The sequence below is a fragment of the Rhinolophus hipposideros genome (assembly GCF_964194185.1).
Source record: "Rhinolophus hipposideros genome assembly, chromosome: 7".
Lineage (NCBI taxonomy): Eukaryota > Metazoa > Chordata > Mammalia > Chiroptera > Rhinolophidae > Rhinolophus > Rhinolophus hipposideros.
In genome coordinates this window covers 87,217,064-88,370,496 of record NC_138053.1, presented here as the reverse complement: position 1 = coordinate 88,370,496, position 1,153,433 = coordinate 87,217,064, and the positions used below count along the sequence as shown (strand labels likewise).

General features: G+C 33.5%; 2 protein-coding genes across 4 annotated transcripts; both read right to left on the bottom strand.

Moving 5' to 3' along the window:
* Nucleotides 1-44,472: 44,472 nt before the first annotated feature.
* LOC308499848 (serum response factor-binding protein 1-like) lies at nucleotides 44,473-45,852 on the bottom strand. Its single transcript, XM_081053713.1, has one exon. It carries the CDS (start codon nucleotides 45,811-45,813, stop codon nucleotides 44,527-44,529), a length of 1,287 nt encoding a protein of 428 aa, XP_080909839.1. The 5' UTR covers nucleotides 45,814-45,852; the 3' UTR covers nucleotides 44,473-44,526.
* Nucleotides 45,853-226,597: 180,745 nt separating this feature from the next.
* Nucleotides 226,598-1,096,609, bottom strand: CDH18 (cadherin 18). Of its 3 annotated transcripts, XM_081054270.1 has the most exons (13): nucleotides 1,096,278-1,096,609; nucleotides 834,023-834,083; nucleotides 496,928-497,411; nucleotides 443,825-444,119; nucleotides 415,426-415,545; nucleotides 325,919-326,086; nucleotides 309,268-309,455; nucleotides 294,162-294,415; nucleotides 282,536-282,672; nucleotides 264,173-264,294; nucleotides 252,462-252,579; nucleotides 233,402-233,653; nucleotides 226,598-228,999 (listed from the first exon to the last, which is right to left on the bottom strand). In XM_081054270.1, exons 3-13 carry the CDS (start codon nucleotides 497,153-497,155, stop codon nucleotides 228,509-228,511), a joined length of 2,373 nt encoding a protein of 790 aa, XP_080910396.1. In that variant the 5' UTR covers nucleotides 497,156-497,411; nucleotides 834,023-834,083; nucleotides 1,096,278-1,096,609; the 3' UTR covers nucleotides 226,598-228,508. The 3 variants fall into 3 exon arrangements, with proteins under 3 accessions (XP_080910396.1, XP_080910395.1, XP_080910397.1); XM_081054269.1 differs by lacking the exons at nucleotides 834,023-834,083; nucleotides 1,096,278-1,096,609 and adding an exon at nucleotides 639,404-639,542; XM_081054271.1 differs by lacking the exons at nucleotides 834,023-834,083; nucleotides 1,096,278-1,096,609 and adding an exon at nucleotides 639,404-639,558 and having other exon boundaries at nucleotides 228,215-228,999; nucleotides 233,402-233,544.
* Nucleotides 1,096,610-1,153,433: the final 56,824 nt, after the last annotated feature.

The following is a 1,153,433-nucleotide window of genomic DNA, read 5'->3' as shown; positions in this document are numbered from 1 at the left end:
TGCATTTATATTATAAAATCAGCATTAGTTTGCCCTTTGAAAAAAACACAGTTTTATTTTTCAAACAGCATTTACCTGATTCTGATTTTTTCAAAAAAGGTGTGAGCTTTCTAACTAAAAAAAAAAAAAAAAAAAAAAAAAAAAAAAACAAAAAAACTCAACAAACAAAAAAAGACTTTAAATATAAAATCAAGGTACTTTTATGTAAAATCACATCACCATATTATGAAATAACTTAAAAACTCTGCAGTATCTTACACAATAAGGTGGGCAAATTCAAGGAATAAATATCTATTCAAAATATTTATTTGCTCTTTCAGACGCATTTGGATGCACAGAACATTTGTAAAACTTTTCAATCTTTCAAAAATATAGAATAGAAACATAATAGGTATTCCCTGTTGAACCAAGCTTTCCTGAAAAAGAGCAAGAAACATACAGTATTTTAGTTATGCAGGAAGAATAAGTCCTAGAGATCTACTGTACAGTATAGCACTTATACTTAATTTTTTATTGTATACTTAAAATTTTGCTATGAGGGTAGATCTTAAATGTTATACTACTACTACTGCTGCTGCTATTACTACTACTACTAATGATAATAATAATAGGAGTAGGAGGGAGAAGAAGAAAAAAGAAGAAAAAAATAAAGAGGGTGGGAGAAAACTTTTGGAGGTGATGGTTTCACAGGTGCATACTTATCTCCAAACTCATCAAGATGTATACATAAAATATGTACAGCTTTTTGTATGTAAATCATACCTCAGAATAGTTGCTACCAGAAGAGAGAGAGAGAGAGAGAGAGAGAGAGAGAGAGAGAGAGAGAGAGAGACCATTGTAAACATCCTTCCAGAGGAAAATCTACTTGAGAGCAGTGGTTCTCAAAGTGTATTCCCTGGAACAGAAGTATTACCTGAGAACTCGTTACAAATGGAAATTCTCAGGTTCAACTCTAGAAATACTGAATCAGAGACTCGGTATATCTATGAAACCCTCCAGCTGATTTAGATGCTTGCTCAAGTTTGAGAACCACTGTTGCAGAGGACAGAGAAGTATCTCTCTCTGTATAAAGAGTATAATGAATAGCTAAGGAGTCAAGAAGTTTTCAACTAATAAAAAGAAAATAGTAGATAGATTCAATTTTCATGACTCCATTTTTCAGAAGTATGTCACTGGCCTAACATGCAGTAAGGAAGGTGATTGGTCTCTCTAATATTACTTGAAGTTACCCCAGAAAAATTACAACTATATAATCAGAAGAATGCTGACCTGGGATATTTGACAGAAGAGGACTTATGAACAGGTGTGAAAGCCATTAGTTCAAGCCTTTATTAAAAAAAAATCTTACATGATAAAAAGATAGCCAAATGACAGTTCTTCTGGGGAGCAGAAAACTCAAACCATTCATATGATAGATTGAGGAAGATCAATTAAAATTCAGTTCTAACTCTTCAGATTTTAAAAGAAATCGAGAACTCCGTACAGAGTCTGCCCAATTGAGGCTGTGGCTTTAGCATCACTTAGTTGGTCAAATTGGGTTTAGAAAGAGTGGTGACGAGGAAGAGTTAAGGGCCAAGAATCTCACTAAGGTAGTAGAAACACTTCAGTCCTTCAGCATCTTTAGCACTTACATAAAATCTAATGTGAAAGAGTTCTAATGAGCCTTCCCCTACCACTTACTTCCATCATATAAGAATTAATATTCAGGTATTTCATAAAATAGTTATTCATTTATTGAAATTTAAATACAAAAGTGTCCTCTATACACGATATCCTGTGTGTAGATCATCTAAATAAATCATCAAAGCATTTGTGGTACGATTTTTTTACCTCACATTTTACAAATATGGAACGGTTGGCTAAGAGGTCAGTTTCAAACTGGTCTTAGGCCAAAGCATTTCCTCTTAGTACTTCATCTAAACTGCTTCTAAATATGTTGAACCAAACAAAGAGAATGTAATACATGTGTCAACATGCTTTAGTACCAAAGTCAGAAATTAAATAAAATTTTATTTTAATTATGTAGTTATATTTTATCTCCACTTCTACTAATAATCTGTAGTAATTTTAAATAAAAATCTGTAAAACCAGGCTAGTGGACTACGATCAGTTAAAAATACTACTGAGGAAAAAAATCCTTTATTTTTTTAGATTTGTAGGTTTTATAATGGGATATTTATTTATTTTCATTTTTACACACACATACATAGAACTTATTAAAATATTTTTTTCTCTGGAGATTTTTTAAATGTGATGCTAAGTTGGATTACAAATGACCAGGAGTTAGAATGCAATGCTAGCTATAAATTCGTATACTTTGTCAGTGTGGTAAGGGCAAGGGTTTTGCACACAATTGGTTAACTCAAAGAATGTGAGTTGATATGATATGCAAAGAGTAAGGCTTATAATGAAATAATGATAATAATAGTAATAATCAATACCACCAGTGATGGGATATAACTAATACTCTATTGCTTCTCTGCCAGGTCAGTATAGATTAATCTATAACCTGTTGCTCAACTGACAAAACCTGTGGGTCGAGTAGCTTGGAGTATGCCTCCCCTCATCGTGTTTTCCCTGGTGCAGTGAGAAAGCAAGACTCATTAAAGTGACTTAGCAGTAAAGCTCTCTCCATTCCCCCAGCCCTTCATTAGATCCACATACTAAGGTAGCAAAATGCAAACAAATACTCTTAGGAAATTGAAGTAGAACAGAAGTCTTACTTTCTGTCACTCTTTCAAACCCAAAGGGGATAATATGAATTTAATCCAAGGTTAAATCAGAGTGCCTCTGGCTAAATAAAAGAGTCAATATTTACATGCTTTTAAAAAAATTCATTACAATATTCTCTCATGTATCCACCTGTGATAGGGGACATTTTTTAATTTTGTGACTATTTAAAATACCTCAGTGCTGCTTACAACTCTCCTAATAATAACACTATAGAAGAGAGACTAAAGCTATGTGTTTTTTTTTAACCAGTATTCACTCATTTTTTGAGTGAATTTATTCATGTTATCATGTATCAATTATTATGTATTTAATTTATTCATGTTATCATGTATATGTTAGATAATTCAATTCTTTCTTTTCTATCCCTTCTTCCACTTCCTTAGTCAAGGCCCTTATGTCCTGTACATTAAAAAATCTGTTCAGTGATGGCATTCCCAAATTTATTTTGGAATAACATCCAAACTCCTTATTATGGACTTTAAAATACTTCACATTTTTATACTATCATACATCGCAGAGATAGTGGCTTCACAAACAACTCTTCCTCTGCTCCTCGACTACACTGGGTGTATTCACACAAGCTTGGGAACATCAACGTAACATACTAACTGGTTTCAGAGTTAAAGAGCTTCTTATCGTCTTTTCTCCTTCTTCTGATGAATACTATAATAATCAGAAATATCTACTGACCTCTTAAGTTATAGGCAATGGGCTAACTAATTTAGATGTACCCTACGAATTTGAAAGGTGCACAATTAAATATTTTATTTATTTATTTATTTTTTTTTTGGTGGAGCTGTAAGCTCTCTATTTGCTCTTTCTAGACCCAGCGGCTGAGCCTCCAGATATTCACAGGAAAAGTGACCATTGCTCTAAGCATTGGAATGAGCCTTTCGTTGTTATCACCTCAACAAGCAATTAGACCAAAGGAAGCCACAAAGACTACAATGAAAAAACAGAGAGTTGTTAGATGGGCGGGGGAGGGATGGGGATAAGAGGAAAGGTGAAGGGATTAGGAAGCAGCTGGTAACCACAAGATGGCCTCAGGGTTTTTTGAAAATTAATTTGGGGAAGGTATTCAATAGTGTTGTAAAGATTTTGTTGGGTATCCGATGGACATGTGTCCTACTTGGGAGACCACCTCAGGGATACTGTGGATGCCTGATCATGGCATTGTACACCAGAAGCTAAACATTAATGAATGCCAACTATAATTTTATATATATAATGTGATGGCTCAGTGTGAGGTTGGAGGGTTAGTGGATGGGGGAAGGGGGGTTCACAGTGTGAGGGATATAAATGATGAACGTCTAAGTATTACCTTGTCTTGTACACCTGAAACTAATAAATTAAAAAAAAAATTAAAAGCTCATTTAGTATAAAACATAGAAGTAGATAATTCAAAATTTGCAGTGACTTTCAAAGCATACAATTTGCATTGATATGAACAGCCACTTTGTGGGGTAAGTAGGGCATTACTAAATTAGAAAGTTTATTTAACTAATAGTAAGGGAATTGAAAGCTGAATCCAAGTTATTCTGATTCTGGGACCCTTATGTTCTGTCAAGCAACTTCCTGAGAAATAATGTTGTAATGTATGTTTCCGAAAATTCACAATGAACTTAATTTCTGAGCACAAACATGAATTCACAATAATACTTAGTCAAAGAGACTTTATCTCCAAAAGACCTTAGAAAATCTTAAACTCCTTCTTTACTGTCAACACTAGGATAATAATAGAAATAAAATGTTTATATCTGGCCTTTACCTTAATTCTGTAAATTGATATTTTTATAACATCAGAAGAAGCAACTCAGCCCCTCTAGACCTAAGTCTTTCCATCTGTGTGATACAATACCTCATGATTCTCAAGAAATGAAATGTTAAATACTCCATTTGGCTACAGGAACATGGTATTATAAGCTGGGAGATGGCAAAAGACTGTATGAATCAGAGGATTCTAGCTGTACATGATGTGCTGAAGGTCAGAGAATCACAGAAAAGTTGGCAAAACTGAAGCTATCTTCCTCACTTCTCTGTGCAAAGTATTAGAGCCATCCTGAGAGACTCATAAGCTGATGTTTGTTCTTTACAAATTCGCTCTCAGTTTTTCACTATGGGAGTTAAAATTAATACTGCTGAATAATGATAATTAAAATTAGCATACAATTACATTGCCACTTCAAAGCAATGTACAAAATCAACCGAAAAATAAAGAAATAAGCTCAGAATTACTCAGCATCATGTTTTCTAACCATTTTGTTTCATGCTTTCTTAGGTTACAAATTTTCTTTTTTGCAAAAGACAGTGTGTTGTCTATGAATGTAAATCCCTGTAGAGACCCATTGAAAGAAATAGATAAGAATGCATTTAAATTACTCAGTTCTGCAAGTATTTTTAATTTTAACGTCAGATAGACGGTAAAGATTTCCATCTTTTTAAAAAGTTTTCAAATTGTGAAAGATACTAAATATTTTCAGAAACAAAATAAAGGAATAAATATAAAGGAATTCATACCTGTTTTATTTTAATTGTAACATTTTAGAATGGAGATTTTTTAAAAATATTTTAAGATATTCTACCAGTAACCTGATTTACATACTTTTCTAATAAGCAAGCATATAATGTACAGCTCCTCTAATAATGATAATTTCAATGATGTACATCTGGGAAAGAATTTGGCATAAAAGATTTAATCATTTTCTAAAATAATTTTCAAGTTGAAAGATCATATGACATTTCCTCAGATGCCTGTTAGAATTTGTTAAATGTAAGAGGCATATGATACTATATTCTATTTTCTTTGTCTTACCTTATAACAAAAAGCATCAGAAAAGTAGATGAGCAGAAAGTAAAAAAAAAAAAAAAAAAGTTTTGACACCCATGAGTGTAACTCAATATTAATACGAATGAATATGTCATACTTAAGGATTAACTTCTAATAGAAGTGTCAAAATATAATAATATAAAGTGTCAGTAGGTCTTGCTGTAATTGATGATTTCATTTCCATAACATTAGCTATAACTGATAGGATTAAGTAATGTAATCAATGCACACTATATACACACACACACACACACACACACACAAGTTAAGGTCCATGTTTTAGAAAGTGGAAAATCATGGCAGGATGGAGGAACAATTCAGAACAGAAAGTACAATCAAGGAAATGGTAATTTCTCTGAAGACTTGAACTCTGTCTGATCAACATGAAATTCCTTCAGAGCATAAAAACTCCATTCTGAAAGGAGGACGATTATTAATTACTTTTATTTCTCTTCACTTGAATCTATCCAACTATGGTTATAATGTAAAGGAAGAGAGTTTAGAATAAAGACAGTTTATCTAAAATAGTAACTTAGGGAAATTATATAGCATGAGTATGCTATATAGCATGAGTATGCTATAGATTTTACAGATAAGAAAAATGTAGCTCTAAGGAATTTATACATTTGTACCAGATTGCACAGAAAGTGTCAGTCAAACTAGAAATCTGTTCTTGTGACAAGTGTTTTTCTACTCTATTATATTAGGTTGCTTTCTGCACAAACTGATTAATAGAAATATTCATATAAATAGAGCTTCTTCCATCCTAATAACAACAGTCTGAGAGCAAGAGCTATGAATCCTGATGCTGCGTTAACTGCATAAGAGTTATTTGGAGTGGGGAGTTGATTGCATGTGTATGAATTTCTGGTTCCCACTTACACTGGTTCTAAGAGAAAATCTAATATGCAGCATGGGAATCTTAACAAGTGTTAGAGGTACTAGCTCTCAGGCATGATGGGGGCTATTATTCTGGAATCCTGCTCAGTAAAGAAGTTCAAAAATAACCATAATAAAGATTTTTTTTTTAAATTATAAAATTTGATCCAGGTTTTCCCAGAAAAAAAAATTCTGAAATGAGGATATGAGTGCAAACCTTTGAGTGAGGTTATTTGTTCTTGAAATTTCAGAGAATCTCACTTGGTAGGGGAGAAAGAGTTAGACTGACCAGGAAGAGAAGGGAGTGAAAAACCCAACAGTGGATGCACTAGCCCATGTGGACAAATGGGGCAACGTGCTGGGTTATTGATCTACCAACTCCCTATCGTAGCTGCAGAACTCTCCTCTCCTCTCCTCTCCTCTCCTCTCCTCTCCTCTCCTCTCCTCTCCTCTCCTCTCCCCTCCCCTCCCCTCCCCTCCCCTCCCCTCCCCTCCCTTCCCCTCCCCTCTCCTCCCCTCTCCTCCTTTCCCCTTCCTCTCTCTTCCCCTCCCCTCCCTGCCATCAAACACATCTCTGGCTTACCTTGCATTAAGAGTGTTACTAAGGTCACATATGAAAGCCCTTTGGCAGAGAGTTTTAAGTCTTTGAAATAAAGTTTTGTCAGGCAGAGTGTATATTAAAGGTATGTGTGGGGCATATTAACAGCTTTTGCTTCACAGAACCCACAGTGAGTAGTAAACTGATGATTCACATAAAAGAACAATAGTGATGTGTATGTGTGTGTGTGTGTGTGTGTGTGTTTATGCACTGAAATCCAATAACAATCTATAGTGTACTGAGTATGTCTTTGGCATAGTAGTCACCGACTTAGCAAAATAAAAATACAGTTAAATTTACATTTAGCAGTTAAATTTAGCATTTAAATTTACAGTTAAATTTACATTTACATGTAAATTTAGCAGTTAAATTTACATTTAGTAGTTAAATTTACATTTCAGATAAACAATGTATAATGTTTTTTAGTATAAGTATGGTCCAAATACTTATGGTACATGCATATGGTCCAAATGCATGAGGCATACCTATACAAAAAATTTTCATTCGCTGTTTATCTGAAATGCAAATTAAATCTGAATTCTATTTTATCTGGCAACACTACTTTGGTATTAGCTTTAGTAAGGAACTGACTTTGCAGGATTATTAGAGCTTACTATTACCCTCAAGAAAATTCTGAAAGTCTTTGACCCCAAATTCATTTTTACCAAAATTGTATAAGTGAAGATTATGTGAAGCTATCTCATGCATTTTAAAGATTAAAGAAAGCTCTCTTTCAGTACTGACTACCTCTATAGTAGATATGAATACAGAAATGCACTCATAAATCTTAAAACTTTCAGATATATTTGAATGATAGTTATTTCTTCGATTGCTTTCCAGCATTGCTCAGATAGATTTTCGTGAGTTTGGAAGTGGCCAATTCCTTTGTTGCAACAAGAGTAAAGAAAATTGGTCTGTGAAGTTAATTTAAAACCCAGAAACTTTTAAACTTGCCTCCACTAACTATGAATATGCATGCTCATTCAGGAAATATAAAACGCTTTTCCCTAGAGAATATTTAAAAATGTGGGACAATTTTGTAAATAACTTGCTTCACATAGACTTCTCAGTATGTATAAAATGATTTCTTTCACAGAACAAATTTTTATCAGCATATTTTAAGTGAATCAGAAACAATCCAGATACAGTAACATAGCACATGAGTCCATCCTTCAAAGTGATAGATGTATGCTTGCACCAAAATTGCTAAAAGCAGTAGAAAAAAATAAAAGGAGACATGTTAAGATCATTATTCTTCATGATGGACAACCTTGCTTAGACCATTTCTGATCAATGGGCTCACTCTGTTCCTCCAGCCAACTTCTCCATTAGATGCAAGAATATTTAAAAATCTACTATAGTCTCATCTGGTCTCCACTATGCTCTACCTTGCCTAATTCCCTTAACTAAGTATATTAATTTACTTAGTTAGTTTCTTAGTTATTTACTTAGTTAGTTATTTACTTAGTTAGTTACTTAGTTAGTTTACTTAGTTTCTTATTCACAGAAAATATAGAAGTTGAAATGAAAATGTCTTCATGTTCTCACCATCAGGTCTATAAATCAATCTACATTCACACTTATGTTTTTCTTTCCCAGCATTTCCATCTGCATTCTGATGACACTCAAGAATTATCTTTTGTTCTGTGTCTTCAACCACTCTTCCTCCGTGTACTGAATCTATTATATTTCATATCAATACTCAATCAAACTCAAGTTACCTTACTTTAATATATATATATATATATATATATATATATATATATATATATATATATATATATATATATATATATATGTCTGCCTTGATTCTCATTTCATCCAATCCAATGACCATCTTAATTCTCTCCTTTTCATCATCTGTATTCTCATGACTTTTCTCTACTTGCACTATCTATGTCTTAATTCATCTTTCATTTATATCCACTTTCAATATGACTTTCTTCTCTACTATGGCATGGTGTCTACTTGATTTTACTTCTTTTGGGAAGGTTTGAATTTTTAGGTGGAATGTCCAAAGAAAGTACTATTTTGTAAAAAAGTGAAGTATCTAGACTTGGGGAAGACTGGTCCAGTCATAAATTACAATGCAAAGGCTCTGAGGCAGACCTGTGATTGAGAAATTGCTGGGAGGCCAAAGTTCCTGAGAAAGGGATATGAGGAGGAGGGTTGACCAAGGGAGATACAAGAAAGTGAAAGCATGAATTTAAAAGAACAATAGGGGTCCTGATTAGCAGGGCCTAATGCATCATTATAAGTATTATAGTTTAGTTTTTACTGTAAGAGGGGAAGTTATCAGAGGGTTTTAAGCAAAGGAATGATAAGAATTGACTTACAATTAAACAAGATAAATTTCTGGTTGATTTTTTAAAATTTAAGAGGTCAAGGGAGAAAGCAGGTAGAATAGTTAGAGTGCTATTAAAATAATTAAATAATGGATGAAGTGTCTTAGACAAGGGTGTTAGCAGTAGATGCTGATATGTATTAGGATGCTAATATTTTTGAAGCTTGAAATGGTATTACTGATGTAAGGTATAAGATAAAGAATAGTCGAGAACAATTACAAGATGATGTACATTGCTATGTATGCCTGAAAAATTAGAAGACTGTATTTGACATTTACTGACTAGAGTGAAACTGAAAACTGACATGAAATTTTCAAATTGTCCACCCAAACAGGATTCTAATGTTTATCTCCTTAGTAAAGAGTATAGATTAGTTAGTCAATCCAGAAAAAAATAGAATATATGTAAATATATTAAAATATGTATTTATATATGCTTGACATACAAATACATGTAAATATCCCTATACATTTGACATATATATATGTATGTATGTATGTATAATATATAATTTATATATCAATATATAAAATATGTTTGGTATCTAATATAATACAGATCTTATTTGAAGGCAGAGACAAAACACTGATACCAGAAACCAATATCTTATTATCCTGTTAATCTATCTAGTCCTTTGCAGAAGTGATTTAATCAGATTTACCATTGCCATTTTTGCCCCTTTCAAATTCATTTTTCAAACTAAAGAAAGAAAACCTTTTTTAAGTAAAAATCTTAAATCCTTAGCTTAAAACCACTAGATTGTCTTCCCAGTTTCTCTTAAATTCTGAAATTATATTAAATTGATCCTCAAAACCCTGAATATTCTCATTACCATCTACCTCTCCAGCTTTATTGTGAACGAAAGTGTTATTTAATCCCTATATTCTGGTCATGATGGTCTTCTTTCAGTTCCTCAAATGCACTCCACTCTCTTCTGCATGATAAGATCTTCACATATGCAATTTCCCTATATAGTTAATATAGTAGGTAATCTCTACCTCTTCTGGTCGCAAATAAAGTGATGCCCTTATACGAAGACGTAATTTCTGATCCCATAGATCAAGTTAGTTTCAAAAGACATAAACAATAGTTCAGTGGTTACAAGAGCATAAGGGAGGAGGGGGGTGGTAGATGAGGTGAAATGGGCTCAAATACATGGTGATGGAAGGAGAACTGACTCTGGGTAGTGAACACACAATAAGATACATAGATGGTGTATTACAGAATGTATACTTGAAATCTATATAACTTTACTAACCATTGTCACCTCAATAAACTTTGATTAAGAAAAATGTTAAGTATGTTTTCAGCATTTTATGCTGTAGTTATTTATAAAATATCTTGCCACATAGATTATAAACTTCATGAGGACTGAGACAGAAATGTCTTGATAAGGTACCTGTCACCTGCACCTACCATGTAGGATTTGTTTGTTCAATTAATTACAGGATAGATTTTATATTGTTTTATTTTTGTCTTGCCCATCCTATCTAGTACATATGCTTTCATGTGGTTATAATATGTTAATATACGTACATGTGCATTAATTCAATGTATTAATACATGCATTGACTCATAACACAATTAAAATATTTACATGTTTATATATGTATTAATTTAATGATTAGTTTCTTGAATGTATATAGTTTTTTCATTAGATGTAATATTACAACATTTTCCAAATTGTGTTTGGAAAATTTTAAAAGACTAAGTAACATATTTTTCATTGCAAATAGATTAAGAAAACACTGGATTAAATAAATTTTAAAAACATATGCCTTTAGAACAAGGGTTCTCATTGTCTCAATCTATTAAATGCATTATGACTCTGTAAGAGGTAAATAAAATAAGAAAATTTCCCCAAACTTACATGACCATCACCATGCAATCTCTAATACTAAGATTTTGTTTGATATTAATTTACAATGAAATGTAAATCGGTTAATATATGAACAAAGACTATCAAAACCACCTGTGAATTTATTCCAACTGAAACAATCAAAATAATAGGTAGAATATATTCAGTCATAAATGCTCATTTAATGATATATAAGCCCATGTTGATATATTCTGGAAAGAAAAAAAATGGAGAATTAGAATAAAGAGATGTAGTGGCTAGCAGATAAAGGCTATAGGGATAATGAAGTCTCATTTACATTATCAATAGGAATAGTTCAATATGAAACTTTTTACAAACCTATCAATTTGATCCATGATGTTTTATCTAATTTTTAATGTTATATTCCTTTATAGAGAGAACTGGAGGGTTATTTCAGATATTGTGGATGTCATTAAGAGTTGGCAATTTCAAGGGACATAAGAGTATATCCTTTGATTAAAACCTGAATTCAAAAATAAGAAAATGCCCTGGAAATATGGCTGCTCAATCCATTAAAGTGTACACATGAGTTTATTTTTACACAGTGTACTTTAAAAAACTTTTGCCATTCTATATTTTATATTTGTTACACAAGGGTAGTGAAAGAAACTTAAATATGCATGTGGTACTTGAATAATGCATTCTATGTACATATTTTTGTAAATCAATAAAAATAAGTATGCCAAGCTGATAAAAACAAAAGCATTGTCAACTTACCATACCATACTCAGCACCTTATGAGATATTTAAAAAATTCAACTTACATCCTTATAGATGTTTTAAAATACTGTGTGAGCCACATTTGAAATTTACTTTGAAGTGACTTGATCCTAGGAGAGCGAAGAACAGGACCTATAGCCAACAGACACTATAAATATCCATAGACGAGGTTGAGTTTGAATATTATTTTCTTTTAGAAAAAAGACACAAAAATTACAGGACTCTCCACCTTTTAATATATTTTTGTGTACATTTATTACATCTTTACTCCACTTTATATTTTACTTTATAGGATAAAGAGTCATGTTGAATTTTAAGAATTTGAGTACACTTGTACGCTGAAGGGATTGGTTCAAGATTCAGGATAGTAAAAGGATTATTCAAGGAGCTAAGTGGTCTTCAAAAGATAAGGGTTGATGCAATCTAGGACAAAAAGCCAGCCGGAGTCATCTTTTTGTGAGAGGAAGATACTGCTTTAGTTTCAAGAGATGGCAAAACACATACAACTGCAGAGAGTTTTAGAAGTGAAGACATAACACAGGTTGACTGTGTTAACACAGGTTGACTGTGTTCTTTTCCTTCCTTCCTTCCTTGCTTCCTTCCTTGCTTCCTTCCTTCCTTCCTTCCTTCCTTCCTTCCTTCCTTCCTTCCTTCCTTTCCGCCTAACACATTAATTATATGTATGGGGGTGGGTAGAAGTTAAAAGATAAAAGAAGTTTGAAGAAAAATATGGAATTGCTATCTAGAAGAATTTGTGGAGCTTCCTACTGAAAATCAGTAACATCTATCTGGAGAAATCCAAAACTCTAATTCAAAAAAATTTATGCACCCTTCTGTTTATTGCAGCACTATAACACAATAGCCAAGACATGGAAACAACCGAAATGCTCCTCGGTGGATGACTGAATTAAGAAACTGCAGTAAGGGCCAGCCCGGTGGCTCAGGAGGTTAGAGCTCCATGCTCCTAACTCCTAAGGCTACTGGTTTGATTCTCACGTGGGCCAGTCGGCTCTCAACCACAAGGTTGCCAGTTCAATTCCTCAAGTCTTGCAAGGGATTGTGGGCTGTGCCCCCTGCAACTAGCAATGGCAACTGGACCTGCAGCTGAGCTGCACCCTCCACAAATAAGACTGAAAGGACAACTTGAAGCTGAACGGCACCCTCCACAACTAAGATTGAAAGGACAACAACTTGACTTGGAAAATAAAAAGTCCTAGAAGTACACACTGTTCCCCAATAAAGTACTGTTCCCCTTAAAAAAAAAAGAAAGAAACTGTGGTACATTTATACAATGGAGTGTTACACAGCCATAAAGAAGAACGGAATCTTATCATTTGCAACAACATGGACGGACCTAGAGAACATTATGCTAAGTGAAATAAGTCAGACAGAGAAAGACAGATACCGTACAATCTCACTTATATGTGGAATTTAAAGAAAAGAATAAATGAAAGAACTAATCAGAAACAGTCTCAGAGACATAGAGGAAAAACTGAGGGTTGCTAGATGGGAGGGGTGTGGGGACAAAGGGGAAGGTGAGGGGATCAGAAAGCAGGTTCTGTAACCACAAGATTGCCACAAAGTTACGAAAGTCAATTTGGGGAATGTAATCAATAATTTTGTAAAGATTCTGTAGGGTATCTAATGGACACTTGTCTCGTTATGGGACCACCTCAGGGAAGATGTAGATACCTGATCACTGCACGGTACACATGAAGCTGAAGCTGAACAATATTGAATGTCAACTACAATTTTATATACATATATACATATGTATATATACATGTAACTATACATGTGTAATTACAAGAAGTGGAGTACAGCATTAGGAATAGAGACAGTGGAAATGTAATGGCTGTGTGCGATGTCAGAGGGATAGTGGATGGGGGGAGGGGGTTGACACTGTTTGAGGGATGTAAATGATCAACGTCTATTACATTGTTCTGTGCACCTGAAACTAATTAGAAAAAATGTTCCTAGGAAGTGAGAGGTCTACTGCATTAAACAAACAAACAAACAAAAATCAATAACATATTCTGGCAATGTAAAGAGAACATTTGAGGTTTTAGATTATGATATTCAAATAAAATGGATATATCCAACTTATTTTTTATGATGTTCATTAAGCTCTTTGAATGTATTTACAGAAAGAAGATAGAAAATGAATTCAGGAAGAGAATATGTTAGAGCCTATTGCAATAGTCCAGGTGAGGAAGTGTATGGTGTGGTGGTTGCCATAGATATGATAGAAGTGAAAGATTTGAAAACACAACACAAATTTAACAAGACTGGATTATTGATTTTATGTATGATAGAGGAAGACGGATGTCACTCAATTTTCAGCTGAAGCAACTTGCTTAGATGGCTATGCCACTTACGTTGATGGTGGGCTGTGTAAATGAGGCATGTCGGTATTTTGTGAGTTCATTTTAGGAATATCAACTTTGAATGAAATGTGTTTTATATATGTATATATATTATATATATAATATATTTATTTATTTTTGAATATTTATTTATATATATTAATATTTGAATTTTTATTTATTCAGCTAATAGTTATTGAATATATACTAAGGCTAAATTGTATTATTTTCACCAAGGACATAATAGAGAACAAAAGAGGTAAATTCTCTTCCATTATGTAGCATATATTCTGGTGGCTTTGCATTTTAAAAGAGAAGTTTGGATAACGAATAAAAATGTTAAATGATCACAACAAATCATGGAAAGTTGCATTGTGAAAGAATATGATATCCCAGGAAGAGGTTGTAAAATGGAAAGAGAAGATGACTTCCAATTGAATCCTAAAGATTCCCGATACTTAAGGGTAATGAAGATGAAGAGAATCCTCAAAGTAGTTTGGAAGAAATGTCCAGAGATTGAGAAGAAAACTGAATAGATTGAATATTCATAGACACTATTATAAGTAAGTGTTCCAAACCAAGTAATGGTGCTTCTGGGGTAAAGCAATCACAAATCAAACATATCATATGAATTACTATGGTGATTATTAACCACTTTTCTGAGAGCAAATTAAAGGCATAGGAACAGATAACAGCTTGGGATGTGTAGGAGTAATTTGTCAGTAATTAAGGTTGAGGTAGTTGTGTTTAAGGGGTGAGTTAAGTAAAACAAAGAAAAGAAATCTAGAGCACATCTAAATGTTAATGATAGTAAATGAGAAGGACTGGCAACAGACAATATCCTATGAGGTGAATAGTCCTCAAAAAGTTGAAAGAAAAGGAAATTCAGAGCAACTAATTATAGTGGTTAGAAAGAATTGGAAACATTCATTTTAACAGACCCCAGTGTGGTAAATTTAAATCATATGTGTCTTATCATTACCTTGATATTAAAATTCATAAAGTCAGTAACAATATCTGTTTATCTTTAAGATGATCATTTTATCAAAAGTAAGCACAAGTGACTTTTCAACTGTACTAGTGGTGTGTCATAACAAAGATACAAATCACTAAAGTAGCTCAAAGGAAAAATGAAGTCAGAAGACAATATATTACACTTGTAGTACTAATCAGATTAAAGGGGAATTTTGTTGTAATATGGCCTCAGAAAATAGTCTATTAAGGAAAGACAGATCTTTTAATAAAAGATGAAACCCAATGGTTGAAAAAAAAATGTCTTAAATAACACCTTAAGCATAATAATATAAAATCCCTGAAAATAATTTCACTCAGAGAGTACAGGATTAGGTAAAGAAAACAATAGATATATGTGTACTAAAAAATAATGTGTGTGTGTGTGTGTGTGTGTGTGTGTGTGTGTGTGTAGTTCTATGCTTCTAAAAGGATATTTCAGGTCTCGTTCATTTGCTCTATGCATGCTGACTTTCTGCACTATGAAAATAAAAGCTAAATAATATATGGGACAGATTCAGCATGCACCACTTCATCCTTAGTCCTCAAAGTATTGATCTTATTAAATAATCAAGGGAGGCCAATTTGCAAATATGGCCATATAAATGTATACACAAATCCTAAAGTGATGGTTGTAATGGATCCTTAGAAGTACAAACTAGATAATGGAACCACAGATACCTCTCTCTCTCTCTCTCTCTCTCTCTCTCTTTCCCCCATATATATATGTGTGTATATATATATATATATATATATATATATATATATATATATATATGAATGTTTGATTTAAAAAACACTGTAGACAATTACAAAAATCTAGTTGTACAGTAGCATTGGCCAATTACACTTAGAAGTGATTCAATATATACAATATTTTAGACGGAATGAATGATAAAAGAAAATCTTGCTTCTTTTCAGTTACTGCTATTATCATTAGTAGTATATTACACATTATACGCGTATTTGACATAAAATTATATATTTATTTACATTACATACTTGCATATAGCCAATGGGTTCATTTTTGACTGTGTAATATCCAGTCAAGTTAAATATTAACCTTGATTCTATAGGCTGTGTTAAAATTTTCATTTTGCAGAAGAGGAGAGCAAGAATATGACAAGATTTTCCTTTAGTACTTTCATTTTGCTTTGTTTTTAAAGCCTTTTATCATAATATATTTAAAGCAATCAAACAACTTCAAAACTGACATATTATTTCATGTACCATAAAATGTTATGATTCATAGCAAATGTAAAAACATAATATATTTTATAACCTGTGAATTAGAGAAAACTACAATGAATGTTACTATGAAAGCTATAGAATTGTAGCTACATAATAGTAATATCAAGACATGAAAATTTTCTTGCATACTCAAGAGTAGAATTATGTTTGATGAAATTAAAATGAATTTATTTTCATGAAACATTGACTTTACTGTTCAAATCTCACCATGTTCTCCCGTGTGGTTAACAATAAAAAACATTCTATGAAGATCAAGAAAAACTAGTTCTTTGAAGTTGAGCTGGTATTCATAGTGGTTTCCTCTAAAGTGCAATTTTTGAGTAGAATGAATATCAATATATATATATATATATCCCTCATGACTATATTTTAATCACATTTGAAAGATTACTAATTGACCATACAGCAATAATTTAAATACATTACTGATATAAATAAATATATAAAGATTCAAATTATGGATCACTACAGATTGTTTTCAATTAAAAATTGGTGAAACTAGGCTCTTTGATATTTGAAAAAGTATTTCCAGGTTACTTAACCATGCTGCTCTCAAGTTATATGATAGCAGATGCAAATCATTTTAAAACCTCCAAAGGGAATAGAATTATTGTAACTATTTCTATTCCACTCTTTCAAACTGTCACTTTTTGCAGATGACATGATTCTTTATATAGAAAAACCTAAACAAAAACCAAATTTTCTTTCAAACATACCTACAATTCTTGAGTCTATCTTAGTATCGTCTATACATTATCTTATTTGTTTCAAATGACTATACATTCTTAATCCTATTTTACAGGTGTAAAAATGGGATTTGGGCTCAGACACATACATAATTTACTCAGTACTAAAAGACAAGCAATGGGCATGCTGAGGACTGGAATCAAGGCTCTATAATTCCAAGCCAAGCACCACTTTTCTTCCACTAGACTTCCCTTGGATTTCTTTCATCAGTTTTGCACACCCATACATCAAGTTTTGGGTGCTTTATTTCTAGCATCTTCATTGTACATCTTTTTAAGAGAGTCGCTCCTGGGCTACTAGAGCTTCTTCACCAAGAATTCAGAGTAGAGAGTGCCTGGGCAATGGCCGAGAGTAACACCTGCAAGGATTCCAAAGGGTCTAACAATAAAGTAGAATTCCTCCTCTTTGCGGTCTTCCCAGGACCAAGCTAAGGTTGAGACTTCACGGGAAACTGCACTCTAGCCTGTGTCTTTTTCTTTCCCATTCTGTTTTCCATGCTCCCTTACTGATTTCTCCAAGTGGAACTTTCTTTAAAAAAAATTCTTGCATCTTGTTCAATTTCTTTTAATAATGTCTTGTAGTTTTCAGTGTATATGTCCTTCACATCCCTTGCAAAATTTATTCTTAGGTATTTTATTCTTTTGATTGCAATTGCAAAAACAATTTTTTTTTCATTTCTTTTTGTAAAATTTCATTGTTAGTATATAGGAATGCAATGGATTTTTGTACATTGATTTTGGATCCTGCTATGTTATGGTATTTGGTTTTTGTTTAGGTTTTTCTATATAAAGAATCATGTCATCTGCAAAAAGTGACAGTTTGATATCTTCATTCCCAATCTGGATGCCTTTTATTTCTTCCTCTTGTCTGACTGCTCTGGCTAGGATTTCCAACACAACGTTAAATTAAGAGTGGTGAGAGTGGGTATCCTTGTCTTCTTCCTGATCTTAGAAGAAAAGATTTCAGCTTATCACTATTAAGTATGATATGTTAGCTCCTTGTCATATATGGCTTTGATTTTGTTGAGAAACTTTTCTTCTATATCTATTTTATTAAGTGTTTTAGTCATAATGGAAGCTGTGCCTTGTCAAATTGTTTTTCTCCTCCTAATGATATGATCATATGATTTTTGCTTTTATCCTTTATTTTGTTTCTGTGGTGTGTCCCATTAATTGATTTGTATGTGTTTAACCATCCTTGCACAACAGGATGGATCTTGAAAATGTCATGCTACATGAAATAAATCAGATGGAAAATGTCAAGAACCACATGACTCCACTCATATATAGGATATAAAACTAAAAGCAACAAATAAGCAACAAACAAACAAACAAAAACTCATAAACACAGATAACAGTATAGTGGTTACCAGAGGGAAAAGGGAGAGTGGGGGAAGTAGAAGAGGGTATAGGAGGTCAAATATATGGTAATGGAAGAACTGACTCTTGGAGGTGAACACACAATGGAATATACAGACAATGTATTATAGAAATATATACTTGAAACCTACATAACTTTATTAACCAATGCAAACCCAAAAATTTTAATTAAAAAAAATTACTTGTACCTGTACCCTTGTCCCAGAGTATATTCTCAGAAAATAAGAATAACCTAGGAATTGTTAAACACTGGTTAGTTGCTGGGCCTCACTCCCAGAGATTCTGAATCGTAGGTCTGGGAGGGCATCTGAGAAGTTGCACTTCTAACCAGCTTTGAGTTGATACTGACCCATATGATCTATGGCCAAATTGTGATAGCTCCTTTGCGGATAACCTAACCTAAGAAAATATCACAAAAAGTGTTTTTCTCCCTTTACTGTGAATCCTTGCCCCCTGTAGGGCTTGTTAAAACATAATGTGGAGCCCCTTCCTCACCATTTTATACACATCACCACCAAACACATTGTGTTTTTCAGCAAGAGTGTCATACTTTCAATTTCAAAAACATTCAATTTCAACTATTGAGATGAAAATATACTTTTGTCATCCTGATAGTAGGAAAAGAAAAATGGTTTTATAAAACTTAAAATGTTTTCTATTAAATTTTCTTCAAGGTAATTGTTTTTCTATTATAATTTTTATTAATCAATTACTTCGAAAATGGATACCTTATTTTTCATGAAAAGTATCACTGTATTATCCTGAGCTAGCCAGCGGTGTGGGAAGACAGTGTGGATTGTGTGAAGAGAAGTAAGGGAGAAGGTAATTCTGAACTGGACCCAATTATGGCTTAGATGAATGTCAGCATTTGACAATAAATGTTCAGCTAGCAACAAATGATATTCTTGATCAAAATATATATCTTGTTATTTTTTTCTATATTACTATGAAAATTGATAGTGCATATTTTTCTTTTTTTGCTCATTATATGGTATTATTTTTCTTATTATTACAATAGTCCTTTTAAAAGGCATAGGGAAAGACTAAACACAGACACTCACGTACAACCAGACATACACACCACACACACACGCACAGAAAATTAGTGACTTTGCTATAAACAGACTTCATTTTACACATTCATAGTTACAATGTACAACTGAATTTAGAGAAATAAAAATGTTAACTAAATTCCCTAAGACAAATAATTATTCATTATTTTAATTGATTAACACCATACTATAAATGTATTTGCATGCAATGTCAAATTCTCATAGCTATTTCTCCTGAATGGCATTTTTGATACACAAATAATTTCACTGTAGTTTACTGTTGACCTCTCTGTCTGTACAGAAGCACTACTATGAAAAAACATTATGACAGTACATTAGCCTTTTTAAAAAGAAATAATGAACATAAAACTTCCATGAAAAAACCTATTAGCTAAAAGATAGTCTAGTATAGCCAGTAACATGGGTTTTATTTCAGTAAATACAAACATTTATGACCTAAAGATTACACATTTAACATCAGATATAAATACTTGAAACTGTCAATTTAAAGGATCATGTAAATGTTATTTGTTTAGAACAAGTAGAATCAGTTAATTTATCAATATTCTTTTTATCCATCTGTTATATTATTTCTACATATGACATATTGGTACCATTCACTGTAGGTTTCCATATATATATAAGTTATTTCCACAAGTAACTTACAAGAAATTAAGCAGATCAAACAAGAAAAACTCTAAAAGCTTTACCCTAGAATTTCAATTTTTGTAAAAGTTGTGCCATATGAATTCTTTTCTGCTTCATTTAGACATTCAAATGTGACACAGACATTTTATCAGTAGAAGCAATATTTCATTTTTAGGACAGGTCAAGGTATAGTAAGGATAGATTTATGGCTATACCAAAATCATTATATGAAGAAAAGTATAGCAGAATCTTTAAAAATCCTTAGTCAGCTCTCTGCATAGACTGAACCTTCTTTGGAAATGACTTTGATCTTAATTCCTGTCCAGAGCACCTCGCATCACAGCCACATTCGTCTTCTTTCTTATGTAACATTACGGGGTTGGGAAATTTTGCAAACCCTTATTTGAAAAACACATTGAACTACACCAGGGACAGACAAATGCACCATTTGTTTCCGTGTTCCATTAAAAGACACAGACTATGCCAAGGAGAAATGTACGCAGCCAAAATAGCCCAAGTTTAGAAGTACTATGCTATGAAGCATTGATTGAAACACATTTTCCCCCGAAACAATTTAGTATTAATTGTCTTGCAATTATAAACTAGTTTTGAAAAATCAGTATATATTTATTGGCAATATGTGTAATTTCTAAATAATCATACATACTAAATATCAAATTCATACTTTCTAAATGTGCTTTGTACAAGAGGGTATATTTTCCAGATTATAATATATGCATATATTTAACTGTTAGTATGAAAGACAATGTTAATGTTCAATAAATTATATTAGATATTCACACAAATTCATAAAGGAGAGCATTTCTGCTTACTTATAAGGTATTTGTTACTTTTCTTGCATCATTATAAATAATCGAATTTTATGAAATATGTATATTGTTAGGAAAATACTATATATATTATATGTATATATATATACACACATACATACATATAGATGTGTGTGTTTATCCATGCAATGCAAGACTAATAGGCATATGTGTCACATAAAACAGGTTGGAAACGGAGCTGGTACTTATGGATCTTATCACTTAGGAAGTATGATAACACAGGCCAGTGAAAAGACATAATTAAATAGTCATTATTGTCCTAAGACTTTCAAAAACAAGAAGGTATAAATCCTATTTTGTTATCTCAGATGTTTATTTTCCTATTTCTCTCCCACATCCTATATATTATGAATATTTTTAAAACAGGGTAGTACATACCCTCATGGCTTTCTTCTTCTTCTACTTTTTTCCCTTCTTTTCTTTTTTATTATGATTATTATTACTTTTCCTGATAATACTTAGTTTATTTGTGTTTCCATAAGATCTTCAAAATCATTTTGTCATTTTTCCCCAGCACCAGATGTGTACATATTAGGAAAAAATAAGTTCATGCTTTCATATAGAATGCTTTTTAATGTGTAAAAATTGATTTCTATCTCACAGCAGTATTTTGTTTTGTTTGTATCATTGTTGCAAAATGAACAGTTAATTTATTCTTCAATACTTTAAAATTTATCTTCAATTATATCGTCAGTATAATTTTTGTTTGTTAAATACTTGGTAGCCCATTTTTCAGGTCTAAGTTATGGAAACACCTATAACCGTAAAATAAACTATAGCAGTAATAAATATATTTGTCCATACTTGGTGACAATCATTTTATATGTGTTATTTCTTATTCTCAAAAGAGTCAGTAACTAAATGTAAATTTTAATACATTTATTAAAATTAAGCTCATAACTCTTCCTCTATATATCAATTTATTTCATAAAATATGGATTGACAAGTTGATGGCTGACAGAAGAAGTTCCATATTGGATTTAACTTGATAGCCAAACATTGAAAGCCTATCAATTAGGGGTAGAACATGTGGATAAATTAAATTTCTGACAAGCTTTCACAAGTATGAAAACACATGAAGCATGCTCAAGAGAATAATGAACATTTAGAGTGGATAGATCATTTGGAAAGTGAAAGCAACTTTTCTAATATGGTCTAGTTTATTTAGTTTTTAAATTGCCATTTATTCAAAGTTTTAAAATATTTTGTTGTATTTTGAGCCAATACAGTGTTTTATTTGTATTCAGGAAGATTAAAATGGAAATGACATGAGGCAGAGAATTCATCATTTATTTCAGTTTCAGTTACTCAGCCATTTATCCTGAAACTCACCTGCAGTGCCCCTTTCCTTATTTGTTTTCCCCCCTGTGGATTCTTCATAGTTCTCCTTTGTTGTAACAAAGAAATAGACTGACCCAATCCAGCAATATTTCAGAAGGCTGTTTTAGTTTTTGCCAAAGGAGTCAGATACTAATGTATGTCATGATACATAATAAGAATAGCCACATGTGTAAAGAAAAGCACTTCTACTTTTTCTTTACATCAGTTTTAAAAACAAAGCAAAACCAGAAACCTTAAATTAAAGGTGTAAATTAAATCTACAATAAACATGTATTGTATCCATGAGATAGGAGAATACATTGAGTATTGAGAGAAAGAGAGAAAGAAAGTCACACATGAAAAATCAAGAACCATATGACTTCACTCATATATGATATACAAAATTGAAAGCAACAAAGGGTCAAGACAAATGAATGAAGAACCAAAACTCATAGACACAGACATTTTTGATAAATGTGGATTCTAACTATTCTCTTTTGTTCTTTTGCAAACTCATACACTTGGAATAGCTTCATGATCATGTGTTCCTGACAGTTGAGAGTAGGATATGTGACACCAGATTTTGAACAAGAGTAGGATATCCTCTCCTTTATCATCCTCAGATGGAAATTATGTGTCATTAGAGCGTTATTAAAAATGACTTGAGTTCTCCTATTCAAGAACATGGAGTGTCTTTCATCACTTGTCTTCTCTTATGTTGTTCACTAAAATTTTAACAATTATTTGACATAAAGGACTGAACTTTTGTTAGATGTATTCTTAGCTACTATGTGTTTTCTGTTGGTGGTTTATAACAATGCAATGGACTTTTATATATTTATCTTATTTACATTTCATAAATCTTTGTTAATTTCTAAATATTTTAAATTTTTAAATATTTATTTTATTAACTAAAATATCTCTCTTATTAGGTTTGCCATGTAGACAATCCTCAGTTAAATCATTTTAAAACGATGACAGTTTAATTTCTTCCTCTCTAATAGTTATTCTTTTATTTCTATAGTTTCTAATTTTTGCACTGGCATATGCTTCCATTAAACATTGTACAGAAGTAAGGATAGATAGTAAAATTCTTTTACTATTTCACCTTTACAATTTATTTTTAACATAGGTTCTGCTAAATATATAAACTTAATTTTTTATGCTATTCTAAGCTTGTGAAGTGTTATCATGAATGATGATTGAATTTCACTTATTTCTTTTGAATTCATGAAAAATATAATATTTTAGCTCATATTAAATGCATTGAAAACTTTCCTATTTGTGATAAAAACTTGCATTTCTGAAAGATGTAAAAACTAAGATTTGTTAACTTTTTTTTCTGTTTCAGATTCCTGCATTTATGTTTATGAACTAGGATCAGAATAATTCTGACTGTGATCAGAAGCCCATGTCCTTCATCACTGCCTCAGGGTACCTCTCTATGACTCAGAGATTACACTAGTATGTGTGCACCAGGGGATATTTGTCTGTATTCAAATTAATACAACTGTAAATCAAGAAGGCAATGAATAAATTCAATATTTATTACAGATCTATGTCATAATATTGGACACATTAAAGAAAACATGTCTCCATACAGCTACACATATCTACAGTTACAACTTCACCTACATCTTCATCTCTCCTTTCTCTCTCTCTCTCTCTCTCTCTCTCTCTCTCTCTCTCTCTCTCTCTCTCTGTCATCTATTTATCTACCTATATCTGTATCTATTTTAACATGGGTATAACTCAAGTACATAATGCAGAATGCTGCAGAAGAAATAAATATATGGGTAATAACACTAATGGAAATGTAAACTCTCATGCATAAATACTTTATATGTTTCAGAAATATACACTTATGAACATACATTTGGAAAAAAGAATCCTGCTGTTTGCCCCTGTGGAACAGAGTAATGGAGTGCAGCAGGAAAGGCTGATAAACAAAGGCCAGAATTTTATATGTATTTTTTATTTTATATGAATATGTGTGTGTGTGTTGATAAATAAAGCAACTAGATTCTTAATATCAACAATGGGTAAATGATGGGTGGGCATGTGTATTCATTTCAATGTTAAAATCCTATATTTTAAATGAAGATGTAGAATAAGTAGGATATTATGAATAATAACTTTTGAGATAATTTATGTAGTTTTATCTGTCTACTACTCTTTAACAACCTCTTGACTGTGATTTCATCACAATGTCAGAAGAGGAAAGGTTAATAATTTAGGCATCTTATAAATTAATGACACCAATTATTTAATCGCCTCAGGCAAACCATTATCAAAATCATTCCATGTTTCAGTTTAAGACATTTTATACATCCTGGCCCCTTTTACAACACTTCAAACACTGAAAAATAATTTAATATGAATTTAATAACAGTGTCTTCACTAACTCAATGTATTCTCCTATCTCATGGATACAATACATGTTTATCTTAGATTTAATTTAGACCTTTAATTTAAGGTTTCTGGTTTTGCTTTGTTTTTAAAACTGATGTAAAGAAAAAGTAGAAGTGCTTTTCTTTACACGTGGCTATTCTTATTATGTTTCATGACATACATTAGTATCTGACTCCTTTGGCAAAAACTAAAACAGCCTTCTGAAATATTGCTGGATTGGGTCAGTCTATTTCTTTATGTTACAACAAAGGAGAACTATGAAGAATCCACAGGAGGGAAAACAAATAAGGAAAGGGGCACTGCAGGTGAGTTTCAGGATAAATGGCTGAGTAACTGAAACTGAAATAAATGATGAATTCTCTGCCTCATGTCATTTCCATTTTAATCTTCCTGAATACAAATAAAACACTGAAACAAAATATGTTCTATAATGTGTACATTCGAAGATTTTACTTCTAGTCAGTTGAATTTCATTCTATTTATGGTTTAGAAATTCCATCTGAAATAGGAAGAGTGATGATAATGGGAAGTGGTTGCTAATTTGCTGACGAGGGACAGTCTTACAATCTTCTGCTTCATTTGCAAACTCTCAAATGAGGTCTAATCTCTGACAGGTCACTTGTCATTCTTTCCCATTTTATTAGAATCCAGAACACTTCAACTCAGTACCAGGTATAATGTGGCTATCCTATTTAATGTTACTTCTTTGGATTTGGTATTTTATATGACAAGGATCTAATCTACAATAAATTTTAATATGTCACTATGTTAATGAAAAAATGCTATCTCAAGAGGATTAATATAGATGTAGCTAGAAACTGTGGTGCACTGAACTTAAATGGGGAGCCAAGAGTTGTAAAATGAAACGGTTATAATCACTGCAGGTTGGTAATCATATATGGTGTTCACTCTTCATCCTCAGATTTCATTTAAATCAGCAGAAGTGGACCTTCATGAAACGATCTCACACTTTAGAGATCCGTGAGCTTTTATAATAACATAATATGCTTTTTTCATTTAACAAGTAGGGATATTAAGATTTCTGAAAAGGTTATTAACTTTCTCAAGACCATTCACATAGCCACCCATGGTGATACATTATAATGAATAATACATCTTTGTTATATGTAGGTTTACATAGCAGTATACTTAAACATAAAGTAAATTTAATTATGCAATATATCAGTTTTCTTATGCCTTGAGAAGAGACTCCCCTTTGGATGGGCTGTCCATGTTATTCTCAACGTAAATTGGAAAAGTGAAATTTCCAGTTAAAGCACAGGGCAACCAACTAAATTCAAATTATTGATAATCAATGATTTTTTAAAGAGTAAGTATGCCCCATATAATATCTTTGAAATGCTTATGCAAAAGAAATATATTAACTGTCTGAAATTCAAATTTAATTGAGTATTTTTTGATTTTCTAAATCTGGCAACGCTACCCCTAATCACCAGCTACCTTCAAAGCCTCAGTTTGGGGGTTTTATTAAATTTTAGTTCTTTATGTGCTATGCATGCTTTGTTGGCCCACATTCCAACATTTTTTCCATTTACTTTAAGTTATGGTTTGATGAACAATGTTTCAAATTTAAATATAATTGCATTTTATTTATCATTTTCTTTATACTTAATACTGTTTGTTTCCTGTTTTTCCCTTTTCCAAAATCTAAAGAATGTGCTTCTATTTTCTACCAATCATTTAAAAATTTTGTTTTTAAGATTTAAGTCATAATCCAGATGACACTGATTTCTGTATAGAGAGTGAGGTAGAAATCTAATTTATTTTACATAAAACAATAATTATCTCCTGGGTATTCTCTCCACTGAAATGACATGCTGCAATTCTCTTAGGCTACAGATTTGTATATACAAGTGATTCTAATCCCCACGTTTCATGCAAGTTTAGTTCTCAAGAGAACCGTCACACTCCCAGATTTGAGCAAGAACTGAGATCTCAGCACTAGGAAATACATGCTTGGTCAAAACTCTGCTCTCCAGCACATAAACTGACACAGTTATCCAGGACACACCTCGCAGCAGGAGGTAAGAAATGTTTCATTATACAAAGTAGCAAATTCACCATACTGCCTATGGCAATACACAGATTCAAGGAAATTCCTATCAAACTACCAAGGGCATTTTTCACAGAAATAGAACATATAATCCTAAAATATATATGGAACCATAAAAAATCCTGGATAGCCTCAGCAATCTTGAGAAATAAGAGCAAAGTAGGAGGTATAACAATACCTGACATCAAATTATACTACAAGGTTACGGTAATCAAAACAGCATGGTACTGGCATAAAACAGACGAATAGATCAATGGAACAGAATAGAGAGCCCAGAAATAAATCCATGCCTATATGGTCGTTTAATCTACGACAATGGAAGCAAGAATTTATGGTGGGGTAAAGACAGTCTATTCAATAAATGGACAGACACATGCAAAAAAATGAAGCTGGACCACCTCCTTACACATATACAAGAATAAATACAAAATGGATTAAAGACTTAAATGTAAGATCTGAAACCACAAAATTTCTAGAAGAAAATATAGGAAGAAACTTTACAGACAGTACCCGGTGTAAGATTATTACTGATATATCCGCTCAGGCAAGGGAAGTAAGAGAACAAATAAACATGTGGGATTACATCAAACTAAAATTTTTCACAGCAAAGGAAACCATCAAGAAAACAAAAAGGGATCCTACTGAATGGGAAAAGATATTTGCAATGATATGTCCAATAAGGGGTTAATGTCCCAAATTTATAAAAAACTCATTCAACTCAACTCCAAAAAAACCAAACAATCCAATTAAAAAATGGGCAGAGGACATGAAGAGACATTTTTCTAAAAAGGACATACAAAGTATCAAATTCAGTGGGACTTAAATAAAGACAGAAGAAGAACAGAAAATATTGCTATATGATGTAAAGCTGCTTTGTTAAAATACAGTTATTTGGTTATGTAATTATAAATAGCAGAAAGTGGAGAAAATTATACCTGTACTAATAATCCCTGTATGTAATTTATTGTTGTCCTTGATTGCTGCTGGGGTCTCCATGAGCAGTGCCCATCAGCACTGTAACCATCTGATTTGGGGTAAGGAGAAAGCCACTTTCAAGGAAATCAATATAAAATGTATTATTGCTTCAATTCTGAGGAAGAAGCACATGCCAGGAGACCAAATAACAATTATGCAAACAGCCTGGTATTAGAGTTCAACCTGAAAGGAGGTGTTAGAAGGTCAGACAATGAAATGTATGATGTGTCTTGGAAAAAGTAGTCCCTGAAAAAAGTGCAGAAAAATTGCAGCTTGCTATAATTTAGTGCACATATCTGTTGATGGGTGTGGTTTCTGAGAACAGCAGTTTCTTCATTTTCTTATCTTGCAATAACCCATATTTGATGATGCAGATTGAGTAACTCATAGCAAAATCAGTCATACTGGAGAGGAATCACAGAATTGATCTTTCCTAAAAAGCAAGGGTAGAAATGCAGTATTTACTGTGACCCTAAAAAAAAAAAATAAAAAAAATAAAAGACAGAGAGTGAGAGAAAAAAGAAAGGAAGGAAGGAAGGAAGGAAGGAAGAAACTAAAACGTACTGGAAAGTAAAAGCTGTAAGTACGGGGAGAAATCAGAAATACCAAATGATCGATCGATAAGTGGCACGTGAATGACTAAGCTGTCCTGGTGTGCACGATGCTTGAAGGGGAAAGGAATTGTTCAGTTCTGGTATAACAAGCCCAAAAATAATTCACAGATGTCTGGCACGATTAACCCTGCTTTAACTAATTTTAAATTTGCCTTTATATTTCAGGTAAAACTGATACATTTTTAGACCCTTGAATGTCCAAGTTTATAGAAATAAACCCCCGATAAGAAAAGCACCATGAACACTGAGCCACTGAGCACCGAACTTTGTCTTACGTTGATGTCAGCTGTTTCAGGACTGCTTTTATTGGAGAATAACATCAAGGTAAAAAAAGACCTGCACAGAATGAAACATCCATCTTCATCAAGAGTCACTATGAGCACCAGCACAAGCAAGGAAAAGAAAAAAAAAGATAAATTTAACTAAAATGTAAACTTTTGTGCCTCAAAAACTACCATTAACAAAATGAGGAGACAACCCAAAGAATGGGGAATATATATATTCAATCACATGTTTGATAAGGGACTTGTATCTAGACTACATAACACAAGACGATTTAATAATAAAAAAGACAGTTCAATTTAAAAGTAGACAAAAGATTTGAATAGGCATTTCTCCCAATAAGATACACACATAGCAGATACTCACATGAAAAGAAGCTCAACGTCATTCATTGGGCATTAGACAAACACAAATCAAAATCACACTGAGGTATCACTTCACACTCACTAGCACAGTTCTAATCAAAAAGGCGGATAATAAGAAGTGTTACCGGGTGTGTGCAGAAATCGTAACCCTCATACACTGCTGATGGGAATATACAATGGTGGTGTCACCTTGGAACAGTTTAGTAATTTCTTAAATGTTAAACAGAGAGTTTCCACCATATGATCAAGAGAAATAAAAACATACGTCCACACAAAACCTTGTACACAAAGGTTCATGGCAGCATTGTTCAAAATACATTAAACATGGAAACATTCTAAATGCCCATCAACTGATGAATGGCTAAACAAAGTGTGGTACAGCCATACAATGGGGTATCATTAAGCAATAAAAAGGAAGATAGTATGACACATACTACAACATAGGGCAAACTAGAAAACAAACTAAAGAAGCTAGTCACACAAAAACCCCACATATTATGTAATTCCATTTATATAAAACATCCACAATAAATGAATCCACAAAGACAGAAAATAGATTAGTGGTTGGCTATGAGGAAGTGTTGGGAGAAATTGGGGAGTGACTTATAACAGAAATAAGGTATTTTGGGAAGGGGAGGTAATGGAAATGTTTTAAAATTGATTGTCGTGATGATTATACAACTCTATGAATATATGAAAAGACCACTGAATGTATGTTCAAAATGGATGAAATGTATAACATGTGGATTTTATTTCAATAAATGAGTTATAAAAAAAGCCAAAAGAATTAATAGCGTAGGTAGACAGATAGAAATGAGCAGGAGACGAAGAGACTAAGCCCCTGTTAGAAAGCCCCTTGCTGTAGTCCTATTTGGGTCACAACCCCTGAAAGCTGCCCTCACTTAGCCCAGCAGGATTCCAGGCTTACACATAACTCTAAAGGAAGGAAGACATCCTGCTTCTCAGAGTACACATCTTGCTTGTCAGAACCACCGACACCTTACTAGCATAATAGGATTCCAAGTTTACACATACCCCTAAGGGATGTGTTTAACATGCCCCCAAATCAAAGAAATGCACTGAAAAATGCTAGAGAAGGGAGGACTAAGCACCTTAATGGGAGGAAGAGAAATAAGAGAAGGGAGAGGGAGAGACAATTTTACCCAGAGATAAAACCCACACAATATAAGGAGAGGCTGCTCCCCTCTCTTGGGTCAGCCCGCTCCATGTCTCAGAATGTACTCGCTTTCACTAACAAACTTCTTGCTGTCCTATGCTGCACAAACTCTGTGTCTTGACTGAGTTCTTTCCTTCAAGAAGACAGAGAGCCAAAGTACAGCGTCATTTCTCGCAGCAGAATCACTATAAGCCTGAGCACAGGGACTAGAGGCTCTGTGGAGCCAAGACCCAGAGACCATTCTCAGAGACACCCCATTTAGTTGTAGCTGATGCGTCTGGGCTGGAATCCTGATGAGAACCTGCCCCTTCATTGCACGCAATGCCATCTGGCACAGAGAGAACACATTCAAATGATCTTGAAGGAGAAGCTAGTGTAACGGGAGCCTGTCTCGACTGGCTATGGGAGATTAGTCAAGACTGCTTTTTGGCCAGAATGAAGAGAAACGTGTGTCATGTTTATCCAATGTTAAAAACAAACAAAACATTTCCCTTAAAACGACCCAAATAGAGGCTCACAGTGTATAATCAGGTGACAGTTGCCAGATGTGAACGCAGGAAAAGGATTTCAGCAACAAGGAGATGGTGAGGACAAAGTGCCACCCGAGACAGGGGATTTTAACCACAGGAATAATGAATGGTATGCATGTGGCTTAAACTTTGGATTGGGCGAAAACCGCTTAAATAAGATATTGATGGAAGGAGAACTGAATGTATGTGGGAACACACAATGTGATATACTGATGTGTTACAGAATTGTACACTTGAAACCTATGTAACTTTACTAACCATGGTCACCCCAATAAACTTTAATTAAAATTTCAAAAAAGGCAAAAGTACATTAAATACGACAATAAAAAAAAATCACAGTAATTGCAGAATTCATGTGATACTTTGTCCGAGACAAAACGTTAACAAGATGTGCAGAGAGAGAAAGCAAGGCCCACACCAGTCTGAAATCCAGTGCATCTTACCAGTAGCGCAGAAAGACCCCTGAAACTGGCAGCCTATTGTCCCCCTCAGAATGGCAAACCCTAGAGACAAATCCCAGGAGCCTGACATAGATGCCTGCAGCTGTTGATAACTGAGGAGAGCAGGCTGGGTTATTAGTCTGGGCCAAGAAACTGCATACATTGTGTTATCAGGCAGAAGCATTTCCATGACTGCAGTCAATGAAATCTCCATATTAACTCTCCTTTCAGATGTGTTTCCTCTGTTCGATATTTTTGCAGTAACAAAAAATTCTTTACTGTAGCAAAACAAACAGGCAGTTAGAATGCTAACTATGCTTCTCAAGTGAAAATATTTCATTTACTGAAGGTTTATTACTTTAAATGGGTTTATCCTGCTAGCGTAATAGCAATTTTCACAAGACCTGTAGGAGCTCAAAATGGTTTTGTCTGAGTTTATTGATTAATTCATTTGCTAAAAAAATAAGATTTGTGGCAAAGTGTTTTACTTCTGATACATTTCACAAAATGTAAATAAATAAATGTCTCTAGGTTTAAACGTGTATTGATTGATTAAACTATTCTTAGAACAGAATAAACTGAAATACTCTTTCATTAACTATTTTTAATTAAATGTACAAGAAGAGCACCAGAAAAAAAAATAGAATTTTAAATGAATTAAATGTATATTTGCACCTTAGTTTTCTCAAACTTTATGAATATTTGTGAATAAGAACTTGAGAAGTAAAATGTCAACCTCTCTTTTCCTTTTATGGCAATAAAACAATTTTTCTTGTGTTAGCTAAATGCCACTTCAGATAGAAGGATGATAAGGAAAAAGAAAGGCAAAGAAGATAAAATAAATAAATAATTGAAAGCAATCGTTCATACAGCTTTAAAGACACTCGTAAAGAAACTAAGGCACTTTTCTGCATTTTTTTAGATCCTTGTTCCTATTTCCCCTTAACTAGAATAAACCTGTCACAATGAAATTCAACTTGAATAGAAGCTTTCTCACTTACTATCAACATTATATGAGCTTACAAACATTTTAAATATGCAGAAAAGTTTCTACATCACAAAAGAAAAATTTCTGATATTTTTCTAAACATAATTACACATATTTTAGAGTCTCTCTAATCAGGTCATTGATGAATAGCTGGGCCACTTCATTTCTACTCATAGACTAAATAAGTAGCACATTCATAAACCTCCAATGAGAGTGACTAATATTTTAACGAAACTACTCAAACTAAGCAACTTCAATAAACAATATTTATTAATAGTGAAAGTGAGGTACTTCTGTATTCTTAAAACAACCTGCCAATTTTTTTAAGTCAGAACTTGTAGTCAATCTCTGCAATATAGATTTTAAAAAGGGTTTTTCAGCTTTCATTGTGAATCAACAATTTATCATTATGAATCTCAATCATGATGAATCTCCATATCAGTATTGTTCCATTCATATACTGGAATACAAAGGTCAAGAGAAAAATACTATAAAAATTTTTAAATGATTTTTCCTGAAAAGAATGACTTCTTTATTCAGAAATACAATAAAAACACAAAACACAACACTTTAAATAAAAAGGAAGTAATGCAAAATATAGTCTCCTACTGATGCCACCTGTAAGGTAATCGCATTTTGATAACTAAAAATATTCAGTAAATGACTTTACACTCAAAAACTTGTGATGCAAAAGGGTTGAGCTCAGGATGGCGATTCAGTTCCCATGGTCCCTGCACTTGGATAGGTCTTTAAAATAAATCATTGAGTCCTAGTCTTTCTGATGTTTTCATTTCAAACGTGAGTTTAAGTATGTATCCAGCATGCTAAAGAAAAAATGATAATAAACCATGCTTGATTATCTATTTTATCCTAAAAACTTTCCTCCAAGGTGACTCCTTTTATTGGTGATGTAGTTGCAAAAGATTCCAAATAATCAAAGCAATCTTGAGAAAAAAAAAACAAGCCCAGGGGTATCACACTCCCTTACTTCAAAGTATACTACATAGTGACAATAAACAAGACAGCATGGTATGGGCAGAAAAACAGACACATAAACCAATGGAACAGAATTGAGATTCCAGAAATAAATCCATATATATATATATATATATATATATATATATATAGGCAGATCAGTTTTGAAAAGGAGCCAAATATACAAGGTCAGACAATTAAGTTGGCAAATTTTTGCAATGATTTTGCTAACCTTTATCTTTTCTTTTTCTCTTTCTTTCTTTCTTTCTTTCTTTCTTTCTTTCTTTCTTTCTTTCTTTCTTTCTTTCTTTCTTTCTTTCCTCTCTCTCTCTCTCTCTCTCTCTCTCTCTCTCTCTCTCTCTCTCTCTCTCTTTCTTTTTTTTTTTTTTTAGCTTGAGGGATTATTCATTATGAATTTGTAACAACTGTATAAACAGTTAACCAAGTTTACTATTTGGAAGTGCGTGAAAAAGTTAGACAATCTGAACTTTTCATCAACAATTCATGGCTCTTGCATCACGACAATGTACCAGCTCACACAGCACTGTCTGTGAGGGAGTTTTGAGCCAGTAAACAAATAACTGTATTGGAACACCCACCCTATTCACCTGATTTATCCCCCGATGACTTCTTTCTTTACCCAAAGATAAAGGAAATATTGAAAGGAAGACATTTTGATAATAGTCAGGACATCATGCATAATATGACGACTGCTTTGATGGCCATTCCAGAAAAAGAGTTCCAAAGCTGCTTTGAAGAGTAGACTAGGTGCTGGCATCTGTATATAGCTTCCCAGTGGGAGTTCTTGGAAGGTGACCATAGTGATATTCAGCAATGAGGTATGTAGCACTTTTTCTAGGATGAGTTTGTAAACTTAATTGTCAGACCTAGTATACGATGGAAAAAAAAAGACTTTTCAGTAAATGGTGCTGGAAAATTGTAAAGCCATGTACAACAGAATAAAACTAGACTGCTATCTGTCACCATGTACCAATATTATCTATAAATGGATTAAAAACCTAAACATAAAACTTGAAACAATAAACTGCATAGAAGAAAACATAGATACTGACCTTATAAACCTTGGTCTTAGAGAGGATTTTATGAATTTGACCTCAAAGGCAAGGAAAGTAAAAGCAAAAATAAATGAATAGTACTGTATCAAACTCAAAAGCTTTGGCACAGCAAAAGAAACCATCAACAAAACAAAGAGGCAACCGACCACATGGGAGAAGATATTTGCAAACGACACCTCCGATAAACGCTAATATGCAAAATATATAAAGAGCTTGTACAACTCAACAATAAAAAAATCCAATTAAAAATGGGCAGAGGATATGAACAGACATTTCTCCCAAGAAGACAAAACTCGCCAAAAGATATGTTAAACGATGCACAAATTTAGTAGCTATTAGGAAAATGCAAATCAAAACAACAATGAGATACCACCTCACACCATTAGAATGACTATTATCAATAAGACAAGTAATAACAAGCGCTGGAGAGATTGTAGAGAAAAAGGAACTCTCATATACTGTTGGTGGGAATGTAAATTGGTACAGCCACTATGGAAAACAGTAGGGAGGTTCCTCAAAAAATTAAGAATAGAATTACCACATGACCCAGCAATCCCTCTCCTGGGTATCTACCCCCAAAATATGAAAACATCAGTCTGTAAAGATATATCTACATCTATGTTCATTGCACCATTATTCACAGTGGTCAAGACATGGAAACAAGCAAAGTGTCCTTCAATAGGTGATCCGATAGAGAAAATGTGGTACATATATTCAATGGAATATTACTCAGCCATAAAAGATGAAATATTGCCATTTGCAATAACATGGATGAATCTTAAGATTATCATGCTAAGCAAAATAGGTCATACAGAAAATGTTGAGAACCGTATGATTTCACTCATATGTGGCATATAAAACTGAAAGCAACAAATAAATAAGACAAGCAAATAAAAACTCAGACCCAGACAATAGTTTAGTGGTTAGTAGAGAATAAAAGGGATAGGGTGAGGTAGAAGAGGGTAAAGGTGGTCAAAATTATGGTGATTTTGACTTTGGGGTTGAATACACAATGCAATATATGGATTATGTTTTGCAGAATTGTACACTTCAAAACTATATAATTTTATTAACCAGTGTCACCCTAATACATTTAATTTAAAAAGAAAATATCAAAACAAACAAACAAACAAAAAAACTCTATGATGACTGTAGGACAAAAACAAATCCTTCTACAGCACAATATTTAGTGGCAGCATAGAATTCCTTTGTGTGAATGGACAATAAATTATTTAATCCATTATTGCTAAATATTTAAGTTAGTTCTAAATATTTATTTTTATAATAACAGAATAATTAACATCTTCATGCACAAGAAAATAAAATAAAAATTGAATATGTGATAAAGTCATTGTATTTGCTTACATAGGAGGTCGTCCCATATTTGTGTGTCTTTACTATTCAATTATTGGTGACACAATAAACTTACAATAAAATTAGGCTATTAGCAACAATCCGTGAACCTATATAAAAATAAATTCCAATCAATTTAAGACAAATTTCTCTATCTATAAAAACAATATCTGAATTCTTGAACCCATGGCCCTCATTTCTGATAGCATAATCTATCTACAGTTTATTGTCATAATGGAAGATGGCTTTGCAATGCATGAACTAGGCTTCATTACTAGCTGATGAATCATATAAGTGGGAACAAAACGGAGCCAGTGGTTTTGGTAAACTGCAGATGGGACCAGAGTGTAGATTGTCACAATGTTTTGTGAACTGAGTTAATGTCTTAAGGGCAAAGCTTTGCACTTGATTAGACAAACTACTTCCATTTTGCAGTGGAATTTTCTGAGTTGGCCACAACCTGAAAACACTGATTGCACTGCAGGATATAGATGTCATGTCGTACAGGCAAGTATATCCTTTATTGGGATTGTCTGCACCAGTGGTCAGTAACAATCTAGAAATGGCTTCTGCCTGCATATGTGCACCATTTAGCACCTGCAGAAAGTCTTTACCCAAAGCCCAGAGACCAGAAATTACCAGCAGAATCTTACTGCCAAAAATTTCACACTTGGTGTTAAGACACCTGTTACTCCACAGCACATAACGATGAAAGTATCCCGAGTTTAATAACCACTTCTGGTTACTTGAATAGTGTTCAAAACTTCTTACTACAGACAACCTCATTTAATTGGCCAAATGTAATATGGATGCCTTAATAGAGTTCCCCGCTGTGGAATATGCTTCCTCCAATACCCGAAGAGCCTGATTATCCATGGGGCTTCCTTATCTGTAGTTAGTGGGGATAAAGCCACTTGCTTATCCCTTAGAACTACTGAATGTCTTTGGGGGCTGCAAACGTGTTCACAAGAATGTCACCAAAGTAACACAAACCTCAATGTTGTCCTCGTTCAATGTCTTTCAACCTTTGATGAGCTAAGTTTGGACAGGAAAAATATAAACATCATTTTAAATGAAAAATTGCTACAGGCATCATGAGATATACAATTTAAATATATAGTTGTTCATTCTTATTGTTCACTTCCTGTGAAGTTTATTCATTTAGTGGAATATTCCTGGCCTTCATCTCCCCTTTCACATTCTTGCCTCATGAAATTCAGTGACTTATTTGATTTAAAAACTTTAGAAAAGTAAGCTGAGTAGTCCTGACTCAACAACTTCAACAAATAAGGAGGCTATTGGGACACTTAAGGCAAGAGACAATCCTTATTATCTCTGTAATAACCTTAAATTGAATAATGATGGTTGTCATCATTCTAATTATTCTCTCTTTTTAATGTAGTTATAATGATGAAAATTTAAAAAAAAACATTTGAAATAAATCAAATAGGCAAACTCAACCAAAAATTCATTCAGAATCATGACTACAGTAGGAAAAATACTCAACCACTCCTTCTTTCAATAAATATTTATCACACCATGAAATACACAGCTGATGTCTTATAGAGTTGAAACTTATATAATCTTATTAACCAATGTCATCCCAATAGATTTAATAAAATTTAAAAAAAAATTATCAATGGTACATTGTATGCCGAGTTTCGTTCACAACACTGGGAAATCAGCTGCACTTCTGTAATGGAGCTTCACTCGTAGTAACAGGACAACACATAAAAGGAACCTACACACTACAAAATGTTAGGCAGTGATAAGTATTATTGGTAAGTATAAAACACTAGTGAAGAGGTAAATTAGAGTTAAGACATTGGAGCGCAGACCAAATATGTAGTGAAGATGGAGCCATATGGTGAATGTATGTGTGGGGAAGCGGGGGAAATCCAGGTAGGAGGAACGTAAGAGAAAAGGTGTCTTCCCTGTGAAGCCACAGCACAGTGAGCAGAAGGAAGGTGGTTAGAACTAGTATATATGTCAGAGAGGTGGCTGGGCCAACACTAAAATTGAGTTGTGCAGACCCAAATTACACTTGATTGAACCACTTGCGTCTTTTCATATTGTGTAATGTGTTGTTGATCATTGATTAAACCAGAAGAATTCATTCTGAATTAAAGTTTTTCTTTTTTGTTTGTTTCTTCATTCTTTTTTTTTTTTTTCCTTTTTTAACCTCTTGTAGTGTAGTTCCTTCTGCAATATTCTTCTGGCTACTTCATCTATTTTAAAGCTCTAGAAGTAATGTGTAGAAATACTGCGTGGAGCACACTCTTTATTAGAATAACCTGTGAAATGGTCATGTTAGCACTAAACAGTGCCCTTTAAAGAGTTTGGTAACAGCTTTCTTATACTGTCTGTTAACCGAATGGAATTAACTAATGTCTTTTATTCTCTCTTTGAAAAACACTCGTGTGGAAGTGTAGGTACTTCTTTGAGATTCTGCTGTCCACTGAAGCATTATTCACAATAACCAAGATATTGAAACAACATGAGGGCCAGTCATTGGATGAATGGATAAAAGAAAGGTGGCATATACATACAATGTGATATTATTTAACCTTAAAACAAAAGAAACCATCCATATGTGACAACATGGATAAATCTGACATACATTATACTACATAAACTAATTCAGTAATGGAAGGACAAATATTCATGATTCCACGTATATTAAGTACCTAAAACAGTAAAATTCACAGAACCAGAGAGTAGAATGAGGTTTTCCAGGGGCTAGGGAGAGGTGGGGAGTGGTAATTGCTGTTCAATGGCAATAAAGTTTCCATATGCAAGATGGATAATTCTAGAGACTTGCTGTACAACATCATGGCTGTAGTTAGATATTGTGCCCATGTTGTCCACTTAAACATTTGTTAAAAGGATATATTTCATGTTAAGTGTTCTTAGTAAATTAAAAAGTAAAAATTAAAAAAAAGACAGAAAAATAGTCAAACACCTATGGCACAATGCACACTTGTGTCTGCTAGACCACTTTCTGTGGCAATCTGCATACTTTTGTTTTCACTGGTTCAATACGTGCTTTCCAAGCGTCAGTTGTGTTATTCTTACACTTGTTTATGTCAGTTTTACTTTTTATTGTAATTATAATTGAAATTTTTACAGTATTATTCAGAGAAAGGGATTTGACTCCATGTCAAATTATTGCTACAATATGGTTGGACCTAGAGAACATTAATGTTAAGTGAAATAAGTCAGACAGAGGAAGAAATACCATATGATCTCACTTGTATGTAGAATCTAAAGAACAGAATACATGAGCAAACTACAGAGAAATGGTCTCAGAGATAATACAGAAAAAACTGATGGTTGCTAATTGGGAGAGGCGTGGGGATAAAGGAGAAGGTGAGGAGATTAGAAAGCACAAATTTGTAGCCACAATATTGCCACCAGGATACGATAGACAGTTTGGGGAATATAATCCATAATGTTGTAAAGATTTGGTAGGTTACCCAATGGACACTAATCTTATCAGGGAGTCTATTTCATGGATGGCGTAGATGCCTGACCGCTGTGCTGTATACCTGACGCTACAGCTGAATAACATTGAATGTAAACTATAATTTAATATAGATACAGTCACAGGATATGGAGTACAGCATAGGGAATAGAGTCAATGGAATTGTAACAGCGATATAAGATCTCAGAGGTGTAGTATCTTAAGGGAGGGGGGGTTATCACTTTGTGAGGGGTGTAAATGTCATTACATTGCTTTGTACACCTGAAACTAATGAAAAAGTATTTTTTAAAAATTAAAAATTAAAAAAAATGCATTGGAAAGAAAAAAAAATCATTGCTGAATAAATGTACATTTATAAGTTTAAAGCTTAAATAAAATGTTTAAAGTGTTTATATATTACTGTAATTTTCTCTTTTATTTAACTTTTTAAATTAAATTGCTGATTATTTGTCCAAATAAGAGGGTTTCTGCCAGGTAGTGTCACTACTTGTCATTTTCTCTGATTATTTACCATTAGTGTTTCCTTCTTTTGGGTCTTTAGAACTCTCTGTATCTCCACTGTGCCTTTCAATCTGCACAATTTTTTGAGAGTGTGAAGATGTTAAGTAGTATGAGCTAACGGCTTAGGAGCGACAAGCCTCCCAATGCCAGCGGATGGCTACACCCTGTTAAGATGGACCAGGCTACTGACAAAAGGAGTGGGAATGGAAAAGAAAAAAATATTGTAATATCACCATTTTGTATAAGTCCTGATGTAAAGAGCAAAATATTCACATTTAAGAAAAATAAATACGGCCTCTTATTGGATGTTTTATTTCTGATGCTAGTTAAGTATCTGCCAGGCTTAATAGAAAAATGAGGAGAGAAATAAAAAGCTAGAGGAGAAGGAAGCATTTGAGCCAAGAAGAGTCAGGTCCAATTAAATTATGCAACTTAACAGCTAAATTTGTGTGTCAGCTCATTGCTTAAGGGGACAAGTTCATGCAGATGCTCCTTCCTGCTCAGGCAAAAGGTATTGGCAAAAAGCAATTCCAGTGAAGTTACAGTTGAAAATACTTGAAGAGCTGAAGATGGTTTGTTGAATTAAAAAAAAAAAAAAATATATATATATATATATATATATATATATATATATATATATATATATATATATATATCTCCCTACTGGATTCTTCAAAAAGGAATTTCTAAATTAAAAAATATGTACCTCAGGCTTATACATTTTAGTCTTTAAAACATTTAAATAAAACTTTCCTGAAGTTTAATAAACATGTATAATTTTGTTATATCTTCTGCCCCCAAAAATTAAATGTAGGATCCTCTATGTTTTATCTTATTCAAGTATTACAATTTAACATATTAATTTTCAAAGTTCTCATTCTTGGTACTAAACCAAGCATATAAAACAAACATGAAATGAAAATGTAGTGAAAAAAATTACATTATTTCTAAAATTTAATCTAACTATGAAAGTAGGATCATGATATGTTATCAAGAAATTAGAAAAGAGATTCAAATAAATTATTAATGTAATGAATTTATTGTCAAAATTAATCTTAAGGACAATCACTAAAGATAAAAAGTTTTTCATTTATAAACATTACATATTTATTATAAATAATCTTCTACTTACTATTGCAGGACACATAATCAGAAAAAGAATACAAGAGAACAAACATATGTTTTAAATACCTGCATAAGGAACCTCCATATTGGTTTCTATAGTGGCTGTACCAATTCACATTCTCACCAGCAGTGTATGAGATTCCTTTTTCTCCATATCTTCTCTACTACAGTACGGAGGTTCCTCTAAAAATTAAGAATACAGCTACCATATGACTCAGCCATCCCTTTTTTGGGTATCTACCTGAAATTTTTTAAAACACTTATTTGTAAAGATCTACATATCCCCTTGTTCATTGTAGCATTATTTAAAATAGCCAAAGTATGCACACAACCTGAGTGACCTTTGACTGATGATTGGATAAAGACGATGTGGTACCTATACATATTAATGGAATACTAGTCAGCCACAAAAAAGGATGAAATATAGCCATTTGCAACAACATGGATGGATCTTTAGTCAGATGGAAAAGGACAAGAACTATATGATTTCTCTCATACAAGGTCTGCCAGTTAAGTTTGCGAACTTATCCTAGAAAAAGTGCTACATACTTCATTGCTGAATATCACTATGGTCACCTTTGAAGTACTCCCCTTGGGAAGCTATGCACCGATGCCAATGCCTAGTCCCTCCTTCAAAGCAATTTTGGAACTCTTTTTCTCAAATGGCTATCAGAAATGTTGTTGTATTACCCTTGATGTCATGAATGTCATCAAAATGTCTTCCTTTCAATATTTTCTTTGTCTTCAGGTAAAGAAAGAAGTCATTGGGGGCCAGATCAGGTGAATAGGAAAGGTGTTCCAATATGGTTATTGGTTTTCTTGTTAAAACTCCCTCACAGACAGTGTCCTGTGAGCTGATGCATTGTCTTAATTCAAAAGCCATAAATTGTTGGCAAAATGGGTACGTCTTCTAACTTTTTCATGCATCCTTTTCAACACTTCTAACTAGTAAACTTGGTTAACTGTTTGTCCAGTTGGTATAAATTTATAATGAATAATCCCTCTGATATCAAAAAAGGTTAGCAACATTGCTTTGACTCTTGATTTGGACTGACAGAACTTTTTTGGTCGTGGAGAATTGGCTGACTTCCATTGTGCACTTCGACACTTTGTTTCAGGGTCGCTTTGGTCCATCCATGTTTCATCACCAGGGATAACATGGCCTCAAACGTCATCTTGCCTCTCCAAAAGGTCTTGACAAACTTTGACTGCCCTGTGCTTTTGTTCATCGGTGAGCTCTTTTGGGACTATTTTTGCACACACCTTTCTCATGCCAAGATTTTCAGCTAAGATTTTCCTAACTGTTTATCTATCGATGTTTACTTGGTCTGCTGTGCTTCTCACAGTCAGCTGATGATTTTCACACACAATTCCACAAATTTTTGTAATGTTTGCATCAGTTCTACTCCTTACTGGCCGCCCTGACCTCTCTTCATCAATGATGCATTCTCTCCCCTCAGAAAAATATTTAATCCAATTCTACACTGCTGTTTTCTTCAGGGCATTATCCCCATAAACTTGGACTAATATGTCCTTGATTTCACTTCCATTCTTGCCAAGTTTAACTTGAATGTTTGTTCGTTGCTCTAATTTAAGCTCAGGTGTCCTCACAACGGCACACAAAACCACACAACAATAGTGAATGGCACTCAGCAAGACACCGTCACATGTTGACATGAACACAGCTGTGAGACATTGATATACCAAGGGTATGAAACCTTACTGAGCTCTTTGTACAGTGCTGCCAATGTAAACGCATGATGGCAAGTTCACAAACTTAATTGTCAGACTGCATATGTCAGATATAAAAGAGAAAGCAGTAAATGAACAAAGAAAACAAACAAATTCAGAAACACAACAGTATGAAGGTTACCAGAGGGAAAGGGGGTGGAGAAAGGATGAATAGTGTAAAGGGGTTCGGAGGTATGGTGATGGAAGGAGACTAGATTTTGGGTGGTGAGTACACAATGGAGTATACAGATGATATACAATTGTACACCTGAAACTTATATAGTCTTATTACCCAATGTCACCCAATTAAATTTAGTTTTAAAGTATCTGTCTGAATTCTGATGCCATATTAGGAAAGCAGAAAATGTTTAAATAGAATTCTATGACCCTGGATTTACAAAGGCCAATATTTTGAAGCATTCGGGATTCTCATATGACATATCCTTTGTTATAAATGAAGCAATGAGGGAGGAGCAGCAGCAACAACAAATGCTTTAAAAAAAAAAAAAAGAACTTTTGAGCCCACCAAATTTTTTAGAAGGATGGAATATCTGAATTTATGCTTATATGTGTGACCATTTAATTTTTCAACTTCACTGTGGAGCCAGTAAAAGAGATACTTTTTTAAAAAAGGATATAAACATCCTTAGCAAAATCCTAGAGAAAGAGGAGAATGTGAATAGTATAAAAATAAAGTAAAGAGAAGAGCTCAGTTGAGTCTCACAGAAGCAGTGATAGCCAGAGCTGCAGGCTCTGGAAGGACTAGAAAAGAAAGCTCTGAGTTTTAGAAAGCAGCATTAGCTAAATATGAAACCATGACTCAGTTCAAATATCTAGGTAATACACATTTCCTTTACCTATACTTCTAGGTCCATAAAATAAATAGTATTGGGAGCAATTTACAATTGTAATTCTCCCACCAAAATATTACTGTACTGAAAAAAGTTTGCTGAATGTCAACAATCTGGATTTCTTGATATTCTCTTAGAATTATCTGATGAGCAGGAAAGAGTTAGATAATTTTGGAATATGGATGGTTTACTTGAAAATTGCATTCACAGTGAAATAATCTTTGTACAGTATTTAACTCAATAGTAGGTAAATTTAATTCCCCTTTTAGAATCAACTTTCACCTAATAAATATAGAGTTGTAAATACATAGTTGTAAAAAAGTATACATATACACACATATTTATATACATGTGTGTATATATATACAAATGCATATACATATATTAAAAGAGTGTGGTTTACAAATTTATGATGTCTGTATTTTGTATGTGTCGATGTGTATGTATTTATTACTTTTTTTTTTTTAATTATAATAAAAATAGTATTTATTTGTATAATTTATTATCTTGTATATAATGAATGTTACTATTTTAATCTTAGTTTTGCTAACAAGAATAAATTTTAGCAAAGATAATCTATTTTAAATAGCTACAATTTCCTCATATTTTCCATTACTATTTTAAATATATCTTGACATTTATTTTCAAGGCAAAGAAACGTAAACCTAAATGAGTGAAATGACTTCATGATAAGCACACATGAGGAAATCTGAGTTATAATCTCAAAATCCTTTTGTAAAAGGAGTAGTCCGGGTATTTTCTTAAAACTCAACTTATGTAGTTGATTTGTGGAAGTCTTAAGTAAACATAATTTGAACACACTTAAAAAAGAGAAATAAAGACAACAACAAACTTATTTCTATACCCCCTCCAAAGAGACATACTCAAATACGAGTTTAAATAATGGGCTGGTTAAGAAAGAAAGAAAAAAAAAAATTTGGATGGAGAAGTTCACAAAAAGTACTAATCAATCATCAAATGTAATTTTTTTCCCCTGAAACACAGGGATTTTAGACTGCTGTTCTTTTCGCCTCCTGCTTGCTTCCCATGAAGGATGAAGAGGCAGCAATGACTGCTGTTTTATATTTTCAGGTCCTCTACGTGCAGTCTTAATAAACTGATTCTTGAACTCAGGTTCATTTTGCTGAAAGCCTGGGGTGTTGTTCTTTGGAGCCTGTTCTCTGCAACTCCTTTTAGAGCTTTTAGATCCAGATAAAGAATGGAAAAACACTGATTCAAACTTCTTTACTTCTGTACTTGGCTTGTTTCTGTCATTTCTTATATCCTGATGGGTTTCAAGTATATCTTCTTCAGGGAACACTTTTTTGGAGGGTTTTTGTTCCAAAGCTGAAGAATGGCAACTACTTTCCTTCTTTCGTGTCCGTCTGACTTTCCCAATGAAGAAATCATCACCACTATCACTATCCTCAGACATGGAAGATTGTTTGTAAAACCTTTCTTCTGTGCTATCATCAAAATACTCCTTGTCTTCTTCATGTAATTCTTCTCCATCACTGTTACCACCAAGTGAGCTATCAGACTCTTTCTCTTTTTTGATTTGATTTAACGCTTTGATTTCTGGGTCAGCAGGTATCTTTTGGGGTTCAGAGGGAACTACAGAATCCTTTTCAGAAGTCTTTGATGGAGAATTTGTAATGTTGACTGCTTTGGGTCTATGTTCCATCTTGGCTATTTTTTCTTTTGAATTATTTATTGGTTTCTTTGCCAATATTTTGGTTTCTTTGTCTTTTTGGTCACTGATACTAATTCGTTCAGGCTGTAACTTAATGGCATCATCATTTGAACACAAAGTGTCCTTGGAATGATTTTCTTCTGAAGCTTTCTTTGATGACTTAACTTCAGCATCATTCTGTCTTGCATCTTTAAAGGCTTTGACGGCAGCTTTTAGCACATCTATTTTTTTCTTCAAAAGAGGGTGCATCGCTAATCTGGCAATTGCTCTTTCAGTTGCAGTAGAATCAGGCTTTTTGCAGATTTTTTCAAAATTGATATCATCACCAAGAGCAGATTTAGTTACTATATCAGGTTTCAATTCCTTCATGGCATGGATTTCTTCCAGCAATCGTTGTGCCCGTCTCTGGTTTTTTAACAGTGCATCTTCGGTACCCTTTTTTGACTTCAGTCTGCCAACACTCCTGACGAGTTTTCGGATAACCAAAACTCGGATTCTCTTCACTTCTTTTCTCATCTTCACAACCTCGTTATTGAGGTTCAAAGTCCCTGGTTGAGACATGGTAGGTCTAGGAAGAGGGTCTGCAGCAGCCGGCACGCGAACTGTATTTATTACTTTTTATCCTGATACAAATAGGTCTTTGCATTTGTGGTTTGAGTACCTACTAGTAACTGTATATATGAAGGTTTCAGGATAAACTTCACGAACTTGTTGCAATGATGTTGGTAACCTTTTTTAATATCAAAGGGATTATTCATTATAAATCTATACCAACTGGACAAACAGTTAACCAAGTTTACTATTTGAAAGTGCTGAAAAGGCTGCGTGAAAAAGTCAGACGACCTGAACTTTTCGCCAACAATTCGTGGCTCTTGCATCACCATAATACACCAGCTCACACTGCACTGTCTGCGAGGCAGTTTTTGGCCAGTAAGCAAATAACTGTATTGGAACACCCTCCCTATTCACCTGATCCGGCCCCCAGATAAAGGAAATACTGAAAGGAAGACATTTTGATGATATTCAGGACATCAAGGGTAATACGATGGCAGCTCTGATGGCCATTTGAGAAAAGGAGTACCAAAGCTGTTTTGAAGGATGGACTAGGCGCTGGCATCAGTGCATAGCTTCCCAAGGGGAGTACTTCCAAGGTGACTATAGGGATATTCAGGTATGTAGCACCATTTCAAGGATGAGTTCATGAGCATACTTGCCAAACCTCATATACAGTGTATATGGGGATGAAATATTATTATATGGAATTCATATACACACAATCGTATATTTAGATAAAATAGTAAGTTATATTTTATCCATACCCACATTTCTATGTAATACTTTATTTCCTCTTTTTTGACCCAATATACAAGTGTCTCATCTCCTCTCTTTAGATTTGTTCTCCCATTAACGTTATTTAAGAAAGCTATCCTCAAATCATTTTTTCATATTTCACAGTAAATTTAGAAAAAAGATGAAGAAAGAGACTATGTATTGCGTAAGTATCTTCATGCTAGAAATAATTTCTGATTTTCGCTGGATCTCTCACATTTACAAGTCTTCTAGTAGAGACACTGACTGCCTTTTTCCCTGCATTCTTTTCAAAAGTATCTGTAGGGTGAATAACCTTGGTAGGTAAAGACAATATTTCCTTTTAGAGAAAATGTTGGCAGGCTTACCATCTAGTAAAAGATGTCTTCCTAGAGCAAAAGCAGGCAAGCTTACCATAAAATATAAAATATCTGGCCTCCTAAACTCACCTTTTCTTTCCTATAATTCATTACATGGGGAAGTATCATCTGGGCTTCTCTACATAATCCAGTGTGAATTCAATCTTAGGAAACCAGCACAAAAGTCATCATAACTCTTAACTACTGCCATTGCTGTGAATATTAAACAGTCCTTTATACCTGTCTCAGAAATCTTGTGTTTTTTACTAGCATCCATGAAAACAGAATCCATGAAACTTGATAATTTGTAAGTAGGGTGCAATCTTGGATATCTCATAGTTCTTGAAAGTCCCCACTGCTTGGAATCCTTTGCCTTAAAAAGACATAAAGCCTTGCTTGATGTAGTCCCTGTTTGCTATCCAGCCTGGTATTTTGTTCTTAGGACTCTCTTCCAAACTGCCTCCCCAATATTATATGCTTATACATCTAATTTCCTGCTAGTCTCGCCTACTTTCATTTTGTCTCTTCTGATATTACATATAGTACATTACTTTTTCCTTATATACGCTGCCTTTTATTCCACTTATATACGAATGAGAATTTCATCTGATAGATTGATCTTTTAAGCACCTCTTTTATATTTTTCAACATATAGACCATTTGGCACTCTCTTGAGGCAATGAGCATTTCTGAATGCCTTTCCCATATTTTGGAAAATTTTGAGCTATGAGTGCATAATTTGGCAAGACTGAGAGCTATAATTTATTTTTTCCAGCCTCCTGTATAACTATGCTAATCAATTATACTTAATTCAGAAGTTAGTGAACCTGAAAAATTAGCCCACATGGATATTCCACCCTAAAGGAGTAGCAGCAGGGTGTTCAGCTTTCAGATTCAGCAGTGACAGCGATGTCAGCGGCGAGGCCCAGAGTCCAGTACCAGTAATGGAGTTTTAATGTTTACGCTCCCTGACGAGAGAGGAGTGTGTCCCTAGCAGAACATTCCGTGGTGTGATTTGGGATATGTATCTTTTTTTAAGGCTCTAGTGCCTAATTTTGACCTTGAAGGCAACCTAGATAGTCAATAAATACAAATACTTTAAAGTAAATCATTTCTGTTTATTTTTTATAAAATAATTTCTATTGTTTTTAGTAAGGAATACTGACTGATAAATAAATTAGTGCCTAGAATGCTGCCGGTAAAAGACTTTCACAGAAAAAAAAGAGAATGGATAATTGGTTATTGGAACTGCTTGGCTGTGAAGACAGTAAAAATCATGCTTTAATCATAGAAAAGGACCTTGTACACCCTTTCATACAGAGTTAAGCAGCTAAATTATCATATATGTCACTTAGAAAGATGAGCAAAATGAAGTCAAGGCTTTGGAAACTAGATATCAACTGATAAGGAGTATTATCAAGGACACAAATAATTCAAAAACTAAAGATTTGGCTGGCTGTTTTCAAATGCATATGGAAGTTCAATAAAGAAAATAGTAAGATCAATCCTGAATTCCTAGCTCATCACAAAGTCAGAGGCAAAGAGACTATCTCACTCCTGAAAGACTCTTATCTCTTTTAGAAATTATGTTCCTATAGCCAGAATTCACATCAGGGATTTGCTCCTTTGGGTTGCCATATTAGGTCAGTTTAATTCCCAGCCTCATTGGATTTACTACATGAAAGTTAAGTTATTTATCAGAAAAGATGAGACTGGAAAGTTGTAAAGGGGTCATAGAAAAGATTCATGGGACTCAAACCCAGGAACCCCACTGATCACATTTTGCCAGCCACAGCAGTCCTGTGTGTTGATCCTTTAAACCAATTGATGCAGCTATTTGTGCATTGCTTTAGAATGCTGAACTCATCACACCTGAGGCAGCTAACTGAAAAGGAGAATCTAAATATCTTCATTTGGCCTCCCCCTAACATCTCATTTTCTCTAGACCTATGATAAGAGTAAGACCAGAACCTACCCTTAAGGACAAATTGCAAAGTCAAATCCAGGAAAAGACATCTTACTCACAAAAAGAAAAATTAGAAGATTTCCACATCTATTTGAGTGTGTGTGTGTGTGTGTGTGTGTATGTGTGTGTGTGTGTGTGTGCGAGAGAGAGAGAGAGAGAGAGAGAGAGAGAGAGAGAGAGAGAGAGAGAGAGAGAGAGAGAATGCTAAAAATAATAACATGGACTGTACGTGTGAAATTTGTAAATTTCCAATAAGACTAATCAGGAGGGGAAAAAATAATTTTAGGTTTGACTAAATATTGATTTTAGTGCTGCAGCAGGGAGCCTGTGTTGATGGATAAAACCTGCACACTTCTCTGAAGGTTTGCCCTTGGGCAATACAAACCTCATTGTTCAGAGTCTCCTGGGAATTATAATCCTCCACTCCTCAGGTTTTAGCCAATGACATATTGTGAATTGGGTTATAAAGGTCTGGACTCTTGCCTCAAGTTGGAACAAGTTCAAAGACTTGACATATTGGTAAACATTTTTGCATTCCAATATTCTTGGGCACACTAAGACTCCATAATAAAGCACCAATTATTAAACTCCTTACCACAAAATGTAAGCACAAAGGTATCAGCTTCTGCAGTTTGGGGATAGTATACACTATATTGGAAATACTCTCAGGCCCTTTCATCAAGCAACATGAATGTAGGTTTCATGTAGGGTCCAAGCCAAGAGCAAACAGAGTGTCACTTTGGCCATATGATTCATCAGATACCATAGTAATTGAGGCATCCACGGCAGTAGAACTTTCGTATAATGTCCCGAGAAGAAGAGTTTTAGTGCAAAGTATAGAATTCTGTTGCCATTTGAAACAGAAAACTATACAACTTTTGAAAGCAGTCCCTGCCGTGTTAATGAGCCCTGGTAGAGGCTAAGTATCTGGCCATGGGTTGCAAATGACCTTGTGACTTGACCTTCCCATAATGAGTTATTTGTTTTCAGACTCACTGCATCATTGAGCTATTGAGTAGGCATAGCAGCATCCATCATAAGGTGAGTCACAGATTTGGTACAAGGCATATGTAAGCTGTCTAAACGGGTACTCCAATAATCATGATATTCATCACTATAGCCAGAAGTGTGGCCTTATGGGATATGCTTTATTTGAGGTGAGGGTAGAAAAAAAATACTAGAATTGGATCATGGATAAATTAGCTGGGTATGTTGGTGTGGACTAAAAATGAACCAGAGCTATACTACGGACACATTATATGTGGTCTTACGAGGCACTGGGAAGGAGATTATTCTCTAGTGGATGGAGCTTTCAACACTGACCCTAGAAATCCTCTTGATGTGAAGAGAAAGTGTTCTGAGTTAAGAATACACATGGATTCATGTAAACTTACAAATTGATTGGTTGGTGGGTCAATAGACTGGAAGAAGTAATATTTTTTTATTAAATTTATTGGGGTGATATTGGTTAGTATAATTATATAGGTTCCTCTAAGCATACAATTCTGTATATATATATATATATATATATATATATATATATATATATATATATATATATATATACCAACTGTTCTCATTAGCTTTTCAATATTAAAATATTCCACAAGTTAGTGGTTCACCCCCAATTTATATATTTTTTCCTCTGTTTGGACAAAGTTTAACTTATGAAGTCCCATCGCTCTCAAAAGCAGAAACCAGATTCTTACTTTTCCAATACTTAGCTATGGCTCAGGTATATAATGTGAAATGCTTTAGTTAGGTACTTCTTCACAGAACTTCTATCCAGAAACTAATGTAATGTAGAAACAAGTATCTCACTAATTTTACTCTGAGGGGCACAGCAGCAGTGGTATCATATTCAGTGCCCACTCTGAATGATGCAAGGTATGGTGTCAGTGCTCAGAAGAAACAGTGAAGGGTCATCACTATAATAGTCCTATGATGCAATTTAGACGACATTCTTGGCTATTTAACTGCCAAACATTCATTTGGACTTCCTTGAAAATTTGCAAGTGATTTAATGCCTCTCAACAAATCTCTTTCCTAATAAAACTAGCTAGTTTTTGGGTTTTATGGGTTTGTTATTTTTAATTCAAAAATCATAATAGCATCACTCTCTATCAAATACAATGCACTACTCCTAAGATCCCCTGACTACATTGTATTGCAGTTGCTATCTTTATCCATGTCTCCCCTGTTAAAATATAAATTTCACAAGGGTAGGGACTAAATCTAAGCTCGTTCAAAAAAATATAATAATAATCTTAGCACTTAATACAGAGACTGGTGCCAATTAGACTTTAAAAATATTTATTAGGTGACTTAGATTAACTACAAACTTGCAAACTTGAATATAAATAATAAATGTTCTCATGTTTTGATTTGCATTTGCTCCATCATAATGCCATAATATGTTTTCTTAATTATCCAATATATAACAGGACATGAAATAGAAACACTGCTGGTAGAATGTGATATAAATGTTTCTGTAAATGTTGCATTCAGCACAATTGCCCTAAAATGAAGAGGGGTTGTACCGAAAATTGGGTTAAGGAGAAACCACTAAGGAACAAATGCAAAGTTGCCACCAGAGCACTAAGGAAAACAAAGCAACATTAATAAAATTAATTTAAAACATTTAAAAACATTAACATTCTAATCAATAAATGCCATAATACATAAAGGACTTTACTTTTAAGGAATAGGTGAAACTACTTGAGATTTTTGAATTATGGGGAACAAAAGCACAAAACTCACAAAGATTGGGTGGATTCATAAACTAAGCACTTCTAAGACAAAGCTCAAGGCCGATGTGGACACAATAGAAGGAATACAGGTGAATGGATACATAATGACTGTGTTCTGCTGCTTCTTGTTGCCCTAAGTTGTTTAAAATACTCTGCATCCACCTGATGTTACTTAATGTTGCAAAACATTAATGAATTATGGAAAATAACATACAAATCAATGCAAATTTTGCATTATACTGACGTCTTCTTTATATTTACCTTGTCTTAATACAATTTTTAATTGAATGCTGAAAAACATTCAAGTGTCTTAATACGCTTTTTAACTACCCCACAATATTATAATATTACGCGTAGATTATGGGACAAATGAAATGAATAACTTGAAAGTGTGAACATACCCAATGGTGAATAAAATTGTAAACTATTAAAATGACTTTAACTTATGGAGTACCTACTACGTTCTAGGTATTTTGCTAGACACCTTTTGGATATAATTAATCCCCAAATCAAGCCTGTATATTTACCATTGGCAACAGAAGCTATTTTCATATGTAAAGCTATCTCTCATCACGCAAATTACTTACCATCCTATTTGCGCCCATCAGGTACTACCTTCAGGTGTCCCACCCATCAGGTAGAACATACTGGGAAAGTCACTTCAGAATTTTTTTCAAGACTGGAAATGCCAAGTTACAATGTTCTTAACTCCTGTTTATTCTGAGGCAGGGGTATTAAAGGATCTGATTATTTGGGGACAATAAGGCAATATACCCAAATCTAAGTATTCATCAGGTAAATTCATGGCAGAATAGAGTACTTACATTGGCAAAATGATTACCAATCCCCATACACTCATTCATTTTGAGATAACCTTTTGTTCAGTTTGTGCAGAATTTGAATTTAATTCTGTAGTAATATTTCCTGGAACCTAAATATCAACCACTCGATGATTTTATAGTTACTTTTATTTCCGTATTATATGTTCTGAAATATAAAGAGCTATACTTTCTGAAACATAAAATGTAATATTTTCTGAATATATAAAATGCTACATTTTCAGAAATATAATAAAAGGTAATGTTTTTCTGAAAATTAAAATGTCATATTTTCTAAAAATATAGAATATGTTATTTCTTGCAATATTAAATATTTATGTCTTCTGCTTTCCCTTCACAGACTCAGACTTTTAAATCCACACTAAACACATCATTTAATTAATATTATAAAGTCTTCAGAAGCAGAATAAAATTAGTTTATCCCGCATAAAATCGCATGCAGTGACAGAAACAGGGCAGCAAAGTATACACTATAGCTAAGTGTTGAGGAAAACAACAAAATAATTTTCTGTATAACCTAAGGTTAATGAAGCGCTTGTGTGGGCATCATTACCCATAAACTTTGCAATAGGAAATGTTTCAGTTTGCATACCCCTCTACCCTTTATTATTTATAAGATGTTTAAACTCTCAAAATTTCATTATCCTCATCTGTTATAACTAGCAATTAATCATTTAATTATTTTGATTTTACCTTATGTTGGCTGTAGTCAATATTATAACAAAAAAATGCACACCCATTTAAATATTTTTGCTCTCTTCTCTCTCTTATTCATCCTCCTACATCTCTTCCATTGGTTTGTAGACATGCCAACACCTTCCTGTAAATTAAATACTATTCCTTTGATATTTATCCACCAAATATATAATTCATTCTTAAAATACACTAAGCTTGTGCTAATTTTCTATTAAAATTGATAATTTGCTTCAGATAACGTCACTTTTAAATTCCAGGTAGGCAGAAAAAATCAATGAAAGTAAACCAAAGACTCATGGGAACATATAAGTTATATTACCTTTATGTTTTTGTTTTTTTCTATTGAAGGAAGTAAATTTTGACCCAGGATGCGTATTAGAATCTTCTGATAAATATTAAAAATATCATAGCATGGCCACATATCAGGAATTCTAATTTGACTGGAATGAAGCCTAATGATTCCTACATTTTACAGCTTAATATTTGATTCAGATATGAGGTATGATAAAATACAGTGAATGTTTAAATAAAAAAAAAGTTTACAGTAAAAGACATATTGCCATTAATCCCCCTCAAAATACCCACCCCTTGCTTTAAACACACTTATCCCATCGTCCTTGCCACTTTCCTAAGCAGTTCTGGAAGTCCTCTTTGTGAGTGTCTTTAGTTGTGCTGTCGTAGCTGCCTCTATGTCCTGAATCCATTCAAAACGTTTACCTTTCATGGTCATTTTTGACTTTGGGGAAGAGCCAGAAGTAGCACGGTGCCAGATCCAGTGACTAAGGTGATGAGGACACACCACAATGTTTTTATTTGACAGAAATTGCCATACCAGAAGTGATGTGTGACATGAGCAGTGTCATGATGGAAGATGAAGTAAAGACACTCATGAAAGAGGACTTCCAGAACTGCTTCAGAAAGTGGCAAGAAAGATGGGATAACTGTGTTCGAAGTGAGGGGGTTTATTTTGAGGGGGATTAATGGCAATGTGTCTTTTACTTAATAATTTTTTTTTTTTAATTTAAACTTTCACTGTACCTTTTGATCACACCTTATAAACATCAGGTTTGAGAATTACTAAGGCCATTAACAGGATATTAATACATATTTTAATCACTGAAAGAGTGTTGACTTTTAGGCATGTTTGTTAAATTCTATTAGGCAACTTTCTAAGGTAGTTGTTAAGACTTCTGAGCCCTGGTGTGCACAACCTGCAGATTCTCCTCTGCTTGAGTGTGGGCAGAATTTGTAAATATTCTGGGATTTTCACTCTCTTGAATAGTTTGCATTATACGAGACTGCAATTTTGAAGACTGGATGGAGAGATTTCAAGGAAATGTGATTCTCCTGGCTGGCTTTCTTTCTTAAAAGAAGCTGTCATGTTTTGAGATGGGCTTGGGACTAGGCCTTGAAGAAAACTCCTAGGAACTGAGCATAAACCCTGGTCAACAGGTCACAAAAACAAACAAATAGACAAACAAACAACAACAAAAACAGGAATTCAGTCTTACAGCTGCAGGAAACTGAATTCAGCCAACAGCTTGAATCAGCCTGCTAGAGGAGCCAGACCTGATCAACGAGACTTCTGCCCAGCGAGACGCTGAGCTGAAGTTCATGTCTGCCTGGATCCTGACTCCTGTTAATTCCGAGATAATGAATGTGTGCCATTTAAGCTGCTGAGTGTGTGGTACTTTGTTATCTGATGCAAGGTACTTTGTTACCTGTGAAGTGAAATGTGAACATATTTTCATTTTATTGTGCATTGTTTTATATTGCTATCTCCTTGGTCTTATGTAGACTGATCAAATAAGATACTAAAGCAGCACAAACAACCACCGTGAAGTAATGCATGCATATAAACATATATATTGCATATATGCAAACATTTGGGTATGTGTCACTGCATATATGTGATACAAATAAAAGTTTTAAGAAATAAATTTACAGAAAATCTTAGGTAAATAATGGAGAGATATTTAGCGTCTGTGTTAATCAAAAAGTCTTAACCACATGGGCAGTCTTTACCTTAACCTATTTGCCTCTTTGTATATTTATGTTTATAAACTTCTTAAGAACAAGAATATGTTTTGTGTATCACACAGATATAATTGCTTATGAGCATTTATAATTTGGCCTAGAACTATGGAAGTGATTAGAGAAGACATACGCTTTCTAAATAATGTATCTACATTCACTTGAGATATGCCTGCTTACATTCTCTTAAATTATGGGCAGTCCATTCATTATATGTTCTTTAATTTCAGAATAATATCTAGACTTGTTTCCATTTAACAACTATGTATGATTTGTGTTATCACTGAAGGACTTTTGATTTCAGGATATGTGGCTTGAGGACTTAGCACAATATTTTGAGTGTACTCTGGAGATCATGAAGCCGTGTAATCATGGATGGGCTTACATGGATGGGCTTAAATATTTTCACACATCCACTGATACCATCTGCAAAATGTTCATGGATGTTTGTTTTATAAATGCACTAGTGTGTATGAGAGAAAAAAATAGAGGTTCATTAGGTTTCATCTTCTTTAAGTTATCATGGTAGAGAAATTTTTGGTAACAAATTCTGAGGCAACATAGCTTTACCTAGATTTTAGAATTTAGACTTCAACTACTAACTGTTACGATTCTTTGTATGACACCTAATTTCCAATCTCCTTTTAAATTTAAATGAAATTTACAGCATTTGAAAGCATTCATCATCATAAAGAATTCTTTTAAAAATTTATTATTATCATAATGATTGTTATTTACATTCAACTCAATAAAGCACTGGCATTTACAATACTATAATTATTGTTTGTAAGTATTACAATCATCATTGTACGTATTACTGGCATTAAAAATGTTTAAAAATTAACTTTAATTGAAAATATACATTATAATAGCTAAATAAAGATGATGATAATAATAATTTGGTTATTATTTACTTACTTTTAACTCTGAAACATCTTAAAATTGTAGATTTCGATATTACCTACTTCTCTTCCTGGTTAGTGAAAGGGAACTACTATTTACTTTGTGTGACAAGTGTGCCAGGACCTTCCAAGTGACAGTAAATTTAGTGTGGCTCATTCAAAAAATATCACAAAATTCAATATAATGAGAACATGAGAGTATTTTGGAATAAAATGGAAAGGTAAAACAGACATCTTTTGGAATCATCTTACAGAATGTTTTAAGTGTCAAGATAAGAAATCTGGGCTTTGTTAGGTCAGTGATGAGAGACCATCAGGAAAAATTGAGCAGGGCAATAATAGGATTAGAACTGTTTTAAAAAGATAAAACTAATAGTGGCAGAGAAAATGATACTTTGTAATACAGTCATAATTTGGTTTCTTTCTCATTGTGTCATTTGATTTGTGAAGAAACCTCATTCAGCAAGAAAGGACAGATTCCAAAACAATACATTTTTATTACATGTCCATCGTCGGAGAGAATAAGTGAATCCTTGTGTGTAAAGAATCGATGAATATAAGTCGTTCTATTGAAATCTGGATACTTATTTTTCCTCAAAAGAAATGACGTGAGGGCAAATACTACACAAATGGCAAATTATTGGTCACGAGATAGGCAAGTGTCAGTGTTGATCAAAGGGAAGGGGGAAAAACAAAGTAACCTTCTACGAGCTGGGAAAATGCTTATACTGAAATAGGAAATCCAGCGAAGGGTTTATATCTGTGCGGGTTACAGGAGATGACTTAGTTTTCTTTTCCTTTTCTTTCTTTGTTTTATCACATTGAGTAAGAAAGAGGTAAATATATTTGTCGCACTTAGGTCTCCACCTCAAATATTTTAGTCATGGATTGCTAAATCACATAATTGCAAGACCATGTACAATGGAACCATGTGAAAAATGATGAACTACTCACAGCAAAAGGAAAATGTGACCACCACAGTATAAAAACGCTTGTAATATTTCAGTATTTTCATCACCTTACCAGTGCTGTGTCTTGATAGATATAGATAGATAGGTAGGTAGGTAGGTAGGTAGGTAGATAGATAGATAGATAGATAGATAGATAGATAGATAGATCGATCGATCAACTCCTCTGGCAAAAATCAAATGTCATCATAATAATATAAAACATTTGTAATATGTCAGCATTTTCATATATGTATTTTATAATATATATATATATATATATATATAAATTATATATATATATGTATACATAAATACATGTATAGGAATACAAACACCCCATACATATTTTTCAATAAAATTAAATCAGAGCATTCTAAATCCACTTAAAATGCAAGAGTCCAAAAGAGAATTGAAATGCAAATATAATTTAGAATGCAATACATTCTAAATGAATTAAATGAATGAATGAATTCATCCTAAATGAATAAAATGAAAATCCACTTAGAATGCAGATGTCCAAAAGAGAACTGAAATGCTAATATAATTTACATATTGTTTGATTCCATTTATATGACATATACAAAGGTAAAACTATAACAACAGTTATCAGCCTAGTGGTTTTAGGATAGGTGTGGAAGGAGGAAACTGAACAAAAAGGTACACAAGGAATCTTGCAGTGATGAAAATATTCTATATCTTCCTTGTGGTGGCAGGTCCACAGTTTTATACATTTGTCAAATATTAATTTTACTGTGTCTGACTTATACCCTCTGTGAACTTAATTTTGAAGAAGATGTAATTTGCTATATACATCCTCTCTGAGCCAAACCAAATTAAAATAGGTGCAAACATTTATTTTTATAAATTCAACCAAAAGTGAGTTATCTGAACATCCAGCTTCTTTTCTTCACAAAAATGTAACTGGCATTGGTGGCTACCCATCACTTAAACAGAAAGAAAAATTATAATCACTATGAGTCAGCCTGACAAATTGTCAGAAATCCTCAAAACAAAGAAATTTTTGTAAGCAGATTTTAATCTGGAAAGTGTCTCTGTAAAAAGTCTGGTAAGTGGAAAGGTTAGTTCATTTATTGAATCATTAATCCAAAAATATTAACATATATGTGTCAGAAAGTGTTCTAGATGCTGGGTACACAGACAAAAACATGTTACAATCCCTGATCTCATGGGGATTACATTCTAGTGGGGGATACATATGATAAACTAATAAAATAAAAGGTAATTCAAAATCAGCTGGTGGAAAAATTAAATCACAGCATCAACTCAAAAACTGCTGATTGACTTGGAACTGGTGTTGTCCCGTCATAAATGTTCAGTGTGCCAACAAAAACTTAAGAAATGTTCAACTTCTACTGGGGATTAATAACCATTACCAGTCCATTAACCCAAAGTGCAATCAAAATTTTTCTTTATGATGATGTTGAAGAGAGAGTAATAGAAGCCTACATTTACCTTGTTTCTGGATCGGAAGCATCTTGTTTTACATATTTGTTTGTCATCTCCACGTACCCAAGAGGTAGGTTCAATATTATTAGGTAGGTTCTCAGTGTTTTCCCATGTATTAGACCGTTTTATTCCTAACAACAAGCTTGGAGGGAGATGGAATTGTCATCATCAGCTGCAGTTGCCAGTGGAGGAACCTGAAGCATAGCTGGGTAAAGTGACTTGCAAAAGGTCTCCTAGCTTGTATGTAATAGCTGTGTCCGCACTTGATTGCAGGTAACCTGTTCTGAGTACATCTGTGCCTTCTCTATGCCTTTTCTCTATCTGTAGCTGGGAACTCATATCCCTTTAGGGCACAGCTCCCAGTGAGCCGATCTGGGATATGGTTGTAGAGAATAGTTTTAGACATAGTCCTCATTCTTCTACTCACAAGAAAAATCTCATAGAGTAGGTTAGGAATGCCTGTTCCATACCACAAAAAGGTAGATTCTTTGTTTCTTTTGATATAAACAATCATCATTAACAAGTGTATCCAGAACATGAGAACCACTAGCCTTGTGTGTCTGTTTTGTTCTCTATAGTCTCCACACCACCTTAGGACAAGGTCTGAGGCATATCACTTGTTCCATAAATATTTTTAAGTAGGTCTCTTAGAGTTTTACTGCCAGGTATTAGCTTTTCAGATTGTTATGTGTGCATCTCTTCTGTTAAAGTAACCAGATTTGGCCCAGATGGAGTCGCTCAAGCTAAGCCCTATATCAGAAAACGAAAACATAATCAAGTTTCTATTCTCAACTCTCCCAGAAAAGGAATGCCTAGGTTAACCAACCAGCATTTACCTGCCCAGCAGAAGTTAGCTGACCAGGTTGCAAGGCTTCCCTTTGCTCCAGGTAAGGAAAGTAACCCTGCTTTCACCAATCAGCTAATGTCCAGTGTAACTTCCTTGTTTCAGCTCTCTGGTCTATAAACATCTCTTGCCTTGTGCAGCTCATCAGAGCTCCTTTCTTCTGCTCCATCAGAAGCCACCCAATTCATGAACACTGAATAAATGCCTACTAGATCAGTACATTATCTGTGAGAGATTTTATTTTAATACTTACAACCTGGTCCCTTGTCCTCATGTGGGCATACTTATTCCTGGTGAGCTCTCCTCACTGATTAAGATGAAGTTGGGAAAATATCAGTGCTTTTCACAAATTTCATTAGGTTGCTCTTATTATATTCTAATAAATCACACTTGTTATTTCCACTTTAACCTTTTCCTATTTTACAAACATTTAGGATTTGATTAGTGAGAAATCATACTCTAATCACTACTAGGTCCTTTATTGATATGCTTGGAAGTAATAATGAGAAGAGGATACAAATACTCTTGTTCACTCCTGGGAACATGATAAGATTGTACTTTCTGATCCTCTGAAGTTAGACATGCCTTTGGTGACTTCCGCAGGCTAATACAATGATATTGCTATGAACACGTGTAATTTTAAGGTGGAGATTTTTAAAGCCAGAGAACAAGTCACCATATTCTCATCATCCTGTTTCAAATGTCCTGTGAGGGGTGTTAAGTGTACACTCCCAACTATCTGGATCTCTAAGGTCCGAGGGTGACTGAGCAGGGGTTATCTGCGACTCCATGTTAGGCTTGTAACATAAAGAAGAGATTACTTTATTTTACTATATTGTTGAGATTTGGGAGTTGTTACTGCAGCTGGTCATGACACAATGAAAAATAGTCTATTCCATATTTAATAAAGTAATAGCTACTATTTTAAAAACATCTCCTTCATCCAATTCCCCACCACCCACCCCTAGATGAAGGTGGGCGAAAGGAACAAACTTCCAGTCATAAGATACATAAGTGTAATGTACAGCCTGATGATTATAGTTAATACTGCCGTACGATGTATTTGAAAGTTGTCAAGAAAGGAGATCCTAAGAGTTCTCATCATGAGAGGAAAAACATTTTTTTCTCATGTTTTTAAATCTATATAAGATGATAGATGTAACTGAACTTATTTTGGTAATCATTTCACAATATATTAAGTCACATCATTATGGTGTACACCTTCAACTTACATCGGGATGTATGTCAATTATATCTCAATAAAACTGGAAAAATAGATAACACACCAAAAGTGGGGAGGGGAATCTCATGCTAGGCCCTGTGCTAGGCTATGTATACACTTCAGCTCAGTACTGTTAAATAACCAACATAACACATGCATATAGAATGTGAATATCTTTAGAACAAGCACATGCCTGGATAATCACAGGAATTTTACAGTTGTGGAAACTGAAGGTCCTAGAATTCTGTCTGTGCTCAAGGGTCCCAGCTAATGGTTGGTCTGACTTCAAAGTCTGTGCTCTCTTACACGGCCACACTGCCCCTGGCTCACCTCATATTCTTGAAGCAACCTCTGCCCTTTGCTTTCAACTTGTGACAAGTTCTGGCCATCTTTTAGAGCACACTTTGAAAAGAAAATAAATTGCTTACACTGTGCCTCTGGGACATGACAAAATGTTACATTGAGAAAGGTATCAGACATGGAGAAAATGCAGGCAGTACATTAAGGCAGTCACCATACCATGGTAACAAGTAGAGAATTACTGCTGAAGATGACAAAAAGAGAACACTGAATATTTTCAATTTCTAAAAGAGTGTACAGAGGAAAATGGTTGGATTTGGTTAACACTCCAAAATCACTATTTGTTCCCATACTGATAATAAAAGCATTAATGTTGACATAACTTCAATTAATCAAAATCCAACACAAAAAAGTATATTTCATGACCTAAGTGTATTTTTTAAATGTAGTTTGCAATAAAGTAAAATGTATAAAAGGAAAAATATGTAGGGTTATAGATTTGTTGCAAAGAGCAAATTGTATTCCTTAGTTTCCATTTACTATTGTGTAAATATACACGTACTGTGGTGTGATGAATTATGGGCCCAAATATATATTGGCTTATAATCCTCAGACATCATCTGATACCTCACAGGAATAAATATGATTTTTATGGGGGAAAATGTGACTAAGGTAAGGGTATTGTGAGGATGGGTCCCAAATGCATACTCCCTGATACTAACACTCAGAGGAGAAAGCTATGTAAAGATGGTAGCAGATTGTGGGATGATGTGGTCACAAGCCCCAGGAATGCCTGCAGCCACCAGAACCTGGAAGAAGCAAGGAATGGACTCTCCCCAGAGTTCCAGAAGAAATGCAGTTTGCAATACCTTGGTTTCGAGTCTGGCTTCCAGATGTGTGAGAGAATAAATTTCTGTTGTATGTAAAACCCCAAGTGTTTGGTAATTTGTGACAGCAGTCATAGGTAACGCACGTAGATTGTAGTTCACGTACTCACCCCACCCAGAGCCTAAGAATAGGCTTTGTTACATGGCAAGGAGGGATTAAGATTGCAGTTAGAATTAAGGTTGCTAATTATCTGACATTGAAATGGGGAGATTGCCCTGAATTTTCCTGTGAGTCCAATGTCATTACAAGGGTCCTTGTAAGTGAAAGAGGCAGAGGCAGTGTTAGAATGATGAATGCAGTGTGAGAAACGTTTTTAAGTGCACAGTTCAGTGGTATTAAGTACACACATTCATACAATTGTGCAACCGTCACCTCCATCCATCTGTAGAATGCTTCATCTTGAAAAACTGAAGCTCTGTTCCCTGTCAGCAGTAACTCCCAATGACTCCTTCCCCCAGCTTTTGACAACCGCCATTCTACTTTATTTTTTAATCTCTTCACTACATGTATTGCTAGGTCCAAATGACCAACTCTTTATTAACCATTTTTGTGTTCATGTTTATCAGAATTATGAATCTGCAGTTATTTCCTTATAACTCTGTACTTCTGGTATTAGGATAATCCTATCATTAAATGAATAGACAAGTGTTGTCTTACTGTTTATTACCTGGAAGAGATTGTGCAGAAATGGTGTTATTTTTCTTAAAATGTTTGTTAGACTTGACCAATGAAAACCCTGTGCCTAGATTTTTTTTTTAAGTTTTTAACTACAATTACTTTTTCTTTAATGTAATTACGGATATTTAGATCATCTGCTTTTTAGTGAGTTTTAGTAGCTTGATTAATGTATTCAAAATTATGGAATTGATAGGCACAGAGTTATTAATAGTCTTCTCCTGTTACACTTTTAATGTTTGTGGAATAAGTAGTGAAGTCCTTCTAGCATTTTTGATACTGTTATTTTGTGTTTTGCTTCTTTTTGTTCTTGGTTAGCTTTGCTAGAGGTTTATCTGTTTTATTTATCTTTCAAAGAAAACTTTTTTGTTTTGTTGTCTCCACTTTCCTCTTGTTTTTAACTTCATTGATATCTGCTATTATCTCATTCAATCCATCTGACTTAGGTTTAATTTGCTCTAATCCCAAAGTAGAAACTAGGTTATTAGTTTGAGATCTTTCCTATTTTTCTAATGTACGTCTTCAGTGCTATAATGTCTCTCTAAGCATTGCTTTAGATGTATCCCTCTACACACACACACACACACACACACACACACACACACACACAGAAACAGACACACATATATACATATATATGTATATATATGATATATATTACATATACAATATATACATATATACATATGTATATATGTTTATATATATGTAGTTGGCACAAAAGTAATTGGGATTTAAAATATTAAAAATAATTGCAAAAATCTCAATTACTCTTGCACCAACCTAATAGTATGTTTATATTTTTGTTAAATTTCACTTATTTCCTTTAGACTTCTTCTTGATATATGAATAATTTAGAAATGTATGATTTAGTTTTCTTTGTAACTGATTTCTAGTGTAATTCTGTTTATGTCTGAGAATGCATACATTTTGATTTCTGTTAATTAAATTTGTTATGGTTTGTTTATTGCCCAGAATATGTTATGATCTACTTTCATTGACAGTCATGGCAGAATTCTTTGTTAAGAGCAAACAATTAAATGCAGTCTAAATGTAGATTAATGGAAAAATAGTTAAATATCTGCCAGAGTACACACCTTTTTTGAAAGTACACTTTATATGTGTTAATAGGAATGAACTTTAACTTTTAAGACACTTCTTTTCCAAGAAAGAAATAGGAACAATATGTGTACAGTGTCCTTTTTATGCGGAAATGAGTGGTGTGTGTGTATTCATTATACAGGCATAAAATACTTCTGAAAAAAAAATACAATAAACTGATCACTGTTCTTATCTGGAGATGAAAACAGTGATTGAGAAGACAGAGACAGGAAAGTGATTAGAGCAGTGGTTGGGTTTTCTTGCAAATGTACTTTCATCTTTGTTTAATATGTACCACATTCCATATTCTAGCATAATGAATAAAATGAGTTTTCACAATATAAGAATGTTTTATTAAATCATTTATCTAACATAGATAATATTTTTCTCTTTGTTCTATGCATACATGTTAACTCATTCAGTCAGTTATTTTATTTTATGTTTTTAGATGATGTAGGTACATTATCTTCAGTTTACAAACAAGGAACTTGAAAGAAGTAAGGATCCCAACCAAGTCAGTCTGGCTTCCCAGTCTATGTTCTTAGCCATTGTACTTTGCCTTAATGCTCAACAAATTCTTATTTAGGTTTCACATCATCAAAAACAATTACTGAGAGTGTCCATTTGCTCTTGACAACATGATTGTGAAAGTCTTAGAATATTTTGTTGAAAAAACATTTTCCCCATTCCACTATATATGTTTGGAAGTGGTTGTCTTATAAGAAGCTACCCTTCTTGGCCCTATTCAAATGCAGATGGAGCTTAGGAGGCTTCCTTGCTAATGGAATGTGGGTAACAATAGTTTTCACTTCAAGGCTGAACTGGTTAAAAACATGTATGCCTTTTCCATTTTGTCTTGTCCTTCTGGAAGCTGAATGTTGATGCCAAGTTGACTTTGAAAGTCATGTACACAGACGGCCCAGCATCCCTCAGATGGGTCCCCACATGAATTTTTAAAGCAGAAATTATTCACCTTCAAAATGGCCCACAATTTCTATTTTGAACTTTCAGAGCATAAGACATAAACCTCTACATGTTAATCCACTGAAAGTTTACAGTTTGTTGGAATCACCTCTATTATCTTTCCTAATATACACATTACATTGTTAATCAGAAGTGTGTGACACTTCTAACAGCAGGTGACAAGGAAATAGTAAAGGCTTGGGAGGTGGATACCCTTGTACATTTGGTAAAACTGTGTCTTGCAATAATTCAGAAGGCAGATCCAGCCCTCAGTGTGCCTGTAGCTAAGGGAAACACTGAAAGCACGAAGTTAAGAGAGTGCTGATCAATACTTGCTGGATTCTGAAAGCTTTTGCATTCTACGTTCTGTTAAAGCATGTGTCTCCGTTATGCAAATCCATATATAAATGATGAATAGGGGAGTGATATCAATATAATGCAGAAGACATATGGGTAATAGTTTTTATTTTGTAGCATGTTAATAGTTTGAAACACCTAGTGATAGCCAGTGACTACACAGTATTTTAACGATGCTGAGCACAGCAAAAATGCCAAGCTGTTCCTCAAGCCCCTTCCACTCACTTTCTTCCTCCTCACTCAGTTTGGCCACGTGGTCTGTGTTGAAAGTGCTTGTCACATGGAATGTTAGATCTCTGTATATTTACTCAATATTGCACCTATTTCCATCAAGCTAACGTTACGAAAATCTTTAAGAACGTCTATATTTACCAAAGATAATATGTGTTTCCATTTGTAATTTACATTGTTTTTTGTTTTTTGTTTTTTTTTTCACTTTGCCATTGTTTTCTAAGGAGTTTAAAAGTTATCATTACAACCGCTTTGATTACAAAACCACGGATTTTGATTGGCCTGCCTTTTTGGTCAAAGTTCTTTTATCGATCGCTAAATTTTGGAAAATATAAATTTTTTTTCAGAACTATATTATGCTGCATTATAGCAAAAATACCTGTACTAGAAAAGACTATTCAAAAAGTAATTGTCTTACTCAAGTGCATTGAAATGAAGTAGAAAGATTCTCACATCTTGAAAACTCAAAGGTTTGAAAAAGCAAGTCTTGTAGATCCCAACGAGTCTGAGGTGAAGTTCTAAGCAATCCTCTGAACAACAAAACTCTATTCAGAATTCTCAAATATAAACTGCCCACTTTTCAGATTAAGGCTCCTACCTTTCCATCCTATCTGTTTTTTTTTTTTTAGGCCTCAGATTAGCTCCTATTAATTTAAGAATGTAAAGCTTTGGGGCAAGATGGCAAATAAATAAGTTTTAGTAATTATGGTAAGGAAAGAACTCTGGGTATGGTTCTAGACACATGGAATCAGTTAGAAGTAAATAATGGCCCATAAATGTATGATGAATGATGTATTGACAGTGAAATACCTATCTTAAAACAACCATTTTCTGAGGGAATGTCAAAATAATGACGTGTCCTCAAACATGAGTAAAAAGGAATTCGAGCAGAGTCATTATAAATAATCCACGAGGAAGTTTCTCCCCAGCTAACAAACAGGGACCATGGACAACCAAGACGGCGGATTCCCTCCCAGAGAGCAGATCATCTTCTAATAAAGAGACTTTCTTTTCTTTAAGACAAAGAATTTGATGATCTGATGTACTGGATTTCATCCATTCTATGGACTTTTTTTGTGTTGTGTGTCTTTCATACTTCTTTTACAGAATGAAATATTTTACTGCAATTGTTTGATCCCTTCACCTTCTTTTTTTTTGGGGGGGGTGATGGGATAGGGGTGTATTTTAGTTCACAGTTTACTGGATCATAGGAAACCCTAGGTAGAACTCACAGAGATGTGTCAGGGATTCTAAAAATGTGTGCATGATGCAGTAGCTGAATGAGATTTTGGCTTCTGTTCTTTGAGAGAGTTTGTATTTCTTCCAGGCACAAAAAGAAAGTCATAGTAGAATATTTATACAATAGAGAGTAGATTATAATTGATGCTAACTGTTCATCCAAAATTGCAATATCTTATCCTTATCATTTATTTATTGCTTGTAAATGGCCAACCAATCAGGAACAACTTTTCTGAGCCCACACTTTCTCCTCCTCACACCCCTGTATCGATGGGGTTAAAGGACTAACGCACTGTAAGGAAACATGTAGAAGTCGTGTGTGTTATTTCTAAGCTGACGCTGATGAGAAATATAAGTCTGGGCACCCTCACTTCACTGCTCCATCAGCTGAGTATTCATGCATAAAAATCACCCGTAGGTTAAGTGCTGTAGATGACACTTTGTGTCTCTGAATAGAGCAGAATTCACCCTTTCCCTCTGCTGGAAACCTAGAGAACCTCAGAGTACTACTGTAAGCTGGACAATAATTAAACTATCACTGTATTAAACCATTTAAATGTAGGGGTCTCTTTTTATAGTAGCTGGCATTGCATAAATAAATAATATAATGATTACAATAATGACAACACAGTGGTTTCATTTCTCCTTCAAATTTTGGCTAGACTCTGTATTATAATTTGATATTAGTATTATCAATTTGTAGTTTTAAGCTAATCCCAAATAAAGCAGGTATTCAAATCAGCATAATAGGAATATTTTACATGCTATACAATTATTGTGCATATGTTTGTATATGTGTATGTAAGAGGAAGATAGTTGTCTTATTATTCTGTAAGTCACAAATGGCACACAAAGTATTTTTTATTATTTGAATTTAATCGGAAGATATTTGGCTGACTGCTGTGATGAATTATTCCCCTGGGACTTTGGATCAAGGGAAGCAGATAAATCTGTGGCCATCCTAAAAATGGTAGCAGCTATTAAAGTTGCATTTCACTCTTAGATTAGAATGTTATTAAATTAGGAAATATTTAGCTATTATTTAAAAGATGCAAAATCGAACAGGGGAATACAAATTATCTGACAGTGATCTTTTGAATATTTGCTATTCAGTATTTATGTATGCAAAAGATTCAGGCAAAATTATTATGTCTCAATTCTTTCAGCTATAAATTTACATAAAGAACTATAAATGTCTATCTATCTATCATTTACCTATTAATCTACCTACTATCATCATACTGTAATCTATCTTTAAATTTTGTTCTGCAAATTAAACTAAAATTGTTTCACCTTAATGTATTTTTAATATATTTTAGATTTAATAGATGTACGAGGTCTGACAATTAAGCTCACAAACTCATCCTAGGAAAGTGCTACATACCTCATTGCTGAATATCACTACGGTCACCTTCGAAGTACTCCCCTTGGGAAGCTGTGCACCAATGCCAGCACCTAGTCCACCCTTCAAAGCAATTTTGGAACTCTTTTCCTGGAATGGCCATCACAGCTATCATCATATTACCCTTGATGTCCTGAATGTCATCAAAATGCCTTCTTTTCAACATTCTCTTTATCTTTGGGGGTAAAGTCATTGGGGGCCAGATCAGGTGAGTGGGGAGGGTGTTCCAATACAGTTATTTGTTTACTGGCTAAAGACTCCCTTCCAGACAGTGCCGTGTGAGCTGGTGCATTGTCGTGATGCAAGAGCCATGGATTATTGGCAAAAAGTTCAGGTCGTTTTATTCTAACTTTTTCACACAGCCTTTTCAGATGTGTGAAATAGTAAACTTGATTAACCATTTGTCCAGTTGGTACAAATTCATAATGAATAATCGTTCTGGTATAAAAAAGGTTAGCAACATCGTTACAACAAGTTCAGAAACTTAATTGTCAAACCTTTCATATGTAAGTATTGGGTAAAATATTTTAGATATTTTACATTTGTATGAACTAGAAAAATTATAAGACTACATATAACAATACAAATTTACCTAGATAGCCACTAAATTAGGAACAGAATGAAAATATCAGTTTTTTGTTTAGAGAATCACCTACAAACAAAAATATTATTTGACTCTTAGTACTCAGGCTCTGTTTTACATGTTTCTATGAAATCAAATATTTACCATTAATCTCACAGATTAAAAATTAAAGACACTTGAAAGGAAAATATTACTTCTGAGACTAGAATAAAGTAAGTTAGATACACTGGTTCACTGACATTTAATGCACTAAAAACTGAAATGTTCACTTTTCAATGTCTCACACTAATCTTACATAACTATAACGGAGACACACACTTAAAATTGATTTTAGTTTCTTTCCTCAGTCTCTGCTAGCCATTTGATTGACAATCAATTAACAACTGTTCTTTTATTTTTATTTTTGGAAACATGTTTATGGTTTTTAAAATGTATATATTTCGGATGCTCTTTCATTTGGATCACTCCGAGGAAAATAGATTCAGAGACAGTAATTTTTATCTTTTCAATTTTAACTGGTATTGACATGCTGTTATCTGTTATAGCATGGCAGACATAAACATTTAAGGAACTTTCTGAAGAGTGCATACAATTCAATGTATTTCTTTTTCTTCAGATATCATGAGGTTACATAAATAAACTCTGTACACGCAAGAGGAAACATGAGAAAGTAAGGATGACTCCAATGGTGGGAGTGTGGGTAAGAGGATGGCCCATGACCCTGGAAGATTATTACTAGAACTTGAAACTTGACATTGTTAGCCCAACCTAATTTCAAAATTGTCTGACAAGTGATTCCTGTTTTCCTTTTACTACTTTCACTTTTGAGAGGGTAATGTCTATAATTCATATCCTATGCCAGTCCCACCACAGTATTTTGGGAGCTGATGACTTGTTTCCTAGTTCCACAGCCCACAGATAGAGTGGAACTTTATTTCAGGGATGTTCATACCAGAGTCTCATCTGTACCTGACTGAGATAATGAAATTTGAGGCTTTTGAATGAAAGGTTGAACTATGAGTTGTGGCCGTATTGGGTTAAGACATTTTTGGTATGTTGAGATGGGATGAATGATGTTTATATGTGGATCAATGTAAATCTTTGGGGACCAGAAGGGAAGACATCCCCAAATATATCCACATGCTAATTTCCCAGACCTGTGAATATGTTATCTCATGGGGCAAAAAAGAATTTGCAAACAGATCAAGTTAAAAACCTAGAGATACAGAGATTATTTTTCATGATGCAGTGGGCCCAATAAAATAGTAAGTGCCCTTATAAGAGGGATTGAAGAGGACAGAGAAAGAGAGAGATATATAAAGATTCTATTTTTCTGGATTTGAAGATGGAATTAGTGGCCATTAGCCAAGAATACAGGTGGTTGCTAGAAATGAGAAAATTCAAGAAAACAAATTCTTCCTTAGAGTATCCAGAAAAAAAAAAAAAGCAACTTCACTATATCTTGATTTTAGGACTTCTATTCTCCAGAATTATGAGATAATACATCTGTGTTGTTTTAAACCTCTTTGTTTATAAAAATTTTTACAGCAGCAACAAGAAACTGATGCTAACAGGTTTAAGAGATATTTATTTACCTGAAATCCATAAATATATTTTCCTTTAATTTTGTCTAGATGGTTTGTTTTGCCTTTAACACTTAAGTTCATTATCCACCTAAAATTATTACATAGATGATCAAATATTCCAGATAAATTATATTATTTCTCCACTCAATTGTAATGGTACCATTTTTAGAAACAGATTACTACTCTTTATTTTGTTTTATTGGTCCATATTTCTTTCCTTACATGGTATTATTTACTGTCATCTTGTCTCTGATAGGAATTGTTTTCCAGTTCTTATTTTTAAGACATATTTGTCTTAGTTATTCTAAGTCCTAGCATTTTCCCATATATGTATACATATATGGAAAAATGGGGGGAAATAGAATTTTCCAAAAACAGAGACTAACCAAAACACTCCAAAATATTCTTCTCCATGCATAAAGCTTTGCGGTATAGAAGGAATGATAAGCAAAGAAGATGGTAAATACATAGTTGATTCCAAGCAAACATTGACTATATTAAACCACAAGAACAATATATGCAAACAAAATACAACTAAAATGTATCACAACAATAGCAAACACATTAGGGGGGAAAATCTAAGTTAAAATATTCTAAGTTGAGTGATGGGATCTAATGCTAGAGATTATGATCCCTTTCCATTTGATATGCTAAGCATACTTATTAAAATTTATCGGCTAAGTAAAATATTAATAACAGAATGTATAACTTGGAACAAGTAGAGGTAAAAATTCAAGGTGAATAATAATCCAAATACGGAGAACAGAAAAAAATGAGATCAATAGGAAGCTAAAATAAGACAAAAGAAAGCCACAAATATAAGATACAAAAAATAAACTAAGATGAATGATGTCAATTCATGTCTGGCTGACTGACACTTGGTGAGTGTTGATCTTAGCTCCACTGGGTAACTTATTGTTTTAACCTATACATATTTTCAAATGATGTGCTTCCTCAACACCACTGCTCATTCTCTAAATCTCAGAGTCTATTAGTTAAGCTTCTGATGTGGAAAATACATTTCTGGCACACATTAGATTGTTTTGCTAAAATATTTTGGTCAACAGGTTTTTTGTTTTGTTTTGTTTTGTTTTGCCTAATCATCCAATATTTACAGTATTTTCGTTGGTTCCATATTTAGGGATTTCTATAAACCTTTAGATGTTAAGAGAGAAAAGAAACTTTACTAGTTAGTGAATACAAAGCATTGTGGAAATACAGATAAATAGGTCAAAATAGTATCCAGTCCTAAAAATAAAACAACAAACTCTAACTCAAGTTGGAATAGTGTGTGTGCTTTTAAATAGAGATATACTATGTTATCAGAATTTTCATATATAAAAGACCCTAAATGTTGCCTATATTATTGTATAGGTAAGTGATTTATGCTTTAATTCTGTTCTTTTTTTTGGGGGGGGGAGGTAACAACCATATTTTTTGAAATTTCAGTATAATAAATTATTAGAAAGGTATGGTAGCAGACAGATGGCTCAGTTGGTTAGAGCTCGAGCTCCGAACAACAGGGTTGCTGGTTCACTTCCCACATGGGCCAGTCAACTGCACCCTCCACAACTAGATTGAAGACAATGAGCTGCTGCTGAGCTTCCTGAGGGGCGGCTGGATGGCTCAGTTGATTAGACCACAAGCTCTCAACAAGGTTGCCGGTTCACCATCCATAGGATGGTGGGCTGCACCTTCTGCAACTAAAGATTGAAAACGGCTACTGGACTTGGAGCTGAGCTGTGCCCTCCACAACTAGACTGAAGGACAACAACTTGGAGCTGATGGGCCTTGGAGAAACACACTGTTCCCTAGTATTCCCCAGTAAAATAAATGAATAAACAAAAATTTTAAAAATAAAATTAAAAAGAGAAAGGTATGGTAATTTCTATTACTAAATGCAAAGTACATAACACAATATAAGCTGCAAATTTTATGGCTACATAGAGATGGGCCTTGTTGAAATATAATTGACAAAGATTAGGTCAACCATTGGAGCGTCATGTAAATTTTACTTTATAAGCCCTTTGAGGATTAGCAGAGTGAATTTCTAGCACAGTTTCTCATGTAAAATGTTTTGCAGATATATACTTGTTCAACAAACATGCACTTCTGATCACAGATCCAAATGATAGGTTTCAAATCAGATTTTCAATTGTAATGCTCAAGATGTTACACAGCTTCTTTCATAAAGTGTTTTTTTTTTGTTTTGAATTGATTAAAATATAAAACACTATAAATATTTAAAATGCATGATTCACTGTCTCTAGTGAGCACTGATGGTTCTCCAGACTAAATTTTTAACCTTTTTAATTAATGGAATATTTTTTTAATATAGATCCACATTTTACTTTTGCAAAAGAGCACAAAACATGTATAGAATGAAAAGCAAATATGTGTAGATATACCAATACAACATTTCTTGAGGTAAATAAATGTTTGAGAAATATCCAAACAGTATTTATTTGGTTTAAAAATAACTGTCATTATTTTAACCAACATGTATTGGTGGAGGAACAACTGCATAATTTTTTGAGAACCATCAAAACAAGGCACATGTAAAACTCAATTGATTTTAAGGAGCAGTGATTTTCAATTTACGTCCCTCTTTATACCCACTTTTTTTTTTTTTTTTTTTACCATCAAGGGAAATGTTATGCACTGCATGTGTGAAATACCCACAAATGTTAATGCCTATAAAATAAATTTCAGTCTCAGTCATCAGAATGTCCCATTTGGGTTTTTCTCCAGAGAAAACAACATATGCTATAGCACTGTTTTCCTGATTAGTCTGCTTTCTATCATGTATTAGGCTCCTTTCTTAACATACTTGGGGTTTCTTCTGAAAGTGTTCAGTTGAGTTATCTGAGGTCCCAGTAGAGCAAAGTGTACATACTTCCAATTTGTTTCCACACAACTGCTTACGGTGGAGATGGTCTAGTTTCTCCAAGGTTTGATCATCAACTTTTTCTTTTCCCAGTGGAATTAACAAGGATGTGTTTTGAACAGTGACTTAATGATATTTTTATATTACTTTGTGAATGAATCATATTTGGTTATATTCTTCACTGTCATTAACACTTTTATTATCAATATCAAAAATGCCATATAAAATTAATAACATTTACATTTAAAATATGATATACACCCAGACTAACACCAGCATGACATAACCTTAGACAATTAAGTTTGCAAACTTAGTTCTATATTTTCCTACACATAATTTTTCATGGACAACAGTGAAAAAAGTATATGTATATATAAACAAAGTATACCTCAGCCTTTAATCCCAAATAGACTGGAGGAACAATAATTCACCATCTGCGATAAACCAGTTGATTATAAAAGACTTATTTTTGTACTTGTTATAAGGATTCCAGTGTGTTGTTCTCAAGAAGTGTGATGATTACCGAGCACATCAGAACACAGGACACCATGAAAAGAAAGGGTTATAAAAACTACACTAAAGAAACATACACAAAATAATAGCTCAGCCAATGAGAGACTGCCACAACTCAGCCAATGAAGAATCACTATACTTCAATCTTTTTTCCTCCCATGGACTTTTCATTTACAATAGTTTCTCCCAAGTTCACAAAAGAATGTTGCTCTCCGTTTAACTTGGAAGCACAACATTTCAATTTAGGTGTCCTTATTCTTTAAAGCCCTAATGCATATACTTCTTAATTTACTGCATTTGGGAGAAATAAATAAATGCTCTAGAATCATATTGTGTTGAGTCTCTAGCACAGACTTTTATCTGTTTAATTTACATATTCTGTCAAGGATGGACAAAATTCATATACTGGAGCCTGTTCTGCTATGTAAAATGAATCTGGGTAAGTTGTTGTTTTCAGTTTTATATACCATATATCAGTGAAATCATATGCTTCTTGACTTTTTCTGTGTGACTTATTTTGCTTAGCATAGTAATCTCAAGATCCATCCATGTTGTTGCAAATGGCACCATTTCATCATTTCTTATGACAGAACAGTATTTCATTGTGTATATGTATCACATCTTCTTTGTCCAATCACAGAAACTCATAGACACAGACAATAGTTTAGTGGTTACCCAGAGGGGATGAGGGGAGGAGGATGGTAGATGAAGGTAAGAGGGATCAAATATATGGAGATGGAAGGAGAACTGACTCGGTGGTGAACCACAATGGGATTTATAGATGATGTATTACAGAATTGTACACCTGAAAGTTACTTTGCAAACAATTGTCACCTCAATAAACTTTAATAAAAAAAAATAAAACTGCTCTAATAAAGGAAAAAGAAAAAGAGAAACCTTTAAGTTCTCGATATATTAAATGAAATATTATATTGTTTTTAGAAAACAAACAAACAAAAAGAATGTTCCTCTCCTTTGCTTCTCAGGGCTTGCCTGGTTCTACATGAGACCACATGCCCTTAGTTGCAATTCTTTGTTGTTCTTGAATAAACCCATTTCACTGAAAAAAAATTCTGGCTGTCTATTTGTCATTGTCAACAGATTAATTCTACCCTCTGATTTAACCCTAGTGTTCAGGGCTTTTATTGTCCAGGAAACAAATAAATAAATACCAACAAACAGCCATCAAAGATTTGAGGGACTATATTCTAAGTCAAAGTTCTGACATGTTCTGTCATATACCCAGATTCTCCAAATCTATATGTTAATGATATAAATTAGAATAGCATTGTATTTTGGAACAATTATTATTTTAAAAAAAATAACAAAAATAACCAACCCTGAGAGTCTGCTTGAATGTAGTACATGCTGGGAGTCAGAGTAAAGAAAATGGAGTTTTTATATTTGACCCTATAATACTTAATTCACCATTTCTGTGTCTCTGAGTAAGCCAGAAGACCAGGGAGTCTGATGGCAGATAATCTAACACCAGACAGTAAGATCCATGAAGTAGCACTGCTCCTTAGAGCTAAAAATTCCTAAGTGTAGCCTTCCTAAAGAAGAAAACTGGAGTATCCACATGACAATAAATGAGCAAAAGCCACTTTACCCACACTGTTCACTGGCAAATGCAGGTTCTGCAATAAGAATTGTAAATTTAAAGTTAAAAAAAGCTTTTAAATATTGTTGAAGTGTGTAAAAAATAATCAATGCATGTGAACGGAGAAATGAAGAGTTATACTCTGAGAAGTTGATTTCCCCTGAAAAAAACAATTAGGGATTTTTTTTTCTGTTGTTTTCCTAACAATAAAGAAAAAAATAAACAAAACAAGTGAATTTCATGTATAAGCTATACAACATCATAGGGTACTGAGAGAGAATATGTGTTACCATTTTTCCCCCACATAGAATATGTTGTTCATGTGTAAAGACCACAAAAGCTCAATTCATATAAGTATATCAGTAAAAACTAGAAAGTTAAAGAATAGGTAGTTGGAAAAGAAAGTAAATAGCAAAAAGTACACCAAATTCCACATTGCATAAGTCATGCTACCCTGCTTTTCTATGTGCCACTGAGAAAATATGAAAATGAAGAAAACCACTAGCACTTTAAAACCAAAAATAAATTCAAATGAAACCAGGATTTTTGTTTAAAATGTGAGACTAATATATGAAAAGTATAGGATAGAATAAACCAAATAAAATGAAAATATAGCAAATAAAAGAGAAACTATATAATATATAGTAACAAATTATATCGCCTTACTAAAGGGAAAGACAAAAAACAGAGCTTAATTTAATCTACATCGTGCTTTGTGAGGCGTGCAAAAACACATTGGCAAAGAAATGTTTAAAGCATATAAAATAGAAATTAAAATAAATTGAAACACATCAAACAAACAAAACAGAATTAATAGCACAATCACATACAATTAAATGTGAGACTAACTGAATAATTTATGTTGTTAATATGAACTATACTAGAACAATCCACAATGAAGGTTTACATATCCAGTAGCATAGCATTACAATATACGATGCAATTTATGCTGTTAACTTAAATAATTAAAGAGGTTTATAGCATTTCAATATAAGAGACTAATAATACTACGTGACAGATGAAATAAAAAAAAGATTATGACATAGAATTTCAATAATAAACCAACCTTTTTGATACATTGAACTTTGAACTGTGAAACCGACACTATTTCTTTTTCCAGATTTACCAGATTCAATTGTTACCATAGCTTCACAAAAATCTCAGTGAGTTCCCCAACTTATAAATGTTAACAAGAAACTGGTATTATTTTGATTTAATAAGACCGACTATAGTGGCAGTGAATGTTGGAGAAAAAAGAAGAACTGAAGATGAAATTTTCCTTAATAAATGACTCTATTGTTAAACATAAATATAAAAACAGGGTTGGAACCTATTTAGAAGACAGTATATTTCATTAAAATCTGATTTCCTTTCATCCTGGGAGCTCAGGTAGACTACATTTCCCTTTAATCCTGGCAATTTAGTGTGGCTTTGTAACTAAGTCCTAGCCATTGAAATATGGATCTAAATAATTGGCTCCTTCCAGGTTTGGCCCACAAAAACCTCCTATGTATTACCTTTCTTTCCTCAACCATCAGTTGAAATATGCATGGGAGTAGAGTCACAAGAAGGAAGAAGCATAGGTCTCCGAAATTTAAGTTCTTCAAATGTATTCAACAATAGTACCTAATGCATTTCGTGATATTCATCAATTGACTTGTGTTTCCCCAAAATAAATCAATTTCATCTACATGAAATACTTGTGGAGCCAAGTAACACTCTTCTCCCCAAACACCCTCTTTGATGAAGCCTCTAATGTTGTTGGGAACACTTTAATGGCCATGGTCATTTGCCTTTACCACCCAGACACAGGAAAAGTGTGCACATTACAGTAAATTTTATGCTTACAGAAGAATCTGAAGCAAATGTTAAATGTTATCCCTCCTTTTGCTTGCTTTAATGGATAATCAATGATTTTGTTGTTCTGCTTTGTTTAGTAAATGGCTAGGACTCATGTCTAGCCATGCAGCATTTTTTTCTTATTGTGTATGTCTTAATTTTTATCATGTATTTGTCTTGATGATAGCTGTCGATCACATACTCATAGCACATTCTGCATTCTGTATTATGTATTCCTTGTCCTTCAGAATCCTTCCTACTGAGTTGTTTGTTTTATTCACTTGGGCACATTTAATCATTTTTCCATCAACTTTATTTATTTTGCATTCAATACAATCATAGCCATAGGCCTTTTCATCGTGTTTTCTTCCCTATTACTGAACCTGCACTTTTTAGAAATGATGGAGTAAATAATTTTTTTTTTAAATTTCTCACATCTAAGCAAAACATAACAAGCAAGCCAATGAATAATAATAAAAAAAACTAGATGTCTGAGATAAAAATGGCAATGAAAAATCACTAATATTTGTCAATAGTAGAGAGAATTAACAATGCTTTGTTTTAGAATTAAGCTTGGTTTGAATGTAGAAAAGTCAGTGCAGTAAATGTTTACAAATCATGGGGAATACCTGCCCTGCTGTTTATGTATTTACTCCACTCTGTGATCTCTTGTTCCCTCCTTCCTTCCATTCATCCATCTGCCTTCCTATCTAATGAAAATGCTTTCTTTCACCAAATTTAGATGTAAAATTGGGTTGTATTTTATTTATTTTTTTTCTTTTTTTATTTATTTATTAGTTTCAGGTGTACAAGACAAGGTAATACTTAGACGTTCATCATTTATATCCCTCACACTGTGAACCCCCTCCCCCCATCCACTATCCCTCCAACCTCACACTGATGTCAAACTATGCTAGCTCTGACCTTGTATCAAACATGACCTTTATATGAGCATAAAGTTCTTATTTGCGTCTCTGTCCAAATTAGCATTTTTATACAATAGTGTTAACTGCAATCATCATACTATGTATTACATCCCTAGTACTTGTTGTTATTTTTTTTTTTCTTATTTTGGCATATTATATCCTCATGCCTTATTTATTTTATAACTGGAAGTTTATACCTGATAAATATTTTTATTTCAGATATTATGTAGATTACAATACAGCCTACATGCTCATGGCCACTTTGAAATTATGCTGCTATTATACCTGCCACTAATTTTTATTTTTAATGCATTCATATGGAAGCACTTATATTACCACATATTTAAACATTTTGATATCTGTATTTCAATATAGTTTACTTTGTAATCATCTTTATTTCACAGAGTTAAAATAAACACATGCATTCTGAGAAAGAGTCCACTCTGCTTCATCAGATTGCCAAAAGGATCCATGTCACGCAAAATGATTATGGACCACTCATTTAAAGAAATCAACTAAAAAGATCCTAATGAACCAAGGAAAAAAGCATGTGTTTACACCTTAAAAAAATAAGTGTTTTTTTTTTTTTTTTTTTTTTTTTAACAAAAGTTTTAGTCATGTATACCTAACTATGATTTTTTTTTATTGTATTTTTTTAAAGAATTTGCCAGAATCTATGGTGGATATTTTGTGGAAAACAGCACTTGAAAATGTTATTAGTGTATCTACTCACTCTCAATCCCTTATATCTTCCAAAGTACTACTCCAAATTATACTGGATAGTATCATTTCCTTAAGTAATATTAAATTCCAGAAGATATGCCCCATTTCTCACCCCATTTTTTTCCTCAGGCTGTATACATAACTTGAACACTAACCTCTAAATTAGGTTTCTCAGAAAGTAACTATTGTTTCCATACTATAAAATGTTACATAGTGAGTTGCAAGCTATAATAAATATAAAGTTCCATGTTAACTTTCAAAAGTATTTCACTTTATTAGAATTCAAGTATTAAAACATTCCCATATTAAAGTATGGATTGAAATGCGTGCTTCTTTTGCATTTCGAGATATTAAATAAAAGTAATGCGTGTTCAAAATTGCATTCTAAAGATAGAAAACCTTGTTTATTTAAAAATATACATAGAAACGATAGAGGATGAAAATGTACCATACCAAAATTATTGGGATACTGTGAAAGCAGTACTAGGAGGGAATTTATATCAAAACAGGTCTATCTCAGGAAACAAGAAAAAATCCCAAGTAAAGAACAAAACACTACATCTTAAAGAACAAGAAAAAGAACAACAAATCTAAGCCAAAGTCAGCAGAAGGAAGGGAATACTAAAAACTAGAGAATGAAATTAAATAGAGAACAAAAGTAATAAAAAAGAAATGAAATAAAGAACTGGTTCTTTGAAAAGATTAGTAAAATTGACAAACCCTTGGCTAGACACACTAAGAAAAAAAGAGAAAAGACATAAATAACAAGATCAGAAATGAAAGAGAAGTTACAATGGACACCACAGGAATACAAAGGATCATACAAGAATACTATGAAGGACTATATGTCACCAAATTCAATAACCTAAAAGAAATATACAGTCTTCCTACACTGAATCACAAAGAATTGGAAAATCTAAATAGTCAATAAACAGTAAGGACACTGAAACAATCATCCAAAACCTCCCCAAAAGCAAAAGTCCAGGACCATAGATGGCTTCATTAATGAATTGTATCAAACATTCAAAGAGGATCTAACACCTATCCTTCTCAAACTCTTCCAAAAAGTGAAAAAGAGGCAACACTTTCTAACCCTTTTTATGAAGCCAACATTACCCTAGTACGAAAACCTGGTAAGGATAACACAGGACAACTACAGACCGATATTGCTGATGAATACAGTTGCAAAAATACTAAACAAAACACTAGCAAAGTGAATACAATAATACATTAACAAGAGTCTACATCACAATCAAGTGGATTCATTCCAGGGCACAAGGATGGTTCAACAATATGCAAGTCGATCACAATGTGATATACCACATAAACAAAATAAAGGATAAAACTCATACGATCATATTAATAGATGCATAAAAATCATTTGACAAGATACAATGCCCATTTATGATGAAAATACTTAATAATATGGGTATAGAAGAAAAGTACTTCAACATAATTAAGGCGATATATGACAAACCCTCCCCATTATCATGCTTAATGGTGAAAATCTAAAACATTTTCTGCTAAGATCAGGGCCCCCTCAACACTGTTATTCAACATAATATTGGAAGCCCCAGCTAGAGCAATCAGGCAAGAGAGAGTAATAAAAGGCATCCAAATTGGGTGAAGATTTTACATTGTCACTTTTTTCAGATGACATGATTATTTATATAGAAAACCCTAAAGACTTCACCAAAAACTATTAGAAACAATAAATAAATACAATAAATTTGCAGGATACAAAAATCATTGTACAGAAATCCACTGCATTCTTATATACTAACAATGATAGTTCAGAAAAAGAAATGGAAAAAAAAAACACACCTAAAAACAAAGAAACAATTCATTTTGCAATTGCAATAAAAAAGAATAAACTTAACAAAGGATGTGGAGGACCTATACACTGAAAACTATAAGACACTATTAAAAGAATTTTAAAAAGGTACAAAGACATGGAAATATGTGTTCATGGATTAGAACAATCAACATAGTTAAATGATCATATTACCCAAAGCAATATACAGATATAATGCAATCCCCCTCAAAATCCCAAAGCATGTTTTTAAGGAAATGGAAAAAAAATCATCATATTTGTATAGAAGCACAAAACATCTCAAATAGCTAAAGTGATCCTAAGAAAAAAGAATAAGGTACTAAACTTATGGACTTTGGGTTCAGAGAGGATTTTAAAAATTTGACCTCAAAGTCAAGGGAGGTAAAAGCGAAAATAAAGGAATAGGGAAATATCAAACTAAAAAAATGTCTGCACAGCAGAAGCAACCGTCAACAAAATAAAGAGACAACCAACCAAAGAGGAGAAGATATTAATATTTGCAAACAACACCACTGATAGGGGCTAATATCCAAAATATATAAGGAACTCATATAACTCAGCAACAAAATGACAAACAATCCAATTAAAAAATGGGCAGAAGACCTGAACATATTTCTTCCAAGAAGTCATACAAATGACCAACAGATGTATGAAAAAAATGCTCAAGTTCACTAGTTAATAGGGAAATGCAAATCAAAACCACAATGAGATATCATCTCACACCTGTTAAAATGGCTATCATCAATTTAGACTAATAATAACAAGTGTTGAAGAGACTGTGGAGAAAAAGGAACCCTCATACACTGCTGGTGGGAATGTAAATTGATATAGCCATTGTGGAAAAAAGTATGGCGGGTACTCAAAAAAATTAAGAATAAAATTACCCTACAATCCAGCAAGCCCTCTTGTGCATATCTACCAAAAAAAAATCTGAACACATTATTTGTAAAGATATATGTACCCCTGATGTTTACTGCAGCATTATTCACAGTGGCCAAGACATGGAAACAATGAAAGTGTTCTTCAATAGATGACTGGATAAAGAAGATGTGGCATATATATGCAATGGAATATTACTTGGCCATAAGAAAAGATAAAATATTTCCATTTGCAACAACATGAATGGATCTTGAGATTATCATGCTAAGCGAAACAAGTCAGACAGAAAAAGTCAAGAACCATATGATTTCACACATATGTAGCATATAAAACTGAAAGCAACAAACGAACAAAGCAAACCCAGAAAACCTCATAGACACAGACATTTCTGTTGTTACCAGAGGGTAAGAGGGGAGGGGGGGAAGAAGGAAAAGCAGTCAAATATATGCGGATCAAAGGAGAACTAACTCTGCGTTTTGAACACAATGCAATATATAGATGATGTATTATAGAAATGTTCACTTGTAACCTGTGTACTTTTATTAAGCAATGTTACCCCAATCAATTTAATAAAGATAAAAACATTCTGGGATACAGTTCTGGGGTATAGTGTTCATATATCCTTTTACTGTCTACAGTTAATTCAAATGATGACCCCTCTTTTATTTCTGATACTGGTACTCTGTGTGTTCTGTCTTACTTTGCCTGGATAAATGTTGATCAGTTTCACTGATATTTTCAAAAAAGTAGCTTTTGGTTGATGATTCTGTTTTGACTTTCACTGATTTCTGCTGTAATTTTTATTATTTCTGTTTTTTCCCTCTTACTTTTGGCTTACATTACTCACCTTTCCCAAGTTTTCTAAGATTGATCATTAAATTATTGGGTTTAGATGTTTTTATTTGCTAATATATGGATTTGATGCTGTAAGTTTCCATAAGCACTGTTTTTGTTGCATCCCACAAATTCATATAAATTGCATCTTCATTTACATAAAATATTTTTAAATGTCTCTTGAGACCTTTTCTTTGACTTATGATACATAGTATATTTGTATCCTATAGGTTAGGAATGTGCTGTTCAATATTCAAATGTCTGGAGATTTTACAGCTATATTTCTGTTATTGGTTTCTAATTTAAGTCCAGTGTGGTCTAAGATCAGTTTTTATAATTTCTATCATTTCATACTTGTTAAGTTATGCTTTATTCCTCAGAATGTGATCTACCTTGATGACTATATCATATGTACTTCAGAAGAATGTATATTCCATTTTTTTGGGATGAAGCATTCTATAAATGCTATTATGTAAAAGTCATAGAGCTGTTGAGAAACTGCTAATAAATCAGTCTAAACTTTTTCATCAGGTCATCACTCGTGGTCATTATATGTGAGAAATCTCAGGTTATTTATTCTTGGAGAAATTCTCCCTCCCATTGTCCTCCAATGTCTTCCAAGGCTGAAGGAGAAGAGGTGAGGCACGTCTCTGTCAGCTTGTGCTGCTTCCTATAGGTCCCCAGGTAAATTAGCCTCAATGTTCAGTCAACTAGTCATAGGACAATGCAGATGCTGATAAAGGACGAAGTGACATCTGAGCCAGAGTAAGTACATGGGGAGACTAAACAAGCTTGTCATGCAATTCAAATTATATCTCCAGAACCTGAGTTGGTATACTGCCACCTAGGCTTGATTTGTAAACAGTGGTCATATCCTGTTTCTGTGCTGGGGATGTAAGATAGTGTCTGTCATGACAGACAATCGAGGCACATACTGAGGTGTGATTAAACAATACGGTAAATGCATAAATAAATAAAAAAATATTCTAGTAAAAGACACCTTGCCATAAATTCCCCTCAAAATACTCCCCCTCACTTTGAACATAGTTATCCCATCGTTCTTGCCACTTTTTGAAGCAGTTCTGGAAGTCCTCTTTTGTGAGTGTCTTTAGTTGCACTGTCATGTCTGTCTCGATGTCCTGAATCATTTTGACTTTGGGAAAGAGCCAGAAGCCACACGGTGCCAGAGACAGTCAATAAGGTGGATGTGGACACACTGCAATTTTTCATTAGACAGAAATTGTTGTATACCAGAAGCGATGGTGTTGTACACTAGAAGTGTGACCCAGAGTGTTGTCATGATGGAGGATGATTTACGGCACACTTTAAAACACACCTTCTCTCAACCATAGCTCACATATGACTGACTGCACCAAACAGATTGAAACTTGTCACACACTGTTACTAAGATTCCAGGCGCCACTTCCCATATTGAAAATCCCTTTCTTTCTTTGGGATGGCACTTTGCAGCAGCATTCACCGTATTTATTGATCACAATGGAAGCCCCCCCACTTCACACATCTGTTTTGGTACAGCAATTTCTATCAAATAAAAACATATTGATGTGTCCTCATCCACTTTATTCACTGGATCTGGCACCGTGCAATTTCTGGCTCTTCCCCAAAGTCAAAATGACCATGAAGGTAAACGTTTTGAACCAATTCAGGACATCGAGGCAGCCACAGCAGTGCATTTAAAGACACTCATGAAATAGGACTTCCAGAACTGCTTCAGAAAGTGGCAAGAACAATGGGATAAGTATGTTCAAAGCGAGGGGTAATATTTTGAGGGGGATTAATGGCAATGTGTCTTTTACTGTAATATTTTTTTAAACATTCACCATAGTTTTCGATCACACGTCTTAGCTACCTGTTTCCCAAGGTTTAGATATTTATTCTTCACCTAAGCCAGTAACCCATGAGTTATGTCTCAAAGAAGAGTGAATGCCTGCTTTAGCTTTGGAATAAAACCATAGGTGACTGTTTTTATGAGTCTTGTGGCAGGGTTTACCACGGGATTCATACCATATGATATTCTATCTCTGACATCCTACGTGACACTATAGCTACTAAATCAGAGAATGCAGTGGTTAACCTGAATGCATTTCCACACACACACACACACACACACACACACACACACTCATATACATATATACGTATATATGTATAAATATATTTTTTAAACTCTATTTTTGAACACTATCATGTCTAAAAAATTTTCCATCATTCAGTAAATTTATGGGAGCATCATATTCAATGTTGTACATGTTATATATCTCAAGCTTTCTCAAGCATGCAGTTTTGATTTAATGGTAAGGAGTCCAAAGTTTAGAAACCATACTACTTAGTGCACTTCAATTTACCCAATTTAATTTGTTTAAAGAAATGATATTTTTAGAGCAGTTTTAAGCTTACAGCATAAGAGAGAGGACGGTACAAAGATATCCAATATACCCTGCAGCCCTGGACATTTGTAGTCTCCTCCATTACCAACATCCTCACCACAATGGCACATTAGTTATAAATGATGAACCATATTGACACATCATAATCACCCTAAGTCCACAGTTTACATTAGGGTTCACTTTTAGTGTTATATTTTTTATGGATGGGGGTAAATGTATACTAATGGAGGTGTATCCATTATTATAGTATTTTACTGCCCTAAATATCCCCTGTGTCCCAAGTATTCCTTTCCCCACCCCAAATGCTAAGTTCTGAGCACTCCAAAATTCACATGTTGAAGTCCTAATGCCTAGGGAAGCATTGGGGATGGACAAAGATGCCAAACCCTGGCAAACACTGATCTTTTTACTGTCTGCATTATTTTACCTTTACCAGAAGGTCATATAGTTGGAATCACAAAATATGTATATTTTTCAGATTGGCTTCTTGCACTTAGTAATATGCATTTACGCTTCCTCCATGCCTTTTCATACCCCAAATAATCTGACTTCTAGAAGACTCAGTTTAGGTATCATACTTTATAATATGCATGTTACAGTGTGTTGGGAATTTCTCCTACCCTATGGTTCTTACTGAGGCAACCATAGTACCAGTTATTATCTCATTTGACTTAAAATGTTTTTTTTTCTTTTCTGTTCTTTTTTTTTTTTTTTTTTTTTTTTTTTTTTTTTTTTTTTTTTTTTGGGAAAGTTATGCCACCTGAAATGCTATGCCATCATTATGTTCCCTACGACTTTGTGTCACAGATCTCAGAGCCACTGTGGTGGGGGAAAAAATATCCCCCCTTATCTCATCAAACATCTCCATGTCTTAATTTCCGAAACATGCAGATAAACGACATGCATGGAAAAAGGGGACTTTGCAGATATAATTACAGTGATGGACTTTCAGAAAAACGTATTTTTCTAGATTATCTATATAGACCCACTATAATCCTAAGAGCCCTTACCTGAGATCTTTCTCCGGCTGGAAACAGAACACAGTAGATGAAGAAGTCAGACAAACTCTAAGCACGAGAAGGACCTGACACACTATTGCTGGTTTGAAGGTGGAGGAGGCAATGTGATGAGGACTGCAGGCAACCATAAGGAAGTGAGAGAGGTACCATGTTTCCCCGAAAATAAGACCTAGCCGGACAATCAGCTCTAATGCATCTTTTTGAGAAAAAATTAATATAAGAACTGGTCTTATAGTAATATAAGACCGGTTTTTATAGTAAAATAAGACTGGGTCATATATTAATTTTTCCCCAAAAGATTATTAGAGCTGATTATGTGGCTAGATCTTATTTTTTGGGAAACACGGTGCATGGAAGACCCCATCAAGGAAATGAAGATTTCAACCCTACATCCACAAAGAACTGAATTTTGCCAAGAAACTCCAGATAGGAATCTATGTCAGCCAACACCTTGGTTTTAGCCTCTGAGCCAAAAGACAGAGAACATAAAAAAGCAAACCCAGGCTTCCAACCTATAGAACTATATGATAAAAAATGTGTATCACACTAAGGAACTGTTTGGTTGTGTTCATTTGTTACAGCGGCACTAGAAAACTAACACAGTCATATAACCCTATGATGAGACAGGGGAACTGTATTTTGCAAGACTTTGGAGGGGGGAAGCATTTCTAGAGTTCTTTGCTTATTTTAGTACAGGTAAACTGACATTCACTAGCTACGCAACTCTATACATTACATACCAAGATCTTTACTGACACAAACCATAAAAAAGACTAAATCTAGACAATAGACACATTTTATGGTGATCACATTACTAAACTTATAAAGGTCTGTTGTGATTTGTATTTCTGCTAAGAACCATTCAGACTTTAAAGTGAACACTTATTGTTAACCAAGACTCATAAATTCATCTTGGTGGATGGAGCTCATTTATATGAAATTCCTGTCATGTTTTATTGATTTGTCTTTATTATTTTTAGAAAGAAGGAGAATGTTAAAGATTTATCATGCTCTTTCTTATTAGAGTTGCCATTAATTGTAAGGCCCAGAAAGAATATAGATGGATTTATCCAGTTATTACAATGTGTATTCCAACTCTGATCTCAAGAACTAAAAAAAACAATCAAGGATCCTAAATTAAATATCATGAAGCTGTACTTTATTAAAAGTCTAGGTATCACCTGACTATACAAAACTCCATTATGACGGCTGAACCATCTTGGTATATACTACCCTTTCGCTTGAATAAGTGTAACATCAAAGTCACTACCTAAACATACTTAGAACTAATTTCCCTTGTTAAATTGCTACAATTCTGTTTGGGAATAGGAATAGTAACAATATATGTGGAAATATGTAACTTCCTGTTAAGTTGCTTAAGCCTGATTTATCCAATAATTGATGGAAATTTGAAAGCTCGGGTCTAAGAATTAATGATCATTACGTGGCTCAAGATATTGTTGGGATATTACTAGAAATATACATCAAAAATGACTTTACATTATTCTTATCTATTTGATTATTGGAGGAACAATAATGTATTAGTTAATACTCCAAAATGATATGTGTCAGACAATTCTGAATTCATCCTATGCTAACTATTTCTGTCTTGTTTCTTACAACTTTTGGTCTGGAAAACCAGGGATTTATGAAGTTATGCATGTAAGTGACCATAGTTGTACGTGAGGAGAGATAGTAGATTGTGGGGGCAGTGCAAAATAAAAAGAGCTTCCCCTTTCAATGAATTTATGGTGTTTTTATTCAAGGGCAGTATAGGAACAGTCCTTAGATAAGGCAAGAGAGAGGCTTTGTTCATCAAGAATGGTTCAGTGGAGATTGGTTATTCAGAGTAACCTCAAGATTTTGAAGTCTCCTTCACATCCCCATGATTATTATAAGAATCTCTTATATGCTTTTCTCTTCATTCAACTTCCCTGACAAGAATGTCACTTCAAATGTTTTTATCCTTTACCCTTGGCTAAAATTGATGTTTTATTTTCAGCTATCACAGCCTTGTGGCAGCACAATTAATACATTCTTTTAGAACTCACAGAAAGCTGTTGGGCTTTAGTATGCATTCATCCAATGATAGAAGGATTCCAGACCATCATTCTCACTCTTAAGTTATCCACTGCCTTTAAAAATGCTATTTCAGTCTGCAGTCCTGAATTTGTCCATGACCTCTCCTGCTGTACCTGACACAGAAACACAGAACGTTCCCCAAACCTTGACATCAATGGTCACTTGATTGTAGGTGAGCACAGAGGATAATTTAAATAGTTACTTCACTACTTCAGACCAGATTTATGAGCAGGTATGATAAAAACATCCCAGATTCCCACCATTTTCCAGAAAGTCCAGTGCCTCCATCTCTCCCAGTGACATTGTTCTTATACCAGGAAATTCTCCTGATTAATGCTAAAATCAATCTTAGATACTGAATTTTTATTATTAGAGAAAGTAATTTATTTTTATTGTATCACTGAAAGGAAAATATTATAGTAAAGTCTGAAGGATGAGAAAAAATAAAAATAGGAAAATGTGTGGGTATTGTTTTGAAAAATGTCTATATTAGGTCAGATTGTCAGAAAAATCAGTTACAGAAAATACTTGAGTGAATCAGAGTTCTCTTTTTAAAAGGAAAGGGAATGAATGATGTCAATGTGAAGAATCTTGGAACATTCAACCTTTCATAAAAGCAAAAAAAAAAAAAAAAAAAAAAAACACTAGAAAATTAACACTATAAAAAATCCTTTTTCAAAATTCCAAAAATTAAACACAAGGTAGCAACCATCTGAGGATCGTTTGTTAAACTGTCTCTATATACACATTTTATATGTCTATATATATAGTATATATAAATATACTTCAGTAAAAGACAATGATGTTTGTGGTACTGTAACTTGGCATATTCTCATCATTCACTCACCTAGTTTTATAGCAGCCATGAAAATCAAAAGTCTTTCAATCCCATTGTTGTGACAACCTACAGCCTAACAGACACAGAAGAAGACAATGTGTATTTGGAGCTTCACAGAATCCCTGTGTTCAGAAAATGCTCATTTTCTAATATGGCTGGCAGTTCCCTGGAAACCCCTACTTGTAGGATTTGTCTTTTTTGACCTGACTCAGAGCTTTCTCACTATGAACAAATTGCCTCCTGTGTTTTTGTCAAAAATAATCAGTGACAACTGTTTAACAGAACAGCTGCCTAAATTCATAACCGTTGGGACAAGCAAGAGTTGAGGAAACATTCAAAGGAAAAGCTGGGGAATGGAATGTCCACATAGGGGGCTTTGGAAAGCTCTGACATGTTACTAAAATTCTAAAATGCCACACATATACACAGGGCTGTGCTCATGCACAGGAGAGACCTTAGATGTCTCAATCTCTCATTTCTGGCTGACCATGAGACTGCTCAAGTAGGAAGTGAAAGCTTAGGCAGACTTGTAAACTGTCCACAGAATACTGAATATGTGCTACCAAAGGAACATCTCTTTTAATCCATTCCTGATTGTATTACCTTTCCCATTTGACCAGAGTCCCCAGTCTTTAAGTTGAACTATACTTTTTTTCATCATTGTTCGCACATTTTTTCCAGATGTGGTAGCTGCAAAATATCAAGTATTCATTGTGTGTATTTAACAACCTGTGAAAATGGTATCTCTCTGTACAAATACTTTTGCAACGTATGTGTGTATGTACTTTTCTTACTTCATATTAATTTTATATTACTTAATATTAAATAGATTTATACTATTGATATATAATAATCAAGTTAAGTTTCATTCATATATAGTCTTATTTTGGATAAGCCAAATGTATATATCTTTATCCTATTCACGAACAATAGTTCCCATTTTTGTTTTGCAAATAATGCAACATAATGACACACATGCAACTGGAAATTCCTAGTTGAAGGGCATGCAGATTGTCTTATTTATTAGATAGTGACAATTCTCCACGATGTTTAGTTTTACCAGTTTATGCTTCCATCAAGGTTGTGTGGGTGTGAAGCAGATTCTTTGCCTATATTACTTTGAATTTATTCCTGGAAATACAATTTTGAAGTGACTCTGATGTTCAAAGATTTCTCGATGGACAAAAACATTCGAAATAGAAGTCTGCATGTGTATTCCATATGCAGAAGTCTGCAATAGTTTCCATCTTGGGCTGAGAATCCATGTATATGTAGGGCTGACTTAAGTCACAGGTGGATTTTAGACTTCGAGGTGAGTTGGCACCCTCTCACTCCTGTGCTAGTGGTTCGAGAGTCAACTGTATTAAGAAACACGAGTTCAGGTGATCCTTTAAATCCTCTGGCACTTCAAACATAAGACAAACATGAAATAATGTAATACAGAGTAGGAGCAACCTCTATCCGATGTCATACTCCGGCCCAAGATAAGCCAAGAGACTTCAACTCATTGTGCTTTGTATCCACCCGATTCACACATTTTCAGGACTTTGGTTCCCATGCTGTAAAACTTTAAAAATTACAACAGTCTCATGACAATACCTTTGGCTTTTGTTTGCTAATATTTTGTTTATTTATTATTTATTTTTCAAAGAGACGTGATAATAGACCTTATTTTCTTTCTGGATCAGTATTTGTCAGGTTTCCACAGAAATGAATGTGAAAAATATTTCGAAACTTCGTTTTTGATCTGAGTTGTTCCTTTTCATTTAATCCCGTCTTTTTTTTTTTTTTTTTAATCAGTTTTCTATTCAAATTTCCATCTCCCGAAAGCACTTTACTTCTGATTTTTTCTAATGTGGGTGCAGAGTGTGCGCGGACAGCCATGGAGGTGGAGACACAGATGTGTGGGGCGGGTCAGGGGGTGGGGGTGGGGTTTGGGGACTTTGGTGAGCACGTGATTGACTGTCTTCCTTCTTTCTTCGGAGATCTGAGATCCTTTCTTCTTGAGGCCTAGAGAACCTGGGAGGAGCACAGGGAGTGAGGTGGGAGAGGGAGAGAGAATTTAGTTGAAAGTGGTTTAAGGCTCAGAGTCCACATTCTCTGAGCGGGAGCATTAAGGGGCCTGACTGCTGTCCTAATCTTCAGAGCTGTTGGAGTGACAGTCCTCAAGGTGAAGAGATGGTCATCCAGAAGAGAAGGTCACCAGGAAGCTAGGAGGTGGGGTTCGATTCTTCCAGATTCAGGAACAGAAAACCTGGGTTGGGCAGGCCCCTCATTCCTCCACAATCAGAATCAGAAAGGGTATCCAGGCTCCACACAATGTTAGGTTTTAGGTAAGAGGGGCTGGTAGCATTCCCCTCCGCCTGATGAAACCTAAGACAGGCTTCTATTAATGCCTGACCCGAGGCCACTGGACTCCCTCTCACCTGGCTCGTCCAGAAGCCACGTGGGTCCCTTCCCTTTTTGTTTTTACAGCATTCACTTCAGAAAACTTGTATTTGTCGATTCTGTTGCTACCCACCTGCGATCTAAGTCCCATGAGGTTTGGGTTTTGATAGGTTGCAGTTTTGTTTTGTGGGCAAAGTTTTGTCATCAGCACAGGTTATCTGTAATGACTGTCTTCTGATTCTTGGTATTTTCAATTTTTTTTTTCTTTCTTGCAATAACTTTATATAAGCACGCAACTGCAATCTTTTTCTGTTTCTTATACTTAGGTGATATGAATTGTTTTGCACTTTCAGCAGAGACTGGAGAACACAATTGCTTTCCTAGCTTCGGGGACTCAGAGTTTCCTTTTCGACTGTTTTTAAGAAGTGATAAAAAATATGTCTTAACACTTTCTGCCGTGTGCCTCCTCTGATTTCCTCTCACATTTTTTATATATCTGCTCCATCTCTCTTTTTTCCTCCTGTTGTCTCTGTCCTGTCTAATTTAGATTATACTCCTAACAATATCTCTTCAAGGCAGGAGTTTGTCCTCAAAGGAAGGGTTATTTTTTGTTTTTGTTTTAATTTATTGAAGTGACAATGGTTAGTAAAATTACATAGGTTTTGTTTGCTAGTTTCTAGAATTTATATTCCTTAGTCAATGTCTTTCCAAACCTCTAGTTCTACTTTACAATACCCGTAAATTGGAACTTGCAAAACAATGTCAATTTTCATTGCTACACTTAGATTATGCCACCTGCTTTTCAGTGACAACCTGTTGGATGCTTTTATGTTCTCGAGTGCTCAACACCATCACGGGTCTGCAACTGTCCTTCTGATTCCTCTAGCAAAGTATCTGATACCATTCAAGTCTTTAACTGGAGATGTGTGCATACCACCCATATTTTATGATTCCTGGCATCAATTGACTTGTGCCCTCCTAACAAAATGCTGAAGTCCTAGCCCTCAGTATCTGTAAATGTGACCATATTTGAACAAAAAATGAAGTCATCAGGATGGAACCTAATCCAATACGACTGGTGTCATTTTAAAAGGGGTAAATGTTTGTACACACACACACACACACACACACACACAGAATGTCATGTGAAGAGACACATACAGAAGGAGAGTAGGGGAGAAGATAGCCACCTACAAGCAACAAATGATTGTGGCTGCCAGACACCAGGAAACAGAGGCCTGGATAATATCCTTCAACACAGGGTTAAAAAGTCTTGCTACAAATCTAAATATCATGAAATGTTGCAAACATTGTATTCATTACCTGCTATCTATGATAGGTGGCATTATCAGATATGTTGTAATTAGGAAATTTTCCAATGCTATGGAATATACAACCAACCACTTACTGCAATTTTACAAAGCTAACTTCATTGTAAAACACATTTTCTTTTTAGTTATTTTTTGTTATTTATATTGGAGTTAGAAGACAATATGAAAAAGGAACAAACTCATCTTTGGGCATGGATGAGAATACACAAATCTAAGCCAACACTAAGTAGCCTGCATGGTGCTGCTTCAAATGTGTGAGGCAGCAGAGAAAATAGAAAGTGACTTCTTGTTTACAACCAATGGAAATGCCTGAGGACTTCATTAGACCATATTCAGCAATATTTAACAAACTGACATGCGCTCTTTTCATTTGAAATGTTTTTCAAAGACCATAGCTACAAGAAAGAAAACCACAATTGTAAGAGTGAATGATTTAAACTTTGGAATAATATCAGCGAATACTCGTATTTCCAAATGACTCTCCCCAAACACCATAAAACCCTGTCATTAACAGAAAAATAAGGATTTGAATGTCAATATTTGAACTGACCTCTCTGTTTCTAATTATGTACTTTTTATTTAGTGACCCAAGGGAGAAATATAATAATTAAAAAGAAAAATTATTTTTATGTCTAACTAATAATGCCTTCTGTGTAGGTGAGTATATTCTAGTCCATCACAAAAGGCTATTAAAGACACACAATGTCATGGTTTTCTGCGGGGTGACTGCATGTGTGTGTGTGTGTGTGTGTGTGCATGCATATCATTTTTGCAATGTTGTTTTAGGAAAAAAATATGTCCATTATTTCTATAGAATCATTTCTCTAAATAATTTAAATATAACTTAAACTACATTAACATTTGCCAATTGCCCATGAAAACACCTAGTTTTTTTCTAATAATATATTTTACACACTTGAAGATAAATTAAAAAAATAAAAAAGTAACATTTGAAATCTTTATGTAAATAGAATATGCAAATTATTTGGTAATATGTATATGAAAAACATCACTAAAGAATAACTTTTACTTTTGTTTTATTCTAAACTGGGTAGCTTGTACCCAGATCACTAATGAAAGAAAATAGGTGTTGAAGCTCAGCTAACTTTTCTGAATATATAGCTTTAATTTCTTTGAAATACTAGAAACTTACACTTTAGGGATATGAATAAAATTATGGTATCTAGCAGATGACTCACGTCAGTCATTTCAGACATAAATCTACAGTCTGGTTAAACAATCTTGGTAAGCATCTTTTAATGACAACCTTAAACTTTCTGGTTAGTTCTTTTTGTTATAATGCATATTACAGCAACAACGTAAACACTGGTCGCCTATGTGCCCACCAGGTTAGATCTTTGTTCTTTTGTGCCATGTCAGAAACTATTATTCTGTTAAAGAAGGACACAGACTCACTGGTTATTATGGTGAAAATAAATAGATTAATGGATAGTGAATATCCCCCTCTATATATAAACATCCAGTTTGGAAATAATTTGAGTATCTTTTCTGTTATAAAATTTTCAACCACTTTCTCATTCCATGGTGTGGTGGAATAAGCATAGACTTTTCATACAGCCATGAAATCAGCCTGTTGCTATATGATCTCAAAATTTTGTGGACTGCTAGTGGCACGTAATGCTCTAGGATACAGTATGAAGGGGATTTGAAATTTTTAAAAGGTGGTGTGATGACGTAATTTTTATTTTATCGAAATTTCACCCATTTGAAAAGAAGCACAAATAACAATCTTTATTGGTTTCCTGTAATGATTACATCATACCCTGAACGGCTGCTCAAGCCCACAAATAGTTTTACCATTTAATTGGCCTTAGACTCATATAATTTACATGTATGTTTATATTTGTTAGAGTTGTGTTTTTTTATTGTTATTATTGTGCTATATTATAATTCTAGCTCACAAAGATTGATCAGGATGCAGCAACACTTCACCAGAGCATAAAATTAATGAGAAGAATAATATAAAAATGGTTTTAACAGAAAATAATATAATGAATATAAATGATCAATAGAAACCCAGAGTCTACTGAAATAATGAAGTTTTCACTCCCAAAAGTTACCAAGTCACCTCAAAAATAAAAATGTGAATATAGGCATGATCATAAAAATATGAATAAAAAGAACATAATTGAGCTGGGGATTCATTCACTCCAGATCCCAGCAACTTTTCTTGGCAACCATAGAAACAGTGGCATGAAGGCACGAAAATTTCATATCATTTTCAAAACATGCTTGCTACTTCTAAGAAAGCAATTGTAGCTTCATACAGAATAAGCACAAAATAACACTTGAGAGTTTAAAGTTGGTGAATTATACTTCTAAATGAAGAGCAGTGATCATAAATGCCAAGGCATTATGAAAAGTTGCATCCCTAGTTTAGGAAAAAATTATATTACACTTGTTCCAAAGATTGTAAAAAATAGCTTCAAATGTTATGACAAATCTCAGGCACTGAGATAAAAGCAGTATGAACTGTTGGCAAAACTCTTTCATCAGACAACTTGTTGGGCATCACCCAACTACTATCACATTTGTCTAGCTGTAGATTTTTTCTTTTATACTTGGATAAAACCAATTATGTACAGGGTATGAATCAGCTCTCGGAACCTGGGTAATGCGCATATAAAAAAGACATGATCTCACCAGATTTTGATCCATTCATCAAGTCCCATGCTATATAGAACAAGAGGTTTATTCAGGTTATTATGTTGTGAAATAAAATGTATAGTAAAAAAAGTCTATTAGGATCAATATCAATGGAATTATAGTTTTGTGTACAGCAAATAGAAACATTATACATGCTATTTTGGTCATAGGGAATGGCATTGGTTAACAATAGATTGACTTGTCTGCTGATATCTTTTCATGAATTAAGTATTTCATAATCTTTGCTTTCAATTTACTTGAAATTGGTAGCCTAATTGTATGTCAAACTTTAATTAAATGGATAAAGGGCACAGAAAGCATGCAGAGCATTATTCTGCTGCCGGGTGTGGTGAGAGCTTCAATTTCCGATGCTCTCGGAACACAAATTTACTCATCTCTCTATTGAGAAAATATTAAAATTAATGGGGCTGCTCTGAAGAATAAAGTGTGGAATGCATAGTATCTAAAGATTACAACAGAAAATGTCTTGGCAATAAAAATCCACACACATATTTATATCTATTTATATATGTATATACATATAAGGGAGGTGTGATCGAAAAATATGGTGAATGTTTAAGAAAAATTATTACAGTAAAAGACACATAGCCATTAATCGCCCTCAAAATATTCCCCCTCGCTTAAAATACACTTATCCCATTGTTCTTGCCTCTTTCTGAAGCAGTTCTGGAAGTCCTCTTTCGTGAGTATCTTTACTTCATCCTCTATCGTAACAACGCTCCGTGTAATACATCACTTCTGGTATACGGAAATTTCTGTCCAATAAAAACATTACAGTGTGAGGGATATAAATGATGAACGTCTAAGTATTACCTTGTCTTGTGCACCTGAAACTAATTAAAAAACAACAACAACAACAACAACAACCACATTGTGGTGTGTCCTCATTCACCTCATTTACTGGATCTGGTACCTTCTGATTTCTTGCTCTTTCCCAAAGTCAAAATGATTCAGGACATTGAGGCAGCCATGACAGCGTAACTAAAGACACTCATGAGAGAGGACTCCTGGAACTGCTTTAGAAAGTGGCAAGAACGATGGGATAAATGTGTTTGAAGCAAGTGGGAGTAGTTTTAGTAAGACAATGTGTCTTTTACTGTAATAATGTTTTTAATTTAAACATTCACCATATTTTTTGATCATACCTCATATATGATTATGTGTATATATGGACACATATTCACACACACACATACACATATTTATTCATTCATTCATTTATTTATTTTTCAGAGGGAGGGTGCCACGTCATTGATCAGGGGATGGTCATTTCTTCAAAAGATAAACCAAATCACACTATCCACTCTCCTCATTAGACAGGCCTTTCTCTTCTGTGTCTTCATTTTGCCTTTAAAACATTTTTTGCATAGTTCCAGAGACCACAATTTGAAAGGCATTTTTAGTGCTTCAAAAAGATTAGAAAAATAGTATTAAAGAAATTGAAAACTATACGCATACTATTGGTGGTATAGAAAGATTCGTGAAATTTAATTTTTGTTTCTGGAAATATTTAAAGCATGTTTGAAACAAACATTTAAAATAATAAAGTTTATTATTGATATATATTAATATAGCCACCAAAATAGAAATGGATGCATGCACCATACACAAAAATATTGCAAATTATTTAATGATCTTGGGTTTCATTTCACTGTGCTTTGATAATATAAATTTAGACTCAAAATTATTTACCTTTAAATATCATTTTGTAAGTAACTCTAAAAGGTATAGTCTCAAAGTGCCTTTCTCTGTATTGAACCTTTAGTGTTTTGTTAAGTATTGCCCAAATGAGTGAACTTTCTGGTTTGAATTAAAGAATTTCATGTGCCTAGATAGTTTTCTTTAAAAGTATTTATAAGATATATGCACTTTTCAAGTTAACCATAACAATAACTTTTAGACCATAAAGTTATTATGAAATATATTAATGAATATATTTATTCATCAATAATATATTAATGAATGTTATTAAAAAGATATCCATGATCATAAAAATTACAATAGATCAAATAAATTCAAGTACTTGTGTTGGTAATATTCCCAGGAACGTCCAGTTTTAATGATCTGGGCCATTATTTATCTGCCTTTTTGTAATGAAATATTTGTTTTTTGCTCAACAAACAACCTATTAAAATAATTGAAGCTTGCAGGGCTTTAATTATAAAAAATACTATTTTGGTTATAATGTTGCAGTTGTAATGAAGGTACATATGCTTGAAGTTAAACTTATGACTTGCTTTTATCAATAGAATTTCAGTGGATAGTTGGGTTGTTTGTACATAGGTAGTTGAATTCTTAAATCCAAGGCCACCCTTGTTCAATCCATAACTATACCAAGTTGATCTCACAAAAAGCTACTGAAAAACACTTCCAATTAAGAAATGGGCAGAGGACCTAATAGACATATTTTTTTCTAAATAGGACATACAAATGGCCAATAGGTACATGAAAAGGTGCTCAGCATCACTAATCATCAGGGAAATGCAAGTCAAAACCACAATGAGATATCACTTCACAGCTGTCAGAATGGCTATTATCAAAAACCAAAACAAACACAGAAACAAAAGCTGTAACAAGTGTTGGTGAGGATGTGGAGAAAAGGGAACCCTTGTGCGCTCTTGGTGGGAATGTGCAGCCACTATAGAAAACAGTCTTCAAAAAATTAAAATTATAACTACAACATGATCCAGCAATTCCACTTTTTTGGGTATTTATCTGAAGAAAATGAAATCACTATCTCAAAAAGGTATCTGCACCCCATGTTCATCACAGCATTATTTACAATAGCCAAGGCAATGAAGCAACCTAAGTTCATTGATGGATGGATGGATGGAAAGAAGTTGTGGTGCATATACATAATGGAATATTATACAGCCATGAGAAAGAATGGAATCCTGTCATTTGTGAAAACATGGAAAGACCTTGACAGCATTATGCTAAGAAAAATAAGTCAGACAGAAAAGGCAATTCTGTATAATCTCACTTATACATGGAACAACAACAACAAAAATCATCGATATGGAGAATAGAAGACTGGTGGTTGCAAAAGGTAGGAGTTATGGGGGTGGGCAAAATGGGTGAAGGTGATGATTAGGTATCACCTTTTAGTTATAAGATAATTAAGTTTTGGGGATGTAACGTACAGTATAGTGACTGTAGTTAATAATACTGTAATGTATATTTGAAAGTTGCTAAGTCTTAAAGTTCTCACTCAGCACAAGACAAATAATGGTAACTATGTGGTGATACATGTTAACTAAATTTATTGGGGTGATCATCTCACAATATGTACATATATTAAATCATTATATTGTATCTCTTAAACTTATACAATGTTTTACATTAATTATATCTCAATAAAAGAAAGCACATCCTTGCAGTCACAACTGTACCTACAAAGATTTGTTGATAATTAGGCTGATTCCATAAATCTGCAGAAACTTCCATAAGTCTGCAGAAACAACACTTTCCCATTCTCTTCTGATAGCACAAACTGAAGTGGCATGAAACTAATCTTTTACAGTCAGGAACTTATTGCCTAAGTATGGGCCATGCAGGGCCTAGTCTGATACCTTTGCTAAGATTTTTTTATTTATTTTTTAAAATTTTCCATAATGGAAAATTATAAGGAAACAGATAGTGAAAATAATAATAAACCCCCTTGCATAATCAACTGCCTTCACCCATTTGATCTCATAGCCATCTTATTTCTTATATTCTCCAGACATTGTCTCCCGGGACCTACCATCACAACTCAATATTTTGAAGTATTTGAATATGTGAAATCCAGGCACAATATTGCATCTGTGAGTATCTATAAGACATAAGGATTCTTTTTAAGAATCATAGCCATAAAACTATTCTCAAAACGTAATAAAATTCACATCACTCACGTAATATAATCAAATATCCAGTCAAAAATGTGCATCTTTATTTTGACGTAATGTCTTCTGTGAATAGAGTTTTACTTCTTCATATCCAAGCTATATATCTTTTATTTATTTATTTATTTATTTATTTATTTATTTATTTATTTACTTACTTATTTATTTATTTATTTATTTATTTATTTATTTATTTATTTATTTATTTATTTATTTATTTATTTTCGCTTTATAGCATTTGCTAGATATTCCAGTACAATTTTGAGTAGAAGTATTAAGAGCAAACATCTTTTTTTGTTCCCAGTTTTAGGGGCATGTTTGGTCTTTCTCCATTAAATATGACGTTAGTTGTACGCTTTTAGTAATGTTTATTATAGTGTGATTCTCATATAGTTGCTGAGAGTTTTCATCATGTCTGTATGCTGAATTATGTCAAATGAATTTTTTTCACAATGATTGAAATAATCTTATTGTTTTTCTCCTTAATTCTGTTGCTATTCAACATGGGGAACGATATTGATTTGCTTTCAAAACTATTATTCTTAATATATGTTCCACGTAAGCTATTTTTATAAATGGTTTAGCAAACATTTGTACGCATTTTCTTGACGTATTATTTCTGTGAATATTTTAAAATTCACAAATGTATGTTCAAATATATATAAATATATATACATATTTATATATGATTTTTGTTGCTGTTTGTTTTAAGAAAAGGAACAAAATATAACTACTTTATGCATCATGCATATATCATTTACTCTAAAAATTTTTTCAAATCATCTCCATAGTATCAATTCTAAGCTATTTTACATTCTGTGTTTGCAAACAGTTTTCAATGGAAATGAATGGAGGTAATTTATCATAAGTCAACTGAAAAATAAGAGCCTAAGTAATATTTTTTCTTCTCTAGAAACTTGAAAAATGGTTTGCTTTATGTTAGAGAAGATTATGTTTGTGACTCCTTTGTTTAATTATTCTGTATACCACTTAAAGAGTTCTTTTCAATCTGAAAAATCATCTTTCTTCAGCTGAGAAAAATTCTTTTGTATTATATAACTCCTCTCCATCTGTTCCTTTTTCTCTCTTTGGAAATTATTTTATTTGTCATCCAAGTCTCATCTTTTTAACTCTATTTTTTTTTTAATTTTTCACTTATCTTTTATTCTCTTTATTATCCAGAATATTCATTTGGTCCTTAACAGTGGTTGATTTGTTTTTCAATTTGTCCCTTAAAAAAACTGGGAAATCATTTTTATTTGTTTTAGTTCTCGATATGTGTTTTGAACTCTAAATTCATCTCCTGTGGCTTATCATTCATTGTGGGTTTTTTTTTTTTTTAATCTTTCTCTTTTTTCTTTTTCTTTTTTTTTTTTGATGTGATCCTCTAGCTTTTCCTGCCTAAACCCACACAAATTTGAGGTCCTCTGCCATGGCTCCATTCTCTCAGCAGACACAACCTTCTTTTTGTGTGATGTGTCTTCCTCTTTTGCTCATTTCCACTGAGTCTAAAACCCTTTATTTTGTTTTCATCACCAGTGACTCAGGGGAACCCACAGCTAAATACAAACATTGTATATTCCATTAGATGATTCTATTTATTGTTTTATTATTCCATAAAGGAATTTGGAGGGAGTGGTAGAAAAGTGCATTCATTCCTAAGTTATTCTTATACTTCTGTTTAACTGCAGAAAGTTGTTCTGAAATGTATTCGATATATGTGCAAATATCTATATAGTCAGCAATAGTGCAGGACGACAACTAGCAATCTTTCAAGGCTTCCATATTATTTTCTAAGTAAGACTATTCTGAATGCATTAAGTATTTTTCCAAAGATTCAGAGAAACTTAGTAGTAAAAGAACTGAATCCAATGGTATAACCTTAGATGGCATGTCTGCTTCAGAGGTAAGATAAATATTTTTTGCAAAGTCTATAAAACATGAATCTAATCCCTTATAGTAACTACCCTGTTTCCCCGAAAATAAGACCAAGCTGGACAATCAGATCTAATGCATCTTTTGGAGCAAAAATTAATATAAGACCCTGTCGTATTTTACTATAAGACCAGGTCCTATATAAGACCTGGTCTTATATTAATTTTTGCTCCAAAAGACACATTAGAGCTGATTGTATGGCTAGGTCTTATTTTGGGGGAAAGACAGTACCTCAGTTTATTTAACTACTTTGATATCTATATTTTTACTCTCAGTTTATAATCTCCATCTTTACATGGCCTTGTCATCATTTACCATAAAGGTTGGCTTCTCAATTCACACTCACCAACCCTATCCTCCTTATTTCCTTCTTAGTCTGCAAAATGCTTTTACTAAATTAATATAAAAGCTCTGATCTTCAAAAGTAATTAATCATTGACATTCATGAGGGGTCACTTTTCTTTATATTAATTTTGTTTGGATATTAAAGTGGTTCTTATTGTTTTTCTAAATGTCTTTTATTGCCCTCTGACATTAAACATTATTAGTTAGCTATTAATTACACAAGTGCATATTTTACCATATGCTAGGTATCAGTGCCCTGGCTTGATAGCCTGCTTACTCTTTACTACTATGTCTTCTTACTGCAGATACCTGTGGTAGGTTTTTTTCTGGGCTTGCTTGAAAGTGGGGCTAAGAAAGATGGCAGTTAGTGCCCATGGGGGCAGTCCTCCACCTATGATAGAGTTGAGTTGGTAGATGAGCATCTCAGGTTCTGCTTCCCTTGGTGGGATGACTCTGAGGCATGTTCTAAACCATCTACGAGAGATCCCCAATGCCATGGAGCTCAAGATGCTGTCAGGGGTCACCCACCCATCAAAATCCCTTTCATAAATTTAGTTCCCTCATCTCCCTCACTCCTACTCTACTAATGCTTTCTGGGATTCCTCCCCCAAATTAAATACTCACCTTCAAATTCTTGCCCCGGGATCAGCTCTAGGGAGGTCTAACCTTAGGTATATGTACTTACACATATACACAACACTCACACACACGTACACTGACACTCACAAATATAAAAAACACACTTGTTTAATGGCGTAAGTCTGACAGCTTATGTGACATGGAGAATTAAAAGAAATGAGGATCCTCCTAATGTATGAATTCTAAACATTGAAATTTTTATTTAACTAATTCAATAAATTTAATAATTTCTGAGAATTGAAAATGTTGAATTAGTAGGTTTGATTCGTGGCCTATTAGAAATCAGACACTTTGCCTAAGTATTTATTTGTCATATGTTTTAAAACAGAAAATGTGTGTATTTAAGAGCCTGCTGAGGTTGAGTATTGTAAAGTCCTGTAGGAGAATTGCTATTCTGTGGCAACCCTCCATTCTGGACATTTATTGTGCAGTGAAGAAGTCATTTCAGAAACAAGCGCTTTTCAAAAAAAAAAAAAAAAATTGGACAGTTCTTGATTATTTCTTAAGCCTTCCATTTGAAAAAGTTACATTTCACTTTGATACGATTACAATAAATCATTGTAGACAGTTTAAAGTATTATAACACTTAAGAAATAAAAGTGCTATGTCAGATACCATGTCTTATGACTACATATGAAAATATGTCTAGAAAAATATTTTAGGTAGAGTTTTTATTAAGCAATTATTCAGCAATTTAAATAAGTTCAACTATTAATTATTTAACTTTAATTTTATAATTTACTCATAACCCCTACCTGTTTTATTTCTTTTCCCCTTATGATGAGCTGTGTGTGAGTTAAACCAGGGGAAAAAATGTATCTAATCAGAGATCTGACACTATGTAAATACTTTTACTCCTTTGTACATCCTTCATTGAGCCAGTAATCTTTTGATAGAGAAAATCATTTGTCACATCTCTAACATCCTTGTATTAACTACTGTCTTTAAATTCTTGTTATTGGACACAAACAAATTACCAACATAAACTGTTTGTTGTCATCTTCTCCTGGTTACATACTAAAGTTCTAACTAAAGCAGAATGAAGAACACCTACCTGATCTGACTCTCTATATTGCTAGTTAAAATCTGCACCCTTCTTATTTTTTCGACCTTAATTTTTTCTAAATCCTTTTACTTTTTATGGTTAAATCATATTTTAGTGTATACAGATGATTTTTTTTATTCACATAATGTTTTTCATCATAACGGAAAGTATTTAGCCATGTTTTGACAACATTTGAGTTTATCTCCAAATTACACTCAATTCCTTTATGAAAGATCTCTGGTTTGCAATGGTAACTGTGTAACAATATGCCCTGTGAGGGCTTCTTTACATTTCCACTAAACATTTAGAAAACTTCAGTGAAAAACTCTCTTTCTCAACACCAATATATGACAATGGCAATGTATTATCCAACTCTTAGAAAAACATACACTGAATTAAAAAGTGGATGTAGATAGCTTGAGTGAAAAGAACAATGCACTTGAATTTTGGCTCATGGAAAACAGTAGTCCTCTTCCTTTCCCACTGCCTTCTTTCTTTATGCTAACAAGAATACCAGGCCACCACCATTTAATATCAGAAGAGTTGCATTTAAGGCAGCCAATGAAACATTCAGAAATGGTCTATATAACATAAAAGTCGTAAAGCAAAGGGCAGAAAGCATCGAGATAGGAAATATCCATGGCATGCTGAAATTTGAAGTTAAAAATCACTACAAGTACATGGGAGGTGACTGTTGGGGAGAACAGTGGTTGTTTTAATGACACAGCCAGGAATAAACCTCAAAGTTCTGCAACTGGTGTATAATATTTCAAACGATCCACCAATTCTCAGTGACTAAGAACTAGTCAGTTGTAGGAAAAACAAAGAAGGACCTTATACAGTAGGAAATGAAGATGTTTATAATCAAATCACTGAAATCTAACTGAAACTAAATGATTTCAAGCTTAGAAATGCCTGCTGTCTCTAGGTTAGTACTAATTTTAATTCAATTAAAATGATGCTGAGTTAGGAATTCCAGTACTCCAACACACCCTGAGAAAATTTAGTGTTATTCTACTAATTATTCCTCTGCAAAACACCCTATCGTGACATTAGGGTACTGCTTAAGTGGTTTCAGGCCCTTGCATAGAAGATTCCCACCATCTTTTTGAGACTCAGTTATTTTTCTCTGTCTCATCAGAAGCGGACCTCTCTGCCAACAGTGTACGAGGTAAACAGGAAGCTTTTTCCGGTAACTACCATCAACTATCAGATTTGTATGGGTTCCAACCTTCTTACAACTCTAAAGTAAAAGTTGTTGGCAGTGATCAGAATCAATCATAACACCATTACCCACATGCAGAAGATTAAATGGTAGAGCCTTCTGTATGATTTAGAACCAGCATTTAACAGCAAATTGGCACAATTTTTATATAGTGATTTTTTACAGAATAACAAAAGCATTTCATGTTCAATTTATTACAATAATTACAGATTCATGTATTAGAGAAAGTTATCCATGGATCTGACTGGGACTTACCCAAAAACAATAATGAGTAGCAGTTATAATATCTTAGTCCCATCTTTTTCAAAGAAACTGGGGAAAATAATTAAATGTATTGTGAGTGACAAGATTCCTAGGCTATTAAAAATGATTGAACAAGGGGTTTTCTGAAACAACTTTCACCATTTTTTTTGGTAGTACATAATATATACATTCATTATTATTTTAAGTAGAATTTAAAGCTACTGCAACTTTAGATTCGTGTGCTTTCTATCTTTAACTTTATAATATTTTGTTATTAAATAATATTTAGCACATAATGTCTAAATTAGGCCTGATATTCTATCTTATTGGTATGCAATAACTAGTTTAACTATTTCCCTATTGTTGAAAACATTATCTTAGTTTAGAATTAGTGTTGTGAATATTTTAGATAAAATCAGTTCCTAGCATAAAAAAAAAAAAAAATCAAAGTGGAATTATTGAGACAAGAGTATCATAGAGTTTTTATACATTTTTTTTTCATGAAAATTGAGCAAATGGGAAAGTTTCAGTTTCATCTACTTTTCCTAATAAAGATCATTTTGGACCTTTACCTCCCCTGGTCTGCTTTTGTTTTCCTCATTCAACTCTGTGTTGGGTTGACTCAACAAATGGGATGAAAATATAATGATAAATACTTATAGTGCCTGTTGGTTGTCAAACACTGTATTAAATAGTTTGCATTTATTAATGTATTTGCAGCCCATCTTGGATATCGCTTATTAAAGCCTCAATACACTGGTAGATTTATGTTTCGTGGGAAACTGAGAACGCTGCTAGAAGATGTAGGGGATTCACATACACGTAAGATTTCATGGTTCAGAAAAGTGCTTGTTGGTGTGAGACCCTGAAGGCTGCTTGACAGCACTGTTTATAGTGAGCAGAGCCCCAGAGCCTGGGAGGAAACTAGTTTCCTGGAGGAGACACAGTTAGATCTGGGCGCAGTCAACCTCATCTGCTGACCCTGTTGATATCAGTCATGCCTGTGGACCGGACAATAAGCTAACCTCTTACTATGAGCCACCTATTAATCTACATATGCCTGAGGTTCCAAATATAGAATGCAGGTGTACAAAACATAAAACTAGCACAGAGAAATCTCTGAAGTCTCAGGACACAGAATAATTAATTAATGTGTTTTGAACATTTTAAGAAGTAAATGCCCCTGTATTATACAGACCATTTAAAGGCAGAATATGCTGAACAATGTATAAAGTACTGGTCAATTCCTAAAATAATATCATAGTTACCGTGTTTCCCGGAAAATAAGGCCTAGCTAGACAATCAGCTCTAATGTGTCTTTTGGAGCAAAAATTAGTATAAGATCCAGTCTTATTTTACTGTAATATAGGACCAGATATAATATAATATAATATAATATAATGTAATGAAATATAATGTAATACAATATAATATAATATAGTAATATAATACTGGGTCTTATTTTACTATAAGACCAGGTATAATATAATATAACATAATGTAACGTAATGTAACATAACATAATATAATACCTGGTCTTATATTAATTTTTGCTCCAAAAGACACATTAGAGCTGATTGTCAGGCTAGGTCTTATTTTCAGGGAAACACAGTAATTAGATAGAAAAGTAATATGAATTTAATAAAATGGATGTGAATAGAATGACACAGTTTCTTTTAGACACAATGGGGCATTTGGATAACTTAAGAGGCAGCCAAAGTTTTGAACAGTTTAACTAAAAACAGGTCAATCAAAAACCATATAGGTGTGTGTGATTACATTTTAGGTCCCAATGGGAGCCAGGCAAAGTTAAAGTGATTCTAAATTTCATCTAAAAAAAATAAACTTGTCAAGATGTCAGTTCTTTTCAATTTGATGTATAGATCCAAGTCAATTCCAATCAAAATCTTAGCAAGTTATTTTGTAGATATTGATAAACCGATTATAAAGTTTACACAGAGAGGCAAAAGCCAACACAATATGGAAGGTGAAAAACAAAGAAAAACAGAAGACTAATACTACCCGACTTCAAGATTTACTACAAAGCTACAGTAATCATGAAAATGGGGTATTAGTGAAAAAAATAGACAAATAGATCAGTGAATTGGAACAGAGAGCCCATAAATAGACCCTTGACGAAGGAGCAAAGCCAATGTTGCTGGAACAATTGAACATCTACATACAAATGAAAATGAATCTAGATATAGACCTTACACCATTCACAGCATCATCCCAAAATGATCACAGATACAATTCCCAGATGACAACTAAGTAGGAATAAAAACTAAGAACTGAGGAAAATAAAAATGTCCTTGGATTTGGCAATGACTAGAGACAACATCAAAGCAAGATCCATGAAAGAAGGAACTGATATGCTGCACTTCATTCAAATTAAAAACATCTGCTCTGAAAAATATACTGTCACGAGACTGAGAAGACAAGTCACACAATGGGAGAAAACATTTACAATAGACTTACTTGATAAAGTACAGGTGTCCAAAATATACAAAGAACTCAATACTCAACAATAAGAAAGTAGGCAACCTAATTAAAGAATGGGCCAAAGACCTTAACAGACACCTCACCAAAGAAGATACACAGATGACCTATTGCATATGAAAATACGCTTCACATCATATGTTATTAAGAAATTGCAAATTCAAACGAGTCACCAGTGCACAGTTATTACAATGGCCAAAATCTGGAACAGTGACAACTCCAAATTCTGGCAAGAACTTTCACTCATTGCTGGTAGAAATGCAAAATGGGAAAGCCACTTTAGATGAGAGTTTGGAGATTTCTTTAAAAAACTGTTTAAAGTTTTAATATGTTTACCATATTAAATAATATGTTTACCAATAATATGTTTACCATATTATTTAGCATTTTGCTCTTTGGCATTTACCTGGAAAAAAAGTTGAAAATTTATGTTGATGCAAAAACCTGCACACTGATATTTATAGCAGCATTATTCATGATTGCCAAAACTTGGAAGTCATCAAGATGTCGTTCAGTATGTGAATGAATGGGTAAACTGTGACAACAGATTATTCAGTACTAACAAAAATTAGCTATCAAGCCCTGAAAAGACATGAAGGAAACTTGAATTTATATTAGTAAGTGAAAGAAGCCAATTTTAAAAGGCTGCATACTGTATGATTCCAACCATACGATGTCCCAGAAATGGCAAAATTATGGAGACAGTAAAAAGATCAGTGGTTCCCAGGGGTTAGTGGGGAGGGAGAGTGAATAGGCAGAGAACAGAATTTTTAGGGCAGTGAAACAATTCTGTATCACATTGTAATGGTAGATAAATGTCATTATACATCTGTCAAAACATACAGAATGTACAATGCCAATAGTGATCTCCACTGTAATGGATTTTGTGTGGCAATGATGTTTCAATGTAGACTCACTGATTCTAACAGATGTACTACTCTGGTATAGGATGATGACAGTGGAAGAACTGTGTGTGTGGTTGGGGCTGCGCAGGAAAATGTAGGAACTATTGTGTATTTTCCATTCAACTTTGCTGTGAATCTGAAATTGCTCTAAAAATAAAATCTGTTTTAAAAATGCAAAAACAGGCAATTTTTAAATAAAGTAATTTAAGAGATGTGATTCACACTGATTAACACATATTTATGTGTACAGAGACATAATGAGAGAAAAGAAAATCCTGGAATAAGCAAAGAAAGACATATTAATTAAAAATTCGATTTAGAAGCAGATTAAAATAATTTTGTATGTTGAATATGTGACAAAGGCAGATTTTAAAGCAGAAACATGACAAGAGATGACATTTTTTGAATGAAAATATATTTTTTCAAATTGGTTAGTGATGGTAAAGGTAATGATGTATTCAGCAGTAGTCAAAATATTCACCAAAAACTATTTCAAGACCATTATTATAGACTTGAATGTTTTACATGTTAAATTGGACACCAATAAATACACAGGTGAGTATTCATTCTACTTGGATAAATAAAATGGGATATCTAAATCCCATTTTAGATATCTAAATATCTAAATATCAAATATTTATTCTCAGTGATTTTTGAAAATTGTACACAACCTTTCTAAATATTTTAAAATCTTGTCATAGTTTGTCAGAAAACACATTTTACTTTCAAAAGTATTTAAAGGAGAATACAACGGATCCTCCATTTTTAAACAACATTCATGAAATTTAAAAAAGAAAGCAAAATAAATAATCTTTACTATAAGCATGTGTCTAACATTATGATGCACATATTGAGTATTTCGTCTTCCAAATACTAACCTACAGCTATGATGCCTTCTAAAATTCTAGACCTTCGTTTTTGACTATCAGCGGGATATTACGCTTCATATTTGCACTACTTCCTTAAATTCAGGAAGTCTGAAAATGAACACAGTACCTGCATTTTAAATTTTATTTCGCTTCTACATCTCCTGTCACTGGTTTTCAAATCTTACAGAAATTGTCCAGTAAATACTCTGAATATGTATTTTTGCAGTGAGACTCAGAAAAACGCATTTCAACAGGCACCTCAAGGGAGTGTCAATCTGATGATTCTTGCTTTCAATCTTAGAAAAATTGTCCTTACTGATACTATTATAATCACTGACACCAATGAGAAAAAACATTCTCAGATTCTACTCTTTTTCTCCCAATGATTGGCCCTTTAACTTCAGTCATTATCAATTTCTTATTCAGATTTAAGGGGTCCTTCATTAAATATAACACTCATGGTGGTTTCCATAAATGTAGTTTTGTTCTTGCTGTTTTCTCAATTAAAATAAATAAATAAATAAATTTTATTCCAGGAAAATTATCACCATAATTATTAAATCTTCCATGGTTTGGCTGTATCCTCTTTTTGTACTTTATTTCTTCTTGTTTTATTTCCTAAGTAGTTAGCTTGAGCATAATAAATAATTTATTCAGGACTCAATTACTCCGGAATATTCAAAATGCTCATTGACCTGGCTCTCCATTGACACTAGCTGATTTTGGGGAACCACAGACTGCCAAACAGAGTGTCTACATAGGGTCTTCTCTATACGGCTAGAGCTTCTCATAGCATGGTTGCTATATTCAACAAGGAATAAAATGGAAGCTTTCATTACAGGTTATGTCTCTTCCTGGCAGAGCAGTCGTTCATAAACCATTTACAGCACCCAGGCAGATTCAAAGGATTGGAGATAGAGAATTCATCTCTTCACAGGACAGGTTGCAAAGTCACATTGAAGAAAAGCATGTGCTATGGGATTCTTTGGAAAATACAATCTTTCACAGGCTACCAACTGGCTATAACAATTCTCATTACTCTCGTATACAATATACTCTCACCCCACCTCCAAAGACTCATGAACTTTCGTCCTATGACTAGGGTTTGACTGTTTGCCCCACCCCCAAATTCAGATGTTGAAACCTAACACCCAAGGTGATAGTATTAGAAGGCAGGGCCTTCGGGAGGTGGTTAGGTCCTAAGGGTGGAGTCCTCATGAATGGGAGTAGTGCTTTTATAAAAGAGACCCCACAGAGCTTCAGGTCCCCTTCTGCCATGTGAGGACACAGCAAAAAGGTGGCCAAATATAAATGAGGAAGTGGGTCCTTAGCAGACACCAAATTTGTTGGTGACTTGATCTTGACTTTTCCAGCCACCAGAACTCTGAGTGGAATAAATGTTTGTTGCTTATACCCATCCAGTCTATGATTTTGTTATAGCACCTTGAATAGATTAATTATTTTGGCATCAATTCCAAATCCAGAATTTTGAAATTTAAATCAGACCTTGTTGTGGGTAAAGCTTCCCTCATACAGTTTCTTTCTATCTAAGTATTTGTGAACAAAAGGCACAAGTAATAAAGGCGGCCCCCCCTCCAACATTCATAGTAGCACAGGAGAAAAAAATAACATCAAGGAACATCGCCTTTTAAAAAGAGGAGAAATAGAAGAAACACGGTCGTCGCTGTTTCACGGAAATCCTGACATCTAGCTCAGCATATGTTTCTAGATTCTTGATTATGGCCTAGTCCTGCTTTGTGAAAGTTTTCTTCGCAGTTCTCAATGTTCTTCTTTGAGGTTTTATTGTGCGCTCTGAATCACTCTTTCTCTCAATAAGAAACGGCCTATATTTGTAACTGCAACTTTCTTAGCCCTCTTCTTACTTGCAGACACTGGCGGATCCCAAGTTTTATTCTGATTTGATCACCCTTTGTATTTTCCATTCTACGCTAATGGTACTTCTGTAAGTGTAATTCCCTAAAAAAAACATGGGTTTCCTAAGGATATTCTGGTAGTTGTCTCCGTTAAGCAAAAATCCAACCCCTAAAGCTTTATTACACGGGTCTCTCTACATTGGGCTATGAACTATTACAGTGCCGGGAGGCAGCCTCCTTAAGAATTTTAGAACCATTTTGGAAATCCTGAGGAGTACATTACACATGCTTTCACATCGTTTAGAAGTCACTTGTTTTTCTATCAGTGAGGGCATAGGAAGTGTGCGTGACCTTACTATTATTCTTAAATGAAAATGTGTCTAGTAAAAGTTTACAAAGAACCATCTCATCTCCTTAGCCAAGGGTCTCACAGCTACACACTTGATCTTAAAATTACTCTGAAGCTGTTTTCCGCACAGATAGAGTTTTTACCTGAGATGACTTTTTCCTTAGACATATTTAGTTGGGTGGAAAGACTCTCCTAGCCCCTCTATATGTCCTCTCAAATTTACTGATGTTTTTGAAAAGTTCTATATTTAGATTATCTTTTTGAATCTTTTCACACTCTGCTACAAGAAACTAGTTGGCCTGAGCAATCTCTTTAGATCAATTCATAAAGGTCAATTTTTATTTTTCATGTTACTGTAGGCAATAGTTTTGCTAAATTTTCTGCCATTACCATCTCTCTAGCCTCCCATCTTAGTGTTCTTTTAGCCTCCATCATTCTTCCTGGGATTATTCTTGCTTCTTCTAATTGTCTGGTGCCAAACTCATTGCCAAATATTTTAGATTACTTTTAAAATACTGTCACAGCAATTTCCAAGGTGGCTTACTCTTTCTGAGAGCTTAGCAAGGCTATTTATAGAGAATCCACATGTACGCTCGCCAGTGATAGGGGCTCCCATTGTTGGTTCCTGGATTTTAAGAGGTAAGATGCAGAAGAAACTCTGGGTTAGTTAAGGGCTACGCGTGGACCTGACATTTCTACTCTGTTATATTGGTCAAAGCGCTCTCAGAGTCTGCAGTTTCAAAACAGTAGAAAGATAGCTTCCAACACTTAGTGACGGAATAGTAAGATTATGATGTGAAAGAACATGAAGGATCGGAACTAGAGCTGCTGCAGTAATATTTAGAATACACAATCTTTAATACTTTCCGCTTGAAATAATACTTATACCTGAACTGCATACTTATTTTCAAAATCCGTTCCAAACATTAATTATTTTTGATGAAATCTTTACTAACGACATATACTGTTTCAGAAATAGTGTGAATCATTTTAAGTATAGTAGCCAAACAAAAAATAGAGTGGCACCGATATTGATTTGAGTGTGAGGTACATGGCCAAGTCTAACACTGTCTAATTCTCAGTTTTCGGAGATTTCCTTTTATTTGTTTATTACTGAAAGTTTCTAGAATCTATTATTTATCCTTGTTATTACAATGGTTTCTACAATTGTTTTTAAGAAAAATGCCTTTATAACTCACTCAGGTGGGCAATAACAGGGTCCTTTCCATCTAAAGATTTTAAAATCCTAGAAAATGTAGTAGAATATCTTCAATAGTTTCTACTCTTCAATTTTTGTGTTTTTCTCTTTCTATCATACATGTTATGCAGTTGTTGAAGTGAACACTGATTGACTACATATGGTCCTTATTTCTTCCAACACTTTTAATCTTCATCATTTGATTGTATTCTGGGAAATGAATCTACCATAGTGGCAAATATCCTATTGTTTTTATATTGTTCTATCTTTGACAGTTTATTTTTAATCTCCGTTTTATTCCCTGCCTCTGTTCTTATTATTCCTTTTTAATTTCTTTTATTTCTAATTTTATTAACACATTCCTTCTTTTTACTTTCTTTTTTTGTAACCTAGTATTTTTCTTTCGTATTTTAGGTTTTCCTCAGTTATCTGTTCATTCTTGATAGTCTGTTAATTGTTAAGACAGAAAATCTTGATCCCCCTCCACCATGTCCATGGCCACGAACTTTGGAACAAGGGCCGCTTTCCCCTGTATCGCTCAGCACAGGCAAAGCCCTCAAAGAAAAATTGATGACGTTTCTCTGTGGCAATACACTTCAAAATGCTTTGTGCACAATGAATGGTGTGACAGTGGGCAGATTCTGAGTTCTCAAAAGGCTTTGCATGTTTATGCTCTCTGCCTTGTACCCGTCTAACTACAACGGAACATGCTCAGGCTTACTTACTAGTGAATGAGAAAATACATACAGCAGAGGTGAGCTCTGCTGACGCAACCTATACTGGCTGGCCACCTGCCAAGTGCGAGAAGGTGAACACAGATGAGTGAGACTAGCGAAAACCAGAAGAACGACTAATCTGAGTCCACCCCAAACTGTCAAACTACAGATATCTGAGCTTTATAACTAGCTATTCGTTTAAGACACTTAAGTTTTGGGGAGATTTGTTTTAGAGCAAGAATTAACTGATACAGTCTTCTGTACTCCATCCATACATTTGTAATCGAGTCTGTGTAGTTAATTCCTCATCAGCTGATGTTTTATTGTAACATCAATTCATTCCTGATTCTTGATTACTATGCCAGTGATTGGTAAAATTCTTAGGCTACACCCCGGAAAATATAAAGAGCCACTGAATCTCTGAACACTATTGATCTCCTTTAACCTAGGTCACTGGCTTTTTATAAAATGTTTTCATTGAGAGTATGATTTACACGATAAAATTTCTCTTTACTTACTTTCCCGGCTAGTAAATAGGAATGTTTACCTATTTCAGGTTCACTACTTAATATTCTCATTTTGTACATCAGTTGATTTTGAGTTAATTGTTTGAGTCATATCGAATTTGGGTATATCAAGAGCATTGACCTTCTAGATATGACTTAAGGTTTGGTACCATGAAGATTACTGGAAAAGACTTCAATTACCCTCATTAGAACACGCATGTCACATCTTTCTATATTTGTAAAGGAACATAAATATAACTAGCATAGCACATCACAAGTCAATAGCATTTTATGTTACCTTTTAAAAGGCAACAAGTGTATGAAACAATTTACTACTATTATTCAACACAGATACCATGAGTGAGGACTTATTAGATTGTACACATAGGACGTTTAAAAAGCAAATATCAATAGTGGCAGCATGCGCAGATGAGGTGTTCTTAACTGAATTCACCTACTAGTCTTTATATGTTAACTGAATAAAGTATTTTGAAAGAATATTACGTTTATCTTTAATTTCAAAGGTTCTGTTCAATGGGTGATTTCTGTCTCTGAAAAGTCAACTGAAATCTTTCATAAAATGCCATTTGGCTATTCAAAAAAGAATCACATTGAGAGAAATCACAAGGTACTTATTCAAGACCTGACTCATCAGGATTTATGTATGCAAAGATTTTATTGACCTCAGAATCAATGGAACTTCGGCAGAAATTTTGCCTGAGCAAACACCGCTGAGTCAGGACCCAAATGAATTAATTTAGTGCCTATCTGCAATATAGATTGACAATCTTCCAAAATGATTATGTAAGTTAAAAAGCGTCTGGTTTCTACATGTAAAACTGAACCACTTGTTATTTCTCCTCAGCAATATAAGGAGAAATATAAATTTATCATTAAAGGATGCAGAAATTCTCTAGTACAGAATAGCTTTACATAATGATTAAATAAACCCGATGCTTCTCCTGGTCCAACACTCTCACCACAATATCACATAAATCTCATCTTAAGATAGAGACAAATCACAATTACTAAGTCAATTTGTTTGTTTTAATATAATATGTAATTACAGATGAATCATGTAGTATGCTGTGATTAAAGTTTCTCACACATTTTGCATTCTTTGGAACAAAGAAATGCAGCTTTTAAGTGTTTTTTTCCTATTTATTGATCACTCATACATTTTCCACAGTATGATTTCATTTATGTTCTGACACCTTTTCTTCTTGGAGAAGTCTCACCTGGTAGCCTCCATCCATCTGTTCTGTTGTACACTAAGCCCAGTGCTGATCCTTGCAATTCTGCCTACACCCACCTGGAAACAAGTCCTTAGTTGTTTTGGTGGAATGTATCCTTCAGCAGTTTCCTTAGGAAGGTGATATAGGACGTACAGTTTTTGAGCTCTTGAACACTTGACAATATGTTTACTTTTATCTGACTGATGAGTTAGCAGGTTGATGATGTTCATATTTCCTTTCTTCACCCAAAAATTTTGCAGCATTTTTTTCACTTCCTTTTGAGGATAACTGCTAGAATTGAGACATCTGATGAAATTCTAATTCCCAAATAAATAGATGGGAGTGTTATTTTGTTTGTTTTGTTTTTTTTTGTTGTTGTTGTTTGTGTGTTTTTCCTTTCTGGAAAGTTTTAAGACCTATTCTCATCCCTATTGTCTGAATTTTTGTAATAGTGTGCTCTGGAATAGGTTTTTTTCTCCACAGGCCTTTTATTCTGGAAATCAATATGCTTTGAATATGAGATGCTTAAATGTCATAGTGCTACAATTATTTACACACCTACAGTTTCTAAGACTTGTCTACTGTGAACTCCTACCAATCTTTTATTAGACACACTTCACTTTTGTCTACCTATTCTAACGTTTTAAAAAATATTTCTGAGCTATTTGACATTTGTTCCAAATATGATATTATTTGAACATCTACTATCATATATTTCACTGATGAGGAAAGACTTTTCATACCTACTTTTGCAGCATAATTTATTTTGTGTTAATGCAATAACACTCATTTCTGTAGAGATATTTATAAAGTAACCAGGTTTAAAAATAATATTTTTAAATTTTCAAATACTTCCTGACCTATAGTTGCTCCTCAGTTGATACATTAAACTGAATTCTCAAAACATATCTCATTTGAAAAGTATATTTTCATCATATTTTTTCATGATACCACTCAAAACACCCCTCACTTAAAAAAAATAAATTGTTTTCTTGAAATTAAATAGACCCAAATTTTTTCATGAATTTACTTACACTTCTCCTAGTGTAGAATTTTCTTATAAAAATTAATTGAATGTAGTGTGTGTGTGTGGTGTCTATTGCCAATAATGAATATTAAGTTATAGTTTACTTTATACCTAGAGAAAACTATCACCAAGGAAGGAAAAATTAAAGGCAACATGAAACAAAAGATATATATATATATATATATATATATATATATATATATATATATATATATATATATATTTTTTTTTTATATATATAAATATATAATGATATATAATTATATCTATATATATATATATATATATCAATTGCAGAGATAACTGAGAATGCTATAAGTGAAAAGTGCAAAGGGAAGGTGTTTTCTTTAAATTGTATATAAGTGTTCATGTAGTGTTATTTTTATTTCATATTTTAACAATATAAAGATAGGAAAGAATGTAAGATAGAGAACAATGGGTTGAAAATTTTGCTGACCCTGGTATCTGCTAAGATGTCTTGGTCTGGGGAAAAATGGATGCTCATCAGGTAGTAAAGACAGTTACTATAAATCAAATCCTGTCAGGAGTAAGTCCTGGATGTCAGATCGTGTTTATCAGACATGGTTACAGATCCAAGTTCATGCTGTAGGTTAATACAAAAATTCATTGAAATATCTTACACACAACAGGAACTTAAAAATGAACACCAGCTACCACTAAGATCCCATAGGTTCTGTTGGACAGAGATATGTAAGCATATCAGGGTCTCTCCGTGGAAAATTAAAACTACCAAAAAATACAAAACCGTATTTAGGTATAACTTGAAGAGAACCTAGACTACTAGGGAAATAAATGTTGAATAAAAATAGGGTACAATAGGGTTTTGTTGATTGGAGTGTAAAATGGTACATCAACTTTGAAAAAATGTTTTTTTCTGAAATAATTATATAGGAATATTCATAGCAGCTTTAATTATAAAGCCAAATATGGAAAAACCAACCTCATCAATAACTATTCTCAAATGGATTTCAAAAATTGAAATATTGCTCACCAATAAAAAGAAATGAACTATATTTATACACAGCAGCATAAGTGAATCTCAAAAACATTATGTTGAACTAAGGAAGGTGTACCCAAAATAATACATAACCTATTATTCCGTTTATATGAAGTCAACAAATAGACAAAGCTCACCTGTGGTGTTAGGAATAAGAAAGTGATTATGTCTGTTTGGAGCGGGAAACTTACTAGCTAGGAGGAGAAGAACATTTCTCGGGTAATGCAAATGTTCTATGTCCTGTTTTGGGTGGTTTTCACAGCTGTCATAACATATCAAAATGAAAACTTATGTAAATTTTACTTCAATAGCACTATATTTCTCTATTAACAATAGCAGAAAGACTATAATTATCTCCCTTATTAAACATCTTATGTTGCTTTGTTGGTTTTATTACTATTTTAAAAATTAGCCCATGTTCATCATATATAGTTTTGAAAATAAGCAAATTTCTTCACATGAATATTAAAAAAAACATTTTTCATCATAGAGGAAATACAGTTTAGTGACATTTTTCATAAATACAATCAGAGATATATTTGTCTTTTGAAGTTGAAAATAGTATATGTTTAACTCTATTCATTTGCTTTTTGCTTATTAATATATTTTGACATAATCCATATTAGTAAATATTCTTGTACAACATTTTTGAAACTGCACAACATACCATTTTATTGGTATATCAGTTAATCATTACAAATTATGTTTTTGTGGTGTGCAGTCTGTTTATAGTTTTGTCCTGTCTCTTTATAGAATAAGTTCCAATTTCTGCTCTTAGTAATTTATGCAACAGGCAATCCTCAATTGATTATAATTCACTCCCATCACTCCATTGACCTCACTAACATCATCAATGATTTCCCCTGATAAGTTCTTATCTTAATTCTTTCTGGGACATTCGACATAATTTAACCTTTTCTTTTTCTCAAGTCAGTCTAATCCGTTAATTTTGGTGACACCATTCTCACTCAGCTTTTTTCTGTGGATGTTCTTTCTTCATTTATTCAATGAAATCTTTTTCTACTATTTATATTTTACAGGTTGATCTACAGGTTATCTCTCAGACCTACCCCGTTTTTATATCTACATATTTCCTGGGTGATATTATCAAATGACATTATCTACTTCCATGTCTGCAACTGCAAATTGTTACAGTGTTTACTCTCAAATCTCTTTTCAGATTTTTCACACCTCTTATTTCAGCCCTGGCCCATTGGCCAACAGCTATAAGACTTTTACGTTAAACTTTCCTTCTAAATTCCCATAATCTGTTTGTATTCTTACATTCATACTTGATAAATATCTGTTGACACTAACTACTATTGATATCTGTAATTCCTTTCCATTAGGTAATATCTTAGGAATATCTCTTAAGTGTTTCTTCTCTCCATTTTTATTACCAGCACATACTATCAAGCCATTAGCAGTAATTCATCAGAGATATCCCTGGGTAAAGTGCCTGGTCACAGGATGGAATCCATGATGAGAGGCACTGCACACCTTGTCTCAGTGCCGCCATCAGGAAAACAAAGAAAATCCAAACAATAACAAAGAGAGGCTATTTACTCAGGATTTGTACATCAGCAGAGTCAGCCATCATCACTTGTGCTTTGCACAGCTTCAAAACCAGTCAAGGGAGTGGAAAGCTCTATATTTAAAAAGGGACAGTTTCAGGTATGCTCTGTTTGAAGGTTGTTGGCATGGTGTACCTGGAGGCAGACTAACTAAAAGTAAGGTATCTAACGGGATTAGTTTTGGAAACTTTTAAGTGTTACATAAATATCATCACATTCAGCCCATTCAGAAAGGTCATCATCTGTATATATCCTTTCCTGGTCTTCATATTAGAAGTTTCCCATCTTATTTCTCTCCTAACCCTAACAACAGTAAGTATAGACACTTAACTTTACCATCCATCCTTCACAGAAAAATTAAACAGCCAAATACACTACTCAAAGTTCTGCCCTTTGAAAGGATTCTCTTGTATCACTTTCCATCAGAGACACCCCTGAGTGGGGCTGCAGTATTATCAGCTTTCCACATACAGGTGCTGTCCGATTACAAGAGACATCATTTACAAACCAAGGATAAAGGTGTAAGGTGAGGAAGAGAAAACAAAGAGCCATAGTAAGTGCCGCTCATGTAACTTACTGTGTTTTCCTGAAAATAAGACCTAACCAGAAAATAAGCCCTAGCATGATTTTTCAGGATGACATCCCCTAAACATAAACCCTAATGCATCTTTTGGAGCAAAAATTAATATAAGACCCGGTCTTATTTTCGGGGAACATGGTACTTGTGTTTCAGGAAGAGATTCTGAAGATTGTGAAGTTCACGACCACACATCACTTCTGAAAATGTACTGATGACCAAGTCCAAATACATCACTCAGGGGTTAGATAACTTCTGGTTTATAATGGGCAGTTGGGACATGTGGTCCTAACCCTATTGTTATGCATTCTGTCTCTATTAGAAAACAGGAGGAAACAAGGGACTATTTTTGTTTTGTGTTCCTCCAAATAAAAGAAAGTTCCCTGTAGGGAAGAGGAGGGGAGGAGAGGGAAGGGGAAGGAAAGGAAAAAGATGAAGCATCATCTGCAGTAGTCATACCAAATTGTGGCAGATGTCTTCAGCCTGAAATGTCAGGTTTTTAGGCTCTTCGTTTAGTAAAATACACACGTGAAATTCAAAGTGGAAGTTCAGAATTTGTGTGTATTCAAAATTCTTTCCTACAAAAATAAAATCTATTAATAAGAAAAAAAAAATGAAGACTTTTCCTTGAAATTCTGTCAGGGCCTTCTTTTTCAATCACATAAGTACAGCAAAAATCCAACAAAAATTTTTCACAAATTTGTCCAACTTCCTTATTCTTACATTTGGAATACCAAAATGTATGGATATTATAACTTGCCAGCAAATTTATATTAGAATACGTTTTGTGCACTTATTGCCTTGTTTTCTGATCTGACATTCACTTTTAAAACCATGGAAATCTGGCTTTCACTCGTCAATAAAAACATTGCCTTTGAGATCACAACCAACCAGTCTGTTGCTAAAAATAGTTGATGGCCAGGGCTTCATTACAAATTGGTATGCACCATCAATCATCCCTCAGCTCTCCTTACGAATTCTTTCACCTTACAAATTCTCCATTGTTTTCATTCTTTTATCCTTTGTTTTAAATTCTTAATTAATATCAACCCTTCAGATCTCCTTTTTGAGTTCTAGAATCTGTCTTCTGCATTTTCTGCTTTCACATTTCAAGGGCATTTAAATAAGTTTTTACACAATTTATCTATGTCTGCCCTAAACGCTACCCTTGTTTTGGTCCTTATTTCGTTGACTCCTGGAAGAAGATGGTAGTAATCTTTGACTATTCTCTTTTGTTCATGCACAAATGCACAAAAAAATTATTAAGTTCATTTCCAATTCTTTAATTCCACTTAAATTCGTTTCTCTTCCTCCATTGTTGGTATCTTGCTTAATCAGATCTTTTCTGAGAGATTATTTTACTTGCTTCTTAAAGATTGTTTTTGATCCTCTGGCAAGCTATGGTCTAATCCATTATCCACTGTATAATCAGAGGTATCCTTCTAAAGAATAAATCTGATGAAGACCTTTCCCACACTATAAGCTTACTATGGTTTCCTATTAAACTTCATTATAATGTCATAACGTTTTGATATATATTAAAATGATACCAAAGTTACTTCCTAACAAGAACCCTTTTGTGACTAAAAGGGTATATAAAAATCATTTATAAGATTAATGATCTACAACAAACAGAAACCACTGCTGTTCTGGACTATCCAGGAAATCTCATAATTTCAGTAACTATATAATTTTTTACGAATACCACCTAGTACGTGAGAGTAGAGCAGATAGAGATAAATTTCTTAGGTTAACAGTAAATTTCTACATACTCGTCTCCACATGAGATTGTTTTCTTGAAGAGGCCTGAGTTGTGTAGTGTTATCTGTAAACTAACTATAAGAGCAAACTTAATAAATATATAAACAAAATTAAAAGACTTCACCCAATGCAGATAAAAGGTTTCAATATTGAGTTTTGTCTTTAAACTTTTAAAAGGCTTACAAAAGTATTTTAAAAGTGCATTCAATGAATATCTTTTCTTAAAGAAACCAAAATATAATAGTCTACATTACCAAATTATTTTTGGAACATAGTGCATGCAAACCCATCTAAGAGATTTTTATTATAATAAACATTAGTAAAATTAAGTATCTCAAGAAATCTTGGAATAATTAAGGATGCCTTTTTAGATTTACTTAACTCTGCATTTCCACAATATATCTGATGTTTTTAAACATTTTTCTGTTTCACCTAAATTAATGATTAATGAAATACAAGATTTCTTGTTCTGAGCCATCGTCCATAATAGATAAGATTTCTTCTCCAGATTTAGAAAGGTTAGATTATATGACATCACAAATATGTAAGATGAATTGCTTTCAATCAAATTAGTGTGAGGTGTGACCATTTATTATACAAAGACACAAAGACCTTTTTCTATGTTTACATTTACTGAATTTCCAGTATTAGCCCATACCCAATTTTACCATATTAGTAGCCTGGTTTTCAGCATAAACATTTTATGAATGGTCTACTGCTCAAAATCATTTTGGAAAAACGCTCATTCTACTGCACAAAAATTTGTGAGATTCTAGATAATTGATTATAAAAATTAATGTGATATTTTGAAACGGCTTAAATCCATTGTATTGAAGAATCAGTTTTAAGGCAAGTAGATTTCTAACTTAGCTGGGTAGTGTGCATTCAGATCTCAGAAGTGTTATTACTTTTAAGCCTTTTGGAATATGTGAGTATCCAGTACATTATGTTAGTTTTTTCAGTATACGTCTTTTCACAAACATAAAAATATAATTCAGAACATAGCCAAAGTATATTAACAAAAATATAAAATATAAAGACTGCATCTGTTCTATTTGTGACAAAATAAAAGATTGTTTCAAAATCAATCTAGCTAGTGCCTCAACTACAAGTCTCCAATGTCACATTTTTGTGCATACTACTTTAGTGTCATGATAATTCACTAAAAATTTATTATGTCACACCACTGATAATCTCTTTAGGCATGTGATAACTTCTTTTCACATGAATTAAAAGAAAGTGAGGCTTTCAATATTGTATGTAAATAATATTGTAAAAATACAACATAAAGCATATACCTCTATGCAAAAATATATAACCATAATAGGCTCACTCAAAATATGCAGGGCATGATAGAAAATGTTTAATTGACTCTGCATCTGTATTACATTTTTCAGTGCAAATGTCAGGCTTTATATCGCTATAATTCAATACTAGTCTGAGAATGTTTGACGTTTTCTTCCTTTGTGATATCAGCGTCAGGCTCATTAACAAGTTTAACATTGGCTATTGTTTCATGGTGAATTCAGTTAAATAGAAGAAAAGACAATATTTTCAGTCCATTTTTTCCTGTGAAAGGCATGAGCTTATAAATTAACTTTTAAAAAAAATTACTATAGAGTTATATTGGTAGAAGTAACACATATTTACTGCAACACACAGCTTATTTTATCTCTAAATATAATACTCTCTAATGTTTAATTGATGTCTTTAGCAATTTCCTTTCTTTCTAATGCACTTTAAATGGAATTTTTTAAAAACATAATAAAGAGATGCTTTGTTTGGTTTAGAATTATTTCCCCTTTTAAGAGACACAAACTTTCACAAAATATGTCTTGCATGTAATTGTGCCTCACTTTCCTAACTTTGTATCCACCATCCCTTGATTTTTCTCTCCACAGCAAGTTTTGCTAACCATCCATCTCCTAATTTTAGCATCTTTTGCTATCTGGATAGGCTGAGAATTTATAAAATCATCAAGTCCTGGTTGCTTTTTGCTGAAGAGCTCTTCATCTCTTTTCTCTCATATTTTAACATAACCCATAGAGAAAACGAGGACGCCAATTCAACATGTTGCTTAGAAATCTCCTCATTTAAAATCCATGATCATCACTCTCAAGTTGTTCTGTCCACACCAGTGTAGAATACAATTTAGCTAAGTTTTCTGTCACTATGGATTAACAACTGCCTTTCCTCTAGTTTCCAAAAAATACAGTCCTCATTTCCTTCTGAGCTCTCACAGTCAGTGGCTTTAGCTTTCATATTTCTACCAGTGTTTCATCTGTGATGATAGAAATACATATATTCTGTAAGATAATATAGACTTTCTGAACTGTAATCCTCATTTCCTTAGGAGCCTTTCTCAACAGCAGTGCCTTTAATATCCATATTTATAACAGTCTGTTAGGTTTAAAACAATCTAGGCTTTTTCTACATATGCCTTAAAATTCTTCCAGCTTCTATTATTATCCAAAGCCATTTCCACATTTTTAGGCATGTAGGCATTTTTTTAATTTTTTTTTTAATTTTTATTTTTTACAAAAGCACTCCACTTACTGTCACCAAAATCTGTATTAGTTTTACATGTGCTGTAACAAATTTCCACAAACTTGGGGGCTTGAAAGAATGGAAATCTATTATCTCATAGTTCTGGATCTGAGATGTCCAATATCAGTTCACTGGCTGTCAGCCAGGCCGTGTGCTCTCTCAAGGGTTTAGAGGACAATCCGTTGCATCTTAAAGATTTTGGTGGCTGCTGGCATTATTGGTTTGTGGTCACATCATTATAGTCAGCCATCCATAGTTAAATAAACCCATGAACTAAATAAAATAGCTCTTTCTTTAGTTGACTCTTTCTTTAAATAAAATAGCTCTTTCTTTAGTTGACTAGGATTTTTGTTGTTCGTGCCGTTATTATATAAATTAACCCAGTATTACATGTTACAGATTTTTCAAATAGTAGAGTTTCTATTGTTTGTTTGTTTTTTTTGTTTTGTTTTTTTTTTTAATTCCCTGAGGACTTCTGATGGCAGTCTTCACTCTTGCTGTGAAAATGTCAATATAGCCCCAGGTACCACACGACTACTCATTTCAATTAGGCACATAAGGAGCCAAGGTATATGCTAGACTGTCTTATTTCAATTTTCTCCACCATTTTTCTGAAGTAGGCACTATATAAGATCCTGGGTTTGATGATTTCAACCTTCTTGGTGGAAATGCTGCAAAATAATTCCAAGTCCACAGAAAAAAAGCTAACTTACTAGACTTCAGTGTTTTGTTATGCGTCAAAAATTAACTGAGAAAATTTGTAAATGGTGGAAACAAATTCTCATTTAGTGAACTGAGCCCCAACAGTCACCTACATGAGAAAAAAACCTCAACATCTTCTTCTAAGGGTGAACAATCAACATCAGAAAATATATGGGATTTTTTTAATGTCTCTTTATATATTTTCCCCAGTAGGTAGAAGTAATAACTTTTCTAACCTTCTATAAGTGAATATCTAGATTTAAACTTAATTTACTCTTCTGGAAACAAGAGAGCTTAATTGCTAATTCTATTTACTACAGAGACTCTGTTATTTAAAATATGTGCAAATTTAAAAATACAAATACTTATCATTTTATTTTAATTCCATGGGTTTTTAGACTCCCCGGAGTCCAAAGGTAAAAATCCAGTCTTGAGTCACAATCTTAAACTTCTAGTATGTTTACTGCAACATCCATACCTAGGATTTTACTGTTCACAGTAAGAACATTGAACAAAAGTATAACTTCTATTTTTCATAGAAATAAACTTGTCCTAAAAAAGATTTAAGGTGCAATTCTCATTGTGAATGTCCACTGAATTGTCAAAGATGGCTTAAGAACTGGTCATTTATTCAATCTGTACAATAGTCTCGTTTTTGTGCCTCAAGGCTACTAGAATATATAGTTGTAAAAGGAAATTTTCTCAAACTAAAATGTGAGAACTGCTAAATGCAGTATGTCTTTAAAAGATAGATGTATTTTGGTTCCATTTGGAGACAAGCTACTATTTTCTAAATATTATGTTTAGATTCCATTTCCATGTTGAAAGGCTCCCAGGTACTTTTGAAAGAGTGTTTCTTGCTGCTTATGATATTATAGCCTATTTCAAAACCTTTTTACCATGAAAAATAGCATACTGTAAGGTAATAGGAAAAGTCCTTGAATCTCAATGCATTTATTCTATTTTCAGTCCTGTAGGACACTTTTCTAAAAGAAATACATTTTCTTTTCGTTTATTTCTAAACATGTTAGTTACTTTCTTTTCATTTATTTTGCCCCTTTATGGGGTAAATAGCTTATAAAAGCACCTAATTAAGTAATATATTACTCAAGAGGAAATGAGTAAGTATCTTCATAAAGCCAAAGTAAACTGATATGAATTCAGACATTACTGATTATAAATTGATTGGTGAATCAGTCATTCTTTGATCTACTTATGAAAAAATAATTCTGAGCTACTAAAAATATATAATTTATGTTTGAACTCTGATAAGTAAGTCTCTTTCCCTTTTTTGACATTTTCTATTTGTATGCTCTCTTGTTCACATTCATTCTTGTTTTAATAAGGTAATTATTGGAATAAAATCCATATTCTCTAAAGTTATTTTTCTCTTGCTACTTTCAAGATTCCTTCTTTGTTTTCTGAATGGTTGCATATGAGGCGTCCAGCTCTGTACTCTCTCTTTAAAAATATTGAGATTTGACTGACATGTTAAAAGCTGTACATATTTAAGGTATACAATTTGGTGTGTTTGAAGGCAAGTATATATCTGTGAAACCATCACCTCAATCTATAACATGAACACATCCACCACTTCCAAAGTATCCTCTTTGTTGTTGTTACTACATTGAGAATACTTAATATAAGATCTACCCTCTTAGAAAATGTTTAAATATATAATACAGTATTGTTAACTATAGACACTATGATGTACAGTAGATATCAAGATCTGTATCTCTTGGAGTTTGAACTCCTTTCAGTTTGTTACGCTTCCTAGATAGAGATGCAAGTTTTTCATTCAAAATGAGAAATTTTAAGCCATATTTCTTCACTTTTCTGCCTCTTTTCCTCCTAATATAAATTCCATTTTCCAAGTGGTAGTAAACTTGATGGTGTCCTACAAGTCTCTGTGAGTTTTCTCTTTTATTTCTTCACTGTTATTTCTTTCTAGGTTTCTGACTGTATAATGTAAAATGATCTATCTTCATGTTTGAGGATTCTTTCTGCTGTTAGTTCAATAACTGTAATTGAGCCACTTCGTGAATTTTTAATTTCAAAATATTTGACTTTTAAACTTTAAAATTTATATTTAGGTCTTTTAAAAATAAAATCTATTGCTTTATTTTTTTTTAAATTGGTAAAACAATGTTCTCATACTTTCCTTTAGTCCTTCAGACAAGATTTACTCTACTTTTTGAACATATATATAGTAGTGTTTTAAAAGTCTTTTCTAAAATGACTTTTCTGGTACAAATTCTATAAAATCTGTCTTCTTTGTTGTGTGCAGCTATTGAAGTATTTGCTTGATTTAGCTAAGTGGAGAGCTAATGATTGGACGGACATTTCCTTAAGTATAAGGAAACAATAAGTCCCTGTATTTGCAGAGGGACTGAAGGGGGTGGGGGCACACTTGCAACACTCCCAGGGCATTTTACAGCATTTCTTACCCATCATTTCCTTCTTGTACAGAGGCTCGATTTTAGCTAGAGGATAAAGAATAAGGCCTTATCAGGTGTTTTGGGAATTTGCAAAATACTGCAAATATACATGAGCTTCCAGAGACTAGGGAATATCTTAGAACTTTTTAAAGTCCTCTATTGTCTTCTTATTCCCCAGTTTTATCTTTTGCACTTTATGATTTGTCTCCCATTAGCCTCACCTGGCAATGTTAGCATACCATAGCAGCAATGTTCAATAATTGCTGCTGAGTTTTTGTTTGTTTGTTTGTTTTTGGTATTTTTGTTTGTCTTGAGTGTTTGTTGTTTTTATGTGTGTGTGTATTTGTTTTCTTTGTTGTTACTGTTGGTTTGTTTTCCTTTGTTTTGTTTTGCGGGGTGGTCTCTGGCCCAGCACCAGTCCAGGAGCTGAGACTAAAATGAATTTGTAGAAACCACTGAGCACACTGTGTAGCCCCCTATAACCATATCCTTCCCACCTATACTTGTGTTGTCAGGGGAACTCTGGGAGCGTGGGTAACTGGCCCCACACCAAAAATCACAGAGGAGGTTTGTTACATCAGCAGACAATCTGAAATGGCCTAGGGAGATTTTAGTATTGCATAGTGACTGAAAACCTGCACTGCAAACACTCAGAGCAGCTCTGCGGAATTTGTGAACCTGAGGTAGGTTGGCTGGAGTGTCCTCAGGGTGTGATACAAGGTGGCCACAGGCCAGGTACAGGCATATGATCTGAATCTGCATTCACATTGTAAAAACCACCAGTCACATCACCTGATTCACTTGAACTTCACCCCCCCCCCCCCAGCTAGTGCCAAATCTCCAAGGGCCTTCTCAACACTAAGTCAGCCAGCCAGATGCCCGTGCTTAAGAAGCTTCTTTCAACGCCTGGTCCTTATGGGCAGCTGACAGGTGGCAACAGGCTTAGGGGGCCTTTGTTTAGCTGCCTCAGGCCCAAAATTGGTGGCAATGAGCCTCAGTTCACAGCTAGGCCACCCCCATGCCTACAGGGCCAGCACAGGCAGCAGCCAACCACATAAAGCTTTGAGGCAGCAAACATATAGCCAGGGGCTGAACCAGTAACAAGCAGAGCTGAAATTACCCTGCACAGGAGCCCCACCCAAGAGACACCAGAAACAACACACCCAGAGGGCAGCTTCACGTCAAACAAAAGCACTACTTGGTTTGACCCACAAACAGCACACACCAGGGGGGTTCTCAACAGGCACAAGAACCCACAATTTAATCAATATTTTTAGAGCATTGTGGGTTCTTGTGCCTGTAGAGAACCTCCCTTGGGTGTGCCACTTATAAGTCAAAGAAGCGGAATATACATTCTTTTTGAGTGCACATGGAACATTTTCCAAGATAGACCACAAGATAGCAAGATAGACATGCTAGGCCACAAAACAAGTCTCAATAAATTTAAGAAGATTGAAATCATATCACGTATCTTCTCTGAAATTGAAACGAGAAATCAATTACAAGAATAAAACTGGAAAACATACAAAAACATGGAGACTTAATAACATGCTACTAAATAATGAATGGGTCAATAATGAGAACCAGGAGGAAGTCAAAAAATACCTTGAGACAAATGGAAATGAAAACACAATGACCCAAAATCTATGGGATGCAGTGAATGCAATCCTAATGGAGAAATTCATAGCAATGCAGGCCTACCTAAAGAAACGAGGAAAATATCAAATCCACAGTCTACTTTTACAGTTCCCTTTGGAAAAAGAACAGCAAAATAAGCCCAAAAGAATTACAAGGAAGGAAATAATAAAGATCATGGCACAGATATACAAAATAGAAACAAAAAAAAATCAATAGAAAAGATCAATGAAACCAAGAGCCGTTTTTTGAAAAGATAAACAAAACTGACAAATATTTAGCCAGATGCAACAAGAAAAAGAGAGAGAGGACCCAAATTAATAAAATCAGAAATGAAAGAGAAGTGACAAGTGACACCACAGAAAGACACACACACACACACAAAAATAAGAAAATACTACAAGCAATTACACAAACAAATTAGATAATCTGACAGAAATTGATAAATTTCTAGAAGCATACAATATCCCATGACTGAATCAAGAAAAAACAGAGAATCTTAACAGCCTGATTACTACCAACAAAATTGAATCGGTTATCAACAAGCTCCCAACAAACAAAAGCCCTGGACCAGACGGCTTCACAGGTGAATTTTACCAAACATTCAAAAAAGAATTATCACCTATTCTCTTCAAATGATTTCAAAAAAATCTAGAAGGGTAAAATTTCTAAGCTCATTTTATGAGGCCACTATTACACTGATTCCAAAACCAGACACAGACATTACAAAAATGAAAACTATAGGTTGATATCCCTAATGAACAAAGATGCAAAAATCCTCAACAAAATATTAGCAAACTAAATTCAGGAATATATTTAAAAAGATCATGTGACACAATCAAGTGGGATTCATTTCTGGTATGCAAATTTGGTCAAATATCCACAAAACAATTAATGTAATACACCACATTCACAAAATGAAAAATAAAAATCATATGGTCATATCAATAGATGCGGAAAAAAGCATTTGACAACATTCAGCAGCCATTTTTGATAAAAACAAACAAACAAACAAACAAAAACTTGGCAAAGTGGGAATAGAGAGATCATATCTCAACATAATAAAGGTCATATGTGATAAACCCACAGCTAACATCATACTCGATGATATTAAGCCTACGACAACCATGCCATTTTAATTACTATAGCTTTATAATATAGTTTATAATCAGGACATACAATCCTTCCAAGTTCATTCTTTTTCAAGAATGCTTTGGCTGTTTGGGTCTTTTGTGATTCCATAAAAGGTTTAGGATTATTTTCTCTACTTCTGTGAAAAATGCCATTATAATTTGATAGAGATCATATTGGATCAGTAAACTGTTTCAAGTAGTATGAATATTTCAATACCAAAGGTGCCAGAAAAATGTATACACATTTTAAGGAAATAACTGTATTAAAATTGTAATATTCAATATATACTGATAACAAAAGATAAATACAAGTCACATTTGACTTCTGCAATGATAAGAGGTGCTCAAAGTCATTACCATCAGAAGAACTTTAATATTATTTTTTTCTTTTCTTAAAATGTGTATATATTTTTTGGCAGCCTCTGTATTTATTTTTTCATTCTATGGACCTGGGGTATCTTTCCATTTATATGTGTCTTTAATGTTTTTTCATCAAGGTTTTATAGGTTTCAGTGTACAAATTTCACCTTGGTTAAAGTTATTCCTAGGTATTTCATTCTTTTTGATGCTATGGTAAATAGAATTGCTTATTTGCCTTATTTTTTTGATAGTTCATTATTGGTGCATAGAAACAAAACTGAATTTTATATATTGATTTTGTATCCTTTATTTAGCAACATGTTATTCAGCCTCCATGAATTGGTGTATCTTCCTGGTTTTTTTCTCCTGTAGTTCATTTCTAATTTCATAGCACGGTGGTCAGAGAAGACAATTGGTATGATTTCAATTTTCTTAAATTTATCAAGGCTTCTTTTGTGTCCTAACATATGATCTATCTTAGAAAATGTTCCATGTGCACTTGAGAAGAACGTGTATTCTGCAGCATTGGGGTGAAATGCTCTGAAAATATCAATTAAATCCAACTGCTCCAAAGTATCATTTAAGGCTGTTGTTTCCATATTGATTTTCTGTCTGGAGGACCTGTCCCTTGTCAGAGGTGTGTTGAAGTCCCCTACTATGATAGTGTTGCTGTTGATCTCTGTCTTTATGTCCATCAGTACCTGTTTTATATATTTAGGTGCTCCTATGTTAGGTGCATAGATGTTTACTAGGGTTATGTCCTCTTGCCGGATTGATCCCTTTAGTATTATATAGTGCCCATCTTTGTCTTTTAATATGTTCTTCATTTTAAAGTCTATTTTGTCAGATATAAGTATTGCAACTCCACCTTTTTTTTTGCTTCCATTTGCATGAAATATGTTACTCCAACCCTTCACTTTCAGCCTGTGTGTATCTTTTGATCTGAAATAACTTTACTGAATTCTTTGATCAGTTCTAACAGTTTTGGTGGAGTGTTTAGTTTTCCATGTATATCATATCATCTGTCAACAGACAATTATTTTTCTTCCTTTTCAATTTGGATGTACTTTATTCATTTTTCTTGACAAACTGCTCTAATTATGACTTCCAATATTATGTTGCATAGAAATGGCAAGAGTAGGCACCCTTGTTTTCTTCCTGATATCAGAGGAAAAGCTTTAACTGTTCACCTGAGTATGATGGTAGCTGTGAGCTTGCCATACGTGGGTTTTATTATGTTGTGGTATGTTTCATCAATTCTCAATTTGTCGATGTTTTTTACCATGAAAAGCGTGATTTAATTTGTCAAATTTTTTTCTGTATCTATTGAAATGATCATACGATTTTTATCCTTCATTCTGTTAATGTGGTGTATCATAGAGTATTTACTAGTCTACATTGAAACATCCTTATATCACAGGTATAAATCTCAATTGATCATGATGTTCAAGCAGTGCTTCTGAATTCAATTTACTAATATTTTGTTGAAGATCTTAGCAGCTCTATTCATCAGGGATGTTGACCAATAATTTTCTTTTCTCATAGTGCCCTTCTCTGGCTTTGATATGAGAGTTTTGCTAGCCTTGTAAAATGAGTTTAGAAAGTGTTTCCTCCTCTTCGATTTTTTGGAAGCATTTGAGAAAGATTGGTATTACTGCTTCTTTATATATTAAGCAGAATTCACCTGTGATGTCATCTGGTCCTGGGCTTGTCTTTGTTGAAAGAATTTGGATTGCTGCTTCCATATCTTTATTCATTATGGGCCTATTCAGATTTTTGCTTTGTTTATGATACAAGCTTGGTAAGTTGTATTTTTCCAGAAATTTATCCATTTCTGTTAGGTTATCCACCTTGTTGGAATAAATATTCACAGTAGTCTTTTGTGAACATTTGCATTTCTGTAGTATCAGTGGAAATGTCTCCTTCATTAACAATTTCATTTGTTTGAGTCCTCTTTCTTCTTTTCTTCTTGGATAGATAGCTAAACCCTTGTTGATTTAGTTCATCTTTTCATGAAAACAACTTTAGTTTTGTTAATATTTCCTACTGTCTTTCTAGTCTGTACTTCATTTATTTCTGCTCTAATCTGTATTATTTCCTTCCTTCTGTTAACTTGGAACGGAATTTGTTCTTCTGTTAGTTACTTGAGGTATAAAGTTAGGTTACTTACTTGAGATCTTTTTTTAATCTGTTGCTATAAACTTTATTTGAACAATTTTCACTGCTTCCTGTAAGTTCTGGGATGTTGTTGTTCCATTTTTATTAGTCTTAAGAAACTTTCTCATTTCACTTTTTGATTTATTTTTGCATTGATTGTTAAGGAGTGTGTTGTTTAATTTCTACATATTTGTGAGCTTTCCAATTTTCTTCCTGCTATTGATTTCTAGTTTCTTATCATCGTGATCAGAAAAGACACTTGATATGACTTCAGTCTTCTTATATTAAGACTTGTTTTGTGGCTCAACATCTGATCTTCCCTGGGTAATGTTCCCATGTGCTTGAGGAGAATGTTTATTGTGGTGGTACTGTAAGGAATATTAGATCCATTTGGTCTATAGTGTTATTCAAGTCTGTTGTTTACTTATTGATTTTCTGCCTAGATGATCTATCCATTAATTAAAAAAGGATATTGATGTTTTTTACTGTTATTGCATTGCTGTCTATTTTCCTTTCAGTTCTGTTAATGTCTGTTTTATATATTTATGTGCTGCAATGTTGGGTGCATATATATTTCACAATTGTTATGTCTTCTAAATTGACCTTTTTTAGACTATATAGTGACCTCCTTTCTCTCTTGTGACTGATTTTGACTGAAAATCGACTTTGTTTGATACAACTTTTTCCATCTTTCCTTTCATTTACTTTTTATTTGCATGGAATCTCTTTTTCCAAATCTTCACCTTCAGCCTATATGTGTCCTTAAAACTGAAGTAAGACTCTTGTGGGCAGCTTTTTTTTTTTTTTTTTTTTTTTTTGGATTCTCATTTTATCCATCCAGCCAATCAATGTCTTTAATTGGGGAATATAATCCATTTTTATTTAAAATAATTATTGATAGTTAAGGAATTACTATTGCTATTTTATTGTTTGCTGACTATTTTATAGTGCCTTTGTACCTTAAGACTTGTATTGCTTCCTTCTTTTGTGATTTTATGACTTTCTATAGTGGTATGCTCTCATTCTTTTCTCTTTATTTTTTGTGTATCTTCCAGAGGTTGCTTCTTGGTGGTTACCATGAAGTTTACATAAAACATCTTATGATTATAACAATAAGATGATAGAAGCTCAACTCCAATACGTACAAAACCTCTACACTTTTACTGCTCTCATTCCCCAACATTTCATGCTTCTAATATGCTACATTACATATTTTTATATTGTGTATACATTTAGTAATTATTTTCATTATAGTTATGTTTAATACTTTTGTGTCATCACTTACAATAGGGTGAAAAGTGATTTACACACCACTATATTCTTATTCTAAATTGACTATACTTACCTTTACCAGTGAGTTTTATACTCCCATATGTTTTCACATTGTTTCTTACCATTCTTTTGCTTCAACTTGGAGAAACTCCTGTAGCCTTTCTTGTAAAACATGTCTAATGGTGATAAACTCCCTCAGCTTTTGTTTGTCTGGGAATGTTTATATCTTTTTAATTTATGATGGTTTTCAGGGGTGTAGTATTCTTGGTCGTCAGTTTTTCTTTGAACATTTGAATATATCATGTCACTTCTTCGTGGAATGCAAGGTTACTGCAGATAAATTCTCTGATAGACTAATGAGGAGTCCCTTGTATTTGAGGAGTCTGTTTTCTCTCTGTTGCTTTCAAAATTCTTTTTGTCTTTGACTTTTAACAATTTGATTATAATGTGTTATGCTAATCTTATTTGCATTGATCTAGCTTTTCATCCTTTGAGTTTCGTATATTGAATGAGCTAAGAGGTCATATGAAAGCAATTCCTGAAAACAAAATCTTTCAGTGAGAGTCCAGGCATAATGATGACAATTTTCTGGAGATGAGGCATGTGGGTGACCAAAATCCATCCTGTCCTTTCAAGTGACTACTATGCTACTTGTTTTCACAGCTATTGTGGTTGTGAGGCTATTGTTTTTTGTTTACTGCTTTGCTGGAAGGTACTATTAGTGTATGTTAGAACACCTCAAGGATCACCATTCTCTCTAAGACCCAGCTACTTCTCTTCTTAAATAACTACTCTTCAAGTTGTTGCTAGTCTTTAGCTAATTATTAGGTTCTGAAAATTTGATTGTGATAGTGTTTGCCAGTTGTTTTTCCCATTTATAGAGAAAAAATATTTGTTAAATTCTTTTATCTGCCATTCCTAAAGTTCTCCCCTACTGTTTATTCTTCTTTCTGAATGCAGTTATGGAGCAACTGATACATTTTATCTGTGTACACATACTGTAATTTACCAGATAACATATCCTTGGCCCTCATAGAAATTGAAATTTACAAATGTAAGTATTTCTATAAAATGTCATCTTCCATTAGCTTTTTCACATCATACTTCTTACTAGTTAACTCTTGTTCCCTTTTTTAATTCAACAACACAATTTTGTTTAACAAACATTTGAAAAAAAATTACAACTCAGTGTCCCAAATTAGTAACTGTAGCATGGAATTGAATTTTCTGAGAATTTAGATGTTTTATTTGGACTTTTAATAAAGATCAGTAGGATCTACCTCAAAAAGCACACTTTCAATAACATGGGAAGGAGGGAAAAACAGAGAGATCAAGTTTTCCAATGAGTGAAAAGTTAGTAGGATCAAGACAGTTCAGAAAACTTCTTTTCCAAAAACGAACAAAAGAAAAAAATAATCTATAGTTTGACAAATTTCTGCTGATAAAATGAAAGCACAGGTATTTTTGTTACTTTCTTAGCCTTTTATAAGGGTCCTATGAATAAGACAAGGAGTAATAAGGCAAATATATGACAATTCTACAGTTTGAATGTTATTTTTATAAATTTGCATAGTTTTCAAAAGTCTCCTCTTCGTTTAAAACGTACAAATGGTAATACAAAATGAATCCTAGCTAACTGCTTTAACATATGAAATATACAACTGCTTAAACAGTGATAGAACATATCAAATTTATGAACTTATACACAAAAATATTACTTCCATGTCACACAATGTGTTAAAGGCTTAAATGTTTATGTCATGTGAACTTTTATAATACACAAATTGGGCCTTGAGCACTGTCAAATTAGCTAAATGCCTGCTTCACTGTCCTCTTTCAATACATGATTTTAAATTAATCAAAAACTTGTAAAAAGCCTTATTATTTGTCATAGCTTCACCTACAGTGGAGCTTTTCCATGCTGCTTTATTAGCCAAATGAGATGAGAGGATATTTTAATTGAACCTCATTTTATAGGAACAAAATAACCTCATGACTATTTCATTAGGATGTTTATTTTATTATGCCTAAATTAGAACAGTTCTTATAAAGTGAAATCTACTGAACATACATTAACTTTCTAAATATTGTAATATTTCATGAGAAACATGTATATGTATTTAGGATTCTGTCCCTTATGAACTTATATCAGATCAAAACCTAAACATTTGGCCTATAGCTAATGGCAATTATTTGTCCTGATGATTTGGTGTACAACACAGTTCTGAGGAGGAATCCTTCAGACTCAGTCAGTTGTCTCTTGTGATTCCATTTAGCACTAGACAGCATGCTATCATCAAGACACTGAATAAAAAGCCAATTACTAGCAATTATAAACCTTACTAGATTGCCTTGTAAATTTTTAATGACACTTCTTTCAATTCAAAACTAAATTACAGAAAACTTGTATTCTAGTTCTTTAGCATATTGATTAAGTAACATAAGATTTCTGGAGATTATTTTACTTTTTTTTTTAAGCTTATGCTTATTTCAAATTACATTTGATAAAACTAATGTGAAGATTTTTGAGTGAAATAGGGAGATGGTAATATGGTCAACAATAGAGAGCTGTTATTATTATATATTAAATATAAACAAATATATAATATATACATACGTATATTTGAAATTTTAGCTTTATATATATTTTTTTTCCTTTTGAAAATGACTTATTCATTTCAGTTGCACATGGTCTTTAGTAGCATGTTTCACTAGGTTACAGGTTAGAAATCAAAGGCATGTCAGCTGAAGGGTAAATTAACGTGGTAGCCTTTATAGAAAAAAAGTGAAAACTCCAAAACACATGCATCAAACTATGGTTTTACACCTAGAAGAGTAATTTCAGGTACTTCTAGTTATGCAAAGATAGGATGAGAAGTCAGGGGGTACTTTTGGTGACCACATTGATAATGCCATTCCCTAAGATGCAAGAAAACATCTCACAGCTTGGAATACAGTTTATCAACATGCTCACAAATCTTAGAAATCTGCCTCCTCCCTAGAGATTATAAACCTATTAGAGAGCATAATGTTAGTCAATCAAGGTGAATCAATAAAAAAGCAGGCTAGCTAAACATCAAAGCCTACATACAACAAGACTTTTCAAGGGAGGGCTGGTTTCAGCACAGAATGAGGCTAATGCAGAAATGTCCTCAAACACCAACACTTCGAGAGTAGTGATGTCATTTGGAGGAAACACTTACCAAATAAGTTGAACGTAAAACTTCTAAAACCTGGGATGAAAAGATGAAAGATGTCACACCAAAGTTGATGGGTCATTTCAGTTCTATTATTTGATATAGGGAAAATATTAACTTCAGATCTGATTTCAAAATTATTGATGCTCATGATGCCACAGTAATAATAGGAAATAATTCTTTCATTCAAACATAATTTCCTTATATTTCAGGTACTGTACTAGTCAAGTGGGATGCAGATATGAACATGTCATGGAAGATCATTTCACAGGAAGCTAATATTCTAAGTAAGGGGGAAATTATATACAACTTCTACAAAATGAGATAAAAAGTATGGCTGAAGTTTTACTATGAATTATCAGAAAGAAGTCTGAGTCTAATATATAATTTTGCAGCTTCAGATATATTAATTTCCTATGAGGTGTCATAGGAAATATCATATCATATCACAGAATTATAGAATCATCAAACATATCATAAAATTAACTCTCTTGTCTGTGCTCAGAGTGTGTGTTGTAAGAATTAATGGGTCACACGTGCAGATATATGAGAACAGATGATACTGGTTGGAATAGAAAAGTGATTCCTCAGCTTTACCAGAGTTTAAATAAGTCATTTTATCATACTTGCATTTAATAAGGACAATGTATATTTTCTTTTGTTGCTATTTCAATGATGAGAAAATTCAAGTGTGATATGTAATAAGAAAGACAAACAGATAAAAAAGGAGAAAAACAAGGGGAAAATGTGAAAAAAAAGAAGAGCTAAAATAAATGAATGGGACTATATCAAACTTAAAAGCTTCTGCACAGCAAAAGAAACCATCGACAAAATAAAGAGGCAACCAACTGAATGCGAGAAGATTTTTGCAAACAGTGCCTCTGATAAGGGGCTAATATCCATAATATAAAAGGGACTCTTGAAACTCAACAACAAAAAAACAAACAACCCAATTAAAAAATGGGCAGAGGACCTGAAGAGACATTTCTCCAAAGAGGACATACAAATGGCAAATAGACATATGAAAAAATGCTCAACATCACTAATAATCAGGGAAATGCAAATAAGAACACAATAAGATATCACCTCACCCCAGTCAGAATGGCTATCATCAACAAGACAAATAGTAACAAGTGTTGGAGAGGCTGTGGAGTAAAAGAAACTCTCACATACTGTTGGTGGGAATGCAGACTGGTGCAGCCATTATGGAAGGCAGTGTGGAGGTTCCTCGAAAAATTACAAATAGAATTACTATACGACCCAGCAATCCCTCTCCTGGGTATCTACCCCAAAAATCTGAAAACATTTATCCATAAAGACAAGTGTGCTCCAATGTTCACTGCAGCTTTCTTTACGGTGGCCAAAACATGGAAACAACCAAAATGTCCTTCCATAGATGAATGGATAAAGAATTTGTGGTATATATACACAATGGAATACTATTCGGTGGTAAGAAAATATAAAACAGAACCATTTGTAACAACATGGATGGATCTTGAGAGTATAATGCTAAGCGAAATAAGTCAGACAGAAAGAGCAGAGAACCATATGATTTCACTGATATGTGGTATATAAACCTAAAACAACAAAAGAAAAAGACAAACAAATGAGAAACAAAAACTCATAGACAAAGACAATAGTTTAGTGGTTACCAGAGGGTGAGGGGAGAGTGAGGTGGTCGACGAGGATAAAGGGGATGAAATATTTGGTGATGGAAGGAGAATTGACTCTGGGTGGTGAACACACAATGTGATTTGTAGATGATGCAATACAGAATTTTACTCCTGAAATCTATGTAACTTTACTAACAACTGTCATCCCAATAAACTTTAATTAAAAAAAAAAGAAAAACAAAGTAGTGTAAGAAAATGGAGAAATAAATGTGGATGATATTGTCAGTGACTATATCCTTCATCTTGTAAACCATTTGTTTATCTTGGAAACCACTTTTTTGACTGGAACAAAATACAGATACACAGTCTAGGCATGGGGTATAGCTCATGTGTTACAAAGTAGCATCCATCCATTCTTAGCATTGCCTTCAAATTGTCATTATTTGAAGCTATGTAAAAAGGCCCATTTTTACACAGGAATGTTTTGTTTTATAGCAACAGGGCTGTGTAACAGATATCTAAACTAAAATAAGTAGTTTCCTTCACATTGAATAAAAATTTATTTATTTACCAAGCTACAGATTTTTGCTACAAGAGCTCAAATAAATGAGTAAAGATAAATAACATACTCAAGAGAATATGTTGTTTTTTCTAACTTTTACAAAGAATACGCATTTTTATTTAGAAAGGATTGGATACATTACCAAAAATAATAGTTGTGTTTATTTAGTTCTGTAAAATTAAAAAAAAAATCAGTCTGTGATAATTACAATGAACCCTTTAAAATATCTATACTGACATCTATGCAAAATATGCATAACACAATTTTATTTTTAAGCAAAAGTTAAATAATTCCAAATCACTTTCTTATTATTTTAATATATGCATATCAAACTGTTGTACTTTCTTATAACATCAAAACACAAGTGTCCAAGTATAGCTGAAGCACCAAATTGGCTGCGTCCATTGAGTATTGGGTTGGGCCTCTGATTAATACAGGAGAATCTGAATATATATATATTTCTCTTGAAGCATCTATTTGTTGAGTATTATATAAGAACTAAGAACATAAAGTTAGAACACATACATTAAGCACAAAGATAGGGAAACCAACATATCTGTTCTATTCAATCCTTTAGTTTAGAAAAAATAACTAACTAATATGTTTTCTTTAATACCTAGTAAATACTCATTTCAATTCAATGCAATAAAATTATCCAAATATAATTTGAGACTATTTCGGGTAATATATTTTCTTTACTCCACCATCATGCTCAGCAGAGATATTTTACAAGTTACTTTAGGTTTAAGGAAAACAGTATTTTTAAAGCGCTGGGAGAAAAGATAGGAGTTACTTTAACTCTCTTTGATAAGTAAGGTACTCAACATACATTATCTAGTATCTGAGATAAAAAGTCAAATATAGGTTAGACTGAGAAATGAACAGAAACCACAATTTGTGAAGTAAACCACTATGATTCTCAAGAAATCAACTTTGTCTAATGATAGAGTGTGATACAAATTATGAAAGTGTAAACTGTTAGCACCATCTCGTTCAGAATTCACACACAAAAACCTGTTTTAACATAAATTAACAGCAATTCTGTTTCAATTCAAACATTTCAAGGGCCTCTGACAGGTCCAGCACCTAGCTTGGTTACATATCTATGAAATTTTGACTAACTCCTTTCTAACCAAAACCCATACTTCTCCAACTTTCTCCACTTGAGACACAAGAATAGCTACATCACATGGGATCCTCCTTTGCACAATATTAAAACAAAATAAAACAAAAAACACAAAAACTGAGCTTTGGATAATCAATGGGCTATCCTGGCGGTCTCTGTAGGGGATTCGACAATTTCATGAATATATAAAACACAAAAATTAAAAAATACTTTTCACATAATTATAATCATATTTTGTTAATAAATACTTTATGCTAGTGATAATTGTGTTAAATAGTTTAAATATTATGAACTACTAACTTAAAAATTTTGCTTGATGCTGTCTGCCGATATGCATTCCAATTACCCAAGGATAAAAGTGATATTTAAATTTTGATATAGATCTTTCTAGGCCATTTTTTGTCTCTTTGCCTTAATAATGACTGTTTTGTAAAAAAAAAAAAAAAAAAAAGCAATATAAAAAACATGCCAAGAATGACTTTAAAAGCACACACAAAAAGCCTGTAATTCCATTTTAACCATTAAGTGGAGAGCATTCCAGAAGACAAGGTATATTTTTAGAAAATAGAAAGTCAAATTAAGAGAAAGAAGAGGGAGTGAAAGCAAGAACAAAAACACAAAATAAAGAAAGGTGTTTAACACTGGGGTCATACTATAAATTATACTTTTAATATAGACTTTATTTTAGTTAAACTTAAAAGAAAAATGAAAGCAAATTAAATGTTTAAAAATGTCATTTGTATAAATATCTATTTGTTCTTCTTAAGGGATACTTATTCCTTAAGATATCTTGAAATTTTAGAAAGAAATGTGAAAAAAATATTGAAAGGTTGGAGAGTTTAATTACTTTAACTTGAGCTGCCATACCCTGCAAAATCTCGGACTTTTTTTCATGTCTCACGCTTACATTACTGATGTACATAATATGTGCATTTTCACTTAAGTTTCATTACCATGCATGCTAAGTCTATATTTATTTGGTCTGGAATACCAAGATTCCTTCTTTATCTGTTGCTGGCTTTATTGTCACAAAAAGGTATTGGGATTGTTTGTCTCTCTGCTTGTTTTTTTTTCTTTTTTTTTTTTTTTCTTTTTTTCCAGAAGAGCATACTGGTGGTTTATTTCCTCGTATTTCTAATTTTGATTTAGAAAGTGACATTCGTATTTTCATGGTTGAATGACAACTTACCTAATATATAGGGCTTGAGTAACACCTTACTTATTATTTCCTTCCGAACTCCACAGCTTTTCTGCTATTATCTTGTCACTAACCACTTCCATGGGTAAGTGTGAGGCTACTCTGAATTTCCTTCTCACACCTAATCTTCTTTTCTCCCCTGTAGGCCAGACAATACTTAGTTCTTCAATTTCAGTATCACCAGGCTGTTTCTTGGGGCAAATTGCTCTGCAACTGTTGTTTCTGGAACACTGTGTATTGTACTGTTCTACAGCTATATTTAAAACTCGATTTCTGGGAAAATTTCATCCATTTAGGATGAATGATTTTGTTAGTTCTACTGGGTTTTCTACATCACAAATGACAATGATTCTCCTGTTGGAACATCTTGGTTCTCTACATCTATTGTGATTCATCTAATTGCTTTGATCTTGGTTTTTCCCCTCTACATAATTTTAATAGGTCTTTTCTCCACCGTGTCATGGCTCCATTTTCAACCACATCTGTTCTGTTTTGTGCTATTTAGAATACATTTATTATTTATGCACAGTTGTAATTTTGTTTCTTAATTTGTGTCAACAGCTCTCCAGTCCTCATTTTCATCTTACTGGTTTGTGGCACCATCAGGTCTTTACACTTCTGTTTTATAAATTAATGATTTTCTCAAGTACTTACAAGTCACTTGTACAGTAGTTTCGTCTGCACATTGGATGATTTAGCCTTGGCTAAGACAGTCACTTGTCTTTTGCAAATTCTGTTCTTTAATTTGCTTATTTTAATGTTTACATTGTTGTCAAATCTTCATCTTGCTAACATATTTTTTTTTCTAGAATTTGGCATAATTCTCCTTTATTCCCTACTCCCCTGCCTAAATTCTGGTTTTCCCCCTCTGGAAATATTACTTAATGACTTTTATTGGGCAGACTGAGTGTATGAGTGAAAGGGGAATGGCTCAGCTTTGTGCAGGCATTCTTAACAGAACTGGTTCCAAATGGGTCATATAACATTTAAAGTTCTTTACAACATTAATGTCACAGAAATTACATAGATCTTGCTGAAATGTAGAAGGGTGCCTATGATTCAACTTTTGTTACAAGCTCTCAGGTGATGCCAGCTCTCAGGTGTTACAAGCTCTCAGGTAATGACCTGAAATCATGTAATACTTTGAGTGATAAGGAATCAAAGGATTCGCCACACTACACCAAGGCAAAATCTAACATCACTCGTGTGATATCCTATTGATCCAGTGTAGTTCCACAATTCATTTAGAATTCTCAGAGTTTATGATTTGATCAGAAAATTTCAGCCCCATGTGTCCCTATCAGTCTGCATATCTCACCCATAGCCATTTTCATTCTTTGTTAGCCAGGGATTGAAAAGACGTAAATATGTTAGGTAGCTTCTCAACAATTTGGTCTCATTTGTGAGGATTTTCAAGCTTAAGACATCACTCCAATGTCTCATTTTGGGTGAAGTGTTGGGGAAGAGCAATGTTAGGATTCCCTTAATTCCATTTCTGACCTTGAGCTCCATCTTGTGAAGTTTAAAATATGAGATTGTGACATTCTCCTTGTTTGCTATGTTTTAAATACTGAACTCTTGTTTATTCATTTAGTCATAGAGTTACCGTGTTTCCCCTAAATTAAGGCTGGGTCTTATATTAATTTTTGCTCCAAAAGACACATTCGGGCGTATTTTCAGGGGATGTCATCCTGAAAAATCATGCTAGAGCTTATTTTCCAGTTAGGTCTTATTTTCAGGGAAACATGGCAGTTAATCTTATTAAGTACTAGAGGATCAAATTTCAGTGAATAAACTCCATTCTAAATCTATTGAAAATCAAAATCAGTTTATATGTCTTTGAGTGCATTCATTTGCTCATATACATGTATGTAGATAAACATTTAAATGGCATCATATAGTGCATATAATTTTGTATTTTTTACTTAAAATGTCTTCATGATCTTTCTAGAATAATACATATATACCCTATATTTTTAAAGGCAAAGTATTTTTTCCCATTTTATAAAGTTACTACTAATCCCTTGACAGTCATTGAAGTCATTTACATTTTCCATCAATGCTAAATTAGTAATTTTACATTATATTTTTGTAAACATTCAACTATTTTTAGAGAACATATTCCTAAATTAAATTCTTGGTTAAACATAAATACATTGTAAGATATCATAACCATTACTCAATTACCTTCCAATGAAGTTCTTCTAATTTATATTTAATCATAAATGAGTATCCATTTATCATAACTTTGTTAGAATTATATATTTTCCATCTTTACCTTTTGATGATGCAATAAGTAAAAAATAATGTATTTTATTGATTTACTTTTTATCAACTCATAGTAAGATTTAAAATAATTGCATGTGCCGGGGCTGGCCCGGTGGCTCAGGCGGTTAGAGCTCCATGCTCCTAACTCCGAAGGCTGCCGGTTCGATTCCCACATGGGCCAGTGGGCTCTCAACAAAAAAATAAATAAATAAAAATAAAATAAAATAATTGCATGTGTTCTTTGGACATGTGTATCATTATTACAGGAACTATCTGTTCATATATTTACTAGTATTGGTTGTTTTACTTTTATCTGTTGATTTTTAGGAGATTGTTTAAATTTTAAAACTTACCTAATTATATGCATTGAATATATTTTATCAAAATACTTAATGATATCTCGAAATTCAATGTAACTAAATCAGAATCTCAATCTTAGGAATCAAATAAAAACATAATTATTAAAAAATTTGCTTCTTAAGATATTCTCTACCATAAGATCACAGAATGCTATTAGTCAACATAGGCTATTACGAGTTGAGCATCATAAACTGATATAGTAATACAGAGTGGCATTGGAATATTTTGTAGAATTTACATAGATGAGTATACAATTCTAGCTTTTTTTTTTTATAAACTATGCAGATCTGCACGTATTACTTTACTTAAATTTACTACGTGCAATGTAGCCTTGCATTCTATGAAATTTCCTTGGTTGTGTTCTGTCCCGACCCGCGGGACACTACACGAGGGACCCCGAAGCACCTAGAAGGGAGGAAAATGGGAGACACAAAGACCGGAGACAAGACAGGAGTTCTGACCAAGTCTCTCTTTATTGCAGCTCAATCAGGGGTTATATACATTCTTTTGCTGGGTGGAGGGGCATTAACATAAGAAGGGTTGCTGCAGGCTAGCAGTCTTAAGCCATCCGGACACATCCTACAGAATGTGGGTGTTACCCAAGTAACTTCCTCTATCTCATGCTTCTCAGTTATGTGATGGTGCCTTATAGGCACCTGCCCCCTACAGTGTTCCACAGTGAACTAGTCTGCTTAGGCTGCCATAAGAAAATACTACTGAGTGGCTGAAACAACAGACATTTATTTTCTCACAGTTCTGGAAGCTCGACGGACACAATCAACGTGCTGGCAATTCTGTTTGTGATGAGAGCTCTTTCTGACTTGTAGATGGCTATGTTCTTGCTATGTTTTCATACGGCCTTTCCTCTGAATTCATATAAACACGGAGATAAAGGGAGACAGACAGAAATAAAGAGCAAGAGAGAGAAATCGTGTTCACTGATATCTCTTGTTATAAGTGCACTAATCCTACTGGATCAGGATACCACTCTGATGTCCTCATTTGACCTTAGTTACTTACTTACAGGCCCCATCTCCAAATACAGCTACAATGGGGATTAGGGCTTTATCCATAATACCAGGTCTGACAATTAAGTTTGTGAACCTGTTGCTATGATGTTGCTAACCTATTTTGATATCAGAGGGATCATTCATTATGAATTTTTACCAACTGGACAAACAGTTAACCAAGTTTACTATTTGGAAGTGCTGAAAAAGGCTGCGTAAAAAAAGTTAGACGACCTGAACTTTTCGCCAACAATTCATGGCTCTTGCATCACGACAATGCACCAGCTCACACGGCACTGTCTGTGAGGGAGTTTTTAGCCAGTAAACAAATAACTGTATTGGAAGACCCTCCCTACTCACCTGATCTGGCCCCCAATAACTTCTTTCATTACCCAAAGATAAAGGAAATATTGAAAGGAAGACATTTTGATGACATTCAGTACATCAAGGATAATACAATGACAGCTTTCATGGCCACTCTAGAAAATAAGTTCCAAAATTGCTTTGAAGCGTGTACTAGGTGCTGGCATCGGTGCATAGCTTCCCAAGGGTAGTGCTTCAAAGGTGACTGTAGTGATATTCAGTAATGAGGTTTGTAGTCTTTTTTCTAGGATGAGTTCGCAAACTTAATTGTCAGGCCTCATAAGACTTTGGGGAAACATTAATATTCATTCATTCCATCCCACAGAGTCCCAATAAATATTGAAATGCATTTATAAACGTTTAAATATAAATTAGCCTTAGATGATACATACAAGGCTGTATCATTGTTGTATTATCCAAGAAATATCAGTGAAAATGATAGACACAAATGCAGGACTGCAGACAGAATTATTAGCATTTTTTACTTCTCAGAAAAATTTAAAGTGTGGGATATTACCTGACTTTTCACTAAACTTTGTAACAAAAGCTACAAAGAAAAACTAGTTTAAATTTCATGTGTGTAAGTTAATTTTGTGTTGATTTTTGCATATGGATTATATACACTTAATCCAAGATTGAAAACATTCTTTTAATTGTTAAAGATAGGTTTTAATCAGATGTGTTGAGATTTTCCAAGTGTCCCTGAAGGTTAACTATGCTTTGCTTTATACAAGTGAACACTGAACAATGGCAATAAATTCAGGATAAGAAAAAACAAGAGGTTCTTTTTCTTTTTTCTGTTTTTTTTTCTTCCTTTCTTGAGTGAAAGGCATTCATAAGACTATTCTTCATGTTAGATTTTAAAATATCAACAAGATCAATCACACATACACTGAAACAAAAATGTTAACAGCAGACAACACAAAAGGAAATCTTTCATTTAAGACTGCCTTATTTATTCATTCTACAGTCCCTATTCCTTATAAAGTAGACGGAAAAATGAGAAAAGCTGTGTATTTTACTGAGGGCATAGGGAAAATGGATGCAGAAATGTCAAAAGACATTTTTCAAAGCAGATCATAACACTGACATTAGATGTTTCCAATTTAGAGAAATGAAATGAAATCATTGCTCCATGCAAAAGTATGCGTTCTACACTAATAATAAATTCTGGAAAAAAAAGATCATTCCTGAAAAATGTCAATTTTTATTACCATTCCCATTAGTTGTATATCCCATTAGAAAAAAAAAATATTTAGCAACATGACCTTGAAGTTAATTAGCTTTCACAAAGAAACCTAAAAGCCTCGGTAGATATTCCACATAAAATAATGGATTAAAATCCCCTGAAAATTGCTGTGTAGTTAGTCATTTTGCGAGTCGGCTACCCAGTGTCTTTCAGCTTCAAATCCATCTTTATACTCTGCTCTGAGATGCCGGGACTCTGAGTTTGCAAACTATACTTCTCAGTCCACATACCCAAGCCAATAGCACTAAGAGGCACAGGAGAGAAAGATGAGAGAAGAAACTGCCTCCCGTTTATCTTTCCTTATTTATTTATTTTCCCTTTTGCTTTTCTCCTTTCAAGTCAGCACTGCTCCAAATGAGAAACTTAGCCCAGCCTATAGCGTCTTTTTCCAGTCCCACTACCAGCCTCATGAGCCTCCCCAGCAGGCACCAACAGCCAAGAGGTATCTACATTATTTCCTCTGCAGAGATCCGAGCCCCAGCGCCTCACCCGGGGCCTCACGAAATCTGCTTTCTGCTGTTCCCACCTCTTCCCCATCTCTGTTTTCATCAGTTATTGTCTCAGGATGAGCTCAGATCTCCCTGTTTGCTCTTTAGGTTCTGCAGTTCTTGCAATGCCACTGTGTTCTACAACCCCTCCAATCCTCCGCTGCCACCCAGCTCCTACCCCTGCCGTGGAAAATTCCTAGAGTGATTTCTCTTCTGAATGAACCATGGCTGCTACAGGACCTTGAAATCCAAGTTGAACTGACTCAGCAGTGCTTAATATACCAGTATATATATATGCCAGTGCTATATATATATATACGAGTATATATATGCCACAATGCCAGTGCTTAATATACGAGGATATAAACACTATATATAAACATAGACCGAGTTAAAGGTCATGTTAGCTATTTATCTAGATCTCTTCACTAACCCCGAATCTTGATTTCTCTCCAGTAATTGACACTCAGCAATCAGTCTGAGTTAAGAGCGAATTAAGCACCCTATTACATGTGGAAATTAAAGACAAACCTCTTGCTCTATAATGAACAATTATCAATGACTTATTAACCTCACAATCACTCTATGAACCAAGCCTATGACTTCATTTTTCCTTTAGAGATAATACAGAATGCTGCAAACACAATGCACCGCCCAGCTTTTATCTAACAGAGTTGACAATTTTCAACTCGTAAAACTGTTCATTATTATTTCTTGGGAACTAATTCTCTGTGGTGTTTCTACCACCTCAAATTATTTTTTTCGAGAATGGTTGCATAGCAAACAGCCTTGGATGTCAGAGGCAGTGCATCCCTCCTGACAGAAAGCAGATTTCTTCCGACTTTCCTCTTCAGAGACATTCTCAGATAATGAAGTCTTCATCTTCTCCCAAAAGGAGATTTGCTTGTAGTCCAGGGAAATATCTCTCTGGATAAGAGGCTGAACAGTCTTCCTAGCAACCAACCCCCTTGTACAACTGAGGTTTCTAAAGATCAGTGTCCCTCAACTCTAACACAAACCCCTGCTGTGCAGTAGTCTGCTTAGCCCGTCACTCCCATGGAACTTGGGGGTTCAAGGAGAACTGAGGCAAACATGAAGCTCAAGAGGCCTGCCACGCAGTGAGTTATAAATTGTGTAAGTCCGTTTTGGCTCATTGTCCCCTTACTGAATCTATGGAAGGCTGGCGGGCCAGCCTCACAATGCCAGTGTTTAATATACGACTATATAAACACTATATATAAACATGCATTATGCATTTTTCTTCCTTGGGTCTCATTTCTATCATCTAAGAAATTTTAACACTGGCTGAGTTGATATAAAATGATTCCACATGTAGCTATTATATTTGTATTTTCTTTCTAAATTTTTTTTTTCACCTCACTTATTTGTTCTAAAAATATTACTTTAAGGTTGTGCATTTATCAATCTCTCCTGGTCTAGGTTCTAGATTTTCAAAACTATGCTGAAGCTAACTGATGTCTTTTTTTCCTGCAAAGACAGTTATGGTGAATATTTATCTACAGAAAATATTTTTTTTCCTTAAAGTAATATATATTTTTTAAAAAAATTCTAATCATATTAACTTTAAGAAAAAACAGAAGTTACATAATTTTCTAAATTAAAATTGGGAAATCTAAACCAAACCTCAGGCAGCTGAGTCAAGAATTACATGCATCCCTAAAGAAAATACCAAAACTAGAGAAAATAAATATGAGTATGGAAAAAAAAGATAAAAGTCTATTGATTTAAAAGTCAGACATTAAAAATTTGATTTAAAAATATCTAAAAATGGTTAGACATAGAAATTAATCAGCAAATATAGATTTGATGAGTTAAATAGAAATTGGAATAAAATATCAAAACCCTGGAATTATGAGACATATTTTGACACACATGCAGAAAGTACCATATCTAAAAGGTTGTAAGAATTGGCAAAAGTTTACATCAAAGTATAAAGAACCTCGATGCATTTTTTAATAGAGCCATAAAAGAACAAGAAACCTAGATTTTTTGGAATGGTACATAAAAGAAGAAAAGCAGATTTCATTATAACAGTGACTTTTAGAATATTTAAACAGGCTAGATTTTAAGGTACAATTAAAAGGTTTGGGTACCAGTAAAATCTTTGCAGATACCGATAAAATGTTATGGGATAGTAAAATATGACAGGGGCCTATTGTGCTGACTCCAACATTTGTCAAGAGCATTCCAAAAACTTTTGTATATACTGTGATATTGCTAATTACCTATGGTATTCTAAACCATTATCAGTGAACTTTTAGGATGTTGTATTATTAGTTAGGTTGAAACAAGTAATAAAAAATTTGCTTCTTTGACCTGTGTGCCAAATTCTTGTCAATGTTTGCAGATACTGGCAGCACTCCTGATACTGACCTTTTGAAATTATTGAAAAAAAATAAAGCAGAATAAATCTTCTTCCAGAAAATTCTACATGGTCTCCTATTTTTCAAGTGACCTTACTTGATGCCTGATTTCCTCACCTCGTCTGTGACCAAAGTCAGGGCTCCCCTCTCTGCAGAAAACAGATCATTTATTTTCTTAGCAGGAGATCTCCCCCATGTCATTAATGATTCATATAGGTCATGTTTACAAGGGGCACATGTTTCCAAGTTTGCTGTATCATACAGCAGCCACTGCCATTTTACATAAATATAGTGCCAGAGCTTCATATTTAAGACAATCAAGAGTGGTAATTTAAGTTCTATGCCTTTTCGATTATTAGATGACAAAGGAGTAAAAGAGATAAACATAAATAAAAGATTAAATAAAATATTTGAAACAATGACTAGGGTCAGGCATCCATAAAGCTGATAAAGAAAATCAGATTTTTTTTTTTTTGCTTTACTGATTTATAATTGATAAAATTGTAAGATATTTAAAGTATGCGATATGATGATTTGATATACATGTACATCATAAAAAGTCTCTTCCTATTGAATTAACACATCCATCACTTTACATGTTTACTTTAAGCAAGACAATGTTATCAACTATAGTCACCATATTAGACATTACAGCCACAGACCTATTCATCTAATAACTGTATCCTTTTACCAACCTCTCCCTATTTCCACTGTTCCCCACCAAACCCTTAAAAATCCCTTTCCTACTCTGTTTCTAGGAGTTTGAATATATACATATTTTAGATTCCACATGTAAGTGATACCATGCAGTATCTGTCTTTGTCTGGCTTATTTCACTTAGTATAATGCTCTCCAGGTTCATCCACATGGTCACGAATGATAGGGTTTCTCTCCTTTTAAGGCTGAAAAATATTCCTTTGTGTATAGATAGATGATAGATAGATAGATAGATAGATAGATAGATAGATAGATAGATATAGAGTTATATAGATATCACATTTTCTTGATCCAGTCATCCAGTGCCCAACCCTTAGGTTGTTTTCATACCTTGGCTATGAGTACTAATGCTACAATGAACATGGTAATACAAATATCTCTTGAAAATAATGGTTTCATTTCTTTGGGATATATGCTCAGAAGTGGAATTCCTGAAGCACACGATAGTTCTAATTTATGTTTTTGGGGGAACCTCCAAACTGTTCTCTATAGGGCCATATGGTTTACATTCTCACCAACGGTGTACAGGGTTCCCTTTCTTCCACATTCGCTCCATCATTAGCTACCTCTTGTCTTTTTGTAAGTAGCCATTCTAACAGGTCTGAGCTCATAGCTCATTGTGGTTTGGGTTTGCATTTCCCTTGTAATTAGTACCTTTTCACGTAAATATAAGTGTTTCAGAAGTCTACTTTAGAAAAATGTGGATTCCGTTCCTTTTCCCATTTTTTAATCAGGTTGTTATTGGGTTGTATGAATTCCTTATATATTGTGGATATTAATCCTTATATGATAATGTAGCTTGCAAATATTTTCTTTTATTCCATAAGTTGTATTTTCTTTCCATTTTGTTGATGGTTTCTTTGCCGAACAGGAGCTTATTATTTGATGTAATACCACCTGTTTACTGTTGCTTTCACTGCATTCGCTTTTGGTGTGAAATCCAAAAGATCATTGCCAAGACCAATGTCAAGAAGGTTTACCATATGTAAACCTTCAGGACTTTTATATTTTCAAATCTTACATTTAAGTTTTCAATTGATTTCAAGTTGATTTTTGTGTGTAGCATAAGATAGAAATAGAGTTTCATTCTTTTCCATTTGGCTACTCAGTTTTCCAAACACCATTTATTGAAAAGTCTATCCTTTCCCCATGTTATATTCTTGACTTGTTTGTTGTAAATTAATTGACTGTATAAGCATGAATGTACTTCTGTGCTCTCTATTTTGTTCCATTGATCTATATCTATATTTATGTCAACACCATACTGTTTTGATTACTATAGCTTTGTAGCATAGTTTGAAGTTGAAAATGTTATGCCTCCAGCTTTATTCTTTCCTGAGATTGTGTTGACTACTCAGGGTCCTTTGTAATACCAAAAAAAAAAAAAAAAAAAAAAAAAAAAAGATTGTTTTATTCTGTTTCTGTGAAAAGGCTAATGGAATTTTAATTAAACTGAATCTGTAGATTTCTTTGTGTACTATAGACATTTTAACAATATGAATTCTTCCTATTCATGAATCCGTGAGCACAGAGTATCTTTTCATTTATATGTGTCTTCTTCAGTTTCTTTCATCAATGTCTTATAGTCTTCAATGCACAGATTTTCACATCCTCGGATAAATTTATGCATAAGTATTTTATTCTTACATATTATTTCAAATGGATCACTTTCTTAATTTCTGATAATCTGTTATTGGTGTATAGAAATGCACTGCATTTTCAATATTGATTTTGTATCCTGCACCTTTACTGAATTAATTCACTGATCAGTTCTAAAACTTTTTTGGTGGAGTCTTTAAATAAATATCTCATGTGATCTGCGAACAGAGACAGTTTTATTCCTTCCTTTCTAATTTGGGTATATTTTATTTTTTTTTTCTTGATTAACTGCTCTAGGAGTTGCAAAAGCTTGGTCACAGATATGTGTACAAGCTCCTTCCAGGTAGTTACTGGTAACTTAGAGTTGGCTAGAGGGAGATGACACCTGTTTCCTGGCTTCTGACGAGAACTGCAGCCAGCCCTTAGAAGTGTGTGACATTAAGCGTCTAAACCTTTAGACAGCAGCTTTCAAAGTACCGTGTTTCTCCGAAAATAAGACCTAGCCAGACAATCAGTTCTAATGCATCTTTTGGAGAAAAAATTAATATAAGACCTGGTCTTATTTTATTATAGGACCAGATAGAATACTAATATAATATAATATAATATAATATAATATAATATAATATAATATAATATAATATAATATAATATAATATAATATAAAATATAAATACAATAATACAATACAATATAATACAATGCAATACAATACACCAGGTCTTATATTAATTTTTGCTCCAAAAAATGCATTAGAGCTGATGGTCTGGATAGGTCTCATTTTCAGGGAAACAAGGTATGCAGATGGATCTCTTTTAAGAGAAAGCCTGGGAGATGGGTGATTTTGCCTGTTCCTTCTGCACTGAGTCCTTGGGGTAATAGCTGTGTGAGTGCTCCTGTTCCTGTTACCATCTCCTTCTTTGTTTTCTATAGTCTTGTGGATTTCATGGACTTAGCCATGTTGACTCTCAGAACCCCTATTTTAGGGGTTCATCCCTTCAGTGGGAGTCTTTAAAGTTCGGTCACTAAATGTGGTGTTCAAATCCTTCACTCCTGAGAGAGAAGCAGGGGAGTTGGGAGCCTCCTCCTAATTTTATGGCACTGTGTTGTGGATGGGGTTTATGGGGAGAGTGTGTCTCTTCCTTTTCAACCAATTTTGATGTATTTCTTTCTCCTTTACCCAATCTGTGAGAGTCACTCAGCTAGTTTCTGGATTTCTTCAGAGGTAATTGTTCTGTGTGTAGCTGAACATTCTGTGTTCCACTGGAGAAGAGGAGTACAGAACCCTCCTATGTTGCCATCTTTGTTAACCTCCTCAATACAAACTCAAGGAAGATTTTAACATGCTTGAATATTGAGATTTAAGACTCAAAGTTGGTAGCAAGTATCAAAAAGAAATAATATGACTATGTTCTTCACTAGTTTCTTATTTTTCCTTTATTTCCTCACATCTTGCAAATTAAAGACATTTAATTCAAGCACTACAATTTACTTGCCAAAGATTGTTCACTGCCAATCAGACTTTAACCTTAATTAATATTATATATAGTAGACTGTGTATTACAAAAAAAAAATTATTAAAGTTCATTGCGGTGACAATTGTTAGTAAAGTTACATAGGTTTCAAGTGTACAATTCTTTAATACATCTTCTATATATCATGTTGTGTGTTCACCACCCAGAGTCATTTCTCCCTCCATGACCATATATTTGATCCCTTTTACCCTCATCTACCACGGCCCTCTCCTCTTACCCTCTGGTAACCACTAAACTATTATCTGTGTCTACGTGTTTTTGTTTCTTCATTTATTTGTCTTATACCTTTGTTGTTTTCAGTTTTATATACCACATATCAGTGAAATTATATGCTTGTCCACTTTTTCTATCTGACTTATTTCACTTAGCCTAATAATCTCAAAATCCATCCACGTTGTTGCAAATGTCAGAATTTCATCTTTTCTTATGGCAGAATAGTATTCCATTGTGTATATGTATCACAACTTCTTTATCCATTCATCTATCGAAGGACATTTTGGTTGTTTCCATGTCTCGGCCACCGTAAACAAAGCTGCAAGAACATTGGAGCTCATGTATTTATGGATAAATGTTTTCAGATTTTTTGGGTAGATATTCAGTAGAGGGATTACCGGGTCATATGGTAATTATGTTCTTAATGTTTTGAGGAACCTCCACACGGCCTTCCATAGCAGCTGCACCAATCTGCATTCCCACCAACAGTGAATGAGGGTTCCTTTTTCTCCACAGCCTCTCCAACACTTGTTGATATTTGTCTTGTTGATGATAGCCATTCTGACTGGGGTGAGGTGATATCTCATTGTGGTTTTTATTTGCATTTCTCTGATGATTAGTGATGCTGAGCATTTTTTCATGTATCTATTGGCCTTTTGTATGTCCTCTTTGGAGAAATGTCTCTTCAGGTTATCTGCCCATTTTTTAATTGGGTTGTTTTTGTTGTTGAGTTGTATGAGTTCCTTATATATTTTGGATATTGGCCCCTTATCGGATGTGTTGTTTGCAAAAATCGTCTCCTATTGGGTTGGTTGCCTCTGTGTTTTGTTGATGGTTTGTTTTGCTGTTCAGCATCTTTTTAATTTGATATAGTCCCATTCAAATAAAATAAAATTCTAAAACTAAATCTCATTAATGCTTGTATCATTCCTTTTTCCTACTGTTTATCCATGTGTTATAATAAAATAATTGTCTGCTGCATACTTTTTTTTTCAAAACTCTTTTTCAAAAAATTTATATTAAAGTTTGTGAAATTTCTGTCAGTGTTCTAACTTCTTCTGCCTAAGCTAATCAAAGTCCATTGACAAGTATGAATGTGCACAGCTATTGGGAAACTCACAGAATATATAAATTTTTATTTATTCTGTCCGTTCCAAGCAGTACTGTGGTATCCATATTGAAATCTATACAGTTTATATTGTTGCATGCTATTTTGAGGTGTTGATTCTCAAAACTCTGTTGCTAAGTAAATTATATGTGTTACCTATAATTTTAATATATTGTGCTAAATTACTTTTAGTAAAGCTTACAGTAATTACACTTGCCAAATGTTTCACTGGGAAACCTAATTTAGGCTATTGCTTTGTTTTTTTTGAGTACTTCCTAAGGCTACATGTGTGTGCTGGTCTTCATTGTTTACCTCCCATTTGGCCATAGTAGACTCCCAACCAGCAGTCACTGCAGTGCCCTTGAAAGAACATTTGTGTACTACCATAGATCTTTTTCGTTTCTGGTTTTGGATTTGCTGATTCTATGTCTCATGCCTCTGCCAGAACACCATCTATGAATGTCTGCTATAAACTATTTTATCATAACCAATGATAGGATTCTACATATTTTCCTGTCCACAGAATATCCTTTAGAGGGAAAAGACTAATTCTATGGGAAAATGCTCATGGGATCCATTTAACTTATTATGTACTCCATCATAGAGAAGCAGTGGTTTTCATAGTGTATAGAAATGGCCTCTATAAAATTGGAGTTAATACCTTGTAAGTTTGGGTGCTGTCCAAAAAGATGCAATATGCTCCCAACCAATGACATATAGTTTGCACCTTATAGGCATAATACATACATCTGGGAACTAATAAGGAAGAAGTCAATACTGAAAGAATTTTTTTTTAAATTCTGAACAAAGGCTAGTATTAAATTATATTTTAAGACAATATCTAAAATAGTTCAATTACATCAGTAAATTTAAACATATATTTAGTGGTTTAAAATGTAAATACATCTGCTTGAGCACCTATAGATATTAATTTTTTTAAAAATATTTATTTCAAGTAACATTTTCTATTTTGCTAAATATAAAACATGCTCATTGATAAAGCTGAGACTAAAAGAGAATTATATGAACAAATATAAAATAAACACTCAATATGGGGATAACTAGTGGTATTTTTTTCTTTTGGATGTCTCACACTAAATATGCTTTATCGGAGAGGGCCTTTATCACTAAATAATACATTGTTAATGAATCCTCATATCATAAGAATTGTGAAAGCATTTCATGTTCTTTCAATAATATTTCAATAAATTTAACCATTTTATCATTTTTCACATTTTGATTAGTTATGTGTTAACACTATTATAAATACAATTTTGTTGTCTGTAACTGTGTAAAGACAATTTAAAAAATGTTTTCTTGAGATCAATTAAACAAAAGAGATATTCCATGTGAAAGTATCCAGATATATTTTCAGCTATTGAGCTAATTTTCTGATGTTATTGTTCTCATACAAACATTTTAGACATTCTGTCTAAGAAAGTATAATTTATGATCCTATATGCAATGTGTATTTCAAATAAGACAATAAGAAGCAACCTTTCATACCACAGAAAATTAGTTTATAGAATGACAGCCTAATAATTAATCTTTTATCACTTAATTATTTTGTAAACAATATTGCTTCTGTCATAATCCATTAACTCAAATTGCTGCTTTTTAGGTGGTAGATATTATTATTTTCTTAATGACCAGATTGTCACAGCAATAGACCTTTTGTCTCAGGCTATTAATTAGGGAGCCAAGTTTTTCTTTTTTAAAAAATATTTCTATAGACATAAAATCAAAAGACTCAATGCAATATCCTCAATGTAGTATTGAAATGTTTTCCAAGTAGATATATTCTAACCAGTAAACATGTGTGAAGAGCAATCTCACATCCTAACTTTTGCTGCCAGCAGATCGTTAGGGAATTTAATCACAGAGGCAGCACTTACAAGGATGTGTGGTGATGCTCAAATGCTATATAAGCCCATTATTGACTGTAATTGAGCAGCTGCAAAGGCTTGACGATTCTACCTAACATTTGAGAATGCACATATGCAGGACAGATCAGCTCTCCATTTTCTTAGCATCCCCAAATATTAAATCTTTGTATTAGCTCATCTGGAGGAAACCCACCTGAACAAACAATCTCATTCTCCAAAAGGAATACCTTCATTGGATTTCAATTTAACTTTGTTTCCTCAGCCATTGAGTCTACACAAGAGTCAATCATTTTTAACCGTATAGTTGTGTCAATTTAAGAAAAATAATTTGAGAATGATATTGAGTATTTTATCCCTTGGCCATTACATGAAACTCACAATCCATTAATGTTGCTGTGAGTTAAGTTTCTGGGCAAGATTTGTGTTTTTAGATTCACTGTGTGCAAAAACAATGAAAATGGTTCATAGGTATGTGATGTTCCATTGTTTATAAAATGTTTCCAAAACACATTCTCATTTATTCTCACTAAAACATTATTAGGTTAAAGGTCAGTCAACACTATCTCAATTTACAGAAAAATGAAACAAAAATAAATTTTAAAAGTGAGACACCATGAGTTAATGTGACTTTCCCTGTCAGAAGTGTCTAACTGGAACTAGATTTCAAATATTTGATTATGCTGTATTGATACTTTCAGAAAAACTTTGTATCATTTTGTAACTTTGAGGAAAAGTGGAAAAAAAACTATATAAAATTAAAGTTAACTGATTTTAAATATCTAACTCTCTTTCTCCTGTATAATACTTGTGTCCTTATTTTCAACATCATCCATTAAATTTTAAGTTACTATAAATTATTAGGTATTCAATAAGTTTATGAACCTATTGGATTCAGATATTTATTTAAACGAAGAGATGAGAGAGAGTGAGAGAGAGGTATGTGAATTCTCGTATGTGTATCATAGTTTCATTTTCCCAACTTTTCTTAAATACATACTAGTGGTAATCACTTCTTATGGAACCCTCTAGGTTTCTTTCCAATTTCCAATAGAAGAATACGCATGAAATGCATCTGTACCAAGAAAATGTTTGTTAATTGAGGTAGATACGGAAGACAAAAACAATTTTCTATGACATATAAATGACTTTCCACACTTTCTAGAAGATAACTATTGCCTTGAATGTTGTGGTTCACTAAATATATCAATGATAAGATCCTACCTGGAGGGTCGATGTTAGGGTATGTGTACATGGAAGGTCCTAATTAACAAGGTCCTCAGTAACTGGAAGGTCTTGAGCTTCTAGTTAAGTTTCTCAAAGATTCTTATTCTCTAGAAATCTTACAAATGATGGTCTCGAGGAATGGTAATCACAGGGAGGACCAGCCAAACATGAAAAATATGAGCAGCCACATATTGCTTGCCTGATTTCTAGGGTTTCTTTCCAAGCACAAGACAAAAGAGTGGACAAAACAAAGACAAAGCAATGAAACCATATATATACACACACACACACATACATACATACATATATATGTATATGTATGTATGTATGTGTGTGTGTGTGTATATATATATATACATATATATATGTATGTATACCCACACAGATTATTATGAACGCTGAATCTCACTAGAGTCAGGAAGAGGACTCACAGAGGACATCAGTGGCTAACAGTTCTCTCCTTTACCTCAAGAATATAGACTTAATATAACATTGTTATATAGATGATAGTCTGATAGTTACATAGATGCATGCATAGGAAATCTGTTTCTCTCTATATTTTTCTCAGGAGCAAAATTCCTTCTAAACATGATCTCTGTATTATCCCTCATGGAGAGTTAAAAATACCACATTTGATCCTCCCACTTCCCGCCCCTATGAACATTTACTTCTGTGGCATATGGTTTTTCTTAAAATGCCTTTACGATAACAATGACATCCTATTGCCATAACAATAGAAGTCCAGTACTTGCAGTGCAGATTTAACCTGATATTTAGTGCTACTTGATCTGATTCCCACCATAATTTTGATTAAATTTACTGCTATTATTATTTTTGGAGGGAGGGATGAGGAAAGGAAGATTATTCTCTTCTCTTCCAAATGCTTTCTCCTTTCTTCTCATGGATTTTCCCCCCAATTTTTGGAGAGTTTCACTAGAATTTACAGATTTAATTTTATTTTTAATTCTCAAACTTGTTTTTTTTTCCCCATGATGTACTATAGATTTTTCATATAAACAATACTTTGCACTCCATAAATGCAAAGGCATGAGCTATGAAACATTGCAGCAAATTAGTAGGGTACCATGGGGGAGTCAGGAAAAATGAAAACCTTTGTGTGTCTAGTCCTTACTCACATGACCTTTTCTTTGCTTTACTAGCCTGTTGAAATCTTTAAATCCTCCTAGGCTAGGTTTAAAACCTAGCCTAGGTTATGGCTTAGAACATGGGTACAGATTGGTTCTGTTCACTCTGCCTGCCTACTATTTCTAGCTGCTCTTAGTCAAAAAGTAAAGCTGAGAAATTAAAGCTTAGTCTCTTGGAAACATGAAGATATACTTGCTAAAATACTAAAAAAAAAAAAAAAAAAAAAAAAAAAAAAAAAAAAACACAATAACAACAGCAAAAAAACGTACGTCAGGTTCCTGTTTAATAAGAGATCAATTAGTAAGTGAAAATAAATAAAGAGTATTACAAGGTATCATAAAGAAACTTGACTTAATTTGTTGCTTGGTAAAGGAGAGCCCCGTTACTTAGAAATGAGTTCAGAAAATCTCCATCAACAGACTATGAAGTGCTATACATGTAAATATATACATGGACAGATCGTAATCTCTTTTTGATGAGCGATTAACTACAGGTTTGATATTACTCTCATTCAAAAGTGTCTAGGATCGGTTATATAAAATTCAGTCAGACCTGCAGTTATTAACCATGCATGCCTGTACACTATAAATTTAGGAAGATTTTGTTGTTGTTGTTGTTGTTAACACTGATGAGATAATACCTGATGAGAGTCACAGAAATGAAATCAGCAACTACCCAGGGCTTGAAATCAGTTCCAGAGCCAGAGAAACCCAAAGGAGGACCAAAAATATCCTATGCTTGGTCAACCCTAAGATGATCCTCTATTCATAACACTGCAACGATAACAAAGTGTGAACCACAAATAAATGATGTGAAATAGAAATCATTTGGAGTACCTCCATAAAAGTTTCCTATGGAAGATAATAGGAGACCAAATTTCCAACTCAAATCATTCTTTGAAATCTAAGACCAGAACTGTAAGTAATCAGATGACCTTTCTAAGAAAATACAAAGTATAATTTATCTTCTGTATTTGTGTTATTTTATGTTGCTTCATCATTTTACATTTTTTACATGTAAAATTTTAATTTTGTTATCTTTTTTGTTTTGTTTTCTTCTTCCATTACATACTATATTTATTTGACAGACGTTTAATTTTCATTTAGGATTATAAAGTGCCGTACCAAATACAGCAGCCTGCTCATGTAATGGAGGAAGGAAACCAGTCTGTAGTTAAAGCTGAATGTCATAAATGTACCTGATTGTTCCTTTATTCCTCTGAGTAGTATCTGAGAAACAGATCACTTTATTTTAAGTGCAACAATTCTGGATTTTTCTTATTAGTTTTCCTAGAGCTGCTGTAAAAACATGACCACAAACTGGCAGACTTAAAACAAGGGAAATATATTTTCTCATTATACTAGATGCTAGAAATAAGAAATCGAAGTGTTGGCAGGATCATATTCTCTCTTCAAAGGCTGTAGGGGAGGATCCTTCCTTGCCTCTTTCAGATAAACCTTAGTATTATTTGGCGTGGATATATATCACTCCAAATTCCTACCACAGTCTTCACATACTCTGTCTGTGTGTGTGTGTGTGTGTGTCTGCATCTTTATATGCCAATTTCCCTCTTTATGTAATGACAACAGTCATTGGGTTTGGACCTACCCTAAGTTAATCTTTTTAACTTGATTACTTCTGAAAAGATAGTATTTCCAGATATGGTCACAGTCCGAGGTACATGGTTTGAGAACTTCGACATATCTTTTTAGAGGATACAATTCAATTAACAACCAATTTGTATAGATTGAAAAATCTGTGTATGTGAGCTAACAAGAAATAAAATATGATGGAAATCTCACGTTTTAGTCTATTTCACTCACCCGTTTTTTTTCAATACAGCCTTACAATCTCTAGTCACCAGAATCTGTTATGGCTGCCCATCGCTGAACTACCTGGAACTACCTGACACAGAATTGGTCATACAATTCCATTAAGATCAGTCAAACTTCTGTTGTTCTCTAGGAATAGCACTTGGTTTAATGGTAAAAATAATAAACACAAAAGCGAATTTAGAGTCTTATCAATCTTTTTCAATTTTCAGCCAAAAATAAAGGAAAAAATACAACTCAGTCTTGGAAGAGAGGAACACAGAAGTTGGAATGCTTGTGGTCATGTCCTGAAAACAAGTGAAATCTGTCAATATCAAGGAAAAATGAGACAAGGGCAAATCTATAATGATAGTATAAGGTCTTCTGAAAATCCATCCAAACATTAAAAAAAAAAAAAAAAAAAAAACAAGACCACTTGCCAAAATTGTCAAAATTAACTTTTTCAAAATTCTTAAAATTAAATGCTTGCAAAAATTCTATAAGCATATATTCAAGAAACATGAGTATCTATAAGAGTGAGGTTTGTTGTGTTTTAACTTATACTACCACATTCCTCTCTCCCCAACCCTGTCCTTGAAAACAGCAGCCTCAAAATCAGAGTAGCTGTGTATATCATATAGCCTGGCAACCATTAGAGAAAGTAGAGCAGGTTTGGAGTTCCCCCAAATTCTCCTACTCAAATATTGTTAATGTTTGACCTGTGACAGTTCCCTGGAAAAACACCATTCACAGGACTTGTCTTCATTTTACTACACTTAGAGCTTGTTCAGTGGAAAAAGTCCTATTCCCAAAGTAGAAGTTGAGAACAGTGATAGAACATTATATAACATCAAGCTATTAGGTGGTGATACCAAAAATGAGGCTAGACATAAAAGGTAAAAGGAAAATGCAGGGAATAATATATCTATGGGTGAGCATGAAAAATTCTGACACATTAATGGAAATTAGGAAGGTCAGACACATGTATGAGGTCCAATAATTGGTCGGGAAATACCTTAAAATGTTCTAGGGGACCTTGAGCCTCTTCATGAAAAGGAAAGCTAAGAAAGAATTGCAAACTCCAGAGCATTGAGGCTTGACACATAAACACATAGAGTACCTCTGAAAAGGCTATGTTCAAGGCATTTGAGAAAATTTCTGTTTTTTCAGTTATGGAACTCTAAGTGGAACACACACTTCTGTGAACACAAATGTTAAAAATACAGATTTTAGAGAATTAACCAATAAAATCACTAAACAAACAACTTAACTCAGGGAGGGAAAATTTTTCCCCTAGTTCCCACAGTATGTTATTTAAAATGTTCAGTTTTGAATGTAAAAACAAAAACAACAACAATAACAACAACAAAAAAAACATGAGATACACACAGAAACAGAAAAGTATGGCCCTTTACAGAAAAAATAAAAAGCAATTAATAGAAACTGTCCCTGAAGGAGCCTGGGTTGTGACCTAATTCTACAAGGACATTAAAACAGCAATTATAAATATATTAAAGTAACTAAATAAAATCACACCTAAAGGACTAAAGGAAAGCATAAGAAAAATGTCTCACCACATGAAGAATATAGGTAAAGATCCAGAAATATAAAACCAACCAAATAGATCTTTTGGAGTTGAAAAACACAGTAAAAAATGGAAAATTCACTATATAGTCTCAACATCTGATTTGAACTAATAGAAGAAAGAATACACAAACTTGAAAATAGTTCAATTGAAATTAGTCTGAGGAACCCAAAGAAAAAGAATGAAGAAAAGTAGATACTGTGGAACACTACCCAGTGCACTAACATATAATGGGGATCTTTAAAGTAGAGAAAAAAAGCAAGAAGAATATTTGAAAAAGTAATGGCTGAAACTGTCCAAATCTGATGAAAAACAAGCTAAACATACAATAAGCTCAATGAATTCAAAGTGGAAGAACTCAGAGACCCACACCTAGACTTGTTATAGTCAAACTGTCAAAAATAAAGACTAAGAACCTTGAAAGCAACAGGAAAAAAGAGACTTATCGTGTACAAGGGATCCTCAGTAAGATTAGTAGTTGATATCTCGTTAGAAACCACAAAGGCCAGAAAGGAATGGGATGTTATATTCAAAGCACTAAAAAAAAAAAAAAAAGCCAACAACAATGAATTATATATCCATTAAAACATCTTTCAAAAACAGACTATAAATTAAAACATGTCTAGATAAACAACTGAGATTATTTCTTGCTGTCAAACTTTCCCTATAAAAAATGCTAAAGTAAATTGTTCAGATCAAAATGAAAGTATACTCAATATTAGCTTATTTCCACACAAAGAAACCAAGAATATTAGATATGATAAATAAATATGTAAATATAAAGTATGTAAATATAAAATGTGTAAAAATATGTAAATATAAAGATGGATTTTTGTTTGTACATCTTTTCCTATCGGACTTAATAAATAACTGCATAAAGAAAGACTGATAAATCTTGATGAACATACTATCTATGAATATTTAATTTGTGTGACAATTCAGCAAAATAATGGGAGGAGGGAAAAGAAGATCTAGTGGGGTAAAATTTTTGTATATTATAGAAATTCAGTTTTTATAAATTCAAACTAAATTGTTTTATGATAAGGTGTTAATTGAAACCCCAATGGCAATAATTAAGAAAGTTATGAAAAATATATTACAAGAGTCAAAAAATAAAATTGTCTATAAAAATTGTTTAGCACAGAAGAAGGCACCAATGGGAAAACAAATGAGCACAAAAGCCTTAAGACATAGAAAAGAAATAGTAAATTGCTCCCTCCAAAGCTTCTAGATGATGATCTTTCCCTTCCTCATCCAGTTTTTGGTAGCCCCAGATATCCCTTGGCTTTTAGCAGAAACTCTCCACACATTGCCTCCATTTTAACATAACCATCTTCCTTCTGTGTCTATGTGTGTGTTTTTCACATAGAGTTCTCCTATCTGTGTCTTCATTTTTACTTATTACGACAATAGTCATAATGAACTGGGGCTCACCCAAACAGAATATGACTTCCTCTTAACTTGATTGCACCTGCAAAGCACTATTTCCAAATAAGGTTATATTTGCTCCTGTGATATGTGGGTTAGGGCTTTAACATATTTTTTTTGGAGGACACAAACCTGCAACAATAGCAAAAATAATCTTGGAAACAAGAAATTGGAAGTCTTCTACGTGCAGATTCCAATTATGATTACAAAACTACAGTAGTCAAAATAGGTACTTGCCTACATATGCCCATATAAATAAATGGAACCGACTTGAGAGTTTCAAAACAAAACCTTACATTTATGGGTTATTAATTTTTGTTAACGGTGCCAAGAGAATATAATGAGAGCAAGAATATTTCATTTTCTTTTTCCACAAACGGTGCTAGGAAAACTTCAGATCCAAATGAAAAAGGTATTAATCACAACAGCCAAAATGTGAAAACATCAAAATACTGATCATCTGAAAACAAAATAAAATAGGTGGTTTAGCCATATGATTGAATAATATTTAGTAATAAAAAGGAATAAACTTTTGATACGTGATACAACCTTGAAAAGATCATGCAAAGTGAAAAACGCAAGATACAAGAAAGCAAACACCGTATGATTCCACTTATACAAAATGTCCAGAATAAGTAATATATATAGAAAAAGAAAGTAAACTAGTCATTGACAGGACCTGGGGAGAGAAGGCAATTGAGAGTGAATGGTAAAGGTTGTGTGTGTGTGTGTGTGTGTGTGTGTGTGTGTGTGTGTGTGTGGTGAAAAATCAATCATTTTACCAACAGAAAAATAACATTTATTGGTTTACTTTTTTTAATGTAAAATGTACCTTTTACATACTTGAAGTGTAAAGTTGGCATTTAAATCCAAATTACAGTAATTGTCAAAATGTCTGTTTACCCCTTCAGTGAACATGTACTTGTACTTGGTATCTGTGCATATATTACCTTAATAATATTTATTTTATATTACTTCATTTTCATCTTACACTTTTGCATTAAAATTTATAGTGTACTATGGCAAATATATAAGTGAAAATTATTGTAAGTCTTTGTTCTGAAATGTAATTATGTTATCATGTTATCAAGGTGAAAGAAATTACTCGAAACAAAGTAAACAGCCATTTTGTTCACTAATATAACTTTAGGTCTTATAACAATTTTAATAAATTGTAACTTGGAAAAATGTTTTTCTTTTTTTTATAACCAAAAATGCTATGAACAACTATTACAAAATTATAGACAACATATTGATAGGCAACGATTAAAACCAAATAAATTCTAAATTTATTGCCTTAATTGTATCAAAGAGACTTTAAAACCATTATTAATTTACACAAAGTTTTTTTTTTTTACTACTATCTTTAAACAAATTTAATAAATACATTTTTTTATGTTAAGTGGCGGTGGTGGATTTTTAAACATTGTTTTACCTTTATTTATTTATTTTACATTTTAGGATCCATATGACCAATTCCACAAGCCTTCTCACAAAAATATGTCTGCTTTCTGAATAAAGCCGACGTCATTGAAATCAGAGAAAGTCTTTATGATAGAAAGGCACTGTTTTAATCAGCTGTGTTATAGGCATTTAAAGAACAGCACATAGAATATAAAAACAATAACAAATTATCTCATTTATATAAAATATAATTTCAGATGGAGCTTTGGCTAAAATATATGCTAGTGCATTCTACTAATAAACTAATTCATGCCTAACAGAGAGCAAATCATTACCAAAGTTCTGAAATATATGAACCTACTTATGAACAACTACTCTGGTCCATAGGAAAATACAGTTTTCCTTCGCCTGTTTCTTTCCACTCTGACCATTCCCCAAAGTTAAGTCAGCCCATGACTTATGTACCATTAGCATTATATGAATACATTCTTAATATCAGTGCATGGCAGTGATGTGAAAATAATACAAAATGCTGTTTCAACCAAGTTATTAAGTGTTCACAATACAAACACTGTTGCATTTAACACTCTTTTTAACAGCAGATACCGTAATGTAAGATAAACTTTTTTCTCTGAAACCTACTCCTTGTTGCCCATAGAATACTGTGGATAAATGTAGCTCCCATTATCCAAAACTTACCCTGTACCAGAAACTGTTCAGCTGTGAAGATTTCGCATGGTACAAACATATCCATGTTTTTTCATCATCCTTTTTTTTTTTAGGTAGTAAAACAATAAGTATGATAGCTTATGTTTAATTGACCTTATTCATCAAATTTTAAAATAAATTAACAAAGAGAAGTAACTCAAACTTTCACCCTAACAGCGGGGGGGGGGGGGGGGCTACAAGTATTTTGAGGCCCAGGACAATAGGAAAATGCAGGGCCCCTTGTCATAATGGGAGTACAATAGAAAGCTTTTCCTTTCTTCTGTGGTATTGCTCATTCACAATTTGTCACATTTTTTTAAATTACTACATAATATTGCCCTAACTAAAGAAAAAATCTTCAAAATGTAAATTATTAGCATGAATTTTACCATTCATTATATTGTAGAATATAATATAACTTCTGAATGCAAAAGCTGGAGCATTTAATTCATATATGGAATTACCAAAAATCACGCAATTTATACTTCTTTGTTCATCTGTAGACAGTGTCTTAAGCTGTCTAGAGGAGAGAAATACACGGTACATAGAAAGGTTGGAAAGATAAAGAGAGGATCTCTGTAGGAACACAGCAGGCTGACGGGGTGTAACCTTGAGCAGATATCTGGGGGCTGAGTGTAGGCTCTCATAGGTGCCTGGGGGCCCTGCTGACAAGCTTGGACATGAGGGCAGACAGGCTGTGTTTCAGCTAAGGTGACAGAAGTAAGGCCACTCATCTTCCTTTCCCCCACATTCTCTGACCCAAGCCACTGTGGCTAGGCCACGTCCAAGGAGATTGCAAACACTTGATCCAGAACCTTCCCACACCACTGAGACTAGAAGCAAGTAAATGTTTCTGGCTGAGTACAGGGACAGGAAGGGAGAGGATAGGCAGGGTCAGTTCACCAAGGAGAGAGGGATGAGATGGAAAATCTAGCCAGGTAGATGAAGAGGTAAGAGGAAGTGTGACAATGATGGAGTTGGATCTCCAAGACCTTGGGACACGCACCATTGCCACAGTGAACATCACTTAGAAAGTACAAATCTTTTTTAAAAAGTACAAATTCAAAAATAAAGTTAATAAGAATTTAACTTATTAAGAGAGTTAAACCGAAAGTGTGTTGCTCTCTAGGCCCTGTGTGACTGTAGTATTTATATATCTAAGAAACCAGAACAGATCTTGATATTGTGACATCAGGAACATCTTAGGAGAAACCAACCATCCATGACAGTTTGTTAAGGAGACAGGTATTGAAAAAGGCAACGTACATGCCTAGAAGTAGGTATTGAGATTTTCACAATAGGCAAATTTCTAGAATAGTACAATGTCGCATTACACTAGAGCCAATGTTACTTAGTGACAAAACTTAGTGTGTGGTGCATAAGTGCCTGGTTGTTGGATCCTGTGAAAGCTAAAACAAATGAGGCAGAGTCCACAATACCCTATGCAAAATTCTCCATGGGAAATCATTGAAAGTCAAAATATTAAAATTGTGAGATACCTAAAAACCCAGAGATTTATCATGAGAAAAACTGAAAACAAGTTTGCTATTATTATCAATCAGTCCAAATAACATTATAAATTCATTTTCATTAAGTTTTAAAATATTTATGTTATATATTTACAATATATGCATACACACATATATTTTCACATAATTTATATTATTTACATAATATTAAACCAAAGTCATATGTGCCATGCAAAATCCAGATAAAGGACAGATAAAACGTGTGTAAACCTTAGAACACACACACGCGCATGTACATGTGTGTGCTTCAAAAATCATACCGTATACACATCTCATCTGATATACCTTCCTGCAAATAAGTATCCATGTGAATAAAAATTTCATCCTCTACTACTTTTAATAGATAAATTATTTGATCCACCCATGAGAGTACTCTTACTTTCATAACTAGATCTTCCTTCAGATAAGGGATTCAGTCCTAAGAGCATAAATTGAAGAGCCAGAATTGAATCTTTGACATTCTGACTTTATATCCAAGGATATTTATTATATGCCAATAACTACTTCTTTTAGAAAATGAAATGCAAACTCTCAAATCACTGGTGTTTTCATAAATGACCACTTTATAGAAAGACGTACCTTCAGGAGAGAGTAGATAGTAAACAACATTCACCTACCCAAAAGGTGAGTCTTATTTGGTGATACGTAATGTTCTTGAGATTCTGAAGTTGCTGCATGAAGGTTTTCATGCTGTGCCTATTTGATCCTCTTCAGAAGGTAGAGATTTCTGAGGAGAAACAAACACATTAGCGGACTAAACATTTGCACATCATGTCTTCAAGTGGCAATGAAAGCAGAACATAAATAGATTTTATAAACTACATGATAGGTTTGGTATGTGTAAATTGTAAGGGGATGGATACTTTGGGGAAGATATCAAACATAGACAGTAAGGTAAGACCATCTGCCCCAAATTACTTCCATCTGTCTGACTGAATTGTTAAAATGTTCTAGAAGTGTTAGTGTTTTCCCAATACATGGCTGGCATATTGAAAAAAATCCTAACCTCACAGGGTGCTGCTTTGAAATTTGGGTTGGAGGAGTAAACAAAAACCCTCCAAAAAAGGAACTTTATTATCAAAAACACATTAATTGCATGGCAAGTGTATTCCCAGAAGTAGCTTTACAAATTAGTAACAATGTATATAAGCAGCTGGAGTGTAATTATTGCCCATAGAAGGACCCAACATTATTTGCAAAATATTGAGAATGTTATAATTCCTTCTTTTTTTCTATATTAAAAGTAATATAATTTTAATACAGATGAGGTAGAACACTCAGAAAAATATAATAAAGAAAAATTAAGGGCATATGTTGTGACAGATGTAACTATTGTAAATACAATGGTATATTCCCTTACAGACTGATTTTTATGTATATTCAGAAATATTTTCACGAAATTGGGATTATATTATATTAAAGATTTTTTTTAAAGCATCAGCACAATGGTAGTCAATATAGAATGTTAAAAAAAAAACTATGGAAAATAAAATAAGATCAATGTACCTGTATGATTAAATTTGCCACTCTTTGGGATAAATTTAAGTATAGTTCTGTTACTTCTGCATTATTCTAAATTTCACAGAGAAAATACAGGAGGGTAAGTATTTATGAGTGTTATTCTGAACTACAAAAAATAAACCAGGCACGCAATTCCATTTTATGATATAGTTTATGTCGCATTTCCTGATTTTGTTGAAAAATTAAATAATTCTCATGTTATCCAACTCTAATTATACACCTGTGTGTTCCTAGTATCCAGAGAACATGTAACATTATCACACACCTTTATTAATCCATAATTCATAGATATTGTGACTCAAATTCACTTTGGCTTCATTTATAGATACATACATTTCTACAGTCAAGCTCAGGATTAAGTAACTCTCAACAGACTTAGGGGCTTCTCTTTGTACTGTTTTCCACAGTATATGATTTTGGCTTCCAGTTTGGTTGCAATTCACTTACTCCTATTCCTAATTCTCTTTGGAGCAAAAGTTGAAAGCATAGGGGATTGTAGCCAGAATTGCATTTTTAAAAAAATATCTAGTCAAATGAGAATTTAAGCAAAGATATGTGATTTAGGGAAAATATACATTTGCCTAAATTATCAAAGCCAAGCCAACCCATGAAGAAAAGCAAATCCTACGTGCTTGCTTATGAAACTTTAGTGTTAAAGAATAGTTAAAGGGAAATAATACATATTGATATGTATTGCAGGTGATAATGTGTATTGCTGAACATACATAACTCAGTAGACACTATTATATTTTGACATTCAGTGGAAATGATAGCTGAGCTATACTTCCTGATGTACATCATTGTTTAGTTGGGAACAAAGGTACCATTAGTAAAATCATATTTGCAAGCAATGCATACACAACTAAGTATACAACAGGAAATTCCTGGATAACAGGGCAGATATGAAAAATAGTAAGACATGTTGTGGACAAATTAGCAATGAACTCATGGCCTCTGGTTTCAAAGATCCAGTTTTGTTTCATCAAAGATCTATCCCATGTTCAGTTATGTGTTTAGGATCCAAATATTCTCCAACATGTAATCAATATCAAGAATCTGTTTGCAAAAAGTTGCTATTGTTCTGGTTCTCTTAGAAAAAGTAATGATCAGAATCCAAGTTCTTCCAAGATTTCAGTTATGTTAGGTTAAAAAGACTCCACAAATAACATCAATGAATAACGTGAACTCTTAGTACTTTGTGGCAGAAAAGCACCTGTCCTTGCCTGGTGGGGCCCCTGAAGGCTTACTTGATATTTCCTAATCTTTAAACGGCAATGACATTAAAATTCTTAAAACACTACACATATCTAACAGCAGCTGCCTGTTAGCTACAGTTTGATGAGTTCCATTAAAATATGACATATTTAAATTACATATTAGATTACCAGAGTCATGCTAGCAACTAATTTTAGATATAGGAATTCTTTAACATTTCCATAATTTAAGATCTTGTTATTTCTTGCTTTATTACTTAAAAAGTTTCCCATATTGTTCGATGACTCAAGTCCCTTTTCTAGCATTCCACCTTCCATATCGCTACCATTTCCCAGCGGCAGGGAGAAGTGGTCTTGTCTGAAGCCACCCTGTGCTGTAGATTGTATTTAATTCCCGTTTGGGTGTCCCCCATTGAACTCTAAGACTGGACTGATTCTCTGATTCTCTTGGAGATTCTATAAACTACTCCAATGTACTTTAACACTTACTTTTAATGTTTGCTTAAAATAATGTCTTCTTAAATATTAATATTCCACTGGATGAGTGTATTACAGTTTATCCATTCACAGGTATAAATAAATCTTGAGTTTTAAGTTTTTGGTGATAATGATTATACAGCTATAAGCATATGTAGGATTTTGTGTGCAAATAAGTTTTCCATTGAGTTTAGTAAATACTTAGAAGTAAGAGTTGCTGAGTAAATGGAAGGTACATGCATGTTTAAAATCAAAACAATCTCTCAAAATGTTTTACAAAGTATCAACATCATTTTTGCATTCCCGATGAATGAGGATTTCTGTTGCCCTGTTCCTTGTCAATTGCTATGGTCAGTCTTATTTTTTGGCTATTTGAATAAATGTGAAGTATTAGCACATGTGGTTTTAATTTTCATTTTCCTGAAGACTAATAATGTTGAACAATTGCTAACCACTAACTATATGTCTTATTTTCTCAAATGTTTGTTCATGTTTTTTGGACATTTTAAACATTGGGTTGTTTTGTAATTGTTATTTTTTAAAGTGTCAAGTTATTAGAAACAAATATTTAGTATTTTATAAAATAGGAATGTAAATAGAAGGCACACATATCAAGAGATAAATGTGCTTTACACAGAGTATATACCCAGTGTACATTAGATAATGTTACTGATGTTCCATCCAGGATAGATATGCATTTTTATTCAGTATTTTTATAGGCAAAAATATACTTTTGAATAGATTTACAGTAAGAATGTCTACCAAATCTCAGTTTTAAAGTGTTAATCATAAATCATGAGATTTACTTAAGGAAAATAAACTTAATGTATTATAAATATTAATATATATAGTCTGATGACCTGTTCTTCAACAAAAGCCAAAAAATGTTAAGAACATATCACTGGAGATGAAATTACCTAAAATGTGATGTTGATTCTAGAGACTTAGGATTATAAATTTTAGTTTAAGCATCAGAAAGGACATTATTGGAAAATAATCACTTTTGTTTTTGTTTTTGGTAATCAAATGACCATTTTGCTTTCTCGTGGTCCATCTGGGTAAAAAGAAATATAAAATTATGGTATAGTTTTAATTATAAAAGCAATTGTACTTTCGCCCTTGAAGAGCTGTTTAATATATTGTTCTCTTTGGCTCAAAATTAAAACTTTTTATGATAAGGGACTTCCATCTGTCCATTTGACTGTGTCCTACCAATGGGAAAATGGGCGATTTGCTTCTCATGTGAGTATGATGATCTATCTTTACTGCCCTGTTTTCTGGCCCCTGGACATGAACATATTTTGTGAGCAAAGAATGATGGTAACTCTATAAGCAGTGACCAATGTTAACACTGGTTTCTCCAGTCTCCACAACAATCCAGGAATGATACTGTGGAAATGAATTGACACTTACCTCCACGGGATAGTCTACAAAAATGAAATACAAGAATCTGGGTCAGTGATGTTTAGATTATGTTCTCTATCAATCTGCTGTATGTTAACCTTCATTTTATGGTGAAAATTTTATTTTATTATTCAAAAAAGTATTAGAGATAAAATTATATAAAATGTTTGAGACATTTACATATGGATACAAGGTACAAAACTTTATCTAAATACTTTTAGGACATAAAAATTCCCAATAAAAGAATAATATCAAAAATAATATCTACAAAATGAATTGAAAATCTAGTCCTCATTTAAACTGGGGAAATAATGTAGATTAAAATGTGTTCTGGGAATGCACAGAAGTATTCTTTTGTACTTTACTTCAGTTATGTCTTTATTATTGCCTTCATTTATTCACAAATCCATGTATTCATTCTAAAATATTCTCATTCATTTTAAGATACTTATAATGGGTCTATTTAAAGCAAGACATTTTTTAAGAAAAGTACAGTAGATTAAATGATCATATAAATAGATTATTCAATTCATTTAAAAAGAAAAGTCCCACAGTGAAAATAGTTATTCTGCAGTCCATAAAACCTAAAAACAGTTGGGAATATACAAAATCCGAAACTGGTATTTAAGTGTAAATAAATCTGATGTATTTATCTACCCAAGATTTTTTCTCTTCTAAATATAATTTTTAAGTAAATGTCCTTTTTCAAAGAAAATGTTAGCAACAGAAAATTTTAAGAATTTAATCCTCACAGATGAGAAATGAAAGGAAAAACCTGAGATTCGATTATATTTTCTAAGTAACTCAATTATGTAGAAAGTCAATGCTTGAACCTAGGCTCTAATTTCCAAGTAAGTTATACTATGAATGCTCATTATTAATATTAGCATGCTAATTTTTTTTTTTTCATAAACTTGAATTATTCCCTCTGTTACTTTACATCATGGGCATTCAAAATTTTGCTCATTTAACAAAATTTGCACATGTTTAAGGTAGAGGTGAGTTTTACATAAACTCAATTCACTCTGATATTAAAAGTCAATTACCAAATTATTTTCTTATTTCAATTCACATAACCAAAATTAAGAAAAAAATAAAAGGCACTTAAATGTGTGAATAAACATAAACAACTTACACTGAATTTAAACTCTAGATTACTCTTATGTATCAATGTATCATATTCTGTCTCTATATTCTGCTAAAAGAGAATTGTATTTAAAATAAGAATTTTTAAAAGCCTGAAGTGGTTTAAAAAATTACAAGGGATCTTTAAACTGCCTTCATACATCATTTTTCCACCCAAAGATTTTGTAAGCAGTGAACAATTTGACGGCAGTTTTTATATAGAAGCAAGTTATCTCATAGAGATTAATAATTAGCATTTATTTTCCCTAAAATTATACCTAATGTATAAATAAGTATCTGACTTGTTAATGACATGTTAAATATTTTGCTTGATGTACATTGTTAATTCTTTAAGCTGCACAATAATATAAATTTTTTAAAGTATTTTCTAAGGACTGTTATTTATACGTTTTATTTTCTTTGCTCCATTCTTGACATCAACACCTTAGCTGTGATACTTATACTAGAAATACTTACCATAGGTATGTTTATATAATCACACTATCAAGGGTCTCAAAGGAGATTTATTCAATTGCATGATGAAAATTATGAAATGAATTATTAAACATATGTCTTGGATAATAACTCTTGGCAAAACATTCATGTAAATACATTGGTGATAGATATAGATTAAACATAGAGAAATATTCAGGGACTCTAATTTACCATAGGATTTTTTGTCATTCCTGACTGCAGAACTGATGAGGACCTTATAAAATGTGTTGTAATGAAGAGCTTTAACAACTTGCACCCCTGTTGTCCCTGTCTGAATTCTGAACCACTCAAGATAAACAAAGAAGGAAGGTTTAATGAAATCAAAATGTGAGTTTGTAGCTCTTGCCTTGGAGCTGTTGCCTTGGTTCTGAGAAACAGAGACTGCGTCCCAGTTGGCACCAGCCTTACTAAGTCACATATGGAGCAGGGACTTTACTGCTAAATTTACAATATGGCAGAGGAAAGATCAGAACTCACGCTCACTGATGGCTGGCACATCATAAACAGAAAAAAAAAGTGAAAGGATATGAAGTAAGCGAGTACATTCCCATCTTCCAATATCACCAATAATGTAAGTCACTCCCCTGTTGAGGAAAGAGTGAACAAGGGGACAGGAGTAGCACTCTAACAGATATTTCTATGTCTTTTTATATGGAGTAGGATGTGCCCTGGTTAATCTAAACTCAAAGAAAAAACTTTATTTTAAGCTAAGCAGGAAGACTGACAAAGAAAATCTACATATGTGTTTATACCAGAATTGGTTTTTGCTAGAAGAGAATGTTGAGGCGAAGGATAGGAAAAACTTGAGTACTGAGTGAGGGAATTGCTCTCATGTGGAATGTGTAAATTTATTATGAGAACAATGACATTAATTATTTTTACAGATTATCTCTACAATATTTTTAGAGTCTATGGTTCCCTTTATGTGCCTCGATTTTCAAAAATGACTAAATTATTTTAATTAAAAATGCAAGTGGTCACATTTTCTCTTTAGGGGACACGAGTATTTCACTTTTGACTGAAGAAAAAGATACGGTCAGAAAAAAAAAATTTTTTCCCAAAGTTAGTAATTTACAGTAACCAGTGGCTATTAACTAAAACACTTAGATGTAGGTAATAATATAAATTTAAAATGCAAACTTTGAGTTATGTTAAAATTTACATACTTATGCCTTCAAAAATAACATTTTAAATTCTCTCCTTAAATTTTATTTTATACATTCTCCAACTTCCTATTACCGTCAAGTGTTCAGAAGACTTTAAAATTAGCCACTTAATTAAATGGAAGCAAACATATTTGAGCTAATAAAATTAAACATATAATTTGTTGAATTAATAGTTTTATTGAATGATTTTTCATAATTAAACATATTTTTAGGCAAAAAATAAATTCTACAATTTCTTCTGATAGAGATACTTTAGAAGGCAGTGGAATGTAAAAGGTCCCAAGATTCCTAATTATTAAAAAATAAAAAACAACTACAAAATGATTTTGGTGTTGTGTCAAATATGTTTTGATAATTATGTTAGGTGGCTGTGAAAGGTAGAGTTATCAGAATGAAAGGGATTTTGACAGCTGAGGAGACTTTAGAAACATTAAAGCACGTTTCCGACCATCAAAGACTTACGTGTAAGAAATTTGTATTCATTTTGTTTTAATTAGAGCAAACAAGTTGCCTGTGGGTATCTAAACTCAGAATGAGTTTGATATCACAACATGGTTTATATTCTCTAAGGACAAATTAAAAGAAAGTAAAGGGTTTTCTGTTTGAGACTTCAAACCACAAAATAGTCCAATTTGCTTGGGGATCTCAGTGGTACGTTTATGTCTTCGGGGTCTATCATACCATGCCATCTATTTCTGCATTCTAAGAAAAAGAAACTATGCTTCAGAAGTTCACGTTTGTAACATCTTTGCAGTTTTTCTTTAGATCTGTAGGCCAAAAACTCTTCTAAAATAAAAGTTTAGTAAAAAAACAAAACGCAAAACAAAACAAAACAAAAAAGCAGTTTACATTTGTTGCCTGCTGGAAAGAACTGCTAAAGGGGTACACTAAGATGTGGAGCACGATTGTACAAAGTAAATACTCATCTAACACATCAGCTCTTTGATACATTTAATTTAGTGAACATCATGGAAGACTTGTTTTTTGTTTTAAATTTTCTGAAATCCAAATTAGCTTTTGGATATAGGAACATTTACTCCTTCCTATATAAAGCAAATAAAATATTGTATATAAAATATGTATAATGTATTTTGTGCACGCATATTTTAAATGAACCTGTCAGTATTATTCAAGTAATCATATTGAATCATTTTAGAATAAATATTTTCTTGATTTTTTTAATCTAATCAATAGGTACAAGAGATGATAAAGTTACATGACAGCAATTCTAAATTGAAAGAATTCTAGATTTTTTTTCTTTCTCTGAAATTTCGTTGTTAGTATCTAGGAATACAATGAATTTTTGTACATTGCTTTAGTAGCTGGCAACTTGACTGTATTCATTTAGCGTTTCTAATAGCTCTTTCGTAGAGTCTTTAGGGTTTTCTAAATAAATAATCATGACATCTCCAAAAAGTGACAATTTAACTTTTTCATTCCCAATTCAGATGCCACTTATTTCTTTCTTTTGTCTGATTGCTCTGGCTAGGACTTTCAATACTATGTTGAATAACAGTGGTGATAGGGAACAGCCCTGTCTTGTTCCTAAATGTAAAGCAAAAAATAAATAAATAAATAAATAAATAAATAAATAAATAAATAAATTCCTTTTGCAATTGCAACAACAACAACAAAACACAATACCTTGGGATAAACTTAAAGGATGCAAAGGACCTATACAATGAAAACTACAAGATATATTTTTAAAAGAAATTGAAGAAGTAAGTCACAAAGAATTGGAAAGACATTCCGTGTTAATGGATGGAAGAAACAACATAGTTAAAATGGTCATATTACCCAAAGCAGTATACAGATTTAATGTAATCCCCATCAAAATTCCGTTGGCATAATTTAAAGAAATAGAACAAAAAAAAATTATCAGATTTGTCTGAAATCAAAAAAGACCCCAAATAGCAAAAGCAATCCTAAAATAAAAGAAGAATGCTGGAGGTATCACAATCCCTGACTCAGCTTGTACTACAGGGCAACAATAACCAAAACATCATGGTATTGACAGAAAAACACGTGTACAAACCAAAGGAATAGAACTGAAAAGTCAGAAATTAACCCACATAAAAATGGACAGATAATTTTTGACAAAGGAGCCAAAACTTACAATGGTGAAAAGAAAGCCTCTTCAAAAAATGGTGCTGGGAAAGCTGGAAAACCACCTGCAAATTAATAAAACTGACTACTATCTGTCACTATGTATTAAAATTAACTCAAAATGGATCAAAGACCTAAACATAAGACCTGAAACAACAAACTGCATAGAAGAAAGCATAGGTACTAAACTTACGGACCTTCGGTTCAAAGAGGATTTTATGAATTTAAAGGCAAGGGAAGTAAAAGCTAAAATAAATGAATGGGACTATATCAAACTAAAAAGCTTCTGCACAGCAAAAGAAACCATCAAAAACACTAAGTGTTAACCAATCGAAAGGGAGAAGATTTTTACAAACAACACCTCAGGTAAGGGGCTAATATCCAAAATGTATAAGGAACTCATACAACTCAAAAACAAAGACAAATAATCCAATTAAAAAATGGGCAGAGCACAGGAACAAACACTTCTCCCAAGACATACAAATGGCCAACAGATATACAAAAAAAATGTTCAACTTCACTAGCTATTAGAGAAATGCAAATCAAAAACTACAATAAGATATCACTTCACTATCATCAAGACAAATAATAACAAGTGTTGGAAAGGCTGCAGAGAAAAAGGAACCCTCATACACTGTTGGTGGGAATATAATAGGTTGGTGCAGCCACTATGGAAGGCAGTGTGGAGGTTCCTCAAAAAGTTTAGAATAGAATTACCATATGACCCAGCAATCCTTTTCCTGGGTATTTACCCAAAATATCTCAAAACATTTATCCATAAAGATATTTGTACTACGATGTTCACTCCATCATTAATATGGAGGCCAAGACATGGAAACAACTAAAGTGTCCTTCAATAGATGATTGGATAAAGAATATGTGGTATATAATCAATAACATTGTAAAGATTTCGTAGGGTGTCAGATGGGCACTTGTGTCATTACATAGACCGCTTCATGCATTCTGTAGATGCCTGACCACTGCGCTGTACATCTGAAGCTGAAGCTGAATAATACTGAATGTCAACTATAATTATAATTATACTTTATATATATATATATATAAAGTATAATTATATATATATATATATATATATATATATATATATATGTATATAGTTTTGGGATGTGGAAACATAGGATATAGAGTCAATGGAATTGTAATGACTAAATATGATGTCAGATGAGTAGCAGATTGTGGGAGGGGTGTTATCACTTTGTGAGAGGTGTAAATGTCTAACTATTACATTGTTTTGTACACCTGAAACAAACAAAAAGAAGGAGGAGGAGGAGAAAAAGAGGAGCAGGAGGAAGGTGGAATACTACTCTGCCATAAGATGAAATACTGCCACTTGCGACAACATTTATGGATCTTGATATTATTACGCTAAGCAAAATAAGTCGGAGAAAACGTCGAGAACCATGTGATTTCATTCATATGTGCGATATAAAACTGAAAGCAACAAAGAAACAAGACAAGCAAATAACGGAAACAGAAACTCATAGACACAGACAAGTTTAGTAGCTACCAGAGGGAAGTGGGGTGGGGATTGTAGAACAGGGTAAAGAGGGTCAAATGGTGATGAAAGGAGAACTGACTCTGGGTAGTGAACACATAATGCAATATATAGATGATGTATTATACAATTGTACACCTGAAACTTATGTAATTTTACTAACCAATGTCACCTAAATAAATTTAATTAAATATGAATTCTAGAATATGCTAAATTGTAATTTTTACTTAAAAATTACTATTGATGATGATTAATCCCATTAAATGTCATTGACATTTACTCCCCTGTAAGGTCTTTACTTGATAAGAATTTTAAAAAAAGGAATCTAAATTTATCCTTTTAAGAGCTGTCAACATGTTCTCTAATTTCATTTACACAGTTTGTATTTACTGTGAATTTACATAGTTTTCCACTGGAGATAGGATACCACTTACATAGGTTTCTATTTCTCATTTTTTAACACTATACAACCAGCCTAGTCTCACCCGATTTTACTCTAGAGCCTAGTGTTAGAGTATTTGGCTTGCAGTAAAGCTCACCTGCAGTAATTCCAAAGATTTTAGCAGAAAATATAGATAACTTTCACTATTACCATTCTCTTTATGCTTATATCTCTGTTTATATATGAGGAACAGAGCACAGATTAAACTGGAAAAAAAAATAGCTGTCACCTAAGAACATGCTGAAGTCTAGAGCTCTGACATTTCTAACTATATAACCTTGAGCAAGCCAATTATTAAGCTTCTCAGTTTCTCAGTTTCCTTATCTTTTAAGATGAAGATAATAATAGTAGGTATTTTATAATTTTTTTCCTGAAGATGTCAAGTTCTTTTTCTCTAAAACCTTGGTTAGTTTTACACTGAGATAATGATCATTTGGTTTTCCTCCATTTAAAGGTTCAAAATATAGAAAAATGTAGAGTTTGAGTAGATGGATAGAAAATTAAAATGCAAAATTTTGGTGAAATTCTATTTTTATTACCCTTGAAACCTTTTTTAAATTTTTTTCCTTATGAAAGCCATTAAGCAATTGTGCTAATTGCTGGTCATGGTTCTCATAGTAAGGTAAGATTTTAATGTTTTTCAGTTATTTCACTTTTTAAAGGAAGGAAATAATTCATTAGATACTGAAATGTAACTTTGATTTTTCTACTCAAGATATTTTAATAAATATTCTCTTCAGTGTGTTGATTTTTAAATAAGTACTTTTTCATATGTTAGATTTTTCCATTTTTATAATTTTTTATCATACTGCAAAAAATAACTTTTTTATTATGGTAAAAATTATGACATAAAATTTACTATCTTAACTATTTTAAGTATATAGTTTCAAAATGTTGCTTTTGAATCAATTTTAAAATATTCTGAAATAAAAATGAATGTTTTATATATGTGTACATTCAACAACATATCTGGGGTAGTATACTAATGTTTTAGACACATTTGCATTATTAACACATACATTATAAATATGACAACCAAAAAAAGTTTACAAAAAACTTCATAGAACAGGTCTGTTTTCTCTGAACCAATTTTCAAAAGTATTATATTTGTAAAACATGAAGAACTAAATAAATACAAATATGAATATAAGCATTTTTTATCCCCTCAAAAAGGTGCATAGAAAGGTAAAGTACTTATATTAGACAGTTGTAGCATTTGTATTTCCATTTTGAAATTGTTACTTGAATTAGATACCCTGCATGGCATTAGTTTATATCAGTATATTAAATATCCTATTCAGTTTTTATCACTTTACTTTCTATCTGTAACTCTCAGAATTGCATAACACTTTTGAAGACACCAACTGCTTTTCTATTCAAAGTTTATAGAAAATACATTTTTAAAAATTCCACGTCCAGTCATGTTTAGCAGAGGTGAAATGATCATTGACAAATTCAGTAACTTCTAGTTAATTAGGTGGACTAGAAATCACATTTGGGAATAGTTGAAACATTTCTTCCAAAAATGTCAGAATAGTTTATATTAGCGGCAATTTACTTAAATATTTGTCTGAGTCTCAAGGCAGACAGTGATTATGTGGTATACAGAATAACAGTCCTTCAAAGGCGTCGGTATTTATTATAGCCTAATCCCTGAAAACTGTGAGTACCTTACATTACATGACAAAGGGGATTTGTGGATGTTTTTTAAAGTTATGGAGTTTAAAATAGGAAGATTATCCTGGATTATATCAGCGACCCAATCTAGTCATATAAATACTTCCTCAGAGAATTTTTTTCCACTGAAGGAAGAGAATGCAGCAAAAGGGTAGTGAGAAACATTTGAATCATATGTAGGACTCAACATGCAAAGATATTTGAAGCATGAGAAAGATCTCCCACGCTGGGTCTGAAAGGTAGGGGCCTATGTGCAAAGGCTATTGAGAGGCTTCCAAGAACAAAGGTCAGCCCACTGCTGTCATCCAGCAAGCAAACTGAGACCTATGTCTACAATTGCAAAGAACTACATTAGGCCAACAACCTGAACTGGAATGTAAATTCTTCCCAGAACCACACAGTAAGAACCCAATCAGCCAAATGCATTTTGGTTTCAGCCTTGTAAAGCTTGAAGCAGTGACACCAGCTTAAGTAACCTGGACTTCTCACCAAAAGGAATGTTGGTGAATAAATGTCTTGTTTTAAACAGCTAAAATTGTTGCAATTTTTTATGGCAGCAAAAGTGAACTAAAAGTGGGGATTTTGAACACTTTACTTACCTTCTACATGCCCCATTTCTCTTAATAATATCATGGTGACAATATGGATATATAAAAGAGATACAATTTTTATCTGAGTAAAAGGAAATATGTAAAGTACATTAGTAGAAACTTGGCAGTTTTGGCAGTGTTTAATACACACTATAAAAATATGATTTTATTATAGCTGTTAAAATACGGTGTCCCTTTTTACTTGTGGAATAGAAGCAGTATCCCCAAACCCAGGTACATTTATGCATTTGTCATCTAAAGAGCTCTTTCTCTTTCTATGACATGCATGTGAGCAGGACTTCTACCCACTGAAACGTTATTGAGCAATTAAGAGATGGAAGGGGGTTGTTCGATAGCAGTGATCACAAAGTGGAAAATTGAGAACTAATGAATTAGAATCTAGCTGATTGATGTGCTTGTGTTGGTTTCCTCAACTAAAAAAAAAATATAATTTTCTGCATGGCTACTTTTGACTAATAACAGTGAATGCACTTTTTCTAAGAGTCTAGTGCTTCTTACCCCTGCCTTTCACTACACTCACAAATCACCAGTTAAGTGCTATAACATTATTTGAAGGTAGACTATACTAAGATAAAGAAGCAAGCTATTTACCGTAAATCGACCACTAAAATACCAAAATCCTGCCTAATATCCAACCAAAGAAAAAATGGAATCATAAACCTTAACATGAAAAAAAAAAAAAAAAGAAAACCACGTACCACAAAAAGCACACAATAAAATAGAAAATAGAGGTGAGACTTCAACCCAACCAGATATATAATCCAATTAAGTGGAAATGATGTAAACCTGCATTTAAATGTCAGAAATGGCAGAGGGTATAAAAGAGTGAGACCCAAATACAGGCTACCAAGAAGAAATGCACGTTAAATATAAAGGCACAGCCATGTTAAAAATAAAAGGACACTCTGCTAACACTAGTCGAAAGAAAGCTGGAGTATTGTAACAAATCTGACAATGTAGATTTCAAAGCAAAGACTATCACTAGGTTTAAATATTCATTTCATAATCACTGAGGGGTAAATTAATGAAGAGGTCATAACATTTAAAAATAACAGACTTCAAAATGTGTGAACAAATCGGATAAAACTGCAAGGAAAATAGACATTCAGCAAAATAGAGATTCAGCAGAGATGTCAATATTCTCTAAAAAAAGGATGCAAAGTACACACATAAATTCAGTAAGAATGTTGAAGACTTGAGCGATATTTTTAACTAATTTGACATACTTGATATTTACAGAACACTCCACCAACACTAGCAAAAATAAACATTATATTCTTGAATATAAATAACATTTCTGAAAATATATTATATTCTGGATCATAGCATTGATGTCAATAGATTTATAAAATAAATATATTGTAATCCATACAAAAATTTGTATTTAATGAAATTAAAGGAGAACTATGTAGAAAAAATTCTTTAAAATATCCAAATAATCAGAAACAAAATAGGGAAGAAATGTCTAAGTAGCCCATGTGTAAACAGAAAAAAATCAAAAGAGAAATTAGAAAGAATCTGTAACCAAATAAATTTGAAATCACAACATATAAAATTTTGTGGTACGCTGCTAAAACATCCCTTAGCATGAAATTTATAGCATTAAATGCCTATATTAGAAAATAATAAAGATACTAAAATCAATCACCTCAGCTTTCACCTTAAGAAACTATATTAAAAAAAAAGAAAGAAGTAGGCCTAAAATAAGCAGATGAAAGAAAAGAATAAAGATGAGAGGAATAATCAGTGAAGCAAAAAATAGACTTTAAAGATAATCGATGAATCTAAAAGCTGGTTATTTGAGAAGATCAAGACAATAGACAAATTTATGGAAAGATTGTTTAGAAAAATATAATAGACACATGTCCCCAGTGTTAGGAATTAGAGAAATGACATTACCATAGATTATTCTGGAAGTCACATAATAATAAGGAAATATTAACAATTTATGCCAGTAGATTTTACAACTTAGAAAAAATGGATACATCACTTGAAATACGTAACCTACCAAACCCCAAAAGAAAGGCGTAACCTGAATACTCCTATAATTAATAAATTAATGGAACTGTAATTTAAACATTTCTCACAAAAATGACAGGCCCATTGGTGAATTCAACTAAATATTTAAGGAAGAACTAACACCAATTGCATACATAATCTTCCAAAACATTTCAGAGGTGGGATAGTTCCTGAAGGTATTATATGAGATTACAATTCCACTGATACAAAAAAACAGAGAAAGACGCTCCAAGGGAAAAGGAAATATATCCCTCATAAACATAAGTGCAAAAATTCTAAACAAATCTTTAACATACAGAATTCAACAACATAAAAATAATACTACACAATGATCAAGTAGGTTTTATCCCAGTTATATAAGTTTAGCATAATTTTTGACAATCAGTGTAATTCACCCTACTAAAATGTCAAAAGAAAAAGTGCATGATCATTTCTACAGATAAAGAAAAAAAATATTTGACAAAATCTATCATTATGTCAGATATTAAAAAAGAAAATCTCAGCTAACAAGGAATAGATGGTACGTCCTCAAGATGCTAAAGGGCATCTTTGAAATCTGTAGTCAATGCCATACTTAATGGTGCAAGAAGGAATTATTCTCACCTAGGATCAGGAAAAAGACAAGAAAATGTGCTCACATCACTTCCATGCAACATTGTGTTAGAGGTTCTAGCCAGTATAATCAGTCAAGTAACTCACTTGCTTAGGAAACATTTGTAACTTACACTCACCCTTACATGTGACTGCTAATTTTGATCAATTATTCAGTCCCTTTCTATGTGACTATGTTTTTAGGAAGGACTTGAATTCACCTTCATTTCCAGAGAAAGACTTCTGACTTAAGGTAATCCTATGACTCTTGCCAGTTACTTTTTTATAAAAAGATATGTAACAGACTATGGCAAATAGGACACCAAGGGGGCACCTATTCAGATGTTTCCAGAAGAAAAACATTTTTTTGTTTTTGTTTGTGTTTTTTCTTTAGAGGATCCACAACAAGAGAAACACTCTTCTTGTTCTTGCTGTAACCAGAGTACTTGGACCAACCACAGTCGTCCTACCTCAAACTGAGGACAAAGACACCACCAACACTTACGACACTTAGGAAGATAGAAGAGATAAACGTGCAAGTTTGAGTTAGTAAGTCAGCTGATTTAGAAGATTTCTTTTTCTAAATTACCTATTATATCTGATAATATATGTCTTTATATTGTAAAGCCAGTTTGAGTGAATGTTATGCTTCTTGCTATCTGAAAACATTCTCATATAGATTTTGGCACCAGAAAACGGAGAGTGGTAGATAACAGATGCTGAAATGTGAATTTCAGAGAACGGAGGATTGGGCCAGAGGAAGTTAAGATGCTACATTTTCTCACTAAAATCTTGGTGACACTTGTTTTGCTTTTATGAGAGTTGGTTTCTAGACACAAAGGATTGCTAAAGAAGTGGGTCACTAAGGTTGTGAAACTATTCTTCAATACAGCCACAGAGGAAAATGAACAGTGAAGAAAGACTTTTTCCCAGAAGGCAGAATCAATATCCATATTGGACAATTTTAACTACAAACAAACTGTTTTGTCAAATTTGTCCCCTTTATGTTTGGAGTTTTATTGTAATTATCTATTCTTTCTTCATAATCTAATATATTATTGGTAGACAAATGTTTCTAACTATGATTCTGTATGAGTTAGAAGAATTTAACAAATTCTAAGCCATGAGTGATGGGAAATGTCTCCTGCGAATTTTTGTGGAAAGTTTGCTGTCTCCATTCAAAGAACCATAAGAGGAATAAAAAGATTTATCATGTTTTTTTTTGCCCTGTAGATATTATTATGTTTAAAGATGCATGGACATTTAGGTTTCTGTCAGTTCTCAGAATTCTAGCAACATATGGATGAATTCAACACTGAAATAAATAGAGTAGGTGAAACATGAATCTGGGTCCAAAGACACTGTTACACCAAAGAATCAACTACTTATGATTCTGACCCACCATTAAACCACTTCGGAGAAAATTCATATAATCATATTGATATTCGATATTGTTTGCAACCAAATGTATGCTAACTGATAAAGATAGTAGTGCTTGATAAGTACACACACTGATGATAGAATAAATTACTATAAATTTTACTGAAGACAATTTGGTAATATATAAGTCTAAAAATCTCACTTGTCAATTAAATTTTAATCTAGAAATCTTTCCTAAGGCAATGATTTAAACTAAAGTATATATGTCAAAATATTCACAACAGAATTATTTATAACACTGCAAAGATATAAAACTGATAAGTGTCTATAATAGGCTGTTGCTGAAGAGCTGCATTCATAAAATTAACGTTTATAGCTTTCAAAAATGTTTTTCAAGTTAGTTGAATTAGCTTGGGTATATACACAGGGTAAAAAGTTTAGAAATATGACAATAATTTGTTTATACAGATTTATCTCAATTATGCTTAATATATAGAAATAAATGTGTATAATGCTAATAATTGTTTCTGGGTGATGGAATTTTTTTTTGAATCTTTTCAAAATTCTGCATCCTCAATTTATACAACGAGAAAACATTTTTATTATGGAAATATAATGCATACAGTATTTTTATAAGCTTGACTGATTCATAGTAAGATAACAAAATTATAGGAACTAGATTTGTCATCAATGTATGTTGAACTACAATTAAGCATTCTGTCATAATTTAAGATTCGTAAGATAAAAAATGATTCATTAAAAAGTTCTATTTATCCTCGCCTCGAATCATTAATTTTTGTTTTAAGTGAAATAAAATTTATACTTGTTGCATGTTTTATGAGTTATTATATATTATAATGGATCACAAATTTCTAGTTACTGTGACAATTAATAACTCTGACAAAATTGATTTGTTATTCATTAGATATACTATTAAAAACATATGTAAAGTTAGAAGCAAAAGTTAGAAGAATGTATATTTTTTAATACTAGTTATTGTAAGATCATCAAATAATGTAAAATACGTAATGTGACTTAGTGTATTTATGATTCAATAACAGTTACTGGCACTTTACTAGACCAACATTAGGCTTAGGCAATTCAAAATCCCAAGTAGATTTTGATTGTTTACGTTTTCAATTTATTGTAGCTTAAAAATTGTATGACCTAGTCTTCATCTTCTATATACATACATAAGTCTCCTAGGGCACTCTGCTCACTAACTGTGTTTGGTGTTAATTTTTGCATTCAGCCAACATTTCAGTTTCAAAAGTTCTTTTGAGCTATACTTTGCATAGCTCCATTGAATTAAATCACATTAGGAAAACATGGCTCAAGTTAGGTTTGACTTGTCTGTCTAGCACTTGAAACCAATCCAAAGGGAATGCAAAACCCCTGCATATGGCTCAAGTACAGTTCAGAACCAAGGTTGCATGCAAATGAAAATGCATAGGCAGCTTCACCATCTGTCTGCAAAGTCTTTCCTGATTTGCTTGTTGAAAATCTTACAGGCTTAGTTAAAGCAGGCAGCACCAGGGGGAAAACTGAAGAAGACAGCTGCCTCCTCTTGGTAACAGAACAAGGCAATACTCACTAATAGGAGATGGGACCTGTCTAACCTAATCAAATAAATCTCATATGGTTTCTCAGGTCTATCTATCCATCACTGACACAGCTGAATTCTTAAAAATGTTTCTATGCATGAGCAGTAACTAATCCTTTTACTCTATTCAAATGAGATTTCTTGACTTTTATAGATCACAGGCAACTTCAATAAAAAAATCAAAAGTTGTTTCAAGTGTATTTGGCTTTACATTACAACAGTAAAATATTTCACAGCACACACCCGTACAGCTTTACATAAAGAATTAGCTTATAACGGATGCCCTACTTCTATTATACAGATTGAGGTAACCTTAAATGAAATGTAACGAGTTCAGACTATGTATCATAACTTAAACTAGCTTAAATTCTGTGATAGTTGAAGAAGTAACACCATTGCCTCAGCAATAGTTACAGGTTTCAAATACTATTAGTCATACAAAAACACTAATGTCACGTTAATATACAAAATGTTATGTTATTTGTTTCTTACCCAAGTTACTGAGTATACTATGTGTGAACTAAGAAATGTCCTCTCTCTATCTCTGTTGAGCAACACTTCTGTTTAATTGCAACCATTATTTTCAATAATCTTTTCACTGATGATGTCACTTATAAAAACATATGTACCTAGTTTCTTGACTCAGACAAAAGTAATCCATGAAGAAAATGAGCCATCAGCTGACATTTGTCTTCAGAGAAAATTACTTAATGTATATTATCTCATCTGTAAAATGAAGAAAATAATCCCAATCCTGCAGTGTTGTTGTTGGTATTAAAGACATAACTGTAAAGTTTCTGGGAAGTTGTCAGTAAATGGCACTGTGCATTCACACAAACATCTAATAAATTTTTGAGTTCCTGTTATGGAATAATCACTGTTAAATTCTGAGTAGTTAATAGTATTAAAGAATAAACATATCCACATCGGTGCCACTTTTCTTGCATTATCCAACAAATGGTTTACTGAACTAAAGTCATCAATGAATCAAAATTTTACAAAACATTCATGGATTGTTAAAAGAAAAACAATTCCATCATTTATGTGGATGATCCCTATAATCTGTTAGCACCGTCAACATTTTCTATTGTTAAGCAGAATAAATTTTTTAAAAGTCTCCTTAAAATATCAACTTTATTATTTAAGTATAATTGTCTACTGTGTTTTTGTTTAAATGAAGCAGCAATGGATCTTTAACATACAAATAATTACTTTACCTACAGGCATAATGAAGGATTTCCTTCATATTGTAATGCAAAGGATTCTTAAAAAACTACCCCAAGTTGACTCCCATGTCTGTCTCTCATTATAGCAAAACTCATACCTTTATTAATGTATACAACTATTTTATTGCCCTTTAAAAACAATAAACAATTCTCTTCTGTTCAGTTATATGTCTGCCCCAGTAAGCTGCCTGCCCATTATCAATTTACTGCCTTATTCCTTCCCAGTAGGAAGCTGACTTTGTTCTGTTGTCCACCCACCCAACACAGAAGGTGATACCAGGCTGCAGGGCGTGTCCTGAGTGATCTAAGACCATCACAGAACTCTCATTTTTTATTGTCATTTGTTGAATTGAAAGCATGCTTCACTGATTATGACAAACGAGACAGGACGAAAAGGCATCTGTGTTTTCTCTGGGAAAAGTGTCCTTGATCCAATCCTATACAACAAATCTAAGAATGAAAAAAAAAAAATAGAAATGCCTCCTCATGCTGCGGATATTATTTAGTATGAATGTAAAACCTGGAACAACTTGGAAAAAAAAAAGTTCCTGTTTCTAGGTTAAAGCTACAATATGGAAGAAACAATACACAGAGACTGAATCCAAGGATATTTGAGACTAATATCTGCACATCCTATTATATCAGATAATATACATCATTTTATTATAAGCAAGTTTGAGTCCAGTTTTCTTTTTTTTTTTTTTATTTGCTGCCAAAATAATTCCAACTGTTAATTATTACCCAGGAACAAATTAGTTTCATCATTTATTTTTGAGAATAGGACAGTATTGATATTGAGGATATTGGGAAGCTGAGAAGTGGTATATTAAGCAGCAAAGGAATATCAAACATCCTTCACAATTTCCTGTAACACATGCCCCTAAGTCAACATTGTATTTTAAACAGGTTGTTCTCAGAGCTAACATCAAAGCACAGATATTGCTTGAAACTTTTATCTTAATAGGATTTATGAAATTAAATAGAAATTTTAAAATTTTCTAACACTTAATCTCACTTGCATAGGTCTAAATTTGCATGTGTTAGAAATTAAATCTAGATTTGAAACTTTTACACCTTCTCAGGGACTTTCACGATGTCTTAGTAACATATTGCAGAACAAAATTACTTACATATGAATTCCTTAAAATCAAATTATCTGCCCTGTTCCTAACCAGATTTCTTTCCTAACAGTTGGAAGTATTCAATGCATTTTTACATGTATATCTTTTTTTCACTCTTACAATATCAAGTTTCAGATCTGAAATTTCCACACAAAAAATACTATTAAAACAAGGTTAGAAACAGAAGAAGTAGAAAAACTTTGTGAACTCAACTCCTCTATTTTAAAATTTTAGAGGACCCATGTTAATGGCACTTTTTCACTGAATTTACAGACTCCTTAACTAACTTATGTCAGGCGCTATAGATTGGTTATTCCAGACTCATAACCCATTTCTCTACGTTAAAAATGTAAAAACTAAAATTCACTTTCCTCGCTAGACTCTAGGGACTTCCTTGTGTAGCAGTATCAGTGCCTAAGGATAAGGTACATGAAGGAGTTTATGTTTGGGTCTTCGCATATTAAAGACCTAGGATTTTGACCATTTGCCCTTTTCTTTTTTATTTCCCTTTTACCCGCTTGGAACACAGACTGAAAGCCTTCCCTAAGAACAAAAGATGTTGAGGTGGATTTTTTTTCTCCAGATACTATAGTCTGCACTTTATATTTCAAATTTAATTTTAATGCTTCAAAAATTACACAAGAGATTCATGACGCTTAGAAAACAGCAAACATTTACATAAATAAAACATTCCCCATCCTTTCTTAAGAGACAAATGTTTCCTCTCTATTCACTCTCCCCTCATCCCAAGCATACATAATGATAGAAGGCAAAAAAAAAAAATATCAATGTTACTATGATAGACCGGTGGCTGGAGGACATAACTTGGTATGAAGTGGAAATGGAATTTCTGTCTTAATCCCAGATTAAGATTTACTCATTCAGTCATGTATTCTTCTAGTCAGACAAACTTCCCCGTATTTAAGAAAGGTCTAACAGGTAAGACAGCAGCCAGGGTGGAGACAATAAAAACTTTTCTCTGTGAATAGATTTACCCACAAAGGGAAGTTTGCCGAGCTAGGGTAAAAATGCCTACTTTGTCTTTGTATACACTGTAGCAAGGAGAGAAGGTGCTCTATGTCTTCACCCCCACTAGGCAGATGAGATAATGGGCAGTTGAGAATCAGACAGTACTTGGAGAAAATCTTTCCTCTTAGAAACCAGGAAGGTGTTTTATCTTAACCCATGAAAATGCTATTGGTGTTATATATGTATCTGACAGACACTTTATCACTTTAAAATTAATTTCAAACATTTATTTGATTACCTCTCTTTAAATCATGTACAATTTATGTAAAAAAAAATATTTGCCTTACTTCCTGCTTATATTCATAAAGTTGTATTTTTTCCTCCTTCATTACCAAAAGTACACTGGTGAATAGAAGCTGTCATTTTATCATGTATTAACCTATTTTCAAATGGCAAGAATAATGAAAACATATATGACTGCAAATAAATAGAAAAGTGTATGACCAATATTAAAAAAGCCATTTGACTAAGTAACATAACAAAAGATAAAAATGATACACTTTTGGAGAAATGGAATGAATCCCTAAATTCAACTTAATCATAACCGAAACCCTAGTAAGATTTTCCATGAGACTTGAAAAGTATTTTCTGAAAATCTTATGTAAAGGACACATTACAAAAATAACTGACATAATACTTATAATGATAAGCAAAGGGCATTTTGCCTCCCAGCTATCTAAATATGTCATAGCAAGAGCCTTTACAAGTCTTAGAAGGATCCTAAATCGGGGCTGTCTCCCAAGTCCTTAGACAAGCTTCTATATACTCAACCCCATCAGGGGCTGGGAGCAGACAAGGGAAAGGTTGGCTTCCATGAAAATATGGTGATGGATTCAGAGTGCAGATCTGGATTTATGAGGCACATTCTCTTGCCCACATGTATCAATAAGGAAAAATTATACAACTGATATATAAATCAAAAGGTATTATATGAGAATTAAGAAATAAGTTTTTGAAATTGGACTTCAAAGTATATTTTTAAACTAGACATGAAAAACAAAGATAAAATGAAGTGAATCAATACTGGAGCTAAATTAAAATGTAAATGTTTATAAAGAAGCAAAATTAATCAAGTTGAAGAAAGTGGTATACTAGAATAGGTATAATTTGTACAATATAAAAGGATTCATATTTACAACTCATACAGAATGCCCCAAGTCAATAAGAAAACACACCATTTCATGAAAATGGGCAAAGTATTTGAATGTATAACTCAAAAAAGACATATTTCAAATACAAGTTGTAGTAGTTCAACTTGCCTTTGGAACATCTAGAAAAGCCAACTGTAATTTATTAAAGTACCTAAAAGCTCTGGATGCAGCTCAAATATACAGAAAGTAGTATTTCCCCCCTCAAGATATTTGGGGAATTCTGAAACTATAGGGTTGTTGGTTACAGAGCTAAGCTAAAACCTTTGAAAAGCAAACTCACTATCTCAACAATTACTCCACAAGAAAGAGATGAAAGCCGGTCAGACTCATAGGCAAGGTCAAAGCTGGTTCCTTGCCATACTAGGTGAAAGAAGGTAAAGAGCAATTGGGGAAGGACAACTCTCATTTTTATTCTCATATTCAGAAGCAGCACATGGACACCTGTTCATGGTCCTTTGTTCACGTGATTGTACATAACAGTTCAATTGTTGTGGAAGAAGAGACCAGATAAATTTGGATAATAGTTTCTCCCTTTATTATCATCTACCATGGAAGAATCCTTATTCTTTCCCAGTCAGACAAGGCATGTCCACCATTTTCATTTTTGAAAAATGGCTTTCCATTTTTTGGATCATACTCATAGTGCTCTCAGGGGAAATAATAAACCAAATATATTTATTATGAGTTCTAGGCATGTCATTATTTAAGGGGAACAGTTTATAATGGTTTTCTTTTGTAGCTCTCATGAAAGTAAATTTTTTAAAAAAGTGTTGTAGAAACAATGAGGTAAAAGGAGAACAATGCTAACCCTCTATGTATTTTGCTACTTTTACCATACTTACATGTTTGCTTTTGAGGTGGATTTAGCAATTTGGCAGCCTCCTCACTTTCATCTCTACTAAGGACTGAGAAACTATTTTGAGAACTTTATCCCTATCCGTTTTACATCATGAAGGAAATAATTTTCATTTTTTCTGCACCTCTGCTCCAGGAATGTCTAATAGTGTATGATTTAACATCAAAAAAAATTAAACAAAATAAGTGCAAGGTGCACACATACACATACACATACACACAAAATCAAAGATGTATGTTTTTACCTGGGGACATAGAAGTTCTGAACCAAGAAGACAGAATTTAAGTCAGTAATTTGAATATCTAGCTTACTGACAAATCTGCTGACTCCAAAGAAAGCTGTCAATCCATGATTAATGACGAGTGATCTTTTGGATTCACTAACTCACATTTGAAAAGTGTAGTTGAAAAATCCATGATGTAAAATTTCTCACTAATAACTATACATTACTTGAATAAATTTGTATCAAGCTTCAATATCAAATTCATGCAATTAATATCAAGAACTTGAGAAGATATCTTAACTTTTCAGAAAATAATTTTTTTGCATAATTTCAAATTTGTTTTATTAAATAGTATGAATAACAGTTTTATCTACCATTTTTTACTGTTATTATTTAGCCATGATTTCCAATCCACACAAGAAGCTCCCTGAAAACCAGGTATTTTTTTAATAGGAGAATACTGGTTATTACTTTCATTCTCATTTAAAGGATGTTTGGTTAGAAAATAGTTCAGTTCAGTCTGATTTACTGAATAAAATGATGTTGATGATGATAAAAGCAAGTAACACTAAAATCTTGCTCTGTAACTTTTATTCTCTTAAAATGATTTCCTCATATTAATGACATAAATTATAACTTTCATTTTACCAATTAGGAAAATGAATCAGGTAAAATAATCAAAGCAATACAATCAAGATTATATGCGATGACTTTGGATCCAGCCAGTACTGTTTGAAAGAATATGCTTTTACTGATCTAATACTGTTTCCTCAATTTAATTTAGCTAAATTATTAAAATAACAAATTGAATCATATAAATATATATGAATGTTAACTATAAAACATTATACAAATAACAGGCTTTGCACTATAAGATATGTGAAAGAAAATCCCTAAATCAGAAAGAAAATCATACCAGATGTAATTCTGGATCTATTTAAATTCATGAAAAACACTGAAAATGGTAACTACATAGGTAATTAAAGAGCTTTTTTTCTTATTATTTAAATGTCTTCAGAAAACAACCAACTATTATTTAAGCAAAGAGTAATAATATATTTGAGGGTCCACAATAAATAACAAAGTGAAATTTGTAACAACAACAACAACAAAAAGCACAAAGTCCTAGAAGAAAACAATGGAAGTATACCACTCTAAGTTTCTTTAATACATATGTGTAAAGTGTGTGTAAAGTGGTATAATATCACTTGCATTGAATAGCTTACTTATAACTCTCAGGCAACCACTAAAATTACACAATTATATCTAATAAACATAGAAAATACATGTAATAATAGTACAAAATCCAAAAGGAAGCAAAAAAAAATAGGGAAAGGGGGACAAAAATAAAGTCAGGAAAAATAGAAAATAAATAGGAAACGTCTATTATACTCAAACTTGTCAATAATCACATTAGCTGTAAATGGTGTAAAAAACTTAATTAAAACACTAAGATGACGAGTTTGGGAGACAATCAGCACCTTTAACCCATTTGACTGAGTATCCTCAAATATCAAGATTTTGACTATTCTTTCATCTGGGCTACTTCTCAGGATGGCTTCTGCATCTGGCCATCTTGAAAAATGAGATAGTGTAGTTTTAGTGTTGCACTACATTTGAACTTCCTCCAGATAAGGAACAAGTTTACTTACCACTGGCTACAAAACTGGCAGTTTCCCTAAGCCCAGTTCATTTCCTCTAGTGCACCACTGACTTCCTCTCCCTCTGAGTCACCCTGTGAGTTTCAGTGCTCAGGGACCCAGTACTACATTGTTGATGGACCCACAACTGCTACTTCTAAAGTCATTTTTCTCTGACCCAGAAGTTCCATGTCTTCTGTTAGATAATCCATGGAATGTTGGCAGGCTTACTTTTTAGTTTATAAACTTATTTCATTGGCAGTTCTTCTGTTCTAGATCCCACGTTTGCCCTGCCAGGTCAAACTTAAGTAAGGTAAAATCTCAATATTGCTTAGAAGAAATCCACTTTAAAAATAAATACACAAGTAAGTTAAAATAAAAGCAATTTAGATTCTTGAGCAAAGAATGTTACCAGGGTCACTTTATAATGCTAAATCATTAAATCATGTAAATTTATTATAATTACATAAAGATCCTAAGAATCCAGGCAATTAATATCAGACCTCCAAAATATATGACGCCCAAACTGATAAAACTACAAGAAAAAACAGACATGTCTTCAACTATGGTCAGAGACTCTGATAATACTCTCGATATCAAAAGAAAAAATAGAAATAAAACCAGTAAGAATATAAGAACCATGAACATTAGCCAAGAAATTGACCTAATTGATACATATAGATACACCATACAAGAACGGCAGTATGCACATTGTCTTTAAAAGTACAAAGAATATTTACTAAGATAGGCCCTATTATAATTAATAAAATTTTAATAAATTTAAAAAGGATTCAAGTCTAACAAAGGATGTTTATACCACATTGAAATTTAACAAGAAATCACTGACATATGATCTGGAAAATATTCAAATATGTGGGAACTTAGTAATACATTTCTAAATAATGTATGAGTCAAAGAAACAAGAGGGAAATTAGAAAGAATTTTTTCTTAAGAAAAATAATAACACACCATTTCAACATTTGTAGAATGCAGCTATAAATACTGGACATTTCCAGTATTAATTACAGAGATTAAGCAAGGAGAAATGTTTCAAATCATTAACCTCAGAAATTAGAAAAGGGCAATTTAAGCTAAAAGTAAGCAAAAGGAAAGGAAATAAAAAACAGAGCATGGATTTGATAGAGTAGGTTGAAAAGTAGAAATGAGCAGAAGGAGGAATCTAGGCCCAGTTAGGTAGCTCCTGGCAGCTGCTCCTACTTGGGTCAAAGCTCCTTGCAGCTGCTCTCACTTGGGGCACAAAAACATGGCTTGCTCAGCAGGATATTGTGAACAAGATATGCTGTTAGAAGACGGAAAAATGCTGGAGGGAAGGAAACCATCCACTTATCAGAATATACATCCTGCTTCTCAGGACCTTTCTAATGAGCTTCCCAAATAAGTCATGGGAAATTGAGGGGTTCATGCTTAGGCCAGGAGAAGCAACCATGGAAACGAGAAAGGAGGATGGGACACCTCAGCAGAGAGAGAGGAAGATAATAGAGATGGAAAAGGGGAGACATGTCTACCCATAGAGATGAATATCCTCACACTATGTAAGGAAAGGCTGCTCCCCTCTCTTGGGTCAGCCCGCTCCATGTCTCAGAATGTACTTGCTTTCACTAACAAACTTCTTGCTGTCCTGTGCTGCACAAACTCTGTCTCTTGACTGAATTCTTTCCTTCAAGAAGATAAAAATTAAGTAAAAAGTCATTCCCCAGTAACACATTAATGGAATGGAAAACATAAAACAATAAAGAAAACAATGTAATCCATAATGAGTTATTGAGAGAATAAGACTTCCTAAACTTATAGCCAGATTTATCAGGAAATTAAAAAAAAAAAAAAAGGAGTTGAATGGAAATTTCCAGTATCAGAAATGGCAGAGTTGATATCATTGCTCACTCTACGGATTAACTGAATAGTAAGAGGGTATTATGAACAAATGTAAGACACTACACTTGAAAACATAGATAAAATGGGGGGAAAAAATTCCTTAAAGGATAAAAGCCATGAAACCTCATTGAAGAATCACTGAGTCACTTTATATCTAACAAAAAGAAAAAAAATTGTGGAGAATTGGAAAGCATGTCATTCTTATTCTTGCCACAAGAAACCGGCTGAACAAACTGCAAATAATTACTTTTTGTGGTACCATCAGACAACTGAGGTCACAGAGCAAACTACTGAGAAATACTGAAAGAGACAGAAAACTATAGGGAGAAAGAGAGCCTGGGCATTTGCTTACCTGGGACAGACATCACCAAGTGATATACGGTTGATTCTTGAACAACCCCGGGGTCAGCGGTGTCAAGCTGTGTAGTGGAGAATCCCTGTATGACTTTTGACTAAAGTCAGCCCTACACATCTGCAGATTCAAGGAACCACAGATTCCAAAACAGCATTTTGATTTGCGGTTGGGAATCTGTAGTTGGGAAAGCAAAAATACTGTTTTCAATCCCAGGTTGTGGAATCCACAGATGCGGAACCCATGGATAGGAAGAGCCCACTTTATTTGTTGAAAAAAAGTTGTGTATAAGTAGAACCCCTGCAGTTCAAACCTGTGTTGTTCAAAGGTCAACTTTATAAGTAAGACAAAGCTAGAAAATTTTAACAATTTCCTAAAGCTGAGTATAAGCTCCTGCGAAAGTGTGAAACCATTGTGGGTATCAGACATACTAGAATGTACTCCCTTGCAGACTTTTTTTTTTTTTTTTTCTAAGAATATCGCCAGTACTCACAGGGAAGAGCAGAATGAGACCTGGACACACGTCCTCCCAGGTGACGGCCTGGTGCTGAAGCAGCAACCTCTGCCTCAGATCTACCCAGAACCTTCTGTCTTAACTCAGCTAAGGGTGAGTTATCAAAACGTGTGGCCAAAGCGCATGCCTAGAAACCCATGGCAACTGCAGGAAGGAAAGAGCTGCTCCCAATATAAATCCACTCAGACCTTTCTTCCATCCGGTGTAGGAGTAAAGCTTACAAGGCCCCAGCTGAGGGCCCTAAAGCCTCCAGGTGCAACAGCCCTGTAGGCACCTTGATTTTACCCAATGAAATGCATCTCTGACTTCTGGCTTCTAGAATTGTAAGACTGGATATTTGTATTGTTCTACACCACTGAATTTTTGGTAATTTGCTATAGCAGCTATAAATAATGAACACAGATTTCATTCTAATATTTTACTCAAACCTCTTGAAACATCATGCACTATGAACCTGTCTAGGAAAATTTGACTATATCTCAAATTTTGCAGTTCTTAACCTGAAAGATTTAACACTAATATTAGACTAATTTCTCTATATATAACTCTCTCTATTATTTCTGTTTTTTTCATTTTCAATACAATAGTAAAATTTACCTCTTTGATCCCAACTAAGCTCAGTTTTCATCTTCTATTCTTTGTTAACCAAAGTCACCATCAAGTGTCTCTGAACTCCCATAGCATGTATTATCAATTCACTATATCACATGTTAATGAATTTGCTATTTTTTCTTCATCTGTGTTTGTTTTATATATACAGAGACATAGAATTTTATCTGTAATATTAGTACAATTCTCAGTTTGCCATTTGTCTTTTGAATTTATTTTTCTGGATACATTTTGTTTTTGAAGTTCCATTTTGACCTGAGTTGTTTCTGTTTATTTTAAAATATTTTAACAGCTGTAAAAAGTATTGTGCTACATCTGTAACTGTAATATACAGAGTTGTCTCAGAAAAATCACATAGAGAAAAACTCCATCTAAATTCAGGTACAAAAAGAAAATACATTTCCTTTATCTTGTTTAGTTCTTTCCTTAGCTCATATGATTAAAGGGTAGTGATGAATTCTTGATGAAATATAGAAAGAGAAGGACTCTTCTTAAGAACAATGTATGGCAATAATAACAGTATAATAAACAATATAATAAACATCCAGAGAAAAGAGTGCTTCTGGAAAGTGGGTCAAGATTTAAAAATAGGCCAGAAAGCAATCTATCCATCTTATCAACCCATCCATCAAAAAAAGAAGATGAGAGAATAAAAAGTTTTGTGTTGGAAAAACTGGGAAGTTTTGTGCCCATACACAGGGAAGGTGAAAGGGTGACCACAAAAAAACTGTGAATACAATTTAAGTCACCCAGATATGGTCAGGTCTCATAACTGCAAACTAGTATAACCTGTACTTAATGAGAAGCACAAAGCAAAGGGCACTTCGTTTTCACGTACCAAGTGTCCCAAGAGGGTTCATCTTAGGCCTTGTTGCTCATAGCAAGAAACATGAAGATGTTAAAACTGAATCTTATAGCTACAGCTTAGAAGCTTGAAGAATAGATAGTTTTGATACATTTTACAATACCTGCAAAATTGGCAAACTGGTAGTTTTGCATGGGAAAACACACACAAAAAATGCTAAAAATTTCCTTATGGTCTATCTATCTAAATATAAAAAAAAATTAATTATTTACCTTGAGAAAGTTTATCACTGTGTATCAACACCAACTACATTCATGAAAAGATTGTTAAAATGGGAATGAAGCTTTGAGATAATGGGAAAGGGATTCCTGATAATAGAAGAAAACTGTGATGCCAGAGGAGACGGCAGAAGAGACTTCCTCAGTTTTTGGTAGTTTGTTATCATTAAATAGGTATTGTTCAGGAATCCGGTTTCTTGGTTCATTTATCATCATCATCTGAAGTAGATTATGGCTAATGATGGGTAAATATGCAGGGGTGATTCAATTTTTGAGGATGTTTATTTGTATATTTAACATGAAGTTTTGTTAATACAGTCATTTTTCAACCTCCCCCAAGTTGCAGTGAGTTATATCCATGTAGATTAAAAAATAGTAGAAATTAATTTCATGCCATCAATTTACTTTTCCACTGAGAAATTTATGATACACGATGTTAGTTTAAAATGTAAGAAGAAATTAACTCCCAGCAAAGTAATTTAGCCATTAATTTGAACTTTATTTTTTCATTAAAGAGAATTTTAAGTGTACATAAATTTTTAATTTCCCATTAAAACAATATAAAAACTAAAATATTACATTTACTTCCCACACTATACGTCTGTAATAATTAAATGTATATCAGTTTCTTTCTTTTTTATGTTAGTTTAGAGATGACTTTGTCACCAAGTACATTTGTAGAGCCTCCTACCATATATCAGGTAGTTTTGTGTTTTTTTTTAAGCTTTTAAAAATGATTGATTTAAAAGAATTCTGCTTTTAATGTGATACTAATTTTTCACTCTAAAAAGATATGTAAATGAGTACTGAGATCCATTCTACTTTTCAAATTAACCTCGTAAGTTCATCAGAAAACAACATTGATTTCCCATTTCACCTTGCTCTATTCATAATGTTAAGCTAATTTTCTCTTAAAAAGTTGTTGTTTCATTTAAATTATGGTTCTTATTTCTTTATTCACTATTTTCTCTGACTTACCCAAAGATAAAAGAAACTTAACAACATTTACCTATTAAAGCAAAAAGTATATGTCATACTTATAGAATGGAGCAGAAACATAATTACATATCATCTTCTTTAAAGATGTTGTATATTATTTTTACTTTTGCAGCAAAGTATTTGAGTTCCACGAAAGATGAGAAAATTATCAAGGATTAATTAAATAGTTGTCAAAACAAATACAGTGCTCTTCAGAAGATACCTAGAGTCCCTAGATTTTTATTGCCGTGATTGTTTATTATAAACATACATAAAACACTTTAATCCTTAATGTCTTCATCAATATATTAGAAGCTCAAAATGTACCTATCTTAGGAAAACTATGAATATATTGCCAACAAAAATGGATGTTTTAGAAGAAGAAAATGGTTGCCTTTACAAACTGCTTTTCTGTTAGAGATCACAAACTCTAAACTTACAAGAAACCTATGAGGTAATATTTCATAATTTAGCATTCAGTAGCTCACCTAACATCCCCATCTCCTTTCAGCCACGTGATAAGGATTTTCCATGTGGGGAAACTCGCTTTCACATGAAGTATTCTCAGTACCATCAGGCTATGCATTATATCCTGTTTCAGATGACTTCATGTTTGTTACCATTCTCGTTGCCTTTCTCGGGTTGAATTCTAAATGATCCCAAGGTATTGCTTAGTATTTATATACATGGAATACACATCTATTATTTTTCTTAGTTCTGGACACTAATCCTTTATTAATGCAAACAGAAATCTTATCACCTTTTTCTAAACTTATGCCATAATGCTGCTGATCATTGTATATATCTTCTTGAACCATAAACCTGTCATGAATTATAGTCGCTACTCCTGTCATATAATTTCCCATTGCATTTCCCTAAGTACAATATGTATAGAACATCCCCTTCACTGCAAGTCCATAAAGCCCATAAAAAACTAAATGACATATTATGTTCCTATCATCCCCAGAAGGAGAGTTCCAGACCCTGAAAGTGAAGCTTCTGAGACTAATTCTGAGATCTGATGAATGAAAGAACTGGCTATTGCCATGTTGAAAGGAAGAAACTTGGGAAACCATAGCATAAAGAGTCAGTCTTGGGCATTCTCTGTTTCTGGAATTGAGCACCTTAATTTGGGAAGAAGAGGTATCCTTTGGAAACAGTGAAGATAGGGGAAAAAAGAAAATGTCTCCTAGGCATCAGATTTGGACTTTTGTCTTGGCCTGGTACATTAATTGTGAGCACAACTTATGTCGCCATCTTTAAGAAGATTTAATATCTAAAATACAGACCTTTGTGCTCTGTTTTGCCCTATGTCATAATGACTAGTCAGGTGTCAGCTAGAAATTATTTTGATATTCTTAGCTCTGAAATGGAAGCAAAATATGCAAGGTTGATCCTGAATAGGTCTGGAGGCATGTGGGAACTTCTTAGTACCTGATTTAACTGCTTTGCTACCTCTCTCTGTGCACATCTATGCTCTCTTGGAGTGTTTTCCTCAACCAGTTAATGGAAAGGAAAGAACAAACCAAGGTTACAGATGGAGCTGCATGATATGCTGTAAGTGGAAAGGTGCTCCACTAACAACCCAGGTAGATGAGGCCATGAAAGACAATAATGGTAAAAACTTTTCCTGGGGGAAGAACTTCAGATGATCAAGTTAAATACACACACACACAGACACACACACACACACACACACACACACACACACACACACACACACACATTTCCCCTTTCCAGGAGTACGTGATACCATAAGAGCCAGATAAGATGTTGACTTATAAACACCAGTTTGGAAGAACTGGTTCCAGGTGAGGGCCCCCAAAATTGTAAATCTAGGTGGTGTTATAGGAGAGGGAAGCTGTTCCCCTCCCTGAGGGAGGGATAGAGATATCACCTCATTCTGGGCTCTTACATTGGGAATGAAAATAAATGTCTCCAGGAAAGATATGACTAATATCTTCAACTTTACAATCAGAGAAGCATCTGTGGTCCTGGGTCTCATGCCACCTTGAAAGGAGTTGTTTTACTACCCGATCAGTCATCATATTTGGCTTCCTAGGACTGTCCTTTTATAAATCCTTTCTACACACATCACTTTCCTTAGGAAGCTAACATACAGAGTGACATCAACGAGCTGTTCTATTTCTGATGTCTGCTTGGGTACGGTAAAAGTAAAGCTCTGACAAGTTGGAGAGGGGGTAGATTCAGCTCTGAATGTTAATTACCTTGCTTCCTCTTTGTGAGGTCATTTTGGCCTGGAAGTGTCCCTTGGCTGAAAGTCACTGTTTATCTTAATGCAACCCTTTCTACAAAACATGTCCTTCAAATTTTTAGTAACCTCTCCCTCCCCTTATCCTTTTGCAGTAACATGATACATTTCCATTATATTAGCCCCACCTTACTGCTTTCTCTGTGCCTTGGGGTTTCCCTGTGCACAGGAACACACTTTAAAATAATCTTTTGTACGTAAATTATTCTCATAATATCTTTGAGTGAGCCATCTTCTTTATGTTACGACCCATCTCATTCTACCTTACATTAAAGGTCATCTTTCTTATATATTTTTCATAAGGTTTAGTTTATTAATGCTCTCATAATCCATTTAAGATGTTAAATTTGAAACAGTGGTAAGCATCACTTATTACTTCAAGGAATTATATTTAACATTGAGTTGCACAGATGGCAATGAGTAATTAATCATTTTTTTGTCATAAACTAAAAACTACTCAGATTCTGAAGAATCGCAAACAATTTATGGCAAATTCAAGTCAAACTTTCAGAATAAATCACGGGTTTTAGCAGGTAGAGATCACAGATCAAATACCTGCATTTGAATATGGATTGCAAACAATGTATTTTCAAGACAGTTGTCAAGGTATTTCAGTATCAGAAAATCTAGAAATGAACATGCTGATAAAAGAATTAAAGTTTCTAGGTGTGCATCTTTAGCAATATCCTCTCTTTCCTGATACTGATGATTAAATGTGAACAATAAAAAACCTTAAATTGAATTAAGTCAGATAAGGGAATGAAGTTGAAATGACCTATAGAATTTTCAAGGTGTGCACTAGCTTAGAGATCATGTGCTTTGACCATCCTTTTTACAGATGAGGAAATTACACACAGTGATATTAAGAGCCATGTTACAGCATGCATGTCGTCATTCTGGAGCTAGGAATAAAGCCTTGTTTCTTGTTTTCAGTTTGATATTCCTTTCACTACATCAGGCTACTTTTATATCATTGATTACTTGGCAAGATACTATCAGTCATTAGGCATTTGGCCATTTACTTACATGCTGCTACTTATATTTGGAAACTAAGTTAAATTTAAATTGAATTAGTGATGTGGAGAACAGAGTCCCTGGTAAAAGAATGAATGAGAGTTTTTTCTTTAGCCCAGTACTGTTATATAGCTTGTGATTCTTTTTTTTTCTCATTCCTGACATTCAGTTCCCTCTCACAACATTTTTAGAAATGAAAATAAAGAGAAGACTTTCTGCCTACCTCAAAGCTATTAATCAAAGATATTCCACAAGTTGTAAGAGGCTAGACAAATATTATTCTTGACAATAATGATTTTTGTTATAATGATTACATGACATTTCATAGCTCTGGATATAATAAACACAGTAGCAAGACTCAATCTGTCTGTACTCTAAATGTGACCAAGTAGGTCTGCTTTCTCAATAACTTGAATTCTTACAAAGGCAAGTGAATTATGGAATATTGAGAGCAGTCCTAACACACCCCTAGCCAATGTATTAATAAACTATAACTAATTGAAATATATATGTCTTTACAGATTTTCAAGAGACATAGAATTGCTCATTGCAGTCTTCCACTCTCATTTTATAAAATGAGATTACATTTTCCATTAGAATGGCTATATTCCATCACTTGTGGATTAATTTTGTCAGTAGCTCATAAGGGACACATAAAATAACATCCCATATACTCGTAAGTTTGACTTCTTTGGGTAGGGAGTCAAGTTTCTTACTTTGTTGTAATTTAAGTGCCTTGAGTTCCGTTCTACAAATGCTTATGTAACATAAGCTAACTATGATGGGCCACTACATTTAAATGAAACTAGCATTGGTTGACAAGGGATTATTTTCTATCTCCTCCACATTGTGTAGTGATTTACTATTTATTCTAAAACTTGGATCTTAATGATGACAGTGAAGATACTGTTTATTGGCATTATTTTCCCTTGGTAGTGGAAATATTCACTACCTTTTCAAAGTAGTATAAAAATTGTAAAATAGCTTACTTATTAGTTTATTAGTTTAGTATATTTTTCTGTTAAATATGCAATTAAATTCTAGAATTTTGGCATTTTGATTGTGGTAGTGGTTTAAAAGTTATGTGCATGTGTCAAAATGTATTGAAATAAACATTTTAAATGTGTGAACTTTATGTTAACACATTTAAATAAATGTGTTCTTCAATAAATTTTTAAACTTAAAAAAATGGGTGGGGGGATGGGAGGTGCAGGGGGCCTGAACAGACATTTCTCCTAATAAGACATACAAATGGTCAACAGATACATGAAAAAAATGTTCAACTTCACTAGCTATTAGGGAAATGCAAATCAAAACCACAATGATACCACTTAGCAATGGTTAGAATACTTATTATCAATAAGACAAATAATAACAAGTGTTGGAGAGATTGTGGAGAAAAAGGAACCCTCATACACTGCTAGTAGAATGTAAATTGGTACAGCCATTATGGAAAACAATATGGAGGCTCCGCAAAAAATTAAGAATTGAGATACCATATGACCCAGCCTTCCCTTTTCTGGGTACCTACTTGAAAATTTTGTTCAAAGCATTTATTCATAAAGACATGAACCTCTGTGTTCATTGCAGCATTATTCACGGTGACCAAGACATGGAAACAATCAAAGTCCTTCAATAGATAATTGGATCAAGAAAATGTGGTGCATGTATACAATGGAATGCTACTTGGCCAGAAGAAAAAAAAAATGAAATAATGCCATTTGTGACAACATGGATGTATCTTGAGAATATCATGCTAAGCGAATAAGCCAGACAGACAAAAGTCAAGAACCGTATGATTTCACCTATGTGTGGGACATAAAACTTAAAGTAACATGAGCAAATATCACAAAGAAACAAAAACTCATAGATAACAGTATGGTGGTTACCAGAGGGAAATGGGTTGTGGGAAGCATACAAAGGTAAAGGGAGGTCAAATATATGGTGACAGAAGATTTAACTGAGTGGTGAACACAAAATGCAATATACAGATGATGTATTATGGAATTATACTGTTGAAACCTATATAATTTTATTAACCAATGTCACTCCAATAAAAATTTAAAAATAACAAAAAAATGTATATTATGAACATTAATTGAACCAACATCAATCTTCTCAAATGAAGCAGTTTATAAAATGCATATGTCTAGAAAGCTTTTTTGCTCATGAAACTAAAAAGATACTTTAACAGTTACTCTTATAGTATGACATCATGCTAAAGAAGAATTTACCATAAGATTTTTTTCTCAAAAAGTCAACTATTACTGCTTAATTGTTTTTGTTACATAATATACCAATTACTAAGCATTATTTTACATAGGTAGCTGTTGTTATCAACAAGCAATATGAAAGAAAATAATGTTATTTGTACAAGACAGAACTATAGCATATAATTAACTCATTGAAAATATAGTACAACTGAGATTTCCAGTCAAGGTGGCAGAGTATGTGCTTACCTTCTCTCATGACCACATCAAAATTACAACTGAACTACAAAGCAACTATCATTAAGAATCACCTAAAATCTTGCTGAACTGAAACCCTACAACTAAGGACATGCAGAAGAAGCTACCTTGAGATGGGTAGGAGAGGCAGAAACATGGAACAGGCTGGTCCCACACCTGCATGTGACCATTAAAAATTGGGAGGGATATCTTGGCTGCTGAGGTCCCTCCAGAAGAGTGAAGGGTACCATCCCCTCCTCAGCCCAGGGTTCCAGTGCTGAGGACAGAGCCTTAACTTATGGCTGTGAAAACCAGCATAGATTGACTGAGTAAGACAGAGGGCAGCTGCAGTCCCAGGCACTACTCTTGGAGGGCCCATGCATGGACTTACCTGCTGATGGACTTACTTTGTCTGAGCTCCAGCACTGGGGCAGTGTCTCAAAAGATGACAGGGACCTACAGGGAGAAACTGAACTGTCTAGCCTCAGGACAAGGGCTAGAGGGACAGCTTTCTCCTGTCGGGGAGCTGGTGGAAGCCATTGTTTCTGTGTTGAGCCCTCCCCTTCCCAGCATGCAGACTTTCTACCCAAGTCTCCATCAAACTGGCTAATCCCCTTTCATCTGCCCTACCTTGTGATTTCCTGAGAACATGCCCCATCCTACTTTTAGACCCTACTTTCAGGCTTCCAGTGGCTTTTCTCTATAAATGGCCCATCCTGGCTCATGCTATAGAATTTTCTAAAATCTCTCAAAGGTATACAAAATCCAAACAAGCAGCATCTGGCTTTGGCATGTCTCATACTTCCTGAGAAACCCTAAGCCTGGCACTAACAAGAGCTGGCCTTGGTTTGCAGCTTGACCTCTCAAGGCACTTCCAAGAATAGCATGGGTGACAGCCACCTCTGGATTGCTTTGTGGCTCATGCCAGATTGCCCCAGGTAGGTCACAGACTGTGGCAGAACTTGGTCTGCAGCAGGTCCTCAGCAGGACTCGGTGGCCAGCTTCAGAATGGACTGGAGTATCACCCAGTCACCTCCAAAGATGGCACACCCAAAGGACAGACAGGGCAGTCACCAGAGCCCCACTAGAGCAAACCCTGCTCCATAGTTTCAGCCTCTGCACTACAGTTCCTCCACTGTAGTCACAGGCATTCCTCACAGCCAATCAGCCTGAGGGTCAATCCCTCCTACTGATGTTCAAATGGCAACCAAATCTCAACTACAAGAGGGCACACACAATCCACACAAGCAACACATTTGCAGCACCCAACTTTGGTGACCAGAAAGACTGCACCACTGGGTCCCATAGGACACCTATTATATAGGAGCACTCTACTAAGACTAGGAGGTGTAGCAGCTGTACATAGAAACAAACACAGGGAACAGCAAAAATGGGACAAAGAAACATGTCCTGAATGAAAGAACAGAACAAGGCTCCAGAAAAAAGCTAAACAAAATGGAGACAAACAACCTACCAGATGCAGAGTTCCAAACATTACTATGGATGCTCTGTGACCTCAGGGGGAACTTCAACAAAGAGATAAGAAACATAAAAATGGAGATAGAATACATAAAAAAGAACCAGCCATATATAAATACTACAATAACTGAAATGAAAAATACCTTAGAGAGAATCAACAGTAGATTAGATGAAGCAAAGGACTGAATCAGCAATTTAGAAGATAAGGTAGCAGAAAACACCCAATCAAAACAGCAGAAAGGAACAAGAATCCAAAAATAAGAGAGTTTAAAGTTTAAGGAGCATCTGGGACAACATCAAATGTGCCAATATTTGCATCATAGGAGTACCGGAAGGAGAAGAGAGAGAGCAAGGAATTGAAAACCTATTTGAAGAAGTAATGACTGAAAAGTTTCCTAACCTAGCAAAGAAAATAGATACACAAGCCCAGGAAATGAAGAGTCCCAAACAAGGTGAACCCAAAGAGGCCAACACTAAGACACATCATAATTAAAATGCCAAAGGTTAAAGACAAAGAGAGAATCTTAAAAGCAGTGAGACAAAAGCAGTTAGTTACCTAAAAGGGAGCACCCATAAGACTGTCAGCTGATTTCTCAACAGAAACTTTGCAGGCCAGAAAGGATTGGCAACAAATATTTAAAGTGATAAAAAGGAAGGACCTACAACTAAGATTATGCTACCCAGCAAAGCTATCATTTAAAATCAAAGGACAGATGAAGAGCTTCTCAGACAATAAAAAGCTAATGGAGTCCTCACTACCAAACCAGTACTATGAAGAATGTTAGAGGGACTTCTTTAAATAAAATAAATAAATTAAATATAATTTACATATATATATATGTGTGTGTGTGTGTGTATACACACACACATATATATACATATACATATACATATATGTATATGTATGTATATGTATATATACATATATATGCATATATATATATATATATATATATATACATATATATATATGATGGCAATTACTACATATCTATCAACAATTACTTTAAATATAAATGGGTTAAACGCTCCAATCAAAAGACAGTGTAACTGAATGGATAAGAAAATAAGACCCCACATATGCTGACTCACTTCAGATCAAGACACACATAGACTGAAAGGGATGGGGAAAAGATAGTCATGAAAATGGAAATGAAAAAAAAAAAAAGTTGCGGTAGCAATACTTATTCCAGACAAAAATAGGCTTAAGAACAAAGGATATAACAAGTGACAAAGAAGGACCCAATAATTCCATTGTTGGCTATTTATCTGAAGAAACACAAAACACTGCTTTGAGGGCATGTGCTCATCCACATGTTCATTGCAGCATTGTTTACAATGGCCAAGTTGTGGAGGCAGCCTGAGTGTCCATCAATGGAATGGATAAAGAGGAGGTGGTACATACATACAATCGACTATTGCTCTCTCATGGAAAGGAATGGGTTCTTGCCATCTGCGGTGGCGTGGATGGATCTAAAGTATATTGTGCTGAGTTAAGGATGTGAGAGAGCAAAAGACAAATGCAGTGTGATTTTGCTTAGATGTGGAATCTAGAGAACAGGGTAGACAAATGGATGGAACAGAATCAAATTCATAGAGATAGAGAACATTTTGATGATTGCCAGACAAGAGGTGGGGTGGGAATGAGTGAAAAAGAGGAAGCTATTGAGAAGTACAGATTGGTTGTCACACAGTAATCATGGGGATGTAGGTATAGTAAGGAGTACAGTCAATATTATAATTACTATGTATGGTGTCAGATGTGTACTAGATTTATTGGGGTGATAGATGGGAGGGGGTTTGGGGGACAGGGTGAAAAAAGTGAAGGCATTAAGAAGTACAGTTTGGTGGCTGCAGAGTGGTCACAGTGATGTGAAGTGAAACATGGGAAATATATTAATATTATGGTATGGCTGTGTGTAATGCCAGGTGGGTACTAGACTAGTCAGGAGGAACACTTCTTAGATTGCGTGGATGTCTAGCCACTGTGCTGCACACCTGATATTAATGTAAAATCATGTTGAATGTCAACTGTAACTTCTAACTGAAAAGCTTTTGTAAAGGGAAAAAATACTGAAGGGCAATAAGAGGTTCAAATGTCCAGGTACAAAACAAGTTAGTCATGGGGATGTAATTTACAGCATGAGGAATATAGTCAGTAATATTGTGATAGGGTGGTACAGTGTCAGATGGTTGCTGGACTTATGGTGATCACTTGTTTAGGTCGGTAAATATTGAATAACTATTGTGTACATCTGAAGCTAATATAACATTGTATGTTAGCTAAATTTTAATAAAAATCTTACAAAATGAATTGTATGATAAAAAAATTTAAAGTTCAACCATGTAGCTATAGTGATCAATATCATGAAGTTGAAATTGTTTTTGAAATTAATTTATATAATAAATATCAATCACTTTAATATTTAAAAACATTTTGTAGCCATTTGAACTAAGTGAATTTAAGATTTTCATGATAGTTATTGCTTGGGGAAAAACAAACACAACAAAACAGTATACACTTTGCTTCAACCTAAATGATTTCTTTAATGCATGGAATATTTGAAGCTATAAGCATAGACTGGACACCTTATAGGCCTAGAAATGTGTCGCTTGTACATCACATTCTTTATGCCTACTCTGAAGAAAGGGAAGGAATGAGTATATTTATATATATATATATATATATATATATATATATATATATATATATATATATATATATATATATATAAATATATATATATATATATATATGTATATATATATATATATGTATGTATATATATATATTTACTCATTTTCCTCAATTTTTAGGTTTAGGAAATTATCCAGATCTATATTATGGGTAATAAGTAGCAAGCAACACAGTAGCAAGACACAATCTGCCTCAATTGTAAATGAGACCAAATAGGTTCTGCTTTTCCAGTTAATGTCCTTGAAGAGTTTATTGGCTCATTTATTCTGTAAACCTATGTAAGAGTACTTTGAAGATACTACATTAAAGCTTAATATACTTTGGATTGGAAAGAAAATGCCTTCGTCATTTGCTCTATGAATTGTAGAATTATTTTCGTAAAGTTCAAAACGGGATACATTTTTAAAGGATGTATTGATATTTTTTTTCCGTTTTTCATTTCAGGTGTACAGTGGTGTATTGATGTTTAAATACAGAATACACTAAGCGGTGGCACATTTTTTTTCTAGTGGCCATGTTGATCTATCTATATCTTTGCTATTTAATATGGTAGCCGTTAGCCATGAACATGACTATGTAATTTTAAATCAATAAAATTTAAATAAAATTAAAATTTCAGTTTCTCAGTTGCACCATAATCATATGTAGCTTGTGGCTACCATGATGAAGAAACTTGGCGTATAGAAGTTTTCATTACTAGTGGATATTATATTGTACAGTACTATGTATGACACAGTATCCAGAGATAAGTTATCACAGTTTTGTTTTGTTTTTTCGTTACTATGATATATTGTTAATAGAACATCTAAGACTATTCATTAGAAGGAAAAACATATTAATTGAGCCATCAAGTAAAGAAGTGTGAGGCATAGAGTTGTCTTTCCACCAAAGCAGTGTCCAGATATTGACAAAAGCCCAATGAGAATAGAAATATTGCTAAAGGATACAGCATTAAATATATTTTTGAAAAAAAATGTTTAGGTGACACACACAAACATGCACACACATAATTACATACTGTAATTACTTATTGAAGGTCATATTTATGGAGGATCTAAATATAAATTGCAAGAAAACATACATATTTCAAGTAATAAAAATTATTTGAGATTATTGTTTTTACTTAGAATAATAACTTCTTTCATTTGCACTGCACTTAAAAATATTTTCATAAAGGTATTCATTTATCCCCAATACATGTGTATCTAGCAATATTACTAATCTTTTTTTATTGCTAATAAGTTCTTTCTAGATTTTCACATATTCTACAATGACAATCAAATTATCTCAAATAAAGTCCGTTTGTTCCTGAAACTCATGTCATTAAACTGTATTTTTTGAAATCAGATCTTCCATTTACTGAATAGTAGGCTCAATAATGAGTGGCTTACTCATGTTGCTAATAGATTTCACAATAAAAATGATCATTTCTACCTTTATTTTCAGTAAACATAATTTTATTGAGTGCATCAATTCTTGGTTTCCTAAAATTTTTTCACATGAAACGTTGCTATGGTTCATCAAATTCTGCTTATACCTCTTTTGAGAATATCGTGCTCATGCATGTATGTTTATCTTTTCATATCTTGGCCCAAAAGGACCCAAGGTATTGGTCTTGTGTCATAATCTCTGTTATCTTTGGCCTCAAAAATGTTGAAGAGAAGGAAACTAAGTGGATCAACTGAGGTCTCCCTTGTCTTAATACTGAGACAGTACAAAGGAAAATTTTACATTCCATTCTTTGTGTTTTCTAGGAACCAGAACTGAATACGAGAAAACGTTGTTAAATAACAAAACATCAAAGTGAATTGTCCAAAACCTTAACCACTAGATACATAAGGCTATTAAATACTTGAAATGCGAATACTGTGACTGAAGACTACATTTCATGTTTACTGATGAAAATTTGGTGACTGAATTGAGATGAGCTTTAAGTGTAAAATATAGAGCCAGTTTAAAATATATATATATAATGAAAAGAAAATATAGTATCTTATTAATTTTTATATTGACTGCATATTGAAGTGATACTTTTTGATAAATTTGATATTTTCATATATTGAGCTAAACAACATGTTATCAAAATTAATTTTACCTGTTTCTTATTACTTGTTTTTAATATGGAAACAAAAAAATCAATAAAACTACATTGTTTATATTTATATAAATGTATGGTACGTACAGATTTACATATTATTCTAATATTTTATTTCACGTTATATATTATGTCTCAACTAAAACAGTCACTAAATGGGAGAGACTACATTTTAATATACACGGTATTGGCAGTATTTAAGAAGATTCATGCAGCATGCATAAAGACCTTCTACAGCGTAAAATCAAGAACAAAACCCAAAACAAAAGTAGACAAATTGGACTATGGATAGTTACCATCAAACCCTGAACAGTGACCTCTAATACCAAGCTGAAGAAATACCTAAAACACTCAAAGTAAAAATATAAAGAGAGAATTATGAAGGACTGTGTTTCAATACATCTTACATGTTAATAAAAAATATTGTTATGGTAAGAAATGGAGCATATGGAAGAGAGAAATAGTTTCAAATAGTGGAAGGCAAGTGTCACAAGATGGAGAAATATCAATGCCTTCAGTATGAAAGAAGAAATAGTGAAAAACAATGCAAACTTAGACATTTCCTATGAACGTCTTGAATATAACAAAATCTGACAAGTTGCCAGAGAGAAACAATGAATTATGAAAACATGAAGAAAAAAAAGAATAAACCATTTAGTACCAGACATCTCACCTAAAATATGACAACCTGGACTTGAACAGACCACCATATATAGGTTGCTAATAAAAAGAAAAAAAAAATACTCTTTATATAATTAGCCAATTTTGAATATATAAAACATCACATCTTTTGAACTCAGAATAGATTTTCTTGCATGTCCATTGATATTTAAAATAATATTTATCAGGTCAGTTGGCTATAATTCTTGGAATATTAATAAAGTCATTTTCTTAGACCATAATACAATACATTTAGAAATATGATAGTAAAATGTGACCTAAAGTACCAAATACTTAGAATTTAAAAATGCATAACCACGTAAATGTATGGGTTATTTTAATGGGTGAATATAGTAATGTGTTTATTTACAGTATGATTATGCAGGAATTTGTAATTGAAAATTGTAGGGAGTACTAATTTTGAGCATTTGTGTGTGTGCATGTGTGTGTACAAACATATTCAGCACGTGAATAAACTGAGTGACTAAGAGGGGGCTCAAAGGTGAACCTTCACACTTCTTTTGTGAAAGCAAATGTCTACATGGATTTCTAAGTAAGGAGAATCCTTCCAAGGGATAATGAGCTGTGATAAGACTTTCTCCTGCTGAAATGATAGTAATCTAGTACTGTGAATGCAAATTGCTTTATGACCCCCAAAGAGGCTCAGTAAAGGATGTGGCTATTTGCCATATCCATCTGAATGTTTCAAAAAAGGAAAAAAACAAGGAAAGAAAAAAAAAGCAAGTGATGGCACTCTCAAGCTCAGAAAAATTGAGCATGGCTCACCATTTCCTTTTCATGTATTTTCTTTGAACTTGAGGTTTGCTACAGTGATAACAGTTGGTTTTCTTTTGAGATATAGCTGGCATGATTGGTCAAGCCTGTAGAGAATTGTTCTTAAATGAGTGTCTTAAAATAAGAGTGTAGAAATGCAAACCAATTCTCTTTCTGGCGATAAGGGAATATGATATCTTAAAAAAACAAAAACAGCCTCTTGTGCAAAACACTACAAAATTTGATAAAATACAAAGACATACTTTGAAAAAGCACTGTTGAGCCAACAATTATATAAAGAACATCTTCACAGACTTCAAACAATGAAAAAGCAAGAATTCAGAAAGGAAAATAAGCCCTCTAATCAGCAGTGGTCCGATGAGTTTCTGTCACTCACTGTGGACCTAAAAATTAAGTTTTAAAGGACTACAAAGAGATAAGAGAGAAAGCTTAAGGACTCAGGCAAGTTGGGAATTTAGATTAGAAACCTCCTCATAAATCTAAGAAAAATGAATCATCAGTGAAGTGAGAAGAGAGGGAAAAAAATCACTGTAAAAGGAGATAGAAATGAAAGTAGCACATCACAATTTTGGTCTAGATCTAAATGAACTAAGGAAGCTCAACAACAACCTTCCTCTAAGAATGCTAAACACAAGCTGGCCATAAAAGAAGGTTAGAAGGACCTAAAATACAAGTGTCAGCAAACAGATTATTCAGTTTGAGATAGTTCCTGGTTCATAGTAATTTTGGATAAGTACTGGCAAGACCGATATCTTCCCTTAATCTACACATTCTAGGTTTTTATGAGTATATAATGAATCACTTTAAACTGAGTGGTTTACAATAACAACACATTTATTTTGCTCACAAATCTGCAATTGGCCCAATATTTGTGGCGACAGCTTGTTTCTGCTCTTCAGACATTAGCAAGATCACCTCCAACACTGGAAGACTAAGGATTCAGGAACTAAAATATACTAATGAAAACAGATGCAAATCAATATATTTAAATATATGAAAGGGCTTATTAATGATATGACAGAAGAATGAGTGTATTAATTATGGCCCATCACTCTTTGTTTCAGATCCAACATGCAAAAATATTGGAAGTCATCACTCCTCTCCTTACAAGAAGAAACAAGATGAATGAGCTAAAAATCAATGAGTTTTCTTGGACTATCAGGGCAACGAAACCTCAGGACAAGGTGCTACACAAAAATCTAGAGAGATATGAATAAAGACAGAATAACAGCCAAGATTTTCTCTCCTGCACTAGAAGCCATTGGAGTAAGAACTGGTAGGGATACTTGAATGGTAATTTTGACATTGCTATAGGCTGCTTATGGACAAGTATGAGCATGCGAAAATCATGGGAACTTAGTCTTGTGGGGGTAGGGGTGAGTCCACAATTTTGTGAGTTTTTCCATCAGGCTCTTACATTGAAGAGCCAAGTAAAACTTCCCCCTGGCTCTGGCAAGATGACAGATAAATCAACCATTAAGAAATCAACAAAGCATTCTTCATAAGAAGAGAAAAATGGAGAAAGGCTTTATCAGAGTATTATTCCATCAAAGGGAAGAACATTTATTTAACTCCATTTACCTCTAGGCTAAGGCTAAGTGAGGGAGCTAAAAAGCACTTGTGGGAAAATCATAACCTAAGACAAACACAGGATGATTAAAATGCATAGATTTAATCAGGAGATTATAGGACACTTCCCTTCCATAGCAACAGGGCTATCGTACAATAGTGAATACAGCTAAAAGAGCTGCAAAACCCAGAGTCTATTGAAGGAGTTCAAGACAACAGGAAAGACAAAATGGAGGACACTGGAGGATTTTGAATTTTCTGACATGCACAGGTAGCACAACATTAAACAATGTCCAACTCCTAGCTAAATTAATATAGAACCTCGCACTAAAAGCCTACTTACCTGAGTTTCTATTGACCAAATAATCATATCTGGCTTTCAACCAAAAGTTACTAGATATGTTGAAAGACAAGAAAAAAACACAATGTGAAAGAACCAAGAGAGGGTCAGAATCAGACTTAGATATGACAAAGTTTTTAAATATGAAAGAATGCTGATCAATATGTTACGGGTACTATTGGGAAAAGTCGACACCATGCAAGAAAAAGATCATATAAGCTGAGAGACCCTATGGATATTATAAGGATAATACAGAAATGAAATAAACAACTCTTAATACATTAGATGAAGTAATTTCTTAAAAGATATAAACTACTGAAACTGACAAAATGAGAAATAGGTCATTTCAATAGGCATATCTATTAAGAAATTTCTTCAATATTTATGAACCTTCCAAAAAGAAAGAACCAGGGACACATTGGTTTACTGGTGAATTGTACTGAAAACTTGGGGGAATCAATAATAATGCTTCTTGACAGTATGCTTCAGAAAATAAAAGTAGAGGGAACACTTCAGGGCTCATCCTATGAGGCTTGAATTACTTTAATACCAAAACAAGATATTGGAAGAAAGGAAAACTATAGACTGATATCTGTCATGAACATAGGTGCACAAATCTTCAACAAAAAATGAGCAAATTGAATCCAACACATGGCACATGCTGTGCTGTAATATAATTCTGGCACTGACTAGCCAGCATTAGCACAGATTCCACAAGTAAAGGGACAATCCCCAATTAGAATGCTCACAAGTTCAGGAGTCCCCATACCATCTGCGGTTTTGATCAAATGACTGCAAATTCTAGGATTCCCATAACTCCATCAGATTTATAATGTAGTAGAATAACTCATAGAACTCAGGAAAAAATAGACACCATGCTACGCTTTCAATTACCATTTAATATCAAGGATTCAGCCAAATGAAGAGAACTATAGGGAGAAATGTAGGGAGTTCTCAAAATGTGGACGTATAATGTCCTCTCCCTGTTGAATCAGAACATATCACCCTGCTGACCCATTGACATGTTTACCAACCAGAAACATAAACGGAGTTTTGTGTCCAGAGTTTTTATTGGGTCTCATTACATAGGTAACATCAATTGAATCATTGTCTAAGCAACTGTACTCAATCTCCAGCCTTATGCACTCCCCTGAGTTTGGGCTAATAACACCTGACTCAAAGATCCATCCCTTAGATTATTGTCTGCAAAAAGGTTCTTGGTATCCTCAAAGGAAAGAATTCAAGAATGCACCCCATAAGCCAAGCAAACAGGATGGATTTTTTTTAGAGAGGAACTGTATACACTCAAGAAGGGAGAGTGGGCAGGCCTGGAGAAGAGCAACTTCCCTGAAGAACAAAGATTTGGAATTTATTACTTCTAAAATGAGGGTACAAAATATTCAAAATTTAGGGGTGGTGTTATAGGCATTCCTAGGCAGGTCCCCACTGACCATTTCTTCCCACTGGGAGGAGAGCATTTTGTCTTTATTTGGCCCTTGTTGGAACTATCGTGGTGACCCAGGGGTGGAGGTTTTCCTTTACCACAATGCTAATAATATTATAATCCATTATAATTAGCTAAAGTTCACCTTGAGGGACAAGATGGCATCCTCAATCTGCTCTAGGCCACCAAAATCTAGTTCTGGTCATGGTGGTAGCTGCACTTTTTCTTAAGGATGATCTCATCTACTCCCTCCTTTGTCTCCCAGCTCCTCCTTCTTCCCTTCTTCCTCCTCTCTCCCTGTGGCTCTGTTTTCTGTCTATGGTAATAAAATCACATGGTTGTTCTTTCATGGCCAGTCTGTTTCCAGCTTTACTCATCCTGAAACAATTTGGGGACCACTGGCTCGCCTGAGTTTTCACCTGCCACCTACACTGCAAATTTTGGACTAGCTAGCCTCTAGAATTGCTTAAATCAGTGCCGTATGATAAATCTCCGTCTACAGTCATGCACCTCTTAAGGATGAGGATACGTTCTGAGAAATGCATTGTTAGGCAATTTCATCACTGTGCAACATCACAGTGCACTTACACAGACATGGATGGTATAGCCTCCTACATAACTAGGCTGTAGGGTACAGCCTGTAGCATTTACTGTAGAAAACAACATGAGATTATATCAAGTACAAAATGATGCAATCGCAAGATGTGGTAAACAAGACATGTGTGAAGCTGCTGCCAGCGTAACACAGCACAATGTTTCACAGAAAACATCATTTTATAAGTAGGAAGTACACACTGTAAAATAATGATAACAGTGTAGTATAGTTAATTAAATCAGTGACATAGTTGGTTATTATCGTTATCGAGTATTATGTACTGTGCATATCTGTATGTGCTATAGTTTTATATAACTGTATAAGCATAGTAGATTTGTCTACACTGACATCATCACAAACATGTGAGTAATGCTTGTGCTATGACGTATGATGGTTATGATCGCACTAGGTGATAGGAATTTTTTTCAGCTACATTATAATCGTATGGGACCATTGTCATATATGTAGCTCATCACTGACTGAAACATCATTATACAGTGCTTGAGTGTACACACACACACACACACACACACACACACACACACTCAGACACACACACCCTACTGGTTCTGTTTCTCTACAGAATCCTGACAGGTATACTCATTTATGACACAAACCCTCGGAAAACTAAGAATAGATGGGAGCTTCCTCAACTTGATAAAGAACATTTATAAAAAAAACCTAAATCTGACATATTTAATGGTGAAAAATTGGACACTTCCCCACCAAAAAAACAGGTACATTTGCAGAACAGAATTAACATAAACTTAAAACTGCTTTCCTTACAAAGGCCTGTTGTAATTTGGCACTTGACTGGCATCTGAGAACTTAGATTTTGGGAGACTTTCTTTTGCTACCTAACCAAAACCTAAGAATGATTTATGGCACCTAAACTATGTAAAACATATGGTTCAGTTTGGACATCTCCTTTACCTCTGGGAACCTGGAATTTTGACATATGTGGCAGAGGATGCCTACGTGAGCAGTCCCTAAAGAAGACCTTGGGTGCTGAACTCTAAGCAACTGCATATCCAGTAATGTTTCATACCTTTTATTGCATCTAGGTTAGCCATGATACCAGCTCTCACCAAATAGAATGTGAATGGATGAGTCTGCCTTTTCCATGAAGGCAACTGGATGCAGAGGACCCAGCATTTGACTCCAAGACCTAGAGGATATCAGATATATAAAATAGAAGATGACTGGATTTATGGAGCGCTGCTTGGGAGACACTCAACTACAAATCCGGATCACTTACTTAGACTTAAACAGAGTAAGAAATAAACTTCTAAATAACTGAGATTTGGACTTTTTTGTTTTAGCAGATAGTATTGCCCTGATAAATACAGATATAAGAGGGGGGTGGAGATTTATACCTTGGAAGACTAATGTTAGAAAATAAAAAATCTAATCTTAATCTCAGTGAGTTAAGTTTCAAACTTAAAAGATTTAATACAGATAGATTAATAAAGCCAAATAAAGAAAAGGAATTTTAAAGGTCACGAAGCTAAGAGCAGAAATTAGTCAATTTAAAAATATTCTATAGAAAGAAATGAAAATTGAATATTATTCATTAAAAAGTGATAAAATTGGTAAAAATTATTTCACGTTTGATAAAGTATAAAAAAGGAAAGGCAGGAAATCTTTTAGGATAAAAGGAGATAAATGTTGATGCAATAGATATGAAAAAGATAGTAAGATAACATGACAATCTTGTGCTAAAATTTTAAAAACATTTTATAGATGATTTCTAGAAGAGTGTCATTTTACAAAAGCTGACTCAAGAAGAATTAGAAAATCTGAATTATTCCTAAAAGTATTAAACAATTGAGTCAAGAATTAAAAATCTCACTCTTCCATTCTTCCCTCCCCCAATATAGGCTCAGATAATTCTACTGAGGAATTCCATCAGGTTTTCAAAGAACAGATTTCTTTCTCCAGATATACATAAAATATTCCAGATAATACAAATATAGGAAAGGTCCCTAACATTTGTTCTGATGCTAGAATAACTTTGACGCCATGATTAGAAAAGGCAATATGAGAAATTAAAGCAGTCCGCAAATTTCGTTCTTAAATATAGATATAGAAAACCAACTCAAAATATTAGCAACTTGATTCCATCCATTTTTAGAAAAAATATTGTATACAACTTGGATCTCTTTTAGAAATGCAGTTTTGTTAAGACAAAGAGCTGTCAATTAACAGACTGAAGGAGAACTCACACTTGTAGACACTGCTGATGTTCTAGAAAGATCCTCTTTATTGGTGATTGCACCATTCCAAGCTGCCGTGAATGTTTTTTTAATGCAGAATTTCATTGGTTGACATGATCCACCTTTCTGGAAAATCTTGAGAACTCTTGTGAGCAGCAAATCATGAATACTAGAGTGTGAACGCCAGGGGCAATAGCTTCAGGTAGGGATAATTCTTTGGCCTGGTTTATACTCCAGAAAACCTCACCCCATTAAGATTACTGACAGTCATTTTGGCCAATGATAAAACATCAGCCTTCACAAAATATATTCGCTAGAGAAAATCACAGAATAAAGTATTATTCGATTGAAACAAGGAAGGTAATTTAGTACAAAAATACATATTGCTGAAATAATAAGGATAAACAAAAATCAGGTTAGTGGTTACCTCTGGGAGAGCAGAAAATAATATGGGTGGTCATATACTCACAGAGAGCTTTAAATATTTTTAATTTTTCTTTATCCATACATGTATAAATAATTATTTATAACATCTACATATTCGTATTTCATAACTAAAAATTAAGACATGGACTATTAAATCTGACTCATCAATGACAACGCTTTTTTTCTCTTGAAGATAATCTCTTTCATATTCTATAATGCTTAGGAAATCAATGATTACATTGACAATAGGTCCCATAGCACTCATGCTTTGGTGTATCCGGCTATTTTATAATGTGACAATCTGTGCATATGGGAACTTCGGGGAGCCCGACTCATCTGAGAGCTCTTTGGGCAATTACAGGGACTCTGTCAAGTATCAGAGCATCGTGTTATTATGCAAATAATTAATAACCCTCCAAATATAATAGGCTCAAATATCATCCACTATTTGAAAACCTTAAATAAAATGGATGTGATGCAGAATATAAAAGAAAATCTGGCATCTCCGCCAAATTCTATTTTCCCTTCATTCTATGCACAATCCAGGGATACCTGGATTTCAATTATTATTCATATATTATTAATTGCAATTAATATATATATATATAATATATATACTATATAATATATTATATTATATAATATATAATATATAATATATATTATATATAATATATAATATATAATTAATTATATTATTAATTGCAATTAATTATAATTAATTAATTATTAATTTTCTACTGCTGTTTTTCTAATTCAAAATATTTTTAAATATCTCAGGGTATTTATGGCTCAGGGTTGACATGTTTCAACTGTTTGGTTTTTTTCCTAGAAAAGCTTAATGTTTTGTGGAACGCAGAAAAAATGTGTTTCACAGCAATCTCCCATGGATGTATCCCAGTAGTCTTAAGGAGTTGGTAAACTTTGTTATTATTACTGTACTTGTTGTAAGATCTTATCAATTGCGAGTTTTGACGTGAACCTAAGACAAGTTGTAAACTGCAAATATTCAGAATTATTACTTATTCCTATTTTAATCATTTGATTTTGGTCCTGAAATTTCTTCCTCTATATTATATCGGGGCAGCTTTATTTTTCCTTCTAATTTCTATCTGAAAATTGACTCACTGCAGGCTTTCCTAAGGAGACCCATGCTGAGTACTGTTTCTAATTAGCAAGAATTTCCCATCTAAATGTCATGCAGAAAGTGGCGGCCATTAGCTGTCAGTCCTGATTTGCTAGTCTTTTGTTATAATAATTTGGGTGGAATGTCCCTTTCATTCCTCAAAGATTTTTGTTTTGTTTCTTTGTGCCCCTTTTTAAAATTTGACTTCCTAGCCTGACTTTTGTCAGCCCCTGTGCATAGTGGTAGGCAAATTTTCTAATGTAAAAGTGTGACTGACAGAATGAAACCTTTCTTTATGCTCCATAATGCTGTCTAAGAATTTCAGTCTGTGCATTGCCATCTGAAAAAAAATCTCCAGCTCCAAATATTCTAACCTCCTGAAATAGTTACTAGAATATTATAAAACACTTCCTTGTTTATTTCACATTCCCTACAGTCAGATTCTGCTCTATAGTAAACAATATTGTCATAACCTTTATTTGTGAATTAAAAATTCTGTTCCCTTTTTATTTAATTTTTTCTTCAAAAATTTAAGTATAACCTGGCTCTGCTGTTGGCTGTTCCTCTTTGGAAACAACTGGCAAAAAGCAGTGTTTAAATGTGCCTGGGCGTAACACTCTCAGAAAACGGTACAATTTCACCAACGCATTGATTCTTTTCTTTTTCTTTTTTTTTTCTTTTTCTATGTCTCTTTTTTTGGAGGTGTGAGGCAGGGACTTCTTCAATGATCTTTTTAAGTAAAGACTAAACGAAAATTTGAGAAAACTATTCTCTAACTGACAAGTAAGTAGGTACTGAAGAAGATTTCACAAGGATTTAGAAAGAGGACTAGATGTCAAATTTGTTGAAACATAATAAGATTTAGCAAAGATAAAAGGAAAGGTGTGGAATTCTGTTATTTTACTTAATTAGTGACTCTACCTTTTTAATGAACAAGAAGTTTAGGTTGTCATTTAACATGGAGGGTCTGGGTATGATTGGGAAATAGTAGAAAGCAGGAATTTCCTCAAAATGTACTCTTGTTTCTAATAAGACCTGCTTTGATATTTTTAATTATTAGGTTGGTGCAAAAGTAATTGCAGTTTAAAAAGGTTAAAAAGATTGCAAAAACCTCAATTACTTTTGCATCTACATAATACTATGTGCTAATAAAACACACTAATATTAACTTCTTCAAAGGGAAGTTACGTTTTCTCAAAACAAATATTTCTTTTCCTATTTCTGGTGTATGAAGTTTTTTTGTCTGGCAGGTGAAAAATTACTCTTTCAATAAATCATTTTTATATTGTTCAATAGCTCCTGAAATAGCAGCATTCTTCTTTTATTGAAACTGGAGAATACATTCTATGTTATATTAGATATACAACTCTATCATGTTTAATAGTGTATACATAAACATTAATAACTTGGGGTCTCCAGTTTGTGGGTAGAATGGAGGGGAAATTTGAATTTGAAGTAGATGCCACAATTTCTTCTAGATTCTGCATCATATCTTTTCTATTTAAGAATTCACTAGCACTGAATAATATTTGAGTGTTTATTATATTTGGGTGTTTATTAGTTGTTGTATAATAGCATGGTGTTATTATACATGATAGAGTCCTTATAATTCCTCAAGAGCTCTCAGACATCACAGAGCTGTATTTCCTTTCTCGTGCAAAACATACCTTATGACTATGCTAATGAGTTTTGTTTCGCTTGATTTTAGGGAGTTTTTAAACCTCCAAATAATCTTGCCTTACCCACTTCAATTATGTTTCCTCAAAATAATCATAAAGATTAATTTTCATATGTTTTAAATAATTATATCAACAAGAGAAACTAATTTTTGTGAAAAAAGGATTCTGAAACAGAGAGGAAGTATAATTCATAACACAGTACTAATTTGTTAGTCTAATCTTATATGTAGATTTTTATATACTAAAGGTATTAAAGAAAATCCAATACACACAATAGAAAAGAAATTATGATTTCCTTCACCCTCTGAATGGTGAGAAGGATAGAATGAGCTAATGCTAGAATGTTTTTTTGTGTGTGTTTGGTTTTTTTTTTGGTCTGTCTGGATAGAGAATATACATCTGTTCTTAGTCTATGTTGAAACTTTGCAAACACTTCATACCTGCAATATATAACCAAGTCACATTTTTCTGATACCAGATGTTGGGGTGCTTGAAGAAGCAAAAACAAACAAACAAACAAACAAAAAACATAATAATAATAATCAGTTTGCTATTTACTAACTTCTGTATTTCTCACACAAAATCACACCTAGTATTCATAACAACTCTGTGAGGTAAATATATTGTTATTTCTATTGTAGGTTAAAGGGTAATTTATAAATGTCTTAATTGACTTAAACTTATACAAGTATTTCAAGTCACAGATTCCTGATATGTTCTAAATCCTAGACTCATAAATCTGTTTTTTTTTTCACCTATTAATCTAAGCATAAATATTTTCTGTCAACATTTTCTAATTTCACATTTTAATGCAAAACTTTGATGAGGAATCAAGAAAACTGAGTTACGACCTGGTGTTATCAAGATTATTTGTCCCAACAAAACATTTCATTTTCATGTCTTACTCCCTGTATCAAACTGAAACTGAGACAACTAAGAGTGGGTGGGACAGCTAATTTAAGACGAGGCAAGTGAAAGAAAATTACAAAAATTGGTAGGAAGCAGGGGAAGAAATAGCTATCTTTCCAGTCCTTGGAAATCATATTGTGAGGAGAATTTAGTGAAATACAGATTAAATGAAGTTTATGCATTCTAAAACAAATGATTAAAGGTAATCTTTTAGTAATCTTTAAGTAATCTTTTATTAAACACTTAAATCTGGTATTTTATTGATAGGCTAATTGCCATTTATTATCATTATGTGATCAATATGAAATTTATGTGCAACTGAAAAGACAAAACATAGGTGATGGAATTTGGCAGCTTTATTCAATGGTAGTCCTTGAAAAACAATTTTCAAAGTTGTCTTTTCAGTGAAGGAAAGGTATCAATAAAGTAATACTTATTTTTTGAAATTATAATTATCCTTTAAACTTTAAAAAACATGATACTTAAAATGTTTTGTAAAGAGGAAAGCACATTTTAATTTCACTTATAATTTCAATGTCTTATGAAATGGATCATCAAAGTCTTTTGAAATAAATTTAACATGAACAAAAATGACTTTTCCCCTAGCTGTCTTTGGAAGCAGGAAGACAGGCTGAATTCCAGGAGATTGGAAACTCAACGTATTGTGAGAGCTGCAAAACCAAACCACATCACAGAGTAAAATCTCAAGCTCACAGGAAAGTGACTTTCAGAGAGTATTTTTCGGAATGCAATTTTCTTTTATTACTTTTTGTGAGGAAGAGCATGATTAGTGACAGAGGGGGAGAAAATGCGCTGGAAATCAAAACCCTGAAAACAACATGATAACTACTTTCTATTTCTGAAAAACATTTTCTTGAATTTGTTCTGAAAAATACATTAAGTATAGAAATTGCTCAAATATAGCTTGTCAAGGGTTGTAAAAAAGGCAAGTAAATATGAAAGAAGAAAAAATGAGAAATAGAATATATAAAAGTAGGGATTTCAGGCAAAGTCTGCCTGTGACATTAATAAATCATTGAATTGTCATGGTGTATGATAGCCACTTTTTGAAAATAAATTAAAATGTAAATGTTTATATAATGAAACATTGAAGTATGTGCTATCATTTGTGTTAAGTATTAAAAAACAGGTTTTTTAAAAAATAACTGATGTAGTTTTAGTTAAGGCATCAACTGAATCTTTGGTATTTGGATACTATTTCTTTTCACTTCAAAAATATTTTTATACTTAAAACAATGGTTATAGAAGATAGACACATTTATACAGCTAAGAATAAATTTACTTGAATAATATTATTCTTAAAATTATCTCTCTTGGACTCATTTTAGTTTGTTTTTATTAGGATGAATAAATTGATACAATTGACTCCAAAAATCATACCTGAAGTGTACATTAGCTATGACATATTTTTACTTCATCAAGATAAACTCCTAAAATAAGTAATTATCATTTGGAAATAATTAAAATAGTCTAATATTTCTTCTGCAGGTATACAAAATCTAGAATCTTTCTTTAGTGAATTATAGATATTAATGAAATATTCAGATTCCTAAAAGAGAATTCTGGCCACGGTCACTTTTCTATTTTTTGGGGAAATAAACTCAACGACATTGATTAAAGACTAAGTTTCATTCTATCATCTTAAATCTAAAGTCAGCTGCTCTTGACATCTTACATTATTTCCATGCATGTATCCTCCTCAGTCCATATAAAATAATCCACCTTTGGACATTTGTTTAAACTGCTCCCTTTGCTTCTACTTCTCTCTGTACTTGTATCATATATATATAAAACTTCCCCACAGGATATAATTTCAAGGCATTCCTTGAATGCCTATTTTCTCCATTTGCTTTCACATAAGACTTTACAAATGCATCAGTACTAGAATAGGTTTGATGTCTCTGTAGTGTTGAAGGGCAAAAAATCCTTCACTTCCATAGACTCAGCAAAGTGGATAAATGAAATAATCCTCACTAGCTAAAGAACATTTTTTTTTTCATCATCACTTCAAAGAAGGATGTGTTCTAGTTTTTTCTCATCTCTTCTACATATTTTATTGGTGTAAGTCAAAGAACATATTTACTGGGATAAGTCTTTTGATATGTTAAAAAGTACTGCTATTCATATTTTTACTTTAAAATGATGTTTTTGGAATATTTGAAAAAGTAAACGGGTTCTGTGCTGGTTGTGCTAGTCAAATGGTTGTGAATTACTTTGGCTGTAGGGTTTATAAGACTTCTAATCCTATATTGCAAAAAGATTTACCTTCTGCAGATGAAGTATTAAAGTGGAAATGCTTTTGTTTTCTTCAAATGATATTTAATTTGCCTTTAATCCTAAGGGGAGAGAATTTGAATTTGAGTCGTATCTCCCAAGAACTGTCCTGACATTTGTTCTATTCTTGAAATTGAAAACCAAGTAAGTTAATTGACTATTACCATAATTGATGCTAAGTACAATTTGAGGTGGAAACATGTGGCTCTTCCCTCTTTCCAAAATAATCAGCTATAGAGTTCTGATTTATTGAATAGCTGACCAAGAACTATACAAACTAATAAGCAGATAAAGACTTACCCACAAAAAAGGTATAGGATCTATGCAGGTTCCAATGTACCGATTACCAGGCTCACGTAACTGGAGACTTTTGATGACTGCTGAAATGAATGAGTCTATCTGAATTTCTTTTTGTTTTCTCTCTATATATACACATAGCTAAACCAGAAAGGAGACAACAAAACACACTTATGGGTGCAAGTTGTTACAAACAAACGAAACAATGACTGATTGATATTTCATTTTTCTGTATTGCTGAGAATGATGGACTTCATACACTTCCCTCCTTCTACCCAGATTTCTGACTACATTGCTGTACATTCAGTATCTAAGACAAAGCATTTGTTAGTACTGTTTCCCCAAAAATAAGACATAGCTGGACCATCAGCTCTAATGCATCTTATATAATAATATAACATACCCGGTCTTATATTAATTTTTGCTCCAGAAGATGCATTAGAACTGATAGTCCAGCTAGGTCTTATTTTTTGGGAAACACGTTATTTTAAAAGCCATACTGTGTCCATTAAATTGTTTCTAAATGATTCATTACTATTGAATCGTTTTGTCTGCTGTGTGGAATCACTTTGTGAATCATTGACAGCATGGAAAGTTAGGCTGAGGCTGTATACAAAATAAAGGCAAAAATATGTTCATTAAATTCTAGCTGAATCTTCCGTATGTTGGGTACTAACATTTTGTATGCTTCACATATATGGATCATGTTATTATCCAAGTCACTATTATAAATATTATTTTACTCAACAATATCCTTCAAGAAGATGTGTGAGTGTGTGTGTGTGTGTGTGTGTGTGTGTTTGATTATGTAAATGCAATTTCTCTCAGAATATTTTCCTTCATGTACTATGTTATAGAAAAGTCACAACATTGTTTAGAGCCTTTTTTAGGGATACTTTTCTCTTCAATCTCCTCTTCAAATCTGTGTGCAGATTTGTCATAGAAAGAATTTCTGATGATAGATCTTTAGTAATTTCTGCAAGATCTATTAATTTCTCAGTGTTTGGACAAATAATATTTGGAATTTGTAAATTCTCATAAGAATAATGGATAAAAATATCATGATAATTTATATTTCCTCTAATTTAGCAGCCACAACTTTGTACTGGCTGTCTCTGTAAAAAAACAAAATATATATTTTATTAGAAAGCAAATTGACTTCAAAGTTATATTTTATTTAGATCTGTGCATATAACTATGACTTACAAAATGTGCTGAGACATATACGATTCCATAGCTGATTATTTGTAGCCAGTGAATGCTCAGAGTTGACATGCCAACTTTTTGCCTATTAAATTTTTTGAGAATTTTCTTCTAACCCTGATGAACTGGAGTTTTTAAAGCAAGGTATTGAGTGTTAAATGACTTCAGTCCACTTGTAAAGCATTTATATATCATTATTGGTTATTTTTTGACTCAAAGTAGCAGAATAAAAAATATGAAACCCAATCCATACTTATAATAATAATATAATTGCCTAGTTTCAGAGTTCATATAAAAAATAATGCTTGGGATGCTTTCATTAACAAAATTCTAAAATAAATCATCATCATCACAGAAACAGATATTTCAATACTGCAGAAGCTCCATTTTGCCTCCATATTAGATTTAATGTCAGGGGCTTAGAAGCAATCCATTATCATCATAATGTTTAATTAAAATTACCTGGATCTGTGTGCTTTTTCTACAAAAGCATGGACATATTTTCATATTCAAAACCATTCAGAGGACCTTGGTTTTTATCTAAATGTACAGACATATTTTCATCTTGCAAATTGTCATCTGTAAAGTTACGAGGTGAATATTAAAAACAAACAAAAGAATATTAGACAAAACAATAGCTGTGGATAGTTTATCAAAAAATCTAAATTCAAAAGCCTGATAGACTCTCCAAACTTGATCTTCTTTGTTCTCTTTGCATAGGAAAGTCAACCATCAGGATCCATAGATCTTCTCCAAAAGTTAACCATTCTTTTATGGTAAAAGTAGTCAAAAATTAGTATAATCAGACTATGTGCCTCCGGAGGTTACTCCCCAAAGCCCCTGAGTATCTCTTTTGATTTAGCTTTATACTGGAATGTACATTATTAGGATATACAAAATGATAAAGTAGCATCTGGAAAGTTAAAATATTGTAAAAAATTAAATTACATTTTATTCCTCAGGCTTGAAACACAAATGGAGAATTATTCAAATTAAACTTACTTCTCATACCTCAAAATGGAAATATGATAGCACAGGGCAATTGCAAACACAGGCAAAAATTTAAAATTTTGCACATAAAGTAGAATCAGACAGAAAGAGTCATATAACTTTTGAGGACACTAGCTTATGATAAATTTAAATAGCAAAGGCAAAACTCCCCCTAAAATCATTCTTAATTGTGGATTTCAATTAATACATAAATGCGGTTGTTTTTAGAGAATAGGATCATTAATGCTTTGAATTCTTATTTCAAGACCAATAGCAACAATAGCAAAACATTATCTAAACAATTTGGGGAAATAACCCTAAGAAGTTCTAAGAAAATTTACTTATTTATGAAAATATTAAAATAATTAAACTTGTGTATATTTCATGTAGTTAGCAGATGTTTAACTGTTGGAGGTTTTATGAAATTATCCCATGACAATATATTTTATTCAGAATGTATGTAAATATATATTTATAGGCTAATGGAATTAGAAAATTAGATGGTGTCTGCAAGCCTTTACAGTTGGCAAAGCATTTTACAGATGCTTATTAATCCTCACACAAGCCTGTCTTTGCCATTTCCACAGAACTCTGAAGCTCAGAGACTTTGGGGATGTGTCCACCAATAGTAAGTGTAAATCTCCTATTTTGTTGCCTCTAGTTCACATTTTCCTGTATATCCCAAGCACATAAGGGCTAATCAGTCAGTGAGATAGGGAAAGTTTGAACCTGGGTATGGAATAAAAAGTGTCAATCAAAAGTCTATGAAGTTTGTGTAAATTGGGAGGATAATCTTTTCAGACTACATTCTTATCTTGTGAGGTACATATTTTCCATGACTGCCATGTTACACGTAAGTAAATTGGACTGAAGTTTAAACCAATCACAAACTTTTTGACAACTAATTTTAGTTATAGGAATGATAAAATCTGCTGATTTAAACATACTTAAACCGATAAGTATGGAGGAAAACAAACAAAAAAAAAAAGAGTTCCCCAATGTTTTGTACAGGATGAGGTTTGCAGCTATTTTTTAGATTAAATCTTTCCCTGATCCGATTATCTGAGCATACACCTTACATCATTAATTTTATTCATTAAAATAAAGGAGATTTTCCTGTTAAGATAAAAGAGGGCAAGCTGGACAGAGACAGCGGTCTCCTTGCTTCAGAGAAGTGCACAGTTAGTGCACAGAAGTTGCATACATTATAGTGCAAGCAGCAAACCCCAAGCTCCATCAATTTTGTATGGAGAAAAGAAGTGGGGAGGGCAAAGGAAAATCGTACATACGTACAAGTCCATGACAGAGTGGCCTGGTCTATTGGCTATATATAGCTCATGTCACTTAAACACAAGACAAAGCTAATGAGATTTATCACAAATAGACTGTGGGTCTCAAGAGTCCACCCAGAAAAGTGGAAAAACAGGTCATGATTACCTTCACAAGTTTCATTCTGCAGTGTATCACCCCTAGAAATCAGAGTCATACGTGATTTCGAACCTTTCTATTTAGTTTTGCTTTTGGAAAAAAAAATCACAAAATATTGAAACAAATAACATTGTTTGGCTTAATTCAGGTATTCTTAATTAAACAGTACCACAGACTTTATTGAGCAATTGAAAATATACACAAGGAACAATAGCTTTTTCTTCGCAGGTTTTCCATTTTGTTTTTAATTTGACTTTCTTCCGATTAAATAACCCAATTTCGATCATGAAAAGGGCACTTGTTTCTACAGTGGCTGTGTACGACTTGCTCAGTTCCAAGTACTGTTTCCACGCTTCTTCCTTGTCATGGCTGAGGTTATATCTGCACTTGCTCAGGAAGCAAATTCTAGAATGTTTCAAGAATCGACCCCCTAAGTTGTTCTTTCAGATTCTATTTCTCCATAGAGTTCAGCTAACTTTTTAAACTCCGGCCCCCAGTCTCCAAGGTAGTGATAATCCTGGTCAGATTGGGTCGTAGCTGAGTCCAGCGAGCTGATGGAACCAGCTTCCGATCTCTGACCCTCATAGGCGTACGTCTGGAGGGAGTCATAAGGGGGAACGCTGGGATCTAGGTCAGCTTCTGCCAGTCTTTGTTTAAGAAATTCCTGAACATCTATACTTTCCAGGGTGGACAATGTCTGGTGTCTGGGGGTGAGTTTCACTTCCGGTCGGATATCTCTCCGGTACTTGAGTTCCTCAGCAGCAGATGGATTCCTCAAGGCTGTGATGTCAAAGGCCTCCGTGTCTTCCTCCCCGCCCCCCTCGTCGTCATAGGTGACCACATTCTCCCGCACATCCTCCTCCGAAATGATCAGGGGCTCTTTTTTGCTGCGTCTCAGGGTGATAAAAAGGACTACAATTGCTGGGGGGAAATTGAAAGAGGATGAAAAGTTAGAAAGACAAGGACATTTTTGGAGATGTGACATCATCAATTTTCAACCCCTGTCATCAACGACACTCCACTTAGGCTTGCATTGTAACACTTGATCTCTACACTCTCTAACACTTCAAGGTTAACACTTCAAGGTTTTTTGATATCTCAAAGAATATAAAATATATATATATATATATATATATATATATATATATATATATAGAGAGAGAGAGAGAGAGAGAGAGAGAGAGAGAGAGAGAGAGAGAGAGAGAGAGAGAGGATTATATCTACAAAACATTGGGAATTACTGATCTTTTCTAGAAGCCCAGAATATTCTCATTTGCCAGGCTTATATATTCAGGGTATTTGATTCACGTTGCAGTATAACTACTCAGTGTATATGAACACTGAGGGAAACTGATAATGGAAAAGTCATAGGAAATTTTGACTGGAAAAAGAATGGTGTGTATACCACATATCAGTGAAATCATAGGGTAAAGGGGATCAAATATATGGTGATGGAAGGAGAACTGACTCTGGGTGGTGAACACACAATGGGATTTATAGACGATGTAATACAGAATTGTACACCTGAAATCTATGTAAATTTACTAACAATTGTCACCCCAATAAATTTAATTAAAAAAAAAAAAGAATGGTGTGTGTGGGTCTATCTACAGATACTTAATCCTTCTATGAGATGCACTAAAGGCAGGATGTTTCAAGTTTCTGTATAATAGAAAGGAGTGTCTATGACAAATACACTTACAGATATATATTTTAACCTGAAATTCATGTTTCTATACTGTATTTTATCTATCTATTTATGTCTGTATGCTGTATTTTATCTCGGAAACCCTGATTATATGTGAGCTTTAACAAATGGTTGTAAAGCAAACATACACCTAGTTAGCTCTCCTTTGATAAAGATTATATCTGGCAAGCTACAAACTATCCTTTCACCCCTTACCTCTAAAAAGGAACTTCTGTTCTTACTTTTATTGTTTTCTTGCTTCTCTTTATGGTTTAACTTCTTTTTATGGGTACCCTTAAGCAATATAGATAAGCTTTGTCTGTATTTGAACTAGATACCATAGTATGCATGTGCTTAAGACTGAAAATATGGAGAGGAAGAGGAAATTTTCCAAGCCAGAAGTGGAAAGGATAATTACAAGAGAAGTCTACTACGATATGTGGAAAGAGATGGTCACAGTGCACCGGGAGGAATCTAATTTTGCTGAGAAAAGGCAAGTGGGAGCCCATGAGGATGATGGGGGAAAAAAAAAGACAAAACATTTTTAGACAGAATCACAGAATGATCTGGAAAAACATGAAATAAAAGGATACTGACAAATAATGGGAAAATGTAATGGGGGAGACAGTGGCAGGCATGAGCAAGCACTGGGAAGCTGTGTTTTTGGAATGGAGTAATTACAGTGAGCTGAAAATGAAATGCTGATGCCACACACGGTCCTGCTTCAAAACGCACTATGTTACAGAATCAGTTTCCCATACATGTTGCTTATACTGCAAAGACATTTTCTAATATATCACTTTATCTTTGGGAAAAAAAAGAGATTTTCACCGAATGTAGTAAATCTGCATTTAATATTTCACTGTATTTTAGTGTAAATCCAGTCTAGGGCTTTCAAATACAATGCCCCAAGTTGCATCCTCAAGAAAATCACTTCTTTCTATTCAGAGGTTTAGATTTATTATCCACTACATATTTCTGCTCATCTGTATGATTTAGTGAGGAGGCTGTACTAGATTAAAATATCTACTTCTATATTTATTTGAGTAAATTTTCTTACTTTTGCCAGTAAATCAAGTTATTTTCCTTTATGTTGAAATGTTTGGTGATTGATGTCAAGGGAATTTATGTTCATGCATAACAGGGAGAATGTGATCAATACTACATATTGTCAAAGTATTGAGGTTATTTGCTTTCTTCACCAATAGTTGAGCCATATTTGCCTAATGAAACAGAGAGTAATGCTGGGTTTTATTATATGATAGCTTATATTTGCTTATTCCCTAAAATTTTACGAAATATTCTTGATATATTTTGATTCAAAATATAAATACTAGTTAAGTTTGAATCTTGAGCTTCTACATTCTGTCCCTTTCCCAAGCATAGATAGTTATTTTCCAGTGTTCAATATTGCTTGCTTTGTTACATACCCACTTAATATAAGGATCAAAATATAATTAATCATACAATCTGAGACACGTTTAAAGGTGAAAGGGGATGTTGTTTATAATTACACCAGGACGTCAGGACAAATATGGACATATGGCCCCGCTAGTCAAAGGCAAATTCAGATCAACTCAGAGAAAATGTGGAAACATGGATGATAAGATGTGCTCTTAATGAACTGCTTTATATTCATGCTTGTTCAGTAGGTGTTTCTGGAGCAGATGGCGCACAATACAGACTACATAAACAGTTCTTGTGGAGGAACGAAAGAATCATAGTTGTGAAAGTGTAAATGTGGCATTGTGGTAAAAGAATCTTCATGAATAGCGATAGCCTCAGTAAGAAAATAAGTTATATATATATATATATATATATATATATATATATATATATATATAATCAACTTATGGTTATTAACCATGCCAAACATATAATTTTACTTTAAACCATTATTTTAATGGCAATATACAGATGAAGTATTATAGAAATGTACACTTGAAACCTACAGAATTTTATTAACATATGTCACTCAATAAGCTTAATAAAAGAAAATGTTTGAAAACCAAATTAAATGTTACCTAAAAATCCCAAGACCGAATTTATTTCAAAAGAACAACTGAAGATAATAATTAGACACATATTTGAGAGTTAAATCATTATTCAAAAACTGGTGGTCAAATGAATATATTCAAATGATATCCTCTCACCAGTCTATAAAACCATACATGTGAAACAAGTTATAACTCCTTACAGTGGGTCATTTGGGGAAAAAGTATATGGTAGAGTCATGGTGTTGTAAAAGAAATAGGAGATACAGAGCTTGTCCTTCTTCATTCAAAATTATAAACGATTTATGGTATTTTGAAGTTTGGTTATATAATCTAGGTTGAAACATGAATAAACTATTACTTTTGAGAGGTCCTTATTTTAATGAATATTTTATTTTTTGTGTAGTACTTCTTTTTCTTCAGTTATTTTACCTTGCAGCTTGGCCAGGATTTTAAATCCACTTGATTATTATTATTTTTTAATTTAAGGAAGTTAAAATGAATTCATTAAGTTCCATTAATTTATTTTATTCAAAAAGGAATTTAAATTCGGGTAAACATTTCTTACTTGTTATTAATTAATTAATTACTTAATTAATTTATTTAATCATTCCAGTGGTTTGAATTCTAAGAGATTTTGAGTTTTCATAACTTAAACTGCCAAAAAATTGCATTTGAATACATTATGTACTGACTCCCCACATACTAATTTATCTAAGATCATTAAAAAAAAAAAAAAAGAAAAAATAACCTTTTTGGCTATTTTACATATAGCACTTGGAAACTTATATCAAGAAACAAGTTTATGGCACTATGTAATAAACATTAGATATTTGTTCAGTAACATGAAATGATTAACATCACAGTTTTCAAATGGAATCTCAGGTACTTTTCGATAAAATTTCAGCTAAAATTTTGATAAATATTATTATCCAGTGTTCTGTATCATAGTATCCAAGATCACTTTTGATTTCACTTCAAACATCCTGATATTGCCCACCTTTCGTCACTCACAGTATGCTCATCCAAACTATGCTGTCTGAGCAAGACATGCATTGCCTTCTCACTTTGCCTATGTGCTCTCCTGCCAACATGAAATTTGTTTTCTACTTCATTCACAGCCATCTTTTTTCAAAATGCAACTTTTACAACAGGACTCTGTTACTGTAAACTTCTCTTTACACTTGTAGAACAAAGCCCACCATCTTTACCATGCCCCAGGAAGCCCCCAACTATCTCGCCCCTGACTAAATTTCCATTCTACTTCTCAGCCTTACTACATTGCACCTTGCTCTCTACTCCCTCTGTACAGGTAATTTGTCTTCTATCCCAAAAACAAAGCAAGAAACATTTCTTACAAGAATATCTCTGTCTCACCAAAACATATAGTTTTGTTTATTTTAATGTATGTACAGTAACAAGAAAAGAGTAAAAGATAAGGTTGCATATAGGTAGAAGGGAGAGCACATGATGGAAAAATAAATATATAACCACTTAGAAGCTCTTTCTCTCTCTGTCTCTCTCTGTCTCTCTCTCTCTCTGTCTCTCTCTCTCCATATCTCTCTCTTCTCTAATGCATCGCTGGCCACTGTAGTATATTTAGAAGTGCCATCGTATGGCATTAGGATTTAGGATGACTTACCTAGGAGGATGAGAACACACAGAAGGATAGCGATTAAGGCTCCTGTACTCAAACCAGCCGAGGACAGGAAGGCTTCTGCATGGCAGGTCCGCACGCGCCCATCTCTATCGCATGCACAAACCCTGATGGTGAGGGTGCTGCTGCTGGTGAGAGAGGGGATTCCACCATCAGAGATCATAATGGGGAGATAATACACATCCTGAATAGTTCGACTAAATCTCCTCCGCCTTGTCAGAATGCTGGCTGTGTTATCTATGACAGACATAAGCAAAACAAAATGTACTTAGTAAAGCCGCCATGAAAGAGTCACATTTCCTTTAGTGGATAAAATGAGTATGTGGGATTTGTTTGTTTGTTTGTTTATGAAATGGACAAGGGGGTAATGAAGTGGCTATTATTAAAGAGTAACTAATATTGGTTCTCAAATTGAGAAACCTATTTGAAAAATTAATAGAGTTCAAACTAAAGGGGTGGTGGGGAGAATGGTGGAAGGCAAGGAGGGTGAAAGTAATAAACATTTTGGGCATGAACATAATAGCCAAATGACTTAAAAGGATACAGATAACTTAAAGTCAGTAGATCCTAAACTTTTGGGTGAGCCAGTGGTCCCTACCCCAAACCTGATGACTCTGAATAAATACAATAGGAACTTACATCTACAGTTTTAGCAAACCATTCAGGTGATGTTCATGTACAAAAAAGTTTGAGAGCCACTGGTATAGATAATATAATTATGGAGACACCAGAACAATTGACAAACTTTTTTAGATGTAGTTGTGATTTGAATTACTCTTGTTATACTGGGTACATCATGGGAAAGTTAATGATGAATAAAATTTAATTCTATTTTTATATGCTTTTAAAATGCTATATACTATATAGCAAATTTTCACATGATATATTGTGATTAATCCACCCAACGTTATAAAGGATAAGATGTTAAATTTGTTACATTTTAGGGGATATTATTTTTGCTATAAATAATAATTAGAAAATAAATAAGCTGAATCCCAGAGGATACATTGGCCAAAACCACAGAGCTAATGAATAATCAGTATACAGTCGCAATATATTCTAGACCTCTGCTCAAAAGTACAATGTCAAACTGCCTCTTCTCCACCAACTCACTTCCAGTTTGTATTGATGGCCTCAGGTACATGTAGTACATGATTCTCTTAGCATTGTTATTTGTCATTCTACGTCTGCTAGCTTAAAGATCCTCCAGCTACACACTTGGAAGTGCTGCTTAGATCTCTACTTGGAAAGACTCCGGGCCCTAGCTGTAGATGGCTGGCTGGCTCAAGGTCATACCCTTTAGAAGCAGTGCATCGTCAATGACTCGTTGCTACAAGGTTATAAAGGTCAAGCCATTTTCTCAGAATGCAGACAATACTAAAAGGCAGATTTAATTTTCCCAAGCTTTCTCATGGGCTCAGTGCGGCGGCATTACAATATCATGGCAACTCAGTTTCTCACTCTGCCCAAACCTTCTTCCTCCCTTTGGGGTCCACAGATGTTGATTCCAGAGGTACACGGCAATAAACATCATATCCTCTGAACTCCAACTTCCCAGAGAACCCAACCTGCAACTACACCTATGAGGTAATTACGTCTCACTAAAAAGTTAATGAATCATTAGATAATTCCATTTACAGATTCTTCCTCTCATATAAATTTATTTTGAAAATTTGAATTCTGTTACATATAAGTATGCTTATGATCGTCACGATACAGTACCCTACATATATATTTTCTTGATTGCTCATTGACAAATTAATGCAATAGAAAGACAAATTTTTCAAATATTAAATGTCAAGCAATAAAACACATGAGTTCTATACATTCTGTATGCATATATAAATTTTATAGATAGATAGATATTATATATGTATCTATCTCTGCATATATGTAAATTATACATCTATGAATTATATATCTATGTCTATATCTACATCTATATATCTCTGTTATATACATATTCTGTATGTATATATAAATTTTATATATGTATTAAATATCTTTATATATCTCTGTATACATACATATATACATACATGAATACATACATATATACGTACAGAGCGTGCCAAAAAATGTATACATATTTTAAGAAAGGAAATACTGTATTAATATTGTAATACTCAATGTATACCGATAAAAGATGAATGCAAGTCATGTGTACACAGTTTTTTTGGCACCCCTGATGTGTGTGTGTGTGTCTGTGTATGTATATACATGTGTATATATATGTACATATGTATATGTGTACGTATGTACACATATACATACATATATATATATATATGTTGTTGAAGGTATGTTCTAGAGCATAAATGAATAATTTGGTAAGGAATTAAAGATGATTTTCTTATCTGATAGAAGAGGAAAAAGAAATGTATAAATTGTCTATTGTGAAGTAGGTTTCAGAATAGAGAAAGGAAAAGAGGAGAAACTGCATCATACATGTTGTATAACAGCCACAGGTACTTTCACAGAAAACCTGAGCTTTAAGGAATCACATCCATTAGCTGTGAGATGTTCCATTGTGATTAATATAAACCTATGTACATGCACAGTTCCTTAGTCTAAGGAAAACCTATGAACTAAGGATTCACAGACACAAACATGTTTGAGAATCTCATTGCTGGCCTTCTGAAGAGGAGATGTAAGGCACTGGTCACTGATCTCAGTACCATGAATAATGACGTGTGGAATGACATGATAACGTGCAGTGCTAGCCGGGGACTTCCTTTTATGGGTCTGGTCCAGTCTACACTTTACATTCATAATTTGGAAGCATGTCCTCTTTCAGAATAATTATTGGACATGCAATCAGAAACAAGAAAAAAGCAAAAGTATATTTGTAGTATACTTTAAGTTCTTAAACAGAAAACTCTCAGACACAGAGGCATAAAAATGTACTTTCTTTTCTCCAGCTGAAGGTCTGACTTTTGAAAAGAAAAGAGGATTTAAAAAGCAAAAAGCTGCCCACCTAGAAAAGCTTAGCACAGCAGAATAATGAGTTCTTGCCAAGGGATAATATGTACCTCACTAGAACTACAAAAAATGTACTTGGTACAAGGCTCTCTGAACTTGAAAAAGAAAATTTTGATCTAAAATGAAACGGATAAAAAGAATATATGTGTGTGTGTGTATATATATATATATATATACACACACACACACAGAAAACAAAATTGGTCTAGCTGAAGCTGCAATTTAGACAACAGCCACAACAAATCACTAGCTTTAAACATGTTTTAAAAATTAAGTATTATAGAAAGTCTTGTATGACTACCAAATGAACTTAAAAAACATTAATATGAGCTGAATAAAGCAACCCCATAGCAGACTGGAATAGAATTTCTATCAATGGATAAGTGCTAATTATCAATGTAAAATTAAGGGCAATCTCTATTAATGCATACACAAGCTTGGTTCTTCAATCTTACTCTCAGTAGTTCAGATGAAGACAGAAGCTTACAGAACATTTGGAATCCAGTTTAATATGGCTAAGATATTGGATTAGGATTCATGGGGAGTTTGAACAACCAGCACAAGGTCTTTATCAAGAGGACATACCGATGCATGTTACATTGCATACTTGGAAAATTTTCATATGAGAGAGGTGGCATTAAGTTAAAACAGTCTTAGAAGCATTCAATAAAGGTATAGGGTTTCTATGCATCTCTTTATTGAAAAGACTTCATTGGAATGCTGTGCATACTTTTGGGTTTCCTATCTTAAAAGTAATGCTTTAACCCAACGGACTGTATTTACAACAACTTGACTGGAATGGTAAAAGATTGGAAACATTTATCATATGAAGGATTTTTGAAATAACAGAGTGTGATAATTCTACATGTCACTTGCAGATTTAGGTGACCAAATGGTCTCAGAAAATGTCCAGAAAATCTTGGCAAACTTTCTTAGTAATTAATATCTTTATGGGTATAATCAATATAGTCTTGATATTCCAAGCAACTGTATCTTCAATGTAATGCAGAAATAGCCTTAAACATGTTTAAACTTTCAAAGTAGATGACAATGCATTATTTATTTTCTTACATATCCCATTTCTTGTCCAGAAAAGGATATAGGCACATATAGGAGAAATGAGGGAGACTGCTATAAGATATATATTTGACTCATGTAGACATATTGTGAAGACTATAAAAGAATTAAAATTTGGAGTCGTTTGAAAAGCAATAGCAATAAAATTTATTTTTGTAGCTAGAAGAATTGTAGGAATTTTATAATTGACTAATAATTTTGTGGGGACCTTTCACAAAAATATTTATACTAAAATATATTGTTGGTTTGATAGGTACACTTTCAACATCTATATTTCTACAGGAAAGAAGGCTACAGATCATGATAGTCTAATACAACTTGTATACTGGTTCTGGAATTCAGACCAAATTTTCTTGAACTAGCAAAAAACTAGCCAAACCACTAAGGTATGATCTGATATGTCATTAGGTTCTTATGTCTATTTTTAGCAGTACATGTCTATTTTTTTGTTCAGTATTCTGACAGATCTTGAAAGATTAAAATCTCTGTGCTACTTTCATAAACTGCAAAACAGTTTAAGTTAAAATAAGGCATTCTTTTAAAATACTCCCTGAAGCACACACACACACACACACACACACAAAATCCTATATTAAAGTCCAATATTATCTTAGGTCTTGGGAAGTATCAAAATTATGTGCTCTTCTAAACTCTCATTAGACACCCATTCACTCCCTGTCATTTCAACAGATTTGTTGAATAATGATGCAGGCATAAAGATATATTTTATATCAACCATAGCCTAGCAGATTATTAAAATAGTATTTCCAAATCTATCAGGACTGCAGAAACATGAGATCCTTATATGTGGATCTCTTAGTGGACTTTCTTTTTAACGTGTCTGAAGAGAAAGTAGGAAATACTTCCACCAGACAGATAAATATGCGTGGCTTCATATCATTTTCTTTCTTTCTTTCTTTGTTTTGTTTTTGTGTTTTTTTTTGCATGGTCTTCCAGCAGCAGAAAAATCCATTTATAATTTAATTATTATCAGAGCCCATGCATGAAACGGTGCTCTTTTGCTTTCCTTGAAAGCGCCTTTCACATAATACGTGATAAATAGTGATTTGAACTGCACTCAGTAGGAACTTGTCTTCTGTTATATTGTCCTTATTATGTTTGACATGTATTAAGAAATTAAAACCAAAATGATCTAATGTATCTTGTAATACTTTGGCAGCATGATCTCCTCACTCTCCCTACTGAAATTTATTATTTCTCTCATGTTTCCTGACATCCCCTTCTTTGAATTTTAGACTTACCCTAATCTGGCTTTTCAGATTCTGGATTCTATCTGTTTATTAAGTTTGTAAATATCCTCTTGGTCTCACTTGTGTTTCTGCCAAACCACTAAGGTACGATCTGATATGTCATTAGGTTCTTATTCGTACCCTGGAATGTCATCCCTTTGACCATCTGCCACACTCCTTCATAATCTTTAAATCCCAGATAAACACAGCCATCCAATGCCTCAGGTTTCAGCTTTCAGATACATAAAAAATGCTGGTAAAATAGTAGCAACCATCCTAAATGACTTCACTAATTATACAGAGCAACTTAGACTATGCTCTCAGAGGAGATTAGAAATCAATCTAGTAATTTTTGTTTTTCCCTTCATCAGATGTCATACTTAGGTATTCTAAGTTGATTTTGCTATTTTCTTGCAAGCCCTATTCCCTAACTCACAGCAGGAAAACACCTCTGTCTGAAAAGAAACTACCATCTATTATCAACTTTTTAAAATTGCATCTGGGACTTCTCATTCCTTTCTTGATATTAATTATGTCTATCTCTGTATCCCCGACTGTGTATATTAGAGAGTTTTTAAAAAGAAGATAAGTACATAGGAAACAAAAATATGAATCATGAGGAAAATAAGCAAATTTCATGAATAACACATGCATTTACATAAGAGTATTAATTTAGGTGAAGGTGACAAAGAATAAAAACGGAAATTTTAAAAATAGAAATCCAACCCCATTTTCAAAATAACTCGTAATCATAGCACCATAATAATTACAGAAATAGAGATAAGAGCAGCAGTTTACAAACAAAATGAAACAAACAAACAAAAAAACGAAGAGAGAAACCCTCTTCCCATTATTTATCACATACCTTTAACAAATACTATTATTTTTAGTAGGGAATGGATGAGTCAAAGTAGAAGAAAGTATGTATGGTGTAATTCAATTTATAAATATTGAAGAAAATTGCAAACTCTTAGAGAGCTTTTATAAAGGTAACATATAATGCTTTTTTAAAAAGTGCTTCAAGTTCCCCCTGCCTGAAAGCAGAGAGTGGAAAAGATGACTTTTGCAGCGGTATGTGGTTCTGAGCAAGGAATAAGGCAAAAGAGTATAACCTGCATTTTCACAAAAGGAAAGCAAAACGAAGTGGCACAGAATGGTAAAATTAGCTACATTTTTATTTTGTTTTTCTACTTTTATTGTTTTGCTTAGGGAATGAGTCAGCTGTCCTTTTGCTGTCAGTGGGAGTACATATAGCATAAGACGATGAGAGGAGGTGTGGGCTGGCAAACCCATTAGCAAAAAAATATATAAAAGGTTAAAAACAAACAAACAAATAAAACTCACAGAGGTTAAACTAAGGAGAGAAAAAAAAAGCATATTAATATATATTTTTTTCTATCTAGAGCAAAAGACCCACTACAAAAAATCATATCACTACATTTGCAAGTCACACGTTCCCATTTAAGTACATGCAAACTGCCTTATGACTAGTCAAGCTTTGGGTTCTACCTTCACATAAAGGACAGTGTGACTCTGTCAGGTGTGACTGGATAAACATCATAAGTGAAGAAGGAGATTTGATTGGGAAGAGAAAGCATTCATAGCATAAGTGAAAGGGCCTCATCACTGGCAGTAGGCGAGTTAGCAGGCCCAGCTGCTCCCACATCCACTAGAGGACGTCTGAGGCTCCGTTTGCAACTATGTTCTCAGGACAGGCTATGTGTGCTATTTTATTTGGAAATGGACGCAACGTTAAATGGTCTTTTGAAGCCCTGTGGACAGAAACAGAATTTTAAATGGTTATAATCTGTAGAGAAAGTATGCATATTATTACACCAGCTGGGAGTTCTGGTTTGAAGGACAGAAATAAACTATGGCAATATTGATTACTATGAATCTGACAATGCCAAAGAAGTACAAAATAAACATAAAATGCCCCATGGTTTCCAATATATATCAAACACATTTAGTTACTAGAGGACTCCGAAATTTGAAAGAAAAAGACATTTTTTTCAACAGCTCCATAGTCAAATTGGAAAATGTCCCTTATCTTCAACTCAATGCAATGTAAATCAAAGTTATTCTTTCACCAAACCCAAATATCCATAAAGAAAAACAGTATTTTCCTATGTGACCTTTTAGTGTTCTGCAAAAAATAATAAAAGATTTGTAAATAATATGATCTCATTTTTGGAAGTAGAAATGAGTATTGCAAAGAAATAAAGAAAAATAATGAACCCAAGGAAAAAAGAAAATCTTCAGAATGCTTCAGCAAGGTGAAAATGACAGTCTACAGAATCTTTTGTTTAATATGATGAAAAATGGTCATTTTCAGTGCAGTTCTTTCATTATTTTTAAAAGAATGTGCTATTTGGAGTCATTTATTTTTGAAGAATAGAAGTGTGTGCAAAACTGGAAAACATATACAAGAAGAAATACAAATATGAGTAGCAGATATTCTTGATAGCAACTTACCAACAAAATTATAAGGATTTTCATATTGGAAAAGCACATTAAATGTTATTTAGAACCCTGAAAACAGAGATACATTGGTATAGTAGTTATAAATTACCTTTTCCCCTACTAAAATCTGTAAGGTTTATAAATTCACTTGACAATTGGAATTATGCCTATGAAGTAGGCTGGCAAATCTCCTTGCCTCAAATAAAACCTAGTCCCTTAAGAGGCAACATCAAGATCATGAAGCACAACAGATTTACCTTGTAGACTAATGATGGTTTTATGGTGGGCAATTAGGTTACAATTTATATTACAAAATGAATGAAAAAGTAATTACATGCACTGACCCCGGGTGTAAGCCTATATTCATAGACTTTGACACATTATGGCTATAGTTCATTGCTATAGATATTTGGTTAAGCAGTCAAAATTATACAATGGATTTTTAATGCTAAAATTAAAATCTTACCTATCACAATTTAAAGAGAAAGTGATACTAGGGAAAACTGCATTTTAATCCCAAAACATTTCATGCTGTTTTTGTTGTTTTAGAGTAATACAGTTTAAGAATACTGCAGCTTAAAATTATCTTTTGAACTCTTGCTTTTAATCTTAAGTATAATTGCTTCATTATTAATATATTATCGGTTGATGATAAAAAATAAGGTTTTATATACGTATACACACACAATATACAGAGCTGTGAATTGTGAATACAGAGATATTCATAATTAATATATCTATATAGATATATACCAAAAGAAGAAAAGAAATCCTTCATTTGGCTATTTTCCAAATCTATCTTCAGTACTTAACAGGTAAGTAAGGGGTCATAACCTGCCAGATAAATATTGAAGACTATTGTTTGGCACCATTTTTCTATTCACCACCATTTGTACCAGAGCAGCTGAAGGGTTTATGGCAGAATATCTTATTTTTGGAGCATGGGATGCAGCTCAGTGCTTAATAATTAGTGTATTTATTAGTGAATTAAAATATCTGTGTCTCTGCTTAGTCACATCTCCTTGGCTAGATTCTTCTAACTTACATAACTGATGCTGCATTCTGTCACCTCTCTGCTGTCTTCATTTCCCACCTGAGTAAAAAGTATTCTTTGATTTGCTGTACCTGGTAGAATACTCTGTCCTTTAAAATCACATGTTCCACCTCTTCTAAGAGGACAACTTTCAGTGATCTCTGTAAAGTAATTCACATTTCACTGCCCTCAATTGCAAGTTACATTTTGTATCATCCTTATTTTCTCAATTAGGTGGCCAGTTTCTCGAATGCAGGAGCTGTGCGTTTTAATTCCTTATATTCTGAAGAGCTCAGACTCATGCCTCCCAGACAGAGGACACAGTGCATATCACCTTAAAGATTAAGTGGTAGGAGGAAAACGATGTTTACTTAAGAGCTGACTACAAAATTTCTTTTAGAGAAAAAAATAAAAACATTCTAAGAAAGGAAAAGTGTGGTGGCGAATAGTAATATAGAATGAGGCTGAAGTAAAACACGTTGGGCAGCCAGTGTAAAATGTCAAGTGAGGAAATAGGTGTGTGTGTGTGTGTGTGTGTGTGTGTGTGTGTGTGTGTGTGTGTGTGTGTGTGTATGTGCCTGCTAGCACACATTTGTGTGTCTATTTCAGGTGTTTTCATTTTTAGATATAATCAATTAATATATTCTTATTGAAAATATTAAAAGTGCATTTCACAGACATTTCCTAAAAATGTATTACACTTTCTATCATATTGCCATTATTACTTTTATATGTGATTATACTCTACACTCAAATCATTGTTTCTGTTCAATGTAGAATCATACATTTTTTTTTTATATTTTGCCTTTACCTTTTAAAAGATTTACTTTTATCTTATTTTTATTCAGCTCTTATAGCTCCAGATATTTTGTCAATGGTATTTTATTGTAACGGATACATAGTTTTTATGTTTTCTGAGACAGTGTTTTAAAATATCCTTCCCTGATTGACACATGAGTATTATCTTAGGTAGGAAGATAAGACTTTTACTGTAGTTCTTTTTCTTAAATGTTACTTAAAAACCATCCACTGACTATTTGCTTATAATTCTAAAATCTGTACTTCATCTCCACTCATTCTCTTAACAATTCAAATTCACTGTCTGGAAATCTGTACAATGATTTCCTCATCTGACAAGTTAGGGGATTTCATTGGGATACATGCATATTGTTTCTTCTTAAACCCAAATATTCCCTTTACTTGGTGATTTCATATATTCATTATTGTTTTTCCATCTACTTATTCATTTAAATAAACACAATCTTCAATGTACCCTTTATAAGTTGTAGCACTTTGTGTGTGATATCAAATTCTTTATATTTTGATCTCTCTTCATCAACATAAAATAATAATTGTCACCATATCTTCATTTCACAAATAGGAAACTGAGATAAACTGAGAGTAAGGACTTGGCTACAATTAGCACACACAATTAGCAGAAAAATCAGGTTTCAAAGAGAGGTAACCTATTTCTAGAGTCTAACTCTGAAACATTCCTCAATATTGCTTCCCTCCGCTTTTTAAATTGCATTTAACAAATATTTATTCAAATTTATTGTGTCAAGTACTGTGGTAGGAGTAAGGAATACAACTGTAAATAAGTCAGACACAAAACTCTGTCCTCATGGAACTTACAGTCTAAATGGTGACAGAGCCCACAGTGTAATAAGTGCTGTGATTAGGGAGTGGAGGTTATCTTGTAACCACATTTGTCATTTAAAAATTAATTGATATGCTCTGGTTAAAGATGGGATCCAAGTGTTGGGTGGTTGATGTGCTGGCCAACTGGCTGGTATGGGAATGGATCTTTTCCAGTTATGATTCCAAGTGGACGGACACGGTGCGGCCAAAACTTGGATGAAAAGGGGGAAGTGACTGGAGGTTGGTAGAAGATAGGAACAGTAGACGTAGCAACATGGAGTGGAAAGGTACCCCACGTCCCTGTCAGTTTGAGAAGGTGTGGACAGCATTATTATTTTGGGCAATGCTGTTCCTCTTTGATCTTTCTGATCACTAGTTCCATTTTCAGCAGTATCAGTTTGAATTTTGTCATCTTACCATAATTTTTAAATCAGTAATATTTTAGCTTACAAATTTAGTTAGATGTGTATGTTTTTCTTTCTAATATTAAGTATACCCCTATAATGCTAACTGCCTCTGTACCTTAACTTACTTGACCCCTGCAATGTCCTTTGCTTTTCCAATTAGGGGGGTTCTTTGAATTTTGATTCCTAGGGACAGTGGGCGGCTTGGGCTGGAGCCAGCGCCTAAATATTTTCTTGCAGATTTCAACACCACTCTGTTTTGGAACTGACTTTCAGGATGCATTCTTAGGCCACTTTTATTTAGTTGGACATGTTATCCCAGTAATGATTTAGAAGAATTCGTTAGAAATCATTTCTGAGGCTACAATTTCTTTAATCTGTTATTTCTTCCAGATATGTGATAAGCTGGGCTGCTTTTTTGCTATACTCTGTTGACCCATAACTTTCAGCATTATTGAGCTTTAAACTGAATAGTTTGAGCTTTGAATATATGGTACTTTGGGGAGAAAGACTGTAGTAAGCATGGAAGGGTAACAGGGGAAACGAGGCAGAGAAAAAGGGAAAAACTGGTGGAAATGGTAGCTGGCACAAAGAGTGACAATGTCATATACCTCACTCTAATCCACAGACATTTTGGAGAGGATCTTGGTTTTGCTCAATACATTGGATTGGGTTCTGAACCAAGTTGAATTAAATTTTAAAGAACAAATAACGAGCATATCAGTGAACACGCAGGCAGCCAGCAGCTCAATGATAATTAGATTACTATTGAACGATGTCCTTTCTTCCAAGCCTAGTTTATATCCCCACTACTTAATGAGATTGTTCCCAAATGACTCTTGCTTTATAAGATGTAGGTCTTAGTAAAATAGTAGTTTGTGACTGACCAATACTCCCTGATAACAAAGACAAAGCCTACATTTTTCAAGAAATTATGTGTTTGATGGCATTAAGGAACTGCTAAAGCAAAACAACTAGAAATAAGATTCCAGAGGAGAAAGATGTGGAGAGGTGAAATATTGATTACAATCTTCTTATACCGTTTTACCCCGAATATGAGACCTAGACAAACAATCAGCTCTAATGTGTCTTTTGGAGCAAAAATTAATATAACACCTGGTCTTATTTTACTATAAGACCCAGTCTATAATATAATATAATATAATATAATATAATATAATATAATATAATATAATAAAAATAATAAATATAACATAACATAACATTATATAATATAATATAATATAATATAATATAATATAATATAATATAATATAATATTATACTAGATCTTATATTAATTTTTGCTCCAAAAGAACGCATTAGAATTGATTGTCTGGCTAGGTCTTATTTTCAGAGAAACATGGTAGGAACAAGAGGTTGGAATTCCAACCCAAGAATAGAGAAACGAGAATTTTTTTATGCAAGTACCCAGGGCCTATAGTTAGGAAATTGAGGGCCCTCAAGCACATGGCTGATTTTCTCTAAAGAAAATTGAAAGTTTAAATTAGAGGTTCATCAGAAAGCTAAAACTCTAAGCTGAAAAGCCCTGGAAAGGGCTTTGTTTGTTTGTTTTGCCATCTCTTATTTACTGTTGAACAATGACTTAAGTGAGGGACAAGCTTGGGTGTCCCCAGTGCACTCTGTTGAAAGCCCTAGAAGACCATGCCATCAGAACAGAGACAAAATCAGAGACTACTCTAAAGGCAACTAACTGCAAATCAGCTTTGACTTAGTTCAAATCTGATTGGATTAAAGTAATAATCCTCCTCTCTAATTGCTTATCAGAAAAAATTGTGAATATTTTCTGAAGAAATGTATCAATTATTTGAATATCTTCTAGGTTCATACATTTTAAGAAATATGCAACAAAAAATTACTAGACACAAGAGATAAGACCATAAGTCCCAGTCTTGGTTCTCCAGGACCCATGGAAAAAAAAAAACCAAAACAAACAAAAAAAAAAACCGCCACTCTCTTGAGATAATAGAATTATAATAGCTGACAATGATTGCAAAATCATTATGATTAATATACATAAGTAAATACAGGAAAAGATTAAAAACAACAACAACATAAAAAAGATAGAGAATTGCAACAGAGATTTGCACTTCTATAAAAGAAAGAAATGGCTATCAAACTAAGCAGTATTTGTTTGGACTACGTTTTCTTTGAATGGATGTATTTGCTTTGATAAGACTCTTGTTTCCTAGAACGAAGTAATAAATGTATACTGGTGTTTTCTACCAATATATTCCCAGAACAAGTCATAATGAATTATAAAAAAAATAGGCACTAAATAAAAAAATAAAAATAAACAAAAACCTTTATATAAATAGGGGGAAACACTCAAGAAGTATGTGTTCTCCAAAGCTCAGATAAATTAGCAGATTCCAAATTAATGAGAGATGAAACAGATGGCAGAAAAGATTATTGAAGATAGTAAAGATCTGGAAAAACATGGAATATGGTATTAAACTTAATTATTTAGCAAGCAGACTTGGGTTGTAAATGGGGAATATTATCCGGATGGAGAAAGATCTTGGTTGTTCTGAGGACATTACTAGCTTATATGATTCCAGTCATAAATATTACTAAGGTATTTGTCTCCAGTGTTAGCTAAGTATACCTATATGAACATCTTATAATATATAAACAGGTGTTTTTTTAAAATAATTGCTTCTAGTAGGAATTAGTCCAATAAAGTGGGAAAAATTCTAAAGGAATTGAGAATTGACCATTGTCACATGCTAACAAGTTAGACTGCTATGATTTTACGGATGGTAGTAGAAGATATAAGGCTCAGGAGTGAGACACAAAACACTTTATTACTCATGCCTCAGAATGCAGCTTAAGCTCTCATTCAGAATGGTCTTAGACAGCAGAACGGTCTTAGACTGTCTCCCTCCAGAGTGGCAGGGCAGTTTGCTTATCATCCCATACAATAAACACAACGACTACCTCTGGGACACAATTCAACCTGATTTTCTTGAATTATAGAATATCAGGATTCTCTATTTTCAGGGTCCATTTCTCTTGACTCAAACCCAGTGCACACACAGTATGTATGCCCTTGGGCCACTCCATTTAACTCCCTTGAGACTTTGGGGTAAGGAGAATGAGGGGAAGCATGAAATTCATACTGCTATCCATGCCATGAGAAATTGAATAATTTATTTCTGACCAGGAGTATCAAGCCTTCTGCCAGCACCCATGCAATTACATCAAAAATATTATAACTGGTGAGAATGTAATTAGGGTATACTTTCAACATCCGGGTGTGAATTCTATTCTAACACATCTTCAATAGTTACATGATTGTTGCTTTTATTTTTGTTTTTATTTTTGGCTAATGGGGTACATCTGAATAATATATTATTATCTTTTCTCTTTTATGTTTTAGATCATTAATAGTTCTGAGCAAATGTTCACATGCTGATTTACTATTTTGGTACTCCTCTTCAGTTCATTACTTATTCTTTCCTGTCCTTTAACTGTTTTGTTTTCTATTTGGAATATTTATTTTATTTTGTGAGATGTTTTAAATACATTCATGACACCAATCTTTACTTATAAAAATACTATATATGATAAGATATGTATATCTATATCTTATCCCAGGTTATGACCTATTTTCACATTTTGTTTGGCAGTAATTTGATGCATAAATAAAATAATTTTAATATTATCACATTTGTCAATATCTTATGCATGTGATATTTGTTCTTTATAAGAAATCCTCTTCCACTCCAATTACGTAAAATTAGTCCATTACATTTTCCTCAAAATTTCTTTAAAATTTTGCAAGTAGTTATTTAATCAATGTATAATTTATTTGTGTGCATGTGTATGAGGGATTCTAATGTTAGTTTCTCTAGATTTATAGCCAGTTGGTCTCCTTCAAAGGGTGTTTTTTGGATTACCCTTTCCACAAGGGTTAAACATGCTACCTTTGCCTTCTGTCCAGTATACATACATATATATATATATATATATATATATATATATATATATATATATATTTCAGACTTATATAAGCTTAAGTCAGGCACTTGTGTCACAAAAACAAAAACAAAACAACTACAGTCTCACACTACAGTCGTTTTTATGTCTTGATATCTGTTAGGATATGCCTCTTCTCTTTCTTCTAACTATACATCTCCTTCATCATTTTTTAAAATTCTTGCTTTTGTCAATCCTTTATCATTTCATTTTATTAAATGATTCTTAAATTTAGTTTATTATTAAAAATGTTTGCTACAGAAAAATATGAAAATTTGAGCATCCTGGTTCACTCGTGTAAAATAGTATATTTTTAAAATATAATGAGATATCTTTAAGAATGGGATTTAATCTGATGGTTTTTGAACAAGTTTCTACTTTTTTTCATTTTTATGCTTCTAATTTGCATCTTTTTTATTCTGCTTTCTGACCTTGTGTTCTATTGATAAAATAAGCTTAATTGTTAAACTTTGAAAAAAAATCTTCCTGTCTTTGGAAATTATAGATTCATATTCTATTAATTGAATTTTAACTGTTTAAGTTTTAACAAATGAAATGACATCTTAATTTTAAGTTATTTTTATTGTCTATTATTTTTTCAGAAGCCCTGAAGACAAACATTAATAGAATATTTGGCCAAATGTCAATAGCTAAAAATAAAAAGCTTCTTCTTATACATTGGAAAAAAGTCTTAAATAACTGTCATATTAATACCTAAAAGTTTAACATCATTTTTACCTAAATATAGAGAAGCTCGACAATTAGAAATTATTTTCCTGCAGTATTTTGAGCTTATAATTTTTATCAACTGTCATATTTATTTATTTATTTATTTATTTATTTATTTATTTGTTTGTTTGTTTATTTATTTTGGACCAGAGATCTACTTTAGAACTAATTATCACAGTTTTTTTTTTAAACTATTTTTCCTTTTCTTTCTTTTTGATAGTTAATTTTTTCTCTCTATCTTTGACATAGGCAGTTTTAAACTGACATATCAATTAATGAATTTTACATTTGACTTGTTAGATCTCTGTTTTTGTACAGTCTAGAGGTAATACTGTCTATTAATTTTTATTGTCATCTCTCTGCATCTATGTGTATGTATGTGTATACATATACATATATATGCATTGCATGCTTATATATACATATATATAATTAAATTTTAAATGTATGGATAAACATTTATATCTACATAGTTCTACATACGTAAGTACGCCTCTATATATTTCTCTGTATAGTCCTATATGCTTTTCTATCTGTTCAATAACTATCATTTATATATATATATATATATGTGTGTATATATATATATACACATATGTGTGTGTGTGTATACACACACATATATATATGATTTGTACACATACGTTATATATTCATATATATATATATATAATTATATTTTAAAAATATAAAAGATTATCTGGACTCTAATAAAATTACATACAGTATCACTAATTATCTCAAAGCTACAAAGTAGATACTTTTAACCTCAATTTATATGTTTTATATCCTTATGCATGTCAAACTAAATTACTACATATTTCTCATATAGTTCTATACTTTTCTATGCATAAAAAATTAGTTTTATTTTAATAAAGAGTTTGAAGTTATTTTCATAAATAGTGTTGTTTCATTGTTGTCTCATTTCATTTAATCACTTATTGTTTTTTGCAAAGTTTTTTTAATTTTGAGAAATATATTAACAAATACTTATATTACAGTATTTTTCTGATTGTTTATGTATTTTATATTATTCAGAGTACATTCATTTTCTGCTTTATTTCCTCTTAAATTTTTGATTTCCAGGTTTACAATATATATCAATATGAATTTCTTTCTCTCTTATTTTGGAAATATCTTTTCCTTTCCATTTTTTACCATACATCAGTTTTAGAGGTACTGGTAAACCAGTTACTTCCTGATCACTCATCCTGGCTTGGAGGCTGTGTCAGATGTTGATTTCTATTATTCCCTGAATATGCACTTTCGTGTAAGCAGGGGGCACAGAAAAAAATGGCTTTAAATTTTTCTTGTAGATTTCTTTCTTTATTTTCTGGGGGCATATAAATGTTTTCTAATCCATATAATGCAATGCCCAAGCTACCCACATCCAGCAGGCCTGGGTTTGCTGAGTATTATTCCTTTGTGGGCTTGCTCTAGTTTTTGTCTAGAGAAATATTTGTGTACACATAAATATATGCATGTGTGTATGTATGTCTTCATTTGGGTATAGCTATTCCATTTCTATCTATTTAGTATGATCCATGACTGCTTTGTTTTTGGAGAAAAGATCACCTGGACTATAATAAAATTACATATAGTATCACTAATTATCCCAAAGCTACAAACCTCAATTTATGGTTGTAAATTTTTAACCTCAATTTTTGGATGTAAAAATCTAAGGCTCAGAGAGGTTAGTGGCTTATTTTACCTAGTATAACAAAGTCTGTTTACTCAGGTAAAAGTTTTCAGCTATGCACTAGCAACTTTTTTAAAGAAAGTTGCTAATTTTTTCTACCTAAAATTATTTTTGTTATTTATAATGTCATCAATTTTCAAAATTTCTAAAAAATAGTCTTACAAATAAATTCAAATATGTTTATACCTACACAACTTTTCACAGTTCTCTTATATGTCATATGGTGTAGCTGATTTAAGCATTCATCTGTATGGTTAAAATACATGTTAAAACACTTCAGCATTATATACCCTTTTAAAATTGTGTATATATTTTTAGCAAGAATTCTTTAAATGTGAATTCCCAGCACTGATGATGTCATCTAATCACTGTATTAAGACCTTTTGAATATATTCACTAATTAAATTCACAAATTCCAAATATAATAATCTTGTATGAAAGACAATTAGTCACTAATGGGAGTTTCAACAACAGCTCCAGCGGAAACATAATTATGGGTTTCTAAACATGATATCAACCTCTTAAGACAGAAAGTTGAATGTTCCCCAAATCATGCAATTATTTGAAATATGGGGACATATGTATTGATTTTTTTTACATATTTAGTGTAGTTAATTACATTAAATGTATTTGGGATTGTAGGATGAAATTTCAAATGTAAATATATGTACAGTAGTCAGTTAAATACAATGTGTCATACACAAATATGTATTAATATAAGTAGAACTGACCACAGGACTAGTTAAAAGGAGAGACACATACAAGCTTTATATTTTCATATAAACCTTGTATGGAAAAATGCATAATTTGGAATTCTTGCTATGATAATTTAAACTATCTTAGGAATAATGGGAAAATGTTTAGTGGATTGTCATTTAGTGATATTATTTTACTTTGTGTTTGAAAAGGCTTCCCCATGAAGGGTACAGCAGAAGAATGAAATGATGACTCCAAAATGTATGTGCCATTGTTTCTTTCATGTATTTCTAAGGCAAGTGTTAAATCCCAAATGACATCATATTCAGATAAATGTGGTCAGAGACAGTTTGGGTAAAAAGAAATTTGATGCTAATCAGAACACTGTACATACTGAATGACATAATGTGTAACAGTGTGACTTTTACACAACCTTGAAGTATCTACCAAATAGGGAATCTAAGTCATGATGAATCTCTGGTTAGTAAATTATGGTGTTATTCCCCCCACACACACACAATTACAAAATAATTTAAAAATAATTTAAGAATTTCCACAATACCCTGCCATGATTCATATTTACCTACCCATATTTTGGAAAATATTCCTAAAAACAAGAGGATATGTAATTTGCACAGCACATCTTGGGAGCCTTGCTAATAATGCAAGATGATTTCAAACATTGTAGTTCCTTTCCAAACTGTCCCTAGGACATATTTTTCATTTTTCCTAATTTAAATTTTTTCTACCCCTGGCAGTTTCAGCAGCTCTCGTAAACATGTTTGTCAGCTAAAATTCCTCTCAAAATTTGCCCAAGAGCACATTACATGTACATTTCTTATTTAAAGGGATGCTTCTTTATAAATTCAATGAAAGTTATTTGTACATATGGCTCAATTTTAAATACAAGCTCTTCACAGATCATAACACATTAACATCAAACTGACTTTGAATGCTGATTTGCAAGCTGTTGGTGGGTATATAAGAATATAGTAAATCTGCTCAGGCCTATTCCATATCAAATCAAAGCTGATATCATATAGACCAAAATGTATGTATTCATGTTCACCTTCATTGTCCTTCAGGGTGAAGTTTGGGTTTATAGACAGGTGTTCATCAAGAAAGAAGTTAAACCTTGGTCCATTGGCAAAATCATCGTTATCAGTGGCACTGATGGTATGAATAACCTAAAGAAAAAACAAACACTCAATAGTCAATTTAACTCAGCTTATTCCCTTGATTTGAATTACATTTTAACATTTCCAGTTGTTAACAGAGAAGGATTTGTAAAAGACCTCTATATCCACTTGAGTGTTTTAAAATTCCTCTAGTAAAAGTACCAATTCACTTTATCTTACTTGCATCGGATTTCAGGAAACATTATGGCACAACTTATAATCATTCCCACTTTCTTTTCTAGCACGGTAGGAATGTTTTAATTTTTTTTTTCCTTTATCACCCATGGTAGCTTGGGGCCAACTACTTGTAAGGTTTTGCATAAACACCTGTTTGGGGAGACGTGAAATATTATTTGTATAAATATAAATATCCCGGTGTAGATGTGGAACCTGCAGTCTGTGTGAATCTCAATCAGAAAATGCAAAAGTACTGGAGTCATATTTTTTTCCCATTTCAGGGGACCTCTGAGATCACGAACCAGCTCCCCCCGTATTTTAGACATGAGGAACCTCAGTCCCCACAATGGTGGCACATGCCTCAAATCTAAAGAGTAAAATAGTGACTGAGGCAAAACGAGACCACTCAGAGCTTTACAGAATATTTATCATCTCTCATGGTTTGGAGAAAACAATTCCAAAATTTGGACCTCATGAAAATTAAGGAGCAGAGAAAGTTAGAATATGTAAATAACATAGCCTGGGTGGTCTAAGAGTATAATACACATTCCAATAGTTATAGGCATTACACTCTTAAAAAATTAATTTCCGAACAAGACAGATAATATTTTCCTCTTTAAAAAATAAAATAGTATTCTAATGATTAGGTGTCCTCTTTCCAGCCTTTTCTCAGGTAAATTAGAGACACAGAGAGAGAGAGAGAGAGAGAGAGAGAGAGAGAGAGAGAGAGAGAGAGAGGGAGGGAGGGAGGGAGGGAGAGAGAGAGAGAGAGAGAGAGAGAGAGAGAGAGACGGAGAGAGAGACAGAGAGAGAGACAGAGAGAGAGACAGAGAGAGACAGAGACAGAGAGAACCATAAATACAGTATTTCCTACATGTGAAATACAAAACATCCGTTTCAAAAATTGATATGATTTCTAAGAATTTGACCATATTGACTCAATTTGACCCAATTTCACCATTTCACAAATGAAATGATCACCAAAACGTACCACAGTTAAAACCTAAATTCCTCTTTATGTCGAGCCCATTAGTTGGTCAGGCAGTGAGAAGAATCCAAAAGCACTAAGAATGAGAGGTCAGTGAGAGCTGGACCACAAAAGCATGTTTTTCCATGAAGTGAAAGTGAATGAAGTGCTTCAGGATATAGAAGTGATCAATTCCCTCCATGTATTCACATGGCTCACTCTCTTGGGTTCTTTTGATTGACTTTCTAAGAAAGAGATCTAGGTAAAAAATCCTCCCCACACACATCTTCCAAGAAGTCTCTATCTTTCTCTTTATTTTTCTCCATATTATTATTCATTAACTGAAATTTTACATACTTGTTTACTGTTTGTTTCCTTTTTTATGTAAAGTATAGCTAGTCTCTGCTTAGATCGTTTTACCCTGATAATTGTCTCTTAAGATGAGAAGAGGATAAATTGGTGGATAATCGGAAGCCATCTGAAGATTTTTCTCAAGTCATGAAAAACTCTATAGAGTTCATCGTGTGCATAATCTGATGAGAAAAACTACATTCTCTACACATCAGTTATTTAATATAAATTTAAATAATAGCACTGAATTTTCAAAGTTGTTTTCAGGGTTAAATAACATAAATATGTTTTTCTTATGACAAATAAATGTGCTCTCACCCCAACTTTAAAAAAAAGAAAATATTAGTTTCAGGTGTATAAAACAGAATAATAGACATTTACACCCCTCACAAAGAGATAATACCCCCAATCTACTACCTCTTTGACATTGTAATGATTCTTTACAATACCGTTAACTATATTCCCTATGCTGTACTTTACATCTTGTGAATATATATATGTATGTATATATATATATATATATATATATATATATGCAATATATATTCACTATATATACACTATATATAATATATATTATATATTATATAGACATATATTTTATATATAAATAATACATAATATATGATATATTATATTATATTATATATTATATTGTATATTATATTATATATTGTATTGTATATTATATTATATATTATATTGTATATTATATTATATATTATATACATATATATTATATTATATTATATATATTATATATTGTAATGTAATATATATATGTATATAATTATATGAGGTGGGATGGATCTATCTATCTATCTATCTATATATACATATACACAATATACACAATTATACTATGTTTCCCTGAACATAAGACCAGGTCTTATTTAATTTTTGCTCCAAAAGACGCATTAGGGCTTATGTTCAGGGGATGCCATCCTGAATAATAATGCTAGGGCTTATTTTCCGGTTTTGTCTTATTTTTGGGGAAACATGGTAGTTAACATTCAATGTTATTCTACTTCAGCTTCAAGTATACAGCACAGTGGTCAGGCATCTACACAGTCTACGAAGTGATCTCCCTGAGAAGTCAAGTACCCACCTGGCACCCTACATAATCTTTACAATATTACTGATTATATCATCTATACTGTATTTAATATCCCGGTGACTATTTTGTGACTACCAATTTGTACTTTCTAATCACTTCACCTTCCCCCATCCCTTCCCCCTCCTATCTAGCAACCATCAGTTTTTTCTCTATATCTCTGAGTCACCCTGATGCTTCATTCAATGTGATTCTCCTATTTGCAATCCTGTTTTCTCAATGATACCTCATAACATATTGAAACGTTCGCAAGTTTGCTTCTTATTCTAGCTGTACTTTTGAAGTGGATCGGTAAAGAACAATTTATTTAAATCAAGTGAGCTACTTTATGTTTTCTGTTTTTACTGTTTTGGGACAATTATTTTCTTCTCATTCCAAAGTCAATTTGTCCTTTTAAATGTTCTTAATATTTTTACATATATGAACTTATTCTACTTGTAACTCTCTGATATAATTCATATTATATTGTGTTTATTGGTTTTCTTTTATCTTTAGTAAACTATTCTTTCCATTTTTATATGGGTAATTTCAAATCTGAACTTACTAAAAAGCTCACTTCTGGCAAATTAGTCCTTTTAAGAAAGAGTTCTCAGTCTAGTCTACATAGCAAATGATGAATTGATTACCATTCTTTTTGTTTCACAGTGAAGCATTCATTTTGAACTCTTATAGAATCGTTGGTCATCAATTTATACTATTTAGGAGAAAAATTTTCCAAAAAGCTGGAATGTTGGTCCGTTTTTACCTAGAACTCAGAGATAGTCTTTGGATCTGAGGTGGGATATTCATCTTTTTTTCTGTTTTACTAATTATTGTTTATCTTTCATTAGGAAATAGGATTTCCATTTATTGTTTCCTCAGACTTCTACTAGGAAACAGACCTAAAATATTAATGTTTATGATTCTCAGAAGATTTAAACTTCTGGTGTATGTCTAGATAATCGCCATGTCTCCACCATCAGTATTTTCTACACTTTTATCAGAGGTATGATTTATGTACACTGTGCTCCCTGTGCTCTGTTTCTGCAATTGATTGATGATGTACATTCCATAACTACATTCTGACTCTTATTGTTTCTAACTAAACTTGGATGGTCTCTACTATTTACACATTATGTAGTTAGTACATATAATGTTTGATTGTTTTGAAAGAAATGAGAGAAACATAGTCACAGATTGAGTTTACCAAAGGGGAAAAAATCCAGAAAATAGTTGGTATTTATAAATATTTACCAGGAGAATTTTTATAATGCCCATGAATAAGTATTTACTTTGGGCAGAATCTAAATAGAACCAATTCTGATATATTTTATCAAATAAGTATATCTCCTTGTTTAAAAGTGTTTTCCATAGTCTATTATTTCTGGAATATTTTATTAGGAAAAAAAAACTAGTGTAACAAATTTAGACAAATAACATAATCTTCTATTAGGTAACTGAGATAGCCCAAACAAAACTTTTAAATTATAAAGAACATTCCATAGAACAACATCTCTTCTTTAAAGTAATCAACAGTTTGCCTTATAATATAATCACAAATAGGATCATAACTTTATTTGATAATAATATGAACTTTCGTAAATTAAATGAGCTTGATCCTTGACTGTGTAAAATCTCTACTGATCTAGTTTAGTTTTTTTTTTTTCATACAAAGTTGTATTGTTACTATTTGGATGTCATTGGGGCAAAGTCTGGTGTTAGGTAATAAAATGTGTTGTTGTTTTTTTAATATGTTTTATTTCCTAAGTTGACTTCCAATGGAAACAAACACAACACACACACACACACACACACACACACACACACACACACACAGAGGGAAATGTACATATGAATAAGATAGAAAGCACTCCCTACATTTATTTTTTAAAGTTCTAGATGCAGGCACATCTCCATTATTTTGAATTCACTCTATTTTGGGAACTGACTTCAAATTTCATGCATGCATGATTTCCTTTCAAATATTTTTTCATGCAAGGATTAAAAATTTTTTTCCAGAACAAGAAAGTATATTAACTCAGAGAAATATATTGCTGCATTTTATATAGATACCTGAATTGACCTGAACTCTGCTGTTATATGTGGTTTAAACCTTTGCTTTCATAAAAGACCAGTGTCTTTGCCACAGCCACGTGCTGTTATACTTAGATGCACAGAATCCATAACAGAAATATCTGTAATTCCAAAAGCAAGTGCCAGGCTGGGCAATACAAATACGCTTCAGAAAACCTATTTCACATATCATTAATTAAAGAGTTCTGTATTCCCACTCTGCATCATAATACACAAGCTTTCCCCAGAAGTGCTATAAACGTAAGGTTGAATAGGCCAAATACTACAAAGTTACATAACAGAAAGGTTCAGACCATTTTCCCCCTACAATTGACCACACAGATTGGCAATGATTTGTTTAAATATGAGTGTGATAAATAGTACTTGAAAAATGATGTTTTTATTCTTTCAATGAAAAAGTCTAAATTTATTTTGGTGAAAGGTTGGAATCAAATGTTCGAGCAACATAAAAAATCCAATTATCTCATAGTGACAGCTAAAATCATACAATATTAAAAGACCACAGTGATGCTAAATATGAATAGTTTTTAAAAGATAAAAGTAACTGTAACTTAATCAAAGTACTTTGGAACTTAGGAATGCTAAGTCTAGTGATTACTTTATGAAAACAGTAACTCTTATATGAAGAAAAGAGAAAGAATATGTAAATGGTGAACAAGACCCACAGAAAAATAAACTGCTTTTCACTAATTTAGCCCTCTCTAAAAAAATGGAATGGCTTTTAATATGAGGAGAATAAGATAACCCATATTTAAAGAAATTTGATAATTATCTAGTCACATACTCATAAAAATCTCAGGTTTGGAAGGATCCTGAAATTATGATAATTTAATTCATTTTAGAGATAACAAACAAACAAACAAACCAAAAAACACTTGTCAGTGTCACAAAAATCATTTCTTAGAAATGCTACAGAATGTAGGCGTTCAATGTAGATGGTAAAAAAAGATACCAAGCTAGCATTGTGATTTTGAGAGGATGGCAAGGCCTGGAGAATGCCTGAATGAATGTTCACATGAGCAAGAAGTGGACAATAGGAGAGGTCAACAGAAAGTCAAGGTCATAGGCCAATATGAAGAGAGATCAATCCAGAAAATTGAAACTAGCAATCTAGATTTGGGAGTCGACATTCACATCAATAGGAGAAATATTAATTGATGCAAGGCAAGGGCTGAGAATCATTTGCCCAGATTTTCAGTGATTTCATCTAACAAAGGTGGCTATGGACTAGCAAGTGTACAGTATTCCTAATATAAGATCATAATTTATCCCTGAAGTTTTCAAATTATTTTAAAGAATAAATGTATTTATTTATATAAAATTTATAAAGAGAAATAAATTATCTTTAAAAAATCTAAAAATTGCTGATGCAATCATTAACTTACGTTTGGATTTTTTTATTCTTTATATCATATTTCTAATTTTGAGTTTTCTGAATAACTTATAAACCAAAAAACAGATTGAGGGAAAGGAAAAGGACCTATGTTTACTAAAGGCTATTATTGACAGATCAGGTAACTGATACATAAAAAAGGTAACATTTAATTCTAGCTATTTCATTCTCTTAATGTAATATTAAATGAGAGAGTGTTTAAGTTTTATTTCTAATTGTTTGTGATATAAATAAATATAAGAAACATATTTATGCCATTTATATTGAGCTTAGATTTAGGACAAGTATTAATTTCATCCATAAATCTACCAGTGTATAGTAGTATTATCACGGTTATTATTATTATTATTATTATTATTATTACTATTATTATTATTAACAGATTTTGAACACTATCAAATGTTTTGTTTTCACCTATCAAAGTGATTTTAAATATTTTCCTTTGCATTTTGAAGTACTAGTTTTGCTGGATTTCTCTTTGGCAATATTTCAGTTATGATAGATCTGTCTATGTTTAAGAGAGAACATTGGTAATAAAAACTATATCCTTGTCAGGTTTTGATATTAAAAGTTTTGTTTTATCATCAAATGAGTAGGAAAATGATACCTCCTTTTTTGATACAGTGCATTTTATTTGAATATTTTAAATTTTTATTATTGCATTGACTCAGCTTATTTAGAAGTGTCTTTCGTCATTTTCAATGGATTTCTTTTCCTAGCAATATTTTTGAATTAATATTTAGTTTTATTTTGTTGTCACAGAACAAAAATAATGAGGCCAATTCTTTGAAAAGTATTAAAACTTACTTTGTGGCCCTTCATAAAGTAAATTCTTTGTCAATGTTTTGTGTAAATTTTGAAAGAATGCATAATACTTCTTAAGAAAGTGTGTGAAATACACTTTGAATACTTTCTATAAGAATATACTCATTTATTGTAACTAAAAATGAAGAAAAACACCTGAAATGTGTCACACATGTGAAGTGCAATAAAACAAAACAAAAAAAATGGTTTAAATTTAAAAAAATTACAGTAAGACACATTGCCGTTAATCCCCCTCAAAAGATTCTCCCTCACTTCAAACACACTTATCCCATCGTTCTTGCCACTTTCTGAAACAGTTATGGAAGTCCTCTTTTGTGAGTGTCTTTAGTTGCGCTGTCATGGCTGCCTCGATGTTCTGAATCACTTTGACTTTGTGGAAGAGCCAGAAGTCATATCGTGCCAGATCAGTCAATAAGGTCGATGAGGACACACTGTAATATTTTCATTTGACAGGAATTGCTGTACCAGAAGTGATATGTGACACAGAGTGTTGTCATGATGGTAGATGAAGTAAAGACACTCAGGAAAGTGTACTTCGAGAACAGGTTCAGAAAGAGGCAAGAATGATGGGATAAGTGTGTTTGAAATAAGGTGGAATATTTTAAGGGATACTGATGGCAATGTGTCTTTTACTGTAATATACTTTTTATATATACTTATATACTTATATTATACAATATAAATATACTGTATATATTTTTAATTTTAAACATTTACCGTAGTTTTTAATCACACCTCCTATGTGTTAAACTGTGAAGTTGTTAATTAGCACCATAATTAAAGTGTTCAATTTTCAGTATCCTTACTAAAATTTTAAGTGATTATTCTATCATTTTCTGGCAAAAGCACATATAAAACTCCAGTAGGGATAGTCTATTTTTTTTTTATATTTCTATCTATTTTTTGCTTTGTTCATTTTGAGACAATTTTAATAACTACATGTAAATTTAAAATTGTAACTTCTACCTGGTGCACTGATATATATATATTTTTTTACCACAATTAATGGGCCTGTTTATAGCTAGTAATGTTCTCTTTGATAAAGTTTGTGTGTGAGTGTAATTGGGTGACATTATATACAGTAATTATTCAAGTATAATTGTTTGGTATAGTTTTCCAAATGTTATTCAAGTAATTGTAGTTATTCAAGTAATTGTTTGGTATAGTTTTCCAAATGTTTCTTTCAACCTATTTTTCTTTATTATATGTGTGATACGCCTCTTACAAACAACACTTAATTGTTTAATTTTTATTCCATTTTGACAATAGTTTATTTAATTTCAGTATTTAGGTGATTTTAACATAAATATTAATATGTACTTCTTTAAATTTACATTATTTTATTCCCTTGCTTGCTATTTTACCACTTTTTATATTTACTTTTATATTATTTTTTGATTAAAAAAACACTGTGCCCTCTAACTACATAATATAATTTTGTGTTCTAAAATTTGTATGTTATTATGCCTATTTCGTGTTGAAAGAAAAAATTGTATTTCAACGTCAAATGCAAAACTTTGTCATTCTATTTTTTTTAATTAAAGTTTATTGGGGTGACAATGGTTAGTAAAGTTACAAAGGTTTCAGGTGTACGATTCTGTAATACATCATCTGTATATCACATTGTGCATTCATCACCCAGAGTCAGTTCTACTTCCATCACCATACATTGATCCCATTTACCCTCATGTAATTATAAGCTTTAAAACTTCACACAACTATCTCGATTATTTTGGAACTATTATACTAGTTATAAATTTCATATTTTATCAGGATTATATTTTAGTTTTAAGTGTGCAGTTCTAGAATCCTTGAAGATCGGTTCTATATAAAACACTTTTTATTCCCTTTGTTTATGTACCATAAATCATAATACAGCAGGATAAAAATCACACACCATAATACTGTGTGTGAATTATTTTAAAGTGAAAGAACATTTTGATAACACACAATTAAGGTAAAAAAAATTAAAGAAATATAAATTTAAACTCCAACTTCTTTAGAATTAAGTGTCAATTCAAATTTAAGTTAATTAGTTGCATGGACTTGTACAACTTCTATTAAAGTAAAAATTCTAGCATATATTCTTAACACATTGCATCTATTATAAAGAGTTTATCTAAATCCTCAAAATCAAAGTTCTAATATTTTAGCTTCATTTGTTTCCTTCCTTACTTTTGATCTCCCAATGCCATGTCTGCTCATGTATTTTGCCAATTTTTAATGGTTTTTTTTCAATGTTGAGTTTTGAATATTATTTTTTTATATTCTAGATACTAACCTTTTATTGGATATATGATTTGGGTTTGCAAATATCTTCTCCCACTTTGTGGTTTGTCTTCTCATCTTCTTAGCAGGGTCTTTCACAAAACAAAAATTTTTGATTTTGATCAATTTGAATTTACCTTTTTTTCTTCTTTTATTGATCATGCTTTTGATATCACGTCTAGGAAATCTTTGACTCATGCTAGATCCATTTTTTTCCTAAACATGTTTTTTCTCTTGCTGTTTTAGTCATCTTATTTTAGTTCTGAAATTTTATTTCAAGCCATCTAGGTGAAATTATCTTTGTATTCAGTCACTTAGTTTTTTGTTTATGCATTCTCTATTCTTCTTAAATATGTGAGTTGATGCTTACCATCAGTTTGAAAAAAATAAAATATCATGTCCTCAAATATTACTTCTGCCAAACTCTTCTTCGATATGCCTTTAAGAATTGAATAACTTGTATGTCAGACCTTCATGTCTATATGAGTTCCATATTTTTATTTATATATTTTTCTTTTTCCATGCTTCAATGTGGATATATTATTCTGATCTATTTTGTGATTCACTTATTTTTTCTTTAGCTATATCTGATCTACTATCACTACTAAGAAATGAGATCCCACATTCAGTTGCTGTATTTTAAAAAATCTAAATTTAAATTTGAATTTTTACATTTTTTCACCAATTGTACTTTTATAATGTATGTTAAGAAAAAAATTGGGGGTTGTCTGCATCCATTTCTGTAAGACTTGAAAGAGGATTTAGTAAGTAAATCATTATATATCTGTACCATAAAATTCTTTACTGCTTTTAAAATATCGATATAGGAAAATTCTTAAGTACCTGAAGTGATTACCTTAACATGTTGATTAAGAGAATAAAGCATATAACCTGTAACTACTTAAATACATAATTTTCATCAACTTTGCCCTTATTCATGTTTTCTATTTTTCTTGTGTATAATGAACATAAGAAAATTTCATGTAAAAAATATCCTCCATTTATGTACACATAAATACCTCCGCTACTTATATTTAAAACACATAAGAAATTATTACACTAGTAAGCCACTATTGATTGTTCCTCATACACAAATATACAAGGCAGCGTTTCTTAGGACTATAATGTCACCACAAGCTTCTTCAAAGTGTTTCAAAGTGATTTGGGATATCTTCATTCTGGTTTACCAGACAGTGAAAGGAACTATCTCACACAGCTGGACCTAAACCACGTTTACATCTCTAGATTCATCTGTCAACGACAGACTTTGAGGTGACAGTCATGGAAAGCATGACTTGGTGTAAGCTCTTCCTCTTAAGTGTAGATGTCACTTGTGTCTTGCTGCTGATCAATAGAATATGGCAAAAATATTGATACATCACACATCTGATTGCATTACATTTTATAAAATTGTATACTAGCTGACTTACCAGAGAGACACTTCTTACTTGTTTGGTGAAGTAAGTGTCCACAATGGGAGAACCCAACTGTGAGTGGCACCTCAGAACTATGGGGGGAACCTTGAAGAGCTGAGGAAAATCCTAAAGCTCTCAGCACTACAGTTGAAAGTGAAGGAATGCTGCCAGCACCATGTGAGCATGGAAGAGATCCCCAAACCCCAGGTAAGAACACAGCCCTGACTGATACCTTGAGTAGAGTCTTCAGAGACCACTCCAAAGACTCAGGTCAGCCATGAACAGATATCTGACCCACGGAAACTGTAAAACGATAAGTGTTGTTTGAAGCTACTAAATTTGTGTAAATTGTTATGTAGCAGAGATGACAAATGCACTTCCCTTTCAAGCTCCCTCTTGTTTTCTGTGCCCAAGCCTCACTGGCCTTCCTTCAGAATTTCCATGCTCCTTCAACTAGCTGCCGTGATACAGCCAGATTCATGTCTAATTTTCAAGCTCTTCTCTCTTCCCTTCACTCTCCCCACTGCCTTAATACATAAGCATGCTTCACATTATGAAACCTAATCATGTTTTAGTTCCAGTATCACTCGGTCATTACTCTTGTCACATGTCATTCCCTCAGGCCCTCCAAAATAGATGAACCAATCTCTACTCCCCAATCTAATCTTAAAGTTCCAATAGGACAGGAAAGTTCCCTGTTTCCTCTTCATTTTCTAAAGGGCTGCACACAAAACATTCAATATAATTTTATTGGTATGATGAATGCATGCATGGCTGAGTTAGTTTTTGAATTACATTTGGGATCTGAAGAAAATTTATTTTCTATGGTTCTCAAAAAAATCTATTTGGTACTTAAAATAAAGCTTTAGCTTTACAGAGAACCAAACAACTTGGGATTTTAAGGATAACATCTAAGAATAATAGATATAGAGCTGCTTGTTTTGCATTGTGTGTGTGTGTGTGTGTGTGTGTGTGTGTGTGTGTTCCATTAAAAGAGATGACAACGGCAATGAACTTACCTGGCCAGGCTTAGAATTTTCACAGACAACAATATCATATTCCCTCGCAAGTTCGGGTGGATTGTCATTGACATCCAGAACTCTAATGCCCACTGTGACATGGCTCAGCAAACCAGGATTGTCTGCAAAACACACAGGGAGGTATTTAGTATTTCCCTGCACACTTTCAAGGCTTGGTTTAAAAGAAATCTCCGTAACACTACAGCTTGTTACTAGCTCCATATGCTACAGTAGGACTTTTGGCAAAATACAACTTTATGAAAGCAATCTTTACTAAACTCATTAACTTACAGAAAATGAAAACTGAACACCAAAGCATGACATGAATGCTAAAATGATATTTTTTGTCATATCAAGGAAATTACATGTTATTCAGGAACTGGAGTGAGAGAAAGTTGTCAGAATTCATTGTATGTTGTCAGAATCTAAGGGATGAACAACTGGTGGCATCATTAACCTAAGAAAAGCACAGCAGTTGGTAAAATGAAATAACATAATCATTAAAAACTTCAAGGTTTCAAATCTAAATAAACTTGGAGAACATGAAAAGAAAAATTCTTTACACAAATCTCATTTCCTTCTTATGGGAGAATATATGCACTATGTGATATCACACTTAGGAAAAATGAATAACTTAAAATAGAACTTAGTATGGAATGCACACATAACTGGTAAATATCAGAATATTACAGTTAATACTTTAAAATATGTTTTAAACACAGTCTTCCTATTTTATTAATAAATTTATTAATTCTGAGATATAACGAAAAGGCAAATATTTGGTTTATTTTACATGTTAAAGCTATAAATTCAGATTCGTAATGGAAAAGTTAGATCTCTTTTTTTATTGCTGATGTTCCTGTCATTATCTAAATAAATCCAACATTAAAACAACAGACTAATACCTTTAAAATGAACTAATATAAAAGACCAAATCAAGACACATTTATTAACTGATCAAAGCAGAAAATAAGAAGGCAAAAACTAACCATATTAGAGGAAAGGTTTATAAATACATACACAGAAGATACTGAAAATAGTAAGAAAATTGATTGATTAAAAAGTGTCATAGGTGGCTCTAAAAGAAATGGAAAATCTGAGTAGCACTATAACAAAAGAAAATCAATATTTAGGCTAAAAAAGTAATTTCAAAGATAAAAAATTCAGGCCTAGAGGATATTACTTAAAAACTTATTTTCATTTTTATACATCCTTTTCCTAGAAAACAGGGAGGAGAAAATATGACTTGTTTTATGTGCTCTGTAAAACTTTTCCATCAATATCAGACACTCCCACTCATGAAAGATATAAGGTATCAATAGCCTAAAATATTAATAGCAAACTTACTCCACTGATATGTAAAATAGTCTATCTTCATCAATTTAGTTTCAGGAATGCTCATTTAGTTCAGCATTAAAGGAAGAAAGGAAGAAAAGAGGGAAAGAAGGAAAGAAACCTAGAAATAAATCTGTTCTAACGGAGTAGGTGAAGGACTTATATGCAGAATACTTTTTGAATTTCATTAAAGAAGGTCTGAAAAAATTGAACTATATCACCTATATTGTTTGAAGACAAAATATCATAAATAAGCTATCCCCCCAAAATTGATGAATATACTCAATGTAATCTAATACGAATTCAATGAGAATTGTTCAAATAAATTGAAAGCTAATTCTAAGATTTATAAATACAAAGATTATCCAGACTTCTATGAAGGAGCATGAAAAAGAATACTTGCTTTACCATTTGTCAAGTCTTGTTATATGCGGTTAGAATTTAAGACAATGTGACAATGTCAAAGGGATAGACAAACAGAAACATCAAACAGAACCAGTCACAGATCCACTATATATGAATATTTATTTTATGGTAAGGGTGCTACTGCAGATCAGTGAGGAAAGTACGGATTGATGGAGAAATAGTTTCAGTAAAACTTGTTGTCTACATCATCATCATCATTAATAAAATGGGCCACACATTACACTATATACAAATGTACATTTGAAATAATTAAGGACGGAAATAGGTGAGGCAAAACTACACATAACTTGGAAAAATATTTATATATAATATATTAAGGTACATGAAATATTTCAAAATAAAACGCACTAACCACAAAGGAAGCACTGATAGATTTGATTATGTTCAAATACAACTTTAGTTCTTCCAAATATGCCACAAAGAGGGAAAAAAAGTCACAAAATGAGTGAATATATTTGCTGGCAAGGGTTCTGTACCTGTGATATATAACACAATGTATTAAATCAAAAAGAAAAAAATACCGAGCACAATATAATAATGGGTAAAATTAATAATAAATATTTAATAGAATAAATATATAAATGGCAAATCAATACATGAAAAAAGTTTTCAATATCATTAGTATTTAAAGAAATGCAAGTTAATCTAAATAAGTTACCATTTACCACCAGCCAGATTGATACAGTATTAAGAAATTCGACAAGATTTCTCCAAATGCTGGATCAGATGTAGACCAATAGGGATGTTTATAAATTGAAGTAATCCACGTCTTTCCATCCTTGCTTGCTCAGTTCTATATTCTTGTGCCCAAGATCTAGCAATTTCCCTAGCTTATACCTTTAGGAAAACTCTTGAACACATATACTACCAGTACAATTAATAAAAACTGCAACAGAAAAATACAAATATCCAACAATAGCTGAATAGACACAATAACTGTGATGTATTTATACCATAAAGAAAATAAGTAAATAATAGCATAACCATAGTGTAGATCAATTTTAGAAACGAAACATTGATAAAAAAATATTTTTAGAAATGTCTTAGAAGACATTATTTAAGTATAGTAAATTTTGTAAAGATGAAAAACAAACAACACATAAACCTAAATAATTTAATGCAAAACTGAATAATATATTATTGAGGATAATGTTCTCAGTACCACTTCCTCTTAAGTATAGCAAAATTTAAAATTTGTTTATTAAGCTTTGCAATATCTTTATACTGAATACTGAATGCTATATTATATATACAAAAAAGTTATAGAAATACATTAAATATACAGAAAACTTTATAAAAATATAAAATTAAAAAGTTATAAAAATACTGAATACTATTTTAACATAGAAAAAAGGTATAAATAAATCTTGAAAGCTACATTTTCTGTTAATAGCATCATTTATACTAATTAATATTGATATTAATTACTATTTTTGCTTACATGGAATGAAAGATGTGATGCCTATACATTACCATGTTAAACAATTTTATATTATAAAGATAAACATATTCATTGTATTAAAATTAGTTAAATGCTGGTTTATTTGCTTATTTATGCAATAATGATTTATCAAGCTAATATTGACTATTACTTGATATTTTATATTTTAATACAAAAAATAATATTTTTAGTCTTAATTGCCATTGTGTAAATTAAAAAAAAATTGATATTGACCCAATTCAAATTACTTATATTGGCAAAGCCAGGTTTATGATTACCTTCTCATGCCTTACTATTGCCACTATATAAATATACCTCTTCTATTATAACAATTATACGTGATTTTTTTCATGTATTCTTATACTTCTAAACCAGGTGTTTATTCAACTTTCCAGAGCAGTCAAAGGCAATCTATTCTAGAAATCTGAGGCAAGAATACTGTTATTAACTCTAATCATTGGTATCATCAGCCTTAACTGTCCCGAAGTAAAAGGGAGCAGGCAGGTCTGGAAGCAACCTTAGTGTATCAGATAAAAAAGAAAAAAAAAAATGTTTTGTAGGAGGGGATTCTGGAAAGACTACACCTTTAGGAATGGCTAGAAAAAAAGAACAACTAAGTACCTGACTGTTTGAACCATCACCTCTTCACTGTCCCACCTCTCTCTGGCTCATGTTGTCCTCTGGAACTGGAATGACCTTGCACCTATACCTTAGTTCGGTGTACAGGAAACTCAATCCTTCTTGATGGAAACAGACCCCACTTCATGTTGATCCAATATCTTTTACACCTCAATGTACAGTCACCATTCCATAACTTAATGATTAAAAGCACAGCATTTGGGATCAGACAAATAACAATTGGTCAGTAGACCTAACTACCATTATGTGTTCCTTGGTGGAACTGAACTGAATCTAACCATATTGTGGATGCAGCTGGCAATCTGTATGTCAGGCACTGTTGGGGCAACCACCGGAGGTACTGATAAAGAGTTATGAAGCACAGAATGTCAGAGCAAGCTTAGTGTTATTACTGATGCAAACTGTACTATGTACTAACATGTACTAACAGTAGGATGATGTATCAAAACTACCTTTAATCCAGATGATTAGAGCAAAAAACCCACAATAACTTTACAGATACTTGTAGCCTAACTGCGTGCGTTCTAATGTTATCTGTTCAATAATAAAATTAGCTAAATCTGGATTAGTGAATTGGCAAGTTCCTTTGGGTTTCTATTTATTATTTACCGTAGCGCTTGGGCTTGTATTTTACCCTTTGAATGTCAATCAATTTACCTATAAAATATGAACATATCCGTGTGTATGAGAAGCATTTTGCTATGGCAAAATTTTGACAATGTCCCTGAAATTCTTAATGCAACGTTTCTTTAATTATTATGATTATTTTCATTCTTCCTTTCTAGGATATCAGTTTTCAGTCCTTTCAATGGCAAAGTAAATCAAATAAAATGGAATCAGACAAGCTTTTTATGAGCCCCTTTCCAGAACTGTTTTGGAACCTGAACTTTGGAAAGTTATTTGTTATTTCTATGTCTTAATTATTTAACCTGTACGATGGCATATGAATTATTTCATTTGCCAAACTGCATTTTTGAAAAACAATTAAGAAAGCTTTAAAAATAGAGCCTGGGAGAGAGCCGCATGCACATTTTAACACGTTCTGAAAATAAAAACCAAATATATGTCATTCTGACAGTCCTATACATGTAATTTCTAGCACAAACTCTACTATATAAAAAATCATCCATGTTTTACACAATAGCAATGCAACAGGAGTTCACATCAGTAGAGCGCCCCAATGGAGATGGCGATGAAGTGAAAGTGGTATTCCAGAGCAAACACAAGCTTGATGATACAATATTTAGAGGGTCCTCTATACTTGAGAACCAATCCGTTTTATCCAATGAGTTCATTTGAAAAGTCTGATATGTGCATGCCACTGTGATGGGCTCTAGAGAACACAGGACAATAAAATATGTCACTCCTGTAGGTTTCTCACTATCGATATAAAATGGAGCAACAAACTATATGTTAAGATTTTTAAAATATGTTCTTTTAATCATGACTTACGTGTTTAATTCAACTTAACCCCAAAACCCTTATTATGTAAATGTGTGCCATCCTAAAAATCTAAATCATGTTCATTAGTATATGTATCACAGTTTAGTATGGATTTCTCTAGGATTGTCATCTAAATATTCATATTCTAAGTTGGTATTAAATAATTATACATAGATTAGTGTAATCTAATTTATAAACATAGATTGGTGTAATTTATTTGCATATATATAGATTAAAATTTATTGCACATAAAATGTAGATTATTTTACTCGAAATGTGGTTTCATTCTTTTCCTTTAGAAAATTCACTTAAAATGCAGTAGTTTTGCAGTGGTTATGAATTTAATAGTAAATTTCAGTGGTTATAAATTTAATAAAATAATCTCATTTATAGTCATCTAAGTTCAATGGATACCCATACATATAAGAATGTGATTATAAATTGTATTTTGGATTATATGTTTCTTTGATTTCTACATAAAGATTTCATTACAGGCAAATATTTACAAACCAAATCAGTCCACATTCCTGTCAATAGTTATTGTGGACAGAAGCTAGAACATTTTAAATGCTTGACTAATATTTTGTTTATGAATGAATAGGTTTCCACTATTTACTTAAATAAATATATAAACATGAGTTTTGCATATAAGTGATAAATGAAACAAACTTTCCACACAATATATTTATTTTGAAGTACTGTTAGTTTTTTCTAATTTTACTTGTATTTTAAAATCTTGTATATGGAACTCAGGTTTTAATTTTTAAGCCAAAAAAAAGATACAATAATAAATAATAAAAACTTTTTAGTATTTACCATCCTTGCCTATTTGCCCAAAATAAATTAAATTAAAACCCATATAAAACTCGATTGCAAACCCATATAAAACCCTCATGAAACTTGATTGCAAATATTAATGGAAGCTTTATTTAGCATATATAAAAACTAGAAACAAGCCATATTTTCATCAACTTATTTAACAAAATGTTGTATATATACATAAAAGGGAATCATAACAAGTAATTACTCATTAATATAATGGCATTGACATATCAAAACATATGCTACATGAAAAGTGCCTGTCAAAAGAATCTAGATATCTACCTTCCATTTTCATTACATCTGGAAAAGACAAAATTATAGACTCAGAAATCAGACCAGCAGTTTCTAGGAATTAGCAGTAGGAGAAGGGAAAACATTTCAAAAAGGACATTCTTAGGTGACACAATTAGGCTATATAATGATAGCGACAGTGCTTCTGTGATCAAATGCCTCTACAAAATTTATCAAAATTTACACTTAACAAATGGTGATTTTTACAATGTAAATTATTCCTCAATAAATCTGACTTAAAAAAAAAAGTGATGTATTCTGAGATTATTAATTAGGAGCCAGGAAATAGTACCACTTGGTTTACACATTAATTGTAATGTAAATAATGACATTAGATTAAACAATAGTAAAACATGATAAAAATAGAGCTTTAGTTAAGAGTGATTGGTATAAAACTGAAAAATAATCATGTATAACGTACTAAAAATTCACAAAATACATGGAGATTAATTTTACAAAAAGATGTATAACATTTATACATAAAAACTGTAATATATTGCTGAGAGAAATCAAGGGACAATTAAATAAATGGAGAATATACCATATTCATGGATTGGAAGATTAGACCTTGTTAAAATGCCACTTCTCCCTAAAATAATCTATAGATTTCAATCCAAAGCCAATCCAAATCTCAATAGATTTTTTTTTTTTTTTAAGAATAGAAATTGGCAAGCTGTTTCTAAAATTTATAAGGAGATGCAAAGAAATCAAGAATTCTAAGTCAATTGTGAAAAAGATGACCATGGCTGTACATCTATTTCTACCTGATTTCAAAATTCTCTATAAAGTTATATTAATGAAGATAATGTACCATTGGAATAAATGTAGATGAGAAAATCAATGAAACATGAAAGAATCAATGAAAGAGTGTCAAAAAAGTTGTAACAGGTAAATATGGCCAATTGATTTTTGACTAGTTTGCAAAAACAATTCAAACAAGAATGAGAATGTTTAGAAACAAAAATGACATCTATACAGGAAAATTATCTACTTTCGTCCCTATGTCACTCAGACACAAGCAACAATTCCAGATGGGGGTTAAACCTAATCTTAAGAATGAAAAATACGAAGCTATTAGAAAACAATCACAATCTGGGTAGGGAAAGATTTTATAGGCAAGACACAGGGATCACTCATTACAAAATAAAAATAGATAATTTCAACTTATGATAAAAATGTCCTTCAAATACAATTAAATAAAAAAATAGTGTGCCTCTGAACAGGAATATCTATAGGTATAAATATAGATATAGAACTATATCTCAAAGAACGTATGTGCAAATTTATAAAAATGCATGTCTAAATATGTAAAATTTATAATATTTAATTATAAGAAATAAACTCTAAACAAAGAGGTCAAGTAAGATGACAGAGGACTATATACACATGAGAAATTTGAATATGAAAAAGTACTTAGCATCTTTTGTCATTTAAAGATATGTAAATTAAAATCACAATGCAATTCTGTACTCTCAAAAAATGGCTAAAATTAAAGAGGTTATCAACTCCAACTGATGAGCTACAGAGACCAGATTTTTCACATTTTAATAAAATGTTACAACTACATTGGAAAATCAGACTGACTGTTTCTCATAAAGTTAAACATGCGGTTATCTTGTTGGAAACATTCAATTGGTAAGCATTTATGCAGAAAAATGAAAAAAAAATATAAATACTTGTTTACAAGTAGGTATAACAGCTTTATAAATAATAGCTCTAAACAGGAAATGAAGCAAATGCTCATCAACAGGGAAATAGGTAAATACATTATGCTATATTCACAATGCAACATTATTTATATATAAAAATAAACTACTGTTAGTGAGAATAGGGATAAATACAAATATTTAACAATGCTCAAAAGCAGCCGGAGTGTATATACTGTATGTCTCAAATCATATCTACTTTGTGATTCCATTTATATGAAATTCTAGCAGTGTCAACAATTAAGGTGAAATAAGTCACAATATTGCCACCTGAGTGGTGACAAGTAAGTGGATTGACTGTACTGGAGAACCTCTCCAAAGCTATGGGAACATCCTAGACTTTGATAGGTATGTGATTACACAGGGAGTGCGCATTTGTAAAACCCATTGAAATGTACAAGATCTGTACATTTCAGTACTTGTCAATATTACCTATTAAAAAAAAAGTCAGTTATTCAAGGAGACTAGAACATTCATACATTTTTAAGAGGATGCTATTATTTATTAGCATATGGTTAGTTGTTTATGGGCATCAATTAAGTTTTCCAGGAAAAAAAAAATCATAGCTAAGAGAGTGAGCTTAATGATGCATTTCAAAACTAGTTCAATTGTAAAAACATTTTCTTTATATGTTTTACAGAGGTTCTGGAAGAGTTTGTAATTATATATAAAATTTTGTTTTCAACTTTTTCATCAGTATGCTATTTTCTAACGGTTTCCAAAGTGTATTTTTTTCTTTAAGCCCTATGAAGATATATCAAGTAATTACCAAAATTGACTTAGCATATATTTTAGCCACATTTTTGATAATGACAAGAGCTGACATTTATTATGTCACCATGTGCCAGATACTAGGTTAAGATACTTCATTTAATCCTCACTGAAATCCATTGTTACAGATAAGAAAATACATAATATTTTGTTAAATAGCTTGATCAAGTTCCAGCTGCTTGTAACAAACAGAAACAGAATTTAAATAAAATCTCTCTTACTCCCGATTTTAAAATATTATGCATCACTTCCTACTAAGATAATGTAAGGACTTTATTGATAATATAATGAAAATTAGATATAAATCAATACATTTTATGAGCATAGAAATAAAAACGGAAAAGTGTATATAATGAAAACATTTATATGAAAATAAATCTCTAAATTATGTTCAGATTCATATGCAAGAATTAAAGAGAAGACAAGATATTCCTTACCTTCACCCTTTGTTTGGCATGGTGTGCGCACGTGTGTGTGTGTGTGTGTGTGTGTGTGTGTGTGTATCTTGGTACACCCATTATGAGTGTTATATTTTATAACCTTAATTTATTTGGGAGTAGTTTATCTTAAAAGAGCACTACATGGTATCACTTATGATTTAAAAGGAACATTCTAGCAGTTCTTGGGATAATAGATTAAAGGAGGCTATGGTTAAGTCCAAAAATTATTTAGGAAGCTACTGAGAAACTCCAATTGGAGGTGATGGTTGTTTGGACAGGGGTGGGAGTGATGGAAATGGTATGAACTGGTTGATTTATGGCTAATTTTAAAAGTATAGCTTACAGAAGTTTCTGATAAATTGCATGTGGAGCACGCAAGAAGAGGATCCAAATATGACTCTGAATGATTTACATGAGCAATCTGAAGACCATAGCCACCACTACTGACATGGATAAAACCTCTGGAGGAGCACAGTGATACAAAAATTGGATTTTAAGGAAAATATTTATTTGGGGCATTTTGAGTTTGAGACCTCCAAGAGGCGCTATTAGGGTGGTTAATACACACTTCAGGAAAAGAGTAAGCAAACTTCTGTGTATTTAAATTTTAGAGTTATCTAGCGGTAGGTACTATAGAAACCCACTAAACTGGATGAAATTACTTGGACAATTACTCCAGACCAGTCTGAGTTCTGAAAATCAGGAAATTGAAAGATCAGAGAGATGGAGAAGAATTTAGCATCATATGAGATTGATGAATGAGTGAGAGATAAAAAGAATCTAGAGAACATTGTGTCCTTAAGCCAAAGAAAGAAAGTTTCTTGAAATTGTCAATTGTGCCAAATATTGCTGCTTTGTTGAGCAAATGGAAGAATTAAATTATGTTAGATTTTGCAATATGGAGGACAAAAGTTATTTTGGTGAAGGAATGAAGACCAGAGTCTTTTTAGAGTGGATTTTAAAGAGCATAGGGAGAGAGTGCTGGCTGTGAATACAGTGGAGCATTGCAAGGCACCACTTCAGTAAGACCACATATAGGATGGTGGTCTTACAAGATTATAATATAGCTGAAAAACCTCTATTATCTAGTGACATCTTAGCTGTCCTAACATCATAATTTACAATGCATTACAATGCAAATACTGTTGTATAACAATTGCCTACAGTATTCAGTAATGTCACATGTTCTACAGGTTTATAGCCTAGGGGCTATAGGGGAACAGAATCTGTCACCCTACAATATGCCTATTTTTCACAAGCATTATTTTAAGTTTACTAATTTTAAGAAACAACAGACATGGGAGAATCCCTGAAAACCAAGTAGATGTTACCCTTTACAAAAGATATTAACATTTGTAATGGAAATATTCATTTGTAATGGTGTCTCCTTTGCTGTACAAGAAAGGAAGGGGGTTGATGACCATATTTCTAGAAACTCTTATCAGCGCAGAAGGCAATTATTGAAATCTACACAATTACTAAAATCTATATAATAACCTTACCCTCCTTTACTGTGCTTTTCCTGGTAACCGGCAGTAACTGACTCCCCTAACCCATAACATCTTTTGTCTTTCAGCAGAAGATGGTATTTATCTTGGTGGCTTTAGCCATTTTGGTGAGTTACTCAGTTTTCCTGGGTCTCTCCCATGTATACAGGAGGTGTACATGGTAGTAAACTTCTCTTTGTTTTTTTTCTATTAATCTTTTATTACAGATATTTCTCAGCCATGAACCCAGAAGGGAAAATTATTTTTTTCCTCTACAGAACAGTAGGCTATAAATACAGAGGGTGCCCAAAAAAAAAAAAAAAAAAGTATACACATTTAAAGAAAGAAAGGGAAAAAATACTGTATTAAAATTGTAATACTCAACAAATACCGGTAAGAAAAGATGAATAGAAGTTATGAGTATACAATGTTTCACCCCTGTTATAGCATAGGTTTGGAGTAGGCTATACCGTCAGGGCTGTGTAAGTGCACTCTGATGTTCGCACAACAACAAAACAGCCTAACAACATATTTGTTAGAATGTATCCCCATCATAAGCTATGCATGCCTGTATAGGTAACTCTTTCAAGGAATTGTTCACTCAAAGGAACAGAATAATAGAGTTATATCAGGGGGGAAACACTAGATCAAGGTAGGTTTTCAGTTTTTGATTGCTTGAGTCAATGTTATTTTCAGATAAGAAATAAAGCTTATTTCTTAATGAGGACAGGGGAGTATGTATCAAATAGAGGAAAAGGAAAATATAGGAAAGATGAAAATAATTGACGGTGCAATGTCTCAGTGAGCAAGGAAACACAGGGTTCAGGGCACACATAGAGAGGAGGTATAAACATGGTGTGGAGAATTGATTCACAGGAACCAAAAGGAAGCAGATATATGGGGACTAATGACCTTAATAATAGTTAGGTTGGTAAATATGATGGCAGGAAACGGCAGAAACCCTTTTCTGATTGTTCCTATTTTATACGTCATGAGAGAAGCAAGATTACCTGATACATGTAAGGATATTGGAAAAGGTATGTAAAATTTGAGGAGAGAGGAAAACTATAAATACCTAGCAGTGATATATATATATATATATATATATATATATATATATATATATATATATATATATATATATTTGCTTTCGTTATTAAAGTTTGTTTTTTGAATAAACATATTTGTTCTAATTCGTCTAGAATTTGATACTAAGGTAGGTACAGTGCCTGTGTAAAGGGGTCAAATGTATCCACATATTATATGAGCAAAAAAATAATAATAGAATGTAATAGATACTATAATAGCCTCACTGAATTCCTCCTCATGTGTAGAACCCAAGGGGTTTGAATGGAATTGACTGCAGATGAAGATAAAAGGATGGGTTTTGATTGTCCTGAGTCAAAGTGGAAAACCCACACCTTTGCCATAATAATAAATCCAATTATGGGTACATTTCATGTATTAGATACAATTTTTAAAGACAGCAAATGGAGGTTAGCTTAAAAAATGAACTGATTGGAGCAACATTTTTAATGGTTATTCAAAGTGACACTTTATTGCACCTTGAAAGTGAATGAATATATGCTAAATTTAAGGTGGCATCCATCCTGTTAATATATTACAAGTTAACGTAGTACTTATTGCTTGTTACTACACTATAGCAACAAGAAAGCAAAAGATGAGATAAAAAGCAATGCAGAAAAGGATAAATCGCACAGAAATGGAGATAGAGACATGATCAAATCAAGCCTGAAGCTTAATTTACCTATGAACTTTTCAAGTACATGGGTCAATACATGTCTTGTAAATTTTAGAACAAATTAAATTATTTTTGGACATCATTTTCTAGCAATCTGTTACATGACAGGTAACTAATACACTGATAAATACATGTATAAATAAACATATCAGAGGTATTTTATATTATTGTTAATCACTTGTTAAAGCAAAACCAATTTCTTGGTGTGCTATTCCCTTTGTGTGCACAGAAAAAGTGCCAATTAGGATGCTTCTGCTTGCTAATATGAACATATTGTGGAAGACAAGTTTCATGTATCAAAATAAGCATGTTGACAATAGCAAAATAATGCATGGAATCTGAAGGGACTTAAAACCACCCACTCTTCCGTAATATGCTTTGTATCGTTAGACACAGCTGCGAACAAAAATTTATTTCAGATTAAAAGGCAACAAGGAACGAGTTCATAAAATCTAAATTTAACATCCACTATCTGAAGTTAATAATTGGACTGAATTGAAATCTGTGTATCCTAATTTTTTAATGTATTTGAAGGTGGACTGAGGAAAAAAAAGAAAAGAAGAAAAAAATCAATGGATAAACAGTATGTTTACAAAAGAATATGTAAATATCAATGTCTGGACTGAGTTACGTACATAATCTATATATATAGAAAAAATGAAACAGAGAGCTGCGGCCAATATTTATATCAATGCAACAACATCCGGCTGTTTATTTTGTGAGCTCTAGTGACAGGAGACTATTTTAGACTCATTAGAGGTATAAATAAAGTAGCATCTCCAGAGTTTGATTCTCTTGAAAGTACAACTGTCATACAAGTAATGAGTGATACAGTTTCTGCATACAAGTAATGAGTGATACTGTGCTGCATGGATCAGCTGGAAAACAATCTCTCATTTAGTACACACAACAGAAGAAATAGGATATTTTAGGGAAAATAGGAAATATATGATTTAGTGATCATTGAATTGTGGAGTGAGAGATAAGTTTGGTGGGCAGTTATGTGGATAAATGAGGGGCAAAAAATATCCAGGTGTTTAACGGAGTTTTATTAACCAAGTTCCATGTGTTGGGAAAATTACTGTGTATTTGTGAATACTGTGACAACCAAAGATAAAATAGACCTGATTCCTAGACTTGAGATTTTTACAATCTAACAGAGGTAAAATACATCATAATAAAATGCAACAGGTATTGTATTTAAGATTAATGATGATAAGTACTATATTTAAGGCATGTATACATTTAGAGGATAGAAGAGATGGAGATTTAAAATTTGCCTGAGAAGTTGAGGATATTTCACAAATGTGAGATTTGGAAAAGTACTTAAAAGGAAATAGCTGTTTGTAAAGTAGAACAAAATTAGAAGAGGGTATTGAGACATAACAGGATTAGAAAACTATTGAAACAAAATGGTCTGTTTGAGGATTTGTGACCAAAATGTGACACGTTTTTCAGAGGGTTAAGCTGAGAATAGAGAGGGCCAAGTCCTATAAACAACAGCCACAAAATTCCATTGTGGATGGAGTTCATTTATTAGGCAATTAGGATGTTGTGTGAGTGTATGCATATGTGTGTGTACATATGCACACTTGCATGCTTGTGCATGCCCATAAGATTAGTACTGAAGAATGCTATGACATAAATCAAATTGTGAGAAACCATGTTACTTAAACTGAATTCACATTAGAATTACATAGGGCGGTGGTTGTCAAACTTTGGTGTGCATGAGAATCACCTTGATGGGCTGATAAACGATAGAATACTGGGTCACAACCAGTTTCTAATTTTGGGGTGTTCAGATATTTTATCAAACATTATTCTCTGTGTTTCTGTGACACTGTTTCTGAATAAGATTAACATTTATTGATAGACTGAATAGAGCAGATTGTTCTCTATAATGTGAACGGGCCTCCTCAAAGAAAACATAAATGGCAATCAGAATATGAAAAGACGTTCACATATGAATCATCATGGAAATGCACATTGAAATACAACTATACACCTATTAACGTGGCCCCTTTTAGAGTCCCCATGTTGTCAAGAACACTGATGACACCCAATGCTAGCAAGGATGTGGAGCAACAGGAACTCTCATCCATTGCTGGTGGGAATGCAAAATGGTGCAGCCACTTTGGAAGACCATTTTTCAGTTTCTTAGAAAACTAAGAAAACTCTTTCCATATGATCCCACCATAGTACTGCTTGGTATGAAGGAGTGGGAAAGGAGGTGCAAACTTCTTTCCACACAAAAACCTATACATGGATGTTTACCGCAGCTTTATTATCATTACCAAAACTCGGAAGCTACCAAGATGTCCTTCAGTAGGTAAATGGATAAATAGACTGGTACATCCAGACAAGGGAATATTATTATTATTATTTTTTTTTTATTTTATTTTATTTTTTTATTTTTTTATTTTTTTATTAATTAATTTATTTATTAGTTTCAGGTGTACAAAACAAGACAAGGGAATATTATTGAATGGTAAAAAGAAATGAGCTCTTGAGTCAGGCAAAGGCATGGAGGAAACTTAACTGCATGTGACTAAGTGAAAGAAACCTATCTGGAAAGGCTTTATACTGCATAATTTTAACTACATGATTTTCTGGAAAAGGGAAAACTATGGAACCAATCAAAATATCAGTGATCACGAGGAGTTGGGGTGGAGAGAGATAAATGGGTAGAACACAGAGGATTTTTAGTGCAGTAGAAATACCCTGCTTGGTGCTGTAATGTGAATGGATGCAATGAGACATTCATCGAAACCCATAGAATACGAAGAGTCAACACTAAGTTAAACTATAGACTTTGGGTGATTAAGGTACGTCCATTTAGGTTTCTCAATTATAACACATGCATCCTCCTGAGGTGGGGGAATGTTGATTGTGGAGGCTGCTAACCATGTGCAGAGAGTACATAGGAAATCTGTGTACTTTCCTCTCAATTATGCTGTGAATCTAAAACTGATTTAATATAAAGTCTTAAAAAAAATCTGGTTTGGAAAAAAAATTGTCAACTGCATTTCCCAAATAGAATATACTAGAAAAGACTGATAATGTTGAGATTAAAACTTACAAACAACTGTACATGGAAGAACTCCAAACAATATCTAACAGGCACTTAGGCCAAGTAAGCAGTGCATGAATGTATACTTTTCTGAACACAGCCCTGCAATATGGCTATAAAAATCTTAACTAGTGCTCATTCTTTCAATATACCTGTTTATGATTAGGATTAAATTACATTTAGTGTTGCTCATTGAGGTGTCTCTAAGGCTTTTTTATTACTATCCATAAAATTCAGGATATTACAATTTACTATACTGTTTTACTTACTATGTATGTATTAACTCATTTCTCAGATGAAGTAAATTATATATACAATACATTTATATATGTGTATATAATACATTTATATATGTGTGTGTATAATACATATAACACATATATATGTATTATACATATACATATACATATATATATACATATATGTGTGTGTATATGTGTGTATATATGTGTATATATGTATACACACATATATATGTATATTAATGAGTGTATAGTTAAGGTATTCCCTTAGTAAAAATGGGCATTTCCTTTGGTAATGATTGCACATAATATAATTTTCATGACATACATGAATTCGTGTATAGTCATAAATTAATTTCTACTTGATACAAATGTTATTTGTCTGAGGGGACATTTAGAGCAATCAAAGGTATAGTTTCTGATCAAAACACCTCTAGAGTTGAACTTGAAGTTATTTTAAAATAAGTTTCTATAGGTTCTAAAAAACAAATAATATTCTCTTCAGTGATTCTTCCCTTCCATATTCTATATACAGAGACTGTTCCCAAAAACCTACAAAATGTTTTCTGGTTCTTTTAAATGTCCTCATCACTTCTTCTTCAATATATTCATCCATTCATTCCTTTATTTTTTCAACTAATTTTCAATGACCTCTTATCATTTGACAGTCATTAAATTGTCCTCCGGTGACTAAGAACATGTAATTCTATACCTATTCTGATTATTTTGAAAATGAAAGTTAACCAGAATGATCACAAATGAACCCACATGTATTCTTTACAACAGTCATTTAAAAGGAATTAGTGAATGCTTATTTTCAAAGAGAATGTCATGTTAAAAAAATTAAACGGAAGCTATTTGAGCTAACTTTGCAGATGTAAAATCTTGGAAAATTCAGGTAGAATAGAAAAGACTAAAGTAGCATACTTGTCAACTTGTTTCAAAGGACATTATCAAAGTGAATAAACCACAATGAGTTATCACCCTACACAGATGAAAATGGTATAGTTCAATGTTTAAGTCCCCCTAAAATTCATGTTAAAACAACCCCCAATTGATGATTAGCAGGAGGGGCCTTTGGGAAGTGATTAGGTAATAATGGTGGAGGTCTCATGAATGAGACTAGTGACCTTATAAAGGGGGGCACCAGAGGACACCATCAGAAGGCAGCTATTGAAGAAACAGGAAACAGGACATCATCAGATACCGAATTTGAAAGCACCTTGATTTTGGCCTTTCCAGCCTCCAGAACTATGAGAAATAAACGTTTGTTGTTTAAGGCACTCAGTTTATGGTAGTTTGTCAGAGTAGCCTTAACAGACTAAGACATCTATCAAAGCAGAATGTAGATTAGTGGCTTCCTGGGTTGGGGTACAAGGAGGGGGGCTGGAGGGTCATGACTAAAGGAACAGTGTTTTTTTGTGGAGTGCTGAAGATATTCTAAAATTGCTTGTGCTGATTAATGCATAATCTGTGAATATAGTAAAATCCAGTAAACTGAACTCTTTAAAAAAGTGAATTTTATGGTATGTGAATAATTTCTAAATGAAGCTGTTAATGTCTCATACTTCTGAAAGAGAGAGCATAATTTTGTTTTACATAGCACTCTTTTCTAATGTGAAGTATTACTAATTTCTAATATATTTATGGTTCTATCATGAATACATATAATTTTTTTCTAAATGCAGACATAATTTCTGCATAAAATTCTGGACTTGGGGTAATTGGAAACCAGCTCATCTCTCAATATATAAAGAAAAACTTCATTGTTATTACAGCAGGCACATTTTCTAGAGTTTTATTCTAATTTGAACACAGCTATAAACACCTTTTTTAATTCACAGACAATTATTGATATTTATGCTTTCCTGTTTTTTAAATCTTAGGTATTCACCACAACCCGATATTCTGGAAGGGAAGAAACAAGAGTCTCTTCAGCTATATCTCATATACTTCTCTCAAAGAAAATTAAATCTGCCTGTTGAAATTCCAAGAGTTACTCTTTTACTTTTAAGTTTATTCTTTTAAGTTCTCTAAATGTTGATAGAAGCTTGAGGAAGATGTTATGTTGGTAAAATTATTCAAGAACAATGATGGATTTCATTTATTCTTCTCTGAACTGATGAAGAACCATGCTTCCAATACCTGATGGCTTAATTTTAAGTAAGGCATAAGCACATGCCAGAGAAAGGGTCAAAATTAGAAGGAGAACTAAATATTTTGACACAGGCATGAGAACTAAGTATTTATCATGCCAATTTTCCTCTACTATACCAGGATTAAAGTAAAGGAAGAGGTATATGATTTATTCACTTCATCTGACAAGTAAAATTGTATTGGACACATTCTGTGTGCTCTGCCATATCCTGGCATCAAAAACAAAACAAAACAAAAAAACTGTGAGAGCCCTGCTTACAAGAAAATATCAGTATAAATCTTCATGTACAAGTGACATGTTTTCCTTTAATACATAAGGTAAATAGCTTACCATTTTCTGAAGCAGCAACTGTGATGTTGTACCACGGAGTTTCTTCTCTATCAAGAACCTGTGTAGTCTTAATAGTTCCAGTATTGGCATCAATATTGAAAAATCTGTCATCTTCAGCATTGTAATCAATGAAGTATCTAGAGTACAAAATAGATAAATCTTTTTACATGATGTTACAATAAAGAAAATAAAACTGACCAAGGGAAGGATTAAATAAAATATGATCAAATATTTAAATGTATATATTTAATTTCTATGTTTAGCTCTTAATATTTGCCTGGCAACTTTACGTGTGCATAGAACTGACAATTATTTATTTATTCATTTTTTATCTCTCTTAGTCCTTAATGCTATGCTTTGTTCAATACTAATTAAAAACAGACAAAAAAACCACCTTAACCAAATTTTATGAATAAAATGGTAAACAGTAAAAACACAGTGATTGATAAGGGAGAACAAACAAACAAAAAATCACCTCTGGCAAGTCCTTCGTACATTGGGAGAAAAAAAATAAATGTATAATGAAACTTCTGTTGCTATATGAACCAACAATTTAGGATAGTAGATGTCAGAGATTAATTTACCTTAGAGTTTCATTATGGTTGAGGTTATACGATAGATATGAAATGAAAACAAAACATTTTAATTTATTTCCCATTACTGTATTTTGCCGTGTATTCTGAGAACTTTTTGCCCAAAGTTGTAAGGGGAAAATAAGGATGTGCATTATATGTGGGTAGTACTAATTCCATATCTACATAAATGTTTTCAATTCTTTTATTTATGATTATGAGTTAAAAATGTAACTCTAGAAATCACTAATGATATTCATATGCAAAATAATACCCTGGAATATGATAATAGTTATACCGAACGTACTATGAACTTGCAACGACAAACAGTTCTTGGCCTTCTATGGTGCATAAATAGCGTGAATTTGTTACTGGTACATAAAATTTCTTGAACCTTGTATCTGTTCTTGTGTTTTGTAATTATTTGTTGCATAAAATTTCTTGTACCATAATATGTTAAAAAATAAATGCTAAAATTCCTTTATAATACAAAAAATACCTAAATGTAAAGAAATAAAAATTTGAATTAAAAAATTAAAACAAGATTTTTTTCCCCTGAAAATTTGGGCCAAAAACATGAGTACACATTATACTTATACACAGGAGCACATTATACATGGCAAAATACAGTATATGTCCATAACCTAAAACGCATTTTTAGTCAAAGCATGAGAAATGAAATAAATGGGTGGTAGATTGCATTACTGGCCACGAATTTTCTTCCCACTGTAATACATGTAATTTGATGGGCCTCTCCCATATCAGATTTGGCTTCTAGCTTTCTTTGGCAATAGAATAAGCGGAAAGTAATGGTGTCCTTGCCTACATTTCATTAGACTTGGCATTTTCCCTTTTATGTTCTGCCACTGCCTCAAGAAGTACATGCCAGAGCTACCCCACTCAGAAAGAGGATGAGAGACATTAGCAGAGTTGTCCCAGCTCAGGTTCCTCAGCCTAGAGTTACCTAGTAAACAAGCAGATGCACGATTGAATGCACTGGAGATAAGCAGAGCCAATAAACAAAAGCCAGTGTAGTTCAGCAGATCCTCAGCTGATTCACAGCTGTCTGCACTATCCTTCTAAGTCACTTCTTTCTCTATCCCTGAGTTTTGGGGTTTTACATTATCCAGCAACAGTTAATTAACGTAAATATTAATAAATAATAAATAATCATATGTTCTAAAAATATTCAAAACCATTTCTAGAACTATTTAAGGAAAGAACTGTTTTCTCCTTAAATCTCTAATACTTCTTTCCTTTTGTTACTCTCAACTTAAGTAACATTTTTATCTATAATAGATAGATGTGAATTAAAAAAAAAAAAAGAATTATTACATGAAAAGTGCCAGGGATGAATTTAAATGTAAAAATCAAAGTGCAAAGATCCAAATTAAAGATGAAGCCTGATTTATTTTGAAAACAAATGTATGTTTTTATGTGGCACACAGAATGAATGAAGTAGATGGTCTGAGGTAGGATAAAGGGGTCCTGTAGCACAGGGTAAAGAGGTTTTACATTTTTTTAAAAAAGGAATGGGAACAATTTTTAAAAATTTACCTTCTGGAAAAATCACAGTGACTACTTTAAATCTTGGATTGTAGAAATGTAAAAACAATTCAGAAAATAAATTAAGTCATCTTGCATAATGGTGGAAAAAAGAAGGGCATGACAACAAGTATATAAAACAATGCTATGTAGCAGATACCATAGCATTTTTGTTGAAATGGTATTAATAAAAGGGAAAAATTACCAATGACTCCATTTCTGTGTTTTGTGTGTTTGTTTGGTCTACCATATAATTGATAAAGACATAAGGAAAAAGCACTCTGGGAGAAAAACAATTTGGGATAAATCAATCATTTGGACATATTATTCCTTAGATGTCAATTAGATAAGCATGTGCAATCATAAAGCAGAGAATTGGATATGGGTGTGTAGTTCAAGTGTGCTTTTTGAATCGGAAATATAACTTTGAGATATAATAGTCTAAATTTAAGGTAATGGGGTCAGTATAATCTAATTTAGGAGACAACCTTAAGAGGAAAGGAACTGAAAGTTGAGCAATATGGCATCCAAACTTTTGAGTCTACAGCCGCAGCTGTATATAAAATAAGGTGCAAGCAAAATGAAAGGAACAACCCAAGGTTGGAGGAAAACTGAAAAGAGCAGTTCTAATAAAATATGAAAAAATGGTTTTATTACTGTCTATTCAAGAGTATATTGCATGTGAGTATATGAAACCCATGAGTCATGACACTTCGTTGGATATCATTACCTGACATAGAGATCAGAAAAATGATGCTTTATGTCATCAGAGAAGTGGGTTCAACAAATTATTTTTTCCTAATAAAGGAAATATAAAGTACTGTCTTTCTTGAACGGAATGGCCATTTTGAAAAAGTGAAATATCTAAAAAGGCAAAATTCATGCAAAGGTTGAGTAGAATTGGGTTCCAGAGCACAGATATAAGAATTTCCATTGAAAGTAACAGAGACACTTCTTCCATATTAGAATGAGGAAAATCTCAGAATTTGGGTAACTATATAGAATAATTAATTGTGGTGCTGGGAATATTATAAAATTCATCCTACTTTGTGAAATAGAGTACAAGTATAATTGAAATGCAATCCCATGCCTCTCATAAGCATGACGTGTTAACAAGATATGTAGAACATATTGTCAAGGTATGGAACCTTATAAAACCTGTGGATACACATGACCAAACATGGCAGAATACATTAATATTACCATGCAGATTGAGACTACAGAGCATCCCCCAAAGTCTAGGAGTTCATTTAGTGAAAATAACACCTAAAGAGGGATGGGATATAGCACTTGTTAACTGTGTGATCAAAATAAGGAATTGACTTTTGTGCATTGATTTTTCTAATAATACCTACATGATAATTGAAGGAAGTTCAACATGAAAGAAGTACAGGTACAAAGCAAATATGATTCAGAGAAGAGTCACTAGATTCAGACACAGCAGAACAGTGGGAAAGATATGCCATTGTGCTTTTCAAAGCATTAGGCCATGGTGCACTGAAACTGATTTATTTTCTTTGACTTGAGTTCATATCACAAAAATTCTCCTAGTATCCCTAACTCAGAGAGGCGTGATGGGGAAGGCTGAACTGTGAGATTGAAGAAGGTTTGTTACATGGAAAGGATAACATCCTTTAAAATGTAATCAGTTGGTAATTTGGTTATTATTTTATCTAAGGTCAGTTATCATTAACCTGCCTTCAAGAAACTTTCCAATTGGGGGTACTCTAGATAACAATGGTCTTTGTATTGAAAGTTGGACCTAAAGTTGAAAATTGATATTCAACCTCAAAAGTTCCCGCAGAAACTATCAGCAAAGCCTAGAGTACATTGCTATCAATACACCCTTATGAAATATAGCAGAACATGCACCATGTTAGAAATCTGAACACTTCAGAAGTGTCAGTCTGAAAGAAAATGGGGGTTTCTTCCGTTTGTAAGCTAAATTAAGAATCTGAAAATGTGTAGTCTCTTTATCAGAACAATCCGTTCTCTTCTAGACATTTTACACAGAGATTTTTAATGGAAGTGCTATTATTAGTGATTGGATAGTTTTAGAAATGTATTTTGATTTGAATTCAAAAAATAAAACCTATATTTACATAATTAAAAAAAATGGTAAGCACAATTTAAAAAGGTGCTAGGCATGGGTCCTCAGACTCATATATTTAATTCTTAGTTTTCTGTGTAATGTAACTCAGGAAAGCTACAAAATAAGGGCTAGATATCGGATATGCTTGGATCCAAAGAGTCTTATTCATTGAATTGTAATTGAATTTCAACTCAAGTAGAACTAAATAGTTATGCTTAACTACATTTGGATTTTTGCCTAGCCATAGGGAGGAAAAAAAAAAAATGGAAGACAGAAATGTGAAAAAAAAGAAACTGTTCAGAAGTATTATTAGCAGATTGAATATCGAATCATTCAATGTTAACAATTTAAAATTAAGGAGTGACATGGCTCCACAAACTGTTTATCAAACAAACAAAAAACAATGAAAATATTCTCTCAGTAGGTAACTTTTCAAATAATTTTCACAATAAAATTAATTTATTTCCTTTTACAAACCTTCAAAAACTAAATAGAACATCTTAATACTTTATGAACATATATGTTAATATATTTAGAATTGTTTGCAAATACTAATGTTAATTTATTATTTTAAGGATATCAGCAGGTACAATATCAAGCAACCATTAGATATAGGTCCTAATTGGGATTAATGATAAAACCTGAAAAATTCAAATTTTGAGAATTTTTTTTTATTTTATATTCTAGTCCATTGATAAAATAAATAAATAAATAAACCAGTGTGAACTGAGTATATATAACTGTTAAAAACGTTTAAAGATATTCTTCAAATTCTACTTTCCTACTATATAGGAATATCACTGTGAGACTGGGAGGAAAAGTTCATAAATATATATGAGTTATTTACAAAAGCAATGTAGTTAGAGATAATAAATGCTAACATTTATGGCAGATTTACAATGTACTACATCATGCTTTAAATGTTTTCTAAATAGTAGTTCATTATATACTCAAAAGAACTGCAAGAGATAGTTACTATTAATAGCCCCTTTTAACAGAGAAAGAAACTGAGGCACAGAGTGATAGAGAAATGTACCCAATATCAAGGAGCTAGTTAGTGCAAGAGATTAAAATATTATTTAGGTTTGTTAAGTAATATTTATAAGCTCCTTTTTGAAAAAGGACACAATATTTGAGGCTTAATACATTCATTCAAAAATATTTATTTGGAGTAGAAGGAAGGGTCAATAAATATTAAAAAAGAAAAATGGCAAGGCCTGTGACTTACTTGGATATACGATTTAGTTAGGAAAACAAGGTTGCCAAAAAGAAAAAGAAAAGAAAGTATTTGCAAACTAATATGATTGATGCTCAGAAAGTAAATATGTTTACATTAATACAATGAGAAAAGTGAAAAGAATATGCATTATATTGAAAGAAGATGAAAATTCATTATTCATATTAAAATTTATGGGCCTACAAACAGGCAGACAAGTTGTGGCGGAAGGATACAGTCACTGTCAATAATGGGTACATTTATTTAAGTATTTTCTTCACGGGAAGCTACTTTAAACAAATTACCAGTTCACGATTCGGTTTTGCATTTCCCTTTATGTAGGCATAGACTCAAAATAATTGTTAGTCATGTTAAAATGCACTGGATGAGTTCTTCCTCATTTCAATAACAAAATTTCAGTCTTGAGAGTCACTTACTATTTTCATTATAGTTTGTCCATTTCACCATAAGAAATTAATTGAAAACTTATGAAGTAGAAAAACATTTTTACAGTGACTTATTTGAAGAAACATCAGTTGGCTTAAAGTATAGGAGATTTCTTTCAGTTTTCACATGTTAGATACTTGAAGATCCAGAATGTGAGTGGTAAAGGTCATTTAATTGAGATTTTGCCTCACAAACAGCTGTTTCTGTAAACTTGACTATCATCAATAGTTGAGATCAAGTTTAATAGATATATACACTGTGGAATATTCCAGCAAGTTGGCCTTGTCTTTAACTGAAAGTCATATGTGCAGTTTAGCTCAGGTTCATTAAACAAAATTAAGGTTCCCTTTGTTTACTTTGGGGATGCAATTTATCCCACAAGCCATGCTTTCAGAAAATAATCTTTGAAAAATAAATAAAACATAAGGATCTTGTCATTTAAAAAACAGTGTAGTGTGTTTCATAGAATGGACAGCACACGCAGCACATAGATATTTTGGAAAGTTTTTTAATTTTCTGAACCAAAACCTTGATCCAATGAAACTTAAAGTATCAAAAGAAGTAAAACCCCTGGACAAGAAATTCTGTTTCCCTCTGTTATTTATGCCTCTAAGTTACTAAAATATTATAAATTCCAATAATCCTGTGTCCTAGTAATGCTATAAAACCATGTTAAACACTTTTTATTTCTTTGAAATATTCCCATGAAAGCTATAAAGATGTTTAGTCTCCAATCAGTAGAGTTAGCATCACTAAACCAGGGCTTAGGTATTCATTCCAGGGTTAGATGAGTTACTCATGCTTGCCCAGAAAACAGATTCTCCTCCTGGGTTCAGGACTGTGATTTGGGGTGGTTACCACCTTTAGGCTGTTAGAGAAATTAGTGCCAAAAATGTGGGGGGAAATTTAGGAGTCTTTACATCTTTATTAAAGCATTGTAAAAGTGACCACATTCTTATACAATCTCTATTATTAGTTAGCTGTATGATTTGGAGCCAGTCATTCAGCCTTCTTAGTTTACAGGAATTTTCATCTATATAAGAATAGAGTTGGCTCAGTCATATTTAGGTCCCTTTACATTCTCAAATGTGACAGTCACATGACATTTAGCAGTAGCATTCTTAGTCAATCTAAATATGCTAACTTGGCTACATGGAATGCTACACAATTACAAAACACAGGTGACAGACAAAGATTTCTGGTTTTAAGTGGAAGCCTGCTTTCTTTCAATCTCTACGCAATTTGCATTAAATATCCTTAGGTTGTTTGCTTTGTACCAGAAAACAATGACAGTTTTAATGAGAGTACATTAAAGCTTGCCATTAAGGGTCATTTAAGATATTCTTGACATTAAATACACTTAATATTTTTAAGTAAATTTGGTTTACAGAATACAACTCAATATATATCAGGTTCTTTCTTTAACATGAATATATTTTGAAACAGTTTCTGGTTATTCTTTGCCTTTCTTTTAGAAATTTTGAATCCTGAATTCACACTTTTTTAAATTAAATTTATTTGGGTGACAATGGTTAGTAAAGTTACATAGGTTTCAAGTGTACAATTCTGTACTGAATCATCTATATATCACATTGTGTTTTCACCACCCAGTGTCAGTTCTCCTTCCATAACCATATATTTGATCTCTTTTACCCTCATCTATCACCCCCTCCCTCCTTCTCCACACCTTCTTAATCAACTTTTTATATTCACCTCTTCGACTATGGTATATTACCTTGTTTTTACTTTGAAACATTTCTTATTTTTTGCTGTTATAACATTCAAAATTAATGCGGTATTTCTAACCACCATCTCATCATGAGCTAGGTAAAAATTTCAGAGATTCATAAGAAAAATAGACACATCAGTACGGATTCACTGAATATACTGGTAAATTTGTTCACTGAGGCTACAATTAAACTTAAAATAGGCTGAGTAAACATTTCTAATTATCTATAACTATTCTTTAAAAATATATACATAGATAAATATATATTTTATTTTTTAGAAATATTTTTTAATTTGAAAATATTTCCAAATCTAATCACAATTTATTTTATTTCTTATGTTAGCATATAAATGGGTGGCTGCTTCCTAAATAGTATCCACATGAGCCTTTGAAACAATAAAGCACAATATTTATTTCCTTCTGATTCCTTTAAAGTTATTATACAAAGAAAGCATGAAAATTAACAATAAGTAAATATATAGATAAATCTAGAGTGGAAAGAAGTATAGTAGTGTACGTGTTAGCAGTAGTGTATATTACCATATGTAGGAGTATACTGTAAAATAATTCTTGACTCTTTTCATCATCTCTTTTTTCCAGTTTATGAAATTATCCACACAGATTGTAGACCCCAGGTACTGGCATTAATCAGTGTTTTTCTGACCATGTAAAACATCCATTGGTTTCCTACTTTGTGATACTTGACTTCTATGAATGCAATTGCATATGATTTAGTAGTAGAAGTAGTCGTTAAAGTACATAAGAAGCCGGGTATTGTGGCTTTAAAAATAAACAACAAACAAATAGGATTTTTGGAATAAAGCAAAACTGGATTCAAATTATAGATCTGCCACTTTATCACTATATAATGTTGGCCAAATTACTTAACTTTCTGAGTCTTAGTTTCTTCATCTGTAGAATGGGAATGATGATATAGACTCTTACGGTTATTCAAAATGTTTTGGCCGTGCTATATAAAGCCCTTTGCCCACAGATAGCAAGCCATGAATGGTCACTATTTTTTAGAGTCAGAAGGCATAAGATCACATTTCCAAAGAGCTCTCTAGCTTCCCATGTTCAACACAAGGATGCTTACCTCTCAGTAGCTACTCAGGAAATTCCCAAGTTCTATTTGCAGTTTAACAGCAAGTGAGCTCAGCCTATTTGAATCAAGGGTTTCTTCGCTGCTGGTAAATAACCTGGTTCTGATTTTACTTTTTAAAAAGGTGGTGATTATATTGCTGCAAATTGCACAGTCTTGTTTTGAGTTGAAAGAGACAAAAGCTAGACTTAATATGCTCTTAGAAATCTGAAGAGTCTTACTAATCATTTAGAAAATTGAAATACAAAAGACTGAAGTCAGGAAGCTCTTCACAAATGTCTGTAAAGAATCCAACTCCTTTTCATTATCAATTCGACAGACTTGGAGTTAATTGCATTTCAAGGCACTTTACAAGGTATCTCTTTTCAAAGTGCTTTTCCTTAATTAGTACAAATGATTAGTCCCTGAGAAAGGTGGAAGTATAAGGCTTGCTTTTATGTTTGTTAACATTTTCTGTTTCTTATTCACTGTTTGCACCTAGAGGCCCATGTGAATGACATATTTTTATTGAAATCAAGAATAAATATTATTTAAATTATACCCAGAAAAAGCAGTTATGGAGTCAAATTATGTTAAGGTAGCTTTAGAAAGATTCATTTGAGTAGTCTAACCAAAACAAAGATGAAAGAATAATGCATATGCTAACGGATCTGTGCTTCTCAGTATTAGCATTTGGAGACAATATACCAATCATCTTTGTATTGCAACAACTGGGAGAATGTATTTAACATAGAGGGTGTTCAATTAATGCTCCCAATAATATGGAGCAATTACTGAGGTAATTCATATCATGGGACAATTAATTCAATGTAAATAATTTCCTTTATTAAATAAAATTTGTAGGTTGAAATGTTTACATGACTACGCAAGTATGTGAAATCTATATACTGGTTTGCATTTCCTAAAAATATCTTTTCAAAATTTCTTCTATGTATTCCCTTGTTGCAGGTCTTATATTCAGGTGTGGAATATGAAACTGAAAGCAACAAACAAATAAGACAAACAAAAGCTCATAGACACAGACAACAGTATAGTGATTAGCGGAAGGAAAGCCAGGAAAAGGATGGTAGAAGCGGGTAAAGAGGGTTAAATATATGGTGATGGAAGGAGATTTGACCGAGTGGTGAACACAATGCAATATGCAGATGATGTATTACAGGATTATACTCTTGAAACCGATATAATTTTATTAACCAGTGTCACCCCAATAATAAAAAAAGAAAATAAATATTTCAATGAGTATAATTAGCTCTCTAGTTTTGTCTATGTCCCATCCAGTTTGGTTTACTCTGTATAAGGGTTTCTTAACCTCAGGACTCTTGATATTTTAGACAAGATAATTATTTGTTGTGAGCTGTATCTGTGTCTTCCACTGCTAGGCGATGGTAGCTGTCATTCCTTCTCCAGTTGTGAAAACCAAATGTGTCTACAGACATTGTCAAATGTCCACCGGTGGCAAGGGTTTTGTCCTTGGGTGAGACCCTCTGTTTTATGCGGAATGGATGATTTCATGTATGTTGACATACGTAGCGCAACACTGAAAGAAGTCTGTCCCTGACCTCAATTTGTCCTCCTCTGGTCTATCTTTTTGGCACACATATGCCACTATTCATAGCACTTTGACAATTCATTATTATTTATTTTGAAATGCAAATCTTCCCATCATTGCTTTGATGATAATTGCCCCACGCATGTCTGTTCTTTCTTCTCTCTCTCCTTCACATTGTTGGCAGGATAAATTTCAAAGATGTCAGCTCAAACCTTTCCGTGCTCTCTCTCCAGCTTCTCTGTACAACCTCAGTACTTGTCATTCTCACACAGGTAACCTAGGCTCCTCAGATGCACAAAAAACTGCAGTTCCTTTCTCTATCCTTCACTTGTCGAATCCTGAACCTGGGTTTGGAGCCTCGATTCCATCTTCCTCAACTCATCCCTTCTAGAAGATACTGGGCGTCCTTTTTTCATGCACACCTTCATCATATTTTGTCACCCTTATTGAAGGATGCATATTTATTTTCAAGTTGATCTCTCCACTGAGCTTCAAGCTGCCACTTCTGCTGGGAGTGGGTACCTGGGTGCTAAGCAGTTTTATCAATTGAATTTAATTCTATCAACATAGTTGTACAACATCATTATTCCTTGTTCATCTATTTGGAAATTAAATGGCAATGTTGAATGACTGTGCAGGATGACACAGTTAGTAAGTGAAGACTCCGGAACTCCCACATTGGTCTTCCTATCTTCAGAATCCAGTCTCTAACTCAGTGCACTAGCAGCCTCAGACTAATTAACATTTGCTGAGTGATTACTAGGTGCAGACCACTTCTAGAGCAGTTTGTCCACATTGCTTTGTGGTCTCTCACAGGAACTGAGAGAGAGATAGTACTTTTCTTATTTTGCAAATAAGGGTAGATGATTTCCTAAAGTCACACAGGAGGAGTCAGAGATAAGCATTTTGTCGCTATCACTAAGGGACCAAAGATTCTCTAGTTTGTGATTAAATAGTCCTACAATATTTATCCCAGTCAATTATTCTAATATCTCTTAAGTCAAATGGGAAAAACTAATCTGTGTGGTCAATGATATATTCATGGAGATTATATATATATATATATATATATATATATATATATATATATATATATATGTATTAGGTTGGTACAAAATTTAATTAAAGTTTTTGCAATTATTTTTAACCTTTTTAACTGCAATAACTTTTGCATCAACCCAGTATATATTCTTAATTTGACAGAAACCCATCTGCTACATCACTTGATTAAAGGATCAGTTAATATTATAATTTCATTATATTAATAGAAAAATAGATGAAAATAAAATAGTTTAAGCATTTTTGTTATACATTGTAAACAACGGTGAGGCCACCACTATCTTGACATGTAGAGAAGATTGAAGCATACCATACCTCACTACGCTGTTAGCACTGTCGGGATCTTGTGCCAAAACGGTGCCAACCACGGTTCCAATCTTGGCATTTTCATAGACTTCCATGACATAGGAAGGCATGGAAAACAGCGGTGGTTCATCTACATCTCCAACAATGATCTTCAGCATAGTGGCATCTTTAAAAGGACCCAAGTGAGAAAAGCGAAAATCAAGATGTGTATTTGCTCCTTCTATGTTGAGGGTATAGGACTTCTTTTTTTCATAGTTCAGTGGCTGTGGGAAAAAACAAAATTTCCAATATTATGACTGCCATCACTTTCAAACAAGCATTTTTTCCCATTTTTGAAACAAGCAAATATGAATAGACAGTCAATACATTTTCTTTAAAAAACAAACGATGGAGTTTGTCTTCATACTAGCTAAAGCAGAAATTATGGAAACTCAAGTTTGAATCAATTTTGATTTTTTCACCGTCATAAATATGATGATAACTAGCTACAAAACAACTTTCCCCATAGGTAATCGAATACTGCTTTTTAGAGAGTCTCATTCTTACTCTCCTGGAAAAACTCTTTTCATCTCCTTGTCAACCTGCACTATTAATTTTAAAAATAATTACTACTAATCAGTTAAATTAAATAAAATAAGGTAGATTTATTTTTGTATTTTGCATTTAAACAATGTATCTCATATCACTGATTTTTCTCTATCATCACCTTGTTTTTACCTAGCTTGTTTTAAACTTTGTATCATGTTTAAAAACCTCATAAATTTTAAGTTTTGAATTCAGTGATATTTCCTTGGAATTTTAGCAAAAAATTAGACAGACTTCTGAATTTCCCATTTGTTGTTTTAGTTGTATTGTTTATATTCTGTTTTGCTGGTAGTATCATTTCATGTATTTGTATTATTTTCTGATTTATTTTATTATGGTGTAATTAGCTTTGCTTTTTAAATTATAGTCTTTTTGTTTGGATTTAGCCTATAGTAACAAATAAGACCAGTGTGGTAATTTATCCCAAGAAATACATGGTCTAATACAAGATATAAAGTAGCAAAGAGACATTTACAGTGGTGCATATTTAGTGTCATAAAGCTGTGTATTAGGGAATTAATAATAAGGATACAAAGGTTTTAACATGCATTCAAGCAGTTAGGTGATGTTTCTAAGAGGAAGTTCATTTTGAGATAAGAATGTTTGGAAAATGTTAAATATGATGCACATAATAGACTCGGTGACCAAGAATGAGCTCAGTTGTATAAGGTTAGAAAATTGAGCTCAATGTCAAAACTCTCCATGTTGATATTCGCACAGGTGATCCAGAGACGTGCCTTTTAATTTGAGCCTGGTGAAGTATCCACTGATGCTGGTCTTTCTTATTTATGTCTATGAGAATAAGCAGAAGAGATAGTTTTTCCACACTTATTTCAACCACTGGTTTTGCACTAACTTGCTTCAATATTGAAGTTTTATATTCTTGGCTGGATCAGAGAATGATCATTCCCTATAGAGGAACTTATATATTTTCCTTCACACTAAGGGCCAAAAAGACTTTGATTAGACAGAGTGTCCTTAAGGGACTTTACAAATAGAAAGAACAATCCTACTGATGATTATTTCCCATATCTCTTCTGAATGGCCTTGGAAAATGGAGCCTTTCCAGAAAATGGTGATTGAATAGAAGAAAACAAAAAACAAAAAAAAAAAACAAAAAAATTCCCTTTAAGTTCCAAACTAGATATTAAGAACCTAGAACCAAAGAACCTACTTGGGTCATGGGGATATGAATGAGACTGGGCTACTACAATATTTTACAAGTTTTATAAGACAAAATAAAAATTTTAAAAATCTTAAAAACTCAAATTCTCAAAAGTGGACCATTTATAGAATGTATGAATATATATATATATATATATATATATATATATATATGTGTGTGTATATATACACACACACATATGTATAATGTATATAAATTATGTATATAATACATTATAATATACTTATGTATATAATCATTATATAATTATGCATATAATTATTGTTAGAGATTGCAGGATTATGTATATTATATAATAAAATTATGTATGTTAGAGTTACATATTTTAAAGAAGTGTTAATAGATTTTGTAGTTTATGATCCACCAATTGGGAGACATTTCCTTCTGAGAGAATTTAAAGTAGAAATTAATTGTGAAAGTAACTAGCATCCATCATGTTTGGGAGACCACATAACTCCTAGTTGAACTTACAGATTGATTGCACTTTTTCCTTCCTTGAATCCTCTCTCCTTTGAATTAATGAATGAGAAATTGTCTTTGACTAATCCAAGAAGTCTTGTCCAAATTTAAATAACCTGTCCTAGAAATGGTACACACTTTCTTTGTATTAGAAAAGCAGAAAAAGCAGAGAACCCTGTGATTTCACTGATATGTGGTATATAAACCAAAAACAACAAAAGAACAAGACAAACAAATGAGAAACAAAAACTCATAGACACAGACAACAATTTAGTGGTTACCAGAGGGAAAGGGGGTTGGGGGTGGGAGATGACGGTAAGAGGATCAAATATATGGTGATGGAAGGAGAACTGACTCTGGGTGGTGAACACACAATGGGATTTATAGATGATGTAATACAGAATTGTACACCTGAAATTATCTAATTTCATTAACAATTGTCACCCCAATAAATAAATAAAAATAAAAATAAAAACGAATAAAAGAAAAAAAAGAAAAAAAAAGAAATTGTGTGGATGGATATGATGCCCCTTGGCTCAGAGCATGGATTGTCAGAATTCAGGCATGTTGCTTTTGGAAAGCAGCCTTCTCACAGGCTTACTATTCATTTAAGATAAATGTAATTTTTTAGAGTTAACCTGCTGCATCTGGTAGACTTTATAATGACTAAGGTTCTTCTCTTTGAACTTGAGTATCTGACACCTTAAAGCCAAAAAGATAGGATTTGTTTACTTTACTAGGGATGTTAACATTCTTTTTTTCATGATAACACAGGATTTTAAAACAAACATCTCCACTTATTCAGTCTAGGCTCTTATATCTTTCTGATTCTCAGTGACATTTGTGGAGGTATTTTGGTCACTTCTTCCCCATCAGGTATTATTATCAAGCTGTGTATCCAATATGACAGGCATCACTTTTTCCATTTTTCAGCAGGTCCTTCAGTAAATTAGATGTCATTCGTCTTAACAGGACCCTACCTACTGCCATGGAGCAGGCTGTTTGTGTGGACACATAATTTCATGTTTATGATTATCTAATATATATTTAACTACATTAAGGCAGGGCCAATCATTATGAGGGAATTGCTTGCCAGGACTGGCAGATGGATGGACATCTGGAGCCACTAAGGAGTGACAGGATTATTTCAGGTTGGGACAGAAATTTAGAATCAGATAAATCAATGCGAATGGAAATATTTTAACAACGTAATTTATGAAAACGATATGGCAGTGCTGAATTATAGGCATAGAAAAACTGAGAGGGAATTATATCCATTTATTGTTAGAGATTGTAGGATTATGTATATAATATAATGGATGTTAATTCTTTGTTTTGTATTACAATTATAATAGAATATAGAGATTAGATTAGGATTATATTTATTTTCATATTACTGTAATCCTGGCAAAGCTGCCAAATACTCATCATCCACACATTTTTAAACAAATCTTTCAATAATTTCCTAGTAAATTTTTGTTCCTGGGAAACTATTTAGAACTCTATCTGTGGATTTCAACTTCCTAGTTACCAGTAGACTTTTTTTTTTTTTAACTTAAAAACAGTCTATCAAATACAGAATACCAGGAATAATGTAACCTATTCATTTAATACCTTATTTTTATCCGAGGATTATATAGGGAAAATTTTTGGGGAAAAAAAAAATTACCATGTTTTTACCAAGGTTACTGAGGTACAACAGAAAACAATAACATGAAATGTTTGTCTGAGAGTTTATAAAAGACACAACATTCTTTTTTTAGCCTTAAAATTAAACAAAAACAAATAGGAAATAATTTCATAAACATGAGACGTAATACGAACGTGATCAGTGTAATTGTAGAACCAGAGAGTGTTCATGAGGGTAAAAAGTCTGTCCACCTGTATATAGCAATGCCAACTACCCATGCTTTTAAATCTTTCTGGCCGGATCCTGACAATGATCATAACATTGAACAGCTGATCAGAACGTTGAACAGCTGATTAGAACACTCAAGTTAAAGAAAAAATCGGGGAGAGTGCTTCCTTTTAGAGCTACAAGATAACGCTTAGAAAGAATAGGTACCTAGTCTCCACTCTTGATCATTTGATCACCATTATTTACCCCAGAAATTTTGCCTTATCAAGGTATTTGGTGTAGGGTTGGGGGGTTGATAATGGGAATACAGTTTGTCCCATTTAACAAAATTTCAGAACTATGCCAATTTTGTCTTCTTGTAAAACTACAAGTCTGGGTTATCAATTGCAGTTTGAACATTTCTGCAGAGCTTGGAGTGATGTTGCCCCAAATGAAGGAATCTGTGGAGCTATCAGAAACTGGAAGAAGCAAGGAATGGGTTATTCCCTAGAATGTTTGGAGAAAGTGCAGCCTAGCCAATACCTAACTTGATTTCAAACTTCTGGCCTTCAGAACTGTGAGATAATGTTGTTTTAAGCCACCCAATTCGTTGTAATTTGTCACAGCAGCCCTAGGAAACCAATACAGATTTACTTGCTTCATATACAAACACAGAGAAATTTTTTCTTCCTTTGTAGTGTACTGGAAGGTTTAAATAGTATTGTAATCATTTGCTCCTTAAGGTTTGATAGAATTTCCTTAGTGAACCATTGACTCTGAAGTATTTGCAGAGGTAGTTTTTTCACAAGCTTCCCATTTTCTTATATAAAACCAGTTTATATGTATCTTGTATTTCTTTGAAGTTGCTTTTTAGAAACTTTCACAAAAAATTACATGAAATTTACTTGTGTATAATTATGAAAATATACCTTTTTCCATTGTTTTCTAGCTATTTACTTTTCATTATTCTTTCCATGTTTCTTAATAAGATTAGTTAAGGATTATTTTTATTGTTTTATTGTTTTGTTGTTTATCATATTGTTTTTCCCCCAAAAAATAAGTTACTTAAATTTAATAAATTATATTTCTAATTTCTAGTATCCTTTTTTCTTTATTAATTTTCTCTTCTTTTATTCTTTCTTTGTACTTTTAGTTATATATATATATATATATATATATATATATTAATTTATCTAATTTTATTCTTTTATTTCCTGTCTTTAATATATTTAGGATTATGAATATACTCTCAGAAGTACTTATTCAGTATCCCATAATTTCCACATACATTCTTTTCATTATCATTCTTTGTCTAAAAACTCTGTAATTTTGTTTTGCATTTTTTTCTTTGATTTACATGTTATTGAAGAAAAGATTGCTGTTATTATGGTTGGTTAAGTGTCCAAGTTGAGGAAATCGTTTTATTTACTTGGTAGTTTTCATTAATTTTTAGTTATATTTCATTTTGAATAAGAGCGTTTTGTCTGTACTATTTTGGCTATTGGGTATTAAAAAAATGGAGATAATTTTAGAAGGCTATAGTAACTATATATATATATATATATATATTAAATACATATATATAACTATATAACTATATATATACATATGCACTATATTAATATTGCTAATGTTCTATGGAACTGGAAATAAAATACACATCTTCAGAATACAGAGATTAATATATATCAACCTCCTTATAAATTGTTATTGAATTATTCCAATTTTTATAAGACTTTATTTGTCATGGACTGAAATAGGCATAATATAATCTTCTACTTGTTTGGTTCTATGCATAGATCCATGTATATATTTTAATACATTTGTGTAATACAATATTTGTGTATTACAATATCTGTATATTATTTTGTAAATGTTGTTGCTATCTAACGTGCTACATAAATATTTACGCTTTTTGTATATGCATTGTGAATTAGAAAATCTCTTTTGTCTTTTTATGGTTTTGATTTGGATTCTAGTAGGCATTAAAAACACATTTCTTATTTTCCTTTTATTTATTTTGCTATTCTTTTATGTTAACCTTCATTTTCTGTTTGTTTGTTTAAGTATCTCTGGTTTTGTTATATAAAGTTCTTTTACTTTTGTTATTTAAAAAGGTTTATATTTTTGTTTTGGTGACTACCTTTAAAGCTTTTAAATTAAGGTAATATCCTTAATCTGTATTTCCTTTAACAACAATTATTAGTACCTTCCACAAAGCAGTGATTAAAAAGTGTTTCTATTTTTTCTTGCTTCCCTTATATGTTAATAGCATTATTTTGATCTTTACACTTTTAAATATGCTTATAGATCTAATATTTGATTTATTGGCTCTGACATATTCTTTGATTTCTAGCTAGTACTAACTAAGCAATCCATGAGGTTATTTTATTTGTAATCATAATTTCTTATAATAAGAAGAATTCACAGATTCACAGAACTGAAAATGTTTCTACATTTTTAGGACATATGTTCTTTATATTCTGATCCATCACCTTGGTCCTGACGTTTATTGTACTCACTGTTCTGGTTGTCATTTTCTTTTAGTACCCACAGCTATTTTGGTTTGCTGATATAATCCTCAAGACAATGTTTCCTCATATTTAAGTTCCAAATAGCTTGCCAGTGATTTCCATACTTGAAGGACAATGTAATTGGATATAAAGCCCTTAACTCACATTTGTTTTTGCGAGTATCTGGACTACACAGCTCCATGCATACTTAACAGTAATCTCCCAGGCAAAGATTTCCATGACCTTCTTCCATTTACTTAATGGTAACTTAACCTATACTATTAGCACTTGACATCTTGTATTATAACAATGGTTCATGTCTACAGTTTTCCCTAAGAGAAAGAATATTATCTAATCCATCTTCATATTACAGGTATCTGGCATAATTCCTACTATATGATAGGTGATTAATATTTCCTCCTTAATCTCAAATATAGCTGTGTTCAGAGTACAGAAAAGTGCTCTGAGATGGTTTACATTTGAAAGATGGAAAATTCTATATTATTTTTAAAATATGAACAGTTAATAACTAAGTGCGACCAACACAATGAACATATGTTAACTCATTTAATCACAACACTGCTGTGAGATATAATGGTTTCCCATTTACCTGTTAGGAAATCAAGGCACAGAAAAGTTAACACACTTGCCTAGAGGCAACAGCCTGAAAGTGGTATCCTTGGGATTGGCAGGGAGTATCTATAGGTAGTGCCTTTCAGTATTATGGTATACTGCCTAAAATCTAATTAGCACATACATAGCCTATCATAATATTCACATTTGATGAATAAGATGAACATATTTTTAGTGAAACATAATGTTCTCACTATTAAAAGATACATTCATGCATCATCTATCCAAGTGTTGACAACTTTGAAAATGAACTGGTAACTTCATTAATTCTAACTTCATTAATTCTGGCTACCAGAACTCTGAGTATCTATGTAAAGTCCTTAATTCACAGATTCACAGAACTAAGACACTGACATGCTTTTCATGCAAAATCCTTGATCAGCTCTGTGCCTGCATAGAGTTCTAATTCTGGTGTAATTTAACTTCCCCAGGCAGTGGGGCTTCTCTTCCTTTCTTAGAAACTGCTCAAGATCCTAAATGCAATTCACTGTCAATGAGTTGACTCCGATTTCCATCTTAAATTTTAGTTTCTTGATTCATCCTATTATTCCTAGTAATTACTTTTACATATCATTGCTCTTTCTAACTTATAAAGTAATACTTTCCCCTCTTTAATATTAACACATTTAATATTATTGTAGATAGTTATCTTCTTTTCCATCAATCACTTTCCAGCCAACTCTACATATTTGGGACTTTTTAATTGTTTCTCATTAATCACTGCTACTATTAATTAAATCACACTAGTATATTCCTTCTCTGGAACTATAAAACCATCATAAATAGAAAGATACTGAAAACAGCATTAAGCCAAATTGGTCAATGATTCAATTTTTCTTGAAGTTCAATAAGGTCCTAAAATTCTGCTTTCCTAAATAATAAGAGAAGAGACTCCTTTTGACCTATATTTGGTTTAATTTCTATATTGCATCATCATCTAGGTTTTCAATTGCAAGAATGAGAGGACAATAATGGAGTGGATAGCAATATTTGAATATAAAAAATGTAACTTTAGTCATGAAAATAAAAAGGCCAAATCCTAGAATAGTGACTAACATTATTGTTAATTTTTGTTTCTTGAATAGGACACGTATTTTAAATGATGGTATTTTGCAAAATCTTAAGAAAAATGGCATGAATTTGAATATGCTGCCTCAGCTTGGCTTTCTTATTATGTCATCATGATTTGTGGTTCTTGTCAGACAGAGGCTTTTCCTGGATGACAATCTGTGGAGACTATAACATATGTATAAGCATTCATATTATAAATTTGTCTATGCAAAAGGGTATAAGTTAACTCAATATGTATAATTCCAAGGGCATTGATACAAATAAATATTATCTGTTTGCTTACATTTGTATTACATTTGAATACTGGGGAAATAAATGAATTTTACTTCAAATAACAGATGCGAACATATACATATCACTTCTCAGCCTTTTGGCTAAGATCAAGTGAAACATATACGTAAAGTATATTTATTATATTACATATTATGTATAACTAAATGCAAGCACATATATATATATATGTGTGTGTGTGCATGTATTTCTATATACCCACATATATGAAAAATTACCAATAGCCATAAATATGTATAGCTTAACTCAAGAGGATGTTTCAACACATCATTAATTTCCAATTAGTGCACTAAATTATAATGCATATATATATATATATAGATATATAAAATAGTCAATTAACTTCAGGGTAGTTTCAACTGATCTATCACTCCAGGCTTATGGTGATGTCTACAGATGAATAGTAAGAACAAAAATTATCCATTAGCAGTCCTCTATCTAAAGCTATTACACATATAGTAATAGATTTTATTAAATTAATACTTGGACTGTTATCTCTTTGGCTTCTGGCTGAGCAGAACTACTTTCCAGATATGGGAAACATAAAAGCAGCAGGTTGACTGAGTTTTTTAACTTAAAAAAAATACAAGTACCTGGTTACACAAATGTTTAACAGCTACTGTGTTTCCCCGAAAATAAGACTTAGCCGTACCATCAGCTCTAATGCGGCTTTTGAAGCAAAAATTAATATAAGATATAAGACTGGGCCTTATATCAATTTTTGCTCCAAAAGGTGCGTTAGAGCTGATGGTCCGGCTAGGTCTTATTTTCGGGGAAACACAGTATTATGGGCATAGGTACATTTGTAGCACACAGAGATACACATTAATGGGAATTAGTGCACTCATAGTTTATTACTCAGAATAAGGTCTTCCTCCTCTATCAGACCTAGCAAAATAAAGAGAGATAGATAAGGAATTGCTGTATTTTCTACAGTAAGAAATTGGTGAAATGCCTACTATGGTATGTAAAGCCTAAAAGATAATCCAAAGAAAAATATTTGTGACTGAAATATACCTGAAAATGTTGCACTACAAAGACAATATTAAACTTGAACTTTGAAAAAAATATAGTTTACAGAAGAAGGAAGGGGAAGGAGGCGGCAACAAAACATGTGCTGTAATATAATGTACACAGGATACTTCATTCTTTGTGTAAATTGGTTAACATGGAATAAAGGCGGGCGGCAAAATCACCACATAGAATGGTGTGGAAAGTATAATTAAAATTCGGTGTAAATAGAGGAAGAAAAACAGAAAAGTGGATATTGAGGCATTATTTTAGTTAGCAAAACACCGTTCAGAGCACTATTTTCAGCTTATTTTATTTTTAATAACCACCTTGTAAAGTACTTAAATAAGAAAACTGAAGCTTAATTCTTGAGATAAGATGATAGAACATTTAAACCTCATGACCAGATTTTATACTTCAACTGACAGTAAATATGTTTTCTACTACCCTTCATGATTTGAAGATAAGTTGAAGATTTTTTTTTTTGGGGGGGAGGGCTTAACTTAATAGGCATTGCATATGTACTTAAATAGGCTTGAAAAAGAAAAGTTATACTACGAAGGTTATTGCCCAAAATCAGGAAAGCAAATAGCGTTGGAGCCTTGAATTCAAAGGAAAAAAAAATGGAACAACTGTTAAAGAGAACACAAATTGATATAGAGACCACAAAAAGAGATTCTAAAAAAGACTGCTGTAAAAGAAGCACATCCCTTGCCAGAGGTTTCTATCAGAAGAAAGAGCGCATCCACTTGCATGTATCCTTATCTGCTTTCCCCTTTCCACCCAGCCAGACTCCATTAAACAATGAATGAAAGTTATCAAAGTGTATTTACAAGGTACCATATCATGGACTGGTAAATTTCACTGGGCAATTTTCTGATGAAGGAACGATATGGACAGGGATGTGCAGACGCTCCTGCAAACTGATTTACAGAGCACAGCTGATTTTGATCTTTGGGAAGATTAGCTGTTCTGCCTCGCTGGCTAAAGTAAGCTGCTTTAGAGATGAAATGAGGAACGGGTTTTAAAGGACTTTTATCCATTTCCTGCCATCTGAATCAGTACCTCTTAAAGGTTAAAATCCACTGAGTTATACAGTTCTGTTTTTAAGTTGCTATCATTTACAACATAAAACATATAGCAATGAAGTAACTCTGAGATTGATAATCTTAATCTGAAGAATCAAAAAATTAGACAAATGCAATCATTAATGCATTTTAGCAGACGTCTAGACTGCATTAAAAAGGAATTCAGGCATCTGCAGTAGCATGGATGGACCTGGAGGGTATTGTGCTGAGTGGAGCCTCTGACAGTGAAAGAAAGATGCAATCTGATCTTGCTTATATGTAGAATCTAAAGAACAAAACAAACAAAGAAACAAACTCACAGATACAGAAAACATTTTGGTGGTTGCCAGATGAGAGCGGGTTTGGTGTGTGGGTGAAAAAAGGGGAAGGGCTTAAGAGTATAAATTGGTTGTTACACAGTAGTCATGGGGATGTAGGGTATACCTTAAGGAATATAGTCGATAATATTGAAGTAACTATGTATGGTGTCAGAAGGGTAATAGATTTATTTGGGTGATAGATGGGAGGGGGCTGGGGAGTAGGGTGAAAAAGGTGAAGTGGTTAAGAAGTACAAATTTTGTAGGGTATCCAATGGACATTTGTTTCATTAGGAAGACCACCTCAGGGATGATGTAGATGCCTGATCACTGCGCAGTGCACCTGAAGCTGAAGCTAAACAATAATGAATGTCAAATAAAATTTTATATATATACATATATCTGTATGTATGTGTGTGTGTGTATATATATACACACACACACATATATATGGTTAGAAGAAGCGGAGTACAGCATTAGTAATAGAGACAGCGGAAATATGATGGCTGTGTGTGATGTCAGAGGGGTAGTGGATGGGGGTCGTTATCGCTATGTGAGGGATACAAATGATAAATGTTTAACTATTGCATTGTTTTGTACACCTGAAAGTAATAAAAAAATGTTGAAAAAAAAGTACAAATTGGTAATTACAAAGTAGTCCCTGGAATGTAAAGTAAAGTATAGGAAATACAGTCAATAATATACTCGACACTATGCATTGTGCCAGGTGGGTACTAGACTAGTCAGGGGAATCACTTCATAAATTATACGAATGCCTAACTACTATGTTATACACCTGAAATTAATATAAAATAATACTGAATGTCAACTGTAAATGAAAAAAAATAAAAAGGGGGGAGAAGGTGAAGGGGAATAAGAGGTTCAAATTTCCAGGTATGAAACAAGTAAGTCGTGGGGAGGTAATGTACAACACAGGGGATATAGTCAATAATATTGTGATAGCATGGTACAGTGTCAGACGGTTGCTGGACTTATCATGGTGATCACTTTTTAGGTATATAAATGTTAAATATATATGGTATAAACCTGAAACTAATACAATATTGAGTGTTGGCTATATTTTAATAAAACTCTTACAAATCAATCAATCAATCAATCAATAAATAAATAAATAAATTCAGGTAAAAAAGTGAATGAGAATGAACTCAATTATCAAGATTATTTTTAGTATACCATCACTGTCCTTTACACAATTAAAACAATATTTATCTTGAAAACACCTATTTTGTATATATGTGCAATGTAGAATGAATAATTTTAATTGATTTTATGTGTACACAAATATACACATATACTAATTTCCTGTCATTTTTTAATAAAAAGAAATCAAATTAATTGAAGCCAAGCAGGGAGGGTGGTAAAAACCTCATTGTCCTTAATGCCACAATATATATTTGTATTTCAGATCATGTGTATATTCAAACCACTCACCGTCACCCTCATTTTTTTGGAAATATGATGTTACTTCCTACATTATAAAGACAATAATGTTCAGTAGGCAAGGGCGTTGCTACACTCACACACGTGCACACTCAGGGTAGATCACTGCGTACTTATCTGCACCCATTTTCTTTGCCCTCCTGCTTGATTATCTCATGGAAGGAGGCATACTATCATGGGTTGTTTCTTTCCACCTGTGATCAAGATCTTATACATGGCCACTTCTATCTTACTGCAGCTTTTAAAATCAATTACCTTCTCTTTAGTATCCTCAGTTTCTTGTTTCTATTGACCTTTTACGTGTCTGCATAGAAACACATGTGCAGTCTTCCAGCTTACAATTAAAATCTTCATTTTATCCTGTTCTCATTTATGTGCTTCTTAACCTTTCTCTCTCGCTTTCCTGCCAACCTTCCCAAAGAGGATGGTATGTTTCTCCTTTTTTCTTCATGACCTTGATTCACATTTTCTCTCCACCACACTGAATTTGTTCTCCTCATTGTAGCAAAGACTACCGGGGGTGCCAAAAAAAAGGATACATTTTAAGAAAGGAAAAAATTGTATTAAAATTGTAATACAGTGAGTGATGCTAGCATTCATTTGATTAACACCATCTTTTGAGCGAATGTCATACTACACATTGCTAGTATGTAATTCAATTCAACTTCAAAAAGTAATACATTGATAACATTTCTGAAAATGTGTATACATTTTTTTGGCAATCCCCGGTATTGACAGAAAATGAGACATAGTCAGTTACTGCTTAGATACCTTCAATGGCTGTCCATTGGGTAAAAATTAGCAGGGCCCCATTTACCTAGTACCCACTGACTTAATCCTTCTGCTCCAGAATCAACAATATCTCTCTTCTCCAGAATCAACAATATCGTCTGATTCCTTAATGAGCCATGTTCCACCCACCTTAGACTCTTGTGTTTTCTTTCCTCCTTCTGGAATGCTCATCCTTATATCTCTTCCTATAACTCTTAAGTTTCTCTCAATTCTCTGTTTATCCATGCTGAATATCAGACAGGCTCACCCATTCTAGATTTTCTTCCCAAATAGCTTTGTATAACTCCCCTTCAAAGAAACATTTTTATTATTGATCTAGGAATGTATGTGATATTAACGTCTGCCTACTTCCATAAATTGGAAGATCTGTGCAGACACAGATGAAATCTAACTCTGCTCACCCTTGCATAGTAACTGACACATAAGAGGTACTCAAAAAATAAATAAATAAAAAATATTTATATATATATATATGTATGTATATATATATATACATACATATATATGTATATATATTATATACATACATATATATATATGTATGTATATATATATACATACATACATACATACATACATATATATATACATATATATATATATATATACATATATAGTGAGGGATGTAAAAAATAAAATAAAATAAAATAAAACTAAAAGAAAAATAAATAAATAAATAAAAATAGAATAAATATATTTGTTAAATAAATATATGAAAATTGATTTTTTTTGTCATCATATTTTTGACCCAGGTCTGACAATGTCAGGAATGAAATAATAAAAAGAAAAGATAATTTAGGGGAAGATATGAATATTTTACATAGACCAATGATGACTGGTGCTCTGTAAGTATTTACAAATTTTAAGTTCTACTTTATAGGCACCTTGTGTAGCATCCAGGAGACAAGTTAATCATCAATTTTAAATCAAAATAAAACAATGATTGTTAGAAGAATGAGGAAGATTTTATACAGTGTAAATAGAAAAATATATACAAAATAGATGATAGGTAGATAGATGATAGATAAATGATAGATAGATAGATAGATAGATAGATAGATAGATAGATAGATAGATAGATAGACAGGTTCACTTCAAAATCTACAGTGGCACATTAGGGTACAATGTCTCAGCCTGTGTTCTGAGCATGTTCTACAGTAGAATAATCTGGAGTATTTGTTTAAAAGGCCAGCTCCTCAGCCCAACTCCAGTGTTTCTGAATCAAACGACGTGACAGTAGGACCTAGGGATCGGAAAATCAGTAGATTTTCAAGCTGAAATCATGAAACATTTAAAGACCAAGAACACTGCATTACAAGTTCCATTTAAATCATTCTTTGGTAATTTTGTGAGTTCCACTTTATTTTTACAATGAGTATTATGTGCTCTTAAAAAGCAAAAGTGATAGATTCAGTCAAATGACAAATTCTTAGGAATAAGGAAGAATAGAGGATAAAATTAATGGTTTCACCAAAACTGTCTTGATGGATAGGAGATTATCAAGCAAAAACCTGTTTCCTAAAGAGGGTTAGCTAACACGGTGAAAAATTTTACATTATTTAGGAGTCTCTTAATGTTACTAGATTATTAAAACATGGAGTAATGGCATTATTAGAACTGACTTTAATGATATATCTATTATCTGAAAACAAGATAAGGGAGCTAATTCATGATGTATTCTACCTAAGACCTTCCCAACATAACAAAATATAATTCCGAAGACAGTATCCCAAGAATCAGACACAGTCATAATTAAAATATAAATACATCTTAAACAGGAAATATTTTAGCATTCAAATGACCTGACTATGGATTATTCATACCTCTGCCAAATTTCCATTCATGGAAAAAAGGGTGACTTGCCTAAATCACTAACATTATGTTTATTTTACCTTCTTTAAGGAAAGGATCCCTTCTCTGGTCTCTTTGTCGGTGGAGATGGAGAATATCCCAATACCATCACCACTAATAATGGAGTAAGTCATGTCAGCATTTGAACCAGTGTCTGCATCATTTGCCTTGATTTTCCCAACAGCAGAACCAACTTGAGCTGACTCAGGAACATACAGCTGATAGTGCTCTGAAAAACAGTAAATGTTTGATGATGATAATATTCATAAAATAATAACCTTACAAGAAAATACATTAAAATATTTACACAACATATTTAAATGAACAATATACTAAGTAATGTATAAAATGAGTCATTTTCAAATTTTAATTATTAGTATCCTACCTAGTAATGAAGAACTAGATTTATGTAAGCTTTAACATGTATAAAAAATAGCCTACATGAAAAGAATGTGTAGATATTTGAATTAAAATATTTTTATAGCTCTTTATCCATAAACAGAAAAATAGATGGGGGAGGTCAAGTTTGCATTCTTATGTTGAGCAAAAATGAACATAATGCTTAGTCAAATATTAGTGTAATTTCTAAATCTTGCTCCACATAGCGTGTGATGTTAAAATATAAAAGTGTGAGAACTTTGAATTCAAAGTGAAAACGGAAAAATTTGCCTACCTGCGAATGCAATTTTTACTTTGATCAATAGCTTATATTGAACTACATAAGCCATGAAAAGAGAGACAGTAAATGTATTTATACATTTATTTACCATGTATTCCCAGCCAGCTTCTAAAAATAATTTTAAGTGGTTTTATCTAAAGTAAAATATAAATGTCTATTAAAATTAAAAAATAAATAAATAATCACCAAGTTAAAGCCTGAGAAAGTAAATATAATGACTACATAAGATAATGTAGTATTTGTGATTAACATTAATTTGGACACTAGATATCCTATAGTCAACAATATTAAAACATTTTTGATTCTATATATCTCATTACCTACATGCAGAAATATATTTTTCAGTATGTCCTGACACAATGTTTACACTGAAAAATATAAAATTTTCAAAATATGTCCTGATTCTAAATTCATAGACCTCCCCATATAGGAACTTATGAATTAGATATTAGGACACATAGTGAACATGTCATTACCAATTGTTCTATGGACAAGTTAGACACTTACCTATTAAAGACTTTTATTATAGCAAATATCAAATAGTAATGGAAATAACAGGAATCTAATGGATGTAGAATTTTATAATAGAGTTTCAACCAAGACTAAATTAATGGTGATTTAATATTATACATGGATATAATTAGAGAATATAGATAAGTGAATGCAGAGCCCATTGAAAATAATTTCCCTGAGCCATTATTTTGTTAGCTGTGATATGTTAACTTTTTTAGGTTAATGTATCTGGCAAGTGTATGAAATATTCTAATTTGCTTCTAAAGATACATTTGTGTGATATAAAGTGCTATATGTAAGTATTAAAAATTGATTCGTGTGTGTGTGTCAGAGTGGATCAAATGGTAAGTGACTAAAATCTGACAACAATCACGTTAGTAAGCTAAAAGCAGAAACCATCCTGCCCTCGCTCCCAGACAATCTTTGGATAAGACCAGAGCCTCTCTTGCCAGCTATACTGAGATACAATGAACCTGAGGCACCTAGCTAAGTGAAACTGAGATTCCTGATATTTTGAAATGATTAGATAATAAATGTTGGTTGTTTTAAACTGTTAAATTTGGACTGGTTTGGAATATAGTAACAGATCGTTCACATACAGCTCCATTGTAGTTGTCAGTTAATTGCCAGATCCAGTGGACCCTTTTTGATCTAGTCATCCTGTGGTACAATGTATAACGTTTGAGAAAAATAAAACCAAACCAAAACAAAAATTTGAACAAGTAAATAAAAAACATGATACCACGTTTATTCTTAGGATAAAGTATTCAGAATGTCTCCTAATCTTCGTATATTCTTTTATAAAGAAATAAAGTATTGTCATCACAACTGATATCCAAGGTGAACCATTTTCCATAACCAAATTCTCAGTTCATCCTTCCCAGAGGATACCTTCCCATCCAGTAATCATGCTTCTTGGTATTTACACAAAAGAGTTGAAAAATCTGTCTACATAAAAGCCTGCACATGGATATTTATAGCAGCTTTGAAATTCATGACCAAATCTTTGTAGCCACCAAGATGTCCTTCAGGAGGTGAATGCATAAATAAACTATTCTACATCTAGACGATGGAATATTGAGTGCTAAAAAGAAATGAGCTTTCAAGCCATGAAAAGACATAGAAGAAACTTAAACACCTATTAGTAAATGAAAGAAGCCAATTTGAAACAGCTACCTACTACATAATTCCAAATATATGAAATTCTGAAAGGCAAAACTATGGAGACAATAAAAAAGATCAGTGGCTGCCAGAGATGGGGTGGGGAGAGATGAATAGTGAGAGTAGAGAGGATTTTTAGGACATTGAAAATACTCGGTAATACTGTAATGGTGGTTATTATACATTATACATTTGTCCAAACCCATCAAATATAAAATACCGAGAGTTTAGACTAAGTTAAACTATGCCTTTGGGTGATTATTGTGTGTCAATGTAAGTTCATCCTTGGTTAAAACAAATAAATGCACAGTTCTGGTGACTGATATTGGTACAGGGAAGGCTATGTATGTATAGAGGCAGAGGATACATGGGGAATCCCTTTACTTCCCTCTCAGTTTTGTTGTAGACGTAAAACTGTTCTAAGAAATAAAGTCTTAAAAGGAATATTCATGCAAATAGTAATTAGACATAAAAATGAAGATGCTATGATACAAGTCAAAAGAAAAATTCTATGTACAGTGAATATTCTAAAAAGTGTATAATAAATACAGTACAATGCCAAAAATTATTCAAACTGATAAATGTATACTATCAAAGTATTCAAAATGTCTTCTAATCACCAGAATAGCAGACACACCTAATAGCAGACACACCTAATAGCAGACACAATTTATTTATAAATCAAAATAAGTTTATGATATTTTTATAGAACTTCTAAAGCCTGATGAACAGCCAGATAGTTTAAAAAAATACTGTAAATTCTAGTAGAATAAATTTGGTGATCTCCTTAAAAAAAAAAAAAAAAAAGTTTTACTGAGGTATACTTGATATATACAGAACCTGCGTTTCCCCGAAAATAGGACTTAGCCAGACAATCAGCTCTAATGCATCTTTTGGAGCAAAAATTAATATAAGACCCGGTCTCATATTATATAAGACCGGATATTATATTATATTATATTATACCCGGTCTTATAATAAAATAATACCGGGTCTTATACTATTTTTTGCTCCAAAAGACACAGTAGAGCTGACTGTCCGTTAAAATCTTATTTTCAGGGAAACACGGACTGTACATATTTAGTGTGTACAGTTTCATGAGTTTTGATATATGCAAACACTGGTGATACCATCATATCCAACACCCCTCAAAGTTTCCTTGTGTTTCTTGTGTGTGTGTGTGTGTGTGTGTGTGTGTGTGTGTGTGTGTGTGCGTATGTGTGATAAGAACACTTAACATGAGATCTACCCTATTAATAAATTTTGAAGCATACAACACTGTGTTTTAACTATTGGCACTCTGCAGTATAGCGATCTCTAGAACTGATTGATTTAGCATAACCGAAATTTTATATCCCTTGAACAAATCCCCATTTCCCCTATACATCCTGCCCTTGACGACCACTATTGAACCCATATTTCTGTTAGTTTGACTGTTTTAGGTATCTTATCTAAGTGAAATCATGCAGATATTTGTCCTTCTTTAACTGACTTATTTTTTTAGCATAATATCCTTCAGTTTCATCTATGTCACATATGACAGAATTGGTTTCTGTATGTTGAGTAATGTTCCATTGTATGTATATATGTATATACACAAACAAACTAGGTATAGAAAGAAAGTACCTCAACAAAATAAAGGCCATAGATAATAACCTCACAGCTAACATCATATTAAATGTTGAGAAATTGAAAAGTTTTCCTCTAAGATCTGGAAGAAGGCAAGAATACCCATTTTTGCCATTTCTATTCAACATAGTACCAGAAGTTTTAGCCAGAGAAATTGGGTAGAAAAAATAAAAGAAATCCAATCAGAAAGAGAGAAGTAAAATTACATCTGTTTTCAGATGACATGAACGAACAGGTAGAAAACCCTAAATACTCCACAAACAAAACATAACAAACCTATTAGAATGAACAATCAATTTTGGCAAACATGCAGAATGCAAAAATCAACATGAAGAAATCAGTTGTGTTTTTTAATACACTATAACAACATGTCATCCAAAACGGAAATTCAGGAAACAATCCCATTTCCAGTAGCATAAAAAAGAATAAAATATGTATGAATAAACTGAGCTGGGAGGCATAATCACTCCGTACTGGAAACTATAAAACACTGATGAAAGCAATTAAAGGAGACATGAATAAATGGAAAGACATCTGTGTTTCCATTTGGATTGGAAAACTCTATATTGTTAAAATGTGCATACTACCCCAAACAATCTACAGATTCAACACAATGCTATAGTAATTATCATTCAATGGTATTTTATTTCACAGAAATAGGAATATATTAAAATGTGTATGGAACTACAAAAGACCCAGAATAGACAAAGCATAAAGTATTGAGAAAGAAGAATAAAGCTGGAGGCTTCATACTTCCTGACTTCAAAATATAATAAAAAGCTACAGTAATTAAAACAGTATGGTTCCAGCACAAAGATAGACACACAGGCTAATGAAATGGAACAGGGAGTGCAGAAATAAACCCAGGCATACAAGGAGAGCTGATCTTTGACAAAGGGTAACAAGAGCAAATAATGGGAAAAGGATGATTTCTTCATCAAATTGTAGATTTTACACATGCAAGAGATGAAATTGGACATCTACTTTACATTATAGAAAAAAAAATCAACTCAAAATGAATTAACAGCTTAAATTGAGACCTTTGAAAATGTAAAATTCCTAGAAGAAATCATAGGGAATTTTTTTTCTTGACATTTGCCTTGCTGATGATTTTTTGGATATGACACCAAAAGTACAGGAAACAAAAACAAAATAAATGTGTACTCTGTTGCTTTATGTCTCATTTTTAATTGAACATGAAGGGAATGCAGTATTTTAATTGTAACTCTGCCAATGTCTATCATAGAGGCCTGTTGCCATTTTTGTCCTTTATGAAATTTTTGTCATGAAGAAAGGCAGGATTATATATATTTTCCTCCCAGATTGAGTCAGTAGAGTGTGTCATTGGTTATCAAAATATTCATATAGCTTTGGGATTTTGAAATGGCAAATATTCATTATGTGTGAAAAATCTTCATATAATCTTGTATAATCTTAATTGTACAATCTTAATTACATAAAAATGGAAGCTTAGTTGTGTAGATATATACAGAGGATCTAGAAGGATATGACAAATGAAACTGCTTGTGATTATGACTTTGGTCTTGTGTTTTTGAGATGTTAACTTTTAAAAAATAAATGATATTTTAAAAACTTGAAAAAAATAGATGAGTAGGACTATATCAACCTAAAAGAAACTAAATGAAAAAAATAAAAATTTCTGTAAAGGAGACAATTAACACAATGGAAAGGTAACGTATACAATGGGGAAAATGTTTGCAAATCACAAATCTGATAAGAAATTTATAAAACTCAACAACACCAACAAATGAACAATCTGATTTAAAAATAGGCAGAGGAACTGAACAGATATTTTTCAAAAGAAGACATCCAAATAGCCATAGATACATGAAAATATGCTCAACATCACTAATCATCAGGGAAAGCAAATCAGAGTAACAATGAGATATCTCGTATCTGTCAGAAAGGATATCACCCGAAAGACAAAGGAAATAACTATTGACAAGATATAGAGCAAAGGAGACCCTGTGCACTGCTGGTGGGAATGTAAATTGGTTCAGCCGCTATGGAAAAACAGCATGGAGGTCCCTCCAAAAATTAAAAATAGAACTACCATATGACCCAGCAATATCACTTCTGGGTATATCCCAAATAATTGAAATTAAGATCTCAAATGGATCTCTGTATTCCCATGTTTATTATAGCATTATTCACAATGGCCAAGATATAGAAATAATCCAAGTATTCTCGATAGATAAATGAATAAAAATACTGAATAAAGACCCTCTCTAATAAGATAAATGCCAGCAATTTGTAAAATAAAACACCTGAGTGTGTATGTATGCACACAGACACACAGACACACACACACACACACACACAAATTATATGGTGCAAAGGAGATATTCTAGTGAAAGGATTATAGGATTGATAAAAGAGGGAATTTGAAAAAAAACAAACAAAAAACAGAAATACCAGTATAAATGTAGATGGATTCAATGAACTTAGGGTGTCTCTGATAATAAAGATTACTAAAAATATAAAAAAATATAGTTGGTAGGAATTAACTTCAAAGAAACCAAGATCTTTGTGACTAATGTTCTAGAGTAGAAAGCATGTTGTAAAGAGGACAGTATGAATTTAATGCTTAAATATTTTTTTTAACATTTGTGTTTGACACAGACGTAACATTCACATGCACCTTTGTAAATTTAATCCTCAATATAATTTTTTATGTCCTATCACATTTTTTGTAATGTGTGCTTAAACGTGGATGGAAATATATAACATTATCCTAAAATAACAAACCATATCAGACAAACTTACTCTAAATACTAATTCCAACAAAAAAATATTCCAGGTTTTTTATAATGACATATAAATAATTACCTTTAAAAATTCTGATAACTGAGAACCAACACTCTATAATTAGGTGTTATCATCTTTAAATAATGATAATACACAAACCTTCATTTACCTGTTATTTTATGAAAATTGGTATTCTTTATGGGAATAAAGATCACTCAGGAAATATTTTAAAGGGTATGATCTAAATGTATTTAGAAATCTTTGACTAACAGCCTAAAGTTTTGCCATTACTATTCATGGTATAATTCAATCATATCGTTAGTCTATTATTCAGAAAAAAGTACACTTTTATCTAAATAAGATTAATGGAAGTCATGACTCATAGAACCTTGTTATACAGGTGAATGATGTTTTCTTTTGCCTTTCCCTAATATTTTCACTCTGTAATTACTCTCTGAAAAAACAAACAAAACACTCATCTTGAATAAGTTTATAATCCAGTCAGCATGTCTGCTGTTGCCAAAAGAGTCCCTGAGAGAACTCTGCTGGAGTTCACAAAAAGGTTATGTATTGTAAGAGTGCTATCCCATTTTCAAGAGGTTTAACAGGATTTAAAAATAAAAATAAAAAAAAATACCCAGTCTGCAGTTTCACATATTACACACATAAACACGCGCACATAAACATGAATACCCACAGATACTATCTATACAAACACACATTATATGTGTGTGATATATTGTATCTCCAATTATGTGTTTGCTTGAGAAAGAGACATAGAAAATTAGACATCATGTATTCAATTCTTTGAAATTAATTTTATAATTGGGTTTGTAAGGGCAAATTCAAATTTAAAACAAGAGATTTAATTCTTTCAGTTCAGTTTTCATTTAAAGCTATACCCTTATACCTACATTCTAGTTTTTAATCCTAAAGTGTATCTATTTTAATGTGATCTAAATTAGAAATATACATATAAAGGTGTTTTATTTAGTTTGTATTATTTCTAATTTTTATTGTGATTTCTTTAATGTTTTAATTAATATTACATTTATGGGAGTGACATCGGTTAGTAAAATTCCATAGGTTTCAAATGTACATTTCTATAATACCTCATCTACATAGCTCATCATGTGTTCACCTACAGTCACTTGTCCTTCCATCACCATATATTTGACCCCATTTACTCTCTTCTACCACTGCCCCTCCCATCCTCGGATAACCACTAAACTGTTGAAGAAACTTAATTCTTAATTCTCCCTTTTGTAATTAAGAGGAGAGTTTTCTTAGCTCCCTCCCTTTTTTTAGAGCATTTATTAGAGAGAACAGTTATTGTTTTGATAGTCATCGACTATGAAACGGTATTCTATCTGAATAATGTAGTAGTGAAGAATCACTGAAAAGAAAATCCTTTATGGTAAAACACATTGTTTGTTAAAGGCTGAAGTAGGTAAGGACCTGATGTAAAATTATGTGATAAAAAGACTTCTCCCAAACCAACTAAAGTGTGCATATTTGCACCACGATATATTGTGAGATGAGGAGGATACATTTTGGTAGAGGAGACAACTGCATTTAGCCTGCCGATTGATGCCGTCAGGTAGGCTTTTCTTCTGCTGCCGTAAGTTTACTGTTTATTTTGTAGTTGTTTTTTAATAATAAACAAATATCACATGATGTTTTTAGCTTTGGATGGTGTTTTTATATTAAAATATGTAGATATATTTTGGTGTGAGTTCTGAATATTCTTTTTTTCAGTCTTGAAAGCTTTCTTTGAAAATGTTTTCTTTTTGAAGGGATATTTACATTTCAGTTTGCCTCTCTGACCACTCCCACATATAAACTATTAGCTTGCTTCCTGTATAGGTATTTTCCTCTTCTCTACTTTAATTTTTTATATAATTGTTTTCATTTTTATATATTTATTTTTTAAATGAGTTTTTATTTATTTGATTTTTTTCTTTTGATAATTTATTTATTTATCCGTTCATTTGTTCATTTACTCATTCATTTATTTTAAGGAGGGTGCAACTCACTGTGCCCCATGTAGGGATGGAATGGGCAACCTTGGTGTTATTAGAAACACGCTCTTACCAATTGAGCTAATCAAGCCATCCTTATATCATAGCTTTTATATTATTTCTTTTGTTATTGCTTCTATGACCCATCTTTACCTTTTTTTTTCAGTTTTCCAGAACTCCTAATTTATTTTTTATATTTGTTTCACATCAGCATGGTGTCTGTTTATTATTATTATTATTATTATTATTATTACTATTATTGTTATTATTAGTTAAAGAAAAAGGTATGTGTATCAGAAACTTCATGTTTTCTTTTCATATTATATTGAAGCCATTTATGTTCTTATTCTATTAAAAAGGACAATTAGTTTTCTAAAGAGAAAATTTGATGCCTATAGTTGTTTTATCTCCAGACTTCTGGATATCTGTAGGATTATATTATTTTTCATTACAGTAATTTTTTACATATGTAGCTTTTTAAATTTTGTGATACAAAAGGTTTTTATAACCTAATCTCATAAATCATATATAATAATAATAATAATAATAATAATAATTATTATTATTATTATTATTATTGTAAATACCAGGTCATTTGCCTTTTCCCTATGTTTATATCTTTTGCAAAAATAAATTTAATGTTTATGTGATAATATTGATCAATCAATTCACATTTAATTTCTTTATTTAATCTTTCTTCAAATGTCATAAAATAATTTTGTATTTTCTTTTAAAGCATACATAGCATATATGTCTTTGATCAATTTGATAAATCTTCATAATGTCAATTTATCTAGTTTCACATGGTTGGCCAATAGTACCGCTGCCTTTCATTTCCTAATACATTTTTATGTGTAACTCCAACTTAGACACATTCCATGCCCAACATATACATGGGTCTGTTCCTAGCTGTTCAAGAAAGTCCAGTGGATCTATTTGTCAAACCACATTGTTTGAAACAGTAATTTACTCATACTTGTCTTCCTGTTCATTTACTCTGTATCCAGTTTCATCTGATCTCCTATTTACCAAGTTTGTTTGAGTTCCTCATGTCGATGTCTACACTGTAGTTTCTGTTAATCGGTGAGTAAGCTTTTTCACTTTCTATTCCTGAACCCTGGCTTCATTTTAGACACGCAGCTGTAGTAACATTCCTAAAAAATTCCTGTAATTACACAGCTCTTCCCTTTCCCAGGGCTGAGACAATAAGATGTCAGCTCCTGGCGCCTGCATCCTGCCTTATACTCCCGGGCTTCTGCAACGTCAGCTTGCCAACATGCTACTTGCGCAGGTGCACTCACACCACTACAACCACATGAAACTATATATTAAAGTCTATTGGAAAATAACTCAATTGTATCAGTAGCAACACCACATGATCCCCTGAATGTATGACATTCCCCATCTATGACCCTTAGGCTTCATGGGGCTGTATAATAGAGCTCCAGTAGAAAGGAATGTTCTCTACATTTACAGGGTCAGGAAGACAAATATGCAACAATGGAAACTTTCTAGCTGAAGAAATTATTCTGATAGAAAGAAGAAGCTTTTGTAGTTCTGGAGCTGGAGCTGGAACTAACTCATATCTTCTCAGCCTCTTGCTTGATAAACTACTGAAATCAATGTACAGGGCCACTATAACATATGAGTATCTCTCCTCATTCTTGTAAATTTATGTTCCTTTCCCATATTATATACCTCATTTTGGTCAAAGCAAACATATACATGTTTTATAAACCTACGTTTCTTTTCTTTTCTTTTTTCTTTTTTTTTGTGGAAAAATTAGATAATGTGTAAATAGGATTTTTTTTTTCTCAGAATAAAATGTCTGGGAAATGTTTACTACATAATTTATAGCATTTTTGATATCTTAAATTATTTTAAAGTAGAATTTTCTCTTATTTGGACAAGCTAAATATATTAGAACAATTGTGATTTAAATGCCTTAAAAATAATAATGTGACTGACAGAAACAAAATGGAAGGTTAGGAAGCTATAAGCTTTGTTATCCTGTATAAACATTAAAAACAGAAGAAGGCTTAACAAATGTTATAGTAGCTATGGAAAACAGTCAAAGGTCTATAGCAACCAAGCAAATGCTCAATTAAGAAAAAATGCTTTAAAAACTGTAAGGATTTATGATGTTTTTACTTGCTCTAGCTCCACCCTGTTTCAGTTCAGAGAGATCTTGGTCTGTAGGAGACAACAGCTCAGTCCCAATTCTCTCAATGAAGAGATCACCAAAGATGACCAAACTTCAGCAACACTGACTAATAATAAAATGAGAGAAGATTCAAATGACTAAAACTAGAAACAAAGCAGAAACATAACGGCAGATTTTATAGAAAGAAAAGGATTGCAAGATAGTACTATGAAAAATTGTATGTCAACAAGATGGATAACTCATACGAAACTGACAAATTCTTAGAAACACACAAGCTATAAAAACTGAATTATGAAGAAATTATGATGGTTATTATCGAAAAAAGAAAAAGAAAATCAGTATTAACAAGCATGTGGAGAAAACAGAATACTTGTGCATTGCAGTTGAGGATGTAAAATAGTGAATTCTCCATGGAAACAGTATAGTATTTCCTTAAAACAATCCAACATAAAATTATCGTAAGACCTAACAATCCTGCTTCAGGATACATATCCAAAAGCAATGCAAGCAGGGGCTTGAATATACATTTGTACACCAATTTTCATAGCAGCATTAATTACAATATCCAAAAGGTGGAATCATCCCAATGTCCTTCAACAGTGAATAGCTCACCAAAATGCGGTATAATATGTAATTTAGGGAACATAGTCAATAATATTGTGATAGCCTGGTACTGTGTCAGATTGTTGTTGGACTTATTATGGTGATCACTTCTTCAGGTATATAAATGTTGAAAAACTATGGTATATCCCTGAAACCAATGTGGTATTATATGTTAACCATATTTTAATAAAAATCTTTTAAAATATGTCTGTAACCATAATAAAATAAAGAAGATGTCATTTTTATAAGTACACTACAGAAACTTCAACTTGCTACTGTGTTTCCCCAAAAACAAAACCTAGCCGAACTATCAGCTCTAATGTGTCTTTTGGAGCAAAAATTAATAGAAGGCCAGGTATTATATTACATTATATTATATTGTTTTGTATTGCATTGCATTGTATTGTATTGCATTGTATTGCACTATATATTACATTACATTATATAAGATCGATCTTATATTAAAATAAGACAGGGTCTCATATTAATTTTTGCTCCAAAAGACACATTGGAGCTGATGGTCCAGCTAGGTCTTATTTTCAGGAAAACACGGTAGCAATTAAAACACATGGTTCATATTTTGATGGGTCAAAGAAAAACCTTTTTTGTTTTAATTCCTCTTCCAAATAAGATATTAATGCTCAATGTATTATATAAATTTTAATTTGGTTTCACATAATTCTCAATAAGTTAAAATTTATGGTTCTTCATCCAAAATATTTTGTTATCAATGAAGCACATCAATATCAATATCTTTATCAATGATATTTTCTTTTTCACTTAACATTAAACTTACCTAAATCAGTTAAACGTGTAATTTTTAGTATTATGGGAAATACTGCCATCTATTGAACTTTTAAGACTTGATCCTTCCAATATTACGTTGTATTTTATCAACTAGTCATAAATGGGCTTATTTTGTTGGGAGACTTACAATTTTGCAATCATTTCCACCTCTTGGGGAAGTTTTGGGGAAGTAGAAACAGTTACTACTGTTTCATTGTGATTATTTGACATGTGTTATTCTTCTCTCCCAAACTTGTTTATTTACTCTTCAAGGGCCATTCTCAAAATACAGCTTCTTCCATTTAAGATACAGAAAGCTTGCTTTATGAACTTTCATTAAGGTATTGCACTTTAATGCCTATTCTGTATACAGATGAATAATTGTCAGTGATTTTTTTTGCCTACCTAAGAATAAATTAAGCAATAACTATAATATAACTATAGCATAGTTAAAACATAGTTAAAAAGAAAAGGAAACATTGCTGTTACAATATTATTGACTAAATTCCCCATGCTGTACATTATATCTCTATGGTGTATGGTGTCAGACGGTTGCTGGACTGATCACGGTGATCGCTTCTTTAGGTACATACATTTTGAATAACTATGGTGTACACCTGAAACTAATACAATATTGTATGCAAACTATATTTTTAATAAAAATCTTTTTTTTTTTTTAAGTAAAGGAAACATCAAGAATCTTAAGTAGAATAGACTATTTTCAACATAAGGACTGATTTTAGGAATTTTATATATGGGGATGTTTTTCCTCTGACGGAGAACTGGGGATCCTGTTGTTGTCCATTGTATAAGGATTAAAGTCTTAGATGAGCTGATTTATTCTCTTCCACTGTGAGTCATATAAGAAGCTCCCTTTTCTAACTGTCCAGCCCACCATTGGGCATTCCTGGCAATTGGGTAGTGGCTGTCCTCCAATCTGGGCATGCCCTGTAAGTCTCTGTTCTCCCTGATAGCCTTCCTGACATTGACAGGCAGCATGGGCCTTGCCTTATGCCCTAGGCCATTAAATTTGTAACTCCGTTGAGACTTTGTAAACTATTAGCCTAATTCCCTCTACCTCTCAAACTCTTCATCAAAGCTTACTTTATATTAAAGTACAGCGATCACTTTAAATGAAGATATAAGATATAAGAAGATGACTCACCCTCTCAGTCTGTGGTAGATTGCAGAAGGAAGAAAAAGAAATAAAAACAATTTGATGTAATATATTGGCAAAGTATTGTGTGCCAGATATTTATACTAGAATCAGTCACAGTAATAGTGTAAGCAAGATGGCTGTCTCAGACAGGTGAAGAAAGAAAGTCAGGAGAACTGTAAAAACATCACATCTGAAGATAAACAATTAGACGACTGGATCCACTGGATGACTGGATACCTTGGTTATTATATGGTTTTGCACATTTTATGGTGATTCATGAATACCAGTTCTCATACTATATCGTTTTTTCCTCTAAGCAGTTTACAAAGTTTCCCATTATGTAAGTACCCTTTTGATGAGTTGTAACACATATGGGTAAATGGAAAAAAAATAAAATAAAACAACAACAAAGAAAACTACTGCAAGCTCCTCTTGTCATGGTGACACTAAATGATTCTGAAAGCAACAGTGTGTTAGTGTAATATGAAAGCAAAATAAAATACCTTTTAAACAAGTCAAAGTGTGTACTGTCTCTGTTTTAAAACTAAGTGCATCTCACAATATGGCAGGAATGAATGTCAGTCGTTCTGCATCGACTGCTACTAACTAAATAAAATCCAATTTGATGTAATGAGCTCACCCAGACAGTATACATTTATTCTGTTTCCTTTTCTGGCAAAATGATCGTTTTCGCCATGAACTGATGTTTCAACAATAATAATGTTATTAATTCATAATAAAATTAGGAATTAATTTGTCTATATTCATCACTATTACAAGTTTATGTTGAATTCTAAAATTAATTTTATTGGACTTGTAAATTAAACAAAATAGTTTATGCTGAGAAGGATGGAGAGAGAGAGTGGGAGATGCTATTTGTATCATGGCCCACCATTTATTTAACCCTTATTGTGTATCACTGGATTTTTCACTTGATTAAGAACTATGATATTAATATACATCTTAAAAATAGTGGCAGTAGAATCTACTTGAAAATCACGTAGACAAGTTGCTATTGTAAATTATAATACATTTTGTATTCAGTTGAGTTTAGCATTACTACTCTATCTTTTAAAATATTTTTGAACTTCAGTTTTCTCATCCTATGAAATAATAGCACTTGTCTGAAAGTGATAAATGTGTATATGCATATTGGACTAAGTGATCAACTAAATACAAAAGTACATGTACTTTGTAAAATGACTTACAAAGTCATTTTACAAAATTTTACTAATATTACAAATTTTACTAATTTTACAAAATTTTACTAATATATTATAGATTAATGTCATGTGAACTTATCTGTGATTTATAATTTTCTTTTAGATATACTTCATAGAGTGGAGGCCAGTGAACCAGGTCACATAACTTTATTGGTAAAACCAATATTTTAAAGTGGTTCTATCTATGAACTTGACTTGCACATATTCTAACAATGGTCTTTTAACAATGGCAGTTTGACAGAGTGTTTAAGTTTCACTCATTCACTCAATCATTAGTCATCATTTTTCAAGATCTGGGCACTGATCTAAACATTTAAAGTCATAAAGACAATTCAACCAATATCCTTTGTTAGAGGGACTCATAGTAGTCAAGGAGATGTGAACATATGGAAATAAATAGAAAAGTGTATGGGGAAGTGCTATTTAACAGTAAAAAAGGATTAGTTATCAATGATAATTCTGTAACAGAGTTCAGAGAAATTTATAACTGTGCTTTTAAACAAAGGAATGTGAATGTGGAGACCCCTGAGTTGAGTTAAGGATATGCAAAGTGTTACTATGTTTTCAGAACAGGCAGTATTCCACTCTAGCTAGGCCTGGGTGTACTGAGAGCAATATTAAGAGATGAAGGTGATAAAGACAATTAGCACTGACTTGTGAAGAGCTGGTACTGATATACCATATTATGTATTTTGGTAGGATTTTTTTTTGAAATCTCAAACATAAAATTTAATAAATAGAGAATTTAATGACTCTCCATTGACAATCATCAAGCTTTAGTAATTAAAAATTCAAGATCTTTCTTTGTTTGTCTATGTCCCCATCTACTCTTTGCCCCCCTTGATATTTTGTTTTTCTTTTATTATATTAGTTTGAGGTGTACAAAACAACATAATGATTAGATATTTATACCCCTCACAAAGTGGTAACCCCTCCAAGTCTACTACCCTTCTGACATCGTATATAACTGTTACAATTCCATTGACTCTATTCCCTATGCTGTACTTTACATCCTGTGACTATATATATATATATATATATATATATATATATATATATAGTCACACATATATATGTATATATATGTATATATATATATATATATATATATATATATATATATATATATATATATATAAATAAATAAATAAATATATATAGTTTTCAAACATCATGTTTTGGAAGGACCTTCCAAAACATGGGGCAGATACCCTATAGAATTTTTATGATAATTAAATATTATTCTATAAAATGTCATCCACAGTTCTGCCACATTGAAAATAATCAATATATAATTCTTTATTTCCCATTCTGAAGATGTCATAAACACCATTTTCTTCCAAACTCACACAAATAATACTTTTTTCCCCTCAGTGTCTTGCTAGTTTGTGCTCTCCATTCCTTAAGACCCAAATTCTACATTGAGATTCTACCATATTATATTTGTTGTATCGTCCTGTTGGATGGTGTGTGTGTGTGTGTGTGTGTGTGTGTGTGTGTGTGTGTGTGCATGCATGTGCGTGTGTGTGAAGAGCATTCATTCATAACATGAATAATTTTCTTTTAAATTTCAGTAACAGAAGGTATACATGCAATCATTTTTCATGAGTAGAATGTCCATACCAAAATGTACTTTGAGTATTTCTATGAAAATCTTAGAAATCCATAATTACTTCAGCAAATGCAGGATATACTTACTACCACTACATCATTTTAGGTATTTAACTGTGAAGCCAAATGAAATACATATATTTAACACAGTGACAAATACCTACCAGGTTCAGGAGACAATAGGGAGAATTATTTCTTCAGTCTTGTGTATACATGGAGCCCATACAGCCCATACACACACATACACACACACACACAAATATTTCCATTTTAGATAACAGTAACATGACATTAAATATTCATGTACTTCATTTTGTTTTGCATAAATGAATAACTGTAAATGCAAATCCGATAAATGCAAACCAAGTACATACTCTGAGGAAAGCGTGGGGGGTTGTCGTTGACATCGGTCAGAGTGATGTTGACCGTTGTGGATCCTGACAGCCCTCCGACTTGCCCAGCCATGTCTTTGGCTTGAATGACCACCGAGTAGTGTTCTCTGGCTTCTCTGTCCATGTTATGTAAGGCAGTTCTAATAACTCCTATAATACGTAGAAAAAACAGTATGGATTGCATTAAATGAGAAACACATAAATAATCTATAATTTTTCTGTTTTAAGAAATATATTTCTAAATGAAATACTTCTGAGAGAAAAGGCTGACTTCTGAGACAACCAGTACCTTCACAATGCTACTAAAACTATCTCATTGAAACATTGATTACAACCGTATGTCCCAAACCATTCTTAGGTGGCAAATTAAGAGTCCCATCTCTGCGTTCCTTGGGGTGGACAGGTCCTAGAGGTCAGCTCCGTAGTCCAAGCTTGTTCCTTCTGCTGGTGTGTTGAACATTTCACAACCTATGCTCCTCACACGTGTCAGGTGAGATGATTTGAGCAGAGGTTAATTATCCACTTTATAGAACAATTTACACTTTCTTGACAGAGGTAATTAAAGTTATGGCTGAGAAATAATGGAGGAGTGTGGATATGGACAAACCTTATAGGTGTGAGGTATTTTAATATTTATCAAGACTAAGAAACTCATTATTTTTGCCATGAAATAAGAACTACAATAAAAACTAGATCTGAGTACAATAGCAAAACAAAAAACGTGACAAGCATGATTCCAAAACTCACATGTAAAAGTCAAATTCTTTATCTTATGGTGCCAAAGGAGTCATTGAATTGTCTTTTTCACGAATTGACACTTAGATACAGTAAAAAGCTAAAAGTGTTATACATCCATTTGTAATTATTTGTAGGTAAACCCACACCCACACCCACGTGCAAATTAGATAGCTTTGTCAATAGAGCTATAAATTTTAAAACTGGAACACATTTTCCAGGTGGTTAAGTTTACTCATGGACTATTAAATATGTCATAAAATATAAAACTGTCCTCATGTAGATGTGCCAGATTATAAATTTACAAATGAATATATAAGTATATGCATATATGTATTATACATAATTTGCTACTCCAAAGATTACTCAACATTTATTAAAAATATTTGAAGCATACCACTTTTGAGAAAGACACCAGTGGCTTCAATCACACACTTGATTAGTTAGCAGTGTTATTCATAGCATGATGCCAATTATAATAACTAACTATAGAGTTTAACAACCACATCTTCAGACAATCTCTTGATATAATGAGAGAACATGGGGTTGTATATTCAAGTTAAAAATAGTCTTTTAAAAGTGGAATGAAATAGGCAATAGGTTGTTTTTAATATAGAACAGTTAAGCACCGCACTTTTTTTTTTTTTTTTTTTATTGAATGGCTTGCATGTGTAATCACCTTGAGAGGAGAGCCTCAGGCAGCAAGAAAAGAAATCCCACAACTTTCAAAATTTGTGAATATATAATTGAAGAGTTCAACAAAACTTTCCTGAAGCTAAATAGAAATGAAATTTGTTCTTATCAAAAGAAATTATAATAATATGTTAATAAATGATTCATCTATTTTATGCATAAGAGCCTCAAGCATCCTTATTAAAAAGAACAATATTTTATCACATACAGTTACATAGGAAGGAATTGAATTAATGCAGAAATGAATGAGCTAAGAATTTGTGAAAATATTTTATCAAAGAAATATATATTTTCTAATATTTGGAGGCAACACAGATGCCATTCTAAAATGAATGCATTATAAATGTGACTTGGCTCTGGTGTGAAGAAGTATGAGACTATTGTCCAAAATAATGTTTTACAATGAAATTAGTAGAATAATATTTTGAAAAATGTAAATACATTAAATTAAAATAAATCATCACAAAGTGAATGAAAAATAATCTCTTATGTGATTTGAATATTATTCATGTAAGAAGGTTATCAACATAATTGAGATATATTTTAGAGCAGTTTTTTCTTTTAAATAGACTACATTTGAGAGCAGTTTTAGGCCCACAGCAAAACTGAGAGGAAAGTAGAGAGTTACCAAGTATCCCCATCTCCCTGCATATATACAACCTCCCCTATTAGCAACAGTGCATCAGAATGGTTCCTTTGTTCCAACTGATGAACCTGCCTTGACACATCTTATTCATCCAAAGTCCATAGGTTACATTAAGGGTCCCTCTTCATGTTCTGCATTATATGGGTTTGGACAAATGTATAATAACATGTATCCACCATTATAGTGTTACACAGAATAGTTTAACTGACCTAAAAAGTCGTTCCACTCCACCTATTCATCCTTCCCTCCCATCAATCTTTGGCAATCACTGATCTTTTTACTGTCTCCATAGTTTTGCCTTTTCCAGAATGTCACTTATTTGAAATCATACAGTGTGTAACCTTTTCAAATTGGCTAGTTCACTTAGTGCTAGGCATTTTAGGATCCTTGATGTCTTTACATAGCTTGATAGCTTATTTCTTTTTAGTGCTTAATAATACTGCATTGTCTAGATGTAACATACTGTGTTTCCCCAAAAAATAAGACCAGGTCTTATACAGTATTTGCCCGAAAATAAGACTGGGTCTTATACAAATTTTTGATTCAAAAGATGTGTTAGGGGGTATTTTCAGGGGATGTCACATTTTTTCCTGTACAACAATCTACATTTATTCAAATACGGTCATGTCATCATCTTCTGGAACATCGTCATAACATAGTAAATGTGTCCATCCATCTGGCTGATGATCTTATCTGGGGCTTATTTTCAGGGTAGGTCTTATTTTCAGGGAAACATGATAGTTTGTTCATACAGTCACCTACTGAAGGACATTTTGGTTACTTCTAAGTTTGGCAATTATGAATAAAATTGCTATAAACATCTGTGTCTAGGTGTTTGCATGGACATAAATTTTCAACTCCTTTGAGTAAATATCAAGGAGTATGGTTGCTGGATCTTATGGTAAGAGTCTGTTTAATTGTGTAAGAAGTCTACAAACTGTTTTCTGAAATGTTTGTACTTTTTGCATTCCCACCAGAAATGAATCAGAATCCCTGTTATTTCACATCCTCGTCAACACTTAGTGGTGTCAGTGTTCCAGATTTTTGGTCATTGTTAGGTGTGTAGAGGTATTTCATTGTTGTTTTAATTTGCATTTCTCTAATGGCATATGATGTCAAACATCTTTTAATATTCTTATTTGCCCTCTGTATGTCTTCTTTGGCGAGGTGTCAGTTCAGTCTTTTCTGCATTTTTAAGTGGATTATTTGTTTTAATATTATTTAGTTTTAAGAGTTCTTTGTATATTTTTAATAACAATCTTTCATCAGATGTGTCTTTTCCAAATATAGTCTCCAAGGCTATGTCTTCTTCTCTTCACAATGTCTTTTACAGTGTAGATGTTTTTAAGTGTTTTGAAGTCCAGCTTATTAATTATTTCTTTCATGAATCATGATTTTTGTATTGTATCTAAAAAGCCATGACAATACTAAAAGTCATCTTATTTACTTCTATGTTATATTTTAGGAATTTTATATTTTTGCACTTTAGATCTGTAATACATTTTGAGTTACTTTTTTTAAGAGTATAATGTTTATGTCATGTTTTTGCAAATGAACCCATTTGTTTCAGTACCATTTATTGAAAATACCACCTTTTCTACATTTATTATGTTTGCTCCTTTGTCGAAGATTACTTGACAATATGTATGAGAGTATTTCTGGGAGTATTTCTATTCTGTTCCATTGATATATTTGTCTATTATTTCATCAATATCACACTGTCTTGATTAGTATAGATTTGTAGTAAATCTAGAAGTTGGGTAGTGTCAGTCTTCCAACTTTGTTCTTGTCCTTTAATGTTATGTTGGTAATTCTGTGTCTTTTGCTTCTATATATAAACTTTAGATTCCATTTGGAAATATTCACAAAATAATCTTGAAATTTTGATTAGTATTCCATTGATTCTAAATATAAAGTAGGGTAGAATTGACATATTGACAATACTGAGTCTTCCTGACCATGAACATGCAATATTTATAAATTACTTATTTCTTCTTTGTTTCTTTCACGAGAATTTTGTAGTTTTCCTCATATAAATGTTGTATCTTTTTTCGTTAGATTTATACCTAAGCATTTCCTTTGCGGGTTGCTAACCTAAATGGTATTTTGTTTTTAAATCAAATTCCACTTGTTCATTGCTGGCATATAGAAAAGTAATTTGCTTTTTCTTTTCTGTTTTTTGTTTTGTTTTGTTTTTAAGGAGTGCACAGCTCACAGTGGCACATGTGGGGATCAAACTGGTAATCTTTGTGTTATTAGCAGCACACTCGAACAAACTGAGCTTACCGGCCACCTCTAACTATTAACTTTGTATCCTGAATCTTTTCTATAATGTTTATTGCTTCCAGAGGTTTGTTATTGATTCCTTTAGCTTTTCTATGGAGACAATCTGTCATTTGTGAACAAAGATATTTTTTTCTTTTTCCTTTCCTAATCTCTATAAATTTGTTTCCCAATAAGTGTTTTACTGCATTAGCTAGAACTTCCACTGCCATATTTTAAAAGAGTCGTGACAAGGGATATCCTCATCTTGTTCCTGATCTTAGTGGGAAAGCTTTGAGTTTCTCACCATTAAGTTGACATTAGCTATAGTTTTTTTTGTTTGTTTCTTTGTTTTGGTAGATAGTCTTGATCAAGTTGAGGACATTTTCGTCTATTCTTAGTTTGCTGCTCAATAACATTTTAAAACTAGGAATGTACTTTTTATGAGAAAAAATCCTTAGCACTTTTTTAAAGAAGAATGTCATTCCTGGTGCAGTTTGTGGATTTTTCAACAGGGAATGACACATGGTGCCACTGAATTAATTGTTTAAGTATGTTTAGTTCACTCATGTGAATTCCATTTGAACTGATTATAAGATTACAAATATAAAGTACGTTCTACTGTTACCTTTTAAAGTACTAATATATTACCTTAGTACTTGCAGCAGATGGGTAACGATAGGTAATAACAAGGCTTAACATCCCTTGTCCAAAATTACAATACTCTTCTGAATGTTCCTGGCCCTTGATCTCTCTCACACTTCAGAAGACTTTTGTCTATGGTCCACGTGGCCAGAGTTATCATAAACTCATCTTGCTCTGCCAATCTATTGAGTGGGTAATTTTACCATCATGCATAAAGAATCCTTTATCCATGTTGGTGACCATTTACATAAATATTTAATTATTATTAATTATTTCTATAAGTATTCCAATTTGATAAATTTATCAGAAATGTGACAAGATTGACAGAAGTTAAGAAAAAAAATGGCAAACATTTATACCTTCTCAACATTTTGATAAAGATACAAAGACAAAAACATTAAGTTAAAGAATAGTTCACAACCTACTTTCCATTCTCAATGCTTAGGATAATATCTTGTTTTTTACAGAATTAAACGTATATTTTTGAATAAGTTCATCCATCCACATGTGAATACACACACACACACACACACACACACATGCACACACTGATTTTACCCCCCACTTTTATCTATACTGCTACATTTGAAAAGAGAGATAACATTAAGCAAAACAAATTTTTAAATATCAAACATAAGTTAAATGCAAAGCTATCTAGGCAAAATGACTTTATGTACGAGTTTTCCCAGGACATTTTCAAATTATGCCTGTTTTTGCTTAGCTATTAAAACACTCCTTTTCATTCTAAACAATATACCTGTTTGGATGATCTATTAGTCAGCCTAACTTTTACAATATTTCTAGTGGTTTCCAAACTTGACCATGCTTGAACATGACCTTGAAATCTCCTTAAAGAGTAAATCCTTAGACCCAGCCCCTAGAGACTCTGATTTATTAATTTGAATGTGTTTAGCCTACTTACAAATCCAATTGACTATTGTATTAATCTGCTCAGGCTGCCATACAAAATACCATAGAGTTGGTATCTCAAACAGTAGAAGTCCATTTCTCACAGGTTTGGAGGCTAGGAGGATCAAGACATTAGCTGATTTACTTCCTGGTGACTGCTCTTTTCTTGTCTTGAAGGCAGCTGCCTTCTCACAATGTCTTTACATGACCTGTCTCATTTGGGGGTCTCTTTCTTCCTCTTCTTACAAATCCCTAATCCTACTCACGACCTCATCTTACCTTAAAGAACTTCCAAAGGGTCCATCTCAAAATATCATCATATTGGGAGTTAGAGTTTCAACATATGAATTTTGGGAGGACAAAGATATCCAGTCCATCAGTTGTTTACAAAGTACCAGTGTCGTGCAGGGCAGCCTGCGGGGTCTCTTCTCCCACTCCCCACATAAGAAGAACGCAGGACATGGTGAGGCCAAAAAGGAACACCCAGAGAGCCATAGGGAGGGGAGTCATACCACTATAGTCTTGCTGGCGGCTGAATTGGAGGAACAGGAAGCAGGAGCCACACTATCTGCAACCTGCTTTCCACTTCTCTGCAATCTGTGACCCATATTCTGCCATGCTAGCTGCAATCTGCTCTTGCTAGCTCAGCCACCATCTTTATGCTAGCCCCCATTTTTTCTTGCTAGCGTAGCCATGGCAGTTATGTGAGTGGCCAATGGCTCACTGGTTACAGCTGACAGCCAACTAGCCACAGCTGATGGCCATCCAATCACAGTTGATGGCCATTTACTACCTGAGCCAGCACCTTTCTATGAGAGGCTGAGAGCCTGGAAACTGCTTTCTGGAGTTCTGTCCCCACAACCCGTCCCCCATACACAGAGATCAAGAAAGGCAAACTACTCCAGATTAGTAGGTGGCAATTTGAATAAGCAAGAGAACTTACATAACGAGGCTTGTCTTGGGTGGCTGAAAGATGAGTAGATCTCTGCACAAGCACTCTAGAATCTTACCAGTTTGTAGAGATCTTCACTGGGTTTGCTCATGTATACCATCCAAATGGTCTCAGTGACACATTGCTCTCTCAAGGCTGTGTGATTGAAAATGGCTTCCATTATGGCAACTATGGGCATAAGGTATATTCCAAGGACCGGGGAGGGCTAAGGAGCCTCTGATAGCTTGGGTACAGCTCCAGGGTCAACTGGTGGTCATGATCTCTCTGTGACCTCTTCCACCATCCATAACAACTATCACAGGTGACTTCAGCACAAATGGGCTAAGTTTATATTTTGAAAAGCCATGATTAGAAAGACCAATTCTACCAGTATGTATTTTTTCACTTTTTATCTCTATCCTTATATTCACTTTTTATCTTCACTTTATCTCCAATAAATGTATATATGTATGGAAATATACACAAATACACAATCAGACAACAAGTAAAATGCAATGCTAATATAAATTTTTCAAAACTGTGAAGCCTAAACTCATGTACAAAGTTAAACCATTTACATATTCCAAGTAAGAAATGTTCTGTGTGTTTGTTTGGGTTTTTCTGCCATTAATCCATCCACACAGTATTGTAATATAACTTACTTTTCTATTGCAAATTAACTTAATAAGGACATACCACATGATGTTTTCAGTAAGTAAATTTGTAAAGAAAAAAAATACAGAACAGCTAAATTAATTACCGCAAATTACTGCATTTTTCAATTGTTTGAAAATAAAGAAAACTTTCCTGTTTACAATACATCTTAGGTACAACTGATAATAGCACCTTCTGAATGTAGGATCTGCTTCACTATTAACATTTGCTTTAAAGTTTTTAGAAGAAATTGTTGCCTTTTAGTCTCCTGTGATGCTGGGTTGAATCACAAAGGATGTGATTACCTTTGTATTATTTTGTTTTGTTTCTTATTACTTTCCTGATAAAGGATTGTAGGTGCCCCACTGCCTGTAAATTACCTTTTGACTACTGCTCCCCAGTCAACTTGATATGCGTGGACTTGTGCTGGGAATTACTCTCTGCTGAATACACGTTTATAACATTGAAAACTCATCTGTGGTTACAAACATTGCTCATTGAATCCGACTCACTGGCCTACCATATGTTTATTTTCCCTGAATCATGAGATTGATATACAGCAATAGACCCTCCAAAATGTTTTCTTGCATTTTTACCCACTGAACAGAATTTAAGATTGAAATGTACAAACTGGGTTCATTAGCTAACACCACAGTAGACTGCAAAATAAAATCCTTAAAAAGACAGAACAAATAAACAAGCATGCACCTTCAAATTCCTACAAAATCCTCCAAAGTATACATATGCATTTATAAGACAAACTGCTAAGGTTTCTTTCGTGACTGAACTATAAACACGCACGTTGGCTCAGTTGCTTATTTTGCTTCTTCATTTGCTCAATTGTTCATTCACTCAAAGACTATTATGTCATTATGTGATGTATATTGAAATGTTCTGGACTTCTAGTGTTTCTCTAATGGGGCATAAGAGCCACTTAATAACAGAACCAAGTGGAGTGTTAATTATCACGTAACTTAAAGGATGCCATCTTAGAACTACCGAATCAGAATCTGGGAGACTGGCCCTAAGCATCTGTATTTGTGACAAGCTCCTTTCCTGATTCTCATTAATGGTCAAATTTGAGATATTCGTCTACAGTTGAGAATACGTGATGCCTGGCCTCTAGGTGCTCAAATTTCAATGGAGGATCTATTTATTTAAAATAATTACGTAATAGGAATACTGAGAGAATTAGAAATGTTTAGGAGTTTCATTAACCATTTACTACAAGGTGACACTTAACATCTAGGCAGTAATACTTTATTTTCCACTGCCTGATTGTGCTGAGCTAGGTACCTGGGAGATACTTTTCTTTTTTTTTTATATAAGTACTTCTTTAAATAATTGGATATTAACACTATAGGCATTACCCTGGGAGATTATGTCAGCTATTTAAATACTATTTGTTCTAAGATTTAGTATATTTATTATATACTATATCTATTCTGCATACATTCTGAATTTTGCCTGACTTTGGAAAGATAATGTGGCTCCCATAAATACTTGTCTATATTGACAGCAGAAACATGTAGACATTAAATCTACATGTATACATTAGCAACAGAGTTCCGGAAATCTCTTTTCTTCATTCATCACCAATTCAACACATGTTGAATGTGTTTCTGACATCGGGGGCAGAGTTTATGACATTAAAATGTTATGATCAGAGTGTTTGTTGATAGGGAAATAGATATGCAAATTTGGAAAGTTAAGTAATACAGAAAATATAATTTGTTAAATGGGAAACAAAACCTAGACTTTAGCAGTCACAGTTACCAAAGTGGATGATACGCATGACCAAAGAATACTTTATGGGAGAATGCCATGCTTGAGAGATATGGAAGGATGGATGGAGAAACAGTATTTGTGGAAAGGGGATCTGACATAAACCAAGGTGTGAGTCTGGAGCATGCATTGCTGTAAAGACAAAATCAATTTCATTGGAAAATCATTGTAGGAGAATAGTAGATTAGCCAATCAGTGAGAATAAAAATACTCTGTGAATATTTCTATGTTTTGTTCCTCAAGTGACTGAAGTTTAGACTAGCTCTGTTGCTGGCCCTATGGAAGTCAATACTGACTAAACTTTACTACTTGTCAGTTGTTACCAGCTGTGGATGAGCAAATGCACCATTATCTACACAGTTAACATTTAGCATATTAGAAACTTCAAAGTTTCAATGGAATAAACTTTAGATGTCTTTTTATATTTTGCTGAAATTTATTTTATTTTAAAGAAAAACGTGGAAGATATTATATGACACTGGTATCCTAGAATTTAAAAATAAAACAAAACAAAAAAATACAATACATTTCGCTTCAAGCTATGACTCATGAAATTAATCATAAATTCACGAAGGTAGACATTTTTGTACTTTAGTACGAAGATTCCATTTTCCCTCCTCTCGAGTTTTATCTTTCTACCATTAAAATTGACGGTGAAGCCTTTTGTTCCTACTGAGGAGAAAAGGAAATAAATTCACATGTTTTGAGTATGGTTTGTGACTCAGGCACTCCCTTTAGGTAGATACCTCATATATTTTTCCCATATACTCCATGAGAATGAAATCTCAAAGTTCCGGTAACTCTCTCCCAACCAGAAATTTGCAAAAGCTAAAATACAATTCAAGATTTCCTGACATTAAAATTTTAATGCCACAATTGCTTTAGCTCAAGTGATTAAGCCCTAGAACCTTGTGGGGGCTATAGAACAGCATTGGCTATTTTGAAAGAGAAAGATGGGGGGGGCGGGGATGGAGGGAGCAGGGTGAAGAGAGAGAGGGGTGGGGGATGGAGAGAGGAACATCATCCTAAAAGTATGAATTAACTTCTCTGTATTTTTGGGACATAATTCAGATAGATTCAAAGAGAATGTAGTTGTATTGACACACCATAAAAGATACTTCTGACAGAATGTTTTATTTTCATTTTTTTTCCTTTTTGCATTTTATTTATTTTTATATCTGCTATTAGGCTTCTAATGTGATCTATAATTTCAAAAGATCTTTTTGGTTCATATATTTAATAACCATACCAATAACATCATAGGGATACCAGGGCATTTGTGGAGGCCTAACATTCTATAGAATTTTAGGCTTTTAGCATAACTACTCCACTCAGCAAAAATGTAATGAGACAGCACTGTATGAAAGAGTATAAACTATAAATTTCAAAAATGGCTTATTTGGGAATAAATTCCAATAGTGATAATGATAAGAATAATGGAAGTACAAACATTTATTAAGTATTTATTAAGAATATGAAGAATGCCTTATGTTTATCATCAAACTAAATCCTCGTATCAACTGCCTAAGGGAAGTTCATATTCATATTATTCCCCTTTTTATCAAAACAGGAGTGCAGGAACAGAAAATCTAAGAAAATTGTACAAGGGCAGATAGATGTAATAGAGCCAGTATTCAACCCATGCAACTAGAATTCAGTCTTCTGTGACAGTAACAGCCCTCTGAGTTTCAGATTCCCTGTGAATAAATTGGGGAAAATATTACAAACAAGCCTGCAATTGATTTTTGGAAGAATGTCTGCATGTTGGTAAATGTGCTTTCAGAAGCAATATCTGGTTCTCATGGTCAGGTTGGGTTCTAATAGCATTGGAACCAAAGTTCTGATTATAACTAGGGAGATGTCATAAAGATGGCATGTAATCCTGGTGAAAGATCTGACTCCAAAATATGAGGTTTCAATCTTTGGTAAAACAATATAAAGAGTGAGAAACTGAGAAACTGAAAATTCATCTTGTTCCATGAGGCCATTAGCTGCTTATGATCTTTTATTTTATTTTATTTTATTTTATTTTTCTTCAGGAAATTAAATACCAATATCACTTATCTGGGCTGGTCTATGACTGCTTTGACTAATAGAGTGCATTGGAAGTGATATGGCAATTTCTGCCCTGGACTTAAGAGGACTGAAATCTTCTCCCTTGGTCTATATGAGCTCTGAGCTGTCATATGAGTAGTCAAGCTACCCTTCCATAGAGATCACACAGAGAGGCCCTGAGATGTAAAGGGCCAGGGATTCATCTGTCCCTAGTCCCCCAGCTCTTCCCACTGAGGTACTGGGGATATGAGTATATTCATCTCTGATCCTCCACATGAATTCAGGTGTCAGCTGAATGCTATCAAGTAATTGAGTAAATGGAACATGGATCAAGAAATTGCCCTAATAATCCCTGGTCAACTTGTTGACTCTCAAAATCACTGTTTTGAAAGCTCTGACTTTTGAGGTAGTTTGCTACACAGCAATTAAAATTAGAATTATATACATATACATATATACACAAACATATACACATGCATACCATACATACACACCATGTTTCCCCGAAAATAAGGCTTAGCAGGACAATCAGCTCTAATGTGTCTTTTGGAGCAAAAAAATTAATATAAGACCCGATCTTATTTTACTATAACATAAGACAGGGTCTTTAATATAATATAATATAGTATAGTACAGTACAGTACAGTACAATACAATATAATATAATGCAATGCAATGCAATGCAATATAATATAATATAATACTGGGACTTATATTAATTTTTGCTCCAAAGGATGCATTAGAGCTGATTGTTTGGCTAGGTCTTATTTTCAGGGAAACATGGTATACCCACATTTATTCCTCATAGGGAAATAAATGGTACTTGACTTTCTAGGTCTACACCTAACACAATTAAATCAAAAATATATATTTCCTAAATAGTCTCATCTCTTTTCCTCTCTCTTTTTTGTCTCTTTCTCACTCTCTCCCCTACCCACTCACCCTTCTCTCCAGAGTTGGAGTACATATATACACACATATACAGAAACACACTCTCTCAAATATTTCAGCTATGGTACATCTAAATATACAAGTCTAGGTAAACAGAATATTTAAAGGATAAAGACAAGATGAAAAATGAAACTGACCTCCGTATAATTGATGTGCAGTGGAATATAACTTTTGTAAGTGATAAAATTATTAAGGTTCTTATCATTTGGAAATTTGCTCTTATGGGGAGTAATGAAATTGTAATATTTATGGATCTTTATAATTAAGAGAATTGAAAGTATAAATTCAATTTTTAAACATTTTAAAATTAAATGGATTGGGGTGACAAATGTTAGTAAAGTTACATAGATTTCAGGTGTACAAGTCTATAATTCATCATCTATGTCACATTGTGAGTTCAGCACCCAGAGTCACTTCTTTCTCCACTACCATATATTGGATCCCTTTTACCCTCATTTACTACCAACCTCCTCCCTACCCTCTGGTAATCACTAAACTGTTGTCTGTGTCTATGATATTTTGTTTAGTCATTTGTTTGTCTTGTTCCTTTGTTGCTTTCAGTTTTATAGTCTACATATGAGTGAAGTCTTATGGTTCTTGACTTTTTCTCTCTGATTTTTTTGCATAGCATAACAATCTCAAGAGCCATCCTCAACTTCACTACCTATTAAAGAAGTGCAAATCAAAATTACAATGAGATATTACCTCACACTTGCTAGAATGGCTATCATCAACAAGACAAATAATAGCAAGTACTGGAGACGCTGTGAGAAAAGGAACCCTCATACACTGTTGGTGTTTGGAATGTAGATTGGTGCAGCCACTATGGAAGGCAATGTGTAGGTTCCTTAAAAAATTAAAAATAGAATTACCATACGACCCAGCAATCCTTCTACCGGGTGTATACCCCAAAATGATGAAGACATTTATTCGTAAATATATATCTGCTGCAATGTCCATTGCAGCATTATTTACGGTGGCCATGACATGGAAACAATCAAAGTGTCCTTTGATAAATCATCTAATAAAGATGTCGTATATATACACAATGAAATACTATTCTGCCATAGAAAAGACGAAATAGTGCCATTTGTGACTACATGGATGGATCTTGAGATTATTATGCTAAGATAAATAAATCAGACAGAAAAGGGCAAGAACCACATGACTTTAATCATATGTAGGAATCCAAAATTTTAAAATATTAAACATTTTATTACTAAATACTGAATGATTGCAGAAATACTCTAAATAGAAATGTTTTCTTGAAATAATAATGAAAAGGAAATCTAAAAATCTAGCAGTTAACTATGACTTTTTCTAAATAGCTTGTTCATGTTTATAAAAAAAATGATGGGCTCAAAATGCAAACAAAAGTAAGAAATATTAACTTTATCATGTAGATACATCTTGTTTAAATGTTGGCATTTTTTTCTATTATTTTGCTTATTTTTTCTACAATTTATTTTATTCTTTTAGGTTTTGTGTATTTTGGTTAAAATTAATTTAAAAAGGTAAAATGTATTATACAGGATTTTTTGTTTGTTAGTTTCAGTTACTATTTAACAAAGGGTACTTACTATGACTATATCAAAAACATTTAGGATAATTATTGTTGAGACAACTATATTTAAAGCCACATAATTAAGAAAAAATACTAACACACTGCTTTATAAAAGTATACATATACCAATGATTGTATAGTTCAATTAGCAATGGTATAGCTGTTAACATACACCCATAAGTAACTGAAAATTGACAACTTCTGTAATACCAGATAACGTATTGTTTCATTTACTTTCTTGATTTTAAAAAGAAAATCAGTTTCTTTTTGGAATATGATTTTATTTTATAATACATTATATCATACTCTAATAATCTAAAAAGATATTACCATTTTCAATAAGCTATTTATCACATTATGTATGCTATATATACGAACCTGTATGTATGCATGTATATGACATACTCATAATATATGTCACATATAACACATATGAAGTACTGAAGCAAATTTATATATCCAATCCCTAAAATTATCTTTAAGATTTCAAGGGCATATATATACATATATATATATATATATATATATATATATATATATATATACACACACACACACACACACACACACATATATATATATATATACACACACACACACGTATATGTATATGTTGTACTTTCTTTGGTACAGAAGTTAACATTGAATCCTTAACAGACTTGTGGAGAAGTCAAATACCCATTAAGTTTTTGAGAATAAGAATTAGAATGTAACCGGGATGGTTACAGTATATTTAAGGTGCAACACAAGAAAATTGCAAACATAATTGAAAAATGTAGAAAACTAATCCCTAGGCTTTCAAGTATGCTGGTTCATTCTTACCACCTTTGATCTTTTAAATATAAGTGTAACATGAAAATAACAAAGTTCATCATTTAACCATGACACTACAATTATTTTCCTAGTAACTTTAAAAATGACAAGTGATAAACATATTTGACAGTACTTGGGGGAAATATTATACTGACAGTGTAAACTTGACCAATAAACAATTCAGTTTTAGATATCTGATTGTCATTAACTTATATATGAAATCATTATGAATTAATAAATATGAGTACCAATTATGACTCCATATCACTGAGAGGCAATATGGTGAGATCATGTGAACAGGAAAACAAGATATGAATATCCCTTACAAGCACAGATGCAGGTCACAGAATGTAACAGGAACATTAAACAGGTCGTAAACACCATGACAGTTTTATAGAAAAAGTCTCTTTTATGCAAGAGTTTTCCTCATGTGTTAAAGCCTTATTTATTCATACTCTTGAATGGTTTAAGTGAGAAATAAAGAAACTTGGACACATTTTTAGCACCAGATAGATGTAACGGATTCAGTAAGTTATTTAATAGTCTGTTACCCTATTAATCTAGTAGCCTAATGGTAATAATAGAATGTACAATATAGATGGGTACTATATTCTAGTTTAAATGATATTCACAAAACATATGAGGGCTTGTTGAGTTATGTAAACACAAAATGCTGTTGTTTTTACTGTGTGATAGAAGAATGACATAAAATTCATTATTAATTGATAACCTGAGGCATGGGAGTCGAATACATCAATATATGAATAGATTTTTGGTCCTGAAAAGAGTGAAAGCCCTTAAAACTTGAAAGTTGAGTCTGGAAAGACTATTCTTGCAGGAGCTGTAGAGTGGAGCTTTTAATCAGTGAAGGGATATTTTTGTAGGAACGAATGTCTACAAAAGAAAAAAGTAGCTAATGAGCAAGCACTGAAGAGCAGTTTTATTTTACCAGGCTATCCAATTTTACCTTGCTTCCCTCATATTTGGATTCACAAAATAATATGCTGTTTGATGGGTTAAACTGCAACCATGGCAAAGGAATGAATGTTTGGAAACTGTTCTGAATAATTTAATGTGTTGCTCAAAAATGAATTTGTGTTAAAGAATAAAACAGATTTATTTAGAATCTACTCCATGCTAGGAAAAATTTGAAAATTATCATCTTGTGTATATTGAGGAGAGATGTGAGCCTCCAAATAGAAAACAGATAATTTCAGCCAAATGTTAACTTTGACTTATGTTCTCCAGCGATCATGTTAGATCACACACTGGTAGATTTGTGAAAGCTAACAGGTACAGGAATTCTTAGATCTCCCTCTGTGTGTATTGTGACTAACATAAACGCCTCTTCATTTTTTGCATAACACATGCTCCAGTACCTGTCACCTAAAAAATGAAAAGTAAACCGTCTGGGAATTTCTGCAATGCTTGTAGCCAAATCTCTGGAAAGAGTTGTCTATATGTGGTATGCAACAGCTGAAACCGGGTTTCCCCAAAAATAAGACCTAGCCGGACAATCAGCTCCAATGTGCCTTTTAGAGCAAAATTAATATAAAACCCAATCTTATTTTACTATAATATAAGACCAGGTATATAATATATCTAATATAATTAATATAATATAATATGATATAATATGATATGATATGCTACAATTAATATAATTAATATAATAATATATGAATAATTTATTATCAATAATATTATATAATATTAATATATCATATAATATATAATATAATATAATATAATATAATATAATATAATCAGGTCTCATATTAATTTTTGCTCCAAAAGATACATTAAAGCTGATTGTCTGGCTAGGTCTTATTTTCAGGGAAACATGGTAAGGTGGAAATTTGGGTGCAGGACATTTATTAGGGATCAGCTGTGGAGGAGAGCATGAATGGATGAGGGATATATTAGTCTGGGATGCAGATTTAACAAAGTTTAAGTAATGCAGCTGGGTTATGTTGCCTGTCTAAAAGCCCAGCCTTGGGCCAAAATAGCCAGCCTTTAGACACACCAGCACACTCAGTCACTGGTGGAGGTTTTTCCAGGAAATCGCATGACTTTAGCAAGGTGTCTATTGGTACCTGAGATTGATCTTGAAAACCTGACTTCTGGAAACCAGCTGTGGAAAGCATTCCCAGTGCTAGAATGCAAGCCAATCCTTAAAGGGAGCAGAGAGCCATGAGTCAGTGTCTGCCATACAGTAATCCCACTGAGTTTCCCCTAATTTTCAGTTTAAGCCCCTCCAGTCTTGACTGAAGCTGTATACTACTCTGAAAATGCTCACATGATCTTGCCTTTATTAGTTCTATTGTCAAATCACTGTATCATGTCTCTTATTATCTCACCATTAGCAAATTGGCCACCGTGTGCTATTCCCACCCTTCCCAATTACTTCATTTTCTTATTCTCTCAATTTTATTCTCATGTTTTGTTTTGCCATCACACTAATTTACTTATTGTATTACATTAATTTACTTATTAATTTTGACAACACATTGTCTTTTCCTACTCGAAGGGAAGTACCACAATGTCAAAAAATTTTGTTTTGCTGGGTTTTCATTGCTGTGATCTCCTTACCTAAAACAATCCCCAACCCACAGTTGTCTTCATTGAATCTTTGCTGGATGAATGGAGTGCTACAAAACCCACAGAAATACATTATAGCATCAAGTTTGTGGTTTAGAATAAAACTAGAATGGACATAAAACAAATAAAGTTACTAAATTTATTTCCCTTGGATATGAACTGTATTAGCTTTCTGGGGTTGCTCAAACAAATACCACGGACTGGGCAGCTTAAAAACAAAAATTGAATGTCTCAGATTTCGGGAAGCTAAGAGCCTGAAATCCAGATATTGGCAGTGTCTTTTCCTTCTGAAGCTATGAGGGATGGATCTGTTCCAGGCCTCTCTCTTTGGCTTGCAGATGGCCATTTTCATGTTCACATGGCATTCTTCCAGTATCTTCAAATCATCTTCCCTCTGTGAGCACCTCTTTGTTCAATTTCTCCTTTTTATAAGGGCCCTAATGATATTGTATTATGGCTCACCTCATGGCCTCACCTTAATGTGATTACCTCTCTAAAGACCATATCTCCAAATAAAGTCACATTCTGAGGTACTAGGAGCTAGGATTCAGCATATACATTGAGGAAGGGGATTCAGACTATGACAGTAAGCAAAAAAATGAATTGCCTCCAGAAAAAAGATAAATATTCATTATGTAAGCCTGTCCTTGAGGCCTATATTAGTGAAATTCTTCAAGCAAAATCATACGAGTTAGTTTGACCAAAAAGGGACTGGTGAAGACATCTTAAGAAAAAAAAAATCACAGGATACCCCCAAAATATGTGAAGGAACACAATGTCAAGGAAGGATGAAGATTAAGAAAGACCTTTATGTGGGCAACCTGAGGATCTATGGATCGAGATTATACAAGTTTATGATCATAAAAAGTGGTTTTGAATTTTTTTATCCCATGAGCTATAAAGAATTATTCATTTAATCAACTACCGAGTTTCCCCAAAAATAAGGCTTAGCCAGGCCATCAGCTTTAATGTGTCTTTTGGAGCAAAAATTAATATAAGACCCAGTATTGTATTGTGTTATGTTCTGTTACGTTACGTTACGTTACGTTACATTATATTATACTATATTAAGACCTGGTCTTATGTCATAGTAAAATAAGACCATGTCTTATATTAATTTTTGCTCCAAAACACTATTAGAGCTGATGGTCTGGCTAGGTCTTATTTTCCGGGAAACACAGTAGTAGTGATAGAGAGACCACTAGAATACAGCTACTGTTCTAGGGACTCACAAAATCACTGCCCTCATAAAGCTTACATTCTAGAGAGGGCAGATGAGGAAAATAAAAAATAAATAAATTAATTAAATTAAAAAAACAACAACAAATACCACAATATTAATCTACATTATATATAGCAGGTTAGGTGGTGTTAATTGCTAGTGGGGAAATGAATCATTTTCTTTGTGTTTCCAGTTTTACCTAGGACTGTAATAATGGTGTGTTGGAGTTAGCTAGTACAATTCACGAGAGATGTTATGATTTTCAGAATTTGGACAGTTGGATTATAAATACGGCCACTGCTCAAAATTAAATTACATAAATTTGCAATTCAACATATTTTACAAATAACAAATACTGAAACTCTTCACTTTCACTCTTCTATGTGGTAGAAATACTATAGAATGATGTGCTACTGCTCATTCTTTCCCCTCTTCAGGTTCGTTGGTGTCATCTTGGTAACTTGAAAAATCATTGGCAGTGGAGGTATTATCACCATGGAAGTCAGCAAACAATACTAAAGTAAAGCTTAATTTAATAATTTAGTTCTTGTTTAGACTTGAGAAAGTAAAGGAGGAAGTATGCATAAAGCGTAGTAACTTAAATGTGTAGCCGTTATATTGTGAATAACACAAAAAGTGGTAGAATATTCTTGTAACTAAAACTGTTGTTCAATTTAGCAGGAAAAAAAGTAGCTCAGACAGCTGGTGAAAAAATAAAGTTTGTATAAACTCTTTTAACTACATGTTAATGTAAACAACAACAATGAACTAAAACCCATGCCAGAGCTAAACTCTTTCATCAATGACCTGAGCAATTTCTTTGTTGAATCAGATAGTAATCAAGCATTTATTTGGGGTAGGATTGTGTCAATATTCATTGGATTGCAACAACAGATTGCATGTGAATGCAAGAATTAGGCAACAATCAATGCAAGCATTCTGTAAGAATCAATAAGCTATGTGGACTTTACAATAAAGAGTAATGCATATTTTATAATTGTAAACTGGGTGTTACGTATCTTTTACATCAGTAAAATTTATAATAGACATGTATACTTATATACAAGCATCCGAATTTCTGGGTGTTAAATATGTATTAGCATTCCACTGACAGCTAAGGATAAACAGACTTGAAAGAAGTGAGAGAGAACAGAGTTCCAGACAAAAAAAAGCCATCAAATGCTCTAATATCGGTGCTTTCTAGCTTCTTTGAATGAAATCTGTGAGGCCAATATCTCTAAAGCAAAATGAACAAGAAGCGGGGTTGAGATCAGAACAATGTGACAGGCCAGATCATACCCAGGCCACAGAATTACTAGAATGCTACCATAAATGAGGTAGAAAGCCATCGGCAGGTTTTGAGCAAAGGAGTGGTGTGATCTGATGTCTGTTAGTATGATTGCTTTGGCTGCTGCGTAGAGAACAGACTGTGCAGCACCAGGGCGGAATTGAGGACATAGCTTAAGAGATAATTATAATAAAGTTAGCTAATATAGAACTGAGAAGATATGGTCAGACACGGGGTATGCCTTGAAGACAGTGTTTGCTGACAGAATAGATATTTGGTATGAAAGGAAAACAGGAATAGAGTATGATCCAAGGACTGAGATAAAGAAGAGTATGAGAAGAACTGTTTTTGAGGAGGTGGTTGGAGTTCAGGAATTTGATTTTGCACATACTCTTGTGATAAGGGTCCAGGCAGAGAAGTTCAGTATGTTGGTGTTTACAGGAGCTCCAGAGTAGCAGTATGGGTCCCACATTAGGAAAATACCTAAAGCCATTAAGCTTTATGAGATAAGCAAAGGAATGAGTGTATTAAAAAGACTCAAGTATTGAACACTACAACATGTCAGTGAATTTGGAAGCAAAGCAACACATAATAAGTGATCACTGAGAAAGGAAGAAAACCAAGAGTGTATGGAAATCTGGAAAAGTATTTCAAGATAAAGAAAGTGTGACAAATGCTATGCACAAAATAAATTGAATTCAGGGACATCATGATGGGAATGCACAAAATAAATTCACAAAATAAATTGAATTCAGGGACATCATGATGAAAAACGTGGCAGCCACATCTAAATTTAGCAGAAGATATGAAATGATAAAAAGGATGTAGAAGGCATTTTTGAGTACATTTTTAAGGACAAGACAACTGATTGGAAGTGGGGTAGAGAGAAAAAGAGTGAAGAAATGGCACTCAGACATTTGGCTTAAGGACTTGGGTCAGTAGGGAATCCCCCTACGAGATTACAAGTATAAAATAAAGATGAGTGGAGAGATTGTTAATTCATGGCTTTTATGTGTTTAAGAGCTATCTATGTGAAAAAGACTGATGGGTAGTTGAACACATGGTGTTCAGCAGAAAGTTCCAGGTTGGAGAGTCAGGATAATAACAGCTATAAAGAGACAGATAGAAGCTCCTTCTTGCCCAACATGATGAAGAAACTGCCACTTACTAAAATTAACTGTCCTCTATTGAATCTTCATTCCTTGTATTGTATACTAAATATTAGCAATTAGGACAGGAAAGATTTATTTTAAAAGGGCAAGTGAGATAAAATCAATGTATATAACCTTAATGAACAAAAAACACCAGACTATTTTAACTAAACTTAACATTACTCTGTTTCTCTTATAAATATGACTATTGTATAAACAAAATTAGCTGAATTATTCCTTTACATTAGCAAGGTATAATTTAGGTTTAATCAGAAAATATGGTAATGGCTCGTTTGCACTGAATTTTCCTCAACCAATTTTGAAGGATTGTTTCAGCACAATATAGAAATCATTTAGAGATACTTAGAATAGCAGGTGACATGTTCCAAAAGTGGAACAAAAAAAATGTGGGGAAAATATAATTTAAGGTGGTGGGGGGTTTACATTTCTTCAATTATTGATTTAAACTGTCTGTCCATGTACGCCTTCTGCCACTCCTTTATTAGTTATCAACGTGGCCCCTCCTTTGTCAAGCTACGAGTATACACTATAAGATATCTGCCAACTAGAAATAAGATCATAAGTAAATTCTGCCCTATTATAGCTTTGTATTTTTAATGTTTCTGCATTCCCTGAAGTAGTATATGGGATCAATAAGAATCCACTGTTTTTATGTTTGTTTAGTGTGTGTGTGTGTGTGTGTGTGTGTGTGTGTGTGTGTGTATGTGATTGTATTTGTTTTATTTTGGTTTCGCCGTTATGAATACTTGTATTTTGTGAGATGAATCAGGACCCTAGAGATCGGGGGTGTCTGCTTTGCTTTCTAATTCTCAAACTGGGATGTTTCTTACCCACTCCCTTGCCATTCAATATTTTTTCATTTTGTTTCTTAGTGGGGCGTTGGGTCAGGCAGAAACAGAGCTAGGAACCTAAGGCAGCTTAAGGAGTAAATAAAATAATTACTGCATTAATGAAGGTAACACAGGCTGAAAAGATTTCCTTGGACATATTTTGGAATTCATTGTATAGAGTTAAAATTTGAAAACTGAGTTATACTGGAAAACAGAATAATCACACAGGAGTATGGAACAAGGATTGAACGAGGAAGGGAATTAATATGGCAAATAATGGCTGAGGAAGAAAGACTAAATGAGGCATTGACTGAGTTATTTAAAGGCTCTTTCTATGAAAATACACCCAGAAATCATATAGCTTTTGTTGATTTAGCACCTTTCACTGCTTATTTTAACACTGCTCACTCTTAGGGTTCCAGAGAACCTATAAATGTCTTTCTACTGATTCAAGCACCATTTATCAAAATTATTGCATAAGCTCACTAGACAAGAGTTTAGGGATCTTGCTCTGTGGTATTTCCTTTTCAGAAATGATTCTAAAATAAATTTACTAAAGAAAGAACATCAAATGTGAGAATCAGTAAACCATAAATCTGAAATATCTCATACATATGGATAATTGAGAAGGCGTATCAAGTGTGGATTTTTAAATATTCCCAATTAACTTACAAGCACAAGCACAATACACATGAATAGAACTTTCTTCCATTTTGCTCCTTATGTGATTTGAGATCCAAACTTATTCTCAATTGACAAATTACTTTGTAACAGAAATTTGTTTACTCAACCTCTTAATTAAAAAAAAAACACATATATATGTGTATATATATACATATGTATATATATATATATATATATATATATATATATATATATATATATATAATTCTACTTCCTAATCTCTCCTATAACTTTCGCAGGGTCACTGGACCATCCATTTCTCAAGCTCTGGGGCTATTTTCAGGTGATAGGCTGGATCAAGAAACTGTACAATTTACCACAAAAACATTCAGAGCTTTGTGGAAGGGCTTATGAAGTGCCTTTAGAGAACTTACTCATATTTTATTTATAGTAGTTGAAGACAAGATAATATTGTCTTTTTGAAATACTGAGAGATACAGATAACCAACATCCAATACTACATTTATAATCATTCATGGGTAGTACCACATGCTATTAATATCATTAAAATTTTATATTTGCGATGAACTGCTTAAAATATCTCCTATTTAATATTTTAAAGGATTCACTCTTCTTCAATTTTAAGTCCACTTTTTGGTTATTAATTGCAAGTATTAGCCACTGGGATTTTCTCTTAGCTACATTTGTAGACTAACTTGCAAAAATAACATACTTTGGCCATATGGCACGGTTGAGGGTCTAGAGGTTTAGAGCCAGGTGTTATTTCCTTATCTAACTGTCCTCAGCTCTAAAAGGGAAACAGTGATACCACATATTTTATTTGATTATTGTGAAACTCCATTAGTTAATTCATGAAAACATTTAGACAGTGCATATAACATTAAGTGCTCAACATAATTATCATCTGCTTTTAAAACAATGCATTTCTGCTTTTCAGTTCTGTTCAAAAACGGACAATTTTTTCCAAAGCAAATATGCAAGTCAGAAACTTCACGAATCCTGTACTGTTCTCTGGTTTTCCCCTACTGAATTTTCCCCTACTGAATTTAGAATACAGAGCTATTTGTTTTGCTTGCCTCAGCATTGGTGATGTCTCAAATTATAGCCCTAGAAGTTTGTATTTTTGGGGGGTTCAATTCTAATTAGAAATGTATTTCTACCACTGAACTTTTCCCATCCAAATATACAATTAGTTTCCCTTCATTCTTTCTGATTTTCTTCTTGTGAATTTTAAAGACTTTGTGCTGCTCTGAAACTCAGGGCTGTCTCTTTTCTTTAAAGTTTCCTGCAATCTCAACTACATTAGCAAGCCTTTAATACACTATCTTGTGTCTCACTTATCTCTAGGTATGTGTATACCTGCGTAATTGAGAATCCCTTCTATGTGCCATGCATGCTATTTCACACAATCAGTTTGTGATCCAGGTTCTTAATGATCGAAACTTGGATTTATAAAACATTTCAAAATCTACTGTTTCCCTGTCATTTCTCTTTAATGGGGGCACCGCTGTTTAGGTGAAGATGATGAGATTTAGTGTCTATATCCAACCACCCTGTGTTTTGTAGGTGTGTGCCCTCTATTGAAGCTATGCACTCATGCCTTTGCACGCCTTCTCCCATTGATGGCTGTCTCTCCCTGCTTGAGAGAGGGCTTCAAAGATTGCTCTGACTATTGGAGGCCACTAAGTAGAGAGCACAGCATGATGTCATAAGTAGAGGAGAATGTAGTGTATTCATTCACACTGTGTTAATTGGCCTCCAGTTGGCTTACTGTGCTCCTCTCTATACATAAAAAGGTAATAAAATTACTGTGTATTCTGGTACCTGTGATGTTCCATTTCTTTATAGTATATTTGTTATATATTGTCTTCAGATTGTACATTGCAGCTCTGCCATCAAACAAAATTAATAAGAAGCAAAGATAGCCCAATTTCTATATGTCAACATATTAAGCACAGCCTATATCTCCCAATGGAATTTGCATGTTAAAACAAAACAAAAAGAGTTCTGACAAATTCAAAATCACCAAAAACTTTCAATTACTTCATGTAATGATGTAATTAATTCAATGAATCTTGATTTCATTATCATCTGTTAAGTGCCCAGAATACAAAGGGGTACAGACACAAAATAGATGTGCTCACAAGTTAAATAGCGTTTTTTTTAACATTACATGATCATGTTAATTCAATCTGGATTATTTCAAACATTTTTTAAGAGAATGGGGTATTGGGGTGCAGGATAGCTAATTAAAATATAAATTATTTTTCTGGCTACCAAATCATTTAGGTCCTGGTAAAACCGAGTGAGAAGACCTTGGGTATAATAATAATGCTCCAGTGACTTCTTACTTGTACTTTGGAAACATTGGTCAATTTCAAGACAAGTCCTCTTTCCCTGCAGTATGTTTGCAATGGCATTTAGAAATTTAAGTTAAAGGAAAAGACCCTGTTTTTTTTTTCCTCGTCTAATATCATATTAAGCTATTTCTGCAGAAAAACAGTACTGCTATTTAATAAAGCAAGATGATGTTTTCTTTCCATTTTCACACTAGACTGAAGCAGTATTGAAAATAGTGTATAGATTAAGAACATGGGCTCTGCAGACAGATTGACTGAATCCAAATCCTAGTCTCACTGGTTAACACTCAAGTCTTAAGGAAGTTAGTTTTCTGTGACTCAGTTTCCTCTTTTAGAAAATGTGGTGATGAGTTCTCATCTTGTCATAGGCTATTGCAATGAATAAATACAATAGCATGTGCAAAGCATTTAGACACTGCCTAGAAAAGCATAGCAAAATCATAAGCAAAAGTTTCTCTTATTATCTTCATTACATAACCATGTGTCAGGATGACCAAATAATATAATCACCTGAGAGGGAAATATTCTCTCAAACAAAAGTTAGGTGGTTAGGTGGACATTTTCTATAATGTTTCAAAGTTTACCGATTTTTGTAACAAATAATCTAATTTTCAACTCAAAATAGTCCTGTGAGGTAACAGAACAGAATATTTAAAAATTATTTCTAATTTATTGATGAGGACAAAAGAACTAAATATCAAATCATCCATCTGGATTAACCAATAAGTGTTTAGGGCGTTTCTACAAACCACTGATGCCAAATTCGTTTTTCCAGAACAAACGAAGAAATGTATCTCCATAGGTTTACTATTTTGACATAAGTAAATCAGACATACTTACTTATGTTTGATCATTAGGTGATTCTTTTTAAATTACACAAAAACAAAATTTGCATATAAAAATACATATGGGGACTCTAAAAATCATCTTCTCTTGGTTTAATTCTCAAGTCAAAAATGTTGCTATTGTGCTATTTATTTATTTTTTTCAGAACCACTGCTGGAAGACAGAAGAAATGAGAGATGATTGCTTTGTGAACTCATGGTCATAAATACCTTCATCTTTGGAAGTTGCATTTGATGGTTAGACATATCAGGGGTGCCAAAAAAGTGTATACACATGACTTGTATTCATCTTTTGTTATCAGTATATATTGAGTATTACAATTTTAATACTATTTTTTTTATTTTCTTAAAATGTGTATACATTTTTCGGCACCCTCTGTATATATAGCAATTTGAATTTAAATCTATTAATATGTGATTAAAGTAAATGATTATGATGTGTTTGGGACCCCCAAAAAAGAGTATAAATTCTCAGAATGCAGACTATATTTATGTACATATGTATGTGTAAATCTATCATCTTTATCTATCTATCTATCTATCTATCTACCTATCATTCATCTATTTTATTATTTTTGTTTTGTATCACAAACTGTCTCTGAGTATGATTTTGAAAGGGGAGTTCAGAGATATGCTAACAAGCCTATCATGATTGTACAGAATATAACTCTACAAAGTAATTACCTTGAAGATTTACAATCATTTTATGCACTTTGGCCGTAGAAAAGTAGACATTCTATTTAATTTTTAGTTAAATTTTATATTTATTATAGGTAATGGCAGTGAGGGAAATTTTTCTAAAGGTAAAGAGGAATTTTTTTCTCTTATTAAAGTGCCAATGAATTGTGAAAAATCACCTATAAGATCACTATTTGCTGAAATAGACCTGGCTCAATCACTGATTTTCAATTACTGAGTTAAAAAGCCCTCCCCTGCTTTTTATATAATCTGATTCACTTAGAGCAGTAAACACTACAGAAAAGGATTATAAGCTGTGGGTTTATAAATACACCTAGTTCTAGACCTTACTTAATAAATATTAATCACCTGTCTAATGGTTCAAAAACTATGCATCAAATTTTTACCAACCAAAGATACATATTTTTATTGAATGATATTATGGTAAAAGTGTTTTACTTTATTTTCTATGTTTTGTAAGTGTTCAGTTCACATGATTTATCTTATGAGTATAAGGAAATTCATTTACAATTTATATTTTCATTATTTACCTTTAAAAAGTTTGACTAGCATTTTTCGTATGCACTGCTACCTCTAATCTCCATAACATAGTAATATAATTTAAATTAAAAGTATTTTTATTTATAAAGATAAAATTTTACACAAAATTGTGGAATTATCATAGTTACTAAAAAAGTAGCTCTTTATGCATTGTGTTTTATCTTTTGACAAAATTGTCTCATGCTATGTTCACAGTTACTCAAAAATTAATAGAATATCATTTGGATACTAAGAAAAGAAAAAGCTGAAATCATGATATGTATATTTTTAGCAGATCTACTCCTAATTGCATTTTGCAAGCATAAGTTTTATTTCATATCTTATTTACATATGGATTTACTTTTTGTAGGCAATGTGATTCTTCTCTTTTAGCCAGAAATTATAGAATAAATACAATTTCTTCTAAAGCAAAACTGAGAGAAAATACTGAATAATAATCATCTGTGCCTCTTCTCTTAATGGAGTTTTTAAAATCTAGGGAAAATAAAGTAGAGCTTTTGGAAATCTGCAAACTATAGGTAGACTGTTTATATTTGTTTAGTTTGGACATACTAATATCACTGCTGATATACCAATCCTGATATAAATCCCTTATTTAATATCAAACCTTGTTTGAACAAGTCACCACACTCCTGATCTCTATGCCTTGTTTTTATTGCTCTTTTTTTATTCCATAGCAATCACCACCTCTTAACATTCCATGTAATCTTATTTTTATTGTCTGTCTTTTCCTCACCACCCTGATAACTATAAGCCAGGTGGTCATAGATAGGAGTTTCTTTTGTTTGTTGACATATTACAAACACCTCAGACAAAGGCTTGTCATATAACACGTTGTCAGTAAATAACTGTTAAATGACAAGATGAATAACTGAATGAATGGCAAGATGGTCATAAGTGTTGCATAAAGAATAATAAACGGAGGCACCATAGTTTCTCTCAGAGTTCTTACGTCTTTGAGATTCTAAGTGCGGTTGCTTGAACCCACAGAATCAGTATCTCCTAGGAACTTGCTGAAAGGCAGACTCAGACCTGCCAACTCTGAATCTCCAATTTTATTTTTAGAACCCCCCCCCACCACCTTAACTGCAGGTAATTGAATAGAAATCACTATTTCTCCCGTTTTGCAGCACACATGAGCCCTTTGTTAGTGTTTCCTTTTTTGCCATGTACTATAAGAAGAAATCCCTCCCTGTCCTCTCTCCCATCAATATTATAGTAAATGCTAAATGTATGTATTCAAACATTTCTTTAGTGCATTTGTGTATTTACTAAATATTTTTCATGAACTATGCAAGTTAAAACAGTGCCTTCCTTCTTACTTCACTGGTAAGAGACAATTCTGAATCGTCTTTATTTAGGTCTAAATTTTATTTTGAATAAGTGATAACTTGCTGTGGCTTTTGGAAAAAATAGGGAAATCGATGAATCCACTCACTTAGACCCAAATTTATCGATCAAAGAAATGTTCTAACGGGGAAATCAACTCCACACTGTAAAAGTGTCATCCAAGGGACATAAACTTCCAGTGATCAATCTTTAATGAAGTTAGAAAACCAAATGTTAAGAAAAGTCTTAGGGATGAAGTGTAACACGTTGCCAATAACGTGGCATGTTATGTCACAGGAAACACAAAACAGCATTTCAGCTTTATTTTACCAAAAAATCCTAATGCGTGGGAGCTATAAGATGGATGAAAGTAATATGTTCTAAACCTGTTTCTTGTGCTGTTTATCTAAATCATTCCAAATTACCTGCAGGATGTTTAGAAACCTACAGCTGGCAAAGAGGCAATAATCTGAAAAGGAGATAACTCATTAGAATCTCTATTCCTTCTCCGTGAACAGTGGAGTCTGGGGCTCTTCTCTGACATTGTGGGTCATAGCTAGGAAGAAGTTTTGATATAATTATCCCATGGGAGTCATGATAAACCAGATATTGAAAGGAAGATAATCTGTATGTGTATCCTTCAAAAACATTACGAAATAAAAAATAGATGTAAAAATCAGGAAAAAAAATGAACATAATATCCGTTCCCTTTGTTGGGGTTTGCTGCGGCCCCGATAGTATCTTTGCTTTTCTAAGCGTAGTACATCTCTGAAATAGTAGTGCCAGGTTACATCAAACCAGCTTCCAACTTGTGATCTTGGCAGAGAATTTCAACAGCTTTTAGGTGAATAGTGTGCAGTCCGAAGGAGAGGTCACGCATACACCTGAGACCATTCCAGGCTAGCTCAGCAAACTGCCTAAGAGCTGCTTTGCTGAAATGAGAATGCCCAGGTTTTTATCAGGCTCTTTCAATTAATCTTTTGTGAACTTGGTTAAATTACTTGACTTCTTTGACCTTCAGTTTTCTGATCTATAAAATAAGACAATTAGCAGTGACTTCTTCCTAGTATTGTTGAAAGGATGAAATAAAACAAAAGCTAGAAAATACTTAGAACAGTGTTCGCATCTGTTAACTACAAAATTAATGCTCTCTATTATTACTGTTGTTTTGAAAGATGTAAGTAATAGGTTATATGAAGACACATGAAACAGGGTATGAGACAAGAAGCTGGCTCAGTTTTAATTATTACTTGGAGTGGTAGGAAAGACCTTTATGAAAGGTAATATTTGGTCTGAGAATGAAGGAAATGAACCATGGGCTTATCTAAAGAAGAGCCTTGTAGCAGAAGTCAAAATAAATGCAAACTATCCAAAGATATAGGGAGCTGAAGGAGTCCAAGAACACTAGGACTCAACGTACTGGAGCAGAATATAGAGGGATTATAAAAGGAGAATGGAGGAATGGAAAGGACTAAAGCATGGAAGGCACTGCAGGCTCTCAAATAAGTACTGGCTTTCATTTTGCGGGAAGCATTAGGTGGTTTCTGATAGAGAAAATAGAGACAGCCTTAGCCTGGACAGGCTGAACTCTGACGTAATCAGTACCCATTTACTTCTTGCTCATGTTACACACCCATAGATATAGGCCAGAGTTGTAGCTCTGCTCCACATCTTTTTGCTGTGGGACCCATGCTGAAAGACCAGGGAAAAGGGAAGAACAAGAGAGATGGGGGCACTTCTGCTGGGATCTGGTGCACAAAGTTGTCATTCACATCTCATTACTCAACAAGTCACAATGCCAAGCCTCTCGATAAGGTCAGGACATGTACTCTTTCATCTGAAATCTCAAAGTAACAGGTGTGGAAGTGTATATACCTTAAGAAAAAACAGGAGCAGATGAATGTAAGCTATAATACCATTTATCACAGTTAACATGATTGTTTGAGTTTTATAATGATGCTGCTTTGCTGTTTTGTGAAGAATGCAATATATGGAAGAATAGAATTGGAGATGTGGGATAAGATGATATTGATATCTTCTATGTAAAGTGATAGTCTTTATGATATAAGAAAGAGAGGTGAGATGAAGTGATTTGATTAAGGATATATAACAAAGATAGAGTTCATAAGATTTGCTAGTGGATTGGTTATGAGATGTGAAAAATAGGGAAAAAAATCCTCAGAATGACTTTTTGTTTGTTTATTTTGGCCTGAGGAACTAGAAGAAGGGAATTGAGAATTTCTGACATGGGGAAGACTGGAATATAAATGAAAATATAGCCTATGTGAGACAAAAATAATACATTTTAAAAAGCACAAAATTAATTATGAAATTTAAATTAAATTTAAAATTTACCAGCAATAAGCTACATTATCCATAATGAAAAAATTCAAATCAAATAAATATAGAAAATATGCTGAAATATTCTCAAAGAAAATAGTGAAACAATAGCAGAGGATAATAGAGAAAAACTGATACAGGGGACAGAATTCAGAATTCAGTACCTTATAAGAGACAGCAAAGTCTTTACAAATGATAACATATAACATGCAATTCTCAAGGATAGAAGAGGGGAAGAGGAGGAAAAGAGGGACAAGGATAAGAGGAAGGAAGAAACTTTCTGACTGAAAGAGAATGAGTTTGCAGGTAAAAAATGTGACTCTGAGTGGTGAACACACAATGCATATACAGATGATGTATTATAAAAAAAGGATATTTTAAACCTATATAATTTTCCTGTTGTCACTCCTATAAATTTAATCAAAAATAATTTTAGTTAAGAGTGAGACCTATACTAAAAAGGGTTAGGATTGAAACATTTTGATGCGGCTTGTGTGTGAGTATGTATGTGTAATTTCAAGTTCAATTGAAAATTTTGGCATATTTACAACCAATCTCCCGGGAAAGAAGGGTGGTCTGACATGATAAAGTTAGAGGAGTTATCGTTTTCAACTGACATTCCTAACTCAAGGGCAAGAAAGGCAAACATTTGGTATCCTTAGGTCATTAGAGATTGATGCAATTTAAGGATGGCTTTTGTAGTGGGTCCCAGAGGCCAGCCCCAAGCAGGCAGAGCCAATTTAGAAGCAGCAATCTCCTCTCTGCAGCGGTACTAACACAGGGAGCAGATCCAATAAATTAGAGGATCAGTGTGCCTGAAAACCTGGAGTAGCTCAGCCAAGCCACAGGTTGATCTGTTACCACTCGCTCTGTTGCTGTCTTCTTTTACCAGTTTTGCATCGATGGTGATATGCCATAGATATGCCATAGAAGAGACTGAGAGAGAGGTATGCTTCCACCATTTTTGCAAATGCTAGTTTCACTTATCAGTATGAGGAAATTGAAAAAAATAAATAAACTCTTCTTTTTAGACAGTTTAGGTGTGCATTTGTAATTGGAAATATCTGAACCCCAGAAATACACAAAAATGGAACTACGCAGGCAGAAAAAGATGATGTAATGTGTTTTAAAGATGACTGACAACAGAACTATCTGTCAACTACCTATTGGTATAAAGTTTTGTATTCTGGAACCAGATCTGAATATATCTCAGTGACATAACTTGAACATTTAATATCTTAATTGTAGAGGAAAGGGATCAGATTTGACATCTTGTAATGTTTGTTTTCAGATTCAATTTTTGAACCAAATTCCAGATTCTGCTTAATTATGTTTTCCTCTTTTGAGCCCTACCCCAAAGCAAGTCTATTGATGCTCATGTGATTTTATACAAAAAATCTCGTTATCTTAGATGATGAATTATTTTATAGTCAGGTGTCAATTTTTCTTAGTCATTTCAATAATTAATTAAAGAAAAACATAGTTTTGGACCAGCATTTTAACACTTTAAGTTTTATTACTCCAAATATCCTTCTTCTCTCTCATTCTTCACAATACATTGAATTTTATATATGGAGCATTTTTTTTTAATTTAACTTATGAATAGATACATTTAAATGCAATAAAAATATGTGCCTTATTTTGCAAAACTAGTTATACAATCTTGATGTGCTTTCATATTTTACTTATTTTACTTACTATTTTAAGGCAGAAGCTAAATCAAGAACTCATATTGAATTACTTTTCATGCAGTTATTTCCTCTGTCTACACATTTCCTCAAGAGTTTTCAATTAAGGCGGAAAGATTCAACACATGTCATGAAAATCTGTAAACACAGAATTGTACACCTGAAATTATAATATTTCATTAACAATTGTCACCCCAATAAATAAATTAAAAAAAGAAAAAAGAAAACAGTGAGCAATAAATTAAAAACTCATTTCTAAAAAAAAAAAAAAAAAAAATCTGTAAACCATTTGGCCTGTACATTTAAAAAGTCCACATAATAAATACTGATATTAAGCCAGCTCCTTAGAAATCTTTGGATATCTATATATAAAAAAAAGCCTTTGCTTCCCAATATATTTTTAATTGTAAAACAAAACAAAACAAAAAAAACCTTCAAACTAAAATTAACTAAAAATTAACACTGTATGTATGTGACCATCCTTTTTACTTTATCCCAATAGTATATGCTTTCTAAATCAATGTAGGAAGAATAAATAAATGAAGAAAATATTTTCCAGAAAATATTATAGGAACAAAGTGAATAAAGTTGCCAGACAATATCTCTGGTTTCAAAATTAACAACCTATTCCATGAGAATTGCTTGCCCAAGATATTTTATCACAACTATTTTTATGTAACTTGAAAAAAAATATTTACTATATCAAGACATTAATTTGAAAAACTGACTGTCAGCATCAGCCTCATAACCATTTAGAGGTCAGCACACCCTATCCGTGGCAGCAACACAAGAACTCAAGTTCTGTCAAATGAGGTGTTAGGGAAGAGTAAGGAAACTTGACCCAGAGACAGGGTTTTAACCAAAAGCCTCTTCAAACAGGTAATTTTCTGTGAGTCTCATAAAAATTATAAAACTTTTCCCTGCTTTCCTAATCTATGATGAAGAGCCCTTTGAACACAATTAGAAATTATTTAAAAGTATCAACCTACACTTCTGTTTTTATTTGAATGAATAAAAGCTTAGAATCCACAGAAATAATAAAACCAAGAATTGTGGGTCATAAGGATGACTTTGTGAAACCTAGAAGTTAATTGCAAGAACTTCAGAATCAGACAGAAATAGAGTGATAACTCCGTCCTGCTCTTTTGGTAGGTGTGAATTTACTTAAGCTCTCAGAACAGCCATTTCCACATTTAGAGAATGGAAAAATAAAAAAATAAGATAAAATTTGTTGAGGTTTGATTAAATTAACTGACAAAATTTTGGGGGGTTATAAAACTTGCATGGGATTAAGAAAGCACTTAATAAGCCATAGCTATCAACACTATTCATGTTACTGTTAACATTTCACACAGTAAAGGAATCTGGCCATTTGATAGTTAGGGTTTGCAATTAATTTTATTTCAACTTTTTAATGTTTCTATGATATTCACATGTTGGTGAAGCCAAATAATTAAAATTTGATTCTATTTAGAAGTTTTATTTTACTGGCATATTTTATGTTATTAGCACTATTTAATGAATCACTTCCTTATGACAGACCCAGTTATGACAGAAATTTCCCAAAGGTTAACAGAGCAGAGTGGGTAGGTTTAGCTCAGAGTAATAGTTGAAAAATTTTAGGGAAAACTTCCAAGGAATTCACCAATAGAAGTGCCTGTGAGTCCAATTTTGATGGAAAAGTAGACATTAGCCAGGTAAAGAAAATGACAGGAGTCAGACAGTGGAGCTGCTATTTTACAAAGAGAGTACATGCTTTATATTTTTGAGGAAATTGGAGCAATAAAGTTTATATACGGATGGGAAACATGATTGCTAAAAGGTAAATAGACCACAAAAGGGCTTGATATGTGCTGTGAAGAAATTTGGCTTTTATTCCAAAAATGTTGAGAAGGGGGAATGGGAAATTGGAGTTTATGAAACAGAAGTTAAAATTATTGCATTCTGAGTTTTTGAAATGCCAATCTGGAGACAGTGGGGTACAGATTTAAAATTATGAGACCACAGGGACAAAAATCATTCAAAGGGATCATGGAGATATGATAGTGTGAAATAAAGAGTTATCAGGAATGACAAAAAGGGGCAAATTAAGGTAGAAATTATAACCATAGGTTTCCCCTTTTTGCCACTCCTGATAACTCTTTATTTCACACACACTATGTGTATATATACACACACACACACACACACACACACACACACACACACATTAGGTTAAGATAAAAAAAATGCATTTCTTAACAGGAAGAGTAGTTAGATGTTGAAATGGCATCATATTGCAGTTTAATATCCTTTGGACATTCAAATTACCTAGATTTGGCGTGTAACCATAAACCAAACTAATTTTACTCCCATCATCCCTTTACATCTGCTCTGTGGGCTAATCTTTTTTGATGCTTCTGGATAAAACCTCAGATAAACCCCAAACTTTTCGGGTATTCTCTACTATATTATATATTATAATTAGCTATTTGCTTAGGCATTCAAAATTCCATACCTGGATATTCATTACATAACAACTATATGGTCCAGAATAGCAGACCCCAAGCTTAGATCTATTCAAATCTTGTACGTCTCCAATGGGACATAAACTAGTTGGTTTCTTTTTGCTATACCCTTGGTTCTCTGCTCTCCAGTTAGCTGCTATTTTTAATTCTTCCAGAATCTGACCCAGAGAAGGGGGAGGATTTGCTAAAAGCAACATAGTCATACATGGGAGAATTAGCTGTAAATTTGGGTTGGTGCCCTCTCCCTCACTGATGCACCCTTGCTAGATCTTTTTCAGGGACCATTTCTATGGACTCTGACATTCCCCACTATTAACCTGCAATGGCAGTCACCTTGATGTAGACAATGTCCAAAACGTCTCACTAAGCACACTTTTCCTTCGTCCTTTGGGTCAAGGGAACCTAACACTTTTCTCATGGAGGGTTAACCTTCTAGGCAGACCTCCTGAGCAGAACCCCCAAGGTCCTCCCATTTTGTTGTTAGGAGAGCACATTCATCTTGCTGGAACTAAAGGCTCGGCTACCTTAGCTTATGCTTGTGTAACCTCTGCTACCAGCTTATCCAGTCCTCAAAGTCCAGTGAACATATGACACACCCTTGCTGCGACTGACTTGGGATCGTCTTCATTGGCTTAAGATGAAGGGAAGCATTTCCTGCCTTTGTTTAAGAAAGGTTGGAAGAATGGTTATTGGGTAGTATACTGCTGATGTTCTCCAATAAGATCCTCTCAAAGAGGAGGCAGGTGTGTGACTGGTTCATGTGTCTCAATGGACACTTGATTCATTCCTTCTGGAAGTAACGTGAAGACAACTCTTCCTTCTCATCAGAGGAAGGGGAAACAGGAAACTGCTGTTTTTATTTGTTTTTTTTGTTTTTATTCTCAGCCATTCTTAAGAGTCCTCTGAAAAAAATTTGAGACAATAGAATGAGGCTTATGTACAATCTGTTTCTGAAGCCTTTAAAGATAGAATGTAGGCATTTTGATCCTGGTTTTGATTCCTGTGAGTTTGGGTGGGAGCGGGAGAGGATGTGTTCTGAGAGGGTAAAGGAAAGAAGTGGCAAAACATCTACAATATTCTGTTTCTTTTCTTATATTAGTTGGCTAAAAAAAAAGTCCTACTTATATCATATGTATTTGAAAGTACTTTATAATATGTAAATTATATGTGAATATGCAAAATATATTGTATTTCTACATGAATAAATAGATTTAAATATATATGTATATGTACAAAGGATTACATGTATACTATTATGTATACACACACACACACACACACACACACACCATGCTGTGCATATGTGTATATGTATATACTCACGTATCTATGCACCTATCCATGTAGTTGACAAGACACCAATATTATTTATTCAGGATGATTCCATTTAAAATAATCTTTCAAAATCAACAACTGTATTTGATAATCATATGATTGGTATAATATAGATGTTGGTATATATACAGATATATATATATATATATATATATATAAATTATATATAATATATATAAATTATATACTTATAATTTATATATATATATATATATAAACTATGTCTTTCTTAAAGTTGATTTCAATTGATATCTGTGGAATATATTATTTTGTTCATTAAAATATTGGTTAGTGTTTAAATTCTGCTGTTATATTAAAGTCAACATTTCCTTTCTCATCTATTTAATACACTAATTCTTTGTATATTATCTATATACTGTCAGTGGCAGTTGGATGTATCATAATAATTAAGTATCAAATTGGATAACTTCTCTCAAATTGCCCTTCCACATATTTGATATAAACCTTTCAGACTGCAGGGAAAAGTGACAACAAACCTCAGAGCTATACTATGTGTGTGATTGAGAGAATCAGTTATTCCAGTGTCATTGGGAGCAAAATCAATTCATGTGTTCTGTCATCCTTAGAAAATACTCTCTCACATGCTGTCTGCAATACATTTTACAGGATTTCCCCAGAGTCAATTGCTCCTTCTATTTGGGATTAGGATGAAAGCAAATTGATTCTTTCCATACATAGAGGAAGCTTGAGAGAAGAGATACTTTTAAACTACTCACTTTTTTTCTTTTTCTTTTTACTAACAGATTTTTCCTGGCTCACTAATGGAACGTCCTTAGAATTGAAATTATGGTTTTGAAATATAATCAGCCATAACAAACATTAATGCAATTTCCCTTAGAGTTACTTTCTTTGCAAGTAGGTAGGACATTTATTTCTGAGCACATTAAAAACATAATGTAACTCTTTTCAACACTTTAACTAGAATTATTGCCAGGATATCAAATTAATTTGATTTTATGGTATCTTCTAAAATCTAGTAATAATCTCATTTTTTGTGTTTTTTGTTAACTGAACTGAACAAATTCATAATTAGCACTTAAAATCTTTTAATAAACTTTTTCTTAAAATATACTTTCTTAATAGAGAAGATACTATGAAATCAAACTATGACCATTCACAAACAGCCATAAATGGATGATGCTTCTGTTTATACAAATTCTATTGAGACTGACAATAAGGAAAGTATGGACATAGGAATATATTTTCTTCCTCTTTTGGGGCAGTATAAATACACAGATGGATTTAAGATAATTATTTCAACTGAATAAAAACTTGCTAAAGGTACATAACTATATAAAATGTCAGGTGGGAATGACAAATGTTACCAAAGAACAGAAGAAAAAACACCCAAACAAAAATAGAAACTGATAAAATATTATAGAAAACTCTAAATTTCTGTTGACAAATATGTACATGTATTCTGACCACTCCTCTGACATTTGTACAATTACGTACAATACATAGCACTTGTTTTGTCTATCATGGTCCCTAAGTGTACAAAATTCACTACCAATGTTGTCAGTAAGAGGCCATGTTGAGTGATTGACCAGGAAAAAAAATGAAAGTGATTAAGGACTCCACAGAGGAAAATCAGTGATGGTTATTTCTCGCTGGTCAGGTATGTCCAATTTCACCAATTTCACTATAGGTACAGTCTCAATGAATAAGAACAAAGTGATAGAAGCTATTAAAGGATCTTCTTCACTAAAGACAAGGCAACCAATCAAATTTGAGATGGGCCTATGTAAGACACAGAAATATTTCTAATGACCTGGAGAAAGACAGACACAGAAATGTATTTCTTTCAGCCCCATGACAATCACAGCTAAGCAAAACGTTTGTCTGTGATGTTGTATTTTCAATGGTAGTCACCTCCTGAAGTTTTTACTGACTGGCTTCTGGAGAGAAATACCTTCTTTCAGTCCTGCTAGGGATTCTGACTTTTCTCAGACCTTTTGTGGATGTGTCCGCTTCGCACTTCTTGCAATTTCTTCTGGAAGACGTATTAAATATGTATGCCTTGTCTTGATTCTGCAATGCACTTGGACAAGCTCCCTTTAGCTTTCCTAAAGGCGAGCTGAAGCTCAAATTTGTGGTCTCTTTCCGGCCCATAGGTTTAGGCTGGCTTTCTGTGTGTGCTCCCTAGCCATTTGGCTCCCTAACCACAAAGTGGCAAATTGATTCTTGCTACCTTGTGAGGACACACGAGAGCCAACCACAGGGTGGGCTGTGTAGCGGGTAAGCATGCCTAGTCCTGGAGCAGCCTGTGGGCTACTTGGAGGAATCAGCAGGTAAGGCATCTCTCACAGCTCATGGAAGGACTTGTTGATGGAGTCTGTGACGCACTTCTTAGGATCTACGTTCTTCTAATGTGCTTCGACCATCCTACCTGCTCCTCTCTCAGCCTGTCCCTGCCCCATAGTCATGTAGTTCATAACGCAGTACTCTGGATGGGATGAGAGAGACATGGGCCTCTTGGGAAATGTCTCATTCAGCTGTGGCAAGCAGGCACTAACTCACATACTCTCACTTTCTCCCATGGGGAAATCACAGGCCTAGAAGGTCTCACTTGGCACTAAACTGTGTCGCCTTGTGGGAAGGATCACTTGGATAAAGTCAAACTTTCCCTCTTAACCTTTCTAATGTGTCCAAACATATTTTGGAGGGTCCAGTTGTGTGCTAGATCTTCAACACTGGAAACCTGGACTTCCACAAAGACTCTTCCATTCATGCATGATTGTCTAAGACCATGTTGTCAAAGGATCCCAGATCATGACTGAGAGTGGTGGGAGCCAGTGTGTGGTCCAGTGCAGGGTCCACAACTGTGACTGAGGTCTGTATGGCTATTACACAGGGATTGGCGAGACGCCTCATGAAGTCTTTATATATAATTCTGGATCTCCAAGCTTCCACAAAGGCACTGCTGTCCATGGATGGATGTCAAACCCTTGTTGTTTGTAAGACGCCCTTCGAGGGATGTCTTATTCATCTGTGTTGTTGATGTCACCTCAGCATCTATCTTCAATGTGGACAATTAGTGTTGTATTTGGAAGCTAACCTGGCACTAGGCACTCTGTGATACTTTACAGAAGTCAATGGATTAAAGACTTAAACATAAGACCAAAAATTATAAAACTCTTAGAAGAAAATACAGGGATAAAACTCTTTGACACTGATCTTGGTAACAAATTTTGGGATATGATTCTAAAAACACACGAAACATATGCAGAAAGTAATGAGCAGAAATGCATCAAACTAAAACGTATTCACACAGTGAAAAAAACCATCAACAAAATGAAAAGGCAACCTGCAAAATGGAAAAAATACAGTGTCCCCCTTATCCAAGAGAGATATGTCCCGACTCCCAGTGGTTGCCTGAAACCATGAATAGAAATGAACCTTACATATACATGTACTGTTTTTCCTCATGCATACATACATGCATACATACATACATGCATACCTATATTAAATTTAATTTGTAAATTAGACAATTTCATGGATAGAACATTTGTTCTTTATCATATATCTTACCAAACTTGGTATGATTTTTTTTCCCCTTTACTAAGTTGAGGACTTAGATCTTTCTACTTAAAGGAAGCACTTTATGGCTTCTTTTTGGCACATTGAAATTGCCAGCTTCACTAATCTTGTGCTTTGGGGTTATTAGTAAGTAAAACAAGGGTTACTTGAACATAAGCACTGCAACAGTCAATCTGATAACCGAGGCAACTACTAAGTGTCTGATGGGCAGATAACATACACAGTGTGGATACACAAGGCGGAGTATGATTCGCAGGCAGGACAGACGAGGACAGCATGAGATTTCATCACACTCCTTAGAGTGGTGCACACTATCAAACTTAGGAATTCTTTATTTCTGGAATTTTCCATTATATATTTTGAACCATGTTTGATCACAGGTATCTGAAACAATGGAAAGCAAAGCAGCTTATAATGGGGGACTACTGTATTTGCAAATCATATATTTGATAAGAAGTTAACATTCAAAGTATTAAAGAACACATATAAATCAATAGCCACAAAACAAAACAAAACAAAACAAAACAACATCCTATTTAAAAATGCCTAGAGGAACTAAAAAGATACTTTCCCAAAGAAGCCATACAAATACATTTCAGGTACATGAAAAGATGTTCAACATCTCTAATCATCAGAAATGCAAATCAAAACAAATGACATATCACCTCACCTCTTTTAGAATGGCTATTTCCAAAAGACAATGGATGACAAGCGTGGAAAAGAATGTGGAGAAAGAAAACCCTTGTTCGCTATTGATATTAATGTATAGCCACTGTGGAAAACAGTATGGAGCATCCTCAAAAATTATAAGTAGAACTAAAATTTGACCCAGTAATCTCACTTCTGGGTATATCCAAAGGAAATCAAACCAGAATCTAAAAGAGTTATCTGCAGTCCCATGTTCATTACAGTATTATTCACACTAGCCAAGATTTCACAACAACCTATGTCAATATATAGATGAATGGTTATATCACTTGTGGAATCTAAAAGAGCTAAACTCATAGAAAGAGAGAATAGAATAATGGTGGCCAGAAGATGGGACATGGGGAGATGGGGAGATGTTGGTCAAAGAGCACAACTTCTATTTATAAGATGAATAAATCTAGGGATCTAATGTATAACTTGGTGACTATAGTTAATAGTACTGTATTATATACTTAAATGTTGCTAAGAGTATATCTTAAATGTTCTACACACACACACACACACACATACACACAGACATATACATACACACACACACAGAAATTGTGTGAGGTGATGGAGATTTTAAATATTCCTGAAATTGTGTGAGGTGATGGAGATTTTAAATATTCCTGTCATGGTGATAATTTATCAATATATGTGGGTACCAAATTATCATGCTTAACATAGACACTCTGTAAACTTACACACTATTATATTTCAATTATATTTCTTTGTTTTACTTAAGGTTTATTGGGGTGATAATTGTTAATAGTGTTACATAGATTTCAGGCATACAATTCTGTAATACATCATCTATATATCCCATTATGTGTTCACCACCCAGAGTCAGTTCTCTTTCCATCACCATACATTTGACCCCATTTACCCTCATCTATCACCTCCACCTCCCTTATCCTCTGATAACCATGAAACTATTATCTGTGTCTATGAGTTTTTGTTTCTTTATTAGTTTGTCTTGTTCTTTTGTGTGTGTTTTTCGCTTTTATATACCACATATCAGTGAAATCATATTGTTCTCTCTTTTTTCTGTCTTACTTATTTCACTCAGCATTATAATCTCAAGGTGCATCCACGTTGTCGCAAATTGTACTATTTTCTCCTTTCGTACGGCCAAAGAGTATTCCATTGGGTATATATATACCACAACTTCTTTATCCAATCATCCACTGAAGGACAGTTTGGTTGTTTCCATGTCTTGGCCACCATAAACAAAGCTGCAATGAACATTGGAGCACACGTGTCTTTATGGAAAATGTTTTCTGATTTTTGGGGTAGATACCAAGGAAAGGGATTGCTGTGTCATATGGTAATTCTATTCTTAATTTTTTGAGGCACCTCCAGACTGCCTTCCATAGCGGCTGCACCAGTCTGCATTCCCACCAACAGTGTATGAGGGTTCCTTTTTCTCCACAGCCTCTCCAACACTTGGTATTATTTGTCTTGTTAATGACAGCCATTCTGACTGGGATGAGGTGATATCTCTTTGTGGTTTTTATTTTCATTTTTCTGATGGTCACTGATGTTGAGCATTTTTTCATATGCCTATCTGCCATTTGTTTGTCCTCTTTGGAGAAATGTCTCTTCAGGTCCTCTGCGCATTTTTTAATCAGATAGTTTTTTTGTTGTTGAGTTGTATTAATTTCTTCTATATTTTGGATATTAGCCCCTTATCAAAAGCTTTGTTTGCAAAAATGTTCTCCCATTCAGTTGGTTGCCTCTTTATTTTGTTGATGGTTTCTTTTGTAGTGCAGAAGCTTTTTAGTTTGTATAGCCCCATTCATTTGTTTTAGCTTTTACTCCCCTTGCCTTTGGAGTCAAATTCATAAAACACTCTTTGAACCCAAGGTCCATAAATTTAATACCTACACTTTCTTATTGTTTCAGGTCTCATGGTTAGGTCTTTGATCCATTTTGAATTAATTTTGTTACATGGTGACAGATAGCAATCCAGTTTCATTCTTTTGCCTGTGGCTTTCCAATTCCCAAAGCACCATTTATTGAAGAGACTGTCTTTTCTCCATTGTATGTTTTTGGCTTCTTTGTCAAAAATTATCTGTCCATGTTTATGTGGGTTTATTTCTGTATTCTCAATTCTATTCTATTGGTCTGTATTTTTGCTGCCAATACCATATTGTTTTGATTATTGTTGCCCTGTAGTACAAGCTGAAGTCAGGGAGTGTAATACCTCCAGCATGTTTCTTTTTTCTTAGGATCACTGTGGCTTTTTGGGGTCTTTTGTGGTTCCATACAAATCTGATGATTTTTTTTTTTTGTTCTATTTCTTTAAAAAATGCCATTGGGATTTTGATGGGGATTGCACTAAATCTGCATATTTCAGTAAAGCTTGAAATAAGATAAATGGTAATTTAGTCTCTCTCTTTCTCTGTCTGTGTGTGTGTGTGTGTGTGTGTGTGTGTTGACAGAAAGTAACTGTTTATTCATACAACTACATAGTCACAAGTAGGCCTGAGATGATTATGATAATAGAAATACAAACAGCATAGTATTGGAACAAACATTCAGGACAATTATATATATATATATATATATATATATAGATAGATAGATAGATAGATAGATAGATAGATAGATAGATAGATACATCTTGAGTCTAGAAGAACATGTAACATATTAGAAGTCAAGGTTAAAACAGCAATAATCATTGTTTTATGTAATATATAAAAGCTAGATCAGAATTTACTTAATCAACCAACATCTCTTCTACCATTCATATTCAATTTACTACCTAATGAGATCAAAATTTGTACATGAGCTTTTTACTTTGGAGGTAACATACTGAACAAGGAAAATCTATAACATGTAATTAAAAATAATCACCTAATAGCATATACTTTGAAGTAAATCAATCTGTACTATGTGCAAAAGAAAGAAAAGAGATACCAGTTGTCCAATAACATTAACTCTCCAAATAAAACTTTGAAAAATAAATATCACAAGACTTGGTATTGTCAGTGCCTTCACATAAAAGTCTTATGAGGAATTCATACTCATAGAAAATAATAATGTTTTTAATCCTATTGGAAATGCAGCTTGAAATTTATAATAGAACAATTTAGCAATAACTTTTAATGAACGTTTAGTGATTTGATACTAATGGAAAGCCATGGTCTTTGAAGAACTTTACAGGTTTCCTTTCTTTTAAATATTGTGAAGTTGCAAATCATTAATGTAAAAGACATATTTTTAGGTTTGTTGCATCAAGTTTGAAGGCATTTTCCAACTGAAAAGCAAAGTATCATTCATTTCAATAAAATATCTTCTGTATGTTTAAGAGAAATGTGCTTTGAAACAACCTGAAAAATCATTACCTATTCTCCTGACTCTGGAAAGCTCATGTTTTTTGAACTTGATGAGGAACAGCAGTTTCCCCTGCAGGAGTTTGTCCTTTCAAATTCTTATCAGAAAGTCTGCAGTTTGCCTGAAGGGACTCTATGCCAGGCAGCTGAAATATTGAGCAGAAGGCCCTTTACTATGTACAACTCTTACCACTTCTGTAAGAGCCCTATCCAGGGATGAATGGCACTAGAGAAAACTAAGGATGCTTTGCATTGGAAATTAGTCTATCTGATAACTAGAACATTTCTTCATTCAAAATTAAAGCTACTGCTGCAGATATTTCTAAACTCATATATGATTATTCTTCTGCATCAAAGCTATTTTTGTTGCTGGTACTTTAATCAGTTTTTCTGTACTGAAATTTAGCATCTACATTTGCATTTGTTTTATATACGTAAATATCATATGTATAATATCATTTTCACATGTAGTATAGGAGCTTAAAAGATTATGTTCTTCCCAGCAATGAATAACAGCATATACATGTCATGTCAACACATGACATGCTCTGTCTGTACTGCCACTTATGGTTTGTCAAGGAGGTGATTTATTACAACACGAGCTCTTGAGTAAAATGGGGCAAAAACTGGATTGGACTTGTTACTTCTGTGACTCTTGGCAAGTTTCTTAAGACTGTTTCCCAAACTCTAAAAGGGGAATTACAATATTTACTTTCTAAAATTTCAGTAATATGATTTATATAATATATGCAAACTGTCTATGAAACTATTTGAAATATAGAAGGCACCCATGTTAGTAGTTATTAATACTTTTAATTATACAATTGCTGATAATAAACAGTACCAAGTTTGAGTACATTTCTTTTGCTCAGACCATCTCTGATAATTAGGAGCTTCTGATATATTTTAACATCTGTCTTTCAGAACAGGAAGCTAATATTTTCAAGTCAAATCAAATCATCCTTCCAAATTTTATAGTTAAATAAGAGTGACTATCAACACAATCACAGTACTCAGGGGAAAACTTAGGAGTGCCTTATCTCTGTGCCTTGTTAAATTTTCTTACAGTAAGATATTTCTGGATTTTTATGGCACAGCTTGGATCAAAAAACTCTTCGAAACAAACAACTATCAAAATAGTTATGTTACTATATGTGGATCTCATATTAAGCAAATAGTGAATGAGAAAACTCTAAAACATTTGGCAGTTTGATTGAGGATGAACATTCCAGATATTTTAAACATTGTTGTAAAAGGATGACAATTCAGTACCATACACACACTAGTTACTTATCAAAATTGCTACTTCTTAAGCTGTTGATCTGTTAATATCATGTTAGCAGCACTTGAGAATCTTATGACAAAATCACAAATTAAAATTATATCAAAGAGAAAGCAACAACAAAAAACAAACTCATAGACAAAGACAACAGTACATTGGTTACGGGAGGGAAAGGGGTTGTGGGAGAACGTGTACAAGGATAAAGGGGGTCAAATATTTGGTGATAGAAGGTGACTAAACAGTGGGGCTCACACAATGTAATACTCAGATGTTGTATTACAGAATTGTATACCTGAAACTTCTATAATGTTATTAATCGATGCTATCCAAAAAATTTAATTAAATAATTTTTATTTATTTATTTATTTATATGTTTGAATAAGACAGAATTTATTCTTCAATTTACGTTTTTTCTTTTTTTAATATATTTTTTATTTTAATTTATTAGTTTCAGGTGTACAAGACAAGGTAATACTTAGACGTTCATCATTTATATCCCTCACACTGTGAACCCCCCTCCCCCCATCCACTATCCCTCCGACCTCGCACCAATTAAATAACTTTTAAAATGGTACCATTTCACTTCTTACCCTTGTCAATATGGATAGATATAAACATATTTTCAAATTTCTAAATGTTTCATATTATCACACTTTTCACGATAATTCTAAGATCATATGTGTTAATGTACTTCGTTTCTGATAAGTAGCTTTCTTTTTTTCTCTTTTTTTTATTAAATTTATTGGGGTGACAATTGTTAGTAAATTTACATAGATTTCAGGTGTACAATTATGTATTACAATATCTATAAATCCCATTGTGTGTTCACCACCCAGAGTCAGTTCTCCTTCCATCACCATATATTTGATCCCCCTTACCCTCATCTCCCACCACCCACTCCCCCTTACCCTCTGGTAACCACTAAACTATTGTCTGCGTCTATGAGTTTTTCTTTCTCATTTGTTTGTCTTGTTCTTTTGTTGTTTTTGGTTTATATACCACATATCAGTGAAATCTGCTTTTTCTGTCTGACTTATTTTACTTAGCATTATACTCTCAAGATCCATCCGTGTTGTCACAAATGTTCCTATATCATCTTTTCTTACCGCTGAATAGTATTCCATTGTGTATATATACCACAACTTCTTTATCCATTCATCTATCAAAGGACATTTTGGTTGTTTCCATGTCTTGCCACCGTAAACAAAGCTGCAATGAACATTGGAGCACACGTGTCTTTATGTATAAATGTTTTCAGATTTTTTGGGTAGATACCCAGGAGAGCGATTGCTGGGTCATATGTTAATTCTATTCGTAATTTTTTGAGGAACTTACACACTGTAGCTTTCAAATGTAAATAAAATATACATATTTTACCTCATTATGAGCATTTCTCATCTTTTACAGTGAAATACGGACAGCAGATGAGTAAGGATTCCCAAAATGCAGCACATGCCCCATTGCTGAAGAACAGACGGCAGAACTCACAACTGCTTTCTATTTTTCTTTAAAGCTGTACTTGAGTTTTCTGTTTTCTACTTAGTATGTAGAAAGTTACGGGCCACATTGTATCACTAAACAACAGTACCAAAAACAACAAAGGTTTGCTTATCAAAAAAAAAATTAATAACTTTTTTTGACCACTTCAGAGACATGCGGTTGAAAGGCAAACTACGAGATTGAACTCAAGATTGGAGTGGAACATCAAGGAACATTCAGAAGATCTAAACAATTCTACCAACCAGCTTGAGCTACATTATATTTATAGAAAATCCCACCAGGAATAAAAAATACACACTCTTATCAAACGCACATAGAATATTCAACAAGGTAGACCATATTGCAAGACCATAAATCAAATATTAAGATATTTATAAGAACTGAAATCACGCAAAGTACTATCTTGCATAAAGAACATTAAATTATAAATCAATAACCACAAAATATCTGAAATAGTCAAAAGTATTTGGAAATTGAAGAACATGTTTTTAAATAACCAGTGATCAAAGAAGTGGCCATAAGAGAAATTAAACAACAGTTTGAATCGAGTTAAAATTAAGCACAATATTTCAAAATTTGGGTAATGCAACTACAACAATAAATAGAAAGTTATAGCAACAAACAAATATATTATAAAGAAAAGAACAGTTCAAATTAATGCCTAAGATGTGATCTTGAGACAAGAAGAGTAAAGCAAACCTAAAATAAAGCAGAAAGAAGTAATAGAGAGCATAATTAATGCAATTTAAAAAATAAAAATAGATAACATCAAGGAAGCAAAAGGCTAACTTTAGAAAGATTGATAAAATCAATAAATCTATAGCAAAAGTAGCCATGAAAAAAAGAGAAAATACAAATTACCAATGTAATAAATAAAATATGGACATCAGTCCAGATTCTTCAGAAATTAAAAGTATAATATAAAAATAAGTGAAAAAGCTTTAGGCCAAAATTTTCAAAAATTTAGATAAAATGAAAACGGTGCTAAACAACATGAACTACCAGTGATAACTAAAGATGACACATAATCTTATTATTATCTCATTATTGTATTAAAATGAATTTAATGTGTAATATGTCTTTCAACAATGAAACTCCAGGCCAAGACAGATTCTCTGAAACATTCCATTAAAATTTAAGAAATACATAATAACATATCTACACTAACTATTCCAGGAAAGAAATTAAGAAATGCTTTCCAAACCATTTCAAGAAAAAATAGTGATATAAAATGAAATAAAATACAAGAAAACAAACTAGAGACAATTTTTTCACATTAACACAAAAGTACACACCAAATATTAGGAAAGCATAGAGAACACTGTATAAAAAGAATAATATATCTTAACCAAGTAAAGTTTTAACTAAGAATGTGAAGTTGATTCAACATTTGAAAATTAACGAATGTGCATCACTGAATCAATAAGGTAAAGAAAATAAAAGTCCTCACGATAGGTGAAGAAATAGCATTTGACAAAATTCAATACCAGTTAATAATGAAAAAACTCTTAGCAAACTAGGACTAGAAGGAAATCATTAGGTCATAGACCTATAGCTAAAGCAAAAAAGCTATAAAATTTCAACAGAATACAAGGAAGAAAATATATTTCAGTTTCAGTTAGGGAAAAAAATATAGATACAACACCCAAAATATAATGACATATTAATATAATACAAGATATAGTAATAAAATGTACTCCATCAATATTAACAATATCTGCTGTTTGAAAGACACAGTTAATTAAAAGTTAAGACAGACTGAGAAAAAATATATTTTCAAGTTATATGATAAAGAAATTTTATACAGAATTCTTCAATGTTAATAATAAAACAAACAACTTAAATTTTAAAAATACGCACAACATTTGAACAGACACTTCCCCTAAAAAGATATACAGAGGTGAAAAAAACACAAAAACTCATGAAAAAATGCTCAACATCATTAGTCATTAAGGAAATAATAATAATAAAGAAGTAATGGAATATTAGTCTTTATTAGAATGGCTAAATTTAAATTATAATTTAAAATGGTAATATCAATTGCTTCCAATGATAAAAAGCAACTGAAATTCTTACACATTGATTGTGCAGAGGTAAAATTGTGTGGGTACTTTGGAAGTACCCATGGTAGTTCCTTTAAGATTAAATATATACCTACTATACACACTACTACCGTGTTTCCTCGAAAATAAGACGTAGCCGGACATCAGTTCTACTGCGTCTTTGGAGAAGTTTTATTAAATAGAATTTAAAATGGACTTTTGTGACTTCACATTGAGCTACGTATCACTCAGATTGTCTTCTTAGACCATCCAAGGTATGAAATTTTTTTCCAATTTTTAAAAATATATGGTCATCCAATTTCAGACCATAAATTTTAATTTTATTATTTTACTTTATTATTTTAGTAGACTATTTTTAGAGCTGTTTTAGGTTCACAGCAAAATTGAGTGGAAGGCACAGAGATTTCCCATGTATCCCCTGCCACCACTCATGAATAACCTCCCCACTATGTACATTCTGCACTAATGTGGTTCATTTGTTACAACCGACGAACCCATACTGGTGTATCATTATCACTCAAAGCCTATAGTTTACATTAGGGTACAATCTTGGTTTTGTAAAATGTATGGGGTGGGACAAATGTAATGTGTCATGTATCCATTATAATAATATACAGAGTAGTTTCACTGCCCTAAAAATCTGTGCTCCACCTACTCATCTGTCTTCCCACCCCCAACCTGAGGAACAACTGATCTTTTTTATTATATCATAGTTTCTCCTTTTCCAGAAGGACATATAGTTGGAATCATACATTACATAGACTTTTCAGATTAGCTTCTTTCAGTTAGTAACATGCATTTTAGTTTCCTCCATGTCTCATTTCTTGTGTTAGTGTTAAATAATATTCCACTGTCAGTATGTATCACAGTTTATCCATTCACCTATTGAACGACATCTTGGTTGTTTCCAAATTTTGACAATTATGAATAAAGCCGTTATAAACATCCATGTACAAATTTTTCCACCGACATACATTTACAACCCCTTTAGGTAATACCAACGAGTGCAATTGCTTGGTTAGATGGTAAAAGTATGTTTGGTTTTGTAAGAAACTGCCAAACTGTATCCCAAGTGGCTGTACCATTTTGTATTGTCACTAGCAATGAAAAAAAGTTCCCATTTCTTCACATCCTTGCTAGCATTTTGTGTAATTAGTGTTCTAGATTTTATCAATTCTGATAATTCGTACTGATATCTCATTGTTTTAATTTACATTTCCCCAATGATATGTTATAAATTATAACATGTTTATTTTGGTTAAATTACAGAAGCCAATTAAAAAATGATGGATCAATATTGTTAGAATAATTCCCCAATAAATAAGTGAAATAATGTACAATAAATGTATTAATCTGTTCTTTCATACAAAAAAAATCACTGTTGCTGAATTCTGAACTATCTTGAAATTTTATAATTATTTTTTATCTTTTAAGCTAGTCATAGAAGCCCAGCAAATTACCAGAATACTAAATTTATGGAATTTAATTTAATGTAGTTCAACTATGTCAAATATATCACCAAAAAAGCATTTTATGGCATGTAAATATCTCTGGTATGTACTGGGATATTAAATAAAAATTGACTGATTTTTTTTTAAGGAGAAAAAATACATTGATATCCAATTATAAATCTTGAGTAATCTTAACATTTTAAATGTTTGTTAAGAATTAATAAACTTTGACATATATATACCGCAAAAGTAATTGTGGTTTAAAATGTTGAAAATTTCAAAAAACACAATTACTTTTGCACTAACTTAATACACTGTAAAGAGATTTTCAGGTTGTTATTAAGATTACAAAGCAATGGGCCTTCTGATAGGGATCTAACCTACCAGATCCCTTCAAACACAGACTTTTCTTTGGCTGGTAGCTGTGTTGTAGTCAAAACAGAGTTTTGCAGTTGAGAAGAATTTGACAAAAGAGAGGTATTTTGTATCTGGATTTGAAGAGGGAAAGGGTATCTTCAAGTGGAAGGGACTTGCAAGCTTCTTCTAACAAGCTTGCAGCTTTCTGACCTCTAGCTCATAGGGGGCCTGCGTCCTACAACTGCCTAGAACTGGAGTCTGCCAACAACCTGAATGAGCTCCTGCCAGAGCCTTCCAATAAGAGCCCGGCCAGGTGACATCTTGACTACAGTTTTGTGAGACTCTAAACAGAAAACCAAGTGTAGCCCCGTTCAAGTTCTGACTGTCAGAACTGTGACATAATACATTATTGCTGCTTAGTTTGTGTACTTGTTTAGTAGCAATAGAAAATTAATAGTAAGATTGTAATGGTGAAAAGAAAGAGAAGACTGAGGATTTAAAACCCATTTCCAGTAAGAGGGCAAATAAACCAAAAATCAAAACAGTAGAAATTGTGACAAGCATATTGACTACACAATTACACTTTAGGTTTTCAAAGGAAAGTTAATATTACATTCATGCATGTAGGTGTTTAATTTGAACATTACTTATTTTCTAATCCTTTTAATTTCTTTTACTTTTCCCTATCCAATTAAATATCCAAAATAGGTTACATATAATTTATTTTAACATCATAAAAGTGTTGAAGTTCTTGGACAAATTCTATCTCTTAAAGTACTTTTGTAAAAAGACAGAGTACAAGTGATACCATTTAACATCCCTTACTATGCTTGAAAATAGAAAAGAAATTCAATATGTTATATTTTAAAAGTTGGTTGGTAGACTAGAAGATATTTCAGTTTCTTCTATTTTTTCTTTTTTTTAGTTATTTCCCTTATAACAAAACTAGTTAGAGGATAGATTCAAAAAGGTTAATTAGTAAAATGAAGTTCAAATGCAGTCTCAAGTTGGCATTACATTTTTGAAAATACATTATAAAATAAAGTGAAAATACAATAAAATACACAGAAGGACCTGTACAATAGGGCTTGAAAGAAAAAGATTAAATCAAATGTAATGTCATATTGTACAGACAGGAAAGATTCTTCAGGGAAAAATGAGATCTTTCTAAGAGCTTATCTCAGGTACACTGAGGTTAAGAAAAATGGTAAGTAGTGAATTTACCCTCTACTACCAGGCCTTGAGTTTGTGGAGCACCGAATACTAGACCCCACTTTCAGAAACTGGAGCTGGACTGGGGGATTGTGAGAAGCCCAGACCCAGAGGAGATGATATAAGTAGGCTCTTTTATTTACTTCACATCAGGAGAACAAAATAATTCATAAAAGCATGTCTCAGCTTAAATTTAAATTCATCTCTGGTGTGACTCCTCGGCCCAACGGATGACTAGAAATACATGGGATCTAATAAAATGCAGTCACCACCTTGACTTACTTTTCAAATGATTGTTTTTTTTCTCCTTTTACATTTTTTTGATGTCTTGATTATATATCTCTCACATATTTGCCGATGTTTTAAAACACGTACAAGGATGCAGATTCTTTTAAAAATGAATCATTGTTTTACACATGAAAATATGAGCACTTACTCGGAATGTGAAAGATACTAAATATTATTTTGTCTTTAGGATTTATCTGAATATGCTGGTATTTATTTCAAGCAAGCATATTATACCCATGTGGTATGGTGCTGATGACATTGCTCATAGATATTTTAAGGGAAAAAGAAGAATAAATGGGTCATCCCGTCTTCCAGAGTGCTGTTTCTTACTGTGCATAACAGAGGTAAATATAACCATAGAAGAATCCTTGCTGTGACTTTATGCTTCAATGCCATAGATATGTAGTTTATCACCTGAAAATAACATAATTGCACAGCTTGTATTATCTCCACATTTCAGCTCTAGCAGCTTCAGGTCCCCAATCCTGTTTGATAAAATACTTAAAGATCTCTTTTCTATTAACTATCTATTATACCTTTCCTATACAATTCATAACAGTATGATGAGCTATAAACCACATACCACTGTATCTGTCCTATTTTTCTTGATCCATAAATTAATGATGAACTATTATTTTACCCATAACATGTCCCATGTATGAAATTCATGTAAAAATATGCAGAGCATAACTGTATTTAATGTATAGGTGTATTAAAATTATAACATACGAGGTCTGATGTTGCTAACCTTTTTTGATACCAGAGGGGCTTTTCATTATGAATTTGTACCAACTGGACAAACAGTTAACTAAGTTGACTGTTTGGATGTGCTGAAAAAGCTGCGTAAAAAAAGTTAGATGACCTGAACTTTTCACCAACAATTCATGGCTCTTGCATCACGACAATGCACCAGCTCACAAGGCACTGTCTGTGAGGGAGTTTTTAGCCAGTAAACAAATAACTGTATTGGAGCACCCTCCCTACTCACCTAATCTGGCCCCCAATGACTTTTTTTCTTTACCCAAAGATAAAGGAAATATTGAAAGGAAGGCATTTTGATGACATCCAGGACATCAAGTGTAAAACGATGACAGCTCTGATGGCCAGTCCAGAAAAAAAGTTCCAAAATTGCTTTGAAGGGTGGACTAGGTGCTGGTGTTGGTGCATAGCTTCCCATTGGGTGTAATTCAAAGGTGACCATAGTGATATTCAGCAAAGAGGTATGTAGCACATTTTCTAGGATGAGTTCATGAACCTCATTGTGCAACGACCTCGTATTGCTCCGATGCTTTCCTTTCCATAACCAATTAAATACTATGTGTATGAGAATAATCAGTAAGTAGGCTTATTTTGCTGGTGTAATTTTAGAAATAATGCAAAATGAACCTAGAGGACTTGGGCAAATTATTTTAAAAAAAGAGGAATGAATGGATCCACTTTTATTCCCTATCTTCTAACTTAGATGAGAAAAAATAATCTAAAACTCCGAGAAGCTGGAAATCACAAAGAAGTAATCACCTAGCATTTTTTTATAGACAGCTAAATACTATAATAATGCAATTGCATTAAAGCTAACAAAATTAATGCTTTCAACAATGTTTCCATTTATGTTGTTAATGGGCTTTAGGCATTTTTGGAACTTTTCAAATAATGACAAGAATTATAAGAGGAAAATGGTTCTCACCTGCAAAATTATAATTTACAGTTTTATCTTTTATTTTCTGCAGTCCTTCACAATATATAAAAAAAGTATATTGATGCTAACAGGTATTTATAAATTAGTATGAACCTGATCATGTCCTAAGCCCTCAAGTTTCATAAGTATGATCAAATATGAGTCTTCTAAGTACATGGGAATTGACTGAAGGAGTCATTTGATTTTAAATGCTTCTACACCTCCATGTTAAAATTCTTAGACTTTATGAGTGGGCTTGGGAGCAACTGCAAGTTAAGACTGTTATAAATCAGAATTTTCGAAGTGCATTGGGGAGAAAACAAATCCTAAGAATTAATCTCTGGAGGAAAGTAAAGGAGATCATTGTTATAATGAGTAATATTCAATGAGTAAGAAAATGGAAGCTACCAGATCTCCCTCTGCACTTTTTCACTTTGCACTACATGCAAAGGGCAGTGATAATCCCTGCACTCCACAGATATGTTTAACTTTGTTTAACTCCAATTTTCAAATTATTTGATCAGTGAAATTGTTTTTATTTTATTCATTTTCAATTAATTTATTAATAATTCACATGAAATGTTTTGATAAATGACAGTCCATTTTATAGAATGGAATTCTTTCACAGGAAAATTTTCATTAGCTTTGAATAAGAGAAACTTAAAAAAAAAAAAAAAAAGCTTAAACAGAATACTCCAGTACCTTATCCAGTACCTTAACTTTTGCATATACTGTATGGATTTGTTGCAAAATAAAAAGACATTTAAAATTAAAAAAAAATGTAATACTTATAATCAGTATATTGACAAATTTAATTTCTGAGGTTGATGCTACAAAATGAATGCTGAACATGACATGAGTCTATACAACACAGTGGAATAAGCCACTGAAGTAAAAGTGTGGAAGAGTTTTGAAGAACTGCCTTTATCTCTGTTTCGTTAGCAATAAGTCATGGCATGCTGATCTAATTGCAGTATATCAGGGAATTTTAAAAGATGTAGTGATCTTGATTTTCATAATGTATTTGACATGATTATTCATAATGATCTTTTTAAGAAAATAGATAATTTTGTTTCACAGAAAATAATATTTAGGGACACTAAAAATATCCAAAATTGATCTTCCATGATTAACTTTCCTTATGGGGAAATCAAGTGTGAAACACAAAATAAGTTTCTAGCAGCATTTATATGGTTTTAGATGATTAATTAGTCCTTTCAAGATTATTATTGTATTTGTAATTAATATGCTGGCATAGGTGAAAAGATGATCAAATACGTACATTATGAAAAATTGAGAGAAATTCCAGGTTCATGAAATCAAAATCCAATCTCAGTAGGAAAAACTAACTGTGTCTGAAAGAATAAAAAATAATGTGAAATTCCAAACCTAGGTGTAAAGAAATCAACTGCATATACTTCAAAATGGCCCAATGAATGTGCAAAGATATTTAGAATTTGTAAACAAACATATGTTCAAAGTGAGTCTCTTCTGTATGATGTGCCATCGAAAATACTGATGCCATCTTAGGTTGCACTGAAATAAGTTAACCGTTTTGAACGTATTTGATGCATAAGACACAAGGTTATGCCCTTCACTGCATTAAATCAGTTAATTCTCAAAACAAACCTGAGGTTGGTACCGTAATTGCCATTTTAGAGGTTTTGAAACTAAGATGTAAAGAATTTCTATAATTTTCTTTCAGGAAAATGAACATTTCAGTTTTAATTTTATCATTGTATATCAATATACAGAAGAATGTTTGACATACAGTTGGGTACTAATACATAAGTTTGAAAGAATGAATGGTTGAAAAAATCTAGACATGAGCAAGAAGTCTTCCACAACATAGATGACAATCATGATATTTGGTAGAAATTTTCCATAAAATGATTCTGAACATATTTATAAAGATAAACGTGAAAAAAGAAAAAGAAAACATTAGAACTATATTATCCCCAATCAGGAATGTTGTAGAAATAATTTATGTATAATTATTGTATTATGGTATTATCTATTTCATGTAATGAAGTATGATCTAACACATTACAAAAGTACATAAACTATCTCAAAAATAAATAAAAAATTCTCTAGATACCTTTAATTTTTAGATTCACTTTTTTTTTTGTAGTAAACATTATTTTTTATGTAAGTAACAAACTGGGGAATAAGTTGTCAAATAACCTAAACATATTTATACTTTATTGGTTAAAAAATGTTAATTTTAAAATTGTTGATTAGTCATATAGTAGTCATATAGTCATACAGTCTCTACGAGCTCAATGTTAGTTGTAGGTTGGAAAAGTAAAAGACACCTGGTAGTTTCATTAATGCTTCTTCCTATTAGCAGTTTTCAGTTATGTTAGTGAGGCAACAGTGGCATGCATGAATAGAATTCTGTACTACTGATTAGGTCATTATAGGTTACCACAGGTTTTCATTTAAAAAAGGCAAGTTGTTTTGATTTTCAGATTTTCCAAGTTTAGGAAATATGCAAATTACAAATGAAAGTGGGAAAAAATAGAAGATTAACATGAAAAATATGTATTATTCTGAAAATAGAAATCATTTGCACTTAAAAATGGGTATAGCTAAGGAAACAATGAGGAATTTGACCTATGAGAGACGTGTGATTATACAATGGGAAAAATCATTATTATGGTGATGAGAGTTTAAGAGAAGCCTGAATAATATGAATTTTGTAAATATCCAATAATAAGGTATTGTGATACAGTATGTGATACATAGAACAGTGATTTATGGTATAAAACACTTGACTGTTATGCAGGATGACTTGAGAAAAATGAGTCAAATTCAACTTAATCTTATTTAGATTACTGAAAAAACTAAGGGTTATATAATAATGACATTGAACAGAACTAAAAAACAAACAAAAATATCCATCCCGTATTTTACAAGAAAAATATGTTTTAATGACTCATCCTAGGTGACCAATGGAAGGGAATAATCACATACATATTTCAACGTCTGCTCTGCAAGAGTAGCTAAAATATTACAACACATGCCAATGAAGAACACATGACTGAAAATTATTTCAAGAGGAAGTTTTGGCTGTTGTAGGCACTGGTAAAACATTCAAAAAAGTTGTTTTGTAAGTAGATAAAAATAGCTCTAGGTCAATTTTCCAAAAATCAATTTGATTCAAACCAATCTTCCAAAAGCAAATTGATTTTTGCCAAAATGTTTTTTGTGTCCAAAGAGAACTAGAATTGGGCAAAGTCACAAAAACTATAACAGGGACGGGGAAGAGATACAAGAAATAAGGGCACAGAACTATAATTTTATATATATAATGTGATGGTTCAGTGTGAGGTCAGAGGGATAGTGGATGGGGGCAGGGGGGTTCACAGTGTGAGGGATATAAATGATGAACGTCTAAGTATTACCTTGTCTTGTACACTTGAAACTAATAAAAAAAAAATAAAAAAATAAAAAAAAGAAATAAGGGCACAGAACTGGAAAAGATGAAGGACATTAAGAGTTTATATAGGCCATTACATTTAACGAAAGAGTTATGTGTGCCTTGTCTAAATTTCAGTTAGAGGATAAGGAAGATATGCAAAGAGAGGGAGACATATCAAAGAAAAGTTAATTCAGTCTCAAGTAAATCATTAATTAAAATGATGGTACAAACACACATTCGAGCAGGTATTTTTTTAAAATGTTGTAATCATCAATTTCATTGAAGTTTTGAATTAAATCTTCATTCTTTTTTTATTTTTTTTAAAATCTTCATTCTTTAATCTTATGTTAAACTAAAATATGCTTTTATTTTTAAATTAGCAATTGTTATTTTACTGAGAAAATAATTTTATCCCAAAAAACTAAATTGGTAAGTAACAGAATTAAAGAAATACAATCATACACAAGTCAAGTTATAAGTGTAGTATTACTAAGAATATGTATGTATAATGATTCAAATATTTCATAATATTTTATCTGTACAAAATCAAGGAAAATGTATCTTACTGTATAAAATAACAGTTTAGTTAATTAAACTTTCAATATTTTGTCAAGATTGTTTCGTATTTGTGAATAAATAAATTAAATACTTAATAAATTATTAAAATGATTATGTATTGTTGTTAAACTAAAACCAAGAGCATCTTTCAAGATTTCAAAATCTAATATTTTTCATGAGATTTATAACCCTAATGCATGTACATATGTGTATATGTGCATATATGCACACACCCATACACATAGATACATAAACTAGTTTGCTCATCCTGAGTCACACAAACACAATAATAATATTTAAAGTTATTAGACTATTTAAATATTATTTTTATGAATAATGTATATAATATTATTTGATAGCTTAAATAACAGACAAAGCTATGCATATGTTTTATATTTTATTAAAGGATCTATATATCTTTGTACTAAAATATTGTTTTACAAAGTTTTATATATGAATATCCTCATAATGATGGATTATTTTAACCTTGTATTAAAATCCCATTGATAATTGTTATCACTTCAATGGTGTTGATATAACAGACAGGCACCTTTACACATGCCATTTATTTACTTACGATGCTGAAGCACCATTTTAGTTGCATTAGCCATATGACATGAACAATAATAAAATACATAAGTTTAAAAACATTTTTGGATATTCAATTTTATCAATAATAATAAAGCTAACCAAAATACAAATTACTTTTTCATTTTCTCTCAAAATTAAGGTAGGTTTATTGACTTCTTTGGGATAACAACAAGGACTTGATCAATGGAAAAACACAAATTGAAATACTTACAATGAGCCAAATTATCAGAAATGAATGCCTGGGTAATTATAAATTAAAAACCTTTATACACAATTATATTTTATTTTTACTGTTCACTTTGAATGAAAAAAACACTAGGATATTCTCTGTAAGTTTGTGAGTGTGTGGTATTTGAATGCGTTTGTTAAAGCATTTTAATATATATATATTGTTCTAATATTTATACCTAGACTTTAAATTGACATAAAGTCCTCATTAGTATTCCATTAGTTTTTTATGATTCTCATTAGCTTTGATAAAACAATTAAGATATTAACGATCTTCCACTTATTTTAAATGCTTCTGTATTCTTCTAGGACATTAAACTACTATCATCAAAAGACCTATTATAGTAAATTAAAACGTAAATCCTATCCATTTAATTAACAAGAGATAACTGTCTATCAAGAATGGCTGCAGAGAATTATCATCAGTATTATATAAAATAAGAAGACATCAGCTTAGCTCAGTTTTGAATTAAAATAAATGAAAGTCAAAGAGCTCAGCGTGGTTTAAAAGATGTGTGAATGGAAGGGTTTTGTTTTTTTAATAATTAAAAATAGTCTTGTAATGAATGATGTTTCTTAATTAATTGTCAAAATTAAGAAGTGAAGGTGACAGCAAAGTATATTATCATTATGTTCCCTGATTGATGACATCTCAGCCACAAAGCATTCATACCAGTATAAACATTCATTCACTGTGTTAACAATGAATGTATATAAACAACTATTTTAGTAATATCAATGAGTTTCAAACTAGTGAATTTTGCTGTATTTAACCATAATTGTTTGTGAGGCTATATTAAGTAAGGAATACAATAATAAACTCAAAACTGAAATACTAATTATAAATTCTTTTGCACTCAGGCACTTTTTCAGTCTATCTTTATATAGCTATTTATACAGTAAAACTAAAATTTCAGAATATTACATCAAGCTTGGCTCACGCAATCTTCCTAATGGTCATTTTACCTGAGAAAAGTAATGTACTACTGAAAAATTCTGTATATTTTAATAATGTGTGTATATGTATATATATCTGAGCAATGTGCTTATAGAATAATAAGGGTAAGGAAACAAACAGAAATAATTCACCTGTGTATTCATTATTGAGCAACTATATCCAGAGTGCCTATGTTATACCAGGCCTCATACAAGTACAGTAAATATCATAGTTTGAAACAACCATCACAGTAAAAACAAACAAAACTATCCAGAATCACTTTCTATCTTCTGGATCTTAGTGTCTAGGCATATGTGGGGATCTGAGTGGGGCTTGAGAATTTGCATGTCTAACCATTTCTTAGGCAATGCTGATGCTGTGGGTCCATGGGTCCAGCATTTTGGGGCATAACGAAATGGGAACTGAGTACATGTGAAAATCACGTTTGAAATGAGGTCTGAAAAATGAGTGGGAGTGAACTAGGCAAAGAGGGGTGGGATAGCTTTCCCTATAGGTCCAGGGAACCATACTCATAGAGAGAATTCTGTGCAAAAACCTAGTAGGGAAGAACAGAACAATCATGTTGGTTAACTCTATGAAGATAATGCCTTTCATTAAAAATTGCTAAAAGTTGTTTTCAGATAAAATATGGAAATCATTTAATGGCTTGAAGTAACTAAAGAAATAGAGCAAATGATTTATGCTTTCAATATAGAAATTTTAAGTAATAACAAATTTTGTTAGTGAGAAGAGGAAAGATTAAATCACCTGTATATCTTCCTGGATTGTAAGGAAGATAAATACTTGTCATGAGGGCAATAAATGGAAGCCAACAGTTTGTGTTATTGTAACAAAGGATGGTTAGATGTGTGGCTAGAGACTGAAGCAAATATCTGGAGAAGCAGGGGCCTCCATGACGTTTAGGACAAATTCAACTTTTATCTCTAAGGATTGGGAAATATTGAAGAACTGTAAGTAAGCACATAACAGGATAAAATATACATGTAAAAGCCTATTCTGTCTCTTTGTGAATCTGAAGAAGGCCATGATTGTGAAGTGGAAATACCAATATTTACAAAAAAGCATTTAGAGATTTTCATATACCTGTTTAAGCCCATTCCAGGACATCTGCTCAACAGCTTTGAGGGAATTCAAGGAACCCAATGGAAAAAGGAGACCAATAGAGGACTTTGCAGTACTTTTGAGTAAAGTGACCAATGACGATTAATGTATTACTAATGGGAATAAAGAAGAGATGGCAGAATCAAAATGCTTGCAGAGAATACATCAGTATTCCACTCTAATAGACTACCTGAAAGAGGGTGAAGTAAAAGTTAAAGTCTAGAAGAATCTAAATTACTGTCTGGCTAAGCCAAATGCATGAGTGATGAGAAAATAAATAAACAAATAAAGGTAATGGAACAGTATGAATCTCTTGTTTCTTAGTTCAGTTTAGTGCATGTCATAATTTGTTGTACTGGTATATATCTAGGTAGAAATATCTGACAAGTACTTAGATACATTAGAAAGTTGTTAGAAGTTTATTAGAACTTCTAATTCATTAATTCTAATTCATTTCTGAATTCATTAGAATTCAGAATTCATTAATGAATTCTAATTCATTAATTCATGAAGTTCATTAAACTTCATTCGAAGTTTATGGGAAAGAGATAAGGTGTTGTTAAAAACTAAGAGTAAATTATACTATTCAGGCAATTTATCAATGAAAGAAGCAGGTAAAGTGCAGGGACTGAGCAGTCAAAGAGAAAACTAATGAGAATTCATGTGCTCTCAGGTCACAACATTCTGAGCATCTGTTTCATCAAATCTATGCTTGGTTGACTAGAATGAGCTCTTCCAGTCAGCGTAGAAAGTAAGAAAAAATTAAGACAAGTTATATTGGGTAAATGTATTGCTTTAAAATATTTCAAATAAACATACCACCGACAGTTACCTTGTTTAGTTACTTAGCAGATCCCTTTTAACTTACTAATGTTTTATTTCAGTTAGAATAAAGTAGTCTTTAATTGACATCGAATTAGCTGTGCTTTCCACATCTGACTTCTCTGTAGCTCTATTTCATAGTGATGAAAGTGTTCAAAGTTTGTCTGATGAAAATTGCTTAGTCTTACATTCTTAGTGTCAGGTTACATAATTCTGACATGAGAACTTTTAAGTAGAATATTTTAGAAGCAAACCAATTTAAATTTAAGTTACTTGATTTCTAGATTTATGTTGGTTTTAAAATAGAAAAGTAGACAATGGATATGCTAGATCGTGAAAACAGAGAAGGACTGTAAACTGTGGAAGACAGGAAAGGCAAGAGAGTCATGTGTACAATGGAGAAACCTAATTTTGGTACTTTAATGCATATAAACAGAAACAGATATGTATTCAGCTCAATTCAAAAAGCAGGCAAAGGGCATGACTTGAGTAGACATTCATGCACTATGCACAATGTTTTCTTGCTTTTCTTTTTAATCAGAAGACATTCACCACCAATCATAGAGAAAGGAATGCCTTCATTTAGGAACAATTCCTGGACATTTTACACTCAAACATATTCAGATAATGTATTACCAGTGCATGGTATAGACCTACATTTCCTCACCCCACAAAGCTAAACAATACATTGTTTTGGGAAAGACTGAGGAGCATGAAGTATTTGTTAAGACCTAAGGGTTGGAGTATCTATGTTCAACGAAAAGCAACTGTGAGAATCTGATTGCACAGCTGCATCCAGATAGAGGAAAAAACAACATGTAGGCTGACAGAACAGCACCATTACCTAGTGGTCAAGGGCCAACTTGCAGAATTTGAACCATGTATCTACTACTGATTACTCGCATGACCTTGGGTAAGAATTTTCACTTCCTTGTGTTCTGGTTTATACGATCAATAAAATCTCTATAACAATACTGGAACATTATAGAGCAGGTGTGGGAGCTAAATTAAAGCATTTGGAAGAAGAGTGCTTAGTAATTAAAAAAGGAACTCTTGTACTCATGGGATTGTACAACTCATCCCATGGTATCCTACTGATGCCTTTGGTATTGAGAAGGTCCACATCAGAAGACTAGTCAGGACTCTTCATTTTCTCTGAAATAAACGTATCTTTGTTCACAATTTTTCTCTAGATGATTCCCATAGGCATTTTAATTATCAGAAATATTAACGCAGGACCAAGTGATTTGGTACACTTTTCTTTACTGGTTGGTAGTGTGAATCCCCTGAAAGTTTTTGTTCTTTCTTTTTTTTCTTTTTTTTTTTTTTTTAATTAAGTAAAACTTACGAAAGGCCAGCACCATAGGAACAATGATGTGGGTGAAAAAAGCAATATCATAATAATGTAGAATCTATCTGACAAAAAGATAAGAAATATTGAGTTAACATCTGTATTGAAAAAAAAAAGCATAACTTATTGGGAATGGGGGTATTGTCAATAGTAATATTTGATGACAATAACTTTTTAATCTGATCAGAGGTATTTTAAATACCAAGATTTTTAGACTAAAAACCTATTATTGTACACAATAATAAAATAAACCATACTCAACACAGTTATTTTCCAAAGTGGCTTTTCTTAAAACACATATTGTTTGGGATATAATTAAATGAGAAAAATTTTTAGGTGATGTCCAGCTGCATTCAGCCAAGAACAAATAATGATTTACTTAATTTAAAAGCAAATTATATTGTACTACATTAACAATTTTTTCCCGTTTGAGGCTCTAAAGAAGTCTAGGCCACAGTCATTTTTTCACTATGCTTTACTCTTTCCTCTTTGTTTAACCTCATATATACATACATATTCATATATATGTATATATATATATATATATATATATATATATATACACATATAGATATGTATGTATATATATGCATATATATATATTTTTTTTTTGGGGGGGAAATACGGTATATACATGTGTATATGTTTACTATAAGACATGGACTTATAGTAAAATAAGACTGGGTATTACATTAACTTTTGCTCCAAAAGACACTTTAGAGCTGATGATCTGGCTAGGTCTTATTTTGAAGAAATACACACACACCCACACACACCCACACATGCCCCCCCACACACACACGTATACATATATGGTATATATGTACATATGCATATATGTATACCCATATACCCATATGTGTGTATATACACATATATATATATATCTTATAATCATATATGTGATAATATGAAGTATATCATATCACATATACATATTGTTACATATATACATATGTATATACATATACATATGATTACATATTTAATATACATATTAAACATATATGATATATATATATCAAACTAATCATATATATTTGATTTTTCAATTACAGTTGACATTCTGTATCATTTTATATTAATCTGAGGTGTATAGCATAGTGGTTAGACATTTACATAATTTATGCAGTGAACCCCCATTAATCTAATACCCACCAGTCACTATATATAGCTGTTGCCACATTATTGACTATATTTTCTATGCTGTACTTTACATCCCCATGACTGTTTTGTAACTACCAATTTGTACTTCTTAATTCCTTCACCCTTTTCTCCCAGCTTCCCAACTCCCCACCTCCGGCAACCATCAGTTTGTTCTCTGTATCTATAAGTCTGTTCCTTTTTTATTTGTTCATTTATTTTGTTCTTTAAAATCCACATATAAGTGAGATAATATGGCATTTGTCTTTCTCAGTCTGATTTATTTCACTTAGAATAATACCCTTTAAGATCACCCATGTTATCGCAAATGGCAAGATTTCATTCTTTTTTATAGGCAAATAATAGTCCATTGTATGTATGTACCACATCTTCTTTATCCAATCATCTATTATGGGCACTTAGGCTGAATCCATATATTGTGTTCAGCCTCTTCCTAGACTGCTAGGAGTTACTATTAACTGTCAGGTTAAGTGTCATTAGGGTAAATATCATTAGAAACTAAGTTACCTACTAAGGAGTAATAGTTTATAGCTTTACGGGATATATTTAAAAAGCCAAAAATATTTATCGTTCTTTATTGTAGCAATTAAATCTATATTTTCTTGATGACTAAATGATTATAATTTAGAAATGTTGTGGTTCTGTTTTATATCCATAATTTTGACAATTTTAAGCCTTTCTTAGCTTGTGTATAAACTAAATTTAGTCAGAATTGTGAGAAGAAATAAATTACCAGATATTCCTTGTGGTTGTTTCTTTGGATGCCGAATCCAAAAATCTTTGTAAAATGATTTACTGAAGTGTTTCTTTTAATTAACTCAAATAAATTCAATCAACTTTCTGTGTTCTACTGTTTCATTGTTTAAATTTCATAAGCATATATTAACTCTTGTAATCAGAATAATGTTTGAAACACTATAGCTTTCTAAGCAACCAACTCTCTAAATATAAACACATGTATCTCTCACAATGAAGCTCTGAGAGACCTGCTATTATAACTCTCCATTTCAGATGGAAAAATTTATCTTTTGACAGTTTAAATTACTTGCCCAAATTCATATAGCCAGAACGTAACAAGAGGATCCAGGCAGTCTGACCTCAGAATCATTATATAAATGACACATTTAACAAAGAAACTCATTTAAGCAAATTGAATTTCACAGGATCCTCACACAGTGAACAGAAAATGAAGAGGAAAAAGGAAGGATTTTCTATACTACAGATTCTATTTTTCTCTAAGATGACAGCAGTAGAGACATACTAAACTCAAAAGTTTACAACACAGTAAATCTGGCGAAGGATAGAGGGTTCAACTAAATGGGAAGAAAAACTTTTAAAAAATGTTCTTTAGAAGGATATGCAAACATAAAAGTTCAGCATAATTAAAAGTTGAGTTTTAATAAAGGAATGATGCAAAATAAAGGAACAGTGTAAAAGCTGATTTTAAACTTAAGGATTTAATGCAAAAAATAAAACATTGTTGCAAACATAAGTCCAAAGAGGGCATAACAAAAATGAAAACTGTAGGCGGCCATCCATGATTTGTCTAAAAGTTAGGTTTCCATGAGAAACTGTTTATCTTTATTCTTTTACTTTAGAAAGGGTTTCAGCTTTTTTTCTTTAAAAATGTTGCTTCAGAAACAGGTTTTCATCATTTATATGTATATGTCTTATCTTAAACTATATTAATTATATGGGTCACAAGTTGAGTGAGGGGTTCAATACTCAAAAACTTTGTCAGCAGTATAATAAAGAAAACAAAAATTAGGTACCTAGTGAACAAAAGTTTTGCTTAAAAAAATGATTACGAAATACCTTAGTAATACAATAAACATCGTGACTTTTGCTTGTGAAAGTGAGTGCTGCAGCTTAAATTATGGTGAAATGATGGAAGGTAGTTTCTCTGAAATTGGATGGAAAATTGTAATGCCTGATGCGGGTAAGGATGTCTTCTTACACATGCGTGTTTGAAAAGTGTGTGTGTGCACAATTTTTGTATTCAGTGGATGCAGTTGTGCCTTTTGTTTTCACTCAGTGTTTTTCATGGACGAAATGATGCATAAACAAATGCAAAATATCCATTAAGAAAACATTGTTCCTTAATATATCAATCACTGCTTTATAGCAGAACTCACTGTATTTCAAATTCCGAATTCACTAAAATACCAATACTTCTCACATTGTCACAGAGAAACAAGGAAGTTATAATTACAACTAGAGATACCACAAAAATCTTCCTGATCATAGTCACCAACAAGGATCAACTCAGGCTAGTGATGAAAATTTGTGGAGGCAAATTGTGTGGGGGATTAAAAACATTATAATGAAGGAAAATAAATTGTACAGTTTTACTACCTAGTAATTTGTGTGATTTTAATAGCTGTTGTCATACATGTAATTCAAATAAGGTAGTGACAACTTTGTAATAATTTTAATTTATTAGAAAAAAATGAAAGTCTTGCCTATTTCAATACATCAAAGGCAATGATCTAAGATGAAAAAAAGTGATTCGGTATTCACAAAAGTAGCCATAAAAATGTATTTTAATTATGATTTGGTTAAGAGAAGACATTATACCTGTAATATTGAAGGAGGACTTGATTATATGATCCTAAGTATTATAAACTCTAAACTTATGTCTAGATTCCTGAGATACAGAGAGCTTTATTCAGCATTTATATAAAACTCTAAAAGTACAAAGAACATTCAGAAAAAAAGAGGGCATTGTAATATAACATTTGAACCATGTTTGAAGTTTAGAGGCTGCTTATAAGCCACACTTATTAAAATTAAGATTCAAAGCACATCATTATTTTAACAGCAATTCTCTTTCTGTTATTTACATTCTCCCTCAACCTCCACTTTTACAATGAGTAAATGGTAATCTTTTGTTTTCAGTTTCAAGCAATAAATGTTCTTTGAAAGCATGTGAACGGATTGAAATCAACTTAACGTTTTAAAAAAGTTTAAAAAGTATGTTAAAACTATTAAAACTATATAAAATAATTAAAATTCATCTTTCTTGAGAATTTTTAATTAGGGAGGATTTTGCTATTTCTATATAATTAGTAATGTGTACTTTTCTCCATATCCATTCCTAAAGATTCTTAGTATCACATTTAGGCATTTATTTTAATGTTTCCTAAACTGTACTTATAATTTCCTTATAAAATAAAGATTGTGCAAAGGACTTGAACAGATACTTCTCCCAAGAAGACAAACAAATAGTCAATAGATACAAGAAAAAACCCTCAACTTCACAAGAAAAAACCCTCAACTTCACTCGTTATTAGGGAAATGCAAATAAAAACCACAAGATATCATCTCTCAACTGTTAGAATGATTATCATCAACAATACAAATAATACAAGTGTTGAACAGGCTGTGGAGTAAAAGGGAACCCACATACACTATTGGTGGGAATGTTAATTGGTGCAGTCACTATGGAAAACATTATGGAAGTTCCTGGAAAAATTAAGAGGTAGAATTACCATATGGCCCCGCAATCCCTCTCCTAGGTATATACCCCAAAAATCTGAAAACTTTTATCTGTAAAGGTTTTGTAGCCCAATGTTCATTGTAGCATATTCCCAGTGGCCAAGACATGGAAACAACCAAAGTGTCCTTCAATAGATGATTGGTTAAAACTGTGGTATATATACACAATGGAATACTACTTGGCCATAAGAAAAGATGAAATACTGCCATTTGCAACAAGGTGGGTAGATCTTTAGACTATTATACTAAGCAAAATAAGTCAGACAGAAAAAGTCGAGAACAATATGACTTCAGGCATATGTGGGATGTAACACTGAAAGCAACAAAGAAATAATACAAAGAAACAAAAACTCATAGGCACAGACAGACAACAGTTTAGCGGTTACCTGAGGGTAAGGGGAGGGGAGTGAGAGGATAGAAGAGGGAAAGGAGATCAAATACATGGTGATGGAAGGAGAACTGACTCTGGGTGGGGAGAACACAATGCAATATATAGATGATATATTATAAAACATGTACACATGAAATTTACATAATTTTACTAACCATTGTCACCAATAAATTTAATAGAACAAAAACAGATTATAAGGAATTAAAATATAATTGGATGAAGCTTCCAGGTAATACTACCAGGAAAGTTGAAGATGAGGAATTTGGGTCATTTCATTCCAAATTTTGCCCAATCCATCTCAGCAAGAAGACGGTCATCTACCTCCCATTTTATGTGCATGCACACACATGTACAAAATCTGTCATACAAACACAAACCCAGACTCGAGGGATAAGAAAGAATTTCTACCATATCAACAGGTCTAATCTCCTCAATGGATAGTACAAATGTATATTTAATCAGGCTACTTTCCGAAGATGTACATTCACCCCACCACTCTACATCATTTTAGTGTATGTTCTCAGCAATGGTGACAGAAAAATACAGAAGAGTTAACCGAAACCCGAGTTAGGAAACTGAATACTCATTTTAATGAAAACTAATGGTAGAAAATAACTGAATAGTTTTCTCCATATTCCCATATATTTTGGATTTGTAAATTATCTGAAACCCCAAAATTATGAGAATAATTTGGATATATTCTAAAGCAGACTTACAAAGTCTGAAAGAAAGTAAAATATAAATTTTGATAGATATTAATAGATATTTAGTATTCTTGAGTCCATATTTTACTAGTTTAACAATCATATTATTGCAGTCCCTGGTACATAATTTCTCAGGTTAATTCATAATTCATCTGTGTGTGTGTGTGTGTGTGTGCGCGCGCATATGTGTGCGTGTGTGTGTTAATTTCTATCTTTTATCTCTGTTGCCTACTAGAATCTCTGGCTTCATTTGAGAGAAGAATGTTAATGATATTTATTGGTTTTAATGAATATTTATTGATACAGGAGTGACAAGTGAAACTATGTATGACAGAAGATATGATATAATAAATTAAGTCTGAGGTGACACTTCAAGAAGGATGCCTCAAAGAAAAGTGATGTGAAGAGGAAAGGAGGGACATCATCAAAATGGCGAGGTGAGATGAGCCTCTGTAAATCTCCCTTGGAATTTACAAGTAATCGAAAAACTATAAATGCACAAAAGACTCCCTGTACAGCAGACAGGCAAGACGTAGAGGCCCAGTACTGAATTCACCTAAAGGTGGGCGGATCGCGCAAAAGAAGGAGGAGGGAAGGGAGAAGTGCGGAGACGGAGCTGCCAGGGCGCAGGACGCAGACCTACCTCAGTGCTCCGAGCTTCCTGCATCCCGGAACTACCACAGCTGCCTGAGAGGGAAGAAGTTGGACTGCTAGAGTTCTGCTTATGGCCCACAGGGCTGAGGGGGCAGCATATAACACAGCTAAACCCAATGCTCACGGCAGAGACCTCGGAGCAAAGACTGAGGGAAGAAGGCTGAAAATGGTTGTTTAAGACCTCACTGCTGAGTAGAGAATGGAAGCTTTAGGCAGTGAGACTAGCTGCCCCGTTCCTACCCTCCCAGAGCTCGCCACGCCCCCACCTGCCCGGTGCTAGAAGTGGAACAGCAGCAGTGTCAGATCAAAAGAACAGAATATTTGCTGTTCTGAGAACTGTGGACCCCAGACACAGATTTGAAGCCCATCTAGTTCCGGCAAAGGGGAGGGAGCTATGGAAGCAGGACTGTCTGTGGTTGTGGTCGCCATTGCTCTGGGCCACCTCTCACAACTCACCATGTCCCTGGCTCCACCTATCTGGGCGGATCCCTGCAGGAGTAAACAGAACTGCTGAAACAAAGGGGCTCTGAATCTGGTGCAGGAAGATCTTTGGAACTTCAAAAGCTTTCCACATACCCACTTGGACACCGAGCCCTGTGACCCAGGCAACTATTAACAGAGGAGTAGCTCATCTCCCAAGGAATCCCCCCATTGTGTGAGAAGCTGGAAGAGTGCAGAGAAAACATAGCACTACTATGTGAGAGAGAAAAAAAGGGTGCAGTTGGAGAGAAAATAAAACATTCTACCAACAAGTACTGGAAAACAAAAGAAAGACCTCTTCCTATCAACCTATTGCAGAAGCCACTCCTGTAGATGTCTATGAAGATAAATAATAAATCAGTAATTGCCATGAATAACCAAGGCAACGAGACAGCTCAGAAAGAAAGTGAAAAGTTTCCAGAAAAGGAACTTAAAGATATGGAAATATATGACTTAAATGACAGAAAATTCAAGATTGCACTTATGAAAAATCTCAACGAGATGCAAGAAAACACAGAAAGGCAGTTTAATGAACTCAGAAACACAATCAAAGAACAACATAAGCATTTTAAAAAAAAGATTGAAATTTTAAAAAAGAACCAAATAGAATTTCTGGAGATTAAGACCTCAGTAGAAGAAATTAAGAATGAAATAGCCAGCTTAGGTAGTAGAGTTGACCAGATGGAGGAAAGAATCTGTGACATCGAAGATAGAAACCTGTAAATGACATGGATAGAAGAAGAAAGAGATTTGAGACTTAAAAGAAATGAAAGAACTCTGTAAGAACTTCTGACTCCATCAGAAAGAGCAATATAAGAATAATGGGCATACCAAAAGGACAAGAAAGACAAAAGGGAACACATAATATATTCAAACAAATTGTTGATGAGAACACCCCAACTTGTGGACAGAACTGGATCCTCGAATCCAAGAAGCAAACAGAACATCTAATTACCTCAATCCCAACAGGCCTGCTCCAAGACACATTGTTTTGAAGATGGCTAAAATCAACGACAAAAAAAAAAAAAAAAAAAAAAAAAAAATCCTTAAGGCAGCCAGGAGAAAGAAGTCGGTAACCTACATAGGAAAGTACATTAGATTATCATCAGATTTTTCAGCAGAATCTCTACAAGCCAGGAGGAAGTGGAAACAAATATTCAAACTCTTGAAAGAGAAAAATTATGAGCCAAGAATAATATATCCAGCAAAGATATCCTTTAGATATGAAGGAGGAATAAAAACCTTTCCAGACATACAGAAGCTGAGGGCATTTTCTAATGCATAACCTGCACTACAAGAAATACTAAAAGAGGCTATCCAACCACATCAACAGGGACAATTTGCGGCAAGCAAAACATAAAATGGGAGAGTAAAGGCCTGAACCGGAATATGGGAATGGACAAAGTAACTGTGCTGAAGAAAATGGAATATTTTAAATGTCAAACTTGCTTTTACATAAACTTAAGGGTACCACTCAAAAAAAAAGAAAAAAATCCAGAACTGAAATATATACTGTAATAAAAGAAGAAACAGAGGGAAACATCATGGGATACCGCTACACAGAAATAACAGACAACAAGCAAAAGGCAAAGAAACAATGGAGTCACAGCCTTACCAGAAAACTAATGATAGAATGACAGGGAATCCTCATGTATTAATAATGACCCTAAATGTAAATGGACTGAACTCACCAATAAAAAGCCACAGAGTAGCAAATTGGATCAAAAAGCTAAACCCAACCATATGCTGTCTCCAAGAGACACATCTCAGCTACAAAGGACAAGCATAGATTCAAAGTGAAAAGGTGGAAATTGACACTCCAAGCAAACGATACCCAGGGAAAATCAGGTGTAGCCATACTGATACCAGATGAAGCAGACTCCAGAGTGAAATAGGTAGCAAGAGATAAAGATGGACATTTCACAATGATAAAGGGGACTGTACAACAAGAAGACATAACAGTCATCAATATTTATGCCCCAATCAGTGAGCACCGAAATATACCAAGCAACTACTAACAGAACTAAAGGGAGAAATTGACCAAAACACAATTATACTAGGGGACTTAAATACATCATTGACAGCTATGGATAGATCATCCAAACAGAAAATAAATAATGAAATAGCAGCCCTAAATGACACATTAGATGAAATGGACATAATTGTCATATATTGAGCACTTCATCCTAAAATATCCGACTATACATCTTTTTTCTAGTGTACATGGAACATTCTCAAGGATAGACCATATATTGGGACATAAAATCAGCCTCAACAAATTTAAGAAGATTGAAATCATACCAAGCATATTATCTGATCACAAAGCTTGAAATTTGATATCAACTGCAAAAAGAAAGCAGGAAAAAACACAAATACATGGAGATTAAACAACATACCTTTAAAGAACAACCGGGTCAAAGAAGAAATTAGAAGAGAGATAAAAAGATACATAGAAACAAATGACAATGAAAATACATCCTACAAAAATTTTGGGGATGGAGCGAAATCAGTCTTAAGAGGGAAATTTGTATCATTGCAGGCCTATCTCAAGAAACAAGAAAAATCCCAAATAAACAATCTCATGTTACACCTTAAACAACTATAAAAAGAAGAACAAATGAAACCCAAGATGAGCAGAAGAAAGGAAATAACAAAAATCAGAGAAGAACTAAATGAAACAGAGAACAAAAAGACAATAGAAAAAATTAATGTGACAAAGTGCTGTTTCTTTGAAAAGATTAACAAAATTGACAAACCCTTGTGTAGACTAAGATAAAAAGAGAGAAAACACTAATTAACAAAATCAGAAACGAAAAAGGGGAAGTTATCACGGATACCACAGAAATACAACGGATCATCTAAGAATACTATGAAGGACTAGATGCCACCAAATTCAATAACCTAGAAGAAATGGACAAGTTCTTAGAAACATATAGCCTTCCAAGGCTGAACCATGAAGAACTGGAAAATCTAAACAGACCGATCACCAGTAACGAAATTGAATCAATCATCCGAAACCTTCCCAAATGCAAAGGTCCTGGACCAGATGGCTTCATTAGTGAATTCTACCAAACCATTAAAGAGGATCTAATACAAATCCTGCTCAAACTCTTCCAAAAAATTGAAGAAGAGACAGTACTCCCTAACTAATTTTATGAGACCAACATTACACTGATACCAAAACCTGGTAAGGACAACACAGAAAAGAAAACTATAGACGATATCTCTAATGAATACAGATGCAAAAATCCTAAACAAAATTCTAGCAAATCGAATACAACAATGTATTGAAAAGATTATCCATCATGACCAAGTGGGGTTCATCCCCGGGGCACAAGGATGTCTCAACATCCAAAATACATCAATGTGATACATCACATAAAATAAAGGACAAAACTCATATGATGATGCAGAAAAAGCATTTGACAAGATACAACATCCATTTATGACTAAAACACTTAATAAAATATGTATAGAAGGAAAATACCTTAACATAATAAAGGCCATATACGACAAACCCTCAGCTAATCTCATAATTAATGGTGAAAAACTGAAGCCCTTTGCTCTACATTCAGGAACACGATAGTGCTGTCCCCTAGCACCTCTGCTTTTCAACATAGTGTTGGAAGTCCTTGCCAGAGCAATCAGGCAAGAGAAAGAAACAAAAGGCATCCAAATTGGGAATGAAGAAATTAAATTATCACTCTTTGCAGATGACATGATGCTATATATAGAAAGCCCTAAAGACTCCACCAAAAAGCTATTAGAAACAATGAATACAGTAAATTTGCAGCTACAAAATCAGCATACAAAAGTCAATTGCATTCCTATATACTAACAATGAAATCTCAGAAAAGGAAATAAAAAAAAAAAATTCCTTTTGCAATTGCAACAAAAGAAAAAATAAAATGTCTAGGAATAAACTTAACCAATGATGTGAAAGACCTATATGCTGAAAACTATAAGACATTTTTAAAAGAAATTGAAGAAGACAGAAAGAAATGGAAAGACATTCCATGCTCATGGATTGGAAGAATCAACATAGTTAAAATGGCCATATTACCCAAAGCAATATACAAATTTAATGCAATCCCCATCAAAATCCCAATGGCATTTTTAAAAGAAATACAGCAAAACATCATCAGATTTGTTTGGAACCACAAAAAACCCGAACAGCCACAGCAATCTTAAGAAAAAAAAAAAACAATGCTGGAGGTATCACACTTCCTGACTTTAACTTGTACTACAGGGCTACAATAATCAAAACAGCTTGGTATTGGCAGAAAAACAGACACATAGACCAATGTAATAGAATTTAGAACCCAGAAATAAATCCACATAAATATGGACAAATAATTTTTGACAAAGAAGCTAAAAACATACAATGGAGAAAAGATAGCCTCTTCAATAAATGGTGCTGGGAGAATTGGATAGCTACGTGCAAAAGAATGAAACTGGACTGCTATCTGTCACCATGTACCAACATTAATTCAAAATGGATCAAAGACTTAAGCATAAGACCTGACACAATAAACTGCATAGAAGAAAACATAGGTACTAAACTTATGGACCTTGGGTTCAAAGAGCATTTTATGAATTTGACCCCAAAGGCAATGGAAGTAAAAGCTAAAATAAACAAATGGGACTACATGAAACTTTAAAGCTTCTGCACAGCAGAAGAAACCGCCGACAAAATAAAGAGGCACCAACTGAATGGGAGAAGATTTTTGCAAACAGTGCCTCCAATAGGGGGCTAATATGCAAAATATACAAGGAACTCATGAAACTCAACAACGAAAAAACAAACAACTCGATTGAAAAATGGGCAGATGAGCTGAAGAGACATTTCTCCAAAGAGGATATACAAATGGCGAATAGACATATGAAAAAATGCTCAACATCACTAATCATCAGAGAAATGCAAATAAAAACCACAATGAGATATCACCTCACCCCAGTCAGAATGGCTATCATCAACAAGAAAAATAGTAACAACTGTTGGAGAGGCTGTGGAGAAAAAGGAACCATCATACACTGTTGGTGGGAATGCAGACTGGTGTAGCCGCTATGGAAGGCAGTGTGGAGGTTCCTGAAAAAGTTACAAATAGAATTACCACATGACCCAGCAATCCCTCTTCTGGGTATCTACCCCAAAAATCTGAAAACATTTATACATAAAGACACGTGCGCTCCAATGTTCATTGCAGCTTTGTTTACGGTGGCCAAGACATGAAAACAACCAAAATGTCCTTCGATAGATGAATGGATAAAGAAGTTGTGGTATATATACACAATGGAATACTATTCGGCGGTAAGAAAAGATGATATAGGAATATTTGTGACAACATGGATGGATCTTGAGAGTATAACTATGTGAAATAAGTCAGATAGAAAAGGCACAGAACCATATGATTTCACTGATATGTGGTATATAAACCAAAAACAAAAGAACACGACAAACAAGTGAGAAACAAAAAATCATAGACACAGACAATAGTTTAGTGGTTACCAGAGGGCAAGTTGGGTGGGGGGTGGGAGATGAGGGTGAGGGGGATCAAATATATGGTGATGGAAGGAGAACTGACTCTGGGTGGTGAACACACAATGGGATTTATAGATGATGTAATACAGAACTGTACACCTGAAATCTACATAATTTTACTAACAATTGTTACCACAATAAATTTTTAAATAACACAAAAAATAAAAAGGAGGAAAGGAGATCTTGCTACAGCTTGGAAACAGTGCACGACAGCACCTGGAACAGTGCCTGAAACAGTGTGGGGCTCAGGTAATTAGTGTTGAGATGCATTGTCCTTTTATTCCACTTGATTGCCTGTGGCACAAAACAATACGTCTTTCCTGGTGTGTGATCGTATGCACATATTTGTGCACTCATGTTTGAGAAGTAGCCGGGATAGAATTATAGCTCCAGGTCTGTGTAAGTGCATGGAAAACAATGCAGTAATTTGCTGGAAGGATACACTCATAATTATTTTATTTTTCTGCATTGACGTTCTGTCTTTAAACTAATGATTTGTTTATTGAACAAGTACACATTAGGATACATTGTGGTTAGGTTATATCTTTGCTACAATGGATAATTTCTAAATATCATTGTAGTGTTACCTAAGGATGCGGGACTGTGGAATATTAAACATCATCTTACCAGCCAGAAAGAGACCAAATGAATCATTAGTGATCTGCTAATACAACCGAAATAGCTATTCTATATTCTACTCCATGTAAAATTTAGAACGCATTAAAAGCCTAGAAATGTATGAGTTTTTTTTTTTTTTTTGGGCCTGGCATACAATCAGTTAAAAATAGTCATAAAACTGCAGTTATTATTCCCCAGTTCACTGACAATGACACATGGGCTTGTCCCTTACACAGGTTCCACAATGCAATCAGCATCCTAGGGGTTGCAATCAGGAATCTGTTAGGGCTCTGAGAGTTGACACTTGGATGACTTTAACTCTAGGAGTCCAAGTCAGAATTTATTGCAAAGCAGCAGGTATAGCCAATTTTGACTGCAAATACAACCAATGTTCAATTTCCTTATGCATGGGAGGAACATAAATAAATTCCAGAAATAAGTCCATCTTTAACATGAGCCAGCAAAGCTGGAACATAGCCTCAAAAAATAAGTCAAAATATGGTTGATTACACTGCTCTATTTATACTATAAAATAAGGTTATATATTTGGACTTTTAATTTTAATATACATTGCAACATTACTACAAATAAATTATATCATGAATATAATTCCTTGAGATGTATAGAGTTTTATTTATGTGTGTCTTTGAGAGTATGTGTATGTGTAAATTTTTTAATAGTCATAACACTCCCGACAGGAAATGAGGGCAGACATTTTTATTCCCATTTTATAGGGAAGAAAACTGAAACTCAGGGTCATCTGTTGACTTAATTGGGCCACAGAAATATTACTTAGGATAGATTTATCAGTCTGCTTTTCTTTTCTATGGGGTCCCAAACATAATTGAGTTCTCTTCTTTTGTTGTTGTTATGTGCCATTGAGGCAGCTATGACTGCTGGAGATGCTATGGATGAGTGACATCCACAATGTCCCGTCCTCACAGCCCTGTTCAGCTCCTGCAGACTCATAGCTGTGGCTTCTCTTATGGAGTCAATCCATTGCATATCTGGTCTTCCTCTTTTCCTACTGCATGTTATTTTCCCAGAAGAATTGTCTTTTCTAAAGAACCCTGCCTTCGCGTGACATACAGGGCCCCTCTCCTTTCCAATAAGAGCAGAGTAGAACACTAGCTAGACCATAATCAGTTACTGTCCTGAAATATTACTCAAGTTGTGTTCCAATTGATACTTTTTTTTTGTTTTTTTTTTCTTCCTAATATAAAAACATTTCAGTAATTAGCGTCTTTACTTAATAGGTTTATTCAGCATTTGTTCAATACGGATGCATGCACAGCCAGACTCACTGACTATACGCACAGCATTAATCTCTTATCACAGTTATAATTTGCATTGGGTTCTGTATCATCATTCCTGCTGTCTTATTCAATGCTCCCAAATATCCTACAACAGATCTTTGAAGGCTAAATAATGTTTTCAGATTATACTTCAAAACATGTTAAAACATGTTAAATCAAAATCCAGACCATAGTGTGCAGACTCCAAGTCCATTGTTCTTTCTAGCATGGCGCATGATCCATATTTTGAAGATACGACTTTATACTAAAAGTGTTGTGTATGTTCAATACATTTGAGATATGATTTAATGTACACTTACAACATTTTTCCTGGAAATATCCCTGTCCGATTTTACCTTGTGAAAAGGAAAATTTCAGTTTTTGCATCATTATTCTATGTCCCATCAAAATTATTTAGCTTCTGAGTGTATAAGATTCTGCACAACTTATCTTATGAACGAAAGTTTCAAATCAAATTCCAGCTGTTTGATGCGAATATCCATGCTGCACATGCATGGAACAAACAATATCACTATTTTAGATGGCACGTGCCTAAAAAAATTGAAAATCATGTCACAGGAAAGAAAACTTTTAAAGAGATGTTAAGGCCACAGACATACATTTATTTTCAATTTATTTTACTTTTGGTAAAATACACATAACAGAATAACAACATTAGACATTTTTTCCTCACTCATCCTAATACAATGCTGTATGCTAGGAGGTGTGGAAAAATCCATATGTTTCTTCTCAGCTCTAATATAGTTTGTAGTATATAGTATGTAGTAATATGTAGTATGGGAATATAAATAATGACTATGCTAGTCAAAATTGACATATAAATAATGACCACCAGGCAAATGTTAGGAGCTATCCTGGGTATCTTGAATATGTTACCATTAATCCCCAAAATAATCATGTAATGTACTCACTGGTTTTCCCATTGTATAGATGATGAAAGAGAGACTCAGACAGAATAAAGTACATTTCTGAAGTCATAACTGTTAACTCTTTCCACTAAATCATGGTTAGTTGTTACATAAATATAGTTATTGTAAGACATGATTTCATTGAGGTAGCCTATAAATAATGTATCCAAATCATTTATTGCAAAATAGATGGCAAGATCAATTGAAAAAATAAAAATAAAAGCTTTAGCCTCCACATTTTATTAAGTTATTTCATGTCTGAGTGTTCTATTCTCCTGCCTCACTCTCCAATACTTTTTTTCCCCGTAAGCCCATTGAGAATCATCATTTTTAACATCTCTGAATAGACTGTGTTACAAATACGAAACCAGAAAATGCTGAGGCAACACAAAGATTGAGAACTTCAGCTATACATAAAATGCTACATACTGAAGGTATGTTGGATAGAGAATACTTAATTCTGAAAATCAACTCGGGTTTCTATGAGGAGTTCAAATTGCCTGGCTCCTCAGTAGACTTAAAGAAGTTGGAGATGTTAATATTATTGGCTGGATTCATGCATAGCCATCAAGTGCTTTACACAAAAGGCTGTTCTTCGGTTTTGCCAACCCTATCAGTCAGCTACATCTAGGAGCCAATCGGACAATCATCTGGAGAGAGCTCCTTACCAGTGTTTGCAGCGCTGAGGAGATGTGACCAACGATGAGCCATTTTGACAAGCATAACACTGTTTCTCGATTTGTTTTCAAGTGATGATATTAGAGGGAACAGAGCATTTTGAGTGCACAGAGGCCGTGTCAGTAAAGCCATCAGTAAAACCATAAATGCTCAGCTAGCAGAGGCAATGCCACATATAAGACATCATAAATATTTATTCACATAATGAAAGCATAAATACATATTTCAAGAATGTGGAACAATGTCCATTGTGGGCCATAACTGTATATGACACTGACATGCTTATGAAATATAAATAATACATAAATAGAACTTATAATTTAAATATATATATATACATATATATATATATATATATATATATATATATATATATATATATATATATATATAAGCTTTTCAAAACTGTTTATAGGATATATTTGCAGGTACTTTAATTTTCTAAGGTTTGCATGTACTTTTTCTGCAAGGGAAAGATTGGAACCATAAAGCCCTCATCTCTTAATACTTAAATTATTTCTGCTTCAGATGAATGCTTCACAAACTAAGAATGACAGTCTCCCATGGGTCTCTTGCAAGCACGGTTGTGCAGATGGCAAAGCCTGTCTGTCAGCACATTTCGATAGGCTCTCAGGCCTGTGCCTGTTTTTGCATACCTGCTACCTGACCATGCCCAGTAGGAAGGGCTTTTATTTTTCTAACAAGGATAACCCATGGGCCTTGTTGCTATCATAACAGTTTCTTTACAATTCTCATCCTGTGAAATTCCTTAGTCATCCTCAGATTTAGAGGAAAAATTAGGAAATCATTTTTTTTTCTTAGAAAAGTGTAAGAAATTTGTGTGAAATAAGTTTGGAAACAGGATGAAAAAAAGAGAAAGAATTGAAGATAAGGAAAATAAGGATTAAGAAATGCAAAGAGAACAAATAGTGATTGTAGTGAGTAAATTATTATAAATAAAAATGATAAGTGGCAATAGAGATACTGAAAAGATGAGAAATATAGCTAAAATATTGAAATGTTTAAGCCATGCTTATTTGGGGCAATGTTTAGTTAGCAGGAGAATGCATGTGTTTTAAAAGACAGCTAACAGATATCCCTGGGAAGGAAGGACACAGCTAGGCTTATGAAGGAAGGACAATTACTTTTAGTAGGAAACAATTCTCACTCATATTGTTGCTTAGAAAAGGTGAAGCCCCTTAGATGTCTCAGTGGAACAAAAGTGAGGTGAAAGAAGGTTCATATTTCTCTTCACAGTATCAAGTTTCGGTAGGCGCTGGAGAAGATTGAAATAATGGATACAAAAAAAGTAGCCCAAAGAGTGAGGGAGATAGGGCCCTTTTGAAATAAAATGGCAATTTAAATATCCTATGACACAGATTAACGAATAATTTGGAATATTTTTCTGCTTCAAGTTGATTCATTTTGCATGGATTATAATTATCTTCCACATTTCCACAATCTTCAGAAAATTCTGTTTCCCCCAGAATCCTGTGGTAACAGTATTTTGGGCATGAACGAGTGCGTACTCTGCTCTCCAGCAGAGGTAGAGAGAAAACTAGCCCGTAGAGTGAAAACAGGTAGTGCCGACATGGCAAGCAGAGAAGAAGCTTCTTCACTGTTCTTCTTCCACAACAGAAACCTTCAGTAAACTGGGGAAAGCACTTTTCTTCCTACGCTTCATGTGATGGGAGCTTGAGCCATTTATCTGGATTTAAAAGGTGAGGCTTATCCCAAAAAGTTGGAAAAGATAGGCACATTAGACCAAAGAAAAAGGAAAGCGAGAGACAGGAAAAAATAATAGAAAAAAATATTCTTAAAACCACACTGTAATTACTATTATTATTTTTTCTATTTCAGATATTCAACCTGCCTAGATACAATACGTGAAAGACTGGAGATTTTTTTGAAAACTGAACTAATTATGGTAATACCATATAAGAGACAATATTAGAAACAGGTGTAATTTTGGAAACCACTCTAACAAAATCATATTTCATTTCTATGAAAACAAATAGTGTTGTCTTCTATATGTCACACAATGCACTAATCACTTTGGAAGATACAAAAATGACTAATGGAGGTTCTCAAGGAGTTTTCATTCTAGGAATTAATTTTTGATTGTGTGTGTGTGTGTGTGTGTGTGTGTGTGTGTAACATGTTTTGGTTCTCAGGAATAATTTTCTCTGTGACATCGAAACTCACTAATGCTTCTTTTGTATTAAGATACCCAAATAGTATTCTAACAGCAGTTACATATTAATTTTCTAGCAATTATTTCAGAAAGATCCTAAATTAGATTATTCACAGATTGACAGAAAATTAAGATTGACAGAAGAGATATTTTAAAAAGTTCATAAAGACCAAAGATGTAGCATATTTCATACAGTATAATAAAATAGCACTAATTATAATACAAACCAAAATCTTCAACAAAAATAAGTCAGTTTTTTCTACCAAACTTTTACAAACTTAATCTTGCATATTTTGATAAAATATCCCTTCAATAAAGATAATTAGGAACAGGACTTCATGTGTAAGGTGCTATTGAGGACCCAGCGCAGAGAACAATGAAAACATGTTCCTGTTTAGGCCTAACGAAGCTCAGAGCAGGGAGGAAATATCATGTGAGAAAAAAACAAAAACAAAAACAAACAAACAAACAAACAAAAAAAAAACACTTGCTATGTCTTATGAGGTATACAGAGGGTGCCAAAAAATGCACACACATTTTAAGAAAGGAAAAAGAAACTGTATTAAAATTGTAATAATATATACCGATAACAAAAGATGAATACAAGTCATGTATATACATTTTTTTTTTGGCATCCCTGGTACAGAATAAGAGCTTGAAGATCAGAGATACTAATTCTGACTAAAGATTACAGGGAACCAACCACAGAGGTAGAGGTTTGCCTGGGAAGGACCAGCCAGGACAGAGTAATAGTCTAAGTGGAAAAATAAGGCACAAGTCATGCATGGCTGAAGTACAGAGGTTGGTGGGAGATGATAGATGATTGATTGATAGATAGATAGATAGATAGATAGATAGATAGATAATGCTAATGAATATTATCTTAGGACACACTAGATTTCATTTTAAATATCTAAGATATTTGATTAGGAAAAAACCTAAGGAAGTTGATAGAATTGCAATGCATTTCATCTTAGGGTAGGGGAATAAAATTAAAGGGATGGGGAAATTTTTGAATTGCTTGGTGATTACAGTCCATAGATGATGCTTAATCAGGTTTAAAGACTAAACCAGATGATTGCAATATTTTCTATCATCCATCTTTTCACATTTGATAATTAATCATCACTCAGCTAATATATGTACCAGGCCATAGGCTAAAATTCGAGACACAGATATATTAATACGTGAAATTTTTCTTAACTATTTAGATGCAGTATATAAAGAATGAAGTTACAAAAGAAAAGAACAATAAATGTTTTTTTTTTTTTAACCAGGAAGAAGTGGTATAAAACTTATTACATTTATAATAAAATTTTTTTTCAATGAGAATAAGTCATTTTTTTACTACAAAACTTTTACAAACTTAATGTTGTAACATCAATTCCTACCATTTCCTGTCTCATGACTATTTTAGAGTCACTGAGATTTTATTTTTTGTTCCCTTCCTAGTAATAGCTGGTCGATTTTGTTACAAGAAGATGATATTTATAAAAAAGTGGATTTAGTTGGGTTCATTTTTTTAGTGCTTGTTTAATAGCTTTATGTAAGTTTAACTTACATACATAAAATTCACCTAATTCTCCAGTTCAAACTAAATCAATTACATGAAAATCCATCTAAAGCTGCAACAAATAGTTCAATTGACTAATACAGAACACTAATCTATAATTTTGTTTCATTAGAGCTATAACCATAGCAATTAAATTCAATAGTTATTAATAATTCTGTTCATGTGAACAGGACACGATGATTTCCTTGCTACCAAGTAGGAGAGTTGTACGATGTTAGTGCCTATAAGGTACCTTACTACTTCTTGACCACAGTAATTTTTTTTCAGATATGCATTCTCAATGGAGTCTAAGTAAGTTGTCCTTGGTTCCATTCTCCAATCCCCTAAATATCAACAATTAATATCACTTATGATATTTGATTTAAGTCAGTGTCAAAGTAATTCCTTTTTTGTGTAGTATTGGCACTAGATGTGTAAAATGGCTAGTCATACACAGAACTCAGTGTGCTCTTTCTGAATCACGGATTTGGGGTTAAGAGGAATGAATAAAAGAAGTCTGGAGAGCCTGTTCTAAACCGGCCTGTGCAGTGTATTGTGCTGTGAAGGTGATTTATCTGTCTGCAAAGCAAATTCACAAAGATCCAGGTACCAGAATTGTATGTGACTGCTGCACGTAAAAATAACCTAACCTGAGTTACTTCACTGCTAGACTTTTGCTCAGTGATCTTTTGCTTGTGACTTTCATCTTGTGTGCTCGTTGTCACATGGTCACAAGAGAGCTGCTGTCCTTTGATGACTGCGTTTGTGTTTAAATCTAGAAGATGGAAGACCAAGGGAGGAAGCACTGGCACCTATATAGAGATACCAAAAGTTTCCTAGAGATCCCCAGTGGTCTTTCCTAATTTGTCACTGACTGAACTGTGTCATAGTAGCTACAGGGAGGCTGAGAAATTTAGCTTTCTAACTGAGTATGTTGTTATACTGAGCAAAATCAGAAATCTGATAGAATCAGCAAAACGAGAAATTGATATTGAGTGGACAATTACTAGGGTCTATATAGCTCATTGATTCTTTATTTCTTAAATACTATATAAACGGATTTTTTCTTATGTTGTTAATTCTCATGCACATTGATGCAGTTCAAGATCTATTTATATTCTTCCTTAAATAAGACAAAGTATGAAAATATTTCTTTAAGTAAATTGATGATATGACATAGTTTGGAATTAATGCCTTCCATTTTTCTCTAAGAGAAGCAAATTATTTAGCATTGCAGTTGCTAATTAACTATTTTTTTTCTACAATTCAGTCAAGTGAAGGAAAATTATTTTAAAATGCATCCATGGTTATTTGTGCATGCAATTATTATACTATTATTGTTATTATATCAGTTAGGGATGGACTATAAAGGAGAAAAATTGACAAAACTTATTCTACTGCGGGATATCCTGCAGATCTTGTGCACTATAATTTAAGCATTTTAACTTCTTGTGTGTTCTGTGCCATTGAGTCAACTCTCACACCTGGCGACCCAATAAATGAGTGACGTCCACAATGTCCTGTCCTCACAGCCCTGCTCAGCCCCTGCAGACTCATGCCTGTGGCTTCTTGTATGAATTCAATTCATATTACATTTGGTCTTCTTTTCCTGCTGCCTTTCTTTTTCCCCCACATTATTGTCTTTTCCAAAGAATTCTGCCTTCTCATGATGTGCCCGAAGTAGGACAGCTTCAGTTTTGTCATTTTTATATCCATTTATGTTTCAGGCGTAATTTGCTCTAGGACACTCCCGTTCATCTTCCTGGTGACCCAGAGTATTCTCAGAGCTTTCTTCTAATGCCATTTTTCAAATGAATCTAGTTTTTATTTTCATATCAGTCTTCTTCACTGTCCATCTTTCATATTTAACTTCTTTACTATTAACTTCTCAGTTATTTATAAGTATAACATATTGCTTTGGGCAAAATAAAACTATTTTCAAGTAGATTTTCATAAGGTATTGTGAAAAATTAATATCAAAATCCGTAAAACTTTAAAATATGCTTTACTTCCTTTATCCAGACATACAAGGCAATCTTCACAAATGATTTTTTGTTCATCTTTGAAATGGAATAAATTTGAAGATATTAAATGAAAGCAAAATTGTTGATAAATTCAATTACATAATGCAAAGTAAAGAAAGAATGGTGAAAACCTTGTTTTCAATTACATCCTAAGACACTCACTGAGGCCTTCTGCTGAGCACATTTTTATAGCTGATTGATTTCTGATAGGAGATGCTAAAGAAAGGTCATTTTCAAGAACTAAAGCTATTGTTGGTCAAGACCTGTGCATTAATGACAGTGTTTCCCACACAGCAGGCCCTATACCTCATCTAGAGACACTGTTCTGTGTTGGGAGAGTCAATTCTGATGATAAAAGGCTACTTAAGTTTATTATCTAACATTTCCTTTTAAATCAACATCTACATTTTCTAAAAGTATATTTATCTTACATATAACATTTATACAACACTTTCTTTGGAAGGTCTGAAAATAAATTTAACTAAATAAAAGTTCATAGTGCAGTTCTCACTTTTTTTGTAAATTTGTATAGTTATTTGGACTAAAACTCCTTACACACAAAATTATTCTTTCTACATTAGATAAGACTATTTCAAATTCTTGTTATGATATACTATGTAGTAGTTTCATAAATTCTTTACAAGCTCAAAGGAAAAAGAGGAAAACAATAGAACTTACTGAGTACCTATCTTTTCCAAGGAAAACAGGTGAAGAGCATTGCATTATTTTCTTCATTGGAATACGTGTTACCATTCCAAATTTATATACAAGGAAACAGGAGCAGAAGGTATCAGTAACTTAATCAATTCACTGTGATACCAAGTACATTTTAGGGATTGACCATGAAGTGCATTCAAGTAATTTTGGAAAAAAATCTTAGTATTTTGAAAAATAATAAATATGAATTATTACATGATGCTAATTAAACTATAACCTGCCTGTATCTCTAAATTATTTCATAGAAAGGTCAATTAAACACTTTCTTATATTTACAATATAGCTCTGTAAAAATAAGTTATATTACTACTTGTGCCATCAGAACCAAGAGGCATCACTAGGTGTGGTGCGTTTTATTTGATGTCATGTGTCTTGCCTTGTGGAATAGATACTACTAATGTCTAAGGGTTTGACTGACAAAATATCTGAAACCTAATGTCTATCTTTTTTAACATGATATAGCAGAAACGATTCAACTGCTAAAATGAATTAGGGGTGTTGAAAAAAACAATATCTGGTATGATCTTCGCATATAATTAAAAGTAGCCTTTCTAGTCTTACTATTTTTCTGTACATGAATACTAATGATAGAATTTACCAGTAGAATTGTTCTCAGCTGCCGTATCTCCCAATTAATTGTTCATTCTTTAATGAGTAAATATATATATATATATAGATTCTATAAAAGTGATTCACAAGTGAAAATATAACTTCATCTATACTGAAATCTCTTAATAGCCTTTATTCAGTGAGTGGCTAAAAACCACCGTGAGTACCAGTTATGTAGACATCTTGACTCCATTACCCACTATACCTGATTTACATGTTTCATATTAATTATGGTCAAAACACCTGGTATTCACCACTGTTAGCATCCTAAACAACTGTAAATAAAGCTAGGATGTTGTAAAGCAGCATATCTGTCTGTTGTCCCTGATATCAGGTATTAATCCAGGTTTTCAGGTTTCCTGAGTTGACCATCAGGAAGATTCAACATATCTGTGTGAAACAGGCACAGGCAAACTTAACATATATGCACTAACTAAAATTACATGCAGTAATTCATAAGTTGTTGACCATGAAACAGTCATCAAATGGCTACAAACGTCATGACTACAAACAGATTTGCATTCTCAATTGAAAACTGCACACCTGCCCATTGTGCATCACCCATTCTGCTCTTAAAACCTTGGAAAGATACTCGGTATATTTCTAGTTTTGCCTTTGACCTAAGTCAGGGAAAGTAGTTCCTTCCTGTAGCAACTGAATCATTCCAGCATCTACTGTCACAACCTGACAGAAATTCCATAGTTTGTAAAGAGGCATAAAGACCTTGAGTATATTGATTTATTTTAGTGCAGTTGGCCCTATGTTAACTGGATTAGGACTGAGATTAGAGCTGTGCTAATAAACAGCTATCAGCTCAAATATCTCTTGACTGGATCTTTGACCACTTTGTGTGGCTTTCTCACTCAGCAGCCTTCCTCAAAATGCCTTGCTTAGGGTTAATTTTCACACACTTTACAATGGCTCCTTCTCTTGATAAGTCTAAAGCTTGTCCTTGATGAATTAAAATCAATATATCCAAATAGAATTATCCTTATTAAGCCCTCATTAACATGATTTTTACATAAATCTGTCCAGAAATACTAGATGTCTTTCATATTTTGTTGTTATCTACTATTGTTAATTCTTCCATAGTCTTCTGCATCTTTCAAATGGTAATGTTAAAATACCACTTTTTAATGCTAACTCCTCTTTCATTGTTATACATTAAGCAAACATCATGAAAAAGTTGCCTCAGTAAAACTTATTTAAAACAATAAATTGCTCACATAATCCTGTTTCGTCATACTGATTAATAGGATTTCAGTGTAAAACGATACAGAAGTTATCAAATCAATTATGGATAGTATATCAAAAGCCACACAGTTCAATTCTCCCGATGCAATGATTCATAGTTTATAAAGTTGGAAGTAAGGCCTCATTGGCTGCTCCTCATTGGAAAACCCTGGTGAGTATCACCAGGATTTTTACATAATGCAAAATGGACAAAACAAAGTCCTGAAGTTAACCTTAAGCATTCACAAGTCTATATGGGCGAAAAAGTTCTGTTTTATTTTAATTGGTCTTCATTGAAAGTAATTGGGAACATGTTGAAATATAGTCATGACAAATGAGAGGATAGAATAAACATGTTATTATTAAAATGTACATCTATAAGTAACTACTCTCCAAACACTTCTTACATAACATCCGTTCTAAAACTTATTCTCAGTTTTTAGTATGTTTCCTTTTTATTCCAGTCATTTAAAGGACAATTTCTACTAAATTCACTAGTTTTGAGGATGTTTAATTGCATAGTAAAAGGTATTTTAAGCTTAAATTACAAAAAAAAAAAAAAAATTCTTAGCTTTGAAACAAATAATCAGCATTTTGTTTTATAATCTCTATTAGCATAGAAAATTGTCTAAGACATTTGCATGTTTAAAGAATCTTTATAGTAGGACACATATCCATAGATTTTCATGATGCCTCAGCCAATATAACATTGAATTTAAACATATCGACATGGGGGTCCATAACATTCACTCAATAAATCATTTTGATTAAAGAAAAGGGCAAAACAAATTGTTAAGAGCGAAGATGATTTCATAGAGCAGTATTTGAGTAACAACTTATTTAAGTTTCAGATATTTTTGTTTAATGATGAAATACATAATTAACCTATAATAAATATGGTTCACCTAATGCAATTTTCATTTGAATATTGTGTTAGCGATATATTTGCATCACTAAAGCACAAACTGTAGCAGAGTACAACAGTAGTCAAATCTTGTACTCAGTGGCCTGCTTTATCCATTCAATGTACACACACACACACACACACACACACAGACAGATTTACTCACAAAAACACATGCAAATATTCAGACATTCAACACGCATACACACACAAAGGATTGGTATTCATTTTTTAACAACTTCAAGAAGTACATGGAAATTTTTCAAAATTCATATAGGATATCCACATCTTAGCAATATGCTTTCAAGTAACTGCAAAATTTATTTATAAATAAACATTTGGCTATGTATAGGGACAGTTAATGGGCTAAAGTCAAGTATATGTTTGCACGTTTGTGCATGTGTGTGCATGCATGCACACACGTGAGAGAGAGAGAGAGAGAGAGAGAGAGAGAGAGAGAGAGAGAGAGAGAGAGAGAGAGAGAGAGAGGAGAGAGGAGAGGGGAGAGAGGAGATACTGAACAAGGTAACTGGAACACAATCTTGCTGTTTCCTTCCTATAAGGAGAAGCATATTTAAGGTAAGAAATATACTCCTTTTGTATATAAAATCACCATGATTGTTGGGAAGATAGAACCAAATGAGCGACACTAACATCAAGCAATGAGTGGTTTTAAGAGTGTCTATCACTACAATACTACAGTACGCAAATGTACCAAATCCATCTGTTGAACACCTTAAATTTACACATTATACATCAGATATATTGAAATGCAACAAGTTTTTTCAACTAATTCTAAATCCTCCTACAAGAGCAACAATATATACACAGATGTATGTATATTTTTCCCCAGATATTCGACTATCAGGTGAATAAACATTTTTATTTCTAAATATTTAGTAATATCTTGGTACTAAAAGAATTTCTACATCTCATATTCATTTTAGGACATATGATATTATTCATTTTATTACATCCCAATTTCTCTTTTTTACTTAATTTATTCTATAATTTAATGCATATAACATGTGAACATGTATGTGTGTATATTCTTTATTTACATACTGTATCTATTCTTCATTATTTTATTCATAAGTTATGAGCATTTTGGAGTTAAGCAGTACGCCTGAGATCTAGGTTTTGCAGTGTATTTATGAGTTGGAGCATACTAAGGAAAGAAAGTAGGCAAATGACCTGATTGGTTCTTCTTGTAAACATGATTATGGCAATACTCCTAGCAATCTAATGATATAATGGCATAAGTATAAATAATAGATAGTCAAAATATTAAGAACAGTAGTTAATTTATCTTCAATTTTCTAACACATTATTTTAGAAAAGTGAGATATTTTCAAGTATGCTAAAATAATGTCTGATATATAATAGAAGAATACTCGAAAATACCGTTGACCCTTGAACAACGCAGGGGTTAAGGGTGCTGACACCCTACACAGTCGGAAATCTGTGCATAACTTTTGACCCCCCCCCAAACTTAACTACTGATAGCCTACTGTTGACCAGAAGCCTTACCAATAACATAAACAGTTGCTAACACATAGTGTGTATGTTATATTTATTCTATACTGTATTCTTATAATAAAGCAAGCTAGAGGAAAGAAAATTTTAGTAAGAAATTGTGAGGAAGTGAAAATACATTTACAGTACTGTACGTATTTGTTGAAAATAAGTTACATACAAGCTGACTCACGCATTTCAAACCCATGTTGTAAAGAGTCAATTGTAAAAACAATGCTTTCTTTTAGTGTAGCATATACCTGCACACAAACTATACATACATGCACTAACCTGTTTTAGGATCTACGGAGAAGTAGGGTTGTCCTTGGAGAATACTGTAAACCACTCGAGCACTGTTTCCATAGGTGGGGTCATCTGCATCAGTAGCTGTCACCTGTAGAACAGAGGTACCTGTGTATCCAGGAAAACAAATTTTAGTGCGTGATGGCATTTAGCATATGAGTAATTTGTACATAGATAAAGATTACGCTGAAATACCTATGGAGATCTATAATGGCTGTGTCCTACTAAATTCAATTCTTAGATTTATCTGTCAGACATATTCCTTGCTTTTTGTCCTGCTATCAACTGTACTATATGAGAGCCCAAAGTAAATTACTTCATCTCAGATATTTTAGTATGACTCTCTGTGTGCTGATAACATTAATATGGTCTCTTTTGACCTTTGCATAATCAGTACTGGGGTGGACTGATGGTCAAGAATTAAATCAGTGTTAACTGTGGGGCAAAGTCAAAGGTATGGTGAGGTTGTGTATTGCATGCTAAGTGACTATTCAGAAAACCAGCAGTGCTTTGTGGTTTGTGATTAGTGGGGAAGGTGAGTGAATTGACATTGTTAACATTAAGCTAATAATGACATCAAAACAGCCCACTGAAGTCACTTCCATCATCCATGCCCTTTTTATTTCTTACATGGACAATTAATGAATTTCCTAACTGGTTCTCAAGGTTTGATTCTGTGACATTAGTCTCCTACACAATATCGATATAATTTTCTTTCTACATTGGGTACCAGAATATTCCTACCACACTGGATTTTTGAAGATTACAATGTACTTTAAAATAATTTATAAACTTTAAAGTGCTATATTTGAGGCATTAAAATTGTGGATCTAATATGATGGTTGATTTATGCTTACACCTTTTAAACACTATTTGCATCGTAAGAATCATCTATCTCTTATTTCAGTTAATTCCCAAATAAAAATAGATCTAAGTGTAACATGACAACCATCTATTATGGGCTATACGGCATCATTGAACAATTAGTGGGTAAGAGCTCTCATCTATTCATAACACATACTTTTGGATAATCTACTAGTGTATACTTGATATTTTATTCTGCCTAACTAGGAAAATTCTACCTACTAATTCGGATTATGTATCAAACAAAAATATTTCCCAAATCAAATGAGCCTGTATAAAATTCTGCATTAATTTTGGTTCCTGACAATGGAAGAACTGACAATTTTCATTCTTTGATTTTACTAATTACTTCAGTTTTTAGGTATGACACACTTATTAAGGGTCTAATAGCTAGTATTTAACTATATAGTTTTTACTTCCATGTTGAAATGCAGGCACAACGTTAAACAAAGCTTCCTCTTTACATTCAAGGGATCCCAGAAAACTTAATAGAATTAGAAACCTGACAATTTCTGTTAACAGATCATAAATGTATATGGACTTTTAATAATACACTATGGTTCTGGCCTCAGAGTTGAATTTTTTCATTGAGATTCTAGGCAGAGATGTGATTAGTAATTATGCATACTCCAAAGGGAAGGACTGACTGTGTTATATGTAAAAAAAAAAAAATCTCTAATTATGGGTAATAAAACATAATAGCAACACAAAATACTGGCAGGAATGCTGAGAAACTAGGTCACTCATACACGCACTGCTGCTGGAAATGTAAGTTTAGCAGAATCTTGTAAAACCAAACATACATTTCCCATGAAACCCAGCTAATTGTACTCTTGGGCATTCGTACTAAAATACTGAAAATGTATGTTCACATAAAACCCTGTTTACAAATATTCATAGCAATATTATTTGTGGTAGTTCCCAAATAGAAACAATCCAAATGTCCTTCAGTGGGAAAATGATTAAACAAACTGGGGTACCCTCATGCTATGGAGTACTATTCAGCAATAAAAATAAACACACTGTGGATACTTGCGACAACTTAAATGAATCTTCAGGAAATTATACCACTTGGGAAAATGCCAATTACAAAACTTTAGAAAATGCATATCATGTATTTAACATTCATGAAATGATGAAATTTTAGAAATGGATAACAGATTAACAGTTGCCAGAGGTGAGAGGAGAGGAAGTTCAGAGAGGTGGGATAGGGGATAAAAAGGACACATGATGGATTCTTGTGATGTTGAAAATTTGATGATTTGATCATGGTGGTGGGTACACAGACATACGCAAGTGATATAACACATAGAACTAAAACACACATACACACACACCAGTAAAAATAGATGGGCAGATTAAATCATTTCAATATCCTGATTAAGATACAGTTTTACAGTTTCACAGTATGTTACCATTGGGGAAAACTGGATAAAGGGTACAAGGAATCTTTCCATATCATTTCTCACAACTTTATGTGGATAGAGGATCTCAAAATTAAAAGTTAAAAAAAAAATTCTTATTGCCTCTATGCTTGTCCATTCTTAGCCTTATTTGAGCTTGTGTGTACCATGAATTTTCACATTATAGCATTACATCTTCCGGCTTCTTTAAACTTTCCACAGCTAGTCACATGAAAACCATCTCTTTCATTACTAAATATACTTTTCATTATTACAGAATATTAAGGACTCGTTCTTTAATGTCACAACACTTGTTTCATACCCAATACTCATCTTTCCAACTTGTTCAGAGAATACAAGTAGGTAGATATATATACAGATAAAAGTTGGTTTATGAGGCATTTTCATTGGTACCTCATTGAAAAAAAACTAAAATTTGTAGTAGTTTAGCAGGTCAGGTTATAAAAGTGTAAAAAGTCCGTAGTGTGCATAAAATGGTATAAAATTATATCAGTCAAATCTTGGATCTGATAGTGAAAATGCTGACAGTATACTGGGAATATTGGGATGACTAGGATTCAGAAAACAGTCTTTAAAGCTGTAAAATAACGAGCAATAGAAACCACACTTATAAAATCCTAATGTTCTGAAATTTGCTCTGGTCTTGAAATAGTGATTTCAGTCTAAATAGTTTTTAATGTCTTAAAGTAGTCCCCTAGCAAACATCCCGTGGAGAAAGCCTAATGACAAACAGTGCGGGACGAAGGGACTCATTAACGGTGATAGGCGCGACCACCACATGAAGGAGAAAGGGTGCTGGGGTTGGCCTGAGGTGGCTGTGAAGTCCGGCCTCATTACTGAAAGCTGAGAAGTGTGATGGACTAACAAGTGAGGTAAAGAGCAAGGAGAAAAGAACAAAAAGAAAGAATGGTTGCGGTATTGACTAAACAATGGTTTAAAGTAATAGAGGGAAGTAAACAGAGCAGAAAAGGGTGTCAGGGGACAAAACAAAAATGTCATAGCTCTGTACACTGGTCCAAAAGTACAATCATTAACAACCACACACGGCTTTGTGTTGTAGGTCTCACAGGTCCTGGGCAATTCAATTTGTGTGTGAAACAAGGAACAGCAAATTACCTCTATCACTGTCTGAAGGTAGCCAGCTGCCAGTTGGAGTACACAGATTGCTGGGTGAAGGGAACACAGCTACATGCAGAGTACAGCCCAACCAGAAGTCAGCCTGTCCCAGATTACAGCAGGGGGAGAGATAAATGGCAGGGACAGAAAATAAATCCCTTGCTCGAGCATTCAAGGATTTCTTACCAAGGAGAACTGGTAATAGAATTTCAGACTCAAAGGAAACAATACATACTTTCTAATTTATTTGTGGTCCACATGGGGAATTGTAGAAACTATTGGTGCTTTTGAAAGTTCTTTTACATTAAAGTAAAAAAGGCTTTTTTTTCTTCACAAAAATATATAAATAATCAAAAGAAATGAGAACTTTTCAATATGTGTGTTATTAGTAGAGTGTTTTCCCAGAAAATTCCTATGTTCAAGTTCTAAACTCTAGTACCGCAGGGGTGATCCTATTTGTACATAGGGTCATTGTAGATGTAATTAGTTTAGAGGAGGTCATTCTGGAGCAGAGTGGGGCCCCTAATTCAATATGATCGGTGTCCTTATAAAAATGGCAAATTTGAAGACAGGCACTCACACATGTGTATACACACACACACACACACACACACACACACACACACGGAACTTTATGTGAAGACTGAGTCAGGGATTGATATGATAACTTGCATAAATCAAGAAAAGTCAAAGTCAAAAATTTCCAGGAAACCACGAGAAGCTAGAAGGGAGGCTTGGAACAGACCCTTCCTCTGTGCTTTAAGGGGGGTCATGGCCCTGCTGACACCTTGACCTCAGACTTCTAGCTTCCACAACAGTGAGACCATAACTTTCTGTTGTTTAAGCCATCCAATGTGTGGTACTTTGGTACAGCAGGCCTAGCAAATTAATACAGGGCATTAGAGTTGCCATGGGAAGAAATAACATTTCGGCTCAGAATTTGCAGTTGTTCTTTAATTGAATCTGGGCAAGAGTCTGAAGTTACAAGTCAATAAAAAAAAAAAAAAACGATGGATAATTTTCTATGCTACTTGATACCACATACATATCATTTATAAATGAGATATCATCAGAAGGTAATCTCACAAGTAGCAAAATTAAAGTAGGTAAACATTAATGATTTTTTTTTAACATTAGGCACTATTTGTCATCTACTTGTAGACATTTTAAAGTAAAGTAATGAGCTATAGTAGTCATTTTAATGATAATTTTTATTCCTGGTTAAAAGTTCAAGTGAAAAAAACTCCATCTGCACTTATATATCTAGTATGTCTGAGAAAAGTTTCCCACATTGGACCATTCAATTCCTTTATTCATTATGTGCCCTAACTGCATACACAGTAGAAAAGAGATAATTATTATATTTTACTATGCTAGAATTACAAATAAAAAATATACATGCAATGTTGCCTAAGAGTCCATTATTCCACTAGAATATTAAAATGAGAATCTAATTCTCTGGAAATTATTATATGGATTTTGTTAGTAGATATTAAACCAACAGCCCCTTCCCTATATAATGGGTTTTCATCAAAGAAAACTTTTAATAGTGCTATATAAGTTTTCTTAATTAATACCATTGTTTCCATTAAAAATAATAAACAGAGAAACATTGCATTTTAAAGTTTTGTTAGCAATTTAGTGTACAATATTTTCATGGTGAAGCTTTCCTGTGGCACACACTTAGCTGCTCCCGTGATACGGATCAGCTTCCCCCGCTGATGTTTTATACAAATCTGTAAAAGATTTATGTACATAAAAACAGTTTTCAAGATATCTTTGCTATAATAAAACTTAACTCTTGTTTCCTTTGGGGATTGCCCTGTTTCTTTCTTTTTTTTTTTTTTTTTTTTTTGTACTACAGCTTTATAAATAGCACACATTTTGTAATTACATATCAATAAGAAGAAGAAAGAGTGGACTTTCTTGAACGTCTCTAAAGACCAATTTGAAATATTTAATAACGCATTTTAATACCAAGCAAATATTCCCTGAGATTACAAATCATTATTCATGACTTGTCAGGGTTCACAGCTCTGTTAAAATCTCAAGTGAATTGATGTTGAGCAAGAACTTTGAGTGAAAATAAGCTGAAGATTTATGAAGGCTGAGAGTATCTCTCTGAAGAAATCTCTTAAGGCTTAATTCTCAGAAGACTGTTCCAGAGACTGTGAAAAGCAATAGTCATCAAACTACAACTTAAATTTCATTCTACTCAGGAGGACTGTAATTTCACCAAACAGAGCAATAACACAGAATTCCAGTCATTGTGTAATTCAATAAAGCTTTGAGTATTCACTCAAGAGTCATTGGACTTAAAAAAAAGAAAAAAAAGAAAAAAAATCGTCCTGAAAGAACATTTATGAAACATCTGGGCACCGAAACAAAAGTCACTATCTTAACTATATTTTAAACTATGGCTTGTTAATTTCTATGTATTTTCTATCTGATCCTTTTTATGCAAACACCTAATGTTAAATTTCATATTACTCAAGTAAAATGTACGTTACATTCCTTAAATGGAGTAAAAATAATTAAGGAAATAATAAGTATTTAGTGCCCATGATATGGGAAGCCCTCTGCAAAATGACATTTAATTAAATGGTGAGATATAACTACTAAGAAAATTACATTGAATGCCATTTTACATGTGGGTACCGAGGTTCCAAAAAGTTATATAATGACAATTGGAGAAGGCAGAATTCAAGCCTGGCCCTATCTGTTTTGATACGTGACCTTCTTCCCATATATTCTCTTGCTCCATTTAGTCATGATCAGTTGAATCTTGGTTAATAGTTACAATATCTCCTGCTTTTTACTTGTTTGCTCACTTGAAGGTATGTCATGACAGTCTAGATGCATCTGCTTAGGGAGAGGTGACATTATATTTCACCAAGTCAATAAATACGTATTTTGTTAAATGAAAGAACACATAGGGGGAACAATCCCCAGGTGCTGACAACACCTTCATGCTCTTCTGTTAGCCTTATAGATTTTGCACAATTTTCCTGCTTGCCGTGCAGAGTGAATGGTGTCAGTAAAAAAGGACTGGACTGATCATATGCCCTTGCATCTTAGATATCTTCTAAATAAATTTGCATGCTGCTCTCAGATTAATTTCCTACTCTTTTCTGCACTGTTTGCCGGAACTCACTGATATTAATTGAGCTTCCTTGTCAACTGAATAATGGGAGGTGCTAGAGGGAAATGGGAAAACAGAAAAAGGAGTTCCCCTTTCTTCTCTCCTCCTGCTACTCCCCTCCTTCCAATATATCTTACGCACTTTTTCTGCATTCTCTGGCAGTGCCACTTCTTCCATGGTTCCAGCTCCCTCTCAGCTTCCCTCTTCCATGGTCCACGTAACAAAGCCCAACTCCTGGAGTCAGATAATAATTCTCTTGTAGCCTTATTTAAGGATGCTAAACTCCTTTATTGGTTGCCTCACAATCCTTTGGCTTTTCATTTCTCCTATCATTCATGGCATACTCAAAGCTTTTTATTTTGTCCCCTATAAAGCTTTCCCACTCCTCTGCCTGCCTTTGAGTCTCTGACACAATGCAAATAATGATTAACTCTCTGGCTATTGCAAACTTTGAAATAAATAGCCTTGCTTGTTTGCATTTGGTTGGTCTTCATTTATTTCCATAGATTATAAAAATTCAGGAATACGCATTATTTGATTATACAAGAAATTATTCTCCCTGAAACCCATGAACATGACTTGAATAATTTGAAAAGATGCAGACGACTGCATTTCTCAGCTTTTGTGAATGAAATGAGACTGTTCAAAATGTCAGAATCAAATGACTTTTCAGAATGTTTTAATGCATATGACACATTTTCTACTCATTATTTTCTATATCCAATATATTCTTCCTTCTAGAAATACTGTACAGCTTACTATTTTGCTGATTTTCATAATAATAAATTCTTCTAGTGCCTTTGTGCACTAGAAGAGGTTATTCAATTTTCCTTTTCCTTTTCATAGCCAAAATTTTCTGAGTTCATTCATATTTGAAGAAAACAATATTTTCTAATATTTGATCACCTTGCTGCTAGAATTAAAGTAGAATTTTTATGTAGTTTTCTATTGTCTTCTCATTTCTGTCTTTGCTCATGAAAAGTATAATAAAGAAAAATATTTGTTCTTATAATTGTCTCTTATTTTCATGTTTTAGAATTTCCTCATTATCCAAGGACATTCTAGATGTGTGTTTTCAACTTAATTATTTTTTTTTCCTGCATGGTCTTTATTTAGGTTCCTTCAAGTCGAAAATTCAGGTTTTATTATGATCAATACCTTCACAACAAAAGGAAGATCTTTTCAGTTGATCATCCACATCTGTTAATGAATTTTAAATGTTTTTCTACTTCGGCCATTTTGTTCTACACAATGCAACATGTCCCTGGATTTACTTGATAGGTCACCAACTTAGTCTTCAGCTGTGTCCATCACTTTATTCAGTCCACTGACTTTTATTTATTTTAATTTCAACATCTTATCTTTTATTTTAAAATGTATTTTTTGTTTCCTGAAAACTTTCTCTTTATCTGTACCTGCTCTTGCTTAATGAAAGCAATGAAATGCCATATTTCACAGGGTAAACAAAGTAGTTTTAATGCAAATTATTCTATTTTATCTGAATTTTTTTCTGAAGCACATAATCATTTTATTTATTCATTTAAATCCCTGTCTTACTCAGTATCCCTTTATCTCAAAATAAATAAATGAATAAATAAATAAATAAATAAATAAATAAATAAATAAAATCATGAAGCGGTAGGCTGACTGAAAGACAAACAATATTGTCTTTTAGAAATTGAGTTTAACTAATATTTTTAAATGTTCACACCACCTAAAGTGATGTACAAATTCACTGTAATACCTATAAAAATTCCTAAATTAATATGGAAATACAAAAGACCCTGAATAGCCAAAGCAAACTTGAGCAACAAGAACGAAACTAGGGGATCACATTTTCTGATATCAAAATACAGTAGAAAACAATAGTAATCAAAAGAGTATGGCACTAGCATAAAAACAGATATATAAAATAGTGGATCAGAAAAGAGAGCCCAGAAATAAATCAACAAATTTATGGTCAACTAATCTTCAAGAAAGGAGCAAAGATGATACAGAAAGAAAAGGATACTTTCTTGAATGAAGGGTATTGGGAAAACTGAATATCTGCATATAGAAGAATGCAATTATATCTTTACCTCACAGATTAAAAATGAGAGTTAAGCGCGTGAGCGAGAACAAGAGACAGAAAGAGAGAGCTTAGAACATGTTAAAGACATAAATTTAAGATCAGAAACTGTAAAATTACTTTAAGAAAACGTAGAGAAATATTATTGACATCAGTGTTGGAAATGAGTCAAGTTTTGGATATGTCACCAAAAACACAGACAGCAAAAACAAAAATAGACAAATAGGATTGCATCAAATTAAAAGCATTCTGCACAGGGGATAAAAAAAATTGAGATATATATGTGTATGTATATATATATATATACATATATATATATATATATATATACATACACATATATATATATATATACACATATATATATGTTCTGTTTTTATATATAAAACAGAATATATATAAATATATAAATATTCTGTTTTATATATAAAACAGAATATATATATTCTGTTTAAAAATTTATATATATATATATATATATATATATCTCAACAGAATAAAAGGAAACCTATAAATGAAAGAAAATGTTTGCAAACCATATATTTCATTAGTTTTTAATACCTAAAAGATAACAAGAGTTCTATAACACAATAGCAAAAATGCAAATAATGATTAATTTGATTAAAAATGGGCAAAGTACCTGAGAAGGTCCTTTGAATTGCTCAAAAGAAGACATACAAATGACCAACGGGTACATGAAAAAGTGCTTACCATTACTAGTCATTAGGGAAATGCAGATCAACACCATAATGAGATATCACTGCACACCTATTAGAATGGCTATTACAATGGCTGTACCGATTTACATTTCCACCCACAGTGAACAAGGATTCCCTTTTCTCCACATCCTCACCCATCCTTCTTATGATTTATCATTTTGATAATAGCCGTTATCATAGACTCAGAATATGAAGATTCTTCAAAAAATAAAAAAATAACTGCCATATGATCCAGTTATCCTTCATCTGTGTGTCTATATCCAAATAAAATGAAATCACTATACCAAAGAGATATGTGCACTCCCATGTATGGGAGCATTACTCACAATAGACAAGATACAGAAACAACATGAATGTTCATTGATAGATGAAGTGATAAAGAAAGTGTGTTCAATATATACACAATGGAATATTTCTCAGCCCTAAAAAAAAAGGAAATCCTGACATTTGCAACAACATAGATGACCCTGGAAAACATTATACTAAGGAAAATAGCCAGCAAAAAGATAAGTACTGCATTAATTAATTATACATGAAACCTAAAATAGTCAGATTCATAAAGCAAAGAGTAGAATGATAGTTTCCAGGAGGAGGGGATAATGGGGAAATGCTGGTGAAAGGGTACACATTTTCAGTAATGCAAGATGAATACATTCTGTGGATTTAACGGAGAGCATGGTGACAATCGTTAATATTATACTGTATATTTGAAATTTGTAAAAAGGGTAGATCTTAATTGTTCTCACCACAAAAAAAAACAGAGAAAGAGAGAGAGAAAGGGGCGAAGAGGGAGAGACTGAGGATGGCATGTGATGTGATGGTTATGTTAATCAGCTTGATAATGGTGATCAGTTCCAAATCTATACCGTATACAGAAACATCTTAAATACATACAATTTCTATTCGTCAATTATATCTCAATAAAGCTGAAAAATGAAAACTAAATATAAAAACAAACAAACAAATAAAAAATAGATTTAATTTTTCTCCCTTTAAATAGGAATGCAACATCTTAATAAATGTGTCTGGATGGGTTGATATACTTGCCAGGCAGGTAGACTCTTGGGTTCCCCCTGTGAGGACTGATTGTGTCAGAGGACAGGACTTTGTGATATTTGCTTACTGGATAAGCTATTTTACTCTTTTTTGTTTCCCTCTGATGTGGATGTTTGGTTTATGAAAGCCATATTCTGCTTCTTTCTTATGTCCCAATACCCCTATGGGAGCCATCCTTAGGAAAAAAAATGATCATCAATACCTTCATGGTAGAACAAAAACATATTTTCCTTGTATGCACAGATCAGTTTGAACAGTCTTCCTTGTTATGAGCTTTAATTCAGTAAGTTGTCAGGGTTACTTCCCAGGTCCTTCTCTGTGTGCTTGTATTTACAAGGCCTTTCTTTGGCAGAAAAATTTGCAATTTTAATGTTTAGGGTTATAAATGTGACTTGTCTCCTTTCTTCCATTAATTGAGCTTTTAGTGTTTTTAATACTCCAGGAAGTTTCAGAATCTCTGATCCACTATTGGTACCCTAATTTGTCATTATTGTTTCTTTTTGAAATATTCATGTTTTCATTTTGGAATATCCTCTTTGACATGCCAAAGAAAGTAAGAGCAGGTCAATTTATGCCACAGTGATAAACAAGTCTTTAAATTTTAGAGGCTTTAAACAATAAAAGTTGACTTCTCACTCACATTGAACGTTAAGGCTGCGCTGGTGTTACTTTGCTGCAAATACCTTTCCCTCAGTGACGCAAGCTGCTGAGCCTCCACCCTCCACAATAATTTGGTATTTCTTTGTTGACAATAGTTTTTTTGTATTGAAAATATTACAAAATGTTCTGGGATAATGGCCTTAATGAAAAGTTATGTAAAAACTTGTTTATGTTCGTAGTTTTTGTTTTTTGGCTCATCTGCACGTGCTGTTTCTTCCTGTTTCCTATCTTGATGAATACCAAAACTAATTCTAAACTGAAATCAAATTATTTGAACATGATTGAGAACATTTAAAATACTGTGAACATAAATATATATATGTATTCTAGTCTCATTCCGTACATATAGGTGTTTGCAAAGCAACAAATCGAATAAATCAAATATAGACAGTAGTCTAATTGGCTCATTAGGCTGCTTATATTATATGCAAATAATATATGTGCAGCAATATGTATAATAACCAAGATATGGAAAACACCTACATATCTATATGTATATATCTATATACTTATATATCTACAGCTCTCTCTATATATAGATATATAATTTATATATATAATTATATATAATATATGTTATATAGTATAACATATATTACATATAATATATTATAATACATAATTATATATTATAATATATAACTATATATTATAATATATTACATTATATAATATATTTTATTATATATTACAGTATATATTATATTATAGTACAGTATATATAATTACATATTATATATGTATATAATTATATCTATATAATTAAATATGTATATACATATATATGTGTATATATATATATATTTTTTTTATTTTATTTATGACTGAAAATTAAATCTGGTAAGACAGGTATTTGAAATGTTCCTTGGATCACTGAGTTCTCAGTATCTTTGTCACTTGCAGTCTCAGGAAGTGCTTTAATCACACAAACTCCATATCAGAGTATAACATTTGTTACAAAGCAATTCCAAAGCTAGTGCTCTTACACGTCTTTGCTGAAAGAACAATAGAGAAACATTCCCATTCAATCCCGTTTTGCTTATTGTACTTATATTACTGGGTAAGTTGCATTAGAGAAGTAAAAGAGTAGAGTAGAAATATAAAGACAATTCCAATACCATTTTGCTTAAGAAAAGTGATCTTAATAATGTTTGTATGCCTTTCCATAACTCCATCTTCTTTCATTCAAATGTCTAATATGTAGTTATGTCCGTACTAAACAGAACACTATGCTTTTTCTGTCACTAACGATGTGTCATAGATATTTCCATGCCAACCAGGTAGACATAACTTTAATAACTATGTCGCATTCCACATTGCTTATTGAGGCAGATTTAGATTTTCCCAGTAGGGTTACTTTTTGTTGCTGTTTCAAATTACGCCAAACACTTGGGTGAAACAAAAGCCATCATGTATACTTATACAATGTGTGTTTGTTTGGTTCTTGCGATATTCATGCAATACTGTGATAAACTTCCAAAGCAGTGTCCACTGTTGTAGGAGGGCCACTTCTCCAATATTCCATGGTGTTTCAGTGTGATACAGAAGCATGAGGTATACATAGGCCTTTTAACTTTTGAAGACCAAAAACTGTCTAGGTTGAATTTCACAGGTTCCTCGCCTTACCAGTGTATGGGAGTAAGAATATATTTCCCATTTACTAAGATGGGAAATGAAATTTAGCTGAGAGAAACAATAACATCTGGTAGATGGCAGCAGGAATCTATGACACTGACACTCCCCTTCCTCACTGTGTCATCTCTTCCTGAGATTCACGGATTCACCCCATCCTTATTGTTTTGCCTTCACGCCATACCTCATTACTGCCCCTTCCCTTCTCTCTGTTATTTGACTCTTAGAGAATAAAGTATCTATAGTTGTGTTTCAAAAGATAAGTCAAACTTCAAAATAGAATTAGAAGCCAAATTCAACTAAAAGGTTGAATTTACTGCACATCTAAATGTTTAGAATGGAATTTCAGCAGCATATGCTCTAACACAATGATTTCACACTTAAAAGTATTTTTAAATTTATAGCGTTTCACAATAATTTCAGTTGGTGAGCTTTTGTTAAAATACAAGGGCGATGGCATAGACTGTAATGTTATCAGTGACAACTGCGTAAGAGCAACTATCTATTATGAACATTTTTTGTTAGGTCCATTTCTCCTGTAAGAAACAAATAAACAACAACAAAAGTGGTCACTACTAGGATGAGTTTATATAAAATGCTAGTAAAGTTTTGTGAATAATAAAAATGATGTTGATAAGAAAATATTATATCTATGAATTTATATGACAAAATATGGGAAAATATTACTTGGGATAATAGTTCTCTGAATCCATGAAAAGTAAATATACTCTTTATTTTATATTTATTTTATTTATTGCATATTAGGTTTGCAATACTTTATTAGGTGTACATGACATGGAAATAAAAGAAAAAAATAAGGGACGTACAGACAGTAAAATACCAGACAAGTTCAAAATAAGGTATAATACAAGATGGTAAGTGATAAAATGGTAAGCACAGAATGCTCAAAAGTCACTTGTGGTAAGAAGTTCAAGGTATTAATTTTTTAAAAAGAAATTATCTCAGTCAAGAGAAGTGTTAAGTTCTAAGGCAACTTATATGCCAGTATATTCCACTGGCTAATTATGGAAATTTCACCTGTTATATTTTCACAATTATGTGCACAGAGCTTGCATCAAAATGTCCAAAACTGTGATTGGTTTGCTTAATATTTTATTTTCCTACACTGAGGGGTATACACTTGAAAACCATTCTTTAGATATATTTTCTAAAGTATGATGTGCAGATTTAATTTTTATGAATTGGATCCAACTTATGGTGAAATAATTTATTCAAGTGAACAAATTTCTATTATAAATTGATCAATTCTGTTGGGGAATTCCAAATGTTGTCTGCTTTAATAAAACTAAATAGAGAAACTAAGGAATCAACAGTAGCATAAAATGTAATCTGGTGGATCACGTCAATCATTAAATAAAAGTAAAAGATGAGATTGGTTTGAGTTTTTCTTGCATTTACAATAACAAATTTAATCACATATAGGAAAATAAAGTTAATCATTATCCCAAGAAACAATAATGAATTTTTACCATATATCAGAACAATGATGTTTAAAAAATTAAGAGACTATTTCTAGAAAATCTTTCTCCCAAACAAAATTGTAGATGGAAAGGATGAACATGTAATTATTCAATAAATATTTACAGATCACCGGTTTAAGAGATATGGTTAGAATAATAGGATAGAGAAAAAATAAAGTAGTAGAATCTGAGTCTCTTCAAAAAACACGAGAAGATTCTGCTCTCACACTCTTGAAATCCTTCCATAAGATTGCAAAAGAAGTTTATTCCTAGGTATTTTATTCTTTTTGCTGCAATTGCAAAAGGAATTGTTTTTTGTATTTCTTTTTCTGAGATTTCATTGTTAGTATATAGGAAAGCAATGGACTTTTGTATGTTGATTTTGTAGCCAGCAACTTTACTGTATTCATTGATTGTTTCTAATAGTTTTTTGGTGGAGTCTTTAGGGTTTTCTATATATAGCATCATATCATCTGCAAAGAGTGACAATTTAACTTCTTCATTCCGAATTTGGATGCCTTTTATTTCTTTCTATTGCCTGACTGCTCTAGCAAGGATTTCCAACACTATGTTGAAAAGCAGAAGTGATAGGGGACAGCCCAGTCGTGTTCCTGAACGTAGAGCAAAGGGCTTCAGCTTTTCACTTAGCCAAGGATGTGAAGGAACTATATGCTGAGAACTATAAGACATTTTTGAAAGAAACTGAAGAAGACACAAAGAAATAGAAAGACATTCCATGCTCACGGATTGGAAGAATCAACATAGTTAAAATGGCCACATTACCCAAAGCAATATACAAATTTAATGCAATCCCCATCAAAATCCCAATAGCATTTTTTAAAAGAAATAGAACAAAAAAATCATCAGATTTGTTTGCAACCAAAAAAGACCCCGAATAGCCAAAGCAATATCAAAAAAAAAAAAAAAAAAAAAAAAAGAACAATACTGGAGGTATCACACTCCCTGACTTTTACTTGTACTACAGGGCTACAGTAATCAAAACAGCATGGTCTTGGCAAAAAAACAGACACATAGACCAATGGAATACAATTGAGAACCCAGAAATAAATCAACATAAATATGGACAGATAATTTTTGACAAAGAAGCTAAAAACATACAATGGAGGAAAGACAGTCTCTTCAATAAATGGTACTGGCAGAATAGGATAGCCACGTGCAAAAGAATGAAACTGGACTGCTATCTGTCACCATGTACCAACATTAATTCAAAATGGATCAAAGACTTAAGCATAAGACCTCACACAATAAAATTCATAGAATAAAACATAGGTACTAAACTTATGGACCTTGGGTTCAAAGAGCATTTTATGAATTTGACTCCAAAGGCAATGGAAGTAAAAGCTAAAATAAACGAATGGGATTATATGAAACTGAAAAGCTTATGCACAGCAAAAGAAACTATTGACAAAATAAAGAGGCAACCAACTAAAAGGGAGAAGATTTTTGCAAACAGTGACTCCGATAAGGGGCTAACATGCAAAATATACAAGGAACTCATGAAACTCAACAACAAAAAACAGACAACCCAATTGAAAAATGGGCAGAGGACCTGAAGAGACATTTCTCCAAGGAGGATATACAAAAGGCAATTAGACATATGAAAAAATGCTCAACATCGCTAATCATCAGAGAAATGCAAATGAAAACCACAATGAGATATCACCTCACCCCAGTCAGAATGGCTATCAACAACAAGTCAAATAGTAACAAATATTGAAGAGGCTGTGGAGAAAAAGGAACCCTCATACACTGTTGGTGGGAATGCAGACTGGTGCAGCCACTATGGAAGGCAGTGTGGAGGTTCCTCAAAAAATTACGAATAGAATTACCATATGACCCAGCAATCGCTCTCCTGGGTATCTACCCAAAAAATCCGAAAACATTTACACATAAAGACACGTGTACTCCAATGTTCATTGCAGCATTGTTTACAGTGGCCAAGATATGGAAACAATCAAAATTTCCTTCGATAGATGAATGGATAAAGAAGTTGTGGTATATATACACCATGGAATACTATTCAGGGGTACGAAAAGATGATATAGGAAAATTTGTGACAACATGGATGGACCTTGAGAGTATAATGCTAAGTGAAATAAATCAGACAGAAAAAGCAGAGAACCATATGATTTCACTGACATGTGGTATATAAACCAAAAACAACGAAAGAACAAGACAAACAAATGAGAAAGAAAAACTCATAGACACAGACAATATTTTAGTGGTTACCAGAGGGTAAGGGGGATGAGGGGTGGGAGACGAGGGTAAGGGGGATCAAATATGTGGTGATGGAAAGAGAACTGACTCTGGGTGGTGAACACACAATGGGATTTATAGATGATGTAATACAGAATTGTACACCTGAAATCTATGTAAATTTACTAACAATTGTCACCCCAATAAATTTAATAAAAAAAAAAAAGATTGCAGAAGAACTATTTTTCTCCCATTCCACAGGTTGCGTTTTCATTTCGTATGGTTTCCTTTCCTGTGCAAAACCTTTTAGTTTGATGTAGTCCCACGTGTTTATTTTTCCTTTTGTTTCTTTTACTTTTGGTGTCAAATCCAAAAAAAAAAAAAAAAATCATTGTCAAAACCGATGTCAAGGAGCGTACTCTCTCTGTTTTCTTCTAGAAGTTTTATGGTTTCTGGTTTTATATTCAAGTTTTTAATACACTTTGAACTGATTTTTGTGTAAGGTATAAGATAGGAGTCCAGTTTCATTCTTTTGCACATTGTTGTCCAGTTTTCACAGCATTTATTTACTGAAGACACTATTTTTCCCCCACTATATATTATTGGCTCCTCTGTCAACAATTAACTAAACATATATGCATGGGGTTATTTCTGGGCTCTCTACTCTGTTCCATTAATCTATGTGTTTGTATTTATTCTGATACCATGCTGATTTGATTAACATAGCTTTGAAATATAGTTTGAAATCAGAATGTGTGATTCCTCCATCTTTGTTCTTCTTTCTCAAGATTTCTTCAGCTTGGGGTCTTGGGTGGTACCATATAGATTTTAGTGTTGATTTTTCTATTTCTTTGAAAAATGCCATTGGGATTTTGAATAGGGATTGCATTGAATCTGCTTTGGGTAGTATGGACATTTTACCAATATTAATTCTAATCCATGATCATGGAATATCTTTCCATTTATGTGTATTTTTTACAATTTCTTACCTCATAAATTTTTCACCTCAATGGTTAAATTTATTCCTGAATATCTTATTGTTTTTGAAGGGACCATAAATGGGATTTTCTTAACGTCTCTTTCTGATAGTTGTAAAATGGATGCTGTTTTGGCCTCTAAGTTGTGAGTTGGTTTGTTACAAAATAATAGCTAACTGACACAAAGTGTTTTAAGTTGAAAATGAGTAGAAAAAAGTATGAAACAAACATTTTTGTTCAAATCATGGTTTATCATTTGTCAGGTGTGCCTCTTCAGATACACTCCAATTTGCCATGTGCAACTGCAGTGTCAGCCTCACTTTATTGAAATGAACTCATTTTGAAGATTATGCCCCAGGGTAATGCTTTTAAAATGGCTACTAGAATCCTGGAAGATATCCAGGGTGCAGCTCCCAAGATGTTTGGGCAGAACTAAATCAGTCCCCCTACAAGCAGTACAATAAGTAAGCACAGCTGCTGTCTCTCCTTGTTGCTGTGCAACACAGAACACAGCTTCAAATGGAAAAGGGCCTGAGGGTGTAAGATTAGAGAGGGGAACAAAGAAGATGTGAAAATAAGTAGGATGTGTTAGTATATCTCCAAAGACAAGAAAACTTGCATCTTCAAAGATAAGAATTAAAGGGTCATGCAATAAAACTTCATATTTTTTCTTTATGTGCAAAACTAAATTTCAGTATTCCACGGAAATTAAAGTTTATGAATTTTATACTCACTATTTTCATACAATGTAATATTTTGTTCTCTCTATAGTAAATTAAAAACCATTGTTCATATAATCTGTTATAATTTTAAATGCTTTTGATAATGTTTACTTATAGACATATTGTAGTAATACATAGAAGAGAGTAGACAGAGATTTATATATTTCTTTATAAATGTTTCTGTAAAAAATTAAGATGATATGACATTTATTTTCAGGCAGATTGGATTGTGCTCTGGTATGGTTTTCTTTGAAATAATTTCTAGATATAAATCAGGGTATTTTAAAAAAAAATTAAAGTGACTGCAATGCCACCAAACACAAATTTGTATTAAAAACTCCCTATTCTAATGTGAAAGAAATACTGTAATTACAGAAAATCGGGTATACTTATATACAAATATAAGAGACAAAATTACTCACATTGTTATGAAAAAAGAGATTTATCTATAAAATAAAATAAAAAAAAACCTTTCCCAGATTTTTTATTATAATAATGTATGTCACTGTAAGATTGTCAAATGTCTTAAGACACCAATAATGCACTTTTTACCTGAAAATGGCAATACTGTTTACAAATATAATTTTATTTGTTCTATCTTCCTTTCTAAAATGTACACATGCACTTGAAAGCTGACTCCAAGAGCAGGTATAATTTTATCTCATGGTTCTTTTCCTCTTTGTGCCATAGCATTTAATATTAACTTTTTGTTTTAAATTCTTAAGTCTCAGTTCTGAAAAATTTAGACATTTATTAAAATGGGCAGAAGATTTGAGGAGACATTTTTCTAAAAAGGACATACAGAAGGCAAGAAGACATAAGAAGAAATGCTCACCCTCACTAACCATCAGAGAAATGCAAATAAAAACCACAATGAGATACGACCTCACTCCAGTCAAAATGGCTATCATCAATAAATCAACAAACAACAAATGCTGGCGCGGATGTGGAGAAAAAGGAATGCTAGTGCACTGTTGGTGGGATTGCAGATTAATGTAGCCACTATGGAAAATGGTATGGAGGTATCTTAGGAATCTGAAAATGGCACTACTCTATAATCCAGTAATTCCACTCCTAGGCATCTACCCGGAGAAATCCAAAACTCCAATTCAAAAATCTGTATGCACTCCTATGTTTATTACAGCACTTTACACAATAGCCAAGATATGGAAACAACCGAAATGCCCATCGGTAGATGACTGGATTAAGAAGCTTTGGTACATTTATACAATGGAGTATTACGCAGCCATAAAGAAGAAAGAAATCTTATCATTTGCAACAACATGGATGGATCTAGAGAACATTATGTTAAGTGAAATAAGTCAGAAAGAGAAAGACAAGTACCATATGATCTCACTTATATGCGAAATCTAAAGAAAAGAATAAGTGAATGAACTAATCAGAAACAGTTTTGGGGAGAAAAAGGAAAAAACCGAGAGTTGTTAGATGGGCGGGAGGGGGTGGGAATAAGGGGGAAGGTGAAGGGATTAGGAAGCAGCTGGTAACCACAAGATGGCCTCAGGGTTTTTGAAAATTAATTTGGGGAACGTATTCAATAATGTTGTAAAGATTTTGTTGGGTATCCGATGGACACGTGTCCTATTTGGGAGACCACCTCAGGGATGCTGTGGATGCCTGATCATGGCATTGTACACCAGAAGCTAAACAATAATGAATGCCAACTATAATTTTATATATATAATGTGATGGTTCAGTGTGAGGTCGGAGGGATAGTGGATGGGGGGGGGTTCACAGTGTGAGGGATATAAATGATGAACGTCTAAGTATTACCTTGTCTTGTACACCTGAAACTAATAAATTAAAAAAAATACATAAAACAAAAATAAAGAACTACTACTGCTACAGAATAACTAGTAAGAGGTGGTAAAGTCACCATGTACTGTATATTACAAAAAACAACAACAAAAAAACCCACAGACATTAAATGTGCATTGATAAAATGTGTACAAGTCTCTTCATTTGCCTATTTAGGATACATTGATCCTTCATAACATTATGTCATTCTGGCCATATATGTCCACTTTATTGAATTTGATCATAGTTTTACATAAGTAATAAAAGAAAAGAGCAATATGACAGACAGTATCTTCTTAGACACCTATCACAATTCAAATGGTCCTTTTATAAATCAATGCTTTAAAACAGGTCAATTTAAAATTAAAAGAAAAAAAACAAAACCATGAGAGCCGTAATGACTTTCAAGCAGCCATGCCATCACTCTTCTTTCAGTGAGCACAAATAACTTATCTTTATTTAAATCTCTACCTTGTTTTTATTATATTGTGCATTTAAATACGGCAATTAATATTTAAACATCAAAGTTGCTGGGCAGATAGAACAGCTTTTGTTCATGAAATATATAGAATGAACTTTCTAACATTATGGGATTCTCTTTGAAAGTGACTATAAATTTAACAAATACCATATTCTCCAATTCATGTTTCTTCCACTTTGCAATGTTTTGATTCTTCTATCTTTCATATTCCCTAGAGCAGTGGTTCTCAACTGAAAGCAATTTTGGCCCCCACAGGACTTTTGGCAATGTCTGAAGACATCACAGTATGGCAGTAGGTGGCATTTAGCAGGTGGAGTTCAGGGATGCTGCTAAACATCCTAAAATGCACAGGACAGCCAGCCCAAAATGTCAACAAGAGCAAGGCTGAAAAACTCTGCCTTAGGGGGATATAATTGCCTAGACAGTGGTTGAAATTACATGATGTAAATCAAAGAGATAAAGAAAAACTGTATTAAAACATTCATTGAAAACTGCTTCAGTTTATTGTGTATCTTTCTTTATTAAACCATCCAGATTCCCACAGACTTTGCCTGCTTGCTATTACCCACTGACAAGGAATATGTAACCACATTATGCTTTTCTCACTGGCAATACAGCACACAGCAATTATTTGGAGGGCTCCATGACCATTATTTAGCACTACAGATACACAAGAAACAATTATCTGATAAAAACTTACAAACCCAGGAAGACCCTGGTGCTATCTTCTCTGTATTCTCAAAGTATATTTTGCTAGGCTATAAAAAGGAATTCATCATTTGCATGATGATCCTGTTTATTCCCTCTCAACACAACACAACACACACACACACACACACACACACACACACACACACACACACACACTAAGTAGACTACAGACTCACAGGCAAGAGAGGAGTCTTTTTCATCACTGTATTGTCTATGTGAAATGCCCTTTTACTTTCTTGTCCAACTGACAAAGTCCTATGCATTATATAAGATTCATAGAGAACCTCTTCCCTAATCAGCAAACTGGACTCTGGCCTCGCTACAGAAATTTTGTGTTTATATGTCTATAGGCTGCTAGAATTTAGAGTCCTCGTTTTGTTTATCATTTTGTTACTCTACACTATCACAGTTCTTAGCATATCACATGCTTTCAATGTCACTCCCTCTCTTCAGAAATAATAGGAGGGATATAAGGAGAGAAAAAAATGTTAATAATTTGATGGTTCAAAACTCAACTAATGAGTATATGATAAAAACACTGATATTATAAGGTACCATATGTTGAAAAGAAATTTTGGCATCAATCTACACCGTTAGCCTTTATTAGTATTAGAAAATGGTATATGTTTAAACTAAGTATTAATGTAATTTAAAATTTATTATTTTTATCACAAATCTACATTTTACTGTTTGTTATCATCTTATAAATAATATATAGTTTTTTTTAAATAAAGAATAATTCCGTCATATTAGATATAGCCAAGAACCATTTTTAGAAGAAATCACTTTCACCTGTATGTGTGTTTTCTTCACATATTTCTGTGTATATCACACATATTGTGCAACACATCTTTATTTTCTAAAATAAACAGGACACTATTCCACATTCATTTCTGAAAACATTTTTCTTACTAAAATAAGATAGATCTTCATATGTGTGCATAGACATACAGATTAATTCATGCTAAAGCTGCATATGGTATTCTCATATGTGTGCAGAGTCCTTTATCTGAAAACTTCCTTGTCAGTGTCCTGTAAATGTGTTTTCTATTGTTGATTATTACGAACAACACTGCAGTGGGCACCCTTTACATCTATCTTTGCATGTCCATGTGAGCATACCTACAAAATAGTTCACTACAATAAAGACTGTTCGACAAATGAGTATGTTCTCTTTGTAGTATCAGTAGATACTGTCAAATTCCCTTTCAAAAAACTATGGGTATTTACCTGTTTTCTAACATATCTGCACATTAATAAATTTCTGAAATATCAAACTTCATACTTGGTAGGTAAACATGGATAGCTCCTTCTACTTTGTGATTTCTCAAATTACTAATAAAATTTGAGATTTTTATGGGGATAATGAACATGTGTTTATTTTTTTCTGTGAATCTCCTGCTAATGTTATTTCCACATTTTAATTTGGTTGTAGTATATATTTTTTTCTTATTATTAAGAAAGCCCCTATCAAACCCTTAGACACTTTGGTGGGATTGTAAATTGGTGCTGTCACTATGGGAAACAGTATGGAGGTTCCTCAAATAATTAAAAATAGAACTACTTTATTATCCAGTAATCCCACTTTTGAGTATTTATCCAAAGATTATGAGAACACTAATTCAAAAAGATACATGTACTCCTATGTTGACTGCAGTATTATTTGCAATAGCCAAGATATGGAAACAATCTAAGTGTCTATCAGCAGATGAATGGATAAAGAAGATGTGACATATATAAAGAAATACTACTCTGCCATAAAAAAGATAAAATATTGCCATTTGCGACAAGGATGGATCTTGATGGTATTATGCTCCGTGAAATAAGTCAGACAAAACAGGGCAAAAAACATTTGATTTAACTCATAATTGGAATCTAAAACAAACAAACAAAAAAAATAATAAAATAAAACAAAAAAAACACTCATAGATACAGGTAGCAGAATGGTGGTTACTAGATAGGAAGGGGGTAGAGGAAGGTAAAGGGCATCAAATATATGGTGATAGATGGAAACTAGATTTTTGGTTATAAGCATGCTATAGTGTATACAGATAGTGAATTGCAATAATGTACACCTGAACCGTATGCGATGTTATTAACCAATGGCATCTCACTAAAAACAACAACAAGCAAACAAAAAGCCCCTTACATAATAGGAATTAGTCTTTCTCTGCCATGTATGATGTTTATGCATACTTCAGTTTACTTTTCATCTTATTAGGTTTAACATCAATATTTGAAATGTATTATTTTCAAATTTACTTAAAATTCATGTATTTATTTTTGGTTATTAGATTCATATGTTACATTAAAGTCTGTCATCACATTTGATTGTTTTGGTTTTTAGTGGTGTGTTTTTATTAGCAGATTGAAAGTTTCAATGTGTATAGTTTAATCATGAATTTACTTACCATTTATTTTGTCCTTAAGCATGGGAAGAAATACAGTACTTCATATTGTCCCAATGTCATGAGCATACCTGTTCCTCCATCTAAATTCCTCTCCTTAGCTCAGTGAATGAAGCTAATTTCTACTCTAGAAAGTGCCTGGATGACTCCATTTGCCTCAGTGTCCAAAAATCCATGTCACAAACTTTGTTCAGCTTTTGGTAAACACACCTACCTAGAACCTGTCCAATATTTATCTACACTGTGTCTAAGGTACATATTTTGGGTTTTCAAAGAGATTTTTTTTCAAAAGCATGTCCTGTTACACTCCCCAGGATTCGAGTGTAGTATAAATAAATGGCTATTCCCTTACTTCCAGGCAATTCAGGATAAATGTTCCTCCTTATGGTATGTGGCCATCCCTAAAACCTATGTCTTAAACAAAATGAACATTATCTAACATCAAATCTATTCTAATGGTTCAAGGAGACCCCCACCTCTGGCTCAGTAAACTGTATGGATTCTGGAACATCCAAATTTTTGTTATTATTATTCCACAAATAACTTGATCTAGATTTAATTTTTAAAACTGCATTAAAAAGTGGAACTCAAAAGGTGACATTCTGCCTAATTAGAAATAGTTTCCAGTTGCACTTTTTACTAACCATGTGATCTTAGGTACATTACTTAATTATATGTACCAGCTACATCCTCTATAAAACCAGAATAATTTTAATGCTGTCCTCATGATAACACAAGCATGAAATTATTGCAAACGGCACACAACTCCTGACACATAGTAAGTGCTCAAAACATATCCCTTGGAGCTGTTTCCGTGACCACTATCACAACTGCTGTGGCAACCTACAGTTGCAGACTCCAGTAAAACTGGTTATTTTGTGGCGATCAATTTAGATTTTCTACAGCATTCTAAGTCCACATTCAAAATGTCCAATCTCCTTTTATCCACTGATCAGTACTTGTATGGGCACAATTGAATCTATAGTTAATGGCAAACGAGATTAGATATCTGAAATCAACTGTTAGCTCTGCCACAGGCGGAAAGGAACATTTCCGCCATCGCAAGATCAACTAGCATCATAGCTCCACAGTGGGAGGGGAAGAGTGATGATTTCACGTATTGTCCCCAAATCAAGGCACCTAATGGAAAATGACATCACTGTTTCTTATCTGAAGCTGAAACCTTTCTCACTAGTCCTTTGGATTCATTATTAGATTCAATTCTTTGCTTATTAGGTCCATGTTAAAATCTCAAATTTGTCCAAGTACCAATTCGGAGTCACAGTAGCTGCATGTATCTGAGATTGAACTAAAGAGCTTAAATAGAAAGGGTTTGCTTTCTTAAGAAAGGTTTTGGGATTGGCAGGCCAGGGCTGGAGTATCAGTGTTTCAGAAGCATCATTCTTCCAGGCCCTTGATCTTTTCTGCTCTACCTCACTTAGCAACAAGCTTCCATTCTATGGTTGCATGGGGCAGCTGCATTTCTGTACCACATTTTCATTATAGGCAGCAAGAAAGGAATGTGGCCATGGGTGTGAAATATGTGTACCAACAATGTTTTTTGTCAGGAAACCTGTATCTTTTCTGGAAGTTCTATTTCTTTGTCACATGGCCACTCTAGGATGAAAGGGAGTGAGGGGAGGTGAATATTTAACTCTGTATAGGGTCAGCCTGAACAAAACTGAGTTTTCTTAGTACTACCGAATAGGAGACACTAGTTGGATAATTTACAGTGTCTACCTAAAGGGAAGACGCATGATCCCATTATTTGTAACTCATGCCATATTTTTGTGTATATGTGTATATTCAGCAGGGTTGGCAGGACACTAACTGGCCTAGATTAGCAGATGCCTTGTATATCAGGACCATCACCCTATCATCTCATAATCGCCCCTGCTTCTGGTTTCAGCCCCGAAATCCCTAATGATGGAGGTTGGCAAACTTTTCTGTATAAAGCAAGATGGGAAACATTTTAGGCTTTGTGAGTCTAAGGCTTTGTGAGTCTAAGGCTTTGTAAGTCTTCTCTCATCTCTTCCACCGCAGTGCCCAAACTACCACAAGCCATATGTACATGAATTGTGTGTTCTAGTAAAACGTTACTTGTAAAAACAAAAGCAGACTGAATCCATTTCCCCTGCCAAATTGTGCTGCTCCCTGCTCTACAACAGCTTTTTGTTTCTAAAATCTGCATCAATGCAAATGTCACCTCTTCTGAAGCACCAAGGTAAAGCGAGCATTTCCCTCCACTAACTTTCCTGTCACCTCCTATAACATTCATGTCCCATTGTGCATAGGATGCTAACATGGTGATTTTTATGCATTTGTTTTTCCACCATAATGAGTTTGCACACACACACACACACACACACACACACACACACTCACTTACACATATATTTCAGAGTACATTGCTGATACTTATTTCCTCTTGTCATTTCCCATGACTTTTTTTTATCTCTCTTTTGATTCATTTCTACTATTTTCAGTTTTAACCATTTTCTCAAATATATTTTATGCATAAAATAAGGGAATGATATACTTTCTGGATCCTTCTTCAAAGATTTCTGTCACCCTCACAGATGAATCATTTTCTTACAAAGGCTGTAAAAAGAATAGTATCCAATTGCTGACCAGAGTCCAGTCTTTCAAGTGTTAAATATGATGAGGCCAAATATAGTTTTTCTTAGTAGAAAAGTTTTAAAAACCTAAAAATTTATAAAATTTCTCTTTTACTTAGGTTTTAGGAACTTTGCCAGGATTTACATATTAACCCTTCCTGGAACTCATAAAAATCTATTAAACTTGTAAATTGATTATATTCTTTACCTCAAGAAAATAATATCATGGCTCCTCTCCTTTAGCTCCTCTATTTTGCTCCCTGGGAATATATGTTAATCATACAATAAGTCTTACAAACATATCCTCCAAGTATCATCTTTTTACCCAAATGACCATATTTTTGTATTTTTGCTCTCTGATTTTTAGCTATTTCTTCCCATCTTAAGTTCCAGAACAAAAATTTTGGTCTGATCAGTGACCATCCATGCCTCGATCCATATATTAAATTTCTTTGTTTTTTACTTACTTATAGAAAATGTGACTTTGTGTTACAGAAATCCCTTTGCAGTGTCCCTAAAACACTAGTGCTTTTATTATTTACTCCTAGATAAACTGTGGGTCTTGGTAATGACTGCTCTGCGTAGTTTTCTCTGTCCAGTGTTTTGTCCTCTATGGTTATGGTTGTTTCTCGTGTTCCCGGGAGGTCTTAAGTAGCCCCTGGAAGTACCTTACCATGGCAATCTCACAAGTAGTAGAGTCATAGCATCCTTTGCTTTTGTCAGACAGAAGGAGCTTTTCAAGGGTTGTCAGTTCCTTGACAAAGCGCTAAGGGGACGTCTGTTTAAAGTTTCCATGGAATTTCTCAGCTGCCAGGGTTAACAGTGTTGAGACTTTCAGTTTCCCCTCAGTTGTCCTTAGAGAACAATGAGCCTAAGTGACTTCTGGGCCTCTCCCAGCCTCTCTAAGGCTGGCTGTTGTGTTCTCCAAAGGGAGCCAGTTTGGCAACAGCTTTCTCCCCTGAGACTCTGGTCAAGAAGGAAAGCTTAGCCTCTCTGTCCAACCTGCTTCCCCAGCAGCTACAGGAACTGTTTGCCTGGCTCAGGAGGCCTAAGATGGGCTGGAGTTGGGAAGGGACAAAACTACAAACTTCATTAAAGAAAACCCTATATATATATATAAGAAGGAGGTTGTTAACTAAATTTACTGTGGTAATCACTACACAACATATGTAAGTTAAATCATTACACCTTAAAGTTATACAGTGCTAGATGCCAATATACCTCAATAAAACTGTAAAATTAATCCAAATTAAAAATTATACACCTAATACACAGTGATTTAATTGATGGTGATAATGGCCTTAATTTAAAATAATAGTCACATATATGCAGCAAACTTAAATATTAAAATCTTTGCTCAAAAAAGTGTTCTAAATCTAAGCTTGAAGACTCAAAAATAGTAAAAAATTATTATGATAGCTGAACTTTATTATAATTACAGCTAGGAAATCCATCGTATGAGATAGAAACAAAATGTAACAGCTAGACCACAGCTATTTGTGAGCAGTGGGAAAGCCCCAGCTCATAAGGATGAGTAGAGACCTAGATTACAATTTATTAACTGTAGTGCTAGCTTTACATTCAGGAGAACCTCGAGTCAATTTGTTCTTGGCTGTTTTCTACAAACTCCTATGTGAATTGGGGAAAGTTACTTAAGTACTGTGGGCCAGTTTGTACATCTGTAAAGTGGTATTCTAAATACTTCACAGGGTCGCTGTATATTTAAAAATAAGTGACATATGTCAATGCTTAGGAGTATGTGAGAAGTTTAATTGATTAATGTAGCCATTACTTATGTTATTAATGTTACTGTAATTTGGTCATAAACTGTAAGCTGAAAAGACATAGCGAAAGATTTCCGATATTATATTGTTTTTCATTATCTATGCAAATTGTCACTTTTAATGTGTTGGTATGTTCTTCACAATATCTATGAAATATTTACGTGGTTAAAAAAACATGTTAACAGAGCAAGAATTTTCCATCTTTTCTGATTTATGAAAGTCTTTCCTTGAGATCAAACCATTATTTACACTTATATGTTCAAAAATTAATTTTAATAAATATTATATGTGTAGAATATCTATTCTTTAATAATTTAGGGCACAGAAATTATTAAAAATAATTGGGAACTTCTTCAAATGTCTACACACACACACACACACACACACACACACACACAGACACACACACACTAAATTAAAAACTGGTCTCAAAAGATGATTTCTGGATCCTCAGAATATACTAAGTCAAAGCATAAAAATGATGCTTCTTACCCATATCTGACATTTCAGGCACAGTAACGATGTATGGTCCATCTGTGAACTTTGGAGCATTGTCATTGATGTCTTGTACTTTGATGATGAACTCAGACTCGGGTTCGAGAGGTTTGTTTGTCCGTCTGTCAATAGCCTGGGCATGAAGCACATAGTGGGTCTTCTGCTCTCTGTCTAGGCTTTTCGTTGAGTGGATGTCACCCGTGGTATCATCAATGATAAATATAGTCCCGGCACCTTCTCCAGTAAGGATGTACTTGACAGACCCATCACCTTTGTCAGAATTGGAGTGCAGCTATAAAATACAAATGGAATAATTTCACATGCATTATATTCCAGCCTTACATGGTATTCTCTGAAAATTGTCTATCTGTAATTTAACACTTGGTTTGATTATGACTTTTCTCTCCACAGTGTCCCATGTGTTACTTATTTATTATTTATTTTCTGAAGTGTTCCTCCACTTGCTGTTAATATTGATATCTGTATTACGATCTGTAAGAGTACTCCAATTACTGATTTATGAGAACTTAATAAGTGATACTTATTAAAAGAAAAACAATATCCCTTGCTGTCATTCTACTAAATGAACACTTACTAACTAAAAGGAATAAAATTGGGAAAACAAATTACCAGTAAATCACTTGTAGGAACACTGTTTCTATACTTAGAAGAAATTTTTTTTTTTTTTAAATTTAATAGTTTGGCATTCTATTTTAACCTTAAAATTAGAAAAGAAAATACAGCAAGACAAACTGAGATACAAATTAATACTTAAAATTTCCACTAAAGAGGCACTTGTTTGTCATAGAGGCATTGTTTTTATAACTTGAAAAAGTTTTTTTCTAGATCAATTGTTCAGATTTAGAATTAAAAAAACAAAAAACACTCAGAGTCAACTATTTCCTTTCTTTAAAAATAATGAAAAATTTTAACTCAAATGTAAAAAGCAGTGAAGATTTAATAGATAGACACTGATTTTTAATTAATTGAGATACATGAGTAAATTTTCACTTTATAAAATGATGGAATATTCTTTAAACAGATATAGAGTGTAACATTTCAGTAGAGAAGAGGTCTTTAATAAGAATGATAAATAACATTAATGAAATTTTAAAGTACTTTTTTGTCATTTATGCATCCTTAAATGTTTTTAAACTATGTAGAGTTCATACTTAATATTCTACTGTAACTTATAAGACCAAAATTTCATTAAGTATTACCATAAGTGTCACTGCTATATTTTCAGCTAAGACAACTGTAGTATTTTCTCAAATCACAACCATATATTTGAAAAATTATTTCTCCAAGAGATATGAACAGTTATCCTTTATATGAAAACTTTTTTTAGTCACATAACCTCCACTACCCACCTTTTGTTCATTTCTGACTTTTGGAAACATTGAAAAAATATAACCTGTTCATATAGCCTTTTGGTTTCTTGCCATAGTAAAGTGAAATGTTTCAAGGTTTATTTTAGTTTCTGAACTCTTAGAAGACATTTGTTTTAAAGATAAAATATAGAAAAATACATAACAATATGAAGAAAGGACTATTTTTATAGGAAAATGAAGGTGACTTGAACATAAATCATAGGACATCAGAAACAAATTCACTTCTTTCTTGAAAACACATAGGACAAAAACAGGGACACAATTTTATGAGAACCACTCAGCAAGATTTAACAAATTATTTCAAAACTGCTTTTGGGGGCTTTTATATAAAAGAAGTAAAAATGCATTAGCAAAATATGAAAACTTAGCTTTCAAAGACATACTTCATTAGTAAATTAACTGTTGAAGAATGTATAATGAGTTGTGTGGAGACAGTTTTATGCATGTGTGAAAATGCATTTCTTTCTTTATGTCTCTTGACATATCATGTTAGCAACTAGAAGAAAAGATTTATAATTTATGAAGCACACACTTATAAAATATCTATAGGCAGCCTGCTCCATATTCTCCAAATTTGCATCATCCATTACCCAAACACGGCACAGTAAAGCAACAATTTGAACAAATGTTTTTCGAACCTTTTCTGGAACACTGTTGTTATTAAGCTAATAAGAGATGACATAGTTTTATTAGCTATTGCATATATGTAAATTATAAATCTATATAATGTAGCTCTAACTAATTAAAAACACTTTCGGGGAAAAGTATGGTTTCTAACAACTAAAATGAGAAAGACACAACGATGGCTACAACTGACTCTCATCTTCAGTATAGATCCACATACTCGTCTATGTTTTTAGTGAGGTTAACCTGATATTATTTAGTTTTGAATTCAAAGTTCATAATACAAAGAGTTATTTATATTTAAAGAAGAAAGGACTTTTTCCATGTAGACCAGCAACAAAAGTAAAATAAATAGTAAAGTTATCAATTTAAAGTATCTATTAAAATATTATGTACTCTATTCTTTACGTACATTGTGGCAAATAATTCAAGTAAAAGAAAAATTCCAGGTTTTTTGTTTGTTTGTTTTTTGTTTTTTGCTTTTTTTTTAGACTTGGATCTGGTTGCATATTCATAACATTTTTAGAATTAATAAATCACTTAGTCTAAATGTTTCAGAAGTTATGTCTGATTTGAAAATAGATGTGCAATACAATCAATAAACTAATTTATTGTAATTTACAAGTATACATATTGTTGGATAACAATAAAAGTTACATCAAAATATTACAAAATATATTTGGATTACATTAGCTGTTGATAATACTAAGTTTGAGTATTTAAATAATGTAGACCATCATTTAATTAATGGATTATTTAATCTCTCAGCTGGCCTGGTTGAAACTTGAAATGATTAGTCCCATGGAACACTAATGGGAAACCACCACAGTTGTATTTAGTCAATTCATTAATAGTTCATATGATTATAACAGTGACTACTTATGAAACAAAAAAGTGATGTACTCTCAGATTACCTATTCTATACCACACCCATTTTCACATATTCAGTTCTTTTTTCAAAATTCAATCTGCGACAGAGGTGGACCATGCCTGACAGAACCATTGGTTGTATTGTCTTGTTTGCTTACTAACTGTGTTTTAAGATCCTTGAAGATCACATGTTTTGTATTAGGTTTTGAAGAGAAAAAATAATGACTGAGTGAGTGAATGAATGAATGAATGAATGAATGAAATGGGTAAGGAGTAATGGCAATATTAGAGATAGAACTCTTAAAACAGAGACAAAGCTTTTGGATACAGATAATCACAACATGTTATGTTTGATTGGGGGCAGCAATAAATTACCAAATGAAAGGGATTAGGAGTAGAGCGCATAAAGTAGAAATTCTCTGGATATGCACATGGTACTATTTAGTAATCAGTAAAATATCACATTGTAAGTTTAGGTACTATATCATTTAAGAGAGATTTTTATCATTTTATATTGAAATATGTAAAACTATTTGGAAGATACAGTTGATTTTAGTCATACTCTCTTTTAAACAGATTAGAAATACCACCCAGTGACCAGTAGCAGGGTCTTATAGTAACACACATCAGTGGGAATATACTTTTACCATCACATGATTTTACAAAATGAGGGATATTTTAATGCTGAAGGACAAAATGCTATAAAGAAAAAAGAGGTAATCCTTGTGTATCTGAGCACACAGTAGGGTTAATTAATTGTTCTTTAGAGAACAGAAAAGCAAAGTGAATGAAGAGAGAGCGAAAAGAAAATGTAGTTACCAAAGTAAAGCAAAATGAGTATTTCTCTGGCATCAATTTAATAAATGGACTTTGGTGTTAAGTGGTAACCTATGGCACTTAGAACACTAATGTGATGCAGGAATTTTCCGTAGAAAATGGTTTGTTCACCCTGGACCACATTATGATCAGGACCCAAAAATTTATGACTTTCACTCTATTACAGAATTCCTCACAAAGAGAATATACTATCCCTTGGGGAAGAATAACTTTAAAAGTTTAAGAGGTTAAGAAGATGGTGGCAAAGCAATTAATTTCAAAAGTTGCTTTTAGTTAACACTTCAACCTATGCTAAAAAGATAGGTCACAGACTTAAAATTGTATTTGGACTACATAATTTATGTACATTTTATGAGTAGGAAACTTATGTTTACCATATTACAGTAAAATCCAGAAATAAAGTCAGAAATATTATATAGTAATCTCACTATCAACACTTTCTCCAACAGGTAAAATACAGTAATCGATGTATGAAAGAAATGTGAGGAGCATAGGAAAGATATCTTATTGAAACTTATTGTGTATTTTTCATTGCAGAATGTGTTATATTTTATTTAAACTATAAGTACGAGGTATGATCACAACATATGATAAAGCTACTGTCGAGTGCTATCCAACATTCGGAAAGGCAGGGATTTTCAAAATGGAAAGCGGCGTGTCAAAACTTAGTAACAGTATGTGACAAGTTTCAACTTGTTCCATGTAGTCACTCGGGTGTGAGATATGGTTGAGAGAAGGTTGTGTTTTAAAGTAGACCCTAAATCATCCTCCATCATGACAGTGCTCCATGTCACACATTGCATCCGGTATATGGCAACTTCTGTCAAATAAAAATATTACAGTGTGTCCTCATCTACCTTATTCACTGGATCTGGCACCGTGGGGCTTTTGGCTCCTCCCCAAAGTCAAAACGATTCAGGGCATGGAGGCAGCCATGGCAGCACAACTAAAGACCCTCATGGAAGAGGACTTTCAGTACTACTTCAGAAAGTGGCAAAAACGATGGGATCAGTGTATTCAAAGCAAGTGCGAGTATTTTGAGGGGGATTAATGGCAGTGTGTCTTTTACTGTAATATTTTTTTTCTTTTTAAACATTCACCATATCTTTTGATCACAAATCATATGCTTAAGGAGCTATACCCAAAGAGCCTCATCCACATCTAGACATGAATTAAATGATGAGACTTTGGACTTTGAACTAGCAGTATAAAGGGACCTCGGGTGGGTATGAGTGTATTTGATCAGAGGAATATGAATCACTGGGATGTAGGAGGATAGACTTTGATTGGAATTACCCATAATAATTACAGTCTATTGCTATTTACACATGTACGTAATTCCCCCTTCTTAAGTTAGTGTAGGACCTAGAAACTCTAATTAGATAAAAGTGATCGGCTGTCATTTTCAAAAACAGCTTAAAATGTTGGCTTTAGTCATGTTTGCCTATTCTACTATAACTCTCTGGTGCGCTCTCTTTCTTTCTCAGAGCCCTGAAGGAATCAAGCTGTCATGCGTAAGAATACGGAGGAGCTCGCATGGCAAGAAACTGATGTCTCCAAGCCAATAGGTAGTGTAGACCTGAGGCCTGCTAATGAATATGTAAGTAAATTTGGATGTGAATTTTCTGCAAAATTTAGACTTGAGATGATTACAGCCCCAGCAGACTACTTGACCATAGCCTCGTGAAATATTCTGATTCAAAGACACCCAGGAGAGTCAAGTCTGAATTCCTGACCTACAAAAACTATGAAATCATACTGTTGCTTTAAGCCGTGGAGTGTTTAGGGGATAATTAATCCACTAGTGATGCTTAAAGAGTTATCTCAAAACAATATGCTAAATGACACAAGACAACATCAAAAAGCACATGTATTTTTATTCCATTTGTATAAATGTATAGACCAGAAAATCTAAGCTATAGTTAGAGAAATTACACCAGTAGTTGTTAGGATAGGGGTGCAAATGATTGCCTGCAATATTTTTATCTTGATCAGGATGGTTTAAATAATTTTCTAATGCCCTTACAATATGCACTTATTACGTACTTGATGTATATCATGTGAAGTGTACCGTTTTTAGTGCTAATAATTATGAACATTTATTAAGCATCAAAGTATACTGCAAAGGCTGCTATATAAAAACATAATTATCAATAGAGTATCCCGTTGACCTCACAATCTAAAATGAAATACAAGAAGAATGCTGTAAGCATACCTTAAAATGTCCTTAGAAATGGATATTTTGGCAAATGAGTGAGTCAAAAATGACCCATCATTTCTAGTACAATGTTAATAAGGCTTTGAACATGATCCAAAGAATGTTTTACTTGTACTCAGACATGTTTTTCCAATTATATTCAGGATGGTAAAAAATAGAAAACTTAGATATTCAGTAAAAACAATGAATTCTTTAAAATTCCCTTGTAGGACTTTGAACTTTAAATTTGAAAATGAAAAGTCCACCATCATATACCTCAGTTGACAAGTAAATATTCAGATTTGTTTTTGTTCTATGCTCTCTTTGTAGGATCTGCTTAGATAGATAATATTTCTTTAAAATACCCCTTCCATCCCTAATAAAATTAAGTTCCTACAATTAATTAAGTAGGAGCTGGAACCAACTTTTGAGTGATAGGACCAAATTGCCATATATTTTGCTATAAAAAAATGAAAAACAAAATTCATTTTGCACTTACTATATATCCCTCTCAAATGTCCATGTCCCGATCCACAAAAACCTATTAATTTTATTTTACATGGAAAAAAGGATGTTGCTGATATGAATAAATTAAGCGAAAATCATTCAGGATTATACCATTATGTCCATATAATCACAAGTGTCCTTGTAAGAGAAAAAGGAAGGTAGGTGAGTCAGAGAAAATATATAACTATAGAAGCAGAAAAACAGGGAGAGAGGGAGGTAGAGAGGGAAAAAGAGAAAGAAAGAGGATTTGATTGATTTGATTTGAAGGTTTTAAACCTTAAAGATTGAAGAATTGTCTACAAACCAAGAAAAGCAGGTAGCTTCTAGAAACTTGGGGAAAAACAAAACCAACAAAAACCAAAACCCCATAATTCTCCACTAGAGCCTCCAAAACGAATGCAACCATGTTGACACCTTGATTTCAGGATGTATTAACTCCAGAACTGTAAGGTAATAAATTTGTGCTATTTAAGTCACAAAGTGTTTGATAATTTGTTACATTAGCATTAGGAAAATGATATACCTGCATATATCATATATCTTGCTAAAAATTAAAATACAGTTTTTTACAGTAATTCTATGAGGTAGATATTTTATTATCCCCACATATTTTTTTTTAAAATAAACACATTGAATGTTGTTAGCTAATTTGCCCAAGGTTACAAATCTATTAAGTAAGAGAAGTTGGGTTTGAACCCCTCTAAATTTAACTTTAGAACCTGGATTTATATTTTCGCCAAATTACATTATCACAGATATACAAACATAGTTACTGAAAAGTTGAAATATACAAAACTGTTAATACATTTTCACATCTTCTGCAACAGTCATACATCAAATCGCCAAACATGTTTATGATTAGCTCTGTGTCTTCTCTTAAATAAATGTTAGCAATAGAAGGCTGATGAAGTGTTATACAATATGTCTGTTATATTTTTCCTCTTCTACTCATGTTCACAAGTATGTATAATTTATATATGTGCGTGTGTGTGTATATATATATGTATATATATATAAAATCATAGGCTACAATAAGGAATTCATGTGTCTGTTTCATATTTCAGCAACTACATATTAAATATTTACCAAGCACCAATTAACTTGAACAACTACTAAGGCCTGGTAATATAAAAACAAGTGCAAATTCAAGGACAAATCAAATGGCATTTGTGCTAAAGTTCTAGAGCCTACAGGGCAAAATCAGATCAGGAGAAGTCTGAAGAGGTAGAGAAGGCTCAAGTCCTTGAATGGCAGGTAAAAGAGTTTAAAGTTTTTATTGAAAAAATGAAAAAAATAAGTGTGCAATTATGTTGACTTTGAAAAGGGGAGGCGGGGGGAGAGAGAGAAAGAGAGAGAGAGAGAGACACACAGAGAGAGAGAGAGAGACAGAGACAGAGAGAGTGGCAGAGAGAGAGAGACAGAGAGACAGAGAGAGTGACAGAGAGAGAGAGAGAGAGAGAGAGAGAGAGAGAGAGAGAACAAATGACAGAAGCAGAATTGAATTATAGAAATATAAAGCAATGTACAATTTAACTTAGAAGGAGTAAGTCTATAGAAAACCTGACAAGATGCTGCACTGAAAAAAAAAAAAAAGTTTGAGATGGGACACATTAGAAAGATAGTAACTAAGCATTATATTAAAAACTTAGCAATGTATAGATTTTAAGACATAAGAAAGAGGAAGAGGTAGAGTCAAGGATGGCAACTTGCCTGGTATCTGGGAACTGGGGAGAAAGTTATGCCTTTTACAGATTAAAAGTAAATAGCAGACACTAAAATGTCGGTGAGAGTTTTACAATAGCAGATTATATAAATATGATAACTGACAAAAACTGAGTTTTCAGCTATCTCTATAAACTCATCACAGGATCTGTGCAGTTGGCAAATAGTTGGGATATCAAAAAATCAAAGATATGGACTTAAATCTAAAAGGTTTCATAGATGGTAGTTGTAGCCACAAAACAAGTAAGAAAACAAAGAACACTTTTAAAAACTTGGAACCATAAATTTTTAAGGAAATAACAGATAAACATGCACACATATATACAGATATTTTTTAAAAAGGAGGAAAAAAAGAACTTTCTGGAGAGTATTTTAGTACCTTTTTTCTATACAACAAGATCCAGATTAATCACTTGAAGATACTGCTTATCTAACTAATTTTATGAGACTAACATTACCCTGATACCAAAACCTGGTAAGAATAACACACATAAAACAAAAAGGACAGCCCAATATTTCTGATGAATACAGGCACAAAAATCCTAAACAAAGTATTAGCAAATTGAGTACAGCAACACATTACAAAGATTATAAATCACAATAAAGTGAGGTTCATTCCAGGGATACAAGGATGGTTCAACATACACAAATCAAACAATGTGATATACCTCATCAACAAAAAAAGGATACAAATCATGTAATCATATCAATAGAGGCAGGAAAAGCATTTCACAAGATACAATATCTATTTATGATTAAAATACTTAATAACATTTATATAGAAGCACCTCAGCATAATATTATAGAAGTCATATATGAAAAATCCTTAGCTAATAGCATACTCTCTGGTGAAAAAGTGAAAGCTTTTCCTCTAAGACCAGGACGACGTCAACAAAGCCCACTCTCGCCACTGTTATTCAAAGAAATATTGGGAGTCCCAGCCAGGAAACCAGACAAGAGAGAGAAGTAAAAAGCATCCAAAGTGGGAATGAAGTAAAATTGTCACTTTTTATAGATGACATGATTCTTTATATAGAAAGCCCTAAAGACTCCACCAAAAAGCTATTAGAAACAATAAATGAATATAGAACAGTTGCAAGATGCAAATCAATGTACAAAAATCTATTGCCTTCTTATATATAAACAATGAAATTTCAGAAAACGAAAAAAAAATTCCTTTTGCAATTGCAACAAAAGAATAAATTATCTATGAATAAACTTAACAAAGGATGTAAAGGACCTACACACTGAAATCTACTAGACATTATTAAACCAAACAAACCAAAAAAACAAAGAAAAACAATGAAAAAGACACAAAGAAATGGAAAGATATTCCACGTTCATGGGTTGGAAAAATCAAAATAATGAAAATGGCCACATTACCCAAAACAATATACAGACTTAATGTAATCCCCATCAAAATCTCAATGACATTTAAAAAAAAAATCATCAGATTTGTATGAAATCACAAAAGACTCTAATAGGAGAAGTGATCCTGACAAAAAAAGAACAAAGATAGAAGTGTCACACTCCCTGACTTCAAATTAGACTACAGAGTGACAATAATCAAAGCAGAACAACTGATACACAAATCAATGGAATAGAATTGAGAACCCAGAAATAAACTCACATGTATATGGGAAAATAATTTTTGACAAAGAAGTCAAAAACCTACAGTGGAGAAAAAAAAAAAAAAGCCTTTTTAATAAGTGGTGCTGGGGAAATTGGAAAGCCACATGCAAAAGGATGAAACCAGACTACTATCTGTCATCATACACCAAAATTAACTCAAAATATATGGACGACCTTAACATAAGACCTGAAAAAAATAAATTGCATAGAAGAAATCAGAGGTACTAAATTTATGGACCTTGGGTTTAGAGAGAATTTTAGGATTCTGACTTCAAAGGCAAAGGAAGTAAAAGTGAAAATTAATGAACGGGACTATATCAAACTAAAAAGCTTCTGTACAACAAAAGAAGCCATCAACAAAACAAAGAGGCGACCAACCAAATAGGAGAAAGTATTTGCAAACAAAAATACCTCCGATAAGGGGCTAATATCCAAAATACATAAAGAACTCACAAAAGTCAACAACAACAAAAAGCAAGCAATCCAACTAAAAAATGGACAGAGGACCTGAACAGATACTTCACCCAAGAAGACAAAACAAATGGATAACAGATACATGAAAAGAAATTCAACTTCACTAGGCATTAGGGAAATGCAAATCAAAAACACAATGAGATACCACCTCACCCCAGTTAGAATGGCTATCATCAACAAGACAAATAATAGCAAGTGTTGGAGAGGCTGTAGAGAAAAAAGAACCCTCATACACTGTTGATGAGAATGTAGTTTGTTGCGGCCACCATGGAAGGCAGTGTGGAGGTTCCTCAAAATATTAACAATGGTATGACCATATGACTCAGCAATCCCTCTCCTGGATATCTACCCCCAAAATCTAAAAGCATTTATCTGTAATGATATATGTACCCCTATATTTATTGCAGCATTGTTCACCATGACCAAGATATGGAAACAATCAATATGCTTTGATAGATGATTGGATAAAAAATATGTAGTGTATATATCCACAATGGAATACTACTCCGTCATAAGAAAAGGTGAAACACTGCCACTTGTGATAATATGGATAGATCTTCAGATTATCATGCTAAGCAAAATAAGTCAGATAATAAAAGTTGAAAACCATGTGATTTTACTTATATGTGGGACGTAAAACTGAAAGCAACAAAGACAAACAAAGAAACAAAAATTCATAGACACAGACAACAGTTTAGTGGTTACCAGAGGGTAAGTGGTGGGAGGTTGGCAGAAGAAGGTAAAGGGAGTCAAATATATGGTGATGGATAAAGATTTGACTTTGGCTGTGAAAACAATGCAATATATCAATGATGTATTATAGAATTGTATACTTGAAACCTATATAATTTTACTCATCATTTCAACCTAATAAATTCAACTACAAAGAAAAAAGAATTCCTCCAAAGCAACAGGAGTTTGGGATGGTGGAAAGGTGATGAGAAGCTAAAGCAGAAAAACAATAACAACAACAACAAAAAATGAATGCCAGGATTTCAGAACCCAGTAGCTAGGGCTCAACATCCTTGGAGCCCCATAGAGGATTATGTGGGCATCACAGTGGCACCTAGAGGCTACATAGCTGATGCCAGGAGGCAGTCCAGGAGCAGCAGTGAATGGGAGAAGCCAGTAGCCAGAAGTGGCAAGAAACCAGACTGGAACAACAAGTTTATTACCATGACAACCAGGCTGTGAAGAGGAAGATGCTTGGAATGGTTACTACACTAGCTCTTTGACAAAATTATAAGAGTGCTGAGTTGAAGCAGTCCAGGAAGAGGAGCATTCCCCTATTACTAGCTGAAATAGATGTACATACTCTATAGAAGAACGTTTCACCAAGTGGGGCCCACAGGAATACTGTCCAGAAAAACTAAGCATGCCTTCACAACCAGAAACATGAAATACATAAAAAGGCAGACCATCATAAGTGAGGATCAAAGTTAGAAACAACTGATTTGTTAATGATCGAAACTGCAGATGCACAGACTACAGAAAAATTATATGCATGCAAAACATGATTTGAGGGGAAAAAAGATGGAGTGACAAAGATGCTTGAATAACAAGAAACCATCAAGAATAAGCAAACAGTTGAAAAATTACCATCTGGAAGTGAAAAATGTTATACGAAAAAAGTTTTAGTGGACGAATTAAACAGTGGTTTTGACACAGTAGAGAAAATAAGAATGAATTGAATGATAAGTGTGTAATGAGTGGTATCAAAGTGGTTGGAAAAGTGAGTTTTCTTTTCTACCTCCCAAATGTATCTTTATTTTTGGCAATCACTACAGGAACAGCATTATGTATCAGATTTGAGGAGACTTATTACTCATGCAGAGAACGAGGGGTCATTAGCTAGAGTAGAAATTGAGAGAGGTGCAAAGCCTTGGACATTGTTTATTTCTTATATATTTAAATAGTCTATTCATAGGTACTCTATATTGAAGGAAAAAAAATGGTGGGAGGAGAGAGGAATGGGTTTAGAGAGGAAGAGAGATGGCAGGAAGAGAGGGGAGAAATTGACGTAGGGACTGATGATAATATAGACTAAATAATTGGGTTATATTTGTATAAAGTAGGCCCGCTGACTTTTTTCTTATGTAATGACAAGATGCTATTTTTTTTCTTAATTGACTGATACCATATTAAAATATAACTATATGTGTGGGTGTTTTGGAGTTTGATATTGAACGATGCGAATATCCTATATTTCTACTTTCTCATTTGAAAAGCGTAAATAATTAAAACTCATAATTAAAATAGTCATAGGGATAGTCATGAGATGACAGTAAAGTGCTTCTTATAATGCTCAGCAACAAAAAAAAACAACTGTTTCAAAAGCAGATGTTAGTAATAAAATACTAAAACATAACACTTAAATATTCACATTTTTACATAAGTTTTGCAAAAGACAATGCCAATGTAAAGCCAAAACAGATTTATGGATACCTGTGTTGTTGTTTTTCTCTTTCTACATAAGGTATATTAAAGGTGATACAGGTTCACAGCTAAATAGCAATGCAATTTGAGTTGGTTAACCATGATAAATAGAGCTCAAGTGCACAGCTATGCTGGGACAGATGGTTTCTAAACAACCTGAGACACACAATCGAAAGGTCATATGGGTTGGCATGGACCTCTGTGTGCTTATCCAGAACATCTAAAATATATAGAATGAATAATCAAGCATTGTCTTTAAAAGACATATTAGGGTGTTAATCATTGGAGTTACTGCAGATGAATTAGAATGAAATATTGAGATGAAAGTTGTATTCCTCCTTGATTAATTAAAGAAGAAATAGATAGAGAATCACCAAATAAACACCTTACAGTTTTAAGTTGTCATGAAGACTAATCTTTAGTTTCTTTAGTATGTTTATATTTGCAGTTTGTTTTTCAAAATGCTTGAGCCTTTTTATAAACATTGTTTAAGAATATAATTTGAACTACTGAAATTAACAAAACTTCAGCAAGACTTCAAAGTAAATGAGAGAACAAACAATGTCAATATTAGGAGTGAGAGAACATCATTTAAATTCTACAAATAGTGAAAAGAGAATGAGAAAATAATATGAAGAATTTTATTTCAATCAGTTCAACAACGTAAATGAAATTAACAAATTCCTTGAAGATACAAATTACCAAACCTTACTCAAGAAGAGAGAGAATACAAATAGCCCTGTACCTATTTAAAAATTGAATTTGTAGTTTAAACTTTCACAAAATACAATCAACCCATCAAACAAACAAAAACTCCTTTAGACCTAACTAGTAAACTCAATCAAATATTTAAAAAAAAATTAATAAAAACAATTCTATCCAAAATCTTCCAGAAAATTGAAGAGGATGTAAAAAATACTTTCCACATCATTTTGTAATTCATCCATTATTCTGATAACAAAATAAGACAAAGACATTACTATAGAAGTACTGGTAAATATCACTCATGAACATAGATAAATTCTAAAGGAATATAAGCAAATCAAATCCAGCAATTTATAATAATCTAATCCATCATGGCCATGTTGAGATTATCACAGGAATGCAATGTGAATTTAACATTTGAAAATCAAAAGTAATTCACCTTATTAACAAACTAAAAACAACAAAAAAATGCAAACATTTCAATGGACATACCTAAAGCATTTGCCAAAATCCAACATCCGTTTCTGATAAAAACCATCAACAAAGTAAAAACAGAAGGAAGCACATTTAACCTGATAAAGACTGTCTATGAAAAACTTACATCTAGCTTCATGATTAAATATAAAAGACAGAATGTTTTCCCCTAATACCAGGAACAGGACGAAGGTGTATGCTATCACCACATGTATTTAACATTTCACTGGAAGTTTTAGCCAAGGGAATAAGACAAAAAGATAAATAAAAAAGTCTCTGGATTAGAAAGGAAGAAGTAAAACTATGTGAATTCAGCGATGGTACTATTATCTATGTAAAAATCCTATCTAATCCACAAAAATGCTTTTAGAACTTGTAAGTCAGTTTAGCTAGATGTAAGGATAGTAGATCAAAATAGAAAAAGAAATTACCTTTGTACACTAGTAATCAAATTGGAATCAAAATATATTATTTAAAATAGTATCAAACTATTACATAATCCCAGTCAAACTCCCAGTAGGCTTTTTTCCTACAAATCAACAAGCTGATTCTAGATTTCAAAAGGTATTGCAAAAATACAAAGAACACTCCAAGTACTATTCTTTATTTTTTGGAAAACAAAACACACAAAAAAATGGGAGGATTTCAAAACTAATTATAAATGTATAGTAAGCATGACAGTGTGGTATTACATAAAGATAGACAAATACATTAATGAAAAACAATAGTGCCTTTCTAATTTGACCCATGCATATATGGCCAAGTGATTTTCAACAAATGTGAAAAGACAGTGCAGAAGAGCATTGATAGTTGTTTTTTTCAAAAAAATAAAGTAGGAACTATCAATATGCATACATAATTAAGTAAATGTTCATCCATAACTCACATACGTAAACAAATGAACTCAAAATGGACTACAGAACTAATAATGAAACCAAACCTGTAAAACTGGGAAAGAAAACGTAAAACTTGTGTGACCTTGGGTTAGGTTAAAAAAAAAAAAAAAGCAATATAATACCAAAAGCATGATCCATACAGCAATATATTGATAAATTTGACTCCACCAAAATTATAAAAATATGCTCTTTGGATAATACTGTCAAGAAAATGAAAACATAAGTGGTATACGGATGAAATTAAGTGCAAGTTATATAGGTCATGAACGAGTTTTGTCCAGAATACATAAGAAACTAAATCAATGATAAGAAAATCACCCAATACATAAGTGGGTAAAATATTTAACAAAACAATTCACCAGATAAGATGAATCTAAGCACAAGGGAAAATGCTCAAGATTGTTAGTCATTAGGAAAATTCAGTTAAGGCCACCAAGAGATACCACTGGAAGCCTTTATAGTTATGAAGACCGACTATCCCAAACGTTGGCAAGGATGTGAAGGAAAATGGAATTCACATGCAGTTTGTGGGAATGTAAAATGGACCAGTGCCCATTAAGAAAGATAAACATGCAACTGCATATGTTTCAGCCTTGACAATCTTTGGTATTTTTCCAAGAGAAAGGAAAACATGTGTCTACATACAGAGTTGTCCACAAATGTTCCAAGCAATTTATTTGTTATAGCGCAAAGCATGAAACAGCCCACATCTCTTTCCATTAACCAGTGGTCTGATACAAACACTGTGGTATATACACACTATGGATGAGTATTCAGCAAAAACAAATACAAAACACAACTATTTATCCATGTTACAGCATGAATACATCTCAACATAATTGTTCTGATGAAAAGAAGCCTGATAAAGTAGAGTGCAGATTACATGATGCCATTTATAACAAACATTAGAAAATGCAACATATCTGTAGCAGGAACAAGCAAATGAATGGTTTCCAGAGTGATGAGGGTTGAGAAGCAGATGGGAAGGGCTCCCAAGGGGCGTGAGGAAAATTTCGGTGGTGGTGGATATCTTGATCTTGTGTACATATGACAAATTTTATAAAATCTCAACTTTTAAATATGTGCAGTTTATTATATTCAATTATAACTTGACAAAGCATAAACGAACAGTTCCCTGAGGCCATACACTTCTCATAGTCAAGGAATGATATAGCTTACACCTGCATAAACATTCATTCATCTAATTAGTCATCATTCACCCACTCTTGCATTTGTTGAATCATCTCATTTAATAATTCACTCAGTTTTCACTCATTTATCTAATTAATTAATTATTAATTCACTCAAAAACAGTATTGAGTGTTCACTTTGCAGCCATCCATGTTCTGAGCATACAGAATAGAACTAAAGAGGCAAAATCTAGATTTTCCTAAGTTTCGTACTGAAGGATAAACATCATCTTAGCACGTAACTAGCAAGTATCTTTGAGTAACTGCTGAGTAATCTGTAGTAAGTATTATGAAGTCATTGTTATTAATGGTTGTTCCCATATGAGACTGTGCAGGGATAACCTCTGATCGTATTAATACACTGGGCCAGCCTTAAAGCTGGGCACAGGGAAATTTATAAAGAATCACCTCCCATTAGTGTACAAAGAAAAATTTACAAGTGATTTCGGATGGAACCCCAAAAGGCAGAGAGGGCATCACAAAACATAAAAACAAAACAATTTGTTTCTCTGTCCTTGGGAACTGTAAGGAGAAAAGGTGCTTGATCTGCCTTACTGGCTTCTCATTCCTGGTCAAATGGGTGTGAGGAAGCAGCCCAGTTCCTCTTTCTCTTCTACTTGAGCTCTGCAAATATCTCTCCTCCTTCCATTGGGCCTAAAGCTGTCTTCTACTGGCCAGGAAGCAAATTTTGTCTCCACATACACAAAAGATGTTTTCCCTATAGCTAGGAATAAAATAAGTTTTCATATGGTACAGCAAATTTTCTAATATATAAAGGCATACTCGAACAGTTAATCAGTTTAACAAGAAGGACTACGCCATTTAATAGAAGAGAAACTAAGGCTACAGAAAATCAACCTGAGATGGTTAGGACAGCATATCAATAGCTAAGGATTCTACAACATCAAAATCTTAACTTTTATAGGATAAGATCACTAAATGTAACTTGAATACAGCCTTCGGTTACTTAATTATCACACCACTGCAAATTTGATTTTTTCTTCTTTTTTTTCTTTTTTTTTTTCCTAATGAGTAAAACTAATATCAGAGAGATTAAGAAACTTGCTTAAGGCCATTGCTTTAAGTAGAGAATAAATCACTGTAACAAATAGATAGGGGTAAAACACAATACAAGCCAAATTCATTCTCTCATTGAATCCAGAGGCCATCTATTGCTAACAAGGCAAGTTCTGCCACCCTTTATTCATGGCTTCCATTTTTGGGTCCAGATTTTCATTCCTGCTTCTGCCATGTCCCAGCAAAAGGGGCGGGGAAGGGGGAAGTAACAGAAACTCTAAGCATGCATGCAGTTTTCTTCTTAGGGGCCTGAATGAAAGCTGTGCATGTTACTAACATTCAACTTACTAAAACTCAATCATGTTCACACATGCTACAAAGAATGCTGGATAAGGTATCCCTCAGCTGGAGAACACATAAGGGTGTGTTTCTATCACTAACATGCACAGAAGAGGATTAGTTATTGGCGTACAGCTAGCAGGCTATATTCTTAATCACATAACCAGTAATGTGTGGCTCATAGAATTGAATGCTTTGTCTGATTTCAAAACCAAAGTTCTTTTTTCCTCACACTATAGCATAGACTAAAAAGTCTAGTTCATTTCTCTCTGAATGACACATCACCATCTAGATGCTTCCATGAGTGGCGACTTATGAATTAAACACAGTGCCAAGAACTCAGGCATTCTTGGTAAATATGTAGGAGGGAACTGTTGATGTCTCTTCTTACATAAACTTCTTAGCTTAATATATCCTTAAATGTGACCTTAGCTACGTAGGTATCAACTTAGAGGATGGGACTCCAGTAGTGTCTAGTTCTATAAACCGATCTCCCTCCATACAGGAACTTTGGAACTGGGCCTTTGACATTTGAAAGCAAGATCAGGAGGTTAGTTTCTCCTTCCTCTCCTTGCCTTAACCAGAAAACCTTAGGTTTCCTCTAATTCCTCTCTTCCCAGAGATAGGAAACGTGCGCCTGTATAGTGGAAATGTAAACCAGTGGGAATCAGCTAAAGCCACTTGTATAATTACCAAGCTAGGAAGGTAAACGAGATGAGGAGGAAAGCAGACTGCAAATTCAAAAAATGTTAACAATGATAACAACCTATTGCCCAAATATCAATACATATCTGTAGGGTTTTAGTAACCATTGATTGACGTTACCCATATCCACTTTCACAAATACACATGGTGTTCATCATTTAACTGAATATAGTCATAGAAACCAAACTCACCTGCTGTATTACGACTTGAGCTTAATTTTATAAAACAAATATCTATGTGTTTTCTTCTGAATAAAACGTAACAAGGAATCCTTATTATGCCAGTATTTTTTCTGTCACAATCTTCCCATTCCTTGTAAATCAGGACTATCTCATTTTCAAGAGTTACTTGTATTCTGATTTTATCAACATATTCAATTTTGCTGTCAATACCTTTTACATTGATTTTCACCACATACCTTATCTAAATATATCTGCTTAGTTTATTTTAAGAATGAAGAAAAATCTTTATCTTAAAACTCCTTTATACTGTTTCTAGATCAGGAGTTTTTTTGTTGTTGTTTTTTGTTTGTTTGTTTGTTTGTTTGTTTTTTTTTTGATTATCTAATCTACCGGATAGCAGAACAGGAGCCTGGCTCATTATGACTCTTTTTCTCACTTCAGCTCCAGTAACTTCCCTGAAGAGGAAAATGATTTTCCATCACCAGCTGCAAATTCACTGGACACAAAATTTACGTGATTTTTTTTCTAGCTGTACTGTAATCGCTTTCTTTCTTTGGTATTTTCTATATGGCTACAAATTCTAGATTGCTAGGAATGTTTGCCAAATTTAAACATGGGTTATAATACTTTCAGGTCACATCTTTTACTAGCTTCAGGAAAAGGTTTGGCTATGGGAACTGCTGTGGCATAAGGTAAGGAGCGTATATTTCCTAGCAGAGAACATTGCTACAAGTCATCAAATCAAGCCTACTGAGGGTTTTTGTTGTTGAATTATATAAAATTAAATTGAGCAAATCAAAGATTTGCAATGCCTTTATAAGAAAACAACTCACAAATAAATGTGTTATTCCAAGTCACATTCAGAAAAAATATTTTTTGTTCTATTTATTTCACTAAAAAATCATTTAAAATTTACATATGACAGCAAAAATAGGTCAATCCATTCTAAAGAAGATATTGGAAAACAGAAATATATGTATGACCTAGAACCTTCCTGAAGAAGTAATTATAGTCATCATAGAAAAGAAAATAATAAAAAGACAGATAATGTAAGCAATACCAAAATTCTGTAACACCAGGCTCCAGGTAAGTGCCAAAGGGATGGATGAATACATTTAACTAATTATTAGATTATTTATCTATTGTTTATTTAATACGAGGTTTTACTGAAACCACTTTAAGATGTCTTACAGAATAAAGAGTTATTATTAAAGATTTGATCTTATCATATATTTTTCTTGACATTTGTTTCCAGTATATGAATTAAACACTGGAAAAAAAAAAAAAAGGAAAAAGAAAAGAAAAAAATCTATGTCCAGATCGATTTATAGGTGAAAATGGAAACACAATCGGAGCAGAGAAAAAAATGGATGGTGCCATCCCTCATTTTAAATGAAAAGGAAGAGGCGGCATTAAATGTTCACATCTGTAATATTTTACTACTTTCTGCATTTTTTGATGCATTAAGGCATCCTTTATTAACATACAAATATACCATATCTCCACTATCTAGTAAACACATTTTCTCTCCATGTTTATAATCAGTTAAATTTTTACCTGCAAGGAAATGTACATTCCAACCTAAAAATCTATTTTCATTTCAGGTATTAGATTAGCATGGGGGTGTATTAATGAAAATTAATGATGCTGAAAACAACCTGGACTTTCATGTGGTGTACTCTGGGTTAGAGACTTGTGATGCAGAGAGAAGCAAATCCAAATTTATGTAAGAAAACACTGTGTATGCAAGGACATATTATCTACAGCAGAGGCAACAAAGCAGAATGACAGTTAAGAGCATCATTCTGGTTGCAGAATTTCTGAATTTTCATGAACAGACTTACACTCACTTGCCCTGAGAGCTGGAATAAGTTACTTAACTTTCATCTGACTCAGTTTCCTCCACTGCAAAATAAGGATGAAAACAATTCTCCCAGTCTTATAGGGATACGATGTCAAACTTCATTCCTACGTAAGTAACTTTTATTCTAATTTTGATAAAACCTCTGCATAGAGAAGGCATCCCAAACTTTCCTATAACTTCAGACCTTATTCCATTTATGAAGACAACTTCTGAGAACTAGGATTTTCCTTTGTATTGCCTACATGTATCAATAATATACAAATATTTGTTGATATAAAATATTTCATTTCACTAAATGCCTCTCTGCTTTTAGAAACAGTTTAGTATTTTGTATAGTCTAAGACATTTAAATGTGGCATCGGGTTCACAAGTATAAAATGTATTTGAATGAAAGTTCTTTGCTGTCCTAAGCTGCATTAACTTTGTGTCTGCCTAATTATTACGGACATACCCTAATAAAATCCTTTTGAAAGGTTTTGCTGATTTACTCATCAGAATTATAAATTAATCTGTTGCTCTCCTACATGTAACACAAAGGCAGGATGCAGTGGACAAAACATGAAATTGAGAGTCTGATAGGCTTCTCTTCGCATCCTCATTCCACCATTTATTAACAACACACATTTAGATAAGTCTCTTAACCTCTCTGCAATGAGTTCTATACAGAGCTATGGACATGAAAAGAATTGATCCGACAAAATAAAATCATGAAAGACATAAATTACCTTTCAAAAAACTCATGTACATATATACATGTATATGTATATATGTTACATATATATATATATATATATACACACATGTAAGAGCAAAATATATATACATATACATGTAAGAGCAAAAAGTTAGTGGACACATGTATATATATATATAAATGTATGAGGTGTTTCCAACCTTCAAAGCGACAAGAGGGAAAGTAACAGAAAAATGTGACTAGATTTTAAATAACCACATCTCACGGTAACCTGTGTCCACTAACTTTTTGCTATTACATTCCAAAGTTAATACCGTTTCAACTAGGAATTCCTAGATGATAAAGCCAAACAGGTCTTCTGTCAATAAAAGCTCAATTACCAGGTGGAGCTCCTTACAGTTCTGTCATTTCTGCTCCCCAATCTGCCACTGTCCATGTGTTTTTAGGAACAGTTGTTTCATTTGTTAGATCCTGTTATAAACTGTTTACTATTATCTCCATGTGTCACGATTACTTGGGCACATTAATGTAATGTCATGACATTGAGTACAAACAATGAAATCTCACTTGAATTTTATAAGAAAACATTCATTAGAGCAAATTGAGATCAATAGGATTTCTTTGCAGTGATGTATTTTTCATGCATTTTAAGTTATGTATAGACTGCTAACATTAAAACACTCTGTATTATTTATTGAGTGGGCATTCTTTGCCAGATAAATCTTGTTTTCTTTATGTACAAAAATCATACAGCTAGCCATTATTTTCTTCATTTTATAGGTAAACAAAAACATTTATAAGTTTTGCATTCAAAATTTCATTGATTTATTCATTCAATGGTCATGAATAAATTTTAATTATGTGCCATGTGTATAACATCATGCAAGTTATTTTTTGAGCACATTTGTTTTTTTAAAAAAACATACCCTATATTTTCTAAAGATAACAATATAGTTAAATGAAGAAAAAATATACATTAAAAACTAAATTTAAGCGAGTGTAAAATTCAGAAAAGTATCAGAATATGTCCATGTTTCATAGTACAAAGAATAACTAGGAAACATCAAGAAAAGCAATCGATGTTCATTCTCTAGAAGCCAAGAATTCTTCTTACAATGATCGGATGAGGGAACTCAAGTGTGCCCAAATAGATGTGCAATAAAAATTCTGATATTTAGGGAATCATGTGGGTTGTAATTGATGGACATTGTGGACATAGTGATATTTCAGAATTATTCAGCCTTAATCAAGACATAAATATATAGTGTCAATTTAAAATATTGTATACTTTAGCATTTAATGACCACATTTTATTTAATTGAAGTTAAAGGAGGAATAAATTAGGATTAAATTATTTTTAGATAAGAATGTTAAAGAAAAAAGTGTCCTTTGATCAATTAGTTGAGGAAAATGGGTTACATAAAGTTAACACCTTTTAAGGAGCTAAATGTTTGACATAGAGTATGTGATGATAAAATGTTTATAAATAAACGAATGTTTTAATTTTGGGTGACAGAGTGAATTCACATGATTTTGACAAGATAGAGGACATATGATAAATTTGTGTGTTGTTTTTGAGAATCAAAAGAATAAAATACAATGTAATATTTTTCTCAATGATTTGTCATCATAATCCTCATCCTGAGTATATATATATATGTAGTATGTCACAGAACTAACACCTTATAAAACATACTTGAATAATTTTAGATCTCTAGGAAGTATCCTATATACATCCTTAATGACCAAATCTCTCTCTTCCACTTGTATTATTTCTTTCTGCAATGCAGGTAGAAACTATTCATTGCAACCATATATGTAAGCATATATAAGTAACTGTACATGTATCTACAATTACAACGCATAATATATATTATAATCATATATATTGTATGGAAACATAAAGAAGCAGCCAATGTGTCTGAAATTGAGAGTTCATAGGGAGAACAGTGTGCAATAAAATCTTACCTGAACTTTCCCAGTATAATTATTAAAATAAATGTTAAGATGGAGAATAACCTGAAATGTCAAAAACGAGGAGTGTCATTCTCTCTCGATAGCCACATTTTTTGATCGAAATGACTTCTTTTATTTCTGTCCTAAGTCACTGCAGTTAAGTGAAATAAGCCAGACACAAAACACGTACGACATAATTTCATTTAGATGAGGAATCTAAAATTGTCAAATTCACAGAAGCAGACAGAATGGTGGTTACCAGAGTTTGGGACGAAGGAAAAATGGAAAGGTGTTGGTCAAAGGATACAAAGATTTAGTTCTGAAAGATGATTAAGTCCTAGAGGTCTGCTGTGAATATTCAGCATAGTGTATATAGCTAACAATATTGTATTTTAGATTTAAAAATTTGTGAAGAGAATAAATCTTACATTAAGCACTCTTATCGAACACAAACATAAATTTTAAAAAGTGCTCTAGAAGGGTATGTTTATGGGATTGATTGTGCTGGTTGTTTCATAGACGTATATTTGTCTCCAACTTTTCAATCATATATATTCATTAAACATGCATTTTTTTTTGTATATCGATCACACCTCAGTAAAGAGGTTTAAAAAATAATAAAGATATAAATAGAAGATTTTTATGCCAATACTCAACAAATTAAATTAAATAAAACATGAAAATATACCAAACCTACTTTGAGAAAGGAAAAACAAAATAAAAAATAAAAATTAAAAAAAGAAATATACCTGATAAATTGATTTGAATACAAAAATCTTTACCACAAGTAACCACCAGACCCAAAGGTTTTCACTGAGGAGTTATCTCATTCATTCAAGGAAAAATTGATATTACCATATAAAACATTACATCATAATTATTTCTTTGTTCATAAAATCTAACAAAGAAAGATATAAAATCAAATCAAATCATAGACAAATATGCCCCATTAATATCCCCAATAATAATCTAGCACTAAATGAAAGGATAACATATAGGACTAAGTAGGTTATCCCATGAATGGAATATCAGTTTAATCTTTGAAACTCAAAAACAAAGATCATCCATTAATTGAATTAAGAGGAATAATTCTATAAATATTCAATAAGTGAAGGAAAAAGGATTTGAACAAATTCAAAACACACAAATGATAAAACTGTAAAAAAATAAAAAGAAACAGAAATATCTCACCATGATAATGAGTTTTTACTAAAAACAGACAGCTAAGAGTATAGTAAATGATATTAAAAAAAAATGCTTTCTCCTTAAGAAAAAAGGTAAGAATGTTTAACCTTTTCTATTTAAAACAGCACTGGCAGTATTCACAGAAAACACGAGTCTATTTAGAAAATTCTAAAGGTCTACAAAACAAGCCAAAATTAAGTACATTGAGCAAAGTAACAGAATAATAATTAATATTTTAAGAAGCACATTTCTATCCTCCAACAAAAATTAGAAAACCATATTAAAGGACACAATACTATTTATAATAGTTTTAAGAAAGCAGCATAAGTAAATTTAATGAAAAATATGCAAGACCTCTACACCGAAAACTATAAAATATCACTGAAAGAAATTAATTATAAAAAATCCAAATAAATTAAGCATTTTGCCACATTAATATATTTGACGACTCAACATTGGTAAAATGTCCTTTATCTTTAAAATTATTGTCTGATGGATTTATAAATCAAAATGAAAAACCCTGATTTTCATATGAAAATGCAAAGACATACATTAACTAAAATATTTTGAGCAAAACAAAAGAACCAGTTAGCAGAAGTTTGAAATGAGAATTACCTGACGTTAAAACTAGTATTAAACTACAGTAATTAAACATATGTCAATGAAATACAATAAGAGAGTTCAGAAAGAGACATGCATGAACAAGGTGTGATCAATAAAATATGGTGAATGTTTAAACGAAAAAATTATTAAGTAAAAGACACATTGCCATTAATCTTCCTCAAAATACTCCCCCTCACTTTCAACACAATTAACCCATCATTTTTGCCACTATCTGGAAGCAGTTCTGGAGTCCTCTTTCATGAATGTCTTTAGTTGCACTGTCATGTCTGCCTCTATGTCCTGAGTTGATTCAAAATGTTTACCCTTCTTGGTTATTTTGACTCTGGGGAAGAGCCAGAAGTCACATAGTGCCAGATCCGGTGAAGAAGGTAGATGAGGACACACTGTAAGTTTTTATTTGACAGAAATTGCTATATACCAGAAGTGATGTGTGACATGGAGCCTTTCCATTGTGATCACAAAATATGGTGAATGCTGCTGTTGAGTGCCATCCAATGGAAAGGCAGGGATCTTCAATATGGGAAACGGCACATCAAACTTTAATAACAATGTGTGACAAGTTTCAACCTGTTTGGTGCAGTCAGTTGAGTGTGAGCTATGATTGAGAGAAGATGTGTTTTAAAGTGTGCTATAAATCATCCTCCATCATGACAACACTGTCACACATCACTTCTCATATATGCAATTTCTGTCAGATAAAAACATTACACTTCGTCCTCATCCACCATATTCACTGGATCTGGCACCATGTGACTTCTGGCTCTTGCCCAAAGTCAAATTGATACAAGACATTGAGGCAGCCACCACAGCACAACTAAAGACACTTACAAAAGAGGACTTCCAGAACTGCTTGAGAAAGTGGCAAGAATGACGGGATAAATGTGTTTGCAGTAAGGGGGAGTCTTTTGAGAGGATTAATGACAATGTGTCTTTTACTGCAATACTTTTTTTTATTTAAACATTCACTGTATTGATTGATCACACCTCATATATAGTCACTTAATTTAGAAAAAGTTATTGGAAAGGTTATTAAAAAAGATAATGGTACAACTCGATATACATATAGAAAATAAATGAACAAAAACTAGTAAAAAAATAAATTCAAAATCAATCACAGACTTAAATCCAAAAGCTAAAATATCAAAAGCACATCTTAAAGAAAATATAAAGGCCAATTTTGAGGATCTGATAGAGTCAAATAATACTGACACAGGACAAAAGGAAAAAAAAAAAAGCATTAACCACATTAGAAACATGTGAATTGTTTAAGTTTATCAAACTTAAAAACTTATCTACAGATGGATCAAGAAAATGAAAATTCAAGCAATACTGTGTAAGAAAATATTTTTAACACATACATCTTACAAAGATCTTATATCCAGAATATAAAAAGGATTCTTGTAATTCAATAATAAGAAGACAAACCTCCCCCCCAAATATGCAAAATATGTGAACAGACAGTCATAAGAGAAGATATATACACAATATGTAGCTGAAGAGATGTCAGCAGAGATCCTGAAACCAGAGATATACATCTTCAAACGCATTAACATAATTAACATAAAATATTGCAATTCTAAGTGAGGATGCGTAACAATAGGAATAATTACAGATTATTTTAAGAATATGAAGTTTACAACTCGTTTAGAAAATAGTTTGGCAGTTTGTTATAAGGTTAAAAACATACACTTACTTATAAAGACACTTAACATACAACCTAGAAATTTGAGTTTACGCAAAGGAAAGGAAATCATATGTTCGTAGAGACATCTATGTATGGAAATAGCAGTTTAATTCATATGAGCTCAAACCTGGAATCAACCCCAAAACTCATCAGCAGGTGAATAGATAAGCAACGGTGCTATACTCACAAATGGATATAAGTAACAAGAGGAAGAAAAACTGAAGATAAACAGCAAAATAACCCAGACAGGAAAGAGTACACATAGTATAATTTAATTTATAAGAAATTGTAAAAATAGGCAAAACTATAATAACAGCTATAGTAACAGAAATTAGGTCTGTGTTTCTCAGGAGAAGGACGAAATGACAATACCTGGGGAGGTAGAAATGATCTTTATCAGTGCTGGCCAAATGAAAAGTAATCCAACTCTCATACGCAATTTAAATTTTTCTATCAGCTACATTTAAAAAGTGTAAAAAAGAAACAGGAGAACTTCATTTTAATAGTACACTAACTCATTATATCTCAAATATCATTTCTTCCGGTAATCAAAATTTAAAATATTATTAATGAAATATATTACATTATATTTTTCACAATGTCTTCAAAATCTGATAGGCCTTTTTCACTACAGAAAATAGCAATCTGCACTAGTAACATTTACACTGCTCAGCAGAGACTTGCAACAGTGTGGAACAGTGCAATCCTATATCTTGATCTAGGGAACGGTTACTAGAGTGTAACCACCCATCAAAATCCATTGACCTGTATTCTCAAATGTGTGAATATTATATATAAATCATGTATTAATTATCAATAAGTGGATAAAATATTGCAATGTTTGGTATTATTGAAAGACTAGAAGGAAAAGTATCTACCAGAATAGAATAAAGCTTTATATACAATGAGACATATATATGAGAGATAATTTAAACTACAACGAAGATGAAATCTCAAATCAGTGAGAAAAAGTAATGATATAATTGGTTAAAATTGGTACCAAAATAAGTATTTCTTCCTTGGAAAAAGTAAACTTGAAATTCCTCACAAGATACCCACCATGACTCCCATTGGGTTAAAACTTTAAATATGAAATAAATATTAGACTTAGAAGAAATATTATTGGTTTGGAATTGGTCTTAAAAATAATTTGTGTCTCTAAAGAAAATAACAAAGGAAAGATTAATATTGATTCCAAATTGTTACTCAAAGAGTGAAAACATAATAAACTGAGCAAAAAGCAATATATTTTACCACTTAATGGAGGACTTATACACAGATTTTAGAATTTTAAAAGAAAAAAATAGACATATAAACCTATTAAAAAAGTGGTAGAAAATTCATGAAGAATGAATACAAAAAATTACAAATAATAATAAACATAAATAAATCATGGTGATGTAATAATATAGCATGGTGACTGTATTGCATATTTGAAAGTTGCTAAGTGGTTAGAGCTTAACACTTTTCATTACACATAAAAATAACTTGTAACTATGTATGGTGACTTATATTAAATAGACTTATTGTGGTGATTATTTCACAATATATGTAAATATTGAATCATTAAATTGAATACCTGAAACTAATATTATATGTCAATTATACCAAAATAAGAAAGATTAAATGACTAAACTATTGTCTGTGTCTATGAGTTTTTGTTTCTTCATTTGTTTTTCTTGATGAGGGTAAAAGGGATAAAACATATGGTGATGGAAAGAAAACTGACTCTGGATGGTAAATACACAATGTGATATATAGATAATGTATTATAGGATTGTACACCTGAAAGCCATGTAAATTTACTAACAATTGTCACCCCAATAAACATTAATTAAAAAAAGAAAAAAAAAGATTAAATGGCCAGGTTATAAAGAAAAAAGGAAAAACATATACAATTTAGTATTTGGTCATGGTGTACATGATTAAGTCCATCTTCAAGGTTTATACACTTGACAATAGGTAGAAAAGAACCATCAATCCATGCACAGCTCTTAGGTCAGGAATTTTACTCTCACAAAATCATTTAAAGAATTGTTGCACAAAAACATACTTGCCTCCACTCTACAAGACCACATCCTTGTCTTTTTTGTCATTTTGAAAATAACCATATATACTTCTACCTGCCTCATTGACTTTGGACCTTAAAATCTGTCCCTGACCTAACTGCTATCCTGTACATTGTGTGGTTTGTGTCTCCGGTTTTTACCTTGTCTCTTCTCAACACTTTCCACTTTCTGGAGGCATTGTACTACCATATTAATTCTTATTACTCTTTCTTTTACTTCATTAATTTTAAAAAAGCATTAACTACACTTTCTACACTAACTACAAATTCTAACCAAAGACTTTGAAGTACTTGATCTGCACTAAATCACATAAATTTTTCAACACTCCTAAAAAAAAAAAAAATTGATATCACTACACATCACAGAGATAAATTAACACAGACAAAATGTTAAATAACTTGTCAAAGGTCATACAACTACTGGTAAATAGTTCATGTGTAGGAGACATGACTCCTGAATCGGCACTCTGAAAATCACCAACACTTGTCCCAAGTCATAATATAATCCTGCCATATTAGAAGTGTCAAACGAAAAAATAATAATAATAATTAAGCCAAAGTTGGGATACAATGTTTGATGTATGATGAGATGTATTGCAATATTCTATATAACAATGAACCATTGAAAACAAACAAAATGTTAAGCAATAGATTACTTAGAGGAATCAGGTATATTTGAACGTGGAATGTTATCTGACAACTGAAAATGCAATTGTATCAATATCTTTATTAATGAAAATATCATTACATACATTTTCAAATGTAAAAATATTAGAAATAATTTGGGCAGAAATTGTCCGATTTTTCAACATAAATATGTATGTAAACACAGAAAAAGCTCTACAGTGACATAGAAAAAGTTAATGGGAAATATTTTTTTAAATGTAGTACAAATGGTGAGTTAAAATTTTTTTGTTACTTTTCTGTGCACTTTTCAGTGTTCGTACACTGAATATATTCATTACTTGCAAGACAAAAATGAATGTGTATTTACAATAATTATATCATAACATGCCACAACTAACATAATCCTGTAGTTCTTACATATGCACTGTTATCTTTTCAATTAAAGTTCAGGAACGAAGCAATAATGAACATTCAATTCATTTTTTTTTTCTTTTTTGGTTGTTTGTTTTTAAGTAAGAAGAAAATAACAAGAAAACATAATAAAAAAAAATCTTTAGGCCCCAGTTTTCTCTTTATGGTACACTTTTAAGTCTGTATTAAACTGGAATAATCAATTAAAACAAACAAAAAAGAAGTCAATAAAATATGTTAAACGTAAGTTAAAAGGCCTTCAAATCTCTAAATTAAGGTGGCCCCGCTCTGTGTTCTCTGATATAAAAATGTCAACATGGCAGACTTCTTAGTATGCACGTAGTAATTTTTCAGTCCCCCATAGTTCTGTATAATGCATTAGTTTACTTTGTGTTTGATTTTACAGAAATAGAATAACTGATTCACCTACAGTTTTAAATGCAGCTTTATTAAAATGAAAGTAATAATTTCTGGTGTGACCTGTTTTTGCCAGTCTCCTTGAATATACTGATTCTAACCCTAAAAAAATGAAAAATAAAATAACCTATAATGAAATAAAAGTGAGGGCAAGAGGGTAGCATATTATAGGCTTCTGTCAGTCCTGAAATAACCCCTCCATGCTCCTGATATCACGTATTTAAACTCTAACTTTCCCAGGTCCTCACTGCAAACTACACAAACTCTCAGCATGTCACTCAACCATACGCTACACATCAGATATTATGTTAGATAAAAATTCCAATACATATGTTGTCAGAGAATTGAAATACACTATATTTTCTGAACTATGATTTCACACTCATTGATGCAATAAATCTAATATTTTCAAACATTAGATATGAAGAAATAACTGCACATTTAAAAAATATCTTAGGTCTCTAGAATATCATCATCCATCGTTTTATTACAGTTAAAAATGAAAATGTAATACACACAAAAACATCGGTATCCATAACTTTCATACATATTGTTAACATTTAAAAGTAAAAATGTATCCATTCTGTGACACTGCACGTTAGCATTAATCTCTGTTTCATCAGTAAACTTTCTGCTCTTCTTGTAGTTATTATTTACAGCAGCTTTTCACGAATGACTGAATGATGACGCCACTGCAGAATGACAATGTCTCCAAGAGTGAAATAAAGTTAAGACACCTGAGCAAAGTGTGAGCTAAGCTAGGATCTAATACCACATAACCAGACAGAAAAGATAAAATTCCCTCATGAGACCAAGAGAAACAGAGAGAGAGAGAAAGAGAGAGAGACAGAGACAGAGACAGAGACAGAGACAGAGACAGAGACAGAACACTAGAACAAGCAAAACTGGCAAAATCAGATAAAAGTTCAAGATAGAGCAACAGAAATTAAATCAATTTAAAGGCACTTTTAACAAATGCCCAATAAAGAGCAGTAACCTCCATTAAGAAAAAAAAATAAAACAAATATAAAATAATTATTTCAAAAGTTATGTTAGATGAGTAATACTTATTTTTATTGGATAAAGCACCTATTAATATTTACCATTTTGTGGTATCTCTTAATCTCTCTTTCTTACTTTCTCATACTTACTGAATTTCTACCACTCATTGCCTACCACTAACTGATACCAATGGAAAAATCTGTCAGATTGTGCGTACCATTTTGCTTATAATAAGGTATGGAGTAAGTAGCAGATTAATTGAACCTGTTATTTTCAGATATTCAAATATTCTGTTATTCTGTGTGCCAAGAACTGGTAACCAAGCAAGTGCTGCTGAGCCTGGAATTTGTTTACTTTGGAGACACACAGATAGACTTTGCCAAAAAGCCATAACTGAGATGACTTGAGATAGAAAGGGAGAATTCATTCTTGAAAAATATTGTTGAAATTTGTGTTAGTTAATTCATTTCTATCATCAGATTTTAATAAAAATAAAAATCTTAATTTCCAGTGTTTAAGGGGGAAGGAACTTAAATACATATAACTAGTTGAATGTGTTATTCTTAAACTTTTTAATCTGAGAATACATTCTGGGGATAGTTATTACACTTGACTGTGAACCAGATGTTGCTAACTTATGACAATTTGTATCCATTCAAATTTACACTTCTCATCTCCACTTATGGGAGCCATCTCACCTTGTTGCATTGGCTTTAGTAAAACATCTTCTTTCCAGATATCATATATGTCCAGTACTAAAGTGATATAAGACATACAATTTTGTATAATAAAAATATCAAAACTATTTAATATCCATTTGCAGTAATAACTCTAACTTTCAATATACTATTTTAGTCACAATTTGAAATAGTGATTTGCTGTTAATGGAGATGTTTGAACTCTTTGAGATTGATTTAAAAAATATATTTATACCGTCTGGTAACCACAAACTATTGTCTGTGTGGGTGATAGATGAGGGTAAAAGGGATGAAATATATGGTGATGGAAAGAGAACTGACTCTGGGTTGTGAACACACAATGTAATATATAGATGATGTATCACAGAATTGTACACCTGAAATCTATGTAACTTTACTAACAATTGTCACCCCAATAAACTTTAATTAATGATATATGTAATCTTTATATCATTATCATTCACCAAGGACTTTCCCTCTTGTCTCCCCCACCTGGGGTGTTAGCTGATTTTTGCTGGCTGGTCTAATGATAGGGACTATGTACTTGTGAGACTGTCAATAAATTTGCAATTAAGGGTAAGCAACTTGCATTTGGGGGAAGGGCCACCCACATCTGAACCATGTCTGTCATCTTCTCCAACGCCCTGTGTTCTGAGTGAGTTCAAGCATCTAAGGAAGCAGCCGGTACTGCTCCAAATTAAAACGATAGTTCCTTCCCCTTAATTGTCATAAGGTTATTCCTTTACAAATATTAATGTCTCAGGATTCTGAAGCCAGAGTATACCTGGAAATGCTAACTGTTCCATTTGCTGATTATATGATCTTGGGCCTTTTACTTAACCTCATTGGGTTTCAGTTGTTTTATCTGTAAAGTGAAAATAACATTACTAACTTTTTCAAAGTGTTGCAGTGAGGTGGATATGAGTTGATGCATATAAAGTATTTAGAACAATGCCTAGCATTAATAATTTCTTAATAAATTTTGGCATCATAATTGTAGTGATTATTAATAATAATACATTTATGATTCTAGTTTATTTATGTCAGTAGTCAGTTAAGAGGTTAGAGAGTACTCAACTCAGTAGTCAATTAGAAAGCAAATTCCAAGGGGAATAAAAAAATTCAAAACAACTTTGTTATATCATCCATGCAAAACACATATTCAGATTCTTAACGATGCTCTATCTTTTACTGTAATAAAAAAGATGCTACTCATGGTATGTGTCCTTTTAATGTGCCATTGAATTCTGTTGGCTAAAATTATGTTGAGGACTTTTGCATCTATGTTCATCAGGTACATTGGTTTGTAACTTTCTTTTTTTGTGGTGTCTTTGTTAGTATTGGTATCAGGTTGATGCTAGCCTCATAAAAAGAGTTTGAGATGAAAAGATGGTTCGACATATGCAAATCAATCAATGTTATAGGGTGATTTACAGGATGAAGGATAAAAATCACACAATCATCTCAATAGATGAAAATAATTCATACAACTATATATATATAATGCATTATTATTCTTACTCTTCTATTTGTTTATTACACACAATACATAATGTCAGTATAACCAGGCATATTGCATTGTTTTTTATTTCAACTCTATCCCAGGCTTTCTCATGGGCTAAATTTATAAACAGAATACCTCTACTAGCCCTTGAGTCTTTTTCACTTCTCCCTAAACACCACTAATTTTTCAAAAATCTAATCTTAAACATTTCTAATCAGTATAACAAAAGGGATACCAGAAAGAGTGGAAACCTGGCGGTCTGTGTTTTAATTCTGGTTCTTCCTTTGCTGATGTGTGTAAATTCTGAAATTATCTTTCCATCTTTCCTCCCTGCCTCCCTCCCTCCCTCCCTCCCTCCCTCCCGCCCTCCCTCCTTCCCTCCCTCCTTCCTTCTTTTCCCCAATGATTATGGACTGTCTATTGTGTGCCAGTCCTTGGCTATCAGCTGATTATCCAGAAGCACAAGGTGAACAAAGGATATATCATATCTGCCCTGAAGAAGTTTAGAATCTGGAGAGGATTCCAGCTGTTAATATCTACAGATAATGGAAACATTCTAATTTGGTGGGTTATATAAACGAACAATAGAAATTGCTATGAGAGGAGATAAAAAGCAGGCGGAGCTGAGAGAACTTAAAGAAGGAAACACAACAGACGAGGCTGGGAATGCATGTGTGACGGATTCGGAATCTAATCCAAATGCATTTGGAAGCACAGAAGAATTTTACATCCTGAAATGATGGAGCTAGGTTTCCGTGTATAAGGATCCATTTGGCTCCCAGACAAGGAAAAGTGTAAATGGTGCAAGAGAAGTGGAATATCAATTAGAATGTTGTCACAGTCTTTAAGGTGAGAGATACCAGTAGAACAGAGTGGAGAGGGTTGAAATGAAGAGAACTAGACTGCTCTGTGATCTATTTGAGATGAAGAGCTGACAGCACTCACGTACAGACTGGGTTCACCTGAGAGGTGAGTGTGAAAAAGGTGTCAAGAGTGATGCTCAAGTATGTTGCTTGAACACTTGAGTGGAGGGAGGTGTAATTTCTGAAAAGAGGATTCTTCAGGGAAACCAGGCATGAGTTGAAGTGATGAGAAAGACTTAAGAGTTCAGTTTTGTACAGGTTAATTTTGAGATGGCAACAAAGCCTTGAAGCATATACATGAAATTTATATTACCTATGGGAGTCTGAAGAGAGGTTTGGGTTAGAAATAGAAGTCTCTAAATCATCATCAGACAGACCATGTATAAAAGTTTGTTTCCTCATTTGAAAAGGAGGGTGGCACTCTGTGTGATAGTAAACACGAGTATGTACAAAATGCCATATTACAGTGGGCACAGACATTAGATGTGTGGACCTAATGACATTTCAGTCTGCTCCCCCCCACACATATACTGTTAACGTATATATAGTAGGGGCAAAAGGAAATATTTGTTTAATAAAAGGTGTATGCTTTTTTCTTTAGATTCAAAATGAGAAATGTATCACATATAGAATATTTATACTATATGAAAACATGTTACGTTTCTAGAATTGTCTTTCCTTGAACAGCTTTCCCATCATTTGTAAGTTGATAAGCTAGTTACTCATGCTCACTAAGTAGAAAGGTAACTTCTAGCAGTATCAGGCAAATCCTGTAGTGGCACATGACAGAATTTCTGTTTCACAGGAACAAAAACTCAGTTCCAATCCCAACTGGCTTTCAGTTACAGAATTTTGAAAGTAATTATCTGACACAGCAGAAACCAAACAGAGCTCTAGTTTTATTTTCCATTTCAAACTCTGAATGTGAATAAGATTTTCACAAGAAATATGACAGGAACAGGAGGAAAAGAAATAGATTTACTTACTCACTCATTTATACTAGCTGAAGCAGAGTCCATACTCTGAAAAATTCAGCCAGACATTTCCCATTTTTCCACAGCTATTGTTCTATATTCACTTTATTTTCTAGTATTCCACAACAGACTACTTTTGGAGGAATACTAAAGAACTTAAAGTATATATACATATTTCTTTTAAATCACATGTGATAGGTAAAGTTATATGTCAGGGATTATTTGGTGCCTGAATTTTAATTGATTAAACCTAAAGATAGTTTTCTGTCACAGGTTTTTAAAGAAATATTGTCACTGAACCAAGCCAAGCTGGGTCACAATTGCATGACGAAGTATAATTTTGTTAAATACCTACAAAAAGTATGACAACATACTTATTAGAATATAGACTTAAACGTAACATACAAAAATATATACCTTAATGTGAACAAATATGTTTTGTCTTCTTCCACAGGGATGGAATAACTGTAGTAGAAACTGTACTTCTACTTTAACAGAAGAACGGGTCATTTAAACATCTATGCAAAGACACACTTGTGAATATATCAGATTGCAAATATGATACTTGCAATTTATTTCACTGCTAGTTTAATAGCCATTACTACATGGAATTCAGAACAAGAAAACCATCCGACCATTCTAGAGTCTAGCTCTTGACAATCAATAAATGATTACAATTTCTACAACAACTACAGAGGGTGCCAACAAAATGTATACACATTTTATGAAAGGAAAACAACTGCATTAAAATTATAATGCTCAATATATATTAATAACAAAATATGAATACATGTCACATTTGATTTCTGCAATTACAAGAGGTGCTCAAAGTAGTCCCATCAGCATCCAGACACTTCTGATTATGGGGAACTACTGCTTGAATAATGTTGACTAAAGTTTCCACTTGTATACATATTTTTGGCACCCGTAGTGTGTATATATATATTTTTTTCAAGTACCCATGAAACATTCACCAAGATATACATCAAAACTCAAAAAAACATTTAAATACTGAAATTTTATTGAGTTGTTATCTGACTTTAATGTAATAAAATTAGAAATGAACCACATTAAGACAAAAAAAAATAAACACCTCTAAATACATGGAAATTTAAAAAGACATTTACAAATTATTCATAGGTCAAAAAGAAAGTCCCAAAGGAAATAAAAATATGTATTACTAAATGAAAACAAAACACACATATTAAAATATCTGAAATGTTCCCAAAGCAGTGCTGAGAAGGAAATTTATAGATAAATGCTTACATTAGAAATCAGATGTCCCATATCAATAACTTGAGTTTTTACTTCAAGAACTAAAAAAAGAATGAAATATAAACTGAAGTAAGTAGAAGACAGGAGAAAATAAAGAGCAGAAGTCAGTAACATTTAAAACAAAAAAACATGATAGAAAATCAATAAAATAGAATGTGATCACTCAAAAAATCAATTAAATTGATAAACCTCTAGGAAAACTAAAAAAAAAAAATTAAAAGTGTTAGATAAAAATCATCAATTCAGAAAAAAATATGGAATAATGCTACAGATACTACGGCCTTTAAAAAGATAATAAGGGGATAATATGAAAACCTTTATGTTCATGTATTTGAAAACTTCAGAGAAAATGAATCAATTCCTTGAAAATCACAAACAATGACAATTAAACAGATGATCTGACTCACCAGTAACCATCAAAAACAAAACAAACAAAATAAAAAACACAAAAAAACCTTATTCATAATTTAAAAACTCCAGATGGTAATTGTACATTGGACAGTTTTACTTTACAATGACTCCAAAGACTTAAAACACTATTAATATCAATTTTACAAAATGTCTTCAAGAAAATATAAGAAGAGGAAACATTTCCTAAGTAATTTAATGAGCCAATATTACCTTGAGATGAAAATGAAAGACAGTAAAAAACAAACAAAAACCCTACCTATTTAATATCTCTCATGAAATTGAACACAGTAATCCTCAATAAATATTAACAAACTGAATCATCAGTTTATAAGATGATGGAATGGGGTTTAGTCTAGGTATGCAAAGCTTGGTTCAACTATTGAAACACAATCAATGTAATCCACCATAACCATAAGATAAGGAAGAAAAAAATGTATGGTCCTATCGATTGATGCAGAAAATCATCTGACAAACTCCAATATCCATTCATGATAAAAACTCTCAGTAAGGTAGAAGTAGAGAGGAATTAACTTGACAAAGAATATCTGAAATAAATCTACAAGTAACATCATACCTAACAGTGAAGAACTGAATGTTTTGCCCCTACAATTAGGAACATGGCGAAAATCTAATCTCTCACCTCCCATGTTCACCACAGGACTGTGTATTCTAGCCAGTGCAATAATAAAGCAAGAAAAGAATATAAAAATGCATATTGATCAAACAGTAGAATTAAAATTCTCCGTGTTTGCAGAGGACATCATTAAATATGTAGAAAATCTGCAAAATGAACCGAAAAACAAAAATTCCCAGAATAAGTGAGTTCAGCAAATTTGCAGGATAGAAGATGAACAAACAGAAATCAACAGTAATGAGGGACATGCAGAAATTAAAATTAAAACACAGCACCATTTACAGTCACTCTAAAGGAAATCATACACACTTAACAAATGGCACAGTAATAAAATGTGCACAGAATATTTTATGCACCGTACACTGAAAATTGCAAAATGCTGATGAAAGAATTCAGAGACTAAATAAGTGAAGACAGCATGTTCATGAACTGAAAGGCTCACTCAACCCAGGAAAATGTCAGTACTTCCCAAACTGATCCATGGGTGCAATGCCTATCAATATTTCAGAAATATATTTCATAAACAAGCTTATTCTAGAATTTCTATGGGAAGCCACAGGACCTGCATTAGTTAAAACAATCTTGACAAAGAAGAAACATTGTCATATTTGATATTAATGAGAGTTTTAGAGCTACTGTAACCAAGAAGGTGTGGTATTAGTTGAGAGAGAGAGAGACGTATAGATCAATGCAACAGAATAGATGACTCAGAAATAGAGTCACACAAATACGCTCCACTGAATTTTCACAAAGGTACAAAACCAATTCAGAGGAAAGATAGTCTTTTCAATAAATTGTGCTGCATCAACTTGATATCTATAAGCAAAAAAAAAAAAAAAAAAATCAGCCTTGCCCTAACCTTACACTGTACACAAAAGTGATTTCAAACGGCATTGTAGGCATAAACGTAAAATTTAACACTATACTATGTGTGGAGACTACAAGGAGGAGAAAATCTTGGTAACTAGCACAAGGAAGAGAGTTCTTATGCTCGGCACCAAAATAATGATGCATAAAAGAAAAACTTAATGAACTAGACCTTATTGAAATTAAAAAAAAAGTTACTTCATGAAAACCTATACAAAGAGAACCAAAAGATAATTTTACACATGTAAAGTTGGCCCACCACCTATCATTTCAAGAAACATTATAACATCAACAACACGTTTTCCTTTATGTGAGGTTTCCTGAAGTCTTTCAGCTCAAGATGGGGGGCTGCACATAAACTTTTTATTGCTTTTTCTCCTTGAAGCCTCATTAAACTATAAGAGGTATTTAAAAGATTTAAAAACTTGACAAAGTAAAGGTTGTAAAGTTTTTTCTCAACACAAAAGACATTTTAACAAGTTCCTCAAAGACAAATTGCAAATGAAATAACAATAGTTGATATATTAATAGAAGTACATTTTCTCAAAAATGTCTAGAAAGGCTCTGCTGTATAGGACTTAGGCCTGTAAATATATTTCCTGAAAAGGTTAGGAGTCAAAAATGCCAAACAACTTCTTTATTCAATCATCTATCAAAGGACATTTCACTCATTTGTGGGATATAAAACTGAAAGCAACAAATGAATGAGACAAAGAGAGAAACAAAAACTCATAGACACAGACAACAGTATAGTGGTTACCAGAGATAAAGAGGGAGAGGGGAAGTAAGAAAGTGTAAAGGGGGTCAAATATATGGTGATGGAAGATTTGACTTTGGGTGGTAGATACACAATGCAATGATGTTTTATATATAATTTTATTAATCAACAGCATTCAAATAAATGTAATAAAAAATGTCAGGGAGAAGTAACTGCGGGAGCTAGTGATAAAGGTATCCCTAATTCCCATTACCCATCTCAGTGATTTCTGAATCCAAGATAAGGTTTTCTACATTCTTATCCCAAAAAAGGAGAAAGCAATTTTACCCTATCTATAGTTAAAGGAGCAGGAATAAACATGTCAGGATAGTACATATGTTAAAATGACAACCAAGGAAAGAACTATACAATTAATTATAAAATAATATGGGAAGAAGGGAAAAAGAGATAGGATTAGTAAACCAACCAGTAGACCTTTATCTGACATAGCAGGAAGATAAAGTCTACTCATGCTAAAATAAAAGAACTGAAATATTTCAGAATTTTTTTGTCTATAAAGAAGGGCTACAAAATGGGAATGGTAGAAAAGAATAGGCATATCAATTTTCTTATAGCTGCTTTTACATTAATTTGCCTTTTTCCCCATGTACATGTATTATATCAATAAAAATGAAAATAAACATAACAAAGTAATAGAGGTAACATGAAGACAGGTATGTAGAGGACAAATAGTCTCATTTAAGAATGTATTTTTAAAAAAGAGGAAGATACTTTCATTTAGAAGTGTCAGCATAATACAAGACAATGTAAAAAGATTAAGCATATATATGTTCCATTAAATGATCACTATTTTTTATAGTTATTAAAAAAGTAGTGATTCCCAGCACTACTAAAGGTTCTTTTCATTTTACTCAAGGTATCCTTATATATTATTAGTAAACTGAGCCTAAAAACCTGGTTCTGAAAGATACTAATTAATTAATTTGGGTATCTTTAAAAATACTGATATCGGGTCCTATTTTCAGATTTCCTGACTTAATCGAGCTGATGTGCAGTCTGAACTTGAGGATTTTTACAACTGCTCACCTGATTCTAATATCCAAACAGGGATGGAAAGTACAGCTATATATATACCTCATCAATATTTGTCCCACAGTACTAGATACCAGATAATGTGTTGTTAACACATTAAACTAATGTAGCATATACTTATCTCCTTGTTATTTTCAACTTTTCTTATAAACACCAGGAAAAGCACAGCTGCAAAGCGTATAATAGGAACTACTTATATGCAAATTAACAGCTCTCCAGAAGGTGCCTTTAGTCTTGCACAGCTGCACTGCATACGACGCTCCTCCCCCTAGAAACATAAATATTTACTTAATGCTGTTTGTGCCAATAATTTGATTCTGCATCTAAATGTCTACAAAAACAGTAATACAACTCAAAACTCCTCATAGTCAACTTAATTCAATAAAACAATCATGACAGGATCCAAAGAAAAGAGTAACAATGACGGCAATGCTAGAAGAAGAAAAAGCAGCATAAACTCTTGAGTCATATATAAAAGGGGAATATGTTTCCAAATTGTATATATCTATATATCTTTATATATATACGCATAATGTTACATATATATATAATCTGTCTTATAGCATTTCCTTTCTGTGTAGCGGCCTCTTATTTTAATTAACAATAGTTTATATTAAAAGTAGTTTATATTGCCTTGAATACAATACACATGTTTAATATTTCTCATAATTTTGATATAATGACAGAGAGAAGCCAGGCATGCAAGCAGCAAATGAAGTGATCAAGCAATTATTGAGCAGATGAGATGTTCCAGAACAAGTTTATCAATTATTGTGTAAGTATGCACGTATATACATATAGGAATAATCCCTTTCTTCAAAAAAAGTTGGTGGGCATTGAAGTGAGTTCAAAAAAGAAAGAAACTGGCCTCTAATTATTCTGAATTTCTATTTATTTCAAAATAAGATGAATGATATTGACTATATCATAGAGATGCAATCAATAAAATTAAATAATGAACTGAAATAAAAGTCAAATATATTAAATGTTCCCATGCAATTGCCAAAGTATTTCAAACTACACACTGTGAGTGTGCGTGTGTGTATGTATGTATGTGTGTGTGTGAGTGTGTCTTTTATAAACTTCCCCATCTGATTTTGGAAAACTCAATACCCTATTGTGAGACTTTTGGTAGAAGAGAGAGTTCTGTCTCAATTATGGAACTGAAAGGAGTGAGACTCTGCACCTACCCTACTTGGAGCAGCCAGACAACGCACATGACTCAGGCTGGGCCAACACGTAGTTTTGTCTGGAACTCTGAATCTGGACCAAGGGACACAAAAACTAAGGGGCAGAGCAGATATTATTCATGTCTGTTATAAAAAAGACAGTGACAGGAGAAGCACAAATTCATGGGCAGACGTGTCAGTGGAAAATCTTCTGTTCTGATTCAGTTGTTCCTTGCAATCACCTTGGCTGCATGTACAGCCACTCAGTTTCCCTTGGTGCCTGCTTTATTTCAACACTGATTCACTGCCTTTCATGCCAATTCTTGAGCTATCCAATATCCATTTGGAAAGTTACTTACATGCTTAATTACTCAGAGTCAGATTCTGTTGCTGTCAAGATGATCTATGACATCATAGTTTGAGTACAAGTCCTACACCCCCACACACGTAAATACATTGGACGATAACTGAAACAATAATTTGAAACCAAGGAATAGAGAGTCAGGCTTGAGCCTCCCAGTATTTATAACATTTTTACATATTAACATTAGGCTTTTAGATCCATAGTGTTTAATCACATTGTGTATGCCAATGGTTTTATGTGACCTTCATAGACTATTGCTTTTGAACATATTTTGCATATGAGGTTAGGTTTCCCTTTTGAGCAGTTTAAGCTGGCACTATCCAATACTACAGGTAGCTATTTAAATTAAAATTAATAAAATGTAAAATTCAGTCCCTTAGTTTCTCTAGCCATATTTCAATTGTTCAATAATCACATGAGGCCGGTAGCTACCATAAGGGACAGAACAGATATAAATTGGGGCCATAATTGCAGGAGTTCTGTTGGACAGCACTTGTCTGAGCACATTATTGTAATGCAACTTTCCCAAAGTTCATATCAGAAATTCTGGACTGAAGTTATTTGTCACAGGTTGACTGTCATCGGTCCATAATGGTGCTTAAACAGTCGACCAAGAAGGCTCAAGAAAGGATGCATGCCTAATCTGCAAAACTAATTTATATTGTTTTATGTTTTTATATTTTATCTTGACCTTTTCCTTGTTAATCAATGGAGACTGTTTCCAATCTACGGACTCCAAATGAGAGAGAAACTAGTACCTAGAAATGGGAGGTTTTAAAAGACAGACCCTAACATGTGGAATTGACAAATATTTGGGCATTGACAATCCCTCTATACCTAGCTGGCAGTAAGGAAATCTTTTTCTTTTCTATGTAACAGAGCACAGGAACCGACTTGAACTGCTGCCTGCAAACCTTGGGTTAGGGACCTCACGTAACACTTGAGAATTTGCAGCTTTAGGAAAACACTTAGAATCCCAATAGCATCATTCATATCTTTTATTCTACCTGCACCTGGAGCCTGTTTTGCTCTTCGGGTATGCAAGTTAGTAAATCACTTCCCGTTATTAATCTAGTTTGAGATAGTTTTCTTCAAAATCCAGCAGGATATTACCAATCAACAGAAACATTGAGTCTATCATTAAAGCAGATAAGAAGAGTTCAGATAAGTAGCAGGATGAGTAGCACATTTTTGCATGCTCTGGATTATTAATGGCTAGAGGACAACAATCGAGAGAGCTGAAGATGAATAGGTTTATTACAACTAATCCATGGATTCACATGAATTTATAGCTTTTCTCTATTACTACTAATCCTCTTGAATGTGAGTCAGCCCCCTGAACAGAGTAAGGCTGCTCAGTAGAAAATAACTGCCAAGGTAGAAAACTAACTATGAAAGATATAATCCCTAATTCTTAAAGGCTTCATTGTTATCTTTGATTTTGTTTTACTGACATATGATTAACATGCAAAATGCTATACATATTTAATGTATACAGCTTGATGAGTTTGATGATAGTATAAAACTCATGAAACCATCACCACAATGCATGCCATAAACATGCAATCTATCACCTCCAAAAATGTCTTTCTGCCCTATTATTATTATTATTATTATTATTATTATTATTATTATTATTTGTGATAAGAACACAACATAAGTTCTGTCTTCTTAGAAATTATATAATACAGTATTATTTTATTCTCATTCAAGCTTTACTGTCAACTTTCTCCTCCTCGAGCTTTTTCTCCTTCCTTATCTACTGTGCTGGTACTTCTGTTCTACTGTTTCTACTTCCTCTGTAGAATTTCATTTTCAAACTCTTTATGCAGACCTATTTTTATCTTTCTGCTAGTGACCAGAACTGAGGAGGGGCTTAATATATTTTGAATGGAAGAACGTAATCTAAATAGCATTCAACTTTTGTCAAAGTAAACTGAACTGTAATCAAACTATAGAGCAAAACAAGGTAAACCAAAGACTATGATTGTTAGTGTATTTTTATTTTTATATTTTACTTTAGTATTTATTTTTTATATTATTATTTTATTTTCAGTGTAGAAAATAATTCATACCATACGAGTATATTGTTCTAATGTCAATAAATGTGGTGACAAATTATATATAGGAAAGATAAATAATCCTAAAAGAAAAGAATCTATTACATTTTACTCTGTAATTCTTATAATGAATGCCTGGTATTTTCTTTGTGAAACTTAAAAAAAAAAACAAAAACGGATGTATTTGAAGACCCTCTAGGCTCAATTTTCAATTAAATGCCTGTGTTATGTGAGGTCCAGTGCAATTAAATGTTCAAATACTCATTGAAAAAAATCAATAAAATAATGAAACATATTTCCTGTGATTAATCTAATACCTATGTTGAAAACTTTTCATTTCCTCAGGGCAAATATATATTGAAATAAATCACTCTATAGCTAGTTATAAAGTGCAAAAGACTTTTTGAAATGCATATTTCTACTCTTGCATATAATGGTAACATTTGGATTTTCATCTCTAATTCTGTAAGAACAATAGTAAAATGTAGTATTATTAATATTTAGAAAAGATATTAAGATTATCTAATCCACATATTATTTTTGTGCAAAGAAAAATCTGAAGCAAGATATGACCAGAAAAATGGCAAAAATAATGAAGACATGTTTCTTGCTATAAACAATTAAAATGATGGATAAAATTAAAATTTAAAGTCAATACAACTGAGCTAGAAACAGTGAAATATCACTCACTATGGACAAGAAAGGAAGAAAGAGCTTAGTACCTGTGGGGCCCTTTCCAGACTGATATCTTTGGGGAATTTAAACTGGATATAGGCTCTGGATACCAAAAATTTGGTTTTTACCCTGAAGATTAGAAACCATGACTACTCTAGGTTTAAAATTAAAAATGGATTATCTGAAGAAAATAAGACTACTTGAAAACAACTCCATGACATGAAAAGTAGACTACTTACTAGCTTTAAAAAGTAGCAAGAAAGCTTGTGGTCTGTTAGCAGTTCTTGGTAGAGAAAAAGTTTCCTGCAATAAATTAAAACCCAACTTTGCAGCCTAGATGAAAGGTATATAAGTTTTATTTTTTAGCATTGTTGTTGTTCTTGTTGTTGCTGTTTACATAAAATGTATGGATGGGAATCAATAGTTAAAAAAAATTAATGTTTATACAGATTTCTGAAACCAGTTGGTTGCCCACTGAAAAAAAGTTAAGTGGCTCTCTGTGGCTGTTTCTCAAGCTTTGTTTTGGAGGACTCTCACCAAAATCCCCATTGTCACTCAACACACACTATTGAAAATAAGTAAAAATGAAATTGTAAAAGACACACCACTGAGACAGGTTAGCTAGCATGTTGTTAGATAAACAGGGAAGTCCCTGATAGAATAAACAAAGACAGTCCTATCTTGGAACTCCAGGTTCTGAAATGACTCATTTGCTTCAGGGCAACAATGCAATTGTGCTCTGGGGATGATTGGGTTATTTCATAAATACCTTCAGGCTGGACAAACAGTGAATCTGACAGACAAAAATCAGAAGGCACCAACTCCTTCCCCAAACATGCAAGAGAAAGTATAAAAGTAAGAGCCTTTTGCCTTAGCCAGTGGGCATCCCAATTTTGGGTACCCCCTCTTGCAAGAGAGCTGTATTTTTGCTTTAATAAAAATCTTTGTTCCTCTACCTCTCCTTCCAAGTCTGCGTTCTTATTCTTCGCGTACATGAGACCAAGATCTCCGGGCACCAGACATCAGAATCCTATATCATTTGGGGGACCCGATCCCTATATCAGCAGAATCAAATCTGCATGACAGATGGTGAATAGACAAAAGAAACACGCATCAAACACAAGAAACAAAATTAGAAAAGTTGAACAAGATTTTTAAACAGATGGTTGCAATAATTAGTATCATAAGAAAAGGGAGGTCAAAGTGAAAGGATGTATTACTATATAAAAATGAGGACATGAACTAAAATAACTAAAAAAATAAAAATATAGTCACTATACTCACATTTAAGTCAAAGAGCATACTTAACTGTTCAACTTAGTTGAAGAGAGCATTGGAATGCTAGAAATAAATCTAACAGAAATTATATGAAAGAGATATAACAGTAAATGAGAAAGAAGAAAAATCAAAAAATAATGGATACTATATTTGTATAAAGTATACAAATCTTAATAATTGTACAAAAAATGATTTCAATTGTTGGGTTGAATTTTGTTATGAATAAAATTTATATGTTCAAGTTCTCACCATCAGCATCCTATTTGGAGATAAGATTATCAAGTTAAAATGATAGAGGTCATCAAGTTAAAATAAGGTCATTAAGGTGACTTCTAATCCAAAATGACTGATGTCCTTAAGTAAGGGGGAAATTTGGACACAGATGCTCACATAGCAAGAACACTGTGTTAGCATGAGGAGAGCCATTAATACACCAAGAAGAGAGGGTTGGAAAAAACTTCATACTCCAGAAACTGCTGAGGCAACCAACCCTGAAGATTTCTTGATTTCAGATTTCTAGCCTCTAGAACTGTCAGACAATGAATTTATCTTGTTTTAATCAGTGAATTTATAACACTTTGTTGTGGTAGCTCTAGCTAATTAATACCTAGACCAACACAAATTGAAAGCCGAAAAATAAAGGAAACATCCATAGCCTAGACACAACAGTGATTCCACAAACCACAAAGGACACAATGATAATCATGATACCAATCAAAAAGAAAGAGAGGACATTTAAAATGGAATTTCAATTGACTTCTCATTTTCAAAATTAGAGTCCAGAACACAATATATCTTCAATAAAAACAATAATGGAAAAACTCATCCTAGAATCCTATACACAAAAAATAATGATTCAATTAGAAAAGAAAGAGAGCTTTTACTGTTCCCAGGGTGAATTAAAAAATAAATAAACAAAGGCTGCATACAGGCAATAAGAAAATCAAACCAGGAGAAAGAACAGGGATAGAAGCAATGAAAAACAAAGGCATTGGCAAGTGTGGGTAAATCTATGAAAGACAGAATGTTGAAATAACTTTAATAGTAACAAAAAATCTGGAAAACACTTTTTTAAAAAATAAGGAAACAAGATGCTAGACAAATATAACATGAAAAAGGAGAAAGAGATATATATATATAATGTTCCATAGCATATGTATTGTTTTGCATTAATGACCTTTTAAAAATGTGTCAGTTAGCATTAAGAAATGCTCTATATAATGAATGCCAAAGCTGTTCATTAAATACTTTTAAAATTATTCAAATAATATGTCAATTATTCTCTAAAAATACAATTAAATTTAATGAAATATGATTTCTTAAAAACAATTCTAAATCACTACAAATTAAATGAAAAATATGGCAAATCAAATCCTCTTTTATGCATTCAATTTCTTGTAGACCTGGAGGTAAACAGTTAGATTTGTATGATGACTATTGAGAAGAAAATTATGCCCATATCAAACTGACTGCCATAATTAATTTCACCTGACATCATGTCATCACATTGTCATTTTATAAAATTCAGATGTCATGTTTCGATATAGGAAGTTTTCCATTTCAAGGAAGTTATGATAAAAATGTTGATAAAATTATCATCTTGAGAATATTAAATGACAATTGGGACCTTTCCTTGCTATGCAATTAATTTTCAATTCAGAGTTCATGATGGCATTAAAGCTATCACATATTTTTTTTTTTCTGAAAAGCCTGAACATTCCCATTCCTTTTTACATAACGTATTCTCTCTTTAGCCTCAAAAATCACATATTTAATTTAAAACAATAGTACTTCATACAGAGATGTGAAAGTTCTCTTTTAAAGAAAGAATATAGAATAATGGCAATAACAGTGATGATGAAAGGGGGATTTCATGCACTATCTACTAGAAACTAATTTTCATTAAACAATCTGATATCTTACAATTTATTCTTTGGTAGTGTCATAACTAATCCCTTTTCCCATAAAGAGGTCATTTAACTCCTTGGAACATCGTTGCTTTTTATTACTAGAGAGATTTGGCAAGATGATTTCTTAGTTCGTTTTTACTGCTATTATACAATTCCTTGCTTACTCTCTATATGCTTGTTGTTGTTGTTTTTTTTTTTTTAAATAAAGCAAGTTGTAAATAACTGACTAAGGTCTTCACTTATCTACTCATACATATAGGATATGGGTGGAGAGAGGAGTAAGAGGGGTAGAATTTTAGTAAACTGAATTCTTAACAGATATAAGCAGTATCTTCTACATGTAACGGTTACAAGCAGATACACTATAAATGCAGAAAAGTGAAGATGGAGAATGTAATTCATTTAGTTCATTCTGAAAATGTTGAAGTTCTTATTAACTTTTATCATCAAATATATATGTCAATGCAGACCAAAACCAAATGTCAATGCAGACCAAAACCTAACATGATATTGTTACTAGGTTAGATTTCTTAACATAAAACACACTTCTTGATCTCTTATCTCTTGTTCGTTATTATTTATTCCATTCTCTTTAATTATCAAATAATGCTTTATGGACAATATCCACTTACAGATATCTTGCAATAAACAAAGAGTTTCCATTATTTCTTATGCAAGAATGCTTCACCAGTTAAAGTCACCTATAATGTTTTTTAAAATAAAAATAATATGTATTTATGGCACACAACATTTTTCCAATCACATTTACCACTTAAAATGTATGAAGCTTATTTCTAGCAGTTGTATTTTAACAGACATTGTTTGCAATGTATATAGTTTGTTAGATACTACCTGTTACATATGACTAAATCTTCCTAATATATATTCATAAGATTCTACACTTTGCAAGTACAACCTGCACATGTAAGATACGTTCTATTGGTAAATATGAGCCATATATGCAATACAGCCAATAGCTAGTGGCTAAAAATAAGAATCCAGATTATAATATCTGGTCTCTAACACAAGCAACTCTATGTTTATACCATTCTTTGTATTCAATAATATTCTCTAATTTATGTGATGAACTGTAGATATTCAGGTCCCAGGAATGCATTTGTATCTACTGCCCCTAATTCTGACCAATATCCTCAGATTTCAGAAGACTCCAAACCAAATAAAAATATATTAATAGTTTCAGACAAAAGAATGCTAAGGATTACTATTAAATGTCTCTACAGCAAAAATCATAAACAAAGTCAAAACACAAATAAAAAATGTGAAAAAAAGTTTGATGACTTACATCATCGGCAAAGAATTATTACATCTAATATATATCTATATCTACCTATATATATAATGAACCACTAGTATTGATAAGTTAAAGAGACTAACAAAATAACATAAAATCAATGGCCATGAAGAGTCAGTTACCAAAAAAAGAAACACTCGTATCACCCAACAAATGACAAGATAATAAATTTCACTCATAATAACAGAAATGCAAATTAAAAGTGCACAGAGATGCAATTTTTCACTATTTATATTTGCAAAATTCCAAGTTTTACAATCCCATCTGTTGGCATTGCTGTAGAGAAATAATCAGTTTTGTACAACTGAGAGAGGTGCAAAGCACTGCACCACTATGGAAGAGGATCTCGTAACATATACCAAAATTAAAGGTTTATTTATCTTTGAATCCTAATCCCACTTGTATATCTCTCCCACAGATATACCTATATGTGTGCTAACTGATGTGTATACCAGGACATTTGTTACACTAATGCAGATAATGCAACAAAACAGCAACAACAAAAACACCAGAGTTAATGTTCATTAAAATGACTGTGGGGGTTGGGGGAAGGTCCTACAGTGAAACTGGTGATGTAAAGACCTTCAAAAAGTACCTCCTCCATAAAAGCAATGATTAACGAAAGAGGTTTTTGTCCCAATAATTTCAAATAATTATAACAACCATTAACATCACTGCAAATGGTTATAATTTATGGAGTACTTCCCAGTGAATTATCACATTAGATCACTACAATCAGCACTGAGACAGATGCTGTGTGAATAAAGCTGAAAGAGTCCCAAAACCTGCTTCAAAAGCATTCACAGTGTAACCTGAGGCTCATAAACATTTTCTGTAAATAAATGGCCATTGGTAAATATTTTAGACTTTGGGTGCCTTACTCTCTCTTGCCACTACTCAATGCTACCAAGCTTGAAAACAGCCATATGCAATACAAAAATGCATGAGAGTGGCTGTATTCCAATAAAACATTACTTGTGCAAACTGAAATTGGGTTTCGTATAATTTCTGAGTGTCACAAACTATTATTTTTAAAAATGATTTCCATGTTTTACAAATAAAAGAAACTTCTTTAGTATGCAGGTAATATCAAAACATGCAACTGGCTGAATTTGGTTTACAAACTATAGTTTAAATGACCTATGATCTGAACCATAGACCAAACTTTATAATATACTTGAATAAGTCATAAAAATGTCAGATAGTATTTCTCAGTTTTACACGTAAGGAAACAGAAATGTGGGAAAATAAACAGACTTGCCAGTTGTGATAATAAGCAGAGAAGCTACGACCCAATCCCCACTGTTTACTCACTAATCATTGTTCTCATGAAATCAATGTGTCTACTCCAGTGATAGGTGTGAGGTATGGCAGGCATTTTAGGATGTGTATGACATCTCACAATAAATTGTATTCTTATTTATGACGGGACTTATTCAGCACTGTTCAACTTTCGAAAAATAAAAAATGCAAGGTCTGTGTTGTTCTTCCATGGTTTTTGCAAAAGAGGGAACACTTTCATTTTAAAATTATAATAACATTACCATACAATTTGTTTCAGGATGAAAGGGCTTAGTTTCTAATAAATGTGCTATTATATTTTCCTTAAGCTAACCCTTCAATTACTTGAAGATATATTTAACAAGGCCATGAGATAAAAGCCATGAGATATCTTCATATTCTAGTTCTGGTATTTGAACTCTCATGGCCATTATATTATGGGAAAATATGGATTATCAATTATACAGCCATATACGTATAATTATACTTATATAATTTGTTCATATATTATACACATATGTATATAGTTACATTCTTTACATTAGAAACAGCCTTATGATCATGGCCTTAGGCACATATAAATGTCTTAGTAATGAATAGTATATATTGGCCAATGTCAACAGAATAAATTCCCTCATAATAAATCCAATCATTGATCAAGAAAAGTCTAAGAAAATTATCATAAGAAATATAAGGTAACTTGGTATGTATGAAAACAGGCTTGAATTCTTATCAAAAGTCCAGTAAATGTTTTATAATGTGAAGTATAACTATACATATACAGAATTATAATCAAGAACTCAAGGATAATTTGAAATAAACATAAAATGCATCCAGAAAAAAAATATTATTTTAATACCAGAACTGCATTATATGATTATTATTTTTTGTTTCTGTTGTCAAAATTTCCGATGGCATTTCTGTGTAAAGGGTAAAGGAGTATATTTTAGTTCTCTGAAGGTGTCTTTTCTCATGCTCATAGTAATTTTAATAATACCATCTTTTATTTAGGAGCATTTTACAAACATATGGTTGACTCATTATGAATGTATTTATGAGATATAAATTAACTTATTAAATAAAAATAATGGGGCAGAAAGACATTTTAAGCACATATGGATTGTTGAGCTTTGTGGGGTGTTTTGAATTGTCTCAGTATGCACATATGTATGTATGTTGGAGGGTGACAGGTGAAGGAAAAGCATCTGTACAATTAAGTTAAAATAGAATAGAAAGACTATGAGTGAGGGGACCCAGGGTGGACAGGAAATAAGCAGATCCCACCCTTGCGACTCTTTGTATCTGTCAGTACTACAAACAATGGAACAGATACCAATTTCTACTCATCCTCCAGAAACTTGAACGGTTTCACAGACCGTCACTGCCTCCTGATGGGTAACAAGCTCTCAACCATATGTTCACTGGCACCCAAGCCCAGAAAGATGGCTTGGATTGACCCACCGACTGAGGCTTCATCTTTTACTAAAACCTCGTGACTCAAGAGGAAATGAGAAGTTGTCTGATCTTTCGCTTTCTCTTTCTAGCAAATTTTGTTTCATAGTTAAATTAGAGTGGTAAGAAATATGCATAACAAAATATTTTCAATAAAATATTGTTTCTTTTGGTGTACTCTTAAAGGAAAATAACATTTTCTATTCTTCTTTTCTCCTTTTCAAGGATTAAAAGGATTATAGAAAAAAAAGACCTTGAAGTTAATAACAAAAATAAATTTCTAATAATTCAATATGTCATTTTTGTATTTTATACATGCTTCCATTTACTTCACGGGGTAATTTATACAGAAAAAAAGTATAGAATACAGACGAGTTTTTGTTTTTCTGGATTGTTTTGTTTTTTGGTCTCGTTTTAATATGCATATAAAAATGATAGAATTGTTTCATATTTTTTTGTGTTGTCCATATTCTGACTCCACAGCTCCTGCTTTGTATGGAAAATACAGCTGCAACCCAGTCCCCGTTGGACGAGGGATGGAACAGATGGCTGGTGATCCTGTACTGCCTACACATTAGGGAAGCACCACCATGGCTGGGAGTACTGTGTTTTTTTTTATTTATTTTTTTTTATTTTTAGTACTAGCACTGCTAAAGTGAAAATAAACAATCGAGCAGGACATGGAATTCACTTAGTCGGCAGTCTCAGATACTCTACCACTGTGCTTTCTATTTCTCTCATAGGTGCTGAATAAGCCTAAGTATGGCTGCTTCCAAGAATCGATCAGTAATTCATCAGAAGAAGGCCTCTCCACTTCCCACTCTATTCTTTACTCTAAAGCCTAGACGACACATGCTTAAACTGTCCCTTTTTACTGAGCATGCAATTTCCTAAAGGGTTTGATAAACCATTAAGCTGTCTTGTCTTTGGTTTTGAGATAAAATAAAGTAAGTCTGAAGTTACTGATCGTTTTATATACCTCATTGTTTTGGAATTTTAACACAACCTGTATATCCAAGGTATATTTACAATATATTTAAAATATATCAACATTGTCATGGAAATTAATTTGGGGGAATAGAAAAATACCCATGTGCCATATATATATATATATATATATATATATATATATATATATATATATATATATATATATTTTTTTTTTTTTTAAACCTAATTCATCTGTACATTAAAAACAACAGCCAGAAATGTGAAGTATCATTAACAAATTAAAACAAACAGGAAAATACCACAGAAGTTCTTTCTCAGGAGTGATTATAGAAAAAAGTCAAGGTTAAAAGAAGTTTGTACATAAGGAAAGCAGAAATATACATATAATAACATTATGCTAAGTGAAATAAGCTTTTGAAGGCTACCAAATTCAAATACAATCTCTGTAACAATTACTAGAAATATATTAAATGTCATGATATAGTATCTTCTTTTTAGCTTCATGTGCATTAGCAATCAATTAAAAATGTAAATATTAATGTACCAATAAACAACATTGTGAATTCCAACATATCTTTGGTAATAAAGACACAGTTACTTAATTGTGTGTTTCATTAAGTGTTTTCATTTTACATGAGAGGCCAGGAAGAACAACATCTTGGTAAAGAACATTTGGTCTAGTTTGTATGGACCAATGTTTAGGGACATGTGACATGATTGATAAAGTTCAATCGTTATTTTGAATTGTTTAGTGTAAGTAATAACATTCTATCACATAATACACTTAATGTTCTGTTTCTTCAAATTCAAATCTATCTTCACCTTTATCTCACCCCACAATTTCTCAAAAGGAAAAAAACAAACCAAGAAATAAAAACTTACCTTTCCTACATATTGTGGATCTGGTCCCATATGTTCTTCTAAAACAAAGAACTGATTCCAAACCCATCCCCTTTTGGGACGATGGTGGACTTCGGTTTCACCTTCAATGTGTTTGGTTTGGTTTCTGGTCACCTTGATGGAGCTGTGGTGAGCAGTTCCATAACACCTCTGCACAAAACAGAGACACACTAGGACTGGACAGATGCAAGATGTGCTCGTAATTTTCATTGTAAGATAACTTTCCGGTTCACAGTTTTCTTCCTTTTCCTTGTCAGCTACAAATGCTTATTGAGCATTCAAGACAGAAGCTGAAGCATCTTTCAGAAGGGCAGTCCAAAGTAAATTGTTTGGCGTGTCCATGGTTTAACAGTCCATCAGGGAAAGGTCAGACTGCATTTACATCCTGAAACACTTGGAGAATCAGAGCTGCAGTTGTCTGATTGTAAGTCTTCACAGTAGGTGAACACAGGAAATCATTTTCTATCTAATGGAAAAAGAAAATTATATACATTACAAAATAGGCTAGTTTTAAGTATTTGCTCTGAATGCAAATTATACTATTTTGCAGTGTGATGCTGAGAGGCAAAGAATGTATACAAATTCTTTTGAAAATACATACAGAAGTACACACACATAGTCATGCATAAGCCTGCAGGTTGCATGCATTTTTACATGGATCTCCCTCTCTGCACTGCTAATTTTCAATTCTATATATTCAGGGTATATGTATATTGAGGATATATATGTGTGTGTGTGTGTGTATATATATACACATATATATATATATATACACATATATACGTATATATATATATACGTATATATGTATATATATATGTACATATGTATATGTATATCAACAAAATGCAGCCCTAATGAGTACTGAAATGCTCATAAACTGACCATGAGTATCTGCACATGCCTGAGTGTAGTATGATTCCTTACAATATGTGATCTCTTAAGGGACTCTATACTAAGTGCAGATTTTTTGTTTTCATTTTATTTGTTTGTTTTTTTGTTAGATGTGACAAAAATTTACTACACATACTACTAATAGATTACCTATTACATGTGACTCACTGAACTTCAACAAAATACTTCCAAAAGTTGAAAAATTGTCACAGACCATCCCAGCAATTGAATAGGTACTTAAGTTGCTTAGTATGAAACACACACACACACAGACACACACACACACACACACACACACACACACACAAAATAATAAAATAAATAAATAAATAAAAATAAAAATAAAACAGAAAAGAAGATGGCTGAAAAAATGTATGAAATTGAAAGTTATTCCACGCTTGGTATCAGATTGGCACAATCAAATATAAGTGAGAATATCAAATGGCTCAATAATAGCTTGCATGGATTTTGACTGGTAAGCAGATAATACTCTAGGGTACTCTTCACATACAGGAAAGATAGCTATTCAAGCTTTGAATAACACTACACATAATTCTAGTATCTATGTAAAGAAAGGAGTAAATGAAAAAGAAATGGTGGCAAAAAGAACAGAAGGGAAAATGCTCTGATTTTCAAATAAGAAATGTTACAGACTTGGACTTAGGTTTTAGCAAAATTAGACAAAATAAAACTTGAGCAAGATTTTTGAAAAACGAAAAACAGGATTTGGGAGAGAAAAAGTTGACTCTGAAATTATTAACTTATTGAGAACATAAAACTGTGTAAAAAATTTTGCTGTATATTTATATATGTGTGTTTCAATGTTTGTTTAGAAAAATTATATTGATTCAAGATTATAGCTATGCCATCAAGTAAAAAATACTAGATGAATCATCTTCTCATTTCATAAAATTCATGCCCTGTAAATTGATGAAAATTGAAATGGGGATGTAAATGATTCACAAGATGTCAGACATGACAATATAAATTATTTTTTTAAAAACTGAATATAAATAATCAGTATAGCATAATTATTTTATACAACTGATTAAAAAGTTTACACTGAGCAGCAAATGAAAAGATAATAACATGAGAACCAGAGCAAAGTTCTTTTCTCCATCAGTATCTTTCCCCATAAATTTGGGTTAATAATAATGTTTACTGCACCAGCTGTGTAAGTGTTGTATTGGATGAGAACTGGGATTTCATTTTAATCATCTGGCAAATATAAATTGAAGTTTGTAATATTTTTTGAAAGCAAAGATATATTTTCAGTTATTTAAATTATAAATCACTCAATAACTCCTAACATATAAAAAAAAGAGAGAAATGTCTTTCTAGTTTCAACATAGTAAGAGCACTGAAAAGAAAGCACAGCTTTGTTTTGTTTTGGTTTGTTTTTTTGAGCATTTACTTACCATACGTACTTATGTGAATCATCTAATTTCTTGAAGTCTCAATTTTCTCATTTACTAAAATTTGTGGCTCAACTATTAAAAATACAGTAGTGATATTTGGAATGTAATTAGGAACGAAACAATAAATGTAAACATCACTACTGTACTTTTAATATCCTTTCCATTCTATCTAATAAATTATTTGAATTGTTTTACATTAAAATTTCATTTCTTAACCATCTAAATATTCTGAACTTTTAAGTCACAAATTTAAAAATAAGATATTTTAATCTGTCTTCTTAGAAGTCAAGTTGATGAATATATAAAAGGTGTTACTGTAATACTTTCACACCATTGGTGTGATTTTTTTTAAATGAAATTAACATCTTTGCCCTTTATGCAAAGTTGTTTCACAAAGCATAATTCATGAGTAGAAGGTGAGGAAAGTGGTTTTTGTAATGTATTACAGATATGTAGAATGAGTGTGTTCTTTACAATTGTCATCTTGTGTGGCTTTCTAAAAATATACAAATGCATTTTACTCTACATATTCATTATATGTTTATGAATCTCTATTATGACAGTTACAAAGAGTGATAAATGAGACTCTGTGGAATGAAAGAACAAATGTAAACATTACTGCTGTACTTTTGAAAGTAATTTCATTTACTATATCCAGACTCCAAATATGAACATTTTCTGTTCTACTCTAGGAAATCCACCCATTCATAGGGTAGAAAGGATTAAAATATAAACAGTAATAAAATAAAACACTGATTGAGATTAACACAATAGAAATAAGCTGTAGACTTTTGGCATTTTTTGACGAAGCAGCATTTAAGCACCACCCATGCTTTCATGAACACTCCAATATGAATTCTGATGTCCAGAGCCCTAACTTTCGCCTCTGAACACCTATGAACCGGTGCAAGTCAGAAGAAGATAACTTTTCTTCTTTCTTCTTCTACCTTGCACTAGTGACATACACTTGTTAATTATGTGATCCAACACCCTGGAACAAAGAATGGATGGATGTAGAGAAAATTGAGAACTATTTCACAGCACTGTTAAGGGTCTCAAGGTCCAGACGCTATGACAGACAGAGTCCAATGGAAGCTGAACGAATTAAGGGACATTCTAGCCTACACAGTTTCAGTATCAAATACTTGACATTGTTTCTAACTGCCTAACTTATATTGGTTCCTACTTCTTGCCAAACCAGATTCTTAAGGCCTCTCATCAATTTTGATGGCTATACAATATTATTCCAATAAATGAATCTGCTGCTTTCCATGGTCAGGTTGACTATTGTGGCTTGAAAACAAGAACCTCCTCTGATACAAAGCATTACTGCAACAATACTCCAAAGAAGTAGTTTCCAAATAAAGCATTGCACGCTATAATGCGCGATAGAGACCTCTCTCCTCTGCTCAGTACTTAATATAAGCCATCCAAATTTGCTTCCGAGACCAGTCCTCTTGCTGCTGTAATTATTCCCTCTTCAGTAGTAGAATTAGTAACACTCTATTTAGGCAAGAGACATGACCTCCAATGTTCATTTCATAGAAAACTATCACATTTTTATGAGGATTTTATTCTCTGAGCTTCACATTTCCCATTTATGAATAAAGATATTTATTGAAGTATCTTTGAGCATGTTCAGCTAATTGTTTGAATGTATGATTTAATAACTGCATAGTTTACAAATGACTTCTCTTACACTGAGTTAATCACATCATACAAGATTAAACATTAGCCATTCATTCCTTCAGAGAACTTTGAAGAAACACCACTCTCAAGAAAAGTATTTTCACATTTACCCCCAAATGTTATGTCTTGTAACAGGGGACTTTGACTGGATTTTCTTCCCAATTCATTCTTAATTTAAACACCTGAGACTTCAAAGAGGTCTAGAGAATGCCTAATGTTTGGGGAGGAGGGGAAGGGAGTTTCCTTTGTTCATTTTTTTTTTTCAAAATGTCTGTGTTAAAAATACTTTTATTTCATGAACGTATCATTCCATCCTTCATATGTGTGGGGTGAAGTAATGTATTTTTATATATTCAAAAAGCCTAGAGTTATGATTACCCCCAACTTTTCAACTCTAACATTGTATATTATTGGAAGGAATTTATCACACTTTGCATAGAGCAAGCTTAGTTTAAATAGTAAATGTCACACGAGGATAAAGTGAGATGGAAAGTCCATATTTTTTTGTAATCACTTTCATTGTGAGACATACAAGGGCACCTTGTTGGGGAAGTGCATGTCACTGGGAGCTTCTTGCTGCTTAATGCACAACTGTCAAATCTGTAAATCCATCAGATGAGAAGGCTGTGCTTCAGGAGAGGCTGACTCATCCTGACAATAATGAAATTTACATTTCCCACAATAAATTATTAAAACCCATCATCCTGTCAGGCAGATTTAAATGTAAGGAAACTTATATTGTGTTTGAATTCTAGAGTACTTATATGAGGTGAAAGATACAAATTCAGGATAATAACCAATTTTTCAGTTTAATAAATAATTATTTATGATCTATCTCTATGAGCGTATGTATGTATATGCTGTGTATGCATGTACATATATGTATTTACTTATCTTGAGGATGTCGTGTTCTAAAATGTTAAAATTATCCTTTGGGATGTTCATTAAAGGCAAGATGCATTCTCAGGTGTATGTCTGGATTTATGGTTTCTACCATTTTCAGATCCAATAACAATATGAGTATCATTTTCTTGTTCTAAGTCTAGTTCTTATTTAATTTCCAATTATACTAAGCTATGAATTTTTGTTTTACCTTCCTGTCCTTTACCATACACTTTTACTCTTTTCTCCACAACTTTGGTGTTTTCTTTTCTCGCAACTGATAATGTATCTGTTTAATAATTAATTATATTCTTCTCCATTGGCATCAATTGAATTAAATAGCTCTTGCTTACAGTCAAAATCCAAATACTGATGAACCATATGGAGTTGTAGAGAGCTTCATCTAAATTTGTTGCAATATTGTTCCCAGGCTGACTACCAAATCAGTATTTCCACTTTCAATCTGACCATTTCAGGATATTCCCATAGCCTCAAGCTTTGGACGTGATAAATAGCTTTTGCTTAAATTACACACACTTACACACACACACACACATACACACACGCAAATGTAGCTCTCTCTAAAATATAATGAAATATCTAAATAAAAACATAAATAATTTAGGAATCGTTGACTTTTGCATATGCATTTTTTCTGTTGGAAATATTCACTACACTTTCATGGAGACAGTGATGAAAACACTACATACATACTTACAGGTATTACTCCCTGATATGGCTCATTCAATTCCCTTTACCATAAAAGATTTACTCTCCAAACTTCATTTAATAAAACCTATTCTCTGATACTGTGACTAAAGGGTATTTCTCCACAAAGATTTCTGTTTTGGGAGACAATTCTTTTTGGGTCTATTGTGTGTCTTGATATCTAAAAAAGAGGTATTGACAGCTTTGTTTCATGCTATATTTTCAAGGATATTTATATAGAAAATAACCTTGGAAGAAAGATAGAACCTCTCTTGAGGGCAGAGGGAAGATTTGTTTTCTGACTGGATACTGTCTTCTTCTAGGAAAAAGACTGTGGAAGTGTGCCAGCAGACCCCATATAAGACTGGGAATTCCAAAATCCAGGGTTCCTTAGCTGTGATCCATATATTCTGTGTGTGGTTGTTCTATGTCATGCCATGAGATGTGAAGAGCAAGAGGAACTTAGGCTGCCTACCATGCTTTGGGTAAAAACTCTTTGTCTCTGATCTAGAATCTCATATGCTCTGCCAGCATCTGTAAAATTGTGGTAGCCTAACTTATTAGCTTGAAAGAAGGGCAAAATCGCAAATCCTTCACCTGCAAGACTCTATACCATAGTTTAATGGGACTGCTTGCTCCTCTAAACTACCACAGCATTTATGTTATCCTTTCTAAATATTGCAGACCAGCTTTCTAATTACTTATGTAGGGTTATTTAATGTTTTCTTTGTGTCATATTTCTTAAAGTTCTCACACTATATCTATGTATTTTTCCCTCTCCTGTATTGGCAATTGAAGTATCTTTCATATTGGAGTCACAAACTAAACATTTGTTGAATGAAGGAATAACTAAATGGGAAATAGACAAATTATTCAGGTTTGCTGCAACAAGAGTGGTGTTAAAAGAAAAAGTTTCCATTTGGAATATTTAAATGTAAGAACATGTTACAGAAAAACCTTTTTAAAGCATTCTTTGATTTAATTTATTTATACTTTGTTTTTCACTTAAAAGCCTGTCACAGTTAAAGAAACCTAAGTACTGGACAACAAAGTCAAATTTTATCAATAAAATCCTACTTTCTCACTAAAGTCCTATTTGTCTTCCTTCCTTCCTTCCTTCCTTCCTTCCTTCCTTCCTTCCTTCCTTCCTTCCTTCCTTCCTTCCTTCCTTCCTTCCTTCCTTAATGTGGATAGTGATATTTTAATTAACTTTTATAAATTCAATTCAAGGATAGGGAACTTTTCTTTTTTACAATTATTTCATAGCATATGTGTTTATTTCTTTTTAAATTAAGTATATTGGGGTGACAATCGTAAAATTACACAGGTTTCAATCATACAATTCTATCATGCATCATCCATATAGCACATTGTGTGCTCACCATCCAGAGTCAGTTCTCCTTCCATCGCCATATATTAGACCCCTTTTACCCTCTTCTACCATCCCACCCCCTTAACCTCTGGAAACCACTAAACTGTTGTCTGTGTAACAGATAAAGAAACAAAGAAACAGAAAACTAAGGTCCTTGTAACACAGAGGAAATTAAGGAAGCCATTTAAATAATGATTCAAATGTGCATTAGTAAACTTTATAATGGCATAATTATATGCCTTTATGATTAATATCTTATTCACTATATATAGTGGAACATATGTGTATGAACATTCCTATGTTGATAAAAAATATACAACATTTTGACAATATATTCAACCATACATACTGTCACTACTCTTCTGTCTCAAGATACACTTCATTATCATTAGATTAATGCAAACATATTTATATAGGGTTGAGTATTATTTTAACATTTTATGTATTCCAGAAATTATACAGCTAAGTAGGAAAAGCAATGTATCGAAAGCACAGGCAAATATAAGATGATATTCGCAATATTGATCAATTTGACTTGAATAGCTAATATCATAGAATTACTTCCAATTTTCATGTTGCTGATTTCAATCTTTAAATGCCTAGTAGACATCATTCAAAAATTAGAAAAAAAATAGAAAAATAAAATTATGGTGCCAAATGCAATGTTTCCTTATTTATCTGTCCGAGGTGTGATCAAAAGACAAGGTAAATGTTTAAATTAAAAAAAAAAAAAAGTATTACAGTAAAAGACACATTACCATTAATGCCCCTCAAAATACTCCTCCTCACTTTGAACACACTTATCCCATCATTCTTGCCACTTTCTGAAGCAGTTCTGGAGTCCTCTTCTGTGAGTGTCTTTAGTTGTGGTGTCATGGCTGCCTCGATGTTCTGAATCGATTCAAAATGGTTACCTTTCATGGTCATTTTAACTTTGGGGAAAAGCCAGAAGTCACACGGTGCCAGATCCAGTGAATAAAATGGATGAGGACACACTATCATGTTTTTGACAGAAATTTCCATATAACAGAAGTGATGTGTGACATAGAAGAGGATGAAGTAAAGACACTCACAAAAGAGGACTTCCAGAACTGCTTCAGAAAGTGGCAAGAATGATTAGTTAAGTGTGTTCAAAGTGAGGGACGGTATTTTGAGTGGGATTAATGGCAATGTGTCTTGTACTGCAATAAATCGTTTTATTTAAACATTTACCGTATCTTTTGATAACATCTTGTATATGTCAGAGTGAAAAATATTTTGAATTTCTTCTAATCTTTCAAAAATATTTCCACCTATCACACTACGTTATGCTTTATTACTTTCTCACTGAAAAAAATATGCACATATATATTCATTTCACATATAGGATTTTATGAAATGAATTTTAAAATGGTTATTTGATTCGATTTAATATATGTGTGTATATATACACATATATATTAATATTAATTAATATTAATATATTGATATTAATATATTAATACATTAATATTTATTCATTTAATATATATATATATATATATATATATATATATATATATATATATATATATATATATATATATATTAAAGGAATCCTACTGGTGCAGAGACTGCTAATGGCCTCACTGTCTGGTTTCCATGACTGAACACCCATATGTTTTGGCAAGCATAAGTCCCTATTCTTCACTTCCCCAGAATAAAGACTACATTTCCTAGCCTCAGGTGCAGCTGAGTATTAATAACTACTATGGTAAGTTGTAGTCAATGACATATAAGCAGAAGTATTGTCTGATAACTTTCCAGGAAATTTCCCTAGAAGACTGTTGACATGTATCTTATCTATTCTTTCTCCTTCCTCTATTTTTGCCACATGGATGCTGAATGTGTGGCTAAAGCTCCTTTTGGACCATGAGAATGAGTAGCGCAGCCTGGCAGTGGAGAAACCAAGCACCTTTCACCACAGAGAGGAGCTGCACGTGAGACCTGGGGTGCTTTCCTCTGAGATCAGTTAAGAGAGAGACCATTTCAGTCTTTTTAAAGCCACAGTTATTTTGTGTTTCTGTTACTCAGAGCTGACCTTATCCCTAATTTAACAACCATGGAGCTAAAATAGTATAGTCTCACGGCTTTGGATTTTGGGAAGGGTTAGTGAAACAAAGTACATACAGAGGAAGGAAAGAAAGGAAAGGAAAATTGGAATGAAAAAACACAGAGCGATGATGGATAACCCTCCATTCTAAGTTCCAGAGAACTTATTTTTTGCGATAGTCTTCTATGCAACTTTTATCACAAATACGAAAATGTGCAGATCTTGCTTTTCTCTGAAGTCAGAAGACATATCTTATATCTGTGTCATATGGGTAACACAGCACTATGAAATTCAAAGGAAGGAGTGATACTTGTCCAAAGAGCTCCCTTAATGCCTTTCCCTTTGAAATATGTCCTCTAGCTATGTATAATCTCCTAACCACTCTTCTTGAAATTTTTTTATGTCTTTACACCACTCCCAGGACAGACTCAAAAAACTTTCACATGAAATTCATAGCATTTCAATATTTGGCTCTTTTCTACGTCCTTTGTCACCTTTAGTGTCCACCCACGACCCACTCATATTTTACCATGACTGTGCTCACTCCTGACTGTGCTCTGCTCTGTCTAACCTTTATGCTCTGCATAAGCCATTTCTTCTGAATGAAAAACCCTTTTCTCTGTTTTAATGATCAGTGAATCATTAGTCCCCCAAGCCAGTGCTTGCAGCCCATCCACTGTCACGTAGGTCCCCTATTTCCTCATGAAGGAAGAAGTTCAGAATATTCCACCTCAAAATGTGCCACTTTGACATTTATATTATTTTTAGCTAAAGGCATCTGAAAAACACCAGATACAAAAGGGGCATGCTGGCCTTCCTAAAAGTAGATACAAATTCCATATAAAAGATGCCCTCCTTATATTAGAAGGAAAGATACATGTTTATTACCAAGGGTGGGAAGTTGGAGATAAGAGAAATCTGTACAAAGAAACACTGATAAACTCTTCTCCTTTTAGTAACTTCTCTATCCATTAACTACCTAGCCCAAGCCTCTTTGCCCAGTACTTTTAGAGAATTTACTCCTCTTTCTCCAACTCAGTATATAAGTGTCTGACTTAAACTGTTTCTCTGGGTTTTCATTTCCTTATGAGAGCTGCTATGTCACATAAAACTGATGTTCAATAAATGTGTATGCTTCTCTCTTGCTGTAGTATTACAGGAACCCCAGTAAAGAACTCAGAAAAGAGAAAAACAAAAAAATCCTCCTCCCCTATAGTCACATTTATCTCATGATTTATACATTTCTGTGTCTGTTTTCCAAACTAACTTGTAAACTCCTGCCAGAATTTCACTTTAATCTCTGTATCCTTAATGAGAAACATAATCTTGTGCTCACAGTCAAGACTCACTTGAGTGAACAAAAAAAAACAGGTTTGTGTCAGTTTTGAGGGTCCCATTTATTAGTCATGTGACCTTAGACACATTTTCTCATATGTAAAAGGTCTAATAACCTGATGACATCTCTAGGAGAATAAATAATTATTACGGACAAAGTCAGTCGTATCTGGATGACTCAGTCAAAATCTACCATGATTTCTGGGAAAATAAAAATCAACGTATGTCTCTTAAAAGTAAGAACAGCACTCCCTTTACATGAAGTATTATGTTATATGCATCGTGTACATGTATTAAAATTACTTCCCATGACCTGCATATAAGAAAATGACTTAACTGTAATTTAAATTTTAGATTTCCTGAAAAGAAATTAAAGCTAAATGTTAAGAGAGTATTTGCATAATGTCTTCATAATGAATATTTAAGACTTGTGTGCCTTTTCTTAGAGCTCTGGTTTTCTAAGCCTATAACGTACGGTTTATGTGTAGTTAAATAAATGTTTCCCATATGTTTTGAAAACACCCATTTTTAGAAAGCAACTACATAAATACCTCAAATGGATACATAAAGATAGGATACAAAAAGATAGTGGTGGGTATAATAAACCTACAAAGGAATTGACAAAAAAAAAAAAAAAGAAAAAACATTAGCTTTTCTCTAGTGTGTTTTCTTCAACCATTTCTACAGTTAACCGGCTTATCTTCTATAAACACTAGGAATACAATTCTCCCTTTTTGGAGGGTATTTTAGTTTCTTTAATTTATATAGAAGTTTGTTGCTTTAGTTAAAATATATAGCATCTTGATTATTATTTGTAAGAAAATTAAGTGTTAAATTTTTAGCATGTCATATATATGCCAAGGTTTCAGGTAGCATATGGAGTCAAACCAACCTACAATATAAAATTGTTAGTTTTCAATAGAAAATATAAATCTACAGGAGCCACAGTTTAACTCTGAGATATTGTACTTCTGAAATTTAATGAATGAGAACATTTGACAAAATGTCCCAAACAGAAAAAAAAGGTATGCATAGTAGTCTTATGCATATACATAAAATAATATGTATAAATTATCTAATGATTGACAGGACTTTATATTTCTATTCAAGTTCCATTTTACCTTCCACCATTCCAGTCTAACTCTCTCCAGTATAGTTGACTGTAACATCGCATTGTAAGCTTGTTATATCTACTTGGCAACACTCGAACCCTAAGGCTATCCCATTAAATGCTATGTGCACGATGAGGACAGTCCAACAGATGTATGCACTGATGTCACCAGAGAAAACAGCAGATGCTGAGGTAAGGAAAAGCCACGGAGGATCAGGAGACATAGAAGAAATACGCAGTGTGGTGGAGGGGCAGGGAGGGGGTGGGGGAAGGTGGGTATCATAGAAGCCTAGAGAACAAAGTATTTTATGGGAGAAAAAAAAAACTGCACTGCTAATTAAGTCAGTGTCTTTATTCAGGCAAGACCCAGATACTACCAACCATCTTTTACACTGAATTTATGTTAATATTTGTTTATAGAGTGAGGTAACAAATTAGCACTTCAAACATATATACTACATATATATAGTATATATATAGCATATATATATTATAATGACTATATGCTTAAAGCCATTATCTTATTTAAGCTATTTTATGATCATTTTCTACCTAAAGAGACTAAGTTTCACAGCACTGAAATAGCTGTCCTTAGAAATGAGATTTAAAGCCAGTTCTATTTGAGTTCAATATCTTTCTCTCACATTGGATTTGAATAGATATAGGTTTCAATTATGCTTATGTCTCCTTGTCATTGGTCCTTGAGATGTATAAGTTATTTGACATCTTAACGTTTCTGTTTCCTGGATGTTGAATGAGTATGATAATAGTACCCACCCCATGAATTGCAGTTTAGTATTATATGAGCTAAAAACAAGAATATTTGAGAACTCTTTTTGATTCATATTCATAATAAACCCTTGCAATGTGTTAATAAGTAATATGAAGTGTTGGTATATAGATATTCCATTTCAGCAGTTGATTCATATTTATTTTTATTGTTACATTTTTTCTGTCCACAAAATTAAAGATAAAGATGAGGATTTGTTTTGATTATTTCTAGTGTATTATCCTAAAATTAAAAAGTAAGATTGTGCACTGTGATAATAAGATTGTGCACTATGATAAACTATACAAATATTTAGGATAAATATAATTTTTTCTTCCATGTTACCTTTATCTACATTTCTGCCAGTTCAGAAAAATCACACATATGTAAATGCATTCTAATAGCATCAATAAAATAAGGAGCTTATGGTTTAAATGAGTCAGATTATCTAGTCTTCCAAAGTAGGATAAACTCTAAGAATCACCTCTACAAGGTGGGTTATTTAAATAGCAGGGGATTTTTCTTTTGAGATGTTGATTTATGTAAATACAAAGGACATAGGGAAATTGAAGAGGAGAAACTATTTTGTTATCAGTTTTGAAACCCATAAAAGAAAATTCACCCTTAACCTTTTCGAGGTGTTACTAAAATTTTGGCATATTAATAGAATGAGACCCATAAAATATCTAATTTTTTGAGGGAGTTTGGAAAGTAAAGAGTTTTACTTTTACTACCTGAAAACTCATTGTTTTCATTTGCAATTTGATGTTCATATTTCCAGTTATTGCATTATCCTGTTTCTGCTATGTTATAGCTTTTAGCAATTAGAGAATAAAGTAGGTAATATGTTCACATAATATAATCATTCAAAAGACTGAATATAAGGAAGGCTCTCCTGGTTGTAATAAAGTCCCTGTGGATGTTCCAGTTCATTCTTATTGGCTGCCCACCTATAACTTTGTTGAATCATGGTGAAAACAAAGCAACAAAACTGTGCTATGCCCTCCAGGGCATTATTAGATTACATGCTGATAAGTTTACATGGGGGATTAGACACATTGTTAATATAATGGCTAACTTGTGGGGCTATAAAAATAAAGACTTCATCTGGTATGTCTTTACTGGGAATATTTAGGAGATGTTTGTATTCACTTCCAAATAATTAAACGTATATTCTCTAGGTCTATATTTTATCCTGAAGACACTATTATGATGGTTTTATTATTTACTCTTATTATAAAAGTGTTACCTGCTCATGGTAAGATATAAAACAATAAAAAAAGAATACAATTAGGTATAAAGGGAAAAGCCAAAAACAAAACAAAAACTCCGCTCCCTTTCTTCCCTTGCCTCTAAGTTCTACTTTTCATGTATACAAGTATATATAAAAATATGTATATGCAGTTCTGAATATTAATAATTAATTGTCATTAATTGTTAACTATATCAAACAGAGAAAAACAAAGAAAGTAAACTTAATTGATAACTTTTTACACCAAGAGTTATGTTATATTAGCATTTTGTAATTGTTTCTTGCCATAATAGTAAATACATTGTGTGTTTACCACAGATCTAATGTTATTTTTAACTACCGCATATCCCACAATTGTAAGAATGTACAGTAACTTAAATAATCAATATCTTATGCATGGACAAATAAACTCTATATCCTTGAAAAGCACATATTCTTTCACATCAATAGACAGCAGTCCTCTTTTGTTTAAAAAAATTTAAAATCTGCAAGTTTAAACACAAACGAAAACCAGAATTTTATTAGCTGATAGAATATTCTGTTACATGATAAGGGAAAAAAAAGCAATCTGTGCATGCAATGTGTCTTTATTAGCATGGTTTTTGTACATGTAGATAAATAAACTCATTTAAAATGCGGTTAAATAAGAAAAAGGGATTGTTCACACGCTATTTCACCCACATCATGTTACCTTTGTAAATGATCAAAACATAGAGTGAATTCTTCATTATATAATCTGTCCTTCATAGAGAAACTATCTGGCTTAGCCAGGTGACAGACCTGAAAAACAAGAGCTTCGAAGTCAGACTGATCTGAGTTCGAGTCCTAGCTCTACCACTCATCATCAGTAAATTGTGTTATATAGGCAAGCTGAACTGCTAGTCTCTGAGTTCACATGCTTAATCATAATAAGTATTCGGTATGAATGATAAAATTATTACATGAGACAATATCTTCAAGAGCCTGGACTATATAAAGTTCTCAAGTAATTAGTGATATTATTCTCATTATTACCAGTAAAACAATGATCATTCTATTGTTTTCCTTTGAGGAGGGCCCCCAAAGCGTTGTGAAACAGATGCCTGCAGGGCTGGACAATGTGAATTTACATGTGAGCACATACATCCAAAAAGGAGGGCCAGGCAATCCCAAAGTTCTTTTCTTTCACATGTGCTCTAATAGCAATACTGAATCTCATATATTCACTATTTCCCATTATCTATCTTAGGATTCAACCATTTTGTGTGTGTTCCTTGTTTTCATGCAAATAAGGAGAGAGAGAGAAAGGGAGAGGAACAACTCTCTGGGGGCTCATTTTGTAAGGACAGTAATCTCATAGGATCACTACCCTTATGACATCATTTAATCTTAATTATTTCCTTAGAGGCTGCATCTCCAAATACAGCCACACTAGGAGATTAGGTCTTCGACACAAGCATTTGGGGGGATGCTAACTCTCCGTCCCTGACAATATGTAATTTCTAGAAACTGGATTATATTGAAGGTCTTTCAAAAACTACAGGAATGAACCAAAGTACTTTTCAGGTGCTACATAGAAGGGAATGGAGGTAAGGAACCACTGAAAGAGATCTCAGAAGCTAATGTAGTCAATACTAGTGAATCTCAGCAAAAATAAACTTTCTGAGGATTACGGTGAGCACCCTGGAATAAAACCATATCTGAAAAGGGACCTATGGTGGGAGGAAGGTGTCAGTTAGACAGAAGACCCTCTTGGACCCAATATGGTTCAGCAAAACAGAGGAGGCAAGACTACATCCAGTATCACACAAAGTGCAAATTTCCTGAAAGTAATCTGTCTCCAGCAGGAAATAAATGGTCTCACATAAGTAACCCGGATAACTATAGTGCTTGCCCCACAAATGTGTCCAGCTTAAATGTGGGAGACCTTTATCTTTCTTTTTTAACTCATGAAATCATAAAATAACAGATTGATTAAAAAAAAAAACAGTTTATAAAAACTTAAAACGTCTGCATGAACACGATAAGCAGGGCAGGCAAAGTGCTCCACAACCCCACTCCCCTAAATTGGGTGACGTACTTAATGGACAATTCACAGGGAAGAAAACATTTAAAAAAGCTTTTAAACATATTAAGGAAATCATCAACTTCACTCATAATAAGAGACCATGGGAATTAAAATTACATTGGCATCCAACCTCTCACTCAATAGGTTGTTAAAAATCCAAAGGTTTGCTAACTCATTTAGCAAGGCTGTGGGAGAGAGGTGTACAGTTACACACTGCTCATGGTTATGCAAAAATCGGCCAATCCCTTTGAGGATAATTTGACAATTTCTGCCAAAATTATAAACCATATATTTCTTGACTAGTAAATTTTACTCGAGAAATTTTCCTTATAGATTTTTAAACTATATCATTTATAACTGAAAACAAAAAAGAATAAAATGTAGGCAGCTTAGTCTTTTCATGTCATACAAGGAACATGTTTAAGATTTAATCACATACATAGGAAATTATCTGTGGGAAATTTATGCACTGTTTAACACCATGTTAAATGAAATTGTCCCGCTACAGCAGAGGTTACCTGTTACTGTTTAACTGTTACTGTTTATCTACAGATGACTGGTTGAAGGGATTATAACACTAGGTAGAAATTTATGTACGGATATGGAAAGATCTTCAAGATATATTGTTAAAAGAAGATACGTTTCAGAATACTGTATTTAGTGTGCTACTAAGTGGTTTTAAAAAGTGGGACAATATATGCTTTCATATTTACTTCTTTATGCAAAAACATCTTCGAAAGAATATATAATAAATGAACCGTTTCACCTGTTTGGAAAAGAGTGGAAACCATGTGAAGCATATTGAATAAAAGAAAATAGTTTCCTGTATGTATTTTATTTTTCCATTATCTATTATTTTAAGCCATGTAAATGTATTACCTACAAAAATTTAACAGATTTTGAAACAAAAAAAAATGCTTGGTGCCTTCCCACCCGTGTGCTCACCCATCCATGTGTGTAAATAATTATAAACTTGTGACAGCAGCTGGAGCATCTGGGGCTGAGGTAGTGCACAGATACCAGCCACACAAGATCCTCAAAACACAGTATGTTTTCCAGGAGTAATGTAATAACTACCATCCTTTTTAACTACAATAGCTAAAATCATATGCTGATTTAATGCCACTAAACAAATAAGAGCATATCGACTACTGTATAGATTAAGAAGTTACTATATTTAGGAAGACAGATTGTAAAAAGAAAAAAAAAAGTATCTTTCAAACTGATAACCTATTAAAGAAATGCTCAAGGTGGTTTTAGACAAAGAGAAGGATTTAGAGGCAATGGTTGGGAAAGCAAAGATGTTATTTTCTTTATTGATAAGACTTTCATTTGCTTAGTTAAAGCCAAAGGAATGTTGCAGCAAAAGACTTTTCCTCATAATTGTCTGAAGCTTTCACTTTGTTTCAATAAACATGCTAAATGAATTTATGAAAGGCCCAAGAAAAAGTAACGAAAAATAACTTGGGTTAGTGTGCATGTCTTAGAATTGTGCTACTTAAATGTTTTCTATATAAAAGCAGCACTAGCTTCAATTATGAGCTGATTAGAAATGCAAATTCCCAGGTCCCACTCCAGATCGCGTAAATCTCTGGAGATGGAGCCGGGAGTCTGTGTTTCAGCAAGTGATTCTGATACTCACTATTGTTTAAGAAGAACTGCCCCCAAATATTTCACACCTGAAATGACAGTGTATTCTATCTACTGATGTTGGAAAATAATTACCAATCTTCCTATAAGGAAATCATCAACAAGACAAATAACAAGTGTGGGAGACAAATAACAACTGTTGGTGGGAATACAGATTGGTGCAGCTGCTATGGAAGGCAGTGTGGAGGTTCCTTATAAAATTAACAATAGAAATACCATATGACCCAGCAATACCTCTCCTGGGTATCTACCCCAAAAATCTGAAAACATTTATCCGTAAAGATATATGTACTCAGATGTCCAACCAAAGTATCTTTCAATAGATGATTGGATAAAGAAAATGTGGTATATATGCACAGTATGCATGTATCCAATAGTATGGAATACTATTCTGCCATAAGAAAAGATGAAATAATGCCATTTGTGACAACATGGATGGATATTGAGATTATTATGCTAAGTGAAATAAGTCAGACAGAACAAAGTCAAGAACCATATGATTTCACTGATATGTGGTATATAAAACTGAAAACAACAAAAGAACAAAACAAACAAATGAAGAAACAAAAACTCATAGACAGCGACAATAGTTTAGTGGTTACCAGAGTGTAAGGGGGGGAGAAGGGTGGTAGATGAGGGTAAAGGGGATCAACTATATGGTGATGGAAGGAGAACTGACTCTGGGTGGTGAACACACAATGTGATATATAGATGATGTATTACAGCATTGTACACGTGAAATCTATATTACTTTACTAACCATTGTCACCCCAATAAACTTTAACTAAAAAAAAAAAAAGAAAATACAACAAGATTGGACACATGTGTAAATTGAAGCAGTATTTTTAATGATTATGACAGATCATATGTCCCCCAACACCAGATACTTCTGAATCATATTGGTCCAAAGTTAGAGTGATGGACACAAAGGTTATTAAAAAACCAATGTCATGGGCTGAATTTTTGTCCTCCCCAAATTTACATGCTGAATTCACAGCCCCCAGTACCTCAGAATGTAACTTTCTTTGTAGATAAGACCTTTCAAGAGATGATTGATTAAAATGGGGTTCTTAGAGTGGGCCCTAATCCAAATGACTGGTATCCTTTCTAAAAGAGGAAATTTGTTTTTGTTGTGAAGAGGGTAGCCATCCTCAACAAAAGGAGAGAGGCCTCAGGAAAAAGAAACCCCTGTCAAAACCTTGACTTGGACTTTCAGCTTCCAGAAATATGAAAAAATAAATGTATGCTGTTTAAATTATCTAGTCCATGGTATTCTGATATGGCATCCCTACAAAACTAATATAACCATCAACTTAAACATTTCCTCCTGAAAGCAGTCCAAGATTAGTAAGTTCAGTCAGTTAATTCTGCCACTATTCACAACTGGAAGCATAAAAAAATTTAAACCACTTGGTTTAAATTTTAAATTCCCATCGCTCGTAAGTGGCAGATTATTGTTTGTGACACCAATCTACCACTTATGACTGATGGGAATTTAGGTTAACCAATTAATTTATTGTAGTCTTAGTAGTTTCTTCATTGTAAAATGATGATAGGTAGCTGACATAATGTTGTCAACATTAAGAATATAATGGTTTTAAAGCACACAGCATAATGTCTGGGACACAGACATGCTCAAAAACGCTCATACCTATGTTTGTCTGTTCGATCATTATGACAAATGTAAGTCAAGGTACTAGGGAAGGAACACCCAGCCTTCAGATTTTTAAATAACATTTCATTGTCAATCATGGTTTTCTTCATGGTAAACATCAGGCATAGATTAAATATCTGGCCAGCTGAACTAAATCATCTGAATAGATTAGAATCTTTGCTACTAAGGCAAGTTCCAAAATACCTGCCCATGTCTCTAAAGCAACCTCAAGAGATTCAGACTCCTTAAGGAATGATACATTTTATATCTCAATTTAAGGAAATAAAAATTACATCTGAGAAAAACTTTTATTTTCTCAGTTTAAGGGATATAATTTCCAGTCCGAAATTATTTTTTTAAATTTTGAATAATTCTGTTGGAGAGTAGAAATATATACATTTAAAAACCTATCTAATATTAAGTGGTACAATATTTGTCTTAGTACAATAGTATCACAGGATTTGTTGCTGGTGAGATTTCAAAACCTGCAGCAAATTAACAGTTCTTTGCATAATTCTCCATGATTTTACATTTCCAGTGCATAATAATGTTCACTGAAATGTAACGTACTCACTGGCACAGGTAGGACATTTAAGTTTGTCATATACTTTACTAGGGACCTTTCTGAATAATTAAGTAATAAGTGCTGGTTAGATGTTCAATATCAATGCAGATGAGATCACAAAACACACTTATAGACTATCCTTTTTAGTTTTTTCTCACAGTTGTATTAGAAACATCAGGTTGTCAGAAACAAGCAGATTTACATAAATTATATAGTCTATTCCCTAAGGAAGTGGAGTTTGATGAACTTTTCAGAATTAATTGGTCCTGTTTTAATTACATTAAATCAAACCATTATTGTTGCCTAACTAAGCCTAGAAACAGACCTCTCATTTTGCTTGACTCACAAATGAAATTGCAAAGGAGAAATAATGTAAACAGTAAAACAACTTAAACGTCATATGCAATTGTACAAAATTGTACAAAAATTAGAAATCTGTTTTTAAAAAGTGTCACATTTAGAAATTTCACCTCAAACCAAACTACAATGTCTACAATGACTAAAGCAGGGGTGTCCAAACTTTTTTCAACCGTTTTCACCAGGGCCATATGCGGTAAAATACACAAACAGCCAGGCCACTCACTCGAGATGAAGTACATATTGCCTCACCTGGTTTATCTAAGTAAACTAAATATATTTTTGGAATTGCTACGGGCCAATTAACAATGAATTGCGAACCGCAGTTGGCCCGCGGGCCGCAGTTTTGACAGCCCCGGACTAAAGCAAAAGATTCTTGCAATAGCACAGAATGAGAAATATCTCATTATTTGTTAGATGTTCTCTAGGATAAATTTGCTAGATTAGGAGTTTCTCATATTTTACCCTTTAATGAAACTTTATAATAATGTTGGTTACTATCTATTCAATAATTTGAGTGTCTCCAGACACTAGCAATTTAAAATTTCCTGCCTGGATTCAGGAATCTCCACAATATGATACACAAAAGAATGCCTTCATTTTCTAATATTTCTCAACCAGACCCTTTGCTCTGCTTGGTCCTTTGCAGTCAATACTGCTAAGGTGAACTTTGATCACCTCCACTGTCACATAATTACGCATGTGTTGTCCTCATCTGTTCATTCTACATATTCAAATCCTTCAAAGAATTATTCCAAGTCCTATTACCTCAAATTGCCTTCCCCCATTATTTCTCATTGACCTCTTTTTCTTTTAAACTTTTTTAGCAGTTTGGGGTATTTTCTACATATTTGCTGATAATTTTAGTCTAGTTTATATCATTTGCCTTTCAATAAATATATTATATATATGTTGGTTTGACTGTTTTTCCAACTGTATAGGATATTTTAAAGTATGTGGTATATTTTATGTTTAAGGCTCTGTTCCTCAGTTTCTGAGCAGAAAATATTTGCAAAAACTTATGAGTAATAGTATCATATGAGTCTAAGTTACCAAAAAAAGCCCATTGTAATTTAGGAAGAAATTAGCTTACTTATAAAGATGATTGCCATTGAACATGGTCCATGTGGACATAGATACTAAGAAAAAAGTAAGCCTAAGTACACATAATTCAGAATACACTTCTAAACATCTCTTAATAATCTGAGAATAATATGAATGAAAAAAAAATTCATAAAGTATTTGCTTCTCTATTCATAGCTCATAATTTTCTTTTTAAGAACCTCTCAGGTTGGCTAGTAATTCTGGATGAAAATCAAAAGCTTATTCAAACTGAAATGAGGACTAAGTCTTTATATTTCATCAATGCATGGGTAGAAATAACTAAAATAATAAGGAACATCATTATTTCATTATTCTCAAAATAAAGAAAAATATACTATTCTACAGAATGTCATTAAATCTTTCCACAGAGATAACCCAGATTCTTAGCAACTGAGAGTCTCTGAGCCTCAGACTCTTCTTTATCAGCTTGCAAGCAGTCAAAATTATCTCCCTTTGGAAAGAGAGACTGTAGTCATAAATTTTCAGTTGAGCTTAAGGTTCCCTTTTGGCATCAACCTAGAGGCTGCAGGAGATGAGAATCCGTATTGTAGGGATATCGGAGGGAAGAGAATCAAAGTAAGGACTAGCCTTGACTCCTAGCTCTGAGACACGTTTCAGGAGCACCGAAGTGGCTTGCGTGGGGAAACCAGAAAAAGATCAGTAAACATGATAAAGTCGGGGAGGTAAGAGAGGAGCAGATAACATAAGGATCCCAGTAAAAACTTGGCTTTGAATCCGAAGGAGATGAGTTCAAGCCGCGTAGTGGTATGATTTGTTCCTCCTCAAGGAATCTTCAGCAGATCTAATGAGACCACACTGAAGAGAGGAATAGGCAGAAGTGTGGTGATAAGTGGTAAGAGGGGAGATAAAGCTACCTTGGACTTGAGAGAGTGAAAATGGGGTCATATTTTGGATATATTTTGGAGGTCAAGCCGATAGAATTTGTTGTTCAATATGGAGAGTGGAAAAAAAAAAGGGAGGGTGGAGGGAGGATAACTCTAAGATGAATCCAATTCTTTTGAGCTAAGAAACTGGAAAAAGTGTGTTCCCATTTGCTGAATGTTCCCACTTACTGAAAAGCTTCTAAGGAAGCAGGGTTTTTATGGCGTGTGAAAGGAAGTATTAAGAGTTTAGTATTGTACATGTTAAAACTGTGCTAGTATTTGGTCAGCTATTGAAAATGATGAGTTAGGAGAAAGATATTCAAGCCAAGATTTCAGAAAGAGTTTTGGGCTGGAAATATAAATTTGTGAGTTATTAGAATGAAGACAACATCTGAATCTTTGAAGCAGGATAAAAATCATCAGTGGAAAAGTGGGTCAAAGACCAAGCCCTTGGATCCTTCAAAATTTGAATAAATGGGGAATGGGGCAGTACCATCAAAGAAACTTGAGGAGGACATAGTAGGAGTGAGGTAAAAAAATGTGTAGAATAAGGCAGCCTAGAGACCCAGCAAAGAGCATGCCTCATGGAGGAGGGGGCAGTCACTCTCTAAAATGCTGATATCAGTCTGACAATTTGAGAGTCAATTATTACTGTGAATTTAAAATGAAACAAAGAAATGATAGAATCATTCAAAATAATCAAATGCTTAAAATAGATACTTTTGTAGCTACTGAGAAAAAGGTTTTGTCAAATATCTCAAAAGTCTTTTCTAGTATGTTATTACCATAAATGTGTCATTTATGCCCATAAAACAGGGAAACTGGATGGATGTTTCTGGTTCCTTTAATCCCCCGAAATCTCTGGTGCAGGTTAAGTCAAAAGGGGGTCTTCTGTTAATACATACATAGGCTCTCAAATGATGGAAATAACTCACCCATTCTTTCACTTGCACACACTTAGAATAGCAAAGGACTGCAGAACCAATGAGAAAATGTCAGCTGATGAACAAATAGTCCTTTCTTCGGGACTCTGGGCAGACAGGCCTGACGTACTCTCTTCACAATCTCTCAGCACCCCTGCAGAATGAAGCGGCGGCTTTCCAGTGACCAGCCCATAAGTACCCTCGGAATGGCTTTCTTTCCCACCCTGAATCATTCGACCCATCACCAGCGCATGCTCAGTAGAACAGCTTCACAAAATAAACGATCTGTACACAAGCCTTTTGAAAAAAGCCATATTCCTTTTTTTTGGGGGGTGGGGTTTGGGAGAGGGGATTCTGAATAAGACTCTAAATGCATAAGTTATTTTGAAGGATAAATGAGATAACATATGTAAAATACCAAACACAGGACCTGGCAAATTAGAGTTCTGTAGTGCCTTTGAGTTTTGATCCCTCCTCTCTCAACCTGAAAAGCTGCTTGATGTGGAATCTACAGACAGATGTACAGAACAAGTAGCTTTTGATACATTAAAAACAAAAACAAACTAGCAAATTCCAACTTTGTTTCTGTTTCAACATTGAATTTAACCAAACCCTGGTAAATTCTGTCCATTAAGTTAAAATAGTCTTTTCTGGGTTTTATCCTTCTCAAGGTGACAGGTGGGGACAATAGAGTACCTAATGTGAAGCACCTCAGAGTGTCGTCTCTTCCCCAGGCAGAGGCAACCATCTAGGCTTGTTCCTCAGGAGAATCCGATCGCCTCAGGCTCTGAACCTGTCTGTTCCCATGTCCTCAATATCTCTCAACGCTCACCAGTGTCTGTGGGCTAAAGCCTCCTTCCTTTCCAGGGTATGGGGAATTTGGCTTATCCCTCACAGCACTCATGGGCAGCAGTTGACTCGGGGGACAGCGGATTTGACTCTCACCTTCTTTGCTGTTTATGTAATACTGCCATTTACATTCTACTGCCACCATAGCATGTTGGTATTTAATGGGCAGAACTTATTTCCCCAGGATCCAACTAGAAAACAGATTAAGTGCCCTCTGCCTCTGAATCACCGATGTACCCCCCTCTTTTTTCTCAGACCGTGTTCAGGGATGACAGGCATCATGCCAGTTTTTCAGATACTCCACCAGTTTCTAACTTTACGCTTTCTTTTTATCTCTTCTGGGTCCCCTCCACTGCCAGAGGTATCATTTTCAAATCCTGGTGTGTAGAGAAAACAAAATCAAAGACAAAAAACCTCACTGTTTGAGGCATAAACTTGTGCATTAGATTTCTCCAGTATTACCCTTGAAAACAAAAACCAGGTTTCTTAAAACGCATAAGGCATTTTCTGTTTACGAAACTAACTATGCCTTGAGGCGTTTCTATAATAAAACTCTGAGAGCAATCAGCCTGGAATGGGGCTTGTGCATGAAACACACATAATCAGTATAATCAAATTATTATCCTGTCAAGAAGAAAATGTGTCCTTATAGAACCCAGCATCTAGGAAAACCCAGGAGGCATTTAGTGGCTGCCCAACTCAGCTTGGATGCAGAAGAAAGGCAGTCTTCTGCAAGAGGGCACCGAGAGGGAAAGGGCCGCATGGGGAAAGAAATAGGGAACTCAACTAAGTTTTGTCCAATAATGAAGGCAAGTAGGAGAGCATACCAGGTGCAAAGACGAGTAAAACACAGATGTGTGGAGAACCTACCTGGTATCAAACAAGCAGGGCAGCATTTATGGTGCCAGGGAAAGGTACAGGAAAGAACATCCTATTTTTGGTGCAGGATTTCTCTGTACAGTACCCACATCCCAATCTGCTGGGGACAGTCTCATTTTATCCCTGTAGCCCTGACACGGTGATTAATTATCATCTCTTTTCACACTTAAAAATGTCTGGATTTGGACAATTAATTAGAGTCATTCTACTCAATAGGCAATCCAAGCATGTACTTAGCATGTAAAACATGCACTCTCAGCCAACACCCATTCATCACCTCAAAGAAAATATTTTCATGATATAATTTGAGATTTAATAATTTCAAAAGACTATTGTAATTTATATCACCGAAATAATCAGATCATTATTTTACTTTGTGTCACTTACTGACAGTTAGTTGTTGTTTGTTTTTTTTTATATTATGTGGGACTAGTTAGGAGAGACTAAATGATCTTACTTTCATAATCTGACCATGCCAGGGCTGTGTCGGAGGATAAATTTTGTTGAATTGAATTGAATTAAATATACAGATATAAAATAATTAGAAAGTAAAGGAATGCACATGAAGTAAGAGAAAAAAATGATATGTACATTAATATTTATTTACCCATCACTTTTAAAAATATTTTGAAGCTTTATAGAATATTTGGCACTTCCAACGTACCTCAAAGGTTTGTGTCAAGCAAAAGCCTGGAATATAGGCTATTCTATGATGGTTACTTGTTTATTTTCTGAATGGCATATTGCTCTATCCATGTAACTTAATTAGAAGGGATCTTAGAATATCAAACATTAAATGTGATATACATATAAATGACATATTCTACACATACTGATTGCAAATAATCTAAATATATATGTAGAGCTGTAGCTTGTCGTTTTAATTATTTTATCGATAGATAAAAATATTAAGTTTTAAGTGAAATGTAATAATATTAGTATGAATCACTGGGACAAAAATTAATAATGCATGATTATGAATATTTTTCCTCCACCCCTTTCCTTTGATTAACCACCAACTCTTATCTCTACAGATATCCAGAACTTGGACTTTATTTATGAAGACCTGGGCAGTGACCCAAGTGGTGAGAACGCGAAAAGCCAGCATTAATATTTTAAAGAGAGGAGAATTGCCATCCAGAGATATATTATAAAAATCTGGTACAATCCAGACCCTCAGACACATGCATCCTACATCAGACACGTACACATACTATTTAAACTGATTTTCTTGTATTATGTCCTGGGGTTATAGCACTTACCCATAGTACAATTGATTTAAAAATACATCAGGGTGTAATATCATGTGGAAATTCATTATCTCACGAATTTCATGCATGTCATATGAATAAGGACCACCATATCCTTAGAGTCATCTGCTGAACACAACTAATTTAGGGATATTCTCCAACATAAATCTATGCCCATAACATAAGTTTCAACATAAATGAACCACAGCTCCATGGTCATCACCCTCCCTGCCCGTTATGCAATGCTGGATGTCACAGCATCCAGAAAAGGGGATAAAAGACCATTCAGCTAAGGAATGAGGGTCCCAGTTCATGACTACCCAGCAGGTGTGGAGAATGTGGGCAGTAAAAGAGAAGAAATAGGAGAACTAAGGCTGGGGTAAAGACATAAATAGATTCAGTTTGATTTTTAGTTTAATTTTCTTTTTATATTCGACTTAAAAAAAAGATTTTATAACTGAAAGTGGACAGGAAATTTATGATATATGACCAAAATATCATTTAAGGGACAAGAAAGTTAGAACACAGCAGTTGTGAAGTCAATGTATAGAGAAAAATAAAACAAAATAATTTTGTTCATTTTAATGTAACTTGCCATATAAATATAAGTAGGCACTCCTAAGTACTTTTTCGAAAATAGGAAATTAATTAAGCACATGCATTAAAACTTAGTGTCTCTCTATTTATAAGGAGTAAACACATGAATCATCATGCCAGTTTTCAAAAAATAATCTGAGTTAAAATAAGATGTGTCTTGGGTCCCTTTCTCTTTCATTAATACTTTACCAAATAAAATTGTAGCTGGCACCACCCCAGACGACTTAGTGTTAATTTTATTCTACACAAAATTAACAATGGCTAATCATGAACATCTTACAATTTCACCTGTTGAGATGATCCACCAAATGAATATTATGGGCATCGTTTGATTATAAATACAATGCACAATGAATAGTTTTCTTTACAAAAAACAACAAAAAACTAACCATTTTCCTTTGTAAGATACATATTTGTTCTCATTTTAATTATAATAACTCTATCCAGAATTTCCCCAATAAATCTTTCAATATCATTTTATGACTTGTCTGTATAGCGGGCTATCAGGAATAAATGAAATCATCCATTCTGTAAACTACACAGGAAGTTTACATACAAATATACAGCAGTTGTAATTTTACTCAATCTGTTATTAGACAATACTACGTTTACAATATCTTGACTAAGTTATCTGGGTTTGCTTTGGGGCCGTTCCGTTTATATGCACATTTATAGATAATCCTGTTATACTGTCTCCTCAAGTTTTAAAGGGCAAATTTCTCGCCACTTTTCATAGCCATTGACATGGTTCCTGTGAGAAAGGAATGTATTTCTAGAAGAAGGAATGTATTAACATTGTAACTTCAGTTATAACAATCGGTAATGCTATTTACTTAGAATTTTTCATGCAAGAAAGTCATTCTTCACATTTTAAGCAGCACATAAAATATTTTCACATTGAACTCCGGTATTCTTAATGTATAAGTTCCTATAAGCCATTTGATAAAGCAAATTAACATACTCATACTGATAACACAAAAATGTGTCTCATCTGTATAAGCATGTGAAATCATAAGTAGGAAGGAGGGATGAGTTAATTCATAGCTCTTTTTGACAATCCATACCCACCATGCCTTAACTTTGAGTTGCTTTCACAACTCTGAATAATGTCAACATCATTTTAGTCCCTTAGCTGTCATATAGCTCCTGTTAAAAAAGCCAGGAAATTTTCCACCGCCCAAGTAGATATTATGAGTTATAGATGGGGGTGGGTATACTTTATTGCTCTAAACTTGGTCTATTTTGTGCTATGCTAGTAAAATTTGGAGAGAAAAGAGAGTTTTTCTAGATATTCTAAAATGAGAGGTTGACTCATTTATTTGCTCCATAATACATTTTTATGAGCGCCTTCAATATCTTCTTTTAATAATATAAGATTTTTATCCAGGATAAATCTTGATTTTATTATGTTATTCTGTTAACTCAGTTATGAAGTGTTCCAATGTGAGTATTCGGAAACGTCTTCCAATGATTGCATTGAATAACATTTCTTCAATTAAAGCCATACCTTCCCCTGGGCAAGTTTATATTTTGATTGTGCTAGAAATCTAGCCACTAGTAAAATATATGAATCACTTCTACTTCAAAGGTAACAACACAGAATGCTTAAGAGTCCAGGCAGATATAGTAAAACTAAGCAATGTGAATGTACGCTGTGGAAAGCTGGACGTATAGTCCAAGGGTTCAGCCCATTGTTACTCTGCATAAATGTGGGAATTCTATTAGTGCAACAGTATACAGCTGTGGGCCAGATTTACCTCTATGCCCCACCAATTTGTAAACATTTTACTTTCTAGTCAGCTTTCTAGTCATGCTTCTATCACACAACACTAAATTTCAGATTTTGAGTTTATTACTATTATTATTAAAATCAACATCATCATCTTTAGCTGACATTTATTAATCATAATATAATATGCAGGACACCAAATACATGCCCTATATTATTTATTGTTTTAATAATCCAATGAGATGAGTACTGATATTTTATGCAGAGACGTGGAAAGGTGAAAGTAACATGCCAAAGCTCTGACGACATGTGTTAAGTAGAAGAACTGTCGTTCTAGCCTAGGAGCATGTGGCCCCAAAATTCAAAATCCGAGCTCCTTTGCTGTTCTTTAAACACTGAACACTGGTAAGAAGGGTATCTATTGTCTTTGTATTCTTAGAGCCCAAAGCGCTGCCTGGCACTGAACAGCACTCTGTAAATATCAAAATAAGAAACCAAGAGCTTGTCCTGTGCATATAGTAGTTTAACAATTCTGTAGTTATATTTGTATAATACTCTAAAGTCTATTTCTATCTGTTTATAAAGTTATCACATCATTATTTTTAATGTCTATAAGCCTCTATTCACGGCCTCTTCAGTTTCTTCACTGCAAAGACAATCGAGTGCAAGGAAATGAAACAGAGCTTAATGGTTGAGAGTAAACTCCAGAAAAATTAAACTCGGATTCCAAACTCCTTTCTAGACACATCACATTCCTAAACATGTGCTTGTTTTGTAATGTTTTACTTTTACTAATAGGAGAAGCTACTTTACTGGGTTTTGTGAAAATAAAATGCGATAGGGCGTGTGTTAGAGAAATCTTGCTCCCATGGGAAACTGCTGAGCCAAGTCCTCCCATTTAATGGAAACTCTTTCATACCTGTTTTCTTAGAATTTGTAATTGAGTCGTTCACTACTTATTTAATTCCAATACTTTACCATAATGTATTCAAGTGTCTTATTCAAAGGATACGTCATAGCTGCTTAACAGCCTGCTACTAATGTTCTTTGTCAGATGAAGACAGTCATCACCTGTACTAAAGCTTATTCAGGGAGAGTACAGGAGCAACCTGGGCACACACACACCAAGGTGGTTTCAATGAGTCATGTATAACCTTCCTCCTTAACTGCAATCAGAATCTGTGACTTGCTTCCCATCAGTCCATTATGGCAAAAGTTCAATTACATGGTAAAAATGAGAGGATTTTGCAAATTTATCTGAGGTCCTGTCGTGTGGGGCGTCCGGCGGGGTCTCAGCTCCTGCTCCCCACATAAGAACGCAGGACATGGTGAGGCCAAAAAGGAACACCCACGGAGCCATAGGTAGGGGAGTCAAACCACTATATTCTCGCTGGCGGCTGGGTTGGAGAAACAGGAAGCAGCAGCCACACTGTTCGCAACCCTCACTGCACCGCTTGCAGGCTCAGCCAACAACTTCTTGCTAGCCCCCATTTTCTGCTAGCGTAGCCACAGTAGTTATATTGGTGGCCAATGGCTCACTAGTTACAGCTGATGGCCAACTAGCCACAGCTGATGGACATCTGATCACAGTTGATGGCCATTTACTACCTGAGCCAGCATCTTTCCATGTGAGGCTGAGAGCCTGGAAACTGCACTTTGGGGGTCTGTCCCCACAGGTCCCAAATTACTTGAATCGAGGTTGTCAAAAGGGAGGTTACCCTGCGTGGGGGTGTCTTAACTCAAGTAAAAGGAGGGACATGAGCCCTCCGTGAGGACTGACAAACTCTCCCATTGGCTTTGACGGAAAAGTCACCATGAGCTCTATAACCAGAAGAAAAAAAAAATAATGGAACGAGCTTGAAAGCATATTCTTCCCCACTCCAGCTTCAGAATAAGAATGCAGTCAGTCTGGGAACTTGATTTTAGCCTTGTGAGGCCCTGAGCAAACTCAGCAAAGCAGTGCCTGATTTCCAATGTAATATCTTTAATTATATCTTCCACAACATCTTTAAGAAAATACAGCCCATTATATGTTTCTATAGTAACAATCCTAATGTAACTAATCATGCTTTCCTTTTAATCTTAGCTCAAAGAAAGATAAGAATGAAATCTAATTCTCAATCGCATAATCTATATTCACCATAATAGTTAACAGACATTCTTTCTTTTATTGTCTTGATCTGTACTTTCAATCTGTTCCTTATTAACTATATATTGACAAACTCTTGGTAGAACATGCCTTTAATCCATTTTGGAAAAAATAATGCAGATTTAATATAAATATCAGGAAGTAAAAACATGCTTGCTAAAATGAATTTTATTATATTTTTCTGTATCTCTGTAATAAATACCCACAAGACCTTATCTGCACTACCTTATTTCTAGGCATATATATATATATATAATGTGTATAGGACATAATGCAGGTAAATGAAGCAAAAGAATGATGAAGCTCAGTTCTTACATATTCTATTGTATACACCTGTAATTTAGAAAAATGCTCAGGATGAGGTGGTGGGTTAAGTATCTTCTTTCACACATCATAACTGCCTCTAAAGAATCTCAGTAGACTAGCAACAGTCAACCTTTAGCTTGCATTGGAGTTACCCACAAGGCTTGTTAAAAACAGATTGCTGATGGAGCCTGACACTTTGCTTGTCTAATGAATTCACAGATGATGCTGATTCTCATGTCAGAAACACCATCTATAACCACTGCACCCACCCATAATCCTAAGGGTAAATGTGCGTCTTATTTATTCTTGAATTCCCATTAGATCACAGTGTTTCTCACATATAGGAGATACTTAATACATAACTATCACAAGAATTAAGGGTTTGACATGTGACATAATAATATTTAGCTAATAGGATTTGAAGAGGTACTAGTGAACAGGAAGTTCCGCGACTTAAAGTGCTGGATTTCATCTGTCATTTCTCCTTTTCTCTTCCATGATTGGGAAATCCCACTTTTGTACTTGAGAATACGTTCTGCTTTTACTTCCATGGAATCTGTGTATGTAATCATATTTGTGTCTTTTTTTAAATGCAAGTAACCAAAATAGAATTGGATCCACCAAATTGTTAAACTAAGAGGAAGAATTTGTTTAACTTTTCCTTAATATCTATTGGTATACTATATGTAAACATATTTGAACTTCTTGTGTTTTTGCAATTTTATAGTCAATTGATATTTCAATCATTTTCATTGACAAAAAGAATTCATGGAGAAATATTTTTCCTATTCATTTTTCATTTTAATCCTTGATAAAAGGAATTTTTAAAAAAAGAACAAAATTGTACCTTTATCTTTCTTTATAAACTGACTATATCCTAACTTCAACAGGCAGATAAAATTAACCAAAAGTTATAAAAGTGGAGTTATTATTTTTTCCCCAACAGTTATTGCAACAACTTGCCCATGTTTACCAAAACAGAGTCTCTTCTATTGGACATCCAGTTGTGTTACACTTTCTCCCCTTTCTTGCAGATGTGGTTAGGTTGACTAAGTTCTTGCCAAAGGAATATGGCTGGAAGTGGTAAAATCTATATCCAGGCTTGGCCAGTGAAAGACTCCCACAGGATCCTGCACCCTTGGAATAGGGTACACACTTGAGATCAAAGGAGCCTGGTCTCTGAATAACAACATGAAGCATAATTACCCATAGTCCCAATTAGCCCACACTCTTTATTTGAGCTGGAAATAAAGGTCTATTGTGTTAAACTACTAAGATTGTGTGGTTTGTCTGACAGAGCTGCTAGTATTCCTCCAACTAATATCAAAATTATTAGTACCCCGTAGGGTAGTCCTGCCACCATGTTAAAAAGTAGCAAATTTGGGAAAGATTATCACTTGCAGAGTGTTTAGAAGGCAAAAAAAACATGCTGACCAACATTCTGCATCGACAGGAATTTATTGCCAAGAGTAAGTAAGACTGTGATGACTATTAATGGCTGCCTACACAAAGTATTATGAGAACGCAAGTTTGGTGAGTAATTCTTTATACTATTTAAGTAGAGGTCAATGGAAATAGAGAGAGTCTAGAATCTTAGAAGTCTGTAAAAACTGACTGTACTGTGCACCCAACAACCAAAAGATAGGTTTGAAAATATCTTTGAGAAAAAAAAAAGAAAAAAAAACACAAAAAAAACCTTTGTTAAGACATGTCAATTGGACGAAACAACAAGGTTTTATGTGTTTAGTTTAAGAATTTTACCTCCATACTCAACTCTTTTTTTCCAGATGACCTCAAGGTAGCCAGTATTAATTTGAGAGAGGAAGGGACATAGAGGTGAGATGTAAGGAAATAAAGAAAATCTTAAACATGGTCTAGATAATAAATTTGTGTTTACAAATTGAGCCATATTTCAAGCAGAAGCCTACCAGATTTTTGAGCAAAGCTTATTGATGAACGATGAAAGAACATAGTCTAAAAAAAGTTCTGTCACACTGAGACTCAAATCAGACTTTAGATCCTAAGGCTTGCACATAGCAGCTATGTAGCAGGTTGTGAGAGGCATGCCTCAGGTTATGAGAAACATTCACCAGTGCCTATCTTAGATTTAGCAATGGAATAAAAAAAGAGAAGAAAACACATTGTAAAAACTAAAGCTTAGAGGCAATATATAGAATGGACCAGTGGGTCTTCTCATTTGGCAGAATCTGAGTCTCATCCCCAGGAGTATTTCAAAATTAATGTGGAGGAAACTTCTGCTTGTCACCCATTCTTTTTTTTTCCCCCCAGGAGGGAAATTTTTTATTGAGAATTTTTTATTGAGATTATCCAGTTTTGGTTCTGCCCTTGACTTTGAGTGTGTGTATGGGGTGGGTGATTGGGATTATCTTTTAGACTTTGATTTTTGGAGAAGACTATCACCGATAGATCTTGGGTATTTTATAGATAGAATCCAAGATTGTTTCCTTTGGGAGGGGATGAATATGTTTTATGTGGAAGATGAAGACTGAAACAGATATTTGGTGATGAGAAGGAATAACTGGTAAGGACTGGCTCAGTGCTTACTAAGTGTATGCTCCAGTTTTCTTGGGCATACAGTTACAATAACTTCCCAGCCTCCTTTAGAGTTAAAGGTGGCTTCATGACTCAGTTCTAGAGAATGGAGTTCAGAAGGAAATGAATAACTCACTTCTAGGCATGGCCCATAAAATCCTCCCTCATAATCAACACTCATTTGCTCTACCCAAAGAAACCATTGAGGCCTTAGAGGAAGGTAAAGACACAAGAGGGGTGGAACTAATCCCTGAATGACTATGGGAGTAGAGGCCCTCAGTGCTCTCAAAGATTACAGGTGAATAAGAAATAAAATCACTTGTGTTAAGCCAGTGAGATTTGAAGTTTAGTACTACAAAGCAAGTGTGCTATAATTTTTGGTAGGATTCAATTTTGGCTAATAACTTTTATTTGAGTGCAAAAACCCCACAGCATTGCATGTGGTTAACAGTGGGGAAAATAGACACTCTTATTCACTACTGTGGAAACAATACTGGAAAAGTCTTTCTAGGTAATAGTACTATACAGTATGCCTCTGAATTTTAAACAGGTGTGTGCTGTGATTGAGCAATTGCAACTATGGGAATTTTTCTGAAGAAGACAAATTTAAACAATTGTGCAATACAATTCTAAACACAAGGATATTAATAATAAAAATTATTATGGCCCAAAAGTGTAAATCGAAGGGGGTTAGCACAATTCTATACAGCATGTACACACAAATGAATACAATGAAGCTACTAAAACTATGTGGTTTGTTTGTTTGTTTGTTTTTGTATAGAGTTGTCCAAAGCTGCCTATGTGTGAGGACACATGTTTGTAGTAACATTGACTGAAAAAAATGGATGTTGTGTCTTTCCTTTTGCAACACTTTAGCTTGGAAGCAAGATTTAGATCAAATCAATAGAATTATGTTGATTATCACAGCAGGAAACGTACGTGTCATATGAAGTCACCAACATAGGAAATAAGGAGCCTGTTCTGTGATCCTAAGAGGCAAGAATTTGAAAAAAAGCTCTGCTACCTACTTCACCTGAAATCTAGGACAAGGTGCTTGACTGGGAACTAACTGCTAGTCTCAAAATTGTTTTGAATGTTGTATAGAATAATACCTGTGAAGTATTTCATATAGTACTTGGCATAGATTAGATGTTCAGAAAGGCTGTTACAGTTGTTATTATGATGATTAATGACCACTGTCATTATTGATGTGGAAAGGACTATACACTAATTTGGTAGGTGTAAAAGGCAGCTATAGAACTGCATGAACAGTACATTTTTCTTTGTGAAAACAGGTGGATAAGACGCATAAAGGGAAATTTTCGAAGATATTTTCACCTTTGGGCATGGGGATTTGGGGGTATTCCAACTTATTCTTTATCATTTTAATTGTTTTAAGTTTTGATAATTGCCAACATTATTGAGTGAGAGGAAAAATAACTAAATATTGCAACATAGCTATTAGATTACTAACTTTTATAAATCTCACATGCTTCAAACACATGAAATGGCAGCGCTTCAACCATAATTCTAAAATATACTAATTAGAGGTACTCATATTATGAACTCATTATGTTTTGTTAAAATGTTACCACATAAAAATAGGGCATGTAAAAATATTACTAAGATCTCAGGCAACGTGACTTTTCATGCTGCCTTGTACAACAGTTCTATCTGTAGAGGAATGAGCTTATGGATATTGTCACATCTCTCAAATTATTTCTGTAGCTGATGGGAATCAAAGAGTTAACAGACCAACATGGACTGAGTTAATATCAGGTGCCAGGCACTGTATTAGACAATTTATATCTATTTTCTCAAATAGTTTTGCAACTATTCAAAGAGGAAGGTATAACAGATATTCATTTTATTCATGAAAAATATCAAGGCTCAGAAACTTTAAGAAACTTAACTATCTTTATATCCCTTATAAGTGGCATAGTGAATATAATAAAAAAGCTTATTTTGTTTAAGGGTCTATGATAAATGATGCCCCATACCTAAAATAAATTTTATGAAAAGCTTTTTTTGTGGCACAGAGTAAGAATTTCCAGGTGAGTTAAAGTTAAAGCCAAATCCTAACACATTGTTTTTTTGGAGCATTAAATGGATTCATATACTTGATATAGCAGAAATGTTTTCCCGTGATGTAGTATGAGCAAAGATCCCATTTTCAGAAAAGGATCAAACTGATTGTCCTATTCACATTAATCTCTATGTATATTTCTAACTCTTTCATTTCTACTCTCTAATGCCCCATGAACCAGACACTTAATCTCCATTTGGTGGAAACAGATGAAATAATTTTAAAAAATATGGGAATAAAACAAAACAAAAAAGACCATGCTACCCCAAGCAGAGCTTTAGCTAATAAGCATTTAATGCAATACATTAAATTTTATTTAAATTAGGCTTCCAAACAACAAATACCACCCACTCATACTGAGGTGAATGCAAATTGAGTAATTTTAAACAAGAAGACACATTTTTCGAAACCCTAAAATGAGGAGTAATTACACTCATTTAAGGTAACCATCAAATCCATAGGATTTAGCTTTCAAGTGAATTAAACATTGAAGAATAGATTTGTTTGACAGTTTGTTGAAGAGCTCTTCTGAATTGCAATATTCTTGGTTGATGTGCGTGTGTACAAGACCAACTACTTTGAAAATGAAGTGCTGTGAAAATGTCAAGAGATCAATTTGGTGTAATCATTGCTCTGGACTTAAGCACCATGGAATGAAGTACAGTAAATTATTGAAGTGTCTCATTTTGAAAGGCACATTAAATAGCATTTAATTATATCTGTTCAAAACATGAAGAAATTTTAATGCAACATCCAAAATATCTAAAATTAGAATGAAAGATCCGTGTGAAACATTTGGATGCTCATAGAGAAACACTAAGCATCTTAGAACTTTCCAAATAAAAATTCCATTAACTCTCAAAAGGAATAATTCTTATTTAGTGGCTTATCTATTTCTAACTTTACCTCTCAGTTCTTATTGACTATGTCTGCTCCAATTGTTGACATCTCAAACCATTTCTATTTACTCTTACTTAGCAGGATGCCTATATCCCTGCAGGAAGCCCCTTGGAATTCACACACTTAATTACTTCCTTCTCTCTGGGGAAGTGTTATTCTGGCAAAAGGAAAAGGGGAAAGAGTTTATTAAATACTGTTATAAACTAGACAATAATATTATAGAAGGGATGTGTATAAAAGGAGAGGTCAGAAGAAATCTTGTTAAGGAAAAAAAAATCTAGAATTGGAAATAGACAATAGGAAGATAACATCTTTTCAAAGTCTTATTTTAATAGTGCTCAAAGATTATCTAAATATCTAGAAGAATATCTCTTTGTCTTAATGCACTATCTCTATTCATTAAAGGTCAATACTCTGTAAAGTTACTTGAGTACCTGTAGACTTTTTGTCAGGTCAAATGCAAATGGTTCTATTAGAAAAGATAACATCAAAGGTTATGTTTTCATATCAGTCAGTTTTATATCTAACCAAGCAACCTTATTTTAGTCCAACATTCAATTTTTAAATGCTGATAAATACCGAAATCTTCAAGTGCTCTTTGAATCACCTTTAATATTCTGTTGTATCCTTTACTAATGAGTTTAAACAAATTTTATAGATGCTCATTATATACGATATGATACTCATGGTGTACTGTACACTGGTAAGTAGGTGCAAGTGACTAAATTTTTGGTATTTTTTAACCTAAACTTCATGGTGTACCTTTACTGTTTTGTAATACATGTTGACTATCTGAATTTAGGTGATACTGTATTCTAACATGAATATAAAAAATATTAATAACATCCTCATGATGATTATCCATTGTTTGATCTACTCCCATTAGTGCATATGTTCTAAAGGCGTATGTGTGACTTTGAGAAGAGCAAATACTCGAAAGCAATGCTTACTATTTATTTTTCTGTTCTTTAGTATCTGAGTCTCATTATTTCATCTTGAAAATATTATAAGAATATCCCATTATTTTCCATTCTCCATTGTATTTTTAAAAAAGAGACAACAGGCCAAATTGTACCAAGCCCAGGTGAGCAAACCAAAATTTAATACTTAACCTAATTGCAGTTTCAGCTTCCCAGGAATGTAACCTTTAACTAGTCAACATGCAATTACCTGGTCAGCTCTAGAGAGATAATCCTCCCCAAAAGCCCCTTCTGTTCCCCTTAGGATGGCAACTTTGCACAAAACAGCATATTCATTTTTAACAATTTCCTTTTCCTTCCCCCTTTCTGCCTTTAAAAACCTTCCCTTTTCTATAGCTCAGTGAAGCTTCTTTTTATTTGCTAGATAAGATTCATGAATTATTGATGAAAGCCAATTTGATCTTTTAAATTTAGTCAGTTGACTTTATGTTATTTAACAGATTTGGTGGCAGCCTCAGACCCTAAGATGTCGTCTTACAGCTTCTAGGACAAGGAGAAACAGAGGCGTGGTACCCACAAAGTCTTTGAGTTCACTGTCTTTCCTACCATTTCTGAGGGCTGTAAGTTCGTTCTGAGCTCCACTCTCTGTGTTGAGCTTCTGATCTAATTGGCATTCTAGCCTAAAGTTTAATGGGACAACTTGAGTTGGCAGAGGGTTCCAGTCAGAACCCAAGTCCCAAACCCTGGGTTCAACCCGCAGTTCCCCAGTTCTTTGGAATCCCTTCCTTCAGCTTCAGTATGAAGTCTCACTTACTAACACATGCTGGTCTAGTCAATGCTAGGCATAGCTGGTGATATGCATGGCCTTCTCACAGCCAGTCTGAAGTAACTTCTTTTGGTAACTGATGGTATGACAAAGTGCACAAGTTTGCTTGTCTTTTGTCGTGTAGATAAGGGCTATTGAAAATCGGGATCTGGGAGGACAAACCAGCCTAAAAGTTGCTGGGGACAAAGTGAGCTTTTAAAGGCCTTTAGAAACATGTGCCACCTCAAGACTCCTGTGATAGAATACATTGGTCACAGAGAGGGTTAGATAGACAATGGTTCACCCGCCAAACTCAAAAAAATTTCTATGAAGTGAGAGACGCCGAAACTCTGCACAATCCCCAAGCCAGTGGCTCATCCCTTTCAGGTTATTAGTTTGATGCTAAAAAACCCAAAGACTCAGCTAATATAGCCTTAAATTTTAAAGAGGTAAGTGCACCAACATCCAGCACACCTGCTTACTTTATCTCTAAAAGCAATTGTTCCAGAAGCTATAAATATCCACAAAAATGGCAAAATCTTGCCAAAAACAACCTAGATTTACAATAGCCATTGTAGGGAAATTCCAATTAGAAAAGATCATTCATTGAAGACGTACACTTGAAATTAAGAGCTCCAGAGTTTAACACATAAAATGTCTATTTTAATTAGTAAGCAGAAGATTCCAAAAGGCTTCAGAGATTCCAAAGTAGCTTCATTAAAAGATTCATTACAGAAGGCTAATGAAAAAATAATGACATCAGAGGTGATACAGAGGACAAGAAGCCTGACATGACTCCTACTGTTTCTCTCTGTCCTTCTTTAAGTGGGGACTCGCATTCTACTAATTTTCTGTCTGAACTGACTTTCTACTGTGAAGAAACTATTAAGCAGTTATGTTTTGAAATAAAAGTACCTGAAGTTGAGGAGATCCTCCTCAAATATCATTCACTCCTTGATCAAAGGTGAAATTAAAGGACATGGTGAAAGATTTTTCTAAACCCAGGGAGGACCACCACAAATTGTCGTTACTGTTGCTGTTGAAGAGCTTAGAATCCTCCTCAGGGCCTATGGCCCCAGGCTGCCAGATCTTTTCAGCTCATGCATATGTTTGTAGGATCTGGTGAAGCCCAAAAGTGGATGTGAGAAGCAGAAGAAAGTAATCCCTGTGATGATACTCCAGACCTCTGATCTCCAACATGGTCTTCTATGGACCAGGTAAAGCTCACAGCACAGGAATTGATCCCTTCAAAGCCATTCTTAGAGTTATCCCTGCATGCTCTGGGTGGTCTGTTATTCAAACATGGAAACAAAAGGAAGATGGACCCATGGCAGACTTGAAAGCCCATTTGGAAGCACTCTTCTTATGGTATTCTGTATTCCCAACTTGTTCTAGCTGCACTACCTCTAAAATGGATTATCTCCTGAGATTAGCAGATTAATAAAAAAGCAGAAAGAAGATAGAATGGAAGGCCACTAGTCTGACTGAACTGGTGACCAAGCACTTTGAAAGGAGTTTGGGAAAAGATCATAAACACTGGTGTGACACACCATTGGCCTTACAGCTACAGTAGCTCCAAAGGCCACAGACCGTGAATAATAACAGGGCCTCCCACATCAGTCCCCTCTAAGGGCTTATCATCAAAAGGCTGGCCTTGGGCCAATGTCTCATTCACAATCAATCGGGGCACAGGAGAAAAAATTGTCCTCAAAGGTCCTATGCAAATTCCTCAATTCACCCAAGGGAAGCCCCCATATGAATTCCTCACCATACTCTTGGGATTGATAGGGATCTTCTCATAAACTACAACTAGGAATAAACTTAAACAGCCAAAGGGAAACAAAAATTAATGGAAAGCCTTGCAGAATTTAGGTAGACACTGGGACCATGAATCCCACTTTGGGACTTTTTACTGAAAAATATTCTCTTTTGCTATGTGATACCGCCCCAGGTAATCTATTAGGTAGAGATCGCCTTTCTAAATTAAAAGTGCTAATATGTTTTGCCTCCAATGGAGACCTCACCTTAGAATTTCCTGATCAACCCAAGCCTGATCTTTTATGTTCTTTTCAATATGTCTTTGATATAGAAAAGAAAGAATTCCCACAAAGGTCCTCTAATTTAACAGAGATGCCTAAAAGACTGTGCTACATCTAATACTGACCTTGGGAGAATCAAAAGTGCAGTGTATAAAAATTCAAGCCTGAGGCTATACAAGGCCTCACGCCAATAACAGAAAACTTTCTTGCAGTGGGGTTGATCAGTCTCTGTAGCAGTCCTTTTAACACGGGATTTGGCCTGTCCAGAAATGTAATGGGCATGTATGGTGATTTGTCCAGGACTTAAGAGCTATGCACAAGACAGTTATTCCCATTTCCCACTTGGTTCAAACCAGAACACCATTTTGTTACAAATACCACATGACTCAAAATGGTTTACTGTCATAGCCCTTTGTCCAGCCTTTTTGGCATCCCTGTAGACCCAATAGTCAATATCTATTGTGCCTTTTCTTGTAATAATCAAATATATACTGAAACAATTATGCCCTGAGAGTTCACTGAGGCCCCTTCACATTTCTCAGAAGAGCTCCATCAGGACTGAAGCATATACATTCCAGGTCCCCAGGAAATCAACCCTTTTACAATCTGTAGGTCATCTCTTGCTATACTCAGTTGCCAAAGAGGTGTCCTTAAAGAATTCCATGGATTTATTGCAACAATTAAATAAAAAATGGACATAAAGTTTCTAAGGAGAAATTATAATTATTTCTAGTTACGGTTTATTACATAGGTCATAATCTAAGCACTGAAGGAATCCAGCTAGCTCCAAAAAGAATTAATCTAATCCAAGAATTTCCTAGGCCCACAACTAAAAGGCAGCTTTGCGGGTGGGTAGACCTAGATGTCTATTGCAGACTATGTGCTCCTACTTTTTTTCTATTGGCTTTCTCACTCTATAAACTACTCAAATTTCAATCCCTGAGTCCCGTCCTTGGGAAGATAAACGTGAACAGGCCTTTAAGACTAAAACAAACACTGCAAGAACTACCTGCCCTCGTGCCACCTACCTGTTCACAATGTCTGCCCTTATTTGGACATGAAAGAGATAACCAAGTTCTAGGAAGGCTCATGCAAGAAAGACCGTGGCAGTGAACAGAGGCCTATTGCCTATTGTAGCATGCAGCTTGATTCAATCGCCAAGTCTATCCTAAATGTATTAAGGCTACCATTGCAGCTACAAAGTTAATAGAAGCCTCAGCAGATTTAACAATACACAATGACATTTATTTACGAACGCCATGCTCTGCCTTACATCAAGTACATTGTGAAACGATGCAACATTTCTCTGCAAGTAAACTAACCTCGTATGAGATCTTTCTAGACCCATCACGTAATCTGGATTTTAAACATTGTTACAACATTCTTATCCCTACTAGTTACCACCTGGGCCTGAGGAAGGTAAGCACTTTGACTGAGAGGTAATAATGGCCCATTTCATGACACTCTGTCCTAATTGAAGAGATACCCCTTACAATAATCCTGTTCTAATTTTGTTTGTTGATGGGTCATGTTGTAAAGATGAGACACAAAATTTTTAAGCTGATTTCACTGTTAAAACCAAACATAAAGTACCTGAGAGGGGAAATGGCCCACAAGATAAATCAACCCAAAGAGCAGTGCTCTATGTCATTACTAAAGCATGCCAATTATCAAAAGGGCATATCATTGAGATTTATACTGATAGCCTATAAATCTCTGGGGTCATCCATGATTTGGGGATGATATGAAAACAAAGAGGTTTTCTTACATCCACTGATACCCCAATCAAAAATGGACAACTGAACTACTGTCTTACTGCTATTCTGTCATCTTCTGAAATTGCTGTCATCCACATTGAGGCCCACATTAAAAAGACTGAAGTTGAGTCTCAGGGAAATGCCCTGGCTGACTCTTACACAAAGGCAGCAGACAAAATAATCTGTGCTGGTTTTGACACATATCCAGGAAGTTCAGTCTGCTTCTACAAAAATAACGACATTTTCTTACAAGACTTTTGCCATCATGATGTACTTGTAACATGTCAACAGTCTGCTCCTGAATCAGAGAAATTAAGATGGGCAAACAATGTTTGTAAATTAAATAATCAGGGCTATGGGAAAACTTAGACAGTCAGTTGACTCTTCCAATCTCCCTGGCAAACTCCATTTTTCAGTTTTTTTTTTTTTTTTTTTTTCCATTCCTTGGTACGCACCATGGTACATTTAAAATGATTTAAATTATGAAATGACCCTGGTGGAGAGAATTGTAGAAAACTGTGAAAACCGTCCATCATCAATGTTTGACCTGTCAAGTCCATAATCCTGAAAAAAGACTTTTGTTCCCAGAGGCCTCACATCTCCTTTTGCTGGTTCCTGTGAACACCTCCAGCTGGACTTCATTCAACTGCCATGTAGTATGGGTTATCAGTGTGCACACACTAGTGGAGGTATGTATGCTTCCCGAATTGGTTGAAGCCTTCCCCTGGCGCAAAGCTGACACCCACATGGGATGTAACCTCCAGTGAGCAAGGCACCCACTTCACTGGGCAAATCATTCAAGACTTTATGAAGGCTTTTCAAAGCTCATGTGATTATCACCATCACTATCACCCTCAATCATCAGTTAAGATTGAGAGAACTACTGGGATTCACAATCTTTAAATCTCTAAATTTCTGAAACTACTGGATTCCCTTGGCCTAAGCCGTTGCCTCTGGCCTTACTGACTCTCACAGTATCCTCTTTGGGAAACATAAACTCACTCTGCATGAGACAGTCACTAGTAGACTGCTGTACACTGCTATAAAACTATCTGCTGATCCTTTGTTGTGGCATGCTAGTTAACCACCTGCTCTGAGTCTTTAATGTAGTATGCTAAAGCCTATTCTCAAGAAGTTAAGGAAGCTTTCCTGGATCCAGATTCAAAGGATCCTGTTGGCCATAGTCTAGACCCTGGTAACAGGGTATTCTGGAATTGTCATCAAAAGAAAACAGCTCTCGAGCCTGTTGAAAAAAAACTTATAAGTGCTTCTGGCCGCTGACACTGCTGCAAAACTAGAAGACATTGCGCCTCGGATACATATCTCATAACTAAAGAAGGTTCCACAAGACATCTGGTCCGGTACAGCGTTGGACATATCAAAATCAAATTGACGAGGAAGAGACACCACTGACATGAAGGTAGTCTACTTTCAATCAAAACACTGGATCAAGATTTTATACTTTAACTAAACATGAAACCCTTTCTTTGTCTCTTTCTTTCTTTCACTTTGCCATTGGACTGGAAAGATCACACCCACTTCCGTATCTCTCAGGGCATTGCTAAGCCTTCAGAGATTCTGATCCATCCATGATACAAGAGACTCCTTGGACCCCCTTGTGACCAAGGTCACTGCAAATTATGATTAACCCCCCTTGGAAGCTCTTACAGAATTCAATTTTTACCACCAGAACATTCTGTGCATCGTTTTCACCTTTCTCTGATTATAACAGTACGTGCCCAATTAAACACAAATACTTAGGTAAGCCTAAGAACACTTGCACCCCCACATTCTCATGATCATCTAGTCATATCTCTCCCCATTCACCAAGAAATCTCACCAGCAGCACCCATCTTTGCAAGGTATTTACAACAACTCCTTCATTTCAGGCTAGCAATTTTTTTTCCTCTATGTGCTAAAAACCTGATTGACCTCTAGCTAGAAGAGTAAACACAGTAATTCCTGCAAATGAACCCATTAACAACACTTAACAGGAAGAGTTTGTGCCCTGAGAGCCTTTATCTTTATCTATGGTAGTTATCATTCTTCTTGCTCCTATGAATGCTTAGATAACTAGGGCATAGTCAGGCGATGCCTTTTAGGTTATCTATATTACCTCTAACTTTCCACAAATGAAGTAAGGTACCTCATTAGTCCACTCCCATGGATGTACAGCATCACCTTAGAAAGGACCTAACAGGAGGCAATCATGATTTAGAATTTGATTCCTCTAGCAGGGCCACATTTTTGTGTTTAGGAGAAAATATAAATGCAGCCATGATTGGAAACCTCTCCTTAACTCTTGACAATATTGCAGAATCTATTGCTAGGACAATAGCTGCCCAACAAAGATCCTTAGACTCTCTGGCCAAAATGTTCTTCATAATAGGGAGACCTTGATTATCTTTTGGCTGAACAAAGAGGTGTCTGTGCTGTGGTACCTGCTGCACCTGGATTAACACTTCTGGAGAAGTTGAAACTTGGTTACATAAGATCACTGGCAAACCACTTAGCTTAAAAAGCTGACTCCTTCAGAGGGGGTCTTTCTTTCATTTGTTGGCCTTTGATTGGTTTGAGTCTTGGGAGCTATGCTTCCAAAGTACAGTACATACTTTGGGAATAATCCTGTTTATAATTATCACAGTGTGAAATGTGTTGTATCCTCTCAAAATCTTTAAATGCATGTCCACAGCCTCTAACCACCAAGCAAATGATCTCCCTAAGACTGGTACATCATAAAAAGAATAAAGGGAATGACCAACTTAAGAAATGAGAAATTGAAGCCATGACCGACAAAGACACAGGGATTAAAACAACAACCACAATAGCAACAAAACATCACAGGCTATGAATACCAGATAAAAAATCAACAAAATTTGTATAGCTGTGAGAATTACAGAGTGCTAGCTGAAAGTGGTGCCAATGCCTTACATTTTTATCACAACTCTCAGTTAAGCTGGGAGTCTGATCAAAAGTGGGGAGATTGGTGAGAGAGAGATTGAGAGAGAGAGAGAAAACAGGCACAAAATAGAGGCACTTGTACCAAGATTTAATACTTAACCTATTTCAGTTTCAGCTTCCCAGGAATGTAACCTTTAACCAGTCAATCTGGAATTACCTGGTCAGCACTAGAAAGATAATCCATTCCATAGGCCCCTTCTGTTCCCTTTAGGAGGGCAACCTTACCTGAAACAACACATTTTTCATTTATAGATTATTTTTCCTATCCTCTTTCTGACTTTATAAATGTTTCCTTTTCTATAGCTCGACGGAGCTCCTTTCTATTTGCTAGATGGCATACTACCTTATTCATAAATTGTTGAATACAGCAAATTGATCTTTACTCAGTTGAGGCTTTCAATCAAGATGGCAGAGTAGGTAAACTCTGTGCTCTCCTCCTATTGTGACCACATGGAACTTACAACTACAGAACAACCATCATCACAAATCACCTGAAGTCTAGCTGAAGAGAAGTCCTATAATTAAGCACATACAGAAGAAGCCATGTTGGGATTGATAGGAGTGAAGACAGAGAACGGGCTGGTCCCACACCCACATGTTGAAGTTAAAAATTGAGGGATAACTTGGCTGTGGAGATCCCTCCCAAGGAGAGAGGGGTCCCATCCCCACACTAGGCTCCCTAACCCAGAGTCCCAGTGCCGGAAAGAGAAGTCCCCACAACTTCTGACTGTGACAACCATGGAGATTGAGGCTGAGTGAGATGAAGGGTAGCTGCAGTCCCAGGAGTTCCTCTTAAAGTGCCCACAAATGGACTTACTCACTGATGGGCTCACTCATTCTGAGCTCCAGTGCTGGGGAAGCAGCTTCAAAGGTGCCAGGGACATAGGAACTGAAGTGTCTGGCCTCAGGGTGAGAGGAGGGATAGCTGTCACCCAGACAGAAGTGCTGGTAGAGTCCACTGTTCCTTTGTTGAGCCCTTGTCCACTCCCAGCATGCAGAAATAGGCAGGCATCATATCTGAATCACCATCAACCTGGTAACACCATTCATCTGTCCTGCCCAGGTGATTCCCTGAGACCCCACCCAACCCAAATTGCTGGCACACCCAAGTCTCTTCCACTGGCTTTTCCATACAAATGACTTATCTTGGTTCATTCTGCAGACTTTTCTAAAATCTCTCAAAGGTTCAAAACCCCCCAAAAGCAGCATCTGTCCTGGGCATTCCCTGTACCACTTACTAAATGGCGCAAAGCCGACATTGGTGGCAGCTGGCCTTGGTTCAGAGTTTATCCTCTCCCAGGCACCTCTAAGCCCAGCACAAGTGGCAGCCATCTGCAAATAACTTTGTAGCTTATACCAAGTGGCCCCAGAGAGGGCACAGGCAGTGACTGACTGTGTTCTGCAACAAAATACCTCCCAAGAGTCCCCCAAACCAATACACCTAGTGGTGAGCTTCAGAACATTCTAGATCATGATCCAACCACCTCCACAAATAACACACCCAAAGGGCAGATTGCACAGGCACCAGAGTCCTGCTAAGTGAATCTTGCTCCATAGGGTCAGCATCTGCGCAAGAACTCCTCTATTGTAATCATAGCCAGACCTCACAACCAATTAGCATGAGGGTCAATCCCTCCCACTGACATGCAAACAAAGGCTCACCTACAACAGGAGGGTGCACAGAACACACAGAAGGAACACACTTGCAGCATCCAGGTCAGATGACAAGGGAGACTATGCTACTGGGCCCACGGGACACGTACTACATAAGGCCACTCTACCAAAACCAGGAAGCATCGCAGCCCTACCTAATACATAGAAATAAATAGGTAGGCAGAAAAAATGGGGAGATAAAGAAATATGTCCCAAGTGAAAGAAGAGAACAAAAGTCCAGAAAAAGAACTACACAAAATGGAGACAAGCAACCTACCTGACACAGATTCAAAACACTGGTTAAAAGGATGCTCATTGATTTCAGGGAGAACATCAACAAAGAGATAGAAAACATAAAAATGGAGATAGAAAACATAAAAAGGACCAGTCAGAAATAAAGCATACCATAACTGAAACAAAGAATACATTAGAGGGAATAAACAGAAGAGTAAATGAAGTACATGCTCGAACAAGTGATTTGCAAAATAAGGTAGCAGAAAATAATCCAGTCAGAACAGCACGTAGAAAAAAAAATAATTAAAAAATATAAAGATAGTTTAAGGGGCCTCTGGGACAACATCGAACATACCAATATTCACATTACATGGATACCCGGAGAGGAAGAGAGAAAACAACGTATTGAAAACCTATTTGAAGAAATGATGATGGAAAAATCCCCTAACCTGTAAAAGGAAATAGACATACAAACCCAGGGTGCACAAAGTATCAAACAAGATGAACTCAAAGAGGCCCACACCAAGAGACAACATTTAAAATGGCAAAGGTTAAAGACAGGGAATCTTGAAAGCAGCAAGAGAAAAGCAGTTAGCTACTTACAAGGGAGCACCTGTAAAACTATCAGCTGATTTCTCAATAGAAACTCTGCAGACCAGAAGGAACTGGTACAAAATATTGAAAGTGATGAAAAGTAAGGACCTACAAACAAGATTACTCTACTCAATGAAGCTATCATGTAGAATCTAGGGACAGATAAACAGCTTCCCAGACAAGAAAAAGCTAGAGGAGTTCATCACCAAATCAGTATTACAAGAAATATTAAAGAGACTTTTTTAAGAAGAAGAAAATATCAAAAATATAATAAAGTGGAATTAACTACATACCTATCAACAATTTGTAAATGGGTTAAATGCTGCAGTCAAAAGACATAAAGTGGCTGAATTGATAAGAAAGGAAGACCCTTACATATGCTGCCTATAAGAGACTCACTTCAAATCAAACCACACACACAGACTGAAATTAGAGGGATGGAAAAAGACATTTCATTGAAATGGAAATGAAAAAACAAAAGTCAGCGTAGCAATACTTATATAGACATAATCGATTTCATATTAAGCATAAAAGATGGGTATGTGGCTTATTAGACAGACCACTTCATGGACTGTTTAGATGCTTGGCCACTGCACTGTACACTTGAAGCTGAAGCTGAATAATATTGTATGCCAACTACTATATATATATGGTCCCAGGATATGGAGTACAGCATAGGGAATAGAGTCAATGGATTATAATAGATCTATAAGATGTCAGAGGGGCAACAGATTGGGGGAGGGGCGTTATCATTTTGTGAGGGGTGAAATGTCTATTACATTGTTTTGTACACCTGAAAGTAAACAAAACAAACAAAAACAAACTAAAAACAAACAAATGAACATATAAGAAGAGACAAAGACAGACCCACAAATTTCACTTTTGGGTATTTATATATAAACAAACAAACAAAAAACACTACTTCAAAGGGACACTACACCATTATTTATAACAGCCAAGATATGGAGGCCACCTGAGTCTCCATCAATGGATGAATGGATGGAATACAATGGAATATGACTCAGCCATAAAGAATGCAATCGTGCCATCTAAAACAACATGGATAGACCCAGAGAGTACTGTGCTGAGTGGAGTGAGTCAGACTGAGCAATACAAATGCCATATGATTTCACTTATATATGGAATCTAAAAAACAAACTAAAATGTACAAACAAAACAGAAACAGACTTATAGATACAGAGAATATTTTGATAATTGTCAGTTTTGAGAATGTTTGGGTAGTGGATCAAAAACAAGAAAGGATTAAGAAATATTAATACAAATTGGCAGTTACAAAATAGTCACGGAGATATAAAGTATAGCATAGAGAATACAGTAAATAATATGGTAATATATATGGTGTCAGGTAGGTACGAGATTTATTAGAGTCATCACTTCATAAGTTACATAAATGTTTAATCACTGTGTTGTAACATCTGAAACTAATATGACATTGTATGCCAACTGTAATTGAAAGTTAAAAAATAAACTTAAAAAATTAGTTGAATTTTTGTCATTTAACAATATATAACATTGGGATAGATATAATTTAGTAATAAATGCATGTTTATTACAAAATATATGCATAAACTATAAATCAAATTCTCTGGTGGAATTTTATTTTTAAAGCTACATCAAAATTTTTAATTTTCTCAAGATAATGAAATAAAATTAATTATATATGTATAAAGAAATCATACACATTTTTTTAAATTGTAAATATTTTGCATACTTTGTGAACTAGAATAATCGGTTAGATTATTGCTATAAATGGTGGAAGTAGAAATTAAAAATACAAAACACAAAGATTCATATCACTATTTCATTTTAGTCTAAAAAAATAGTTTATATCTAAACTCTCTGAAGTTCTAACACTGTGAAAGCATGGCATAAATATATACTCATTGTGATATGAATGAAGATACCAAAACTTGGAAAGAAGCAGCAACAAAATTTTCATTAATATGTGGTCTCTTCTATCTTAGACATAATGTCCTAGGACAACCAGAACAGAAGATGCATATGATCATCCTGGAGTATATTGTACTATATATAAGCCTTCCCTAATAAAGGGGGGGGGGGAAAGGAGACATGTGAAAATTAATTGTATTTTGTCAGTTATAAAGATGGCAGTAGATGCATTTTATCTTTATAAAACTGTTATTGTATTTATATGCCTAGAATGCTCACATGCTATTGAACATATTTAATTCTATAAAAGAAAATGTGTGCTTTGGCTTTTCAACGTAGTTGAACCCTTACAAATAATAACTTGTAAACATACTCTGCTTACCACATGCTTCAGATGGCCCCAATTTCAAATTTTGGACCTTCAAACTTGACTTCCAGAGTCATAATCTTTGGGCACTGGCTACAAACGGCATTTTAAACAAGTTGTTTGGAGGGAGGGTTCTTACGAATGTTTGGAGATGACTGTTTAAGCAATTACTTGAAACTAGGGTTGAGATCAAATTGTGGAAGGCTCTGAAACATCATTAAAGTATTCAAGAAACTCTAAAAACATTAACAGGCAGTTTGTACTCTAAAACCAAGTCATGAGCATTTTGTACCCACACAAAAACTACCCACTAATCACTTACTACATCAACGATGCCCTGAATTTTTTCCTCTATAAGTATTTATTTATTTGACTTTTAAGCATGAATTTTGCACTTACATTTCTAATGATTTAGAGAAAGAATCATAACTGTTTTTCCCAGTATTACATTTTCAAAGTTATCTGTTTCTTCTTTTAGAATTATGGGAATTTATGTTTACTAACAAAAGGCATAGTTTGTACATACTGAGACAGAAACATCTAGGTTACCATTTTATTCAAATTATTGTTTGGAGATCATTATTTTTTGTTTGTTTCACAATTCCACAGATAGTTCTAAAAAAGTAATTACCTTTTATATATTCAATGTCATAACTTATATATAAAAATATATTTGGAACATTAACCAGAATTTCAAAATATCATAAACTGGAATCTGAAAAATAAAAGGTTTTAATGTTCATTTAGTTTTTAGACCAAATGTGGATTGTAGTTGAAATTTTACTTCTAAATTCAAAAATACATCTCAATTTGTAAATATATAAGAATAGATAGGGGAGTTTACTAAGGAAATATGCTTACTCTTCAACATGTTAAAATAATTCTGTTGCTTACTATTATTCTATGTCATTATAATATATAATATTAAGTGATTATGCTATCTGTTTAAAGTGCATTTGACTTTCTGAAACATGACTTAAGGTATACAATTTATTTTGTGTTTTACAGTTCATAATTGTTTATATCTTTTCAATGTGTGACTATTTTTATATGCAGTAAAGCAGGAGTTGCCAGCTGAATATGGTGAAATGTATGATCTTTAAACCTTTAATGAAGAATTCTACAAATAGCACATTTTTTTTCTGTTTTCAACAGTCAATGGGAAGTTAAAATTACAGCTGTAGTAGGAGCCTACATTCTACTTAAAAGTCTGAAAATAAATTCTGCAGCAAGGTTGCCTGCTTCAGATTGTCTCTTGTTTCAAAAGACTTAACAAAATTGTTTTCAGTGAACCCTTGAAGATTTTTGTCAGTTTAGCCACTGAGGTAAAGTTAAGACCTATTAATGGAACAAAGTGAGAACAATGAAAGGAGAACTAAACAGTCCTACGTCAGAAATGTGGAAAAGATATTACATACTCCCTAACACAATTGTTTCCCTCTTGAGGCTAGTTCCTATTTTAACTTGAAGTTTATCTTTTGTTTTTCACTAACAGGAATTCCTATATAAAATATTAAAATAATAAAAAAATAGAAATAAATCATCCAAAGAGGGGTGAATATATTGCACATCAGTACTCAGTATGTGGACAATAATGATGCATATGACCAAAAAAGATATATGTGAAATAAATACTATAAATACTCTAAATTAGTCCCACAAGTTTAAAAACACCTATAACAACATTGTGTTTTATAAAATAGTATCCGTGTTTGTGACCTTGTGATGAGAAAACACATAGTTAAGTTGCTACCTAGGTTTTTTACAGTGCATCATCCCTACTCACCCCAGAGTCTGGACATTTAGATAAGGACCTGAGTGTAAGGTTCTCACACGTTGTCACTTTGTTTTCCTGGGGTACCTTTTAAAATAACCACTTAGAGTTGAGCTCTCCCAGAATTCATGACCTAATCCCCAACCACCTAAGTACCGTGTTTCCCCACAAATAAGACCTAGCTGGACAATCAGCTCTAATGCGTCTTTCGGAGCAAAAATAAATATAAGAGTTGGTATTATATTATATTATATTATATTATATTATATTATATTATATTATGTTATGTTATGTTATGTTATGTTATGTTATATTAATTATACTATACTATACTAATATTATATATTATACTATAGTATACTTATATTATATTATATTATATTATATTATATTATATTATATTATATTATATTATACTATACTATATTATATTGGATTAGATCTTCTATTCATTTTTGCTCCAAAAGACTCTTTAGAGCTGATTGTCTGGCTAGGTCTTATTTTCGAGGAAACATGTTAATAAGTGCTTGCTACCCTGCTCTCTATCTTGACCTGGGATGGAGAACTGCCCTTTTTTCTGCCTTTCATTAAAATGATCCTGGTGCTTTCACCTCTCCAAAGTGGGAGTTCAAATGCTGAGGGAGCTACCAGTAGATCCTGTGTGTGGCTTGTGTTTCCTCATTCAGCAGGTCACAATCTGCATGTTCTTTATTACCTCAGTTATGGGCCCTCCAACACAGACCTTCTGTGTTCTTGTATCAACTTATTGCCAACTGAAAGCCAAGAATTATTCCTAACAACTTTCAGTAAGAAATTTGAAACTTTTTTTCTTCTAAGAATCATTCTTTCTTCTCTCTCTCTTTCTTCCCCTCTATGATTTTTTTTTAACCACTAAAGCAGCTCAATATAACCAAACGTACCACAATACAACGACTTCACTGAATACCATCATTTATATACAACTGACCATTGAAAGCAAACTGGGCAAAGGGATAATTTGCTATTGATACTCCACAGTATCAAGACATTATGTATTTCTGTGTGTAATTTTGATGTTTGTGATAGTGGTTTGAATAAAATAATAAAGTATCACTACAGAGCTATAGATTTATATCACATTTCTGCCTCTTTTTCCTACGTACTCTCTGCAATATTATAGGTAAATGGAGATTTGGAGGTTATAACTCATTGGTTAAGTGAATGAACTCCAGAGCTAGAATAACTGAGCTCAAATTCTAGCTCTCTCCTTAACTACCTCTCTGGGGGAGGACAAAACGCTTAGCATCCAATTCCTTCTTCTCACTGGTAAAATGTATATAAAATAGCATGTACTTTGGAAGGTTGTTGAGAGCATTATGTTAGAATGGCACCCCAGTGATTTTTAAGCACTATTCAAGTATTAGTTACTATCAAGCTAATCATAACTGCATATGACACGATGACCAGTAAATCTGTAGCAACGTGCTTTCATACGAGTCCAAGAACAACGTAAAACTGGAATCATTATTGACCTTAAATAGATTAAACAAGAATAACTTTCAGTTTTTATATGAGTAAAACATGTCAGTCAAGAAAATGTGCTACCTCATTGTTTACATCTTAACTGCCAAGCAAAGATAGCATATCACAGCTAAGAACAAGAACTCTACATTAGAATATCCAAATTCATATCCTATTCTTTTCTGACTAGCTGTGTTATCTTAAGCAAGTAATGTTTTTGCTTAGTGTCTCTATCTACAAAATGGAACTCAAGATATAACTTAACTCCTAGACCTGTTATGAGTTAATTAATGAAAGGCAAATACAACAAAGCTGGAAGTGCAGTAAAGGTTCAATGAAAAAGAAACTCTATTATTAGTGTTAGTGTTAGTAGTAGTGGTACATACTAGGTTGATGCAAAAGTAATTGTGATTTAAAAGGTTAAAAATAAATGCAAAAACCACAATTACTTTTGCACCAACCTAATAATTTCATATGCTTTCTCATGTCATCTTCGCAATCATTAGTCAATAATTTTGTGAGGTATTAACAGAATCACTTGGCAGATGATGGAAACATGGTTCCGAGAAACAAACCATAACTGATTCAACTGGAATTATAACTCAAGTCTATTTGGCCCCACAAATATACTCCCTCCATTACATCACCATATCTCGGGATTTTTCAGGGTATCATGGGAGGCTAGAAAAGCCTTTAAGGGGTATGGGAGATCAAAACTATTTTCATAACTCTACTGAGATGTTGTATTGTCCATTTTCATTCCCTCTTGAGTATATACTAGAGTTTTCTGGAGACCATGAGACATGGGCTATTGGAACAAATTGAAAGCACAGAAAGATATATCATGAGTTACCTTTTATCAAGTCAGACATTAAAGAGAGTTGCTAAAATGTACAACAATGTCACTCTTTACTTTTGTTTTGGAAAATGTAATTATTTTTTCATAAAACAGGTGACTCGTGATAATATACAACAAATTATTTTATAGAATTAAAATAAATAATTTTTATAATTTCTTACTTTTAATTTCTTGTATAAAAATATTGATAGATTTAATCCACATAAACAAAATCTCTATAATTTTAAGAGTGTGTGAGAACAAAAGGTTTCAGAACCACTGTACTATGCCATTTTATTTCAATCACCCATACAGATAGCAAGTGAAACAGATATTTTAATCAATTCTTCCCAACCATATGTTTCTTCTTAAAAGAAAAACAAAAACAAACAAAAAAAAGAACATCGAATCTGGTTAACCCACCCAATAGGTTAAGGTATCTCTAATTATTACACTATTCAGTCTTCATCAAGATAGGCCTCTGAATCAAGCTGGCTAATCACATTCTGCCCTGGGAACCTAAAATTTAGATTCTGATTGACAAAGTACATTAGATGACTGCAAGTACTTAAAATGAAAATTCATCTAGTGTATGATATAGCATTATTGACATGGTGAACCAAAGCCACACGTCACACACAAGCACCAAAATTATGCAGGAATGGAGATAACATGTTTTTCTGGAGAACTCTGACTTATACAGGGATGTTTTTTATTATTTTACTAATAAATACGTTGTTTAGTTCAAGCACTCCATCTGTTAAAGGAAATGCTCTTATCAGTCGAGTTTGCTAAGAATTTTATTATGATTTAGTGTTAAATTTGATCTAATAGTTTTTCTTATCTATTGAGAAAAACATGAACATTTTCTCCTACCAAAATTTTGAAAGTATATTGTGTTTCAAACTTAAATCAACCGTGCATTTCTGAAACAAACTCAACTTCGTTATTTTGATATGTTGCTTGATTAATTGAGCTACTATTTTCAGGATTTTTGCATTAATGTTTATAGGAGAAACTGGCTCATGTTTTTCTTTTGTTGTAATATCATTAGTTGGTCTCAATAAACCTTTCTTATTTTCCTATTTTCTAATGAAAACTTATCTTACAATGCAGTTATTTCAAATTTAAATATGTAGAAGAATGCAAAGTTGACATCAATAGGCCTAGGGTTTCTTTAGGGAAAGATTTTAATGGAATCGGACTTTTAAAGTCAAAGGATCCCTAAGTATAAGGAGATATAGCAATTTAGGGTGATTTTTACAATGCTTTAACAAATCATGTGGCCACCACCAAAACAGGTGTGATTTCAAAATGCACACGTAAAACATAGAATCTAATAAAAAAGGAATGTGAGATGTCAGACTGTGTCTAACATGCTGGGTTTGTTTCAGAAAGTAACTATGTGTGGTATCAGATATGAGGAGTACATGCCAATTTATATACTTAAAATATCAAATAAATTGCAATACTCTTTTCCAGAAAAAGTACTACCGTCATTCCTCATAGATGGACCTACACAGGATATCAAAGGGTAAAAGGGGTCCAATATATGGTGATGGAAGGAGACTTAACTCTGGGAAGTGAACACAAAATGCAATATACAAATGATGTATTATAGAATTGTACTCTTGAAACCTATATAATTTTATTAACCAATGTCACTGCAATTGAATAAAAATAAATTTTTAAAAATGCAGCATAGTTTCTGAGTATGGAAGGAGAAAAAATATTTAGTTACATAATAGAATGCTTTACTATAAATGAAAAAACATACAAGGTTACACCCACTTTCATCAACAATGGATAATATCCCTAAAAAGGACCACAGTATTCATAGTTTATTATTGAAGATTCTTTGAGAATTTCTAACATGAGCACTAGTAAACTTAGCTTTGGGGTCTTCCCTCTGTATCATTCTATTTTACCAGTCCCTCTTCTAAAGGACAGTACCCAATACTTATACCTACTAGCATGAGACCACTTCTATCTCATGAAAATCACCAAACAGCTCTACTATGAAATGTGCTGATGTTACAATTGTACTTTCTAATGGCAGTATTTCATTTATTTAAAAATCCTTAGCTGGAAGTTGGGGGTTGCTGAACTGCAAGCAGGAATTGATCTTAAGTCAAAGGTTCATGACAATGAGCATGATCCTGACTGCTTATGAAAAACAACTGTGGTAACTAGAGACATTAAATGGAGGGACATTGATTTACAGATATGTTATGCACACAAATGAAAAATGGTCACACTGGAAACATTATAAATTGTTGGCTTAGTATAAGGAAGAACTCACAAAACAACTTATACTAGCCCCAAATTGACCAAGCTTCCCTCAGGAGATAATTGAGTTCCCTGTGATTAAATGGCCTCAAACATTAACTTAATTATGTTTGGCAGAAAGATAACAGAGAAGATTTTAGCATCAGATTTATGTGAGGTCCTTCTAATCGTTGAATTTCTCCCAAAGCTGAGATGCTCTGTTTTCAGAATAGAAGCATCAGTTTTGGAAAAGATACAAACTCTAGCCTGGGCAGATCTGATCTCCCTGTTATATATAAATTTGCTTTCTATCTGACTCACACATTCACCAAGAGAATGGAATGTAATTACATATTTCATTTTAAAAAGTGTTTCCCAGGATCAAAGTAGTAGAGAGGGACTGTTCACAAAAGGAAAGAAAGATAAAATGAAGAGCTACCACAGAGGAAATGCCTTCAAGGACGTTGGCTTGCCAACATTTTAATTGGCTGTGTTTTTCACTAACTTCTCTGTTCTCTTAATGTTAGCACTCTGTGGGATATGGATATGAAGATAGTAAATGCACAATTGGGTAGATATCAGAGAGGATAAGAAAGAAAACTAGATTTAATTTGTACATTTGAAACAATCATTGGTATTAGGAACAAGGAATTAACCCTAATCAAAAAAAAAAAAAAAAAAAATAGAAGACACTGCCTGAGTTAGCTAAAATAACCATAGAGCTAGAATGCTACTTGCTTAGTATACAAAGCACAAGGTTATCTTTAAGGTTTGTAGTTAATATTACTTTATCTTTGGTAGGAAAAATTAATGTTGTGATCTATACTTCCCATTACTTTCAGACATATTAAAATAATAATAAAATTTAATTTTACTCTTTCATTATGAAGAAAGAGTTGGAAGCAAGCATTTATGTAGGGCACAGTCTCTGTGATTTTATTACCCATCTAATCATCAATTATATTGTCTAATATTCTTAACACTAGAATAAGGCATTTCAGCGAAGATAAAGTTAACCAATGATATGTGACCCTCATGAGTCTTGCCTCCTGGCATTTGTGTACCACTCTAGTCCCCTCTGACATCAATTAGGATCAATCTGCATAGTCAATAAGGATACTGTAGACATTACGATGCATAACTTGCAAGAAGGTTTCTACCCTGTGTTCTCTTGCATTGTTCACATTGGGGGAAGCCAGCAACCACATCATGTGGACACTCAGATAGGAAGGAAGAGAGGCCTCCTGACAACCACCAGCAGAAGGTAGGTAAGTGTGTCTTTCAGACCCAATCAAGATTTCAGAATATGGAAGCCCCTGCCAACACTTCTTGCAGGTGACTCTGTAAGACAACCTGAGTCTAAACCACCCAATTTAGATGCTCCTGATTTCTTGCACACAACAATTATGTGAGGTACTGAGTATTGATTGCTGTTAAAGCTGTTGAGTTTTGGAGTGGATAAGCAGTGATAGGTCACTGATACAATATAAACTGTATTTGTGTAAATAGTCAAATAATTATGCATATTGTTAATCAGCTCACTGAATCAGTGCCATAGTGAGAAAATTCTTCCCAAATTGTCTTTGCAAGTAGTCACACTATTCCTAGACAGAGTAAATTCCTGAAACCCACAAGGGTACTTTAAAAAGAAAGGGTCAAATTTACATTCAGCGACACACAAAGTGACACAATTTAATAATGAGTTCACAAAGTATTCCTAGTTTATAAGCAGAGGTGGTGCACACACACGTACACACACACACACAATTATTTAAGCTTTACATTATAGCAGGTTCAAGGAAAACTGAGTAAGGAGACAGCTGTAAAGAAACTTCCTTCTTGCTTATTATATTTAGAAAATGGAAGAGAAAACTTAAGGAAGTTTTGTTGAAGTTATTGTGACCCTTCCGCACATGTCGGTGGTTTCTTTAGCTTGGCTAATTCATGTATACGGAGTTATTCATTTTGCAATTTGGTAGGGAATGATTTCTAGTCTGATATTTTATCTTCACTTTTTTTTTTTAATAAAAGGAGAGATGCAAGCCTTCTCTAATTTCTAATCATTCTAAAACACAAGAATCAGGAATCACTGGAAGAAAATCCACTGATATTTTCAAATTGCACCTATTTTATTAACCTTTTTGTATACAAGTAAAAATATAAGTTAGCGACTACTTAAATATTTTGATGCAATTGTTAAATTAAACTAATATTTTATATGAATATAGGTTTTCCTGTACAATTCACGTCACTTTAATAAGTTTCAAATACAACGTAGACATGTTTTATGTCTATTTAGTGTTCTACTTATCTATTTAACATGAGAAATATAGGTTAAATAAGTGACATATTTAGAAAAAGATGAATAATTCGGTTTCTAATATTAACTAAATGGCTGACTACATACGAAAAAACAAAAAGCAAAAAACAGAGGAAAGAAGATTTCAAAATTTGTAACTTGAGCTTTTTAATTATTAAAACACACGTTTAAATTCCCAGTATGGTATCTTATTCCTTATGTTTTCTATGGAGATATGTTCCATTATAAGATTGAAAAATTGTATATGCATTGACAGCTGTAGAAAAATTGGAAAATTTTGAGGGGCTGTTGTCCAATTTTTCCAAATGGATTCCCATTTATCTTCACAACAGTTCATACAATATTTGGGGGCTAGAAAGTCAGTAACATTTAACCTCTAAACATTTCTATCTTTTCTCAGACTTGTCCAATATTAGTGAACATGAAAAAGTAATTTATCATTATGTCACACTTGCCTGAAGAATTTCTAAGGGGCTCAAGAAAAATGATGTTAATCTTTAAGCGCTGAAAAATCCCTGAAAGTGAATTTTTATCTTTGATATACACAGATAATTCTGTCTTTGCTAAAAATGTACTTAGGGATCTTTGTTCCCAATGGGACAATAGAACTAAGATTCTCTCAGTTCTATTTTAGTTACAATGGGTAGATTTTTTTTTTAGTTACAATGGGCAGATTTTTCCATCAACTATCTTGCAAACTAATATGTACCCCGATAAATGTCTGTTTGCAGGGAGCCTAAGAAGACATCTTGAAGAAAAAGCCACAATTGCTGAGCTTGATCTTATTAAAACTATCATTTTTATATGAGTAGTTTATTTGAAGAAAGCACACACTTAGACGTACTTGAATTTCATCTGCTCTAAAACTCTATGTCTTAAAGAGAAAGATGCCCAAAGATTGAAAAAAAAAAAAAAAAAGAAAGAAAGAAAAGACAGAATTCTGACCCTCCAGTGGTTCCAAAGAACCCAGAGATTTTGTTCCTGGGTATGGATTCCAGAGAAATGAAAACTTATATTCACACAAATACTTATAAACTAATGTTAATAGCAGAATTATGTGTTATAGCCTAGAACTAGAAGAAACTGATATCCACCAATAGGTGAAGAGCTACACAAATTGTGGTACATCCATACCATGGGAAACTACTTAGCAATAAGAAAGATGGACCATTGGTAAACACAACACCTGGATAAATCTCCAGGGAACCTGAATGAAAAATGACAATCTCAAAAGGTTATATATGATTCCACGTATAGATTACCACAAGGACAAATATATAGAGGTGGAGAACAGAAGAGCGGTTGACATAAGTTAGGGAGAGGCATGCAATGGATGTGGGTATTGTTATGACAAGGAAATAGAGGAACCCACATCATAAGAAACTGTTCAGTACCCCATCTGTGTTGGTGAGTACACAATACCACATGCTGTCGACTGACAAATGGATTCCAAAAGATATCTATGCCCCAACCCTGTAACCTGTAAATGTTGCCTCATTTGTAACAAAGCCCCTTTAAATTAAGATGTCATTAGATTAAAGATATTAAAATGAAGCAAGTATCCTGCATTATTCGAGTGGACCCTAAATACATACCATCACAAGTATCCATATAAAAGACAAGCAGAGCGAGATTACACACACAGAAGAGGGGGAGGCATTATGACCAAGGAGGCAGAGATTGGAGTAATACTACAACAGATCCAGGAATGATGCCAGCCACTGGAAACGGGAAGAGCCAAAAGAGATTCTCTCCTAGGGAGTCCAAAGAATGACAGCCTTGCAGACACCTTGATTTTGGCCCAATAACACTAATTTTGATTTCTGGTCTCCAGAACTGTGAGAACTAAATGTCTCTTGTTGTAAGCCACTAAATTAGTGGTAATTTGTTACAGCAGCCATAGGAAACTAAGATGCTACACCTGTAAGAAAACAAATGAGTATATGTAAGTTTGAGGCAATCTGAGTAAGATTGGTAGGTTATAGCTTTATCAATTTTCTGCTATTGATACTGTAGTATCATTTTGCAAGTTGTTACCCTTGAGGGAAACTGGTTAAAGTATACATGAAATTTGTATTATCTGCCTCTTGTATGTGAATCTACACATATCTCAAAATTAAAATTAATTCAAAAAGTGATAGTTATTTCACTAAGAATGATTAGAAAAGAAATAGGAATGCATCTTCATGACAATAGGGTATGCAAAGATATCTCAAATACAACTCAAAAACATGTTAATCATGAGGAAATATATTTAATTATGTTAAAATTAAGAAATGTAATTCCAAACAAACAAACAAACAAACACCACCATTAAGAGAATTAAAAAGAATCTACAGTGTGGGAGAATATTTTCCATTTAAGCATTTAAGTATGTGATGAATTATTCATATATAGACTTTCTACAAAACAACTATGAAAAAAGAAACAGGCAAAAAATGTAAACAGAATGTCTTCACAAGAGAGCAAATCCAACACATCAATAAACAAATAAAATGATTCAATTAATTAATCATCAAGGAAATGTAATTAATAATTAAAAGAAAGTACTGTGAAACCACTGTATTTGCACTAAAATGGTTACCATTAAAAAGAAGAAAATACCACATACTAGTCACGTTGTGGACAAATTAAAGTTTTCTTACATCGTTCATGAGTTTAAATACATAACTCCATTTTTTATAAAACCGTTTTGCTGTATCTAATCAAGTTAAATATACACATACTGTATGATCTAGTAAGTCCACTCATACATACATATTCAACAGAAATGAATACATATATTTTCCAAAAGACAGATCAACATATGCTTAAGCAACAACATTTACAACAATAACAAATTGGAAACATACCCAAATGTTCTTCTATGTTTGAATTATTAAACACTCCCGTACTCATATAAAATGATATTATAGAGCAATAATGATGAAATAGTTACAAATATATACACCAATGTAGATGAATCATTCAAAAACAAGGTTAAAGAAACAGGTGAGGAGCACATAGACTATAGTACATAGTAAGTATGTCTATTTATATGAAGTTCAAAATAGAGTAAATTAAGCTACAGGACTAGTAATTAGGAACTGGTTACCTTGCAGGGAATAGGCAGTGATTAGTAGGGAGTGCATTATTTTGATAGTTTGATGCAATTCTGGTATTTTTTTTTTTTTAATCTAGGTGAAGGGAATATGGATGAGTTTAACCAATGAAAATTCATTGAGTCATGCACTTATCATTTGTACACACACACACATACACACACACACACACACACAAAGGGTGCCCAAAAAATGTATACACATTTTAAGAAAGGTAAACTGTATTGAAATTGTAATAATATATACTGATAACAAAAGATAAATACAAGTCACGTTTGACTTCTGCAATTACAAGAGGTGCTCAAAGTGGTTACCATCACTATCCAGACACTTCTGATTACGACACATTAATGCTTGAGCAACGTGGACCAAAGTGTCCACTTGTGTACCTTTTTATTTTGGCACCCCGGTATATATTTTACATTTCAATTAAAAGAGAACATGATTTTTCTGTACTTAATCTTCTAGATGAACTCTAGTTCCAGAAAATATACAGAAAGGATTGCACTTAATCTACAGAGTTCAGAATTATTTTTGTCCTTATTATTTTGTATTATAATGTCTAAGAACATGCTATATCTTTGCACTTGTTCAGTGTTTATTACCTTCAGAAAAGTTTTCTAGGCTCTCTTTTCCTATTTATATAGGTCATGCAAATTTTTGGTCCAATGATTTTCTTTATTTTACGTATATATCAATCACCATTGCTATTGTAAAAGAAACCCTTCAATTTATTGTATTTTCTAACTGGTGAATAAAAACGTGGAGAAAATATATCACAAATTTCCAAATGCTTTCCATAAAAGTAATTGAGGATGTGTTTAAATACAGAGTTTTATGGAAATTCATCACAATGGTGCATATTGAAAATTTCGAAAAAAAATATTACTAATAAAATGTTGCTCCAATAATATGGATATAACCATGTAAAAGAATAATGAGTCAATAAAAATGGCGTGGTATATGAACACTTAATTATGTGGAAAATGAAGATAAATATTGCTAAGTGAAACATAACAAATGTATCAATTGAGTCCACTTATATATACATAATTGAAAAAAACAAACCCACATAAATAGGGACAGATAATTTTTGACAAAGCCAAAAACATACAATGGAGAAAGACAGCCTCTTCAATAAATGGTGCTGGGATAATTGGAAAGCCACGTGCAAAAGAATGGAACTCAACTGCTGTCTGTCACTATGTACCAAAATTAACTCAAAATGGATCAAAGATCTAAACATAAGACCAAAAACAATAAACTGCGCAGAAGTAAACATTGGTACTAAACTTTTGGACCTTGGGTTCGAAGAGGATTTTATGAATTTGACTTTAAAGGCAAGGGAAGTAAAAGCTGAAATAAATGAATGGGACTACATCAAACTAAAAAGCTTCTGCACAGCAAAAGAAACCATCGACAAATTAAAGAGGCAGACAACCAAATGGGAGAAGATTTTTGCAAACAACGCCTCTGATAAGGGGCTAATATCCAAAATATACAAGGAAGTCATACAACTCAACAACAACAACAACAAAACAAACAAACAATCCAATTGAAAAATGGGCAGACGACCTGAAGAGACATTTCTCCAAAGAGGACTTACAAATGGCAAATAGACATATGAAAAAATGCTCACCATGACTAATCATCAGAGAAATGCAAATAAAAACCGCAATGAGATATCACCTCACCCCAGTCAGAATGGCTATCATCAACAAGACAAATAGTAATAAGTGTTGGAGAGGCTGTGAAGAAAAAGGAACCCTCATACGCTGTTGGTGGGAATGCAGACTGGTGCAGCCATTATGGAAGGCAGTTTGGAGGTTCCTCAAAAAATTACGAATAGAATTACCATATGACCCAGCAATCCCTTTCCTGGTTATCTATTCAAAAATTCTGACAACATTTATCCATAAAGATATACGTGCTCTGATGTTCATTGCACCTTCATTTACAGTGGCCAAGACATGGAAATTACCAAAGTATCCTTCCATAGAAGATTGGACAAAGAAGATGTGGCATATATACACAATGGAATACTATTCTGCCATAAGAAAAGATGAAAAGTGCCATTTGTGACAACATGGATGGATCTTGAGATTATCATGCTAATCGAAATAAATCAGACAGAATAAGTCGAGAACTATATGATTTCAATGATGTGGTATATAAAACTGAAAAAAACAAAAGAACAAGACAAACAAACGAGAAAACAAAAATGATAGACACAAACAATAGTTTAGAGGTTACCAGAGGCTAAGTGGGGAAGGTGATGCTGGACGAGAGTAAAAGGGATCAAATATATGGTGATGGAAGGAGAAGTGACTCTGTGTGGTGAACACACAACATGAAATACAGATGATGTAATACAGAATTGTACACTTGAAATCTATGCAACTTTGTCACCCCAATAAACTTAAAACAAATCCTGAATGGATAAATACTAATAAATGGCAACGGTAATATATGAGTTTTGTGGTTGTGATACTTTGGTTTTATTCTTTTCTATTATCCGTTCTCCTGACTCTTAGAAGTAAACTTTACTTTGGTACCAAGATTCTGCAAGCTGTTATGTTTTAAGTGCAAATCTGCCATATCTTCCTCTTTGAGAATAATACATGTTTTTAAAAATATTAATAAAGCTTTTGTTTAAGATGGGTCTTCCCAATATATCATCTAAGCAAGTGACAGAATTGAAACCAGACTCTAGAATCAAGCAGATAAGGTTAAAATCTTGGCTTGGTGCTTATGACCTAGTGCCTTGAGAAATTTATTTAGTTTATGTGAGACTTTATACCCTCCTCTATAAAATTTGGAAAATATTCAAATGAGACTTGGTTGGTATATTATCATGTCATTTGAATAAATTTTATTTTATGTTATTACCCTTTGGGAATCATGCTTTGATACATTACGAGCATTTTCTCTAAATACAAATCGACATATTATATTTCTAAGTAGATATTTTACTTCACTTTTACATAATACTTTTGAATTCCTTTTCTCATTTATGAAAGAAACATTCAATAATTTAAAAAAAGGAATAGTTATACAGGAAGAAAATATGCAATTATGCATTTTCATATTTATTATCTTTTTTATTGACTCTTTCCAAGAAATCTTTCTTCATCTTAAAATGAGCCAAACTATCCTTCAATTTACCTACTTACATTTGAATCCCTTACATTAATTGCATTGTAAGTAAAATGAACTTTGAAGAATGAGTCTTAAATCTGCTATGGATAATTCCAAGTTTAAGAAGGTCTGGATTTCTCACTGAATTTCAAACAAATAAATACGCAGGAATGATGTGGTATGTGTTTGAATATATTTAATATTATTTAGAAAATAAATATTCACATGAAAAGTATTAACATATCCATGAAACGTAAACTTAGGGTATTGCCTGGTAGAATTTGAAATATTAGATGTGAATACCTTATTAATAACATGTTAGCTCAAAAAGAAAGTTAATATTGACAATTTCTGTTGTTAATATTATGGCATTGTGTGAAACAAATAGCCACTGGCCAATATCACTCAATCACTGAATAAATATTTTTTTCACATATGATGTTTTACTCATACAATGATTGAGGTATAGATTACAATAATTCAATCAAAACCCAAACATGTAACGCAAAATATTTTATTATAAAGAAATGATTAGTCTCTGTCTCAGAAGAATATCATGATACTCTAAATACATATTTACCACAAGTATCATTGCCTTACTCATTGTAGCCCTACTTTTCTTCATTCAATAAAAACATAAACAGTAAGCTATTGCAGTGTTAATTCATTTCTAGTCCTTATGAAAATATTAGGGCAATACTGATTTCAGGTTTAACATGTTCATAATCCTAAATGAAAAAATACAGTACTTTACAGATGACAAAACATATATATGGAAGCACTCTATAAGAGAGAGCAGCATGTGGTCTTAAAAATAAAACCACCAATTTCCTAATCCTCTCCCCATCAATGTAGTAGAGATTCATTCTCCAGTCCTGACTGTGTGCTGGACTTAGTGGCTAATTTCTACAACAGATATGGCAGAAATAATCATGTGTCACTTCCGACATCGTTACAAGAATACTACAGCTTTCATCTTGGATATCTCTCTCCCTTTCTCCTTCTCTCATTCTTGGATCACTCATTTGTGGAGATGTCAGCTGCTGCCTCATAGAGAAGCCCAAGGGACAAAGTGCAGGGAACCTCAGTCAAACAACCATCAATGAACTGAAGCCTGCAAGCAACTACGCAAGGGCTTGGAAGTGGATTCTCTGGTCCTAAGGAAGCCTTCAGATGAGTGCAGGCAACTGCATTCTTGTGAGAAACCAACAGCAAGAACTATACAGCTTAAGCCACTCCCGGATTCCAAACCCTCAGAAATCATGTGAGATAATAAATTTTGTTTTAAGCTGCTATAATTGGGGGAAACTAATGCAGGTAGGAAAAATACATAATTTGTTGACATAACTTTGTTCAGATGCCCAGATGCCATGGTAGATACTACTTCATCCCTTAGAACTTTGTTTCTCATTCTCTTTTATCAATATCTTGCAGAGTAATCCTGATGTTTAACTCTCATCAAGCATCCAGTATTTTATCAAGCAAATGAGCATATGAAACGTCATCAATAAATGGTATATGATTTTAGTATTTTTGTTATTGACTATTATTATTTCAAATATTTTCCTTTTATGTTAAACCATTCAAAACAGGAGAAATAAAGCATGTAATTGAAATAACTCCTCAAATCTCTAGACAATAACTTTTTCCACCAGGGTGTGGCTTGGACAATTTTCATATATCGTCCAATCCTGTACAAAATTTTGACAAGCCAGTTATGGAATGTAATACATCTCCACATCACAATAAAGTATTAGATATTTTCAAGTTGAAAAGTAAAAGGGAAATGTTGTTATAACATTTCTAGCTTCAGACTTTCTAACAGCCGCGGGTTAGATTTTTATTTTGTAAGTGATTAACCTCACTGCTTGGAATCGCACTCTCTCTTTCTCCTCCGATTTTGTTTTGTTTTTCTGAAGGACTGTGCATTGAAATCATCTGAACAGAATTTTGCATTATGAAGACTGAACTCAGTCAAGCATCTGAAGAAGATTCTGCTTTTCTGTAAGAGAGAAACAAAGAACGTCCCACCCGTCCTATTACTTCAGAGGAGAGAGTGAGTTCCCTCCAGAGCGAATGGTGACAGAATGGATGTGCTCTGGACAAATGTCACAATCTTCCTAAAAACCTTTTTGTCATTTGCTGAACAAGACAATTGAAATACATGATACTCAGATTCATTTGGGCTAGATAATTTAATGGTTCCAGTTTATAAGAGGAATATCCCATAAAAATACAATCTAATTGCATATAAGAAAGCAGATGAATTTATATGTGACCACAAGTTGTCAAAACTTGTTAGGATTGAGAATCTGGAGAAGCACTTGAGGGGATAAACTATAAATATACAGCTGACCCTTGAACAACATATGGGTTTAAACTGGGCAGGTCCACTTACATACAATTTTTTTCAACAAATACCTGTACTGTTTTCCATCCAAGGTTGGGAAGGCTGCCTGCATACATTGATCTGTGCCAGTTTATATAAGGTAGCACCCACAGATTCTGGTATCCATGAGGATCTGGAACCAATCCCTTACAGATACTGAGGGACAAAGTATGTTTTGGAGGAATCAAAAGTTATATGTGGAATTTCAACTGTGGAGAGTGGGGAGTTGGTGTCCCTAACCCCTGCATTATTAGAGGTCAACCTTATATACATCTACCTTAAAAAAATATCATCAGAGAACAAATCCCACAGAGCTCTGTATATATTTCTGGTAATATCATACGACGTTACTGCTCTGTGTTGAAACTTAGCTGTTTAAATTATATAGAGACATAAGCTTGACTAAATGAGTACACTTTTGGCTTTTGCTTTTCTCATCTGAAAAAAACAAGTGTAGAATTTATGATCTTGAAGTATCTTCTTATGCTCAATTATATCATATGTTGATACAGAGTAATTTGATTGTGATTTACTGTGTTTCCCTGAAAATAAGACCTTGCTGAACCATCAGCTCTAAAGCGTTTTGTAGCAAAAAAAAAAAAAAAAAAAAAAAAAAAAGTATGACCTGGTGTTATTTTAATATAATACTGGGAATATAATATATAATACAATATAATACAATATAACAATAACATGATATGATATAATACTGGTCTTATTTTACTATAAGACAGAGTCTTGTATAATATAAAACCGAGTCTTATATTAATTTTTGCTCCAAAAGATGTATTAGAGCTGATGGTCCAGCGAGGTCTTATTTTTGGGGAAACACAATAGCTATGTTATGTACTACTTTTCTAAATTTATATTAAAAAATCTTTGTATTGTGGGGAAAGATATTTTGAATTCTTTTCAAATGTGATAGCAATTGTGGACCTGCTTTCTTAAAACAACACAGACATATAAAAATGACCACAAAACACAATACAGTCTTACAGGCACGTCTGAGAGATAACCATAGGATTTATGAAGAGCCTGTAACAGCAAACGGTTTCTTGCTGAGAGATGTTTCTCCATTCTGATAAAGTACCTCAATTTATATTACTGAAGTGGGAGCATCTGAAAGGTGGGGCTGGAGAAAGGGAGGGAGAATTTTGCAATAATTGGAGATGTGAAGGAAGATGAAATTCAAGTGTTCCAGTTTCGAATTTAGAAATTGAAAACTGTTTCCCGAAGAAGCAGCAGGATAAATAATGACCAGGTTCTATAATAGCCTCAGTACTACATTTTAATTACATTTTGATTTAGGTAGAATCTTTTGGGTTGACTTTACATCCTAACCACATTCATCACACAGGTTTTATGAGGAAATATGTTCCAAATTCCAACAGTGGCTTACAAGTGAACTTACAGAGCACAACCTGCTTGCAATTTGGGGATAACTAGCAATTCTTTATTTTTATTAATAGTTTGTTTAAAATATTGCAAATGGAACAAAGAATTAGTCACATTACTTTTAGAACTATAGCATATACTTGTTTTTAATGTTTTTAAAAATTTGGTAGGTGATGGAAACCGCCAGTTGGGCTAACTTAACATAGACCGGTTAGGGCTCAGGCCATTGAACAACTGTATTTAAAAAACAGGGCTTGTGAAGTATTAAAAATGAAGACTGGCAGAAAATCTAGAAGAAAAAATAACAAACACTGACAAGTAGCAGTTAGATTTATATATTGTTTACTGCAATTGGTATTATTTTAAAAAAATTACCCAGTTGGGGAAAACTTCTAGATATAAGCACTGAGACTAGTCATCTATAATAATACCGCTTGTGTTTTCTTAAACAATTATATTCTGAAGCTAGTACACTTTATAAAAATTAACAAACTATATTTTCTTCCTCTAGTCATTAACATACTCTTCAGCAATGTATATTTTCAGAAAATAAACCTCAATTTAATAGTCCCTAAATATAGTAGAAAAACAATTCATTAATTAATGAAAAGCTAATGATCTGAAAAATGAAAACCATGTGTTCTCATATCTAGTGAGAGACGTAAAAAACACAATAATGAAAGTTGGTATAAATTATATGACATTAGGTATTCCATAGGCTGAAAAAATGTAATCCATAGGCATTAATGTTATTGTTCTCATATTTTTTTTTAAAAAAACTTTCAAATAAATACTGTCTACCTTTGATACTTCCCATTAAGTTTAAATGTGTGATATATGTTAAAAGTTTAAAGTTTCATGTGACATACATAATAAAAATGTACAATTGATTAAACTGAATATATTTATATCTACATCTATACCTACATAGAGAAATATATATAGAATAGTTTACCACGTTAAAAATATTTTTCATTAGCAATTTCTTAAACAGAACAATATTACCAGTGAGAAGTTCTATATCTTCACAACATACTCATTCCAACCTTTATCCTAGCCTTCTTTTTATTGCAAAGTTTAATATCAAAATGAACCATCCACAGTATCCAGGATTCTAAGACTTTGGGCAAGATAGTTCTGAAGTGCTATTTAAACTTGTGTAGTTCTGAGAAACACACTCAAAAAAAGCGTCCCAGCCCATTTACCTATTCAAAATAGTATTGGTACAGTGTAAACAGAAAATAAGGTCAACACGGCATCATTCTAAGATCAATTAAATGTTAAAGACCGATTGTTTGAGAATATAAATCTATCTACAATGGGACCAAGATAATGGCAAATGAATTAAATCAACAACTAATCAAAATAAAACAAATGTCTGCCTAAGTCTGTCCATCTCTCTTTCTCTCCAAGCTATCATATACACCAAATGTCAGAGTGGGCTTAGTGATAAATCACTTTATTGATAAACATCAGTGAGAAAGGGGATTTCCAATGTTTAGTGATTAATGATAAAAATAACAATGGATTGCCTACTATAACATGCCTAAAATTTAAAGAGAACATGATGATTACTTTAAATTGTCCACCAATTCAAAATAAATATTCTTATTTTATGTTTGGTTTTGTGGTGACTTTCCCTCAATAGGCTCTTAAAATACCACAGACACCAGTACAGCAAGACAAGACATCTCCATTAAAAATGAAACAAAACTAAAAACAACTATGGTTAAATGTACCACAGCTTCTTAATCCAGTCATCTACCGATGGGCATTTCGGTTGTTTCCAGATCTTGGCTATTGTGTAAAGTGCTGCAATAAACATAGGAGTGAATATAGATTTTTGAATTGGAGTTTTGGATTTCTCCGGGTAGATGCCTAGGAGTGGAATTACTGGATCATAGGGTAGTTCCATTTTCAGATTCCTGAGATACCTCCATACTGTTTTCCATAGTGGCTGCACTAATCTGCAATGAGTTGTTAGATGGGCGGGGGAGGGAGGGGGGGTGGGGATAAGGGGAAAGGTGAAGGGATTAGGAAGCAGCTGGTAACCACAAGATGGCCTCAGGGTTTTTTGAAAATTAATTTGGGGAACTTATTCAATAATGTTGTAAAGATTTTGTTGGGTATCCGATGGACACGTGTCCCATTTGGGAGACCATCTCAGGGATACTGTGGATGCCTGATCATAGCACTGTACACCAGAAGCTAAACATTAATGAATGCCAACTATAATTTTATATATATAATGTGATGGCTCGGTGCGAGGTCGGAGGGATAGTGGATGGGGGGAGAGGGGTTCACAGTGTGAGGGATATAAATGATGAACGTCTAAGTATTACCTTGTCTTGTACACCTGAAACTAATAAATTAAAATAAAAAAAATATTAAAAAAAAGAAAAAAGAAAATAAAATAACCTCAAAACAAAACAAAAACAAAACAACAACAAAAAAACAACTATGGTTATATATGTCTGAGTAATGCTGCCTACTAAAGCCACTTCTGTAGATTAACAAACAATAAAATCTGTATTTGGCTAGAAATATAGTATCATAAAAAGTTATGTAGTTTATAAAGCTAAAAACTGAGGATACATATATTTTTACAGACTTTTTCTCCCCTACAATTTTGATAATTTTCTTTGTGTCTTAACCACAAACACATGATCTAAACAAATTAAGTCAAGCATATTTACAAAATGAATTGGTATAAAATTATACCATTGTACTTAGTCTTAGTTAATGCATATAGTGAATTTACCAAGCTCAGAGACTGTATCACTTTCTTGAATTTTAAAAATATCATATTTTTCCAGCGAACTACTCAATCAATATTTAGAAGCGATATTTAGAATTTTTGACTCAAAATTAAATAACATCTTATAATTAGGAACCTAACATGTGTGCTTTAAAGTCTGAATATAGATACAGAAGAGTTAATCAGAAATATCTGGCTAATATATAATTTCCCTCTACTATTTCTCAATAATGAATACTAGCAATGATGAAAGACTAGTCTTTGCTTTCTGCTCTTCTTGATAAGGAAATAAAAGTTCTGTCTCAGAAGGCTTATTTACTATCATGAAAATTGTCAGAAATATCTGATTGCTCACTTAACTTTTTTTCGATGGGAAAAAAAGCCAACAGAAGAAATATGATTAAATGTTCAATATAAAGGGAAATTCAAGTACTCATACATTTAAAAGCAAGATTGATTTAATGAGTCTTGATACTGGTAATGACAATGTTTCTTATTTAGACATACACTTGAAAACCTTAATCTCATTTATTTTACTTTTTTTTTATGGTATGAACATCTTCCATAATCTTAACCTAAATTTACATATGTTCATTGAGAAGTCAGGAAAAAAAGTTGTATTTTATACACACATACACACACACACACACACACACACACACACACACACACAGAGGGTGCCAAAAAATGTATACACATTTTAAGAAAGGAAAAAAGTATTAAAATTGTAGTACTCGATATATACCGATATCAAAAGATGAATACAAGTCATGTTTGACTTCTGCAATTAGGAGAGGTGCTCAAAGTGGTTACCATCAGTGTCCAGACATTTCTGATTACAGCGAACTCCTGCTTGAGCAACGTTGACCAAAGTGTCTACTTGTCCACATTTTTTGGCATCCCCAGTATATGTGTGTGTGTGGTTGTGTGTGTGTATTTTGATTCAACTTTCACTACATTATATATATATATATATATATATATATATATATATATATATATATATATGATGCATTATATATATTATAAATGTATAATACATTATAAATATATAATGTAGTGAAAGTTAAATCTAAAGTAGATATAAAAACATTAATATTTGCTACAGTAAAATTTTATTCTTCTAAAAAGAACTCGTCTGATTTTAGAAATTTTCCTTTCTGGCAGTTCCAGGATAGTGCAATGTTAAAAAATAAAAATAAATAAAAATCTAGAATTCATTAACATCTGTGCAGGCTGCTGACATCTCTTCCTGATCGAGTGTGCTGTCCATTCATCATGAAGACATTGGTTACCAGTGGTGAGTTGTGTGACCAATTTTCATATGAGCTGAGATTTCCATGTCTTCCAAGAAAGCAGTGGTATAAGAACACTGATTTACAGTGGTAAATTTAATTATATTTTATCAGGTCTGAATGCTAATACAAACTCTAATATTGAAATCTGCTTGCTAGAGAGCCAGTTTCCCTAACTCCAAAATGGAACCAAAATATTAATGTCTGGTAATTAGGTTGAATGTTTATGCTGAGCGGCAGTTCTGCGCAGTGGGTAAGAGCAGAGTCTCTGGTGTCCCTTGGTGAGACTTAGCCTTAGTTCCATAGCCTTAGTTCCATAGACTGAGTTCCATAGCCTGACTCAGCCATGTATTTGCTCCATGTTGTTATTTTGGGCACGTCTCCTCACCTCAGAAAGATCAACGTTATTAACTACAAAATGAGAATCATAATAGTGCAGAGAAGAGAAATCAGCGTTTCCTTCATTTATTGAGAAAATACAACATGTGATGACATCTATCCTAGTGAACTGGAACCCAAATTAGTCAGCAACACCACAATCTTTTTTCAAAGTGTCTCAACCACCTAAATAAAATCTCTATTAGTTGGGAAGATAAATGAAACAAAGCAATGCAAGTGAAGTGGTTTCCTACATTTCTGTTTAATTGGAACTGTTTAGTGAATGTTGTTATTATTTTACTAATTATTTTTTCATTAGATATCTGATGTCAAAGATATCCAGTAGTTGAAATGGAAGAACAGTACACATGTTGATATCTGCCTGTGGTAGTTATTCTTATCTTGCATTATCATTTACTTTAGCTTTGCAGGAAATGATATTAATAAAAAACATGTTAACCTATTTGGTGTATGTTTTGAATCTGCCTTCATTTCAAAGATCATTGTAACAGAAGAGGAACATCTCCCTCTATCATCAGTCTACAACCCCTAGCAGACAGGTACACATGCTTCCCCTCATATTATATCACAGTACATATATAATGAATTCAGTAAGCATATAAGTATGGTGTCAGGATACCTGGTACCCTCTTTTGTTTTTCTTTCAGGAATAATTGCTACACTTTGAAACTCCAAAGATGTGAGCTGACTTGTATGCCAGGTCCCTCTTCTCTTTTACACAGGAACACCCACTGACTTCGTTTCAGTCTGCAGGTTCAGTCTTGCTGTGGCAATCATCCTCTAGGGGTCCACTAAATAGATTTTCTCTTCTGCTAATGCATCAGTTAACCTCCAAAATGTGGATAGTTTATGTTCTTCTCAGGAAATAAATCTGCCCCAATGTTACTCAATAACTGTGGCCAAAATGGGATGTAATAAGGGGGAAAGGTAAAAAGTGCTCCTTGCAAATTGGTATTATTTACATTTACTGAGGAAACACAATATACTATGAAATATATCCTAGTGAACTGGAGACCAAATTAGTCAGCAACACCACGATCATTCTTTTAAAGTATCTCAGGCACCTAAATAAAAACAACTCTGTACAGGTTTTGATTACCCCAGAGTGTAAGCAAGCACATTTTCCTTAAGGACACACAGCAGTGGTGGCCTGGGCTCCATTAAGCTCGGTATTACAAACTGATGTTGTGGGGATTTATTTGCTTTTCCCTGGCTTCCGAATTTAACTATCACCATTGTATTCTTGCATGTAAGTTTACTTCGTGTGGATTCACAAATGGATATGGTCAAAGTTCTTTCTAGGCAATCAATCACCACCTCTTTACTTTATTAATAATTAATAAACTTTATAGGCATGGTATGAAGGAAACTGGGAGACAAAATAAGTATTCTAAGATAGTACGGTATCACAAAAATCAAATAAAAAATATGGATGTTGGAAAGCAATACATGGTATAAGTATCTAGTCAAAGCTATTCAAGTAAGGCCCACTCTGCGTTCTAGGAATTGGGGGTGAAAGGTGCACCAACTAGAGAAAGACCATGTTCTTTCGGATCTTACAGACTGGGTGGCGGTGTAGAGATAGATATTAACCAATAACCATGTAAACAATTATCATCTTAAAATATTCCGAATTGTAGGAAAGAAATGTATAGTAAAAACATATGAAGGGGGATTTACTCTTGCCTGGGGAAAGCAGAAGTAATGTGTTAAAGATAAGTTGGTACCTATTAAGTAAACAGATTGGAAGCAGGGAGAAAACTACAGGTAGAAAGTAAAGCATCCTCAAATACCTGCAAGTATTAAGGAACTGAAAACAGGCTACTGTGGCTGCCTCTTGAAAGAGCAAGGCCTTGGGGAGAGGGGAGTTGTTTGGGGCTAGAAGCTGGAGATCTAAGTTGGTGCCAGGTCCAGGTTATCTTTCAGATTATGTTCTTATCCCCCAAACAGTGGGAAGCCATCGGTATTTTGTAGCTCAGTGTCACGATTTGATTCATATTCTTCTTATTAAAAATGTCTCTTTTTTTTCTTGGTGTAGGAAAGAATAGAGAGGTTTTTAGTCTAGATAAAAAACAGGATGGTGATATGAAAGAAAGTGCTGATGGTGAAGATAGAGAGAAGGGGACAGATCTCAGAGATCACTAGGAAATAAGATCTCTTCTGCACTAAATGTTCGTGTGACCCCAAATTCATACATTGAGGCACTAACCTCCAATGATAGTATTTGGAAATGGGACCTTTGGGACCTTAGATGAGGTCATATGGATGGGGCCTCCACAACGCGATTAGCTATAAGAGGAAGAAATATTAGACCACGCTGTCTCTCTCTCTCTCTTACCATGAAAAGACACAATGAAGACAGGAAGAGGACACTCACCAGAACATAATTTGCTGGCACTTTGACTGTGGAATTCACAGTCTCCAAGACTGTGAGAAATAAATGTGTGTCCTGTAAGCCACCGAGTCTACATACAGCATTTTGTTGTAGCGATCTGAGCTGATGAAAACAATGCCTCAGAAGACATGAACTAAATATAGAAGTAAAGAGTGGGTTGCCAAAGGTTATTTTTAGATAACTTACTTGAGCAATAGATACCATAGAGAAAAGGAGCCATGGGACAGCCTATATGTATTTAGGTCGGCGGCTTCGGGGCTGTAACCACACATTCAGATGTCCTGGAACCGGAGCTGCCTTTGCAATGTTAAGATTGCAAAGGTGTCAGCTAGCAGCTCTGGGAATCAAAGAAGGCATCTGGGTTGGAGATACCCTTTGGGAGTCATCAATTCTAGATAATAATTAGAGGCATGTGGCAGAGTGCTTAGGAAGACAGCATAAAGTGAGAAAAAAGAGATCACAGTTTGTCGATGAACAACTTACAATTTTAAAAGCATGGTAAAAGCAAAGCCCATTGACACAGAGCAGCCACAGAGGAAGAGGCAAAGGAGAATGTGCGTTCATCGACTTCACGTGAAGTTTTTTAAAGAAGGCAGACAAATAAATCAATGTCTGGGCCCCTGAGAGATTAAGGGCGATGAAAACTGAAGAGTGCCCGTATACTCAGTTACTTGGAGAACGTGGTCACCTGGCACAGAATCACTGCAGTGCAGAATGAGGCCAGATACTAGACTGGAGTGGGCTGGGAATAGTATCACATTTAGAGAATCAAATCATGCAATTTTCTGACTGAAGCTAATTTTAGAGATTATCTTCTACTTCCTCTATGCCAATGCTTCCTTCCCTTCCTTCATTCTGAAAAGGTTATTCTGTTGGCAAGTGAGGAAAGAAGAGTTGAATTATTTTCTAGTAACCTATTCTGCGTTAGGAATTCATCAGCGGCACATGCTATGGAAAGGATAATGTATTCATGAAAAAATAATGAAACACTGCATAAACACAGAGATTGGTTTGAGCTTAATCTGAATAATGAATGGCACCTTGTGGAATGCAGTGGGTAAAGGAAAGACTGAAAGTGCTCAGGGTCGAGTCATAATGATAGGAGAGTAGAAGTTTCTAACAGTGAGACGGCAATGGGCCATGAGGGCATCTCCAAGGAAAGGCTGGACTCAGAGCCTAAGGAAGCAACTGGGTCTGGGTGATTCTCAAGTAGCTTAAAAGCCAGCCAAGGGTTTTCGACATTTCTTAAAGATAGTGAGGAGCCTTTGAAACATTTGGTCAGGAAAGTGGCAGGAAAAATATAAGTATTTTGAAGAAAATCAATCCCTTTGCCCACTACTGTGAAAAGAAAGAAAGAATCAAGAAAAATGAGAGAGAAGAGGTGCTGATTTTTTGAAAGCAGAAATTGATGTATTGAGTGTATGCATAAGATACTTTCATATTTGTTACTAGAAGTGAATCAGGATCTCATTATATTAGTCACTAGTACAGGGTATCAAAAATATGAATAATTTAAGTGACATAAATTAAAGGACGTAGTAATGCTTGTCATTCCTTTTCTTATGAAATTTCTGATTCTAGAAAGTGAAAAGATACAAATGCGTCTATTGAAATAACAGTTTCTGAGAAGGAATCAAGAGAAAGAGAGGGAGAGAGGGCGGTAGGAAGAAATTTTATACTTGTAACAGGAAATAATTAGAAATAGACTTACACTGAAAATGTTGAATTCTTGGTTCTGAATTTTCAATGACCTTGACTTGGCCTAGACATTTCGTCATAAAACAAGCAAACAATTTTTTTTTTCTATCACGGTCGCAACCTGGATCTGAAATTAGAGGACTGGTATGTATCAATGACAGTGCAAGAAGATACGAGGCTGTTAGGAAGATATGAGGATGAATAGGAACGTGTAAGATTAAAAACTGAGTCTTCAGAGGTATTTATACATAGATTAAATATGTCTGTCAAAACAGAAGAAAGGAATGCTATGATACATTTGTTATGTTAGAAACAAAATCTGATAATGTCTTGCAGGGCAAAAATACCATAACCTTCAGGATCTTTTACTTTGGAAAAAAAAAAGAAAGAAAATCATCCCATTAAATCAGTTTTCCAGTAATGTAAAATGTCTGGACCCCATATAAAGTTACACACTCTGCCCAGTCATGTGACTCCCAGGTTCCCTGTTAGAAAATGCAATAAGCAGGCATTGATAAGTCAGGTAATCAAATGTCGGCTTATTTTCATATTTAGATACATCTATCTATCGAAATATATCTACACACACTACTAAATAGTGTAGCTCTTTTGTGTGTGATTGTTGTTGGAAAAAGTAGTTAAACATGTGAATGGATAGCTAGTAACATAGTAGAGGATGTCAGAAATAATAAAAAACAATTAAGATGTTACACCTATTCCAACGTTTAGCAATACTGGATACTTTAGGGTTCTGGAATCATTTTTGCCACAAGAAAGAAAACACAATACCAGGTCAATATTTCATAATTGCTGACATCAACACATCTGGAAAGAAATATTCATGTGCACAATCACAACCACATTTGGGGCCAAAAATAAGTAATATGGTAGTAGAAACAAGCTGGTCACTTAATTTTTTTTTCATGGTGATACTGTTGAAATTCGTTTTGTCTTAGTTGTTTTTTTTTCCTTTCAAGGAACAAATAAAAATCACTTATATAACCTATGTAATGGAGTAACATAAGGAAAGAGGCATTTCTGCTTAGTAGAAGGACTGAAACACCCTCTTAGACAATCAGTAGTATGAGGGAGCTGTCATGTTGCACTGAAGCATATTGCTTTCTTTTAAGGGAAAAAAATTGCAATTGGCATTTTTTTAACCCAAGTCTGCTTTTGAGTTCCTTCTCCCTTTAGAGACTCCTTTATTAAGTTTCATTTGCAAAAATAATGTTTCTTTCACTGGTCTTTCAGTTTATTTTTCACCTGTCTCTTTTGTCTCTCCCTTATTAGCATTTTAAATTATGTCTTCCTTTTGCAGAGTTTCAGACCTCAGATGGCTTCACTTTATTTTCTGCACACATGATCTTCTTCAGTTGTCCTCTTTCCTTTTTTATCAATTAAATTCCATCTTTTCTGAAGCTCAAATTGCCCAAAACATTATCCTTATTTCCTGCCCTTTTTGTTCCCCAATCTTGGTTTCTAGAACTCTCAAATAGCATATACTGCAATCTTTTAAAAATGAGACACAATTTGTCAGAACTGGAGTTGGAAGTTTTGGTCTTTCTTATCCATAGGTTGTTTTCTTGGGAAACTCACAAAGAGAATGTTTCACATTTCGGCTGGTGGTCGTCAATGGTAAAGTGAATTTCATAGTGGGACATGGGAGGATCTCAGCCTTTGACCTCAGGCAGAAGCTGGCTAACTTGTGCCAATGTCAGACAGGGGATTGATGTTTATCTGTGAGCTGCACAGAGTTCACCGGTCATTTGGAAAAGCTTAGCCATGAGTTGTCACATTATTTTCTAAATTTTTATAGTTACAAAATATACAAATAATTGAACACTGGTGATGGAAGAGACCTTAGACATGCAGAACAAACTCCCTCTCAGGTGAATTATTCTCTTATAACATCCTTGAGAGTGGCTTTAATATTTGATGGGGCACTTCAAATTTTCACTATTTCCTAAAGCAGCTTGGGCCATTCCCATTGGGACAGCACTATTTATACATATTGCAGATCCATTTTTTATAAATCCCACCACTCAGGAGAAATTTTTTTTTAATTGAAATGGTAGTATTTCAATTGTTTTAAGACACACACACACACACACACACACACACACACACAGTGCCAAAAAATGTATACACATTTTAAGAAAGGAAAAAAAAAAACATTAAAATTATAATACTCAATATATAACAAAAACAAAAACTGAGTACAAGTCATGTGTATACATTTTTTGGCATCCCCAGTATATACACACACACACACACACACACACACACACACACACACACACATATATTTAATTTCTTTTAATTTTATTTTATGGCTCTTTTCTTTGAATTTTCTCATTGGATATATTTTTACCACAGGATATCATATTTATTAAGTACGTAGTCCAATGGCTGAGTTGTAGTTAGAGCACACTAAACATCTATTTGTTATTTCTTCTATTAATAAATATTTTGGTTTTCACTTTCTCCATTAAGCTTGCAAGTAATAAAATTGCTTGATTTTTCTCCAGAAATGACTCTTTCCCTTATTTTATATTTCGGAATGATTTGTGGATTAGTCACGTTCAATGCTTCAAGTTGCTCAGGCCATTATTATGGGAGGGAGCCCTGACTCCAATCTCTCACATCCAGTAGTAGCTTGCTAATTTTCCTGCTTCCACCATGTCCCTTTCTACTGTCTCATCTTAATACAATGGTCACAGAGATCTTTTTAAATTAGAAATCAGATCATACCACTTCTCAGCCGAAAATAATAAAAAGCTAAGTCCTTTATGCTGGCTCACAGGGTGCCATAGGATGTGACCTCTGGTTACCTCTCGGATATCCTGTTTTACTACAACCCCCCTCATATACTCCATACCTACAATATATGCCTTCTCCTCCTTTCACATCCTGGGACTCAGCAGGCACTGTTCGTAGGCCTCACTCTTGGTATTCCCCTGCTGGAAAACTGTTCTTTCCGATATCCACATGAATCATTCCCACCTCTTATCCAAGTTCTTGCTCAGTGAGACAACTCTTGACATTGCTACTTATTACTACACCAGTCACCTTTGGACTAATCGCCACCTGCCGTCCTCTTCTCTACGTTTTCCCCATTCACATGTCTATCACCATCAACATACTATGTGATTTGCTATTATTTCTTGTCTCCCCGCTAGACTGTAAGATTCAGGATTCATGAATGCAGGAGGAGTTATCCCTATAAGTCACTAATGTAATTCAAGTCCATGATATAGTACCAGAAGCTTAGTAGACACACTCGTGTATTTGTTTGTTTTTGAATCAGGATTGCACATTTACTCTCATATGATTTTATTTTTGTTAAGGTTTTACACTCATTGAAAATCTGTGAAGGGCATTTAATTAATTAATTAATTAATTTTTGTCATCCAACATGTATGATAAACATTTGGTCAACTTGAATATTTTATATACCTGGGTTCAACAGAATTTGCTGCTAAATATTCTGTTTCTCATAAGCAAGGCCAAGTATTGAGCTGTACTTAATACACGTGTTAATCAAAGTGGCAGTATTACTATAGGCAATTTTTACTGACTATTCTATTAAAATAGTATACACTGAAAATCAGTGCAATGTTCATTTCCTAAAATGCTCCCAAACTATCTTGAGAAAATTTGTCAGCTACATGACATATATCAACATATATAATGTTCACATTTTAACTTCAATTTATAGGTCCAAAAAAAATTTATTTCAGTTTGATAAAATTGAATAATGGTGAAATCAAAAATTATCATTGCCTTTTTTAAAGAATTCACACGTGAATTATGGATTAAAAAAACACAAAAAACTATTGATATACAGTGATTAGAATCTACTTTTTTATATGCTTTAAAAAATGGGGAATCTTTTGTGTTAAATATATTCTCAGCTTTTTTGTTTGTTTGTTTTCATTCTTCTGTATTTTAAAAAAAATCAGGCAATGAGGATTGAAAAAAATCATATTTGCATGTTATTTTAAAATCATGGTCCTAAAGATTTAAACTACTTTAAGCAACTGAAAGGCTCAGCTTCCCAGCTGTGAGCTAGTCTAGAATGATAGAAAAGACTTTAGGTAAGATTTCAAAAGCCTGGTTTTGCATTCCTGTGTCCCAATTATGGCCCTGAGACTTGGAAAATGTCTCTGAGGTGTAACGTCTTCCTCTATATGAAAGCAGTAAGTGATACTCATTCAGCTTACCGCTCATGAGTCAACAAGAACTAATGGAAGCAGACACACATTAATACATATCATATTAAGGCAAGAACTTATTGTAAGCTCTTTGAATGAAGGGCAGTGCATTATTTTTTGTTACATTTTCTCAATACCTAGAAGAGTGTATAAGTTGATATTCTAAAATATGCACTCAACTATAATACATTGCATAATGTGGTCAAAAATTCTATTTTTATTATTTAGCTCTTTGGTGCAATGCAAAAAAATTGAGTAAAACCTCTATGAGGGGCAAGTACTAATAGGTATTAGGCCTCCTGGTAGTGAAAGAGAGAAAGGAGATGTGGAAGAAAGAGACTAGTAAAGGAAATCCTGTCTTTAGGAGCTCATAATTCTATAGGAAAGTGAGCAGTATTGTGATTCTCTAAAATGATATGTTCCTTTGAGGTAGAAAACAGCTTAGGGAATTGACAACTCCCTCCAAGCATATAACATGAGGTGCCTCACTGGATGCACTAATAAAAAGTGACTGTCCAGCACCTGCAGCTGGAGAAAAACAAGAACCAGTTTCATCCAGCAAAGCTAATCCCTCTGATGGGGATCTGAACTTCAACTAATTTTAATGTCACTGTAATGTTAGTTGTATTTTGGTTACTACAACTCCCATCACGCATCTGACATGACTGTTCAGGAGGACCCAAAGGGAGGAGGGGAAGCGGGAAATAGAGGGTCCTGTCCAGGGAGAGGAGATGAATGAACCACTTCAATGGGGCATCATCAATTCCCACCCCAGGAGGGATAAATACCCCAGATCAGGATTTCCTCCACGTGAACTCAAATGTGAGTTCCTCCACATTTTCCTCTCAAGTGTATACTTTGACTTTTAATAAATCACTCTTGAATTCTAGAATCTGGTTACTGGTTACTGTTGCTCTGGGTTGAATCCTCTCTTGGACATCCCCATGAGCCTCTGATGATACCTCAGTGCTCTAGTATCATATTTTAAATAAGGAGAATATTATGTACTGATGAGAACTTGCACATGTACTAGGGTACAAATATACTCTGTCAACATATGTCAGTGTCAGCCTGAATCTCTGATTTTAAATGGGATGATTTCAGAAATTAAATAACTTCCAATATGACAATTTGTAGAAATTTGATGCACTCCAAGATAATGCAAACTCACATTTACCTCTAAAAATGATTTAGGATTTACTGATTTGATTTTATTGCACTCTGTCCTCAGAATTTTCATGTATGAGAAATAAGGCTTTAAAACATTGTTATGTAAAATCTTGGGGAAAATTCAGGCAAAATACAATATGCCATGATTGTTTCCCTGTGAGTCAGTAAACATAATCCATCATGACATGTGTTTAGGTCTTGCCCTAATGTACCAAGACTCATCGATGGAGATTAACACAAAGATCACATTTGTTTGTTCAGTAGTGCATTAATAGCTGCACTATATATGTCTTCCAACAAAAATCAATTACAAAAAATAGAGTAGATAATGAATAAACAAATCACATGATTAAATAAATGAGGTGAGAGGTTTTAATACTTATTATTTAATAATAAATGAGGTGAGAGGTTTTCTTATGATTACTTTATCAAAATTAGAGCATTCCTTGAAAAAACACAAAGAGATCTCAAAATCACCATGTAAATAAAGTTAAAATTACAGTTTTGACTATGGTGGTCGATCAGTTATCCTATTTAAATTTTTACAGATGTCAAACAGTTTGATGAAAGAAAGAATAGTTGTTTCTACTTTGAGTATATGATTTAAGTTCCAAACTAATAAGAGAAAAAAAACGTATGAATGATGAGATGAGAAGATATTACAAAGTATGGACTTACAACAGGTTTTCTGGGTTATGTTTTCCTATACACAAATGGAAAGAAACAAAAAAGGGAAAGAAGACTAGGCCTATAAAATCTAAGCATTTTAAAGTGTCTATATTTATGTTAATTCTCTTCCCTTTTCCATTGCATTCAGAGAACAGTCATTTCTATACTATAAGGGGAAAATGAGGCCTAAATAAATGGAAAATTCTGCAAACTAGATTACTTTATGGTTCTATTTTATCTCTCAAAGGCCATTTTAAAATAACTGCAGATAAACATTAGAAAATACTATTTTCTGTAACATAATACTTTCAGTACCATAGCAAAACTCTGGTTAAAATCTTGCTATTTTTGAAACTTGAAAGTTATAATGTATGATATCCTATAGACAATCCTGTTTTGCCTTTGATTTTCATTAGATATCAATAAATTTTAAGCAAAATAATCATCTAAGTATTTTGAATTAGCAACAATAAAATAGATAATGATTCGTTGAGTGTGATGTACTACACAAGCATGGCTTTAGATCAGATATGAAGAAGCAGCGGTTTTGGTCACAGCTGTACAGCTAATACCATTGTTCTGACTACTATCGTCTCCTCTTATACTATCTTCTGTCCAGAGTATACTCACAAATGGCTCTTTATCAAATAATACGTATAAGATAAGATATATAAACTTAGTTTTTACAACTTTGAAATTAAGGGGCAGAGAACCAGGTAAACACACACACACATAGATACAAAAAGCGCAGGGGTTTAGTGCATGATAAAAATATCATTTCAAAGCAAGGGGAAAAATTATTTTAAAATGGTATTGTAACAATAGGTTAGCCATCTAAAATAAAATAAAATATCACTACCTCAAAGATGATTCAAAAATATATTCTGGAGACATAAAGAATTTATATATAAACAAAAAAATATACTTCAAAAAAAAAACAATAGAAACTTGTGTTATGTGAAGTCAGAAGAATACTGTAATTACAAACTAGAAAATACAAATGAAAATACTGATAAATCCAATATATAAATAAAAAAATAGATAAACACCCATAAAAAGCAACTGCATAAAGTCAAAGTCAAAAACTAACTGGAGAAACATTCATAATTGTATCATGGACAAATTATTATTTTGAAACACATACATTCTTGAAAAAAAAGAAAATATCAAAATCCAATATAAAATTGTACAATATGTAGATTTTGTCACAGAAAAAGTAAAATCTTATGAAGAAACATACAACATCAGTCATAAGTATAAAGTATTTAAATTAAAATTGCATGATATTTTTCACTTATTAAACTGGCAAAAATTTCTAAAAACTATGTTGGTGTTAAAGTATGAAGAGAGAAATTCCCAATAAAATGCCTGTTTTAATTTTTAATAAAATAAGTATCAATAAAGACCATATAAGAATGGGATTTTAGAGTCATCAATAATTTTAAAAGTCTAAAATGGTTCTGAAACCAGAATATTTGAAAACCACTGGGTATAATAAATACCTATCACAGTCATCTTTGTTTTATGTTAAGGAGACAGGTAATACCAATGTGAGATCATTTCTAGGACAGTGAGGCAGTAGGGCTAGAAGTTGGAGAGCATCCCTGAATTAACAGTTTCACAGATAAACTCTTTTTGTCTCAGTGAATTGTCACAACTAGTAATCGCGGTTAGCAAGGAGAGAGCTGTTGTTTTTGTTTTTGTTTTTTCCACCATTCATTGTAATTAATACCATCCTGCTGATATAAAATAAACTGCAATGGAAATAGTTTAATAGAGGCATGTAAAAAAAACAACAACAACAAACAGAGAACACTTTTTATTCTATTCATGTTTCACATGCAGTCTGCTTTAGATTGGTCAACTGAAGCAGTATTAATACTTCCCTTCATCAGGTTGTCCTATGGTTAAATGAGCTTGAAATTACTACAAAATGGTGCTTTTAAAAAAGGATTGGAATGTTCACAAATGCTAAATATAGACACATCAAACTTTCTTCAGTTAAAGTGTTTTGTACATATTACAGGGGATCAATCCTGTCATATAAGCTTCAAATGATATAATGCAGCTTAATATTATATCTTTGATCCTGTCAAATCCATGTTTTGACATAAAAATCAACCCAAACCTCCTCACTCTGTTAACAAGATCCTTGTCGACTTGTGACAGAAAAATGTGAAATCATTGAGATGCTATGTACTTTAGTGAATTTACTTTTAATTTCACTTCTCTACCTGTGGATTGCTCTTCCTTCTTTGGAAATCCATTTAAACATTCTGTGTTTTATTATACTAGCCTTTGAAACTTTTAATTCCCCACTATTCTCCTGAAGAATTCATGAATAAATACTAAAGAATCCAAATATTGGACTGAAAAAGCATTATACACCTTCCTGGTAACATTAAACATGTTATTGCATTGTGAGTAATTTCAGAGAAAGAGGCAAAAATTGACTCACCCCCAAATTAATAATAGATTGCAAAATTTTAAACTGACTGGTAAGATTTCCCTTTTTGTTTTTTGTTTGTTTGTTTGTTTGTTTGGTTGGTTGGTTGTTTTTTTGTTTTGTTTTGTTTTGTTTTAGATTTGATGGCAGTTTTAATATGAACTCTGTTACAGTTCTCCAATAGTAAAGTGGCATCTGTGTGCCCTCACTTGGATCTTGGTAGACTTGTGGTTGCTCTAAGTAATGGGGTACAGCAGAAGTGACACACTATGATTGGCAAAGCTCAGTCTTAGAAGGCTCTGCAACTTGGTCTCTGCTCTTTGAGCCCTGAGCCACCATGTAAATCCTCAGACTGCCATATTGGAAGGAAGTCCACGTCACATGGAGAGGTGATGTACTGGGCTCTGATTGACAGGTCTAGAGGAGCCCAGCCTTGAAGTTGTCTCTACCTCAACCCCAGATCTGTGAATGCAGAAGCCTTTAGAAGATCTCAGCAGCCAATTAGTTAGGTGACCCAAAGCCTCTCAAGTCTTCCCTTATGAGCCTCCAGAAATATGCACAGAAGAGTCAAGTCTGACCCTGCATGCACTGATTCCCCGATCTATAGAAACTGTGAGCATAAAAAGAAAGCTTACTACTTTCTAGCAGTAAGTATGTAGTATAGCAGTAAGTTGTTTTGTTATACATCAGTAGATATTAGGCAAATATTATTTCTCTTAAATATTGTGGTCACTATGTATGGATTCACTTTGCCCTTTTTTACTGCACCTCCAACTTCACACAGTAGCAGAAAAATGCAGAGCCTATAATTCTAGGCTCTGGACTCTAATGAAAATATAAGAATATATCCTTAAAGAGTAGTTATGAACAAGCTAGATAGTCTCAGATCCCTACACTTCTTATCCCCATTTCTCTAATTTAGGCCAAAGGACTGAACTAGAAAGTATATAAACTGACAATGCAGTTAATACAATGCTCAAAACCCTTTGAAAATCTGAAACTGTACTTAAAGGATTTCTTTTTATATCATACCACACATTTCTCAAAAGAATAGCTTCTGAAAGATTCATGTTCAGACTGCAGAAATTCTCACAACTGCCTAAAGCTCTGTTCACCTCTTGTGAAAAAATGGCTGCATATCAAGTGGCACTCCAGCCCCTAGTGAGACAATCGTTCTGAGTTCTGTTATGTGCCGAACAGGCAGGAAGAGGGTTTTATAGTGAAACTAACACATCATTATTTTCTTAGGGGCATTGCCATGGATGGTTTATATTTTATGCTATGCAATATAACTTCCTACACTGAGAAAAGCTATAAATACAGTGTTATTTTAATTATTAACTTTTAACAGACACTTATTAACAATAATATATACATATGTCTTTAGTTGAATATATATACATATGCATACATATATATCATATATCTTATGTCATGTGTTATACATATATATCATATATATTACATATATTATACATAACACATATATGTGATATATATATAATATATCTATAAATATACATATATATGCATATATGTGTATATATAGATGTGTATATATATATGTATGTGTGTGTGTGTGTATATATATATATATATATATATATATATATATATATATATATATTAGAGGTAAGCTTCCAGAGGTATACTCTTTAGACACTGGATTATTTTCCCTAAACCAGAATTCCCGTATATATTTTCTTCTTTCCTCCACTACTCAGGTTTACTCTCTATTTTAAAAAATATCTCATTGCATTATTTTCTATTTTTCTTTCCTTTTTTTCACACTCTTAAAATTATAGCACTTCAAATTTTGATAGGATATCTGGAATCACCCAATACCAGGTTAAAATTCAGCTAAGTATATGGAAACAGAGAAGTAATTAGATGAAGGCAGCTGAGTGAGACTATGAGTACAGAGTGGAGACTCAATAGAATGGGAGCTCATGGGCAATCTAAATACGTGCATGTCCAACAACTTCTCAAGTAAATACAACTTGAATGCTACACATACTCCTTTTGCAAAAAGCACATTGACTTCTGAAATATATTCTGCTGAAATTTGGAGAAGCTTTAGAGACCCAATAAATCTTTGCTTCTAATTTCATATGTAAGGTAATTTAATTATTTTACAATAATTTTAAAATAATTTTAAAAATATTTTGAACATAATTTTTAAACCTATAATAAAAATAAAATGTTATGAATGTTTGAACACATGGGCAACCATTAGTTGACTATAAGTTAATTTCAGTTAACTCACTTTTGTGCCGACCTCAGAATAAAGCTCCTTCAATGATCCCTGTTTAATTGAAGAGTATCCTGAGTTTATTAGTGTGGTCTTAAAACACCGACTACGTGTAATTATTTATTTTTAGCAACCAAGATTTTACTCATTCTGATGATAGAAAGAAAAAAAAAGTAAAAGGATACTTTTGAAACTGAAGTTAATATAAAACTAACATTTTTATTCATAAGCCCCAGTTTTCAACTTTTATGTCAATTGCGAGTGTCATTTTTAATTAAATTACTGTATACAAATTATAGGTAGTAAAATTAATTCTTAAGTATGATTTTGCTGCTTTTATTTATTATCTAAGTAAAGAGTTTACAGAAGATTTGGTATAGCATGAAGTTTTCTTTTGCTACCAAAATGAAAACCAGTGATCTAATTTCCAAATTTGATTATTATTATTATTTTTTTTCCTTTAGGAGAAGATACGCCTAGAGATCTCAGAATTTCATGGCTAGATATCAAATGAATTAATCTTTAAAAAATAAAATAACTTTTATTTTCCATATTGAAAATACCTGCACAAGGCCTGATTTAAATGAAGAAGCCAAATAGATACACCATAGTCGGATTCACCTAAACATTGTGTCATTTATAAAAAAAGAAAAAGAAAACCAAAATTAAATAGATTGCTACAGGACTGTTTTAGTCAACTGGTGAACTCATGGTCTTGATAGTGTTGGGAATGTTACATTGAATACTTCTTGTGTTATGACTTCTTTAGGCTATATAACTAATAATAATATTAATATTATTATTATCATAGTGAATGTTTATTGAGTGCTAATCATGTAATCATAACTGAAGGTTTTAAGATTTTATCCTGTTTGTAAGCTAAGTTAACCTGCTTACAAGGTTTCCTAATGGTGGCGTATAATATGCGATTCGTGACTCAGAGACAAAAGATACCGTTACTTAGGACACAGCAGGCAGTGCGAGTTTCATGTTCACATTAGTTCTCCTTGCCTCACAAGTGTCACTGGGACCGTGCAAAAGAGCTCATGTGTATGCTGCACATGTATGTGCATGCTAAGGAAACCCACGTTTAGAAAACTCGGGTCTTTTAAAGCTAGCTCCGAGCAGACAAGCTCAATCTTTCAAGAGATAGAGACATGATCTTTATTATACTGGTCAGGAAATAAATCTTCCCTCTTCCCTGAAGGAAGATTCAATCTCTATGATCTATGGTTCTATCTATCTCTATTCTGTATCTGACCTATGGTTTATATAAGGATGTCAATGCCTCTTGCTCAGAAGATGTGCAGCAATACGAGTGACTCTTAGAGAATTCTCCCCCCAAACATCTTCCAGGTAGAATGCGGAATGGTTTACATGCAATATCTCAGTTCATCCTCACAAGACTCAATGAAGTAGTTTTGAAGTTTGTACTAACTTTATAGAAGAGGATAAATAACTTGCCAAAGTCCAAAGTTGAACCCAGGAAGTCTCTTACTTCAAATACTAAACTCTAAATCATTATGCTATATTGACTCTTTAAATGTATAAATGTAGAAGCTACCTGAGCAATACTAACATTAAATACTTCCTTTAATATTCAAGACACATGATTCGAAACAAAATATGAAAACATAGATGAGAAAAATTATTGTGATACATATTATCTTAGGAAAATCACATTTTGATGACTGCCACTGCAGTTTAGCTGTTTACTAATGAAGGAATACAATTTTGTCAACACTATGTATTATATATATATATATATATATATATATATATATATATATATATATATATATATATATTTGAGGAGGGAAATTACGGATTTGATAGAGATAAGGAAATGTGTAGGAAAATGAGTTTCAATTTATCCGTGGACTAGTGCACAAGTTATATAGGGTACACATGTATTTATTGAGCTTGCAAATAAATTGCAAGTCTGTGCTCAGTCTCTGACCCAGGAGATGGCATGGCTTTTGTAAATTCTGCTTGATTGTAATTCTGAGCCGTTCAACAGAGAATTTGGCCACTAAGCCTACAAGAGATTTCATGTCTATTAAATTCATTCTATTTTATTGTGTTTATTTGAGATGAATCTATTTATTTACACAACTCGCTCTTTGATCACATAGAGCTTCTAAAAACACAGCACAGCAGGCCGTAAGCTGCATGATTTATCGCCATGGAGAAGCTCCAGCTACACTGTGTGGAGGACAAAAGCTTCCCCAGATTACCTGCAAAGAATCCCCATGACTTTCAATGGCTGCAGTCCAAAGATACTTAAAACAAATTAAATTGCAAACAAATATTAAAGAAAAAAAAAAGAGAGAGTGTTTTGAAACAGGAATCTACTAAATATGCTGCTCACCAATGTATAATTATTTTTATTTTTTTTGGTACCAGAAATTATTGGTATAAATGAATTATGTTTCTAAGCACACAGAACATTGCCTGGCATAGAAAGCATTATGTAAAACCTATATATAAGTTTGTTAAACAAAATAAATGATGGGAACCCTAGACACCGTCAAGACTCTTTACTTTTGTTTTAGGCTTAGACATCGCCAAGCCTTGTATAAATTTCACATGGGAAACATGAACTATGTTTTTTACTAAATGTTCTATAGCAAACAGAATTTAGTTTGCCCAGGTACACAATACTTATATGAAAGCAATAGAACACTTTTAATAAAATCAATAAATAACAGCAAAACAACAAATGAACAAGACAAACAAATGAGAAACAAAAACTCATAGACACAGACAATAGTTTAGTGGTTACCAGAGGGTAAGGGGGGTGGGGGGAGGGAGACGAGGGTAAGGGGGATCAAATATATGGTGATGGAAGGAGAACTGACTCTGGGTAGTGAAAATACAATGGGATTTATAGATGATGTAATACAGAATTGTACACCTGAAATCTAGGTAATTTTACTAACAATTGTCATCCCAATAAATTTTTAAAAAATCAATAAATAATGACATAGAATAGAAGAAGATGGCAAAGCACTAGGAAGAGAGGCATGAGTGGGACTGGGAAGATAAGAGCCTAAAGCTACTATTGCAATGAATCATCCGTCAGCTGAATGCAAACCTTGAATCTCAGGATCTGTTAATAAACTTGCTGGCTGCTCACTGAGTGTCAGGCTCTAAGCTCTTTTCCTATGTTCCCTGTTTCATCCTCACCGCAGCCTTGTACCTAGGGGCTATTATCCCATTTTACATCTGAAGGAGGCAATTCAGAGGCAATTCCAGAAACTGGGTTCAAAGAGACCGATAACATTTTTTCCTATGCAGATGGTTTCCATCCTTAATTGCGTGGTGGAACTAATCATCCATAAAATTCCTTGGAATGTTATTCAATACTACAAAACATGTTTTATTACTTTTTATAATCAGTGGGATTCTCCAAGCCAGGAAAGTACACATCTGTTTAGATTTTCTATGACCAATGGGTAAGAAAAAAGGCCTTGACTCTCTTTGTGACAATCTCATAGTGATGAGTCACCGATTCTTCCTTCTCATCAGTACCAGACAACTCAAAATATAGGCCTTTGAATCAAATTCTTTAATTATTTAGGTTTAGTTTGGCATCAGACATAGCTATTGATGTCACCTAAATGCTCCAAGCTACATAGCAATGGAAGAATGCTACCATACACTTAGATGAGACAGGCATCAGGAAAGAGACTAACATAAGATTGGCTCAAACATTTTCTGTGGGAAATTAGATTAAGCCATTAAGAAGGAATAAATATTGGTATAAAAGGGATCCTAGGGGAACCAGTACACAAGAGGTATTTGGAATAAGGGTGAATCCTCAGGTGGCACCAACCTAGAGTAGACAGAGACATTATGGATATTATTTAAGCATTTTCATGTACTTATAATTTGCTTTGCCAATCAATTTTTAATTTTGGTGCATATATGTTAAGTCTCTATAAGTATGCATACACTTCTGGGTTATCTGATTTTTTAAATCCCTTAGAGTAGGTATGCACTGGTTACTTACTGACTGACTAAATAGATGAAGGAATTAATAAACCAATGTCTTGATTAATTCTCAGCATCATTCTCCTTGGATTCTGAAACCCAGAAACAGGGAATCCTCAGCATGGTATTTACTGTATAATTTACAAGGGCATTGAAATCAAGAAAAAACCTAAGGTATCAGAGACGGACATCTTGGTGTCCTCCTGTGACTATTGTAAGCCTTAATTTGTAGCACAGAACCTACCTCTTATTTGCACTGTTTAAGTTTGGAGTCATCTCAACTTATTTACGTAGGTTGCATTTTCATATTCCAGCCATTAATGTTTATCTCAGGATTCCCATATTTCCAGTGACTGACTGCAAATGAAAGCAAAGATGGCTTTCTGTGGCAGGAATCATGCTGGTTATGCTCCTTATTCACTGTGAGTAGTGGCTGAAGTAGAAACTTAAATGGGAGAAATAATTTCAGAAGCATAATGGCAGGGGCAGAGTAGAAGGCAACAATGGTGAGTAACACACCCGCCTAGAAAAGGTTCACAGTGTATGCCAGACAATATTCAAAGAGCTTTGTAAACGTTAGTTCATTTAGTCCTAAGAGTCTTAAGGGTTACATCTTAATGGTATCATGCCCAGCATATGAATACTAAAAATGGAACACAGAGAGGCTAAGTGACTTACTAAGATCACCTAAGCACCCCTCTGATAATTAGTAATGCTGGGATTATAATTTAGGGAACCTGGCGCTGAAGTGGGCATGCTGGGATTATAACTTAGGGAACCTGGCGCTGAAGTGGGCATTCTTCATTACTGTCAACTATCAACTATGAGATGTGTTAGAAAGTTAAATGTAAAGAGTATTTATCTCATTTATTGAGATCTTGCTTCAAGGTGTATCTCTTTTCGGTTGAAATGAATTTTATAAAATTTCTCTACAGGTTTGAACATTCTTACATTGATGCTCATTTTCCCTTTCTGTCTCAGAACCTCTCATGTATGTGGGGTCTCTGACTCCCTCCCCCGTATGTGAGGTTCCCATGCATATGTATGTAATAAAATTTGGTTATTTTCTCTTAAAAAAAAAAAAAAGCTAAATGTAGAGCAAGAAAGGAGGAACACACAGACATATACACTGAAGATGCAGAGTTATAATATAGTAAAGGAAAGGTGAAAAGAGAAGGAAAATACATTTTGGGAAGCTAATCTGTATTAAACATAAAAAATCCCCCCTATAACAAAAGTGAAAACTGATAGGGAAGGCTCTCCTACATTTTCCACTGTAGCATTCTGTTCTATAATCTTATCAATCAAGGAGGAAATAACGATCAGGTTGTTACCAGGTGGTTCTCAGGAGCTCATTAAAGCCCCGAGGGACACTGGTGTATGAAAGGATAAATAAAAAAGGTAAGGTATTCAGTGCAAAGAGTTCCTAGTGGTTCGATAACAAGAAGCCCAGTGTGCTGCTAAGGGAACAAGCTGGATGAAGCCAACCTGACTCTATACAGCTAAGCTTTTAAAACAGGCCTTGCTTGTATTACATCAGATCCATCACACAGTTAAAGAAGATCATTTCCATCATCAACATAAAAAATTCAAAATTAAAATAAGTAAAAATATCCATACCCTAAGAGGTTTCTGAAATTTAACAGAGAAAACACATCAATGGGAAAAATAAAAATCTGAGAAAGAAAATAAATCCAAGAACGGAAAATAAATCTGAGAATGCAAAAGGGATCAAAGCTTTATCATGTGTCATATCTTGAGAGATATAATTCAAATATATCTGCAGTCACGAGTTGCTTCATTAGGTACTCAAATATTGAAATATTGAAGTTGACAAATGGTACTATGCATACAATGTCAATAAACTAACATGAGGTATAGCATTTATCTAAATTGCTCTGCTAATTTTGTCATACAAGGTCTGACAGTTACATTCATAAACTCATACTAGAAAAAGTGCTATATACCTCATTGCTGAATATCACTACGATCACCTTTGAAGTACTCCCCTTGGGAAGCTATGCACCAATGCCAGAGCATAGTCTACCCTTCAAAGCAATTTTGGAACTCCTTTTCTGGAATGGCCATCAGAGTTGTTGTCATATTAGCCTTGATGTCCTGATTGTCATCAAAATGTCTTCCTTTCAATATTCCCTGTATCTTCAGGTAAAGAAAGAAGTCATTGGGGGCCAGATCAGGTGAGTAGGGAGGGTGTCCCAATACGGTTATTTACTAGATAAAATTTCCCTCACAGGCAGTGCTCTGTGAGCTGGAGCACTGTCGTGATGCAAGAGTCATGAATTGTTGGTGAAAGTTCGGGTGGTCTAACTTTTTCATGCAACTTTTTCAGCGTATCCAAATAGTAAACTTGGTTAACTGTTTGTCCAGTTGGTATAAATTCATAATGAATAAGCTCTCTATATCAAAAAAGGTTAGCAACATCATTGCAACAAGTTCTCAATTGCCAGACCTTGTATCTAAGAATTAGTTAAGAACATCATAATCCTTCAAATATTTGATTAAGAAAATAGTTCCTGTTAGTTCTGATACATAATTCTTCAACGACTATTCTGTCTTCCCAATCTAATCTCAGTTCCGATTCCTTCTGTCAAAATAACTTCAACTTAGTTAAAATGCTAACACATATCTACAGCTAATATTTTTCCCTCTGTTTTACAGGTCTTAAATGGAAAAAATACATGTATATTTCTGACTCCGAAAACAAAACTTTATTTTTCTTTGAAATTAACATGCGCTTTAAAAATTGTGATGAACATTTCCCCATAAATTTGATTAAAATTGAGACCTCGTTATTAGTGTTATTGATGCTTCTCCCTAATGACGATTTTCTGCTTTGAATGCTGGCACTGGGTTCCATAAGCTTGCAGAGACACAGTGCTCTAAAGTAGAAAATCTAAAATTTGTCAGTGGTATCTGATTGCAGATCCAGCACAAAAGTCATCTTTTTAGTATTTGTTTATGGGGCAACAAACTGAGAATTGGTATGCTTTTCAGGCCTAGAAATGTGAAAATGCCACATGACTAATATTTATTGTTTAACACAGAATAAAATAAGATTTTGTTCAAAATCTCTTTATCTCTGTCTCCAAGTCTTTTACATCCCTCACTTTTTTTTTTTTTTTTGTATTAACTCTTATATCCATCTCTTTCTCGGCCTGTGTACCTCTCAGACTGGCTTTCTGAATGCTTATTTCTCGTCTCACATCTATACTGTCTTGTCTAGCTTTTATTTCCTTCCTTTTCTTTCAATGTACCCTCTATCCAATGCCATACCTCGTCCTTTTGAAACACGAATAACTCCAAATTCCTCATTTTATTCTCTACCCAGTCTGTCTTTCACAATATCAAAGTTCATTTTTTTGTTGTTGTTGGGAATTGAATTTATGGATTCAAATTTATGAACTAAAAGGACTAGAGTCTATCACTTTGCAAACCAATAAGGACGCACCACACATCCCATATTTGGGACTGCTGATTCTCTGACAACCTGTAAGGATGAGAAAGCACTAAGCACATAAGCCTTGACTGCTGGGAATACATCAAGCTCTTCACAGTCAAATGAATATTGACACAGGAAAAGCTCTGTGTCAGACCCATTTGCAGACATTTTTAGCATAAAATCTCTATTTATAAAAGAATGTATATTATCTGCCTCCTCCTTTAAGAAAATCCTGGCTCACTCATTCTCTGCAACAATTCTATCATAAATCTATATAGATGGCCCTTTCAATACCCTGGGCTTCTCAATTTCTCGACTTCCTCTTCTCCAAAGGTATTGAATTACACCCTAATTCAACCCCTCTTTACAATGATCATCCAGGAGACCTTGTCTTAATAATAATCTCAACTGTTTCAATTTGCAGGCATCACTCCTTCTCTACCATCTTCAATCTTTGCAGCTCATTCACTTTATTATCCCAATTTAAAAACTCTTTGTTCATGCCTGAAACTATAGTCCTATAATCCTATCATCTTTTCATAATACCTTATACCCATCATACGTGCACTGACCTCTATAATCCATGTACAGCTATTAAGAGTATTGCCTTACATGCATGCTCAAATCAGTTGCTTAATTGTCTCTTCTTCAAATAGTTAAACGAATCATCTGACTAAACTGTAACACTGGTAAAATTTAACTCTGTCAGCTCTATGACTGTGTCCATGCAACTGAAAATGACTGAAAAAAAAAATCGCACATAGTCATCCATACCGGTTTCTCCTTAAGTTTGATCCTTATCTTAAAATGGGCTCCCAATACTGTGGAAAGTTTACAATCTATTTCATTCAATATCCTTCTCTACTAGCTGGCACTTTCACACTTTCTTCTATCTTAAACCTCCATTACCGCTTCCCCATCCTTACACACAAATGATTATCATACTTCTTACTCAACAAAGATACAAAATAACTACAAGATGTATTTGATAAGTTTCCACCACACTTCCCCACCTACTTACACCTATTACCATATTACCTGCCTTCTTTTTTTATTTTTTATTATCAATAAACATCTGTGCTCCCTTCAAGTTGCAAGTAATCTACCTGTGCATCAGATTTAATTTCTCTAACATTCTCAAGGGAAGAATCCCATCAATCTTCCCTTCTTGCTCTTCCATCATTATGTATCCCTTTTCTTTAGCTATTTCTACCAGTATGCAAATACATCCAATATTGAACCGAGTTCCCTTTCCAGCTTGCCCATCTCTCTAAATTCAAGAGTCAGTGTATTATTCCTTGATCCAACAGGGGTATTTAAAGAGTTGATGTCTCTTTCTCATTTCAAATTTCTCCTTTGTGCTTCTACGATATTAGAGTCCCTAGAGCTACTCCTACCTTACTGAAACCTCTTCTTAGCCACCTTTTCTGACACCTCTCCTGATCCTCAAAATTTTGAAAAGGGCCAGTTTCTGGACCTCTTTATTATTATTTTTTAATCATCTAGGAAAGGTATCATGTGTATTCTCATGGATTTAAATAACAAACATATATTATTGCCTCATCAATTTGTATCTCTAGTGTGGATCTATCCCCTGAACTATTCTAAAATGTTCAATTTCTAACGTATCATCTCCACTTGCATATCTAACAGCATCTTATATTTTGATATTTCTCAACCTACCTCTCAAGACTGCTTCTCTTGAATTCTTCCTCTTCTAAGTAATAAGTTTTAAACATCTAATTCCAATAGATATAAATTCAGTGAGAGCTTGGACTATTTCCGCCTCTGTTACATCCTAGCTCATAAGATAATAACTGGTACAAATAGGTTTTTAATTAATGTGATAAATTAATGAAAAAATGAATGAGTGAATGAATGATTTCAGGGATGTCAGATTTGGAAAGAATCTGATGTCTTGGTCTATTTTTGCATTTTTCATGATGGTGGAATGAGTAAGCCAGAGTTTATATATACATATGACTGTGATGCACTACAGATTCCAAGAACTAAACATTCCTCTGTTAGGGATGAAGACAATCCAATGGGTTCCTGTTCCACCTTTCCTAAATATTTTGATATTTCATGCACCAGCTTCACTTTCTAACAAGTAAGCGAAGGCCATTTGTAAATGAGTGGTTCCCTAAAGAATTCATGCTAACAGTGAAACCTGAAACATAGTAACAACAACAACAACAAACAAAAACAAAACAAACCACAAAAACACCTTTACCAGCACAGGAAGTATGTACTACTTACTACTGGAAAGACTGATTAGAGAAAATGTGGCTTCCGTATGTGGATACAGGGACTCTGAAGTGACTTGCTCAACAACATTATGGAGCCACAAGTAAAACTGTTTTTATTTACATAGGCATCATTTCTTTTGCAAATGCTTAGCCCGTGGTTTGCATTTGATTAATATATTTTCAGACTTGCACAGAATAATGATAGGGTCAAAAAGCTCTAGACGATCAAAGTGGGTAAGTTCACATCATTCCTATTACATTGTATTCTAAGACCTAGGGCACTTTGTTAAAACAATTCTAGATAAAATATGCAGAAGAAAACAACGGGTTTCAAAATAACGTAAATTTATGTAGCATATTTTCCCATGCCTAAGGAGCTTTCGGAGACACCGATTTTATTTATTTATGTATGTATGTATGTATGTATGTATGTATGTATGTATTTATTTATTTTATTGGTTTCAGGTCAGAGACACAATTTAAGTTGTTTTCTTGCCCTATGACTATGCCCTTATCTTCAAACATCCTCTCTAATTCAGAAATGGGGAAGCAGAAATTATGTTTTTAGTCCAGGGATTGTCCATTTATTGTTTGCGTTTTGTCCTGCACCTTCAGAAGGAAGGAAGGCCTTTCAAGAAACGTTGAGGGCCATCACAGTTCATTGGGCAACAGCACCTGTAACACCCAGCTTATTTCATCGCAAGGGCAACATCACATTTACTTATCGCAGCCTGGAAGATGAGTATTATTAGGCAGTGGCTTGCCTGTTTTTAGTATACTTTGCTGTATTTTTGATGGGAATTATTAAGTAGGCTAGGCTATTTGAATTATTTGAAAGGATTTTCTACTAAGGAAAAGGGAGAATTTTAATGTATCTGTCATTCATAAACACTGAGCTACATTTAAAGGACACTCAGGATCTCTGTCTTTCTCTCTTTATCTCTCTTTTTTCTGGATGTCTTCCCAATGCTTGTTTCTAGTGATATTTTTTTTCCTCCTGATTGGTCTTATTTGATCTGTTAGAACTGTTGTTTTAAATGGTAGAATTGGAATGGGTATTGTTTTCCAGTTTCTGTAGATTGCATATAAGATATACTACATAACCATAGTGACAGAAACTCATGTCTAGACCATCCATAGGTATTTAATGTGATACCACATAGTGTATCTATGTGTAAACCATGACACTTTCAATTCTAATTCTGTTACTCTACGTAAACCAAAATGTTGCTTTTATTCTTCATGTCAGGCAGTTGCTTCAAATTATAGGTATAGGTAGATATATGTTGATATATATCTATCTATATCTATATCTATCTGTCATATGTTGCCTTGCTAGTCTTAAACATTTCCCCTTAGCCATCAAAAGAGCAATAAACCTCTTTGTTTTAGCTTTGTTTTTCAACAAGAAATAATGTCCAAGTGAAAATTAAAGGACATTTATTTTTAAATGAATTATGAGTGAGGTTTGTTTCTCTGGCTTAAAATTTGTACAAAATGCTGAAAATAACAATGGGAACTTCTCGTATGAATATACAAGAAGTTATTTAAGCCGAACTTGTCTGAATTTTGTCTTTAAACATTACATACCCTGTATTTTAAAGTTTGAAAGCAATACAAAAATGATTAAAACTAATGCGCTTTTCACTTCTGTAAAAATTATGGTCAAACAACTTCTCTAATGCTTTCAGTATAATGAAATTAATATTAATATGACACAATTTTCCTTCTTGGATATGTTTTATTTTTAAAGAACAAACACTTGAGAATCTAAAATAATGGAAATGTTGGCCTTTTGGTAAAATAGTAGATTCTTAAGGCATTTCTTGAAATTTTAAAAATAAAATAGCACTAAAGCAATATTTAAGACACTCTCCTGCTGAAATCACCACAAATACATATTGACTTTACTTAGCATGTGAATATAAAATTCCTTTATGATAAAAGATTTAAAAACATAAAAGCTGTCCAATATGTCAGTTAAAGTACCTCATTCATAAATAGAGATGTGATGATAATTGCATACAGATATTATTATTATTGTAATTTAGCTTCAAATATACTTTGTAGGGTAATGATATCACTAAGTATCAATACGACTATGTATGTTATTTTCAAGCAATTACATATACTGATGTAATATTATTATAAATGGATCAATGATTCTTTGAAAAATATTAAAATAATAAATTTTAGATTAACTACTTGATAAGTTCAAACCATCATAGAAGTTTAAAAAAATATCAGCATCAAGGTTCTAAATGACTATTGTTAGTTGTTTGAGAGGGATAAATTTGAAAAATTGAAGTTAGGAAGGTTCTACTGTTACAATAACAGAGTTACAAGAAAGGGCTAATTCTGGATATTTATCACCTATTCATTCGCTTGGGCTTTCATTAGTATTTCATTCTGTGTGATAATTTCTTTTGATCAATGTCCATGCAATAGGAACTGGCATTCTTAACAAGAAATTAGCATAAAGGTATTGAAGGGGGTAGTGAATATGCAATTTACCGAAGGGCCTGTGTGTGAGAATCACAATGGCTGAATAGGGTTAACTGAATGCCAATAATGGAACGAGAGATCCTGAAGAAAATAGGTAGAAGATAAATACACATTAGAGTATTGTTTTTCCATTTTTGTTTGCAAGTGTGTTTGATATAGCAAGCCAATATGCATAAACGTACAAATGCATACATGCACACAGACTTACATGCACACACCCAAAATTACACATATAAAACTTCAAGAAAGTATAACCGAACAATACTTGTCCCCACTATGGGCCATGAGCATTTCTTATCCATTCTATTCTACTGTATTTTGCTTTTTTTAAAGGGGAGGTGGGAAGAATTAAACTATTTATTTGAAATATCATGGCCTTGAAAAATAAGACAGTTTCAGCAGTTTTGTTTTTTAATAGCATTATGTTTTAATTCATTACTAATGCATACGTGATTATACATATAGTTAGGGTAGAAAATTGTACCAAAAATTAAGTCTCCACTTTCAGTATACTTAGTGTTAATTTTAAAAAGACATTTTTCATCAACAAGGCAGGGGTAGTCAGGTTTGCAGCTAAATAAATCTAGGTTATAATCTAAGAAAATAGATATATTTGTACAAATCAAATCTTAGAAGGTAATTATATGCTACACTGGCTTTATAGGTTGTTTGCAATTTTAAGAAAGTTACATATTTTAATTGAATTTCATAGATGATAGAGATGTTTACTTCCTGAATCATAATGTTTGTGGCAATAATACATAAATGTATTTTTCATTAAGTCATATAGGTGCTAAGTACTGTGAACATACAGCTCACTCATGTCCCCATCTCCTCTGCCATCTTCCTAGTCTAAACTGGAATGATCTCTGTCCTAATTCATTGCACTATTGTCCTAACTAAAGACCTTCAGTCTTCTGAAAATGCCACCACACTGTACACCAACCAGATCACTATTTTAAAACTGTGTAACTGATGGCATCACACTCTTGGCATGGGCCTGAATTTAGAAAAAAATTCAAATTCATTATTAAAGCTCTGCATACCCCAACTCCTATATAACAAATTTATTTCTTATTTTTCTGCGGCTTGTTCATGCACTTTTTTGTTTGTTTGTTTGTTTGTTTTCCCACTTGCTCCAACAGATCAAGATCCATAATGAAATTTGCACTTACTGGCCTTGCTGTTCTAGAGAATTATTTCCCTATTTCCTTCTCAGCTTTCATGGTTGCCTCAAAGAAGAGTTCTCCAACTCTGCTTAAAACGAGGCCACTCAAGCAGCATATTTTCTCAAAGCTCCTGTATATTCCTTTCATAGCATTTACTAACGACACCAACAGAAATATTATCCAATTACTTTATGTCGTTTGCTTGCTTACTTTCCCCAAGTAGCATGAAAGTTCCAGAATTCAGGGTCTATACTTTTCTTGTTTACTTTTCTATTCCAAATGCTTATTGAAGGATTCCGTATATTCTCCTCTGTCACCCCCATAATAAAAAGTGGGTATAAATAAAAAAGGTTTAGAGAGGGTCAACAACTTGATAAAGTCATACACTAAGAATTTTGTATGGTTGAAACAAGAGTGAACACAGGTGGTCTGATGTCATTATCATTGATATGAATACCTGCTTGGGACTGTCCTCTAATTATATTTAAGAACTTCCTTAACCACCCTTTCATTTTATAAGTGAGGAAAGAAGATTCATCACTGACATATTTGCCTAAGAATGTCTATAAAGGTTGTTGAGAAACTGACTGATACGAATATGTTGTCTTCCCAATCATGCTCATTTCATTACACTCTACTGTTTCCTTTCATCCTGAACTCTTGGAGTTTCATGTGAGCTCAGAGATGGCAGCTGAGTTTAGGATAAAGGTATGAAGACATGATAAGGAAAAGTGGATTTTAAATGGGTAACAAGACATAGAATACAGTTAAATAATAGTTCAGCATCAAGATGCATATTAAGCCAGGGAACAAGACTTTCAAGATCTGGGACACTGCCAGAGCTCTCATGCCCAAAGAGCACTGAAATTCCAGGAGGATATAGATCCCCTTTTGGAAGAAGGATTCACAGACTTCAGTTAGGCCATTTCTCCTGAAGTGAGTTAGACATGATTTCCCTTCAACAGATTCTCATCCTTACCTAGAGTAATCTAAATCAGGCTCAAACTGTTTAAAGCCCTGGCCCTTGAAAACAAGTGCATTTTACTTCAGCTACTGAATACTGACAGCTGAATAAAGAATGCTGCCATTGAAAAATGATTCTCTGGTCCTTGATTCATATACAAATATGAAATCTATCTTTATTTTTTCACGGGGGCTATATTTCATAAAGTATCGAAATTTGCATTAGGGAAATATGTTCATTCTGGAAAACTCCAGAAGGGTAATTTGATCCTTGCTTTCTGGTTTCAATCTGACATTTTACTAATATTTTCCTGAAACAAGTCACCCACAGGCTGAGTCCTTTTCCAAGTGGAATCCACTAAGCTGACAGATGTCACCCGTTTTGCCTCTTTTTGACCTGCCCCCTTGGATGCTTGCTGGAGACAGATTAAGGCAGGAGGCTTTGATTTGATATCAGGACAAAAGCCAGGACAAAGGTGATTCAAAATATGGAGGTCAAAGCAGAAGCTTGAGGCAAATACCAAGTGCATAGCCAGTGTCAACGATTGCCCTGACCCACAGAGAGAAGCAGTCAGGGCAGCAGTTTGACTGACATTCTTGTTACTGATAGGAAGTGATCACTGGCACACACCAAATTCAGGATTTGGAGATGGGAATGAATGACCCATGTCACAGATGGTAAGACTACCTTCTGACATACTCTGTGCTGGCTGGCCCTCATGCCTAAAGGATGGACACTGCCTCTTTAAGCTTAGTTTTAGATAACCATGAGTTCATTGAAAAGTGACAATTTTGCAAACCATGATAATAATACAATCATTTATACAGCGTGTTTACATCATCTCATTTCATCTTGAGCCTCACAATAAGACCATAAAGTCCACAGGGCAGAAATTATTGCAATCCTCATTTTCTCAGTAAGGAATATAAGAATCAGAGAGGTTAAAAGCTTTGGCAAGCATATATACATTTGCAATGTGGTGAAGTTTGAATTTAAATGTGGTCTCTTGAATCCAACTGCCATTTTCATTCCACGACATCATATCAGTCTAAGTAATTCAGTTCTTAAAGTGAACTGAAAGGAAACATGAAGCTAACTGTAATATTTCAAGGAGATATAGAATGAATCCAATCATACGAGTCCTGAGATAGAGCACAGGTTGTAAATAACCAATCTTGTCAAGACATGAAAGCTATTCCAAGCTCTAAACTGAGATGTAATTTAAATGTCATATTTGAATAACAGTCTTCTGATCTATCATCTGTCATAAATATTAAGATCTAATTTTAGAAAAAATGAAAACAAACACGTTAACCCTTTTTTCATGCTAACTTATAAAAATCATATAATGTCTTATGAACCTGTGAGAATCAGGAAGTAAAGTTTCCAGTGAATAATTTTAAAAACATTTTAATTTCCAGATGCCTGACCAATTAGAGCATGGCAATATTCTATTTGTAATTAAATATTAACATGAAAAACCTAGCAAACCAAGTATTTAACCATTTCCTTTTAGGACAAATATTCAATGTTCTGCTATTTATGGTAATCTTAATATTTGTTGATTTATAGTCAAACTACAAGAAATGAGAGGGTTTTCTTTTTTCAACAGTTATTTTGTACTATTAACAAAAGCAGTAGTTACTTGTATTAATTGTAACTTCAAAAATTGCAAATACCTCTACCACTATCATAAAAATTTGGTTAACTATTTCAAGCAAAAAAATTAAGCAAAATGATACTCACTTTAAATTTATAGAGCTATGTGAGAGGAACAAGTGAGAATGAAAGTACCTCTTGACATCTTTTTTTTTTTCTTCCCCTTTTCTACTTTAATATATTTCTTATGATCTCCAGATGATTTTTTGTGGTATTGCTGTAAATCTCTTAATGAGTAATGGAATTTCCAATAACATATTTGTTATCAAATTTTTGTTTTGTTTTCACCTACAAGTTTAACTGTCCAATGTCATTTCATAAAACAGTATTTGACTAGAAATAGAAAAAGGCTAAAGTCCACCTATTCAACATAGGATTGGAAGAAACAAAACAGAAAGCAAATCAAAACTCTGTGCTCAATAGAGAACATATAAATTTTAGAAAAAGCTGAGTCCCTAAAGTCTGTATGTAATTTAATAAAGGTGATAGATTCATCATTTATAATACTAAAATTCTGCTTTTAGTGATGACTGCTTAGTAAGACTAGTTTAAAAGATACAAATATATGAATTCTCAACCTCTTTTAACTTTGTGCACACCTGGAAAACACATGTTGCTTTATGATAGAAGCTTTTGTTTGTAGAGTTCATCTTTCTGTCCTTTACTATTTCACTCAATATCTTTGTTGAAAATGAACTGACTGCCTAATTAACAGCCGTATGTTAAGCTGGTATGTTTACTGATCTGGATACATACAAGCTATATTTATTTCCTCAATATGTATTATACCTACCCAGATAAGATGGTGTAGTTTCACTTTGCCCTATTCTTGTCATCTAAATACAATAAAATACCCTACACATACTCCAAAAGACAACAATAAACAGACTCTGAAAGCTATTAAGACAAAGGTGACTGGCTAGGGACTTAAAGCACTTAAGGAATAGCATCATAGTGAATTCTCTGAGTTTCTTTTATTTACCATTGATCTTGGCTTGGGCCCCAGAAAGCCCTACAGCCTGGAACCATCAGCAACAAAACTAGAAGAGCCTGCCTCTGACCAAATGACCAAAAAAAGGAGAAGCCTAACAGTCACTAAGTGGGGGGAATGCACCTCCATTCAACATCCAGGCTAGTGATGGGGCTCATGTTTCCACAGTGGCAGCAAAGCCTGGGAGTCGCCAGGATTCCACCTAGAGGCATGAGGAGACTCAAGCCCAGCATCTGCCAGCTCTCCACCAGTAAAAGAATGCAAACCAAGATTGGTGGTTTCTCCCCACATACTCTCTCGCACCTGCACAATGTATAAGAGGATAATACTATATGACTGCAGGCAACACCATCAGTGATCAAGCCAGAGACCCAGCAGCACCAGAAAAAAGGAAGCAGATAAGAAAATATGGCAAGAGATCTGAATATTAAATTGGAACCATAGACCACAAAAAAGGCCAGAACATACACAGAAACCTAAAAGAACAATGGCTATAAGAATAGATTTAAATAGGATCAAGTCTCCTAAAATAGTATTCAAAATATCCGGGATAAAATCCAAAATCTCTCATCATACCAAGAATGAAGACATTTGCAATTTGATGATAAGAAGAACAACAACAAAAACCCAATCAACCAACACCAATACTGAGATGAATCAGAGCTTGGAATTACATGACACGATTTTAAAGCAGCCATCATAAAAAATGTTTCTAGAATCAATAGTGTATTCTCTTGAAAGAAATGAAAAGATACAAAATCTCAGCAAATAAATAACAGTTATAAAAAAGTACCAAGAAAAAATTATAAAACTCAAAAACATAATAACAACAACAAAAGAACATGTTAGATGGTCTCAGTAGTAGGGTGGAAATGACAGAAGGTAGAATCACTGAATTTTAAGGTCAAAATAATTTAGTCAATGATGAACACAGAGAAAACAGACTAAATAGTAACGACAACAACAACGAGCCTCCAGGATTTGTGGGATAAGAAAAGATCTCCTATTAATGGCATTGCAGCAAAAGAGAGGAGAAAGAGCATGAAACTCAAAAATTACTTGAATAGATAATGCTGAAAACTCACCAAACATGTAATAAGTAAACCTACAGACTGAAGAAACTCATTGAAGCCCACATAAGATAAACCCAAAGAAATCCATAACAAGACATCAAAATTAAACAACTAAAATGCAAAGACAAGGGTAAATATCTTAAAAGTCAACAGAGAAAAATGACTAATTCCCTACAGAGAACACAAATTTAATAATAGCAGTTATCTCACCTGAAACCACAGAGGCGTGAAAAACAATATAAAACTATTTTTCAAGGGCTAAAATAAAACAAAAAGTTAAGTGGGAATTCAAAATTCAGAGGAACTATCTTTCCAGAATAAAGGTGGAATAAACGTATTTTCAGAGAAGTAAACTAAGAGAGACTGTTGTCCGTGAACTACCCATAATTCATGGTGAAAGAAAGCTATCTGAACAAAAAGAAAATGTTAATGGAAAAAAAAAACAAACAAATAGCAAAACAAGGGACTGGGTGAACATAGACATATGCAATAGACTATCTTCCTCCTCATAAATTTATTAAACTATATTTATTTGCTGAATCAAAATAATAACCCCACCTATGTGGTGTTATTGGTAATGTGTTGATACTGTTAAATGTATGCAAAGGAAATATTTCAGACAGTTATATTTTCCAAATGGGAGGGTAAAAAGCTAAACTTGACCAAGATGAAACAGAAAAGCTGAATAGTCCTGTACCCAGTAAAGAAAATGAATTACTAACCCACGTGCTGCCATAAAAATGTGTCTTCAAGCCAAGATGGCTTCACTAGGGAATTTACTAAATATTTACAGAAGAATTAACGGCCATTTTACACAATCTGTTTCAGAAAATAAAAGGGGAGGGAGCACTTCCAAAGATATCTTTTAAGACCAGTACTGTTCGGATACCCAAAACAAGACAGAACAAAACAAGATAATTATAGACCAATATCTCTCATGAACTTAGACACAAAATTTTTAACAAAATACTACAACATTGTATCCAGGAATGTTTAAAACAATTTATACAAAATAATTTATTCTGCGATTTATTCAAGATACACAAGGCTGGTTAAATAGTAAAAATTCAAACAGTGTAACCATCATATTAACAGAATATAGAAAAAAGTCATGATGATCATATCAACTGATATAGCAAAAGCATTCGACAATATCCAAAACTCATCCATTTTAAAACACTTAGGAATCTAGAATTAGAGGACACTTCCTCTGCTAGATAAAGCACGTTAAAAAAAATAATACAGCACACATTATACTTAATGGTGTAAGACGAAATGATTTCACCTTAACATAAGATCAGGAAAAGGATAAGGATGTTTGTTCTCATCACTCTTATTCGACATAGTACTAGATGTTTTACCCAGGGCAATAAGGTAAGAAAAAAAAAAAAAGATATACATACTGGAAATGGCCTACTTTAGACCTTACATAAAACAACTCCCAATTAATCAAGGCTTAAATTTAAATATAAATCTATACACTTGTAGGAAATAAAACCGCATTGAGGATATCTAAAGAGTTCTTAGACTTAACCACAAAAGCATGATTTATAACAGGAAACACTGATACACTTGACCTCATTAAAATAAAAAAAAAACCTGCTTTTCAATAGTTCCTTTTAGCAGACTGGAAGGAAAAATTACAGACTGTGAGAAAAGATTTTCAAACCACAGATCTCCCAAAGAGCTGATGTCTATAATACAGAAAGCACGCCCAAGTGTCAACACTAAACAAACAAAATTATCCAATTAGAGAAAAGGCAAAAAAAAAAAAAATGAACATTTTACTGAAGAAGATATACAGATAGCCAACAGGCACTTGAAAAATGTTCAGTATCATTAGTCATTAAGGAAATGTAAATGAACACCACAATGTAATATCATTAAAGATCTATTAGAATGACTGAAAAAAAGACATATATGGACAAGGGTGTGGAGAAACTGGTTCACTCATTCATTTCAGGTGTGAAAATAAAATGGTACAGCCACTCTTGCAAATAGATGGACAGTTTCTTTTAATCTCTTAATACACTCACCATCAAAAAGCAGTGAGTTTTCACATGGACATTTATCTCTGAGTAATGAAAACTGTTTGTCATGTAAAACTCTGTACACAAATGTTCACACCAACTTCATTCATAATAATCCAACAGTGAAAATAACCCAAATGCCCTTTAGTGGGTGAGTGGTTAAGCAAATTGTGAGTTAGCGATAAATGCAATGCTACTAACAACAAAAGGGAATAAAGTGGTGATCAATGCAACAAATTGGAGAGAACTCAAGGGAATTACATAATATTCTTGAAATAAAGTAATTACAGAGATAGAAAACTTACTAGTACTTGCTATGTGTAGGGGTTTATATTTGGGGAATGACTACAAAAGCGTAGCACTAGGGAGCCTGAATGATAGAACAATTATGCATATTGCTTGCTATGGTAGTTACATGAAGCTACACGTGACAAAATTGCATAGAACTATACATACACATCTACAAAATGAATGCATATAGAACCGTTGAAATCTGAGTACATTTTGTGGATTACACAAATGTGAATTTCACAGTGTTCTTTATTTATGTAAGAAGTTAATGTTGAGTGAGTAATAGGTCAAGACTATACGGGAGGGACCTCTCTGTACTTTGTCCAACTCTCTGTGAATCTGCAATTATTTCAAAATCAGTGTGTAAGGAAAATGTATAACATGTGCCGAAAAATTGCTGAAAACTCGAGCAAGTTAGAGAAAGCCAGCAGACTATGGAAAGTTCATCTGTATGAAAATGGTCGAGACTGCTTTTCTCCGTAACACCTATGTCAAGCAATGGATTGATTGAAGCATTTCATTTACACATATGGTTGAATGTTTGACCTATTTAATAATCATAAGCAATGTTTAACAAATAAAAGCAAGCAGTTACACATGCAGATTCAAAGATTGCATGATCCATAATCATCAAATAATATTTTCTCAGGATGCTTCTTCCTTAGGCGTAAAATAAATAACATTAAGGCTATTTGTCTCCTCACAGACTCTATCTCAGAAGGAGTTTTCCCTGGTCTTGTACTGAGATCTGAGCCTTATATTTAGTAAAAGGAAAAAAAAAAATTGAGGTATGTGAATTTTTACCCCCTTTGAAGGCTTCATGACAGAAACCCCTCTTAAGTATTTGAGAGATGCGAGTTGATAGCCACTTCCGTGCTTCCTGACAATCTCTGACATAGAGGCATGTAGGTGTGATACCTCATTTCTATTTCAAAGTCCTTAACAATGTGTAAACTAGACCTGCACTCTCATAGTCCAGTCTTATCCATTTGGAAACCATATGTGTGTTTTGGATTTAAATAATATTTCCCCCAAATTCCAAAGAGAATACAAGTAAGTGAACCTATCTTGCTTTTCAGAATTCAGGCTAGGAAAAAAATGTTTAAAATAAGTACATTTTTCCTTTTTAAATTAAATTTGTTTTAATTTTGCTGGAATGTAGGAAATGATTATTATAATGTTTGGCTAAATCAGAATATATCACATTTGCATAATAAATAAAATATGGTTACAAATACTTTGGTCAATTTTGGTCTACCAAAAGCCTTCAGTTACAAAAAACTACTCAAATCTATGTTTATAATATTTTTTCAAAAACTTACTACCAAGATAATTAAATGTCATGACATGTGGAAAATATAAACTACAACTGTGAAAATATTTTGTTACCAAAATTTCTGTCCTTACCAACCAATAATCTCTGTTAATTACTGTCTGGAATTTAAGTTATGAAATAAACTAGACATTGATATCAGGAAACAATTCAGTGCTTTTCATAATTCAATTAAGAACCCTAATGCAAATAGCTACTGAAAATATTTGATACTGAATGCATTATTTTAAATTGCATACAAATATTAGTAAATGAGAAGTAAATCTTACTTTTACTATAAAGCTTAAAAGTATTGAGGGTGTCAGCCTACGAATATTTTTAAACCAATAGTTCTTTACTAAAATCTTATTAGATATACTAAATAAAATGAGCAGGATGCTTTTCCTTAACTAGGATCAGGTTATTTATTGCTTTGGTTCAGTGATCGTGATTGGCTATCTTAAAGATGAGTCCATTTAACTCATGCTATTGCACCAAGTATATTTGATTAGATCTGAGGTGAATAGGTTTCAACTTCAGTGTCTGCTCTATTCCATTAGCTGTGGCAGCCTTGAGTGTAATTTTGAGAAGAGATTCCAGGTTCAGTGGAGGTGAGAGGTGTCTTCCAAGTGTGAGACCCAGTGTGTCATGGCATCCTAGCTATTTTTTCTCTTCGGGTGAGACATTCAAATGCCATAAATATAAATGAGGATGAAAGTTTGTAAATATGAGATAAACTAAACTTCATTGTACTTAAAAGGAGAAACCATAAAACTGGATACAAGTGCATCGTTTAAAGGACTGTCACTTCACAAGCTTCAGTCTTTTCACTTTTTTTACTAGTCATTCATTTTTTTCTTTTAAAATATATTACTAATTGACAACACTTATTTGAAATGAGTTACTTTCCATTAAATATTACCCTCAAGATTTTAGATGGCCAAGACATGGAAACAACCCAAGTGTCCTTCAAAAGATGAATGAATAAAGAAGCTGTGGTATATATACACAGTGGAATACTATTCTGCCATAAGAGAAGATGCAATAGTAGCATTTAGGACGACACAGATGGATCTTGAGATTATTATGCTAAACGAAATATATGATTTAATTGATATGTGGTATATAAAAGTGAAAAGAAAAAGAACAAGACAAATGAAGAAACAAAAACTCAGACATAGACAATAGATTAGTGTTTATCAGAGGGTAAGTAGGGAGGGAGTGGTAGATGAGGATAAAAGGATCAACTATATGGTGATAGAAAGAGAACTGACCCTGGGTGGTGAACACACAACGTGACACACACACACACACACGATGTATTACAGAATTGTACACCTGAAATCTATGTCACTTTGCTAACAATTGTCACTCCAATAAACTTTAATTAAAAAACAAAAGAATTTAGAAAGTGTTGGGAAGCAGTCTAATTTGGAGCTTGCTTATGTTGTGCCTTCAGAAACCTAAACAGAGTTCACTGGGTATCTGATGTAAAGCTGATTTAATTATGGTACTTTATTTTATAGTGCATAGAGCTCTGGATTAATACATATGTCTTTTTACATGCTAAAATTATTGCATTGTAATGACCTTTTGACAGTTTGCAAAAGAATACACATTTGCATCTTAGGAGATACTCACTGTTTTTCAATTAAGTAGTGGGGTGGGGGAGTATGAGGCAAGCTTCCAGCTGTTTGTTATCATTTTCCTACTTTGCTTTTGACTTCTAGCCATTGAGAGGTATCCAGATGGTTATAAATATTTAGGAATCGGAGGCATTTCAGAGGCATGAAATCTGTTGATTCTAAGTACAAAGTAACTCACTAATTCTCAACTCACTTATTTGAAAACCAAAAACCACAGCATCTCTATTATCTCTATCTCTTTTATCTCCTATCTCTATCTATCTATCTATCTATCTATCTATCTATCTATCTATCATCTATCTATCTAACACACACACACACACACACACAAACACAAACACACACAGACGGGGATGCCAAAAAATGTATGCACATGTCTTGAATTCATGTTTTGTTTTTGGTATATATTGAGTATTGCAATTTTAATGTTTCTTCCTTTCTTAAATTATATATACATTTTTGTATGTATGTATACATATATAGATATAGATACACAAACCTATACAAAATCTGAAAAGATATATGAAAAATATACACATTAATCTGAAAGATTCTTAGTTATTTTCTTGTATGATCATTCTGATTATTATATGCCAATTTCAAACTGCAACAGAGGCTAAACTGTAACTTAATAACTCTACCTCCAGGGTTAGTGTTCCAAGACTTCTCCTGATTTACTGATCTGTCTCTCTGTCTCCACTGCACTCTGTGAATATGAAGCCAAAATGTATATAAGATGCACAAACCCAAATTCTGCCAGTATATTATGTGACTCTCTCCGTAACATCCCTCATTCATTACTAACACATCTTATCTCTTTGGTTTATGTCACAGAATAGGCAAACATTAATATACTTCAAAATAAAAAGTAGTTTACTGTAACTTGTAAATTGTATTTCCCTGGTTTTAGAGTATTTCATGTCAGCATTTTTGCAATGCACTGGCCACTATATAGCAATGCTATCATTCCCATAGCTTCAAATATTCAATATATGTCCAAACGCCATTAATATATTTACCTACATGGGAGTAATATGTGTGTGGGGTGGAATTCTGACACAGAAAAATGAAGATCCATTCCAACCATGAAATTTAATTTTAAGGTTGTTCAATTGCTTGAAACTAGAAGCTCTAAAACAGAAAATAAATCTATAAAAATTTTACCATTTGAACTGAGTCACAAATATCTATTTTTCCAAAGCAGAAAGGTATGTACAATACTCATAGATTATTTTGAAAGAACGTGAAATCTAAACGCTTAGAATATCTACAATTGAAAACATGTTTATGAATATCCTATATATTATTTAGAGACCATAGTTAAAAATAAAAATATATGCAGACTGTGCATATAATCAATATTAAGTATGTTAAGATAAAAGAATACAGGAGTTTAATACCCACAACAAGAAAAAAATAATGAATTAGTTGGCATACAGTTTACAGTTTTGCTATTGGTTTGCATTATTTTGGTTCAATGCAATGAACAGACGTGATAAGTAATTCTTAAATTTCTCCGGTTTGTCAATTATAGTTGTGATTTTTTATTATAGCTCATTGATAGGCCTTGTTGATAGGCACACAGTTCCATCTAAATAAAAAAATCAAATGATTAGAGCTTTCAAAATATTACAGATGACACTATTACTAATGAATATCACCCATATTCTTCACTGCCAGTAAAATGAATCCCCTTTGCTGTTCATCTTTAGCTTTGACATGGTGATACATAGTATGTTTCCTGAAGGAGATTTAATGGTGTAGATTAGTTTGCAGACTAGAAAACAGCACGGAAAATCAGTATGTCGCTTTATATCATCCCGGCATAGCTTTCTGTCTTGCTACCAAAGCAGAATTGGAGCATTAGAACCTACTCAAAACATGGGAACTTTTGACTCTTTTGATATTTGTGTGTTAGGAGGATTTGGGTAGATGGGGGTGGGGAGTTACATGGAAATAATTCAACCAATTTTGTTACGGAGTTCTAGTTGTTTCTAGGAAAAGGGAAATCTTTTAAACAAAGGAGCTGAAGATTTTCAAAAGAAACTATTAAAATCATAGCTATCACTTTAAAGTACCTATTTTTAGGAAACTATAATCAATAAATTCACTGAAGTTGATTCTGCCATGACTTTGCACTCATTTCAGGCATTATCATATTATCTGCACTTAATAAACATTCTAAAAATACCACCTAAATCTAGCATTTGGATCATTTATAATTCTGAATTGTCATATATCAATATATATAGCTTTTCAAAAAGATATTACTTATTAACTGCATATTGATATTTGTTAATATAATCAATTTAACTTGAGGAAAATTGAAGGTGAAAAATGCTGAAAACCATATTAAATTATTTAGTTTAGTTTTGGAGACGTGTACATTAATGCTGTTACAATAAGCAACAATTAAGATTTAAGTCCTCACTTTTGAAACCTTTAAACTTTACTAACAAATGCCACCGCAGTGAATTTAATAAAGAATATTTAAGTCCTATAAAAGTATATGCAATATGAAAATTGAGAGAAAAGCGAGACATATAATCCATATTTGGAAGATGACAAAGTTCTCATTTAGTACAATGAAAAAATATGCCAGATTAGGCTGTCGTATTTGGGAAGCAGCCCAGCACAACTATTGGTAAAACCCTACAGAGACTGTAGTAAGCATGTCCTTAATTCATAAATATGTCTGAACTACAAAAATCACGACACATTTAGAGAAAACATAGAGCAGAAAAAGAGACTAAGATCATCAATTTGAACAGATTTCTATAAAGCTAATAGAATATACAGATGTATTCTAAATATGTACATTTTTTCAAATCTTATGTTTTCATACACAGACACTTGAAAACTACATCAATCAAAACAAGAAGCATCTATTAGAAAAAACATAGTAATCTCAGAAAAAGGAGTTTTTAGGAATTAAAGATCCTACTGTAAAATGCAGAGAACTAAACCGTAAGGGTATAGTGAGCTCAGGTGCTAATCATTTCATGACAGTGTCAAGATGACAATCAAATTGATTGCAGCATTATGGAAATAAGCAACAAAAGACCAAAAATGCAAAAGGTATCAATTTTAACATTTTTTATCAATTTTAACAATTTCATCATTGGGCGAAGTTGGTAAGATAATTGATTTAAATTTTATCCTTCTCTGAACTGAAATTGATTGTAACCTGCGCTGGCATTGATTTTATACTATTAAAAATATCCTAAGAGGATAGGTAAAGAGAGTGTCCTCCTCTTAATTTTAAATATGACGGAGTGTCCAGCAAAGCTTGAAGACAAGGGAAACAGTTAAACAAATTTTATAGGCTATAATGTTTGCTACCAGTTGCTCAAGAATGTAATGCAATATATAGGTAGCAGAATGAAAGCTGAGAAAATTAGGGTGGAGTGAGAGAAAATTTAAGAATGAACAGGAAAAATAATAAGCTAAAGAGGTCTACAAGTCCACAGTGAGTAGCTGTATAGCATAACAGTGTACACACAGGCTTATGGATCTAGTAAATGAACTTGCTGACCAGGATGAGACTCTGCCCCAGAAAATATGACAATTGTAAATACATTATACATATAGTGTTTTCCTGAAAATAAGACCTGCTCTTATATTAATTTTTGCTCCAAAAGGTGCATTAGGGCTTATGTTCAGGGGATGTCATCCTGAAAAATCACCCTAGGGTTTATTTTCTGGTTAGGTCTTATTAAACTAAAGGAAACAAGGTATATTTAGGAAACATTTCATCACAAGAAACAAATTTAAAGTTTCAAATATCTAAGCATAGATATACTGCTTTATGTTTTTTCTCAAAATACCCAATCTAAACATACTAAAGAACCTTTTTATAATTTAAAAAAATAGCTCACCTCAGAGCAGTATGCTAATTCCATCATAATTCGTTGAAAACTGGTTATATAATGTCTTTATTTTCATGACTATGGAATACTTGCCGTGAAAAAGAAACTTTTATGAAATAAGTTTTATTTAAATTAAGGGAAACATCAAAAGATGTCATTAGAGACGTAAATTTTCTTTCTTTAATTGAAAGCCAATCCTACATGTAATTTAGTTGTAGAACAAATGAACCTTAGTTAACTCTTACCACACTCTCTATACTTTCTTGCAATAAAATGCATTTGTATAATGAAACAAACATATGCTCACTTTCATTTTTGTAATTTAAATAGTAATTTATTTAGTGATTCCTAACAGTAAACTTCGATTATATTCCCTCAGCTAGAAAAGCAGGTCATGATAATTTTTAATTATCAGCAATTAGTGTTAAATATGTTTGTTAGTAGTAAACTTATTGTTTAATACTACAGCGACCCTCCCTGTAAATCTCTTCACCAGACTGCCAGTAAAAATGTCTTGCAGTATTTAATGATAGTTTATATTCAATGTTGGCTTTAAAATTATAAATACTAAAATATCACTTAGTATTAAATTATTCTCTATTTGAACTCTGTATCAAATAGTTAATAATATCTCTAACAATCGTTTCTGCAATAGGAAGAATTACTCTCTAGCATTCAGTGTTTAGCATATGGTATATCTTAATTTCTTATAGTGGAATATTTATGATGTCAAGATAGAAAAAATGTATATACATTTATGTATTTCTTTTTCATAACCAATGTATTGAAAAAGTGTCAATAGAGCTTCAGAATAACAGAAAAATCAGATGCAGGCATTACTGAGTTAATCAAACAAGGTCAAGTATTTCATGGTCCAGGAGAAGGTCATAGCAGAATAGTCAGCAGCATTCTTCAAGGGCACCGTTGCCAGTGACCTGACAAAGTGATGCCACGTCACAGTGTTTTCAAAGTTTAAACATTCTCCATAAAATATAACAGAATACTATGAAAACAGAACATCATCCATGAATTCACATCTTATTTGTGTAAGATAATTAATGTATTATTAATTTTATTACATTTATATTTATTTATATTTATATTTATATTTATATTTATATTTATATTTATATTTATATTTATATTTATATTTATTTGTGACCCCGTCTCCCCAAAGTTATGCAAACTGGCTCAAGAAAACCCCATTGAAAGTTGAAAGGATGAATATCTTTTACCCGGGGATCATTAAAGTCATCCAAACAAGCACTTAGTCACAGAGACTCTATTATGTCCTTTTTCTTTTTTACATCTTTGTCTTTCATGTATTCATTCGGCCACTATTGCTTGATGCCTATCAAGATCCTGGCATGAAGTAAGCATTAAGGGGACAAGAGTAAGATTTGAGACCGAACCTCTGGCCGCAGGTAGATGAGTCTCTGTTTGAAACTTCTTGATGGTGGTGTGTAGGTCCCTTATATTTCATTTCCAATGCAACAGAGACCAGCACTGACAAGATATCAGGACATTTTTCCATATACCTACTATATTTTGAAGGAAAGCTCATTTGTCATTAAATACCATAAAGTTTCATAACCTTAAAAACTATAAATATTGATGTAGAGTAGAGAATTGAATGCAGCTTTATCCTTACACTATTTGTGGGTGTTAATCCTTCTCAGAGATTTTCACACTTCAACTCTTCTTGTTCTTGGTTGTCATACATAATTCATAGAATAATCTCAAGAGCACAAAACTGTGAACTAAGAATATTTTTGTAAAATCTCAAGAGCACAAAACCGTGAACTAAGAATTTTTTGTAATGGCATATATATATATATATATATATATATATATATATATATATATATACACACACACACATATATATATACATATATATATGTATATATATATATATATACACACACATATATATATTTATATATACATATACACAGAGGGTGCCAAAAAAGTATATACATTTTAAGAAAAGAAAAATGTGTATTAAAATTGTAACACTCAATATATACCGATGACAAAAGATGCATTCAAGTCACGTTTGACTTCTGCAATTACAAGAGGTGCTCAAAATGGTTATTATCAGCATAATTTTAACACAGTTTTTTCCTTTCTTAAAAGTGTATACACTTTTCTTGGCATCGTCTGTGTGTACACATACACGTATACCAGGGGTATGAAAAAATGTATACACGTGACTTGTATTCATCTTTTGTTATCGGTATATATTATTACAATTCTAATACAGTTTATTCCTTTCTCAAAATGTGTATACATTTTTGGTATCCTCTCTATATGAAACATATATGAAAATATTTTAATAAATATAGAACAATTTATATATTGGCTACAGGATTTACATATGTACACGTAAGGGCGTATTTAAAAATATCTACATAATCTTTGATTACCCTTTTGTAAGTTTTAAATTAAGATGTGCATTGCAGCCAACTATAACCTAAGTGTTTCTCTTTAGATATGTGGACTTGTTTGAGTTATCATTTATGTCTTAAGTATAAAAGGCTAAATACAGAAATTGACAACAAATCTCCAATAGAGTATTTTATTTTTACATAAAAAAAGATTTCTGTAAGTTACTTAAGAGGCGATACAGGCATTAATTACTGAAGGACTGCACACATTTTCTTTTTCTTCCATCATATATTATAATTATGAGCTGATATAAAGAGAGGGCTATTTTTTTCAGAGTTAAAGGACTTGTCTGAAAAAACAAAATATTTATTTTATTAAGGGCATTTTTGTAATCTGTAGATAAATGAAAATGGGGAAAAATTATCAATAATGATGTTGCTTAAACATCTCACTGATGAGTCAATTTTAAGACAAAACATAGATTATATAAGTCTTAAAAAAAAAAAACTCTTTTTGAAATAAGTTCTTTTCTCTTCTCTGTGAGCTCATAACTACAATATGTTTGTCATTCTCCTTGCATTTTGGAATGGCCATATGATGACTGGCCTGCCCATTAAATTTTTCTCTTGGGATCTTTAATGCAATTTCCCCTTAAGCTGACTAGATAATGACATCCAAGACAAATAAAGCTATATATCGACTGTGGCAGAGCTTCAGGTACTCTCAATCCCTAATGAATGGAGTAGAACAAATACCCTCAACCAGTGACTTGTAACTATGTCGGGCTGTTCAATAAAGACTGTCCATAGCTACACCTAAGACTTATGACCTACCACTGGTAGGCTTCCAAAACGTACTCTAAGCTAACTGAGACCAGGGGTTAGGTTTTAAATCTTACTGCTATGCTCTTTGTTCCTAGCACATGCTAGGAACATGACAGATACCAAGCAGTACTGGCTGAACAAATACATAACAAGACAAAAATGTTAAAAAGGAAAAGGACATATAAAATAATCCCTGTAACATACTAAGAGACTGTTGGGATGACCATAGGGTTCCTCAGGTAAAAGACAGTCATCCTTTCAACTTAAATGGAGTTTATTTGAGCCAGGTTGTGTAAGTTTTGGAAGGTGGGGAGTAACAAATGAGACATGACTCGTGTGATGATCTGCATTGAACCTTATTCTGCTGTTATATTTTATGGAGAATGTTTAAACTTCAAAAGCTCTGTGACGTGGCATCATTTTGTCAGGTCATCATCAAGGGGGCCCTTGACGAATGTTGCTGACCATTCTGCTATGCCATGCTGACTGCCATGACCTTCTCATGGACCATGAAATAATTTACCTTTGATTGATTAACTCAATAATGTCTGCATCTATTATTTTTGCCTTTCTGAAGCTACTACTGATGTTTATTCAACGCAGTGGTTCTGCAGGAGAAAAAGAGAAAGGTATGGATGAGACAGAGTGAAATAGGAAAGGCAAAACAGGAAGGAGGGAGAGAAAAGTGAATGAAGGAACACAGCAAAGAATAAAAACGTGGAGTAAAGAAGGGAAGAAAGAGAGGCCAAAAGTAGGAAATCATTCTTTTAAGACTGATATTCACACACCTTCTCTACAGAATGTGTGTGTGTGTGTATGTGTGTGAAAGTGTAAGTGTGAGAGTGTGTGTAATGTATGTAATTTTTGAAAATATTTTCTTTACTTAATGTATTTTTCTAAGATTTTATTAAACATTAATTCTTAAGAGTAATATCGATATCATTTATTTATTATAATGAAAAATTTTAAAAATGCAAGTAAAATAGGTTACTGACATGAAATAGGTATTTTTCCTATACATGTTATATAGTCATAATTATGCTGTATTTAAAACTTGTATTTAATTATTTTCTACTTGCTAAGCCTTTTCCAAGTGATTATAACATTTTATCTAACATTGATTAAAACAATGTTAAATTTTGTTAAACACTTAGATTATTTCCTCTGTTTCATGACTATAAGTACACGTGTCTTAAACATATATTTTTCATATGTAGGGCTGTTTCTTGGAGATGGATTTCTAAAAGTGGAAAGGGTGAGCAAAAGTATTTATGCATTGTATTGCTTTCGATATCAGTTGTTAAATTGCCTTCCAAATGGTTAAAGCAAACTTAAGAAAGTCTTTGGCAATGTAGGAATGTGGCCTCTTTAACAGTGTCACTAACACTGTACTTTCTATTTCTTTCAAATTTAAACTTGGAAAAATGATATCTTGGAATAATTGTAATACTATTAATTACATGTAAATCTGGGATTTATAGTGGTTACATGATTTGTAATTACAATCTCTTGTTTTATCTGTTGCCTATTTTCTTTGATTATTTTAATGTTTCAATGCATTATTTATATGATAATGTTATTTTATAGTCATAGTCACAGATTATAATTACAGAACATAAAAAAATGTATTGCTTTATCAAGATGGTACTAAATATATTATTTGGCCTCATTTAGTTTTCTTGTTTTAATCCTTAGAGTTTTAAATTTATAATTTTTAAACATAACCATTAATTCCTCTGCAATGTTTTTCCTAAAATTTTCAAGTTTATATTATTGTGCCCTATCACAGGTATTATAATTATTCTATTATGTTTATTTCTTCTTTTTTCTGTTTTATAATCTTACTTCTTATTATTGATTCCCTGTATGTTATTAGTTTGTTTAAGGATGTAAGATTTTAATTGATTTCTCCATATTGCCATGATTCATTGTATGGTCTCTTCTTTAACATTGAGTTTAATGTCTCCAAAATTGTATTTTAAATGCTTATGTGTAAAATTATTTATTTATGGAATATTCTGTTACCTTGATTTGTGTCTCATACTACTTACATCAGTGTCAGGTTCTAGTTTTAAATGATGAAAAATATATTTGCAAGTCAGATTTATTATTTACAAACACTTATAAGTTAAGTTGAAAAGATGGTATAATATGGACCCAGTAATAAACCCATATTAATTGATAAATTAATTATCCATAACTAATAAATCTACAAAGTGATAAATCCATAAATTAGATAAATGAGAAAATTAATTTCGCTTTAGATTATTTGACATATTTAGGTCTGGTATCAAACTCCATGTCAGGTCACATTACCTATATTTCCCAGGAAAATTTTAAAGAGATTCTGTGTAATGCTTAAGTCTCAGAGAATACTATTTAAAGAATTCATTATATATAATCCATTTAAAATTATGTGACTTTCTATCTAACTCCCCAAGGCAGGAAAGATATTGAGCTTATTATTGTCTCTCTTCTATGACTCACTAACACTATGTAATGACAAACGAAGACATAGCCTTTCCTTAGATGCTAGATTTTCAAATTTTATGTTTTGATATCAAATTTAAAATTGACCCAGATTGTTGCTTTTAAGAGATCTAAATGCAAAACAGAATGAGAAACATCAGCAACAAGCCTTAATAAGCATATCTCACATGGACAAGTCAATATGTCCATTGATTTAGATCACACTGTTCCTTTCATAAAATCATGACTTTACACTATTTCCGTTCATAAAGACTTTAAAAAAGAACAGTTTGCTTCTTGAACTATCACAGTACATTTTCACAGATTATTTTATGCATTTTCTCAGACTTCTTAAAGAATGAAAATTATTAAGTGGTTTTCATTCCAATCTAAATTTTCACTTACGGGTACAGAATATGCTGTTAGAAAGTGATGATCCTAGTGTGAAAGACAAAGACAAAAAGTAATGCCAAGAATTTTCAAATGTTTTGAAGTATAAGATGGAACTATATATTTAGAACCTGACAGAATATTCATGTGTTTTAGGGAATCCCATTACGAAAAATAACTAGAAATGCAGAAATGTATGAACAAAAATGACTATAGAAATGTTGGCAGTAGCAAAAGAAATAAACTGAAGAGCCAAACAATGGTTTGGATAAATGCATTTGATATATACATTCAATAGATAAAGACATTAAATTAAATTATATTGAAATATCCAAGGCTAATGGAACATTCAATTGCATATTACTTGGTAGAAAATATTTAAAACACATTATTTGAGCAATATGTAACATAATAAACTGATTCTACTTACATGTGCTTTGGAGAATATTCACAGTGTTTACAGAGATTATCTTTGAGTGTGTGGGGGGGCTTATGGGTCTTTATTTTATACTTTATGCATATTCAACACCACATTTAAAAATAAATCTATTTTGCTTTACATAGAGTTCTATAAAATTAAAGAAATGCTGTAACAATGCTATAAGCCATTTTATAAAAATCAAAACTTCAATTCCTCGAAATTTACAATGAATAATAAGTCCTATTTGAATATAAGTGAATAAATATAACAATATCTCTCCATATGAGAATGTAAGTAGAGGCGTGCGACATAACAGATTTTCTCCACAATTCTGACAAGCAAGAGTAACTCATTAAGAAATTAGAAATATCTAAAATAAACAACATAACTTTACAACTCAAGGAACTAGACAAAGAAGATCAAACTGATCACAACTTTTAAAGAAGAAGGAAATAATAAAGATCAGAGAAAAAATAAATAAAATAAAGACCGGGAAAAAAAAATAGAAAGGGTCAATAAAACTAAACTGTTTGTTGTTGTTGTTGTTGTTGTTGTTGTTTATTAAAGTTTACTGAGGTGACAATTGTTAGTAAAGTGACATAAATTTCAGGTGTATAATTCCGTAATACATTATCTATATATCACATTGTGTTTTCACCACCCGGAGTCAGTTCTCTTTCCATCACCATATATTTGATAAACTTTTGTTTTTTTTAAAGATACAATTGAGAAAATTTTATCATGACTAACTAAGAAGAAAAGAATGAAGACTCAAATAAAAATAATTAGAAATGAAAGACATTACAGCTAATCATACAGAAATACATGGGATTATAAGAAACTAATATGAATAATTATATGCCAACAAATTGCACATACTAGAAGAAATGGAAACATTTCCAGACAGTTTTCTAAGACTGCATCAGGAAGAAACAGAAATCTGAAATGACCATTAACAAGTGAAAATAATGAACTGGTAAACAAAAGCTTCCAAACAGAAAACTGGACCAAAAGTCTTCACTGGCGAATTCTACCAAACATTTCAGAAACTCTAAATCTGAACCATGTGGATACACAATTTGTTTAAATGGTTTGATGCTTTTGGATGAAATGTGTCTGATTTTAGTATAATTTAAAAATTTTGTAGCAAACTCCTGATAAAGATGAACACAATCAAAATAATGTTAATAAGACGATGAAACACATAGCATTATATATTAGCAAAATACTTACTGATGTTGAATGAGTGAAGTAGAATTAAGGGATTGACTTCTTTGCATTTTTTTTATTCTACTGATTAGTGGGGGTAGTACAAAAACTGTACAGGATATCACAATGTGGTTGTATTTTCCAATGTGGTTAGGTTTAAAGCGAGAGGGAGGGAAAAACACTACAAAGAGAGGGTCGTTGTGGGGGAGAGAGTGATAGTAGGCAGAACAGAATTTCCTGATGTATTGTCCCACCATGTCAATAAACAGCTAAATCTATCTCAGCTACACTTACATGATAGAAGTGTGTATGCAGTACAATGGAACATAGGATTTTGTTTTCTTTTTATACAATTACAACAACCTATAGTAAATACTGAATAGATGGTATGCGACTATCATAAAAAAGCAATGTGTTTTCAGGAAAAAAAATTGTATTGTGAATTTGAACTAACTGCTACACATTCTAATTTGATTTATATATAAAATGGAAGACAACAGAAAGAACACTTAAAACATGGTACATAAGTGGAGGTTACTGATCATGAAAACATACTGTATTCTTATTTCTGGGCAGCTGTTCTGTTCATATTATTTAATTCAAATATGATGATACATACATAACATATTCAATAATGCTCTTGCTCAAAAAGCAAAAAATGTCATAATTTTATGGATATTAATTGGACTTCTAATCTTTAATATCTAAAAAATATGGAAGCCTGAGAAAAGATTAAGAGCTCACAAATCTAGATTAAAAAAAGGGAAAAGTTTATCATGTTTTAATGTTTCATTAGTTATTAGTTATACACATAACTTTATATTCCAATCAGATATTACAGATTGATTATCTGTCTCTATATTATACCTGAAGAATGGAACATGATACATTTAGCAAATCTATATTAAACAAAAGGTTTAAAAATAAGTAGCAAAATTGCTACATCATTCAAAAGAAAAAACAATTCCTCTTCTTTTTTAAATAAAGAGATTCAAGCTATTGGACATTTTATTCATTGGCATGAATTCAAACAATGACTGGCTTTTTTGTATAAACTTCGTTTCTATTAGAAAACTGCATATTATCAGTCTCAAGAGTTATATGCATACTTATTCACATAATAAATAATGAAGGAAATGTATTTAATCCATGGTTCTGGTGAGCAACTTAAAGTCACCATGGTTCTGGTTATCAATTTTAAAGTCAATTAAAAATCATAAAAGATGGTTGGGTAATAAAGAACATAATAATCCAGTATGCATCAAACCTAAATTTCAAAATGGAATTAGGTATACTAATTCCAAACCAACCAATTAAAATTAGTATTATCCACATAACATAGTCACTACCAGGCCAATACAACAGACAAGATAAATTAATGACGTGATATTTGCCCTGAAGAACATGGCAAATTGTTCTTGCCTTGTAGAACACTTAAGTTGCAAAAGAAAAAACAAAACAAAATAAACATATGTAAGAAAAACAATAATATTAAAATAAAAATAGAACAAATGCAATAAGAACTATTGTGAACCAAAAAAGTATAATGACCAGTGATAGCCATTGAAATACAGAAAATTTGGTGATCTAATAGATTCATTAACAACAAAAATGACAGAATCAGGAACAGATCAGAGAATGAATATTCAACTATTATTTTAGAAGCTTGACATTAATGGAATCATGGTGCTGCCGATGTTATAAACAGAAAAATCAGAAGATTAATTAAAATGTTGAACTAGAAATCATGAGGACCATGTTTTACTGAATATCGTCTCTATGCTCGACACTCTGCTCTGTACTAGAAACATAACATTTAAGCTTTCAGTTAGGCTTGTGTATATTTTATAAATAGAGAATTAAATAATGTGCCTGCGGTGATGACCATATTAATATGATCAAGTTTCAAAAAGTTTTTCTGACAAATTCTAAAGCTCATATTCTTTATAGTACATCCTGTTGGTCTCAGAAAAATCAAGGAAGGTAGAGCATGTTTTACTTACAAACATTCATTTACTCACAATGGGACTGTGTCCCAATAAACCCATCATTAGGTTGAAAATGCGTTTAATGCACCTAACCTATGGACATTATAACTTAGCTAAACCTAAGGTGCTGAGAACGCCTACATTAGCCTACAGTTGGGCAAAATCACCTGACACAATGGATACACTGCAGAGTACCCTTTGTTTAATCACATGCCTGATGGACAGCTGTATCTCAATGCCATTGCCCAACATCATAAGAGTATTATATTGCATATCACTGGCCAGAGAAAATACCGGAAATGAAACTATGAAGTAGAGTTTCTGCTGAATGTGTATCACTTTGCACCAGTGTAAAGTCAAAAATCTGTAAGTCAAACCACATTTAAACTATAAAAACAAATCAATATTTTTAGATCACAAAAGAGGTGTTTTAAATATTTAATAAATTATGAGAGAGAGAGAGAGAGAGAGAGAGAGAGAGAGAGAGAGAGAGAGAGATAGAGAGAGAGAGAGAGAGAAGAGAAGAGAATTGGAGAATTGTAAGTATTTAAATTTTAAGAGTGTTATATATCTAATAAGTTTAAGAGAAAAAGTGGGATAACCACACTGGAGAAGGTCTGCTCATTACTGGAAATAAAAGAACAGAGCAGAGGTTAAAGGACAGTGCTAGATATATAGAGTCATGAATTACATGACTGATAACCATGAAAGTCGATGAGCTGAACAAGAGAATGAGAATAGTGAGAATATATATAGAGAGAAGCAAATGGTCAGTAAAAGAGCCTTGGGGAACACTTATAGATCCAAGGTGGCAAGAATAAAAGGGACGCAAGAATGAGACATACAGGAAGAAGCAAATCAATGGATAAACAAATAATAAATTACAGTATATATTATAAATACATAGCAAGAAAACAAAAACGAAAGATTGTTTTTCCTAAAAAGTATTGATACTGCTAATGCATAGTAGTCTTTCTATTTAGAATAAATTAATAATAAATATTAGAGCTTTGGATATTTGAAATTAGATTTATCAATACTATAGAATAACATTTGTTTCCCAGATTACATTAAGCATTTTATACTTTTACATATTCATGTTTTTCTTTTTTTTACTTTACTATCACAAATGAAAATAAAATAAAAATGTTAAATACAAATAATTAGGTAAATTGGTAAATAGTATAGGAAACCCTCAAACTCATTATCTCGTGTTTGAAAGTAATACCATATTATTTTCTCTTTTAAAAGGCTAAGTAGTTTTGTAAGTAAAATGATGTCAACTGTAAAAGATCTAACTGAATAAAAATTGAAATGTTAAGCTCACTAGACTCACGAGATATAGTTCATAAAAATATATAGTTTTTAAATTCTTAGCTGGGAAAATAATTTTAATACATTTCTTTACCCTTTAAAAATCATGTTTAATCTTGAAGTGAATACTAGCATATTAAAAAGATAACTTGTGTCTCCATATAAGACAATCTGAGTATTTTAAATAATAGTGAAAACAATCTAATTAGAATTTCAAGTGAATGTGTTGATATACACAAGTAATACAGATAAATTTTTTTTAATGCAACATTAAGCATACTGAAAATGGGGTGATTTATTTACAGGAAGACAAAATAGTTTCTTGAAGTTTGTGCAATGCCGTCATCTCATGTCTAACTCTAAAAGCATATGTCTTTCTTAGTTTTGGATTTTATAAACACCTTAAAGGAATACCTTTTAACATGATGATTTTAAGATAACATGTCAAATTAAAACAAAACATGTTTATTAGTAAATGCAAATCTATGAGACAAAAATAAGGTACAATTTTTGTATGTTGGTTGTATATATAATACAATATGTATTATATATACAACCAACATAGAAAATGTTTATTTATAAGTATATATCTTAAAAACAAACTTTTCCTAATGCAACAATGGCTAAACCAGTATTTCACAAAAATGGTTTGTAGTTTCTCATTCATTCTAGAGCTGGTGTAAAAGAATAAAGTATACACATTATGATAAACATAAACGGGAAGCAAAAAAATTGAATGCACCTAGCAAAGGTTGTTGGATGCAGAGTTTAAATATGTTATCAGAGTTTCCTTCATAAGATAGTGTGGTACAACAATTTTGTTATCCCCATTATGCCAAAAGTGTTACATAAAAGACAAAGTTGTAAGTTTTTAAAAAATTCAAACATTTGCTTCCTGGAGTCCAAAGGATGGTTTGACCACCATCGTTTGTTTGGTGGTCAAAAAGTATAGTCGTACTAATTAGAAAGTGATAATACAAAGAAAAGGCAATTCTTTTCTTGTTCTTATAGTGGCATAATCCCCAAATGGTGTTTCAAGCCTGATTAATGTTTTAAATGTGATGAACAAAAAGAATGAGCTTGTTTATTTTTAGCATGACCTTTGTTTTTCTCTTTTATATGTTATCCTTGTAAGTTGCAAAAAATAATTTGTTTCTCTAGCATTTGAAATAAATATACTTAGAACATGTATTAATATTGCATCGTGCCTTTCTACTTGGAAAACTGTTAAAGTAAATCAAGAAATATTTTCAGTGAATGTCAAAATTGCCAAATCTATAAATCCAGAAAGTTTTCAATTTCCAATAATTAAAGGTCTGAATTTAACATCTAAAAATTGTTTGCACATATTCAGAAAAATAAAGATGGCTAGTTATCAGTATGGTAAAAGTGGCAAATAAAAACAATTGATGAATCCAGTTGTAGGGCACAAATGCTAATTGCATTATTCTTTTAATTTTACTCTGCTTTGAAGATTGAAAATTTAATCAGGGAAGAATGCAATGAGATATTCCTATATACCTGCCAGGATGACTGTAATTAACAAGACTGACAATAACAAGAGTAACTCTAATACATTGATGAGGGAGTGTACATTAGTACAGCCATTTTAGAAAACTATTTGGCTATATCTGTTAATGCTAAACATATGCATACCCTACACACAGCATTCCACCCAGTATATACACAATCAAAAGGCACATATGCTCTCCAGAATTCAAACACAAGAATGTTCATAGTTTTATTATCTATAATAATTAGTGACTGAAACAGTCCAGATGTGCTTCAATAGTATTACAGAATGGATAACTTGTAGTACTTTCATACAATGGAAAAATCAACAGCATTAAAATAAATAAACAACTTATTCTCTCAACAAATTGGATGAATTTTACAAAAGTAATGTTGAGAAGCCAAAGATAGTGGAATAATATTGTATGAGCCTATTTATATAAAATACAACACACAAATAATCTACATTGTAAGAAGTCAGGAAAAAGGTTATATCTAAGGAAGGGGAAAGGATTGTGAAGACAATTCAGAAGGCTTTTGGAATGCAGGGAATCTTCTATTTTATGCAGTGGTAGCTACCTGGGTATGTTCAATCTATCGTATTCATCTTTACACTAAGGATTTGTGCACTATTTATATACGTGGTATTCTTTCTTTTTTAAGTTTGCTTTTTTATTTTAAGCTTCTGCACACCAAAAAAAAAAAAAAAAGGCAACCAACTGAATGGGAGAAGATATTTGCAAACAACACATCCAATAAGTAGCTAATATCCAAAATATATAAAAAACCTATACAACTCAAAAACAAAAAAAATAATGCAATTAAAAAATGAGCATGGGACGTGAACAGACACTTCTCCAAAGAAGACATACAAATAGATGGACAACAGATATATGAAAAAATGCTCAACTTCAATAGCAATTAGGGAAATGCAAATCAAACCCACAATGAGATATCACCTCACACCTGTTAAATGACTATCACCAAGACAAATAATAACAAGTGTTAGAGAGGTTGTGGAGTAATAGGAACCCTCATACACTGTTGGTGGGAATGTAAATTGGTATAGCCACTATGGAAAACAGTATGGAGGTTCCTCAAAAAATTAAAAATAGAATTACATTATGACTCACCAATCCCTCTTCTGTATATCTACCCAAAATATCTGAACATTTATCCTAAAGATATATGTACCCCAATGTTCATTGCAACATTATTCACTGTGCCCAAGGCATGAAAACAACCAAAGTGTCCTTCAATAAATGATTAGATAAAAAAAGATGTGGTACATATACACAATGGAATACTACTTGACCATAAGAAAAGATGAAAGACTGCCATTTCCGACAACATGGAAAGGATCTTGAGATTATTATGCTAAGCAAAATATGAAAAAGTAAAAAACCATATGACTTCACTCACATATAGAATATAAAACTGAAAGCAACAAAGGAACAAGACAAACAAAGAAACAAAAACTCATAGACACAGACAACAGTTTAGTAGTTACTAGGGGGTAAATGGGCATGAGTGGTAGAAGAGAGAAAATGGAGATCAAAGATATATGGTGATGTACTATAGAAATACACACTTGAAACCTATATAATTTTATTAACCAATGTCACCCCAATAAATTGAATAATAAAACTTTATTTATAAAAAGCCTGTATTGTTTCCATTTTAGTCTATGAATACATGTATCTTACATTTTCTGGAATATATCCCAGGCTGTATTTCAGGTAATATTTTTAACATTGGGGTTCCAAAGATAAATAAACATCCACGATCCTGGCTCAAGTAGGGTTACTTTCTCCTTGGAGGTGAGAAAAAAAAAATAAATGAGTGAACTAACAACTAAAGAGTATCAATGAAGAGCATGAAAAAAATAAGCCGGTATGATAGAGAGCTACCTTAGGGAAGATGGCATTATTTTAATAGGATGAGATTAAGCCTGAAGGAAAAAGAGCTAACCATAGAAAAATATGAGGAAAGAGCATTTCAGACAAAAGGAAGAGCAAATTAATTCAAGTGCCCCAGGAAGGCTTGGGATATTTGAAGATAAAACATTAAAACGTAGCTTGGTAGGTACATGTGGGTATCAAGTTGGAGAGGGAGGCTGGGTGACGTCATATAGGATTTTAGAGGCTATGGCAAGAACTTAGTCTTTGATTATACAAGTATATCACACATAAAATTGGGATTCATTGAAGGGTTTTGAAAGAGAAGAACAACATCTACTGATTTATATCTTAAGAAGTTTCTGCTGGTTGGTACATGAGGTGTGATCAAATAAATAGGTGAATACTGCTGCCAGGGATCTTCCATACGGGAAGCTGTGAATCAAACTTTAGTAACAGCATGTGACAAGTTTCAACTTGTTGATGCAGTCAGTTGGGTGTGCACTATGGTTGAGATAAAGTACATGTCAAAGTGTGTCGTAAATCATGGATCACGAACAACACATTGACATGAAATGGGCAAATGGTTTCACCCTCTGTCATGACAATGCTCTGTCACACATCGCTTCTAGTACAACAATCCTGTCAAATAAAACATCACGGTGTGTCCTCATCCATGTTATTCACTGGATCTGGCACCATGTGACTTCTGGCTCTTCCCCAAAGTCAAAATGACCAAGAATGGTAAACGTTTTGAATCCATTCAGGACATAGAGGCAACCGTGATAGCTCAACTAAAGATACTCACAAAAGAGGACTTCCAGAAGTGCTTCAGAAAGTGGCAAGAACGATGGGGTAAGTGTGTTCGAAGTGAGGAGCTAGTATTTTGAGGGGAATTAATGGCAATGTGTCTTTTACTGTTTTATATATATATATATATATATATATATATATATATATAATTTTTTTTTTTTAATTTAAACATATACCATATGTTTTGATCATATGGTAAATACTTTGAGGAGGGTATTTTGCTGATGCAAGTAGACTAGAAGAAACCATCATAGAACAGATCATGATGACTTGAACTAGTGTGGTGGCAGCAGAGATGGAAGTAGTGAACATAGTTTAAATAAATATTTATGGGTAGAAAATATAGGACTTGATACTTAAGTGAGGAACAAGGGTGAGGAAGCCATAAAGGATACCTTTTAGTTTTGTGGTTTGTGAAAATCGTGGTGCAATTTTCAGAAAAGGCTGAACTATGTTAAATAAGTAGTGGGGTCCTAAGATTTTTTTTTTTTTTTTTAAGATGGGAGTTCCTAGCGCGTACTTAAGGGAACGATTGATTAGGGAAAGATGACTTGATGATGCAGCTAATTAAGGGTAGGATTTAGGGAGGATCTCAGGACGGTACCCTGAGAACACAGTGGACAATAGCAGGGATCTGCCTTTAATATAATCTGAGAAGAGACAAGGGATTGGAGTATGGGTACCATTTCATGCACAGATGTGGTGCTGGTGACACCAGACAATAATTGTTCCACTGATATTAGAAATTGTATAATTGTAATGTGAGACAAGGCCATTAGATGAGATCCAGCGTCAAAGGCGTGTGGGATCTGGGTTGTGGAGAGGCATGAGAGATGGGAGAGGACAGGGAAGCTCCATTTCAGAGTCAGCCTTTTTGATGTAGGTTCCTCTGGGCAAGTCTATGAACGTCTATGACATCAGCTTATTCTTATACAAAATGGAGTTAGTAATATCTGCCCAACCTCAGAGGTTCCAGAAAGGGCTTCCAGTTAACAAGGCTAACTATATATATACAATTAATAAAATATGTAACTATAATTTAAATAAATCAATAAGTTAATCAGAATCTGAGTTCAAAGTATACATCAGATAATTTCCCTGAAATTTCTCAATATGCCAAGTCTCCATAATCTATAAAAATTATACTGAATTCTTTTTTTTTGGCCACTGAAATGCATTTTGCCAAAATGTGCTACCTTTGTTTTCATAAAATTGTTGTATCCTTCTGTAGTATTTTAGAATGAACTACAATACATTGGAGAAAATGTACTGGCATTCCATGAAAACTTAATATGCATAAAAGTAAACTGGTATTTGTAGGGGAAATGTATACTTTGATGAACAACTGAAGGGCATTTTCTACGTTGAACATTTAGAGCAGAAAGATCAATAACAAACACAATCTGATTTGAAGCAATTGTTATTTTAAATATGTATGTCTCTTAGAAAATCAAAGTTTTACAAAGAATGCTTTTTTTTTGGTAGTTAAAAAATTGGAGACATAAATATGTATTAGCCAAGAATAAACTATGCTTGTAGAGTTTATCGATTAGGGCATTCTAGCCTTTTCATTGAGTTAATGTGTTACTTTTTCATTTTAAATGTTTGGCATCTCCTTAGTAAAAGAATAAGTATCCTTTCCAGGATGCTGACAGAGTGTCCTAGTTTACTTCTTTCTGAAAGCCACAATTTTACACTCTGGAGGAGTCAGCACTTCCAGCATGCCAATAGCAAATTTGTGTTAAAAATACCTTTTTGCATACACATGAAATCCTCCTTAGCATTGGACTGGAAATGGAGTGGGAGGCTTTATCACAGAAACAAGCTCTTCCTAACTGTTACATCTTCTGAGTCATACAAGAACTGCCTTTGAAGTCCCTGTGAGCCACTCATCTGAAAGGATGATTCATGCCTTGGCAATCTCAAGCCAGGGATAGTCATATACTATTGATCCTGGTCATTTCATATGTTTTTCCTTTTATCACTCAAGTGAGTGTCAAATGGCTCAAAGTAAATTTTTCTTAGTAAAACTTCCAGAAATGCTGTTTAAAATCTCCTAGACAATTTAAAAATTTTCTTGACATACTACATCCACTAAGCCCAGAAGAAAAAAAACAAGATCTTTAAATATCATAGAAAATACAAAATGTCACGGATTTTGGCAATCTATATAAGTATAGGAAAGAGGAGTGAATAGACAGTGCTTTAAAGTATAGAGTGAGCAAAGTAGTCAAGCCATATTCAGGACCTTTAAACTAACTCGAAAAAGGATCTAATTGATGATTGCTACATGAAACATTCCAGAGAAGGAGTATGGATTCAGTCTTTATTATTGAAGTGTTTCAGAAGAAGAGATGAGTATACTATTCAGGTACGTTCTTAGGACTCACATGAAATGCCTTTGGAGAAAGAAGTGAATGAGGACTGGAGGGGAATGAAGAGATTAGAATGTTAATTAGAATCACAAATGGCAGTAGGAAAAAAAAATAGGATGTTTATTAATATAACAATAATAATAATAATAATAATAATTAGAATATAGAAAAAAAAAGAAATAAGAATTGCTATGGATTATGCTTCCCCCAAATGCTTAGGTTGAGACCCTAACCCCCACTGCGATAGTGTTTGCAAATCGGCCTTAGTAAGATTACTTGGTTGACATAATGTCATGAGGGCAGGACCCTCATGACAGGGTTAGTGCCCTTATAAGAACAGATACCAAGGAACTTGCGCTCTACTATGTGAGGACACAGGGAGAGGGTAGCTATCTATGAGTCAGGTAAAGAGCTTTCACCAGAAAACAAAATTGGCTGGCACCTTAATCTCAGATTTTCCTGACTCTAGGACTGTGCGAAATAAATTCCTGTTGTTTAAGGGTCCCAGTCCAATATTTTTTTATGGCTGCCTGAGCTGACTAATACAGGAACACATGCAAATTAGGAAGGATAAAATGGAAGATTGACAAAAGAGATGCAGTGTGGCAGGACATAAAGACAGAAACAAGGCTAAAAACAAGTTAGACAAACAATAAAGACAAGAAAAATCAGATGGATATATTGATCTGTAGAGATTTTAAGGATCTAATAAAATGTAAAAATGTGTTGTAATGTGAATATAATAACACGTTTATCTTAAAAAGTTGAAAACACCTATATGGACATATACTTCTATCTGTGTGTGTGTGTGTGTGTGTGTGTGTGTGTGTGTAGATATAGATATAGATAGATAGATAGATAGATAGATAGATAGATAGATAGATAGATAGATATGTTTACACATACATGTTTTATCGGTGTATAGAGAAAGGTATAGTTGGATAAAAATTATATTTTTTGGAGATTTCAGCTGAGTAAGGATTGAAGAATGGGAAATGGAGGTTATTAATCTTTCTTGTCATTTGGCTTGTTACACTACACACCTACCATTTACAGAATTAATAGAATGGATACAATAAATCAGAAAAGCCAAATACACAAGAGGAAAATAAAAAAGCACTTAATCATGTATGAAGGGTGGACATGTGAGTCAGCATCAGAATCTGGGTGCCCAGCCAGGGCCTGCAGAATTAGATCATGGCATTCTGATCAAGATTATAAAACTCCGATGGACAATTTGTTCCAGGGCCTCCAATGATACTAATATGCCCAAGTAGCGAAGAATGGTCTGTATTACTCATTCAGGTTCTGCTTCCCAACCTAAATTGGCTCATGAGCAGGTGGGCAAATCATACTGCCATTCCTAGGAACATGTGTTAAATAGAGCTTCAGTTGTCAGGTGTGAGCAAACAATATCCACAGGACATTTTAAAGACTGAATTAGAATTGTAATTAGCCACATTATTAGAGATTTGCCTTACTCCATTCTTTTATTTTTCTATACTTTTGAAACTTGATCCACGTTTTTTCTCCTGTTTTTCTCCCACTTCCATCCCCCTATTTAGGTTAGTTAATTAGCAATCTTAATTCCTTCTCCATTCTTAATCTTCCTTTGCTATGGAACATAATATATTCACAGGTTAGAGGTACAAGACTTAGGATTTTGGCATCTTTAAGGGCCATTATTTTGCCTAACACTTTAACCTTCACTGTCATTACATGCAGCACTTATATATTATTTAAATTGTTCAAGGTATTATTGTGACTTCTCCCATAAAACTGAGTTTCAGAAGTAACATCACTTCGTTTATCTGAGATTATAAATATTTTAAGTACAGGTTGATTGATAAAGCACTATTCAGTCTAGCTTGTTATTGTCCACTTACATTAAGAAAGAGAACGTAATTACAGTCATAGATTTTTTTTGTGTGTGTGTGTATATGTTCTGAAATAGTTATATGAAAAAACTCTTTAATTGGTACAAGCATCACTGAAATAATCTGCAGTGTAGTAACCTTGCATATTTGTTTACAGATCAGTTTAACAACTTTATAGTAACCTCATACTGCAGATAAAATTATATTTTGGTTCTTAATGTATTTCTCCTGCACTTCAAAGGCTGGACATAAATTACTTGTAGGATGGTGAAGTAAAACATACCATCCCTTAATTGGTAATTTTTTTACAGAATATTATTTACAGAATAATTTTTTTGCTGGCAAGAAGGAAAACGTTCAGTTATTAGTAAATGAGGTGTATTTTATGTTGCTAACTTGTCTGATGTGAAAAGCAATAAGTGTAACACCAAACTTTAGGTAAAGCTAATAAAAACATTAGAAGACAAAACACTATTAATAAATAAAATCCACAGATGATTAAGCCAATAATTTTGTGTCAATATTTGCTTTTCTTACATCAAGAAACTTTCCAGTTGTTTCTGTTGTCTGGTGTATATTGACTGGAAAATGGTTGCTATAAACAGATAAGTCTGAACAAAGTAAGCAACTATATAATATACAAGGTACTATAAAGATGAACTTTTTTAAATTATGTAAATTAATTTTTTCTACCTAAAATAAAGATGTCCAGAATGTATATGTTGAATATGCATTTGGGAGTTTCCATTTCAATAATTTAAATGTTTTTTGAAACAGTATCTTCCTTGAAATCCATCTTTCCCTGGCTTTCAAGATACTTCACTAGTGGGGTTTCTTCCTCCCTCAACAGCTACTTCTCAACTGATTGTGTTAATTTTTTCCTTCATTTTTCCAACCTATAGTTGCTCACGGTCCTACCCTTTTGATTTTCATTATTTTATTCACAAAACTCTTTGCTTAAACTGCAATTTATGCAGATGACTTTTGATGTTCTACCTCCAGTAAATAGCCCTCCAGTGAATTCTACACTTATATACTTAACTGATTCCGTGTCATTCCTCCTAGGATATCTCAATTTAAAAATATAGGAAGCTCATGTCTTCCTATCTACTGCCTGCCCTCCTTCTATGTACCAAACTTGCTTATCCCCAATTCTTTCCCTTCTCAGGGGATAGCAACTCTACCCTTCCAGGATACAGCAAACAAAATGTATCCTTTACCCTCACTTTCACCCAACACCCCTATGTCCTATACAACATCAAGTCTTGTCAGCAGTATTTTCAAGATAAATATAGAATCCAATAATTTCTCTCCTATTTCTATCTTCTTCACTCTGCTGCAAGTTGCTGTATCCTCTCAGAATTATTGAATATCTCTGTAATTGGCCTCTCTTTAGGGTAACTGCAACACAGTGTCCATAATTTCTTTTTGAAATATAAATCAGATCATAATGTCACTTTTCTGCTCAGAAATATCCAGAGCCACCTCAATTCTCCAAGGAAAAATCCAAAGTCCTTACACTAATCTGTAAAATCTGATCTGGTTCCCACTGTCTCTTAACAGTATCTTCTCTGATGCTCCATTCCTGTTACTTCACTCTAACAATGATCTTGTTTCAGTTCTTCTAATAGGCCAGGCATGTGCCTCCCAAGGACTCTTGCTCTTGCTTTTCACTCTCCCTGGAATATGGTTTCTCAGACATCAACAATGTTCATAATCTATACTTCTGCCATGGCTTTATTCAAAGTAACCTTCTCAGTGAGGGTCTCTGAACCATAATAGCTAAAATAGCAAACCACACCCATGTCTTTAAAACGTTTGTTCCACACCCTATCTTTAACTTAGACCCTTAACTATTTTCATTTTTTTATGTTCAATATACATTATATCCCTTCTTTACCATCTCTCTTCCCAAATACAATACCATCTTCACAAGTGAATTGAATATTTAATGTAGCAAAATAAAACCAAATATTTAACTTGATTTTATTTTTGTTTTAAAAATATATCTTCTAAAAGTAGTGCAAGGGCCCAAGGCAGGCTGCCCCAAGACATCCCAAAATGTCCTATGGGTTATTTCTAATGAAAATCACCTGAGAAGCAGCAGGAGTGGGAGGAGCGCTCTCTCCTTTACCCCCTAAATCCAGAGATAAATCTCCCAAATGATAGATGCCCTTCCTGCTTCTGAAAGCTGAAAGACAACCTTATCACAACAGTTTTGAAAGCCAGAGTGGAACAAAATCTGTATAAACAAACCTCCAAATGCCTCCCTAATTTATTACCCAAGCCCATACCTTGCTTAGACTCCTCTCTAATCAGCTTACTAGTTTTCTTTGTCTTGTCAATTTCTCACAAATTTGTTGTTTCTTTGTCTAAGTAGTATAAAAAAGTGCCTAATTTAATCACCATTTGAGCTCATTTTATGATCTGAATATCATATCGTGATTCTCTCCTGGTGCAAGTGTTAAATTATCCCCCCTCATCCCCCCATTAATATAGTCTTGTGTCAATTTCATTAGTCCAGCCATAACAGCTAAAGAGGGGCAAAAGGGGGAATTCTCACCCTTCCCAACAGAATTTAAATCACAAAAATTGTAAATCTTACTAAATATCATGTTTCCCCGAAAATAAGACCGGGTCTCATATTAAGGATTGCTCCAAAAGACGCATTAGGGCTTATGTTCAGGGGATGTAATCCAGAAAAATCATGCTCAGGCTTATCTTCCTGTTAGATCTCATTTTCGGGAAAACACAGTAGGTCTCTGGAACAGGTTTACTTTTCAATCAACAATACAGGGCTTCCTCATCTATTGCTAAGATAGATTGAAACAACCAGCCAATAAGCAAGTTCTCCATAAAAGCCACAAAACTGCATAGATAAATATTTTCTGTTTATATTTTTGTGCCTCATTTAAATCATATAACACATTGAAATTAGAGGTATTTTTTCCACATATTTAAAAATATAGATAATATAAACAATACAGAAAAATCAGTGAGGATAATCATTCTTGTCTCAAAACATTATCCAACTAAATGGAATTCTTTGAAATCATTTTTTTTAAATCACAGTACATATAAATTTTTGTATCAAGTTTAATATATTAGATTCAACTTCCATAAAATTATCATTATTTAGATTGATTAAAATTCTTAAATTAATTTTAACTTCTTGACGGGGTTCTTCATTTTTCAGACTTTGGATTATTTCCTAGTGATTTATTCCCAGAAGTTGCACGTAAGAGAATCTGCCTTTTCCTGTCTCTGGCAATGGATTGCAAAACTGGTATACTAATTTTCTCTTCCACCAGGAATAACTATCAAGAAGAGTTTTATCACATTTTTGCCAATACCAATATAGTTCCAAAAATTCTTTGTAATATAATAATAGGTTATCCACTGAAGAGATTCAATGGCATCCTGTCTTCATTTAAGTCTCATTGATAACTGTGATTTTAACCCAGACAGATAGTTTATTTAGAAAAAAAAGAAGCAAACAAAAACTGTTGGTATCAGTTAGACTAACAGAAAATAATGGGATTAAGTGAAATTGCCAGTCACATCGGATTATGCATAGTTATGTATAAATCATACATTGAAAGGCCCAAATATAACGACAATAAATATCTACTTGAAGATTCTTATAGTCATCTGACCATACACTGAAATGAAAATGAGAGTTCAGTTCCTTTTTTCAGTGGAGCCATCTGCAAAACCCAAATTTATTTTATTGGCCATTTATCTTCCATATCCCATGCAGTATGTATAAAATAGTAAATAAGACACAGTCCCCCCAAGCTCAGGTAAGTGAAATATTTGCTTTATTCAATATGTTGTTCAAATACTTTTAGGGACCAAACTTTGTTCATGTTATTCTCAGATTACCTAGAAGTTTCTAAATTGATATTGCTCAGTAATGCAGAAGTTTACATATCAGGATTTTCTGGTATCTACAGAACATTACAGAACATTTCTGGTATCTACATAACATTAGGTATTTCAGTATACACTAGAACAAGTGTTCCTCTTATACCAGCTTCTACATTTCCCCACTGTCCATTTATTTTCCTGGAAATCTTTTTCTGGAAACTGTACTGCACTTACATGTCAAAACACTATTAGCAATAACAGATTCTAAATTATTTAATTTGTTTGCCTTCTCTCTACACTTCATTTAAAAAAAATACCGGAGATTACTTAAATGAAGGATAGTATGTCTATACAAAAATATGCAATAATCAAAATGTATAATATTCAATATGGAAAGGGCACCAATCATTCTGAGATTACCCTGACCTAATGAGAAGAGCTGTAAACAAATGTGTGTCCTTCACATTGAACAAGAGTTAAATATCAGTTTTGTGTGTAACAGCCTACTGGATTCTTGTTAAATATTCATGAATTCTCTATATAATAACACAGAAGAGTGAACATGCTACAAGATTAGTTGGCTATCATATCAAAATGTGTTTATTTTATCTAAATATGTTTGTATACATATGCTATGTGAATGTATGCATCTCTATATAACTATCTTTAACTTTAAATCTATATTCATTTTATAAATATGTAGATACCATAGTAAACTATTTTTTCTTAATCACTTAAGATGCAGATCAAATTGGTAGTAATGGTTATTTTTGACGAGTGAAATACAAAGTACATTCTATGTTTCACATTTCTGTATTTTTTAACCAGTTGTAAAACTGTGTATTTTGGGAAAGGATTGAAACAAGAGAGGAAATTGGGGTTTACTCATAATTTAAATCACATATTTCAAAATGAAGATGCACTAGTTCATGAATGAAACAACATTTTGAGTTAATACTGCCACTTCTTATAGATGATTTTCAATCACCCTAGAACAGCTGGGAGATTTACCATGTTGAGTCACTTCTCATCAAATAAATCATCAAAAACATTGAATCTGTGATAATTTACCAACATTGGTGTAGATCTTTATAAAGTGCAACCCATTTCAATACCTTGTAGTATTTGGTCCTAATGCCTATCCTTATATCCTTTGCAGATGAAGAAAAATTGACTATGATACAAGTGACGTGACACAAGTAATCCACGGCGGGATCTAACTTCTGCCATATTTTCAACTCATTTAGCTTGTTCTTTTTGTTGCTGTTGTTTTTTTGTTTTGTTTTGTTTTTTGTCCTTTTTTCCATCACCACCAGTTCAGAACTATGCTTTTTAAACCAAAATGTTTTCCTTTTACTTCTGGAGCCTTTGAACATCATAAACTACTCCAAGCACATGGAATTAATAGTATCAATATCCCCTCGGACATACTCCAAAAATTAGGGAAAGCGATTGTAGAGAGAATCAGTATCTTTGATGTATTATTTATAATAAAGTCTCACCTAAAAAAAAAAAAGTGGACCTGAAATTTGTCTTCAGCTTCAACATCTGCATTTTCCTTTCCCCAGTTTTTATTTCCTCTTATTCTCATACACGTTAGTATATGATCATATACTATATAGTATATGATCATACATAGTATACTACATATACTGTACAATCAGATATGGTATGTGATAATATACAACTCAGTCTCTCAGGTTACAGGAGAAAAAGAACAAGTACTGATTAGCTCTTCCACTGTTCTGTGTCAGGGGTCTAATGAACCACCTACAAATTGAAATCCATTCAATCAAGAGAAGGCAAATTATCATAGAGTACCCAAACAACTGTGTTACTGGCAGTGGCCTACTCAAACAGTGTGTTGCATGACCATTTTCTGTGCACATCGTTTGGGTTTTCCTAGAGCACTGGTTTTCAATAGAAGTGGGGCACAATTTTGCATCCCTCCGCAGGGAATAGTTCACAATGTCTTGAGATATTTTTGGTTGTCACAATATGGAGGTGCTATTACTGTCATCTAGTGGGTAGAAAACATGAATGCTGTTAGGTATCCTACAAAGCACAAAACAGCCTCACTCCCCATCATGAGACTTATACAGACCCAAATATCAATGGCAGCAAGGTTAAGAGGCTCTAACGTAAAATATAGTTCTATAGACATGTATAATGCAACTACAGGAAAAGAAAATCAAGAATAAATTAAAGAGTTTGAAGTCCTTTACTTACAAAAAATAAAATAAAATAGGCAAAAGAACACCTTGCACACTTTCTATCTTTAATCTCTCAATCTCTTTCTCACTTTTCACTCAACTCCAGGGCAGCTTATATATTCATTCAAGAACAGAACATTTTTCCAGGTCCATCATTCAATAGATTTCATTCTGTAGCTGTTGAGGTGCACATGCATGTTTAGATTCTAAAGGGAAATTATATCAGAGTGAGAATATATAAGCGACACTGTAGTCTTCTAATCATCAGCAATCTAAATACATGAGAAACTTGTAAACATGAGGCTTATATTCAACAGTCCACAAAAAAATCAACAAAAAGCATAAGAATGGTATCTATATAAGCCAAATGGAAACATTACATTCACTATATATAGCATCCTTCATATAAAGAATTTGTAAACTTGGACTAAGTCAGTATTTATTCTCGGGATTTCACTACATCCATTTGATACAGGTTATCAGGAGGAATATTTTTTCAATATATAGACTTTATTCAAGCACCAGTTGCTATTTGTCATGCTTGCAACTGCTACAGCTAATTATATTCAACATTCATTGGGTAGAGAGTTACAGCTAGAGTTTCTCGTCATTTACCTTCATTTTACTGTTATGTTCTCCCTTGCTATAAGGTTATTTTCATTTTGGACATTTCTGTTGCATCTAAAATAGCAAATCCTCATTTTCTACCTCCCATTGTGATCAGGATAGGAGATCAAACTTGACCATTAGTATAAATTTATGTTTCCCTCTCCTCTTAAGTTAGCTACCCCTGTGAAAAAGCATCAGCAGTATGGCTTATAAAATGCTTATCACCAAGGCCCATTAAACGAATGTCTTATTAAGTAAATAAATGGCTTGACCTACACTAGGTTAATTTATTATCAAGAAATCTGAAATTACATACATAACAGGAAGCTTGAAAGAGACTGAAATGATAATTGGTGCTTGGACCACAGTGTTAAGACTGCAGAACAAATTTTCTACTAGTACCACATCCATCCTCTTTCCTCCTCCCACATCCAACAAGGTGCATATGATATGTAGTCTAGACCTCTAACTCTTGATTTCAAGTTAAATATTTTCTCTGAAAAGACAGATCCACTGAAAAGAGAACAATCACTGGAGAAGGAAAGACCACATTTTGAAAAATCTATGTGTGATCCTGGAGTGGAAAATAAAGGTTCCAAAACAATCAGAGCCTATAGTTTTTTTTGTTGTTATTTTGTTGTTGTTGTTGTTGTTGTTGTTGTTGTTGTTGTTTTGGCTTTTTTTTATTTGGCTGTATGATACAATCTTTTTCTGATCTATCTCTCAGTTCAAAGCACTGATGCCATCACCTGAGCAAATGGAAGACCATAATAATTTTAGCTAAGGTTTTTCTTTTAGTTTTCTTCATTTCCAGCAGGAAAGTAGCAAGGGGCATTTACTATTGATTTATCTAATATTTAATGAAATACAAAAGGGACTGATACAGGAAATGCTTTAAAAACTAGGTAATAAAATTGTATTTTTTCACCTGTTACATATGACAGGTTTTCCTAGTCTCACGTCTGTACACACAACACACACACACACACACAGAGGCATATCAACATGCACACAACATAATTTTACTTTGTTGTAAGACATGAAAATGCTGACCAAATAATTATTTCCACATTCAAACAAATCATGTTCAGGAAGTTAAGAACGGGGAATGAATCAGAGTTAACAGACATTAGGGTATATACTAAATAAAGTATGTTGCTGATCACAGGAGCCTACCTAATTCTTTTTCATGCATCATTTATAGTGCCCTTTAAAAGTAAAAGTTTCATCTTAAGCTTTAATAAGCATTTATGGGAGTGATTCATGGGGGGGGGGAGAAAGACTGAAAGAAGAAAAGAGAAAATGAGCCTTGCTTTGCTGCAGCTTCAGTGCTCAGAGATCATGTAATTTTAGAGGATACTGGAAAGGCAATAATTAAAAAGCACTATCAAAAATTCAATTTCACCATCCCTGTTTCTATTCTGACAGTGCTTCCCCTCACTTTTACAGACAGACAGACATGACAGCTTATTTCGATGCCATCATTATTCAGATGTACCTTGCAGAGTATCTTTCCAACTTCTCAGGGGCAGGGCAGATAACAGCACATCCACAGATAAACATAAACAGACCAGCCGGATTATTAGACTCGCATTCCATAGGCTATGGCAACATTCCTGGATAAGAAATTTTTTTAAAAAAATGTATTCTAGCAATAAGGCTGACGAAGCATTAGCTACAACTTTCCCATCTGCACCAGATCCTGTGAAATCCATCCGAGAGGAAAATTTCACCAAACATTGTTTCGACTCAGAACTGGATCAGCAGCCCCGTTGTACAAAAATTATTAATGTCACTACAGAGTAAAGTGCCATTTATTGAAGCCTTACCTTGGCTGACTTGCCCTAACTGGTGGAAAGGAACTTAATGTATGAGAAGCAAAGAGGGGACTTTCCCAGAGCTCAGGGCACGCTGCTCCCGTCCTCGGAGAGCCCCAGACTCGCCTCCGCGCTCCTGCGAGCCCCGGGCTCCCGGCTCCGTCTTCTGCAGCTCCTGAGCGCGCCTCTGATTGGCTGGCAGAGCCTGCCCGCCTGATCCTCTCCTCTCCCTGTCTCTCCTCCTTCCTCTCCTCCCAGGCTCTCCCGTCCGCTGCCTTTCCCACTGCCGCCTTCTGTTTTTCTCTCCATCCCGCGTACTTTAGGGGGATGTACAAATTCTACAGCACGCAGAACGAACATCCTTTAACTCCCTGAGCAAGGTCATGTGGAAACCAGTGCCATTAATAGCAATAACGAAATGATAATAAAAATATAAACGCTGGACCAAAGGCATCATTTTAGTATCCCCCGCTCTTTAAATGTGATGAGCAGGACTCCGTGACAGTTTACACTGTCATTCTCTGCTGGGGAGGGAACACTGGGGAGCGAGACAGGGTTTGACTGTCAGATGGAGTGGGCGAAGACACCAGGAAGGAAGGAGAGGGAAAGCAGCCTGATGTGGCAGGCTGGTGATAAATCTCCCTGCTTCTGTGCAAAGTCGTCACAGCCTGCTAAACATTCAACTGCTGCCTCATTCATCAGTGATCCCTAGTCCAGTGGTAGCCATGAGATTTAGCATGAGTGATGCCCTTTATCGCTTTGCCCCATAGTGGTCGAGACATGGAGGGTTTATATGAGGTAGAGCTTTCCCTTGGAGGTCAGCGTTGCATTTGTGAAGATGAATAGGAACTGCAATGCCTTTCCTACCCCTCTTTGCTTGTGCCAGGAAAACGCAAATACACACACACACACACACACACACTTCTCCCTCTTATTAATCTAGAATAAATTAAAATGATTTGCAATGTACAGAGCTTTTGATAACAGGGATTCCGGGGCTGATTGACTGCTTTCATAATCGATGTGAACAGCTGGAATAACTTCAGTACTTTCTCCCGACACACAAAGTTATGCCACACTCACTCACTAACATCAGGCTCCCCATTTATAGTAGTGGTAAACAAATGTAGGCGTTTATCTAAATCGAATGGGTCTTCTAAGAATCACCTGGCAGATATACTTAGAATTATATAAGACCCTCAATTACTACAAATACTAAGAGAGCAGCTTTACTTGCTCTGGTCAGTTGATACCATAAATGCCCAGATTCAAATTCAAAGGAACAAAATGACTTAAGCTTAGGGGTAGTATGCTGGAGGGAACAGGTGCTCTTTCTGCAAGAAGACAAGGACTCAAATCAGCCTAGAACTTTCCTCCATACCTGAACCTGTATAACTCCCGTTTCCCTTCTCTGACGCTCAGGAGGCTTGTGTCTAAAATCTAGAAGGTAATTCTCACACAGGAAGTCTCTGTGAGGGTTAATGAAAGTCTGTACATCTGTGGCAAAATTTTAATAAAGGTTTATTAATTCCTAATCATCTCTCTCTTTTCTCTTCCCTCAGGAATATTCAAAGAGACTGAGAAGATCAGGTATGTGGCACTTGAAAGAAATGTAAAGGGCCCAGGAGGAAATGTTCTGAATATAGTAATGTTTGACTGTCTTTATTTAGCTTGAGCGATGTGAAATGTGTAGGAATTTAATTTTTTGGGTTTTTTTTATGATTAAACTAAACAACAGAAACAATGAAAGAAGCACTCCAATTGGATTGTTTCTCATTGTGAAAGAATTGTGCAGTTAAATGTGTAGTTACTTCTAAGGAAGATATTAAAAGTCAGATCAAATATATGGTGATGGAAGGAGAACTGACCCTGGGTGGTGAACACACAATGGGATTTATAGATGATGTAATACAGAATTGTACACCTGAAATCTATGTAATTTCACTAACAATTGTCACCCCAATAAATTAAAAAAATAAAGACTAAAAGAGAAAAAAAAAAAGAATTTGGAAATCTCCAGAATCAAAACTCTCAGGGAAAAAGTGGAAGAGAAAAAACAGCATCAGGATAAGAAGCCAATGCTGTCTTATGTTTTGTATATCCTTTATCATGCAACTTCTGATTTATATGAGCTTTTTCTTGCGTAGTCCCAGATATAAGTCATACTCATTTTTGATAATTGAGAATAATCCATTTTGAATATGCCTGTGTTGATGAAGTCCTGGGAGCACAAAGGAAAGAACAGTTATGAAAAAGTAAAGGGGATATAAAACACTTTTGGTCTGTATGAGGTCATGTAGTTTAATTTTAATTTTTTTACGTCATGACATTTTTCTAGGGAAGCCTAACCGTTTATTTGGCTTCTCTAGTTGAATGAAATAAAATGTTTGCCAGCTTGCTACTAAAGCTTTTGCTTTGGCAACAGTAACGAGCATCCTGGGGACACCCTTGAAAACAAAATGTGTGTTTGCTAGCCTTTCTTGGTGGTTTTCCCTGGATAAGACCATAATAAGCATATCCAGTGGACAGCCATAATGGAAGTCAACAAGCACTTGCTCCTGAGTGGAATGATCATGCGGAGGGATTTGTCAGAATCACCAAAAAATACAATCCATTTCTAGAAAAAGAAGCCATTCACCAAGGGGTATTTGTATCTATGAGACTGTACTCAGATTAAAGGCTAGATTCTCCACAAACCCTATGCTGCAAAGCACATTGGATTTAACTGGCTTCTGAAGTTTGCTATTCTGAAACCACACCAACTTCCCCTAGATATAGAAAGATGACACTGCCAGCCACTTAGTACATCTCTAGTATTTTCAGCACAAAAATAAGAAAGTGAACCAATGTGGAACATGCTGCTCGGGGAAAGCCAGGTGGTAGACAGGTTTTTATTTTCTCCTTATGTCAGATTACTTCAAAACAATGGACAATGTATCAGTCAGCAGAATTTATTACAGAGCTAATATTTGAAACTTAAAGTATGGACATTTCTGATCCTGAGTACCCACTTATGTTACCTTGGAAGAGTTATAAGAATCATTTTCGCTGGTGACAGAGAAGCATCCAGCATACGATTGATGCTGGTCAGACTACAGGAACTAGAAAGATAAAGTTGTAATGGTAAACTGTGATTGTTCCCTAACAGACAGACTCAGGAAATTGTCTCTTCAGATGACATTTCATGCTCAGTTTTACCCTGGAAATTCAGGAGGATATGCAACGTTTTCAAAACTAAATAAAGAAGAAATGTAAAGGAAATGTAGGGATAACCTTGGTAATAATTCAGCATTTAGGATGGTCAACCACACAAATGTGATACCCTGGTTGATTTTTAACTGAAATGGTTATTGAAATTATAATACTAACATTAAAAATGATCTGTTTTTTTATGTAAAGAGAAATAACTGGTGAAAACATGCAGCACTACATAATTTCCTTTACAGCTATTTATTTTATGTGCTTGGGTAATAAGTACTACTGGATATATCTATATTTAAATCTTTAGCTATATCCCCAGAGGGTGACAAAAATGTATATACATTTTAAGAAAGGAAAAAAATGTATTAAAATTGTAATACGCAATATATACTAATAACAAAAGATGAATACAAGTGACGTTCGACTTCTGCAGTTACAAGAGGTGCTTAGAGTGGTTACCATCAGTGTAATTTTAATATAGTTTTCATTTCTTAAAATGTGTATTCATTTTTTTCACCCTCTGTGTGTGTTTGTGTGTGTGTTTTAAAAGTGAACACTTACATTCATAAAACTATTATCTCTAACTGTATGATTAAAGATGACCTAATAAAGTTCACCTTTACTCACTCTGCTATCACACTTTGGATTAGAATTGCAGAGTACTGGAAAACGTTGGTGCAGGACAATAAAGAAGAGAGTTCAAAAAAATTTGAGTTAACCATATGTGCAATTAATTTTTAAAAAGTACTTATTTCCTCACTAGTACTAATAATTAGATTAATAAACAAACTTTTACTATTTTTTTAAAAGTTTTCCTCAGTGCTTATAAGATATCAAAGAACCAACATACTTGTTTGGATCTAATAGGCAGCATTGATAACAGACAAAAGAAAAAGTAAAGCCCTTCAACTTCTATTGTATACACATTTTACATCTGTAACATCGGTATTTGTTGTACTATAAGAGATAGAATGAGGATACTGGGTACTAAAATAAGTGAAAATTTACTAACAGATGGACCCTATTTTTAAATAATTAATTTCTGGACAATGTTTACACAAAGTACATACTGGAATTTGAAAAATGTACTTGAAATACTGGCAGTAAACTTTGAAAATATGGTGAGAATAAAATAGTTCAGTGAGACCAAAGACAAGCAAGCATGTTCACAACTTTCAAACTTGATTGAACATAGAGTGCATAAATTAAAAACAGTAGAACTAAATGTGAAACCTGGCAAATGACAAGGTGATTTATTAAAGGAACGAGCAGACCAATAAGAGAAGAAAATAGTGGGGTCATCTGAGTCTGTATCAGATGTTCGCATAAAAGCAATTTAGAATAACCCCTTAGCTTCAATGACAGACCTACTAGACAAGAAATAAGGGAAGTCTATACGACATGATCTTTCTGTATGTCATCATTATATCTCTCATGATTTCATTATAGCCCATATGGAGAAATTTTAATAAAATTATTTGGTGTACCAACTGTTTAAAGCACCATACACACATGTTTAGAAACCTCAAGGTGCTTATCTGGGGGAAAGTTTCTAGCAGGAAGCTTCAGAACTCAGATTTCAAACCTCCTCTGATCATTGCTTTTATCAAAACTTTGAACACGGAAGTCACCCATAGAAATTTCGTAGATTACAAGAAAGCCTGTATATTTGGATGAAGAACGGGAAAATTTTTAAGGGTCTTGAAAAACTTGAGGTTTTTAACAGATCTCACAAAGAAGAAATACTACAGCTGAGTCCTGAAGCACGAATGCATTAAATATATGGCAGTGGAGGGAAGTCTTAGACTTGGAGGTTTCTACCAACAATAATTTCAGTGTAAATCAATTCAATGACAGTTATCAAAAATGTAATAATAATAATAAATATTATTATTATTAATAAAAGCCAAACATCAAAATGCAGGTGGTGAGGATCTTACTCAACTCTAAACTATTGACAATTGACCTGGAATATTGCATTTTTCTGAAGACTATAGTTAATTCTCATCCTTTTAAATGAATTTATATTTTTGTTAGCCACATCATGATTCATTTAATTGACAAAGTTAATATCATCTCTAACTCCTTTCTCACTCAGCCATGGGATAACGACTGTTCTCTTCTTTCACTGTTGCCCCTTTGCTTTACCCATCCTTCAGAAGTAAGAACACAGGTGATCTCTTCTGAGAAAGACACTTGCTGCAATAGGTTTCTCTAGTCCCTATATTTTTTGAGGCCACAAAATACTTTTAAACGTCTGCCGTCATCTCATTTTGATAAATTGTGTTATAGTTAGAGGCAATATTGCATAGTAGTTAGAACACAGAATCCAGAAGCACACAAACTTTGGAAGTTATATGTGCTTAATTATAGATGTTTAGTTTCTTTTCCAGGAAAATGTTCATAGCAATATGGTCGATCTCTTAGGCTCTCTAGGAGGGCTGAATATGTTAAAATACATAACATGCTTAGAAAACTACTAGGTATATAGTACCTTGTATATAAATTTGCTTCCTTTATCATTTTATATATATATATATATATATATATATATATATATATGTATATATATGTACATATATATACATATATATGCATATTATAAGTTTAGATCTCTAATTAAATGGCAGCTACTAATGAGCACCTGGTACATGGTTTAGTGTAGATAACTATACTTTGGAATTGGAAGACATAGGATCAAGTCTTATGTCTACCACTCATATTATATATAGATTTGCTTCACCATGTTGTTTTCCTCTCTGAACACGCTCCCTGACTTTTAATGTGGGAAACCATGCTTTACAGAGCTGTCACAATCCTTGAGTTTTACATGTAAAAGTGTCTTGCACAGTCCTTTGTATATAAAAAGCTTTGAATAAAGGTTAGTTGAATCCTAATTGTAAGTGCTTAGTAAGTTTCATTAAATAAATCATATTTGCTTCTGTGCTCCATTTTGTAGCAGAAAAAGGAAAATAATAAATAAACTCTTACTTGGGATCTTTATATTAAAAGAAAAAATGTAGCTTCCATTGAATGTCCTGAGTACAGCACTCACTCAGTTCAGCCTCCCATATCTATCTGCATTTACCTCTTTGGTGCTATAAAATGAATATAGACATTTTGAAAACCCTAAAGTATTGTAAGATTCTTAACCATCCAGTGAATATCATATTGCTCTCAATATCTAATATTTATAATACCAGAAAAGAGACAGATGTTTAAAATCATTTTTTATAACCTCAGTTTATAAAACAAGGGTTATTTCATTAATGTCCAATTGATAAGAACTTCTGGTAGACCTATTTTCAGAACTACATATAATTTGCGAATGTCATCCCAGAGAGGTCAGTAGTATACAGTCACCCTTAAACTTACTATTATTAATGTTTCTCCTAAGAACAACTTATGAGACATGTTGAAAACTGATGAATATATCTTGTTTTTTAAATTTTAATATATCAGATATTTCTATGAAATTAAATGTGCTTCTCTAACATTTTCACAAAATGCCTGCATTATATTGCACAGCATATATATATACACATATATATATAATTTAATCATTTTTATCACTGAATATTAATGTTGTTTCTAAGTGTTTTATATTATAAATAATGCTTCTATGGACATCTTTGTTTATAAGTCTCTTCCCGGATCTCTAACTACTGCACTTGGGTAGACTCCTGGAAGCAGAACTACTAGGTAAAACTTATGAACATTTTTCAGAACACATGATAACCTTAATGCTTCTCAACACCATTAGAGAAGAGTAAAAGCTTAGTTGTTTCCTCACTCTTCCTGAGCAAGAACATTTCTTTTTCAATTTACTTATTCAATAGCTGAAAATCATTATCTCATTGTTTTACTTTCTATTCATGTGATTACTAAATGATTATTGACTGTTCTTGTTTTTCTCCCACAATTTTCTGTCTGTATCCATCCCTTAGTATTTTATTGCTAATTGAGAAATATAATGGAAGACATTTCGAAAACTGAATTTGTCAAGTTTCAATATTTCTTTCTTTCTGATATTTAGCCAAAAATGCTGTGTTTATACATATGCTTATAGCTTTTTGTGTGTATAATTTATATATCCATGTTTATATAAAACCCATTATATATGTATATACATTAACATGTACACATGTCTATATGTATATATAGATGAATGCAAATATACACTATATAATTTTGCTGAAAATACAGAGATCATATAGAAAGCAAAGAAATACATTCTATTGAGGAATGTAAAGAAAAGTAAGGCAGATTCTCTCGCTTTAAGCTAAAATAAAAACTAGAAGGAAATCAGTGAAATGCAATGAAACACCATAAACTTTATAAACTATATTTGGACGATGTTTTTCATATATTAAATTTTTGATAAATTACTTTCAATAGCACCTTGTTTGAGATGAGGTGGAGAATGGAGTTGATAAAACATGCATACGTGCACATACACACAATTGTTCAAAAAATATCCTGGCATTAGCCTTGATGTTTTTCTTGTCCTCACCACTAGGGCCAGCTGTACTATTAAATGAAGGGTGAACAATTAAAACACGGGGACTCATGTTCAGAAATTATTAAAAATTTTGAGATTATCACAGCAAACTTTAAAGCAGCATGGGTCCTTTCTGAATGTGGCACCTTGTGAGGGACTATGCAGGCTGTATCCTCATGAAGCAGGCCTACTCACCACTACTATCAATCCAATAAATCAGAGTCAACTCATCTTTCTTTATTGATAATCCTCGAATCATCCATTAAGCTCTATCTCAAATTCTTCCACCTTCATATAGTCTACAACATTCCACCATCATTGCTTGCCTGATTTTTTGCTAATTAGGCAGGTAGGATGACTGGCAATTAACATATGTGCTTAAAGTTCATGTTATCGTGATGCTACTAAACTATATTTTGAGAGGGTGAGAGGTGGTAGGGGACATTTTAGAAGTTTTTGTGCTTCATGGAAAAGGAACAGAGAAATGAGAACACGAGCCCACTATAAGGAAGAAGCTGGTTTGGTTGGGACACAGTCCACACCTTATAAGACTTAATAGATAACCAAAATATATTGACTACAAGATGGTTATCACTCTGCAAGATGAATTACAGGATGAAAAAGCAGTGGCAATGTTATAGTTAAAATCCAGAAATACATAATGAATACCTTTAACTTGATATAAGAATAGAAAAAGGAAAGGTACCCATATTGTAGATACTTAGAGAAATAATGAACCATAATATAATGGAGCTTAGAATGAATCAGTTTCTAAGTGTGGTCCTGGAGGGGTGGGGATGTCATTGTCATTACTTGAAGGAGGAAATGAAAGAGTAATATCTGGTTAGGAAACCTAGTAGATTCAGATTGGAATATGCTGATACTGCGGTGTTAGCTAGAGATCATGACAAATTATACAGGAGTCACTGAGCAAGATGAGACTTCAGTTTGGGAAATAGTTTTGGGTGGGAGACATAATTTCATGAGTCATCTACAGACAGTAATACTAATTATAGAAGCCATTACTGCCTGTAAAGGGCAAGAGAACAACATTTCTATAGGATGAATGATAAAGACATACATACTAGGGGACTAGAGAGCAAAAGAGAGAGAGAGGAACGGATGGGACGTGAGAGGGGAAAGATGATACTTAAAATAAATCAGAAGAGATGAATGGAAACACTAGTAAATCTTAATTTTACATGATTTTAAAAGGTCATTTTAGTAATCCGAACTTTATATTACTGATTAGTAAATAGAACTTTACTCATAGTTGCACAAGTTGGCAATGTAAAATTATGGACACTCTATAACTTTTGTCACAATGGGAAAAAAAAATCTAAAACAGGACAAATTAAGTATTATTATACTAGAAATTTGCATATTCTATAGCATGCAAATTGACGAGTGAAACCTTATACTTATTTTTTTTTAATGTCTGAGAAGCTTTATTTTCATTCAAGAATGTGTGATTAGCTATACTCTGCTATTTCCTGTCTTACTCAGAGTTGCTTTATAAAAGGATTTCTAAATTTCAAAGATGTATAATTATTCATGAAGGAAATTAAAGACTGTATTGAAAGAAAGAAATTGAAATGTAAACACTATCACCTTGTCATACACTGAATGTGGGTGTATATTTTTTTGAATGCACAATAGTAAAGGTAGCTGTTATATATTAAATGTCATTTTTACTGCTAATCTGAAAGAAAACTTGGATCATCACATCAAGCCTGATTATGTTTAACTCAAAGAAAAAATTATAGGGGCCATGAACCCCATCAAGAACAGGACAAGCTAAAAAGAGAACAGTGTCTCGGAAGTATTGTCTAAAACGTGTGTTCAAAATAAATTTCATATTGCCAGTGTTAATTTGGGACTCTAGGAAGATTGGTTAGATCAAAAGGGATTTCATTTACCTATCTATATCTTAAGATGTCTTGTGTTATTTTTCTTTTCCTTTTTTTTTTTTTTTTTTTTTTTACTGTAAGTCAATTGTGTATGGTGGGCTGAAATAATTTCTCTGTAGGGCTGTTGCATTGTATTAAGTGTAGTCCATTTAGTCACCACAGTGTGAGAATTTCATGACGGGTTCAGAAGAACAGTGAAATTTAAGGCTTTAAATTAATTTCTCTGCTCAATATTTGGCCCTCAGAGTGGCAACATTACACTATAAGGAGGGTTAGGTTATTCTCAGAATACTCAGTTCTACTGAAACATATGTTTAGGCCTCAAGCATTGTCAGAAAATAAGTGTTGTCACCCTTGTTTGCCTATCTAAAAATTCCTCAAGCATCCAATATTCACATATCATACTTGGCACTTTTATACATATTGTCCCAAACCATATGTTCTGCCCATCATTACTAACTAGTCATTACTGATATTGATGATTTTCTCATTATATTCTTTAAGCCAGAATCTTTTCTTTCTAAGGTCCCGTCAATCTTTCTAGTACAGTTCTACTACAGTTTATATTTTACTCCTCACAAAACAGGAATACAATGATATAAATTTGTATTAAAAAAAGTGAACCGATTTAGTTACTGATTTCTGAATTTCCCTTAGAACTTCACTGAATATATTGTACAACAGAGATCTTTACTATAAAATCTTATGCCATTTCCCAACGCCCAGAGAAATTGAAAAATATGTAGACTTTGATTAGAGACCAATTAAGGTCCAGTTTTGGCTTTGCCTCATATTTGGTGTATTGACGTTGATAAGCACTGACTCTCAGTTTGCTCACCTTTGGTGATATAATTGCACATTTCTGGTGTTGAATTTGTGGTGATTACATATATTAAAGAAGATCGTCTATGAAATTCACCCATTACAGTATCTGGTGCACTATATACACTCAGTAAATAGCAGTGATAAAAATCGACACAACTTCTCAGTTCCTATTATGATTTTACCAAAATATATGCATATAAATGGCCTCTTCCTAAATGTTACTAAAGTAAATGTTAGTGCACTAAAGAAGAGAACATATTGCAAAACAAAAGCAGGGTTAGATTTGGGGAGATGACAATATGGTTCATTCGTTGACACCTTGTGCCATTGCGATTACCTACTTCTTTGAACTGAAAGACAGGACTAACGAAGGGCTCTGCTTCCGTCCACAATCTGTTCAGAGAAGATATAAATTTTCTCTATCTCAGAGTACCAGAGAACAAAAATCAGAGCCCAGTGATAAAGGGGATTGGTTTGCCAATCACAGAACCTGTCAAGCACAACAGTGAGTGTGTGAAACAGAGAAAAAGTCAGAAAGGATACCCAAGCAAAAAGAAGCCATTCATCTGTTCGGTGTTTTTCCTGCAACATTGTCACTTTTTTACATTTAAATTCATTGTTGTGAACTTGATCATTTTAGGACATTTTCAGTGTTGCTTCTACCAAATTTTGACTGATTTTATATGAAATCAGAGTACCTGTACATTAGGATGTGGAAAGAAAGATGAATGTGCATGAACACCATTTTAAGTGAATCAAACAATATTTCCCCATTTTTAGAAATTTGATCAAATATATGGTGATGGAAAGATAACTAATTCTGGGCGGTGAACACTCAATGTGATATACTATATAGATGATGTAATATATAATTGTACACCTATGTAACTTTACTAACAATTGTCATCCCAATAAACTTTAATTAAAAATAAAAAGAAAATTGAGAAAGTGCTGCAGCAAACACCACAGAAGTCATGTAAACATTAATGAAAATTACAATACAAATATCACTGTGTGTTTGTTATTGGAGGGTTCTACATGGAAGACGAAAACAAACAGTTTCAATTACAGTTTTAAGTTCCTAGAGAAATATCACACTACTTTAGAAATTGTTCTGTGTTTAAAACAGACATCACAAATAGACAAATGGCTTTTCCAAGTAATTGTACTATATTTCCCAACTAAATTTTCCAAGATAACTCTTTCTCTAATGCTTGTCTCTATTCTATCATATAGCATTGTTTTCTTACTGTCGATGAGTGACCTTATACAATTCCAGAACCAAAACAGAAATAACCACAAAATAACTATTTCTATCTTCTCAGAAACTTTATCAAATTACTTGCATCTAATATGTTATACTCATGTTCTCAATCTTTCTTCATGTTACAATGATAGGTCTACTGTATCTAAAGCCGAACATTTCACTCTTGCTCTCGATCCAATATGCTATTTATTGTCCTTGATTCCTCACTTTTAATCTTCTAATCCATCAGCAAGTCCACAATGTGTTCTGAATCTGACTGACCTGCTTTTCACTATCTTCACTGGTCCAAGCCAACATCCTCTCTCATCAGACTCCAGCAACAGCCTCCATAGGCATTGTCTGTTTCTCACAAAAAAATAAAAATAAAAAACTAGTAATAATAAAAGTGTAGTGACTATTGCTTCTTAATATAAAACTTGTATTTTGACAGTTGAACAAGTCCCTGACACTTCTTGGTATCTGTACATGAAAAGAAAGTTGAGAAGGTGCTGCAAAGACCACAAAAGTCATGTAAATATGCCTGTACATGAAAACTAAAGGAAGATCTAAAAAAAAAAAAAAATACACCTTCTTTCACTCTGAGATAGAATGCATTTATACACACACACACACACATAAATCCAATAGATGGGCAAGATAATAGACTATCCATACCAAACCAATAAACAAATAAAAACCAAAAACCAAAAGCCATATTGTTCATCTAGAAGAAAAAGCCTGACACTTTATTACATTAAAGAAGAGACTATAAAGAGACAGACCATATTAATAGAAAGAACAGTTGATATAGAAAATTCTGCTATCTAACTAGAAATGCCAAAAAAAAATAGAAATTAAAAATAAATTTGAAAGGTGAATAAAATAAATTACCCCATGATTCAGGAAAATTATAAATCTTTAAGTTGAAATAGCCTATTAAATGTTAAATGCAAATATATATATATATGGAGAGAGAGAGAGAGAGAGAGAGAGAGAGAGAGAGAGAGACATTTCTGGTGAGATTTTAAAATGCCAGAAGTAAATACAATATTTAAGTACTTCCAAATAGAAAAAAAAGTAGAATATCTATTAAGGAATGAAAACAGGAGTGACATTAGATTTCTTCTCACCAGCAGAAAATACTAGAAGACAAAAAGCTTAATATGAACAGATGCTTGAATCTAGCATTATGTATGGTGCCATATTATCAATCAAAGATAATGGCAAGATAAATATATTTAAACATGAGAAAAACTGCAGAAATTTAGTCTATGCCTGTGTTTTATGTATATATTAATATATATGTTTATATAAATATATTCAAAACATAAAATTATATATTCATTAAAGTAGGTTGAGATCATACTATAACGAAATGAGAAAGAATGAAAAATTGATGAATAAATAAAAGGAAGAAACTGACACAAGAAATTAAGAAATATTGGCCACAGAGTAGATCCAGACAAGGGAATCATTAAGTTGATCTTTCCTCATTGTAAGACTACTTTTGGGTCTCCCTGGACCAGTTAAATCAGATTCTGCAGTGTAGATGCCTAGAAATGTGGATATTTAAAAAGCTTCCATTAATTTATTTCTATGATTAAACAAGTTTGAATTGACACTATAGATATAGATAGACTATATCTATATAGACTATATATAGACGATAGATAGATATAGATAGATAGATAGATAGATAGATAGATAGATAGATAGATAGATAGATAGATAGATAGATGATAGATAGATAGATAGAGATAGAGATATTTAATTCATTTAAGCCATAAAAAACATTGGCGAAAAGAACCAAAGGTGATGAGTGGAAGGGGCCAGGAGGAAAAAGATGGTTTAAGTGTATTAAATTCCTTATAATTTAGTGGGGGAAAGTTGATAGATAAAAAAATACTTGTAAGTTGTGAGTACAGAAATATATTTACAATGATATTATCTACCAGAAGAATTAAAAATAGGAATTCCTTTGGGAAGAGGATTCAGAGGAAAAACTTTTCTTATTATTTAAACATTGTGAGTTGTTGAAAATGTTTAACCATGAGAATATCTATATTTTCCATAATAAAACAACTGAAATATCCATTAAAATTAACATTGGAAGAAATTACGTATAATACTCAGATTGCTAAAATATGAATTTATTCTCTTTCTACTTCACTGTGTTTATGTACTCCTCAATCAACAAATAGTATTTTGTAATTAAAAAATGAACTTTAAAAAATTATTTTCAATTACCATTGACATTCAATATTATTTTATATTAGTTTTAAGTGTACAGCATAGTGGTTAGACATTTGTGTAATGTACGAAGTGAATCCCTGATAACTCTAATACACACCTGGTACGATACATAGTTATTACAATATTGTTGACTATATCCCCTATACTGGTGACTATTTTGTCACTACCTATTTGTACTTCTTAATCCCTTCACTTTTTTCACCCAGCCCCCTAACCCTCCTCCCATCTGGCAACCATCAGTTTGTTATTGGTATCTATGACGTTGTTTCTGTTTTGTTTGTTCATTTATAAAAAAATAAATCTATATAATGTTTGGTTAGTTATTACGATGGCTTTAAGATATAGTATTGGTTTACATATATTCCATGAAACACAACACTTAGTTACTTTATACATGATAAAATTGTTGCATAAATAAAAAATCATCAATATGATATGCTACTAATATAAAAATAATATAATGTATCAAACAGTTCCTTTTCAAAATCTCAACAAAGATATTTTAAAAAGAAATGTGTTATATTCATAAGAAAGCATTAGAGATTTTTTGAAAGAACCTAAAAGATATGTTTTCTTCTTTTGATGATACATTAAATATGTCAATTCTCAGGTAAATAAGTTAAGAACTTTACAAAACTACAACCAAAATTTGAATAGAATTTTTTAAAGTTGGCAGATGATGGCAATTTTATTTCAAGATTGATTCCCTGGAGGTACAAAGACAATTTTGAAACAGGGAAGTCATACTGGATTGACCTATAAACTTCAAATAGATTTTGAATATAAATTGTAAAATGTAATTTATATATAAGTAAAGAAATGCTTCAATGCAATGGAAACCAATATAGAAACAGATATCAGAAGACAGCTATATTTAATATGTCACAAAGTGACTCTGAAAATTAGAAAAGGGAAGAATGGATTATTCAATTAACAGCAGGGGTCAACTGACTAACCATTTGCAACAAAAAATAAATCTTGATTCTGATCTGACACATATGACAACACATTTCAGGAGCAAATGCTTAAAAGATTAGAGTGATTAGACATCTTTTCATGAAAACACAGCACTGAGCTGATTTATCCATGACAAATTTATTGAATAATAATAATAATAATAATAAAGGACACCAAAAAATTCTCAGAAAAAAAATAGTTAAATGTCTATGACACCTTTGAATGTGGAAGGAAGTTTTAAGCATGACTCAAAATACAGATACAATAGAGTGTTCATGGAAGCGGACAAAAACAAAACAAAACAACAGAATGAACAAGAGTAAACAGATAAGAATGAGCAAGGCAGAGAATAGCAGGAGCTAAGATCAAAGACATTTATTGATTAGATTGAAGTGTAACCTAAGTGGAATAATGGTGTGTTTGTGGTGTTTGCAAGTGCCTGTGCATGAATGTGGGTGATTGTGTATATAGACCATTGATTTGCGAACTAAGGCTCTCTGGGTATATTAGGCCTGTCACCTGTTTAGTAGGGCATGTGAGCTAAGAATTTTTTTAAAATGGTTTTTTAAATGGTAAAGAAAAATCAAGTAAGAAAACTAGCAAAATTGGATATGAAATTCAAACTTCAGTGTTCATAAATAAAGATGTATTTGAACACATTCACACCCATTTGATAATAACTGGTGGCTGCTTTCATGATACAACAATAGAATAGGGCAGTTTGACAAAGACCATATGGCCCACAAGGCTGAAAATATTTACATTATCTGGTCCTTTATGAAAAATAAAAAATGGACTGAAGCCTTGTGTAGACATATCTTTTGTGGGCATTTCGATCAATATCACATTCCATCAATAGCTAAATCTTCACCACTTTTCATATATAAATATTAGTCTAAACTTTATATGAACTCTGGATGTGCCATCTTTTTTTGTGATGACCATGCAGTTTGCTTTGGGGATATTGCAATATACAAGTGTAACTATAGTTGAGTATTAGAAAAATATATACATGTAGAAAATCAGTGTACATGCTTTTGAGATACATAATGACTCACATTTGCTATATTTTGGGCCATACTGAATTTCTGAGAACAAGGCTTTATTTTCCATTTTAATTAAACATTTAATTACATTTCCAGTATTCTGTCAGCAGAAACAAATCTGTAAATGTGGTGTGGAGTGAAAAATTATAAGAGCTGGTTTTTAATATCCCATCACAAATAGAGCATGTTATGGGCAATCTGTTTTTTGAGGGTACATAGCTATCATGCCTCAGAAGAATGTTAATTCTGCGAAAATGTTCAACTACAGTGCAGAACTTTTTCATCTTTAGCTATTATCTATCAGTTAAAGCCCCGGATTTTGAACGTATATCATATTCACAATAATTTCCTGCCCCTCAGGGTTTTAATTTATAGAACAAGAGTATTCAATAAGTAAATAGATAGTGCATATGAAATACAGAGTTTGCTGCCAAGCAAATAATACTCTCCTATGGTCAAATTCATATCTATAAAATTATACAAACACTTAAAATTTTTATTTTATTTTCAGTAGTCAATATGTCTAGAGCAATTTGCTATGTGCTGTGGAAAATAAATGATATCTGTCCACAAAATACTTATAAAGATACATGAGCTATAGACCTGTAAATGTGAAAATGGAAATAAAGAAAACCTTATATCTAATGAGAGATGTTAATGTAGAGCAGTGTATGTCATAGAATGGTTTTCACTCATCAATTCACCTTAGTGAGGTGGGGTGATGGGAGGCATACCTCAGTATATTAACTGGATTTCAGAATCTGTCGTTAGGTCTGCATAAGCAGAAATCTAATTCAGCTATGAACTATGGACAAGTTCATTGCTCAAGACCAAACTGTCATTAACGAAGCTCACAAGAGTGATGTATGAAGTCAAAATGGTGATGAGTTAGTCTGTGGAGAGAACTGTAACAGCGAAGGAAACTAAAATACTGAGTTCTTACAGGAATGTATTCCCTCTCCCTCAAGAAAGGAAGAAATCAAACATGATGTAAAGATAGCTTTGTGAGAACAGGAGAGCAACGGAAGTTAATATCATTCAAATATTTAATGGCATCAAACTAAGATGACCTAATTCAGGTTTCTTCAAAATACAGTAACCTCTGGCCAGGGTGAACCTTTCATAGAGAGATAATGGTAATATTTGCTTTTTATTCTTTGTTTCGGTGCCTGGTAAATACACCATTCTAAAAGATACGATCTTTATTTTTAAAATTTAATAAATGTAGTATGGTTAAAGTTATATTTTGCTGGACTGAGAGTTATTCTATCTTCTTCCTGAGGGATATGTCAACAGAAACTCCATGCACTTACATAAATAAATAATGGAAAGGTCTATATCCTCCATTTAACCACATGTTTTGGAAAGTTTTGTACACTTTTTTTAAAAATAACTTTCTAACATTTCTTTAGATTTTTCTTATTAGGCTTTTGCTACCCTTAGTCCTCTAAGTGAATCCCTTACAAAGATTCATTTATCATTCATTCCAATCAACATATTTAACTCTTATCTTATTTGAATTTTCAGTAACACTGACCATGCCAAAAACAAACAAAAAACCCTCTTCTTAAGCAAAACAAAAATAATTTTCCTTAACTTTTGAGACAAAGTGCATTTATTTCTGTTTACTCCCATCTCTCCAGTTGCTTCTTCTCAAACTCCTTTGAAGACTTATTTTTTTCTATGCTTAAATGTTGCAATTTTTCATGTCTCTCTCCTGTGTTTCTCACCCAGTACTCAAAGCTAGGCAATCTTGTCAGAGACTAGGTCTTCACAAAATTGCCTTATTTCAATGACACTCACATGTGTTATGTCTCCCAATGCCTCTGTTCTGACTTTTACATCCAACTGTCTACTTGAATTTCTCCTTGGATATCTCTAAAGCACCAAAACCCTAGCATTCCAGAACTAAAATAATGATTTTAAAACCAAATCTGGACTTCTCCTGTAATTTCTTACTTCAATGAATGACATAATAATTGATCTAGTCAGACATTTCTAGAAACTGGGAATCACCTTTTATTTCTACCTTATCTCCACCCCCACAAACGTCTCACGTATCATCATACACTATCATTTTACTTCACAAATAGCATTTTAATTCCATTCACTGCCTTCTTTTCCAACAGGCATGTTTCTTGTCCAATTTAGCATCATCTCTCTCCTAAATAACAGAAATAGCTTCTTAGTTTGTTTCTGCACATTAACCATTATGTCTATCCAAACCATTCTCACTATCAGAGTTGTTTTTAAATATAAGCCTGATGTTTATTTATCACCTCATTAACATCCTGATTGATTCAACTGTTTTTAAAATAAAGAGGGAAGTCCTTACTTTGACATTCAAGGCCAAGTATCACCGTTTAGTTATTGCTTGTTAAGAATCTGAAATGGGTCCAGAACAATAAGAGTTGAACAATTATTTATTTATTTATTTATGTATTTATTTTTTGTAGATAATTTTTGTCTGGTTTATTCTGATTCTTTTTTTAATTTTTTTTAATTTATTAGTTTCAGGTGTACAAGACAAGGTAATACTTAGACGTTCATCATTTATATCCCTCACACTGTGAACTCCCCTCCCCCCATCCACTATCCCTCCGACCTCACAATTGTTCAATAAACATAGAAATCTGTCCTAATAACATGCCACCTGAATGCATGATATGTTGCAGCTACAATGATGGGGTATTTAGTTATAAACATGGAATCTAAAATGATTCATAGAAAAGTTGGCATAAGAAGGATAAGAATTTTGTTACGAAAAGAAGTTAGAGAGGACATTTTAGTCAAAAGGGGGGCATGAACAAAAGTACAGTTAGCATTGTAAAATGTTTTGTTTGGACTAGGAGGGATCAAACCTGGGAATGATACCTGAAAAGTCACATCTCTAGGGTTCTCATCTACTCTTTTCATGCTTGTCACCAAAGCACTCTCCCTAAAGCATTTTTTTTTCTGCTTTGTAGCAATATAACAAAACTCCTCTGTAGTCATTGATTTAGATTCCAGTAAAGTGGGCAAAATAACAAGTCTTTACTTCATTCTTTTCCTTAGAGGGTAAATCAAAAAGATTCTGAGGGAGACTAAAATCAATTCTGAACTTTCAATTTGTATATTCTCATGTAGGAATATCTATAATAACTGTTATATTACTTATTAGATAAAAATAACTGAGTAAATACTTGACTAAGACAATGTCAAAATGATAACTAAATATTATATCACTGGTAGTTGTAAGAAATATCCTATAGTTTAAAAATATGTGTGCTGCATTAAGTACATTCTGTATTTCTTGCTTATGTAAGTGAAGTGATATCTCAAGAGAAAAAAACAAATTGTGATTCTCGTAAAAATTGAATGTGTATTTAAGACACTTACTGAAATTTCAACATTTCAGACACCATTCATACTTGGAGAAAAAACTGATTTGAAAAAGATTTTTAGTATTATTCACATTCTGCTCTTTATTTTTAGAAGTAAGGCTTGACTTCCCTAAAAAGGTACAAGGACAATTGAAACTGATTCTGAATTACTTAAAAGTCTGGAGATAATAAAAATTCAAAATAAATTCACAGGAACCAACGTTATTTAAAAACTACTAGTCCTTGATATCCTCATCAAAGACATACTTCTCCAATGTGTGTGTATGTGTGTGTTTGGTTAGTTATTTATAAGTGCTTAATAAGGAATTGAAATGTGTTATTTGGAGGTATTAAATAATACTGAGGAATCACCTTAGATCACCTTCGCTATCTCAATGAATGAATATGTGAAAGTAATCAATTTATTCTCAAAATGACCATTTATTGTCAATGCTATTTATGTTTTTCCCCATGAAGATTTTTTTTTATGAACTGAACATGTTTTCCATAATTAGTAAATAATAATCATTTGGAACTACTTCCATAGTATTCAGAGATTTTTAAAATATCTTTTATCTGAATGACAGCATTACGGATTGCACACAGGCTTTTGAAAAAAAAATGTGTGATCTCAACATTTTGGGATAATGCTAGAACTTTATTAATATTTGCTTCTTATAGCAAGTCATTATCTTTTTTAAAATAAATTCATCTAAAAATGGAAAACTTTAATAATTTGTAACTTTCACCCTTTCATCCTTACTTATAAGTGTTTATATGTTATACGTACATGAACTTGTAATTTGTGAAGTATAATACTACTCTTATTGCAAAGACAATCTACATAGGGTGTGTCTGTGTGTGTGTGGGGGGGGTAACTGACAGTTCAAATGCAGAAGAATAATGTCACTAGGGTGCCTACTTTCCTGGAGAATGCTGTTATTGGGCCCACATTTCACTGGGATCCTCTCTCACTGAGTCTCTGTCTTAAAGGGCCTTCTCTGTAGTGCCAAGGACAGCTTATATTAATACACTAAGTTATGACCCTGGTAAGTTCTGCATTGCAGATCACAAATAGGACTTAGCATTTTTGATTGATGTCAAACTAATTTAGAATGCCTTTGAAACTTTTTTTTTTTTTGGTCTAGGACATTAGGGAAGGGAAAGACTATTTTCAATGCCTTTTAGTATCTAATTCTGTTTATTTATATATTTATATTGATTGGTTAATATCTTGGTTATAATTTTATTTATAGATACCATCCACATCAAAAATAATTAAGTCTTCTGTTTCATCATTTCCTCAATTTAGATTTACACATTTTCAACATAGATATTACAAACAAGCCTTAGGGTACAACATGGATATTTAAATTCACACCTATCAAATTATTTTTACATACCAATCCTTAAGGGAACCAAATATTTCTTTGTAAGTACATTATTATAACTGCATCTTGAGACCTAAAATTAGACTGTCACTTGGTTTTATGCAGCCAAGTGTATTTGTGCTGTGCTTTCCCCAAATGCTGTTAACAGTAAGGAAAGTTGTTTGTGGTGAGATCCAAAATATTTTTAGATTACTTATTTAAGTCAGTAGATACACTGCTGTTTAATGTTCCATTTTAGAGAATGCATACCACTGTGGTTATACAAAAACGTTAATAACAGAATATTCACAACATGTCTCTGATACTTAGAGATGGTAAGAGTAGAGGTTGTCCACATATGCCAGATAGGCATAGAGCTACCATACTTGCTGAGTCGATGAGATTAGTCAAGTCCAATGGTGAATGTTCAACATGCATTTCAAAATATTTACAAGGGAAGGCTCTGTGCTAAGTCCTGCCTCTAATTATAGGATGCGAGGAAGAAAAATCCATAGTTTCTGCTTGTAAGCCATCTATAGTGTTTTGGAGAAGAGAGAGAGAAAACAAAGTGGAGGTTTAATGCTAGCTATGTGAAAAGTATTGCTATATAGCAATAAAATCAGAATGAGAACTTTTCCAAAAATGGCATCTAAACTAGTCTGTGAGCAATAGAAAAATATTCCCAGAGAAGATGTACTATGTTGATACTTGAAGGGTGGATAAGAAATAATCACATGATAAGTGCATGAGATAGCCAGAATCTTCCAAGGCAATCAACTACATTTAAGTTTTTAGCTATATAATAAGAAAGCAAAAGATACAAATCCTTGTATATGTAGCTGCAAAGATAAAGGCTAAGCATAAGTACATAAGACTGAGTCATCTTACGGAGTCATTTTTCTCTAACATTAGACAAGATTAAAAATGTCACGGAGAGGGAAGTGGAGTAGGAGTAGGAGTGAATTCAGAAAGTTGGAGCCTCAGTCTGAGTAAGCACCATTCAGAAAGTGTGCCAATGGGCTACGGGGAGGCGTACATGTAAGTATCATATCATCTCTTTTCTTGCCAAATGGAGATGTATTTGGTGACAGTAAACTGTTGATCATTAGTCAGGAGAGAAATTTGATCTCTGATGTCTCCTTTTCACGTAGAGATTAACCTTTAACAACCCAGGACACATGTATTCCTCTAACATGGAAGAAGGAGTTCTGGACTTTTCTAGAGTTGTAGATGAGATGAAAGGCAAAAATACGTAAATCCAGGATCAAAAGAGTCTACAAAAATACGTATAGAGTCTTGTAAAGGAGGAACAGTAGTAGGGTGAACCAAGGTTTTTGATGGAATTTCTAAGTATCTTTGTGAATAATAGATTTTCCACTTCATATTGATTACAAACTCTGCCTCAGAAATGCAGATAGCACATATTAAGCTGTAAAACAATGGAATGGCTTTCCTGGGTCAAGTTTCCCATAGGTCCCAGACTGATATACAGCATTATTCAATATTTACTCTGTGCCCTGAACTAGACAATCAAGAGAGAAAAAGAGCTGGCATGTCTCCCAGAAGTTGGAGTGATTGGGCATAAACCGCCTATCAGAAAGATGTGGATCAAACAGCACAAACTAAGGATCAATAGTGTACAAGCTACATCTCAGAGCGGTAGTCATGTATGAGAGTCAATGTAGAACCTGGGAAACTATAAGGGTGCATGATGTAGGCTAAGGTGAAAAGATTAATATTATGTTTACTCATGTGGCAAAAAATGAAAATTTAGACTTAAATTAAGTTACCACTTCCGAGTGGTATCTAATACGCGAATGCTTATTTTTGTATACTTACTGAACTATACCTAAGAACATTCTCATGTCAGCTACCATTCTGTTATGGAGAACAGGATAGCGAGCCGAATGGATAATGAAACAACTGAATAGAGAAATCATGAAAGGTTGCTAGGGATTATGGAGTGTGACCAGTATTCCCTGGAGACAATGAGTTTGTATTCTCCACCAGCCAACTGGTAAACAGTTTGACTAATCAACATGTAGGTGTTTTGCCCATTTGGTGTGGTAAAAAGATAGAGAACAAAGAAGCTGGCATTGATAAAATTATAAATGAAAGAGGTTTTCACTCCATGGGGAGGGAACACTGATAGAAGGGAAATGATTACATCAAGGGACTGAGGGTTTGGGGAAGATGGAAATGAAGAAAGGCCAACAGTGGTAGAAGTATAAAGAGAAGATGGTGAACTCTATCCGTTCAGCTGTGATTTTCCAGAACTGGAAATTCTTTACATCATCAGAAGCTCAATATTACATAGTTGCAGTAAGTCAGAGCAGTGTGACAGAGACATGAAAAGAAATGTAGAGACAGAGATTTCCTTCCAAATTTAAGTTAATAGAATAGTACTGAGCCTTTGTTCCAGCAGAAATGTATGAAATTATTTTTATTCTCTGACTTTTTCATAAATCTTTGAGGCATGGACTGCAAGCTTCTACTTTAATTCATGAGCTCCACTGATATATATAAATTGCAGTTCCTCCTCTGAAGACCTTGGCCTAGGGGCCAGTCATTTGTAGTTTTCACGTCACCTTAGAATTGCCACTGGTAAAGAGAAAACAAATAATAGTTCACGGGTATTATAAATGTAACATTCTTAATATTAACACCCTCCATTTGGTTATCGTTTTCTTTTTTATATATCTCATTGTCTTTTTTTCTCTCTACATAAATGGCATTATTTTCACCATTGTCAAACATTTTAAAAATGCACTGTCAAAGTTCCTTGGTGAAAGTACTTGAAGATTGTACTTTTTTTTTTTTTAATAAAACTCTCATTTAAAATAAGAAGTCATTTTTCAACTAGTATTCTCACTATGTTTACTTCTGAAGGCGTACATATGTACTGGAAAACTCTCAAATATTTAAAGAAGTCTTTTCCTTAGAAAATTGGCTTTGACTAATTAAGAGGCATCTTCTTCTTAAATTTGGGTATTTATATTGCCAGTCAGGGAGAAAAATAAAAGTCCTCTCCAAATTCTACTTATAAGGACATTTTCTCATCCAGAAAAATAAATGTCAAATTTGTTCGGTTAGATATCCTGATTCCCTTCCTTTTGCCTTTAGGAAAATAAATGTTATTTTCATATACAATATTGGACTGAAGTTTCAACAAACTACTTGCAAAATCATTAAAAGGTAAATTTCATCGGTAGAAAGAAAAAAACAAACACTGGATCTTGAGATTATCATTCTAACCGAAATAAGTCAGACTGAAAAAGTCAAGAACCATATGACTTCACTAATATGTAGCATATAAAACTGAAAGCAACAAATGAACAAGACAAATAAAAAAAACAAAAACTCATAGATACAGATGACAATTTAGTGATTACCGGAGGGTAAGTGTTGGGGGGGGTAGTGGTAGAGGGGGAAAAGGGGCTCGAATATATGGCAATGGAAGGAGAATCGACTCTGGGTGGTGAACACACAATGCAAAATACAGATAATGTATTATAGAATTGTACACTTGAAACCTATATAATTTTCCTAACCAAAATCACCTCAATTGATTTAATAAAAAATATTTAAAAAAATGAACATTGGTAAACTCACATAATATAAGCATTAAAATGTTCTTTAGAATTAAAAAGTTATATATACACACACACACAAACACACACATACACGTATATAATTGAACTTCCCATATCACATTTTTGAGTGGCTGAATTATTTTAAAATAATCAACAACTGTAGAGAGAGAATTGTAGTATCACATCCGTGGCCAACAATTGGTACAACATATTAGAATCACTAATTCTTTCTATAGAAACAGATTGGTGAAGATACCATACTTCAGAAATGTAGTTTGGAGAAAGAAGATAAACAAACAAACAAACAAAAAAAAAAAATCAAAGCTTAACATTCTTGAGTCTTGAAGCAAAAAACAAGCATCTCTTGGCAGGACTGATGATGTAAATAAGAGAAAAAATAGAACAGAATAGAATACTTAGTGGATTGAAACTTTTTCTTAGCCACATGTTAGGATTTCAATTATCACTCCTCATAGTGAATGAAACTGGGCTCCACGCCTTGTCCTTTAGGGTCAGTTATATAAGAGTATATACAGTCAATAAATGTATAAGTCTCTACACACTGTATGCATTCTACATTAGTATCAAGATCTTGACAGAATTTATTCTACAGCAAAAGAGTAGGAGAAAAATTGGGGGCAATGGGAAGAAGAGAGATCTAACAGACAACACACAAATATTATATATATATATATATATGTATGTATGTATGTATGTATGTATATATATGTATATATACACAGTATATATACATATCATACATATATGTGTATATGTACTCAGTTATGTGTCAGAATACTCCTAAATACTTTAGAGTATTTAGCATTTGGTTTTAGTAACAATAAGGGGAGTAGGTTACTATTATTTTCCTTATTTTTCACGGTTAGACTTGAGGAACTTGGAGGTTAAGTAACTTGCCAATGTCACAGAAATGTGGGTACAAGTGGCCAATTTAAGCATTCTATATCCAGAACCTATTTACTTAAACACTCTACTGCTGGGCCCGCGTTAATATGATATAGGTAGAGATAGTTTTAAGTAGGTCTAGGGATACAAAGACAATTGTAAGTGAAGTTGTCCCCATTATACAATAGAAACCAAGAGCTTTTAAGCTGCAAGACATGCCTTTGTGAAACCAGATTATGTAATCCAGAATAGAATAAGCATGCAAAGCATTACAACTTGGAGAATTTTTGCTTACTGAGCTTTGTTTATAAATAGGTACGATGTAATTTATGTACATAAAGTAAAACATTTTATATCATAAATGGTGTTGAATATTTGGGTGTGAGGGATTTTAAGAAAATAAAAGGGATGAGTTATTTATGCTATATTAAATTTTTATAGGTTTCCTGAAGCAATACTGTGAGGTTATAGATACAATTAATAGACACAAAAAGTAAGAAGAACTGAGAGCTTTCGTCCATGGAATGAAAATGAGTAACTAGAACATTCAGATGAGGCAAAAACAAAGTTTTGGCACATTAGATACAAGATCATTAACTGAGTCATCTCAGGATAGGCATTGTTAATGAACTTGAGGAGGTATTTTCATGGTATTACGCTCCAAGAAAATGTCACTAAACAAGGAGTGATTATTTTACTGTTTATATCTAGAAAATAAAATAAGAATGATTATTCCATTTGAAGTAAAAAGTAGAGAAGCTAAAGGTAAGGAATGTTGGCTTAAAAGTGACACAAAAATGACTACTAAATTAATTAAGTTTATACACTTTAAAAAAAAAACAGGAATGCATAATAGTAATAGAGTCATTATAAAATATTCCATACTCTGTAAGAATTTTAATTGATTAAAAATATCGGAGACTAACAAACTACTATTCACAGGTATTTGGGAACAAATACACATTTTTTTTTTCAAAGCAGAAACCATGAATGCAGCAGTTGATAAATAATTGCTTAATAAAAATAGTGTAGCTAAGGGGATTTTATTCCCAGAAAATAACCACTTTAGGGGCATCACAAAGCAACTGTGTTTTCAACAGATTACATGAAAGAAGATTTTGTTTTGCAAAGAAGTAATGACAAGGCATATGTTATTCTATTTTTATTATTTGCATCTTTCTCCACTACTCAGTAGTAGTGTGTGTTCCCCTGAAAACATTACTGTTTTATGACTTAATCATGAAACACGCTGAATACCGAATACTTCATTGATATCATATTTAGCAAGGACCTCTTGTTTCTCTGATTCTATATGGTTTTCATGTGGTGGTTTTAGTGAAATGATTCAATGAAAATAATAACAATTAAATCATGGGTAAGACTTGGAAGCCAGTTTGCTAGTGTACAAATTATACAATACACTGATCTATAAAATCCAAAAAAAAATGATTCCGTTTATACTCCAATGTGTAGATAAATAATATCACCATCTGCTATAAGCATAAGACAAACACAAAAAGATATTTATACTACATATGTGTATTTTAACAAGATTAATGCCTTTATTATAAAGGGTCAATTAGCTAGCTGACCCCTTCCAAATATTTTCCTTAAAATGATTTTATTTCTTAAAAGCAATTTTTCACTTCAGTGATAATAATTTAAGAAAATCCTGAAAGAAAAATGTTTAAAGAATAAAAATCAAATAACCCCAACGCTTTATATCAGAGGTAATTTATGTTTCATATGTTTTATATAGTTTGTTAATTTAAGGTAACTCTGTACATGTTTATTTTGAAATTATAAATGAAAAAAATTCATATAAGTATAATTGACTTGATTTTCCAATTGTCTGTATTTCTACTCAGGTGTATAAAATCACTACCTTTTAGCATGTTTCATAGAGCTTGCACCATAGTGATATTTGTAGTTATAACTTTACATCAGACAGGTGAAAGGTGTATTTCAACCTTTGTAGGAATACTCAAATTCTCTTCAACAGAATCTATCATTAATATTTGCAACTCATTTCTTCTTGATTTTTTAACTTTAAAATATGTACAAGCTAATAGAATACCTTTTCCCCACCTACCTGTTTTCTATATCAATGACATTCTGATATCACATCTATCTTTTACATCTTTCTTCCACATTCAATTAATTTGTAAGTCTTACGGTATCTTTACTTTAGAAATGCCTCTTAAATCAAACCCCATCGTCTAATACCCACAGGCCTCAGCTTTCTCTTTGCAAGGCTCTCATCAAGTATAAACTGTGTAGTAACTGTACCTGCTTTCCCCTTTGTCCACTACTCTCATTAAATTGTTTATACTGTTCATTGGCCAGTGTCCTTAGTAATAGAAAAAGTGATCCATTCTAGCTAGTTAAAGAAAGAGGTTTATTAAGTTATATAGATAACTCACAGAATCTTTAATGAGGCTAAAACAATAGTAGTCCAAGCTTCTAAGAAAAATTCCCAAAACTCCACCACAGAAATGGGGCCACCAAATGAGAAATTTGACCCATGACCATGCGGAAAGCCCTGGAGAATCATATTGCCTGTGATCTGAACCAAAACACTCTGCTGCTCTCCCTCACCACACAATTCTGTACAGCCTCCCTGTTAGTGCATTGATTAGAGAAACATCAATCCTACCTGGAACTCTTGTTGCAATGCAGTCTGGGAAATGCAGTTTTTAATTTTCCAACCAAGGCAGTACAAGGAGGGGTACTAGTAAGAGTGAGTGCTCAACAAATGAATTCACAACATCCATCACATATTGTAAATAAATTATATGTATAATAAACTACTAATAATTTCATCATAAAACTACTATTCTTCTGCCAAAATCTCATAATTAACCATTGTCTAAAGGTTAATCTTTAGCCAAACATGACTAGTTTGTGTTTCCCAAATATCATTTTCTTTTCCTTTCAACAGAATAATGTCTGTTGAAAGCCCTCATCGTCATTAACTACTAAAATTTACTCTTAATCAGTTTTGTTGCCTTAGGCTCCATTTACCTTTATTCAGTTTAGACATTCCCTGTAGTCAATACCAATTCAGAATTATAATGTTCAAGTCTGTTTTCTAAGGTAGTCGCCCAGCAATTTTTTTATGTCATAACTTTTTACATATTCCTTTGATTATTATGGAAGTAATAACTTCTGCTACAAATATATCGTATTAAATATCTGTCAACTACCAAGTCCAAAACAAATCTTAGTTTTGAATCATTTCCCTCAGAATAAGTGGTTAAAGAATAAATTATTCTAAAATATTGCTGGTTTTTCTATTGTATACTTTTACACAAATTAAATTTACTTGTACACCATTCCTTTAAAAAAAATAATTTGTTGAACCAAAAATAATAGTCATTTGTTTACCCTAAATTCTAGTTTGTAAAATACATATTGAATTTCCAAACCTCTCGTCAATAACTTTTTAAACTTCTGAATTATTACTAATAGAGTAGGTTGTCCAAAGGGAAAAAAAATAACTTTGTGGTATAAACAATATGTGTGTATCAGTATATATCAATACTGTTTATAGGAAGTGATTGTTGAAAAGAGAATCTTCATGCTCAGAGGCAGCTCGATGCCTGCCGGGAGACTATACTTAAAGAAAAGCAAGCCTACCTTTAAAGGGTCAGGAATGTTATACTACGTCTTAAGAATTGGATAACTGGGCATTATTATAATTCCACAAATAAACCTTTCTTTGTAACACTCTTATTAGAACATATAAAATGCTTAGCTATCATTTCAGAAAAATTCCTGTCTATACAGGTCTTATTTTTCACTCATGTTAAAATTTCAAAGTTTATGACATAATTATCGAATTTATTCTATCAATGCTTTAAACAAAAATATTTGCCTGTGGTAATGAGATTATTAGTGCTAATTGTTTCCTGGCAAATGATTAATGACAAATTTTCAAAACTACTTTTCTATGAAATAGCAGAGTGAATTTTCAAGTTTATTATTTGGAGCGTTTAAGAAGGGCATTTTTTCTAATTGTATTATTTCCAAAACATGAAAGAATATAACTGTGTTAGTTACTATCACTATGTAACAGGTCAGCACAAACTTAGGACTATAAAACAACATAGTTCGGTAGATAAGAAGCAAATTCATCACATGACTGACATCTCTGCTCCAAGTATCACAATGCTGAAATCAAGGTATCTGTTGTTCTAAGTTTTCATCTGCATGCTGTGGGGAAAATATGGTCCCAAGATCATTCTGGTCATTATCAGAATTTATTTCCATGTAGTTATAGGATTGACATCAGCTGCGGGCCACTCCTAGCTCCTAGAAGCTGCCTCCATTTCTTATTTTTTTTTGCCACATGGCCTTCTCCATCTTCAAAGCCAACAATGGTGCTTTGAATCATTCTCTTGCTTCAAATCTGTGTCTTCCTCTTCTGTCCCCCGCTAAAGTAAGCTCTTGACTTTTAAAAAGCTCATGTAATTAGGTCAGGCCCACCTGGATTACTTCCCTATATTAAGATCAACTGTGCCTTCAAAAGTAACCTAATCATGGGAATACAATCCATCATTTCTACAGTCCCAGGTATTACACTGCACCAGTAACACAAAGGGATCTTAGAGGGCATCTTAGAATCCTACCTCAGAGAGTGAGTCATAGAGCTTCTGGAGCCTTCAAATTCTATAGATTCTCAACAATGACCTTTATAATGATGTCTTTTTAAAGATAAAAATAGTATGACTCATTCACAAAATGCATCGGTTTTGGAACTCTGAAAATTTCAAATGGAAATAACATGTTTTTGTTCCACTTATACCTTTATGTGAATTTTGAATCACCATGCAAAAGAAGCAGATAATTTAAAATGATAACAAAAAGAAAATATTTTGTCTTCTAACTGAATATTTGAATGAAAATAAAACAAACAGACAAAAAAACAACTGTGTCTATTGTTTCCACTCTGGTAATTTTTTCCCCCAAAGAATAGGTGTGATTCTAGGAACAAAGACATAAGGATATTGGTTTCTTTAAACAATCGTATTTATTTGTTTGTTTTTCTTTAAGAACTCTGTTTATTCCCTGACTTAGTAAGCCCTTACTTTAACAGAAGCTATGATGAACTTTTCAGTCAGTTTTTCAGTCAGTTTCAGCTCTTCAAGGAGCTGCAGACAAAGATTGGTCATTAAAGAAGTCCAGAGTTGGTAAGAAATCAGTAGGCCCTTGTATCACTACCTTGCTCTGTCATTGGCTGACGGCCATCCAAGAGGGTCTGACTTCAGCTCAAAAGATGAAATGGAGTCTTTTATTGTTAATAGCTGGAGGCTTTATCTAACCCCACTCTCTGAAAAGAGTTCTGAGAGGACATCTCAGTCTGTGTCGTAAATGTAGAAGAAAGACTCTAACTTCCATGTCCAGTGTTTACCCTAAGTCGATCTTTATAGAAGAAAATGGATAAAAATGTTATGTCTGTCAGGAAAGTGATGTCAGGACAGTGATCTGACCATAAGATACATATAGCTGATTACTGTAGCTTTTCTTGTATGTACCAGTAATTATTTACTTCAGAATGAACCAAAAATCATCATTGTAGTTTATGAAAGATACACTGCAATGATGGGCCATGTTATATTGTGAAGAAAATGAGAAGCAATACAGGATCAAAAAAGAAAAAAACAAAAGTTGAGTTATGTTGTGCAAACATGTACGTAACGGATACCTGTTAAGCAGGTAAGTAATTTGTACATACTGAGATGTGATTGCTCAATAAAAAAGATATGGATAATTATTCACATCCCTGAAAGTTGCCTAGTATTAGGAATTAGGAAATGAACCCTACAAACTATCCTAAACAAGCTAAACAAATGTGGCTTTTACGTACCAGCTACATCTGCATAAACACATGGGAAAGTAGAGTTATGAGAAGGTTGTGAAAATGCTGTGAAAAGATGGGGCTGACCTATTACAATCATGTTTTCTCTGTCAGAAGGTATTTTGCTGGCAGTGGGAAGAAATATTTAAATGGAAAATTTCAAAACTGACACTCGGCTCATCCATCTCCTTAATGCAGAGCACATAAGTGTCTATGTACATTTCACTTAATTTCTTTAAAAATCACAGAAGCCCAAGAGAGTCATGAAGAAACCTCAACGATATCATTACTGCTACCTGTGCATGAACTGCTGGAGTTTGTTCAAAGGAGATTTATAGATGAAATAGTTCTGCAAATCTGTAAGCTGCTTTGATCTTAACTGATTCTGGTTTATGTGTTGGACTTAATATTATCTGTAAAAGAAATGTTGCTACGGTTGAATTACAATGATGGCAGTGATCATAAAGACCTAGGATTCCTTAACCTATAGTGGGAAGACAAGCAGATGGAAAAATGAATGGTTTAAAATGTTTGTGTATTAACATACTTTAAAAGGGACTCATGTCATCTCAGATGTCTGGGTATGGTACCAGGCAGAGCAGATTGGCAAATCTAAATAGGCAGGTAACAAAAGAGGTAAGAATTCCCCAGTGACCTCATGCAATTTCTGAGAGCACTAGGAAGTTGGCTAACTACCTCACTTACACCTCATAAAGAAAGACCTCTGTTTCACCCCCGCTGATTTCTCTGCTCCTGTTTCTATTTTCTTTAATTGCAAAGTCAGGCAGTGACACTGGATGTGGAGAAAAATCCAACATGCTCATGCATCTCTGTGGTTTTTTGTTTTGTTTTGTTTTGTTTTGTTTTGTTTTTTAATAACAAAATGAAACAACAATAAAAACCCAGAGCACTGATTCTTGAGATTCTTTAACCTTTTCTTGATGTTTGTGCTGAAATAAGATTAGGATAATTATTTAAGGCAGAAAATAGATAGTTCATATGCCATAATTCACAGACATCATTGCATAGAAGCAATTGACACTTGAAAACATACGGGAGCATATGTTAAGAGAGGTGGAGTAAATTCACTTTGCACCAATAAACTAGACAAGAGTGTTCATTTATTTCAAAGCAAATAGAGGCCCAATATCTGTAATAAGGAAAGATGACATCTGGGGAGTGTTAGCAGTTGATAATTGAGAGCCAGAAAGAAAGACAGGGGCAAAACCAACCTATCAATACCCACAACGGAAGCCATCTTCCTAAGTGCTAGCCTGGGAATATAAGCCCATTCCCCTTTTGGATATTTATAATTAATTAGTTAATGTTGAAAACTGTCCCTTCTACATCCTTAGGGAAAAGAAATGTGAATTTAGTAATTCATAAACTCTCAGAAGTCATCAATGAAGGACCCAAATTGTGGGGACAAAGCCCCAGAAAGCAGTTTCCAGGCTCTCGGCCTCACATAGAAAGGTGCTGGCTCAGGTAGTCAATGGCCATCAACTGTGATTGGCTGGCCATCAGCTGTGACTAGTTGGCCATCAGCTGTAACCAGTGAGCCATTGGCCACTAATGTAACTGCTGTGGCTATGCTAGCAGAAAATGGGGGCTAGCAAGAAGATGGTGGCTGGCAAGCGTGGATTGCAGTTAGCACAGCAGAGTGCGGGTTGCAGATTGCAGAGAAGTGGACAGCAGGTTGCAGACAGTGTGGCTCCTGCTTCCTGTGTCTCCAACCCAGCCACCAGAGAGAATATAGTGGTATGACTCGCCTACCTATAGCTCCGTGGGTGTTCCTTTCTGGCCTCACCATATCCTGCGTTCTTATGTGGGGAGCAGGATCTGAGACCCCGCAGGAGACCCTGCACAATACAAATGATAAGTCCTATGAAGATCTCAAAAGAGCAAGGAATTTTTCAGTAGGAATGGATAAGATTGATTTTACAGAGAAGATGGTGATAAAACTAGCCTTAAAGAGAGTATAGGGAAGTTCAACAAGCAAACATCAAAAAAACGGTTAGTTTGGTAAATAGAATAAAGATCTCCCCAAAATGTCGGTGTCCTAATTTCCCAGTTAACAAATTGAATGTTTATGTTGACAGCACAGTGCTGTTATTATTTGCTTGCAGATGTAATTGCTTACCACCACACCAGCCCAGCCAGGTGGAAATAGTAGATACAGAATCAAGATTGGGATAGTTAATCATCTATAGGGTTCTAAGTAAATATTTACACCTAGGTGTGTGTCTCCAATCTTAACATTTTGTTGCCTTACTGCTTTTAACTGAATGCCTTAGCTATTTCAATGATCTGGGTGTTTAGAGTTATACAATTTCCAGCAACATACGATCCATTTGTTAGAGGCTAAGTATTCCCTTTGAGGGAATTACACTTTTAAATTTGATATACAAAACTTGAGTGATGTTCCTTTCTCTGAAAAAGTGTTTTTTCTAGTTTTACCAGAATCTTAAAAGACGTCTGTGTTTCAAAAATTACTTTAAAATCTGCTATAACACCCTTTACTGTATCATATGAATAGAAAATAGCTAGATTAATGTGTCCCGGGTCAAATAACACGCGTTAGTAGCAACTCTGTAAAACAGCCAGTGTTCCTGAATCATCCTTTGCTGTTCTCTTAATTTTGTGGTATCAGTATACTGACATCTACCAAATAAAGTTAGATCTCTGGAAAGTGCCAAGGTTGAGAGGTTAGGAGACAAAAGGAACACGATGACATTTTCCCTCAATATTTTTCTTGCATAAGACCTTGCTGAACAAACCTGTCACCTTTCCAAAGCTCTAACGCCGTCTTCATTTTACATGCAAAGAAATGCTCAGTAAGAAGTTCTGAAAGAGGAAGCAATTAATGATATTTCTGCTAGTGACAGAAGCTGCATCTGTCTGTTTTTTATAAAAGTGTTTCCTCTTCTACAAAATGGTAAGGTTAAGCTAGGTAATTTCTAAAACTTTTTTGTCACCTAAAATGTCTTTGTACTTTGGGCCACACCTATCAGAGAACATGGAAACTGAAAGACAAGTATATCTGAGATTATATATACATAGAGGCGTATACGCTAGCTGTACCAAAATATGTAGACCACCACAAAACAGATTTGGGGTGATCAAATGAGATGGAATGAATGACTTACCAGGAGGAAAACAGACTGTCTGAAATCCATAATTTCAGTGTTTCATCCTTTGGAATGAAATGACTTCAACACTTGGGTTCTAGATTATGCCTAATGGGGCTACAGTGTTTTTCTCTCCTGATTTGAAAAGTGAAATCCCTCATTTTGGAATGGTGGAGACAAATATCAAGTCAGAAAGAAAAAAAAAAAAAAAACTTTTTTTTGCAACATATCTGTTTCCACCGACAACTGGGTTCTTTATATTCTGCCATGCCATTTGCAAACCATCTACAAGAGTGTTTTAGTTCACATAAAGACTCATCTATTCCATTAATGTTAATCATGCTCAGACAATTGAAATGTAGTTGTATAGGTTGTCCATGGTTTATAAACATGGTTTTCTATGAATAAACGTCAATTATTGGCTATGGAATTCTAAGTTCTTCATGGTAATTAGATGTTATTCTAAGGAAAATAAACATAAATGCAGAATAAAATTTTATGTATATTCATTTAAAATCCTCTGATCCTAGAGTGGCACGATGAAAGAGGAACTTCATACAAGAATGACACAATTCTCAGAATTACATAAAATTGAAAAGAAGGACTTACAATAAAACAGATGACTACAGAGGCAGTTGTGTCATTTCTGAAGTGAGTTAGACACATATGTGGATGTGAATATGGAGTGTGTAGGGGGAAAGAATTTTGACTGTACATGAAAATAAGAAATTGATGGAATTCTAGCTTTTGTACCATGAGATTAAACATAAGGGCCACAGATGTATTTATCTTCCAGTACTTTCCTAACTACAAATCAAAGGAGGAAGATTTCTCTTTTTTAAATGATTAAAAAAATCTATTATAATATCTTTCCTTTTCCTGTTTACTTAAAATCATGTTATTTTCTGGATTATTGTTCTCCAAATTCCCACATATATTCCAAATTTATAGTATTTTGGAGTCACAGTCTGTTATGGTTAATTTTATGTGTTAAACTTGATAGGGCCATAGGGCACCCCGATGATGGCTTACACATTATTTCTGGATGTGTCCATGAGGATGTTTCTAGATGAGGTGAACATTTGAACTGGTAAACTGGGTAAAGCAGATTTCCCTCCCCAATGTGGGTGGGCCTCATCCAAACCACTGAAGGTCTAAATAGAATATAAGACTGGGTAAGAAAGAATGCTTTCTTTCTCTCTGCCTGATTTTCTCTGAGCTGGGATATCGATCTTTTCCCACCTTTAGACTTGGACTTGGACTGGACCTATATCATCAGTTATCTTGGGCCTGGATTTCTCTGCATCCATAATCATGTAATCCAATTTTTATAATGAACTGTTTACCTACACATAGGGAGAGATACACACACACACACACACACACACACGCACATACACACATCCTCACATCCTACTGGTTCTGTTTCTCTGGAGAATCTTTATTTCTGTATTTCTGTAAATAATCTTTATTTCTGTATTTCTGTACCCCCTCCTACTTCTATGGACTCCGTAGTAATTCATGTAAGGCATACCAGATTGATTGGAATCACCCATAAGTGCATACAGAAATTTTAAAATCCATCGCATGATTGGCCATTGCTCTTTTCTTTTTTCCGTCTTAGCAGTTGGGCAGGGATACAGGGTGAGCCTCTGTGGTCCTGGGTTCTTCACTGATTACAGTGACTAAAATTCCCCTGCCAGCAAACATTGGACACACAGGGCAAGTCAGACATACACTTGCATAGCGTTAGCCCCTGAATGGGGGATATTTGTTACTAGTGTATAGACTAGCCCATGCTGACTGCTACATTCCTATTATGTCTGCACAATCTCTTATGTGCTGCATTTTATTAATGTTTACTTTAATCATAATGAGTCATGTACTGTATTTTTAAGAGCTTTGAAGATACTAGAACACAACAATAGTTTTATTTGTTAGTTTTTTGTTTTCAGCAACTGGATATCAGAAATACTAATTAACTTATTGAAGGTGACAAAGGTGGACACTACACTCAGGGTTATTGAATGCCCTTTCTTATTTTCCCTAATAACTATCATTTGCTGTTTTTCTCTTGCTCCTGGTTTCACTTTATAAAAGAGTTTTGTGGTGGAATGTGTTTCCTCTGTTCTGTTTATTGTTGTGGTTGCAGTTATTTTTTGTTGAGGTTTGTGAGAGAGAGTATTCAGTCACTTGACCTTCAAGACAGAATATTGGAAATCATCAATGCATTTGACAAAGTCATTCACAAAATTGTTATGAATATAGTGAAGGAATGTAGACTACAAAAAGTGTAATAAATTAAATGCACAATTGTTCACAAAGAAATGTCCCAAAGTTGCTGGTCCACAATTTCTACCTGGTGAAATGCATGAGCTTTAGTGTCTAACAGCCAGGGACTGAGACAAGTGACAACCTGTTTGCACAATGAAAAACTGTAACTTCCCTGTCTACTGGTTGTAAGGATTAAATAAGATAATGTAGTTAAATTATTCTACCTGGCAGGTAATATATCTTCAATAATTTTTAAAATAATAACTTAGAAGAAGTAAGAAGAGGAAAAAAGGTGGAAGAGGAGGAGGAAGGTCTGTCTTTACAACTGCCTTATTCAAAGCTTTCAAGTGATTAGACAGAACCCTTAAAGTGTGGCACATTATTTTTACACAATTCACAATTGTGCACATATGCAATAAACACACGCACACGCGCGCGCACACACACACACACACACATTTCTCTAGGTATTCAGCTTAACAGGGATCAAAAGGAGTATGTGGCTCAGATAACACATAAACACAAACAAAATATAACCAGACCAAATGAAAACAAGAATTAAATGGATGCAGGCTGAAAGCACTAAATAGTCCCAGAGGCAGGAAAACAAAAGGCTCTTACACTGGGATTCTCACAGAACAACCAAAATACCACCTACTAAAGCATGTTGCATTTGAAGTGGGCTTTGAATCAGAAAGCAAGCAGGTGCAAAGCCTTTTGGAATTTGTCATGAAAAAGGGATCAGAGGCATTTCATTTCAAAATGAAGACAAGCTTCAGGATGGGCATGAATGTCATCTTTCGGTATATGAAAGGGATCCTGAAGAAAAGGCTCTGTTTTTAGCTTCTGTAAAGAAACAGTTTAAAGATTAGTGTTTATTGAACAAAGAAACATTTCTTAAATGTTAGAGTTATCTAAATGGAATCCAAGGAAATAGTGATCATGAAATATGTTGCTTCCTGGAGTGGTAAATCCTTGTCAAATGCAGGTTCGGCACATTCTGTTATGTCCTCTTGTGAGACCCAAAAGAGAGATCATTATCCACAGCGAGACTGGCCAGATGATCTTTAAGGAACATTCAGACTATGAAATAATGTGATATCTCTGTTCAGCGTTACTCACAGATTCTCCCAGTATTTATTCAGCACTTATTGTGAATACAGCACTGCAAACTGATGTTATCTAGTCATCACCTCACTTAACTTACGGGAAAGGAACTACAATCCTTTTAAAAAAAAACGAGGAAACTGAGGTATAGAGAAGTGAAATAGTGTACATACAACCACAAGCTACTAAATGGAGGCTGTATAACACCCCTAGCAATGAGATTCTAAGAATGGGGTTTTCCCATTCTGTTCCTTGTAAACTGCAAAGACTATATAAACTTTGTAGTGTTTCTCATAGTGCCTTCATTTTTCGTAAAATCAGAATGTAATGACACTATGTTTTATTAATGAGTCATCATTGTGATATGTCATTAGGACATACTGCATGTCTTTGATTCAGTGTCTCTTAGTTCTTGTTATTTTAATGTCGTTCTTTTCATCCTTAGGAAACCTAAGTATGAAAACTTCATTTACAAATCAGACCTAATGTCGAGGACACTTTCTTTTAAATGATATCAGTTGTGTCTCACAGACTGCTGACATGTCATACTCCATTTCTCTCTAATTAAATGACTCAGCGATGTAAACTTTGCTGTTTGAAATGGCTAAACACGACAGGCGGTGGTTTTCTTTCCCCTTTCTGAGAAAAAAATATATTCAAGTTTCTTGGCTTCTGTGATAAGACACTGTAGACAATATTCCCATGAAAAGTGTAAGTGAGAGGGTGAGAGTGATGGCTAGTTAGTCCCAGTGATGATCTCGGCACTTTTATACTGTTTAAGTGCATTTCAGAAATTTGGAGGAACTAATTATTTTGTTTAAAACGGCAAATCTTTGTTAACTGCTGGCATAAAGCTGTTATATCCTTTCTGATGTGTTAGCAGTTCAATGCCAGGACATTATATAGCATTTTGCAGGTGAAAAGAGGCAGTATAATAATTCTGTTGAACACAACCAAGTAAGCAACGTAACATTGGTAACGGATCATTTGTATTACTTAGAATTGAGGATTATAAACCTGTGATACCACGGATCTTTGTTATTCAAACAGCAAGACACATACTACACTTTATGGAGATACAGTACAGATCTAAGAACTACCTGGAGTGCACATTTATGGATGTATCATCTGCATTTACAGTTGTGAGTAGTGCCAGCCGGAGTTCAAGGCACGGGAACATTTCCCATAGTTCCCTGTTCTAAAACAAAATGATGCTTCCTCTGGCCAAGATTTCCTTTTCTGCTTAGTGATGCAAAATAGGTGTATCCTCTTACTAGGAATAAATAGTAACTTTGACTCAGTTTGGAATCAAATTGAAATAATTAAACTTATTTCCCACATAATTTTTATCTTAACCTTCATCATGTTTATATAATAGACTGAATATGTCTAGACACCAAACTCAGATTCCATATTTTGAACTTAAGAAATCCAGTCAAGAGTTTTCTGTAACAATTCCTAATAAAAAATGAATGGTTCAAGAGATCAAGAGGAATGTTCTCCTGAGATTTAGATTTATGATTCACGCAGCCATCTTAAAAAGTAGCATACTTCAGGTCAGATAAAATCTGTTACTTTTTAAGAAAGGGAAGGTTTGGAACCAGGAGACACGCATTCTCCCCCACCCCCGTGATCCCCCAGAAAAAAAAGAAACACACACATACACACACACACACACAAAAAGAAAAAAAAAAACACAAAAACAAACAAAAAAAAACACCAGAATAACATTACATGACAACTAATTGTATAGCATGAAACTGGCTAAATTAATAAAACCTATTTAATTTTCAGGAAAAGTCGTACACCAGCCCAAAATTGATGATCCAACATCCTTTTAGCAAACCTTCATTCCTTCCTAACATTTTACTCTTTTTAAATACCGGATGTGTTCATTTAGAGTATGGATTTTGCCCTCAGCACTATTGCCATTGTGGCTTTGTTAATTCTTTAATGTGAGAAGTTGCCTTGTGCGTTTTCAGATGTTTAGCTGCACTCCTGGCCCTTACTCAGAAGATGCTAGTAGCAACCCTTCTGTAATGGCACTCATAATGTCTGCAGACATTGCCAGATGTCCCGTGAGAGTGAACTCCTCCATGGCTGAGAACCACTGATTTAAGGTCACCAAAGTCTTTACCTACCTTTTCTCATGAGAGCTGAGCTTTTCCTTTTGTCTTTTTCCCATTAAGCTTCCTCCTTATTTCTTTTGCCTCCTTTACGATTGAACTCTCATTTAGTTATCTTTAGGGTAATTACAGAAAAAAATGCTCTATCTGTACACAGTAGCTCCTCTTCTTCCTGCTATGGTGGCCCCACACAAGCACACAGAGCTATTGGGGAGGGACGGAAAACTGGATTTCCACCATTGTTCATCAACTGGACAAGGCACGACCCATGCAGTGAACTGACTGTGCAAACTTCCCTCCAGCTCTGTTTATAATAACAGGCCATTTGTAAATAGATTGTGTAGAAATCAGAAATTAATGTATCCATAGTGACAATATAATAGTGGGTGGCTGTGTTCCCAAGACAGTCTTCAAATGTCAATTTTCCCATAAATCAATTGAAATCTCTGAATGGTTCTGAATGGTAATCTCTTGCATTTTGAGATCTGGTAGCAGGAATCCATGCTGTACAGTTTCAAATGTGGAGATGAAACAGAAAGATAGCTGATTTTCTTTCCTCTGATCCAGTTAGATACAAAATATTTTAAGTAAAAATGTCATATATATATATATATATATATATATATATATCCATTGGATATATATGGATATATGTATATCCATTGGATATATATGGATATATGTGTGTGTATATATATATATATATATATATCCATTTTTGAATGCCCTAAAACTTATATTTATAGAAGTTACCTTAAGTTATCTCATGCTTATTCTCCACATGTGAAAGCATATGTTCCCTGACACCATATTTGCAGAAATGTCAGTTAGCAAGTAGAGGGAGTGACACATAGATTCTTATTCCTTCATATAATGAGTGTTATTTAATAAATATATTAATACATCCACATGTATTAATTGTATACTTTCACAATCATTTGTATTTTAAAGATGATTTTTGTAACCTAAGATTCTGTTTCACTGTCTTAAAAAAAAAAAAAAAAGAAAGAAAAACAGAGTAACACATTAAGTGCCTACTTAGGTGCAAGTTAATATATCAGGTGTGATGGTGACCACACAGGAGGTCAAGACGTGATTTCCACTTGTAGGGGTTTTTGAAATGCAGAGTGGAATTTATAGAAATAACTATAGTAATAAAGTAAGGCTAGTTGTAGAAGTTTCTTTATTAAGATATGCCCTGTGAATAATTGTAGTAGACATGAATAGTTATGGACATCTTTTTCACCTGCTATAAACACTGTAAGTGTGACTGTCCTAATTACTCACTGTTCACCCATGTCTTTCATTCTTGTATGCTAATTATGCCAACACAGAAGTGAGAAAATTAATTTAACCAAAGAGAAATAAAGCATTTAAGCATCACAATCACTTGTTAAACCTTTCTAAAAATACAAAAAGTCTTCTTGAAGTTATGTTGTGATGGAGATGCTCTGTTTCCTTCGCCTTGAAAACTCTCATGGTTGAATCAGAAGAAAACCTCCAATTGGAGTTATGTCTCTATCCCTGTAACTCAATAAAACATGTCTTTTTCTCCCTTCTATAATTTTTGTAGAAATTAAGTATAATAGCAGCAAATTTCCTTTTATCTGAAATGTTCAGATATTGGCAAACTCACCAAATCCAGGCACTTTCTATACTATTACAGTTAAAAGAAATTTAAAAAAAAAGCCTAGACAGGTTTATTATTTTTAATAAAAAGTTAGGGTGTAGAGATTGCCAGACTGCCTGTTGTCTCCCTCTGGCCAGTGTTCACTTTGTTTATCTTTTCTTGTTTTCTTCATTAACTAATAGAAGACTCCGAGAAATACAGATTATATTTTCCATAGCCCCAAACCTGGGTGTAGCCATATGAACATCCCTGGAAAGTGATTTTTCAATGTACATAGTATGTTCAACATGTAGCAGCTGTCCTAGGGGAGACAGTGTGGTATCTCTCCTTAAACATTTCTCTTTCAGCCTGGCTAGAAGAGAGGGCAGGAACATACTCAAGTCCTGCTGGCCTGTAACTTCTAAATTCCTCGGCCAGGGGAAAGCTGTGTGCTGAGAATGTGAACCGGCTCAATGACACTTAGGACCCCGGTATCAGCTCTGGACTGATTTCCGCTGCACCATTTTGCTTGAAAGAAAGATTCTGTTTAAAAAGAGAGTCTCTTAGTTATTTCAAGTTATGTGGCATCATAAGTAATACAGGCAGTTTGGCTAGTCATAAAAAAGCAGGAATCTGGTGAAGAAAAAATTCAAATTCTAGAAATTTGTTTTGCCTTAAGGCTCTAAACCTTTCCCTCAAGTTGGGGAAGTACACAGGTCATGGAAAGGGACCTCAGTGCATGTCTATGTATATGCCTTTTCTTAGGGACCCAAATGACTAGTTTGAAAATATTGAGAAAACACCTATGAGTGCAATAGATTCATAAAGTCTAAATATTTATTAATAATAGATATTAATTGTGGAACTTTTGTCTCAGCCAAGTGAGTTCCAGCACCTTGAAATCCTTCAATATGTATAATATAAGCCCCATCTTATAGATAAAGCGAATAGAAAGGTTTTGAGAAAGCTGCCAAATGATGATGACAAAGACATTTTAAATTCACTGAATCTTTCTGAATTCTCTTTCTCTGTATGAGCCAGCACCGGTGGTGTTCTTTGTATCATTAATGTTTTATATCATTTACCCACATAGCAATCACTCAGGTGTGAAAAATATTATGATCCCTGTTTAACAGAAGAGGAGAAACCATGTTTTAGAAAAAGGTAAATCACTTAGCTAGATTTGCGTAAGCAGTTCACATGTAGTCAGAATTCATGTCATGGTATCTGACTCTACACTCCATCTTATCTTGCTACATTCCAGGCATACTTCTCTTCCTTCCTTTGACTCATAATCTTACCCTCCCAAGGTCAAGTGTAGATATTGACAAATGAATATACTCTAGATATTCCCTCCTCTACTTTTATAATATGCTCTAGATATGAACTGACTTAATACAACGGCATGTTTTAATATTTTCTCACTCTTATTGCAAATATCCTTCCTTCTTATTAATCTACGCACGAGTTCAGTGATTATCCAAGAACTTAGTGGGGGCTGCCCATTAGGGCAGAATTACCCCCCCCCAACTCCCTGCTATAAACTTTCTAACATCATTCATCAATATTCTCCTTTTTATCTGTTTTGTCATTGTCTTATTTAGCAGCAGGTTAATTTGTGTTAAGGTGATAAGATTGTACAAGTGATTTAAGAAGGATTTTCATGAAACACTCTGCTGAGACTCCAAAGAGTCACAATGTGTCTGCCCACAGTTTAGGGTACAATCCCTCCCTGTTGTTGGAGAAGTTGATTTTGTAAACAGATAATTACTGAGATAGTCTCTAATACTACATAGCTCATTTTCTAGTATGGCGAGAGGAACAAGACATGAATACACACACACACACACACACACACACACACACATACCGGGGGTGTCAAAAAAAATCTATACATATGACTTGTGTTCATCTTTTGTTATCAGTATATATTGAGTATTACAATTTTAATACTGTTTTTTTTCCTTTCTTAAAATGTGTATACATTTTTTGGCACTGTGTGTGTGTGTGTGTGTGTGTGTGTGTGTGTGTATTCTTATGCTATGAAGAAAGATATTACACTGTAGATATAATACGAAAAAAGTAAAGGCAGGATAAGGAAACAGAGTGAACTATCTAGCAGAGGATGGTGATTTTTAGATAGTATTGTTCAGAATATCTAACCTGAAGAGAGGATATACAAACACAGACCTGTAAAAAGTGAAGGAACCAGTCATGAGGGAAAGAACGATTTAGTCAGACTTATCAGAGAATGTAAGGCTCTGAGGTGGAGACATCCTTAATATCTTCAAGCCATGTGAATGGAGTAGGTATATGCTGAGCAGTGAGAGTACCAGACAGAGGGAAGGTTGTAGGCCATTGTAGCCCATTTAAGGATGTTGAATTTGATGTGTAAAATGGGAAGGATTTTGACTGTCCTGAACAGGAAGGGACACACTTTTATTTAAATTTTAAAAGGGTCACTCTAGCTACTATATGGATTACAGACAATTTAAAAGAGAAAGTAGATAAGGTACAAACATAAGGATTTCATTTTCATAAAAGTCCAGGGTAGAAATTATAGTGACTTAAACGTAGGAAATAGCTGTGGTGATAAGAAGTAGTCAGAATCTGAAAATCTTTTGAAGATAGAGCCCATGGGATTTGTTGATAGGTTCACATAGGGTTAAAAGAAATGCAGACGTTCATGATAACGCTACAGTTTGACTTTAGTAACTGGAAGAATAGATTTTTCTCTATTAGAATTACTCCAGCTACTACTGTAAATATTCTTAACGTCATACTTCTAACAATATATTTCTAAAAATATATTGTTATAAATCTACTGCATTCGCTGGAGTGAGGAACACTTGGGGAGAAGCCTTTCAGGCATGGTGCAAAAAAGAATTAAGTTTTGGATGTATTAATTTTGACCTCCCTGTGGAGATCTCTAAGATGCTTGGTGCATACAACTTTGTAGTTAGAAGAGATATTTGGGTCAGAGATACACCTCACCCTACAAACCAAACATCTTTAAAGATGGATTTCAAAGAAGGTATATAAGGACTGACAGAATTAGCCAGTAAGGTGAGAGGAGAATGTGCCAGCGGCCAAACAAAAAATGTCAAGGATGAGGAAGCAGCACGTACGCCAAATGCTGTTAATCGGTCAAAGACTATAATGATCCAACCTGAATGTTGGATTTCACTGTCCTGTTCAAGAGCCATTTTGGAATATTTCTGGGAAAGAAAACTGAGTGTTGTTTTTTCAAAAAGGAATTGGAGAAAATAAAAATAGACGACAATGAGGAATGACTCTTTCAATGGATTTTGCTGTAAGAAAGAGTAGGAGGAAAATGGAGCAGTGGGTAGAGCAGGATATGGAAAAATGAAAGAGTTTCAAAACGGTAGATATGCTAGGTATGTCCGCATGTTTCAATTTGGTGAGAATAATCTATTAGACAGGCAAAGTGAAAAAATGCAAGGGGAACCAACGTAGGGAGAGCTTGGAATTAGATAGGATTGTGTTCAACCAATGAAACAAACAAACAAAAAATGGCAAAGGGCATATATATGACTGCATATATGCTGGTAGATTTTGTGGTAAAAATTATCTGATGAATGTCTATAATCCTTTAAGAAAAGGAATTCAGGAAAAATATGTGTTTTCCGTAGCAAATGATAAATAGCTATTGGATAATACATGTAAAATTATTATTTATAATTTAAACCACCTTACCACTATTTTCATTATTAAATAGAAAACACTATAATTGAAAGAGAGTTTGGGAATCCTTGAACGAGGCGAGAGAAATAGTATGCTTTTAAATGGTAGTTAACTGGAAAACATTGGTAACAAAGGTTTGCAGTCTTATTAACTCAAATTTAAACTTAGAACTGTAAAATTCAAGTGAGCAAATGTTTGCTTTCGAGCATCTATTGTTAAAGTTTGTAAAGTGCAATCTTTTTAAACTGATTTGAGACTGCTATGCAATACAGAAAAGCAATTAGGAAGTAGAGTATTAGCAAGTATCACTCAGAAAATAAATATTTACTGTCAACCTTACAGATGTGAAAAGTCCCATTTCCACATATAGTTCTAATTGAATTTAAACGACTTCCTAAGTATTCTATTAAATCTTTGATTCTCTTTGAACAGCAGCACCATGTCATTTATTTTAGCTTTAAAAAATCATTATATGCAGTTTAGGGCACTAATTATGTAAAACTAACTAAGAATGTTTAGGAGGACTTTGTTTGAGGGTCCTTTTCAATATTAACTGATTTCAGTGCATAATTTATGAAACAATTTTCAGCACTATAGACAGTCAGAGCTTATATGTGAATTATTTTTACTATTAAAAGGAATTCCATATAATTTTAATGTTTTTCAGTCATTATCAAAAAATTGTAATCTGAAGTTTTACTAAATTTTTACTTATTTTTTAAAAAGTAGGTTGACGTAATTTGGTGTGATAAAAATGAATTAGAAGGTATAAATCTATATTTCTTTTAGCATTTGGAATTGTGCTTTATTTTTATCATATTAGTTGTTGAAGAACGGACAAGTCAAATGAATTAATACCTTCTTGATGGACTCAAAGTCATTGCATATGATTTAGTATATTATAAAACCAGTCTGAGGAATGCTGCCTCATAAAATGCCTAGGATTTGAAAAAAAATGTTTGGTGTGGTAATAAAAGATAGAAACTATCCTCTGTAAGTAATAACAATATTCAGTATAAATGTTGAGTTCCTTCTAGTATGTACCAACCCTTTTATCAGACAGACCATTTATAAGTCTTACCACATTTAGATTTCAATATATGCTAAAAATATAGATATCATTACATCCATTTTTCAGAAGTGTGATCTAAGTCTCAGATAGTTTTTAAACTGACTTGGCCAGAACTTCCAGGGGCTAATGAAAAGACTGAACTAGGATCTGAACTTCAATTGGCTCTTTTTTTTTTTACAAAAATTCCCTTGGTTACTTTCAGGTGATGAGTTCATAAGGAATATCCAGAATCACAATATCCAACCTTGCTATTAGTCAGTCTATGGAAGTTAAATAAATTTTCTGTTTTATTACTATAAAATACTGAGCAACTCCCTCTACATAAATGGTGGCATGTTTATGTTCTTGCAAGTTCTTTATTATAGTTGTTTATATTTCATTTTCTTTTTCACTAGATCCTTTTTAAATACAACATGGATACCACTAGAACAAAATTTCAAAGCATAATTGATTTCATAATAAAATATTGCCTGCAATATCTACCTTTTTCAACGCATTGATATTGTTTTAAAGAAAACATAATTCAAATAGTTTATTTGCGACAAAAAGTATTTATTGTTTGGAAACTATTTATCATTTCATTGTAGCTGTACTATGAGCTGATCATTATTAACTGCATATATATATATATATATATATATATATATATATATATTTATTTCTTAGTTAACTGGAAAACATTGGTAAGTATATATATATATATATATATATATATATATATATATATATATATATACACACTAAGTGACAGCTATAATATAAGGGGAAAAAAGATAAAATAAAATGATAGAGGTAGCTAAAAGGCAGTCACAAAATAGCACAGAGCACAGTTCCTGAAGGGCATGCTGAAAATACGGGCATCAAAGAATAATGCTTGTTCAAGTTGCCCTAGAGTCTTATCAAGATAATATGGTAATAAGAAATTCTAAGAACCACCAAAAAGCCTTAGAAAAAATAAATGATTCAAACACAGACACACAAAATCAAGAAACGCTAAAATACAGCAAATTTTAGAATAAGCGATAAAGGTGAAAAAATAGCAATGCATTCCATGTTGACCTATGAAGAATCTCCTTTGAGCAACACATGTCTATTTTTTTCTCCATCTGAAAGTTTTTTAGTCATACTAACGGATCTCAATGGATTGTAACTATACCTTTATAAACCATACATGCAACTTTATTCAGGACAAAATGGAAATGTTATCAACCTGGACATTGTAATAGGAAAGCTATAGCTTGCAAATTACTAAAAGCAAGCAGGAAAGAGAACAGAACTGGACAAAGTCAGGAGTATTGACATGCATAAATTATAAGACATCAAGAGAAGAGATCCTGCTGAAACATTAGTAATAAGATAAACAAATTTAATTATATTAATTAAATATAACTGAGAAAAGATAAAAACTAATGATAATTGAAACTGTGAAATTGAGGAAATGTGAGTGTGGATTATAAACCAAATCCCCCCCATCAAAATAGGAAACAAATAATGAATAAAGTTCATTAATCAAAAAACAGTGGCATTTTAGTGGTTTCCATGTACATCCATAGATAATTGGATAAAGATGATATGGTACATATATATATATATATATATATATATATATATATATATATATAAAATAGAATATTACTCCGTCATAAGAAAAGATGAAATATTGCCATTTGTGACAACATGGTATGGATCTTGAGATGATCATGCTGAGTGAAATAAGCATGACAGAAAAAGTTGAAGTTATATGACTTCACTCATATGTTGGATATAAAACTGAAAGCTACAAACGAACAAGACAAAGAAACAGAAACTCATAGAGGCATACAACTGTTTAGTAGTTACCAGAGTATAAAAGGAGAGGGGGCGTGCTAGAAAAGAGAAAGGGGGATCAAATATATGGCAACGAAAGGAGAACCGACTCAGGGTGGTTAACATATAATGCAATATATAGATGATGTTTATAGAAATGTACACTTGAAATCAATATAATTTAATAACCCATATAAATTTAATGTCACCCATATAAATTTAATTGAAAACAAAGTAATTAATTAATTAAATAAAACAGTGGCATATAACCTTTTATTTGTGGATGTGAAGGTAACCCACTCCAACTCCCAAGACGGATAACATATTGTAAGTTTTACCTCTGGGCAAATTGTGGCTAGGTGATCTTTCCTTCTAAGGGCTTTTATTGCATTTTTCTTTAACATTTATCATTTAGATTTTTAAAATGCTAAATGGTTAATCTGTAGCACAGGTCTTTTTGGTCTCATCATGCTGAAGCTAAACAGCTATCACACTTATGACCACTGCAACTTGAAGAGCATGGATGCTAGAACAAAGAGGAAGAATATGAGTAGGCAATTTCTCCCAACTGTATACACGCCCTGGATTTCTGAATAGACAACTCTAATCACCCTGTGTTGGGAGACTATATGAGCTCAGTGGTCTACAAATGTTTCAGCTCACATATTATTTTTGAAATGTAAATGGGTACATTTAGTGTTTTACATGAGTCGTTAAACATACATTTATAAACTTTTCTGAGCTAAGTATCTTATAATTCAAAATATCACTTAATTTGACAGAGCGTGTGTGTGTGTGTGTGTGTGTGTATATATATATATATATATGGAGAGAGAGAGTGAGAGCACCAAAAAAAAGTATACACATTTTAAGAAAGGAAAAACTGAATGAAAATTATGCTGAAGGTAACCACTTCGAGTACCTCTTGTAATTGCAGAAGTCAAACGTGACTTGTATTTATCTTCTGTTATTGGTATATATTATTACAATTTTAAGAGTTTTTTTTTTTCCTTTCTTAATATATGTATAGGCTTTTTGGCACTGTGTGTGTGTATTTACACAGACATAATAAGATACTTTAAGCTTCTTCAGATTATTATATTTGTCTCCTAAGGTCAATAAGAAGGGCAATGCTTAGCTATAGTCAGTTAAAGTAAAGTATGGGTGAAATGTCAGTTAAGCAGAATAGTGACAGTCCCTTAGTAACCAAAATAACACAAAATAATTACTGATTCTAACCAAGACAGTCTTATTTTTAACCTGAGAATGTCAGGAAACAGTCTGGCAGCATTTTGGAAACCATGATTTTATTTCTCTATCTCTCTATCTCTCTCTCTTTTTTTTTTTTTTTTTTTTTTTGGTAGCAGTATTGTGGGCAAGGCTTTTGCTCTCTAGAGCTCATTCTCTTGCAATGTATTGAGATTTATATAATTTTAAAAGAGCTTAAGTCAGGAAAAGGCAATAGAGTTTTGCAATTAAAATGAACTTTTACTTCACCACATTTGCTCATAATTCAGGAAAGGAAGATATGATCAAAATGTATGACATATCTTCTATTAATTGTGGCAAGTGTGATTCATAAGTCATTACAGGAAGATAAAAATTCTTTACTCACACAATAGGGAATAAAAAAGTTTTCTGATTTGGGGTCATAAAGCATCATTCAGTGTTTTAATAACGAAGATTATGTTCTATGCTGAAAACTACAAATCTGTAATACCCATGCATTTTTACTACCCCCCCCCACAATACAGTTAAAGAGCCTACTGGCATGTAAATGTCTTTCATTATAATTCTGATGATAGCAGAGTCAGTTTGTGTGATATTTCTTCTATAGTATTTCTATTTACACTACTGTAATTTTCACAAAGATTTTTCTAGATAATTATACATTTCGTGAGTTATGATTTTATTATGTTAAAATAAAATAAAGAGTATTTCGGAAAAAACATAGAATTGTAATTCTGCAGTGTTTTTTTAAAAGTGATTTTTACTGCTTTGAAAGATTTTGATGTTTTATTAATAAAATCGTTTATAGGACTTTGTGACTGAAATGAAACCACAAGTTTATGACTCAAACAACTGGAAGTGTGGTTGTGCAAATCACCAAAGCAGGGTATTAATAGACTAGGTATTGCGAGATGGGAAATGATGATACAAAGCCCATGAGACATGTAGATGCAGATATATTAAAGAATACCTGAAAATATGTGTGAATTAAAAAATAATTAAGGCTAGAGACATAGATTTAGGAACAATTAACATCTTTGTAAATACCGTGTTCCCCCCGAAAATAAGACCTAGCCGGACCATCAGCTCTAATGGAGTCCTTTTGGAGCAAAGGACTCCATTAGAGCTGATGGTCCGGCTAGGTCTTATTTTCGGGGGAAACACTGTAATTATTGTATAACAGGAGTAGAAAATGAGGACATGATTGATGTTTTGGACAAAGAATGTATAAGGTGAGAAACATCACTCCAATGCAGGGGAAAGAACACATAAATGGTCTGGAGAGACATGTTTGGTCTCTTTGATGCACCATGGCCTTAATTGGTTCTTACTTCTAGGTTTTCAGTCAGGTGGGCTATTAACACTGGGACATTTTTTTGTTTACTGTACACAGAAGTACTAGTTGCCAAAACAACACGGATTAAATTCTGAGGTATCTGTGTCCAACGGGCCATGCACAAGTTTCTGAGAGGTTGGGTCAGCGAGAGCTAACTGGGCTTGCATTTGGAGCAGTGACTAAAGTCTATAGAGGTTGAAAAGTGAAGGTGGACTTGCCTAACTTCCAAGTTCTACCTGGAACTCTGGAGAAACGGTATCTTGGGAATGCAGTGCAAGAAGAAACTCGAAGTGTCTGTCCAGGACTAACTGATGTCATTTCTACAATCAGTTTTAAAGTGAACCCTACACTGTAGATATCAGTGATGGGAAGCGTCAGCTTCTAAAATATATAGTTTCAGTCATATCCATAGGATGCAGTCTGGGTACAGTCAGGAGTCTTCAGTGTTCCAAATATCATAAAGTTTATTTACAATAGACAAAAAACACACATAGCAATGACTGTGACATCAGTGCCTGAACTCCTGTACTGATGTCCTGTACTGAGTGTATATTTGTTTCTTTAATTCCAGAACCCTCACAAAATTAATTTTTCAGGTGATCAGAGGAGAGGTTATTAATATCCAAACCCTCAAAATAGCTATTGATCATATATAAATCCCTTTATATCTTTTGCCTGATGACTTTCACAATAAATCAATAATGTCTCTTACTGAATATGTTACTTAGATAGGTGCAACATTTACGTAAAAGGGGGAAAGGAGGGAACAGTTTCTCATCATCTATGAGGAGCTCCAGGTTTGACAATCTCTAAAGATAACCATGGAGAAGAAAATAGTTTTAAAGGGGAAACTCTAGCTAAGATACTGTTTTTTTTGTGTGTTTTTTTTTGGGGGGTGGGGGTGGTCAAAAGTATATATAACCTGTAAATGGGTTTAATAATAACACAAGATGTTTTGTCCTTAAGAAGAGTGTATTGTATAGGGCTTCTAAATCTCTACATCCCAGGTTCCCACTGTCTCTATGGAAAAAAAAAAAAAAAAAAAAAAGCTTGTGAAAAGAGTAAGGTGGCATGGACAGCCATAAAAGGATTTAAGACCAAATGGTTATTTTCAAATGGTTATTTTAAAGTTTCTGAAACTTTTTTAAAGTAGGAACAATTATGCATTTCCCATTGATTGTTTTCTTCAGGCTCTTTTTCAGGTTCCTCTCTCACACATTTTTCCCTAATTCCTTGGTGACTTCATTCAGTTTGATGGTTGAAATACCACCTACATGATAATCATCCCATCACTATCTCATTCTACCCGATGATATCTTCCCTTCTCCCAACCTTCTCTATCTCAGTTGATGGTAAATGCACATTGCCAGTTGATCAGATTGGATATATTGGAGGAATCCCTGATGCCTTTTTCTTATTCCTCACAAATGCTAAAATGAATCTCATTATCTATACTTCAAGCCATACTATCTGAACACTTGTTTGTAACTTCAAATGTGCAGGTCTAATTCAAGCCAACTGTCAACTCTCACCTGGATCGAACCATCAACTCTCACCAACTCTTGTGTCCTAAGAGGTGCTTGGTTCCTACTCTTCACTTTTATCTCCTCTGTACCCATTTCATTGTCAACACCACGGCAAAAGTGATATTATTAAAGTAGGTTAAAACCGTTTCATTCTTCAGTTCAAAATCCTGCAATTATCCTAATTTCAGTCTATATTTCTATTAAAGCCAATATTTTTGCCATAACCTATACAGCCCACATGGACTGGTCCCAATGGCCTCTCTAATTTCATCTCCTAATACTCAACCTTCATGTACTCTGCTATAAGCCAACTGTTTATCATTCCTGGGCATGCCAGGTGTTTATTTCCTCTATCTGTCCCTTCTTCATGGAACTCTCTATCTAGCAATACATCTCTTTCACCTCATTCAACTCTTTGCCCAAACATCACCTCCACTCTTTTCTATATTTAAATTCCAAAGAAAAACATGAATAATCTGAATTCCCCCTACCCAAAACTATTGTTATAGTACTTATCATGTTTCAATACACTGTACTGGATCCTATGGTGCCACATCCAGATTCCCCCTCAGGATTCACTCCCTAGGCTCTTGGAGCTTGGGCTGTCAGTGAGTTCTTTGCCAGAAATTGTCCTCAAATGAGAGAATATTCTTCCTTCCAGGAGGCTGCCCACTTGCTAAGATTGGTCATGAATTGAGGGAGGACATAAAAACGTAGGCACTTGCTTCAAGGTGGAACACTATTCAAGAGACATTCGAGCCCAAAGCTCCTGAGAGACCCTTTGCTAAGACTGTGGTGCAATTCATCTTCACTCTTTGCCCAGTCCTCCTTTCTTCTTTCTTTCATGGGTGCTGGTCCTAAGGGAACACCCAAATAAAGTTTCTGCAGATGATTTTTCCATATTAGAGGCTATTCCCCAGATAACTGAAACTAAGATATGTACCATATAATGTATGTGTTTAATACATTTACTGTTTATTCTGCATTACTCTCTTTTAACAGTCTGCTTCCTTAAGGCCAGACTTTACATTCCCAAATATTGGAAACATAATAGATACTCAATGAATGGCTGTCACATAGGAGTACTCAAAATATGAGCCGAATGGAAAAATGGACAGATATGACACAAGGATTAAATTAAATAAAGGATTCAAGTGCTCAATACAAAATAATATGTTTGCAGCATTTATTGTATGGTAATATGTTTCTATTTTGTCTTATAACTTATTTTTTTGCGTGTCTTATAATTGTTAGTATGGCCAGACATTCTCAGAAACGAAGATAATTCGGACCCAATGAAACTTTACTTCCTTGTGAGAAACTTCTGCATTAGTGGTGTGTATATTTATATGCTTAGGGTCTCTTTATACTATCAATTGATGATCTTTTTTTCTACTTTATTTTTCTCCTCTCCCATACAGCTTTGGCTACCTCCCCGTTTCTATACCCATTGCTCAGATCCACTCATAGATTGGCTTGTTCATGGTCCTTCAGGATGCACATTTTCCCATGTGTACATGCTCAGATTCTTTGGAAAAAAGTATGTTCATTCCTGGTTTTTCAATATTTTATCAATTATTCTACAGATTGACTGTTTTGAGTCAGGTACTTAGCTAAATCCATGCTCACGTAGCCAGATGGAGCAAGTGCCACAAACTGTCTAAGGCTGGATATGTCTAACCCTGGAAAAAGACAGGGTCTCTATAAAGAGAATGCAAGCATACCAGCCCTGGCGATGGACATGGGTAATGTCACCTTTATTTCAAAAGACCCTCAAATGCCTCACCATCATTTATACTTCTGTGAAAGGCAACTGGCACAGAAAACAGTCTGCTTTATTTTTTGGTTGTTTTATTTTTCCTTATTAACCCAACAAAATTTTGATTTTATTTTACATAGCCAATTATTATAAAAAGTCTGAGGGGATAATGATTTTAGATATATGTAAGACCTACCTCTGACTTACTATCAATGAGAAACCTACAATCCCTTCTGGGATCCATTCAAAGCTACTGGCAAATAAACTCAAACACAAAACATTTTTCATTTGTGAAATATCCTCATGTTCATGTTTGGCAGCCACACACACTAAGTTCTAAATTATCAAATACCGAATTCCAAGGACACCTATTCTCTCAGTTGGAATTTTATTTTATAATTGTGGAGTCAGCTTATAAGTAGAAGCCAAGTCGAGAATCTAGAAAGGATGGTTTTGTCAATAGGCAAGTGAGATTAAGTTCTGCTAAGATGCTTGGAAACATTCCACGTCAGGAAAGCATATGGCATATTTCAGTTGCTCTAAGTATTTATATGTTGCACCCATGCTCCAAAAGTCAGGCTAGGTGTGCATTTATAAACTAATAAAATAACCCACCAATCAGCTTTCAGGAAACCCTGCTTTATTTTAGCTACTGCTGTTTCAGAGATGGGGTTCCTATGACTGAAGGAAACGGATGAAGTGAACTAGAATTTGTGGGGAATCCTCTCCTATTGAGTTAGCATACAGGTTCTTTTTCGAAGGAATCTGGTGGTTTTGGAATCGACATTTAGACTCTCATTTTTATCATCTGACTTGAAATAGAAGGTCCTTTATACTTATGACAGAAATGTAGAAGCACCTGCTTCTCAGATCATTATGAGCAATTGCCACCGCTGTCTGTGGAAGAAAGGAGCTGGCTCCTGGCCAGCTAAATAGGGCTTGCACATTGAAGGATTCAGCTTCTTGCTAAATTTAGAGTCTAAAAGGTTTCTATGCTCTAAATTTATGAATATGCACTTTCACAGGCAGGAATGGATGAGATGTTTCTTAGAAATAAATGTTTCCCTCAATATAAATTTTCAATTTATTTTGTTGTTTTGTTTTGCTTTGCTTCATAAGACCTGATTCCTTTCGTCTAAATAAATATAGTACTAGATTGTCATCACATATAAGTTGTCTCCATTCCTCTTTGGAAAGAAGCAAAGAAAAGAATATCCTCTACCCAGAATTGCTGTGACAAATCAGGAAGATAAAGTGTTCTCAAACAACAAGTTAGTAGCTGCGATTGAATTTCTTGTTTCTCTGTGTGGAGCTAAGATACATCCATAAGTAAATGACAGCCACTGGACTAAAATGTCAACTTCATGCGAACACAGACACAACTTGCCTTATTAATGGCTGTATCCGCAGTGTTTATCATAGTGTCCATTACCCAGTAAAAGCAGCAGAAATATTCATACAGCATGTGAGTTAAATTATAACTTATGACTATATCCCGTATTGATTCCTTTCATGAACACCTGGTTTTCATACAATCTTAAGAACTAAAAGAAGATTATTCATTTTTCCAACCTTTGGAAAAAGCCTAAATCTTTTTCTTCTGTATACTTTTTGAATTAGGAATAACTCATGTAAAAATTCTATAATTGACACAGATTTCTTTTTTAGCCTACTGCACCAAAATTATGAATTTAAGAATCAATATACACTCTCTTTAATGACTTATTTATTTACCCATTATTAATTTATTTAAAACTGTCTTTGTTAAATTAACAATGTCTTTGTTCCAGGCACTAAGGTTACAAAGCATTGAACAAAGGCTGCTCTCATGAAATTTAGCACCTCTAACTTCACTATATTTTAAAACAATAGTTGTCACAATTAATTACTGTTCCTTCCATTTATATGGATAAAATCTTAGGTCGACAAAAAGAAACAGGTCAACTCTATTGAGTACTCTTCTTTGTGAGTAAGGAACTGAACTCTCTTTATCTTCCTGATTTGTTTTAACAATTCTGGGTAAAACATATTCTTGTCTTAACATTCTTTAAATGACAAAGACTTGATGTGTATGTTTAGAATGTGAAGTACTGAATCCACTTTTACTTACACAAAATATACATGTAATACTTTCAAGGTTCTTAAGCATTTAAAAAAAATTAACCATCATTACCCTCTCAACATCAATATATTAAAAACAAACAATATATTAAATATATTTAATACTTAAGTATCAAATATATTTACTATATTAAATATATTTAAACAAACAAACACATACATTGTTTGCCTTCACACTATTTTTATAGCATATCTTAAAGGAAATAGGAAATATTGCATACTTTTTGTTCTTTCCAATTTTACTACTCACAGAATGTTAACCTTCATCGTGATTAAGTGGCATAAGTTAACTCATAAACACCACAGTGAAAAAAAATCTAAGTTTTAAATTTATATAAGGGCCTTATTATGCAGCAGAAAAGTAAATTTTCTTCTCAGGAAGAATTATTACTGAACCTTACTTGATGTGTCTTATGACTTCAGGCTACATCTATACAAGGTAGAGATTAAATATTTTTCCAATTTGTCAGAACATCCTATAATATTATACTCAAGTTTTCTAACCTATCCAAAGGAACATAGTATGAAACCAAATATACCCATAAAAGTTTAAATCAAAATATGCTTGACCAGTGTATATTGCAAGGGAAAGGAAAGCAAACCTCAGAGAAATAAGCTTATGCTTTGAACTTGTTTGTCTTTAAATCTTTTATGAGTGTACCAACATTACTTACATTAACTGAAAAATTTTATGTAGCAAACTCTGGTTTACAAGATCGTCAGTTAATTAATATATCCCAGAAAGGCTGTTTTAGCTGTACCTATTAATACGCTTGCTCAGTTTAAACTTAATAAATAATTGTGACTTATATCAACAACTTGAAAAATCACAATTAACATGAATAAAGATAGAAGTTGGTATCCTTATTAATAACTACTTAGCTACACAAATCTGCCAGTTTGTATCATAAAATTCTTCAGATTAACTATTAAATTTTCAAAATTATGAAACATGCATGATATAAATATGAATACACTATAGGCAAACATGCATTATTTAGCAAGATTAATTAGTTTTAAAGCATAAAATGTTACTTTTGAAATTAAATTATCCTTTTGGTATAAAAAAGATACTATGGTAGTCTACTTGAATTAAATAAACTTACATCATTTAATAGGGAATCGCATTCTATTCTCTGTGTTTAATTCCATATAAGTAAAAGACATTCAAATAATGTTCAGCATACTATTTAAAAATATCTAATAAGTGGCTCTGAAAGAAAATATAAAAACTGTAAAGAAACATGTTTTATGGTATGATTGGCAGAAATAATTTTTCCCTAAAGTTAATTTTGTCCAAGTGAAATAGTACAGGAAAAAAAGGAATTCTTCGAAATAGAAAACTAATTCACATTCATCACAGATTCAACACTTGCAATAATTATTTCTAGGCTTTTTTATACATACATAGAGTTCTGGCAAATATACTGTACTCGATCAGACTGAATTTCATATTATTTTCTTATCATTAAATAAGGAGGATCATTTACTACTAGAATTTTCAGGAAATATTTACCTATATAACTCCTTAATATCTTGCCTTTAGTAGTATTTAAGTAATCACATAATGAGTTGTTCGATAAAAAAAAAAAGTCTTAAATAATTTCAGGAAACTATGAATAAATTTTTCAATATCAATTTTCAATAATATTTTATAATATACTGTAAAATAATGTAAAATAATATTTTCAATATCAAAATAATATCAATATTTGATAAAAATAAATAAATGGCACTCAATTCAGAACACCTAAATATATAAAGCAAGTATTAACAGAACTGAAAGGAGAAACAGATGGCGATACAATAATATGGGGGACTTCACTACCCTACTGTTGACAATGGATAGATATCCAGACAGAATATCAATAAAGATACGTTATACTACACATTAGACCATATAGCCTTAACAGTTATTTACCATACTTTATATCCAACAGTGTCAGCATAGACATTATTCTCAAGCACATGTGGAACATTCTCCAGGGCAGATCATTTATTAGGCCACAAAACAAATTTTAATAATTTTAAGAAAATTTACATCAAGCACCTTTTTTCTGATCATAAAGTTCTGAAAGTAAAAATCAATTACAAGAGAAAACTATAAAATTCACAAATACATGGATATTAAACAATATGCTCTTGAAAAATAATGGTACAAAGAGCAAATCAAAAGTGAAACCAGAACATATCTTGAGAGACATGAAAATGAAAACAAAACATAGCAAAACTTATGGGATGCAGCAAAAGCAGTTCTAAAGATAAGTTTATAGTGATAAATACCTACATTAAGAAAAAAAAATGAAGATCTCAAATAAACAACTCAACACCTTAAGGAACTAGAAAAGAAGGAGAACAAACCAGAGCCAAAGTTAGCAGAAGGAAGGAAATAAAGATCAGAGTGGAAATAAATGAAATTAAGTATAAACATATAATATAAAAGATCAATGAAATTAGGAGGAAGCTTTTAGAAAAGATAAATAAATGGACATAGCTTTAGCTAGACTAATTAAAAAAGAGTGAGAAAGAATATTCAAGTAAATAAAATTACAAAGAGGAGATATTACAACTGAAACCACACAAATAAAAAAGATTTTAAAAAAACTGCTATGAACAATTATATACCAAAAAATTGGACAACGTTGAAGAAATGGACAAATTCTTAGAAACATACAAACTTCCAAGACTGAAACATGAAGAAATTGACAATCTGAACTGATTGAATATTAGTAAGGAGATTGACTCAATAATCGAACACCTCACAACTAACAAAAGTCCAGACCATGTGGCTTCACTGATGAATTCTACACCACATTTAAAGATTTAATACCAAACCTTCTCAAACTCTTCCAAAAAGAATAGGAAATACTTGAAAACTCATTTTGTGAGGCCAGCATTATCCTGTTACCAAAGCTATACAAGGATACTAAAGAAAATGACAGACAAATATCCCTGATAACAATAGATACAAAAATCCTCAACAAAATATTAGCAAACTGAACTTAAAAGTAAATTAAAAGACTCATACATCAAGATCAAGTGGGATTTATTCCAGGGATGCAAAGATGCTTTAATAGCTTTTGATCAATCCATGTGATACTCCGTATTAAGAAAATTAAGGATACAAATTAAATGTTATCTCAATAGAAGCTGAAAAAGCATTTGACGCGATTTTGCACCTTTACATGATAAAAAAAAAACACCTGAGTATAGAAAAAATGTACCTCAACATAATAAAGTCCATACATAACAAGCCCACTGCTAACATTACACTCTATGAAAAAGCTGAAGCCTTTACTCTCCAGTTTGGCACAAGATCAGAGTGCCCACTCTTGACACTTCTATTCCAGATAGTACTCCAACTACCGTCTAGAGCAAATATGCAAGAAATGAAAAGGCATTTAAATCAGAAAGAGAATGGAAAATCGTCTCTATTTGCAGATGATGTACTATTACATCTAGAAAACCCTAAAAATTCCACACACTCACACACACACACAAAAAAAAAATAAAAAATAAAAAATAAACTGTTAGAACTAACAATTTCAGTGAAGTGTGAGATATAAAATCAATATACAAAAATCAGCTTTGTTTCTATATACTGACAATGAAGAATCATAAAAAGAAATTAAGAAAGCAAATTAAGATATCAAAAACTAAAATAGTTAGAAATAAATATAACAAGGAGGCAAAATATTTCTACACTGAAAACTGTACGTTATTGATGAAAGAATTTGAAGAAGACACAAATAATTGGAATGATGTCCCATGCTCACGGATTGGATGTATTACTATTGTACAAACGGCCTGCTACCAAAAGCCATCAACAGATTTAATGCAATCACTATCAAAATTCTAATGATGTTTTTCACAAAAATAGAACAAACAATCCTATATATTTTTTTTGGAATCACAAAAGATTCTGAATAATGAAAGCAATCTTAAGAAAGAGGAACAAAGCTGGACTCATCATACTTCTTGAATTCAAACTGCATTACAAAACTATAGTAATCAAAACTGTATGGCATTAGCATAAAAACAAACACATAGGTCAATGGAACAGAATAAAGACCCCAGAAATTAATGCATATGATAAATTAATTTATAACAAAGGTTCCGAGTATATACAATGAGGAAGAATAGTCCTCATTGAGGAATGAATGATACTGGAAAAACTGGATAGTTACATGCAAAAGAATGAAACTGTACCCCTATCTTAAACCATACATCAAAATCAACTGAAAACCAATTAAACATTTGAATGTAAGACCTAAACCCATAAAAGTCCTGAAATAAAACGTAGGGTGTAAGCTCTATAACAGAGGTCTTGGCAATAATATGTTGCATAGGACACCAAAAGCAAAGGCAACAAAAGCAAAAACTAAACTATTGGTACAACATCAAATTTTAAAAAGCCTCTGTACAACAAAGGAAACCATCAACCAAATGATAAGATAATCTATAGAATGGAAGAAAATATTTGCAAATCATCTATCTGATGAGGAGTTAATATCTAAAATATATAATGAACTCATATAGCACAATAGCAAAATAATAATAATAATAATAATAATAATAATAAAGCAATTTGACTAAAAAATGGGCTAATGAAAAAAAAAGGGATTAGGAAGCAGCTGGTAACCACAAGATGGCCTCAGGGTTTTTTGAAAATTAATTTGGGGAACGTATTCAATAATGTTGTAAAGATTTTGTTGGGTATCCGATGGACACGTGTCCTATTTGGGAGACCACCTCAGGGATACTGTGGATGCCTGATCATGGCATTGTACACCAGAAGCTAAACATTAATGAATGCCAACTATAATTTTATATATATATAATGTGATGGCTCGGTGTGAGGTTGGAGGGTTAGTGGATGGGGGGAGGGGGGTTCACAGTGTGAGGGATATAAATGATGAACGTCTAAGTATTACCTTGTCTTGTACACCTGAAACTAATAAATTAAAAAAAAAAAGAATATTTATTACAGGGGCGGCTGCTTGGCTCAGTTGGTTAGAGTGCAGTGCTCATAACACCGAGGTCACCAGTTCAATTTCTGCATGGGCCAGTGAGCTGCGCCCTCCACAACTAGATTGAAAACAACGACCTGACTTGGAGCTGGTGGGTCCTGGAAAAACACACTGTTCCCCGATTAGAAAAAAAAAAAAAAAAAAATATATATATATATATATACACACACACACACACACATATATATATAATATATAATTATGTAATATTATATATGTGTGTGTGTATATATATATATATATATATACACACACACACATATATATATATAAAACAAAAGAAACACCTTACACATTTACACTTCCAAAACCCTTTCAAATACATTGAAATCAGACAGAATACTCAGGTCAAACCCTTCAAACAACAAAATAATAGCTAAGCAAAATAATATTTTGCAACAGATAATGCACAACTGATCAATAGTTTTATTTTATTCTTCATTTAAATCTCATTCTAAATTGGTATTTATGTAATATTATGCCTGTTGAATTTGGGCTAATATACCAAATGAAAACTTTTCATTTATGAATTTTTTACCAAGGTATCTGTGAATCGGCTTTTTATATATAGCAGATCAATCTTTTTTCATAAAACATATATACAATTATATCAGAAATATTGTTCTCAAAACCATGACACTCATAAAAATAAAACCAGAAGCCACAGTACTTCGTTTCTTATAATGTTTTTCACATTTTTAATCAATTCCACAAATACTTTCTTGTCTGATGAACAATAATAAACTTTATAAACTGCATGTCAGGAATTCGCTGTAGTGTTAGCAGATTATAAGCAGGCCTTCATATATTTAGCATTGTTTCTCTTCATCACCATTTACTTAGTATTATAATGTACACTTATAGGAATCCCAAAGAACCAAATTGCTAATGTGAACCACAAAAGAAGAAAAACATTTTCATTGAGCCACAGAGGGCATTGACAAATTTTGCTAATGAGCAATCTAACCTCAGAAATTTTAATAGCTAGTCAAATGCCCTCCTTAGCTGAAAAGTCATTTTGGCCATTGGTTTACATGTCTTTCAAATAATGCAATTGTGTCACTTAATTCTGGGTACCCAAACACTAAGCCAGGGTCACAGACGAAAGAAGATCCTAAATCTCCCTTTCTCACAAGATCTAGGCATTCCGCCTCCTAAATAGCTTTATTTATAAATGTGCCACATCCATCCCCCCTAAAGATACCACATAGGTCCCACAACTAGCATGAAGCTGGCCCTGAATCAATACTGAATACATGTTGATTGTGCTCTTGTCTGAATCCACAACTAGACTTGTGTTCCTCTAGGCAAGCCTGATACTTAGAATAAAACTCAGCTTCCAGCACATAGATACATAGTCAAGAAATATTTGCAACAAACTAAAAGCATTTTTTTAGGCATGCATGACATTTGTTTGGGCTCCTTCTCATATTGTACTGGAATGTATATTTAATTACCCATGAAAATAATCTAGAATAACATATTTGCAATGTAAGCAGGACTTTGATGTGTTATTGTGAAAACAATCATATTTGCCTTTATTTCAACTTTCTCTATAGCCTCAGAAACCACACTTGACAAAGGGTGGCAGTGATAATCTCCAAACTTCATACATTGAAAATACATGGTCAGACAGAAAAAGCAGAGAGCCATATGATTTCACTGGTATGTGGTATATGAACCAAAAACAACAAAAGAACAAGACAAACAAATGAGAAACAAAATCTCATAGACACAGACAATAGTTTAGTGGTTACCAGAGGGTAAAGGGGGTCGGGGGAGGGAGATGAGGATAAAGGGAATCAAATATATGGTGATGGAAGGAGAAATGACTCTGGGTGGTGAACACACAATGGGATTTATTGATGATGTAATACAGAATTGTACACCTGAAATCTATGTAACTTTACTAACAATCGTGACCCCAATAAATTTTAATTTAAAAAAAAGTTCAATCAGAGAGAAAAAAAAGAAAAAAAAAAGAAAATACATGGTTGAAAATTAGCTATTTGATTTCCAGTGTTACAGAAAAGCCTGATGACCTTTCCCGCCATTTCACATATGGACAAACTGAAGAGAAGAATTGACTTTATCAAAAAAAAAAAAAAAAAAAAGGCAAATAAAATGGCTCCTTACTGCTATTTTCCTGATTCTTGTGTTTTTTTGTGCTTTAACAGGGCTGTTGTTTTAGAAGCCAAGCTTTTGCTGCTATGTGAAATGCCATGTCATCAACCCCAATTTCACTTATTGTGACTGAGAAATAAATTTAATTTCCTTTTTAATTTCTGTGTGATTTTATCTGTGTATTTATAGATGCAATTTATTTGAGAGTTGTTTTTTTTTTTTTTTCATTTTCAGTTCTATTGTTTGACTTTTCAGATATCTATAGGCAAAATAGCACTTAACTGAAGACCTCAATTCTTTTGCTGACCAGAAGCTCACAGGCATGTGACATTACAAGAGCGGTTTACACTCTGATCACCACTTTTTGTCAGAAACTGTGTTCAAGATATTTTATCTGCATTGGCTACTGTGAGGACCGTCTGAGATAATTCCTATGAAAACACCTTTGTAAATTATAAAATCTTCTACCTGTGTAGGGTATAACAACACATAATAGATTCCCTTACAAACATAATACTTTTTTATATTATTATATTATGTTTACATAAGTAGTTTGGGGACACATTAAATTTATGACCAGGAGTATTTTTCTTTCCATGTAACAGTTGTATATTTATTGGTCCTGCTAATTAAACTTTTCCTGATGGCCTTGAAACACTTGCTTTGCAGATTCATTTTGAAACTTAGTTGCTCTTCCCTGTTGAAAACATGCCCCTGCATTTTGGTTGTGTCCAAATGGCCCTGCTTTGCTTCACTACTGTGAACATTACCAAGAAATCCAAATAGTGTGTTTTCCTAGCTATACCTAACATGATGCTGTCTGCCTGAAAGTTTATAATGCCCAAGTTTTTGTCAGAATTTGGGGAAACTTATCCTCTTCAATATTTACGTTGATTTCACACTTGTTTTTCTACTAAGTTAAAATTGAGTTTAAAAAAAAAACACAAAACATTATTTTCTTGAGTATCCTTGTTCATCAACAAAAGAAGTAACATATATAATAACATTTTGCCTGGGGGAATACAATCTGTGAAGTTTCTCATTCCAGGGTCTATGTTAAATAGGTACAATTGATGTGGTCTGTAAATTTCAGTGCAAAATCTAGGATAATCTTATAAATGATTTATGCAATTTAAAAGTAATTTTCTGGTAATTTTCTTAAACTAAATACATTATAATAAGCAAAATAACTTGTTCAGTAGTTTAGACATTTATAATTTCATTAGATGAAAATGATGAAGGATATTAGGAATTTAACAATATTATATTTTCTTGAGACTTTAAAATGAGTGCATTTAATATTATAAAGACAATTCTCATTGTGCTTAACATAAATTTACTTTTTTTCAAAATATATTGAAATAACTACATGGAATCCACTGTATTTTAAAATGGAGCTGTTTCCATGTTTTGACCACCATGAATAATGCTGCAATGAATATGGGGGAACATATATGTTTACAGATAAATGTTTTCAGATATTCTGGGTACATATGCAGAATAGGGATTGCTGTGTTGTATGGTAATAACATTCTTAATTTTTTGAGGAACCTTCATACTGTTTTACATATTTGCTGCACCAATTTACATTCCCCCCAGCAGTGTATAAGGGTTCCTTTCTCTCCACAGCCTCAACAACACTTGTTATTGCTTCTCTTATTGATAATAGCCATTCTAATTTATACAGAATATTGGCTAAAGAATATGTAGTACATATACACAATGGAAAATTGTTTGGCCATACAAATACACTAACTAGTGCCTTTTGCAACACGGATGGATCTTCAGATTATCATGCTAAACAAAATAAGCCAGAAAAAGAAAGTCAAGAACCACATAACTCCACTCATATGGGATATAAAACTAAAAGCAACAAATGAACAAGACAAACAGACAAGCAAAAAGTCATAGACAAAGACAACAATTTAGTGATTGCCAGAGGGTAAGGGGGGAGAGGGGTGGTGGAAATGGGAAGAGGGGGGTCAAATACATGGTGATGGAACAAGAACTGACTCTGGGTGGTGAACACATAATGTGATATATAGATGCTATGTTATACAATTGTACACTTGAAACCTATACAATTTTACTAACCAGTGTCACCCCAATATATTTAATAAAAATTAAATAAGTAAGTAAGTAAGTAAGTAAATAAATAAATAAATAAATAAATAAATAAATAAATAAATGGGACTGTTTTCATTGATTGCATTTTCAAAGCAGTTTTAGGTATTTTTATAACATGTAAAAATTATGATGATCAGTGATGGAAAACCAATGTTACAAATCTAGGCGGGATAGATCTAGTAACAATAACTGCAGCAACTAAGAATAAATTCTGAAAAGTCTAACTAAAACATAAATTATAATATTACTTGAGACCTGAGTCACCATAAATTACGCTGGCTGCCTTTAATCTGAAGCACACCGATTTTAGGAATGCAGAGACTCGGGTCCTAACAAAGAGGTGAGGAATAAGGCCTATGGGGATCTCCCTCTGTCCCACTGCCCTCTCCCCGCCTCCATCCCTCTCTCCCGGTACCCTCATGACTATGATATACAGCCTCATTCGACAACTGCTGATCTAGACACTGAGAAAATATTAAGCTTTAGCACTAATTACTTCAATAATGTAACTGCCATGTAACTTTCAACTTAATCTGTTACTTTGTACAGTGTTGAGTTGCCTCAGAATCAACGTGGGATGAGACAAATACAGAGTAAATATATCCTCCCAGACAAGGTTATTTTGAACAACCTCTCAATTCTCTTGTTGGAGAAATTGAGTCTCTATAGAATACCAGAAAACACTCCCCTATGGCATGTAAGTTTAATATAAATGATCTAAATTTATTTTTTCAGCAATGTCTAGTAACGGAAACATTACATTTTCCATATTTTCTTTATTTAAAAGCAACAGCAAAAACATGTAAGTAAATAGACCTGGCAAATGGAGAAAGGAACATAATATTTGAGATGATCAGTAAAAGTTTCCTAATTTTACCAAAGACAAAAATATGACAATATTAAGAATCAAATACGAATAAGATGATAAGCTCTGATACTCTCAAATTAAATTTGGCAGGTTTTACTAACATTGGCTATTAGAAAAATGAGCTAACTTTACATGTAATTGTCTACTAATATATTCAGAAGTGTTTCTAGTTACAGTGACATAACGATAGTATTTTAAACATTATTTTTTAATTCCTTCAGCGTAAAAGAAGCAATGTGCCATCTAGCTAAACATCCAAAGAAGCAATCTGATATTTAACTAAATGATATCTAACTAAATATCCAATTTAGATGTTCTTTAGGCATGTTAGGCCTCCCCTAATAATTGTTTAGTTTTCTTTCTGTCTCTTTTTCCCCCTGTATTTATCTGTGTGGTGTGTTTTGAAAGTATCATTTAAAACAATAAAAACAAAATAAAAGGAAACTATCCAAGTGGCATAATATATTAAACATACTTTTCTGCAGCCTTTATTGTAAGACTCAGCTAATCACTGACAGTCCTAACTAAACAAACATTTTGATATGTTAATACTGTATATTTGTTTTCAGTACCAAACTAATTATGAATTCTGACTCACAGTGTACTGTAGCATAGCTCAGGCCATTAGTTGATTTTAATTAAACGCAAGTCCTCCAGGGATCAAGGGCTAATTAATTTTTAACCCAACAATAAATTAAAGGAAGTTCCTCATTAATGGTGAATACTCCCATATCTTATTATTGTATAGATATTCAAAAATATTATGTAGTTTGGTTCTACATACATTAGAAATGAACTAGAGTTGTTAGACACTATTTTGGCAACTTATTTTTTTTTTAATTTGTTGTTTTCTTTTCTGATATATTTTGTTCTTTTTGTTAGTATTTGAGACAAAGAACCTAAACTGTGGTTTATTGAGAGCTGCATTGTGACTCAAATAAAATAGGAGCCTTGCCCCTCTCCTTTTGTTTATCTAGTTTGACAGTTTTGTATTAGAAATATAAACCCTGTTCCATATATACTTTCAAAGTAGACTTCAAGCTAAGTTGTTGCTTGTATTCACTTGGGAAAAAAATATTGATTAAAATCAGATAAGCAAGAGTAGCTGCCATGAGACAAAAGTAGTGCCTTTTCCCCCAATATTTTATTGAGGTAATATACTTGTAATAGAACATTTAATATCCTAACTGTTTTTAAGTGTACTGGTCAGTGGCGTTAAATACATCCATAATGCTATGCTACCATTCCCACCATCTAATTCTAGAACGTTTTTCATCTTGTAAACCTGAAAATCTACACCCATTGAAACATCACTTCCCATTAGTTCCTTCTCTCCAGCTCCCTGCAACCACCATTATACCCCCTGCCCCTATGATTTTGACTATTCTAAGTAACTTTTGTAAGTGAAGTCACACAGTATTTATCTTTTAATGACCGGCTTGTTACATTTTGCTAATGTCCTCAATTTTCAACTATGTTGTAGCGTTTGTCAGAATTCCCTTCCTTTTTAAAGTTGAATAATATTCCAAAAAAAAACCCAATTTAAAAAATGGCAAAGACTCTGAGTCAACATGTTACCCAAGAAAATATACAAATGTAGGTATATGAAAAAGTGTCAACATCACTAATCATCAGGGACATGCCAAAAAAAAACAACAAAAACAAACACACACACAAAAAAACACAATGACATACCATCTCCATCCATTCATCCATTAGGATGGCTACTATTTAAAAAAATCCAAACAAAATAACAAGTGATGGTGAAGATGTGGAAAAAATATATAGAACTCTTGTTCACAGTTGGTAGTAATGGAAACTGATACAGCTGCTACAGAAAACCATATGGAGGATCTTCAATAAATTAAAAACAGAACTACCATACACTCTAGCAATTCCACTCCTGGGTATATATAGCCAAAGGGAATGAAATCATATCTCAAAGAGATATCTTTACTCCCATGTTCATTGTAGCATTATCCACAATAGCCAAGGTATGGAAACAATGTATGTGTCCATTGACAGATGAATTAATAAAGAAAGCATGGTGTGTTGGGGTGGGGCTTCATAGGGGCCGTTGGTGTGCCATATTATTCACCCTTAAAAATGAAGGAATTCCTGTCATTTGTGACAACATGGATGAGCTTTAAAGACATTATGCTAAGCGAAATAAGCCAGACAGAGAAAGCCAAAAGCTGCATGGTATCACTTACATATGGAATCTAACAACAACAACAAAAAAAGTCAAATTCATAGAAACAGCGTAAAAAGTTGTCAGGGCTGGAGGGTGGGGGAAATAGGGAGAGGTTGGTAAAAGTGTATAAACTTTCAGTTACAAGATGAAAAAGTTATAAAAATCTAATGTATAATATGGTGACTATAGTTGATAATGTATTGTATAATTGAAATTTGCAAAGAGAGTAGAAGTGAGGTGTTCTAACCAAAAATAAATAAAGGTAAATATACAAAGTGACGGATGTATTAACTCGATGGGGGAATCTATTCATAATGGATACACAATGTATCAAATCATCGCATTGTATACTTTAACTATCTTATGATTTTATTTATTAATTATACCTCAATAACACTGAAAAAAAAATAGAAGAACGTTGGGGGGGAAGGAGATCATACAAGTGATTTGAACACCAGTATGTGCCAGTTACCTGCTAATTACTCTGTACTATTTACTTCATGTCCGCTTCCCAGAAACCCTGACATTTTGATATCCTTCTTCCAATTTAAAAGGCACACAGTCCCAATTTCTTGGCTCTGATAATTTACTATAGTTGTGTGAGATCTATTATGGGAATCTGAATGATGAATGTGTACTCAGGACCTCTTGGTACTATTTTCACTATTGTGCATCTATAATTATTTCAAAATAAAATGTTAAAACAATTTAAAAGATATCATCATTTGTAAACAGGGAAAATATTATGTCTGCCTTTCTGATTTTGATTCCGTTTGTTACTTTTTGTTGCCTGATTGCCATGGCTTGAACTTGTAGTACCATGTTGAATAGAAGTGGTAAACTTGGGAGCCCTAGGTTGTCACTAGTCTTACAAAAAAAGCTCTGTGTTTCACCATTATGAGTTTTGCTGTGGACTTTTCATACATGGCTTTCATTATATTGAGGTAGTTTTCTTCTATTCCTAGTTTAAATATTTTTTTTTCATGAAACGGTTTTGGATTTTGTCAAATGCTTCTCTGCATCAATTAAGTGTGTGTGTGTGTGTGTGTGTGTGTGTGTGTGTGTGTTTCATTTTGTTAATGTGATCTACTATACAGATTGATTTCTATAAATTGAATAACTTGTATTCCAGGGATAAATCTCATTTGGTCACGGTGTATAATCCTTTTAATATGTTGCAGAATTTGGTTGACAAAATGTTGTTCAGGGTTTTTGTATCATTGTTCTTAAATGATACTGGTCTATACCTTTCTTGTAATGTCCTTGTCAAGCTTTGGTATCAGGGTAAATCTGTCCTCAAAGAACGAGTTAAGTGTTTCCCAATTGTCAATTTTTAAAAACGTTTGATAAGAACTGGTGTTATTTTTTCTTTCAACGTTTTATAGAATTCAACATTGAAACCATAATGTTTAGATCTTTTTCATTATTGGGAGATTTACGTTACTGACTCAATCTCCTTACTAGTCATAGGTCTGTTCAGATTTTCTATTTCTTCATGATTTAGTCTTGGTACATTTTGTGTTTCTAAAGATTTGTCCACTTTATGCAGGTTATTGAATTTGTTGGTGTACAATTTTTCATACTTCTGTTACATATATTTTTTTTATTTCTGTAGAATTTGTGGTAATAGCCCCAGTTTCATTTATGATATTAGTAATGTGTCTTTCTTTTTTTCCTGATTCATCTAACTAAAGGTTTGTAAATTTTGTTAACCTTTTCAAAGGTCCAACTTTTGTCTTCATCAATATATTCTATTGTTATTCTATTCTCTATCACATATATCTGTGTTCAAATATCCATCACTCCCTGCCTACTGTTATCTTTGTGTTTAAGTTTTTTTTTTTTTTTTCTAGTTCTTAAGTTATAAAGTTAGGTACTTGATTTGAGATAATTCTTGTTTTTAATGTGTTTATAGCTATAAATTCACTCCAAACATTGCTTTCACTGTGTCCTATTAGTTTTGACATTTTTTTTTCATTTTATCAATGCTTTTTCTTTTTTTTTTTAAATTTCCTTGGATTTTCTTGACTCAGTTATATGTTGTTTAATTTTCACAAACATGTGGGTTTTCCATTTTCTTATTGTTATTGATTTCTAACATTTCAAGAAATGAGTTGTTTCTCTCTTGCTTCTTTGACACTTCTCTCTTTATCTTTCAAAATTTTGATTACAGTGTATCTTAGTGTGACTCTCACCATTCATTTTACTTGGAGTCTCTGGAGTTTATAGAATTTCTATATTTATTTATTTATTGAAATGTGGGAAATAATGACTGAAAATTTCCCACATTTCAAGAAATAAAAAATAAATAAAAATAGACATTCTATAAACTCCACAGACTCCAAGTCATTATTTCCTTAAATATTCTCTGCCCCCTTTCCCCTGTCTTTTCCTGAGACTCTCAGAACACGTGTGTTGGCTGGTTTGGTGGTGCCTCACAGTTCCTTGGGTTCTGTTTTCTTTCCTTCAACCATTTCCCTTTCTGGTCCTCAGACATGAAAATTTCCTGGTCCTATCTTTACAATTAGTGATTGTTTCTTCTGCCTGTTTAAGTCTGCCTTTGAATTCTGTTATTGAATTTTCCCATTCAGTTACTGTACTGTTCAGTTCCAAAATTTCATTTTGGTTTCTTTTTTAGCTTTTCTATGTCTTTATTCTATTTCTATTTTGTTCATATATTATTTTTCCTAATTTTCTGCACATATTTCTTTAGTTCTTCGAGCATCTTAAAAACAATTTTTACAAAGATTTTGTCCAGTAGATCCACCCTCAAGTTGTTTTCAGGAACAGTTTTTGTTACTTTATTCCCCCCCCACCACCATATTTCCCTGTTTCTTTGTATATATTGTGTTTTGTTGTTGATGTTAAAAACTGGACACTTTAATAGCATGAGGACTCTGGAAATCAGATTCTCCCCCCTTCCCTAGAATTTGCTGTTTTTCATTTTTTGTTTTTCTTTATTTTATTGATTTACCTTTGATTGTTGTAGGCTGTCTCTCTGATAGGAGCAGCCTGAAGTGTAACCCTGGATCTTTTCTGATCTTCTTTGAGACTACATCTTTTTTTTTTGTGCATGTTGGTGACTTCCTAATGTCCCCCACGCATAGAGTTGTTATTTTAATGTTTAGCTTCTTAATGTTTACTGTTTTAATTTTTGGCTTCCAAAAGGGAAAATGAGAAAAAATGAAGAAGGGGAAATACGGGTGTTGGTTCTTTAAATTCCCTGGAAGTCACTTCATACAGAGTGGGGTAGGGCATGTAACAAGGGGCGGAGTTATAATTATAATGTTTGCCTGCAGCTTAGTCTGCACCCTCTAGGATCTAAAACAGCAGTAGTTATCGGAATACTCACTGCAAATATTTGGGAGGCCCACCCTGACTCACACAAACTCTGTGAAAGCTGCTGCAGAAACATGTGCACAACTGTTTACCATGTACTTCTGATGGGGGATGGGTAGGTGCTAGTGTGCTAAAAGCTGAAACGGAGCTAAGTTAATTGAAATTCACAGTTCAAGCCTCCCTTTGGAAGGTGCAAGTCTTCCAATAGAATCCAGAATCCCAACGTAGTTACATGAGAAAGATTCTGCCAGTGTAGTAGCGCAGGGAGATGGATTCCCAGTGCTTCTTACTTTGCTATCTTCCTCTAAAGGGATGCTTTATGTCTTAAATCAATGTTGCTTTTTAAAGGCATCATTCTTTGCAACAAACTTTCTACAAAGTTTTAGACCTGCCTTATGGGTCACATACAACAGAGTGCAGACTTTTCAAGTTGAAAGGCATTGAAGACCATGGAAAATGGCAAAGACCAAGAAACAAACATCAAAACCAATATTATATTGTTGGATACTATGTATGTGGTAAAGATACAAAAACATGCCCATCAATAAGAACTAGAACTTCAGGATAATAGTGACGTCTGGGGAGAAAGGCAGGGAAAACCAGACAAAGAAAGACAGGAGAAATAGAGTTTGACTTTATGTTATTTCTTTTACCAAAAGAGAGATCTAAAGGATATCTGGAAAAATACCTCTTCTTGCTGAGAAGTGATAGTGGTTATTAGCTATTCTATTTTCTAATTTCAAATCTTTATAATAGCATTATAAATAAAAATGGAACAAGTATAATAAAGTATACTAAAATATTTCAAATAAGTATTATTGAAGATAGTGTTGGGGAAATCACTTTCATGTGCTGACCAAGTTGTTGATTACACAATTATCTTCCAAATCAGCAAATTTTTGATTGAGCACATCATTAAAATAATTAAAATACGTAGGCCACAAATTGATTGTTTTTGTCAGGCTAATAACTCATTAGAATTAGTAGTTCATAGATATGATTGATAGCTTAGTGCTAAAGCATGATAATGAAGAAATAAAACCAAGTTCACTAAAAGAACTTCATCACTCTGATTAATCTGGTCTCAAAATCTCTTACCAATATTCATTTACCCCACAAATGCTTCTGAACAAACTGATGACTGATGACTGCCAGAGGGAAGGTGCAGGGGTCAGGTGGTAAAGGGGAAGGGGATTCATAAGTACAAACTTCCAATTATAAAATAAGTCACAGGGATTTAACGTATAGCACAGGGAATAGAGACGGTAATATTGTAATGACTATGTGTTGACAGATGGTTACCAGACTTAATGCGGAGATCAAGTTGTAGGGTACATAAATGTTGAATCACTATGTTGTATACCTGAAAGTAATATTATATTGTATGTCAGCTATAATTAAAAACAAATTACAAAAATAAAATTCTATAACTTGATAGCTTAAAATAGATAGAGTAATAGCACATAAAAACATATAACATTTATAACTCAACAGAAAATAATTATTTAATCAATTCCTGGTCTAGTAATTAATATTAATTTCTAATAAAACCACTACTCACCAGCACCAGATCATTCAAGTCTATTAAAGAGATCCTTTCACCATTTTCTTATAATCTTAGGTGAATAAATGTAATGGACTCATTTGTCCAGGTTTGTCCAGAGAATAAATGTATAATAACTTCTTAAAGCTATGTAAACACATTCAAAATGAAAAGAATATTTGAAATTAAAGTACAAATTAGTCATCTCAGTATTTCAATATATCAGATGAAATGTGCCCTTTAAGAAAAAATGAGGAACTATAGACAAATCGGAATTTCAGATCTGGAAAATATCTTTAAACCTGGTACGTAATATTATCTTTTCTTCTCAGTTGCTACTGAAATAGTATTAAAAATCCGGTTAAGATTTAGGTAAAGCTTTAATTCCCAAAAAATGTTTTGTTGTATCCTTCTTCAGAGTGATGAAAGCACTATAATTGCCCTCCCCCCTCCAATTAGCAAGATAAATATTAAAATGACTTAAGTTAAACAAAGTGTACTGAGACAAAATCTATTACTCACTTCTTACAGTTTTGATACAACTCCCCCAAATGATTGTATTTACAACCCTCCCAGGCAAATTTTTAAATCAGTCTATCATTTACGGCATGTTGATACAGCACTGGGAAATGTAAACAAATGACCTCATTTATTTATTTAGAACCAGGAATTCTTTCAATCTAAGGCAACAGCTATACAACTGAGTTACTAGTTTCCTTTAATTATTAACAAATGCATGGTCTACAACAAATAAAATGTATTACCCTTTCTTAATATTCTTGATACTAAATTAGAAATCTGAGCACCTGATCACTATTAAACAATAGGTCAACTGCGAAAGAATATGCCTATTATTCCGGCAAATTATTTGGAAAAATCTGAGTGTTGTAAACAAGTTTGTAAATTGTACATCCTTGCCATACATTTTTTTGAAATCTTTTTCTCTCACACCCAGTAACATTTTAAAGCATTACATACTGTTTTATGCAACATACTTCTAAGTGTCTCAGGTCTGCCTTTCACCCTCCCTTGGAATTTAGGTATCTTTTTCCCTATTATAAGAGAAGTCAATGGCCAACTTGGAGGCCTACACCTTAATGGAGAGAGGCCTGAGAAAATAAATTTCAGGTTAATGCTAATATGTCTCCTTACTAAATTGATATTTTTAACAAAACTACTGCATGATACCTAACTTGGGAAACTAAATTTCCCAAGTTCCAAAATTCTCACAATTCTCACAACAGTTGTTTCTCTCACAACTTTACCTCAAGTACTATGCTGCATCATAAATCTTAATATGAATAAGGGGAACGATGAAGCCACAAGAAGTCCTCCAAGAAAACCATGCAATAACTGAAAAGTGCAGTGCGACACTGATATCAAGGATCTACTTGGAAGAAAAGGAAGCCTTCGTCATGTTAAATGAAGGGCTCCATGAATTCGTCGTGTGTGTATGTATGTTCCTTCCAATTCAAAGAGGATTATCCCACTCCACAGTGTATTTGAGATTAAAATTGCTTAATACATTCAATTACGTGGATGGCAACTGAATGACATTTTTACCAGACTTAAAGAGGAAACATTCACATCTTTGAGACACTCCTTGATTCTGGGCTCCAGTTGTAGTGAAAACTGAAATGGAATTTACAGAGCATTCAGAAATGCCCAGAAAAAGAGAGAGAATGGTATGAGAATAGAGAAGTGATGCTTTAATACAAATTAATGATGTTTAACCAAAAGGAATTATCTCCCACAAATTCTACACTGAAGGTCGAATCCATCTGCTATGTTAAGAGTCCACAATTGTTTTGAAAAGATCTGCAACTCCAGAGAATTCACCATATTCTTTAAACATTAGCATTTATTGTAGTAAACAGAAATTTTGACAATTTAGTCTATGATTATTAAAAATTAATATCAGTTTGTATTTGACTGGATTATGTATTTCCATGAAATATTGGCAGAATGGATTTAAAATATTTTTATATATATTTAGACTTTTAAGCCTGAAAGAGCATTAGAGATCATCTAGATGCTTGTTTTCCAGTTGATGGATTGAGAAATGATGTTTATATTTTTATTAATATGATGATGGCAATAGAGTTATTAGCTCTTAAGCATATTTTTTCAATGCTTTTGTCATTATTGAGACTATTAGGGACAGTGTACATCAAAAGAGTTTAAAATCCTTAGTTATCAACTTCAGAATACTCTAACAATTAAGAACAACTAGTGAAATTATTATCTGAATTAGACAGGAGCAGATCCAAATGTCAATGTTCACCAATTCATAACCTTTATAGTTCTTCTGCCTTGGGTTCAGGCACAAACAAATATATATAATTCCATTGCAATGCATTTGCATTTGTGGTGGACAATTTTGATATGCCCTCCCTTTTGAAAAAAAAAGTCAGTTGTGACTTTTCTTAAATCCATCATAGCATCAAATTTACACTCACAGTCATGTGAAATCTGAGAAAAATATTCTTTGGTGAAGATACTATTTAAAAATTTTATGCTTATTGCAAAACATTTTTTTGACTTCACCTAATATTTCACATTCACTTCTCTGAAAGTATTTTTATCTCTCTTTCATTTCTGTACCCTTATTTTTCTAATGGAGTGAAGATGTTATACCCTTCCCAACCCTGTATCCCAATAAAATTCATCATATAAATTTTATTTTACATGTATTTCCCCTTGAGGACAATTCAAGGTATTCCCAATGCAAACTTTCACTGCATTCTGAAGCAAACTTTTGAATTTTTTTTTAATAAAGGAAATTTGCTTACTGTGCTGAGCCAGTGGGATTGTGCTTAATATTAGTAATAAGGTATTTATGTAATTTCCCTTGAGTAAATATAAGATTGAGAAATGCCCAGGATAGGGGAGAAAAGCCTATATATGTTAGCATAAAATACCTACCTCTATTTGCCACCGAAATACTCATATCAGAGTAAACATGTTCCTAATACACAACATTTGTTGCAAACAGAAAAATAAGGACACAATGAAAGAATGAAGGGGAAAAGGATGCTGAGAAAGAAATAATAGTATTAAACAACTTGCTTTTCTCATTACTTTCAGGTTCAGCAATATGTCTACTGAAATGGTATTTGTTTCAAGAATCAGTGGGTGCCTCGGTAATCCTATCATTTAGATTTCAAAACTATCACCTCATGTAAAACCAATTCATTTGTCTTAGTTGGGTCATTATTTTGAAAATCTATTTTCCAGAATGACCACTGATGTTGGACTTAATTTGCCTTTAAGAAATCAGAAACATGAATTCTGCCACAGACGATACATACTGCCTTTTTCTGGATTGAGCAAATTATATTAGAATAGTCAGATTCTAATAACTGGCTGCACGCTTATCAGGATATTTTTTCAAGTATTGATTTAAATAAAATAATAATGACGGCAATTTTTCATACACACACACACACACACACACACACACACACTGTTGGAAATATGCTTCACACATTTGCATGCCTTTTCCACTGCAATAACTTATTACATGTGCGGAATTATCAAGTGTCCTGCCTTGTATTTATTTTTGAGTAGCTTTATTTTTTAATAGCTGAAGATCGCACTTAGACACAATATAGATTTTAAAATGATTGTTGACCCACTAATGACTACTTCTTGAAAATAATGTCTTGTGTATAGATTCGCAAATAATTGCTTTGGGCTTCTGGGACAAAATAGCTAAATAAAACCTCTAAATACCCCTTGAAATAAGTAAGTCAACAATGAAGTAACATTCCAAATTAACAGATACAAAATAACACATTTGCATATAAAATAAACTTTAAATGACAGGAGAGATCTGCAGAATAAGAACCAATAAATATGCATGCTTTCATTTATCTTTGGATACCACATGATTATATTTGTGCTTTTAAAATTAGGTAGGGATATGAATGACCCTGCAATTAGAATAGGCAATACACCCTACCGCATGAGAATGTTTTAATGGATTTTAATGCAACATTTTTGTATCTATAAGGTTGTTAATTCCTTATTTTTATGTATAACTTCTACAGTGGAATACTGGAAAGCCTATGGTCACTTCAACATTGAAGTAACAGAGCCATACTTGTTATACATGTCAGTTTGTTAGAAAATGTATTATTTTTATACACAGTAACTGTAGTAATAACTTACTTTTAGGGAAAAAGGAGAAAATACCCATATCATTGTCTGTAACTATTTCCATTATTAACGAAGTAATTTTTTCTTGTTTCTATAGAGCATCCTGAACCTATGCAGATTTGTATTCCCTGGGATGGGAAATCCAAGGGGGCAAAGAGAGGGTAAACCCAAGGCGGGAACAGGGGGGAATAGGAAGAGGGGGAAAGAAGTAAATCATCATGACAGCCTGCAGCGTGCACATACCACTGACTTTTCACATATGTCGGCAGGTCTTGATTATGACTAAAATTTTGTGGGCCAAGCTAACAAAGGTCACATATGACCAATGTCCTATTAAGTCCTTGGGCCCTTGGACCTCACCGGATGGACGTGACATTAAACCCTGCATGGTACTACGAGTCTCTGATGACAGTCTGGGCATGAGATAGGACCGAAGCATTTCAGGTCAGCACAGAAAATTATGAACTGGCTAAAAACTTATCAGGATTTTTCTTTCTTTCTTTTCTTTTTTTTTTTTTTAAGTATTGACTTTTCTTTCTTTTATCAGGATTTTTCTTTCTTTTTTTTTGAAGTATTGACTTAAATATAATAATAATAATGGTAATTAATGAAAAGAACATTGGAATGCAACTTTCACTCTTAATTTTCACATAAGTGGAAGACTAAACATTCTGTATAACATTCAAGGCGGGACAGTCAAAACAAAACTCTATTCCATTTCCGTATCCAAAGTGTATGATCTTTCAGTTGAGATCACAATGCACAATTTTACTATTTATTTTATTAAAAAAATATTTTATATAATGTGTGATTAAAATAAAATACATTCATAGGCAACAAAATGTTTTTAATAGATATCAAAAGAAAAGACCACGACTAAGTTGTGAAAGCAAGCACAATAACTAAGTACTGTAATTAATTATCAAAAATTCATATGAACATCGTGCGTAGTTCCAGGCTTCCTCACCCCCATGGATGAGTATTTGATTACCCAATATGTTTGTATTACTCTCTGAAGTTTACAGTTCTATCTTCTATAAAACTTTTGAAAGAGGTATATATTTTAAGATCATATTTTTAAATATTCACATATCAAAAGTGTGGAGTGAAGCTACTAAGGCTTTATCGACTTTTTAATATCAATTCATTTTGTGATAATTGGTATTTTTACTTTCTGGACTATAGAAGTAGATCATTGAATATATAACACAATGCATGGATTAATGGTCTTTCAAGATTTTTCCTATCATCAATCAAAAATGGGTTATACATCTTCATTAATCATTTAGTTCACAAAAATACCAAATACATCATCTGTCAACTGGTTTGAATTACGCTGGGTCTTTACTACTAAAAATAATGGAATCGCATTCCTGTGCCCTTGACATGGAGGTTGACATCAACTCTCCCTCGCGTCCCCGATTCCATTAAAATAATATTAGATGAGCTTATAAAAGAGATTGTGTAGGCAACTTCTTTGGTTGCATCCCTAAAAATTGGATTGTATAAACTCAGACTTCAAATTGTTTCTATAAAACAGAGGTAGAACTCTCCCTTACAAAGTGGTACTTGAGTTTAAGGTTTCTTTTACACTTACATAAACCCTGGCATGTTGCACTTGTCAGAAAAACTTCATAACCTAACAATAACCTTTTGCTATCCTTTATGTAGTGTTGTCCTGACAAATTGTCATGCTGTTCAGCCGAACAAGATTGATGACACAGGAAACTGCCAATGCAGAGCTTAGGAGAACATATCCCTCCGTGAACTTCAGGTCAGTCCACACCACTTGCCTGGGCCGGTATGGCAGTTGTCCCTCAACGATTCTGATTTACAGGCTGTGAAATAACAAAGACACAACTCCAAACATGAAAGAGGGCATTTTGAAAAATAAACCTTTTGTTCCAAATTTGGTTTCTGTGACTGTTTGTTGGTGGGAAGATGAGTTATTTTTCAGACGTTGGAAGAAAAAAATTAAGAATATGGAAGCCTTTTCAACTCACCGAAACGGAAAAATTTATTTACAAAAGCTCTTATAAAATGGAAATGTATTTGAATTGTATCAGTTAACCGGTAATGTTCAATTTTATCACCATACTCATAGTTTTTTAGTTATTTTTATTTAATACCCTGCATATATTTGGATATTTTATCCACTCCTTCCCACCCCCCAAAAAAAGGAAAAAAAAAAAAAAAACTTCCCCAGTGCTCTTCAGCTACTCATTTTTTTTTAATGGAAAGTAAACTTCAATAGTCTAAAACAGGTTCGTTAGATTGAAATTTTATTCTTGGTCGTTAAAAGTTGGGCTGTGCAGGAGAATATATAGTATTTTATGTTTGTGAATAGCTTTTTATTAAGGGTACACAATTTTAAATCTTCTACTTCTTTGATTTTGTCAAACTTTTGAAGGACCGCAAAAGATTGACCTAATCACTTAGCATTCCTCCTCAATGAGCTTGAGCTTCCCTGAGGAAAGTAAAGGAGCAGGTGGTGATGGAAGAAAGTCAGGAAGAGAGCAGCTAGATTGACTCATGTTATTACATTTTAGTAGTGTCACAGTGCTGCAATGCTGCCTACCCAGTAATCGACATGTCCACATATGAGGGGCTTTTCATGAGAAAGGAGTTGATCAGTTGGAGAAGAAACCAACAGTCTGAAAATGTTTGCCTGACCTTCAGTAATTTTGTCCAACAAGCAGTTAACAGCACATGTATGTTTGTGTGCATGTGTGTGCATATCTCTAGCAAATGGAAATATACCGTGTTTCCCAGAAAATAAGACCTCACCGGACAATCAGCTCTAATGCGTGTTTTGGAGCAAAAATTAATATAAGACCAGTCTTATATAAGAGGTGTTATGTTATGTTATGTTATGTTATGTTATGTTATATATTATATCATATCATATTATAAGAACTAGTCTTATAGTAAAATAAGACCAGGTCTTATATTAATTTTTGTTCCAAAAGACACATTAGAGCCGATGGTCCGGCTAGGTCTCATTTTCGGGAAAACACGGTATATACACATGCATATACACAAACATGCTTGCTAGATAATCATGCACAGCCTTCAAACACTCTTCTACATCATGGCATTTATTCCACTTCATTATATAATTACTAATATTTGGCCATTAGGCCACTTATTATATGTTCTTTATTATTTTGAACCTCCTTGAAACAGCAAAGTTGAAAGTGCACTAAAAATATTTTTTTTCCTGAAAAATCAAACCATCTTGTGATTAACCGAAATAATTTAGTAGTGTGCAAAATTTCCGTAAGATAACTCATAGGAACAGAGTACTAGCTCTGAAGGTTATACCAGTATCGTTGAGTTGCATCTTTTTTCTTTTTTAATTAAAATTTATTGTGGTGACCATAGTTAGTAAAACTACATAGGCTTCAGCTGTACAATTCTGTAATACATCATCTATATATCACATTGTGTGTTCACCACCCAAGACAGAGTTGCACGTTTTAAAGGGTTTGCTCAAGGCAGCAAGAGGGCAGTGATCCCACCATAATCAGGTTATCAATAAAGTGTGAAGATTTTTGAAAACTGTAACTACAATTTCCTAAAATGATCACATACACATTCTGGACTAAAATCATCAGTATATTAATTACTTGTTTTTTTTTTTTTTTTCTGAAATTGGAGCTATAAACTTCTGTCTTTGAGATTTTACAAAAAGGAAAGAAAAGGAGAAGGGAAAATTAGGAAAAGGTAAAAGAGGAATCAAAGGAATGAAGAGAAAATTGTTACTATTTCTATGTAAATGATAGATAGGCAAAGTAAGAACAGCATTATCATTCATAATTAATATCCACAGTTGTAAAATCTTTGCCATATCAGTTCAGGTAAATCTGATTTCCTCCTCTCTTTGCTAGGAATCCACCATGCTAACTTCCTTAATATTGCATTGATCCACTGTATTTAAAATAAATGTGTATGTTATTCCCTCATGACAGAATCTGAACTTCTTAAGAGGAATTTCCTATTTAATTACTGGCATCACACACTCTGTCTACTGCAAAATCGGTGATCAGTAAATATTATTTATTAAATTATTAAATAAGTGACAGATTAAACATATTCTATTTCATTTATAAGCATAGATTATTGATTTGTATATTAACCTGCATCTGGTGACATATAGTTTTACTACGTTTCATTTTTTTAAATTACAGTTTATTGGGGTGACAATTGTTAGTAAAGTTACATAGGTCTCAGGTGTACAACTCTGTATTACATCATCTATATATCATAGTGTGTGTTCACCACCCAGACTTAGTTCTCCTTCCATCACCATGTTTCTTACTTTGAAATAACGTCAGTGTTTTTCAAGCCATTTAACACTATTCAAGATTTACTTTTGGATGTGTTTTTTGTTTACAAAGATATATCTCAACTCTTGTCATTTTGCCTTTCTTACTCTAGTTATTGTAACATGATTTAAAAAGCACTTTGGGAAACATATTCTTGAATTTAATCAACTGGCAGACCATTTTGCACACCATGGTTTGTGAAGACAAAGAAACACCTGCCATTCATGTTAACTGCACATACACACATAGACACACAGATTAGAACACTTTTAGAAAATACGTTTCTGCTATTCTTGTGTTAAAAACCAACCAACCAACCAACAAACAAAACAAACTGGCAATGTAAATCCTCATTATAAAGATATGCTTCTTTTCCTGTTTTCAAATCAGTAAATAATACTTTATAATTTATATGAAACTATATTACTAAAGTCAGGTATTAAAATATTTTGGGAGGTGATTTCTCAAGGACCGAGTTTAATTTTAAGAAGACAAATACATGCAGCAGTTTCTAATACTATTTTTCTCAATTTTAGGGCTACCTATTTATGTCGCCACCTATTTTTGCATAAACCTATGCTGTGATATAATATTCTGTGGGACTATTTCAGTAGTTCACTTTTTTTTTGGTCCTTTGATTTAAATATGTGTCCCTTATTATAAGATGAATTGTATCTCTCAGAAATATATATTTTGGGGTATGAACGGACGAATAGACAGAACATGGAGGATTATTAGGGTAGGGAAAATACTCTAGTACAGTGATAATGTAATGCTGGAAGCATATAACTGTAAATGTCCAAACCCAAAGAGTATACACCACCAAAGATCGATCCATAATATAAACTACAGATTTTGGGTAATAATGGAGTGTCAATACTGGTTCACCAATTGTAACATATGTACCACTCTGGTGGGGATATTGATAGTGGCAGAAGCTATGAGCACATGAGGACAGGGTGTATGGGAAATCTCTCTACTTTCTGCTTCATTTTTCTGTGCACCTAAGCCTGTTCTCAAAAACAAACAAAGAAACAAACAAAAAACACTCCATATAGATACAGAGAACAAACTGATAGTCACTCGGGAGCGGATCTGGGGAGATGGCTAAAAAGAGGTGAAAGGGATTGAGAAGTACAGATCGCCAGTTATGAAAATAGTCACAGGGATGTAAAGTTCAGCATAGTGAATATAGTTAATAACACTGTAATAACTACGCATGGTGTCAGAAGAGTACTAGACGTATTGAGGTGATCACTTCCTATGGTATACAAATGTCCAACAATATTGTATACCTGAAACTAATATAATATTGTATGTCAACTCTAATTAAAAATAAATTTCAAAATATTTGTTTTTAATTAGAGTTGAAATCTAGAGTTGAAAGATAGTATTGAAATTTAACTCCCAGTATCTCTTGCTGTCATATTATTTGGAAATAGTTTTTACAGTTAATTCAGTTAAAATGAGGCCACTAAGGTTGGTTCTAACAGAATAAGATTAGTGCCTTTATAAAAAATAAATATAAAAAAAAGAAAATTTGGACACAATGAGAGAAACATACAGAGGAAAGACGATGTGCAGACACAGGGAAAACATCATCTATGAGCCAGGGAATGCCAGGAGCTACCAGAAGCTAGGATAAAGTCACGGAATTGATTTTCCCTCACTGCCCTCAGAAGGAACCGACCCTGTGTAAATCTTCATTTCAGACATAAACCCTCCAGAAAAGTCAGACAATACATTTCCATTGTTTTAGCCACCCATTTTTTGGTATTTTATGCAGCAGTTCTAGGAAACTAATGTAACTAATTTCTCAGGATTTATTAAAGATATCGAATTTCTTTGTATAAACACCTATCATAAATTGCCAATGGGTACAATTATAAACCAATTAATGAACTAAGAAAAGGTCATGGTACCCATTATCTAAACAAGGATTTAGACACGGTGTTCAATGAGCACTTAGAAATAGAATGGTCCAATGAGAGGCTACTGAAGTTTTGGGTGGGAATGGAAGGAAAAGAATAAATTGACTGAGAAGCAAAAGCATAATGTAGACGAGAGTCAATTAAGCTTAGGGTGGTAACTAATGCTCTTAAAAGTCATGATGCCTTATAATGAAGAACAGATTCCTCTTAATGGGGACGGTGACCCTTTTCACTAAAGTTCATAAACTTAATATGTCCTAAATATAATTATGAGAAGCAAAGAATAATCTGCTATAATAATGCAATCAATTCTGCCTTTGGCAAAGTTACAGATATTGCAACGAGATTGTTCTAATATATTGGCATCAAAAGGAATATGAAAAGAGAGTACAGGTTTGAAAATAACTACCCAGAAATTAGGTAGAAGATATAATTCAGTGAATATTCACTAGACACCATGATCATTACTTTTCTCATGCTTAGCAACACTGAATATGGTGAACTCCTATTTTAGGTCATGCATTAAATTTAACAAATTATAAACGCTATTTCATTTAACCTATCACATATATATGTATATGTATATATACATATATGTGTATATACATATATACACACATATGCACATATATACAAACACATATGTGTACATATACACACATATAAATGTGTGTATATGTACACACACACATATGATAATTACTCTCTAACATCCATTTAGAACTCACAAAGAGATTGGTAGAATTAATATAATGGTATTCTATTATTTTCCTGTAACTGGTTCTGGAATGGTCATGTAACCCAATTCTAGTAAATAATGTCCAAACACAGTTTTGCTAGAGATTTCCTGAAATACTCTTTCTCTGTCTTAAAAGAGTATAGCCACAGGAAAGATCATTTCTTTCCTGCTGGCTGCGACTAAGGGAGCATTTGGTCATGGAGGTTTCTGGCTGGCAACCTCTGTCCGTGAGAGAGGCCAGCCTGAGTGGACACTGCTAGCATGTGGATAACATGCAGCCAGGACAATAGGGGAGAAACAGGGCCAGAATGCACATTGGCTCAGGCCAAGAGTCTGAGGGATTCCAAAACTCCCACTTTTGTGAGTTAATAAAGTTCCTTACTGTTAAAGCCCTTGTCAGTTGGCTTTTCCATAACTTGTAGCTGATAGCATGCTAACAAATAGGATTATTTCAATTCTGTACTTGAACAAAACAAATTCAAATGGTGAATTAAATTGCCTATGAACCCAATGCTTCCCTATTGTCTTTAATTCCAGTCTTGCACGGTTGACTACTTAATCTTCATTCTTTTCTAAAGAGATCTGAAAGGAGTCTTGAACCCAACACTGAGAAGTTTAGATTTATTACTACTCAGTGCCTCTCTTGGCTTTTAAGTAAAAAAATGCTTGACAAAACCCAACTTATATTGCTGGCTTTTCTGGTCACCTTGTAAAATACAAGCAAAGAAGAGAGAGAAACTACTATATATTTCTGAAAAGCATATAGATGTTTTTCTAAATAAATAAATAAATAAATAAATAAATATGCCTCAACCTGTTATATTTATATTTTTTAATCCTAAATTTTACAGCCATTATTTAATGGAGAATATTACTGAGTAATCATTTAATTCTGAATATTCCAGGTAAAACAAACCAAGCAGATTAAAAAAAAAATCTAGTGTAAAATATAACATGGTACCATAGTAAAACATAACATTTAAGTTGTCATTAAATCTCTTTGTCTTGTTTTTAAAACTATGTTAATCACATGGTCTAAAGGCAAATGGCAAAATCCTTTAGTCGATTTGTAAAAGGAAAACTTGGAAAAACTCTTCATAGATTTTTCTTCCCAGTTTGGTTCTTACAGTTAAAGTAAACCTATATAAATATTTCTTCTATATAAATATTTTTAGTGTTTTTCAAGATCAACAAATCCAATGCCCAGAAAATTAATGCATTTTAGTTTGTAATTGTTGCATTTTGATTTAGATTAATATTTCATACTAACATTTGGGATGAGTGCTATTCTCATAGAAAAAAAATGTGAAAACTGAAAACCTCAGAGGAGTTTCTCATTTCAATGTGGTTCTTATTTTTAAGATCATCAAGAATTTGGCACAAACTATACAGCGAAGTGACAATTTGTCTGCAATTATACAATTTTATGGGAATTTTATTGTTATGATAAAACTTCCCTAGAGCAGAGCAGTGGCCAAATATCTTTAGTTGGATCCTAAGTACTTGGGGTGATAAAACTTTGCTGCCTGTGAAATACTTTGTTATTTTATTATCATTTAAAAAATTAGTTCAGTTTTGTCACATTACTTAGTAGTTTCATCATGACTTGGAGCAGTTAACAGTCATTAAGAAATATTATTTTTTTTCCACTGTTCCTTTTACTATTTCCACAAAGTGACCTTGACAGTGTCAAAGCTTTCATATCTGGTGATTAATAGTCCTTAGAAACATGTACTTATTAAGTATAGTCCTCAGGTATAGTCCTATGTACAGCTGTACATGCCTGAATGAGTGTGTCAATTTGAAAAGATCTATAAATTAAAACAGGAAATAATGAATTATAAAGAGATTCTGTGACAAAAAAAGACAAGAATACAGACTTCATTCCAATCTTTGGAAAAAAACTACATATGTTTATTAAATGACTTCTTGGACAATAGTTACAAAGAATCTTGGTGAATATAGAAAATAATAAGTGTTACACCATGAGTAACTGTAAGTAAATAGAAATACATGTATGTGTGAAATTGTTTAAGGGCAGTGATCCCAAAAACATGCATGAGGACCAAAGATGACTGACTTTCCTTTTCAAACTCAGTGGATCTTTGCCATGGAGCCAATTCCAGCATAGAAAATTGAAAGATATTTATAACCTTCAAAATTCTGGAATCATTATGCGAATACAAAGGTGAAGGCAAACTGAGTTTTTAAAATTAGATTATAATATACAAAAAGCATGTACAGTAAGGGCTTAAATATAACTATGAAAATCAATACAGTTTAGCTAACAGTCTCCTGAGTTTTGTTTTGTTTTTTTTCTCTTAATTCTGAATACCCTGTTTTTTTTGTAATTGCTAATTTACTTGAACTATCAGACTACCAGTGATTTCTTTATCCATTTATTATAATTAGATAGGTCTCTGTTTTGGTAGATTGACTTATAAAGATTACATTATAGGTTATGATTACATTAAAGGTTATGATTCCTTTTTTGGTACTTTTGTTAAGACTTGTACATTGTTATTGCTTAAAATGAAGATTGGGGGTGATTCTTTAAAATATAAAACTTTCAACAGAAATGACATTATCACAGTCCCTTGGTGATCCTAAGGACTCTCAGATTACACATTGACAGAGGTGAAGTTACAATGATTAGGGGAAAAGACATAGTCAAATCAAGAGGCTTTATTTTGCTGCCTCATCATGTAATTTTGGAACAATAGGTATATAAGAATATTGATTATTTTGCTAACCTACTTGATTGAAATACTGTTAAGGGATTTCATTATTAAGGTGATTGCATTTTTCTGTCACTGCAAGGTACTGCATCCATGTAAAACAGCACAGAATGATTTCAACATGGGCATGGTAAACAATCTAGCAATGTTCAGATAGGTGAAAACATACGGCAAATATGTCCTTGGATTGTAAGATTGTCCCTCTACATGACTCCATTTAATACAAAATAAGCTTTCCACTGTAGTGGGAAAGATAATGTTCCCCTTGAAACTGACACAGAATTCTGTTTCCCATGTTGTTTTATAGTCTTTGGAATTGATATTTTGCTCAACCAGGAAAATGGACCAGAAGGTATTATCTTTGAAAGATAAATGGAGAAGTTTTGTAACATTTTAGCTGAAATTGTGAAATGACAAAAAAATGGCCTAAACAGAAAATATTTTGAATTTTGAAATGATCTGCTATTAATATATTTTTAAATACATTTTTAAATGTTTGAACACTTAATAAAATGATTCCCATATATTTACACCAGTATCGAAGGTAAACTCTAATGATTGGTATTAAAATTTTGAACTACTACGGAAATATTTGTTATCTTTCAAGGCCCATCAGACCTGTGACCTCCTCCAAGATCCTTCTCCTCAATAATTTATAAGATTTTTTTTACATTTTTATTGTTCTTCTATATTTTGGCAAATAATATGTAATTTATTTTATGGAGCTCTCCAACATACAATGCATAGCTTCTTTTGCATTTAAGAGTCCAAGTGTGTAAAGGAAGTAAATTAATATGTATGACACTGAAATGGAAAGATGATGAATGTTCTGTGTTCACAGATGTTAAAAGATAAAATAAATCTGACTGAGATTTCATTCACTGTGGGAGAATCCTTAAATAAAATTCACTACTAATTATGTAAGAAGTCATTTTATGTTTAATTTCTTGACTACTGATTTAAATCTGTACTTTTTTTATTTTATTATTATTGTGGTAAAGTATACAAACCACAATGCTCCCCCTTGAAACTGAGAAAATAATTGTATTTGCCAATGAAGTTCTCAAAAGTTTAAAGGGCAGGGTACATAAAAAAACACTCCCAGGGAAGAGAGTTCATTCTGAGCAATAAAAACTTCTGGGATTTAAGAGGTCAGTGTTTTGAAGAGAAAGATGGGAAGGAGGTTAACTCTCTAGGGTCATTTACCAAAATCTTCAACCATGCAAGATGAAAGCCTAAGAAGCTAAGAAACCTCTGAAAACATTGTGATCAGCAGCAGACTCCTGGTACCAAGTAGACAAAAATTCAGGACTTTTCAAGTAGGAAGGGATCTAGTAGAAGAGAGGAATAATGATCATGGAAAGTAGGTTAATAGAAAATATATAGGCTAAAAAACAAGAGTAAAAAGAGTAAAAAATTTTAAAACAGTGAGAAAGAGATGTAACATACATTACATTGAAATCCAAGAAGAAAGGAGAAAAATTGAAAAAGACAATAATTAAAGTGAAAATTGCCAAGTCTCCCAAACCATTGAAAGCAATCAAGCCATCACGCTATACCTTTGATGTACAGTTGAACTTTCAGCAAGATACTTACTGAAAAAAACTACACCTAGACTCGACATTTATATTGCATGATATAAATTGTATAAATGACATAATATATATATATATATATATATATATATATATATACATATTCAGAAAGTCTATTTGTTCAAAGGAAAAACACATTATTTAAAACAAACAAAAAAAACTAAATGTAGACCATACATATCTTTAAATTACTGAAAGAAAATAATTGCCAAACTATGCCTTTATTCCCAGCACAAGTATTTTTAATTGTGAAATGAAATATATATTTTTTCAGAATAAATGTAGACATACATTAATATAAACTGTAAGGTAATTTCTTCAGCTCAAGATAAGGTACACAAGGAGTAAATAGAGATATACAGAAATAAAGGAAAACAGAAATACACGTAAAAATATAAATGAATTTATATTGTATAAACTAACACAATGAATGAGTTTAAAATATAGTGAGAATTAAAAGGCATGAAAAAAATTATATAGAAATAGTTTTACGATGTCAGCATTTTCTTTAAAATTATATTCACATTAACTGAAGAAGTCAATTATGCATTTTGATATCTCCAGTTTAATTATTAGATAAAAGGAATAAAACACTAAAAAAGATCTATACTAAAATGCTAAAATAGGTAAAATATAATTACTTCAAAACTAGGCAAAAATAAGACAACAAATATTACATAAACAATGGAACAAATAGTACAATAAAATAAAAATCCCCATTACTTTACAGATAAATAGCACATATCAATTAAAGATGAAATTAATCAGATTAATCAGAATAGATAAAAATAAAAGTTAAGTATATGTTGCTTATAAAAGTCACTTTAAATGTATGATCAGCTATTGTATAGTATAGATGGCAGTTCTTTATCTGATGTATGATAAACATGTTACCAACTTATAATTGGTTATACAAACATTTAAAAAATATATAAATATATACATATACATATATATACATGTACCATATATATACATATATACACCATAATATATACATACACCATATATATGATATATGTATATACCATATATATATATATATATCATATGTATGATACACACACACACACACACACACACACACACACACCTTTACTTAAATCTTCATACTTCTAGATCGAACGTCTATTTCCTCATTTTACTACATAATCTATTCATTATTCATTGAACAACAAAAGACTTTTATCTTGTATATCATTATGTAAATGGTAGTAAATTTGGGGGTGTTCTATTCTTTTTCAATGCTTTGTGTGATTTTTGCCCATATAATGCCCATTTCATTTAGATGGCTTTCTGGAACGTTCCAATGACTAATGAAACAATACTCCTGGTAGTTATTCTTCTTTTAAGGTTTTCTTGGTTGTTTCTAATTTATTTAACACATATTTAAGACAAAAATTACTGTTGTAATTTACTTGAAAAAAAGTATTTAGTTTTTATGTTAAGTTGAGCAAATAGACTTTTATGATAGTAAGCTTTATATTTATTGATATTGTAGAGTCACTTTTCACTTTTTCTAATGTAGCTTTTATCTTTCTATTCCATTACATAATTTCCTTACATGAGCTCTCTGCCAGCTTGTTATCTATAATTCTATTTTATTTTATTTCTGCATTAATGGTAACAGGATATATTTCCAATTTTCATTTATAGGTAAAGTTAGAATATACATAAAAATTGTTTTATACAGCTTACTCATTAAATTTTTCTATACTTCAAAAGTGTTTTACTGGATATGCATGATAAATCATATCTCCAGCAAAATACAACATTTTGTCTAATTTAAGATTTTTTCATTACTTTATTTTATTACTCAAATTAGTGGAACTTCAAAGAGTGTGCTACACAGTAATAAAATGAGATTGACAGGTGGCCCCTTGTAAAGTTTCTCATTTTAATTATAATGATTTTAGAGCCTAGGGTTATTTTATTGTAATTGCATAAGACAGAGGTTCTTGTTATCCTTGGTCACAAATACCACGTATGATTTAGAAAAATGACCTTTTTTATTCTTAAAGTTATTAGCCACAAATATTAAGGTTGGCCATCACTATTTGACTCTTTTCCAATTCTAAAATTTCATTTTATATTCACTCTCTCTTAATAAGTCAGACAATATCCTCGTAACTCTGGAATGCTCAAGTAAAAAATAACTTCAAAGACAACAGGGCAACAGAATATGTATTTTGTAGCTAAATTTCAACAAATATTTAGAGTGAAACATAAAATGCAATCAACATTTATATACTTGAAAAGATGTTAATATTTTGCTAAAATTTCCTGTCATTATCCAGATGTCTGGCAACACATAAGAAAACAAAACACTCTGTGAATCAACATAATCTCAATTACACCAAAATGCCTCTGATTTCTAATTTTTACCTCTGATTTCTAATTTTTAAAGAGAGAACATAATCACAGGTTGGGTGACAGTAGAGATCAAGGATCCTAGCTTCTAAAGGACAGACTAGTATTGTACATTCATGAGTTGTTTCAATACCGATGCCATTTTAACAAAGTCTGCATTAGTGACAGAAACAGTTTTAGCAGTTTTGTGCCTCTTGCTTTAGTAATTTTCATATGACCCAAAAGAAAAACAACAATCTAACGATTGTTAGTATCCATGGTATTCACTCCTGGTAAAGAAGTATTCTTTTAAAATGGATATTAACTTATTTTCAGGAAGAAATTACTATCAGTGATCCATTTGTATTTTTCTACCCACATAAACCGTATACTTATCTACTTGGATATATTACTAATCTTACTTTAACATTTTTCTAATATCAGGAAAAATTATGGCCCATAGAGTAACATCTAATTTTGTTCATTAATTTCTAAATGAAGTATGAATGAAGTATTACTACATAACAAATAACAGGAAAGTCTTCATAAAAATATTCAGAGAACACTTTGATTAAATATAACTATTAGATATGTGTTTCTCAGTCTTCTGATGAAGTAAATAAATTTTTCTCCAAGTTTTGATTATCATTTTTATTTCTGGAAAAGATATTGGACCTTTGTAGGTTTATTTCTCAATAAACAAAGATTTTTTCAAAAGCAGAGATAATCTTATTAACTATATAATACAAATGTGAGGAAGGAAACATATTCTTTGGTAGTGTAATTGGGAAATAATATTGAAATTTTTGTCTGTCATATGTACTTTTGTTTAGTATATTAATTTTTTTTAAGAATTTGTATTTTTCCTGAGACAGTGTTTCAAAGTTTTTACCCAAAAAGAAACAGCTCCCCTGTTTCCCCGAAAATAAGACCTAGCTGGACAACAGCTCTAATGCATCTTTTGGAGCAAAAATTAATGTAAGACCTGGTCTTACTTTACTATAAGTAAAATTTATTTTACTTATTTTACTTATTTTACTATAAGTAAAATAAGTAGTATTTATAGTAACTTAGTATCTATAGTATCTTATAGTAAAATAAGACCAGGTCTTATATAGTATAAGAACAGGTAATTATAATAAATATAATATAATATAATAAATATAATATAATAAATATAATATATATGATATAATATAATATAAAATATAATATAATATAACATAATATAATATATACTTGGTCTTCCATTAATTTCTGCTCCAAAAGATGCATTAGAGCTGATTGTCTGGCTAGGTCTTATTTTCCGGGAAACACGGTATTAAGTATCAATTTTAACAAAACTGTGATTAAAACTCTAAATTCAATTAGGGCCACCCGGCTATTTATCTATTTTAATTTCCTCTTCTTATAGCTATATAACTTATGTTTACAAAAAATTTTCCCCCTGGGAGTTTATTATTTGTCATCATTGAGAATACTGATTTTTAGTAAACACAATTTCCTCACATGTTGCATGATGGATTTTGCTTAGGTGTTTATGTCAGAACATAACTTCATAGCATCTATAGTTAGTCCTAGGTTCTGTACACCCAGCCTCCATTTTCTGCTCCTTTTTCCCCAGCTTTCAAAGGTACTTAATATCTTAACATGTTTCATGACACCCTCATACCACTAATATTTTCACTGGGGAAAAAAAAAATGTGTGTGGATGGCTGTCATTTACTTGTTAGTATGGATTCTATTGTATACTTTAATACATTTAGAATTAATTACTTAATTATAATTCTAATTGAGTAAATATATATATTGTATTTATATGAATATGACTATTTATATCAACATGAGTTTTTTTCTGCCTCTAAAATGGTGTCATCAAAAACCAAAATTCTAGACTGCTGCAACCAATAGGAATTGCTCACAGAGTGATTCAGGAAGGACTCATAGCCAATTATTTTGTCTCATATTAAAGACACTCTCATTCAGTTGACTTGTCTTAGTGTATAAACCTTTCAGCGCACCGACAGGTTAAAATTTTAAAAAGAAATGACTACCAGTAGAGTCAGGCACCTGCTACAGGCCAACTTGAAAAGGGCATAAGGGACCCAGCTAATTTCCACGGTTGCTAGGATCCATAAAGCATCAAAATAGGGAAACCATACACTGAAACCATAGAAAGAGAGGCGATGATGACTGTTACAAGTATGGAATCGTAATTACTAAAAACAAGACTGAGAAGTTTTTGCAGTTCCTATACCAGTGGCCAAACACACTAAACTCAGGGTTAACACACAAATGAAGACCGAGGAACGATAGACAATGAGCCAATATGAGAGAAGAGCTGGATTACCAACAAAACAGCTGAACCTACATTCTGTACTGATAAAACTTTACATCCATTTCTTAAATGGGAAGAATTAGAAGTTAGTAAAATCAAAAACAAACACAGAGCAGCCTTTAAAATTCCCCGAGCAAACAAAACGAGTTTAGTCATGCAAAGAAAGAGCTTATTTTGCAAGACTAACTTGACCTGGGTTATTTTCTTGTTTATGCCTCCGGAAATCATAAGCAAAATTTAAATTAGCTCCCAAAATTGATATGTGGTAACCACTAACCAATTCCCTAGAAATTAAGGAAATACTAATATTATAACCAATTACTGTGAAGAATAAACAGTTCCTGCTTCCTAACATTATAAGCTGTGTTATAACAATATACCCCTGAACCTCATTCCAAGTTTTGGTTTGAGTGCTCCCGGCTTGCAAACTGTCTTTTTGTTGTGTGTACAATGAACTTCGACTAATCACTGTTCAAGTGATTTCTTAGTTTTAATTCCGTTATTTCTGAACTTCTGCAAAGTAAACACAGAACTATGCTGGTATTGTATTCAGGCATTACAGGTAAGGAGTGGAATAGGGAGGGAGAGAGAGAGAGAGAGAGAGAGAGAGAGAGAGAGAGAAAGAGAGAGAGAGAGAGAGAGAATAATTAAGCTGGATGTCAGGAATGCACTTGTTGCAATGACTTAAGACATTGATATGTGTGCTCGGCTTTCCCTTAAAGCTCCCTGCACTGTGATTCCCAAGGCCTTACCTTCTTCTGTGACTTCTAAGAGGTTTCCCAGCAAAATCAACAGACACCTCAGCAGTGTATGGCACACCTTCACCCGCTGGAGTTCAGCCAGAGGAAATGTAGTGTGTCCTGTGGGCTGCACGATGATGTGTTGAGCTGAGGGCTCAAGGACGAGAAGGTCCACAAGTTAGAACTGGTGTCAGATGCATCCAGAAACAGGGCTGAGGTTTGGGTCAGCAGCAATTGCTGGGCACCTGGATTTAATTGGGGGTGAGACTCCTCCCATTTATCTTGGTCAACAACTTAATTACACTTCCTTGGGATTTTCTGCAGACACAAATTTGTCGATTTTCAGAAATCAGAAATAAAGCAAGGAAGGATGAAAGACAGGGCCTTGGTGAAGCAGTGAAAGTAGGAAACAGTTTGTGAATAATCACAGGGGTCAAAATTCTTTAAATTAGCTAAAAAGAGAGATCTTATAAACCACCTGTGACTAGAATTAAGAAGTAGAAAGATTAAGTATACCCTCCTACAAAGACCACTAATTCATTGGTTCTTAACTAGTAAGTGTTTTGGTCTGTGCTCTAGAATAAAACACACATAAGCACAAAAACATCAACTCCTACATATGTCTAAAAACTGTCTCATACAACTGTTAAAAAGTAGTATTTTCAGTCAAAATTCTAGAACCGAGATGGAACATTCCAGGAGCTGAATGCTTTAGAAAATGCCTTTGGAACAAATCCCATTTCTGTTTTGTGGTGTCACGTGTCCATTCAGTACAGACAAGAGTTCTTTGTAAAAGCCCTTGTCAAATTGTTGGTTTTTAAGCAATGTACTGAAACATGTCTATCTTTTTAGTCTTTTCTCTTTTTGCAATAGTTGATTGCAGTGCTCTTCAAAACTGACAAATGACTTGTGATACTTTCAAATACCCTTTTGAAAAGTAATTAAGACTCACATATCATTGACTAAAAGGATTTATGAAAGTAACATTTGTGATTGCATTTTGAAAGGAGAACTCACAAAAAATTAAACAGGAAGTGGATGAAATATAGCACTTTCAACTGAGGTATTTATGGAAAAATATGTCTCCTATACTTTAATATAGAAACTATTGTGTCAACTATGTATATATGAACCAGAATAAAGAAAATGGAAAAAAAAATAAATGTTAACATAAGTAAACATAAGTAAACATTTAGACACTGAAAATTAAGTTGTATACAGTTATCTCTGTTTTGATTCCCAGAGCCTCAGCCCATACCCTTTCTTCTTCACTCTTTTTCCTTGCAGGTGAGTATTCATCAACCATAAGGGCTAATTAGAATCATATGGCTCTCCTTAAAAGAGACATTCAGATTCCACTCTTAGATACAATTCATGTTCGTATGTACATACAAGTTAAGTATAATATGCAAATGTTTACATATATACCAATATGGGGTTAACTAATATATTTGCTATATCTCCCTATATTTTCTATACACATTTTATAATTTGTTTATATATATACAAATATGCACATATATACAAAATATGCATATACGATGTACAACTATTATGTGTATGTGAATTATATTGATATATACATACACACATGTATATAGATAAATGGATAGATAAAAACATAGATATATATGACTTAGACATATAGATAAGTTTAAAATCATGCTGTCTACTAATTTCACAAGGCAAATTAAATTACATTCACTGCTTGCAATAGTAGTAAGTAAAAACCACCTCTATTGAACAAATTCTGCTATGCACAAATTTTTCTGAGTGATGTAATGAGGAAGAATAACGATATGGGATATAGTATGTAGGAAAGACTCAGAAAACATGGATGCTATTCCCTGTTCTGTTACCAACTTTATAGAGACGCATATTAGCATTTCTGGGCCAAGCTTCAAACATTTGTCAAGGAAGGGAACGAGAGTGCATTAGTGGGTTTCCAATTGTTTTCGCTTAAAATATGAGCCTATCAAAATATTCCAATAACATTTTTTCTATCTCAGAGTAAAACAAAACAAAACCAAATGCAATTTTTTTTCCAAATGTCCTAAAATTTCCATGTGCTCTAATTCCTTGTTACATTTCTAACTTCACGGCCTTTCTCCTTCAGCTCCGCAGTACACAGTCCTCTCCTGTCATTGTCTCCCAGAGTCATTACAAGTGCTATTCCAATGGCTCGGATAAATTCTTCTCAGGTGTTAGAGGTTCTGTCTCCAAATACCGACCAGACTCATCCTGAGGTATTAGGGGTTAGGACTCCAACATATGAATTTTTTCCAGGTGCACAGTTGAGCCCTAAACTCTCCCCTTCCAATGTCAATCAATCAATCACTGAATCTTTTTAATTAGTTTTCTAAATTTTTTCCTCAAATAAATAAACTCATCTCTGGTCCCTTTCTCCCAATCCAGGCCACTTTCGTCTCACCTCCTCTGCAAACCACAACCTGCGTACCTGGATCCCCTAAACAGTGCTTCCCAAGGGACATATTCCCAGGGAGACTCTCTTGGGTTCTTTCTGTCTTTTGCTTTATAAATCACTGCACTTCTGCCATTATTATCTTGATCACACCCCATAGTTATTGAGTGATACTAGCGGTTTCTCTGCTTGGTGGACTTCCAACTGACAAGGTTCAAAGCCAGTCACCAAATATCAAACCTCAGGGAAGTTAGTCTAACCTTCTAAGCCTGTTCCTTCATGTGTAAAGGGAATGAATAATCTCCTCAAATGTGAGTGGATACAGGTATATTTTTTGACATATTGATTACTTTAATGGGGTTATTTTTAAGAAATAACAGTCTCAGAAGGAAATTTTGACCTTCCCTCTAACTGCTTAAAATAACCTAGATGGAGGACTTGCTGCAAGAAGGGAGCAATAATTTTTGCACCAACCTGACACATTACATAAAGCATAATAATTGCTTAGAATTGTGTCTGGCAATCAGGAAGCTGTGGGCAAGTGTTAACTGTTATGACTCGTTGAATCTTCTATCTGCCTCCATAGCCTGTTACCTTCACAAAACCCAGAAGTGAGTTTGCCAAGCTCACTGCTCTCTCTCTCTCATGCCCTGTATAGGGCTGACACGCAAACTGTGTCCAGTATACACTGTTGAAATGAATAATGACACAGACATTGAACAATCTGGCCCTTTATGATTGGTATGGAAATTGTAATTGAGACTAGTCCTAAAAGTGACACTGCAGAAAGAGTTTTGGGGTGTACATTAAAAGCAGATGTTTTTTTTCACTAGAAAGTTTCCTACAGAGAAATGCTCTGGGAGGAGAGACATAGTAACTATATTTAAAAACAAAACAACACAAAACAAAACAACAAGTATATGTGTGTATACATATATACACACACACACACACATTGGTAACTCACACTGGCAAAAACAGCAATGATGTTAAGTATAAAAAAAGAGCTGTATTGATAAAGGCTAACCATTTCAAACAATAGACTTAATTGTCCACACAAAAGCAGTGAAGTAGGACTAAAGGAAAGGTATAAGTGCCAGCCCTGAACCAGCAGCCAAGGAGCTGACAGACTTGGCAAATGCCCACCTAACTGGTAGTTTTCCTGCAGACCCTCGAAGCCAGTTCCTACCTAAGTCTTTGTATACTGTTTTTGAAGGCTATGTATAACACTTTTGGGTTTCTTTTCTTATTCTTTTGTATAATAATTTAGGAGATGGTTTCAAATTTTGTTGTGTTTTAGCAGTAACAAAAGATTGCTTTCTTGAAGACTTGATTCTTCCCCCTGATGCATGCTCCTTTCCAACTTCAAAGAGGTTTTGAATGATAAAGAATTTTCTTTAGAATTAAAAAGAAAAGAATTTTTTTGGTTAAGGTGTTTTATAGACATTTATAGATGCAAAGTAAATAAAGTCACTTGAAACTAGACACTTATTTTAGAAGATGGTGCAACATTTTTGTATGTTTCTGAAGGGGAGCAGAATTTGACACCCTAAAATATGATGCTTTAGCATAAGGATTATTTTACACTGGTTATTTTTAAGAACAAGCAGACATAGGAAGAGGTTTGTAAACTAAGTAGAAGTTACCTTTCTGCAAGAGAAATTTACATTTGTAAGGGAAATCTCCATTTGTTAGGATGTCTCCTTCTCTATACCTCAAAGAGCAAAATGAGTCAATCACTAGATATGCTTATTAATGGAGAAGGCAACTGACTTAAATCTCCATAACAGCCATACCCATGTTTACTGTTCTTTTCCTGAAATCCTTCCATAACTGGCTTTTTGACCTCACATATCTTCTTTTGTCTTTCACTGGAGATGGTATGTAAGGTGATGACTTCCACCATTTTGATGACTTACTCAGTTTTCTTGGGTATCTCCCATGTATATAGGAGGTATACGTGTTATTACACTTCTGCCTTCCCTCCCTATTATGGGGTTAGGGGGTGGTCTCAGTCAAGAGCCTAGAATGGCAAAAAAAAAAATTCCTTCCCTACATTTCTTAGTATTATTCTATGATGTACAAAATTAGTTTGGACTCACTATTAAGAGATAGAGAGGGGAGGTAGGGTGGGAAAGATTATAACCAAGAAGCATACATGTTAACTCTCAACATTCAGACTTTCTCTATCTGGGGTTTCAGAATAGAAGCCTTTGGAAAACATAAAGACAATAATGCATTTTCCAGCACTGAAGTTAGAACTTCCAGGACTCCTCCTCCATAAAATACACGTTTGAATATTTGTCTACCAAAGTATATATGTGGGGACAGAGCCCCAGAAAGCAGTTTCTAGGCTCTCGGCCTCACATAGAAAAGTGCTGGCTCAGGTAGTAAATGGCCATCAACTGTGATTGGATGGTCATCAGCTGTGGCTAGTTGGCCGTCAGCTGTAACCAGTGAGCCATTGGCCACTAATATAACTGCTATGGCTACGCTAGCAGAGAATGGGGTTAGCAAGAGCGGATTGCAGAGAGGTGGATGCTGCTGGTGAGAATATAGTGATATGACTCCCTTACTTATGGCTCCGTGGGTGTTCCTTTTTGGCCTCACCATGTACTGCATTCTTGTGCGGGAAGCAGGACTAGAATCCCTGCATTGACAATATAACATACAAAAATTAATGCTACCTTAAGTTTTTCTTGTTAACCTTGGATCAGCTACATATATACATATATGTGTGTGTATATATATATATATATATATATATATATATATATCATGTATATATGGTATAATCAGAGCTTCCATTTAACAAAATCTACCAAATTAAAGGAATGCATGCTTTTAACTAATCAGCTTCTGTTTTGGTGATCACACAATTTTAGTACCACTTTTGAAAACACTAAATATTTTTCAAGGATTACTTCAATAACCGTCAGGGATTTGGGTTTGGAATATTAAACATAAGACCAATTACTTCAGCTAATATTTACATCAACCATACCTCTAAGGGGGTGGTGGCATAATGAAAAAAAAAAAAAGAATTGAGTATAGGGAATGCTGAAAATGCATTTGTACTTTTCTCTAATGAAATCTACTTATTCACAGAAAAGCCAAAAGATATTTAAAGAAAATGATGTCCCTTGGAATAAAAGCATAAATTGCATTATATTTGCCTTCTAATTTTTATTTATTTATTTGTTTATTTATTTATTTAGTACTTTTCTGTTGTACAGGGCAGCCACCCCAAGATGTGACACTTTGGCATATTAATAATTTTAAATTAACGTTACTTGAGAAGCAGTTCTGCAATGAGGACACTCTGACCTTCTTTGTCCACCTGAAAGCAGGAAATAAATCGCCCATGTGAAAGGTACCATCCCTGAACCAAGAGGAAGACAGACAACCTTATTGCCAGGCAGAGGAAATTCAAGGCAGATGAGGCAGTGGAGACAAGCTCTGCTTAGATTCTTCATTAATTAGCAACCATGCCTAAGTTTCTTTGTCTTGTCAGTTCTTCACAAATTTATTGTTCTTTGTCTAAAATGTATAAAAGCTGCCTGCTTTAGTCACTTCAGGGAGTCTCATATTTCTCTGAGCTCCCATAAGTACGTGTCAATTCATGGGACTCATGTCAATTTAATTATTAGATTAGCCAAAAGTACCAAGAGGAGTAAGGGGAAAATTTCCCCATGCTGACAATGTCTTATAATCAAGGATAAAAGACTCCTGTTTTTATCAATTAGCAATTAGCAATCAGTCTTTTAAAAATATATTTTGGTCATTGCTTTCAACTGCTCAAATACTATGGAAATAGAAACTACTCAAGTAAGACAATTTTTATACTATTACAGCTTTATAATAGTGATATTTTTCTTCTTTAATTCTCTCTATTGTAGTAATCTATATATTTCATCTTGCCCTATTGAAGGAAGAAAGCAAACCAGAAAAGTTAAGCTAATTTCTTACATTTATACACAGTACAAAATATTTTCTTCTCTCCTCCTAATTACACTTTCGGTCTTGAATCAAAGGTTCAGAAGAAGACTCTTCTAATGTATAGGCATTTTATATAGAAACAGTCTCAAGGTGATTCATCCAACAACATTTTTTTTTTTAATAGAACTGGGTAGATGTTAAACAGTCTAGTTTCCTTTCCTCAAAAGCACAGGGGATTTACATGTCAAGCCCCTTTTGCAGTTAGGGTGGGGTTGGCCAAAGCAAAGTGGACAGAAGAGATATAAAATTCTTCTAATTCTGACACTCAGATTCATGTTGTACTCTGTGTCTGTTCAAACGTTGAAAAAAGCCTAAGATAAAGAAACTGTCCAAAGTGAGAAGCTTGGATGTCTGAGTCACCGCTTGGAGGAGAGCTGTCTAGAAGGTAGATTTATGTACACCATTCTCCAAGGTGAACAGTTTAAATGGATTAAGCCACAAAGATATGGGGGTTTCTTTTTTAATAGCCAGTGAGAATTCCTCTAACTAATAAAGCACCTGCTATGTGCCAGCCACTTTTCTAAGAGCTTTGAATTCACACATGGCCAAAACTATAATTTATCAAAGGTACAGGAATTATCAAGGGTACAGGAATAGCAACCTAATATCTGGACTTGAATTATATAATACTCTTGCTTAAAAAAAATGCACTATTTTAAATAATTAGCAGATTCACAAGACATGATTCTGTTTCTGTCTCTATTGTCATTAGTAATAAGATCATAGTTAGCATAATAACACAGTTATTTCTTCCTTTACAGTACAAAAAGATGGTGACTTGAGAGTTGCCTGAATAGTTATTACCTAACACTGAGTTCTTTCTCTGATAAGCAAGGATTTAAGATATACATTATGGTCCCAGAAATCACCTTATTTAAGGAAATACATTTTACATGAAATATGTACTTTAAATTTTAATAGATGTGCAAACATTACTCCCTTTTATATTTGCTATAATTTTTACGTGACTATATTTTCTCTTAAGGCATGGCATTATTTATTGACATAGTAGTATATCATCAAACACTGTCAAATGTATGAAGAATTAATACTGCTTCACGGACAAGTATAACTATAGTAAACTGGTAAATAAATGAGTGCAATTTAATTATGTCATTAGCAATTAATATTAAAACAATATAATCATCTTTCACAATGCAAATTATTCATATTCTCTCTGTCCAAATGCACACATACACATTATACCCTTTGTTGTTAGCTAGAATTTCAATAAAGTAAAATTGTACTTGTGGGAGAATTTCAAACCTAATTGGAAACAGGTACTGCAAATATCATTTTGAGCACAATTTGAAATTTTGCCCCAAGACTGAGACCCCTAGGTGATTAGAATCTTTCTATTGATTATTTATTTATTTATTTATTTATTTATTTATTTATTTATTACAATTCTCATGAAAAGCAGGCTGCTTTGGCTTAAAAAAAGACTCAGTGTAATCCTGGGGGACTTGTTTCCTCCCTTTTCTCATAGAACCATTATTTTGTTCTAACAGCAAAGGTGAACATAAATGCCATATTTCCCCAAAAAATAAGACCTAGCCAGACCATCAGCTCTAATACATCTTCTGGAGTAAAAATTAATAAGTAAATATTAAAATAAAATACATAAAAATTAATAAACACCCAGTATTGTATTATATTACATCACATTACATTATATTACATTTTATAAGACCCGGTATTATAGTAAAATAAGTATATATTTTTTACTATATATAGTAAAATATAGTAAAATAAGACCAGGTCTTACATTAATTTTTGCTCCAAAAGACGCATTAGAGCTGATTGTCCGGCTAGGTATTATTTTCAGAGAAATACGGTGTTTCTAATATGATAATGGTATTTTTAACAAATTTTTCATTTTTGAAAATAGTGCTATTTTTAAAGATTTTCATTCTGGTAAATACTGAGTCAAAATTCACCATATTGAAGCATTTAGGAGATAAACTGATGGCATATGTTGTCAGTGTTGGAATGCCACTATATTCTGATTTATTGAAAGAGGAATTATATGCATTTTTCCCAAGCTTGGACCCTCTTGATTTCAGTAAACATAGGAGTCCTTAGTCTTTTTCTTCTTGTTGTCTGTCTAAAAGAAACTACTTTCAGTTTGCAACTTTATTTAAACTATTTTGTATTCAAACCAAGCACTATTTTTCTCCCTGCCCCCAAACAAAAACAACAAACCACTTCACACTTCTGTCTCTGGCAGACTGATTGCATTCTGATGCCAAGAGTTTGATTTTAGAATTTAGCTGTGATCCACAAGGCATGGCAATAAAGTAATGATTGTTTTTTCTTTTTTCTTTTCTTTTCTTATCTTTTTTTTTTATATAGCTCTTGAGTAGAGTATTTCAATAAAAGGCATTTCAAAAATGTTATTAGTGATGGCAACCTCATGGGTTAGCTAGAAAATAATAAGGTCAGTGCAAAAGCAAAGGTGTCTTATCAAAACAGTAAGAGAAGTAAGAACTTCAGTAAAAATGTCAACAATCATAACCTTTATTTCTGAGGAAAATATTGAAGATTAGAGTAAAAGCTGGAACAGTGCCGAGAGAAGCTGAGAGAACGTGGAGAGAGGAGATACAAGGATGTAGAGAGAGGTTAATGGAGAACAAGGTTACTGAGAATTTCAACTAAAAGAGATTCTTTTTAAACAAGATTTTCTTTTCTGAAAATCTCCCTATGTGTTTTGTGATGTAACCTCTTTATTATTTTCCCTAAAAGTCTTTGGTTAAGAGCTACATTATTATTTATGGCTGATAGGAATTGTATTGTCTCATTTTGCTTTGTTGTTGCTATTTGATTTTTGTTGGTTTTAATTGTTTTAGAGTAATTTGCGTGTTGTTCTTGTCTCTAAGTGGAGTGCTCTTGGCTCAACATGACCCAGGTATGTTCAGGATAGTCAACCAGCTTACTATTAAATCAAGAAAAGTAGAAGTTGTTGCAGCAGCCATTCTAACAAATAATCTATACTCCCCCAAATAACCTGGAAGTATTTTTATAAATAATGAATATTGTCCTGATTTGCACCTCCGACCCAATAATACAATAAATCCTTGGGTAACATTAGCCAATCCTTTTTCCCCCTCTTCTCACTTTCATCTACTATCAAAATATAATTTGAAAAACAAAGAGAAATTGCTTGATCATTGTGAAATATTTTTGCAATTAATTAGAGGTTTAGACAAAAATAAAGCCAGATAAATTTTCCACTAAGAAGGAGTGACTCGATGAAAATACATTCAAGAACTATTTAAATTCAGTGTTAAGAACAAAGATTGAGCACTGGCCACTGCCTTAGTTACTTGAATTTGGCAGAGAACAAAACAAAGTTTTACTCTCATGGACTTTTCTTCCACTTAGAGGAATTATAAGCAATTAACAGATGCATGGATAAGTAGTGTAACAGAGACCAAGAGTGAGTTGTATTCTGGGAGTAGGGGAAGGTCTAGAAGATGATGCAAGCAACTATAATTTTTTTTTTTTCAGGAATATACGAAAAATTTAAATGCCATGAAATTGATCTAAGAAAGTTCAGTGATTATTTTGCTCAGACTAGGAGGGGAAAAAAATCATGTGAACAGGTAAAATATGATCTCTCACGTGAGAGTAGATTCTAAGTTCTTCAAAAGCAAATTTACATCCCAGATGGCTGGCTGTGTCAGCTATTAGGGAATTTAGGAGGAAACCAACAGTCACCACTGGGAAGGAGAATCGGGGTCCAAGCAGCTCCCACAGCCTCCCTCCCATCCTTCCTCTCCATACATGGAGCACCAGGATCCTCCCCCAACCTTAGAACCTGCCGGAATCCAAAAATATGAACCACCCATTAAGGTTTGTTGAGGGACAAATTCATAGCAGAGCAGGAGAGGCAGGGCTATGTTGCATATTAGGAAAGAGATGGGGTCCCTAGAATAAGAATGTTATAGAAGCTGAGAAGTGAAAGAAAATTAGGAGTATTGAAGAATCAAAGAGTTAAGAGATCATCCTTGTGTTACACAATATACAGATAGATATGTGAATGTTGAGACTTTGTACTGCTATAAACCTCCATCTATGCTTATGTTGGTCCAGAAAAGACAAAAACTGATGGTGTGAAATTAAATGGTTGAATCCTATTCAAATCATGGCCAAACACTGCTTATTCCCTGCTAGATGCTTTAGGGGGAGATTAGAGGTGGGTTCCCCAAGCCTGGAAGTCTATGGCGGAAAATGATCCCATTCTCCCCATCGTCTCCCAGTGCTGAGAAAATGATGGGTTCTGCCTCCAAGATTAATACAGATTTACTTTCATAAATTTTGGGCTGCCCTAAGGCTAGCCATGATTTTCTAATCACCCACTCCATTCTTTCAGAAATTTCAGGATGTATACTTTGCTCTTGTGGCCTTGACAGGCGTCCTTGTCTCCTACCCCTTTCTGCACCAGTTAAATTGCTAGTTTTAGTTGGAATTATGAAAATGAAACCCAAAAGATGGAAAAAGCACTTTAAATTTTGCTAATAACAGCACAATTCACCGATTTCAGTGTTATCTTTCTAAATTCTCTAATATCCCAGGAAATTAATGATTGCCTGAAACTTAGAAGACAAGTGGCCAAAAAGACCTATACATTCATCATGATGTGACAAATGGAAGGAGATAAAATGATGTCTGCAATTCCATGAAGGCCACAGTTAGAAAATGGAATTTAATAGAAGGAAAACGCTGTTTTAGCTATAGATCTGAAAAGCCATATCTGGTAGGGCAAGCAGCATTTCCAGAAGGGAAGTTATGAATAATGTTTTTACCAACATTAAATTGTACCTGAAAATAAAAATTTTTCAACATACCTATATTTTACTACAATATTTTCACTTCAAGAAAAGAAAATATGACTAGTTTCTTAGCATGATACTTATTGTTAAGGGGCATTTGATTTGATTTGTTTTCAACTTTGTCATTTCATCAATAGTGTTCTACATTTAAATTTATGTATCATGTGGAACCATAATTAACAACACTTCTTTTTTAAATTAAAGTTTACTGGGGTGACAATTGTTAGTAGTTACATATTAATAGATTTCAGTTGTACAATTCTGTATTACATCATCTATAAATCCCATTGTATTTTCACCACCCAGAGTCAGTTCTCCTTCTATCGCCATATATTTGTCCCCTTTACCCTCATCTATCCTCCCATCCCCCATGACTCTCTGGTAACTACTAAACTATTGTCTGTGTCTATGAGTTTTTGTCTCTTCATTTGTTTTGTCTGTTTTTTGTTGTTTTCGGTTTTATATACCACATATCAATGAAATGATATGATTATTGACTTTTTCTGTCTGGCTTATTTCGCGTATGTTCTCCCATGTTCATTGCAGCTTTATTTATGGTGGCCAAGACATGGAAACAACCAAAGTGTCCTTCAATAAATAAATGGATAAAGAAGTTGTGGTGTATATACACAGTGGAATACTATTCTGTCACAAGAAAAGATGAAATAGTACCATTAGTGACAACATGGATCTTGAGATTATTATGCCAAGTGAAATAACACTTTTATAATCATATCAACCTCTAGAATCATCAGTTTATAGTTCTAAAAAGGCCCGAAAATTAAATACACATAAATGCATGCATATGCTATACATCAAGGAAAAAAACAATAATCTGATTTGAACTCATTCTGAACAAATTATTTTACTTTAATAAACAATGCATACTAAAAAAATTAAATATGATTCATTTCTCTTCAGTTATTTCTGAAAAGGAACTTCGCTCAAAAGCTGAAGGTAGAAAATATGCTTCTTCTTAATGAGATTTTATTAAGATTACTGGTTTACTTGTGCCAGTCAAATCTGACCTTTATAATACAGTATTTGTTTAAATCTAGTGGAGATAAATCGAAAGCACTGACTCTAAATTGAAGATCTATTAAGCAATAAGTAGGATGTAGTTTTATAATCACTTTCAGGTTATAAACAACATTTACCACAGGATCAAAACATGTTGACTTAGAAGAAGTGAATGCAAATTAAAACAGGAGAGATTTTAGAAATGCAGTGAACAGAATTATAAGATGTGATGCTATTAAGAATTTAAAAATTTGTCTAATTTATTTTGATTAACTGGTGATTATGCTCTGGAATACATTCCTAACAACAATTTTCCAGCATTTCATGAAATACATTAAAGTATTTTTGGTTTAATAGATAAAAAAATATTTAAGATCAAGTTATTTAATTTTTCTTAAAGAATAACTGGAGCAATCACCACCTTTTCCCCTGGTGTGTTTGGTTTTTAATTTGCTATTATAAATGAAAGAAAATAAATATTTCTCCTCTGATGTCAAGCAGGAGTCCACAGTAAGTGTGTGTGTTGCGGTGTGTGTTTGTGTGTGTGTTTGTAGGTATGTTAATAGCACTGGTACTTATTCTCTGTAATCCTACTTCATTAACTTAAGCAAATAACTCCTAGAAAATATCAATTTATTAAGACGAATTACAAAAATTGAATGCCACCTGTATAGGGTGGTATATCGACAAATTGAAAGAATACACTGCATTAAAAATAGAGTCATAGGAAATATTCTCAGGTCTTTTGTTTTTAATTTAATTGAAAATTATCTTTTGGAAAAATAATGTTGATACACTAAAGTTATTATGTGATGGTATTCAGATTTTTGTTTAAGTAGTAACTTTTTAAAAATATGAACAGAAGGTTTCACATCAAATTCTATAGAAGGATCTATTCATAACAATTCTTCAAATACCTTTACTTGTGTTTATTACAAATTGTAAAGAGAAATGATGATTATAGAAGATTATTTTTAGATGCTACAATCTCACTGTTTAAAACAGTTGTGAAATATTAACTAAATGTATCTGTTATGATAATATAATTTCAACTATATTTAGAAACCCTAAGCTAACTCATGTCAGTTTTAGGGTATAATGTAAACAATTTGATATGTAATTCAAGGACTCTGCATTTCTCTGACTTCTATAATTTGCAAGCAGCACGATCGTATGGATTAAGGTATAATTTAAAAATATAAAGCTAAAAATAAAAAGTGTATGTATCTTTAGACATGTGTTTTTCTCTGGCAGAAATGACCTTTCCTCTATTAGTATTTGGCCAATGGCCCAGTCTGCCTAATGGCCCATCTTTCAATACTGAAAGCAAAAATATCTATACCATCGTAGCCAAATTCATTATTCTCTCCATTGTGCCACTTTGAACTGAGTTACCAGGTTCATCAGTACACCAAAAATTATTTGGGCTATAATTATAATTTTCCCGTTTCACATACTAAATATGTAACTTATACTTTTTGAATGAATAAATTAAGCAACAAATAGTCAGTAGAGGACTATGAATATTCCATAAGAGTATCTCTGTCCAAATATTTCAGAAATACTCCAAACAGTATTTCTGAAAGTACAGTTATGCTCTGTATAATGGGATCACAGTGTCTCAATTTGAGGATAGAGATGACAGAATTCATCTACCTTCATTCTAAAGAATCATTGCATATGACTGCCCACTTCTCATCATGTACATTTTCTGGAAGAGTCCCTGAAAACCTGAAGCCTTATATTTTTGGACCAATTAGGAAGGAATTTCATTTGCTGGAAGCCCTTCACTTTTGCCTCTACTTCCCTCTGAAACAAAATATGAGACAAGTGTTGGCATCCTGTTCCACCGGTTCCTTTCACACCTAGAGATCTCCTTATATAAATCCAGGCCCTTCTTAAACAAACCTTAAACATGTCTGTGATAGGTTTTCCTATACATTGTGTCTCTATGCAACAATTAAGCTTATGTCCCTATCACCAATTCACTCAAAATGTTTTGAACTCTACCTGTGGTACAAGTATTTGATTATGTGTCTTATCTGTCTAACTTGAGTTTTGGCTCTTTCCAAACTCCATAGAAATACTCCATAAATCTACGATCTGTCTATGCCTATATCTATTATCCATCCATTCATCCATCCATCCATCCATCCATCCATCCATCCATCCATCCATCCGTATCTTTTTTATCTTTCTTTCTTGAAAGAACCAATAAATGAAGGAATGAATGAAAGGGCAGAAAATCAGAGAGAAAATGTACGGTAACCGTGAGGGACAGAAAGCATATATTGAATTTTCTAGGGCAAAATATAGTAATACAAACTGTTTATTTATAAACATAGGTTAACTTATAGGAAGCCAAAATATGCTGTTCAAGGGCACACGTTCATTCTTTTCATTAAACATTTATTTCACAGCTACTACTATGCCTGGCACTAAGCTAAATGTGGGAAATAAAACAGCACTAAAGCTCATGTAATGTGAGAGAATACAGTTATTGATCATGTAATTACACATGTGATAAGTAGCTAGTAATATTTATTATATTTCTTTCATTACCAAAGCATAACGGCATCTAATTATAGCACTACCAATACAATCCACTGAGGTCTTCTTGGTCAGGGCCTATATTTCTCTAATTATTCCACATAAAGGAGAATAGTCTGAATGGTATTAATGAATCCAAAATTGTTCTTGAAAATGATTAGATGAGCTCTAGTCAATTATAAGCAAATAAACTTCAATTGAAGAGAGCATATTTTATTCAATACCTTTGCAATGCCAGGTTTCCTTAGATTTCACCATCAATATTCAAATGACCATCATTTACCTGCTATATTTATTGTCCTTCTGAATTGCCATTTATATACCAAATTTAGATTTTCGCAAAAAACCCGACAAATATTTTGAATTACTTTTGGGTATCACTGCCCATCAAACAAGTAGGCAGTTGATATAACATGGCAAAATTTCTCTGAACAGAAACATTTGTGCATTCATGAATGGAAACCTGGAAATAGTCCCCTGTACAACCTAATTTAGTCTAAAATATAAGGTTAATTGGGAATTTTTAATGTTTTATTTGTGTAAAGCATATTGTGCACATAATAAGGGAACACCATTTTGTTTGCAATATTTCATATTATTCTCCTAGGCATTCCTACCATACTTTTTTACTAAGGCATTTATTTGAAGTGAATTAACTACAACTTGATTTATTCTGTATGTTGAAACCTCAAGAGTTTCCAAGCAATCAATGCTTTTGGAAGGATTAAATAAGATAAAATTAACTCACAGGAGTTCTTCATATTTGTTTTCAAGTAAAAAAAGTATAGATTCATAACTGCAGCTGATTTTTATTAGAGCTTGCTTTGTTTGAAAACTATGTGAGCCCATGATGTTTGTTATTATTTGTATTCGCACAATAGATATTAACCACTCTGCAAGAAACAGCAAAAACTTTCCTTCTTTAAAAACAACAAAATAAAAAAAAAAAAAAAAAAAAAAACCACGAAAATGGGGAAGTAAAGCAGGTGCAAGACAACCAGATGGAAATTATTACTCGTTAGCTTGCAATCAGCATCCTAGAAGAAAAGACTCTAAAAACATGAAAAGCTACAGTTTTCTCTTCCTGCTACACGAGGCTAATATTTCACGCCTGCACACAAAAACACATATCAGCAGGTCTCTAGCTATGAGAGGAAAATTGTGATGATCACACAGAAAGCAGAATCATTGAAAAGTTCATACTGAATAGCAAGGCTAAATTTCTGCTTTTTTTTTCCTTATTAGTAAGCTGCTGTGGAAGGTTCTTGAAAATAAAATTAGCTTAAAAATTCAACATAAAACAGCACAACTGAAAGTTCAAAATGTTTTGCTAAGGTCATTATTATCATGGCATATACTATACTTTATAAAAATCCTAAATCCAGGTAGAAAATAGGACTCACAGCCATTAGTGCACTTCACTGTCACCAGAAAGCTTAGAAACATCATTGTTTATCCCTCACCCTTCCCACAGAAAGTACAGAGAGAAAGGAATTTAATTCTAAAAATGAAAAAATAGAAAGGGTGAAATAATTTCTTGTATTTTTCTCCATATTGTATAGAATCTCAAAGCAATTCTGCTCCAAAAGTTCCTGGTTTTATAGTTTCAGGGGACACTATCCACAAATATACAGCTTTGTCACTAGCAAACAGAACACCTACACTGCGAGTTTCAACTGAGTCTTTAGATGCATGCCTTTGAAACTTTAAGAAATCACTTTTCTTTAGCCTGCCTCGCTGCCTCTCTGAGGCTCTTCGTGAAGAATTTGGAGAATAATATGTGAATGCTATTCATGGAATTATAGAGATTCTTTAGTAATGGTGTAGAAAATGTCATATTTCATGGAATATCACTAGGTATTCAATGAAAAGAGATGCTTCACCTAAAAAAAAAAAAAAAAAGAAACTAGGTCCTAAAAATCAAAATAATTTTTGAGTTCTGAATATGTGTTTGATATCCATCATTTCTCTACGTGGTTGCTTAATATTGAATTTCTATTTGCTTAGTAATTATCAAATGCCTCAGTGCATCATGAATTTCACTAAACTAATCCCCTACTATTGTTACTATTGTTTAAGGGGATTCTTGTATAAAGTATATACCAAATGCAAAGAAAATGTTAGACTATTTTAAAAACACAATATGCCTTGTGAGAGTAATAAGCCATTTCTCAAAGCTCCATGAATAGAAGGTATTTCTTCTTTATAATATGTCTGAAGGTAACTTATTCCTATGCATAAAGTATTTAATTGTGTAAATTATTACATGTGCTACTCTCTAATTACTAGAGAGTACTTTATATTCTTCCTTAATATTGTAAAATTATGAATTGAAATTTAACTATAGTTAAATTAAAGAAAACCTACATCTGTGCTCATATATTTGACTATCGCAATTATATTTTTGTATTCATATTTATACTTATATAATTTGGAAAATGTTATTTTACAAAGTGTGGGGGCAATAGTTTACTGGCCCAAATAGGTAAGTATAAGGAATATAAATGGACTGTATGTATATAAAAATATACATACATGTATAAAAAATATACACGGTGTGGTTAAGAGCGGGAGCAGATGCTTCCAAGGTCCTGCATCAGTTTGGACAATGCGTGTCCCAGATCTCCAGCTGTGAGGAATCTAATTGACCAATAGCCCAGCAGCTGCACTCTGCAGCTCACCCCATGACAATGCTCGGGACACATTTCCTCTGGTCTTCTTCCAGCAATACTTGAGGACAGTGGGGTACTGAGGCACTCCTGTTCCTGAGGGAAATGCTGGCATCCTGACAACCTCGCTGAAACTTAGAGTCCATGATATTGCTTCCGATTCCCTTTTGCAAGGTTTCAACCTGGGTCCCAGACTGATGACACCCACACACTTCCAGCTTTCTTCATTTTTCCTCATAGGAATTGCCCCTCCACACCCTACCCAAATATCTGGCGTATCTAAACCCAACTTGCTGTCTGCTTCTTAGGGGGCTAGACTAACACAGATGTGATTGGAAGAACTAACCTAAAGGGAATTGTTGAAGGCATGTTTTAAGTTCCCATTTATGCCCTGGCCCACAAAAGTTAGTATGCTAACTCCAGTCATGTTGAAGAAGAATTTTTATATGCTGAGAGATAGCATTTGTGTGTGTGTGTGTGTGTGTGTGTGTGTGTGTGTGTGTGTGTGTGTGTGTATTCTCAAAGGAAATAGATGGAGTATGTGAAATTGATATAGAAAAGTAGAGCAATACCTTTGAGGTGCTCATTTGTGATCTAAGGAAAATAATTTTGCTAAACACAGCCACAGTATGTTTTTCTGTCTGAGGAAGCCAGATTTAAAGTAAGAAAACGGGGACTCTGACTCAGTTACATCTAATACAAGCTGTTCAAAACATTGAATAACAATTTTCTGCATGAAAAATATGATTGCTGTGAGGATTAAAAGACATCATATTCAGAAAAATTCCCAAATCCTTGGTCTCTCTTAGGGCTCAGAGGTGCCCTTACATTTTACTAAATGCTAAGCAATGTCTCTACCAAGGAATGCATTGAATGTAGGTTCATCTGGTAAGAAAAAAGCATGAACTCAAGTTGTGTTTTGGTGAAAGTATGTTGGAATGTAAGATCTGTGTGGGAAGATCTGTGTGTACCTTTTGTTTACTTATGCATTCCAAGGACCTACCATAGCATCTGGCCTAGGGATAGTGCTCAAGAAATATGTAGAATTATTTAAAAAAAAAAAAAAGAAAAGAAAAGAAAAGAAAAAAGGCAATGTCCTAGAAGGAATAGAGTTGGATTGATAACTACCTCCTATCCAGAAATATAGTACATGACTTGAGAAAGAGATATTATTAGACATGAAATATTAGAGATAGCATTTCATTTCTAATGGTTCCTGGATAAATGCCGGGTACCTAGTGACCGTGTTTGTGTAGCTTGTGGGAATTTTCAACACACACTAAAAAACTAGGGTTAGAGACTGAGTCAATAACAGGGAGATGGTTTGTAATCTATCATCTATTACCCATATGTTACTAAGGAAAGTAGTATGAATTTAGTGTTAGCAAGTATGGAAATGCAGTTGACCCTTGAATTGGAAATACAGTTGACCCTTGAATGACAAGGGTTTGAATTGTGTAGGTTCACTTAGATGCAGATTGTTCTCCATAAATACTGTACATGTATTTTAGCTTCCTTACAATTTTCTGAAAAACATTAGCTTATTTTATTATAGGAATACAGTAGACAGGGCATATAACCTACAAAACATGGTAATCATCTGTCTCTGTTATCTGTAAGGCTTCCAGTCAACAGTAGGCTATTTATAGTGTTTCCATACACACAAAATAAATAAACATGAATCCCCCCACTGAGCCAACACACCTTCATGCAACACAGGAGGCTGCCCGACATTTTTTAAGTGGCTTGCTATGAAAGCAAAAATCTGTAGTTCAAAAAACCTCTAAGCATAAATGTAACTAAAAATGAAGTATTGGATCAACTATACCAATTGTGTGTGTGTTTGGGTTTGTGTGTGTGTGTCCAGATACATTTCTCTTAAAATAGTGCCAACACTTCTCTTTTTGAAATCGTCTAGGTAATTTTCTATTTCCTACAGTATGATTTATTTGGAAAAAGTCATACACTGTAATATATTCATATTATGTATACATAGAGAGAGTATATGCTTGAGTGGGCTTTTGGTTGCTCTTTTCACAATTTGATTTTTACATCCTCACATTTCATTTGGAGAAAAAAAATAGAAACATCTTCTCTTTCTATGCATCTCTCTTACCCTGCGATTACTGACAGCATGTTTTCATTTAAAAATTCTATGTGGCCCTTTGTTTAGATGAGAAAGGTTGCTACATGAACACACATGCCATGAATATAATTTTTTTTAATCTACCAAACTTTTCTTTCGTTGTTGTTGGATGAGGTACTTCTTACTGAGCATTGTACTGAATGTGTTTCCCAAAGAACACTCCAGTCAATGGCATCCATTTTCTCTAGTCCTCGAGGATTTCCACTATTTAGCTGTGATGCCACAACTCCTTCATAAGACACTTTCACAATGACTATGACCCAGGTGACATCTGACATTGCCACTCTGTCCTAAAATTGATTTATGGATATTCAGTCTTCTCCTGGGGAGGAGGGATTGCACTCGTTTTCCCAGTGATCCTAGTCTCCAACAAGCTGTTTCTAGATCAATATGAACTTACTCTATTTTCCCAATTGGCATTCCTAGAAGTACATCTCGGCATCATTCTATTTACACAGTGAAAGACTTCTTCAAGTAAAGTTACTTCTAATCTGTTACCAGACACCCTTTCATCTTTCTGAGCCTCAATTTCCTTCATCTATAATAGTAATAACTCTCCTATTCATCTCACAAAGATACTGTGAAAACAAAAAATAAAAGATAATATGAAGAAAAGTTCTTTGAAGACAGTACACAAAGATATGGTGCTATTATTTCTAAGAAAGTCTACCTAAAATTTCTCTGAACTATAAAGGAATTCTTCCATCATAAAAGAGATATACAGGAAGGAAGTTTAAAAGAGAGATTTTCTGTGATATGTAAAATACGACAGTATTAAACCACCCAAATTTGGGCCACCACTGAGCTTATTTATTTTTATAATGCTGCAGTGTTCTGACAGGTATCCTTGATATAAATCAATACCCAGACCATCATGTATTATATATTGATGAATCATGTCTTTTGCAACACCTAAAAGGGAAATTCACTGGCCATGCCTTTCTCTATTCCTAATATGAGTCAAAATGTTCTACTTACAGGAACTGCTGAGTTTGTCAGCTTATCACCTTACTAACTTGTAAGAACAAAATGTAGGCTTGAGAGCAGTGATTCACCAGAAACAGCATTACTAAGTTTTTTTAGTGATTGCTAGTACATTAATGCATTGACTTTGAAAAAAGTTAAGAAAAGTATAAAGTCTTAACAGAAGAAATGTGAAAACTTTTTAACAGATTTGTTGAATCTTTTAAAAAGAACTCCCACTCCCATAGATCACCACATTCAATGCAAATGTAGTAGACACTTTTCAGGATGCTTGTCCAACTTATGACCATGAACTTATGACCATGATCAGTTCTTCTTTCAGAGCTGATCTTCTGTATAGGAAGAAGTCTAGTAGTCATGTTTGGAAAAAATTATCTGGTTATAGTTGATTGGACCAATAGTGAACTCTTGAGAAGTGCTGAAACTATAATCCTTAATCCTAAAAACATCTGAGTATATAAATTTGGATTCAGAAAGTCCTTGCATGTGTCTTGAATTATACTTGACATAAAAATGTGATAGCTGTTTTTCATTATTTGTCCATTATGTGCAGACAGGAGTAGAAACCAGTGGAGGAGAGAGGGAGGGAGTGAAGGACAGAGAGAGAGAGAGAGAGAGAGAGAGAGAGAGAGAGAGAGAGAGAGAGAGAGAGAGAGAGAGAGAGAGAGAGAGAGAAACTGTAAATCCTTTATCCCTGGAAATTGGGAATGCTATTTCATATGGGAAAGAGAAAAAAATGGAGGGGGGAATCATTCAATATGTAATTAAGTTAATGATATTGAGATGGAGAGATTATTTTGGATAATCCAGATAGGTTTTAAACACAATCATGTGTTATCATGATAAGATGGAGTGAGATGGAGACTTGACACACACAGAGAAGAGGGTAAGAAGAGAGATACTTGAAATGCTAGCCATGAAGATTGGAGTGACGTGGCCACAAACCAAGAAATGCCAGCCAATGCCAGAATTTACAAGAAGAAATAGAGTCTCTCCTATGTCTTTCAGAGGGAGCCCAGCCTTCCCAGAATCTTGGTTTCAGAGCGATAATACAACTTCAGACTTCTGACCTCCAGCTCTATGACAGAATATATTTCTGTAATTGTAAGCCACCCTGTCTATGGTAATTTGTAATAACCACCACAGGAAACTAACATACCCAGTGACATTCATTTACTCTTTCCAGTTTCTTTCTTGGGTCTGACTAATTTCTGCCCTTGGGTTCCCTAACGCAAGAAAACATGCAATGATTTCAAATATAATACATTTTATCTCAAATTTTGTTCTATTACTAACAACAGAAAGAAATATGCTAACATGGTACATGAATCCAATTCAAGTAAATTAATAAGGAAATGATTCATTATATACCAGAGATGTGACTGAGGTTTTATAAAGGTGTGGCCATGTAATTTGTTTTGGTCAAAGAAGTGTAAGTGGGTATGACATGTACCTCTTATAAACAGAAGCTTTAAGAAATACCATGCGGTTGAAATCTTTCTATTTCCATCCTCCAGAAGGCCAGCATGAGATATTGAAAGCTTAATGCTATAAAGATAATGAAAATATTTATAATAGGTTACAGAATAAATCACGTTTTGAAGAATTATAAGGACCATAAAATTGTACACTAGATAAAAAAAACAGTTTTTTTTAAATGAATCACTGAAAGTTTAGGAATAAATAATATTTTAGATGAATCTTGAGAAATGACAAAAATGTAGAGAGCTAATCTCGGCAAAAAGTATATTGAGAAATAGATGTAGTGAAACGGCATTCCTATTATTGGGTGTTTGGAAATGCAAGTAATACATTTGGGAGAATTAGAGGCATGCATGGGAAAATACTTGGATAATAAACCACAAACATTAGAGAAACAACAGTGTGGTGTGTGTGTGTGGGGAGAGAGAGAGAGAGAGACAGAGAGAGAGAGAGAGAGAGAGAGAGAGAGAGAGAGAGAGAGAGAGAGAGAGAGAGAGAATTTAAAGGACTGCCTTGTGTAATTATGGAGCTGGTGATTTTGACATCTTCAGGGTGGGCTGACAAGAGGCAGACCCAGGAATGAGTTGATATTGTAGCTCCAGTTCAAAGGCAATCTGGAGGCAGAATTGTGTCTTCCTCAGGGAACGTCATTGTTCATTGTTCTCTGAAGGTTTTCAACTGACTAGAATAGTCCCTACAACATTATGAAAGTTAGTATGCTTCACTCAAAGGCTACTGATGCAAATGTTAAACTCATGTAAACTATATGTTCCTAGTGGTAACTACACCAAATTCTGGGCACCATAACCTGGCCAAGATATTATATGAAATTAACCATCACAGGTAAATTGTGGTGTACATCCACTTAATTTAATAATTAAGAGCCATTAGACATTTTTGAGTGGGCAGGCTCCGGATCAGAGATTCAGGAAGAATAACCTGTTGTTGAATGCCAAGATATGTATAATGAAGAGGCTTGGTTATCTTCTTATTTATTTATTTATTTATTTATGTATTTATTTATTTATTTATTTTAAATTTTTTTTTATTTATTGGGGTGACAATTGTTAGTGAAATTACATAGATTTCAGGTGTACAATTCTGTATTACATCATCTATAAATCCCATTGTGTGTTCACCACCCAGAGTCAGTTCTCCTTCCATCACCATATATTTGATCCCCCTTACCCTCATCTCCCTCCCCCCACCCCCTTACCCTCTGGTAACCACTAAACTATTGTCTGTGTCTATGAGTTTTTGTTTCTCATTTGTTTGTCTTGTTTTTGGTTTATATACCACATATCAGTGAAATCATATGGTTCTCTGCTTTTTCTGTCTGACTTACTTCGCTTAGCATTATACTCTCAAGATCCAACCATGTTGTCACAAATGTTTCCATATCATCTTTTCTTACCGCCGAATAGTATTCCATAGTGTATATATACCACAATTTCTTTATCCATTCATCTATCGAAGGACATTTTGGTTGTTTCCATGTCTTGGCCACAGTAAGTGAACATTGGAGCACATGTTTCTTTATGTATAAATGTTTTCAAATTTTGGGGGTAGATACCCAGGAGAGGGATTGCTGGGTCATATGGTAATTCTATTCGTAATTCATTCACATTCAATATTATTCTATATTAGTTCCAGGTGTTCAGGTATACACAGTGTTTGAGCATTATATAATCTATGACACAATTCCCTCCCAGAAGTTCAATGCCCATTTGACAAACTACATAGCCTTTACAACTTATTGATTGGTTATCTTCTTTTACCTTCCTTTTTTTTTTTATTTTTTTTTTATTAACTGGACTTAGCTCAGGTTAAATATATGTTATTCCTTTCCAAAATAAACCTATTTTCACAATATTCTTATTCTTCATATTATTATTACATATATTATTCTTAATATATCTTAGCATATGAATTGTTTGTTTAAATTTTAATAAGTTATTCAAGCATTTATAAAATGAATTTTTAATGAACTAAATACACTTTATGTATCTTCAAGTGTTGTGCAATTCACTTATTCTAGAGCATTTACCCTTCTTTCTTCCCATTTCTTGTGATAAACTGTGACTCATTTCACACATCCATATGCTAAAAACATTCAGTTACTATCGTTTTAATCAAACCATTACCTTTTACATAAATTAACATTTTAAAAGATTTTATTTTATTTTCATTATTCCTTTCCTAATGATCTTCCCATTTTAGGTAGATAAACCATTTTCTCACCTACATAATTTTCCTTCTTTCTGGAGAACTTCTCTTAACATTTTCTGAGTGGCAGATTTTCTGACAATGAATTTCTTTTGTTTACATTTGTCTGAGAAAATACTTGTTTTTCAATCACTTGTGAAGAACAATTTCATTAGCTATAGAATTCTAGCTTCCTGGTTTTGTTTACTTTTTCTTTTAACACTTTAACTTTATATTATTTTTCTTAAAGTGAAAGTGCCTGTGGGGACAAAGCCCCAAAAAGCAGTTTCAACTGTGATCAGATGGCCATCAAGCTGTGGCTAGTTGGCCGTCAGCTGTAACCCGTAAGCCATTGGCCACTAATATAACTGCCGTGGCTTAGCTAGCAGGAAAGGAATGGGGGCTAGCAAGAGCGGATTGCAGAGAGGCGGATGCCGCAGGTGAGAATATAGTGATATGACTCCCCTACTTATGGCTCCGTGGGTGTTCCTTTTTGGCCTCACCGTGTCCTGAGTTCTTATGTGGGGAGCGGGAGCAGAGACCCCGCCTGCCGCTCCGCACGACAAATGGCGCAGCGAGCAGGGTTCCCTGCGTGACAGTGCCATTACATTCTTTTTTCTTAAATTTAAAGTGCCATTTACTTTAGAAAATTCTACGTTATAATTGCTTTACAAACAACCTCTTTTCTCTCTTCTCTGCTCTCCCAGTTACATATATTACACCTTTTCATATTTTCGCACATTACTTAGATTTCGCCTTCTTTTTTCCAATTATTTTTTCTTTTTACATTTTAGTTTGAAAAATCCACTGACATCTTCAGTCATCTAAATTTTTTTGGGGAGGGACATGTCCAGTCTATTGGTAAGTTAAAATGTTTTACATTTCTGTGACAGTGTTTTTAATTTTAATGTTTTCTTTTGATTCATTGTTAGAATGTCAATTCCACTGCTTATATTATCCATCTGTCATTGCCTCTTTTCTACATTTTCTTTCTTTCTTTTATTAGTTTCAGGTGTACAAAATAACATAATGATTATAAGTTTACACCCCTCACAATGTGATACCATCCAAGTCTACTAACCCTTTGAAATTGTAGATAGATATTACAATACCATTCCCTATATTCCCTATGCTGTAACAATATATATATCGTTATAGTTGACATTCAATGTTATTCTATGTTAGTTACAGGTGCTCAGGTATACAACACAGTGTTTGAGTATTTACATAATCTATGACACAATTCCCTCCCATAAGTTCAATGCCCATTTGACAAACTACATAGCCTTCACAACATTATTGATTCTATTCCCCATATTGTATTTCTACTTTTCCATTAGAGCCTTTAACATATTAATCACTGCTATTTTTAAATAATTGGTTTGACGATTCAAAAATCAGTTTTCTATTTGAGTCTGTTTCTGATGGATGATTTATGTATTCAGGCTGCACTTTTCTTAACTTTTGTATTACCTTGCAGTTTTTAAAGTGTTTGTTTTTTCACTATAAATGCATGAAGTTTAAAATTTATTGTCCTTGTTTTACGTCTCCTTTTAACTTTGGGCTTTCCTCATAGTCTATGTCTTAAAGGTCTTTAACCATAACCCTTGATTATTACCATAGGGTCATAGTAGGGTCTTGTTGGTGTGGGGGTTAGGTGTAGGGGACATGGAGTGTTCTATTATCTTTCAATGAACTCTTAACCATTTACTGGGCCTGTGTTTCAAGGCTGTGTCCTCCACAAGGGTTTCTTCCATGCTTTAACTTTTTCTCCCACTGTCTCCTACTCTCTTCACTGGCTTCAGCATTTTCCATCTTTTTCCTTGTAACCAAGATCCCTGTTGATTATGTTTATTTTTCCCCTTTGTGAGAGACAAGAAGGTGAAATGAGGCTGGAGGGAGAGAAAACTCCTTATCTCTGAAAGTACAGAGTTCTAGGATAATATTTTACCCTTGAGAGCATGCTTTTCTTCTGGTAAATATTCAGTGTATTTCACATCAATTACTCTTCCTCTACACTGTCTAGCATAGACCCACTAGAGTTTTGTTTTCTCATCTTCACCATGAAAACCAGTGCAGATGTATTAAAGTAAGTGCCATGGGAGAGTGGGCTCCTTAAATCAAGAGCCCCAAGGTGTTTCTCAATTTCCTGCTTGTCCAGATGTAGCCTGCAGCACTTCAAATCCATTGCGATTTAAGTACTCCAACTAGTTAAGAGCTCCAGCAGCTCCTGCTCCAGATCTGTAGATCTCAGCTGTGTCTCCCTGAATATGCCTGGCTCTCCAGACACTGAGCAATGGTGCTCTATGACCTCAGGGTTCTGAAGTGTCAGAAATATGATTGACCTTGAGCTTGTTCAGTTTCTTTTCTTTTTTATTGTTGTTGTTGTTTTTCACGTTGTAAAGGAACTGACAATTTTTAACCCTTTGCACATCATGGTTGAAACTGGAAGTCCCCTTTTGGAATGAATTAAATTAATTTTGTTACCTTCTGCCATCGCTCTATTCATTCCCCTGTGTTATAACATATATTTCCATCAAACTTACAGGTAACTTGGGGTATTTTCCAAATCAGACTCTGATTTCCTTCTAGAACTGAGAGCCATCTGCAATTCACTGAATTTCCACACACTTGTATGCCACAATGCATTTGCACTTGACTTTTCTAGTGTTCATAATATGTTTATACACTCACCAAACTCCTACTCTCCTTCCATTTCCAGTTCCAACATGTAATTTACCCTGAATCCTCAGGAAGAAATTCTGAGTTGCCTATATTCATGATGTAAGCATGCAAGTTTCTACTTTTGCACTTATAATTAAGTATTACACCTATTTTATGAACCCATCACCCAACTAGCATTTGCCCCTTGAAATAGGAAATTGTATATGGGTATCTAACAGACAGCTTGATATAGCAGACTATAAAATTTGATATAATTGATTGATGTTTTGTAAGGAGAGACTGGTGTGCAGTGACACCACAGAGGGAGAGAGAGTTAGGGAGAATATTAAAATACTGAAAGTGAGAGGCACCTATCCTAGCATTTTATGTGTGGCTGTAGAAATGAGGTTGACATTTAAGGTACTACATAAGGAAGAATCTATTGTTCTTGATGGCATAACAGTTATAAAGTAAGATAGCAGAGTCTGCAGGACTCTAAGATTGAACTGGGTGACAGCAATAGTAAAAGTGAGGTCAGGAGGAAGAATGTTTATGTGGAAGTTTGGTTTCTGACAGATGATAGATTGGAGACCATCCTGGAAAAAAGATCCAGCCAGTCTTTTGAATTATTGGAGCCTGAAGATAGAAATAGAGATTGAGGTTTAGAAGATAATCACTGCAAAGGGTTTATTGGATACAAATTATATGGGGACATGACACAATGCAGAAAGAAATAATAAAAATAAAAGAGAAACAGCCTCTGAGATGTGTACAGTGAATTGAATGGGGAGGTAGAAAAGAAGGTAAAGACACAATGTCATTAAAGTAACTGAAAGAGAGTATAATAAAAAAGAATACAAATAAATAAATAAATAAATAAATAAATAAATATTTAAAACCTAAGAAAAACATTAATTTCAGCAAAATATGAAAAGTAAATTTTTAAACTGTTATATGGGCAATTGGAAATCTTATATGGAAGAATCACATCACATTAGGTAGAAACCTGTAGAATAGATAAATATGCAATGTGACAAGTGAATTGTCTTTCAAGATGACTTTTGGTTGAACTAGAGTAAGAGGAAGCAAACAATTTGGAAACTCAATATAAGAAAAGCAGATAATTTAGTTATGGAGCACTGTTTGACCAGTATATAATCTAATGCTACAGGAAAAAAACGAACAAACAAAAAACAACCAAGAAAATATGTTCAGTGAAAAACTTCATCGTTAAAATTTAGTTATCTGCTTTAACCCCATGGATGTGACTAAACTCCAGTCAAAATGAGGTTATTATGTGGGACTCTTATGCCATATGACTGTGTACTTATAAAAAGGGGGCTTTGGGACACACTCATGCACAGAGGGACAATGGCATGCAACCATGAAGGCGGAGATTGGAGTTGTTCTACAAGCCAAAGGATGCTAAAGATTGACAGGCAAGAGACATGGAACAGATTCTTCCTTGCAGCTTTTAGGAGGAACCTACCATACTGACACCTTGATCTTGAATTTCTAGCCTCCAGAACTGTGGGGAAATATATTTTTGTTGTTTATGCCACTCAATTCATAGTAATTTGTCAAGGCATGTCTAACAAACTAATACAGATTTTGGTACCAACGACGGGTTGCTGCTGTAACAAACACTTTACAATAAGGAAGTAGCTTTGAAATTTGATATAATAAGTCCAGGAAGGAAGAGTTTTGAGGCATGTGATTTGGAAAGGCCTAGACTGCCTGGAAGAGGCAATTGATAAAAGTATGAACATTAACAGTGACTCACTTTTCTTTCAAAAAGAAAGTGATCTGCTGACAATGCTTCGATTGTCTTAGAAAATACGTATATTATTATGAACAGAATATTGCTAGAAATAGGAATGTTAAAGATTCTGGTAGATCTCATATGGAAATGAGTAACATGTTATTAAAAACTGGAGGACAGATAAACTTTACTATAAAGTCACAGAGGACTTATTTGAATTGTGTCTTGTTGAATGGAAAGTATAAGTTGGTGCAAAAGTAATTGCGGTTTAAAAGGTTAAAAATAATTGCAAAAACCACAATAATTTTTGCACCAACATAATAGCCCTAGAAAGAGATGAACCTGGATATTTAGCTGAGGAGATTTACAAGTAAGTGTTGAAGGCATAGGATGGCTGGCTTCTCATTGCTGCTTATAGTAAAATGCAAGAGGAGAGAAATACACTGAAGAAGAAACTCCTTTGCCAAAAGAAAGTGGTGTTTGATGATCTGGAATATTTCAGCTTATTCAGATAGTGTGCTCTTGAAACAGAGTCAAGTGTATAGCTGGAGAACCATTGGCTAAAGAGATTAGATGTACAATGCATGATTGAATCAACCATCTCAGCACAAGGCCATGATACAGATATAGTTATTCAGGAAAGAGCTGTTGAGAATTTTCATGTAGGACACCTTGGACCTCTTTGAATTGCATCGAAGGCTAACAAGATTTTTGAGAATTTTATAGAGCAGAAACACTGCCAGTCTGGACTGACAGATAGAGATGGGATAAAATAAGGACAGAGCCATGACAGGAAAAAAAATACTGTAAAGGTATAGCCATGGAGAGCAGAGCTGCCTCGCTGGCGTTTCAGAGGATAGGCTGTCATACAGGGAAAAGAAAACAGGACCAGCACCCCAGGTTGAGGGTAAAGGTGGAGATGGGGGCACAGCTCAGGTCCTACGGGGCTGGGCTGCCTCCCCAGTGAGACCAGGAAGCAGAACACCATCAAGACAATGAGTGCCATTCTGAATCTTCAAAATCTAATGGAATTTGTCCTGTCAGGCTTTGGACTTGCTTGAGACCTGTGATTCTTTTCTCCCTTTTGATTTCTCTCTTTTGGAATGAGAATTTCTATCTGATGCTTATGCCATCACTGTATTTTGGAAGCAAATAACTTGTTATCTATTTTCAGAGGTTCACAGATGGATAGCAATTATATTTCAGGAGGAGTCATACCTCAAATCTCACTTTTACCTGATTTAGACAATACAGTGGTACTTCGTTTTTCAAACGTAAACCGTTTCGGAAGACAGTTCGAGTTTTGAAACGTTCGAAAACTGAGGCACTGTTTCCCTGTATAAAGCAATGCAAAATGGATTAATCCATTCCAGAGCTTTAAAATCAACCCCTAAAACTGCAAATTTAGCATGAATTTTACTATCTAATGATACCATAGTTCCATAAAATTTATGGCATTCGTAAACCGAAATGTTCATCAACGGAAACATTTGAAAATCAAATTACTACTCTATTTAGAAGAAATTTTAAACTTCAAGTTAACAGTAGAATAAGTTAAGACACTTAGGGGTGTTGAGATGGGGATGAATATATTTTGCATGTGAGAAGGACATGAATTTTGGAGGCCAGAAGGCAGATTGTTATGGGTTGAACATTGCTGCTCTCTCCCCCAAAATTTGTATGTTGAAATCATAACCTCAGTACATGAATATATTACCTTAGATGGGAATAGATTCTTTATAGAGGTAATTCAGTTAACAGAGGTCATTAGGGTGACTGATGTTCTTAGAAAATATGGAAATTTTTACAGTAACACATACAGATGGATAATTCCATGTGAACCTGAAGACAGAGATCCGGGCAATGGCAACAAGTCAAGGGACACCAAAGATTGCTAGCAAAGAAGCTACAGGAGAGGCATGGAACAGATCCTCCCACACAGACCTCAGGAACCCAACCTACCAACACATCAAACTTGGACTTCCAGCCTCCTAAACTTATTGGTACTTTGATAACAGAGAGGATTGGTATTTTGTAACAGCCACCCTATCAGCCAAATATAAGGACATATGGTTAAACGAAACAGGAAAAATCTTGATTTTCTTCAAGAATTAAAAAATACTGAAATAAATTTTATTAGCATATCTCCTTTTTAATAAATGATAATTTTTAATGTGTAAAAATATAAATGTTTCAGAACTGCAGGTAATTATAAATTACTGATGTTATTGTATTAAATATTTTTGGTATATTCACCTGACAAATATCCTCATTTGTTAATACTAAATACTAGTACTAATGTTATTCTTTGTAGAAATTTTGTTTTACACACACACACACACACACACACACACACACAGAAGAATATTACATTTCAAGTGCATTGGTACTGGAGATTTTTTGTTTTGTTTTTTTATTGATATTTTGTTTGTTGTTTTTCTCAGTACTAATGATAATTCAGAGTTTCTTTAAAAACTGCTCTTCACCCATTTGACTGGTAGCACTAATTATAACTAACTTTTCCCTCAAACTTTATTGAAATATGATTGACATAAAACATTGCAAGTTTGCAAGTTTATGGTATACAGATATTGATTTGATACACTTATATACTGCAAATTGTTTACTAACATAGTGTTAGCTAATTCTACCATCAAGTCACATAATTACCAATTGTTTTTCCCTGTGGTGAAAACATAACTGGCACTGTGCTATCCATAATGCACTTTATGGGGGAGAAGGTGGCTCTCTTACCTACTGAATTTGATTTAATTTAATTTAATTTAATTTAATTTCAGGAGTCAACATTCTTTAATAACTTGTTTGTATCTTACTCTGTGGTATTTTCAGTATTAAAATGTATTCAAAGTAGAGATACTTAAATTCCTTTAAACAGGTTTTATTGTAATGGGAATAGAGGAGCTGGAAATCTCACTTCCATTCCTCACTCCAGAATATTGTTTTAGTTCTATTTTGTTCCTTCTTGTCATCCATAATCATAGACACAACTAATGAGCCTTATGTATTGATTTTCTACATTTTTATGGAATGGTACCTGACACTCATTGCCCATTGACACTCTGTGTAACTTGATATACTTAAAATGACATAACAGTACACCAGTTCTTTTCTATAGATATCATAAGAAAAGCAAATTCTGCAACCTACAACCCATTTTTCCTAAAACAAAACAAAACAAAACAAAATTACATTAATAAATCATGCAGTAAAATTATAGACCTTAAAATTCTTCTTTACTATATTTATGGAAAAGAGGCAAATTATATGAAAATAAGTTACTGTTAGATATATTTATTTTAGAACTCGTAAAATTTTCAAGATAAAATCTAGTGTAAGAGACACAACAGACATTTATAAGAATCTTAATTTACTTTTAACCACTGATATCAATATTATGAAATGATGGCTCTTATCATCATCTCTGCTTCAATCCATTCCTTTTTATATTAACCTATTTCCCATTGGGATTTTGTCCTCTCTTCCTATAAAACTTCTGCTCTCAAGGACACTAATGGCCTCCCTCTTGCCACATCTAATGGCTACTTCTCTATCCTCATTATGGCCACTGTTTTCTTGTACTTTTTCCTATCGTTTGCCTCTTTTACCCAGTGTCCTTTGCATTCTCCAACTGTCTGCCCTAGGTTCAATTCTAAATCTTTTATCAACTCTCCTGGGTGATTCCACCTAGGTCCATAGCTTTAAATAGCATCTACAAAGTGATGGCTCTGAATCTGTACCTCCAGTCCTGCCTCCTTTTTTTGCACTGTGAAATACATGTCTGGCTGCTTACTTAACAACTCTAACAGGTCTCAAAACATGCAAAACAGAAATCATGATCTCCCCTTCTCTATGTAAAGCAGAGGTGTGTTTTCAGAATCACAGTTGATAGCATCAGTATTCACTGTGCTATTCAGAACTCACACAGAAGATGAACGTTTGAGTTCACTCATTCATCATAGCCCACATGTATTCCATGAACTAAATGTGTATCAATCTAATAACTTATGTATCCATCTGGGTTCCCCAGAAAACAATAAGCAATAGGAAATCATATGTGTGCGTGTGTGTGTGTACAATTTAATTTCATATATCGATATATATATATATATATATATATATATATATATATATATATATATATGGTATTTATATATAAATACAATTTAATAGATGGTATTTATATATAAAATTTATATATATATATATATAAAATTTATATATATATATATTTAATACATATATAATATTAGACAGAGAGAGATAATTTCAGGTACTTGGCTTGTACAATTATGGGGATTGAAAGTTTATAATCTACAGGACAGGCCTGGAAATTCTAGCAAGAGTTGATGCTGCAGTCTTAAGTCTAAAGGCACTCTGGAAGTAGAATTTCTTTCTCTTTTTTCAGTCTCTTTCTCTTAAGGTCTTAAAATGATTGGTAATTGGATGAGGCCCATTACATCATGAAGAGTAAACTGCTTCACTCAAAGTCTGCTGATTTAAATATTAATCACATCTAAAAAAATCCTTTACCATGACTTCCAGACTTGTGCTTGAGTAAACAGCTGGACACTACAGTCTAGCCAAGTTGTCACATAATTAATCATGACAACCTCCTCCTCTGATACCACCCTAGTACGTATGATCACCATCTTTTATTTGGACTATTCAATGACCTTCTAACTGATCTCTATATTTTAATTTTTGTCCAACCCTCCCCATAAACCCATTCTCCATGTATCACCTGACATGAGCTTTCAAACTTTAGATATATTAATAGCAGCAATTATGTTATTCTCACACATGAAACCTGGGCTTCCCTTCACATAAGAACATTTCAAATCCTTGCAACAGGCTACAAGGACATAAAGTATTCCTGTCCATCATCTTTCAAGGTTCTCCTTTATGATCACATTCTCCTTCACTCACACCTTCTAGTATTCCCTCATCCAGGCCAACTTTATTCCTATCTGAGACATTTAGTCACCTGATCTTTCTTCTTGGAACAATCCTCCATCAAATCTTCCTATCACTGGCTCTATTTTGTCATGCAGGATTTTGCTTGAATTTTGCCAATGGAAGAGCTTTTCTTGACTTCCTTAAAATAGTAGCCCCATCTTCTCAACATAGTTACTCATGACCTACTTACCTACCTGGAATTTATTATGTTGTTTTATATCACATTACAGTCATGTGCCCCTTAATGATGGGGATGTGTTCTGAGAAATGTGTTGTATGCCATCATTGTGTGAGCATCGTAGGGGGCAGTTACCCAGGCCTAAGTGGTATATGGCCTAATACACACCGAGGCCGTGTGTCACAGCCTCCTGCTCCTACGCTGCAAATCTGTACAGTACGTGACTGTACTGAATACTGTAGGTAGTTTTAACACAGTGGAAAATATTTTATTTCTAATATATTTAAATATAGAAAAGGTGCAATGAAAATACAGTATAAAAATTAAAATATGGCAAACCTGTATATGGCACTTCCCATGAATGGAGCTTACAAAACTGAAAGTTGCTCCAGGTGAGTCAGTGGGTGAGTCATGAGTGAAGGCCATAGGCTCTACTGTACACAACTGTACAGTAGACTTTATAAACATTGTCCCACAAGCCCTCCCCCTGCTACCTTCAGACAGGGTCCCAAGTAGAACACTGAAACTGCCAGTGCTGCTCCATGAACAGGGCTGTGGGCTGGATTCCCTAGAAATACTGATGAGAAAGTGGCAGGACAAGTCATAGATCATTATAATAGTGAATGTCAGGAAAGAGTGAAGGAGACCCGAAGCTCAGTAGAATTAAGAGATCAAGGTGGAAAGATAAAGGAACATAGGAGATTTTTATGGCAATGTGGTTTTGGTTATTGTGTATGAAGCAGTGGTCAGATTAAGGACATGTGTGATATTCATTAAAGAAAGAAGGCGTTTAACATGGAGAGGGTGTAGAACTGAGGACTCAGTATTTTGCCTTTAGAAATGTGCTTTTGGTTCCCTTGACCCTATCTGGCACAAAGGGTTATTTCTGGTATTGAACTGATGGAAGAAATAAAACTTAGCTATGCTTAACATCATTACAACCCCAAAATATTTCCAGAGTACAGGAACAGGCTGTCTTCACACTGACACAGACAGCTTTTACTTAAGTGGCCGTGGCATTTCATCCTTGTTAAGGTCGCTCCTGTAGACCCATGTCCTTATATAAGATCTTAGGTCCTCAATAAAGAATTTATAGCAATGTCCTCTGAAGGCCATCGTGCTGGATCTGGGGGGGCTGCAGCCCCTCTGAATATGTAGCGCTGGGGGACAGGCTCCTCTGTGCCGAAACAGGTAGTGGCTGACTGATCGGGAATCTGTACCCTCAGAATCGAGGTGCTGTGAGTGACATGGAATCTATTTCCCAGCCCCATAGATATTGCCCCTGTCAGAGAGAGAGAGAGAGAGAGAGAGAGAGAGAGAGAGAGAGAGAGAAAGAGAATCCTCCCGAACCACGTATCTTTCCATTTCTGAGAAGAAACTCAGTTCTGTTATAATCTTACGGGACCTCCTTTGAATATGTAGTTGTCACCGACAGAAACTTCGTTATGTGGCATATGACTGTAGCTATTTCTTTACTACTTGTTTTTATGCATGTCACTAGAAGTGAAGTCCATGAGGACAAAGTTGCCATCAAACATATTCCTTTCTCTATCTCCAGCACCTTCAAGTGTTTGAAATATCGTAAGTACTTCATAAAAAAATTGTGAATAAGTAAACGAATGAATGCCTATAACAAAAAACTTTATATTTTTATTACAGTCAAATAAATTGTTTTATTTACTAAAATGTACTCAATAGGGCCCACATTTAAATGCTACATATATAAATTTTTTGTAAATGGTAGAAGTAAAAACGTAAGCTAAATAAACTACAGTTAATTAAATATGTGTCAATTAGGAATGCCATAATCTGATAGCAGTTTCCTTTTTTATAATTCATTTCAAACAAATTATAATGTTTCTTTTGAAAATACTATGGTTGGGAAAAATGTTGTCATACTTTTGGTATAGATACTCTTATTTCTATATTTTAGACATTATTTACTGCTACTTAAGTATTCATTACCACTGTTTTTCACCTCTTTGAAGAAAAGCAGGAAAAAAAAAGCCACTGGTCGATTGATTGATTAATTGATTTACTTATTTATTTCGAAAAGTATCCACACATTTTTCAGAAGACTTGCTTCTAAGAAGTACTGATTCTGAGGTCTAAAAAAATTTGAAGTATGTAAACATAGCCAAAGGGAGAATTTTTCTGAATCATTTTTAATTTTAAGAGACATAAATGACTACATTATATTTACACATTCTTATTGTTTTGGTTTAATTTGCATATGTTATATATTTAATAAGGTTGACTGAAAGGAAGAGTACTTAGGGATTTGGTATTAGAAAGATTGCTTATTTTCTGCTTGGAATTTTTTTTTTTTTTTTTTTTTTTATTAATTAATTTATTTATTAGTTTCAGGTGTACAAAACAAGGTAATACTTAGACGTTCATCATTTATATCCCTCATACTGTGAACCCCCCTCCCCCCATCCACTATCCCTCCGACCTCACACTGAACCATCACATTATATATATAAAATTATAGTTGGCATTCATTAATGTTTAGCTTCTGATGTACAATGCCATGATCAGGTATCCACAGTATCCCTGAGGTGGTCTCCCAAATAGGACGCATGTCCATCGGATACCCAACAAAATCTTTACAACATTATAGAATACCTTCCCCAAATTAATTTTCAAAAGAAAAACCCTGAGGCCATCTTGTGGTTACCAGCTGCTTCCAAATCCCTTCACCTTTCCCCTTATCCCCAACCCTCTCCCACACACCCATCTAACCACTCTCGGTTTTTTCTCTGCGTCCCCAAAACTGACTCTGATTAGTTCATTCACATAGTCTTTTCTTTAGATTCCATATATAAGTGAGATCATATGGTACTTGTCTTTCTCTTTCTGACTTATTTCACTTAACATAATGTTCTCTAGATCCATCCATGTTGCTGCAAATGATAAGATTTCTTTCTTCTTTATGGCTGCGTAATACTCCATTGTATAAATGTACCACAGCTTCTTAATCCAGTCATCTACCGATGGGCATTTTGGTTGTTTCCATATCTTGGCTATTGTGTAAAGTGCTGCAATAAACATAGGAGTGCATACAGATTTTTGAATTGGAGTTTTGGATTTCTCCGGGTAGATGCCTAGGAGTGGAATTACTGGATCATAGGGTAGTTCCATTTTCAGATTCCTGAGATACCTCCATACTGTTTTCCATAGTGGCTGCACTAATCTGCAGTCCCACCAACAGTGCACTAGCGTTCCCTTTTCTCCACATCCGCGCCAGCATTTGTTGTTTGTTGATTTATTGATAATAGCCATTTTGACTGGAGTGAGGTGGTATCTCATTGTGGTTTTTATTTGCATTTCTCTGATGGTTAGTGAGGTTGAGCATTTCTTCATATGTCTTCTTGCCTTCTGTATGTCCTTCTTAGAGAAATGTCTCCCCAAGTCCTCTGCCCATTTTTTAATTGGGTTGTTTGTTTTTTTGGAGTTGAGTTGAGTAAGTTTTTTATAGATTTGTGATATTAATCCCTTATCAGATATATCATTGGCAAATATCTTTTCCCATACAGTAGGATCCCTTTTTGTTTTATTGATGGTTTCCTTTGCTGTGAAAAAACTTTTTAGTTTGATGTAATCCCACATGTTTATTTTTTCTCTTACTTCGCTCGCGCGAGGGGATATATCAGTGAAAATCTTACTCCGGGTAATGTCCATGAAGTTTCTTCCTATATTTTCTTCTAGATATTTTATGGTTTCAGATCTTACATTTAAGTCTTTAAGCCATTTTGAATTTGTTTTTGTATATGGTGTAAGGAGGTGGTCCAGCTTCATTTTCTTGCATGTGTCCGTCCAGGTTTCCCAACACCACTTATTGAACAGACTATCTTTACCCCATCGTACATTCTTGCTTCCATTGTCGTAGATTAGATGGGCATATAGGCATGGATTTATGTCTGGACTCTCTATTCTGTTCCATTGATCTATGTATCTATTTTTATGCCAGTACCATGTTGTTTTGATTACTGTAGCCTTGTAGTATAGTTTGAAATCAGGTATCGTTATACCTCCCACTTTGTTCTTATTTCTCAAGATTGCTGAGGCTATCCGGGGTCTTTTATGGTCCCATATAAATTTTAGGATTATATGTTCTATTTCTGTGAAAAACGTCGTTGGTAGTTTGATAGGAATTGCGTTGAATATGTATATTGCCTTAGGCAGTATGGACATTTTAATTATATTAATTCTTCCTATCCATGAACATGGAATGTGTTTCCATCTATTTATGTCTTCTTTCATTTCTTTCTTCAGTGTTGTATAATTTTCTGAGTACAGATCCTTTACATCTTTGGTTAGATTTATTCCCAGATATTTTATAGTCTTTGGAGCAATTGTAAATGGAATTGTTTTTTTAATTTCTCCTTCTGCTATTTTATCATTGGTATATACAAATGCAACTGATTTCCGAATATTAATTTTATATCCTGCTACTTTACTAAATTCATCTATCAGTTCTAATAGTTTCTTGGTGGAGTCTTTAGGGTTCTCTATATATAGTATCATATCATCTGCATATAATGATAATTTTACTTCCTCCTTACCAATTTGGATGCCTTTTATTTCTTTCTCTTGTCTGATTGCTGTGGCTAGAACTTCCAGCACTATGTTGAATAGAAGTGGAGAAAGTGGGCAACCTTGTCTTGTTCCTGATCTTAGGGGGAATGGTTTTAGCTTTTCCCCATTGAGTATGATGTTAGCTGTGGGTTTGTCATATATGGCCTTTATTATGTTAAGATATGATCCCTCTATTCCCACTTTCTTAAGGGTTTTTATCATAAAAGGTTGCTGTATTTTATCAAATGCTTTTTCTGCATCTATTGATATGATCATGTGATTTTTATTTTTCATTTTGTTAATGTGGTGTATCACATTAATTGATTTGCGGATGTTGAACCACCCCTGCATACCAGGGATGAATCCCACTTGATCATGGTGTATGATCTTTTTAATGTATTGCTGAATTCTGTTTGCTAATAATTTGTTGAGAATTTTTGCATCTATGTTCATTAGAGATATCGGCCTGTAGTTTTCTTTCTTTGTGGTGTCTTTGTCTGCTTTTGGGATCAGGGTGATAGTGGCTTCGTAAAAAGTGTTTGGGAGTCTTCCTTCCTTCTGGATTTTTTGGAAGAGCTTGAGGAGAATAGGTGATAATTCTTTTTTGAACGTTTTGAAAAATTCACCTGTAAAGCCATCTGGTCCAGGGCTTTTGTTTGTTGGGAGATTATTGATTACTGATTCAATTTCCCTGGTGGTAATCAGACTGTTCAGGCTTTCTGTTTCTTCTTGAGTTAGCTTTGGAAGGTTGTGCGCCTCTAGAAAATTGTCCATTTCTTCAAGGTTGTCAAATTTGTTGGCATATAGTTGCTCATAGTAATTTCTTACAATTTTTTGTATTTCTGTGGTGTCTGTTGTCACTTCTCCTCTTTCATTTCTGATTTTATTAATTTGGGTCCTCTCTCTCCTTTTTTTAATGAGTCTGGCTAAAGGTTTGTCAATTTTGTTTATCTTCTCTAAGAACCAACTCTTGGATTCATTGATCTTTTGTATTGTTTTTCTGGTTTCTATTTCATTTATTTCTGCTCTGATCCTTATTATCTCCTTCCTTGTGCTCCCTTTGGGTTTATTTTGCTGTTCTTTTTCCAGATCCCTTAAGTGTGAAGATAAACTGTCAATTAGTGATGTTTCTTGTTTCTTTAGGTAGGCCTGCAGTGCTATGAACTTCCCTCTTAGGACTGCTTTCGCAGCATCCCATAGATTTTGGGTCGTCGTGTTCTCATTCTCATTTGTCTCAAGATATCTTTTGATTTCTTCTTTGATCTGCTGCTTGACCCATTCATTATTTAGCAACATGTTATTCAGCCTCCATGAATTGGTGTATCTTCCTGGTTTTTTTCCCCTGTAGTTCATTTCTAATTTCATAGCACTGTGGTCAGAGAAGACAATTGGTATGATTTCAATTTTCTTAAATTTATCGAGGCTTGTCTTGTGTCCTAACATATGATCTATTTTAGAAAATGTTCCATGAGCACTTGAGAAGAACGTGTATTCTGCAGCATTGGGGTGAAATGCTCTGAAAATATCAATTAAGTCCAACTGCTCCAAAGTATCATTTAAGGCTGTTGTTTCCATATTGATTTTCTGTCTGGAGGACCTGTCCCTTGTTGTCAGAGGTGTGTTGAAGTCCCCTACTATGATAGTGTTGCTGTTGATCTCTGTCTTTATGTCCATCAGTACCTGTTTTATATATTTAGGTGCTCCTATGTTAGGTGCATAGATGTTTACTAGGGTTATGTCCTCTTGTCGGATTGATCCCTTTATTATTATATAGTGCCCATCTTTGTCTTTTAATATTTTTTTCATTTTAAAGTCTATTTTGTCAGATATAAGTATTGCAACTCCAGCTTTTTTTTTGCTTCCATTTGCATGAAATATGTTACTCCAACCCTTCACTTTCAGCCTGTGTGTGTCTTTTGATCTGAAATGAGTCTCTTGTATACAGCATATACAAGGGTCTTGTTTCCTTATCCACTCAGCCACCCTATGTCTCTTGATTGGAGCATTTAATCCATTTACATTTAAAGTGATTATTGATAGGTACATAGTTATTGCCATTTTTAGATTTGTAGTAAATTGTTTTCATCTTTCTTCTATTTACAGAAGTCCTTTTAGTATTTCTTGCAATGCTGGCTTGGTTGTCATAAATTCTTTCAGTTTGTTCTTTTCTGGGAAGCTCTTTATCTCTCCATCAACTTTAAATGATAGCCTTGCTGGATAAAGCAATCTAGGTTGTAGGCCTTTGTGTTCCATCACTTTGAGTATCTCCTGCCACTCCCTCCTTGCCTTCAATGTTTCTGTAGAAAAGTCATTTGATAGTCTTATGGGAGTTCCCTTGTATGTAACCTTCTGCCTTTCTCTTGCTGCTTTCAAGATTCTCTCTTTGTCTTTATCTGCTTGGAATTTTTAACATAAGTCTACAAACAAATATAAGCAATGTTTACACCAAGGCATTGCAACAGTTATTAAGCAGAAATAAATTGATTGCATTTTCATATCCTCCAGTTCAGCCGGAAGTATCATTACATTTCACTGCTAAGGATAAGATAAATTGATTCATAAAGAAGAGGAGAAAATATGGAATAGGAGAGAATTAAAAATTTCAAAACCCTTTAATCTTTGTAAATAGTTTTTTCCTCCCAATCTCAGCAAAATAGCCTAGAGTTGGAAATTATCCAGATGTAATATAAATATATAACTTTTAATATACATTGTACATTTTAATAAATTTTAGCAACATATAAATTTCAAAACCATGTTTTGAAAATTGTGCTTCTTTTGTTTGTTTTTGTTCTTATTTTCCCTTCCTTTATATCACCTTTTTTTTTTTCCTGCATTTAGCCCCAGAGTACAAACTATTTTTATAATTTACTCTTAGATGTTTCCTTTTTCACTTGGAACAAGGTCCTAAAGGATTTTCCAATAAATAGATGTAACTAGATATTAAAATGGGGACTCTACATTTGTTTTTTCTATTTGCAAAAATCTTCTCCCATTCAGTTGGTTACCTCTTTATTTTGTCTTTCTTTTTTTATTATTTTTTTTGCTGTGCAAAAGCTTTTAAGTTTCATATAGTCCCATTCATTTACTTTAGCTTTTACTTCCCTTGCCTTTGGAGTCAAATTCATAAAATGCTCTTTGAACCCAAAATCCATAAGTTTAGTACCTATGTTTTCTTCTATGCAGTTTATTGTGTCAGGTCTTATGCTTAAGTCTTTGATCCATTTTGAATTAATTTTGGTACATGGTGACAGATAGCAGTCCAGTTTCATTCTTTTGGACGTGGCTATCCAATTCTCCCAGCACAATTTATTGAAGAGGCTGTCTTTTCTCCAGTATGTTTTTTGCTTCTTTGTCAAAAACTATCTGTCCATATTTATGTGGTTTTATTTCTGTGTTCTCAATTCTATTTCATTGGTCTATCTGTCTGTTTTTCTGCCAAGACCATGCTGTTTTGATTATTGTAGCCCTGTAGTACAAGCTAAATTCAGGAAATGTGATAACTCCAGTATTGTTCTTTTTCCTTAAGATTGCTTTGGCTATTTGGAGTCTTTTGTGGTTTCAAACAAATCTGATGATTTTTTGTTCTATTTCTTTAAAAAATGCCATTGGGATTTTGATGGGGATTGCATTAAATCTGTATATAGCTTTGGATAATAAGGCCATGTTAACTATGTTGATTCTTCCAATCCATGAGCACGGAATGTCTTTCCATTTCTTTTGTGTCTTCTTCAACTGCTTTTAGAAATGTCTTATAATTTTCAGCATATAGGTCTTTCACATCCTTGGTTAAGTTTATTCCTAAGTATTTTATTATTTTTGCTGCAATTGCAAAAGGAATCGTTTTTTTGTATTTCTTTTTCTGAGATTTCATTTAGTATATAGGAATGCAATGGAGTTTTGCACATTGATTTTGTAGCCGGCAACTTTACTGTATTCGTTGATTGTCTCTAATAGCTTTTTGGTAGAGTTTTTATGGCTTTCTATATATATAGCATCATGTCATCTGCAAAGAATGACAATTTAATTTCTTCATTCCCAATTTGTCTGTTTCATCTGATATCAGTATGGCTACAACTGATTTTCTCTGGGTACCATTTGCTTGGAGTGTCAATTTCCACCCTTTGAGTCTATTGTCATTGCAGCTGAGATGTGTCTGTTGGAGACAGCATATGGTTGAGTTGAGTTTTTTGATCCAATCTGCTACTCTGTGCCTTTTTATTGGTGAGTTCAGTCCATTTACTGAACAGTCCATTAGGGTGATTATTGATATGTGAGGATTTCCTCTTATTCTATCTTCAGTTTTCTGGTAAGGCTGTGTCTCCATTGTTTCTTTGCCTTTTTTGTTGTCTATTATTTCTGTGTGATGGCATTCTATGATGCTTCCCTCTGTTTCTTCTTTTATTACAGTATATATTTCAGTTCTGGATTTTTTTTTTTTGAGTGGTTACCCTTAAATTTATGTAAAAGACAGTTTGATATTTAGAGTATTCCATTTTCTTAAGCATGCTTACTTTCTCTATTTCCATATTCCAGTTCAGGCCTTTACTCTCCCCCTTTTTATGTTGCCACAAATTGTCCCTGTTGGTTCTGGTCAAATAGCCTCCTTTATTATTTCTTGTAGTGCAGGTGTGTGTTCAAAATTCCCTCAGCTTCTGTATATCTGGAAAGGTCTTTCTTCCTCCTTCATATCTAAAGTTTATCTTTGCTGGATATATTATTCTTGGCTCATAATTTATTTCTTTCAATAGTTTGAATATTTGATTCCACTCCCTCCTGGCTTGTAGAGTTTCTGCTGAAAAATCTGATGATAATTTAATGGGCTTTCCTTTGTAGGTTACTGTCTTCTTTGCCCTGGTTGCCTTGAGGATTCTTTCTTTGTCGTTGATTTTAGACAGCTTCAATACAATGTGCCTTGGAGAAGGTCTTTTGGGATTGAGGTAATTAGGTGTTCTATTTGCTTCTTGAATTCGAGAATCCAGTTCTGTCCACAAATTTGGGAAGTTCTTATTAACAATTTGTTTGAATATATTCTCTGTTCCCTTCTCTCTTTCTTCTCCTTCTGGTATGCCCATTATTCTTATATTGCTCTTTTTGATGGAGTCAGGAAGTACTTGTAGAGTTCTTTCATTTCTTTTAAGTCTCAAGTCTCTTTCTTCTTCCATCTGTGTCATTTCTAGGTTTCTATCTTCGATGTCACTGATTCTTTCCTCCATCTGGTCAACGCAACTACCTAAGCTGGCTATTTCATACTTAATTTCTTCTATTGAGTTCTTAATCTCCAGAAATTCTATTTGGTTCTTTTTAAAAATTTCAATCTTTCATAAAATGCTCATGTTGTTCTTTGATTGTGTTTCTGAGTTCGTTAAACTGTCTTTCTGTGTTTTCTTGCATCTCATTGAGTTTTTTCAGAACTGCAATCTTGAATTCTCTGTCATTTAAGTCACATATTTCCATATCTTTAAGTTCCTTTTCTGGAGACTTTTCACTTTCTTTCTGAGCTGTCTTGTTGCCATGGTTATTCATAGCAATTACTGATTTACTATTTCTCTTCCTAGACATCTACAGGAGTGGCTTCTGCAACAGGTTGAAAGGAAAAGGTCTTTCTTTTGTTTTCCAGTACTTGTTAGTAGAATGTTTTATTTTCTCTCTGACTGCAGCCTTTTTTTCTCTCTCACACAGTAATGCTATGTTTTCTCTGCACTATTCCAGCTTCTCACACAATGGGGGGATTCCCTGGGAGATGGGCTTCTCCTCTGTTAACAGTTTGCCTGGGTAACAGGGCACAGTGTCCGTGTGGGTATGCAGAGAGCTTTTGAAGTTCCAAAGTTCTTCCTGTACCAGATTCAGAGCCTGTTTGTTTCAGCAGTTCTGTTTACTCCTGCAGGGATCCTCACAGATAGATGGGGCCAGGGGCGGGGTGAGTTGTGAGAGGTGGCCCAGAGCAATGGCAGCTACCATCACCACAGCTGGTCCCGCTTCCACAGCTCCCTCTTCTTTGCCGGAACTAGTTGTGCTACGAATCTGTTTCTGCAGTCCACAATTCTCAGAACAACAAATATTCTGTCCTTTTGATCTGACACAGGTACTGTTCCACTTCTTGCACCTAGCACCTCACTTCTAGGAAGGTGGGGGCGGGATGAGCTTTGGGAGGATAGGGAGGGGGGCGGCTAGTCTCAGTGCCTAAGGCTTCCGTTCTCTGCTCGGCAGTGAGGGCTTAAAACCACCGTTTTCAGCCTTCTTCCCTCAGTCTTTTCTCCAAGGTCTCTGCCGTGAGTGTTGTTTTCAGCCGTGTTATATGCTGCCCCCTCAGCCCTGTGGGCCGTAAGCGGAGCCCTAGCAGTCCAAGTTCTTCCCTCTCCCGCAGCTGCAGTAGTTCTGGGATGCAGCGAGCTCGGAGCACTGAACTATGCCTGCATCCTGCGCACGTGCAGCTCTGTCTCCACACTTTTCCCTTCCCTCCTCCCCCACTCACACGATTCACCCATCTTTAGGTCAATTCAGTTGTGGGCTTCTTCATCTTGCCTTTGTGCTGTGCAGGGAGTCCTTTGTGGAGTTATTGTTGTTTGATTAGTTGTAAATTCCAAGGGAGATTTACAGAGGCTCACCTCACGACGCCATTTTGATGATGTCCCCACACTTACTTATTTCTGACCTGGTTCTCCTCTCCTCCCTAAAACCTAAATTATTCTGCTTTGTCATCTAAACTCAACTCTTTATAGAAATCAACCAACTAGCTAACCAATCAAATAAACAAAGAAGTAATCATACAACAAAGCTCCCTGTATTACTTATGACAGTTAGCTGTGTCAACAAAATTAACCCTAAATCTTATAATTGCTCTAATATAATTAATGTGTAATTGTTGCTGTGGGGACAGAGCCAGGAGTGCAGTTTCCAGGCTCTCGGCCTCACGTGTAAAGGTGCTGGCTCAGGTAGTAAATGGCCATCAACTGTGATTGGATGGTTATCAGCTGTGGCTAGTTGGCCGTCAGCTGTAACCAGTGAGCCATTGGCCATTAATATAACTGCCTCAGCTATGTTGGGAAGTCGAGGAGAGTCGAGGAGAGTCGGTTGGTTGATAGCAAAGCGACAGCAGGTCTCACGTCGTGTGAACCCAGCCTCCAGTGAGCATAGTGGTATGACTCCCCTACCTATGGCTCCGTGGGTGTTCCTTTTTGGCCTCACCATCCTGCGTTCTTATGTGGGGAGCGGGAGCAGAGAACCCGTAGGCCGCCCCACGTGACAGGTGCCCATATAGCAATATTGGGAAAATGAGTAACTAAATGTGGTAGCCCTCTTCCATGCAATGATTTAAGGACCCAGTCTGACAAAAGCTCTGCCATGTTCAATCTGGCTTCTAAGATCTTCCTAGGTGGCATCTTCACTCCAACCAGATAGCCAGAGAAGGTGAAAACAGCATGTGGAAGTGCACATAGAAGATGTCCTGGGCTGGACCTAGAAGAAGACATATCACTTTCACTCAAATTCTATATGCTGGACCATTGTCAGGGAAATCATTTATTGTAATGCTATCTAGTAAATCTAGGCCCTGTTTGGAAAGCCAGCTCTCTGTGTTCAATTGAAACTGAGGAATATTGATAGATAATCACATTCTCAGAGACTTCTCTCCATTCTCTTTCTTCCACTAAATGCTGACTTACTTCTGAAGACACCATTCATTTCTCTGTCACCCTCTCTACTGATAAATTTTTAATTTTTGTACCATGGAATCAACTGTCATACCACAGAATCCAGAGGTCTTTGTCCACATTGCTCATTCTTGCCTTAAGACAATTACCATTCTACAGTTCTTTTAATATATGTAAAACAATAAATGAACAGAGAATAAAGCAAAAGGTATGAAGCAATTAGTGAGCAAATAATAACCCAATTAAAAAAAAAAAACTTGCTTTGTTTGAAAATCATACTACTACTTGACCATGTCATTTCCACTTCATATTTGTTTCATGTCTCCTTCATTTTCTAAATACTTTGGTTCTTATTTTCAATTTTACTCCCTACCAAAATTTTTAATGTTGTCATGGGTGACCTAGCCAACACATTGAACCCAGATTTCTTTGACAACCTCAGTTTAAATATCCTTACCCTCCAGTCTATCAAATACACCTTAGAGCAAAAGTCATTTTACCTACAAAATCACTAAATAAGTTACTTCATTTACTGCCCACAATCTAGTATCCTTTAATCCTACTTGTTTAAACACTCTTGTTGCAATAATGATTAATATCATCATCTTCATCATCATCATCAATAGTCTTGCCTAAAATTTAGCTGTTTTTCATCATTTTGTGGTGTATTCAGTCTATCCAAACTCCAGCTACTTAATTCACTTAGTCCATTTTCTTTTGGTATAGCTGCCATAAAACAATCATACAACAGGACAGATTACTGTTCATATAAATTTGCTCATTTCAACTCTGTTGCAAGTAAAGTCTGAAGATCTTATCCACTCTCATAACAACTCTAGACCTTCTCCAATTTCCCCAATATCCATATCCTTCCTGTAATCATCATCTCTCCTAATTAACAGAGAAAAAAAAATGTAAATCTAATGGAAATGTTCTTTTTTTTTTGATGTTTACAAACACAAATACCCATCTGAATTTTTACTCATTCTCTCCTAGTTTCCTCCAGTTTCAATAAAGGAAACGTAATTTCCCTATGCCCCACTTGTACAAAGAACCTTCCATCATCAGTGATCTCTTTTCATATCTCCAAGGGATTATTTGCTACATAATAACACCTAACAAAATCTGAACAGGATTAAAAACTTCTCAGCATAAATGCAACAAGGAAGACAACAAAAACTATAAAAAAAAATTGTCATATCTATTTTTTGTCTAGCACTAATATTATCTGTTCCTTCACCTTCATAGAAAAACTTTTAAAAATACTTGTCTACAATGAAATTTATCAAATGTCCTCATCTTCCTCATTCATGATTTTTTTCCAAGGAGGTTACTGCCCTCAATATATAAATACAGCTCTCAGTGGGAACATCTGTGTGTCCATCGCAATAAAGCCAATGGACTTTTATATATTTTTATGTTATTTGATTTTTCAGCGGCATTTGAAACTGTAGTTGTCCCTTTTGAAACATTCTAAGCACTCATTTTGTTTTGACACTATACTCTGTTGGTTTTATGTCTTCTCATCTGACTGTCTCTGAAGAGGGATGTTGGCTGAGGAGAACAGATGTCCCAGTGGTATTACTGATACAGCATCAATTATTTACCACTTCTCTTCCAAGCAAAATAATGTCTAGAATGAGGATGGAAATCACAGGAAGAGTTATCTATTCATACTGTTTCAATCTCAGTCTGCACAGAATCCCCCAAGAGAACCATTGTTTTCGTTTTTTAGGTATGTGATGAGAAATACACATTTTTTGGAAGGAAACTCTAATGAGTCAGGAAAATTAGCAGTGTTATCCTTTCTATTTCAAAACAGGTTATTTTGCAAACTTTAACTAAGGTGATATCATCTGAGCCATTAACATTGTCTTAGTTATTTCTTTGTCCTTCAGGAAACTTTGTCTTCAACTATTGTAAAAATCAATAAAGGAAAAAGGAAGGTCATAAAAAGATCATTAGGTAAAAAAAAAAAAAAAAAAAAAAAAAGATTAAGATGAAAAGAAGATACATATGTTAAGTTCCTAAATAGATTATCTGTTCATCATTGCTATCTTTGTTACAGTTCAAAGTTGTCTACCAATAGTGTTGTAGAAGAAATGAATATGTAACTACCTGGGAAGGAGGCAAAAAGAATAGTCACTGTATGCTACCTTAGAGTTTTTTATTCAGTGGATTTGGAGTAAAAACTACGGATAGGTATTTTAAATCAGTTCTGTGGGTGATTTTCATGACATGGTTTGGGGACTTTAATTTGAGAATAACTAGGTTTTAAAATGTATATATTTAATCTGCAGAATAAGATTATTGGAACATAGTGATACCTCCTCAAGTACTTCCAAGTCTGTGTTATGGGGGGGAAAGCATCCTAGTGAATCTCTAGAATACTAGAGCACATTTTAGCAGTAATGTAAAGGTACATTGGAGATTATCAAAAGAAAGTGACTTCTAAGATTAGAAGTATAAAACAACACTGAAGCTGGTTTCTTTAAAAAAAAATAATAGAGATACATGTAAACTATGATAAATTGGAGTGAAAACAAAGAAATGGAAGGAAGTGATTATAGTAGAGGAAGTGTTTGCATTTGGGGAGATAAGAAGGGCTATGATTGGGTGTCTACCATAGTTTTATTTCTTGATCTAGGTGGTGGTTATAAGAGTAACCTTTTTTTTCCCAATAAAAATTCTTGGGTTTATATGTATGTGATGGTATGCATATTAAAAGTATTTATATAAAGACTGAATGATTGGCCACTGATAAGAGCTGCAACAGACAGATCCATGATGAATCTCTGAGAAACATCTAACTAGAAAACTGATTATGAAATTGCATGCTTAAATCTTCGCAAAATGACTGCGTTTCCAAAATTGTAACATACTTTGAAATAATCATATTGACTAAAGATAGAAGACTCCAACTGATTGTTGTTTGGTTGTGCTCTCAGTTCTGGTGACGGTGATTTCATAAATTTTATGTTTCTACATGTAACTTTATCTTCTTGATGATCACACCCAGTCTACAAAGTTAAGAAGTATCATTCAAAAGATCTAGAAAATTTATTCTTGTTTTTAATAATTTATGGATATATGAATGAAGATAAAATACTTTAAGACATTAACATCTATAAACCAACAAAGGAAATGGTCTCAGTAGAACCACCACTAGAATTATAAGGTATTATGTGAGTTCAATATCAGTAGTTAGATATTTTTTTTAATGTTACCAATTAGCAATTTTATTAATAGCCATTGACTCTAGGAGACATATTCAAACTAATTAAATTTCATTTACTCTTAGAATACTATTCAAGAATTGTTACTGAGTGTGTGGAACTAGAAGTTAAATAAGATATTAGAATCATACAAATGTTAATACTAAGGACTATTTTTGAGTGAGAAACTATGTATTAGCTTCAAGAGCAAATAAAGACACTACAAACAGATGAATTCCTTTAGGACATTTTATCCTCAATTTGGTATTCTTTGACCTTCTTTACTGTCTGTACTATATTGCACATTTGTTTATAGAGTCTAATATCAGAAATAAAGTAAATTGTGTTGAGTTCTGAAGCACTTTCCTTGTAGACATAAAGATTAAATTTCTCTCTTATGGCTGCAGCGTGAGTATTGCATTTTCAGCTGGTTAATCCTTATAATCTATCACCCCAACTCAATTCTCACAAAAAATAAAAAGCTTGTTAAAACAAGATAAGACATTATCTCCTCACTGAGGGCTCATTCTGAGACTCTGGAAAAAAATATTCCTTCACTGAAATTCTCATGTAAATTAAATTAAATGTAAAAATGCACTTAATACAAAATGGTTCTGAAGACATTACTACTGAACTGAGATCACCATGGCTCCCCAGTTAACTCAGCTGAAGGATGCCCTTAGTGAGGCCAACACCATACGCAGTTGTAGTTCCCCAAGGACTAATTTTTCTTAAAGTTGTTTCCTTTTAACTGAATTCCACAAAACCAACAGTTGCAAACTTATGTTGCAAACAACAGGTGAAATATTTTTATTGGTTTGTATGAATCAGTGATTTTTAAATACTTCTGGTTTTAAACATCAAATCATGATCTGAAAAAGTTTGTGGTTCTTTCCCTAGAACATTAACTTATATTAAATAAAGCATACGGATTCACATAATTATATAACTCTGGAGTCCATCCATAGACAGCCTACAGCTAAGATTCAGAGTAAAAATACCCTAAAATGTGTCACTCGATAGAGAAAACAAAGATGAAAACAAAACCAGAACATCTATTAAGTTTGGAGTAGTTTTATTCTCATGCATAGAGAAGGTTAAATCAATTCATATTATTTATTTTTAAAACACCACAAAGATTTCCGAACAGTGACAACACTTTCTTGGGCATCAATTGAAATGGTACCCATGGTGGTGATTTATTTTTTGATTTATTTAATTCAACAATTCCCCTTAGGCTTTAACAAATGAACAGATTTTAATAAGAAGGTGTTCTCTTGAAGTTAAACAGTAGAAAATCAAGACTGTGGCACACATTCCCTACGAATCTGAAGAAGGAACAGCATCCTGACGTATCTCTAGCTTATGAGAAAATGTAATGCTGAAATTAGGAGCATTATTACTGACAAACCTATCTGCAATTTGTTCTCTGTTATCCAAACATTAACTTGCCTCAAGTCAATTAACAATAATTTTGATCAAATAATTAACTATTAACCAGGAGTGATTTTTATTTCATAATTAATATTTTAACTCCCTGAATAGTAGGTAGGTACGGTAGAATGGCCCACCAAATTCTACTTCAACTTACAAATGTACCCACATGGACTGCAAGGGCTGGAAATCCAAAAGCCACATTGTCAGACCTTCTTGCATGGAGGGTTTAGATGACCCCTTTACAACTCAGGTTCTGGGTACTGTTTGACCATCAGAACAATTTACATGATCCCTGAATTCAGAACGTAAAGAGAGAAAGAGGCTTCCAAATTACCAGTAACAATATTAAAGGTAGCATCATAGTTCTGGATCTAAGAGAATTCAACAGGAAGTCTGAGAATTCCTGAATCCAGATGACAGACTGCTAAGAGAGAGTCATCTTGAAGCCAGCAGCCAAGATGACTCGTGTGAATCAGGGGTTTCCAGACTCTCTGGGTCCAAATGGCTCAAGAGTAGTGGCTACCCTGGCAGAACCACTGTAGGTGCTGAAAAAGAGTGTTGATCCAGTCCAGAGCAGAGACCTTCTTTTCTAGCCTTTCCAGTATTTGTGTAAGTATATGAATCCCTGCATTAGCTTCACATCCGCTAAATTCACCAGTTCACTTTCTATTACATGCATCAAAAACTGGCTGATACATATGACAGAAGCAAATGCAAATAAACTCATGACGGTGTAATATAAAATGTTCAGGTTGTATATCTATCTCCGTGGGCTGCTTCAACACATACTTTTACTTTCTCTTAAATCTGTGGACATACGTCTAAGATCAAGGAGGCTGCAGGGCTGACTTCTGGTGAGACATCTTTTCCCGGTTTACAGAAGGCTGTCTTTTCTCTGTGTCCTCACATAGCCTTTCCTTTGTGCATGTGGAGAGAGAGAGAGAGAGAGAGAGAGAGAGAGAGAGAGAGAGAGAGAGAGAGAGAGAGAGAGAGAGAGAGAGAGAGAGAGAAAGGTTTCTGTTGTCTCTTTTTCTTCTTATAAGGATACCAATCTTTTCAGATTAGGGTCCTACGCTATTAACTTCTTTTTAATCTTATTTACCAGCATAAAGGCCCTATCTTTATATATAGTAAGACTACTGTTTAGGGCTTCAACATATTAATTTGTTGAGGATACATAATATGTATCATGCAATGCTTTACACACACACACACACACACACACACACACTCACTCACACCCCTCTACCCCACACTCAACCTGAAATATACAAGAATAAAGACTCTGACCAGAAGCTTACCCTGTCTTCTCTCTTCCAATAATAGACGAATGGAGTTATTATGAATGACAACCCTGTTGTTAGTACTTTTTACCTTGGAAAAAGTATATTTTCTTTCTAGGGTGGAATGCTATATCTCTGATGCGTAGAAGGCTGACTTGCATTTAATCTATGCTCAAACTATTTATTAATCAATCATTATTAATTGCCATTTACTTATTTTCCTAAATAAATTATTTCCCATCTATGTCACTCAAGAGCTTTCTTGCCTTTTTCTTTTTAAAATTTTGTCAACATTTTCCCATATCTAAAAATAAACTAATCACATCTGCTTTTACATGGTCAACTGTGAGATAGATCAAGGCAGTGTTCCCTCTTTCTTTTTCATTCAAGATCCTGACGGTCTGCCCACAAAGTACGTCTCATGCCATTCCTCCCTTCCAACTGGTTTTGCAAACAAAACAGCACAAAAACCCTTAGTGTCGTTTAATCCATCTGAACATGTATTTGGCTCTACTTCAAAAATATATCTGTCATTGATCACTTCTAATTACCTCTATTTTGACCACTATGTCGGTCTCTATTTTGATCAATGCAACAATGTCAAAAAAGGTCTCCCTGATTCAGCTAATGTCCTTTTCTAATTTCTTCTTCAAGGATGATCCTGTTACAATGAAGTCCAACCATGTTTCACCTTCCTAAAATCACTGCAGTAGTTTTCCTTCTTGCACATGCTCGCAGAGGCCTTGCACAATGTGGTCCCACTAAAGCCTAGGTTTCAGCCTATTTTATTGCCTTCAACCTTGGCTCACTCTTCCTGGTTATCACGGCCTCCAGGCGATTCCTTAAACTACTCATAGACATTGAATTTGTTTGTCCCACTTCTTATAATAATTCTCATCCAAGTATTTACGTGGCTAACAATTTGATTTTCTTTATATTTTTGTTCAAAAGATATCTTTCACTAAAAGTCCTTGTTCATGGAGGAGGTGAGTTCTTTATGAAACAATAAATACACATATTTCGTTGGCATAACCCTTAACCTGTGTTTAATAACAAGTCTAAATATAGCATCATTAGCATGTTTGACCGCTCCCACTTTTCCCAATCGTTTACATTACAATTGATTAAAAAAACACCTTCATAGATAAAAGAAAAATAAATCCATTAAAAAAGTGCCCTTCAACTGGAGCAATCTTCTTTACAGTTTATACTAAGAAGGCACATTTGAACTCAATAAAAACCTATAAGAAAATCTCTAGAGATAAATACGCATGCTGTATTAATTGTATTAACAAATAAAAATGGCTTTAAATAAAGACTCTTCATTAAGGGGTTCATAGGTATGTAGATCCCATTATAAGTTAGACACCAGAAAAAAAAAAAACATATATATGCTATTTAAGAATTGAATGACACAATGATTAAAAATTCTACCTCAACAAACCAATCCCAGATATCTTTCAATGAAATTTCACTGTATGAAAATGAAAAGCAGAACCACATATCAGGGCTAGCCCAGTGGCTCCGGCAGTTGGAGCTCCTTGCTCCTAATGCCAAAGGCTGCCGGTTCTATTCCCACATGGGCCAGTGGGCTCTGAACCAAAAGATTGCCAATTTGACTTCTCAATTCCTGCAAGGGATGGTGGCTCCACCCCCTGCAACTAAGATTGAACATGGCACCTTGAGCTGAGCTGCCGCTGAGCTCCCAGATGGCTCAGTTGGTTGGAGCACGTCCTTTCAACCACAAGGTTGCTGGTTGGATCCCGTAAGGGATGATGGGCTGCGCTCCCTGCAACTAACAATGGCAAATGGACATGGAGCTGAAGCACACCCTCCACAACTAAGATTGAAAGGACAAGAATTTGACTTTGAAAAAGTCCTGGAAGTACACACTGTTCCCTAATAAAGTCCTGTTCCCCTTCCCCAATAAAATCTTAATGAAAAACAAAACAAAAGAAAACAAACATATGTTAGATACTAAAATGAGAGCTGTGTAGTTGTATAGTTCTAATATAGAAGTGTTAAATTACTGTTCAATTACATACTGAAACTTGGTCACTTCTACAGAAATGACCTGTTCAACTCTTAAGGTCAGAGTACAGAGGTTGTATTTTGGTGGCTACTACCAAAGGGTAACACAATATCTATCTGAGCCTTAGTCTATAACTCAAAGACTAAGCCAAAACACATCCTACTCAAGTCTGAAAAGGGAACCAACATGAACAATGTGTGGATTCAGACAGCTTTAACAAAACTTTCAACTACTGATTTTTATACTGGTTTGCAAGATTATACCTTGCTTTACAAACCTACCAGGCCCCTTTATCCATAAAATGTTCCACATGAACATGAAATTATAACTTGCAAATACTATGAAACTCTTTTGTTTGTCCCCACTGATTGATAAATAATATTTAATTAAATTAGACTTATATCTTAGGAAAGAAAGCAAAACCGTGAATAGCATGATGAAAATGGAAAGATGGTCCAAATAGAAGTAACATTAGAATAAAGAACTAATGCCTGCTTACAATGGGTCAGAAAACCACAGACTGAAGGCCAAATTAGGCGTAATACCTGTTTTGGTGCACCTGTGAGCCAAGAAAAGTGTTTATATATTTAAATGGTAAAACAGAACATTCTGTGACATGTGAAAATGATACGACATTCAGATTCTTGTGTCCATTAATTAACTTTTATTGAAACACAGCTATGTTCATTTGCTTACATATTGTTTATGGCCGCTTGTGCATTATAGGACAGAACCGAGTAGTTCTGACAGAAACCGTGTGACCCACAAAGCCTAAAATACTTACAATGTGACTCTCTACAGAAAAAGTTTGCATGCATTGGTTTAAAATAATATTGATTATTAATGTTGCTGATTCTGTGGGTTCACTGAGCTCAGTGCCATGTGCCATAGCAGAGGTTAGCTACACCATGATGTATGGTGGCCAAAAGTTACAAAGTAGAAAACAATGACTAACGTTTTCTCAGCTAAAGATATTGCTGCGCAAACATACAACAACACCCCATGGGATAAAATAAATGAGTCATTTATTTCTCGAGGTAACTAAATGTGTTCAGTGCTTTATTTCTGTACAGAATATTATTGTGATAAATATTTGTCATAATGGAATTTGAACACTACACTTAAACATTTTTAGGATAAACTGAAGATAATAAATATAATTTAAGGTTTACATTTAGGACAGATACACACAGGGTCTTACAATTAAGTTCTTAAACATGTTGCAACAATGTTGCTAACCTTTTTTGATATCAGAGGGATCATTCATTATGAATTTGTCCCAACTAAACAAACAGTTAACCAAGTTTACTATTTGGAAGTGCTGAAAAGTCTGCGTGAAAAACTTAGATGACCTGAACATTTCGCCAACAATTCATGGGGCTTACATAATGACAATGCACCAGCTTACACTGCACTGTCTGTGAGGGAGTTTTTAGCCAGTAAACATATAACTGTATTGGAGCACCCTCCTTACTCACCTAATCTGGTGCCCAGTGACTTCTTTCTTTACCCAAAGATGAAGGAAATATTGAAAGGAAGACATTTTGATGCCATTCAGGACATCAAGGGTAATATGATGACAGCTCTGATGGTCATTCCAGAAAAAGATTCCAAAATTGCTTTGAAGAGTGGACTAGGCACTGGCATCAGTGCATTGCTTCCCAAGGGGAGTACTTCAAAGGTGATCATAGTGATATTCAGCAATGAGGTATGTAGCACTTTTCCTAGGATTAGTTCACGAACCAAATTGTCCTACCTCATATATATATATAATATATATTTATTAAAAAAAAAATAAATATATATATGTGTGTGTGTGTGTGTGTGTGTGTGTGTGTGTGTGTGTGTTTTCTTGAAGAAAGTCTCTAAGCTATTCTATTTTTTATTTTTTGTCAGTTGCCTTTCACTAACTGGCCAGTTTCTCCACATGCTGTTTTAACATACTAATAATAGGAAAATTGCTTCACAAAGGAAGAAATTTTATCAAAGCTGTGCTAATTAGAGATAATATTTTTAAACAAGCTGATCAATTAACAATGCAACTTCCAAAATTAAAAACCAATACTGTATTTTACAAAGTTTTATAAAAAATTTAGTAATTTGTTTATACCAAGCCTGTCAATATTGGCCTTATTTGCCGAAGCATAACACACTGTAATACAGAATTAGTTATAATCATAGTTTAATAAAGCTTAAAATGAACAAATCAAGGAAATAAATGTCTACTTGTAAATTAATGTGGAATGAAAAAAATAATCATTATTATTGAAAATGATACAAAATTCTCAAACCTATATAATTACAGCATCAGATAAATAGTGTCATCTATTTGTGAGAGGCAAATATCATTGGGAGAATTCAGTGTGTATGATCAAACACCTGCAGAAGATAATATTCTAAGATACTGGATGTAGTGCAAAGCATTAGGGTATATAAAAATAAATATTATGGAATATTACAAAATACAGTGAACTGACACTTGTAAATGTTTCTCCACAGTTTGCATTTGAGGTGAAGGGTATTCAGGTCTACTTTTAAATGACACAACAATTAAATAGAATAGAGACCTCAATTACTTTTGGTACAGGCAGGAATTTTTTTCAAAATTTCTACAAAAGATTTCCAAATCAAGGAGAGAACATTAATTTGAATCATTTTCTGTGGAATGCATCAACATTTTTGAATAAAGTATATTCAGTCCAAAATCAAGGAAACAGTTTCCTAAGTAGCTATAATAATTACTGTTTTTCGGATGTTACCTAGAGGGTAAATTATTTAAAACTGCACAAACACAAAGGTTTTATCTAAGTTCCTCAGAATATTGAGTTGATTTTTATCCTGATCTTTTTCAAACCTTGTTTGACCTCATGCACTTTACCCATTCCAAAAGCAGTCCTCTCTGTTAAATACTATACAGGTTATTTAGATTAAAAATTCAACAATATGGGGGCAGACATCTAATTTCAGGTATATTAACTTTTTAAATGGAAATATATATATGTGTGTGTGTATATATATATATATATATATATGTACATATATATATATATATATATATAGAGAGAGAGAGAGAGAGAAATCAGAATGCCAAATATTTTTGATATCCAGAGGAAGTGATAAAGCATATTTTTTTAAACTCTGCTGCTTATATGCAATAATGTGATAATACGACTATTGAACAGTGAACACTTTCAAAGGTAAATTATTTTAGTATTCTACTTTAATCAATTTTTATTATATATTTCTCTTTATAATCAACTGTATCTTAGTTAAATTAAACCAGTGAAGAAACCTTCTAAGTGTTAAATAAATACAGATACATGTTTAAAATTGAATTTTAATTTCACAATTACAGTTTGGTAAAGAATATTATCAAGCAGGCAATTACAATGTCTTGGCTTGATACACATAGTAAGACTTAGAAACATTCAAACTTTTCCCAACATTTTGATTTGAGTTGGATTATCCTCTCTCTATAGGAGAACTGGAATCTTTGTAACAATTGCCTATTACCACACGTGGCCACTAGATTTATCACATGCTCTTTCAACCTAAGGCCAATTACGGTGGTTGAGAATGTTTACGTCAGTAACATTGTAGAAATCACTCCTCTCTGAATTGAGACGCTGAGCACAAGATTTTTACTTGTGGTGCCACAGGCTATCATAACAGCTCACATTCCTTAACGCTGGCCTTTACCTACCCCATTGTCATTGGTGAGCTATTCTTGTTTGCTTCCATGGCTGTTTTCACATCAGTCCTTTAAAAAATCAGTTGTAGACTTGGCAGGTTGCAATTTTGAAATGTCTTTGAGACTGTGTTTCTAGAGAGTCGTGGGATTCATTTAGTTTAAATGACAGAATTTTAAGTGTGACATATGAGACCACAGAGGTTTTCTTGTGCACTCAGTCATTCAGTAAGTTCTGCTTAACTTGCCACTAGTTCCTAAGAGAGATGTAGGGGCTTGTTGAGGGGTGAAAAGGAACACCTGAAAGCAGTCATTTTAAAAAGAGAATATAGAGTGGCAATATCACTGAGTTTTCTTAAAGAAACATTCATGATCTGATGGAAGTACTAAATACACACAACTAGAATACACACAAATTCTTCAGTTGAAAAATCTACACATGACTGATTTGAACATTGTTTTAGAAAATGGGAAACTATCAAAGTATAAAACCATCATGACTGCTGCCTTCATGGAGTTTATCACCTGCATTAAGGCAAGTGACATTTATAAATAGTAAGTAGACAAATACCTATATAATAATAAGCTGTCTAAATGCTCTAAACCAAACCCATGGGGTGTTATGAGTGCATATACAACAAAAAAACTACCAAAGAATTTTCAGAAGTCATTTTTCCAAGAAGTGATATTGGCACTACGTTCTGATCAATGTGTAAGAATTAGCTACGTGAAAACCTGAAGGGACCAATACAGGCAGAAATCTCCAAGTTGCATAGGAAGGACTTCAACCTAGACTTAAGTCTTGAGGCTAGAGGGTGGAAAGAGGAATAGAAAGAGGTATGAAGAGGATGGAGAAGAAAGTTAAGAACCTTTATATATATAGCAAAACAATAGGAAGCTGTAGATGGGTTTCCAGCAGGAGGGTGACATGGTAAGTGCTGCATTTTGAAATATCACTGATTCAATTGTGTAGATCAGATTACTGGGGAGAAGTATATGCCTTTTTTTTTCTAAACAAAGATGACAGATTATTATAAATAACTGTAATTACAGTATAGAGATCTAGATTAAAAATGATTTCTGCTTAAATCATGCAATGAATTAAAAAGTATACATGTTTCCTCAAAAGGAGGAATCGGGTTATGTGTACAGATATATATTTTAAATATATTTCCATCAATTTTGAACAGTTTGAATTTAGAGTAAGTAGTAATTTGTGAAGGAAATTAATTTAGGTAGTAGTGGCTAATACCTTTCAGAACAGAAATGAAATCAATAAATACTAATAAGAACATGATTAAATGTACAAATGTAATATATGATGTGGGGAAATTAAATTTACTACATTCAGGATAAGACAAAGTATAACATATGAGGAAACCATTTGTTCTAAAGTAACAAAGAAGAGCAATTAGTTTTTTCAAAAAATGTTTTATATGACATATTTCAAAATAATTGCAAGAAAAAAAGAGTGTAATGAACTTCCATGGACCTACCACTCAACTTCAAATATTTTCACCCATGATCATTCTTGTTTTATCTACACAGCACTTACTTTTCATTTCCACCACAGGTAAGTTTTAGGCAAATGGCAACATTATATTAATTTTTGAGTGACTATTTCAGTATCTATCTTTAAATTTCAAAATTCCTCTTTTCAATCATAACTACTGTTAGAAACTTACTCCACCCAAACCGAGAATTCTTTTATCTAATATTACATATTCACCTGTGCTCATGTTATTTTCCCAATTGAAATATAAATGTTCCCTTTTTTGTTAGCCTAATACTGCTTTAGTTTTAATTGTAATTCAAAAACTTTCATACCATGTTCTGGATGACCCTAAGGACTTTTAATTTACCATAAAGTCTAATTATTTTACTAGAATATGTCTCAGTATTGGAAATTCTTGTTTTACTAACAAGGAACTCACAGTATTCCTTTATTACGTAGTTTACAATTTTCTTATTTTAGGAAATTTTCTTGGATTATAACTTTTACTATTTGTTCTATTTATTTGGTTATCTTCTTCAGAGAGATATCTATTATATGTATTTTGTTTTACCTTCATTCTAATTGTTAACTGAGTTCACTGACTACTCTTCTCACATCATTCTTCAATCATCTTATTTCTAATCTTTTATAATTCTGATTTATGTCGTTGGTTTACGATGTCAGTTATTGTCTTTATTTTTCTTAGCTCTTTATTTTTTATTTGCTTTGTAAGCATGAATTTCCAACATTCTTTCTTCATTTGTAGGAGGTTAATCTCTTCCTTATTCTTTTTTTTCCCCATAACTTTTAAAGGACAAAGCCTCAATCTTTTCCAGTGGCTCAGTTTTAAGTGAAATGAGTTTTTATATACTTCACAAATAAAGGAATGAACCAATATTGCTTTTCTAGTTTCACTGTTCCAAATCACTCTTTCTTTTCTTTTCACCAAAATAGAAAGAGTAAAATTCGACATCTGAAGGTCTTTATCCTTTCATTTAACTTCTCTAATTTTTTGCTCGTTATCCTGTCCATCTCATTGGATTCTGCTCCTCAGCTTTGACTTGGAAGAGCACTTTGGTTCATTAGTTTGCAGGGTTCACACTCCTAGACACCTGTACTACTTGAGCCCTATTGACCTTGCTTTGTCCCATTTCACTAACTGAGAATTAGAAGGCCAAACCCCACTAACCACCACAACTACCACATTCAGATGCTGTGTTAGGATTGCCCACTGAGTTTTCCAGTATTCACATGATGATGATATTCAGTTATTTGTCTCTCCAGGCCACTTTCATATAATATTTGGAAGCAATTTAATCTTGTAGGTAGTGGAGTTTATCCCAAACCATTTGTATTCTTGGGCTCATGCAAGTGATTTATCATCTAGTTTAGTTGTAGGTGTTGTCCTCCTTACTAGCCTACTTGATTTTCTTCTATGATTTTATTTGCTTAAAAGTATGAAGAATACGGCACTATCCGTTTCAGAATTCTGTTAATATTGACAAACTTTTCCAACAGAGGGCAGCACTGGTAAAAATACAGTGGCCATATTAACATGTAAAAGGAGAAATATACACAGCACATTACTATGACCTAAACCCTTTATCACAGTGTCCCAGTGACAGACTGAAGGAAACTAGAGGAGAACCAGGAAACTTTGTTTATATTTTAGCAATATTATTCAATTGTGTCCCATGTAAGTCCAATTTAGAGCAAACTGTTAACTTGAAAATAAGAATACCTAATATTCCATTTAGACAACTGTCAATTTCTATGGCTAGTTTTTCTTCCTCTCCTCAACAGTTGTGATGGTTAATCTTATGATTCAACTTGACTGGGCCACAGGGTCCCCAAATATTTCATTAAAATTTTTTTGGTATATCCATGAGGGTGTTTTTGGATGAGATTAACATTTGAATGGGTAGAGTGGATATAGAAGATTGCCCTCCCCAATGTGGGTGGCCCTTATCCAATCAATTGAAACCTGGGTAGGAAAAAAAAAAAAAAAGGCTGACCCTTCCCTCCTAGAATGAAATTCCTCCTGCCTGACTACTGAACTGGAATATTGTGTTGCTTTTTTTTTTTATGCTTTTTATTAATACAGACCTAAGAACAAACAAACAAACAACAACAAAAACAGCAGTTTTAGGTTTAGAGCAAAATTGAAGGGAAAGAAGAGAGATTTCTTATATACTCTGCCCCCACCAGCAGGATCTCCCACACTATCAATATCTCCCAACAGAGTGGGGCATTTGCTGCAACTGATAAACCTACATGGACATATTGTAATTACTTTATTTTACAATTCACTCTTTGTGTTGTACATTCAGTGATTTTGGGCAGATATGTAATGATACATATCCATCATGATATCACAGAATATTTCTACTGTTCGAAAGATCTCATATGCTCCATCTAGTCATCCATCTGCCCCACCTAAAAGCCCTGACAACCACTCTTTTTTTTCCTTTTTGTCAACATAGTTTAGCCTTTTCCAGAATGTCATACAGTTGGAACCATGCAGTATTTAGCATTTTGATTTGACTTCTTTCATTGAGTGATACGGATTTCAGGTTTTCTTATATGTTTTATGGCTTCATAATTCTACATCAATAATGCATTAGCTATTATGGGTCTTTGCCTCCCCAAATACACTTTAAAATCAGTCTGTCGATACCCACAAAATCACTTGATGGAATTTTGGGTAGCATTGCCCTGAATTTATAGATCAAGTGAGATGAACTGATATCTTGACAATATTGAGCCTTCCTATACATGAACATGGACTATCTCTCTCTATTTATTTAGTCTTTGATTTTGTTCATCAGAAGTTTATAGTTTTCCTCACATAGATCTCGTACCTAAGCATTTTCTTAGATCTATACCAAAGCATTTCATTCATTGGGATGCTAATGTAAATTACATGACACTCTGAACTTCACAAGTGTTTGTCAGCTTTTTCTCCCCACTTATGTGGGACAGGATAACTAGATCCAGCAAGAGGTGGGTATTTTTCTTACCCAGTTCAGTCAGGTTCTAATAATACCCTAGCTGCTTATGCTCGGGTTAATTAGTTTCCCCGGTTGTCAGGCTTTGTTAAGAAGCACAGTGATCTGGCATACAGTAGGCCTCCTTTATCCACAGGGGATATGTTCCAAGACCCCCTACACATGCCTGAAACCAAAGACAGTACTGAGCTCCACATATACTATGTGTTTTTCTATACATACATACCTTTTAATTTAAAGACATCACTTTATGGCTTCTCTTTGGCATATCCAAATTGCCAACATCACTACTCTTGCACTCTGGGGCCATTATTACATATAATAAAGGTTACTTCAACAGAAACACTATGATAGTCTTTGTGATAATTGAGACAGGTACTCAGTGACTAACATATGAGTAGCATATCAAGCATGGATATGCTGGACAAAGGAAGGATCAAGTCTGGAGCAGGACAGAACAGGATGGTGCAAACTTGATAAGGCTATTCAAAATGGTATGCAACTTGAAACTTATGAATTGTTTATTTGTGGAATCTATCATATAACATTTTTGGATTGGTTGACTACAGGTGCTAGGAACTGTGGAAAGCAAAACTACAGATAAGTGGTGACTACTGTATCTCAAAATTATCCTGCCCCTCCCTCTGCTGGAAGCACAATGTTGTGTGGGCTCCTTTATGAGTGGGTTCCCTGAAGTATATAATTCTCAGACTTGTCCACAGTGCCTCCAGTGATTTGTCAATTATAGTTTGTTTTAGGACTCTGGCATTGGTTCCCATGGCATTTTCCATTAGTCTGTGTCTGGTTAGGTAAGCTGTACTCCTTGTGTTCACTTGTCTGTCTCTCCAGTATCAGGGGCAGTGGTTCTCCCTTTTATTAGATATACAAGAAGACCTACTGACTTTCAGACTTTTCAGCTTTTAACATGTTGCGAAGACAAAGTGGCCACTTCTAAGCTCCTTACATGCAGATCTAGAAACGAGAAGTCTGTCTGGGATAATTTCTTCCTGCCTTTAGAGTCAACCTGAAAAACTGGCTCCTGTTCGATCGAGCTGATAGACTTTCAGACTGGAATGTACACCATCAGCTTTCCTAGCTCTCCTGTTTCTTAATCCTCAGGCCTGGAGTGAAGTTGCACCATTTGCCTCTCTTGGTTCTCCAGCTTGCCTACTACAAACTATAGAATTTGTAGACTGCATTTTTACATTGTCCAACTCCTTATCATAAATATATTTGTATATATATATATATATATACTGGAGGTGCCAGTAAATGTATATAAATGGACACTTTGGTCAATGTTGCACAAGCAGAAGTTCGCTGTAATCAGGTGTGTCGGGATGCTGATAGTAACCACATTGAGCACCTCTTGTAATTGCAGAAGTCAAACATAACTTGTATATATTACGACAATTTTAATACTTTTTTTCTTAAAATGTGTATACATGTTCAGACAATTAAGTTCACAAAATTTCTGCAACGATGTTGCTAACCGTTTTTGATCACAGGGATTACTGATTATGAATCTGTACCAACTGGACAAACAGTTAACCAAGATTACTATTTGGAAGTGCTGAAAAGGCTGCATGAAACAGTTAGACGACCTGAACTTTTCGCCAACAATTCATGGCTCTTGCATCACGACAATGCACCAGCTCACATGGCACTGTCTATGAAGGAGTTTTTAGCCAGTAGACAAATAACTGTATTGGAACACCCTCCCTACTCACCTGATCTGGCCTGCTATGGTTTCTTTCTTTATTTGAAGATAAAGGAAATATTGAAGGGAAGACCTTTTCATGACATTCAGACATCAAGGGTAATATGACAACAGCTCTGATGGCCATTCCAGAAAAACAGTTCCAAAATTTCTTTGAAGGGTGGACTAGGCATTGGCGTCAGTGCATAGCTTCCCAAGTGGAGTAGTATGAAGGTGACTGTAGTGATATTCAGCAATGAGGTATGTAGCACTTTTTCTAGGATGATTTCACAAACTTAATTGTCAGATCTCATATATATATATTATATATATATATATATATATATATATATATATATATATATATATATGTATATATACACATACATATGAAAGTGGGACATATATATATATACATATATATGTATGTATGTGTGTGTATATATATATATACACACACATACATACATATAATATGTTGTTTCTGTTTCTCTGTTGTTTCTGTTTCTCTGGAGAACCCTAATAACCAGACTTTCCCATTTTCCCTTTCCTCTGTTACCTAATTGAAGATAAATTAAGTAATTTATTTTAAGTTCTAATTAAGAAAAAACAAATCATTAAATACCTAGAGCAGGTTTGAGAGCAAACCTTTTCTTTCAATAGTGTAAATAGTTTAAATAGTTTCTCATAGTTTCTCTCTCTCTCTCTCTCTCTCTCTCTCTCTCTCGTTCTGAAGAAATGTGCCCCACTTTTCTCATATACCAGGTAGAAAACGGTGAGTGAAAAATATTTAAAAACAACTTGAGCCCATTATTTTATGGTCTACACGACCATAAAATAATAAGGTTATCCCCTGCATTGTAATTTGTACTTTTCAATGCATTTCCACATAGACTTGAATCACACAAATCACACAAAATAACTAGACGGTTGGGAGAGTAGATATTTTCATGCTTTACAGATGAGAAAATGAAGGCATTGAAGAAAACAAGTAAGTGGCAGAATGAAAATTTCAATCTGAATCTTCTGACAATAAATCAAGTGGTCTTACAACCGAGTAACTCTGCTTGTGGACAGCGCTGCATTAATCACATCATTCAAGGAAGAGTTGACAGTCACTCAAAAGAGGAAGGACAAATAAGACTTAGTGGATTTCTGCTCCAAAAGGAAAGAAAGATGATTTAAACTTAGAGAAACTAATAGCTACGTAAAAAATGTATGGCAGCATGAGTTGCCAAGGGTCATTGCAAAGAGGCACTTAATTGTATGCACTTGAAAGGAAAGGGAGTTTCAACAAGTATATTAATTAAAAAATACTATTAATAACGGTAGTAGAAAAGCCCGCATTTTCTGAACACATGTTAAGTCTGAAGAATCTTCCAGGAAATTCACTAGTTCTAAAAATGATTTGGCAACAAATATGTCACTATCTCATTTTCACATAGTTCATGACAATGGCTCTGAGAGATTACATAAACTCTCTAAAGTATGTGACATGAAGAATATGTTACGCCAAAAACTAGGAAATATTCCTAATTTGAGAGGAAAACAAACCAGCAGACTTTTTTGAAAAGTTTGGAACTGTTGAATCAATTACAAAGTGCTTAGTTTATTTTCTCACTGGTATAAATATAGATCAAGTATTTAGAGCTTACAAACTGAAAAGCAGGACCTAACTAAATAATGTTCTCTCATTGCTAGTTGTCTGAGACTTCATTCTCCAGAAACAGGCTTGAGAAAACAAATCAGGTGAGTTTCTTCCCTAGGAAGAATTCCTAGGGTCTTAAAATTTGTTGGGGAGATGAGAAGTGAGTTTAGGAAGGTTAAAAAAACAAGAAAGTCAAGCTCGGTCTCACCAAAAGTAAACTGGCTCAATCAGGTAGCTTTGGAGAACACGTTAGTCATATCTCAATATTCTTCATCAGGAGGTATCCATTCCCCTGTGCCCCTCATTGTTTGGTTAAAGGAGAGGTTGGACAGGTAGAAGGGGTGCTGGTGCTTCTAGACAGAAGACCAAGAGTGTCGTGATAGCTTGAGGGAAGCTCTGAGAAACAGACACAGGTGCTGATTGATGGTTGGTTAAAGTCATCAGAAGCCAGTTGCTGCTGCACAGAAACATGGAAAAATTAAGCACGGGGATATGGACAGAGCACTGAAACACCTAGTCCCATCAACAGATTATTCACTGACGCTGTTCTATGAAGCACGTGAGCTTATCCATTATCACTTCTCCACCTCCCTCACTTATGCTGCATTTCTCCTTCTCTACTCAAGGATCACTGAATCTTGGGGACAGTTACCAGAGAGTAAGGAGGGAATCTCTCTATGGGTACGTTTTAAAATCCACAAGGGTGCAGATCTCCTAAGATAAACGTAGATGTCCCGAGCCTGTCTCCAGCCTACAAGGCTGAAACCATATGAAATCAACAATATTTAAAAGTGTACTGATCTGCTACATTGGTGGCCCCCAAATGAACACCTTGTGTTATCCTTTCCCACACTGTCTCTGGGTCTGGCTATGCAATTTGCTTTAGTCAATGATCATCAGCCAGTACAGGCACAGAAACTTGATAAGCATTTACCTACTGGGACTTGTCCTTTTAACAGAACCCCTCTTGGTCTCCAGCTGACACATGATAAGAAATCCCAGGGTATCCTGCTGCAGGCACATTGAGAGGCTTTGGTAGATGAGACACTACATAGAGATCTCCAGAAGAAGCACTGTGTCCTGGATGAATTCCCCACTGAATGCAACCATACAAGTGACTCCAGCTAGTAACACGAGGAAGAGAAGTGCCTAGACGATCTACAGAATTATAAGAAAAAACAAATCATTCTTGCTTCATCTTATAAAGGTTACTAGTTCTCTGACCCTGGGTGTTATTTAATCTCTGAGTCCTCTGTTTCTTTATATGTAAAATGATGACACTCATACTATCTACCTCATTCAATGGTCCCTAGCATAGAGTGTATTTTATATGTGTTAGCTGTTATTACTATGGTCATTATTATTACTATTATTATTAATTTCCTTTCAGAACTCAAAATAACCTTATATTCATAAATATAGAACCTTACATTTATAGATAGAAAACTGCTCGAAGATTTTGTCAGCAGTTTAGTTTCTAAACGACTATTTTCTATGAATATAAAAGATTTGGCAGACTAAAGGGCTATTTCCTTTAAAAAATATCTTTCATGACAATTTAAGTTTATTAATATAATTTTAACAAACAGATACATTTATATTTACGGTTCATCCTCTAAGTTCATCCTATTACTGGGCATAATAGGTAAGAACTATTTTCCAAACGGAAAAAAAAAAATTAAAACAGAAACAAAAAAGTAAAAATATTAAAGCTAGAAACAAAAAATAAAAACTGCAGCTTTTAATGAAATCGTGCCATCCTCCACCATAAGAAGTCGATTACTTATCTGTGTTTGACAAATCCTTTGCTTTCCTTTAACACAGCATTTTGTGCATTTTATACAGATTCATTCACATGCAGTTTTCTCTTTAATTTGACTAGTTGTTTGTAATTTTTTGGGAACAAATGATGACAAAAATCCAGAACAATGTAAGGGTGAAATGTTCTCAAAGTTTCTAGCACAGTTTTAACTTGAGGGAACACTCATCTAGCAATATGAGTCTTCAAACACAGTGTGGAAAACATATTTCCAATTATATGTGAGAGTTTTAATGAAGGCAGTTTAACAGATAGGCACTGAGACACAAGGTAAAACAAAGAAAGAAAGTGATTGTCATGATTTGATTACTAATTTATATTCACATCATTAGTGTTATTCTTGATCTAAAAAACCTCCCTGATATGAATAGTGAAATTAAATATATGTCTTATTCACTATATCTTCCTAATGTAAGCAGTACAGTAGATTTATTCTCCTGCTTTGTTGTATTTTTGTATCTCTTTTCAGCTATTAAGAAAAAAATCTCCTCTCTAACATAAGCTTAAGGCAACTAAAACTGCCTCTGCATATTAGAGATAATATGCTTATATGATGATAATGAAAATGAGTATAAGTTTCTATGTCTGGCTTTCTGTAATTCTCTGACAACTCACATTACAGCATGATTTTTGTTAAGATTGAATTGAGGTTAAACATATAGCAAACATCTTGAGGACTTTTAAGTTTTAGTAATTAGTTGGTCGAATGAAGATATTTTAAATTTTCCATATCCCATTGTCAAAGTCTATCAGCAAAATCATTTCTCTTTACAAATTGTAATGTCAGAAAATCAAGGTGATTTAAATTAGGAAAAGGGTCAGACCATGTGCCCTGGTGGAGGAGACACTGCATTGGATCAGGAGATCACCATTCTCAACTGGTACTTGATCTTGTTCAGCTTATTTAGGTTTTCTGGCCCTTGGTTGCCTTTTTAAGATATGCTTTCCTTGCCTGAGAGCAAAGAACTAGACCCTAAAACTGCAAGTTCACCTCCAGATTCAAATTCTGTTAATTTAAATTACACCAGTGGAGTTAGTTTCAGTAAGAACTACTAATAATTAACTACATCATTGGTATACACTGTTGCCAGCATAACACAGAATACTGCTTTATAGCAAGCTTTTTATGTATGTAACTAGAAAGAGTACACTCTAAAATAATGATAAATGTATAGTATAGTAAATGAATAGTGACACGATCGTTTATAATTATCAAGTATTACTCACTGGACATATTTGTAAGTGCTACGCTTTCATACAACCAGCTGTGCAGTAGGCTTGTTTACACAAGCATCCCCCAAACACGTGAGTAATGCCTGGCATTGCAACATGTTGGTTACAATGTCACTAGAAACAGTGATTTTCCAGCTCTATTATAATCTCATGGGACCATCAATGTACATACAGTCTGTCATTGATTAAATGGCATTATGCAGTGCATGAGATTTATATTCTGTTATCCCTGTTATGCCTTCATTTTGCAATTAAAACTTTTCTAATAATAAATAACATTTTATAAAATCTCCAATTAATTAATGCAATTATCTTTGGCCAAATAGTATCCTTAATGTCTGGTGTGGTAATGAATTAAGAAGACTGAATCATCTGACCAGCCTGAATCATTCGGCCAGCCAAATATATGTTAGAGAATGATTCCTATATCAGAAATTTCTTCATTCCACTGATCACTCCCAATTCTCTATTAATCATTCTCACTCCAGATGTGTATTTTCCCTAGACATATTGGCACCATGGTTGACCATTTCAATTTCTTTATCATTAGTTTTTCATCATCATCACCATCATCATCATTTCCATCATCATCCTTCTCAAAATGAACTACTTACTATGTGTCAAGAACTATATTAAGTACTTTATATATTCATATGAGAAAAAAAATATAATTTCTTTTTTGCTGTCATAGAGAGCTTAAGTAACTTGTTTAAAATTAGGCAGATGGTAAATAGTGGGACTGACATTTTAAATCCAGTTCTCACTGATTTATTGCAATGTACTCCTCAGAAATTTCATTCACTCATTTCCTAGCTTATGGGTCTAGCCCAAGTATAAAATCGATTCACAAGTTAAGGTATTGCAGCTATTTTCTTTCTCCGTTTTCCTTCTTATTTTGACACAAAAATGAATGAATGAATGAATAAATAAATAAAGCCTCAACTTTTCTTTCTATGCTAAACACAACCCAGTGTCTGTGAAGGGTAGGAACTTCCAACTTTGAAAATCTAATCTCTGGAAGTGAGATTTCTGGTTGTTTTTTTTGTTTGTTTGTTTTTTTCTTTTTTAAATTAAAGTTTATTGAAGTGACAATTGTTAGTAAAATTATATAGATTTCAGGTGTACAATTCTGTAATACATCAGGTATGTCTCACATTGTGTATTCACCACCCAGAATCAGTTCTCCTTCTGTCACTATATATTTGATTCTGTTTACCCTCTTCTGCCACCCTCTTCCTTGCTTACCCTCTGGTAACTACTAAACTATTGTCTGTATCTACCATTTTTGTGTTCTCATTAGTTTGTCTTGTTCTTTTGTTGTTTTCAGTTTTATTTATTTTTATTATATTTTGTGTATTTTTTGTTAATTAAAGTTTATTGGGGTGACAATTGTTAGTAAAGTTATATAGATTTCAGGTGTACAATTCTGTAATACATTATCTATATCTCACATTGTTTATTCACCACTCAGAATCAGTTCTCTTTCCATCACCATATATTAGACCCGTTTACCCTTTTCTAGAGCTCCCTTCCCCCTTTACACTCTGGTAACCCCTAAACTATTGTCTACGTCTATGAGTTTTTGTTCCTTCATTTGTTTGTCTTTTTCTTTTGTTGTTTTCAGTTTTATATACCAAATATTGGTAAAATCATATGGCTCTTGACTTTTTCTGTCTGACTTGTTTTGCTTAGCATAATAATCTCAAGATCCATCCATGCTGTCGCAAATGGCACTATTTCATCTTTTCTTATGGCAGAACAGTATTCCATTGTATATATGTACTACAACTTCTTTATCCAATCATCTATTGAAGGACACTTTAAACATAAGACCTGAAACAATAAACTACATAGAAGAAAGCATAGGTACTAAACTTATGAACCTTTGTTTCAAAGAGCATTTTATGAATTTGGCTTCAAAGGCAAGGAACGTAAATGCTAAAATAAACACATGGGACTATATCAAACTAAAAAGCTTCTTCACTGCAAAAGAAACCATCAATAAAACAAAGAAGCAATCAACCAAATGGGAAAAGATTTTTGTAAACAACACCTCTGATAATGGACTGATATCCAAAATATATGAGGAACTAATACAACTCAACAACAACAACAAAACAATCCACTTAAAAAATGGGCAGAGGACCTGAAGAAACATATCTCCAAAAAGGACATAGAAATAGACATGACATGAAAAAATGCTCAACATCACTAATCATCAGAGAAATGCAAATCAAAACCATAATGAAATGTCACCTCACCCCAGTTAGAATGGCTATCATCAACAACATAAATAATAAAAAATGTTGGAAATGAGTTCTTAGTCACCTTCATTCCACCACTTGGGTCATTGTCCCATGGGACTCCCTCCCTGTGTCTTCAGCTGCTTGCTTTCCGTTGGTGTCTTACTCAGTTCCTGAGGATGGCAACTTTCCTGAGTAATATCTCACTGCTAGCATTTCTCATTCAGCCCATTGCAAAGGATTTTCTCTCTCTTCCACCTAAAAAACTTTACAAGAATATTATAAATAATTTCCTAATTTTCAATAACATCCTAATTTTTAAATTTTCATCTCATTGTTCTTGGTCATTGGAGTTTAACGATCACTCTCCTCCTCCTAAAGTATACTTCTTTACTTCCCTTACTACAACCACCTTTAGTTTTCCTGATATTTACCTTTTTCTCTTACACCCAAAGTTTAAATGTTGGTGGACAATGTGCCCTTTTATTCATTATCTACATTTCTTACATGGACCTATCATCCATTCTCATGGCTTATTAAATCCTTTATAATGGAAGACATTCAGATGACAAAGTAAACACTGTTGTAGAAGTTAATATGAGGGAGATGCTATTATAATCTCCATGTAATAAATTAGAAATCCAAGGCAGAGGTTGAATAAACTATTGATGTAAGTTCAAAAACCTACTGAGAAATTAAGTCAAGGAGGATTATAAACAAACCAAACAAACCAAAACAAAGAAAGATTGTCTGTTCCTAAGCCCAATTTCTGCCACATTCCTTCACCTTGAATCAGGCATTCCAAGAATAAACTCATATTTATCTCAGTGTCGTTTTTTTGTTTTTGTTTTTGTTATTGTTTTGTTTTTTGTTTTTGTTTTCCACTTAAATGCTAAGTCATATTATTAACTGGGCCAGTTATTATGTCAGCTCCATGCTATATTCTGTTCGTGGTTGCTGGGCCCAGCCCTGCAGACTGTGCTTCTCACAGCCCTTTACTCTCTCTGACGTTTTGTTAGAAATGGCCAAATGGAAGCATCGAGGGTGGATAGAATGTGTTAGACAGGGAGAAGAGGCTTCTTTTAGAGTCCTTGTTGGTATGACTTCAACAGCAACAGGGAGTAGACTCAGTCTTTATCTTCTTCAAATACTCTGCAGAAGACTTGCTGAATCCCCTCAGAAAACCCAGCAACAACTTGGGGGGGGGGGCGTCTCCTCACAGGGACAAATGTAAATAGTGTTGAGCTCTACCTTAAAAAAATGAACACCATTCCAGTAGGCTTTATCCTCAAAACTCTAGGTTCTTATTGTACTCCAACCATTGAGGTGAAAACTACCCCCTGCAGTTATTAATTACTGAATGGCTTCAGTGTACTCTTTTTTACTTGTATAGCCTATAAACCCACATAACCAATGGTGAGCTCTAATTTCCCTTGGCTTGAAATGTTTTATATTTCAAAATATTTTTTCCTGTTTTCCTGACTGAACCCTGACAGATATCCTAACAATGGAACAGCCTAGGCTCATTCTCATTCTTGCTGCCCCCTCACCTTATCAACAAAGTCCCCTCAACTATACCTGGATGGTGTCTCTTTAATCGGTTCCCCCTTCTAGCTTTCTGAGTCACTGCCTTAGCTTATTTTTGATAAATCATCTGGATTATATCATCTTCTAACTGGATGTTTCCTCACCCTCATCTTCACATCACTTAAGAATATCCTTCATACTTACTTCCATATTGCTAAATTAAAAAACAAAGAAGTATGTGCCAACTATACTAGCATTCTGATTTACTTCTATTTTTTGGCCACCATATATATTAATCCTTTGAGGTCTAAGAGAAAAGTTTCCCAAGAGTGAGTTGCAGGATTCTCTCTGCTTCCAAGCACCATATATCTACCTTTGCAATTGTTACTTTTGCATTTTTCAACGCATATTTCACTACTACCTATAGCAGGGAGAGCTAACATATTATAAGCCTGAAAATTTACAGCACATTTTAAGTACTCAAACGTGTTTATTGAATAAGTTAATGACGTTTAATGGTTATTTTATTAATTAACCATGGATAAAAAATAAAGTATAAAATGAGGAAACTTGTGATTCATTGTCTTGGTTTACGTAATTTGAAATTCATCTATTCCTGTTGAACACTGTCAAAATATGAGGAACCATTGATGTCTGTAAAGTATCAAAATGTTATTTTATCCAGTACTTTCATCAGGTAATACTGCCTCCCTTTCAGCTTCACTTTTAGGCACACCTCCTACTGGCTCTTTGCACCAATAAAATAAAATGTCTTACTTATGTTATTCTGTCTCATCTTTTCAGAGACTATTTATGTCTGTCTTTAATTGAATTGAGGGTTATATTTGGTTAACTGATAATTAAATTTAACAGAATGACACTATAAGCATGTAATACTACAGGCAAATTAAATCTTCAAAAAAGAGCACACTTTACATATATACGAGACAATCTAGAGTTGCTGATGATTGTTGGCTAAGGAAACAGACTAGAAACTGTATACTGTTGGGTCGGTGCAAAAGTAATTGCAGTTTTTGCTTTACGTTTAACCTTTTAAACTGCAATTACTTTTGCACTAACCTAATAGCATAACACAGTTATGAATATTAGTGGGCTGAGGATGAGAGAGTGAGTGAGCCAAATCTAAGAATGGAACCTCTTACCTCTTTCGTTGCATGAGATTTTACATTTGCCCTCTACACCATTCTGAAACACTGAAACACAATTAAATAAGAAAAAGAGTGGTTTGCCTCTAGATCATCTAGGTGTAAGTTCTGCCACACCTCACATCTCCCTGAACACTGGAGTTGATTCAGCTGATCTGGGCTGCTAGGAGGGAATATTCTTTCTCCCTTGCCACTCTTACCTGGATTCGTTCTCCTAAGAGACCAAAAGGCAATTTCAAATTTGCATTTCATCACCATAACTTTATAAGCCTGATTTCATTTTTTTCCCTCTAGGTTTGTTATTCTTAGTTAAAACTGTCAGATTCAGTTTCAACATTTTATTTTTGTCATGCAGCTTGCTAAGTCTGATGTTGATCTAGTTAATAAATTTAATAGTATGATTTTAAACTGCTATATTGTAATGGAAAATAGAGAGATCCAAAAATATGACTGCAATGCTAAAAGTCTAAAATAAGTAGTACACAGATGCCTACAGATGCCTACATCTTATTCAGTAGCAGCCAGTTTTATGTGTATATAATTATCATAATATCCTGAGAATTGTGTTTCATTAATAGCCTAGCATTCAGTGAACCAGAAAATTCAGTTACTTAAAATTACCTACTGTTTACTCTTATTATAAGGAAATGATTTTAGTATTTTGAGCACATAAATTTATGCACTATTTAGATGCATTTATTATATCCATATGTATTTACATTATATCTCTATGATATCTGCACACGGCTGATAAAAAAATACTATTTTTCTTCTTCTCAATGAATTTTATTGCAGGATAATGATTACAGAATATTCTAATACTTGATTAATTATTAAGATCTAAGAAAATTATCTGTAAGGTTACCTGTTATATACCCTGGGAGCAAAACATATTAAATGGAATTAGTACAAAGTGATTATATAAAATTATGAATGATTGCCAAATTTCTTCATTGTATAGATAGACTCCTTGGCATATCTATGGGTAAGCATATGAAAATATTTTAGTATATTTTATTCCATAAGTAAATAATGTTATCTTTAAGAAAAAAAACATTTTTCTTCCAAAAATAATTTAAGAATCACAATATATCAAAATATAACATGGTTTTAAAGTCTGATTAAAGATAACTATAATATATATATATATATATACAGATATGTATATATATATTCTGCAATATATATATAACTGTAACATATATATGTTTATATATATGTGTGTGTATATATATATATGTGTGTATATATATACACACACACACTAAGTAATTATTTGACAAGTTATATAGGATATATTCTCAAAGCGTACATATATATATATATATATATATATATATATATATATATATATATATATAGGTTGTATCCTTTGACATTTAATTTATGATTAATAATAAGGCCTTGCAAATATTAAATCACTCTTGCTTAGCCACTTTAAATGAGGTTTTCAGATTCCTGAAACTGAAAAATACAGGAGATTCCACACATCCAATAATTGTATAAGATCAAAAGCAGGTTGAAACCATATAATTAGAAATGTGTTGAAATGGTGTATAATACATGTTTGATCAGTACACAAGGTTGGACAGTTACATTCCCTAACTCATCCTAGAAAAAGTGCTACATACCTCGTTCCTGAATATCACTATGGTCACCTTCGAAGTACTCCACTTGGGAAGCTATGCACTGAAGCAAGTGCCTAGTCTACCTTTCAAAGCAATTTTGGAACTCTTTCTTTAATGGCCATAAGAGTTGTTGTCATGTTATGCTTGATGTCCTGAATGTCATCCAAATGTCTTCCTTTAAATATTTCTTTCATCTTCAGGTAAAGAAAGAAGTCATTGTGGGCCAGATCAGATGAGTTGGGAGGGTGTTCCAACACAGTTGTTTACTGGCTAAAAACTCCCTCACAGACAGTGCCATGTGAGCTGGTGCATTGTCGTGATGCAAGAGCCATGAATTGTTGGTGAAAAATTCAGGTCGTCTCACTTTTTCAGGCAGCCTTTTCAGCACTTCCGAATAGTCAACTTGGTTAACTGTTTGGTTGGTACAAATTCATAATGAATAATCCCTCTGATATCAAAAACTGTTAGCAACATCATTGCAACAAGTTCTCGAATTTAATGTCAGACTTTGTAGTGTAGGACGAAAATTTAGCTTCCTTCCTGGAAGATAAGGACATCTGTTCATTTTCTAAGTCGATGAGTGACAGATGAATGTAAATTTGTTTGCAAACAAAGTGCAAGACTGACAAGCAGGGTGTTGATGCTAAGATTTTCTTGTTTGTTTTTTTTTGTCATAATTTTCCTTTCTGACATTCAATCCAACAATGTGAATTTGTAGATCCCAGAATATATTTTCATCATAGGTCATCATTACAGTGCTGATTAGTTTGCCAGACCATATTCTGAATTTTTTACATACTTTAATTTCTTTAATAACTAAAAATAATTATTAGATAGCAACTGTCTTTATCACTATTTTAAAATTAAAAAAAAAGAAAAGAAAAACCTGAGGCAGAGAGATGTGGAATTATTTGTCTAATATCACACAGTTGATATGAGGGAGATCCAGAAATTAAATGCAAATGATCTGATTCTGGGATCTCTTTCCTCAGACATTATACTGCTCTGTCTATCAGTGAATATTAAATTTGCAATCCTGGGAAAATTAAGTCAATGCTTTCAACCCAGACAAAAATAACTTCAACTGAAATCAGTTTTATATACTTACTAATAGCAATATTCCAATAAATGGGCTACAATGTTCTGTGTTTATGATTCAATTCATATTTAATAGAATTTGAATAGAGGACAATATTTCCACAAGAACATATTCAATTAGAATATGTATTGAACACTTTATCAGAATGTAAATATAAGTGTTTGAATCCTACATTCTTTCATGATCTGAACCGTGGTTACTTGTTTACTCAATTCACAGGGACCTCATCCAAACAATCCTCTAAATTGCAGCACTTTCACAGTCCTCTGAAGTTTTGCCACATGAGCTTCAGAAACCCACAAGTTTCTCTGCACACCACACTTTGTGTGTATTTTAAATGAGCAGAGTCAGCCTGGGGAGATGAAGGTTGAATAGCACAGAGTGAAATGATAAAGCACAAGATTCATTCTGCCCCGTTTTCACTTCCCCTACATTTCACAGCACATTTATATCTAGAATTCACAGTAGATGAATAAAATGTTCTAGACAATACATCAAACATTTCAAGGAAGTAATTATCTTTCTAAATAGAAAATAAAATTTTCCATTAATTCAAATTTTAAGTATTACACAAATACTCAGAAGAAGCTCAATCTTCCCAAATACACTTGACATGAAAATTGATAGACTCAAGACATGGTAGTTGGAAGAATCAAAATTTCTTTGTACAAATACAATTCACAGTGCCAATAATCATGATTTTGTCCTAGGGCATCCAGCCATTCTTGCTATTTGCTATTGCTGGGTCCTAAAATTTTGGCATGATATTTACTTCTGGAAACTATTAATGCCAGGAGACTGTATCATTATTTAGAGAGCAAAATATATTAAGTGTATAATAAATGTATAAAGGGCATCTTTAAAAGAAAGATTAGAAATGCAGCATCAGAATTCTAAAACCAGATGACTTATTCATAATTCTAATGGAAAAAAATACTTTCTTTTTATAAATATGATGCCAAACAATTCATTAAATCAGAACATTTCTTCACAAATACAGACCTTGTTGAATATCATTAGGTAAACATATTGTCTTTTGTCCTGTTTTCAGTTAATGATAGAAATGAAGAGAGATGGAATGTATCCTTAGAAAATGTCAGATTTTGACACATAGTGGATTAAACATCAAGGTTTGAAGCAGCAATCAGAATATATTGCTGGCTCTTTTGCTTACAAACTGAGTTTCAGAAAGATTAAGTGGCTTGAATATATGTATCTGTGACTGGATGTTACAATTTCCCCAGTACTCTGCTCATATACCAAAATAATACGATAACACTTGTTTCATGTGACATTTCATGTAATATTTAGCATCTCAAAAATATTGTAATTGAAAGGACTTTGTAAACTAATAAGTGCTGATGCAGCTGACTGTTTTTACTCAACTTGTGGTATTTTATGTCAAAAAAGGAAATCATACATATTTAAAAGGGCCTCATTAAACTTATACAAGTACCTTTTTCTCACGATTGAAAATGGAGTGAATTTATTTTCATTGTTTACATCTATCCTAATTGTATTGTTCCCAGGGCTGCTGTAACAGACAGAGTACCACAGACTTGTTGGCTTAAAACAGAAATGTATGGTCTCACAGTTCTGGAGGCTGGAAATCTGAAATCAAGATGTCAGTAGAGCCCTACTCTCTGTGAAGCCTGTAGGGGGAAATTCTTCCTTTTCTCTTCTAGCTTCTGATGTCTGCCAGCAATCATCGGTGGCCTTTGTCTACCATCGCCATCAATGGACCATCTCCTTCCAGTGTCTCTCCATCCTCACATAGTGTTTTCCTCTTCTTATAAGGACACCAGTTTCATGGGGTTAGGACCCACTCTAATGACTTTATCTTAATTTAATTACATCTGCAAAGATTGTATTTTTAAATAAGCTCACATTCAAGTACAGGGATTAGACTTCAATATAGCTTTGGCTGGGCACAACTCCATCTCTAATAAAGTGAATTCAAAACAGGCTTACCTATGCATTTGGGGTGAATCAATGAAGAGATTAAAAGCTTTATTCTTATTGTTGTCACTGTTGTTTTGTTTTGTTTATTACCAATTCAATATGTAGTTAGTACTTTGTATATGCCTAAGACTGTAGTTATCTTTTGGTGCATACATGGAAAACAACTACATAAAACAATAATTTTAAATAACTGTGGTAGAGTTGTTTTTTTCTTTTTTTTATTTACTTATTTTTTTAAAATTTATTGGGGTGACAATTGTTAGTGGAATTAAATAGATTTCAGGTGTACAATTCTGTATTACATCATCTATAAATCCCATGTGTGTTCACCACCCAGAGTCAGCTCTCCTTCCATCACCATATATTTGATCCCCCCTTACCCTCATCTCCCTCCCCCCACCCCCTTACCCTCTGGTAACCACTAAACTATTGTCTGTGTCTATGAGTTTTTGTTTCTCATTTGTCTGTCTTGTTCTTTTGTTGTTTTTGGTTTATATACCACATATCATTGAAATCATAGGGTTCTCTGCTTTTTCTGTCTGACTTATTTCGCTTAGCATTACTTCAAAAGAAATATATGGTACCTTCATGAAAGTTAGGATATACTTTTTTTTTTTCCTGGTAGCGAGAGTAAATAATAGAATGGGTTAAACAAGTCAGCTATCCGGATCAGGTCGAAGTTGACCTTGACATTAGATTTTCTATAATTTGACTAGGAAGGATATTCAGAGAACATTTTGTCAAAGAGGAAAAGTGCAGAGAATAAAATATCAAACTCTTTCAGGGAAAATTAAGGTGCTGGCCTGAGTCACAGGAACATATTTAAAAATAAGCATTGGAAATACATTTAGGTAGGCTACAGGCAGTCCAATGAAAAGGTAAAAAGTTTTAACTTGATTCCAGACGTACTTGGGCAGTCATTATAGATAGTACTAAAGGATAACAGCATGATGCAAACATATTTTTCAGACACTGAATGTAAAGGTGGATTAAAAGTTAAACTCAGGGACAGAAGGTGCGACAAGAAGGCTATTGCATTCATCTAATTCTACGTGATTCTAGTGATAGCGACACCTGCAAACTGTGTGCTGAGGTTTCCTGGAGGACTACAGTGAATTGGCAGATATTTCAAATCTGAAGAGAAACATGGGGACATCTGTAAGAAATCCAACAGTCTACTGTTTTTAGGATGTTCAGTCCAATCTCTTTAATGAACAGAACTATTAAGTTTTCGGCCTAGGGCTGCTTTTAAAATGGTTTAAAACACTAATATAGCCATGAATCAAAACAGTTGAGGACTCTCTAGCATGTTAATTAATTTACAGAATATATTTTTACTTCTTGATCTGCAGCTCTTATAATTTTATATCATTTTCAATATCTGCCTTAATTTCTTCATTTAGATTATTCTTAATTGTAAACCCACATTTGTATTATTATTATTTTGTGTACTGGTATAAAACTAGTACAAATAAGCTCTCCACTGTTTTGTGTTTTTTTCTTTTTTTTTCTTTTCTTTTTTTTTCAGTTGTTTCTCTAGTGACAAAGACCAGGGAAAGAACATTTAGTCCAAATGCAGTCAAATCTACTTTTTCTTTAATGAATTTTTTTACTCCCCTGACTTCACGTCTTTTGTCCATTTTGCTAAGATCAGTTCCAATATTACTGTTGTTACATTCATAGTTTAACTTTTTCCTTTTAGCTCTCAGTTTTCTAGTTTATTTTACAAATTATATATTGCTATCTGATTCAATTCCTGTGTCAACTCTAACACACATACCTAAGTAAATAATGAAAGTGCATATAATAAATAGGAATTTATTTATAAACTAGAAAGTTATTTTTACAACAGTTTTATGGAATACGCACGCACACACACACACACACACACAAACACACACACACACACACATATATATATATATATATATATATATATATATATATATATATAAATGGGAGACTGTCTAAATCAGTAAACATAATTAATAGTAGGTAGCTGAGGATAAACAGTCATTCTATCAGAATCCAGGATAGATTTCAAAAGAAATGTTCATTATATTCATTATATATATTCATTATATTTCATGGAAATATATCCCCATATTTCCCTTCTTTATATTGGTATTGTTATCATCCAAATGTAGACCCTTAAAATGATTGTTCTTAACATTTAAAAATAATTTCCTCTTTGATTTTTCTGTCTCTCCCTAAAATGTTCCCTTCCAAAGTTTACTTGTAGATACTTTCCTCTCCTACCATCAGAGAAAAACAACAATAATAGAATTATCAACAGAAACAAACAAAACAAACAAACAAAAAAGTCTATAGTTCTATTTTAGTCTTGTCCCAACATACCTACTAGAATTTTTTCCCATATTCTACCTTATATGGAGCTCAAATTAAAATCAAATTGAAGTATTGATCCTTCCTGACACATGCCTACCTCAGTTGTTCATTTGTACTTCCATTTATACTCTTCACTATTTGTGGAATGTCCCTCTTATATCCATCAATACTCAATCAAAGCCCCCTTCAGTACCACCCTTTCACTTGGCCAAGAGTACCATGGCCCTGGACCTCTGACTCTAGAGAGACCAGCTCTGGCCCTATACCAGGGAAGCACTTCTCATAGGATGAGTCATCCATGAAGCTAAGGAGATGTGTTCAACGGGGTCTATACCACACTTCTTGACCACATAGACACTAACAGGACAATAGAAAGGATGAAGAGAAACTCAGGGCCAATGACTTTGGTAAAGAAAAGATCAATGAACCTGGTTTAAGTAAAAATTCTAATCACACATAGGCAAATTAGATAACAAATATTATTACAATGTCTTCATAAACATATCCAATCCTCATATCTCTGTGCTATGGACATGATGATTCTCTTCATTGTACAGAAGAAACTGGAAACACAAAGTTTATAAGAATGCCCAAGTTGCACATGCCGTGTGTATGGCAGAGCTAGGATTTTATTTGCGAAGTTCGGCTACTAAGCAAGAATTCCTAAGCAATATGGTCTCTAGACTGAAAGACTTAGAAAAGTAGAAATGGAGCTCTCTGTTTCTTCACTTAGCTGGAGCATAAAGTAGCAGGACAAATATCAGAAAAGAAACAAGATCACTATAAGAAAAGAAGTACAAAATATTACATTTTGCAGAACTGAGATTAAAGTTATATATTTTGGTTTCCAAGAATATGGAAGTCTTTCTAACAATAGTGTGCTTGCCAATTATACAATTAAGAGTATGATTTGAGAAAAAAGAATGACTTAGCCAACAGGTTTATTCCTTTACTGAAATGATCCAGAAGTAACCAGAACTGTGCATTTTTCTGATGCCTTTTTTTAACACTCTGATTTCTTGTAGTTACATGTTACTAAATTTGATAAAATTATGCCAAAGTAACTGAAATATCACATAGAAGCTTTCAACTTTTGCAATAATAATAATAATAATAATAATAATAATAATATTTTCTCCCCTGATTTATTCTGATTATCTAGGTAATTCATCTCAAAGAAAAAATAAGTTTTAATCAAACTGCTTTGACATCATTTAATCAAGGATGTATATTTCATATATTAGAAATCTTTTTTTGTGTGACTTTAGGATGAGAAAATTATAGAGTTAACCAAATTTTTATTTGAGTGATAAACATCATTATTCCAAAGAAGGATTTGTTTTTCCTTTCCTATTAAGTATTTATAAAACAGTGCACATTTTCCATATCCGCTTCTGTTTCAAACTTGCAGAAGCTCCACTGTCACAGGAGATAAATTGAGGTGTCTTTTAACTAGGCCCTAATGACTTTTAGATTCTCTAAAATCTAGTTCTGAATTTGAACATATAAAATTACTTTGGCAGATAGTTGCCTCACTCTTGTTTCTAGAAGTATAGGTCAAGTATTTAATCATCAAACAACCACAAGTATTTAACGGGCTCATATTTTTCACTATAATAGAAAACCCTGGGGTTACTTTGTAGTAGAACAAGTTTTATTATTTGTAGTTCAAATAATTGCAAAATGTTACTCTATTTAGAATATTTGAATTCTTGTTGGAGAGGGAACCTTTATGTCTGAACATCTATATTGTTTTTATATTTTTATATTTTAAACCAAATTCATAACATGAATATGTTGTTAAAGGTTATGCGAGCATGCACCACTAAGCTTATCATCAGGCTAGGCAGAATTCTGAATTTCCTTTTTATTTCAAGCTTTTATTTATTACAAAATCAATTTGTACTGGATAAGCTATCATTAATATTGATTTGCTATTTTCTGCTAAATGTATTCTACAGACATGCATTTTGGTTAAGACTTTACTGAAATAATGAAATGCATTCTTTTTAATTAAAGAACGAACAATACTTCTCTTTTTTTATTGATTTGATGGGGGCTTCAAATTATGATGTAAAAGCTTGCCAAACATTTTCCATTGTAAGTTAATTTTTTTTCTAATTTGTGAGTTTGTTTTGAAATGGTGAATAATCTGCTTTCTATGTCAGGAAAATAGTAGATAAAAGAGATAAAATGTACATAATATTTCAACTATAACCTGTTAATTCACCACCACAATCACCACCAGCACCACCTTCCTGACACACAGAGAGACACACATTGAATATCTGCTGAGCTGTAGAAACTTACAGGTTTACTACGCTACCTAACTGTGAAAAACACAAGATGATGGAGAAGGTTTGGCATGGATTTACTATAAAGAATGGTGAGACGATGGAAACTTGAAGTTGAGTGCTTGCTCATCTCATGAAGAATTCACAGAAGACAAATAGTAACAAATGTTGGAGAGGCTGTAGAGAAAAAGGAACCCTCATACACTGTTGGTGGGAATGCAGATTGGTGCAGTCATTATGGAAGGCAGTGTGGAGGTTCTTCAAAAAATTACGAATAGAATTACCATATGACCCAGCAATTGCTCTCCTGGGTATCTACCCAAAAAATCTGAAAACATTTATACATAAAGACACGTGTGCTCCAATGTTCATTGAAGCTTTCTTTACGGTGGCCAAGACATGGAAACAACCAAAATGTCCTTTGACAGATGAATGGATAAAGAAGTTGTGGTATATATACACCATGGAATACTATTTGGTGATAAAAAAAGATGATATAGGACCATTTGTGACAAGATGGTTGGATCTTGAGAATATAATGCTAAGCAAAATAAGTCAGACAGAAAAAGCAAAGAACCAAATGATTTCCCTGATATGTGGTATGTGAACCAAAAACAACAAAAGAACAAGATAAACAAATGAGAAACAAAAACTCATAGACACAGACAATAGTTTAGTGGTTACCAGAGGGTAAGGGGGAAGGAGGATGGTAGATAAGGATAAAGAGGATCAAATATATGGTGATGGAAGGAGAACTGACTCTGGGTGATGAACACACAATGGGATTTATAGATGATGTAATATAGAATTGTATACATGAAATCTATGTAACTTTACTAACAATTGTCAACCCAATAAATTTTAATTAAAAAAATAGAATTCTTTTTTTTTTAAATTTATTGGGGTGACAATTGTTAATGAAATTACATAATTTCAGGTGTACAATTCTGTATTACATCATCTGTAAATCCCATTGTGTGTTCACCACCCAGAGTCAGTTCTCCTTCCATAACCATATATTTTATCCCCCTTACCCGCATCTCCCTCCCCCCACACCCTTAGAATTCTGAAAGCAGTAGCGGTCCATGCAAATTGCCTGTGATGTCAAGTGTTAGAGAAGCAGTGGCTACAGGACAGCATGCATTTGTTGACAAAAGAATGAGTGAGGTTCCTATGGGCAAAAGGGGTGCCTGTAGGAGGTAGCATGGCCTGGACCGCTTTGTGAGGGATTTTCTCAACAGGAAAGAGTGTCTGAATTTGATGAGAAATGGATTATTTTTAGTTGAATTGGAGTGTACTTGGAAATATCTGGAAGTAAGTTGTTATTGCCATAAAGAAATAGTCTAATTATGAATGGATGGAAGCTGGGGGATCTGTCCATGGTGCTGTGGGCGAAAAGGGACAGTGATGTGACAGAACATGTTACAGAAAGTGATGGGAGAAGAAAGAAAGACACTGAGATCTTCTAGATCGAATACATTCAATAAACTCTTTCTATATGAATGTTATATACCTTGCACCAAAAAGCATCTGAGTTTGAAATCTGTTTTTAAAAAGGCAAGACAAGCAAATGTTAAACGCAAAGATTTATACATACACACAAATATACTGGCCTTTGGAAAGCAAAAATCTGATCCTTACGAGAATACTTTTAGATTTATGCACACTACTAAATAAACTATTTTAAGGAAAAGTATATAAAACAGCAGTTGGAATTAGCTGTCACTGTGATGAATAAGAACCAAATTATATTTGACAAGCAAAGTTTGAGCTCTAAAGAGATCTTGGGTGATTATTATAATCAAAAGGAAATGAACAATGTTAACTTCACTAATATATTGTTTGTTTAAATGAATCACTTCTACATTGATGCGACTTTTGCACTGTAAAATAGATACACTGCAATTATAATATAGAGTCCTTGATAGAGTTGATAGAAGACTTTTCAACCACAAAATCATTATCATTTTAAAGAAGATTATCAGTTTAAAAACAGAAAAAGTAAAGCTCTAAAAATAGACCTAAGAGTACTTATTTAAAAAATCAGTTTTATTTAAAAAATTTAAATATCTGATAAACTAGACTCTTTAGTAAACTAAAAAATTAGTATCAAAAATAACTATTTATACCTCCTTAAATAACTATAACAAAACATAATTTCTTATAAACTGGCAGAGTTGTTTACTGCCATTATCTAAAACTGGACTCAAGCTACAAAACATATTTAAATTATTACGGTAGTGCAAGGAGAGGAGAAAACTTTATTTATTTATTTATTTTTTATTTATTTTTTTTAGATACGAGTTTAATTGAACAATAATTATGGAGTTGGTTAAATGTTTTCTTTTATAACATATGGAGAATATATGATGGGATACATTTATTAAGTTTAATTATTAGAAAATGATCTATGTGACTATGTGTTCCTACCAATATTTAAAATGTTTCATTCATTTTATAATGATTTGTTAGTAGATTCTACTTGCACAGATGGAAATAAGAAATTAGAAATATCCCATAATTTATAGTAATTTAGATATTAGTCCTGGGCAGTGATTTCAATAATAAATCAACATAGTGAATCCCCTGATTTACCTGAACTACTTCTACCACACTTCTCCATACACACCCATAAATACACTTTCTTCATGAACATCCTCTAAGACCTCTTAACTATTACATTCAAATCACTGGCTTGACTAAGCATTGTCATGGTCTCACTCACTGCTTCCCCCAGTGTAATTGTCACATTCATGTCCTAATCTCTTAACCCAAATACTCCCTGCATGTATACCAACTCTCCCATTTCCAAATCATATCACATGATTAGTGAAATCCTACCCTGCCCTTGCCAGTATCATCAACATATTAGTTCTGTTTTGTCCTTCGTCTTCCTTGCAGGACCCTTAATGTAATAAATATTCTATTTACATAGCTCCTACATCTGAGCTTTCTATCATAATTTATAAAAGTCACACAAATTCAGAGGAGTCATTTGAAAATATATGTTTTCTAATATTAGCTTGGCTTTCACAACGGTGCTGATATTTTTTATTTCTCTAGTCAGCTTTCTGGCCGATTGTTCTCAGTGTTTATTTCAGCATTGTTCTTCTTTCCACAAATGTCTGAATCTAGCATGTACTCACACATGGCCAGCACAGGACTTCTCTATTTCATAAAGACATTAAAAGTCCTTAGGTTCCAAACATCCATCCACACCCAACTCACACAAATTTAACAGAGTCTATCCTATTCTTTGTTTCCCCCATTCCATATCTCTCTAAAACTGGTCAGTCCACTATATTTTGAAATATTTACATTCACATCTCAGAAGTCTAAAAGAGCAATTATTTTCTTCTTTTCCCATGAGGTCAACACCCCTCTACTAGCCTCTTCCTCTCAGTCCTTAAACACACCCAGATCTCGCCCATCGAACCTACCAAGCAAACAGAATATATTCTTAGTTGTATTTTTCTCTGCAGCTTTTTCTTTCTTTGCCACAGGAGTCACTCTTTCTACTTCACTTTCTAGTTCACTCCTCAACCCACTGCAGTCTAACTATATCTTCAGCTTTTTTAAGGTCATCAAATAATTTCCTTATGGTAAATCCAACGTGTATCAAGATGTATCTTTCTTCATTTTCTACAATATTTGACAGGATTGACCATAGCTTTTTATTGAAAATAATAAGTTCTTGGTTTCAATATCAAAAATTGTGTTTTGTTTGTCTTTCTTCCTACATTTTGGTCATTTCTTACTGGTCTTTTGAAATCCTCTTTTTGCTACCTTTGTCTCCAGCTCTCGCAATGTTACACCATTGGTCCCCTTCTCCCAAACATTTCCTGTGGCTAGAAAGTGTGTCTTCAAAACAGAAGAGAAATATGTGGCTAGTGGTGGGTTTAATGGCTTTGGCTGCTTTCAAAATACTCTTCCTGACAGTAGCACAATGGACACCTGTCTTTCCCATCAGCTGTATAGTCACAGTCTATGATAAAGGATATGTACTTAATACAGTTTGTTAGGTCAATTCACATTTATGTAGGGATTCAGGCATAAACTGACCAATTATCTGATTAATACATGATCAATATTTTGCTTTGCTTGTTTCCAAATATGGAGGCCTTTATTATTTCATTCTTTTCTACATATGAGGACATCAATGGGGATATGGGAGAAAAGAATCTGGACAATATTAAAAGGCTGCCAAGACCCTGAAGTTTTAATTTACATACAAGTATATAAAATAATAAGATTGTTGATTAAAAAGTTAGTCCAGAATTTAGAATCATATGTTGTTTGCTGAAGTGAGAAAAAGGCATTTATTATTGGACTGTAGACTTCATATAAACCTCACTAAAAAAAATTAATATTCTGTTTCATTGAATATTCTCAATCAACAAAAAGCCCCACAATCCTAAAAATATGCATGGATAATGCTTAGCGCATTGGGAAGATCTTCTGCCCAGGCTTTTCCATTTAAGTTTGGGGTTATTTTAGCTAGAAGACAAGGCCAGGAAATCAAAATGTTTTCTCTGTTATTGATATTCTTTGGTACCATAAAAAAAAAAAATCTCTTTATTATGGTCACTTAATAAGTTTTCTTGGAATATTTTTTACCATTAAAATAGTTATCTTTCTACTTCAATAATCATATCTTATATCCTATTAATAATATACAAAACTGTTAGTAAATCTGATACGATCATCATATTTACCAACAGTTACAATGATAGCATTCTAATTTTTAATTCGGTAAAAATTTTTGTTTTTCTGTTTTTTATTTTTTTCTTTCCAAGTGTCTTTCCTTTGAACTGTTTTTCTTTTCCTCTCTTATTTATGTTTTTTTTTTTTCTTTTCCTGATTGTGTGTGTGGTTGTACTTCTGGGCATGGAGCCCAGATTGATATAATTTTTGTCTGTTCCTTGTATAGTGCCCCAGATTTTGTTTTGAAAGGAGCACTGCAAATTAATACTATGATTACAGTATTACTTCCATTATTTATTTTCTGTAGAATCCAAAACATTAAGCTATATTATTCATAGTACTTAGCTATGAATAGAGTTTGGTAAGTTTCCAGACATTGCAGATATAAGAATCTATTTTTTTAATTTTTTTTTTTAGTATTAGGTTGGTGCAAAAGTAATTGCAGTTTCAAAGGTTAAAAATAATTTTAAAAACTGCAATTACTTTTGCATCAACCTAATATATTAGTGATACCCACTATGTCTTCCAGGAATGTGAAATAGAATTGGTGAGCTTTTACAAATTCATTAAGCAGTACAGTGCTTTATGATCCAGGTTGTTAGATGTTCCATTCATTAGGATAACTTTCCGTTCACATCTCTGTGAAAACTGTATGTGCAAGAGAAAGCCTTTTGTGGATCAATGTGGTACACTGAGAGGTCCCCTGCACTAGGAATCAGGGCATCTGAAATAGGGTTTTGTTTCATCCTCTAAAGTATTCAAGGACTTAGAGAAATGGAATTGAAATTTCTGGACCTATAAAATACTGGTAATGCTTCAAAACACATTCACAAAATAAATGTCCCTATTCCTTTGACAGTCAACCCCCCAAAAAAACTAAAAAAGATTTAGTATCTCTATTTCAGAGAGTAGAGAAACTGGGCTTCCTAATATAGGGATTTATTACTGTCTAAATCATCTAGTTGGTTATAAAAAAATAAATAAATAAACTCGTTTTCCACTGATGGTTGATAACCATCTTGTTAAACTCAGTTAGCTATTACTAGATCTTTAGATCTTTCTTGGTATGGTTATATGTCATACATATGCCTTTATTTCATAGGTGTATGGATTATTATTATTATTATTATTGAGAATGTTTTAACTGTGTTCTACATGATCCTTCAAGTGAATTCAACATCATAATATTTGATCATTCAAAATATATTCTGGATTGGGTACCTTATTTTCTAATACACACTGTTGTACTGGAATGTAGCAGAGAAAATTTTTCCCTAATTTATCTCATTTCTCTCAACAAACAGAGGAGAAATAATTAGAGAGTCTTAGCAGACTGAAGATTTATAGGAAAATGTTCCTGATGATATAAATGTAATAAAAATGTACACAGAGAAGGGAAAACGATGTGAAAAAAGTATGAGCATTAAAACACTGTTCACTCACGTAAAATGAATATTCAATTCACTTAGCAAGAGATCCATAACACAGGCCCGACAGGTGATGTAGGTTTTAATTCAGGGTGTTTCTTTGCATTGGCAGACATGATAGTGAGTTCCATGCATCCATGGCCACTGCAAGTCATTTGTTGAAATACATTTTATATATAAAATATAATCTGTATAAAAAACTTAAAATCAAAATTGTGTAAGTCTATAATAAGTGAAATATATATATATATATATATATATATATATATATATATATATATATATGTATATATATATTCAAAATTAAACTTTAGGAGTTTTAGTTCCCCCTAGTGGTAACTGAATGATCAAAATCCAATGAAATTCATAAAGGGCTCAATAAAAGTAGGTTCAAATCAGTTGAAATCACCGGAGAATCCCAACAATTTACAAATTTTGAAACAAGGCCTAGAGACATTGTATAGTCTGGAAAGATTAAAAAACTGCACGATAGCAGATAGAGTTGTTTTGATATCCAGATAATGCTTAATGAGAATAAATACAAATATTTTGGCTTACTTATTTATATGAGATTAAGACAAGAAAACATTTTTAATATCATAATTTTAACATATTTACTATCATGTAATATAAATGTAAATTATACTAATTGCAATACCATTTTAAGCTACATCAATAGATGTCTAATTTAAAAAAATAGGTACTAGAATGTAAAGAGTAAAATATTTTAGCTTAATAAAAATAAACCCTTTATTGCTTCTACAAGTTTGTTTAGTCAAACATAAACACAATAAATTTGCTATTATTAAGACTTAATAGCAAACAAAGCAATCTAAAGTGATTTCATTAAAATTCTTGAAAAAGTCATGTCTCTTTTTTTTTTTTTTAGGAAGTTTTAATCAGTGCCTTTTGCTTGCAGACTGTGTCTAGAAGAAGGCAATGTGAGGAATAAATGTGATAATTTTTGTTACTGTCAAAAATGATCTATATATTCCATTACTTTATGAACTTAAATCCTCAGGCAATGGATTCTTGAAGAGAGTATAAGTTAAACCTTCATATTTGAAATAAACATAACTATGCTACATATGTAACTATGATATGTTAAAAAAAGTAAACAAAATCAGGATCTAATTAACTTTAAATTACAATTCTGCAGTTTTGTTGAAATGCTGTCAATTATTTTTGTTAGTTAAAAATGTGTGCCCAAAATTATTTTAAAGTTGTGCATGCTTTTAGTAATTCAAACAGTTATGCACCCATTGCTGTTTTTACCATCAAGACTCTTTTTTTTTTGGGGGGGGGGAGAGTCACTTTGCCAAATAGGATATGATTTACTATTGACCTGTTTATAAGAATTATATTGAAACAAAGACATGTCACACTGATATGTTTCATAGGGATATGAACTAATATTTTTAAGAAGAAAAGATAGCAAAAATAAAACCTTTATTATTAACAGGTTTTATTTTATTTATGCAATAGTTGAAAAGTGGTGTTCAGCTGTATATGCTACATTAGATAAAGGATTCACTCTGACAGAAAAAAAAAACATTGAATTGGGAATTTTAAACTATTATTTTGTAATTTTGACTTCAATAATGAGTATTACATTTTATTAATATGGTCATATTTTACAAGTAATCAATAATTAAACAGAAACTTCAGTAGAAATGAATATATATCTTATAGATAAAATTCACAAATAAAACAAATTGAAATCAAATAAATCAATTTGACTTTAAAAATCCTAAATTCATCGATACCTCTACCTTCTCTAAGACATAGTACATTTACTTCATATCATCCTCACTAGTGGTTATGCACTGAACTTTATTCCCTCAAAATTCATATGTAGAAGTGCTAACCCACAAAGTGATGGTATTTGGAGACAGGGTACTTGGAAGACAGGTTTAGATGAGTTAAAGAGGTGGAGTCCTCATAATGAGATTAGTACCCTTGTAAGAAGAGACACCAGAGCCTGTGCTCTCTCACCTTCTTCTTTCCACTTGAGGACAGGGCAAGGAGGCGGCCATCTAAAAGCCAAAAAGAGAGCCTTCACCTGAAACTACCCATGCCAGCTAACATCTTAACCTGGGAATTCTAGCCTTTAGAACTGTGAGAAAATAAATTTCTGTTGTTTAAGCTACCCTGTCTATGGTAGTTTGTTTCAACAGGCCAACCTAAGACATTATTCCTTCAAATCATTATTACCTGATATTTTAGTTATGTCTAGTTTCCTTAACTGTGTGTGTGTGTGTGTGTTTGTGTGTGTATGAGAGAGAGAGAGAGAGAGAGAGAGAGAGAGAAAGAGAGTGAGAGATCAAACAATAAAGTGAATATATAAATTAAAAAATATTACAGTAAAAGACACATTGCTGTTAATCCCCCTCAAAGTACTCCCCTTCACTTCAAACACACTTATACCATCGTTCTTGCCACTTTCTGAAACAGTTATGGAAGTCCTCTTTCTTGAGTGTCTTTAGTTGTGCTGTCATGTCTGCTGCATTGTCTTGAATCATTTTGACTTTGGGGAACAATCAGAAGTCACACGGTGCCAGATATGGTGAACAAGGAGGATGAGGACACACCATAATTTTTTTGTTTGACAGAAATGCCATACCAGAAGGGATGTGTGACACGGAGTGTTGTCATGATAGAGGATGGTTTATGGTACACTTTAAAACACACCTTCTCTCAACGTAGCTCATACCTGACTGACTGCACTGAACAAGGTGAAACTTGTCACACACTGTTACTAAGACTCAACATGCTGCTTTTCGTATTAAAGATCTATGCGTTTCTGTTGGATGGCACTTGGCAGCAACAGTCATCATATTTTGTGATCAAAATAGGAAGGCTCAGTGTCACACATTGTTTCTGGTATGGCAATTTCTGTCAAATAAAAACATTATCACATACCTTATTCACCAGATTTGGCACTATATGACTTCTGGCTCTTCCCCAAAGTCAAAATGACCATGAATAGTCAACACCTTGAATCGATTCAGGACATAGAGGCAGCTACGGCAGTGCACCTATGGCACTCACAATAACGGACTTCGAGAACTGCTTCAGAAAGTGGCAAAATGATGGATAAGGGTGCCCGAAGCAAGTGGGAGTATTTTCAGGGGCATTAATGGCAATGTGTATCTTACTGCAATATGTATATATACTTTTTTTTTTAAATTTAAACATTCACCATATTGTTGGATTATACCTTGTAATTTAAAATAAATGAAGCTATATCAAAAGAGGTCATAAAACATTTTTATGTCCCTATAAATATGCCTGTATTTGAATTATATCACAGATGTTATCAAAACTGATATATTTCTGAGATAAAACAGAAATCACAGCCATGGGAAGGAAGGTAAAAAGAATAGGTACCAAACAGGCCAGTTGTGCTATAATGGAAAGTTTTAAAGTTATAGCCAGAAAACATAAGTGTGAATACACACTTGATCTAGATTGAATTGTTTAATAAGTTTTTCTGTGAAAAAAATGGGGATATTGAGATCTACCTTATTAAATCATTGTGAACACTCAGAGATAGCTAACCTCCATCGCGTTGCCTGGCACAGTACATACAATATAATTACACAAAAAACTCATGAGATGGAATAACATGATTTGAAATAGGTCATGGGCCCCTATTTAAACACGCTGCATCTCACACACACACACACACACACACACACACACACACACACACACAAACACACACACAATAAAAACCTTCACAGTCCTGTTGTAGAAGAGAATTCCTCAGTGTTTGAGTCATTGCTTGGAAATTTTTGGAAGTTGCAAATCTTAACCTCAATAGAGAATTAAATTTTGGAGGCAGTAACAGATAGCTAATATATCAATAGCTAATGTCATCACCATTTTTGGCTCACAAATGGCAAAACCTTAAGAAAAGATGATATACGGGAATTGAGATTCTGTGATACGTGGGGATGTGAGGCTGGTGAGAATGACTTAAATTTAAGGAAAGGTTGAGCAACAGTATACACAATTATGACAATATCATACAGTAGTGTTAAATACAAAACATTGTATATTGAAACAACAGCTGCTTACTACAGTTTAGCCTCTAGTAAATTCTATAAAATATATAACTAAACACATAGCAATTAAGTCAGAAGATATGTATAGAAGTTACGTTATGTTTTTTTTTAAATGTCTTAAAAATCTCCTCCCAGAATTCAAGAACTTTATTCAGATGACGATTCATTATTTGTGTAGATCAATTATTGCATAATTTAATTAACTAGAAGGCATTTACAAATGCAGCTGTGTTTTCCAAAAGACCCATTTATCAGTATGATTTTTGTATCCTTTTGTTGTTGTTTTCATTTACATAAAAAAATTTTAATCACAGATCTATTGAAAATTTCATGAAAGTTATGTAAACTCTAGGCATAAAATGCATAAAGAAACAAAATTTTGCACATATTTTGAAGGGATTTGAAACAGAAGTTCTAGTATTTCACGTGAAGAAAAGCAGGAGGTAAAAATGTGAGAAGATAATCATGAATCAATAATTTTTAAGAAAGCCTAAATACCAGAGTGCCTCTGCCATATGTCCATGAATAAAATCATATACATCCTCATGTTCCTAATAGTAAATAGCAATTTTTTTTGTGCCAGAAGCCCTCACAACTAATCCAGGTTTAACTTCCTCATAAATAAAATGAAGAAAATAAAGTTGGATTATGAGGTGTGACAATTAAATTCCTGAACTTGTTGCAATGATGTGCTAACCTTTTTTGATATGAGAGGGATTATTCATTATGAATTTGTACCAAGTGGACAAACAGTTCACCAAGTTTACTATTTGGAAGTGCTGAAAATTCTGTGTGAAAAAGTTAGAAGACCTGAACTTTTCGCCAACAATTCATGGCTCTTGCATCTCGACAATGCACCAGCTCATAGGGCACCGTCTGTGGGGGAGTTTTTAGGCAGTAAACAAATAACTGTATTGAAACACCCACCCTACTCACCTGATATGGCCCCCAAAGACTTCTTTCTTTACCTGAAAATAAAGGAAATTTTGGAAGGGAGACATTTTGATGACATTCAGGACATTGAGGATAATATGATGACAGCTCTGATGGCCATTCCAGAAAAAGAGTTCCAAAATTGCTTTGAAGGGTGGACTGGGTACTGGCATCAGTGCATAGCTTCCCAAGAAGAGTACTTCGAAGGTGACCTTAGTGATGTACTGATATTCAGCAAAGAGGTATGTAGCACTTTTTCTAGGAGTTCATGAACTTAATTGTCTGACCTCGTAGTCTAAACATCAAATTAAATTATGTCTCAATCACTTCGCATCTGGCTTAGAATGGGTATCCAATAATTTATAGGAAAAAAGTGAAAATATCCAGGATTTGGGCACTGTTTCTTTAATCAAGGACATATTATATGGCAGGTTAATCAGCTACTTGACATCTGAAAGCTCAGCTCAGGTAAGGTCAGCAGCCCTTGACTGCCCCTCCCCATCCTCTAATCCAATGGAGACATGTCAATCCAATACATCCTTCACAGTCCATGCCTTCACAGCCATCCAGACTAAAAATGTGCTAATCCAATAAACCAATTCATGCTAATATGTCAAAAGTCAAGATTTTCCTCTCACCTCTCACTCAACCTCTGATCTCTGAGACTTCTTTGAACATTTTAGGAAGCGTATTCTATTAAAGTAGCTCTTCATTATTTGCATCCTTTAGTTAAATTGAATTCATATTTACAAATCCATCATATGCCAAGCTGGAGAGGCAGAAAGGTAGACTATAAACATAAATAAATTAAGGACTCTATCCTTAATACAGTTAATTAACTATAGTTCTGAAGATAAACTTGGTAAGAAGGACTTGGCATTTGTAAGAGGTGAAAGATGTATTTTTGGAAAAAGGAAAAATCTAGTAGTTTAACTTACAGCATAGATAATTATAGAAGAGAAAATAATTAAAATGTAAAATACTAGACTATTTAGAAACAAAGAAATATTTGAGAAATTTTGCAGTTAACTTAAAGATATTGTACTTTAAATATTCATTTTAAATAATTATTTTACTTTATCTTCCCAGAAAAAAAATATTTATTTGTAAATATACACTAAAATGATTTTCTCTGATTTATATAAATTAAACTTCAAGTATGTGATAACTGAAGTAAAAAAAAAATGTTTATTGTGAATGTGTTTTTTTTTAAGAAGTTGAAGATTTTGGTATTATTTGAAATATTAAAGTGATAGATTTAATACAGAATGGGAGGAAGTTTTTTTTTTGAGACATTATTTAATTAATGACACTGTTCACTAAGCAAAATGGATATTTGACTTTAAGAAACATGAAAAATGTTGTTAATCAACAAATATGTAAGAAGCTTGAAAGTATATAATCACATTCTCTCTCATAAACTGTCAACCTAATTGTATCCCCCAGAGGAGAAAAGGTGCTTACGTATCTACTGTGGCAACATGACAAGAGAAAACATTCATCCTAGAGAAATAGGTACAAACTCTCCTTGCCATGGACTCTAACATCCAAACAAATAGAAGCAGAAGATATGAAAATGTTGAGGTTTCTTTTCTCTAACAGGGTAGTCCCTGCCGTTCCTCTTTAGAATTACTTTTTTTTTTTCCTTTTTCTAATAGAATTACATATATCTCAACAACTGCAACTAGAAACCAGATTTTTTACCAGTTGAAACCAAACACAGGCAAGCAAATCAACTCCATGTGACCTACTGCAGGGAGAGTCCCCATGCTGATTGCTTGGCCTCCTTTTGATGATGTTTTACTCCTTTGTGCTTAAGAACACAAGCATAAGCAACCCTGGACTTAATAGAATCACGTTCTATTTTGGGTTCAGTTTGTATTTGAAATTACCTGTTTAAAGTCCTATAAAATTATGGTCTTTCTATTTACCCACAATTTTCCTGGAAATTAATAATCATACCTATATTGTTGGGTGATTTTGAGGAGTAAATGAATCCACAAACTCCAGTCATTTACTGGGAGTATTCAACAATAGTCATATGTAATATGTAATCATATTAATGACTATAGACTTAAACAGTTTATTACATACTGCCATGTATAAAGTTATACGATTTACTTGGTTTCTTTGTTTGTCTGATTGTTTATATTCATATATTTTTGTTTTAAATAGTTAATTGATTTTATTATTTGTTATTTCTTTTTTGATTAGTTCCATGTGTACAAAGCACTGTAATAGTTAGACATTTATCCTTTATACCTCTTCCGAAGTGATAACTCCCCTCCCCCAATCTACTAACCCTCTGACATCACATGTAGCCATTACATTTCCACTGTCTCTATTCCATATGCTGTACTCCATTTCAACTTATAGATAGATGATAGATGATAGATAGATAGATAGATAGATAGATAGATAGATAGATAGATAGATAGATGATAGACAGATAGATATAGATATAGATATAGATATATACATATATACACTAAATTATAGTTGACATTCATTATTATTCAGCTTCAGGTGTACAGCACAGTGATCAGGCACCTAGAGCATCCCTGAAATGGTCTCCCTAATATGACAAGTGTCCATCGGATACCCTACAAAATATTTACAAAATTATTGATTAATTTCCCCAAATTGACTTTCGTATCCCTGTGGCAATCTTGTAGTTACCAATTGTGCTTTCTAATCCCCTCTCCTCCCTCATCCCTACCCTCTCTCCCATCTAGCAACCCTCAGTATTTCCTCTGCTTCTGAGACTGTTTCTGATGAATTTGTTCATTTATTCTATTCTTTAGATTCCACATATAAGTGAGATAATATGGTATTTGTCTTTCTCTGTCTGACTTATATCACTTAGCATAATGTTCTCTCGATCCATCCATATCATTGCAAATGGTAAGATTTCATTCTTCTTTATGGCTGTTTAATACTCCATTGTATAAATGTACCTTTTTTTCTTAATCGGTTGTTTACCGATGGACATTTTGTTTGTTTCTATGTCTTGGCTATTGTGAATAGTGCTGTAATAAACATAGGGGTGCATAGATTTTTTTTTCAAATTAGCATTTTGGAAGTCTTTGGATAGATACACTAGAATAAAATTGCTGGGTCATAAGGTAGTTCCATTTTCAATTTTTTGAAAATACTGTTTTCCATAGTGTCTGCACTAATCTTCAGTCCCACCAACAGTGGGCGAGGGTTTGCTTTTCTCCACATCCCTACCAGCACTTGTTGTTAGTTGATTTGTTGTTGAGAGCCATTCTGACCAGAGTGAGATGGTATCTCATTGTGGTTTTAATTTGCGTTTCTCTAATGATTAGTGAAGTTGAGCACTTTTTCATATGTCAGTTTGTCATTTGTATGTCCTCTTTAGAAAAAATATTTCTTCATGTTCTTTGCACATTTTTTAATTGGATTGTTTGTTTTTTTGATGTTAAGTTGAATGAGTTTTTCTATAAATTTGGATATTAACCCCTTATCAGATATATCATTGACAAATATCTTCTCCTGTACTCAGAAAATTAAAAGACATTGAAGAGAGAAATTAAAGAAGATACAAATAGATGGAAACATATACTATGTTCACGAATAGGAAAAATTAATATCATTAAAATGTGCATACTGCCTAAGGCAATATACAGATTCAACTCAATTCCTATCAAATTACCAAGGACATTTTTCACGGAAATAGAACATATAATCCTAAAATTTATATGGAACCACAAAAGACCCCGGATAGGCTCGGCAATCTTGAGAAATAAGGACAAAGTGGAGGTATCACAAAACCTGACATCAGATTATACTACAAGGCTACAGTAATCAAAAGAGCATGGCACTGGTATAAAAACAGACACGTAGATGAATAGAACAGAATAGAGAGCCCAGAAATAAATCCATGCTTATATGGTTATTTAATCTACAACAATGGAAGCAAGAATGCACTTTGGGGTAAAGACAGTCTATTCAATAAATGGCGCTGGGAAACCAGGCCAGACACATGCAAAATGAAGCCAAACTACCTCCTTACACAATATAGAAGAATAAATTGAAAATGTATTAAAGAATGAAATATAAGATATGAAACCGTAAAACTCCTAGAAGAAAATATAGGAAGCAAGTTTACAGACATTAGCCGAAGTAATATTTTTACTGATATAGCCCCTTGGGCAAAGGCAGTAAGAGAAAAAATAAACATAAGGGATTATGTCAAACTAATAAGCTTTTTAATAGCAAAGAAACCATAAATAAAACAAAAAAGGAGCCTACTGAATGTTTTTTTTTTTTTTTTTTTTTTTATGTAAGCATATAATGACTACTTATTGGATTAAGAAAGGCACATGGAAAGAAACAAAAAAATCGCTAAAATTACCATTGGGTAAGTACAGCAGATAGATTACATTTTTTTTCTAATATAAATTATATGAAATAGTGTTTTACAAATTTATGAAATAGCAATATATTAGTACTGACATTTTTGAGATGAGAAAAGGGAAGAATAAATATTATATAACAATCAAGTAAACATGTATTATGTAATTTTCCATAATTGTAAAAGAAAATGATAATCCAACAAAAATGAGATTAGATACATTTTGAGAGTTAATATGTATAAATTACTCATATTCCTTTTATTTCAATGAATAAAACTGTTTATTTGAATGTCTACCAAACTTGGGATTTTTTTTTTTTTAAATTATGGAACAGCTATTAACTATTTTACAATTTATAACACAATTTGTAGTTCTGTTCCATTAAACAACAGGTATACTTTGAATTCTAATGTAAAGGCAATTCAATATTTAAAGTGGACATATATACCTTTCTGAAAACTGGCTTTCTAAGAAAAGTTTGATGAAAGTTTTCCTGTTATAAGTTATAGAAGAGATTTACAGTACGAGCATTCTTTTGAAAAGTAAGCCTATGTCCTTTATGTAGGACACTGTTGGATGTAAGCCAGAAATTAAAAAAAAAAAAAAAAAAAAAAAGAAGAAGAAGAAAAGATGTAGGTTGTAGATAGAGAGGAAAATTACAAACACACTAATCAAAGTAGTAGCAAAAATTTCCTGTGTCAAGAAGATTAATCCCAAATCTGTCTTCCTTCACTATATACAAATATTGTCTTGATATTTGAGACCTTAAATGTTATATTCTACAACAGAATTTTACGAATGACTTTTAAGAGTCAAAGTTTAAGGAAGATTTAGTATAAAGTTCATCTAAAGACATGGGTAGGATCTAATTGACAAAGGCAATCAGTACAAACTCCCACATTTTCCTGCACTCAAAAAGGCATTTTCAAACAATTTTTTTTGCAACACAAATAAATTCTGAATCTATGTGATAACTACACTCACCCTTGCTCAGAGATTCCAACACCATCAAGGTGTTAGTGTCCATGCAAGCGGTGGGGATGTGGTGGAGACAAAACAGGAGGAACCTACACTTGAAAACTTTATTACCTTTTATCTTTAAATTCAATGGAACACAATTTGGTTTAGATTTTGGTTTCTTGTTTTTGCATTCAATGTATTATCACACGAGCAAATCCATATTAAGAGTCATCATTGTAAAATAATGAAAAACCCATTATATGAAACAATAGAATTTGACTTTGAAAATAACAAACGTTTTGAAATATCAACATTTTCAATCCTTTCCATTGATATAAATAAGCAAGATTTAATAACAAGTATGCATACTTAACTGAAATGTCAGGCAATTATATACTATATGTGTGATGAAGTATAATTTATACAGAGTCAATAAAAATAGTATTTTTGATCTCATGGTTTTTATCCCTATATTTCATCTTTTATAAGAAATTCAAGTATTCAAGATTTTTCTTACAATGCAAGGCTATTTTGTATCAGATGCTATTAGACACTTACAAATAGTCAAAGTGTATTTTTATCGACAAGTTATTAATTTTTTTAATATCTATTCTTATTATACCTTTTATTTAAACATAAATATTATTGTTTTACTAAAACTTATCTATAAACAGATTTACACAGGTAAATGATGATTAATAACCAGGACCATTTAGATCTCTACTGTCTGAATTTTAAATAGATGTTATGGAACATAAAGTCAGTGTTCATTAGTAAAGAGATTTATACTAGCAAAAAGTATGAGTGATTAATAAAACATATGCAAGCTCATTTCTCTATGTATATATATTCCAAACACACATATACACAAAATTACATTTTAGAAATAGTTTTAAAATATTGAAATGTAGTAATATATTTATTGAGAGCAATTGATTTTATGTGCCAGTCTGTTCCTTGAGTTTCACCTTTTTTAAAGGAAATTTAGAAACAAATGTAAAAATCAAGCTTATTTGAAAAGTGTGCCTATTTGAATGAGTTCCAAAATTTATTAGGGAAAGTGATAGGATAACGATATTTAAATTAAAAAAAAAACAAACAGAAGAAAATTGATCTGCCAAACCTCTAAATATCTCAATATAGCTATAAAGACTTTTAAGAGAAACCATATGACCAAAATGTATAATATATATAACATTTTTAATATGGCAGATATAACACACAAAAACTGTACCTTATACTTCACCTTACGATTGGTGATATATTTTCTTCTTATATGTTGCTGTGATTTGATTCTAAAAGAAAATAAAAACAAAATATGAAAACCTTTTAATACTTACATCAGATAAATCTATGCATGGTTACGGTACAAACAATATAAAACATAGTTATTATAAATTTCTCCATATCACTCAAGAATCCTACTTATGAAAACATAATGGGGGATGGATAGCCAATATACTTTTTAAAGAAGTAAATATTCAGGGTTTTGAACTTTCAGATTTTCTTGTTTTTTTAGAGCATGGCATTTGAGATAAAACCCCAATTATAATCTCAGCTTTCTCAGTTGTTTGGGCAACGTAATTATGTTTTCTGAATCATTCTTACTTCAACCTATTAAGATAAATTTAATAATGCCCTTTATAGAGATCTGAGTATTACGTGATATAATTCCTTTGAAGTACTTAGCATCAGGCCTAATACATAGTCAATATTAAAATATAAAATACTAATACTAATTTAATTGAAATGTAATAATATGATTTATGATTAAGAAGCATATTATTCTAGAATTACGGCAATTACACGTTTGAGTAAATTAATAATTTTTTTCCTATTTTATAATGTGCACATTATTTCAGTTGTATTGGAGTTTTAACATTGAAAAGACAATATAAAAAGTAGCAAAACAAAGGTAAATGTGAGATCTCAGACAGTAATGAAGGCCTGTCCGAACCAAAAAGCAAAAGGCATGAGAATTATTCTTATTCTTAGCTAAAATCTACTTAATAATCCTTAAATGACAATGTAATTTGATATTACCTCTAGGTTTTAAAATTAATGAAAATTGCTTTCATAAGGACCAAAGAGATGCCTCAAAACTTTAGGAGATTAACAGTGATAGATTATTCATTTAACAATTATTTACCTAGTACCTATTATGTGTCTAACTATTATTTGTCCTAGGGATACAGTAATGAAGAAAAGAGATAAACGTACTTGCCCTGGTGAGAGCTTACATGTTGGAAGGTGAGAGGGATGGAGAGACGAAAATATATTTGCAAAGGAGTAAGTATAAATTGTATGTCAGATCACGATAAATGATATAAAGACAGGAAGAGATTAAAATTATTGACATTTATCCAAAAAGAAATATCTAGGTACATGTTATTGGCATTCCAAAGTGAAACTGGAGCTGAAAGACAACATTTGGTAATTGGTGAGTCTGGAAATGATAACCTAAGGATGGCATAGACCATGTTTCCCCGAAAATAAGACCGGGTCTTATAGTCAGTTTTGCTCCAAGAGATGCATTAGGGCTTATGTTCAGGGGATGTCACCCTGAAAAATCATACTAGGGCTCATTTTCCGGTTAAGTCTTATTTTCAGGGAAACACAGTACACAAATGAAAGTTAAGCTCTAAGCCCTTTAACATCAGGAGTATAAGGAGGAGCAATTACAGCAATGATAAAACTAGGAACATGTGGTGTGATGTTCCGGAAGCACTATGAAGGGAAAGACACTTGAAGTAGATTGGAGATTTTGATCTCTATTATCTAGCTAGCTAGCTATCCACCTATCATCTATCTATCTATCTACGTGAGAAACAAAAACTCTCAGATTCTTTTAGAACACATACTACTCAGAAGCTTCAGACCCCCAGGGCTGTCTACATGTGTAAAATCTCCTAGTTATTTTTTGGAATTGTGACCTTTTCAATATGGACTTTTCTAAAATAAGAAGTTAATAGAATCCAAAGTGACTTATTTCTAAGTTTGATTTTAGAAATGAGTGATGGCAGAGTGTTCAGAGGCCATGTTATTAGAAATGAGAATCATGTATTACTAGTGCGTGGTGCATGGCACCCTGCAACTCATGTGTGCTTGATTTGAGCTGAGAAGCAGCAAGGGTTTCCAAGGGGTAATTTTTAAGAGTTGAGCAATTTGAATATTCTAATTGAGAGGAGACTCATGTCAGCACACAGAGAATTATTTATGTGTAGCTTACATTTTCTGCTAGGTTAACATAGGCTTATTGGAAATAAGGGTGATAGCAGATGGCTGATCCTTTCATTGCTCTGTTGCTAGAACAGAAAAAGTACCATTCCTTTCCATGTGTGGACTAATGCACAACAGTGATCTGAAGTGTGAGACACTCTCCTAATTTAACTCTTTAAAACCTGGCCAAAAAATTAATATATAATTGTTCTTAGTTTGAAACTACCCCATAAACCAGGAGATATCATCAATACATAACAATTCCACCATCTGTGTTCTGTACATATATTCTAATATATGAGAACCATCCAGTCAATACTTCCTGGAAAGGATTTATAATATTTTCCCATTATTAAGAAACATATATTTCACTTTCACATTAAGTCACACTGTCAGCTATTTCTGTGTGCCTAATATTTTTAAACACAACGATTATTTCAGACACTATTTCAAGAAGTATTCATTTGCACTCTTAAAATGAGAAGTATACTACTATCTGGAGGAAAAAATATTAGAAAATATACATGTAGTCACATAAAATATATTCTAACTTACTATATGGTCACTGTTTCAAAGCTATTCATGTTATTCTGTATTACACCTCATTTTGATTCACTTTCTAAATTACAAGTATATGTTTATAAAAACTAAAGTCTCTTCAGGAAGTCCAAAACCAGCAACAAAAAAAATGATATGACAGCATAATGCAATGATATTAAAACCATCTGATACAATTTTATTTTGTTAAGACTTTATTGTTTTAAAGCAGATTAAGTTTCACAGTAAAATTGAAAAAAAAGACGGGGAATTCTCATGTACACCCTGCACTCACATATGTGCTGCCTCCTCCATTACCAACGTCCTTTACTAGAGTGGCAAATTTACAATTGATGAATCTATATTGACACCTCATTATCACCCAAAGTCCATAGTTTATATACTGTTTACTTTTGTTGTTGCACATTCTATGGGTTTGGACAAATGGATGATGATATATAACTATCAGTATGGTATTATACAGAATATATCTACTGCCCTAAAACTCATCTATGCTTCACCTATTCACCCCCCCTTCAACTCCTGAAACACTGAAGTTATAACTGTATACATGTTTTTATTTCCTTTTTCAGAATACCATAGTTGAAAAAATACAGTATGTGGTCTTTTCAGATTGGCTCTATGATTTAGTAATACACATTTAAGGTCCTTCCTGTATTTTAATGCCATGATAACTCATTTCATTTTAGCCCTGAGTAAATTCCATTGTCTGGATGTATCACATTTTATTTAGCTGTTAATCTACAGGACAACTTGGTTACTTCCAAGTTTTGGCAATGAGGAATAAAGCTACCATGAACATTACTATATAGGTTTTTGTGCGTAGGTGTTTTCTGTTCCTTTGGGTAAATATCAGGGAGTGCAACTGCTGGATTGCATGGTAAGAGTATGTTTAGTTTTATAAGAAATAGTCAATCTGTCATTGAAATGGAATGTACTATTTGAATTCCCACCAGTTTTTTAGTGAGGATTCCTATTGGTTTACATTCTACTATCATTTGACTATGTCAAGGTTTTGGATGTGGGCCATTCAAATAGGTGTGTAGTGATATCTTGCTGTTTTAGTTTGTAATTCCCTAGTGACATGTTCTCATGCATCTTTTCATATGTATATTTGCCATCTGTGTATCTTCTCTGGTGAGGTGTCTATTAAGGTCTTTGGCCTATTTTTTTAATTATGTTGTTTGTTTCCTTACCCTTGAGTTTTAAGAGTTAATTTTATATTAGGATAACAGTCCTTTATCATATTGCCTTCTCATTCTCTTGGCATTGTCTTTCACAGAATGGACATTTTTTTATTTTAACAAGGTCCAGTTTATCAATTATTTCTTTCATGGATCATGCCTTTTTGGTTGTATCTGAAAATTCATCACCACACCCAAGGTAATGTAGGTTTTCTTCTATGTTATGTTGTAATAGTTTTGTAATTTGGCATTTTACATTTAAGTCAGTGGTCCATTTTGAGTTAATTTTTGAGAATGCTATAAGGTCTGTGTCTAGATACTTTTTTTTTTTTTTTTGCATGTGGATGCTGAGTCGCTTCAGCATCATTTGTTGAAAATACTGTTTTTGCTCCATGGTATAGCCTTTGCTCCTTTGTAAAGATCAGTAGGTATATTTAGGGGAGTCTATTTCTGAGGTCTCTAATCTCTCACATTGATGTGCTAATCTATTTTTCACAAATACTACATTGTCTCGATTACTGCCGATTTATAGAAAGTCATGAAGTCAGGTAGTATCAGTCTTCCAAATTTGTTCTTATAAATTTTAGAATCATTTTGTCAACATCAATAAAATAACTTTCTGGGAGTTTGATTGAGATTTGATTCGATTTCTAGATCAAGCTGGGAAAAACTGAAATCTTGACAATATTTATTATCCTATCCATGAACTTGGAATTTCTCCATTTGTTTAGTTCTTTGATTTTGTTCATCAAAATTCTGTAGTTTTTTCATTTAAATTTTGCACACATTTTATTAGATTTACGTGTAAGTATTTTATTTATTTTGGATGCTAGTGTAAACATTTTGTTTCTAATTTCAAATTTCACCTGGTCATTGCAATGGTAAAGTGATTGGTTTTTGCATATTAACCTCATATCCTGCAACAATGTTATGATTGTATATTATGACTTTCAGGAGTGATTTTGTACATTACTTTGGGTTTTCTACATAGAAATCATATCATCTGTAAAGGCAGACATTTTTATTTCCTCCCAGTTATTTCGTTTTCTTTGATATTTCATTAGCTTGAACTTTCAGCACAATATTGAGAGAAGTGGGGACACTGGAGGCACTTTCCTAACTTGTACCTTAATTAGGAGTAAAGCTTCAAGTTTCTTACCATTAAATATGATCACACACGCACAAACACACATACACACACACATTGCAGTTTGACAATTTAGTTCGCGAACTCGTCCTAGAAAAAGTGCTACATACCTCTGGCAGTGTCTTGCTGAGTAGTGTTCATTATTGTTGTTGCATGTTTTTATGTGCTATTGAAAGAATGTCTGAGCCTGCATTAGAGCAACAAACAAACATTAAATTTCTTGTTAAACCTGGCAAACATGGAAGTGAAATCAGGGACATAGTGATATACTGCTGAATATCACTATGGTCACCTTTGAAGTACTCCCCTTGGGAAGCTATGCACCGACACCAGTGCCTTTAACACAATTTTGGAATTCTTTTTCTGGAATGTCCATCAGAGCTGTCATCATATTACCTACTCTTGATGTCTAGAATGTCATCAAAATGTCTTCATTTTTTTCATCTTCAGGTAAAGAAAGAAGTCATTGGGGGTCAGATCAGGAGAGTAGGGAGGGTGTTTCAAAATAGTTCTTTGTTTACTGGCTAAAAACTCCCTCACAGACAATGTCGTGCGAGCTGGTGCATTGTTGTGATGCAAGAGGTCCTTTGGGACCATATATGCACACACCTTTCTAATGTCAAGCTTTTCAGTTAAGATTTTCCTAACTGTTTATCTATCAATGTTTAGTTTGTCTGCTATGCTTCTCATAGTCAGACGACAATTTTGATGCACAATTCCACAAATTTTTGCAATGTTTTTGTCAGTGCTGCTAGTTACTGGCTGCCCTGACCTCTCTTCATCAGTGACATGTTCTCTCCCCTATGAAAAATGTTTAATGCATTTGTACACTGCTGTTTTCTTCATGGCATTATCCCCATAAACTTGGACTAACATGTCCCTAATTTCACTTCCACTTTTGCCAGGTTTAACAAGAAATTTAATGTTTGTTTGTTGCTCTAATTCAGGCTCAGACATTCTTGCAATAGCACATAAAAACATGCAACAACAATAATGAACACCACTCAGCAAGACACCGCCACACGTTGACTCGAACACAGCTGTGAGACACTGATATACCAATGTTATGAAACCTTACCGAGCTGTTTGCACAGTGCTGCCAATGTAAGCGCACAGTGGCGAGTTCACATAGTTAATTGTCAGTTTACCTATCTACCTATCGATCAATCGGTCGATCAATCTATCTATAATCTATCTATCTATCTATCTATCTATAGATAGAGATAGAGATAGGTATATTTTTTTAAAAATTGTGTTTCTTTAAAACCAAGTCCACTTGAAGTAAGAGTTCAAGTTTTGTGGTTGTTTGTTTAGAATCAGAATTTCTCAGTGAACTCAGAAAGAAAGAAAAAAAGTATTTGAAGACCTGTAGATCTCTGTTGGAGTATGTTTTCTCCCAACTTGCCCACAATCATGTCCTCCTTCCAGGAAAGCTCATATTCAATAACTGATTATTACTGAGGTATAAAGACCTGGTCTTCTCATTCCAAGTAGAGAATGCAGCACAGGATCATCCCATCATCAGAAGTTCCCATATAGTCTGTTGAGACACCTGTTTTTGTAATTACCTCAGAACTTGAATTCTTCCTCTGCCCAATCCTTTCCATTCTCTTTCCTTACACTTCTTTTTTTTTTAATGAAAATAGTACTGGCTAATTAGTTTTCTGCACAGTAATCTATTTCTCATAGTATTCTTCACAAGCAACTCCACTTGCAAAAGAGTGCATGTACTCTGTCACTTTTCTGCACACATGGTGGAAAGGCACTAGTTTCTATAGTCAGATTATTGCATAAAAACTCAATTTATGTACTTACTAACAGAATGACTATCAGCAAGTGCTTTCCCTTCCTGTTTTGGCAAACCCTGATTCTTCTAGTTAGAGGATACATGGAATGATCCTAAAATAATACACTTAATGAGCCTACTGAGTCATTTACATGAGCAGAAATGTGAAACATCAAGTTACGTTCTGATGTTAATCAATGAGGGAATTTCCACGGCAATGATTTGAGATTCAGGCAACTATTTACCTACAAAAAGATTCATTACAGAAATGTTCAACAGAGAATCATCTGTGATGAAGAGAAAACTTAAAAATTAAAAAAAAATGTCCAAACTTAAAGTACAATCATATGTAGCCAATATAATTATGCCATGTGAAAATTTCAAGGATATAGGGAACTATTTATGGCAACATAAGAAGCAGGTATATATAAATATTACATAGACAATGACTATAGATATAAAATATATATAGAAGAAGGAAAATGCTCCCAAAATGTCAGGAAAAGTGGATGAAGCATCACAGAAAAGACCAACGGAGATAATGTTGGATAATTGGCAAAGTGACTCTTGAGCACCAGACAAAGCAGACTGTTATCTATTCTAAAGTCAGGGCACTAATTTAAGATTAATCTTTCTGAAAGATCTTTGGCATCATTTGTTTCCTAGATTGAAATATCCTTATAGTTCATATTGCTTAATTATGCATAAAATAATTTATGGAGATTGTATAAATTATATTTTGGCTCTGACCAAGAAATTTACTTCAGTGGTAAAATATTTTGATGAATTAAATGGCCAGAGATTTATAAATATCAATGGCAAAGTGGAACATTGTATTCATATGAAAAAAGAGTGAGAAGGAAGAAATAAAATAACCATTATTATCATTATCCTTGAAGATGTTAGAAAAAACAATTATGTTCATTGGATATGATGAGGAAAGGGTGAATGAGAATCTCTCTTAACACAGGTTCTCTATGATAAGATTCTTCATTAGGCAAGGGAGCCTGGAAATTGAAAAACTGAGGTAATTCAATGAAATAAAGTAGTTGATTAGAGGAGAGGATTGGAAAAGCTAAGAGATGAGTGTGTATGGTTTCAGTGTGTGTGTGTGTGTGTGTGTGGAGAGAGAGAGATTGAGAGAGAGAGAGAGAGAGAGAGAGAGAGAGAGAGAGAGAGAGAGAGAGAGAGAAGAGAGAGAGAGAGAGAATATTCAAGACAATAGTATATCCATATAAACATATAAAGAGAACAAGGACATTGACAGATGTTGCTGTAGGTGTAAATATAGAAGTAAATCAAATTAAAAATAATAATACAGTTGTAGAAATGAATGAAAATTGAGAGAGGAAGAACAGAGTTGAATAACATTTTCTTCAGTGACATCCCCTTTTAAAGGGACACAGAAGAGATAGCATGGTAAATCTGAGCATAACATAAGCACATTTATCTATAGGAATAAAAACCTGAGTGTTAAAGTAACTAGTCCATTTGCAAACTCAAGTAAGTCAGATGTTATCCAAGGATTAGGTTCATAACACCCTGTTCTTTATCAATACACTCAATTCTAAACATTAAAAATGATTTTATTCTATAAATTTTAGCTAATTCAAGTGTTCCTTCAAGAAACATTTATTGCTAACTTATTATGTACTAGACAGTATGACATGACCTGGATACTATATATGGAAGTCACTATGGTATTCATACTCTAGGAGATAACAGTGTAATGATGATAAAGCATCAAAATACAAAGTACAACATACCAATAGCCAGAGGAGGAACTGTTAGGGAGTGCATCATGGAGGTATTTCCCCTAAAATGGTGACTTATCAGATGGGTGATGTTTGCATAACAAGGAAGCACATATACAAGATAAACATTTTTTTCCACAAGTTGTTGTTTTTTTCAATGTAGAAAGAACCCAGAGAGGTAAAACTATTTCCTCATTAGCTATTCAGTTATTTAATTTATTAACCATCTTTAGTATACTCTATTGGTTTCAGTCAGCATTCCAATAGCTATTTCAATAGCAGAATGGGCAAATCTGCCATGTGAAAAGTTGTATTTATAATGTTAAAACTGCACATAAACTTGAATATTTTAATGCTCTGTTTAACTTCTAAATGAATAATTCAAGTATTATATTGAATCTGCAATAATCCACTAAGTAATTCATGGACAAATTAACTGTGGTAATGATGATTATAGTAGTTTTTAATTACCTTTCAATACATGCCCAGTCTCTATGATGTGAACGTTAGTGATTATTATTATCATATGTATGTCCGATATCGTAACTGTTAGAAATAGAGAGTCCTAAAGCACTTGGCTATCCAAGTGATGGCTGTTGGCTGGTTAGGGATCTAAAGGTCTCAGAGAAAACTGGCATGAGTCGTCAACGTAAGATCCCAGTGTTTTGATCCTGAGACACGCTGGAGATCAAGTCTGATTGAAACTTTGATTTTAGCTAGGAAAACCCTGAGCAGAGAACACAGTTTAACCATGCCCAGAGTCCTGACCCACGGAAGCTTAGAAATAATTGGTTACACAGCATGGTATATGAATGCAGATTTTGGTACTTGGAAATGAGGTGCTGCTATAACAACAGCAATATATATAATGTGATGGCTCCATGCGAGGTCGGAGGGATAGTGGATGGGGAGAGGGGGGTCCACATTGTGAGGGATATAAATGATGAGCCTCTAAGTATTACCTTGTCTTGTACACCTGAAACTAATAAATTAAAAAAAAAAAAAAAACTGTGTGAGGGATTTTGGAAGGAGGAAGTTGATGGAGACTCAAAGAATTTTAAGAAGCATGGAAGAGAAAGCCTAAATCCCCTTGAAGTTAGAAGTCAGGATTTGAAAGATGCCATCAGGGTGGGTTCAGAAGGAAGTGAGGAACACGTTACTATTTTCCTTCCACCCTTCTAAGTTCTGACTAGGCTGGGTGAGGCCTCTTTTATTCAGTGACATAGAGTAGTGAAACTGCCCTGTAAATATGTGGGAATAGAACTTGTAAATGAGGAACTTGGATATATAGCTCAAGGCCAAAAGTGCTGCCTGTTTTCTCCTTGCTAATTATATTAAAATGTGAGAGAAGACCGATAAACTGAGGAACAAATTATTAAACAGAAAAAAGCAGAACTAGATAGTTTTGAAAGTTACTGGTTTCTCAAGATGGCAAAGATGGTAAAAGTCATAAGTGGCTGCCAAAAGTGTGGTACAGAAGAAAGTAGATAGTATAAATGTATAACTTTTAGGTAAAACCTTAGAGAAATCAAAAGGTGATAGTATTTAATCAGACTGAGTCCCTTGCAAGAGATTAAGGATGTGTCTTAAACACATTCCTCTCAACCAAATATCCAAACATTAAGGCAAGAGCCAGAGAAGGCTTTTTCCAGGGCTTGACATCCAGTCAAGAAAAATTAATTATTTCAGACTGTTACAGGCCAGTTATCCTTGTTTTCCTTCCATGTTTCCTATTTTCAAATTAGAATGTTTATAGCATTTTCCTGTGCATGTCTTGCTATGTTGTAAATAGTGAGTTTTGGAGCCGATGACTTGTCCTTTTAGTTCATAGGTCCATAGATGGAGAAGGATGTCTCCCTGGAGCCCTATTTAATTAAATTACATTAAGACCTCTCATCTACACCTGGACCTGTTTTCGATTTTGGACTTTGAGCTGATGTATTAATGAGATGAAACTCTTGGGAACACTGGGAAAGAGGGATATAATTTACATCGCAGTATTAAACAGCTGGGGGTCAGAGGTGGCAGATTCCCACCCTCAGATGTTAGCATCTCCACTTGAATGTGGGCAGGGCATAAAGATAAAATGAAGTAATTAGTCTGTGATTATGTTCTGGTAATATGAGACACCTTTATGGCAGGCTGATTCGCCTGCTGGTTTTGCAGAAGAAAGTTGCCATTGTAGGGGAGGAAAAATTATTTTCCTTTCACCCTTCTAAGTTCTTCTGACTAGTCTAATAATCAAATTGACATGAGAAAGATTAACAGGAGAAAATAAACAAATGTATTATGTGTGTACATATGAGAGTTCCATAATATGGGACATAAGAACAATTGGGGCATTTGAGGATTATGTGTCATTCTGAATTAAGGACAGGGAGGTAGGAATCTAAGACTCCAAAGAGAAAATAGGCAATTCACAGGTAGAAGAGAAAGCACACATGTTACCACTAATTCTTGCCCAGCCACCCAGAACCGATGGGTCACAGAGAGGAGTCTAACCAACAGACTTTGCTAGGTTTCTCTGTATGCCACTCTTAGTTCCTATTATGCTAAGGTAATGGATCTCTTCCTTAAACAGGTTTTTCTATCTCAATACCTTTAGGCAGATAAGTCGGTGGTAAAAGGTTCTTACTGAGTCTTTTATTTCTTAAAAATAGTCAGCTTAAAGTAATCAATATCTTGGAAAGGCATATTTTGGTGTCTCAAACTCTGCTCCCCCCTCACCATGACTTGTTAGAAATTGAGCATCACCTTTAGAAGCTGAGGGAGACACCTGGCTGACAGCCAGTAAGAAGATGGGGATTTCAGTACTGCAACTTCATGGAACTAAATTCTGCCAACAAAGAATGAGCTCAGAAGAAGACCCTGAGCCTCCGATGAGATCATAAACCTACCAATCATTGTTTAGTCTTCTGAGAGTCAACAGACCCAGGCCTGGATCCCTGGTTAACAAAACTATGAGATAACAAATAGATGTTTTAATATACTCAGTTGTAATTTGTTTCATAGCAATAGAAAATTAATAATGTCACCAGTGATATCTGGATTCAGTGAATTTTTGATTCAGCTTTTTGACTTACATTGCTAAATATAAATACATTTATTTCAGCAACCACAAAAGGCTTTTTATTTCCTTCTGTATTATCTTTATGAGAATACTAATAACTAGCAGTTATGAGAATACTAATAACTTTTTAAATATGTTTTAAATGTTTTTAAAGTTTTCAAATTTAAAAAGCAGAAAAAACAAACTTTTAGAAAAACAAAATAAGTTCAAACAAATAAAGCATTTCCCTTTATATATAAGGTCAGGTTACTTATAAAATACTTTTATAATTTATTCACACTGATGGCTATAATTCATCCATTTACGCTTAGAATGTATAAATTGATTTTATTTTGTAAATAAGGATTGCTCACGAAAAATAGTCATACACTGTGTGGGTTGGCTTTGCACTTCCAACATAATAATCTTTAAAAGGAACAAATGGACTGAGTCACATGGGGAAGTCATCAGCAATACTAGCTCAGAATATAATATAATTAGGAGGGCAATGAATAAATAATCGTTTTCTCCTAGATACAACGTGCTGCTTGTTCATTAGTATAAGGGTCATTTGTAAGCCAATTTTGTTATTACCCAGAAAGAACATTGTTGTTAAGTTATGATAAAGGGAAACCATAAATTGGGAAAGAATTTTAATGGTCATGATCTTCATTAACTAATGAGATGTGCTAATTATAGTATTAAATGACAATGATTTACTAGCCTTGGCATAAGGGCTCACAGAGCAATAACTAGGTCAGTCCCTTTTCATGTGTTTTCACAATGTTGAAAGGGACATAATAACTGAGAGCCATAATTAAGTTATGTATAATATTATTCATTAAAAATGTCTAAGTTATGCTAAATGTTATGTTGTTTTTCCAGATATTTGCATAAAAATGTAGGGTGTTGAGAATGTGACAGAAAATTTCATTGAGATTATACATCTTGAAGTGCGGTTCCTAGTTTCCTATAAGTAGGTGTGTGAGGGCAAAACTATTTTCATAGTAATTAAATGTCACACACACTATTTTTACTATGTGTACACTGGCTGATGGTAAAAACAAAACAAAACAAAACAAACAAACAACAAAAAAAACAGTGGTAGGAAGTGGCTTCCAATTGCTCTAAGACATTACATCCTTCAACCCTATATACTTTCAGGAAAAGAAATAGATATAGGGAGATAGGGAGAAGGAGATAGTGAGGGATAGGGAGGGAGGGAGGGAGTGAGGGAGGAAAGAGAGAGAGAGAGAGAGAGAGAGAGAGAGAGAGAGAGAGAACTCAAGGGAGGGACGGTGGGAAGAAAAAAGGAAGGAAATAAAGGAGGAAAAATGTTCAGTTTTCCTTGATAAGAAAAATATTAATAAATGTATAACCTCGAGTGTACATCAGTTTTATATTCTCTGTGAAGAAATAGGAAATACACACGAGACACTTCTGCTGTGGTCTGAAATGTTATGGTCATCTCCGGGAAAAGTATGTATGTAGTTGTTTGAGTTGTGAGCTGTGAGCTAAACTAGATTTTTTTATTATTTTTTTCATGAAACATTTGTCTACTTGAAATAGTACAGAACAAGCTGAGGCTCCTTAGTCTTGGCTATTTATAGATATTTATTTGAATGTGAACAGAGAGAGCCTGTTACTTCAAAGACAACAACTGATAGTATGTTTTTTGCCAATGATTCAATATTTCAAGCGAAATTTAAAATTTTGGAAAACTTGTTTTATCCCCGAGTTTGACAGCTTTAAACTCTTAAAGGCTTTTTCTGATGGTGTTGTTAGTAAGATTAGCAAATCTGATAAATTTGTCAACATGTAGAAGATCGGCATATCTCAATAAACTAATATTTCTCAAATGATCAATGCAAAATGTTACAAAATCATACATGAGTAAAAGACTTTTCAATTGTAGAGTTTTGCTATACTATTAAAAAACAAAATCAATAACAAACAAACTCAATTAACTGAAAAACATATTCAAATAGTCCTTTCTCAACTATATGTCTGAGTTAGGCCAGATTTTTTTCATATACTTCTAAATAGCACATTATAACTATATAACAGCATATTATAACTAAACAGCATGTTATAACAGACTGAATATAAAAGTATATATGATAATCCTTCCATGTATCTCTGCTTCCAATAGAAATAGATGGCTTCTATTAAGCAAACATTAACTATCCTTTAAAAAATAGCAAAACAATACCACACTTTTTATTAATTAAAAAATAATTTAAAAATCCTCAGTTTTTATTTCTAAAACAGTAAATGTTGTCTTAAGTAAGTCATATAAACAAAAGATATTGGAAACTTCAATTGTAAGACTCTAAGGGGTCTAACCTCATGGTAATAGACACATATCACTGACCCCTTGAGGAAACATGTATTGAAGAGTAAAAAAAAAAAAAATGTATAAATATTGTTTAATTCTACATGAATGTTAAATTAAATGAGGTCAATTTGGAAAGGCATGAGTCATTCAAAATACAGTGATTATTGAACCATATGGAAGAAAAACTTGTATATATTTGCCTCGGCTGGAAGTTAATATCGCTTGAGTGCTAGGAACAAGGTTGTGATGTAATGTGTCCTTTTAATTTCAGCTATAGAAAACCTGCTCTGGTGGCAGGAAAAGATTAGTCCAGACTATTTTAAACTAAATTTAAAAGTTATTTTTAAATAATTAATTAGGAAAAGGCAATGGCTGGACACTAATTTTCAAAGTAATGACAAAAATTTTGGAGTAAATTGGACAAGACAAAGATAGTAATTATATTATCTAAACTATTTCATCAAAACAATACTGCTGTTAGAATATGGGAAGAGAGTTACCATATTCAGTCATTGAATTTAGAACGTATGTTAATGATCTCACTAAACACAATCCCTACAAAATATAAATGACTATACAAAAGTCGAAAACAAATTAAATACCAGAAGAAAAATCAACAATTTTACTTGTGAGATCTAAAGACATATTTAGTTATTTTAAAATTAAGAAAATACTTTCAGCAATTTTTATTACTAAAATATTTCATATTAAATGAAGTAGGACAAATAACTTGTGAGGAAAATATATTTTCTTCAAGTAGTCTTTAAGTATTGAATTTTTAAATGTGAAAGTTACCAATGGGAACTGTTTTTTTTTTATGGTTTTCACACAAAAATTAAAATGATTGCTCTAATGTCCATTGGTATTATAAAAATGCAGAACGACATAAAAACATAGAATATTTTTTTGCCGAAATATGGTGTAGTAGATTTCCACAGAAAGCAATTAAAATGCTGGAGAAAATATTAGAATAAAATAGTAAATGAATGTAGGAACTAGTTAGTACCAAGATATACAATACTCACACTGGAAAGTGAGCTATGAAGGAATTCAGGACATTTTTGCTGACCTATGTGAATCAGCCTGTTAATATGAGTAGGGCTTTTTCATGTGGAAACACCAATTAAGAAACAAGTTAACAAACAGACAACAAAACAACAATAGCAACACACACACACACACACACACACACACACACACACACACACACACCACAAAACCTGGGACTGAAAGGACTATACTTGCAGAATAAGATTGAATTTGAAATAGAAAAACTCCCTCTGCTCCTAGAATATTGGCAGTAAAATGGACCAAAAAAAAAAAAAAAAGAAGACGAAATTTCCTATGATAATTTATAACAGTAAACATACCCAAATTAGCAATATTTGCTTGGATATTTTTTGTTAAACTCAACATAAAATGTTATATATTATAAATCATAATAAAATAAATATAAGTAATTCTCTAACTAAATGGCAAAATTTTCATATTGGATTTATAAAGTAGTTCAAAACTGGTTAGAATAGCCTTGCCTATAACAAAAGGCTGAAAAAAAAAGAGTTAAAATGTACAACAAATATTGACCATAAACAAGCTCATGTTTTGCTATATTAATACCATAAACATTGATTTTAGTGCAAAAGAAGAAAGCATTCCTTGATATTGAAAAATGACTTCACTAAGTCATGAAAGAAGTTTCCATTTAACATAAAAATGTCAGGACTAAATTGTACACCCTTATATACAAGTTTTTCAATCTTCTATCTTGAGTATTGTAAAGATGTCATTTATCATCAAAATTTATCATCAATGAAATCCCAAAATTCATCATCAATGAAATCCCAAATTATTTTCAGGAATTTGAAAAGCTACTTTTGAAATGTATGTGGGTGTGCAAAGATTCAAATATCGTCAAAATATACCTGAACAAATGTCCTCCGCATAAGGAAGACCATTTTAACACTACAACAGTTATTTCAGTGAAGTACCAACTTTTGGAAACACAAGTTAAATAGTCATACAGAATAGAGAGCCAGAAAATAATTCAGGTATGTATGTTGGGATTACAAATCAAGGTGATTTTTCAATTAATATTACCTGCATAATTACACAAAAATGAGACGTTTCTTTTATTATATAACAGAAAGTAAGTCTACAATCTTAAGTGGATTAAATAGTTAACTCTGAGAGAAAAACAAACAAACAAAAATCTTGTAAAACAAATAGTGGGATATATTTATGCTTTCAGAGTAAGTAATGTAGTCATGTATAGCAAAAATTCCCCAAATGAGAAAAGAAAAAAAACCACATAGATATATTATAAATCAAATTTAAAGACTTGCTTAGCAAAATTCACTATTAGGAAAGTAAACACAAGTTACATATCACAGATGATATTTTCAACACAAATAAATCTAATGGATCAGTAGATATTACATAGAAAAAGAAAAAAGAAAACACATAAAAAAACTTTCTTAATTCATTAAGCAAAACACAACAACTTGTTTTTCTAAAATCATAAAACTTACTGAGCAGGCACTATATATTAGGTTGGTGCAAAAGTAATTGTAGTACAAAAGGTTAAAAAACATTGCAAAAACCACAATAACTTTTGCACCATCCTAATATAAGATAAAAGAATTTTTCCATAAACTATAATAAATGTTAACCCTCCTTTGTGACTAGATATCTTAATTTGACATCCAGTACAAACAAAAATCAGTGCCATTAAAAGCAAATATGAGAACTGATTATATACTACTGCTGTGTGTGAACATCCCTATATGTACTTTGGAAAATTACAGTATTATTTACAATATTTACTCTTAGCATATACTCCAAAGAGACTCATACAAGTCCACCATGATCTAAAAAAATGGGAGGCTGTTGTATGGAAACCACCTATCTTTTCACACTATGGAATGTATATATATTTATATAGTATACCTGAAACTAATATAGCCAAGATAAGATTGTACACCAAACATGTGTATTATATACTAAAAAAAAGATAAAAATGATGTAAGGGAAGAAGTTAAAGATACTATACTATAGAAATTTACTTATATACATTTTAAAAATATGAATTCCAGATACAATTTGGTAAACCTACACAGAATAGGAAAGAGCTCATTGACACAAAATTCAACTGATTACTCAGTTAGAAGAGAAAGGGGAATGAAACTAGAGAGGAACCTGTAGAGATTCAGCGGGTAAGTAGGTAAATAAATTATAATTTTACTACTTTCCTTATCCATTACACTTTCAAAAATATTCATTTATAACTATTAAATACTTTATTTCAAAGGCAATAAAGGGGGACTAAATGATTTAGTTGAGTTATGGATAGGGATGTCCTGCATGAATAATGTCTAATGATGTTAAACAGGATACACTAGCAGTTCTCTTAATATGGGTGGAAAATGGCATAGAAATGATAACAAGCCAACATAGAATGTAACGGTCCACTGTTCTTCATCTCCAGAATTGCATGTTCTTTCCTTAGAAAGGAACAATGTGTTAGTTCTATTTTTAATTTGGATGAAAAGTAGAGCCAGTAGCTTTCTTCCTTTTTTTTATTTTTAATTCATTTCTATAACCTATAAAGGTAAAAATCCATCTAATGCTAAACAACATGAAACAATGTTTTAAAATTAGATCATTCAAGGAGGATGGTATAAGTATATACAAAATGAGTTCACAATTTCTCCATGAAAATTTCCCCATATCTTAAAACCTATTGTAATTTCGAAATATTTCAAACTCTCCCTTTTCAGTGAAGAGATATAGTAACTGAGGTAATGAATTTTAAAGCTGGGAAAATAGGAAATCTTCTATACTATTATGAAGAGAAATACACTAGTGATGTTTACAGAAGTCACTTTTTCATCCAATTTTCCATTCTGTGTGAGTCGTAAGAGAAGAACATAGAAAGATATTATGAGACTACTCCATTAAATTTCTCCTCTTATGCCACATTTTAGCAGAATTCACATTTTTTCCACTGACCATTCAGACAATAGAACATTGTGTGTAAAAACTACACTACCAGAAAAAAAAAAACACAAATAACCTCAAAGAAGAGAATTCATGTATTTGTGTTTTTTTCTATTAATTACATAACAAACACATAAGCTCTATGATTAAAACATTATCTAGAAAATTCTTCCCAAATTAATGATTTTTTTAAAGAATTACAAGTATCTTTTATTCCCTCAGTTACTTCCTATTACTGTGATAGTTATTTTGTAAATATACCAGTTAGATTTGAAATTTAATGCCAGTTTTACTAAAAATGTTACTAATATTTTTTCTGGATATTTTTCATGTTTCTACTGGATCAAAAAACTATCCATCTGCTTGTCCATATGCTGCAAACGGGACTTTGAAATTTTTGTCAGATTTGAGTTCTGTCATTGTTTACTAGTGTCTGAGAAAAACATTATGGTTCATTTTAATTTTCTTTACCTAACTTTAAAAATATAAACATACAACATAATGTTGAATCAACGGTATATTAATCCTACTGATTCAGAGGTAATCATAACAACATAATTCTTTTTTGATCTGAATTTAAAAAATAGCAAAGCAAAACTGTTCAAAATCTAATCAATCAAAATAATGTTTTATGAAAGTCTCATTATTTTAACTTAATATAATGTGATATTTTTTCCTGGGCTATTTAGAAGACTTAATGCTAATTACAGATTTGATAATCCTCAAATTTAAACACTACAACCAAACTATGGACATTCAATGAAAAAGTGAATGTTGCCAATGATGATACTGATATTTTTGACCTATTTTTTAGTTTGCATATTGAATCCTTCAGAGGTTCTTAATCAAAAAATGTTTTTAAATTACCCCAAAGTGTAACAACTGTAAATATTAACATAATCATCACATGACCACTTAAACAATTTTAGTTGTGTATAATCGTTTTTAAAAATAAATACAAACATGAATTAAATAAGAAAATACAAATGTAATAGTACATGTATCAATATAATATCAAAATTATCACTACCCTTTTTTGAAGAATGATAGTTTTATTGTTTTAATATTTTATATATAAGAAGCTCCATTTATCTGAAATATAAATTAGAACAAGTTTCTACTAACATGATAACATGCATTATCATTACCTTTTATTATGACAGTTTTGGGAGATGTTGATCTCCCTTAAATCACTCAATCCTGGTTATTGGTAATATGCCTATTAATTATCTATACAACATATCAAAAATGATTTAAAGAAAAAACAAAATAGGGAGAACCTGTTTGCTAGCCAAGCTTTTCTGAATGACCAAATTGATTATTTAACAATTGACTATTTGTTCTGAAAACCTCTATCATAATAGCATAAGTCTTGTATTTTTAAATTTCAAAAGATTTGGTATTAAAAACGTGTGGTTTACACTAACACACTATGAGTGCTTCTTTGACAGGCAAGGAAGTGTTTGTATGCTCAGCCAGAACGTGAGCTATTTATCAGGCAGAGTCTAAATTCTCCATTTCACTGGTCAACAAATCTATTGGGATGCCTAGTTCTCCTAAGAATGATTTGCCAGTGATAAGAAGAAAGATATGAGGAAAGGAAGATTAACATCAGGATATATTTGGATAGCATTAAAAGAGAAACCTGTTGTGACTCAAAGATAGGGTCTAAATAAACCCAGTTTGAGCTAAGACAAATGTTATCATTTCCCAAAATTTACCTAAGAAAACACAATAATATCAGCCATTTACATTAGCTGAAATTTACAGGCAATTTTAAAATTAATTTTATTTTGGCTCCTTAAATGCTTATGCCCTTCTGCTGCAAGCACCTGAAAGGGCAGTCTCTACATTTCAGTCTCTTCCTGAATGTCAAGGAGACATTAACCCCTCAGCAGGGCCCTACATCCCTGCATGGTACTTTTGACATGAGTTGGGGACAATCCCGGCACACATAGGGTGAGTAACACAGTTTTATTTGGGAGCCAATGTCCCTCCAGAGGCCAATGCTCTGGTAAGCACTGTTTATACAGAATAGAATAGAATTTAATAACAACCCAAGTCCCAGAGTCAATTGAGGTGGAGAAGGTCCCTGGTCACCTCATTGGTCTGAGGTGAGCTGGTCTTGCAAAGAAGAGCTTTGGCAGGTCCCAGAGTATCGCGGCTTGCACCTCGTAGAGGATCTTAGCCAGAGCACCCAGTCAGACTACTCATGACATTGCTCTGGAGTTCTTCTGCCTTTATTCTCTTTTCCTTGGACTTGTTTACTTCTTAGGTGATAACCAGAAGTTGTTGTTTACCTCTTAGGTGATAACCAGAAGTTGTTTTGGTGAAGGTGTTTATCAGTCAATTTCGTTATGCTCTGTTTCACACAAAAAACATGTTTTTTACTTCACTCTTATCAGTCTCACACACGTGCGGCTGTCGTCCTGTCCCTACTAGTAAACAACTTGTTTTTGCAAACTGTTCTGTACACCTTCTCTCTAACCATGTCCCCTATCAGAGTTATTTCTCTATAAAGGACACTTTTGTTGTTGTTAATGTATAAGAAAGAGAGTTCTCCATTAATAGAATATCTTAAATGTCAAGAGAAAAAAGTCCAAGTAAAATAGAAGAAATTCCTTTTTTTTCATCTATGAATACCAATTGTGTTTTGCCTTTTGTGGAAAGAAAAATCAAATACCCTAGAGAAAATATCTTTAAGAACAGATGTGCAGTTTTGTAATTAACCAGCCATACACCATTTGTATTTGACACAGAAACATTCAGAATGAAAACACCAGTTTTACTTCAAATGGTCAGGGAGATTAGGTGCAAGAGGGATAGAAAGGGATAGAAGAGATTATAGTAAGTAAAGAATGTGAACATTATCTAAAACAGGGGAGGGGGACAGTCAAAACCTTTGTAAGGTTTTACAAGTTTTTTTTTAAGTTTTTAAGTAGAAAGTTGAGGTTATACTTCTATTATATTTATGCATTACAATTAAAAAAATAAAAGAAAATGAATATATTGATAAGATTTTAGTTTGTCTTTTTTTTAAATTAGTACTTTTTTAATATCTGATTTTCTTTTTTTTTTCTTTTTAACTTTTATTTATTTAAGTGTGTTTTCCCAGGACCCATCAGCTTCAAGTCAAGTAGTTGTTTCAATCTAGTTGTGGAGGGAATAGCTCACAGTGGCCCATGTGGGGAATGAATCAGAAACCTTGTTGTTAAGAGCACCGCACTCTAATGAAGTGAGCTAACTGGCGGCCCCTATTTTATCTTTCTACCATGACAGATTGACACCAGTAACTGCCAGTGCACATAAATCCCTGAACATCACTGTTATCAGAAACAAAACACTAGAGTATGTTTTATGCACGGGAGTAACAAGGCAAGGTTTGCAGTCTAAAAATTTCTCTTTGGCAACAATCTGAATTTCAGGGAATAAGAAATGAAGATAAGAAACCCAGATGTTGGCCACACCAAAGGAAAAGAAATAGCGGAAATAAATACAGTGGGAAGGAAGAGGGGGAAATATTTTGAGCCCTATTTAAAGTTACAACACACAAGATTAGGTAAATTAATACAGAAGAGTATGACTTAGAAGACTTCTATCACTATCTTTCAGATTTTTTTTCTTATGTAAATAAGTAAAGAGAAATCTTATTAATAAAGAATCATAGAAAGAAATGAGGACCATTTTTGGGATTTGGGAGGAAATCATAATATATATGCTTATAATCTACTGGTTGAAATGAACTAAGACAGGAAATTGGTAACAAGAAATGAAGGTGCTGCTGCAACAAATACCTAAACTATGGAAGCAGCTTTGGAATTGATTAATGGGGAGAGGCTGGGAGAATTTTGAGGTGTTTGCTAGAAAAAGCATACATTGCCATAAATGGACTTTAAAGCCAGGTCTGGTGAGAACCCAGAAAGAAGAGAGCGTCAATCTTCTTAGAGAATTCTATTGTGAACAGACTGTTTGTAGAAATATGGACAGTGAAGACCGTTCTGCTGAAGTTGATATCCAAAATATATAAAGAATGTATACAACTCAAGAGGTCAATAGGTACATAGAAAGGGCTGGGCACCACTAATCATCAGGGAGATGCAAATCAAAACCACGAGGAGACATCACCTGACTTGTTAGAATGGCTGTCATCAACAAGAAAAGAGATAACAAGCATTGGGAAAGATGTGGATAAAGGGAATTCTTGTACACCTTTTCTGGGAATGTAAATTGGTACAGCCACTATTGAAACCATTATGGGGGTTCCTTAAAATTTAAAAATACAACTACTAATTGACTGAGCAATCTCACTGCTGTTATGTATCCAAAGTAAATGAAAACAGAATCTGGAAGTGATATTTGCACCCCATGCTACAGTGCAGCATTATTCACAATAGCCACGATATGGAAACAACCTATGTGTAAATCAAGAGATGAATAGATAAAGAAGTGGTATATGTATACAGTGGAGTATTATTCAGCCATGAGAAAGAAGGAAATCTTACCATTTGCAACAAAATGAATGAAGCTTGCTAAGTGAAGTAAGTCAGAGAAATACAAATACTGCATGATATCACTTATATGTGGAATTTTTAAAAAACTGAACTCATAAAAACAGAGTAGAGTTATCATGGTCTAGAGCAGGAGAGTCCAAACTGCGCCCTGAGGGGCCAACTGCGGTCCACAATCCATTTTTTATTGGCCCGCAGCAAATTCCAAAAATATATTTGGTTTACTTAAATAAACCAGGTGAGGCAATATGTACTTCACCTCTAGTGAGTGGCCCGGCTGTTTGTGCATTTTACCACACATGGCCCTTGGTGAAAAACGTTGAAATTAGTTTGGACACCCCTGGTCTACGGGATGGAGGAAATGGAAAGATGTTGGTCAAAGTGTACAAATGTCCATTTATACCGTGTGTGATATGAGACTTAGCTGGACAATAAGCTCTAATGCATCTTTTGGAGAAAAATTAATAGAAGACCCGTTCTTATTTTACTATAAGACCCAGTCTAATATAATAATTAATATAATATAAATAATATGATATAATATAATAATATAATATAATATAATATAATATAATATAATATAATATAATATAATATAATATAATATAATATAATATAACATTATACCAGGTCTTATATTAATTTTTGCTCCAAAAGATGCATTAGAGCTGATTGTCCGGCTAGGTTTTATTTTTGGCGAAACAGGGTAAGATGAGTAAGTTCTGAGTCTCTACGGTACAGAATGGTGGTTATAGTTTATGATACTTTATTATATACTTGAAAGTTGCTAACAGAGTTATCTTTAAATTTCTCAGTACGAAAAGAAATGATAATTAAGTGACCTTATGAAAGTGTTAACTAATGCTATGGTTGTAGTCATTTTTCAATGCATAAATGTATCAAATTGACACCTTATACACCTAAACTCACACATTGTTATATGTGAATTATGTCTCAATAAAGCTGTAAAGAAAGGGGGCAAAACCATCATCTGGGTTTCAGCAGGCAAGACAACTTGCACCCAAATCCCAGGGGAACTGACCTTTGCTCAGTTGAGATTCGGAGGACATGGGTACCTCCACCTAGATTTCTAAGGATGGACTATTGGTAGCTGCAGGCATGCCACCCAGGCAAAGGGCTGTCGTGAGGGCCAGGACACTGCAGAGAACTTCTGCTAAGGAAATGTATAGTGGAGGAATGGGGAAGGGCCACCCCTTAACACAGACCAGTAGAGCCACCTGAGTGCAATTCCACCTTTCTACAACTGCTGTGTGGGCTGTGCCCACAGAGTCACGGGAGTGGTGAATGCCCAGTGTGTGGAGAAGGAGACACCTCCACCGACCTGAGCCTTAATGTTTTAAATGTTTTAAACTTGCTTGGGACTTGTTATCCCTTTACCCCCGCCCCCCATTTCTCTCTTTGGAATGAGAGTTTTTTTGTGTTTTGTTTTTTTTTTCATATGTTTGTTTGTCTTTTTTTTCTTATGTTCATCACACCATCATATTTTAGAAGTACATTTCTTGTTTCAGTTCACAGGTTTACTGTTGGAGAACAATTTCCCTCTGATGAATCGCCTCACCCATATCGATCCAGATTGTGTTTAGAGGATATTTTAAATATAGACTTTTGAATTCATGCCGGAATGAGTTAAGACTTTTGAGTCTATTGGGATGCAATGAATGTTATTTTGCATGTGATAAGCACATGAATTTTGGAGGTCCAGAGCAGAATGTGGTGGTCTAAATATTTGCATCTCTCCAAAGTTCATATGTTGAAAACCAAACGCTCAAGATAATGGTATTAGGATGTAAGGCCTTGAGAAGCGATTAGGTCATGACGGTGGAGATCTCATGAATGGAATTAGTGTCTTTATAAAAGAGACCCCCAGAGACGTCCCCTGCTCCTTATGCCATATGCGGAGATAAGGAGAAGCCTGCAACCTAGAAGAGGACCCTCGCCAGACCATGATGACATTCTGACCTTGGACTTCCAGCATCTAGAACTGTGAAAAATAAAGTTCTACTGCTTATAAGCTCCCAAGTCTGTGGTACTTTGTTATAGCAGCCTGAATGGACTAAGACAATGACTAACATTTTTATTTATTTACTTTGTTTCAAATAGGATAATTTTGATTGAAGGGAAAGTTTTATCATAGTATCTAGATGGGGGCCAGGGGATGAAGTTTCTTTTTCAAATGTATTTTCTTAGATGAGAGAGAAAAAAATATTTTATGTACATACTTCAAGGAAATAGTCAGTGTAGAACGATGGGATGAAAGTTCAGAAGAAAGAGAAAATCACTAGGGAAGCAAGGTCCCACGGGTTGGGGTTGAATCAAATGGAATACTACAATATTAATAAACAAGTATATTAAATTATTTCCTTTATAGAGAAGTTAAAAGAAGCTGAAATGCAAAATAATTCTATTAAGGTAACATACTAGAAAACAGTACTAGGTCTGTGTTATTCCAAAGCCCATTCTTTTCTTTGTTTCAGTGCATCATTCTACTTCTGCATATTCTGTTCCCTACAAAAAATATTAACCTGTATAGGAAGTAAACAACAGTGAAAGTAAACACAATAATTCTGCTGCAGTAAAAATGGCAAGGATTTCCAAGAAATTATGAATGGCCACTACACTGCACTTTGTCAGAAACATTGTTGCCTATATTACCTGATGTCATTTTTTTTTCTATGTGATAGCTAAATTCTACTGAAAATGCAACAAAAATGAATGCACTTGGACAAACACTGAAAATAAACTAATGAATGGATTTAATTAGTTGGATTCAAACAATCTGCTATATACCGATAACCATTTAGGATTGCACAAAAGTACAATTGGAAAGCAACTATTAGAATAAAATGTAAATCCTCATCTCTCTTGTTATGTTTGCAAATTACCTCTATTCATCTGGGTAGTGTTTGTTAATTATTAGGTACAAAGATGTGAGACAACTACAACTCAATGCCTTATTTATAAATAAAGAAAAATATCACCAATCAACAAATATCAGACCGTAGGATAGGCAGTAGGTTGTTTATAAATATTAATATAACATGACCTTCCTGATTCAGAGCCTAGTGTCCTTGTGGGTTTATTATATTGGTTTTATGAAGTTCTGATGTTTAAATAGCTCGTGAAGATAACGTAGCCTTGGGTTAAGAGCACACATTCGTTTGAGGCTGAGGCAGATCATATGAAGAAATGAAGTGGATTTGGTTTGAGAAGAAGCAATATGAATAAATAAAAAAAATAGTGAATTGGAGACGAGATTATTAACTGTGCCAGTTATTGCTACTTTCCAATGGTGTGTATAATGTGGTGCAGGTAGTCTACACTTTTCAAAAGTTTGCTTTACACCACTTCACTTTTATGAAAGACCTACATTAGTACTCGTTTCACTAACCAAAAGAAATCTGAAGATGTTTGCTTTTACCAAAAAGGCAAAAGGAGAAAATAGCATTCAGTGTTTGTTTTGCCACAATCCATTCAGGGGCAGCCTGCAACCCAAGCAGCAGTGAGTCATGGCCAAGCTCCTTTCCCCAGAAATACACTCAGCACCTCAGCATCAATCTGCCAGAGCTTTGAACTGTGTCTGTGAACATCTGCGCTTTAGCTCAGATTATTTTGTGCATTTGTTAGCAAGATGTATCCTAAGGTAATTGCCTTTTTGCTTCATACCATTCCAGCTTACAAAAGGTTTCATCGAATCACTCTGTTTTCAGATAGTGGGAGAAACCTGTAGTGAAGAAATGCTATTGCGCATTCATTGATATTTCAAATGCCGTGACATCTGGATTTATATGTAAAATGTATGGATTATTAAACCTTAACAAAATTTAGAACTTAAAAAAGTCATTGTGAAAGTCCACTAAAATACATATTTCATATTGGTTACAAATAACTCATTACTATTTGTTAGCTTATCTTTCTGGGGTATCAGTTGTCTATTAAGGCCGCTGTCAGTAAATAGGTGACTACCATGATGGAAACTCAAATATGAAAATAGTGTTAACCTCAAGGTTATACTAGGCCATTACATATAAAATGGATTAATCAAGCATCTGCAGAAGTCAGTCAGTATAGGTTGAACTGTGTCGTCCAAAAAGATATGATGAAATCCTAATATCCAATACTTACAAAAATAACCTTATTTTGAAACAGGATCTTTGCAGATGTAACCAAGAAGAAACTATTAACATGGGTTCTAATTCAATTTGACTGGTGTCTTTCATGGAAGAGAGACATAGATGGAGACACACACTGATAACACCATGTAACTAAGGAGGCAGGGATTTTCAGTGATGTGTCTAGAATCTAAGGAATGTGAAGCATTACTAGCAAAACCATGAAACTGATTCTTCCTTAGAGACTTCAGAGAGAGAATAATCCTACGGATACCTTGATTTTGAAAGCCTAGCTTCCAAAACCGTGTGAGAATTAAGTTCTCTTGTATTAAGCAACCTAGTTTGTGGTACTTTATTAAGGTAGAGCTAGAAAATAAATTCATCTATCTCTTATTCAGAACACTTCATGTTTACATTTGGGATAAGAATAATCAAGATGAATACCTATAACTTGATATGGTGAAAGACTGAATGCCTTCCCATTAAAACCATGGGCAAGATGGATGTCCACACTTACCACTTTTATTCAACACAGCACTACAGGTTCTACTGTTCTCTCCAAAAGTAAGACTTTAGTGGAAAATAAGCCCTAGCATGATTTTTCAGGATGACATCCCCTGAACATAAGCCCTAATGTGTCTTTTGGGGCAAAAATTAACATAAGACCAGGTCTTATTTTTGGGGAAACATGGTAGCTAGTACAAAAAGACAAGAAAAAAATACAATACACATTGGAAAGGAAGAAACAGAATTTTCTTTATTTGCAAATGGCATCATTTTCTATGCAGCAAAAGATGTAATACAGTGCTACAGTAACATAGTGTTTAGAAAACCTCCAGGACATAAGATCAACATACAAAAGTCAATCATATTTGTATACTCTAGCACGGATCACTGAAAATCAAAATTAAAAAAAAAGGCAATGCTACTAATTGTAACATTAAATGTGAAATATTTAGGGGAAAATATGACAAAGACATAAATGAGCTTCACAATAAAAGCTTTTAACAATGCTATGAGAAATTAAAATCCTAATAAATGACAATGTATGTTATATTTATGTGGCAGAAGATTAAATATTTGTACAATATAAACTTTGTCAAACTGATTACAGATTTAACTCCAATCAAAACTCCAATAGGATTTCTTTTGTAAAAATTGACAAAATGATTCTAAAATTTTTATGGAAATGCAAAAGGACCGCTTGTAGCAAACGACTTTGGAAAAAAACAAAACAAAACACCTTTGCAATATGAACACTATCTCTTTCAAGTGTTATTCTAAAGCTACAGTAATCAAGACAATGTGGTATTTATGCAGGAAATCCAAATAGATCTTTGTAATGGAACAGAGTACAGAAATAGACCCACATATATAAGGCAACTGGCTTTCAACAGAGTTGCAAAGGCAGCTCCGTGTAAAAAAGGTCATCATTTAGACCACTGGTGCTGGAAAATTTGAGTATTCATATATATAATGTCAATCCACATATTGGAAGATGTACAAAAATTAACTCAAAATGTCTATGTATATATATTAAGGTGAAAGATAAAGGTATAATATTTATTAAAAAAAACACAGAAGAAAACTCTTTCGATCTTGGTTATATTCCTGTGTATGCATGCGTGTAGTTTATGTACAACATGAACAGCATGATTCATAACAGAACAAAATGATAACTTAGACTTCAGCAGAATTAAAATTTTCCTCTCTTCAAAAACATTCTTAAGAAGCTGTGGTACATTTATACAATGGAGTATTACGCAGCCATAAAGAAAAAAGAAATCTTATCATTTGCAACAACATGGATGGATGTAGAGAACATTATGTTAAGTGAAATAAGTCAGAAAGAGAAAGACAAGTACCATATGATATCACTTATATGCGGAATCTAAAGAAAAGAATATGTGTATGAACTAATCAGAAACAGTTTTGGGGACACAAAAAATCGAGGGTTGTTAGATGGGCGGGGGGGAGGGGGTTGGGGATGGGGAGGAAAGGTGAAGGGATTGGGGGGCGGCTGGTGACCACAGGATGGCCTCAGGGTTTTTTGAGAATTACTTTGGGGAACTTATTCAATAGTGTTTGGGGATTTTGTTGGGTGTCCGATGGACATGTGTCCTGTTTGGGAGACCACCTCAGGGATGCTGTGGATGCCTGCTCATGGCATTGTACACCAGAGGCTGGACATTAATGAATGCCAACTATAATTTTATGTGTATAATGTGATGGCTCGGTGTGAGGTCGGGGTGGTGGTGGATGGGGGGAGGGGGGTACACGGTGTGAGGGATGTGAAAAAAATAAAAAATAAAAAATAAATAAAAAACAAACAAACAAACAACAACAAAAAACATTCTTAAAAGAACACAAAAGCAAACCAGATATTTGGAGAAAATATTTGCAAAGCATAAACCTAAAAAAAAGAACTTATACTCAAATATATAAAGAACTCACAAAACTTAATAAAAATAAAAACACCCAAATTATGGACAAAATATATGGCCACATGATTTGAACAGACACTTCACAAAAGCAGATATGCAAATGGCAAAAAAGCACATGCAAAGATAAGCAGAACCATCAATCTTTAGCAGAATGCAAACTAAAATTGTGATTAGCTATAACTCTACATGTACCAGAAGAACTAAAATTAAAAAGTTGTGTTGTGACATGTGTTGGTGAGGATGTGGAAAATCAGGAAATGTCATATGACGTTGAGAAAGCAAAATAGTAAAAAAAAACATATTATAAAATTTGTAATAGTTTCTTAAAAAATAAAACATTCTTCTGCAGTATGATTCAAAAATCCCACTCTTAGGTATTAATCCAAGAGAAAAAGAGCATGTGTCTAAACAAAGGCTTGCAATTATTCATGGAATTTTATTTGTAGTAGACAAAAACTAGAACAACCAACCAAAGCTAGATCCACACACATATAATCAATATTCAAACTGTAGTGTGTCTATCTGTACAATGGAATGCAACTGAGCAATAAAAATGCACAAATAGTACAGTTAAATCTCAGAATAATTATACTGCACAACAAACAAACAGACAGACAGGAACAAAATACTGTATGATTCAATTTATATAATTTTTGTTAGAAGTCCATCAAATGCATACTAACAGAAATGTGACCTGTGTTTGCCTGGATTAATATGAAGAAACTACAAAGGGGCAGATAGACATTTTTTGAGGTGACAGGTATGATCATTCCCTATTGTGGTAATGGTTTCATGGTTGGGTACAAATGACAAAAAAAATCAGTAAGTTGAAATCTTTAAATATATGCAGTCTAAAGCTATGTTGAATTCACTTTAATGAAGCTATTATTAACAAGCAACAAATGAGTGTATTTGCTATATCAAATCTGGGAAGATCAGAATATGGACTTTTTAATAAATGCAAAGCAAAAAAATTAAATAATTCCAGTGACTTGCAAGACCACCATCCTAAAAAAAATATTGTTCTTTAGGATGCTCTCATGTGTCCTGGGAACCAGTGTTCCACAGTTTATAGAAAAATGTTTGGAAACACTTCATTAAACAACATTGTGTTATGTTTTGTGGGTTTTTGTTTTATTTTGTTTTGTTTTTAGTACAAGAATGAACATTTAAGTGCTCCATTACAGTGTGATTCTCTCAGAGGACTGTACAGATTGCAATCGTTTTCCAAATCTTTTGACCATCAATCACATATTCTTGCCATGCTTATTATCATTTCACCGAATATTGTTTTAAGGAACACAGTTTTGAAGACACCAGTATAACTCGATGAATGTTAGCATATCTAAAAAAAACTGGATTTACCAAAAACCAGTAGACCATATAAACCTAAACAAAAGAAAAAAATTCCTTTTTTTTTTTTTTTTTTTTTAAGTCAGCTTTCCCACAAAGCTCCTAACTAGAAATGATGCTTGGACTTGAACATCAGAATGTATATTCCATTTGATTATGTCAGAAAATTTCTTTATGGAATTTTCCATTAAGATTATTCAATTTCAAATATATGGTGATGGAAGGAGAACTGATTCTGGGTGGTGAACACACAATGGGATTTATAGATGATGTAATACAGAATTGTACACCTGAAATCTATGTAATTTTACTAACAAATGCCACCCCAATACATTAAAAAAAAAGGATTATTCCATTAATTTCCTTGTTCTGAATCCATTAAGAATCAGTAAGACTATCATTTGAGTTTATCATAATATATTTTCTAAGAGACAAAAAAACCTGCTAATTAATCAGCATGCATATCATGGTTCTCTTATGAGTTATTTTTTCCCACTGAAATTTCAGGAAGGATTGACATTTGTGTTAGGCCTTATTCTTCTTGTGAGTTATGCCAATCACTCCCTTAAGACCAATTAACTTATAGTATGTAGGAAAAACTAGTTTGTCCTGCACCTACAACATTTAGTACCAGACTACAAACCGACCTGACCTCACTGACTAATGACTTTCTCTGAGACCCTGCTGATGTAACCAGGGAGTTCTCTTTTTTTAACTAACATTTTAAACTAACACTTTTATGACTCCAATTATCAGAGACTAATTATGATGAAATCTCACAGAGCAATGTAAGAATTAGAAGTCAACTTGCATTCAGGAGCAGTGAACTGCATTCTATTCAACAGCTATAGTGCACAAAGTTAATTCTCAAGGATAACACAGGGTTTGTAAGGTTGTACTACAATTCAATTTTATGAGTTGCTTGAAAAACTCACACAGAAAAATAAGCATGAATAGTAAAATATTATAACATATTTTATGTTATGTTGGAGAAGTTATTCTTTCTAGGCAAAATTGTTTCTTTATTTTGCCCAGTTTTATTACAATCAGACCTCCTCATAAAGAGAGAACACTTTTACGTTCATTTGGATTGCTGGTGGTACATAGTTATTGCACAAATAAAATACAGTTTGTAGACTCTACTATAATTAATGTGCACCAATCTCAGTAATAACCTAGAATCTTCAATCACACCCTTTATCAAGAGAATTGAATTTTCTGAAGACTAAATTAGGCCATTAGATAAAGAAAATTCATCCTGCCTTTTAATTCTGCCACTAAGACAGCATACTTAATGAAATTGTTTTCAACAATATATGAAATTATATTGATATATTTTATATAACTTTGCACATTTCTGTGTGCTATTTTTGACATGTATATTTACTTTTTATCACCTATTTATTACATACCATATGTTTTATATAATGTTAAACTATAGATATTAATTATATATCATCTTTGGACTGAAAGAACCCAAAGTCTGATGAAAGACAAAGATACATAAGCATGCAATTGTAAGCAATGCATGTAGCTCTGTAACAAACATATAAATATGGTCTTTGAGGGGATAGCTCTAAAATGCCATTGTTTACTTTGCCATTGTTGTCAATAAAGTGAGTAAATTTGATAAATGAAATTCTTGTTATTAGTGGAGACAGACAGTTCAACATTTAACTAGTAAATGTGTAACAAAAGCAGTAGTTTTTAATAACATATATAAATCTTTTTAGCTGCCATTTATAATAGTAGCTAAATACCAATAACCATCTTTATACGTATGCTAAATAGAAAATGATAGTTTATATGGTAGGAGAAAAGAGCAAAGATACTAGTGCTCTGAATTACCATGCTTTATATCTCAATTACAAAAAGAATATATGAGATTTAAATGAGAAAAATAGATATATAAAATATAAACCTATTAGAGTGTACTGCATGTTAGAAAAAGTTACACTTATTTTCTTGGGTTTGCTTAGTTGGGATGATATTCGAAATCATGGTGTACATTAACCATTTCCCAGTGTGCCCTGTGTTGACATAATTGTCTCGAACTATGGTATTTTCAACTAAACATGGGTGACTGCCCTGGGAGGCCAGAGTGTGAAGGGACTCAGCAGACCGGCTTGCACAATATTTCTTTATATCCTGCCTCCATCTCTGGTGACCAAGGTCATGATCCAGCTCACTGAAACTGTTAAGGGGATATTGGGTATTCCCTAAACACATACTGCCAGGGCTGTGCACTGAGGATGCTGATTGGAAAAAAATCAAAACCATTCACCTGCAGCACAGTTTTCATCATGAAGTCACAGCATGCATTAATTCCTCATAGTTTCTACAGTTTGCACAATAGTTGCTTTTGAGAATTTTTTCTCCACTTGAATATGTTCCCTTCAAAACTAAAGGAGCAAAACCCCATTTCAGATATTCATTGCTGATATTCATTGCATCAGATATTTCATTGCTGATATGGACTACATTTTATTCAGTTTTCTTTCTGGTAAAATTCCCTCAGAGTTATTGTGCACGAACTGTGATTGTGTACCTAACTGGATGGATATCTATCTGTATTAGGCAAAATAATGCAATTAAAGGTGTGATTTTTGTTTTTAATTTGTAGAAAATATCACTAATTCTGAAATAATACTTAAAAATAATGTCCAGCTTTAACTATGATCTATCATCACCAGATAAGAACTGACCATTCTTAGTCACACACTTTAGACTGTTAGACATAGTGAAAGACTTAAACAATATTTATCCAAATTTGAACTAAAGGATAAAATGGTGCCTCATTCTCCACAGGTGTCTCTGATTCTAACATTTGATTGCTTTTCTGTTTGTTACGTTTCAAAAGTAAAGTAAAACTGTTTTGCTTCTACTAGAGTCCTACATATTTTTTTTCAATATAAGTATTGGAAATATGCCAAACGTACATGCCAAACACTTAAACTCATAGCCTCACAAATTTGCTGAGGTTTACAATTTTGAGATACATGGATTTTCAACTCAAAGAAAATACCATTAACGCATACACATACTTATACAAGGGCACATATGCACATATTGATTTATGATGAACACATAACAATAGAAACAAAATTCTGTAAATATGATTGGAAATATTATTAACAGCTGGTTTGACAGCTTGAAGATACTTTCGTAACACTATAGAACAAGAAGGATTCATATGAAACAAATCAATGTTATGACTTCTCTGTATCATATTTAAAATATAAGAAAACGTATCAGGCATTTCTCAAGCCATGGAATAATGCAATATAAATGGCATTGGTGAAACCGACCTGAACATTTGTTTTCAGAAATATATCCTTGTGCAAGCAGCTGAAGCCTTGGAGCAGTGCGTGTATTTGATGTATATAGCGCGGCATAAGCAGGAAAGTATTTCACAAGGTCAGGAATGAAATGCACCTGAACCTGCTGTTAACATTCAGCAAATAGACTGCAGGTATTCTGTAATCATTTCTTTCCGTCATTGTGGATTAGATGCCATGCAACCTACACAGAAAATGGTGGCATCAGTTCTGTTCTGGAAGAATATACTTTGCAATATAAAAGGAATGAGCTGTCCTAATTCAGATACAGAATCTCATTGCACTGCACCTTCGCAGCGGACTGAAATATTTAACTCTATAGAAATCATTTACAAGGATTTGTGTTTGTGAAAGTAAATGCACAAGGTAAAAATATGGTGAATATTTAATTGAAAACAAACCACATTAAAAACAAGTATTGTCCTTCTAAATGCAGAGTACAGATAATGTGACCAGCAATGCAAAATAACGGGCTTTACGCCATTTTTGCCCCTCCTGATCAGACCTTTTGCTATTCTTATGATAAGTGTAACATAAGCCCATTCTAACTTCATGGCACATAAGTTGATATATTATGACATCAAAATAATTTGATAATCCAGAATGAGAGCTCTAAACAAATAAAATACAAATAAGCAAAAGGTAGTATAAGAGGGGACACATTTAATTTTATCTTAATAGATCCTTTATTGTCTCTCACACACACACACACACACACACACACACACACACACACACTGACATACACACCATACATATATGCAGAGGGTATATCCTGTTACCCTTTAAAAGCTAATAACATGGATTGGATTTCAGCAGAGTGAATTTGGTGAAAATTTTATATCTAAAAATAACTATAATAAGATATACTTCACAAGAATGATTTATCACATTTCTTCAAGATAATTTTACTTTTCTAGATATTAACCTATTTTTATAGTTAATTATACCCGCTTTAAAATCCGTGATGTTATTTTTAGCACTGTTGTAAGGATTTTATTTGGAATCCTGTCAAGATGTGTGCATCCTGTCAAATTTTCTCAACATTCTATCTTTTCAGTGGCATCAGATCCTGGCCTCAATGAATTGGTCTCCCTCCTACTCATAATCATCCTTTTTTTTTTTTTTTGGCTAATTTTCCTTCTGCACAAAAGCTATATGCCAGAATCCAATATCTATGTAGTAATTAATTTAATATTCATGACAACCCTTGTTTCCATTTTATAAATGCTAATTATGAGATGATAATCATGAACCACTTATAAGATGTTAACTCACTCTCCCAATGACATATAGTTAGTAGTTATCTGTTGAGCTAAAACCTGAGTTGGTGAAATCTAGCTGTAAGAGGTATGTTCTTCACAGCTAGACATATTGTCACTAAAGGCGGCAGAGCAGCTCACCAGTGGACACTGATCTACATAAATGCTCATGAATGCCCATTTTCTCTGATGAGTGCTATATTTAAAATCCCCCTGCACTTGTTGACAGTCTACTAATTTGGTATCAACTTTGGGACTTTCCAACCATAGGACCACAGTCCACATCTTTGCCTCTATGGTTATCGGTTTCCTCATTTGTGAAATGAGCATAAAAATATATAACCTGTTAGATCTACTAGTGTGTCTTGACGTCAAATGAGATCAAGAAGAATGTGTGTTTGTGGGTGTGTGTGTGTGTGTGCATTTAGCATCTTTTTTTATTTAAAGTTTATTGGGGTGACAATGGTTAGTAAAGTTACACAGGTTTGAAGTGTACAATTCAAATTCAATTCAAAAGTGTACAAATTATGTAATACATCGTCTATATATCACATTATTTGTTCACCACCGAGAGTGAAAATTTGCTGAAATTTAAAATTGTAGTAGTAGTACTACTACTAGTAGTAGTAGTAGAAGTACAACCAAAGAAGATACTATAGACTAGATATACATTAACCTATAGATTCAACAAAGATCTAACAATAAGTAGGAACACCAGAGGAGAAAAAACGTAAATGCATTTAAAAGGAATAGGCAATGGGGAACCTGAAGAAAGGAATATATAAATAGCTGTTCCTACTGTCATTTCCTCATCACTTAACCCTGCTGCTTAAACCACTGCCATACCCATAAGACTGCTGAATAAACAAATCTATTTCTGGAGTTTAAGGAAGATAAAAAGTCACATAGTGGTACAAAGGGACTTGAGATGTCCTGCTAGCAGTTCCTCAAGGGCAGGGGAAATTAATCTCTTCCTTCCTTTTCAATGTATTCTACACCAGTGATTCTCAGAATTATCCTGCTACCACCAGAAGCAGACAGCCCTACGAGCAGGTTATGACTCCACCGGCCCCATCTCGACCTATTGAATCAAAATCTCTGGGGATGAGTCCAAGTTAACTGTGTTAACAAACTCTCTTGGTGATTCTTATATAAACTAATGTTTGAGAATCACTGCTCAACACCCTGACCTGAACTCAGAGAGACCATGCTTGTTGTGCAGTATAATGAGAAATGTGTCAATTGTGCTCATGCAGCTGTGCACATATGCAGCGTGTTTCCCTGAAAATAAGACCTAGCCGGACAGTCAGCTCAAATGCGTCTTTTGGAGCAAAAAATAATATAAGACTAATACACTATTATAAGGAAAAATTAATATAATATATATTACTGTATTTATAGTAAAAAAGACCAGGTCATAATATAATATAATATAATATAATATAATATAATATAATATAATATAATATAATATAATATAATATAATATAATAATATAATACCAGGTATCATATCATATCCTATCATATCATATCATACTGGGTATAATGTAATATAATATAATATAATATAATTTTTCCTCCAAAAGACTCATTCAAGCCGATTACCTGGCTAGACCTTATTTTCTGGGAAACACAGTATATAGAGATCTGAGGTCTGGAGGAGCAGAGATGGCCATAGTTCTTCAATGACTATTCAAATGCCTGCTCTAGACTTGAACTTGCATTGAGTATTGAAGTCAAAAAAGTGAATAAAGCATCGGCCTTGCCTTTGTATAACTCAAGTAATTAACTGTAATAATGGAGGCTCCCAAATCAAGACACCTCATCAAACTGAGAGGGATTAAAATAATTTCCAGGAAGGTGATTTTTGAGCAGTGTCTTGACAAGCATGGCAGTTTTATAAGATAATGGAGTGAACAATGTTTAATTGGAAAGCTAACCAAGTAGAGGTAGCCTGTTTAAAGCCATTTCAGCATGAGGAAGTCTGGCTAATTTGGAAAATAGTAGTATTTTGGTAGCTCAAAACTAAAGCTCATAAGCAAAGTTTGGAGATAGGAATTTGATACGTGGACTCAGTTCAGGACAGTGCTGCTTTGTATGTCATCCTAAGAAAATGAACTTGATTCTATGTTGCTTATGAGAGTTACTGAGAAATTTCAGGAAGAGTGGAAACCTGCCAAGATTCTAGTTTTGGAACCAGAATGTAGGATGAACAGGAGGGCAAGAATGGATATAATGGGTTCAGTTAAGAAGATATTGAACTAGACAAGAGAAATGAAAATACAGTCCTAAACAATGAGAGTGGTGGTATTGATGAAGAAGGAAGTATGATTTCCAGAGATATTGATTTGTGCCATGAAAAAAAAAAAGTTAATAAAGGAAAGGTAAATTCTTGACAGAAAACACATTTAGTTTGGAACATGCGAAGTTCCTTGGGAAATAATGAATCAAAAAGTTTTTAATTCAGAGGAAAATTCTGTGTTAGAAATATTAATGTGAGAATCATTGGCTAATAGGTGATAGCTGATCCCACAAGAATTGCTCAGGACTTTCAGAGAGATTGATAGCCAGCAAAAGAGATACGAGTTTGATACTGGGGAAGGAGAAGAGATGGGAGAGGTAAAGCAAATGAGGGACGGTCTTGAGATTGGTGATAGGTAAAGTAGAGAAACCTTATGTAAAATTTTAAAAAAGTAAGAAGCAAAAGCTACACAGAATTTGACAATATAGAGACCATTGATAAATTAGGAAAAATAATAGCTCAGCAGAGCAAAGGAAGCTAGACAAATATTTCAAAAGATTGAGGAATAAAAGGAAACCATGTGACTGTATAAAAAGGCATACTCTACAAAGGGCATGGATTTATTTTAGTTTTATTTCTTAGGAGGGAGTAGTCTTTAGAATCTATTATTTAAAAGATGGGGACATTTTAAACATGTTTGCTCTGTGTCAAAAGGACCTAGCAAGAAGGAAATATGTTTAGTTTCCAAAAAGAGGAAATAATTAATTATATAAGGCAAACCATCAAAACATCAAGATTTAATTATTCATGGTAGTGGATCCCCAAAGCAAAAGAGTCCAAACCCATTTTTCAAGGTGCCCTTGATCTTAAGCAGCCTTTTTGTTGTTGCTTGTTTGTTTGTTTGTTTGTTTTTGGTTATAGGACAAATAATTCTTGAGTTCAGAATATCTCCTCTGGCCGTAATCGCTTTTCTCGTCTTATTGCTTACTCTGATTTATGGATTTGATATCCACTTTCCTGGAATTCGTTTCATAGCCTCTTCTCTGTCACATCACATATCCGATTTTTAGAATTCTTTGATTCAGTAACTCTGAAGACTTCATTTACCTGTCTCAGCTAAGGCATATTAAGGCCAGTATGGATCCTTCAGCAAATGTCATAATTAGCATACTGATGTAGAAATTATATACGAACGTAGATGAATGCATTAGCTTTTAGAAGGAAATTCAAGGTTTTGTTTGTTTTTCTTTTCAATTAGTTGTGAAAATGGGAGGTCAGGGTGAATGTGAACAAACTGAGAGGCAGTAAATTCTCAATTGATGATTCAATTCTGAGATTGGGAAACACTGTTGCTACTAAGTGTAATTGGAATCGAGGAGAGAAAGTTGCTGGAGTAGAGATATAAAGGAGAGAAATTGCTCTAGTCAAACACGGAGATCATAGTCACCAAGACTCAGATTGCCTTATGAAAGTAGTGGTGTAATTATCTTCGATTTCACTTGCCATTGCTTTTGAAAGGGCCCTATATTATGGTTGTACACGTTGAGGAGGCCAATGGCAGTTATATCAGTTTCCTAGGGCTGCTATGAAAAAGAATCACAAAGTGGGTGGCTTAAAATAATAGCCATTTATTGCTGCACAGTTCTGGAGGTTAGAAGTCCAAAATCAAAGTGTGAGAGAGACATGCTTTCTTTGAAGGCTCTAAGGGAGAATCTGTCCCATGCCTTTTTCTTAGCCCCTTGTGTTGCTGGTAATACTTGAAATTTCCTGTCTTTTAAAAGCATTATTCTCTTCTCTGCCTCTGCAAATAGTTGTCCCCTCTGCCTTGGCTGGACTTGGACTCTTTAGGCTGAACATCATTGATGTCACTTTAGAAAAACTGTGTCATCATCATGTGCCCGAGCACAGATTATCCCCAGTTCTCAGATGAGAAGTCTGAGAAGAGACAAGGGGCAGAGACTACTTCAGGAACAAGTCCTCTCTAATTTTGGTGCCTGTGTGCCATGAAACCTTACATAGACTCAAATGAGCAGGAGAACTTACCTACAACAGTGTCATGAACAATGGTTTTTCGTCCACTGTTCCGTAAGTGCTTACATACACAAACACAAAAATGGGTTATTAGAGACAGATCGATGTGGTTCTCGCAGCCTGATGGGGGACTTTCTAATTTACTGTGTCTCCTTCTATGAGGATCTACTGAGAGCACAATACTTACTTCTTTAGAAGGTAAAAGCAGAGTCATTGTGCAAACACGTTTCTAAATTGAGTCGAACACAACAGGGGATGGTCAAATTTTCCATTGGTATCCAGGCAAATATATTACAAATTTAACACATTCATTTCAATTCATCCTTTTTAGTTTTCCATTTTGATCTATGCTGTTCATTTGCATAACATGTTAGTAAAGTAATATATATGTATAACTTATCATGACAAAATATACATATATTGGGGAGTGTTAAACCTTTGCTGATTAAATGGGACTGAAGGCAATCAAGTTTTGGAGACTACTAATTAGAGCCTTGCTTCCTGAAAGTCTGTCTAAACACATGTTACTTCTGGCTGCAGTTTTCCCTGGCCCATGGGGATCAAAAAGTAAAGGAAAAACGTAGAACATGCTTAAATTTCTAGAACTTTCTTTGAGTCTACATTTGTGACTTTATGACTTCTGGGATTTAAAATTTTCAGACTTATTAGATCATTGTCATATGTGATGACAATTTCTTTTATTTTCATATTTTTAATTCATCCTCAAGTGAAATAATTGTTGATGACATTATTATGAGTAGAAGTAGTAGTACTATAATTGTTGAGACCGTTCCTTAGAAATTATTTGATGTGTGAAATCTAAAAGGCAAAGAACTTTGCCATGCAGACAATCTTTCTAGTTCTATTTTTGTGATCTACCTTCCTTTCCTACGGTCTTGGCTTTTGATACTTTGCTGGTATGGTTTGCCTTACATAGTTGCTATATGTTAAAGACTATGCACTTTAACTTGACACTGAATTCATTTCAGATTGGCAAGACTTGAAACGTCAAGAAACAGCATCTTTCCAGTAAGTCAAATACAATTTCTGTAATGAGAGAAATTCTCACTGGGGAGAGAGTTAAACCATGAGTCCCTCAATTTTCTGGTAGATAAGATTTTGTAGAGCCATGCCTGAAAGGACTGAGGGGGGACCACAGAGGTGTGTTTTTGATGTTGGGATGAAAATGATCTTAAACCTCTTCTGCTTAAGATGTTTATTTTTCCCTGAGTGTAGAGCACAAAGCCAGGGATTGATGTCATTGTCCATATTTCAAAGCACCTACCAAGTTATGGTATTATCCAGTCAGTTGAATAACCCCCACATGAGAATCGTTTGAAGATTGGCATGACGCACCACTCAGACTCCTTTGCTTTTGATGTTCTATCCAAACAACAATGCAAAGTTCACATGAAAGACCAAGGACAGAAGGAGCAGTAGATCCTTGTCATCTCTCTTTGTTCTTCATGGAAGGACGTGAAGGTGCATCAGTGTCCTAAGGCCCACATAGCCCAGGTGTCTAGAAGAGTCTGGAACTGTAAACTGGCACTTTAGAGTGTGATAGTCTAGGAGTTGCTATGTAAGCACTTACGGAACAGTGGACGGAAAACCATTGTTCATGACACTGTTGTGGGCAAGTTCTCCTGCTTATTTGAGTCTATGTAAGGTTTCATGGCACACAGGCACCAAAATTAGAGAGGACTTGTTCCTGAAGTAGTCTCTGCCCCTTGTCTCTTCTCAGACTTCTCATCTGAGAACTGGGGATAATCTGTGCTCGGTCACATGATGATGACACAGTTTTTCTAAAGTGACATCAATGATGTTCAGCCTAAAGAGTCCAAGTCCAGCCAAGGTAGAGGGGACAACTATTTAAAAAGCATGCAATGTGACAGGAACAATTGCATTTTAGTAATGAACTCTGGGGTTGTCATATTACCATGTGTCTAAAATACACTTATTACAGATTTTTTTTTAAAAAGACAAGCATTGAATTGCATTGCAAATGTATCTTATGGTTGAACATGCTGAATTATCCAGCTTATATATGGTTTTTTAAAATTTATAAAACATGTGCCTAATAGTCTCTAACCCACCCAGTCGAAGCTTTTCCTTCCCAGTATATCACAATTATTATTTTTTTAAATATTAGCTGATCAATCTTTCCTAAAAGTCTTAGCATGTTCTGACATTCTCCATTCCTTTGGGAGTCACTTAGCTTTTTAAAAAAAGACCATATAAAATAATAGAAGTATATAAGAGCAAAATTCAGATAAGATGTAGTTTTGAAAAAAACAAGTGACAGAAATTCAAGCTCCAAGAGATATATTTTTTCATAAATACAAATACAAATATAGAACATAAAGCTTAATGATACGCACATATGTGAGATTCATTAATTTAGAAAGAGTTCCTCTTGTTTGTCCATATATTTGCTTGGCACTGGCAAAAAACAAGGTGGTTACCCTCATTGAGCTTACAGTCTAACAGCAGCAAACAGATGACTCAAATAATCATCCAACTAAACATGTATTTACCAACTTTGATTGTTATGAGGAAAATACAGAATGTATTGAAAACATGTAACGCCTAGTACAATTCTAGTCTTGGGATCAGGAATGGATTCCCTAAAACTTGCATTAAATCCTATAACATAATGAATCCCTAATGAGGAGGTGCATGGTGACATAAAAAAAATCAAAGAAAAGGAGGCCAGGATGACTGAAGGGCAAATGTAAAGAGAGTACAGAATGATATGAAGACTTGTATCTTAAGAACAATGGAAATCCATTGAGGAGATTGAGGCAGGGGAGTAACATCAGTAGACCTGTTTAAAATGAGCTTTTGGGCTTTAGTATTGAGAATCAATCTCAGAAAGCAGAGAGGGTGTGGGGAGATCTGTTAGCAGCCAAATGAATAATTCAGGGAAGATAAGATGATAGCTTGGTCTCCGATAATTTATCAATGAGAGACATCTCACAAGCAAAATAATGTTGCAGATGTTGTCTGACATCAAAGAAATCAAAACCCTAACAGTAATACAAGTTAAAGTTAGAACAGCACTAAAGAGGACATTATCTAATTCACACATGTTAAAGATAAGAAAGCAATTGTGCCTCAACAGATTAAAGCAAACTGCTTGCATTGTACTTCATTTACATACATGGCCTACCAATTGGAGGGTAAAAATTATTGGTGAACTGGAAGCCAAAAAGGAACTAAACAATATTTCCTGTCCCTTGATATTTCTTTTTACATTAAGCAGCAGATAGTCCAAACCCTAATCAAGAGAAAAGATACAATGTGATCATATTCAAGAATGTTCTCTAATACTCACAAAATACTTGTTATTATATCAGTTTCCAATGACATGGTCTACCACATATCTGATCATTATTTTTTCACAATGATCACTTTCAGTTTTATGTTAACCTTCAACATTCATATGTTTACCCAAATAACATCAATAAAGAGTCAGATTTATTTAATTTTGAAGTAAGAACATTTTTTATTATCCTTCCCTAAATGGAGCCTTTTTAAATTTTATTTTAGATGAAAACTTCGAATTAGGATGGAAATACTTTTTTTTTTTTTCTTTCAAACCAGTATACATTATAAATGTCTAGAGTTTTTTGTTTGGATCTTTGAAGACTGCTGCTTTTGTAGACTAATTTTCAAACTAGATTTCACAGCAAACCATTTAGAGAATGTAAATCTGTTAAGTATGAATGGTTGAAAAGTCAAAATGAGGATTTCTCTTTTATTTCTAAAGTATGTTTTTATATGGAAATGACAAAAAGGGAGGGAATGTGGTTGCACTGACTTCATAAGATTTAAAAACACCAAACTAGCTAAAATATGATGAAAACAATACTAATGTAAACAAGCATTAGAAAGCAGCAAAGAAGCTGTCAAAGAAGTTGTATTTTTTTTCCTAATTCATAAAAATCTGAGAATTTGGTGCACTAAATCACTTTAGCTTAAATGGTGAGAACAATGTTGTAAACTCAGCCACAGAAATCCACAGCTAGAGGTACTCAGATATACCAGGTGTGATCAAAACATGGTGAATGTTTAAATTAAAAAATTAATTTATTACAGTAAAAGACACATTGTCATTGATCCCCCTCAAATTACTCCCCCTTGCTTCAAACACACTTACCCCGTCATTCTTGCCACTTTCCTAAGCAGTTCTGGAAGTCCTCTTTCCTGAGTGTCTTTAGTTGCGCTGTCATGGCTGCCTCGATGTCCTGAATCGATTCAAAACATTTTCCTTTCATGGTCATTTTGACTTGGCAGAAAAGCCAGAAATTGCAAATGTCAGATCCGGTGAATAAGGTGGATGAGGACACACGATAATGTTTTTATTTGATGGAAACTGCTGTATCAGAAGTGAAGTGTGACACAGAGCGCTGTCATGATGGAGAATAAAGTAAAGATACTCATGAAAGAGGACTTCCAAAACGGCTTCAGAAAGTGGCAAGAACGATGGGATAAATTTGTTCAAAGCGAGGGGGAATATTTTGAGGGGGATCAATGACAATGTATCTTTTGCTGTAATAATTTTTTTAAACATTTACTATATCTTTTTATCACACCTCGCAGATAATTATATGCTTTTTCCTCTGTAATCTGGCATTCTGTTGTATGTGAAATTCAAGGATCATTGTGATTGCATGTACCCTTTAAATCACATGAGGTTATTATGACTTTCATACACAGGAACAATAAAGTTGAGGTAATTATTTAATTTACTGACGTTGGACAGAGGGTTAAATTTAAAATGCTGTCAAATGACACAAATTGCTGAACATTCATCAGAAAGGTGAACACATGAGTACACACACACACACACACACACACACACACACACAGTGACCGCTTGGGGCAAAATCTCTTAAGGTAAAGATTGTAATAACAGGTTGATTTGCTTGATGATGTTCTCTCTCATTGTAAAGGGAGTTAATTGTATTATTTAAGTGTTGAAAGGGGGAAGGAACATGAAAGTGCATGTAGGAGCTTGCATTGGAGAAATAACAGTTCTCCCTCTTTCCCTTTATTCTGTCCCTCCACCTTACTATACAAGCAGAGATCAAAATATCAATTGTCGAAATGGGCAAGACGCATTTATACCCTAGTTCCTATGGTATGTTGTCAACTGAAATAACATTTGCAAAGAACCAAAAAATTAAATTGTGTTCTCGATACTAACAACAAAAAAGAATATGAATTTAAAAATCTTAAGGAAAAACGCATCAAATCAAAACGTACATGTGACTTGATAATTTAATTGTAAAGATTATTGTGGAAATGTGTATGTGTGTGTAGATAGATATAGATATAGATGATATAGATATAGATATAGTTATAGATATATAGATATAGTTATAGATAGATATAGATGATTTAGATATAGATAGAAATGGCATTGCAACCTAGCCTTAGTTTCTCAAAGTACATGGGGAAACTTCATGTAAAATTGCTACCAAGAAACGGTAGGAGACATTTCTGCTTTGCTTAAATCTGTCATATGTCACATATATGATGATAAGTTAATTTGTTTACATTTTTTCCAACAATTTGGGCAGCAATATTACTGTCTTAAGAGAGTATAATGAAATTCTTATTTCATAGGATTGAATTCTAGTATTTTTATCTACTTTATTTCTCTATTATACACAAGCTTGTGTTCATTCTCTCTAGTTGTTTTTTTCTCTCGGTGTCCTCTAATATGACATAGTAGAAAAAACGTATGAGCTCAGAAGCCAAAGGAATCTGAATGTGAATTGTGATTAATTACTCTGCATACTGAGGAAGCTGTCTAAATTTTCAATGAATTGAGTAAGGAATTGCATGTAAATTTTTAATGAAGTACAGTATAAATAGTGGGTGTTTTGAAAAGTTTAACTCAGTTTTCCCTTTTCTTTTTTGCTGTGTTTAGGCATCTTTGTTTCTAAAAACAGACCAGGTCAAAAAAACAAATGCAAAAGCAAAAACAAAAACTCCATCTTACCCTACCATAATCTCCATTCAATAATATAAAATCTCTCTGTGTCCTTTTATGTTTAAACTCCTCAAGCACATAGAATGTACTTGTTTCCATGCCTCATTTCCCATTATTATTAGTTTGTAATCCAGCTTTTATTCCTTTGCTTTATTACAGAAAATATTTTTTAGCAACTCATAGTACAATATAAATACAAAGAGCAAAACAAGATTCTGTAGCCAGAACACTTGGTTCAAATCTTGTCTCTGCAATTAACTGATCATGTGAGCTTATCTGTCTTAAAAGGTGTTAAAATGAGATGAGTTAATATGTATAAATATCTTTCAATAGAGTCTGGAACAGAAGGGCGATTGTGCATCAATTATAATTGTGTCAGTTCTAATGGCATTTTCTCCTTCATCCAACTTTATTTACAGTGTTTGACACTCTGTCAAGTACTTCCTCTTGAAACTCGTATTTTAATTTTTCAATACACTTGAATGGATTATCTATTTTCTTCTATCTATTTTTTCTTCAGTCTTAGATTTCTCCATCACATTCCCACAACACTGGTAACTGACAATGTGTTCTTGACTTTCTGTTGGCTTTTCTGGACTCTCGTGACTTCGGTAAATTTCCACTCTGCAAGTTCATCTATAAATTATATTCAGTGACAAGCATATATCCATCCCAGCACCTTTATAATCCTAATTCTACATTAATAACAACATTAAGTTGTCCTCCCTTGGTTACTTTAGAAGAGCTGATAAATTCATTAGACATCAAAGCCAATATTTTATATACCCCTTCCTGCCCCTTGGAAATTAGAAAATATTTCCACCTGTCACATTTCTTTCAAGGGGTTTTATCTATCTCATTGTAGAAACCTAGGAAATCTTTCCAGCTCCTTATTCACTGAACACATAGCAAATCTACACTTCTCCCACTCACTATGGGTGCAACGATGTCAATAGTTGTGTCCCTTGAGTTTTGAGTAGATGTGACATGTTATACTTGTCAGTATTTTCTTTCCCTGTGTTATAACAACTGTCAAGTACGAGGTGATGGCTGTGTCATTAGCTTGGGTAACAGCAGAGCACAGGGATTAAATTACCGGCTAACAAAGTAGGTGTGTGATAAACAATAGATAAACATTTATTGTAAGAAACAATGAGATTTTGAGGTTATTTGATTCTACAGCCTCACGTGCCTTACTGTGACCCTACCTTGACTTTCTTTCATTCCATTCTGATGGTTAGGTTCTAGGTATAATGAAGTGGGCAAGATGCCATGTTATTCCTTCTTTTTGTATTCTTTTTTTTTTTTTTTTGGTTTTTAAAAATAAAAGTAGACAGAGAATAACAGTCAGAAAATCCCATGAATTGGCATTTACCTCTGCATTTGTACTATTTATTAGGCTCTTGTCATGTGGATGAAGACATGATGACTTGTTCACGAGAGCATTCATGCAGCAACCATGTAGCTCTTGCAAACTTACGTGCTCCAACTTCATCTCGCTAATGCTGTCACACTTCCAAACCCCTTATTAGCCCTTGCTCAGAAATGTCCCAGGTCTCTGCAGTCTGCCATGTCAAGACCGAAGTCCTCTCTGCGGCTGTTAATCCTTTAATGATCTGATAGAAATTTATATCATTTGACTCCTCAACTCATAATTTCAATTACAGTTGTAAAGATTAGTTAGATGACCCTGAGAAACCACGATCTCATTCTTCAAATTTTCTCATGCTGTTCCCCAAATCTGAGGGTTATGCCTCATCAATTTTTATGTGTCTAAATTGAAGCTATTTGTTGTGCCATTTGTAATTCTTCTTTTTAATAAGTTCTTTATTTCTTCATTGTAAAGCTATCATCTCACCAATTACAGTCACTGTAATTGTTTATAATTTACAGTGCTAGAGCAATGCCTTATACACAGATATATAAAACATTAAAAAAAAAAAACAATGACTTGATCCCCTGGTTTAGGAGATTATTATAAATGCATTATTATATTTGCATTCTTGGTCGATACTAATAACTTAGTGTTGATAAAACAATGTCCTACTTAACTTCAATATGATAAAATGTTTGAATTTAAATATGTAACAGTATAGGTTATACAATTAATACATTTACAAGACACTTAAAGCATTTTAATTGGGTGGGAAAAAATGTTTTCTATAAATGTATTAACTCATTTAACCCAGACCTGTTGCCTTACTGAAAAAAAGAGCTTTAGTCTTACGTAGGATAGTTATCATTTGGCCGTTTCTCTTTGAACGAGATCTCCCCCTTTAACACTACTGCCAGAATTATGATAGGAACCTATTTCTCTATTATTTTACATTGACTAGTGTCAAGTAAATTTTATATTCATTTCCTGAAATTCATAAATCTTGGTTTGTTCATGATTTTCCCTCAACCACCACATATCTGGTGTTCTTGAATTGTATTAAAAATAGTCAAGTGTCTCCACAGATTCTGAGCATATGATTTTTGAAGATTAGATAGTGCTCATATTTTTTATTACGTAAAACAGAACTTGTTTAATAATGTTTTAAGGACAATGGTGTGAAAAGTCTCAAAAGAAGATTCTGGCAAAAGTTTTAGCAGTATGGCTTTCATCTGAGTGTTTTTTTTCCTAAGGAATGGAGTGAGGAACAGTGCACAGGGTTAGAATACGCCTTATTATTTCTGTTCCTGCATGTTCTATGTATGCGTAATATGAGGTCAGACAATTAAGTTCTCAAACTCATCCTAGAAAAAGTGCTCCATACCTCATTGCTGAATATCACTATGGTCACCTTCGAAGTACTCCCCTTGGGAAGCTACACACTGACACCAGTGCCTAGTTCATCCTTCAAACCAATTTTGGAACTCTTTTTCTGCAATGGCCATCAGAGCTGTTGTTGTATTACCCTTGATGTCCTGAATGTCATCAAAATGTCTGCCTTTCAGTATTTCCTTTATCTTCTGGTAAATAAAGAAGTCCTTGGGGACCACATGAGGTGAGTGGGGAGGGAGTTCCAATACAATTATTTGTTTACTGGCTAAAAACTCCCTCACAGACAGTACCCTGTGAGCTGGTGCATTGTCGTGATGCAAGAGCCATGAATTGTTAGCAAAAAGTTCAGGTTGTCTATGCTTTTCATGCAGCCTTTTCAGCACTTCCAAATAGTAAACTTGGTTAACTGTCCAATTGGTACAAATTTATAAGGAATAATCCTAATGAATAAAAAAAAGGTTAGCAACATTGTTGCAACAATTTACAAGCTTAATGGGCAGACCTTGCATATGGGTGTCTGTTCATGAATATATGTGTAGTATATAGACACATATATTATATACACACATAGATATATGCATATGCACCTATGTTTACATACATGTACGAACGTGTCTATATAGACAATTTGTATATATACGCAATATATATATATGTATATATATATATACATATATACTTTTTTATTTCTTAAATTTTCTTAGATAATAATAAATATTCATAAAAGACTACCCCTGTATGCTGTCAAAATACAAGTTTTGTATCTAGCATCTAACTTTTGTCTTTAAGATAATAATTCTTAATGTACTTGGGGTAATGGATACATTTCAGTTTATGATGAAATATGTGAATTATCTTCAAGACATATCTATACACTTTTACATACAATTTGCAGGACTTCCGAATTCCTTGTAGTTCAACCATCAGTGTCATGTATAGAACACCTATTGTTCTAAGAATATATATAATAATTATATATTTCATTTTTAGAATTGTGGGACTCCATTGACTTGAAATTCAAAATCCTGGGTTTTTGTGTTAGGTCTGCTACTAAGAATGTATTTGGTCTTGGGTTTCCTATGTCTTCATTTCTTTTTTTTTTCAATAAACTTTAACAATTTTTATTTTGATAAAATGCACATAACATGAAATTTACTATGAGTGACATTGTGCAACCAACCCCACTCTCTAGTTTCAAAACATTTTTATCACCTGAAAGGAAACCTCAGACCCATGAAGCTGTCACTCTCTATCCCTCCTTCTCCCAAACCCATGGCAGTGATTCTTCTGCTTTAAGTCTCTATAGAATTACCTATTCTGGATATTTCGTAGAAATTAATGAAAAGTTTGGTGATCCCTCAAAAAATTAAACATAATTGTCATATGATCCAGTGATTTCACTCCCGAGTATACACCAAAAGAAATGAAAACAGATGTTCAAACAAAACTTTGTATGTAAATGTTCATAGCAGCATTATTCATAATCCTCAAAAAGTACAAACAATCCAAGTGTTCATCGATGGATTAATAGATAAACAAAATGTGGTGTATCTGTACAACGGTATATTATTCAGCCACGAAGAGGAATGAAGCACTGATATAGTCTACAATACGGATGAAGTTTGAAAACATGCTAAATAAAAGACGGCAGACACAAAAGGCCACAATATGTCTTACTTTCTTTATCTAAAAAAATATAATGATCATAATACACTAGATAGACGTCAGAACAAAGTTCCTATAGTAGCTATGAATTCTCTATTATCTTTAAAAAAAGTGAATTAAAGGACTGTCTACTTTGGTGAAATCAATGTGTCTACTTTTGTTATTGATAAATGGTCTGTCCTATTGTGCTTTATAAGAACTATCGATACCAACCTCTTTTTTTTTTTTTTCCTTTTGGAGTACACTACTCATTTCCTCAGCAATTAAGCTTTTAGGACAGATTGGAATGTTAAGAAATAGATGCTAATCCCTTTAATATCACCTCTGAATATATTAAGTTGAAATCGATAAACTATATACACATATGCACATAACAGTCAATAACCATCTAATAATTCCTAAATTATGTTATAAAAAAATGAGAAATTTCTTGAAAAAAACAACAGTATCTCACAATGGTATTCTTCATGAATAATGTCTCTTCTCCTTACAAACTAACATGAATCGTAGAATTATATTTACCTACAAAATAGCCAGTTTGTTTATGAAAGCAGTGCTTTTTTTTTTTAATTTGACAGAAACAATATTACTGTGTATATATACAGTTATTTTCGTATGTGCAAGAAAAAATAAAATTAACAAGTCAAGTGTAGGTCTCAACTTTTCCATTAACCTTATTTACTTACATTTCTTTTACAACACTACTAAATATCTGAGAACATACACAGTAACTAAAACAGCTGGAAAATAATGATGCAAAGAAACAGCTGAAAATAGTAATTTTAGTTCTCTTATCACATTATAGCTAAGTGATTATGACATTCTGGTTATAAATAAATATTGCAATATCATTGTATTAAGATTATTCTAATGATGGTTAGTGTTATCTCCTTGAAAAGAAAAAAACAATTTTATTCTGTAGAATACACGTAATTACTTAAATTTAATGAAATAACAAGGTGGTGATTTGAAGCAGTTCTTCCTCTGAATAGAAGCCATCAAGTTAATTAAATTTGAATTAATTGGAACTTCTTTGGCTTTGTAATGAGATAAGGCACTAATTAAGCCCTATATTTAACTTGGAAATTTACATGTGTTTTGACCTTAGAGAAGAGAGGAGAGAAGAGAAAGGAGATGATGGAAGAGAAATATGATAGCCAGTGGAGGCAGAGAGAAAGACAAAAAGAGAGAGAAAAAAGTACGGATAGCATTTTATTTTTAAATTTTAATTATCTATCATTTTGGTTGGATTATGTAGTTGTGCTTTGCCTGGAAGAGGACATTTAAACACGTCTTATAATATTCTATATTTCCATTGTTGCATATTTGTACTGAGGTTTTTTTTCCTATTAATGATTTTGAGGAACCCTTTTGTTTATGAACAATAGAAAGTTTTTACAAAGACAAAAATACCCTATAGGAAACATCAGTATACAGCCACATATTTAATAAAAAAAATGAAACCAGTGTTTAGACAGCAAAAATAATGTTTTATTATTAGTGGAAAATAAATTATAAACCTACTATTTTGGTCTGAGATATATTACCATGAAGCAAACAGTTTTGGTTTTGCTTTCCTCAAAGCAAACATCTTTTAACACCTTTTATCAGAGAAGCATGCAATCATACAATAAATGCCCAGGTACATCTTTAAATTTCAGCAAATGTCAGAGCAGAATGAATACTAAATGAAGCAGAAGTCCCTACTGACAGCTCTGTAAAGAAGTGTTTATTTAAACTCAATTTCATATCCCATGACTTGGAAGTACAATTGAGTGAGATTATTCCAAGTAGAAGACACCTGTATTTACAATTTTATAGTAGAGGATAAATCTTTTTGTCTGTTTCTCTACGTTTAAAAGACATGTTATTATTTCTATGTTTTGGTTTTTAAAAAGGAACACTTTCAGATCATATATTCAGTAATTGAATATTAAAGATTATGCTTTCTCTATTGTATTTATCTATTGGGTCAAAATGATCTTCATTGATTTAAATAAAATATTTCCCAGTTGAAATGGGCATGTGCATCGAGCAACAAGCCTAACTGAACTTAACGAACTAAGTTCAATACATGCTTTTCTGCTTATATCAAAATGATAACCATGGATGACAACAACATATTTTACTTAAAATCTTGTATGTTGGGTGGATTGTGTGGCATATTCTGAATTTGTAGTTGATGAGCATATTTACCAATGTAAACCCCCTCCTATAAGGATGATGGGAATAGCAGCAAGACTCCAATATAATATTTCAGAAAATGTTCTGATAATTTTTAGCCTCACTCAATGTTCTATTTCAAAATGAAACAAAATTATGATTATGTTCTAATAAGTTTGAAAAGAGTTACATGATATATGTTGTGCTTGTACCTTAAAGTACAAAGTATTTTATTAAGGGCATTGAAAGTAATTCAACCAAATAGAAACTATTTAGTTTTGAACCCACAATTTTCATAATTTTATTAACCAGGGAGGTACTATGATTATCGAGGTTATTGCTTTGTTTGATTTGTTTTATTTTGTAACACCTTCCCTTCTGCTGTCTTCTGGGAAATGCTGATCTAACTTTTAGAGAGAAAAATGGAAAAGTGAAGTTCATCAAGCAGAAAAGAGGGCAACAGTAGAAAGAGAAGCTGCGAGATCTTTTATTTATTTTTTTTTTATTTATTTATTTATTTATTTATTTATTTATTTATTTATTTATTTATTTATTTCCCTTTCTTGTTCAAACTTCCCAAATGGGAATTATTTATAAACTCCCCACACAATCACTGACACTCATATAAGTCTGTATGAAAAAGATCACGTTGGAGGATCCTGGACCAGAATGTACAGCAGTAAAATGTATCTAAAGTGCCTTTTCTTCATCAGATTTTCTGTCTATTTCCTCCAAGGTTCCCTTTCTACACACAGCCCCGGAGTCCATGGGAAAGTCTCTGTCATGCTTAAAGCGGGTCTGCTTCGAACAACACCGCATGTTCCAGACCCCTCTCTACCTGTTCATTTCATGAAAACTTACCTGCTGTTTCACCACTTCCTTATGATCTGATATTGTGTTGCTTTTTTTTCTAGCTATCTGATTTATTTCCTGTCATTCCTATGCTAGAGAGGCATCAATTATTCTCTTTTTACCAAATGAAATACACATATCTTAACCTGACCCATGAAGCCCTTCGTGTTTTTTTTTAATATTCTACTATTTGATTTTGGGGATTCAAGGTCAAGTTAAGACCAAAGCACAACCCTCCTCTGACTATAAGTCAATGAATAAGATCATTTCTGCGTTTTCACACAGATTTTACCATGTTGTACGTTGCTGAGATGAGCCAAACAGACGTGTCTATGTATAAATGCAGCAAAGATGAATTACATAGTCGGAAATCTAAGGTGTGAAACTTAAAACTCTCTTTCCCTAAAGGAACCTAATTTTCTGTTTGGAGCCCATTTCTATTTGGTAGAGGAAAACGTAAAGTTATTACTATAAGGTATTCTCGTCACTCTCACTTTTAAATAGTTTCAGTCAGGTAACAATTTAGTCAACGTCAAGTATCTTCCTGTCACTCACTGGCCACAGATTTCTCCCTGAGATTCCTCTGCTTCCCCAGTGTCTTTCCCTCTCTGAGATGTTCACTAGACCACAGAGGAGCAGTCACGTCCCGTCCTCTCCCTTGGGCTGTGTCCACTCTATTTCTACTGCAGACACTTTGTACTTCTGACCCCTGTAATCCTGAAGGGGACTAAAGGTTTGCCACCCCATTAAACTGACTTTTCAGATATTGATTTTAATCTGGCTATTAAAAAAAGAAAAGACTCTGAATAACATTTGACTACCCCACCCCCTTCCTGTCTCACAGATTTGGGTGGAAAGACCACCTGTTCCAGGAACGGAATCTTAGCATCTCCCTCTTCGTATGGTAGCCAGAAAAGCTTCAAGCAGGACTTGTTAATTAATCCCCCTGTGTCCATTGATTCTGGGCTGTCTGGTAAGAGTATGCCCACCAGGTGTATTTTGCTCTTCTTCAACTACCTGTACCTTTCCTACGTCCTTTGGAATATCAGACCCTGTAACCCCTTTTCTCCTCCTTTATCCATAATAGCATGAAAAATCTCAGCTGCACAATGTGTTTCAGATCTTGGGTACCCATGAATGTGTATTTATAGAATACACTTTGTACATTTTCTTCTGCTTCATCAGCCTCTGTGAATTTGATTATTAATAGAAGAACTTAGAAGGTGGGAAGATTTTTTTTTCCCCCAGCCATACAATCTAGTGATACCGTGAGGAACAATGACAGCTCATTGCAGCAGGCTTCAGCAGGCAATGCTGCTCCCCTGTGCCCTACAGAGCCATAGGGGGACTCTCTTTGACCCCCGAGAAGCCTCTTGAAGTTACTTAGGGTGACTCATGAGAGGCCATCTGCGGCTGACTCACAACCCACGGAAACTCGCTGATTTTTGGTACTTAGTTCATAGAAGTTCAGACAGTTACTTTCTCTGTTCTCACTATCCCCTCTCTCTCCTTGGCTTTCTTTGCCCTGAAAGTGTCAGACATATTCTCCAGGTGCTGTAGCTCAGCACAGTCAACAAATGATTGTTAATTTCTTATGCACAGAATCACATTCTAATGTTAAAGCAAGATTTTTCCCTGGATATTTTCTCCACTTGGGTAGAGGGAGATAGAGGGAATTTGCCAGGGATTAACAGACTTCTGAAACACTATGGCCTAAATTTCCTTCTTCCCCAGACTAAAAATCTCTTTGATCCCTTGCCATCATCTACTTCTTTCACAACTCTACATGGAATTAGCTTACCTGACATAAGGGACAAGATGGCACTTGAGATTTAGTGTCTTTGTGCTCAGCAGTTAATTGCCTCCCACTTCCTTTTAACTAGGGACAAATAGAAGGAAAAGGCAAACAGATACTATTAGAGAAGAAAAGTGTCTCCTCACCTAGAAATATCATCTCACATTTAAAAAGGATTTCATTGTTATATTTTTTAAAAGTACATTCCTCTCTACTCTTGTCAAATTTAGTTTTCAAGGTTCCCTCCTCCCATAAAACTATGTTGTTGCTTTCTTTCCTTCACCTTCTCCCTTTCTTTTTTTTTCTTCTCTTTTCTCCTTTCTTTTCCCTTCTTTTTTTATCCCCATTTCTTTCTTTTCCTTTAGATGTGTTAGTGAAAGAATCATAACTATAGTCTTCTAGTGTCTAGAGAAAGTGAAGAAAGAAATGGTACACTCAAAATCATTGATAAAGACTTAATAAAGGCCCAAAGATTAGAATTATCATATGATCCAGCAATACCTCTCCTGAGTATCTGCCCAAAAATCTGAAAATGTTTACCCATAAAGATATATGTACCCTGATGTTCACTACAGCATTATTTGCAGTGTCTAAGACATGGAGACAACCAAAATGTCCTTCAGTAGGTGAATGAATAAAGAAGATGTGGTATATATACAGAATGGAATACTACTGGCCATAATAAAAGATGAAATACTGTCATTTGTGACAACATGGATGAATCTTGTGATTACTATACTAAGCAAAATAAGTCAGACAGAAAAAAAGTCAAGAACCATATGATTTTACTGACATGTGGTATGTAAAACTGAAAGAACAAAGGACCAAGACAAACAAACAGACAAACTAATAGACACAAACAACAGTTTACTGGTTACCAGAGGGTAAAAGTGGAGGGGGGATTTGTAGAAGAGTAAAAAGAGGATCAAATATATAGTGATGGAAGGAGGACTGACTCTGGGTGGTGAACACACAATGCAATACATAGATGACGTATTACAGAATTATACACCTGAAACCTATATAATTTTACTAACCATCGTTGCCCCAATGAATTTAATAAAAAGAATTAATAAAGGCCCAAAGATTATTTACTTATAATTAAGCAACAACAATTCTCAAGCTTCTTCCCATCTTCCCAATGTGGCTCAAATTAATTCCTGTTTTCATGAATCTACCCGGAGCCTCTCATTTTCATATGTTTGTCTTTCAAGACTAACCTGATACATAGTCCACATTTATTTTACTCCAGCATAGAGATGCTGTGACTTACGAGCAAGTCCCCATGGTTATAGGATGTAATAAAAGAAGCATGCACAAAATTTCCCACACTGTGTAACAGTATGTTATGCAGGAAAAAAGGACATGGCTGAAGGTGGATGGCCTCTTCCTACTGAAAACAGAAGAGTCTGAGACTATCATGCTGTATCTTGCATCATTGAATAGAATCCACTCATTTCAGTTGAGTCCACGCCAACAGTCTGCATACATTCCAAACACTCACTATACAAAAACAAAAAATTAATTACTGCTATCACTATTGATACCCACAATAGAAGATACACTAAAATGGAATTTTCTCAGAAAGTAGATGTAAACTGTTCGTATACTGTTTATGTAATTTAATATATATATATATATATATATATATATATATATATATATATATATATATACCCATGCTTTGCTGTCAAGCAGCTAGGAGGGGAGCCTCGGCTCTGCAACTTCATAATTGTACGATGCTGGGAACTGTCTTTAAGTCTTGAAGCTTCAATTTCTTCCTTTTCAGTGTCCATGTTAACACCATGTCATGGTGTCATAGTCAGAATTAAATGGAATTGTTTATTTAAAACACTAAGTTGTGCCCTGCACAAATATGCTCAATATAATTCTACTATTTTAAATAAGACTCCCTTGCAAAATTAAGGCTAAGTTTTTAATGAGGGATTCTAAACTGAAAAAGAGGCAAATGCATTTTTCAAAGAACAAAATGAATTGACGAAAATTAGCATGACAGAGCAATTCTAACTGCCCCCTTTGGATTTCATAGTGACACTTTGAAATTATCGTCTTTATAAAGCATTGTGTTCTACTAACCATCTGAAATAAATAGAATAATTGAGACAATGTGCAAGACATTTGCCAATGACTGATTCTTTCTGTAACCCTGCATGTGAAGACATTAAAAGTAAACCTTTATTTTAATTAATATAAAAATCTAGATAGAATATCTTTGGGTGCAACAAGGGTGTGCTATTAATGGGATAGGTCAAAAGAAGAGCAGACTGAAATGAGATGACACAGATGATCTTTGTCCTACAGTCTGTATTGAATCTTAGATATGAATAAGAACTTAAAGGTAATTCATGTGGTGAAGAAAAAGGATCAGGCACTTGAAAAGCAGCCCCGCATAGAGAAAATTAACATAGTTTAAGAGTGACTGTGGTCCCTAAGACGGCACATCTTAAATCCTGTATTGTTCATTGGAATATAACTTAGCTGTCCAGCACATAGTGCATTGTACTAATAATAGACGGGCCCGTGGTCTGCAGACCTAAGGATTATGGGAAAGTGTGCTATTTGTGAGTGCATTTTCAAGATTTTTTTTCTTAATCTTTAAGTCAGGTCCTTCATTTATAATTCACATTAATGAGAGAGCATTTGTTTTAAGAAACAATATTATACATTCTTAAAAGCAAGTGATTTATATTGCGTTTCCTGAGAATGCACTTGACATTAAATAGTGCATGAGCTGCTTTTATCACTAGTAGTGCAGTGTTTATTTTACGTGCTTGAAATTCAGTAGAATACACAGATAGTAAGATATGTTTTCCGTCTCAGTTTAAATTAAAAAAAGAAAAAGAAAAAAAAAAGAAAAAAACAAACATACCTAACTGACCACATTCTCATTTCTTGGCTTTTTGGTATACATCGTACCCAGAGAGAAACCTTTCTTCTCAAAATCCAGTAGACATCATGGCAATAGACTAACTTAGTTTTTTTTGCATTTATGCATTTGAGATGTCTCCTATATTTTTTTCTTCTCTAAACTCTATAGTAAGCAACTGCTGTTCTAAACACTTTTTGTTGTAATTATTTGCAAGCACTGTGGACTATATAGGAAATGCATCTTACAGATAAAATAATTCATTTTTCTTTCATTGCATCTACAATCCTGGTGCTCAATATCTTAATTAACTTAAACCTTTATAACAGAACATTCTATAGATGTGTTTATATAGCTAAAATTATGGAAAATAGGTCAATAGAGCCCTTGGAGCAACATGCTAATGAATAAGGTGGAAGAATTGATCTTACTTGAGCCCGATTCGTTTTGCCAGCGACAAAAGTTAGCATGGTTAGAAGTTTGCATGTTTAAAAGTGACTGTCTACTTTCCAAATGTATTGCATTAATTTTAAAGGAGAAACCTAACCTATCACACCTCAATGCATACAAGAGTGGATCAGTTCAAATCTGAGTGTGAATTGTGGGTTTTACATTTTCAGGGGACACATACGAAATCTCTGAAGCCTGAATAATTCACTTATAAGGGGGAAAAGTGACAGACTTCTAAATGATTCAAAATATCATCAGCGGCTTCTAAAGGAAAGCTTATTGTCTAGCCATTTTCCAATTATCTAATTCTATTGTGCAGGGGGTGGGGAGGGTGGAGTGGGGGCGGGGATCAGGATGGAAGGAAGGTTCTATGCTGTTCATAGTCCAAAAACAAACACATGCCAGCTGGAGAAGAGACAATCATTCTGCCACCAAAAACACTATTTTAGCTAAAACAAAACCAAACAGAACCAGCAAATAAAGGCAACTTAGCATCTGTGAATACATTTATTTCAGCTTTCTACATATACGTCTGTGTCAAAGTTGGAATGCTCTTTGAGTTAATTGTAACATTGGTTCCCTCACTAATAAGTGAAGTAAAATTCAGCTTGTGATTATTTACATTTCTATGAGAATTAGCATTTTGCCTGTAAAAACTATAACCTTTGACCATTACTTGCTCTGAGGCTCAGCTTCCTCTTTCTACATTATTCCAATTTAGAAATAAATAGCTACCTCATGGTGTTCAAAGAACTGAATGTTTACTAAGGTATGTATAGTTCCTAATTCTCTGTTGGCAGTAACCAGATAGTCAAAAATGTTTACCAGTATATTTGTACTCTCTGGTGAGTGAAATTCCATTATTCTCTTTCTTTCTCCATTAACTTAATGTTTAAAACGCTTCCTCTGTGTGACGATCTTGGGCATTTCCTAGACTCAAATCCTTCCATCTCCTCCTTATCTGTTATAACCCCTATTATATCCCAATAACTTGTTCAGTGTATTATATCCTACTTGAGGAGAGGCATACAATGTCTCATTTTTTTTCTTTTTATTTACCCCATAGTCTATACACAATCTATCAAATCTTAGATATTCAATAAATGAAACATCAAAAGAGTAACAAATAACAATCAGAGCAAAATATATTTTTTTCATCTCCACTTTTATCCACCATGATCACAATCCCGTATGCTTTCCTAGGAACCTGTACACAGTCATGTTTACCTTCCCTCTCTTTTATCTTTAATCCATTATATCATTTACTTCAACAATTAAATATTGTTCTCTTTCCCGTCTTAAAAATGAAAAATCACCTTTCTTTTAAAATTCAACTCCACTTTCCCTGCTGACTACCATGTATCTCCTTCCTCCTCTTTACAGCCAACATTCTCCATTGTTTCCCACGTTTGCTATTCAATTGCCTTTTACATCTGTTGCAATCTGGTGTCTGCTCCCAACAGTACATTTACCCCAAAGCCATCTATTACTTCTACACAGGCCTTTATTTTATTTTTTATTAATGCTATTATTTTTATTTAAGTATAGTTGATATATACATAATATTACATTAGTTTCAGGTGTATAACACAGTGAATCAACATTTGTATATCTTTCAATGTGGTTACCACACTAATTTTAGTAATCATGTGTCACCCTGCAAACTTATCACAATATCGATTATATCCCTCTTCATCTTTTTCACCAATCCCCTCAGCCCTCACCCCTCTGTCAACCATCCATTTGATTTATTTCTATGAGTCTGTTTTTGTTTTGTTTGTTCATTTGTTTTGTTTTTTTATGATTACACAGGTAAGTAAAACCATACAATATTTGTCATTCTCTGACTTACTTCACTTAGCATAATACCCTCCAGGTCCATCCATGTTGTATCAAATGGCAAGATTTCCTTCTTTTTTATTGCTGTGTAATATTTTATTTCACCCCCATTTTACTTCACTTAGCATAATACCCTCCAGGTCCATCCATGTTGTATCAAATGGCAAGATTTCCTTCTTTTTTATTGCTGTGTAATATTTTATTTCACCCCCATTTTAATGGGATCCTCAAAAGTATTCAGCACTACTGAAAATATAAATAGTCTTGTCTCTTGGTTCCTGAATGCTATTCTCAAAGATTTCCTCCAACCTCACCGGGAACCTCTTAGTCTTCAGTGCTTACTCATTCATCTCCACCCATCTTTTAAATGTCCAGGCATGATCCTGAACCCTTTTCACTTTCCACTTTACATGCCCTTCTTCAGGGGCTCATAGTTCCAGTTACCATGTACAGTCTCATCCAAGTCATTGATTTTCAACTTTATCTATAAATTAGAATCACTTGGGATGATTTTTACATCATAGTCATACATGGTTCCTTAAAGGCCAAGTACATAATGTAGTTATTACACAGGGCACCTGTATTTGGAGACAGTACTCCAAATGATTCTCATATGCAGACAGATTTGAGAATCCCTAGTCTAGGTGATCATCTACTCTGAAGGCGTGAGTTACCATTTTTATATTAAAGAATCCCACTTGCCATTTCTAAATTAGACTACCCCATGGTCTTCATGTTTATTCTTAGACATTGCACTCAACATTACAAATCCAAATTTAACTTCAGTTTCAAACAAATGTAGTAGCAACAAGAGACATATGATTTGAGGGGGAAAATGGAATAAGTCCAATCCTCAAGATGCAAATAATTTTTATATAGTAAATACACATTTACACTGTTTGACTTTTGACATTGAACATATAAGTAGGTTAAAAAAAACAACTGCATAATCAAATTAATTATCACTCTCTGTATATAAGTATTGGGGCAATGAATGACTAATATATTCTCACCCATATTGACATTATGTTAAGTAGATTAAAAACTCAGTTATAAGTATGATTGATACTATATTATCTCTGTAGATTCATTGTTGTAGTTACCTTTTAAATTAAAATTCAGAGAGCTCTTAATATGCCTTACATGCTTTATTTTCGGTAAAGTCACATTACATACAAATAGCTCTCAAAAATTAACTATATTAGCTATTTCTCCTAACCCTAAATCACATTTATCTCTATAAAAGGTAAACTGCCTTAATGACCTCCAGAATAGGATGTAATAGTGAGAAAACATTCCTGAAATCTTCAATGAGGATTGCAAATGCAGTAGACCTTAAATAATGCATGTGCACCAGAAACAGGGAACACACAGAGTTTTCTGTCAGGAACAAAGTAGACGAACAAAGGCACACAAATAACAGACCATTATTGATCTATTCCTTTTGAAGCCATACTGAATTTTAAGTAGTTCCAATATCTGCGTTTTAAAACTTTTAACTTATGAAAGTTTCTGTTTTATCAAACTACATATGTGACCAAATATATAGATAGCATTAAAAGTAACAATTGATACGGAATTAAATAAATATCATCTTAAACCTTCTGTTAAAGAATCTCTAAGAAAAAATGCTGACAGTAACCCTTGAGTTTGTGTCTGCTTATATAGTATCAATGCTGCAGAGAAGTAATTAATGGCACTTCATAAAGCTTATATATACATTTCAGATATCACATGATATTGACACTGCAGTTGATTCTACATGTTTTAGTGCAGTTATATCTGCTAAGATCAATGTCATTTCTCAAAGATAGATAATTTGCAACTAAAATTCAGGTACAGATAATCAATAATAGCTTTATCTTAGCAACCCCCAAATAAAAAATAATTTAAAATAAAGTGATAATAGATCTTTACTCATAAAATACATTTATGTTTTTGTTGTACTCTATCAAAGTTGTACCACCTCTGTATAAGAAAAAAAGTGTTACTAATGATTGCTTACATTAATTATCAAAATTTTCCAATAGACAACCTGTTGCTGAAGTAACAGTCATGGATAATACAGTTAAACAATCAAAAGGTAAATCATTTGAGGACTGTCAATATGTTACAGGACAACAGACAAATCATAAGTAAAATATTAGTTTCCTACAGAGTTCAACAAAGGGTGTTGCATGAGAAGGTGTTATTAATATTGGCATATCATAAAGCTCATATTTTACAAAGCATACTTTGGGAAATTCTCACCGAGGGACACAAAAGTTTGGACTAAAACTAAGGTTGAAGATAATGAAAAGATTAAGGATGGAAAGTATTTTTTCTTTAACATTTATCTACTCTTGGGGAAACTCAGGCATAGCAGAATAAAGATCTGGATTTCTAGAATTTGAATAATCTTCTTATTTTCCTTTTTTGTATATAACAAAATAGAGTATTGAAGGGGACCAAAGTTTTGCTACACTATAAATGGTGTCTTTTGGAATATTGGTTTTAAACTGGTTATTAAGAAACTGAAGACACAGGAAGAACCTTTGACACTTCAAGAGATTCAAATGGAAAGCCCTCCTCCATGAAGGGAATCTTCACATATTCACCTTAGTATGATAACGAGGAAGGCTGCAAGCTGGGGCCTGCTCACTAAATTCCCTTGCGCCCCACAGTTCCTAGATTATCTAGCAGGAATTTTCATGTGTTCTGCTCTTCTTCCTCAACTACCAGCAAATTGCCTATTTGCTTCAATATCTCAAACTCCTGCCTCCTTCTCCTTTGTCCCTAATGGCATGTAAACCTCACCTGTCCATGGGGTTTGGGTCTCATATCATGATACCCCTGATACATACAAGGTAATAAACTATATACATTTTTTCTGTTAATTTGATTATTAGCACATCTAAAAGAACTTGGAAGGTGAGAGAAAATTTATTAAATGTTTACCTCCCACCGTACCTATATGATGAGTTACTTTTGTTTTTTTCTCTTTCCTTCCTTCTTCCCTCCCACCCTTTCTTCCTGTCTCTCTTTCATTCTCTATCTCTTGTCTTCTCTTCCTTTTCCTTCTCTTTCTCCTCCTCCTCCTCCTCCTCCTCCTCCTCCTCCTCCTCCTCCTCCTCTTCCTCCTCCTTCTTCTTCTCTCTCTCTCTCTCTCTCTCTCTCTCTCTCTCTCTCTCTCTCTCCCTCCCTCCCTCCCTCCTTCCCTCTCTCAAATTTCCTTGTATAGAAAAGAACAAAAACAGTTTTCACTTCTTGCCAAAGTTCTGACAGTGATATGATCACTGAGTGACCATTTGTAAGCCTTTTCACCTGTTTGGGTCAATGATGATGTAAAATAATTTTTTTTGAAAAGCTTAATATAGATTCAATAACCATAACAGTAATGTGTTTCTCCTTCATCTTGCAGCCTGGTGATTGTTACAAGACTCTAACTTTGACTCTGGCATTTCATCAGAGCACTGTAGGAGATGAGGTAGACACACCGTAGCATCGTCCAGAGTGACTTCTGGGGCACTTTCCCAGCAATAGGATAGTTGAGACTGGGGGCCCTCCTTCCCTCCTACTGGAGGAGCTGCAGCTGAGCCAAACTTCCAGTCAGTCTCAAGGTCTATGCATCTGAGATTCTCAGTAATATATTTAAAGATTCGAGATCTCGGTTCAGGCTATTTGGTGTCTAAATGCATAATGCTTTTACTTAGCTTCTAAAAACTCTCTCAAACTTGTCCTAGAAAGGTAAAAATGGGAAGGGTCTGAATAGAAGCTTGCAGGGTGCCCAGCCCTGCAGTGCTTCCAGGTATGCTGTCGATCAAGCATGCACTCCCACAGAGGTCTAAAGAAAAAAGATTGTGGGCGCCTGCAGGACCCGTGGCCCACATGTTCTAGTCTGCAATGGGTGAAATTTGCTTTTGGTTAGTTAAACCTTTAGACAGCACTCTTATCTGAGTTTCTTTCTAAACATGATTATTTCATTTCTACCCAACAAATTTGACCTCAAGCATTCCTAGAACTATATTACTTTTAAGTTAGAATTTTTAACTGGATTCTTACTCGAAGGCTGTACATATCTTCAAATGTGGCCCTTGTGACGTTTAAAACTGCAGGACAATTGATAATTTTTACTCTTTGGATTAACAGTCTCTTTCACTCTTACCCAGCTGTTCCAATTATATCATACACTTTGACTTCTTAACATCACTAAGTGGATTTATTGATTTTTATGTCTTTTAAACCAAGGCTTTAACAATAAGAATAGACATTTAAAATAATTCTTGTAATAAAATGTCATTCCTGGCAAACACTTAAGACATACCTCCCTCTGACCAGCATGAAGCCTTTTATCTAAGAAAAATAAGTCACGTCCCAAATTTGTTATACCTCCATATAATAGGTAGATCATTTGTCTCAAGACGCACAACCATCATGACACTGAGAGGAAATTCATTGTTGTCTGGGCACACATACAAGTATCTGGGATCAAAACATCTTTCCCATTTTTAAAGGTAATGTTGTCTTATTGATATTATGAGCAACTTCAATTCTTCAATTCAAGTTAGGCAAGTGATATAAGGGCCAGTACATCCTACTGTGTCACGTAGCAATGTGCACACTTTGAACCTACAGGGTCCATCTCTCTACCTGGAAGGATTATCTTGCCGCATCCAGCAGGCTCTGTCTGGAGCAATCACTTTGTAGGAAGGACACAATTTATAACTCATGGACAGGTATAGTTAGTATGAAAAACTTAAAAATGGAGGTTTGAGTAAAGACTGATTACTCCACATGGGTAGAGGGAATTGAAAATGACTTTAAGGAGAAAAAACTGGAATTATATCTTAAATTAAAAGGGGTTTGGTCCAATGAATAGGGATTGAAGAGTAAGAAGAAAGTCGGTTTTTCCTGCCATAAGGAACAATTCCATTTATAGAATTATAATGTGTGATGACAAAGATATCAAATGAATTTAAACAATGAATGTATGGAGTCAGGTTTTGAAATATACTGAGTTCCAGGACAGAAAATGGATGAGGAGAGGGAAGGACAATCTGAACATCTTCAGGAGGGATAGTGACACAATCACTACTGCATTTCAAACGTATTAATCTGACTGCCTTGCTTAGGAAGCACTAGAGTAGTGATCAGGAGCATAGAGATGACTCAGAGGCTGTTTTCATAACTCAGGCAACGAAGATTGAAGATTAACATCAGTCAGTGAGAATAGGAAGGAGATATGGGTTCCAGAGAGATTGCAAATGTAGAATCAAAATCCTGACAACTAAGTATCCATGAGGTGAAGGAAGGTAGAAGTAAGATTTAATATATTTATATGTAATAATTAGATTAAATTTATCATTAAAAGTGACTCTACTGATTTCTGTCACACCCCAATACACATGCACACACCATCATCATCACACACACACAAAGGGCTCTTTCTACATCTCAATGAAGGGCAACTCCACTCTTTCATCTTTCCCCACCTAAAGCCTTGCAGTTATTCTAGGCTCCGCTCTTTCTCTCATTGACATTAAACCCAGCAGCACATACTGCCATCTGTCTCTTCAAAACATTAAGAGTTGGCCTTTTGCTGACACAACTACCATTTTGGTCAATGCCATCATCCCTTCTCATTTGGCCAGCGGATGATAGCTTCCAGACTGATCTTCCTGACTCCTTTTGATTTTTCTTTGGTTACTTCTTATTCAAAGTGGAGCATTTTCAGTACCCTATCACTTCCTAAGCCTCTGAGCCGCTTCATTATTATTTACATCTCATAATCTAATCTATACATGCTTCAGCTTATTTTTAAAAATTACTTTCCAAGTAATACCACTAGAATGGACAAGAATTTTTATCTCTGTTTTTCATTACTACATCTCCAGCACCTAGATCATCTGAAACATAGTAGAATATCAGTAAATATTTGTGCAGCAAACAAATGAGAATTAGAGTGTATAACCAAGCAATTAAAAATATGTAAACAGTAAAACAGACATACAAAAAAGGTATCAACTGCAGTGTTCATTAACTGATCACATTTTGAAAGAACATTTTAAAAAGTAATTACATTTACTTTTAACAAATCCACATCTTAGAAATTAGAAAGCTAAGGCACCGCGCTTATAAGATCTGCATTAGGCAGGGGAGCTTTTTAGTGAGAAAACAATTACATGTAACATTAGATGTGATATTAACACAATGGTGAGAAGATGAATAAATGAATGCATTACCCATTGTTTCTTTAAATAAAAATGTATTGCTGCTATATGACCAAAAAAAGGACCCCCGCCGCATCTAGTCTAGGTCTATTAATAAATGTTTGACTATGAGGCAATTACACAATCTTCTCCCATCCTCTAGCCTTCCTCTCAAGCATATTTGGATATGAAATGAGGTCACATAACATGGAGCAAAAAAACTCATTAACAACAAGAGACATCTCTTAATTGCTTAATTTTAATATCCAAAGGTAAACATGTAGGCAAACCTTTGCCTGGTACACGATTACAATGTAAGAGAAAGTACTGATACAAACTGTAGGTTGGCAGGAAGACATCAGAATAAAATCATCAAACCAATTAATGCAAGGTCACTGAAGTCTCAGTGCCTCTGAGCTGCAAAAGGCAAAACATCTTTTTCTCTTCCTTATCACTTTATGTTCGTTATTAGGAGTGAGATTGCTTGGCAGGTTGTATGTGGGGAGAGACCATTTTTTGCTGTGACAACTATAGGAAAAACCCTGACATAAACTGAGCCCCAGAAGAAACTTAAATCAGGTGACCAGAGTGTAGTGGAGTAAATGAAGGAATCTGTACCGTACTGAGAAAAGAGCTTGAAAAAAGTAAGAATTCACAGTGAAATACAACACAACACAAAGTGGGTCGAACTATTACAGGAAGAGACAAAAGGAATGGGACACTGCCTACAGATCTAAGTACTTTTCTAGGGAACATTATATATGACATACTTTTTTATAGGGCTCTTTTCTCTGGAAGCAGAGAGAATAACCATTCTTTCTGGGCTTCATCCTCAACAAATAAAAACAAACCAAAAACTCACTACTTACACACATCCTGAAACTTTTACTTTTTTTTTTTTTCTGATAGACTATCCAGAAACTATATATATATGTTTTCCTTAAATGAATATAATTATTTTTCAGAAGCTATTGGAACTATGTTAATGGTATACTTTGTTATGGAGATTTGTATTAATATTTTAAAAGAAATGTTAGTTATTTATTAGTTATCATGGAATTATCAAAAATGAAGGCGACATAGTTGATATTTCTATGTACTCTTATTTCATACCTTCTGCCAAATGTAAAATAATAGAAATAGGGTTATAAGTGTCAAAAGGAGCAACCGTAATTTCTAAAGGTCATTTTGATTTTCTTTTGTGCTTATATTATCACTGACATCTACACCAATAAACACTTCTTTGGGGATAAGTTCTTTTTTTTTTTTTTTTTTTTTTTTGCATATTACTCTGCCTTCCTCTAAACAAGAGGTCAAATTTTAGTGTAATGTGATTCAAGCTCACATGCAATATACACCCTAATAAGTATGCAGGACTCATTAAATATTCTGGAATCTCTACCTTTTTGCCTTTAATCTTCAGAATATACTGGTTTATTTTTTAAATTAAAAATAATACATGGAAAATCTTTTCAACTTATTGATGAAACCAAAAGTGTTTGAAACCAAAACCAGCAGTCATCAGATAAAAGATAAAACATTATATTATTGCAGAGAATTTCTTGGGCTATGTATTCATAGTAAGTAAAGACATGAAAAAGATGCCATATTAAGTATCTAACATATACAAGGATTATAAGATACAATGTTTTAGCTGCTTATCTACAAATTTAATGGATGTTATTCTTTCATAATAACACTTCATTGCAGATATCTAATTTTCAAAAGATAAGTCAGAATACGTTATCTCAGCTAAGAAATCATATTAGATAACTATTAACATAGAACAGACAGCGTAGTGTATTTTCAATTCAATATCTTATCCTTTAAGAAGAAATGATGTAGAGACAATACAGTAAGGCTGAGATTATAGTATATTAAATTAGATTCTCACATTTTCACATATAGTACCATGCATGGCAGCTTTAAAGAAAATGCCACATTTGGCCAAGGTCAAGAAAGCCATGCTGACATATCCTTCCAATATGGTTAACCCAGCCCAGGAGAAGAAATAGTGAAGTCTGGCTCCAAACAAAAATTATACCTATTACATAAAGTTTTTATATTCAGATAAGTGGTTTTCAAAGGAGAGACAAGGACTCGTAAAGGGGTCCCCTCATTTACTGATATCTTTTAATGTTGACTTAAATTAGAAAACAATTTCTTCTTAAGTTGAAAAATGTATCTCATAATAACACCTCTTACTGGTTACACATGAAAGGTAGCACCCATTTCATTTTGGTATACATAAGGAAAAACCAACAAAAAATGAAAACGAAGTCAAAAGCAGTGATTTTAATACATACGTTTTCTGATATGTTTCACTTCATTTAATTCAGAGAAATCAAAGTCCCAGATATTTTTATTTCCAACTATATCATAGCTAGTAAATTACAGAAACATAAAACAATTCCATCTCCCTATGTAAAATGTATTGTATCAAGGCTATAATGTATATGCTTTTATTGATTAATTTCTGACTATCAAGGCTAACAAAATAATTAAGTGTAATATCACTTCATAAGGGTACTTACATTTTGTTAAGATATCATCCCCAGCTTGCCAATATACACAAAAGCAATCAAGGATTAATTGTCTTGTGCAGGTTTTATATCATGGGTATTCCTTGTGCATTGACAAATTGACCTTGCTAAATTTCACGACTTCTTGGGTTTTAGCTATATGAGGAGATCACCTTAAGATTTTATATTATTATTCATGGATTCTCTGGAGGCAGACATTTCAAAATTCTGACAAAAAATAATACATAAAAAGGCAGCTTAAAATTTGGGGGGGAAAGAAAAAGAGGAAGATGTAATAGTGTTCAAAACCAAACTGTTTACCTGAGCCATTCAAAATATTACTTGGCTCAAAGGCACTCTTTCTTTGCAAAATTTTAGCTTCTTTATAATGAAACAGGGAGAAAGAACATAGAAAGAACAGGAAGAAAATTTAGACTCTCTCAAAGGACTTCTAAATCTTTTCATTTTGGGAAAGGAAAAGAAGAGAGTTTCAAGCTCATTTCCATCAAATCTTGGCTTACACGTCAACGTCTCAGTGAAGCTTGCATTGACCGATCTATTGAAAATTGCAACACCCAACACAACCTTTAGCCTAACTATACCTCTTTATTTTCTGACATTTATCTCCTTCTAACATATTTTGTAACTTTCTTACATTATAGTGTGTATGTGTTAGTTGTGTTGTTTATTTTCTGTCTCCTGCTACTAAAATGTTAACCCCGTGAGGGCAGTTATCTTGTCCTTAATGTTTGCTGATGTGTCAAGTGCTTAGATTTAAGCTTTGCATGTGGACATATCCAATAAGCATTTGATGAATTAATCAATAAAAGCATATACATTATTTCCTAGCGAATATCTTATTTTCAGTAATAGCAACATCAACAGCAGCCCGTTGTTGATTTAAGGGTTAAAGTGATGTTACAAAGTCAGATCATTCACCTATAAATTTTTCCGAGTGCTTCTTATAGCTGTCTGTATAATTAATACAACATCTGGCTTTTTGGAAAGATAATTTCTGCTCGAAGTGGCTGAAGATACGAAAGCTCCGGCAGGGTATCTGAGGCTGAAGTTTTAGCTTTTTCAGCACACTCAATTCCTGCTTCACATTTTATGTGTTTTTGATATTTTAACATTTAGGAGGTTTTTGTTAGTTGGATTATATCACTATGCAACAGATCCAAATATATTTTTGACCAGCTGATATTGAAAATTCCATTTTGGCAGATGAAAAGCAAGACTTAGTACTGTCACCATATAATGGTCATAAACATGAAAGTCCTAGGTGAAAATGTGGGACTCGGTGATGGTGGCCTGCCATCTAGCTATGCTGCCACAAGATGGCAAATAGTGAGATGACATGTTTAATTTGGGTGTCCTTTTACTATGACATTTCTAATTTTTATGCAGCACTGGGAAATATGGAACCCAGCAAGTTTTAAACTTGCAGTGAGAGGAAGCAAGGAGGACTGCTCACCTCTTTCATAAGCTGAAGCTCAGAATTTAAGTTAACTAGAAAGTGACTTTAAATTAAGGTTATAAAGTAGCACTTAATCTTATTCAGCCACATAGAGGGAAACAATTGTTGGATACTTACTACATGTCTGCTGATGTCTTGCAAAACTGACCTAGATTATATCCCCCAGAATTTCTTACACTAATGATGTCATTAGCCCCCTTTTATAGATAGGCAAATAGAACCTTAGTTAGAGAAACAGAATTTTGACAGGATCCAGATAGTGAACACATGATAAATAGAGTTTTAACTCCACATTAATAATACCTCAATGCCCAAGCCCTTTCAGTTACCAAATACATGCAATGAAAATCCTCATTGATCATTCATTCAAGTGTTTAAATGCATATGGTTATCTCAATTTAATGTTGTGTGATTCTTCTATAAATGAAGAGGAAACTAATGTTCTTTATGCTGATACCATTGATGCAACCTGTACTTTTGTATTGTTCAGACCTGTTGCTTGCTGAATATCTAGTTAGAACAAGCTGGAATTGACAAAATTTGATCACATTAGATAGAAAATAGCTTTAATTATGAACACTAATGGGAAGGACCCATCTTATGTAACCTTTATGATTTCCCCCCCCTAAATACACTACAAATAGTAATGAGGTCATTTTTCTCTTTGATTCATTTTTTTTTCATAATCATTGAAAGGAGGTCATATACAAGAGAAATGTGATTTATCTGGGCCTTGTATGTCTCCACTGAAATACATGCTTCTGTCCCTCATACATGACTTCACTATAACAGTGTCTGCAATGTTTTTCTGTTCAACAATTTCATTTGATTTTCTTCTTTTTCTTTGGGCAGCTCCCCTTAGTGCCCAATTATGTGTGTTCAAGATTCTAGTTTATAGGGGTGGCCAGTTAGCTCAGTTGGTTAGAGTGTGGTTCTAATACTAACACCAAGGTTACAGGTTCTATCTCTGCATGAGCCAATGTGAGCTGTGCCCTCTTTAAAAAAACAAAAAAAAGAAAAAAAAGAAAAAAAGAAAGAAAAAGATTCCATTTTGCAAATGTGCTTGTCAAGTAGCACGAACCTTCTAAAAGACTGCTTTTCAGTAAGTCAGATACCTGACCTTATAATAGTTTGAGTCATTAATAGGGTGTTATGGACTATTTCTTGTATTTTAATTAAAATGTGCAATAAATTAAGTATACTCAAAATTAATAAAGTACACTATAATCCCCCTAGAACAGGCTCATAAGGAATAACAATATATGTGCAGTACATTAATTTTTAATCCTATGTCATTTATCATCCAAATTCACCTTAATCGTATAAATAGTCTTTTATTAGAATGTTCTCTTCTGACTCACTTGGAATTCAGGCTGTCAGTCAGAGAAGTTCTTCCTAATGTTTTGTCTTCAACCTTCAGGCTGCTGGAAACAAAGTCTCCTCGGAATTGCTTATCGAGCTGCAATCAGCCATTACCACCTCAGCAAGGGTGATTCATTTTTGTGACTATTCCCCAGCTCTTCAAAGCTATAATTTGTCTTTTCTGGCACTGTGGATTAGCTGCGCCCCTAGAGGTCCTGCATCCTTTCATCCCTTCTCCCACAGGGCTGAAGAATGGGGGCAAAACAGGACAGACTTCCCTAGACCTGAAGCACAAAGAGACTCCTGCCCACGATGATTAGAGCTCCCTAGTTCTTATAGGTTTCTTTCAATTTGCTTTCAAAAATTACATATATATATATATATATATATATATATATATATATATATATACATGATTTTTTTCAGGAGAAACACACTTCACTTCCCCCTTCCATCACTTATAAAGTTGAATTCTTATTTACAGAAAGTATAGCTGTACACATTCTTTATCAGAAGTTAAAGCAGCTCAGCTACGATGGACACAGAGCTTCCAAAATTGTTTTTGAGATAGTTTTAAATCCTCAAAAAAGAGCAAAACATTGTAAATACTACATTAAAAAGACACATTTAAAATCTAACATAAAAATGGTTAGTGGCACTTTGCTATACAACCACTTAAAGAACTTTTACTTTTAAATTTTACATTACCTGATTTAAATTGAGGGGATTCTCTTTACTTAGAATACTGTTTAAAGCACATCTGTGTTCAACTTATCCGAACTATGTATTACATTTTTCACACTGTGGGTGCACTTTAACCAGATAACATCACATACTCATTGTCTCTTGACTCCCGAGCTTTTAATCTATTCTTCAGTAAAGAATCAGAAATTCTGCAGAGAGGAGATTTAGTGGGGGGCACACGGGGAGGCGGTGGGGTCACCGACCCCCCCTGATTGGAAACAGAAACACAGGGAGTGGGGTGGGGTCAAATGATTTGGTTGTCATGACAATACAGCTATCCAATCTCCCAAATACATGACTAGTGGCCTCAGTTGCTAATGTACGAGATTCAGAAGCCATTCACATGGATGATATGTTTCCCACAGCTGCTCCTGGACAACAACTGAGCATGAAACATTTATTAAAGTGGGGCTTTCCTGGGAAACACTCCTTTGAGTGGTAACATTGGCTCAAAAACTGCCAGATAGACTCACTAGAATGTTCTTAGAACCATTCTGCATTTCCTTTGTTTCTTCTCTTCTTTAAGGTGTCGGACCTCCATCATGGTCTAACAGTTCTCCCAGGTGTCTCTAGTTCCTTTCTCTCTTCCTGAAAAATGTCCTGCATGTCTAATTCCCTGTTACATCCTTGACACTCCAGAATAATACAAGTGACATATTTTGCAATTGTATTAATGTGGCACCTCATGTAAGACTGAGAAACTGTCATTTATCTGGGTCAAAATGTGGGAGCACAGTCTGGCTCACCCCACAACACACTTGTGGCAATTCCAATGACATCGTCTATGAAAGCAACTATGTACATGCCTTTGATCATTTCATTTCTGTTCCTGGGGCTTTTCCAAACTTGACATCTCTTCTTCAAAATGCCACACTCGCTTGTAGGCAGCATTTCTTGTGTGAATTCAACACGATCTGTACATGAATGGGAGGTTACTTTCTCTTTCAATTATAATACCCTTGCATGAAGGGTAGGGGTTGGCCATACAAATCTCACATTTGTTTGGTTTGATATGTAATTATTTTGTAACACCTCTTGATCTGTATCTAATACAGCTGTTTTGGAAAGGACATTTTGCTTGCTAATTATGATTAGGATTATTTTTGCTGTGTGCAAAAAAGTCTCCCACATGATGCATTTTCTTTATTGGAAAAATGATATCTTAAGAGGGTAAAAAGGATCAAATATAGGGTGATGGAAAGAGAACTGACTCTGGTAGGTGAACACACAATGTGAGATATAGATGATGTATTACAGAACTGTACACCTGAAATCTATGTAACTTTACTCACTATTGTTGCCCCAATAAACTTTAATGTAAAAAAACAAAAGAAAATTATTTTTAGCTATCAGTAGCTAAAGATTTAAGCATCTGGAGTTTTACCTACATACATGGAGCTATGCGGCAAGCCTAATGCTTGCATACAACTCATGGCCAAAGAAACTTTAATTGTATCATAGTAAACACATAGGTAACCAAAGAAAGCACAGAGCAATCACAGCCACATAAGATTCCTACATCTTTCACACTCCAAATAATGAAACTTCAGTAATGCTACAGCTTGATTAGCACAACACATGGAGTTAATCTGCTACCCTATGTACAAAATATACTTTATTTGCAAAATGCATCCTACATTGATTTAAAAGAAAAATATCAACACATCCATTTTCTAACCAAGCATTAACATTGGTTTAAAAACAATTAAGGAATTAAAAACACCCCCTCCAAAATAAACCAGAAACACACATGGAATGGAAAAACCGTGAAGACAACTAAAAAGATAATTAATGAAGAATAAGGTGATCGATTCATTTGTAATTAATATTTGTGATACATTTTTAATAATTTAGACAGTATCTAGATGAAATTAAGCATGAACAGGATTTTTCAGTCTTTCCGATAAACATATGGCTGATTGAGTTAAATGACATGGTGCTTAAGGGACATGGTCACGTCAATAGAACAGAGCAAAAGCTACAGAAATAGGACCAAACATATCTAGATATTGAACATAGGTTTAATAATTATATAACTCAATTTCAGGGAAAAGGAGCTAATTCATGAATACTGCTAGGATAACAGGTTAGAAAATAAGAAAAAATATATAATTATTTACCTAACACTTTATTAGAAAAAAATATCCCTGGTGGAATTAAATATATATATATATATATATATATATATATATATATATATATATATATATATATATATATATATATATATATATATATATATATATATATATATAAAGGAGGATGGGTGATGCTAAATGAGCTTAAGGAAAATAATAGATTTTTAAGCATGACTCCAAAGGCAGAAAGAAGCAGACCGAGCTATGTAACAGCAGTATTTTTGCCTTTTCATAGTTTGTGTTGTTCTCACACTGAAAGAATGATCTACTTCTTTGTACATAGTTTCTTTGTAAACTGTGGCCTTTAATTACTTAGTTTTGTTTTTTTTTTAATTTGGTGCCTCTGTCATTTGCTAAATTATGTAAAGAAAACATCAATGTCTAACTCTTTTGTAAGACTCAGTTTCAGCAGGTTTTACTAGATATCCATGAAACATCAAGTAGGAATATATATTAGTGCATTTTAGCAAACACAGTACTTGTCCAACAGTATTCTCTAAAATGATTCCTACTTACATAGTACAAAAAAATAAAATAAAATAACCTCAACTCTTTTAAGAACCATATTACTGAAATTCTCATTAAAAGATTTGCAACTTATTCCATTTGTGCTTCTTTAATAGTCATCTGCAGGTAACATGACATAGTAAAATATTAACTTTAACTCTCTTGTAAAGGTCAATGTAGGTTATTATTTACAGCCATATTTAGAGCTTTGGATAGATATTGTGGGCATATTTAGAAAATCAGCAATCATTAGCATGAATGCAATGAACACAAAATTTTCAATTAATAGAATTTAAATAATTGTAACAATAATAAACCACTAAATCAATTATAGAGTAAAGATTGAACAATTAAATTCATAAGTCCAAAATTACCTAGTCTTTCTCCAGATTGAAAAGGTAGACTTTTATAGCTAAATTGCATCTCTAAAAATGAATTCAAATGTTAAACCTTGTTCTGGGTGGATTAAAGATGGGGCAACCTCTTCATGTTGGCATAGTTTCTCCGAACCCGTTTAAAGATTTATAACTGGGAATCCTGCCCTAGGTAAACACATTTGATATGTGAACATGGACTCTTGGCTTTGGCACGTTACCCTCATCTGTTAGGTTGGCATCATTCCTACTTACAATTTGGTTGGAATTCTGCCTCAGGGCTTAGATGCCAAGTGGAAAGATTTTAAATAAGACAGTACATATAATGCATCTCTGTTCTGGGTGGAATATCCTTTATAACTGAATTCAAACAAAAGCATAAAGACAGGTTTTATCCTTCATCACAACATGTGGGCATGTGCTCAAAATGAAACAATTAGCAGATTAAATATGCTAACATCACATTTCTATTTGTCAGTAGAGTCTCATTTTTAGAGATGATTGCTTTGAAATTCATATTATTATTATTATTATTGTCATTGTTACTATTTTACTTCTTATAGAGCTAAACATTCTATATAGACCTGGGTAGAACTTTATTTTATTTTTAATTAGGAAATACACAACAGAAACTACAAAGATATCATTTGCCCTGCCAAATATGAGAATTTTAAATCTATGATACAATCAAAGTCAGAATGCTTCTAAATCATAATAGAATATTAAATCATGAATGAACGTACTTTAATACATTAGTTTACAATAAAATATTAACAATTTTATAGTTTACATAGAGATAGAATATGTATTTTAAAAAATAAGTAAAAGTCAGAGCAAATAGTAGAGAGAAATTGCCTCAAATTTTAATTCTGCAATTCTCTTCATCAGTATAACTTAGAGTACAAACTGCTCATTCATTTATTCTTTTATAAAACAAATATGTCTGAGTTATTAATGTTATCAATTCAAAAAATGACTACAGAAGAAATTGAAGCACTCACTCTAAAAGTGTCTGGTGCTAGTATAAAATAGAAAACAGTAATTTGTATGTTATAGAACTCAGAAGTGAAAAACCAATACATTAATTAATTACTAAACAACACCTTGCAAGAAAAAAATCATTAGAAAACAAAAGAAAATGGTAAGCAGAGCCATATTGCATTAAATATGATATGGGCAAATTTAATGTCCTCAACTAGATTATTACTATAACTGTTTGATATTAAGCTAATTGCTTATAGATTTCATATGTTTTCTTATTGGAACAATGAAAACCATATATATATATAACCATCTATATATATATATATATGAAAACCATCTATATATATATATATATATATATATATATATATATATATATATATATATATATATATATAGAGAGAGAGAGAGAGAGAGAGAGAGAGAGAGGTTGCCTGTTCTTGGTTAAAATGCAGTTTAATTTCAAAATATTTAACTTTTCATACTGAGGACAGATAATTAAATCAACTTGATCAACTTGGTTTGACATTAACCTCATAAGGTTAACTGCTTGGGAAAACAAATATCTTGAAAATAAAGATCTAAGTTGGTATATTTTGGCTTTTAATGCTGAATCTAAATTGTCTACTTTATTAAGATCATCAGTAAGCAGTTTTGCTTTAATCTAATCAAGAATTTTCAAATTATTTTAAAATGCATTACTTTAGGTTATTTAGAATGCTATCAGGAAGAAGAGGGTAAGGGGGATCAAATATATGGTGATGGAAGGAGAACTGACTCTGGGTGGTGAACACACAATGGGATTTATAGAAGATGTAATACAGAATTGTACACCTGAAATCTATGTAATTTCACTAACAATTGTCACCCCAATAAATTTTTAAAAAGCAAAAAAAAAGAATGCTATCAAATGTCAAATTAGTTTAAATTTTTATATATATGTATAGCCAAAATATGTATACCCATTTTAAGAAAGGAAAAAACTATTAAAATTGTAATACTCAATATATACCGATAACAAAAGATGATTACAAGTCATGTTTGACGTCTGCAATTACAAGAGGTGCTCAAAGTGGTTACCATCAGCGTCCAGACACTTCTGATTATGGCGAACTACTGCTTGAGCAACGTTGACCAAGTGTCCACTTATATACATTTTTTGGCACCCCCAGTATATATGACTTGTAGTATGTATTCAATAAATATTAGTATAATGAATAAGCTAGAATAAGAAAAAAATGTATCAGCAAACCATTTATTACAAACGTATTTCAAGACAATTTTAATTGACTTTAAACCAGTAAGAGGGAAATAAATTACTATTGACATGCCAAAGACAATTATGCATATTTTATAATCTAACAAATGAGGGAAATACATCATATACCTATGTAGTCTTTCCCAAAGGTAAATTAGCAAATAAATATCAAGGAATGTATAAAGTTAAAAATCATAAACAATTGTATTCACTTGAGTTTTCTTTGGTTTAGAGACAATTTCCTTTTGAGAAGTACACATATACTCATAATATTCACTCTACTCACAGCAAAACAAAAGCATAATCAAACAAACATAATATGTATTAAAGCAGCACAATTTCTAATTGGGCTGGGGACACTGAAAAGCAGCTTTTAGTTGAAAAATAATGAGAAAAAATAATCAAAATTACTGTTGATACCGTGCAAGGGAAGAATCTGAACTAAACACCCAACTACCAAGTTACTGTCCTCTTTCCCTCTTATTCAAGGTGCCCCAAATAGTAAACTTCAGTCATTTTCTCTTCTTTGGCCCTATCTTCATAAGTGGCATTAAAATTGCTTGTGAAACTTATACCTTAACTATGACTACATTGCTTTTAGCTTGAGAGGATAGATACATCATTGTTAAGAAATAAAGAAGGAAAATCTGTATTTGGAGAAAAGATAATGAGTTTCTTTTAGACACATTGCAATAGTGATTTCTGGCAAGAAATTAAAAATATTGATTTGAGGAAGAAATATAGATCTGGGGAAGGATATTTCCTCCTTGTACTCAACTAACTGTATACTGAGTATTGCAAATTTTTGCCTTTAGTCCAAAATTTACCCCTGTACCTAAATATCCCTTTGTATACTACATTCTCCTTATAGACCCAAAAAAGTGGGGGGGGGGGTGTTGCTGGGTTGAATGAAAGTTGGAGTTGAGTAGGATGTAAAGGCAAAAGAACGGGACAGGAAGGGAGCTCAGAGTGCTATGGAGAGTAGTTACCAGATGAGGCCATGCATTTTTTGGTAGACGTGTTATCAGGGAGGCTTTATTTTTATTCTATGTTGCAACTACATCTTCCTGTGACACCTTTTATTTAGTTCCCATGCTATCCCATGGTTTATCCTCATCCTTCCTAGCCTGGATTATTTCAGTTGGCTTCTATTTCAACACTTCCATGGGCTCATTGCCACTGTGAACATAATTTCAAATGTATTCAGATTATGTGACTGTCCTGCTTAAAAGTCTTCATTTTTTCTCCTACCTACCAGATCAAAGCTACAACCTCACCTTTCCTAGTGTCATCCTCTGCTCTGTTGCATGGTCCCTGTTCCTTCGCATTTCACACTGCTGTGTATAGTTGTGACAGACATCCATCTCTGCCTGAAAGGTCATCCTTCCTTTGTCCACCTGCCTAACTCTGACCAACTAAAGACAGATTCTTCTTCATCCCAGTCAGAAATAAATGTTTCCCTTTTTCCATTTCTGGAGCATTGGCTAAGTATCGACTCCATTCATCATTCTGTGTGGCCATCATATGTGACATGAGAGTCAACAGGATTGAGTTACTGCTTTGTGCCAGCTACTGTGCCGGGCACTAGAAAAATAATCTCTAATGACATCCCGGATCAGGCATTACCATCTCAAGTTTGCTGCTAAGGACACTGAAATTAGAAAAGACTAAGTAACTTGACAAAGGTAATGCAACTCATATTTCATACTATCGAATGAAGGACCGTTTTCTCCATCCTTTCCAAGATTCTATTCTCTTGTGTCTTCCATAATAAACAGGTAGATCCCTTTGATGTCAGGAGATACTTCCTTTTTTTTTTTCAGTATTTCCCATAACAAACAAACTTATCTATTTTGAGACATCAATCAATAATCCTTGAATTAATCTACTCATGTACATAAAACTGGTAGGAAAGTAAACAAGTACCGGATTTATATGGGTGTGTACACACACACACACAGAAATTTTAAATAAATAAATAAATAAATAAATAAATAAATAAATAAATAAATAAATAGATCTAGTTATGTTTCTACAGATCACCCAGTTCAACTGTTTACCTTTAAAGATAATTAAAAATAGAATGAAGACATTGTATAACTATATATGCTTTATATGTAGGGATATACATTTGAAAGAATTATTGAATGACTTAAGTATAAATATGGATTTAGTCTGTGCAGGAATCGAAAATAAAGGAGAGAGATTTGTTTTCCCTAAGAGACTTAGAGTTGAGAGTCTAGACATTGGAACACATAGTGTCAGATTCTCAATTAAATGTCTTTTAAATACTAAATATTGGGCAATGATTATTCATAGACACCCTATATCTGAATTTATACTATATCCATATCAATTTATCTAGACCTTATTCTTGTAGTCATACATGTTCCCCATTATATATACTAGGTTATTACCTGTAAATATAATTTTATAATAGTGTTAACAATATGAATGCAAAAGTAGAATTGTATTTGAGGAGACATACTATTATATGAAATCTGAACAATAAATTTTTGACAAAAATTAAGGTAGCAGGTAGTTAATGACTTGAGGGAACTTGGGAACATTTTTTGAGAATAGACTAGACAACATTAAGATAAGTGTGTTCCTAAAACAGAGTAAGGTTTATAAAATATATTCAAGAAACTCTTCAGTGACCCTATTATATATATTATATATATATATATATATATATATATATATATATATATATATATATATATATATATATATATATATATATATATATATATATATATATATATATATATATAATATATATAATGGAAACATCATAGTCCCTTCAAATGTATCATGTCCAAAACTAGATATATAGCCTTCCAGGTACACACTTACTTTATCTCTAGTGCTCCGTATCTCGTTTCACAAGATAGAAAACAAAAACAGTGATCAATGTATCCTTTTAGCTTACCTGCCAAACCACTCAATCACCAAGTCTTACTGATTCAACATCCTAAGTATCTCTTGAATCTGTCCACTTTTTTTCCTGTTCCAGTGAGGTATCCTCATTTAAGTGACACTGAATATTATAATAACATCCTAATTATGTCCCTCACTGTCACTAGTGTTCTTCATCATTTCATTGTCTACAAAATATGACACACGCATGCCTATGGCAAGCAGTGCTGAGGAGATGGAATTCAGACCATAGAGTGTGCAATCAAGCTCTGTTACTTATTTGCCTTTTAATACCTTGATTTCCTCCTCTAAAAAATGGAATAATAATAACAATCCTTTTTCAGAGTTGTGAAGATAACGAGCTATTAAATAAAAACACTTAGAATGATTCCTGAGTCATGTTAAGTGCTCAAAGAACATGGGCTGACATTATTTCATTGAGTCCATGTGTTTTAATTTAATACCTATTTTGTAAAAGGTACTGGTCTCATGCATGTGACTGAACAGGTGGTATAGGATGGTACCTTTCTTCCTTCAGGATAATTTGGGGCCTTTGGAAATCACAGGACACTTGAAACATGGTTGTTGGTACTCATTCACCCAGAAAGACACCCCTGTTGTACTTTCTAGACTACAATGCGTGTCCATAGGCTTTTCTTAAAGATAAATAAATACATAGATAGATAGATAGATAGATAGATAGATAGATAGATAGATAGATAGATAGATAAATAAATTTTAAAAATGCCCTTTTGTATCAGCTTCAGGTATGTATGGTCAGTGTCCTTAGGGTGACAGTCAACCATCATTAACCAGCATCTAGTATCTGTTGGGTTGTTGATGTTGAGCCTGACAGCTCTCCCCAGCTAAATAGCATGGATTGCTAACACAATGGACATGATTAAAGGATGGTGTCAGCTTGTTCAAGATTGATGAACTGGTTAGCATCCCAGGTAGAGCTGGCATTCAGCAAAGTCCTGAAACAAAGCTGGCCCTGACTTTAACACAATCATTTTTGGCCAAATCTCAAGGACCTCAGGCCTGGAAAAAACAGAGGAGAGGCTAAGGTTTCTCCCCAAAACGATTCTGACAGAGCAAATGCTGCCAGATCACATCTGACTTGCCAGATCATATCATTGTCACCATTAAATTGGACCCCAGTGTCTGAAAGAAGGGTTAGTATTATACCCAACTGCTAATGTTGAGCCGCCAGGGTAGGGCTAGAGCCAAGCTTCTACCATGTCATACTGTGCTTGTGTCATAGCCCTGATCGTACCAGAAAGAGGTCTACACTGACTTAACTGTGCAGCCTAGCAGTCCTACTGTAGAAGAGGTGGCCTTCCCTCCGAGTCTGTGCTGCCTGTGTCAGATCTGCGCCTGCTGCCTTAGAATGGGCAGTGTGGAACCACGCGGTCATCAGTGCTATGAGTTGCCCATTGAACGTTGTTCTCGCAGACCTTGAGTGAGTGCTGTTTCCCCCTTCTTCTTTTTAGCACAACAGGCAGAGACATTACCTTACCTTCCCTTTTCCAGGAGCAAATTTACTGTGTCGAGTTTATAGGATGATACCCACATATACCCATTCCCTTTGCACACACAAGTAACTCCTGTACTCTTAGTTTCTTCATATGTTAGTGTTCTTATGGGGGAAAAAATATGTGTAAAGGAAAGGCAAAGTAAAACCAAGAACATCCCCCGATTCTTTATAGTATTCCTTATTCCCATGTTACTAAAAATTGGCAAATGACTAGAACGGTAGTGCATATGTTTGTCTTTTAGGATCACTGATTTGGGATGATTCTTTACTTGGTTGTGTTTTCTCAGCACAGCCTTGCTTTGCTTCCCCCAAGACACAGAACAGCCTTTTACATCGAAGACTCTTCTCAACTGCAACCGCACATGAAAATTCACTGGGGAGCATTAAAAAGGACTGATATCTAAGCCCTCCTTCAGAGATTCTGATTCAATTAGTCTGGGCCCAAGAAAAAGGTGCTTTTCATATCATTACTTATATGATTCTATGGTGCAAGAAGGGAATGAGAACTGCTGACGTGGCGTTTGGAACTTCAGGAGTGTAATGTGTGAGCACTTAACAGCCTTCCTTTCTACAGAGAATATTAAAAGTTTCTAGAGGCTTTATATTATAATCATGATGCATCCAGAAGAGGAATTATAAAAGCTTCAGGATGATAAAATGAAAGTAATTTTGTGCCCCCAGCAAGTAAGTTTGTGTGGCTAACATCAGAATCACATTTCTTAAATTAATTAATTATTTAATTTATTTTTAATTAAAGTTTATTGTGATGACAATGGTTAGTAAAGTCACATAGGTTTCAGGTGTACAATTCTATAATACATCATCTATATATCACATTGTGTGCTCATAACCCAAAGTCAGTTCTCCTTCCATCACCATATATTTGATCCTGTTTACCTTCATCTACCACCACCCCTCTCTCCCTTACCCTCTGGTAACCATTGAAATATTGTCTGTGTCTATGAGTTTTTGTTTCATCATTTGTTTGTCTTGTTCTTTTGTTGTTATAATTGGCTTGAGACTATTTCATTAAATATGGTCACCTTAACTTTTTGAAAAAAAAAATATATTTGTGTTAAAACAGTTCTTTAACACAAGAAAGAGAAAAGAAATATATATCTAAATCTAAAAGCCAGAGGAAATTGGCACAAGATCGTACGGCCCAATGAAAAACAGAAGTAGATAGAAAAAGCTTTCTAGCATCTTTCCGACGAGCTCATTGACAGAGAAATGTTTCATATCTAAGTTTCTGAGGAGAGTGAATTTATTTTAATGTGGCAGCTCTACTTTTAAATTGAAGTAAAAAAAATGTACCTTTCTTTATACCATCATCATTTGGCTTTGGGAGGCAGTGCTAAAACTTGATACATTTTCGCTTTCAAATCTGAGCATCTCACTCTGGCACACAAAGCAGAGTGTGAGCATGCAGCTCTGGCATCAGAGCAAACAAAGGCGCAGTTCTAGTGCCAACAGCAAGTGCACATTTCAAGCCCTATCCTGGGAGCTGGCACATACTTTCATAAATTCATTGCCCTCCATCTGTGTATTGTCGCTCGGCTCCCTACTCAAGCAATAGGTAGAGCTTCAGTGACACAGATGATGTCCCAGGCTCTCTTATAATTTATTACTCTTTGAATTTTCAGAACAAAGGTCATATTCAATATGGACCTATAGGAGTTGGCTTTCTTTTACTTTCCCTTTTTCTCATTATGCTTGGCTTTTTCTTTTATCTTGGGACTCAGCTTTCACTAGAGTTGGAAATAAATCTTTTCTCTCTCTCTCTCTCTCTCTCTCTCTCTCTCTCTCTCTCTCTCTCTCTCTCTCTCTCTCTCTCCTTCTTCTCAGCGTGCCCTTGACTGCTATGGAAACCAAAAAAAAAAAAAAAAAGAGCTATAGAAATCTCAGAAAATTGATTTTTTTTCTCCCCTTGGATGGAGGCTGGGGGAGTTACTGAAGGTCTTTTACACCCTGATGTAGGCTTAAATGGCTTAAAAAAAGAAGAAGAACAAGAAGAAACGTAGTCACTATTGGATTGAATCCAAATTATTTTGGCTGTTATGCACAGGGGAAAAAAAAAAAGATAAGCTGACAACATATGTCTCTCAAATGTCAGTATAAATATACTACACTAATTGCAACCAGCAACAAGGAAGAAATAAAATTTAGAAAGACACAAGATGTTACCCCAATAAAAGAGAAAAGGACAGTTCACTTAACATCTTTTCAGAGGTAAATTGTTTTTTTCTCAGAAAATGCCATTTCTCAACATTAGCTGTTTCTCACCAGCTTCATCATTTGTTTCATTTACTGAGACATGCGATATTATCAAGTCATCTTTCCTGATGGATAATACTACATCAAGTGTGCCCTTATTCAATGCAAAGGAATTATTGGAAAAGATGAAAAATCAAAAAAAATTGTTTGTGTCTGTTCTGAAAGTATCTCGTCCAGTGTTTCACTTTGTCACTCCCTGCCACGTTTAAGTTGCTGAGGTCCTGAACTATCTGCTTATCTGGTTGTTAATAAGTCATGCAGATGTCACTGATTTGGAAATCATTTAATGTTAGAAATGAGAAGCAAATAAATGCACTCAAGCAATATATGAAAAATGAAATATCCTTTTAACGTATAAATTCTCGTGTGTATTAATGCTTTTATTCATGGAGATATAGAGGCTAGATTTTCTATAGGTAGTTTCCCCAATGAGTAGTTAATGATATCTCTTTTTAAAACAACATGTATACTATTTTTATATCCAGATAAATTAGTTGATCATTATCATCATCATTTTCACCATCACTATATATGTCCAGCATGATTCTCAAGGATTTGTGTCTAGTAATTTAAACTTTTATCAACCCTGCACCATAGTTACTGTTACTACCTTAGAGATTAGGGAATTGAAACCCATAGAATTGGGTTATCCAGTAGGTTTACACTCACTCATAAAAATACCTCCTTGCATAAGATGATGTACTAAGGGCTGAGTGCATTGAAAAGTCACACATGAAGCTTATGGGCAGCAAGCCATTGCTATGATAGATACAGGAGAATGACATACTCAGATGTACATTTTCTGTTCACTCTTACAACTTTGTGGAGAATGTTTGGGGAGTGTTACGTTAATGGATTGGAAGACAGTGGCATCAGGCTATACAACAGAATATGCTGGTCTAAATCAGGACAAGTAGTGATCAGAGAGGGTTGTGCTTTGGGGAGTAGAGAGAGAACGGAAAATTTCTGAAAAGCATAGAGGTAGTAGAATGAGGGGAAGTTGCCATGAGGAAAATATAATGAAGCATAAGGACTGGCATGCTGTTTGAACAACTGTGTGGTGGGTAGCACAATTATGGGCTAGAAGATGCAGATGGATTGTGGATCAGTAGGTCTCTGTTGTATAGGGTTGATATGTTTGAGACATATTTCCAAGTAGACATGCCAATAAGTGAGCATGGGCACCAGATTAAAGGTCAGGACTTCATTCATATTTGCTAATCTGCAGAATATGGAACAATGAGAGGCAATCTTTGAATTTGGCAATATGGAAAATGACAAGAGTATGTTTTGATAAGTGATGTTTGAAGAAGCCTGGTTGGAAGTGCACAGTTTGTGACTGGGGTGCAAGAACATGAAGAATACTCTGTTAATAGTTATTTCTAGAAATGTGCCTATGATGCGGAGCAAGGAAATAAGAAGGTAACTAGAGAATGTCAAGTGTACATTTCCTGCTTGTTATAAGATGGAAGACAAGAACACTCATATGTTAATGAAGGGAAGGTTCAGTAGAGAATGAGAAAGTGCAGTTAACAGAAGATTTGTAAAGGAGGGGAGCTTTTGAGAACAAGAGAAGTGATGGGATTCAGAGGATTGAGTTCACACCTGGCATTTGATGGGAGAAATGATTCCTCCTCTAGGTAAGAGGAGAATAATGGAGAAAGAGGTGCACATGCATGTAGGTAATAGAAATATGAGAAGGGCTTCTATGTTGTCAACAGCTAGCATTTAATAACTAGCATTTTGAAAGCACCTGATATATCCCAGGCATAGTCTAAAGCACTTTACATGCATTTTTCACTTAAATGAGGGAGGACGTTAGTAACTTCTGTGTACCAGTGAGGAAACAGGCATAGAGAAGATACATTAATTTTTTGTGTGTGTGCAAGATCACAGGACTAGATATCAGTTGAAAGTGTCTAACTTTAGTCTATTCTGTTACTCATTCAGCTAAAAGGCCTTCTGAAACAAAGGTATTGGTGGGGAGAGAAAATACCTGAGTTTTGTAAAAGGTACAAGGAGATTTAAGAATAAATGAAAAAAATGTATTAAAATGAAAGGTGACATATAAGCTTTAGAAATCAAGTATTCTGGAAACAGCAGGAATTTCAATTAAGAATTAATAATTAACTTAATTGAGTGGTGATTATATCCCTCTACACACACACACACACACACACACACACACACACACATATGCAAATTTTTCATAGGGAAATATTGTTGTAAGAATTATAGAAAATATAGTTGATTTCTGCCAATTTTATGATATATAACGGAGAAATTACATAGGTTTTCATCACATTTGCTTACTTTTTTTATTCCATTCTGCATGTTAAAAAAAGTTCAAGCTGGTAATCAATTTGATTTTGCTTTGTTTTGTCTTTCCGTAGGACAAGTTACTGGAAATTAAGTCTGGACTTTATCATCTCTGTGTCGAGAAAAACTTTAGGCAAGATATTTTACATGTTAAGCCTATTTTCTCCAAGTAGCAGAATACAGCATTAGCACTAGTTCATAGTGATATTTAAAAGACAGATGTTAAAGACAGGTAAAAATGGCAGTATTGTTGTTGATAATATTATAATTAGACTCTCATTTTTCTTCCTACATCCACTTTTGTCTCTCTCTAATCCATTTTCCTCACCTCAGCCAAAATGATACTTTAGAAATTTACATTGATTATATCTCACCCACCCCTGAAACAATTTAGTAGCTTTCCACTGCTGTCAAGATAGAATCTAAAACACACATTAGCCATAGGACTGTATGTCTTGGCCATGCCTACTTTACAGGCTGTCACTTTCCATGGCATCCTTCTTTAAATCTTTAGATGTGTCATATTTTTCTACTTCAGTTCATTTTCACATCCTGTTTTCTGAGTTTGGAGTGTTCTATATATATCCAGATCCCCGTAGCACCAAAAATTACATTCCTACTTTTGAGGCTTTTACAGCCAAAACAAGATCTGAGTCAGTAATCTGTGCCCCCATTCTCTATACCCAACTGCCTCAACTCAGGCTGAATTCTGCAGACATCTGCAGAAGAGACAAAGCAAAGTCAAAGCTGAATTAGATTATTCAGAGCTGGCTTTTGAATGGAGGTAAATATCTACTGAGTGAATAAAATGATGAGTCAGAATTTAGTGAGGTCAACAGGTATAGATTGGGGTCTTTCACTATGGAAGGTAGTTAAGCCTCTGCAGTGGGAGTGCTAGACTGGGGCTTGGATTCAATCTAAGGAATTCCCCAGTATTTTACAAAGAGCCACAGTGATGGAAGCTTCTCATTTATCTTTTGGCAGAATCACTGAAGCCACTCCTGAGTTTTCTAGTTCTTTCTGATGTTCTGTAGACCAATTCAATATAATTCAAGCTTTTCAGAACCAAGAGTCATCAGTTCAATGATTGATATTAAACTGAACACACCTCCAGGGAAAAAGGTAACTGTTTGAAGAATTAACTTCTGTATGTTCTTCCATAAAATTAATAATAACAACAATAGCAACAACAATTAACATAGAAATCTGTCCAAAACAAAACTGATGATAGTGTATTAATCTAAGGTAAGAATCAAATTAACTTCACTTTTTTGTTCCATCAAATGTTCTAAAATGGAATAAATTTAGTATGTGCCATTAGATTTGACAAAAACTTCTTGGACTAATAATAATTTAGAATTGCCTTTCTTGGTACGAGCATGGGATACTTACACTGTGTCTAGAGTTATTGAAAAAAATCATTTTCAATTTTGCTTAATTATGTTAATTTAAACTTCAGTAGCTGTATGAAGCTCATCCCTACCATATTAGAAAGTGGAGGTCAAGTATTTCACTTTGCAATATTATCAGTTATATAGATAGGCATTATTCATATATTTTCTCCGCTTTCTTATCTTTTCTGAATTTCCTTTGTCTCAGTTATTCTGGCTTTATAATCTAACACAATTATTTTTATGTCTGCTTTATGAAACTTATTTAACCTTTCTCTTTTGCAGTTCATGAACCTGTGCACTGGGGATAATGGTACTTGTCAATTCTGCATTAATGTTCCTCAAGGGTTGTTGTCAGGATAAATCTCATGTTGTGTGGCAAGCAGAGTTGAGATGAGACTTCCAATTTAACTGACAATTGATAGTAACAAGCTATCAATTATTTCCATACTTTCATTAGCATTCTAGACTCGCATTACTTAAAAATTGAAATTAAAAAAAAATGTAGACAGAAATTGTGGCATGAGGGGTGATTCTTGAAATTTCCGTGGAAGATACAACAAATTAAACACTATAATTCAACAAAGGATTCTCTGCATCACATAGGAACAGCTAAGAGACACATATATTGAATTACCTGACGGTGGGCAAATTGGGTGAGTATGGAAGGAGAGAAGGGGGACGTACAGAGATGCAGTCCATGGGTCATGGAGTACCAGGATGCAGACCAGAGATCACAGCTGTGGGAGAAGGAAGAAGCCATGCCATGGGCTCTCTCCCTGTGCCCTACAGTCCTGCCTGAGGTATCAGCATATAACACAGTGGTGCCCATCATTTGATGCAGAGACTTCAGCTGAGAACTGCAGCTTAAACCCTCACAGCTAGGCAAAAAACAGGACAAAACAAAAAAGACATGGAGCCTGGATGCCTTCCCTGCATTCTCCCAGAGCTCACCCCATCCTGTCCCTCCCAGAGTTACAAGCAGGCTCCAGAAGAAGCAGAAGCTGTGTCAAATTACAGAACAGAATAGCTGCAGATCTTCAGAACTGGCAGGAATGGCTTCTTGGCTTCTAATCCACACTCCAGGGGGAAGAAGGAGCTGAGGGGGTATGGCAGTGCTGGGCTGGTCAGAGCCATAGACAGGAAGCACCTACCTGCCTTTGACAGAAACCGCACTGAATTGTAGAAACCACCAAACTAACCCCATAGCCCTGCCCACCTAAAGCTGCATTGCCAGGTGCCCTCTGTGTACCTGGTGGCAGGCCCCACCTCCACAAGATGAAGAGGAGCTTTATTACAGCTGTGGACAACCTGGAGATAGCTGGTGGACATTAAGCCATGTCTGAGCTGCTTTTTTTTTATTTTTTTATTTTTTTATGTATATCCTTTCCTTCTTTTTTTTCTCCTTTCTCTTTTTTCCCTCTTCTTTTCTTTACATTTTCTTCAGTTTTCTGTTTGTTTGTTTGTTTTGCTTTGTCTTTTATTTTTTGTATGTTTGTGTTTTTGTTTGGTTCAGTGTTTGTTGTTTGTTGCTTTTATCTCTGAGTGTATTTTGTTGTGGTGGTGGTGATGACTGCTGATTTATTTTGTTCTGAAATTGCCCTGCAAGACAGCCCCACCCAAGAAACACTAGAATCAACACACCTAGAGGCCAGCTTCAGACCAAATCAGAGCACTACCTGGTGTGACCTACAAGCAGCACACCAACAGGCACAAGAGCCCACAAAGGAGAAGCCTTCACTGAGAGGTCAGCCCTCACATAGCAGCTCATACACTGTGGTAATTGCCAATCCTCAAAGCTATTTAGCCCGGGAGTCAATCCGACTGACTAACAAGAGGAAAGCAATCAAAGCTCAACTACAACAGAACATTCACAACACAAGGGCCACCTCTGGAACACATGTACAAGAGATTAGGGAGACTAAGCAATTTGACTACAAAGGACACATACTACAGAAGGTCACCCAGCAAAGACTGAGAGACATATGGGATCTATCTAATACATAGTAGCAAACACACAGTGACAGCCAGAATGAGGAAAGAAAGAAACACATCCCCCCAAAAAGAACAGAAGAAACCTACAGAAGTGCAACTAAATAAAACAGAGGCAGTCAACCTACCAGATACAGAGTTTAAAATGTTAATTATAAGAATGCTTAGGAACTTAGTAAGAATTTCAATAAAGAAGTTGAAAGCATTAAGAAGAGTATAGAAACCATGAAAAGTAATGTCAGAAATAAAGAATACATTACTGAAATGAAAAACATACTAGAAGGAATCACCAGCAAATTAGATGAAGCAGAGGACTGAATCAGCAATTTAAAAGACAAAGTAGTAGAATTTACCTAATTGGAACAATAAAAAGAAAAATGAATAAAAAATTTAAAAAAATGAAAATACATTAAGAAACCTGTGGTACAACATTAAGCATAACAACTTTCACATCATAGGAATACAAGAAGGAGAAGAGAGAGAGCAAGGAATTGAAAACCTATTTGAAGAAACAATGATGGAAAACTTCCCAGACATGGTGAAGGAAATAGACACACAAGCACAGGAAGCTCAGAAATTCCCAAACAAGATGAATCCAAAGAGGCCCACAACAAGACACACCATAGTTCAAATGGCAAAGGTTAAAGACAAAGAGAGAATCCTAAAAAAACAGCAAGAGAAAGCTAGTTAATTACAAGGGAGTTCCCATAAGACTATCAGCTGACTTTTCTACAGAAACTCTGCAGGCCAGAAGAGAGTGGCAGGAAACATTCAAATTGATGATAAACAAAGGCATACAACCAATTTTGCTCTACCCAGCAAGGCTCTCATTTAAAATTGAAGGTGAGATAAAGAGATTCCAAGACAAGAATAAGCTAAATAAATTTATTACCACCAAACCAGTATTGCAGGAAATGTTAAAAAAAAAGAAAAAAAAAAAAAGCTTCCTTAAACAGAAGAAAGATGGAAACTAAGGAAGACCAGAATTATGAATAATAAAATGGTAATAACTATGTACCTATCAATAGTCACTTCAAATGTAAATGGATTAAATGCTCCAATAAAAAGACATAGCATGGCTGAGTGGATAAGAAGACCCATGCATGTGCTGTTTACAAGAGACCCACCTCAGATCAAAAGACACACATGGACTGAAAGTAAAGTGAAGAAATAAAATATTTCACACAAATGGAAATGAGAAAACAGCTGGAGTAGTAATACTTACATCGGACAAAATAAACTTTAAAACGAAGACTATAAGTCAAAGAAGGGCACTTCATAAGAAAAAAGGGAGTGATACAAAAAGAGGACATAACCCTAGTAAACATCTATGCACCCAACATAGGAGGACCTAAATAAATAAAACAGATATTGATCAAAATAAATACAGAGGTCAACCATAACACAATTATACTAGATGACTTCAACACCCCACTGACACCAATGGACAGATCCTCCAGACAGAAAATCAGTACAGAAACATTAGCCTTAAATGACACATTAGACCGTTTAGATTTAATTGATATTTGTAGAGTATTTTACCCCAAAGCAGCAGAATATACATTCTTTTCAAGAGCAGTTGGAATATTTTTTAAGATAAACCACATGCTAGGCCACAAAACAAGTCTCAATAAATTTAAGCAGACTAAAATCATGTCAAGCATTTTCTCTTACAACAGTGCTATGAAACCAGACATCAATTACAAGAAAACCAGAAAACACATAAATACATGGAGGCTGAATAACATATGACTAAATAATGAATGGGTCAACAACGAGATCAAGGAAGAAATCAAAAGATATCTTGAGACAAATGAAAATGAAAACACGACACTACATCTATGGGATGCAGCAAAAACAGTCCTAAAAGGGAAATTTAGAGCAATGCAGGCCTACCTAAGGAAATAAGAAAAAAAATCAAATCAACAGTCTATTCTTATACCTAAGGGAGCTGGAAAAATAACAGAAAAGAGTCCAAAGGGAGTACAAGAAAGCAAATAATAAAGATCAGAACAAAAATAAAAGAAATACAGACAAAAAAAAGCAATATAAACTATCAATGAAACCAAGGACCGTTTTTTTCACAAGATAAACAAAATTAAAAAAAAACTTTAGCCAGACTCATAAAGAAAAATGGAGAGAGGACACAAATCAATAAAATCAGAAATGAAAGAGAAGTGACAACAGACACCCAGAAATGCAAAAAAATATAAGAATATACAAGCAGCTATATGCCAACAAATTAGACAATATGGAAGAAATGGATACATTTCTAGAAGCATACAATCTTCCAAGGCTGAATCAAGAATAGAAAATCTGAACACAATGATTACTACCAGTGAAATTGAATCAGCAATCAAGAAGTTCCCAACAAACTAAAATCCTGGACCAGATAGCTTCACAGGTGAATTTTACCAAATATTCAAAACAATAATTCACCCATTCTCCTCAAAAAATCCAAAAAAAAAAAAGATAAAGATAAAGACACTACAAAAAGAAGAAAACTATAGGCCAATATCCATAATGCACATACATGCAAAAATCATCAACAAAATATTAGCAAACCAAAGTCAGCAATGCATTAAAAAGATCATACAACATGACAAAGTGGGATTCATTCCTGGTATGCAAGGTTGTTTCAATATCTACAAAACAATTAACATGATACACCACACTGACAAAATGGAAAATAAAAATCATATGGTCATATCAATAGATAGAGGAAAAGCATTTGACAAAATCCAGCATCGATTTGTGATAAAAACTCTGAGCAAAGTGGAAAGAGAGGTATCATATCTCAACATAATAAAGGTCACATATGATAAACCCACAGCTAACATCATACTCAATGGGGAAAAGATAAAATCATTTCCCTTAAGATCAGAAACAAGACATGGTTGTCCACTTTCATCACTCTTATTCAACATAGTTCTGGAAGTTCTAGCCACAACAATCAGACAAAACAGAAAAAAATAAAAAACATCCAAATTGGAAAGAAGAGAGTAAAATATTGTCATTATACACAGATGGCATGATACTATATAGACAGAATCCCAATAAATTATTAGAAATGATAAATGAATTTAGTAATGTAGCAGGGTACAAAATAAATATTCAGAAATCAGTTGCATTTGTATACACCAATAAGAAACTGTAAGACAGAGAAATTAAGAAAACAATCCCATTTACAATTGCTTCAAAAACAATAAAATACTTAGAAATAAATTTAACCAAGGAAGTAAAAGACCTGTATGCAGAAAATTATAAGACACTGAAGAGAGAAATTAGAGAAGATAAAATAAATGGAAACATACACAATGTTCATGGATAGGAAGAATTCATATACTTAAAATGTGCAGACTACCTAAGGCAATACATAGATTCAGTGCAATCCCTATCAAATTACCAATGACATTTTTCACAGAACTAGAACACATGATCCTAAAATTTATAGGGAACCATTAAAGACCCCGAATAGTCACCATGATCTTGAGAAATAAGAACAAAGTGGGAGGTATCACACTACCTGATATCAAATCCTACTAAAAGGCTATAGTAATCAAAATAGCAGCGTACTGGCTTAAAACCAGATACATAGATCGATGGAACAGAATAGAAATAAATCCATGCCTATATGTTCATGTAATCTATGACAATGGAAGGAAGAATTTCATTGGTGCAAAAACAGTCTATTTAATAAGTGATGCTGGAAAAACTGGACGAAAATGCAAAAACATGAAGGTGGACTACCTTTTATGCCCTATACAAGAATAAACTTAAAATGGATTAAAGACTTGAATGTAAGACCCAAAACCATAAAACTCTTAGAAAAAATATAAGAAGTAAATTTGCAGACATTACCCTTAGTAATATTTTTACTTGTGTATTTCCTTGGACAAGGAAAGCAAAAGAAAAAATAAAAACATAAGATTACATCAAACTAAAAAGTTTTTTCATAGCAAAGGAAATCATCAATAAAACAAAAAGGCATCCTACAGAATGGTAGAAGATATTTGCCAATGATATATCTGATAAGGGGTTAATATCAAAAATTTAGTAAAACCTCATACAACTCAACAGCAAAAAACAAACAACTCAATTAAAAAAATGGGCAGGGGACATGAAGAGAGATTTCTCTAAAGAGGACATGCAGATGGTCAAGAGATATATGACAAAATGATCAACCTCACTAATCATTAGAGAAATGCAAATAAAAACCCTAATGAGATATCACTTCACCCTGGTCAGAATGGCTATCTTCAATAAATCAACAAACAAATGCTGGCGAAGATGAGGAGAAAAGGGATCCCTCATGCACTGCTGGTGTGACTGCAGACTGATGCAGCCACTATGGAAAGCCGTGTGGAGGGGCCTTATAAATTTGAAAATGGAACTACCTTATGACCCAGTAATTCCACTCCTGCATATCTATCCAAAGAAACACAAAACACTAATTTGAAAAGAAATATAGGCATCTCTATGTTTATTGCAGGACTATTCATGATAGCCAAAACATGGGATCAACTGATATGCCCATTCATTGGATAAAGAAACTGTGGTACATTTTTACTCGGTCATAAAGAAGAATGAAATCTTACCATTTGCAATGACATGGATGGGCACAGAAAATATTATGCTAAGTGAAATAAGTCACACGGAGAAAGACAAATACCATATGATCTCACTTATATGTGGATACTAAAGAGAATAAATGAAAAACAAAATAGAAATGGACTCAGACATATAGAGGGGTAAATAACTGATGTTTGCTACATGGGAGTGGGGTAGGGATGATAGAGAACGTGAAGGGATTAGAAAGTACAAAATAGTAGTCACAATATAGCCACAGGGATATGAAATACAGTTTGGAGACTATAATCAATAACATTGTAAAGATTATCTGAGGTGCCAGATGGGCACTGGATTTATTAGGAAGACCACTTCATAGATTATGAAGAAGCCTGACCACTGTGCTGTACACTGAAGCTGAAATTGAATATGGAATGTCAACTATAATTTCATATATTTATGAAATCATCATATATATATATATATATATATATATATATATATATATATATATATATATATATATCTCACAGGATTTGGAGTACAGCATAGGGAATATAGTCAATGGAATTGTAACAGATTTGTATGATGTCAGAGGGGTAGTAGATTGGGAGGATTATTACTTTGTGAGTGTGTAAATGTATAACTATTGCATTGTTTTGTACGCCTGAAATTAATTTTTAAAAATGTAACCCATTAGATATCATAATAAAGACCACCAACAGTTTATCAAAGAGTTTCATAGTACTTTGATCTATGTATGTATGTGAACATTGTTCATAAACAGAATTACCTTGGCCTCCACTAAATACTGCGCCCTGCACATCAATTTCACAAGGCAAAAAACTTGTTAGTTTTTTGGTCAATAAACTATGATTTTCTCCCTGCTGTATATAAATTAAGATAATTATTATTCTTAATATTTTATCTTTTTTTTTTTTCCTATTTGTCCCTGTCTGGACCCTTAAAAATTTCAGTGGAAACACACATGATAAAGTATTCTGCAGTGAGCTGTATGTAGGTCACCCATTCAGGTGGGAAGACAGAGAGTGATGCTGGCTTCAGGGTAATGTGTGAATAGGTATCAATATTTAAAACTACCTTCCCATATTTGTAAAATGCATACTTTCTTTATTAAACAATTAACACAGTTTAATGATTACATGTGGCACTCCTTCCTGATTTGTTTAAATCCATTAGGATTAGAAAGTTCCTTAAAAATACAAATACTTTGGGTATTGATTTGTAGGATTTTTCAAATACAATAATCATTCAAAAATCTAAATAAGCCAATTATAAAAAATAATATCAAGATAAAATAAATATATATATATATATGTAGATATATATATTTAAGAGCAATTGTTATTGAAAAACCAAGTAACTAAATATTGTGCATTTTATGGTCTTTCACTCATATATAGCATTTATTTAAAAATATTTTCTAATCCTATCAAAAATTTCACTGTTTGCATATCTTCCTATTTCATATATTCCTCGAGTGTATTGCTTTTCTTGCTCTTTTTGTTCTTTTTTTCTCATTGTCTCTTTTTACTTAATTTTAGATTCTCATTAAAATATAGCTAACATACATTATTATATTAGTTTCAGGTACAAACCATAGTTGTACAACATTTATACACCTAAAGAAGCGATCACCATGATAAGTCCAGCAAACATCTGACACTGTATGATGCAATCACAATATTATTGACTATATTTCCTATGCTGTACATTATATTCCCATGACTTTCTTGTTTTATATCTGGACATTTGAACCTCTTATTCCCCTTTGCCTCCCTCCCCCTTTTTAAAATTTTCAATTATAGTTGACATTCAATATTATTTTACATTAATTTCAAGTCCAGAGTAGTGCTTAGACATTTATATAATTTAAAAAGTAATTCCTCTGACTAGTCTAGTACCAAGATTAATCTACCCAGCAAAACTATCATTTAGAATTGAAGGACAGATAAAGAGCTTCCCAGACAAGCTAAAGGAGTTCATCACCAGCAAACGAGTATTACAAGGAATGTTAGTTATTTAATATGAAAAAACAGAAAAAAAGATCAAAATTTTTAATAATAAAATGGCAATTTAAATAATTATATATATATATATATAGATACATATATGTCTAAGTATCTATATATATATGTGTGTATATATATATATAAATAATTGCTTTCAATGAATTGTATGCAATGCTCCACTCAAAAGACATAGGAGGTCTGAATGGATAAGAAAACAAAACCCTTACATACGATGCCTACAGGAGAATCACCTCAGATTGAAGGACACACACACACACACACACACACACACACACACAGATGGAAAGTAAAAGGATAGAAAAAGATATTTCATGAAAGTGGGGGAAATAAAAGCTGGGGTAACAATACTTATACCAGATACAATAGATATTAAAGGCTATAACAAGTGACAAAGAAGGACCCAGTAATCCCACTTCAGGATATTTATATGAAGAAACTGAAGCGCTACTATCCATCCATACATTCATTGCAGCACTGTTTACAATGGTCAAGATGTGGAGGCAGCCTGGGTGTCTGTCGATGGAAGAATGGATAAAGAGTAGGTGGCACGTATATATAATGGAATATTGCTTGGCCATTGAAGGGAATAGATTCTTGACATCTGTGGCAGCATGGATGGACCTGGAGGGTATTGTGCTGAGTGTAGTAAGTCAGACAGTGAAAGACAGATGCAATGTGATTTTGCTTATATGTAGAATCTGAAGATCAAAATAAGCAAACTAAGAGAAACAAACTCACAGATACAGAAAACATTTTGATGGTTGCCAGATGGGAGGGAGTTTGGGAGGTGGGTAAAAAGGAAAAGGGATTAAGAAGTACAAATTTGTTGTTAAAAAGTAATGGGAATGTAAGGTACAGCATAGGCATATAATCAATAATATGGTAATAACTACCCTGTTTCCCCGAAAATAAGACCTAGTCGGACCATCAGCTTTAATGTGTCTTTTGGAGCAAAAATTAATATGAGACCTGGTCTTATATTATCGCAAAATAATACGGTCTTATATTAATGTTTGCTTCAAAAGACGCATTAGAGTTGATGGTTCGGCTAGGTCGTCTTTTCGGGGAAACACGGTGTGATGTAAGATGAGAACTAGATTTATCAGGATGATAAATGAGAGACAGGTTGCGGGGGCAGGGTGAAAAAGGTGAAGGGATTAAGAAGTACAGATTGGTGGTTACAAAATAGTCATGGAGATGTAAGTTAAAGCATAGGAAAATTCATACCTTTTTATTTATTCATGCAACAAATATTACCTCTATATCTATTGTGATAAAAAATGTGATAGCTTCTAGGTATAAAACGGTAAATAAAACACATAAGGTCTTACAACCTAACCTAATGAATCAAGTAGCAAACAACTTAAAAAGAAACAAACTCACCCAGAAAAACTGTCTTGAAAATATTTATTTTATCTGTCAGAGATCCGTTTCTATGCTGCCCTACTGGATTCCTGAAACCTTATAAATCCCATGTTTTTTGTTCCTATAAATACATATCATAAAGTTTGTTGTTTTTTTTTAAATTAGACACAGAAAGAAATTAACAATAATGGATAACAAAATAGAATAACTATAGCAACATACGATAAGTTATGGGAATATGGTTCCTCTCTCTCTTTCTCCAAGTATCTTATTGTACCTGTTTCACTCTTCTTCTTGTGATAATGTGAGACGATACAATGTCTGTATGATGAGATAAAGAGACGAGGAAAGTTCCATTTAATATTTTCAGACCATGGTCGATAGCGGGGTACTGAAATTGCAGAAAGCAAAACTATGGCTAAGTGCGAACAATTGTACCTTCCCCTGATGTTCCCAAAGAGCACACACTTTCTGCTCTTTAGGTATTTGTTCATGTGATTTGTGTCATTGTGCTTAAAATGCTAGACCATTTAGAAAAAGACAAAAAACTGTCTTATACTATACAGTTGTTTTTTGCTTTTTTTTCTTATTGTGAAATATATATTTCTTTTGATATTGCTAAGTCTCATAACCACAGATCCCCCTCACTTATCATGTGGTAGAAAATATGTTAAAGACACATACAGTGGTAATTGTAATTGAATAATTCCTAAAAATAACAAATGTTAACTTCAGTTTCTATTGAGCAGCAATTACATTATCAGCATTCATAAAAAAGGCCACAATAGGAAATTATGAACACATCAAAAAGTTATAAAACTTTTCTATCCTATTTCAAGTATGCTATACAATTAGAACTTAGATAGCATAACACTCATGCACCAAAGATATACTCAGCAAAATTGTGAATAGATAGATTCAGTTTATATTTAATTGGAAATGAAAAAATGATTGATGTCATATATGAATATGTATTTGGAGAGTGATTATTTTCATGTATCTTTAACATTATTTACATGCCTGTCTGTAGGATTTTATTTTAAACAATATATTCAGCATATACCCATCAAAGATTAGTAAATACAAATGTTAAAGTTGGATTATTAATAATATTTATAAGTGACAAATATAGAAAATCAAAACTAAATTACACCGGACAACTGAAAAATCAGTCTGAGAAAAGTAGAAAGAAAAAGAGAGGGGGAATCAGCTTAGGTGGTGACCCTAGTCACTGAAGCAAAATTGGTCTAGTGGACGGATCCTGAAAAGAACAAGGTAATATGATGGTGGAATTGCAAAATGTTCCAATAACTGAATTCCATAAAGTACCTCAAGTGTTTTAATGTTTTCTTTCTTTGGAAGATATACTGTGGCTTCTAATGATTGATGGCTAAAGGCACAAAGTGGATATTATTGCAAAATTGGGGAAGAAATAACACAAAGGAAATAGCTTGATCTAAAATGTAGCATCTCATAAAAATATATTTGTCAATTTCATAGCATTTTGATGGATGAATCAAAATTGTGTTAGAAATTAATCTTTGAACTCACTGTTGTACCACAGATGAGTATTGAGACTTTAAAGTAGGACACATCTGGGTTCAAATTCATTTCCATGATTCTACAGATATGAATTTTGGGGAGCTATTTAAACACCTATACTTCACTTCCTTCATCTGTAAATTGGAATAATGATACATATCTCACTGGATTGTTTGATAGATAAACAACACATTTAAAAATACATCTTATGATTATTGTGAAGATTAAACTGTTTATGGATATTTTATTAGCTCACTGCTTGTGCACAGTAAAATCTTACTGCATTCCAATGTGTGTTTTTATTACTAGTGTTTACCACTTCATTTTACATAGTAACCTCATAGTTACCCAAAGCCTGAAAACAACCTTTAAGAAAGAAACTGGTGAGGTAACTGTATGAATTCGATATATGGTCACTAATTAGCGGAGAAGTTAAAGTACCTTTTTAAAACAAAAAAAAGAAAAATCATTGTTTTTATTTTGTTTGTGTGGAAGAATTTCTGGTCCTCCACCCAATTCCTGATGCTTTGCACAAATCCACCCATTCACTAAGATAATGCAAATAAATTATTTTTAACAAAATTTATAATGGAATGAAAAACAGGTAATACTTTACCTTAGAAAAGCAGAGGGACTGTGCTAATTGTCATGGAAATGACTGACTCTGGATGGTTACTCTATGTTAGCCAACGTAAATCCTCTATCTGACTGCATGTGGAAGGGACTTGGGACGGACTGAATTGTCCTGCCAAAAGTTCTATGTTGAAGCCCTAGCCCCCAGAGAACCTCAAACAGTAACTCCCTTTGGAAGGAGGGCCTTTAAAGAGGTGGTTAAGTTAAAATGAGGTTATTAGGATGGGTCCTAATTCAACCTGACTGATGTTCTTACAGGAGGCAAACTTTAGACACACAGAATGACACCTGGAATATGGACACACAGATGAAAGACCATTGGAGGAAAGTGAGAGGGTGAGATTTTTGCAAGCCAAGGAGATAGGCCGACACCTTGCTTTTATATTTCCAACCTCCAAAAATATGAGAAAATATATTTCTCTTCAGCCACCAAGGCTGTAGAATTTTCATCTGGCATCCCCAGCAAATTAATATGCAACCCATCCAAATGATAGCAAAAAATAACAAGAAGAAGGAGGTAGGAGAAGGTGGGGTGGAAGCTGGATGGGTTGGGAAGACCAGGGGTGCAGGAATGTGGAGGAGGTGGGAGTAGAGGGGCTAATGATAGAAGAGTCACTGACTCAAACAATTTTAATCGTACCCCTATGCCTGCATGGCAATCCAATTCTCTTCTCTCTGTTATACATTTCCCACATTACTGACCACCTTCCAACATACTCTATAACATATTTATTTTTATCTCTACTGTCTCCACATCCCCAATAACAAGGTGGGGGGGTTCAATGTTACTTTACTTTACTGCCTAGTTTCCTTTACAATGATTTATATTCAGTTCCTAGACATGGCAGACAGTGTGGACCCATAGTAAGAACCGACAACTACAGTGGTGGCTCTGAAAGCCAAAAGCATTTGAATGAGATGTATAGTTTGGGAAAGACCCTTCCCATTCCAAGGTAGAATAATTATCAGCTGTCTCAAAGGACCCCTTATGTTGACATAAATAATTATTTTGAAAAAGTATATTTCTACTGATAAGCTAACAGAAAGAAACTTAACCCTTACTCTTTCTGATTTTAATGACTTATGAGGGAGTTTGTATTAGAATAATTAAAAATAAGAATTAAAACATAGACAATAAAATCAAAAAAAAAACCTGAAATAATTATTATGGTAATTTTTGCATCTATGCACTTTAATTTTGAAAACTTAATCTATGTTAAGGTGAAATATATATTATGCATGTTTACTCATTCCCAAAATTTAATCTAGTGAAAAAGACAAAAAATAGCAACCATGAAATTACTAGAGCAGGACCAAGTAATTAGCTAATTGCTAAATGATATAGAACTGTCTGTAGGCAATATACAATTTCAGAAATTGTCACATCAGAGAAGTGAGAATTAAGATTTTTCTTACACGAGCAAAGATTAAGATGTCCTAGGAGGAAGCCATAGAGGGGAGAATAGACCTGGACTCTATGTCTATGGATGGACGGATTAAAGGTGTTTTTTGTTTGTTTGCTTGTTTTTGCAGGAGAATAGTGTTATAAAATGTTGGATAGTAATTTACCAATTCATGGAGGACATTGGCTTTCACAGTACAGAGTAGGAATCATTGCAGACTTTGTTTAAGGGATGTCAATCAGGACAATGCATTATAGGATGGCCAATATAATAACACTGTCCAATTAGAAGAGTTAGTTCAGAACAAAATATATAAGAAAATAAATCATCCACATGTGAAGGTGAATGGGAGCAACTGAGCTTAAGGAGTGAGAAAAGCAGTAATATCAGTGATCTTGAATATCGTCAAGATCAAGCAATAAAATCAAACCACTTCAAACAGCATTAATTTTACTCTATTTTAAAATCAAATGCCATTCATGTGTTCAAGACTTTATTGTGGGTTATATAACAACTGCACTCTGGACTGTCTTTTTCCCCACTAAGATCAACACACTAGCACTTTCTTGTCACCTCCCAATCTCCTACAAGACATTCAGTTCCTTTCCCGTCAATGCTACTGTGACAATTTAATTAATCATCCAATCAGGGACATTTCAGTTACTAATTATATTGGACTAGCAGGCATAAACTGGACTGTCCCATGCAAACGAGAAGGCGTGTTTGTACTTTGTTGTTCTAGATGAGCTATCATTTGCCCCCCTCTAAAAACTCCTTTTCAAATACAGAGATATTTTTTAATTTAATGATTTTCTTTTCTACATTTTGTTGTATTGATCCTTCTCTACATTCTACCCAACATTTTAAGGTAGATTTGGGTTTTAAAAGTTGTGTGATGATAGAAAATATTTTATACTTGTTTTATTTTTACATTTGCTGGCTCGGAGTTACCTCTGTTGAGTCAATTTAGAGGAGAAAATGTTCAAACCAAAGTGATAGCTAAACATCAGCCATTGAAGTACTTCAAAAATTAAAACTTAACCATTTATTTGTAACTGCCCATATGTTGTGGAAACAGCATGAGTATACAGAAAAGAAAGAAAGAGAGAGAGAGAGAGAGAGAGAGAGAGAGAGAGAGAGAGAGAGAGAGAGAGAGAGAGAGAAAGCAAGCAAGCAAGAAAGAAAGAGAAAGAAAGAGAGAGAGAGAGGGAGGGAGGGAGGGAGGGAGGGAGGGAGGGAGGGAGGGAGGGAGGGAGGGAGGGAGGAGAAAGAAAGAAAGAAAGAAAGAAAGAAAGAAAGAAAGAAAGAAAGAAAGAAAGAAAGAAAGAAAGAAAGAAAGAAAGAAAGAAAGAAAGAAAGAAAGAAAGAAAGAAAGAAAGAAAGAAAGAAAGAAAGAAAGAAAGAAAGAAAGAAAACACACACACACACTTTTTCCAGGAAAATTTTTTCAGAGCTTACAAAGGCTGATAGAATTTCTGCTTCACTTGGAAATTGCTAAAGAGATCCTCTGGAACTCCTGAAACTGTATAATATCCAGCATTTTTGTTTTGTCTGAGTTTTCCAGATGCCCTTAGTACCTGCATAGATGGAGAATGGTTTCTAGCTAATCAACTGACATAAAATGTTTTGCTTAATTTACTATTGTACTGAAATGCTCTTTTGGATATTTTTTTTTCCTAGACACCAAAGAAAAGTGACAAGTTATTGAAAATATGTCGATAACCCACTTAATTATAGAATGTAATTTGTAATAACAAAAGTACACTGTGAGCATAGTAAATAATATGACAATGTTTATCTACTGTGTAGAATAGGCAATGACTTTTCATGATCAGACAGGTTAAGAATAATTATTATCAATAGGATTATGTTATAGTGATCAAAATATAGGCGATAGATAATATAGCAATTTGAAAAGACTGATTTATGAGACAATAGACCTGAAATTTAAAGTTAATTGAAAATTTAAACAGCAATTACATAGGTATAAATGTTTGTTGAAAAAGTTTAGCAATAAAAGTTTTTTTTTTAATTTTAAAAGTAGTTAAAATAAAAATAAAACTGCTATTATGAAGACCATCAAAAACTGTGTATATTTTATATTACTTATTTGACCATATCAAATGGTGTCATGCTTTATTATATGTAATGTAATTTACTCTATTAAAATCAATTTCAGATTGGATTTAATCAAGAAATTCAGAAAACACCAAAGGCTCTGTATTATATGCTACTGACATTTATAAACTGGAGAATTCCTATAGGTCAGTGTGTTATGAGCAAACCTGATAGAACAAACACAACCCTAGTGAAAAATCTAACAGACAATTCATGGTTGCCCTGAATAATTATGATCTAAGAGTTCTAAGTCCCAGTATCCACATCTCTCCCTCAAAAGACTGGGGTGCAGTGATTTGCAAAACCTTCATAACAAGCACTGTGTCGCATGAGAACCCTGGGGCCTCTTTAGGCTAAGCTGGCAGGCTTTTGAGAATCCTGATGATAACTAGGATCCTGGGCTTTGCAGAACGAGCAACAAAATGATTTGTGTTCTTCCTCACTCTGCTAATACAGATGGGAAAATCCCATGGCTCGCAGGGTTTTGCAAACTTTTGACAGGCTGACAATCACCAAATGAAACTAGTGATAACTGAAATCATAGTGGGATATTTTAGAAAGTAGAGAAAAGAATCCTTGTTTTCTCTCTCCCAAGTTTTCTCTGGTGTGTGTGTGTGTGTGTGTGTGTGTGTGTGTGTGTGTCTGTGCAAACTATTTCCAATACATTATGTGAAGTTGGCAAAAATATAACTAATTATAGCTATGCAGAGAAACTGTAACTATATACATATCCCATGTGTACTCAATCTGTGCAATTTATTTTTTCCAAAGTGGAAGTTGTGTTTTGCTTTTAAATACACAAATAACACATTTGTATATTTTAAGATACAGAGAATATTAAAGGGGAAAGGAAAATATCACATATTCCACAATTGCTGTTTCTATACATAATCTAAATATCGTTTTAAAGGTATGTGTGTGTGTGTATGTGTGTGTGTGTGTGTGTGTGTGTGTGTGTGTGACCCTATCAGGTTCTCTTCGTGACAAGAGAGTTCCATTTGCATAATACTCCTCAACGTTCTTTATTCATCATCCATTTATCCTCAGGGGAGGAGACATAACATCATCTGACTGGTGTGTTTAGGTTAAAAGATATATATCCATATCTGAAACTGTAAGTTGGTCTATCTTCACTCGTCTTTCTGGGAGCTAGCTGGTCTGCAGTGAGTATATTTTGATTCCTATCACTCATACTGTCAATTTAGGGGAGAAGTAGCTGCCCACCAATGATAGACTATTGAGATTTACCACATAATTGGTATATTTCTCCAAACTGGAGACTCAATACTACCAAGTCAACTGGACTATAGAAATAACCTCATTCTGAAATCTCAGAAATAAATAGGTTATTTTGGCCTCTATTCTTCCTTACATGAATCTTTCAACTAGTTCATAACTGGAGAGAAAATCAGAAGTACTACTTTGGCATCACACAACCCATACGATAAAGATGCTAATAGATCCACCTCCCTCTAGAGATGATAACACAGGTACAAAGAGCTTTAATAACATGTCCAGAAATAAACAGGGAATAAATGAAGAGATTGGATTCCTTTTTTGGTATATAACCTACTGCATATAACCAATCTCCTACATATAATGTTCAATTTGTTTTCAATAATTTGATATTGTAAGCAAATCGTATATAACATACTAGCTGCAGAATATTTTTTTAAGAATTGTGACTTTCTTTGTGACATTTGGTACGTTACTGACAGCTAGAGTTGTCCCAATGCTTTTTTCTTTATTACGGAAGATAATAATTCTGAATAATATGATTTCAGGGCGAAGCCTACTATCATTCTTTACATATCATATTGTATTGTATTGTATTGTATTATATTATTATATTATATTATATTATATTATATTATATTATATTATATAATACATATGTATTATATCATGTTAATTTTTTCGTACTGTAATATATTGATAATATTATATATATATTTTTTTATTTTATTTTATTTTTACATCCCTCACACCGTGAACCCCCCTCCCCCATCCACCACCACCCCGACCTCACACCGAGCCATCACATTATACACATAAAATTATAGTTGGCATTCATTAATGTCCAGCCTCTGGTGTACAATGCCATGAGCAGGCATCCACAGCATCCCTGAGGTGGTCTCCCAAACAGGACACATGTCCATCGGACACCCAACAAAATCCCCAAACACTATTGAATAAGTTCCCCAAAGTAATTCTCAAAAAACCCTGAGGCCATCCTGTGGTCACCAGCCGCCCCCCAATCCCTTCACCTTTCCTCCCCATCCCCAACCCCCTCCCCCCCGCCCATCTAACAACTCTCGTTTTTTTGTGTCCCCAAAACTGTTTCTGATTAGTTCATACAAAACTCCAATTCAAAAATCTGTATGCACTCCTATGTTTATTACAGCCCTTTACACAATAGCCAAGATATGGAAACAACCGAAATGCCCATCCGTCGATGACTGGATTAAGAAGCTGTGGTACATTTATACAATGGAGTATTACGCAGCCATAAAGAAAAAAGAAATCTTATCATTTGCAACAACATGGATGGATCTGATAATATTATATATATTAACTTATACAATACTACCTACTTTGGTATCTCAGAGGTTATATATCTCTTTTGCATAAGTTGGATGCTTAATTGTTCTTACTTTGAATTCTCCAATACAGGAGTCAGGAAACTTTTCCTGTGAAGGACTAGATGGTAAATAATTGAGGGTGTGTGGGTCACAGTCATAGTTGCAGCCATTATATTCAGCCATAGACATAAATGAATAGATATGTGAGGATTGGGCCCTGTGAGCTCAGTTTGCCAGGCCTGCCATAATCTTACATATGATTCTGTCTCACATATAATCAAGAACTATGTGATATCACTGATATATGGGATATAAAACTGAAAGCAACAAAGGAACAAGACAAACAAACAAAGAAATAAAAACTCATAGACACAGACAACAGTTTAGTGGTTACCAGAGGGTAAGGGGGAGGTGGGTGGTAGAAGAAGGTTAAGGCGATCAAATATATGGTGATGGAAGGAGAACTGACTCTGGGTGGTGAATACACAATGTGATATATAGATGATGTATTACAGAATTGTACAACTGAAATCTATGTAACTTTACTAACAATTGTCACCCAAAAAAAACTTTAATTAAAAAACAAAACAAAAATAGAGATGTGCATGTTGTAGGCAGATTCTTAATTGTTGTCGTAGTTGGGACTGTAGACTTTGGAGCCAGAGTGTTTGCATTAATCTCATGGTTTTATCTTAAAAGCAGGAATACTAATAGTTTCTACATCATAGAATTGTTGTGAGGATAACAATGAATTATGTGATACAATAAGAGTTGTTCAAATAAATGGGCTATATGAGGACATGCAGCTATAAATATTGAAATCACTTATTTATATTTTATGCTTAATATCTATTAATATCAAGTATAATGAGCTGTTGAATTTTCTACTATCACATTTCATAGATTTGTATCAATTCATAGAACTTTATGTTATTTAGATTTGGTTTACATTGTAGGAAGACAAGTACATTTAAATCCATCAGGGATAATAATTTCACAGTTTGGTCTGTTATATTGATGAGTAAAACGCAGGAATTCTCTGTTAGCTTTCCTCTTCTACTCCATAATAGGAACAAACCCGAATTTATAAACTTTCCATTACTGAGCCATTTTTTATAGCCACTGTTCGTTGAATGTGAGGTGGTTTCATTTATAACTACTATATTTTCATATTTGTGCAACGATTCAGAACTGCATCAATTTTACAGGACAGAGAGTACCCAAAACTATTAATTATTATTATGGTAATGAACAAATATGCAATATAGTTAGGCTCCAAATATAAGTGCCATTATTCTGTAAAACTTAAACCAACTCTAATCTATTTTTCAAAATCATAATGACACAACATATTGCAGAGGAAAGTAATATTTGTATTTTTCAAAACAATTTTATAGAAAAAATGTTCTCTTTAGAGTAGAAAATCATACCACAATATACAGAAATTGTGATATATCTTCATTGCTTCCTTTTGTACACATCAGTAAAACATCGTGATGGTGAGGGTGGTATTAAATTAATAGTTGTTGACTTACTGATTCTTTAGAAAAGTTGAAAATACAAGAAAGTTGAAGAAACTATGACTTTTCAGGACAGGTGACTGTAGCATTTTAACAATGTTAAACAGGAAGAATTTTACCAAAAAATAATACTCATTTTTTTACACTGAAATGGTCACTTATGATTTCACATCTCTAGCTCTTCAATATCAAGAACGTTTACTTTATATTGTACATTATACGCCTGAGAACTTATTTCATGTATATTTATATTCGATAGGTAAAATTTCCTAGACCTCATTATTCTCTGTGTATCTTTGATTCTACTGCACTGGCTTTCAACTATTACACTGAAATTATTCTTAGAGAAAAATATAGAGATCGTTTGTATTATTCCAAAGTGGGGCAAAAAAAAGTATTCACAATGATGACATACTCACTTCTACATACGAGTAAAAACAAATCATTTCAATTATACAATAGTGAGCCTACTCAATTTTGGTTCAGGACTTTTCAGATTTCTGATTACTTTTGATATTACATTCCATTTGTAACAGCAAATTAAATGTAGCAGAAACACATGCCTGCCATTTTATATATTCTTCTCCAACAAATTCACCTATAGAGGTAAGGTATTTAATATTTCTATCATGACAACCATCAAAAACAATATCCATGCAGTCATAACTTTGAAAATCTTAAAGAAACACACACGCAGACTCTGGCAAACATAAACTCATATATATTAGATCTAATGGGCATATGAGACAATATAGGTGCCTGACTATTTTTTGCTAACATAATCAAGAAACTGAACAATTTATTAGTGACATAGGATAAATATAATTTAGCTTGGTAGTTGTTTGACAACTTATAATCTGTACACTTCTAACATTGATTATTTTTTCAATATGTAAATTTGATGAGTCCCAACTTTAATCTGATCAGTAGTTCATTTATAAAACTACACGTTTTAGAAGAATGTACATGAACTAAAACTGTGGCATTGCAGTTTTATGAAAGGCTTTGAAAATTGAAAGATGTTCCAACCCCAACTAGAGATGAACCCTTGTATCTTCCCTCTTCTCAGACCATTTCAATTCACTAACTTCCTGGTGCAGTAACTAAGTTGATTTATTGTAACATTAAGTAACTGAGTTGTAAAACCTGATAATTTAATAGAGTGTTCAGGTATATACGTTGTATCCCATGTCAAAATTAAATATAATTTGTTATATTAAAGTTACAATGTATGAATTTAAAATTTAGGTTTGCAGGGTATATAGCAAAACTATTAAGTTTTCCAGGTTTTTAGGTAAAATGATATCTGTGGTCATGTTCATAAAGAAAAAAAATAATTACCCCAGCATATGACTCTTATTTCTAAACTGTGCTTCATTGATAACAAATGAAGTTACTACTTAAGGAATAGGTCATAATAAATGCTGTTTAATGTAAATATATTAATCTATAAATGTTATTGTCTCAAATAAAATTTGCAGTAAATGCAATAAAATCAGGCATATGGATTCTGTATCCAAATGTAATGGATGGCTTTACCTACACTCTAATGAATGGGCTTACCTATGCATTCATTAAACATCATTGAGATGCACTGAATTTCCTTTGAAAAAATGAATATGAAACCATCATGACCTATTTGAAAATAACTTCAAACTACAGAGTAACTATTCTTGCTTTCCTTTTAGTGCAATACCTTATTATAGATTTATAATGAATTTGGATAAAGCTATGTTGTGAAGCACACATTTATTTCTGATACTTCACAGATATCCAAATACAATTATTTTCCATTAATTAGAAATATTCATGCATTATTTGAATTAAAAAGCTATCCAACCACTCTGTCTGTGGGGTGCCTGTGCCTCTAAAGCTGGATACCAGCAGCTAATGAGGTCACCTTAGCCGATGCTCATCAAGATTGGATTATTAATTATACGTAGAAAAATGGAAAGACTCAATCTCCATGAAAATGGAAACAATTATTAGTGTATACATTTTTTTATTTGACTATAGAATTTTGATTTTTTTGGCTAAATTTCTACGTTAGGAAGTTACCAAAAGTTAATTTTCAGAAATTATTTTTTTTTTCATATAAATGTGTAGGCCTGAAAAGGCTGACAAAGGTTAAGTTTGGGGATGGCTTAAATGTTCTCTATATATCAATGATATACTTTCTGTCAGATAAAAAAAAATTATTCAAGGCACATTTGTAATTTGACATTTTCTAGTAGCCACACTAGAAGAGAAAAACATGTGAAATTAACTGTGGTACTACATAGATTCTATTGTTAACACTATCTAAAACATGATCCTTCCAACATGCAGTACAAAAATTGTTAACGAGATAGTTTACATTCTGTTTTCCATACCAAAAATTCAAAATCTGTGTACATTTTCAATTGATAGCACATTTCAATTTGAACACTAAATTTTCAACAGTTATAGTGAAATGTAGTCCTAGCAAAACAATAGTTATGTTTAACAGAAAAAAAAAAAAACTGTTTTATATTACCTCACTTTATATGTTAAACTTTAAATAAATTTAAATTAAGTTAAAAATTCATTTTCTCAGTTTCACTAGCCACATTTCAACTATTCTATAGATATGTGTGTATTGTGCTGTATGCTACCAAACTGGACAGTACAGTGCTCCAGGAGGTAACATAAGGAAATTTGATTCTATGTCTTGATTAATTTATAATATTTGATTAAACACAATCGTAGTGTAATATTTCTAAGCTTATGAAGTGTATAGTCTTTCTACAATGGTAGTCTCTAAAATGCATTAATATTCACTATAAATCAGAATAGTAATGCTATGACAACAGCATAGCCTTTTATTCTTTCTTAAAATATATGCAGATACATAATTGCCATTTTTAAGGGACTAATTCAATTATCTCTGAAATAATTTAATTTAAATTTTATTAATATAACGTTATTCAGAGAATCAATTTATTAAATGGCCACGTTCAACAAACAAGAGAGCACAATTTCAATACTATTATGTGACAGAAGCAGAGAACATTACCAAGAGCATCGCTTTGTCTAAAAAGATTAGTAGACTGTCAGAAGGGAAAAGCATGGCAATGAACATAGAAAGCAATTAAACAAAACCTACTGATCACAGCATCCCTCTTTCCCTTAAACAATACAGCCATCTGATATAAATCCTGTGCCTTAAGGAAAAACTACTACAAAGATCGAGGAAACAGAAAATTAAGAATTAAATACATGAATATTAAAGTATTCCTTTGCCTTTCTATAATTGTTTTTTTTCTGAATTCAATATAACTGCATATGAAAAGACAAAAATGTATGATAAAACATTAAATTAATTTAACTCCATATGAAGGAGAAAGAAAAAAAAACCTCGGGAGAGAGAAATTGAAAACAGCAATACAAGAGAAAAGAAATAATCAATTACTAGAGAAACTAGTGGGAATATATTATTCAAGCCCAAGTTAAAATTAATAAAAATGTGAAGGCATATAGGCAGATATATTACTTTCAGGAAATTAAATTACATGGAGGAAAAAAACAGCATTGTGATTCAAATCAAAATATTTGATTTAAATGCCACTGTTACTAAATACAGCCAATGAAATGTCACACAGTCTCTCTGACCCTCAAATTCTTCTGTGAAATGGAATTAGTTAAAGGTTAGTATTGTTAGGAATATAAATAATATAGGGTAGAGTATTCAAAGTGATTCAACAAATAGGTCTGTTTAATAATGACAACATATCCCAGTAATTGATCTCTGAATACATACCCTTAATTACATGCTTACTGTGCTTTCTTATAGCTTTTCAAATAGCTCATGAGATTGAAATTATTTTCCTCATTTGAGCCATGGAAATCTACACTCAGAAATACTGTGTTAAGCAAAATTTTCTATTATTTTGTAGTGCAAAGTTTTCTTCAAACACACGTAGTACAGAATAGAATGCTACAATTTCGTTCAAACTCATACATAAGTAGGAATGTTTAATTTTATATTTAATAATTCAATTTTTCTAGCCATAGCCTAACATTAATCTATCATAGAAAATCTGCTATGTAGTAACTTGGTTAAGATTGGTAGTCACCACTTTTGGTAATGTAATAATATCTAGTCATCTACATATTTGTGTAGATCAGTATATTTGTATATATATTTGTATATTACATCTATGATGTAGGGTTGTAATGCACAAGCAAGTGATATTTACCAAATGAATTCTATATTGTTATCAATTTTGGTAAAGAGATGTATTACATATGCACGAGTTTCTTATAAATTTGTATAGCATAACTTTTTTCCTTATACGACATTCCTAATCAAATTACTTGTATTGATAATTAAACTCTTGAATTTCAGTGGCTCTTTCTAAAAATACAGATTTTATTGAGAATAGCCAACAAATGTTATTTTTATTAGGTTTTAAAGAAAGAAATTAATGTAGAAGTATAGGTATTCAATTTGTTTTCTGTAAGTTTCTATTTATTTCCTGTCTTTTGAATTTAATAGCAGTAATGTCCTACACATTTTACACTTTAACAAGTTGTAAATAAGTGACAAGAGTAGAGGTTGCCGAAATAAAGTAAATATAAAGGTTATTGGAGGATAGGAAGCCAAAAACTGGGAACTGTAATTGGTGGGTCATTTTATGGGGACATTTGGAATTCATTCATTCGTTCATTCCATTTACTCAGCAAATGTTTACCAAACAGCTCCACCTGACAGATACTCTGTTAGATTCGCTGTCCTCCACAAGTCAGATAAACTCACTGCCTGAAAGCAGGCTCAATTTCTTGCTCTAAGAGTTCATAGGACATAGGTGAATGACCATTGTGAATTCTACAGAGGGAATGAAAACTTTGTGGAGACGTTAAAGGAGAAGAATAATTAAAAACAAAGCACAGTCCATATGAGAAAAAGCCTGGGGAGGATACGTTGGTGGCAAGTAAATGCATTACATTATACAGTTAAGTACTTATTTCTTTTATTTGTAATGGTTGGAGAACCCTAGACTAAATAGTTTTATGAAATAAACTATTATCAAGTTTTTAAATAAATCATTTGCATATGTTTGTTTTGAGATCCCCAGGATTTGGGGGTGCAGGAAAGAAGAGGGAGGAACCTAAATTTTACCAAATATTAGAACTGGGATTTGACTGCTCAACACTCTTAATTCTGGGAACTGAATCTCCAATCTACACTTAACTACTCAATCATGTCTCCAGTCTCACATCTCCATTACCTCTAGAATATTTCTACATACATGCCTCATAGTCAACATGTCCAAAACTAAGCCCTTTATTTTCTTACTGTCCAACACAGTTTCCCCACAAACCTGTAATTGTGTCAGAAAGAAGCAAAGAAACAAACCAAAAACAACCAAATCAATGATTTTTTTTTATCATTTAGTCTGAAAATCTGAGATTCTTTTCTCTTTTCAATTACCATATCCACCCAGACACCAGTTCTTACTTATTCTTCATTCATACTGATTTTTGAGTGATGTACCTCTTTAATTTGCTTATATTTCCCAACAAAATGTCATGGTAAAATCCTGGGAAAAATTATATAAGATGTATTTTCAAAATTCTTCCAAATATTTATGAATTGCCAATATCGCGGACAAAGCAATTTTGTAACTGCTGTCTTGACATAGTATTTCTGAAGATGTGGATTAAAAAATAATAAGCTAATTATTGTGCTGGACTTCTGATATAGAATATATTATATTTACACATATATTAAGTACTCAAAGGATTTTAATACAATTAATGAGATTAATACCATGTCTACTATACATACATTTGTCATGTGATTCATTTAACACATGTCTAAGACAGGTATATTTACTGCAGTCAAGGAATGTAGAGCTTACAGAATTTGAATAAAATTCCTGAGATTATATACCTGAGGAGTTGCAAACTAAGTTTTGATTTATATCAAAATCTTTGCTTTTTGCATACAGTAGATGAAGATCAGGTTGGTTAAATAAATAAATAATTTGTCCCTCTTTCTCCTCAAAAGGATTTCTAAATGTTCATGTGCCAACATGGATTTCAGTCTTTCTCACATAAGAAATTTACACAAATATGTATGCATTTGGTCAAATCATAACATTTGTATACTTGGTTTTCTGTTCTTCTTTGCTCACACACAACCTCTCAGCAAGTTCTCTCAACCTATCTAGAAAATCTCCATATTGCCTCCTTTTTCTTCACTTGAAAGATGTGAAGGCAAACGTCCATCATTTATCAATTAGACTATTCCATTTCCCTCCCAATTGCTCTACAAATTTTCAGTAATTCACCTTGTGGGGACAAAGCCCCAAAAAGCAGTTTCCAGGCTCTCAGCCTCACATAGAAAGGTGCTGGCTCGGGTAGTAAATGGCCATTAACTGTGATCAAATGGACATGAGCGGTGGCTAGTTGGCAGTCAGCTGTAACCAGTGAGCCATTGGCCACTAATATAACTGCTGTGGCTACGCTAGCAAAAAAAAACAATGGGGGCTAGCAAGAGCGGATTGCAGAGAGGCGGATGCCACTGGTGAGAATATAGTGATATGACTCCCCTACTTATGGCTCTGTGGGTGTTCCTGTTTGGCCTCACCATGTCCTGCGTTCTTATGTGGGGAGCGGGAGCTGAAACCCCGCAGGCCACACTGCACGACACACCTACAACATTGTTTTTTCCCGTATTGGCCAGAGTGACATTTACATTTGTAAGTGATATCGTATTACTAAAACCCTGTGTAGCATCTCACTGTACTAATGGTGAAATGCTGGCATCTTGCTGTGATCTACTAACCCTTCTGATTTGGCTTAGTCTGCTTCCACCGTCTTCACCTAGTATTACTCTTTTCATCACCTCAAATGTTCTATTCTCACCTACTTTCTGTTCTTAGAAGTTGCCAAGCTCTGCCTTATGAAGTCTGTACTTTCTTCTATGTATGAAAGATCCTTTCCCTAACTCTGTGTACAGTCTCTTCGTAATTTCAGCTCTCCACAAAGTATCACCTACTCGGACGGGTTTGTCAGTCTGACCTTACTCATCACTGCAGAGTTCCACCTGATGATTTCACAGACTATGTCTCCATGTGAAATGACCTCTTTGTGTATTCTTTCATTGTCTGCTATCCCTACTGGACTGAATATGAACCCTGAATTCGCTTCATTATTTCAGGCCCTTGGAACAGGGCGGGCACATAGTACACTATCAATACCTATGACTTCATAGATGAAAGGTAAATGTAGTCAGATAAAAGTATTTTTCTGTATAAGATAACACAAAGATCCACGTACACAAAAAAGTACACACAGAAGTACTTCTTCAAATGGAATTATATGTTATAACACTCAGTTCTGAGTTATCATTTTTACTTGATATTTTCAAATATAGTGAAAGATTCATAAATAACTTATATTAATGGTTTATTGAGTTCATGGTGCAAAACTTTGTATTGAATTGTATAGCTGAAATCAATATTCCATTTATAGCAAAACCAGTAACTTATACTTTTAAAGTTTGGAAAAGGGCATATGAAAGTAAAAAATGCTTGGGCAATCATGAGCATTTTGTTCAGTTACTTAATATTCACATGCAGTTTTCCACTATCTGATTTACATTGCAGTAATTCCAATGAAATATGTCTTCTAAATTTACTCTTAAGAGAAAGGCTCATTTATTTGATTTTCTAAACCTGACCCAATATCTTAAAATGGTTTCTGGGGAATTTCACAAATTAATAATTTATCATATACATACTTTAAAATGCCACATAATGACACAGCATAAGCAATGATGAATAGATTCAAAAAGTAAGTGATTAATTTCAAAGAAGTTCTAAAAATGTTGCAAACATTATTAGAACAAGATATAATGCTGCAAAGTCATAATCTGTCTAGGAACCATGTTAAAAGACTGCCTGCCATTGTACATGTTCTTGTGTATTTGTATTCTTACTTCTGAAATAATACCAACTGCTACTAATAATTTTTTCAGTAGTGATTTTGTCAAACTCTGTGATTTTGTCAGAAAGATTGACTTGAGATTAAAAAAATAATCAAAATCCTTTCTAAATATACACACATGCACAGAAACACATACCCCTCATACAGTGACCTAAAATTCAATATGTCCTTTCATTGGCATTTAGAGATTTTGTTTAATAAAACTGCTATTATGGCCTTGACTTAAAAATCCAAAGTCAACACAGATATTTTTTTATAGCTCCTAAAATAAAATACCTGTCAGTTATATGGCTTCCCCCACCCATTCATGGTTATAATATAGCCTGATGTAAAATAAAGACAATATAAAAAATATAAACAAGAATTTTCAGCAAGTGATGTTTTAGAAATAACATATCACTAAAAGGAAAAGCTACATTTTCAAAGAATAATGAAAAACTGTTTCATGTGAAGGAGAAACAATCAACCCACAAAACAAAAAGCTCCCAAGGAACCCAGAAATATTAATCAATATAAATTCTAGAATAAATGTCAAGGAGACCATCTCCCCTTTATTGAAGCTGTCACAAAGAGATGTCACTTACAGTGTCAATTTGGAATTTCCTTTTAAATGATTATTCTGTCAAGTATTTTCTTGAAAATTGTTATGCAATTCAGCAGAGAAAAATAATTTTAATAAGAAATCAAAAAGCTAAGTAGAAAAATGAGAAGAATGCAACTGGTTATTAAAAAATAATGGGAACTATCAAGAGTTTAATGAACTTTGAAAAAGAGTACAATCATATATAATGCTTTATATACACATACTGCAGTGTCTTTAGAAGGATGAAACCTTGAATATTTTCTCAATGCTTATGAAAAAGAAAGATGGACTTGATCTTATTGAGGTGAATAGTAACTTCTATAAGAAAATAAATCATGTTACCATACAAAATGAATTTAAAATTCCACAAATGAATCTTAGCTCGTCATCAGACTAGTGAAAGAAAATTTGGTCTGATCCATCTCTAAATAGAGATTGTCAGAGGATGATACCATTGCATAATTTCATTTTCCTTTTAGGAAAACTTAAGATTCTGAAACTTCAAAAAATCTATTAAAAACACATAATCCAAGAATGAAGTTGGAGGGAAAGAGCAGATGGAAGGGAAGGCATGTATAATTAATTGAAAGTTCCTATATTTAGAAAGGTCATATGCCATGCAAAAATCAGTGTGAGAGAATGACAGAGGCATTAGGATGTCATTTAAGATGTATAAATTAAATAGAATGAAGTTAAATAGTCAAATACTTTGGTAGTATATTTAGTCACTAAATTATAAACTACGAAAAAGCCTGTCTCAATGGAAATAGAACCCCCCAAAATGCATTGGTAATAGCAAATCTCATGGTAAAAATATTCATGCATAAAACACTAGTATGAAAAATTCTGCACTCATTTGCGTTGTTAGAAAATAGTATGATCACAGTGTTTATGACATGAAAACATTTAAAGATAATTTAGAGGTCTGCCATGAAACATGAAAATAATTCTAGGACCAGCTAAAGAGATTTCGGTTGTTTAGCACACAGGAGGGATGGCACAAAATAAACTAACAGTTTTGCAATAATGTACACATTATAATGAAAAGTAATACTTGGCAAAAGTTTTTCAGAAAAGAAAATTATATTCAGTTCTATATGTTTTCTATCATTTCACACCAGAAATGAATTCCTCTGAAGTGTGTGGATAACAACCATTTGATTTCCAATATTCAAGGTCTAAATTTACAGTTAAGCAGCCAACCTAAAATTAGAAAATGATTTAAAAAAAATATTGTAGTTACAGATTTTCCTTCTATGCTGCAATTTGCTGATAGTTTGTAAGCCATAATGTACATTTAACAATTTAGCTATTTGGTGCTCCAATGTATGTATTATAATAAAAAGGCTATATAGACTTACATTTTCTTGGTAAAAATGGCCATATTGGTTTCTAGATATGGATTGCTCTGGAATAATTTATCAGTTGCTTTTCAGTCATTATAATTAGAAAATCTTTGGCATAAAATAAGTTTAATTCAGAAAATATTAAGATATACGACCCTAAAACTAGTATCGATTTATGATACTAACACCGGCATGTGATTCCCAACAGTCCGTTTCTAAATTTTAAAACCTGAATGCGTCAGAATGTATTCCAGAACAAAATCAATGAGGTGAGACCACATTTTGGTCTTCAGGTCTGACAAGCAGAGAAAGGTACTGCTTTAGGAAACAAACTCTAGAATGTACGGCTTGTTTTGTTTTATGAGAACCTCTCTGGCCCCAAAAGCTAAAGATAGTTAGAGGCAACAGAAGCAAGGGACTTTATTGTCCCAAAGTCACATTAAACGAGGGTGTACTATCTATGTCACCAATCAAACAATATTCCTGCTGATACAAAAGAGGGGACAATGCTGACTTCAAATAATCAGCCATTTATCAGTGGACACACTAGGATTACATAAATTAATAGATAAATACCAAAGCTCTACATCTCATAAAGAATAATAAGTATATAATCGTAGTAATCGTAGCTGATTTTATGCACTTCTGATGACATGCCAGTCTCTCTTGGAAGCCCATTTCATGGATGACCTCTAATCTAATCAACAACCCTGTGAGAAGGTCATCTTCTTGGAAGCCTGTGCATTTTCTAGAGATGGTGCAGCTGGTGTCCACCTGAACCAAGACAGGTTGATGTAGCCCCCAGGCTAGGCTGCCTCTTCCTACAGGTTTGATGTACGGACAGCTCTGTGAAACACATGCATGTTGCAATGCCACACAAATGGAAATCTACATGTTCATGTAAACATACTGGGATAAAGGTCTTCATTTCTGTATGCAGAAATTCTGAGTATAATTTTTAGTTGAGATTTTACATATTTGTTATTCTCGTGTAGCCTATACAAACCCAAGGAATGTATTCACCACAAATGAAGGTTTCAACAATATATTATACAACTAATAACCCTTATACAACGAACTTGAGCTTGACTGTGTATGTATGTGTCTACATATACAGGTATATGCCTATCTGTGATGTCATGGCCTACCCACTTCTATTACTTATATTTTACATTCACCATTTTAACCACTTTGACTGTTTTTATTTACATATTGATTTTTCAGTGGAAAAAAAAGTACAAATATGCTTTCTTTCTGATGAGATACTCAAACAAGAAATTTTCTCATAACACATGGCTTTGTTTTACCCCAAAGCAGCAATTAGTGTCACTATTCACTTGGTTTCTTGTGATTTTTGAGTCCTGTTAGAGTAATATTAAACATTATCAAAGACAGCAGATTATATCAGCTGAGAATTCTCACCTTTAGTGGCTACAATTTGTTTAATTAACCTTAGGACAGTGGTGGTGGCAACACATTAATGAATGACCTGTGACTCTTTTGAAGATGTTTTTAAACAACCTTGGGTGTTAATAAAACAAACTTGTTAACCTGCCCCCCACAAGAAGCAAATGGTGAAAATATCTCAAAACCTTTTACATACTTTTGGTATTTGCTTTTCTGAAGGATAAATCCAATTACTAGATATGACAAGAGTTTAGAACTTGTTCTTTATAAAATATCTATTGTTAATTTAAAAATAAGCAATGATCCAACCAGTAGAAAAATCAATACATTTCAACATTGTATTATTTTATATACTTGATAGTTACATGTTAAAGTACTGAAAATAAGACAAGCTTTTGTTCATTTCCTCAGGACCTTTTAGTTTAAATATATATATATATATATAGATAGATAGATAGATAGATAGATAGATAGATAGATAGATATAGATATAGATATAGATATAGATATAGATATAGATATAGATATAGATATAGATATAGATATAGATATAACATTTACTGATAAATACTTGGAAAGTGATTATCATATGCAATGATTCCTCAATAAAATATACTACTTGTAGTAAATAGAGCTTCACAAAATATAAACAGGATCTTTTGCATTGTCTTAGTCATAAACTGAAATCAAAATTACTTTAAATATCATTTCTTATGTTTTAAAGAGTCTATAAGAAACTCTTGAATCTTTTCATATCATGTAAAAATTGTAGACTATTTTATTGTTTCTTTCTAATTTAGTGTATATTAATTCAGAACTATGATAACTTATTTGGTATTTTATCAACAGTAAGTAGAAAGTCAGTAAAAATATTCTTTTCTTTCTCTACATAATATATCAGTAATTTGGTATAGTTACTGTTTTTCATAAAAAGAGAAATTTTTAACCCCTAACATTTATACTATAAATACTTTCCTAACAATTCATGTTTCTTGTTTTCTATGTGTTTTTTTAATGAAGCATGATTACTCTTTCTTTTAAGATGTTTTGCCAACAAGTAACAGAATACCCCCAAAATCTGAAAACATTTATCCATAAAGATGTATGTGCTCCAATGTTCATTGCAGATTTATTTGCAGTGGCCAGGACATGGAAACAACCAAAGGTCCTAGATGACTGGATAAAGAAGATGTATATATACACAGTGGTGTACCATCCTTCCATAAGAAATGATGAAATAGTGCCATTTGTGACAACATGGATGGATCTTGAGATTACGCTAAGCAAAATAAATCAGACAGAAAAAGTTAAGGACCATATAATTTCAGTGATATGTGAGATATAAGCAACAGAGGAACAAGATAAACAAATAAAGAAACAAAATCTCTGGACACAGACAATTCTTTAGTCATTACCAAAGGGGAAGGGAGTAGGAAGGGTGGTAGAAGAGGGTAAACGGGGTCAAATATATGGTGATGGAAGGAGAACTGACTCTGGGGGTGAACATACAATGTGATATATAGATGATGTATTACAGAATTATATACCTGAAATCTATGTCATTTTACTAAGCATTGTCACCCCAATAAACTTTTATTAAAAAAATATATATATATATATCTCAATACTGTCTTCTAAAATACTGTGATGTGTTTTCCCTACATAACAAGAAGCCTGGGGATAGCTTGTACTGTTTTAATACTCTTATCAAGGACTCAGACCCTTTATAGTGTTGTGCTGTATCAGCCTTGGGCTTTTCACCTTGGATACACTCACTGTCACCTGATGGGCATAGACTGCTGATGCGGCTCCATGCCCCATAACCAAAGGAGGAGGAGTAGGAGCAGCAAAAAGGCCTCTCACTTTTGCTAGTAGACAAGGAACTGCTTTCCCAGAACTTTCAACAGATGTCTCATTGATCTCAATGGGAACAGGTATACCTGGTTAACTGCAACGGAGGTGGAGAAAGTAGTCGCTTGGTTTTATATTTCAGACTTTTTGGGTGGGAGAAAGCCTGGGAAAAGGGATTGAGACATGACTTTTAGATGCTAGTCCTCACTGTCTACTATAGCAAGATCATTCCCATAAGAACTGTTTCATTTAGGACTAAGCACTGAAACAAACATATCATCCCCGATATAAAATGAAGTTCTGTGAAAGGCTATCTTGACATTTATATATTTTATTACATTATTAAAAATTATTTTTACTTTTCATATTTGAACTATATTTGTATTAGTTTCAGGTGTACAAAACAATGCAATAGTTAGACTTTACACCCCTCACAAAGTGATAATGTCCCTCAATCTACTGCTCGTCTGATATTGTATATAGCTATTACAATTCCACTAACTATATTTTTAAAGATTAACTATTTGAAGGAACTAATAGAGATTTCTGGACATTCTAATAGAAAAAAAAAAAAAGTTGCAGAATCATGTATTACCACAAGGGGTCTCAGAGATAAGTATGTTGGTGCAAAATGAAAGTGAAATGTGAATATGTTTCATCATATCCAACTGCAGTTCAAGCACTGAAGTACACTAATATAATGAAATAGGGTGAATACAACAAAAGAGAGTGTAAATACATACCTATACATTTTTTTCACACAACATTAGAGCTTATAATAAGTATTTTAAGAAGATTTTTATTAAATTGGAATACCCATCCAAACAGCACCAGACATTTGTGGAAAACCTCCATCTAAAAGTTAATAATCAAAATACCTTGTTGCAGAACAACAGCAAGGACCGAGAAACTCAAGCGACATGCACAGATCAGGGAGAACACAGCTTTATTTCGCTGGTGGGCTCAGCGGGATCGTTCCCAAAAGCCTGAGCACTCTCTGGGGTCAGGCGTTTTATCGGGTTTGGGAGGGTTCGCGACATGGCTATTGCTGCGCTAAGGGATTGGTTAAAGCTGGCCGGGGTGCCGGGGAATTCTGTCCCTAACAGCTGTGATCGCTAGATACCGCTCTGGCAGAAAAGCCACCAACGGCTATGCCCTATGCCCGCAGGAAAACTGTTTTTACAAGGTATCAGAGGAGGGAGGGGGACAGGAAAGCTCCTAACGGCTGTGCTCACAGGGAAAATCTGCTCTAACTACATAAACAGAAAATACAATGCAGATGAAATGGTGATAATACTAAGAATAGAAGAGTCAAAGAGAATACAAGTACTAAACTCAAAGAGAAAACAACCATAAAACAAAAATAATAAAATGCAGAAAAGGAAGGACCTGAATCTTTTCTAAAATTAAAAAAAATAATAATAACAGAAATATAAACAAATAATAAATAGATTGGAAGATGACATTAAGATCTTCAGAAACTGGAAAACAAAACATGAAGATTACAATAGGTGAGAGATTTTGAAGATCAATCCAGGAGGACTGCAAAAAGGACCTACTAATTTAAAACTTTATAGTTAAAAAAAATGATTCTGAGAGGGAATTCTGAGAAAAATATGTTAATTCTCATCCAATGGATCTAGAATCGTTAGCTACTATGAAAATAGAACAAACTGAAAAAAGAACAAACACTTTTCAGAGCTACAGAGTTTGAAATGATCTTTGTTCATTTTCTAAGAAAAAATATATTCTACTCCATCAAAATGAGAAAGTAAATCAAGATAGAGGAAAACATGGGTTGTAGACACTAGAAAAACAACAGGAGAAAGGCCGAGGGAATTCTTAGCAAGTCAGGATCCCTGGCCGATGTCCTGTATTGGGCAAATTTATGAGTCCATCCGGGATGGAGGTAGACAGAAGAGCTTTGGAGGGGGTTTCGCCATAACACACAAACTTGAGAACTGGATGAACCAGATAATGTGACAAGTTTCACAATCTAGAAAATTCTATTGAGACGTCCCTTAGACACTGAAGGATTTAACCTCAGGTGAAAAAAAAACAAAAAAAACAGTAAGAAGGAAACTATAAGGAAAAGACTTACTCCAGAAAAAAATAAAATAAAAATAAAACCTATACGGAATAGAGTGATAAAATATGCTATAAGTCTCAACAGTTGAAAACATTTATATAGTAGTATAAATTAAGACCTTAAATATAGATTTAACCAAAAATTTTTGAGGAGAATATAGTTACCACAGGAAGTATATGTGTTAAGATAGCTAATATCTGCACTTACCACAAGAAGATGACAAATGATGTCTAAAGTTTAAAAATGAATAGATAAAGTAACTAGTTTAAAAAATTTAAGCAGTAGATGTTTTTAATGTTCAGCAATCTGGGGATGGAGCATGAAACTGATTTTTACTATTCTTATTATAATTCTTAACTGTGCTGTTGCACTCTACGTGATATCTTATTATATCATAATGATAAAAAGAAAAATTGATGTAATCCATCATATTAACTTGAATTTAGCTGGAACCACTGATATTTTGAATTCTGGTATTTTATACTCTATATAACTTCACAGAGTATTTTTAAAATTTGTTTTTGTTTTTAAATGTTTTTATAAAACAGATGGTTTTACTCTGCTGTTTACAAATATTCTTCTCAATATAACACATTTTGTCATGGATAGACTCTATGACAAATAGATGAAAATCCAAACTGGATATAATCATTATTATAACAATTGTCTTTTTTGTATTGATTTGTACAAAACATACCCATGTGCTACACAATAATTTTAATCACATGTTACAATGCACTGTAGTGGTGATGAGCTTTGTTTGCTTTGAACTCAGATTATCTTGGTTAGATTCCAGTTCCCTCACTTTCTGTGTGACCTTGGCCATGTTACATAACCTCTTTGTTATTCATTTCTCTTCTATTTAATAACACAAGATTAATAGAACTGAATCATAGTTTTTGTGGGAATTAAAATAGATAATTCACATTAATAACTTAGAACTGCACTTGGCAGTAGTAAGAGATTTTATAATTATTAGCCTTGTTATCATCATTCTCAGGGCAAGGCGTTTTGTGAATCTGATAAAGAGCAACTTGAGAAAATTGAGAAATTATTGCACTCTTTCTCCTTTCCACTGTTTGTTCTATGTTTTATCATTCCATCTTTATTTCATTCTTTAATTCATTTGAAAATATGTTTTTAGTATTATGTTTGTGAACAAAATAAACAAAAGGCAGCTTTCTTGAGCTCAATTTTTAAATCAGCTGTATCATAATGTACTGGTTATGCACACACATTCACATATATATTATGAATAAGATTCATAGTAACTTAAAACCCTAAAAGTCAAAATCATCCTAATTTTAGGTCACTCTGAAGGATTAATTAACTAGCCAATCAAATGAGTCCTGAGTGTATTCCCAGAAAATCCACCCACGGTTATATGTTTGCTTTCTAACTCCTTGTAGGATCCCCCTCACTTCTGTCTTAAAGGAATATATAGAATTTTTATTGAAACACTTTCAAATAAAACCAAATACTGATATAGCTTGTAATATTATGGATCCCCCATGTCTTACAGAAAAACATGTTGGGAAGAATTTGCTGAGCTCTTAAGACTTTAGATTCTCATGGAAAATCTCTCAGATCTGTGATTTCATCAAGTTTTTCAGCTCTTTTAAGTCTCATCTTCCTGATCTTGACAATGGATTTTAGCCCAGATTATATAGCAACAAATTGCTGGAGTGATTAAATGAGATAACGCTTAAATTGCTTAGAATAGTGCTTGGATACTATTAATTGTTCATTAACTTGTAGATTAAAGTATAGCAACAACAAAACTACAACTCTGGGTAGGTTTTTCATTACTTTCATGTAATATTCAAGTTTCTATTCAGCCAAGAAAAGAAGTTAAAAGCCGTTACAAATGTTTTGGTAAAATAAGCAAAAACGATCCTGAATCTGTTCTATTTATAAAAAGTTCAACAGATTTACCTGAGGAGTTAGAATAATTACAAGGTAGTGAAAAAGAAAAGTGCCTCAGAAAGTATCCAATTTCCTAATTTTATGAAGGAAAAAAAAATCTCTGAAGACAGCCAGGGCAAATAGAATAAACACAGCACGTTATTTTGTGAAAGTTTATCTTATACAAAAATATACCCGGGAAATAGAGAGGAATGTGTTTTATAATAAAACAAATATCATCCGTTATATTGAACCTATAATCAAGAAAATTTTCAAATATGAACAAGAATTATAGGACTTTTCGTCTCCAGTAAAATGTTATACATAGTCACTCTGTGGTTACTAAGATTTGATAATTTTTTTTTTTTCTTAGAAGAACTGATATGACATTAGGGTGGAGTGGACATCATTCTAAATTCCACTTCTACCAATTTTCTCCACAGGAATATTTTTTCTTTCTACTGAGTTCCTATGTGTAAGTAGATTTGCACATAGTTCTGGGTCGCTACTCCCAATGCAAATGATATCAGAAAAGGAACTGAACTCAACAACTGACTAAAAAATAAATAATTATACTTAGTTGGCACCAACTAAGGAACAATGGAGTTGGTATTAGGAAAAGAACCCAAAGTATAAGAGCCACCACGGAGGCTTAGAGGATGGTTCAAATGAATCTGTGATAGCAAATTTCCTGTGACATCTTTAAGTAAATCAAATGGAAAAAAGTCATAATAATAACATTTGTTATACATTTATATTCTGATACACATTACCTCTCTGGCCAGTTTGCTGAAATTTATAAATATAGACCTAATGATACAAGGCATAGTGCGATAACTGCCTAAAATTGAGTATAAATAATGCACAGAGGGCAAAGATAAATTCTGACTAATTTGATGGGAACAATATCCAGAAAATAAATATAATGAACATTAGGCTTAAAAGTATTCATGAATTTCATATGTAGTTAGGGTAGAGAAAAATATCTTCAGCAAAAATAAAGATGCATCAATTAAAAATACACATAACACTTGTGAAGTGGAACTATTCCTATGCATCAAAGTTTTTTTTTCTGTATAACATATAATCTATCTATATATATATATAATCTATATATATATAATCTATAGATTATATATTATATTATATATTATATATATTATATATTATATTACATATATAATATATAATCTATAGATTATATATATTATTTATTTTTACATTGAAATATGACTTATGAAGATGAAACTGAAATGTTTGTGGCAGATTATGGAGGAAATTTAGTGAGTGATTTTTTTTTAATAAAATTAATTATTTCATGTTTTATGTGATAGAACAAATCTACCTTGAGGAAAAAGTGCATTTTTTTGGATGACTGACACTCATCATAGGGATCAGATCAGCCAATCCCAAGAATTTACCAGCTGACTTGTTCCTGGAATTAATATCTTTGAGAACAGAAAAATACAGAGCAAACGTAGGAGAGGAATATATGGTTATAAAGAGCATCAGATTTTTATTTTGAATTTCTCTTTAATTATACTAAAATGATCCTTAAAAATGACATGATGACATATCACTTGGCAAAACTATCCCTCAGTTCCACATATTTGTTCTTCTGTTTTCTTTTGATTTTCTCAAATTGTGCAAGTTAAAAGAAAAATATACTAGAATCAGAATTTCAAAATGTTTTGTTTTCTTCTATACAATTTTATCCTCATTTCAGCATCTGAATAACAAGAGACATTCAGATTTTTCAGAGGTTAATTTTCATAAAAATTATGTTTAAATAACTTTATGAATATTAAATGAAGTTTGTCCTAATATTTTAATTTTTCTGTATTTTTAAAATGTCTCAAAAAAGTACCATCTAACTTTAAAAATCATAAAACTTTAGCCGTGTGCCACTACAAGTGGCCAGACAATACAAATTCCACTAAAAGAGAAATAGGCTTATTCTGTCTAATATTTTGTGATATTATAAAATCCTTACGTTTGTTTTTGTCTCTCTCTATTGTAGGAAAATAACTAACTCACAACACCTCTTGTAAATTGAACATATGAAGTTATCTGCCTTCCCTCCCTCCGATGTTTACCTAAAGTCTCCTTTTCATAACATACCAACACAATACCCAGAAAAGTGGAATGAGAGTATGACAAGGTAAAATTAGAGAATGACATGAAGAAGACATTTTTGAGTCCATAAAATAAGTGCTTGGCAATTCGGAAACAAAGTATTCATTCTGTCATGTTACATCATGACTGATGACATGATGTAACATGGTTTGACTCAGTAATTCCAAGACCTAGCCCCACTGTCAATAAGTTCTTTTCTAGTCTTCTTGTCTCTCTTATTGTTGCTCCTTTCACATTACTGTCACTGCCTCATTATTTTTAGGAAGCGTAAGAACAGTTTCTTTGTTCATTTTAAAGAAATATTTAGTGTCGGCTATGCAAGATCAAGACTCAACACTATTCACACTATTTGACCAATCCAAATATTTCAGTAATAAACAATCTGTATGTACTAATGCAATATTTAGTATTACGTTGGAGTTGTAAAATCATTAATTGAAAGTTGGCACCTTTTCTAACTAGAAAACTATCAAATTGATTTTTACCCAACATGCTGTAATACAGAACATATATAAGCATAACAGACCATAAATATTAGGAATTATTCAGTACTTCTTTTACTATCTTGTCACTGAATTTTCTTTTTTTGCAGATATAGGGAAAAATAGAGCAAGGGAAGAAAGAATTTCCTTGAAAAGTACAAGCATTAGTAATTTCTCCATCATCTAGATGGTTAAAGGCAATCCCTCAATGGGAGCTATACACATTTTTACACAGTGGAGAAAGAATCTTCTAGCATGTCTCAAAGGAGAAGCCTATAAATATTGATGCTCTAGAAGGGAGTGTAAAATAACACAAACACTCTTCCATTCCTTCACTGATAGCTCTGCTTCCTTTTTCTGAGAGTGTTCTCATCCAATCTCTCTTCTCAAGGGAGACTGATGTTCTTCTTTGCAGTCTCTGACTCACCCATTTTCATTCTGAATTCCTCTAGAAGCCTGCCTCTCTGCAAGGTTGGAAAGCCGTGCTCTTCCCAGGTCCTCTCCTTCCCAGGGGGACTCAATTTAAAGAGGGAAGAATGTGGATCAAATAAGTTACCATGCTCTTTACATTATTGCTAAAGAACAACACAAGCAAAAAAAAAAAAATAATAATAATAATAATAATAATAATAATAATAAAATAAAAAAGAAGAAGAAGAAGGAGGAGGAAAGAAAGAAAAGAACAAATGCAAGCAGAAAAAGGGAAGAGTAATAGTGTTCCCTCATTTTAAAGACAGGAACCTGCTGAACATTCAACTTTTACAGGTTGTAGGAAAAGCACTCATTTCCTAAGTCACTAATTTAGCCAATTTAATTATTTAATCCAACAAAGGAAAACTCTAATGGAAATGGTAAACTGAATGACTTTAGGTGTTTTGTTATGTTTGCCCTTTTTCTTTACTGTTTTTAAATTTCCAAATGTCATTAAATATGCACAGGAAGATGGAGCTTTTATGTTTTTCTATCTACCTGAGGTACTGAAGAGAGGAAGACTGATCTATTTCAGAGCAAACAGGAACTGCACTTTGCATAAACTTTAACATAATGGGATACTTTTGCAGTAATTGTGATATTTCTTCAAACATTAAAGTGAAAGGAAATGGTACTTTAGATAACCCTAGGTGGGTGTTATTATATAACAAATGCTTTACTATAATTACAAATAAAGGCTCATATGTGAAATAATTACACCAACATTAGTATTTATTTATTCAGCAAAGTAACTTGGTAATTGTTAAAGCTCATTCCAAAGGAACCTCTATTTTTCATTTTTGATACAATTGCTTCTTATAAAGAACTCAATATTTGCACCATTTCTTCATTCCTCACAGTTTCACAGTTTCCTTGAAAAATCCATTACTTCACATGTGTTTAATCCTCATATGAGGGGCAAAAATAACTAGGGAGATTAAAAAAAAAAGTATACAGAATGCATGCAATAAATTGGTTGCAATATCAGAATACCAGGTGTTTTTTAAACTTATAATTTGTCTCAAAATTAAACAAATATTAATTGTGCTCTATGAAGAAAAATGGTACTTAATCCCTGCCATATTATAAAATATTCAATTTATTGGGCACTTCTGATGTGGCAGACACCTCATTAAACAGGTTACCCACATCAACACAGTTTTCATAGCATGAGGTGGGTGACATCATTACCATTTACAGGTGGATAGATTAAACTTTAGATGGCTTAAATGGACAAGCTATGGTCATGAAGCCTTGGGATCTGTGACTCCAGATTATAACCCATGACTACCATCTTGAAACACTATTTTTTAACCCAGAGTATATCATGCTAAGACTGTGAGGCTGAGGTGAGATCACCCCTGTTTCTAGGCTAGTTTCTCCATTTATCCATTCTGTGACCTTGTACAGTTGACTACTACCATGTTTCCCCAAAAATAAGACCTAGCCAGAAAATCAGCTCTAATGTGTCTTTTGGAACAAAAAGTATTTTACTATAAGACAGGATATAATATAATATAATATAATATAATATAATATAATATAATATAATATAATATAATATGATATGATATAATATAAGACCAGGTATTGTATTAATTTTTGCTCCAAAAGACACATTAGATCTGATTGTCTGGCTAGGTCTTATTTTGGGGGAAACACAGTATCTATGTACTTTGGGCTGCTTGGGTGTAAAATTATCTCCCTATAACCCAGATTTAATTCATATCACATGTCTGTGAAGAAACTAGACACTATTTAATTCTTAGTATAATTGGAATAAGTGATCTTTTTCTTTCTTCATTCAGGGTATTAAAAACCAAAGTCAAACAGATGGAAAGCCAAAAGTGAATATTAAATTGACAAATAGAACCAACACCCAAAATATAAAACCAGACCCTCTAGGGATTAACTATACTAAGGCACACATGTTTAGTATTTTTTTCTTTCTTGATTTCTAACTATTTTGATTCTTTTTCATTTTCTTTTTCATAATAACATAGTGTTTTTACTTAAAAGAAATACCATATGGTAAGTGTCTATAAATATTAGATGAAGAACTGTTAAAGTTTCAAACATGTTTTTTAATAATAATAACTTTCTGTATCAATTTCTCCTGATATGGTTATAGTAATGAATAGACCCTGTTTGAAGGAAAGACATGTCATTTACCATATATGGTATGTTGTTCTTCCAAGATATTTTATAGCAAAATCTACTTTCTAGTAATTCTTTCTTAATAATGTATAAAATCAGCATGATGCAATTTAGTGAGAGGAGGGTACCTGCGGGAAAGCATCTTCTATTCCAGGCATTGTGCTAGAAACTTCTAATGTCTTGTTTTATTATCCTAATAACCCTGTGAAATAATCATGCATATTCCATTTTTTGGGGGGAAAAATGGATGCTTCTAAAAATTAATTAAATTGCTCCCAAACTTTTAACCATTAAATGATAGAGGCTAAAAACTGGACACACTGGCTCAAAATTTTCTCTGTGACACTACACTGTGTTAGAATACATTCTGATTTTTTTAAGCACACATGGCTGTTGGAGTGTTTACTGGACCATATTGATAAAAAGAAGCAGATGGAAGGTTACAGAGGTAATTAGTCAAGGCGTTTGTTCCTTAATTACTAACAATCAAATTTTCTAAACTACTAATTATTCTATCCCAGTGTTTGGTCTTAGTCAGGGTCTAATACCAATTTGACATTGAGACAGAGAGATAATTTGGTAATCAGCTAGGAAAGTTAAGAGTTCTTGGTGACATGCTTGGGGTGGGAGCAGAGGGAAAACTAGTTAATACAGATTGGATTTAGGTTAAATTCAAAAGTTGTAATAAATATTTGTCAAATTCCTAGTAAGCTAATGCCACTGTATTAGTTTGATAGGGCTGGCATTACAAATACCATAGACTGATAGCTTAAAAAACAAATGTGTTTTCTCACACTTCTGGAGGCTCGAAGCCAGAGGTCAAGGTGTCTGCAGCTTTCATCCTGAGTCCTATCTCCTTGGCTTGCTGTTGGCCACCTTCTTTCTTTGTCTTCCTCCTATGGTCTTCTTTCCTCTGTGTATATTATCTGTGTCTTTATCTCCTCATATTGAATAAAGACCAGCCATAAGAACCTAATCTTAACTTAATTACCTCTTTAAAGGCCTAAACTCCAAATACAGTCATATTCTGAGATACTGGGGTTTAGGGCCTCGACACAACAATTTGGGGCAACAGGGCACAATTCATCCGTCATAGTCACTCTGCTAAGTTCCATACTGAATACAAAGATGAAATGAGTAAGAATTTGCCTTCAGGAAGTTTCCAGTAGGGGAATTATTGTCTCTAACAAGACTCTTATTCCCATATCATATCATCCTACAGATACCACAGGATTTTCTTTCTACAACACAAGCTAGTGATGCTCCTTCTTCACTTACATAGCTTTAGTGTGTTCCTATCACTCACAGTCTTAAGTACACACTCAGCAAAATAATTAAGGCCCTGGTTCACTCTTTCCACCCCTTCTTGGGACAGTATATCATCTGTCCCGACTGAGAAGTCATGGTAACTTCTCAGTCCCTAAAACTCTCAATCAATAGTCACCTATTAATATTTTAACAACACTGAACATGTTCTTATTTTCTTCCTATGCTATAGTTTCTGCTTCATTTGAACACAATCTTCTCTATCTTTGGCATGCCTTTTTTCCATTTCCATTGTAAGGCAGGCTGCTAGCTCTTCTTCACAACTGTGAGGCTTTCTTTTTGAGACTATGTTTCCCAGTTTTTGTTTTGCTTTGTTTAGCTTTTTCTTTTTCTTTTTTTCCCCTCAATTGTAAGTAGACACATCACTGATTCTAGTCAAGGAAATGTGAATGCAACTGATATGGGCCATTTCCGAAGACTTTTTAAGGAAATGGTTTATCCTCTTCTGCTAGTAATATGCAGACAGCAAGAACCTGAAGGATGGGTCTGGTTCTCTGAATATAGCCAGGGAGAAGTGTCACCCATTGACCTGGGATAACTTGTGACTCCAAGTGAGAAAAATATTTCTATAGTGTTCAAGACGTTAAAGATATATTGGTCTATAAATTAGTTCATTCTAGCCTACCCAAGCAATACATCCAACTATTGAACTCTTACTTGTATTTAAAAACCAGCTTTAGCATCATTTTCCATGTAAAGTTTGTATCCAAGCGTCTCCCTTCTGAACCACACAAAATGTAGATCTAGAAAAGAGTAAATGTAAGACACTGTAAAGAAGGCATCAACAGGATTTAATGATGAATTAGAATGTTTGAGGAGATGAAGAGTGAATGGCGTAGGAATGGAGGTCTCCACAAGTTACATTTAACCTAATCAATTTCAGATGGAACATGCTATGTATAAGTGTATATATGTATATATGTGTTTATGATTGATCTTCTAAAAAGAGCTTTCCATCCCTATGAGAAGATGAAACATACAAGGAAGAAATGTGGAAGAAAGTGGACTATGGTTAAGAATGGGAATATTTTAAGGATTTTGAACTTTCAAAAGATCAGTTAAGAAGTCACAAGATAATATTTCCTTTTAAAGCAGAATTTAATAAAAGAAAATTTAGAAAGAAGTCTAATATAAGAAAAGTAAAAGTTCACGGAGGATTAAATAAAACCATTGTGTTACACAATTATTAGTATGAGAAAGGAAGCTTTCTGAGAGAGACTTTTTTTTTTTGAGCTTCTATATTTCCAGTACCTATCATAGTACCTAACCTAAAATAAATGGACAGCAAATAAGATTAAATCAATGGACTGAAACCTTTGGAGAGAACAGTCTCATTGAATAATTGAAAACTGACACTAAATTACAGGGCCCTGGGAAAATTCAGAATAAGCTACTTGAGTGTGTATGTTAAGTTGGGAGTCAAGAGTGAAGGTTTTAAAAAAAGTGGAGAACATATTGAAAATAAACTCCTTGTTAGAGACCTTTGCAAGCAATAAGTGAAATCATGACTGAATGGACTTAAATATCAAATAGAATCTCTAATGATGTGGAGACAACACTTTGTGATAAAGCCAGCAGTTAGCAGAGTACCTAGAGGAGAGGAGATTTAATAAATGAGTGTTGATTTATGTCATAAGTCAATCAACGAAGTGGTAGAAGAACTGTCAGTACAAATGGAAATAGCTTGTAACTTAACTCTTCTCTGGTTACTGGGGATAAACAATTACCTGGATTTTTCTAATCAGACTCAGTGGCTTAAGACTTTTATTCCGAGAAGACGCATATGAATAAGGACAATTTTCATCAAACAAATACAACAGAAAGGGTGTCAGTAGGGATCATGCAGGTGGTAGTCTCATACAGGGGTTCCATCTGTCCTGCTGAATAACCACTGCATTTCTTCTCTGGCCCTCCTGGGGATTCCACAAGCAAGCGAAGTTTCTTTAAGGAAACCAGCTAGAATGAATTCTGTTGTGTGCAACTTAAGAATATATCAGCAATTCAAATAAAAATGCCATTTTTGCCTATTTTATTGTCAATCAAAGCCTCTGAGGGTGATAAACTTGCTGACATGGCAGTGCCCACTTCATTCAACTACTCTGGGAGACCAAGGAATCCTGTCAGTTCTCCTTTGTATCTCCAGAGCTAAGAACAGTATATACATGGTATATAAAAAAAAGCAGTTAGTAAATATATGCTGCTTGGGTGAAGGAGTTAATCAGGAATACTTCCCAAAGTCATGTCCATTAGGGACACTTGGACAGATGTAGATTAATAATAAAATGTTACCATTACCCCTCATTATACCCCTATATCAGGCCTGCAAACTCCTAGTTACCCCATGTGAACCAGCAAGCTCAAGAGTGGCTAAGGCAGGTCCTTCCTACACTTGATATTGTTATAGATACTGACTAGTCAGAACCATTCCCTTGAAAAGACCAACCATACGGATACTCTAGTTGTGAGAATCTTGATATAATGCCTGAGTATAACCACTCTCCCTGATGCAGAGTAACTAGAAGAAGATAGGATCAGCCTGCCATCTTACTCCCAAATGATACAAATTAAATATCAAGGTGGGGGGAGAGAGGGTCCAGAGAATAAAAATAAGGACACATCTAAGATACTTAAGTGTCACAAATATCTATAAACATATGTTTTAAAAGTGGTAAAAGATTGGTCAAAGGTAAAATCAAATAGTATATTTATTTAGGTATCCACTAAGTGATGGTTTTGTGAACTCTTTTTATCATCATCATCATTACCATTCTTATTAATACTGCCGTTAGCTAGGTTTAGCCTAAATTCCTCTTTGTATTCAAAGATTTTTAATTAACTATAGTATGTAGAAACATATGATCTACAACTGACCAAACTGATTTTAATCTCATAATTTAAGTATTTGATTGTGTATATTTATGGTGCTTAAATCACCTTTCCATATCTCTGATGTATTATTATATCCTCCTATTTAATCAACAAATAAACTGCAGGCCAACGAAGAGAAAGAACTAGAAAGATCCATTTCACTCCACTTCCAGAAAATGAAGGAACAATTCAAATTGCCAGCAACAACTGTTAATTGCTTCCATTGATTATTCTATTCTGCTGTGGGAATCCACCTCTCCTTCCCATCTCTGTACTGTAAAGTGAGGTATCATTCCATTCATTAATTCTTAAATTGAAAGTAAAACCAAACTTCCCACTGTTACGCTTTTGTGTATACCCAACAGCTTACCTCTTCTCAGTCTAACTATTTAATGTCCTTTCACTGTTCCAATGCAAATAACTGTGTCTATTATCTTTACAAATAATTGGCCAGTAAAAGTAACACAACACACTGTAAATCTTTCACTGCATTTTCACCGATCATGAAACCAACCCCAAAGTAAAAGAAACTGATATTTAATACAGACATTCGTTAAAATATACATGAATGTGTGGAAATATGTATACTTATGCATATGTACTTTTGTCTTGGATACAAACTTGCTTGCATGTTTTTTTGTTTTGTTTTGTTTTGTTTTTTGTTTTGCAATTTTTATAGCTTTAAAATGTCAGCAGATTTTTCTTTGTTCATTTCTATGGATTTGATGCCAAAGAACTGAGGGACCAAAAAATATTCTCCAAAATATGTCATGAAGGGGAGGGTGGTTGTACTCCTACAATAACTAATAACAAAGTCCTGTTCCATAGGAATACTTACTTTGGAATTAAAAATAATAATTGTACTGAATTCTAATGTGATGATGATTTAAACAGAAAATAAGCCTAAATACAGAATAAGCAAAAAATGCACAAAAAATTAAATATTTCTAGATGACCCAAAATCTATCATTTTATGCCAAAAATTTGATAGATGAACAAGGAGGGTTACAAATTTATATGTGTGCTACATCAAAACATTCTAGTAATAAATTACTTATGGAAAAGAAGACCTGAGGTTAAATACTTGAGCTAAATGTGATGGCAATGAAGGTAGCTTTATTTGATATAAAGACTATATTGTTTTGCATTAGATAACTTTTTGTAATCCCCATAGCTGCCTGCTGAGAGCCCGAAAAAATTAGTTGACAATTACTACATATAACTTAATTTAGTAAAATAATCTGTTTTTCTTTTTCTTGGAAATATATAATTTTGAAAAAATATTAATAATGCAAATCCGTTTGTACTACAGAGAAATTATTTCATGTTCTAGGATAGAAAGTTAATAGACAAAAAAATTTATGGCTAGAGTACTTACTGTTCTTATGTATAGGTAGGGTGACTTTGTACTTCATAGTAGATAGCATAATAGAGTTTCTTCTTGTATTTTTCTGAGTGATCCCTTGGTTACAATGGAAACTGATATTATCAATTTCATCAAGATTAAACTAACTTTTAAATGTAGTCATTGAAGCCAATGTTCTGTAAGTGATTAAGCTTAAAATAAATGAATGTTTTGCCAAAAGCAATTCAACTGAAAGCTAGTTTGGATGATTTTTTACTTAACTAATCTTTCTGGCTTTTTGAATAGAGATGAGTCTTATTCATGCTCCGTGAAAAAGATTAATAGAAGAGAGTAAAGGATAACCTTACAGGAAAATACATCAAATACTTGAAGGCAAAATTGATATATATTTGAAAAATTCTTGTGTACATAATAAATAAAATCTCACAATGGAATGTTCTCATGCTGCTGCTGATTTGCAACCTGTTTAAGGATATTATCATGCTAAATGAAATAAGTCAGACAGAAAAAAGTCGAGAACCATATGATTTCACTCATACTTGGGATATAAAAGTGAAAACAACAAATAAACAAGACAAACAAACAAAAATTAACAGACACAGAAAACAGTTTCATGGTTATCAGAGGTTGGGAGGTGGTAGAAGAGATTTAAGGTGGTCAAATACATGATGATGGAAGGAAATTGACTTTGGATGGTGAGCATATAATGCAATATGTAGATGATGTATTATGGAATTGTACACTTGAAACCTACATATACAATTTTACTGACCAATGTCACCCTGATAAACTTAATTAAAATTGCAAAAGATTTTATCCTCTTTTTTTAAAAAAGATGCTAGTGTGAAAAGCAAATATATATTACTCAAAATATAAATAGATTTGGGAAGTATTTCTTGACATTATAAAATGAACATGAACATTTACTTTCGGTGACATTTTCAAAATCGCTGTTAATTCCATTGTCATGGTATCAACATTTTGATATTAATAAATCAATTAGGCTAAAAGCACATGTTGACATACAGTCCATATACATGAATTAAGTCCTTTTTTTTTTTTCCCCATCGATCAAGGAACGTATTTTATTCAGTATCAAATTGTCATGGTTGAAAATAATATGCCTGAGCTCTTGAATTTGTGGAACATGAACCAACCTTTGAAAATGGAAGAAACCAACAGTAAACATAGGGAGGAAATAATTTGTCAAGTGACTATACATCCATGAGAAACTTCTTTGGAAACTGCTATCCAATATTCTTCAAAAGTAAGGCTAGTTTTTTAGCTGCTAAACTGGCATGAATTATAGGATTTGTTCATGCAGTCAACAAGAATTCACATTAAACTGTCTTTAAACCCAGGCAAGATGATAACGGATAAATTCATACTATGTAAGTGTATTATAAACTGACAAGGGAGGGTTAAGGCAAAAATAAATCAGTTGAGAGTCAGAGAGATTAAATAAGATGGAGTCAATATAAGATCAGTACAAGCGATGAGAAGTTCCATATTTTAATAATTATCCTGAATTCCAGTCAGAGATACTGACTTAAGAGGTTATTACACGTATCTTCTATGACTCTAGATTTGAGTGTCCTTTGGTTATTCATCTCAGTCTTTTTCCTTAGCCTATTTCTGTTTCTGTCACTGACACTTTTTCATGAGTGATCTGTATTTCTTTAATTGAATTAACTGAACCTCCACTGTGCTAAGGTTTGTATGTGTGGAAATACTGACAAAAACAAGACATACAAAATCCATTTTGTAAATTAAAATAGTGAAATATATTTCAATGCCATTTCTCATTTTAAAGTATTCCATTGTAAACTAACAGGGACAAATCATCAAAACTCTTGACTGCATACATTTTGAACTGTATTTTGTAGGTAATGAACCACAACAGTCTTCTCTGTAGCATTTGTCTCCTAATTTTAGCAATATGTACACACTTGATCAAAAATAGGAGTTAGGTAAGCTATTGATGGATCAATATAATCTAACAGAACTATCACATCAGATTAACTGTCTGTAATATGTTCTGACTGTCAACAGACTCACATCAGCAAATCTCACCTTCTACATAAATAGGAACCTAAAGGCATGTTGTTGGGAATTGTGTGCTTATTTGGGAAAATTCCTGCAAACAATTTAATAACAATGTGTTCTTTATAAATTGTAGACTTTTGTTTTGAAAGAAATATGGGAGCCCTCTGAAACAAGAGTATTCAGACTTGTTTGATCAGAAACTATGGTACCTTTTCGATGCGAGACACACATACATTCAAAATAAAATTCCATAATGAGATATGCAATGCACTTTTACTTTTAGCTTACTTCTTGTCTTTTCTAATTTATTAAAAGTACATTAATAGCAAAGTAATTACATTGATTTCATTACTTTAATCAATTGTAACCAAGAATCTGAAAATATAATGAATGCAACTCCATTTTATGTTTGATTTAATTTTACATGGCACAAACATGACACTTTTAAGATGGTGTTGCTGAAACATCATGTGGTGTAAAATGTACATTTTTTAAAATTATGTGATTTGTAAACTAATCCATAAAAATTTCTTGCATACTCTCCTCTGAATATGTGAAATGCATTCAAGATTCAACACAATATCTCTAGTCTTGGATACAATTTAAAATAACCTGGGAAATTGTACTTGAAAATTAGTATGGGCCTCTAATAATACTTCGAAAACATAGGACATTGTCTATTGAAAGGTAAAAAAGTAAGCACTGTCAAAAATTCCAAAATGTTCCAAAAATGTTATCCATTAACTATTGGTATTATATGGATATAAGTACATATGAGTTTTTTTTTTTGCTATTTCATATCACTTATTAATTATATATTTTTTTAATTTTAATTTTATTTATTTATTTTTATTGGGGAACAGTGCGTTTCTCCAGGGCCCATCAGCTCCTAATAGTTGTCTTTCAATCTAGTTGTGGAGGTCACAGCTCAGCTCCAAGTCCAGAAGCTGTTTTCATTCTTAGTTGCAGGCGACATAGACCACCATTCCATGTGGGAATTGAACCGGCAACCTTGTTGTTGAGAACTTGTGCTCTAATCAGCTGAGCCATCTAGCCACCCATTGGTAGCTCAGCAGCCGTTAGCTTTCTTCAATCTAGTTGTGGAGGGCGCAGCTCTCTGGCCTATGTGGGAATCGAACTGGCAAGCCTGTTGTTCAGAACTCAGGCTCTAACCAACTGGGCCATTCAGCCGCCTTATTAATTATATTCTAATAGTTAAAATAGTAGATTTATAAGTATATAATATGAAAATGAGTAAAATATCTGCATTTAAGTTCTGGAATTCAATTATTAATTCATTAAAAGGACTGTGAGGCATTCATTCAACAAACTTTTTAGAGAACACAGTCTAGGGTTACCACATAGCATTAGATCCTAGGGGATAGTCAGATTAATATGCTATGAGCTCACCTTGAGAGTTTAAATTGGGGACAAACACTGGAATACATTGTTATAATCTAACATAATAAAAGAGCATGTACAATGTACAATAAGTCATGGACTATTACTCTAGTAAAAGGTAAGTGGTATGGGTTAGGCAATCAATGGATTTGGAGTCATGCCTGAAGAGACTGAGTTAAAACCTTTACCTCTGAGGGACAGGATACATTCCTGAGGTTCTGCCTAACACAAGCAACATCCCCTCCCTTTGATGAGACATAAGAAGGGCAACAAAGATAGATACAATGAGAACCAGAGCCAGGCCAACATTCTACAGTATCTGCCCCTGGCTCAGCAGGACTGAGGAATGAATTTTTAGAGTGGAATCAAATGACAGGCCAGCTCAAACAAATGAAACCTCTGTTTGAGAACTGTCAATGGTCAATAACACTCTGATGACTTCCAGTGTATGGGCCTCCAACATTTGGTAGAAGTAAATGTATCATTTCCTGAAATACAGATATTCCTTTTTACTGACTTTGCGGGGACTTGGTTAGCAAAATTTCATTGAGTACATATCAGCATGGCTAAATATCCTTCGATATATGTGCAGAAAAAAACATAATTCCAGGGTCAAAGAATTTTGGAAAATCATGCAAAGAGTAGAAGCCAAAATGAAATTAAAACTCAAGAAATGCAAACTGGGCAAAGAATACAAATGTGCAAGGATACAGAGCTCTAAAAGTGTTTAGAATATCTGAGGCATTTCCGAAGTTTCATTTTGCAAGAAATGAAGAGAGAAGCATGTTGGAATGTTAGACAAGGCCTGTCGTTAAATATTACAAACGCTAGTCTACTAAGTCTAAACAATAGGAATCCCCTAAATGACAAAAACAGAGGCCTGACAAGACTGAACTTTTTTTAACAAAATTGTTTCTCTGTGTAAACATAGAGACTGAAATGTACATTTTCCTCAATTTACAAATACAAAAGAAACTTTTGACAGCTTTAAAAGTAGGTACAGTTTTTGAAATAGTCAATAAAATGAACACTAAAATGGAGACAAAGCTATAATTAATTGATTTCACATTCACATTGCCTTGGAAAACACCAGAATAATTATATAAACTTGATTGTTACTATCATTGTGCATGTAGGTGCTGTGTGCTTTCTTTTATTTGTAAAATGGTACAGAGTTGGTATTTGGTGTCTCTGCACGTTTGATTCTAAAGAAAGCTTTAAAATTATACAGAGCAAACAATCAAAATAATTCATTTAATCATGATTGAAAAGAACACAATGTATCTTTCATATAAAAAAGGCTAAGTTGTTACACAACTATTACCAATTGACTGCTATTAATTACAAACGTAACCTCTGTAACACAGTCTAGATAATTCTCTAAGAGTGCTGAATTCTCTTAACTTTCTTCAGTTTTAAATATCAAGCACTGTTTTTTATCCTTACTATTTTGATTTCAGGGAATCACAAATTGCAAATGAGGAAACTGAAGATAAAAGGATTACTTACATCAATAGCAAATCCAGAATTGCAAGTATCAAGATTACCAATCTTAAAATATTATCAGTACTCTTCAATCAAGCCATGTTTTCCCTGGTGCTTGCTATGTGCATAACATTAAAAAAAAAAAAAAAAAAAAAACAGATGACTACAGTGAATGTTTTAGGTGCAATAAATAAGGTTCCTAAACTTAGAGGAACAGAAACAGTAGAAATTTGATCTATCTTCTTAATTGATATGTTTGCAATACTTATAACAGTGGCTGCTTTATAGGGGTTTGTGGTGCATGTTGATGGAAAGAATGAATTCAGTAGTCCTGGTTATATGGTTGATTCATCACTGCAAAACACTGTTATTGGAATTCTAGAAATCAAAACCATAGATACAGAAGAAGAGGCTAGCAGTGAACTGCTTGGCTATTAGCATCCACAATCTGGCACTATAGAATCAAAATTTTTAAGCTTTTAACCAAATGAGGGATCCACCTTGACATATGATGATGGAAAATACAAGCAGATAGCACTCATAACACATAGCCCTCTAATAGCTTAAGTAATACAAGAATCATGGAAATTCTATTCTCTTAGATATAATTCTCTTGGAAGATGCTAGAAATCTGCATCTCAAATATAGAATTATTTATAAGCATGAGTTACTTTTGTATCAGTACTGTATTAAATGGCATATTCTAATGTCAGATTGTCTTTGCAGGGGGGGCTCAATTACATAAAAAGGCAAGTTATGTCATAAAAATGACAGCCATGCCCTCTGAAATTGTCATTTCTCATAAAATACTGAATGGGAGAAAAACAAAACAAACAAAAGTAAACTAAGCAAAAAAAGCACTTGCTACAAGCAAGTTTTAATTGGTCTAGCAGTTATTGACTTGCCGGAAAAAAGCCTCACAGGAAAAGCTTGTTGTACCTCTGAAAATGCAAGTCGTAGAAGAAATATTGATTATGCCAAATAAAAGCAACAGCAATTGATGAACTGACTGATGAATGTGCACACATATTCAGATTCAATGGATCAAATATATAGACACTGACAAAAAATAACTAGGGTTCTTTTATAAATTATCATCAAAGTGGGTGCATACATACATATATATATATATATATATCTTGGAAATAAGAATGCCTAAGAGTAAGAGGAAAAAAGTAATTAACAATACTTTACGCTCTGGCTTTAAGAGGAAAAGCATCATAAGGAGTAGAATTATATTTTTTGGTGTTCCTAAATAACATTTAACAGTACACAATTAACAATTGAAACTATCAATGATGCTTGTTCATGACATACTCCCTGGCCACAGATTGTATAAAGGCCCAACCTGACCTCACAGTAACATGTCCTAGGACCACTCCTACATATTTTTTATTGTTATTATTTTTTTTATGGTTCCAAGGGTATTGTATTGAGAGTGAAACAAACATCTACGGAATGTTTTCCCTGAAAGAATGATTGGTGTCAATACGTGCATAGGCATATATGGTGTTTCCCCGAAAATAAGACGTAGCCGGACAATCAGCTCTAATGCATCTTTTGGAGCAAAATTAATATAAGACCCAATCTTATTTTACTATAGTATAAGACCGGGTCATATAATATAATGTAATGTAGTATAACATAACATAACATAATATAACATAACATAACATAACATAACATAACATAACATAACATAACATAACATAACATAGCATAATATAATACCAGGTCTTATTTTACTATAAGACCGGGTCTTACATAATATGAGACACGGTCTTATATTAATTTTTGCTCCAAAAGACACATTAGAGCTGATGGTCCGGCTAGGTCTTATTTTCAGGAAAACACAGTATTACGCTGTTATTTAGGAGATATTGATAGCAGCATTTCAGAATAATTCATCTATAAGTATGTGTCTCTTGTTTAGCTTAGTTCTTAAATATTACCTACTCCATATCACTTGTTCTATGCTTTTATAGTATTTGTCTGTTTTTCTCATAGTTTAGTTAATGACATATCCATTTCTCTACTTATAGTTGGTAAACTTTCTTTACTCAGGGATTCCTATTGTCGATCTTGGGGTCTTGCGTGGTTCTTAGCAAGGCTCAAAACTATCTATTTTTCTCTCTCTTTCCCACAAATGTAAGTGCTTGAATTACACATCTAATTGGAAAGATAGAGTTTTTGTCTCCATCTATTAAGTATTAAATTAGCCTACTAACTTTTTACAAAGTCAAAAATATATTTGGGGAATGAAAAGGATTCAGTTCTAATTTTTACTCTTTCTCCAGTTAATCTCTCTAGATATCAATTTTCACATTTGCAGCATGAGAGATTTCGGTTATAAATTATGTGAAATCCTTTTCAATTCTAGTAGTCTAGGATTCTCTCTTTATCATTTGCCTTATAAGCAAAATAAATAATTTCTAATTGTATCATAGACATTTGAGGAGTTATCCAATATCGCGTTTGAGCATACCTACTGGTGATGTGGGGATAAGGCTGAATATCTGGAAAAATTCCTGTTATAATGTCAAACATAATCTCAGAATCTGCATGGATTACTTTGCCTGCTTAATATAAACCACTTATTTGCTCAGAAAACAAACTTCATAAAGTGTGAAGAATTTTTATCAAAATATAATGTAGTGCTTGCTTGTTTAAGTAAGTGAGTGGCATGGCTTTTCTTGTGTGGACTATTCTATTCAATAGGGAACCTTAAAATAAAGTGTTTAAATATACAACACAAGATACTTCGTGGATTTTTCTAAAGACTTCACAATTTTACATGTACTACTTTATTTTCTTGAAAGGAAATGAGACATAGTCTTCAAAGACTAATATTCTTATCTGTGATAATGATGAGACAAAAAGATGAGGAAAAGTGAAATCAAAGTTTTAGAACTTAAATGCATGTTAAGTTAAAATTTAAATAATATTAAGCTTTGCAAGGAGCCTACTATTAGATTTGAAAATTTTCACATTTAATTAAAAGGACCAAGAAAATATTAATCTATATTGCCACAGCATTTGTATACATCACTTTTATAAGAATCAGGGATTTAGGATCATGTGGCAGTTGGAAAAGATACCCCAGGATCGAGTTCAAGTTGGGATTTAAGCAAAATCTGCACCTGGGAGCAGTCAGATGATTAATTTTATTAAAAAGAGAAACACAAAAGTGATTGGCATTTTAAGATAAGATGAAACTTTTAGGAACGAGACTAAGGTCCTTTGAAAGAAAAAAATATATATACAGTCTTAAGGAAAGGGTTCAAGTAGCATCAAATGTCTCTTCAAGCACCTACATCTGAAATGGTAGATATGAGAACATCCCTCCATGCATAAAGTTCTTTAACCTAAAGAAAGTTGGCAGAAATTTGCAAGTAACAATAATCTCATTTCAAGTACTGTGCTGATAGGCTTGAGCACAGAACGAGGGTAGTGGACTTTATATCAAGTACTGAACTCAACACATGCAAGGATATTCATCTAACTTAAGTGAAGCAGCGTCTTATATTTTTATTATTAAGTACATATTTTCAAATAAGAAATATTGCATTTAGGAAAGCCATAGATGCCTTAAGAATAAAATAGAATTATTTTTGAATGAAACACATTTATCTACTCTTCTCTTACTAAGAAAGGGAAACCCACTAAGCAAGTTGAACCGGTGGTCATTTCAATCTCTTTTCTGGTAGACTGAGGTGCTTATAAATAACATTTTATTTTTTTATGCCTGCATACTGCCTAACAGTCACTAGGCATTTGTACATATGTCTGAATAAATAAATTAATGAATAGAAATTTATTCTCTGATCAAAGTGTTTAAGAAACATTCGAGCTGGGATGAAATAACACCTCATTTATTTTGCACTCATTTGGACATTCTAACAAGATTCCGTGTTAGTTGTACCTGATTACCTAATACCTGAGATGAACTGTGGCATTCAAAGATCATCTGTGGCTAGAAGGGAGGGAATATATATGTGGGGACAGACCCCCAGAGAGCAGTTTCTGGGCTCTGGACCTCACATGGAAAGGTGCTGGCTCACCTTGGTGCTGGCACCAAGATGGTCATTAACTGTGACTTGTTGGCCACCAGCTGTTAGAGATTAGCCATTAGCCACTGATATAACTGCCTAGCTCTGCTAGCAAGGGGCGGAGTGTGGATTGCGGATTGCAGAGAGGCAGATTGCAGTTAGCAAGTGAGGTTGGTTGGCAGAGAAGCAGATGGGGATTGCCAATTGTGTGGCTCCTGCTTCCTGTGTCTTAAACCCAGCCTCCAGCAAGACTATAGTGGCATGACTCCCTTATCTATGGCTCCCTGGGTGTTCCTTTTTGGCCTCACCATATCCTACATTCCTCTTTGGGATGCAGGACCAGATGTTACATCGCCCACAACGAGGGTTGTGGGGAGCTAGGAGGGCAGCACAGGGTTAAGAAAAGACAGAAGCCAGGAATAGACTGTAAGCAGGGCCAAGGGGCCTGCAGCCTAAAGGACTAATTGAACTTATGTATAGGTTTTATTAGTTAGGTGGGGAAGTAAAGGAGATAAAGTTTGTCAATCTCAAGATCTGTGAATCCTATACATTATAATAGAAAATTGATTCAAGCCAATCACCCTTGCCTGCTGGCAGCTGAAGCTTAAGTCTCAGGATGTCTGTACTTCCCCAAGGGACAAAGCCTATATGCATATGAATAGATGGAGAGCACACCATTGAATCACTTCCCTTGCAGGTTGTGGGAAGGAATGCAGCCACAGAGGCAGAGGCCCTCCTTAGCTGGGGGAAGGTGGGGGGCTGTGCCCACCTCTATGAACCCCGTGGATTCTCCTTTGGGTCCCACTAGACTGCGCCTGGCTTGAGTTGTCCCACCCGTGGGGAATCTTACTTGTCATTGTCTGACCAGCCATCTTTCTGGGACCAAACAGGAAGACATAAGGTGCAAGCACAAAGGTGCAGTAATGTCCCTGAAAGGATCCGTCTCACAGACTCTCCTTTCTTTAGGGGCAGGTACGAGGAGACAGACAGGTAGGCTGCTGCATGGCGACAACCAGAGACCCCACATGACACCCTGCATGGCAGTATAGTATCTACTGAAATTGTCTTCATCACCATCAACAGAAGTTTATAGTTGGCTCATCTAAATCAGATATGGTGTTTTTAAGCCCTTTTTTTTGGCCATTGCTGTTCAGTAAGACTTGATTTGATATGAATAAAAGAATCCCAAATTAGAGATGCAGCTAGTTTGGAGGTCAAGTACAACCTAATCTACCCATTTATTTGTTGACAAATACATCAGCAAAAAGCAAGAGGTGAACACAAAAAAATGTATTATTCATTTGTATGCAATAGTCATTTGCAGACGAACTAACATTGAAAGCTTTACTGACCATCTAAGGTTTTCCCTCCAAGGTATACCAAATCTGCTTAATCTCAGTGCTTTTACACACTGTTTTTAATATAGTAATGTTTTCTTCATTCATACTGAGTGCTTTCTGACACTTTGGCCTTCTAAACAGCCTCAAATTTAAAGTAATGGAGAAAATGACTTCTGGGCTGCAGAAATTGCTGTTACAAAGACTAAAAATTACAATATTATTTAGACTTGATTTCTTTACTTTATACACAGTTCTTACAACTTTGGTTATCTGATTTCTTAAACACTGCAAATGAGGAAAAGAAAATTAAAAGGGAAAAGGCTGCAAGGAACAGGCAGAGCTAGGCCCCAATAGCTAGCTCTCAAGAGCAACACTGTGTGTGATGGATACAAACTGTCATCAGTAGGCGGTACACCAAATAATATTTGGTTTTCATAATGGTTTGAAGTGTAAAAGAAACAATATTCTTCCATTTATTAAAAATGGCCAAGAAGATTCATTCAAGACTATTTCTGAGGGGTGAAGATTACTGAAATGGGGAGAGACACTGAACTCAGCTACAGATACAACAGGATAATGGAGGTTTAGAGCCAATGAGCAAAGTAAAGGAGCTTTTGGAAGTTAGTAAGAGCAATTTGGTTATGTATGGAGGGTGAGGGGAGAGAAACTTGACTGGATATTAAAGGTGGGAGGATTCTCAAAACACTGATTTAGCAGGATTCTTTGCCCAAACTGGAAAAGGTTAGGGGCTGAAACAGACCAAGGACAGGGCCCCAAAACAAGGGAGGTGGAACAAGAATGAGGCTTAGGAGAAAAGAAGGCTCCAGGAACCTGGCATTAATTTGATCAAGGGGGTACCGTATTTCCCCAAAAATAAGACCTAACTGGAAAATAAGCCCTAGCATGATTTTTCAGGATACTTGTAATATAAAATAAACTTTACCTTATTTCTCTGAAAATAAGGTTGGGTCTTATATTAATTTTTGCTCCAAAAGAGACATTAGGGCTTATTTTATATTATCAACATCCTAAAAAAAACACGCTAGTGCTTATTTTCCTGTTAGGTCTTATTTTCGGGGAAACACGGTAGTTTTTGTTGGCAGTCATCAAGAAAAGGCCCAATTAGGCTTTGTACTTTAAATTAAGTCAGAAAATCATGTACAAAATTTGAGGAAATGTTTATTAAAAATGCTGATTACTCCCCCCCCAATTATGCTGATACAACGAGAGTCTTCCACTATGTAGAAAACACAGTAAAAAAGCACTTGACTTCCTAGTGATGCTTTTCATTATTAACACGTGCACTGAGTATGGGATGATTTTCAGGTCACAACTTCAAGTGCTTGAGGAGATTGGAGTAGATTTATGATACCATGAATTATTTTGCACGTACTATATCAAAACCTTGTTAAAACATGTCTTATTTTATTAACTTGATATATCCATTTAGTTGGTAACTGATGTCATATATCCCCCACAAGGTTCTTATACAATTTACTATCTCTTCCCCACAACAAAAATCTTATTTCTGTCATAAGTAACACTTCATTTCCTAGAGTATCTGGTGGACGTGTGTGTGTGTTTGTGTGTGTGTCTATGTGTGTCAAGGAAGCAAATTTATGAACATTAGGTAGTAACTTTTTTGTTGGAAGTGTTAGTAAAGATGCTAAGTTCTAAAATTTGTTTTATTAATGCTGAATAATAAGAAAAATAATTTTATTCTTAGTATATTATTCATGTATTTGGGAAAATATGACTAAACTTATATAGCTAGGATTTTAAATACCTATGTAGAAATTAAAAACAAAAAGAATTTACAATGAAATTGTGAATTAGTATAACATCTTTCTCAATGTGTATTGATAGTTCTATAATTGGTCTAGATCATGTTTTTAAAAATAATTCCTTTCATAATGTGTCATTAAGAGCAAGATATTCAAAGTATATTTTTAAATGTAAAAAAAAGTGCTTACACTGTGTATGCATATACGTTTTTACATATCAGCATTCAGACATATTTGTAAGTGTACAACTTTTGTAGATTTAGTTAGAATACAAATATAATTCGTATTTTATAGATGACTACCAAAAAATCTCATAAAAATAGAGAATGTTAAGCAAACCTCATTAAACATAATTCACATTTACATACAAGAAATAAAAGAGGATATGTCATTTACTCACTAAATATTGATAATTTATCATAATTTTTTTTGAGACAATGCCACGGTCATTTGTTTTACTTGCGAAGTTTCAGTCCTATATTTCCACATGCAATTTTGAAAATCAACGTAATGGAATGTATAAGATTTTTTAACGTGCTACAATTTCAATATATATTTTGAAGTATACTGTGCTAACAAACCTCTCGTCATGCATTATTTCATATGAGATTACATTTTAAATACTATCGACATTTTCTCACAAAATCCAACTCCTTATATTAATCAATTATAAAATGAAAAGTTACGGAGCTACATTTGCCGCCAGTACAACATAAAACCAAATAAAGTAATGTATCAAAAAAATGAGCAGTCTAACACAAAATCATATACAGTCACACTCACAAGTGCATCTTCATGTACTATCATACACACACGCTCTGAACCACCTCTCATTATCAATGGAGGTCACCTGCTGACAATTCCATCTTCATGCACTGACACTTAAAACATGGGGCAGACATTTGTCATCCTGCTCTGTTCCCCCCTAGCACTCACGATGCTTGTATTGAAAACTCTATTTTTTTATTTTACTAATTATTTAATGATATTGATATTTCTCACTACTCTGTAAATGACGTATGGTTGTGACTATTTAGGCCAATACTCTAACTTCAGTACATACCACAATGTACAGCACATAGTAAGTGATCAATTAGTATTTTTTGCTTTTTTTTTTTTTGAGTGAATACAAATTATAAGGTCTCTTCAGATATTACTGAGTTTTGATATCCAAAACAGGTCCAGTCAAAATAGTTGAAGAATCAGTATGAATGAATTAGAGAACACTAAGTTCTCTTTAAAATTTGGTACAGAAATGTTGAGTTAATGGACACAAAATTTAGTGACTGAAATTTGTAATACACAGTAAGACACTTTGAGGATCACTGGCTTTCAAATTTGAAATAAGAAATAAATAAAAATTTTCTAGGGAATTTTCTTCACAGTTTCTTAGTATTAGTCAACACATAGTTTGTACCTTGGTCATGAAGATATAGCCAAGATCCTTTTTTAAGTTTTGGTAGGAATGTGGTCTACAAAGAGGTTGAAAACACATAGGTACTATAGCAAATTTTCACATTGATGTTTTGAAAAGGAATTTTTAGCTAGCTAATATTTGGATAAGTCCATTATCACTTAAAAATTAAACTCTAGGGGAATTACATCATCAAAATAGTGTGGGGGGGAGATTTTCTATAATATCCCCCGAGAAACACCAATTTTGACAACCATGCATGGATGAGCGGACTGTTGTGGAAGACTAGTAGTCCAGCAGAGACCTTCCAGCACATGTGGTAGCAAAAATATCTGAGATTGGGCTCTCTAAAGACAGTCACAGTAATAGCTTCACTTTACCTATATAATCCCTCCCCTAAGGCATCAGAGCTCAGTGCCAAGTAAGATCTGCTGAGCCCATGATTTCTCCCAGGAGGGTAAGTAAGAGCATATGAGTGAGCACCAAGCTTCCCCAGCTATGCAGGAAACTGCTAAAGAGACCCACTTTTTGCTCACCTCATCCAGTTACTGAGTTGTGCACTGCGCAGCTGGGGGAAGGTTAGTGATTAGGAGAACAACAGCCAGGTTTCACAATAGAGTGTGTCAAAGGGAAGTAGATCCTGCCAATCACATCTTGGGCTCATACAGGAACACCACTCATGTAACACTGAGGACACTTTGTCTATGGAATCCCCCAAGTGGTCCATGGGCATCTCACACACCTACACCATGACCAAATCCCTGTGTATGCCCCCGAAGTGGTGAGAGTAAACTAGTGAGCACATTAAAAAAGCCTCCAGGATTTGGAAAAACCACACAAAACTGAGCAGTCTGCCCTGGGAAAAGCAAACAATAGACTGTCAGCACCTGGAATGGCTTTGCAGGCATACAATCTGAGGAATTAAAAGTAACTATAGCTACAATAAATTCTTAATGGAAATACCATTTATAAAATATGCAAATTTTGGCAATAAAATCATGAAATAAGGGGGCGGGAGAGTAACAGTGTAGAGTTTTGGTATGTGATTGAAGTTAAGTTGTGATCAGTTTAAAAGAAAGACTGATGTAACTATAAGATGTTTTATGTAAGCCTCATGAAACTATTACAAAGCAAAAACCTACAGCAGATACAGATAGAGAAGGACGTCATATAAGATGGAAAACAATAAGACAGCACAAGTATTCTTTACCTATCAATAATTACACTAGTGTAAATAGATTAAACTTCTTAATTAAAATCTGTACAGTGACTGAATGGAAAAACATCAAGACTCAATTATATGCTGCCTACAAGAGACTCTCCTCAACTTTAAGGCCACATGTGGGCTCATAATGAAGGGATGCAAAAAAATAACTACATTCAGGAGGAAAACAAAAGAGAACAGAGATAGTTATATCAGACAAAACAGACTTGAGTTCAAAAACTGCAACAAGAGACAAATAAAGTCATTATATACTATAAAGAGGTAAATTCATCAAGAGGATGTAACAATCATAAGTATATATGTACCCAACATCAGAGCACCTAAATATATGCAAATACTAACAGATCTGATGGGAGAAATAAACAACTATATGAAGTAGGTAAATATTTGGTAAAATGTACAACTTCCAGTTACAATGATAATGAGTCCTGGGGATCTAAGGTACAGCATGGTGACTATATTGAATTATATACTTTAAAGTTTTTAAAGTTGTTAGAAGAGTAGAACCTGAAAGTTCTCACTATAAAAATGCTAATTATGTGAGGTGATGGATATATTAAATAACTTTATTGTGGTAGTTGTTTTACAGTATGTACATGTACCAAATCATCATGTTGTACATCTTAAGCCTACTCAATATTATATGTCAATTATATAATATAAATGTAGCTGGAAAAATTAAAAATTCAAGTTTACTGACTTTTAAAGTATATAAATTCAAGTTAAAACCTGATCTTTTATTTTCAATTATTTTCCAATGAAACACCTTTTTTATTATAAGGTGAATTGATATCATTGCATTGGATCAACGGAGACTAATATTTTATGACACACAGAATAAATTATAGCTATGAGTATCTATGTGACCAGAAAAATACAATGAATTTGAAGAGCTATTATTTTTCCAGATTATTTCTAGAGAGTTCCTTAAGAAGACTAAATAAAGAAATGCATCAGCCCTACTCCATTAATGATATCCAATTTGAAGTGCTTTTAAAGACAAAGACAATAAAGATACTAAGATTTTACATGTGGATAGTTAGAAATAATCTGGAATCCCCAGAGAAAGACATTTCACAGAGTTTGAGACAGTACGTGCACATAAACAAATGTATAATCAAAACATAATCAATTTCCAAAAATATAGGATATTATCATGGGTTAATTCTTGTTTAAAATGTTCAATATGTTAAACAGGGACATAATGTGCATTTTCTGTGTGATTTTAGCACATTCAATTTTTTCATAGAGAAAAGGAAACATACAGGTTTGATAAGACTCATAAGAAAATTTAAGCTTATATAGAAATTATTCTAGTAGCTCATAGAGATAGTTAAAATGCATCAGGTATGTTAATTATATAAAATGCCTCAGCAAGGAGTTTGTGAAACACACTCAGTATTTATACGGTTTATTAAATGTATATAGTAAGTTAGTAATAATATAATAATCTGTAAAATATGCAGAAGATAAATAAAGAGAAATACAAATTATCTAATCAGAGGACTGGAAAAATCAAGTCATGATCATGCTAGAGTTGGGCTGATAACTCTGTGACCCTAAATCTGCCACCTCACAGGACTCCAGACAGGAAAACAGGATTTGATTAACTAAGTAAACATGTTTAAATTATTTTCCCTTCGGGATGCAATGCCATGCAGATTTATGTCTTCAATTTTTATTTAATTTGCTTTATTTGATTAACACATTGAATGGAGAGCCAAACACTCCCTGTTCAGCTAACTAGTCATAACCCTTCATTGAAGTAAGATTTTTTTTTTTAAATTCTGTGTGATAACTGGCACTTAAGATCAGAAAAAAATATATTCTTTATGCTTGATGCCTTAAGATGTTATCTGCCCAAAGCTCTGAAAGCCTTTAAAATAGACAAACATACGTAATATAACACTGGGTTTTTGTAGAATTGCTACATTTGATAATAAAATTTGTTCATCTAAAAAAAAAAATGTGGTAGGGGGTACTGGTATCTGTGTATTACCATTAAGGCAAGGTGTGGCATGAGTCCAGGGCTTCCTTGCTCAAACCCAGTCTGTCCCCATGCAGGCCTTGGGTGTGGAAGGCTGAGGCAGCAGAGAGAAACAGGGTCATTAGCATCTCCTAGCCCATGACTCAGTGTGGCCTGTCTCCTCACACCTGTCCTAAGTACCTTAGCCTTATCTCTTCTTTCTGACTGTGTTTGAAATTGCTGTGATTTGAGCATTTTAATTTGACGGGTGAGCCTTTGTGTTATTTTAACTTTGGGATGGCTTGTCTGGTGGTGTACTTCGTGGCTGTAAATCCACCAAGGTCTACTTCAATTTGTCATCATTTCCCGTTTAAGAAATGTTGCAAAATTTTCATACAACAAATAAACAAGAGGGAGAGTATCTTGTTTTCTGCACAGTTTTAGTGCAGAAAAAAAACAAAGTACATATTGGCTTACTGGTGATCAACATTTCAATGAGGGAATCCATATTTTGTGTTTGTTTGTTTGTTGTTTTAATGTAAGAAAAGATATTAAGTTGTTTGGTTAGGAGATCTGATACTAATTGATTGGCTGTGTTCAAGTCCCAGCTCTATTGTCACCAGGTTCTGTTTCTTTGGGCAAATTAATATTCTCTTCAAACCTCAGTTTCCTCATTTAAAAAGAGATAATAGCCAATCCTTTCAAAGCAATTGTAAAGATTTAATAAGAGAACAGTTGTAAAATGCTTAGAAAAGAGTGGGATACGTGAAAGCATCCATTAACAGTTGTTTTCTAAAGGAGAAAAAAAAATTAATATTTGTTAAATGTGGCAAATAATTCTAACCACTATTATAGAGAAGATTGTTTTTTTTTGACATGGAATAAATGTGATTAATAATAAATATGATAAAGTCTGTCAGGCAGTTAATTGTGCCTACATAAAATGAATCTGTCTCTTGGCTTCTAAAACTTCAGCGCTTATATGTGCCTAGGCCACAGGGAATTTTACTTTATATAAAAGACCCTATTTTGGATTTGGTCTTAGAAAGGTAAGGGTGGTTGAAAACAAGAAGTCAAGGACTTCTAATTTCTCACTTAACAATAACTTTAACTTTATTTTAAATCAGTAGTCTATTGATTGATTGACTGATTGATTGATTCATTCATTTATATATATTTACATTCCTATAAAGGTAGAGTTGGGTTCCATTCACATTACTTTCATTTTATGGAAGGAACAAGGAAGAAATTTATGTAAAATAAAGATTACAAAAGTAATTTAGTACAGTATAGGTAATATACAATATTCATATTTTTAAAGATTGTTGTACAGATATTAGTTAAGAAGTAGATATCAAAAATGACCAACACTGTCAAACAGGTTTCAGAAAAAGAGCAAGGTATACACTGCTCTATCACAAACATAGGAAGAACATAAGAATTAAGAGGAACTTGCTGTCAAGGACTGTGCAGGGCCTGTGATATTTCCTACTTAGTGGCATATAAGCTAGTCTGTTATGTTTTACAGATGTTGGAAAGAGACATGAGACTGCTTTTTCAGAGACCATGCACTTTATTACACATGGCAGTAGTAGTAGCCAGAGCTTCGTGTTCACGTGTGCTTTTTCCTCCATGAACCTGTGATGACACAGGGCCCCTGCCAGATAACAGTTTCTTAGTCAGAGTGCAGTTGTAACAAAATAGCCCAGGCTGGATGTCTTAAATAAGACATTTCTTTTCTCACAGTTCTTCAAGCTGAGAAGTCCACATCAAGGTTCCAGCAGATTGAATTCTTTGTGAGGGCTCTCTTCCTAGCCTGTAGAGAGCTGCCATGGCACTGTGTGCTCACATGCCTTTCCTTGGTGCAGAGAAAGCAAGCTTTGGTGTTTCTTCCTCTTCTAATAAGGCCTTGCATTCAGAATAGAATGATGGGATTACATGTGGCTACCTACACCCTATTAGGGAGTTTAGACTTAGCTGAGAAATCACTGAAGTTTATAAGTAAGGAAAGGGCATGGCCAAATTTACATTTCGGAGCAATCACTTTGACCTCAGTCTGATGATAAATGTAAGGGTAGCAAGATAAATGCAGGGAGATAAATTAAGAATCTGTTGCAATAGAAGGAAGACATGGTGATAAGTTTCTAAACTTGGAGATTACTATGGTGTGCAATAAGAGTAATTTGAGCAATATTTAAACAATAATCAGCAAGGTTTGATGCTTAATAGAATAGCAGGAGATGGGTAAAAACTAAGAAAATACATCAAATACTCACTTTTGACTGGGTGAATATGCCATAAGCAGGAATCAGAAATTCAGAAGTAGTGAAACTTTTATAATTAAATTCATTGCAAAATTCTGTATATTTTATAAAACGAATTCTACTTTAGTTTTCTGATTGAATAGACATAGATGTAAATATAGATATACAGATATAGATTTAATTTTTTACATCTATATGTACAAAAATTAAACATTTAAAGGTTATCATTATAAATGTCTTTATATATAGCAATAGTTTTATTTCTTAGATCATAAGAATATATAGCTGAAAATGAATTTTTTTCTAAACAGATTTTTTTCTCATCTGTTTCACTTCCTACACAAATTATTATTTTTTGTGATCATATAGGTAAGAAAACTCTTTAGCTATAAGAGTTAACCTTTAAAAAGTAAGCAATTTACTCTTTGATGATTATGTACTTGGTAACCATGGTTTTGAAAATTACTTCTTGGATTATATTTCTAAAGCCAGCAGCTTTCTTATATATGGTTAGAAAGACAGTGAATTTTAACAATAGATATAAATAGCACGTCATTGATTTGAACTAGGAAACTCAACAGCCTCTTTTACCAAAACCTGGTAACATTTTAAGGTGAAAGATAGCATTTAAATTAAAGAAAACCATGCATATATGTAGAAAACAAATACTTGGAACATTTACTAAATGGAAATGCATGTATTTTTTAATGAGTGAAACAATTAATGAGTCCATTCATCCCCTGGTCATTTAGGTCACTTCCATATTTTTGCTATGTGATAAAGCTGCAATGAACACGGGAGAACAGGTATCACTTCCAGATCCTGATTTAATTCTTTGGGTAAGTTTCTAGAAGTGAGATTGCTGGATTTTATGATAACTCTATTCACCTCCATAACGTTTGCCATACTGTTTACTACAGTGGCTGCATCAAATTACGTTCTCAAGGGTTCCCTTTTTTCCACATCCTTGCCAACATTGACAATACATCTTTTTTTTTTTTTCTTTAATAACAGCCATGAAAACAATAATACACAATTCTCTATTGTTTGGATGTGCCAAGATGGGTTCTACCAGTGTCCTAGATTAGGGTACTTCGTTTTTTGTTTTTGTTTTCAGTATATTTTTTAAATTTTATAATGCTATTATAGAGTGTATATTTTGATATATGGATGTAACTAGATGATACATTCTTAGAAGTGTAACATGTACATCAAATTTCATGAAAATTTGTGAATTCTGTGAATATTCTCAAATTTCCTTTTAACATTTGCCCTACCAACTGCCTTACAGAAGAATTCCTGCTTTCCCACAATCCATCAGTGCTTCTCTAGTTCTAATTTGCACATGAATCACCTGGGAATCTTGTTCAAATGCAGATTATGTGTGTTCAGGATAGGGACTGTGATGCCACATTTTTAACATTTCTTCATTTTATGTTTTTTTAAGGTAATATATTGGGGTATTTACTTGAGATTTTTCTTCTTACTGTCAAAGTTTATATCTCCAAATTTTCCTTTGGAACTATTCTAGCCTATCTCATAAATTGTATCTTTTCTTCCTTTATCTTGAATTATTTTCTAATTTACCTGTGGTTTCTTCTTTCATCACTGGTTACTTAAGAGTAGCTAATTTGTTAATTTCCCAAATTTCTTTATGTTTATTTCTAATTTTACTGTTATTGGTGGAGAACATACTTTATAAGATTTCATTTATTTTTAATTCATTAATGCTTATTTTATGTTCTAGCATATGATCTTTCCTAGATAATGTTCTATGTACACTTGAAAAGAATACATATTTTGTCATTTCCAGCTTTGGCATTCTATTAATGTGTTTCTATTTGGTTTAGCAAGTATATAGCATTGCTTGAGTCTTCTAATTTCCTTTGAACTTCTCCCTAGTTGTTTCATCAATTATTGCAGAAGAGTTTCAACTATTGTTACTAAATCAACAATTTCTATTTTACTTATTTCTATTTTTGCTTCATGTATTTTGAGGCTTTGTTGTTAGGTGAATATATATTTGATTTTTATGTCTTCCTTTCAGTCATTGTAAAATGTCCCTCTTTGTCTTTAGTAAAAATCTCAGTCTTAAACAGTATTTTGTCCAACATTAATCTATTTGTCTAAAATTTCCCTAATATTGTCTATTTTGTCCAATATTAACATAGCCACCCAAACTCTTTTGTTTCTGCTTATATAGCACTTTCTATTTTTTTTTTATTTTCAAACTATTTGTATCTTTAAATTTAAATTATAAGTCTTGTAAACATCTGAAGGTAAAACAACAAAATTTGGATGGAAATTAATACCAATTTAATTTTAATAGCAGATAAAATCTGTGAAGATGAAAAAACAGAAACCCTGTTTAAACTGGAGTTGGGGAAGGGAGGGGGGTGTAGCAGGAATTCTAATGCCCTAATACTCATTATCAGTTATGTCCCATTTCCAACAGGAAGATGTTTTTCTACTCTACTACTTCATCAGGAAAAAGGAAGATCTTTTCCTGGCCCAGCAACCTTTCAGCCAATGAAAGTCTGTTACAACTCAGCCAATGAAAAAACACTACATATTGGACTCTGTTTTCTCCAATAGACTTTGTTTACAGCAGCTTCTCTGAACTCCCCTTTTCCACTGTAAAAGAACATTCTTCTCCTATGTTGTCTGGAGTTGTGTGTCGTTTTCCATGAGGCTACATGTCCTGAATTGAAATTCTTTGCTGTCCCTAAATATACCCATTTTGCTGGACAAATATCTGGCTTTCTAAGGACAACAAACTCTTCTGATATAGCTGTCTTCTCTCTTCTTCTTTTTGCTATTATTGTCATAAAAATTACATCTTTATACATTGCAAGCCCATCCACACTGTTTTTATGATTATTATGCAGTTTATAAATTACATAGGTTAAGAATAATGTTAGCAATAAAAAAAGCATTTACACAGATTTTTATATTTACCTATGTAGTTATCTTTGCCAGCCCTCTGTATTTGTTTGAAATTGAATAGCTGCCTAGGGCACTTTCAGCCTGAAATAACTTCCTTTAGTTTTTTATTTTTTTTTTTTTTGTTTTGTTTTGTTTTGTTTTTGATAGGGAAGGACTACTAGTCTAATATTTTTCTAAATTAGCACTTTTTAATGAAAGTTGTAAATACTTTTTCTCCAAAAATTGTACTAGATATTTTTATTTGCTCATGTTTTTTTTTATTTTTTTGTTAACATGCAAAATTTTGATACTCAAATGATTATCCTTATTTTCATATTTCTAAAGCAGGATGTGAAATTTAGACCATTTTTCTCAGCCTCAGTACTTCCTTTTTTTTTTTTTTCTCTCTCTTAAGTTCTACCTTTTACCTTACTTTCATTTCCTTGAATAATCATTCCCTCTGTTGTCTTCTAGTCCTCTGAAGAGAAACCTTTTCTTGCCACATCCCACCTTTGCTAAATTCATCTTTATGGGTTAGACTTCAGATTAGTCACATGATCCAGAAAACTTTACTATAACTAGCACTTACAAGTATGGACTGCCTGCTTCTCCTGTACATTCCCTACAACAGCACAGCTGCTTACTGCTTGGTGACCTACAGGAATAATTAAGAATGGGAGGACTATGTCTGCTCAGGTCCCTTTTATCCTTAATATGTGGCACATAGTAAGTAGTGACAAACATACATAAATGGGTGTCTGCAATAGAGATAATATTGCTTTATACAATTAGTTATATTCACATATGGAAAAAAGTCATTAAGCCATATTTATTTCAGGTAATTATGTTAAATCAGCATATGTGCCAGAGTGCAAATTATATTATAATGCAGAAATGAATTTGCTGAAATCTAATGAAGCTTAAGCTTCAAATCTCCTCAGTTGTCTAAATTTATTACATGGTCACGTACTTGAATTTTAGATTTTGGATATTTTTCTTAAACATGCACCTATGGTTGCCAGATTTAGCAAAAGAAACACAAGATACCAAGTTACATTTTAATTTTATATAATCAGCAGATAAATTGCAACTGTAAGTATAATCCAAATGATAATTAGGACATTTCTTTGCTGAAAAAAAAAAGTTGTTATTTGAAATCCAAATGTAACTGGGCATTCTTCATTTTTAAAGCACTGTACAGTGTAATAGCACCCCACCCCATATAAGCTGCAGGCCTTACAAAACCTGAGTCAACCTCTCTTCTATTGCTCTGGTATGACTAAGAATCATCAAATGGACAAATTTGGAACTGACCTTTAATATTTTCATTGAATTTTAACAAAAACAACATTATATATATATATATATATATATATATATATATATATATATGTAATCTTTTGTAAACTTAAGTTGAATAAAACGTTTCCAATTAATTTTTTTATATTATATATCTTATATAATTAAACACATCATACTGGTTACATTTATTAAAGGGACATACCATCATTAACATTTCCAAACTAAGTGAGATTGATATTTTCACATAGTGATTGTTCATTGAGTTCTACTATGTTTCATGAACTACACAAGACCTTCAAGTGAAACACAAACACAGTCCTAATCTTAAATATTTGGAACAATTACACAGTCATGTCATTCCAAAGATATATCACTCTGCAATTCTAATACAAGTTACCTCATTGAATGGCAGCAGAATACCATTAGGTTAGTACTCAATATCCAAAGAGTTTTGACTATTTTTAACAGACATGCACATACAATTATTGCCAAGCAATACATAAATATATGTATGATTCTGCTATAATTTTTCTTCAGATAAGGGCAACAAGATTTTCTCATATTTCCAGGTTTTTATGCTTTCAAAATTCCTTCTAAATGGTAAGTTTCAGAGAGCTATGAGGCTACAATTCGATGTGCACATTGTAAAATATGGAAAGATTTTAGGTCTTTTGTTTTTGTTTTTGTTTTTATTTTACTTTTTGATTTTTCAAGAAATCCTGCAATATTGTGTTATTTGCAATTGAGCATCTCTATTATAGCCCAAAATATCATAGAAAAGGCTTACAAGTACCAATATTCAGAATATTTGTCAAATAGGCAGTAAGTCTCAGCATGTATTAGGGCTTAAAATATAATCTCAAGAAAATATGAAACTCCATTTATGAAAATCCAGTGATAGCCCTTATATTATGGTTAATTTGTGTAAATAATAATTCTGCCAGACTATTGAAAAATAACATGGCCATACATTATAAGTGACTAGTTCATCCATCACAGGTATATTAGTAACCAAAGTTCTTAGTAAGAATCAGATGGCCTACTCAAATTAGGATAATTTGAGATAAGTTTCATAAAAGAACTATTTACATAAGTGTGAGAAAGGGTAGTGTAGGACCTTGGGACTGGATGAGCTTTTATCATCTTAAATTCCCAAAAATGAGTGTGAATAGTTACTGGGGTCCAGAAAGAAGACTTGAAAATATAGGTAGCTAATTAAGAGGAACAGTAGCCTTTGTTTATGGGCACAGCTAGCTTGTGGTGACCTGGAAGAGAAAGAATCCAGGAAATAAATATGTCAACCTTATTTTCTTCCATCCTTTTATTGTTTGGAGTTCTGGTTTGGACAAACCCTACTTGAAACCAAAGGGCAAAAATTCCTATTGATCTCACAGATATTCAACAGGCTCCAAGAGCAGAGAATAGAATGATGAGGTAAATGTCAGATCTGGAAGGGCACATGGGAAATGTACAAACCAGAAGTCACCAAGGGAAATCAACCATTGAAACTCCATTATTTTATTTTACTACTACTTAATTCATGTAAATATGATTAAGTTGTACTTATCCTGTTACCAATATGTGACATTTGGACTAATTTATCAAAAAATTTTGAAGGAATACAAGAAATGGGCTGATGTAAAATACTGAATAAGCAATACACATAAAATTAAAGTTGAGGAGACTGTAGATCACCATAAATGTAATCACCTGCATTGGAGCTAAATTTAAGGTATAGTGAAGGCTTTAGTTGATTGCTGTTAAAGAAACACGTTCCAATCACATTAGGACATCATAGGTCAAAAAAAGCAAGCAAGTGATCAACCAACAAAGAGTATCTTAAATATAAGTATCAAATTAAAACTGTCAAGAATAAATGTTTTCCACGACAGTTAGTGACTAATACCCCTCTACTAAAATGGAGTAGACTATAATCTTATTTTACAGGCTATCACAGTTTCCATTAGCATAAATGTAAAGCCTCAGAGAAACAAAATTGGCAGAAAAATCTGAAATTCAATAATTCTCTCAAGAGGAAAAATGGTATATGTGGAGGTTTAATAATGAATCATATGCTATAATTTCTCAAATTATTTAATTGAATGGAAATATATATATATATATATATATATATATATATATATATATATATATAATGAGACTCATTTTAAACATGCACAAAATGGTATAAATATCTTATTATTTTGCCATTATAACACATGTATTTGCAGATTGTGACTCTGTAATACCAAATTGAATATCTAGTGAAGAATTCAGGTGCTAAGATCTCTCTAATACAGAAGGCAGTAAGGGGAATGCTGTAACTTTTACTATGAATTAGAAGAGGCTCCTTTATGAGAGAGCTGAGTTTTCATGAATGCCAGGTTGACATTTGCAAAATTGTTATGTCTTGACATTTCAAAGAGTTCTGCAGAATTGTGTGTACTTGTTCTAACATTATGCAAACTACAGTACATTTGTAATGTTTAAAACACAAAATAATATTACTATTGTGAGACAGCTCTACTTTTAAGGACAAGCAGATTTCAGACTTAACAAATGAAACAACGGCATCTGATTCTAAAGTTCGATCTCAATGCAAAACAGATCAAAAAGTCGAGTTATAGAAATAGTGTTACCTGTTCTTATTTTATGAAAGAATACTTTAAAGTTTTGATTTTCAGAATAGAAGAAAGGCAATGTACCATGTTAAAAAGACAATACATTTTTTCAGGTTAACCCATATAACATGTATGATATCCAATCATTTTGACTTGCAAAGGAGACAATGTCAAATGATATGAAATGATAGTTTATATTTATTGAGTGCTTTCTATGTGCCAAGCACTATTATCAGACCTTTACATGTTTCCATTCTTTCAACGCTCCCCAAAACCAAGACTTTGGTACTGATAGCATCCCCATTTTATAGATGAGAAAGGACAAAAATAAACTAAATAACTCAACCAGCACTGGAAACGTAGGTCATTAGAAAGGTTGTACTTGAAGCCAGCCAGTGTGTATACACAGCTGTGCTTCAAAACACTATGCCATTACTTGTTTATATTTTTTTTGTTGTTTGTTTTTTAAAAGATTTTTATCAAAATATAGCTAAGATCCAATACTATCTTAGTTTCAGGTGTACACCATAGTTGTTCAACATTTATATTGGGGATGCCAAATAAATGTATATATGTATCTAGTATTCTTTTGTTATTGGTATATATTAAAAATTACAATTTTAATACAGTATTTTTTTTCCTTTCTTAAAATGTGTATAGATTTTTCGCACCTTCCATATACCTAAGGAAGTGATCACCATGATAAGTCCAGCAACCATCTGACACCGTACCATGATGTCACAATATTCTTGAGAATATTCCCTGTGTTGTACGTTATATCTCCATGACTTATTTGTTTTACAACTGGAAATTTGAATCTCTTATTCCCCTTTTTAAGTTTTCCCCCTTTTTAAATTTTTCAATTATAGTTGACACTCAATATTATTTTGTATTACTTGCAGGTGTACAGCATAGTGGTTAGACATTTATACAATTTAAGAAGTGATCCTCCTGACTAGCCTACTACCCATCTGGAACTGTACATAGTTATCACCATATCATTGACTATATTCCCTATGCTGTACTGTACATCTCCATAACTATTTTATAACTACCAATTTGTACTTCTTAATCCCTTCACCTTTTACACCCAACCCCAAACCCTTCTCATGTAGCAACCATCAGATTGAACCCTGCGTCTCTGAGTCTGTTTCTGTTTTGTTTGTTCATTTATTTTGTTCTTTAGATTCCACATATAAGAGAGATTGTGTGGTAAATATTTGTCCTTCTCTGTCTGACTCATTTCACTTACCATAATGCCTTGAAGTTGTAGATGTGGAATTGTTTAAACTTCACTGGGGTTGATGGTGTGTTCTGCTTTGAAATGCAGTCCTTGTCCTTTTGTAAGAGTCTGAGGGTCTCCAAGTCTAAGAGGCGATAGCGATCCAGTAGGTCACAGGTTTACAATAAGCAGTGCCTACCATGATTACTTCAGACGCAATGTGAATATAAGACAAGGGTGGACAAAACACTGTAGGCCAAAAGGTAGGTTCATAACGTTTAGGAAATATAGGCCTTGCCTAGCAGGGTGACAATGGGAAGTGGAAGGAAAACATACAGAAAAAACACTGCAACTTAAATGTATGGCTTCTGATTGAATGTAATAGTGGACAAAATAAAAATAAATGCTCTTCTTCCCAACCCAGTTAATGGAGGAAATTATCTTAAAATTAACAGGAATAGAATAAATAAATAAATAAATAAATATGTTGAAGAGTATCTTGAAATTGAGGTTACAAGGGAAAAAATATATAAATGTTTTATACCGCAGCATGTACTATAATAGTTTTTAAGGGTTTTTTTGTTCTTTTTTTTTTCTTGTTAAGAAATAACAAAAGTATGTATTTAATAAGCACTTAATAAATGGTGACTTCTATTGTTATTTTTTGAAAAGTTATAAATTCCTTTCAGAAGCTGAACATGAATATTTGAAATCTGAGTGTATGACTATTATTGTTCATCCAGCTAAGTTTCTATTTCAGAGAATATATTTTTGGAAATATTTAATTTTTATTTGCAGAAGAAATTTCAATTATTTTGGTGAAGTAAAATCTAAATACTGATACTTTGTTCTGAAGATTGTTAATAAATACTATAACATGTTTTCTCCCCCAAATATTAATATAAATATAGTTCTATTGTGTTTAACATTTAAAAATAAATTGTCGTGATTCTTTTACTTCAGAACGATGCCAAAATTAACATAAATATATGTGTTTCTGCATGTGAAAACGTTTTTTTGGGGGGAGGGCTCTACATTATTCCTACTACTGATTTATTTTAGAAAATTTAATTTACTAAAGATAAGTTTATACATTTGAACACAAACCTGCAATGATACGGTATTCAAACAAAACTAATACGCAAACATAAAAACAAGGACCTTGTCACATTCATGAATATGTTTGCTTGGTATATGCTTCTGGGGAAAAAAGAAAAAGTAATCCAGCTGATCTATGAGATCATGGGATGAGTTCGCTCAAGACAAGCATTTCATTCTCATGAGAAGGCTTTCTATACCAAAGAATAGAATTTTTCTTTTTTACTGGATATAGTTTTGTTTTCATTTTTATTCTTATCTTCCACAACATCACGAGATGCAGTTCTTGAAATATAATAAGTACGTATGACATATTCCTGGGCTAAATATATGCCCAATTATGTTACACACAGCGACCTACAGGTCTCTTCTCCTTTTTCTCTGCACGAGGAAACGTGCTCAGCTCTCAAGTCTGACTTGTGAGAGCCTGGAATTCAAAGGGCTGCATTTCTGCAGTAGACAGGGTTATCCATTTTCCCACCATGACATGGCCTCACCTTCCTCTCCTTTATTTCAGGACGGGAATGCCTCCAACACGCTGGCTGAGGCTTCCTGCCTTTATGCATTAAGCACAGGCAGGAATCGCCTTTCTCATTTCTTCTTGGTGTTAAGTATTTGGTGACTGAGGAGGTTGGGTTGATGACTCTGAGATGGAGAGGTGCTGTATTCCATTTGAAGGTGATTCATGGGCAAAATGTAGGATTCAGAGAGTTACACTGGCAGTGGTTCCAAGATATCTTATTGAATTGAGCTTTGACTGAATATTCTCAACATCAGAGTTTGTTGGGCACTTTCCAGTAATTAAATATGTTGACTTCTAGTTAAGTATTGTGGGGTGTATTCCCTCCTTTACTTATATTGCCAAAGGGAGAAGGTGACAACCTCAGGACTCTGGTCTTTCATCATCTAGGACTCTGATCCTTTACAATGAACCCATGTGTTAGTCTCCAGAACATTACACTTGGATACAAAAACAACCGTGTGGAATAGAACACAATATGTGAATAGACCAAGGTACCTGGCTACCTTTGGCCATATGCATAGTGGTGGTTGACATTTTGGTTGCATGTGATTTTGTAAGCAGATGTTACTCTTTGGTTATATGGAAAATAATATATTTTGATTAGTCAGGTTCATTCTAAATATGAAGACCTATATTTGACAGTTTACACATCATAATTGAAAGTTTCATTAGGAGAGGGAAAAGAGAGATAGGATTGTGCTAGGCTATTAACCACAGTGTATAATTGTCCATTATATGTATACATTTATGATTCATCTTCTACATTCCATTGGTGAGATTTAAATCCTGGTTTTTTCAATTCCAAGGAAGGTGTTTGTTTTTTTGTTTTGTTTTGTTTTTTTTTTTTTGTTTTTCCCTCTCAATAAAATCCAGCATTTGCAAATCAATAAACCTTGGTTTTTAGAGTATTTCCCGAGAGTAAATAATAACAATCCTAATAACAGTCATAGCTTTTTGCTTACTATGTTTCTGTCACTGTTCAAGGGTTGTGCTTGCATTAATTGATTCTCAACATAATGGTATGCAGTTTATACTATTATAATCCTGTTGGTTCAAAATCTTGGGAATTTCCCTGGTGAAATGTGACACTGGCCCCTGTCCATAGAGGAGAAGCAGAGCTGGGAGTAATAGACAGACCACTGCAGATTGCAAGTGGCAGTTTTAATAAGCGACCTTAATAACAAACAAGACTTATATTGGGTAGCCATAAGACTACTAGATCTACATACAACCAGCCAGAATTGTATTATTTACATATAGGCCTTCTTTGGTTTTAGTCACGTATATCACCCAGATGGTCTCAACAACACATTGCTCTCTCAAGGCTGTATCCTTGAAAATAGCTCCCACTGTGGGAATGGTAGGCAGAACGTACATTCCATGGACAGGGATGGGGTGAGGACCCTCTGATTGCCCAGGTCCAGTTTGCAAGTCAACCGGTTTTCACATTGTCTGATGACCTCTTCCAACAAATTTGTGTTGCACACCGAAAACCTGATACAGAAGGGGAAGTGACCTGTACAACTAAAATGATGTAATCCAGTTTTGACCTAAGGAGTCTGATTCCATGCCAATTGGTGAAAAACTACGACTATATTGTTTCTACCCAAAGCTCTATTTTGAAACTCAAGGATATTGTAATTTGCATTTCGAGAAGATCACTTTACCATGGAGTGACATTCTCCAGAGCAAAATTATCAGGGTGGTTACAGTGTTCAAAACACAGCAGAGTTAAAGATACTTTGATTTAACATGTATAAAACAGGTTTGTAGATTTGGCTTTTACCTGCAAAATGTGCTTATGAGTGCATTGCATCCTGACTTTGTCTTGTGCTATTGTGAACATGACAGACAAAGAAAGGACTACAGCACAGGTCACAAGATTATTTTGTAGATTACATAGCAAACAAAACAAACACAACAAAACACCCAAATGTAATTGGATTTCATTAATTGAGGCTTTTCAAATTATAAGGAAACACACACACACACACACACACACACACACACACACACATTACGTATAGCCTGGAATTTAATGACTCAAGAAGATTCATCCACATTTGGGACCTTTTTTCCTCTGTAACTGACTATATATATTTAAATTTGTGTTTGTTTACTTACTTGCTTCTGTGATGTTATTCTCTATGAATGTACACTTTGTGGAGATCTGGCTAGAATTAGAAAAACATTAAAATTATAAAGAAAGAGTCAACTGATGAAGCACAGAGGACATAATCAAAGGGAAGGATGTGAACTTTGAAAGTTATTTAGAAATTTAATAATGAGGAATGCCATCAATTTGGTCTAATTAGATATCAGATTCGATTAGATTTTCTGTGATAGAACTTCTCTCTCCTTCAGATAGTGAGACTAGATGTACCACACCTGGAGTGTTGCTGTAATCTGCTTACATAGAGAAGACCAGCCAGAGAACACAATCAAAGGAGGAGAAGAACAAACATGACTGAAATTACAGAATCAAGTCAACATTCTCCTAGTATCAAAAGCCTCTAGAACAAACACCATGACCTTTTTTCTGAACTTTGTGATGTATGAAAATCAGTAACTTCTTTGTACTATTTAATTCAGTTTGAGTTGTGTTTTCCTTTAATTTACCATAGAGACATCCTAACTGATGAGCTTGAAACAGAAAAGCAAAAACAGTGTCCAATACACCAAATAGATATTAACCAAAATGAAAATAAATAGAGCCAAATTTGCATGCGAGTATATGTGAATTGACTAGCTCCTTCCCTGCAGTTCTATCATAGCAGTGCACATTAAATATATTTGGAACTGAATGACAGTTGTGCTCGAATAATGGTGTGTATGTGAATGGGCAGAATCATGTTAGTGGGCATAAGTGCAAGGTAATCAGACAGGGGAAATAACTAGGTTATCTTCATAGTTATATAATATCTATATAACTAAGTATTTCTTTGAAATAGTATAGCTTGATTCTTGGAGGATTTGTACCAAACCACCTGCTCTGTCATCTTATTTTATTTTCTTTAAAGTGATCATCAAAGATGCAAAAGGGCTAAACGTGAACATTGGGAATAGAATAGAAAAGTGAAAAGTATAAAAATGCACTCATGGAAGCTCAGTCACTCAGAGAGCAGACAATAGACATAGATGAGGGTGGTAACAATGGCAATGATTAGTATCTGAGGCACTTGTGAGACTTCCATGGGCCAAGTTTGGATGGACAGTAATAAGGTTGGTTTCTGAACCTACGTAAGGGGAGGCATATTTAAACACAGTCAACATTAGGACGATTGCTAAAATAGGATGGATGATTGAGAATGCTAATGAGAGTGAGAAGGTGGAGACAAGAGGAGTGCTAGAAATAAAACCTCGGAAAATAACTACACCAAACTGTTGAATGAACAAGTAAAACCTATAAAGAGAATAAAGACAAAAGTGAAAAAAAAAACTTGAAAAGTTAGTAAACTCAGGCAAGAAAAGTCCAGTGCCAAATATAATAAAGAATATAAGTAAGGTGAGAATGGGAGAGAAGACATCGGGTTTGTTAATTGGTTGGATATTGGTAAACATTTGAGAACAGTTTCAGTATAGTGGTAAATGAATAGTGCAATCCTAGATATGCGATTGACATTGAAAGAATAGGAAAAAAAATTAAAAAGGAGCAAAGGTACTCAGTGCAACCATGCTCTCCAAAAGTATATCAGTGATAAAATGACATGAGCTAGCTGGGACGAAGTGGGACGCTATGTCTCACAGGAGTAAGTAAAACCCAATGGTGATGCTTAGGAGCATAAAGGAAATAATCAGTGAAGTGAAGATTGAAGACAAAAGATCGACCAGCACATTCTGGAGATGGGACAGGACTGTAGTAAGAATTTAGAAAGAAGCAGTAACAGCTGCTGATCATTACAACGACATAATCAACATCAGGAATGACATTTGCAAACACCATCAGCAATAAAAATGAAGTCTTATGTTCCCATTGCTTTCCTTATAGAAAACCACAGATATGGGTAATAATAGAAAAATAGTTTATTATGGAATATTATATAAGCATAGATCTCTGCTCTTAAAAAATCTGAACTGAAATTTAAAGAATAAATGACATTTGCAAGTTACTGTTTTAAAATCTTATGCCAACACCTGTCTTAAATGTGTCTAAAGCAATAAATAAATCATATTATTGATTAGTGTGATTTTTTTTTTTAGAAATAGATTTATAGAGACAACTAAATGAAATGCTGTTAAGGGCGCTCTCATTAAATTTGTTTTAATAACCATTTTAATATTGTTCTGCTAAACAGCGTGCTGAATTATAGACATTGTTATATTTATGCAATCTGAGTAAATATAATGTTAATATTCTGATCATCAATTGTTTTTCTCTGAGAAACTATTGTCTTAAGTGTTGAATTATATTTTAATTCCAATTTTGCCTTGGTATAAATTCAAATATAGTTTTTATAACTATAATGCAATAATATGAAAATACAATGTATTTGAAGAACTAAAGCTTGAAGCAATAGTTTAAAATACCAATTGTTCATTAAGGTGACAAACAGTGCAAATCAGTTGATTTACTATTTTATTACGTACTTTTAATTTTAAATCTTCAGTTGTGGTATCACATCTGCTAATAAAAATATAAGAAAGCAGTGGTTTCAGTCACATTGCAGGAGTGTTAAACCACTGCCCTTGAGAAGTCTGATTTTCTGGTTTCTAATATGTGTCTGTATTGATCCTTCCGAAGGGAAGGCAGCTTTCCCATTTTCTAATCATGCTTTGAAATCTATAAACATTTAAATATCTTCTAAATTAGGCACTATTGGCTTCCTTGCCATTTTCACTTTCAGTGACTAATGAATGTCAAGAATAGGGAGATCATTTCCAGGTAATTACTGAAACTAAACTGATTTATTAGACCATAACTTATAAAACAGGAATACAATGTGCAATATGTGATTTCTATCACTCTACAAGTTTACGAAGTTCTTTATCAGGAAATCAATAATATCTTGCAGACTTGCAGTGCTACATGAATCTGAGTTCTCTGTGCTATATAAATTATGCATTAGATATCATAAAATTATATATCAGATAAGGCTTGTAGCCAACAAATTATTTTACATAGTTTTGTATAAATACATAAAGGATACAGATTAAAAACTAGAGTGCGTTTCAGAATTTTATTGTTCCTCCATTCACTCTGAGAGAATAGGAGTAACAGCCGCTACATTTCACTTTTCTCTAGCTCTAGCTGTGTACAGGCAATCTGATTGTTGCAAGTTGTCTTTGTACTACAGGGAACAATACATCATCAGAGACTCTAATCTTAATTATTTCCTTGATTGCATTCCAGTGAGACATGGAGTTTTTGTATTTTGGGGGGAATGCGCATCTTTGCTCATCTCTTTCATCATGCCTGGACTCATAGACAGATGATGAGCAAGGTATCACATTTTAAAAAACTTGAAATTGTAATGGGTAAGTTGGGATGAGGAATGCATTCTACTTTCCTTTCATAAAACGATCAGTAAATATCTTAGCAAATATTCTGAAATGATGGTTGGTGAATAAAGATAAATTTGCCTTGTTGCCAGAAAGAGAAAGGGATAGTATGAAATAGAGAATGGCAGAATTATAAATAGCCTGGTGATATTTTATAGAATCAAAAATATACAAAATTGAGTGATGTTCATCAAAATAAAATAGAATTAGACTAAAAGATTATCTAGCTATTGTACATAAGGTAATAGTGATTAGCAGCATTTTCCATCTCCAATTCTAAACCAATCTTTTATTCAACATATCAGTACTTATAATCTATTATGAGTATTAAAGGTCAAAGACTAGCAGAATGGCTGCTGCTACTTAAAAAAAAAGTAATGGAAAAAGTCAAGTTATGTATGTGTAATAAAAAGCAGTACTTTTTCATACAAGTCTGAGATGACTGCTTCATATTAAAATGTGATCCCTCCACTCAGGTTTTAAAAGTTCTGATGATAAGCTAAACTAAGGATTTGGGAATCAAACTGTGGGGACATGGCTATGAAGTGAATAGCAACAAGAGGCAAGAGTTATTGAAGGAAAACCAACTGTTAAGAGGTAATGCCATGTTTTCCCGAAAATAAGACCGGGTCTTATATTAATTTTTGCTCCAAAAGACGCATTTGGGTTTGTGTTCAGGGAATGTCATCCTGAAAAATCATGTTAGGGCTTATTTGTTGATTAGGTCTCATTTTTGAGGAAACACGGTAGTTGTTTAGGTGAGAAAACTCAGTGGCTTGAACTGGAATAATGGCATCAGGATGAAAAAAAGTGGAAAGGTTTCAGAAATGTGTAGGAGACAAATTGGCACTCATTAGGATGTAAGGTCATATTCATTACTTTATCAAAGAATATTGGCTACCATGCATCTTTAATGAAAGAATCAATGAAAAAGATAATTAGGTGATTGAGTGGATGTGTATGACAGGGGAAGGGAAAGCATAGAGAAAAAAATGTCTGGCTTCAATAACTGTCTATGAGTTAGTAATAAAATAGAGAACAATATAAGTTTGTCATGAGGTAGGGGTGATGGCTAAATTTTCTAGTATTAATCTTCCTAATTTTTTTACAACATTTGCTGATGGTATTTCCCTATTTCAATTTTTAAAATTATATCTCATTACAAATAAGATCAAAGTGCAATGCCCCAGTAGACATATGAAATGTCAATACTTCAAATTTAAAATATTTGGTACAAAGTCTCGAACAAAATAAACCCAAAGAGATCCAACCCAAGATACTCCGTAATGAAAATATCAAAGGTTAAAGACAAAGTGAAAATCTTACAAGCAGCAAGAGTAAAGCAGTTAGTTACCTACAAGAGAGCTCCCAAAAGACTGTCAGCTGATTTCTCAATAGAAACATTGTGGGCCAGAAGGGAGAGGCAGAAAAATGTTCAAAGTGATGAAAAGCAGGAACCTACAACGAAGATTACTCTACCCAGCAAAGCTATCATCTAGAATCAAAAGACAAATAAAGTGCTTCCCATACATGAAAAAGCTAAAGGAGTTCATCACCACCAAGACAGTACTACAAGAAATGTTAAAAAGAATTTCTCTAAGAAGAAGAAGAAAAAAAAACAAAAAATATGAATAATAAAATTGTAATAATTACATATCTATCAACAATTACTATCTATCAACAATTACATATCTATCAATCCAATTACTATGGATTAAATGCAACAGTCAAAAGACCTGGGGTGGCTGAGTGAATAGCAGAATTGGTCCCTTACATGTGCTGTTTACAAGAGACTCACTCCAGATCGAAAGACACACACAGACTGAAAGTAAAGGGATGGAATAAGACATTTCATGCAAATGGAAATGAAAATAAAAACTGGGGTAGCAATACTTATATTAGAAAAAATAAACTTTAAATCAGTAGCTACAACAATAGACCTTAAATTTATACAATGTCATAGGTAAAATATATTTCAATTAAAAATACAGAAAAGGAGAAAGGAAAAAAAAATCTAAATATCTGGCATCTGCTGCCATCACCATCTTATGTTTTGCTATTTTTCACTCTTTTCTAATAATTTCTATACGGTAAACATTTACAGGTTTTTAATGTCTCTAGTTTCTCTAAAAAAGCTTTTTCTCTATTCCTTAGTAACAACTGGTCAAGTTTCTTCCCTAAAAAATATTTCCTAACAACCGTCATGAACATAATTTGAACCCTTGTCCAACCAAGATTTCATAAGATAACGAATGGTTCTTTATCGACTGATTAAAAATGCCAGAAGTAGACGTGTAAAAAATTTAAAGACCACTGAACTTACTACATCTATATCAAAATAATTGATTGAATGGTTGCATTAAGTAGGCCTCAAAGAAAAGTAAAATTGGTCAAATGGTACAAGGAGAATCATAAAATTAAAGAGGTACATTTAAAATATGTTAATCAAGATGTATTAAAACTTGTACTGCAATATTGGACAAAGGATTCACAAATGGGAATTGTGCATTGTGAAAAACCCATAGTTATCCTAGATCACAGGCACTGCTGCTCTGATGTATTTTTCTGAGAAAACACATGCATTTTATTTTTTTGTCTGTATTGACATTTAAAAAACATTAAATATTTTTTTAAAACCTAAAACTAAAAAGTGTCTACCAAAAATAAAGCTTTTCATTGAAATAAAAATTAGAGAACTCTTACTTTCCCCCCATCTTTCCCAATTACTCAGAGCTTGCTCCTATTTAGGTATAATTGTACAGAAGTTTCGTGACCACAAAACCCTTCTTTCTTCGACATTTTCACTAGAAGTACCCTTTACAATTTTGCTTTAATGAATGCTTGGACATCTCTCTCTTTCTCTCTCTCTCTCTCTCTCTCTCTCTCTCTCTCTCTCTCTCTCTCTCTCTCTTCTTTAAAACATGTTTGATTTTTTAAATTACATTACTTGGGCTGACATTGGTTAATAAAATTATATATGTTTCAAGTGTACCTCCTCCCCTCCCCCTTCACCCTCTGGTAACCACTAAACTGCTGTCTGTATCTATGAGATTTTGTTTGTTTGGTTGTCTTGTTCCCTGGTTGCTTTCAGCTTTATATCTCACATATCAGTAAAATCATATGGTTCTTGACTTTTACTGTCTGACATTTTTGTTTAGCATGATAATCTCGAAATCCATCCATGTTTACACAAAGAGCAGTATTGCACCTTTTCTTATGGCTCAGTAATATCCCACTGTACTTGTATATCAATCTTCTTTTCTAATCATCTATCGAAGGATGTTTTGGTTGATTCCATGTCTTGGCCGCCATGAATAATGCTGCAAAGAGCATCGGGGTACGTATATCTTTACAGATAAATGTTTTCTGATTTATCTGGGTAGATAGAAGAGGGATTGCTAGGTCATATAGTAATTTTATTCTTAATTTTTTGAGGAACCTCCATGCTGTTTTCCATAGTAGTTGCACCAATCTGCATTCCCACTAACAGTGTATGAGGTTCCTTTTTCTCCACAGCCTCTCCAACACTTGTTACTATTTGTCTTGTTGATGATAGCCATTCTAACAGGTGTGAGGTCATATCCCATTGTGGTTTTGATTTGCATTTCCCTAATAGCTAGTGAAGTTGAGCATTTTTTATATATCTGTAAAGCCATTTGTATGTTGTCTTGGGAGAAGTATCTATTCAGGTCCTCTGCTCATTTTTTAATTGTGTTGTTTGCATTTTTGTTGTTGAGTAATATGAATTCTTTATATACTTTGGATTTTATTCCCTTATCAGAGGTGGTATTTGCAGATATCTTCTCCCATTCAGTTGGTTGCCTCTTTGTTTTGTTGACAGTTTCCTTTGGTGTGCAGAAGCTTTTTAGTTTTATATAGTCCCATTCATTTATTTTTGCTTTTACTTCCCTTGACTTTGAGGTCAATTTCCTAAAGTTCTCTCTAAGACCAAGGTCCATAAGTTTAGTACCTGTGCTTTCTTCTATGCAATTTATTGTTTCAGGTTTTATGTTTAGGTCTTTGATGCCTGAATCTCTTTTAAGGACACTATTTATGTCCCCTGCAAGGCTCCCAAGTATTAGAGGGTTTTTCTTATACTTTGTTTGTTTCCTCTAAAATTCTCTTATCACTGAGCATGCAAGTAGGGGCAAGTTTGTATCCTGTTCCTCATTGTTCTTCCCATTCTATTCTCCATCTTACACAGAGATATAAATCCCATGTTACCAGATTTATCCCCAGGGACCTATCATTATTGCATCGTCTACTGATACCCTGGTCTCTCCTTAATTCTCAATGATTGGCTCCCACCTCATTATTACTCTGGCTGTCAAAATTTTCAATGATTTTAATTTTCAGAGTGAACAGGAATACTAACCAAACTTTGGCTTTTCAATTTCTTTAACTGCTGTGAATTTGTCTTGCATACTTCCTAAACCACTCACTTCCATAGTCATGACCTAGACCTTGTCATAACCTATAATAACAACTCCTCCAGTTTCATGCATCACACTCTGTCAGCTTGACTTCCTGATTTCTTGCTTGTACTCATTGCCTCAAGCAACCCCTCTCTGATAAGCCAGTATGACCACGGGGACCTATATATGTATGTATTGATCCCACATTATTTTCATTTTTTCTCTTCTACCTTTTATTTTTGTCTTCCATCAACGTCAAGCTTAAATTTCATGGTCAGTTGTTTTAATGCCTCCCTAGCGTACACTCTCAACTACGGCACATTTTAAGATTTTGTCATAAAACTTGGCTATACCCTAATCCTAGTTAAATAATACTTGACTAATTCAGTGTTGAATCTGAGCACTGACAGAACTAGAGAAAAACACTGCTGCCTGATCTCATTTCACATTCTCTGTAAACCTTAAAGAAATTCATTTTTCTATTCTCTCTCTGCTACTCTCTGAAATGACAAATGTGTACCTTTTCTGCTCTTTTCAAATGTTCATCATTTCCTCTGTCATACTCAAATGTGGCTGATGAATTTCCTTCTGAATCCACTGAGAAAAGAAGTCCAATCATCTGTTCTCACGTGTATGTATGTACCCATTAACATTTACACAGGCATATTAGACTTCATTCCTGTTAGTTTGTCACAGGCCAATCTGTCCACATCTGTACTGTTGCCAAAGCTCTCTCATGAAGGTCTTGATCTCTAGGCAAGAAGCCTACACAAAGGAAAAAATTCCTCTTCCTTTGAGTGGACCCAGCTCTTTTCTGGGGTTAAAATTACTGACAACAAGCCTACACTAGATTACAGCCCCCACTCAATGCTTGGACACACTATTTCTATATACTATAAGTCTCCAAATAGAAAACCTATCTCTTCCCTACTAAAGAACATCACTTTGGTAATTCAGTATTTCTGTCTCACAAATCCATCGATTTCCTCTTTCTACTATATCATTCCTATCATGGTATTATTCATTATAATCTAAAAAAATAATCTCTCTTGACCCACATCCTCCTTCCAGCTCTCTACTCATTCCTACTGCAGCTATATTTAATGCAAGAATTCTTTATAATCTTTGCAATTATGTTTTGTCCCATCTCTCTTAAATCCACCCTAGTGGACATCCCCTCTTCCACTCTACTGAAACTATTTTTAAGGAGGTCATCAATATTCTATACCAATAAATGCAAGGCCAGTTCTCAGAACTTACATATTTTTGATATAATTGATTACTATCTCTTCCTATAAACTCAGCTTTATAAATACTACTCTCAGTAGGTTTGATCCAATCACCCCTAACTACTTTTCAATGCTATCATATCACAGTGGTCCAACCCACCATCATACCCAACTTCCACCCATGCCACACTTCAAGGGTATTTATCACAAAGCATGGTGATTATTTTAGTATGAACATTGATTAAGTTACTTTTCTTTCACAACTCTCACTGGTTTTGATTAAGTTACTTTTCTTTCACAACTCTCACTGGTTTCCCATTCACTCATTGTAAAAAGTAAAGTCTTTACTTACTACCTTTACCTTTATTGAAGCTAGAATTGATAGCTTCATTACCTCTCAGATCTAATTTCCTTTCTCTCATACATGCTACCTGCAGTCTCCTATCACAGCTCAATAACACTATTTTCTCTAACTTGATTTCTCTTCCCCAAAATATTTTGAAAATATAATCCCTCACCTCCTTCAAATCTTCACCCAAACAGTACCTTCACAGTGAGGCCAGTTCTGACCAAACCACGTAAAATCACCTCTCTCTCCACGGACTCACACTGACCAGCCCTGCTTCAGTTTTCTCCCAGGAATTTATTGCTTTTCCACACATAACAATACATTTGTCAATACTTCCTAGAACATAATTTCATTTAAAGCACGTACTATTTGTTCGCTGTTCCGCTTTTTGCTGTAACTTCTCAGGTCCCTAGAACACTGCTAGGCATATATAAAGTACACACATAAAAAGAAAAATCGTTAATTTAATTGGTGTCTATACATCAGACAGATTCTGGCCACTAAAACTGTAATTAAAGTCATTTTTTAATTAAAACTTATTGGGGTGACAAGAGTAAAATGACATAACTTTCACGTGTATAATTCTGTAACAGGATGTCGACAATTAAGTTTGTGAACTTGTTGCCACAGTGTTGTTAATCTTTTTTTTTATATCAGAGGGATTACTCATTATGAATTTGTACCAACTGGACAAACAGTTAACCAAGTTTACTATTTCGAAGTGCTGAAAAGGTTGCATGAAAAGTCATACAACATGAACTTTTCTCTAACAATCCATGGCTCTTGCATCACGACAATGCACCAGCTCACATGGCACTGTCTGGGAGGGAGTTTTTAGCCAGTAAACAAATAACTGTATTGGAACACCCTCCCTACTCACATGATCTGGCCCCCAATGACTTCTTTCCTTACCTGAGGAGAAAAGAAATATTGAAAGGAAGACATTTTGATGACATTCAGGACATCAAGGGTAATAAGACGACAGCTCTGCTGGACATTCCAGAAAAAGAGTTCCAAAATTGCTTTGAAGGATAAACTAGGCACTGGCATCTGTGCATGGCTTCCCAAGGGGAGTGCTTTGAAGGTGACCATAGTGATATTCAGCAATGATGTATGTAGCACTTTTTCTAGGATGAGTTCGCGAGTATAAATGTCATAACTTGTATCTTTATGATATCAAATTCTGAAATAGAATTATGAAATATCATCTGGAATATTGTTATGTGATTTAAAATATGGTGTAATGTTTAATAAATTAGTACATATATGGACACCCAATTCATAATTTCATATTCATAATATATATTATATAATTGGGACAGTTAAATAACCAAAGCATTGTGAAATTTTCCTCAGGATATATATTTTCACATTTTTAAATAAATTAAGCACTTTTGATACACTGTGGCTATATGTGGTATTAGGAGGTACTTAACTTCCAAATGCTATAATCTGATATTTTATGAAAATGGAGAGAGTACAACTCTATGTCCATGTCTATGTCTATCTATTTATATATCTATGTAGAGTGAAATGTATATATTCAGTTTTCAAAAACTATAACATTTCTTATGACACATAAAATAGATGTTATTGATCTAGTCTTATGATAACAATATTTCTCCCTGACACATAGAAAATAAATTCTGAAGCATATTGATATAGGTATATGGTTAAAAAATGTTTATGAGTCAGGATTCAGTATAGGAAAAACAAACTTTTGAGTTTTTTCCATTTATTTTAAGAATGGATGAACAAACAGAAAATTAATTGCATCAACATTCTGGGGCGTTAGGGAAAACACAGGTCTGCCGTGGGACACTTTGTTTCCAGGCTCTGCTACCACAGTGATGATCCAAAGATCTGGGAAACTGCAGTCTTTGCAGACAGTGGCACCTCTGTCCCAGATGCATGCCACTCAAAACTATTAGACAGTCAGAGGCCATGGGGTCTAGCCCTGCAAACACTGCTATCCACAGCCGCCTGTCCCTCTGCCGCAGCTGCTCCAAAAAGAGTGTCCTCTATTTTGTTTCCATCACTGTAATTTTCATTTCAATGCATTTCATGGATAAAAAACATATATTGTCTAGAATGTAACAGAATCTAGACAAGACACTTTTGAGCTTTCTAGCTTCTGAGATGCTGAGGTAAACACAGAAGGGATGGAAAAGGTTGCCAAAATCTAGCCGACAATATTTAGTACAATCCATTGTTTTATTATTGAACATGAATACACACCACTTTACACACACACACACACACAGGAGGTCTGACAGTTAAGTTTGTGAACTTGAATTCATCCTAGAATAAGTGCTACATACCTTATTGCTGAATATCTCTACGGTCACCTTTGAAGGACTGTTCCTGGAAAGCTATGCTCTGACGCCAGCACCTAGTCCACCCTTCAAAGCAATTTTGGAACTCTTTCTGGAATGGCCGTCAGAGCTGTCATCGTATTACCTTTGATGTCCTGAATGTCATCAAAATGTCTTCCTTTCAATATTTCCTTTATCTTCTGGTAAAGAAAGAAGTCATTTGGGCCCAGATCAGGTGAGTAGAGAGGGTGTTCCAATACAGTTATTTGTTTCCTGGCTAAAATATCTGTCACAGACAGTGCCCTGTGAGCTGGTGCAGTGTCAGGATGCAAGAGCCATGAATTGGTGAAAAGTTCAGGTGGTCTAACTTTTTCATGCCACCTTTTCAGCACTTTTAAATAGTAAACTTGGTTAACTGTTTGTCCAGTTGGTACAAATTCATAATGAGTAATCCCTCTGATATAAAAAAAGGTTAGCAACATTATTGCCACAACTTTGCAAACATGACAGACCTCCTGTGTGTGTGTGTGTGTGTGTGTGTGTGTATACAAATGAGGAAAATTATAGGCTTATTTATTTCAAAGCAAAATTTTACAATAATAGATGATTTATAAATGTGCTCCCTCCACTTTTGTGGCAGGCAAAATTTTATGTGTTCTCTTCAATTCATTAATTTAATAAGGGTTATTTAGTACCTGCTTTGCTAAAGACACTATTTTCCAGGGACTGAAATTGGTATCATTGACCTTATGTAGTTTTGACCCTTTTTTGTGCAGGGCGAAAGAGAGGGGTCTGATAAAGACACCGAACATAACAAATAAGTAAATTTTATGGTACATTAGAAGTAACAAGTTCTGCAGAGTCAAAGAAAGGAAAAAAAAGCACAAAAATGATAAAAACGATGGACACTAAGCATAGTTTAAATTAAATTTGCATTTCTTCTTTTCATGTACAAAATAGCTATAACTTAACCGGAAATGCCCATGTTTTTAAATGTCTTGTTCTGTGGGGCTTTTCTACTGAGCAGGAGCAGAGTTCAGTTTCTGGGTTTAATTTCATACTCTAGGTTCCTGAGATAGAAATACATTTCAAACTCTTCATAATCCTTTGTCTGCTGGCTTCAGGAAATAATAGCTCCTCAAAGGTACGTTTGCCAGCAAACTAAACAATGTACTTAGTGAAAAGGAACAGTATATATGTTCATCAGGACGTGCTTTAATACCCTGTCCACACAGTTCTCACTAATCAGTTACGATGTTGCAACATCTACACAACCCTAATCTGGACCTGAATTTGAGGAATTCATATTTGAATCCTTTAGACCTCAAAACTCTAAAAACATCCTGCTTGAAGGCCTCACATTGAAACATAACTCAGACCCTGTCACAGTGGTATTCCTCCTTATTGCAGTAAATCTAATAAATTTGGCTTAGCCTTCTGGGTGTCAGTAGACAACAAATGTAAAGACGATTTATTAAATGAATGCATGAATGGTATCTTATGCATATAACAAATTAGTAAATACCAAGATGCATGGATGATGAATCTAGGATGGATTCATCATGGAATTAAGTATGGCCTCAAAATACTCTCCAGCATTACAAATATATAAAACACTTAAATACAAACAATACTCATATGTGATTTTCCTTACCTGCCATGTTAATTTAAATTTGCTATATAAATTAACATATTGCAATATTAATCAGTATGCAAATTTGTAATTATATGAGTAATACCTATTTCAAGTTATATTCCTGTATGTTTGTTCCCCTTATGTTTACTAAATATAATATTGTAAATTAAAAGTTTGTTGCTCCTATGACGATAGAGTTTTAAATTGTCATGCATGTGGATACAGATATATAAAGATAGAGATATGTATTTTCCTAGACCTATACTCATCTTACACCCCTGTGCCATAGTGCATTTTTTAAAAGAAATTTTGAAAAATAATCAGTGATTTTGTTATGCAAAAAATAAATATTTTAATATTGAAATTTTGAAAATGCATATAAATATTCTTTCCTATAGTGGTATATTCACTTAACTAAAATGCAGATGCTATTTTCTAGAAGAGTACATTTAATTAATTATTTAACAATTCCTATATTATTATTTCTATTGAAATGCTTTGGCATTATCAAAATTGTGGTATCATCCATAAAGTTGGTTATGATATGATTTTAAGCAAACTAGAAATTGTTTTTTGACTCACATTCAAGTGATTGGCTAACGATGGTTCAGTTCCTTTCACTTATATATTCTAATGAATGCTGAGCTTCAGTCAAACACATTCTAATCTCTAATATACTAAGTTTCCCTGCACTATAACAGTAATTATAGGAGTAAATTGGCCGAAACACCTGGGAGATTAGGCTACTCATCTCTCCTCTAAATAACCTTGAACACCTGTGGGGGGAGGAGGGCCTAGAAAGTCAGCTTCTGGTCTGAACATTATATTTGTGACACATTATTAAAGAACTGTAAGTCTTAGACATGTTTTGAACATCAGCTGCTCCTTCAGAAGTCATGCCCTACATGGATTTAAAGCATCATTAGGCAAATATTTTAGCACACTTGGGAAAACTGACTCTATAGCAACAACGGCAATGAAATGGAAGGTCTTACTGCTATGAAAATATGTGAAAATACCGGTATAGGTAAGGTTATAAGATGTGATTTGGACACATAATTCCAGTGACATCCACATGACAAGTGCATAAAACATAAACCCAAATTATCATTATGGAGTGTATTCAGGTAAAACTTAAATATTAATGTTGATATTACGAAGTTATATTTGATACTTAATCAGTTAGATCTAGGCTAAGAAGTAGTTTTTAGTTTTAATGTTTTTGCTTTAAGAAGAATGATGTTGTAGTCTAAGTTAATATCCCTAAACTCAATTGTTCCTGGAGTAATAACTCAACCACAAGGATACACAAATTCCAAAGGCTTTGGGCAACTTCATTCACTCTTCTTCAAATGTGAGCATGACATTATAGAGCACATTCAAATGTCAACTCTGCCAATAACTAGCTAAGGGAACTTCAGTTATTTCCCTAGTATCAGGTTTTTTACATTTTAAATATGGAATTAAGTATGGCCTCAAAATACTCTCCAGCATTACAGATATATAAAATGCTTAAATATAAATAATCACAGAAGTGTTAAAAGCAAATACTCATATGTGTTTTTCTTACCTGCCATGTTAATGGAAAATTAGCTCACTGTACAGATATGCGGCTCTGTAACTTTTGCTCAACATAGCTAAATAATCAGCTATTTCTGTAATTTATTCTCAAATGTTACCACAACCTAAAAACTTAAGAATTAATATGGAGATATAACTCATTAAAGATTGACTACACATAGCCTAATAGTACTTATACCTATTTGCAAAGGACTAAAGAACATTCAAGTTGAATATTTATTGAATTAAGCAGTCCATCATGAGTTTGAATTTTCTTTTTAAACAAGCACCTTTATACACACATATACATCTTATTATTTCAAGAAAACAACATATATATTGGATTAAATCATAACATTAAATTATAAATAACATGCGCTGTTAGTTAGAAATTCAAATAAACTTGGCAGAGAAAAAACAGAGGATAGGTGATTTAGAAAACACCTTTCTGACACTGTTGTTCAGAAATATCCTTGTCATGTGGTCCCAAATATTACTAAATCTAGTTTTACATTAGACTATTCATCTAGAAAAAGGAATGTTGAAGGAATGAGATTTTGCTTTTTATATTTCATAGAATCATTCTTAGAACTATTTCTAGGACAACTAGTTTCATTGTTCAGTGGTTTACGTTTTCTAAGCCAAGAAAACGGATGATTTAGGTGAATCTGCATGATACATTGAACCTAGAAAAATATGAGTCATTGAAAGTACAACACACTGGCACAGGTCAAGTTTTATAAGGAGCAATCAAAAAAAGACTCATTGTTTAACTTCTTAGTTTTTCATTAGTCAATGCCTAAATGAAATCTAGTGCTGTCAAAGATGATAGAGTTGGAATTATTGTCTATGGTTTTTCAGTAATTTAGTTCTAATGGACAGAATAATGAATTAGGGTAAAGACTAATTACCTGGAAGGAATTGGTATAAATACTTGTTTCCTATGGACGTCTTTTTGTGTTTTTTTGTTTTTAAAGTATAGATGAAATCTGTGTTATGAATGTATATTTATGTAAGTATTGGCCTAACAGCAAAAATAATAATTGTGCTGTTCGAATTTCAATGATAAATATTTTATTAAATTTGACCTTAGTACAAAAGAACACATGATAAGGCAAACAGCTTTGAAAAAAATCATGAGAACTGACCGAAACAGGTATGTAGAAAAGGTTTCACAAATGATAGAAAATAATTAAGAGAATCAGCTAAGGTTAGAGCATATATAAACTGGGATTGGGCATTTTGATGGGTTGACATTTTTCCATGACAAGTTCAGAACCTTAAGTAATCTTAGAAATGTCAGAGAGGAGCTTAATAGGCACCTCACTAAAAACATTAACTACAGAATTAAACTTAATGAGAATAAATTATACTTTTTATGAGAAAAAAGGTCAATGCTAGCCTGATCTTTGAGAAAGGGAAAAAAAGGAATTCACACATACACAGGAAGAAAGCCAATTAGAGATCTAAAGTTAAGGCAGTGCTGCAAAGAGAGAAGATTTATCAGCTTTCTCATCTATTACTTTCATATTAATCAAATTTGAGTGACAAGGAAGTACAGTTTAATAATATCATACCTCAAAGACAATTCACAAGGAACTCACAGGAAGTTAAGGATTCTAAACATGTAATAACTAAGCTCTTCATATCATTTTCTCACATTTCCCCCACCAATGACTCAGTGACATTTTTAAAACTTTGATATTACATGTAAGTGCAATCCAAGCCCAATACAAAATTTAGGCTCTTATATATTTAATCCAATGTTTGCTCCATTATTCATTGGAGCAAAAATTATTCACCATCAAAATAATAACAAGTGCTAACATTTATTGAGCCCCAACTATAGGATAAACTTTGAATCATTATAGCAATACTGTTGGTTGTGTAATATGATTATTTCATTTTATGTACAGGAGACATGCTAAGTCAAAATACTGGTTCTCAGGTAGCAAAAAGGGAAAAGCTAGATTCAACTTATTTCCTGGAAGTTTCACAGAGAATTTCAGCTTTTGATTTCTTGTTCATTTTTAAAAACATCAGTTACAAAACTGCTGTATGAAACTCATGTGGATATTATGTTTAAGTCATATTTTATAATGTCACATATGTGTGTTTATATATAATACAATATTGAATAACATAGCTAACAAATGACTTTGTGGTGAGTAAATAAAATTATACATATATTTTGAGTACTCACCTAGATTAAAAGTTTTAAAATACTCTATGAAATCAATTTTTTCCCCTCATATGTAGCTTACAATCTAGAAACATAGCAACTACGTCATATAATACACAACGTAATGCAAGAGGGATTTCTATTATTACTATGAGCCTAATATTTTTAAGGGAAATTAACTTTGGTAGATGTGATTTTTAGTAGAAGATTAAAATAATTTTAGGGGAAGCAAGAAGTCTTAATGGAAAAAATGAACAATTAAATTGAATGTGAAAGATGAACACTTTTGCAAGTAGAAAAATGGACCAAAAGGAAAAGGGATTTTAAGCAAAGACACTAGTGAAAATATAAATCTAGAATATGGGTAAATATCAGATTGCCTAGAAGATACTTATAGACAAATAGTAGTATAACAAAGAGAAACTGTTTAGTAAATAATGTAAAGTGAAGATTCTAAGCAGAAAAGTGATATGATTAGGCTTGTTTTTGGAATGACCTTAGGTCAGACTAGAGAAATACTAGAGATATTTGTGTATGAAACATTCATGAAAGAGTTAGAGATCATCATATTGTTCAATTTAACATTTTCTATATATCAAATTAACATGATATATATTTCAGTAAATGTGAGAAATCAATCTTACTTTTTGTGGCATTATTTTTCCAATACAGCATCATGGTATATTTCACAATTTCAAATATTACATAATTTCAAACTTCCACATTCAATATTAAAAAAAATTTCACCCATCTGTTGTATTGCCCACCACCTGGTATGTTATATTCACAACTTATTTAAAATTAGTAAATTTATTTCATACATATGCATGTTTCATGAAGATAACATATGCAAATATAACAAAGGAGTAGTTTTGAGAGATATTTTAAATCTGAGGTTATAAATTGGTGGATCATAACATATAACAGGCTTGGAGATGGATTTTCTGCACATTTCTTCACAAACATTTCCAAAATATCTATAAAAATAAATTTTAGCTTCCTGCTTCCCCTTCACCCCCCACCTGGGGGGGGAAGTTTTCTGGCAATACAAACCCTATTTCTGAATGGAAGCAGTCGTCATTAGATCTGCAGATACTGTGTTTCCCCCAAAATAAGACCTAACTTGAGAATAAGCCCTAGCATGATTTTTCAGGATGACATCCTCTGAACATAAGCCCTAATGCGTCTTTTGGAGCAAACCTTAATATAAGACCCGGTCTTATTTTCGGGGAAACACGGTAGATTGTGTATTCTCACCACACTGTACATACCCCACCATCTCTTGTGGCTTAAAATTTAACACTTAGGCCACCACACTCCCTCACATACGTCCTTTGTCTAGTTTCTGTTGGCCTTTGAATTGCAACTTATGATTTAGAAAAATAATCGCAGGACATGGTAAATGACTAGATAAGGAGAGTGAAAATGGAGAGAAAGGAGTATGAACTGACACTATGGTTTCATTTCAGTTTAGCCCAAGTAGAAGAGACTCATCAAGTTGAAAAGCTTACCGAAGTACTGGGATTTTCACCTAAATACGTACTACGTGTTGTGGACATAGTCTTATGGTAATCCTAATGGCCTCTGCTGGGTGGTGTTCATTCCCTTGTAGAAACCCTCATGCTGAGTGTGTGTGTGGGAACTGTGATTGGATCCTAACACATAGGATACAAAAAATGGTGGTGGGAAATATGTGATCATGTGTCCATAATTGTGGATTAAATGATATAAGGCCTTAGTTATCCATCGTCCTAGAGTCTTTTACTACCCTGCTGACCTGAGAATGCAAATGGCCACGTTGGGGTACCTCATATGGCAAAGAACTGAAGATGTCCTCTATGAACTAAAGGCAGCCTCCAGCAGACAGACAGCAAGAAATGAAGTTGTCAGTCGTACAAACCCAAGAAATTGAATCCTGCCAACAAACACATGAATGGGGAAACAACTCCTACCACAGCTGAGCCTCTGGATGGGAGCCCAGTCCTGGCTGACACCTTGAGGTGCCTTGTGAGACTGTAAAGCAGAGGGCCTTCGTTATCATTCCGCTTCAGCTTCAGGTGTACACTGCAGTGGTCAGGCATCTAACCCATCCCTGAAGTGGTCTCCCTAATAAGACAAGTGTCCATTGGGTACCCTAGAAAATCTTTACATTATTGATTATATTCCCCAAACTGACTTTCATATCCCTGTGGCAATCTTGTGGTTACCAATTGTGCTTTTTAATCCCCTCACCTTCCCCCTTAGGTATTACGAAATTATATTTATGCATTCCCTATAATTCTCTGGTAATTCATGATACAGTGTGAATTTCAATAAAATTCACTCTCTTCGTTCTGTAAGTGGTTTTAGCTTCGGCTTGAAATAAACCCGTAAACTGACCCTGCCCCCCCCAAAATAGAGGGCACAGCTAAGCCACTTCCAGACTCTTGTTCTAGGGAAACTGTGAGCTACGAAATGTTCATCGTTGCAAGATGTTGAGCTTGTGGTAGTATTACTACACAGCAATTAATAACTAATGCACTATTAATTTAATTTCTTCCATTCAAAATATATATTTACTTTGCAATTTCATTTCATACCTCTAAAAATATTAGGGTTAATCAATTTTACACTCTTAAAGATATCAGTGTTCCTCATTTACAAAATCTAGAAACATGTAGCGATTCACTTATCACTATCTATAATTATTACTTTAATCTTACAATTATTTGCCAGATCGCTATCTTCTCCACTTGTCAGGAGTGGTAGATTCTAAATGTCACAAAACTGTTCACATTTTTTTTTTCAAGAGGTGAGCCATTGTTGTAATTGTTGTTTGTTTGTTTTCCTACTGCCTAGAAACTGGTGAACCTGTGACTGCTTTAACTCAGAATACAGGTCTGACAATTAAGTTCGGGAACTCATCCTAGAAAAACTGCTACATATCTCATTGCTGAATGTCACTACAGTCACCTTCGAAGCACTCCCCTTGGGAAGCAATGAACCAATGCCAGTGCCAAGTCCACCCTTCAAAGCAATTTTGGAACTCTTTTTCTGGAATGGTCATCAGAGCGGTCGTCGTATTTCCCTTGATGTCCTGAATGTCATCAAAATATCTTCCTTTCAATATCTCCTTTATCTTCAGGTACGGAAAAAAATCATTGGGGCCCAGATCAGGTGAGTAGAGAGGGTGTTCCAATACATATTTGTTTACTGGCTAAAAACTCCCTCACAGACAGTGTCGTGTGAGCTGGTGCCTTGTTGTGATACAAGAGCCATGAATTAATTGTTGGCAAAAAGTTCATGTTGGCTGATTTTTTTTCAGACAACCTTTTCAGCACTTCCAAATAGTAGACCTAGTAACCTGTTTGTCCAGTTGGTACAAATTCATAATGAATAATCGCTCTGATATCAAAAAAGATTAACAGCATTGTTGCAGCAAGTTTGTAGACTTAATTGTCAGACCTTGTATGACGGTAGTGATGCAGCACCAGGGCATGCTGTAAGAAAATCCAGAAGGCTTTGTCGACTGTCTCAGAAGTAAAGACTGAGGTCCCACAGCGGCTGTTGCTGAGCTCCTAGCCATCAGCCAGCCATAGCTTTGCCAGGCACATGAAAGAGACATTGGGGAATGGATCGTCCAACCCAGTGTTGAACCAGGCCAGATGACAACACAGAGAGCAGAGATGAGCTGCCCAAAGAACTATGACTAAATTCCAAAACCATAAACAAATACTTTTTTGTTGTTGATTTAAGCTTCTATATTTTATAGTGGTTGATTATACAGCAAGAGATAATCGAAACATCGGGGAGAATGTATATATCCACAGTGCTTAAAAATGTAATTGGCACACAGAAGCTCTATATATATGTATTGAATGGAGATTTATAAGAAGCAATTTAATATGTTCTGGTATTCATTAAAATGAATATTTAATATCTGATATTCATTTAAAAATGTTTAAATGATGATATAGATTTGTATACAGATTTTCATGAGAAGATATTTGCTTTGGAGATGCAGATTACCTCTGTCAAAAAGAAAGAATTTAAATTGTGGAAAGCTTAGGTATCACCAAAGCAAAAACGGACAGCAAGAGAAAGGAGGCTGGAAAAAAGAAATGACTGGTATTAGCAGAAAAGTATAGATAATTCTATATTCTACATTTATCTTCAGTTTTAAAGGAGATGTTTTCTTATTGCACTTTCAAACTGCAACTGAGAAATATATAACATTATTGGAAAATGAAAAAAAACAACAGACAATTAACTCAGTGTTCAATATTTACTGCACTTTATTTATTTATTTATAAAGGCATTCTTAAGCATACTCATTTTGATAATTTTAGTCAACTATATAATTGGAAATTATTAGTCAACTTAAACATTTATATATCTTTCTAGATAATATATAGACATGTAAAAAATTCCACTGCTCACATTTGACAGTAGTATAAAGCTTCATTATTTATTAGGAAACTTTCTCTGGCCATGTGTCTTAATGTGTATGTGCTTTCAATTTATCAAGAAAGAATGTATTTTAAAAAATCACCATAATAAACACCATTAGGTTTAATAAAATAGTGAGAAGATTAGCGAAGGACAGAGAACATCACAACATTGTCTAAAGTTTCTCTGTATTTTTTAAATTATATTTGGTTCACTTACAAATATTTCCATCTTGGTGAGGATAATAAATCTTTCCCTAGCACATACTATTATTTCAGAGTACAAGGCTCAGAAATTCAATACATTCTAGTTAGTTCAATATGTGTTTTATTCCCCTCTAAATTTGGTATCTAAACCTATATAGTTTTATGAATAAATTTATAATTATGTTACCTTGACAACTTTTACTATTGTATTATATTAGTATATTATATGCTTTGGAAAGTTCTGTAGTAATGAAACTGGTCTAACCCAGCATGTTCCAAATATATTGAATGCAGTTGACTTTAATTTTAATTGAAGGATAGTTGTTAACCATATCAGGAAACAATGTTCTGTATAGACTTTGGGAAATTATATTTTAGGTGAGAGGAACTTTAAAATTGGACACAAATTGCTTAGCATGATCTTAGGGCAAGAACATGAGGTTTGGTAGGATCCTAGGGGAAATAAGTTATTTTCTACAAGCCTCAGTTCCTTTGTTAGTAAAATAAAATTGCTTTAACAATTAAATAAGGTCATCCTAAAGAAATTCTTCAAAAAGTAAAATGTGGTATATGATTTTTTTATTATTTCAGTTATTGTATTATTCTATTTCTACCTGAATAACAGAAAGTTAACTACCTATAAAATGTCACACGTTCCTACTAAGTGGTTCTAATTATTTGAAATTTATTATTTACTGTGTTGGGAAATTTATTCTTACAGCATCTTTACTGACACTAATAATCTTCACTTATTAAAATTAGTCTCTGCACAAAATTTGACTTGAACAAACAGGGCATGTTCTTGAATTGGATGACTCAATCCTAACAAAAGCAATTATCCCTAAGTTAATTTATAAATTGAATGCAATTTCAATAAAAACACCATCAGTGTTTATTCCCTGAAGCTATACAAGTTGACTAAAAAGTTCCTCTTGTCTAAAAGCTCAAAGATGCAGGAATAATCAGGAAACAAACAAATAAAAAAAACAAAAAAAGTTACGTGAAGGTGATAGGTAGGTGTTTAAGATATTAAAACAGTACAGTATGTTGCTAAAATAGAGAATAGAATAGAAAATCTAAAAATATAAACAAGTATACATGAAAATTTAGTATGAGATTTCTTAAAAAATTCAAATTATTGGTACTAAATATGTACAACAAGTAATATTAGGAGAACTAATATTTGGATATTAGTTCTGGATAGCTGGATAGCCACTTAGAAATATATGAAAACTGTAAGTATAATAATATTATACACCAGTATAAATTCTAAATTAATCTGATCTAAATTTAAAAGGAGATGGGGCACACTGAGGAGAATTTCAGATATGACTCATAATTTAAAAGAAAAGATTAAACTATGTCATTTCATTTAAGGGAGTTTGTGGGGGAAATACTATAATTAAATGGCAATAAATGACAAGAAGAAAATATTTTCATATTATATTACATTTATACTAGAGCAGAGGGTCGGCATATATTAGATAGAAACAGCTCCTAAAAGTAGAGAAAATACTAAAAACCCCTAAGTGGACAAATATATAGCTAGGTGGTTCTGAGAAAATAAATGAAAACTGTACTTAAATATAAGAAAGTTATATTTCTTATAATAAAGGGAATGCTAATAAATACTCACAGAGAAGTTATTTTTTCTAACATACCACACTAGGAAAAAAAGAAAATTCACAAAATATCCTATTATCTAAACTACTGGAGGAAAAAGTACCTATACACATTTGGTAGAGCTTAAAAATGGTGTCAAATTGTGACTTATGAATGGAACTGTGTTCATCTTATAATTTCCAAGCTTACTAAAATTTCTTATTAGATATAATTATGCTATCAAGAATTCTTTTTTCCCTCATAATCATTTCTTATGACTTTATTCCATTTGTCTCTTCTCATTAGAAATTCCTATACAACACTGAAGTGATGATTGTGGAGTTCTCATCTCATTTTTTTACTTAAAGAGGACACATTTACCATTTCACTATTAAATGTGTTCATTTTTATAAGATGCTTAGGCTTTAGAGTTTTTATTTTGTTTGTTGATTAGTTTGTTTTTATTTTGATTATTGGATACAAATCAGCATCTTTTATGTATAGTGTGTTAAGAATTTTTATACATTAACTAAATTACCAATTATTTTTGAGACTTTTTTAAATTAAAGTTTAATGGGGCGACAATTGTTAGTAAAGTACATAGATTTCAGGTGTACAATTCTGTAATACATTACCTATATCTGACATTGTGTGTTCATCACACATTTTTAATCATTTATTTTGATTATCTATATTACATTTCTTACTATAACACAATTTTTCATGCTTAAAATAAACTCAGTTTGTTGATGCCTTATATTTGTTCACATTTTGTTTAGGGTTTTTGTATGTATATTTATGATAGAATTTGACCTGTACTTTTTCTTTTGTATGTAATAAAATGTATAATTGATACTATAACATGTATTAATGTAATATATTCTATACAACTGTAAGTTATTTGAAAGTAAAAGCCATGGTGTATTTCCATTAATCTTTGTATTCTCTCCATTCATCTTTCTGTAATTTGCAAACTAAGGTGTTCTAAAAGCTAAAAAAGGGATCCTGCTTAGGTAAGTCTTCTCTAAGGAGCCTTGGCCTAGATTGTTTCTGCATCTGCTCTTCAGTCACAAATGATCTTTTCATCCAAAAAAAAATCTCATGGCATGTTAAAACTTCTACTTTTTTTCCCTACTTTCTTTCTTGTATTGTGCACAGTAATTCCAAAAAGAGACTTTCAAAATGTTTTATAGAGTCATATAATTTTAGGGCACATGTGAAATAAAACTAAAGATCTGAGTTCCCAGACTCCTCACATTTAACAAGCACTAAATCCTCTTCAGCTCTTCTCCATTTCATTAGCATTTAAAGAGAGAAGCCTTGTTTTTGAACTTCATTCTTAATGTGTCCATCTTTAATCTTTATTTGTTTAAAACAAATATAGCTAAACAAAATCAGGAAAACAATGCATAAAGAAAACAAGAAGTTTGACAAGAAAATAGCAACCATCAAAAATAAATAAATAAATACATAAATACATAAATAAATAAATAAATAAATAAATAAATTCTACAGTTTAAAAAATAGACTAAACGAACTAAAGATTTCAGTAGAGATCTCCAAAGTAGATTTGACATGCAGATGAATAAGATCAGTGACCTGGAGGACAAGATACTAGAAATTACTCAGTCAGGGTAGCAAAAACAAAACAAAAAAAATAATGAAAATGAAAAAGAAAAAAAGTTTAAAAACCTATGGTAATTATAGGACACAATGAAAGGAAACAATTTATTTGAATTATGAGAATTTCAGAAGGAGAGGAGAAAGAGAAAGTATATTTAAAACAAAAACCCTTGATAAAATACAAGCAAACTGAATTCAGCAGCACAGTAAAAGGATTATTCACCATGCAACTTGTCCATGGTATGCAAAGATAGTTCAATATATGCAAATCAATAAATATAATACTATGCATGCATAGAATGAAAGAAAATAATCATATGATCATCTCAATAGATGCAGAAAAAGCATTTGACAAAATTCAACATGCATTTGAGATAAAAATTCTTAACAAATTAGGCATAGAAGGCACATATCTCAACACAATAAAGGCCATATATGACCAGCCCTCAGTTCTAAAGATCAGAAACAAGACAAGGGTGCTCACTCTCACCACTCCTATTCAGCATAGTACTGGAAATCCTAGTTCTATGAACAATAGGGGAAGAAAAAGAAAGTTAACAGAACTGGAATGATAAATTAAAATTGTCTCTATTTGCAGTTGACATGATTTTATATATAGAAAATTATACAGAGTCAACCAAAAAAACTGTTACATTGAATCAATGGATTTAGTAAGTTACAGGATAAAAAGTTATTTATTAATACAAAAATCAGTAGTATTTCTGTACATGAAAAACAAATTTTCTGAAAAACATTAGTGCTATATACAACAGCATAAAGCAATACCTAGGAATACCTAGGAATAATTTTAACAAAGGAGGTTAAAGATCTCTACTCTGAAAACTACAAGATACTGATGAAAGAAACTGAACAGTATACAAATAAATGGTAAAGTATCCTGTATTCATGGATTGGAAAGATAAATACAGTTAAAATGTGAATACTACCAAAGCCATCTACAGATTCAATGCAATCCCTATCAAGATTCCAATGGCATGGCGTCATAAAAATGGCGGAGTGAGGTAAGTCTCTTGAAATCTCCCCTGGAATTTACAACACATTGAAAAACTATAACTTCACAAAGGACTCCCTGTCCAGCACACAGGCAAGACTAAGAAGCACATTACTGAAATCATCTAAAGGTGGGCAAATTTTTCAAGCAGGGGTGGAGGGAAGGGAGAAGTGTAGAGACGGGGCCGTGTGGGCACAGGACGCAGACCTAGCTCAGTGCTCCAAGCTCACTGCATTCCAGAACTACCTCAGCTGAAGGAGAGGGAAGAACTCAGATGGCTAGAGCTCCATTTATGCCCCACAGAGCTAAGGGGCATGTAAGGGGCACAGCATGTAACACGGCTGAACCCAAAGTTCATGGCAGAGACCATGGAGAAAAGACTAAGAAAAAAGGCTGAAAACAGTGATTTAAGCCCTCACTGCTGAGCAGACAATGGAAGCCTTATGCACTGAGCCAAACTGCCGCCTCCATACCTTCCCAGAACTCTCCATGCCCCCACATGCCCAGTGCTAGAAGCAGAACAGGAGCAGTGTCAGATCAAAAGAACAGTATTTGCATTACTGAGAACTGTGGTCCACAGCCCAACTAGTTCCGTCAAAGGGGAGGGAGCCTTGGAAGAAGGACTGGCTGTGGTAGTGGTCTCTGCCATTGCTCTGGGCCACCTCTCACAACCCACCCCATCCTGTCCCTACTTATATGGGCAGATCCCTGCAGGAGTAAACAGAGCTACTGAAACACACGGGCTCTGAATCTGGTGCACGAAGAGTTTTGGGTCTTGAGAAGCTCTCCACATGCCTCCACTGAGGTGGCACCATATGACACAGGCAAACTGTTCACAGAGGAGAAGTCCATCTTCCAGGATATCCCCGCATTGTGTGAGAAGCCGGAATAGTGCAGAGAAAATATAACACTACAGTGTGAGAGAGAATAAAAGGCTGTAGTTGGAGAGAAAATAAAACATTCTACCACCACCTACAAAAAGAAAGACACTTTTCTATCAACCTGTTGCAAAACCCACTTCTGTAGATGTCTAGGGAGAGAATTAAGAAATCATTAAATGCCATGAATAACCAAGTAACAAAACAACTCAGAAAGAAAATGAAAAGTCTCCAGAAAATGAACTTAAAGGCACAGTGATATGTGACTTAAATGACACAGAATTCAAGATTGCAGTTCTGAAAAAAAAACTCAATAAAATGCAAGAAAACACAAACAAGCAGTTTAATGAACTCAGAAACACAATCAAAGAACAAAATGAACATTTTACCAAAGAGACTTAAATTTCATAAAGAACCAAGTAGAATTTCTGGAGATTAAGAACTCAATAAAAGAAATGATGAATGAAATAGCCATCTTAAGTAGTACAGTTGACCAGATGGAGGAAAGAGTCAGTGACATCGAAGACAGAAATATGGAAATGACATGGATGAAAGAAGAAAGAGACTTGAGACTTAAAAGAAATGATAGAACTCTACAAGAACTGTTTGACTCCATCAGAAAGAGCAATATAAAAGTAATGGGCAGAAGGAGAAAAAAGAGAGAAGGCAACAGAGTATTTTCAAACAAACAGCCGAAGAGAACTTCCCAAACTTGTGGAAAGAATTGGATACTGGAATCCAGGAAACAAATAGAATATCTAATTATCTCAAGCTCAAAAGGCCTTTTCCAAAGCACATTGTATTGAAGCTGTCAAAAATTAACAACAAAAAAAGAATTCTCAAGGCAGCTAGAGAAAAGAAGATGATAACCTACAAAGGAAAGCCGATTAGATTGTCATCAGATTTATTCAGCAGAAATTCTACAAGCCAGGAGGGAGTGGAATCAAATATTCAAACTATTGAAAGAGATAAATTATGAGACAACATATCCAGCAAAGATATCCTTTAGATATGAAGGAGGAATAAAGACCTTTCCAGACATACAGAAGGTGAGAGAATTTTCTAACATATGACCTGCACTACAAGACATACCGAAGGAAGCTATTTGACCAGCATCAATAAGGATAATTTGTGACAACAAAAACATAAAAAGGGGGAGAATAAAGCCTGAACTGGAATATGGGAATGGAGAAAGCAAGCGTGCTGAAGAAAATGGAATACTCTAAATATGAAACTTTCTCTTACATGAACTTAATGGTAACCACTCAAAAAAAAAAAAATATATCCAGAACTGAAATATATAAAATAAAATAAAATTTAAAAAAAACAGAGAGAAAAATCATAGACTACCACCACACAGAAATAACAGACAACAACAAAAAGGCAAAAAAACGATGGAGACACAGTCTACCAGAAAACCAAAGACAGAATGATAGGAAGTCTTCACATATCAATGATCACCCTAAATGTAAATGGACTGAACTCATCAATAAAAGGCACAGAGTAGCAGATTGGATCAGAAAACTAAACCCAACCATATGCTGCTTCCAAGAGACATATCTCATCTACAAGGACAAACATAGACTCAAAGTGAAAGGGTGGAAATTGATACTCCAGGTAAATAATATTCAGAGAAAATCAGATGTATTCATAATGATATCTGATGAAACAGACTTCAGGATAAAAAAGGTAACAAGAAATAAAGATGGACATTTCACAATAATAAAGGGGACTATACAACAAGAAGACATAACAGTCATTAATATTTATACCCCAAACAGGGAACACCAAAATATACCAGGCAACTACTAACAGAACTAAAGGGAGAAATTGACAAAAACACAATTATAGTAGTGAATCTAAATACATCATTGATAGCTATGGATAGAACATCCAAACAGAAAATAAATAACAAAATAGCAGCCCTAAATGACACGTTAGATGAAATGGACATAATTGACATTTATAGAGCACTTCATCCTAGAACAGCAGAAGACTACACATTTTTTTTTCTAGTGTACATGGAACATTCTCAAAGATAGACCATACATTGGGACATAAAGCTAGCCTCAGCAAATTTAAGAGGATTGAAATCATACCAAGCATATTACCTGATTAGTTGAAACTGGATATCAACTGCAACAAGAAAGCAAGAAAAAACACAAATATATAAAGATTAAACAACATACTTTTAAAGAACAACCAGGTCAAAGAACAAATAAGAGGAGAGATCAAAAGATACATAGAAATAAATTAAAATGGAAATACATCCTACCAAAACTTTTGGGATGTAGAGTAAGCAGCTTTAAGATGGAAATTTATATAATTACAGATCTATGTCAAGAAACAAGAAAAAAAAACAGATAAACAACCTCATTTTACACCTTAAATAATTAAAAAAACAAGAACAATTGAAACCCAAGGTCAGCAGAAGAAAATAAATAATAAAAATCAGAGCAGAACTAAATGATATTGAGAACAAAAAGACAATAGAAAGAATTAATGTGATGAAGAGCTAATTCTTTGAAAAGATTAATACAATTGACAAACCCTTGACTAGACTCACTAAGATAAAAAGAGAAAAGACACTAATAAACACAATCAGAAATGAAAGAGGGGAAGTTATCACGGATGCCACAGAAATATAAAGGATCATCCAAGAATACTATGAAGGAATTTATGCCATGAAATACAACCTCCTAGAAGAAATGGACAAGTTCTTCGAACCATGTAGCCTTCCTAGGCTAAATCACAAAGAATTGGAAAGTCTAAATAGATTTAACACCAAAAAGGAAATTGAATTAGTCATCTGAAACTACCCGAAAGCCAAAGTCCAAGGCTTTGACTAGTGGCTTGACTAGTGAATTCAACCAAGCATTCAAAGATGATCTAATACCTGTCCTACTCAAACTCTTCCAAAAAAACAGAAGAAGAGACAATACTCCCTAACTCATTTAATGAGGCCAACATTACCCTGATACCAAAACTGGTAAGGCTACCACACAAAAAAAGAAAACTACAGACCAATATCTCTAATGAATACAGATGCAAAAATCTTAAACGACATTCCAGCAAATCGAATGCAAAAATGCATTAAAAAGATTATTTATCAAGACCAAGTGGAGTTCATCCCAGAGGCAAAAGGATGGTTCAAAATACGGAAATACACTAATGTGATACATCACATTACCACAATAAAGGACAAAAATCACATGATTATATCAATTGATGCAGAAAAAATATTTGACATCTGTTTATGATCAAAACACGTAATAAAATATGTATAGAAGAAAAATACCTCAATATGATAAAGGCCATATATGACAAACCCTCAGCTAATATCATAATTAATGGTGAAAAACTGAAGCTCTTTGCTCAACGTTCAGGAACACAACTGGGCTGTCCCTTTTCACGTCTGCTTTTCAACATAGTGTTGAAAGTCCTCACCAGAGCAATCAGGCAAGAGAAAGAAATAAAATGCATCTAAATTGGAAATGAAGAAGTTAAATTGTCACTCTTTGCAGATTACATGATGATATATATGTTTTATCATCATATTTTATATATATATATAAAGCTTTTGGGTGGAGTCTTTAGTTTTATATATGATTTATATAATTTTAGTTTTAGTTTTATATATATAGTTTTATATAGTTATATATATATATATATATATAACTGAAGACTCCACCCAAAAGCTATTAGAAAGAATAAACAAATATAGTAAAGTTGCTGGATACAAAATCAACATACAAAAGTCCATCGCATTCCTATACATTAACAAATAAATCTCAGAAAAGAAACAAATAAACAACAAACAAACAAACAAAACAATTTCTTTTGCAATTGCAAAAAAAATAATAAAGTACCTAGGAATAAACTTAACCAAGGATGTGAAAGACCTATATGCTGAAAACTATAAGACATTTTTTAAAGAAACTGAAGAAGACACAAAGAAAAGGAAAGGCATTCTGTGCTGATGAATTGGAAGAATCAACATAGTTAAAATGGTTGCATTACCCAAAGCGATATACAGATTTAAAGCAATCCCCATCAGTATCCCAATGGCTATTTTTAATGAAATAGAACAAAAAAAAATCATCATATTTGTATGGAACAACAGAAGACCCCGGATAGCCAAAGAAATCCTAAGAAAAAAAGAACAATGCTAGAGGTATGACACTGACGTTAGCTTGTACTACATGGCAACAATATCAAAACAGCATGGCATTTAAAGGAAAACAGGCACACAGACCAATGGAATAGAACTGAGACTCGAAAATAAACCCACATAAATACGGACACATAATTTTTGACAAAGAAGCACAAAACATACAATGTAGAAAAGACAACCTCTTCAATAAATGGTGCTGAAACAATTGGAAAAACACATACAAAAGAATGAAACTGGGCCACTATCTGTCACCATGTACCAAAATTAATTCAAAATGGATGAAAGACCTAAGCATGTGACCTGAAACAATAAACTGCATAGAAGAAAACACAGGTGCTAAAATTATGGACCTTGGGTTTAAAGAGCATTTTATGAATTTGTCTGCAAAGGCAAAGGAAATAAAAGATAAAATAAATAAATGGGACAATATCAAACTTAAAGCTTCTGCACAGCCAAAGAAACCATTGACCAAATAAAGAGGCAACCAACTGAATGGAGGAAGATTTTTGCAAACAGTGCCTCCGACAAAGGGTTAATATCAAAAATATACAAGGAACTCATGAAACTCAACAACAAAAAAAGAAACAACCCAATTTAAAAATGGGCAGTGGACCTGAAGAGACATTTCTCCAAATTTCTCTTACGAATGGCAATTAGACATACAAAAAAATGCTCAGCATCACTAATCATCAGAGAAATGCAAATATAAACTACAATGAGATCTATGCCAGTTAGAATGGCTATCATTAACAAGACAAATAGTAACAAGTGTTGGAGAGGCTGTGGAGAAAAAAGAACCCTCATACACTGTTGGTGGGAATGCAGATTGGTGTAGCTGCTATGAAAGGCAGTGTGGAAGTTCCTTAAAAAATTAAGAATAGAATTACCATATGACCTAGCAATCCCTCTCCTGGGTATCTACTCCAAATTCTGAAAACATTTATCCATAAAGACATGTGTGCTCCAATGTTCATTGCAGCTTTATCTAACGTGGCCAAGACATTGAAACAAACAAAAGGTCCTTCGGTAGATGAATGGATAACGAAATTGTGGTACATATACACAATGGAATACTATTTGGTGGTAAGAAAAGATGAAATAGTACCATTTGTTACAACATGGATGGAGCTTTAGATTATAATGCTGAGTGAAATAGGTCAGACAGAAAAAGTAGAGAACCATATGATTTCACTGACGTGAAATATAAAACTAAAAACAACCAAAAAACAAGACAAACAAATGAAGGAACAAAAACTCATAGACATAGACAATAACTTATGGGTTACCAGAGGGTAAGTGGGGAGGACAGCTCTAGAAGAGAGTGAATTGGTTCTAGTATATGGTGATAGAAAGAAACTGACTCTGGGTGGGGAACACACAATGTGAGACATAGATAATGTATTACAGGATTATACACCTGAAATCTATGTAACTTTGCTAACAATTGTCACCCCAATAAATTTTAATTAAAAAAAGAAAAAGATTCCATGGCATATTCTGCAGAAGTAGAAAAAACACTCCTAAAATTTATATGGAATCACCAAAGACTCCAAATAGTCAAAGAAATACTGAGAAAAAGAAAGCAAAGGGCATCATACTTCCTAATATCAACATATACTATACAGCTATAGTCGTCAAAATAGTATGGTACTGGCATAAAAGTAGATAAATGGACAAAAGAAATTGAACCAAAGAACCAGAAATAAACCCAAACACATACTGTTCATTAATATTGGATACAGGGGCCATGGGTCTCAATAGAGAAAAGACAATTTCTTCACTAAATGGAGCTGGGGTAATTGGATATTCACATATAAAAGTGGACTTGCACATACACTAATCACAGAAATTAACTTGGAATGGATTAGACTTAAATAAAAGTTCTAAATCTATAAAACTGCTGAAGAAATATAGGATTAAAACTATTTGAGGTCTGTAAAACTATTATAGGTCTCAGTAATTATCTTTTGACTATAACTCATAAAACACAAGAAACAAAATAAAAATAAAAATAAACCAGTGGGACTACATTAAACTAAAAAGCTTCTGCTCAACAAAAGAAACCATCAACAAAATAAAAAGACAACCTACAGTGGAAATAAAAAATATTTACAAACCATAATGTGAATGGGAGTTAATATCTAAAATATATACAGAACTCATACTACACAATAGCAAAACAACAAACAACAACAAAAGCATTAGCAAACACAAACAATGGTCAAAGAGGCTGAACAGACATTTCTGTGAAAAAGCCACAGAAAATGTCAACAGGCACATGAAAGGATGCTCAACACTGCTAGTCATCAGGGCAATGCAAAGGAAAACTACAATGAGATGGTACTCCATACCCTCATGTCTGTTAGAATGACCGTCATCAAAAAGACAAGAGATAAGAAATGCTGACATGTAATGGAGAACAGTGAACCCTTGGGCCCTGGAATTGCAAATTGATATAGCCACTATGGAAAACAGTATGGAGGCTCCTCAAACAATTAAAAATAGATCCACCATATGATCCAACAATTCCACTTCTGGGCGTATGTCCAAACGAAACAAGAACACTAACTCTAAAAGATATCTGCACCCATATGGTCATAGCAATATTATTTACAATAGTCAAGACATGAAAACAACCAAAGTGTCCATTAGCGGATGAATGAATAAAGAATTTGTGGTATATACAACAGGATATTATTCAGCTGTAAAAAAAAAAAAAAGAAAGAAAGAAAAAGAAAAGAAAAGAGGAAATTTTACCATTTCCGACAACATGGATCTTGAAGACATTATGCTAACTGAAATAATTCAGTCAGAGAAACACAAACACTGTATGATCTCACATATGGTTCTCAAAATAAACAAACGGAAATATGGTAAAGAATCCTCCATCTCTGGTAAAGGATCCTCCATCCTTTACCAGAGATGGAGGATCCGGGAAGGGGAAATTGAAGAAAGATTTCAAACTGACAGTTATAAGAAAAATACTAGAGCTAACTCTGCTGTATAATACGTAGAAAAACTGCTATGAGAGTAAGTCCTAAGAGTTCTCTCCAGCAGGAGAAATTTCGTTTCCCTTTTTCTTCCTTTTCTTTATTGTATTTAGCTGAGAAGATGAATGCTAGCTAAATATATTGTAATAATTTTACAATGTACGTAAATTGAACCATCATACTATACGCCTTAAAATTATACTATGATCTATGTCAAGTATTTCTCAACAAAACTGAAGGAAAAATATAGGAAGGGAGTAAGAGTGCCCAATGAATTAAAGCAAAAAAAAAAAAAAAAATGCCTGACTACTTTTTCCTATATGCTAGCTACTGAGAACAAATATTCAAGTAGAATACCCATATTGTGCCCAGCCAGCACACTTAATAATTCTCTTAGCCATCTGTCCACTAAGTGCTTTCTTTGCCAATATTTCATTTCCATTCCTCTTTCCCATAGAAACATACAATTTAAATCCCACCTAAACACTCACATTTGTCTGATACTAATGTTTTCTTCTGTTGACTAAGATCTAACAACTCCCATTTGATAGCTTTTTTAAAATCTAAGTAAGTCCAAATAATCTAAACAACTTGGGCTATTTAGCTAATCAAATGCATCTAGGAAATATTGGCCAATGGTGTATTAAAGAATGTCTACCTTTGGACTTTTTTTCAGCTATGTTCAGAGAATGAGTACTAGCTCATTGACTTCTTGAACACCAAAGGTAGCAGTTTCCCCAAAGTATACAGACATTCTGCATTACAGACCAGTAATAGTGCCATGTTTTTCTTTGATGGGTGTTGGCAGTTATTCAGTTTCTCATGTATAAACATTTACAATTCCATCAGCAGCAGAGCCAGGAAATGGATGAAGCTAAGTTGCTTGACTAATTGACTGACATTAACATAATTAAACATGTTAAGATCCAGATTGATAGCCATTGAGTGACTTTAACGACTAGCATGTTCATTTGAGTTAATTTGTCATTAGGTCTTTAATGTAATGGGGCTCAACTGAACTCAAAGTTATTATTTTCAAAATTTTTGACATATGGGATATCATTATTACTATCACCACTAAATTGCATATTTAGCAGTGAGTGATAATTTTAAGAAGTTTTCAATATTCATAATGGTGACTATTACAATTTGATTTCTTTAACTGTATAGAACATTAATGAAAAGTAGGATTCGCTGTGGAGAAATTCACTGTTGGCAACTTTTCATTCACACATTAATTTGTTTCTTTTATGACCTTCTTATATGCTCAGGAGTCTAACAGGCTTGGAGAAACCCTGGAGTATTAATAAAGTAATTTGGAAAATATTTTATAATCTTATTAGGGGCAAATAAAATGCAGCTAAGAATCAAATGGAAAATATAGTGTGTGATTTACTGCAAACAAAAGACAAGTTTCTGAGGGAATGTAAACAAAACGGTAAACTGGGAAGAAGAGAGGTGCTAAGAAACAATATTTTAATAAAAATAACCTCAAGCCCACTTTTCAATTAGGCAACTGTCATTCACTGGAAAATAGAAAGTAATGAAACATCAGGGATTTGTTGGTAGTTCTTTGGCAAAGGCAGTGTGGAGAGAGTGGAGAGATTAGACAAAATTGAAAAACTTTATATTAAGAACCTTTTATAGGTCATATTTTCTTTCTACTTCTTTAATTTTTTTTTCCTGTTTGGTTTGCTTATTAGTTTGTTATAAAATCAGGAGCTGATATGGAATTTATTAGACTATGTTTTGTGTGAATACTTATAATAATTTATATCTACTGGTGTATTATCTTGCTTACTTTTCAGTTTCCATAAGGACCTCTTAACTCTGCGGTGATAGGAAGCAGAATTTGCAACTTTGCTTATTCTGAAAAGTGCTGAAAATTATTTGTTTACTTTCAAATATGAAAACCATTAAGTGTGAATAATTATTCTTTGCCTACGAAGTTCATCAACTAGAGCACAGTATGATGCTTAGCAGATAATCTTATACAGAGTAGGTATTTAACAAAAATGTATGAAATTTAAAGTACATTTTGTATTGTTTTGATTGTGAGAAAGGAGAATTATGTATATATTTTTGTAACTCTAGGAATGATGTCTAAACAACCTTGTTATGATTAACATTTACTTTTTAAGTTGGCTACATGCTTAGGGATTAGAATACAACAACTAAACTAACTAGCATCTAAATTAATTACATGTAATTTACTAACAACAGCCCATTATAAAATTTTGAAGTTTTAAGTCATGAATATATAGAACAAACATAAAACTTTAAAATTATTGATTTGCTTATATGTACTTCCCTTTCTTTTTTTTGTATTATTAGTTTCAGGTATAGAAAACAAAGTAATAGTTAGACATTTATACCCCTCACAAAGTGATAACCCCCCTCACCCAATCCATTACCTGTCTGACATTGCATATAGTGATTACATTTCCACTGTCTCTATTCCTTATGCTGTGCTCCACTTCCTGTGAATATATATATATATATATATATATATATATATATATATACTCTACATATACTGTATATATATTGTATATATATATATATATACAGTATAATATATACTGTATATATATACTGTATATATACAACTGTATATATATATACAGTTACAGTTATAATTGGCATGCATTATTATTATTTAGCTTCAGTTTCAGGTGTACACTGCAGTGGTCAGGCGCCTACATTATCCATGAAGTGGTCTCTCTAATAAGACAAGTGTCCATCGGATACCATACAAAACCTTTACAACATTATTGATTATATTCCCCAAACCGTCTTTCATATCCCCATGACAATATTGTGGTTACTGATTGTATGTATTTTCCTTTCTGTAACAGGTAATGATGATATAAGATATAAAAAGGATATAGTGAATAACCAAACAGCATATGCCGATGAATTGTATTCCTAAAGAAAGATATTATGATGCATGCATTACTTTTACTTAATTTTAGTGAATCCATTTGTATTTCAAATAAAACAATATGGTTTTTAATTAAAACATCACTTAACTCTCTTGACCAATGATTATTATTAACAAGTAATTTAAAGTGTAAAACAGGGAAATACTTTAAATCTGAGAATCCGAATATTGGTAAATATTCAAAAAATGATCATCCCCTTCATTTTATAAACTTTGCATTTATGCTGAGGTTATAAAACATGTAAAGTATACTCCTTGCTGTTAAGGCTCTTACAGATTTTAGGAAAATATTATATGTAAATGCATGTTTTATAGACTACACTAAAGCCTTTGAGTGTATAGATCATGAAAAGCTATGGCTTGTTCTGAAAGAAATAAGTGTGTTGCGTAGCATTTGATTGTCCTGATCCGTATCCTGTATTTATGGAAGCGAAGCCACAGTCAGGACAACATACAGAGAATGGTTTCCCTTGGGCAAAGGTATCAGGCAAGGGTGTATTTTGTAATACCTCCCTATTTGCATAATCTCTATGCAGAATATATCATATGAAAAGCTGGGAAGCAGGAGTGAAAATTGGTGGAAGAAATTTCAGAAACTGAAGATAGGCAGATGACACCATCTTACCAGCAGATAGTAGCAATGATTTGAAACAACTTCTTTTGAAAGAGAAAGAGGAAAGTGCCAACGCAGGACTGTATTTGAACATCAAAAAGACAAAAATCATGACTGCAGAAAAAATACATATCTTTCACATAGACAATGTAGATATAAAAATCTCCTTACCTTGGTTCAGTCACCAATTCAAAGGAAGGAGACTGCAGCCAGGAAATTAAGAGAAGGCTGAGACTTAGAAATGCAGCAATGGAAGAATCAGGAAAGATCACTAAGGGCAAAGATATCATCAGAGACCAAGATTAAGATCACCCAAACCCACATATTCTCAATTGCTGTATACAGATACAAAAGTCAGACAGTGAAGGAGGATGATAGAAAAAAAAAATGACACATTGGAAATACAGCATTGGAGATCTCTCCTGATACCCTGGATCACCAGAAAAATGATCAAGTAGGTCCTAGAGCAAATTAAGAATGAAATATAGCTGGAGGTGAAAATGACAAAACTACTTTGGAGAAGACAGGGTTCTTTGGAAAAGACAATAATGCTAGGGAAAATAGATGTCAGCAGGAAAAGAGGAAGACGAGAAATGAGATAAATGGACTCCATATAAGAAACCATAGGCCAGAGTCCACAGGAATTGAGCCGGGCTGTGAGGACAGGACTTTGTGGACGTCACTCATTCGTAGGGGTGCCAGGAGTTGGAGTGGATTCAAAGGCACAAAACACTAAAACATCACATGTACAAAAATATCAACATCCTGGTTCTCTAAAAGTAGGATCTAAGAGGTTTTAATCTGGATGGTAAAACACCTAAGAAACCTGAGAGAGGATTTCTGGAGCAAGATCTTTGTGTTGGTAAGTTTGGATTGAACACTGTATAAGTTACAGACACACACAGATACAACATGCTCACTTTGAACAATTTTAAGAAAATTGAACTTTTTGCCAATAAAACTAATTACACTTGGAAAGAAAACATTTTTGAATAAACAACTATATTTAATGTGGTTCCTTCCTCCTATGAACAATTAAGATGTGTTGTATGATAAACTGTGTCTCCAAAAATTCACATGTTGAAATCCTAACCCCCAAGTACCTCAATATTTACCATATTTGGAAACAAGGTTTTTAAAGATGTGATTAAGTTAAATGAGGTCTTCAGGATAGGCCCTAATCCTATATGACTAGTGTTCTCATAAGAGGACAGAATATAGACATACCAACATTGACACTGAAAAATGCAGAGACCTGGGATTGGCCATGTGAAGACACAGCGAGAAGGCAACCATCTGCAAGCCGAGGAAAAACCATACCTGCCAACAATTTGATCTTGAACTTCCATTCTCCAGAAATTTGAGAAAATACATTTCTGTTGCTAAAGCCAGCCAGTCTGTGGTATTTTGCTATAGGAGCCCATTAAGGATATAAGCCACTTGAGATCAACAACCAGGTCTTATGCTCCTTTTTAGTCTGCCCAGCAATTAATACTACCAAAAGTACTCAATAAATAAATGTTGATATGGTTTAAGTGACATCGTTAAGAATGACTGGTTAAACTATGGTTTATGTGCATTGTCTTTAATTATAGTTCACTGCCCTTAAATATATTTCTTAAACAACAACGGATTTAATTATTTATGATGAGGAAGATAATATATGGATTATCCAAAGAGAACCAGGTAGAGTTTCTTTACAAATGAAAGTTGAATAATACTAATATGAAACAGCCTAAGATGAATTTGAAATGTTGTATCCTCCCCAAAAGGCAAGAGAGCACCTTATTCTCTATTTCCAGAAACTTTCAAGACCAATCAATCAGTAAAATGTTTTTAAAAGAATCTTTCTATGTACAGATGCTCTAAGTATAAAATGTTTAATCCTGATTTTCATTACAGACATGATTCATGATTTAAAAGAATCTTACCCCTAATGCATGTGTATACACTTGTAACTCTTCTCTAAAGTATGTTGAAGCATAAAAATCATTCACAGCCATATCAATAATTCTGTTGAGCATGACTTCTAACTCAATCATTATTAGTATGCAACCAACGAATCAAAGGTCTTGCATTTTGCTTCGTTTTTATGAAGCAAGTTGCCTCGTTTTTATGCTCGACGTGCAATCACACGATGTCGAAATTTGAGAACATTCTCCAAATTCCTCATTTTAATATACTCAAGTTCATTGACTACACTGCATACTTAATGTGGTGCATCTTTGTGCAAGACAGAGGCACTATTTTTGCAATCTCATTCCAGTCACTTTCCAAGTGATACATTGCTGGAAACTTTAATTTTTACTAATGTTAGAAAAATGTTTGCTGAAAGCAGGTTTGCTCATGCATTCTTTTCGCAAATGTCTTCTTATTCTTTGCCATCAGCTGAATTGACATTTTAATCGGTCTAAAAGTCTGTGATGTGAAGAACGCCGGCTGAGAAATCAGCATCTTCTCAGTCACTTCTTTCCCTCCATTAACTGGCCTGGAGCTGACCCTCTGCAAAGTCTGAGTTTAGCTGAATTCATGTTTGGATCATTTATGTCATCATTATTGTGATAAAATGAACCACAGTTTATGATTCATATAATCTAACTGGGGAAATTAATTTATATAAAATAATTTATCATACAGAATATCATAATGGAGATATAGGCACATATTATAACTCTTAAATACTGAATATACTTATACTTTTAAAAAAAGGGTGTTTGCATGTACATGACCATGACAGAGGGAGGGAGGAAAAGAGGGAGAGAGAACATCTGTGTATGAAGAAATAAGTCGTGGTACACTTATATAGTTTTAGTTAGGAATTCACCTCTCTTTGTATTGAAGCTTTGTAAATGATTACTCAATTACACCTATGTAAAATGAGCTTTTTAAAATATACATGCAATGCATTTGAGAATATTTGGTTATAAAAAAATGGCATTCAGGCTCATAGAGAGAATTCTGTTTAACACATGACAGAATGGCTGCAATGGCTTTGGTATTTAGTTAAAAACAAAATTTTGGTTAAGAAAGTGATATACCTCATTCCAAATTTAGTTATCTAGAAAATATAGTTTCTAATTATCTCAGGTTTAGGTACATATTTATATGCTGAGCAGTAACCATTTTTACTAAACGTTTAATCTTATTTCTTAATTTTTTTTATTAAAATCAATGTCTGTTTACTCAGTGGATTTGGAAATCATGGAGTTCATTGGTTTCTAATCTTAGAAAGCACATTTCTTTCCATATTTATCTGCCATTTATGTATAGCTACTTCTTTATCAATCAAATATGTATACAATTATCCAATTAACTAATATGTCAAGAGAGTACATACTTGACTGCAGTTATTGTTAATAATAATGGATACAAATTCCCATTTCAAATTATATATACATGAACACGTGTGTGTGTGCATATAATATATACATATACATGCAATATATAGGTGTATGTATATACATTTTTAAAGGGACTGAGTTCTTGTCAAATTTTTAAAAACATTATTATATAGCTGATAAATGCTTGCAATACAAGGAGAATTATTGGTTTTTATCTTTTACTTGCATTATTATATCTTTATTCTAAAGGTTTTTTTTTTTTGTTTTTTTTTTGTAAGAGTCTTTTAAAACTGTTAGGAATTTTATAACATTTACACTGCCTAAATCAATCTAGAGAAAATCATCATCACTCCGTATTCTATAGACTATGTATGCTATACTATACACAATGTGTAGCAGGGGAATGAATGAGAGAGGGACCAGTGGTAACCACTCTTTGTGTAGTCCTCTTCTTTGTTAGAATCCTGGAGTAGTGTTCAGAAAGTGTGACTGTGGGAACTAGAGAAGCAAGGAGAGAATCAATGGTAATCTAGACAAATTAAGTCCCAATTTTTCAAATAAAACAAGGATCAGTAGATGCACTAATATCTTCCTTCACTACCACAGATTCAGTTCACGCAGTTGATAAACATGAAATATTACCTTTTTAATTTTACTTATTTATTTGTTTGTTTCTTTCTTTTAAAGTTTATTGAGGTGACAATGGTTAGTAAAGTTACATAGATTTCAGGTGTACGATTCTGTAATACATCACTTATACATCACATTGTGTGTTCACCACCCAGAGTCAGTTCTATTTCCACCACCATATATTTAATCTTGTTTAGATATTTTATTTTTAAAACTTTATTTCTCTAAGGTTAGTGATGAACAGAGAAATACTTTTTATTTCTCTTAAGACTGATCAAAATAAGCCATTTCACTGACCTAGTTTTTAAACTAAAAGCAAAATATGAAGCTCTACGGTATAAGTAAAACAAACAGCGTTTTGAAGGGCTCTGGCTTCATAAAGTGGCTATTACATAGTTGGAGGGAGGGAGTTAAGTAAACAGGAAGATGGAGAGTGGTTGGCTTCGGGAGAACATGGGATCTGTCCATTGCCATCCATTACACTATACTTTCAAATGTTGATTAATAGTCCTTTTTTTAACTAAAACGCAGATTTCTGTGTCAAAAAATAAATTGGATTTCTCAAAGAAAAACTATATTTTCCCTTGGATTAAAGCAAATCATATTTGAAATAATGATTTAAAGTTACTTAAGAGTGGCTGTCAATTTTCATAGCTAACTATCTGAATGCGCTTCTGTCTTTGCACGTTGACAAATTATTTTTATGTGTTTGTTTTTGAGAGAGTAGAATAGCTTCATTAATCGCAATATGTGCTCTCATATGTTAGATGCCTATGCTGAGAAAGACAGTGCACTAGAATTCTTCCATGTGTTACATCAATATTAACAACTAGAATTCTTGCATGTGTTACATCAATACCCCTACGTCCATTTAACAGATGAAGAAAATGAACAAAAGCCTCAGTAAGCTAAATATGACATTCGAAAAGATACTTGTTAAGTGACCAATCCAGGGTTGCCTAAATCTGTCATGGTTCTTTTTACCACTTTTTCAATGTTGTCATCATTTCATACTACCTGAATATTACATGATATTTAAAACTTCAAAAAGAAATTGGTATCTAGCCATTGAGCACAGGCTCTAATGTGTGCATGACAAATGGATTTACACACATGAAGAGAAGGCTTCATTTATAAGTCTGGAAATTCCAAAACTGATTTTATAAAGAGAGCAAGGATGAGTGTTATAACAAAAGCTAAATGCCCATACCATACCTACGTCTATATAACACGTTTGGGGTTTTGTGTGTCTGTGTGTATTGATTACTCTAGAACTGACAACTGTCTCTTCCCTCTGTATAACTTTGTTTCTCAAAAGAACACTGGCTTACCTTTAATTTTCTTGGTATAAGGGAAGGAGGAAGTGACTGCCTGATGGTTATTTGAGATTTCCTAAGTTCAATGTAAGATCAGCCAAACATAAGATAAATTCTGTAAACTGAGATTTTAGTTTTTGTAACTGGTTAGACTGACTTGAAAACTATGGTTTTCATTAACCTAGGCAATGATCTAGAATTTTGCATGATTACGTTTTTGGATGCCACATATTGTGGTAAATTTTAACTTTTTATATGCAGTATTATATGTATGTAGATGTGCGAAATCTTTTAAATGCATTTGCTTTGCTTTTCTTTCTTCCACAGCTTAGAACTATCCCTCTTTGCTTTGAATGGCTGGGAATTAGTGGTGACTTTGGGCTTTAGAGAAGAACTACGAAGTGTAAAAAGCTCTTATCACTCAGCTTTAACATGAAATGTAGGATTTAACAGCAAGGTACTAGGTGTATGAAATAGGGAGGATTGTCGATAGAGAGGGTTTCCCAGGTTCCTTTATGACTCTTTGGGTGTCAGCAACAAGCCTGAGGTCTCTCGTCTGTATGTTTATATGTCTGAGCACAGAGCGCCTTGTTAATCAGCCTGATATGTGCAGTCAGAAGTAGGGACATGGGGTAATGGAAAGGAGAACAGAGGAAGAGAAGTCAGCAAAGGGACGGGAACTAACTGTATTTTCTTTCTCTGGACTCTTGCTTGGGGAGAAGAACACCGTGTTCATTAGATGACTAAATGTGTCCTGAGGTTTGATGGTGGCTGTATTTCCCTGTATGGGAATTTCAAGATGATGATTTGAGGAGAAACAAAACTATGTAGCATGGTCAGACCCAGGCTTTGTGGTTTCAGCTCTGAGATGAAGTTCATAAAGATATTCTTTATTCAGGGAGGAATTCCAGAAGTACCTGAGATTATATTAATAGATAGGGAACCTGCCAGATAGAGTGCCATAGAAGGAATGAGGGGAGGCTTCTAAGAGAACCACAACATCAGGGGCCTAGCAGTCTCCAAAGACAGACCTCTAGAGGTCTACAGGCTCAGCAGTTGCTTAGGAGAGTTCGATTCAGGCTAGAATCCCTGTGATCTGTCCACAAAAGACTTACACTAGCCATCGAATGTAACCACAAATATCTGTAGGCGGAAAAGGGACATCCTGGAGACTAGAGAAAGCAGATGCCATCATGCTCCAAGATCCCCCGTCTTCCCAGTTACCCTCTAAATCCTCCCCTGCCTCCATTCTCCTAGTTTAGGAGAGCACAGTAAAGGGAAGGACTGGCTGAGCAGTCTGTAGCCTAGGAGATGAAGGCTCTTCTCCGTATTACGACCAACAGGACGATTTAAATTAATCTTACTAAACTTAAATTTGATTGATCATTTGACCATATTATTTCTCCAAATAATCAGCAAATGGGTTTTGTGAAGAAAACGACACAGGAAAAGATAAAATAATTGTGTTTTATCTCTTATCTAAGAAAAGATGAGAACTGAACCTATTCCTCGATTGTTATATATACCTTCTCCACAAACACACACACACACACACACACACACACACACCACACCACATCACACACACAATTTATAAATATATACTGAGGTAAGATCTTAAGTGATTTAGACATCCACTCACATTTAGGCGATGTCTGATGACTCAGAAGTTTTCACATTCAGAATTGTTCTTTTCTGAATTTAAAGAAAGGATAGAGACTCTCTTGTTTGACAGGGAGAATAGCATAAGGCAATGCTTGTCAATTGAGAATGTTGTAAATTCAGATATTTTCTTCTAGGACCAAATTACAAAACCGTTCTCCTCAAATGTATGTATGCATTTGTGTAAATATACATATAATAAATAAATTTAATAAATAAACTTTAAAATTCAACATTCAAGTTTAATGGGAACAAAGGCACAGGATCTGGGTACTATTTCTTTCTCTCTCATAAATAATAAATGTAGAGAAGGAATATAACTTTTTTATGTTATATATAGCATGATTTCTGCACAGTATACAATATGTGCCTTAATGTGTATTTAGGTATACTTACACACACATACAAATGCACACCCTGACACCACCCTCACTTCAGGTTGTAGTAGGTTATTGTAAATATATATTAATGATTTTGGATTGTCTTGTTCTTAAGCCGTGTGTTATGCTGTGAATATAGCCTACATTTGATGAATAAGAACTCCTTGATAACAACAGCATTTTTCAATAAGGCTACACAATTTCTTAAAAGTATACTGTCAAAAATACATGGGTTCAGAAAATAATCTTCATTTTATAAGCTGGAACAATGTCCCATGGTAAGATTCTTGATGAATAAAAAGGGGAATGAAGGGTGATTATAAAAGTAAATGTAGGAAAGGAGACCCTCCACCAGAAGTATCTTTTTTTTGCAGTCAAATATCAAGAGGTATCAATTTTAGAACCTATGGAAGTTGAAGGTAGGGAAATTGATTTCTTTAAATCTACCTCATGAAAAGTCTTTGTATACCCCAGGGGCATGTATATCCCAGTTTGAATACCACAGGACTAGACCAGGGAATCTCCAAAGAAAGATTACAAGATCTGTGATCCAATATGTTAGACGGACAGCATATTAGAACTTCTGTCTGAATTTATTTTTATCAAAATAAGAAAGCTTCAATTTTAAAATAAAGAAGTCCTAGGAAGGTAATGTCCACATAGTGACTACAGTTAATAACAGTGTGCTGTATACTTGAAAGCTACGGGAATAGATCTTAAAAGTTCTCATCACAAGAAAAAAAAATATCACTTCGTGTGGTGATGGATGTTTTCTAGACTCGTGATCATTTCACAATATGTGCACATATAAAATCATTATGTTGTACATCTGAAGAAATATAATGATATGTGTCAATTATATATCAATAAAAATGTTTTCATAAGCAAAATAAAAAAGAATCTTCAATAACAAGCACTTGTATCTATTTTCATACCTCAACAGACATATACCAGAGAGAAACCACTTCTTTGTTCATTTTGTTGGCAGAATTCAGTTCCTCGTAGTTGCTAACACTAGGGCTCTGGTTTGCTTACTGTCTGCCAGCAGTCTGAGGACTGTTTCTAGCTTCTTCTTTTTTTTTTTTAATTAAATATATTGGGGTGACAATGGTTAGTATAATTGGATAAAGAAGATGTGGTATATATACACAATGGAGTACTATTCGGCCATAAGAAACGGTGAAATCCTGCCATTGTGATAACATGGATGGATCCTGAGATTATTATGTTAAGCAAAATAAATCAAATAGAAAAAGTTGAGAAACACATGACTTCACTCATAATTGGGATATGAAACTGAAAGCAGGAAAGGAACAAGACCAACAAAGGAACAAAAACTCATGCTCCTAGCTTTTAGAAGCCACCTTCATTCCTAGAAACATGCATGGTCACCTTGTTTCATCTTCATTAATGGCAGCTTATAGCCTCTCAGGCTACAGATCTCTCCTGGTTCTTCCTGGGCTGCCATGTCTCTCTGACTGAATTTTCTGCTTTCCTCCACTTTTAAGGAGTCTTGTGATTACATGTGCCCCACCTGGATAATCCAGAACAAAGTCTCTATTTTAAGGTCTGTAATCTTAATTCCACCTGCAAACCCCCTTTTGTCATGTGACACAATCAACACCAGGGATTAAGGTCTGAAGATTAGATTTGGGGGAGGGGGGTTTCAATCTACCCATCACTTAAAGCCCTTCTGAAGATCATCCCTCATTTCCCATGTAACTGAGGCCTCTCCCTGTTGACTGCTGGGATTATAAACTATTCCTAGCTCTGAGAAATGCTCCCCTACAGATTTCCAATGGTCCTTTCCTCACTCTTCAGTCATTTCCTCTAGACCAAAGTGCATATTTTTGGAAGTCTCTGTGCAGCATCTCCCTCCGGAAGTCTGTCCTATAATTCTTCACTTCTCCAAATTTAAACTCTTTTTAATTCAGCCACAAGAGTGAGCTGTAGTTTGCTTTCCTACCACTGCATCCTGGAAAATACGTCACCTCATCTGTTTCCCTTTTCTCAGGGGCTACAGTCTAGTGCTGCTTACCCTGCAACATCTAAAACCATTTTTTTCATCTATTTCGTCTAGTTATCTACTCTTACATCTATTACCACATGAGGGCAATTCTGGTAGCAGTTAATCTTTATAAGCAGAAATAGAAGTTTTTCGATACATGCTGATTAAAGAATTGATTTCCTAGGGTAATTTTCATATTATATTTTCTATAATGTAAAAACCAATTGATTAGTTGGAGAATGTGATTTATATTAGCCTGAATTTTTTTATCGATTGAAAAATCTAAAGGAGTGAGGATCACTTTGGGTTTAAAGGGGGAAAATGATGTTTGGGCAAAACAAGCTTGCAGTTTGAATGATGTTCTGCTGTTTTAATAAAATAGGTGGTGAGGATGTAATTATTGATTATGTCAAAGACCTGCAATATCAGTGAGAAAAAATAAAAACCCAGTTTTGAATAAGAGAATATTTGCTCAAACATTGTGCAAATATTGGATTTGCGTAGTGATGTTTAGGTTTTAAACTTTTTTATTTGTAGCTTGGAAAGTCCTTTGTAACTGAAACTCTTTCAGGAAATAATTTATTTTGTGAGTTTGAAGTTATCTAGAACCTAATCCGTAGGCAGCCACATTTTTTAGTAGGAAACATTTTGATTAACATGGGAATTTTTGATAATGCATGCTATTTCAGGAGACCCACTACCTTTTTATAAATTAACAACTTGTATTTCAAAGAGGACACACCTGTCCTTTATCAAATAGGTACAGTTGATCTTTTGGATGGACTCTGGATTAGCAGGTATCAATAATCTTGATGGAGGAAATAATTCAACACTTATTTACACAGTTCCCTAAGCCCTGAAGCGCAGAGGGATTGTCACAGATATTCACAATTGGAGGAATGCAGCTAACCACCAATTTATTGTAGAGAGGTAGTTTTGTCTCTGTCATTAACAGAGACGGCCTCACTCTAACACAATTTTTTTCCACTTTGCTTGTATATTAGAAACCTGCCAATCTTAAAGAACTACGGATGGTTAATCTAATCAGAATAAACAACGTCAATAAATAAAAAAAAATTTCCTGCATGACACTAATATATGCTCAATATTATAAACTTCATGAGTATAGTTCAGCAAATATCCAAGTAAATTATTATCTAAATATGTACATATCTATATGAGTCTGATTTATGCACATATAGATGAATCCATTACTTCATACATTTTGCAGCTTTGTTTAAAGAATACATTGATTTTTTGTAGATACCATGAAAAGTCTCTGGATTTATTTTCTTCTATCATTTTATAACTCAACAAAACAATATACATCTGATTTCATTTGAAAGAATTCCTGTTAATTATAATATATATGATTTTCTTTTCACTAAAAGACACAATGAAATTTAAATAGTTTTGAGAATGACACTATTCCTGAATTTAAAAATTACTAACTTCTCTTAGCCTTAATTTCAATGAGTAAAAGGACAAATAAGTCAAACCACCAAAACAACCAAACAAACAAACAAAAACATCAGAGGTTAAATTACATTTTCTAATTGCAAAATATTTGGCAAATTCTACCTTTTCTTCTCTGCCTCAAGAATAACTAGAACTCGTCAGTCAAACCATTCTCAGAAAGACCCACATGCCACCAGTTCTCTTCCCTCCTTCAGATCTCACTATTGTCCACAAAATCCTTTCATTCACTTATTCAATATTTAATAAACATATTTGCTGTTTCCCCAAAGAGTTCAAAATTCAGTGAATACCAATAAGGAAACAGCTAAAGAATACAATGGGAAAAGTGTTTGGTAAGAACACACTTCCCTAATGTTTCTGACAGGTGTTCCTGGAGATTAGTACCTGTGCACCAAAGTGCTTCTAATGAGAAGTCAGGAAATGGTTACAATGGGGGTTGAAGGAGGAGTGCGCTAAAACTGAGTTAGCCTGTGGCACTGCAAATTATAACAGAATAAAACGTGTTTTAGAGAAGACTTTCAACTTAGAGGAAGTTGACAGGGCAGAACCCTCAAAGGGGTAAGAGAGTCTTTACAACTTAACAGTTCAGGAAACTGAAGGAGGAGCCTCTAGTGGTTCTGCCTTTATTCTGCTTCAAATGAAATGGATGTTTGATGTTAGAGCTATAGAAGATATGGGGGAGAGGCATGGAGATAGAAAATATTTTTTCCACATTAAAACAGTGAGTTCAAGCCTTGGGTGGTCTAAATGGATCTAAATCTTCAAACAGCCACCTCTGACTTGGGGAGAGCTTCTTACCTGTCCATTCTGAACAGTCACACTCTATGTAGGAGGGTGCCTCCCTCTTGCCCTTTGTTTTGCCACTGTTCTCTCTCAGAATCTACTGTGTACCTGTCCTTAGCTCACCTCATGGGTTTCTCTTTCTCACATACACTGATAGGAAACCATAACACTATTGGCAATTTATAAGTACTTTTGCTTAAAAATGTCATTTTTCCCCACATATATTTGTATATTTTGTTATAGCTGCAAATTCTCAGAAGAGAATAAGATGGTGCAATGTTTCATTTTCCATATTACTACCCTAACATGATGCGTCATGAGTCCTAGATGGTTTCCTGCTGATCATTTATGTCATGATTGACCACTATCCTATTTTTACTGTATCCTAGATCTTTGTATCTACAACCTAAGGAGAATTCATACTGCATCTTCACCATTGGTTCAGCCATGCACCATCTCACTCATGGTTCTTCACACTACAGGTATGACAAACTATTGAATTGCTAACATATTAAAATTTATGTTGAAAATGAGTTAATTAATGGTGGAGAAAAATAAATTACATGACATTTACCTATGTCATGATTCTTGGTCAGAGAACAAAGGGAGATTAAACACGGCATACAATAAAGTGTGCACACTCTATTTGTAATCATATCTCTTGCCAACAGACAGAGGTTTAAAAATATAATTTGAAAGAAAGAAATACTCAAGATGTTTCACTTTATAACTCAATTCATATTTCATAAGAGACTAGTAACTGTCTAGTAAATTTCCCAGTTAGTTATCAGATATTAATGTTTTCTTGAACATATCTAGCCTTTCGAATGCCTTCTTTAGCTGTACTTTCTGATTTGTGTATATAAAGATATGTGTGTATACACACATAATTCTACTGGGCATCTACTAGTAAATATTTAATTTTAAAAATGTAATAATGTCCATAGACAAATATGGAATCAAGCCCTTATAGCAAATGTGAATGCTGAAAAAATGTCCCATTCTGCAATCAATGTTTGCTTTCTATAATCAGCCCCATAGGGGCTCCATTACTGAGATCAGGTAGTTATATGCAGAGACCTTCTGCGCTATTTACCTTAGCCCCATTTAAATCACAAAATTCTATGGAATGATCCTTTAGATTATATTTACAACCAAGGCTATGACATTTTGAATACCATGTTTCCCCCCAAAAAAGATCTAGCTGGACAATCAGCTATAATGTGTCTTTTGGAGCAAAAGTTAATATAAGACCCGGTCTTATTTTAGTATAAGACAGGGTCTTATATAATACAACATAATAGAAGACCAGGTATAATATAATATAATATAATATAATATAATATAATATAATATAATATAATATTATACAATACAATACATATATATATATATATATATATATATATATATATATATAACATGCATAACATAACATAACATAAATAATATAATATAATATAATACCAGGTACAATATAATATAGTATAACATAACATAACATAACATAACATAACATAACATAATATAATACTGGGGCTTATATTAATTTTTGCTCCAAAAGACGCATTAATGTTGACTGTCCAGCTAGGTCTTATTTTCAGGGAAACACGGTAGCTTAGAAATTACACTCCCACAAATATTCAGCCTCTGAAAATTCTCAGTAAATTCCAGTTTGACTTTTCACTCAAATTCTGAGCATTACTGTTTCCTCAGGATAGAAAGTAATGATTTCCATGCATCATTCAATCATCAAAGGTCTCTTGCTTATTTCCATCAAATTTGCGAATAAAGTAATAGGGAGTCAAATAACACATTATTCTGTTTCCAAAAATATATGCATTTATATGAACTTGCAACAATATGTTTATGATTACAATATAATAATGGTTCTAGAACATAGGTATATTTTCATTACTATATTATTATTTTTATTATAATGCTAATTATTTTTATTTTTTATTTTATTTTTTAATTAAAGTTTTTTTTGGTGACAATTGTTAGTAAAGTTACATAGATTTCAGGTGTACAATTCTGTAATACATCATCTATATATCACATTGTATGTTCACCACCTAGAGTCAGTTCTCCTTCCATCACCATATATTTGATCTGTTTACCCTCATCTACCATCCCCTTCCCCTACCCTCTGGTAACCACTAAACTATTGTCTGTGTCTATGAGTTTTTGGTTCTTCATTTGTTTGTCTTGTTCCATTATTGTTTTCAGTTTTATATCCCACATATCAGTGAAATCATGTGGTTCTCGACGTTTTCCGTCTGACTTATTTCTCTCAGCATTATAATCTCAAGATCCATCCATATTGTTGCAAATGGTAATATATCATCTTTTTTATGGCAGAATAATGTTCCATTGTGTATATATTCCACAACTTCTTTATCCATTCATCTATTGAAAGACACCTTGGTTGTTTCCATGTCGTGGCCACCATAAATAAAGCTGCAATGAACATTGAAACACATAATGTCTTTACGGATAAATATTTTCAGATTTATTTGGGTAGATACCCAGAAGAGGGATTGCTGGGTAATATGGTAATTCTATTCTTAATTTTTTGAGGAACCTCCACACTGCCTTCCATAGTGGCTGCACCAGTCTGCATTCCCACCAATAGTGTATGAGGTTTCTTTTACTCCACAGCCTCTCCAACAACTTGATACTACTTGTCTTATTGATGATAACCATTCTAACTGGTGTGAGATGATATCTCATTGTGGTTTTTATTTGCATTTCTCTGATGATTAGTGATGTTGAACATTTTTTCATTTGTCTATTAGCCATCTGTATATCCTCTTTGGAGAAATGTCTTTCAGGTTCTCAGACCATTTTTTAATTGTTTTTTTTTATTTATTATTATTGTTGAGTTATATGAGTTCCTTATATATTTTTAATGTTAGTCCCTTATCCAAGGCATTGTTTGCAAAAATCGTCTCCCATTCCATGGTTTATTTTGTTGTGCAGAAGCTTTTTAGTTCAATATAGTCCCATTCATTTATTTTAGCTTTTACTTACTGCTAATCCTTTTTAAACACAGATTTTTTTTTATTGTGGCAAGTACTGAAAACTGTTGATTACTGAAGTTTTACACATATAATGAAACCGCATTGTTCTATATGAATTAGCAGTACTTTGACACATTTAAATATATTTGAAAAATATATATTCCTATAAATTGATTTTATAAAAACCCATTGTAAAAGGGAAATAAAAGGAATAGAAAACTTAACTAATGCAACATTGACAGTTAAGCTCTTAGGGTGTAGAACACATAGCTACAAGTCATAAAAAAATAAAATGCCTTATAGTTCAAATACTGAGCATCTGGAATTAAACTGGCACCAAAGCCAACAGGTACAATGATATAAATGCAAAATATCATTTTTAATTTGTGGAAAAGAACTTTAGAAAAAATAATTTTAAAAAAATGAAAGCATATTAGAACATTTGTTCAAAGTTTCAACCTATGTGAACTATTTATGTAGTCGTCTGTGAAATCAAAATTGGGCTGCGTTTGGCTACAGTAACTTAAAGTTGTGCTATCTTAGTCTCACCATCCCCATATATCTGAGGAATATAAAGTAGTATCTAGCGACAATCCATTAGGGCAACTTGGAAAACTTTAGGAACAAGCTTATTTTAAATGTGTATGCATTTCTCAATAGAACGTAGTAACTAATCCTCTCTTTGTGTTTTAGAAAATTTAATTAGAGAACCATTCTATTTTGTAATAGAAAATACACCTTCTCATTTGACCAATAAACTCACTGAGTTATGATTTTACTTGCCAATAAAAAAAGAGATACAGGGAGACAGTAAAGAACTAAATGCTTGTTAGTATTTGTCTTATTGATGATAGCCATTCTAACTGGTGTGAGGTGATATTTCATTGTGGTTTTTATTTGCATTTCTCTGATGATTAGGGATGTTGAGCATTTTTTCATATGTCTGTTTGCCATTTGTATGTTCTCTTTGGAGAAATGTCTATTCAGGTCCTCTGCCCATATTTTAAATTGGATTGTTTGTTTCTTTTTTTTTTTTGTTGAGTTGTATGTGTTCCTTATATATTTTGGATATTAGCCCCTTATCAGAGGTATCGTTTGCAAAAGTCTTCTCCCATTCAGTTGGTTGCCTCTTTATTTTGTCGATGGTTTCTTTTGCTGTGCAGAAGAAAAACTTTTAAGTTTTATATAGTCCCATTCGTTTATTTTAGCTTTTACTTTCCTTCGGAGTCAAATTCATAACATGCTCTTTGAATCCAAGTCCATAAGTTTAGTACCTATGTCTTCTTCTATGCAGTTTATTATTCCAGGTCTTATGCTTAGGTCTTTGATCCATTTTGAGTTAATTTTGGTACAAGTGTTGGAGTTAAAAAATTACGAATAAAATTACCACATGACCGAGCAATCCCTCTCCTGGGTATCTACCTAACAAACCTGGAAACATTTATTCATTAAGACATATGTTCTCCAATGTTTATTGTAGCTATATTTACCTTGGCCAAGACATGGAAACAACCAAAGTATCCTTCGATAGATGAATGGATAAAGAAGTTGTGGTATATATAAACAATGGAATACTATTCGGTCATAAGAAAAGATGAGATAGTACCATTTATGACATCAGGAATGGATCTTGAGATTATAATGCTAAGTGAAATAAGTCAGACCGAAAACGTTGAGAACCATATGATTTTACAGATATGTGGGATATAAAATTGAAAACAACAAAGAAACAAGACAAACAAATGAAGAAACAAAAACTCATAGACATAGACAATAGTTTAGTGGTTACCAGAGGGTAAGAAGGGTGGGGGGTGGTAGCTGAGGGTAAAGGGGGATCCAATATATGGTGATGGAAGGAGAACTGACTCTGAATGGTGAGCACACATATATAGATAATGTATTACAGAATTGTACACCTGAAATCTACGTAACTTTACTAACATTTATCACCCCAATAAACTATAACAAAAAAAGAACTAATGCCCATTCTCCTAAAATATAGAACAAATGAGTGTGAATCTAAAAAAAATGGGCAGAAATTCAAAATGTAGAATTCACAAAACAGAACTATCTAAAATGATAAGGGAGGCATGGCATGAGGTGAGAGCTGATTTCAAAACTACTCCTAATTATGTTCATCAAAGCTAGTTGTCCAATACATTCATCCTATGGATATGCTGGGTGCTTTAAAAGGAAATTGTACTTTCATCTCTTGACTCCTGTCTATTATTTTTATACTGAACTCCACTGCATAATGCCATATATCTATGTTAACATTTTAATTATGTAATTTCAATGGTTCCTGCCAGGAGTATACTTGCCACAGTGAGGAACTATCAAGCGACTAAGCAGCTTGACCTTTTGGTCTTTGTGGCTGAAAGTATATGTGACTCTAGTAGTGTCTCATGCAGCATAATGACAGAATAACCACTGGGATATGAAACCACAACCTGTAGGGAGTTAATCACGACAATTAATCTCTGCCACATTCTTCTATTCTTAGAGGATGGAAGCAGTGACAAAAAGAGATTTCATTTTGTTTACTGACTATGAATGAATCTCAAATCAGCTTCTGTAGCTTCTTGGTGAAAGTGGAGAAGGAAACAGTAATACATGTCATTTCAAATTACAATTTGATGCAGTTTCCCTTACCTCCGTCCCATGTCGATCCTGTTGTTTGTAACATATCCATCCCTTCTATGGCTACACACCACTGTCCTGTCAAGATCAAGCTGTGTGATTCATCCTTGTTTCCAAACCAACTCCTATATTCTTCTTTCCCACAATTCCACCCCCCACACCCGATACCACTCACTTCACTGTCCTATATGTCAAAGACAATACACCTTCCCCAAGGGTTCAGGAGCAGCCCCCATTTTTGGCCAGGCCCTAGCAGCTGACACAGCCTCTCTCAACCTCGCTCCCGACACGCTCCTATAGTACGTGGATAACCCCTTTTTTTTGCAGTCCTTCTCACTCTCTCTCTGCCACATCACTACCCTTCTTAAGTCCCTCAGTAACAAGAACTACCAGCTATCCCCACTCATGACACAACCCTCTACCTCCTCAGTTGTCTACTCGGGCTTTCAACTCACCACCACCCATATGGCTATCATGGCCGACCGAATCGCCCTTATTAAATCCTACCCCTTGGGCTTCCACTTTCCTCAGTCCTTTCGAGCTCACACATGGCAGACCCTTCGTTCTAGACAACCTCCCTCCTAATAGCTCACCAATGAGAGACTACCTCACAGCAATTAGCCTCATTCAGCAGATCCATAGGGAACATGCAGACCGCATTCTTCCTCAGACCCACAACACTTTCTCACTTTCTCTCTTTCCCTAAGCCCCAGGAGATTGTGTCCTTCTCGAAGACCTGAAACACTGTGACTAACGACAACAGGTAAGGGGCCCTGCTGGCTCGTTCTCACCACCTCCACTGCAACCAATCTGCTAGGTCACCCATCCTTGTTTCACTTGTGTGAAATAGATCATTTCTGTTATGGAATATTTAATATTTCTAATGTGGTGGTCTCATTGTAGGATCCAATGGATACATGCCTCCACTGCCACAAACTCGTAATCAAAGTTCTCAGCACAGTTTATTATCTGAGAAAATAAATTTTTATGGAAAATACATTTTCCAGATATCTATTCTCATTTGAAATAAATTACCCTGTTTCCCCGAAAATAAGACCTAGCCAGACAATCAGCTCTAAAGCATCTTTTGGAGTAAAAATTAATATAAGACCAGTATTATATATATTATATTATATTTATTATATTTATTATATTTATTATATTATATTATATTATATGACCCAGTCTTATGTTATAGTAAAATAAGACTTGGTCTTATATTAACTTTTGCTCTAAAAGACACATTAGAGATGATTGTCTGGCTAGATCTTACTTTCAGGGAAACACCACAGTATTCTCATGAAATTAAAGAGTAAATAGATTCCTTTTTTAAACTCTCAGGCTGCTTTCCTAGTATTGTCTCTACCATGAGATTATTGCCTATAATTATACAGAATTAATGTTAGCTTGCAGTTTCCGAAAGGTCACTGATAATATTTCTTGCAAAGAGTGCAAAAGAAATTTGTATGTTTAAACCAGGAATCATAAGACTTTATGACAATGTGTTTTTCATAATAGAATAATGGGACATTTGTTCTTGTATTTGAATATAATAAAAATTGATGGTTAGGGCTTTTGAGCATTTGGGAAAGAGGCAGAAGTACTGTTTGAAATACCTAGCAAAAAGTTTTACTCTGTTGGTGTCTAAATAAAATATTTGTGTTAGGAAAAATAGTTTTTAAAAACTATGTAATATATATCACTCCCTGCCATTATCATCACACACACACACACACACACACACACACACACACACTCACACACACATTGACTAGTAAAGAATAACCACAATGACAAAGCAATCTTTTGTGGAAAGAAAACTGACTTTAGCTTGAAAATTTACTAATCAGAGACCAGACTCTGTCCCTAATAACTTAGGTGAGTGCAGACAAGTTACTTAACCTACCTACACCTCAATTTCCTCATCGCAAATGTGGAAGAATTGAACTAGCTTTTTGAATGGCTAAACTAACTGTTGGTTTTTTTAATAAAACTGACAAACTGTCTAAACATCTAATTTCTTACATTTAATGCTTTAAATAATTATATTAATGTCTATTTCTACCCCAAAATAATATGAACAAGTCCATCTGATGTCACTAAAGCTTTAGTATGGTCCTACATTGTTTTGAATACATTAGGTGTCAGACATATTCGTGAGGCTGTCAAGGCTTTAATATTAACCTGAGAAAATACAGAAATAGACGTGTGTCTTCTAGGAGAGCACACATTTCAACCTCACTGTACCTACTGTTTTCTCTAACTTGACTCATCAAATTCCAGGTAGTACTAAATTAAAAGAAAAATCCAGCCTTAAAAGCAAGAGAAAAGTGCAGAGTAATCTGAAAACTTGGGGATCACAATTACATGTGAACGTAAAGCAAATATGAGCCGATGAAGTCACCATCATCATTGCTCTTTATCACTGAAAATTGCTCCAGGCACAGTTTTAAGATTTCTTTATTGATTTATTTGTCACGGATATTATATTACAATTCCTTATTTACATGATTCTAGTTCAGAGTTCTTCAATTTGGTATATATATATATATATATATATATATATATATATATATATATATATATATCATGTCACATATGATGTCATAAAATTCTGTGTTAGCCCAATTTAATATATGTGTCTCAATACAGTAATCACGTTTGAACTCATACTATGTCTCTATTAAGTTGGATATTTGAGATAGAGGGAAGCATCCATGATTACTTATGTTTTATGTAAAAGTAAGAACCAGGTTGATCTGAAAACAAATCAGGTAAAAGTATAATGAAAAGAAAAAAAAATATCTTATGCCAAGTATAAAGAATTTAAGTGACTGCAAAAAAACAAACAAAAGGAAAACAAAAAAGGACAATTAAACTTGTAGTGTGTTATAGTCATACTCATTCTGGAACACTGAGAGTGCAATTCAATGTGCCACAAGTGTCAGCTGTAAACCTATGCACATTGAGTGTCACCAGTAATAATCAACTCCAGGTTTTCAACACTATAAATGGTATAAGGTATGGATTCATTACCATTCTCCAGAGCAGACTTCTCCCTATGCCATCTACCAAATGATTTCTTTATTGATATTTTGTCACGGATATTATATTACAATTCCTTATTTACATGGTTCTAGTTCAGAGTTCTTCAATTTGTTCTATTGGCTTATTTATACCTTTTCATGCCAATTCCACAATCTTAATAATGTAAATGTGCAGTATGTCTTAATATTTGTTAAAAATCTACACTCTTTGGTTTTCTATCTTAAATATGTTTCATACTTTCAATGCCATATTTTAGCATCACCTCTTCTGGTGAATAAGTTACTTAGTGCAAGATGATTTTTTTTTTTTTTGTCCCTCAAGTATTCAATCAGGTAAATAGAGGTTTACTTGCTGAAAAAGTTTGTTCTTATTGTCTAAACTGTTTTAATAATGTAAATAACTGTACAAAGCATAGCACAAGTTGTTATGGAAATAATACAATCTATATATCTTGTTATATATCAGATAAATACACTTCAAAATCCATTGCACTGATATTTAACAGTTCTTATAACAAAGTAATACATAAAATAACTGATTAAAATTTTTATTCTATATTTCACATTATTCATAGAAGTTTTAATTTTATATATTTGTCCTTTACCCCCAGAGTTCTAACAGTGTTTCCTCATTATCAACCTTTCCAACATTATGTCAGTAATGTGGCAATATTCATGTCTATAAAAACCATTTTTGTGCTAAACTATAAATTATTTTCACATACCTCCTTCAGTATTTTCTCTTATTTTGTCATTGCCTCTCCCAAATCATTAATGTAGACCACTAATCTGAAGACTCTCATGTTTTTGATGTGAAAACAGTTTTGCCAGAACAAAAAGATTTTATGTTGCTTTCCAATAGAATAGCCATCATATGAAGCTTCCTAGAGATATCAGATTCACATTTTACCCTTACCACAGTTCCTATTTTGGATGACTATCTCTTGGTCACTACTACATGTGTTCAAAAATGTACTCTATAATGAAAGGGAGTTAAAGGTAACGTTGTCCACAAAACTTACCCTATGATTTGATCTTTTTCCTTTTTTTGGTTCAGTTTAGCATTTATCCTAAGGAACAAAAATCAACTCATTCTATACAGACAAATGCAATTTTATGTTTTAAATATTTGCCATGATTCTAGTATGAATAAGTGTAAAATAATATAAAATAGAACTTCATTATAGCATGATTTTTCAGAGGGAATTATTATTGGGATGGGAAAGCTATTTTTTATTTTGCTTTTTCTGCAAATATTCTAGGGATATAGAGACTGTTTTCTTTTCTTTCAAATGTCTGTGAAATGTGTTCTGGAAACTTTTTGGTAAATAGACATTGAGACTTCATTCTGAATGATTAAGATCAACCATGTGCAATGCTTCTCAGTTCACACGTGATTAGGTTTATTGCTGAACCTATTTAATTCTTAGTCCTGCCAGGTTTGATCGGGGCCAAACATATTACAAATAGAGAGATGTTAATTCAAATAGACATTTACAAATTGGAGAAGTAGTCACAAACACACAGTACAGCTGGGAAAGATTGTATGTGGATAGGTTTAAAAAGGAAGCTAGAACTCACGTGCCTAATAAGCTGTAAGATTAAAAAAAGAATAGCGTTACAGAAAACAAGATAAACATTTGTCGTTCGCTTTTTCAACCCAGCATATTGAGGAAACACTGTGTTCGTTTTAAACTTTTCTCCCTTCTGTAAGTAGAATACCAACTTGGCCAGTACTAGGAACTTGAAATTGATAAACCACTGGAAGAAAGTGTTAGGCTTTGGTGGCTAGGTTTTCTAATATGATTTGCTGGTGATTGATGGAGTTCAGGGTCTCTAGAAATCCTATAAATGCCTTCTATCAAAAGTCAGAGATTAATCTGACAGAAGATAAGAAAACAAAATAAAAACAAACAAACAAAAAAAAACAACTTTTCCCAAGTGAGAAATAAACCACCATACATTTAAATGATTTATTTGAGAATAATGAATGTATACTCATTGACCTGGTCTCTAACAGAAAGCAAGATTTTAAATGACTGATAAAAGAAAAATAATGATGTATAAAATGTCAAGCCACATAGACTGAAATCTTAAAAAATAAAATAAAATCCAAGAGAGCCAAAGAATCAACCTAAGTAGGAAGGGTTTCACTATTAACTATGAAATAGGTATAAAATTTGGTAAAATTCTTTGTTGATTATTGTAACATTCTAGTTAAGATGCTTGGTTGAAAACATGACAAGAGAGTGTGGGCAATTTCCCAGGTAAAATATGACAGCACCTGCTGCAAACAACCTAAAGATTCTCTAAAATTATTTTGAGATCAACAGGAAGATTGCAGTGGATTCAGTAAGGTTTCAGTGTGTGACCTCATATTTACTCTGTTTGCTAGCATTTAATGTCTTCGTAAAATCCCAAACGCTTTTATGAATGCCTATCGTGCGGGAGACCCTGCTCGCTGAGCCACTTGTCACGCGGGGCAGCCCGCGGGGTCTCTGGTCCCTCTCCCCACACAAGAGTGCAGGATATGGCCAGCCCAAAACGGAACACCCACGGAGCCATAGGTAGGGGAGTCATACCACCACAGTCTCACTGGAAGCTCCACAGTCCCACTGGAGGCCGGAGACACATGACGTGCAACCCGCCGTCCATCTCTCTCCCCTCCAACCAACTGACCCCACTCTCGACTCCCTCACTCTCTAGCGCAACCGCGGCAGCTATGTCAGTGGCCAACCGGCCAACTGGTAAATGTTGATGGTCAACCAGCCACAGCCAACGGCCATCCACCACCCGAGCCATCACTTTTCCACGTGAGGCTGAGAGCCTGGGAACTGCTCTCTGGGACTCTGTCCCCACAGTGCCTATGTTTAATTCCTCTGTATAACAGATTTAAAAACAGAAAACAAGTGAAAGAAGACTCTAGTTTTGAATAGAAACATAAAATAAAGAAGAATAAAGAAATACCTGCCTTATTCAGCAAAATGCAAAGTTTATAAAATTTTATGCCCATGTGTCTTATGATTTCTATTTTCTTTCTAGGTAATGACAGAAAAACATCTAGCAGCTTCTTTTTTTTTTTTTGAGACCTGCAGTGACTTCCATATGCATGGAACACTTAAAAATACACTTTAGAAAGATTGAAAACAGTGGATTATAGAGGTAAGGGAGAGCTATATAACAGAATCTTTTGTAATTAAAATTAAGGAGTTTGCAATTTATCCTGAGCCTGTGGGGAAGCATTAAAGAATTTTAGGCAAAAAAGTGAGAAGATTAAATGTGTTCTTTTGAAGTATTAGCTACCACATAAAGAAGAAAGTGTTGTGGGGTGAGACAATGAGACATGCAAATTTGTAAAATGGACAATGAGACATAAAAAGTTGTAAAATGGAAAAAGCTAATGTAGTTTTAATCTAAGAAAGTAACTCTGGGGATGGAAAACTATAGAGTTCTAATAGAATCTGTAAGCACTTACAAATTGTGTAGAAGAGCCTTCTATGTTTTGTTACATATTTATTATATTCTAGCATACTTATTATATGTGAAGAATTTCTATTCAAAGAAAAGTAGCAACCCAAATTTCTTCCAACATATGTATAGGTGAAGATACAATATCAACAACATTTTTTAGTGAATCTTTTATCTGAAAAATTTTGAATGCATCTAGAATCTTTAAAATACATATTTTCCTCTGTTGACTAATCCAAAAATTTAGAAGACAATGCTTCTCTCATACAAAATGATTTGTTCAATTTGGAGAATTATTATACTCATCATGCTTAAAGACTGAACCCTAGGTATCATTATGTGTAAGTAGAAGAAACTGGCTAATGCTAACATGCAATCAAAAGGCAACTGTAAACATCTATATTATTTCACCAATAATTAAACAAAAATTTGGCGTATTTGAGAAATTGCTAATTCATGATAATATTCCACTTAATATACAACTCAAAGAGCTAGAGTCCTACTAAGTGATTTAAATATACAATTATTAATTTGAATTATGTGGCAGCATAGATTGTGATCTCTAAAATCTAGAAGCTAAAATCACAAATGAAAATTAAAGATTTATTAATGTAATAGTGTGCCCAATAGAATTGTCCTTTTCTAGATCGGAATTTTAATTTTGATTGAATTAATACCTGTAGCTAATACTAATGTTATCCATCAATAAAATATCTGTTAAACATATGTGTTCCGCATACTTTGCTAGAAATATAATAGAGTTTTAACCGAAAGATCTGTCATTATGAAGTACATTATTTAGAGACCTAATAAGAAATATTAGGATAATTTGAGTTGTTTGATAAAGTATTATTTACAAAGCCATGGAAAAGTAATAGCAGAACAACTGGGCAAGGCTAGTAATGTCAAGAGTCATTGCATCCCATAAGCTTGAAGAGATAAGGAGAGGGATCTGTTACTGGAACCTTGAAAGAAGAGTTATGCAGATAAGGCAATCTTCAGAGAGCCAGTGCCTTTGATCAAGAGATACTTCTAGCTCAATGGGACATTGAAGTAGGAGAACAAGAAAATAAATACACTGATTTCCCCATCTTCCCACTCTCTTCTCTTAAAATGGGGCTTAATATTGGCCAAACCCAACTGGGAAGGAGAGGGTATTGGGATACAATAATGACATCCATCCTCATCAGCATTTCATGGAAGCGAGCAGGGAAGAGAGTGTTGAGATAGATTTCAATGAGCAAATGCCAATACCCAGCACCTAGCAAATCTAGTAGGCATGCAATTACAGTGCTTGGAGGTGCTTGCTCTAATAGTCTGTAATTCCAGTTCATTGCTTAACTCTATTCTTGTGAGGTCCTTGGATGCAACTCACAGGAAGAAATGTTTATCATGAAATAGTAAGAATGAGATTAAATTAATCAGGCAAAGAGAGTAGAATAATATACTAGACCCATGTGTCTCAAACTTTTGTACGATAACACACAGACCCATTTTAAAAGATAAAAATACAAAAACTCATATGTCCTAGAATTACCTCAAATTATTTATTTAAATATAACTCAACAATGTTCAAATGTAAAACTTCAAGGTCTGACAATTAAGTTTGTGAACTTGTTGCAATGATGATACTAACTTTTTTTGATATCAGTGAGATTATTCATTATAAATTTGCACCAACTGGACAAACAGTTAACTAAGTTTACTATTTGGAAGTGTTGAAAAGGTTGCAGGAGAAAGTCAGATGACCTGAACTTTTCACCAACAATTCATGGCTCTTGCATCAATCACCACAATGCACCAGTTCATATGGCACTCTCTGTGAGGAAATTTTTTGTCAGTAAACAAATAATAGTATTGGAACACCCTCCTTATCCACCTGATCTAGCTCCCAATGACTTCTTTCTTTACCCAAAGATACAGGAAATATTGAAAAAAAGACATTTTGATGACATTCAGGACATCAAGGGTAATATCATGACAGCTCTAATGGCCAGTCTAGAAAAATATTGTACTTCCTTGAAAATAAGACCTAGCTGGACCATTAGCTCTAATGCGTTTTTTGGAGAAAAACTTAATATAACACTATTATATAACACATTATTATACTATATTACATTATATTATATTATGAGATATTATATTATATTATATTATATTATATTATATTATATTATATTATATTATACCCAGTCTTATATTAAAATAAGACTAGGTGTTATATTAATTTTCGCTCCAAAAGACACATTAGAGCTGATGCTCTGGTTAGGTCTTATTTTCGGGGAAACACGGGAGTTCCAAAATTGTTCTGACGGGTGGACTAGGTGCTGGTGTCGGTGCATAGTTTCCCAAGGGGAGTACTTAGAAGGTGGCTGCAGCGATATTCAGCAAAGAGGTATGTAGCACTTTTTCTAGCATCAGTTTGCAAACTTAATTGTCCAATCTTATATGTATAAACATATTTTGCATATTGCATATGCTGTAGTATAAAATCTCAACAAAATAAGTTACTAACATTATAAAACAAATAAATTCAAAGTAATATGAAAGTAATTGAAAGATGAAGTTCCACAAATAGCTTTTTGTGAAATCTAAATATGAGGAACTTTTGTATAAATCATGCTTTTGTAACCAAAGTTGGGTACTGGCTCAACTGTCTTTTCTCTTGAAAGTATTCAAGCCACTGAGAAATAGTCATTCACAGACTGCTTTTGTTTTTTGGTTTTCTTTGTCCCCTCATTTTACAAGAGTGAATCTTTTTGGTTTTCAGGTACAATTAATATTCAATATTATTTTATATTAGTTTCAGGTGTAAAGCATATTGGTTAGACATTTATATAGTTGATGAAGTGATTCTCTCCAATTAATCTAGTACCCATCTGGCATTATACATGGTTATTACAACATTAATGACTATATTCCCTATGCTGTACTTTACATCCCCATGACTATTTTGTAAATATCAATTTGTACCTCTTAATCCATTCACTTTTTTCACTGTGCCCCTTATCCCTCTTCCCATCTGGCAAGCATCAGTTTGTTCTCTGTACCTATAAGTCTACTTTTTTATTTTGCTTGTTCACTTATTTTATTCTTCAGATTCCAAATATAAATGAGCTCATATGGTATTCGTCTTTCTACAAGAGTGTGTCTTTTATATATCAAGGTGATCTTTCCTCTTATTTTACCTATCTATGACAATACGAATAGCACTTCTAATGGCCAGTACTGTAGAGAATATAAGTTTGATCTCTGTCTTAGTCAGTTAGGGCTACAGTAAAAAAGTAGCACTGAATGAATGTATTTCTTATGGTTCTGGAGGCTGGCAGCCTGAGATCAGGGTACCAGCATGGTTGGTTGGGATCTGGAGAGAGTCCTCCCTAGGTTGCAGATTGCCAAAGTCCTTTTGCATCTTCACGGGGGGTGGTATGGGTGGGGGGTGGGGGGAATGCAAGTTAGCTAGCTCTCTGGCCTCTTCTTACATGGTCACTAATCCCATTTGTGAGGGGCCTACACTCATGGCCTAATGACTTTGCAAAGAACCCAAAATTTAACGTATGAATTTTGTGGGAACACAAACATTCAGTTCAAAACATACAAAATGTGTGGAGACTGGGCCGCGTGGGCACAGGACACAGACCTAGCTCAGTGCACCCAGCCTGCTGCATTCCAGACAACTGCAGCTGCGGGAGAGGGAAGAATTCAGACTGCTAGGGCTCCGCTTATGGCCCACAGGGCTGAGGGGACAGCATATAACATGGCTGAAACCCCAGTACTCACAGCAGAGACCTCAGAGCAAAGACTGAGGGAAGAAGGCTGAAAACGGTGGTTTAATCCCTCACTGCTGAGCAGAGAACAGAAGCCTTAGGCACTGAGCCTAATAGACCCCTCCCAACCCTCCCAGAGATCGCCCCATCCCCACCTGCTAGAAGTGGGACAGTAGCAGTGTCAGATCAAAGGAACAGAAGAATATTTGCAGTTCTGAGAATTGTGGTCTGCAGACAGGGACTCTCAGTATAACCAGTTCCTACAAAGGGGAGGGAGCCATGGAAGCAGGACTGACTGTAGTGGTCACCGCTATTGCTTTGGGCAACCTCTCACAACCCACCCCAAACTTGTCCCCACCTATCTGGGTGGATACCTGCAGGAGTAAACAGAGCTGCTGAAACACACCGGGCTCTGAATCCACTGCATAAAATGTTTTGGAACTTAAGAAGCTCTCCACATTCCTACAGAGAGGCGGCACCCCATGACCCAGGCAAACTGTTCACAGAGCAGAAGCCCACCTTTCAGGGAATCCCCCCATTGTGTGAAAAGCTGAAATAGTGCAGAGAAAATATAGCACTACAGTGTAAGAAAGAATAAAAGACTGAAGTTGGAGAGAAAATGAAACATTTTACGATTGAAATGAACAACGATTGAAAACAAAAGAAAACAAAACCCTTTGTATCAACCTGTTGTAGAACCCACTCCTATAGACGTGTAGGAAGAGAAATAATAAATCATTAATTACCATGAATAACGAAGGTAACAATACAGCTCAGAAAGACAATGAAAAGTCTCCAGAAAGTGAATTTAAAGACATGAAAATATGTGACTTAAATGACAGAGAATTCAAGACTGCAATTTTTTAAAAAACTCAATGTGATGCAAGAAAACACAGACAGGCAGTTTAATGAACTTAGAAACGGAGTCAAATAACAAACAATCATTTTACCAAAGAGACTGAAATTTTAAAAAAGAACCAAATAGAATTTCCGGAGATTGAGAACTCAATAAAAGAAATGAAGAAAGAAATAGCCAGCTTAGGTTGTAGAGTTGACCAGATGGAGGAAAGAATCATTGACATCGAAGATAGAAATCTGGAAATGACATGGATAGTAGAAGAAGAAAGAGATTTGAAGACTTAAAAGAAATGATAGATCTCCACAAGAACTCTCTGACTCCAACAGAAAGAACAATATAAAAATACTGGGAATACCAGAAGGAGAAGAAAGAGAGAAGGAAACAGAGAATATATTCAAACAAATAGTTGATGAGAATTTCCCAAACTTGTGGAAAGAATTGGGTCCTCGAATCCAAGAAGCAAATAGAACACCTAATTACCCCAACAGGCCTTCTCCAAGTCACATTGTATTGAAGCTGTCAAACATTAATGACAAGGAAAGAATCCTCAAGGCAGCCAGGGAAAAGAAGATGGTCACCTACGAAGGGAAGCTCATTAGATTATCATCAGATTTTTCAGCAGAAATTCTACAAGCCAGGAAGGAGTGGAACCAAATATTCAAACGATTAAAAGAGGGAAATATTAAAAGAGGGAAATTATGAGCCAAGATTAATATATTCAGCAAAGATATCCCTTAGATGTGAAGGAGGAACAAAGACCTTTCCAGACATACGGAAGCTGAGGGAATTTTCTAACACATGAACTGTACAACAAGAAATACTAAATGAGGCTATTCAACGAGCATAAATAGGGTTAATTTGTGACAATCAAAATATAAAAAGGGGGAGAGTAAAGGCCTGAACTGGAATATGGTAATGGAGGGAGTAAGCATGCTGAAGAGAACGGGATACTTTAAATATTAAACTTTTGTTTACATAAACTTAAAGGTAACCACTCAAAATTAAAAAAAAAAAAAAATCCAGAACTGAAATACATAACATAATAAAAGAAGAAACAGAGGGAAAACCATAGACTACCATCACACAGAAGTGATAGACAACAACAAAAGGCAAAGAAAAACTGGAGACACAATCTTACTTGAAAACCAAAAATAAAATGATAGGAAATCCTCACATATCAATAATCACCCTAAATGTAAATGGACTGAACTCACCCCAAAAAAAGTACAGAGTAGCAGACTGGATGGAAAAGCTAAACCCAAACGTATGCTGCCTCCAACAGACACATCTCAGCTACAAGGACAAACATAGACTCAAAGTGAAAGGGTGGAAATTGACACTGCAAGCAAATGGTATCCAGAGAAAATCAGGTGTAGCCATGTTGATATCAGATGAAACAGACTTCAGGATAAAAAAGATAATAAGAAAAAAAGACGAACATTTCATAATGATAAAGGGGACTATACAACAAGAAGCCATAACAGTCATCAATATTTATGTCCCCAATCAGGGAGCACCGAAATATACCAACTGCTAACAGAACTAACGGGACAAATTGACCAAACAACAATTGTAGTACAACAATTATAGTAGGGGACCTAAGAACATCATTGACAGCTATGGATAGATCATCCCTACAGAAAATAAATAAAGAAATAACAGTCCTATATGACACATTAGATGAAGTGAACATAATTGACATTTATAGAGCACTTCATCCTAGAACATCAGACTATACATTTTTTATTTTTTCTCGTGTACATGGAACATTCTCAAGGTTAGACCACATATTGGGACATAAAACTAGGCTCAGCAAATTTAAGATTGAAATCATACCAACCATATTCTCTGAGCATAGGCTTTGAGATTGGATATCAACTGCAAAAAGAAAGCAGGAAAAACCACAAATATGTGGAGATTAAACAACATACTTTTAAAGAATGACTGGGTCAGGAACAAATAAGAGGAGATACATAAAAGATACATGGAAACAAAAGATACATAGAAATCAATGAAAATAAAAATACATCCTAACAAAACCTTTGGGATGCAGTGAAAGCAGTTTTAAAAGGGAAATTTATATCATTAAAGGCCTATCTCAAGAAAAAAGAAAAATCCCAGATAAATAACCTCACATTACATCTTAAAGAACTAAAAAAAGATGAACAAATGAAACACAATGTCAGCAGAATAATGGAAATAATAAAAATCAGAGCAGAACTAAATGAGAGAACAAAAAGACAATGGAAAAAATTAATGTGACAAAGAGCTGTTTCTTTGAAAAGATTAATAAAATTGAGAAAAAATGGCTAGAGTCACTAAGATAAAAAGAGAAAAGACACTAATAAACATAATCAGAAATGAAAGAGGGAACGTTATCACAGATGCCACGGAAATACAAAGGATCACCCAAGAATACTATGAAGGACTATATGCCACCAAATTCAATAACCTAGAAGAAATGGACAAGGTTTTAGAAACATATAGCCTTCCTAGGCTGAATCATGAAGAACTAGAAAATCTAAATAGAGTGATTACCAGTGAGGAAATTGAATCAGTCATCCAAAACCTTCCCAAAAGCAAAAGTCCAAGACCAGATGGCTTTAATAGTGAATTCTACCAAACCTTTAAAGAGGATCTAATACCTGTCCTACTCAAACTCTTCCAAAAAATTGAAGAAAAGACAATACTCCCTAACTAATTTTTGAGGTCAACATTCCCCTTGTACCAAAACCTAGCAAGGATAACACGATAAAAGAAAGCTACCGACCAATATCTCTGATGAATACAGACACAAAAATCCTAAACAAAATTCTAGTAAATAGATGAAACAATTCATTAAAAGCCAACAATGCATTAAAAAGATTATTCATCATGACCAAGTGGGGTTCATCCTAGGGTCACAAGGATGGTTCAACATACGAAAATCTATCAATGTGATGTACCATATAAACAAAATAAAAGACAAAAATCATACGATTATATCAATAGATGAAGAAGCATTTGACAAGATACAGCATCCATTTATGATTAAAATACTTAATAAAATAGGTATAGAAGGAAAATACCTTAACACAATAAAGGCCATATATGACCAACACTCAGCTAATCTCATAATTAATGGTGAAAAACTGAAGCCCTTTGCTCTACGTTCAGGAACATGACAGGGCTGTCCCCTATCACCTCTGCTGTTCAACATAGTATTGGAATTCCTCACCAGAGCAATCAGGCAAGAGAAAGAAATAAGAGGAATCTAAATTGGGAATGAAAAAGTTAAATTGTCCTCTTTGCAGATGACATAATGCTATACATAGAAAACCCTAAAGACTCCACCAAGAAGCTATTAGAAACAATAAACAAATACAATAAAGTTGCCATCTACAAAATCAACATACAAAAGTTCACTGCATTCCTATATACTAACAGTGAAATCTCAGAGAAATAAAACACACACACATACACACACACAAAAAAAAAACCCACAAGCAAACAAACAAAAAAAACCCCACAAACAATTCCTTTTGTAATTGCAACAACAAAACAATGAAATAAAATACCTAGGAATAAACTTAACCAAGGATGTGAAAGACCTATATGATGAAAACTATAAGACATTTTTGAAAGAAATTGAAGAAGACACAAAGAAATGGAAAGACATTCCGTGCTCATGGATTGGAAGAATCAACATAGTTAAAATGGCCATATTACCCAAAACAACATACAGATTTAATGCAATCCCCATCAAAATCCCAATAGCATTTTTAAAGAAATAGAACAAAAAAATCATTAGATTTGTTTGGAATCGCAAAAGATCCTGAATAGCAAAGCAATCGTAAGAAGAAAGAACAACACTGGAGGTATCACACTCCCTGACTTTAGTTCCTACTACAGGGCAACAATAATCAAAACATCATGGTATTTGAAGAAAAAATAGACACACAGACCAATGCAATAGAATTCAGAACTAGAAATAAACCCACATAAATATGGACAGATATTTTTTGACAAAGAAGCAAAAAACATATAATGGAGAAAAGACAGCCTCTTCAATTAATGGTGCTGGGAGAATTGGAAAGCCACACACAAAGGAAGGAAACTGGAGTGCTGTCTGTCACCATGTACCAAAATTAACTCAAAATGGATCAAAGACCTAAGCATAAGACCTGAAACAATAAACTGCATAGAAGAAAACATAGGCACTAAACTTATGAACCTTGGGTTTAAAGAGCAGTTTATGAATTTGACTCCAAGGCATGGGAAGTAAAAACTAAAATAAATGAATGGGATTATATCAAATTTAAAACCAGTGCATAGCAAAAGAAACCATCGAAAAAATAAAGAGGAAACCAACTGACTGGAAGAAGATTTTTGTAAACAGTGCCTCCAATAAGAGGCTAATATCCACAATATCCAAGGAACTTATACAACTCAACAACAAAAAAAGAAACAACCCAATTGAAAAATGGGCAGAGGACCTGAAGAGACATTTCTACAAAGAGGACATACAAATAGCAAACAGACATATGAAAAAATGCTCAACATCACTAATCATCAGAGAAATGCAAATGAAAACCACAATGAGATATCACCTCATCCCAGTTAGAATGGCTATCATCAACAAGACAAATAGTAACTGGTGTTGGAGAGGTTGTGGAGAAAAAGGAACCCTCATACACTGTTGGTGAGAATGCAGATTGGTGCAGCTGCTATGGAAGGCAGTGTGAAGGTTCCTCAAAAAATTAAGAATAGAATTACCATCTGATCCAGCAATCCCACCCATGGGTATCTACCCAAAAAATCTGAAAATATTTATCCACAAAGACATATATGCTAGAGTGTTCATTGCAGCTTTATTTAGGATAGCCAATACATGGAAACAACCAAAATGTCTTTCGATAGATTAATGGATGAAGAAGTTGTGGTATATATACACAATGAAATACTATTCGGCAGTAAGAAAAGATGAAATAGGACCACTTGTGACAACATGGATGGATCTTGAGATTATAATGCTAAGTGAAATAAGTCAGACAGAAAAATTAGAGAACCATATGATTTCACTGATATGTGGTATATAAAACTGAAAACAACAAAAGAACAAGACAAACAAATGAAGGAACAAAAACTCATAGACATAGACAATAGGATAGGGGTTACTCTAAACTAGTAACCCCTAAAGGATAAGCGGGGAGTTGGCTCTAGAAGATGATAAACAGGGTCTAATATATGGTGATGGAAAGAGAGCTAACTGTGTGGTGAACACACAATGTGAGATATAGATGATGTATTAAAGAATTGCACACCTGAAATCTATGTAAATTTACTAACAATTGTCACACCAATAAACTTGAGTTAAAAAAAAAATTGATGTCTTAATCCTGCTCTAAATATTGAATGGCTGGGGTTACACATTTTAATGGGCATCGGGTGATTTTGATACAGATAAGTCACTGGTGAGACTAGAAAATATTGATATGAAGGTTCTTTTAGAGTCTGCTAAAAACGTTTCATATTGTTATTCAAAATATTGGGAGAGCAGTGATTAAGTGAATTTAGTTAGGATTTATTTATGGTTAGTATTTTGTTTTTGATTTTTAACTAGATTAATACATTAACAGAATCTTATTTGTAATATTTCTTAAAAATACAAATGTTTATTCTAAAACACTATGTTTTATATGCCTGAATGTACAACAGCTACAGTAACTTTCAACATGCTTCCCGCCACCCACAGAAATCCTGAACTTATCCTTTCAGACAGGCAGCGTTTTCCTTTCCCTATTAAGCTTTAATTTCTTAAATTCCTGCCCATCCTTTGGACCCAGCTCAAAATCACTCATCAGGGAAGCTTCTTTGACAGTTTAAATCAGGTAAGTTCCCCAGAAAAATCCTTTCCCACCAACATGGACCTTCTCTTTTCAGCATTAATTTACAACTGCTCAGTATTAACTCGTGGTATCCTCCAGGTATTATGATTCTTCTCCCAGGCTCATAGTTGGATTGTATTTTCCCTGTTAAATTGAAGTTAGGTGTAGATATGTGACTTGGTTAACCAATAAATGTGAGTAGAAGTGGCAGGTGTCACTCTAGGTAGATGCTTTAAAAGCCAATATGTAATTCTCTACTCTCACTTTCCCAAAATGCTCACATGCTGTTGACTACTTAGGTATGAATTCCAGAGTGAGAATTATATGAAACAGCCCCTACTTGACCAATCAGAATATGGAGCACGAATAAAAAATAAAGTTGTCATTTTAAGCCCCCAATATTTGGAAGCATTATATTAAACCAAAAAACTACTGTAGCCTATTCTGTCTGACACATCATAGGTGTCATTTTTTATACTTATAGGACAGATTATTGATTATCTGTCTACCATACCTAATTAAGATCCCAGGGGCAATCTTAATTTTCACCACACATTATATCTTTAATAGCTAATAAAGCACCTGGTATAGAACAGGGACTTGTGTTAGGCAGAATGATGGTCTCCCTAACATGTCCACATCCAAATGTCTGGAATCAATGAATAATTACCTTGAGGAAAAAGGTAATTTATGTAAATGGGGAAAAAAAGTTACAGACATTAAAAGGGGATTATCCCTGATTACCATGGTGGGCTCAATTTAAATGCATGACCTCTTAAAAAAGAGTTCAAGAGAAAAACAGAAGGATGAGGGATGTGACAACTGGAGGAAGAAGAAAGATTCAGGGTGCAAAAAGACCATACCTGCCATCGCTGGCTTTCAAAATGGAGACACACAACAATGTGAGAAGTCTGTGGGTGAGTTCTAGAAGACAGGAAGTGCTCTCCATTGACAGAAAAGAACTGGAGGTCCAGGCTTACAACCACAACGAACTGAATCAGCCAAAATCCTAAATAAACTGCAAAATTAGAGCCTCCTGAAAGAAATGCACCATGATTTTAATCTTGTAAAACCTACACTGGGATTATAAACTAATGCATCTGTGTTCTTTTAAGATCCAAAGTTTTTGGTAATTAGTTAAAACAATTGAAACTAATACATGCCTCAAAAAAATTCATGCTGAAAGAATAAATAAAAGAACTGAAGAAAGACCCATAACAAATTGGAATTTCTTTCTTACATGAAACTTTAGTAAAGAGATAAAATACTATCTAAACAGTATCTTAATACAATTTTGTTTTATTTACTTTTTTTGATCTTTAAAGATAAATCTTTCACTTTTGTTCATTTCAGAGATTTGGGTTAGAAGAAAGCTTGTTCAGGGATAGTCTTTGGCCCTTAAACAGCCTTTGATTTTTAGAGAGGTGTAAATTGTGCTCTGCTTTCTTTCACTCCTTTGAAGAAAATCTTTAAGTGCCTCACTATCCCATAGCTCCAATTTCTGCCAGGGAAGAAATTGCTCTAATTACTCCAAGTTAAGGTTGTAATTGCTATTCTACATTTTATGCCATGAGCCCTGTTTTATTTCCACTCACTGTTAATCAAAACAGAAAGACAGAGACACTTGCCCTGCTTAACTCACCAGTTTTTTCTAACGCTCAATTTTGTCTGTAACCTGGAGTACCTCTTGCTTTAGCAGCACCACTAACAGACCACTCACTCCTTGTTTCTTTCTCAGAATCTTATTCCGTGTATACAGAGGTCTATATTGTAATAGCCAAAGATGATACCTTCAGCAAATCTCCCAACTTCCAGTTGTTTCAATTTACTAACATATCTCAGATTTATTTAATTATTTATTTATTTTAGGGTCAAAATTGTGTACGTAAATGAGTAAGTGGAGTTAAGTGGGATTTCTTCAAATACCCTACTGAGTTTTTAAGGAACATAAGACAAAGTTATTTGCCAACGATCTGCTAGCAACATATGAAAAAATACAAATCACACTAACACTTACCCACATTGCCCACACACATCCAAATAAGAGAAAACAAAGACAAAAAAATGAAAACCCCTTCCAAACACAATTTGTTTACTTTTTTCTTTTCTGATTGGAATGTTATATTAAGGTTTATAAATACTGGAAAAAAAACTGATAATCTTAAATGTTGTCAGGGTTTGAAATATCTCACAAAAACCACAAAGAAAAAAGAGTAAAGAGATACAGAATTAAGAAATATCTTGATGCGAGATAATAATCATAGTTTTCTGCATAGGAATTTAGTAAATGTGAAATTTCACTATCTCAAAAAGAAGTCTTTGCCTTAATATTATTTTAGGATATTGTTTGTCCATTAATATTTTCTTTCAATTTTCCTAGATAAAATTTTCATTTGTTAATATACTCTGTTCTTTTTAAAACAACCATCTTTATTCTATGGAACTATTCTAATTTACATGGTGATTTTGAAAATACTCCTCCAAGTTTATCTAAGCATATATTCTTTTCATTTAAAAGAAAGCTTTGTATCATGTTAATGTTTATGATTATAGTTTCTCAGCAGTCTCTCTTAACAACATTGGTATTGTCAGGATAATTCTTAATTGTATAGTACGGACCCAAGCACTGCAGGATGTCTAGTATTCTTTGCCATGAAATGGCATTAGCATCAGTATCTTTGTGAAAGAAACAAGATGCCCACCACATTTTCAATCCCTTCTTTCCATAGGGTGGTACAGTCTGAGTTTGATAGCCATTGTCGTAATATCTTGCATTATTGCCGGACACAGTTCTAATATGAGGGGGATAAAAAATATCAGAGAATCATGTCTTTTCATGTTTAAAGTAATAAAATATAAAATAAAAACAACCACACCTAGTAAGTATGGAGGTATACTTTTGCCAAATGATTTATTTTTATCACTTAATGTCACTTATTTTTGACTTTGAACATGATTGTGATGTGCTTATTTGGAACACTATCATTATTTCCAATAAATGCCTAATAATTTATTGCACAGAGTTTTCAACTAAAACCATATTCCTCAACATATTGTTATTTTCAAACCCTGTTCCTCTCCTGATCTTCACAATCTAAGAATTATCTTTTTTTTTCCTTTTTTGCCCTCTCTTCTATACTAAACCAGATAAGTCATAACCATTATGTATTTGAAATATCACCAGTGCCTCCTTCTTTTCACCCTTGTTAACAACCTTCTTGTTGTCAAAATCCTCAACTGTCACACTACCCTACCCTGCATATCAATTATTTCCAAAAGGAACAACAACAACAGAAACAATAGCTATGGAATGGGAGAAACTGTTGCCATCTTCTGAAAAATCAATATGCAACATGAAGCAAGCTCAAAATGTCATATGTGAGGGTATATTAAGTATGGCAGTAGCTAAAATATTCCCAACTGGTTGGACATGTTATAGAATTATATAATATAATTCTGAGAATATACTGTGAAGATGAACACTTTCTATACTACAGGTGGAGAATCTTGGCTCACTTTGGACCACGTAGACCACGTTCATAACTAGATATATTACAGATTAAATGTCCTGATTAGAAGCAGGCTACTCATTGCTGGTAATAATTCTACTAGGGGAACAAAGAGAACATTTGTATTTTTCAGGAAAAGTCATTCATTTCATTGTTGTCTTCAAGTTGTATATTTCATAAGACTGAACTACAGTATCCAGTCACACTTAAAATTATAAAAAAAATACTAATACTGCATTACAGGGAAAACAGAGATTGTAACAGATAACATAGTAACTCTCTTATTTCTATACCATTATCTTCCTCTACACCATATTTCACTGGAAAATAAATCTGGATCAGTAGTTATTCTTCTGTCGTCCACCTGTAAAGCATGACTGAATTGTTAGTGACTCTATTGTTCTTACTTCTAAATCATTACTTCAACAAATAATTTTCAGTGACTACTATACACTAGCTATTACTCTAGTACAGTTTGGACAAATATTTGGATCCTACAAATTTCACCTCTTCAGAAATCTCACTCCACCAGTAGCCCCCATTTTTTTCTAAGTAATTTCTGCCATTGCCTCTTCTAGATCAGGGGTTAGATTATTTTCTTCCTGTAAAGTGTTAAATAACAAATATTTTGGGCGTTGTGGGCCAATGGTCTCTGTCACAAGTAGTCAATTATTGAAGCTCAAATGTATGACTATATGTCAATAAAAAACTTTATTTACAAATACATGTGGTGGGCCATTCTTGACTATAGGGCCATAACTTGCCACCCCATGTTCTATATAATAATCTTCAGCATATAAACAAGTTCAAGACTTTCCTTCTCATACATAGAAGCCAATCTTTGAAAAACTGTATCTTCTAAATAGTTATACTATTTATTCAATACTCATAAATGGAATTCACAGATGGAATTATTACACACTCTTTACTTCTTCAATTCCCATTCACTTCTTAAGTAACTGAAATACTGTTTTTGCCTTTATCTTGGATGTGCCATGTCCATTTCCAGGAATAAACCGATTGGGAATATTTTAGCCACTGCCATACTTAATATCCCCTTCACATATGACATTTTGAGCTTCCTTCATGTAGCATATTGACTTTACAGAAGATGGTGACAGTTTCTCCCATTCCATAGGGGCTCTTTTAGAACCTTGCTATTTCAGCCATCAAGAGGTTGAATCAAATCTTCACTTTAATCTGCATGGGCCCATAACCAATAGAGCCCCGTGGAAGTGACACTGTATGACTTTCGAGGTTAACTCATTAAAAGGCATTATATTAAACTTATTTGCTGGGACACTTGGCACTGGAACTCTGTGCCATTGTGTCAGCAGCCCCATTGAATGAAGCTGCCTTGTAGTAAGGAAGCCCATACTGCTCGTATGGGGAGATCATATGAAGAAGCCTTGAGATTAAATGAAGGAAGAGATGCAGGAGAATTTTCCAGATGCTGCAGCTTCAGCCATCATCAGACCGCAAATGCTTCAGAAAACATTAATCAGAATGACCAAGCCAAGTCTTTTCCAATTCATGACACACAGAAACCTTAAGAAACAGTAGGGATGATGTTTTAAGCGCCCAAATTTTGGACTGATTTGTTCCACAACAATAACTAACTGATATGCTCCTTCATATTCTCTACTTTCTCGACTCTAGGTATGGATTACTCTAAATGTCTTTATGCTTTTCTAATATTCTCTCTTAGTCTACATGACTTTGTTCTTCTTAAGCAATCTGATTTTCCATTGCGGTCTTCCCAGTGGTTCTGTCTTCAGCTACTATCAGTAAACCACATGATTTCACCTATTATGTATAAAGAATGATTACTCTAAAATCTCTCCTGAGGTTTCAGACTAAATCCCCAAAGGTCTATTGAACTCATATTTATATTCCTCCAGAGATCTCAAATTCATAATACTTCATACCAAATCCATCATCACCACTGCTTTTTATACTCTTCCTTTTTTCTTCATATGTAATTTCTGTGTATGGTAATACCATTTATCCACTGTCCAAAGCCAGACAACAAGGAACCATCTTGTCTCTTGTTTCCTTTATCTTATCACCCCACATTACAATTATTCACTGATTCCTTGTGTTTCTCTAAGTGCTTTCCCCACCATTACTTATTCTTCGTATCATTAACAGAATATCATCTCTCATGGAAAATCTGATCTTCTCATTTCCTGTAGGGGGAACCATAAAAGTACTCAGGAGCAATTAAACTCACCTCATCCTGCCCTCACAAACTGCAGACTAAATATGTACAACCACCCGTCAAAGTATTCAGAAGACCTAAAAACTTACATTTAATCAGACAGTGTTTACTTAAGAGCCAGGTATGTTAGAGCTACCATTACATTATAGCCTATACAAAACCCAAAGTGTCATAGAGGTCAAATACTTTGAAAATCTCAAATTCTACATACCTCATTCCCCACGAAATGGTCACTCCTCTTTTTCACCGAAGACTATGACATAAAACACCTTTTCTAAACAGGCCCATTCCTATTTTTTCTTGCTTAATCCTCATGCTCATTGCTGTATGGTCCATTATTACCTTTCGAATAACCCTAGCCTAAGATTCATTACTCGGTACTCAGGTATTCATATATTTACACATATTTTCTTGGTTGGACTTTTGCTTCCTTGAGAACATCAGAGAATCATTTACCCCACTTCATTCCATTTTGCACTTTGGAAACTAATTTAGAGCCTAAAATTTAAAGCTAAGTGAGTGGTTTTTGCATAATAAAAGAATTAATGGATGTTTGCATTCTTTTAGTATATTTTGTAAAAAAAAAAAAACAAAGCTCTAAAATAGCTGATTTTTTTTTCTTCTTAAATGTGATGATTTCAGGCAATTAGTGACATTTTCTGGTAATTATTCTTGTTTGGGAATATCAGGAAGAGATATTACTTCACAATTCAAAGAGAGGTTGTCATAAATAATATACCTCAGAGCGGGAAAACAAGCATATTCCTTTGAGCCTTTAGAGGGAAATAATACTCACAGGAACTTGGAAATTAAAATATGAGAAAGATAAAAGAGATGATTTCAGGAAATTCTGTCATAAATTTTTATATTCCTAAAGTAGTAGAAGGGACAAAAAACCAAAAACAAAAAACAAAAACAAAACAAAAAAACTGGTTATTAACAGTTTCACAAGAAATATTCTACTGTTTTTTTCTTGCTTCACATATAATGAAAAATATTTTATAGAGAATATAAAAATAATATAGACTGGAGTTTGAAAGTGAAGAAATCCAAAATAATGTCAGCTAATTGAGTCAAGAGCATGGATAATTGAGAAAGAGAATGGATAGCAAAATCTGAGAGTAAAGGAAACAAGAATGAACATTTTATATCATAATAGTTATATAAAAACATGGTGAGGGGATATAGCTATTCTCAACAACACATGTGAAGAAAATTCAGAAATTTTCATCGTCTATAAAATCAATAGATTGCTTGGTAGCTACAAAAAATATCACTATAGGTTTTCATTAGCAAAAGTGTTGTATTTCACAATAAGGAAGATGCTACATCATTTATGCTTCACTGATAAGACCAAACCCAAACCATTGTATTCAGTTATGGTCACCATATTTGAATAGCACCATAGAAAAAAAAAAACGTTTAAAGGAGAGTGACTAGATGGTGAAGGTTTACGTGAATATGGTCCAAAAGAATGAGGAAATCATATACGGAAGCATCAGACATTTGCTATATGGATCTAAAGACCCTAAAGCAGAGGTGTCCAAACTGCGGCCCGCAGGCCAACTGCGGCCCCTGATCTATTGTTAATTGGCCTGCAGCAAATTATATTTAGTTTACTTAAATAAAGCAGGTGAGGCAATACGTACTTCACCTCGAGTGAGTGGCCCAGCTGTTTGTGTATTTTACCGCATATGGCCCTTGGTGAAAAACATTGAAAAAAGTTTGGACACCCCTGCAAAGGGATGAAAACTACAGAGGCACAGACTTTAGCTGTATACAAATAATTTTATAATAATCAAATATGCTTTATTCAGTTCCCAGTAACTTGAAATGTTAAAAGGTAAGGAAGGATGACTAGTTCATGGGAGATTTGACATATTTACAATTCAATTTAGGGCAAACAGCAGAAAAAAACAGATGCTAGATAGACAGACAGACAGATATAATACACAAAATAGAAGTGCCTTCCAAGGAGAGTGTATATTGTTTTATATAGAAGGCTTTTGGCCTTCTGAAACACTTTGTAGGTTAGCCTGATGCTTGGAGGAAGGAGGAAGGAATAGATGAATAACTCTAGACTACCAACTAAAAAGAACATGACATTCTTTTAAATAAGGAGGAAGTAAGGAGTGAGATAGAGAATTTTCAAGGAAAGAGATAAGGACAGCCTCTGAGCTGCCATGAACCCAGGTACTACATGTAATGAAGGGGCCAGAATAAAATCTCTGGTGGTTTGATGAAAACCTTACAAACAGGAGTGTGTATTATTCAGTGGTTAGCTTATAGTGTTCCTGCAATGTATTACTCTTCCTTTCTCCTACCTCTCTTTATATTTGGATTAAACACTCTTGTCCACACAAAGTGACATAAGAGAATGCTGTTACATTTCTATTATATGTGTGAAATCTGTGAAAGAGCTGTGTAGTTATCAAAAAGAGAAAAAGATCAGGTCCTGGTCCATGAAATTCAGAAGGAAAAAAAAAAGAACCAGAGATTTTTTTTTTTTTTCAAATAAACTGAGGCCTCTGTGCGAGCCTGATGCTTTTCATGGAATTCAGAGAGCGCCTAGAGAAGACATTGCATTCCTCACTGCTTGAAACTGTGGAAAGTGGGTTGATTTCAAATAAATTTAACTTGGATAGGGAACGGGAAAGTTCCGCTGACATTTGTTTTATATGTAGTCCACCTGCTACATCTGTTCCAGGCTTACTGGACGACATTAGCCCTAAGTGATCCCTCCCTATCTAACTCAACACACTTAAGGGCATCATGAACTAATCTGAGTTATGCTTTGCTGTCTTGAACACTCATTTAATTAGGGCTGTATTGTATTGCATTTGAGAGTGCTTATATCATGCCTCAGGAAATATTTATGAACTGCAAATGGGCAGGGTCCATTTTATAAAACATTTTGACTTTTACACAACGCCGACCTCATGCCTTGTCCACGTAGGCACTGAATAAATACTTGAGTTCATGAATCTGTATATAAAGCAAGAAACATTGTTTGTGGGCAGGTTAGATTCATACCCACAAAGGACCCCAAACTCCACCTTCCTAACTATCTCAGAAGTCCTTCATAATTGTTCCTAAATGTAAAATTATTTGGCAATGTAAGATAAAAAAATACATCAGGATTGTATTAATATGTAGGATTTTCACATAGAAAACCCACAGAATTCTGGTTATATTTCTATTAAAAATTAATAAGAGTATTTGTTAGACATCAGATCATGATAGTTTTATAACACCCCCGCGCCCCTTATTCAGTGTTAATATAAGGATTAGGTCAGATCACACCTGTAAGCAGTTAGCATGGTGTCACATTCTCAAAATTCCAAATATGTTAACTGTGTTTATTCAATAAGTGTCATTCATTTGATTGAAGCATACCAAATTATTATTTAATTCATACATTGATTTTCAAGTATCACCTATAATATAATCTAGCAATCTAAAGTTGCTAAAGTTGCAGGAATTTTACTTTAATTTTATGAAAACCATTATCTAAATAAATGTCATGTCGTTATTTGCTCACAAGATTTTAGAAACATAGACTTTAACTCTGAGAGTTAAACTGTATTCATGTTTTTAATTGGAGCTCCTATGAGCTCTACTACTTTGAGGACATTGTTCAACCTTATTATCAACCCACCTTCCATAAATGTTACTCAATACACTTTCTGCTTCACAACTTCTTGTGAAGGTTAAATGAGGTAGTTACGAGTAAGACGTGAAGTTCATGCCAGTTAGTATGCATTCAAAAGAGTTAAAAAAACAGTTATGATTTTTTTAAAGTATACTAATTCCATTTTTATAATACAAACATCAGATTTTCTTAGTGGAATCTAACAGGAAAATATCACATCAATATGGAAAGGATATTAAAACGAACACTGGATTCAAACCTGATAATATAAAAATCAAGAAATCACTGTCTAACAAAAGGTCTAGGTTGAAAGGCTTTCTGCATAGTTTGCTATCTAACCACTAACATCCCGACTAAAGGAGGAAAACATTTAAAAGTTTGCTGCATGCTTTCTCCAAAGGTAGTAAAATTAATTAGGGAGATGTGCAGGCTGCTGATTCATTTAATTATATGTTACTACTGAAAGTGCAAAACTCCCCTGCTAGTCTGTTGCCTGAAGGACTTTTGGTTGAGGCATCACCTCTTTCACTGAGAGGGTTGATCATTGTAAATGACTTTATTGACCCGTGGTTTGGTTCAGCATCATATGCTCCAGTGAACCAAGCAATAAACAGCTGCTAAGTGCAGGTGAGAAGTCGTCACAGAAAATTCACGGACTGAATCAGCGTTCTTTCTGCCATCAGGCTCCAGTGCTGTCACAGATTTCTGAATTGCTTATTTGACAGGCATGATTTTTAAAGGGACTTGCCCTAGAAAAATAGATATTCCTATAGAGCTTCATAACTTTTAGCTAGTGATAGAGGGCACTCTATTTTCACAATCTGGATTCCAAATTCCTGGATTTGTAGCCATAGTTAGTTACATTACATTTTTAATGGTTTCTTAGGTGTCAATGGAAATGCCAAACCAGATACAATTTGGTAAAATAACACATAATATTTAAGGACTGAAAATACATTTTAAGAAATATCTGACAATTTTAAATGCTGCAAAAGAAAAAAAATAAAGAAAAAATAAAACAAATCTATCTATTTAAAAGAGTCAAAGGCAATTAAATAGTAAAGACAACAGTAGAGAAATCTCAGCTGCCATCAGCTCTTTCCACCAAGTAGCCTTAACAGATTACCCTTGTTAGGAATAGCCTGATCTTTAGCACACCTCTTCTACTTAGAGCTGATTTTTAAAAAATCTGTCTCCTTCATTAGACTAAGTTTGGGACAGATTAGGAATTAAGTTTTATTATTGTCAAAGATATATAATGAATGTTTGTCAAGTTGGTGAATGAATTGAAGAATAAATCCTAAAATTATATTCACTATCAAAAGAATGAGAGGGCAAGCCACAGCTGGGGAGAAAATATTTACAAAAGATATACTTGATAAAGGACTGTTATCTCAAATATACAAAGAACTCTTAAAATAAGCAATTAGTAAACAAAAATCAGATTAAAAACAGGCCAAAGACTTATTAGGCATCTCACCAGAGAAAATACACAAATGTCAAATAGCACATAAAAATGATCCACATCATATGTCATTGGGGAAATGCAAATTAAAACAACAATGTACTACTACACAGCTATTGGAAAGGCCAAAATCCAGAACACAGAAAACACTAAATGTTGGAGAGGATGTGGAGTATCCTGAACTCTCAGTCACTGGTGGTAGGAATACAAAGTAGTACAGCCAGTTTGAAGACAGTTCAGTTTCTTACAAAACTGAACAGCAAATGAATTGAAAACTTAAGTCTACGTATTAACTTACATATGGATGTTTATAGTAGCTTTACAAATAATTGCCAAAACTTGGAACCAACCAAGATATCCTTCAATAGGAGAATGGATAAATATATTGTAAAACATCCAGAAAGTGAAACATTATTTAGTGATAAAAAAAAAAAGAAGAAAAAAAAGAAAAAGAGCTACCAAGCCATGGAAATTCATGGAAAAATCTCAAAGGCATATTACTAAGTGAAAAAAAAAGACTATCTGAGAAGGCTATCTATGGTATGATTCTAATTACATGACATTCTTGAAAAGGCAGAACTATGGAGACAGTTAAAAGATCAGTGAGTATCAACGGTTGAGGGGAGGAAGGGATGGACGGGTGGATCAGTGAAGATTTAAAAGTAAACAATGATCCTCCTAATCTAAATAATTGTACATAGTTGAACAAGATTATATATGCAACACATTTACTCATTCTTATTTCATAGTACCTGCATTATTAATTTGTTTCAGTTATGAAAAAGAAGTCCATCTTTTTCTCAAAAAGTTCAAAACAAAATGACACTGCATTTTTATTTGAAAATGTGAATTCTATGATATTATGGCTAAGACTTACACCACAAGTCTCAAATCAGAGTACATAAGGGGATGTGATGATTTTTACACTATCCAAAGGTTTTATAATAAAAATTTAGAAAATGTTAATCATAATCCATAGATAAAAGACATAGTCATAAAAATTAGAAAGACATATTTTAGTAGAAAATAGGTGACCTAGATTGAAAATTCACAAATCCAAAGGGTAAAGGAATTTGGTGAGAATTAATTTTTCACTCAAAACAGTTAATATATGTAATAAACTATTGAAAGGAGAACTAGAAGTATCAAGAGATTTAAAATTGCTTGGGGACAAGGAGCAGTATAGGATTATTGCTATACACAAAAAATACTAGATGGTATTTGTCATAGTGCCTGAGGAATCTTCTTAGAATCAATGTGGGGGAATATTTGACGACATACTCTAGAGCAGTCTTATATACCGCAGTTATTAAGAAAAATGTGAAACTGTTATTAATTAACATTTTAATATTATGAAATATATAAAAAACATGGTTACCAAAATTTAATTCAGTTCAGAATACTTAAAATTATTGAAAGACATACTAATGACATCTAATAAAAAGTAATATAATTAGGTTTCAATCATAAAATAACTAGTTTTGTTTATTACTTCTCAATGTCTACTACGCCTATGAATCACTTGGGGATATTGTTCAAATGCAGGTACAAATTTGGTCAATTCTGGACTATTTCTACCATTTCTAACAAGATCCTAGTCAATGTAAATTCTGCTGGTACGTAGATCATACTGCGAATAGCAAGTTTTTACCATGATATACTAACTACTCTAACCAAAAACATTCTTTCTACAACACACAAAAAAAGTCTAACTCCAAAAATTGGCAAGGTATGATTTCACACTGAGTTAATCATTAGTATAGGACTTATTAGTATGAAATAAAAAATGCATATAGCTCTGCAAAAAAAAAAATATACATATATATATATATATATATATATATATATATATATATATATATATTCTATCTTTATCTTTTTATTTTCTCAATGCCATGCAGATTAAGAATAGAGAGCAGGGTAGTGTGGGTAATAGCATATTGGTGTCAACAGGAAGTGTTTTCTCAGGTTAAGTTTGTAAGAGCACATACATGAAGGTATTATTGAAACAAATTAACAGAGTCTTAAATATACAAGTTAAAATATTCTAGGCACACAACTTTTCCTTGTTTAATGAGCATTTTGGTGCACTGTTTCAATCTTTAACAGAATATATATGTTCTTTTATACTTTTGCATATAATGTGTCTTCAATATCCCTCCATTTAATTATTGACAATAAGTTCAACTTGCAGTTTTTATAAATAAATAAAATCTCAAGAGAAAACTACTTAAATGCTAGTGAACAATTTTGTCATTAGTGATCATTGAGTTTGAAAATCTCTTGCTGCCACAGTTCAGATACACAGTGAAAAGCTTAAATTGAACAGCTGGTTGTGACCGATCTAAAATGTGCTTAGTATGCACAAAGTACTAACTGGTATGTTGAGAAAGTTCTATTGCTGTAGGCAACTCATTTATTTATATTAGATCTAGTACAGTAGTGGTCCCCACAGAGTTCCTTGCACTCTTATTAGCCAAAACAAAATAAAACTCTAACCTAACTCAGGCTAAAATTTGAAATGAGACAGTTAGTAGAGAAGCCTATTTCCAATATATTTGCTCCACATTCTCCAATTATAACAAGTGCCCCAGAGCATGTGTATTCTATTATTATTATTAACATTTAAGATAACTACTTATATCTTTGAGCAAATCAGATACATTTTCCCAACAGATTGAAAACATTTAAAGACTCATCATCCAAAAATTCCATATTCCATACAATACATGGTATACTTTGGTAATCTGTTTGCCTATCTATTTCTGAGGGATTTTAGTCCTCATAGACACCCTACATTCCACCATACTAGGTTATATGCACTTTTTCCAACCCTCCATGGTCATTCTGAATATCCTCCCTGTCCCATAATTTTGTGTATACTTCTCATCGTTTTAGAGACAATACAAATATCACATGATCTAGGATCCCTTTTTAGATTGAGGGGGAAAAAAGTAACTAATTTCTTCAATGTCTCTCACATTTTGCAAAGCAACTTGAATTAAACAACAAAAAAAATAGTAATTATTAAATGCCACATTATGTTTGGCATTTTGGAGGGGAAAAATCATCAAAAGTTTCACTTGTCTCTTCCCCTCATATCTTTATTTCAAGGGTCAGAAATTTAATGCAAGGATGTTGCCATTAGCCAATCAATTCTTATACTAACTATATTTTCAGGAATTCAGGAAAATACCACAGAACAACTGAGCCCACTGTGATTCAAACGTAGTTCATAACTTCATATGTCACCTAACCACCATAATCTCCTACTTTGGTAGGTCACCATGTATTTTGAGTCACCAGAAATTAGCATCACTTCAGAGTCCATGAGTAATTTTTCAGGGATTGATATTTTTTTCACCTCCATGTATGGTCACTTTAGTAAGTGAGGGTAGGTTCCTTTGAAGAAAATATGGAGAAAATTTGATGGTGTCATATACCTGATGCAGTGTGGCTGGTCTTTACTGGAGGGAACTCACAATTCCTGTCAGTCAAGCTGGTCCAGACATATGAACTGATCTTGTTTGAGGAACTGGGTGAGAGGCCATGACTCTCCAAAATGAAAATTCAAGTCGTGTTTCTAGCCACAGACATTAATATGTTACATTTGATGTTGTATATATTGAGTAAAGTTTTAGTAGGGACAGCATGATTAATGGACTAACAGCAAAGATCCCTGCAAGTGAAAACATCAGATTATTAATTCTTTCCCGCCATTTATTTGGTATATCATCTTAGCCTTGGAAGTTATCTACTTGGCTTCTATTATTCTGGAATTTCTCCATCTGATATAGTAATATCAGGAAGCCCATCTCACTGGTGACGTCTTCCACCACCATGTCTGAACTGCACCACAAAACATTCCATGTGGTAGGAAATGTCTGGTACCCTCACCTTTTATTTATTTCTCAATGTCTTCATGAAGAAAATATCCTCTGAGTCCTGCAGGTGGGAGTGAGGTGGAAGACAGTATGAAGGCCGTTTGTATGTCATAAATCTGCTCCAACATTCATATCACTGTCTTTGTATTCTTTCTTCTATGTCATGATAAATAATTTATGGCATTCAATCTCTTTGAATGTAGATCACTGTTGAATACACATTGCGGTCAACCTACCAAATAAACTCAGTGCTACTTTCAGATGTGCAATGACACCCATTAGATACAGATGTCCAGTCAGATACACTCATGTCAATAAATTCAGCCCCACTTAGTGTTATATTTTGTCCTGTGTTGTCTAATTCTCTTTGAACTCAATACCTCACATACTCCCTGGCTTTGGCTGACATCAATTTGCAAAATCTTGCAATTATTTTGAAATATAAGTTACTTTCTACTACATCAGATTTTGTATGTAGTCTTCTAGGGCATTCTGAGCTCTACAAGAGCTCTGACTCTAATTTTGGGTCAGGAGTAAATAAGGGTGGGTGTTGAGTCTTGAGGAAAATGGAAAACTTTTGCTGGGCAAGTCCATGAAGTGAATTATCTTCAAGAAAGGAAAGGTTAGTCTCCTCAGACAGAAGAAGAAGACTTCTAATGAGAGAGGCTTATATAAATGCAAGGTTTCAAGGCTCTCAGTGTAATCCAAATACACCAGATCGCCTTAGAAGCTTTCTGATTTTCTTGCAAGGATTTGATCTAACAGCTTAAAGTCATAAGCTTTTGTATGTGGTATGTATGCTTGTTTGTTTGCTCTGTTTATCTGTAAGTGTTCAGATAAAATAATTATTTTATCGTAGTGTCTTGTAATCACTATTATGAACAAATAGTGAACAACAGTTACAACTTGGTTTCTGGAGCTTTGCTTTAGTACGCTTTTCATTAGAAGTAAACACGGTTTATTATATGATTAATTGGGCAGCCACTGCATGCTACAGATTACTACTATCACATTTATAATTATCAAATATTTCAGTACTGTATCTGTGGTCAAAGACATGATCAAACCAATTCCCTGGACCCAACAGTATTTTCTCACTCCTTTTCTGGTATCATACTCTTCTGCGCTCAACTTTAAGTATCAATTTTTTATTCAGTCCGTATTCAATCATGAAAACAGAAACTACAATAGTTTTTTGAACCGAAAGTTGAATGTACATCTTGGAAGACTGAAAACGCAACCAGCAGTGAGGTAAGAAAAAAGTAGGAAATTCTGGGAGCAGTTATCACTCTCAGCTTAAGGCTGAGAGAACAAAGCATTTCTTGGTTCTTTTTCTATGATCTTTCATATTCAAATAAACGTTTTGTTTTTTTTATAAATTCTGTGACATGAACAATCCTTTAACTTTTACACTCTCTCTCCTGAAGTATTTTTCCCACCTTGTTTTTAATCAAAAGATTTTGAAATATGTTGGTGTCTCAAGAACAGCTACATATTAAGGATCTAAGAATCTAAAAGAAAGAGAAGAGGACACCTGGAGTGAGGAAAAGGGCACAGCTTGCCTGGGTGCTACAAGCAGTGAGAGGACACCATGAGGCCAGTTTTGTGAGTACTAGGCATAGCTGCAAACAAGAAGCAAATGCTAGTTGAATCAATGGCTGCTGCTGAGGTAAAGAACATCGCGAGGTAATGCTGACAAAAGCAGCAAACAACAGTAAAAAAAAAAAATTCTCTAAGATTCTGGAGGCAATTTAACACCATGTTAAAAAATATATATATATCCTTCAGAGACATAAAGACCTGAATTTGACATTCAACTCTCCATTCTCTTTTTCCCTCCATCAAATGTATTTCAAAATTGGACTTCAGAGACTTATTGTAGAAAACTTGTAATGTTCTCAGTGATAATTTGGCTGCTATGGGTCAAAGTGTTCTGTCCTCAGAAGATTTAAGAAACAGTTTATCACGTTGTATTCTTGGCAATGTCTTGGTCAGTTCTCTAGTTCCAGCCAAGAAGTTAAAGTTATATTGATTTATGACAGAAGCATTCAATAACTAGATGGTAGAAAGTATGCCCTAGGTACTTCTACCAGCCAACAACTAAACTGTATAAAAAAGTATATTAAAAGCACATATCAATTATAAAATGAATGTCAAGAAAGGACATTTTAGAATATAAGTCAATTTAAAAGGAATGAACTTCCCAACACTAAATCGTATTCACAGAGGAGACAGCGAAGAGGACACGATGGCATTTTACATACTTTTCCTATCTGTACTTTTACAGGACCTCTAAACATCTTCCGAGGCCAATGGTTTTATTTATGCTATAGAATCATCTTTATCTATGCACCGTTTCAAGAGACTTTCGAAATTTAATTAGCTTGTTAACAAAATAGGTGAATCCTTTGGTTCTTATTTCAAACTCTTTTAAATTCAAACCAGTGCCCAAAAAAAGAGAGCATAAACAAATACCTACCTTGTACTTTCTGCCTTAAAGTGCTTTCTTTCACTACTTTAAATTTTGTTTTCCGAGGGATATTTAATAATATGCACTGCATAATGACCTTGTATCCATGGATATATATATATATTTCTTACCTACCACAGTGCAACTTCATGTTGTGCCATTGAGTGGAAAGCAGGTACACAGCAGTTAAGTGGCATGGCTACAGATTGTATAAGCACCTACTTCATGTAAGGATTCGAACACAAGACCTTTCACCAATTTGACTGCCACTCTTTTAAATAAAAAACAAAAGGGGGAATTGGAAAGGAAATTTGATATGTGACAAAATTGCAAAAATCATTTACATATTTTATACTAGTAAGAACCAATGTTTTGATTTATTCCTTCAACAAATAGGCATTAATAAGTTGCATGGACATTGCACTTTGAGGACTCAGAACAATAAATGTAAAAAACTATTTTCATTTCTGAATTATATAGTTTGAATAGAAGGATGTATTGTGACATAGTAGATGTTTAATTAACAGTGTGAGGTCTTAAATGATTAAAAGTAGAGGAATTCTCGATAAGAGCTTGTAGAAAGATTCGTAATGTTTATATTAGTAGAGAAGGGAAAAAACAATCAAATCAGGAAGTTTATCATAAGCCAAAGTTGAGAGCTGACAGAAAGCACTTTGGGAAATAGAGAAAATACAGCTTAGATTGAAGTGAGAGTCACCAGAATGTCAGAAACTGGTCAAGGTTACATTATAAAGAATTTCAATCTGCCTGATGATTTTGGATTTTCTTTTATGTGCGATGTAAAGCCAGATATCTGTACCCACCAAAGAAATACACCTAAAAGGTACAATATATTGTAACTGAATATATTAAAGTATGTCCCCTCATTCCATCATAGTCCTTAAATATATAAATCTGATAACTGGCAAATGTGGGATTGAATTATTTAATTGCTCTAACTTATATATGCATTCCACCCGAGACCTAAATTATGACTAGAAGCGTGTATGTACACACCCTATCCTGCAAAGTGAAAAATATAATTTGCCAAGGAAATATTGCCAATTGATTATGGACATGTTTCCTGAAGATTCGTGATGTGCCATAGAATTATTCTCAACATGGTTTAAGCAGTTATTACCAATCAAAAATATATTTCAAAGTTGAGATATACTATGCTCCTATTAGAATGACTAAAATCCCAAATACTGACAACGCCAAATTCTGGCAAGGATATGGAGAAACAGGAAGTCTTATTCATTGCTGGTGGAAATGAAAACTGGTACAGCCACTTTGGAAGACAGTTTTGCTGTTTCTTACCAAACTAAACACACTTACCAATATAAATAAGCCATCACACTCATTGGTATTTACACAAATGAATTGAAAACACAGCCTCACAAAAATCTGTACATGGATGTTTATTGTCACTTTATTCATAATTGCCAAAACTTGGAAGCAACCAAGATATCCTTCAGTAGGTGAATGAAAACACCAACTGTGGTTAATCTATACAATGGAATACTATTCAGCGATAAAAAGAAAGGAGCTATCAAGCCCCCAACAGACATGAAGGAACTTTAAATGCATATTGCTAAGTGAAAGAAGCCAATCTGCCTACTGTATGATTCCAAATTTGTGATGATCATATGAAGGCAAAACTATGAAGACAGTAACAAACAAAGTTTCAGGGAAAGAGAGAGAGGAAAACTTACGTAAATGGAACACAGGGTAACTTTTAGGGCAGCGAGACTGTTCTCATGTCACTATAATAGTAGATACATGTCTTTGTACATTTGTCAAAATCCATAGAATATACAATACAAAAAGTGAACCCTAATGTGTAGCATTAGTATCAATGTTAGTTAATACTAATTTATCAATAATGGTTCATTCATAATAACAAATATACCACAATAAAGGAAGACGTTAATAATTGGGGGAATTAGTGGGGTGGAGGAAAGGGAGATAAGGAAGTATATAATAATTCTCTTTTCTTTTCTTTCATTTTTCAGTAAACCCAAAACTGATCTAAAATGTAAGTATATTCATCTAAAAAATGCATATATCATAAATGTTTGAAACCCATTTGCCATGTCAGCTTTAAAATGTTATCTGTTATACACTATGGTTCTGCTGGATCTTTTCCCACTTTATTTTTGCCAAGCATGTTTGAGAAGGGATAAGTTGAGACAGGTGGCATTTAATATCTAGTAGTCAAGTATTAACACTCATTGTTATTTCTATCTATACCTTAGCCAGTCTATGATTAATAAAATGTATGTGTTGGTATACTACATTTAGAGCATTAGTTTCAGTGAGCAATGCCCACAAAAAGCATAATCAGGACCCATCTAAGATCATATCTAAGCAAATTGTAATATGCAATAACTAGAGATAATCAGACTGTCTGTGTATGTGCGTATATTGGTTGGGGTTGGGATGGATTGGACACAGTGAGGATAATTTATTAAAGTAGGAAATGGAAGATATAGAAGACAAATCATGTCACCCAGTAAAGGTGACTTATTTTCATATTATATTTTCATATTTTCATAAGTGATTCAAACTATAAAAACCACTCTACCTACATATACACACATATTCTCACCCAACCATACATACACATAGTTTCACAAAGATAAGCAAGCCTAAAAGTGATTTTATAGTTACAAAAGTGGTAACGGTGACAAAAACAACAAATATAAACATATGTATGCTTTCTAATTATTAACATCATTCATCTCAATCCATTCAATTTAACTCAAAAGAAATGAGTATCTTGTTGTCTCTGAAAATCTGATATGAATTTAATCATATTGGCAGTTAAATACCAGTTACCAATTTTCCTACATCCCACACAACTTTCTCTCCATACCATGAAGTATACAAATGTTACATGTCAGTGGTATTTCTACTTCTTTACCATCATATAGAAGATATGAATATTTAACTTGCATTGTTATATTTGTCTCTTGGTTCTGGGAAAATGTTTGCAACATAAAAAATTCATGTACAGTCACTGCATTTGCATTTCTTTATCGTGTTTTCCACTTTAGGCCCTTTCTCCATCTCCATGACTGTGCTACCTTAACATAAAAAATAAATAAAAATAAAAATCTCTCTTTGGAAGAAATTTAGAGTTCTTAAAATGTTGCACATTTATTAAATCAAATCTGTAGCATCAGTATTCCCATGCAAGTCTTATTACTCAATAATCCATATCACCAAAACTTAATTTGGTGAGAAAAAACCACATTAGAGTATACGCCCATGTGTTTCAGCTGGACTTGAAATGATCCCTATACAACGATATATATTATACTAGTTGCATTCAAAATTCAGTCCTTTCAAGGTATGCAAATTTTCAAACAAAGAATAAACCACTTGCAGGTTTACTTTCAAAACACCAGTAAAGGAAATATCTATACCATTTCCATCTTTCAATTTTATTTGAGCAACTCTTCTTCTACCCTGGTAAGTCAAGGAGCCATTTAACAAAGGTTTGGAATACCACGATGCATTGCTCAGAATCTCTCCTCTTCTCTCACTTCCCCAAATATGTCTCTCTCAGAAGGTGTGTATCACTTCTTTCTCATTCCATGGAGCTGGTATCATTGGATGAAAGGCCTGGACCCACTAAATAGATTGCTTTTGCTTTGGGCCATTGTTAAATGTTGACTAATCCCCAAATAACTCCTGCAATCAGGAAACATCTTTAGCTGCTGTAGGCATGGGAGGAATGCATTTCCATTTATTAAAAAAGTCTGCAGGACCATTTAATATGCATGGTTTCAAAAAGGATACAGGAAGCACCCCACCCCACCATAAGCAGAACTTGTGTCACCTCTGTGTGTATTTACGAAAACTTCATATAGGTTGGTGCAAAAGTAACTGTGGTTTAGAAGGTTAAAAACAATTGCAAATTGTTTTTGCACCAACTTCATGTGTGTGATGAAGAAAAATCTTCTGGAATTTAAAATGCATTTCCTACATATGTATGGATAGTGAAACTACCTATTATTTTCAATTCTTCCATGTCTCTTTTAGTACAAAACAAGTAATTTTCTGTTTTACTTGCCTGCTGTTCTTTTCTCCTGAAAGCAAATTGCATGTAAGCAGAGTCATTCATTCTCTCTGTGCTGTTCACAGATATTTGCAGACAACTGTAAAGGAAGTTTTTTTCCCTTCTGCTTTTTCCCTCATTTTCACCTTTCTTACCATGTTAATTGCATAACATACAATCTCTAAATTTGCCTGAAATCAGTCATTTTAATATTTAAAGCCCCTGTTATTTTCAAAAATTAATCATCTTCTATACAATTATTTTGTAAAGAAGTTAAATTTAGACAGCACAGGATAAATTCACTTTCCTATAAAAATAAATAATTCTAAGTGACTTAAAACGTTTCCTTTTTGTGGGGAGCAGAGAAAGTTACTTCAAGCAGCACTCTCATTTGAAAAACAGCGGAAATCCTTTCAGAAAGCAGTATATCTTGTCAGTTGTTTGCTGAGTATAACACAGGAAGAAAGAGCCCCCTAACGGTTCAGACACCTATAAAAACAGAAGAGGTGGTGCTTTCTCAATTCCTGTTGGTTCACTATGGCTAAAATGAATAATCAGTGCAGACGTCTTATACTGTGGAAGTGAACAGAAGGTTGAACAAAAGGTCAGATGCAGGTCCCTCAAAAATGGAAAGGAAAGTGAGAATTCCTAAGTTGATCTGACTAAGTAAGTGGCTAGAATTGAAACTCAGACTGACACTTATACACATGAAGTTCTAGGACATTTGATTCCTCCATGTTTGCTGAGGAACACTGATTATAATGCAGGAGACATTAATTAGTTTTTAAGTGTGAAGTGTTACTTAAAGAAATTGCTACCCCCTCCACCAGTAACAAGGCCATTTCCTATTAAGAAAATAGAGAAGCAAATCCCTCTAGGAGTAATTACAAAATTTGTAAGGTAACAATAAATAGAATCAAAGTAACACTGAGGGTAAGCTAAGAAGAATGTCTAAGTGCCAGAGGCACAGAGTTTAAGAAATTACTTCTTAAATAATTTTAAAGTAAAAACATGACTATACATAGGGAAAAAATAAGTATGGATGTTCACATATACCCATGCTAAAATATTAGGTCTCATGAAAAACACACAGTGCAATTGAGAATTAGTTTTCTTTAATGTATATACCTTGTACAACCCATAAATAAGGGTTATAAGAAAATGACTGTATAAATAGTTTAGACACTTAAGTCTGTTGCAACAAAAGTTATGGAATTTTAAGTAACTGTGTACTAAATTTAAAAATGACTAGATAAATTAGTTAAACATTAATTATATATTTTAATCAGATATATAAGATTGTTTTGCATAAACAATAAAATGGAAGGATTAAAAAGAAAATTTTGGATACATTGCACAAAAGTCAGCATAATTAATCTAATACATGCAAATCAATAATTCTGCAAGATTTGCTGTGTGTGGATTTCATATAATATTGCTACTACCTACATAAATGTATGGTTTATAGTTCCTGTCACTTTCCTTAGTTACTAGTTTGGCATTAGTTTCTCAAACAAATTACTCAAAAATGATGTACATAAAACATTTTTTTCAAATGACTCAGTTCAAAGACGAAAATAATTAATGCTCTCTAATACACATTTATATTCTTTTAGACAAACAGTACTTTAAAAGTTGTACCAATATAATTATTCCTTTTAATATGGTTATTATGAATGAAAATAGCCATAATATTTATAGTATCATGAAACCTCATTAGCAGTAGCTATAATAGGTAGCTATAATATTTACATTATAAAGCATCAAAACATTTTTTCACGTTTAGAAGTAAAAGCATGTTATGAAAAACTGTGTTCTTCAAAAATACAGTTATGATTAAAATACAAGCAAGGGTGAAACACACACAAATGCAGCAACTCAGAACATACAATATTCCTAACTTCAGCTATATTGGCTCCCAAGAGCATTGGCAACCGTGTTCTTATTTGAAATACTGCACAACGTATTAAAAAGTTTTGCCAATTTGATCTTTAGAGGAGTGATGCAGGGAACTTCACTTAAAAGGACAATCAGAGCAAGTCTTGGGGTAGAATGTCCCTCTTCATTGATCCAAAGGAAATAGATATCAAATGTGTCACAAACCATAATTCCAGTAAGGATGAAATAACTCCTTTATGTTTCATTATCACAATGATGTCTCTTTAGCAACTGACATCCATGACCTATAAGCCTAAGGTCAGTCAACTACAACAGCACTGCATTGCCCCAACTCATTATTCTGATTCTATTCTATTGCTTTCCTCAAAAACAAACAAACAAACAAAAACACAAAATCAAAACAAAACAACAAAAACAGCTTCCCAGCAGAGAATTTAATATGTGCAAAGTTTATATACATTCACAGACACTTTACCAGCACGTCCCATCACTGACACAGCATTAATTGATTGGAACTGCAGCTTTAGCTATGAACTCTAGAAGAGCTAAATGTCTCCAGTCACATTTCTTTGCCTTATCTTAGCTCAGTACTTTTTTAAAACCAAATACTAGCCATCAGTAATTCAGCCATAAGAAAATGGCAGTCTAATGTCATGTCATTTACAACACATCATGTTTATGTTGAAGAGTTAACACTGCAATCAAGACAGATTCAGAAAAAAAGATCATTGACAGTCATTTAAAAGCACATAATAGCTTCTGTATCTGTATGAAACACAGAGGACAGTTAATATAGTAATGTCCCTTTCATGATATGCTGTTATTTCTCAAAGTTGTTTAACAGCTAAGAACAATACATGTGAACATATTTTAAAGTTGTCACCAAAAATGACCTTTTCAGTATGGACTTTGCTTATTTCTCTTCTTCACACAGAGTATTTGCTACATAACATTATAATCAAGTGGTCTTATAAAAAAAAAAACACAAAGCAAATATGTAGGTAGGTAGATAGATAATTGATAGATAGATAGATAGATAGATAGATAGATAGATAGAAAGAATACCAACTAGATTCATATCAACATGCATCAACACATTTCTAAATTCACATGCCTGTACATTGCTCTGAATTTAACACATCACTGCAAACTCAGTTTTTAAACCATGCCAAGCTATGATGTATATTACTATGAATGACTAAAAAGGAATCCAGAAATAAAAAGGTAATCTCCTTACCTGGAGCATGAAACTGTTTCCCTTCAATTCTGGAACAAAGTGAGGCTCGAAGTAGGACTTGATTTTTGTTTCTTTTCAAAATCCTCTTTAATGATGCAGGAGTGAGATGAACTATTCCAAGGTGAAGTCTGTTATTTCTTGCTGAGGCTCAGAGCCGACATCCTCTTGTAAAAGAAAAGGCACCTCAGTAAGTTGTTGACTGAGGGAGCTGCGAAGCAAGATAATCGGCACCAGCAGTCACATAGTGATGCCCCAGAACGTGCACTGTCTCCCTCCCAAGCTTGCGTTAACTCTCTCTCCCTGCTTTTCACCCTGACGCTCACTTAGCTCCCAGTCTCAGCTCCTGCTGCTGCTGTATAATCAATCTAGCCTGTCTGAAGCTAATAGTCCTCTATTTAACCAGCCAATCAATAGCAAGGATTACACTGCTAGTCCCAAGAGTCTTTTCCAAGAGTGGTACAAACAATAAGAGTTTTGCCAGCAGTTTAGCCAAGTATTTTTCATTATTTTATTTCACTTCGAGATAGGGATTGAGAGAGCAGAGGCTCAAAGCAAGCTCAGAGTGATTGCAGTGTTTAGTATTTTAAAAATGTACCCTTTCTTATCTGATTAAATGAATAATTGCACACCTGCATCTCCTACCCATCATCAATTAAAAATTACTAGAGTGCATGTGTGATGAAAGCTTTTGAATTGAATCATGTAAGAAAAAATCAGAAGCAAAATTATAAACACTGAAAAAGATTTTTGCTAGGGAAAGCAGCACCATCAGCAGCTTATATGGCTTAGATCAATTAAAGGGTACCCCTTTATCCTGACTGATGTTAAACATTATTTACTTTATTCTGGAAAAATAGTGATTTATATTTTGTTTCTCAAAAGGAATAAGGGATGATGTTTGTAGATATTTTTAAACTAGAGCCTGAAATGTCTAAAATGTTGGTTTCAATTTAAAGCATAAATCTACAAACGGATCCCTCTGAATGTATCAAATAGAGCATGTCACACCTGATTCATCTCTTCAAGGTTAAGAAGATTTTCTTCTTAAAGTGACAAGTTCACTTCAAAATAAAATAATTTAAAAAAAGCATAAAGCAAACTGTATTATCCTGCAGCAGGGGTGAAGAGGGGGATTGGAAGAGGGGAGACAAAACAAAGCAAAATAAACAAAGAACAACAAAACATATTTGGGGTCAACTTGGTGTTAGTTTTCTCAAACTCTCAAACCCCAAACAGAAGGCAAGGAGAGACTGAACACGAAGGCTACTAAGACTGCTCCAGAGGTGGCAGGTTTAATAATCAAGCGAACTCACTTAAGAGGTCCTCTTGATCACTGAAAGATCAGAAGACATACCCCTGCCCTCACCAGAATCTTAGACATTTATTAAGAGGTCTTAATTGAGTTCAGTCACATGTCTGTCCAGGTGGTTTCAACAACACACCACTCTCTCCAGGCGGCCTCCTTACTATTGGTGCCCACTGTAGGGAAGGTGGGGAGAACACTCATTCCAAGGATAGGGGAGGGGTCAGCAGCCTCAGTTGCCCAGATCCAGCTTGAGGGTCAACCTGTATCCTCTTGATGACCTTCCCCAACACTTAGCAAACCCTAGATATGTATCCTCACTTAATTTCTAATTAGAAGGTGGTTGCTTATCTCATTTTCACACTGCTTGGTCAACCAATCTTTTAGTTACTTTTTCTTTGTAATAGTACATTACTGCACTCATTAAAGTAAATTGTATGGGAATGTTTAACTACACCTCTATTTCCACTTGGAATTACATGCCAGGCAGTAGCCATTGTAGTTCCAACTTTCAACATCATACATTACAAATAAAAGTTTGTAACATGCGCTAAAGTGTCTTTTAAATGAAGACCGAAAGGCTGTAAGGTATGTGTGGTCATGGAGTTACACTCAATTAAAGTTCAAATTAAAAAGTGTTGTAACACTTATTAGAGGCAAACTTCCTTGATTTAATTGACTCAGTTCAGCAAATATTTGTTGAGCAACTCTTTGTATCAGGACTTGTACTCTAATAAAAAAAGTAATTAAGTAGAAAAAAGGCTTCTTTGTGTGTGTGGTATTTTCAGTGTATGGTAGTAGGATTAGTCCATTTTTCAGGATCTGGTGGGTAAATGAGGAATTATCAAGGAAACAAAATATAAGGAAGAGTAATTAATACCTTCTTTCCCAGAGGATCAAAGAGACAGAGTAAACTCAAAACTGAGATCAGACCTCCTCTGGGGCCACAGATAGACCCTGAGAAAAGTATGACATTTGCAATGATTATCATCAAAGAGAATTAAAAAAAAATGATTTTGCAGGCAGAGGATAAAGGCAACAGAGGGGAGAGGGACAATGTAAAACTATGGGGTCAAACAAAGTGGGAGATGGAGAGGGGTGTTAGAAGGAGAGTAAAGTGGGAAGGGGGGTCAGAATACATAGGTCTAACGGTATATATAACTGAAAAGAAGGGAAGAATATGGAGGATCCTTGAAGCTAGGCTGCAAGTAACTGGGTAATTGAGAACATTTTAAATATATTCTTCTTTCATAAAAGTTATGAAATTCAAACTGTGCTCTGGGAACCTCAGTCTAACAGAAGGTTGTAGATTATGCAGAAATGGGACCATGGTAGGAGTAGGTAATCACAGGGGAGACCATTGCCAAGGTCTTTCTCAGGAGTAATAAGGGAGACCCAGTGTGCTCAGGTGGGAATAAGCAGAGTGAACTAATATTGAGGAATGTTCCAAAATAAAGTCTCTACATGACTGGCAACCTACTAAGGAAAGGTACAGCTTAGGAAGACTTTAAATTTTCAACTAAGATGTGTGACTGAAGATAATAAATACCATACATTTCTTCTCCATCTCTTTTTTGGTTCTTTCATAGAATCCATCCTTCCTTAGTCATGCATTCGTTTTATGTGCAGTTTCCTACAACAATACAAGCTCTATGAAGAAAAATAATTTGATTTGTCCAATACTTTCCCTTCACATTTTTCAGAATTGTGCCTGATGTATATCAGTTATTTAACAAATGACAATAATGTCCAATTTGGGAATGATTGAGTACTCAATACATGACGATTTTTAAGCTAAGAATTCTGCAAACATTATTTCATTTAACACTCAATGAAATAGACATTATCCGCTTTTATATCTAAATAAAGTAAAGCTTGCAGAGGTTAAATCCTTTGTCTAATTAAATACAACTATTAAGTGTCTCAAAACCCTCATTCTTAACAACGTTGAGTTTTCAGGAACCAGCAGGTAATATAATAAAATAATAATAACCTGGATATTGATTTGTGGGTCATAATTGGAACAAGTGGAGGAAGCAAAAATAGATAAAGTTAAAACTTGAGGGTCAAAGGGGTGTTAATGAGGGCTAAGAAGCTAAAGTTTTCAAGTTTATTAACTGCTAAGCCATGTGCTAAGAGTAATGAGAAACACAGGAGGTGTTAAGTGAAGGGTTAATGAAAAGTTGTGTGGAACGGGAATAGCTGCTGAGGTGAATTACAATGAAGACCCTACTAAGTGGAAGGAGAAGGTTGGCTGAGAGGCTTGTGAGCCCAGGTGAGCTTGTAAGCCATCAATTTCCAGTGGTAACAATCCGTAGGTTTGCACAAATTTCCTGAGCTGTGCTCAGCAGCTTAGATGCCTGAGAGATTGAAAAGAATAATAGAAAGCAAAAATTTGGCTCCTTTCACAAGAAATTGGGCAGGAATGTGCAAAGAGAGATGAGAAGGGATGGGAGCTAATATGTTGCAGAGTTTGAGTGGTTTTAATATTTGGTGATAAAGAATGTATTTTTTTTTTACATAAGGTGAATAATTGATTATAAGAGAGAAGTTAAGAAAGCAGGTGGGAGACAGATGCTTAATTTATCATATAACAAATGTAATGGAAATGTGGGACCAATAGCTCTCATGGGGGATTTAGTACTAAAAAAGAAGAAAGGTGTTATTTCTTAGAAAGCAAGAGTAAAAAGATAAGCTAAACATTATTCTGTTAAATTTACTTATTCCAAAAATAATAGCAAATTCTTTAACGTTCCAAATAACTTATGAGGAGCTGAGAATTTAAACAGAATTTCTTCTGTCTTCAAGTTGATTCATGTAATGAAAACAATAAAAAATATATATATATTGATATATATGTGTGTGTGTAATTTTACAAAACATATAAATATAATTATAATTATTAATATGAATACATTCTACCATAAAATTGTATGCAGAGCACTGAGAATCATGGAAACGGAAATGTGTAACAATATTGGAACATAATCATGCAGACATGGTAAGCAGTAAAAATTATGTGTCAGGAGACTTCAAAGAGGAGAAGAAAAAAAATAATGGAAATTAAAAAAAGGAGAGGATATTTGAGCTCAGTTTGAGATTCACAATCTTTTATTTATTTATTTATTTTATTTATTGGGGTGACATTTGTTACTAAATTTACATAGATTTCAGGTGTACAATTCTGTATTACATCACCTGTAAATCCCATTGTGTGTTCACCACTCAGAATCTGTTCTCCTTCCATCACCATATATTTGATCCCCCTTACCCTCATATTCCACCCACCACGCCCACCTTACCCTCTGGTAACCACTAAACTATTGTCTGTGTCTATGAGTTTTTGTTTCTCATTTGTTTGTCTTGTTCTTTTGTTGTTTTTGGTTTATATACCACATATCAGGGGATTCACAATCTTTTAAAAACTGAAATGGGGGTACTGAAAGGGACATAGAGGGATGGTTACAAAGGTGGAAAATGTCAATGAAGAATGATTTTGCATTCTATGGTAAGAAGAGATCAGGAGAGAAAATGGTGATGTCAGAGTGTTTTCTGATATTATATCTGTTCTTTGTAATTTTATGATGGCACTGAAGTCATGAAAATGGTTTTATCAAACTTTAGTATCTTTTTAGAACAAACTACTCTTAAAAATTATGTTTTAAAAGTAATAATAATAACAATAATAATAATAGTAGTGCTTTAGAGAGAATATTTAGTAGACATACTATGGATATAGAGATGAGGCAAAAAGAGTTTTTAGGCGATAAAATGTTCAGGGCTCACTAAGTTGTTGAATTTTGGGTAAGTGTCAAAACAAAGATTAATTATGGGTTTATCTTGATATTGAGTGATGATAGGAACAGAAAGATATATTTTAGTTTTGGAGATGATAATGTTGATATTTATGATGGACACACAGGTATAGGTTTCAGTAACTGTTTACTACTTGAGTTTTGGTACTTAAGATAGTTATTTGAGCAGAAGATTGAGATATAGATAATCATTTACAATAGTCAAAAGTATCAAGAAAGAACAGGTAACATAAAAAGATAAAAGGATCAAAGACAGAAGCATGGAGAACCCTAATATTTGAAAAATAATCCATAGAGATAAACCAATGAATGAATGAAACTGAGAATTGGCATGAGCAATCCAGACAATAGAAGTTTAAAGAAGTAACAGTGAAAAATGTACCAGGCATTCACTGGTGCTTTAAAAAGAGCAGTTTTGTTTTGTACTGTGGTCTATTAGGATCAATTACAATAATGGAGATGACCAGAGAATGAAACGCATGTAAAAGTGTCAGCTATGTGATGCTCTCCCTTTCTCAACCAGTGGTTATTTTCTCCCACATGGTTACTATTATTTGAATAATTTTACACTGAGTAACTCTACATGCAAAACTCAAGCTAGACACAATGAGGAGTACAGATGTGAAAGGAATACTGTATTAGAGTTTAAAAAATAAATATTATAACATGAAAATGAGAAGCATTTCTCATATAAAAGGTCAACAGGATTCTGTATCAATAACTAAGCTACTTTAAACAATTAGAATGTTAGGATTCACAGTCTTCTATTACTTATTGAATCCAACTACTTTTAATAATTAGAAATCGTGCCAATTGTAGAGCAATATGAATTTAAATGCTTCAAGTTTTTGACAGTTAATAATAATATGTTAAATCTTTGGAATATTGACAAGCACTTGTTTTGTGATGCACAAAATGCACATCTACATTTAAAAGGAATTTATTGCAAGTGTTTATAACTTGTTTACATATGAATCATCAAAACAATATCAAATAAAACTACGTAATTTTTGAAGCTGCTTTCACTTTTGAAATATGATATGTGCATATCAAACATTAACCTATGAAGAAAGATTTTCTTCACTAATACTTTCTCAGAAAATGATGACACAATGGAAAAACAAGTTAGTGAGTAACTATATTCCTTTGGTAATGAGAAACTGTTATTCTCACTTTCATATTAGCATTAAACCCTGGTAGTACATAGTATCTCTAACCCTCATATTGTTTTGTATTACTGCTACCTATCCTTGTAAGTATATTTGTCCTTATATGTATTTTAAACCTCTGAGGAGACTATAAGCAATTTTTGAGCAGGAAATAGATTTAATGTTATTTTATCTTCTACAGTAAAACAAAATTAACACACAGCAAAGACTTAATAAGTGATTTTTGAATTAAATTATTTTTAACTGTGAGATATTATGCCAATATTGGGGAGAATATCATTACTTTAAGATATAGATTGATAATTATTTTCAGGAAGACAACTGCCCAGTTTTGAAACACACTTTGTTTTAAGGGGCAGGAGGGTTGTTCTCTAAGTTTATCTTGAATGACTGATTGTTATCCAGGGAGATAGGTAAATGGTGAAGAGTAAGAAACGTGTGGGGCTTTGAAGGTGTGGTTGGGTGAGGACTAAGCTAGAAAAGGGGGGTTGGGTGGAGCAACAATATTAAAGATGTTGGAAAGAGGAGCTCGATTAAAAGAATTGATGATAGTAGAGGTGGCTGAAGCAAAATCAATTTAAATTAATTACACAATTTCCTTTCAATATACCAAAATGCCAGAAGAATCTTTAAAATGCAAGCATGGGCAGTATGCATAGTGGTTAAGACTTGAATTCAGTTCTAGGTCAGCTCAGAGAAGGGAAACTCTCAGGATATGGGATGAAATAAAGATATTTCATGAATATAGAATACCAAATAAGGGCTTTTCCAAGAGAATTTAAATCCTAGTAATAAGCAAAATGTTGGGCAACCGCTGAATTTTTTCGAGTTGTAGGATAAGAGATTCAATCCAAATTTACTTAAAGCTCAAAGTTTAGATGACCACAGTTTTTATAATTGTTACTGTAGGAATCATATTTATTATGCTTCCAAATGCCTTTTCCATGTCTTTGTGTGATCATCTCGGAGCTATATTTTTTAGGCTTACCTTCAGATAAATTGTTGGTGTATGTCTTTGTATCTGCCAATCAACTGTGTCGTGATGAACCTCGAAAGTGTGAATGAGCAAAGTGAGATGGTTATCAACCAAGACAGACCACGTCTGCTAGCCAGCATGACAGGGAATGCATCTGTGATTGAGGGGACAGCAGAAACATAATTATTGGGTCTAGTCCCTATTGTTTTAGGTGACAAGAGAAGCACAGTGGTGTTTCCATTAGAAGAGTGTCTGCATATGGTTGCACTTAAACCTTTCTCATTTTCTTATCCTGGATGTGTAATTCCTGAGTGTGTAGAATCCTAGCTTGATTCTTCCCTCTCCTAGTGAGCCTGGGACAAAACTAATATCCTTAAATTCCTAATTGCTAGAATAGTTAGCCTGGTTCTATAATCTGGAACTAACAATCCTACAGCAATAAACATATATGCAAATACACTAATATACACCACTGTATAATTGGTTTGTTGTGTATTTTGGGATAGGAAGTGATGCCAAGAAGGCTAGTGTAATAATAAAATGCCATTTACAAAATACCTTCTTTACTCCCCGAGTTACTTCCCCAGTATACGGAATCAAAGTCAAAGACCATCTGATACAACTGACTAAGGAAAGCACCAACAGCCTCTATGACAGGCTTAACACTTTTACCAAAGTTTCCCAGATTTTCACTACAACATCAAAACTGAAATGGAGAACAAAATTGAGTTTCATATTCCCTTTTATAAGAAGGGCTCTCCTTCTGTAAGAAGTGGTTGGGAAAGTAAAAGATGGTAGAGATAGGATTACAAAATGCTTGTTAAATGTTTCAGTACAGGGGATACAACAATTTTACCAAACAATACCTTGTAAGCTTCGGTTATAGGGATAGGGAATGTTTTCCATAAAGTCTCTTTACACGGAATACATAAACTGTTAACTATTATAGGTTCAAACAGAAAGCTGAAATCAGACAGAGAAATCAGACAGGGAGTTTTCAGCAAAGCAGAAGATGATGAGCCAGGTGGTCCTTCCACGTAATGGCCTGATCTCTGCTTCGAGTTTCTCGCTGCATGGCTGGAGCGGAGGTGTCAGATGGATTTCAACTGATACTAGGAGAATGGGTACATGCAACTGGGGGTGCTTATGGTGCTAAGAAACATAGTGCAGTTAAACCAGATTATTCCAGAGAGGAGCATTATACAAAGGCTGCAGCTACCACCAGCTTTCTACACAGCTCAAGCATCTAATTATTGGTTTGTATGTGTTTTGCAGTGAGTTCAGTGCATCGCTCATTTTCAATTGCATTTTCTTTTTCTGTGGTCTGTATTTTCATAAAATTACTTCATCACATACTGTTCTTCCTGTTCTGGCCTTGGCGTCTCCCAGAAGAAAAAAACAAACATCTCAATGTTGAAATGGATTGAGTTCGTAGCATTGTACACAGGTATTAGAGAAATCACAGGCTGCATGAGACTGTTAAGTATCCATGGGAATGCTTATTGACTGTGTGAGTATATATATATATAGAGAGAGAGAGAGTACCATGTTGTTATCTTACAGAGAAGTGGATAATTTTCCCCCAAAAGGCCATGTTTACTCAGATGTCTTATTTTAGTTTGCTTTCTGGAATAGATTACAGTAATTCTGCTATGAGATGATTTTTCCACCATGGGAAGTGTCCTGCATTGAAAGAAATAATGGTGCTGCCTAGCCTATCTAATAAACAGTTATGAGATGTTATAGAATTGAGAGATGATGGTACCATTGCTATCATCTTCATTTTATTGACTCCTTCTGAATACACTTTGAGTTCACTCCTTATTCCCATTTTCTCTTGAATTATACATATGGAAGGGGAAAATCACAGCTTTCAAGATGTAAAAAAGGACAAAGAGAGACTAAAAGTTTAAAGTGGGGGTTGGGAGTTGTAAGTGAAACGAAAGTAAGGAGAAAAATCAATACTACTACGGGAAAGAGACAGTATCAGTGAAATGAACAACACTGTCTATAAAACTAGAAAGGAAACAAGATGTCCAGTGTGGATTTAGGGAAGAAATATTTCAGGCTTCCTACAGAAAGGGCCTGAGGAAAAAAAAATGTACTGAGAGAACATTCAGACAATTATAGCCTTATACCTAGGAAACAGATCAAGAAGCTCACATGAAATGTGGGATCTCACATATAACGAGTTACTACCTGCATAATACATATCCATCTATCCATCTATCTATCTATCTTTCTATCATCTATCTATCTATCATCTATCATATATATGTATGTATGCATATAGATGTATACACATGTACACACAGAGAAAATGGAGTGAATTATGATTTTAAGTACTTCATATAAAGGAAAAAAACAAGAATACAATAAAAAATGGAAATATCACTCTCAACACTTTATAAACCTCAGACTTTGATGTTGAAACCCTATGAATGGTAGAAGGAGAGAACAATGGGTATACATCTGTCTGTTACCAACACTTATAACATAAAGAGATTTTTAGGGGAAGGATGGGAAATAACTAGTTTGTGAGTTAATTCTAGGAGAGGTCAAATTCTCTATCACTTTGGACTTCAAGTTCATGGGATGAGATTCTGACTGATGATTAATGTTCTAAACTTCATAATTTTATAAAACAGGAACTAAGACAGAAGGAAAACTGACTATGTCTGAAGAATGAAATGTGCAAGGCAACCAACACAGACAAAAGAAACCAAATAAATAAATGGGATTGAGGTTATTGGGATGGTTGTGGGGCAGAAGGCTTTGTCTACTTATAATTTAGAATTGCTTAGGTTTGACAGCTGATTTAAGAAGACAGAGGGAAACTGAGATAGCTACAAAATTGCTCACTAGAAATATGAGCCATAATTGTCAGGAATGTTTCGTTAGCATACCTTTGGAAAAAGGAGAGAGAAGTTAAAGCTACAGAGTAAAATTATACTTTTAATTAAGGATATTTTTCATAGCAGTCTTGCATTTTTCAATTATTTTATCTCTGAGGAACTGTGATAAGTTAAATCAATATATATCTATATCTATCTATCGATCGATAGATATAGATATATGTATATATATGTATATATATATATATATATATATATATATATATATGAATAAATGTATATAAGTGGACACTTTGGTCAACGTTTGTCAAGCAGTAGTTCGCCATAATCAGAAGCATCTGGACACTGATGGTAACCACTTTGAGTACCTCTTGTAATTGCAGAAGTCAAACATGACTTTTATCCATTTTTTGCTATGGGTATATATTGAGTATTACAAGTTTAATACAGTTTTCCTTTCTTAAAATGTGTGTGTGTGTGTGTGTGTATTTTTTTTTCTTTTTAATCACCTCACCTCCCTTATCCCTACCCTTGTCTAGCAACCGTCAGTTTTTCCTCTATGTCTCTGAGACTGTTTCTGATTAGTTCATTCATTTATTCTATTTTTTTAGATTCCACATATAAGAGAGATCATATGGTAGTTGTTTTTCTCTAACTTATTTCACTTAGCATAATGTTCCCTAGGTCCATTGATATCATTGTAAATGGTAAGATTTCGTTCTTCTTTACAACTGCGTAATACTCCATTGTATAAATGTGCCACATTTTCTTAATCCAGTCGTCTACCGATGGACATTTAAGTTGTTTCCATGCCTTGGCTATTGTGAACAATACTGCAATAAATATAGGGGTGCATAGATTTTTTAGAATGAACATTTTGGAATTCTCTGGATAGATACCTAAGAGTGGAATTGGTGGGTCATAAGGTTGTTCTATTTTCAATTTTTTGAGATACTGCCATACTGTTTTCCATAGTGGCTGCACAAATCTTCAGTCCCACCAACAGTGCATGAGGGTTCTCTTTTCTCCACATATTTGCCAGCACTTAATGTGTGTTGATTTATTGATGATGACCATTCTGAACCGGAGTGAAGTGGTATCTCATTGTGGGTTTTTATTTGCATTTTTTCTAATGATTAATGAGGTTGAGCATTTTTTCATATGTCTGTTTGCTATTTGTATGTCCACTTTAGAAAAATGTCTCTGCATGTCCTCTGACCATTTTTTAATTGAATTGTTTGTTTCTTTGGTGTTGAGTTGAATGAGATTTTTTATAAATTTTGGATATCAACCCCTTATCAGACATATCATTGACAAATATCTTCTCCCATTCAGTAAGCTCCCTTTTTGTTTTATTGATGGTTTCCTTAGCTGTGAAAAACCTTTTCAGTTTGACTTAATCCCATATGTTTATTTTTTCTCTTACTTTCTTTGCCCAAGGCAATATATCAGTAAAAATATTACTCCAGGAAATGTCTGTAAACTTTTTTCCTATATTTTCTTCTAGTTTTATGGTTTCAGATCTTACATGTAAGTCTTTAATCCATTTTTAATTTATTCATGTATATGGAGTAAGGAGGTGGTCCAGTTGCATTTTTTTTTAATGTGTCCAGGTTTCCTAGCACCATTTATTGAATAGACCGTCTTTACCCCAACATAAATTTTTGCTTTCATTGTCGTAGATTAAATTACCAGATAGGCATGGATTTATTTCTGGGCTTCTATTCTGTTCCATTCAGCTATGTGTCTGTTTTTATACCAGTACCATGCTGTTTTGATTACTACAGCATTATAGTATTGTGATACCTCCCTCTTTGTTCTTATTTCTCAAGATTGCTGAGGCTATCCAGGGTCTTTTATGGTTCCATATAAATTTTAGGATTATATGTTCTATTTCTGTGAAAATTGTCCTTGGTATTTTGATAGGAATTGTGTTCAATCTGTATATTGCCTTAGGCAGTATGGACATTTAACAATATTAATTCTTCTTATCCATGAACATGGTATGTTTATATATATATATATATATATATATATATATATATATATATGTATCCTCTTTAATTTTGTGCTTCACTGTCTTATAATTTTCTGAGTACAGGTCTTTTACCTCTTTGGTTAAATTTATTCCTAGGTATTTTACAGTCTTTAAAGAAATTGTAAATGGGACTGTTTTCTTAATTTCTCATTCTGATATTTTATTATTGGTATATACAAATGCAACTGATTTCTGAATATTAATTTTGTATCCTGCTAATTTACTATATTCATTTATCAGTTCTAATAGTTTTTTTGGTGGGATTTTGGTGTTCTCCATATATACCATGTTTCACTGAAAATAAGATGCAGCTGGACAGTCAGGTCTAATGCGGCTTTGGAGCAAAAATTAATATAAGATCTAGTCTTATTTTACTATAAGACCAGGTCTAATATAGTATAATATAATATAATGTAATGTAAAGTAATGTAATGTAATGTAATGTAATGTAATGTAATGTAATGTAATGTAATGTAATGTAATGAATGTAATGTAATACCGGGTATAATATAATACAATATAATACAATACAATACAATACAATACAATACAATACAATACAATACAATACAATGTAATATTGGGTCTTCTGTTAATTTTTGCTCCAAAAGACTCATTAGAGCTGACTGTCTGGCTAGGTGTTATTTTACGGAAATATGGTAGTATCATGTCATCTCCATATAGACAATTTTATTTCCTCCTTACCAATATGGATGCCTTTTATTTCTTTTTCTTGTCTGATTGCTGTGGGTAGAACTTCCACAACTATGCTGAATAAAAGTGGAGAAAGTGGGCAACGTTGTTCTGTTCCTGATCTCAAGGGGAATGGTTTTATCATTGAGTATGATTTTACCTGTGGGATTATCATTTATGAACTTTATTATGTTGAGATATGGTCCCTCTATTCCCATTTTCTTAAGAGTTTTATCATAAATGGCTGATGTATTTTGTCAAATGCATTTTCTGCTTCTATTGACATGATCATATGATTTTTTTTTCATTTTGTTAATGTGGTATATTATATTAATTGATTTGAACCAACTTTGGATACCAGGAATGAATCCCACTAGATTGTGGTGTATGATCTTTTTTAATGTATTGCTGAATTCTGTTTGCTAATATTTTGTTGAGGATTTTTGCATCTATGTTCATTAGGGATATCGGCCTGACATTTCATGTTTTTTTTGTAATGTCTTTGTCTGATTTTGGGATCAGGATGATAGTGGCCTTGTAAAATGTGTTTGGGAGACTTCCTCTTTTGGATTTTTTGGAATAGTTTGAGGAGAAGAGGTGATAATTCTTTTTCGAGTGTTTTGTAAATGTCCGCTGTAAAGCCATCTGGTCCAGAGCATTTGTTTGTTGGCATCTTGTTGATTACTGACTTGATTTCCCTGGTAGTGATCACTCTATTAAGATTTTCCATTTCTTTTTAAGTTAGCCTTGGAAGGTTGTATGATTCTAGAAAATTGTCCATTTCTTCCAGATTATCTCATTTATTGGCATATGGTTGCCCATAGTAATTTTTTTCAATTTTTTTTCAAATTTTTTTTCCTGTGGTGTCGTCACTTTTCCTCTTTCATTTCTGATTTTATTAATTTGGATCCTCTCTCTCTTTATTTTTCATGAGTCTCGCAAAAGATTTGCCACTTTTGTTTATCTTCTCGAAAAAGCAACTCTTGGAAACATTGATCTTTTGTATTGTTTTTTTGGTATCTATTTCATTTATTTCACTCTGATCTTTATAATCTCCTTCCCTGTACTCCCTTTGGGCTTATTTTGCTGGTCTTTTTTTCCATATCCCGTAAATGTAAGGATAACTTTTTGATTTGTGATTTTTCTTGTTTCTTTAGGTAGGCCTGTATTGCTATGAATTTCCCTCTTTGGACTTCTTTGGCTGCATCGCACAGATTTTGGGCAATTGTGTTTCCATTTTCATTTGTCTTGTGATATCTTTTGATTTTTTCTTGATCTCATTGTTGACTCATTCATTATTTAGTAACATGTTATTCATCCTCCATGTATTTTTGTGTCTTCCGATTTTTTTCCTGTAGCTGATTTCTAATTTCATAGCACTGTATTCAAAGGAGACACTTGGTATGATTTCAATTTTCTTAAATTTACTGAGACTTGTTTTGTGGCCTAACATGTGATCTATCTTGAAAAATGGTCCATGTGCACTTCAGAAGAATGTGTATTCTGCAAGCTTTGGGGTGAAATGCTCTAAAAATATTGATTAAATCCAACTGTTCCAATGTGTCATTTACGGTCACTGTTTCCATATTTATTTTCCATTTGAAGGACCTGTCCCTTGTTGTCAGTGGTATGCTGAAGTCCCCTACAACACAGAGTTACTGTTGATCTCTGTCCTTATGTCAGTCAATAACTGTTTTATATACTTAGGTGCTCCTATATTGCATGCATAGATGTTTACTAGGGTTATGTTCTCTTGTTAGATCGATCCCCTTTTTATTATGAAGTGACCATCTTTGTCTTTTAATGTATTCTTCATTTTAAATCTGTTTTGTCAGATTTAAGTATTACTATTCCAGCTTTTTTCTTATTTCCATTTGCATGAAATATCTTACTCCAACCCTTCAGTTTCAGCCCGTGTGTGTCTTTTGATCTGAGGTGAGGTCTTGTATACAACATATGCAAGAGTCTTCTTTTCTTATCCACTCAGCCACCCTATATATTTTGATTGGAATATTTAATCAATGTACATTTAAAGTGTTTTTTTATAGGTACATAGTTATTGCCATTTTGTTATTTGTATTTCTATTCTTTATTAGTTAGATTGTTTGCATCTTTCTTCTGTTTGCAGAAGCCCTTTTAACATTTCCTGCATTGCTGGCTTGGTGGTAATGAATTCCTTTAGCTTACTCTTCTTTTCTGGGAAGCTGTTTATTTCTCCTTGAATTTTAAATGATAGCCTTTCTGAATAAAGCAATATAGGTTGTAGGCCTTTGTTTTTTCATCACTTTGAATACCTCCTGCCACTCCCTTTTGGCCTGCAAAGTTTCTGTAGACAAGTTATTTGATAGTCTTATAGGAGTTCCCTTGTATGTAACCCGCTGTCTTTCTTTTGCTTCTTTTAGGATTCTCTTTGTCTTTAACCTTTGCCATTTTAACTATAATCTGTTTTGACGTGGACCTGTTTGGATTATCTTGGTTGGAATTCTCTGCATTCCTGGGCTTGTATGTTGGTTTCCTTCACCAGGTTAGGGAAGTTTTCAGTCATTATTACTTCAAATATGTTCTCAATCCCTCTGATATTCCCATGATACACATATTGTTGCACTTGATGTTATTCCAAAGGTCTCTTAAGCCATTTTCATTGTTTTTCATTCGTTTTTTCTTTTTGTTCCTCTGCTTGGGTGATCTCTGCTAACCTGTCTTCTAAATCGCTGATTCGATCCTATGCCTCATTTAATTTGCTGGTAATTCCTTCAAGTGTCTTTTTTATTTCAGTTATTGTATTCTTTAGTTCTAACTGGTTGTTCTTTATGATTTCTCTATCCTTCTTTATGTCATCACTAAGATCCTTAAACATTCTTATCATCAGTGTTCTGAAGTCTGTCTCTGATAAGTTGGTTACCTCTATTTCATTTGGTTCCAATTCTGGTGGTTTCTTCTGTTCTTTTATTTGGGACATGTTTCTTTTTTTCCTCATTCTTGCTGACTTCCTGTGTTTGCTTCGATGTATTAGGTAGATCCCCTAGGGTTCTTGGTCTTTGCTGGGTGATCTTGTAGTATTTGTCCTTATGTTTGACTTGCACCACTTCCCTATTCTCCTATGTGTGTGTTCCAAAGGTGACTCTGGTGCCAAAACGTGTGTATATTGTTTTGGCACCGTGTGAGTGAGTGAGTGTGTGTGTGTGTGTGTGTGTGTGTGTGTTTGTGTATGATAGGAATGTGGTTATAATTACCAAATAATTTTTATTTGATATTATTAGGTTGGTGCAAAAGTAATTGTTTGTTTTGCAATTTTTAAACTGCAATTACCTTTGCAGAAACTTAATATAAAAAAAGAAAGCAAGGATTATAACAAGAAACAGTTTCTGTCATAGATGTCTTTAAATCTGTTGTCAGAAATCTGGGTCTGGTGAGTGAGAGAGGCCAGAGTATTTAAGTTTAGTGCTAATATTACCTCTGTCTATTGTAATGATTCAATCATTTTTTAAGGATTTAAGTCATTCTCATACCACTGTCCTACATCAATTAAAACTGCATCAGTTCACAGAGTACCCTTTATATGATCAACTAACTACTAGCCAAATTAGTTTCTGATTCCATCATTTGTGAGATTATCTTGAATTTTATATAAAATCACTTTTAGAAGAAGGTGAAGAAACTACTGTGTCCCAATTCTGTGCTTCCTAGAAGTTAGAAATCATCTTGTCTTAACTTATGAGTCCTTACTCTATCTTTTCTTGACAGAAAATGCTACGGAAAATAGCAGAAGTCATTTAGTTCCACTTTTCACACACCCACTTTTAACAGCTGACAGTGAGAGCTCAGGGGAAAAGGAGAGCAACTGAGATGGTTATGAGCTGCTTTTATTGCTGAATGTGAGGAAGGAGAGAGGGAGACTGATGGAAGGATGGAGAGAGAGACACAGAGAGGGAGCATCAAAGAGAGTCAGCCGGACAGAGAGAAAGAGAGAGAGACTGAGATTCTTAAAATTATACAAATGGAATATATAAAGAGACTAGCATTATAAATAATCCAAAGTAAAAGTAAAGAATGCCCTGGTTCTTATTCATAACACAACAATGAATTAACTTCCAGAAATAAAGAGTAGAGATGAGACTATGCTCTCCCAAGGAGTGAGAACATCCATATCAAAACTATCCAGATAAACTATATATATGAAGAACTTAGCTAACATGATTGGGTTGACAAGTTTGAAATCTGTAGCAGACAGGCAGGCTAGAAATGGAGGAAGAATCTGGTGTTGCAGTTTTGAGAAGGAAGTCTTCCTCTCCAGGAAATTTCATTCTCTCTTAATCATTTCACCTGATTAGATAAGGCCCACCCACATCATTGAATGCAATTCTCTTACTGAAATTCACTGATCAGTGTGGTTAACCACATCTAGGAAATACCTTCACAGTCACACTTATATTAGTGTTGGGTTAAATAATTCACTTGGATTAGTGTTTGACAAAATACCTAGGTGCTATGCCACAAGGGCTTAGCCACAATGAAACATAAACTGTCATAACATCCAAGCAGGCTTATGATTAAAGATTCTTTCAGCCCAGAATTAGTAAATAAACCCTTTAAAATGCAATGGCACAGTATTAGGTGTCTCTGTCATTAAGTATCTGTTGGTGATGTACTAGAAATTTTATTGATGGAGGAAAATATGTTAAGCTTATAAATTCCAATCTGAGATCAAGCTACCAGAAGGGCTAAGCTTCCTCTTAAGGCGCTAGGGGAGAATCTATTCCAGGTCTCTTTACTAGTTTCTGGTAGAGTTCCTGGGCTACTAGTAGCATAATTCCAGTCTTTACATTACATTCTCTTTGTTTCTGTGTCTGTGTCCAAATTTCCCCTTTCTGAAAGCACATGGGTCTAGATTATTTGTCTACCCCTATCCCTGCATGACCTCATTTTAACTAATTATTTCTACAGTGAATCTATTTACAAATAAGGTCACACGCTGAGGTACTGGGGGTTAGGATTCAACATATAAATTATGGGGAACAATTTAACTCATAATATAGGATTTCAAATCAATTTGAAGAAAAAAAAAAGAAACTGTCTGCAAGTTCTTTATGAGCACTATATTGCACATCTTCTGTTTACCTCAACATACTCAATCTCTATCCTTCATAGAGCTTTCTGCCCAGGACACTGATTTGTACTCCTGTGCACTCTGGTATCCAGTCAGTTTTGGTGAATGGAAAATTCTGGAAGGAAATTAGAAGAGAGTGGAATGTGAGGATAGGTTTGGAATCGAGAGTAGGGTTTTTATTCATCTGGCTACCTTTCTGTGTTGTCACTTGGAGCTTGTTAAATCCGTCAACCAAACACTACTGCTCCCATCTATGAAAGCTCTCATCATGACTCTTAGGGTTTCCAGTCACTGCCTCCTTTTTTCAACAATTCCAGCCAAGGGTAGTAACAGCTTCTACCTCTATACCTGCCCTATTCTTTGTTTCTCGACATAATACCTACACATTTGTAATTATCCTTTTTTAAAACTCAATTTTCCTAATTTAACCATGGGTTGTTTACTGTTTGTACCATGATTGAAATATCTTCCAAAAGTGAGCTATACTATTCATAATGTATTAAAAAAAGGCTGTAACAAAATAATACACTATCTTGATTTTGTAAAAGTTCTGCCAATGAAAATTTGTGTCCATCCCCTTCTTGAGTTACTTTTCATTCAGTAACATTTTGGAAGCTGTGTTGGTTGGCGTCCACTTAATGGTTTGAACGTAGGTGCTATAGGTCCTGTTGATGACTTTGTGCTCTTATCATTGTGAAATGGCCTCCGTGCTCTGTGCTGTGTCTGATATAAACGAAAACACCCCAGCTATCTTTTGACTATCATTTGCATAAAACATCTAGTTTAATCTTTTAACCAATATAAGCTGTTTTGAAAGAATTCACGTTGGCTACAGATGGGGTGGGGGGGAGGTTGGGAAAAGGTGGGGCAGGAGCAGTTATAGGGTAGATACACAGTCCTAAGGAAGAGGTATTTACTGCTTTTGATTGGTTGTGAGACACAGTCCGGATACACAGGATGAAGTGGGGTCTAGTGGTAGCTACAGAAGTGGATTCAAAGCTCCAACGTATATTTAGGAATGTGAGCAGTCTTTTGTGAGTTAGCACACAGATATTAACTGTTAATTACTCTTGTCTCTTTCTCTGATTCTCAGGCCCTCTGCAATGTAATTTAGAACATCTCAGAACTTTTCTCACATTAATATTTAAAATGAGTTTCTTGTAGACAGCCTACGGTTGATTCTTTCTTTTTACCTACCTGGCAAAGTCTGCCTTTAAATTTTATTTTATCAATATGGTACAGTTTAAATCTGCTGTCTCACATTTGTTTGCTATTTGTGCCATCTGTAGTGTGGTCATTTCCCATCTTTTCTATCTTACTTTGATTCATGTAATGTTTTCATAATTCAATTTTTCTGCATTATTGGCTTATTGGTGAAGGGGAACAGAAATTACCATCCCCAAAATATGCCTCTTTAACATAAGGATTTTATTGACCTGGTTATTTTTAAGAAACAACAGACAAAATGAAAGTTCTGAAAACCTGGTAGAAGCTAACTTTGTGTAAAATACATTTACATTTATAAGGAAAATTTATATTTGTAAGGGTGTCTTCCTCTCTGTACCAGGAAGCAAAGGATGACTAAATATCTAGGAACTTTTATGAAAGGAGAAGGCAGAGACTTAAATCTGCTTAACAACCATATCCTCATTTACTGTGCTTTGCCTGAAAACCTCCCAGAATTGGCTCTTCCATCTCAGATTTTCTTTTGTCTGTAGTGAAGACAGTATTGAAGGTGGTGGCTTGGGCCATTTCAGGGAGTTACTTAGTTTTCCTGGATCTCTCCCATATATACAGGAAGTATACATGTTATTGAATTTATGTTTATTTTTTTCCTATTAATCTGTCTTTTATTACAGGGGTCTCAGCCAAGAACCTCAGAAGGTAGAGGGAAATTCATTTTTATCCCCTACATCAGTTATCTTTTGTGTTCAGTATTTTTTTAAAGATAGTATTCAAATTGAGCGTGTGACATTGGTTCCAGGATATACGAACGGAATGAAGAGTTCATTCTTTAAGAAAAAAAAGTGTCTTTACAGTAAATTTTGCTAGGTCAATATTGAGAAACGCATAGAAAAATGAAATTTGACCCTTTCGTCACACAGTACAGAATAATTAAATTACTATGGATTATAAATTTTAAAGTTAAAAAGGTAATGATTTTACATGAAAACTATGGAGAAAAAAATAAAAAGGGGGTGGGTTAGATGGAAAGTAACCTCACAGGGTGATCTGATCATAAATTCCTAACTGGGCAGGTCATGGTGGGTAGTCATGCTGATATGAGAGAACTCCCTCACTATAAAAGTTTTAAGCTTCCCTCACTATAAAAATTTTAAGTCCCCTCACTATAGAAATTTTAAGTCTCCTTTTCCTTAGTTACTTAGCTCCTTAGCTCCTGGTTTTAATCACTCTTCTAATCAGTTTCTAAATCCTAAAGATTGCTTGTAGCCTAAATCACAGAACATCTCTCACCCTTGCTTAATAACTACTTAAAAGCCTACGAGCTATAATCATTGTAGCCCAACATTCCCCCGAGCCATTCCAGACCTAACTCTTGGATAAATAAACACCACCCCAGAAACCAGATAGGTTTTAACACTCCTTCAGGCCAGTCCAGACCTAACTCCTTGGTGAAGAAACGTCACCTGAAATTAAAATAAATAGGCTTTGAATCCCATCCTTGGAGCCAGTGCTTTTAATGTATTAAGTAATATCTGTCTCTCCTAATCTAGGGGCCGTCTGGATACAAGTTGTGTCCCAGAGAGGCTTCCAGTGTACCCCGACCAAGGCAAATACGAGAGCCCCTCTGCTTTATTTAAGAACAGATAGGGCAAAAGTTTTGTGAATCCCCATTAGGTAGGGACAGCTCCAACCCCTTCTCAGCTTGGAGCAGATACAGAAGAAAGAGACCTCCCATCCCTCAACTTCCCACAGAGATTTATGGGGATCATGTCTCTCAGAAGAAATAAAGCAAGCAGTGAGAGACAGGTAATGGAGTCTCTACATTCCTACATGTCCAACACAATCTATGGGGAGCATCGCCTGGAGGCCTCTCATGTTCTTACCTTATCTGTCCTAACCATTAGTCACTGTGAGGAGACTAAGAGACAATAAATTAGAGCGGTCCTGCACAGTAAAGGGCTACAATAACCTCCATCTCACCTTAGTCTCATTATACCATCATTATAATTCCATACAGATGACTGGTAATTCATTAATATCATTATAATAGACTGAACTCTGGGATGAGACATGCGCAGTCTAAGAGGATGAGGTAATAGACACTCATCAATCACAGGTGTCAATCAAGTGGTCCTGTGCCTGGAGGAGAATAGCCCGTCCCAGAAACAATAAAACTGCCAGACCCCCGCTAATACGGGGCCATGAACAGCTTTTCTTAGTGCTCGGCCCACTCCTAATTCTTTGGAGTGTACTGTCTTTTCTAATAACTCTTTCACTAGTTTACCTCTGCGTCTTGTTCAATTCTTTGCTCAAGATGGCAAGAAACTGGACCCGGTGCCAAGGAGTGCCCATCCTCCAGTAATGTAGAGGCTAAGCTTCCCAGTTCTCCTCCCTGAGGCCCATGTTCAACCCCCAGTGTGGGAAGCTAGCCAAACTCCCAGTTGTGGAATCGGACTTACTGATATCAGGAAATACCTATATTATATAAAGATGTATAAGCAACAACACTAACTGTAAAAGAATAAGACACCGATGAGAAAACATATCCACAACAGTTCAGAACTAAACTCATATGATGGAACCATAGAAAATTAGTACAAAAGAACAAAGGGTAGTGATTATGAACTAAGTATTTTGTGTTTTGAAGTCAATAAATGAATCATTCTACCAATATTACCACTTCTACTATTAATAATTATATAAAAGTACAACTTGCAAACCAGCAGTAACCAATGTAATGTCATAATAGAGACCTCAATGCATTTTAAGAGGGGATAAACTACAGCTTTTATTCATCCATCTTTACGTAATGACATTAGAAGTCAGTAAAAAGAAAATAAAACAAACAAACAAAAAAACAGTAAACATGTACATACACACATACACATCCTTCTTATTTTCATGGGAAACATAAACCAAAATACTTATGAGCAACCATTTAAGTCAATAATTCTTACAGAATTAAAACAATTTTAGAGCCATAATTACGCATCAAATTTATGAGACCAGCTTGATGAAAATGATCAAGAGAATTTGAAAACAAATGAGCTCTTTCAGTTGAACTCTAAATACATTTAGTTATAGCCAATCTCTCCTCACTTTCCTCTAAAAGAATGTATATAAAATTAAATTATATTAATTAGTAAGTACATGGTACATAGGAAAGGATATAAAACAAAACATAAGGCAAAAAACAGCAATAAAGTTTTAGAAACAGGAAAGAAGATAAATGAGGGTTAAATGATTTGGCAGAGCAGAGAAAGATCATTGTGTGTGTGTGTGTGTGTGTGTGTGTGTGTGTGTGTGTGTGTGTGTGTGTGTAATTCATCAAATTCTGCAAAGGCTCAGGAATTAAAGGCCCCAGATAGCCTGAAGCAGGATGTGCTAGTGGCTGACAACATATGACTTTGTGGAAAGTTTATCCATAAAGCAGGTGAACATGAGAGTCTCCAGTCCAACACTGAACAGCCAGATAGCCACACATCTCTTATAGAAACAAGGAAAACAGAAAAAAAACTTGGTTCACACATTGTGTGTTTTCAGAGGCGATTGGCAAAGGTGAATGTGATTTAGACTTGAAACTGAAAGCAAGGAGATTAATTAAATTTCTGAAGTTCTTTTCTTACTAAACCACCACTATTGGCAGTCTGATTTATACAACGCAGGTAGGAGACGAGAAATTTACGTTTCGAGGAAGCAGAACAACACTGTAATATGTGCAATATGGCATCCCAAAGATGCCCTGCCCTAATGTCTGTGAACATGTTATGCTACATGTTACATGTTCTAACTGTGAACATGTTACACTACATGGCAAAAGGAATCTTGTGGATTAAATTAACCTATGGACCTTAAAAAAATCAGGTGGGGGATGTTATTCTACATTATCACAATGAACACAACACATCACATGAGTTTTTAAAAGCCCAGAACTTTTTTTAGCAAAAGCAATGAACATGAGGCAGAAGGTGAAATCAAAGAGATTTTTTAAAAAATTGAATTAAATTAAACCCAGTAACTGGAAGTGATTCAATTAAAAATAGGTAATAGAACTATCATTTTATGGTGAGGTCCACTATTCAACAAGCTCCATGTGAAACACAGAGCTTTGAATCAATTATTTTGTTTATTTCTTGATTATTAATGGACAGCCAGACAAAATTAAACATTTGAAGAATTCCTCTAAGTAAAAGTCAGAGACTAAAAACAACAAATGCAAAAAAAATTACTCATAGAGGCCAGAGAAATGGTAAATAAAATGGAGGGAAAAACAAAACAAAACAAAACAAAACTCTAGAAAATAGGAAATTTTGGATAAAAAATATTTTTAATTGAAAATATACTAGATATTAAAAATAAATGGATACATTAGGTTATTAAAGAACAAAAAGGAAGAAATGTGAGAAACTAAAAAAAATAAGAGAATAAAAAATGCAGGCATAGAAATTATTAGAGAAATCATATAAGCAGATATTCAGAAATGAGAAAATGGATTCCAGATTGAAAGTGCTCATTGCAAACATATGTTCAGTGATAATTAACTCACATCACTTCCTGGAATATTAGAATAGTGGAGATAAACAAGAGTTCCAAAACTCCTCCATGGATGGGAGATAAAAAAATAAATAAAAAGGAACTGCATGGTAGGGAAAAATCTAAGATGGTCCCCGTGATCTTTGCTCCCTGGTATACTCATGCTTAGGTTACATCATATGGCCAAAGTGATCAATGCCATGTCTTTGGTTAAGTTATGTACCAAAATCAATCCACTTTATGTCAATCCAAAGGCACATGAGCAGGGGTAAACAGGCTTAATCAGTTGGAATCCTTCTAGGAGTGGGGGTGGGCCTTCCCTGAGGTGTGGGCCTTCCCTGAGTTCAGGGACTCTTCTTTCCTGCTGGCCTGCAAAAAAAGCTGCTGTGAACTCTACAGCCATGAGGAAATGAATTCTACTAGCAAGTGAATGTGCTTACAAGTGCACTCTTCCCCCGTCAAGTCTCTAGATTAAAATGGAGTCAGGTCGATATGTTGACTGCGTCCCTGTGAAAGCCTAAGCAGAAAACAAGCTAGGCCACACATGAACTCCTGACCCAGGGAAACAGAAATCATAAGTGTTCTTTGTTTGTAAGTCAAGTTCTTGGTAATACTCAGTTTAAAGTAATACGATCATGAATCAGAGGAGTGCTGGGTATCTCAACATAAATACTTGAAGCTAAAATAAAAGGGGAAAACAAATTTTCAATTTGCATTTTCATAGCTTGCCTCCCTCTTCCAGTTTTAAGGATCCTGTGATGACATTGATTACACCCAGACAGATGATCCAGAATAATTTTCCTATTTTAAAATCAGCAAATTAGTAGCCTAATTCTACCTGCAATCTTAACACTCCTTTACCTTGTGATCAGTAATATTCACAAATTCTGGAAGATTAGGACATAGATGCTTTTGGGAGACCCTCATCCTGCCTACCGCAGTCTCTATTCAGTCATTTCCACCTTTGGTTACTATTTCCATGTAATGAACAGGACACCCTGGCATAATGAAACGAAGTACTTGCAAGGCACTGCAAATGACATTCAGAACCTGAATTAATCAATCATCCCTCATTATCCTGAGGTCACAGACTTTCACTACTTATTTTACCCCGTCAGATCCATACCAATCTCATTTTTAAATCCATGTACACTAATGTTGAGAAAAACATTTGAAACTGTTTATAATCTCCCAACATTCCTCATTATGTAGTCAACATAGGTTACAATTATTGCAGAAGAAAGAAGCCCAGCATTCCAAAATCTTAACACAGTAATAGTTTATTTCTTGCTCATAAAAAGCCCCGAAGTGCCTAGTAACATTTCAGATCCAAATCTTGTTTCATGTGGAGTACTTTCCTTCTATATCTTATTTTTTGGTAGTCTATTCGTATTTTCATTTCTTTATAGAGGTCAACAAAATCTAGTTCCTATTTACTCTATGATATCCAATGATTTCCTTCCTTACTTCCTTCCAGTCATAGTAGATTCCTTACTCTTAAACAATAGTAATAAATAATGTACTCATTCTTGTTTCCTTTGCACTACCTATTTCCTCTTCCTAGAATTCTCTTCTCTGAGACACTCACATAGCTAATCCTTTTACCTCATTAAAATCATTGCTTGATTTTCATCTTCTCAATGAGATCTCCTTTAGACATTCTAATTAATATTATAACTGATTTCTATTTTCTTAATGTTCCTAACACTTCCTAAACTGCTCCACTTTTTCCTTTGCTGATAGCACTTATTTCTAAGTACTTTTTTCTATTTTATGATATTTTTTTATATCTCCCTCAACTATGATGCAAATTCCGAAAGAGAAGTGATCTTTTCACTCAATAATTGCCAATGTATTTTGATTGTTTAGAACAGTTACTGGACTATGATGAGTATTCATCTATTCATTTCATTTCATTTCATTTCATTTCATGAATGAACGATGTGAATTAGGGGTGAAGCACTAACCTTATTTAATGGATGCAGTTTAGATATGCATGGGGTTTGTCACTTTGATGACTTCATGCAGTGTTGACTGTGGAACAGTACACTCAAAGGGCAGTAAATGGGATTTCTCCCCACTGTTTTTTAGGATTTCCGGGGAAGCATCCTCAAATTTCCTATTCCCACTGGGAGAAGAGTTGCAGTGTCATGACAGAAGCTGGAGTAGGAATTTGGCTATTTCTACATGTCCCATTGGTTCCCTGATATCTACCAGCACTTTCCTTTTTCTTACCAGTCCCTTTTTACAGATATTTGTCTAGGAGTGTGGCCCTAGTATTCTTGACAGGGTTTCCATTTACGTGCTGCCCATCTGACTCCTGCTATGACCCTATCTGGTTCTCAGCATTATCAACCACTCCAGTCATGGGTGACAAACGCCACCCTTCTCCTGTGCTTTGGCCTCTGCATATTCTGAATGCAGAGCAGGGATGTCTGCTAAGGTAGTCACCACATGTCTATTTTCTGCCTTTTCATTTCCAGACATGCCCTCTCTTGTCCTCTTTATTTGCATAAATCTGTACTTTTCACACATATTTACTTCCATGAGGTCTCAAGAGGGAGAAGAAATGTATCTGAGACTTCGATGCACTTGACCAATTTAAATCTGGCTACTATTGTATTTTTACAGAAAAATTTTATATCGAAAGTGCTTAGTGTATCTGAAAGCTAGCTATCATTGTTATTCTACTTCTTATTTACAATATCTTAACTGTAAAAAATTTAATAATATATTTCATTTACAGAGTATCCTTATTTCCAACTTCATCGAAATTCATGTTAAATGATATATTTAATTGTCCAGTTTTACTAATTGGATATAATTCTTTGCAAAAAGAGTAGTAAAAAAAATAACAAATATTCAGAAAAAGGCACCTGAAATTAAATGTGACCTATTTAAAAAAAAAAAAAAAAATATATATATATATATATAGTCACTTTGATGATAAAATATATATATATTATATATAAATATATAGTCACTTTGATGATAAAATATATATATTTTATATATAAATAAATAAATATATATATATATATTTGGATATATATATCCAAATATATATATATATTTGGATCCAACATATGTTTTAAATAAAATTAGAAAACTAAGTGAGAGCTATTGGACTTATTTATTTTATTCGTTTTAATACATTGATGGAAATTTTTGTTTTCCACTAGATAAAAACTAAAATTTGAATGTAGATTATATTGAAAGGAAATATAAACCAGAAGAAACTATGACTATGAAAGCAAACAGTCTAATTATTATCTTTGTAATATAACTTTCTCTTAAGAAAAGCTAGTAAAGGTTATTATTTAAAAGTAGTATGCAGACATCTTGTTTCAAAAAAAAAAAAAAAAATCTCCCAAAAGGAGACAAAGTTTCAAAATGAATTTGACAAGTTTTTGAAATGACTTGGAATAAATAAGATGTTGTTTCATCCTTTTCAGTACTGCTTCTAACCCTTCTGAAACTTTTGATTCAAGGACTCACATAAAGAATGATATGATAGTATCAGCCTCTAATTATAATCACTCTTTCTTTTAAATAATTTGATATTTCAAGATGCTAGTTCTTCATAATGCAGTGTGCTTTAATGTAACGACCAGTAGCCTTGGTTTATTTATAATGTTTGGGTTTTTATTTCCTTTTAACAGGAATGGTTTTAATTTTAGGAACATTGGTTTTGGTAAAAAAATAAAAATAAAAAGAGTCAAAATTAAATAAGTTAGAAGTAGGGTGTATTTGTGTTGACTGAATTATGTATCTTCTCAGTTTATTTGGTGATAGGACTATTTTAAAGCCAGCAGTGCTCTGCTTCAATTCCTCTCGACTTCCTGTAATGATTTATGTGTATGCTAACACTAATTCATGTCCCAAAGTGACAGCTTGAAACACTGCAAATGTTGCCCAGGTGGTTGGCTATCAGAAATGTTATTCAAATACATGAAGTTAGGTATTCAGTGGGTGTTACTGGTAGGTCAATCACAATTTTTCACACCTGATAAAAATGTCCTTGGCTAGATCTTGTTATATTTGTAACATCATCAAATGAATTACATAGTAAAGTAGAAAACAGATTGAAGGAGATATTTCTCTGCTTTTGACCTTGTCTATCTGCTGTCCCAGTTTTTATTTGGATGGATCTACTATATTGTTTCCTTCATTTTAGGGATAAATGTGGTATTGTGAAAGTTTTCAATACAGTTCTCAAAATTTCCCATGATTATGAAACATTTTCATCTTTAAGGTGAATGAAAGTGATTTAGGGATTGAGTGATGACATGAAAACTTATTCTAAATAGTTGATGATTTTATTTTTTATAATTTTTACAGTTAAAACCTACCTGGGGCCATGGCTCATTTTTATTAATTCATAAGAGAGGATTGTATAAACCTCTTCATGACATTGTTTATGCCTTTCATGAGAGAACATGGTATCAGGTATTGGGAGATGGTCACTCTTAATATTTGGAGATTTACTAAATCAGAAATAGATTCATCACTAGAAATTTTTAGAAATTATTTAATTCCTCTGTTCTGTCTTAATTTCTAATTAATAATCTTAATTTCATTCAAAGGCATTTTCCAGTTTGGTGGTTGTGGATTGTGAGGAAAAAAAAATTGTCAGGGTGAGTGGAGACCATTTTGTTTGTGACTGAAACATGTGACTGGAGCAATATGGTGGACAGAATTCTAAAATGTCCTACAGGATTCCTGCCTTTGTTATATTCATGCCTATACTTGAATGCAAGCTGGACCTGTAAATATGTTGAGATAGTCACTCTCATGATGATGATGATAATGTGATGTTTTATATGAGACACCATCTTTGTTGTCTGAAGAGAGATTTTCCTGCTGTCTTTGGAGAAGCATGCTGCCATGTTCTGTGCCACATGGCAAGGTACTACAGGTGGCTTCCAGGAGCTAAGAGCATCCCCCAACAGGCAGAGCAAGACAATGGGCATCTTGGTCCTATAGCCAGAGGAAAGTGAATTCTGTCGACAACCACATGTGCCTGAAAGAGGTCCCCAAGCTTTATAAAGAAAGGTGATTCAGTTTACATCTTGATTTTAACCTTGTAAGACCCTGCATGGAGGATTAGCTAAAATGTTCTAGACTCCTGACCCACAGCGACAGAGATTTAAAAAAAACGTGTGCTTATAAAAGGTGCTAAGTGTGGTAATTTGCTGAGAGGGTATTTTGGCCTAACAACTAGAGAACTTGTTAGGTTTATGAGGAAGAATAGTTGACAATGTTTTTGCTCATTCAGTGCTAAGAGAGTTTAAGATAAGGCTGTCTTCTTAGATTCAAAGTTTAGAAACACATGCATAATTTAGAAAAAAAAAAGGTTAAAGAGAAGATTGTATTTTAAAGTTAGTCATCATAAATGTATATCAAGATGATATATATCACAGTAAAATGATTTCTGCACATTTTAATATAATTTGTAAAGGCTCATTTACCAAAATATTTTAACTGGATACTGCAATTAAAATAATTTAAGGGCTTTGCTTGATTTAAGGCTACACTAATGTAAGTCATTAATTCTTGTAATTATGCTCAATGCCTTTTTTTTTATTGCAACAGAGGATATGTATAGCACATGACTATATGCAGCTATTTTTTAAATTATTATAAAGAACATTTTAGCAAGAAGAGGCTGTTTTATATTACTTATGTAATGAACAGGGTAGCAAAAATTTTTGCAGTATGAAATAAATCAAGAAGTGGTAAAATTAAAATGTTTGTGCTTTTAATTTTTTTTTCTGTTTCCTTTTCTATATATTATGCAAAGAGCAGGGATGACTTTGGGTTTACATGTGATAGATAGCATTGTTAAAATTATTACCTCGATCAGAGAGGAAGGGAACAATCCATCACAGTCCAGTTGAAGAAAGAGCTAAAATCTAGATCTGGAACTGACATCCTTTTTGAGGGGAAAAATATTCAATTCTCTTCATATAAATAACATCAAGAGTGTTACTAATGCATGCATGAAAATACTTCACTCTGACACTCTGAGCGTTGTTTAGATAAATTATGAAAGAAATTTCCAATTCTTCAAAAAGACTTCTAAGAAGGCAAGATATACAAACCCTTTGGCAAATATTTTTCTCATTATATAGGAATTGTATGCAAAATAACATTTGTAACGGAAGTGTAAAATGCTGATACAAGGAATAGCTGTGCCCACACCCTCCTGTTTAATAATTGAATGTAATGTCCCTTGAAGCCTCCTTCTAGCTGTTCTCTTACCCACTACGTGAATAATTTTGTAACGCTGTCCTTTATAAACCCACTGTTTAAGACTTTGTCCTTATCAGTACAATCCTTAGTTTTGGCATGTGGTTGAAAGTTATATGAATGAGATCATAACACATTTTGTACATTTATTTTTAACCAAAAGTAGGTAGGAGAACAAAAGCAGGGAAGAATTAGGTAAAATACATAGGAAACTTTATGATCAAGTATGGAGGTTTTTCACAATAGTGTGCTGCCTGTCGTGGGTGCCATGAAGTTAAATCCTTGAAGCCCCACCTTTCTTTCTTTGACAGCTTTGTGCTAATAAGCCGATGTTTACCTCTCTCTCTGTTTCATCTGTTGTTAATTTGTTTACAATTGACCTTCTGAGGATGAAATGTTATTTATTTTTCAAAGGCAATGGAGTAAATTAGGTTATTCCCAGCTTGTTTGGGTGGCACATTCCCACTCTGCTTTAAAGATAACAATGCACGATTCAATCTTAGGTTTTTCTTATTTTTCATTGCGAAATATTTAAATAGGTTTACAGGAATGTACAACATACAAGGTAAAATAAGTTAGGATTGTTTGTGATGGAGGTTGATTGTGTTTTATGACTAATATCTATTTCCTCGCCTTTGATAAGAGAGTCCTGACTCCTTCTTGGGATTTACCCCTCCCACATTACATAAAATTTCCATGGTAATGTCACAGCATATTTCTTGTTGTGTTAGTGAGGGAAATGTCTTTTGAGCTCTCTCGTGGAATATAGATAACTGAGAGCTTCTATGTTCTTACATAATTAATTATTTCCAGCAGGTCTACCTCTGCAAGCCTTTTGAACCCATCCTCTATACTCTGCCAAAGCTGTTCTGGCATCTCCACCTACTTTTCTGTTAATTATTACTTTTCCTAAGCTTTGTTAAAACAAAATTGCACTGGAAAAAGTTTAATAGGAAAGAAAGACTTTACTTAGGGTTGCTGCTGTAGATGCGAGAGAGTAGATTTCTGTCTGAACTCAACTTCACTGAAACAAAGGGAAGGAGAGTTTTTAAGAGTCGGGAGGCTGGGTGAGGAGGATCTTACTTAGGTCATGTGTGTTTGCTGATTGGCCTTAACCAAAGGATACTCTTGTATCTGAATGAAAGGAGGAAGTTTCATAACTTGGGCAAGGCACCCACAGAAAGTTCCTATCTTTCCATAGAGACTGGGAGAAAAGGTCATGTCTTCCTGGATGACTACCTTTCATAGGTGTGGCTTCCTAGATCCTGGATTATCTCACTGACATGATGCTTTTAACAGGTTTATGGGTAATGATGCTGCAGCTTGAAGGACAGCATGGGAAGTTATAACATCCTATACTGATAAACTGGAGTCAAGTCTCAGTGTGGCTCCGTAAGCACCGTCCTTGATACAGGAAGAAAGGGACTATTTACCAAAGAAGTTACAGCACCCGGATATGTACCTGAAGGCACTTGGAGAACATGTCGGCCAATGGATGACTGTCCTGTGAATGGGGAAGCAGAGATTTTTAAACTGATCAAGAGAGATTTTATTGACATTAGGGAAACTTTCATGACTCAAGATTCCACATCTTGTCCAGGATACTTGAAGCTGATTCTGATGTGCTGCTGAAGCTAACCAAGACACACTACCATTCCCTTCATTTATTTTTTTGTAAACCATTTTATTGAGGTATGACATATAAATACTACATATTTAGGGTGTAGAACTCAAAGTGTTTGGAGATAAATATATTTCTGTGAAAATATAGCAACAATCTATGCTATAAACATATTATTCATCACCCCCAAAAGTTTCCAGTAATAGTATTTAATAAACTTCAACATGCTTTTAAGTAAAAACTCTCAAGCAATTAGGTGTAGAAGGAACTTAAATCAGCACAATAAAATTCATATTAAAAAAAAACAAAAAACAAAACACCACCGCCAAAAAGCATAACTATCATCATACTCAGTGATGAAAAAATGAAATATTTTCCTCTAAGATATGGGAAAAGGCAAGGATGCCCACTCTCACCATTTCTATTCAATTTTCTACTGGCAATTTTAGCCTGTGTAATCAGTCAAGAAAAAATTAAAAGGCTTCCAAATCAAAATAAAAACGTAAAATTATCTCTGTTTGCAGATGACATGATCTTCTAGGTGGAAAATCCTAACTTTCATCAAACAAAAGCAAAAGCAATTTTTAGAATAAATTTACTTGATAAATAATGTTGCTTGATACAAATCAACATAAAAAAAAATCAATTGTGTTTCTATATAGAAACAGTGAACTATCCAAAAAGGAAATTAAGAAAAAAAGAAAATCCCATTTACAATAACATCAAAAATAATACCACACTTGGGGATTAACTTAATTCCTAGTCTTGACTTAACATTAGGTAGGTTTCTTCCTGACTCTAGACCCCTGACCTCCCTTTTCTTAGTTTTCACATTTAAAAACCAGTTGGAATTTTCAAATGGGAGTGGAGTGGGGTCATTGTGATCCAAGAAATAATGTCCTCAGTACTCCTCATGTTATCCGCACAAAACCCATTTCTTTTGACAAGTGCAGCTTCCCATACAATCTGATTTCATAACACTCCAGTATTTGGGCAAGGCAACGGTAGCGTAGAGGCTTCTAGAAGTACAGTGGCTCATGAGGTGGACGTATGGTACTCATAGTCTTTATAAATGATCCTGAAATACTGTTTTGTCCAACTCACTTTCATAGAGGATAGAATTAGGTAGTTTTCCTTAAAAGTCTCTAATAAGGGTTGGGATGACAATAAGTCTATATTGTATATTGCAAGATTTGTCCACTTTACAAATTAGGTGAACAGAAGATGAACTTGGGCATCAGTTACTTTCTTGTCTTCCTTTGTCAACAGAATTGTGTAGGTACTAACCCTCAAGTATCAGGTGAACTGAAGACAACATCTTCAACTCGTATATTTCACTTGGTTGCATAAATTCATGTATATAAAGTACATGAAAATTACCTAATATTTTCCTTGAAATGATGAACATGCCGCATTTTCTTTCTTTCTAAATGTACTCCGGTTGCTGAGAGAATTTAGTAGGCTGGTGATATTTCTGGCCTTTTGGCAAATCAGGCACATCCTGAATGTAATGATAATCCCTACCCAGCAGGTATTTCTAGGTGAATACAAATAAAATTAGCTGTGTGCAAATGTTCATATAATTATGTTTTGACATGATGTGAGATGGCACTTTATGTTCCTTATTATCAATAGGCAAACTGCAGACTAATTTACTGATTCCAAAGATGTAAGTGACTAATTTTTTTCAGCACAAAAAACCCAATAGATGTTGAGACTATACCTTTACACATTTTGAAAGAAAATATTTATTTCTATCTTCTTATTTCATGTACTAATAATAGGTTTTGAAATAGTTCCTCTTCTTTTAAAAAACTATATCATGATCCCTATTTTGGTAGCCTTCTATTTATCTTTAAAAATAAGGAAACAATCAAGTGTTTCCTGTGAAAATATGGCATCAAATTAATATTTGTATACAAATAGAGGTATTTTATTATTTTTTTTCTTTTTTTGGTTTTTGAGAGCCCACCTGGCCCATGTGGGAATCGAACCGGCAGCCTTCGGAGTTAGGAGCATGGAGCTCTAACCACCTGCCTCACCGGGCCGGCCTGGTATTTTATTTTTTAATATTTTCTGATACCCCAAATCTTATGACTTGTAGAACAAATTTGAAAATAAAAGATGTAGATTAATATTATTCATTATTTCTATTTGCAAATTTGTGAGCTGCAAATTGTCTCAAATACGTATTATCTCCAAAAAATGAATAAATACAGAATATTAACCTCTTGTAACTCTATGTCCCAACTAACCACAAACAGCCATCTGTTACTCATAACTAGATAATTCTAGTAAAAGATCTATGAACTAGGTGCTTGTGTTTTATAACATAAAAGTGGAAAAAGCCCAGAAATGGTAATTCAAACATGTTAGAGCCTCATCTCAGCCACTGACAAAAGGGCTTCATTTCCCTTTTGTCACTGCAAACAACAAAATTATCTTTTAGAGTGGTGGTTAAGTTTGCAGATGTGATTTTGTGTTTTAATATATTCAGTTCTTATTCATGTTCATTAAGTCACATTTGCACTAAGATACAGGTCTTTAGTTATTATGAAAAATATTGAGGAGTAGCAGCAGTATATGTGTCATGATCATTTTTATTTATAAATGGCACTTATGTTAACATTTATCTTAGCATTCAGTTCTTATTTTGGATATATATATATATATATATATATATATATATATATATATATACACACACACACAACAGAGGGGTATGAATAAGATCAAAATTCTGAGTGAGAAATTTAATAAGTAGAAATATATTTAAGAAAGCAGAGCCAAAATTTGGACTTAAAGTAAAAGACATTATTTGGATTACCTGGATTTAATATGAAGAAATTGCATTAACCCTGGCTGTTATTTACTTGATCACCTCTCTGAAGGTCTGAACTTTATATTCACAAGTGTCACTTCTCAAGGGTCTATTTGATACATATGCCTCCATTAAAAATTTAAGAATTGCAGCGATTAAAGCTGTGGATTTAATATATCAGTAAATGGAATAATATGCTGCAATAAATTGCATATTATTAATTAGTTGAAATGTATAATACATACACACACACACGTATGATTACAGCATAATATTGTGCCACATCCAATTCTTTTTCACTAATACATTTGGGGAACTTCTTGGTCACAGTACGACTCTTCTATAAAGTCTCCCTATCACGTTTTCCTCATTATTCTCATTGCATTCCCACGCTGGTCCAGAGATTGTGCTAATTCTGTCAGTTATCATTAGATTGATGAAATCTTTACCTTAAAAGTACTTTTTAATTGTGCAGAGTTTTCACACAACCTACAATTCCTAGAAATTTCATTTTACAAAGCATGAAGGATTCATGTCTATTTATCTTGATCTAGCATTTACCATCTCTATGGTACTGAATACACATACAAATGCAGGATTTTTGAAGACAGGATGTTTTAAAATTATGTTTCCATCTCCTAAGTCTGTAAAAATGACATTTTTCCTTAGCATGTTTTTTCCTGATGGATGTAGTATATAAATCTCCCTGATTTTAAATGGAAAAGAAAAATAACTTTAGGTTAAGCATTACCTGAAAGAACTCCTTAAATTTCTTAAATTCTGTTGTGATGCCTCTGGTATTTCAATATTTAATTGTTTCTGCACCACATAAGAGAAACAGGACAGACGATTCTGACACACTGGCAATGTTGTGTAGGGGTGGGAGAAGATCTCACCCATTTCTTTTGTAATTTCCACCAAATCTCTGTTTAAGAAAGACTTCAATAAAAGTGTTCTCATCCCCAAATTATTACTTTCTAACTAAGGTATGTACATAGTTCTATTCCGTTCGACTCAGCAAAACAAATTATTGAGTTTGATTGACTAGTCAGGGTTTGATAAGTGGGAGAGAACATATGGAAAATTAGCTATACTTGTTCGTCTTAGAATGTCCATTCATAGTTGGGAGGTGAAAATGTAGCCGCATATGTGGGATACATGAGTCACTTTAAGGTGTTATTTGTAAAGTGTTATAGTAGTGGATGAGGAAGATATACATTTTATCCTAGGAGTTGAGGATGTATTAGCACTAGTTTTTGAACAATGACTGGGAAGTTTATCGATGGGTATGGTGAGGGTAATACACGCAGGAGAAATAGAACCGTCGGAGAGCTGTACCAGGGCACAGGTCCTTGTGTTCTGGGATGTGCGTGTAAGAGAACCAGAAAACTCGTCTGGAGTCAAACTCAGATCTGTTTGTAAGCTGTCTGAATGAAGAGTACTTAAGGAGAGGCACAACAGTGTGATTTATTTTAGAAAGAATAGTAGGGGTCTTAAATTAGAAGAGGACAAGTTGGATTAGAAGGATATTGTAATAATTCAGCATAAGGATAATGAAGACTTGAACTAGGGCAGAATTTTTGAGGAAAAAAATATATATGTATGTGAGTATACATAGTGAAGATATACACAGTTCATCATTTTATAATATTTAAAGGATTTGATGGTGGGACCCCACACACTGGCACTCAGATGAGAGACGGAACTCTGCATTCCTCACAGCTTGAAAAGAGGGATAATCTCCAGGCAAGGCCTCACAGGAGGTGAGGTCTGGGGAGGGGTAACAACAGCAAGCTGGAGGTATAGGGGCACTTTATATATGGCAAAAGGAGTGGGGGTAGCTAAGTTTCTTGGGCTCTGGGGGATTGGCTAGTTTGAATGATTCTGTGGGCTCCAGGTCACACGGGCTATCCCAGTTGCTTGGTATCTGGCCTTGGAGAGATTAGGGTGGAAACATAATGGGCCAGAGTTGAGAGCTAAATAAGAGAAGACCTGCACAAGAGAAGTGGATAGAAATGGTGTTATGAGGTGAGCTTCTTGAGTTCTCCCCTGGAAGTTACCAAAAATTGAACATCTATAACTAATCAAAGGATTATCTGCTCATCACACAGAACAGCTAAGAGACTTGCACGAGGATTACTTTAATGTGGGAAAACTGGGCGAGTGGGGGAAAAGGGAAGGGAGAGGTGCAGAGAATTGGCCCGCATCTGCCGCTGAGGAGACTTGGGGCCCCAAGATGCAGACCGGAGATCTCAACAGCCAGGCAGTGGGCTCCCTCCCTGTGCCCCACAGTCATGCTTAGAGATCAGCACAGAGGACAACAGCGCCCAGCATTCGAAGCAGAAATCTCAGCTGACAACTGCAACTGGACTCTCAGTCAGATAGACAGCAAACTCCATACCTGGGCCTCTCCTCCCACTCTCCAACAGCAATTCTACCCCTGCCCTTCCAGAGTCTTAAGCTGGTCCCCGAACAGAGGAGTAGTGTCAGATTTCAGAGGAGCTGCAGCCCTCAAGAACTGGAAAAAGTCAGTTTGCAGCTGCGACCTAGGGAAGAGGCTGGGAAGTGTGACACTCCTGGACAGGCCAGGCAACTGCCTACCCAGCCCCAGATTTTTCTGGGCAGCTCCCAGCAGAGAAATTACAGCTACAGAAGCACATTCTGGGGTCAGCAGTGAGGGGGGCAGAAGCAGCTCTGGGCTTTTAGCAGCTCAGAAATCTCACACCCTCTACACCTCCTGACTGAAGAAGTGCCCTAAGACCCAGGAGACCTGCACACGGGAAGAAGCCCACCTCTCGGTGGTTGGCTGTGCTGGTCTCAGCGCATGTTTGTACAGGCAAGAAGACAAATTTCACTGATTTTGTAAAACCTATCAACCACACCCCATATCTCCACTCGTCTAGAACTGCATTTGCCAGAGTCACTCTGGGCGCCAGGTGGTCGGCTTTGCCTCCACAAGATGAAGAGGAGTTTTTGTATAGCAGAGGACAACCAAGACTGGCCCTGTTTTTTTTTTTTTTTTAATTTTGGTATTGTTATCACTTTTAGTATATAAATATAAATATATATATGTATACATATACACATATATACATATATATGTTTGTATACACACACACACATATATATATATGTGTGTATGTGTATGTGTGTATATATATATGTACACATTATCCCCTTGAGTTTTTTTGGGGAAGGTGTGTTGCTATATTTTGTTTTGTTTCTTTTGTTGTTTTTTTTTTTTTTGTATTTTTGATATTTTTTTGTGTGTGGAGTGTTGTCGATTATTTTCACATGTGAGTGTATGTTGTTTTTGTTGTTGTTTTTGTGCTTGTTGATTTATTCTGAAATCACCCTGCACCAGGGCTCAGCCCAAAATTCACAAGAATCAACATACCCTGAGGCCACCTCCAGACCAAACCAGAGCATTACCGGGTATCACCTACATGTGACACATCCAAAAGGCATTCTCTACAGGCACAAGAGCCCATAGGGGCCAAGCCTTATCTGAGGGGTCAACCCTCACACAGCAGCTCATACACTGTGAGCAGAGCCACGTCTCACAACTAGTCGGTGTGGGAGTCAGTCCCACCCACTGACAAGCCAAAAGCAATTAAAACTCAACTTCAACGAAGGATAGGGAGACTGTGCAATTCAAATATAAAGACACACCCTACATAAGTCCACCCTGCAAAGACTGAGAGACTAGGGGATACGTAATACATCAAAGCAAACATAGCAAGTCAGCCAGAATGATGAAACAAAGAAACATGTCCCAAACAAAGAACAGAATTGGAACTAAATGAAATAGAAGTAACCAACATATCAGAGACAGTGTTTAGAACACTGATTATAAGACTGTTTAAAGAACTTAGTGAGAACATAAAGAAGGACAGAGAAATCATAAAAAGACGACCAGTTAGAACTAAAGAATACAATAACTGAAATAAAGAACACACTTGGAGGCATTACCAGCAGGTTAGATGAAGCAGAGGATCGAATCAACGATTTAGAACACAAGATAGCAGAGATCACTTAAGCAGAACAACAAAAAAGAAAAAAAAAAGCAATAAAAAACAATGAAAGTAGTTTAAGAGATCTGTGGATAACATCAAGTGCAACAACATGCTCATCATAGGAATACCAGAGGAGAAGAAAGGGAGTAAGGGATTGAGAAAATATTTGAAGTAATAATGAAGGGAAACTTCCCTAACGTGGTGAAGAAAATCGACATATAAGCCCAGGAAATGCAGAGTTCCAACCAAGATGAACCCAAACAGGCCCACACCAAAACACATTAGAGTTAAAATGGCAAAGCTTAAACACAAAGAGAGATTAATAAAAGTAGCAAGAGAAAGACAGCGAGTTACTTACAAGGGTACTCCCATAAGACTATCAGCTGACTTTACTACAGAAACTTTGCAGGCCAGATGGGATTGGCAGGAGGTATTCAAAGTGTTGAAAAACAAAGGTCTACAACCTAGATTGCTTTATCCAGCAAGGCCATCATTTAAAATTGAAGGAGCGATAAAGAGCTTCCCAGAAAAGAGTAAGTTGAAGGAATTCTTTATCACCAAAGCAGCATTGCAAGAAATGTTAAAAGGGCTTCTTTAAACAAAAGAGAGATGAGCACAATCTAACTAATGAAGACCAAAAATACAAATAACAAAACGGCAATAACTACGCACCTATTAATAATCACTTTAAATGTAAATGGGTTAAATGCTCCAATCAAAAGATACAGAGTGGCTGAGTGGATAAGAAAAGATGACCCTTGCATATGCTGTATACAAGAGACTAAACCTCAGATCAAAAGGCACACATAGGCTGAAAGTGAAGGGATGTAGTAATATATTTCATGCAAATGGAAATGAAAAAAATCTGGAGTTGCAATACTTATATCTGACATAATAGACATTAAAATTAAGAATATATTATAGACAAAGAAGAGCACTACATAATAATAAAGGGATTGATCCAACAAGAGGACATAACTCTGGTAAACATCTATGCACGTAACATAGGAGCACTTAAACATATAAAACAGATATTAACTGACATAAAGACAGAGATCAACAGTAACTCTGTCTTGTAAGGGACTTCAACACACCACTGACAACAAGGAACAGGTCCTCCAGATGGAAAATCAATATGAAAACAAAGGCCTTAAATGACACATTGGACCAGATGGATTTAAATGATATTTTTAGAGCATTTCACCCCAAAGCTGCAGAATATATGTTCTTCTTGAGTGCACAGGGAACATTTTCCAAGATAGATGACATGTTAGACCACAAAACAAGTCTCAATAAATATAAGAAAATTGAAATCATATCAAGAGTCTTCTCTGACCACCATGCTATGAAATTAGAAATCAACTACAAGAAAAAAGAAAAAAAAAATATATTGAGGCTGAATAACATGTTACTAAATAATGAGTAGTCAATAATGAGATCAAGGAAGAAACCAAAAGATACCTCTAGACAAATGAAAATGAAAACACAACAACTCAAAATCTATGGAATGCAGTGAAAGGCAGGTCTAAAAGGGAAATTCATAGGGATATAAAGAAACAAGAAAAATCTCAAATCAATAGTTTATTCTTATACTTAGGTGAATTGGAAAAAGAACAGCAAAATAAGCACAAGGGAGTACAAGGAAGTAGACAATAAAGATCAGAGTGGAAATAAATGAAATAGAGACCAACATATATATATATATATATATATATATATATATATATATTTATACTAAAGTATATATATACTGTATATATATAATATATTTATACTAAAGTATATATACATACTGTATATATATATATATATATATATCTTTATATCTATCTATCTATCTATCTATCTATCTATCTATATATATATATACTAAAGATCAATGAAACCAAGAGCTGATTTTTTGAGAAAATAAACAAAATTGTCAAAACTTAAGCCAGACTCATCAAAAAATAAATAAATAAAAAGAAAAAACAGAAAAAAAAATAGAGAAGACCCAAATTAATAATATCAGAAACGGAAAAAGAAGTAACAACATATACCACAGAAATACAAAAACATTTAAGAAAATACTATAAGCAAGTATACACCAACAAATTAGACAATCTAGAAGAAATGGATAATTTTCTAGAAGCATACAATATTCTAAGGCTGAACAAAAAGAAACAAAAAATCTGAACAGACTGATTACTGCCAATGAAAATGAATCAGTTATCAACAAGCTCCCAACAAACAAAAGCCCTGGACTAGATGACTTCATAGGTATATTTTACCAAACATTCAAAAAAGAATTATCACCTATTCTCCTCAAACTATTCCAAAACATCCAGAAGGAGGGAAGACCCCCCAAACTACTGTTATGAAGCCACTATCACCTTGATCCCCAAATCAAACAAAGATATTACAAAAAAAGAAAACTACAGGTTGATGTCTCTAATAAACATAGATGCAAAAATCTTCAACAAAATATCAGCAAACAGAATTTAGTAATATATTAAAAAGATCATACACTACAATCAAGTGGGATTCATTCTTGTTATGCGAGTTTGGTTCAATATCTGCAAATCAATTAAGGTGATACACCACATTAGCAAAATGAAATGTAAAAATCATATGGTCATATCAATAGATACAGAAAAAGTATTTCACAAAATCCAGCAGTCATTTATGATAAAAACTCTCAAGAAATCAGGAATAGAGAGATCATATCTCAACATAATGAAGGCCATACACAATAAACCCACAGCTAACATCATACTCAATGGGGAAAAGCTAAAACCATTCGCCTTAAGATCAGGAACAAGACAACGTTGTCCACTTTCTCCACTTTTATTCAACATAGTTGTGGAAGTTCTAGCCACAGCAATCAGACAAGAAAAATAAATAAAAGGCATCCAAATTGATGAAGAGGAAATAAAATTATCACTATATGCAGATAATATGATACCACCATGTTTCCCAAAAATAATACCTTGCCAGCCAATTAGCTCTAATGCATCTTTTGTAGCAAAAGTTAACAGAAGACCCAATATTATGTTACATTATATTATATTATATTATATTATATTATATTATATTATACCTAGTCTTATAGTAAAATAAGACATATTAATTTTTGCTCCAAAAGGCACATTAGAGCTGATTGTCCAGCTGCATCTTATTTTTGGTGAAACACGGTATATATAGAGAATCCCAAAGATACCACCATAAAAGCTATTAGAACTAATAAATGAATTTAGTAAAGTAGCAGGATATAAAATTAATATTCAGAAATCAGTTGCATTTGTATACACCGATAAGAAACTATAAGACAGAGAAATTAAGAAAATAGTCACATTTACAATCACTTCAAAATACTATAAAATACTTAGGAGCACATTTAACCAAAGAAGTGAAAGACCTGTACTCAGAAAATTATAAGACACTGAAGAGAGAAACTAAAAACATACAAATAAAAGATACAAAAAAAAAAAAAGAAAAAAAAAAGATACAAATACATATACCATAATCATGGATAGGAAGAATTAATATAGTTAAAATGTCCATATTGCCTAAGGCAATATAAAGATTCAACAAAATTCCCATCAGACTATTTCACAGAAGACAAACATATAATCCTAAAATTTATATGGAACCATAAAAGACCCCGGATAGCCATGGCAATCTTGAGAAATAAGAACAAAGTGGGGGGTATCATGATACCTGACATTAAATCATACTACAAGGCTACAGTAATCAAAACAGCATGGTACTGGCATAAAAACAGACACTTGGATCAATGCAATATAATAGAGAGCCCAGAATTAAATCCATGCTTATATGGTCATTTAATCTATGACAATGGAAGCAAGAATTTACATTAGGGTAATGACAGTTATTCAGTAAGCTATGCTGGGAAACCTGGACAGACACAGGCAAAAAAAAAATGACCACCTCCTGACACCATACACAAGAATAAATTCAAAATGGATTAAAGACTTAATGTGAGGTCTGAAACCATAAAACTCCTAGAAGAAAATACAGGAAGTAAATTTGCAGACCTTACCTTTAGTAATATGTTTACTGATATATCCTCTTGGGCAAGGGAAGTAAGAGAAACAAACTAAACAAATGGGATTACATCAAACTAAAAAAGTTTTTTTTTCACAGCAAAGGAAACCATCAATAAAACAGAAAGGCATCCCACTGAAGGGAAGAAGATATTTGTCAATGATACATCTGATAAGGGTAGTTAGTATACAAAATTTATACACACACACACACACACACACACACATATATATACGTGTGTGTGTGTATATATATATATATATATATAAAACTCATTCAACTCAACACCAAAAAACCAAACAACCCAATTAAAATTGGGCAGAGGACATGAAGACATGAACATACATTTTTTTCTATAGAGGAATCACAGATGGCAAATGGACATATGAAAAACTGCTGAACCTCACTAATCATTAGAGAAATGCAAATAGAAATTATAATGAGATACCACTTCACCCCTGTCAGAATGACTATCCTAAATAAATCAACACAGAGCAAGTACTGGCGAGGATGCGGAGAAAAGGGATCCCTCGTACACTGCTGGTGGGATTGCAGATTGGTGTAGTCACTATGGAAATCAGTATGGAGGTATCTCAAAAAACTGAAAATGGAACTACCTTATGACCCAGAAATTCCACTCTGATGTATCTATCCAGAGAAATCCATGACACAAATTCAGAAATATTCATGCACCTCTATGTTTATTGCAGCACTATTCACAATAGCAAAGACATGGAAACTGAAATGCCCATCCGTAGATGACTATATTAAGAAACTGTGGTACATTTATACAATGGAGTATTACTTGGTCATAAAGAATTAAATCTTACCATTTGCAACGATATGGATGGACCTAGAGAACATTATCCTAAGTGAAATAAGTCAGATGGAGAAAGACAAATACCATATGATCTCACTTACATGTGGAATCTAAAGATTAGAATAAATGAACAGAGTAATCAGAAATAGTCTTAGAGATACAGAGGAAAAACTGAGTGTTTCTAGATGGGATGAGGTTGGGGTTGAGGGAGAAGTTGAGGGAATTAAAAAACACAACCTGTAACCACAAAATTGCCATGGGGATACAAAGACAGTTTGGAGAATATAATCAATAATGTTGTAAAGACTTTGTAGGGTCTCTGATGGACACTTGTCAATTAGAGAGACCACTTCATGGACGATGTCACTGTCTGATCACTGCAGTGTACACCTGAAGCTGAAGCTGAACAACCATGAATATCAACTATAAATATATATACGAAGTCAGAGGGTAGCAGATTGGGGGAGGAGATTATCACTTTGTGAGGGTTATAAATATCTAACTATTACATTGTTTTGTACACCTGAACTAATAATAATAAAAAAATGATAATGCATTTTAAAAACTAAAATTAAAAAAAAATTATGAACTGTCAAATAACAATAATAAAATAAGAGAAGTGGTAGGTTTAGTAGGCTGCTATAGAAGAAAGAGTCTCTAGGCAGGCCTTCCAAACTGGGTCAAAAGAACATTAAAGAAAACAAACAAATACACAAAAAGCGATATTATACTCCTTATTGATATTTCCCATCTTATCTACAATTTTCTTCTTTGTGTAAGTCAATTCATCTAAGTTTCTACAGTCATCTTTATTCCTCGAACAGTGTTTTACAGGCAATATTTCTGAAACAATGGTATTAAGAAAATTCAACTATATTTTACCGGAATTCAGACACTATACCCACTAAATCATATTTAAGTAATGTAATTTTTCACACAAAATTATGCATGTTCATCACACAAAACTTAGAAAAAATCACACTGGCATGAAGAGGAAATATAAATTACTCTTAAACATAAAACCAAAAACGAATTCTTATTAAAATGTATTTGTATGTAATATAATTTGTATATCTACCCCAACTGAAAAATTTACTAACATAGGGTTTTACAATTTACTTGTATCAGGTAATGATATATCTTTTCATATCTACCCACATTATTTTCCTACATCATTTTAATGGGTGTTTAGTACACTGATAAGTCATGATTTTTATAATCTCATCTTGTAAATTCTCTTGCAACTATCTTTGAACGTACTTCTTCACATAAAAGCCTGAGTCTACCTTAAAGAGTTCCTTCTTGAAAATCAACCACTGATCCAATAAGTATGACACTGATTCAAAAAGTCTGTCATATTTTAAAGGTTTTTCTATACAATATTTACATCCAGAGTAGACTATGGCATTTGTACTCATTCTCCAATTTGGAGAATATCATCTAATTCTAATGAATGCATGACAAATGCTACCTTATGTGGCTCTTTGGTTTATTGACTACTTACTAGATTCAACAATATTCCAGAATTTATTGCACAGCTTTGTTTTTGTCACAGGGTATTATTTTTCCCTCTTGTCTCAATTGTGCCTGTGAGCTTTCCACCTGTAGAGATGACTGAGTGAGGACACATAGGTGCTTCTATTAAAATAAGACATTACTGCTCACATTTCCCAAGAGAAGGGGGTATGCCATGCCATGCCATGCCACATGGGGAAGAACCAGATTTGTGTCAAGAGGCAGAAGGAGGAACAAAAGGGGAACACATAGACCACAGCCTTTATTGGAGTTTCCGTGGGAAAGGTATGGCCAAGCAGGGTAACTATTTTAGGACTGACTAGTTTGAATAATCCTGGTGGGCTTTGGGGCATAGGGGTTTGCCCTAGTTATCAAATACTTGGTTCTCAGTTGACTTAGGGGAGGAAAAATATGGCTTGGGTTATAAAAGAAAGATAAATCACGTATTCAGGGGTATGGATTCAGAATTGGTTGGTTTGTATGTGAAAGGTGGGCTCACCAATAAATTGTTTACTATCTCTAGGAATTAGCTAGTTCTGGGAGAGCAATATTTCCTCAGCATCTCGGGATCCCCAAGATGTGAAAACATTATAAAATATACAAATTATGATTAGTATGACATAGTAATTCTCTGTAAAGTTTGAAAGAAAAAATTACACATTAAAGCAATCCATGGGTAGTTATCTTCCCAGTTTTCCTATGTGATAGACTGAAGTGTGATCTCGCCCCAAAAATGTTGAAATCCTAACCCTTAGTACCTTTACATGTGAACTTATTTGGAGATAGGTTCTTTGTAGATGACCAAGTTAAGATGGTGTCATTAGAGAGAGGACTAATCCAATATGACTGCTGTCCTTATAAAAAGTGGACATTTGGACACAGAGACAGAGACACAGGGAGAACACAGATGAAGATGGGATTGATGTAAACAGCCAAGCGACACCAGAGACTTCGGGAAACCCACCAGACCAGGACAAAGGCATGGGACAGCTTGTCTTTCACAGCCCTCAAAAGGAATCAACCCTGCAAGCACTTTGATGAGGGTTTGTAATCTCCAGAACTGTGAGAAATTAATTTCTGTTTAAGCCACCATTTCTGTTTAAGCGGTCATTTGTTACAGCAGCCTTAGGAAACAAACACTTTTTTTTGCATGTTTTCTTCTGTCGGGGTTCTCTACAAAGGCGAGCAACACCTTTACATTTCTGGGGTCTATTATTGCCCCTAGGAAGGCTGCTCAGGAAGCCAGACTTCATGGCATGAAGGGGGACATTTTATCTGAGACTAAAAGTTGTGAGGACACTTTGCCAAGCCAGTCATGGATGATAAATGGGAGATAAACAAAAGACATTGAGGTAATTGAAGAAGACACCTAAAGGCTGTAGCTAGCACAAAGTCTAAATATAGCTGCCAAGTGAACACACACACACACACACAATTCATTTTATTTAAGAATATTTGAGGCCATGTCAATATTGTTTTCATTGTCCTTTCTAGTTTTGCTTTCAACAGTATTAATCATGCATAAGCAACTCTATTTTAATGTATTAAAAACTGACAAAAATGAGAAATAAGTTTTCTGATTTCAATAATTTCCCTTACAGCTAACCTCTTCTATAGATATGGCAATTAATGACAATTTTGTCCAATGAAGAATGCTAATTTAAACTCAATTTTAAAAACTGTTTAAAAAGGTCTACATTAACAATTTGTTTAAGTTGTCATAATTCAGCTCTTTAAGGTACCGATGCGAATAATTTTAATTATCATGTAAAAGAAGAATAGAAATCATATGTAGAAAGAGTCATTACTTAACATAACAATTCATTTATCAAATATTTTTCTTCATTTTTGAGTCTGTTTTATTTTTGAGTCTATTTCATTTTATTTTTGAGTCTATCACTGTGGAGAACCTAGCATTCTCTATCTTAGAAGGCAATGCACTGTTGTTTGCCCTGGAGAAATATGTGATCTTTCCAATTCTTTTACTAATTTATAACATACATTATATGCTCGTGTCTTTTTAAAATTTGAGAACAAAACTGAAGCAAAATATGAAAAACACATATAAATGTCTCTTTAGATAGTCTTAGTACTTTATATATTTTAGATTTCACGTTTAAGAATCTTTATTTGCTCTCATTTCTTCAGTTTTTTTTCTTCTTATAGATATTACCACAGAATAAAGAACTTATAGAATCTACATCTACTTCTCAAACACAACATTAACTGATTACCCAACTTGATTCATTTTCCAGGTTTTATTTTTATTATAATGATCATAAACTTTGACTCAAAATAAAAAGAAAAATTATAATTTTTAAAATAGACTTTTCTTGTATGAAAGCAGTGGCGATGTTTAATATTATTATTTCAGTTAGTGATATTTTCTCACAAAGTTTACATGTGTTATTTCTTTAAAGCAACTCTATATCATTAATGTTACAACATGCTATGCCAATAGTCTTATTTGCTAATATGGCTTTATTTCTAACAGCATCCATCATTATTTAACAATCTGTTGGCGTACTGCAAATTTATGAATTTATATTACTGCAAACTTATGAATTTATGTTACTATGGTTTCTTTTGGCACAAGAACATTCTTAAAGTGATGCTTTGTTAACTACAATCAAGTAATTTTTGCACTTTTTTGTTTGAAGAATAATTGTTGTTTTAGATGGAAAACAGTAAATCGTAACAGATTACATTTATTTATATAAGTAATGTTATAACAATTAAGGATGATGTTTCTTTACAGACTTTTACTGTAAGTTTGATATCCATTGATATTCAAACAGCACTATATTTGACTGTGTGTGAGTGTGTGTGTGTTGTGTGATTTAACATGAATGCATGTCCTATAGTAGTTAAGACAGTGTCAAAATGAATGAATTGGATTTGAAGCATGGAGGAAGTAAAATTGTTATAGTAATTAATGTTGTCATTAAACATTCCAATATCATCAACTCTGTCTTCTGAACACATGATAGAATTATACTTTCTAACTCCCATGAGAATAGGTGTCGCCATATGATTAATTCTTATTTAAAAATTATAAGTGGAGAGAATATCTCACTTACAGGACAGAACATTTCCTAAATAAATCAAGATCTTCCAGAACTTTCTCTTCTTATACCAGGATATCTGGCAGAATTTGGGACATGGTGGTTATATAAGACCAGGTCCTAAATGACTACAATAAACAGAACGACTAGCCCATCCACCAACTGACTAGTCATGTTGCTTGTGCAAGACATAAACGTTTTCCTGTTAAGACAATATTATTTTATTTGGAGATTGTTTATTATTGCAGAAAACCCTCTCCTATCCTGACTTATACAACCTTTTCCATATGCACATAATATACATCATTAGTATGGTTACTTACTATGAAAAATATAGTTCAAATTTCAGTGTTGTACTCTTAAGTCATAAAACAACAGAACTTAAAACTATGCATTTGCCTAAAAATGTATTACTCACTTTTTATGTTGACAGTGATTATAATGATTTTACTCCCTTTATTTCCCAAAATAACTATGTCAGAATGGATTTGGTGCTCCTGTAATTGTTAGCTCAGGAAAAATATCTAAGAAACATAAAAATTATATGGAATAGGATACCATTATTTTAAAATATAACACAAACAAAACAAATTAAGATACTATTGTAACGATAATAATTACGAAACCTTCAAAATTTATATTTATTGAATATTTAATATGTGCCTGTCACTCTATTTAGTAATTTATATTGTGTATCCCATTTAATTCTCACAGTAAACTTGTTATATGAGTGCGAATATTATTCTCACTTTCAGATAATAAGACTGAGGTTTAGAGAGGTTTGTGGACTGAATTGTATCTTCTTCAAATCTTTATGTTGACATCCCAACCCCTAATACCTCTGAATATATTTGAAGCTAGTGTGTTTAGGGAGATTAAGTCAGGGCGAAGAACTAATACAATGTCACTGGTGTCCTTTTAAGAAGAGGAAGAGACACAAGGGAGATAGGCACAAAAAGAAAAGGCAGTGTGAGGATATAGTGAAAAGACATTTATCTACATGCCAAAGAGAGAGGACTCAAGCTGACCCTTTGATCTTGGACTTCCACCCACCAGAACTTAAGAAATTAAATTTCTCTTGTTTAAGAAACCCAGTGGCTTGTTATGGCAGTCCAGCACACTAATATAAGAAGATAATTTATCCAAAGTTATAAAAATCATGAGTGACATGGACAGTGTTTATACCAGGTGTGTTTAACATCAGTTTGTGCTAATATCCCCAACACTCATCGCAGACTGATGACTTCTTTGTGGTAGCAACGCTTTTTTGTTATGCACTTTCTCTCTTCTGTAACAATTATTGTTCAACAATAAAATTGCCATAAGCTTATTTCCCCAAATTACAATTTCAATTTAGATTACAAATTCACTCCCAGACATCTGTTGAGAACACTGGATATTTGAATTAAAACGATTTAAGTAACACAGTTTTATTTGGTATGTGATCATGTGACTTACGCATCCAAATGGATAAAAATTCCTCTGAATAAGGCAAGTAAACCGATGAAAATTCAAAACAGCACAGATGGAATATTTCTGAAGATGATTACATTTTTATATAAATTTATATAATTGAGGGCATTAGTATTTCTGTTTCCAGCTAAGACTCACCTCTAAGCTTCAGGAAGTATTTAAAGACTTCAGGAAGTATCAGAACTGCTTACTTGACACCACTAAAGTTAAGATAACTAAATTAGTACATATTAGCTGTTAAAATAGATTCTTATATTTAGGATCATTGTTTCCGTTCTTGTCTAATGTTAACAAATGTATGATAATCTGAATGATAATCTGGTTACGTGAAATATCATTAATAATAAATGATATTCCAGAATTCAAATAGCAATTATAAATATTTCAAATTTATATTCTAATATTGTATTACAAACGCTACATTTGTTGCATTCACTTATGTTATTTACATTTGGCTCATTATTATTATCATTAAGTACAGGTAAAGGAAAATGAGAACAGAGTCACTTTCTCTAACTGTGAATATATAATTTAACCTTATCTTCATAAATGAAAATCTGTCAAAACCAATTGTGTATCTTTAACACAAGCATCTTTAACGCAAGTTTATTTTTGGTTATTCATACCTAAATCACTATTTCAATAAAAATAAATACAGCAATTTCCTACAATGGAGATATAGCACAAATTTAGACAAGTGAAAATTGTTAAGAATATTAGGTGATCAATTGATTTAGGACTACCAGTCATCTTGCAATGAATTTTAATATGTATAATATTTATCATTCATTTTAAAACATCAACTTTTTGTATTGAAGCAGTAAAGGGTGGGGAAGGGATATTTACTTTGTTCTTGTTCTTTACTACTCTTCCTTTCATTTGACTCTGTACTTGCATAGAGAAAAGAGATTCAGACTCCTCTATTCATCACCTCCCTATTGTTTACGGAAGCCATGTTGCCAAAATCATGAGAAGACAATGCTAACAAGATTTTCTTAAAATATAAAATGAGGCTCAATTTTTTACTAGTGATTTTTTTGTCTTTTTGTTCTTGTTTTTTTTCACCTCCTCTAGAATAGTTCATTTTAGAGAAAGATGAGAACACTCTGATCCCACATAAATCTGGAATAAAATACACTATGGGAAGAATTCTTCCCTTATTCTGTAAATAATATGAAGAGAAATAAAATTATATGCAATTAAATAATGTATTGGTTATCATAGTACTGCATGTTTATATTGGAAAAATAAATAAATTTCAGTTTTGGGGTTACTTTTCACATTTAGGTGCTTATCCTTATTATTATTATTATTATTATTATTATTTGCTTATTTCTAAATATTACATGAGTAAGACATGAACATCATCTCAAAACTATAATGAGTCAAAATGGTTAATATAGAAATGTGAGATTCAACTTCCTTCTACTTCTATTTAACGCTCCTTTTTAATAAACAAAGCCATACCAATAGTTGATATATATCAGCGGTTCCCAACTGGGGACAATTCTGTTCCCCAGGGTATATTTGGAAACATTGTTGATTCCCTGGATCAATGAAGGGAATGAAGGATCCTACTGACTTCTAGTGTGTTGAAGCCAGAATTGGTATTGAGCTTTCTGTAATGACAGGACAGCCCTTAACAAAGTATTACCAGTCTAAACCCTGGTAAATATATCCTTCCATTGTTTCTTCCCAGCTATTGCACTTATACATATCCTCATGCATGTTTTATTCACTGCTGTATGACCAGACTTAAAGAAGTATCAGGTACATGGTAGATGTATTACACCTATTTGTATTATATGAGTAGGAATGCTACTCAATCACTGATTGATAAGATATAGAATATCTGACCATTAAACATATTTTTTTTAAATACTACTTTAGAAAAAATTTAAGAACTTCTCAGTAATTTTTGTAAAATAGTCATCTTAGGTCTTTTGTGTTCAGTACAACAAAAAGACTAAATAGGTATTTTGATTTTTTTAAATAAGAACACTCAGCTTTGCTATGTATTCTAGACTTATCTGTTTGTTAGTTCTGAGATTTGTCAAATATTGGAATCATACTAGATCACTTCTGCCCCTGCTCCACCCATTGTTCCAAAATTATTTCACTCTATGATCAGAACACCTGAATTTCACAGTAGTCATCAGTAACCCTCTGCACCTCAAAAACATGTGAGATAGATGACATGCTGATCAAGAGAATCTTGTATTACACTAAATATGGGCATGATACATGGTGAATAAATGAATTAAAACAGAGAAAGCAGTTATTTTTTAATCTGATGGAGGATGTTCTGTTTTTATCACATGTGCTTTCTTGTAAAAAACTATAAAGCTTACTTTAAGAAACTTACAAATACAAAATTTTCATTTTTTTTTACTTTTACTATTTAAGCTTCGATACTCTAACTAACTGCTATACTTTTAATAATTTACATTTTTTTCACACTAGATCCTTGTTTCTTTGCAATGTGAAGAATTATAACCATTTATTTTCATTCACATCAATATTTTACTGCAGTATGTGAGGAATTTGATAGATTGAAAATCATTTCTTTTTTTTATTAATGGACTTTTCAGACAAAAATTAAGGACTTTGGGTAATTATAATAACTCAATCAATTTTTAATTTGCTATGTAATACAAATACTTTATGGCCTGCAGCTACAAGGAATAAAGAAAGAAAAATAAAAACACATAAGTGAAAACAGGAAAGAAGGAAGGAAAGAAGGAAGGAAGGAAGGAAGGAAGGAAGGAAGGAAGGAAGGAAGGAAGGAAGGAAGGAAGGAAGGAAGAAAGGAAGGAAGGAAGGAAAGAAGGAAGGAAAAAAGGAAGGAAGAAAGACAGCACTGGGATGTAGAGCAAGCCACCCCAAAATACGCCACTTTAGACTATTGATTATTTTGAACTAAAGTTATTTAAGATAGAGTAGTAAAAATTATTCTCTGACCTTCCTCTCTGTCCACCAGAAAGCAGAAAATAAATCTCCATATGAAAGTTACCCCCCTACACACACCAGGAGATAAAGGATCCTTATCACAAGAGATAGGAAGTTAAGGGCCAAGAGAGCTACCTAAACAAACTCTGCTTAGTTTCTTCACTAATTAGCACCCGTTCTTTGTCTTGTCAGTTCTTCACAAATTTATGGTCTCTTTTTCTAAAAGGTGTAAAAGCTGACTGCTTTGGTAATTTCTTTGAGCTGTGTATTTCTATAAACTCCCCTATATATGAAATTAAAATTTGGTATTCCTCTGTTAATCTATCTCATGTCAATTTAATTATTAGACAAGCCAGAAAAACTTAGAAGAGTAGAAGACATTTTTTCTCCCAACAACAGGAAGGATGGGGAATGAAGGGAAGGAAGGAGGGAGGGAGGAAGGAAAGCAATAGAAAAATATATATTTAACGAGAAACAGGAAGCAACAAAAGCAGACATTTAAAAAAAATATCAATAGTGGTAATATTTTGAGATGGGGGAGTGATGTTAACTCTTGATTGTACTTTACTTTTCTTGAATAATACTAGCTTTAGTATTTTTCATAGTTGTCCAAAAAAAAAGGCTTAAATACAGCTGGTTCTTGATGAATCACAACTTTTCCATGTGTGTTACTAAATCCATTTGATAGCAATTCAGTGGTCTAATAGTGTCTTCTGGTGTACAATGGAGGTAGACCACAAATAATTTTTTACCAGTGTACCATGAAAGGAGAAAAATTAGGATAAAATTGAAAGTTTTCCATGAAGTTAAATTTACTTAATTTAAAAGTAGTTATCTTTATCTGCTGCTACATGTTTGTTGTAATTATGTAAAACTTGTCTTGTGTACTGTTGATATGTTGCTATTTTGCTGTCCTTACTTGTCCAAAAAGAGATTTCAAGTCTGTATTGGTTTTTATAACTCTTTTGAAAAATTATGGTTTGTGATATTCAATGGTTTAGTAGGCTATAATTTGCATTAGTAGAATATGCCAGGGACACTGTATTACACTTCCGCTTTGTCTCAATTACATATCACGTGAGTCATATTGTATCGGAACATGTTTATTCAGCCATTGCAGTCCTAAAGATATTATGCAGTTTTACAGTGTTCATTTTTAATATATTACGAATGAAAGCAACAGAGAAAATTGGACCCTGTTATAATTTTATTCTGTTCATTAATGCATGCTCACAATATAATTAGCATTCCAAGCATTATTCATTAAGTAGGTGACTGACTTATGAGCTCATATGTGAGCTGAAGTGTGGGGAGAAGACAAGGTGACTTTATAAATATAATAGTATTAAATAACATTTATAGAAAATAAAAAAAATTTACTTAAGCATTCATAAAATGTAACTAGTGCTTCTCTGAAGACATTCATTTCCTTTATTACTCTCGCTACTCTAATTCCTTACTTTACATTCCAGTTAAATATGTTATATTTAAAATATTTATATGGTCAGATTTTTAAAAAAAATATTTAAAACTTGATATTATCTTCTGTTATATAAATGAACTGAAGATGACCTCTGTATGTTGGCTCCGAGGTTGTTTATGTCTTCACTGCAGGTTAGGACTCATTGGTTCAAAAGCCTACTGGCTCCAAACTAAAAATTTTACACATGCAAACAGTATGTCCAAAACTGTCCAAACAAGAATTTTTAGCCATTTAGAGCCTGTCTCTTTTGCATACCCTAAGAAATCTCACCCAATATCTGCTGGCTATTGATAATGTAGAGGTTTGTAGTTAGAAAACCCTAATCCATTACTTCTCTTTGGAGCTCTCTGACCCAGAGATGCCCTGACATGCTACTTAGCACATTGCCTACACATGTAAGCCCATCTCTGGTTCTCCCCTCCCCAGAGTTCCCTTCTCTTACCCCTTCTGGGTGGTAACCCTTCCATGCCATAACCTTCGGATAGTCTCATGCAGTAATAAATGTGTCTTCCCAGTCATACTTGTCCAAATATCTTCCCCCAAATCTTGTCATTTAATACTGCCTCTTGTTGCCATAACTTTTTCCTTGTTCAGCCCTAAAATCCCTTGAACTCAAACTCCCTGAATCTTCATAAGTCCATTTGAGGAAAATAAAATAACCTTGTAAAACATGAGGCAGTAAAACATAAAGATAAACATGCGAGCTTTGCAGGAAGTTAGACCTTTTATTAGATTTAAAAATCTCTAAACCTTACTTGACACAGACTTTTTTTTTTTAAAGAGGGACAAGCAATAAAATATTGAGCTAACTGGGGCCTTGTGAAGGTTAAACAAATCTTAATTAGAGAATAAATATATGGATGTATGAAAGTGTATGGCACATGATATTTCCCAGATTTATAATTTAATTTAATCCCCCCTCCCCAATCTGAGTCTTACGTATTCAACTTTCTACCACACATCTCTAATCCTATATCTAATTTCAAACTTGAGATATCCAGGCATTTCAAACTTGAGATATCCAAAAATTGAGCTCCTGATTTCCATTTCTATTCAGTGAGCTTTTCTTGTAGCCTTAACAATTTCTGAAAATTGTAACTTGCTCAAGCCAAAATGTTGGTGTTATTCTTGACTCCTCTCTCACACTGAAATTCTAAACTATTAGCTAATTTGGCTAATATTATCTTTAAAGTAATCAGAGTTGGACCTTTTTGACTAAATGCACTTTTAATATCCTTCTAATATAATCTTCTACATTGTGCTAGTTTTCTATGGCTACTGTAACAAATTTCCACACTTAATGACTTAAAATAACACACACATTATCTTAGAGTTCTGGGGATCAAAAGTCTGCAATGGAGTCCACTCAGTTGAAATCAAATGTTGGCATGGTCTTGCTTTCTCTGAGTACACTAGAGGATAATCTGTTCCTTTGCCTTTTCCAATTTCTAGAAAGTAATTTTGGGTTCATGGCACCTCTTATCAGCTTTAAAGTACATCGCTCTGACATCTGCTTTTGTTGTCAACATGTCCTGTGGCTGACTGAACATTGTGTCTCGTTACAAGGCCATCGTGATCACATTGAGTCCACCCAGATAATCCACAATCATCTCCATACTTCAGCATCCTTAACTTACTCACATCTGCAAAGTCACTTTTCCCACATAGAGTAATATTCACAGGTTTCATGGGTCAAGATACAAATATTTTTGGATGCCATTATTCAGCCCACCACACGTGGATTTTTACAATAGTCCCCAAATGTTCTTCCTGCTTCTACTCTTGTCCCTCGTAGTCTGGTCTTTACATGACAGGGAATGTGGTGCTCTTAAAATACAAATCATGTTATGTCCCTGTTCAAAACCCACCAGTTGCTCCTCGTCCTAATCACAGAAAGCTAAAGTTCTTACCAGAGTGATGGCTTTCCATGGTGGGTCCCCACAATGTCCCAATAGTCTCATGTCCCAGTACTCCATTCCTCACTCCACTTCAGTCACGCTTTAAGCTCCCTCACTGAACTGGGGATACTTTCTTCTCTCTTCCTATAGTTCTCTTCCAGATTGACACATATTCGCTTTGTTCACTTCTCTCTTGAGTGCCTGCTCAATTGACACCATTACAAAGAGGCCTTTTCTGACCCCTCTAAATAAAATAGCCATGCTTCTCCACCCTCTGAACTCTTCTTGATGACTTTGCCAGATTTATTTCACTCCACAGTACTTATTGCCAGTTAAAATACAGCTATTGCTATTTGATGTTTCTGCTTGTTTATTTTCGTCAGTCTTTTTGGATTACATCATTATAGGAGAAACATTGTCAGTACCGTTCACTATTGTATCCCAAGCATTTAGATTTAGAATGACGAAGACACTTGATAAGTATTGCTTGAATGACTGGAGTATTATTTATTTCATTTGTGATGTCTATAAATTTCCAATACTTAAATGCAATAGCATTGGTACAATGTATTCCAAACTCAATGTGATATGTATATATGAATTGTTGAGGCAATCATTTATTACTCTAGTAATATTTGACACTGAAGTATTTCTGGTGATTGTATTAATTTCCTAGGTTTGCCCTAATAAAGTACCACCAACTGGGTGGTTTAAAACAACAGAAATTTATTAGCTCATATTTCTGGAGGCTGGAAGTTCAAAATCATGCAGTGCCATGCTCCCTCTGAAACTTGTAGTTGGGGGTCCTTTCTTGTCTCTTTCTAGCTTTTGGTCATGGCTGTCAACACTTGGTGTTCCTTAGATTGCAGATGCACCACTCTAAGCTCTATCTGTGTAATGATATGGCGTTCTCCTGTGTTTCTCCATCTTCACAGGACTGTCTTCTGATAAGAATGTAAATTATACTGGAGCTCAACCTGCTCCACTAAAATATAACATTAACTTAACTAACTATACCTGCAACGACCCTAATTCCAAATAAGGTCACACTCTGAGGTACTGTCAGGTAGGATTACAACATACATATTTGGAGGGATATAATTAAACTCATTACAGTGATTATAGTGGTTATCTAATATAACAATTGCTGTGCAACATACTGCATACATATTTATTAACATTTTGCATATTTTATCTAGTTAGATTTTAAAGAACTGCTTTTTTTGAATTTTGATTCAAATTTATTTAGAAAGGAATGTGATTTTAAATATGGGTTTAATCACTTAATTATTAAAGGTATTAATATTATCATCAAGTCATGCTCATGACTATCCTTATTTATAGATGTACATTTACCTGTGCTAAAACTTGTTAGATCTTTTTAAACTTCATGTTACAAAAATTTTATAGTAAAATCATTGTTTTAATAAATGAACATGGGATACTTAGAAATTATAGAATGGCTAGTGTGTGACATGTTTTTCTACAGGAATTTCAATAGAGACATTCTTGGGGCCTATAT

What these genes read in the sequence shown, in the direction of transcription:
- LOC308499848 (XM_081053713.1), bottom strand. Translation starts at nt 45,813, where the DNA reads ATGTCTCAACCAGGGACTTTGAACCTCAATAACGAGGTTGTGAAGATG.
- CDH18 (XM_081054270.1), bottom strand. Translation starts at nt 497,155, where the DNA reads ATGAAAATTACGAGCACATCTTGCATCTGTCCAGTCCTAGTGTGTCTC. An exon ending in CCCCCCACGCTTTCCTCAGA is followed by an intron (nt 309,456 to 325,918) that starts GTATGTACTTGG and finishes ACTGTTTTTCAG; the next exon opens with AGCACTATCAGCTGTATGTT. An exon ending in AGTTGCTGCTTCAGAAAATG is followed by an intron (nt 264,295 to 282,535) that starts GTAAGCTATTTA and finishes TGTGTTTTGCAG; the next exon opens with ACAATCCTGGTTTGCTGAGC.